Source organism: Balaenoptera borealis, assembly GCF_965194805.1.
Source record: "Balaenoptera borealis genome assembly, chromosome: 7".
NCBI classification, from domain to species: domain Eukaryota; kingdom Metazoa; phylum Chordata; class Mammalia; order Artiodactyla; family Balaenopteridae; genus Balaenoptera; species Balaenoptera borealis.
In genome coordinates, this window is record NC_138864.1 from 67,680,015 (window position 1) to 68,634,398 (window position 954,384).

At 38.3% G+C, this 954,384-nt stretch overlaps 6 protein-coding genes, 4 long non-coding RNA genes and 2 pseudogenes across 46 annotated transcripts; 5 read left to right on the forward strand and 7 right to left on the reverse strand.

Moving 5' to 3' along the window:
• Positions 1-8,914: 8,914 nt before the first annotated feature.
• Positions 8,915-25,812, reverse strand: LOC309631793. The gene is made up of 3 exons (XR_014246546.1): positions 24,481-25,812; positions 23,383-23,627; positions 8,915-18,743 (listed from the first exon to the last, which is right to left on the reverse strand). It is a non-coding gene; the product is annotated as an uncharacterized lncRNA (long non-coding RNA).
• On the forward strand, positions 23,642-167,705 carry ICA1 (islet cell autoantigen 1). Of its 19 annotated transcripts, none has more exons than XM_082398422.1 (16): positions 23,969-24,118; positions 26,027-26,218; positions 40,041-40,080; positions 43,761-43,926; positions 47,235-47,307; positions 52,954-53,077; positions 57,022-57,220; positions 126,741-126,866; positions 128,065-128,163; positions 139,692-139,789; positions 141,856-141,908; positions 144,547-144,609; positions 144,719-144,751; positions 154,819-155,088; positions 165,103-165,192; positions 167,432-167,705. In XM_082398422.1, the coding sequence occupies exons 3-16, from the start codon at positions 40,064-40,066 to the stop codon at positions 167,551-167,553; spliced, it is 1,533 nt and encodes a 510-aa protein (XP_082254548.1). In that variant the 5' UTR covers positions 23,969-24,118; positions 26,027-26,218; positions 40,041-40,063; the 3' UTR covers positions 167,554-167,705. The 19 variants fall into 19 exon arrangements, with proteins under 19 accessions (XP_082254551.1, XP_082254539.1, XP_082254533.1 ...); XM_082398410.1 differs by having other exon boundaries at positions 43,764-43,926; XM_082398424.1 differs by having other exon boundaries at positions 40,044-40,080.
• Positions 167,706-188,262: 20,557 nt separating this feature from the next.
• GLCCI1 (glucocorticoid induced 1) lies at positions 188,263-313,726 on the reverse strand. Of its 7 annotated transcripts, XM_082398386.1 has the most exons (9): positions 312,757-313,380; positions 312,649-312,663; positions 277,214-277,365; positions 252,760-252,846; positions 224,425-224,541; positions 213,862-214,014; positions 205,732-205,942; positions 192,348-192,468; positions 188,263-191,187 (listed from the first exon to the last, which is right to left on the reverse strand). In XM_082398386.1, the coding sequence occupies exons 1-9, from the start codon at positions 313,205-313,207 to the stop codon at positions 190,839-190,841; spliced, it is 1,656 nt and encodes a 551-aa protein (XP_082254512.1). In that variant the 5' UTR covers positions 313,208-313,380; the 3' UTR covers positions 188,263-190,838. The 7 variants fall into 7 exon arrangements, with proteins under 7 accessions (XP_082254512.1, XP_082254514.1, XP_082254513.1 ...); XM_082398388.1 differs by lacking the exon at positions 312,649-312,663 and having other exon boundaries at positions 312,757-313,726; XM_082398387.1 differs by lacking the exon at positions 312,649-312,663 and having other exon boundaries at positions 224,425-224,538.
• LOC309631841 lies at positions 233,653-240,431 on the reverse strand. Its single transcript, XR_014246602.1, has 2 exons — positions 239,914-240,431; positions 233,653-239,602 (listed from the first exon to the last, which is right to left on the reverse strand). It is a non-coding gene; the product is annotated as an uncharacterized lncRNA (long non-coding RNA).
• On the forward strand, positions 312,705-499,376 carry LOC309631791. The gene is made up of 3 exons (XR_014246540.1): positions 312,705-312,792; positions 452,269-452,364; positions 499,171-499,376. It is a non-coding gene; the product is annotated as an uncharacterized lncRNA (long non-coding RNA).
• LOC309631851 lies at positions 314,730-319,375 on the reverse strand. The gene is made up of 2 exons (XR_014246612.1): positions 319,319-319,375; positions 314,730-319,166 (listed from the first exon to the last, which is right to left on the reverse strand). It is a non-coding gene; the product is annotated as an uncharacterized lncRNA (long non-coding RNA).
• On the forward strand, positions 340,614-346,092 carry LOC309631616 (UDP-N-acetylglucosamine--peptide N-acetylglucosaminyltransferase 110 kDa subunit pseudogene; annotated as a pseudogene). The gene has a single exon. The product of its transcript is annotated as a UDP-N-acetylglucosamine--peptide N-acetylglucosaminyltransferase 110 kDa subunit pseudogene (transcript).
• On the reverse strand, positions 421,553-662,312 carry UMAD1 (UBAP1-MVB12-associated (UMA) domain containing 1). Of its 3 annotated transcripts, XM_082398654.1 has the most exons (5): positions 662,080-662,213; positions 658,881-659,048; positions 638,125-638,224; positions 499,384-499,457; positions 421,553-427,203 (listed from the first exon to the last, which is right to left on the reverse strand). In XM_082398654.1, the coding sequence occupies exons 3-5, from the start codon at positions 638,204-638,206 to the stop codon at positions 426,946-426,948; spliced, it is 414 nt and encodes a 137-aa protein (XP_082254780.1). In that variant the 5' UTR covers positions 638,207-638,224; positions 658,881-659,048; positions 662,080-662,213; the 3' UTR covers positions 421,553-426,945. The 3 variants fall into 3 exon arrangements, with proteins under 3 accessions (XP_082254780.1, XP_082254781.1, XP_082254779.1); XM_082398655.1 differs by lacking the exons at positions 658,881-659,048; positions 662,080-662,213 and adding an exon at positions 662,220-662,312; XM_082398653.1 differs by lacking the exon at positions 658,881-659,048.
• LOC309631664 (protein transport protein Sec61 subunit alpha pseudogene) lies at positions 559,513-563,131 on the reverse strand (annotated as a pseudogene). The gene has a single exon. The product of its transcript is annotated as a protein transport protein Sec61 subunit alpha pseudogene (transcript).
• Positions 662,313-662,376: 64 nt separating the features above from the next.
• On the forward strand, positions 662,377-665,663 carry RPA3 (replication protein A3). Of its 2 annotated transcripts, none has more exons than XM_082398668.1 (4): positions 662,377-662,510; positions 663,681-663,755; positions 664,582-664,690; positions 665,260-665,663. In XM_082398668.1, exons 1-4 carry the CDS (start codon positions 662,484-662,486, stop codon positions 665,340-665,342), a joined length of 294 nt encoding a protein of 97 aa, XP_082254794.1. In that variant the 5' UTR covers positions 662,377-662,483; the 3' UTR covers positions 665,343-665,663. The 2 variants fall into 2 exon arrangements, with proteins under 2 accessions (XP_082254794.1, XP_082254793.1); XM_082398667.1 differs by having other exon boundaries at positions 662,452-662,582.
• Positions 665,664-691,106: 25,443 nt separating this feature from the next.
• Positions 691,107-732,065, reverse strand: MIOS (meiosis regulator for oocyte development). Of its 8 annotated transcripts, none has more exons than XM_082398284.1 (12): positions 731,266-732,062; positions 730,156-730,255; positions 724,067-725,408; positions 723,646-723,744; positions 710,865-711,119; positions 708,018-708,187; positions 705,281-705,346; positions 703,766-703,924; positions 699,251-699,403; positions 697,327-697,531; positions 692,501-692,630; positions 691,107-691,337 (listed from the first exon to the last, which is right to left on the reverse strand). In XM_082398284.1, exons 3-12 carry the CDS (start codon positions 725,358-725,360, stop codon positions 691,241-691,243), a joined length of 2,628 nt encoding a protein of 875 aa, XP_082254410.1. In that variant the 5' UTR covers positions 725,361-725,408; positions 730,156-730,255; positions 731,266-732,062; the 3' UTR covers positions 691,107-691,240. The 8 variants fall into 8 exon arrangements, with proteins under 8 accessions (XP_082254410.1, XP_082254412.1, XP_082254411.1 ...); XM_082398286.1 differs by having other exon boundaries at positions 724,067-725,411; XM_082398285.1 differs by having other exon boundaries at positions 731,262-732,062.
• Positions 732,066-737,418: 5,353 nt separating this feature from the next.
• Positions 737,419-905,036, forward strand: COL28A1 (collagen type XXVIII alpha 1 chain). The gene is given in 37 exon segments (XM_082400425.1): positions 737,419-753,610; positions 754,485-754,939; positions 754,941-755,042; positions 761,760-761,780; positions 763,651-763,707; positions 767,286-767,375; positions 768,622-768,694; positions 770,428-770,543; positions 771,095-771,121; positions 771,784-771,970; positions 772,875-773,044; positions 778,340-778,417; positions 779,511-779,564; positions 794,217-794,285; positions 795,402-795,470; positions 802,676-802,744; positions 805,249-805,317; positions 808,647-808,715; positions 812,888-812,956; positions 815,579-815,647; positions 822,759-822,803; positions 822,807-822,830; positions 823,591-823,659; positions 826,141-826,212; positions 828,949-829,017; positions 829,542-829,610; positions 833,072-833,140; positions 833,416-833,484; positions 844,626-844,694; positions 846,649-846,735; positions 878,903-878,971; positions 879,524-879,604; positions 879,694-879,729; positions 885,455-885,491; positions 887,145-887,699; positions 889,220-889,377; positions 901,123-905,036. Coding segments are annotated over 37 exon segments (3,927 nt in total). The 5' UTR covers positions 737,419-753,489; the 3' UTR covers positions 901,438-905,036.
• The last annotated feature ends 49,348 nt before the right edge of the window (positions 905,037-954,384 follow it).

Genomic DNA, 954,384 nt, shown 5'->3' on the forward strand with positions numbered 1-954,384 from the left:
CCTAGATACATTGTTCTGGCTTTGCTTAAGTCTTATCCCTGTCCATACTAGATTCAACCCCTGAGGGTAATTTAAGTTATCTACCTCTGCAAAGTGTTCTTAGAGGCAGAGCATAGAATTTGCTTTATTTTTCTACTTTCGAGTCCATTTGTTCATTCATTCACACATTCTTTCAAATGATCATTTACTGTGTACTTAGCAAGCATCAAATATAATCCCAATATATCCAGCTAGAAATAAGCCTCATTAAGAGAAAATTCTATAATGGGTGCTACAATCAAAATGCTTGTGGCTTGTTCTACTCTGCATCAAGGTCCACATGTATAGAAGTTCATCCACTCATAATGCCAATGGAAATGGATCAATAGCAAATATCTCAAGAGTAGATATCTAAAAATTCTAATAGGTCACTTCATAATAAAACATGTTTGAGTAAAAATGACAAATATATACATCAGGTCATATTTATGTCCAATTTTTTCCAGAAAAAAAGCTCAAAATATTACACTATCTGATTCAGAATGGGACACCTGTCAACATTTTAAAACTCCATTTGGTGAGAAGTGGCCTTTCCTAAATACAGTCTAAATTCTCCAAGATGTTGAGCTATAGATGCCATGATTCTTCCTAAGCAAGACCATTAAGCATCACACTCGGTAAGCACACACAGGACATTTTGTTTAATCCTGCTCGTATTAGGTACTTTTACATTCACAGGCACTTCAAAATCTTCAAAGCCACATGGATCAAACTAAGAAAACTAATACCAACAGTCTGTAGGGAGCTAGAACACTATTTTAGGTGTTGGATTAGAAACAAAAATGATTTAGCCTCAGTTGCAAGTGACTTTATAACTTGTATCTTCTTGGGAGAAAAAAACTAACTCAAAAAAAAAGTCTAACCTATAAATTTTGTAGATGCTTTCAACAATAAAGGCAGGAAATGCAAGTGAAAAATAAATCTCAGAAAGAAGGTATACTTTGAAAGATAAAATATTAAGTCCTGGGAACATCGGTGACTACAAAGATGAATAAACCTAGTTTAGACAGTAGTTGGAGACTTTGAGGAGAAGATGAAACTTCCTAGTAGAAGAAGGGTTGGCAAGAGATCCAACTGAGCAGAAGTTGGGATGCAGGAGCAGAGCCTGGGGCTTCTCTTGGATTGTGCCACATCTCTAGGTTTTAGGAAATGAGCACGCTGAAACACAGACCGTCAAATGTTTAAACACTGTTCAGAATTGTATCTCATCCTATTCAGCTGGCAACAAGATTTCATGTATTTCCAATGAGCTTCACACACTTTAAATCTAGCATGAATAAGGCCTCATCCTCACTCAGGATTCAGGTGAGTCATCTTGATTCCCCAGCATTCTGCCCAGACCAGAGCAGGTATTCTGCAAATATCTGCTCAATGAGGGATGCTGAACTGAACTAGAGTTTTGTTTAGATGTTCCTGTACCCCAAGATTTTGAAATTAATTGTGACCTTTTAGTGTATGTATGTGTGTGTGTGTGTTTTCCCTCTAATAGAAATTAAACTAACAAAATAGACTTTATTAAAAGGGCCCAATAAAAGTCGCTCTATAAAAAAAGTTTAGTTGCTCTATAAGGTACCTTCTGTTCTACCAAGCCTGGCTGGAAAGAGTTGGCTAACAGCAATGGCTTTCAATTAATTAAATCAGCTGAGCAAACTGTCCATTTTAAATTTATTTCCCATTTCTCCTGATTCTTTTCTCATACAGTAACCTGTAAAGATCTAAAAACAGAACTTTATTTGAAAAAGGTTAATTTTTAGTGAATGGAATAATTTCAACATGACTGCCAAGAATTTTTCATCTTTATCTAGCTTTTCTTATGATAGATGAAATTACTGATTTGACCAAGTTGGTGCATAGTAAATGATACTAAGTTACAGCTTTTATTAATTTGTGTTTAATTTGCCATTTTAACTAAAATTATTGTCAGTAAAGGTCATCAAGTTTTCTGTAATTTTTGCAAATCTCAATGAAATTTTATATGTGCAGAAAGACCATCACTATATATCTATATGATTTCACTGGGCAGTTTTAGAATTATCGTAACTACTAGTGTATCTATTTAGTAGTCATGGCTCTTAAATCTATAAACACACTACACTTCAATTAACTATATAAGAGAATAAATCAGAGTAAGAAAGTTTGCTTTAAGCATACTTTTTGTGAGCAGCATTAGAAATATAATCCAAAAAATTGCAATTGGAAAGAAACAATAACAAATAAACATAACCTAACAGTATCTTATTAATATGTGCTCAATGAATGTCTGGCTGAATGAATGGACACAGAGAAGACAAATAACACAACTGTGGAATGTGTAAGTTTACAGATGAAGAACTATAGAAAAACTTCCTGTACATAGAGGAAATAGAAGAATATGTTTTTATATTCAAGGGATCTCAAAGTTGATAAAAAAATGTTCAAGTAGCTGCTAGAAAAATAGGAAAATAGAGAAAAATCATTTAGATCAATGTACGAATGTTTTCATTCTCCACTATTGATCTGAAATAATAGAAAATATAAAAATCCAAGAACAATTACAGGTTTAATGTATTGAGGAAGAAGGAAATTTTAATTAAATTTTGCAAACAGAATAAATCTCATTTAAGTATGAATGCCTCTTCAAAAAGGAATTAATAATAAAAATGCTAATGTAAGTTGAAAAAAATCAAGAGCATTGAAAAAAATTAAGACAAAAAGACAAAATTAATTTATAAAGACAGATAATTCCAACACAATAAACACCAATAATGCAATAGCAGAGAAACATAATAGGAAGTCAGGAAGGAACTAGTTTCACAGTAATAGATTTACAGAAAGAAAAAAATGTCTGAAAGAGCCATTAGGAAATTTCCTGGCATAATGTGGGTTAACAGAAGCTGAACATGACATTTATTTTACAGACAATACACACACCATAGTATGGCCTATGCATTAAAAAGGGGTTATTTAGAGTTGACATTTGCTTCTTGTTGAATTCCTTAACGAAAGCTAAGTCTAAATTAAGAATTTCACCTTGTGATTTTTAAATTGTGTTTCCAGTAATTATATATGAAAAATGAAAGGTCAAAGAAAAAAAAAACTTTTAGAAAAATATGTATCTCTCTATCAAAGTGCTTCATGTTCCAAGTCTTTAAAAACATCTATAAGATGACACAGCATTAACAAAGATCAAATAATGATGATTTTATCTTCCTAAGTAAATCCCTTTACTATTTTGATAAAGGAGAGAAAAAGTAATCATAAAGTTCTTCCAAGCTCACTACAACTCTTAACTTTAAAAATTGGGGAGATGGATCATTTTCTATGGGGCAAATAATTCAAAAGGTCAGGAATTTTTAAAGAAACATTAATTTGTCCTTGTCACCATGAATGTAATTGACTAATTTACTTCTGCATCAAGTACCATTTCTTATTAGTGCCTGAATAGTTAATGCCTTCCTCCTCCCCAGCAGGTGCTTACTTTCTGACACACTTGATCTGTTTTCTACAATGCAAAACCGAAATTAACTGGAAAAGAACAAAGTGAAACCTAATCTTCACCCACAAGAATAACTCTAAACACAATGACCATCATGCCAGACAAAAGAGACAAAATTTCATATTTACAGTCTAACATGGCTTAAAAATACTTTGAGGTAACTCCTCCTTTAAACATTCAAGGTTAAGGTGTTTCTGGTTGAATTGCTAAACTAGCCTTAAAGTAAAATACATGGTTCTGTTGTATTTTTAATTATGCTTGGCTAAACATCTATCCAAAACAGTAGTAAATTGCACCAGTTTCAAGAGCTGGGCTGTCTCTGCATTTTATGAAGAGTAAGAGGAATGAGGGTCCATGGTGCATTCTCCCAGACTCTTTCTCAGTCTTCTGGATTCCTCAATGAATATTTGACTTGAAAAATTTATGAGGGAAGGAAGGCAGGGAGGGAGGAATGAAAGGAGAGAGGAATAAAGGAGTTTTTTGTGTGATTTAAAAGTGCTTGAACTGTCTCAAAAATCACTGGCAAAACAAGCCAATCAAAGGTTATATTAATTTTGGGGTACAGCAGGCAGGCGATCCCCCACCTGAAAAATAAAGGGACTTCCATCTACCTTTCCTTAAGGCCTAAAATTTCTCATATATAACAAGGACTTTTATAACCACAATCAGTTTAAGTCTGAATTGTCTGAGTTGCTATGACTGAAATTTAATTTCACGTAGCAGTGTTTCTCAAATGTGATCAATTACTGGCCATGTCATGGTTTCCATGGGACAGTGCTGGTTTGCACTTGTCCTTCCAGAATAATTATTAGTAGCAACTCACTTCACTCTCAAAAGTGTTCTGGTTTGGAAAATAATTTACACATGGTCACTCAACCAATGACTAATTGCATTTGAAAATCCTGGTTCTTATTAAAAGTAGAGCTTCCTACATCCTACCTTGAACCTAATAAATTAGGACCTCTGAGGGGCAAGCCCATAATATGCATTTTAACAAGCACCTCCTAGGTAATTGTTAGGATTACTAAAGTTTGAGAACTACTTCATTAATATATAATAGAGGATATTAGATTTCAGTGAGGAGAAAGCTGGAAAGACCAGTGAATGAAAATAAACAGGGAGAAGGTGACATTAATGATATATCTGAAGCCACCAATATATAATTCTATTTATTTGGCAAGTTTCTTTATAGCCTGTATCCACTACCACCAGAACATCTACTTGTGTCCCAGTGGCAGTGGGATTAGTAAAATGGTACAGGTATGAGGAAGCTAGCACTGGGGGACTTCATCCAGCTTATGTATTTACACTTGTTTTGATCCTCTGCTTGCCTTTACTCCAAGTTTTTGTATCTTTACTTCTTGTCCATCTGACCCAGTACTCTCACTAAACCAGCTACACTAGATGCTGTTTTTCATTCCTCCCCATGCCATCTCCTCTGTACATCCAAATTTTAACTTTAGAAAAATAAATACAATTATTCCAATAATTAATGCTGAGTTTTTTCCATCGCAGAATTAAGGGAAGAGGGAGGGCAGTGTAACCCCATGAAGAAAGAGATTAGCTTGGAAGTCTTCCTTTCTTCTTATAGTTTTCTTCTTCACAAATAATTGATGGTTTTTTATTAAAATTAAGCAACCACATCTAGGACCACCCCATACATAGGCAGTCTTTAATTTCTGTATTAGCTAACTAATATTCTTTGGTTGTGAAGAACGTAAAACAACGCTGGCTAACTTAGACAACAAAGGAAGATTATGGGAGGGGTTTCAGAGCATTTCATGAAATCCAACGAAGGGGTAAAGGACAAAGGCTTAAAAGGACAGGAATTGGTGAGCTTCCAGGGCATCAATGAGTTTATAGATCTCTCTCTAGAATTTGCCACTAATGTGACTGGGATCAAATGCTTTCCAACTCTCTGTCTCACCATTCCAAATGTTAATCATCGAGATGCCGAACATAATCAAGTGGAAACTCCCAGACAAACATCTATGACTAGGTAGACAGAATCACATAGCACAGATAAAATCTCCTGGGCCTATGTCTATGTGCAAAGAAATAATCTCTCTGAGAAAGGAGAAATCACAGTTGACCATACAGCTACCCCAGAGCCATCTGCTACAATCCACCCTCTGGCTGCCCAGAACACACACACACACACACACACACACACACACACACACACACACACACATTCATTCATTCATTCTCTCTGTCTCTGTCTCTCTCTTTCTCTCTAATACATACCTTTTTTTCCTATATCCAAAAAAAACAAAAAACAAAAAAAAACCCACTCATAACACATGATCCAACCAATTCTCACACAACAGCAATGGGAGACAACCACAGTCATTTCCAGCCACTGCACACAGAGGTGAGATATTGGCTGTGGAGCCCAGGACCTCTGGCTTGTGTCCATTCCTCTTCAGTTCTGTCACAATCCCATCTCAGTATTCTACAGCCTATAGACTACATGATAAATTCAACCACTACTTAGATAACATATACCCCTGGAAGAAAGAGGAAAGAAAAGAAAAAAATAATTATTTTCATTATCATTTTAAAAGGAAACACGAGAATAAATAGCATACTTAGCAAGCAAATACTGGTGCAAGTCCCCCATTCTGTGGGCATGCACAAGAATGCCGCTGACTTATAAGATAGATTTCTTCTCAACTTGTTCCAAGTTCTCCTGGCTTTCAGCCAACACCACAGCTTGCCAAGGATCTTTGCCCTGATAGCACAAAGAATCTAACATATCTAGGTGGCAGTTTCAGCTCCCAATTCAATAAAACCTACACTTTTTTTAACCCTTAGATGAAGCATCCCTTCAATGAATACTGAATTCCTTACACTAAAGAATTAAGGAAATAATTTTAAAGAATTAAAGCCAAAACTCTGGAAGTGAAAGAGTAGCTGTAGTGTAAGAGGTGTCTTCACCCCTAGGTCCTAGGTTGCATTCTGGCTATGAAAACAATATCAAACATATTGGTCACTGGTTCTGCTCATGTTCTGCATCCTACGCCAGAGCACACCAATATCACAAGGGGCTACTTCTTAGATAGTGTTGTGGCTAAGTTTCCAATGAAGTCTAGCTTCATCAGGGTGATTGGATATCTATACAGTAAGGCCAGGCAGTTAGTAGCCTGTTGCCTTGCTTGTTTTGCGATGCAGTGAGTTCATTGGTCAGAAGCCATGTATGGAATCCTGTGATGCTTTAGAGGCATGTAAGCAGGGAAAGAGAATCCAAATCCAGAAAGACTATTCCAGTGATGATAAATGCTGCTCCTCCATGATGAAAGGGCATTTCCAACTCAAAATAATTTATCTGCCACAGGGTAGTAGATCAGGTCCCCTAGAAGCACATTGCTAGTCACTGTTGCTAACAGTATATGAATCAGTTTTGATGAAATTTATGTTGTTGAGTCCAAGCATTACCTCCATGCTGGCCATCATAGCTGTTATATCCATGAACCAATAGGCTAGCTGGAGAAGGAGGATGACTGGCTCCCATAGAAGGAGTCATTTTGTTCTCCTGGTTATTAAGAACCTTTTAATAATGCAGGCCTCTTAGTGAGCATTCACATGGACACAGATATTCTCACACTCTGGGCCCATTCTGAAAGGTCCATCCACCCTCCCCTAAAACCTTCTTGTCATCAATTCTCCAGTCTTGATCCTTCTAAGTCCCTGACCACCTAGTCAGACCAGAACAACAAAATTACCCAGTATGTACTCATTCAACCCTAACCGTTTCTAAAATATTGCCACTGTCCCAAGCCCCCTGCCCCAGTATATCCACCATTGCCCAAGTCAGTCTGGTTCTTTCCTCAGAGACATCTCTGACTCCCTACAATTCAGCAATAAAAGGGTTAACATCTGGCACAACAGGGGGCCTTCAGCTCCAGTTTCAGTGATAGATTCCAATTGCCTTTCTTGTTATAGATTTTGAATATCGCCTCTGTGCTCACCTCTGAGCACCTCTGTGCTTAAGAATCAGCGTAGATCCTGACCTTAGGCAAAGTAGACAATAAAATGTTTCTTTCTAGACAAAGTGAACATAAAATTACTGCTCAAAATTTAACTATTGTAAGCATTTCCCTTCTCAGTTGTAGTTCAGGACCACCCTGAAGAACAGCAGCACTTCCTCTCATCTGTCTGGTGCCAGCGTATCATGCAAAGCCATCTGTACACCAGGTTCAAGTTACTCTGTCCCTGGTCCACTAGTCAGAGGAAACTCCCCAGGAGTCATAAGGAAGAAAGAGTAATGAAGAAGTGCAACTGCCTGCTCATACAATTTACCTGTGTCTTCAGGCTTCTCATAGACTCAGCCTCATAGGTTTCTCTTCCATCTCAACCCACTTGATGTGGATTACTTCTGGGAATGCCTGGCTTTATGCTAAGTGTCTGAGACAACACTATTTCATGTCAGGCATTGAGGTACCATGGCCATCTTATGCCAGATGGTTGAGTGATTCAGTCTCTACATGAACCTAGCAATAAGCCAGGACTCATTTCTCAATGAAGAGTCACTTGATAAAGTAGCTTTTGCATTTTCCCAAACACAAAAGGTCTCCTCTGCGGTGGTCTTGCTGGGGCTTGTCCTGGGCTCCATACAGCTTTTGCATGGGCCACAGACTTCCAGCAGCACTGGATTCACTAGCTCACAAGAGCCAAGACAGAGATGCTTGCCTTGATGCTAGGACCGGCTGGACAGCCCCCTCCCACTTTGGGCCCCACTCCAAATGGACAGCTTTTGGGGTGTCACCCAGAAAAATATCACAGTATGACACCCAAAAGTGGCAATACTATGTTTAAAATCCAAAGAGGCCCCAACTCACTGTGCCTGGTAAATTCTCTTTTAAAAAAAATTGTGAATGAATGTTTCACTACCTCATATAAATTGCAAACTCAATATTTAACTTCAAAGTGCTAGATTTTCAAAGTGCTGCTCTATTATAGTAATCAAACTTGGTCATTATTTTTTCCCACTTTATTTCATTCATTCATTCATTCCTTATTTAAACTTATCTGCTTACAGAAGGAATTGAAAGTGTCTTGTCATGTCACATTATTGCTTTTTCCTAATGGTAGCAAGCAGTTACAGAGTAAGATAGCATCGTATAAAATTCAAGTAAATTCATTTAGCTACATTTAGTTTCTATGTTATGAATGCATATGCAAAAATATGCCCGTTTGGAAAACTATTTAAAAACCATTCAAAAACTCTCAGAATCTTTAGCTTTTGTGCGAGACAAGCAAAATAAATATCACCCTGCCTGAACTAGAAATCATCTTTTGCCATTCTCTTTCTTTGGAAGCCGCCAAAGCTAAGACTTTTACATCTAAATGTCTATAAGGACAGGGAATGGTGCAGAGAGGGCAGAGAACTGTATTGGAGTTTTAAGCAAAGGATTTGGGAAAAGAATAATCAATTTGCCTGCTCTTATCCTAATCTAACTTTTTTTTAAGTCTAGTCTTAAGATTCTACTGGCTTCAAATACTGCTGAGTCTAATGCTTATTCAATACTGATTTAACATAAAAAATGATTAACAATTCACAAGTTTCTTTAAGACATAAAATATAGAATATGAAAATTCAGTGACCCATCCATATCATATGTTCCTACCAATCTAACATATTTTAGTAGAAATCACTTACTGTATGTTTTGCAGAAAGAACACAGTTTATCTGAAATCATAGGCAGATAAAACTTCAGGATGTATTGAAGTGCTGGTAAATGAAAGTAAACAAATAAAAGCATAGTCATGAAATGAAAGATGGGCCAAATACAATTATATATAACAGTAAAAATAATTAACCCAAGTGAATTACCAAATATGCTAATGGTGCAATTTAAAGATGAATTGGGTGATTTAATTGTTATCGATGTGATTTCTGATATAGTTCTTTTTTTTTCTTTTTGTGTCTAGATCTGTTCTAGATGGATGTTTCTTCAAGAATGGACCACAAACCAACAAACCAGGGAGTATTTCCTCATTGTAAACCAGTAAGTATTTACTGCGTCTTCTCTGACCCAGGCTGCATGCTGGGATTGGCAACAAAAGTTAATAGGCCTTACAGCTCCAAGCCTACCAACTGTTGGAAGAGGTCAACCAGAGGATGTGACCACCAGTTAACCAAGAGCTGGACCTGGGCAATTGGAGGCTTCTTACATCCTCCCCTGTCCTTGGAATTTACATTCCGCCCACCATTCTCACAGTGGGAGCCATTTCAAGGACACAGCATTGAGAGAGCTATGTGTTATTGAGACCATCTGGACAGTATATATGACAGAACACCATTATGTACTCTGTATGTACTCCTAAGATTCTAGTGGGCAAATGAGGACATCTGCTCATCTTGCAGCCGCCCAAGACTAGCCTTGTACGTAAGTTCCCTTGCTTATTAACTGCCACCTACCAATATAGAGTCACCTGCCTTTTACTTTGGTCTCTCCTTTCTCTCTGCGTGGGGGTGAGGGTGGGGGCGGGGTGTGGGTCGGTTTCAAATTTCACCCAGGGAGCTCCTGAGGTTGTGAACTAACACCAACCAATTCTTAGTAACTCTTCTCGTGGTCACTGAGTAAAAACATACTTACCACTATTTGCACAGGAGGGAGGAGAGAATGGAACACAGAGTTCCTTACAGAGTTTTGTGTCTGGATACTGTGAGCCCTCCCTTAGTGTCTGTACCTTACCAAAGCTATCCCAGCCTCTTTGTTCCATAGAGCCAATGGTTCTCAAAGTTTAGTGTGCATTGGAATAACCTAGGGAGCTTAGAATCCAAAATCTTGGGCCTCAACCCAAAGGTTAATCCACCAGGTCTGGGATGGAGGGTACATTGTTAATGAGCCTCTCAGGTGCTACTCATGCACAATGAAGTTGAAAAATCACTACCCTAGAGAGACAGATTCCAGGCCAGCAGAGGAAACACACATTCTCATTTGAATTTTTAGAAATGCAGAGAGTGGTCATAGTCATTGGGAAGGTTGAGTATATATCAAGAAGGCCATTTCATATTAGAATAAAAATTGTAAGATTATATTAGAATAAAGATTGAATGGTAGTGGTAATAAGGAATGGTACCCACATGGCTTCAAGCATTTTTTAAACTATTCTAATATTGTTCTCTGCTTTACATAATGAAGAGGTATTTCTGACATGAAAAAAGTAGAACATTTAAGACTAAATCTTGTGGTTAAAGCAGAAGGCTTAAACATAAATAGCAAACTCACCACGGTTAGCAACAGGGCAATAGAATGACATGTTGATCTTTATAAACTTATAGTTGCTGGAGTCCCACTCCAGACCTATTGAGTCAGAATCTTTGGGGATAAACCCCAGCCAAGGAGCACTTTGATACACTGTAAGAGCTGAGAACCACTGCTTTAAACTTGGGCCACAGATAAACTACTACCACCTGAAGGAAATGTACCTAAATTTCTGAATGATGGTTTCCTTTGCAAGCTGAATCTACCACGCTAAACTGTTGAACTGACAATCACAATTATAAGCATTAAAAAAGAAATATATAGAAAATGTTAAAATTATTATCTGCATATTTGTTTCTTTTTATTCAAAATATTTTAAAGCCTAAAATATAATTAGGTTTATATAAAGTTTTATGATTTATAAAGTATATTCACATGCACTAATTAGAGTAACATTTCAGAATGGAAGTTACTGTCCACATTTTACTCATGAAGAAATGGGCTTAAAGAGGGTAAATTTGTCCAGCGATTCCCAAGTTTGTTTGCATGTTGAAATCAGTCACCTGGGGAACATTAAAAAATACTGATGCCTGTGTCACAGCCCTAGAGAATGAGATTTAATTGGTCTTGGCTGTGGCCTGGGTCTTGGAATTTTTTAAAGAGACCCTGTGACTCTAATTTGCAGACAAGTTTCAGAAACACTGGACTAGCCCCGAATCACTCACACAGTAATTAACAAGGTTGGAGTTCAGGCATTCTCACCTCAAGTTAATACTCATGGAATTGTATTTGGCATAAAGATCAAAGATAACCATTAACCTCAACTAATACTTACTAAGTTTCTCAATAGAACAGGATTTCTAAATTTCTCTGGCCATAAGAATCACCTGGGTTGGGTGTTAAAAATAGAGATTCTCAGGACCTTCCACAGAATTTTCTGATTCTGTAGACTGGGAAAGGGCCAAAAGGGCTGGGGAATGCTCATGTTTCACAAGCTGTCTTGGTCTGTTTGGGATGCTATAACAGAATACTGTAGACTGGGTAGCTTGTAAATAACAGAAATTTCTCATAGTTCTGGAGGCTGGGAAGTCCAAGATCAAGATACTGGCACATTCATTGTCTGGTTAGAGCCAACTCTCTGGTTCATTGATGGTCCTCTTCTTGCTGTGTTTTCACAGAGGGAGGGCGCTCTCTGGGATTTCTTTTATGAGGGCACTAATCCTACTCATGAGAGCTCTGCCCTCATGACCTAATCACCTCCCAAAGTCTCTACCTCAAAATACCATCGCATTTGGGGATTAGATTTCAACATATATACAAATTTGGAAGGAAACACACATTTATAGTCTATAGAAAAAGTGCTTACATGATTTTTAGGATAAAATAAGTGTGGAAGAAACTGTAACAAAGAATATCAAGCCATATCAGTATTACATAATAATAGTTATTTTTTTTAAACATCTTTATTGGAGTATAATTGCTTTACAATGGTGTGTTAGTTTCTGCTGTATAACAAAGTGAATCAGCTATACATATACATATATCCCCACATCTCCTCCCTCTTGCGTCTCCCTCCCACCCTCCCTATCCCACCCCTTTAGGTGGTCCCAAAGCACCGAGCTGATCTCCCTGTGCTATGCGGCTGCTTCCCACTAATAATAATAGTTTTTTTTTTTTAAGTATTTGTTTTATTTATTTATTTATTTATGGCTGTGTTGGGTCTTCGTTTCTGTGCGAGGGCTTTCTCTAGTTGTGGCAAGCGGGGGCCACTCTTCATCGCGGTGCGCGGGCCTCTCACTATCGTGGCCTCTCTTGTTGCGGAGCACAGGCTCCAGATGCGCAGGCTCAGTAATTGTGGCTCAGGGGCCCAGCTGCTCCGCGGCACGTGGGATCTTCCCAGACCAGGGCTCGAACCCATGTCCCCTGCATTGGCAGGCAGATTCTCAACCACTGCGCCACCAGGGAAGCCCATAATAATAGTTTTGAATGTCAAATTTAGGTTTAAAAAAATGGCTAAGAATTAATGGAGAGACCTTACCAACACAAAGCCAAGAGAAATAACTGACATCCACCCTCAGAGGGCCTAGTTGTATACAAACTATTCATTCATTAATTCAACAAACTTTCATTAAACATCTAAGATTGTACATCTAAAGCACTCTGGTAGATGTGGAGGGGATACACAAGATGAAGAAGTCAGAGTTCTTGCCTTCAAAGACCTAATTACCTATGTACATCTCTTGTGGGAAAATACAAACTGTTTGAGCTGGGTGTGGATTGTTAAGTCCAGTAGTCCTTATTTTCCTGATTGAGAAAGTTTTCGATTAAGATTGTTTCAGCAAGCCTTTAATGAGAACTCTAACAGGCATTTGGGAGATACAGAAAACGTTGTGGCAGCAGTTGTGGTCATGATAAGAGAAGGGCCAGGAGGTGCTGGGGAACCTTAAACTCGGTGTTGAAGGACACCTTCAGTGAGAGTTTGGTCTTGGCAGTTGCGGATGGTGATCGTTCTTGTGTGAATGAGTCCAGGGGCGGGGAGGGGCGGTGAATGTAGGGGCTGGTGAACAAGAGAGGACAAGCAGAAATCAGTGTCGGAAGGTGAGGAAGGCGAATTAGGACTGATGAAGGTTTTGAATTTCTTGATCAGGCATTTGATTTTGATGTAATCTTTGGAAGATTTTGTAGTTGCGACTGAAGCCAGGGAATCATAATAGAGTTTAATTAACCTCATACTTAAAGAGTAATTCTAAGGCGTCGGTTCTGTCTTCTATTACTTTACCCCTCCCATTCCACCATCACCCACAACACCCACACAATCATATACACCCATACGCAATTCTTAGCATAAAGCAGGTACAAAAATAAGTACTTAAAATACTTATATTGCAGCAATCTAAACTGGCTTAGTATTGATGTAAATACACAATTCTATCTGGAAAGAAGTTTTTAAGTTCCAGGTAAGAAACAGCCAGGGTTGGAAAGACAATGGAAATGGAAATAAGACTGAGAACAAAGGACAGAAAAGCTGAGAGACACTAGAAAAGAAACTGTAGTTTCTTGTAGTGAATCATAAACTTACAGTGAAACAGAATTTAACGGCTAGTTGAGTATATGAAGTAAACTACTAGAGAGGATTTCAAAATAATTTTGAGGCTTTTCAGCTTGCCTGAACACATAAGAGGAAGAGCTCTGAGAAGAAAACATGGTTGAGTCATCAAATTGGGGATAATAAATTCTTCTTAAACAAATAATAAGCCATCCTAGTAGTGATATCCTGAACCTAAGAGTAAAATAGAACATTCTAGATAGATATGAAAAGTAAATTCATGATCCCCTTCCCACTCAAATCTGAACCACCTCTGACCCCCAAAGAAGTGCAGAGTTTCTTAGAACCATATCTAGCTTTTCCAACCCCAAGGCCTTTCTGCACATTCCCATAACCAGCTCAAGATCGTCATCCAGGAATAAAATCACTTGAAATATGAGGAAAACTAAGTAGAACTTGAACCAGTGTAAGGCTTTCACCATCAGGGAGTGCCTCAGCTTTACTTAAGCAATCCACATTTGTCTTGACAGCAGCAGCAAGGGGGAGGAAGCCACAGACTGTTAGCTCTGGGAGGAATCTTAAAAGGTTAGTCTAGAGGTTAGAAGCATACAATATTAAACCAATAAGGAATTTTAGAAATCATATAACCAGTATTTCCAAACATCTTCAAAGGTGAGGATCTCTCCTATTTATTTCTAGTGTTAAAATTTAAATCTTATTTTTGCAAATTATAAAATTCTATATGTACACTGTAAAAAATCCAAGCATTACCACAGAGTATAAGTGAAAATGCAACTTTCCCCCTCCTCCAACATCAGCCAAAAGAGATTACTCCCTAGAGACAGCCTCTGTTAACATTTTAGTGAATATCATTAAAAGCCTATGCTTTTAATGTTATATATAAAATATTTACTAGAATAGAATCATATTTCACATGGTGTTGTGCAAGCTGCTATTTTCACTCAAAAAAAAAAAAGAAACAAAACATCTTGACCTCGTTTTTTTAACAGCTGTCAGTGTTCCAATATGTAAATGTACCATAACTTAGTTAACTAACCCTTCCTTTAGAAGGAAAATTTACTGTTTTCAAAGTTTTAATATTATAAACAGTGTTGTGATGCTCATCTTCAAATGTTCACTTTTGTACACTCACCTAATTATTTCTGTGGGAAAATATCCTAAAAGTGGAATGTGACATCGTAGGCATGTACAATTAACATTTTGCATGCATTGCCAAATTGCCCTCCATAAAGGTGCATAAAATTTTTGTTTCTAACCTAAGTGTCCATCAGTGGATGCATGTATTAAAAAGTTGTGATATATATATATTTAATATATATATAAATATTATTCAGCTATAAAAAAACAAGGAAACCCTATCATTTTCAACAACATGGATGGACCATGACAGCATTATGCTAAGTGAAATAAGTCAGAGAAAGACAAATACTATAAGATCTCACTTACATGTGGAATCTAAAAAAATCAAAAAACCAAAACCACCAAACTCATAGAAAAAGAGATCAGACTTGTGGTTACTGTAGGCAAAGGGTGGGAAGAGGAGAAATTGGAGGAGGGTGATCAAAAGGTACAAACTTTCAGTTATAAGATAGGTAAGTACCAGGGATGTAATATACAACATGATGACTATCGCTAAGATTGCTCTATGATAGATAGGAAAGTTGTTAAGAGAATAGAGTCTAAGAGTTCTCATCACAAAGAGAATTTTTTTAATTTTTATTTTACCTATAGGAGAGGATGGATGTCAACTAAACCTATTGTGGTAATCATTTCACAATATACATAAATCAAACCATCAAGCTGTATACTTTAAATTTATACAGTGATGTATATCAATTATTTCTCAATAATACTGGAAAAAATTTTGTTTTATCCTCAGTTTATGAGTATGGCATTGTCCATATCCCATATCTTCGTCGACACTGAAAATGATATTTTTCATGTTTGCCCGTATGATAAACAAAAATGTTTTAAGTTGAAAGTTTTTTTATTGAAAAATGGCTTTTTAAATTTTTTACTATTATAATTTCTTCTTTTATGAATTGTCTGTTCCTGGCCTTTGCCCACTTTTCAGTTGGAGTGTTCATGAAGACCCTTCTTCAGTATTAAAGAATTCCTAGACTCTCCCCCACAAAATAGTAGTAATATACATAATATTGACCAAGAAAATACATAATACAAAGTTACTGTTAACTCATTAATGGAAGGACTTCTACTTCTGATCAAGACAGAGTAACGGAGACCAGATGTATGCTCCTACCTGAAATAAGTAAAACAGATAATGTCACTCAAATACTGGATATTAGGGAAAAAATATTTATCCTTCTTTCCCTCCACCCAAGCCCCTGGCAACTGATTTTATTTTCTGTCTCCATAGTTTTGCCTTTTCCAGAATGTCATATAATTGGAATCATACAGTATGTGGCCTTTTCAGACTGGCTTCTTTCACTTAGAAGTATGTTTCTAAGGTCCCTCCATGTCTTTTAATAGCAAATTTCTTTTTAACACTGATTAACATTCCACTGTGTGGAGGTACCACAGTTTGTTTATCTACTCACCTATTAAAAGACATCTTGGTTTCTCCCAATTTTGGACAATTGTGAATAAAGCTGCCATAAACGTTCATGTGGAGGTTCATGACATGTTTTCAACCCATTTATATAAATACCAAGAAGTGCAACTGCAGGTTCATATGGTAAGAGCATATTGAGTTTTATAAGAAACTGCCACACTATCTTCCAAAGTGTCTGTATCATTTTCCATTTGCACCAGCAATGAATGAGAGTTCCTTTTGCTCCACATTCTCACCACTGTTTGGTGTTTTTCAGTGTTTTGGTTTCTAGTAGGTGTGCAGTGGTGTCTCGTTTTAATTTGCAATTCCTTAAGGAGGTGTAATGTTGATCATTTTTTTAAAAATATTTTATTTATTTATTTATTTAATTTTTTATTTTTTGGCTGCGTCGGGTCTTAGGTGTGGCATGCAGGATCTTCGCTGAGGCATGTGGGATCTTTCGCTGGGGCCTGCAGGCTTCTCTCTAGTTGTGGTGTGTGTGTTTTCTCTCTCTAGTTGTGGCATGCAGGCTCCAGGGAGTGTGGGCTTTGTAGTTGTGGCACGAGGGCTCCAGAGTGCGTGGGCTCTGTAGTTTGCAACACGTGGACTCTCCAGTTGAGGCAAGCGAGCTCAGTAGTTGTGGTGCGTGGACTTAGTGCACTTAATTTCTCTGTGCAGATATTAAGGGTAATTCAGGTGAAGCATGGGCCAAACGTTTGGTTTAATCATGGAGTAAGGCTGAATTAGGACTATAACCCCTATTTCCTAATTCCCAATCATATGCACTTTTCCCCTTCTACTTTTAATGCCATCACTAACTTGCTTTGGCAGAGACTGTTAATCATTTCTCAAATATTTATTCTTTTTTTCTTGCCCAGCTGAAGACTATATTTTCTAGCTTCCTTTACAGCAAGGCATGGCCATGTGACCAGGTTCTGGCCAATAGGATGGGACTGAAAAACATGCGTGTAACTTGGGTCATGCCCTTGAAGGAAACACACCCTCACCCTTGCCTTCCCCCTTTCCCACAGGTTGGAGCCTCTTTGGCCATGCAGTGAGGGCAATACTTTGAGGATAACAAACAGGCTGAATCCCTGACCACCTGATCTGCTGTACTGACCTGGTCCACCTGAGTGGATTGTTTTATGAGAAGGAAATAAGGTTCAATATTGTTTAAGCCACTATATTCTTTAGATATTATTATAGCCCAGCCTTTATCCTAATTAATCCATCTCCCCTGTGATGTTGGATTATATCTTAATATCTCATGAAGTTTATATTCTAAAACAATGATTCTCAATCTGTGAGTCACAGGACTGTGATAGTCTTTGGTGTTAATACAAAGGATCATGGGATTCGGTTCCCAAACAAGTAGTGTCTGCAGACAAAACACCTGCATGACAAATAAAGACTGCAACTTTGAAATACATATGATGTGATTATATAAAAAAATTTATTCAAAATCATTAATGAATTTCTTGAGATGCAGGTATGTTGGTGATGAAACTTTTAGCTTTGTACATCTGAAAAAGTCGACTTTGCTTTTTAATATTTTTTCACTGGTAACTCTAGGTTGATTTTTTCCAACAATATTGTTGGAGAGGAATGAAGAAGGATAGGAACAAAATTGAAGGACTGACATTACCTGACTTCAAGACTTACTATAAAGCTACAGTGAATAAGACAATGTGGTACTGGCAAAAGAATAGACAGATCAATGGAACAAAGTCCAGAAATAGACACTTGCACTTCTAGTTATCTGATCTTTGACAAATAAATAAAGGCAGTTCAATGGAGAAAGGATAGTCTTTTCAAGAAATGATTGCTGGAACAACTGGACATCCACAGGCCAAAATGTGCATCTAGACACAGACTTTTTACCTTTTGCAAAAATTAACTCAAAATGGATCATAAACCTAAATGTAAAACAGAAAGCTATAAAATTTCTAGAAGATAACATAGGAGAAAGTTTATATAACTTTGAGTTTGGTGATGACTTCTTAGATACAACTACAAAGGCATAATCCATGGGAAAAAAATGGGTAAATTGGATTTCATTAAAATTAAAAACTTCTACTCTGCAAAAGACACTATCAAGAGAATAAGAAGACAAGCCACAAACTGGAAGAAAATATTTTCAAAAATACATCTGATAAACGACTGTTATTTAAATTATATAAAGAAATCTTAAAATTCAACAATAAGAAAATGAACAACCCAGTTAATAAATGGGCAAAAATTCTGAACAGACACCTCACCAAAGATGGTATACAGATAGCAAAAAAAGTATATAAAGAGATGATCAATGGGATTTCCCTGGTGGTCCAATGGTAAAGAATCCGCCTTCCAATGCAGGGGACGCAGGTTTGATCCCTGGTTGGGGAACTAAGTTCCCACCTGTGCACAGAGAAAGAGAGATACCAAAGACTTAGAGAGTTCCATCCTAATCTTTCAGTTAAGTCCTGTTCCTTATTAGACAGTGACCCTTTGAGGGGGTTATTAGCCCTAAATCTGCCAAGACCAAGGCACGGCTATGAACTCTGGGCTAAGGTTTGCCCAAACCCCAGCACAGTTCCTAGTGAGAAGCAGGATTATACTGGATGGCACATGATAAAACGAAAATCTCCACCTGCAGTGAATGAGGTGTCCCTTCTTGATGCTATCACCAGCATTTTTCTTGCAGAAGTTCCAGTGAATGATACTGGGGTGGAGGTGTGGGAAGCTGTATTATTTGTACATAAATCTAAGCTGGTGTGGCAATGAAAAGAATTACCTTTCTCCTCAGTGTAAAATAAGCCTCCTCTCTTCATTTAATTTTGAAGGGAAAGGAAGTTATTAATTAACAAAAGCTAATGCTTTTAATTAAACATTTGTTCTATTTTTACACGCGCACACAAATTTGCTTAAAGATATAACTAAACCTGCTGAGAGTATAATAGAAGCTTTGTTTTGCTATGTAGAGAGCACAACTGATCACAAGAATTAAACCAAAATTGGTCAAGATATTTAGTACATATTCTTGAGTACACCTAATATCTGTATTACCCAATACAGTAAATAACTTTATTTTTGCCAATAAAATTTAGCTTCACCCTTCTTTAAATTTCTATCACCGATAAAAATCAGACAACAAATTTAATAATTTTTAAAATGTCATTTTTTTCCAAAATTTACTTTAAAGATTATCTAATTTTAATCTCCTAGCAACTCTGAAGAAAAATCGTTTTTCTTATTAGTGAACTGAGCTTTTGAGAGATTCGCATGTATAGCTCTTATTAAACACATTGATAATAATAATAGCTTAAGCTCTATCTCAGCAGCTTACTGTTGGACAGGTACCAAGAGTATAGATGATGCTGTCAAAGATGAGTCAGAAAATAAAAGGATTTCAGAGCTGTAGAAAACTGTAAATATCTGCCTGGATGAATGGTAGAGCACATATTAGCATCACGGTGGCCATTCACCAAGAGGCACAAGGGCATTCTGCCTCACTTGCTCTCGTTGGCTGGGAGCCTAAGGAGCATTCAGAACATTAAAAATATAAACAGTGCATTAAAATATATTGTATTATATGTAGATGAATAATTTGTGTCTATATATATCCATATTTACATTTTAATGCATGTATATAAGTTGATATGTATGTTTTCTTTTTCTCTCCAGTCCTCAGCAAACACCAGTCTACTTTCTGTCTCTATAGGTTTCCCTATCCTAGATTTTCATATGAATGGGATCATATAATACATGGACTTCTGTGGCTGACTTCTTTCACTTAGCATGTTTTCAAGGTTCATCCAAGTCACAGCATGTATCAGTATTTCATTCCTTTTCGTGGCCCAATAATATTCCACTGCACTATATTTTGTTTATTCATTCATCCACTGATAGATAGTTGGATTGTTTTCACCTTTTGACTGTTTTGAATAATGTTGCTATATGTGCAAGTTTTTGTGTGGGCATAGGTCATCATTTCTCTTGGATATATATGAAGGGGTGGAACTTCTGGGTCATATGGTAACTCTAGTTAATCATCTGAGGAACTGCTAGACCATTTTTCAAATTGTCTGCATCCTTCTACATTTCCACCAGCAATGTATGAAGTTTCCCATTTCTCCACATCCTAGCTTGGATATACCTTTAAACAATATTGCTTTGCTAAGAATGGTGGGATAGAAGGAGAGGAGGGCAACACCCCGAGGACCTAGTAGAGGCCACACAGCCTTGGACAGCCTACTTTCCAATTCTTTTAAGGTGAGAGAAAATAACCTCTATCTCATTTAATCCACTGTTATTCTGCGTCTCTGTTAATGGCAGCCTAACACAATTCCTAATTCATGTGGTCCTGTTAACACATCTGGAAACTGGAAAGCCCTCAAAAAAATCATTGAATATGTACGGATTTTTTCTGTGGAAAAGTTTCTTTGTGATCCTGTTACACTCGGGAAAATGCACATTATTTCTTTCACAATTTAAGATTCCATCATTCAATAGCCGTTCTCTTCTTAGAAATTGTTTCCGGTTCTCACTAGCACCTTGTGGGTGCTCTGCAAGGTTGAAACAACAACTTGATACCCGGAAACAATGGAAGTGTTACAGATGGAGCAGTTTTTTTTGGTTTTTTTTAAATGCTATTCTTGTCTGCTTACATTCTTTTTATGTATGTATGTATGTATGGCTGTGTTGGGTCTTCATTTCTGTGCGAGGGCTTTCTCTAGTTGTGGCAAGTGGGGGCCACTCTTCAACGCGGTGCGCGGGCCTCTCACTGCTGAGCACAGGCTCCAGACGCGCAGGCTCAGTAATTGTGGCTCACGGGCCGAGTTGCTCCGCGGCATGTGGGATCTTCCCAGACCAGGGCTCGAACCCGTGTCCCCTGCATTGGCAGGCAGATTCTCAACCACTGTGCCACCAGGGAAGCCCTGGAGCAGTTTTTTAAATGGGAAGGAAAAGCACTCACTGTGGCGATGTAGGATGAGCACCAGTTTATTATTTTCTCCCTCAAGTATTATCCCAAATGTTAGGACAACACAAATAATGATGAAAAGTCATTTAAAGCTTTATCTTAAACTCTAGGAGCCCAAGGAATCTCAGTGCCATGTTGACTAGACAGTATCACATGTCTGTTCACTTTTAGACATTGTCTTAGAAACTGCTTTTAGCCTCCATGATAGGTTATTAAACTCATGGCCCAGGTTTCCACCTTGGCCTTTTGTAAGGTAAAAGGAAACCTGAGTAATTAGTTCCATAAATCAGCTTTCTTGCTCACTTCCCCCAGTGCCTGTGTTCTAATTATCTGCATTTTGAGGAGATACTTTGAACACACAAACAACCTGCCATGCTACTGGCTCTAGATATCTAGATTTGGCTCATTAACAAATGTAAGTATCTGCCACAAAGCCAGCCTTTGATAAATAGGGTTTCTAACACGTTTTCATGTAACTAGTAAATCACCATTGGTGGAAAGGAGAACATTAGAATCAGGAAATGTTGTGATTTATTTCTCTCTCAATGCTGTGATTACTGATTGATACATTCAGCCAACATTTATTGAGCACCTACTATGATAGAAATAGCACTTCATTCTGTTAAAAATAATCTGTTTCTTTTAAACTCCCTAAACTAGGTTTTAACACATAAGTTAATGGTACTTGGAATCAAATATTTTAAAACAAAATATCTTAATCATCTCTCTTTTGCAAGGAAGATTTTTTTTCTCATTTTAAAAGGATTTTTTTCCTTTTTTCCTTTTTACAAACAGGATAATCATTTGGCTTGTGTTGTCAACACATTTATTTGAATGCTTCTTGTAAATGCCAAATATATAGGAGCAATGTTTTTCTCTCCCCAAATTTCTCCTGAATCTCAGGTTTTTATCAATTTGCTATTCTGTAGATCCTATTCATCAGTATTTGTTTATTCATAACCATTTCTCAAGGCCTTGATATTTGCTCAGCTCCATATTTTGTGCCCTACTGGGACAGGCTCAAATCCATCTGTGACAAACAGAAGCCTCAAAGAATATATCCAAAGAATAATGTCAACTTTAAAGGTTATATAAATTCCTGGAGCTGTACCATCTTATTACCTTTCTATTTAAAATGTCAACATCTTCTCCTATACCTTTTCTCTTTGCATCTTGGTCAGACACCTTTCTACCTTGAGATTAAACTAAATCTCTTGGTTCAGACAACCCTGGATTCAAACTTCTGCTCAACATCCTATTAGCTGAATGCCTTTATGGTACTCTGGGCAGTGTTTTCATCTGTAAAATAGGGATAATACTCTACCCACAGGACTGGGTTGCTGTAAGGATTAAATGTAAAGTATACAGCATATGCCTGGCACATAACAAGCAGCCCATTCTTGTCACCTGTGAATTTCAGACTTGTTTGTATCATTACTCAATAATCATCTTCCGTTCCACCATGTTAAATTGTTTCAATCACTGACTATTCAATGAACTTTTAAATAAATATATAACATCGGGGTCTTCCCTGGTGGCGCAGTGGTTGAGAATCTGCCTGCCAATGCAGGGGACACGGGTTCGAGCCCTGGTCTGGGACGATCCCACATGCTGCGGAGCAACTAGGCCCGTGAGCCACAACTACTGAGCCTGCGCGTCTGGAGCCCGTGCTCCGCAACAAGAGAGGTTGCGATAGTGAGAGGCCCGCACACCGCGATGAAGAGTGACCCCCGCTTGCCACAACTAGAGAAAGCCCTCGCACAGAAACGAAGACCCAACACAGCCATAAATAAATAAAAAATAAATAAACCCAAAGTTTTAAAAAAATAAATAAATATATAACATAATCAGGGATGAGTCATAGCACATTGGGACTGCTTTTCAGCCTAGATGATTTTAGGAAGCAACTATTCCAACACCTTTTCTTCATGTGATCACTGCAGGGTACTCAAAAAAAGAATGGTTTGGTTCTTTCCCGATAACAAAGAATAAGAGAAGATGAAATTACTATAAGCGTCAGTAACTTAAGTATAAAAGATATATGAATATATGGGAATGAAAAATATATATACATACACAGTTGTTTTTTTTCACAGAGCCTTTTTACTTTAAGCCCAAACTTGATTCCCAGGTACAGGGCTCTGTAACTTTTCTTGGCATTGAAGTCATGAAGTCTCCTGTCCTCTAAAGCCACGGCAATCTACAGTGGAAGCAAGCAGCATGCGCTAAGCACAGCACAGTGGGAACCCTGGGGCATTCGCTGCTGCTCCCACCTGTCGGCCAGGTCATTGTGACGCAAATGCTTTGGACACGTGGAACACCTGCGGGAGAGCAGGGGCGGGGTCACCCTGGGCGGCAGATCCGAGCGGGGTGTACCCCAGGAGATGGGGGTCGAGGAAAGACCCCAGGGAATAGAGAGAGGGAGACTCACTCCCCCCATCCCGGACCCGCCCCAAACAAGGTGAGGCCATCGCCCCCTCCCTCCTCTGGGTCCCTGGGTCTTGCTGGGAGGGGTCGCCCGCCGGGATTCTTCGGAGAGAGAAGCGGGGATGGGACACGACGGCGGGGCCCCGGCCCCGGGCGCTCACGGAGAGGCGAGAGCGCCCGCTCCCCCCGGCCGCTGCGCTGCGCTGCGGCGCTCACGGGTTCCGCCGGCTGCTATTCCGGCTGGCGGCGACCGCCGCAGGAAGGGCCGGTTCCTGCGCTCCCTCCGCCCCCTTCCCTCGCCTTCTGCTGACGCCGACGTCGGATGAGGGAGCTGGAGGGACGCTCGGATCGCTGCCGGGAGGCTCCTAGGGGCCGGGGCTCCGAGGTACCTGCCCTACGGGGCCGTGGCGAGGGCGAGCTGGGCGGGCTGCAGGCTGCATTGGGAGACGCCCGGCAGCCGGGGCGGTCGGGGGCCTGGGGCTGCCAGCCCTCCGCGGGCGCCGGTGACAAGCAGGTCGCCTCCTCCTGCCCCCCTATCCCTGTTCGAGAACCGCCGCAGCCCCTTCCCCTTCCCCGCCTCCGCCCTGGGGCCTGGGAAGGTCTGGAGGATGCGCGCGCGCCTCGAGAGCGCGCGTCAGCCCCGGTGGGGCGCGGAGGGAAACATTCCGCGCTCCAGCCCCATCTGTGGACCCGGCGTGTGCGGCACCCTTTTCCCCGCCCGGCCACCCCACCCACGCCGTGCCTCGCCTTCCCAACGCCTCCGGCCCCAGGACCCCGAGGTCCCTCCTGGGTAGGGACTTGCGTCCGGGGCTGACTTGTTGACGAGTTCACCTGCCGCGGCTCCTGGTGTTTGCTTTTTCTCTTCCTTTTGCCCATCTTTGGCGGAGATGGCAGGGAGCAGATGGGGACTCTCTATAACCACTAGTACCGGGAGGCCTGAGCTTGATCTCCCTCGGGCGAAGTGCTCACCAACCTCGGACCCGACTGGAGCGAGAGTCCTTAAGCAGCCCAGGTCCTTGCAAACCCTGGCGCGCCCGTTTCCTTTGGGTGCTGCTGACACCGCCTTTCCTGCCTCGCGGCTATCGGCAGCTCCTGCTTCCTCTAGAAAGGAACATATCCTGTTACTGCGTCTGCCTTTGCCCGGAACGGCTCCCCATTAACGTTTCCCATTGCCGTTTTACTTGGAGTGCCCCGAAGGCCCCTCAACTTCTCTTTGGGGGTCTTAAAAATAGTGCGTGCGCCCTTTCTCTGGCGAAAGGCATTAACTGGCTGGTTGGGGGAGAGTTATAGTTCAAAAAGGGAATCAGGTTCTCTTCTGTTTAGATAGCTTAAAAAATTATCACGAGAAAGGGTGCTGGGTGGCAGCCTTAGTAACTGAGATCTGGTAACTTTATGAAAATTATCAGGGCCTGGAAAATGTACCACCAGCTGGTTTGAAAATGTTATTGAATGTAGGAAGAAACGCACGTAAGGCATTGGCCATTAAGGTCTTATAAATTATGACTCATTGCAAACATGTTCATGTCTAAACATTTCAGTAAAGCCTCGCCAGAAAAATATCAGGTTGGTTTCTGTGGACCTTTAGTTTAGTTTTTCTGAGATCTGAACTGTTCCTTGGGGTGGGGGAATGAAATAGGAAATGCTTATTAGTTTGAAATCAGTGCTCCAGACTCAATTTCTTACCTTCTGTTTAAAACACACATTTTTTTACTTTTAAGTGAGTTTTCAAACCATTTTTTTTGTTTTTGTTTACTGTTTTAGGTTGCAGTCTTTATTTTTGAAACATCATGTGTAGAGAATACCATAGGGGCAAAATCAGTTTATAATGCTTAATACTTCGATTATCATTGTTTGGTTTCAGACTGCCATGTATATATTTAATTTAAGGAGATGTAGCTTTCTAATTGGATCTTTTTTGCATTACCCAGGTGAAGAGTTGTACTGTTATTAAAGATGAATCTTTAGAAAATGACAGTTAAGCTACTGAGTACTCATTATAATAGCAGAGAGACCCAAGGCTAAAAAAACTGACCTTGGACACTCCATCCATAGGGCATTAAATGCTAAAGACACTGGATGGTAAATGCCTAGCAAGTTTATTTTATAGCTGTCTTTCCTTCATTTGGTCCACCTGAGACTCTATCTGACTGCTTTCTCTGAGCATCTTTATTACCATGCATTTCTCTCCACATCAACCTTATGAAAAATATGGAAAATTTTGTTACTCAAAAGAAAACCTTCAAAACTGCTGCATTTTCAGTGTATTTGACTAAACAGTACATTTTTTTTTCAGGTGCAGGCAGTTTTATCAGAGGAAGAGAAGTGTGGCAACTGTGAAATGACAAGGCAGGGTAAACCTGTATTGGTGTGAACTTTTAAGTTATAGAAACCTCATACAGGAGAAGGCGGTGAAGTTAATAGGCCACAAGGATCAGGAAGAATTTTTCCTCTTTATTGGTTGAGCCCCACATCTAGAAGCCTGAGGGTAGGTGGCAACATTTAGGATCAGTGCACCAGCTACTAATGTCCTTTTTATTCCATCTGCACTATCAGATTTATGGGAACCATGGACAAGGATGCTATCTGTATGTTTTTGTCCATGAGGCAACATAGATCACTAATTAATTAACCTCATTCCCATCGTCACCCCCATCCAGAATCTGCCTCAGCAAAACCTTTAACTCAAATACCGATACATACAGGAGGAACATTTTTTTCCTCAAGCTGTCACGTTTTATACCACTATCATATTTAATGCCGTGGAGGATGGGCAGAGGACAGGTTTTGGATCCCAATAGAGCAGAATTGGAACCCCAGCTGCAACACTTAATTAGCCATGTGACCTTGAGCAAGTTACTTAAGCTTTTTAGGTCATTACTTCCTTATCCATAGACCAAGAAAATCCACCTTGTGGGGTTGTGGTGGGAATTAGACATAATATATATAAAATGCTTTTCACAGTAAATAGGACTCAAGTAGTAGCAGTAAATTATTCTTTCACATGCTAAACATATGTGCTGTCTATATCTGAAAAGAATGCTACTGCCTTTCCTCCATGATAAAGAATCCATCCCAGTTGGTTTTGGGTAGTTCAAGTAATATTGGTACCAATACTGAGAGCTTGGAGAATCCATTCCAGTTGGTTTTGAGTAGTTCAAGTAATACTGGTACCAATACTGAGAGCTTGGGCTTTATGAAATCCTCCCTGAAGTTGGGGAATGCAATCTGTGGTCGAGGAATAAAGCAAAGCTAATTTGTTCCAGTGGCGGTAGATCTTCCAAACCCTTGCCACTCAAATGTGATCCACAGACCAGCAACATTGGCTTCCCTGGGGAGCTTGTAAGACATGCAGAATCTCAGCCCGCCCTCCCCCTACCCATGTCCACTGAATAAGAATCTACATCGTAACAAGATCCCCAAGTGATTCATGTGTACATTAAAGTTTGAGAAGCACTGTCCTAACCTGGTATTTATCAAACTTTTGTGTCTGATAGCATCATTTGAAGGCTTGTTAAATGTGGATTCCCAGCCTGGATTCTTCCATCTGCTGTTAACACCTCAGGTGGCTCTGATGCTCAGGGTTCTCCCACTAATCTTTACGAAACACTGCATCAAGCTCTTTATCCAGCATAGTGCCCTAAGACGGGCCTTTGCCCTCTTCTTTAACAAAGCATTTTGGCAAACATGATCTTTGATATTCAACCCCCTTTGAGGTAAGTAGGTATTATAATCCCCATTTATCTGCTAAGAAAATTAGGACTACAGGCATGATTTGCCCTGGATAATGCATATGGTAGAACTGCCTTGAACGTCTATAAATCCTGGTTGACCATGCTTTCACTACTCTAGCATCCAAATTAATGCACTGTAAGTAATTTCAGATACTAATGAATCTCTCCAGGACAGAGATGACTATAAGGCGTTTTATACATTCTTTTAAAACAAAGCCTCTCTTCTCTGTGACTGTAGGCCAGTTACTTAGGATAAGTAACTGATTTTGAGCTTCATCCATAAAATGAGGATGATGTCCACTGGACAGTGTTGTCAGAATAAGCATACTGTGCACGAAGCATTCATGTCAGTGTCTGAGAAGTGGTAATTCCTCAACTAATGGTAATTGCTTGTCTCAGTGTAAACCTAGGGAGAGAATGAGTTCATGGAAAGCTGAGAAAATGGCATTGCTCATGATAGGAAGTCTCTCCTCCTAAGTCAGATGATGTCATTCATCAGGCCTTTGGCCAAATCAGAGAAGTGGGGTCACTACTCAGTTTTCAGCAAGCATTTGTTATGTGTGTGTTATATGCCATGCATTGTTCCAGAACTGGGAATCCTAAGACAAGACCCAGACTCTACACTGCTCTGGAGGAGCCTGCAGCCTAGTGAGGGAGATCAAGGAGTCAGGTGACAATTACATTTCAGGAAAAGCAGGGAGGGAATGAAGCCCAGGGCAGAGGCACCCAACCCAGACAGGAGAGAGAGCAGAGAAAACCTGAGAAGATTTGTGGAGGAGGTGACCCTTGAGTTAAGCCTTAAAGAGCCAGTAGGAATTTGGCAGGTCAGAAAAGGTTGGGAGTGGAGAGAGAGAGTTCACCACACAGTACCCAGGTATACAAAGGGAAAGAATACTGGCAAATAGTCCTCATGCCTGGAGCCCAGTGTGCATGTGTATCCCTTATTAGCTGAGTGACCTTGGGCAAGTTTGATCACCTGTGAATTGAGAGGCTTAAATGTATTAATCAGGGTAAGCACAGGACTGATTTCAATTATGTGCTGGATAGTCATGGAGAGGCGGTGGAGGTATTAGTAGAAAATAAGGGACTGACATTAAGAAGTCATTAGAATTAGAGGAAATTAAAGAGGTCAATTTTAGAATACATTTAACAGAAAATACATAGAATTAAAAGAGGGTGACTGAAAAAGACAACTGAATGCAATGCATTACTGTGGGTGGGAAACACGAGGTATATGTATTCAGTGATGGACCAATGAATATATAGATAATGGTATATTGCTAGCCCTGAGAGTCTAGACTTGAGAGTGGGAAGTTCCTCTCATTCTGTGGTGTATTTGTACAACGAGTGACTCTAAAGTTTTGCAGCTATTTTCCCAGAGCACACGTTAAAATCCGTCATCGTGATCTCTCACACCCACCCACTTCTCTGTTGCCGGAATAGGGCATGGAAACCTAATGGTACGTGGGGGAAATCCAGCCTTCTCTGCATGTTTCTGGGGTAGCGCATCCTAGGCCAGGGACCAAGGAGCTAATTGTGATAAATGGTGCCCCCCCCTTCTTATGGGTAGGAACCCTGATAGCCGCCAGGAGTCTTCAGCAAGGTTTTGTTGTGCACAAGCACCGTGGTGGTAATGGATTTGGGGCTAACACAGCGCCTGAGCCTGTGATTAGGAGAGATTGTTTTTATAGAAACCAAGCCCATTATCCAATCCCTTTGGTCCAGGAATAGAATGGAGTGCTTAGAAACAGGAGTTCAGAAGTCAAAAGCAGCCTTGAATTTACTAGTTGTTGACTTTGGGCAAATTATTTCACTTTCTAGCTTTTTTTCTCACTTGCAAAATGGGGTTGTATCCCCTTCTGGTGTGGGCATTAACTCTACGTGCTTCACACATGTAAAGTGCCCCGTAAATGGTAGCACAAAATTATTGCCCTTTGTCCAGCACATATTTGCTAAAGGCCTGCTGTGTTTCAGGTTCTGTGCTTGATGTAAGGAGGCAAAGATGAACCAGTTAGGGTCCCTGCCTTCAAGGGACTTCCAGACTAGTGTGGGGCATGCAGATGTAATCAGCTCATCGCAGGAGAATAATGGGAATGCAAGGCACCACTAGCATCAGTGTGGGGCAGTTAATTCTTCGGTGGGGAGGACAGGAGTGGGAGGCCCCTGGGGAGCAGGAGGGCAGGTGTTGGGTTGGGGAAGACTTCATGGAGGAGTTGACACTTGAGAGTCTTGAAATAAGATGTAAGTTTGGCCAGTTGGACAAATGAGGGGAGGTCATTTCAAATGGAGGGAAACTTTGCAAAGCCTTGAAATGAGTGTATTCAGGAAAGTTCTAGCATTCTGAAATGACCAGAAGGAATAGTTCTGTGTGAGGTAGAGTAAACATTTTTGGAAAGGGGCCAGAATGTGAAGGGGCTTGGGTTTTTTTGCTGCAAAGTTTGGACTTTCTCTAGCGACAAGAGAAGGCAATTAAAGCGTTTTGAGTAGGAGGGTGGTATGATTAGATTTGCATATTATAGAAATAGTTCAGACCATGGTATAAAAGATTGGAGTGGGCAGATACAGGGATGGTTTTGCCTCTGAAGGCCTAGACTAAGCCCTGGCTGTGAATCTAGAAAGGAGAAGATGTATTTAGTAGCCTTTTAGGAGGTAGAATGGAGAGAACTTGGAGACCAGCGGCTAAAGATGAGAAAGAAGTCAAGTTTCCAACTTGGGCCACTCAGTAGATTTTGTGCTGGTAATTAACATAGGGACCATAGAAAGAAGAAACATTTGTGGGTGGAGATGGAGAGAGAGAATTTTAGTTTTAGAGGTGCTGAATTTGAAGTGCCTATCGGACATCCAGGTGAAGATGACCATAGGGAAATGGAGATTTAAATACCTCTTCAGAGCACCAAATCCACATTTTGATCCCCCTACTGTAGTCTCTGGAGAGGTGTTTAATTCTGGAAGTCGTTGGCATACAGCTGTTGGTTGAAGCCACAGAAGTGGATTAAATCACCTAGAGAGAGCAAGTAAAGTGTAATAGAAGACGGCCAAGGTTGGAACCTTGTAGAGCAATGATATTCAAGACGTGCACACAGAGGGAAAGGAGCTAACAAAGGAAACTGAAAAGTTACAAAAGTGTAGAGAGTGTTTTCTGAGAAGTCAAGGAGGGGAGCTTAGTCAAAGGTCAAGTGAGAGGAGGACTTGAGTTGGGTTCCTGGTGAAAACCTTTCTCTGGTGTGGTGGAGAAAGGAACCAGACTGTGTGGCCTTAGAACTTTGTGAAGAGAAGGAAGAGGATGGTAACTGGAGGAAGAAACAGGTTGGAGAATATGGGTTGATGGCAGAAAGGGAGGTTGATTAACTTGAAAGAGAAGGGATAATAGATGGACCAAGGTGGGAAGGGGCAAAAGGGTAAGACCTGTCCCTTCTGAAGAGAAAGGAACAGCAGTGGTTATAGTCATGGTGCTGGATGGTTCCAAAGAAGTGAGTAGTGGTGATGAGGAGAGGAAGCCGTGAGAGAAGGGGCCCAGCACTCTCTCTTCTTTGCACTCCTGACCTGAAGCTCTGTGCCTTTGAGCTACTTCCTGGTGGTTCTACCTGGTATTCTACGTGTCTTACCAGGTATATGTCCAACGGACCTGCCTTTCCTGATTCCCACCAAAATAACTGGTCTTGTGCCTTATTTGCTATTAATAATGGCTAATAATTTATTCACCATTAATAATAACAGCGCTATTGCTGCCGTTTATTCCAGTAAACGTCTTCCCTAAGAAAGCAGCAAGGACCTGGAAAAAGGATCTTTTATTAGTTCTCAAATAACACCAAGTAGATGACCCAAGGGTGGCTCTGTTAATTGGGGTACGTGAAAATACAAAGCTCTCTCTTTCTGCCTGCTTCCCTTTGCTGCTGACTTTTATTTAAAGGTCCTCCTCTTGCATCTCCCTCCCCTGCCTGGGCTGCCTTCATCCCTTGCTCTTAAACTAGCCCAAACTCCAACATGATTTAGGGGCCACTACTTTACCAAGGGAAGGCCTTGAATCCATGCCGTTTCCAGAGAAAGGAGCTGTGTTGGTTTGTTTACAGGACCTGTGCACAGCACAGATATTTTATAAACCACGTACTGGTGTATGTGTTTCAGTAATTTAAAACTAATGAAAAAAGCTTACTCTGTGCCTTGGGAGATTTCCTTCAGTCCTGGGCATCAGTTGGCTCATCTATGAAAGGAGAAGATTGGACTGAATGATCTGTAAGTTCTCTCCTATCTCTGAATGATCCTGTGGAGGCCTAAGAAATTACTTGATCATCTCTTTAAGAGGCTTTAAATTATGAATTTAACCTTAAAGAAACAGAACTTTGTAAACAGTAGTATCTCCCAAATTGTTCTGATTGTTGACATTATGCTTATGTGTAATTTCATATAGGTGTCATCACTACATTCACATTCTTTTTCTTCCTTCACACTTGTAATATTATTAACCATTCATATTTATATATGAATTATATATATTTCATTTATAAATATATGTATGCATTTTATATTTGTAGGTATTTATATATGTGCATATGTGTGTGTGTGTGTATATATATATAGAGAGAGAGAGAGAGAGAGATTGATTGTCCTTATATTCTCACTTTTGATGGTCTAAAGGTAGTTCATCCACTTCACATAATCATTCCTGTGAATCTGATTTAAAGAAGTATATTTTGCATATAGAGTTGGACCTTTTTAAGGCAACTTATTATGAAAATGTGGATTATAGCCATTTTGTAGTTCATTTAAAAAGATTATATATACACATATATATACACATATATGGTCTTTTATATATACATATACATGTATATAAATAAGATTTTATTTTTGTAATGACATCTCTGACAGGATAACTGTCAGAGATTCTGGGGAGAAAACTGTTTAAAGGTATTTATATTTGTACAGAATATTGATGACCTGAGTTACGGAATTAATTTTTAGCTGTTTGCTGCTTTGCTTAATGCCTTAGACCAAGGCTGTCCAATAAAAATATAAGGGCAGCCACATGTGTAATTTAAAACATTCTAGGAGGCATATTGAAACAACTGAGAAGAAGCAGGGGGAATTAGATGATATACTTATGTAACCCAATATATCCAAAATATTATTCAACATAAAATATAAAAATACATATATAAAATATAAATAAGTATGAACATAATTAAATATAACATATAATATGTAAATATATATTTATATATAATATAGCAATATAGTTATATAAAATTTAAATATACATATATATCAATATAAAATACATATAATTTTATCAACATAAAATATAAATGAGTATAAAATATAAATTTCTTAATAGACATTTTACTTTTGGTGGGTTACTAAGTCTGCAGATTATAGTGTGTGTTTTACTTGAAAGCATATCTGATTTCAAACTAGCCATATTTCAAGTGGCTGATGTATTGGACACCACAGTCTCGGATGAGAAAGTTAGTTTATCTCAGATTAATCTTTCATAAAAAAACTTTATCCCAATTATAAAATGCAGTTTTAAAATTTAATTTAAGGAAAACATGTATTCCCATCATTTAATAATGTTCTATGCTAGCAGTTGAAGGCTCTAGTATTTGACAGAAGTTGATTGAGACCTCTGTCTGACTAGGGTGTTCCTTCATTCTTCACCTTGTGAGATTAAGCTTTTAGAGAAAAAGCCACTGTAAGTACCAGAGATTAAAATCCATATGTATGCTAAATTTGAATTGACATTTGAAAGTTACATAAACCAACCTAAATAAAATCAAAGGTGAATATAATTTATACAGCAAGGGTTTTTAAAAATCCTTTCTTTAGCAAAGATACCCTATTTGTTCTTTTTCTGTTTCCAGTCTTCTAATCCACTTCGTATTATTTGCTCTTTTAGATTTCCTTGAGGTTTGTTGTGTTCAGTGCCAGCCTCTTCATTACTACCATCGTGATTTTTGTTGTAGTGCAAAATTCACCCTCACTCCTCCTTTGCAAGCAGGGCTGTAAGCAAGAGAAAAAAGAGCAAGACCTAGATTGTGCCCCTTGTGAGCAATTTGAGTTTGCGGTTTATTTTGATTTTAGTTTGTTTCGTGGGGACATAATATTTTTAACTAATGTTAATGTTAAGGAGGAAAACCTTTTAGAGAATACATTGGCTTTTTTTTAAAGTTTCTTCAAATATGGGATGCTATATTTGATATTTTCCTTTGAGAGACATCTCTTGGAAGAGAGGAAGAGACTCAGGAAAGCACCAGGTTGCTAATCGGCTGATGAGTGTTTCAGTCCCAGAATTCCTCCTCGTAAACTTGATCTTTAACCTGATACCCTCCCCACATATCCACACACACTCCTACCCTTCCCCTGACCAGCAACTACTGATTCTTAGAATCCCAGCCCAGAGGCTATGTAGGAAGCCAGCTCGGTGCCCTGACTTCTTTGTTCGTCTAACCCTGGGCACCTTCCTCATCCATGACACTTCTTCCCCATCACAGGCAGCACTTGGCATCCCCTGACTTCAGATTCTCCTGTTCACTTATATACAGATAGCCCCAAAAGTCTATGGCAAATAGTGATGTGTAATTTTATAGAGGTTTAGTTTTAAAGAATTATTCTGTATTTCATCAAATATAAGAAACCATTGCTTATAAGCTCTTTTACCATTTTATGTTCCATGAAGAAAGAAAAATGACTGCCAAACAGTTGACAAGGTATCGATTATACGACACATCCTGGTTTCAGGAAGGTTGGAATGTGAACAGATTTGCACCTTGGATTCAATGACATGTGGTGCCATGAAGCTGGTGTTTGGGAATGAGTGATTTTACTATGGGATGATTCAAACATACCCCCATGCACCCACATCACTGTAAGACTCTGTGCTGTCCTCTTGAAAAGTGTGTTTCTTTTGGGGGGAAAAATGGCCCACTTCCCAAGAAAAGCTAAATGCTGGTGTGCACAACAGAACTGAAGTGCTCTAAGATGGTGACAATTTTTAGTTAGAAAATAGAGATTTTGAATAAATTAGACAAATGACAAATTTGGCTGTGGCTCCGATCTGCAATTCAAGAGAATCCACCATATGCTCAGTACAGATATAGGAAAAAGGGATTCTGGACTCAGTTTCAGCTAGTACTCCAACTAATAGAAAACCTGCTCACTGAGGGAAGAGAAAAACCTACTGCTAAAGTTGGAAAGGTAATTAATTTGAGGCATGAAACTGCATAAGAAACAGGACACACTTAGGAAATGTGAGTGAAGAGGAAGCTTATTGAAGTATTTTTGTGGGTTGAGAGTATTGATATGGTGAAATATAACTACTCATCTTACCTTTACCCTGAGTAAGCGTTGGCTCAAGAATTTTAGACTCTTTGCATAATTCAAATGTAATCAGAGGTGCCATCAGCTAACTCCATAAACTCATAGAGAAGTGTTCTGGGCCAGAACAAATGTTCAGTGCAGCTGAAGGCAGCCTGTATGGAATGAAAATACTTTGCCATGTTACATTTCCAAGGAGGAAAATCAGTATCAGGGTAGGAGGCAGCCATGGACAGACCAACTCCTCTTTGTAGCAATGCATCAAACTTTGTTTGAACCAGGCTTGCTTTAGTGTTCCATGAACCTTGGGTTATTTGGAAAAAACTTTTGCTTATGTATTGGACAACCAGTGTGTTCAAAATGGCTTTTCAATGGCTATTGGAAATAAAAACAAGTGGGACAGTTGTGGTCTGTCCACATGGGTGGATAAAATTGAAGACTCAACATACCAAGCATGAAGAAAAGCATAGAGGAGAATGAGAAGAAAAGCACAGAGGAATCCTCCCACCCTCAGGGTTGCTACATCAAAATTAGGAACTAACTTTTCATTGATCTATTAACTCTTGGGCCCGTACTTCTTTGAGTAGGTCTTAAATATTATTGGCTCATCTGCTTTTTCCCCGCGGAGACAGAATTTAGTGAAACACAAACATTCATGTGGTCAAGTCATGCTGAATTTAACAATATTGGTGCTTTTCTTTTTCTTATCATGGGACTCACGGTCCGTGAGCAACTTGATACTTGCTCTTCCTTGCCTGTCTCCTAAGGTAAGGTGACCACAAGTAGAACTTTAGGAAGTCTTCTCTGTGCTTAACACAACCTTGAGGCCTGATACCATTCATTTTGGGCTTCTTTCATAAGTGCTTTGTGGCAGAAGTGGAGAAATAGCTTCCTCTGCAGAATCGTGAATTGAAGTATTAGCTAATCATAGACTTTATTGTATTTTAAAGGGAAAATGATATTTTTACAGCAGAATTTACAAATTTGGGGATACATGAAGATCTTTTTATATGTCTCTTGCAAATGTCAAGAGTCTCTTGGATCTAGAAATTATGTTTATATACGTCTGTCTTTCCTGCTCAGCCTGCACTGTCCGATATTATAGCCAATAACCACATGTAGCCTTTGAGCATTTAATGTGGCTGGTCTCAATTGAGATGTACTATAAGTGTAAAATACATACCAGATTTCAGACTTGATACAAAATCATGAATGCAAAATATAGTTCGTAATTTTTAATTGATTGCCTGTTGAAATAATATTTTAGATATATTGGGTTAAATAAAATATATTATTTAAATTTTTTTACTTTTTCTTTTTACTTTTCTTTTTTAAATGAATGCGTTTTCCTGTTATTCTGCATTCCTGCTAGGACTGGTATTTTCAGCTTTGTTTGTTTGTTTGGAATGTAACCATTCTAATCAATGTGTAGGATATCTCATATCTGTTATTTTCTTATAATCCCTGTATTATCAGGTCTTTGTATATGATTTTTTTCCCATTTGTATATCTTGTATGGTAAGGTGTCTATTTGTATACTTGCCCCTTTTTTTTAACCTTTTGACTCCTTTCACCCATTTCTCCAGCCACTCACCACCCACCTCTGGTAACCACCAATATGTTCTCTGTATCTATGAGCTTGTTTTTTTGTTTTGTTTCTTTGTTTTTGATTCCACATGTAAGAGAGATCAGCAGATATTTGTCTTTCTCTACCTGACTTATTTCACTTAGCATAATGCCCTCAAAGTACATTTATGTTGTTGCGAATGGCAAGGTTTCCTTCCTTTTTATGGCTGAATAATATTCCATTATAAGTATGTGTGTATGTGTGTGTATACACACACACACACACACACACACACACACACACACAGGCAACAATTTCTGTATCCATTCATCCGTCAGTGGACACTTAAGTTGTTTCCATGTGTTAGCTATTGTAAATAAGATTTCAGTGAACATAGGGGTGTGAATATCTTTTTGAGTTAGCATTTTCATTTTCTTTAGATAAATAACCAGAAGTAGAACTGCTAGATCACATGGTAGTTCTATTTTTAATTTTTTGAGGAACCTCCATACTGTTTTCCATAGTTGCTATGCCAATTTACATTCCCACCAACAGTGCACAAGGGTTCTCTTTTCTCCATGTCCTCGCCAATACTTGTTATTTCTTGTCTTTTTGATAATAGCTGTCTAACAGGTTTGAGGTGATATCTCATTGTGGTTTTGATTTGCATTTCCCTGATGATTAGCAATGTTAAGCATATTTTAATGTACCTGTTGTCCATCTGTATGTCTTCTTGGGAAGAATGTCTATTCAGATCTTCTGCCCATCTTTTAATCAGATTGCTTTTGCTAATTGAGTTGTATGAGTTCTTTATATATTTTGGATATTAACCCCATATCAGATATATGATTTGCAAATATTTTCTCCCATTCAGTAGGTTGCCCTACATTTTGTTGATGGTTTCCTTTGCTAGGCAGAAAGTAGAAGCCTTTTAGTATGGTATGCCACTTATTTATTTTTGCTTTTGTTGCTTTTGCTTTTGTTGTCAGATTCAAAAAGTTATTGCCAAGACTTATGTCAAGGAGATTACTGGCTATGTTTTCTTCTAGGAGTTTTATGGTTTCAAGTCTTACATTTAATTCTTTAATCCATTTTGAATTTCTTTTTGTACATGGTGTGAGGCACTAGTCTAGTTTTGTTCTTTTACATGTAGCTGTCCAGTTTTTCGAACACTATTTATTGAAGAGACTGTCCTTTCCCCATTGTATATTCCTGGCTCCTTTGTCGTGAATTAATTGACCATATATGTGTGGGTTTATTATTTTTTACTTTTTTAATATGGTTATTAGATCATTTAAAATTACTTATGTAGCTCATAGTATATTTCTATTGGACAGAGCTGATCTAGACTATAGGTTCCTTGAGGCCAGGGACAGTGCCTGCCACATGTTAATTAAATGCTCGATGCGTGTTTGATAAATCAAACTGTTGAAATGAATGAACAGATGAGAATTATAACAATTTTTTTAAGTAGTGATTTTGACACTGGATTTAGAAGGTGATAGGCCAGATGAGATGGATTTTGTCAGTAAATCTTAAAATGTTTATTAATTATCCCTGGTGTATGGGACTGAAACATACATTAAAAGAGATGCACATGCTGGCTGCAACTGCCATCTCATGAGACATTCAGATATCCCCTGTAGGCTGACCTGATTTTGCCACCCATGATTCCTTTGTTCAAGTGCCATATATAATCCAGAAGTTTGTTCAAGAATGATCTATTTCTAGAGAGGATTTTTCCTTTGTGCCATTTAGCTGTGGTTCTCAGACTTTAATATGCTTAAGAATCACTTGCAAAACCTGTTACAAATGCAGATTCCCAAACCCATTTCCAGAAATTCTAGTTCAGTAGGTAAGGGATGGGGCCCAGGAATCTGCATGTTAACACCCCAGAAGATTCCTGCATAATTGACCTGTAAGCAATACCGTGAGGAACACTGCTGTATGGCATCATAATCTGGGAGCAGCCTGAAACTTCAGGAAAAGGGCAGTTGGTTTAGCGATTTTTATTATCTATTATACTATAAAGAACTCATTGTTAAATATATTAATAATCAAAAATTAATCAAAAATTGCAGCAAACAGAACAATCAACAGTGAAAAGGCAACCTACCAAATGGGAGAAAATATTTGCAAACCATATATCAGAGAAGGGGTTAATATCCAGAATATATAAAGAACTCCTATAATGCGATAACAAAAAAATTACCCAATTAAAAAAATAGGCAAAGGACTTGAATAGACATTTCTCCAAAGAAGATATGCAAATGGCCAAATAGCACATGGATGCTCTCCAGGAAGAAGAGAGATGCTGGTTACGGGATGCTGTCATTTCAGAGGCATCCGGACACTCTAAGAAAATGTCCTTCCTCTTTCCTGTCCCCATACCTGAAGCCTGGAATATCAACACCTCAATTGCGTTCCCTCAAAACATTTTTTAAAAGCCTTGCAGAGACTTCCCTGGTGGTCCAGTGGCTAAGACTGCACGCTCCCAATGCAGGGGGCCCGGGTTCAATCCCTGGTCAGGGAACTAGATCTACCACATGCTGCGACTAAAGATCCTGCATGACGCGAATGAAGATCCTGCACGCGGCAGCGAAGATCCCATGTGCTGCAACTAAGACCCAGTGCACCCAAATAAATAAATTAAAAAAAAAAAAAGCCTTGGAAACCCTGCTCATTTTAGGGGTCCTGGTTGTTAGGACCCTTTCTGAGGCAGAGGGAGAATGATTGGGTTCATGTTGTTGAAGTAGCCAGAGCATTCACACGCTGAGCATTCACTCCAGCGGCCAGCAGTCTGTGTCTGGTCAGAGGCCATTCCTTTAGGTAGCGAGCTCTCCATTCTTTCCAGTAACTGGTAGGCAAGTGTGGCTGGGTTAGCTGGCTCTACCCCTCCCTGGGGTTGGCTAGCTTCCACGAGTGGGGCAAATGGAGTGAGGGGCAAAGGCATCAAGTGACTCCCATATTTACTAATGAGATGAAAATACAGTACTTGGTTGGTCAAAACTGAAATAATCTCATTTTCCTCCTTTGTACCCTTCTTGGTATCTTGTTCTGGGTTATCAATTCTTTTTGTCTGTTTTTATTTTTGCAATGTGTTGGTTTACCTTCTAGAAATACTGATTATGAAAGATTTAAGATCTGTAAAGAGACAGACAGATGCAGTATACTCACCACCTAGCTTATCAAAGAAAATATTATGGGTACAAAGTCCCTGTATACTCCTTTCAAATAATATTCCCCATCCCCACTGCAGTGGTAACTGCTGTTTGGAATTTAGTGTTCGTCATTCATATGCAATTCTTTATACCTTCACTGTATAATGTTTGTATATTTCAACAATATAGAGTATTGTTTGGAATGTTGCGGTCTCAAATTTTATGTAGTCTTTTGCAACCTGCTTTTTTCATTCAACTTGCCTGTTCACTTCTTAAACTTCATTGAGGATGTTTCTTCCAGTGTTACTTAACTAGACTACTCTAGACATTGGGGTACAGTGATACTGTGTAATAATGTTTGGCCCCCAAGATACAACTAGAAATGGCTTAGACTGAAAAACTTTATATGTGTCAAATGAATGTATAATTGTAATATAGTGTGTAACTGTTAAACGTATTTGTTTTATTTCAGGTTATAATATAACTTATCCTCTCATGCTTTTTCCCTGTCCCTTCTCCCCAAATCATCAACAGTAGAAAAAGAAGAAGAAGGAAACATGTCAGGACACAAATGGTAAGTAATTTGTTGTCTCTTCTGAATTGGGAGAGGCTAATGAAAGAGGATAGCACGTAGTATATGCTCAATAAATGTCTACTGAATGGAAAAATCAAGAGTCACAATAGCAGTAAATAACCTGTTAGCCTACACCCAATGTTGAGTATAGTCAAGTTTTCAGTATCCCTGCTAAATGTAATATGAAAACCAATAACCAAAAATATTCTCTAAGAAATTCATTTATGTGTAACTTTCTGCTGGGCATCTAACAATGGCTTTTCTCACCACCATTTTTTCAGTGTAATGAGTTGATACATTTTTTAATCTGTCTTATTTACAACTTCTAATATTAGGGTTATAAGGGAATTTTATATAGGGCAGCTATAAAATAACAATATAACTAATAACAATAAAAATAACTCAGACTCATTAATATATAGTCATGACTTCAACCTTCATGAACATTCAGGAGCCAGTCATGGTTGGAAGTAGATGATGCTGAATAAAATAGGTGTGGTAATTACATGACAGTGTTATCACTGCCTTTTACATGCCTATAAAGCATCTAACAGCATGTTAAACCACTTATAAATTCCAGTTCTGTTACAAGCAGTGTTTCTGAACCCTTCTGAAACCTTGATCCACTGGGCAAGCAGATCTTTGTTGTTTTCTACCTCCTTTAATTTGTATCATGAAACAGTGCCGTGCATATTTTCATTTTTCAAAGGTACAATTAAAAAAAAAAAAAAGGTACAATTGATTATAATAAGGAATATACTTTTTTTTAATAAATTTATTTATTTACTTATTTATTTTTGGCTTAGTTGGGTCTTTGTTGCTGCGCGCAGGCTTTGTCTAGTTGCAGCGAGTGGGGGCTTCTCTTTGCGGTGCGTGGGCTTCTCATTACAGTGGCTTCTCTTGTTGCGTAGCACAGGCTCTAGGCGCGCGGGCTTCAGTAGTTGCGGCTCACGGGCTGTAGAGCGCAGGCTCAGTAGTTGTGGTGCACGGGCTTAGTTGCTCCGCAACATGTGGGATCTTCCTGGACCAGGGCTCGAACCCGTGCCCCCTGCATTGGCAGGCGGATTCTTAACCGCCGTGCTACCAGGGAAGCCCCAAGGAATATACTTTTTAATCCCTCCTCTCTCAGTAGAGAAGCAATCAGGTCCAAGTCCTCTGTAATATCAAATGTCAAACTTTAAAAGTATTTTGCCTGTCTTAAAATGTAATGAGCTTTAAAAGGTAATTAATAAATAGCTAAGGGATTTAGTTTCCCTGAGTATCCCCATTTGACAGCTCTGTAAGAGTTGTCAGACTATTTTTTTAATTGTTCCATCTTGCCACATTAAGACAAAAGGATGGCTTCATCCTGTGACCCTCGTAATGGCTGTCACATCCTGGCAGCAGGCTCAGGGAAGTAGGTAGTTGTCACCCACCTAGGAGAGATTGGAGAGTCCCAGGAGATGAGCCCTTCCCCATAGTCCTTCTCCCATTACTGTGCCACTTCATTGCTTGCTGCTGAAATACAAGGGCTGCAGGGAACATTGAAATGCACACTACACTGGGATCTAGAGCCTTGGATTTTAATCCTGTGTGATTTTGTGCAAGATTCTTAACGTTTTGAAACCTAAGATTCCTCATTTGTTAAATAACGGGTGAAGCATGTTCACTAAATGACCTCTAAAGTCCTTTTTTTTCCCCTCGAAATAGAATTTTTTTTTTGTTAATCCATGACCTTTGACCAAAAAAACAAAATAAAACACAATAGAAAGGAGTCTATCCTAGTCCCCACTCTTAAAAATTCCTTTCCCCTGAAATAGCCACAGTTTGGGGGAGCATATTCTTACCATCTTTCAATGCACATACTATGTAGTGGGATTATCTTTTACATAAAAGTTATACATATTTTCATCTTATTTTCTGTGATTTAAGCTCATAATAAAATGTTTTTTATTTATGTTTTAAATAAAAATTATATATATTTAAGGTGTGCAATATAATTTGATATGCATAGTGAAATGATTACTACAGTCAAGCTAGTTAACATACCATCTTTTTAAATTTATTTTATTTATTTATTTATTTATTTGGTTGCTTTGGGTCTTTAGTTGCAGCAGGTGGGTAGCACACAGGCTCCTTAGTTGTGGCATGCGAACTCTTAGTTGTGGCATGCATGTAGGATCTAGTTCCCTGACCAGGGATCGAACCCGGGCCCCCTGTATTGGGAGCATGGAGTCTTAACCACTGGACCACCAGGGAAGTCCCAACATATCATCTCCTTTTATAGTTACCACTTTTTGTGTGTGATGAGTGCACATGAAGAGTAATGCTCCTCTCCTAGCCTATTTCCAGTGTTGAATACAATATTATTAAGTACAGTCATCATGCCTATACATGACATATCTGGACTTATTCCAAACTTTGAAATGATGCAGAAAGATACAAAGTAAACCGTAATCCTCCACCTCTTTCCAAAGATAACCATTGCTAAGGATGTCATCTGAAACTCTGATTTTTTAAGAACAAATGTGTGAATTGAAACTTGTAAATGTTATCTGGCAGGAGAATGTAAATCATCGAGTTTTGAGATACATATTTTGGTATAGTAGTATAAAGCAATTTCTGTTTTAGGACACAAGTCTGGCACATTTTGAGTGCTAATGGGATGGGGTGGAAGAAGTTACATGTCTGCAGAGGGAGATGCCTGGGGGTCCTGTGTGAGCTTTTGGACCGGAACCCTAGACAGGAGGGAGGTGTAGACAAAGCAAGGAGGGATGGAACACCAGTGGCAAACTTTCTGTCAATATTTGGGTACCCTGGTCACTTTTACAGAATTCCATTTCATTCTCAATTGAATTTTTTTCCAATTTCTTCTTTACACAATTTTTGATATGATCTTCACTGTGCTGTTCCTGAAGAATGGCTTCCTATCGGTATTTTAAGCATTTATGTTTAAGAATTTAAAGTTTTAGTATGAGAAACCCATCATCAATTTTTTAATACTTTTTTATTTTTCAAAATTTTATTTGACCGTGGTAAGAATACTAAACATGAGATCTACCCTTTTAACAAACTTTTAAGTGTAGAATACAGTGCTGTGAACTCTAGGCACAGTGTTGTACAGCAGATCTCTAGAACTTATTCACCTTGCACCGTTGAAACTGTATGCCCATCGATTAGTAATTTCCCATTTCCTCCTCAGCCTCTGGAAACCACCATTCTATTCTCTGATTCTATGAGTTTGACTGTGTTAGGTACCTCTGTGACAGATTTGAGGTATGCTGTTTTTCAGCCCCTTATCTCTACTTTTCTGCCATCACTTCAGTGTTGGCTGTAATGCTGGGCTGGAGAGAACATTGGTGTTAGGCTTTATCTCTGACTCACTGGGGTGCTTGAGGCAGTCACCTTGCCTGGCTTGGCCTCACTTTGTCTACTTCTGAAAGGAGTGTGTCCAGTCTTTTGATATCTAAACTCCTCAAGGTTTAGTTTCTCAATTTCCTGCAAAAGTTTCTTAATTTCCTCACTAACTTTTAAGGTTTTGGTATAAGTTAGACTTGATTAACCTTTTGCTGTAATAACCGTGTGAGAAAGTACTTATATGTTTATTAATGTTGTAAATGTTTGGATACATTTGTTCACACTATAATATCTTAACCTTTTTTGAAAGTCATGAGTAAAATGGCTCTTCGAATGCCTTTTAGCAGTTATCCCTGGGACTTACACGATCGATATGCTCAAGATAAATCAGTTGTAAATAAGATGCAGCAGAAGTATTGGGAAACGAAGCAGGCCTTTATTAAAGCCACAGGGAAGAAGGAAGACGAACACGTCGTTGCCTCTGACGCAGACCTGGATGCCAAGCTGGAGGTGAGTGCTTCATTGCCCTCAGCCCCAGCACAACCACCTTGCTAGGCTCAGGGTCGGAGAATGTGTTCACGGGGGCAAGCATAGGTGTGCTTTGTATTTGAAAACATACTGCAAACAGCTAGTTCATAAGGAAAATCTAGGATCAGCTTAACTCAATCCCAGCATATTTTTAAAAAACCCACAAATTCTCCTGTAACCCCCAGTATGCCTCAGTTAATTTGTTTTTCAAGCGCTTCGTTGGAATGCATGGAATGTGGTAAATTCTCAATAAATGTTTGTTGAAAAACATTAATGCACTCAAAGAGCCACTGCCAGTGATAGCAACACTACGGTCAGGCGTATGTTTACATTTAGAAAAAAAAAGAAAAAAGGATGACGGCAAAAGATCCTGGAAAGTGAGTCTAATAACCTTGTATTGAATCCTGGAAAATTCTAGAATTGAATTAACCAATATTTAGTTAGACTAGTTAATAATACAGTAAGCTGAATTCATATCTGAATGATCCTTGAATACTAGTACAACTGGTAAAAGGCCCACTAATTCCCTGATTGCTGGACATTCTGCCAGTACTTTAGATCAGAATTTAAAAAGCATTTGCTGTACAGCAGAAACTAATACAACATTGTAAATCAACTATACTCCAAGAAAAATTAATTTTAAAAAAACCAAAATTTAAAAAGCATACTTAACACTTCCGTGAATGACAGGGCACAGAGAGAAATAATATGTCACGTGGTCTGATAAGAATTCAGAATGATGTCTAAATTTAATACATAAGCTAAAGTTAATGAGCTGAACACTTAATGAGACAAAAATCAAAAGCTCAAGATTTCATAAAGCATTCTGAGAAGGGTGGCCAGGGTGGTGCAAGCCATGGTTATTCTGGAACAGAGAGGCTGAGGGGAAATATGTTAGTTGTCAGTTCTCTGGGAAGGCCTGTCACGTGGAAGAGGGATAAGATTCATTCTGTGCATCTGACAGTAGAACCAGACCCAGGGCCACTATTCATAGTACTCATCTCTCATGGAATTATCTCAAGTGTCTGTTTGCCTGCCTTCCCTCCACCAGGGGGTCAGATTCCATGACACACAGTACACATTCAGTAAGTATTAACTGAATAAGTGTACATGTTAATGCAGTTAAGATGAGTTCCCAACCCTTTCTCCTGTCAGTGGAATTGTTCTAACAGAAGCTGGGTTTGACAGAGATGTTCCAGTGGAGATGGCTTCAACGGAGAGAAGTAGAGCCAGGAAGCCTCTATTCTGATTTTAGTATTCTAAATAGAATTGAAATGATTGTAAGTTGCATATGCTTTTCACATCTTATAGATTTATTTTTTTTCCTCTTAACAACCTAATAAATACAAGCATTATTCAAAAAGTAATTTAATATGTTATTTTCTAGTACGTGAAATGCAATACAGTAATTTTATATTTATATTTAGGTTCTTGCAGCAGCATTTTCACTGAACCAACTGTACTTTAATCAAAATACCTGCTGTCCTAGGCACATAAGCATCCAAAGTACTTAACTGTCACTAATAATTTTACACATGATAAAGACTTCTGTTGCAGGAATGTTTTAATACTGATGTTGATGTTTATAGAGAAAGAGAATGGATTCCACCAATAAAGCATATGAAAATGATGTGCAGACCATTTTGATGTGCTTTTCAACTAAGTTATCCATAGAAGACTAGCTTATGAAACAAGAACTTGTATTCTGCTGGCAAAGAAAGCTTGTATGCCAAGCTGTAATGATGGTCAGATTCTATTACAATCTGTTGGGAAGTTCATGTAGAAATGTTCACTAAGTTTAAATATTTGTCAGAATTGCTTGTTAATGAAATCATTTTCTGAAAAACAGCTCTTAAGTACAAGAACCAACAAAACTAACCTGTGGTGACAGAAGTCTTTTAGTGGATGCCACAGCAGAGTAGACTGACTAGAGGGTGGAAATGTTTCTTATCTTACTTTGGGTATGATTACAAGAGTGTATACAATGGTCAAAGTCACAGAACTGAACTCTCCAGAGGTGTGCATTTTATTGCATTTAATTTATACTTCAGTTTTAAAAAAGTGAACAGTAACAGCAGAATAGCTCTTGAACATACTTCTTTTAACATCCTTGCTCCTATGTTCAGGAATTACTATGTGTTGATAGTTTGTGACCCAGAATACTGTATCAAGCATTTGTTAAGGAACATACTCAGACTGCTGATTTTCTGTTTTGTTTTATGGTAAAGGGTTTTTGTTTTTTCCCTAAATAGGTAGAGGATGAAGTGTAATGAAATGAGATTTAGTAAAATTTATACTCTACATGACCAAGATTTATCATATTAAGCATTCATAGGAATGGATTTTAATCTTTTAAGTATATATGCATGCATTCATTTTTATTAGAACATTTGGTCATTTATATTATGAAGCCGATCTTCTGTTTTGACTCAACTGTGAAGTGCTTTGTAATACCAGGGCATAATTGCTACATCACCATGGCCAGTAAGCCAGGGGAGAGAGGAGAATGCCTTGCCCTGCTTCCCTGGATGGCTCCTCAGAGACATAATGTTTGTCTCCATTTCTGAAGCAAAGACCAGAGCCACCATAAGTTAAAATCTAGTTATATTCTTCTCCATACAGCCCACCTGCTTTTCCCTTAATTTTCTCTGTTATGGCCATAGCATGACATTAGGTTTCTTCTCTGTATATTTTACGAAATAATTGGGAAAATGAGGAGTGATAGGAGCTGCTAGCTAAACTCCATTTTACCAGATCTTTTCAAAGCAGACAGAACATTCAGCTGATTGATATTTGTTTGTTTTTATAGAGTTGTTTAAGCATGCTGTAAAATGCATTAGGATCACAAAATAAGCTAATGTTGTGTTTTAAATATGATGCTTAATTGACAGATCTTCCATTTGAAAAAAAAAGACAGTAAGTGGTAAAAGAAATAAATTCAATTATGAAGGAATATTGGGTCTCTGGTTTACCAAGTCCTCTAATTGGGCCCCTCACTTAGGATTTCTGGTTTTCAGCTATTATTTCAATGTCTGGAGGAAATCATCCTTCTGCAGATCTCAATTTAGATCGCAGAGCTGATGAATTCTAATAAATATAGAAAAATAGGAGCATATTTAAAAGCTTTGGTCACATTTTCTTTTCAGTACACCACGTAACACCAAGCTTATTTAGGCATACAATCTTGCTTTTAGTGGGCAAATCAAACGCTATGGTTATATTCAATATAATTATTTTTTATTTCACTGCTGTCTGTTTTGTTTAGCATTTTGTTTGTATTTTTATTATAGCTGTTTCACTCGATTCAGAGAACCTGTCTGGACTTGTCTAAAGCAATTGTACTCTATCAAAAGAGAATCTGTTGTAAGTATGCCATAAGTGTGAATATTGACCAAATAGACAGTAAGAAATTGGATATTTTGCCTTAATATATAATTTTATAAGTTTAGGAAGCAAGACAAGGAAACTACGGTTTAGGAGTGTCTGTCTTTGCTCTTTAATTGGTGGGGTGGGGTCTTTAATCATTTTATTAGAAATTCTTTACATAGGCTGTTTTTCAATGCAAGTACCATAACAGAAGAATTTTACATTGAGTCTACCATGGATAAGTGCGTGCCATTTATTTTCCTAATTATAAAAAAGTTTTCTCAGTTTTATATCTTGGGATTTGGCGTTGTTTTTATTTGATTGCCCAGGCTCTCTTATGTCCAATTTTGTTCCTTTTAAAGTGACCAAATGGAGAGAGAAGGCACTTACAGTTAATTCATTGACTATATTTTGTTGACAGCGCTTCTTCCTGAACATTTTCTATGTCAGATATTGGGTTTTTTAGGGAACAAGATTCTCCTATGGTCATCCCATCTTAAAATCATTACCAACAAAGTTGTCTCTGAAATACCAAATATCAAGTTGGATGTTAGTATGTTTTTAAATTTCCATTTGTAGGTCATTTAAGAGTACAATTTCTGTATTTCTGAGACTAAACTATGAGAAGTTTGTCTGTTTCTGACTACTGCCAAACCCCTTTCCAGTAATCACAAATTAACAGTTGGGCATTTTCCTTCATTAGTAATCTTTTATGAAGACTGTTTTTCGGAAGTACAAAATCCTAGGACTTAGAGGCAGAATTTTGTGAATTATCTGTGTTACTGTTTACTAAGTGTTTGAGCTAAGACTTCTCCAGGGCTAGAGCTCCAGAGTCTTGGGTATGAGGAAATCCAGACACATGACACACTGCCCCCAACATTCCTCTGTCCCACATCCAGTCAGTCACAAATGCTGGTCCATTTTGTCACCTGCTTTGCTTTCAGATTCTCCCTCCTGTACCTCTTCACGGCCACCGCCTTAGTTCAGGCCACCATCATCACCATCATCACCATGATCACCATCATCAGCTTCCTAACTGATCTCCCTGCCTCCCCTTTTTCCTTCTCCAGCCCATCGTCTGCACTACAGTCAGAGAGCAGTCAGCAATCTCCCAGAGCTCCCAGTGGTCAAAGCTGGGACAATTTGAGCAACAAAGTAAATAACTGATTGTATTAGGTTATAACCCATGAAGTAAGATAAATGTCCATTAAGTGTGTATGGAAATAAACAAAAAAACAAACTGACATTTTCATGATATTAAGTCTCCCTATCCAGAAACATAGTTTATATCTTTTTAGTTGGGTACTCTTGAATACTGCTTCACAGAATTTTAGAATTTTCCCTTTACAGGTATTGGGTATCATTTTTTGGATTTATTCTTATGCACGTAATATTTCTTTGATACAGTTCTAAATGGAATCCTCTCTTTAATTATGTTTTCTATATTTTTGCTGCTGGAGAATAAAAATATATCTGACTTTTGGGTTAAGCTTATATCCATTCACATTATTAAATGCTGCTATTATTTCTAAAAAAAAAAAAAAAACAAATGGGGGAGAAGAGACAGTTCTTGCTTATAAAATAATTGCAATTAATAAATCTAGAAAGAATGAGGGAACCACAAAATCACCATTAGGTAAACACCACAGTAAGAACTGTGGCAGGCAAGATTCACTGAAAGATATTGTAATTAGTGAGTGAAAGTTTGAGGAGAAACTGGATCTTTACATAGTCTTCTGTATTTACCCCCCAAATTTTTAATAATTACAAAAGGAAAAAATCATAATTTTACAGTGGGGAAATCCAGTAGACATGACATGAACAAAATAATGGAGGTTAACACCATCAGTAATAACGTGTGTTGATCTCCGGTAGCCCTGCTATGAAACACTAAGAATGGCACTCCACCTCTGTGGTTTCCTTCCCCCAAGTCTGTAACCCCAGTCTAATCATGAGAAAGCAGACAAACCCAAGTTGAGGGACAGTCCACAAAATGCCTGAGCAGTACTCTTAAAGGGCGTCAAGGTCAAAAAAGACAAAAAAAAGCCTGAGGAACTGTCACAGGTTGAAGGAGACTAAAGAGACTTGACAACTCAGTGTGGGATCCTGGGACAGAAAAAGGACATTAATGGGAAAACTAGGAAAATTCAATACGATTGTGGTTTAGGTAGTGGTATTGTACCAATGTTATTTTCCTAATTTTGATCATTCTACCATGGTTATGAAACATTACGGGAAGAAGGGTACACAGAAACTCTGTATCCTATTTACAATTTTTTCTATCAGCCTAAAATTATTTCAAAATAAAGGTTTTTTAAAAATGTACATTGGGGCTTCCCTGGTGGCGCAGTGGTTAAGAATCCACCTGCCAATGCAGGGGACGTGGGTTCGAGCCCTGGTCCAGGAAGATCCCACATGTCGCGGAGCAACTAAGCCCATGTGTCACAGCTACTGAGCCTGTGCTCTAGAGCCCGTGCTCTGCAGCAAGAGAAGTCACCGCAACGAAGAGTAGCCCCCACTCACCGCAGCTAGAGAAAGCCCACGCACAGCAAGGAAGACCCAAAGCAGCCAAAAATAAATAAATAAAATAAATAAATTTATTTTAAAAAATAAATAAATAAATAAAAATGTACATTGGATCATATTGCTTCTCTGCTGAAAAGCCTCCAATAAGCACTTAAAGTAAGATGTATACTTCTACTCCATGGCTTACAAATTCCTACACAATCTGACCCAGTTCACCTCTCCAGCCACTTTTGCTCTTACCCACGATGTGACCTGAGGCCTTTTGCACTCACTGTTTCCTCCATCTGGGATGTCCCTGCTCTCATTGTCTCTAGTGGCCCCTTATCCTTCAGAGCTCAGCTTAATGGTCATCTGCTCAGAGATGCCTTCCCTGACCACCCAGCCCAAAGCAGCTACCAATCACTCTCTCTTACTCGCCAACCCCCCCCGCCCCAATCTGGTATTTTTCTTTTTGTGTTTTGAGTTTGTTTTGAGTTTTGTATTTTTTATTTTCTGTCTGCTGCCACTTGAACATAAACTGCATCAGAGCAGGGTCTTCATGTGTCTTGTCCATCTCTTTATTCCCAGTGACAAGAACAGTGCCTAGTACATATGAGATCATCCATAAATTTGTGCTAAGTGAATTAATGCTGCCAAGCTAATTGGTTTTGTAGTTCTTTGGTTCCCTTTTCAGGGCACATCTGAAAATCTAATTAGGAGTTAAACATGAATAGGTTTTTATTTGTCTCTGAATTAAGTCCCAGTTGAGTGAAACCTTATAAGTGGAAACATTTGAGTTATCTGATATCTGTATTGCACCTGAATTTTAAACTTCTATAAATTTATTTCAGTATTTGAATTTTAAAATTAAAATTAAGGAATGAACATCCCTTCTTGGAAGATGACACAGTCATCACTAAGTCATCCAACCTGGAGCCTGATGCCACTCAGACTTCTTCCACCACCCTCTGAGCAGCACTGCCCATTACCAGATTTCAGCGCTTAAAATGAAGCCTGTCTTCCAGTCCAAGTTTAATCCTCGAGTGTGTAAAATAACCAAAAATGAATTCTCAAGTGCTTCAATCTACTTAGGTTTATTTCGGAAAGAGTACATGTCACCACCCTTGTAGTCATTCAGGTACCATGAATTGGTTTCTTCCTAGCCTTAAGTTCATGTGTTCATTTGTATGTGACTTGAGGTTTCAAGGTAAAAAAGGTGACAGTAGCCTCATACTGTTATAAACAAAAGTGTGAAATTTTTCCTTATTGTGCAATTGAGTGAGTCCCATATTCGTAAGTGGAAAGGAGGAAGAATAGAAGGTATTAAAAAACAACAAAACTTCATATAATTATAGGAATTTTAAAAAATTACCTAGAACCAGGACATAAATATCAGATAAACATTTAAAGTGAAGTAAAGTATACAGCGATAACAAGGCAAAAATTATTGCTAGTTCAATTTCACAAGCATTTTATTAGTGCCCTGAATAAGACTTTATGCTCAGCCTTGGGAATCCATAGTTTGGATGAGGTCCCTGCCCTGAGAAAGCTTAGGTTCTCACGGGAAAGATAGACACGTTGCCCACCCACGGACACCCCAGTACCAGGTGCTGAGAGGGCGCTGCTGTCACAGAGAAAGAGGGATCACCTGCTTCACAGAGGAAGTAGCTTTTGAGCTAGGCTTTAACCAATGAACTTGATTTTGAGAAACAGAAGAGGAAGGAGGGTAGTCACTGACCATCAGGAAGAATGGATTCTAAAGCCTCTTCTCCGTGGAATGTTGAGTGTAAGCTAGTCACAAATTAATAAGGAAGCAGTAGTAGCTTTAACCTTCACTTTTGGATTCCTGGTTCCTGGCTAATGTTATACAGCTGTTGCTGGGGGGATAGTTTCAGGAACAGGATGCATTCTGAAAGAAGTCTGGATTGTTCATGAAAACAGACAAGAATCCTGGTAGCATCTAGGAAGCATTTTTAGAGACAAATGATTGGTAAATGTGTCAATACAGAAATGTGAAATAAGAGTAGTGTTCAAAGTGTGTCCCTAGCAAAGTCTGTGTTCAGAGAAAAAACATTCTAGGAAGCTCAGTGTCACTGCTTGCCCGCGGCTCAGCTGTTGGTGAATGTGTATTTGGACCAGTAGCTGCCTACCAGTCCACGCATCCATTGTGTGGATGCACTACCTTGATTAAATCAGTCCCCAAGGTAGGGAAAGAGAATGTTTTGCTGTTATAAATAACTATGCTATGATTATATCTGTATATACATCTTTGTGCCCATTTTACTACTTCCTCAGGATGTAGTTTACTCCTAACAGAAGTACAACGTCAAAAGATGTATACAATTCTGACTTTTTAATATTTACTGCCAAATCAGTCTGTAGAGAGCTTGTACCAGTCACCTTCTCACCAGTAGCGCCCTCTGAGGTTGTCTTTAAAAAATAAGGCCAAATATATGCAAATATTGAATCATTATGTTGTACGCCTGAAACTAATACAATGTTGTATGTCAGTTATACCTCAATTTTATAAAATAAGAACAAAGAGTAAGGTCAAGATTAGGCATTAGCAATTCAGATTGGGTTCCAGCTCTGCATTTTAAAAATCCACCAAGTCACCAACTTAATTACCTACATACCTTCAACCTCCACCCCCTCCTCCAGCCAAGACCTATGCCATGGGTAAGGTATTTGAATTGCTTTACAATCGAGTGGAATGCAACTCAGAAAGCAGAGATCAAAAAGTCAGGAAGAGGGAATAATAGGGGGAAACTGGCCCTACGTTATAGGCAGCCACAAAAGATTCCCACAGTCATACTTGACAAACCCAACTTTTTTATTTCAGCTCGAAGCAGCACATTATCAGCTCGCTTTTCAGTACAGAGGTCATTTTCTGGTTCTGATTACAGAGCACCAAACGCACTGACAGATGCACTCAAGTGAATTTGATCTCTCGTTTCGTAAATGGAAGAACAGCATGAAAGTTAAATGCGGTGGAGGCTTACCTTGTAGCCTGCCACTTGGATTTAATTTCATCTCGTCTTTGCCTCTAGAAGAGAGAGGACCTTGTGATTTGTCTCTCTCCTCTCTGTGATAAAAATGTTCATTGTTCATGGCTCCTTTTGGTCTTTTCTCCATCAGTCTTGTCTCAAGAAGAAAACGAACTGGGAAAATTTCTCCGATCCCAAGGCTTCCAAGATAAAACCAGAGCAGGAAAAATGATGCAAGCGACAGGAAAGGCCCTCTGCTTTTCTTCCCAGCAAAGGTGTGTGGCCTTCACTGGGGTTCTGTTGTTGGGGGAGGTCTCCTGAGAACCTGGGACCCACTCATTCATGAAGGGAACCTCCTACTGGTCTTTAGAAGGCTCTTGCCTGAGATTGAGGAGCTCCTCTGTGTCAGTTGTTAGTCTGTTCGTACTTAACTCTGATTCAGATAACATGTGTAATCTTTTTCCTTCCCTATTAACTTTTTAAAAATGTTTTCATATTTCTTCTGGTCTGTAGTTATACACCAGTCACCGTGAGTGCTATCCTAGGCTTATATTTGACCTTCAGTGTTGCTCATAGCAATCCATCAAGTCCCCTTCCAGCAGCTGACTAAAGCAGGAGCCTAATGAGACCAGGCAGAAGGGTTCCCTGAGTGCCCTCTGGGGGCAGTTAACTTGAGAGGGGTGCTGTTCAAGATGCCCTCCACGGTTCTGCTCAGACCCTGAATCAGCAGCATCAAAAGCCTCACCTGAGAGTTTGTTAGAAATGCAGAATCCAGGCCCCACCCCAGAATTGCTGAATCCAAACCTGCATTTTAATGGGTCCCCAGTTGTTTTCCATGCACATTCAAGTTTGAGAAGCTCTGGTGCAGAGAAAATGGTAATAGATCAGTGATTTCTTTTTTAACACTACCATAACATAACGTTCAAGGTCCCTGTAGAATAAACAGGAGCCACTGCATAGAGTCACACTTTGAGAAGGTGACATTCCTTCTCTCCTCCTCCTTCCTCAGTAACTAACAAGCCCCCCAAGATGTCACTCACTAATATTAGGCAGACTTTATACCTAAATAAGGCTTGTAGGTAGTCTCCAAAAATATTCGGGCCACAAAAATTTCACTCACCCAGACTGTCCAACATTTTCTTCTGCTGTTAATTTTTCCTTACTGCTTTCTCTCCCAGTGGGCCAAAAGCAGGCCACCACCTGTTAAACAGGTGTTCCTATGAAGATCCAGGAAAGGTGGGGTGGAAAGAAAGAGAACCAACTGTGTTCATTTTTCAGTGGTTCCCCCTCCTGAGCATTTTGGTTCTCTCTAATGACATTTGGACCCCAACTTTCATAGTTGAATGCAACAATTTCCAATAGTTCTCTACCCCAGTTTTCCAAGAGAAGTGTTTGTTTATAATCTTGAATTGCACCTTTTAATCTTATTTATAACTGTTTTCCTTGCAAAAATAATACATATTCATTCTAGAAAAATTTTAGAACAGGAACAAACCAAAAGGAGAAAATTAAAAACAACTCAAATTTTGCTAATAGAGATTGACTTGCTTTTAACCCCTTGATAGATACTTTCAATGCATATACGCTTGCCCCAGTCTTACAAGGATCATTGATTCTTGAAAAATCTTTCATAAATTCTTATATATTTATTTATAAATATATAAGAATTATATATTTCTTAAATTATACATATAATTATCATTAATTTCAGTGGGAAAAATTCTTATACATACCTTCATGCCAAGATTAACATCCTTTTATGGGAAACAAGCCAAATCCTTGGACACAATCACCACAAGTTACTGTTACTGATCATATAATTATTTTATAATGTTGCTATCCAGTTATACACTTTCATAGTTGTGTACAAAGTTATCTCACAAAGCATATGGTACCTTAAGTTTATATAGTCTAACCTTTGGATACAGATAAAAACAGTAAAATAAATCAACCAAAACAATGTAAATGATACTGTAAACCAGCAAACTGCCCTGTATCCGTAAATTAATGTAGCTTGGACAGCTTGTAATTTGGAAGGTGGCCTCCTGCGAGATGACTCTGATTCCATGGTCCTCAACTGCTCACCAGGCACATGAAATCCAAACTAGTCCTCTGCACATGAGGAAAGTAGGAAGATTGTGTAAAACTCCCATAAAGTTGAATTCTCAAACCTCGAATGGACATAATTTGGGATTTGCCAGAATATATTTGTAATATAAACAGCAGCATACCATACAATTTTTGAATAGTATTGCATACTGATTATTTAGCAAATTGATTTTTTGTTCAAATAATCCTAACTTTTTTTATGTCCATATATACCTTTTTAAAAACGTCCATAGCATAGTATTCCATTATCTGGGCATGCCATGATACATTTAACCCAAGCCCTCTGTCCACTAGTGTCCACTTCTTCCTTTTCCTACTAAAGAATAAATGTCTTTGGATTAGACCTTTAGGTGCTTTATTAATTACTCCCATTGGGTAGATTTTAATGAATGGAAACGTGGGCCAGTCTTTCACTGAAGTTTGATGTTTCCAGTTATTGGATTTTTTCTTGGTGTAGACTCAGTCCCTTATACCACAAGTGAATGGGTTTTCACCTTTCTGATTTTATATGAAACAAGTTACAGAAAAAAATGAGGTGACTTTATATTCCTTTTTCTTTTCTTCAAGATTTTAACATCTATCATCATGTCATTATATCTTCAAAGGTTTCTAACTTTATAACAGTCAAAGAAATCAAGAATATTTTATTCACAAGACTCTGTTTCAGCCAGTTTAGGAAAATTGGCAAACTCTAAAGGAAGAGATAAAGGAGACCAGAAATGAACAGGATCCTTAGAGGAACAGCTGAGGACTCTTTCTTTAAATAGAAGTCTCCAATTTTATAAACCTTCATACCACCATTTGTTTTACTGACTTATTTGGTAGTCATTGCTACAACAGCCCATTCAGTTTGATGAAAAGTGAGTATTAAGTTTAGTCCAATGGTGATAAAACACAAGCTTACTTTATGGCACAACAATATGTTTTTGAAAACAGCCTGCAACACCTAGGTAGGATGATGTGAGCAAGCTATTTTTAGAGAAGTGCTGAATATTTAATAACGATGCTTTACAGACAAGAGGAAAACCAGAGAAAATAGTAAAAGGAATTTTTTTCTTTTAAACAGTTTATTGCCCCATCTATAATCTTAGAGTGCTCTACATATGTCTTCAGACATTGATGGAACTGCCAAGGGCTGACTTCAGCTCACTGACACCATTTTTCCCTTCACCATAACAAGTTTGCAGTTAAATTGAGATGTAAATACTAATCTTTTATTTTTTGAACCTATGCCCCACAGCTTCATGGAGACTACAGTATTTTAAGAGTATAATTCATCTGACATTACTCATTTGGGGGAGGAAGATGAAAGAAGCAGTATCCTCCTTCCCCTCCCAAATAAATATTTTATCCAAAGTTTGATATGCATCAAACAATTTTTGCTAAATAAATAACGGTATGTTATGGCCAATATTATAATTATTTTATACCCACTTCGTTGTATAATATACATTAATTTCTGGTATAGTATCCTTAAGTTTTTTTTGTTTTTTTTTTAATAAGAATCAAATCACATAACCTATCTGAAAGTGCCTAACACAGTAGACCCTCAGTAAATGTACTTCTCCCGCTTCCTAGACCATTTAAGACGCTTCTGTTCGTACTTCATTCTCTGTGACTATTGAAGCAAGCAGCAGATGCCCTGGCCTTTGGAGAGGAATCCAGAATGGCCTAGACAGGGAGACCTCATCCTGCACACATCCATGCCTTCCCAAAGAGCCAGGCTTCAGGGAGGCAGAAGGCAGGGAGTGGCCAAGAGCAGAAATGGGAAATAGTCATGCTTTGACCTTCCTCCGTTAACACAAGATTGGTTCCAGCTTTAAACAAGTACTCTGCCCAGGCATGAGGCCACCCCCAACAATACTGATGGAGAGACTCCCCAGTGATACAGTTAAATAACAGTAATCTAAGGGATCAGCACATGGATAATCATCTCTGGTTGACTCATCAGTTCACATATATTTCAGTTATAATTCAGCAAGTATTTCTGCAGCCTCGACTATGTTTCAGGCCCTATTCTAGGCTCATGAGTTTAAGACTGGTAAGCTATCAAAGATTCAAATTGCTGGCCCTCTTAGTTTCAAGATTGTGGCTTTACCCTCTTGTCTAGGTTGGCCTTGCGAAATCCTTTGTGTCGCTTTCACCAAGAAGTGGAGACTTTCCGGCATCGGGCCATCTCGGACACTTGGCTGACTGTGAACCGCATGGAGCAGTGCCGTACTGAATACAGAGGGGCATTATTATGGATGAAGGACGTGTCCCAGGAGCTTGATCCAGACCTCTACAAGCAAATGGAGAAGTTCAGGAAGGTAGGAGATTTCATGAGGGTTACCAAAAGGGGTACCTGCTGGAAGGTAATGAGATGTGATTTGAATCCCTCTAGTAAAGAAGATGTAAATCAAAAGCACCAAGGATGCAATTAATCATTGCTGGTGTCTCTTTACGTGACAGAATACCAATTAATGTGATCTATAATTCTCTAAGGATAGGATAGAAGAGACAGCTGGAAATTGCTGGGATTTAGTAACTGGTTTTAATTAAAGTCAGATTTTCATATAATGTGCACTTTTTGTAAGGCTGTCACTTGTAGATGCTTTTTCATGCATAACTAAAAATCAAGATTAGACCAAATGAAACTGGAAGGTAAGAACAGACTATTGGGGAAATCCTTTTTAATTGCTAATGAATATTAAAATTAATAGAGTAATAATGCTCCTTTGTTGCGTTTAGTTGTAGGATTAAATAATGTGGCATTGACTCCATCTGCAGTAGACCCTTCAGCTATTTGTTTGGGCAAAATAGATAGCTGAGGAGATGGATATGCTCTTAAATTTCCCTGAAATGACTGGTGAGCAGCAGAGGAACAATGTTTCATTGTTTGTTTAAGTGTTCGTGGCCCTTTAGCTGTTTGGAGATTTGGTCCTGCTAGGATACATGACACCACTAGGTGGCAGTCATACACTGAATATTTATGAAAATGCAGCGAGATTTTGTGTGTGTGTGTGTGTGTGTGTGTGTGTATAACCTTGGGAGGTCTTTGTTTGGTCGACTTGGATATATTTCAGGGTATGAAAGACCAAAAAATCAAGCAAATGTTAGGTTTGACATAATATTGTGTCAATTGTCTAACTCATTTCAAATGATCCATTTGTAATTGTGGTATTGCTTAAAATACCTAGATTTCTAAGTACATCATTGCAGAGCTGTGAGTGGGAAACCCTGCTGGTGTGCAGGAGGTTAGATGTGTGGGATGTGGGAGGATGGAGGGGAATGTGTGGAGTAGGGGAAAAGAGGGACCTTCTGTTGCTTAATAATAGGGTCACCAATTGTTGACCCAGGTATTAGATTGACACAAATTCTTTTAAAAGGCAAGTTTTACTTTGGTTTGTAATTTAGAATCCATCTCTAGGAAGGGACTCAGAGTCCGTTTTCTTTGTGATCGTAGATGGCATTAGTGTGTTAGCAATATCCAATGCCTTAGTAAGGCAGGTTTCAGAGCTCATGGAAAATCGGAATTTAAAAGAGCTAGTGAAACTCACTCATTCTATAAAAGAGAAAACCTAGGCCCCAAAATAGTAAATAAAACTTTTCAAAGGTTGATAGCTAGACGTTCGCAAGCCCAGGCTACATTTGAAATTTCCTGACTTTTTAATCATGCCGGTAATTTGGTTTGTCTTTGACACTTTATTTGGGGATTGGAGGAGGATGGAGTGGAAAGGTTAAAAAAGGAAAAAGGAAACAAAAAACCCAACATTATCTGCAGGGTGTAATGCCAGTCACTCTATCTGTTACCTCCTTTAAGCCTCACAATAACCAAGACACAGATTTTATTTTACAGAGGAGGAAAATGATACCTGAGTAACTAGCACAAGATCAGACAGGGAAATGAAAGTCAGAATCCTAGAAAATATGCATAATTTTTTCTTTAAGAGAGGAAAGGAAGGGAATTAAAGAACATACCTAAAATTGACAAAGGCATTTTCATATTCATTCAACAAACATTTATTGTGCACTTTCTATGTGCTAGGTAATAAAGTAAACATAAAATTATTCTGGAAGGCAGGAGAATTTCACGTGAAATTGTGTTTATTTGGTTTTGTTTTGAAAGGTGGTTACTAGCTGTGTAAGGATGAAATAAACCAAGCCCTTTGTCATTTGGTTTGAATGTTGAAACATTACCCACTCTGTAGTGTCATCAATCTGTCGATTTTGGAAAATATGGGTTTTTAAAAAAAAAAAAATCCTTTGCCATGCAGAAGTAGCCGAGGCAATGCCTTACTCCACAATCCCATGTGTGCTGGATTTAATTTAATAGCTGAACATGGTGTACTTAGAATTTAGGGAAATAATTTTTTTAAAAGAAGTCTGTATTCAAGTGTATATTTGATTAGACTAGACTCTCCACAAGGACAGGGACCCGGTTAGTTCTCTTTACTGCCACAATCCCAGGGCCAGCCCAGCACCTGGTCCAAGTTAGCACCCATATCAGATGGCCAGAGGCCAGCCATGGCATTTGAGTGCCAGATTAATGCCTTCTCACGCCTGTAGAGCGTTCCCACCACATGCAACTGACCTTATAATGTTTTGGAAATTGATATATACGGTTTTGCAGGTAAGAAGTAGCATTATTAGTTTGTGGCTTGCTGCCCTCTTTGGAATGAATTTAAATTGTGGAGGTTGCTGTTTGCATGGAGTTCATAACATGAATCTTAACTTTGAGGCAGCTTTAGTGTTTTGTCCCAGTGGGATTCCATTTTAAACAGAGTCTCCATTTATCTCTCAGGAAAGTGTTACTGAAATGTGTTTTCTGAGTCCTCTGAGAGAGTGGTCCAGCTCCTTTGGAGTCACCGTGGGAGGGGGAATTTAGTCTCCTCAGAGCCAGCCGCCTCCCTCACATTCTAACTGATGAATCCTGAACTAAATGCTCTTCTTTGGGTTCATACTTTCTGAGGAAACAACATTCTAATTCATACTTCACAAGTGTGACCCTCCCCCCCCGGCTGGTTGCAATCTTTAGTGTGTACTTATTCATTGATTCATTCATCCAGCAAATGATATTGAAGCCCACCTTGTGCCAGGCCACCTGCAGCGGGATACAGTAGTGAGTCAGCAGACACAGAGGCTGCCCTGCTGTCCCGGGCAGTCACTTGGAGACAGAGCAAGTAAACACGGTGTGGTAAGGTGAACTGTTGTCTCAGGTAGCACATGGTGCCACAGGAACACCCAGGACGGGCTTCCTGGAGGAGGTGGCATCTAAACTAGCCCTGAAGGATGAGAGGGAAGGAGCAGGGTGGAGGGACTAGGGACAGCAGAGCAGAGTGCCAGTCTGAGGAAGCAACGTGGACAAAGGCCTTTAGGTGAAGGCAAACAGGACGAGATTAGCTCCTTTTAGGTCCCTGCAACCGGAGTGTGAAAAGCAAAGGGGGTGGGGGGCAGATAAGCAGACCACAGCTGAAGGGACATCTCCCTGTGGGCCAAGGGGAATGAAGGGTATTGAGAAGGGGAGGGGAATGATCCAATCTGTGTTCTCACAAGCTCTCTCAGATTTCAGTGGGGAGAAGGGATTGGAAGGGCCCAAGCCTTGAGGCTGGGCGAGCCGCAGACGAGACAGGGGTACCCAGGGAATGAAGAGGGAAGTGGACCAGAGAGAAATAAATGTCCTGTTCTGACCTCCGTGAGACTGAGTAACAGCACCACGTTGATTACAGAGCTCTTCATTCGTTTTTAGAAATGAGCAGAATATGTATAAATAAATGAAGAGCAAGATCAAATGTACTTTCACTTCCAACCAAGGCTTTTTTCCTAGTGTTTTCAAGATGCTAAGCAACTTTTTAAATAACACGCAGTGAGCATGACTGAAATGATGAATGAAAAACTTAAAATTAAACAAAACAAAGGATCTGTTTTCATTCTGGCACCCTTTGAGCACACGGGCCGATGACAGAGCTCTCGGTGGCAACGTTAATAAGCATTTATTAAGTGCCTATCTTTGGGGATGGAAATACAAAGAGGTGGGAAAGCTTGATCTCAGCCCTCAAGAAGAACCCTGCTAGTCATCTGTTCCTTGTCAAAATTACCATGGTAAACAAGACACCTGGAGAGTGGGGCCGTGTGTAGCTCTTCTCCTAAAGACCAAATAATGGGAAATGGTGGATGAATTTAAATGGGCAGGGCTGGGGTGCTGTTGCCATTGGAAACCGCTCCTGATGGTGTGATTCACCCCAGGAGGGAAATGGATGGGAGAGGAGGCCACAAAGTATTTTATGAGCAGTTACAACGTGTGATATATGTGCCCTTTGAAGGCAGAGTAAAAGGGTATAACTTAAAAATAGAAGTCAGCTTCTTGTAGCAGATTACATCAGCTTAAGTTGTGAGCTCACAGAAGAGCTTTTGCAGCCTGATGCCCTTGAGAGAGTCCTCCTGGGGTCAGTTAAGTGTCTTGTTTTTCTTGAAAGTCAGAAATGGGATAGAGGGTAATTATTCTAAATGGAATAAAAGCTGTGCTAGGTGTAAGAAAATAGTTCTGAGTCCTCTAAAGAGATAATATGGGAATGTATATGTGGGCATTTGGATTAGTTGGAGTCCTTATAGACAAGGACAAGGGAACTGGCGTTTTAATGAGGGCCATTTATTAAGTGGCTTAATGAAATCCTATAGCATTTGTCTTGTGTTTCATCACCATAATTCAAAAGGGTATCAAAAAGGTATTGTAGGGAATGTGAAAGATACACTGGTGTTCTCAAGCTTGTATCTATTTAAAAGAATGCTACATTTTGGAGAGCTGTGAATTCACTAGACATATTATCGAAGGGTATGTTACGGTGAGAAGGTTTGTTAACAAATGGTGGTGGCTTAATAGGTCCGGACATATTAGAGTCATCTGTCAGTGGTGTCCCTGTGTCCCCACTGAAGGTTTGGGTCTGTAGAGCTTGATCAAGGACTAGTAAACAGCAGTATTGACATCAGAGGGTTTTCTTTTCTGTGGACAAAGACATGGGTTAATTAATTTGACAGTATCATTAATTACTGCTGAAATCATTGGTCTTTGTCAGAGGTCGGGCTCTTTTAGCAATTGAGGGCAGGTCCCATGGGATCTGGAGATGCCAAGTAACGCAGGCGTGTCACTGCTCAGCCATCTCCCTGTTCTGCAATAAAGGCCTTTCCTTTTTGCCTGAGCCATCCAGCTTTCAGGCTTAACCCAGTGTTCTGCCTCTGTTCAGGGCCAAGGGCGGGGCTCCACCCAGCAAGTTGTGTTGAGTGAGTGTGGAAAATGTCAGGATTTGGTCCATACAGTAGACCAGCAGTAAGTATCTGTGAAGGCAGTACCTTGACTCCCAGGGCTTTGCCCAGTTCATACATAAAAGCGGAGGGAGGATTTGACCCCTTATCTCTCTGTCTTTTCTGGTTCTAAAATTCTCTGCACTGGCTTGAGTCCTTTGATGAGGTGAAAGTTCCTTTTGTAAAACTAACACACACTATCGTATCTGTTTCACAACCCTACATTTTCATTTGTTGGTATTTGATGTATGCTTCTTATTTGTTTTGGTTGTTTAACTAGGGTGCCTGTTTTTTGCGGTCCCTAAGAAGATTGAATCTAGCTGCTAACCTCCACCCTTGAGTTGCTGTTTCTTTATACTACCTAAACGCCAAAAGAAAAACATGCTATTTTCACATGGCACGACGGGGAAGGGAACAGATCATTATGCCCTCGCTTTCATTTCTGAATTTCATGAGATGAGGCCTTTGCGGCCTTGTATGTCTTTATTGATTTTCTCCACTGAACTTGGTGAAGAGCAAAAATTGGTTTCAGGGTTAAGCCAGGACCATTTGGAAAAGCATGCATGAAACAGCTAATTCTTGCAGAGCCGGTGGCTGGCTGGCTTCTGCTAGTGACTGGAAATAGAGAGGAGGAAGGAGCATGACCTCAGAGTGGGGTGGCTCTACGCTCTGTCCCCGGCCCTGCCTACACCAGCCGTGACAGCTCCGATTGGGGTAATAAGCCGGTTGCAATTTCTCATCCACTAAAGGAGAGGATAGGTACTAGATGATCACCAAGCCCTCTTCCAGCTGTAATATTTGTACTTTTCCTCTAAATCGTTAAGCTCTAAAATCATTAAGCTCATCAGTAAAGAAGTATATACACTTGAGCAGGGCTAACACGTCCTTTTGTGTAGTGTTTTCCTACTACAAGCAAGTTATGGTCTTGTTGCGTTTGCTTGGTCCTATTGCTGTTGCTCTAATCTTGGACTCTGGAAAACAAGAATGTTTCACTCCTAATTCTTGGGTAGAGGAGCCCTTGGTGTTTACAAAGTGTGAATATTTGTCTCTTACTTAGATATTAATACTTTCGTGCAGGTCAGAAACCTGTGGCCCACAGGCCAGCTGCCTAATTTTGTAAGGTTTTTATCGTTAACACAACCATGCCCATTCATTTACTTATTGTCTGTGGCTTTCACAATTCCACGGCAGAGTCAAGTAGTTAAGGACAGAGACTGTGGTCTGCAAAGCTAAAATATTTATGTTCTGCCCCTTTACAGAAAAATGTTTGCTGTCCTCTAATTTATAAGCACCTCCAGTACATGTTGAAGATGGTTTTTGATCATAAAATGTACCATCTTAACCATTTTTAAGTGTCCAGTTCAGTAGTGTTAAGTATATTCATATCGTTGTACACAGATCTCCAGAACTTTTTCATCTTGAAAACCTGAAACTCTATACCAATTAAACAACCACCCTCCATTTTCCCCTCCCCCAGCCACTGGTAACTGTCATTCTACTTTCTGTTTTTAGGAATTTGACTACTTTAGATTACCTCATATAAGTGGAATCATGCAGTATTTCTCTTTTTGTGACTGGCTTATTTCACTTAGCATAATGTCCTCAAGGTCCATCCATGTCATAGCATGTGGCAGGGTTTCCTTCCTTTTTAAGGTTGAATAAACTATTGTATGTATACACCACATTTTATTTATCTGTTTATTTATCACTGGACACATTTGGGTTGCTTCCATCCCTTGGCTATTGTAAATAAGGCTGCTATGAACATTGGTGTGCAAATAACTCTTCAAGACCCTGCTTTTAATTCCAAATACGTAACAAACAAATATAATTTATTTTTAGTGTTATAATTTCTCTTTAGTGTTTTATTTAATCCTGCCATTGAATAAAATTGAGACTCAGGCTATGCAAGCAAGGAGTCATTTGATTTTGATGTTATCATCTTGGAAGATACTATCTACACATACTAATTCATAATTCAGGGACTTCCTTGGTGGCACAGTGGTTAAGAATCCTCCTGCCAATGCAGGGGACACGGGTTCGATCCCTGGTCTGGGAAGATCCAATATGCCGCGGAGCAACTAAGCCCGTGAGCCACAACTACTGAGCCCCCATGCCACAACTACTGAAACCTGTGCACCTAGAGCCTGTTCTCTGCAACAAGAGAAGCCACCGCAATGAGAAGCCCACGCACCACAACAAAGAGTAACCCCCATTTGCCGCAACTAGAGAAAGCCCTCGTGCAGCAATGAAGACCCAGTGCAGCCAAAAAAATAATAATACACTTATTTAAAAAAATAATTCATAATTCATATTGTCTAATTTCTATAAGAATGATAAATATTTGGACTTTTAAAAAAATAAATGTATGTAATACCGTAAAAGCTAACGTGTCAGCTTAAAGTAGATTTCTTTCCTCTGTCTTGAGAGAGGTATAAAATCTTTGCGTACGGCATTTCTCTAACTGTTTGAAGGAAAAGATTGCTTAACTCTCAAGTTTCAGAATGGACTCTGGGCAAAAGTTCATTATCAAAGTGTGAACTGATCCAGTCCAAAGATAGTTTTCCTTTTGCCAGATTGTCTGGCTTTTCTTCCTAAGACTTACATGTCTTGGATGGCATATGCAAGCCTGGTCTGTAGAATTTCATGGATGATAATATACAAAACATACAGGTTTTACTGAGTAGAACCATCAGGTTCCAGATCGAAATCTTATAACCATGGCTTTCTCAGTGCCTCAGCAGCTAGAATCTCTCGGATGAATTCATTATTTCCATGTTTCATCACATTGTGTTTTTGGCTGCAGGTTCGGGGGGTGGCTGGTGCCCATGACACCCTCCCCCCTTCTTGAAACCACAGACTATTCCATCTGCCTCTGTCTCCTTTTGGTAGCTCCTGGAGAAGATGTCATTTTAGATTATGGTTTAATGGAAAATTACTGTATTCAAGTAGGATGATATACTACTTACTGTCTCTATAGTTTGTCTCCAAGTCTGTCATGTCAGTATATCCCTCTAGATTACCCCATTCCTTTTGGTTAACAGCTCAAATATCATCTTTCCCAGCTAGTCCTCTTATTCCCTCATGGTAACTTGGTTGCAATTTTTACCACCTTCAAGAATTTAGTATAAAAGAAGACAGTTGCACCCTGGTGGGTTAACTTAACACTCTCTTTTTAAATGTTTATGCTTTAGGGATATATTTCACTATGCTATTATTCTTATTTTACAAAATGGTGGTTTACTTAGACACACAAAATAGAATGTGGATTTTATTTAATTTCAAACAGGAACAATGTATCTACTATTTCCTGAATGCCAATAGCTTTATAGCACTGTAAGTTACTTTTATTAGAGTTAAGAGGAATTTTCTTCAAATACATTCTTCTTTCCAACCAGACTTTTCAGTGACAGAAAAAAATAATGATTTGATGGTTGTCTAAACTGCCACTTTTACATCTAACTGAATTTATAAATTGGCTATGGAGAGTTCATATTTCAGAAAGAAAGCTCTGAATCACAATCGCTTTAGGAAAACACCTGGGTTCTGTGTTAGTTTGTCATCAAGGTATATTGAAAGAATTTGAATACCACTTTTTAAATGATTGAATTATTTTTGTGAACCCCTAATAAAGCATTCCTGACAAGATTTATCCGAACAGTATTGGCCTCATAATGGACTGTCAGTGGTTTCACAGGTTTTCCTGTCTGTCAGTAAAACTCAGAATCTCCTTCATCTCAAGTCGAAGTCCATCCACACCTCAGTGTTTGAACAATCAAAAGAATGAGTCAATAGAAAACTGGTATTTTCCATTCACAGTTCTGAGATTTAAAAAAAAAAAAAAAAGGTATTTGATGATTCCTTGATTTCTAGGGAACAGATGTAATTTTAATCTCAGAGGGAAATTAGCCAGGGAGGCCCTCATTTGACCCAGTATATGACCTGGGCATAGAGCTCTGCTCACTAAAGCGTGCATGATTCAGCTCACTCCTCTCAGAAGGCTTCCCTTTGCCTCCTTTAATGAGTTTTTAGTAAAAGTAAAACCTTAAACAGAAAGCATCAAAGTGTATGTGCTTACCCTTCTAGCATAAACTTTTCAGGACAATTCTGGGTATAAGAATATTATCCCAAGTGAAAAAATTCTGTTTCATATTCAACAATTATCTCACACTTAATCATTACACAAGATAAATGAAACTCATATTTAGGAGCCCTAAAATCTTACACTGGCCAATTTTACATGGACTCAGGGAGCCCTAAGAAGAAGCGGGCCCTTGAAAGGCCATTGGTATAACTTTGAAATGAAATTCCCACATGCATTAATCAGGCTTCTGTTGTTCTCATCAAATGAAATATGATTTTAGGGCTTGGTAACACTTCACAGTTGATTGGCTCTTTCTATCCAACTACCCATCTATCTGTCCATCCATCTATTTAAATTCACTCCCCAGCTGTGATTCTGAGACAACCATTGTCATTTAGATGCTGATTCCTTACTGTGGTTCTTCTGGTGACTGCTGACATTGGAATAAGGGATACTACTGAAGATAGATTAATTATATAAACAAATTGAGGGATGGGTTGTTTTTTTTTTGTTTTCTGCTTTGTTCTTTTAAATCTTTTTTTTTTTTTTCCTCCTGGGCCTTTAGAGATGGGACTCTGCATTCTTATGAGCAAAAATAGTTCATGGGTATTAGTTCTTGTTCTGAGAGGTCCAGGCAGAGACTTGAAAAATACGCACATCTAGGGAGGAAGAACCAAATGGAAAGCCCATAGATGAATGCATGGGAAATAAATGAAGAAATTTCTCAAATAGACAGAAAGCTGAAAAGAAGTTAGTGGAGTAAAATATATTACATTTAGGATCTTGTTCCCTTTCAGTTTTTTTTTTATCTTAAATTAGGGAAAGAAAGATACGGGAGAACCTGGCAATAGTAATTGTTTCTGGGGCAGGGGACTAGATTAGAGAGGAGATGAGAGGAGTTAAGCAGAAATGAGAATGAGGTTGGAGTTTTACTATATTCCTTTTTGTGCCTTTTAAATTTTGTGCCATGTGCATGTGTTATCCTTAAAAGAATATGTATAAAAAATAATGAGAATAAATGAGATTAGAGTGGGAACAGATAAGATTTGGTAGAAGGAAAGGGATAATGACAGAAAAGTCTCCTAATTTGATAAAAATGAGGATGGTTTTTTGGTTTGTTTTTAATAATAATAAAGGGAAGAGAGAAGACAGGCATTAGAGGCAAAGATGGGAAGCTGAGTTCCAAAGGTGATATCATACAGGCAGCCAGATGGAGGAGGTTGGAGGATGAAGTCATTTTCGAAAGCCGTCAGCAGGGAGAGTCATGTGAGGTGGCCAAGTCACCAAGGAATAAAAGGATCAAAAACAACGCCTGAGGGAAAACCACCAAAATCAAGAAAGATGAGAAAGTTTCCTTTAAAAGCCTTCACTGTTCTAAGAGAACTGGAATACGCAGTTATGCTTCTCCTCAAGGGACTGGGAAAAGGTGAAGAAGTAGAAAAATAACTTTTTCCATCCCCCCTCAATTGCGTCCTAGAAGGAATGAATTCTGTGTTTTGCACCAAGTGAGAATTTAGAGAAAATCCTTTCCCAAAGAAGAATCAAAGGGGGAGAGGACTGCTATTTCAGAGGGGATTGTCTTCACATTTTCCACCCATGCTGGGGCCTTTGAGTTGGGTTGCAGCATCTATAGGTTGATATTTGATCTCTTACCTTGGGGGTTTTCTGCTGCCTTCAATGACTTGTTCTGTGTTCATCATCCACTTCTAATTCTCATTCATGCTACTTAACAGGCTCAGAGAAAATTTTTCCCTATAGCATCTCTCAACTCTCTTCTCTAAATCTAGCAATTTTATCAGTTCCTTTTTACTGGTAGTCTTCCAGGTTTTAGAAACTAAACCAAGAGTATTTATGTTTGTCATTAAAATTTCTTAAGAAGTGATATCAATTGCCATAAATCAATCTACATCCCTTTGGCTTCCTAGTATTTATTTATTACTAGTTTATTTTTCATATTCTCACAAGGGCCTTCGACTGCTCAAGTGTAGAAAAAGAAATGGAAATACATACAGATTCTAAACCACACATATTTTTGTGCACACATTATGGACTGGGCCCCCACTCACAAAGTATACAGGTCAAAATCAGATACAACAGGGAAGGCGTAAGGACATAGTCACTCCCAGGGTTTCCAGAGGCTGCATAGCATACTCAGGTTTCACTGGAATTTTATCATGGTCACCATAAATCAAGTGTTTTAGAATAAGAAGTTGAAACACATCTTTAATTTTAAAGCTTTCCATATCTTCCTCATCCAGGCTGTGTAGGCGATACTTCCTCACCCTCCTTCCCCAAGCGCTGCCAGGAAAAGCCAGTGATTTGTAAATTGAAGCTATGTCAGCAAAACATTTATTGCTACTTATTATCCGGGCCTCCGTCTGCTTTTAATTTTAATTCTCTGCTGAAAGAACTAGCTTTGCCTTAAAAAAATGTTTGCATGTCTTCCACTTTATAATGAAAAGATAACAACTAAAAGTAGTGATGTGAAGCCAGACAATGGTTAGGTTTCCTAAGTTAGCCTCCCTCTTTCCCATCCGTAGTGTATTTTAGGTTTGGGCAAACCTCTTGTATACTGTATCGACTTACTTGTCCCTCTTCTCTCCCTGGCATGTTCCCATTTCCCCCACCATTTTTGCAATTTCAGCTAATAAATCATGTAAGTAAAGTAGACATTAAGAAATTGATGTTAGGAAAGAGGGTTTTGAAAATGAAATGAAGACTTGATTGACTTTTTCACTTATTCTTCAATCAAGAAAATGAGAGCAACCAATTTCAAGAGAATGTTAAATATGAGTTGTGCAAAAGTCGAAGTACTGTTCATTTTTTGTTTAAAGCTATCTTTTTCATGATACAAAAGCACAGCAGATATTTAAGCTCCATATTGAACAATATGATAGGTTTATTTATGTTAAGATAATTAACATATTTGAATTTTTTCCCAGCCTAGGGTTTTTCTTAGCATTCTGTCTTACAGATAAGATGTAGCAGCAACTTAAATATGTATACAGTGCAGGATATTTCTGATTAAATATTTGTAAGGTGTCTTCAGTTTACAAAGCTGTTTCATATTCATTACTTCATTGGAGCTACACAACTCTTCAGTGAGGGCATGAATTCTTTGTCCTGTTTCACAGCTAAGACCACTGAGGTGCCATGGGTCTGACTGACTTGCCCATAGCCACATATGTAAGTCAGTACTCGACCCAAGTCCTTTGACTCCACAGTCAATGATCTTCCCACCACCTCTGCCTTGAGTTCCTCCAAATCCGATAAATGGATCCCTATGTAGTGCTTAGTCGCTGTGGGAGAAAATGTTTCTGTGGTGGAAGAGACCCAGCCTCACATTAAAGTAGCAGCTACCTCTTCCAGCACGTTCCACATCTTCTGTTCTCATTTTCTCTGATCCTAAGGGCTCATTTTTACCAGTACCCTTAAGGAGTTGTTCAGATTTTTTTTATTTCGCACCAAGCCAGCCCATCAATCTGTCTGCCTTCTGAACATCTAGTCATGTTCTGTGTTTGGCTTTTAGCATTTCTCCCGTTCCGTCTTATCCTCTGAGTGCAATTTTTTTTTTAAATTTTTATTTATTTATGGCTGTGTTGGGTCTTCGTTTCTGTGTGAGGGCTTTCTCCAGTTGTGGCAAGCGGGGGCCACTCTTCATCGCGGTGCGCGGGCCTCTCACTATCGCGGCCTCTCTTCTTGCGGAGCACAGGCTCCAGATGCGCAGGCTCAGTAATTGTGGCTCACGGGCCCAGTTGCTCCGCGGCATGTGGGATCTTCCCAGACCAGGGCTCGAACCCGTGTCCCCTGCATTGGCAGGCAGATTCTCAACCACTGCGCCACCAGGGAAGCCCCTTTGAGTGCAATTTTCAGTAAAATGGCTGGTGTCTCCACATGGGTTCCTTGGGGCCAGGCACCTGAATCCCACAGCAGTATACCTTCTAGAGCCCCCAAGCCTGAACAGATGGTATAAGGCTCAAGGATGGAAAGCTGACATCACAAAGGCCAGCACCCAGCCAAGGATCCTGTGTATCAGCTTGTAGGTTTAAAGCCAGTACACTGCGGAAAGATTAGTACTCATAAGAGAAGAGTAACAGAGACCCTACAACAAATAGGCACAGAAAGATAGGTGGCCTCCTGCCACATTTTCAGTAAAGGACATTTTCCTATATACCCAACTAACCCTGAGTTAGGGCCTCTCTGGCCTGTGTTGTGTATAAGAATCCTCTGAGAAGTGAATTGGACATGGAGAATCCTGGGTCCCACCTAAGGATTCTGATTCAGGAAGCCGGAGGTGGGACCCAAGAGTCTGATTTTTTTTTTTTTTTTTTTTTTTGGCTGCGTTGGGTCTTCGTTGCTGCACGCGGGCTTTCTCTAGTTGCAGTGAGCTGGGGCTAATCTTCCTTGCGGTGCGCGGGCTTCTCATTGCGGTGGCTTCTCTTGTTGCGGAGCACAGGCTCTAGGCGCACAGGCTTCAGTAGTTGTGGAGCACGGGCTCAGTAGTTGTGGCTTGCGGGCTCTAGAGCTCAGGCTCAGTAGTTGTGGCACACAGGCTTAGTTGCTCCGCAGCATGTGGGACCTTCCCGGACCAGGGATCGAACCCATGTCCTCTGCATTGTCAGGCAGACTCTTAACCACTGAGCCACCAGGAAAGTCCTGAGTCTGATTTTTAATGAGTTTCCAAGGTGATTTCCTTGCCTGGGGTCCATGGATCACACCTTGAGACATATTTTCCCAGCACACCACTGTGGAATAACTGATGCGCCAATGATGAGTGACCCATCAAAAAAGGTGATTTTGCTCTGTTTAACAAGACAAGATATCCCTGAAGACAGGTGTCAAATGTATGAAGATTTCTTATTTTTAAAGTTGTTTTAAAAAATAAAGTTGAGTTATATGGAAAAGTCACTTAAATGAAACCCGCCAAATTCTACTATACTAAGCATTATGGTGCTTTTTGGTACTCATCATAAATGTTTGCTTAAACCCTAGAGCCTAGAGATTTTGTATATCACAGACACTCAAATACACTTACTTTGCTCATCTACAATCAATATTAACCTTGCTAATTAAATCTCTTCTCCCGTTTCAACTAAACTTTCCTTAATGCTCTTCTGGTTGACTCAGAAAACTGAAAGAGCTGGGATGGAGCCTCAGGTTAGTTAATATCTAGAGTTGATTACTCAGGATCATGCTGCTTTGTGAGCATGTAGCAAACAGTTCCGAGAATTAATTTTCACACGTTAAATACAGGGAATTTTCCAGGAGCAATCTGGCACTGTTAGTGTCCCGATATGCATGTTAAAAAAAAAAAAAAAGCCTGCAGCATCACAAATAAATCCTCCCCTTCTGCATCCTTCCTCGCTCATGTGGCTTGACTATTGCCTGTAGCTGGCCTGTCCTCTTAGGACTAGATCAGCCTGAGACAGAGAAGTCTCCAGCACCAGGTCCTGCAACACTGCTGTCGTTTTACTCTGTGGTTTGTTACAGCTAACATTGTTCATGAGCAATGACGTCCTGGCTTTGAGTTACTTCCTGCAGTGAGTACCAAGATGTTGAGAAAGAGTCACGGATGGTGTGAAAACAAAATTTCTCATTTGTCCCAGAATGACATCCTGTGCTTGTGGGGATGCGTTAGAGGCTGTGAAATCAAAAATGAAGAATTTCAGGAACAGAGTGCTTTGACATTTCTTGACAGATGTGCAGACACTCTTGAATAGGACAACAGAAACTTTGAAGTTGAATGTATCAGTAGAAATGATGACAAAATTAGCAAGTATATTATTAAAAGTTTATCTTGTCCAGCTACTATTCTAAGTATTTTATATGAATAGGCTCATCAAAATTCTCTAGGGGGTAGATACTATGATCCCCTCTTCATGGATGAGGATTTTGAAGTTTAAGGAGGTTAAGTAACTTTCTCATTGTCACACAGAATGTGGCAGGGCCAGGTGGGAAGGGGTTGTCACATGTATGCATACATCTTATTTTCTAGACCCAAAGCAGCTTCTTTCTGAGCATGTGTGGTGGGGACTTCTGGACTTGTCAGTTAAGTGAGGTTAAATAGCCTCTCTTGCTTCAGTTTAAATGTTGACTCTGTTCAAAATTCTGCTTCCTGTTAGCACTGGTTGAAACAGTCCCTTTTGGGATGCTCTTTTAGAAGTTCACTCCCCCCCCTTATCCTGCCCTGGAGGGCATTGGCTTACTGTGTCCTGGAGGGGCCAAGGGAGATGGTGTCCTGGAAGCCCGTGGCTGGGTTAACGCCTGGTCTCTTTCCTCTGCTCTGGCAACGTTCTAGAAGCCTTAGCCACCTTCCCCTGATGAATCACCCTAATGGCAACTCAGACTACGTTAGGCTCCAGTTTGGCCCCACTTGGAGCCAAGAACACTCCCCGGCAAGGACACTAACCAGCTCCCTTAGCCACCTTCCTTTTCCTTCCACAGGGCATGTGAGATCCTCTGGATTTCTTCCTTTCCACACCCTGAGAGCCCAGGGAGATATTAGGGAGCTGAATTCAGCCCTCCATTGTCAGCTGCATTCATTGCTTTACTTGGATGCAGCTGACCTTATTTAGATTACAGACAGGCTTGAGAGGCAACCCTCTTGCGAATTCCCAAGCAGGTAGTGGGGCAGACCACATTCTACCTTTAGTTTTTCCCTCAGTGCTTTCCCTCCCTGGAACAAAGTTGGGCCCCCTGTGTCACTGCACACTTCCCTGATAGACTGCCCAGCCAGAGAGGATGGGCAGGCTTTCTCCCTTCCAACCACAAGAAAAGTAAGATCAAGTCCACCTACTAAAGTGGGAGAGAAAAACTGTGTAGTGCTTTATTGCCTAGCAAAGTGAATTTCAAGCTTATTATCTTGCTGCAGACTTGAAAACCTCATTTGGTCTGTCAGGAGCTGGAAAGTACCACTTTCTCTCTGTATTTCTCTGGTAACAGTCCAAATGAACAGCCTCCCACAGATCCCAGGCAGATCTGTGCCCCAGGCTGACAATGGAGAAGGTCAGGTACATGGACAGGCAAACAGAAAAGCACACTGACTATTTCCAAAAAAGATTAATTTCCCACAACTGGAACATATGCTATGTAGGCTTTCATCCGCTATACTCACTGACCATGAAAGTGAATGAAATTTGTGATTTTTTGCACTGATAGAAAGGAACAGTGATAAAAATAAATCAGACATGAAACACTGCACTTTAGTCCAGAAGAAATCTGCAGTTACAAAAGTAGAAGCCAATGCTATCAGCGGATTTCCTGAAAAATAACAATTAACAGTGAGAAAGTAGAAAAGCATGACAAACCATGAAGGTATACTGGTTAACTGGACACATAGCAGAGGGGCCCAGCATCTCCAGCTGAAACTCAACCAGTATTCCCAACTGTGGCTTAAATCTTCGTGAAACTCTTGCATTACGTCCAAGAATCTAAAATGGCCTTAGGTAGACAACTGTATTAAATCCAGTTTCCTGTATCCATGTGTTCTTTCAGATCCTTTTACATTCTACCTCATCAGTTTCATCTGATTCTCCTCAAAACCCCTTTTGTATTTATCAACCTTCACATGGCAAGTGCAGTATCCTACTTCCCTGCCCTTCCTGGTTGTATCATCCAAACAGGAAGTCTCTTCCTTGACTTCCTCCCTGTCAGTTTATGGCCACTACCTTCTCTAAGCCTGGCTTAAAACCCAGAACTTCCAGGAATTCACTTTTAGGTTAATATGCTCCTTTGTAATGGTTCTAATGTAGTATTTTGTACTTGTTCTAATGTATTTTTCTTTCCTTCGGATATGCTAAAGGCTCTCAAAGACGTTAAAGAGCCTTACCTCCATGTCACCCTCCAAACACAACACTGTGCTTTATCTCAAATATTTAACAAATCCTTTTCATTTGCCCTGCTTTCTTAATTTATTTTTATCTACAATGTATGGTGGGAGGGTCAGATTGGATTAAAATATTTCTAACCTTATTTCTGCTTCATTCCAGTTTTCTAACATTTTTGTCAAAACACTGAATATTTGTTTCAGACTGCAAATAAAAGCATGTATCTTCTTTATAAAAGAGAAATCTGTAGTTACGAGGAGTTTGGTTTTGAATGTGTATAGGTGGTTTACAGTCACCCAAACATGAGGCCTTTGTGATGAGTGATGAAGGCTTTACATAACTGAGCTTAAACTATTCGTTTGCTTTTTGAGCCATGACTGTGTGCTTGGTGCTAGATATGCAAGATGAGCTCTGAGGGGAGTGATGGTTAACACATCCTGGGCCAGGCACTGGGCCAAGAAATTTTGCATGCATTACTTTACTAGGCTTCTCAACAATTCTGTGAAACAGCCAGTATTAAAAACCCCACTTTACCTTTTTGGGTAGGATACAGCCTAAATCTGTAATGAGTTGTTTTTGTGTGCCTCCCCTTAAAACATTAAGAGGTAAGGAGATGGGGAGGAGTTCTTTCTCCCTTGACTAGAATAGCAGAGGACAGGGTAGAAGGGTTTGTAAAGGAGGGAGGATCGGGGAGACTGGGTCAGGGGAGAGGAAGTCCAGAGCAGGACTTGTAGAGTTGAAGCGATAGCTCATTGCTGTTTGCTTTCTTGTTGCCAGGGAACCAAGCACACACAAAATAAGCAGTGTTACTACCTTTCCACCTGTGCCCCTGACACTTGCCTTTCTCCGTAGCTACTTCTCTATCGAGGAGGTGTATCAGATAGACACTGTAGGGACAGAGTAGGGTTGCAGGGTCCCTACCCTGAAGAGGTTTCCAGACAGTCGGGAAGAAAAGTGGACACCCACATGATTAACACCAGTGCAGGGAACTACACCCAAAGTCTCGGAAAAAGAGAAGAAATGATTAATTTCTCAGCTATTCACTCTTCTGCTTCTTCTGGTAAATTTCCTTTCTCCTTCCCTCATCCCACGGACTGGTGCCTTTTCTTTCTCGAGCTGACTAGCAGGGCATTCCTCAAAATCTTCATCAGCTGCTCTGTTCATCATGCTCACGTTCTTTAAGCAACCTAATCAGCTCTCATGACTTCACTTCCACAATCTCCGTGTGGACTGCAAGATCTCTCTCTGTTTAAGCCTGATTTCTCACTTAAGATATATGAGAACTTCTGGGCTTCCCTGGTGGCGCAGTGGTTGAGAATCTGCCTGCTAATGCAGGGGACACGGGTTCGAGCCCTGGTGTGGGAAGATCCCACATGCCGCGGAGCAACTAGGCCCGTGAGCCACAGCTACTGAGCCTGCGCGTCCGGAGCCTGTGCTCCGCAACAAGAGAGGCCGCGATAGTGAGAGGCCCGCGCACTGCGATGAAGAGTGGCCCCCGCTTGACACAACTAGAGAAAGCCCTCGCACAGAAACGAAGACCCAACACAGCCAAAAATAAATAAATAAATAAAAAATAAAAAATAAATAAAAGATATATGAGAACTTCTGGGAAACACTAATGTCTCCTTACAGGCCACACTACAGTGTACCAACAACTCAACGTGACATTGCCGGCTCTCGATTTCCAGCCTCCTCCCCAGACAGGCCTTTTTTTTTTTTTTTTTAACAACTTACCACATTTGTTGATTGGCCCTACCAGTCTTCTAGGCCCCAAACTCAAAACCTGACTCATTCCTTAGCGTCATCCCCTTTGTCCTGTCAGCCACCGTATCCTGCTTAGAATCCCTTCAAAAGTCTCCTTGCATTGGTCCCTTCCTCTTGCTTCTCATTGTGGGCACCCAATCTTGGATTTTCATCACGTGGGGCTTTAATGAAAGATCTCCTAACAGATGTGTTTGTCTGTCTCTCTCTCACACACACACACACACACACACACACACACACACACACACACTCACACACACACACTTGACCGAAATTATAGCTTCTCTGAACAGCGGACTTGTCATGCTGCATCTGTGCTTAAGGATCTACTGTGCTTATCTATTAGCCTCCCAACCCTCTGTGTTCTCCATGACCATGCCCACTTTGTCTAGCCAGTGCTGGCCCACACTCCCTCAGAGTAAAACTGAAGGTCTTCAGGCTGTATTATCAGACCAAGTTGCAGCACTACTTGGTGATAAAGATCCTGAAGAAATTATTCATGTGGGAAGAGTCCTAAGGGAGCTGAGAAACATCCCCCCTTTCTGTAGATTTTAAAGCAGTAAGAGGTAGACATGGTTGGATGTTTTAGATGTGGGAGCCAATGGATGATCTTGCTGTGTCCCCTTTGGATCTAAGTGTGTATCTGTCCACATGAGAGCTGCAGTTTTTCTAGTGAAGAGATCTGGAAAGCCTTTAACATTTAAGCCAAAGAGGTTAGTACTCCGTTAACCTTATCTGGTTGCATTGTTTCCCCTTAATAATGAGATGTGCATGATTCCTCTAGATCGGGCCCAGTACACCCTATGAGGAACCTGAGTTAGATTTGTGACTCCAGTTGGTACCCTTTATTGTTTTTTTCCAACCTCTGCTTCAATCAGAAATCATGTTCCTTCTTCATGTATTCTGTCAAGCATTTTTATATACCTGTTTGTGCATTAGTAGAGAATCCCTTGTCATTTAGAGAATAATTCTTTATCTCAAAAGCACTTGACAACATTGCTGTTACTCATCGTCTTCCTGTGAATCAGACCAGCAAGCCCTACGCTGTCCTTTTCACATCATATGGCCTTCCCTCTCTAAAGGCAGAGTTTTTACTTGAAACACTGGTCAGAATTCTGGTACCCTTCCTGCCAATCTCCTAGAAAAAGTCTCCCAGAGGGACAGACTGACCATTCTATGAGGAACAGGAGCTACAAAATTAATGGGAATGTTGATTCAAGGAAGGAATCAGGTTTTTAAAAGGAGATGTTTTAAGATTCAGTTCAGCATGGGTGCCTAGATGTTTCCCTTCTCTGTGGCAATATTTGTGTTTTTTTTAACCATTTTGCTTTGATTCTGGAGCAAAAAGTTACACTTACAAAGAAAGCACTCACTTCAAAGATAAATCAACTGACTATATGTCAGCAGAAACTCGAGGCTTACTTTTCATTCTTTGATCTTCCTTCAGTGATTTCACTGACCAATTATTGAGTGACCCTGTTGGAACAGTTATACAGTTTAGTCGGGGAGATAAGACATACACTCATCAGCGAGAAAGAATATGTGTGATGGCTTAGTGTTCAGATGAGTAGTAGAGTCTATTTACGGCATTTCCCTAGATTCCTATCGTCCCAGAACTTCGTGGGGACATGAAGTTCCATCTAATTTGGAAGAACTTGCCACTTTATTCTAAACTAAATGTATTTTTATCACAGTTAAAATTCATAAGCCAGATGCAGGAAGGATCTCTAATAATAACTACTCACACTCTGAGCATTCCATTTTCTTCATCTTCCACTTTTTAAGTCACAGCCTCTGTGCTGTGAGAGAGGCATTGTAAGGAGGGAAGCAGAGACTCCCAGAGTTTGGTTCACACGTGGTCACATCGGAGAGTCTGACACAACTGGGCACAGACCTACCTTCCTGCTGACTCCAAATCTAGTGTCCCTTTCAGTCCGAGCTTGACTTAGTAGAGAGCTGGTTTCGAGACCAGTCATACCAGCCAAGCTTTCTGGACGGAAGACAGCAGGAAATAAGCTTGAAGTTACTGCTGGATACTAAGGCTCTGCTTATTTTTAGGGAAGATAACAAGAAAAAACAAGCATTATAATGACTACCCTCATACAGGAAAGCTAGAGATACTGCCAGGTTTTGGAGAGATGGTGTGTGTGTTTGTGTGTGTCTCTGTGTGTCTGTGTGTGTTGTGTGTCTGTGTGTAAGAGCACACACGCAACACATACATGCTCAAAACCAGCAGTGTGTCTGCTTCTAAGATTTTTCCTGCCTTTCCACAACTAGACCTCAGTTGGAAGCAATGGGCTAGGTTTGCGCTGTACTTCTGCAGGATACTTTAATCCAGCAGCTCTCCTCCAAGTCAGCACCTTACAGCAGCTTCTTCATCGTTGCAAAATAATCCCGGGGTTTCTTTGTGCTCTGCTTTAGAAGTTTTCATCCTCCACTTGGTGTAACTCATTCTCCAAACATGTGTCAGTTTCCTCCCATTTGAACACACTGGTGTTAGGCAACCTTGAGGGCACACAGCTTAATAAGAGACAGCAATTTCAAGAAAAACAAATCATAGATTTATGTAAGTAATAGGTATAAACGTGTAGATATCAACATGTAACATTCCCCCAAGGCATTTCCTGGCTATCTGGCCATCTCATGACATGGTACTATTTTACATAAATTGGACAAGCTGGCTTGCCTTACTCTTCACAAGCTTACATTAATACTGTCATTCAATCCATTGTAATGAAAGAGGAAGAGCAGTACTTCAATTAGCAGGTGCCTTTAGGTGTTAGCATTCGCCCATTCGACAAATCTTTTGAGCCCCTACTCTGTACACAGCACTAGGGATCCAGTGCTGAGCCACACAGGCATGATTCCTGCCCTGGGAGTGGATCTAATTGGGAGATAGGCATGCAGTAACTATTTCATATAGAGGAATACAGAATTTAAAATCGTGACATATTCCATGAAAGAATCGACAGGATTGGAATACAGAGCCCACACAAAGGGACTGGTCTTGGTAGGAAGATGAAAGACAGAAAGGATGGGTGTAAATGATGGAAAGATTGTGGATATGATAATAGGAAAATTAGGGAGTTCCCATATGGTGGCTCCAGTTTTCTTGAAGTATCAGGAATAGATATCCCCTGAGAATAAAGGGAAAAAAGAAGAGTTGGGTTTAAGAAGACAGGCAAAGGCATGATATATTTGACTAAAGAAACATTTAGTGGCATGAGTGCCTGAATGAGGGTAATCATCAGGGCCACTGTGTACAGCTGTGCAGGCATTGCACAAGGTTGCCATACCTCAGAGGGGAACTGTTCACATCATAAACATCATAGATTTATATATTTGTTATGACAAGTTTCTGGCAGATGGCAGTAAAGTACCTTGTTCTTGCAAAATCAAGATACCACCACAGCTTTCTGACAGAGAAGCAAAGTGTCTTGAGGAAGGGATGTCTTGTTCTAATTCATACACAGGTACCACTTGAGATACTTGTATTGTTACTCATGCAGTTACAAGATAATACCTCTCTGCCCCAGTGGTTGATTTTTCTTCAGCAGCACACATGTTGCTGCAGGCACAGACATGGAGAAGATAGGAGATTGGTTCCACCCATAGTTGGTTCCTCCCATGGTTGGAGTTTTCTAGAAAGTTATGACATGAGTAGAAACAAGAAGTGCCAAAGTAGCCAAAGAGTGTTTGAGATGACGCCGATACAATCCAAGCTAGACAAAGAGGAAAGTGAGGACAGAGGTCAGTGGATCTGAAGCATCAATGAGAATGAAGCCCTGGCTATTAGCTCTTATACTGGGGGGTTCCTGAGAAAGTGAGTCTTGAAGATGGGAAGCTGTGATCAAAGAGGATAGTATTTGATTGGTGATTTTGGAGGTAGGAAGTTTCTGGTGATGTTAAGGTCGGCGTGGGGCAGAGAAGAGTGCACTGTTGATATACTTAGTATTTACTCATTGGGATAATAAGGAAACCTTGTACTTTTCCCCCTTTAATTGTCAATGTGCTCAAAATCTAAAACAGAAAAGAAATAATATCCCAAGAACTAAAGAGTGTTATCTCCATTTTCTGCATTTGAGCTCTAAAATATGGAAAATAGAAATTAAACAGAAACCATGATTAGTGTTTTAAAATACAGTTTTATGTATACGTGCTTTCTTAGATGTTGCTTAACTATTTCTTAGAAATTACTAAGAGGATTTTAATTATTTTACTCTTTAATGATCTGAAAAATATTTTAGCTCTGTTATTTAGGCAAAACAATTTCAACATCTATTTTTTTAAGATTCTGTGGATTAGAGACATTGAAGAAAACTTATGATTTATCATTCTGGAAATTTTACAGGTAATTCCTCATAGTTCGACCTGTATTATTTCAGATTTGTGCTTCTGGGAATAAGCACAGTATTTTTTATGGTTTCCTCTATGGCAGAGGTAGAGATATTGTACCTTTCTTGATGCCTGGTGATATATTGGAAAGGCTTGTTTTAAAAATAAGTGGGGTGTGCAAAACCAGACAAAGATGTCACAAAGAAAGAAAACTACAGGCCAATATCACTGATGAACATAGATGCAAAAATCCTCAACAAAATACTCGCAAACAGAATCCAACAGCACATTAAAAGGATCATACACCATGATCAAGTGGGGTTTATCCCAGGAATGCAAGGATTCTTCAATATACGCAAATCAATCAATGTGATACACCATATTAACAAATTGAAGGAGAAAAACCATATGATCATCTCAATAGATGCAGAGAAAGCTTTCGACAAAATTCAACACCCATTTATGATAAAAGCCCTGCAGAAAGTAGGCATAGAGGGAACTTTCCTCAACATAATAAAGGCCATATATGACAAACCCACAGCCAACATTGTCCTCAATGGTGAAACACTGAAACCATTTCCACTAAGATCAGGAACAAGACAAGGTTGCCCACTCTCACCACTATTATTCAACATAGTTTTGGAAGTGTTAGCCACAGCAATCAGAGAAGACAAAGAAATAAAAGGAATCCAAATCGGAAAAGAAGAAGTAAAGCTGTCACTGTTTGCAGATGACATGATACTATACATAGAGAATCCTAAAGATGCTACCAGAAAACTCCTAGAGCTAATCAATGAATTTGGTAAAGTAGCAGGATACAAAATTAATGCACAGAAATCTCTTGCATTTCTATACACTAATGATGAAAAATCTGAAAGTGAAATTAAGAAAACACTCCCGTTTACCATTGCAACAAAAAGAATAAAATATCTAGGAATAAACCTACCTAAGGAGACAAAAGACCTGTATGCAGAAAATTATAAGACACTGATGAAAGAAATTAAAGATGATACAAATAGATGGAAAGATATACCATGTTCCTGGATTGGAAGAATCAACATTGTGAAAATGACTCTACTACCCAAAGCAATCTACAGATTCAATGCAATCCCTATCAAACTACCACTGGCATTTTTCACAGAACTAGAACAAAAAATTTCACAATTTGTATGGAAACACAAAAGACCCCGAATAGCCAAAGCAATCTTGAGAACGAAAAATGGAGCTGGGGGAATCAGGCTCCCTGACTTCAGACTATATTACAAAGCTACAGTAATCAAGACAGTTTGGTACTGGCACAAAAACAGAAATATAGATCAATGGAACAGGATAGAAAGCCCAGAGATAAACCCACGCACATATGGTCACCTTATCTTTGATAAAGGAGGCAAGCATATACAGTGGAGAAAAGACAGCCTCTTCAATAAGTGGTGCTGGGAAAATTGGACAGATACATGTAAAAGTATGAAATTAGAACACTCCCTGACACCATGCACAAAAATAAACTCAAAATGGATTAAAGACCTAAGTGTAAGACCGGACACTATCAAACTCTTAGAGGAAAACATAGGCAAAACATTCTATGACATAAATCACAGCAAGATTCTTTTTGACCCAGCTCCCAGAGAAATGGAAATAAGAACACAAATAAACAAATGGGACCTAATGAAACTTAAAAGCTTTTGCACAGCAAAGGAAACCATAAACAAGCCCAAAAGACAACCATCAGAATGGGAGAAAATATTTGCAAATGAAGCAACTGACAAAGGATTAATCTCCAAGATTTACAAGCAGCTCATGCAGCTCAATAACAAAAAAACGAACAACCCAATCCAAAAATGGGCAGAAGACCTAAATAGACATTTCTCCAAAGAAGATATACAGATGGCCAACAGACACATGAAAGAATGCTCAACATCATTAATCATTAGAGAAATGCAAATCAAAACTACAATGAGATATCATCTCACACCGGTCAGAATGGCCATCATCAAAAAATCTAGAAACAATAAATGCTGGAGAGGGTGTGGAGGAAAGGGAACTCTCTTGCACTGTTGGTGGGAATGTAAATTGATACAGCCACTATGGAGAACAGTATGGAGGTTCCTTAAAAAACTACAAATAGAACTACCATACGATCCAGCAATCCCACTACTGGGCATATACCCTGAGAAAACCATAGGTCAAAAAGAGTCATGTACCAAAATGTTCATTGCAGCTCTATTTACAATAGCCAGGACATGGAAGCAACCTAAATGTCCATCGACAGATGAATGGATAAAGAAGATGTGGCACATATATACAATGGAATATTACTCAGCCATAAAAAGAAATGAAATGGAGGTATTTGTAATGAGGTGGATGGAGTTAGAGTCTGTCATACAGAGTGAAGTAAGTCAGAAAGAGAAAAACAAATACAGTATGCTAACACATATATACGGAATCTAAGGAAAAAAAAAGCCATGAAGAACCTAGTGGCAAGACGGGAATAAAGACACAGACCTACTAGAGAATGGACTTGAGGATATGGGGAGGGGGTGGGGTGAGATGTGACAGGGTGAGAGAGTGTCATGGACATATATACACTACCAAATGTAAAATAGATAGCTAGTGGGAAGCAGCCGCATAGCACAGGGAGATCAGCTCGGTGCTTTGTGACCACCTAGAGGGGTGGGATGGGGAGGGTGGGAGGGAGGGAGATGCAAGAGGGAAGAGATATGGGAACATATTGTATATGTATAACTGATTAACTTTGTTATAAAGCAGAAGCTAACACACCATTGTAAGGCAATTATACTTCAATAAAGATGTTTAAAAAAAAAAAAAAAAAGGAAAACCATGTACCAATCTCAATAAAAGGAAAAAAACACTGAAAAAAAAAAAAAATAAGTGGGGTGTGTATGTGTGTGTGTGTATGTCTACATTATTGCTCAAGAGTAGAAAAGGGTAGTATCGAGACTCAAAAAATTACTTTTGAAAATAGGCTAGCACACTGGGAAGCTATTTAGGTGTGATAAAATATTAATTATCATAAATACAGAAATAGTTAAAAAAAATTAGAGTTAGGAAAGTATTTGAATAAAGGCCACTTTAGGGATAAAGTTGTGGCTTGGACATAGACATTTAGGGTACATTTAAGCTGAAGTCTGGGAAGTGAATAAAAATATCTTGTATTCAAGAGAGATCTGAACAATAACTTTCAATATGTCTTATGACTGTGTCTGGGATACAAGGATATCTTGTTTCTCCCTAATAGTCATGTTTACTTGATTGGATATTTGGATGCTGTTCCAGTTACTATGGCTGAGTAAATTACTCCAAAACTTAGTAGAATAAAACATCCATTTATCATGCTCACAGATTATGTGGGTCAGGAATTCAGACGGGGGACAGAAATGACCCTTGTGACTTCCAAGGCAAAGGACAATGCAGCTTTGGGCTGGCTCTTTTTCTCAGGATGCTTGCCCTTAGAACCCAGCCAGCAACCAGCATCAAGCATCAGACAAGTGGGCGGTTTGGGCTTCCTCACAGCATGGTAGCATCCCCAGATAAAGAGCCAGCTGGAAGCTGCATTGCCTTTTGCCTTAGAAGTCATACAGCGTCATTTCTGCCTTCTATTCATTAAGGCAGTTAGTTACAAAGCCTCTTCCATGTGTGACTGGAAATAGTACTGTGGCCATTTTTGCAAAATGCACTCTGCCACATGCACCTATATCTATTCCTTTAAGCATTATACAAATCCTGAGACCCAGTGGCACACTCATTTAAAATATATATTATTTCCTGGATTTGTGGTTACCAAAATGCTCTGAAAGATGAAAGAGCCCCAAGTACAGACAGTGCCAACCCTCCCAGAACACCTAGAGAACAGTTTCCTCTCCTGACTATCCCAAACCTTCATAACCCTCCTCAATTTATGACCATGCCCCCTACTTCAGTGAGTACTATCTGCTTTCTTACCATGCCCTTCCCATCAAAACTCTCAACAACGAGAACAAAAGTCTCCACTTTTTCACTGCCTTGTAATTCAGCCCAGCTACTCTCCTGAAATCTCTCATGACTTCCCCATTCCAAATCCTATCAACAGTTTTCAGGCCTTATCTTAAGGAACCTCTTCTCTACAGTATTTTGCAATGTTGACTACTCCTTCCTGCCTCAAACGCTATGACCTTGACTCTCTGAAATTCTATACCCTAGTCTTCCTCCTTCCTTTGCTCTCTTTCATTGCTCTCTGCTCCTTTGCCTACCATGTTAATGTTGGCCTTTCCCAGGGTCCTATTTTTGGCTAAATATTCTTTTTAACCTTCATGAATTTCCTGGGTGATCTATTTGTGCTCCTGATTCAACTACAGGTGACTCTGATATCTTTCTTTCTCATCTAGTCCTGTCTCTCAAACCCATCCTAACGTGCCTAACTACCAATTGAGCATCTATACTTTCATGAGGAGATGGGCCAGAACATAAATACAGGGCATCTAAAACTGATTTCATCTCCTTGTTCCCCTGTATCACTACCCCATCACCTTACCCATAACAGCTCACTTCTTTATTCTCACTGAGGTTAAAAACCTAAGGAATATCTGCATGCCTTATTTTCTTGTACTTTCTATGGCTAACAGATCACAGATTTGTGGATTTTGACCTTCTAAATATTTCCCAGATCCGTGTTTTCTGTAAGCCTACCATTTTGGCTCTCCTTCAAGCTCTCCTGGACTACTAGTTTCTACCATGCCTCCCTGCTTCACGTCTGCCTTCCACACTACCCAGTGTGATGTAAACAAAACCAAAATCCAACCACATCACGTCTTTGCTCAGTGGCTGCTGAGGCCATAAGATCGAGTTCAAGCTCCTCAACATCCCACAAAGCCCACTGTGGTTTTGCTCTTGTCCAAATCTAGGGCCTTACCTCACACCAATTCCAGCCTCATATTTTATGCTGCAAAAACATCAAGGTGCTTAGTTTCCTCCAAACAATGAGCTGTTCCTTATACTCATTCCTTTGCTCGTATTGTCTCCTCTGCCAAGAGAAAAACTGAGGTCAGTGTCAATTCAGCAAGTAGGCGGTTGATACTGCTACAGCCTCAGCCTTGGAAAAGAGAATAGAAGTATGCAAGGGAAGGGGTGTGGGGTAGCACAGTGTGCAGGGCAGGATGGGTGGATGTTTGTGGCAATGGGTGACATTTGCTCAAACCACATTTTCTGCCATAGGCCATTAGCTTGTGTTCTACTTCCATATTTTGGCTTGTGGTAGACCACAATCGGTATTGTTTGTCACATACATAACTTACGGAAACTTTAGTTTTCAAAAGAAAATTCTTAGAAATATTTCATTCCAGAATATAAAAAATATTCTTCTGACAAAGTTATATCTTTTGGCAGACATTTTTGGTTGATGCCCCAACATCCATTTTACTCCAAATGGTCGGTCTTAAGACAGTAGTTCTCAAAGTGTGGTCCCCAACCAGCTGTATCAGCGTCACCTAGGAACTTGTTAGAAATGCAAATTCTTGAGCCCTACCTCTGACCTGTTGAATCAGAAATTCTGGGGGTGGGGCCCAGCAACCTGTGTTTTAATAAGCTCCTCCAGGTGATTCTGATGTATGCACAAGCTTGGGAACCACTGGTCGAAGACAGTCTTGATAATTTCACTCTCTTTGACACTAAATGGTTTTTAAGAATTTGTAGCTTACCCAATTCTGGCTAGTGAGAGGAAGTTGATCAGGTTGGTAAGAAGCCTTCTGTGAAAAATGTCCTTGCTCCTAAGAAGGATACTCAGAAAAAGATCACTCCTGGGAATTCCCTGGCAGTCCAGTGGTTAGGACTCTGTGCTTTCATTGTCGAAGGCCAAGGTTCAATCCCTGGCTGGGGAACTAAAATCCCTCAAGCTGCATGGTGCGGCCAGAAAATAAAAGACTATACTCCTTGTGCTTACCTGGATATTATCATGTCTGGATGTGACCCCTGGAACTGCCTCAGCCTTCTTGGGACCATGAAGGGTGCCAGCTAATGGCAAAGGCAATAAGCTGAGAATGGTAACACAGGAAATTGGAAAGAATTTCAGTCCTTTAGGACTTCCGGAGCCAATTTTGGAGGCTATCCTACCTCTAGGGTGTGAATTAATGTTTCCTAATTGTTTAGTTCTGTTTGAATCAATTCTCTGATGCTTGTTAAAAAAAAAAAAAAAGGATGCATATACTTATTCTTTATATATACATGCATTTATTCATACCTAAAAACTCTTCCTTCGTTTTTATAGGTGACACTAAATGGTGATTTTAATTACTTACCATGTTCATGAGGTTCTTTGAAACCATGTGAAACCCAGATGTCTCATTCACTTCCCAAATATAGTGGTCACGCTTCACTTTAACAGTCCAATAATGGTGCTCCAAACCCTTTTCCCGTTTTTCCTGGACGTACAGGACTTTCCCAGGAGTCCCAGCCCAAGCATCCTCGGGAATTCCATAGGAATGCTGTGATCCTCCAGTCTGCTGTGTCTGACACTTGTGTCCTCGGTCAGCTGTCAGCCTCTAGTCTGCCAGGCCACTTTCTGCAGGTCATCCCTTGTCATCCTGTAACAGAAGAGAATTATAATGCAGATGTGTGACTCCTGATGGAATTCACCCGCCAGGTACCTTCAGAGTCCACTTCAGGAGGATGCCTGTCCTCCAGACCCAGCGGGACCCCATGTCACAGAGACAGCTTCACTCTCCCACTTGGGAGCACCAGGGCCCCATCCTGCCTCCCGCTGAGGTTCTCAGAGAAGAGTAAAGTCTTACTTGCCTAAGGGGAAGCTATGTTAGAGACACAATCCACCCACCAGGAAGATTAGCACTTACTTTATAATGCAGAGCACTTTAGCTCCTTCTCTCTGCCTTCTGCCTCCTTTCCAGAATATGTTCTTGCTTCTGAATAATCAAAGACCTACTAAAGTGCTTTCCTCAAGGACAAAGGAGCAACTTCTCCTCAAAGATGAATTCAGACCTCACTTTGAATGTCATTTCCCACTTTTTGCTATCAAGGTGTTCGGAAACATGGGAGTTGAGTTTTTGCTGAACCAGCACTTTGCTCAAGGATCTGGTGCTCTCTCAGGGGTGGTGGTCAGCATGGGGTTAGGGGTTATGGGGACCAAGTTGGAAAGAAAGCAGCCACCGGAGCCACCATGCCAGGGCTTTCAGGAAGAGCAATGCAACTACACCTCAAAGACTCTAGAACCAGAGGGTCCCTCGGGGTTTGAAAACTGGCTTATCTCATCTCTCTCTCAGCAAACAGAACTCACAGCTTCCTAGCTGACTGCACAGCCACTCTCTGGGTCTACTGCTAATTGTCTGTCTCTTTCCATATTCCCCAGTTAAGATTTCCAGGAGAGAGAATTTGACTGGGCTAGTTCATCAAAGTCTTTTGTGTTTGAGCAGAGCTTTTTATACCAGATGACCTCCCAGGTTATTGACCCAGATGGAATGACTCCCTCGGGTCAGGTGTCAATCCCAGGGCCAATCACCTGTGTTGATGGCATGGAGGTGGGGGTGAGGGGCAGGGTCACAGGGTAAACCACAAAGCTACTCCTCCTCAGGAAACAGGCTGGGGTTGGTCCTTCAGCAGAGGCTGTGAGTGGGGCAGTTTCCCTGGGAAGGAATCTATGGGCCTGGCCGGGGTAGTTATTGCAGTGTAAGTAGTACAATGCAGTCCTTTCTACAGGGAACACAGGAATGCTGACTTTTTTTTTTTAATTTTTATTGGAGTATGGTTGCTTTACAATGTTGTGTTAGCCTCCACTGCACAACAAATGAATCAGCCTTACACTTACAGATATACCCTCCCTTCTGGACTTCCCTCCCATTTAGGTTATGACAGTGCATTAGGTAGAGTTCCCTGTGCAAAGAAGGCTGACTTTTAATTAATGATTGACATCCACTTTTTGACCTCATCAAGTTGTCCTTTCTGACCCTCAGTTTCTTCATCTGCAAAATCAGACAGTCCATCTTAGTGATTTCTAAGGACCTTCCACTCAGGGCAGGTCCAGGTTTTACAAGCCCAGGCTTATATACTATTTGGAATTCTCTTTAGTAAAAACCCCCCACAAAATTAGGTGTAAGGTCTTCAAAGGGACCCTCACTCAAGCTTGCTTAGTTTCATATAAATCCATCTCTGCTTCTATCCTTAAATTCTGTGGTTTCTTTTTGGTCATTTTTCTGAATCCTGTTCTGAATCCTGCCTACCTCTTGTGCTCGCTGCCAGAGGCCTTTCTGAGGAACCACACACAGGCTGGTCTTCTGCTTCGTTCCCAAAGAACAGTGTGTTCCCCCTAACAGTCCCTTAAATTGACTATAGGCAATTTAGTCATTTGAGAGGGTAAAAGATTTGGTCCACTAACATTTCACGAATTTGAAATGTAGTATTATTATGACATTGAAACTAATTAACATGGTTATTTACAGAAATCCCTTTACTTTCTCACTACTGTCTCCAGCTTACAATAGTTCAACTTAGGATTTTTCAGCTTTACAATGCTGCGAAAGCAATAGGGATTCAGTAGAAACCATATTCAGGTTTTGAATTTTGCTATTTCCTGGGCTAGCGATAGGCAGTACGATCCTCCCTCATGATGCTGGGCAAGGCAGCGGCCACAGCTCCCAGGCAGCCACAGGATCACGAGGGTAAACAACCGAGACGCTTACAACCCTTCTGGACCCACATAACCATTCTGTTTTTCACTTGCAGTACAGTATTCAGTAAATGACATGAGATATTTTACACTTTATTATAAAATAGGCTTAGTGTTAGATGAGTTTGCCCAATGGTAGCCTAATGTACGTGTTCTGAGCATGTTTAAGGTAGACTAGGCTAAGCTGTTAAGGTAGGCTAGGTTAAGTGTATCGAATGCATTGTCGATTTAGGATATTTTCAATTTACATTGAGTTTATCAGGACATAATCACATTGTACATCAAGGAAAAGATGGTAGCAATTTATCTCAACTAAACTGTATCTTCAGGGTCTTTATACGTTGCAGTTTGTATTTATTGAATTTGCATTCGTTGTTACCATTGTATTGCACTATATCTGCCTCTTCACACACATGGATCAATAGCTCCAAAAAAATTCCTGGTAAAGTAAAATCTGAGACAAAAATATTGATGTATTAACTCAGAACAACTAACTTTATAAATAATAGTGAATAGTGCTCAGGGCACTACCCACCCACGCCGGGTGGGTAGAAGGAGATTGTGATGTGTATTTGCTGGGCCTGGGTTTCACACAAGCAACCAAAAAGGAAAAGTTCTGAAAGGAAGTATGGCACTATTGAAAAGCTGGATTTAACTGACTCATTAGTAAATCATCTGAGATGAAGCTTTGTCAAATGGGGGCAAGAACAGTTGTGGTTTTTTCCTGACATTTTCTCTGTAATGTTCAATGGCATATCTATTAAACTAACTCGGTGGGGGGGATTCCCCCAGAATAAGACAAAATGATGTTTTCTTTCTAGTATAAAGTTAATTGATTTTAGTAGCAAAAAGCCAAGAGGAGGAAAAAATGAGAGAGGTGGCATTGCGGGTTGCACTCCTCACATTGATTCCTTAAAGAACACAGCTTCTCAGTTCTGAGCTGATAAAGTGGGGACTGGGTTTACTCAAGAAGCATGAGCAATGGTTCAAATGCCTTTATTATCATGACTTTACTCTTTCCCAGCACCTAATGGAGAACACAGTTGATGATACATAGTTTGACACAACTTAAAACCATATTTAAATACTGCAATAGACTGTAAAGTAATGTTTTTTAGAGCCCAATGTAGAGAAAGACTGGATTGGAATATACCTGCCACCATGTGCCAAGTGGACACAGCTCTCCAGCTTTTCAGTGTGAAATGCCACTCAGTTGGCTGGTGAACTGACAGTGGTCTTCAGTTATAAATCTCTCTACAGTGTTGGTTCATGCTCAATTCGAATAGGAAGACTTTGTTTTTGCTCTTCTTCTTTTCTTTTAACGTGGTTGGCAAATGGTAGACATAATTTTTTAAGGAATCTGAAACATAGTTTTTATCATTTTTTCATCTTTACCATCTTTGTTGTTTTCACCCTTCCCACAGGTACATACTTTTTAGTTGATTAATTAATTAATTAATTAATTAACTTATTTTTGGCTGCATTGGGTCTTTGTTGATGCACACGGGCTTTCTCTAGTTGCGGCGAGCGGGGGCTACTCTTTGTTGCGGTGTGCAGGCTTCTCATTGTGATGGCTTCTCTTGTTGTGGAGCATCAGCTCTAGGCGTGTGGGCTCAGTAGTTGTGGCACTCAGGCTCAGTAGTTGTGGCTTGCAGGCTCTAGAGCACAGGCTCAGTAGTTGTGGCCCACGGGCTTAGTTGCTCTGCGGCATGTGGGATCTTCCCGGACCAGGGCTCGAACCCGCGTCCCCTGCATTGGCAGGCAGATTCTTAACCATTGCGCCACCAGGGAAGTCCCAGGTACATACTTTTTTAAATGCCCATATGTACGTTCACAGCAAAATTGAACCAAAAATACATAGTTTTCACATACCACTCCCTCACCATCAATATCCCATATCAGTGTGATATAGTTGTTATAATCAATGAACCAACACTGACACATTATCAACCAAAGTCTATAGTTTACATTAGAGTTAACCCTTTGTGTTACAGATTATATGGGCTTTAACAAATGTTTAATGTCTTGTATTCACCATTACAGAAGCATACAGAATAGTGCCACTAAACTAAAAAAAAACAATCAAATTAAAGAACTAATAAAACAATAGAGAAATAAAACATAGAATGTAATTCCCATACTAATCATGAACCAAAATATGACAGAGTTGAGACCAAACATATCAGCCTTATCAATAAATGTAAATGGGCTTAACTCACCTAATAAAAGAAAAGATTTTCCATGGGACACTCCAAGAAAGACTCGACTATATGCTGCATCCAAAATAAAATTATTAAGAAAGGCTAAAAATAAAGGGATAAGCAAAGATACACCAAGCAAGTGGAAAAAATAAGAAAGCAGGTATAGCAATATTGATATAAGTATAATTTTTAAAAGCCTTTTATGTGTAAAAAACTCCCACTTTTTAATGCTAAAAGCCACAATTCACAATGGAGATAAAACATTTATGTCATTTAGATTATGTACTAAATTATTCAGCAGCCACTTTTATAAAGTGAAATTTACAAGAGATGAAAGGGATACACAGAATAAAAAACACCTACTAATAAAAAAATTTAACATAGTACTCTCAGCGTAAGACCAATCAAGTAAAAAAAAAGTAAAGATATTGAAGATTTAAACAGCATAATCAATAAGGATATATATTACACTTTATACTCAGACAATAGAAAATACACCTTCTTCTTAAGTGCACATGAAACATTCACCAAAAAAAGATCCTATGTAAATTGAATTTCTGGAAAATAATAATGAAAAATACCACATACCAGAATCTGTGGGATACATATAAAGCAATGATCAAAGGAATATTCAGAGCCTTAAACACTTAATAAAAGTTAAAGATGGCAATAAATTCTCAATTTAAAAAGCTAGAAAAGGAATAAGAAGTAAACTAGAATAAAGCAAAAGGAAGGAAATCATAAATATAACATAGAAATTGAGGTAGAGAACAGACAAACAGTAAATCTAATGAATAAATTAATTAGATAAGCCACTAGCTAACTCAAGAAAAAAGGGAGAATGCACACATACACAAAGGGAGATAATTACTGGAATAAGAAGAATTTAGAAATATAAGAACTGAATTTCAGACCTTTCTGCAAAGTTGAAAACCTAAGTGAAATGGATAATTTCCTAGGAAATTAGTTTACCAAACTTGATCTCATTTGATATAGCTTATACAGAAAAATTCCTTAGAAGAAATAGAAAAAGTTATCAAGGAACTACCCCACAAGAAAAGCACCAGGACCAGAAGATTTTACAGGGAAATTATGCCAAACCTTCAAAGACCAAATAGTCCCACAAGTGCTCCATAAATTGTTCAAGAATATTGTAAATAAAGGAAATTTTCTGAATTGTTTTTACTATGCAAGTATAATTTCAATAACTAAACCTGATAGAAACAGTACAAAAAATTATAGATCAGTATCACTTACGAATATTAATGTAAAATTTCTAAATAAAATATTAGGGAATAGAATCTGATACTACGTGAATTAAATAATACACCATGACCAGGTGGGATTTATCCCAGGAATACAAGGATGGCTCAATATGAGGAAATCAATTAATTTAATAGCCCTGTTAATAGATCTAAAGAAGAAAATCATATAATTATAGATTCTGAAAATCTTTTACAATATTCAACACTCATTCCTGATAAAGTCACTCAAGGAAAAGGAATTGATGGATATTTTCTGAAAACATACAGTTTTTTTTTTGTTTTTTTTTAAACATATATATTGGAGTATAATTGCTTTACAATGGTGTGTTAGTTTCTGCTTTATAACAAAGTGAATCAGTTATACATATACATATGTTCCCATATCTCTTCCCTCTTGCATCTCCCTCCCTCCTGCCCTCCCTATCCCACACCTCTAGGTGGTCACAAAGCACAGAGCTGATCTCCCTGTGCTATGCGGTTGCTTCCCACTAGCTAGCTATTTTACGTTTGGTAATGTATATATGTCCATGCCACTCTCTCTCTTTGTCACATCTTACCCTTCCCCCTCCCCATATCCTCAAGTCCATTCTCTAGTAGGTCTGTGTCTTTATTCCCGTCTTGCCACTAGGTTCTTCATGACCTTTTTTTTTTTTTTTTCCTTAGATTCCATATATATGTGTTAGCATACTGTATTTGTTTTTCTCTTTCTGACTTACTTCGCTCTGTATGACAGACTCTAACTCCATCCACCTCACTACAAATAACTCCATTTCGTTTCTTTTTATGGCTGAGTAAACATATAGTTTTATGATCAAGTACAAACACGCATTAGTCTTAAAGCCAGCTTAATGCAGAAACACTAGCACTATTTCCACTAAGATTGGACGCAAAGCAAGGTTGCCAATTGTCTCACTACCATTCAACAATGTACTAGAAATATTAGCCGGTACAAGTAGGCACGAGAAACCAATTAGCGACATAAGAATTGGAAAAGTGAAACTATCTCTATTTGCAGATGATAAAATTATGGACCTAGGAAGCCCTAAAAAATCAATGGTAAAACCAAACAAAATAATAAGAGATTCCATGGGCTTCCCTGGTGGCACAGTGGTTAAGAATCCGCCTGCTAATGCAGGGGACACGGGTTCAAGCCCTGGTCTGGGAAGATCCCACATGCCGTGGAGTAACTAAACCCATGCGCCACAACTACTGAGCCTGCGCTCTAGAGCCCACGAGCCACACTACTGAAGCCTGCGTGCCACAACTCCTCAAGCCTGCACGCCTAGAGCCTGTGCTCTGCAACAAGAGAAGCCACCGCAATAAGAAGCCTACGCACCGCAACGAAGAGTAGCCCCGGCTTGCGGCAACTAGAGAAAGCCCGCAGCAACAAAGACCCAACGCAGCCAAAAATAAATAAATAAATTTATATTTTAAAATAAATAAGTAAATAAGAGATTTCAGAAATCAGCAAGCTATAAAAGAATATACAAAGGTAGAGAAAGCTGTATTTACAATAGCAATAAAAAAGATAAAATATTTAAGAATAAATTTAACATGAAATATGTAACGTCTTTATAAGGAGAACTGTAAAACATCTCTGAAAGATAAAAATAGATTTGATCAAACAGAGGATAAGAAAAAAATTATATTTCAAGTAAATAATATAATCACACTGAAGAGGGGTGGGGGGAAGCAAACCCAAGTAGCTTTGAATGCAGTATTATGACAACATGCTCTCAGGCTAAAAACATAATAACTCTAAGTAAATATTGAACTCTGGTAAGCAGACCTCTCTTTCTGCAGAAGCGTAGGTTAGCAATTCTGAAGTCATTTTTTGTATGTTCTAGGATTGAGCAGTCAGGTTTTGTACTTCGAGAGAAGGAAGCTACAATCAGGGTAAAAGAAAAAAATAGAATGAACTCTGCAGTATTGGATTGAAATTGGAGATATAGGTGTGAACTCATGGGTTCTAACACATACACGAACATACATATACACATACATATGTATGTAACTGGATATAAGTCTGCATGGATTATAATATGTGTATTGTACACATGAGTGCATGTGTATATGCACATATTTGTTTATATGTATGTATAAACATTCCCCAGCTCTGTCCTCTGAGAAGGCCTTGAAGCAATTTCACCCCAGTAGCAGTGAGCATACCTAGAGCCAAGATCTAGGTTTCTATATACCCAAATTCTCCACTAAAAGAAAGTAGGGAATGAGGTATATAGAGCTCCGTGGAGAAATGGCTGAATTCAGGATTGGGGCAGGTAAAGAATTAGAACACCTTGTTATGCCCCAAAGTAAGAATGTGTTTAAAGAATGATAGGGACATGTCAGAATGACAGAGGAACCAGCTTTAAGGGACTCCCATTGGCCAAATCTGGGATGATGTAATCATTAAACTAATTTAAATAAGTAATAATAGTAAATTTAATACTACTGAATAAAGTAAGGATCCATAAGCTACACTGATATAAACAAACAAGTAAGCAAATAAATAAGAAGGGAAAACTTTAGTAGAAAATGCACTAGTAAATTTAGAAGGAATGATGGAATTAGAAAATCACCGTTTGCCAAGCCATCATAAATATAATTGATACAGGAGAGAATCATCCATGAATGCTAAAACTAATAGATGAAAGTTTGAGAATAGAATATTTACATATTTACATTGTCTCCAAGTGTACCCCTGCAAGCTGCTTTTTATTTACAAAGGGTAAAACGGTAACTCTAAGTGGAGAAACCTGACAACAGCACCTTAACCAAAAGATTAAAGTTAACACTACTATTAATGGGACCGATCAATAGTATGTGTTTCCAAGTATGTTTTGTAGAGAAAAAGCCAGAATCACATTTATATTATGCTGCCAGAAGCATATAACGTTAATTTAACCATGAGGACACAAAGGACAATCCAAAATGTGGGACATTCTGTAAAATACCTGGCCTGTACAAGAACAAACTCAGGAACCGTCAGATTAAAGGAGACTGAAAAATCATGACAACTGAATGCAGTGTATAATTTTAGATTTTCTTTTGCTATAAGAAATATTATTGGGACAATTGATAAAATCTCAGTGAGGTTTTGTAGATTAGATAACATTATTTCAATGTTAATTTCCTGATTTTGATAATTATACTGTTTACATAAGAGGATTCCTTATTTTTAGGACATACACATTGAAATATTTAGGAATAAAAGAACATTATATTCACAACTTAAACAGTTTGGAAAAAAATATGTGTGTTTACATGCATTTAGGAAAAGAAAAGACAGTGTAGTAAATGTTGGCATTATGAGAATCTAGATGAAGTGTATCTAGGAATACAAAGAATTCTTGCAGCTTTTCTGAAAGTCTGAAACTACATTTGATGACTTCATGGTTTGAACTTTGGTACACTCCTTTATAATATTCAAATTAAGAAATTAAGCATTCAGTATAGTATGATGGAATGGTACTGAAAAAAGTGACAGCAGAAGTTTATATTAATTCTACATATAATATTGTATTTTTATTGTAACCATTATTGCAGTAGTCACAATAAAGTGCCAGCATGAGTCTTTGCAAATTTACTGAAACCTGGTCTGTGTCTTTCAGATGTAATGATCTAAGGCTGGCGGGTATCAGTCACATTATGCACCAAGATAGTAACTTCAGTCACTCTCATATAAGTTGGATGTGGGGAGGGCAGATGGGCAGCTATAATCCTGTTAGATTATTGGAGCTTATTATTATTGGAGCTTACTGAAGTCAGACAATGGTTCCTCACATCTGCTGACTGCTCTGTGGCTATGGAATAAACAACTCTGATGGCCATTTAGTCATCATCATACTGGAGTCATGTCCTTGAGGAACGCCAGTGCAGTAAAATTTTAGAAGCTAAATGTTTAACTTTCCAGAATGCCTGTGCAAAACAAAGCAGGGTTCACAGAAGCAAACTTCCTTGTTCACTAAACACTCAGCCCAGAAGAATTGAGAGAGTGCACGTGTAGCTGTGAGCTTTGCATTGTCAGATTTATAAACTTTACAAACCAAAAATAGATTCTGTCGTTGATCCAAAAACCTGCAGTCTAATGATAAACTTACGATGGGTAAAACCTTTTAAATGTTAGGTTTAGTTCCTGCTCTGTCCCCTGGTGTGTGATTGAGTCAGGTTAAGTTGATCTGAGCCTGGGAGAAGAAACACATTGCCTCTGTAGGATTTTCTAAGGCATCTGAAGAAAGGTACTGAATAACCGGTTTTGGTAGGTTTTAGGATCCTCCAGGGGGCACCAGAACATTCCAATGTAGTTGATCACATTTCATTAAGTCCAGAAAGGCTAACACTATTACCTTGTTATAATTGATTCACCTACTGTAACTTTTTCAGTTCCACTGACACTATTTTTTTTTTTGTACATTTGCTTTTTTTTGTACATTTGCTTTTACAACATTCATGAGTTTATGGAAGGTTTCTGCCTCTGAGGAGGCGAAGGAAGGAAAGAGATCATCTCTTGGACGAGCCCTTAGAAACTGGAGCCATGTCTCCTCAGGGTAACTATGAAAGTTTTCAGCCCACTCTGAGTGTAAGGATTTTCCAAATGTTCCTAATCTGGCCGGAGGGGGAAAACTTGAGGAAAGTGAGAATTCATTCACTTTCTCAGCTTAATGCTGTATATAAGCCACCCTGTTATTATCATTATTAATAATAAACACAGTGAATGTCAAATAGGCACTTCATGGTAGATTTTTATATGAATTTTATGCAGAAGTGAGGGGTTGCCAGGCTACTGCATAATATTACTCAGTTCTGGTCCAGGAGTACAAAATTCCGGCAGGCCTCCTGAGCCTGTCCCTCCAATTAGTGGCTACTTCATTACGAATAAAGAACCCTCATTACTGTGGGCCTTCAAGTGAAATAGGATCCCCTACCTCTTGAAATCCGCCTTTCTAAGTACAGACAGTTCCCAACTTACAAACAATCCACTTAAGAACCACCAAGGCATTCAGAGGCTGCCTAGCCTAATGCAGCTGCTGCCCGGGCCCCCTGCCCAGCCCCCCTGCCTAGCCCCCGCCCCAGACTCCTGGTCTGCTCAAGGGAGCTCTGCCTTCCCCCCTACAGAGCCAGCTGCCCACCTGCCCCCCAGACTGTGGGCTTGGAGCTGGGGGTTCAGTGAGGCCTCAGAGCTACTGCTGGTTTTATAGTTGAGCTCAGCTATAGGGTAAATAGGCTTTTGTGGCCTGTCCTGGGAACCGAACCACCATTAAAAAAAAAAAAAAAGAAAAAGAAAAAACCTGTCTCCATGGGAAAATGTATTGTGCATTCCCAACAAGGAGCCAACAAACATTAGAACGTCTATGGGAGCTGTCTCCATGATCCCAGCAGGGCAAGGAGGAGGAAGGGTGGCCGCATGTTCTGGGTTCCGGGAACAACTCTAGCACTAAACCCCGCACCTCTAGCACTAAAGGGCCTTGCAAGCCCTTTAACCTCTCTGCCAAACAATAGGATTGGACTAAATGAGTTACAAGCGTCCTTTCAGAGCTCTACCCTCGTTTCATTCATTCATTCATTCATGCACTCACTGGCGTTTTACTCAGGGCACCTGCTTTGTGCCAGGCTCTGGGCTTAGTGTTAGGAATACAGTCAAATAATACAGTTCCTGGCTCTCGAGGAGTTTAGTGTTTAGTGGGGGAGACAAATGTCTAAGCAAATGCTTGCAACATAAGTGCTATATGAGATGATCACTGGATATGATGAAAGCTCAGGAGGATCCTGTTTCACTTGAAGGCCCACAGGAGGGTGGCATCTGAATCGATGAAGACTTCCTCAAAGAGGGGTGCCTCCCTGGTTTGTTCCTACCTTGGTTTCTGCTCTAACTCTCTCCTCTCCCCGGTTATCAAGGCTGGTTCACTGGGAAGCATGGCTTCTGCATCCGCTGTTCTAAAAGTTCGGCTTGGTCCCTTGGCCTCTCCGGGAGGGTCTTTCCCTCCTCCTTGTACAACTGAGAGATGGAACGCAGGTGATGCTCCTGTCAAAACCATAGACTTGCGTCCCATGAGTGCTGCCCTGGATGCTGCCTTCTTCCCGGCCCTGGTGAGCCACAGCCTAAAAGGTTCTCTCTTCCTCTCCCCGGAGCCTTCCCTGCCCTGACCCCTTGGGTGGCCAGTAACTGTGGTATTTCCACATTTAAAAAAACTTCTTCACCCCCAAAATGGTTCTTAAGGCCCAGCCACCTCCTGCCCTCCTATATTTATAATCCCTGAGCTACTTCTACCAAAAATCGCTGCCAGTCTCCCACCCTTACGCCACACTCACTATTAAAAATAGTATCAGTGATGGTGATTCCAAAAGGTGATAGGATATAGTTGTTCAGGTTTGAATCTTGACTCTGTAACTTTGTATCTGACGTCATGAAAATTATGTCATTATGAAGGTTCCTAAGCAAGGAGGTGATTGTGGTAAAGTAGTTTTGGGGGAAGATTATTTTGGTAGCTCTGTGTGGGTTGCTACGAGAGTGGAAAGGAGGAAATAGATGAGAGTGTTCCAGGGTAGAAATGATGAGACTTAGAAACCAAATAAACATGTCATTATGTGTTATGAAATTGTCACAGTCTTTTTTATACTCTCTTATATATGAATACTGTTCCTCAACAGTATTATAGGAATTAGGTATTCTATTTATTTTGTACTTATGAAAGCAGTTTGATAATTATAAGAGGAAATGATGCCTCAAAAACTTTTCTTTTCATATAAATAACAAAACATCCCAGGAACGTTTTAGATATTAGTTTTTGAATCCCAATTCCATCAAGTTCCATTAGGGTGCCTTTTTTTTTTTTTTAATTAATTAATTTATTTATGGCTGTGTTGGGTCATCGTTTCTGTGCGAGGGCTTTCTCTAGTTGTGGCAAGCGGAGGCCACTCTTCATCGCGGTGCGCGGGCCTCTCACTATCGCGGCCTCTCTTGTTGCGGAGCACAGGCTCCAGAGGCGCAGGCTCAGTAATTGTGGCTCACGGGCCCAGCTGCTCTGCGGCATGTGGGATCTTCCCAGACCAGGGCTCGAACCCGTGTCCCCTGCATTAGCAGGCAGACTCTCAACCACTGCGCCACCAGGGAAGCCCTTAAGGTGTCTTTAATATAAGAAACTGCGTGGCACCATGGTGAGGGACCCATTCAATTGCCACCTAACACTTTCTACTTTGCATCATGATTATTTGTAAGCCAGTGTAGCTCCTTTTCCAGACTGAAGCAAGAAGCCGTGTCTGATTAGCACAGTGTTTCCTGCAGTATTGAACACAAGGTCTTCCATGCCTGGAAAAATAACAGACATCAGTTACTGAGTGCTTACTCTGCATCAAGCACTGTGTGTTTGATGTACATACACTATAGATCTCATCTGTATATATTTCCTCATTTAATCCTAACAATAGCCCTGAAAGGTACCATGTCTCTACTTTGCTGCCGTGTTTACTAATTCGGAAATTGATGCTTGGGTTAAATGACTTGTTCCAAGTCACAGAGACAGTAAGTCTAAGTGCAATATTTGAACCCAAATTTCTCTGACTTCAAAGAGCATGCTGTTAACCTTTTCACTCCAGGAGGCTGGTTCTCAAACATTAACATGCAGCACAATCAATCACCTGGAAGACTTGTTAAAACATATAGCCAAACCCCATCGTGTTTTCTGATTCAGTAGGTCTGGGTGGGACCGGAGCCTTGCAGGACATTTGGTCCCATCCAAAACGTCCATTGAGACATTTGGTCCATGCCAAAATGTCCTTGGTATTTGTTCCTGTCCAAAACATCCAGTGAGACATTTGGGCCATGATTCATTAAATAATACAAATATTCAACTTTGTTAAAATTGTATTTACATTATTTTTATTGTAATTCATGATGAAATGTGTAATAAATTCACATTTATTCTTACTCTTCCTCGTCGTGATGTTCGGCAGGGTTACTCTTAAGTTGACAAGCAATTGCTCTCAAGTATATGTGAACCTGATTATTGACCTTATCTGTTAACAATTTCAGTTATATGCATTTGGTTTTATTGGTATCATGGTGAAGTTGGTGGCCATATTTGAGTGTGATCACCAAAAACCTGGGTGATAGCTTGTTCATTGCTTTCCTGTCTTTTAACACTTCAATGAGGCTCCAAATTGAAGGACAATATACTACTGTCAGCTTTTGAAATTTACAGTGCTAGCCTTCCACTGCATTGTTTGTCCTGTGATCACTGTTCAATACTGATGTGTAAACATTCCAAGTTTCTGGTGGAAATCTTGGAGCGTCTGGTCTTACTCTGCCTCTGCCAAGCCTTCCACAGACGTACACTCTCTCAGCCTAATCCATTACGTCATCTAAATTTTCTTTGCCTTCTCCACAATGTACTCATAAGTTTCATTTAAGTTTTTCAAAGGCCCAAATGGTGCACACTTAGACAGGAGTTACTTTTCATTGTTGCATATCGCACGTTAGACGCAGAGAAGGTATTTTTCAAGATTGTGAAAAGTGAAATAAGCATCCTCTTATTCGTGCATTTGATAGTAGTAGTCAAATTGCATTCATATTTGCAAACTCGAAATCTATCAGGCACAATGAAGGGTTAATGTCAGGATTTCTTTTTCGTGCAAATGCAAGTACTTTCTCATGTATATCTGTATGTGTCTCTTGCCTTTTCATTGTTAGTACATAAATCAACAGCATAATATAACCCAGTACTACACTGTGCACAGTAGACAATTGAACAATGTTGGTGCCATCTTGAAGGTGCTATCACTGAATATTGTGGTACTGGCACTTAAATATCAAATATTATCATGAGTTGTGTAAATAGGATTCTATCATCATCTCAAGCAATGGAATTGTGCATAAGAACTGATTATCCACATCTGATCACTTTATACTCCTCTGGAATTTCATTTACATGCAGTGAAGTTGGGTTTGGAGGCCGATGTCTGTTTTGAGTTGTTTATTTACTTGCCTCGTTAATGAGTTTCTTACTGGTAGCATTAACAAGATTTCTTTATCATGAATATCATAGAGAATTCTTCAAAGTAGCTGTGATGGTGTTGCATTTGGTTCTTCTCTGTGTGTCATTTTAACCTATTCAGGGTTTCCTTACTTCCCCTTCAACATCACCAAAGTGGTGTTGATGTTTTCCTGTCCCATCTTGAATGATTATATTATCCAAATCCTGACCACTTGTCCATGCAGATTCTCCTCTCTTCACAGCACCAGTACCTTTTACTCCTATCTCTGTTAAAGGAATGGAAATGGTAACAAAAGCCATTATTATGTAGCATTGGCTTTTCTTTTTGTGAGTATAATATTCTGCTGAGAATTTTCAAATAAAGATGTCACATTGCCAAGCAACAGAAGAAGTTTTTTTTTTTTTTTTCTTTTGTAGACTTCTGAGCAGTTGTCACTGGTTTAATGATAGGGGAAGCCTTACTAATGTCTTATGGATTCAACACCCAGTTCAGCCTGGCTGGGTTAGCCAGTAGACAGGCATCAGCCCAGGGTGTGGTGCTCCATGCTGATTGGCAGGTAAGTGTGAGAGTCACACCCACTAAAATCTCTCCAAATAGTGGCAGATGCTTCTTGCTGTCTGCCAAGATTGTACCTCTGTATGACCTTGATTCAAGGGAAACATTGCCCATTAATCCTGGGCAATGGGATAGTTGTAGGGGGGTTAATTAAATGCCTGGTATCCCCCTCATGGTGGCTTTTACACCTGACCACTATGTGGTAGGAGAGCCACATCTATTCTCATTGCTTCCAAACAAGCAAGACACTCTGTAAAGTGTTTACATCACCACATTTGATCCCCATTTTACATAGTGGCTTAACCAAGCTCCTCCTTTCAAACTTCACACTTATAGAACGACCCAGCCACATTCAGCCAAATGCCCAGTGACATATTAATGCACCATGCATCATGAGATCTCACCCTCCACTTGTCCTCTGTGTTTCTCTAACTGTAGGACTCTTCCTCAGTAGGTATAGTTAATATAAACCCCACTCTTCTGCAAAATTTGAACCTTGACCCGTCTATCTAATTCCATGTTCTATTACCAGCTAGGCTACTGAGGCAAGAAGCGTTATTACTGTTAATACAGCCACAGCACAATTATTGGACCAATAAAATATGCGATAGTATTTTTTATGTATTAATCCTATAAACCAAAAGTATAAACAAACATTATGGGCTATTTGAACCCCAGGATATTTTCTAAGCATGAACAATTTTGAAAGGAACAAATATCAAGGACCATTTGGCATGGACCAAATAAGCTCATGGATTTTGGGGAGGACCAAGTGTCAAGGACCTTTTGGTGTTGACCAAATGTCTCAATGCACATTTTGGACAGGACCAAATGTCCACTAATCGAGCCCAAGAATTACATTTCTAATAAGCTCCCAGGTGGTCCTGATGTTGCTGCTGCAGAAAGTACATTTTGAGAACCATTACATAAGCATAATCATTCATCAATGAATAGATAGATGCATGATAGATCATTTGATTCAAAGTTTCATAAGTCTGCTCTGTATTTTTGACATTAGGTACATGCATATATTCAGTTATAATTCTTAAAAGATTAGGGTTAAAATTGAGTTTTATTTAAAATACCAGTTTTAACTGTCTCATAGTATTGTTTGAATTTGAGCTTTTTCTATTTTTTTAACCGAAGAAGGATAGAACTATTTTCATTTATCTCTTTTTCTTTTCATTTTCTTCCAAATGTTAAACATATTTAGTTTAAAATAATGTTACAGATGGTTTGTAGGTCTCTCTCCTCTGCCTCCGAGGTAACTTTATCTTCTTTGTACTCCTGGGTGTATGTTTAACACACAATAGGTATTTAATCCACAGTAGGTCATTAGGTTTTAAATATATTCAAGTATGATTTATTTCTCCAAACCTAAATGTATTCTAAAGGCATTGTTTATCAGTAGCCTGGGAAGAGAGAAACCTATCGTGTGAGTTTTATATTGTGATACATTCCCCAAGGAGCATGATTAAAGCAAATTTCCTTTTTTCTGCTCTATTTCACCTCTTAACCAAACAAACCATGATATAAATTCAGCTATTGTTTCAAAGTAGACTGGAGCCCTTTCACCATTGAGCACGTTGCATCTTACCGATAAAAGGTACAGCTGGAGCTCAAGGCAGCGTGCGTGCCCTTTCTCTAGTCCTCTTGGAGCCTAGAAATGGCACCAGGCCTTAATGTACAGGCAGACCTCAGAGATATTGCGAGTTCAGTTCCAGACCACAGCAATAAAGCGAATATTGCAGTAGAGTGAGTTGCACGCATTTTTTTGGTTTCCCAGTGCATGTGTCTGTTAAGTGTGCAATAGCATGATGTCTAAATCAACAATGTGCATATCTTAACTGAAAAATACTTTAGTGTTAAAAAATGCTTACTATCATCTGAGCTTTCAGCAGATCGTAGTAGTAACATCAAAGATCACTAATCACAGATCACCATAACAAATACAATAACAATGAAAAAGTTTGAAATATTGTGAGAATTACCAAAATGTGACACAGAGACACAAAGTGAGCAGATACATAGTGGACCTGCATTGTGCTAATAAACACAGGACCTTACACGTAACTCCTAATAACAGCATTATGTGTCACAGTTTTAAAGAAAGATCTGATATCCATTCTCTCTGTTATTTATCTCATTATTCTTTACCTCTAATAGCAGGATCTCAGAAATGTTAAATAACTTGCCCAGTGTTATAAAGCTAGGAAGTTTCTGATCCATGCATAGAATTCAGGCCTATCAGATGCCCTTTCCACTTCACCACACTGCCAGGAGTTTTAATAACTATTTGTTAACTGAATACATAGAATTGTACCAAAACTACCCCCCTCTACAAACTCCACCCCCCAACACACACATCAGTATGTGTGTATCTTTCATTGGGCTGTATTCTGATACGGCTATGCTGTTCAAGCTGCAGGGTAGAACCACAGCTGTAGATGCTATAAATGAGGGGGAAGGGAGGGAAGAGGAGGGTAGAGTAGCCTTTAAGGGAACAAATATACAGGGAGGAGGGTTTTCAGAATGATGCTAAACAGTCAAGATATAATCTTCACTTTCTTGGGTAAGGACTTTTAGGAGCACAGGGAAATTTAGATTCAGTCTCTGTTGTTTTTGGTTTATCTTAACATCTTCATTGGAGTATAATTGCTTTACAATGGTGTGTTAGTTTCTGCTTTATAACAAAGTGAATTAGCCATACATATACATACATCCCTGTATCTCCTCCCTCTTATGTTTCCTTCCTACCCTCCTTATCCCAGCCCTCTAGATGGACACAAAGTACTTAGCTGATCTCCCCGTGCTATGCGGCTGCTTCCCACTAGCTATCTATTTTACGTTTGGTAGTGTATATATGTCCATGCCACTCTCTCGCTTTGTCACAGCTTACCCGTCCCCCTCCCCGTATCCTCAAGTCCATTCTCTAGTAGGTCTGTGTCTTTATTCCCGTCTTGCCCCTAGGTTCTTCATGACCATTTTTTTTTTTTTTTAGATTCCATATATATGTGTTAGCATACGGTATTTGTTTTTCTCTTTCTGACTTACTCTGTATGACAGACTCTAGGTCCATCCACCTCACTACAAATAACTCAATTTCGTTTCTTTTTACGGCTGAGTAATATTCCATTGCATATATGTGCCACATCTTCTTTATCCATTCATCTGTCGATGGACACTTAGGTTGCTTCCATGTCCTGGCTATTGTAAATAGAGCTGCAATGAACATTTTGGTACATGACTCTTTTTGAATTATGGTTTTCTCAGGGTATATGCCCAGTAGTGGGATTGCTGAATCATATGGTAGTTCTATTTTCAGTTTTTTAAGGAACCTCCATACTGTTCTCCATAGTGGCTGTATCAATTTACATTCCCACCAACAGTGCAAGAGGGTTCCCTTTTCTCCACACCCTCTCCAGCATTTATTGTTTATAGATTTTTTGATGATGGCCGTTCTGACTGGTGTGAGATGATATCTCATTGTAGTTTTGATTTGCATTTCTCTAATGATTAATGATGTTGAGCATTCTTTCATGTGTTTGTTGGCAATCTATATATCTTCTTTGGCAAAATGTCTGTTTAGGTCTTCTGCCCATTTTTGGATTGGGTTGTTTGTTTTTTTGATATTGAGCTGCATGAGCTGCTTGTAAATTTTGGAGATTAATCCTTTGTCAGTTGCTTCATTTGCAAATATTTTCTCCCATTCTGAAGGTTGTCTTTTCGTCTTGTTTATGGTTTCCTTTGCTGTGCAAGAGCTTTGAAGTTTCATTAGGTCCCATTTGTTTATTTTTGTTTTTATTTCCATTTCTCTGGGAGCTGGGTCAAAAAGGATCTTGCTGTGATGTATGTCATAGAGTGTTCTGCCTATGTTTTCCTCTAAGAGTTTGATAGTGTCTGGCCTTACATTTAGGTCTTTAATCCATTTTGAGTTTATTTTTGTGTATGGTGTCAGGGAGTGTTCTAATTTCATTCTTTTACATGTAGCTGTCCAGTTTTCCCAGCACCACTTATTAAAGAGGCTGTTTTTTCTCTACTGTATATTCTTGCTGCCTTTATTCAGTCTCTGTTTGATGGCTGCTAAACTGATCTTCCTTAATTCCCCATAGGAGACCAAGAGCTGAAAAAAACCAAACTCAATCTTGTAAATCAGTCTGTTCAGTTGTAGCTTCCTTCTCTTTTCTCTGTTTCCCCTTTCAAGGTTTTAGGAAAGCTATGGTTAGAGGGTCTAGTCTATCTTCATTGAGCATTGGAAAATTAGGGAAATGTCACTGCAAGTCCCTGTACATGCCACTGTTGTTATTTGGGGGGCTATTTCTTGGAAGACATGAGTGGTGATACAGGCAGGGATAAACCATCCAGGGATATGATCTTCCTTGTAGGGATTCTCATTTACACTGCCAACCTTGTAGTGACAGTGGGTTTCTTTCAAAAGGAGCTATGTAACACAAAGTAAAAAAATTGAGTCATAACACACCAAACAAAAATAATATTTTTAAAGACAAAACATTTCTAAAAATAGGATAAATCCTGAATACTAGATCTGCTGGTTATTCTGGAAGAATGGTCTTCTTTCAAGGTAATTCTTTAATTCATTTTTTCATTACTTTATGTTTTACCAACAATAAAAATTAGGAAGAAGTATAATACCCATACCAAAATTTCAGGGACAATGAGAATTTTGTTAATGATTTCACTTTGGGACAGCCTAGTGGTTGGTCTCTATTTACTCCAGTTTTCAAGGAGGAAAAGAGTCCATTCTTCTGCTCTGCCCAGATTTCATGGTAATTCCTTCAAGTATTTATCAAGCAATTAATATATGCCAGGTACTTTTATCTTCAAGGCTCTGAAGATAAAATGTGAATAAGGCTGTTGCTACCCTTGTCTTCATAGAATTCATAGTATAGTATGGGAGACAGACAATAATCAAACAGTCAAAATGCAGAGGGGCTTCCCTGGTGGCGCAGTGGTTGAGAGTCTGCCTGCCGATGCAGGGGACACGGGTTCGAGCCCTGGTCTGGGAGGATCCCACATGCCGCGGAGCAGCTGGGCCCGTGAGCCACAATTGCTGAGCCCGCGCGTCTGGAGCCTGTGCTCCGCAACGGGAGAGGCCGCGATAGTGAGAGGCCCGCGCACCGCGATGAGGAGTGGCCCCCGCTTGCCACAACTGGAGAGAGCCCTCGCACAGAAACGAAGACCCAACACAGCCATAAATAAATAAATAAAAATTAAAAAAAAAATGCAGAGTCTAGTGCTAGGATAGAGGATCTGAAGGATTTTGTTGAGGCACATAGCAGGGATGCCTAATTCTGTCTGGTGGATCAGGATAGGCTTCTTAGAGATATTATGATTTAAGCTGAAGACTGTTAGTATAGTTAGTAGCCAGGTGAAAAGGGGAAGGAGAGAGCAAGGATTTTCCTGGCAGAGTTGTAAGATGTGTGAAAGCCCAAGAAGGGGGTGAAGAAGGGAATAGCACAGCAAAACAAATGAAAGAAATTTGACTGGAGCATTAAATTTTTCTAACATAAGCTATGCAAGTAGCTAGTGGTAACTTTAATTAGATAATAGAGAAGTAGGTTCAAAGAACATTGCTTCAGTAATAGCTATGCTCAGATATGTTCAACTTTTAGAAAATGAGACTTTAACATTTAATCTTCTAGGTAGTTTTCACTATACTTATATTATATATTCATTTTGCCTTTGAGTTGTGCTCTTTTTACCTCTTAAGCAAGGTGATATGAATACTAGTAATGCCTCACATTTCTTGATTAAGCACTGTCTTATTGTCTTAGCCACATTTAAAAACTGAAAATGACAAATTCCTAAGAATACATCTAACCAAAGATATTCAAGACTACCTTACTAAAACTATAAAACATTGCTTAGAAAAGTTAAAGCAGACTTAAATTAAGGGAGGGATATGCCATGTTTATGGAGCAGAAGACTCTACATTGTTAAGCTGTCATTAACTCTCCAAATTGATCTTAATTGCAACACCAATCCCAATCCCAATAGGAAATTCACAGAATGATTATAAACTTATATAGAAATACAAAAGACATAGAATAGCCAAGGTGATCTTAAAAGACAAGAACAAAGCTGGAAGACTTACGTTTCTAGATATTAAGACTTATTATAAAGCTAAAGTAATTAGACAGTATGGTTTTGACTAAAGAATAATTCAGTAGACCAATGGAACAGACTAAATAGGCCATAAAAAATGCACACATATATGGTCACCTGATTTATGTCAAAAGCATTACTGCAATTAATTAGAGGAAATAATGGGCTTTTTAATAAATGGTGCTGAGACAGTTAGCTATCCATATAGAAAACAATAAACCTGACCCCTACTTCATATCATATCACAAAAATTAATGAGAGATAGATCATAGACTTAAAGTCCAAAAATAAAACAAATATTTTAGAACAAAACCTAGGTAAATATCTGAATGACCTTGGGGCAGGCAAAGAGTTTTGAAACAGGGTGCAGAAAGCACTTAACCACAAAAGAAAATAATAAATTGCACCTCATCAAAATTTTAAAAGTCTATGCATTAAAAGATACCATTGAGAAAAAATAAAGACTGAAGAAGATACTTGCAATACATATATCCAAAAAGGGACTTAAAGAAGTTATATAAAGAAGTTATACAAGTCAAAAAGAAAAATATTAACTACCTAGTTGAAAATGGGCAAAAAATCTGAAAAGGCACTTGAAGTTATCAAAATTGCCAATACAAATATGCAAAGGTACTTACCTTATTAACCATCAGGGAAGTGAAAATGAAAACCCACCAAATGGGGCTTCCCTGGTGGCACAGTGGTTAAGAATCCCCCTGCCAATGCAGGGGACATGGGTTCGAGCCCTGGTCTTGGGAAGATCCCACATGCCACGGAGCAACTAAGCCCGTGCGCCACAACTACTGAGCCTGCGCTCTAGAGCCCGTGAGCCACAACTACTGAAGCTCGCGTGCCTGGAGCCCGTGCTCTGCAACAAGAGAAGCCACCCAATGAGAAGCCCACGCACCACAAGGAAGAGAAGCCCCTGCTCACCACAACTAGAGAAAGCCCCGCGTGCAGCAACGAAGACCCAACGCAGCCAGAAACAAATAAATTAAATAAATAAATTTAAAAAAATAACCCACCAAGTGACTAAAATTAGAAGGACTGACAGTCACAAATATTAATGAGGATAGGGAGCAACTGGAACTATTATACATGGTGGTGGAAGTGTTAACTGATAGAAGCACTTTGGAAAACTGTTTGGCGTTATCTACTAAATATAGTATACTTCTGGGCAAACACCCAAGGAAAATGAGTGTTCATGTAGAATGCATATACAAGAATGTTCATAGCAGTGTTATTCATAATAGTCCCAAAGTGAAAACAAACCAAATGTCCATCAACAGTAAGATGGATAAATTGTGGTGTTATTCATTCACTAGTATACTACAGAGCAATGAAAAAGAATTAACTATTACTAGATTGCAATATATGGATGTATCTCCTGAGCATGATGTTGAGTGAAATAAACTAGACATCACAGAATATGTAGTATATGTTTTCCTTTATGTGAAGTTCAAAATCAGGCAAAACTAATCCATGATGATAGAGGTCAAAATATTCTATTTTTGAGGAGGTATTGCCCAAAGTGGAACACAAAGGAGCCTATTGGAGCACTGAAAATGTTCTATATATTGTTCTGGGTGGTACTCATGTGGGTATATACATAGTTAAAAGTATATGGAGCTATTAGCTTCATATTTTGCACTCTCAGCTGTACCTCAATAAAATAGTAAAAAAAAAAAAGCTGAAATTAAGGAGTTGGTGGAGAGGAAGGGAAGAATAGAAGCACAGAGCATACCTGAAAGAAAGCACAGACTGAAATGAATTTTAGTGACAATTATTTATAGGCACTTTAAAAAGAAAAGGACCATTTTAATGAGGGATGTCTTTTTTGTTTACATATCCTACTTTCTAATTTCCTCACCATTTCAAGCAAATATCTTCCAGCCCTAAATATCAAGAGGCCTCTTTTATATAAAAATATGAAAAATGACTTTCTCCCATTCCAAGGAACATATATTAAGCATTTGGGAGCTAGTTTGGGTAACTTGGGCTAAGAGCATCAGAAGTTCACCAGAGCATCATCTAAGGCTTCTCAGTTCTAATGGTAAAAAAGCACTGAAGAATTTTCCAGCAATTTCAGTGTTTTCAAATTCACCCCCCGCAACACTTAGCACACTCCCCCCAGCCCCACCATGGTTGCTTTAAAACATTTCTTTAAAAATTCAGTGGCACGAAAATGAATTTTTGAACACTTTAGTAATTACCTGATATTACTGATGACATTCTTGTTGATGATCAAAATAGTAATGAAAATAACATATCTTTGGATAGCTGACAGTTGTCTGTGGGACTAATAGACTTTAACCTGCTTCCAACATTGTTTCTAGCATCTTGGCATTTAACTAACCTTTTCTTAAAGCCGTGCCTATATTAGGTAGAATAGCCTAGGCTAGGCTGTGGTACAAAGAAACACCCCAAATTCCATAATTCCATGGCTTAAGCCAATAGGAGCGTTTTTTGGTTTTGTTTTTGCTCACCAAATAGTACTGGGCAGGTGTCCAGGTTTTTGGAATGGCTCTTTCTCCAAGTCGTTTAGGGACCAGGCTGACAGCAGCTTTGCAGTCCTTAGGTATGTCTCCAGTGTCCCCTAGGTGTGGACATCCCAGTCATCCCAAAGGAGACAGAGCCTGCAGGAGCACATGTAGAAAGGCTTTAGGCCAAGCCTGGAGATGGTGTGTGTTACCTGTGCTCACATGCTGCTGGAGAGAACTTTGTCCCATGGCCACACCTATTTTCAGGGGAGACTGGAAACTGTAGAAGGGCACATGCATACTGATGGCAGCCTCAGCCACAAGAGCACTTGCCCATCAACTGAAAATCTGAGATGTTCTCAGGCCTATAACAAAAGGAATCACCATTGACCACTGACACAAAATGCTAATGAATTAGGTGTGTACAAAGAACACAAAACCCAAGTTTTCCAGAAGAGCTGACCTAGAACAAATTGGAATGAGGTGATTTCCAGCAGGAAGGAGCAAAGAAATGCTACAGAAATATGTTGAATCTCAACACAGAAAATGTTTTAAAGATTTAGACTGATGGGAAATTGAAGGAGCTGGACCAGCTCCCTTCTTGGCATACAATTACTGTGACAATGTCTTCTTAAATTCACACACACACACACACACACACATATACACAACCCCAAAGTGAGAGAATGTCAGTTATCAGACTATAAAAGTAGAAGCTACAGACCCAAAGCGTGTGATGGTATATATTACTATGAACCAGGTTAAAAACAATTTATTTGACTAGCATTTTTAGCTCCTACAATCAGTACCAGGGTAACATAATCAAGATATGGTCCCTGCCACAAGCTCCCTGCAGAATATAGAAGAATATAGTCAATTAAAATGACAATGACCATGCAATGTGATGTGTCCTGTGAGATAGTAGAGGTGTATAATAAGGTGCCATCGGGGCCCAAAAAGAGGAGCATCTGCAGTCAGACTTGGGGATTCAACTGTGCTTTCTAGAAGAGGTGGCACAAGCTGGATTGTGAAGGGCCAAGAAAGGAGAAGAAATATGACATCAGTGGGAACAACATGTGAAGAGGAAGAGGATGAAACCACTTTATGAGTTGAGAGATCACACTGGGAGAAAAGAACAAGTTGGAAGATTTGCTGGAGAAAAGAATGAGAAAGAGAGAGAGAGGCAAGGATCTGAGGCAGATCACAAAGGATATGTATGCTGGTTACAGAGCCTGGGTTCACCCTCGATGTTCTGGGGAACCAGTGACAGTATTGTTCATGAGATGGTCTTTCCAGGTTGCCCTGAACTCCCAGGTCCACCACACTTTGGAACTCAAGGGCAGCAAAATGTCTACAAAGGAAGAGGATTGATCTTTTTCCCTTTTCACTTTATCCAGGACCTACAACACAGTGAATTAACACAACCCCTCAAGCAAGGTAGTTTTTAGCACGTCAGTTCACCTATTGATTTAGGAGTTGATTTGTGTTTGTGAGTTATGATTACTTACAGAATCATCAATAAGTATAATAAAAATATACTGTAATATGAAGTACAAGCAGGTTTTAGCTTAGGCAGACAAGAGACACAGGCAAACTTGCCAGCCTTCACGTGGCACATAGACATGAATAAATGATCCATAAAACAGTAGTGAAAAGAAAAGGAATAATGACATATGTTTAAAACCTCAATAAAATACAAAAATATCAGTGGGATAAAGAGACAGTAATATAGCCTTTTACTGTCTCCTGAAGTGTGTGCTTCTCAGATTAGAGAGAAATTGATAAGGTGGGTGTCCTGGGTTCTGTCTTGTGACCTGAGTTAATACTTCCACTAATGACCTGAAAGAGGAAGTGAAGCCAGTCGGTTAAATTTTCTGATGACAGAATTGCTTTCTTAAGTTAAAAACAGAAAACAGAAAAAAAAAAAATCACCAGCTGAGCAAACATTAAGACACTTGGGATTATACAGCAGAAACTACACACCATTATAAAGCAGTCATACTCCAATAAAGATGTTAAAAACAAACAAACAAAAAAGACACTTGGGGCAGTGTGATAGCTAACTAATCTGAACTATATCTGCATATCGCAAATAACATAATTGTGAATCATTTTAAACATATTTATTTCAACTTGCCAAGGGCTTGAGAATAGAAAACCTTTTACTCTTTGATTCCTATGTGAATGAATGTATTGCATAGTGAGTCATGGTTTGTATTTTAAAACAAGAAGCCAGAATCACAAACTTTTAACATGTTAGATTATTTTGATGTAATGAGTTGACAAGCTAACAAGGAAAAAAAGAGTAGTAGGTGAAGTGCTGATATCGCATTTTGGGTAATATACAGTTAACCTCACTGGTTTGAGATTTGCTACAATTAGGAAAGCAAAGTGATTTGGTGAAATGAGCATGGACTTTCACATCCTGCCCCTCCCCTGCTCATCAAGTAAGCTTGGGTGAGTTACTTAATGGTTCTGAAAACCAGCTTCCTTCTCTGTGAAACAGAAACAAAATTATGGTGTAGGAGTGTTGTGAGAATCAAATGAGAATATGTGCATGTGTATTATACTTAATCAGTGAGTGGTGGTGATAGTGGTGGAGGAAGAGGGATGGTGTCTGGGAAAGTCTAACAGTAATTGAGCAAACAGAACATGTTATACATATTACATAGTGGGAGGACAAGGCCTGATGGTTCACTCCTTCTGGTGTCCTCTGTTTATTCATTCGGTGTTTTGTTTACCTGCTACCTGGAGGCATGTAGACTTAGCCTTATAAAATTGAATAGTGTAATTCCACCCTCATGCAGCTCACAGTCCAGAGGGTAGCTGGGCCTACATGGGAGCAGGTAGCACATACCATAGTTTTAGGTCCCAAGCCAGTTTGCAAAGTGCCTTGATTATAGACAGGAAGAAGCTGTTAACTCAGCTGAGGAGCATTACAGGAAAAGGTTCTCAAAGGAGAAAACCTTTGAGTGGAAACCATAAATGTGAGCACGAGTTGCCATGTGCACAACAAGGGGAAGAGGGCTTTCCAGGCAGAGGAATCTTGCACAAGGTGGGGGTGGCTTTGGTGTAGCTGGAGAATGGCAGCTCCGTATGCCCAGACCACATGGTGCCTGGGAGGTGATGTGAGAGAGGAGGCAGATGGGCTGCAGGCTGGCAGGCAGGGTATGGGTGTGGAGTCTGTATTTTATACAAGACGAGACAGCATCCAACCGAGGCCACGTCCTTGCCTTTCTACTTACTGGCTGCTTGGTTTTAGGCAAATTACTTTAGACCTCAGTTTTTTCTTCTATGCAAATGAGGATAATTTTGCCTACTTTGAAGAACTGCAGTATGAAGCATTTGTAAAACACTGCCCTCCGGAAGTGTTCACTCCTTTTTCTTCTCCTCACCCAACTTGGAACACATGATGAGGTGAAATAAAAAAAAGGAGAGTTAAAACTCTCTTCCCTGGAAATTCGAAAGAGTGTAGACTGTGGTATGTGTCTCTACTTCTCCTGAATCTTCATTGAGATAACTACTTGATGAAAGCATTCATCCAGTACTTTATACATTCCTAGTACAATATTTTATACATTTGTATATAAAATATACAATATTTTATACATTCCTAGTACAATGTTTTATACATTCCTAGTTCAATATTTTATACAATATTTTATACATCACCCTGAGGCATTGGTGTGCTCCACTCTCCTAGGTAACTTTTATGCTCATGATCAGAACATGTTATAAACTTGAACTTGTGAAGAGCAGAGTAGGGAAGAAATTGGCTTTTTTTTTCCTATTAGTATCTGAAAATGAGTATCTGAATGAAAGTGTTCGTATAAATGAGTTGAGATTATGTCAGCCACATGTGTGCCTGTCCTAATTACACAGGTGGATCCAAAATTGTTGTCTTGAATTAAGTTTTATTAATTCATGTAAAGGGAATGCTAGCTGAAAGATTCAATTTTATCTGTAATTTCAGCAGTAATGAAAAACCTTAAAATTATCACTGCTTATTTACTATCTTGAATTGTTAAAGTGCAAACTGCATGCTTAAGAGGAAATGAAGTAAGATGACAACCACATCTTCCTTGTTTTTGACAAAATACTGCTTATTAACCATCACAGCTGCAGCATTAAGCATGTACAGATCTTCCTCAACTTACATGGGTATTATGTCCAAATAAAATCATCATAAGTCGAAAATATCATAAGTTGAAAATGCATTTGATCCACCTAACCTACCAAACATCATAGCTTAGCCTAGCCTACCTTAAACGTAACTAAAGCATATAACTTACGACCACAGTTCCTTGAACAAGCCAAGCACACAGCAGCCTTGGTGCCTCTGCATTCACCATTCTTTCTGCTCAGGGTGCTCCACTCCCGCCCCACCCCCGCCCCCATATCAGCATGGTTTGCTTCCTCACTTCCTCCAAATCTCTAGTCCAAAATCACCTCTCAGGAAGCTTTTCCCAGATTATTCCATTTAAAACAGACTCGTCTACCACCCCTCCCAAACCCTGCAAATACATCTTTCCTTTGCTGCTTCATTTTCACCATCTAACAAACAATAGATTTACTTTTGTTGTTTATTGTCCAGTTTTACCCAGTAGAATGTAACCATCATGAAAGCAGAGACTTTATTTCCTGCTTACACTCAGCACCTAGAACCGTAGGTGCTCAGTAATATTTCTTGGGAGGAAAGAAGGGACTTAGAAGTAAGAGTGGTATCAGGAAGGCTAAAACTTGGAATGATTGAGGCTTATGAAACATCCTAATAACAACAAAACTGTTGTGAGTGTGAAGACAGGCCCACTATTAGGAACAGATGGTTTAATATATTATGTATTTCTTCTTCATTAATAAATTTGAATGGTTCAGTAATGAGTAACTTTCCCTCATCGACTACCAGGTCAGTACAGTTTGATAGGAAAGTCAGGATAAATGTTTGGTTCTTTTCCAAAATAATTGAGTTGGTTCACTGGCATTCTCTACAAGTGCCCAGTGAGGTTTTTTGGTTTTCAGTTAATTTGTTCATTTCTTTATTTTTAAGTATCATTATGAACTCAGAGATTTGAATATATTGGGTGTGTTTTAATTGTTGCTGAATACTTTATTGATGTTCAAATTGTCTCATCTTCAGCTAGTGAGAGCCTCTTCAGGTTGACTCCTGAATCCTTTTGACATGACCCTGATAGTGGTCTTCTTTGCTTTCTTATACAACATAATATTTCAGGGTTATCTTATATGTTTCCTGCCCCAACCCTGGAATCAGCCATTTCAACAAGGAACCCTGATTCCTTTAAGAGAGATATGATAGTTAGAGACCATGATCTGGGGGCTAGGGGTGCTCATTGCTTCTGAGTTAGCCATTATATTTAGACCTTTACTGTGGACAGAGCTAGAAAATAATTTTGGATGATTTAATTTTAATGGCAAAAGCAAAGAAAGCAGAACTATTAAACTCCTATCATACTTTCTTCTCCATTAAGGGAGGTGGTATTAAAACTGGAAAGGATAGAAAGGACATCTTGAGGAAAACTTGAGGCTCAGTCCATGAAAGGGGCTAATGTGTATTAGTTGTTTTTAAATAACTTAGTCACCAGACTTAGATAAATTATGTCCCAGAAAGAACTCATGTATCCAAGCACAGAAATACTGCCAGTAAGGTTTGAGAAATCAGAGATGCCAGAAATAATATAACAAGCAAATATTGTCCTATTTTAAAAGAGAATTTTTAAAACTCAAAAATTTAATATACTTTGATTCTTAATCAAATCCAGAACTGATTACTATACAGGTGGTTTTTAAGGAACTTGGGGGAAAAAATGGGATTATCCTGAAGCAGAGTGGATTCACTTTAATGCCAGACTAACTCGAATTCCTCTTACTGGTAATATTTTTTAAGTCTCATATAGTTCTCTATAGATAAAATGGAGAAAAGTGAGTTAGAGATTGGATTTTTACAAAAGCAAGACAGAGCTGAGAATAGTCTCAGTACTCACTTTATTTATTTTTTTCTTTTTTTAACATCTTTATTGGAGTATAGTTGCTTTACAATGGTGTGTTAGTTTCTGCTTTATAACAAAGTGAATCAGCTATACATGTACATATGTTCCCATACCTCTTCCCTCTTGCGTCTCCCTCCCTCCCACCCTCCCTATCCCACCCCTCTAGGTGGTCACAAAGCACCGAGCTGATCTCCCTGTGCTATGCGGCTGCTTCCCACTAGCTATCTATTTTACGTTTAGTAGTGTATATATGTCCATGCCACTCTCTCGCTTTGTCATAGCTTACCCTTCCCCTTCCCCATATCCTCAAGTCCATTCTCTAGTAGGTCTGTGTCTTTATTCCCATCTTGCCCCTAGGTTCTTCATGACCTTTTTTTTTTTTTTTCTTAGATTCCATATATATGTGTTAGCATACGGTATTTGTTTTTCTCTTTCTGACTTAGTTCATTCTGTATGACAGACTCTAGGTCCATCCATCTCACTACAGATAACTCAATTTCATTTCTTTTTATGGCTGAGTACTATTCCATTGTATATATGTGCCACATCTTCTTTATCCATTCATCTGTCGATGGACACTTAGGTTGCTTCCATGTCCTGGCTATTGTAAATAGAGCTGCAATGAACATTTTGGTACATGACTCTTTTTGAATTATGGTTTTCTCAGGGTATATGCCCAGTAGTGGGATTGCTGGGTCGTATGGTAGTTCTATTTTTAGTTTTTTAAGGAACCTCCATACTGTTCTCCATAGTGGCTGTATCAATTTACATTCCCACCAACAGTGCAACAGTTTAAATATAAAGATATAGCTAGATTAAAAGTAAACAGATACATTAATATATGGCCTATAAATCCTAATCAAAAGAAATCTGAAGTGGCCACATTAATATCAGACAAAATAGACTTCAGAACAAGGACTATTAACAGAAATAAATATAATCTTGACTAAATGTGGTTACCCGAGGAATGGAGGTCAATTTAAAATCAGTCGATGTAATTTACTAGGTGAATAGACCAAAAACAAACCATATGATCATCTCAATGGATCCCGAAAGAGCATTTGATAAAATTCAATATCCATTTCTGATAAAAATTCTCAGCAAAATAGGAGTAGAAGAGAATATCTTCAACTGATAATGGGCATATATGAAAAACATACAGCTAACATCATACTTAATTGTGAAAGACTAAACACTTCTCCCCTGAGATAAGGAATAAGGCAAGTATGTTTGCTCACATCAACTTCTAGTCAACATTATCCTGTCCAGTTCAATAAGGCAAGAAAAGTAAATAAAGACATACAAACGGAAAGGAAGAAGTTAAACTGTCTATATTCTCAGACAACATGATATATGTACGTAGATCTGTCAACATAGATATATTATAGAGAGGGAAAATCCTGAAAAATCTTTCAGAAAAAGCTTTTAAAACTAATCATTGAATTTAAGAAGGTCACAGGATATCAGATCAAATTACAAAAATTAATCCATATTTCTAGAAATGAACAATTAGAACTTGAAATTTATAAAAATTAGAATAGCATCAAAAATATGAAATACTTTGCAATAAATTTAACAAAACATGTGCAAAATCTGTGCACTAACGTCTGAAAAACAAAATGTTAAAAGAATGTTAAAGATCCAATAAATGAAAAGATATACTATGTTCATTGGTCTGAAGATATTGTTAAGATGTCAATTCCCAGTAAATCTGTAGCTTCAGTGCAGTGCTAATCAACATCCTGAAGGCTTTTTTGAAGAAATTGTCAAGCTAGCCCTAAGATATGTGTAGGAATATGAAGAACCTAGAATAACTAAAACAGTTCTGAAAAAAATTGTAGGACTTATACTACCTGACTTAAAGACTCATTATAATGCTACAGTAATCAAGACAGCATGGTATTAGTATAAGGATAAACATATACATCAAAATTATAGAATAGGGAGTCCAGAAAGAGACCCACACATATAATGGCTTGTTGATTTTTGCCAAAAGTGCCAACCAAGGCAATACAATGGGCAGTTGGACAGTTTTTCAACACATGGAACAGTTGGATATCCATATGTGGGGAAAACAAAATCAACCTATACCCATACCTCATACCATACAAAAATTAACTTGAAATGGATTATAGATCTAAATGTAATAGCTGAAAATACAAAATTTCTGGAAGAAAAAGCACAGGAAAAATTCTTTGTGACCTTGAGTTAGGGAATGTTTTGGTAAAAAAGGCACAAAAAGAGAAACTAGATAAAAGAAAAATTTGGTAAATTAGATGTCATCAAAATTTTAAATGTTTTATCTTCAAAAGGCACTTTTAAGAAAATTAAAGACAAGTTTCAGGCTTAAAGGAAATGTTTTCAAACTTATGTCTGATAATGGATTTATATTATCCATATAGAGAACTCATAACTCAGTAATAAAAAGACAAACCTAATTTTTAAAAATAGGCAAAAGATTTGAATAAGCACATTACTAAAGATATATAAGTGGCAAATAAGACATAAAAAGAATTTCAACATCTTTAGTCATTAGAGAAATGCAAATTAAAATTATAATAACTATGACTACACATCCACTAGAATGGATAGAACTTAAAAGACTGAAAATACCAAGTGTTAAAGAGGATATGGAGCAAATGGAATTTGGATTCATTGTTGGTAGGAATGCAAAATGATATAGTTACTTTGGAAAACAGTTTGGCAGTTTCTTATAAAAGTAAATTTACAGTTACTGTATGATCTAGGAATCCTATTCCTAGATATTTGCCCAAGAGGAATTAAAAGCATGTCTACACAAAAACTTATGCTCAGATGTTTTATTCAAAATAGCCTAAAGTTGGAAACAACCCAAATGAGTATACAAATTGCACTGTATCCATACAATTAAATACTACTCAGAAATAAGAAAGCACACACTGTAAATACACGTAACAACATTGATCCCCAAGGGGTTATGCTGAGTGAAAGAATCCAGACATAAAAAAAAAAAAAAACTAGACTACATTGATATGAAACTCTAGAAGAAACTAATCTGTAGTGACAGAAAGCAGATTCGTAGTTGGCAGGGGTTGGGACTTGAGGGAAGGAATTGACTGCAGTGGGAACTTTAAGGAGTGATAGAAATGTTCCATATCATGGTTCTGATGGTAGTTGCATGATTGTATACATTTGTCCAAGAACTCATCGAGTTGTACACCTAAAATTAAATCTTACCTCATAAATAAAGCTGATTAAAAGTAATGAAGCGTTAAGCTGGGGCAAAGTGAGAGAATGGCATGGACTAATGTATACTACCAAATGTAAGATAGATAGCTAGTGGAAAGCAACCGCATAGCACAGGGAGATCAGCTTGGTGCTTTGTGACCACCTAGAGGGGTGGGATGGGGAGGGTGGGAGGGAGGGAGACGCAAGAGGGAGGGGATATGGGGATATATGTATATGTATAGCTGATTCACTTTGTTATAAAGCAGAAACTAACACACCATTGTAAAGCAATTATACTCCAATAAAAATGTTTTTAAAAAGATTAATGTTTACCCTATTAAAAACTTAATTAAACCTTAAAAAAGAAATAATGATGATGATGGTGGTGGTGGTGATGCTAGTGGTGGTAACAGTGCTGGCATCAGCTTCTAGGCACAGAATGAAACAGATACCCTCTTTGCATATTTTTCCTCTAGAAATCAGGGAATCCACTGACAACCGTGCACCTAAGGGAATTTGATGCACTGGTTTCTTTCCACTTTGTTGAGGAGTCTGAGCTAAAGAGCCTTAGATTTCTGATAGAAGTACTATTCAGGCTATGTGGCTTGGGAGTCTCCCTATGCCTACATCTAAATTGATAAGTCCAGCATAGTCGATTCCTGAAATGGTACCTGCACCTATTGTGCATGTCATAGACTTGGAACACTGTGAGTTACATGGTCAATGGTAGATCAGTTACCCTGTGTCCCATGGATTAATGTAAAGAGCATCAATTAGAGAACCAAACACACCTGAGTTTGATTCTAATTTTTATATATCAGTTAAGTATCTAAGTCGTGATTTCTTCTTCTGTAAAACAGGGATTTCCCCCCTAAAAAATGTATTGCATGTAATAGGTGGTATATGAAATATGGGAAGGGTTCTCTGTTTAAATAAATTTTAGAAACCCTGGAATAATCAAAGTTAAAAAAGGATCCTTATCATAGAACCTTTCATATGAATTTCCAAGAAGGCAAAAGTGAACAGCCTGTATTAGTGCTTGGTTCCGTGTAGCAGAAACTTGAATTAATTGAGGCAAAGGGAGAAATCTCATGTGACCATAGGAAGGGCAGCGGGATCCAGGAATTTGAATGCCACTAGGACTCTGTCTCTTCTATGCTTTTCTCTATATATCACCTTTATTCTCTCAGACCAATTTTATTCATACCACAGGAAATTCAAATGCCACGACTTCCTGCCCTTAGTGCAGGAAGTCCCTAGAAAAGGATTGAGACTTATTTTCTCTAGTTCCAAGTTAAAAAATCCTGAGGAAGGGCTCTGATTCGTCCAGCTTGAACCAAGTGCCTTTCCCTGAATCACGCATCCATGGTGCCTTGTGACTGACTCAGCTTGGGTTAAGGTCCTCATCCCTGGGCCAGTCAGTAGGAGTGGAGGGGTGGTCTATAAAAGAGCATACCAACAACCCCCATTTAAGCCACATTATTAGAATAAAGAAAAGGAACATTTTTGAAAGCAGGGTGAGGGTTTTGTTAAGGGAAGACCAAAAATAGCTCCTAAAGTCTACACATGGCTGCCCACACACATGCATGTTGCACACCCAGTCACTTATACACACTTCTGTGCGTAACACAATGTCACAATTGCTCCTGCCATCAGTGGATAAGTATAGGATAAATCAGGTCCAGTAAAATGACTCAGCAAGATGTTTGATCATCTGACCCTCTAGAGGTCTTAGTATGTTGGCCTCAGAAAAACAGTCTTCTTTTAATGAAGCCAAATATCTGACCTTCTGTTTTTCAAGTGACTTCAGATAGGCTAGACTTTGTCTTGTGGCACCTTCCTAAAAGTCAAAAGAATTCGTATATTCTCTGATCTTAAAATTTTTCTCCGAATGCAGGATGCATAGATAGGGGTGAATAGATCAAGTTAATGAGGGAGGAGTATTGAGAACTGGTTGAGAAAGCAAGCCAAGAATCCTGATGTGGTCTGAGGTGTCTACAAGAACTGACATGAGTAGAATCACCTGGTGGAAAAGGAAAATTAGACAGTGATACTGGGCTTGGGGTGGTCAGATACATAGGAGTCATCCTCTATACCCCCAACATCTAACCCCTCACCAGGTCCAGTCTGTTTTACCTCCTAAATATCTCTCCAATCAGAGCATTCTTTTCCATATCTAGCATCACTACCCAAGTTTAAAGCTACCATCATCTCTCCCCTTGACTCTAGATCTATCCTCATCTATTCTCATCTCCCTCCAATCCATCCACACACTGCAATGAGTGATCTTTTCAAACTGAAAATAGGGTTCTATCTCTTCCTTGCTTCAAAGACTCCAATGTTTTTCCACTGCTTCTAGGATAAAAACTAAAATCCTGAGCACACCTCCAAGGCCCTGAGATATGCCCCAGCCCACCTCTCTTGCCTCATCTCATACCACCTTTCTGTTTGCTCTCAGCAATCCAGCTGCACTAGTTTTCTGGGCCCCTCTACCCCAGGGCCTTTGCACATCCCCCTCCCCCTGCTGGAGCTCTCTCTCCTTGCACAATTAACCATGCTCAGTCCTTCAGAAGAGAGCTTGAGCACCACTTCCCAGAACATCCTCTTGTTCAGATTTCTTGGTAAATCATTCTTATGGAACTGTGTGGCTTTCCTTCTGATCACCTCACTCAGTTTGTAGTTATTTCCTCACTGCTATGAAAATGCCCACTGGACTGTCATCATGAGGCCTCCATTTTGCTCACTGTTATCAGCACGTGGAAGATACTCAGTATATATTTACTAAGTGAATGGATAGAGGGAGAGAGGCAAATCCATCTTCTAGAAGACAGTGTAAAAGTAAGAGTAAGATGGGCGGTGTGGCTTTATTTTACTTTTAAAGGAAAGAAAACACTAGGAAAAAAATGCAAAGCTACTCTCAAATTATTTGGTTTTGTAGTAATATGAAGACTTTTCCCACTGAATAGAGAAGCCAGATTGTACTGAGTACGAATAGCTTTGGCTTCATCATATGTAGTTCAAGTTGGGGCTAAGAGGTAGAATTTCAGGTTAGGACGAGTAAGTACAGAGAAGTGCCCTGTAGTTTTGGCACACAAGACATTAGTCCTTTCTCTGGTGAATTGAATTTCTGCAGCCTTGGGAAGGCAGGACCCATGCTAAAGAGGGTCAAATATAAGTGATCATTTCCTAGAGCTTGGAGAATAAGAGAACAAAGCTGGGGCAACAGGAGTAAAATTAAGAAATAAAAAAAGATACATTTATTTGAAGATTTTTTTAAAGAACCTTGAAAACTACAGGAGCTCCTCAAGATGTTTCTGTAATTGAATATAATTTATTTGGGATTGAAAGGAATAATAATCAAAACATTTTTTACTTAAGTGCATCTGGAAGCATATGGAATTGGACTCTTGATGGTGGCCTGTGCTCGCCTGTGTCCTTGGTGTTTTGTCCTCGGGCTGCAGACTGGAAATGTGTTTTAGAGAACAGACATGGAGCACAAAATATTAAATGAACTTTGCCGTATTCAAAGTGCCCAACAGTGTAACATCCTCCTTGTTTGGCAGGGAAAGGGCTCAACATTTGGCAACTCAGCAGTGCATTAAGTATTTTAATAATCATTGTTGACACACAAAGCATATGGCCTTTCAGAACTCACTGGGTCAAGTGCTGAAGTCGTCTTCTAGGTTTCTAAAATTACGTTACAAAATTCAAACAAAATTAAATTAAGGCACATTTCAATGTATGTTAATTCATGAGCTTTGTGTTATAAGCAAGGGAATTAAGTTTTCTTCTAGGATAAAAGAATATCTATAAAAGAATTAAGTTTTCTTCTAGGATAAAAGAATATCTGTGTGTAACTGATTATGTTAATGTAAAGGAAAAAGCAAAATTCACATCCCCACAGAAAAGTAATTTGTATTTAATTAGAAAAATCTAGAACCTCCGCATAAGCAGGCCAGCTTCATGGCTACCTTGTATTTACTATGTACTCCTATTCATGCCTTAAGACTCACCTCAGATATCCCGCCATCTCAGAAGCCTTCATTGCCCCCTACTTACCGTTTATATCAGTTATGTATATGGCCCCAATCATGCTATGAAATAAGCAACTGTAACACTCAATGGCTTAAAACAATAAGCATTTCTTATTGCTCACAGGTCTGTGGGTTCGCACAGCAATTCTGGTCTCTGCTGGGCTCACCTGTGAGCTGTGGGGAGGGGAGAGGCTCTGCTGACCATGGCTGGCCTCCTTCACATGTCTGGGCATCAGCTTGCCAAAGGCTGATCTGCTGGGACCACTGGGCTCTCCTCCTCGTGTCTCTTGCATGCACAAGCCTCAGCACCTCTCCAACTGGCCAGCCCAGGCACATTCTCAGGTTGACCTGGGCATGTTCTCACGGCAGTCTCAGAGATGGGAGGGAGAAAGTGTAAGCATGCTAGCATTTTTTTCCCCAAGCTTCCAGTTTCATCACATTTGGCTCATTGACCAAAGCAAGTCACATACCAAGCCCAGTGTCAGAGTGGGAGGAGACTACAAAGTTACAGGGCTAAGGGTGTGGATACTAGAAAGCCTGTAGTTGGGGTTTTAATGCCATTGATCAACACCCCTGCCCATGCCACCCCCAGCATTAATCATTCCCTTGTCTGTGCTACCTCTGTCTTCACTCTTAGTTCTGTTGTTTTACTTTTCCCATTGTATTATAATATAGTTGCTAACTTATCTGTCTTCTCTAAAAGACTAGGGAGTCCTTGTGCCTCTGTGCATTCATTCTTAAGTATTTATTGACTGCCTGCTATGTGTCTCATTCCTTTACAGACCTCCCAGTGCCGAGCACTGGTCCTGACACATAATAGGCACTCACGCTCACTAAGCATGTGTTGAATGAATGCATACATGAAAGCTCACACGTGTATTTATCTCCTTCCCCTTCAGGAGGAAAGGGTAAAGACAGAGGCCTCTCAGGATCCCAGTTGAGGAGTTCTTCCTGGCTCGAGCAACTGGTGAACCAGTGGGAACCTGCAGTGAAACTCTCAGCTGCTTAAACTTCTTACCCTCCACACTCTTCCACTTCTCCCTTCAGGAACTTGGGTTTTCTCTTTTGTATCATGCCTATTCCTCTCAAAGGCAGGCAGAAAATCACTGATACTCAACACATCCTAACTCTTTTTATAGTCCTTACGCCCCAGTAGCTTTCCCTAGAGTCTCTCCACTCCACAGTGAGGAATGATCGAGTTCTGGGATTTATTTAAGCTCATGGTGTGCTTTGAGAGGAGCTGGATGGCTTCATTTGCTGGTTTTCCAAGCTCTGTAAGCTTAGGAATACAGAGGAATTCTTAGGAAATGCTTTACACAGCTACAGAAACAAGACCCTATGCATATAGGGTATTAATTCTGTCAATATGGTATTAAATGTACTGCCTGATTATTTTCCAATTCCACAGAAGCCTACAGGAAAACTTGTGCTTCTGGGTAGAATCATAGTTGTGAGCTTCTTGATTTTGCAATGGTTAGTGGAAGTCGTTTGGGGCAGCAGAAGAGCATGGCTTTGGAGTCAGGCAGGCTAATCTAGAATGCCAGCCCTGCCTGTCAGTTACTTCCCCTGCTGAAGCCTCTGACCCTCAGCCATCAGAGGGCAATAACAGAGGCTAACAGAGAATACAGCTGGCGTGTGATGAGTGAATTGTATTAATTGTTCACTTGTGTCGATTGTATAATATTAATTTTGAATTATATCTATTGCTGAATTGTTTTGATTGTTAAATTGTTACAAATGATAACAATTGTGTCAATTGCTACTATTACTGTATAATACCCTATAATTTTAAAAGCTGTGAATATAAATTATTAGTGGTAAAATTAATATATTTTAAATCAAATAATCTTCATGTTTATTTTTATTAAACAATAAAACTATCACTTTTAAGACTACTTTAAAGGTTCTACTTTAAAATGGTACTCAGGTACTTTACCTTTAGAAATGGTCTGGAAATTTTCTTGATTCAGTCACCAAATATATATTCAGCACCTGCTTTGTACCAGGTCGCCAGGTGCCTATCATATAATGGTGATCAAGGTAGACATTGTCCTCGAGTCCCCGGAGATACCCACCGGAGGTATCCTGTGATGAAAGAGCTACCATTAATGAGTCAGCATTATTCCCAACTCCCAGTTACCTACCTGGTAACTACAACTGCATGAATTATCTGAGATAAATTAGTATGTGACTACCTTTTCCTGGTTAAAATAGGATATAGTGATGCTTTAGGTTAGAGGAAGGGGAAATTTTGATTCCACTATTTTTAATGTAGCTGTATTAAACTTTAAAACTTTCTGTATTATTATCAAATAATATGTAGAATAACATTTCTGAATCTTCCTGACCTTCCCTCAAACCCTGAATTACTGCACGGCTTAGGGATAGATGGAGGATTGCTGGTGTACATATGCAATAATAAAAAGTTGAAAGTTTGTCAATGGGGATAGTTTTTTAGGCTGTGTCACAATTTCCTAGATTGGATCTCGGAACAGAAAAAAAGGACATTAGTAGAAAAGCTGGTGAAATCTGAATAACATCTGTTGTTTAGTTAATAGGATTGTATCAGTGTTAATTTCATGTTTTTAACAGATGTACCATGTTATGTAAGATGTTAACATTAGGGGAAGGAGAGTGAAGAGTATATGGGGAAGTCAGCTTAAAAGAACCGTAGGAAAACAGTAAGGCAAATATTATCCCCTTACCACCCTGCGTGTTTCCAGACTTCTCCCCACTATGGTCAGTTTGTGAATGCCTTGGGAGGAGAGGAGTTCTACCACTCGACTGAGAAAAATACTAGGATGGTAAGTCTGCTGTAAAATCATGATATACAGTACTGTCATTTAGGTCCTTTGGAAGTAAAGAATGGATATTGTGGCATCTTCTCACTTGCCTGGAATTTTCAGAGGTGTTTTCTTACATGAAAGAGTTAATCCCGCTATTGGTGTTTTCTTACTGACAAATTTTAACCAAATAGTTTGAGTGGTTCAGAGATTCTCTTTTACTTTCATAGGTGCAAACACAAGTTCGCCTTGCCAAAAAAAGCTTTGACAAATTGAAGATGGATGTGTGTCAAAAAGTGGATCTTCTGGGAGCGAGCAGATGCAATCTCTTGTCTCATATGCTAGCAACATACCAGGTAACAAAGTGATGTTTGTTGCAGCGGACCAAGAATTTTGCAAGGTTTAGATAACAGAAAAATGGTATTTGAGCCCAAAGTATGGTTTGGGCATAATGAAGTTCAGATTGCCTTTCTCATAATTTACTTCCCACATCTCTCTTTTTTAGCATCCTACAGTTAATCAAACCGAATGTCAGCTATTCCCTGTATATACACTGTAGTTCCCCACTTCCCTGCATCTATTTAGGTGGTTCCCCCTGCCTGCGTGCTCTCCCTCTCCACTTGTGCCTTTCCAAATTCCACTCTGAGGTACCAGACAGAGTGTCCCCTCCTTCAGTAAGCCTCCTCTGAACTCCCTTAGCATTGTTGCTGTGATTCTCACGGCATGGTCACTTCCTCATCAGGTTGCCATAATTTAATGAACTTGCTTTTGTCTCCTCGTTGCCTCTCAGTTCCTTCAGAATGGCACTCGCATCCATCAACAGTACTATTGAGCACCAACTGAGGGTGGGAGGCAAACTCTGGATGTTGTAAAGAATATACAGTGGATAAAACCAGATTTCCTGTCCTCAAGGAACTTAAAATTTAGAAAGGAAGTCAGAGACAGTAACGTCTGACTGTATTTTCTCTACCTCAAGGGCAGAACAGGGTATGCTAAGTGAAATGAGATCTACAAAATCCAATGGAGGCTTGAAGAGGGTGAAATGGAATCAGCTGAGGGAATCACAAAAGTCCATTGTTAATGACTAGCCCTGGGTTTTGGAGGATGGATCAGATGGGACAAGTACAAAGAGAATGGAGAGGAGAATGTCCCAGGTGGCACAGCAGCATGAACTGTAGGGGGACAGGGAGCCTTTAAGTTTGGCAGAAATACAGGGTGTAAGTAGGGGCACAGTAGGAAACAAGGCTGCAGACATAAGTCAAAATCGTGTTTTAGAAAACCTTGAGGGAGACTTCCCTGGTGGTCCAGTGGTTAAGGCTCTGCGCTCCCAATGCAGGGGGCCCAGGTTCGATCCCTGGTCAGGGAACTAGATCCCACATGCCGCAACTAAGAGTTCACATGCCGCAACTAAGACCCAGCGCAACCAAATAAATAAATAAATATTTTTAAAAAACCAAACAAACCTTGAAAGGCACAGATGGGCACACTTCTCTAGGACCCCTGATTAGATCTGGGCATTTAAAATGCTAATAGCTTTACTGTCTTTCTTTACAGACCACTCTGCTCCATTTTTGGGAGAAAACTTCTCACACTATGGCAGCCATCCATGAGAGCTTCAAAGGTTATCAGCCATACGAATTCACTACGTTAAAGGTATGAAAGCTAGAGAGGCCATTAGAAAATCTTATAAAAAGTAAAGATTTGTTTCTATCACCAGCAATGTCTGTTGAAGCAAGCATCAGTATTATAACAGACTCTAAATGTCAAAGAGAGAATTATGCCCCCTAGTAGAGTCTTTTTTACCACATCAGTATTCAATACAACAATAAGCCACAGCCATCCAAAAACACAGGTTGAACCTTGGTACTTGTTACTGGGAGATGAATTGTGGTGAACTTGAGCCTAATGATTGGCCCTGCTCCTTTAAAATACTTGTTTGACGTTGCTAAAGAGAAAGTTGTGCAAGTCTAGTATACTTTATTACTTTTTACTTATTAAATTAAAATATACTCACTTAAGAAGGCATTTTCCTTTCTTCCCTTACTTTTAACAAATATCATTTTATTCTGTGAGTACCATCCAATATAGAATATGATTTTTTCCTCACACTACAGTCATATTTTCTAATTGAAGAAGCAACATTAAACTCAATGATTTCTCAACCCAAAAGGAATACATGCAAAATGTCAGGTTCTCAGTATTACAGCTGAAGGTGGAATCATTTTGCTCTGTAATGGTTGCTGAGGGTGAATACATATCGAGATACGGAAGTGATTTGGGTTCTAAAAGGATTTTCAGAATGGTGACAGAACACTGGGTGCTTTGTTGCCAGGTCGTATCTTTGAAAGGAAAAGACCAGGAAAGAACTAGTTAAACTTCACCTTGAAATTACCTTCCTTGTAATTTTTCAGGCAGTTTGTAAGTAGGTCTCATCACTTTGCTTGACAAAACATTAAGAAGATTTTTCTTTTTTCTTTTGCCTTAAAACAACTCTTTGATTTTGAGATGTTTATAATGTCACTGCATCTACAAAAGTACTAAGACAGAAACACTTTAAGACCATGGCCCTTTAATTGGAGGTCCCAAGAGGAACGCAAGACAGTCCACTCACCTTGTGATGTACCTCACCTGACCCCAGACAGATCCCCTGGCCATCGAGTTTGTTTTTCCTCATCCCCTTGTCAGCTGGTCACTTACTCTTTCATTGGTGCTTGCTGACATGCCGCATAGTAAACACAGTTGAACTATAGGCACTTGAGGGGACAGACCTTTTATTTTTTGTGCATCATCCTTGGTCCAGCCAGATGTTCTGCACACAGCAAACCCGCAGCCTTCCTTATCACACTGGCTATGTTACAGCTGTTGGTAAGGACTGCGAGCCTTCTCTGTGATTTACTGCTGCTTTCGGCGCCTTAGGAAGCAGCTATCCCGACCAAGGCAGATTGATTAAAATTATTATAACTCACACTACTCACATTTCTTACACAGGCCTGAGCAGAATCCCATGGATTAATCTTTGGTAAGGCAGCAAGTTTTAGGTTTTAGGGCATAAATGTGTGTCAGAGTTTATATTATAATAAATACAAAGGTTATCAGTCATTTGAAAGACAACTGTACATAACACAAGTTGGCCAGATGGAAGATGAGATAATGCCTATCCCAGATACAGTTTTAAAGAGGTTCAGATTTGAGTTAATTGCATATAAAGTACAATATAAAATCATGAAATTGAAGTTGTGCCACAAGCATAGAAGAATCCTATGTGTATCCCTGGCCTTCTGTGCTGAGGAAAATATGACTCCTTAAATTTTGCTGTGATATTTTTCCTGCAGAGAGGACCAAGCTGATTATGCTAGAGGATTTCTGGGCAGAGAATTTAGTGAAAGTTTGATGGCAGTGCTTCAGATATAATTCCAAATATTTGGGGCAGATGATTACCCATTGCCTTTTACATCCCCCAAGCCTTCCTTAAATTATGGTTTAACTAACAGTTTATAGTTCAATTGTAAGATAAATTCGGTAGGAGTCATACATCTGTTAAGGTGTAATAAGATTATAATAATGTTAAGAATATTAAGTGTCCAAAAGTCAACCAAATAAACTATGCTTTTATTATCTCTTTAGAATGCTATTCATCTAGGCTTTCAATGATGACATGTTATATTAGAATCTGAAGCTAGTAGCTAATTACTTTCTTTATATGGACTCAAACCCGTGTCATAGAACAGTTATTACCCGGCCCATTACTGCACAGATGGAGGCACGTTGCATATCATATTGTATGCCACAAACTATGAGAATGAAAACCATGAATACCTTATGTATCACAGTCAAGCATGGACTATAAACTTACTTACCAACCCTCTTGCACTAATAATGTTTTAAAAATACAAGTCTTTTATATAAAAGATTTTGGCTTGATCAAATCATCTTTCAATACATGTAGGTATACATATGTGTACACACATATGTATGTATATGAATGGCCCTGTATATCAATAATGAATATTTTGAAATTTAATTAAATATTTTCATGATTTACTTGTTCTTTGGATCTACCTAAGCAAATAGCCCCTTAAATGCCTTTTGGGATGCCGGCTGGAAAGAAAACATTGTCTTTGGGGAGGTGTGCCAAGCTCTGTTAATGAAAAGCAACCCATTTGCTTTCTTTGCTGCGGGGCGTAGTCTGAGTGTGTTGATAATTGTGCTATTGCAGCTGTATTTCCTGACTGTTAGTTTTATGCTTGATGAAGGATGATAATTAATGTGTTAAACACTCAGTGCATCCTGTTTGGAGGGAAGAGTCTTTTGCTGCAGAATTACAGAGGTGTAACTCGTGTCCCAGAAGTTCGTTTTATTTCTAATGAGACTTTCTCTAGAAAATATGTGTAATTCTTTCTTGTATAATATTTTTATTATAAAAGTGAATTGAGTCTTCACCTCACACAACTTGAAATTTTTCCAAGTGACTATTTTGACATTTTAGGAATATTTTGTGGTACTATTTTATGTGACAACAGCTATTACATTTTTACTCAGGCCTGATTATATTGATTCTACGTTTATTGACATATTCCTTCATCATTCTGATTTCATGATAAATACATTTTTGTAGCATTTTAACTTTATGGAAAATTTAGCCTTGAAATTTAAAGTTAACAAAAAAATTGTTAATCTAATAATTGTAACAGCTCAAGTTGAAAGGTGAAAGACTACCTTTTGACTGGTTTCCCATAAAAGAAGCAATTCCCTAATCTCATATTTTCAAGCAATAAATATTTATTGGTTCATTACAATGCTACTAAACATATATATTTTGCATGAATTATCATTAGTGTGTTAATTTTATACTGATTCCACATCCTCCGGGAATGTCTTTTACATGGTAGAAATGATCAAGTCATGGGGATGGGACTGGAATGTGACTAGCCCTATCTTGAAAGCTTTTTTAGAGAAAGTAATTTAGACTAAGAGTTTAAAACATTTTTTTTTTTTTGGAAAAAAACTAAAAGAAATGCTGTCTATAGGAAAGCAGTACCTGTCTTAAATTACCAGCCTTCAGGTGTGGTCATGTTTGCTTCATCCTTTCAGGATGTCACTTACTTACACATTTCCCCACATATCCAGAACAGGCATCAGGAAAAAAAAATTTTTTTAAGGAAAAAAAAAAAAAAATAGCCCTCAGGAGTCAAGTGGCTTTTCATTGGAAAAATCTAAACTTCTGTTTGTATCAGTGGCCTTTTCTCCCCTATCTGGCGTGCTGGCACATGCGCTGAGTTGGATGTCTTTATAGAGGAGTGAGCATTGGGCCCTTTGAAGACGTGGACACACTCCCTGGGGGCTGGTTGACGGGAAGGCATGTCCTTCTGCACTGGTATTTGTGAAGAGATGAGGACCTATATTGAATGGCAATGGTCAGTAGCAGAGTGTAGTCCTGTGATGTGCCCCACTGCAGTGTTTTGGGGAGGAAAGCTGGTTTTTGACTCTGGTTATGGGATAAAGCAAAGCATGTGGGAGCACAAGCCCTGGAGCCAGCCAGATCTGGCTCTAAGTCTAGCTCTGTCACTGCCCAGCCGTGTGGTGGTGGTGGTTGTGAGGGTGGCAGCCTTGGTGGTGGCACCAGGAGCTCCATGGGGGGGTGGTAGGGATGGACTTATTAAACATTCCGTAGTGGGTCCAGAAGACAGCCATTGGCAGTATCGATACAGAAGGGTTTGTTGCGGTTGTCAGGTTCCGGAGCCCAGCTTCAGTTACTTTCTTATGCACCATTTTCACCCTAGGTTATTAGTTTTGCACAGGCAAAGCTGTATGGCAGTGGAATAGGAGGTCTCACTAACCTTGCCCTGGGAAACCCAACCTCCTCCCTCCCTACTTCCCCAGATGCTCTGGCAGCCCTTCTGCCCTGCAGACCCTGGTCTGGGCTCAGGTCATTCCCACCAGGGATAGGAGAGGGCAGGGCCGGCCTGCACCCCAGAAAAGCAGGAGGGTGTCCCACCCCTGTATCAGGGCTAATTCTAAAAAATGCACTTTGGCTTTGCAACTGGCTCTTGGTCTGTGCCAAGATTTTAACTCTAAGGAAACCTGAATTTGAAAACCTAACTGGGCATGTTCAAAAATAACCATTGAAATGGATATGCCAATGTTCCCTCCTCTCTCTCCTGGGGTCTAGGACTTAGCACTGTTATATGCAACATCATTCTACAGACTCAAATGCTTTTAGCTCTCACAGTTCAAAAAACATCTTTTTCTAAATTTTGTTTTTCTCAAATTCGTATGCCTCACAGCCTTCTTCCACCCACCCCATTTCTCAGTTAATCACTTGAACATTTACCGACAAGCCACATGGCTCTGTAGTTACTTGCTTTGAAAATAAAGCCATAATAGTTTTTATGAAAATTGGGTAAATATCCCTGCAATGCAGTTTTAGTTGCCAGTCCCAACATGGCAATTACTCATGGTGAACATCCAGAATATCCTTTTAGACTTTCAAGTTTTTTTCTCAGTGTCTTTACTTTACACAGCATTTAGCAGAATGATGTTTTTCCCCAAGCTGCTCCAGGCCAGATCATTGCCAACAGCAAATTGGGATGCATGCAGGTCACTGGGAGAGGAGGGGTAGAGAGACTGACCATGGCTACCACTGAAATCTGAGGTATTTCAGGTTGGATGGGGACAAACCCAAGCATGGCTGGTCATCCATTCATCCTTGATGACTGACATTGGTTCTTCAGGGCAGCTGGTAGCCCAGGCCCTGTTCACAACAGTTAAGATGCTTCTCCCCTCACCACCTCTTCTTATTTTCTACCTCTTCCTTGAGGGAAAAGGAAAAAAATATTATCATTGTATGTGTAGTTACTTTATGCCAGGCGCTCTGCTAAGGGTGAAGTGCAATAATGTCTAAAAGAATTTGTCATGGTACATGTAACTCTAATGTACCAAGGTTGGGTCTTATAATGAATAATACGTCAGGTTCAGCATTGACGTATAGAAAGTGCATATATTTTAGTTAATCCTCAAAATAGCCTTGGGGAAGTGGGCATACTTGTTCTTGTTTCCATGTTTCAAATGAGGAAACTGAAGCTCAGAAAGGTCTAGTAATTTGCCCAAGGCCACATGCCCAGTACATGGTAGATCTGGAAATAGGGATGCTTATGCTTCTTTCACTCTGCCTTGTGGCACTTCTTTCAGGTGGCGGTCTGGCCGTGAGGCAGGAGGGTAGAGAAAGCAGAATAGCCACCTTTAAAAAGTAAAGCTATAAATTTTCGATTAAAAATAGCACTTTAAAGTATTTGCTTGAAGGCGAAAAGCATCTTTTATATGTCAGTCCTCGGATACCATGACCCTTCCTTTAGAATTTGAAATGAAGTCCTCTCCATCTCCTTGGCACTTCATATGAAAGGGGAATTCAGTAAATATTCTTGGCCTGGCTATTCAATACAGTTTGTTAACTAGTTGTAGAATTGTAAAGGCCTGGATTTAAATATTGCTTCTACTTGTTAATGGTTGAATGGCCTTAAGCAAATTACTTCACCTCCCCTGATCTCCATGTCCATGTCAGGAAATCAGAAAGACAGCGTTTATCTGGGTTTTGAGAGATGTATGAAACATGGAATGCGGTACCTAACACAAAATGAGCCTTTAAGACATCTAATTCCTTTTAGATCTTTAAAAGTAGTTGATAAGAAAGCACGTTTTGAGTGCTTACTATGAGCTTGGTACTCTGCAAAGGCATTATCTCAGTTAATCCTCACAATGTCCCAAGAATGGTTTACTTGTCTCCTTTGTTCTGATGGGTAAACAGAGGCTCCCCAGGGGTGAAGACCCTTTTCCATGGTACAACACTACGTGAACTATTTCCAAAGTCCATCTCTTTCTAGTACACTATGATGCCTTCCCAGTACTAATTTTCCATCTTTTTTTTTTTTTTTTTTTTTGGTTGTGCCGGGTCTTAGTTGTGGCATGCGAATTCTTCGTTGCGGCATGCATGTAGGATCTAGTTCCCTGACCAGGGATCGAAGCCGCATCCCCTGCATTGGGAGTCGAATTCTTAACCACTGTGCCACCAGGGAAGTCCCCATCTTATTTTAAAGAATAGATTGTGTTTATTTTTCTCTAGTTTTACTGTTTAACTTTTTTGTTCTACAGTAGAATTCAAGAGTACCTTCTGGTCCTAGATTAATTTGTGTTCCTTGTACAGTGCCTTTATAAATTTATAGCTGCATGGGTGGGGAGGACATGTGAGCTAAATGTCCATAAATTATGTGGCTCATACACATCATCATGGCCTCTGCTTTTTATTCCTCACGTGCTACTAATTATACAATCACAAATGTACACAAACCCAACTGAGTTCAGCATCTTTTAACCATGCCGTGCTATTTTGAGCACTTTTATTTCCTTTTATAAACAATTATTTGGCACCTTTATATACATATCGTGTAATTAATGGGAAGTAGCCTAAGAAAATTAAAAGTAATAAAGATTAGAGGAAATGTTACCCAGTTGTCAAAGTTAAACATTAAATTTAGGTCGTTAGATGAGGGCTGATTGCTGTCCTTTTGCCTGTGAAATTTGTTTTGCTGAGTAGTTTTGCTTTCATTCAGATGAATGTTGCTGTTGCTTTTATTTTCCTAATACAGGAAGTAGTAACTCCCTTTATTATATTAAGCTGTTTCCTTTCTAAGACACTTTTGCAAGCTCGGTCTGTAAGTTTCCTCTGCCACGCTAATCTTACATATTGTGTGTGTGCTTCCTGAAACCATTTAAGCATTGATGGAAACTATTAGCATGTCAGTGCAGCCTTAACAGAGAAAGGTTACTTGGTCTAAAAACATTCCCTCCTTCACAGAGAACCTTTCAGTCTTATATGATGTTGTATTGCTTCTAATTCATAGTGATTTTCACAAGCAATTTTAACGAAGGACCTAGAGGGTTTGGGGTTTAGAAACAGAATGCTTTGACGTTTTATTTCTGGACATGGATTTGAACATGGCTTCCATCAGCCAGTGATTCAAACTACTTCCATCTGACGGCTGCCTTGTCTGCACAGTCAGCCAGGCCTCTTAGATTCATTTTGCCTGAGCAGATGTTCACGTCACACAGAAGATGCTGTCACCTCTGACTTTTAAGGATGCTACAGGGTTAAGCGTTTTCAGCTGAGTTTTGGACTTTAATCTGAAGAATTCACCTCCGCCCCCCTGCCCCCAGTTGGGCCTTTATAATCAAACCTTGGAAAACATCGTGATTCACCATGTAGAATATCCTGTATCTGACAGTCACACCCAGGAACTAATTTTGAAGGAGGAAAGCAGACATGATTTGTCCTCCATAATGTTTCAGAGTTCCTCTAAGCCTCTTTATATCTTCAATGTGTACCATCTTTTGTAAGAAACAAGTTCCATATGTGGTGTTGCAGGTTTTTTTCCCTTGCTCTGTAGAGGAACATATAGCTTAGTTTGATCTAAAACTCTCTCTTGCTTCAACAGACGCCTTCTGAAAATGTTCTAAAATTGATTGTGGTAATGATCACACAACTATGACTATATTGAAAACCATTGAATTGTACACTTTAAATGAGTGAATTCTGTGGTATATGAATTATATCTCAGTAAAGATACACACACACCCACACACACACACACACACGAGTCCCCTTAGTTCAAAATTCTAATATTTAATAAATAAGCCCATACTGTGCTCAGTATTAATTTTGCTTATGATTTTATAAGCCTTTTCATATTATTCCCCTAGCCTTTGAATTTCCTAGCTAAAGAGCTCTAATTTTTGCAGTTTAACCTTATGTACACTAATTTATCAACCAACAGGTGCATACACAGCACCTCTCTTGAGTGGCAACAACAACATTGTTTTAAGGACAATGGTAATAGTAGGAAGGAAGGAGTGATTGTCACAGGAATTATTAATAATAAAGTAGCAATTGGAACTGCAGCCATTCTGTTGGTGAAGCACAATAGTGACTTAACTGTGATGGTGGTGACAGGGGGCCAACAATTGAGTGCCTGCTAATGGCCCAACAGGGGCAGGGGTTGAAAAGAAGGAATGAGTGGTTTACATTACAAAGGGGTTGTCTGAGAGCTGCTGGAGTGTGGTTCTGAGGGGAGGTCAGGCTAGAGACAGAAGGGATGAGAACCATGGAGCTGTCAAGGGCATCTCAGGGGCTTAGGCGAGTGCTGTGGCAGCTAGACATGGCCGGCTGAGAGCAGCTGTCCTGGCCCTGCCAGTGCTGATTGATACAAAGGAAAAGCAGAGAGAAGATAACTGAGCAAACCAGGAGGCCTGAGCAAAGCGTCACAGAATCTAAAAGCAAGACTTGAAGCCATCGGAGCCTTTTCTGGCAGTTCTCCTGGCTTCACTTTGACCAGGGTTGGACCACTCTTTAGAGAATAAAACTGCTGGAAGTGGGGTGTGTGTGTGTGTGCGCGCGTGTGTGTATGAGTGTGTGGGTGAATACAGTGCCGTGATTGGCAGCTCAATTGAAAAGAGTAAGTCCTTGACATCTGTTGAACTCCTCCTTGTGGTTGCACGTTTCCAAAATGCGCGCGCACACACACACACACACACACACACACACACACATATATATAAAGAACACCAAGACTATGGTCCATATTCCAATTGCTTCATTTGTTCCAATGCTGTCCTTCATAGCATTTCCCCCTCCAGCCAAGGATCATAGAGTCTGTTTAGTTGTCATGCAGTAGAGAGACAGAAAGAGCAAAAGAGTATAAGGAAACTAATGGGGGCAAAATGTGAAGTATTGAGGAATGTGGGTAAAGGAACATTCTCCCTGTGTGACCCCTGTTGACCTCTTTATCCCAGTCTCATGAGACTTGTCCTGTTACCCACTACTCTACAGCCGAAACAAGCCAAGCTGTTCCCACTGCTAGGCCTTTGCACCTGGGGCCCGTGTTTCTCCTGAGCTGCATGTGGATGGCTCCTTCCTGCCATTTAGCTCTTAGTTGAAATATCACCTCTAAGAGAGGACATTCCTGCTACCTGCTACCTATGACCCAGTCACTTTCTATCCCCCTATATCAGTTCTCTGCCTGGATCCATCACTAGCTGATAATTTTGTCTGTCTTGTGCACCATGTATCCCCAGCACCCAAAACAGCCCCTGGCCTTGGTATGTGCTCAAACACTATTCGCTGACTGAGTGTACTAATCTAAATGTCCAGAAATAAGGAATCATTAAAAACGATGGCAATACCTTATGGATGTGGTTTAAGCAAGAAAATGCTTCAGAATCCTAATCAGAGGACATATATTCAAAGAGAACATTTAGCCCTACCTTAGAATATTGGCAAATGAGTACACATTTATATTTTTTAATTCAATATTAAATGTTTAAGATATATCAAATCTTTTTTAAATTCTGCACTCAAATTGTTTTGATTATGAAATATCTACATAAATTAAATTGGTTAAGAGGGCATCTATGCTCTATAAAAATATCTACTATACAAACAAGGATTCCAATTGTATAAGTCGTATGAGTATGAAGAAAAACAGAAAGGAAATATTATAAAAATAATAACTATAGAAATGGAATTATGAGTAATTTTTCCTTTTTTACTTCCCAAACATTCTACATGTGGTTTTATTACTTTTCTAATTTAAAAAATATTTTTAAGAGGCAAAACATAATACAAGATATGTATAATGAAATACTAATAAAACTGTAAGTGCAGTTTGGAGATGGAAGGACGTTCTTGAATTTGGCATGCTCAGTGAATGACGCTTTATGGAAAATGGTAGTAACTGGTCTGGACTTTGCAGAGACTGATAGGACTTTGAGGCTAGACAGATAAGTAGAGAGAGCTTTTTAGGTTAAAGCAGCAGAATGAGCAAAGATAGGAAGCGAGCAACTAGCACACAGGAGACCATGAGGAGAGAAGCCTAATTGAACGGAAGGACATGTGAGGTTAGTGGGAAAGCACCTGGAAGAGTAGGATAGGGTCACATTTTAGAAGATCTTTTAAATTGGTCAGAGAAGTTTAGACTAGAAATGGAAGGAAATAGGAAACTACAGTGGGTTCTTGAGAAAAAGGGTAACGTGATGTCCTGGGTGTTATAGGAAAATTATTCTAGCAGGAGGAGTGACACCAGTGTCCATCTGGTGTCCATGGCAGACACCAAAACCAATCACAGCTCCACTCCGCCAAGACTCAGCCTTCAGACCATCTTCACCCAGCCCTCCGGTCAGCCATCAATAATCAGTCCGAGCTGGCATATGAAACGTTATTGCCTCCTCTGTGTGTGTGTCATACTAGAAAAGTGAAGGATGGGAAGGAGGGAGACGGGAACAGAGAGGTGAAGACCCAAAGGATGAGGACTTGGATTTTAATAGTTCTGAGAATATAAGCAGGATAAATATCTTGAGATATTTCTTTTTTGTTTGTATTATAATTAGGCCAGAAATAGAGATCTTTTTGTATAACTCATTATTCAGTTGTTACAGGAATGTTTTGCTTTTTCAGGCTTTGTCACTGGTGTACAGTCCCTTGGCACTTGCTTTTTAAAAAACAAAAACAAAGACAAAAACCTTTCCTTAAATATTTAATAAACTTTAAGAACAGTCACTCAAAGAAATTATGTGCCAAAAAAAGACTCTCATCCGTTTTTAACCTACAAAGATTTGGATGCACCTGCTCTGTCCACTCGTGGGAGTTAACTTGTCAGAATATGTTAAGCCACTATTTTGGGTTTGAAAAAAAAAAGGGTTTGTTTCCTCTTGTTTTTAAAAAATAAGCTGTTTTAGATTGCAAAATAGCAAACAAAATTAAAAATAAAATTGTCTCATCTTTGGGGGAGAGAAAGCTTCTCTCTGTCAGTGTGTGGGCTGCAAGCAGAACAGAATGTTTATCTTAGCTGCATGTTAAAGATGGAACATAAAGTTAGCAATAGCCAAAAGGCCTTCTTTTGAATAACTTATCATAAAAGGGAAAACATAAATCTAGTGGCAAAACAAGTCTCCTTTATAAGCTAGTATTTCTTGGATAGGTCTGAGAACATCCATAATTTCATTTCTGTCAACTTGTTTGGTTCAAGGTTACCTCCCCAAACCTCTAATTCAGGGTTTGATTACTGGGACCAGTGGCAGTTGAGTTTTTAATTGATCTTTCATTTTCTTTTGTTTTCTTTCCTATTATCCTGATCAAGAGCTTACAAGACCCTATGAAAAAGCTGGTTGAGAAAGAAGAAAGGAAGAGGATCGCCCAGCAGGAAAGTGCAGAGGCCTCAGTGGAGGAGCCAAGTCAGTAAGTCACGGCTCCTTCTCTTGGCAAACCTTTCCTCCCACAGGTAAGGCCACCGCCATCCTCGCTGACCGAGTCTGCTGGGGTTTCTGACACAGGGTGATTGCTTTACGTCCTCACTTCTCTGAGTAGATGTACTAAAATTGAGGCCAAACTCCTCCCCTCACATATTCCTGCTAGGCCGGGACTCACTTATCCCAAGAAGAGACCCCTTTCTGGGGTCTTAGGAAGGGCAACTTGCGAGGAGTTGACTGGGGCAAGAGAGGGCAAAGGTCCCCAGTGCTCCCTGGCCTCAGCCCCAGCTTCCTGCTCTCTGGGATTTCTGCACCCCATCTATTCCTTTTGTCACCATCAGTTACAAGATCCTGTCCTAGATAGGAAATCCCTGGCTTTTCTCTCATAGAAGGAAATAACTTATTAGCTTACCTCACAACACATGTAGTACTCAGGTGTTATGATACACAACTGTTGGGTCTTGACATTTTGTTTCTACATGCAGACTTTCTGTTTTCTCCTCTGTGAAGCGGAGAGCAGCTTTGAGCGCAGGAAGTGACTCTCCATCGTCATTTCTTGCCTCTTTGCAGAGAAGGCTCCTCCAGTCATTTTTAAACACTGAGATGAACTTTTCAACGTATATGCTGCATGATTCCTCATCTCATACAGCAAGGAGGAGGTTTACATGTGAACCTATGTCTTTTTCTGTTGAGATGTCATAGCCCGTGGGAATGGGGTTAATCTTGAGCTGGCTAACCTAGGAAAGCAAAGTAGATTACCTTACCTCCATTTGCTCTTCCTTTTCCACACAAAAACGTTTAGATGACAATCTTGTGCTAAAACAGGTTTACATTTTTACTGTGTTTCTAAATCAGGTTTTAAATATATCTTTTTTGTCTGACGGAAGTATTTACCACCAAGAGTAGCCTTCTTTAATTTTAAAGCAAATACTAGAAAATTTCTTTAGTGCAGAACAAAGACAGTTTTTCACTGTAGGAACAGCTATAGAATGTGCTCTGAATCTAGTACAATTGACTATTTTAGGGAGAAGCAATTTAACCTATTCCTGGTAGTAATGGTGATGCTAGCTACCATTTAATGAGCACCTACTGTGTATGAAACACAATGCCGGGTGCTTTATTCATGTTATCTCAACTCATTCTCATGATGACCCTCCATGTAATTAATGTAGGCATTTCCCTGTTGTGTTAATGATAGAAGTGGGGCTCAGAGAGGTTAAGGGACTGCCTGTGGCCCCTTGTATAGTAAGAGGCAGAGCCTGGAGTGAGTTCTGGTGCCTTCTTTTCGCCGTATATGTTACTGCAATCAAAATAAAGCATTAACTTTTACTTAGAGAGGAACCACCGAAGATTAGTTTTGGGTGGTTAGTTTTAATTAATTTCATACTTCTTCATTATTTTTAGTACTTCCTTTTTTAAAGCTCAAAAAGTATAACCTAGTAACTAGTCTAAATGACAATGAAATTTAATAAGAATTTTGTTCAGAAATGGCAGGTAAGGTGAACCACTTTGCTAGGAGGGGGATTCAGAGGCACCAGCTGAATCTCAGGGTGGTGATGTATCTGCGCCATGATCTTACCCATGAATAATGAGAGTTCAGTAGGCGACAGTCTTGTGGATTTGAGAATGATCCTGCTTTCCGCCTTATGTAATTTAGCTACCCTCCTGAGGTATCCTCTCCTGTAACACCAGGAATCAGAATAAACACCTGCTTGTCCATCAGTTTGTTAACTATGTTTTTAAAGTGATAACTGTAAGTATCTATCTTTGTTATACATAACTGCCCACCTAGATATTTACAGAATATGTGCCTTGGCATGAAACTAAATTCAGATGTTAAGATACTACTAACCAGTTTTAGTACAGGGACAGAAGAAAGCCAGCACATTTATTTCTTCTTCCAAAAATGTATAGCATGTAAATGACTGTATGTTCATATTGTGTGTGTGTGTGTGTGTGTATGTACAGTAATAGATATTGTACAGAAAATCTGGCTCTATCGTAAGTATAACATTTTCAGAACAACATTACTAAACTTTGTTTTTTAATTTTAAGGTTAATTTCATTAGAGGATGAAAACCAGCACAAGGAATCCTCTAGTTTTAAGAGTAAGTTTCGATTTTTATTGAGAACTGCTTCTGAAATACTGCTGCACAACAGCCAGCTCGTTTTCTTTTTTGGTAAACTTCTTCTAGACCTTTTTTTCCAATTGAGAAAATTCTATATTAATTTGCTTCCTATCATTTAAGTTTTAAATTTTCAAGTATCAGTGCTGTTGACCCTATAGCATTATTGAGAGAGGTTGTATATTTTGAACTAGAAAACAGCATCATTAGTCATTTCAGCAGCAGCCTGTCAGGGCAGCATCACAATTGAGACTATTTCTTTTACAACAGGTGATAACATTTCTGCTGTTACCATTACGAGTTGTAACTGCCATCTGGGCTGTAGAGATGGTTGTAAAGAGATTACATGATGACATCAGGGGAGTTCGATTTTGGCTGTGTCATGGGGTGTGTATTGGTCATGGTTGGGAACAGATGGGAGAGCTCAGACACTGCTCTTCCAGGTGGTTCCTGGGCCTGCTCAGTACTGAGTGACACCAGATCCCTCTGGCGTACTGACCCTCGTGTGGTCGGAAGAGGGATCAGAGCACTGGGGGACCAGACAGTGTGCTGTGAAGGGCTTGTCAGCTACTCCTGCCTTCTGCTATTACAGCCCATTCGTTCACTGGTGGTTCTCGCATGAGGAGCACGGGGTAGGGTAAAGTGTGACAGAACTGAGGGTGGAAAGCTGAGCCTTTCATTGGGACTCAAATTCTTGGAGACGCAGGGGAAAGTTTTATAGGTGATAGGAAGAGAACTAAAATTACCCCAACCGCCTGTTCAGCCTGGCCCTCTTGGAACATATCTGCCTCTGCCCTTTGCTGGGGCAGCCTTTCCAGGAGACAGGAGGTGGCAGATTACACCCTGGAACTCCCCCTCTCTTCCATCTTTTCCCTTCACACTCTGTCTTCCTTCCATCTTCCTTCCTACTTTTCCAACCACATCACCTACTTTATTCTTCTCCCATTTACTGCTTCCTTTGCTTTTCCCCCATCTGTCTTTCAACAGGGAAAAAGAAAAAAACTGTCACCTTTTTGCCTCTACAGCTTGGCTTCCTGTCATCCCTTCATGCTTGTATGCCTTCACTTACTCATGTACTTGTTCATTTGTTCAGCGGATGTTAATTGAGAGCCACCTCTGTGGCGGGCACAGCACAGGGCTCTGGGCCCATGGTGGTAGACCCTTCCAGAATGGGGCTTACAGTCAAAAGGGGAAGCAGGTGGTAACCTGACAATTACACAAGTAACTGGGCAACTCCACCTTGGGTGAGGGCTGCAAGGGCGATGGGCCTGTGTGTTAGGGTGACTTCACCTGTCTGAGGGCATCGGGGAACTGGCTAAGTCAAGGCTACTGCAAGACCTGTCAAAGCAAAAGAAACAGCCTGGGCAAAGACCATGAGCCAGGGAGGACCAGGAGAAGGTCAGAGGAACAATGTCCTAGAGGTTGACGGAGGGAGTAAGTGGTAGAAGAAGCCAGAGAGGCAGGCTGGCCATGTAAGAGTCTCTGACTGTATTGATCCACACCCTCCAGCCTCAGGATCATGCAGGGCCGACAGCACGAATCCTGTGGGAATCTAAGTAATTGAATAGAAAAATTTTAGTTTTGTGGGAAAAATGTAAACTCCAGTTGATTCTATTGAAATTATCAATATAAATCATATATTTATACAACATGCGACAATACAGGGGGATCAAATTTTCTCTTTGTGCCATATGTTCACTTGCTTGTGGTAGCTGCATAATATTTTGAGATCATAAATGTTGATTTCCTTATTTTATATATACACAGAATGGAATCCATTATAATGAAGTGCCATCTGTCTTTTATTCTGGGACCTGTAGAAAGTCTAATGTACATATGAGCAAACCAAGTTTTAAGGCTGTTATATTGTGCGTACACACACACGCACACTTTATCAGGTAGAAGGTACAAAGAGTCCCCATATATGCCCTGCCCCCACACATGCATAGCCACCCCCACTAGCAACATCCCCCACCAGGGTAAACAATCAATGAACCAACACTGACATATCATTATCACTCAAATTCCATAGTTTCCATTAGATGTTGTACAGTCTGTAGGTTTTCACAAATGTTTAACGCCATGTATCTACCACATGCAGAGTAGTTTCACTGTCCTAAAAATCCCCCGTTGCTTCACCTATTCACCTTTCCCTCCCACAAACTCCTAGCAACCACTGATCTTCTTATTGTCTCCATAGTTTTGCTTTTTCCAGAATGTCATATAGTTGGAATCACGCTGAATTTAGCCTTTACAGGTTGGCTTCTTTCACCCGTAATCTGCCCTTTTATTTTAGCCAGGCCCACGTGGCTGAGGTTCCTTAGCGCACCGTCAGTCGATCTTCCAGTACATAAGTCACACATTTGTCTGTAGAAGGAGAATTGTTGATCAGTGTCATATAGTTTTCTACCAAACAAAATAAGGATTCAGGGCTGTTAACTCAGCATTCATTGAGAGCCAGCAGCTTGAGTAAAATATCATCTGAGGACCCCTGCTTCTGCATGAGTGAGTTTGTGGATACCATTTCTTCCTGAAGCCATGTATTTACCTTAGCGTTAGTATATGAACACACACACCTTTCTGAATTGGTGATAACCAAATGCATGTGTTATATTTACAGCTGAAGATGGAAAAAGTGTTTTATCTGCCTTAGACAAAAGCTCTATACATAATGCATGCTCAGGTAATCTAGATTAAGAAAAACAACTCAATTTTAGTAATTTGACCAAACTCCTTACAAAATGAAAATGACTCAATTTTCTTTTCTTTCTTCTCCTCTAATGAACCTATAGATGAACTATTAGACATGAAACTCGAGGAAGGTGGTAAGATTTATGCATTTCTTTGGGGTTATAATTTGTTTAATATTTTAAATACTGTTGTTACATGCAGGAAAATGTAATTTTTATGTTTTGAATAGCTTTGCATTCCCAAGCAATTGTTTTTAGGTGACTGTCATTTGTCTTTATAAGTGACTTCAAATATGCTCAAGCACAAATAGTATGTGTAGATCTGTCATCTTTAGTGTAATTACATAATGTTCAAACTAAGCTTTTATGTCAGAGGTTGAATGCTGGAGGAGAAAAAAACCATGGCTTTCAGAATCAGACAGACCTGAATTTAAATATGGTTCTCCTATAAATGATCTCTGTGGCCTTAAGTAACTTGCTTCATACTTAAACTCTTTTAGCCTCAGTTGTTCTCATTTGTAAATTGGAGCCAGTAGCAACAGTCTTGCTGGGTTATTGCCAGGATTGGAGATCAAGTATGCAAAGGGTCTTTCATCGTCTCTGACACAGGGACACTCTCCAAACGGTAAGCAGAGATGGTAGGACTAGAAATGTTGCCTTGCTGGGACTTCCCTGGCAGTCCAGTGGTTAAGACTCTGCGCTTCCACTACAGGGGTCGCGGGTTTGATCCCTGGTTGGGGAACTAAGATCCCACGTGCTGTGCATAGTGTGGCCAAAAATAGATAAATTTTTTAAAATAAATAAATAGATTATAAATTATGAATTTAGGCAATTTTCAGAAAAAGAAAAATCTAATTAAAAAAAAAAAGAAAGAAAGAAATGTTGCCCTGCTGATGTACTGTGCTTATCTTCATTGAACCTTAGTTAAATGCACAGGGAAAGCTTGCCTGGCCAGGTCCCACACCCAAGTTCACCAGACCTAAAATCATTTACTAAATAGCCCCCAACAAGAGATTCCAGAACTATGGATTTGGATGAGACATGCCTAGTCTTAAGCGATCCCAAGAAATTGAGTGTGTTCAGCTTGGTCATAGCCTTTGCTTTCCATCCTACCCCTGAGATTCTCAGCCAAATTCTAGAGCATCCCTTGCCCTGGGCGGCTGGCATACCGTCTGCCCTGGTCTTACAGGTTTCTTACAGGACTAGAAGTGGGCCAAGATCATCCTGCCGGCCCCAGTTACCTAGGGCTGATGATTTTCTCTACTCAGTCTTTGCTTGATTTGGATTTAATTCCCAGAGTGTGAGAGGAGAAAGTCTGGAAAACAGAGGACATTGGTTAAAGTTTTTTCAAAATTGGAAAGGCATCACAACTCTAGCACTAAGTTTCCAAGGCTTTAAAAAAGTTTCCAAGGCTAAGGCATATAAACTTGAGGGCAGAAACCCACTTTCCTTATTAATTTTTCATTCCAGGCAACACACTGTGCAGTATTTCATGAATGTCCATGCGTATTTATCAGAATGTCTACGTATTTGTAAATACTGAAATCACACCAGGTTATGAAAGTAAAAAAGCAAATAATTAATGCAGATTGCCATTACATGGCCTATATATTCATAAAAATGTTTCTCCCTTGGCTTAAGGATAGAATATTTTGATGAAATAATAGTGCTTTTAAACAAATTATTTTTTGGAGGGGAAAATATTTCAGTCTTACAAAGGTGAGATAAGGATAATAATATAACAAGTAATAGGTACCCACCACCTAGTTTTAGCAAGTCTTAACATTTAACAAATTATTTATAATTATACATAAGCTTCAATTTATTTTGATAGGAATATGATTTATCCTATTCCCAACCTCTTGTTTATATAGTTTGCTCTTTGCTTTTATTATCTCCTATTTAATTTCATTATTTTAATAAACATAATTTTTGAGTAGGTGGTATATTCACATTGGTGCAAAAATCAAAATGATAAAAATGTATACAGTAAAAAAAACAAAAGCAAACCTCTCACTCCCATTGCTGCTGCCCACTCTCCTCTCTATTCCAACACTCCCATCCCCTAGTGCATCCTCCAGTGTTTCTTTACACAGACACAAGCACATTTGAGTCTATAGTCTCGTGTTTCCCTGCTTCTTCCAAAAAAAGTTTCTTGGTTTTGGATTTTGACTTTTTAAACTTGGTCATAGTGGTACAACACTAGCCCAGTAGCCACGCCTTTCTTCACAGAATTAAGTCAGAAATGCTAACTGCCCAAGATACAGGCTTACTTTCATGAGCTTCTTCTAACGCATATGCCAAGATATGTTGGAATAAGATTGATATCTTTCTACTTATTTAAAACAACTTCCACACCTCATTGGTTTATAGTTACAATCTTTGTTTCGTAGAATTGCGGCTCATATACCTTTTTTTTTTTTTTTTTGAGCACTCAATTTAATTCTGAAGATAAAGAGATGAATGTGCTCTTCCTCAAAATGTGTACTCGTTCTCAGGCAGAAAAATTCATTTACAAATTTGCTTGGTTAAATGCAGTGTCACATAATTTCTCCTTTCCCTTTTTCTCTGCCAACCCACAAAGTCCCCCTTGAGTCACCAGGCGTGCTTTCCCTCTATCTGCCTCTTCTGCGTCCGCAGCCCCAGGCGTAGCATCAGCTTAAAAATTAACATGGCCACGAGTATGAAAATATTCTCTCAGTGTACAGAGAACTCGCGGTGATGGAAGAAAAGAATACTCTTAATTAGTTGACTTCCAAATGTGTGCCCTTCGGAAAACTGCCAGAAGGCCCAACTCCTGAATTAAAATACTGATTATAATATGTAAGACATTAAACAATCAAGAAATAAAAGGAGCTTAATCCAGGGATGGCTGACTTTATAGGACTCGGGGAGCTGTAAGCTCTAGCACCCTGCTGCTTGGAGGCTGGCTCACTCCCAGCGGTGATTCTGTTGGACAAGTCATGGCTAAGCCCTGATACAGTGTTATCAGAGAGCAGGCCGCTTCTGTCTACAGCAAAGACACAATTCTCCAGGAGCCGTGGCCCAGAAAATCACTCCGACTCAGTGTCATAATGAAATGTGTTTTCTCCTACTAAATAGATAATGTAATGGAAAACCAATATTTAGCCAGTTTATACAAACATTTTAAATGAAAAAGAAACTGAGTGACATTTTGAGATACTTGAAAGTGGCTCTGAAATCACCTTGTGACCACGTGTGACAGCCCTTAGTCTCAGTTCACGAATTATAACATGTAAAGTCTTGTGTTCCTCAAAGTTGGGCCAAGAGAAATAACTCTCAGATAACTGAACAGAAAGTGGTGGGATAAAGCAGAAGAGAGTTCCATGAATTCAGCTCACCTAAATCTCCTAACTCGGCCTTATCCAAAATATCCCTCTCTAGGACAGGACTAACTGGACCAATTTAAAAATGGTTTAATTGTTCTTATTACAATGAAAATGTTTGTCTTTGGCTGCTTCCTTGGTTTCTATCTCCAGACTTGCAATTCTAAATTCTGGCCAATTAGCAAATGGCTGAGACACTCACTCACTAGCTCCCATATGTCTGGGTGAGAAACTTTAGCCTGTAGCAGTAATATGCATTTCTGTCCCTGCACCCAGGTCCTGCCCAGTCATTCAGAACTGTCTCCTGTACTTAACTATATATATATATATATATATATATATATATATATCTAACTAGGGATCCCACTGCTTCCTCACAGCCATGTGTCAAACACTAAGCTCATTATCTTTTCTCATAAACTTTCCCTTATCCCTGTCTCCCTCAGTCTCCTAGGGAGAAAACTGCTGGCTTGTTTCCTTTCATGAGATAATGGTGTACTTTAAAACCAAATACTGTTCTTATTTGATCACCTTATCGTCTGTAGTGTTCTATGTAGCTTTACCCCTGCTCCAGGTATCAAGTTTTCCAGTAACATTGCTTGCGTGTTAAGCTCTAATGCTACAATGGAGGTGCGGGCTCATCAAAAAGTATTTTTTGAGTGCCTACTCAGGGTCTAGCATTGTTGGGGTTTTTTTCTCTGATGGGGGAGGGGTTTTTTGTTTTGTTTTTTGTTTGGGGTGTGTGTGTGTGTGTGTGTGTGCGTGTCCCAGAGAGTGGGCGGGGTGGGTTTTCCTCCATCTGCTATTACTATGTCTTTTTTCACCAGAAGGGAGTTTTTAGAAGCAGTATTCTTGAATTCCAAACAAGTACAATTTGTTACCAGAGCCTTTTATAATGAAGACTATTTTTTTTGTTAGACAGCTTCGTAGGGTGGTTTCCTACCCAAGTGTGAGGATAGTGTTGGTGTTTGGGGTTTTTCATGTGTGTTTCAAGCGTGTGGCCTTTACAATTAGTCATAATGTTGAGAGTGGGGACCAGGGAGCAAACCAGAGTGTCTTCCTGTTTCACACACAGATGAAGGGAACTTCTGTGACATTTATCTACTTGTTTTCCTGTGCTCTCATTTTGGGTCTGTGTAGTTATGTTTCCATCTTCTGTGTTCCTAATTTCTGCTGAGGTCATGAAACTCTGTATGATTTCAAAAATATCACCCGAGTGGGCTGTCACCTGGTCCCTACCTTAGCTTTCTGTCACCCACACTCAGTCTGAACTTGAGAGCTTCCTCTGAAGGTCAGTTTTCACTCATTGAAAACTCACTGGGTCAGAATCACTGTTCCTAGGGAATGTTTTCCCAGAGGCATAGGGTTTTTATTTTTGAATCCTTGGGCAGGGCAGGGCAGGGCAGGGCAGGGTAAACGTGCTGAGTGGGGCTCTCATCTCGACCATTCTGCCATGGTGCCTGCAGCTGTGAGCTTTGCCTAGCTACCAGTGGAGCCATATGACCTTAGAAACCCTACAAACTTTACAAAACTTAAATATTTGTTTATATATGAGACCCTTAATAGGCTCTGAAGCGAAAGCAGTGTGGTGCACTGAAAAAACAACTTGACCAGTGAGCCAGGGGTCTCTAGCCAGATAATTTATAACTAATAAATTATATGACCTTGAGGTCATCTAGCCTGGGTGTATTTTTCCTCATCTGTAAAATGAGTTAGAGGAGATGATTTATACGATCCCTTTCAGTTGAGTATGACTCTTCTCTTTGGGCATCTCATTGGTAGAAAACAGCAGGTTGCCAGACAGGAAGGCAGGAAAGCATGTTTGAGGAATGGCAGGCAGAGGAGTTTTGCTGAATCGTAGGCTTCCCTGAAGGCAGTGTTGGCGAGCTGCTGAAAGGGCTGCCTTAAAGCTTGACTGTAGTGATCCTGAACCCACCATAAGGAGTGTTACTTCACTCAGGAGTCAGAGGGGGCCACTGAAGGTTTTTGAGGAAGGGAGTAATAACCTCACAGCTGAATTAAGCAAAGGTATACAGCAGGAGGGTGCCTTTTATGGAGCTCCAGCAGGCTCGCCAATGGACAAACCCCTAAGGGCCCCCAGGTAGGAATTTGTCATCCAAGTTCAAGAAAGAAGTTGGAGTTGGAGATGGAGATTTGAGGATGTTCCCAAGCAACACTGGAACCATGAGAACAAATGAGATCTTCTATGTAGAGAATGTAGGGAAGAGAGAGATGATGGCTTAGGAGGAAATCTTAAGGGCAACCAGAATAGGAACAGGCAGCAGGGAAAGTATTGTCAAGGAGATAGGAGGACATCCAAGAGAGCCACTTGATGGGGACTCACAGGAGATGACAGCGTTTCCAGAGTGGGCATTAGTGCAAAGTGCTACAGAGGTCAAAACCTGAGCAAAGGGGCTTGGAATCTGCCATGAGGATCTCTCTGTTAACCTTCAAGAGGGCCACTTCAGTGTAGGTGGGGGCAGGAACTTGATTACAGACAGCCCCAAAAAGAGTGGTGACAAAGTAGAGTGTGTGGCTGTAGAAGAAAGAAGAAACTAGGACAGTAAGTTGACAGGGGGTGTGTGGGGAGAGACAGCAATATCAAGTGAAGATTGACATTGTTGGCTGTGCACACACCTGAGGTCAGAGAGAGGAAGCCTTGGAGAATGAACGATTACAGATGCTGATGTTGGAATAATACTGGGAGCAGAGCAGGCTCCCACAAGCATGGGGAGAGCATAGGGAGGGCTAATCTTGCAAAGGATGAGGGAGTGCATGAAGGGTCGTAGAGCTGGAGGCCCAAGCAGTGAGAATTTGAGTATGTCACGTGTGTTGCTTTTTTTTTTTTTGTAGTAATATCTGCGGTTGGGTTACTGATAGGAAAGTAAACATGGAGACTTGAGAGCCAGCAAGGGCATGAAGGGGGCTGGGAGGAGTATCTGTGGATTTGGCCCCTGCGATCTCTTTGTTCATTCTTTAAGACAAAGGCAGGGTGGGGCTCCGTAACCCAGGAGCAACGCTTGCTCATCTACACGGTGGAGGCTGTGACTCCAGTTGTAACTCTCACCAGGCTTCTCTCAAAGAGCTTATCGTATCTCTGTGTGTCCTCATTTTCTCACAGTTGAGTTGAATTATTTCCAAAGAAAATGATAGCATGATTCTTAAGAGCCAACTGACTAGTGTTATTTTTCAAGTCTTGACTTGTCTGGTTATAGACCTAAACCTGTCCTTTTCTACTTGTAATTTTCTTACAAGTTATGTACAGTAATTTCAAGCATCTTAATTATCCGGGCAATAATTAGGAGGTTTCCCTGTTTTCAGGTTCAAGTCATTGTCAGTTTCATTGCTTTCAGCTAACACGTTTTCTTAAAAGAGAAAATATCCACAGTGCAGCCTGCTTTAACTGTTAAATAACCAGGACACTAAGTAATAGGCCACATTCAATGGTAGACCTTAGACTAAATCTCAATTCAGAACTAGCTCTGGACAGTATCATCCTCCCCGTGGGTCCTTTTCTTATTTCAGTCACTAAATTTGAGTTGGATAGGATAGATTATTAGTTGGGAATCGTTCGGTTGGAAGTAATAGAAATCCTTCTCTAAATAGTTTAGCTTTAAAATTAAAAGAAAATAAAAGAATGTATGGCTATTGGTCCATGTAACTTAGGTGGATTGACTTTAAGCAAGGCTGTATCCAGGGGCTTAAACAGGGTTGTCAGGATTCTGTTTCTAACTCTTCCCTCCCTGGTTGGCTCTGTCATCACTGGGAGCCTCTACTCTGCATCTTTAGAACTTAGAATCCGAAAGAAGAGAGCCCTTCTTCCTTCCAGCTTCCATATTCCAAACTCAGGGAAGCCTCTGGCATATGCCCATCCCTGAGCCAGTCACCATGCCCTGAGAAATGAAAGACTCTGGCCAGCCTAGGTCACACATCCACCTGGGATGAGGTGGTGAGGCATCTTAAGTGGTATCTCACCAGGATCAGAGGAGAAGGTGTCTCCCCGAAGGGAAACTAAAGAGGAGGAGGAAAGGGATGCTAAGTTAACAAAACCCAAAGAGGTCTACTCTAAATGCCATTGCACAAAACCGAAAGAGTAAACACAAAGAGCTCTTCCAGTCTGTGGTTATTTCTGAAAGGCTCTCAAGGTTTATTATTTGTAGTTGCTAATGTTGGTTGTGATTTTCCCTGTACTGACATCTAGATGAAAGCAACGAAGGCTCCCCCAGGGTTTGACTCAGTGGAGAGCTGTAAAGTGACTTTGGGAGGAATGCACATAATTTTCAATGTTCGTTTAAAGTCATCTGTTTCTCTAGGGTCTGTACATCGACTTGAATTGGTTCCAATAAAAGGAGTTTGGTTCAGCAATCCTCTGGTTTCAGTCAGGCTAGAAAGTAAACCATGAGAAAAGATTTGGGCACTCAGATCCCAACTGAAAGTAGGAAGTACAGAGATTTGTGAAGTTAATAGATGTAAATAGATGTAAAAAGGGTGATGCTGAGAGAAACTGAGGGAGAGGGAGGAAGGACACCCAAATGCATGTTGATGGACACACCCTGTCACAGCCGAGGTTCCTTCCTTTGTTCACAGCGGTGAGCTGCGTCACCTCTCCTGCCCTGCCTTCCCTACCACGCACAGGCCTAAGTGGTTCCTGCACTACTGTGTCACTACAGAACTGTCTCGGAAGCCTGTTTAGTAAAATGCCATTTTCCCAATCTTCTCACCACCACACCTACAGGCTATATCTTAGTGCAAACCTCTGTGATAACACAAACAAGAAGAATGCTTAACTTAGACAGCTGTCCAATTAAGGTGGTATTTCGCCACTATTTTTAAACCACAGTGATATGAGCATGCCTGGACCCCTCCCCTCCCTGATGGATAGCCAGTCTGAACAGCACATCCAAAATCCTCTCTATCATAGATCTTTCTATAAAGTGTTGTTGAAAATAGATCCAGTAAAGCTGACAGAGATATAAGAGCTTTATCTAATTCATGTGAAGGCTTTTTAAAAATTATCTCATATATTTGAGGGAAACCTGTTCATCTCACTTAATATGACAGTGTTAGCATTACCATCTAGCTCAGAGAAAATATAAATCATGATTGTTCCCTCTCTTCATGACTTAACAACAAAAATGTTTGTAGTTTCCAAGTGGCAATTAGACACCATAACAAAGCCAGAGTTAAAAAAAATCATCAATTCTTGGTTTTCAAAATATGTGGAAAACGCAATGAAAGGTTATAGGATTTGTGATAGTAATGCCCCCATTCTACTTGTACTCACTATTTAGTAGTTTGTCAGTGTTCATATTGTAAGAATGAATCTCTAAAGTCTTTCTTCTGGACCGGCAATGAGGTTTCAGTTGTATTTCTTTTGATCTTCCTGATGATATTCAAGTGGGCATTATTAATAAAATTTTATAGATGAAAAAACAGAAGCCCAGAGGGGTTAAGGGTCTTACCAAAGTCACACAGCAAGTAAAGGATGACCCAGGGGCTCCTCCTTTGGTCCAGTGCTCACTCCAACCCTCCAGGGCTGTGTCTTTAGTCTGTGAAGCTCATCCTCTAGTGGTTCCGTGTGTGATTTGCCCTGTTTTCCTGTCATTCTTTCACCACTGCCCTCAGGCAAACCAGACCCACTTTTCCTTTGCTTTATGCAGTTGGGGTGCTGCAAATGAGACAGGAACAAGGATGTCTTTCTTGGTCATTGTTAGACTTCCTGATACCTCTGCTCCCATCTCCCTGAGTCAGTCTGGGCATGGTGAGGCTCCCCTTCTCATCCTGGATGGCAGGGCAGGCTGCCACATTGTGCGTTGGTTGTGAATTTAGGGCTTGTTTGGGAAGGTTTGGGAAGCTATACAGACAAGGAACTAAGATCTCCAACATGCCTTCAATCCTGGCTTTGTTTCATGTCTGAGAAATGTATTGGTGGTAAATGTGCTTTTATATTAAGGAGAAACCAACACTCTAGAATTTTGTGGAAACTATTTCAATGCAATTCTAATGATGCTCAGAAACTGGACTTGCTTTGAAGGAAAGAGAATGAGTGAGAACTAAACAAGGGTCCACTTGCCCAACTAGCAGCAAAGCCAATTTATTGACACCAGGTTGCAGTGAAGGAGAGTACAGCATTTATTGTAGAGCCAAGCAAGGAGGACGGGCAGCTCATGCTCAAAAGACCAGAACTCCACGATGGCTTTTAGTGAAAGGGTTTTAAAGGCAAGCTTAGGGGTGTGGCTTGCAGGGTGTCTGATCAACTCATATACAGTTCTCTGATTGGTTGATGGTAACAAGGTGATGTTACAGGAATCTCAGTCATCAACCTTCTGGTTCCAACCCGTCTACATGCTGGTGGTCAGCATGTAGTTAACTTCCTCCACTGGGTGGGGGTTTTAGTATCTGTAAAACAACTCAAGGATATGGCTCAGGATATTATCTATAACCCTTGAGGAGAAACTAAAGGTCTTTGACTTTGTTTTATGGCTCAGCTATTATTATTTTGTCTTGTTTGACTGTGTTCCTTTGTTTTTGTTTTACTTCTCTGATTAAATTTGCTCTTTCGAACTCTCGGAAGGCCTAGGAGACTAAAGCTTTTATACGAGCAAGAGGCAGGGGACATGGGGGGTGGGGCTGTCCCCAGGAAGTCCTCACAGGGTATTGCTTGGTTTCAATGGCACTAGAAATTTAATTCCAAAATTTCTTGAGAGGCTATAAGGGGATTAATTTATATTTTGATGAACTTTTTAAAAAATCTAGCCATCACCTGGTCTGTCCCATCCCAGCCCCCACTACATGTATTCCCTAGGGCCTGGGCCCTTGGTGGTGATATGTTTCGTGTTCTGTTGCTTTGATCAGCTTGCCTGGGCCCAATGGCAGGGACCCCGGAACCTGAAGGTGCTGACAAAGATGACCTGCTGCTGTTGAGTGAAATCTTCAATGCTTCCTCCCTGGAAGAGGGCGAGTTCAGCAAAGAGTGGGCTGCTGTGTTTGGAGACGGTCAGCTGAAGGAGCCAGCACCCACTGCGGCCCCAGGAGAGCCAGACCCCAAGCCCCAGACAGGCTCAGGATTCCTTCCTTCACAGCTTCTAGATCAAAATATGAAAGACTTACAGGCCTCACTGGAAGGTATGTACCACAGGGATTGAAATGGGGTTTTTTGTTGGTTCATTTTTTGTTTTTTGTTTTTTGAAACCCAATGGCCGATTTTTCCTTATCTTTTTTAAATGTTTTCTGGGTTTTATCTTATAGCCGGTGTCTTTTTTTTTTTTTTTTGGTTTTTAAATTTTCCTTTTACAGTCAGTGACTCTTTAGCTCAAATTTCAGAATCACGTTCCAGCTTTAAGATATGTATTAGGGTTTAAAATCTATTTCTTCTCATAATTTTCTCCTCCTGTTCACATTTCCTGTTAATCAAAGGCTAGAGGGGTGGTTCTCAGTCTTACTGTCTTACTTTGATTTTAGACTTTTTCATGGCACACTTGAGGGATCAGATTGCCTTCATGGTTGTGGCTTGTTGACTTCGCCATCTCTTCCTGGCCATCACCCTAGCTAAGTTCTCCCACATACTCATGAGGCAACATTCTCCACGTTCCCATAGACATGGAGCTTTCTGGGTGCTTTTTACCTCTCCATCCGGCCTCACCAGTACCCTGAGTATGCCCTCAGCTCAGCTGTTCCTGTTCTGCCTGAAACACATGGCCCAACAGTCCCCGAAGCCCGACCGCAGCAGAAGTAGAGTTTTCACACTGATCAAAAGTGGTCGGCAGCATTGGTAAGGGTTTAAGGTACTCCGAGGCTCACCAGCAGCCCACGTGCTGGTTAAGAATTGCTGATGTGGAGAGCACATTGATTTTGAGTGCAAAAACTAACACTCAGGTTGAAATTTAAATTTTTAAGTTTGAGTTTCTAAGCACACAAACCTTGAGAAGGAAACCATTTTAGTATTTCAACACTGTTTTTCCTCCTTTCATGCTTTAATTGTAAGACAGGAATCACTGTTAAGAGATTCTCAAATTGTTTTGGTTTTTCCATGAATTCAGGCTATCTCCTTAATAAACAGCGTGTTTATCTGGCACTTAAAGCTGAGAACAAGTGGCAGAGCTGGAATGATTAAGTAATTATGGGCTATTAAATTAAAAAAAAAAACACCTCAGGTCTTTGGAGATGAGATCATGGACATGGCAAGAGTTGGTAGGCAAGACCAAAAGAAAAGTCTTCGCTCTTTTTTTATGAAATACATGATTCCTTTCACCTTCCTTTTTGAGTCCTATTTTGTAGTCATCTCATTTATTCTCAGTAATGGAGTTAGAGATAGGAGGGATAACTGCAATCCAAAACTACGTCTCTGCCCCGAGTTTCACCCCTGGGTTTCACCACCTCGTTTGCTGGGACCTCAGACGAGCAAGGCTGACAAAGACTGGCTTTCACCACCACCCACCTGTGGCAGAGGCACTAACAAGGCGTGGGAGAGTCGGGAGAGGCAGGGGCCGGAGCGGGATCCACAGCTCAGATCTGGGGGCTGCTGGAGACTCTCCAGCTGTGCTGGAGGATGAATCCCCCTGGGGCCCCCGGCTTTGGAGACACCAGGGCCCCTGCTGCTGCCCAGGAGCAGTGGTGGCAGTGCTCCTCCCTCGCTGGTGTGGCCAAGTGTCACTCTATTGTGAGCGGCCCAGGCTGACACTGAGAAGTCAGAGCCACACGCCCTCTTCCTGAGCAGGTGGAGCAAGAATATCTCAGCTCAGGCCCAGGGCGCTGTCCCCAGAACTCCGCCTGAGAGCTAGGACAAGTGTGGTGGCTGTGGGCTTTGCACTTCAGCCTTGCCCCATGTCCAGGAGAAATGCACACGACCACACTTGGGTCTAAGGAGGGAGGTGATCTGACGGCAAGAGAGATGCAAGCTCACACTATGGAAAGAGAAAGAGGTACTTCAAAGGGAGGCCATTTATTTCTCAGGCACACAGAGTCTCAGTGGAGGTTACCGCCCCAGTAGCACTTTAGCAAGTTTCTCATTTGTCCAACAAATATTTATCGAGTCCTCTGGGTGCCAGGCCCTGGTGATTCACCTGAGAACAAAACAGACAAGGCTTCTGCCTTCCTGGAACTCACATTCTAATGGAGAGGAGATAATGAACAGTAAACATAATAAAATTACATTGTAGCTTAGAAAGTGACCAACGATATGGAGAAAAGGAAAAAGTAGAGCCAGAGGTAGTGTTGGGGGAATGACGGGGTAGATCAGGTATGGTCGAGGGTCTGCAGGAGGAGCACTGGGGTTGGAGTGAGAGAGAGAGGCACTTGGAGAGGAGACAGGTAGGGCCACATAGGGCCTCATAGCCTTTGGAAGAACTCGGAACCATCACAGCATCTTGGACCAAGGATGGACATGATCTGATTTACCATAAAGGGACCATTCTGGCTGCTAAAAGTTTCCTTTCCTCTGCTGAGGTTCTATCAAGATCAATGTTGAGTTATTTTGTAACCTCTGAGTTATCCTGTTTCCTTTGCATGCCAACAGCCATAAATTGAATGTCTATGGAACTCAAAATGACAGAAAAAAAAGTGAACTTCAGTGTTTTAAAGAGGAAGCCCATTCAGCTTCTATACACCTACAGGTTCCCAGCAGGCACCCCCAACAATTCTGCCCCAGTGCTGCCCTCTGATTCAGGAAACCTTCAAAACACATGTACAGATAAAGAGTGGGCTCCCTGCTTTGATGATTGATCATGTAATCCAGTTCTAAACATATTCTGTGCTTTTGTCAGGACTCCCTCCAACCTCCTAAGAAAAGAGCAAAAGGTGGATGTTGGCTCTAGATTTTTTCCCATTGCATCCATGGTCTAGAAAATCCATCTATACACATGAATTGCAAAAGAATCTAAATAATCATTAAACTTTTGACGCCTCATATTGAAACTACTTCCCCTGATTATTCAGATCATCTCAAAAACTAAATCAAATAAACCACTGAAATAAGTAAGTAGTCAAACTAAACGTGGAGTAGAAAGGCTCATTGGCATATTGGCTCAGCGAGGCAAACAGTGGTAGGGAGTTCAGAGCCTGGGTTTTATTCTGTAAACTCCCTTCCCTGCACTCACTTTGCAGCAATTGGTCAGGCTACTCATTCCCTGGGCCTTTGCCTTCTCATCTGTAATACGAGGTATTAGACTCACTAAATAATCTATCAGGAGAGACCCAAGTCATCTGAAGGAGCTTTCTACTTTTCCACAAATGTCATCTTCTTATCCCCGGATTAACCCCTACTTCAGAGATGCTGAAGTCTAAAACTGTTTGCTTCTGTGACTTTGCCCTTTATCGTGGTAAAATAATAAGAACCAGCAGTCCCTATGGCATGCGCTGTGGGCCAAGCACTCCCATGTGCTTTACGTGTGTTAACTTACTTCATCCTCACCACACCCTTCCCAGGCAGGTACTGGCATCATCTCCAACTTACAGCCTGGGAAACCGAGGAACAGGGCAGTAAGTAATTTGCCCGAGATCATACCTCTGGTAGGAGGCAGGCCGGATTGTGGGCCTGAGTCACTGGACTCCGGAATCCATGCCTTTCCCCATTCTGTTCTGTTGCCTCCAAGTACCGTGTCTCTGACGGCAAACGCGATTCCTGGACGGGCTCCCTCAGGCCTTGCCTTGGGTGCTTCTGGAGGAGCAGGACTCGTAAAGACTGTTATCCTGGCTCTGGGCTTCCTGGGTGTGCACAGGGATGGGGGAAACCACGCAGTCGTGGAGGAGGCATGTGGGTGTGGGAAGGCAGGGTTGTGACAACCACAAAAGTTGGGTGACGTTCCAGAATAGAATATATGAAATCGAGATTGTCTGCAAAATCTTCGCCTGTGCTAGCCATCGCCCCCTCATTCACTGTACTGCTGTCTAGCTCAGTCTCCCCACCGCCTTTGTAGCTCTTTGTAAGGTCCAGGCAGAGCTGTAGCCTCAGGGGCAGTGTTCACAGGACAGAGGTGGGTGGCTCCAGGCCACAGCCGCAGATACCTCAGTGCCTTTCCACACTCCAAACCCTCCCCCTCCCTCCCCCTCTCTCCTCCACCTCTTCAGTCTTCTCGCCTCCTTATCTCTCTGTTCTCCTCTGCCTTCCTCTCTTTTTTGGCCTTTGTCCTCACTCTTCTCCTTTGCTCTGGGGAAGTAGAAAGGAAGGGGGATTTAGTAAGAGAACAATTGTATCTTCCTTCCCCCACCTACTTCAACCTCTAGGAGAGCAAAACAAAGGAACTTACATTTAGGATCAAGTTGTGCTAAAAAATTTGAAGGAGTTAATTTTAGCTAGACTTTCTAAGGGTTTCTGAAGTTGCCAGCATGATAGGGCCTGGGGTTTTCTGTGTCATACAGTGATGAGAAAATTGTACCTTCCTGAGGCCTCTTAAAGTGAGTAGGAAGAGGGCCAGCCAGAGGGGCTGCCTGAGGTAGAGACCCGGCAAGGCTGATGGGCCTCATTAAACATTCTTCTTAATTCCCCACCAACATCCAAAATTTAATTTAGAAACAGACGCTGATACTGAAAAGATAACCATCTCCTCAAAATAAGTGCACCAGGACATCTTTTAATTTAGGATTCTGGAAACCAAAGTGAGGAGTCTTGTTCCAGATTCTCACAAACATACAGCCCTTTGTTCCTTCTGGATATTCTTTTGTTTTACCTAATTCCGAGGTGCTCTTGCCATCTGGGTGGGTTTCCATTTAAAGCTAATGTAATGGAAAGCTTAGCGTGATCATTCTCTTAGATTTACCTTTCCTCAACCAGAGCTCTCCTCTTGCTGTTTCTGGCTTAGCCTTGCTCCAGGCTAACATATTTCCAGGACTCAAATGGAATAATGTGAAAGAAAAGGCTGCGGGCCCGCATTTAAAGATAACCTGAACACAGAGCGTGAGCCATTGGCGTTGTTTGTTCCATCAAAGAAGCACTTTCTAAGCCTGCTGGGCACGCCCCCAGCTCTTGGGTATCTGCAGAATTTAAGTGCCTCCGTTAGTCCATCAAAGGAACCTTGGTGACCATCTACTCTACCTTCACTTTATAGATGAGGAAATCAAGGGACCCCAGAAAGGTCTCATGACTTGCCAAGCTGTTGTGGTTTTATCCACCATTCACATAAGGTCTAAACTCCTCAGCTTGGCTTACAGAGTCCTTTAAGGCCTGACCCGGTCTCATCACTGCCCATACCCCCCACGCCTTTACTTAGCATGACTCAATGACCTTGTTCAGCTGGAGAACCATGTATTTATTACGTCTGTAAGCTGGACTCCAGGGAGTCTGACCCTCCCCTCCTCTCGGAGCACTCCACCCACCTGCATGGTCATGATGATTGTTCTGCTTGGCTAACTTCTCATCCTGCAGGTTCTCCTGTCCAGTGTCATTTCATCCAGGGACTCCCCCAGCAGTCAGTGTTAGGTGTTTCTGCTCTCCATTCCCTTTACACCCAGTACTTAATCATTCCTCTTATTTCACCTCATTGTAAAATTGATTTAATTTTTTGTCTGCTTTAAGGTTGTCATGGGCAGGGCCCATGTTTGTGTTGCTTACCATCATATTTCCCCGATCATAGCTCAGTGCCTAGAAAAGATGTTCGACAGAGACATCTGGATGGATGGGTAGATGGATGGATGGATGGATGTCAGGCAAGAAGGAAGGGAGAGATCAACTGACACTGAATCACTAATTAGAAAGAAAACAGTCCTAAGACAATCTCAGGGGTTGGTTCTCATGTCTGCTAACTTATACAGAAATCCAGATTCAGCTTAGATTTATTAAGGGCCTGTTCTTTACAGCCTCTGTATTCCCTCGTTTCACCACCAAGATCCCATTTCATCCATACAACAACCTAATGAGGCAGGAATTTTTATCCACCCTTTGCAGGTATGGAAAGTGGGGCTCAGAGAAGGTGTGGACAGCAGGCTGGTGCTTGGCCACCAAGACCATGGTCTTCCCACTTTCCCCTTCATGGCCAACCCCACCCCAGAGCGCCCTGGGCTGTGCTCATCAACCCAGCCTGGGCTTTTGCTTTCCCAGTTAGTGAAATATTGCATTCATGGTGAAGTGCTACTCTGGGTGGTATTATTTTGGCTTTACTTGCTGCTCTAGCTGGCCGGTGTTATTTCTGGCTGATTTATATTTTCCCTTATGTAAGTAAAGGGGGGCAGGATTGCTCCAATAAAATTTTATATGTGTTTCCTGCAAACGGGTAGCACGGTTGACATATCACAGGAACCGACAGCTAGGCTCGTCATCTTGCTCACAGAGCTCTCAGCTTCTCCTGCCTCCACTCTTCACCACCCATCTCCTGAAACAATTTCTCTGAGATGGGGAGACATCTTTCCAGCCACACCTTCCTGTTAAAAATGCCTCAGCCAACTAATTAATACCAACTTGAGAACAGTTGATGGCAATTACAGGAATATTAGCGACAGTAAGTTCTCGTTAAATAGCATTTTTTTCCTGATAGAAGCCAAGACATTTGAAGTCTGGCTTGGCCTTCCATCCATAATTACCCTAGTTGCACCCCTCCCCTAAATAATTCCCGAAGTGATATGAGTGGGGGTGAAACTGCAGCTCAGCTTAGTATTTGCTTAAAATGTATGTATATAGCTGGTGTCACAACTGTACCATTTTCTCCCCTCATGTGCATATAGTTGGATTGTTAGACTTATGCTTAATAGCTGTTCTGAGGAGAGATTGTGATTTGGCAAACTGGCTGCTGTTTCTGCTTCACGTTATGGGACAAGGGAACAGTGATGGGAAACTTGGAGGTATACTTTCCCCATCATCTTAGTCCCCGAAGGGGGATGTCTTTACGCTTATCCTTCTCCATGTCCTCTGCTGCAGAGAAGCCCCTAAACCCATAGATTCCACATGTCACACTCCAGATATCACTTCCACATGTTCATGAGCGTTTAGATGAGCAATATTCAAAAATCCATAGTTACAAAGGAATCCAATTAGAAGACACTGTCTTTTTAAAGGAGTCTGCCATTATAATCCTTTAAATTATAGGCTTAAAAATACGCCTTGTATTTCTGGTACTTTAAAAATATGACTTGATATACAGTCATTTTATTTGTTTATAGCCATTTGGGAACATGTCCATCACATAAAGTGAGGGGATCTCCGTTTTGGTATGTGGCTTTATTTCTGCCTCCTGTAGGAAAGTGTTCCACTTTATACTCTGAAAAAGACAATGGTTGAACCACCTCTTTTCCAGCATTCTCTGCCACCATTTTAAAGAACAAATGTTGTACATACTTTTGAAATGGGAAGAATTTTCTCGTGTTCCCACTGTATCCAATAGCATTCAGAGATCCTGGAGCAGTGGACTTCCATACCCCTCACCTGCCTTTTCTCTGCATCTGTTCAGGATCTTTCTGGAAGTGTGGGCCTCCCTGAACTCAGAGAGCTTGACAAGGTCAAGGAGCTTAAAGCTCCAGGACCTGGGAGGTGGGGTCCTGAAAGCAGACCTCTCTGTTTCTGAGGAGGGCCTCTCTCCTTGTCCCGGCTCTGGCTTCAACCAAGATGACCCTGATCCTAACAGAGATGGTGACCGTGGCAGTTCCTTGGGGACCATCTGTGGCAGGCCCTCTCACACTACACTGCATGACAGCTGCCAAGGGTTTGTGCTTCCCCGGGCTCCACCCCCAGCAATTCTGATTCAGCGGGTGATGCCCCTGCCAGTGGCACGGGCACCATACTCTGAGAACCACTGCCCTAAGAGATGGAGGCCAGGCTTCAGGCATTGACGAAAAGTTACACAGGCTCTGCAGAGCACAGGTGGGTCTTGACATTTGATGTCCAGAAGAGGATTGTAGGGAAAAAGGTAAAATTGACCCAGTTAGATGCTACCTCTTTGAGCTTTATTTGGCACCCGACAAAACTGCAATTTTAACTTTCTACATTTACCACTATTTATGTGATTTGGGTTTAGAAGGAAAATGCCCATGGGCCAATTTTCTAGGAAACAGGGAGGTTATGTTACTCCTGGATTACACCAAATACTGGTCATTTTTAAAAAATGCTTTATTGAACTATAATTTACATACCGTGAAATTCACCCATTGTAAGAGAACAGTTCAAGGATTTCTGGTAAATTTATATTGTGCAGCCATCACCACTGTCTAGTGTTAGAACATTTCCATCTTCCCAAAAAGTTCCTTTAAAATCTGGTGCTTTTTGTTGTTTGTGAATTATGTTAACAACATGTTCAAGTACCTTTCCAATGGATAACAATACTTTTTAAACCCTCTCTATGTTTTCATTATTTTAGACCCAATAAATAGGTCACAGGCCACCTGTTTCATTTGTCATTGGTTAGTCTTCATAGAGACGTTTGTGTTTACTTGCCTAAAATGAAATAATCAACCAGTGAGTATTATAGCATCTACTGCGCCAAGCACTGCTTTGCCATCTCTTAAAACAGAGCTTCATAAGTGTACTTCTCATGATTTAAAAGAGTTCTTCAGGGGCTTCCCTGGTGGCACAGTGGTTGGGAGTCTGCCTGCCAATGCAGGGGACACGGGTTCGAGCCCTGGTCTGGGAGGATCCCACATGCCGCGGAGCAGCTGGGCCCGTGAGCCACAATTACTGAGCCTGCGCGTCTGGAGCCTGTGCTCCGCAACAAGAGAGGCCGCGATAATGAGAGGCCCGCGCACCGCGATGAAGAGTGGCCCCCCGCCACTTGCCGCAACTAGAGAAAGCCCTCGCACAGAAACGAAGACCCAACACAGCCATAAATAAATAAATTAATTAATTTTAAAAAAAAGTTAAAAAAAAAAAAAAAGAGTTCTTCAATAGTTTATCTTAATTTCAACACCCATCGTGTGCCAGGTAGTGCACTAAAGGATGTAAAGATGAATAATACATGGTCCCTGCCTTCAAGGGGCTCAGAACTCTAGGAGATGAGACAAAAGTACAAGCTAATCAATGTAGTATGATTCTATAATTAGGTCCCTTATCACAAATCTTAGAATGGCAGGGTAAACAAACAGCATTACATCTTATCATTTTTGTGGCTTGCTTGCTCCAGAAATTGGTTTCACTGCCCCAGCTGAACTCTGCCATCTCAACGTGATGTCTCATGGGGGCCTTATCAGAGACAAAACCTTTTCTGTAGAAAACACTGCGACCAGAGCATCCCAGTGAAAGGATACAGTTTTAACCATTTGGACCCAACAGTGGTGCCTCATCTGATGGTCTACATTTCACAGTGAGAATCAACAATGGCCTTAACCCACACACACCTACCTGTACCACATTAGGTGTTATGGAGCACATTGAAGAAACAGTTCCCTGTCTCACTGAGAAGACAGGACTTACACATGAAGAATTAAAGCAGATGTGCAAAGAAGTATATGGTAAAGTTCTAAATTAAATGAGTCATGCTGAAACATCCAGCACAGACAGTAAATACTGGGGGGAAACTAGGCTTGCTTCCCCCAGAGCAGGACTGCTGAATGCCTCTTAATCATTAGGGGCAGGCAGAGCACAGGGGGCCTTTCAGAACAGTGGGTTAGACAAGATCAATGTCATTTGTAAGGGTACGACATCAAGTTAAGGGGATGTTCTTTCCCCTCATATATTTGGACTGGACTACCATTTACTTCTCTGTATTAACTAAACTTCCCAATTTAAATTAGCTCTATGGAAAATAAATGAACTGGATCATATTGGAAGTAGAGAAGACCAGCCATTCCCTAGTTCTGTTGCTACATTTAATGGTGTTCAATTTTTTAAGCTTTCCCCATTTGTGACAGGAAAACAAGGCACTTGATTTCTTTGCAACACTATTGATAATCTTTGGGGTGACCATGAAATGATGTCACTTGGTAAGAAAAATGGGTATAAAAGTGAAAGCAAAAATGCTTTAACCTTAGCAATTTCTCATTTGCTTTTCAAAATGCAATCTTTTCCCTAGTTTCCCATACTTTTAAGGTGGGCATGATTATACATATCCACTCTCCCCTAAAACATATTCCGGGTATGAGGAACATGGGAGAAGGGTCTTTGCACACCACCCTCCTCTTTCTCTTTGAAGGCCATCAGAGTTGAGAGCCATGTGTGTGCCCCAGGAGCTGATGGGGCAGTGTAACTGCCCTTCCCTAGATCTAACAACCTCTGGTTTTGAACATTAGGCTTGTCAGAGAGCAATGTCAATCCTACTTCTCCTCCATGGCCAGCACCAAAGGCAAGCAGTCCAAATGGCAGTAGCCCTGCAGTGAAAGGTAATACAGTGTTCTATCCCCCTTAAATGACAGTTGCCTTCATTTTCACTGGCCTAACACCCTTTTCTTTATTTCTTTACTAATTTCCATGTGAGCACCTTGGGTTCAAAGGAGGGGTTGCATGGGTGGAGAGTTTGGCATGATCCTAGGAACTAACATTCTAACTTTTTTCCTGGCTTAATGTCCTAATTCATAACTCCCTCTATCAAATCTAATGAGGAAGACTCAAACATCTATCTCCATGTGACCGGGTGCTTCCCAAGATTGGGTGACAACAGTAAGGGAGAAAAGGCCACTGAGGTTGGTGATCCTTAGCTGAAAATACCATTGCTTCCACCAGACAAGGCATTTGGTTAGTGCTTTTCAGGAAGAGCCAGGTGTCTTAGTTGTCAAAAGAGGGCCTTTGAAGCTTGTGAAATCTGTTCTTTTGAGACAAAACATCTGCCTGAGGAAGATCTCATCTGTATTTGCAGCTCTCTCTCTTTCTTTGGTCATCACCCACTTTCCCTGTGTTGACCACAGGAAGTTAAAGGAAGTGCCAATTTTATTATCATCAGAAAGCATTCCCTTGATGTTTTTTGGGTGTCGTGCAAATAGTTGCACCTGGTTTTCCCTCCGGCAGTGGAGGTCTGGGGAATGTGAGGACCCCCAAGCCCCTGAGGTATAGTTACCTGACTCCTCACAGCAGGGCCACACCCACCATCGGAAGGTGCTGGGAAGGGGAGGGGAGCTGTGGAGAGTGTTTTCGCTGGTGCTGTCTCTAAGATATCTTGATATTCTCTATCAAGAACACACTAATCCTCCTAAGTCAATCTTGCCCCATACAGTTTCCTTGTGTGACCTCCTACATGACTAAAGAAAGAGAAATTACTCCCTTTTTTTTAAAAAAAATGATATCTCCCCCGCTCCCATCAAGCTGTATTGAGATCTCTGAAGTCTCAGTTTATCATATCAAAATAAACCAAGTGTTTTGGGGGCTAACTGCACACAATGTGAAATTAATGTTACATAGTAATAACTTGCACAGTTATAACTAGTCTTGCTTGCAATAGCTTATCTCCATAATAGATGCATTGTTATCTCATTATAAAATAATATATCCACAGGAGACTTTGAACAACAAAGGGAGGAGAATCAGAAGTATAAAGTGATCAGTACACTGTCTTAATGTTTAAGTGCTTTTTAGCGAAAAGATTAAAAGCCCTGTGTATGTTGGTATAATCCCATCAATATTCTCTATCACTCTCATATAACCACTTTTAGCAACTTGTGCTACCAATATTTTTTTGAGACTCTTTTCAACCAGATGGCAAGCACATTCCTAGCTGCTCTCAGCTAGAAGGATAACCTGTCAGAGAGACATTTACTTCATGCTTTTGATACTCCCACCCGTTGGAGAAAGAAAAAAAGCATGGGTCATCCAAGCCAATGAACTTAGATTCTCATGTGGAATGATTTATATAGAGAAGAGCCCCCAACTTATTTGTAAATCACTTGCATCAGGTGCTCTTTTGAAAATGTTCTCCTCATCTGGAAAATAATTTGGCTCTGTAATTGTGGCACTCAAGAAGTTAGGGCAGGTGGTTTGGTGAAAGGACAGCTGAAGGCTGTTCCACTGAGGCTGGAGTGCAAGGGGTATCGGGGCAATTTAGAGCCCAGTGGGGAAGGGGAGGCCTGTCACAGGCCCCCTTCCTCTGATGGGAGAGGGTTAAAGAAGGCAGTGACCTTGAGAGAAGAGGGGCAGTCAGGCCTAGGTGCCATTCCCCCCCCTCCCCCCTTCTGGACCTGTTGCTTTGAAGGCTGAAAAGAGTAACCACGGTGTTTCTCTTAACCCAGCAGATTTGAAAAGATTCCTCCAGGAAGCACCTTGCTTCTTGAGACATTCAGTGTGATTTCTGAAATGACTGATATTTCCTGGTGGCGGTGAAGCATGGGGCCTGGGGTTTCAGGCAGCTCTGCGGGCTGTGGCCATCGCTGGGTGGAGGTGCAGGTGTGGGTTAACACAAAGGATCACTGTGCACTGAACTGTATAAAGACCATGGTTTAAAAATGTTACTCAGCCAGCCGGCCAACAGGGGGGCATGGAATACCCTAACAAGGCTTAGAGACAAAGAGCAATGGGGTTTGTCAGATTGAGCGTCCTGCCAATTCAAGATGCACCTGGACCCACCTGCCTGCAGCCTGGCAGAGGTGGGAGTTAGCAAGGTAGGTGTGCTCATGTTTGCTCTTTTCTCCCCAGAGCCTGCCAAGCCCTCCTCGGACCTGACCGCCTGGTTCAGCCTTTTCGCCGATCTCGACCCATTATCAAATCCTGATGCTGTTGGGAAAACCGACAAAGAACATGAATTGCTGAATGCATGAGTCTGCAGCCTCCAGGAAGGAGCCCACAGGCGGCTCCAAATCAGCACACCTGGGGGCTTGCAGATGTAGGAAGTGATCAGTACGCTGTTTTAATATGTACGTGCCATTTTAATAAAATGAAAGGGTCAAAGGCCCTGTTTATATTGGTATAATTATTTACTTTTATTTGGTATAAAGGGTTCCCGTGTGTTCTCTATGTGGACCTGACGATACAGGGTGGTCTGGGAGCGGTTTCCAGGCCCACCGTTTTCCTGCCCACAACTGCATCGTGCCGACGTGTCCCTGGGCTGCTACGAGGTCCAAGTTCAAATCATGAACCTACTTTTTGTTAGGTTTAAATAAGGTGTCCTACAGCCTCAGAGGCGGCGGGAGGCTAGGGAGGCTTAAATGCCTCCTCTCGTACCCCCTTGCCCGTGTCCCCCCTTAGAGGGGGGCTGTAGGGAGACTCCCTCTTCCTGCCGAGCCACCTTCGGAGAGCTCTGGGTGAAGCTCCCGCCAACCAAAGGCTCTGTCCCACAGCCCCTGCCTGCTGTGCGGTGGGTTCTCTCAAGGGCAGTGAGCTTGTCGGGGCTGCACAAATCCCTCCCCCTGCGGAAAACAGCCATATCTGCAGATCCCAGCTCTCCTTTAGTCCTCTCCATGGCTGGAATTCAAAAGCATGTATTTCTGGAGCCCCTTGTGACATTAACTGTTTTGTTTTTTTAATTAAACGGAACAGATATTTGACACGCAAAGTCAAGTTAATAAACGAGTCTGTCGTGTGGACTCAGTGGGGAGGTGCTGTGGGAGTAGAGGCTGGAGAGGGACGGGGGAGACGGACGGGTCCCACCTGCATGACGCTGCTGATGTGACCCAAGCATCCCCCAGGTACGGCAGTGGGGGAGGGGCGGGGACTCTTGCCAGCGCGGGCAGGGGTGAGGGCGGCAGTTCTGCGTGTGGGCACATAAGCGACTCAGATAATCCACCTTTGTCAGAGACCCCAGGGCTGGTGCCTCTCCTTCCCGCCCGTGTCACCGGTGAGGGCCTGAGAGGCCACACACGTCCGCAGAAGCCCGTGTTCCACGCCTTTCACTGAGTGGGGGCGGAGTCTACGACGGACTAGCCAGGCCTTGGTTCTACGAGCTCGGCTGGGCCGGGAGGTGTTAGGAGCGCAGCTGCGCTCCTGCAGCCTCAGTCCCCAGCCCCTAAAGGGTCTCCTGGGGCCACTTCTCCACGTGCACAGAGACGCTGGGCCTGCCCAGCCCAGGGGAGGCCCAGCCTGGCGCCCGGCCTGCGGAAGGCGCTCCTCCCTCTGCGCGGGAGGAGACGCAGGTAAGATGGCGCCGGGCCCCCGGCGGTGCGGATGTGGCTTGTTCAGCTCAGCTCACTTCCGGGCCGGAGCAGCGCGGCTCTCCACAGGGGTCTCTCTCGTTAGAATCTCATTTAGCAGATTCCTCAGCCCGGCATTCGTGGTCTTTGAGGAGATGGGTGTGCAGCCCCGGGGCCCCAGCTCACTACCCTGCCCCCACCCCTCAGGAGCCTCCTCAGACCCCCTCCCCCACAGGGACCTCTCAAAGTGTAGCCCGCAGTTTTCCGTCGGAGAAATGCTCCTCATCTCCCTCCCTCGTCCTCCCATCTCCTCAGAAGGCCTGTGCTGTGTGCATCTGCCTCTACCGCCGGGTGTTGCGATCCCAGAAAACAAGGCCTCTATTTCCCCAAATCTTCTCTGTCTCCCCAGTAATGAGCACCCTGGAGTCACCTTGTAAGCACTGGATTACTGATTGCTGAATGGAGCTGCCCTGTGTGGAATGTTGATTAAGGCCTCATAGTTTCATCCTGGGTCCCATTTGTTTGCAGCTGTAAAAACCCACAGCAGCCCCTGTAAGGAGGTGAAGCAGGAGGGCCTGACACTCTCTGTCCAGGCTGGAGGCCCAGGGAGCTTGGCTGGCGGAGGGCAAGGGGTGCGGGGTTCTTTTCTGTTGAATGGATCACTTTAAATACTAACAGGTTGCATTTTACAGTTGATCTGTGCGTGAAGGGGAGAAGAGGACTGTGGTCATTGGACAGCCTTTGCTACAATTAAAAAAAAAAAAAAAAAAAGAGGCATTTTTCTCCCTGGATTTTTACATTTTTGTTAAAAAAAAAAAAAAAAGATTCAATTCCCTGTCCCATCTGCAGTCCTCTCGGCCAGGCTCTTGATCCCTCTTGATAGGTGTTTCGATCGTGGCTCACACAAAGCCCCTTCGACCACCTCTCCAGTTTAAGGAGAAGCAGCTGCTGCCTGATTCTCTTTTAAGCGTCCTGTGTGCCGGCCCAGCCAGGGGGCTTCCTCTGGGACCCACCTCGGGGCCGGGCTGTCTTCGTCTAGAAATCGAAGGTGCCTCACCTCTTCGTGCCCTGTCTTGCTTCTGCTTAATTTTCATCCCATGTCGTGAGGCTGCTCTGAACTCTCAGGGACATTCAGAGAGCACCTGCTCCTTGAACACTTCCATCCCTTGGAGGTGCAAGTCTCCCTTCCCCACTCCCCCTGTCTCAGCTAATATAGAAAGAATATTCACATTTACGGGAGGGAGCCAGAATGTTTCTATTTGCACTTTATAGATTCATTGCCTTCAAAATGTAATTTTAGAAATGTCAAGTTGATTTTGAGTTCTGGGAGAGTGGGAAAAGCATCCGTCAGCTTCAGAATTAGAAATGTGCCAACTTAGAAAGAACCAGCACTTGTTGTTATCAGAGGTTTATGCCCAAGAAAATGTTACCTGCTCAGAACTGGCAGCCTTGGGAGCCCTGAGTTGCCAGTTGGCGTGTAGGTGGGGCTCACCATCATGTTGTGGCCAGTGTTGACATTGGGTGTGGGCCAAGGCTGAGGCCCCCCCCAAGGCTGCCATGTGAGGCTGCCTAGCCCTCTGGGTTAAGATGGCACCCACCAGACCTCTCCTGCCCAGGCTTCAGCTCCAGGGGCCAATTAACCAAACTCTATGCTTTTCTCTCTGAGACCCCTCCCCAAGGGCTGACCCTGGCAGTGGCTCAGGGCTAACTATTAGCACTGTTTGATTTTGCCAGTATATCATAGTTGCTTCTGTCTTTGTGATCAACTAGTGTCCTCCAGACAGGCCATGGTAGTTAATCCTCTGCTTTGCTTTAAACCATCTCCCAGTCCCAGTCCCAGTGTAATGATGTAGGTCTCTTTAGCTTTGTTGGAAAATAGATTTCAGGTTGGAGGCAACTCCAAATGATTGGCAATGGCTGCCAAGAATTCTGCATTGAGAAGAATTCTTATAAATGAGTGATATTTGTGATGGGTACAGGGCAGGGAGTGGTGGCAACAGTGCTATATAATTACCAGCACTACATTAGACCTTGCCTTTCATGCAGCTTTTAGATTTAACAACTTCTTCTTATCCTTCTCTTTCTTTCTCCTTTTCTTCTTCTTCTTTCTCCTCTTCCTCCCCTTCCTCTTCTTTTAATCAAAAATGGCTAGGATTTGGCAACATTGACAGAGGGGCATGCATGAATGAGAAAAGCAGAAAGTTCAAAGAACACATTACTGACACCTAATTCAACTCAAACTCACTTAAACAACAACAACAAAAAGTGGGGGTGGATTTATTTGCGCAGGTAACTAAAAAGTCCAGGTGTAGGCTTTCATGCATGGCTGGATCTAGGGGCTCAAATGATGTTCTCAACAATTATCCCCTCTTCAGCTCCCAGCTCTGATTCCCTCTGTGTTGCTTCATTCCAACAGACTCTTCTCATAAGGAGGCCAAAAGGCCACCAGCATCTCCAGCCAAAGTCTTGATTTGAGTCTGCCTTTTGTCCTTGGTCCAATCATCAGTCAACCACTGGGGTGAAAAATAGGCTATTTGCCCAGCTTTTCATGAGCCTATCCCTGGAGCTCAACCCTCAAGGACTGGCAGTAAAGAAAAGATAGTTCCTTAAGGGAAAACTAGGGTGCCATTACTAGAGGAAGAGGGAATGGACCTTGGGAAGGAGAACGCAATAGCGATCCACTCTAGTTTCCACTGGAAGGACTTTGAGGAGACACTGTGTAGTCTTTCCAGAGGGATATGGAGTGAGCTGTGTTAAAGAACTGGAATGTTTTCCAGGAACCCCACTGGGGTCCCTTTTGAGGTCACCCCCAGCACTGGGGCTGGAAGGCTTGGTGCTCTCAGTGGCCCAGGGAGGATCCCTACCTTGCAGCTGACCTATAGCTAACTTCAGGAAAGTCAGAAGGGATCACAGAACTCTTTGTATCCAATCTGCTCATATCCAGGTGATGAGACTGAGGGACCCAAGGGACATAAAAGACATATAAGTTAGTGGAAAACCAAGACTAGAGCCCGCATTGCCTGACTCCTGGGCCAAGGCTTCTTTTACTTCAAGGTGTTTGCTAGAAACTGAGAGCTGAGGTTTTAGACCAGTCATTAAATTACACCCTTTGGAATAGAATCTAGCACAGTAATATAGGGCAGTCATTAGAGTTTGGGTTCTGAAGCTGGACAAATCTGTAAATACCAAAATTAACAGAAGCAATGCACAGTTACTCTAAAGCAATGGGAGGCTTGTAATCAGAAACACCAAGCCAGCAGAAGCAGAGAGGTATAGACCAGACAGGGGGTGGAGCAGGGGAGAGGGCAGGTGGTGGCCAGACCTTAGAGACAGCCCGGGCTGCTCCAGTGCTCTCAGTTAGACTTCTTTGATCAACTGACGAACCTCTTTGAAAATAGGATCTTTGGCCTTAATACAAAATATACACCTATGTCCTGCCTTCTGATGATTAATCGGTAAGAGACTGACCTGAGGACTCTATTGCTCTCAACAGGCCCAAATGCTGGCTCTAGAGTTCTCAAGAGGAGCCACAGTCATTGTGTCCTCCTGGAGAAGACCATGATTATTCTCAATGGAATTCTGGGGCCCCTGAGGCTCTCTATCAAATCTCTTCCTTTCCCCGCTGGTCCAATGGCCTGACACTCTGGTGGCACTTCCAGTATGTTCAAGGGCACTGAGATGCTCCTCCTTCCACTGCTAGGAACCCTGCCCCACCCACCTCCCCCCCCCCCCAACTGGTGGGAACAGCAATCTCAGCGTTGGATAACTGCTGGCTCTGGCATTAGGGTGGTGATTTCATGACGTGGCCCAGCAGAGAGCTGATTGGAAGTGCCCAGGAAACCTCTAAAACCCGACAGAGGCCGCCTCTGCCAGTGAGGGAGGAGGCAATTGATTTTAGAAATGCCTCATCAGTAGAGGCTGGATTATATATCAGCTCTCTGGGGCTTCCTTCTCCAGCTACTACCCAGGGAGCTCTTTTATTGATTTTGATCCGAGGTGTCTCCTTGCTGTTTCTGGCCCTGAACTGTGGGCGCCCAAGGGTCTGTCTCACATTTAGAGTATCCCCCACTGTGCCCCTGTCCCCAGCACAGACAGAAGGCATTCTTAGGACGCAGCGCTGGACAGATCAACATCCTTGCTTCCATCCTTTTCCAGCACCTCATTGCTATTTCTGATGGCTGGGTTCTAAATTCTTTCTGCCTTACTGTAGAGTCTATTCTGGCCCAGGGATTTATGGACCTCTTAGCATCAAGAGTTCTGTACATCCTCTGAGATCATATGTAATTTTTTGTGAAGATGCACCTCTGTGGATTTTTTTTCCTGAGGAAATGGTCTAGAGCTCCCATAAATCCTCAAAGGGGTCGATGAACAATAAAAGTCAGAAACATTCACACTAATCATCAGCGGTTTCATGCTGATGCTGAGGGCACCGATGTGATTGGAACTTCCTATGAGCCCTGAAATCCCGCATCGTCCGTGTGTCAGCAAGCCGGAGGCTCCCTGGACTGCCTTTCCCTGCAGGGAAGTCACAGCCATTCTGTCCTGTTTCCTCTCTCCTTGCCCTTAATGGCTGAATTGGCCACACGTGGGGTGGGCTCAGTAGTCAAACTGAGGGGTATTTTTATCCTGCCAGTAGGAGCTGCCATCCTGGGTGAGCTGTGACTTTGGCTCCAGCTTGAAGGAAGAAGCTGGCAGGAGAGAACAAATCCTGACGACATACTAGCCTGAGCTCTTGCTACCTGCGGTCTGCCACCCATCTGTTAGCTGCCCTCAGAACCAGCCCTGGGGGAGCCCTTGCCTCTTTATCTTGGGCTTCAATGGGGAGTCTGTGGTGAGAGCAGCCCAGGGCCAAGCAGGTTTTTCTGCCCTAGAAACCAGGCCTATGGTTAAAGATGGAGCACCTGGAGAGGAGAGAGGGGTGGGTCCAGGGTGAAGCCGGAAGTGTCCTGGTCTCCTGGCCTGGTTTCCGGGGGTGGGCGGGGTGAGCAGAGCCGGGCTGCTTGTAGAGGCCTGAGCAGGGAGGACTAGGGGGTCTGCGGGAGGACAGGGTCGGAGGCGCACCCCTGGGCCTCTCGCCTGAGTAGCCTGGGTGGTGGGAGCCGGACAGACCGCCCAGCGGAGAGCGAGGAACGGTGCAAACGCCAGGCAGTGGACGGCAGAGAAGGAGGTAGGGCCCTGCAGTGAATGTCCCTGAGGACATCAGAGGCAGAGATGTTAGGCTAATGTGACCATGTTTATGGCTGTACTACCTTCACTCTTTCTGACCCTACATAGATTGTGGAAAATAAAAACAGCTGTTATCCATGAGGAACTCTGCTGGGCACTGTGCCACGTGCACGTAAGCCCACTCATCGTCTTAACTATCCTATGTGGTAGGATTTTATTTTTTGGTGTGTGTGTGTGTGCATTTAAAAAAAATTTTTTTAATTGAGTTACAATTCACATACCATAGAATTCACCCTTTTAAAGTGTATGATTCAGTGCTTTTTAGTGTACTCACAAGGTTATGCAACCATCACCATTATCTAATTCCAGAGCATGTTTTATTACCCCCAAAGGAAACTCTGTAACCTGTTATCAGTGACTCCCTATTCCACCCTACCCCAGACCCTGGCAACCACTAATCTGCTTTCTATCTCTATGAATTTACCTATAATGGACAGAATGGGATAATGTAGTCTTTTGTAACTGGCTTCTTTTGTTACTCAGCCCAACTTGGGTTGACTCGCCCGTGTGCAGCAAAGCCAATCTGTTGACACTGGGTTGCGGTGAAAGAAAGTGCAGCGTTTATTGCAGGGCATCAAGCAAGTAGTACCAGAAGCTAACTTCCAAAGGAAAAGGCCCAAACTCCCTGATGGCTTTCAGGGAACGGTTTTTAAAGCAGGGTGAGGGAGAAGGTTGTGGGATACGTGATCAGCTCGTGGACATTCTTCTGACTGGTTGGTGGTGAGGTAATCAGGAGTCAACATCATCAACCTTCTGGTTCTAATCAGTCTGGGGTCTACGTGCTTGTGGTCAGCATTCAATTAACTTCTTCCACCTGGTGGGGGTTTCAGTAGCTGCAAAACAGCTCAAGGATATGGCTCAGAATATTATCTATAGCCCTTGAGGAGGAGCTAAAGGTCCTTGACTTTGGCTAAACTACTATTATTTTGTCTTGCTTGACTGTTTTCCTTTGTTTCTGCATTTCCTTGCGTCTCTAATTAAATTGTTCTTTGGAACTCGGGGAAAGCCTAGGAGGCTAAAGTTTTTCTATAAACAAGAGGTAGATGGAGGATATGGAGGGGTCTGTCCAGGGAAGACCCCATAGCGTTCTACTTGATTACAATCCCTTCTTTTCTTTCATATTCCTCAAACTTGACGGGGAACCAGTGCAGGACAAGAAAGGGAATAAAGTTTTGGTTAGAGAAGTTAATCATTAACTCGGCAGAGGAACTCACTTTTCGGAGGACTTGGTTTTAGCCCCTACTCTGTTTCAACTTTCCCCAAATCTTTGAGGGAATGGGGCTCTGGATACTTCCTGCTGAAATGGGGTGTAGTCCTGCCTCAGTCTGGGGAATGGACACAGAGTTGGATATACTCCCCAGTTCCAAGCTTAGCATCAGCATTTCGTATTATGAAAACATTACCTCTCTCTTTGATTGCTTTGTCATAATACCTGTACAAAGGATGGAAAATTAGTAGACATATTACAATAAGGATAATGATTAAAATGCACCTTGTAGTATTCCCCAAAATGGTCCTCCTATTTTAGATGGCAACCAGGAAAATAAGTTTTGGAGTGGGTCCTCTTTACATACATCCAGTAAACAAGTAGCCTTTTGAATTATTCCATATTTGCGTTTCAGCTTTTCCAGGTTTTCTTTTTAATTGAAGTATAGTCAATTTACAGTTGTGTTAAGTTATAGTAATTTATAGTTATGTTAGTTTCTGGTATGTAGCAAAGTGATTCAGTTATACATATATAATATATATACATAAACATATATATGTATATATGTATGTAGGTATACACACATATATATTCTTTTTCATATTCTTTTCCATTATAGTTTATTATAAGATATTGAATATAGTTCCATGTACTATACAGTAGGAACTTGTGGTTTATCTATTTTATATATAGCAGTTTGTATCTGCTAATCCCAAACTCCTAATTTATCTCTTCTCTCCCTCTTTCCCCTTTGGTAACCATAGTTTGTTTTCTATGCCTTTGAGTCTGTTTCTGTTTTGTAAGCTCACTTGTATCATATTTTAGATTCCACATATAAGTGATATCATGATATTTGTCTTTCTCTGTCTGACTTACTTCACTTAGTATGATAATTTCTAGGTCCATCCATGTTGCTTCACATAGCATTATTTCATTCTTTTTTATGGCTGAGTAGTATTACATTGTACATATATACCACATCTTCTTCATCCATTTGTCTGTTGATGGACACTTAGGTTGCTTCCATGTCTTGACTATTGTAAATAGTGCTGCTATGAACATTGGGGTGCATGTATCTTTTCGAATTAGAGTTTTTGTCTTTTCTGGATATATACCCAGGAGTGGGATTGCTGGATCATATGGTAGCTCTATTTTTAGTTTTTTAAGGAACCTCCATACTATTCTCCATAGTGGCTGCACTAATTTACATTCCCACCAACAGTGTAGGAGGATTCCCTTTTCTCCATGCCCTCTCCAGCATTTATTATTTGTAGACTTTTTGATGACAGCCATACTGACTGGTGTGAGGTGATACCTCATTGTAGTTTTGATTTATTTGATTTGATTTATTTATTTGATTTATCCAATAATTAGTGATGTTGAGCATCTTTTGATGTGCCTCTTGGCCATCTGTTTGTCTTCTTTAGAGAAATATCTAACTCTTCTGCCCATTTTTTGATTGGGTTGTTTTTTGTTATTGAGTTGTATGAGTGTATATTTTGGAAATTAAGCCCTCGGTCGCATCATTTGCAAATATTTTCTCCCATTCCCTAGGTTGTCTTTTTATTTTGTTTATGGTTTCCTTTGCTGTGCAAAAGCTTAAAGTTTGATTAAGTCCCATTTGTTTATTTTTGCCTTTATTTCTATTGCCTTGGGAGACCTAAGAAAATATTGCTATGATTTATGTCAGAGAATGTTTTGCCTGTGTTCTCTTCTAGGAGTTTTATGGTGTCACATCTTATATTTAAGTCTTTAAGCCATTTTGAGTTTATTTTTGTGTATGGTATGAGGGAGTGTTCTAACTTCATTGATTTACATGTAGCTGTCCAGTCCAGAGATACAAATTATACATAACAGGAGCTATTGGTCAATACACATATGTTTCCTTTTTTGCCAAAATATAATATAAAGCAATTTTATTATCTAATACTATTCTGGCTAAAGAATCTAGGGCCTAGCTGGGAGGCTATAACTTGAGCTGCCTTGTTTGCCACTACTATTCCTGAAGTAAGAGAAAGGTTTCACAGTTACGAGAGGAGACCTTGAGACTGTAAGGTTGCGGTTGGCAGCTGCTAGCAGATATTGTTTTGAGAACATCTGGTGGTGTCCTTGAGTCTGATACTGTTTAGAAAACTCAAGTTCTCAGTAATATAGTAAAATAGTCTGAAACCACGTCCATAATGGCCATCCAGCTCTGTTTTGGATGCCTGAACCACAGTTATTCCATTTTTTAAAAAAGTAATTTTTTCTTCAGTGGTTAAAGCAGATGTACAATGTATGTTTAGTAGGCCACAAATGGGCTGTTTTGGTTAGCCTAAAGTTCAATTTAAGTCATGTATAAGCCAGAATTACTTTCCCAGACCTCAATATGTGAAAATTTCTTCCACATTTCCCACTTTTGATAGAAAGCATTAATAATCAAAATAATTGTCCCTTGTTGCCAGGATGGTTGCTGCCTGCCCTGGGTCCATGATGTCCCTCGGTGCTAGGCCTACTTTGTGTCTGTGTGTGTGTGTGTGTGTGTGTGTGTGTGTGTGTGTGTATATAATTTGCCTACTTATCCACATTAGGAGAAAATAATCAGACAAAATAAATAAGCACAGAAGTATGCTGATGGGGAAACACTTTGTAGGCTATACATTTTTATCAATTACACTGAATTGTCATGCAAAACATTGTACGTGTGCTTCAAGCAGTAGACCTAAAGCAAGGAGTGATATGTGTCATGAGTAGTTATACTCTGTGACAACTTCATTAGAGAATTTTCTTTCCATCTTAAACACTGGGGGCAAAATATGGTTAGAAGTAAAACAATAACTTTCAGTGTTGATAGGGAGACAAAGTTTTGGTAAAGAGTTCAATAAATTAGTATGATAGGGCTTATAAACCTGGTCTGGATTCTTGGGTTAGCTGCCTACCATTGCTGTCATCCTCTTTTTTTCCTGGTGTGGATATTATTTGGGATCAATAGACCTTTCTATAGACCAGTCCAATGCAGAGGTCTTTCCTAAGTGGGAAATATGAATTAAAGAGTTAACTCCCTTCAGTTTCATTGTGCATGAGGTATTTAAGAATACTTGATAAGGGTTCTTTAAATGATGCCTTTTCCAGTGTGCATAATCTCCTGGTTGCTGGTCATGGGGTATCTGATCTTCATCCAAAGATACAGTACTGTGATTGACTTCAGAAACAAGCTTAGAATATCCTCCTAATAACTCAGACTTTATAATAATGTAACATAGCAACAAGGAGCTACTTGGGAAGTGAGTCTTAAGCAGTAAATATTGACCTCAATTAACAAAACTAGAATTTAATATCCATTGAAACATAATCTTTTTCTTTCTAAAATTGCCCTCATTTTTACCAAATATAGCCAAATTAAAACTAATTTGTTTGCAAAGTAAGTCTGGTTAATTGATCACATAGGCTCTTTTAAATTGGTTTTGCTGGAACTTTTCATAAGGAACCTCAGATTGAACTTTTAAAAGGCCTCTGAGGACCAGGAAAGCCATACCATGGGCTTGTCGTCAGATTGTGCCTGCAATATCTATAGATTTGGGTGAATTTCTCTCTTCTTGAAGTCCCCCAAATATCTTGAGATTCCTGCACCTGTCAGGAGGTGACCTCTCTTATTCACCTGATAAGGCTGCTGGAAACCCAAGAATTTCCAATTTCTGGAAGGATCAGGTAGAGGGAAAAGATAAGTGTTTCAATTTTACATACAAAAGTGTAATTTACCAAGTTGTTATAAATTATAATTAGCTTAAGGGGAAAGGTTTCCTTATATCTGGAAAACAGATTAAAAGCCAATAATATTTTGGACAAAAACCATAAAATTATAACCATATTTATCAGTTCATTCAGTCCTATGTAACTAATCCTTATTGTTAACAGTTTTATGAAACCATCAGGGTTTCCATTACAATTCTTTAATTTTTTACTCAGTTCAGCAGTATTATCTGAAAGTTATCAGAAACCTGTACTTGTCAAAAAGTCCTTTCTTTGAATCTTCATGATGACGAAGCATTTTTGCAAAAGCATCAGAGTGAAACAATAACTGTTTATGAATGACAAAAGACATAAGAAGGCATGGTTAAAGATCTGATTGCAATGCAGTTGACAAACGGACTTAGCCAAGTTGCTGTGACATACATTTTAAGGTAATAACTAGAATTATGACTGATAACATTCTATCAAGGTATATTTAAATTTTAGGAACTTCCTATAATTTCTAGAACATTTATATTAATGACATCCATATAGTATAACTTAAGAAGGTTTATCCCTCGTGTGATAATGCTTCCCATGTAAGTTAACATACCAAATAATCCTAGTTGGTTTAATATTTCTCTCTCAGGTGCCTTAGGGGCCCTCTGAAGTATCCCAAAGTTAGCTGGAGGTCAAAAGAACTTTAATTAGAATTTGATATTGGGGAAGTTTGTCAAAAATATCAAAAAGTTTTCAAAACACTTGGTCAAGTAAGATCATAGGTCACTGTGAAACAATAGTTTTCACTTAACCAAAGTGACAAAATATTTTAAGAGCAAATACAGGTCATTTAAAGTCTGTCCCAGGAAGGTCCCATAGGCTTCTGCTTGGTTACACTTTCACTTTGCATAATATTTTAAAAGTTCATCCATGTTGTATCATATACCAGTACTTCATTCCTTTTTATTGCTGAATTAGTAGTTGTATGGATATGACACAATTTATTTTTCCAGTCAGCAATTGATGGGTATTTGAATGGTTTCTACTTTTTGGCTATTATGAATAATGCCACTGTGAACATTTGTGTGCAAGTTTTTGTGTAGACATATTTTTATTGTCTTGGGTATATACCTAGCAGTGGAATTTCTGGGTCATACGGCAACTCTATGCTTAATCTTTTGAGGAACTGTTAGGCTGTTTTCCAAAGTGGCTACATTATTTTACATTCCCACCAGTAGTGTATCAGAGTTCCAGTTTCTCTACATCCTCACCAAGACTTGTAATTATTTGTCTTTGTGGTTATGGCCATCCTAGCAGGTATAAAGTGGTATCTCATGGTTCTAATTTGCATTTTCCTAATGGAAGTAGGTATTTGCTTGCCCTGAATTGTGTCTCCCCAAAGATTCATATTTTGAAGGCCTGAACCCCCCAATGTGACTATATTGGAAATGCAGCCTTGGGAGGTAATTAAGGTAAATGAGATCATAAGGAAGGGCAGGGCCCTGACCTGATAGGATTAGCACCCTAGGAAGAGACACTGGTGCAGAGCAAAGGCCATGTGAGGGCAAACTAGCCATCTGCAAGCCAGAAAGAGTCTTTACTAGAAACTGAACCCTGCTGGACCTTGATCCAGGACTTCCAGTCTCCACAACTGTGAGAAGTAAGTTTCTGTTGTTTAATCCACCTATTCTGTGGTCTTTTGTTATGGCAGCCCAAGCAGATTAAGAATTATTATCTCTATTTTACAAACCAAGACACTTAGGGTCACAGGGTCATCACTCACTCTTGTGTGATGCCAAACCTGGACCATATGCCCCTATGCCACACTTCCTCTGGGTCCCAGGATGTGGGAGAGACATGGTTTTCTACCAGGCGTGGCCTGCCAGCTGACCAAAATCACAGATGGCAAAGTTCAGAGACTCAGTTTGGTGAATAAGGGGCAGAAACTTGCCAAAAAGGAGAAATAAGGAAATGTCCCAAGTTGCTTTCCACCCAGTTGGCTTATGCCAGCTACAGATTCAAAGACAAATAGGAGGGGCCTAGTCCTCCTACAGTGGTGATTCTCAAGCCAAGGACTTCACTGCAGCTTGTCTCGTGCTTTGATTCCCAATCGCCTCTAATCCAAATCCTGGTCGGAGTCCATCCCACATGTATCCACTTTAGGCAATCTGTAAAACTAGACTAAACAACCCTCAATAAAGAGTGTACTAAGAAACAGGAATCACACTGAAGAACAATCCCTTGGCCATTTTCAGGTTTCTATAGTTTGTTTGGGGCAGGACGTCCTTTTCAGTTTTCTAGATGAGGCAGTTCAAGAAATGTAAACAACAGGACAGACTGCTGGGCCCCTGGGTGCCCGCTTCACAAATCCGTCTCAGCTGAGTGGAGGGCTCTTAGTGTGCTCCACACTCCAGGGAATGCTCTGTCCTCAGAACTAAAGCTGCAGCCTTTCCCAGATGCACCTCCAACTCCAAGCCAGGCTTAAATCATTAAAAAAATTTTATTTTATATTGGAGTATAGTTGATTTACAATGTTGTGTTAGTTTCAGGTGTACAGCAAAGTGATTCAGTTTTTTTTTTAATTTTTTTTATTTTTTATTTTTTAAATTTATTTTATTTATTTTATTTTTGGCTGTGTTGGGTCTTCGTTTCTGTGCGAGGGCTTTCTCTAGTTGTGGCAAGCGGGGGCCACTCTTCATCACGGTGCGCGGGCCTCTCACTGTCGTGGCCTCTCTTGTTGCAGAGCACAGGCTCCAGACGCGCAGGCTCAGTAATTGTGGCTCACGGTCCCAGCTGCTCCGCGGCATGTGGGATCTTCCCAGATCAGGGCTCGAACCCGTGTCCCCTGCATTGGCAGGCAGATTCTCAACCACTGCACCACCAGGGAAGCTCGTGATTCAGTTTTATATATATATATATATATATATATATATATATATAATCTTTTTCAGTTTCTTTTCCCATTTAGGTTATTACAGTATATTGAGTGTAGTTCCCTGTGCTATACAGTAGGTCCTTGTTGATTATCTATTTTGTATACAATAGTGTGTATATGTCAATCCCAAACTCCCAATGTATACCCAGGCTTAAATCATTTAATCTTCTTTACCTGAGTATGAGTCTGTTGGGGCCATTTTTTTCTAAGAGGAAAACATCTGAAACTCTATGTCATTTTCGGATTCTCCTGCTGGACCAAAATTCGCTGTACCAAACCTTCTCTCAATCCACCTTGATTTTAAGAGATCTGCGGCTCATTTTCATTAAAACTAAATCTTTTGCTAGCATTTCCTTCCTTTCCTCCATACTTTTTTCCCTCCCTTAATATTTAGAAATTAACATGTATTTTCTCTCAAGTCATAAGGCTAATAGTTGCTACTAAAGAAAACATAGAAAAACAGAAATGCAAATGTTAAATACAAATTATCCGCAACCTAGATATAACCACTATTAATTTTTGTACCTTCTTCATGTCTTTTTTAAACTCACACATATATGTGTTTTTACAAAACTACGGGGTCACACTGGTTTATGTAAGTGCTGCCATGTTCTTATTCAGAAAGCTGTACCAATTTATTCTTCTAATGGCATATATGAGGGTGACCATATCCCCGCCACCCCCTTAAGCACTGAATATTATCCTTCTTATTAATCTTTGCTAGTTTAAAGGAAACAAGTTGTTTCAATCTGCATTGCTTTGATCATTAGTGAGGCTAAACATTTATTTTCATGTTGATCACTCCCCTTGAATTTCACCTTGTCTTTATATCAGGAGTATGTGAAGCAGTCCAGTCATATGCACCTGCTGCTGCAGGAATGATGAATGGATAGTAAGAAGGTGGTTGCAGGCAGAAGGAAGAGGACTGCCAACAGTTCTGCAAAAATGAAGGTCATGCTGCGTCCTTGTCTTCTTTTAGAAAACACTACTAAAGGAATACATGCTCATTGTAAGAAAAGAATCAAATATTTCCAAAGGACATATGAATATTGTGAAAGCTCACCTCAGCCCTCTCCTTGCCCCACCCACAGATGCTGTTCCCCGGGTGTAACCATCTTTGGCCTCCTCTTCCTACCTCTTTATTGTCTTCCTGCAGGACCTGAATTTAGCAGAGTGATCAGGAGAAAGGGGCAGGGGTTCAAAACGAAATAGGTTCTTCATACAAAGCTCCGTGGGGGGTCAACTGGGAAGGGAAGCAAGGGAGACCACACCAGGTGTTTGTCTGTAATCAAACGGGCAGATGAATGGAGAGTGAGTTAAGATTACCCTGTTTGCCTGGATTTCAGTCCATATGAAAAATGGCAGGCTGTTGATTGCAACACATGAGCAGTGGCCTTTGTTAACTTCTATCCCTTGAGTATAACCCTTTTCCTTTACAAAGTGGAATCGAAAACCTGAGAAATGGTTTGCCTTTCCCACATGAACCCTTCTCTCCGTCTGGCAGGTCCTTGTGGAGCCCTCCAACCACCTTTTATCCAGTCTGCTTCCCGACAGTGGTTTGAAATAACATCCATTGCCTGCAGGCCCACACCCAGATCTGGCTCAAGGGATGTCATCAAAGTCCTGCTTAAAACTGATGCCAAAACTTGAGTAGAATCTGTAGTGTGAAAGGCGACCCATTTCTTATTATCAGAAAATCTTTTGGAGGGAAAATGACCTAATTATTCAAATTCTTAGTCATTTTTAAGAAAATGGCTTTTTTGAATGAGAGGGGTCATCACCCAACTGATCTGGAACCTTTGAAAAAATTTTCCTCTCCTGAGAGATGCAAGTGCCTCTGGAATGGAATAGGCCATTAGAATCAATGGGTCACCAGCCTCCTGTTCACTAAAGGAAAAAAAAGATACTTGAGATGGAAATATTTCTCATTTTCTTTAGAGATTCTGCTTTTTCTTCTTTTCCAGCTTTTAAAACTGATCACCTGTCCTCCCTCTTTTTGCATTGTTTCCCACGGGGAATCCTTTCCTGTAAGGGTTTAATTTTTCCCTCCATTGGATTGTCTTAGGTAAGATGGTATAGTGTTAGACAACTTTTACGCACATCTAGTAGACTTACTATCATGTGAGTTGTTCAAATAACAAAATTTTATATGAGAAAGCTTTGTCTTGGACCTAGTCCAAATGGGCTTCATTCAAGAAGTGTCCATTCCAAAAAGGCAAGCCTCCTTTTCTGGACCCAGAGGACAGAATGATACAGTAAGACTCTAGGTCAGCGGTCCCCAACCTTTTTGGCACCAGGGACCAGTTTCATGGAAGACAATTTTTCCACAGAAGCTGGGGCGGGGGGTGGGGGGGTGGGGGGATGGTCCAGGCAGTAATTCGAGCGATGGGGGGGATGGTCCAGGCGATAATGTGAGTGATGGGGAGTAGCAGATGAAGCTCCGCTCACTCACCCACCACTCATCTCCTGCTGTGCTCCTAACAGGCCGCAGACTGGTACCGGTCCATGGCCTGGGGGTTGGGGACCCCTGCTCTAGGTGATATTGGTGGCAGTAATGCGTATTTGTGTTTGGGGGCAGGCACGGAGGGCAGCTGCTGTATTGTATCAGTTCTCTAACCCTATGTGACAAATTATCCCAAAACTTAGCACCTTAAAGCAGCAAACATTCTCTCACAGTTTCTGAGGGTCAGGAACCCAGGAGTGATTTAGTTAGTCTGGCTTGAGGCCTCTCATGAGATTCAGCAGTCAAGCTGTGGGCTGGGGCTGCAGGCATCTCAGGGCTTGACGGGCTGGAGGAGCTGCTTCCAAGCTCACTCACATGGTTGCTGGCAGGAGGCCTCAGTTCCCTGCTAGCTGGCGGCCAGAGGACTCTGCGGCTTGCCATGTGGGTCTCTCCATAGACTTCCTGAGTATCCTCTCAAATAGCTTCCCCATAGCAAGTGATCCAGGAGAGTGCACATGCAAGACAGCAGCCTGGCTTTCTATAACCTAAGCTCAAAAGTGACTTCTGCTGTATTCTATTCTAAAGCAAGTCCAGCCCACACTTAAGGGGAGGAAAATAAAGCTCTACCTCTGGAAGGGAGGAATATAAAAAAAGTTTGTGAAGATAGATATATATATATATATATAGTTGATTTACAATCTGTAAATTTCTGGTGTACAGCAAAGTGATATGTATATGTATATGTATATCAGATTCTTTTCCATTATAGTTTATTACAAGATATTGAATATAGTTCCCTGTGCTATACAGTAAGACCTTGTTGTTTATCTATTTTCTATATGTGTGTATCTATTAATCTCAAACTCCCAATTTATCCCTCCTTCCTCTTTCCCCATTGGTAACCATAAGTTTGTTTTCTATGTCTGTAAGTCTGTTTCTGTTTTGTAAATAAGTTCATTTGTATCATTTTTTTAGATTCCACATATAATATGAAATCCTATGATATTTGTCTTTCTCTGACTGACCTCATTTAGTATGATAATCTCTAGGTCCATCCATGTTGCTGCAAATGGCATTATTTCATTCTTTTTAATGGCTAATACATATACATACAATGGATATATACATACACACGCCACATCTTTATCCATTCATCTGCTGATGGACACTTAGGTTGCTTCCATGTCTTGGCTATTGTAAATAGTGCTGCTATGAACACTGGGATGCATATATCTTTTCAAATTAGAGTTTTTGTCCTTTCTGGATATATACCCAGGAGTGGGATTGCTGGATCATATGGTAGCTCTATTTTTAGTTTTTTAAGGAACCTCCATACTACTCTCCATAGTGGCTGCACCAATTTACATTCCCACCAACAGTGCAAGAGGGTTCCCTTTTCTCCACACCCTCTCCAGCATTTATTGTTTGTAGACTTTTTGATGATGGCCATTCTGACTGGTGTGAGGTGATACCTCATTGTAGTTTTGATTTGCATTTCTCTAATAATTAGCGATGTCGAGTATCTTTTCATATGCCCGTTTGCCATCTGTTTGTCTTCTTTGGAGAAATGTCTAGGTCTTCTGCCCATTTTTTGATTGGGTTGTTTGTTTTTCTGTTATTGAGTTGTATGAGCATTTGTATATTTTGGAAATTAAGCCCTTGTTGGTCTCATCGTTTGCAAATGTTTTCTCCCATTCCGTAGGCTGTCTTTTCATTTTGTTTTGTTTATTCTGTGCAAAAGCTTATAAGTTTTAAGTCCCATTTGTTTATTTTTGCTTTTATTTCTATTTCCTTGGGAGACTGACCTAAGAAAACATTGCTATGACTTATGTCAGAGAATGTTTTGCTTACCTTCTCTTCTAGGAGTTTATGATGTCATGTCTTATATTTTAAGTTTTTAAGCCAGTTTGAGTTTATTTTTGTATATGGTATGAGGGAATATTCTAACTTCATTGATTTACATGTGGCTGTCCGGCTTTACCAACACCACTTGCTGAAGAGACTGTGGCCATATTTTTAAAACCACCACATTTATGACACAAGTTACCTAATCCAGTTTACTCTTTAGTCTATGTCAGAGGTCAGTAAATGTTTTCTGTAAAGGACCAGATGGTAAATATTTTAGGCATTGTGGGCCAGACTGTCTCTGTGGTAACTACTTAATTCTGCCATTGTACAGCAAAATAGCCATAGGCAGTACATAAGCAAATGAGCATGGCTTTGTTCCAGTAACATTTATAAAAATAGGCATTGGGGTGGATTTGGCCCATGGGCTGTAGTTGGTTGATCCCTGGTCTACAGCTATAGAGGTTATTGGAAGTCCAGCAAACTTACTTTGTTTCCTTGCCATTAGAATCCTATTTCAAAAGAAATTTCATCCACATGGCATGGCTGTCTAATCTGCCACCATCATGTCTCTACAGCTTGATATTTAGTGGTGAGATAATAGGAAGACAGAAAGGCAACTCTGATTTAGGTGGAGAAAACTTCAGGACATAGAATTCCAGTCCTTGTCTTTTGGGAAATAGGAGGAATAGGAGAGTAAAGGAGAAGAGCTGATTTGGTGTGACAGGGACAAGAGAGTGTCTTCATTGCATTTAATCACTGCAGTTGAAATGAGGCAAGAAGTCTGAGAGAAGATGCTTTTCAGACAACTGGAACCGTGGGGCTAGACTATGGCATTTAGCTTTTGACTCAAGGTGTGAATTACAGGATCTATCTTCACAAAGCTCCTGCAGCTCTAAGGAGCCCTGAGGTCCCCAAAGGAGTGATTTTACAGGGAAGAAAGACTTGCGAGTACCAAAGATGGGGTAGAAGATGGAAGCTGCTCGTAGAGAGCAGGAGGGAATATGTTGGGGATAAATGAACTTGAAAGCTAGAAGGGACCTCATCTCACACTGTGGGGTGGGGGTGAATATTTATTTTGCGATATTCGTAAATAAACTCTAAGTGATTATTTCTAGCTAACATAGGGTTAAACATGTAAATTCTTATAACTGATTTCCCCTTCCTTGTTCCTTAGGTTTGATTTTGCAAATACTGACTTGTTTCTCAGGGCCATTTAATATTAAGCTTATTATCTGATCAAGTCAAGCAGAGATGGGGCTGAGAATTCCAGTTTTCCTTCATGTTCATTTGCAATGGAGTTTTTAACTTGTATAAGGTAGATAATTTCCTGCCTAAATCATATATTGTCCTGAAGAAGATCAAACTCCCTATTAAAAAGTTATATTTATTTTTTTAAGGCCCGGAACACAGCTACTAAGTCGTTATTTTTAAGTTCAATTTAAAAGTCAAATCTTATCAATCTCTTTAGTGAGATGTGCTTCAGAAATGAAGAATACTCTGCTGGTAAATTATTTCTCAAAGTGGTTTGTTTTTGCTTTCAAGCCACCACGTGGCCTATGATGACCCTATTTGGGTAACTGGGAAGAACATCAACACTCCTTTGTTCCGTAAAGCTTTTCTCCCTATTATCCTGAAAACATATATAAAAAGAGTGAAAAATTTGTTAATTTTGCTGCAACTTCCTTTGTTGCGATTTCACTGAACTTAAAAAACTTATTTTCATAAATAATTCTTAGGCATAAAATAATAACATGGGGACAATGTTTTCTCTTTTTAAGGTGCTCATAGCTGGGAGCAGTACAAAGACTTGGAACTTCAGACATCTGGCTTCTTACCTTGTGATGGAAAGTGTGTAAATTAAATGTCAAGAGGAAACCAGGCTGTGGAAATCTGATCCAGTCAGACTACCTACAACCCAGAGATGCAGGTCAGGAACTGAGTGAGTACTGAATACTGCCATTTCCCTGAGCTGAATTCATCCCTGTCAGGTAAGATGCTGAAAAGCTCGGTCTTTCCAAAAACATATGTGAACTATTCCAGTTTTACTAATAACTTTATTTAAATAAGAAGACACAGGAACTTCTATACTGAAAAAATACAAAACAAAAGCCACACATTTCCTTGTGTAAAGCCATATTGTATGGTAACTCGAATACTGTGTTCAGCGCAGTGGCTAGAATTAAACAGTACAACTATATACAAAATTTAAACAATTTCTGACAATTTTCTACAGCTGATGTAGGATACATTTGAGCTCAACAACTTCTGGGAAATTTACATGGCAAAGCATAAGCTTTAACACATTTGGTTCAAAACTTTAATATATGCTAAGAACAAATGTACAACACAATTAATATTTAGTTTTCTCATGAGAAAATAAAAGCACATGTCACTATAAGTATCGTACATCAGATTTCATTACCAAAAAAAGCATATTCAGTCCATCGTTCAGAAACTGATATTGATACTATTGCATCTTATTTGGACAAAAGCAGAGCATAAGATCAACACATTATGTAATGCTAAACCAGATATCAGAAGTTAATGGAGCTCATATTTATCTTACAGAACTAATATTTTCTCCCTTTAACCATAATCTACAAAATATAGTATTTTCATCAAGGCCTGAGATTATTAGGGTTAAAGGTGTCTTCTGCTGAATAGATTGTTTTAAAAGGTTCCCCTGTGAAAATGGCGAAAGTAAACTGAGTCCTTTCCCATGACAGTCTCCTACAATATAACACTGACTAATTTAAAGGAGCCAGAATGCACCTTCAGGAGAGAATATTACTGCAAACTTTGGTGGAAAGAAGATAATTGGGATCATGACAAAATAATACACAGAACACATACACACACAAACATATACACATATATATATATCATTTCTTTAAAAAAAAAAAAATCAATGGTGTTGCTTTCTTCTTTATCAACTCTTCCTTCCTCAACCTCCTTAGAAAATAAAACAAAGAAAAACCCAGGAATGACTGAAAGGAACTGAAACGTTCCTGTAACTGTAAGCACCTTGTTCCCCTAATTCTTAAGAAAACTGTGCCATACACTTCAGGTGCAGATGAAACAACTGTTTTATTGAACTGAAAGCAATGGAATAAAAATACAGAAACTTCCCTTTGCTTTTGAATACTCTCTTTGTGCTGCAGAAAACAATGTCTGAAGTTGGGCTCTTCCACTGACCAATCAGGAATATCTAGGGCTCTCTTCACACTTAGAGAAGTTAGGTTGAGTCTGCAAGTTCAGGGCTCTTTACTTGGGTTTATGCTCTACTTAGTGCATCCAAAATGTGAGCAGAACTGTTCATGGTATTATTATGAGAGGCTTGAATGAGACAGCTTCAAACTACTGCATTTGTAAGTCACCACATAACCTGCTTACTTATGTTGAATTCTGAGACTCACATATGCTCTCTCTGTGTGAATGCAACTCATGCACCTGAACTGCTTGAGGAAAACAATAACCAAAAGTGTGTCATTTCTTAACATGCAAATTAAAGAATTTCCAAAAGAGAAACCAAACATTAACATGCCTTTTGATAGAACAGTAGCATTTCATGACCCTGATGGCCAATATAAACAAAATAACCTCAGCCATCCCCCTGTGAAACTGCACTGGTCCTGAAATTAGACCTAGACATTCTTGTCTTTAAATTCCACACACACAAGGTGGAATGTTTTTGTACAGCCTAGTACTGGACATTTTATTTGCAACATTGTATCAGTCATTAACTGAGCAACACCTGAACTTGTTAAAAAAAAACAAAATAAAGCCACATTTACACATGTTGAAACAGTGAATGCAATAGTTGTTTTACGTGTAACCACATGACAAAAGTGATGTCAGACACCACAGATTTGCTGGTTCTCCTCATGTTCACCCATGTCCAGGATTTCTGTTCTCCTAGGGTTGAATGCACTTCTTATTCTAAGAATGTGGAATGTAATGAGGAAAAGGAAATGCATAAAATAAGAAAAGGCAAAAGAGTGATGTTCCCTCTTTAGCTTTTTAGCTGTGAAATAGTTAATATCCCAATATGATATACATTCCAAGTTACCTGAGTTTAGACTTCAACTGAAGTACCTGAAGCTAGGCCATAGGGTGGGCACTGTGCAACTGTTGTGGCCATTTATTTATTTATTTTTTTTGCATTGTATGTATTACAGAAGTTAGAAACAAACACCTGGATCAATTGTAAACATAATTCTGAAGTACAGTATTTTTCCATAGGACAAAACACAGCAAGACATTTTCTATTTAGACAGGCAACTTTCTGATATAGAGCTTATTTATACTGAAGAGTTTGGAACAAGACACAGGACACAGTACTAATCTGTCAAACATACTATGAAATGCATAGTCTCCACTTAAAATGCTGAATGATACACACATTTTTTGCAAGCATTCCTGCTTTCCACAAAAACTGCTGAATAGGAGTTCCGTCCCTGCCAAGATCAGTGTTAAGAGATACTTTGTGATGCTGATAAGTGTTCTGGTGGTGGTGGTGGTGTCAGGAAGTTTGTCACTCCATGCAGACAGATGTCTGAGATCTAGTTGCTAATCCAGGGAACACAGGGTAGAGGCCAGCTCCCCCTGCTTTAGATGATCACGTAGTTCTGAGCGGAGATGTGCTCCTCACCCTGCAGTTCCTGCAGGAGCTGCTGTGGCTGCGGGGATGGCTGTTGGACTGAGGTCTCTGTGGAGCTCGTCACGCTGGTGCCATCAGAAAGAGACGCAAAGGAAACCCGGGAGGAGAGCTGCTCGACGGTCAGGGTGGCCAGAGCTGAGCTCTGGCCAGAGTTAGGAGAGTTCTTGAGCATCAGGTCAGAGGCAGGTAGGAGAGGGCCTAGAAGTTTTACAGGACAGAAAGCTGATCCGGTTGGGATGAAATTAACCTTGTTTTTGTCAGGACATGAAAAGAGAGGGGCTGCGATAGGCTGGCGAGACCTAAAACCATAAAACAAAATTAGGTTTACAATCACTAAAACGTTAAGCACTTTTCTGAATTAATTGGAGTTCTCTAAAACAGCTAAAATGTGGATGGCAGGGAATGAATCAAGTGTACACAGAGGGGTAAACATCTTCCATAGCACAAGTCAGCTGGCATACTACTGATGTACACAGCACTGAGGTGACATTTAAAACAAAAGGATTTTCAAAAGGACTGGGCAGACAGAATTTTTCAGAGATTAGTTTGCTTTCATTCATTTAGAAACATGGATTATGCGGTGTTAAAATGACCTTTTCTGTTAAGTATATTGGGAGAGGGATTACCCAATCATATATTTGGCTTTAAGCATTTCCTCCTTTTTCTGTATCTCTAGACATACTTCTACTAACACAGATCAGGAAAAAAAGTTTCAGTAGTTTCTTGATGAGTCAGCCCAACAGAACAGCGTCCACAAGCCCTTCCTCTCCTCCCCTGCCCGGAAACTAAGCCATCAACTCCTGCAGGACCCGTCTCTGTCCCCTTCTAGGTTACAAGAGTCCAGCAGCCTCCACTAGGGCACCTGCACTGGGACAAAGGGATGAGTGAGTCCAAGAGCCACACACTCTTTTTTTGAGTTATTCTGCCGAGTATTTACAGCATGAACCTCTTTTCCCTTTAATTTCTATTTCATACATACCGAACTTTCAAAAAGAAAAAAAAAAATCTGTGAACAGAAAGTCTAATTTCAATGAATACACATGCTAGATGTGTCTACAGGGAAGGAGATGAGTTAGTGAGTTCCCTCTGGCTTGTGGTATCACTATCGTTAAGGCTAGCCACACATGGATATTCACTTTGCCGCTAAATGTCTTTATTTTTTTTTTTAGCCATCTAAATTAATAGAACTTTTGAAAGGAAAATTCTTAATGATTAAAAATAAATCTTTTAGGTAGTAAGGATGAATTTCCAAGCTTCTTTGTATTAGCATATTTCCAGCACACAAACTCTAATTCTCCTTCAATAAGATCTCTTTTGCCTATTCAACTCTCTTTTCATAATTTGCTTTTGAAACACATTATCAGCTGGATGGAGTAGTTGATTCATCTGTAATCAACTGGTCTCAGTAAAAAGCTTTACAGCTTTGCAGATCCCAGCTGACAGAAAAGACATTACTTACGCCATTTCCTCAAAGACCTTCACTCGCTCACATCCCTCTGGGGGCTCCCGTTTGAACATGTAGCTGTTGTTTGGTTTGGGAGATGAAGCATACTTGGGTAACGGTGAGCTACTCCCACTGTCTGTAAATTTAAAGCAGTTATATTAACTAGTGATTGAAAGCTCTTTTAAATTAAATTTGATTTCCAAACAAGCAGCCTCTTTTGCACAGTTTATCCACTATTGCCCCTTTGCTTCCACCACAGAGCTTCCTTTATTGCAAAGCTGTTTCTAACATCCTTGTGTAGTACATATCTTATGAATAAAAGCTTCAATGCAACAGTAATCTGCCATACCACAGAACATAAAAAGCAGGTATTTTGGTCCAGACAACTGCATTTGGAGTAAAGTAGAGCTGTAATCCTGAAAATAAATACATCATTATGTATATCAAAAAGGTAAATAAATGGGGTAATATGTATAGCCATGCAGAATTTTAAGAGATTAAATACAGCATTCTCTATATTTTCTCACTGTTCAACCAATTTAATTGAAAATTTTAACATGTGGAATAATCTTCATTATAAAAGTTCTTAGCAGAAACGTTAGTTTTACTAAACACTGTGAATAACATATATGCAGGGAAAAATAGGCTTATAACACAATATACTTTCCCTTGGCCCACAATGAAAAAGGTTAATGTTCAGAATTTTGCCTTTAAAATGTCTACATAAAAGAACTTTTTGAGCACTATTTGTATTTTCGCTGCTGGAAGCACGAGGAATCTAAAAGCATCTCTATCTAACATGTTTTCTTTGTATTTTTGACCAAAAAGAAATGGTCTATTCATGAAAAGCCATAAAACCTATATGCAGTTTCTCCCTTTCCTACCTGGCAAAGGATTTTGGAAATTCATATCCACCAAAATGTGTCATTATCTTTTTAAGATGCCAAGTTGTAAAGTCAGTAACATACCTTTATAAATACAATAGTCCTATTTAAACAAATTCTGACTTAATGCAAACCAATCCCCCATGCTAAAATACTAAGCACATGACCTATTGAGATGTAGTATTTTCGTATGTATTTTGAAAGATGGCATTAGTACCATAAATTTCACGTGTCACAATTTTGATAAGTTGCTTCAGTTAGGATACAGTACATGGCCCAACATTCAGAATCTGAGTAACAGGGAGGGTTTTTTTAATCATCATTAATGAAGTATAATACATGCTTAGAAAGTAGACCCTTGAGGCACACTTAGAGTGTATTTGGTGAATGATTCAAAGAGCATCTATGTAAGTCTTGGGCATGAAGATGTGTGCTTATATTTGAATATGGCTATATCTCTGGCTGGGAAATCATTGCCTGCAAAATAACAAGGCCACATTATTGGGAAACCTAGAAAACCACATAGTTTCTCCATCACTACTGTTACACATGTCCATACAGATTATGCATAGTCTCTTGGAAGGAATTAAGTCTTGGAGTTACGTTGGGTTTCTTCAGACTTGAGGATTTTCTTAGACTCAACATTTATCCTATATAGCTTAAACAGATGGGAGGGAGGAGAGGGAATATTATTTTTTCTCTTAGGTAGATGCAAAACATCATTAACCTGACTATAGAGTCCGAGTTTGCTGCTATTTGTGCTAGGCTAAACCAAAACGACTGGTCTACAATCAAAAACTGGTGGGAATGAGGCCTTGAACTCAGTATAATACCAAAAATACAGGTTGACCTTGCTTTATTATCCAAGCAACGACCAGCCATAAGGACATACATGAAAAAGTAGCTATGGCGTGTAGTGCCTCCATGGAGAGGACTGGTGGTAACAACACAGGCCTACTGAACGCAGGATCCGCCTAAAACCATGGGCTCGATGCCTTTAACAAGCCTTTTCTGCCATCAGCAGGGGTGTGACCATGTCAGTAGTTAAGAATCCACCCTATTATCATGTAAGAAAAGTCATCTTGGCCACTGTTACAGTCTCCTGTGTTCTATTTCTTGTTACATCATCAGACCTACCACATGATTTCTCTCATAACATTACTGATGGTTTCAAGGGAGCTTCCCAGAATTGAAAGCTAGATGTGAGTTGGATAATCTGCAAAACTAACTGTCTTCCTATAAACCATCTACAATGAATTACATATTAAATGGTTTTTCTCCTTGAAATTTTTCTAATTTCCGAGGCTTATATCTTTACAGAGTTTTACCCACTTAAACATTCTTTTATTGGGGGCGGGGAGGAGGGTGATAAATGTTTAAACAAACAAACACAATATATTGCTATCCCAGAAAGATAGTATTCAGTGCTATTATACTGCCTTGACTTTTCAATAAAAACTGTTTGTTGAGAATATATATATACATATATTTATATATATATGTGTGTGTGTGTGTGTATATATATATTACATTTAATGTTTGGTGGTCTGGAAAGACAAAGCTTGAAAGAAAAAAATTTGGAGCTGTAAACAGATTTCTTAAATCTGGGGTTTTTTCCCTCAGGTAAATATGCAATCTGATAGAGTGCAAAGAGGAACAGGGAATGGAGACAACTTTCTGGGGTTTTAGCTGTCATTAGCTGTATAGTTGTATAACCTTCAACACAGCTGCCTCTCTAAGTTTCTATATAACTAAAGGAACTGCCATTCCTAACTCTGAAATTCTGTGATTTTTAAAAAAGGTTCTAACATACAAAAAAGGAACAGTGTACCAAAATATTTTTTTTTGCTTTACAAATGGCATGCTTTAAAAACAACTCCCATGAACAAACTATTCTACCCATTCCAAGCTTGGCTGTCTAACTCCTGCATTTAGAACTCTGTGCTGAGTTTAATAACCACATTTCATTAACAGAACATTATAAGTGTGAGGTAAGCATGCTTGCTCAGGAGATTCAGGATGAAGTCTCATGGTAATCTTAATTTAATCCCTTCTGTTCACAAGCATGATACATTTTCTCATTATGTTATCCCACAACAGGATAATAACTAGACATGTAATTGAGATTAAGTTAAATGTTACTTTATGTTCTTATAACCTCATAACGAATGAAGTTAAATGTGATGAATATAATTATTTACACATCTGTCTGCATTCATAATAGTTTAATCTATATTTATAACAGAATCACCCAGATCTCAAAATTAAGAGTATGGAAACATTTTATTGACTATTTTATTATAAAAGATTATACTTATGCATGTGTACCGTATTTACAATTAAAATATAAGTAGTTTGACAAACATTTTAAAACACATCATAATGAACTAAAGCTTGGAAAAGTTAGAGATATTACTGAAGTCTGAAATTCCATATAGAAACAAGATTCATTGAACTATGTGTACATTTATAGTTTTAGAGTTTTCTGAATTTCTCCATATAAACGGCCTCCATTACTTCTGGTATGTTAAGTTGTATGGCCCATAATTCTAGTATAAAAAAAATCATATATATTAAGTTGCTTCATTTATGTAGGAAGGTATGTAAAATCTCTGCCATGGTTCTTTTCTAGCCCTAAGTCTTTATACGTGCTTTATCTCCTACTATCAGATTACTTTATCAAATTAAGTAAAATTAATTCTAAAGTAAGCAATATAATTACAGGGTGGTGGTTCTTAACCCTGGTTTCACATTAGACTCATCAAAGATGTTTTAACAATACTATTAAATGCCAATGTCGAAACCTCACCCCTCAAGAGGTTCTGATTTAATTAGTCTGGAGCCTATTCCCAGGCATGTGCTGGCTGTTGTTTTTTGGTAAAGCTCCCAAATGCTTTTGAAGTACAGCCAAATTTGAGAACCAATCATGAAAACGTTGAAACACTGGTATGGAGTCAAGCCACCTGGCTCCTATCTAGGCCTAATTGCATGGCCTAGGAAAAGTGTGATCCCCTTGTGTTTTGATCTATAAAATGGGAATAACTACTGATACGATGGCTGTGAAAAATGTGTACCTGAAACAGAATAAGCCCTCAATAAATACTGCTACAATAGTAGAAAGAACACATCATTCCTAATTCACAAATTAACAAAGGTGAACCATTCGGAAATTAAGTGCCTATTCCACTTTCTTGGTACAAGAGAGTAACAGAAATGTCATTTTTAATAGGTCTGCACACTAACTTTATTAAGGTATATAAAGGTAAGATTTTGTGTCTGGTGGGGAAGCCGAGTAACATTTGGAGTACCAGATTCTCCAGTTTATGACTGCCTAGTAGGAACTCTGCCAGTTCATGATGGCATCCTTTAGCATATGGAGATCTATCATTCTGAAATTTTAAAAGTAATGCCTAAAGTATACAGATTCTATAGATTCCTCTACATAGAAAATATTTTTATTACATGTGTAGCAAAAGCCAGTAGAATGTAATTATTATTCTATCTTTCAAAGCTAGAATAACAGGCTGAGAAAACGAGCATAGAGTTCAACCAACATTAAACTTAGTGACAAAGTTAGCCAATTTAGAATAAGATTATAAATATGATGAATAGGATCTAAACAGAATTGCTATTCTAGTATTAAAATTACTTCTTTTCCAGAAAATGCGGTATGTATACACAATGGAATACTACTCAGCCATAAAAAAGAACGAAATTTTGCTATTTGCAGCAACATGGATGGACTAGGAGGGCATTATGCTAAGTGAAATAAGTCAGACAGAGAAAGACAAATACTGTAGGATATCACTTACATGTGGAATTTAAAAAATACAACAAACTACTGAATGTAACAAAAAAGCAGATTCACAGATATAGAGAACAAACTAGTGGTTACCAGTGGAGAGGGAAGTGGGTAGGGGCAATACAGAGGTAGGGAAATAAGAGGTACAAACTATTAGATATAAAATAAGCTACAAGGATATACTGTACAACAGGGGGAATATAGTCAATATTTTATAATAACTATAAATGGAGTATAACCTTTAATAATTGTGAATCACTGTATTGTACTCCTGTAACTTATATAATAGTGTACAGCAACTATGCTTCAATTTAAAAAATACTTTTTTTGCATCAGGAAATGAAATTATCAGCTATAGTGTAATTTGATGGTCTAATGAAATCAGGAGAAACAACTGTATAGCGAGCGTTTCTTGACAACAAACTTTTGGAACCAGTTGGCATTACTGATTGTATTGAAAACCTGCATTTTCAGTGAAAAAAAAAAAAAAAACTGTGGAAGAGTAAGGAGAACATTTGACTTTTACAAATAGTCTCTAACGTTTCTCTACAATTTCAAAGTCAACCTTTTATGAGAAGGTTACAAAATTTTAATAAAACAATACATCAGCTATAGCTAAGATCTCCCTTACATCAGCATTCAGCAAAGGGTAAGGAGAGAAAATGTAACATAATCCTTAATCTCAAATAAGACTGTGTTTTGAATTAATGGGACTTAACTTACATTCCAAATGTTAGGCCCATTAATTAAATATTTGTCATATGTGGAAGGTGTTTTATATTTTAATCATTTATTCCATATTCACTGAATTGATATTAATTTACAAATTAAGCAAACAAATCATAGTTGCGCCTTTGTTTTTGTGTACTCACAATAAGTACAATGCTTCTTCTGCAAACATAATCCTGATATGCAGAACAACATTGCTTATTATTGTCTCCAAATCTGACTTGGCATCCTTGATATGCTAACTACTCACTCAGAATCTTACATGAATGCGAACAAATCACTCTGAATCTGACTATCCGACGTGGCAGTTAAAAAATGAAAGCAAATCACTCTGTTGAAGACAGTCTGCAAACCAATTTACAGACTAAAATCTTGTCTCTTATAAATCATAATGGTAAAACTAAACTGAAAATAAATTTCAGATTACCCAGAATATTTTATATCTTGAAAAGTAATGTAATTAAGTTTCTCAGCAAAATCAAAATCAGTCTGATGCAATCTTAGTTTTTTCATATTCTGGAGGTTTTTAAATGAAAAAATTTCTAGGGACATCAGTTTTCAAAACACTGAAACACACTGTTCATATTAAAGTGCTCCTAAAGTATCCTACAGGGGGATAAAATGAAAACTTCTAATAAAAGTTTCAATATAATTTTAAATGTACACTTATATATATTTACTGAGCACTTAATTATGTACAAAACAGAAGACAAAACAAAATGCTAGGTATCAGGTAAAACTTAGTATTTCTCTCTTTTTTTTTTTTCCCCCAATTCTTGCTAAAGGGAAATGGTATTATAACATCTTTTCGGCAGATAACCAAATGGAATCTTAAACTTATATAATAGTCATCTTAAAGCCTGTTCCTTCTCTGACAGTCACTGCCTTATTAATAGTGGTAATCGTTTTCTTATGTCCCAAGCCAGAATTTTGCCTTTATCCTCATTTTTCTAATCCCTCACCTTGTACATCTAATCAACCACCAAACGCTGCTGATTCTTCTTCAGTCTATTTCCTCCAATTCCTTTGCCCTACACCTGTGGTCTCCCAATTAAGGTGCACTAAACAATCTGCTGATATGCAGGAAGAAAACAACATTTATATGTATTTACTTTTTATCTCTAAAAATAAGAAACTAAGCTTTACCAGCAAATATTTCGTATATGGATTGAATTATGTACTTACATAACTTAGAAATATATAAATTTTATATTACGGGTACAAATTAAAAATTGCTGAAAAAAGTATATAATAAATCAAGTTTGGAGAGATGGGACTAGGCTATTAAAATAGCATCTTATCTTCCCCTCTGGCTGTCTCTCTCCACTTCTGTAGCTTTATCCTTAAAGCTGGTCACGTCCTTTAGCTCAGCGGTCCCCAACCTTTTTGGCACCAGGGGCCGGTTTCGTGGAAGACAATTTTTCCACAGACGGGGGGTGGGGTGGGGTGGGGTGAGGGGTGTGATGGTTCAGGTGGCAATGCGAGTGACGGGGAGCAGCAGATGAAGCTCTGTTTGCTCGCCCACCACTCACTGCCGGCTGTGCCGCCGGGTTCCTAACAGGCTGCGGACCCCTACGGGTCCACAGCCCGGGGGTTGGGGACCCCTGCTTTAGCTGACAAAAGATCTTTGCTTGGGTCTTCATTTCTTTCAGCAAGGCTACAAGGCCCTTATGAAACAGTGGCCTTTCTACCTACCTCTCCACTCTCACTGCTTTCTACTCCCTACCATTTACCCTTATGCTCCAGCCACACAATTTTTTTTTTTTTAACTGTTGTCCACACACCAGGCTCTTTCATAGCTGAATGACTGTGTAATGGCTATTCCTCCTGCAAAGGCAGCAAGCAGTAGTATGAAGTTCCTACAGAAGATCTTTGTTGGCATCTGGACTTCACAAAATTTAGGAAAGTTAACTTCATTTCTCTAAGCCTTAGGCTCCCCATTCTTAAAATAATGACAATGTCCCTACTCATAGGATTGTGATAATATTACAGGGGATAACAAAGGTAAAGTCACCTGGGCAAATTTAATCATCATAACAATCCTATGAGGCAGGTGCCATCATTTCCCTTAATTTACAGGTGAGAAAACAGATACAGAGAGGTTGACTAACTTGCCCAAGGACACATAATTAGTAAGTGGCAGAGCAGAGATTCAACCTGGCTGCACCAAAGTCAGAGTTCGTTACCATCATGCTATCTGCCTCACTGTTTTGATCTATCTCAACTCTAGTGTCCTCATTAGACTAGACGATCAAGTTCCAATCTAACATTCCATGCTTCTCCTCAGTAGAATCTTAGAGTTTAGGCAACAGCTTCACTGGGTCTGCCTTCTGTTAGTCTCACAAGGAGACACAGTGCAAGAAGTGGCTTCAGTGTGTCCATATTTCTTCTCAGAGGAACATAAAAGATAACAGGGAGAAAAAAATTCAACAGATCCCCTTTTCCTCTAGCCCATACCCTATTTTTCCCCCAGTCGTGATCAGAGTAGAAGACGAGATGGATTTTAGCAAAGTTACTTCCCTTCCCCTAATTTCAACAGGAAATTTGAACTTTATGGATTCTTTCTCACCAAAGGCCTATCATCACTAAGTCAGCATAATCTTAGAGTGGTGACTGTTTATTATCTTTTTTTGGTTGGTGGTAGCGGGGAGGATTATCATACTCTTCCTGAACATTCAAAAGCCTAACATATATAAGTTAACCACTTAAGGAAAAAGACACTAATGTTTTCAACAAAGCTATAAAAATATATTCTTAAAAAAATGGACATACCATGAAGAAGGAATACTCAAAAAATCTCGACTAAGCACTACTCCATGCTAATGCTAGGCACCACTCTAGTTGCTGAGGATAAAGTAATGAGCAAAATAAAGTTACCTGCTCTTGATGGAGCTTATAGTCTAGTAAATAGATAATAGAAGATTAAGTGAAATTATATATGCGGACATATTAATAAATTTTGGTTTGCTTTTGTTTTAGACTCTGAGTTGTAACTGCTAGAACTGAGTTGTATACTTACTACTAATTTTGAATTAAGAATAGTAACTCATCCATAGAAAGCCAGCACAGCAACTGTCATTAGTAAAATTGTAGACATTTTCCAAAAGAGGGGGAAAAGGCATTTATTGGATGCTTCTTATATGCATCAGATAATGGGAGTATATGTAATTTTAGATGTACTCTTGAAAAAGCAAAACAGGGAAGATGACCTTAGGGATGTAATTCTAGAAAAGTTCACTTTTTAACCTATGGAATAACTCCTTTGTTGGAATAATATTTCTACACTCTTTGTAATTTTACCAGCAAGAGGTTCTTCTAGGATAATAAGCATCCTAGAATTATGTGGGGAGAATCTTTTGATCGAGAAACAGATTCAGGCTCAAAAGCAGCAATTTGCAAGGTGTGGTAGCTAAAAGAAGTATATCCAACATATCTATTTTCACAATATAAACCACAAAAAGAAAAGTGCCACAAAATCTTGGCAGATTAGGATATCTAGAAGGTGGAGAGTTAAAGTATGGTAAGGGCAAAGGTCAAAGAATGTTAAGAAATAGAGCCCTAAAGATGAATGTAAATAGAGTTTAAAATGTATACAGAAAGGAATAAGATATCAAAAAGAGTCTGCCTGGGGTCAGCCCTAGATCCTGAAAAGATAATACTTTTTTTCTTTCCTGCAACTATGGGCTGCTCAGTCCTAATACCCAAAGTTGAGAAATATTAATATTTATGAGTTACATCATAGTATGAGTTAAATAGGCTTATATGCATTTTGCCCTGGAAACTCCATCTACATGATATACATTGTTCCTGTGGGAAAACATAGTTTAAGTTCCAAGTAATCAATTTATGGACTCTTGGAATACAACTCTTGGTAGTTGACCTGCGTAGAATGGTTCAGTTGACATCATGATTAGAATAATCAGTGTTTCCACAATATCTTGCAAAACTGCAGAATTTTATAACAACCTGCCTAAGTGAATTGTGCCAAAGATCAACTATAAGTGGCAGACTGAAGTCTAGATTTTGTGGCTTGCTACCTTATTAAGGAAAGCTGGCAGAGCTGCTAAAAGAACTAATATTTGACACTGCCATTTACATTATATAAATGACTGTTTTTCTCCCTTGCATTTTGGGCATGATAATGTAGAATAATTTAGGCTAACTCTTAGGATATATTCTGAAGATGTCAAGATAATAAGAGCTCTTATTCTCGATCCCTGAATTCTCCACACAGATCATAATGTAGGAACTGTGGCTGTTATTAGGTTAGTAAGCCTAGCAACTTTACACATGTTACCAGGCTGCCTTCAGTCTTTAGGTCACTGGAAAAATCTGTCAAAAAACCACCAAACCCAAAAAACTAACACCTGAAAATAGTCTCTTAAAGGCTGGACTTTTCTCAATAATGAGAGTGTTTTTGTCCTGGCATTGCAATTGAAACAGCCAAAGAACAACCACTATGCTAATCAACTAAAATTATTTTACAGGTCTCAAATTATATATGTGTCATGGAGAAAAACAGATGTTAGGAATAAGCAGAAATAATAAAGTCAGGAAAAGGATAAGGATATAACAGATGAGTACTAGAAAAATAATCAGCTAACTAGCACATCTCTCATTAGAGCTATATACTCACAATGCCTATCCCTCTCCCCACCTGTGCATGCCAATCCAGGCACCTAAGGATGTCTAAACTAGCTAGTCTACAACAGCAACTACAGAATAGGTAGGTACTCCAAATCAATTCTAGTTGACTACAAAATTACAGTATCAATTCTGTTTTCAGAGTTAATGATGCCCACCTATTAGAAATCTATAGCTTCCTTTTTTTTCCTCTTTACTGGAAATAAATGTAAAGAAACAAAAGACCAATTTAAGCTTCACTGTGGAAAAATGCAAATTGTAAGCTAGAATTAGTATCTTAAAAGAATTTGGACTGTCCATTCTGAAGTAGTGAGTCAGAGATTATTCTATAGTTTGAATGATTTAAATATGTAAGTTTCAGAAATTGCAAAACTGACAACTCCCTCTCCTTTGTACCTTTAGTTTTCTGAACATACTTGTATAATAGTGTATTACTTGCTAACATTACTATTACTCCCTATTAGACTACAGATTCCCTAAAAACAGATACCACATCTTACTCTTCTGTATTTCTCCACTCTCCAGTAGAGTGCCTGACATACAGCAGATGTTCAACAAATGTGTCTTGAATAAACCAGCAGCATAAACTCCGTTGAAATACATAAATCTCCACTCCCAATCCTAAAATACATGTATGTGTATGTATACATACACATATACATACATATATAAAAGAGATAGATACTATTTTAATTTTCTCTTCACAAAGAAAGTAGCTGATTTGAGAACTAGAAACTGCACATTGTAATAGGTCACACATTTTTTCCAGAGAACAGTAACATAAACTTGATCTTAATCACAAAGTAATGCCTCAAAGCTAAATATGGCAGATATATTAAGAAACTTATGTCATGAGGTCTTAATTCCCAAACTGAGGTAGTTTTGTAGAAAACAGAAAAGTGTCTTAAATGATTCTGTAGTCTTCTTAGTTTCTAAAGAAATTTTTTTAAAAATCACTCTTAGTCACACCCAGCACCATTTATTGAGTGTTTACTACATACCAAGAGTTGTGCTAAGCACTTTGTTCCAATATCTCATTTAACCCCAATAATGGTATGAGGTATGAAAACAAGTATTATCACCTTGTTTTACTAAGAAAAAAATTTGTTTTAACTATTAGGGGAAAAACTGTTGGCCTTAGAGATGATGTGGACCGACGTTCTCATTTTACATTAAACAAACAAGAGGAACAGAAGAAAGATAAGACACTTGTGTCATGCAGGCAGATATCTGGTATAAAAGAATAAAAGGGAATAGAGAAAAATATACAACCAAAAGCAAAGTCTTAGGAAAAAGTCTAACTTCTCTAAGAAACAGCCAGAATTCCGAATATTGTACTATCTAGAAGAGATACCTGCACTCCCATGTTCACTGCAGTATTATTCACAATAGCCAAAACTTGGGAACAACCTAAGTGTCCATGGACAGATGAATAGATAAAGAGAATGTGGTTCTAACTGGCTGTGAGATTGCCTCATAGAATATAGTCCCATAGAGGCCAAGAAGACAATCTCACAACCAGCTAACCAAAATGGAATTCATCTATCAACTTCCTAATACATCTCCCTTTGGGTTCAGCATCTCTCAACTATCCACAGTATTAAACTCAGAAGAAAACAAAACTTCTGAATTAACTGCCTAGCCTTATTATCACTGTTATTTTTACTTTTCATCTTAATCCAACTGTAAGTGCTAATAAGTAGCAAAAGTGGTCTGCACTTATCTTTTCTAGTGGTATAATAAAAAAATACGGGTTTTACAAGATCTGTTTCACCATATACCACCTCTGCAGCCTACAATAAATTAAGATTATTTAACATTTCCATTTACCTTCAAAACAAATACTCCTACTAGAAGCAAGGTGTTTTCTTGTTTGTTTTACTATGGAAACATCCATACTAAAAATGTGAGGAAGTGACTGAAGTGTTTGCTGTCGTAGGATGCCTCAGTGAAATGAAAGTTTCCTAGTCTGCATTCTACAAAATCGACATTCCACTTGAAGCAGAGAGATGCCTAACTAAGGTACTGCTTTCAGTACATCCTTAATGGAGGAAGAGAGTTCACAAGGCTTCCAATAAGGAAAAGGTGAAAAGGGGAGAACTGTTGAGATCCACCCACAGAAATAAAAGCAGAGGGCGAAGTCCAAAGTAGCTTCCATCTAACATCTCAGCAGAGAGTTAGGCGTAATGATGACTGAAAGAAGCCAGACCAAAAGAATACACACTGCATCCATCCATTTCTATGAAATCCAGTAACAGGGAAAAATTAGACTATGATGATGGAAGTCAACAGTGGTAACTTCTAGGTGGAGAGGAGAAGGATACTGTCTGTGAAGGGGGCTAGAGATCCTTCTGGGATGCGAAAAATGTTCTGTATCTTGATCCAGGTAGTGGTTTCATGAGTGCATACGTGTGTAAAAATTCAGGGGGCTTAGCACTTAATATTTGGGCACTTTAAATGTATTAATACCTCAAAATAAAACAAATTGAGGGGGTTGGGGGTCAAGTCAGGACAAGGCCCATAAAATCCTGTAAGATTCTATAAACTTTTAATTTTTTCATGTTTTAAAATTTGTGTTGCCTATGATCTTCTTCTCTGTGGTGAAAAGCAATAAATGTGTTACAAAGGAAGTTCAGTGTTTCTTTGTAAGTAGCTAGGAAGGTGGAAGCTGGGCAGTCTTCGGTACCTTCGGTGTCTTGAGTCTGAGAGGGCTAGAAACTGAAAGAAGAGAGTGAACAGTGGTAGCCAAGTGCCTGACACGAGGACAGGAGGACATGGACAGACAGGGCTTGACAGGCAATTAGAAACCCCACGGGTTCTGCACGCTTATTGGTGTTCGTTAATAACTCACCTACATACTATAATATATTCCCTGATGTGCTGCAGGTACTTTTTAAACTTTATCCCACTTGGTTAAAAATATACTCATTCTTCCAACAGATTTTTTTAGAAATTATTTCCTCCCAAATTAATCTGAATACGAAATCTAACCTCAGGCACGAGGAACATAAACTCTACCAATAACCATCCTTAACTCTGGACAATACCAAGGAAAAAACTGTGTGTTATATGATGTGAAGCTGTACACACTCATTTTATAGCTTTCATTAGCTGGTATAACCATGCGCTGTGCTCCTCTGACACATTTATGGAAGATGTTTGCGAAAGTCACAAAGAAGGGGGTACATGAAACCAATGAACAAACCAACCTAGATCAACCAATCCTTTACAATCCCACCATTCAATGAAAGAAAAAAGGTGATGTAATGGTCTAAGACAAAGAAAGTAGAATGACCAAGGCCTTATAACAAACCCTCTAAATGGATGATTTCATTCTCACCTTTATCACGATCATAGAGTAAATCCTCTGTTGAGCAAGGGCTACCATCCTGGGATTCCGGGGGGCAGAAGGGGGAGACACAGGGTGAGTGACTGCTGCAACTGCTGCTGCGCTCCTGCACAGAGGGGGTCTGCGTGTCGATGCTGCGCGTGCTGCTGCTCCGGTAGTGAGCAGGGAGCGGGGCTCTCCGACCATCCGGGATATCCACAGGCTGGAAGAGCAACAACCATCACACCGTCAGTGACAGTTCATATACTCCATCCATATAGAAAGCTCTGGTGTTTCTTTTGATTTCATTTTGCAGTATTATCGCCACCACAGTTGATTCTTCAGAGAATAAAGATACCAATCTTGTGTCTTAATTTCTGCCAGTCACTTTTAGGTCAGCACTCCCAGTAATACTCTTCAAGGACAGGGGCTTCTTTTAATACTGTATCCCTAGCACTGTGCCTGGCACACAGCAGACATTCAATAAACATTTGCTTTAAGAATTAGTCAAACCGCTCAAGAAGTCACTTTGACTTGATAATAAAAAAAGAGAAATCTCATATTCACAGGTATGGATTTCCGTTTGTTCATTCTTTATTATTATTTTTTTTACAAGCCAGGAACAGATTTTGCAGTTTACCCAAAATTTATAATAAAAGGTTTATGCTATTAGTACTCAAGGGAGGATATTAAGATAACTCAGAACATTTCTTCTAATTTGGTATCCAACCGAGTAGGACTACTAATGAATTTTGCTTAGTTCTAATGCATTGTTCTGAGTGGCAAAAATAAACAATAGAAATTAAGTTATAATCATAGAATCATATATGAATCATATATTTTTGACCCGAGAAGACCCTAGACCTCATAAGTACAATGTTTTTACCAATAAAGAACCTATAGTTTATTTTATTTTATTTTTTAAATAAATGTATTTATTTTATTTATTTTTGGCAGCATTGGGTCGTCTTTGCTGAGCGCGGGCTTTCTCTAGTTGCGGCGAGCGAGGGCTACTCTTCGTTGCAGTGGCTTCTCTTGTTGCGGAGCACAGGCTCTAGAGCACAGACTCAGTAGTTGTGGCGCACGGGCTTAGTTGATCCGCAGCATGTGGGATCTTCCCAGACCAGGGCTCGAACCCGTGTCCCCTGCATTGGCAGGCGGATTCTTAACCACTGCACCACCAGGGAAACCCCAAGAACTTAAAGTTTAGAGCTCCTGGTGACATGGTCAATTAAATGGCATCAGAGCTTCAGCTGCAGTGGACTCTTTCTAACTCTGCTTCTGCTGTAAAGATATATCTTGCTCATCAGCATGCTAACAAAGTGAGGTCAACAAATACAATTGTATATATTTACAGTATTTTTGTCATTACATAGACAAGATTGAAATGCTAGGAAAAAAGAACCAATATATTCTTAGTTTATTTACAACTTATTTTCACTGTTTACTGCTATTACTCTGAGCTTTGTCATTTCAGAGATTTTAGAAACACTGTCAGAGGGAAAATGAAGTAAGATAAAATTAGGCAAGACTCAAAATATATCAATGTTTTTCTACAACAAATTAAGTGAAGGTCAAAACCTAAAATAAAAACTTCATCTATCTATGCAGAGTTGCTAAACCAAAGCTATACCATTTTCACAACCTGACGATGACCAAGCTACTGTAAAGAGAATATTCAATTATGGAATATTAGTTAATTTTGTCAACAAACAAAAAAAGTAAAATTTTCCAATTTAGTAAAGAAATATTCCCAAAGGAATATTAAGTTACTTGGTCAAACGCTAAGAAAATTATTTATTATTTAAAATTTTTCTTTTACTTAACTAAATTTAGATTTTAATTACAACACTGCACTAAATTTTAGAATGAACAATTCTAAGAATAAATCATTGGTGCAGGTTTTTGGGGTTTTTTTTGGACAAAATTATGTGATAGGTGTGTGAGATTTTCAGAACAACCCATAAAGAAAGTTCATTTTGGAAAATATATGAGGGTTTCATGACAGAGGTCTTTCTTAAAACTTAGATATTTAAGTCAAGGAAAATGCTGCTTTAATAAAATGTCAATATTGGTAATTAGTAAAAGAATAATGTATCAATTTGTAACTAAAAAAAGTTTAAGAATTTGAGTTATCTTTTATTCATGTCCTATTTGATACAATCATTTTGTATTCCCATTTCTGAATCTTTAACTGGATAATATATATCAATTTCCTTAACCAACTTCTGTTTTGTTGAAGAGGGGGTTCAGAAGAATTAGAATAACAAAACAGATTTTAGAAGTTTACACATTTACACAAAATAATGATGGGAAATATAAAGGCTTAGGAAGCTACTGACAGGTTCACTGATGGTGACATTTTGATTTATTAAAACTTTGAGGCACACTTAATCATAAATCTAAAAATTCTTAAAATTAATATTTTAGCTATAACTGTGTAGGTTACCCCAGAGTAATTCTGAAGTGGCTACTGTGAAATTAGAATATGACTTACTTAAAAGCAGAACTATGTTATTTTTTTTTTAATTGGAGTAAAATTGCTTTACAATGTTGTGTTAGTTTCTGCTGTACAATGAAGTGAATCAGCTATATGTATACCTATATCTCCTCCCTCTTGGACCTCCCTCCCGCCCCCCTGCCCCATCCCATCCGTCTAGGTCGTCACAGAGCACCAAGCTGAGCTCCCTGTGCTATACAGCAGGTTCCCACTAGCTATCTATTTTACACATGGTAGTGTATTTATGTCAAACCTAATCTCCCAATTTGTCCCACCTTCCCCTTCCCCCCGTGTTCACATGTCCATTCTCTACATCTGCGTCTCTATTCCTACCCTACAAATAGGTTCATCTGTAACATTTTTCTAGATTGCACAGATATGTCTTAATATACTATATTTGTTTTTCTCTTTCTGGCTTACTTCACTCTGTATGACAGACTCTAGGCCCATCCACATCTCTAGGTCCATCCACATCCCAATTTCGTTCCTTTTTATGGCTGAGTGATATTCCATTGTATATATGTACCACATCTTTATCCATTCATCTATCATTGGACATTTAGGTTGTTTCCATGTCCTGGCTATTGTAAATAGTGCTGCAATGAACATTGGGGTACATGTGTCCTTTTGAATTATGGTTTTCTCAGGGTATATTCCCAGTAGTGGGATTGCTGGGTCATATGGTAGTTCTATTTTTAGTTTTTTAAGGAACCTCCATACTGTTCTCCCTAGTGGCTGTATCAATATACATTCCCACCAACAGTGTAGGAGGGTTCCCTTTTCTCCACACCCTCTCCAGCATTTACTGTTCATAGATTTTTTGATGGCCGTTCTGACCGGTGTGAGATGATACCTCACTGTAGTTTTGATTTGCATTTCTCTAATAATTAGTGATGTTGAGCATCTTTTCACGTGCTTCTTAGCCATCTGTATGTCTTCTTTGGTGAAATGACTATTTAGGTCTTCTGCCCATTTTTTAATTGGGTTGTTTGTTTTTTTGATATTGAGCTCCATGAGCTGTTTGTATATTTTAGAGATTAATTCTTTGACCGTTGCTTTATTTGCAAATATTTTCTCCCATTCTGAGAGCTGTTTCTTTGTCTTGTGTATGGTTTCCTTTGCTGTGCAAAAGCTTTTAAGTTTCATTAGATCCCATTTGTTAATTTTTGGTTTCATTTTCATTACTCTAGGAGGTGGGTCAAAAAGATGTGTTTTTCCTATGTTTTCCTCTAAGAGTTTTATAGTGTCTGGTCCTACATTTAGGTCTTTAATCCTTTTGGAGTTTATTTTTGTGTATGGTGTTAGGGAGTGTTCTAATTTCATTCTTTTACATGTAGCTGTCCAGTTTTCTCATCACCACTTACTGAAGAGGCTGTCTTTTCTCCATTGTATGTTCTTGCCTCCTTTGTCATAAATTAGGTGACCATATGTGTGTGGGTTTATCTCTGGGCTTTCTATCCTGTTCCATTGATCTACATTTCTGTTTTTGTGCCAGTACCATACTGTCTTGATTACTGTAGCTTTGTAGTAGAGTTTGAAGTCAGGGATTCCTCCAGCTCCGTTTTTGTTTCTCAAGATTGCTTTGGCTATTCGGGGTCTTTTGCATTTCCACACAAATTGTAAAATTTTTTGTTCTAATTCTGTGAAGAATGCCATTGGTAGTTTGATAGGGATTGCACTGAATCTGTAGATTGCTTTGGGTAGTATAGTCATTTCACAATATTGATTCTTCCAATCCAAGAACATGGTACATTTCTCCATCTGTTTATGTCATTTTTCATTTCTTTCATCAGTGTTTTATAGTTTTCTGAGTACAGGTTTTCTGCCTCCTTAGGTAGGTTTATTCCTAGGTATTTTGTTCTTTTTGTTGCGATAGTAAATGGGATTGTTTCCTTAATTTCTCTTTCTGATTTTTCATTGTTAGTGTATAGGAATGCAAGAGATTTCTGTGCATTAATTTTGTATCCTGCAACTTTACTAAATTCAGTGATTAGTTCTGGTAGTTTTCTGGTGGCATCTTTAGGATTTTCTATGTATAGTATCATATCATCTGCAAACAGTGACAGTTTTACTTCGTCTTTTCCAATTTGTATTCCTTTTATTTTTCTTCTCTGATTGCCATGGCTAGGACTTCCAAAACCATATTGAATAAGAGTGGCAAGAGTGGACATCCTTGTCTTGTTCCTGATCTTAGTGGAAATGCTTTCAATTTTTTACCATTGAGTATGATGTTTGCTGTGGGTTTATCATATATGGCCTTTATTATGTTGAGGTAAGTTCCCTCTACGCCCATTTTCTGGAGAGTTTTTATCATAAATGGTGTTGAATTTTGTCAAAAGTTTTTTCTGAGTCTATTGAGATGATCATATGGTTTTTATTCCTTAATTTGTTAATATGGTGTATCACATTGATTGATTTGCATATACTGAAGAATCCTTGCATTCCTGGGATAAATCCCACTTGATCATGGTGTATGATCCTTTTAATGTGATGTTGGATTCTGTTTGCTAGTATTTTTTTGAGGATTTTTGCATCTATGTTCATCAGTGATATTGGCCTGTAGTTTTCTTTCTTTGTGACATCTTTGTCTGGTTTTGGTATCAGGGTGATGGTGGCTTTGTAGAATGAATTTGGGAGTGTTCCTCCCTCTGCAATTTTTTGGAAGAGTTTGAGAAGGATCAGCGTTAGCTCTTCTCTAAATGTTTCATAGAATTTGCCTAAGAAGCCATCCGGTCCTGTACTTTTGTTTGTTGGAAGATTTTTAATTACAGTTTCAATTTCATTACTTGTTTATATTTTCTAATTCTTCCTGGTTCAGTCTTGGAAAATTGTACCTTTCCAAGAATTTGTCCATTTCTTCCAGGTTGTCCATTTTATTGGCATATAATTGTTTGTAGTATTGTTTGTAGTAGTCTCTTATAATCCTTTGTATTTCTGCAGTGTCAGTTGAGATTTCTCCTTTTTCATTTCTAATTTTATTGATCTGTGTCCTTTCCCTTTTTTTCTTGATGAGTCTTGGCTAAAGGTTTATCAATTTTGGTTATCTTTTCAAAGAACCAACTTTTAGTTTCATTGATCTTTGCTATTGTTTTCATCATTTCTATTTCATTTATTTCTTCTCTGATCTTTATGATTTCTTTCCTTCTACTGACTCTGGGTTTTCTTTGTTCTTGTTTCTCTAGTTGCTTTAGGTGTAAGGTTAGATTGTTTATTTGAGATTTTTCTTGGTTCTTGAGGTGAGATTGAATTGCTATAAACTTGCCTCTTAGAAGTGCTTTTGTTGCATCCCACAGATTTTGGATCACAGATTTTGTGTTTTCGTTGTCATTTGTTTCTATGTATTTTTTAATTTTATATTTTAATAAATTTTTTATTTTTAATGTATTTTTAAATTTAATTTAATTTTTAATTTAATTTAATTTTTTAAATTTCTTCTTTGATTTCTTCAGTGATCTCTTGGTTATTTAGTAGCGTACTGTTTAGCCTCCATGTATTTGTGTTTTTTACAGTTTTTTTCCTGGAACTGATTTTCAGTCTCATAGTGTTGTAGTCAGAAAAGATGCTTGATATGATTTCAATTTTCTTAAATTTTCTGAGGCTTGTGACCCAAGACATGATCTATCCTGGAGAATGTTCTGTGTGCATGTGAGAAGAAAGTGTATTCAAGCAGAACTATGTTACTAAGTTTCATCTTCTAGTATAGTTTTGCTTAGCAGTTCTTAAAGAATTAGCAAATATGTGTCTGATTATCTCATCCTCAAAAAATTAGACCAATTCTACTTCCTTACATTACTGTTCTTAAATGTTAACTTAATGTATAAAGGAAACATTTTAATGGTATACACAGCTAAGCTAAGAGCACAATTTCCAAAGGGTTCCTTTTTGGCCTAATGAATATAACATAAAAATTTAACTCTAGGGAGAGTAAACTGGCACAACCTTTTGGGATGGTAATTTTAGCAATATTCATCAAAATTTAAAACGTGCAAATGCTTTGACCCAGCAGTTTCACAGCCAGGGAATTGTCTGCCAAGAGTACACTATGTTTTCTAAAGCACTGCTTATGATGACAAAAACTGAAAACAATCTAAATGCCCATCAGTAGGGGACTTTTAAATTATGGTACATTCATACAGTGATTCAATATATATTAGCATACATACACATATTTGGAAGCATATACAATAAACTGTGATTAATGCTTATATCTGCTAAGCAATATTCAGAGTTGGAAAAAGTTTCTTTTTCAGTTTTATAAATATAATATTGAACTGTGTGAATTTTGAGATGAACTCTAAATCAGTTTTAAAACCTACACATTATTTGAAGGAATTAGATACACATTTGACATAAATTAAATCATATTTTAGTTCTAAAAAACCATCAGATAGATAATTAAGCCAAATGCTACTTGATGTTTTCTTTTGTTGAGTATATCTTTAAAATGTGGTCAAATATAGGTTCATATGCAGGAGTGTCCAGATTTCCTTTCTGGGACAGAGGTAATTTATAAAGTATTTTTGATTAATTCAAATAGATCAGAGACCTAAATATAAGAGAAAGCTAAAACCATAAAACTCTTAGAAGAAAACACAAGAATAAATCATTGTGACCTTAGATTAGGCAATCTTTTAGATATGACCCAAAAGAAAATGAAAAGTGAAAAGACAACCCACAGAATAGGAGATATTTTCAAACCATATATCTAATAAGGGATTTTTATCTAGAAGGTAAGAACTTTATAAAGACCTTTTACCAAGCAATAGTAAAAAGACAACCTAATTTTGAAATGGGAAAAGGATCTAAATAGACAGTTTTCCAGATAAGATATACAAATGGTCAACACCATGATGAGATACCACTTCACATCCACTAGAATGGCTACAATAAAAAAGACACATAATTACAAGTGTTGCTGAAGATGGAGAAATTGGAACCTTCAGACACAGCTGGTGGGGATGTAAAATGGTGCAGTGCAGCCACTTTGGAAAGTAGTCTGGCAGCTTCTCAAAAGGTTAAACAAAGAGTTACCATACAAGCAATTCCACTCATGGGTATATACTCAACAGAAATGAAAACATCATGTTCACACAAAAACTTGTATATAAACTTCATAGCAGCATTACTCATAATAGCCAAAAAGTAGAAACAATGGAAATGTTTATCAATTAATGACTGGATAATAAAATCTGTATGATTGAATATTATTTGGCAATAAAAAGGAATGAAGTACTGATACATATTACACTATAGGTGAACCTTAAAAACATTATGCTCAGTGAAAAACATCTGTTACAAAGGCCATATATTGCATGACTGCATTTATATGAAATATCTAGAACAGGCCAATTCATAGACATAGACAGTAGATTAGTTGTTGCCTCACTGGAGGAAAATAAGAGATGACTGCTAAAGGGTATGGAGTTTCTTTTTGGGGTGATGAAAAAGCTGTAAAGTTGACTGCGGTATTGGTTGCACAACTCTGTGAATATGCTAAAAACCACTGACTTGTACACTTTAATTGGGTAAACTGTATGGTATGTGAATTATATCTAATAAAGCTGTAACCCCCCAAAAAAAACTTTTGAGACAGTCCACAATATTAAAGAAAGAAGTGATTCAAACATTCCATGTAACCTTACCTTGGACACTTCCTCTTTCCCGTTATTTTCTTTAATGAATACCTTTTCTAATTCAGGACTTATTCCTTCTACATTGCAGGGCACACGTGAAACAGATGATTTTGGCACTGATACATTTGACAGTGGCATAGGGACTGATCTTGATCCAGTAGCCTACAAAACAGAAGATAAGGTGTTACCAAATTATTTGTGGCCAAAGAAATCAAGAACTAAAGAGCATGGTAAATCTTAAAAGAGAAACTCAATGAGCAGAGTTATTTTGAAATTTCAAATACAATATAAATACAGATACACATACAGCAGTTTAGGTTCCAAAGTAAGGAAGTAAGGTAAAAATTACAGAGTCAAAATAATCCTTTATGTAAGTATAATAATCCTTTATAAATCCTTTATGTAACTAAGTAGGATTGTAAACTGTATACACTTTTCCAGTAGAATGGCAGAAATCGAGTGTCCTCTGTGCTGTTTAATTTTTTTTCTTTTTTTTTACTGGAAAAGCATAGTTGAAATCATGTAAGTTGAGTGTATCATGTGAAACTTCAGCTGTGCTCTTTGCTTGTGTATGTGTTTAAAAGATTTGTTCCCTGCCCTGTGACAATTACCTTCTAATATTTTTCATTTCCATTTTATCAACCATTTAAGAAAGCCTTTTGGATTACTAAGTAGTGTGGCAACAACATCATGTTAAGTTCAGTAACACTCACTTAACTATAAGGTTGCTTTCAAAAGTCCTTTGGAGGAGAGGAACCAAGATGGCGGAGTAGAAGGACGTGCTCTCACTCCCTCTTACGAGAACACCAGAATCACAACTAGCTGCTGGACAATCATCGACAGGAAGACACTGGAACTCACCAAAAAAGATACCCCACATCCAAAGACAAAGGAGAAGCCACAATGAGACGGTAGGAGGGGCACAGTCACAGTAAAATCATATCCCATAACTGGTGCGTGGGTGACTCACAGACTGGAGAACACTTATACCACAGAAGTCCACCCACTGGAGTGAAGGTTCTGAGCCCCACGTCAGGCTTCCCAACCTGGGGGTCCGGCAACGGGAGGAGGAATTCATAGAGAATCAGACTTTGAAGCCTAGTGGGAATTGATTGCAGGACTTCAACAGGACTGGGGGCAACAGAGACCCCACTCTTGGAGGATGCACATAGAACAGTGTGCGCATCGGGACCCAGGGGAAGGAGCAGTGACCCCGGGAGAGACTGAACCAGACCTACCTGCTAGTATTGGAAGGTCTCCTGCAGAGGCGGGGGGTGGCTCTGTTTCACCGTGGGGACAAGGACACTGGCAGCAGAAGTTCTGGGAAGTACTCCTTGGCGTGAGCCCTCCCAGAGTCTGCCATTAAGCCCACCAAAGAGCCCAGGTAGGCTCCAGTGTTGGGTTGCCTCAGGCCAAACAACCAACAGGGAGGGAACCCAGCCCCACCCATCAACAGTCAAGTGGATTAAAGTTTTACTGAGCTCTGACCACCACAGCAACAGTCAGATCTACCCACCACCAGAGCCTCCCATCAAGCCTCTTAGATAGCCTCAACCACCAGAGGGCAGGCAGCAGAATCAAGAAAAACTACAGTCCTGCAGCCTGTGGAACAAAAACCACATTCACAGAAAGATAGACAAGATGAAAAGGCAGAAAGCTATGTACTAGATAAAGGAACAAGATAAAACCCCAGAAAAGCAACTAAATGAAGTGGAGATAGGCAACCTTCCAGAAAAAGAATTCAGAATAATGATAGTGAAGGTGATCCAGGACCTCGGAAAAAGAATGGAGGCAAAGATCAAGACGATGCAAGAAGTGTTTAACAAAGACCTAGAAGAATTAAAGAACAAACAAACAGAGATGAACAATACAATAACTGAAATGAAAACTACACTAAAAGGAATCAATAGCAGAATAACTGAGGCAGAAGAACGGATAAGTGACCTGGAAGACAGAATGGTGGAATTCACTGCTGCAGAACAGACTAAAGAAAAAAGAATGAAAAGAAATGAAGACAGCCTAAGAGACCTCTGGGACAACGTTAAACGCAACAACATTCGCATTATAGGGGTCCCAGAAGGAGAAGAGAGAGAGAAAGGACCAGAGAAAATATTTGAAGAGATTATAGTCGAAAACTTCCCTAACATGGGAAAGGAAATAGCCACCCAAGTCCAGGAAGCGCAGCAAGTCCCATACAGGATAAACCCAAGGAGAAACACGCCGAGACATACAGTAATCAAAACTGGCAAAAATTAAAGACATAGAAAAATTATTGAAAGCAGCAAGGGAAAAAAGACAAATAACATAAAAGGGAACCCCCATAAGGTTAACAGCTGATTTCTCAGCAGAAACTCTACAAGACAGAAGGGAGTGGCATGATATACTTAAAGTGATGAAAGGGAAGAACCTACAACCAAGATTACTCTACCCGCAAGGACCTCATTTAGATTTGATGGAGAAATCAAAAGCTTTACAGACAAGCAAAAGCTAAGAGAATTCAGCACCACCAAACCTGCTCTACAACAAAGGCTAAAGGAACTTCTCTAAGTGGGAAACACAAGAGAAGAAAAGGACCTACAAAAACAAACCCAAAACAATTAAGAAAATGGTCATAGGAACATACATATCAGTAATTACCTTAAACGTGAATGGATTAAATGCTCCAACCAAAAGACACAGGCTTGCTGAATGGATACAAATACAAGACCCATATATATGCTTCTACAAGAGACCCACTTCAGACCTAGGGACACATCCAGATTGAAAGTGAGGGGATGGAAAAAGATATTCCATGCAAATGGAAATCAAAAGAAAGGTGGAGTAGCTATACTCATATCAGATAAAATAGACATTAAAATAAAGAATGTTACAAGAGACAAGGAAGGACACTACGTAATGATCAAGGGATCAATCCAAGAAGAAGATATAACAATTATAAATATATATGCACCCAACATAGGAGCACCTCAATACATAAGGCAACTGCTAACAGCTATAAAAGAGGAAATCGACAGTAACACACTAATAGTGGGGGAATTTAACACCTCACTTACACCAAAGGACAGATCATCCAAAATGAAAATAAATAAGAAAACAGAAGCTTTAAATGACACAATAGACCAGATTTAATTGATATTTACAGGACATTCCATCCAAAAACAGCAGATTACACTTTCTTCTCAAGTGCGCACGGAACATTCTCCAGGATAGATCACATCTTGGGTCACAAATCAAGCCACAGTAAATTTAAGACAACTGAAATCATATGCAGCCTCTTTTCTAACCACAATGCTATGAGATTAGAAATGAATTACAGGGAAAAAACCGTAAAAAACATAAACACATGGAGGCTAAACAATACGTTACTAAATAACCAAGACATCACTGAAGAAATCAAAGAGAAAATCAAAAAATACCTAGAGACAAATGACAATGAAAACACGACGATCCAAAACCTGTGGGATGCAGCAAAACCAGTTCTAAGACGGAAGTTTATAGGTATACAAGCCTACCTAAAGAAACAATAAAAATCTCAAGTAAACAATCTAACCTTACACCTAAAGGAACTAGAGAAAGAAGAACAAACAAAACCCAAAGTTAGCAGAAGGAAAGAAATCATAAAGATCAGAGCAGAAATAAATGAAATAGAAACAAAGAAAACAATAGCAAAGATCAATAAAACTAAAAGCTGGTTCTTTGAGAAGATAAACAAAATTGATAAACCATTAGCCAGACTCATCAAGAAAAAGAGGGAGAGGACTCAAATCAATAAAATTAGAAATGAAAAAGGAGAAGTTACAACAGACACTGCAGAAATACAAAGCATCCTAAGAGACTACTACAAGCAACTCTATGCCAATAAAATGGACAACCTGGAAGAAATGGACAAATTCTTAGAAAGGTATAATCTTCCAAGACTGAACCAGGAAGAAACAGAAAATATGAACAGACCAATCACAAGTAATGAAATTGAAACTGTGATTAAAAATCTTCCAACAAACAAAAGTCCAGGACCAGATGGCTTCACAGGTGAATTCTATCAAACATTTAGAGAAGAGCTAACACCCATCCTTCTCAAACTCTTCCAAAAAATTACAGAGGAAGTAACACTCCCAAACTCATTCTATGAGGCCACCATCACCTTGATACCAGAACCAGACAAAGATAGTACAAAAAAAGAAAATTACAGACCAATATCACTGATGAATATAGATGCAAAAATCCTCAACAAAATACTAGCAAACAGAATCCAACAACACATTAAAAGGATCATACACCACAATCAAGTGGGATTTATCCCAGGGATGCAAGGATTCTTCAATATATGCAAATCAATCAATGTGATACACCATATTAACAAATTGAAGAATAAAAACCATATGATCATCTAATAGATGCAGAAAAAGCTTTTGACAAAATTCAACACCCATTTATGACAAAAACTCTCCAGAAAGTGGGCATAGAGGGAACCTACCTCAACATAATAAAGGCCATATACGACAAACCCACAGCAAACATCATTCTCAATGGTGAAAAACTGAAAGCATTTCCTCTAAGATCAGGAACGAGATAAGGATGTCCACTCTCACCACTATTATTCAACATAGTTTTGGAAGTCCTAGCCACGGCAATCAGAGAAGAAAAAGAAATAAAAGGAATCCAAATAGGAAAAGAAGTAAAACTGTCACTGTTTGCAGATGACATGATACTGTACAGAGAGAATCCTAAAGATGCTACCAGAAAACTACTGGAGCTAATCAATGAATTTTGTAAAGTAGCAGGATACAAAGTTAATGCACAGAAATCTCTTGCATTCCTATACACTAATGATGAAAAATCTGAAAGAGAAATTAAGGAACCACTCCCATTTACCATTGCAACAAAAAGAATAAAATTCCTAGGAATAAACCTACCTAAGGAGACAAAAGACCTGTATGCAGAAAACTATAAGACACTGATGAAAGAAATTAAAGATGATACCAACAGATGGAGAGATATACCATGTTCTTGGACTGGAAGAATCAATATTGTGAAAATGACTATACTACCCAAAGCAATCTACAGATTCAATGCAATCCCTATCAAATTACTAATGACATTTTTTACAGAACTAGAACAAATCATCTTATAATTTGTATGGAGACACAAAAGACCCCGAATAGCCAAAGCAGTCTTAAGGGAAAAAAACGAAGCTGGAGGAATCAGACTCCCTGACTTCAGACTATACTACAAAGCTACAGTAATCAAGACAGTATGGTACTGGCATAAAAACAGAAACATAGATCAATGGAACAAGATAGAAAGCCCAGAGATAAACCCACGCACCTATGGTCAATTAATCTATGACAAAGGAGGCAAAGATATACAATGGAGAAAAGACAGTCTCTTCAATAAGTGGTGCTGGGAAAAATGGACAGCTACATGTAAAAGAATGAAATTAAAATACTTCCTACACCATACACAAAAATAAACTCAAAATGGATTCAAGACCTAAATGTAAGACCGGACACTATAAAACTCTTAGAGGAAAACATAGGAAGAACACTCTTTGACATAAATCACAGCAAGATCTTTTTTGATCCACCTCCTAGAGTAATGGAAATAAAAACAAAAATAAACAAATGGGACCTAATGAAACTTCAAAGCTTTTGCACGCAAAGGAAACCATGAACAAGACGAAAAGACAACCCTCAGAATGGGAGAAAATATTTGCAAACGAATCAACGGACAAAGGATTAATCTCCAAAATATATAAACAGCTCATTCCGCTCACTAGTAAAGAAACAAACAACCCAATCCAAAAATGGGCAGAAGACCTAAATAGACATTTCTCCAAAGAAGACATACAGATGGCCAAGAAGCACATGAAAAGATGCTCAACATCACTAATTATTAGAGAAATGCAAATCAAAAGTACAATGAGGTATCACTTCACACCAGTTAGAATGGGCATCATCAGAAAATCTACAAACAACAAATGCTGGAGAGGGTGTGGAGAAAAGGGAACCCTCTTGCAATGTTGGTGGGAATGTAAATTGATACAGCCACTATGGAAAACAATATGGAGGTTCCTTAAAAACTAAAAATAGAATTACCATATGATCCAGCAATCCCACTACTGGGCATATACCCAGAGAAAACCATAATTCAAAAAGACACATGCACTGCAATGTTCACTGCAGCACTATTTACAATAGCCAGGTCATGGAAACAACCTAAGTGCCCATCGACAGACGAATGGATAAAGAAGATGTGGTACATATATACAATGGAATATTACTCAGCCATAAAAAGGAACGAAATTGGGTCATTTGTAGAGATGTGGATGGACCTAGAGACTGTCATACAGAGTGAAGTAAGTCAGAAAGAGAAAAACAAATATCGTATATTAACGCATGTATGTGGAACGTAGAAAAATGGTACAGATGAACTGGTTTGCAGGGCAGAAGTTGAGACACAGATGTAGACAACAAATGTATGGACACCAAGGGGGGAAAACCGCGGTGGGGTGGGCATGGTGGTGTGCTGAATTGGGCGATTGGGATTGACATGTATACACTGATGTGTACAAAGTTGATGACTGATTAAAAAAAAAAAGAAAATGGGAAAAAAAAAAAAGTCCTTTGGAGGAGTTGTCAAAAATTAACGACCTCTCATAGCTGTCCTGCAGGAGGTACGACAAAGTGTTAAGACAAGCCTTTTGATGCTCAAGGAACTTAAAGAACAGAAAGGAAATAAGAAAATTAAAGATGATCAAGGTAAAAAAGAAGAACAGTATATGATCTCTACCTTATTCTGAATGATTAACGTTGATATATATGATTCATAATGAGGTAGACAGCTAGTCATTGATTAAATGAATAATATATTTCCCACACTCAGTGCTGTGCTCCTGCCATCTGTAAACTGGTGCCCACGAATGTCCTTTGTCTCATTATTAATGCATGAGCTTTTTTCATATTAAAGTTGTAACTCTTTGTCATACATTTACTGTTTACTTTAGTATGAAGTATCTTTCAGTACTTTTACGGTTTTTCATATTTAAATATTTAACCTACCATGATTTATTTTTTTGTATGTTATGAAGTAGTATTTTTTTCCCACATAGTAATCAAACTGCCCCAACATTTCTTTATGGATTCTGTATTTGATTTCCTTGAGTTGTTACTTGATAATCCCTATACAGAGCTCCACTTTAACTGCTATAACTTTATAGCAGTTACATTTTGCATTTTGGTATCCTATAGGGAAAGCCTTTTCAAATTTTCTTTTTAACTGGCATTACTTTTCCATATTACCTTTGAAAATAACTTTTAAAGTAATAAAACAATTCCTTTTACATTTCCATTGGCACTCAATTTGTACGTTAATTTTGGGCAAATTACTATTTGAAAAATATTGTCTTCCCATGCATGAATGACTTCCCATTTGTCTCTATTTTATATTTCATATCCTCAATAAAGTCTTATAGTTTGCATATTGCTTTTAAGCCTAGGCATTTTATATTTTTCATTATATATATACTAACATGTTATTGCTAGTTGTAACATAATAAGAAATATGTACTTGGTTTCTACCCCTGGTTCGTGACACAGAGTTCCTAAAATCTTGTAATTTCCTGAGGGACAGGGGCACTAGGAGCATCTTTTGTTCCAATATTTGGTTTTTGACACCAGTCCTGACACATAGCTCCTAAATCCCTTGGAATTTCCTGGGAGATAGGACCAAGAGTTTTTTGTTCTAATGAGGTGACTCTTGGTGGGTTCCTGAATAGGTTCTGAATGGGGGGGCTGGTCACTAGAAAGAAGCCATGATTAGAAGCCTGGAACTTCCAGTCCAGCCCCCATCCCCCTCATCCTCTGGTGAGGAGAGGGGCTGGAGACTGAGTTAATAATTAATCATGCCTATGTGATGAAGCCTCCAAAAACATCCCTACACTACGGGTTCAGAGAGCTTCCAGGTTGGTGAACACACATCCATGTACCAGAAGGGTGGCACACCCCAACTCCATGCGAGCAGAAGCTCTTGCACGTGAGTTACTTACAGACCTTGCCCTGTGCACCTCTTCATCCTGCTGTTCCTCTGTATATATCCTTTACTATATCCTTTGTAATAAACAAGGAAATGTGTTTCCCTGAGTTCTTTCAGCCGTTACAGCAAGTTACTGAACCTGAAGAAGGGGCTGTGGGAATCCCTTCTTTATAGCCAGTAGGTCAAAAGTACAGTGACAATCTGGACCTTTCAACTGGCATCTGAAGAGGGGCAGTTTTGTGGGGCGGAGTCCTTCATCTGTGAGGTCTGTGCTAACTCCACGTAGTTAGTGTTATAACTGAATTGTAGGACACTTGGTTGGTGTCTGGCGAGTCGGAGAACTGGTTGGTGTGGGAGAAAAATCTCACGCATTTGGTGTCAGGAATGTTATAAGCAGAGGGAAACAGTAGTTTACCTTTACTAGTATAGGAGAAAACAACTGATTTTTATATGTTTACATTTTATCTGATCATTAAGTTCTCAGTTTTTCTCCTTTTTATTGTGAAAATTATAATCATAAACATAATTAAACAGAATAGTATAATGAACACTCAGGTGCACGTCATCCAGTTCCAAAACTTATCAACATTTCTAACTTTATTTCACCTAAACATCCACTTGTTTTTGTTCTTTGAGTATATTAAAGCACATTCTAGACTTCATATTTCATCTACAACTATTTCAGTATGTATAGCAAAAGATAATTATTTTTAAACATAACTACAATGCCAAAAAATTCAATGTAAATTGGGAACAAGTGTATAAATTTTTTCTGTTAAATCAATATGTCAATAGATATACTATAAATGCATTGGGCTCTTACAGAAAAGGTGCTTGAAATAAACAGAATTAATTCTACCAGATTAAGAAGAAAAAGTAAGGCATATGTGAATTTTCTCTTGAAATGTCTGAGGCTTGCTTGCCAACTACATGTTTGTTTTACAGCTTTGATGAGGTATAACTGACATACAATAAAATCCTCCCATTTTAAGTATGTAGCTCATTGAGCTTTGTAAATATATAGTCATCCAATTATCAGTATAATCACATTTTAGAAACTTCTATCATCCAAAAAATTTCTCTAAGGCTTTTCTACAGTCAATTCCCACCCCTAATACTTTGCATCATTTTGCTCTTTTGAGGATTTAATGTAATGAATCATATAGTATGTAGCCTTTTGCTTCTGACTTCTTTCACTTGGCATGATGTTTCTGAGATTCAACCATGTTGTTGTAAGTACCAGTAGTTCCTTCCTTTTTACTGCCGAATAGTATTACACTATATGGATGTATGAAGTGTTGTTTATCCATTTACCAGTTCATGGATATTTGTTGGGTTCCATTTTTTGACTCTTATAGATACTGCTGCCATGAACAATGATATAGAAGTCACTGTGTAGACATATGTTTTTATTTCTTGTGGACAGATACCAAAGAGTGGAATTCCTGGGCTATATGGTCAGTGTATGTTTAACTTCTTAAGAAAATGCCAAACTTCTTTCCAAAGTAGCTGTACCATTTTGTGTTGCCACCAGCAATGTGTGGCTGTTCTGGTTGCTTCACATCCTTATCAATACTTGGTATTGTCAATATCTTCCATTTTAGCCATCCTATCATTAGTTTTAATAGTTTAGTAAATTCACTTTGATTTTCTAAATATACAACAATATCGTATGCACATAGTGATAACATTTCTTACTGCTCTGTCTAGAACCTCTAAACTACTAGCAAATAACATCAATAATAACAGACATCTATGACTTCATTTTTATTTTAACAGAAATACTTCCAGTATTTTATTGTTAGGATCTAACTACATTTGCAGTTAGTCCCATTAGGAAGTGTCCTATTTTAGGATAAGTTTTTATCACATATGGATACTGAATTTTTATCAAGTGTTATTATGTTTTTCAGCATCTACTTTGACTTTCTGATGCAATGAACTAACCTAATACATTTCCTAATGTTGAATTATCCTTACATTTGTGAAACAACCCCTAATTAGATTTTTTTGATACACTACTTGGGTTTCTCCTGCTATACGACTATATTTGATTTACTAAAATTTACGTTAACATTTGTAAGTAAATTTGGTCTAGAATAGCATTTCCCGAAGTTTGTTCCATGGGGTATGTGAGTACATGTTTGGGGTAGGGTCGGGAGGACAAAAAAATGAATTCGCCATTTCTTCCTAAGTCAGATAGGGGTAAAATACATCAAGAGACACAGAGAGAGATGGGTTAAGGTACTATTAGGAAGATTAAATAAGATTATGCCCAGAGTTGCTTAGTAAGTGAATGAGCTAGGATTTCAGCCCAGGCCAGTAACAGTCATCCTTGTGACCACTACACTCTGTTATGTCTGTTATTAAAAGATTACACATAGGGCTAAAACAAAAACAAAAACTTCTTAAAACAAACATTGTAATGTAACAGAGCTAGAGATTTACATTAATTTTTTTTTAATCCTAAAATGATGGGTTCTCCTTTATAATGAACCCTTTAAAAGGAATTATTCCAATCTGGACAAGAAGTTAGCCTACCTGAGTATGATTGATTGCTATGTGGTTGCCATGGAGAGGTGACTGACGATCCTTCTCCTTACTGTGCCGACTGCTCTGCTTACTACGTTGTAGTTGCTGCCTCAGTTTGGCAATCTGCTTTGGGGAGAAGGGAGGAGAAGCAAGGAGAGAACAGAAGTGAATACCAAGCTTTAAGTATTTATTTCTTTAATTTTAGATGTTAAAAAATAAAATTTTTATCAAAGATTTCAAGAAGAGGCAATATTTCACTACAATGATTTATTCTCCAAGTTTTAATAATTAAAACTATTGAAAATAAGAAATAAATATATGCTACAAATGCTTCACTTACACGATTCAAATATTGTTGGTAAATACATAGACTAAATTTCCACAGATTATTTCATATTTTACCTTTGTAACACCAGCAACATCTTCCCCTTTAAACACTTTTTCTAAGGTGAAAAACTAGTATTTCACATGCCTATTGATTCAAGTCAAACCCAATCTCTTAATGTAGGGACCTCATTAAGTTTTTAAGTTCCCATCTTATATAAACAAAAATGGATCTGGTAGACCAATTACTAAACACTTTAAAATTGTAAATCCCATGGTGTAAATCGTATGGCATTTAGCATTAGTTACTTGTTAGTATTTAATATCTTACTATTATATTACTCTTAGTCACAAAATCTTTATTTTCCAGCTTTATTGAAACATAAATGACATATAACATTGTGTAAGTTTAAGGTGTACAACTTTTTTTTTTTAAATAAATTTATTTATTTATTTTTGGCTTCATTGGGTCTTCATTGCTGCAGGCGGGCTTTCTCTAGTTGCAGCGAGCAGGGGCTACTCTTCATTGCAGTGCGCGCAGGCTGTCATTGCAGTGGCTTCCCCTGTTGCCGCGCATGGGCTCTAGGGTGCACAGGCTTCAGTAGTTGTGGCATGTGGGCTCAGTAGTTGTGGCTCACGGGCTCTGGCAGGCTCAGTAGTTGTGGCGCACGGGCTTAGTTGCTCTACTGCATGTGGGATCTTCCCAGACCAGGGACTGAACCTGTGTCCCCTGCACTGGCAGGCGGATTCTTAACCACTGCACCACCGGGTAAGTCCCTGTACAACATGTTGATTTGATGCTATTATAAATTGCAAAATGACACCACTGTAGCATAAGTTAATACCTCCATCCCAGTACATAATTATCATTTCTTTTTGGGGGTGAGAACATTTGAGATTTACTCTTTTAGCAACTTCCAAGTATATATAATACAGTATTATTAACTATAATCAAAATTCTGTACATTAGATCCCCAGAACTTACTCGTCTTATAATTGGAAGTATGTACCCTTTGGCCACTCCCCTTTTCCTCTACCCTCCAGTCTAGCAACCACCACTCTACTCTCAGTTTCTATGAGTTTAGCTTTTCTTAGATCCCACAAACAAGTGATACCATACAGTATTTGTCTTTCTTTGTCTGACTTATTTCACTTAGCATAATGCCCTCAAGGTTCATCAATGTTGTTTACAAATGGCAGGATTTCCTTCTTCCTCATTGCTGAATATATGTACCACATCTTCTTTATCCACTTCTCCATTGACAGATACTTGGCAACAGTGACACAACTTTTCAAAACAAATATAACTCAGGAGTGTATTCTCCTAAATGGAACAGTAAAACTCCCAGACTTAAGGCTTAAGAGAAAAGTCATTTCTACAATATGGCTTGGAATTCATTAAACTATTAACATATTTTAGGTGCTGTATAATCTTCTTAAACTGTGCTAGACTGAAGTAAAATATACCTGAGCATTTTCAAAGGGAATCATTAGCAATTTGGGGGACGTTACTTAATATTGGTATTACTTTCCTTGTAGAAAAGATGACATTAATCAATAGGTACTCCTTGAACACATACAGTGAGCTCAGTTTTATGTTACCTACTAGGCAAAGTGCAAATACAAAGTAAAGTGTGTAAAATATATTGATTTCCTCAAAGAGATGTTAGCAAAATGCTTACTTGGAATAACCATGGCAATAAAAACCAAAATAGTTGCTATTAAAGCCTGTTAATGGTCAAGGGGAAATGTATATAGGTTGCTGGGAAAACTTACAAACAGAAGAGAAGCAGCATGGAAGAAAATAAAGCACCTAAAAGAATAATCTATATCCTTTCTTTTAAGTAAGATCCTCTAGTTTTTTGAAACTCTTTGTAGCTTATGGACATCCCATACAATTTCCTTGCAAAGATATATAAATAAGATTATCTATGTTAATATTTGTGTTCCTTGCTCTCTGTTGAAATGACATCGTTTTCTTCTAGAGAACATTAATTTTCATGAGAAAAGGAATCAAAATTAGTAGGTAATCATTATAAATCAAGAGAGATTATACTCTATGATAAAAATAAATAGAATTTCAAATTGTACAAGTTATTTAATTAGGATGGGGTATAAAATTAAGTGTTTTCTGAATATTAATGATGTTTCAGTGGTTTTTCAAAACTGGCAAGAGCTTGTAGAGAAGAGCCCATAATGCTTACAGATTAATCAAAGCAATTTGTACTTTTTCATTTTTAAAAATAATCTTTAAAAATAAACAAACAAAAATAATCTGAAAATTGATCAATCCTAATCACTCTCTTTTTAAAGGCCTTTGAGATATCATATTAAGCCAGAAAAGTTTTTGTTCTAAATAACTTTACCAAACCCCTGAAAACAAAAAGTATACATAATGGTACACACCTTACTTTGCTTGGAATATCAACTTAAACTATGCAACCTTATAGTTTCCACACAATACTGTTTATCTTTGGATTATAACATAGTTCTGCTTTTGTTTACAACTTAGAAGAGATCAGAGTAAAAAGGAAGCCCATCTTACTAAATATATATACTCAAAAACATTACAACTCTTACTCAAGAACCACGTAAAATGAAAACAAGATACAATAAATCCTCCTTTGCTTCAGAATATAGGAGGTTCCTGTGTTATTTATACCACATTCAGAAGAGGGGCTGACCTATATAACAACTGCAAATATTCTCACCTCCCACAGCTTTTACTTAGAATTTCCCTTCTCTTTTCCCTTTGATGCTCAAGAGCCCATGGTCATCCGAAGCCGTCTCTTCTCCCTAAGTTCAGTACCAGTAGACAGTAGACACAAAGGTATCTCTGGGAGGAAGGGGCATAGGGAGTTGTAATTTCCACCCTACACTCACACACCCCTCCCATCTCATCCGTAGTTCCAAACCTCTGCCTAAGACAACCTCTCTAATCAGTCCCATGTTCCAATGCATCACACAAAGCTCTTGGTCCTCACTTTGGTGGGCCTACCCACCCTAGTTACTACAATGAAATGCCCATACAACCTTCCTTTACAAAGGGAACCCTAAGTAATACTGACTGGATTTCTTAAACTATAGATGAATCTTACTTGTGTTTCTAAATATTCATTAGCAATGCTGTGGCCTTAAGGAAAAAATTAAGAATGGACCTTGAGGGTATTATACTAAGTGAAATAAGTCAGACAAAGAAAGCCAAATACTGTATGATCTCACTCATATATGGAATCTGAAAAAACAAAAACAAAAACAAAACAACTCACAGAACCAGAGAACAGGGTCTGGTGGGGGGCAGAAAATGGGTGAGGGTGGTTAAAAGGGAACAAGCATCTGGTTATAAGATGAGTAAGTTCTGGGGATGTAATGTAAAGCATAGTGACTCTAGATAATAATACTCTATAGTATATTTGACAGTTGCTATGAGAATAGATCTTAAAAGTTCTCACTCCACATACACAAAAATTATAAAAATGTGGAGGTGATGGATGTGTTAACCTTCTCGTGGTAATAACTTTACAATATATACATATATCAAATCATTACGTTGTATATACCTTAAACTTATATAATGTTATATGTCAATTATATCTCAATGAAGCTTAAAGAAAAAAAATTAAGAGGGAAGTAGATAGGAGCATTCTTTAAACATGAAAGGGGTCCTAGGCACGTGAGCTCCAAAGTTTAAAAAAGTTAGGGACTAAGTAAGCCTGGGTCACAAAGAAGAAATAATATTGTAGAGAGAAGAATTAACATAAATACAAAGAAATGACTAAAATGTCTGTGAGATTAGATGAGGAAAAATTAGAGACTGGCCCCACTTAAAATCTAAGAACTAGGAACACATTTCACTGTAAATTTTTGGAAACCTGATAACATCACCCTTGTTTATTTGCTATATTTGTCCTGTTAGTTTCCCCCACTATTGTTAACATTTAAAAACAGGAAAAAAGGGCTTCCCTGGTAGGGCAGTGGTTAAGAATCTGCCTGCCAATGCAGGAGACACGGGTTCAAGCCCTGGTCCGGGAAGATCTCACATGCCGTGGAGCAACTAAGCCCGTGCACCACGAGTACTGAGCCTGTGCTCTAGAGCCCCCGAGCCACAACTACTGAAGCCCGTGTGCCGCAACTACTGAAGCCCGCGCGCCTAGAGCCTGTGCTCCGCAACAAGAGAAGCCACCGTAATGAGAAGCCTGCACACTGCAACGAAGAGTAGCCGCTGCTCGTCGCAACCAGAGAAAGCCTGCGTGCAGCAACAAAGACCCAATGCAGCCAAAAATAAGTAAATAAATAAATTTTTAAAAATAATGATAATAAAAATAAAAACAGAAAAAAACTAAACTCTGAGCCTCAAAAGACTGGTTGAGTACTTTTGCCTCAGGTAGTGAAAGGGAGGGAGGGTAATATTTCTCAGAATGGATTCTATAGTAGGCCAAGGAACTGAGACATCTTAAACAGACTAAGTGGCTGCAGTAGGAAGGGAAGCAAGATCCTGGGGCTTTTGAAAGAGGAAAAAAAAAGTGAGAAGAGAGCTAGACTAACGCCAGGAATGGCACTTTGTCACTTGCATTTATATGAATTCTCTCATTCATTTCTCAATAAAAACATATGTACTATTATTATCCCCACTTTATAGGTGAGGAAACTGAGAGGTAGGAAGGTTAGCTTGTTGAAAGCCACAAAGTGGTGAAACAAGTATATGAACTTAGGAAGTGGAATTCCAGAGTCTGCTCTCTTAATCACTATTCTGTATTGCCTAAAGGATCAAGTTAATAACTCATAAGGAGATAAAGAAATCTTATAAAAAGTGAGGACAGACATACAAATGGGAACAACATACAAATGACAATAGTTGAACTGTTAAGAAAAAAAGGCCCCCCAAAAATTACTAAAGATATTAACCCAACAAATTTTTCTGAAAATATAGTTTCAGAAGTTATGAATCTCAAGCTGTTATTCTCTTTTATATGAAAAAAAGAGAATATGTGACAAACTTTAGTGCTTGTAAAGATCAGTGTCTCAAAAGAAAGGTTCTGCAGTCTAAAAACAAATTTTACACATTATATCCTTTGACAGTGTTCAAAGGAATTTAAAATGCAACACTACCTATTCTAATACTAAAAATAAAAATTTAAAACTTCTTTTTGTTTAAATATGAATAATTCATGCTGTTTTCCTGTTTTTCTAATGAAACCCTAATGAAATAAATGCTGTTCATTCAGCCCTCTGATATCCAAATGCACAAACATAGGCATACGTATGCACAAACGTGCATATATAAAGAACACATATATGTAAGCACATACACATGCACAGGGAGTTGTCACCTGCATGCACATCACCTTTACACATGCCCACGGACAGACATGCTTGCCCACATGCAGACTCACACAAACCCCCACCCCAGTAACAAAGAGAGATTTACAGAGATCCATCCCCACAAATATAGCTAGCTTTGGGACAATTGTTATACACATAAAATAGTTTTTAATATAGACATGTATCTACCAATGAGGCATACTTGTCAACAGAGGAATGTTGACAACAAAATCAGACTAACATTTAAAGAACACTTGGTTCATAAACCCACTAGATTCCACAGATACATTGTAACTGTTTTACAGATGAGGAAACACTTTGAAAAATGAAGTACCTTTCCCAAGGTAACACAGCTAATAAATGGCAGACCCAGTCCTTTAGCCTTTAGTTTGTAACCCCTTTCTATTACCTATCAGTGCTGCTGAAAGTAATACTGTGTTAACGTTCGCAAATAACTACCAGTCACTATGTATTGGCTCATAATCTCAACCACTTCGCAAAGTAACTTCCTTTCTTAATGCTGGAGATATTGCAAGATGTGAAACTGCAATAAAGGTGAAAAAAATTTGATGAAGCAATTAACTGACTACATACTAACTTACTGATATATTTCTTTTTCGATAAGCAGTTTCATAACCTTAAATATTGTTCATGTTGGATCCAGTTTTAAACAATGAAAATATTATAAAACATCTTTACAATTCAATTTAATATGGACTCAGAATTTATTGGATAAATATTTGTATTTTTAAAAGACTTTACCACATAACTAAATAAGAATTCTTCAGACTGTTGTTTTTTAGGTCCAGAGAAAATATTACTGCAATTTTCCCCTAGTATAGTATGATAAAACAATTTTTTTTCATTAGGGAAGAATGTATACTCTTACTAAAACTATAAGGAAACTTTTATTTTTCTTACTTAAAAACGAAAGACCACAACAATATTTATTAATCACTATTTGATCAGAAGCAAGAAACTTCCCTAATCATTTTACTTAGAGAAAAACTATCCCAGTAATGAGAAGAGGGCTTATTGGTGAGATAAAGAAGCAATCCATGATTCTTCCTTTTATCCACTGAAGGACTTAAGAATAGTAAACTCACCTTTTGCAACTTATCTTTATCAAAATCAGAAATAGTATAAAGTCAAAACAACAATACAGTCATATTTATATTCTCTCTGGGAAGGTCACCCTCTGGGATAAAGAGTAGGTTTACTTACTGCTTACTATAAAAACAGTGGATTCTCCAAGTTCTGTTTCTCTTCTACAACGTGATCTACTATATGTGTAGGCATCCATTTAGGCCCTCCCCATCACCCCCACTGGACTTGGGGTTCAGGGGAACTAATGCAAACTCGATAGTCTTGATACCTGCTGTGCGGTGAATAATAAAGTCCATTGTCTCTAAACCACGACCCTCATGACTTCTGCCAGCATCCATGAAATAGTAAAAAGCTAACTTATTAGGTTATAAGTAGGAAAAAATCAAATCCGAGACGTGGAGGGTATACTTCCTCTTTCGCCTCAAATGAAGAGAAAGGAGTTTTAATGGAACAACTTGAAAGGACTGATTGTTCCTCACAGATAAGAAGACCGGATGGACTGGAACATGACTCCACCCCAGATACTGAAAATGTTGAGCTAGGATGATGGAGATTTACTCTTGCTTTAGAATCAGCCTAAACTCCCAGATATTAACCAGATTTTTTTTAATGTGCAAGCTTCCCAGTAACCATTTGGGCAATTTGAAAGTGAGAGTCGTAGTGGAGGGTTGTCTTAGGTCCTACTTAAGAGGACCACCTAAAAGGGTAAACAGAGCTCAGCAGCTGAGAAACTGAATGTTATTTCTAGAATTCTAGAGGCTAAGGAGAGAGTAAGATAGAAGTGTAGGTAAGAGATGTGCAGCAACAAGTAAACAGAGCTCAGCAGCTGAGAAACTGAATGTTATTTCTAGAATTCTAGAGGCTAAGGAGAGAGTAAGATAGAAGTGTAGGTAAGAGATGTGCAGCAACAAGGGATGTCCAAAGAACCCAAGAAATTACTCTACAAAAGAAGGTCAGTTTTAAAAATCTGTCAAGCCCAGCTAATTGACAGCCATCTGATAACAGTACCAGTCAAGTAGGAACATTTCTATTCCCCTTACCTCTCCCTCTCTCCCCCAAGCTCCAACTTCAGAGGGGTCAGAAATCGTAGCTATGGAGTTAGGAAAGAGGTAAGCAAGAAAGACAAAAGGAGCCTCTGGGATCCCTTCACCCATGAAGTCATTCACCTGCAGTAGGCCCTAGCTAGAAGAGGAGTAGCTGCAACCATGAAATAAGTAGGAAGCTTTAACTATTACGAGAGATTGGAAAGCATGTTCACTTGAAGGAATCATAGGTGTGTAAGAGCTTCTAGTTTTGCACCATACACAAGAGATGAACTTCTCTCACTGAATAAGGATAGTGGGAGTTAATATAAAGTCCTTTTGTGATTATCTCTTAGTTGATTTTGCTAATATGTAATTAAGCTCTTTAAAAAGTAGATTGTATCTACTCTTTCTTTTGAAATTCTAGATGCTTTTACACAATATTGAGCATACAGTCTTATTCATTTGATGCTATTCCATGAACAAATGCAGTGCCACTACAGGCTGATGATGTATGCTAAAAAATATATTTAAAATTTACCTTTCTTCTCTTTTACCTCTATTAAATGTATACAAATCAAGTACCATAAAAACAGAAATAGAGTCAGATGTAGAAAACAAACTTATGGTTACCAGGGGAGAAAGCAGTGGCAGGGGGGAAGCGTGGAGGGAGAGATAAATTGGGAGACTGGCATTGACATATACACTCTACTATATGAAATAGATAAATACTCTGTAATGACTTATGGGAAAAGAATCTGAAAAAGAGTGAATATATGCATATGTATAACTAATTCACTTTGCTGTACAGCAGAAACTAACACAACATTGTAAAATCAAGTATCCTCCAATAAAAATTAAAAATAAAAATAAAAGCACCATCAACAATAAAAAAGTGATAAGTACTAATTAAATCCTTATAATTTGCTTAGCAGACTTCTTAAACTGTAGTTATGCTTTATAAATTAATTTTAAATTGTGTTATGTAAACAGGGAACCACATATCTAACCAATGGAAAAGCACACTTAAACATTTGTTTGGTTTGTAAAATATAAATAAAGGTTGGGTTAACGTCCCTACAGTAAACATAATTCAAAGGAGGAAAAGTAATCTTTTCATAAAAGAAAATGACGTCTCACTTGGATTCATTTCCTTAACATGGACACAACCCATAACTTCACTGTATACTGGTATCAATTAGTTTCTGACAAATGTGTTGACAATCTGTTTCCCATTTTTTTGTAGGTAATCTTTTTTCTAATTGCAAGAATGAGTGAGTAAGTGTGTGTGTGTGTGTGTGTGTCCTTGATCTACAACTCAGTTTACCTAGGGTGGAAATTTTTTCTTTGTCCTGTTTATCCTTCGTGGAATTGATGGGCTTTTTCAATATGAAGACACATCACTCTCCAAATCTAGCATATTTTCAACCTTTAAGAAATATCTCTTCCCTGATGCCTACTATTCTTACCTTCTGGAACTCCTTAGTCTATTTTCCTGTTTCTTAACTCCTCTTTCATATTTTCAACCTCTATCTTTTTAAAAATTATTTTTAATTTTTTAAATTGAAGTACAGTTGATTTACAATGTTGTGTTAGTTTCTGGTGTACAGCAAAGTGATTCAGTTATATATCTATATATTCTTTTTCATATTCTTTTCCATTATGGTTTATTACAGGATATCGAATATAGTTCCCTGTGCTATACAGTAGGCCTTTGTTGCTTATCTACTTTATATATTAATAGTTTGTATCTGCTAAACCCAAACTCCTAGTTTATCTTCCCCTGCTCTCTTTCCCCTTTGGTAACCATAAGTTTGTTTTCTATGTCTGTGAGTCTGTTTCTGTTTTGTAAATAAGTTCATTTGTATCATATTTTAGATGCCACATATAAGTGATAGCATATGATATCTGTCTTTGACTTACTTCACTTAGTATGATATCCCTAGGTCCATCCATGTTGCTGTAAATGGCATTATTTCATTCTTTTTATGATTGAATAGTATTCCATTGTATATATGTATACAACATCTTCTTTATCCACTCACCTGTCGATGGACATTTAGGTTGCTTCCATGTTTTGGCTATCGTAAATAGTGCTGCTATGAACACTAGGGTGCATGTATCTTTTCGCATTAGAGTTTTCTCTGGATATATGCCCAGGAGTGGGATTGCTGGATCATATGGTAGTTCTATTTTTAGTTTTTTAAGGAACCTCCATACTGTTTTCCATAGTGGCTGCACCAATTTACAATCCCACCAACAGTGCAGGAGGGTTCCCTTTTCTCCACACCCTCGCCAGCATTTATTGTTTGTAGACTTTTTAATGCTGGCCATTCTGTCAACCTCTATCTTTTTATTCTGTATTCTAGATGATTTGCTCATCCAGACTTTCTCAGTTGAGACTTTTGATTCACTAATTCTCTCTTCTGCTGTGTCAATTTAAGCCATCAAAGAGTTTATTTTTAATTTCCCCAACTTTTATTATATATAAGACTTAGAAAGGATCCTTTCTCATTCTGCCTGTTCTTATTTACTTCTGTTCTCATTGTGAGCTACTGTTTCATTTGAAATTCTTAAACATTCTTATTTCTGAATTCTTTTTTGGGATTGTGTTCTTATTCTTAGTTACTCAGATATGACTCTGTTTAATGTATCTGCTGTCTCTTATGGCAATAGATTTCCTTACATACCCTAAAATACTTACTTGCAAGTTCTCTGTATGTGGGAGTTTTATACTTAGTGAACTCTTTACTGCCATTTTGTTTCATGGTTGCTCAGACTAGTGCTTCAGAGTTGCATAGCTTCAGAGCAAAAGTCTTAAATCAGGAAGATTGGGGCTTTGCTCCCGCATGGGTAGAGCTCTATTCCAGACGCCATATCCACACACAACATATTTTGGTTACTATTTCCATTTTTGTATAGAGGCTTGTCTGGCCCACAGGAACACCAACAGTGTCAGGTGGAGTTTTTTCAGGTCTAGTTTTACTACCTGGAAACATGGTCCCAGTTCCCTGCTTTATGCAGACAGCCCGGTTCCAATCTCCCATTTGCAAGATATATTTGACTCTCTTAAAATGTGTAGTCTCTTAAATTTGGCTTAACTCACAGAAACCTGGCCAACACGATCCAGATTTCTGTGAGTCAGATAACATCAACATCCACTCATCACTAAGGATTTCCCTTCTATTCATGGTCTGCAGGGGTTTTCCTTGTCTTAAATGTACCTAAAATATATTTACTTATGTATTTCTTTGAAAAATTTTCACATTGTAGTTTAAAAGCTTGGAGCAAAGTGGAAGCAGACTATTCAGGTGCTTTCACTGACACTTAAATCAGAAATCCAGATGCAAACTATCTGAGGGGGAGAGCATGTATGTGACTCAGGAAGAATGGATGTGATACAGCTGAATTTGGTGCCGAGACAAGGAAGCAGGTCAAAAGTTGTTTGTTAAAAAAAAAACACTGAACTTTAGTAGCATATAACTGAAAACAAATATTACTATTTCAATAATAGTTTTGGCTTTCATAATTTCCTCAGATTCCAATTCTGTCATATTTTATAACTATTCTTATTTTTACTTTTAGTCTTTACCCATGTACTCATTTTTCCAGCCTCAGTTATATATCATTTAAAATTTAATATCTACCATGGACATAACATGGAAAACCTACTAGTCTTTTATGTTTATTCCTTTTTTTTCATCTTTATTGAAATATAATTTACATTCCCTTAACTTCATCCATTGTAAGGGTAAAATTCAATAAGTTGTAATCACTTTGTAGTGTTGTACAAAATAATCACAATTCAGTTTTAGGACTTTTTCATCACCCCCAAAATTTGCTTTGAGTCTATTTGTAGCCAATCACCCCTACCCCCACCCCGTTCCAACCACATGCAACCACTAATGGGCTTTTTTTCCCTCTATAGATTTGCCTTTTCTGGCATTTCAATATAAATGAAACCATACAATATGTAATCTTATTCATCTGGCTTCTTTCACTTAGCAGGGATTGGCAAGCTACAGTCTGAAAGCCAAATCTAGCAGGCCACATGTTTTTGTAAATAAAATTTATTGGAACATAACCATGTCCACTCCATATTGTCTATGGTCGCTTTCACACTACAATAGTGGAGTTGAGTAGTTGCAACACAGGCTCTGTGGCCCACAAACCATAAAATATTTACTATCTGGCTTTTTACAGAAAAAAATTTGCTGACCCTTGACTTAGTAAAATGTTTTTGAAGTTCATTCCCATTGTAGCATGTATCAGTATTCAGTATAGTGTTCCTTTTCATTGCTGGACAGTATGCTATTGCATGAACACATGACATTTTGTTTATCCATTTACCAAACAGTGGATATTTCAATATTTTTTAGTTTTTAGCTATTATGAATAATTCTGCTATAAATGTTTGTGTAAATGTTTCAGTGTAAACATGTGTTTTCATTTTTCTTATACAGACTCCTAGGAATAGAATTGCTAGGTTATATGCAAAGTTTCTGATTAACTTTTAAAGAAACTGTCAAACTGTTTTCCAAAGTTGGCTGTATCATTTTATATTCCCAACAATGTCTGAGGGTTCCAGATGCTCTTCATTCTTGCTAACACTCGGCATTTTCTGTCATTTAAATTACAGTCATTGTAGTAGGTGTGTAGTTGTATCTCATGGTTTAAATCTGCATTTGCCTAATGTCTAATGAGGTTGAACACCTTTTCATGTGGTCATTTTCCATCCATACAACTTTGATGAAATACTTCTATCAAAGTGTCTTCCCCTTTTAAGTGCATTGTCTTCTTATTGATTTTTAAGAGTTCTTTATATATTCCAGATATAAGTCCTATATCAGATATGATTTGCTAATATTTCTGTCTGGGGCTTGTCTTATCATTCCTTTAGTCATGTAGTGTAAATGTTCATTTAAATGAAGTTCAGCTTTTTTTCTTTTATGGCCTTACTCCTGGTGTTGTATCTAAAAATGCCTTGCCTAATCCAAGGTCTTCTAGAAGATCTAAAATTTTAGAGCTTATATTTAGGACTATGATCCATTTTGAGTTCATTTATCTCTACAGTGAGCGTCAAGGACCTAACTATTTTTCCTATATATGAATATGTAATTATTCCAGTATCAGTTATCAGAAACACTGTCCTTTTCAACTGAATTGCGTTGGCAGCTTTGTCAAACATTAACTGACCATAAAATATAAGGGTTTATTCACTGATTCACAATTTTGAATCATTTATCTATATTTCTTTCTTCTTTATGCTAATATTTTGCCAAATTTATTAATATAGATCTATATGAAAGTATTGTAATTGTACCACGCAAGTCCTCCAAATTTTTCCTCTTTTCAAAATTACTTTTGCCCAATCTAGGCCCTTCACATTTCCACGAATATTTTAGTATTAGCTTGTCAATTTTTACCAAAAACAAAAACCCTGGGAAGAAAACAGGGATTATACTGAATCAATTTGGGGAGAATTACCATTTTAATAATAATACTGAGTCTTCCAATCCATGAACAAACTGTCTATCCATTTATTTAAATCTTTTAAAATTTTGTCCAGCAGTGTTTTGTTTTCAGTGTATAAATCTTGAACTGCTGTTGTTTAATTTATTCCTAAATATTATAATATTTTTGATGCAACTGTAGTTGTTTTCTGCTTTAGGGGATTGTTCATATCTAATATCTAGACAAATACTTCATTTCTTTCTTTTTTTTATTATCTATTTTACACATATTAGTGTATATATATCAATCCCAATCTTCCAATTCATCCCACCACCAGGCCTTCCCGCGCTTACCCCCCTTTGTGTCCATATGTTTGTTCTCTACATCTGTGTCTCTATTTGGGCCTTGCACACCAGTTCATCTGTACCATTTTTCTACATTCCACATATATGTATTAATATACAATATTTGTTTTTCTGACTTACTTCACTCTGTATGACAGTCTCTCGGTCCATCCCCATCTCTACAAATGACCCAATTTCGTTCCTTTTTATGGCAGAGTAATATTCCACTGTATATATGAACCACATCTGCTTTATCCATTCATCTGTTGATGGGCATTTAGGTTGCTTCCATGACCTAGCTATTGTAAACAGTGCTGCAATGAACATTGGCGTGCATGTGTCTTTTTGAATTATGGTTTTCTCTGGGTATATGCCCAGGAGTGGGATTGCTGGGTCATATGGTAATTCTATTTTTAGTTTTTTAAGGAACCTCCATACTGTTCTGCATAGTGGCTGTATCAATTTACATTCCCACCAACAGTGCAAGAGGAGAAGATAGCGCAGTAGAAGGACGTGCGCTCACTCCCTCTTGCGAGAGCACGGGAATCACAAGTAACTGCTGAACAATCATCGACAGGAAGACACTGGAACTCAGCAAAAAAGATACCCCACATCCAAAGACAAACAAGAAACCACAATGAGACGGTAGGAGGGGTGCAATCACAATAAAATCAATTCCCATAACTGCTGGGTGGCTGACTCACAAACTGGAGAACACTTATACCATAGAAGTCCACCCACTGGAGTGAAGGCTCTGAGCCTCATGTCAGGCTTCCCAACCTGGGGGTCTGGCAAAGGAGGAGGAATTCCTAGAGAATCACACTTTGAAGGCTAGCGGGATTTGACTGCAGGACTTCAACAGGACTGGGGGAAACAGAGACTCCACTCTTGGAGGGCACACACAAAGTAGTGTGCACATTGGGACCCAGGGGAAGGAGCACTGACGCCACAGGAGACTGAACCAGACCTACCTGCTAGTGTTGGAGGGTCTCCTGCAGAGGTGGGGGGTGGCTGTAGCTCACCGTGGGGACATGGACACTGGCAGCAGAAGTTCTGGGAAGTATTCCTTGGCGTGAGCCCTCCCAGAGTCCGCCATTAGCCCCACCAAAGAGCCAGGTAGGCTCCAGTGTTGGGTCGCCTCAGGCAAAACAACCAACAGGTAAGGAACCCAGCCCCACCAATCATCAGACAAGCGGATTAAAGTTTTACTGAGCTCTGCCCACCAGAGCAACACCCAGCTGTATCCACCGCTCCCATCAGGAAACTTGCACAAGCCTCTTAGATAGCCTCATCCCCCAGAGGGCAGACAGCAGAAGCAAGAAGAACTACAATCCTGCAGCCTGTGGAACAAAAACCACATTCACAGAAAGATAGACAAGATGAAAAGGCAGAAAGCTATGTACTAGATAAAGGAACAAGATAAAACCCCAGAAAAACAACTAAATAAAGTGGAGATAGGCAACCTTCCAGAAAAAGAATTCAGAATAATGATAGTGAAGGTGATCCAGGACCTCAGAAAAAGAATGGAGGCAAAGATCAAGATGATGCAAGACATGTTTAACACAGACCTAGAAGAACTAAACAACAAACACCTACAAGAATTAAAAAACAGGGCTTCCCTGGTGGCGCAATGGTTGAGAATCTGCCTGCCAATGCAGGGGACACAGGTTCGAGCCCTGGTCTGGGAGGATCCCACGTGCCGCGGAGCGGCTGGGCCCGTGAGCCACAATTACTGAGCCTGCGCGTCTGGAGCCTGTGCTCCGCAACGGGAGAGGCGGCGATAGTGAGAGGCCCGCGCACCGCGATGAAGAGTGGCCCCCACTTGCCGCAGCTGGAGAGAGCCCTCGCACAGAAACGGAGACCCAACACAGCCATAAATAAATAAATAAATAAATTAAAAAAAAAAAAAGAATTAAAAAACAAACAAACAGAGATGAACAATATCACAACTGAAATGAAAGTACACTAGAAGGAATCAAGAGCAGAATAACTGAGGCAGCAGAACGGATAAGTGACCTGAAAGACAGAATGGTGGAATTCACTGCTGCGGAACAGGATAAAGAAAAAAGAATGAAAAGAAATGAAGACAGCCTAAGAGACCTCTGGGACAACATTAAACGCAACAGCATTCGCATTATAGGGGTCCCAGAAGGCGAAGAGAGAGAGGAAGGACCAGAGAAAATATTTGAAGAGATTATAGTCGAAAACTTTCCTAATATGGGAAAGGAAATAGCCACCCAAGTACAGAAAGCGCAGAGAGTCCCAGGCAGGATAAACCCAAGGAGAAACACACTGAGACACATAGTAATCAAATTGACAACAATTATAGACAAAGAAAAATTACTGAAAGCAACAAGGGAAAAATGAGAAATAACATACGAGGGAACTCCCATAACGTTAACCGCTGATTTCTCAGCAGAAACTCTACAAACCAGAAGAGACTGGCATGATATATTTAAAGTGATGAAAGGAAAAAACCTACAACCAAGATTATTCTACCCAGCAAGGATCTCATTCAGATTCGATGGAGAAATCAAAAGCTTCACAGACAAGCAAAAGCTAAGAGAATTCAGCACCACCAAACCAGCTCTACAACAAAGGCTATAGGAACTTCTCTAAGTGGAAAACACAACAGAAGAAAAGGACCTACAAAAACAAACCCATAACAACTAAGAAAATGGTAATAGGAATATACATATTGATAATTACCTTAAACGTAATTTATGGATTAAATGCTCCAACCAAAAGACACGGGCTTGCTGAATGGATACAAAAACAAGACCCATATATATGCCATCTACAAGGGACCCACTTCAGACCTAGGGACACATACAGACTGAAAGTGAGGGGATGGAAAAAGATATTCCATGCAAATGGAAATCACAAGAAAGCTGGAGTAGCAATACTCATATCAAATAAAATAGACTTTAAAAGAAAGAATGTAACAAGAGACAAGGAAGGACACTACATAATGATCAAGGGATCAATCCAAGAAGATGATATAACAATTATAAATATATATGCACCCAACATAGGAGCACCTCAACACATAAGGCAAATGCTAACAGCTATAAAAGAGGAAATTGACAGTAACACAATAATAGTGGGGGACTTTGACACCTCACTTACACCAATGGACTGATCATCCAGACAGAAAATTAACAAGGAAGCACAAGCTTTAAATGACACAACAGACCAGATACATGTAATTGATATTTATAGGACATTCCATCGAAAAACAGCAGATTACACTTTCTTCTCAAGTGCACATGGAAAATTCTCCAGCATAGATCACATCTTGGGTCACAAAGCAAGCCACAGTAAATTTAAGAAAATTGAAATCATATCAAGCATCTTATCTGACCACAACGCTATGAGATTAGAAATGAATTACAGGGAAAAAGCATAAAAAACACAAACAAATGGAGGCTAAACAATACGTTACTAAATAACCAAGAGATCACTGAAGAAATCAAAGAGGAAATCAAAACTACAATCCTACCTCAAGAATCAAGAAAAATCTCAAATAAACAACCTAACCTTACACCTAAAGCAATTAGAGAAAGAACAAAAAAAATATGGACACCAAGGGGGGAAAGTGGCGGGGGGCAGTGGTGGTGGTGGTGTGATGAATTGGGCAATTGGGATTGACATATATACACTAATATGTATAAAATGGATAACTAATAAGAACCTGCTGTATAAAAATATAAATTTTAAAAAGTCTATGTGTTTCAAAAAAAAAACAAAACAAAACAGTTCAAGAGGGTTCCCTTTCTCCACACCCTCTCCAGCACTTATTGTTTGTAGATTTTCTGATGATGCCCATTCTAAACAGTGTGAGGTGATACCTTCATTGTAGTTTTGATTTGCATTTCTCTAATAATTAGTGATGTTGACCATCTTTTCATGTGCTTCTTGGCCATCTGTATGTCTTCTTTGGAGAAATGTCTATTTAGGTCTCTGCCCATTTTTTAACTGGGTTGTTTATTAATATTGAGCTGCACGAGCTATTTATATATTGTGAAGATTAATCCTTTGTCCGCTGATTCCTTTGCAAATGTTTTCTCCCATTGTGAGGGTTGTCTTTTCGTCTTGTTTATAGTTTCCTTTGCTGTGCAAAAGTTTTTAAGTTTCATTAGGTCCCATTTGTTTATTTCTCTTTTTATTTCCATTACTCTATGAGGTGGGTCAAAAAAGATCCTGCTGTGATTTATGTCAAAGAGTGTTCTTCCTATGTTTTCCTCCAAGAGTTTTATAGTGTCTGGTCTTACATTTAGGTCTTTAATCCATTTTGAGTTTTGGGTTTTTTTTAATTTATTAATTTATTTTGTTTATTTATTTTTGGCTACATTGGGCCTTCGTTGCTGCGTGTGGGCTTTCTCTAGTTGCGGGGAGCGGGGCTACTCTTCATTGTGGTGCACATGCTTCTCACTGCGGTGGCTTCTCTTGTTGCAGAGCACGGGCTCTAGGCACGCGGCCTTCAGTAGTTGTGGCTCGCGGGCTCTAAAGTGCAGGCTCAGTAGTTGTGGCACACCGGCTTAGCTGTTCCACAGCATGTGGGATCTTCCCGGACCAGGGCTTGAACCCGTGTCCCCTGTATTGGCAGGCAGATGTTTAACCGCTGCACCACCAGGGAAGCCCTTGAGTTTATTTTTGTGTATGGTGTTAGGGAGTGTTCTAATTTCATTCTTTTACACATAGCTGCCCAGTTTTCCTAGCACCACTTATTGAAGAGTCTGTCTTTTCTCCATTGTATATTCTTGCCTCCTTTGTCAAAGATAAGGTAACCATATGTGCATGGGTTTATCTCTGGGCTTTTAATCTTATTCCATTGATCTATATTTCTGTTTTTGTGCCAGTACCATAGTATCTTGATTACTGTAGCATTGTAGTATAGTTTAAAGTCAGGGAGTGTGATTCCTCCAGTTCCGTTTTTTCCCCTCAAGATTGCTTTGGCTACTCGGGGTCTTTTGTGTCTCCATACAGATTTGAAGATTTTTTGTTCTAGTTCTGTAAAAAATGCCATTGGCAATTTGATAGGGATTGCACTGAATCTGTAGATTGCTTTGTGTAGTATAGTCATTTTCACAATATTGATTCTTCCAATCCAAGAACATGGTATATCTCTCCATTTGTGTCACCTTTGATTTCTTTTACCAGTGTCTTATAGTTTTCTGAGTACAGGTCTTTTACCTCCTTAGGCAGGTTTATTCCTAGGTATTTTATTCTTTTTGCTGCAATGGTGTATGGGATTGTTTCCCTAATTTCTCTTTCTGATCTTTCATTGTTAGTGTATAGGAATGCAAGAGATTTCTGTGCATTAATTTTGTATCCTGCAACTTTACCAAATTCATTGAATAGCTCTAGTAGTTTTCTGGTGGCATCTTTAGGATTCTCTATGTATAGTGTCATGTCATCTGCAAACAGTGACAGTTTAACTTCTTCTTTTCCAATTTGTATTCCTTTTATTTCTTTTTCTTCCCTGATTGCTGTAGATAGGACTTCCAAAACTATGTTGAATAACAGTGGTGAGAGTGAACATCCTTGTTTTGTTCCTGATCTTAGAGGAAATGCTTTCAGTTTTTCATCATTGAGAATGATGTTTGCTGTGGGTTTGTCGTATATGGCCTTTATTATGTTGAGGTAGGTTCCCTCTATGCCCACTTTCTGGAGAGTTTTTGTCATAAATGGGTGTTGAATTTTGTCAAAAGCTTTTTCTGCGTCTATTGAGATGATCATATGGTTTTTATTCTTCAGTTTGTTAATGTGGTGTATCACATTGATTGATTTGTGTATATTGAAGAATCCTTGGATCCCTGGGATAACTCCCACTTGATCATGGTGTATGATCCTTTTAATGTGTTGTTGGATTCTGTTTGCTAGTATTTTGTTGAGGATTTTTCCATCTATATTCATCAGTGATATTGGTAATTTTCTTTTTCTGTAGTATTTTTATCTGGTTTTGGTATCAGGGTGATGGTGGCCTCATAGAATGAATTTGAGTGTTCCTTCCTCTGCAATTTTGGAAGAGTTTGAGAAGGACGGATGTTAGCTCTTCTCTAAATGTTTGATACAATTCACCTGTGAAGCCATCTGGTCCTGGACTTTTGTTTGTTGGAAGATTTTTTATCACAGTTTCAATTTCATTACTTGTGATTGGTCTGTTCATATTTTCTGTTTCTTCCTGGTTCAGTCTTGGAAGGTTATACCTTTCCAAGAATTTGTCCATTTCTTTCAGGTTGTCCATTTTATTGGCATACAGTTGCTTGTAGTAGTCTCTTAGGATGCTCTGCATTTCTGCGGTGTCTGTTGTAATTTCTCCTTTTTCATTTCTCAGTTTATTGATTTGAGTCCTCTCCCTGTTTTTCTTGATGAGTCTGGCTAAAGTTTTATCACTTTTGTTTATCTTCTCAAAGAATCAGCTTTTTTAAAAACATTTTTATTGGAGTATAATTGCTTTACAATGGTGTGTTAGTTTCTGCTGTATAACATAGTGAATTAGCCATACATATACATACATCCCTGCTTCTCCTCCCTCTTGCATCTCCTTCCTACCCTCCCTATCCCACCCCTCTAGGTGGACACAAAGCACTTAGCTGATCTCCCTGTGCTATGTGGCTGCTTTCCACTAGCTCTCTGTTTTACATTTGGTAGTGTATATATGTCCATGTCACTCTCTCACTTCGTCCCAGCTTACCCTTCCCCCTCCCTGTATCCTCAAGTCCATTCTGTATATCTGAGTCTTTATTCCTGTCCTACCCCTTGGTTCTTCAGAATCAATCTTTAATTTTTTTTGTTAGATTCCATTTATATGTTCAAAGAACTAGCTTTTAGTTTTCCTGATCTTTGCTATTGTTTTGTTTCTATTTCATTTATTTCTGCTCTGATATTTATGATTTCTTTCCTTCTACTAACTTTGGGTTTTGTTCATTCTTCTTTCTCTAGTTTCTTTAGGTGTAAGTTTAGATTGAGATTTATCTTTTTTCTTTAGGTAGGATTGTATTGCTATAAACTTCCCTCTTAGAACTGCTTTTGCTGCATCCATAGGTTTTGGATCATCGTGTTTTCATTGTAATTTGTCTAGGTATTTTTTGATTTCCTCTTTGATTTCTTCAGTGATCTCTTGGTTAATTAGTAACGTATTGTTTATCCTCCATGTGTTTGTGTTTTTTACCTTTTTTTCCTGTAATTTATTTCTAATCTCATAGCATTGTGGTCAGAAAAGATGCTTGATATGATTTCAGTTTTCTTAAATTTACCAAGGCTCGATTTGTGACCCAAGATGTGATCTATCCTGGAGATTGTTCCATGTGCACTTGAGAAGAAAGTGTAATCTGCTGTTTTTCGATGGAATGTCCTATAAATATCAACTAAATCTATCTGGTCTATTGTGTCATTTAAAGCTTGTGTTTTCTTATTAATTTTCTGTCTGGATGATCTGTCCATTGGTGTAAGTGAGGTGTCAAAGTCCCGCACTATTATTGTGGTACTGTCGATTTCCTCTTTTATAGCTGTTAGCATTTGCCTTATGTATTGAGATGTTCCTATGTTGGGTGCATATATATTTATAATTGTTATATCGTCTTCTTGGATTGATCCCTTGATCATTATGTAGTGTCCTTCCTTGTCTCTTGTTACATTCTTTCTTTTAAAGTCTATTTTATTTGATATGAGTATTGCTGCTCCAGCTTTCTTGTGATTTCCATTTGCATGGAATATCTTTTTCCATCCCCTCACTTTCAGTCTGTATGTGTCCCTAGGTCTGAAGTGGGTCCCTTGTAGATGGCATATATATGGGTATTGTTTTTGTATCCATTCAGCGAGCCTGTGTCTTTTGGTTGGAGCATTTAATCCATACACATTTAAGGTGATTATCGATATGTATGTTCCTGTTACTATTTTCTTAATTGTTTTGGGTTTGTTTTTGTAGGTCCTTTTCTTCTCTTGTGTTTCCCACTAAGAGAAGTTCCTTTAGCATTTGTTGTAGAGCTGGTTTGGTGGTGCTGAATTCTCTTTCCTTTTGCTTATGTGTAAAGTTTTTGGTTTTTCCGTCGAATCTGAATGAGATCATTGCTGGGTAGAGTAATCTTGGTTGTAGATTCTTCCCTTTCACCACTTTAAATATATCATGCCAGTCTCTTCTGGTTTGTAGAGTTTCTGCTGAGAAATCAGCTGTTAACCTTATGGGAGTTCCCTTGTATGTTATTTGTTGTTTTTCCCTTGTTGCTTTTAATAATTTTTGTTTGTCTTTAATTTTTGTCAGTTTGATTACTATGTGTGTCAGCGTGTTTCTCCTTGGGTTTATCTTGCCTGGGAGTCTCTGTGCTTCCTGAACTTGGGTGGCTATTTCCTTTCCCCTGTTAGGGACGTTTTTGACTATAATCTCTTCAAATATTTTCTCAGGTCCTTTCTCTCTCTCTTCTCCTTCTGGGGCCCCTATAATGTGAATGTTGTTGCATTTAATGTTGTCCCAGAGGTCTCTTAGGCTGTCTTCATTTCTTTTCATTCTTTTTTCTTTATTCTGTTCTACGGCAGTGATTTTCACCATTCTGTCTTCCAGGTCAGTTATCTGTTCTTCTGCCTGAGTTATTCTGCTATTGATTCCTTCTAGTGTATTTTTCATTTCAGTTATTGTATTGTTCATCTCTGTTTGTTTGTTCTTTAATTTTTCTAGGTCTTTGTTAAACATTTCTTGCATCTTCTCGATCTTTGCCTTCAATCTTTTTCCAAGGTCCTGTATCATCTTCACTATCATCATTCTGAGTTATTTTTCTGGAATGTTGCCTATCTCCACTGCATTTAGTTGGTTTTCTAGTGTTTTATCTTGTTCCTTCATCTGGTACATAGTACTCCGCCTTTTCCTTTTGTCGATCTTTCTGTGAATGTGGTTTTCATTCCACAGGCTGCAGAATTGTAGTTCTTTTTGCTTCTGCTGTCTGCCCTCTGGTCGCATAGACTCTACCTTTAATCAGTTTTCACAACTGTGACAGCACATTAGATTCTCCTGCTAGCATTGGAAGTTCGGCTGCAGAGGCAGGGGGCAGCTATGGCTCACCGCGAGGACAAGGACACTGGCAGCAGAAGTTCTGGGGAGTACTCCTTGGCGTGAACCCCCCCAGAGTCCGCCATTCACCCCACGAAAGTGCCTGTAAGCTCCAGTGGTGGGTCGCCTCAGACCAAACAACCAAACACTTGATTTCTGTAGGTTGATATTTTTTTCTGCAACCTTGCTGAACTTGTATTAGTTCTAGTAATATATTTGTATGTTCCCTATAATTTCTACATATAGGATCATGTATCTGTGAATGAAGGCAGTTTTACCACTTCCTTAACAATCTGGATTTCTTTTATTCATTTTTCTTGCCTGACTAGAACCTCCTGTGCAAGTGAATAGAAGTGGTGACAAGGTGACAGTGGACATCACTACCTTATTTTCTTATCTTAGGAGGAAAGCATTCTGGCTTTCACCGTTGAATATGATATTCGCTGTATGTTTTTCATAAATGCTCTTTAACAGGCAGAGAAAATTCTTTTTTATTCCTGGTTTGTTTAGAGATTTTTATCATGAATGGAGGCTGCACTTTGGCAAATGCTTTCTGTGACTCTACTGAGATAATTATGCAGTTTTGTTCTTTATTTTATTAATATAGTGTTTATTACATTAATTGAATTTTGGATCTTAAAAGAACTTTGCATTTCTGGACCAAGTCGCACTTGCTTTTGGTGTATAATCCTTTATATAAGTTACTGGATTTGGTTTGCTAATATTTTGTTAAGGATTTTTGCATCTACGTTCAAGAGAGATATTGATCTGAAATGTTAATGTCTTTGCCTGCCTTTGAAATCAGATAACTCTGGACTTATAAAATGAATTGGTAAGTGCTCCCTTCTCTTTTATTTTCTGAAAGAGTTTGTGAACGATTAACATTGTTTCTTCTTTGAATATTTGATAGAATTCACCAAATCCAATCCTGGGATTTTCTTTGTGGGAAGATTTTAAATTCCTCATTCAATTTAGTTACTTGTTACAAGTCTACTCATATTTTCTATTTGTTCTTAAATCAGTCTTGGTAATTTGTTTCTTTCTAGTAATTTGTGTCTTGCTAGAATTTTATCCATTTCATCTTATTTTCTAAATTGATGACATAAATTTGATTATAATATTCCATTATAATACTTTTAAGTTATGTAAGGTTGGTAGTAATGTCACCCCTTTCACTGCTGATTTTAGTAATTTGTGTCTTTTTTTTTTCTTGGTCAGTCTAGCTAAAGGTTTGTACACCTTGTTGATCTTTTCAAAGAACCAACGTTTAGTTTCATTGGCTTTTTTCCAGTATTTTTCTGTTTCATTGCTTTTTGCTATATTCTTTATCATTTCCTTCCTCTGCTTGCTTTTGCTCTGCTTTGCTCTTCTTTGTCTGGTTTCTTAAGATGGAAGCTTAAAGTACTGATTTGAGAATTTTCTCTTTTTCTTATATACACACTTAAGGTATAAGTTTTCCTTGAAGCAGTGCTTTACCTGTACACACAAATTCTAAGTTGTCTTTTTGCTTTAATTTATTTAAGTATTTAAAATTTCCCTTGTATTAGGTAAGTGTTCTTTAATTCACAAATATTTGGGTTTGTTAAAGATTTCTTTCTGTTATATGACTTCGATCCTTTGTAACCTACTGAGAGTTGTTTTATGGCCCAGTATATAGTCTCACCCAGAAAATGTTTCACACATGTTTGAAAAGAATGTGTATTCTGCAGTCAATGGGTAGAGTTTTCTATGTATGTCAGTTAGGTCAAACGGACTGATGATATTGTTGAACTCCTCTATCTCCTTGCTGATTTCTACCTACTTAGTAGTTCTTTCAAGTATTGAGAGTGGGGTATTGAAATCCCCAATTAGGGAAACTGAATTTCTCCTTCCACAGTTTTGCTTCATGCATTTTGAGACTGTTGTTAGATGTACATACAATTTTTGACTGCTATATCTTCCTGAATGTATTGACCTTTTAATCATTATGAAATGTCTCTATTTGTCTTCAGTAATACTTCTTGTCTTAAAGTCTATTTTGTCTTGATGTTTCCTTATCACTACTGTTTTCATCCCCATCTTTTTACTTTCAACCTACTTGTGTCTTTGAATCTAACATGTGTTTCTTATAGACAACATATAGCTGAGTGTTGCTTTTTTATTGTTTGACAATCTCTGCCTTTTGAATAGAATGTTCACTCCATTCACATTTAATGTAATTATTTAAATAGTTGGATTTATTCTGCCATTTTGCTATTTTTCTATTTGTCACATCTTTTTTATTTCTCTCTTCCTCCTATACTGCATTCTTTTGTGATAAATATTTTTTATTGTATCTTTTTAATCCATTTCTGATACTTTTTATTTTCTATTCTTATAGAGTTATTTTGTTAGCAACTGCTGTAGGGATTATAACGTGAATTCTTTATAAATTCTTTATGAATTTATTATAATCTACTTCAAAATAATATTTAATTCCAGTAAAAGAGAAACTATATTCCAAAATATGTCTTTTCCCTTGTTCTCTTTTGTGTTACTATTGTCATATATATTAAATGTATATGTTATAAACCCAACACAACAGTGTTAGAATTATTGTTTTATATATATAATCTTAGAAAAATGAGAAAAATCTATCTATAGACTGTTTTATATTTACCCACATATTTGCCAACACTCTTCAATTCTTCCTATTGATTTGAATTAAACTGGAGTCAATACCTTCAGTATTTCTTGTAAGACAGTCTAGTAGCAGGAAAGTCTCTCAATCTTTGTTTATCTAGGAATACTTTATTTCACCTTTATTTTAAAAGACTGGGTTTTCTGAATATAGAATCCTTGGTTGATATTTTTCTTTTAGCACTTTGAATATGTCATGCTTTATGGTTTCCACTGTTTCTGACGAAAAATACCAGTTGTTAAAGGTATTATTGGTCCCCTATGTGTAATGAGTCATTTTCTTCTTCCAGCTTCAAGATTTTCTCTTTTCCTTTAGCTTTCAACAGTTTAACTATGATGTGTCTATGTGCAGCTCTGTGTGTTTTCCTACTTGGGGTTTGTTGAGCTTCTTGAATCTATATAGATTGTGTTTCATCAGATCTGGAAAGTTTTCTGCCATTATCTCTTCAAATATTTTTTAACTCCCCTCTCCTCCCCTCAGTCTCCCATTATGTGTATATGTATGAACTTAATGTTTCCCCACAGGCCTCTGAGGCTTGACTTTTCTTCAATCTTTTTCCCTCTGCTCTTTCAGAGTATATAAATTCTCTTGACCTATATTCAAATTCACTGATTCTTCTGCCATCTTAAATCTTCTATCAAGCTCATCTAGTGACTTTTTTTTAATTACTATACTTTTTAATGCTACAGATTCTGTTTGTATATTTTTTATAATAATTACATCTATGTGGAAATTCTTTATTCATTGCGTCACTGTGGTCCTACTTCCCTTTGATGCTTTAAACATGGTTTTCTTTAGTTCTTTGAACATACTTATAATAGCTGCTTTGATGTTTTAGTCTGCTAAATCCAACATATGGAGACACTTAGATACAGTTTCTATTGACTTTTTTTTTCTTAACTATGGGTCATCCTTTCTTGTTTCTTTGCATATCTCTAAATTTTTTGTTGAATGTTGGACATTTTAGATAATATATTGGAGCAACTCTAGATTCTGATTTTCTCTGAGGGTGGCTGATGGACTGAAAGTCTGTTTTCCCCACAAGGTGTGGTTGCTGATATCTCTACTCCATTTTCCCTCCCTCATTTTTCCTTCTACGACTGGCTTTTTAAGACCTTTTTAAGCTGGTCTCCAGTGTCACCTTAGTGTTTAGCCAAAAACTATTCAGAGATTTTACTCAAACATCTCAATCCAGTAAAGCTTCCACTCTCAGGATGTGTGTGTATTTGAATGAGGATTTGTGTGTGAAATGAGGAGTGCATTCAGAGTTTGGGCCTTTTAAAAGTTGGCCTCAGATTTTATTACCACTAGGCCTGTTTGATCTCCTTTCCAGATATTCTTAGGCTCCACTAACCAGTGATACGTGGGTGACTGGGCCCACTTGATATTCTGCTGTGCCTGTCTACAGCCTCCAATCAACCTGTGATATGTGGTGAACTTATCAAGCCCCCAAGATTGTCTTACCTCCTAGAACTCTCTATAAAATCCTGCTACTCCATGAGTCTGTTGCTTGTCACAAATGAGACCACAATCTCAGACTAGCAGAGCCATTGGTCCTCCCTATTCGTTTGCAGCTAAGATTCTTACCCTGAGTTCAGTACTTTTCATGAATAAAGTTTCTCAATTTATTTGGTTGATTTCCAGAGTGCTGAATTTGTTTTGACAGTTTTGTCCAGCTTTAGGATTGCTTTGTGAGGGAAGTAATTAAATCTCTCACTCAGTCATGTCAGCCATTCCTTTTTTAATAGTGTATATCATGTATTGCTGTAGTCCAAAGTTCAACTATACCTAATCTTGGCTATAACTTTGAGATTGTATTTACCTCTAAGATAAAAGAGCAAATTTACTTTTTATTCAATATTACTCAATATTCTATGCATAGATATGTACCTATTTTAGACTAGATATATTAGACTCAGCTTCCTTTGTTTTTTGTTGCTGTTGGGAAAAACTGATTTTGCGCATATGTGTTTGTGTGCGTAGATAGGAGCTGAGGATTTCTGTACATCAGTAATATAAAGAAGTTCCTAAAAATGTAATACAATCACAGGCAAAATCATGCTAATAGACTACTATATCTATTCAGTCCAGACACCACAGTATATGAGAAATACTGATAACCTATAGTATATGAAAATGATACTAAGAGGTATGGAAACTATGGCATATGAAATATATTTGAGAGAAATGTCAGTGTTTACCCTGGAGGAAAATGACATATTGCAAGCCTTTCAAATATTTAAATTAGACTTATTCAATATTGATACAGAGGGCAGAATCAAAACTTAGGGGTATAATTTTGAGTTCAATATAGTACAAAATAAACTAACAACTTAAGCGGCAACAAACAGAACTGGTTTGGTTTTCTTGCAAAGTGATAAGCTTTTCTCACTGAGAATGACTCTAATAGACTAGATGAACGTTTTCTAAGGAGTGTTTATATAGGAGATGGACTAGATGACCTTCCAACTCTAAGTTTCTGTAATTTTATAAAAGCAAATAAATAAGAATTTAGATGGATAAAAGATAACACTACAGGAAAATAATCAAAAAATATATTAATACATAAAATTATCATAATTTGGGTTATTCATAATAAGGGAATGGGTTATAATAACTGTTTCACAAAGACATGGATTCCACTGTACTATCAGGTCTCAAAGGGTGACAATATGCTGGATATCATTAAAAAATTATAAGAAGCAGAAAACACTATCCTACCTTTGTAAAAATTGTAATTTATAGCTCTAGTTGCGGTAACTCGAATAAGAAAGCTGAAGTGGAAACAAAATATAACTAAAATGAATAAGACAAAATTACATAAAATCAGACTTCATTCTGGAAAGGCAAAAGCTGAGTGGGTACATAAGAAATATATATAAAGAATATGAAGGGCACAAATAATGTAAACTCAGAATTGTTCACCAAAATGTGGAAGGCAACCCTTAAAACTCTGAGAGAGGTAAGTTTGTCACAAATATAGGAAGTATCATTATATTCAGGAAATAGTTAAGATAATTTGCTAGGACCAAAGCAGAACATACACTGAAAACAGAAGTGACTTACCTCTTTTAGTTGATCAGCACTCCCCCATGATGCAGAACGCTGATGTGATCTCTTTTCTGTGCCTTCTTCTACCCAACAGCTAGGTGTCTTTAAAAAAATAAGTAAGTAAAATAAAAAATAAAGAATTTTGCCTCTATCCTTAATCTCACAGCAAATCAAACATATTTCAAAATCTTAGCACATACCAATTAAAGGGTTATACTGAATACTAGAATCCCTTAAAAGCTAGGACTTTCATGACCCTGTGAAATGTTTATTATTCTGAATTAGATATGATCAATCTAAGATGTCTCTGAGTAATGTTACTCAAAACATTTGGTGTTTTACATCAACATTAAATTTATCAAATTCAAAGAGAACTGTGAAATATGCATATTGGTGTTTTTAAAGAGAATAGGCAAACTAATTATGAAATGTTATGTTTACTAAAGAGAAGTAAGATTAACAGAACGTGCTTAGAAGCAGTGGGGTTACAGATGACCTACATGCCAAATATTTAGTTAGGTAAAGGGTTGAATGTACTACTCTTTCTATACTCAGGAAAGAGTGTGTTAATAATAGTATCCTTTTTTGAAAAACATCAAGCATCTTTATAGAAAAATATAAAGTTACTATAAAAATAGAAAAAGTTATTATAAAAATAAACAAGATTAAGCTAAACTGACTATAATTTAAAACAATGCATCTTAAAGAAAACCTGAGCTACATGGCAGAAAACAGAATTGCTTTAACCTAAAACTTCATTTTCAGTGATTTAACCCATAACAGACACTACATCCAAACATAACACAAATCACTAAATGCCAAATAGTAAGATCATTTAGTAGTTGTATTAAAAATTCAAAAATATTGAACTACCATCCTTAATATATGAGAAGACTCTTAGTGTAATGCAACTTAGGGAAAGTTAAAACCACTATTTTAAGACAGATATAGGGTAATGATTATCATATATAAATATTGGGTTGGCCAAAAAGTTCATTGGGGATTTTCTGTAACATCTTAGGGAAAAAACCCGAACAAACTTTTTGGCCAACCCAATATAAATATATATTGCTTCAAAAATTATTTTTTATTACATACAGAAAAGTTCATCATTCATATTGAGGCTGCACCTGTGACTTTACATAATACACAACTTATGAAGAAGCCATCAGTTCTATACAATTCAAAATGCTTGTGGACAAAGTTTTAAATAATTACCACCTCTTTAAAGTAATGATGCTGCAAAATAAAACCAATAACAATTGAATGCTAGTTGAATGAAAATACACATAAACTGCTTAAACAGTTCAAATACTAAAGTGAAACTATTTAGTCATAATACTGAGTAAAATATTTTATTCAGTTGGTAATTGCAAAGATAAGAGGTACTAATATATTAAATAAACTGCTTGCAAATAATTATTTAGTTATTAAATTTTCCTAATCTCAGTCCTAGACAAGAAAAACTACTCTGAAAATAATCCCCCCAAGTAGTCATATCTTTAATAATTTATGCTAAAATTATTAAATTATGACTTTGTTTTAGTCAAACTTTTATTTCGAGAATTTATATCCCTTAATACTTTTACCTTTCTACCAAGCAGAGGCATTGCTCTCATCAAAAATCAAATGATTAAGGATCACAATGTTTAAAACTCAAAAGCATATTCACAGAAAATGAGTAAAATTTCTGGCATGTTCCATAACTAACGAAAACATTTATAACACTATTTTCATTTTGTATGGCTCTAACTTTTTCAAAGGAAATTTACATAAACTGTATCTCCAACTTAGAGTTAAATCAGTAGCCACAAAAATTCTGCAAATGCCTTAATACTGCCAAGCACACCAATGGCAAATGAAACTAAATCTGAGGTCTCTCATCTCAGAGTATCTTCTTTCTTCCTATTGTCATTCTTTTCTTAAAATTGAATGTGAAAACCTATTTATTTCAGAATGTAGTATTGGTTATATAAAAGAAATACATAAAAACTAACTACAAAAGAATATTTATGTTCCTGAAATCTATCTAGTAAAATATATAGTTTTTTAAAAAGTACAAAACCACTGGAAGAATCCTTTCAGTCATGTGGCTATAAAATTACATGCATATAAATTGTTGAAGTATATTCATCATAGTTTCAACTTTTCCAAAAAATACTCCCCAAAGAAAATTTTCATTTTAATTGCACATATATACAATTATATTCTAAAGACTGCATTGTCCAAAACAAAAGCTACTAGCCACATGTAATAATTTAAATTTAAATTAATGAAAATAAAATAACACAAAAAATTCGGTTCTTTAATCTCACTAGCACGTTTCAAATACTCAATAACCACATGTGGCTAGAGGCTACGGGCTGCCATATAGAACAGCACAGCTGGTTTGATGGTGCTGAATTCTCTTAGCTTTTGCTTGTCTGTAAAGCTTTTGATTTCTCCATCAAATCTAAATGAGATCCTTGCTGGGTAGAGTAATCTTGGTTGTATGTTCTTCCCTTTAAGTATATCTTGCCACTCCCTTCTGGCTTGTAGAGTTTCTGCTGAGAAATCAGCTGTTAACCTTATGGGAGTTCCCTTGTATGTTATTTGTCATTTTTCCCTTGCTGCTTTCAATAATTTTTCTTTGTCTTTAATTTTTGCCAATTTGATTACTATGTGTCTCGGCGTGTTTCTCCTTGGGTTTATCCTGTATGGGACTCTCTGCGCTTCCTGGACTTGGGTGGCTATTTCCTTCCCCATGTTAGGGAAATTTTTTACTATAATCTCTTCAAATATTTTCTCTGGTCCTTTCTCTCTCTCTTCTCCTTCTGGGACCCCTATAATGAGAATGTTGTTGCAGTTAATGTTGTCCCAGAGGTCTCTTAGGCTGTCTTCATTTCTTTTCATTCTTTTTTCTTTATTCTGTTCCGCAGGAGTGAATTCCACCATTCTGTCTTCCAGGTCACTTATCCGTTCTTCTGCCTCAGTTATTCTGCTATTGATTCCTTCTAGTGTAGTTTTCATTTCAGTTAATGTATTGTTCATCTCTGTTTGTTTGTTCTTTAATTCTTCTAGGTCTTTGTTAAACAGTTCTTGCACCTTCTCGATCTTGCCTCGATTCTTTTTCTGAGGTCCTGAATCATCTCCACTATCATTATTCTGAATTCTTTTTCTGGAAGGTTGCTTATGTCCACTTCATTTAGTTGTTTTTCTGGGGTTTTATCTTGTTCCCTCATCTGGTACATAGCGCTCTACCTTTTCATCTTGTCTGTCTTTCTGTGAATGTGGTTTTTGTTCCACAGGCTGCAGGATTGTAGTTCTTCTTGCTTCTGCTCTCTGCCCTCTGGTGGATGAGGCTAAGAGGCTTGATCTAATCATTGATTTTAAACAAATTATTTTAGTCAAAGGAAAACCAAAGATGGCTACTTGGTCTTCAAATCTATTTAAAGCTCATGCTTGTGAAGTTACAGAGGATGAATTAATTTGTATCCAATTTGTTAAATCTGAGTATTTGAGAAATGCTTTACCATTTAAATTAGGAAAACACCACCACAAAGTAGCAAAAGTTCTATGCTTTCATATCAGCAAGTGATTCCTTCCAACTGGCCTGTTATTCCGTCCATTAATCTAGAGTAGAATTTTATGAATGGTGCTACTTATAACACTGTTCCTGGGTGTTAGTAAAAAATATATGAAAAAGAATTCCATGGTCAAATAAATTTGGAAAATATTACATACTACTTTACTCAATGTACAATGCAATTAGCATTTCAAAACTCAAATATACAAATACACACACAAATACTTTTTTAAAAACCTGCTTTACTTTTTCTTACTGATATGACCCCAGAACACTCATTTTATGCATATTAACATCCTCCACAGACAGCATGGAAAGAAGTATATAATCTTCAGTAATTGGTATTACATAAAATAGCTTGCTCTTCAGCCACCATACTTAATGGGATTCTTCCTTTCTAGCTGCCTGAACCTCTCATACACTTGAGTAATGCAGAACCAAAGTCTATCTCTAAGACTGCTGACAAAAAGGTGTTTGAGTAAAAAAAGTCCCCTCTATACGAAAAGCATACCTACAGGTGGAAGAAGCCATTTTTTAATTTTCACCTCTCAGAATCATCCAAAGTCCAGCCCATGAAGCTTCTTCTCCAACCCCCAGGCCCATCCTCCTAGCTCTGGTTTCCTGTGTGACGAATGCTTCTTCTCTGAGTGAAATAAACAGAAAACAGTCCTACTGCACAGGACTACACACTTGTTTTTACGACTCTTTTTAAATAGAGCAGTTTTAGGTTCATAGCCAAACTGAGAGGACATTACAGAGATTTCCCATATACCCCTCACCCTGACACATGCACAGCCATCCCCCACCACAGTGGTACGTTTGTTACAACTGATGAACCTACACTGACACATCATTATCACCAGAGTCCATAGTTTACATTAGGGTTCACTCTTGGTGTTGTGCATTCTATGGGTTTGGACAAATGTATAATGACATATATCCATCACTATAGTACCATACATAGTATTTTCACTGACCTAAAAATCCTCTGTGCTCTGCCTATTCATTCCTCACCATCTCCAAACCCCTGACAAGCACTGATCTTTTTACTCTTTCCATAGTTTTGCCTTTTCCAGAATGTCAGGTAGTTGGAACCATCCAGTAGGTTGCCTTTTCAGAGTCACTTCTTTCACTTAGTAATATACATTTAAGGTTCCTCCATGTCTTCTTAGTGCTGAATAATATACTGCTGTCTGGAGGTACCACACTTTATTCATCCATTCACCTACTGAAGGACACCTTGGTTGCTTGCAAGTTTGTCAATTATGAATAAAGCTGCTATAAATATCTGTATGCAGGTTTCTGTGTGAACATAATTTTCAACTCCTTTGGGTAACCAAGGAACATGAATGCTGGACTGTAAGGTAAGAGTATGTTTAGTTTTATAAGAAACTGCCAAACCGTCTTCCAAAGTGGCAGTACCACTTCCTGTTCCCACTAGCAACACACAGCAGTTCCTGTTGCTCTGCATTCTGGTCAGCATCTGGCATTGCCAGTGTACTGGATTTTGGCCATTCTAACAGATGTATAGAGGTATCTCGTTGTTTTAACTGGCATTTCCCTGATGACATATAACGTGGAACATCTTTTCATATGCTTGTTTGCAATGTGTATATCGTCTTTAGTGATGTGCCTGTTAGGAGGTCTTTGGCCCATTTTTTAATCAGGTTGTTTGTTTTCTTATTGTTGAGTTTTAAGAGTTGTTTACATATTTTGGATAAGAGTCCTTTATCAGATGTGAACAATGGGTGCTTTTGTTGTTTATATCTTTATTCACAGACTAGCAAGGGCAAATATGCTTTCCTGCTTTATCAATTTTAGAACAGGTCAAACTAACCCCTACCAAGAAAATATTCTTTTTCTACATGCAAGAGCCTAGACTCAGTTCCAAAAAACCCCACAAAACAAAAAAAACTAATCACGTCACAAAATTCTCTTAATCTTATTTAAAACTTACTTAAATCCTATGTAAAACTTTAAAATCTATTTTTTGTATGGTTCACCCTTTGCCTTGAAACTTATTATAGTTTATAATCTATTATGGAAATATGATTACTGACTGTGAATTATTTTACTGTACTTACATAGATGATCCTTAATATTAAGGTACTCATAAAGCTGGCAAGAAATGAAACAGAATTACTTGAAAAATCAATGATAATTAAATTAATAATTAAGATTAGAGTCTGATTTTAAGTTACAGAAAAGTTTTAAAAATAGATAATGACAAACCCTTCATTGTTTACAACTATGTCTTTTAGAGTTTACAACTATGTCTTTTAGAGATTTGATTTTCTTTTGACTAATAAAATTTTTTTTAACTTTTTAAAAACTTTTAACTTAAAAGATAGTCTTGAAAAGACTATCCTGATTAAAAAAGAGTACAGAAAACTGGGATTCTTTTTTTTTTTTTTAAAGACTTTGATGTGGACCATTTTTTTTTTTTAAAGTCTTTATTGAATTTGTTACAGTATTGCTCCTGTTTTATGTTTTGGTTTTTTGGCCCTGAGGCATGTGGGATCTTACCTCCCCGACCAGGGATCAAACTGACACCCCCTGCATTGGAAGGCAAAGTCTTAACCACTGGACTGCCAGGGAACTCCCTGTGATTCTAATATTATGCTTTGCTTTTCTGGTAACAGTATATAAGTATATATAGTTTTATAACCAGATATAAACATAAATAGCCTCTTCACTAGTTGACAAGGAGTAAAGAAAAGGAAGAGTTCAGCTGAAAAAAGCTTTAGGAATGCAGTGATAGCAGTTACACACTCAAATTTTTCCATCATGCTTCAGCTATCTACTAACTTATGTGCTCATTTTGTTAGATCGCTTTCAGAGTGCAGCCCCTGGATGAGCAGCATCAGCACCATCTGAGAACATGTTAGAAATGCAAATTCTCAGGCTCAATAGCAGAATTACCAAATCTGGAATTCTTAGATAAGCCCAGCACAATCTGTGTTCTAAGAAGCTGACCATATACTCACTCATTTTTCTTATAGGCTAATAACCATTTACAAGTATAATATCAATTTGCATATAATTACATCTTTGGAAATTAACATAAACTAATGTAAATATTGTTTGGAGCCATGTAGAAAGTTATATTGCTAGAGAGAAATTTCTCTTTACCAAGGAACATTAAACAGTAGTCTCCAGCAAGGACTAAGGTAGGCCTGAATATTTAAGTAAAATTTATAAAATCCATGTCTGTTTAGGCCTCAAAAGTGTTCAACACACAACTGAATGGAAGTCTATGAAGTAATGGTTTGTGAATTTCTAGATTATTAATGAGGGAGCTTATTCAGAAGAGTTAAGAAGCTATATTTCTGTTTCCAGATCTCAAGGTGAGGGGAAGGGAGGGTGTTGGTGATAAATCTCTGGATTGCAATTTTTAAAAATAAGAAATACCACAGAAATCAACTATTGCATCTGTGCTAGACATGATAAAAGTATTTGCCTTACTCTATAAGAAATGTTAATTTGAGAAAAAGCAATCATAAACGTGCCCCAAATCTTAAGAATATTCATAGTAAATCTATTTCTAAGAATTAACCTAAGATGTACACCAAGAGAAGCACTGGAAATAAATGTCTATCAATAGAGAAAAGAAAAATTGTGGCACATTCTTATAATACAAAAAACCACACTACATGGACTGTAATCCCACTTTAGTAAGCAAGTACACACAAACAGAAAAAGACTTTAAAGAGATATTTCAAAACATAAATGGTGGTAAGAATTCTAGATAATTCTACAGTAAATCCTTTTTTTTTTTCCAGCTGAGAAAAATCAAGATTAATAAAAAGACTTAAAGTCATGTTTAGGACTACTTAATGGCATGAGTAAATGTTATAATTTATTAAAATCATAAAAAATAAATTATAAAATCATATTTACTACCTGCAGTATCATCTGAACTCTATTTTTAAAATAGTCTGTAATTTTAAAATTTTTATTTTTTAAATGCAAATAATCAAAATATAAGAGGATATGCATCAAAATGTTAAAAATGGCTGTCTGGATATTAGAATTAAATGCAACTTATTTTGAGATTTTTGGTATTTTCCAAATCTTCTGCAGTGACTCCTGTTTCAAATTTAGAAGCAGGATTTTAAAAAAATGAGAAAGATAGCTATGTAACAGAATCAGTAAGTGGGGATGTATATCTACTCTGAGAAAGCCCAACACAGAATTACAAAAATTCTAACTTTAGATGCAAACTTCAAATCTATCTTGGAAGACAGGTTACACGTAAGCCAAGATGTTAGTATACATCACATAAAATATTTTTCCCTAGTCAGCGTTTCCTTTGACTAGGGGTTGGGGTTCTCTCACAACTGCAAATGCCTGTATGTAGTTTATCACTGGCTATGGGAATGGAATTGGAGACTTTAGAAAAGCTGAAATATTTAAGTGTTTAGAGTAACTGAAAACTGAAGGTAACTGAAATATCCAACACCTAGAAATATTAGTGGAAAGATATTGATGAGAATATTGACAGGAAATTATAATTCAGTTTGGATATGTCTTTCATGTTGTACTTTAATTCTATGGAGGAAAAAATATCTATAAAAATGTTTTCCTGAAAAAGTTAAACATAGAGCTACCATATGATCCAGCAATTCCTAGAGAAATGAAAACATACGTAAACACAAAAACTTGTGTGCAAAGGTTCATAGCAGTTCACCAACTCATGAATGTACAAATAAACTGTAGTATGTCCATACCATGAAATATTACTTGGCATTACAAAGGAATGAAGTACTGATACCATGCTACCACATGGATGAAACTTAAGAATACTATACTAAATGAAAAAAGGCAGAAACGAAAGGCTACAAATTGTATGAGTCCATTGATATGAAATGTTCAGAAAATGCAAATGTAGAGCGGCAGAAAGTAGACTACTGGGTGCCTATGGCTGAGGAAAAGAAGACTGGGGGGAAGTAGTGAGTGACTGCTAATGGTTTCTTTTCGTAGAAACAGAAATATTCTAAAATTGATTATGGCAATGGTTGCACAATTATGAACATATTAAGAACCATGAATTGTACACTCTAAATAGATGAACTGTATGCTATATAAATTATATCTCAATAAAACTGTTATTAAAAATATTTATGTCAAAGAGGAAATTACAAATCAATCTTATTTTTCAATTAAAAAAAGCCACATATTGCTGAGCCTGAAAATCCCAAGCATTGTTTGTATTTTCTCAAAAATAATTGATATTTTCTGTCATGCTTTTCTTGCCAAGTTTCAAATCACACAGCAGCACTAGTTGAGTAGTTGAGTAATATAACAGAAAAGAGTAGGAGGCACTGTACATTAATAATCTACCCAGTCAGGTTTCTCAAGTCATTGTGAGAACATTTAACAAAGGAACTAATGTAACATAAAATAAACTGTATATCAGAAATACTATTCTCTGGCTTCTTACAGAAACAGTTATTAAATTGACTCTTGACAGTTTCTGCTTTAACCAAAAGGAGATGGTACTATGAGGAATTAAAAGTATAAACAATATTTAAATTTATTATTCAGTATTTACACTTAATAATACCCAGTCTGACAAGTTCTCTCACTATTGTTGTGGATAAATTTAAAACCAAATGATGAGATCCAATTTTCAGTTTTTAGAGAGCATTAAAACATATTGATTCTTTTGTGCTATAATTTTTAAAATTACAATTTGCTTTGGTGGCTGTGTTTCAGAAAACTGATTCCACTTGTAAAAAAAATGAGAGCAATTTTACTTTTTCAAAAGTGATATTTCCAAACACTTTAAAAAAATACATTTAACAATTGCACTGGATTATAGCTGCCTCAGTATTATCCAATAAATTACTTTTTATTGTTTCTTAATAGCTTTTAATGTTTCTTTAATCTCTCACACCTGACAGAAAATCAGCAACATAGGTGACTACTAGATATCTACCAAAAATGTTTCCATACCATTCTGAAGTCATAACAACCAGTAGTGTTCAACTGATGATAGCATGAATGTCATCAATGGGATACCTAAGTAATGAGAAAGGGAGTAGGAGTTTCTGTAGCAATGTAAGTCCACTGTCCCATACTTGGACCTATAAATCTAAGGTACCATTTCTTACTTGTAAGAATGTACAGTGGAAAACAATAGCTACTTCTGACTGAATGAACCCTGACCCACCAGAAATTGTTTAACCGTGTTTCAGAGCCCTATCATGCCCTGGAGTTAGTTGCATCATTTCTATGCCATTTCTTACCAATCCAGATTTAATGTTCATAATTGCATAATCAATTACTGATAACAGTAATACTGTCCACTCAATTCAGTATTATTATATTTAAACCTGCTGACAGTAAAATACTATAGACTCCAATACAAAGCAGGTAACATTTTTCAACATCTACTATGTCCTATTTACTGTGCTAGAAGCTTAACAGGGATTATTTTATGTGATCCTCATTTTAATAGGTACTAGTGTTATCTCCCAGAAGCTTTAAGAATTTCAACAGCACAAAAAAGCTGTTTTCACTTGGTTTGTACTAATGTTTCCTACCAATATGATGTATTCTATGCCAATCATTTATTAAAAAATCTATACCAAGTTACTGACAACTTGAAAGGCATACTGCTTTCTCATACTGCACCCACCCTTAACTATGATATGATTCTATCTGACTCTTAAATTCTTAAAGCTTAATGTCTCTAATAAATGTCTTTCTAAGTAAATGCTGTTTATTATTATCACAGGATTTTTGATAGAAAATGGATGGATTTTAAGATATAAAAGGTTGAGAACCAATGTACCAAACAACAAAGGTCAAGAAGATAGAGTGAGAGGGTTGTTCCAAATAAATACAACGTATTTCACAACTTTACCTAGAGCTAGTTTAGGGGTAAAGGTGAGGGAGGAGATAAAGGAAAACAGGCTGTTTTTGTTACCTGTAAAATATTTCTGGTAATGGGAAGAAAACTGGGGGTATGGGCAACAGGAGTATGGGGAAGGCTCTTTGCTATTTACCTTCTACTTTTGATTTAAATCAATACATTAACTATTAAAAATTAATATGTAGAATTTTGAGTTTCTGCTAGTTTTAAAGACACTATTTGAAACTGATGAGTAAAACAGTAAATATTTTAGCCATGGATTTAAATTTTTCATCAGTACAGCTGAGTATATTCCTTTGGCAACCAAAAATATTACTCCCTAAACTAGGAACATGACTACTATCATGTGGATTGTTCAACTCTAGAATTATACAATCCTGTCTTTTAATTAGCTAATGGCTGAAAAAAAAAGAAAGGAGATCCTGTACAAGATAGAATCTTTATAAACTTACTCAAGAGCCAGTTGGAGACCAGCTCCATAAAAATAACAATTTAGGTCCCTGGAATGCAATCTAGGAGGCCAAGATGACCAAATCTTTAGACTTGCTTTCATTTCAAGAAAAGCTTCCCACCACCGTCCAAAATTGTTCCAGCAACTACCAGTTCTTAAGCAAACTTTAACAGCAAGCTCTTCAACAAGGGCACAGGAAACCCAAACAGCTGTATCAAGAATGACTTTTGATCAGGAAATGAGTTTCTGATCAGAGTGGTAAAACTGAAAGTTCTCTCTCTCTTTTTTTTTTTTTTTTAATTTTATTTATTTATTTATTTATTTATTTATTTTTGGCTGTGTTGGGTCTTCGTTTCTGTGCGAGGGCTTTCTCTAGTTGTGGCAAGTGGGGCCACTCTTCATCGCGGTGCACGGGCCTCTCACTATCGCGGCCTCTCTTGTTGCGGAGCACAAGCTCCAGACGCGCAGGCTCAGTAGTTGTGGCTCACGGGCCTAGTTGCTCCGCGGCATGTGGGATCTTCCCAGACCAGGGCTCGAACCCGTGTCCCCTGCATTGGCAGGCAGATTCTCAACCACTGCGCCACCAGGGAAGCCCTGAAAGTTCTCTTTTATACCTATTACTAATTTGAGATATACCATTTACTCCTTTGATGAAAGTCCTCCCCAACCAAGCTCCTTTCATGAAGGCAAGAAAAGAATAGAGTATTTAAATGTGTAATTTCAATAGCAAAGAATTTATATATTTTAGTTTGGAGTTGTTAATTTTATCGAATGTTGGCTAAAGTCAAACGCTAAGTACTTATTCCAGATCTGTTTCTTAAATATAAAAAAGATTTCTAGGGAAAAATGCTGGCATAGAGATAGGATCACAAAACTCCATACACTCAAACTTAATGAAATGAAGAAAAATAAAAGGTTACTTTATGTACTTTCTGGCATGTTTAAATGTTTCATACTGTAAAATTTGAAAATTAATTAAAAACAATAAAATATCAAAGAAAAATATCATCTGGAGAAAAGAAAGCAGAAGTATACAGAATTTCATTTAAAAATCTAACCATTCCATTTCTTACCCTTCAAAAAATACAGGAGGTAAATGAAAAGTTCTGAAATCTTTCTCTGATACCAACTTTTCAGAGAAGGTGAATGAGGGGGATAGACAAGCAGTCAAAGTGGAAGGACTCATATAGAGTAGTAATAGCTATTCTCACCTCAACTGGCCATCAGACATTTTTAAAAAACTGTCAGGTTTACCATGTCTTTTTTCCCTAACAAGGAGAAGTATGGCAGATGACTCAAAAATACATATAAATGGCTCAAAGCTAATTATTTCCAGCAATAAGCAAGATTTATCAGAACAGAAAGACAAAAGACAAAAACACTAAGAAGTAAAAACCATGGGAAACAGGTGGGAAGAAAGAAGGAAGAAATTTCTATTTGAAGTTCCCCTTCTCAGCTGTGAATTAAGAGTGCCATGGCCAATACCCAGATGTCCACCTATCTTTAACCCTCTGCTAGTAAATGTAAATAATTAATAGTAATTACTTATTGACAATGTTTCAGTCATTATTCTTAGCATTTCAAATGCATTACCCCAATTTAACCCTTACAACAATCCTATGAGGTATAATATCCCATTAACAAATGAGGAAACTGAGGCAAAGAGGTAACTTGCCCAAAATTACAAAGCTAAAAAATTCTGGAGATTCAAAACCAAGCCATCTGATTCAAAACCAGAGCTCTTGGCCAGTGAAAAGAAAAGAGAGTTTACAATATTAATTTATATCATGAAAAGGTTCAGTTCAGGGAAAAAAATATTAAGACATTGAGAATTCTGTAACAATAAACAGTGTCAACCATAAGAAAGACATAATGAACATACATCTTTAAAACATCTGTATTATCGTCAAAATATAAGGCAAACGACTACTGGAAACAAAAATCAACAGAAATTTTAACTCAAGAACATCCAGCTCATGACAGAACAGACAAACATAAATAAAGGGGTCTATATGGAAACTGAATAATATAATTAATAAGGCAGAATTAATACGTAATGAATTCTTTATTTAAAGTAAAGACTGTACCTCATTTTCAAATACAGAGAATTAAGAAAAAAACAAATCAAAGGCTACAACGAAAATTTCAATGAAGTTTCCAAAAACCTATTCGTCTATACTATAATGCAATAAAACTAGAAATTAAAGTTTTACTAGGAAAAGAAATTTTAACCATTTAGAAGTTAAAAACAAAACAAAATACTCTCATATGCTAAACAGGATATCAAAACTGAAATTGAATATCTTGAAAATACAAATAATGGAAACATATACTAGCCAAAGCTGAGCTCAGAAGATAAATCTTGGCATAAAACACTTACTAAACAGTAAATATCACAAATACAAAATTAAGCATTCATCTTCAGAATCCAGAAAAAGAACAATACACATGCCAGGAAGGCAGAAGAAAGGCAAAGAGAGAGCAAAGTCAGAGAGCAATGAACTAGAAAAAAAAAACCCACAGTAAAATTAATTCAACACCATAAAAATTTTAATATACTATATAACCTAATAAATTTAATCACTCAAACACAAATATACAATATTAAAAATAAGAATAGAGGGCTTCCCTGGTGGCACAGTGGTTAAGAATCCTCCTGCCAATGCAGGGGACATAGGTTCAAGCACTGGTCCGGGAAAATCCCACATGCCACAGAACAACTAAGCCCGTGTACCACAACTACTGAGCCTGTGCTCTAGAGCCCGTGAGCCACAACTACTAAGTCCGTGTGCCACAACTAATGAAGCTCGTGTGCCTAGAGCCCGTGCTCCGCAACAAGAGAAGCCACCACAATGAGAAGCCCGTGCACCGCAACGAAGAGTAGCCCCTGCTCACCACAACTAGAGAAAGCCTGCACACAGCAACGAAGACCCAACACAGCCAAAAATAAATAAATTAAATTAAATAAATAAAAACGAGAATAGAAAAACAACTGCAGATATACAGAAAATTAAAAGAATTATAGAAGAGTACTTTGTGAAACTACGAAAATACACTTGAAAATTTGGATGAAGTGGATTATATTCTAGAAAACAAAAAACTGAACAAAAGAAACAAATTGGGGCTTCCCTGGTGGCGCAGTGGTTGAGAATCTGCCTGCTAATGCAGGAGACACGGGTTCGAGCCCTGGTCTGGGAAGATCCCACATGCCGCAGAGCAACTAGGCCCGTGAGCCACAACTACTGAGCCTGCGCGTCTGGAGCCTGTGCTCCGCAACAAGAGAGGCCGCGATAGTGAGAGCCCCGTGCACCGCGATGAAGAGTGGCCCCCGCTTGCCACAACTAGAGAAAGCCCTCGCACAGAAACGAAGACCCAACACAGCCAAAAATAAATAAATTAATTAATTAATTAAAGAAATAAAAATCAAAAAAGACCAAGAACCATGGAATAAACTGAGATTTACTAAAAAGCTATAATCCAAAATCATACTAGTCAGCTTCACAGGGAAAATTCTTTCAGACTGAAGTAACAGATAATAGAGATGATATTTATACCATGCCAGAGCAGAGGAAGGAAATCTTGCAAAATCTTTTTATGAAGCAAATATAACACAGAAATCTAAGGATTACCTTATGAGAAAGAAAAAATTTCAGACCTCATTTCTGAATATTGAAACAAATATAATAAATTTTAAACACTTCAACTGCCACTGTATGTTTTAAAAAAGAACTCCATAAATGAATAGTGTTCATTCCAGAAATGTAATTATGACCAATTATTAAGTAATCTACTAAAAAATTCACCAAATTATAGGTTATGAGTCAAAACAACCTTCATTTCAAAGATGAAATGGCATTTCAAACAATGAATCACTCTTCATTTTAAAAAAAAAGAAAAACAATTGATAAAATATGCACGTATGCTTGATGCTACCCTTCTCAGAGTGAACGCAGTACCTTTTTTTAAAATGAGGTATAACTGACATACAATATTATATTAGTTTTGGGTGTACAACATAATTCAATATTTGTGTATACTGCCAAATGATCACCACAGTAAGTCTAGTGAACATCTGTCACCGTACATACTTACAGAAAGTTTTTTCCTTGTGATGAGAACTTTTAAGATTTTCTTTCTTAGCAACTTTCGAATATGCAATACAATATTATCAAGTATAGGTGCCATGCTGTACATTACATCCCCATGACTTTAGTACTGGAAGTTTGTACTTTTTGACTGCCTTCACCCATTTCAACTACTCTCAACCCCCCTCCATCCCTGGAAACCACCAATCTGTTCTCTGCATCTATGAGAGTGGGTTTTTTGTTTTGTTTTATATTCCACATGTAAGTGATATAATACCGATTTTTTATCTGACTTATTTCACTTAGCATAATACCTTCAAGATCCATCCATGTTGTCACAGATGGCAAGATTTCCTCCTTTTTTATGGTTGAATAATATTTTTTATCTATCCATTTTTTTGATCCATTCATGCATCAGTGGACACTTAGGTTGTACCCCTATCTTGGTTATTTTAAATTCCACAGTGAACATGAGGGTATATATATCTTTTTGAGCTACTGTTTTCATTTCTTTTGGATAGATGCTCAGAAGTGCAACTGCTAAATCATATGGTAGTTCTATTTTTAACTTTTTGAGGAACCGCCATACTGTTTTCTGTAGTAGCTGCACCAATTTACATTCCCACAAACAGTGCACATCCTCATCAATACTTGTTACCTCTTGTGCTTTTTATAACAGCCTTTCTACAGGTATGAGGTGATAGCTCATTGTGGTTTTGATTTGCATTTCCCTGATGATTGGTGATGTTGAACACATTTTCATGCGTCTGCTAGCCATCTGTACATCTTTGGAAGAATGTCTATTGAGATCCTCTGCCTGTTTTTTAATTAGATTGTTTGTTTTTTTTGCTGTTGAGTTCTGTGAGTTCTTTATGTATCTTGTATATAAACCCCTTAAAGGATATATAATCTGCAAGTATTTTTTTCACATTTAGTAGGTTGCCTTACATTTTGTCAATGGTTTCCTTTCATGTGCAGAAGCTTTTTAGTTTGATGTAGTCCCACCTGTTTATTTTTTCTCTTGTTGTCTTTGCTTTAAGGTTCAAATCAAAAAATCATCACCCAGACTCATGTCAAGGAGTCTTACCGCCTATGTTTTCTTTTAGGATTTCAATGGCTTCAGATCTTACATTCAAGTCCTTTTTTTTTTTTTTTTTTTTTTTGCCTTTTTGGAATATCACCAATTATTGGTTCTTTTATTTTCTTGAATTAGTTGGTTGATGTTGAATCTAATACATAGAGGAAAAAAACGCCAAGCCATGCTTTTGAAAAATGGGTCTTACATTGTTTTTTTTTAAACTGAAGTATAGTTGATTTATAATATTGCATTATTTTCAGGTGTACAGCAAAGTGATTCATAAACACGTATATATATATATATTCTTTTTCAGATACTTTTCCATTATAAGTTATTACAAGATATTGAATATAGTTCCCTGTGCTATACAGTAAGACTTTGTTGTTTATCTATTTTATATATATATATATATATATATATATATATATATATATATATAGTAGTTTGTATCTGCTAATCCCAAACTCCTAATCTATTCCTTCATCTATCCCTTCCCCCTTTCCTCTTTTGTAATCCTAAGTTTGCTTTCAGTGTCTTTGAGTCACTTTCTGTTTTGTAAATAAGTTCATTTGTATCATTTTTTAGATTCCACATAAGTGATATCATAATATTTGTCTTTCACTGTCAGGCTTACTTTACTTAGTATGATAATTTCTACGTATATCCATGTTGCTGCAAATGGCAATATTTCATTCTTCCTTATGGCTAAGTAATATTCCATTATATAATATATACCACATCTTCTTTATCCATTCATCTGTTGATGTACACTTAGGTTGCTTCCATGTCTTGACTATTGTAAATAGTGCTGCTATGAACATTGGGGTACATGTATCTTTTCGAATTAGAGTTTCTGTCTTTTCTGGATATATACCCAGGAGTGGGATTGCTGGATCATATGGTAGCTCTATTTTTAGTTTTTTAAGGAACCTCCATACTGTTCTCCATAATGGCTGTACCAATTTACATTCCCACCAACAGTGTAGGAGGGTTCCCTTTTCTCCACACCCTCTCCTGCATTTATTATTTGTAGACTTTTTGATGATGGCCATTCTGACTGGTGTGAGGTGATACCTCATCGTAATTTTGATTTGCATTTCTCTAATAATTAGGCATGTTGAGCATCTTTTCATGTGCCTCTTGGCCATCTGTATGTCTTCTTCGGAGAAATGTCTATTTAGGTCTTCTGCCCATTTTTTGATTGGCTTGTTTGTTTTTTTGTTATTGAGTTGTATGAGTGCCTGTATATTTTGGAAATTAAGCCTCTGTTGGTCATATCATTTGCAAATATTTTCTCCCATTCCATAGGTTGTCTTTTCATTTTCCTTATTGTTTCTTTTGCTGTGCAAAGCTTTTAAGTTTCATTAGGTCCCATTTGTTTATTTTTGCTTTTATTTCTTTTGCCTTGAGAGAGACTGACCTAAGAAAACATTGGTATGATTTATGTCAGAGAATGTTTTGCCTATATTCTCTTCTAGGAGTTTTATGGCGTCACATCTTATATTTAAGTCTTTAAGCCATTTCAAATTTATTTTTGTGTATGGTGTGAGGGAGTGTTCTAACTTCATTGATTTACATGTGGCTCTCCAAGTTTCCCAACACCACTTGCGGAAGAGAACTGTCTTTTCTCCATTGTATATTCTTGCCTCCTTTGTCAAAGATATAATTGACCGTAGGTGTGTGGGTTTATTTCTGGGCTCTCTATTCTGCTCTCTATTGATTCATATGCCTGTTTGTGTGCCAGTACCAAACTTTTTTGATTACTGTAGCACTGCAGTATTGTGTGAAGTCTGGGAGGGTTACGCCTACACCTTTGTTCTTTTTCCTCAGGATTGCTTTGGCAATTCTGGGTCCTTTGTGGTTCCATATAAATTTTAGTATTATTTGTTATAATTCTGTGAAAAATGTCATGGGTAATATGACAGGGATCACATTAAATCTGTAGATTGCTCTGGGTAGTATGGACATTTTAATGATATTAATTCTTCCAATACAAGAGCCTGGGACACCTTTCCATTTCTTTGAATCACCTTCAGTTTCCTTAATCAATGTTTTATTGTTCTCAGCACATAAGTCTTTCACCTCCTTGGTCAGGTTTATTCCTAGGTATTTTTTTTTCTTTTTTGGATGCGATCTTAAATGGAATTTTTCTTTTACTTTCCCTTTCTGATATTTCACTGTTAATGTAAAGAAATGCAATGGATTTCTGTATGTTAATCTTGTACCCTGCTACCCTGCTTATTTGGTTTATCAGTTCTAATAGTTTTTGTGTGGAATCTTTAGGGTTTTCTACATAAAGTATCATGTCATTTGCACATAATGACAATTTTACCTCTTCCCTTCCAATTTGGATACCTTTTATTTCTTTTTCTTGTCTGAATGGTGTGGCCAGGACTTCCGATATTGCATTGACTAGAAGTGGTGGCAGTGGGCATCCTTGTGCCAGATTTTACAGGGAAGGCTTTCAGCTTTTCACTGTTGAGTATTATATTGGCTGTGGGTTTGTCATAAATAGCTTTTATTATGTTGAGATATATTCCCCCTATACCCTCTTTGGTGAGTTGGTTTTTTTTTTTACCATGAACGAATGTTGAATTTTATCAAATGCTTTTTCGGCATCCATTGAGATGAACATGTGATTTCTGTCTTCTCTTTTGTTGCTGTGATGTTATCACAATGATTTGCGTATGTTGAACATCCTGAATCCGTTTTGAGTTAATTTTTGTGTATGGTGTAAGACAGTGGCTCAGTTTCATTCTTTTGCATGTGGTTGTCCAGTTTTCCCAACACCATTTACTGAAGAGACTATCCTTTTCCCATTGTATATTCTTGGCTCCTTTGTCATAAATTAATTGACCATATATACGTGGGTTTATTTCTGGGCTCTCTATTCTGTTCCATTGATCTATGTGTCTGTTTTTATGCCTATACGGTTTTGATTACTACAGCTTTGTAACATAATTTCAGATCAGGGAGTACGATGCCTCCAGCTTTGTTCTTTCTCAAGATTGCTTTGGCTATGGATCTTCTGTGGTTCCATACAAATTTCAGAATTGTGTGAGTTCTGTGAAAATGCCATTGGAATTTTGATAGGGATTGCACTGAATCTGTAGATTGCTTTGAATAGTATGGACATTTTAACAATATTAATACTTCCAATCCATGAGCATGAAATATCTTTCCACTTATTTGTTTCTTTAATTTATTTCATCAATGTCTTATAGTTTTCAGCATACAGGTCTTTCACCTTCTTGGTTAAATTTATTCCTAGATATTTTATTATTTTTGATGCAACTGTAAATGAATTGTTTTCTTAATTTCTCTGATAGTTTGATATTAGTGTATAGAAATGCAACAGATTTCTGTATCTTGATTTTGTATCCTGCAACTTTACCAAATTCATTTATTAATTCTAACAGTTTTCTGGTGGAGTCTTTAGGGTTTTCTATATATAGTAAATTATCATTTGCAAATAGTGACAGTTTTAATTCTTCCTTTCCAATTTGGATGCCTTTTATTTATTTTTCTTCCCTAATTGCTCTGGGTGAGACTTCCAATACTATGTCAAATAAAAGTGGCAAGATTCGGCATCCCTGTCTTGTTCCTGATCTTAGAGGAAATGCTTTCAATTCTTCATCATTGAGTATGATGTTAGCTGTGGTCTTATCATATACGGCCTATATTCTGTTGAGGTATGTTCTCTTTATACACATTTTATTGAGAGATGTTGAATTTTGTCAAATGCTTTTTCTGCATCTATTGAGATGATTGTATAATTTTTATCCTTCATTTTGTTAATGTAGTGTACCATAATGACTGATTTGCAGATGTTGGACCATCCTTGCATCCCTGGAATAAATCCCACTTGATCATGGTGTATGATCCTTTTACTGTATTGTTGAACTTGATTTGCTAATATTACACTGAGGATTTTTACATTGATGTTCATCAGGGATACTGGCCTGTAATTTTCTTTCTTGTGGTGTTGCTTGTCTAGTTTTGCTGCACCAGCTCTTTAAAGCTTCTTCCCAAAGCAAGTCTCATGGCCACACTTAACTTCAAGTGGGCAGAGAAGTATAATCTTATCATATGCCAAGGAGAGAGGATGAGAATATTTGTTAACAGCTCTAATCATTACTATACCTGGGAAGTCAGAGGAAACACCTCTGATTATTACTCTATATTACTTTTATTGTTTGACCACTTTACAAAGAGCATATGTTACCTCATCATTTAAAAACACATTCACATGTAGATTTCATATCTGTCCATAGATGAAGATTTATACTTTGGACTGTGGGGTGAAAACTGAGGAAATGCTACTGTCTGATTATAGTAACCTTAACTACAAGTTCAATTTTAAGTGTCGGTAATAAACTTGTTTAAAAAAGGTTGTATCAGCAGGGTTAATGTAATAAAGTAACATCAAATTCTACAAATGGTTTTTAGTTTTTCTATTAAGCTACACAGATTAGTCTAATAAACTGGCAATTATCCATCTCCCCACTGGCCTCAAAAATGTGAAGCTGTCTCTTTTAGTCCTCAGAATAAATATGTGTATGTGCAACCTGGGTATTATTAACTGCAATTTGTAAAAAAGGAAACTGAAGTGTGAGACACATAGCAGTTAATTCAATGGGCCATGATTCTCCCCCAACACTTTATTTTAAAAATTCAAACAAATAGAATAGTTGAAAAAACTTCTCAGGGCATACTCAGAAAGCCAACACTTAGAATCTATATTTAACATTTTGCTACGTTTGCTTCATCACATATATATTCATCTATCATCTATTGATCTTATTTTTTATTCATTTCAAAGTAAGTTGCAGACAGCAGTATCCTTCACCTCTAAACATCTTAATTAGATTTCAGTATTTATATTCTATATTTTAAAAGTTAAGTTATATATTAGAATGCACAAGTGTATACTTGCGTAAGTTCTAATAAATAATCCACCCATGTGACCAAAATCTCTATCAAGATATACAACAATTCCATTATCCCAGAAAGTTCCCTCACATTGGGCCTTGATTTGAACACAAGATCTGTCTCTAAAGTCCACAGTCTTTCCCACAACACTATGCTACTTCTTTTAAAAAGGCCCAATGTATAAATACATTAAGCAATAAGAATTCTATTTCTAACCCTCAATAATTAAGGTAGCTGAAGTATGGAAATATGAAAGGTAGAAAATACTAGAGATTCCCTCCACTAAAGCCAGACAGCCTAGGTATTTAATATCTGTAGCACAATGACTGTACCACTTTCTGTTTACTGATTTCCACTGAATAAATAAAAAAAAAAAATCTACTTCCTTCCCCAAGAGTTAAAGAATTAATCAAGGAGGTATGGACATGACAATAACAACCATCTCATATGTTCATCTCTTATACCTTCAATTAAACTAATAATGCTTCGGGGCAAGACCATTTCTTAGGCTTGTAAGGCAAGCACTAGGTCAAGTGCTATACACTTTAGTGATTACTATGAGAGGCAGTGAGGAACTGGAGAAAACACAAAACCTTTGGAATCAGCCAAATCTGGATTCAGATCTCTTCATATTTATTTAGCTATATAACCATGTACAGGTTAAACTTCTCTAAGCCTCAGTATATCATATGTAAAATGAGGCCTATATTTGGCCTTCCTATCAATGTCAGGTTTCTCAAATAGACGATCTACATGCAGACCCAGGCAAGAGAAGCCCCTACCCTGGACCTCAGGCTTTTGGGGGAATTTTATGTAACAGTTTGTTAATTTAACTTAGTATGTATATGGTATGTAGGTCTACATTTATATTTGCTCCAGATCCTGCAGATGTTACAAATGGGCCTGTCTGTATCTACTACTAATAACCTAACATGGGTATTGCCATATTCACTTTCAAATATTACCCTATTTAGTCATACAACATTACCATGAGTTAGGTTTCATTAATCCCATTGTGCAGATGAAGAAACAGATGTGGTTAAGAAACCTACCCAGCGCCCTTATCTTCTATCCCCATATCACTCTCTTCTTAACTCCCAAATATCTGAGCTTCCTTCTCTAACATATTATCAATATTTCACTCTCCAAGACAATATGCCCCTAATCCCTAAATCTAGTCCCTATTTTCCATGACCTGTCGGTAGCACCTGATACTGTTAATAATTTTTCCTTTCTTAAAACAACTTTCCCTTTGGTTTCTAAGGCTAGACTATTTCATTTCTTCTCTTAGCTTTTGCTCTTTTTCTGTCTCCTCTTGTTAGAGTTTTGGTGAAGAATGAATAAGATAATGTTTTTGGAGAGTGTCAGCATAAAGCATATATTCAATAAGAGGTAGGGTTTCTTCTTAACCTAAAAAGAATAGCTACCATTTTTAAGAATGGTGTCAATTACTCTACTAGGTGATACACACACATGCACACACACTATTCCATTTATCCTAAAAGCACCATAAAATTGAAGTTCAGATTGGCTGACAAATTAACCTGTATTAGAAACCTGGCTCCAACAATTCCTAGGTTTATGATACTAAGTCACTTAACTTCCCTGAGCTTCTGCTTCCCCATCGTGTAATTTTATAATGTTCTTGTGAGAATTAAATGAAACACAGGATATAAAAACACAAAGTACATGGTACACAGTCAGTAAATGTTAAACTCCTTTCTCTTCTTGTTGCTACCAGGTGAATACATTAATTTTTTATCCTTCCCTTGTGTGCATTTCTAAAAACTAAGTTCTTGATCTCTTGACCTTCTTTCTTTACTCTATACCTACACTCTGTCACACTTGGGAGTCCAACTCCTCCAGAAAGATAGTTTTGAATTATCTGTGACCATTTCTAAGTGTGCAGGCCCACATCTCTAAGTTTTGCTAGTACTTCCTACTTGAGAATCCCACTGCATACCATCTCAAAGTCCTCCTTTCCCTCACAAAGAATGGAAAGCAAAAGACTGGGAGTGGGTTACATAAAATGTTACTCGGACAAAATTGATAGGATGCATGATAAAGAAGCTAATTTTATGGTTTCAAGCTTGCCTGAGAAAATTACAAAACTGGAGAAGATTCTCATAGATCATGTCCAAAATTTTCTCCCCTTTTCCTCATTCTTCAGACATGAAACTCTAATCCTTCTATTGCTCTAACCCACAAAGCCAAAAATGTTCCCATTCCATTGAATTCCCTTACATTTAAATGCTCCATTCATCTAACACCTAATAATACTCTATCTTCTATTACCAATTTTCTTACATTTACATCTTATCTTCCTAACTATGCTGTAAGTTCTTTAAGGCCAATAACCATCTCTTATACTTTTAGTATTCTTCATAATGCTAATAGACTACTGCTATAAAGATATGGTCAAGAATTCAGAAATTATAAATTAAGATGTTCTCAGATCTTTTTCTGACATGGAGGGAAAACTTTTCAAGTCAAAAGCTGTGATCCACAAATAGAGAAGGTGTGACAAAGAGGAAATTTTCTATTTCTCTCTCAAGGATTTTAGTTTTGGCTTTAAACAGAAAAAAATTCCTTTAACATATATTTCCTTAGCCATGTGTTAATACTTTATAAATTATTTCCAGGAACTGTACAAGCTTTTCTTCAAAAATTACTTATACCAGCATACCTTGGCGATACTGCAGGTTCAGTTCCAGACCACCACAATAAAGCAAATATCGCAATAAAGAGAGTCACACAAATTTTTGGTTTCCCAGTGCATATAAAATTTATGTTTATACTATTACTGTAGTCTATTAAAGTGTTCAAAGGCATTACATCCTAAAAAAACAATATACATACCTTAATTAAAAATACTTTATTGCTAAAAAATGCTAACCATCATCTGAGCCTTCAGGAAGTCATAATCTTTTTACAATAGTAACAACAAAGATCACTGATGACGGATCACCATAACAAATATAATAATAATGAAAAAGTTTGAAATATTTAAAGAATTGCCAGAATGTGACAGAGAGACATAAATTGAGCAAATGCTGTTGGAAAAAAGACGCCGATAGACTTGCTCCACGCAAGATTGCCAAAAACCTTCAATTTGTAAAAAAAACACAATATCTGAGAAGCATAGTAAAGCAAAGCACAGTAAAACGATATATGCCTGTATTTTCTAATACAGTTACTAGTCATTAATTTCTGTAGGAAAATAATTCCTAAAACTATAAGTCTCAAAAACCACATAATGTAGACTGATGTGCTATTTATTAAATATTAAATAATTTTAAAACTTTCAAAACTGAGATGATAAAAATACTTAGTCTAAAGTTTATTAAAAGAAATGGCTTTCTTCTTTGGTTGAATACATTTAATAACTGGGAAAATCTGATTAAATTAATTTTCTTTACTGTGATCAAAACAGAAGAACTGCAGGATAATAAAACTGATTTTGATTTGCTTATTTTACCTGAGTAGCTTTATCTTTCATGCATGAAGGGTAATGAACATGAGGATCTCGTGGCCACTGTCCTGTGAGATAAGGTCCTGTTATCGTATCCAAAGAAGAGGTTCGCCGTATTGTACCAGAGGTTCGAACTTGATGAGATTTTGGCCTGTCCACTATAAAAAAGTGAAAAGAGATTAGATTAGTCACTAATGAATAAAGTAAAACTTAAAATTATTTAACCTTCATAGTTTGTAAAATATCACTCTGTCAATTTTCCCTGCAATATATATTTACCCTAATAGCCCTCCTGCATGATGTGATGAAATTTATAGACCCTCTCCCAGAGGAAAATACATTCACATATTAAATTTTGCACACACTTCCAGGGCTGTCACACCCTACAAAGCCCATCCATTTTAGAGACCTATTCTAAAACCTGTATATCATCTCCACTGCCATTACTTTAATTAAGACTTCATCATGTCTCAACTGCCAGTTTCCTAAATGCTATCTCTGCATCCACCCTAACTAAATCTTACAGTGCCACCTCCCTCCACTGCTTAAAAAAATTTCCATGGTTATTCACTGTCTTTAACTTAAAGCCCATTATTTTTCACAATTCAGCTCCCATATACATCAATACTTGATGTCTTGCTACTCCTCCATAAACCCATGTTAACTACTAAATGCCACACAAACTAACTGCAATTTCCCAAATGTAAAACACTCACTTCTCTGCCTCTATACCTTCTATTATCTCTTGCACCTAAAATGTTCTCCTTCCCTGTTCACTTGACAAAAACTTATCTTCAAGATCAGCTCAGGTGTCACACTGCCTCTGTGAAGCCTTTCCCAATGCTCTTCTTTTCTCCATCTCTGTCCTTTTAAAAGATATATGCACTCTCCTCTGCTTGCGTGGAGCCCTAAATTTGTCTTTCTTCCCCAACTAGAGCATCAGTTTGGTCCCTACAGATTGAAAAGAAGTTGATGCTCAATACTTATGAATTTATTCACAGCTACACAAAAATAACATGTATAAAGAATCTTATATTTTAATTCAGCTTCCTCATTTATGGATGAAGAATTTGAAGCCCAGAGGGATAAAATTAAATTGTCCAGTGAAACAGAACTGCTAACAGGTGATAGAGGTGAAAAGGAACCAAGATCTCCAGACATTCTACACAGTTCAATCAATCTACTATAATAATCTACTTCTCCTCTCCATATAGGTACCATAGGTACCTCTGCTGAAAATTAAAATGATCATACTGAACTCTATAGTTTCTTTACAAAGAAATATAAAGGATTTTTCATATATGCATCTCAAATAAGTTACTACTAATGTACATTGAATAATAAAATCCAGTGGATTACAAGCACCAAGGCTCAGTCTTACTCAGAGTTATATCTCACATCAAACAAAATGTCTTGCACATTACAGAGGGCCAAGAAACATTTGTTATTGAATACTGTCCTTTAACTACCCTTCTGAAACCAAAATACAAAATTGGGTTTTTTTAATCGGAAAACAAAAGAAAATGCAGCATACTCTGAACTATCATATTATTTACATACAGTCGTCCTCAGTTCTGTGGGGGACTGGTTCTAGGACCCTCACGGATATCAGAATCTAAGGAAGCTCAAGTCCCTTACATTTGGCCATCCACCTCTCCAGGTTCCACATCCTTGGACACAGAGGGCTGGAGGGCCAATTTTATCTGACAACTGCAGTTCTGATTTCTTCTTTGACCCAAGAGTGTTAGAGAAGATCTGAAAATTACAAAATTTCCTTCCTATCTTTATTACTTAGCTCTAATTTTATTTTGCCATAGGCAGAGAGTCTAGGACAATGTATTTCTACTCTTTGGAATCACGTGAAATTTTATTTGTGACCAAAAATCATGGTCAATTTTTATAAATATTTCATGAGTCATGGAGAACATCTATTTTCTGTTTTCAGAATAGTTATTTTTCTTGTATATCAGCTGAAATAAAAATATAGAATATAGTAATAATAAAATTATTAGCTTTATCTGTCACAGACTTAGAGAACTACTCAAGTTTCTAAACTACTCTTGAAATGTAACAATTCTCTTTATCTCTTGCAATTTTTATCATTTAAATTTAGTTCTGGGGAATTCCCTGGCAGTCCAGTGGTTAGGACTCTGCACTTCCACTACAGGGGGCATGGGTTCAATCCCTGGTCATTGGGGAACTAAGATCCCTCAAGCTGCGCCGTGTGGCCAAAAACAAGAAACAAACAAAAAAAAAGTTTATAGAAATTTAGTTCTGTATAATTTGGTTACATATTGATTCATGACATCATCATTATGGCTTACATGCTTCACCATTGTAGTCTGTTCCATTTATTACTTTTAAGCTCTGTCAAATTGAACATTATCACCCCTTTATGCTTTCCTTCTATTATAATGTATCTTGTTTGCCTATTCTTTTATTTTCAATTTCTTTCAATCATGTTGTTTAGGTGCGACTCTTGTATACTGTATGTGATTAGGCTTTTTGAAAAAACTTTAGAGTATGTCTTCTCCTTACAAAAGGTATGTTCATCCCACTTATATTTATTGTTATAACAAACTTGATTAAACCTGTCATAACTTTTTTCTTCCTCTTATAAATGCTTCCTTGCTACTTGTTTTCTATGTTTTACTGTTTACTTCTTTTTCTCCTTCTTACCTTTTCCCCTACCATAGGTAATTTAGAAGATATGCAGATTGTTTTTAGTTCTATTACTAGGAGTTATTTCTATTAATTCTTTTAAATATTTTTTCTGGCTATAAAAGCAATATGCACAAATTTTAGCAACTTTAGGAAACACAGAAAATTAACATGTCTCTCATAATCTGATTTATAATAATTTGTTTAAAACTTTTTAAAGTTACTTTACATTCCCTCCACCAAGAAAAAAAAGACAAAAACAGTTTATCCCTTGAAAAAGAACATTTATAGCAATAAAAAAGGCCTACATAAAGGTCAGCCACAACCAGAAAATGAAAAGCCACTATATGCAAAAAACCTGTGCCTGAACTTTAAACTGCTCCAAACTATTATGAAAGTTGTATGTAGTCTACTTATAGTTATTAAAACTCCTGTTAACTTGGTGAACAATAGGGATCATTTTTATGTTTTATAATAAGTATATAAAGAATCTATAAACAAATCCCTTGATACACATAATATTCTAATCTATACTTTTTTATTATATTGTTAATCACTGGACCTTTGTCTATCCCTTTCAAAGGATCCCATTTCTCCCCTTAGTGTCCATTCTCTCTGATTAGCTACTGTCAGAACTGTGGTCTTCAAGTTATTTTGACTGAGTACTCCTAATAGTAAATATCTAAGTATGCAGCAATATGTGCAGTTATTTATTTATAAATGAGGTATATATTATATGACTAATATGTTATATATAGTGTAAACCTAAGTAGAAATTTACACATGATATAAAAAATAAAAATATGTGTGAAAAAAATGGAAGTTACATTTTCTTCCTGTATCTCATAAGTGGGTGGCCTTACTTCAGTGTGAAGACCACTGGGATAAGGGACTTTAAATTGGGTGCTCCCAAGTCCCAAGGACTAGTGGTGGCCATCAGCTTGGACTCTGAAAACCTAGGCTCCAACATTTGGTGTAGAAACACTCACCTTGTGCTGAGTATCAGAGGGGGACATTCTTACCAACGAGAGAGCCAAGAAACAGATTTGGCAACCTTTTTCTGGGACAGCGCGGACCGGCACTTCTGGTGTCATTAAATTCATGAGTTTTCTTGTATTGTCCCTTAACCAAAAGGAGCTTTTGTACTTTTAAATGTTGTATAAATGTGTTATATTGGGTGAGAGCCTAAGGTTTTTGAACTGGAAACTTCCTGAAATTTATATCTCCATGTGGTTACCATAAACATAATGTAATAAAAGGGAAACATATGAATTGGGTGCTAAATTCAATCTACAGATTGGCCAGTTAGCTCTAATTCTGTGATATAACGCTATTGCTTAATTGTGTTAAGAATGTGTAAACAAGCATCACACATTACCAATACCAAAAAAACAAAAACGGTCTGCCTTAAATATAAGGAATAAGGTAGGACAACATGGTATCGATATCCTGTTATAAAATTCGCTCTACCAGGGACTTCCCTGGTGGCCTAGTGGGGGGGGGACTCTGCGCTCCCAATGTGGGGGGCCTGGGTTCGATCCCTGGTCGGGGAACTAGATCCCACATGCATGCCGCAACTAAGAGTCCGCATGCCACAAATGGGAGCCCACATACCGCAATGAGGATCCCGTGTGCCGCAACTAAGACCCAGCACAGCCAAGATAAATAATAAATAAATAAATAAATATTAAAAAAAAATTCGCTCTACCGTCATGATTTTTTAAAAAATTATAGTATATGAAGTAAATATACTTGAAAGGTTATATTTCAAACATGTGCTTTAAAAGATTCTCACCATTGCTCACACAAGGAAAATTTCAAAGATATGTAGTTGTTAGTAATTTCCATGTAAATTATTTGAAGGGTAAAAATTCAAAATAAGTTTAAAAATTGGCAGGGATAGTACTCTTCCAAGATATGATTAGCCATAATAACCCCACTTAACCAAATATCAGTAGGGCCTTATTTACCAACAGATTCATCATAAGCAGTGCGATTCTACTTTAACTTATTAAGTAAGTTATTAAATAAGATGACTTATTCCTATTATCCAAACTATCATGGCAATGAGTTAGATTTTAACTGCCGCAACATCTAAGCCTTGATTCTCCCAAATTTTTATTTATTTAATTTGCGGTATTATTGCCTACCAGTTCAGGTCTTACAATTTAGTGCAACAATAAAAATCAACACTGGTTTTGCATCATAGTAGTCCCCTCTTATCCTCAGTTTCACTTTCCACAGTCAACCATGGTCTGAAAATATTAAATGGAAAATTCCAGAAATAATTCATAAGTTTAAGATTGGGGGGCAGAGTCAAGATGGCAGACTAGGAGGACATAGAATTCACGTCTCCACACAACTAGGGCACCTACCAGGCACCGGTGAGGGACCACAGACACCTAAGGGGATGGGAGAAACCCCCAGCGACCAGGTAGGACGTGGGGCATGGGGGGAGTGAGAGGGGGAGAAGTGGAGGTGGGATGGGACTGGCGCCCCTGAGGGGTGGCTGGGGGAGGGGAAGGGATCCCACCCCCAAAGGGGGAAATTGGGGGACCACTGGGAGGGCAGAGGATCAAAAGGGAGCATGGCCAGGTCTCCCCTGCCCACTTGGGCCCCCGGGAGCCTGCTGAGATCCCGGTCCTGATCCTCTGCCCACGAAGGTCCCCTCCAGCTGCATGGGTCCTGAGGGAGTGGGAGGGAGGGAAGGGAAAGCAAAAGTAAAGGCTGGACCTACTGGACTGGAAACCCTGAGGGGTGGCTGGGGGAGGGGAGGAGTTCCTACACCCAGCAGGACACACCCATGGTTAGGGGTCCAGCGGGACAGGGGAGACCCCGGGGGAGATGGGGAGTGGGGGCGTGGAGGAATGGAAGGGAACGCGGCCAGTGCTTTCCCTGTCCACTTAGGCAACAGAGAGCCTGTTGGGCTCCTGGGCCTAATTCTCTGCCCTCAGAGCCTCCCTCCTGCTGTGCAGAGACCAAGCCCCACCCCTACACCCCCACCCAGGGTCCTACCTCTACACTCAGAGAACCCCTCCAATGAGCTGGGCCTAAACTGCACCCACACACCCTCACCCACGGCCTTGCCTCCAAACCCCAGAACTCCACACTCTGAAGGCCCTCCTTTGGACGTGCTGCCTCTCCCCTTCTGTAGGTCCTAAGTAGAGGCCCTGCCCGACACTTGAACATCACCCGCCCAGGCCCTGCCCCCAAGACCTTTTCTGGCTGCATGGGTCCTAAGCCTAGGCCCTGCCCCACCGTAACCCCCACCCCTGCCTAAGTTCCAACCCTGCCTAAACTCCGCCCCCCATAGCCAAGGCTTTTTTTTTTCCTTTTTTCCTCTTTTAGATTGGGGTTCTGTTTTACCTTGTTGATTAATTGTTCTTCATTCACTTATATGTTTATTTTTTCTAATAAATCTTCTATTTTTCTAATTTTATTTTATTCTTTATACTTTGTTATTGTTCTGCTCCTTTTGGCTTGTTCCCCCATCCCACTTTTTTCTTTTTCTTTTTTCTGTTACAGTTTTATTTTACCTTGTTGCAGTTGCTTCAATTATATTATTAATTTTCCTAATATATTTTTTATCTTTCTAATTTTATTTTGTTTTTTATTCTTTGTTATTGTATTGCTCCTTTTCTTCTTTTTTTTTTTTTTTTGCTGCGCCACATACCTTACGGGATCTGGTTCTCAGGCCACAGGTTGAGCCCAAGCTCCTGTGGTGGCAGCTCTGAGTCCAAACCGCTGGACTAACAGAGAACCTCAGATCCCAGGGAATATAAACTGGAGTGAGGCCTCCCAGAGGTCCTCATCTCAGCACCAAGACCCGGCTTTATCCAACTGCCTGCAAACTCCAGTGCTGGATGCCTCAGGCCAAATAATCAGTAAGACAGGAATACAGCCCCACCCATCAAAAAAAAAAAAATGAAATGACAAAAAATGTTACAAATGAAGCAGCAAGGTAAAAACCTACAAGACCAAATAAATGAAGGTGAAATAGGCAACCTACCTGAAAAAGAATTCAGAGTAATGATAGTAAAGACGACCCAAAATCTCGGAAACAATGGAGAAAATAAAAGAAACATTTAACAAGGATCTAGAAGAACTAAAGAGCAAACAAACAGTGATGAATAATACAATAACTGAAATTAAAAATACTCTAGAAGAAATCAATATCAGAATAACTAAGGCAGAAGAACGGATAAGTGAGCTGGAAGATAAAATGGTGGAAATAACTGCCAGGGAGCAGAATAAAGAAAAAAGAATGAAAGAATTGAGGACAGTCTCAGAGACCCCTGGGACAATATTAAACGTACCAATATTCGAATTATAGGGGTCCCAGGAGAAGAAGAGAAAAAGAAAGGGTTTGAGAAAATATTTGAAGAGATTATAGTTGAAAACTTCCCTAACATGGGAAAGGAAATAATCAAGTCCAGGAAGCGCAGAGAGTCCCATACAGGATAAACCCAAAGAGAAACATGCTGAGACACATATTAATCAAACTATCAAAAATTACATACAAAGAAAAAATATTAAAAGCAGCAAGGGAAAGGCAACAAATAACATAAAAGGGAATCCCCATAAGGTTAACAGCTGATCTTTCAGCAGAAACTCTGCAAGCCAGAAGGGAGTGGCAGGACATATTTAAAGTGATGAAGGGGAAAAAACCTACAACCAAGATTACTCTACCCAGCAAGGATCTCATATTCAATGGAGAAATCAAAAGCTTTACAGACAAGCAAAAGCTAAGAGAATTCAGCACCACCAAACTAGCTTTACAACAAATGCTAAAGGAACTTTCTCTAGGATGGAAACACAAGAGAATAAAAAGACCCACAAAAACAAACCCAAATCAATTAAGAAAATGGTAATAGGAACATACATATCAATAATCACCTTGAATGTAAATGGATTAAATGCTCCAACCAAAAGACACAGACTGGCTGAATGGATACAAAAACAAGACTGTCTATATGCTGTCTACAAGAAACCCACTTCAGACCTAGGGACACATACAGACTGAAAGTGAGGGGATGGAAAAAGATATTCCATGCAAATGGAAATCACAAGAAAGCTGGAGCAGCAATACTCATATCAGATAAAATAGACTTTAAAATAAAGACTGTTGCAAGAGACAAGAAAGGACACTACATAATGATCAATGGATCAATCCAAGAAGCAAACAAAACAATTATAAATATTTATGCACCCAACATAGGAGCACCTCAATACATAAGGTAAATGCAAACGGCTTTAAAAGGAGAAATCGACAGTAACACAATAATAGGGGACTTTAACACCCCACTTACAACAATAGATCATCCAGACGGAAAATAAATAAGGAAACAGAAGCTTTAAATGACACAGGAGACCAGACAGACTTAATTAATATTGTTGGGACATTCCATGCCAAAGCAGAAGAATACACTTTCTTCTCAAATGCACACGGAACGGTCTCCAGAATAGATCACATTTGGGGTCACAAATCAAACCTTGGAAAATTTAAGAAAACTGAAATTGTATCAAGCATCTTTTCTGACCACAACTAAGAATAGAGATCTATTACAGGAAAAAAACAGTAAAAAAAAACACAAATACATGGAGGCTAAACAGTGCGCTGCTAAATAACCAAGAAATCACTGAAGAAATCAAAGAGGGAATCAAAAAATATCTAGAAACAAATGACAACAAAAACATGACGATCCAAAACCTATGGGATGCAGCAAAAGCAGTTCTAAGAGGGAAGTTCATAGCAATTCAAGCTCACCTCCAGAAACAAGAAAAATCTCAAATAAACATTCTAACCTTACACCTAAAGCAACTAGAAAAAGAAGAACAAAGAAAACCCAAAATTAGTAGAAGGAAAGAAATCATAAAGATCCGAGCAGAAATAAGTGAAATTGAAACAAACCAAACAATAGCAAAGATCAATAAAACTAAAAGCTGTTGCTTTGAGAAGATAAACAAAATTGGTAAACCTTTAGCCAGACTCATCAAGAAAAAGAGGGAGAGTACTCAAATCAATAAAATTAGAATTGAAAAAGGAGAGATTACAACTGACACTGCAGAAATACAAAAGATCATAAGAGACTACTACAAGCAACTATATGCCAATAAAATGGACAACCTGAAAGAAATGGACAAATTCTTGGAAAAGTACAACCTTCCAAGATTGAACCAGGAAGAATTAGAAAATATAAACAGACCAATCACAGGTAATGAAATTGAAACTGTAATTAAAACTCTTCCAACAAACAAAAATCCAGGACCAGATGGCTTCACAGGTGAATTCTATCAAACATTTAGAGAAGAGTTAACACCTCTCCTCCTCAAACTCTTCCAAAAAACGGTGGAGGGAGGAACACTCCCAAACTCATTCTACGAGGCCACCATCACCCTGATACCAAAACCAGAAAAAGATATCACAAAAAAAGAAAATTATAGACCAATACCACTGATGAACATAGATGCAAAAATCCTCAACAAAATACTAGCAAACATAACCCAACAACACATTAAAAGGATCATACACTATGATAAAGTGGGATTTATCCCAGGGATGCAAGGATTCGTCAATAAACGCAAATCAATGTGATACACCATATTAACAAATTGAAGAATAAAAACCATATGATCATCTCAATAGATGCAGAAGAATCTTTTGACAAAATCCAACACCCATTTATGATAAAAACTCTCCAGAAGGTGGGCATAAAGGGAACCTACCTCAACATAATAAAGGCCATATATGACAAACCCACAGCAAACATCATTCTCAGTGGTGATAAACTGAAAGCATTTCCTCTAAGATCAGGAACAAGACAAGGATGTCCACTCTCGCCACTCTTACTCAACATAATTTTGGAAGTCCTAGCCACGGCAATCAGAGAAGAAAAAGAAATAAAAGGAATACAAATTGGAAAAGAAGAAGTAAAACTGTCACTGTTTGCAGATGACATGATACTATACATAGAAAACCCTAAAGGTGCCACCAGGAAACTATTAGAACTAATCAATGAATCTGGTAAGGCTGCAGGATACAAAATCAATGCACAGAAATCTCTTGCATTCCTATACACTAACAACGAAAAATCAGAAAGAGAAATTAAGGAAACAGTCCCACTGACCAGTGCAACAAAAAGAATAAAATACCTAGGAATAAACCTACCTAAGGAGGCAAAAGACCTATACTCAGAAAACTATAAAACATTGATGAAAGAAATCAAAGATAACATAAACAGATGGAGAGATATACCATTCTACTGAATTGGAAGAATCAATATTGTGAAAATGACTATACTACCCAAAGCAATCTACAGGTTCAGTGCAATCCCTATCAAATTACCACTGGCATTTTTCACAGAACTAGATCAAGAAATTTTACAATTTGTATGGAAATGCAAAAGACCCCGAATAGCCAAAGCAATCTTGAGAAAGAAAAATGAAGCTGGAGCAATCAGGCTTCCTGACTTCAGACTATACTACAAAGCTACAGTAATCAAGACAGTATGGTACTGGCACAAAAACAGAAATATAGATCAGTGGAACAAGATAAAAAGCCCAGAGATAAACCCACGCACATATGGTCACCTTATCTTTGACAAAGGAGGCAAGAATATAAAATGGAGAAAAGACAGCCTCTTCAATAAGTGGTGCTGGGAAAAATGGACAGCTACACGTAGAAGAATGAAATTAGAACACACCCTAACACCATACACAAAAGTAAACTCAAAATGGATTAAAGACCTAAATGTAAAGCCAGACAGTATAAAACTCTTAGAGAAAAACATAGGCAGAACACTCTGTGATATAAATCATAGGAGGATCCTTTTTGACCCACCTCCTAGAGTAAGGGAAACAAAAACAAAAATAAACAAATGGGATCTAATGAAACTTAAAAGCTTTTGCACAGCAAAGGAAACCATAAACAAGACCAAAAGACAACCCTCAGAATGGGAGAAAATATTTGCAAATGAAGCAACTGACAAAGAATTAATCTCCAAAGCATACAAGCAGCTCATGCAGCTCGGTATCATAAAAACAAACAAGCCAGTCCAAAAATGGGCAGAAGACCTAAACAGACATTTCTCCGAAGAAGGCATACAGATGGCCAACAAATGCATGAAAAGATGCTCAACATCACTAATCATTAGAGAAATGCAAATCAAAACCACAGTGAGGTATCACCTCACACCTGTCAGAATGGCCATCAAAAAATCTACAAACAATAAATGCTGGAGAGGGTGTGGAGAAAAGGGAACCCTCCTGCACTGTTGGTGGGAATGTAAATTGATACAGCCACTATGGAGAGCAGTATGGAGGTTCCTTAAAAAACTAAAAATAGAACTACCATATGACCCAGCAATCCCACTACTGGGCATATGCCCTGAGAAAACCATAATTCAAAAAGATACACGTACCACAATGTTCACTGCAGCACTATTTACAATAGCCAAGACATGGAAGCAACCTAAATGTCCATCAACAGATGACTGGATAAAGAAGATATGGCACATATATACAACGGAATATTAGCCATAAAAAGGAACGAAACTGAGTTATTTGTAGTGAGGTGGATGGACCTAGAATCTGTCATACAGAGTGAAGTAAGTCAGAAAGAGAAAAACAAATACCGCATGCTAACGTGTATGTATGGAATTTATAAAAGCAGTACTGATGAACCTAGTGGCAGGGCAGGAATAAAGACGCAGATGTAGAGAATGGACTTGAGGACACAGGGAGGAGGAAGGGTAAGCTGGGATGAAGTGAGAGAGTAGCATTGACGAATATACACTACCAAATGTAAAATAGATAGCTAGTGGGAAGCTGCTACATAGCACAGGGAGATCAGCTCAGTGCTTTGTGATCACCTAGAGGGATGGGATAGGGAGGGTGGCTCAAGAGGGAGGGGATATGGGGATATATGTATACATATAGCTGATTCAGTTTGTGGTACAGCATAAACTAACACAACATTGTAAAGCATTTATACTCCAATAAAGATGTTAAAAAATAATAAGTTTAAAATTGTGCACCATTCTGAGTAGTGTGATGAGAACCATCCTGCTCCATCCAGCCCGGGACGTGAATCATCCCTTTCTCCAGCATATCCCACCTGTTAAGTCACTTAACTAGCTGTCTGTTATTAAATTGACTGTCTTCGTATCATAGTGTTTGTGTGTAAATAACAACTATTTTACTTAATAATGGCCCAAAGCACCAGACTAATGATGCTGGCAATCTGGATATGCCAAAGCGAAGCTGTAAAGCGTTCCCTTGAAGAGAAAATGTCAAAGTTCTCAACTTAATAAAGGAAGAGAAAAAATTAAATGCTCTGGTTGCTAAGATCTATGGTAAGAACAAATCTTTTATCTGTGAAATTGTGAAGAAGGAAAAAGAAATTTGGCTTGCTTTGCTGTTGCACCTCAAACTGCAAAAGTTAGGGCCACAGTGTGTGATAAGTACTAAGTTAAAATGGAAAAGGCATTATATTTGTATAAGATATTTTGAAAGAGACCATGTTCACATAACTTATAACTTTTATTTTGTTATTAATCTCTTAATGTGCCTAATTTACAAAATAAACTTCATTGTAAGTATGTATGTGTAAGAAAAACATAGGATACACAGGGTATAATACTATCTGCAGGTTTAGGCATTCAACTGGAGGTCTTGAAACATATCCCTGTGGATAAGGGAGGTCTATACTATTTATATATTCAACACAATAAATTGTTTCTTATTTCATGATTACAGTTGTGATTAGAATATGTATTTAGTTTTTAACTGATCACAGTATTTCTCTACTAATTATTACAAAATTACCTCAATTCAAGTAGATCAAACAAGTGGATACCTTATTAATTAGAAACATACATTAGTATACTCAAACAATCTTTGAATTTACAAGAGCTTAAATAATAAAATTTAATAAAAAATTAATAGTAGCAATAAAATTGCTAAAATAAATATTCTAAAGTATGAAAGAAAATCAAATAAATACTTATCATCATTACTTAAGCTAAACAGGCATCAGGAAAATAGTAATTTCATATGTAGTGAAACCAGGTAACCACTACCACTAAATAGAACTTGCTGAATGTCTACTACTATATATGAAAAGCACTGTTCCGTGTACCAAGAGGAATTACAAAATAAGTTTCAGACTCTCCTCAAGGAATTTACATTCTGGTTGAGGGAGATACAATATGTATAATTAAACTATAATATAAAGTGGTATATTATGGCACATGCACACCAATGAAGGACAGGAAGCAAACAATGCAAAAAATAAATTAGGCAGCAGATAGCTAGAGTCATGTACTCTAACTGCATCAAGGGAAACTTTCAAGTAGTAAGACTCTTACCATGCCACTTATAATCCTGTTGCTAACATTGCCTACTTAAATATTTGAGGATAAAATAGAGAATAACTAAATTCAGCAATAAAATATGATGGTTAGAAAAAAATCACATCTATTTCCAGTACTATCATCATTGTTAGGACCAGAAAATGACTCCTCATGTAGCATTCTGTAAAAAGACTTGCTCATTATATCCATCTACAGGTTGTACTTTCCCCCTCCAATTCCCCTCCCTGATGTGGTAGGCCTGGGGTTCCTCTGGGGTTCCTACTGAGGACTATACAAAATAATTATTGCTTTCTAACAGCCAATTGGAAATTTAACTTTAAAGTGATAATAGTATAATAGGTTTAAAAACAAGGAGCTGTATTAGATAACTCTGCATCTGAATAGCATACAAGGCATTATTCTAAATAGGCAAAACTGCTTAATATCTAACTGCCAGAGCACTGTAATAAGATGTTAAACTAATTGTTCCCAACAATTTTTACTTTAGTAGCAGTGACTGAAGATTGACTGGTTAGTGAGTTTGGAAATCTGATGTATTAAGAAGCTAACCTGAAGGAGAAAATTAACAAAGTTAAGTGGAAGTTCTGCAAATTAAAAAAAAGTTATTATTAGAAACTTTAAGAACTTTAGCTACAGAGAAATATGAAACAAGCCACTACACCTTCTAAACCAACCTTACCAGGTGGTAAAGAGGATGCAATATTTTTGAGTGACATAATGTAGCCATACAGAATGTAAACTAACACACATAATAAAAAGTGCTCACATTCTTTTCTTGGACTTTAACACACTCCAACCTTTTTCATAGGTTCAGTGTGCATAAGTAACCAAAAAATAAAAATTGTTGATTCTCTGTGTTTAGCTCTCAAGAAAGATTATTCACCAAAGCTTTCCATTAAACACTGATTATACAAGCAAAGCACATCTAAACTTAAGAAAGCATTTAAACCTTTTGAAAAAGAGCTATTATTCCTTCAACTACTGTGTAAAGACTATAACTGCATGAAACTTAGCCATTGTAACACCACCACCAAGAATAAACTGCTTCTTACTTTATTCAAAGTTTACTACCACTCTGAAGAATCCTCAAGCCATACATTTATTACAACTCTAAAGAATCCTCAAGCCATACAATTCAGCAAAATGCTTAAGATAACTAAGTAACAAATACCAATTTTTCCAGACCTTTCTACATAGAACTCACATTAAATAACTAGTTTTACATAAAAATATCACATTAACAATGTTAGTCAGTAGTATCAAAACACACATATATAATAATATTTTGTCTTGAATTTAAGTTCCTAAAGTGTGTAAAATCTTTTTATGTTTTAACAATTATGTTCAAAAAGAAGCAGCCATTAAATCCCATAATGTGTACGTGTGTGTGTATGCCTTAAATCACCTAGTATTGATTAGAAAAATGTTAAAGAATGGTTAAAAAAAAAAAAAAAAGGCAATACGTTTTAGTCAGTACAGTGTCAACATCTGGGCATGTCTGAGAAGTAATAGCAAAAGCTTTCTAATACAGTGTATCACCCAGAAATTAGATCTTGGGAGATCCTAGAACAAAAAGGCTCAAGGCCCTCAGGCATAGGTAGAACTAAAAGCAATGGATCTCAAAGATGGGATCCTGAGATGTGGCTCTCTGTATAAGCATCACCAGGCAACTTGTTAAAAATGCACGTTACTGGGCCACACTCCCAGAGATTCTAATTTAGTAGCTATAGGGTGGAACCAGGTATCAACATATTTTTTTTTAATTTTTCTTTTCTCTTTTTTTAAAATATTTATTTATTTATTTTTGGCTGCGTTGGGTCTTCGTTGTTGCACGCGGGCTTTCTCTAGCTGCAGAGAGCGGGGGATACTCTTTGTTGCAGTGCGCGGGCTTCTCATTGCGGTAGCTTCTCTTGTTCGGGAGCACGGGGCTCTAGGCGCACGGGCTTCACAAGTTGTGGCTCGCGGGCTCTAGAGCACAGGCTCAGCAGTTGTGGCGTGCGGGCTTTGTTGCTCCACGTCATGTGGGATCCTCCTGGATCAGGGCTCGAACCCATGCCCCCTGCACTGGCAGGCGGATTCCCAACCACTGCGCCACCAGGGAAGCCCTCAACATATTTTTTAAACCAGACCAAATTGATTCAGATGCATCATCAGCCTTGGGAACCACTGAGGTCCTAAAGAAATGTTTCTCAAAGTGTTAGACATTTGTTAAATATGCTCAATACTGGGCCCAATTTCTCATCAACAATGTGAGACTCTCTGCTAGTGGAACCAAACAATGTGAATTTTAAATACGTATCTCAAGTGAATCTACTGGTACTAAAAGCTTAAGAACCTGTGTCTAAAGGATTGGGACTAGATCCTTTAGAGCTGCAGATGCTCAAAAATAAAATCATTTTGTTGATTATAATCTACTCCATTTAGAGGCACTGAAAGTTTGAATATAAATCCAAGAAAATATCCTGCTGCAAAAAAGTCAAACAATTCTTCGAAATCTGCACTTAGCAGCTAACCTTCTAGAATCTAGTAAATTTAAACTTCTAGTCATCTCCTTCAAAAGGTCACTTTCTAAACTGAGTGCCAGCCATGACAATAAGAACCTTCAAACCTAAATACGAAGCACTCTAGACAGAATGCTTAGGAATGCTTTCTTAGAAAGATGAGATAACAGACAAAAAGTTCAATACAGCTTCTTTGGAAAGATTCCCTCCCACCCAAACAGGGCATTTTGCACACAAAAGTTAACTACAATAAAATTTGCTTCCTAAAAAAATACAAGAAATTCTGAAAAAATACATTAAGTAGGTTCCTTTTTATAAAATCAAAGTGTCAAAGAAAAATTAAATAAAATATATAAGCAAAGTAAAATCTAGATTTTAATAATTAATTTGGTTAAAGAATTTAAGCCTGAGTCTCCAAATATTACAGTATTTTATAGCCTGTTTATTTAAAACCTTTATCTTTTAAGAGAAAATAAGTGTTTCATGATGTCTGAATTTGCTCCTTCATATTATAATTTCAATCCTTATCACTGAAATCAAAATAACAAATTCATGGAGCAGAGACGGAATATAAGACATTAAGTTGCTTTTCTTCAACTTCAAAAAAACCTGAAATGATATAGTTCCTAATTTAGTGATCAAAAATAACGAAAAGTAAATACGGGTAGAGAATATCTTGCTGTTGGTTCACTGAGGTTAAGCATGAACTTAACTAAAGTTCTGTTTTGTTTTGTATTTTTATAAATCTATTTATTTTTTATTTTTATTTTGGCTGCGTTGGGTCTTTGTTGCTGTGTGCAGGCTTTCTCTGGTTGCGGTGAGCGGGGGCTACTCTTCATTGCAGTGCATGGGCTTCTCACTGCATTCTCTTCTCTTGTTGAAGAGCGCGGGCTTCAGTAGTTGTGGCACGTGGGATCAGTAGTTGTGGCTCGCGGGCTCTAGAGCGCAGGCTCAGTAGTTGGCAGCGCACGGGCTTAGTTGCTCCGCAGCACGTGGGATCTTCCCGTGCCAGGGCTCGAACCCGTGTCCCCTGCATTGGCAGGTGGATTCTTAACCACTATGCCACCAGGGAAGCTCCTAAAGGTCTGTTTTGTTAATAGAGATTTGCTTCAGTATTTCTGTATTGAGAATTACTTCCTTGAAAGTTATAGTTTTAAATTTATTATCACTGTTGAAGAGTCTCTCCTTGACCAAACTTTAGTCAGGCTCCTCTGAACTCTTTCCAATTAGACCCTAACTTTTGGGCTTCTGTGTTCATCTCTGCATTGTCCAATTTTAGCAAGAATCCTACTATGTGAGTTTAACCAGAATCCCCCACCCTCAGTATTGATCATGCTGGATATCTGATTAGGTTCCTCATCTCTACCATCCCCCATGTAATATCTGACCACCTGGCCTGCCTTCATCAACAATCCTGTTTAGGTCTGTTTAGCCAGAATCCCCCTTATTTTGATGTTTCTTTCCTCTTAGTAATTTTTACCCCGCCCTTCTACTTGGCTATACATCCCCAGTTCTCCTAGTTGTATTCCAAGTTTGAGCCCAATCTCTCTCCCCCACTGCAAAACCACATTGCAGTGGTCCCTACAACTATCGTGATAGTCTCCCTGAATAAAGTCTGCTTTACTAATCTTTATAAGTGTCATGAACAATTTTTTCTTAAACATCACTACCAACATTATGAGTAATTTTCTCCTTGCCTCACGGTTACAGAGAGAAATTTTCAAAATAAATCCCTCCCCCCCCAACCAGGAAAAAAAAACAAATTTAAAGAACTATGTAACTAAGAATAAAAAAAGTAGAAAGGAGGAGACTGGTATTCCTCTCTAGCCAATCTAATGCACATTAATACTGATCATCTAATAGAATTATTGTTACATTCAGTTTTCCAAAATCAGCACAGTCTAGGCACCTCACCAACGGCCTTTATGGGCCTTTCTTGCTTAAAATATAAGAAGATAAAAAGTTAGCCAAATACATGGGCCACGTAAAATAAAATCATCAAAATCAAATGAACTTCAGATGAGACAGGAAGGACACCAGATCTGAATATGCTATCTGAAATAAAACTAAAGGGCAAAAACTAAAGCCCTCTCAGTGTGAGCAGATTCTGAAGCACTAATCAAGACCTGGAATCCTGCCACAGAAGCAATCTAGAAAACATGCCGAAATGACCATATGGCTGCCCTGCAGAAATCTGGAAAGGAACCAGTCAAGAAGCTGACAAGAGAAACAAACATGCTTCTCACCAAATGAGGCCTGACACAGCCTGGAACCTGAGGTCTGTCAAGAAAAACAAACAGAAAAATGTAGTCAAGCAGCCATTTAGGAATGATTCTTCTCTAGGTTATAGCTCACTCAAATTTGTGTCAAATGATACATAAATTGAGATACGACATTTGGAGGAAGGCCTTCAGCCTGTTTTCAAAGAAAACCCAAGAGAGTATCTTCTTGTATCAAGGTTGTAAAAGAAAACTTCACCAAGATGGCCATGAAGGCTGGTGACAAGCACTGGAGGAATACACAACAAATTAAGATGGAGTTCTGACATCTGGAATATATCTATAAAGAAATTACATATATGGCAGCTGAGATGCTAAAGATTTTTAAGTTCATTTTTTTTCTGGTGGAAAATGGTATTTAAGGAACCCTGGCAAAGTCATAATTAGTAGAAGAACATTCTATAAACTTTATGAACTTCCAATGAATTTGATTAATAGAGCTTCCAAACATCTAAAATCTTACCTAACTAATGGTCTCAAATGTTAAAGAAATAATCACAAAGTATTAGCAACTATAAAACAACCAAAATAAGATGACCAAAAATGGATATTAATACAGTAAGTGAAAGGAAAGCAAATATTCCTTAACCAGAAGACAAAATGTTTAACAAAATTTTGTTTCAAAGCACTTAACTTCCAGTTAAAGCAGTGGTAGAGCTTAGAAAATTTTTAACCAAATGAGACAGATCCACTATTATAAAGAATAAAGAATAAAGAATAATGACTTAATATGGCAGAGAAAGCACAACAGTCTCCTAGACAAGTAAATATCTCTTCTTAAATCTATACTGAAAATTTGTAGAATTCTAAATCCAAATACATTTTAACAACATACAATTTATAATGAAAATAAGATTCAAGCATTTAAGTCTAAGTTATAAACATTTTGTTTAGGTAATAAAACCTACAGATTAGCTCATAATAGCATAATAATAGGGTAAAGAGTTAACTCCATGGTTAAGTAGAAAAGATTAAGGAGAAAGGCTTAGGAAAAGAGTAACTGCTTAACCTCAATAAGATATGACTGCTAGTCAGGCTTATTTACTGATGGTAGGCAAAAGATAAACAGAACTCTGAACTGAAAATACATCTGGATACCACGGATTTGCTTCATGCAAAAGAAGCTAGTTAATTAAATCTAGCCAGCTAGCTGTATTTTCCCCCACATTGTGTCCCCAAATCCAGCAATGGTGAATATGTTGTTGACTGGGAAATATATAACTACGCTTCTGTAGAATAAACCCAAAATCAATAGGCTCAACAGAATGAAGGCTTCAGAAATAAGGAAACACAGATGTTTATTCTAGCATTTACTTTCATAAATATTGACATCAAAGAATCAAATATGTAGCTGTGAAGCAGTAATTTATCCAAAATTGGATGCTTCATTAAAGCTGGATATGGCCCAAAGCGGCAGGAAACATCCTGAAGGAAAAGGTCTTATACAAATGATACCTTTGTAGAGGCCATGGAGTAAAACAGAACATGGTAAAAACCAGTTCCGTGTTAGCATACACAGGACACCTTCCACCTCAACAATTCTACAAATATTGTGCATAAAAGGTTGCCAGGAAACACTGCCAAGGACTGGGATCAACTTCAGAAAAAATAAAATAAAACTACTAGTGGCATGACTAAGTGTAGGGGAAAAGTGTCATAAAATATTTTAGAAGAGCATCGTATTTTATTCCTCCAGAACAGGCATAGAACTGGCCATTATAATCTTAGCCAAAAATAGTCTATTGATATTACTGATTGAACTGTACTTCAATCAAAATGGCACTGCCCAGGAGCTACAAACGGACTGAAGCCACAAAGTTCCAGAGTTTGTTATTAGCATCTAAGTTAATTTTTTCCCTTAAATGATGAAAGAACATTGTTCAATCCAAGAGCCCAAGAAATGAGTGAACAAATATCAGACTACGCTTTTGGATATAGCTTGAATCATTAACAATACCTACAATAGCTAGGGCATTTGTAATAAAAACCTGAACAACACTTCCAGATGTACTAAAAAGACTCATCTCAACATGGGAAGAAAACAAAACCACACTATAGAAAAGAGATGGGTCAACTAGATTTTTGTCTGCCTTTTTTCTCCATTCTTTCCTTCTTCACCTCTGACCAGAATTTTTTAAATCCTTTCTATGTAGTGTTTGAGACAGGACAAGTACGAACAGTATATATTCAAACATTATGAATAATACAGTTAACTTCTTTTTCATGGATATGTCAAATCACTCATGTATCTGTCTCTTCCCCCGCCCCATATTTTAGCTATTTTACTTTCATTTACGAATGAAATAAGAAAGTGAAACCTAATATGATTCACTATTTTGTTTATACTTAAATGATAAATGTAAAACTTATCTACCAGAGGGTAGGCTCCTTCCTAAAAGTAAAGCTCTTGTCTTTTTCTGTTTGTTTCTCTAACACCTAGCACAACTACTCAAGTTTTGTTGAACCTGTGGATATCAGTTATCCATCCTTTCCTTACTTTTAAATAAATTAATACTCAAAAACTAGAAATCACCTGGCATATATTATGGAACTCATTAGCAAAGGAGGCTTTCTGGAAGAGCCTCAAATACAATGGCTCCACGTTTCTTTTTAATATTCTGTATGTGAGGCTCATCTAAAATCATTGTGAACAAAGTGCAAGACAGTGACAAAAATAACTTGAATTCAGATCTCTATCATCCCATTTTCCACATTTACATAAAAGACTATGATTTCCATGCTTAGGTATTTCACAAACAGCTCATTAAGATAGGTTCATATAATAAATAACTCTTCATATAGTGCATATCCAAGAAAAATAACATATTTATATAAAATAACAAGACCACTTAATAAGACCACTAAACTTCGTGTCCTGCCAGGCACTCTGGGAGACAATGGATTTATTTCCACATGGCTATCAATTCATATAACGTCTCCAAATTTTTTTGAAAATAGTCTCTTAAATTATTAATCAAAGAGTAGTTATAGCATCTTCAGTTAATGAAATAGCAAATTATATAAAACTAAGTACATTCCACCAAGATCACACAATCGAACTTGATGAAGCATCTCTTGCATACTGACAGAAGCACGGATAACAATGAACCACACTTGCCTATGTGATGGATCACACGAGGTAAGAGTGAGACTCCCAAGGTGAATTTTCAAACTGGCTCCAGTAGTAGCAGCTGGTAGACCACCTTTCTTTAAACTGTGAGGTGCAGTAAAGTTGCTAATGCTAACAGCTACAATTTTTTAAAATTCGTGGCTTATCACAATAAAAACACAAGGTGTATCTTCCTGGCTGACAGATGGCCTTCTATATGATCATTCAGGGATTCAGACTTCCTTCATCTTATGGCTCCACCATTCCCCCAGGGCCTTGGTTGGAGTCCTCTGCTAGATTCTCTGCTTCCAGCTGGCAGATGAGGGAAGAGAATGAATGACGAGGATCAAACTAGTGCTTTTTTATTGAACACAGATGAAAATGTTGTATATCACAAAGCCTTATGTAATTGTAAGGAGGGGTAGGAAAAAGAGTCTTGATGTGGGCCAAGAGGGAGACAAAACAGGGTTTGGTGAATACTTAGAAGTCTCTACTATAGAAGGGCTTAACTCCCTTTGTCTGAATTACCTTGGAGATGGTTTGAGCCAAATTTTAGAGTAAGTCTTGCTAAATTATTACAATTGTCACCATAAATAGAATGATCTAACTTAATCTAATTTACAGTAATCAGTAGATTACCTTACACTGACATGGAGTCCTTGCCTGACAAGGAACAAGTATGGAGCTATTGAAAGATAATAGCATTTTCAATACAAAGTGAGTTCAGTTTACAAAGAACTTGAGGTACACAATCGAGGATGCTGAGATGAGTCTTTTATGTCAAGCAAAGGATTGTGAACTTCAGAATTTTTTATTTTTTTTAAAGAAAGACTATGTTTATAAAGAAAGACTGTGCAATGGGTAAATTAGAGAGGGGAGACTAATGGTGGGGGAACCACTTAAGAGGCAGCAGTTCTAACAAATCAAGCAATAAGTAATAACGGAGCCGTGAGGGGATGGAAAGAAGCTACCAGATTCAGGACATAATTCTAAGGAGATGGGATAAGATACAGTGATCAGTAGGATGAGAGAAATGAGGGAGGAGGAAAAGTTAATAATTATGCTGCAAGGAAGTTAAGAACCCAACCCAATGATGCTCTGGGTCTGAAAGTCTTATTAATAAATTATTGATTTTCTGTTAGTAGCATAGAAAAATACACTAGGCCACTTTTTCAAAGCATGTTACCTAAGGGAGTATGATATATTCTCGTGAAACATCGGTGGAATATACTTTAAATTAAAACTTTTTATACAGATGGTAACAAGATCAGCAAGAAGGTAAAAAGCATGAGCAAAACATCCAAAGACAATTATAATGATATTTTAAAATATTTGGATATGTAGACTTGCAGGATGTAAGCATGATGTCTGTTTTAATTTGCTATATACAGTTACCACCTATAAGAATACCCACTCCAGTCAGTAGAAATGCAGTAATGACAGCTTTCAACACTTCTTTCAACTTTGAATTTAAATACCAACATAATATTCTGCGCAAAAATCACAAAGCCAACTCCAGCAGAGAAAATGATCATACACTTACTAAGAAAATTAAACTGTAGATAACTGGATTGTCATTCTAAATTATGTTAGATGATTCAGAAAAGGGAATTTATATGTAAACTGATTAATTTGTTTCTCCAAACCCATCCAACAACTTTTTACCAAATAATCCTTAAGTAAATACTTCAAAGAGTTCAGCATTGAAGACATGCCTCCCGAAGGAAATATAATTGTATTATAAATAGCAAATTTCCCCATAACCACAAGGAAGATGTTCAGAATTCTCATCTAGTTAGTTGTCCATTGGTTTTATCTTACATGAGATAAGTAAAGTCCCTAAGTCACTACCACTTAGTATATTAAAATTACTTATAGCATTATGAAAAGATGACCATGAATTTCTACTCTATATGGAGAAAGTATCAGGAGCCAGTGATTATCCAGTGATTGCTGAGAAAGGAATGCAAACCTTACAGCATTCTCTCTTTTATACACATACATACACACCACACACACACACACACACACACATTGTGTAGCCCTTAGGTATAATCAAATTAGGTGACCAATTAATTTTTTTTTAATCTGTACACAAATTTTTTTAACATTTTTATTTGTAACAGACCCAACCTTAACCAAAATGTCCTCCAATAAGTGATGGGTAAGGAAACTGTGGTACATCCATACTGTGCAATATTGCTCAGCAATAAAGGGTAACAGACTATTGATACTCTGAACAACTGTGATAGATCTCAAGGGCATTATGTTGAGTGAAAAAGAGCCAAGCTCAAAAGGTCACCTAGTGTATGATTCCTTTTATTGAACATTCTCAACAAAATTATAGAGATGGCGAACAGATCAGTGATTGCCAGGGGTCAGGGTGGTAGGGGGAGGGAGTGGTGTGACTACAACGGGCAGCACGAGGGAGATCTGAGTGGCATCTGACATCTGTGATAGAACAGGTCTGTATCTTGATTATACTGGTGGTTACACAGATCTACACGTGATAAAATGACACACACACACACACACACACACAGTCACACACACCAATATAAAAATCCTGGTTTGATGTCATACTATAATTTTGTAAAATATAACCGTTTAAAGGAAAAGTGGGTGAAGGATACGTGGGAGCTCTCTGTATTGTCTTTGCAATTTCCTGTGAATGTATACTTATTTACTTTTAAATTTTTATTGGGGTAGAGTTTATTTACAATGTTGTGTTAGTTTCAGATGTACAGCAAAGTGAATCTGTTATACATATACATATATCTACTCTTTTTTAGATTCTTTTCCCATATAGGCCATTACAGAGTACTGAGTAGAGTTCCCTGTGCTATACAGTAGGTCTTTATTAGTCATCTATTTTATATACAGTAGTGTGTATATGGGTGACCAATTAATTTCTTTGTCCTTAAGTATATACAGAAACTTTAAGTTAAAATCAGACTGTAGGATTATACAATTATAAATAAAATCATAATCCACAGTACTAATCATATTTCTAGTCTAATTATGCTTACTTATTGCCTTGTCCTCCTGACACTGATAACAGTAGAAGGTTTGGTGAAAGTTTTTCATGAAGGAAGAAATATTTCCTCCATTAAGCTGGTTAGGAACAGTTTGGTAGGAAATTATAATTCAAGTAATAACTTTTTTTTTATAAGGACAAAATAATCCAGAAAAAAACTTGGAATATTTATCTAATTTAAAAGCATACCTTTCCACAGAGAAATGTGAGAAATAAAATCATTAGTACATATGAATTCTTTCCCTTTTAGGGGTTAACTGAATACAAAATTTCTTAGAATTTTAAAACTCAGACTAGTAAAGGAAATGGAAAAGATCTATTCATGTTCATTTATAACAACTTCTTAGGATATTAGTTAATCCTGCTAAATGTCAGTAGAACATTTTATGTAGCAATGAGAAATTACACTATTCTGTAATATATTTTTACAACCTCAGATGAACCTCAATCTTGTGTAACTGACTTCCTAAAAAGTGTGTGTAAATAACACTTTGCTAAATTGAATAATTTTACTTGCACGTAAATTAGATATTCTCTAAAGCAAACAACGACCCCAAAATCTGCTCTATACTTTAAAATTTTTACATTGCAATAAAGAACAAATTAATATGTAATTTATATTCTCATTGTTTGCTTAGTATAATCATGATCTTTATGACAGATCTAAAAACATTTAGATTTTTAATTGAAAATGCCCAACAAATTTTTGGCATGATGGTTTTTTGAATTTCTCCAAATATAACAGCTTCAGAAGCTGATTCCATGTTAATCCCACCATGCTAGGCCAAACTTTAGCAGAATATTATAATATGTCCAGGCAGCAATATAGCTTAGACCTAGATATAATATAGAAGCCACAAGATAATGCTCTCCTAAGCTTCATCTAATAAGGGAAAAACACATATAAACAAGTATTTGGTATTCAAAAAAGAATACCAAGAAGTGCAACCTAATCTTGAAAGATAAGCATAGAACATAATAATTACCATATGAAGTCCAAACCTCAGAGAATATAGTGGGTCAAATTCTTGGCAGATTATAAATGACTTGACCTTGTTGAGAAAAATGAATGTGAGCACCCCAGTTGCACCTAGAATACGTATTCTGTGAGGGTTAAACAGAACTCCTCAGACATAGCGGGGACTCAATAAATATTTATTGTGTAAAACAGGGAGAAAATGCATTAGTTTTACTCATCAACATACTGCCAACAACTACAATACCTGAAAACAAAAATTTCTTGAATGAACAGTTATCACTGAAATTACATTAAAGCTACACTCATCTTTGGCCATGTGTTAACCAAAAAGACAAAGAGTGGGCAAATGCAATCAACTGACCAGGTATTTTTCAATAACAGGTCACTTAAATATGCAAAGAAAGAACAGAATTTTAAAGTAAGTTTTTTAAAGCTATCTGATCAAAATATTGCAGAATACTGTAGCTTTTTTCCAAAACCTGATTTCTGAGCACAGTCTAACTCCCTAATTTACAATGCTAATGAAACTGCATTTAGCAATGTTTGCTAATCCCTGTTTAGTAAGTATTAGACACTTAAATGCAATAACCTGACTTTAAGCAGGAAAAGGACAGTTGATTCTTTTCAGGGAGATGCACCAGAGTACCTCCAAAACACTTTGGAAGAAAGAAAATGACACTGTCACAGAACACTCAAAACTATCATAATTTGTTTATAGACTACCAGCTAATATATAAACAAGTCTGTATTTTACTATGATCCCTTTTACACATTCGTGGGAAGATCATTTCACAGGTTTACATAAGTATAGCAAAGTTCTTTAAGGTAACTGAGCAACTGAGCTCTACTAGTTTTTGTTATCTTCTAAGATACAAATATTACTTCATTAATCCAACTTATAAACTGATGTATTTAACTAGTAAAGTAATTACACAAGAAAAGTCATGAGAAACTTCATCACATAGACTCTATATAACACTTTCAGTATCATAACAATAACAATAAAAATACCATTTCTAATGTTACTTATGAAAGGATTCATGTTCCACACTGACTATCAAAGAGGGCTTAGAGTAAGCACAAGTGACACTGAAAAACGCCACAACATCCCGCAAGAAATTGTTAAAATGGAGACTGAAATATCTTTTCTATTATACATCACATCAGCAAACCTAGAAAATGGAAAAGAGCCCAAGGAGGCATAAATTGAGAAGATAATGCACCTTGCTGCTTTGCCATGAGAGTGAAATATAAAAAGATACTATTTTGAATGCTGCTAAATTATCAAAGAATGGTAAAAGTTATGAATCACAATATTATGGCTGAATGGAGCCTTATGATGCTTTATTATAAATGTAAAGCTTACGTTATCAAATAGGAAAATGCAAAAGACTCATTCTACCCAGATTTTAAGATTTCATGTGAAAGGCAATTTTAAAAATTAAATCTAAACTCTGTCTTAACAAAGTGGTAAGTACTTTCAGGACCAAGGGGAAGGCTTACTAATGACATAATAAGGTTTTGAAGTGCTATGACATATTTATATACATATCTGAGGCCTGAATCACTGGGAATACTTGCAGCTATTTTAAGTTCTATGGACCCTAGAGTTTAGTTCCATTTAGCTTTCTCTTCACAGCCCACCAAAGCTATTTTTGGCCTTTCTGTGACTTAACTGTATAAGCAATGGGATAACCCATTGTGCATGCTTTCCTGCCCCATAATTAACTGGGTTCCAAAAGCAACTTTCACCTGACCTGAAGTCGGGACTTAGAGAGTTACACGGCCCTTTGGGCCTTCTGTGCATGCCACCTGATCTTGGGCAGATTACTTAACTTCTCAAGAGAGAAAGAGAAATTATAAAAGGGTTCTATATTGAGTTCCGGTGAAGACTAGTTGCTGACATAAAAGCTCAGTAAATAACTAATTTTACTAAGAATCATCTAGTCTACACAATGCTATAGAAACAATATGGTACTGGCAATAGAAACAGACACACAGACCAATGGAACAAAGGACCCAGAAATAAATCCACGCATATATGGTCAACTAATCTTTGACAAGGGTGCCAAGAATATACAATGGGAAAAGGACAGTCTCTTCTATACATGGTGCTGGGAAAACTGGATATCCACATGCAAAAGAATGAAACTGGACCCTTATCTTACATCATGCACAAAGTTAACTTGAAATGGATTAAAGACTTAAATTTAAGACCTGGAAATATAAAACTCCTAGAAGAAAACATAGGGAAAAAGCTCCTTGACATCAGTCTTGGCAATGATATTTTGGATATGACACCAAAAGCACAAGCAACAAAAGCAAAAATAAACAAGCAACTAAAAAGCATCTGCACAGTAAAGGAAACAATCAACAAAATAAAAAGGCAAGTTATGGAGTGGGAGAAAATATCTGCAAACCATACATCTGATAAGCGTATGGTGTTTTGGATATACACATTTGCTATGTCCAAAATATATATGGAATTCATATAACTCAATAGCAAAAAACACAAATAACCTTATTAAGAAATAGGCAAAGGATCTGAATAGACACTTTCCAAAGATGACATATAAATGGCTAATAAGGGTACACGAAAAAGTGCTCAACATCACTAATCACCAGTGAAATGCAAATTAAAACCACAATGAGATACCACCTCACACTTGTTAGAATGGCTATTGTCAAAAAGACAAGAAAATAAGAAGTGTTGGTGAGGATGTGGAGAAAAGAGAACCCTTGTATAACACTGGTGGGAATATAATTGGTGGGAATGGAAAACAGTATGGAGGTTCCTCAAAAACTTAAAAATAGACCTATCATATGATCCAGCAATCTCACTTCTGAGTATATACCCACAGGAAGTAAAATCAGTATCTTGAAAAGATATCTGCCCTCCCATGTTCTTTGCAGCATTATCCACGATAGCTAAGATGTGGAGAACCTATGTGTCCACTCACGGAGGAATGGATAAAGAAAATGTGGTATATATATAAAATGGAATATTATACAGTCTTTTAAAGAAGGAAATCCTGCCATCCACAACAACATAGATGAACCTGGAGAACATTTTGCTGAGTGAAATAAGCCAGACAGAAAAACAAATACACAGGGAAAAACAAAAACAAATATGATCTCACTTATGTGCATAATCTAAAAAAGTCTAATTCATAGAAGCAGAGAGTAGAATGATGGTTGCCAGGGACTGGCAAGTGGGAAAAGTGGGGAGGTCAAAGGGTACAAACTTTCAGTTATGAGTAAGTTCTGGGAATCTAATGTACAGATGGTGACTACAGTCGATAATACTGTACTGTATACTTGGAATTTGCTAAGAATAGATCTTAAGTGTTCTCGTCACACATCAAAAAAAAAAGGCATCTATGTGAGGTGATGGATATGTTAATTATCTTGATTGTGGTAATCATCTCACATTGTAAATGTGTACCAAATCATCACACTGTATACCTTAAAATATATAGAACTTTTATTTGTCAGTTATACCTCAGTAAATAATAAACTTACTTTTCCTTTAATAAACTTACTTTTCCTTTCCATAGCGGAATCTTTTCCCTACCCAACCAAACTCTTAAAAAGCCCACCTATATCATTTTAAAGATAGAGAAAATAAGATGCAAAGAGTTAAGAACTTACTATAAGTCAAATGTTAGAAGTGGAAATATAACCCAAGTCTCTTGACTCCAAATCTAATATTTTTCAGTATACCTTTCTGTTTCTAAGTCTCTTTTATGGAACCATTTGGAAAATCATTTCTTTGGTCTTTAACTTGATAATTAATTCTAGAGAAAAAAGCCAGGTTATTCCATTAAGGAATAAATGTAGCCACACACTGCTTCATTCCACCTTTACCAGAAATAAGACAATCCCCAAAGCAAATTTATAGAATCAGTTATAGGGCAACTCTAGTTGTCAGTCAGTGCTCATTCAATCCTATATTCAATAGTATCAACAGCAATCATTTTATTAGGTATATCATAGGTATTAACAAAGCTAATTAAGCCACAAAGAGTTCATTCATGTCTTGTTTGTTCTGCTCAAGAAAACAACTGTATAATAATTTTAGAAAATGTTTCACTAAATAATTGATATTTTAGTAATATAAAAGTTAGAATTAGCTATAGGGACTACTAACAGAAGTTCACCCTGTGGCCATACTGGCTAAATAAGGGGATATTACTGTCAGTAGTGGATAGGTATTTTATCTTTAGACACTAGGCAGCAAGTTTTAGCAGTTTTTGCCTCCTTGTTATGAAACATCCAAAAGTTTAATGGATTTCTGAATTCTAATAACTTGGAAGACGATTTTGGACATCAACCTTCCCACACAATAATGGATCTCACTAGTTTCTTTAACTCATCCTTATTTTTGGTGAGCCATTATTAAGGTGCACCATAGTTGCATTTCATTAAGTTATAAATATACAGAGTTCAAACCCACAAACTGCAGTGATAACTATTAGCTCTTGGTGGGGCTAAATTAACCTAGTACCAGTTGCCAGGACAATCACTTGAGACCAGAATCTCTGCTTAGTAATTCCTGAAGCATTTACCAGTTTACCACCATGTATAACTAACTTTTAATAATCATGGAGAAACATACTTCTCACTATAATACGATTCAAGAACAGCACAGATTCTAGAAGTACACAGGGCCAGGTACAACCAAGTCCGTATCCTTGACCCCTCAGGAACCAGGATTTCTCTCTCACACACTGTTGCTCATACCCCCCTCTCCGTCTCTCTCCCTCTCTCTCTCTGACACAGTTTTAGACATTCTGAAAATGTCAAAGCATACCCCAGCACAGTGTAATAGTGCTGTGGAACCAATAGAAAACCTATTCTTCAGTAATTCTTAGAGCTCAGAAATCACAGCTGATGACCAATATCAGTCTCTTTTTAATTAGGAGAAATAGGATAATCCTGTGGAATGAACGCGGTATCTGGAATCGGAAGATATGATTTGAAATCCACTTTCTTGATGAATGAAAGTATATATTGCCTTATATAGAGTAAAGCACTCAGATGTTTTCTTCCTTTGTACCTACAACAATTAGAGATACAACATAATATTGGGGAGGTTATTCAGGTATTCATGAACTTGCCTCGTCCTGCAAGCTGCCACAATAACATTCACCTGAGGTAAACAACACTGCTTAAAGGTATCTGCCATGTTTGTTCCTACAAAAATGAAATACTAGGAAAGTATTTTTCCACAATTTGTTCATAATTAAGTATAATCCTGTTTTCTTTAGAATTACTATAAATCCATTATAATTTGTTTTGCAGAATAAGCACAAGTATTATCTTTCTAGAATCAACTGGATGATCCATGGAGTCATGGTCAGTTCTAGGGGTTCAGATGAGAGGTAGAAAGGGAAAGAGATTGGCTTCTGGCTCTTCCATCAGCTTCTCACTCAGGTTTTTCACATCAATAGGTGAGTAGTGTTCTCTCTTTCCTCCACTGACTTTTGGCAAACCCAGTTAGAGACCATCATCAGATAAGCTCAACCTCTTGTTAAAATAAATAGAATATAGGACAGAAACAGCATCAGTGATTTGGTTTCTTTGACATTTAATGAGAGAACAAAATTATATATTGAAGACAAAAGACAACAGTGCCAGGCACAGACCCAGGACAGGTGCTGTGAAAAAGCCTATCGTGGTGGTGTCTGGGGATTTAAACTCTGGAGAAAAGACTAAACTAAAATTAAGAATAACAAAGTCATTAGTATATACTTCTTGGCAGATTATTAGCTGTATGTGGAAGCTTTGATAAAACAGGCTTTTAGCAATGTTTTAAATTTCAGATTTAAGAAAAATCCTCCCCTACTCGCCATTTGTTGAACACTGCCGTTTATTTCCATTGTTATTCATTGCCATGGAGCCCAATTACTCCTTTGTTTTCTTATTCACATTTAGTCCACATTATCACAAATAAAAATCACAAGGATACCATTACCCTTCAACACTTCCCCAATGTATAAATCCTAATTTGCATTAAATCCTTGAAGCAACATACATTGCAGTGAATGAAATGTCCTTCTGTAAAAAGTACTGTAAATCATGAAAGAATTTTTAGCTCAATATATATACACGACTTTACATACAGTTAAACTGACCAAGGTGCTTTTATACACCCTAGGTATACAATATTCAATATGCTTAGAATAATAGTTATTTGAAAGGAATATAATCTTTGAACATAAAACAGTTTAAGAATAAAAAAACTTCTATAAATTCACTTATCTATTTTGCTATTGACCCACTGATGTAGAAATTTTACGTACCATAATTAATGGGAAAATTTAGTTAATGAACGCTGCTGATACTCAGTGTAGTTCTCAAAGGCTGAAAACCTTTCCCAAAAATCAGTATCTGAAACCTGTCTCTTTAGGAAAAACAGTCAAAGCTTTAACTGTTTTCAGTCTAGTATAAGAAAGCTTTGAAACAAGTTAACTCTAAGCACTCAAGGAAAACTATTTTTAAAAGTGGGGGGACAAGAGGAGGACCTTAATTTTCAACAATATCGGCCTGAGAAGTAACTTTATAAGAGAATGTCTGAGTATCTTTAAAAAGAGAGAGAAAAAAAGTAATTTAAAATGTTGGAAGTCCACAAACTGAGCATAGCAGTAAAAAGGACTCGAGGGAAAATTTAATGAAAAATAAAAAACTGAAAGCAAATTAATTGATCAAAACACAGACACACACACACACACACACATACATGCACACACACTGCAGGCAGTCATTCAGCATTATATGCTAGCTGGCTTTGTATTTTCTTTTAAAATATAATCATAACATCTTAATGTATAAAACAATAAGGCTCTCAAGGTACTCATGAAAAATTCTTATCAAATTTCACTCTAGAGTTAATGATATTAGGCATGTTAAATCAGGAATCAACACATGCTATTCTCCATAGCAGGAACTATATAAATTACAAGCTCTTCCATGTTTTTGTTATTAGGTTTGATACACTTAAAAATAAGCGGTATTCTACATCGAGTGCTCTAACGCAACTGTTTTTATATCTTTTAGAATTTATAATTCATCTCAGTGCTCAATCCTTACAAAAAAACCACAAAAGGACCTGCAATTGCTATTTACTGTCTTGCACAATAAAATTGTATTTGTTCTGTTTTTGAATTCATAGGTTTTGCTTTATGAAGTTTTCAGACAGAAGCAACTTTATATTTTCATTGTTACTCATGATTTTAGCTTAAAGATCATTAATTTTAACACAGCATCCTGCTATATTCTCATTTGGGTTGTTCCATTTATCTCAAAGGTAGACTTATGTATTACCATTACAAAAAAATAACTATTTGCATAATACTTTATGATTTTACATCTATTAAAAACACATCACAGGGAGCCTGAGGATGCATTCAGTAGCTTGTCATTCACCACTTCAAGACCCTTCAGAACTAAACAAGGGGGAGGGTGACATTTTGCTAAAGGCAGAAGAAATGAATATAAATAACAAACTTTGAAGTTTTAAAAATACAAAAGAAAATTTAAAAAATGCAAACAAAAATATGATCATATGCATAAACAAGATAATTTCAATTTTTAAAACTCCATGTTCTCTATACAGAGCAAGGTGTTTGGAGATTTATGTATCTTCTATTATGATACCCATTGAAATTATCTAAAACTGTGCCACAAAAATAAAGAAAATTACCATCTTCTTGCTAGATTTTATAAATATCATATTAAAATTGTGCCTATTTACATAATTCAGCTTTTCCTCAGCCTTGTGAAATAATCTGAGTATCATTTCTTTATTATTCTAGACTTAACCCTATAAATGTGCATATTAAGAATGTTTCAGAGGGAGACAATAATGATCTAACATGTTAAGAAATTACACTGTCTCCTAACTTCTTCTTGGTAAAGCAATTACAAAGAAAATTGTTTACATCTTCTGTATTTTCTTCCATAACCACCAGTCCAGATAAAAAAAAATACTGAATGCTGTTATGTCACCTCTAGTCCAAATGCTCATAGCCCTTGAAGCTTTTTGTAAGCAATATGCTTCTATACTAAACACATATCCCTGAGCCACCACCTACCTAATTTAACAGTTTTAAATGTAGTTTCAAATGCAGCGTAATACCATCTTAAACACACACACACACACAGAGTGTGCAGAAAAGGAAGGAGGTGGAGAGCCAGAAATGGAGCACGTTGTTGTTTTTCATTCATGCAGTATAGTGATGTCAGTGTCTGCAGCAGCAGCGGCGGCAGGAGCCTTGACCTGTGGAGGCTACAATCCACTGAAGTCAGAACCTTGCAGAATTCAAAAGAAACTGAGTAGATAATTGTTTGAAAAATTGTTCAACTGTTCATAGCATGAATTTTAAATAGATGAGTAAAAAGAATAGATTAGTTGTATAGTTTTAACTTGGGTAGAGAGGAGCAAGGTGGGATGTGGAGAAGTAACAGAAAGGTAATATCATCAGGGAACTGGGGGCAGAAGAGCCTACATTCAAAATCATTTCAATGTAAGAAACTGACAAAACCACCTGGTGTTAAAAACAGCAGAAAGGCCTCTTCTATTCCCAATACAAGCTCTCTGATGCAAATCTGTCTCCTGAACAACCAGACTCAGAGAAGCGTTTTCATCATGATTGCGTTAAAATTGCATTAAACTCAGATGTGACATACTACAACAAAGAGGACAGTTTAAGCCTGGTCACAAATTTCATTAAAACTACTTGATGATGGACCTTGTAATTCCTAAGCAATTAAGACTTTTGAAGGATGCAGAAAAACAAGTTGTACTACGATCTGTTGTAAGATGTGTTTATCAACAAAAAGGGAGGAGGTACTAGATGACCAATATATTGTTGCAGCAATTGCTGAAACTACTCACTATGCCCACAAAACCCTCTGAACACAGTCTTTCTGCAGTGCTTATTTTATGGCTCTTAAATTAGTCCCTAAAAGAAAATCCCAAAACTCAATCTATGTACTGTTGAAACTAAATCACTCAAAAATTTATGTAACTGCTGCCTTCTTTTCATTCTGTTACCTCTCATTTCATACAGTTCTAGAAAATGTGCAAAGGAGTTGCATATGGCATTAATCTGTTAGAAAATGGTGGCCTTTTCTATAAAATACAGCCAAAGATGTGTGTTCAGTTGTGGTCATTATTAGGGCGATCACGTTGTTTTCATTCATTCATTCAGGATTTGCTGGAGGATGTCAGTTTCTGCAGCTGGCTTGACCTGGGGGAGGAGTGGGGGAGCAAATTCCTTCTGGTGCATACTGATTACAGGATGCATTTCTCGGTGCTCCTGGACACATACCACTGCACTACATCCTACCCTGCCTCACCATCAAGTGGTCTGAAAACAAGGGCCTTAGCAACATGCTAATTACAGCTCAGAAATATTAAAACAAAACACCAAAACTGCAATCTATCTTAACACAATCACTTTCTCCAAGTCTAAGACCTTCATCAAGAAAACTCCATTAAAAAAATTACACATACCCCATAAACATTGCACAGGCTCCACAGTGATTCCCTTCCAAGCAGAGATTTTCCCCCTCGGTATGATCCGTTCTCTCCACAATGCAGCAGCAGCATCTGTAGCCCTAACGTGGTATCTAATAACATGAGCTACTCCTCCCTCCCTGATGAGCTTTACATCCCTGTTTTGGCTAAACTTCCTTTTCTCCCCCAGGACTAAACTAGATCATTCACCGTGTCCCTAAACATAAACCAAACCACACCAAAACACAAAACATTAAGGGAAGCCGACAGCATCCACCAGCTCACCATTACCTTTGACACCTAAGAAAAACGAAACTTGAGATCCTTTAACAGCTCAACTGAACTGTTAAGTGTACTTAAAAATAGAAGGAAAAAAGTGAGCACACTGCACAAATAGGTCCTTAGAAATTTACCATGAAAGTCTTGAGTTGGGCATAAACTGTTTCCAGTGTAGTACCGCCCTGATGCATATGACTATATAAAGTAGAGAAAAGAGGGAGCCCAAAAAAAAAAAAAAAAAAAAAAAAGCCAAACCAAACACTATACACTTCAATTGCACATCCAAAACTGTCCCCTCTACACACCCAACAGGATATCCTTACATCATAACTGGTGCCTCCACCTCCCCACCCCCAAAAAAGAAAAAAAATTATCCCGGTAGGCACAGACACATTATAGGAACTTTGTAGGAAAGCACAAAGAGGCTGTAGAGATTACAACCACCACCTTATCTACTGCCGGAGAGTTTGTGTGCGTGTTTTTTTAAGTGTTTCGCCCAGCTCCTCCTTCCCCCACTACAAACAGCAAACACATGAGTGAGCTAATCAGCTCTTAAACTGAAAAACCTTTCGATACAGGCGAGTGATGGAAGATAAAAGCTGAGGGGCGGTAGGAGGGTCAAATAAAAGTTGCTCCGCAGTTCGCTCATCCAAGCCCCGCAGCGACCGCAGGGGGGTGAGGTTCCCAAAGCCACTTTCACACCTTCGATAATGCACTAGCAAAGAGAAGCCCGGAGAGGCTGAAGTTTCCACGGAGGGCACCGTCGGGGAGACGCAGCCCGGGAGGACGGAAGGGTTGGGCTCGCTACCTCTGCACACGGGCGAGCCGGGGCTCCGTCGCTCAGGTGAGTTGCTCCTCCGGTGGCTCTCTGGGGACCGTCTCGGGCGGCCCTTGGCCCGCGGCGCCTGCTCGGTCGGGGCCGCGGTCGGCGGCGGCGTCGGGCTGGGCGGGCTGGGGCCGCGGGCCGCGCCGGGCCCCGGGAGGCTGCCCAGCGAGGCGGCGGCGGCGGGCGGGCGCGTGGGACTGTGTTGGCTGCCCCGCAGGAGCTGGTAGGGCACCGTGGCGCGGATGGGCTGCAGCAGCCGGCCGGCTCCCGCAACCGGGGCGCAGCTCACGCCGCCGCCGCCGCCGCCGCCCGCACCGTTCCCGCTCCCGGTGGCGGGGGTGGCGGGCGGGGAACCCGCGGCGCTGCGCCGCATCCTCTGCGGCGGGGGATGAGGAGTCTGAGAGGAACTGGAAGAGGAGGAGGCAGTGGACATGGTGGCTCCGCGGGCCCTGGACGATGCCGGCCAACACCGAGGCGCGGAGCGGGAGGCGCGCGAGCGTGTGGGAGCCAGCGCGATAGTGCGTGCGAGTGTGTAAGGGGGAGGGGCGGGGGTATCGTGGAGGGGGAGGAGTCTCTCGGCTCCCCCTTCGCAACGCGCACCCCCGCCGCCTCAGCGAGGGGGGGAGGGGAAGGCTGCGAAAACAAACGTCCAACGGCCCCAACCGCCCGACCGGGCTCGGTGTGGCGGTTACGGCCGGGGCCGCGAGGAGCCCGGAGCCGCCGCCGCCGCCGCCCCGGGCATCGCGCTGACAGGGGGAAGGGGCAGCCGCCGGGATCACGCAGATTCGCGGGGCTGCACGCGCAGGAGAGCCCGGCAGCTGCAGGGAGGGCCGGGATCCCTGCTTCTGGGGACCTGGTATGGGGAAAGGGCCTCGAGGTGCCTGGCTGAACGCGTAGCCGCGCCACCGCAAACGCCGCCGCCGCCGCCGCCTCTGCCCGCTCTTCACTCCATAAGGCACCTAACCCCCCAACCCGTACCCCGCCCCCTGCACCGCCTCCCGGCGCTCGGGGCCGGCAGCTGCCGCAACGAGAATTCCCATTGTCTCCGTCGTTCTCCACCAGAACGCGAGTGATTGGTTTCAGGGTAGGAGTGAGAGGAGCAACTGCCAATGAAAGTGGGCATCCTACTTTGGAGGCGGGATACGAAGGAGCGAAGAGGGAGAAAGGGGCTGTGCGTTCAAGGAGGGGCGTGAGAGTTGACAGGCTTTGAGGTGAGAGGGGGACCGTGATTGGGCTGCCCTGGGAGAGTGGGTCCGTGTGTGTCCTGCGCGTACCCCGACACCCACAGACGCGCACGCCCAGGGAAGCAGGTTGTGAGGGCTCCACCCTGCAGGGCCGTTTGTACCACTTGAGACAGAGGATACGTCAGGCAAACTTTACTTTGCAAGTACACCTGTTCTGGTGGTGGGATGGTTTAGAAGAATCCATCCCTTCCCCACTAATTTTAGTAATCTGAGTTTTTGTGGTGAGTAGACTAATCAAAAGAATTGAAGGCCATCAGAAGCAATGTCTGGGGGTTGGATTGAACACTGGGTGGATACTTTTACAGTTATCCTATGGAGTGAAAAGAGATCATCAAATCTTATGTTCCAAGACAATAACTCTGAATTGCAGGGGTCAACAAGGAATTGTACATCATTGCACCGTCAGTTAAATGGAGGTGTAATGGAGGGCACACCCTGTTGTCTTTTCCCAGAAGCAGATGGCCTCTTGGGAGAAATAATACCAGACTTGATGTAACAATCCACTGGGGTAAATTTAGTTTTTATTCTGCAGTGGAACTGAAGAGAAACTAAGATTTTGGATGACTGTCAGGAACCGAAGTTACCCCACAGTAAACCAAGGTTTTAAACATTAAGCCGGAACAATTGATTGAAGGGTCCACATCAGATACCCTCCATTCGTTTCCATGAGATAAAAAAGAAGTGGGAGATCAGATTGGTCTACTCTTGGTGTCTGCCCACACTGACAAGCTTCCTCTGATTTCAGGCACTAAATGCAGGGGTCAGTTTCACTTAGAGGAGCCATCCCTCTCAGCTTCATTGTGCCCTCAGCACAGAAAGCATACTAGGTTCTGTAAAAAGTGGATGAAACCACTTTTTCTGTAAAATGCAAGAATTGCACCCATGAATACTAGTGACAGTTCCTCACTTTATCACATAGTAGAATAACAGCTAACATTTACTGAGCATTTCATGTGTCAGCCACTGTTCTAAGACTGTTTTATGTGTTAATTCCTTCAATCCTCCTATAATCCACAAGGTACGATACTACTATTATCCCCATTGTGTTCACATGTATTTGCTTTCCAGAATAACGTATATTAAATATAAATGTAGTAAAAACTTTACTCTTTTAAATTTAGTATAATTGACCTATTGTATTATTTTTTCCATCTAAAATGAAAGATTTCCTCATTCATTAGGAAATTGCCTTCCTTCATGGGTAAAAAGAATGATAAATGGCTTCTTTCTGATGACTTTTTCAGAATATCAAGAACAAAAATTGACGGATTAAAATATGTGAAGTTTTTAAAAATGCTGGAAAATTTCCAAGTTGTCGATTTGATTACAGCATTGTTTCGTAATAGAAATGTTATCTCTGGCCACTCCTAAATATAAGTATGTAATGACCCCAACACTTTAGATTACAGTAATTCTAAATTTATACCAAGCCACAGTCCTAATGATCAATACCTGATTTGGATCTAAAACAACCTACCTAGCCATATGTTAAAGCCTTTCTGTGTTTGTTCAAAACTGCCAATGCCAACTTAAATCAGACAACCAAAACAAATCTAAATGACGCACACAGAGACGCACACCTTCTCTTCACTAAATATATCTTGGTTGCCTCTTAAACCTTTGTTCTCATGAAATAAATACTGATCTTTATGTGTAAGGAATTCAGTCTCCAAACAAATCAAAGGTGGGCTAAAATAAACTAAACCCAGTATTGGCTTTCAAATGTCCATTTGTTGAGTTCTTAACAGTATTTTATTCTTAGTGAGTTTGGGAGTGGGCTCCAAGGGTATGAAAAGAAGCTTTAGGAAAACATACCCCTCAGTAAATTGGGACCCCCCTTAGAAGGAAGTGTGGATCGCTGGGCGAGAAGAGCATTGTTCCCCGACTGTGCTAGCTATGGGATGGTTAGGTCCCTTGCAGATTATCTCTATTTGTTGAATATAAGTGTAACAGTCCCTGGAAATTCTATATATGTTAATGTTGGTGATGACCTCTTTACTATGTTGACCTACCTAGAAGAAGACAACACTGAAAGCGCAATTTGGTGGCATGGGAAATACCTTTGTTCTCAGTAACCCGTGTCTTGGCTGTTCGTGGAACAAGATTCCACCGTTAGCTAATCTGAAGTAGAACTATTACACTTACTTCTTGGTTCATATATGGTAATGGACTATAGGTTACATTAAAACTTGGAATCATTGGCTACATCTGATTAATATTTAGCCCCATGTGAAGAGAGAATGAGATAACTAACGGGCCTACAGAGCTACCAAAACCTCCCTCTTCTAGTTTCATCCAGGTTTGCCAGGGGATGCATCCAAGCCCCAACCAAATCTAAGAGGCAGTCCAGGCTGTCAGTATCAGAAATGAGGTCACGGCTGAGAGAGAACACTAAACAGATCTGCACTGATGTTCATCTTAAGCTGATTAAACTCTCTTGTAGGTGGATTCTTTATAGCAGCAACAAAAAGAGCCTTGCCTGAATTTTTGTCCCTGGCAGATGCTTACAGTAAAACTCCTTACTGCTTGTGACAGGCTACGTGCACCTTTGCACTAGGTGTTCCCTCTGCCTGAGCAGTTCCTACCCCAGTTACCCACATGGCTTGCTCCCTCATTTCCTCCAGGTCTTCACTCAGATGTCATCACCTTCACAATGAAAGCTTTTCTGAAAACTCTTTTTTAAAATGGCAAGCACCCCCTAGATGTTCCCTACTCTCTTACTTTTTTTTTCCCCAGAGCACACACCACCCACCTATTGTATATTTTCATTATTTTTTGTTCTGTCCGTGTAGAATATAAGAGCCATGAAGGCAAGATTTTTATCTGTTTTATTACTGCTGAATCTCCACAATAGTGCTTGGTACCTGGTAGACAATATTTGCTCAATATTGTTGAAAAGAGTAGCAAATTTTAACCAGTGCTTGTCCCATGAACTAAACTGTGCCTTTCATCAGAAAAAAAAAATTGATAATAAGAAGTATATCACTATTGCAAAGACATAGCCACAAAGTAGAAAAATGTTCCATGTGGCTTTTGTAAACTATACAGATATTCGCACTGGGGCCAGCATTCAAAAGGAAAGCATATCTTGTATTATGATCCTTATACAGGCAAAGTGAAAAATACTAGTCCTAAGAGGGGTGGGATAGGGAGGGTGGGAGGGAGGGTGACGCGAGAGGGAAGAGATATGGGAACACATGTATACGTATAACTGATTCACTTTGTTATAAAGCAGAAACTAACACACCATTGTAAAGCAATTATACTCCAATAAAGATGTTTAAAAAAAAAAAAATACTGGTCCTAGTGGCTCTTGGAGGCTCATCAGATGTTGAAAATGGAAACTGAAATTGGTAATGGAGAAAAGGCAGTTGAAATTTGCAGGAAAAAAAAATAACCAACTGAAACTGACAGAGAAGGACAGTTGAGGAGGATCACTTAGAGAGTGACATCTGCTGATATGTAGTTAGTTCTATCTCTCTGTTAGGAGCAATTCTCAAGAGGCCTGTGTAAGGAAACTGAAAAAAATATATATTTAATTCAGTAGAAAGGAACATTTCATGTAAATAATAAATATTTTACCTTGTTTCTTCCCCCCCAGCTTTATTGAGATATAATTGACATAAAAGATTGTGTAAGTTTAATTGTGTAATGTAATGATTTGATATGGGTATTTAGTGCAAAATGATTAACACGATAAGGTTACTTAACACATCCATCACCTCACATAGTTATAAACCTTTTTTATGATGAGAACTTATAAAATCTATTCTCTTAGTAGCTTTTAAATATACAATATAGTATTGTTAACTATAGTCACCATGCTGTACATTACGTCCCCGGAACTTATTCATCTTATAACTTGAAGTTTGTACCATTGACCACCCTCACCCATTTCCCCCACTCCCCAGCCCCTGCCCCTATTCTCTGTTTATATGAGTTTGGATTTTTTTAGATTCCACATGTAAGTGAGATCATATAGTGTTTGTCTTTCTCCATCTGACTTACTTCACGTATCATAATGCCCTCAAGGTTCATCCATGTCATCACAAATGGCAGGATTTCATTCTTTTTATGGCTGAATAATATTCCATTGTGTATATATACCACAATTTTTTTCCATTCATCCATCAGTGGACACTTGGGGTTATTTTCATATCTTGGCTGTTGTGAATAGTGCTGCAATGAACATGGGAATGCACATATCTCTTTGAGATATTGATTTCATTTCCTTCAGATATATACCCAGAAGTGGGATTGCTGGATCATATGGTAGTTCTATTTTTAAGTTTTTGAGGAACCTCCATAATGTTCTACATAGTGGCTGCACCAGTTTACAATCCCATCAACAGTGCACAAGGGTTCCCATGTCTCTATATCCTCACCAGTACTTATTATTGCTTAACTTTTTGATAATAGCCATTCTAACAAGTGTGAGGTGGTATCTCATTTCAGTTTTAATTTGTATTTCTCTGATGATTAGTGCTGTTGAGCACCTTTTCATATACCTGTTGACCGTTTGAATATCTTCTTTGGAAAAAATGTCTATTCAGATCCTTTGCCCATTTTTAATTGGATTGTTTGGGTTTTTTGCTATTGCATGAGTTGCTTATATATTTTGGATATGAACCCCTTATCAAATATGTTGTTTGCAAATATTTCTCCCATTCTGTGTGTTGTCTTTTCGTTTTTGTTGATTGTTTCTTTTGCTGTGCAGAAGGCTTTTTAGTTTGATGTAGTTTCACTTGTTGATTTTTGCTTTTGTTGTGATGCTTTGGGTGTCATAATCATAAAATCCTTGATAAGACTAATGTCAAGGAGCTTTTCCCTATGCTTTTTTTTTTTTTTTTAAAGATTTAACTTTATTTATTTTTGGCTGCGCTGGGTCTTCGTTGCTGTGCACGGGCTTTCTCTAGCTGTGGCGAGCAGGGACTGTTCCTCATTGCGGTGCACGGGCTTCTCCTTGTGGTGGCTTCTCTTGTTGAGGAGCACAGGCTCTAGGCGTGTGGGCTTCAGTAGTTGTGGCGCGTGGGCTCAGTAGTTGTGGCACACAGGCTCTACAGCGCAGGCTCAGTAGTTGTGTTGCACGGGCTTAGTTGCTCCTCAGCACGTGGGATCTTCCCGGACCAGGAATCGAACCCGTGTCCCCTGTATTGACAGGCAGATTCTTATCCACTGCGACACCAGGGAAGTCCCTATGCTTTGTTTTTAAAAGAAGTTCAGAAGAAGCAAGAGAAAGAGGGGGTATCTTGTTTTTTAACTGATAAATATCAAAAGAGTAAGTATGCAATTATTCCTACCTGGATAGAAAATAGTGATGAGGACCACCAATTTTTCAGCTTTCATCTCCACAGCAATTCCTATCGCCAGCTATGATGCCAGGGGCACATCCCCTAAGCTGATACATAAGTAGAGTTTTATCATTTAACTAAAAGACTATATTGTACAAAGCCAACACATTCAGAGGCTAAATAAAGATTTGGGGACCAGAAAACTGCAAATATTCTCTCTTTGCTGTGACATTTCATTTGTTTTAGTTCCAAACATGGTGTCAACAGTACATGAGAGCAGTAGTGGTCCTATGAAGAGACTGTGCTTGATTATCATAATACTATTTTTTTTAAGTGAGAGTTTAGAGTGATTAACATGTGTCGATTAATTTCCTCCTCTGTGACTGAATTTTACTTTTTACTACATAAGTGTGCTGAGTGACTGTTGTTAAGGTGCAATCAACTCATCAGCAGCGCTTGACTAGAGAAGTTATTAAAGTTATTTTAAACTTTTTATAGCACAGTGTCCTACCAAGCATCCTATTGAAAAGGTTTCCAGTGTCCTACCAAGCATCCTATTGAAAAGGTTCATGTTAATATATTTAATAGGCCTACATGAGGATTTAATAGCAATAATACTAGCATCAGGCCTTAGTAACTCCTCATCAAGTCACTTATTAAATGCCTTCAAAGTGCGACGCTCTTGTATACTCTGTAAGGGATCCTTGTTTTCACACTTTGGTAAATTGTAATCTCTCAGAGGTAAAAGGTAATTTCTACAGATAAAGGTAGAAACCATGTCTAAACACAGGTCTTCCATAAGAGAGATGCAAATAAAGCCAATGGAAGCAATGGGAGGGAAAGATCACTTTTGAGGAAAGGCTTCAGGAAAGAAGAGTATGAGGAAATCTTGTCACTAGGGATACACCGGATGTGTTAGGAGACGATCGAGCAGTCTGCCTCGACTGATGGTGAACGGAAGATAAGTCTTGGTCTGTTGATGACATGTCATGGAGGTTGCCAGGCAAGGCTTGCCCTTTATCGAGTCTGCAGGGAGGAGCTGTTGAAGATTCTTGAGCGGGTGGGGAGAACATGAATGGAGCTGGGCTTTTTGAATATTAATGCAAGAATAGTTTACAACCTGGATGGAGACTGTAAACTGGAAGATGATTTAGTAGACTTTGAGAATAGTCCATGGGAGTTTAGGCAATGAGAGTTAGGAGAATGATAGGGGACATGGAGGGGAGGAAAAGATGCAGGTGATATTCCTTCTTAGCTGATGGACCTTGAAAGTAGGACGTCAGACAACTCTGAAGCTTCAGGCTTGGATGCCTAAGAGGATAGTGGTGGCTTTAACAGGAATAGGGAGCCAAGAGAAGGAGTAGGTTTGGGAGAAGATAATGAGCTCATCTATAAATAAGAGAACCAGAGGATACTCAAGTGGAGACAGTTTTTTCCTTTGTTTTATTGAGATATAATTGATATATAGCACTGTATAAGTTTAAGGTTTACAGCGTAAAGACTTGACTTACCTATATTATGAAATGTTTACCGTAACTAGTTAACATTCATCATCTGATTTTGATACAAGGGGAAAAAAGAGAAAAAAAATCGTTTGGAGTTTTTAAGAGCAGTTTTTAAATGATAGTTGAGAAGAGCATAGGTATGGTTTGGGGGGTTATCCATGTACATATGATAGTTGAAGCCATGGGCACAAATGAAGTTGACGACGGAGAAAAATATAGAAATAAAGAAAAACAGGATCAAGGACAAAATTTTGAGAAATTATACATTAGTGGAGGAGGAAAAGTAAGCAAATAAACAAACAATCCAAAGAAAACAAAACTAGGAAAGAAGACAGAAGGGAAGAACTTCTTAATTAAAGAATTTGGTGCCTCAGAGGATGTTTGGCAGATGTCTGTGGGACATCTGGGAGCTCACGTCCCCTTCTCTAAGAACTAATCCTCCGCCAGCACACAGAGGGTTTGGGCCTGACAGCTATGTTTGTACAATTTGACCTTGTTCTTCTGACCATGGTTGGTTTGACCTGAGTTCGATAACTGACCAAAGCTGCACCAGTCAGGTTTTCTCCCTTGGGAATTTGGAATTAAGAAATACAATATTATTCTATTAAGGGCATGAACTGGGTGATCACAGAAACCTGTGCATGGGGTGGCCATCTTCTGTCACAGAAACAGAAAAGTGGAGGAAACCTGCCTTCTGAAAGAAACGAATGAAGTGACTTGCAGAAAATCAAAATGAGAACAGACGACCTGAGAGAGAGAGAGAGAAACTGAGAGTATGTTTATTTTCCCATGACGACTATTTTCTGTCTTATCCCTTTTCTTCAATCTTCTAAAACCATCCCCACACCTGCCTACCCTGATGCGACTCCAGTATATTCCTACCATCAAATCTACAAATCTTTTGGCATTTGGACCCATCTCTCCTTTCTTTCTTCCTCTCCTATCAAAAGCTATTCCTCTACTTATGATTTAAATTCCTTCCCCTCTTCTTAGGGGTTTCATTTCTTCAGTTATTCCCTTCCTCTTGTTCATCATCAAATTCTTGATTATCCCCAATATGTATAAACATGCTCCATCCTAACATTTAGAAAAAAACAAAGATTCTTATGCTATCCCTTTCCATCTGTAATACTAGTTCTCTGATCCATTCACAGCAAACCTTCTTGAGAGAGATGTCTACAGGTTAACTCTGATTTCCTATTCAATCTACTCGAATCTGACTTCCACCCCCACCACGCCAATGAAAACTGCTAATCCATGTTGTCAACAGCCTCCGTATTGCTGAACCCAATGGATGTTCCTTGGACCTCATCCTACTCCAACTTTTCACAGTTTTCAACACAGTTGGTCAGGCTCAACTTCTTGAAAACAAAATCTCTTCTATTGGCTGGTCTGTCTCCTAATTCTCTAACCACTGCTGTTCAGTGACCTTCAGGGGTTTTTCCTCCTCTAATGCCCTCTAAAAACTGGGCTCTATTCTCTGCTTTCTTCTCTGTGAACTCACCTTCTTGGTAATCTCAGTCATTCCCATAGCTTTAAATACTAAAAATGGTAACAGATTCCCAAATTAATCTCTTTAGCCTAGACATATCCTCCAAAATCTGTATTCAGATATTCATTTGTCTGTATGACATGTCAAGTCTCCGTGAATATCTGAAATTAATGTATCTGAAATAGAACTAAACTCTCAATTTCTATAAACCTGCTTTCCTCCCCTCACTATTAAAAAGAAATTCTATCTTTACTTTTTCCCACTTCAGTAAATGTTATCACTATTCACCCAGTTATTGTAAACAAGACAACCCAGGCAATATTCTTGATTTTTCCCTCTCCTTCCCTCCCCAACTCTAACCTATCAGCTGGTCCTCTTATTTGCTCCTCATGAATAGATGTGTAGTCCATCCACTTCTCTCCATCTCCTCTGCTACTACATTAAACCAAACTGCCATCATCTCTTACCTGAGCTATTGCTATAGCTGCCAACTGGTCTTCTACCTTCTACTCTTGCCTCCTTTCATCTATTTTCTGCTCATCAGTCAGGGTAAACCTGGAAATACATTGGACCCTGTTGTTTCCTGCTTAAATCAGTTCAATGTTTTCCAATTAGTTTGCAATGAGATCCAAATTCCTTTAAATACTTAAAAGGCCTGGCCTGCTCTGGCTTCTGCCTCCTCCTCCAACCTTACCTTACCTCCCTCTATTCTCCCCCTCACCCTTTAAGTTCCAGCCACAGTGGCCTCCTTTCACTTCCCCCGAAACACCACTGCAGGGCCTGCACACAGGTGTATCCTCAGCCTAAAACACTCCTTCCACAGCCCCAATCCTCAGTTGCCCTGAGTGGCTCCCTCCCATTCTTCAGATCTCAGTTTAAATGCCTTGTCTTCAGAGTATCCTTTCTGAGTCCTTGCCTATCACTAATAACCTATAACAATGTATCATTAGGTCAGTTTGTTTCATCTGTAGTGCTCATTATACGGTGTAAATACACATTTGTTTACCTGTTTATGTAAGCCTTCCCCACTAGATTATAAAGTCTCTCAAGGCAGGGACCTTGTCTCTTCTGTTTACTACTTGGTCACTGAACACCTAGGAGTGCCTGGAATATAGCAGGTGCCTGAGAATTATTTGTTAAAACTTTATTGGTTACTGATAGCTTCCTAGTTCCTGATGCTAATCCTTGTGCAGCCCTATTATACTTTCTGTGAGAGAGTTTCTTTGGTCTTATATTACCCTCCCCCTTGCTGTTTCAATCATTTGAATAGGTTTCTGTTCTTATAGTTAAATGATCACTAATTGATAAAGTTTTTAAAAGGATGTGGTGATCAGCAATGTCAAAAGCTGTTAGATGGGGAAGAAGGTTAAGGGCTAAGCAAAGTCATTGGATCTCATCACTGGAAATCTTCACACCAATAGTGTCCATAAAACGTGGCTCTGTGGAAGCCAGGGTACAGTTGGGTTGATGAGAAGGGTGAGAAGATGAATGCAAGTAATGTAGAATTCTCTTTTTGAGAAATTTGACAGTAAACATAAGGCATGAAGTAAAATGGGATCTTGGGGTTCATCAGAGTCCAAGAAAGTATATGTTGCTTTAGTTTAAAAAGAATAGGGAAGAAATGTCTACTGATATGCCAATAGAAGCCAAAAGAGAAAAAAATGAAGTTGGAATGAGGAGGATTAATAGATTTAGTTTCCATGAGGCAGTAGAGGATTTGATCAAGAGCACAAGTTTGACAAAACGGGACAATGTTTCCCCCTCCATTTACAGGAGGAAGGGACGTTAAGAGAGTGAAGGTAAAGAAAAAATTTATGTAGAGCAAAGGAAGTTGAGCATGGCCATTTGAGGAGGTAACAATGTCATCTACAACTGGTTGTCAAGGGGAATCTCTGGAAAGACTTTTCCAGACCACACCTCCATCCCTTTACTCCATGACCTCCCTACCCAAGATGGTAGGTGCTCTCCACTGCAACTGCCGCAGATACTCACTGCTGCTGAGGGCCACAGTGGTTGGTGGGAATGTGCCTTATTTCTTAGGTGGGGTGGAACAGAAACAAAGCCTGCAATCACTGAGGAGAGGGGTAGTCAGAAGGGAATATTGGGGTTTGAAGAGCTCTGACATCATGAGGAATACGACAAGGACATAGAATTGTTTTCCAAACATATATCTCATCAGGCATTCCTGGGGCCCTTCTAAAAATACAGATTTCAGCCTCATTCCCTAGAGAGTCTAATTCAGCAGATCTGGGAGCCGGAGGGGTAGGCTTGTATAATTTTTAACAAGTTCCCCAGGTGATGTTTATGATTTGGCAAATTTGGGAAACAGTGGATTAGAAATGAATAAAAGTTCACTAAATTTAATTGCAGGCCCCACATATTTTCTCAGTGTTTAGCCAGGTACAAAGAGATGTTGATAACTGACGTCAATTCGTGGAAACTACCCAAAGAAAACAGTTTTCAGTGGATTGGTATCTAATTCTATGGTTCCAAATAATCTGCAGCGATATTTAAAATGTAAGACTAGTTTATGGATATTTCTTTATAGAGAATTTCATTGAGGAAAAGGTAAATGGAATGGACCAGCTAACAGTTATTATTCATACTATAATAACAAAGTCAGATGTTTTAAAGCCTGTTCTGCTTCTAGTTTGCTTACCTCCCAAATTAATAAGCTAAACATAATAAAAATCTAAGAATGTAACTTGATCTTACCCATTCCTAACATTCTTAAAGGAGATCTTTAGCCCAATAGCACTAGAGCTTCTGAGAGCAGATTCAGATCCATTTAAAATATTTTTTCCATTCCTTCCCAGAAAGAGTTATTTGTATTGATATACAACAGTTGGGCCCCAGACCACTTACTGGGACCACAGGGCCTCACTAATTTGTACCAGTTTTCCTCTATTCTAGTTGGTCCTGACCATCAGGTATAAATTAGTGCTAAATCAATATTAGCTGATACTTCCCCAGGTGTGGGAAGTATGGAAACCCTATCACATGAGCAAACACAGCCCTTCTTGGCTACATTTAAAATAAGGTGGTTATTATTACACTGTATGGGGAAAAGGCTTTTTTTTTTTTTGAAAGAAGTCTCATGCCACCTTAATTTGCATTAACTTGATAGACTGATATCAATAGTCGGAATCAATATTCAATTCTTATAGTTTCCCTACCACCCTTCACACTTCCTTCATTCTTTCAGGGAGGCTTCTTCTGCCTTCCTATTTCTTCCCACCTCCAGCCATGCCATATACCCCTCACCATTTTTCCTTTCTAGTACTACTTACTCATCCGGTTGAGTAGAGAAGCCAAAGGTGACTTAGTTTACATACCTGCTTTAATTGCTCACCTTGGGTGGAGCAGTGTCTTAAATAAACTTCAGTTTTGCCACAGCACCATTACTCAGTAAGGTATTTATACAAGTGTCATTTAATCACATGAAAATAAACAAGGCACTTAAACTTGTTATTGAGAAAGAAGCTTTAGGCTTTAGCTGCCCACTCTCCTTACTCAAGGGCCAATCTCACCTCACTTATTCTTAGAAAACTTTTAAGCAGTTTTCCTTAAAGAAAATCAGGCAGAGCAAAGTACTGTGAGTCAGGTTTAAGCTACCCTTACCTTTGAAAGAAATGGTTCCTTTGTTAATTATCAATAACAAGGAATCTTGTCATTTCTCCCAATATTTCCAAGTCATAGCTACTCATAGCGGAGCTATGCATTTAATGCATTCATAAATATTGAAAGCATATATGTTCAGTATTTAACCGTAGATGAAAACAGAAACAAATATTTAACATTCCAAAGAAATGGTGTAACTCTACATGATTTTTTATTTTCTATATCCTGAATTGTATAGAAATTTCATAGTATTTTTAAAGCACTTTCATAAATATGACCTTTTTGCTTGTAATAATTCTGTGAGGTAGTTATACTATTTCCATTTTACAGATGGGAAAATTGAGGCTTGAAGCTTTGGCCAGGGTCACAGCACATGAGGGATTCAGAGCTGGGAATCAGCTCTCCTGACTCCAGGCCCAGTGTTTTTCCCTCTATAAAAATTGCCTTTATAGCAGGAGAGTGTATGTGAGAGAGGACACTTCCTGCCTGAAAGATCGATTACTTACATTCAGAGCAACCTGATGTCGCACTCCGATAGGAGAAGGACCTGTCTAAAAGGTCCTAATTGCTTAAAACATCCAGAGTTCCCAATAGGAAGACAGGGTGTGGTAATTATATATCTTGCTTTTGGCTTATCTTCTCCATATCCTCACCCTCACAGATGTCTTTCAAACATTGGTAATTACAGCTTTCAGAGCCAAAGCCTACAAACTCATAATCCACACAGATGACATACTAAAATCTACTCAAATATGTAAGGCTGAAGAAAGTTTCAGTGCTACTGGACTCACATTAAAAAAAACTGCTTACAAAAGAGGTAGCCTTTATTTCTCTGTCACTACTGCATAGATGTGTAATGGTTTCTTGTTGATCTGTGAGGGTGCATATTAACTCATTTGCCTCTAAATGTAATCAGTAACTTAAGAATAAAGTACACATGCAGATGACAAGACCATATGATTAAAAGCAAATAGTCTGACATTGGAAAACGGATCCAAATTAATGAAACTAACTTGAAACGATGAAGGAACTGCTTCTAAGCAAGAGGAAGAATCAGTATCAAGAAATAAATGCAACACAGGAAAGCAGTTGTCCTTGTCATGCTGGCCTATAAATGGAACCTGAGTTAATAACATCATAATCTCTAAAGAATTCAGCAAGTTCTTGCTATAGTGGCAGTGAGATAATATATAAAGTATGGTGGAATTTCCCACCATCTGTATCACTGGCGAGACCAATGGTAATATATCCTGTGTAATTTGGTGTCCCACAATTTAGGAGGGTCTGAATGTTTAAAGAATTATGAAAGTAGACTCTAGAAAAAGTCAAACTAGTTCAGAGGACTTAATAGTGATCTTCAGGTTTATTTAGTGCCATAAATATGGTATGTGCATTTTCTTTTTTTAATTGTAGAAAGAATGCAAGGAAATCTTACAGATTTGAGAAAGACAGGGTAAGTAAAAAGAACTAGCATATGTTCAACATCTACACTGTGCAGGGCACTCTATGTACATCATCTCATGGAATCTTCCAGAAACCCTGCAGTGGAATCCTCATAGAAACTGAGAATAAGAGAGAGTAATAAACTCAAAGATCAGAGGCCTTTATCTGGTATTTGGTCCTAGGGTCTATGTACCTTCAAAGCCTGTACTCCTGACACCAAGTCTCTGTAATACTACAGTGGGTAAGGTTATGGATCTTCTTCCCTCATTAAATTCAAGATAGTTTCTAGAAAGATATATCTGGGACAGTGATATATTCCTATCTAGAAATAGGAAAATGGACTAAATTCTTCTGAGGTTGCCTTTAGCCCTGTAATTTTAGATTAAAATTCAGATCAATAGAGATTTAGTCCAAGGCTTTTATTGAGCACATTATTATAATTTTTTAATCATTAAAGATCTAAAACCTATAACATGAGTAAGACTTTAGGAATTTATATTTAAAGTTTTTTCCACCTACTTACATGTCCAACAATAAGGAATTGGTCCAATAATTAAGAGTATAACCATACAATGGAATTCTATGTTAGAATTATGTAGAGGAAATTTTAATGGTTATAAGAAAATGTTTTGATATACGATTATCAAAAGAATTTAAAAAAATCAGAAAAACCAAACCAAGCTATAAAGTATGTTTCCAATTGAATTTAAATATATCTTTACATATGCATGGATAAAAGCAACTGGGAGAATATATACCAAAATATTAACAGTGGTTCCTGTGGGCACTGGCATAACCAATGGCTTTTATTTTCATATCTGGGCTTCTCTACATTTTTCTAAATGTAGAAAAAAATAGGTCTTACACATATTACTAGAAAGAATGCTTTACACACCACACGTGTGCCTGTGCACACACACCCGCAAACACAATTTTCTGCAAACGTTTTAAAACTTAGAAATAAAATAACAATATATTATGAACGCAATTATGTATAGGATAAGGGAAATGTATTAAATAGCATCAAGCCCATTGGTGGCAGCAAACTGTCTGTGTACCCATTACTGAAAATAAAATCGGCCCTTCAAGTAATTTCTTATTATGCTAAAATTATTCTATAGGACTACCAGAGTTTAGTTCCCTGCTTAAAATCCTCTACTCAGAAGGCACACAGAAAACACACAGCTAAGCATATGGTACCGTGTGTGTAAAATGGAGATAATAATCACACCTAGCTCACAGAGTTCTCAAAAGAGTTCAATAAAATAATACTTTTAAAGCTCCTAGCACAGCGCCTGGCACATAGTAAGCACTCAATAAATGCTGGCTATCTTGGTTATTGTGTTCTACTGAGAAGCTGAAGAACAGAAGAATTCTACAGAGGAAGACGGTTGTTGATCTAAGAAGTTCATATCTGTCAGCTGGCACACATACTTCATTTAAAAATAACCTTACAATTAATGTAGGTTGTGTCCAAAGGAACCTCTGGCACATTGTAATTGCGTAGTACATTTCATTCACCACACTTATCAAAGCTTTCATGAGTAATGAAAACAGGAAATGAAGCCATGAGATAATTTCATTTTTCCTTAATCATTCCGCTTATGTTTATATTACCGAAAATGACTGAAATATAAAGAAAATATTAGCACTTTATAACTATACTGTTATTTGAATCTGCATTTACAATTTTTATTTGTCATTAAAAACAGCTTTCAATTTAGATACGTCCTTTATTATATAATACAAACAAAAAGACATCTAAAATTCTTTTTTGAAAATATCATCGTCCATTTGGAAACTATCTTAGTTCAGGCTGCTGTAACAAAAATACCATAGACTGGGTGGCTTAAAAAAACAAACATTTATTTCTCATAGTTCTGGAGGCAGGGAAGTCCAAGATCAAGGTGCCGGCAGATTTGGTGTCTTGGTGAGGCCCTGCTTCCTGGTTTGCAGAGAGCCGTCTTCTCACTGTTTCCTCACAGTGTGAAAGGGCCCAGAAATCTCCCTGGGGTCCCTTTTACAAGGGCACTATGGCCATTCTTGAGAGCTTCACCCTCATGACCTAATCACCTCCCAAAGGTCCTAGCCCCTAATACTAACACATTGGGGGTTAGGATTTCAACATGTGAATTTTGCCAAGACGCAAACATTCAGTCTGTAGCAGACACACACACACTTGCTTAAATGTGTTTTAATCATCTGTGTTAGATAAAATTGGAATGGTTAAATGTCCCACAGTTTTTAAGGGAAATCGTTTTAGGAGGAGTCACATTTCTAGATGAAGACACATGAACCCAATGATTTCAAAGAATATGGCTTGGGTCTGGTATCACGTTTCAAGACCAAGAATTAGAACCTCAGTTACTTACTAAGTGAAAGATACTCCAATGATAATTGATAAGAAAACGGCTCAGAAATATGAGTGGGATTTTAAACAACTAAATTTGTTTGTCTCCCACTCTGATTGAATCCAGAAGTATTTATTTAGGGGAGCAAAAAATCCAGATGACTTGGAGGCAAATGTTTCTGTTCATTGAAGAATAAGGATGTCTTTTGCCAAATGCAGCCATTTCCAAAACGCAATGCAGGACTATGACCCACATATCAATCCTGCCCCTTCCTAGCTTGGCCCTCATTCTCTGACCATCTCCGAACTCCCTTGCAGGATTCCCTTCAGGACCATTGCTAATTCATGCCTTCTGGAATCCACCTTCCTCATAGCTATTGAGGCTTTTCCCACCTTTTCAGAAAAAAGTTTGCCCTGGGTGATATACATAAATCTTTGCTCAGCCTCAAGCAGCTTGTTTTCTAGCTAACAGGTTTATCTGTGGCCCCAGAGGGCAGGGTAGTGTGCGAGAGGGGGCTCAAAAGACCATTACCTTTCAGTACACAGCTAGGTAAACTAATTCCACCAAAGATCACAGGTATCTATATTTCCTGGAATATGCTTTTTTTTAAAACGTCATCAAAATTTCACGTTTTAAATATTTTTATTATTTCTATTTCTCTCGTGCTTGAAAGATAATCATTTTAAAGTAAGAAAAAGAGCAGACAAGGTAAAACTCAAAGAGGAAAGGCTGGGAACTGATACAAAGTTGTAAGACAGTTCCCTCACTGTCTCCCACTCAGCACGAATTCATATTTGGCTGGCTAGTGGCTCTACATTTATATTCCAGGTAGCAAATTACTTTTGTGCATAAATAGGGACTGCTGCTTTCTCTCCCCAAGGGGAAACTACATGGTTCTAGATTTGGATACTGGAAAGCAGCTGCCAATATGGGGCAGAACAATTTAAAAGATGATGGAAATATGGACTTTGATTTTAGAAGGTGTAGAAGAGAATAGATATCTTAGGCAACTGAAAGAACATATTTGGATCTGTAAGATTAAAAGAGCCTTGAACGAGACTGTACTTTGTGTTGGACAGACTTCCTTAGACAAGAAAGAACCCACCTGAATGCTGAGGGGCAAATCGGTTAAGTGGCCTAAGTTTCACTGTCTTTAACTATAAAATCTGGTGATTAAACTGGCCAAGCAGAAGATATGATAAACACAGATGGGAATAAATCTGCATTTTCCAAGCCTGATGAATTTTAAAGAACTAAGTGACTAACTGAAATCTTGAAGATGAAAGAACCCAGACATGCTTCTTGAAGTAAAAAGGGGTCTAACTTAAAATTCTGTTGTCTCTGAGGATACATTACAAAGAGATAAAGAGACTCAAGACCACATGGATGGCCTCTGCTTCCACTCTGAGACCATAAAGTTCGGTCTAGAAAATGAGTATTCTCTATAGAAACATAAACATTAAAATATGAACATTTTGCTTTGATTTCAATCCAAAAAAATAAACAAGTTAAATGTCAAAGATATCTATTCTAATTTTAACTTCTCTGTACATAACCTAATATGTAGTAGGCGCTAAAAATCTGTTCATGGTATGTGACTGAATATTCTTTATGCAATGTGTAGTTTTAAATAAATGCCAAAGTTCATTTGTAAGACACTTTTTCACATTTTAACATCTCTGAAATTGGATCAAATTTGAAATTAATGGTATATGATAGTTTAATTGGCAGCATCTTTTTTCTTAGTATCACTTTAAAATAATGATACAACTTAACGATAGATAGTGTCTTAGATTTGATGAAATACAATATTCAATACAGTTTAAAAATCAAAACTCCCATCTAGGGACTTCATAGATGTTTTAGTATTTGAGAGTTATCTTAAGAGTAAGCTGGAAAATTCCTTAAAAAAAAAAAAAAAAAATGGTCCTGAGAAAATCTGTTCTCGGGAGCAGAGATGACATGCATGGTCAGTGGGAGGTAGTTGGGAAAGAAAATGAGCCTAATGTTGACATCAGTGATTTAGGTCTGGCCTCAAACTCCTGGCCCTTTCCCTAAGCTCCCAAAGCTGGGTCTAGTCAATGTCAGTCCCTTTGCATTGTGTTGTCAATCACTGGTACACTGGAATCCACGGAAAAGGTTCATATAGACTAATAGTGGAATAGTAGGTAGGTTAGGTGTAATGCAGGTAGTAGGTGTAATGTATTTTCTAGGTATTTATCCAAGGTTTGGCTGTAGAAGGTGTCTTTTACTTTTAAGAGATTCATATGTCATGAGAGTCATATAAAGTAAATGTGTTTTTAAAAACTTAATTACAGCATTTTTTCACCCTTTTTAGATCAGCTCAAAACCGCATCAGTTCTTGCACAAGGGCTTCAGAGATCTTAGGTTAAAGGAATAAAGAAGTCAGTATTATTGACTATTAAAACCAACAACTTACTGTTTAAAAAAAAGATGAATATATACATATATATGGCTATGTAGATAAGGCAGTAGGAGGGTGTGTCAAAATTGGTTACTTCTAAATAAAAACTATCAGTTTCTTTTTTCTCATTGTATTTTTAAACTTCACCATAGTAAACATGTGTTTGAATTTGCAGTAATTAAAAATCAGCAATAAGAGCTTTCTTTTTTACAATTAAACCCTGGGTACGATGAAATACAGCTGGAATCTTCAAGGGTGCATCTTCAAGGTTGCGTTTGCTTAATAATTTGTTGCAAGAAAGTTACAGGCACCATCCAGTCCAGCCACTAAGTACAGTTTAAAGTTAGTTACACATGAGACAGTGAGGGCTCACAAGCTGATGCAGAAGGAATAATTCTGCCTTCTGTCTTAATAGAGATGGAGAAAAAAGAATTCTGCCTTCCATCTTGATAGAGACGGAGACTTCTGCGTGTTTCTGTGCGTTGATAGTTTACATGTACACACGCAATTTGCTTTCTCTGGCCAGGACACAGCAAGGAGCAGTTCACTTAACAGCATACATTTCTTGATCTGGATTTTGTTCAAAATGCTGGCTCTGATGAGACTTTTATTTGGATGTTGCCTCAATCCCTTAAAGCATAAAAACCCTTCAGTACAGGTCTTTCTCCTACTGTAATCACATTTGTGCCAAATTAAAAATATTGCTAAGCACTACTTGAAAATAAGTGATGCAATAAACATCATCTTTTGCTTAGCTGTTAGCACAATATTAGGCTGTTGTGCTTCCTTGACCATGTATTTGGTAGAAAATTATATTTCTGCTTTTTAAATTACTCAAAAAAGTCAGTATTATTCAGGTCCTTTGTTTCTTCAAATCATGTTATTAACATGTATTGACATATATAGTTCTTTCTTCTTTTATCTTAGGTGTATATAATTTTATCAGCTTTGCAGGAAAAACAGATACCCTCAGGGTCTGAACTGGTATTGGAGGAGATAAGCTCACTTTTAGCTCATGCCTAATAACATTACATTATTGTTTAGAATGAGATAGCAGGCTATGTCTTATAAATTTTAATATACTCTTTCTGTCATCGCATAACAACTGAGTTATCCTACTGATAAACCATAGGACTCATACTGAACTGTGGATGATGTCTATTCACTCTATTTTTGCCAACTAAGAGTACAGAAAAATATTATGCAATGGCCAGCATCCCAGTGACTTGAGGAACCTGTATACAGTTAGCGCCTCTTCACATATTGTTCATGGAGCATTTTTTCCAGGGATTTCAGAAGGAGAACAAAAAGGGAATGGAAAGGATAATTAACTGAATATTTGTGAAATTGGGCAGTGGAACATCCCTAAGCCTCAGTTTCCTCCCTGGTAAAATAAAGAAGATAGTTCCTTTCTCACAGGATGGCTGTGACTGTTAAGTAGGATGATGTAATTAGATGGAAACAGTTTGTAAAGCACTATGTTGGTTATGATTACTGCATAAATATGAGCATTGAGCACATTAGGAAAGACCTTATGAAATGGGGTGCTTTAGCACTCAGAGGAGCCATTACCTGGGGAGTTAGAGAAGGGACAGGTTGAACACTGTTGATGCTGGCACTGCAAAAGCCACTCCCCAAATTTCCTGGTTTGCGGTGACATTCAGCTCATTCAAGGTAAAGGGGCCATCCTGCCCCTCTCATAGCAACAGAATTCCCCGTTTGGCAAAGATGTCTGATATGGTGACTGATGTCGTCCACTTTAATATCAGGAAACGTGGGAGTATTAATGGAAAGGAGGTTAGCATTCTCTTGAGGGAGTTCAAGGAAGCTTTTCCAACGGGGAATTGAGATGGGCAGCAAACTACGATTTAAACAGCTAATGGGCGTTAACTAAAGATACAACAAGGAAAGCTGGTCAGGTGAAATACAGATCAACTCTTCCTGTCTCTACAAACACACCTAAGTCCTGTTAACACAGTAGCTGCACACTCCAAGTAAGAGAGTTAAAGATAACGGACTAGGTGACGCCAGTGTCCTGGGGGCAGGAGGATTCCTGGTGGCTGAAGAGATGTGCTCTGTTTGCTGTAAGCAGAGATTCTACCACCATCATCTTATTTTGCAACAACGGAGACAAACAAAGGGGATTTTCCTGAGCAGCCTGAGTGACAAAGAAATGAGGCAAATTATTGAGAAACTGATGAGCGTTCATCGAAGAGCAACAAATCTGATTTATCAGCCTGAAGGGACTGCCTTCAGAGGGAAGATGAAAGAGACAGGTCTCCCAGCATGACCACCGGCTCTAACTAGCAGGGACTGGCTCATCAGCCGCAAGGACTTGAAGGGTGTAAATAGCGGGGATGGGGAGAAATTATTTCGTGTGGTCCAAGGGGACGGCAGGAGGAGTGATGGAAATGAAAGTCAAAACAAAGATAATTTAGGCGGCTGAGCAAGTCTCATGCCCTAATGGAGAGATCTATTATAGGCTGTGCTGCCCTGTCCCCCAGGAGGGATGGAGGCCCCGTCACTTGTGCCATTTGCAATTGGAAAAGGCACTAAAATGTAGATCAGCGTATTGGAGAGGGCAAAAACCACCACATGCCCTCAGAGAATCAGTGGGATGACTTAATAGGTCTTTTCCATCTCAAATTACTGCAATGTGGCTTGTGTGCATGGGGACCTGAGTTGCTAGAATAATTTTCCATCATCTGGGCTTCTTTTCTGCTACTACAGGGCCCCAGTGAAGAGATGATAATAGGTCATGGAGAGCAGTTTCTGCATTATAAATAGAAGCCTAAGTGTGCCGATGCTTTAGTGTGACGGCAGAACTGAGTAGGTTAAGTTTCACATTGTGATGTCAGTGTAAATAAATACACATACTGATTGAGACAAAACAACATCCATGTACTGATTGAGACCCACGACAAAGGAAAGGAGCTTTGACACATTTGGATGGTTAGCTGCCTACATGAAAGTTCAAGTAGTTTATTCTCTAATCTAGGAAAATAGACGTCCGAATACTTAAACACTATCTTAAAAAAAAAAAAAAAAGATTATTAGGTCTTCAAAAACTATTAAGAAACAGTTACTGTGTAGGAAGTTTAGAACTCACGTTTTGAACATATTTCTGTCTGTCTACAGCTGCAGTTGTATTAGCAACTGACACATTCTGAAACTCGCGCTGGCCCAGAAGGGCACACGTGGTCATGAGGCAGTGCCAACCTGGGTAACAACTGCAAGTGCAAGGGATGGGCACAACTTGGTCAGATGGAAACTGGGGCAGGCAGAGAAGGGCTGGTGTGACCATGATTGCTAGAAGGAGCACAGCTGTGACCATCACAACCCCTCCCAGCCAGAAGATAACACAGATGCAGGGGGACAAAATTGGTCACAGAGTGACAGGAGGGAGAGGCAGTGAGAAAGAAAGCAAAAAAAATCTAGGAGGGGGGAAACCCACAGATGTAAGTTCCTCGCAGGTGGGGAATATCACGGTTCCTGATAAAAATATCGTATGTGGTTGGGCGTAAGTTAAACTTGGCGTTCTGGAACACTGAAGTTTGCTACAAACAAATTCAGGGTTTGACTTACACCCGACAGATATAGGTCAACCCTCATCCTGCTGCTCTCAGCAGCTGTAGCCAATGGGAGACAGAGCTGCCCAGCATACCAGTTTAAGCTGCTGCTAATAGATGGAAATCAACCTAACCCCATTTCCTGCCTCTCTGCTGTCCTTACTTGTCTATTCATGGCCAATTTAGGCCCAGGCTGAGCTGTTGGCTTGCTGTAACTGCTGGGAGACTGATGGGGTAGAATCTGATGCTGGCATATTCCTTTCTTATCTAGGTGAAAGATCTGTTTTTAAGCCCTTAAAAGGAGGACTGTGTAAAAATGCAGTACTCCCTCATTAGCTTTCTGCTTTTAAGGGCTATCCTAAATTCATAGATTTTCCTGATCTTTCACTCCAAGGAAGCTTTAGAGATGTTTAGACAGAGGGAAATCCACGATGGAAGGCTCTTTCAGAAAGGCTACAGCAGAGGTTAAATGACTTGCCCAAGATTACTCAGAAGGGTGACTATAAAGGCAGAAAGAGAACCAAAAGAGTGGTCTGAGAAGAATGGGGGAAATTATCAAATTAAACCTGGAGAAAGAACAGCGTCACTGATCCTCACGGTTAAAGATCTGTTGGAAATCCCAGTTCGCTAACACACGTTCCTTTATCCCGGACGTTCAGACTCTTAACTTAAAAGTGAGTTCAGATATTTTCCTATGCTCAAGTTTTTAAAACTGTCCAACCTATTCTCCTCAACAAAAGAGACAGTAGATCAAGCTAAGTCTGGTCATGTAGCTTCAACTGTTTACTCACTAAGGCCTATAGCCAAGAGCCTATGGAGTTGAGTTAGAGGTTGAATTTTAGAAGATCAAGCTTTATGCTAAATGTTCTGTTGTAACTACACTCTTTCTGCAGTGTTTTATGCCTTGTTTCTTTTTTTCCCCCGGATTACAGACCAAACGTGGTAATCCAATCTCTCTTGCTAGTGAGTGGTTCAGAATCAGAACATGGCATCCTCTGACAGCAGAATTGATCCAGCTTGGTCCTAAAGTGACTCAGTGAAGCTAAAGAGAAGAACTTGTATTTTTTTTCTTTGATAAATTTATTTATTTTTATTTATTTTATTTTTTGGCTGCGTTGGGTCTTCGTCGCTGCACACGGGCTTTCTCTAGCTGTGGTGAGCGGGAGCTACTCTTCGTTGTGGTGCACGGGCTTCTCATTGGGGTGGCTTCTCTTGTTGCGGAGCACAGGGCTCTAGGCGCATGGGCTTCAGTAGTTGTGGCTCGCGGGCTCTGGAGCACAGGCTCAGTAGTTGTGGTGCACAGGCCTAGTTGCTCTGCGGCATGTGGGATCTTCCCAGACCAGGGCTCGAACCCGTGTCCCCTGCAATGGCGGGCAGATTCTTAACCACTGCACCACTAGGGAAGCCCAGGATTTGTATTGTATTGCTAGCAAAGAGACTGCATTTCTCCTCTGATGAATGTGCACAGGAAAGCATGCTGTCCCCGGTGATCGTTGGGTACCGTCTCATGATCCTGAGGGAAGCCATCCTGTCCTTCTGGTTACGTGATACAGTGGGTTTCCTTATTGTTTAGGCCAGTTTTATTTGGAGTTTCAATTTTTACAGTGAAAAGTTGTCATAACTCTTTCTGTTTTAGGGGGTTTTTTTGTTTGTTTTGTTTTTGTCAATTCCTGTTGGGTATTATTTGTATTGTTGATGTGGCAAGAACTCTACTGAGATATAGTCTTCTTGTCTTTATATTATGAATATATCTCTAAGTTTATCACTTATCATTTACTCCTTACTCTTGTTTAATATAGAGAAGATTATAATTTAAGTCTATTAAATCCATCAGTGTTTTTCTGCATGATATATTCCATTGCTTTTACTTTTATTCATTCATTCATTAAAGAGTGTGTGTGTGTGTGTGTGTGTGTGTGTGTGTGTGTGTGTGTGTGTACTACAAGGTGCCAAGCACTACGAGAGGCAATAAGAATATTGTGAGACAAGAAAGACACAGTCCCTGTCCTCGTGGAGTTCATATCCTGGTGGGGGATTGAGAATATGTTAGGCATTAACTGAAAAGCCACACAAGTGTGTGTAAGCTACTAAAGGATAGAGGCTACAGAGGGAAGAACACAGTATAGGAGCGCTTTCATAGGAGGGTTAGGTCTAGTTAGGGAAGTCAGGGGAAGCTTTCCTGGGGAAGTGGTGACTGAGCTAAGAAGGATAAAGAGGACTTAGGTAGTTGGCTAAGAGCATTACAGGCAGTGGAAATAGCAGGTGCAAAGGTCCTGCTCAGGGGCAAGCATAGGAAACAGGAAGGACTGAAAGAATGTAGAACATGGTCCACATCCTCAGAGGGGCCTGGTACAAGTGAAGGTGGAAGGTTGAAGGGTGGGAAGTGGGGGATGCTGACCACGCAGGGCCAATAAGTCCATGTTAAGGAGTTGTGTCTCCTTCCTAAGATCTATGGGAAATCACTGAAGGTGTCATCTTTGACAACCACATTACTTTTACCTCCAAACATCCAATCTAATAACAAGTCCTAACAATTTTGCTTTCTAAATATCTCTTCAATCTATCCACTTCAATCCATCCACTTCTGTTCGTCATTACCAACACTTCCTCAGCCCATTCTATCATCATTTCTGTCTGCACTAGGGGAATAGTGTCCTCAATGATCTATTTGCACCTACTCTTGCCCCACTCCAGTCCATTCCTGCACAGTTATGGGAAGACAGACCTGACCTTGATACCATTTGATGACACAGAAAACACTGAAAGAGGACCAGTTTGTTTTTCATTAGTTTTGTTCTTGAGAGGTTGTGGAGTGGGCAGTGCATGAGTTTAATCTTGGACCTGCTGAGTTTTAAATATCCCTGGGATGTCCTAGAGAAGAAGCCAAGTAGGAGGTGTCTGTTAGGTAGATATCTTCTGCCTCCCCATCTAGAGCCACTCTCCACCCATCTCTACGCTGATCCCTGTCCGGAGACATTGACGTGTGTGGGATGTCAAGATTCCATGTATCCCCAGCACCTGCTCCCGTGTGCTCTGCCTTCTAGTTGCGTTCAGCCCATAGGAGGTACATGAAGGAAGAAGCGTGAAGGCTGAGTATTTACTCTATACAATATACATCCTGCATCATCGCTTCCTCTTCCCCACCTCCTCCTCTTTCCACCTGCCTCCTTCAAACCCTCCTCCTTGGCCTCCTGCTCCTCCTGCTCTTCTTCCTCCCACCTCTTCCTCTTTTTTTCTCTCTCGAATCCAGTAATCATTTCCACCTCCTCCTTTTTTTAAAAATTAATTAATTAATTTTTGGCTGCGTTGGATCTTTGCTGCGCCCAGGCTTTCTCTAGTCACGGCAAGTGGGGGCTACTCTTCATTGCAGTGAGTGGGCTTCTCATTTCGGTGGCTTCTCTTTTTGCAGAGCACGGGCTCTAGGTGCCCGGTCTTCAGTAGTTGCAGCACATGGGCTTCAGTAGTTGCAGCACGCGGGCTCAGTAGTTGTGGCTCGCGGGCTCTAGAGTGCAGGCTGAGTAGTTGTGGCGCACAGGCTCAGTTGCTCCGTGGCATGTGGGATCTTTCCGGACCAGGGCTTGAACCCCTGCACTGGCAGGTGGATTCTTAACCACTGAGCCACCAGGGAAGTCCCTAACCTCCTCCTTTAAGCCTAGGCAGTAAAAGTTCCCTGAGATGCTGGACTACTGTCCTCTGTTGTTTTCCCCAAACCCTTTGCAAATGATCTCTTGACTACAGTCTCCTTAATTACGGTACATTTGAGTGTGCCACCTGTCTCTTTCAGGGATTCTGACTTATACTGATAGGTAAGAAATGCCTGGGGGAGAGTTAAATTTGAGTCACCTGAGTAGAGGTGGTAATTGGAGCCGTGGGTATAAATGTGAATATCTTGGCAGACAGTGTAGAGAAGGAATGGGCCCTGAGGAACTCAAACATGTAATGGCTTTCAGAGGAGGATAATCTTGCAAAGGAATCGGAGAAGTAGCAACCAAAGTGAGGTGAAAAATCAGGGCAGTGTGTGTCATAGAAGTCAAAGGAAGCAAAGGGAAGAAAAAGAGTGTTGGTAGTCAAGATTATCAGTTGGTCCTGCAAAGTCATTGAATTTAGTGACTTATACCATCGTGAATCTGTTACATATTTTCTGTGCTCCCTCTGAATAATGATTTAAATTTTTTTACATTAACTTATCTATAATTTATTTTAGGTAAATACAGTCAAATTTGTTTTAGAACGTATTTTAAGGTAAAAAATTAACTACCCTTCCTTAACCATTATTCCAACATTATTTATTTTATACTTTCTCTATTACCATTATTTCCTCCAACATTCACTGTTTCTAAAAATATAAAGAGATGTTTGAGCACTTTCTACTAGATGTTTAAGAGCTTTCTATTTGACTATATCATAGTGGTTCAATGGTTGTCGCTTTATCATTCATTTTAAAATTTATCCATTAGAACAAGTCTAACCTCTTAATTTTAATTTTCAGAATTCTATTATCAGTAGCCCCATTTATTCTTCCAGATAAACTTTATATTTTTTTAACATCTTTTTTGGAGTATAATTGCTTTACTATGGTGTGTTAGTTTCTGCTTTATAACAAAGTGAATCAGTTATACATATACATATGTCCCCACATCTCTTCCCTCTTGCATCTCCAGATAAACTTTAGAACCATTTTATCAATTAAAAAAAACCTCATTGTGATTTTTTCAAGACCGTGAGAGATAGATGGCCAACCAGAGTTCCTAAGGTTCAGTGTATGTAACTGTTGCCACCGCTTAAGCCTGCCAAAGCAGTGGTACGGCTGCTGCCCTTGTATTTGCTACCTCTAGAAACATTCTTGCCAGTAGTGGCGGCAGCAGGGCTCAGTTACCCTCTTTTTGCACTCCCTCCAGAAGCTCTAGATGGCGTCTTCCGTGGGCAATGTGGCCGACAGCACAGAACCAACGAAACGTATGCTTTCCTTCCAAGGGTTAGCAGAGTTGACACGTCGAGAATATCAGGCAGGAGATTTTGAGGCAGCTGAGAGACACTGCATGCAGCTCTGGAGACAAGAGCCAGACAATACTGGTGTACTTTTATTACTTCCATCTATACACTTCCAGTGTCGAAGGCTGGATGGATCTGCCCACTTTAGTACTCTGGCAATTAAACAGAACCCTCTTCTGGCAGAAGCCTATTCGAATATGGGGAATGTGTACAAGGAAAGCGGGCAGTTGCAGGAAGCAATTGAGCATTACCGGCATGCATTGCGTCTCAAACCAGATTTCATTGATGGTTATATTAACCTGGCAGCCGCTTTGGTAGCAGCAGGCGACATGGAAGGGGCAGTACAAGCTTATGCCTCTGCTCTTCAGTACAATCCTGATCTGTACTGTGTTTGCAGTGACCTGGGGAACCTGCTCAAAGCCCTGGGTCGCTTGGAAGAAGCCAAGGCATGTTATTTGAAAGCAATTGAGACGCAACCGAACTTTGCAGTAGCTTGGAATAATCTTGGCTGTGTTTTCAATGCACAAGGGGAGATTTGGCTTGCAATTCATCACTTTGAAAAGGCTGTCACCCTTGACCCCAATTTTCTGGATGCTTATATCAATTTAGGAAATGTCTTCAAAGAGGCACGGATTTTTGACCGAGCTGTGGCAGCTTACCTTCCTGCCCTAAGCTTGAGTCCAAATCATGCAGTGGTACATGGCAACCTGGCTTGTGTATACTATGAGCAAGGCCTGATATATCTGGCAATAGACACCTACAGGCGAGCTATTGAATTGCAACCACACTTCCCGGACGCTTACTGCAACCTAGCCAACGCTCTCAAAGAGAAGGGCAGTGTTGCCGAAGCAGAAGATTGTTATAATACAGCTCTCTGGCTGTGTCCCACCCATGCAGACTCTCTGAATAACCTAGCCAATACCAAGCGAGAACAGGGAAACATTGAAGAGGCAGTTCGCTTGTATCGTAAAGCATTAGAAGTCTTCCCAGAGTTCGCTGCTGCCCATTCAAATTTAGCAAGTGTATTGCAGCAGCAGGGAAAACTGCAGGAAGCTCTGATGCATTATAAGGAGGCTATTCGAATCAGTCCTACCTTTGCTGAGGCCTACTGTAATATGGGAAACACTCTAAAGGAGATGCAGGATGTTCAGGGAGCCTTGCAGTGTTATACTCGTGCCATTCAGATTAACCCTGCATTTGTGGATGCCCACAGCAATCTGGCTTCCATTCACAAGGATTCAGGGAATATTCCAGAAGCAATTGCTTCTTCTCGCACTGCTCTGAAGCTTAAACCTGATTTTCCTGACGCTTATTGTAATCTGGCTCATTGCCTGCAGATTGTCTGTGATTGGACAGACTATGATGAGCGCATGAAGAAGTTGGTCAGCGTTGTGGCTGACCAGTTAGAGAAGAATAGGTTGCCTTCTGTGCAACCTCATCACAGCATGTTATATCCTCTTCCTCACGGCTTCAGGAAGGCTATTGCCGAGAGGCATGGGAACCTCTGCCTGGATAACATCAATGTCCTTCATAAACCACCGTATGAACATCCAAAAGACTTGAAGCTCAGTGATGGTCGACTGCATGTAGGATACGTGAGTTCTGACTTTGGGAACCATCCTACTTCTCATCTTATGCAGTCTATTCCAGGCATGCACAATCCTGATAAATTTGAGGTATTCTGTTATGCCCTGAGCCCAGATGATGGCACAAACTTCCGAGTGAAGGTGATGGCAGAAGCCAATCATTTCATTGATCTTTCTCAGATTCCATGCGATGGAAAAGCAGCTGATTGCATCCATCAAGATGGTATACACATCCTTGTAAATATGAATGGTTATACCAGGGGTGCTCGAAATGAACTCTTTGCTTTCAGGCCAGCTCCTATTCAGGCAATGTGGCTGGGGTACCCTGGGACTAGTGGCGCCCTTTTCATGGATTATATCATCACTGATCAGGAAACTTCACCTGCTGAAGTTGCTGAGCAGTATTCTGAGAAACTGGCTTATATGCCCCATACTTTCTTTATTGGTGATCATGCTAATATGTTCCCTCACCTGAAGAAAAAAGCAGTCATCGATTTTAAGTCCAATGGGCACATTTATGACAATCGAATTGTGCTGAATGGCATCGACCTCAAAGCATTTCTTGATAGTCTACCAGATGTGAAAATTGTCAAGATGAAATGTCCTGATGGAGGAGACGACGCAGACAGCAGTAATAAAGCTCTTAATATGCCTGTCATTCCTATGAATACGATTGCAGAAGCAGTTATTGAAATGATTAACAGAGGACAAATTCAGATAACAATTAATGGATTCAGTATTAGCAATGGACTGGCAACTACCCAGATCAACAATAAGGCTGCCACTGGAGAGGAGGTTCCCCGTACCATTATTGTAACCACACGTTCTCAGTACGGGTTACTGGAAGATGCCATTGTGTACTGTAACTTTAATCAGTTATATAAAATTGACCCATCTACTTTGCAGATGTGGGCAAATATTCTGAAGCGTGTTCCCAATAGTGTACTGTGGCTGTTGCGTTTTCCAGCAGTAGGAGAACCTATATTCAACAGTACGCACAAAATATGGGCCTTCCCCAGAACCGTATCATTTTTTCACCTGTTGCTCCTAAAGAGGAACATGTTCGGAGAGGCCAGCTGGCTGATGTCTGCTTGGACACTCCACTCTGTAATGGACACACCACAGGGATGGATGTCCTTTGGTCGGGGACACCCATGGTGACTATGCCAGGAGAGACTCTTGCTTCCCGAGTTGCAGCTTCCCATCTCACTTGTTTAGGCTGTCTTGAGCTTATTGCTAAAAATAGACAAGAATATGAAGACATAGCTGTAAAACTGGGAACTGATCTAGAATACCTGAAGAGAATTCGTGGCAAAGTCTGGAAGCAGAGAATATCTAGCCCTCTGTTCAACACCAAACAATACACAATGGAACTAGAGCGGCTCTATCTACAGATGTGGGAGCATTATGCAGCTGGCAACAAGCCTGATCACATGATTAAGCCTGTTGAAGTCACTGAGTCGGCCTAAATAATGACTGTATGCACAGGAGAATTACCCTGTACCTGAGCCTCAACCTTCTGGGGGAAAGGGAACTAGATACGTTACTTTGTACTTACCTGTGCAATATCAAGTTGCAGATGGGTGACAGACAATGATAACAAATAGCACAGCCAGACTTGCTTCCTGCATGATCAAGACAGGGAGAGACACAAGAGATGGGAAACTGCTGTTCCACAAGGAGTCTCCATAGAATTTTGCAGCGGCCAGGTGTTGCATAAGTCTGGAAGGTCTGATCTCCCTTGGTCTTCCATGGGATGGGTGGTTAGTGTGGAGGGGAGATAGAGATTGCCCAGTCTTCTGAATTAATTTTTTTCTTTATATTTTGGGTATTGGAGCTATTAAAAATGTTTGGTTTCAGGTATTTTTATTCATGTGAAGTGTATATGATTCTCTTGAGATAAGGTTTTAAGCTAAACTATTCCTTGTTTTAGTTTCTGAACTCTACAGATAAATGGGGACTTTGCTGGTGTAGTCTTTTTATAGGTTTTATAAACCACTTGAGCCTATATCAGTCATTTTAGTGTCTGACATGTTTGGAACTATCAGTGCTTTGTTGGTTTATGGCTTAAATTCTTTTTCTGGTCCGTTTCCTTCTTCCCTTCCCCCCACTTTAAAAATTTTCCTGTAACTTGGCTAACAAAAAACCAAGTCTGATTCAAAACCTCCCAGAGTGTTTCTCTTAAACACATCATCTGGTGCCAAATGAAGATTCTTAGGAGTGATTTTTTTTTTTTAAATTTTATTTATTTATTTATTTATGGCTGTGTTGGGTCTTCGTTGCTGTGCGAGGGCTTTCTCTAGTTGCGGCAAGTGGGGGCCACTCTTCATCGCGGTGCGCGGGCCTCTCACTGTCGCGGCCTCTCTTGTTGCGGAGCACAGGCTCCAGACACGCAGGCTCAGTAGTTGTGGCTCACGGGCCTAGTTGCTCCGCGGCATGTGGGATCTTCCCAGACCAGGGCTCGAACCCGTGTCCCCTGCATTGGCAGGCAGATTCTCAAACACTGCGCCACCAGGGAAGCCCAGGAGTGATTATTAATTATGAAGGGCACAGTTGTGGTACTGTCACTGATGATAATAATAATGGATTTTTGGCCTAGAGTTTTGACCTATTTCACCAGTGTTTTACCGTGGACTGCCCCTTTATGCTGCTTCCAAAAGTGATAGTGTGTGATAAGATTTTTACTTTCACTTCTAAAGTTTTTTTTTTTTTTTTTGAGTCCTGTTCTTCCTTTTTCTTTCAGCAGAAATGAAATCCCAGGTAAGTACAAGTATTCAAATATTTGATCACTAAGTCACAGTTATCTCCAGTACATTAAATAACTTTCATCAAAAAACATGTTATAGGTAAAAAGCTCTGGAGGACCAGCTATTGTATATGATTATTATGTTTCAGACCTTCTAGGGTGTTATATATAATAACTTGTCTTCTGGACGTGGTCTTGAAGTCTTTATGGATTCAGCCTCAGTAGTAGCGAACTGCACTGCTACTTGGTTTGGAGTATAAATTAGCCTTTGGCCCTCCTGGAGGTTGAGTTTTTGGTATTGAAAACCATAGGAATGAAATTATTGTTTCAACAAAGGATTGAGGGCTTGAGGCTTAAACAAGCCAACATATGAATATATGTTTTTGTCTTGCTGTACTGCACATATGCTGTCTAGTAACAGATATTTTGTCTGCTAGTAGTGTTCTAGATTCTGTCTTTCCAAAGCGCTGAGGCAGTGCACCTATTCTGTAGTTGCAGCTGATGCCTGAATGTATCCTAGCTGACAAATTATTGATTAATAAGAACTTGAATTTCTGAAAGAGTTGTACTGTTAACCAAAATCTGAGCAAGGAGTCTCAAATGTAATTCTTAGCCAGAATTACATGTTAATGAACGATTTAACAGTGTAAATCAAGGAACATCAGTGTAGGGATTTCTTTTAATTTATTTTTTACCTGCTTGAAATAATCAGTTAAAGGTTGCCAGCTTGGTTGCAGATGAAAGGACGTTTGAAGTTCACCAAACTACTTAATGTGGAATAGGATAATAGACTTCCAACGCCCTCAGGGCTGTGACCTTGCAGCCATTTTACATAGCACATCGTCCTCCTATAGGGATGAACCTTTCCCAGGCCCGAAAAGTAGCCGCTCTGGTTGAAGCTTTGCTTATTGTAACAGGCTTTTGTTTCCAGGTAACATGTCTGTGGAAGACTTAATTCTGAATAGAGATATAGATATTACTGGAAACTAATTGTTTTTTCTATTATACTCTGCTTTATCAAAAAAGTAAAACATTTACATTGTGCTACAGAAATTCAGATGTTGTCTTGCAATCTTTAAACAATACATGAATGATTTGCCCTTAAAAAAAAACACAACAACAAAAAAACTTCATTGTGATTTTGTTTGGGATTATTTTAATCCTGTAAATTAAATTGGGAAGAAGTTAAATCTTTATTATATTGCCTTTTAGCCAGAAACTTGATAGATAGATAGATAAATCCATTTATCTTCAAATCTCATTTTTAACTCTAATAAAAGTGTAGCCATTTTCTTCAAATAATATGTTAATATATTTTGTGAAGGTCGTTTCCAAATATTTTATATTTACATTCTTCTTTCTGATGTTTCTTAGATATTCTTTGCTACTCTTTCTCTGACTTTTTTTGGTATAATAGTAATATATGTTTCTGGTAGAAAAAATGAGAAGAAATCAAGAAAAAAAACCCTAAATATAATTCTAATAGTCAACACCCAGATTACAATACAGTTAACTTTTTGGTGTACTCACTAAACGCTTTTTATATTCTTATGTATGTGTATTTTTATATTTCTTATGTAAATGAGATATCATACTGTTCTGTAACTTCTTTCATCTACTATACAAGGAACATCTCATGTCAGTGTATGCACTTCATTGCTGGATGCTATTCTGTTGTACAGATGTACCTTAATTTATTTAACGAGACCTTTACTGGGGACCTTTGTTGTTGTTTCTAACTTTCCAGCATGAAATCATTCTGTGATAAAGCTCTTTTTACCTCCTCGATTCCAAAGAGCCTTGGCATTTTATTAAGTATCGGATATATACAAAAGAATATTTATAAAATAAATGTTTAAGGATAAAAAAAGTAACAATGACATGATCACTTGTGCATCTACTGTCCCATTTAAGACATAGAACATTTAAGCCCCTATGTGTCCCTCTCCAATCCCATCCTTCCTAATCATTCTATATATATATATATGTGTGTGTGTGTGTGTGTGTGTATGCACATATACGTATATATGTATGTATATATGATTTTTGCATGCTTTTGAACTTCATATAATTGGAATTTACCATATGGGTCTTTCTGGGACATACTTTTTCCACTTAATAACATGTTCCTGAGATGCATCCATGTTGTTGCAAATAACTACAGTTTATTCATGTTTATTTCTGTATAGTATTCAATTATATGAATATGCCAGAATTTTACTCCACTCTACTGTTGGTGAATATCTTGGTTATTTCTAGTTTTTGCTCTTACAAATATGCTACTATGAACATCTTGTACCTATCTCCCACTACATGTGTACAAGAGTTTCTCTAGGCCAAACATCAGAGAGTAGAATTGCTGAGTCAAAAGGCATGCATACCTTCAACCTAATAGATAATGCAAATTATCTTCCAAAATGGTTGAAATAAATTTACTCTCCCATGAACACTGTATAAGAATTCAGTGGTTCCACATCTCTAATTCTTGGTATTCCACATTTAAAAATTTTTGTCAAGCTGATGAGATTGAAATAATATGCCACTGTGGTTTTAATTTGCATTTCCCTGATTACAAATGATGTTGAACATATTTTCATATGTTATTTTACCATTTGTGTTCTCTCTTCAGTGATATGCCCATTCAAATCTTTTTCCCATTTAAAATAAATTAGGTTGTAGTTTTCTGAATGGCTTATAGTTTTTATATGGTCTGGATACTAACCCTTTGTCATATGGGTATAGCAAATACCCTCTCCCAGTGTGTGGCTCATCTTTTCACTTCTGTTATGGTATATCTTGAGGAACAGAAGTTCTTAATTTTAATGTAGTTGACTTTAATTGTAATTTACTTTACTCTCTGTGCTTTTCTGTCTCGCTTCAGAGATTCTTCTCATCCTTTAATTGAAAAGGGCATTTTCTTTTATTACTTTCAAAAAGTTTAAAAACTCTACCTAATTTTGAGTCTTTTAGACACCTAGAATTGATTTTTGGCATGTGGTGTGAGGTAGGGGTTCAGATACATTTTTTTCTATATGAATAACCGGTTGTCTCAGCATCAGTTATTTAAAGCTCATACTTTCTCAACTGATTTTCAGTGTCCGTTCTGATACACTTGAGAATCAACTTGCCAAGTTCCACTATCCATTCCTCAATGCCCACCAGTCAAAATAAATACTTTGTTGGGATTTTAAGTGTAATAAAATAAATCTGTGGATCAATTTGAAAAGCAATGACAACTTTATAATATTGAATCTTCCTACCCATATACATAGTATCTCTTTCCATTTATTTAAATTTCCTTTGATTTCTCTCAGTCATTTTATGATTTTCTGTATACAGGTCTTACTCATATTTTGTTAAATCTCTTCCTAGGTAATTAATATTTTTGATACTACTGTAAATGGCATCTGTCTTTTTATTACACGTTCTAATTTTTTGTTGCTGTTATATAGAAACGCATTTTTAAAATATTGACCTTATAAGTATCAATTTTACTAAAAAAAATCTTAATTCTATTTTTATGTATAGATACTTTTGTATTTTCTATGTAAAAATCTTATCTCCTGCAGATGACTCCCTAGTTTCTGCTCTCTAATCATTATAAATTGTATATAAATTTTATACTATCTGATATTTCCAACACCTGATTGACTTTTTGTGGGTGATGTGAGTTGCTTGTTATTTTGTTGGGTCTCGCTCATGATGCTTTTCTTTTTTAATTGTGAATTCATATTTCTATGGGAATTATTTGAAGCCTAGATAGAAGGGAGTTCATTTAAAAAGGATTTGCATGTGTTTCTGCCAGATGCTCATGGGTACTACTGAAGGAGGGCCACTTTAAACTAAATTCTCAGCTTGAAGGTTTTCCAGACCACCCAGGTAGTGCAACTCTGGCAACAAAACTCACACATGACGGCTAGCTTGTACTTAGAAACTTTCAGCAAAGATTTTTCTTCTCCTTTACCAGAGCCAAATTTTAGCATAAGCAAATGTCCTTGTTGTCTGCAATGGGGGCAATTTTATTTCTAGTATACCCTTTCGAGCTTTATGCAGGATTGTCTTTTATGCTGCCCTCTTTGGGCTGGACCTAGGCTTTGTCAACTATCATCCATATTTCACAAGGCTGTGAACACTGGATCTCAAGATCCCCTGATTTGTCAAAAGTCCTCAGTGCAAAGGCCATTAGCAGTGCCTGGGTCATCTCACTTGGGCCTTGCTTTGAATTCATTTTGGCCTTACTTTATTAGCAGGTCACTGATGCATTCAAAAATATATATATTTCTATATTTTATTCATTGTTTTTAGTTCTTCTCAATGGGAAGTTTGTTAAGGGCATGTAGTTTGCTAAGCACCCCCCACCTCACTTCAGCTACACCTTCTCATATCCTAGATCTTTCATTTCCAATATCTATTTCACCTCCTAAATCTCAATTTCAAATATCTTCTCTATGGCCGTCATCTCCTATCTTTGGGTGCCTCTGATTTACCAGTCCCACCTTAACAATTCTCCAGCCCTATTAGGACTCCCAATTCAATCACCCCCAAATATTCACTGGCCATTTACTCAGGTTCTTCCTCTTCCATATTAGAGTCTATGCTGGGTCTCTGTGTTGCAAAATACAATAAAAATAGTGCCTTCTGTAGTTGTGCCATGCTATGGTACTGACTTTGTGTTTCATCATCATAATCACTCCTTTATACACACCCTCCATGTCTTTTTTTTTTTTTTTTCTGCCTTCTCTCATCTGATCTGGCACAGTTATTGATTAAACCCACATTTATCTGCCTACTCTGTACCTAGTTCTGGAGGAAAACAAGCAACTAGGCTAACTGGTTTCCTTCTAAATTTATGTGGCTTCAGGATGTAGAGAAATCCTTCTGTATTTCTTTAGTCAGTTCTCTCCACCACCTTTCAAAGCAGCTTCTCTCTGCAAATCCCCAGCCTTCCCTGACCCCAGCCCCCTTTCTCAGTTGATGGCTTCCCTTATTCCATTGAGACATCCTCATCCACTCACCACCAAACTCCCTGCATGTTTAATAGATTCTCATCTTTTCCTCCTGTGACTTCAGATGAACTCTCCATGCTCACATCTAGGGCCATCCTGTCCACTTGTGCACAGGATCCCACCCTCTTTCTCTCCCCTCCACCCCTCACTATCAGTGGTTCTCTGTCATTCTGACTCTCCTCCTGCTCTGAGAATGAACACATCCTGTCAGATTTTTTTTTCTTAACATAAGAGACAACTTCTTCTGGGAAGATGAAGTTGATGTACTGTCCCATATTCCTCCAGCTAAGTGAAACTAAAACAGAAGAAGACTGAAAGGTAGAGAGAGGAAGGCAGATCAGCTAGGGACTTTGAGACCTGAGGAGTGACACATGGTTAGTTCCTACCTTGTTTGTTTGTTTACCTCATATATCCCAGACTTGGAGCTGAAGAAGCTAGCAACCTGCAAATGCCAACAGGCACAGACAAAAAAAAACAAAACCTTCAACCAAAGCCTGCTCTGCTGAGCCAGAGAACCAGGAATAGGTCAGCCTAGTGAAATAGAAAACTTTTAGAATTATCTAAGCAGTTCTACTCCAGCCAAAAACCACAGGAAAAAAAAAAAAACAAAACTGTGGCCCCACTCCCACCCATGCCAGCCAAGTCCTAGAGGGGAGACTAGACTTCAGCCTTCCGCTAGGCTGTACCAAGGCACCCCAACACACCTGCCAAGGTGGCGGCAGAGAAGGATACATAGGGAGCTGGGATTTTCATCCCCACCAGGCATGAATGATACACACTCTCCTCCCTCCCCTCTCCACAGTACCAGTGGAGACCACAAGGGGAGCCTGGACTTCCACCCCCACTGGCAGTAACAAGGCCTCTCTCCCCATCCCAGATGGGGTACTGCCAGAGAAGGCCTAGGGGAGCTTCAGGGCTTTTGCCACCACCCGGCAGTAACAAGGCACTTCTGCCCCTCCCATCCAGGAAGGCATCCGTGAAGGCCTCGTGAGAAGCTGGCACTCCCACACCTGCCCAGCAGTAATGAGGAGCTCACAGCTGTAAGAGAGCGTAGACTTTGCCTTCTAGGTCACTGTGTAACCCCAGTGCCTGGAATGACAGGGGCTAGTTGCATGATCTCGCTCAAATCACTCATCCCTTCTGTGTCGCAATTTGTTCCTCTGTAAAATGAGAATGAAAATAATAGCATCTACCTGTAGGTTGCTGTGAGGATTAAATGAGTCGATACATATAAAGCTCCTAGAATAGAAAGTGTTAGCCATTGCTGCTGCTGCTGGCATTGTCATTATTCATTCCTTACTGATTTATGTGCCTCTTAAAATATAGCTTTAGCCGTATCCCATGAGTTTTGATTTGTAGTGTTTTCATTATTTTTATTTTCTAAATATTCTATGATTGCAATCATATTTCCCCTTTTATGCCCAAGAGATATACAGAAGGGTATTTTTGAATTTCCAAGTGGGTGGGAAATTTTTGTTTAAATGTTCCTAATTTATAGTTTTATTGTTCTGTGGTCAGAGAATGTCTGTGCACTTTGTGCTTTAGGAGATTTGTTGATGTTTTCTTTATAGTCTAGTACATGATCTATTTTAAAAAATAAGTTCTTCAATTAAAATAGTTTTTCCCCTTTTCCTCATTGTGAAGGATACATCTTATCCCTAGCATAAAAACTGGAAACATACTTTCCAACACACCAAACTAGACAGTTAAATGAAATAAAAGCTTCAATCATGTTGAGTTAACATGCTTTATTCCCATTCAATTTGCAGTAAGCACAGATTGCAAAGTTCCCCAGAGGGAGAGAAATGGGAGCAGGCATACTCAGACTTCAGGTGTGACTGGTTAGTTGTTCTTCTGCTGCCTCTTTTCTCCCTCTAATTTTTTCTTGTAAAGAAGGCATTTAATTCTAGTTGTAGCAGATTGTAATTTCCATAAGAGGCCACAGCAATATTTCTGACCCCACACGCTGTTCCAGGACCTTGCCACTTCCCGTCAAGAGGTGAAGTCTATTCCCTACCCCTTGAACTGGAGTAGAACTTTATGACTGCCCCAACAAAAAGAGGATGGGGTGGATGTCATGTTGCATGACTTCCCAGCTGGGCCATAAATGGCAATAGAGCCTCTGCCTGACTGTCTTGTGATGCCCACTCTTGGAAGCCAGTCACCATGTTGTGAGGAAGCTCAGGCTACACAGAGAGGCTACTTGTAGGTGTTGAGGTCCCAGCAATAGCCACCATCAGTCAGCAGACGTGTGAGTGAGTGAGTCTTCAGGGGATCTTAGCCCCAAGTCATCTCCACAGCCCCTGTCTGAATTGTGACCCACAGACCCAATAAGCATTATAAACAGTTGTTTTACCTCATTGATTTGTAGGGTAATTTGTTCCTCAGCTATAGTAACCATATCTCTAAGGATACAGTGACCCCAGCTAATCAGAAAATTCCAACTAGGAGGTGGGTGTTACAATGAGAAAAACATTAGACTAGGACCTGGGAGACCTAGGTCATAGGCTGGATTAACTCATAATTGACCTTAGGACCTTGAACATATCATGTAACCTTTCTGAGTCCTAACATTTGAACCTATTAGGCCCCTTCAAGTTCTACCATTACTTAAGACCTTGATATAGAACAATATGAAAAGGTTTCATATTGGAAATACTCGATCTCTTGAGAGACTGCATATCTATATGTAATCAATGACATTCTTGGTTTTACAGTTAACTCTCACAGGGAAATCTTATTTCCCTCATTTCCAAACTATTGGAAAATTTTTCCAAAGTATTGACAGCAGAGACTAGGGTCATTTTTTATCAACCCAATTTTAGCATAAAATAAATTAGAAAGCTGGCTGGGCCTTTGCTGCAAAACGTGGGCTCCCCAGTCTCAGTTCATGGTGATATATTAACCACTGCTTTGATTCTCGACTTTTATATTGTTCAGTCATCTTTGCCTGCTATTTTGGGTGTTCTTTGTTAGTTACCAGGTGACTTGCTGCCAGAATATGCTTACAGAGATTTTACTGTCTCTCTCTAGATTCAGCAGTTTGAGAACGTTAAATGTGCCTTGCAAAGCTAAATCTGCTATAGGATATATAAGGCTGGTCTCTCATCAGTTGTAATTCTCTGGTAGTTGCATTGTTAAGAGGAGTCATCTATTATTCCACATACTACATTCCAGAAGAAGCTAAAGCAAGTGTTTAATGCATGCTTTCCAGGGCACAATACTGCACAGTCCCTAGAGTGTGATGACTTGGGACAGCTGCCCCAAGTCAATATTCAGGGGACCCAGCCATGCTGGCAGCTTGTCAGTGACTCAAGGAGCACCAGCTGGGGCCCTGTAACATGCTTGTACCACACTCACAGAGAAACAGTCTTTTTTTTAAAAAATAAATTTATTTATTTATTATTTATTTTTGGCTGTGTGGGGTCTTCGTTGCTACGCGTGAGCTTTCTCTAGCTGTGGAGAGCGGGGGCTACTCTTCGTTGTGGTGCATGGGCTTCTCATTGTGGTGGCTTCTCTTGTTGTGGAGCCCAGGCTTTAGCCATGCGGGCTTCAGTAGTTGTGGCACGTGGGCTCAGTAGTTGTGGCACATGGTCTTAGTTGCTCTGCGGCATGTGGGATCTTCCCAGACTAGGGCTCAAACCCGTGTCCCCTGCATTGGTAGGTGGATTCTTTTTTTTTTTTTTTTTTAAACATCTTTATTGAAGTATAATTGCTCTACAATAGTGTGTTAGTTTCTGCTTTATAATAAAGTGAATCAGTTATACATATACATATGTTCCCATATCTCTTCCCTCTTGCATCTCCCTCCATCCCACCCTCCCTATCCCACCCCTCTAGGTGATCACAAAGCACCGAGCTGATCTCCCTGTGCTATGCGTGGCTGCTTCCCACTAGCTATCTATTTTACATTTGGTAGTGTATATATGTCCATGACACTCTCTCACTCTGTCACATCTCACCCCTCCCCCTCCCCATATCCTCAAGTCCATTCTCTAGTAGGTCTGTGTCTTTATTCCCGTCTTGGGTAGGCAGATTCTTAACAACTGCGCCACCAGGGAAGTCCTGAGAAACACTCTTAACTTGCCTCCCTTTCCTGGAGTCACCAGAATCACCGCCTATTCCCTTTGTACCCCAGCGTTCCCACCACAGAACAAGGTTAGTAGGTTACCTTCTGATATGAATTGTATCCTCCCTGTGAAGCAGTTGTTTCCTACATCTGTTTATGACACTTGCATTTTGTTATTTTAATGATGTGATATCATTAAATATTACATAAATAGATGAAATATGAAGACAAAGAAAAGAGTTGTTTCTAGTGAACAAGTCAAAAGCTTCATAAAGTGTGAGCGATATAGCTGCGATATAGCTGCAAAAGATTGTGGGAAAAACTCTAGAAGAATTCTGCACTCAGATCGCTTCCCCTTTATCTATAAGTTTTCATTCTCCTTTAAAGACACCCATACTTTAAATCTCAGTTAATGTTATGGATGTTCTTTATTCAAGAGTGATGCCCTGTGCTCAAAAGCCTTGCTCCTATGTCAAAAGATTGGTCAACTTACATATGCTTGTTTTCAGTTAAACAAAATGTTTTTGGAAATTTTCATTTTTTGACTTGTTACTTTAACCTACTTTTTAACAGAGCAACACATGCTCCTGAGGAATAAGTTGGCTTGAACTGTACGTAAATTCAGCTCATCTCTACTTTCTGTTTCATCACAACAAATAAAGAACTGTGCAGACTGCCCTTTCCTGCTGCCAAACTACAAACTGCCACTTTGTGATTTTGTTTTCACATCAAGGATACTCTTCAGCTTTAGCCAGATCCCCCCAAGCCATTTCCCCCTCACTTTCCAGATTAATTCTAGAGGAATGTGATCTATTCCAGCCCCCACAAACCTCACTGGGATGGTTCTAAGTTCATTTACACAGGGAATCCTCTGCTATTTACCCAAATCTAAAAAGCTCCCCTACCCCTTGCCCCAGGCAATTCCCTGGTACAGCACCTGGTTCCTTCTCTTCTTTGCTTCAACCAGTGTTTATTGGGCACCTATCACATGTCAGGCTCAGCGCCAGGTACTAGGTGTGCTGTAGTGAATAAAATGTATTTACTTTATATTGTGAACAACAGATATGTAGTATGCACAGAAGAGCAGTAGCTACGTCTTTTTGTCTTTTTTTTTTAATTGATAAATTGGTAAACTAATGAAGGAGAATTTCCGTAGCACTTTTGACTTGGGAAATTGTTAGTGTATGTCATTATGTATGCATTTATATATGGTATGCATTTATTTGCATTTCTGTGGAAATTAAAAGGGCATGTAATACTTTAGTTTAACCCAGGGGCTAACAAACTTTTTCTGTAAGGGGGTCAGAGAGTAGATATTTTTGGTTTTGTGTCATAGGGTGTCTTTCACAACTACTAAAGTAAGTAAGCTGTTACAGCATAAAAACAGTCATAGATAATACATAAATGAATGGGAGTGGCTGGGTTCCAATACAATTTTATTTATAAAAACAGGCAGTAGCCCTAGTTTGCTGACCCCTGGAATCTATTAAAATACCTTACTGCTTCTCCTACTAGCAATTAAACTTGCTTAAGCCTCTTCCCTTTAAAAAAAAAAAAAAAATCCAAGTCCCACATCACTGCAAGAAGTTGTCTTGTACACACCATCTCTACCTCCTTACCTCTCATTCACCTCCAGTGCTAGACAGTCTGACCTCTGTGCTCACCGCCCACTGAAATTGCTCTTATCAAGGTCACCAACAATCTCTGTGCTGCTAAATCCCTGAGAGTCTCCAGTCCTCTCTTTCTTACTCACTCTCTCCACAGCTTAGAACACAGCCGGCCACTCCCTCCTCCTGGAAACACTCTCCGCTCTTAGCTTCCGAAACCTCACAGGATTCGTTTTCCTTGACAATAGCAGCCACTCTTTCTGCCATCAAAGGCTCCTTTTCCTCTTGACAAACTCTAAATGGCAGAGTTGCTCAGGCCTGCATCCTGGGTTCTATTGTCTCTCCTTTGGGGACCTCATCCACTCTTTAGCTTCAAATGATGTACTGAAAACTCCCACATTTATTTCTGCAGCCCAGACTTTCCCGCGTTCCTGCCTCACATATCCAACGGCCCTCTTGACATTTCAAATCTCTCAGGTGTCTTAAACATAAAGTGCTGAATAAATAAATGAGTTTACCTGGTTGCCCAAGCAGAACCCAGAGGCTAATCACTAACCCCTCCCTTTGGCTCACCTCACACGTTACCCAAATGTAAGCCTTCTCTTTCCTACCCATCTCCTGAATCTTTCCCTGGCTCTCTATACCAAATTCCCAGACTACTACAGTTGTGTCTGTTGCTGAAATATTGAAATACTTCCATACTGGTTGCAAAGAGCTGCTAGTCTAAGCCCCAGTTGTGTTGGCCTCACCTCTGGGTTCCACCTGTCTATCCAGCCTGGCCCAGCAGAGAGACGTCTGCAGACCCTGCTCAGTGCTGAAGCTACCATCCATCCTGATGAGTTAATGCTCATGCCAAACTGATTGTTAAATATTTTAATATTACCTCTACCTAATAGCACTGTTACTAAAATATTCTGGCACTAGGAAATTCTTTCTCACCCGGTTCACTGGAAAAGCCATCCAGCTGATCTCCCTACCTCTTCCTTCTGCCTTGTTCATCTCCAGACTCTGCACAGCAGCCAGAATGATTTGTCTAAAATACAAGGTGATTGCATCTCTCCTCTACTTAAAACCTTTAAACATGGATAACCATCAAGATAAAACCCCAACTCCCAGACCTAAATAGACATCTCTCCAAAGAAGACATGCAGATGGCCAAGAGGCACGTGAAAAGCTGTTCAACATCACTAGTTATTAGAGAAATGCAAATCAAAACTACAATGAGCTATCACTTCATCACACCAGTCAGAAAGGGCATCATCAGAAAATCTACAAACAACAAATGCCGGAGACGGTGTGGAGAAAAAAGAACCCTCCTGCACTGTTGGTGGGAATGTAAATTGGTACAGCCACTATGGAGAACAGTATGGAGGTTCCTTAAAAAATGAAAAATAGAATTACCATATGGCCCAGCAATCCCACTACTGGGCATATACCCAGAGAAAACCATAATTCAAAAAGACACATGCACCCCAATGTTCATTGCAGCACTATTTACAATAGCCAGGTCATGGAAGCAACCTAAATGCCCATCGACAGACTAACAGATAAAGAAGATGTGGTACATATATACAATGGATATTACTCAGCCATAAAAAGGAATGAAACTGGGTCATTTGTAGAGACGTGGATGGACCTAGAGACTGTCATACAGAGTGAGGTATGTCAGAAAGAGAAAAGCAAAGATCGTAAATTAACGCATATATGTGGAACCTAGAAAAATGGTACAGATGAACCAGTTTGCAAGGCAAAAATAGACACAGAGGTAGAGAACAAATGTATGGACACACAGGGGGGAAAGTGGGAGGGGGTGGTCGGATGAATTGGGAGGCTGGGATTGACATATATACACTTAATAGGTATAAAATAGATAACTAATAAGAACCTGCTGTATTAAAAAAAACAAAATTCAAAAAAAACCACAAAACCCACAACTCACTAAAAAGGTTCACCAGGCCCTTCATGATCTGACCCTTTTTCATCCTTCAAATCTCACCTCAGAGATGTCTCCTCTGAGCCCATCTTAAGTAGATTCTTCCTGTTACTCTCTCCTCACACCCATTTGTTTTCTTCATTGTATTGCTCACAATTTGACATTAGTGTTGATTTTTAAAAATCTTTTTCTCCTACTAAACTATTAGCTCCCTGAGGGCAGATACCATGTCTATCTTTTGCACTGATAGGCCCCTGGCCCCTGAATGTTTAAGTTGATAAATCTGGCCCCCTGAATCCCTTTTAGCTTTGTTTTTCACCACTTTCTCCCTTGTAATCTATAGTTTAGCTGTATGCACTCAACAAATATTCAATAATCATTTGATCACAAACTATTCTCAGTTCCTTAAGCATTCCTTGTAATGGAATACTTTGCCTGGAATACTTTGCATCATTATGTCCTTTCCCCTGAACTCCTGCTTACCTTCCAGGTATCAACACTGTCATTACACCCTCCAGGACAGAACTCTTGTTACTATAATTAGTATGTAGTGCTTTCCTCACTAGATGGTAAGCTTGTAGAAGGCAAGAACCGTTTGTCATTTTTCATAGTTGCATCTAAGGCACGTTGCTCAGTACCTAGCTAATATTTAGCAGACCAATTCAGCCCTAAAGCAGACACCCCAAGTCCTGAGAGGGAGTCAGTGAATTTACATCCATTTGGGTGGCAATATACTCTTTGTAAATGGGATATCTTCCCCGAAGGTAAGGGTTTTTGCTTTCATGGGAAACATGGGAATTTTCCCATGAAAATTCATGGGAAGGAATTTTCCCTTAGTGACATGCTTCTGTGATTTGCAGTGACTTCACCTGGAACTCACTGTTTGGCTTTATGGGCAGAAAGTGGTTCTTAGTGGGAAGTACAAAATATAGGTTACTAAAAAGATCTTGAGTGAGACTGGGTTTTGTCATGTCTTAGAGGACATAACAAGATAGCAGTTTCCCTTCTTTGAAATATTTTTTTTTATATGTTCATCCTGAATTCAGTTAAAAAAACAATCTCTTTCCTCTGCTTGTTAATGGTGGTTTTATGGTTTCATTCTTCTGGGCACATAAATATGTTATAATATAAACAAGCCAATGGTGTAATGAATTATTGCAGTCTTATTGTGCGTATGTTTTTACTACAAATCTTGGGGGAAAAAGCTATTCACGCTCTGTATTTTTAAATCATGCTAATGTGATTAGTCATTATGATCCTACTTACTCTTCATGATGGAGGCAAGATGTCTAAGCATCCAGTGTACTTGTGAGGGGCCTAATTAGTGCTTGAGACCCAATCAAGAAGCTGCTGATGAAGTTCACATAACACATTAAAAAGTTACTTAGGACAGAGGAGTTGATCGTTGCTTATATAAGATTGTATAACAAATAAAATAAGTGTAAATTGTCCTAATGTACATTTTTATTCTTCCATGAGAATTTCAACTGCTACCATAACCTCCGAATATATTTTGCCAGGATATGTCCAGACCACTGTTTTTGTAATCAAAGTGTGAAAGTGACAGAGTAAGCTGCTATTATTGTTCAATAGGAAAATTCACACATCCACATCACTAAACAGGTGTTTTCAAATCCCAGACTTCAAAATAGTTCACCCATTCTAGCATTTTGATGTTGTAATCAAGCAAAATGAAAAACAGAAGAGACACATTTTGGTTGATTATTATCCTGCCAAATCAGATTGTTCCTGTTATTGTCTTACACAAACACCAAGCTCAGAGGGAGAAGTGGGGAGCAGGGAGAAAAATACGGATGTGTGTGAGAAGAGAGAAAAGATGGTTTTAGAATCTTAAATGAGTCCAATAAATTGAAGACTTGCTTAACAATCTCAGAAACAAAAGTCAGTAGAAAAAGAAGGAGTATAACACTTTACATTCAGTTTTTTAAGAGACTTTTTTTAGGAGTAGAACCCTCTTTTCAGAAGGAATCTTATGAAGAATCACAAATATATAAAACAGATAGGAAGAATATTTTTAGTAAACATTGTATTAGTTCAGATTTATCATATTTATTCAAATTCAATGAAAAAACAAGCCTGTTTTGATGAATGCCAAAAATTAAAATTAGGGGATTAATGACAGTTATCTTACGTGAGCTTCAGCAACCAATTTATTTCTGTGATTTCTTACTTCTTGCATATTATCAAGATTTTTCTTGATTACAATGATAAACTGTTGGAAATGGTAAAAAATAGAGTTTTTAAACAAGTTGCCTTGTGATCTAAGGATACCATTCCATTGCTAAGTAACAAGGGGGAGCTTCATTTGTTCTGAGGGCTGTACCAAGAGAGTTAACCTGGCGAGGCCAGTAAGCATGTTGTTGGCCTCTACTGTAGTAACATTTTGTATGTGACACCCTTGAATATGCCTTTTTAAAATATATATATATAGTTTTGTAGTAGTTAAAAATTAAGTAAAATTCCAATGAAATGTGTTCTGACCCCTTGAGTCTCCTCAAGGACATAGTCGGGTGAGGCAGAGCGAGGACACTCTTCTGGCTGATCCTTTCGGAGTTGGAGATGCCTAGGCTATATAAGGAGGATTTTAACAAAAGATTTGTTAACCTCCCCTGCCGCCACATGTCGCCCTGCTACAGGCGTAAATGGTGTATTCCTTTTCCAGTATTCTCTATCTCAGTTAATAGCATCACCATTTTAGGAGCTGGGGCGGGGCCCCTTCAACTTTCCATTTTCCTCACCCCTAACATTTAATAGCTCATGGAAGTCTATTCATGTCATCTCCAAAGATTCTATGGAATCCATTCTCTCATCTCCCTGCTCTTCTGTTGCAATGACCACAAGACTTGAGCCTTACCTTACCCCTCACAGCCAGAGCTTCCATTCTGAGACACACATTAGATCTGGTCATTCCCCTGTTTCAAAGCTAGTAATGCTCTCTGTCTCTTACCTGGTTAAGGCCAGACCTCTCAGCATGGTACAGAAGGCCCTTCACAGTCTGACTGCACCATTCTCCAACCTCACACGCCCTGAACTCGTTACACTGTATGCACCTTATTCTTTGCATCTGTTTTCTTTGTGCCTGGAGAACTCTTATTCATCCTTCAAGTTCCAATCCAAACATTATCCCCTTTCCAAAGCATTTCTTGATTTCTCCCCGCCAAGCAAATTGTACCTCTTCAGCTTCCTTTGTACTACATATGCTTGTAGCATTTGCTCCATTTTCTTTTACTGGGATTATCTGTTTATGTGTCTCTCTTTTCTCCAATATACAGTGAACTCTTAATGAGCAGATTGTATCTCACCCACCTTTTTATCCCAAACACCTGCCATCATACTTGATATGTGCCCAAAATATGGGAAACCGTCAGTGCATATTTTTGAACTTTTTTCTTTTCTTTTTTTTTTTTTTTTTTACAGCATTTCATGTGGAGTTTGTTCCTGATTTGTATAGTGATAAACTAGCAGAAACCACAGTGGCATCCTGTAGAGTCCCCATTGTCTAAATTGTCAGTTTCTTTTCTCCTTCAGGGTCTCTATGCCATTGGCCACCCAAATCCTTTATCTCCCTCCAAATCCATTAGCATATTTCGGAATTGAATTTCAAAACATCTTTTCTCTATGGTGTTTGCTTTCCCAAATTTATTTATCCCATTCCCTCCCAGGTTATATGATACTTCCCTAGTGTTTGGAGTCTCAAAAGACAACTGATTTCTCCTCTTGGTTTTAGCAGGTCAGACTTTTGGGGAAGGCTCACTTATCCTGCTCCAAGTAACCTTGGTAGAGACTCGCTTTCATTTTGTTTCCCCACTACATTTTATAATCCTTCCCAAGAGAGCTCATATGCAAGCTATCAGTGATTTGCAAATATTAGGTCCTCTGCCCCCATATTTCTTGAGCTTTGAAGTGAGGTTTGGATCTTAATCGTTTTTGTATATTCATGTGCATATGCTACATCTATTAGATTATTTTCCTTGTCCATCTTTATAATTCAATAAAAATCCATCCCATGATATCATTACTGCTTACAAACTCAGTTATTATTCCTGATCATTTGGATGTTTTACAGATTTTTATCATCTTTTATTTGCTTCATGATTTTACTTGAAGAGAATTTAATAACACTAGGATGGTTATTCTTTCTCAACCACTCAACGGTACCCACCCCTTTTCAAGGCATAACATTTCCTATTTCCAGTCCTCTCTGGGTTTGAAAACATAGCCTGGCAATGGTTCACTAAGAATTGTAATTTAATCCTTTGGAATAACAGGCTTTTCATCTGTGCTCCCTGCAATGATCCGACGGTCTACCACACAATCAGTTCCTTAGAAAAGAACAATGCTACTCAAAAGAAAAAAAGTATGGCAACATGGTAAAAATACATACATACACACACACACACACACACACACACACACAAGGCGTTTTATAAAATTTGTAAATTTAAATTAACCTGCAGAGTGAATGGCATAAAAATACGAATTATCACCACTTTTCAAAAGAAGAATTAGGACATTTTTGACAGCAAGTGCAAATGAACCTGAATCCGGACTGTGTAAACACAGGCTCATAACTAGGTAGTTTTGTGTTTATATTGGTGGAGTCTCTAAAGTTATACTTACAGATCAGGAACAATGCAACATTCAAGAAAGGACAAACACAACCCTAATTCTTACCTCTCATGGCCTTTGACCTTAAGAGTGTCCGCGTTTGGTGTCCCTGTATTTTATGGAGCAGGTTACTGTAAAAATTGTACAGATGCAATCCTATATGTCTACAACACTACACATATATTTGTTTAAATAGGATTGGGCTATTTTAAAATGTCCTCCTTTTGAGACAATTATAGGCCATCAGCAATCTGCATAGTAATTTATCACCTCGTTTTCAGTCATTATCACTGTTAGTCAACCGTGTGTTCTACAGCCTTAACATCACAGAGAGTTCACTGGGATTAGTTAGGTGTTTTAAGATTCATTATCATCACCATTATTACTACAAATGACACCATTTATTTAGCACCAACAATGTGCTGAAGAAAGCAAGTTGGCACAATCTAAAGTGGATAAGAAACAATCCCATAGGTAAAAGGAGCCTGGGACTTGAGCTCCAGGCAAGGATGAGTGAGGGAAGATAAGATGATTGGCAGGCTCTCAGGAAAGGGTATTGGGGCGATACATTTTCATACCCAGAATGCAGTCTCCTGGAAGGACAAATACTTTGCAAAAATCCTTTTATTTCTCCCAATGGCCTGATGATCAATGGAAAGTAAAGATAGCTGACCAGAAAGTATATTTAAGATGAACCAATTTGGACAAACTGCCCATGTTAATGGCACACAATTATTTTTTTCCGCAAAGCCTATTGGACCTAGAACTCTCTCGAATCTTTCTGAGCCTGAAGTTGGTGTCTGAGTTCACCTGTCTCAGGTTCCCCCACTCTACCAGCACAGGCTTCCTATGTGACATCCAGAGAAGGGACCCACTAAGTTAGCTGAGGTGGGGTGGCAAGAGGCTGGCAATCTGAGTTTAGCAAACAGAATACTGTATAATATAAAAGCATGCATTTCCTTCTGATCTGATTATTATTGCAAACAATTTAAGGCTCTACTATGCCTTATTTGGCGTATAAAGGACACCAAGTCTAATACTCTTTTTCCTTTCTATAAAATATAAACAATCAAAGTTCAGTGACCTAAATGTGATTGTAAAATTTGGCTTGGAAACTAAGTTAAAGAAAAAGCAGAGAAGAATTTTTTTTTTTTTTTGTCTTTCATGGTATCAGCCCAAGCTTTGAACAAAGCTTAAGAATGAAAGAAGTCATTTGGAGAAAATGTTTGTGTTCCTTCTTTATGTGTTTGTTTAATGACTTTGCAAATTTAGAGTAAAGCAACAATTCATATCAATAAAAATTCATTTTATATTGACAATCAATACATTCAAAATCATGTTAAAATCTGAATTATTAATGAGTAAAATCTGAATTATTAACGAAATTCTCAGTTTGTATGAAAAATCATACACTTTTCTTTATGTGAGATGTGATATAAGTTTTGACACTTTACAAAGAGTTATAGGATAAACTGTAACTGCTGGGATCTGATTTGCAATAGGATAATTATTTGATCTTTCATATATCCTTTTAACTTCTGGTTATAGAATTAAGGCTAAAGACACTCGATATTTTAAGAAGCCCAGATTTTCCATAATGTCTAAAGGTTCATAATCCCTTTATTATACTCCAGTTAGCATCCGTGCCCATAAATGTAACTGAGAAATGAAAAAAACCTTTTTCCACCTGAGTATTTCAGTTTGGTATTCTTGGTGTGAGGCAAGTACATTTTTATAGAAAATGGCTGCAGAAGAAAAAAGTAATACTTGAGAAGATACAGAGTCCAGGAATTCTTAAGTATCTGGGAAGATTTTAAAAGTAAACATAAAAACAAAAAAATTTGGTGGGCTTTTTCAGAAAGCAAAATGAGCCAATATATTTCATCACTTATTTATGGTTTTGGAAAAAAATTTTTCTACAAACCTACACCAGCTAAAAAACCCTTCCCACAATGACTGGTGCCATTTGTGAGGTTGCTATGGGCAGGAAGACGATTGAAAAAAATATATGAATTACAAATATTGCAGTTTTCATTGTCTTCATGAGAAACTAATTTTTTTTAGACCTTCAACCTGGGGGGGTAATTTACATGCCCAATTATGAGAGATCTCACGGAATGATTGTGCACCTGCATTTGGTGAAACAGAAAGAAAACTCTCTTGTAGAGTAATGTACCATATGCAAATTGAGGGATCAAAGGAGCACAACAGCTGGCATGTAAAGAATATTTTACAGATTTTTAGGGAACACTGGTCTGGAGACATTCAGAACTTCCACCAAGCTTGCAAAAGTGCACTGTGCAACTTAGGTAACCTTAACTGGAGTATGATGAAAATGGCTTTTGGAGAATCAGCTAAATGTTATGGCCAAAGTCCAAACCTCATTGGCACTGATAACCGGGCATCCAGCAAAGTGGGAAGAGCCATCAACAAATTCATTAATTAGGCTCCTCTTTACATTCCTACCATCAACTGAAAACATACGTTTAATTTGCACTCTCCTTAATTTGTTTCAATCTTTTTTTCCATTTTTAAAAAATCTATTTATTCAAGCATAGTTGATTTACAATGTGTTAATTTCTGCTGTACAGCAAAGTGATTCAGTTATACATATATATACATTCTTTTTCGTATTCTTTTCCATCATGTTTTATCACAGGATAACGAATATAGTTCCGTGTGCTATACAGTAGGACCTTGTTGTTTATCCATTCTCTATATAATAGTTTGCATCTGCTAATCCCAGACTCCCAGTCCATCCCTCCTCCATCTCTTCCCCCTTGGCAACCATAAGTCTGTTCTCCATGTCTGTGTGTCTGTTTCATAGATAAGTTCATTTGTGTGATATTTTAGATTCCATATATAAATGATATCACGTGGTATTTGTCTTTCTCTTTCTGACTTACTTCACTTAGTATGATAATCTCTAGATCCATCCATGTTGCGGCACATGGCATTATTTCATTATTTTTTATGGCTGAGTAGTATTCCATTGTATACATACACCACATCTTCTTCATCCATTCATCTGTCGATGGACATTTCGGTTGTTTCCATGTCTTGCTATTGTGTGAATAGTGCTGCTATATTTCAATCTTTATTGCTAGAAAAAGTTAGCCTGCTTGAATTTCATAAAGACATATTGGTGGCACACTACTTACATTTCCAGGGCAGAGTGGACACATCTTTGGTCAACACGTATATTAAATGACAGTCGTGCTCGAAGGCTCAGCCCTTACTTGAGCAAAGAAGTTATTATTCATCGGAAAGGGACTGCTAACAGGACCTTAGAGACAGTGTTTTCTATGGAAAGAGCTCTGGACCATCTTCAGCTTTAACTTGCTCATCTGTTAAATGGGGATAATAACACTTGCCCTGCCCACGTCAGATTAGTTGTGAACATCAAAGTCATAATAGATGAAAGCACTCTGTAATGTGTAACACATGACATACATAGTGCAAGGGATTATTCTTAAATTATGAATTCACTAATAACTATTCTTAATTTATAGATATTAGAGAAGTCCTAAATCCCCAAAGAGATTAATGCAATTGTAATTATTTGACCCTTATATTTATTTTGGTTAATAATCACATGCATCTTTTATTTAGGCAATAAAGCTGAATTTCCTTTTTGAGCCACCGTTCTGCCTATACTCAAGTCTGCTTTTTCTGTGTTCGTACAACTCACTGAACTCAGCCAAGACGTCAACAGGGAAGTCCTCTTGTTGATTAAAATGGGTTATTTTGGCACTTATGTCCTAAATCTAATCACCAAAGACAAGATAAAACAAAACCAATGTCCCATTTCATGCAATCCCAGAACCCTGAGCTGTCCTCATTCTTGGTCCACTGACCAAAAAACTACCATTTTAGGCAAAAATTACACACAGCACTGCTCTTCTATGTAAGCTTTAGAATAACACATTCATAATATTATACTAAGAAGCATCATCAAAAATAATCAAGATTCAGTTGTGCTCACAGAGCACAGTTTATTGTTGCAGCCTTAATTTTTCTCTTTCTAGAAAAGAAAATTCACAACTCGGCATCTGGTCACAAAATTCCATAAGCCCTTGGCTATTCCAGTAAACTTTGAGGTGAAGAGGTGGATAAGCCGTGGGATGGAACATCCTTGACTTAAATTTTACATGCTTATCATTTGGAAACCAACTTTTCTTGCTCTTTTTGTCTACTTACATTGTCATTTCCTTTGAAGGGGGAGAAGGCCTAGTGACCAAATGTATATTTTGCAAAAAATTGGTAGCCTTTTTTTATGATAAACCTGAGTTATAATAGTGACCATGTACAATGCTATCTTTCTCCACCTCTCTGGAAGTGGCCTCTAGACTTGGAGTCCTGGGAAGCCCTTCTTCCTTGTTGCCTTCAGGTAAATGGGCTGTCTCACTTTGTTAGCTTAAGGCTACAGGCCCACTCTGGGGCCAATTTTTCCATTTGTAAAAAAGCACCCTTGAGTCGAGGATCTCAAAGCTCCTTTCAGCTCTGAAACACTCATGGGTCATTGAGTGACACTTTCAAAGATGATCCAATTTAGTCCATGCATAAGCCTGATAAACACACTCTCAAAACCTGGGTCCTACCTCAACTTCTCTTACTTCCTACCTCCTTTATTAACTTGAGCTTTCATTCAAATTTCTACAACTGACAACCATCTAACAAAAACCCACAACTGAAATAAAGTTCTTGCAAAAGACCATTCAATTTCATCTTATTGAAACCATGTGTGTACTCCATGGGGAAAAAATATGGAGTATTTCACTGTGAACAATTACATTTTGAACGACAAACATTTACTAAGATGATCACTGGAAAGCAATGCTAATTATTAGTTAACCACTTTAGCTGGCTAATGTCTTACCTAAGCTCTGTCATAACTGGCCAAGTGGCCTAGAATAAACTTCAGTTTCCTTATCTGTAAAGTGGAGCTGACCCAGCTCTTGAAAAGTACTTGTAATCACTCTGAGTCTCTGAGGGCAAATGACCACCTGGGACCATCTGAGACTCTTTGGGGGTGCATTTACTCTTTGAGGCCATTCGGGGAACCATTTAGTACTGTAGCAATGACTTACTATTGTTGCCCTAGTGGCCCCAAAGAGTTAATGCACTTTCCATATACCTCTTGCTTTCTCTGTGTATATCAACTAATATATCAGATGGTATCTTTGACAAATCAATTTGCTTGACACAAGTGGGTGGGCATTTTACTCCCAGACAGTACTTGCCTCTTCTTGGCTTATAAAAGAACCAGAGCCAAACCCCAACAGGCATCTACACAGCACTCTACACCACAGAGTACTTTGGGATTATTTACGAAACACAGAGTTGCTAACTGCTGTAACCTCCTCAGTGCCACTCTTGTATTCTCTGATCTTAAGAAGAGCAATGCTGACTGGAGGTATTGGAGGTACTTGATAGTCTTGACTTTAACATTATCAATAATAGCTATAGGCTGTGAACATCTATTTACCCACTTGTCCTCCTTTCCTTCCATCTAGACTCAGAGAAAGAGGGACTTTCAAGAAGGTGAATCTACTTATGTTCTGAATCACTTCCTATCTGCTGTCTCCCCAAGTAGCATTTTGATCAAATATTCATAGTCTCTCCTGCACCATCAATCTTTTTTTTTGGCTACTTTTTTCTTTCAAACTCTGTGAAAAGCTCTAATCTTTTTAAAAAAAATTGTATTGGAGTATAGTTGATTTACAGTGTTGTGTTAGTTTCTGGTGTACAGCAAAGTGACTCAGTTATACACATACATATATTCATTCGTTTTCAGATTCTTTACCCATGTAGGTTACTACAGAATATTGAATAGAGTTCCCTGTGCTATACAGTAGGTCCTTGTTGGTCATCCATTTTATATATAGTAGTGTGTGTATGTTAATCCCAAACTCCTAATTTATCCCTCCCCGTCCTGCGTTTCCCCTTTGGTAACCATAAGTTTGTTTTCAAAATCGGTGAGTCTTTTTCTGTTTTGTAAATAACATCATTTGTATCATTTTTAAAAATTAGATCCCACATATGAGTGATACCATATGATATTTGTCTTTCTCTGTCTTTTGCTTCACTTAGTATGATAATCTCTAGGTCCATCTATGTTGCTGCAAATGGCATTATTTTGTTCTTTTTTATGGCTGAGTAACATTGGATTGTGTATATGTACCACATCTTCTTTATCCATTCATCTGTCGATGGACGCTTAGGTTGCTTCCATGTCCTGGCTATTGTAAATAGTGCTGCAGTGAACACTGGGGTGCATACATCTTTTCGAATAATGGTTTTCTCCGGATATATGCCCAGGAGTGGGATTACTGGATCGTACGGTAGTTCTATTTTTAGTTTTTTAAGGAACCTCCATCCTGTTCTCCATAGTGGCTGTACCAATAAACATTCCCACCAACAGTGTAGGAGGGTTCCCTTTTCTCCATGCTCTCTCCAGCATTTATTATTTGTAGACTTTTTGATGATGGCCATTCTGACTGGTGTGAGGTGATACCTCATTGTAGTTTTGATTTGCATTTCTCTGATAATTAGTGATGTTGAGCAGAAAAACTCTAATCTTAAATAAATCATACCCTCCCTGGACTTTATGCCTTTGTTTGCCTCTCGCCCTCTCTTTCCTTTCTTTTCTAGTTATGCTTGTGAAAAAGAAGTCCATTCTTACTGTCCTCACTTCATCACTCACTCACTCACTCACTCCATAACCCAGCGTAGCCTTCTCTGAATGTGGTAGTCATTGATAACGGTCTACCTCCTCTGGGTTTTCAAGAACCTGTAAAATGTTTGTGATCTACAGAAAAATTGATTGGCTTAAATACAAAAAGGAAACTACAAACTTTTAAAAATTAGTACTAATCTCAAAGGGAAAAATTTTAATCTCATGTCTTTTATGAGATAAATTGAATGTGGAGTTTGGCACATTTTAATGTTTGCTATAATATGAGGTGGGATCTCCAGAAATCAGTGTGTCCAGCATCTAGAATTTTAAATGACCCTGTTCAGAAATATCCTAATTGCCAAATCAGGTGGACCATCTTCAGTCCTTATTAAAAAGTGGCACAGTATTTGATCATGTTGACCATATCCTCCTTTCTCTTCCCTTGGTTTCTGTGATACCAAATCTCCTAGTTTTTAACTGATATCTTTGATCACTTCTGCTCAGTCTCCTCCAGATTCCTCTTCTATCCCCAGAGTTCTATCTTGGTTGTTTTCTCACTTAATATACTTTCCTTGGCAATCTCATTTTGCCCAGGTTCCTCTGTTCACTTATATGCCGAACTCCATCACCATCTGTGCTGGCACCTCAACTTCAACTGCTGTCATCTTTGACCTTGAAAATCTGCTCTTCCTTTCATGTTCCTAGCTGAGTAAATGGTACATTGTCCCTTCAACAGCTCAATCCAGAAGTCTGGGAGACGTCTTATACCTTTCTTTCCCTCACATCTTATATCCAGTCAATCACCAATTCATTCAGTTCCTTTATTCTTTTGAATATGCCCACTTCTCTCCATCTTTTAAAAACACAATTCTGGTTTTTCTACTCTCATGCTTAATCGTTTCATTGGTTGCCACTAACTTGGGATGAAGACCAAAATCTTACCATGACTCATAAGACGCTCCATGAGCTGGCCTCTGCCTGCCTCTCCAGCTTCAATTCCAGTCACTCTTCTCTCCCCACTCCTCTCAATACATAAACTGTAGCCAGACTGGTGTTCATCGTAATTCACTCTCACAACAATTCTCCCCTTTTCACAAGGTGTTCCTTATTTTAGAACATCGTTCCACCCACTCTTCCCCTAGACAGGCCTCCCTTGAATCTCCAGATTGTGTCAGCTGATCCTGTGCCTGTCACCATCCACTACAGTCACACTCTCATTACAGTCTGTGCCTCACCTTCTGCAGCTCTCCAACACACTTTATGTATTTACTTATTTAAATTTTACTCTACGCCAAAAATTTTATTTTGGCGTATAGTTGACTTACAATGCTGTGTTAGTTTCAGGTGTACAGCATAGCGACTCAGTTATACATACACATATATTCATTCTTTTTCAGATTCTTTTACAGAGTATTGAGTAGAGTTCCCTGTGCTATACAGTAGGTCCTTGTTGGTTATCTATTTTATATATAGTAGTGTGTGTATATTAATCCCAAGCTCCTAATTTATCCCTCCCCCACCCCACGTTTCCCCTTTGGTAACCATAAGTTTGCTTTCGAAATCTGTGAGTCTGTTTCTGTTTTGTAAATAAGGTCATTTATATAATTTTTTAATTGGGTTGGCCAAAAAGTTCATTTGGGTTTTTCCATAAGATGTTAGATTCTACATATGAATGATATCATACGGTATTTGTCTTTCTCTGTCTGACTTACTTCACTTAGTATGATAATCTCTAGGTCCATCCATGTTGCTGCAAATGGCATTATTTCATTCTTTTTTTATGGCTGAGTAATAGTCCATTGCATATATGTACCACAGCTTCTTTATCCATTCCTCTGTTGATGGACATTTACGTTGCTTTCATGTCTTGGCTATTGTAAATAGTGCTGCAATGAACAACGGGGTACATGTATCTTTTCGAATTATGGTTCCAACACACTTAAAATTCTATGTGCAATGTCTGTTTTCCCAATAAGAGTGCCTAATATTTATTAAGTACTTCCTATGTGTGAGACATTTTTATATACACTATCTCATTTTAATCATTACAACAACTATGAGGTAGGTTCTATTATTACCCTAATTTTATAGATAAAGAAACTGAAGTGCTGAGAAATTGAAGGCCACATAGCTAGTGAAGGGTAAATTAAAACTGGAACCTAGGCAGTCTGTATGCAGAGCCCATGTGGATCCATGGTTAACACACTTCAGTGAAACAATAGGCTCCATAAGGGCAGGGGCCAGATCTTGTACCTCCAGAGTCTAACACAGGATTGGCACATAGTAGGGACCAACAAGGAATTGCTGAAATAATACAGTACAAGTTCCTAGGGTGGTATACAGGTCCACCATATTCTTACCCTCATCTACCTCTCTAGCCTTTTCTCCCAGTGGGCCTGTCCCCTCCTCCCCATGCTCTGTCTTCTAGCCATATAAGCAGTTCCCTGAAAAGGCCATAGTGGTTCACACCTCTGCCTTTTGTATGTTCATTAACTCCCTCACTCACTCATCCATTCATTCACTCACCATGCATTCGTTTAATGAATACCTACTGAAGGCCAGGCAGAGAGAAAAGTCCTATGATAGATGTATGCTATTGGAACACAAAAGAGGGATGTCTAAATAAGACTGAGGAGTCAAGAAAGGCTCCTAAGAGAGGTAACACTAAAATTGTGTTTTCATTTCCCTGGAATGAGCATAGCTGCCTGGCAAGCCCCTATTTACCTTTCAGGGCTCTGCTCAAATGTCTCTTCCAGTGCTCTCTCCACGGCAGAACTTACAGGGATATTGTACTACATGTCTTTAGATGACAGCCTCCCCCAACAGACAGTGAAATCGTCTTACTCTCTTTGTGAATCAGTCTCAGCACAGTGAGTTCCTGGCACAGAGGAGATACCCAATAAGGCACTGATGCATGAACAAATAAAATAATGGTTCTTTTGGTGAAAACACTCCTCTTAAATTCATTGTACAACTCTGTGCATTTGCCTGAAACCATACAATTTGGCTTCATTTACAGAATAGACATATTTCCTTAACATACATATAAGAGAGATCGGGGGACCACTACACCTAGCATCATCGTATCATTTTATTTTAGACACAGATGTATAAACCACATAAAAACACTTCTGTAAACACACACACGCACACACTCACCCATATGGTTTTGTCAATTTGTGAGTCTAATACCTTGAGGAAATAAGAATTCACACCATCAGGCACATTCTCCTGAAAGCTCTGGATACTGTGGAGAATATTACATGACAGAATGTTAGTACATTTTCTGAAAGGCAAGATGATCCTAACAATTCTCTTATCAATGAAAAGGACATTTTAATTATTGAAATGGGCCATAAATGTTAGGCAGTTAATGTGTTTTGTGCACGTGTGAAAAAAAATGATGCCGTTATACATTTTGGACTGATATCAAAGCACACGTCTGTCACACTCTTCTTTTTGGGTTTGTCATATGGAGGGCTCTTTGAAAATTGTAATGAGATGCAAACTTACCCCAATATCCCCTTCTCTACTAATACGTAAATGATGGATGGGACTCTCTGGGGACCGAAGCTCTTATGGGAGCTGCTGAGGACGATGCCTGGCATTCTGCAATCCTGTGTCTGTTTGAATGTATAACCCTGAGCTACCGCTTTCTCTCTCGGGATAAGTTATCTCACCTGCCAAATGAGTAGGTTGGACTAGAGCAGGGGTTAGCCAATCTTTCTGGTCAAGAGTGAAATAGTAAATATTTTTGGCTTTGAATCACATGGTCTGTGTTGCAACTACTTAACTCCATCATTGTAGTGTGGAAGCAGTCATCCAAATGTGTAAACAAACAGGCATGCCTGTTTTCCAATAAAAGTTTATTTACAAAAATGGTGGGCCAGATTTGGCCAGTGAGTCAAGAGTTGCAGATGCCTGGACTAGTTGAATTCTAGCATCCCTTTTAAGCTTTTTTCTGTCATGGTATTTGGTTTCAATCATCCTGTGAGAGATCAGAATTCAGGGATGGCTGGGAGAAAAGAGGAGCACACTTTAAGAATCATTGGCTGGATGAGATGACTATATTTGACTTATCTTTTCACTTGGAATCTTTTAACTTTGTAGCATAATGCCCCTATTATATTTAGCAATTAGAGTGCCATCACAAAGTAAAATGTAAAACCATTATTCCTTGAAAAGAGAAAAGGCTTGCAGTATGAAATGATGCATGCAAGGAGTGTGGGTGATAATTTACTCATATAATCATTTCTATTTCAGTTCTATGGCAAGTATTTCTGGAGATGGCTCACGGCAAGGAGATCTTTAAAGATGTGCACATCATAATTAACCTTTTTATATGCTCTGATAGAAATATCAATAGTCTTTTCTCTGTTAGCAGTTTTAACTTTACTTATGGCCTACGGAACGGTTTGAATTAAAGAATGATGATTATAAGAAAAAAAACCTTTATACTTTGGGTTCAAAACAAAACATGCATATTCTTCCTGTTATTTTTATTTCATGGTTAAGTTCTAGACAATGAAACCTCTATTTCTTTTTTCTCCCTGGCAGAGGAGATTAGACAACTAACTGGCTAGTACTTCTGTAGCACATAGATCAGTGATTCTCTAAGTGCGGTCGCTGGACCAGCAGCAACAGTGTCGGCATCAGCATCACTAGGAACGTGTTAGAAATGCAAATCCTCCAGCCCTACCCCAGACGTGCTGAATGAGAAACTCTGAGGCTGGGACCCAGCAGTCTGTATTTTAACAAGTCCTCCAGGTGATTCTGATGCCCGATCAAGTTTAAGAACCACCAATATAGATGATCACTTTCTAGAAACACAAATTAAAGGGAAGACCTGACCTCATGCAAACAGCAGAATGACCCTAGAGTAGAGGCACATTCAGGAGGTGCAGAATAAAGGCAACAAGGCTCTAGTTATAAATTACAGAAGAAAAGGGGCCGAGAAAGGAAAACAATAGAGAAGAAGAGAGAGAGAGTACTGGGATGAGTGAGAACTAGAAAACCCCAGAGATTCTGTTTGCAGCTGTGACTAAGCTCAGAGATATCACCATCACTTCCAGTCTCAAAGTCACCCATCTAGCAATCCTCACCATGACTGATGGGTGAGGACTATGCTAGGTGATGGGGACATGGGAATGAAGAGGCTACTCTTCCTGTCTGCAAAGGAAGTCTTGGAGGTATTTTTAAAGATCCTAAAGTATCTTTGAAGATCTCCTTGCCATGTGAGCCATATCCAGAAATACTTCCAAGTATTTCACAGTCTTGGAGTGAAAAATGAAAAGAAATGGCTCCCTTGAGAATTTACAAGTAACTAATTATCAAAGTCGAAGGGAGAAACTGGATGGCAGGAGAGAGAGTAGAGACAGGATGAAGAGAACAAAGATAAAAGAGGAGAAATAAGAGGATAAAGAGAGTGAGCATTAAACAATTTTATCTGTATTAGAACATTGAGGAATCTGTCCTTTTAATCCCTCCAATTACTCGATGGCAAGTTCTGTGACTTGGAGATACAGATCCCTAACAGTTCTTTGTCCCCTCACTGTTCCACTGAACAGAACTGCAGAACTGCAACCAAAAGCCTTCCCTTCCCTTCCCTTATGATGCTTACAATTGACAAAAAGCAAAAATAACACAGAGATGTAGACCATTAAGCTGTGTATGTCAGAAACATCATGATCTTATATTAACATTACCTGGTCACTCTTCTAGTTCTGTGGCATAGTATTAATAATCTTAGAGCCTCATCTTAAAGTCACCTTTGGGTCCACAAGGAGAGTGTTACAGATGAAACCATGTTATTAGAAACTAACACCAAATCAAACATCATAGTGCTTTTAGAGTTTGGATGATTTCTAAAAGTCCCCCTGTCAAACAGACTCAAATGTTCTAAAGAATGACCTTACTGTTTTATAGAAATAATATGTATGTCTATTCTTGTTTTAAAAAATTCAAGCAATACAGAAAGGTACAAAGGAAGAGGTAAATAATTTCACAAAGTAAAGATTACTAATGTTTGGTGAACAGAATGCGTAAATACAAAGAGAAGAATAGATAATTAGAGGTGGTTTCAGAAGGAGGGATCATATGGTATGTGCTATTTTTTAAAACAAAGTTTTTATTTTGGTATAATTTTAGATTCACAGAAATGTTGTAAGGATAGTACAGGGTATTACCCAGCTTCCTCTACTATGGACATCTTATATTACCATGGTACATCTAACATATTTAAAACCAACATTGATATATTACTATTATCTAAATTCAAGACTTTGTTTGAATTTTACCAGTTTTTCCACTAATGTCTTCTTCTGTTCCAAGATTCACATTGCATTTACTCGTCAGGTATTGTATTAGTCGGGATTCTCCAGAGAAGCAGAACCAACAGGATGTGTGTGTATATTGTATAATAAATAAATTTATTTATTTATTGTTTATTTATTTATGTATTTACTTATATGCATTGGCTCATGTGATTTTGGAGGCTAAGAAGTCCCAAGATCTGCAGTTAGAAAGCTAGAGACTCAGGGTAACCAGTGTATAGTGTCATTCTGAAAGCCAGTAACCTGGAGCCCCAGGAAGACCTGATGTTTCAGTTCAAGTCCAAAGACTGAAAAAAAACCAATGTCCCAGCTCAAATCAGTCAAGCAAGAGGAATTCTTCTTTACTCAGCCTTTTTGTTCTATTCATGTCTTCAATTGATTGGATGAGGCCTACCCACATTAGGAAGGGCAATCTGCTTTACTCAGTCTACCCATTCAAATGTTAATTTCATGCAGAAACACCTTCACAGACATACCCAGAATAATGTTTGATCAAAAGTCTGGGCACCCTGTGGCCCAGTCAAGTTGACACACAAATTAACCATCACAGATGTACATACTATTTGTAATTTATTAATTTTTATTATAAAAATTATTTAAAATTTATTAACTTTTAATCCAACTTGCTAGGTCATTTCTTAAGTGATACCCTTTACTTAAAATGCTCACAGTAAGCAGACAGCTCTCTAGCTGCCCCTACTCTTCTGTCCCCATCAGTTCAGCTGGATACTTTCTAAGAGTCAACTGTGTTTAAACCCAAACATTTAAAATCATATAACTTAATTAAATCTTATGAAAACTGATAAAATACCAATGCAAAAAGAATAAATCAGTGTTTCCATAAAGAACAGGTTGAGTGTTAGGAAGACTAGATAAATGTAAGGTTATTCAAAATTTGCTTTCAAATTAGGTGTGAGCATGACAATGGTGAAATACTAGGAGGTAGAGGGGGATCTAGGAGGATGCTGCACTCAGATTTTCTCCCAAATGTCTTTCAGTTCTTGTTTCATTTTAAAGAAATCGAAACTGAAAATCCTGGAGAGTGCGTTATTGGCGTAGTTCATGCAAAAAAGATGGCCGGGGGAATTCCAATCAGGGGGCTGCTCTCAAAGGAAAGATCTTGGCCCCAAATCAAAAGATTGGCAAATGACTATATATTTGGATTATGTTAACATAAAATATGCATTTGGGGAAGATGAAAAATTTCCAAAGATGAAAAGTGGTGATAGTTGTACAACTATGTGTGTTCTACAACTAGTGTCATAGAGCTGTACACTTAAAAATGGCTAATATGGTAAATTTTATGTTATCTATATTTTATCACAATAAAAAATTAAATATGCAAAGTAGGTATGTTTATTTTTTCAGATTCCATGTTTCAACAAATATTTTTTTAACTTACAAATGTTTGTATTTGATAAGAGGGCTTATTCTGTGTTAAATTTACTTTTATTTTAATTCAATAGAAGAAAGGGACACCAATATGAAATTGAATGATTTTCAGGTCAATGATCCCTTCTGTGATTTTAAATAAAGAGATTTTAATTCTCTAACATTGCTCTAAATTGAAGAGAAAAAAAAATACTTGAAAAACTTTGAGGTTAGAGCAGTGTTTCTCAATCTAAGGCAGTGCCAAGTCCTTAGGATGTTTTAGAAAAGCGTGGACATGTTTTTGGTGGTCACAATAAATGAAGTGATCCTGGCATTTAGTGCCTGGGCTCTAGAGATGTCAAACATCTTAACAATGCACAGGACCTTCGTAATATCAAGGACATGCCCATCCTCAATCACTAGTTCCCCCAGTGACAAACACTGAGGTAGAGTCAATATATTTTTAAAATTATGCTTCAATTTTGCATAGTCTCTATTGACTTTCTTATGAAATTTGAGGAAACAGACACCAGTTTACCTTCTTTCACCTCTCCCCTTCTAACACCATTTTTGGTTAGTTTTACTATTCTGTACAGTGCTTGGGTTTATAACATTTATATCCTGTTCTGAAACCATCATTCAAACAGTTGTTTACTCTTGATTGTATTGATACTTTAAATGATTTGGTGCTCACCACCAGCCTGTTTCTTGCCTCGGCTTCTCCATTTCTGCACTCTTTACCTTTGACTGATCCACTTGGTTGCCTTGAGTTTGTCATACAGTAGTTTTTCATTAATTTTTATTCCAAGAAAAGCTCATGGATTTTGATTTCTTTGCATTCTTTCATGCTTACTATCTATCTGTTACATTTATCCTAGGAGGTAACTTGACTGGGTTTAAAACTTTCAAGTCATGCATCCTTTTCATCAGAACTTTGTAGACATTGGAGCACTGTCTTTGGTTTTCAGGGTGGGGTGGGGAAGACTGGGGTTAATCTGATTTCCTCCTTTATTCCTGACTTACTTTTTGTTGGTATACCTATATTATTATCATTTTAAATGTTTCAAACATTATATTTTGATATAATATTTGATACATTCAAGAGATTAAATGTAAAATACGTAAATTATAAATAATCAAAATGAAAACTTTTAAATAATCACTCAACTCAAGAACTGAAAGAATCACCAATACCATTCATTGCTTCTGCCTATGGGTTCCTCCTCTGTTCCATTTCCTTCTCTTCTCCCTGAGGGAGCAACTCTCCTGTATGTTTATCCTGCCTTTGCAATATTCCAAATAGTTTTATCATGTATGTGTATATCCATAGATAATATATGATTTCATTTTACCTTTTAAAATTTAACTTAATAGTTCTAAAGATTTATCCCTTTGTGTTACTGTAGAACACTCATTTTTAATAACTTTATTGATACTGAATTTACATACCATAATGTTCACCCATTTAAAGTATATAGTTCGGGAATTCCTGACAGTCCAGTGGTTAGGACTCCACACTTCCACTGCAGGGGGCCCGGGTTCCATCCCTGTTGGGGAACTAAGATTCCTCAAACCACGTGGCATGGCCAAAAAAAGAAAAAAAAATTATATAGTTTGGCAGCTGTCAGTATATTTACATACTTGTATGACCATCACCATCTTCTAATTTTACAGTACTCTAATCACTTCCCCCAGAAACTTTAGACCCTTTAGCAGTCATTCCCAGCCCCTTCTTCCCCTGTTTCTCCATACCCTAATTGTCTCACTACCACTGATCTGTGATATCACCTCTATTATATATAAAGTTTTCATATATGCTTGGGTATATTCTGTTTCATTCTCTCACTCTCCATTTGTCAATTTTTCTAACTCTCTGCCAAAAGCACAGTCTTAATTATTATAGCATTATAGAAGATCTTCAGGATTAGGAACCAAGATGGTGGAGTAGAAGGAGGTGCTCTCACTCCCTCTTGCTAGAACACCAGAATCACAACTAGCTGCTGGACAGTCATGGAGAGGAAGACACTGGAACTCACCAAAAAAGATACCCCATATCCAAAGAAAAAGGAGAAGCCACAATGAGACGGTAGGAGGGTGCAATCACAGTAAAATCAAATCCCATAACTGCTGGGTGGGTGACTCACAAACTAGAGAACACTTATACCACAGAAGTCCACCCACTGGAGTGAAGGTTCTGAGCCCTACGTCAGGCTTCCCAAACTGGGGGTCTGGCAACGGGAGGAGGAATTCCTAGAGAATCAGCCTTTGAAGGTTAGCAGGATTTGATTGCAGGACTTCAACAGGACTGGGGGAAACAGAGACTCCACTCTTGGAGGGCACACACAAAGTAGTGTGCGCATTGGGACCCAGGGGAAGGAGCAGTGACCCCAGGGAAGACTGAACCAGACCTACCTGCCAGTGTTGGAGGGTCTCCTGCAGAGGTGGGCAGTGGCTGCGGCTCACCGTGGGTACAAGGACACTGGCAACAGAAGTTCTGTGAAGTACTCCTTGGCGTGAGCCTTCCTGGAGTCTGCCATTAGCCCCACCAAAGAGCCCAGGTAGGCTCCAGTGTTGGGTTGCCTCAGGCCAAACAACCAACAGGGAGGGAACCCAGCCCCACCCATCAACAGTCAAGCAGACTAAAGTTTTACTGAGCTCGGCCCACCAGAGCAACAGTCACCTCTACCCACCACCAGTCCCTCCCATCAGGGAACTTGCACAAGCCTTTTAGATAGCCTCATCCACCAGAGGGCAGACAGCAGAAGCAAGAGGAACTACAATCCTGCAGCCTGTGGAACAAAAACCACATTCACAGAAAGATAGACAAGATGAAAAGGCAGAGGGCTATGTACCAGATGAAGGGACAAGATAAAACCCCAGAAAAACAACTAAATGAAGTGGAGATAGGCAACCTTCCAGAAAAAGAATTCAGAATAATGATAGTGAAGATGATCCAGGACCTCGGAAAAAGAATGGAGGCAAAGATGGAGAAGATGCAAGAAATGTTTAACAAAGACCTAGAAGAATTAAAGAACAAACAAACAGAGATGAACAATACAATGACTGAAATGAAAACTACACTAGAAGGAATCAGTAGCAGAATAACTGAGGCAGAAGAACAGATAAGTGACCTGGAAGAGAGAATGGTGGAATTCACGGCTGCAGAACAGAATAAAGAAAAAAGAATGAAAAGAAATGAAGACAGCCTAAGAGACCTCTGGGACAACATTAAACGCAACAACATTTGCATTATAGGGGTCCCAGAAGGAGAAGAGAGAGAGAAAGGACCAGAGAAAATATTTGAAGAGATTATAGTCGAAAACTTCCCTTACCTGGGAAAGGAAATAGCCACCCAAGTCCAGGAAGCGCAGCGAGTCCCATACAGTATAAACCCAAGGAGAAAAACACCGAGACACATAGTAATCAAATTGGCAAAATTAAAGACAAAGAAAAATTATTGAAAGCACCAAGGGAAAAATGACAAATAACATACAAGGGAACTCCCATAAGGCTAACAGCTGATTTCTCAGCAGAAACTCTACAAGCCAGAAGGGAGTGGCATGATATACTTAAAGTGATGAAAGGGAACAACCTACAACCAAGATTACTCTACCCAGCAAGGATCTCATTCAGATTCGATGGAGAAATCAAAAGCTTTACAGACAAGCAAAAGCTAAGAGAATTCAGCACCACCAAACCAGCTCTACAACAAATGCGAAAGGAACTTCTCTAAGTGGGAAACAAGAGAAGAAAAGGACCTACAAAAACAAACCCAAAACAATTAAGAAAATGGTCATAGGAACATACATATCAATAATTACCTTAAACGTGAATGGATTAAATGCTCCAACCAAAAGACACAGGCTTGCTGAATGGATACAAAAACAAGACCCATCTATATGCTGTCTACAAGAGACCCACTTCAGACCTAGGGACACATACAGATGGAAAGTGAGGGGATGGGAAAAGATATTCCATGCTAATGGAAATCAAAAGAAGGCTGGAGTAGCTATACTCATATCAGATAAAATAGACTTTAAAATAAAGAATGTTACAAGAGACAAGGAAAGGCACTACATAATGATCAAGGGATCAATCCAAGAAAAAGATATAACAATTATAAATATATATGCACCCAACATAGGAGCACCTCAATACATAAGGCAACTGCTAACAGCTATAAAAGAGATTGACAGTATCCCAATAATAGTGGGGGATTTTAACACCTCACTTACACCAATGGACAGATCATCCAAAATGAAAATAAATAAGGAAACAGAAGCTTTAAATGACACAATGGACCAGATAGATTTAACTGATATTTATAGGACATTCCATCCAGAAACAGCAGATTACACTTTCTTCTCAAGTGCGCACGGAACATTCTCCAGGATAGATCACATCTTGGGTCACAAATCAAGCCACAGTAAATTTAAGAAAATTGAAATCATATTAAGCATCTTTCCTGACCACAATGCTATGAGATTAGAAATGAATTACAGAGATAAAAACGTAAAAAACACAAACACATGGAGGCTAAACAATACGTTACTAAATAACCAAGAGATCACTGAAGAAATCAAAGAGGAAATCAAAAAATACCTAGAGACAAATGGCAATGAAAACACGACAATCCAAAACCTATGGGACGCAGCAAAAGCAGTTCTAAGAGGAAGTTTATAGCTATACAAGCCTACCTCAAGAAACAAGAACAATCTCAGGTAAACAATCTAACCTTACAACTAAAGGGACTAGAGAAAGAAGAACAAACAAAACCCAAAGTTAGCAGAAGGAAAGAAATCGTAAAGATCAGAGCAGAAATAAATGAAGTAGAAACAAAGAAAACAACAGCAAAGATCAATAAAACTAAAAGCTGGTTCTTTGAGAAGATAAACAAAATTGATATACCTTTAGCCAGACTCATCAAGAAAAAGAGGGAGAGGACTCAAATCAATAAAATTAGAAATGAAAAAGGAAAAGTTACAACAGACACTGCAGAAATACAAAGCATCCTAAGAGACTACTACAAGCAACACGATGCCAATAAAATGGACAACCTGGAAGAAATGGACAAATTCTTAGAAAAGTATAACCTTCCAAGACTGAACCAGGAAGAAATAGAAAATATGAACAGACCAATCACAAGTAATGAAATTGAAACTGTGATTAAAACTCTTCCAACAAACAGAAGTCCGGGACCAGATGGCTTCACAGGTGAATTCTATCAAACATTTAGAGAAGAGCTAACACCCATCCTTCTCAAACTCTTCCAAAAAATTGCAGAGGCAGGAACACTCCCAAACTCATTCAATGAGGCCACCATCACCCTTATACCAAAACCAGACAAAGATACTACAAAAAAAGAAAATTACAGACCAAGATCACTGATGAATATAGATGCAAAAATCCTCAACAAAACACTAGCAAACAGAATCCAACAACACATTAAAAGGATCATACACCATGATCAAGTGGGATTTATCCCAGGGATGCAAGGATTCTTCAATATACGCAAATCAATCTATGTGATACACCATGTTAACAAATTGAAGAATAAAAACCATACGATCATCTCAATAGATGCAGAAAAAGCTTTCGACAAAATTCAACACCCATTTATGATAAAAACTCTCCAGGAAGTGGGCATAGAGGGAACCTACCTCAACATAATAAAGGCCATATACAACAAACCCACAGCAAACATCATTCTCAATGGTTAAAAACTGAAAGCATTTCCTCGAAGATCAGGGACGAGACAAGGATGTCCACTCTCGCCACTGTTACTCAGCATAGTTTTGGAAGTCCTAGCCATGGCAATCAGAGAAGAAAAAGAAATGAAGGAATACAAATTGGAAAAGAAGAAGTAAAACTGTCACTGTTTGTAGATGACATGATACTATACACAGAGAATCTTAAAGATGCCACCAGAAAACTACTAGGGCTAATCAATGAATTTGGTAAAGTTGCAGGATACAAAATTAATGCACAGAAATCTCTTGCATTCCTATACACTAATGATAAAAAATATGAAAGAGAGATTAAGGAAACACTCCCATTTACCATTGCAACAAAAAGAATAATATACCTAGGAATAAACCTATCTAGGGAGACAAAAGACCTGTATGCAGAAAACTATAAGACACTGATGAAAGAAATTAAGATGATACAAACAGACGGAGATATATACCATATTCTTGAACTGGAAGAATCAACATTGTGAAAATGACTATACTACCCAAAGTAATCTACAGATTCAATGCAATCCCTATCAAATTACCAATGGCATTTTTTACAGAACCTGAACAAAAAATCTTAAAATTTGTTTGGAGACACAAAAGACCCCGAGTAGCCAAAGCAATCTTGAGGGAAAAAAACGAAGCTGGAGGAATCAGACTTCCTGACTTCAGACTATACTACAAAGCTACAGTAATCAAGACAATATGGTAGTGGCACAAAAACAGAAACATAGATCAATGGAACAAGATAGAAAGCCTGGAGATAAACCCACGCACCTATGGTCAACTAATCTATGACAAAGGAGGCAAGGATATGCAATGGAGAAAAGACAGTCTCCTCAATAAGTGGTGCTGGGAAAACTGGACAGCTACATGTAAAAGAATGAAATTAGAACACTCCCTAACACCATACACAAAAATAAACTCAAAATAGATTGGAGATCTAAGTGGAGGACCGAACACTATAAAACTCTTAGAGGAAAACATAGGCAGAACACTCTTTGACATAAATCACAGCAAGATCTTTTTTGATCCACCTCCTAGCGTAATGGAAATGAAAACAAAAATAAACAATTGGGACCTAATGAAACTTCAAAGCTTTTGCACAGCAAAGGAAACCATAAACAAGACGATAAGACAACCCTCAGAATGGGAAAAAATATTTGCAAACGAATCAATGGACAAAGGATTAATCTCTAAAATATATAAACAGCTCATGCAGCTCAACATTAAAAAACAAACAACCCAATCCAAAAATGGCCAGAAGAGCTAAATAGACATTTTTCCAAAGAAGACATACAGATGGCCAAGAAGCACATGAAAAGCTGTTCAACATCACTAATTATTAGAGAAATGCAAATCAAAACTACAATGAGGTATCACCTCACACCAGTTAGAATGGGCATCATCAGAATATCTACAAACAGCAAATGCTGGAGAGGGTGTGGAGAAAAGGGAACCCTCTTGCACTGTTGGGAATGTAAATTGATACAGCCACTATGGAGAACAGTATGGAAGTTCCTTAGAAAAGTAAAAATTGAATTACCATATGATCCAGCAATCCCACTACTGGGCATATACCCAGAGAAAACCATAATTCAAAAAGACACATGCACCCCAATGTTCATTGCAGCATTATTTACAATAGCCAGGTCATGGAAGCAACCTACATGCCCATTGACAGACGAATGATTAAAGAAGGTGTGGTACATATATACAATGGAATATTACTCAGCCATAAAAAGGAACGAAATTGGGTCATTTGTAGAGACGTGGATGGATCTAGAGACTGTCATACAGAGTGCAGTAAGTCAGAAAGAGAAAAACAAATATCGTATGTTAGCACATATATGTGGAACCTAGAAAAATGGTACAGAGGAACTGGTTTGCAGGGCAGAAATTGAGACACTGATGTAGGGAACAAACGTATGGACACCAATGGGGGAAAGCGGTGGGGAGGTGGGGGTGGTGGTGTGATGAATTGGGCGTTTTGGATTGACATGTATACACTGATGTGACTAATAAGGACCTGCTGTATAAAAAAATAAATTAAATTAAAAAATTAAAAAAAAAATCTTCAAACCTGGTACAAATTGTCACACAATTTTTTAGGAGATTCAGGTTTTTTTAGCTGTTTGCTCTTCCATATACATTTTAGAATTAGCTTGCCCATTCTACGAAAAATCCTGCTGGGATTTTAAATCTATAGACCAATTTGAGAGAATATCCATCTGTAAAATATTAAATATTGCTATCCATAAATATGGCGCATCTTTTCATTTATTTAGGTCTCTAATGACTTTCAATCAAGTTTTATTATTTTCTCTATGCAAATCTTGTATACCTTTTATTAGATTTATTCCCAGATACCTTATGTTTTTGTTGCAATTATAAATTGTACGTTTTAATTATTACATTTAAAAATGTTTATGGCTGTTGTTTGGAAAGGCAGTGAAATTTTGTATATTGGTCTTAGAGCTGTAGACAATAGGAGGGTAAAGCTGCTAAGCTCTCCTGTTGTTACTAATATGTTGTTTTTAGATTGTTTGTGGTTTTCTATATGTATAATCATAGTATCTACAACTAATGTTGGGTTTGTTCCTTTCCAGTCTTTAAGTCTTTATTTTCTTATCTTATTGTCTGGCTACAGCCTCCAGCTTTAGTGATGATCAAAACATGACAGTGGGCAAACGTCCTGTTTCTGATTTCAAATGGGATGCTTCTAACTTTTCATCATTAAGAATGATGTTTACTAAGGCTTTGGTAGATACTTTCATTCATAGAAAGAAAATTCTCCTCCACTGAAAGTTTCCTAAGACTTTTTTTTTTTTTTAATTTCCTAGTGTATGCTCACCTTTTTTTTTTTTTTTAAAGGGAACTCTATTTATTTATTTATTTTTTTAGGCTGTGTTGGATCTTCGTTTCTGTGCGAGGGCTTTCTCTAGTTGCGGCGAGCGGGGGCCACTCTTCATCGTGGTGCGCGGGCCTCTCACTGTTGCGGCCTCTCTTGTTGCGGAGCACAAGCTCCAGACGCGCAGGCTCAGTAGTTGTGGCTCACGGGCCTAGTTGCTCTGCGGCATGTGGGATCTTCCCAGACCAGGGCTCGAACCCGTGTCCCCTGCATTTGCAGGCGGATTCTCAACCACTGTGCCACCAAGGAAGCCCCTAAGACTTTTTATGTTGAATCAAAGCTTAACTTTATCCAATGCTTTTTCTGTTTCTATTGAGATTATATGTGGGGTTTTCCACTTAATGTATTACAGTGTATCATAATTCTAGATTTTCTAATGTTAAACTACACTAGCATTCCTGGGATAAACCCAACTAAGTCATGATAAATAAACCTTTTCTTTTTTATTATTTTTTTTAGCCCTAGTGGATTTGCTAATATTTTGTTTAGCTTCTTGAGTGAGATCTATAATTTCTGTTCTCAAACTGTACTTGTCTATTTTTGGTGCCTGGTTATGCAGAATGATTTATAGAGTAGTTCTTATTTTTCTATTTGCTGCATAAGTCCATAAAAGATATAAATTAGCTGTTGAATGTTTAGTGATCTCACCTGTAAAATTTCATGGGCCTGGTCTTTCCTTGTAAGAATATTTTAAATTATTGATTCAGTTGCTTTAATAGTTTTAGGACTATTCAAGTTTTGTAATTCTTAAGTCAGTCTTGATAAGGTATATTTTTCTAAGAAGTATTTCATTTTTGTCTAAGTATTCAAATTCATTGGCATAAATTTGCTCATGGTATTTGCTTCTTAATCTGTGCTGTATCTGTATTTCCATTCCCTGTTTAGTCCTTATATTATTTGTACTCTCTTTTTTTCAGTGTTTCCAAAGCTTTGTCTATTTCATTAGTGTTCTCAAAAAGCTAACTTTTAACATTATTGATGTTTCTATTGTACTTTTGTTTTCATGGAATCCTACTCTTATTTTCACTGTTTCTTTTCTTTGAGTTTATTCCTTGTTCCTTTCTAAATACTTAAGATGGGTGCTTAGTTCATTTTCAAACTTTTTAATGTAAGCATTATGGATGACAGATATCATTCAAAAATATTAGTATTGACATGCTATATTTTCATTATTATTTAGCTTCAAGTATTTAAAAACTTCATTATGATTTCTTAATTGATAAGTGAATAGCTAGTCTATTTCCAAAGTTGTGAGAACTTTAAAAAAATATCTCTTTGCTATTGACTTCTGTATAAATTGAATTCTTATCAGAGAATATTGTCTTTCTAAGGAATGAACTTTAGATTCAAAGTTGCTTTAGTGTGAGTCTATTGATAAACTCTCAGTTTTAACTATAAATGTCTTTTTAAAATTTTTTTTAATTTTTAAATTTTTATTGGAGTATGGTTGATTTACAGTGTTGTGTTCGTTTCTGCTGTATGGCAAAGTGAATCAGTTATACATATAAATATATCGACTCTTTTTTAGATTCTTTTTCCATATAGGTTATTACGGAGTTTTGAGTAGTTTCCAGTGCTATACAGGGGGTCCTTATTCTTTATCTATTTTATATATAGTAGTATGTATATGTCAATCCCAATCTCCCAATTTATCCCTCCCCCCATTTCCCCCTAGTAACCATAAGATTGTTTTCTACATCTGTGACTCTATTTCTGTTTTGTAAATAAGTTCATTTGTACCATTTTTTTAGATTCCACATGTAAGCAATATCATATAATATTTGTCTTTCTCTTTCTGATTTACCTCACTCAGTATGACAATCTCTAGGTCCGTCCATGTTGCTGCAATTGGCATTATTTCATTCTTTTTATGGCTGACTAATATTCCATTGTATATATGTACAACATCTTCTTTATCCATTCTTCTGTTGATGGATATTTAGGTTGCTTCCATGTCCTGGCTACTGTAAATAGTGCTGCAGTGAACATTTGTGTGCATGTATCTTTTCACATTATGGTTTTCTCCAGGTATATGCCCAGGAGTGGGATTGCTGGATCATACGGTAGCTCTGTTTTTAGTTTTTTTTAAGGAACCTCCATACTGTTCTCCATAGTGGCTGTACCAATTTACATTCCCACCAACAATGTAGAAGGGTTACCTTTTCTCTACATCCTCTCCAGCATTTATTGTTTGTAGATTTATTGATGATGGTCATTCTGACTGGTGTGAGGTGATACCTCATTGTAGTTTTGATTTGCATTTCTCTAATAATTAGTGATGTTGAGCAGCTTTTCATGTGCTTTTTGGCCATCTATAACTGTCTTTATTTCACTCTGAGGTTTGGTAGTTAATAGCTATTTCCTATCAACACTGAATATACTATTCCATTGCCTTCTGTTTTCTGTTATTACAGTGGAGCAGTCTGCTGTGCATGAAATAATCATTTCTCTGGTTGCTTTAAAAAGTTTTGTCTTTGTTGCTCTACAGAGTCACTGTGAGGTAACATCTAGGCATTGATTTTTTTGTCATTTATCTGGCTTGGGAACATTATGCTTTCTGAAATTGTAAATAAATAGCTTTCAGAATTTCTGGAAACTTCTCAGCTATTATCACTCGTTGATTAGCTTTATTCTGTCTTTTTGTGGCTCTGATTTGACATATGTTAGACTTTCTCATTTTATCTTCAGTATTTTAAATTATTCTCATATTTTCCTGTCCTTTTCCTTTTTGAATTATATTTTGGTTAATTATTTATTTCTCTCTTCAAGTTTATATACATATATACATAAATCAATCCAAGTCTATATAGAAACTATTATAAATACAATTTAATATATAGACAGGCATGACTATATGGAAAATACCTTGGGGGCCCAAAAGGGAACTACAGGATCCCAGTCTTGTCTCTCTGTAATAAGCATGGTCTTTTTTTTTTTTTTTAAATAAATTTATTTATTTATTTACTTTTGGCTGCACTGGGTCTTCGTTGCTGCACGCAGGCTTTCTCTAGTTGCAGCGAGCGGGGGCTACTCTTCGTTGCAGTGTGTGGGCTTCTCATTGCGGTGGCTTCTCTTGTTGTGGAGCACAGGCTCTAGGCGCGCGGGCTTCAGTAGTTGTGGCACGTGGGCTCAGTAGTTGTGGCTCACAGGCTCTAGAGCACAGGCTCAGTAGTTGTGGCGCACGGGCTTAGTTGCTCCATGGCATGTGGGATCTTCCCAGACCAGGGCTCGAACCCATGTCCCCTGCATTGGCAGGTGGATTCTTAACCACTGCACCACCAGGGAAGTCCCAGCATGGTCTTTAAGCTCAAAATAATTGTACACTAGAACATTTGTTTTTACTTATACACAAAAGCAAACAATTCCTGATAAAGATGATAATGAACTGGATTAGCTATGTTAATCCATATTTTGCTATGTCTCAAGTAGTGTTTTAAACAGTCTCTCCATTGAGTTAACTCATGAGTTGAAATTATAAATTCCACGAATATACCAATGAAGAAAAAATGTGGGATTCCTTGTGGGCTCATCAACAGTCCTCAGGAAATCTGTCAACATAAACAGTCGCTAGCATAGCACAAAATTAATAATATAGCCCAGGGAGAGCAAGGGGGAAAGCTGGAGGCAATCAGTGAAGGACTCATTTCAATTTAGGGCAGCCTGTATCAGAGAACCTGAGGGGAAAGGATTAGAAATGCACCCTCTGATATACCAGCATTCCAACAAAGTTATGAACAGCTGCTAGGAGTGACCTTGGAATTTCTTAAATTCCATCTGATAGTTTCTATTTTATTAATTTTGTTTAGGAGAAGCATTTTTAAAGTTAAAATAATTGGGTTAATGTCCTAAACTTCATTTTAGATATTTTGAGGATTGGGGGTGGAGAGATATGTTTCTTTAAGTTTTATTTTTAGATGACTTGGCCATATAAATCATTATATATCCCTTTTCAAAAGTTTTCATAGATTTTTTTCCTCCTGGGGCATTTAAGTGTGTTTAAATTTTATTTCCATGTTAACACTGCAAGGGAAGATAATGTACCCACAAGTTTTGTCCTCCTTTGACTTTCCCATTCAGGTTTTAATTCTCTATCCCCCCCACCCCCAAAACCTCTGGCATGTAGCTCTACTTATCAAAAGCAGGTATTGTTTTAGTCAAATGTGACGCTAGTTTGAATATAGTTGGGCTGAGGTATTTTCTTTGGGGGGAACTGTGAACCTTTTAAAGTCAGTATTGCTAAGATTGTTCACAGCATGGTCCACATCTGCTACTACTCTTGAAAAATACTAACAGATGAAGATATTTATGAATTTAATGGATGAGAGTTGAGGTATGGCGCTTGGAGGGGCAGAGCCTGTATCACCCCTTAAATGGTGGGAGATACTAAGATAAGTCGATTTGCAGGGAAGGGGACACAGAAGAAGGTGGTTTCAACAAGCCAAGTCTGTAACTGGCATCCTCAGAGTCAACTTTAATTTTTTTTCTTCCAGTTTTATTGAGATATAATTGACCTACAGCACTGTATAAGGTGTACAACATAATGAATTGACTTACACATACATCATGAAATGATGAACACAATAAGTGTAGTGAGCAACCATCATCCGATATAGAGACAAAATTAAAGAATAGAAAAAAATATTTTTCCTTGTGATGAGAGCTCTTAGGATTTACTCTCTTTACAGCACCACTGCTAATTTTTCCATAAACGATTATTAATTTAGTGGATTTCTCAGGACCTTTATTTCTTCTCTTCAACTTCTACCTTTTATATAAGAGCATGGAACATTATGGAAGATACATTTAAATTATCTACATGTCACACACTTTCAAATCTGCTAGAAAGTTTAAGTGTGAAATTGCTGATTTATTTTTACCTGAAATGTCAACAAAGCCCTACCCCCAGCACCCCAGGGGACTGGTCTCTCTATCTGGGTGTGAATGGGTACTCCATCAGATTCACGGTGCCTGGAGGGCTGTAAAATGAGATACCATCAACTTAGACATCCTTGCCTTCTAAGTTGCCTTGTATTACTATTATTTTTAATAGGAATGATAGTTTCACTTGTTAAGGAAATCAGCGATTCTGACTTAGTGGGAGAAGTTGGTGTCTCATAACACAATAGATTGTTTCTGATTGCCTGAAGAGATGTCCTTGTTAAGTCTCTTGACACAGAGTCAGAAGTTAGGGTAGTGAGAGAGGCTGGTTACCCCTGGAGCCCAGTGGGAAGCAGGCGACAGTTGGCATTTTCTCAGGAGAGCCAGTTTACTCATTATTTCAGTGTTTGTGCGAGTGAACACCTTCAAAGTGAAATTAATTTCCCTTTGGATTACTTAGGATCTTATTTTTAATGCTGAAATTTTCCACATGATCCTTGGCCACCCTTTTTTTCCCCCAGAATGACTGAGTAAAGAAAAAAAAAGTCACATGATTGTTTCTAACAGCACATAAAAATAGATTTTGAGAGATTTTGTTATTTCCTGTGATTCTTTTATAGATATTCTTAGTGATGATCATTCTTCAGAGGGGAAAAATGAAACAGAAACGTTTAGTGTTATGTATTAAAATGAAATTTAAGTGTTTTATTGGGATGAGGGGGTGAAGCTCTCCTCAAAACATCCAAAAATGAAAATCCACCTACTTCCAAACAATTAAAACCTTGCTAATCGAGAATAAGCTTCAGAATATTAAGATCATTCTAGACCTGCCTGAAGTCCTGTGTATTTTACATCTGTCACCCCAAATCTGGTCTGTGAGTGAATGGAGGGACAAAAGGCCTTTCTTAATCTCTCCAGCTGCTCCCACTCCTACCAGAGCATCTCTGGGCTGTGCCTAGAGGACAAGAGGCAAATCAGAGGAGCATGAAATCAACCCCAGCTTCCACTTCCTCTTCTTATCACTCTCCCATCCCATCAAGACCTCCAATTCCGAGTGGCTGAAGGAGCTTCTGATGCCGTCCAGGTCCCCTCTGCCAACTGTGCACATGGGCAGCCTCTCTGGAAGAACACATTCCAAGCTGCCAAACGTTCAGCGTCATTTCCTCAGCACTAAACTTTTAGATGACTTTCCAAGCAGGCAATATTTGGGGGAATTTGGGGGAACCCTTCCTTAGGAAGGGTTTTTAATATCCTTACAAGGAGCTGTGTTTAATAAGTTATTAAGTAATTCTGGTAGATAAAATGCACTATAAGCATGACAGTAAAGGGTGAAAAAATCTAATATTTCAACTTTATTTTTTTGATTTTTATTTTATATTGGAGTATAGTTGATTAACAATGTTGTGTTAGTTTCAGATGCATAGCAAAGTGATTCAGTTATACATATACAGGTATCTATTCTTTTTCAAGTTCTTTTCCCATCCAGGTTATTTAGGTTACAGAGTACTGAGCAGAGTTCCCTGTGCTATACAATAGGTCCTTATTGGTTATCTACTTTAAATATGGCAGTGTGTACATGTCAATCCCAAACTCCCAATCTATCCTCCCCCCTCTACCTTTCCCCCATGGTAACCATAAATTCCATCTCTAAGTCTGTGACTATGTTTCTGGTTTGTAAATAAGTTCATTTGTATCATTTTTTTCAGATTCCGCATATAAGCAATGTCCTGTGAACTTTGTCTTTCTCTGTCTGACTTACTTCACTTAGTGTGATAATCTCCAGGTCCCTCCATGTTGCTACCAATGGCATTACTTCATTCTTCTTTTTTTTTTTTTTTTCTATTTTTAGGGGTTTTATTTTTTTGAATTTTTGAATTTTATTTAATTTATTTTTTTATACAGCAGGTTCTTATTAGTTATCCATTTTATACATGTTAGTGTATACATGTCAATCCCAATCTCCCAATTCATCACACCACCACCAGCACTGCCGCCCACCACTTTCCCCCCTTTGTGTCCATACGTTTGTTCTCTACATCTGTGTTGCTGTTTCTGCCCTGCAAACCGGTTCCTCTGTACCATTTTTCTAGGTTCACATATACGCATTGATATACGATATTTGTTTTTCTCTTTCTGACTTACTTTACTCTGTATGACAGTCTCTAGATCCATCCACAACTCTACAGATGACCCAATTTCGTTCCTTTTTATGGCTGAGTAATATTCCATTGTATATATGTACCGCATCTGCTTTATCCATTCATCTGTCGATGTGCATTTAGGTTTCTTCCATGTCCTGGCTATTGTAAATAGTGCTGCAATGAACATTGGGGTGCATGTGTCTTTTTGAATTATGGTTTTCTCAGGGTATATGCCCAGTAGTGGGATTGCTGGGTCATATGGTAATTCTATTTTTAGTTTTATAAGGAACCTCCATATTGTTCTCCATAGTGGCTGTATCAATTTACATTCCCACAGACAGTGCAAGAGTGTTCCCTTTTCTCCACACCCTCTCCAGCATTTGTTGTTTGTAGATTTACTGATGATGCCCATTCTAACTGGTGTGAGATGATATCTCATTGTAGTTTTGATTTGCATTTCTCTAATGATTAATGATGTTGAGCATTCTTTCATGTGCTTGTTGGCAATCTGTATATCTTCTTTGGAGAAATGTTTATTTAGGTCTCCTGCCCATTTTTGGATTGGGTAGTTTGTATTTTTCATATTGAGCTGCATGAGCTGCTTGTAAATTTTGGAGATTAATCCTTTGTCAGTTGCTTCATTTGCAAATATTTTCTCCCATTCTGAGGGTTGTCTTTTCAACTTGTTTATGGTTTCCTTTGCTGTGCAAAAGCTTTTAAGTTTCATTAGGTCCCATTTGTTTATTTTTGTTTTTAATTCCATTTCTCTTGGAGGTGGGTCAAAAACGATCTTGCTGTGATTTATGTCATAGAGTGTTCTGCCTATGTTTTCCTCTAAGAGTTTGATAGTGTCTGGCCTTACATTTAGGTCTTTAATTCATTTTGAGTTTATTTTTTTTAATTTATTTTTTTTAAAGGTGGAACAACCCAGGTGTCCATCAACAGACAAGTGGATTTTTTTTTTTTTTTTTGGCTGTGTTGGGTCTTCGTTTCTGTGCGAGGGCTTTCTCTAGTTGTGGCAAGCAGGGGCCACTCTTCATTGTGGTGCGCGGGCCTCTCACTGTCGTGGTCTCTCTTGTTGTGGAGCACAGGCTCCAGACGCACAGGCTCAGTAGTTGTGGCTCACGGGCCTAGTTGCTCCGCGGCATGTGGGATCTTCCCAGACCAGGGCTCGAACCCGTGTCCCCTGCATTAGCAGGCAGATTCTCAACCACTGCGCCACCAGGGAAGCCCCTCATTTTGAGTTTATTTTTGTGTATGGTGTTAGGGAGTGTTCTAATTTCATTCTTTTACATGTAGCTGTCCAGTTTTCCCAGCACCACTTATTGAAGAGTCTGTCTTTTCTCCACTGTATATTCTTGCCTCCTTTATCCAAAATAAGGTGACCATATGTGCGTGGGTTTATCTCTGGGCTTTCTATCCTGTTCCATTCATCTATATGTCTGTTTTTGTGCCAGTACCATACTGTCTTGATTACTGTCACTTTGTAGTATAGTCTGAAGTCAGGGAGCCTGATTCCTCCAAATCCGTTTTTCTTTGTCATGATTGCTTTGGCTATTTGGGGTCTTTTATATTTATATACAAATTGTGAAATTTTTTGTTCTAGTTTTGTGAAAAATGCCATTGATAGTTTGATAGGGATTGCATTGAATCTGTAGATTGTTTTGGGTAGTATAGTCATTTTCACAATATTGATTCTTCCAATTCAAGAACATGGTATATCTCTCCATCTGTTTGTGCCATCTTTGATTTCTTTCATCAGTGTCTTATAGCTTTCTGGGTACAGATCTTTTACCTCCTTAGGTAGGCTTATTCCTAGGAATTTTATTCTTTTTGTTGCAATGGTAAATGGGATTGTTTCCTTAATTTCTCTTTCTGGCCTTTCGTTGTTAGTGTATAAGAATGCAAGAGATTTCTGTGCATTAATTTTGTATCCTGCAACTTTACCAAGTTCATTGATTAGCTGTAGTAGTTTTCTGGTGGCATCTTTAGGATTCTTTATGTATAGTATCATGTCATCTGCAAACAGTGACAGCTTTACTTCTTCTTTTCCGATTTGGATTCCTTTTATTTCTTTTTCTTCTCTGATTGCAGTGGCTAAAACTTCCAAAACTATGTTGAATAATAGTGGTGAGAGTGGGCAACCTTGTCTTGTTCCTGATCTTAGTGGAAATGGTTTCAGTTTTTCACCATTGAGGATGATGTTAGCTGTGGGTTTGTCATATATGGCCTTTATTATGTTGAGGAAAGTTCCCTCTATTCCTACTTTCTGGAGGGTTTTTTATCATAAATGAGTGTTGAATTTTGTCAAAAGCTTTCTCTGCATCTATTGAGATGATCATATGGTTTTTCTCCTTCAATTTGTTAATATGGTGTATCACATTGACTTATTTGCGTATACTGAAGAATCCTTGCATTCCTGGGATAAACCCCACTTGATAATGGTGTATGATCCTTTTAATGTGCTGTTGGATTCTGTTTGCTAGTATTTTGTTGAGGATTTTTGCATCTGTGTTCATCAGTGATATTGGCCTGTAGTTTTCTTTGTTTGTGACATCTTTCTCTGGTTTTGGTATCAGGGTGATGGTAGCCTCGTAGAATGAGTTGGGGAGTGTTCCTCCCTCTGCTATATTTTGGAAGACTTTGAGAAGGATAGGTGTTAGCTCTTCTCTAAATGTTTGATAGAATTCACCTGTGAAGCCATCTGGTCCTGGGCTTTTGTTTGTTGGAAGATTTTTAATCACCGTTTCAATTTCAGTGCTTGTGATTGGTCTGTTCATATTTTCTATTTCTTCCTGGTTCAGTCTCAGAAGTTTGTGCATTTCTAAGAATTTGTCCATTTCTTCCAGGTTGTCCATTTTATTGGCATACAGTTGCTTGTAGTAATCTCTCATGATCCTTTGTATTTCTGCAGCATCAATTGTTACTTCTTTTTCATTTCTAATTCTACTGATTTGAGTCTTCTCCCTTTTTTTCTTGATGAGTCTGGCTAATGGTTTATCAATTTTGTTTATCTTCTCAAAGAACCAGCTTTTAGTTTTACTGATCTTTGCTATCATTTCCTTCATTTCTTTTTCATTTATTTCTGATGTGATCCTTATGATTTCTTTCCTTCTGCTAACTTTGGGGTTTTTTTTGTTCTTCTTTCTCTAATTGCTTTAGGTGTAAGGTTAGGTTGTTTATTTGAGATGTTTCTTGTTTCTTGAGGTAGGATTGTATTGCTATACACTTCCCTCTTAGAACTGCTTTTGCTGCATCACATAGGTTTTGGGTCGTCGTGTTTTCATTGTCATTTGTTTCTAGGTATTGTTTGATTTCCTCTTTGATTTCTTCAGTGATCTCTTGGTTATTAAGTAGTGTATTGTTTAGCCTCCATGTGTTTGTATTTTTTACAGATTTTTTTCCTGTACTTGATATCTAGTCTCATAGCGTTGTGGTCAGAGAGATACTTGATATGATTTCAATTTTCTTAAATTTAGCAAGGCTTGATTTGTGACCCAAGATATGATCTATCCTGGAGAATGTTCCATGGGCACTTGAGAAGAAAGTGTATTCTTTTGTTTTTGGATGGAATGTCCTTTAAATATCAATTAAGTCCATCTTGTTTAATGTATCATTTAAAGCTTTTGTTTCCTTATTTATTTTCATTTTGGATGATCTGTCCATTGGTGAAAGTGGGATATTAAAGTCCCCTACTATGATTGTGTTACTGTCGATTTCCCCTTTATGGCTGTAAGTATTTGCCTTATGTATTGAGGTGCTCCTGGGTTGGGTGCCTAAATATTTACTATTGTTATATCTTCTTCGTGGATTGATCCCTTGATCATTATATAGTGTCCTTCTTTCTCTCTTGTAATAGTCTGTTTTAAAGTCTATTTTGTCTGATATGAGAATTGCTACTCCAGCTTTCTTTTGATTTCCATTAGCATGGAGTATCTTTTTCTATCCCCTCACTTTCAGTCTGTATGTGTCCCTAGGTCTGAGTTGAGTCTTTTGTAGACAGCATATATACGGGTCTTGTTTTTGTATCCATTCAGCCAGTCTGTGTCTTTTGTTTGGAGCATTTAATCCATTTGCATTTAATGTAATTATCGATATGTACGTTCCTATTACCATTTTCTTAATTGTTTTGGGTTTGTTATTGTAGGTGTTTTCCTTCTCTTGTGTTTCCTGCCTAGAGAAGTTCCTTTCACATTTGTTGTAAAGCTGGTTTGGTGGTGCTGAATTCTCTTAGCTTTTTCTGGTCTGTAAAGGTTTTAATTTTTCCGTCAAATCTGAATAAGATCCTTGCTGGGTATAGTAATCTTGGTTGTCGGTTTTTCTCCTTCATCACTTTAAATATGTCCTGCCACTCCCTTCTGGCTTGCAGAGCTTCTGCTGAAAGATCAACTATTATCCTTATGGGGATTCCCTTGTGTGTTATTTGTTGTTTTTCCCTTGCTGCTTTTAATATTTTTTCTTTGTATTTAACTTTTGATAGTTTGATTAATATGTGTCTTGGCGTGTTTCTCCTTGGATTTATCCTGTATGGGACTCTCTGTGCTTCCTGGACTCAATTAACTATTTCCTTTCCCATATTAGGGAAGTTTTCAACCGTAATCTCGTCAAATATCTTCTCATTCCGTTTCTTTTTCTCTTCTTCTTCTGGGACCCCTATAATTCGAATGTAGGTGCAGTTAATGTTGTCCCAGAGGTCTCTGAGACTGTCCTCAATTCTTTTCATTCTTTTTTCTTTATTCTGCTCTGCAGTAGTTATTTCCAGTATTTTATCTTCCAGGTCACTTATCTGTTCTTCTGCCTCAGTTATTCTGCTATTGATCCCTTCTAGAGAATTTTTACTTTCATTTATTGGGTTGTTTATCATTGTTTGTTTTCTCTTTAGTTCTTCTAGGTCCTTGTTAAACGTTTCTTGTATTTTCTCCATTCTATTTCCAAGATTTTTGATCATCTTTACTATCATTATTCTGAATTCTTTTTCAGGTAGACTGCCTATTTCCTCTTCATTTGTTAGGTCTGGTGGGTTTTTGCCTTGCTCCTTCATCTGCTATGTGTTTCTCTGTCTTCTCATTTTGCTTAACTTACTGTGTTTGGGGTCTCCTTTTTGCAGGCTGCAGGTTCGTAGTTCCCGTTGTTTTTGCTGTCTGTCCCCAGTGGCTAAGGTTGGTTCAGTGGGTTGTGTAGGCTTCCTGGTGGAGGGGAGTAGTGCTTGTGTTCTGGTGGATGAGGCTGGATCTTGTCTTTTTGGTGGGCAGGTCCACGTCTGGTGGTGTGTTTTGGGGTGTCTGTGGCCTTGTTATGATTTTAGGCAGCCTCTCTGCTAATGGATGGGGTTGTGTCCCTGTCTTGCTAGTTGTTTGGCATAGGGTGTCCAGCACTGTAGCTTGCTGGTCGTTGAGTGGAACTGGGTCTTGGTGTTGAGATGGAGATCTCTGGGAGATTTTCGCCATTTTATTTTACGCTTCTGGATGGAATGTCCTATAAATATCAATTAAATCTATCTGGTCTATTGTGTCACTTAAAGCTTGTGTTTTCTTATTAATTTTCTTTTTGGATGATCTGTCCATTGGTATAAGTGAGGTATTAAAGTCCCCCACTATTATTGTGTTACTGTCAATTTCCTCTTTTATAGCTGTTAGCAGTTGCCTTATGTACTGAGGTGCTCCTATGTTGGGTGCATATATATTTTCAATGGTTATATCTTCTTCTTGGATTGATCCCTTGATCATTATGTAGTGTCCTTCCTTGTCTCTTGTAACATTCTTTATTTTAACGTCTATTTTATCTGATATGAATATTGCTACTCTAGCTTTCTTTTGATTTCCATTTGCATGGAATATCTTTTTCCATCCCCTCACTTTCAGTCTGTATGTCCCTAGGTCTGAAGTGGGTCTCTTGTACATAGCATATATATGGGTCTTGTTTTACTATCCATTCTGCGAGCCTGTGTCTTTTGGTTGGAGCATTTAATCCATTCACATTTAAGGTAATTATCGATATGTATGTTCCTATGACCATTTTCTTAATTGTTTTGGGTTTGTTTTTGTAGGTCCTTTTCTTCTCTTGTGTTTCCCACTTAGAGAAGTTCCTTTAGCCTTTGTTGTAGAGCTGGTTTGGTGGTGCTGAATTCTCTTAGCTTTTGCTTGTCTGTAAAGCTTTTGAATTATCCGTCTAATCTGAATGAAATCCTTGCCGGGTAGAGCAATCTTGTTTGTAGGTTCTTCCCTTTCCTCACTTTAAATGTCTTGCCACTCCCTTCTGGCTTGTGGAGTTTCTGCTGAGAAATCAGCTGTTAAACTTATGGGGGTTCCCTTGTATGTTATTTGTCATTTTTCCCTTGGTGCTTTCAATAATTTTTCATCTTTAATTTTTGCCAATTTGATTACTTTGTGTCTCGGCATGTTTCTCCTTGGGTTTATCCTGTATGGGACTCTCTGTGCTTCCTGGACTTGGGTGGCTATTTCCTTTCCCATGTTAGGGAAGTTTTCGACTATAATCTCTTCAAATATTTTCTTGGGTCCTTTCTCTCTCTTCTCCTTCTGGGACCCCTATAATGCGAATGTTGTTGCGTTTAATGTTGTCCCAGAGGTCTCTTAGGCTGTCTTCATTTCTTTTCATTCTTTTTTCTTTATTCTGTTCTGCAGCCGTGAATTCCACCTTTCTCTCTTCCAGGTCACTTATCTGTTCTTCTGCCTCAGTTATTCTGCTACTGATTCCTTCTAGTGTAGTTTTCATTTCAGTCATTGTATTGTTCATCTCTGTTTGTTTGTTCTTTAATTCTTCTAGGTCTTTGTTAAACATTTCTTGCATCTTCTCCATCTTTGCCTCCATTCTTTTTCCGAGGTCCTGGATCATCTTCACTATTCACTTCATTATTCTGAATTCTTTTTCTGGAAGGTTGCCTATCTCTGTTTCATTTAGTTGTTTTTCTGGGTTTTATCTTGTTCCTTCATCTGGTGCATAGCCCTCTACCTTTTTATCTTGACTATATTTCTGTGAATGTGGTTTTTGTTTCACAGGCTGCATGATTTTTGTTCTTCTTGCTTCCACTGTCTGCCCTCTGGTGGATGAGGCTATCTCTATTTCATTCTTTTTAATGGCTGAGTAATATTCCATTTTATATATGTACCACATCTTCTTTATCCATTGATGTGTTTGTGGACATTTGGGTTGCTTCCATGTCTTGGCTATTGCAGACAGTGCTGCAGTGAACAGTGGGGTCCATGTGTCCTTTCGAATCATGTTTTTCTCTGGATATATGCGTAGGAGTGGGATCGCCAGGTCATATGGTAGCTCTATTTTTAGTTTCTTAAGGAACCTCCATACTAATATTTCAACTTTAATACTATGTAATGTTGTACCTTCGTGAATTTAAGAAAAAGGTTCTGAGGAAAGAGATTTATCTTAAAAATAAGGCAGACTGAGGCCAACGTAGGTACAGGGAAGTTCTGGGGATTTGAGAAGTGGCAGTGAGATTCCTTTTGATTAAGTTTAGTGGTACTAACTGTTTGTGGACTTTCTATATGTTTTAGGTTAGATGAGAAAGTAGCAGCCTAGGAAGGCAAATGGGTCTTTATTCTTGGAATGGCAAATAAGCTTCTCCCCTCTTTTAAACTGAGAACCAGCAGGCAAAGATCATTGTTACTAGAGAGAAATGTAAGGCTTTCTAGAAACTTCCTCAAAGAGGTTCAGATGGAGAAGCCCTGGAAGGCTCTCTATTTAAATTGGGATCTACATAAGCCCAGAGAAACAGTGAGTTTAGATTACAGTGACTGAGAATAGCTAAATGTTAGTGAGGTACTTATTGGTACCTGGGATACATGTATTTCTTTAGTCTTAGCACTATATATGACTTTTATAAAAAGTATGTTTAAAATGTAGAGTGTAGGTTTTATTGTGTGGCTTTTAATTAAGCAGAATGTTCCTTTACATTTGTATTTATGTGATACAATAAAGTTTTATTTTATAGGAGAAAATAATAATTGTTCTTTGGCTAGGTTGATACCGTGCTGTATGTAGGATGTCCTAAGCAGAATGATACCACGCAGCACCAAGGCACAGGCATCCACCAGGCAGAACTCAAACTGCATGGTGTGTCAAATGATATAAGGTATGGGAATAAAGTAAACAGTTAAAGGAGCATTTATTATTATACTAAGAGATATTTCCTGAGCACCTCTATTCATTTTACTCCATCCCAAAGGCCGAGATGTTAGAATTCCTTACCATATCCAAGAAACCAAAAAGGGATGGATAAATCTAGACAAAGAGTTCCATCTGGGTCTAAAGAAACCTACCTCAAATTTTGTGAAATTCCTGTTTGGGGCTGTATATTTTTCTTCTTCAGTATAAATCATCTCCAACCCCACTGCACCTTAGAATAAAGGAGATAAGGCAGAAAGAAAAGAAATGAACCAGAAATTCCAAAGTAAAAGAAATGGTTGAACACAGTTATGCAAAAGCCAGGAAGCCAAAAATTAATGTTTTCCTATAAAGGATGGAGGATGATGAGTTGGATTATTAAATGAGTACTGAAGGATGCTGAAAGGGCCATAAGGAGGATTTACTGTTGTTGGGAGAGCTTTCGCCTAGCATTTCATGACTTTTGTGCTTTCAACTTTATAGTCAGACAATTCCACTCCTGCAGTTAAAAAAAAAAAAAAAAGAAAGCTGGTATGTGATAAAATTAATACTACAAGGAGATGAGAGAAGAGGTGAATTAGGTTGATTTGAAGGAAAATGTTTCAGAAGAGATGAATACACATACTCAGTTATGTTTTTTGAGATGATGGCTAAAAGGCAATAAGATTTCCAAGTCCCAGAGTTGGGACCAGCAACAATTTCAAGTCAAAAGCTGGGAGGATTTGTACCAGCCACCTCTAAGCCAGAAGAAATTCTTTAAGGACTGGTACAGTGTCAAAGAAGATAAATCCAGTGTTTAGGTATGAACATTTTGTAAGATTATCCCGTGACTCTTCATGTGTTGGAATTAATAGCAGTTCCCTAAGCCAAAATTTAGTCTAGAATATGTGCCTTTCTAGCAAATAAAGTGGTTTGTAGTTGTTATAGTGATTTTAAACGAGTATGGTCAGTTTAAAAGTGACTCTAAAGTGATCTGTTATAAAAGGCATCTATTCTCTGAACACTTTATTATACAAAATCAATGGGCAACTGAATTGTGTACCCAGGAGCATAGCTAGTTCTTCATACAAACCACCTACTTCAGGCACCCAGGCAACAATGGGCACCCACTTCCCTCAGGCCATCAGTCAGCATGACATTGCTAAAGTGTATTTTAAATTGATAATGTTTTGGAGAATAACAAAACAACAAATAAACAATTGTCATTTTTTTGGATGGTTTACTATGTGTTAAGCACTAAGCAAAGGGTTTTAAATAAATAAGAAAGATCCTCTGGCCAGTGGATCAAATGTAAACTCTGTGTGAGTAGGGACTGTGCCTTATGCTGCCTTAAACAGAATAGATATACATGAATGAGTTCATTTGCTCTCCACAAACAATCTCATGAGCAGAGAAAGGCAGGTACCATCCTCCTAATTTGTTAAAGGAGGATGCTGATAAACAGATGTTAAGTGACTTGCCGAAAGTGGTGGACAGCATCAGCTCTAGGGAGGAGTACAAGGGAGATAGGGTCCAGTGTTGCCTCTTTTCTATGTGGACATTAGGCATCTTGTCTTTGTGCTTGGCAGGAACCATGGGTAGATTCAGAACAGGTAGAGTCAATCCTGGCGTACAGTCCTGAGGCAACCACTGAGTGAAGAGGAACCTTTTAGATCACTTTGATTTGAGCCAGTCCATTCTCATACTACCATCTATTTTTTTCTGTCAGAAAAAATTGCTTTACTAAATATTATTTACAGACACTATTGCCAGTAGTTGCCACATATTTGCCACTTAACTACTGGCTAGTTTCTCTGCTAAGCAGTTGACATATAATATCTCCTTTAATTCTTACCTCAACACTGTGAAGTAAACACTATGCCCATTTCATAAGAAAATGGTCATATAACTTGTCCAACGTCAAGGAATCAAACTTAGACCTACTGAATTTCATGGCTCATAAACTTGTTTGCCTCACTATCTTTACTTATTATTTTATGATGTGAGTAATCAGCTGCTGATCCAGACACATTTTAATACTGTGGGTGTATTTCTAGACCTTATTTCTTAAAGAAAACATTAGAGAGATGCCTCTTTGAATAAAGCAGACATGAAGAAAAGGGGAGGGGGGAATTTACTTGTTTGAAAGGCATATTCCAGTGAAACTAGTGTGATGAAAAAGAGACAAACATAAAAAGGTATTACATTCATGAATAGAGACACATGAAAGTGAATTAACTGGGATGACTAGTGACTGCAACCATAGTCAAAGGGATGCATCTAATGAAAACACCCAGCAGGATGCCTAAAATTCACTCACCATTCACAAGCTAGAGATCCCACATTATCTTATTTTAGGTAATAGTATTTCTCACCTTTTCTGAAAAATACTCCTTGTTCCACCTAGTTGCTTAGGCTATTACAATATTTCTCAACCTTTTTTTTTTTAAATTTTGCTACCTCAGCGAGAAAAAAAATAATTTAAATGCTCCCTTATACAGAAATGAAATACTGGGATAAGATCTGTTGGGTAAGGAGGGCCACAGACCATTTAATATCTAAGACATATTTGCCTCCCAAGAAACAAGTTGCCCTGTTGAGAATGTTTGGGTTATAAAGCTACTTGATCCCTTCTCCTACATCCTAGATCTGCTATTACTTCTAAACCGTAAGGGGTTATGGCTAAATAACAAGCGCTCAGGAAAAGCATATGGATGGTCAGCATAGCATTTCCTGGGTGTCTCATTAACTCAGTGTATAGCAAGTTAGTCCAGTTGATCCCTAGCTCCTGTTAACTACAAGGCCATTTGTTCAACTGCATAGGCTGCTCAGAAGAAGAAAGGCTGGAAAGTCAGATGTTCGGGTTCAAACCTCAGCTCCACCACTTCTCAGCAATGAGACTTTGGCCCATCATCTAACCTAGTGGTCCTCAACTGGGGGCAACTTTGTGCACCCTCCCCCGAAGACATTTGGCAATGTCTGGAGACAGTTTTGATTATCAAAACTGGGGGGTGGGAGACTACTGTTACCTAATGGGTAGAGGCCAGGGATGCTGCTAAACGTCCCCCAATGCACAGGTCAGCCTCTCACAAAAGGGAATCATCCAGTCCAAAATGTCAACTGCCAGGTTGAGAAACTTTGATTTAACTTCTCTGCTGCTCATTTTTGTCATTGTGCCAGATGGTGTTCATTCCTTAACGGACATTTCCAATCCATCTCCTTGTTGCCTCCACTGAAGAGGTTGGAAACACTAAATACTTATTTTGCCAGCCTCCCTTGCCTTGCAGCTAGGGATAGCCCGGAGGCGCAGTTCTGCCCAGTAAGAGAAGTGGAAATCTATTAGAGGCATAAGGAAAGTTTTGTTTTTTTCCTGAGACAAGAAACAGATCAGACTGGTGTCATCCCATTCTTAGCTGCTTTCTATCTCAAATGTGGAAGTAATATATAGAGTTGCAGCCATCTTCTTACTATCGTTAGGGAAAGGCAAGAGATTCAAAGAGAGGATGACCTAGATATTGTTGAGGCCATGAACCAATGCCATATCACCCTCCTGTACTTCTTGTTATGTTAGAATATATAACTCCTATTTGTTTACACATTCCTGATATACTCAAATTTAAAATTAGGATAATAATAAGGTTTTTTCACTAATTTTTATTGAGCTAAAATACATAATAAAATATGCCATTTTAACCATTTTAAATGTACAATTCAGTGGCATCAATTACAATACATTTGCAATGTTGTGCAACCATCACCTCTATCTATTTACAATTTTTTTCAACACCCCAAACAAAAACTCTGTGCTCATTAAGTAATAACTCTTATCCACCTTCTCCCCAACCTGAAATCCCTGCTAACCTCTAATCCACTTACTGTTTTTATGAATTTGTCTATTCTAGACAGTCCATATAACTGTAATAATACAATATTGATCCACAAGGCTTATTTCACTTAGTATAATGTTTACAAGGTTCACCCATGTTGTAGCACATATCAGAACTTCATTCCTTTTCATGGCTGAATGATATTCCAATGTATTCCTCATTTTGTTTATCCATTCACCTGTTGATGGGAACTTGGGTTGTTTCCACCTTTTGGCAATGACAGGGTTTTAAAAGATTAAATGAAATAATATACCTAAAGCACTTAGAACAGTGCTTGGTACCTAAGAAGAACTTAGCAAATGTAAGCTAAAATTATTACTGCTATCACTAAATACCAACCTGTCACATCCACCCTGTCAACTGTCTTTTGTTCCAAGGGGGAATGTACTAGTATGTATGTGCACTGGCATAGAACTGTGATCAGAACCTACTGTACAATTCAAAGCAAATGATACTCTCATGGATCTGTGACCATGTGCAGATGTGATGGACAGCAACCCACTTTCATTTATCCATTCATCCTTCCATACATCTATCCATTCAGAATTTATTGAGCATCTCCTATGGGAGAAATCCTATGCTTCAAACCTAAGCTGAAGTGACACATAATTGATTTGTTAAAAAAGACAAAGAAGAAAAGGAGGTGCTTAATAAACATTTTTGGTGATTATGGAATAGTTCTAACACTCAGTCATGAGCTTCAAAAATGTCTCTAGGACTGTGTTATTTCTCCAGAGTTATCAATGAACCAGGCACCTGCCTTATGAAGTCCTCATCCTGCTAAGTACTTTTTAAACAGATTCATAAATATTGTTGACTTTCATCCTTTACACCTAATGTCTCAAGGTACAAAACAAAAGCTCGGTATAGTGACTGTCATGACTGGTGCCAGGAAGAATGCCATTGCCTAAGTGAGAAAAACTTCTACCTCCAAGTAACAGGGATAGGCAGAGAGTAGAGATGTGTGCACAGCAGGCCAACTTTTTAGCTGGCGAGAGAGAAATTTTTTGGGAGAGGATCTGGTGTAGGGAGGGGGCTTATACTGACGAGCACATTAAAACAAGGAGTAGGAAAAAAGTGTGGAGGAGGAAATGATAGTAAATCTGATGTCAGTGGTGATAGCAGATCTTACTTTGGCATAGAAGACCTTTTAGATGAGTGTGGATGGTCAACATTTAAGATCAACTACTGGAATGTTTGGAAGTGAGGTATTCAAGGAGCATTTGCTATGTGCAATGTGTTTTATAACATAAGATAATTATCAGCTTGCCCTGGTGTATCTTACAATTTATTTAGTCAAAATCCACCCACACAATATCTTCAGAAAGCAAGTGGAAGAAATAGTGAGGAAGTAAGAATGCCGTGGGGATCTGAGATGGTACGTGAACTCCACGCTTAGAGAACATTCATGAGGGAGCTAGAAACTGAACTGCACTGAGTAGTGGTTGGCATGCAGGAAAGAAAGGAAATACCACCAATAGAGGAATGACAGAGCACTAGAAAGGAGGTGGTGGGCTGACTAGGCAGTAAGAGGTTGGCCTGACTGGACCACCACGAGAAATAAGGCTTAATGGGAGAGTGGTGCCCAGAAAGAGACAGGCACTAAGTAGCTCATTATTTTCAGGTCAGTCACAAGATAATATGGCTTCATTTCTAGGTGCTGGAGATTCTCATTCCGTTTCACTAGTCCCTCCCCTGACCACTTTTTTTCATATCTTGTTGTATTTCATCTCACACACTCTAGGCAAGGGGAAAAATATTAATGTTTCAAAAAAATAAACTAGCTCCCAACAAATTTTCTCGGGCTCCTCTGAATAACTACCACACACCCTCCCAGTCATATCTTTACATGATTTTCATTTAAATTGGCTCACTTACCTGGCATTTCCTGATGATCTAACCTGTCACTGGTGCTCGAGCTGATACTGTGATTGCTACTGGATATTTTATACTCTGGAATGAAAAGTGGTAACAATAGAGCCTCTTGTGTTTTATGTTTTGTCAAATGCTGGGTATATTTCTGGCATTTCGTACGTAACAAGTGTAACAAAGCAGGCCCAGGCCGAAGGATATGGCATCTGCTGGCCTCTGGCACAACAAAGGTGGCAAGCCCAGTGGTCTCTGACCTGTAGGACAGTGATAGACGGCCCTGGGAAATGAGGCTTTTATCACAATCTACATGAAAAAAGAAATAGTGCCTCCAGTGTATCTCCATGAACACTAGAAAAGCCTGAGTGGAAATAACCTACACCCAGGAGACAAGTGCTTTGCTTAATGAGGGTTTTAATCCTACAGTTGCTCTCTGATAGGTGTACATTGCCAAGCATAGAAACTTAGAGTCACTTAAAATTACTAGGGTGTATGGTGTTAGGGAGTGTTCTAATTTCATTCTTTTACACGTAGCTGTCCAGTTTTCCCAGCACCACTTATTGAAGAGGCTGTCTTTTCTCCACTGTATATTCTTGCCTCCCTTATCAAAAATAAGGTGACCATATGTGCGTGGGTTTCTCTCTGGGCTTTCAATCCTGTTCCATTGATCTCTATTTCTGCTTTTGTGCCAGTACCATACTGTCTTGATTACTGTCACTTTGTAGTATAGTCTGAAGTCAGGGAGTCTGATTCCTCAGCTCTGTTTTTTTTTCTTCTCAAGGTTGCTTTGGCTATTCAGGGGTCTTTTGTGTCTCCATACAAATTTTAAGATTTCTTGTTGTAGTTCTGTAAAAAATGCCATTGGTAATTTGATAGGGATTGCATTGAATCTGTAGATTGCTTTGGGTAGTATAGTCATTTTCACAATATTGATTCTTCCAATCCAAGAACATGGTATATCTCTCCATTTGTGTCACCTTTGATTTCTTTTACCAGTGTCTTATAGTTTTCTGAGTACAGATCTTTTACCTCCTTAGGTAGGTTTATTCCTAGGTATTTTATTCTTTTTGTTGCAATGGTAAATGGGATTGTTTCCTTAATTTCTCTTTCTGGTCTTTCGTTGTTAGTGCATAGGAATGCAAGAGACTTCTGTGCATTAATTTTGTATCCTGCAACTTTACCAAATTCATTGATTAGCTGTAGTAGTTTTCTGGTGGCATCTTTAGGATTCTCTATGTATAGTATCATGTCATCTGCAAACAGTGACAGCTTTACTTCTTCTTTTCTGATTTGGATTCCTTTTATTTATTTTTCTTCTCTGATTGCTGTGGCTAAAACTTCCAAAACTATGTTGAATAATAGTGGTGAAAATAAACTCAAAATGAATTAAAGACCTAAATGTAAGGCCACACACTATAAAACTCTTAGAGGAAAACATAGGCAGAACACTCTATGACATAAATCACAGCAAGATCCTTCCTGACCCACCTCCTAGAGAAATGGAAATAAAAACAAAAGTAAACAAATGGGACCTAATGAAACAAAAACTTGCACAGCAAAGGAAACCATAAACAAGACGAAAAGACAACCCTCAGAATGGGAGAAAATATTTGCAAATGAAGCAACTGAGAAAGGATTAATGTCCAAAATTTACAAGCAGCTCATGAAGCTCAATATCAAAAAAACAAACAACCCAATCCAAAAATGGGCAGAAGACCTAAATAGACATTTCTCCAAAGAAGATATACAGATTGCCAACAAACACATGAAAGGGTACTCAACATCACTTATCATTAGAGAAATGCAAATCAAAACTACAGTGAGGTATCACCTCACACCAGTCAGAATGGCCATCAGCAAAAAATCTACAAACAATAAATGCTGGAGAGGGTGTGGAGAAAAGGGAACCCTCTTGCACTGTTGGTGGGAATGTAAATTGATACAGCCACTATGGAGAACAGTATGGAGGTTCCCTACAAAAGTAAAAATAGAACTACCATACGACCCAGCAATCCCACTACTGGGCATATACCCTGAGAAAACCATAATTCAAAAAGAGTCATGTACCACAAAGTTCACTTTTAGCTCTATTTACAATAGCCAGGACATGGAAACAACCTAAGTGTCCATTGACAGATGAATGGATAAAGAAGATGTGGTACATAGATACAATGGAATATTACTCAGCCATAAAAGAAATGAAATTGAGTTATTTGTAGTGAGGTGGATGGACCTAGAGTCTGTCATACCGAGTGAAGTAAGTCAGAAAGAGAAAAACAAATACCGTATGCTAACACATATATATGGAATCTAAAAAGAAAAAAAGGTTTTTAAGAATCTAGGGGCAGGACAGGAATAAAGATGCAGACGTAGAGAATGGACTTGAGGACACTGGGAAGGGGAAGGGTAAGCTGTGACAAAGTGAGAGAGTGGCATGGACATATATACACTACCAAATGTAAAATAGATAGCTAGTGGGGAGCAGCCACATAGCACAGGGAGATCAGCTCGGTGCTTTGTGACCACCTAGAGGGGTGGGATATGGAGGGTGGGAGGGAGACGCAAGAGGGAGGAGACATGGGGATATATGTATATGTATAGCTGATTCACTTTGTTATAAAGCATAAACTAACACACCATTGTAAAGCGATTATACTCCAATAAAGATGTTAAAAAAAAATCAATCATCCTTGGAAGGCATTACTTCGACTGTTTACTAAACAGAGCAAGTAGAGAAAATGGATCCCACAGTGGCTAATGTTAATTTTTTCTTCCTTTTTCTCCCCCTAATCAAATATAGCTTTCTTTTAGAAGTAAAAAAATTATAATAATAAAAAATAAAATAAAGTTTCTAGGGTGGTAAACCTAAGATGAGTAGAGATAGTTTCAGGAGACAGTCTTTCAGTTAGAAAAAGAAAAGAAGCTGTTGACCCTTGATACTCATTTAACACAATGTTTTAATCAAGAATAGGAAGGTAATAAAGATTAAGAACTTCCTTTCAAATTTATTTTGGGAGACTGTTTTTGCTGAAAAGGTGTCTAATGAAAAATTTTATTACTTCTTGATGTTATAAAGTATTTGCAAGCTGTTACTTAGACAACAGAAATGCAGAATTTTGTTAACCAACATAATAGTGGTTTTTTCCTTTTGCTTTTTATAGACTAAATGAAAGCTTTAAGAGATTGGCTACTATTATTTTCTCCATCTGTTGAAAAGGATGTATATCTTCATCTTTACATCTAGGGAGAAGGAAGTATCCATGAAAATGATGAACTTTAGAGGTTGCAGTAATTTATGTGGTGACCACAGTGGTTAGAAATGTGATTGACTAATATTGTACAAAATCATTATAATCCATTACAGAGATTAAAAAGTTGAATTCATGCAGTAAACTGACTACAAAAGAAATGGACCAGTTAAAGAATATTTTAGAATGTTTTGATTGCATGAAAAATCAACATGATGGTTGTCTTAGGTAATTATTTGTTTTTCCTCAAAAGTAAAATAAAAAAAAAAAGTAAAATGAGCTTGTCCTTCATGAATGTGGACTACTACCAAAAGGGTTAATATTTCCAAAACCTTCAGTAAGATTAGGTCACATGAAAACAAATGCCACAGCCCATTAAAAAAGCAGGCATTTAATTTTTATGGTGTATATTTAAATCTACACAAATCTATGGTTTAAAAAGAGCCATGTAATTTAATTAGTATTAATCAGTGTTGATTTAATAGAAGGCAAAAGAAAGTTCCTGCTCTCTGTACATTAAGGAAAACCAAAAAATAAAACCCAAGTTATGATAGATGGATGCACAGTCACTTAAGCCCCCCAGATTTAATCTAAAGACTTAATCAACACTGTCTAAAAGGTTATATTATATTAGTACTAATACAGCTAACCAAACCAAAAGTATATTTCTACTTTCATAAAATTTAAGAGCTTAATTATTTAGGATTCAAGATAAATTTGGCAGCATTAAGGAAATGTAGTATATTCTAGTACAAAACATCTAAAATGTTGCGAAAGGCCTCCGACGGAGACTCAAAGGCAAATATAGATGAATAATAACCTCATACATTTCCTTGAATCAATGGTGATTCTAATATAGATGAATAATAACTTCATACATTTTCCTTGAATCAGTGGTGATTCCATCATGTGCCCATTTGACCAACTTGTACTGAGCACACACTATATGTCAGGCATCATGTTAAGCATGGAAGTACACATATGTTAGGATGCATTCACAGAGCTATGCAGTAGACAAGTGAACAATTACAATACCTGTGGGTCAAGAACCTTGAAAGAAGAGCACACAGGTTAGTACAGGACCATGGAAGGACATCCAGCCCAGCTTAGGAGGAATAAGAAAAGGCTTCCCAGAGGAGGTGCTGCCTGGTTGAAACCTTGTAAAAGAATTTACCACAGGTTGGGTCACTTGAAATCGTTAGAATGAATGCAGTTTCTGTAGGGCGCATAATACTTTTTAAAAATGTCTCGTGGCAGGGAGACGCAAGAGGGAGGGGATATGGGGATATATGTATACATATAGCTGATTCACTTTGTTATACAGCAGCAACTAACACACCATTGTAAAGCAATTATAAAGATGTTTAAAAAAAATGTCTCTTCTTCCGTTACAGTGTGTGTTTTGCAAGGACACATTCATTTTTTTAGCCCATTTTGTGAGCTCTATTGTGCTGGTGTTTTATGCAAGTTGATGATGAGTGACTAATGAAAACAATGTTAGTGCATTGTTGCTGCATAAGTGTAATGTGATGTGGTTTTGCACTTAACAGAAGCTCTAGTTGTGAATGTTCACAAAAAGCCTCTTCTGTGATGAACTGCTTTTAGTGAGTCTCACCAGTGGTTTTACACCTGCAGAGCATTGAGGGCCGGGCTGAATTTTGAGAGGACTGAAATTGCTTCATATTGTGATCCTAAATGTATATTCACTATATTCCATAGAGCATCCCTTAATAAGTATTTTATGACTGGGAAACAAATAAACAACAACAAAACAAACAAACAATAAGAAGAAGGAAGGTCAGGGCAGTACAGGCAAAGAGAAGAGAATGTAAGGATGGTGAGAGAAGGCAGGGCGTGTTCAGGAGTGTAGGGCATTGCTCACTAGGGCAAGAATGCAGAGGACTGGGTAGGAAGCGCACAAGGTGAGGTTAGAGAGCAGGTGGGGGCCCCTATTGACCTTAAGTTGCTTCAATTCTCCAGAAGATACCAGAAAGCTCTTGAGGGATTTAATCTGTTTTTCAATAAGTTCCTTTTGGCTTTAGTGTAGAGGATGAATAGGAGAGTGCTAAACTGGGTACAGGGAGATCAGTTAGGAGAAATGACACCAGCCTGGACCCAAGTAGGGGCAGTAGGTATGGAGAAGAGAGTACCCGTTTGAGAGACAAGTCTTTAAGATATATAATTAACAAAAGTTTATCAGCGATTTAGTTTGGAGGGGTGTAGGAAGGAAGAATGGATAGACTCCTAGATTTCCTGCTTGAGTAATCCAGGGCCTCAAATGATATGGTCAGGACTTTGAAACTTGGAGGGAAGGATGGCTGTCAGCAGTATGCCAGCAAAAGAGGTGCTGCTTTCTCCTTACATCTAGTGTCAGTTGATGGAGGGATGCTGACTGGACCAGGTCAGGCTATGTGTCTGCCTGACACATAGTTACTTCCCATCAGGACCACATGGAGTGAAGAAGGAATTTCCCAAAGAAAAGGGAAGCAGAAGAGGGGGTGGGGTGGGTATGTGAGAAAGAGTGTGGAGCAAACAGAAACAACAGCTACCATGGTCTGCTGTACAAGCTGAGTGTAAGAGTCAAGAGAGATGTCTGATAGAAAATTATGGCTATGGATACGGAAGTTAAGAGAGTTCTGGACTAGAGATCAATTTGGGTGTCAACACTGGCAGATAGGCCTGAATATGATTGTGCAGGGAGAAGTCAGAAAGGGAAGAGAAGAGAGCCAAAGATGGAATGCTGGAGTGAGGAAAAGAAGTCCCCAATGGTCCAAGATGGAATGGTCTCAGAGATGGAAGGAAAACCAGAAAAGCAGTGTCACAGCAATCAAGGGTAAAGACAATTTCAGGAGAGTAGACTTAACAGTGATAACTGCCTCGAAGAAATAGAGATAAAGCATTTGGCAGGTTGGAGGTGACTCTCGTATGAACCAGCTCTGTGGAGGTTCTAAGCAGGTATGGGAAATCAGATTACAGAAAGTTGATGAGTGAATAGAAAGGAAGTGGAGACACAAATACAAACCACTCTCCTGAGAAGCTTGACACTAAAGAGAAGGAAAAAAGAGTTTATAGCTGGAGTTGGGGTAGAAAGAGCTAAACATGTCTCTATAAGGGAAGAGAAGTGGTTGAGTAGGAGATGTGAGACAGGTACAGAAGAGTACTAACAGAAAGGTGCAGTACTGCTCCTAGAAAAACATTTTTTTTTCTAAAGCAAGTTCACTTAAACCCAAATGTGCTCAAAGGAAACCATGTGAAAAAGGAAAACATTTTCAAGAACAGGTCAGATAGGATTAATAAACTCTGGGACAGGAATATACACAAACACAACCAAAAACATACAAGGGAAAGTAGGCTGCTGGATAAAACCTCAAATGAGTTAATCCACAGCACCAAAATACACTGTGTTGTCTAGCATCAGTTCTTACTCATCATGAGGACATACCTAGTCATTATGGGCAGAGGAAAACACAACCTGAAAAACATGGAGAATACCCCAAACAGACAAAAGGCACAATTTGTAGAAGCTTGGGTAAACTAAGCATTATTTTCAGCTGTGGAAACATAGCATGATACCTTGGGGAACTTACTGGGGCCTGAAAAACGACAAAAGTTTTGAAATTCTATTCCTTTGCTTTTGGGAAGTCTCCTGTATAGATAATTTCATGATTTATTTCATTGGTTCACTCAACCATTCAATGAATCCTGATGGAGGATTTATTATGCGCTAAGCATAGTCTGACAGAACATCAACAAGAGAGCACAGGTTCTTAAGGAAAATGGGGCGGTGGCTGTGCTTGGAAAAAGCATATTCAATTCACCTACTGTCTTTGGAATAGAAAATACACAGTAAAACCTGTCACAATTCTTCTTGGCTGTTGGAATATAGAGAGGATACTGTGTAAAAGACATTGTAGGGCACATTGGCTTTAAAAGGTGGAGAACCACTGGCCTAAGGATTCAGGTATTTCTCTTTAGAAAAGATTCAGTAAGATGAAATCTGAAGATTCATTCCTCCTCCATTAAATTCAATTTCTAATTACAGGCTATGAAGCAGGCAAAACAAGGAGAACGTGTATGTTTATGGAAATATAGATATAAATGCGATTGACTATTAGCTCTTCAGTGTTCTTACCAGTTTAGTTCCCTTCTCTTAATCAACCCATTTCTACTACTGCCCATAACTTTAGGGTTAGGAACCTCAAATACCTATCTGAGATAGCAACTTCTAGATTTGCCTCATAAACAGGAGCCAAGTCTCCTGAAAGGGGAAGAGGAGAGCTTAGTGTTACTGCTTTAAGCTGTGTTAAGTGATGGTTATAGCTGGCATAGTGTGAGATAGAAAACGAGATACAGCCTGTTTCAGGCTCAGAAATACACATTGATAAACACATATTCTCATGAAGATCCAAAACAAGGATGGCAGGGGAGACTGTAGGAGGAAAATAAGTATTTAGGCTTTGTCTTAGCCCAACTGCCTGTTTGCTTTTCTGCATCCATTTCTGCCTCTCTGGTCCTGAGAAGGCCTATTCAAATGACTAAGCTAACAGTGCCACACAGCATTTGAGTGTACAGCGTACCCTGTAGGTGTAAGAACTCGGCTTTGTTTTGCCCTCGTTCTTGAACAAAAACTTCTTCTTTGTTAGCCTCCCAAATGTCCCTTGTCGTAATGCAGAAATACATTAATTGTGAAACAAAATAAATTATGTACCTTTTGGGAAACAAAATTAAAAGAAAAAAACCATACACATAAACACACATATGCACGATGAAACTGTTCCTTCTTGCATGTGTCTCAGAGTTATAGCCAACACCTGTGGCCACACAAGGGGCAGACTTGGCAGCTGCAGAACCCAGATGTCAGACACTGGATTGTATGTCCCTGGCAGCACTCCTAAGTGGGAGGCCGTCTCCTTAACTGACCTCTGAAATGGTCTATTGTCTGACTCCCTCTCTGGCCTGGGTAGTCACTAACAAGCTGTCTGTGAGCCTGGCTCAGAGTTAGCATACTGATGGGTTGTTCTGGATGCAGTTATCCTTTGCCTTACCTTTGATTGTAAGGAATTTATTTCCTTTGTAGGGGTGAAAATTGGGACTGGGCAAATTCTTGACAAAGAACTATATTCAGGTTTCTTCCAAGGACAAATAAGATGCTTTTTACTTTGATTGGTATTTTTCGTCACAGAAATTGGATGAGATCAACTTTATGTTTTAGCACATAGTGTTTTGGTTAATCAGAAGTAAAAATAAGAGTTTCTTGGGCACCTCCCCCCTCTGATAAAAGACTGAGTTTCCTTATACTGCTTCTTAAAATTACTTCTCAAAGGTTGAAAATGAACCATTTCTTTCTTTAGAAACTTAAGGAGCTACAACTTTGTCTTTGCTATTACTAAAAAAAAAGTGTACCTACTGTAGAGAAGAGCTCTTTGTATCATGAATTCTCTTGGTTCTTTAAAGAGGAACATGGTTACACTATAACCTTGCCTCCACACCACTTGCTGAAGAATGGCATTATGTGTAAGATGCAATCATCACGGGAATGAGATGGGAAAAGGCCAAGTATCTAAGAGGGCTCCACTCACAATGCAACACTTGTAGCCTTGCAGGGAAGGTCTATTGTGGACACAGTTACAGTCATGGCCAGTTAAGGAAAAACACATCTGATATTTATAGGAAGATGAATTCTGGAGAAACTATAGAATATATTATCATATCCAATGTCAAATAGTATTCATCTGCACCACATAAAATGTTCCAAATTATCTTTATTGACTTTTATAAAAATGTAAATATGTATCTTGGCCACCACTGATTTATATTTGGGGGGGAAAGGGATTGAATATTCATGAGTTCCAATATGAAAAAGTAAGTGATTGAGAAAGAAAGAAATAAATAGATAGATAGGTAGATAGGAGAGAAGAGGCATATCTCTCATAGGGAAGAATTCCAAATAATTTATGTGGCTATTCACCCCTCAAGAAGGTGAAGCTTAATTCCCTATCCCTTGAGTGTTGGCTATGCCTTGCGATTTAATTCCAAAGAGTAGAGTTTGAAAAGGATGGGGAGAGAGGTACTTTACAGTGGAGAAACCTGGCGAACACGACCTTGGCCAGGTGATAATGGTTAACATCAATATGTCATGTTGATAGCATGTATCCTTGATATGATATGATCTTATCGAAGGGCACTTTACCTTTGCAGTCTTCCTCCCAAAACCCATAACTGTAGTCTCATCATTTGAAAATATTAGGTTAAACCCCAGTTGAGGGACATTCTACAAAACACTTGACCGGTACTCCACAAAACTGTCATGGCTGTCGTAAACAAGAAATGTCTGAGAAATTGTCACAGCCAAAAGGAGGCTAAGGAGACATGACTAAATGTAAAGTGTTATGCTGGATGGGATGTTGGAAGGGCAAAAGGACATTAGAAGAAAACAGAAATCTAAATAGAGTGTGGACTTTAGTTAATAGTAATGTCTCAATTACTTAGTTGTAGCAAATGTATCGTAGTAATGTAAGATGTTCAAAATAGTGAAACCTGGGTGAGAGGTATACAGGAACTCTGCACTATTTTTGTAACTTTTTAATAAATCTGTAACTATGTATTCTAAAATAAAACATTTCTTAAATTAAAAAAAAAAAGGTGATCAACGTATTGCTATATTGACTGTAGCAGAGTTCTTATGCATCTTTCTTTTTCTCTTTTTCACCCCAGCTACCCACCAAACTATATGGCATAAAGAGTCTTTTTCCTGACACATAAGAATTCTCTGTCTTTCAGGCCAATGTAGTGTAAATGACGTGAAACTTATTGTGAAAATTTTAGATTTCCCAATAATATTTAGGTCATGCCCTTAGTAATATGACACTAATGCTCAAAAGATAATATCCACAAACCCATATTTCTCAACAGCTTAAAAGGTGTAACATCCTTCAGCCACGTATCCAATATACTTATATTGCATGTGAATATTATTAATGACATTATTAATAAGACAATGTATTAACCTCTGAAGGTAACATACTCTTTGTTAGATTACAGTGTTCATTTATTGATCAGTTGTTATCATGAGAGGTAAGGGGGTAGGGTCCATACACCACTGTTTTAGAACATGGATGAGATTATTCCTTTGCTACTCCATTCTGTCCTTTAGAATGATAATCAGGTCTCTGGGAATTTTAGAAAATATTTCTTTCTACATACTGTTTTCTTTCTTCCTTTTTTTTTTTTTCCTCCTGAGTTTGCAAGACTTAATTGCATCAGCATCAGCCAAATAGTTGTTGTTATAAGATGTTATAAGGGAGTGGTGTTTTGTTTTTTGTTTTGTTTTGTTTTGTTTTGATGGTTAGCATTTTTTAGCAATGTAGTATTCATTAATCATTTAAAAAATTTTTATTTTATATTGGAGTATAGTTGATTAACAGTGTTGTGTGAGTTTCAGGTATACAGCAAAGTGATTCAGTTATACATGTATCTATTCTTTTTCAAATTCTTTTCCCGTTTAGGTAGTTACAGAATATTGAGCATAGTTCCCTGTGCTATACAGCAGGTCTTTGTTGGTTATCTATTTTAAATATAGCAGCGTGTACATGTTAATCCCAAACTCCCAATCTGTTACCCCCCTCAACCTTCCCTGCTGGTAACCATAAATTCAATCTCTAAGTCTGTGAGTCTCTTTCTGTTTTGTAACTAAGTTCATTTGTATCATTTTTGTAGATTCTGCATATAAGCGATATCATATGATATTTGCCTTTATCTGTCTGACTTACTTCACTTAGTATGAGAATCTCTAGGTCCATCCATATTGCTGCAGATGGCATTATTTCATTCTTTTTAATGGCTGAGTAATATTCCATTGTATATATGTGCCACATCTTCTTTATCCATTCATCTGTCAATGGACATTTAGGTTGCTTCCATGTCTTGGCTATTGTAGGCAGCACTGCAGTGAACACTGGGGTGCATGTATCCTTTCAAATCATGTTTTTCTCTGGATACATGCCCAGGAGTGGGATTGCTGGATCGTACGGTAGCTCTATTTTTAGTTTTTTTAAGGAACCTCCATACTGTTCTCCATAGTGGCTGTACCAATTTACATTCCCACCAACAGTGTAGGAAGGTTCCCTATTCTCCACACCCTCACCAGCATTTACTGTTTGTAGGCTTTTTGATGATGGCAATTCTGACTGGTGTGAGGTGATATCTCTTTGTTGTTTTGATTGGCATTTCTCTAATAATTAGTGATGTTGAGCATCTTTTCATGTGCCTCTTGGCCATCTGTATGTCTTCTTTGGAAAAATGTCTATTTAGGTCTTCTGCCCATTTTTGGATTGGGTTGTTTTTTGGATATTGAGCTACGTATCTTTAATCCATTTAGGTCTTTATGTTTGCATATGGTGTTAAAGAATGTTCTAGTTTCATTCTTTTACATGTAGCTGCCCAGTTTCCCCAGCACCATTTATTGAAGAGACTTGTCTTTTCTCCATTGTATAGTCTTGCCTTCTTTGTCGTAGATTAATTGCATGCACCTATGGGTGCATGAGTTTATTTCAGGGCTTCCTATCCTGTTCCATTGATCTATATTTCTGTTTTTGTGCCTTTACTATACTGTTATGATGACTGTAGATTTGTAGTATAGTCTGAAGTCAGGGAGCCTAATTCCTCCAGCTCCGTTTTTCTTTCTCAAGATTGCTTTGGCTATTGGGGGTCTTTTGTGTCTCCATACCAATTTTAAGATTTTTTGTTCTAGTTCTGTGAAAAATGCCATTGGTAATTTGATAGGGATTGCACTGAGTCTGTAGATTGCCTTGGGTAGTATAGTCATTTTGACAGTATTGATTCTTCCAATCCAAGAACATGGTATATCTTTCCATCTTTTTGTGTCATCTTTGATATCTTTCATCAGGGGCTTACAGTTTTTGAAGTATAGGACTTTTGTCTCCTTAGGTAGGTTTATTACTAGGTATTTTATTCTTTTAGATGAGATGGTAAATGGGATTGTTTCTTTAATTTCTCTTTCTGATTTTTCATTGTTAGTGTATAGAAATACAACAGATTTCTGTGTATTAATTTTGTATCCTGCAACTTTACCGAATTCATTGATGAGCTCTAAAAGTTTTCTGGCAGCATCTTTAGGATTCTCTATGTATAGTATCATGTCATCTGCAAACAGTGACAGTTTTACGCCCTTTTCCAATTTGGATTCCTTTTACTTCTTTTTATTCTCTGATTGCCATGGCTAGAATTTCCAAGCTATGTTAAATAAAAGTGTCGAGAGTGGATATCCTTGTCTTGTTCCTGATCTTAGAGGAAATGCTTTCAGCTTTTTACCATTGAGCTGTAGGTTTGTCATATATGGCCTTTATTATGTTGAGGTATGTCCCCTCTATGCCCACTTTCTGGAAAGTTTTTACCATAAATGTGTGTTGAATTTTGTCAAAAGCTTTTTCTGCATCTATTGAGATGATCATATGGTTTTTATTCTTCAATTCGTTGATGGGGTTTATCACACTGCTTGATTTGCGTATGTTGAAAAATCCTTGCATCCCTGGGATAAATCCCACTTGATCATGGTGTATGATCCTTTTAATGTATTGCTGGATTCAGTTTGCTAGTATTTTGTTAAGGATTTTTGTGTCTAATGGCCTGTAATTTTCTTTTTTTGTGATATCTTTGGTTTTGGTATCAGGGTGATGGTGGCCTCATAGAATGAGTTTGGGAGTGTTCCTTCCTCTGCGAGTTTCTGGAATAGTTTCAGAATGATAGGTGTTAACTCTTCTTTAAATGTTTGATAGAATTTGCCTGTGAACCTACCTGGTCCTGGACTTTTGTTTGTTGGGAGTTTTTTTTGGCTACATTGGGTCTTTGTTGCTGCACATGGGCTTTCTCTAGTTGTGGCGAGCGGGAGATACACTTCGTTGCAGTGCACGGGCTTCTCCTTGTGGTGGCTTCTCTTGTTGTGGAGCATGGGCTCTAGGCATGTGGGCTTTAGCTGTAGCACGTGGGCTCAGTAGTTGTGGCTCATGGGCTCTAGAGTGCAGGCTCAGTAGTTATGGCGCACGGGCTTAGCTGTTCCGTGGCATGTGGGATCTTCCCAGACCAGGGATCGAACCCATGTCCTCTGCACTGGCAGGTGGATTCTTAACTACTGCACCACCAGGGAAGTCCTTGTTGGGAGTTTTTTAATCACAGTTTCAAATTCAGTACTTTTGACTGGTCTGTTCATATTTTCTGTTTCTTCCTGGTTCAGTCTTGGGAGATTGTACCTTTCTAAGAATTTGTCCGTTTCTTCTAGGTTTTCCATTTTATTGGCATATAGTTGCTTGTAGTAGTCTCTTATGATCTACTTGTATTTGTATTTCTGTGGTGTCTATTGTAACTTCTCCTTTTTCATTTCTAATTTTATTGATTTGAACCCTCTCCCTCTTGATGAGTCTGGCTAAAGGTTTATCAATTTTGTTTATCTTCTCGAAGAACCAGCTTTTAGTTTGATTGATCTTAGCTATTGTTTTCTTTGTCTCTATTTTACTTATTCCTGCTCTGATCTTTATGATTTCTTTCCTTCTACTAACTTCGGGTTTTGTTTGCTCTTCTTTCTCTAGTTGCTTTAAGTGTAAGGTTAGGTTATTTATTTGTGATTTTTTGTGTTTCCCGAGGTACAATTATATTGCTATAAACTTCTTAGAACTTCTTTTGCTGTGTCTCATAGGTTTTGGATTCATCCTTTCATTTTCATTTGTCTCTAGGTATTTTTTGATTTCCTCTTTGATATCTTCAATAATCCATTGGTGGTTTAGTAGCATATTGTTTAGCCTCCACGTGTTTGTGTTTTTTACAGTCATTTTTTCTTATAGTTTATTTCTAATCTCATAGCATTGTGGTCAGAGAAGATGCTTGATCTGATTTCAGAGTTCTTAAATGTACCAAGGCTCACTTTATGGCTCAGCATGTGATCAGTCCTGGAGAATATTCCATGTGCACTTGAGAAGAATGTGTATTCTGCTGCTTTTGGATGGAATGCTCTATAAATATCAATTAAGTCCATCTGGTTTAATGTGTCATTTAAGGCCTGTGTTTCCTTACTGATTTTCTGTCTGGATGATCTGTCCATTGATGAAAATGGGGTGTTAAAATCCCCCACTGCATATTATTGTGTTACTGTCGATTTCTCCTTTTATGGCTGTTAGTATTTGCCTTATATATTGAGGTGTTCCAATGTTGGGTGCATATATATTAACAATTGTTACGTCTTCTTCTTGGATTGATCCCTCAATCAATATGTAGTGTCCTTCTTTTTCTCTTATATTAGTCTTTATTTTAAAGTCTATTTTGTCTGATATGAGTATTGCTACGCCAGCTTTCTTTTGGTTTCCATTTGCATGGAATACCTTTTTCCATCCCCTCACTTTCAGTATGTATGTGTCCCTAAATCTGAAGTGGGTCTCTTCTAAACAGCATATATACAGGTCTTGTTTTTTTATCCATTCAGCCAGTCTATGTCTTTTGGTTGGAGCATTTATTTTTTAATTTTTTAAAAAGTATTAAAGAAAATAACTTTACTTAAAAAATTTTTTATTGGTGTATAGTTGATTTACAGTGTTGTGTTACTTTTTGCTGTACAGCAAAGTGAGTTAGATATACATATACATATATACATATATCAACTCTTTTCGGATTCTTTCCCATATAGGTCATTACGGAGTAGAGTTCCCTGTGCTATACAGTAGGTCTTTATTAGTTATCTATTTTATATATAATAGTATGTATATGTTGATCCCAATCTCCCATTTATCCCTCCCCCACTTCCCCCCTGGTAACCATAAGATTGTTTTCTACACCTGTAACTCTCTGTTTTGTAAATAAGTTCATTTGCACCATTTTTTTAGATTCCACATATAAGCAATAATATATGATATTTGTCCTTCGCTGACTTACTTCACTCAGTGTGACAATCTCTAGGTCCATCCATGTTGCTGCAAATGGCATTATTTCGTTCTTTTTTATGGCTGAGTAATATTCCATTGTGTATATGTACCACTGGTTGGAGCATTTAATCTGTTTATGTTTAAGGTAATTATCGATATGTATGTTCTTATTGCCATTTGGTTGTTTTGGATTTATTTTTGTAGGTGTTTTCTTCCCTTCCTGTTTTGTTCTCTCCTCTTGTGATTTGATGAGTAACTTCAGTGCTGTGTTTGGATTCCTTTTTTCTTTTTTTGTGTGCGTGTCTATTGCAGATTTTTGGTTTGTGGTTACCATGAGGTTTTGATATAGCAGTCTATATATAGACAAGATTGTTTTAAGTTGCTGGTCTTTTAATTTCAAATGCATTTCCAACATCCTGCATTTGTGCTCTCCTCTTCTCACAATTGCTGGTTTTGATATCATATTTGTGTGTGGATGATTTCCTACCTTTACTTTATGTTTGCCTTTACTGGAGCTTTCCCAGTCGTAATTTTCTTGTTTCTAGTTGTGGCCTTTTCTTTTCCACCTAGAGAAGTTCCTTTAGCTTATGTTGCAAAGCTGGTCTGATGGTGCTGAATTCTCTTAGCTTTTGCTTGTCTGTAAAGCTTTTGATTGCTCCATCAAATCTAAATGAGAGCCTTGCTGGGCAGAGTATTCATGGTTGTAGGTTCTTCCCTTTCATCACTTTAAATATGTCATGCCACTCCCTTCTGGTCTGCAGAGTTTCTGCTGAGAAATCAGCTGATAACCTTATGGGGATTCTCTTGTATGTTATTTGTTGCTTTTTCCTTGCTGCTTTTAAGATTTTTCTCTTTGTCTTTAATTTTTGTCAATTTGATTACTATGTGTCTTGGCATGTTCCTTCTTGGATTTATCCTGCCTGGGACTCTCTGTGCTTCTGGACTTGGGTGACTGTTTCCTTTCCCATGTTAGGGAATTTTTCAGCTATTATCTCTTCAAATATTTTCTCAGGTCCCTTCTCTCTCTCTTCTCCTTCTGGAACCACTATAATGCCAATGTTGGTGCATTTAATGTTGTCCCAGAGGTGTCTTAGACTGTCCTCATTTTCATTCTTTTTTCTTTGTTCTGTTTTGCAACAGTGATTTCCACCATTCTGTCTTCCAGCTCACTTATCCGTTCTTCTGCCTCAGTTATTCTGCTATTGATTCCTTCTAGTGTATTTTTCATTTCAGTTATTGTATTGTTCACCTCTGGTTGTTTGTTCTTTAGTTCTTCTAGGTCCTTGTTAAACATTTCTTTAATCTTCTTGATCCGTGCCTCCATTTTTTTCCCAAGATCTTGGATCATTTTTATTATCATTACTCTGAATTCTTTTCCAGGTAGATTGCCTATCTCCACTTCACTTAGTTGTTCTTCTGGGGTTTTATCTTGTTCCTTCATCTGGGACATAATCCTCTGCCATGTCATTTTGTCTAATTTTCTGTGACTGTGGTTTCCATTCCACAGGCTGCAGAGTTGTAGTTCTTCTTGCTTCTCCTCTCTGCACCCTGGCTGTCTAAGAGGCTTGTGCAGGCTTCCTGGTGAGAGGGACTGGTTCCTGCCCACTGGTGGGTGGAGCTGGGTCTTTTCCCTCTGGTGGGCAGGGCCAAGCTAAGGGGTGTGTTTAGAGGGCTGTGGGCTCAGGAAGACTTTAAGCAGCCTGTCTGCAGATGGGTGGGACAGTGTTCCTGCCCTGTTGGTTTGGCTTGAGGTGTCCCAGCACTGGAGCCTACAGGATGTGGAGTAGGGCCATGTCTTCGTAAGAAAATGGTGGCCTCCAGGAGGGCTCACGCCAATAAAGTGTATTTTAATAGAAGTAATTTACAATGTTTTGTTAATTTTGGGTATATAGCAGTGACTCCATTATACATACACATAAATTTTTTTTCAGATTCTTTTCCATTACAGGTTATTACCAGATATTGAGTATAGTTCCCTGTGCTATACAGTAGGTCCTTGTTGTTTACCTATTTTATATATAGTATGTATTTGTTAATCCCCAAATCCTAATTTATCTCCCCCAACCCCGCTATACCCTTTGGTAAACCCTACGTTTGTTTTCTATGTCTGTGAATCTATTTCTGTTTTGTAAGTCAGTTCATTTGTATCATTTTTTTAGATTCCACATATAAGTGATATCATATGATATTGGCTTTATCATACTAAGTAAAGTAAGATAGAGAATCTCTAGGTCCATCCATATTGCTGCAACTGGCATTATTTCATCTTTATGACTGAGTAATATTCTATTGTGTGTGTGTGTGTGTGTGTGTGTGTATATATATATATATATATATATATATATATATACCACAACTTCCTTATCCATTCATCTGTTGATAGACATTTAGGTTGCTCCCATGTATTGGCTATTGTAAATAGTGCTGCTATGAACAATTGGGGTACAGGTGTCTTTTTGAATTAGAGTTTTCAATTTATACTGTTTTCAATTTATCATTTTACTTTGAGAAAGAGAAAAAAAGTGTTGGTGTCAATGAATGTTTACTTAAAAAAACTATTTGGGTTTCCAGAATTGTTAACAAGAAATGTGCTCTTGTTAATATTTAATGGTATGATTTTAAAAGTTCAGTTAATCAAAGTTTAATTAAACAGATTAACAAATTGGCCAGAATCTCCTCTCTAATTCTGTTTTTAGGAAAGAATGCAAATGTCGTTAAAGAGAGCTGGAAAAAAAAAGAAAAAAATCATGGAACTTCCTGAATGTATTTTAGGGTTAACAATAAGATTCAGTAAAATTGCTTGTATATTCTATACCTACAGTACTTTTACAATGATAACTTGTATTGAGGAAAAGGACCATGATGCTTGATAAGGAGAGGGAAAAAAGTGTTCCCTATGGAATTCTTAACTAAGGAATTGCAGAAGAGTCAACCAACATATTTTAGCAATATTTTTATTAGTGAGGTATTTTGTATAGGAAAAAATAATGGGGCAGGAGGGATCTACAATATAAATGTAGGTAGCTATATATTTTTATATTACTCGTTAAGCAGTTCAGTTAGTATGTATTTTGCATTTCATTAGACTGTTGTATGTGTGGTTAGTAATGAGAATTATAAGAGCTCCCTTTCCCAGAACACCTATGGTGTGTTCGAGATTTATGCTGCCAGGCATTTGACATACACCATCTAAAACCTAACATAACCCTGCAAGATGCATACAATTACTATTTAACTGGAGAAGGAACTAAGGACACAAGAAATCAAGGGACTAACTCCAAATCCCACAGCTTGTAAGTGAGGGAGCCATTACAAACTCTGGTTGCCTCAAATGCACCAGAGCATACAAGCTTTGTTATAATCCATATTATAATTATTAACACTATTAAAGGAAATATTTATCACTAACTAGGTGACTTAAATCATTTAACCGTTCTAGGCTTCAGGTTTCTCTTTGGTAAAATGGAGTTGGCTAGTTGATTTGTAATGTTCTTCCAGTTTTCAAAAAGTAAAACATTGATTTAATATAGAGTAAGAAAATTAAAATGGACATTTTTACAATGTTTTTTGTTAAAAATAGGTCATTAACACTGGCCTTTACTAAATCTTGTGATGATGGGGATCTACCTTAAGATGTTCAGGTGATTTTTCCCAAATCTCTAGTCTTATTAAGCCAGGACTAGTGATCTTACCATTTTCTATGTTATTCCTTAAAACTTACATATAAGAGGAAATTTCGTAATTTTCTCTGGACTACAAAAACTATGTACTTAAATCTTGGCCTTTCAAAGAATCAATAACTTGCACTCAGATATGAATAATGCAAAGAAAATCATTTTTCTGATCTGAAAATAATAAAAATATCAGTTTTTTAAAATTCATGTTTATTTAAATATCTTTTATAGACAAATGAAAATACAAGCATATTTATAACATGGTAGACATACATATAAATGAAATGTATAAGTACTTTAGACAAAATTTAACACATAGACAAATTGATAACATGCTTACACTTGGCTTTAACATTGGCTGTACATTAACACGGATATTAAAAAAAAAGATGTTTTCACAAAAACTGCTATAAAATGGTCACATTTGTCTTAGTAATAAGTTAGATTTCTTAGACTGATGTTTTATGAAAACTATGTGAAGCTCTAATTTAATCATTCACCTCATATGGTAGCATTATTTGTAAGTGAAGCATATTTCCGTCAATGGAAATGTACGTTTAACTTTTAAATAATATAACATTTTATCAAGACCATGCCACATATATTAAACAAACATGCATGACACATTAACACTTGAATAACTCATGTACCTTTATGCACAGTATTTAGTTTTGCTATGGCACTCTACCTTTGTGAAAAATATATTTAAGATTTGGCACAGAATCAATAAATTGTATTGCCACTCATCAGAACAAATGTGATTTAAATTTTCCATGGCATAGAAAATGCTCTGTCACAATTTACCTCTTCCCTTTACAGTTTATGGACCAATGGCAATTTTCTATTTTAGTTGGAATAAATAACAGATATTCACGAACTAAAAGTCCTGTTTAGGTGTTTTGCCTACACTCTAATTGGAAATGAGTCAGTTGCACTTTTTGTAGCAGTAAAACATTTCCATCTGTATTATGGCCAACGAATTTCTAAATAAGGGCTTTATCAGCAATAATACATATCATTATGAGATGCTTTTCTTTGGGAGGCAGAGAGGTTGAAAGGAAATATGGATCTCTTCATAAACCGGGAACATAGGTGGTAAGGAGAACAAATGCCAACTGAGGCAGAAGCAGGGAACGTTCTTTGGAAAGCTGGTGAGAGAGCAAACCGTGAAGTAGCAAAAAACAAAGGCAGGAACTCAGGACTCCATCAAGGTGGAAAAGACTGCCATGGGATTAGGAAACCAAAATCTGTCACTCAAAAGAAACAGTATCCAGAGCATTCTTCTTACGGCATTCTTATATCAGCAAACTACCATTGCTTTCTAGGAAAAGTTGTAAATTTCCACATCAATGTCTAAATCAAGACTGAAGAAATTAAGCTAACTAACTAACTGCCAACTTTTTTCTTTTTTTTTTCTGAATTCATTAATAAACACAGTGGAAGGAGAAAGGGGAAAACATTAAGTAAGTTTCTTCCAAACCAGAGAAGAGAAATCACACTCCCTCTAAGTGGAGACTTCTTCAGTTTCTCGTGGTAACTAAGAAAAATGCCTCAGTTCTTTTTCACAGTTTTTCTAAGATAAATGTGAGGTGTTGTATTTTGAGAGACCGGTTGACGGAATCTACTCCTTCCATAAAACCTTGATAAATTAATATTTGTATTTATTATTAGGGGGAAAAGGAAGTAGTAGATCTTAAGTTTACTTTTTATACAAATATGCTTTATTCTAAAAAAAATAGAGCAATGAATGTAATATTATTTGCTTTATGATCCTTGCTTTTCTGAGGGCCTTTAAGGGCCTTTAAACAGGGAAATGTCAAAAAAACATCACACAGGTTAAATAAAAGAGGCAAACTTTTGCCTTAAAGCTGTTAAGGTGCAAACAGACATAAAGATTACGAACCATAGAGCACTGAGTTTTCAAGAGTGAAATCATACCAAAACCTTGATAAGTTTTCGCTGACATCATAGGAGAGTAAGTGGTCGGGAAGGTCACTGATGGTGCCCTGCACGGCCAGCACATGCGGGGCCAAGGTGAAGGGTACGTCGCTCAGAAGCTCGGCCATTAATGAGCTGTTTTCCAGAGTCTGGCCTGCCTTATTTTCCATCTCGGGGCCTGCTACAGTCACACTGGATGAGTTTTCTTTGCCAATCTAAAAATACATATATACTTAAGTCATTTAGACCTTATGGACTTTGAGGTTATATGGCATTAATATATCAAAATGTGGCATTAATATATCAAAAGTGATTGAGAAATGTGGAATATATAAACATTCCCAGATTAGAACGCAGCTATTTACTTACTTGAGAAATAAATCCATCTATATCTCTACTAGGTTTTATTTTATTTTTTTTTAAATTTATTTATTTTTGGCTGTGTTGGGTCTTTGTTGCTGTCGTGGGCTTTCTCTAGTTGCAGTGAGCAGGGGCTACTCTTCGTTGCGGTGCACGGGCTTCTCACTGCAGTGGCTTCTCTTGTTGTGGCTCACAGGCTCTAGGCACGCGGGCTTCAGTAGTTGTGCATGGGCTTAGTTGCTCCGCGGCATGTGGGATCTTCCTGGACCAGGGCTCGAACCCGTGTCCCCTGCATTGGCAGGTGGATTCTTAACCACTGCGCCACCAGGGAAGTCCTCTACTAGGTTTTAAAATGAATCCTAAGCCCTACTCTTATTCAGATGGACCACCTACGGACCCCTCCAATACAAATGGGCCCTCTTGCTGTTTCGCTAGCCCAGATAATGTCCACAAAGTCTTTCTCTGCTTTTCCAAATCTGATGTCAGCTTTCAGGCTCCACAGAATCCCCAGCTTCCTTCTGAAATCTTATATCAACATAGTTCAAAGTGACCTTGCTCACTTGAGAATGACCATGGGGCAAATTGCCCAGGATATTATTTGGCATTTCCTTTACATGTCCTTGCTAGTTGCTGTTTCACGTGCTTATGTCTTATCCCCAACTAGAATCTCGGGTCCTTGAGGGCAAATAATCTATTTTACCTATCTTTGTGTTCTCTGTCTTGCAAACGTTACTGCTTTACCCTAATACATACTTGGGAATTTACCTCTAATGTGTACCGTACATAGTGGTTGATAACCTGCCTTTTGCTGGAACTAAAATCCTGTTATGTAAGTTATTCAAATAAGAAGAATCGATACATCTTGTTCAATTTCTTTTAAAGTTGGTATGTCTTGCATACAGGAGTTTACCAAAAGACATGCAGCACTAGGGTGTTCATAGTAGCACTCAATGCAAGCCCTGAGCTGGTAGAGTGAGCTGGTATCCATTCATCAATAGTAGAATGGATAATAAACAGAAGTATATTTACAGCAATGAGAACGAACAACCTGCAGCTGAAACCTAACTCAAACCAGGTCAGGCAAAAATTTATTCCCCCCCCCCACCCCCCAGTCTCATGGAGAATCAAACTCCCGAGTCTTTACAAGGCCCATTGTGATCTGGCCTCGGGTACTTCTCTGGCCTTAGCCCGGCTGGTCTGTCCTTGCTCAGGCCCCTCTAGTTCCACTGTCTCCTTGCCGTGGCTCGTGCACAGTCAGCCTGCTTCTGCCTCAGGCCTTTGTTTTTCCAGATCCTCCGCCCAAGAGGTTCTTCTCCCACATAAACACAGGGCTCTTTCCCTCCCCTCCTTCCCAGTGGTGGCCCAAATGTTACCTTCTCAGTGAGGCCTTTCCTGTTTCCTGCCACCTCACCTCGCCCACTCCAGCATTCCCTGCCTGCCTCTCCTCTCCATAGTCCTTGGCACCTGGTTATAATGGTATATAATTTATTCTGATTATCATACCTCAGAAGCTTAAGGAGTTTTTGTCTCTCATGTTCACTGCTGTATCCCAAATGCCAGGATGAGTGTCTAGCGTTCAGTAAATATTTGTTGAATAAATGAAAGCAGACAAGACTTTTGCCTGAATAGGGCTTATATTATAATGGCTATAAATGCTGATAAATTCCTATCTCTAAATCTGGAGGAGAATGATTTTCTGTGTAAGAAATAACAATTTTGTAAAACTTTTTATGGAAGTGCGAAATACAAACAGAAAGGAGGTACATCATAAGTGTATAGCTGGCTAAATTTTAACAGGCGAAACACCTATGAGCAACCGCTACCCAGATCAGGAAATAGAAATGACCCTATTTCTATAGGGTCATAGAAAGAGAGTGGTGCTCTCTTTCAGTCACAGTCAACTCCCTGACCCCTAGATCACCATTCCGACTTCTAACAACATAGACTGAGTCACCTATTTTTATATTTTAAATGAAGGTAATCATACATTTTTGTTTGCAGCTTTTTTCACTCAACAGTATATGTATGAGATTCATCCATGTTGTTGCATGTGGGATTAAAAATTGTTGAAGAACATATTTTTGCAGAGGAGATACATTCTGACTGATGGCTTAAAAGAATTCTTTGGTTGCCATGTTGACAGCAGGCAGTGAGGGGTACAGGGCCAGGGAAGGAAGTAGGAAGACCAGCTGGGAAAGAGAGATGATGGTGATGTGGATTAGGGATGTGATAGTAAAGGTGAGAGAAAGCGGTTGGGTTTTGGATAGACTTAAAGGTTAAAGTCAATAGGATGTGCTGATGGAATAGATGGTGGGGTGTGAGAACAAGAGTGGAGTCAAGTATGAGGCCAAAGTTTTTGGCTTGAGCAATAAGGATGGGTTCTCCATTCACAGGGATGGGGCTTGGACAGGAAGATCACGAGTTCAGTTTTGGATGTTCCCTGTGCCTAGCAGACATCTACGTGGAGCTGTTTGTTAGTGGGCAGAGGGATGTAATTCAAGTCTGGAGCTAGTGCAATCTGGTGGAGAAAGTCGGCTTGGTGTGTGTTTAAAAGAGGATGGGAGGAGAGAAAGTGAAGACAAATACGAGAACAGACTATTTTCCAGACATTATGCTGTAAACGGGAAAAGAGATATGGCCAGTAGCTGGAGAGGGAAGTGGGGTCATGAGGGCTTTCTCTTGATTTTTCTTTTTCTTTTTTAAGTTGGGAGAAACAATGTCTGTTTATATGCTAAAGAGAAGAAGCTCCTAAGAAAGGAAAACTCCACGGAGATTCTGTAGAGAAGGAACTGCTCTCTTCACAGGCATCCCCCAACACCTAGAACAGAGGCTCTCAAGAAATACCTGTGTAGTAAAATGACTCTGGATGAATGAAGTTACCAAACACATCCCTATCAAGAGTTGTTTTACAGCTTCATGTGAAAATAAAATACCAGAATACTTTTTCTTAGGATGGCAACTAGAACAAATGTAACCTCACCCGGTGATGACAAAGCTTTTTAGAAAGGTCCATGTATGCAACGAATGGACAGAATCTGCTTCCTGAAACCTGACTGGGATTTAAATAGTAAGTGTCCCTGGGTCAGCCGAGAGCACAGGTATCAGTGAGTAATGATGCCACAATTCCAGCTTCTTTAAAGGGCATCACTATACACTGGTTTCCTCAAGATTACAGATGCACCAGGGCTTTGGTTACCATGGGCCAGCATGGCAGAGTGTTTAAAAACACAGAGCATAGAGCTAGACTACTTGGGTACAAATCCTGCCTATTAATAAGCAAATGGCCTTGGACAAGTTATTCAACTTCTCTGCGTCTGTTTCCTTAGCTGTATTAGGAAATCAATAGTAGTACCTATTTCATAGAATTGTTATGAGAATTATATGAAGTAATATAAGTAGTAATTTATGAGTAAGCAGAATAATGCTTAGCACATGTTAAAAGTCAGTCATAAATAAAAACTTTAGGAATGTCAGACCCCTCTTGGCTTTAGATAAAGTCTAGGATCCATCCATTTCTTTTGTTTTTTTTGACAGTCACGGATGGTTCAAACAATCTTACCTTCCCCTCTCCTCTTATATCTTGTCTTCTCTCTTAATCTCATGGGCAAATGTTCCCTAGATCTGTTGATTGCATCCCATACTTGAACTTTCTTCTCTCTCTCCCTGAGTACAGAATGTTCTCCAGTTTCATTAGCCAAATCATCTCCTTTCTTAAACAAAAGCGTTCTTAAAATCTCACCTTCTCCACTAAAAAGGAGGTATGTTAACCCGGAGCACTCTGCTTTCTAAACATACAACTTCTAAGGTTTACCTCTCTGGCAGCAATAGTTATTCCTTTGTTCATGCTTTTATTAATGCTCTTCCCTTTCCTTTACAAATCATTCTTGTCTGTCAGAGCATAATTCCTTGAGGACAGACTATATCTAGTATAATAAAGGAATTGAGCCATGTGGTTTCTTGTTCAAGGTCTCCTGATAAAACTGCCATATGCCTTGAAGGGGGCTGCTTCATCCACCTGGGCCTCAGTTCTCTATTCTGTAAAATGAGTGGTGAGGGGCAGAAAATGATGATGAGGGTGGTGATGGTGACAGCAACTAGCATACGTTGAACACTTACTTTGTACCAGGCTCCACCTAAGTGGTCTAAGTATATGAACTCACTTAAGTCTTGCAACAGTAATGTAGGGCGTGTCCTATTACTAGTCTCATGTTAAAAACAAGAGGACACTGAGGCACAGAAAGGTTAAGGAAGTTGTCTCAGGTTACACAGCTAGCTAGTCTGTGGTAAAACTGAGAATCAAACTCAGTGTTCTTGAAACTTCTATATTCTAAGATCCTGTACCTTTCAGCCATGCTTTGGGTAGACTGGCTAACTGGATGAACAAAGCCTCGAAAATTTAGGGGACAGTACTGGAAAATATGACAGTTACTAACATAGCACCTTGGCTTAATTTAGAAGGAAAAAACGACTCTACTAGCTTTTACCTTTAGGAAGAAAGGATTGAGAAAATCATTAAGGTGACAGATCTTAGACTGAGGAAGGATGGAAAAGGAACTATAATTTAAGAGATATTTATCCCTGGAAATGAATCTACCAGTAGCCTGGATAAACCATGGGGGAAACACCATGGACAGTGAAACAAGATTGTCTATGAGTTGATCATGGGTGAAAGGGAGAGACAGGAAGGTACGTGGGCATGTACTACAGTATTCTTTCTACCTGTGTATATGTTTGAAGACTTTCCATAATAGAAAGTTTCCAAAATTTAAATTAAGTTAAAAAATACTGTGGACACAGTGTTCCACTAAATGCCTCCTAGAAGGCTCTGCATATCAGCGGTGCTATATGTCTTACTCCAGTATCTATTTCTTAACCGTTGGCTAGAGTGCCACGTTCCAGTCTCCAAGGAGGCTGCCTGCCCTCTTGGCAGCAAGGGTGAGTGCCATGATGCAGCTGCTGTTGGCATGCTGAGAGTTGGAAGGGGAGAAATTATAAGACAAAATCAGAGTAAGTCACAAAGAAAATGGGAGTCAAAATTCAAGGACCCTACACCCACTAACCCTGATCACTGAGTCCCTAGCTTGGCAGCCAATGGCAGCAGAGGTGGGGGGCTGAAGGCTGAGACAGGTGCATGAGTGCCCCTGCAAAAAGCAGCCTTCTCTCTTAGACACAAAGTCTTTCAATCTCTTTCATTTGCATAATACAATGGGTCTTTAAAGGGAAGAATGAGTATGTTAACCACAATGGAGCAGGAAGAAAAGAATCAATTAACCTTATGGTTAATAGCCAAATTAAACAAAAAAATACTTCAAATATTATGTTCATAAAGCATATTTGTTACTTTTGTGATTAATCCTGTTCACAGAAATGCTGCTATGATAATATTCTTGAATGTAAGTTCCTTCATATAATCTAGCTTTAATACTTCTTTTTCAAATTAATGTTTGCCCTTACACGGGTAAACATGGGTATACCATGTCAGAATCTTTTTTCATCTCAGGGAGAAAATAAATTTCCTTATTTGTATCACGACAACAAACAAAGTTTACAATTAATCAGCTGTTTTCATGTTTGTATAAAAATTATTTCTTGTTCATCAGTTAACCTGTTAAAAATGGGCTGGCCAGGTTTATCTTGGGTTCCTTACATTCTATTATCTTTGTTTCGAATAATTCAAAGTGGTTTATAGGCACTATTCTTCCCTTTCTTGCAGAAGGGCTGTAAAAAATCATGAGGTTCAATCTGTAAGATCTTCTTAGAGCTTAGGAAAAAACACACTCCAAGAGTACAAGGCACATAACACTTTTTAGTAAAGTCTTAGAAAAATGAAGTCACTTTCCCAGAGCAACAGAAGGTTAGTGGCATCCTTGTGAACCTCACTCTTGGGTGTTTGGAAGCAAGGAAATGGAGGTTTAAGAACAGACTACTACATTTTTCCTGGCACAAAGGCTCCACTAACCGCCATGAAATCTATTAAGGGGAGCCAACTTTGCAAACCCGCTAACAATTTGGAGACTTCATCTACTTAGCCATACCAGACTAAAGTATGAATAGTTTATTAATATGAACATCACCTATATTTGGCATCTTTTAAAACCTCCTGCCTTTTTCTGCAACCCGTGTCTCAGATAAGTAGAGATAAAATAGTGTCCTATAAAAGCAAAATACTGAAGCATTAAAATTTAGAAACCAGCCTTAACCCCAACAGTAACAGAACCTATTAAAAGAACATGAAACCAAGTACAAAACACCCATCTATCACATTCAATTTACATGCAAAGAAGGTAGCTATATCAACCATACTTCTAGGAAACGAATTATAGTAAGAAGAGGTAATATCCAGCTCTGACTGTCTATGCCTTTAAATTCTATGTCTATAAATAAAAGACATGTTCCCTTGAACAATAGCCTGAACAGGGAACACCGTCACTTTATCTCCTCAGATAACTATCCATTCTATTTTGGCTTCAGCTGCTATCTATCTGCTTGCGTTACATCAGCGTCTTGATGGGGGTAGGGTAGGGGGCAAATCTGAGTCAGAAGCATCAGGGGACAAGAGGTTAGGAAAAGGTGATACAAGCAATGGCACAGTTAAAGCAGTACTCAAGCTTCTTATTTTTTCTAAGAGGTTACTTGCCAATAAATGTCCGGCTAGCTGATAAAAGCCAGAGGATTGGGCTCTGCCACCTACATAAGTCCTAAGTAATAGTCTCCTTTCAATTGGGAGAAATTATATTGCAAAGGTAGAGACTATTTCCTGTTTTTCTGCAAATCCCCACTACCCAGAACAGTCATACCTGCACATGACAAGCACCCATTAAATATTTTGAATGGTGCTGAATCTGGTCCCTTTGTTCCTCCGATACCCTAGACGTGATTTTTAAATTAAGGGGTTGGTCCAAAGAAGCAAACAAAAGCCCAGAATACTTTGCCACTGATACAGATAAATTAGGCAGAAGAGAGCTGAAATCACTCAAAACTTCTGTGTTCCATGTGACTTGGGCTCCTAGTTCAAGGATACTACATATTTTGGTAGCAAACTAAGAGGCTAGATTAGAAAGCAGGTATTTTCTTTGCTCCCCTTTCTTTCTGATTTATGACATCATTTCAGTTTACATTTTGGTTCATTTCTTTTGTTTCATTATTTATTTGCTCCCCTTTTCTCTTCTTTCTTTTTTCCTCAGTGTTTCCACCTGCTCAAGCTTCCTGATTCTCCCATCTTTCTTTAAAAAAGAAAAAAAGTTCTCCTAACTTCCTCTTTTCAGAACTCCAGCTGACTGTAAGTGAAGAAGGAGAAGCAAGCCGGCTGTCACTTGCTTCTGTAATCTGTTCCATGTATTCTTGGAAAAGTGGCTTCACTAAAGCCAGAAAATCTTCTGTACTAGCCAACTGGAGTGGGGGAGCAGTGGAAAGAGGAAAGAGGAGCATTTTAGGAAATGAACCTGGAAGAAACAATGTGTTCAGTGTGGGATCCTGTTTAATACTGGTTTTGAAAATACAAAGGGCTGTTCCAGTGATTTTTTTGAAAAAATATTTAAGAAGTTTATAAAAATTCGTGATCTTTAACCTTAAGCTGTCCAGACATCTCCTATTTTCCCAGTAAGCCTCCCCCATTCGTTCTTTACGGCACGGATTTCACCGCTTCTCTTCTCTCGCCAACACCATCACCTTCCTCCTTGCTGTCAGCAGGTGGCTAGCCTCCTACTTAATAGAGAAAATAGGAACCATCAGCTAAGGATCTCCTCTACCTGCTGTATCCAAAAGACTTATCTACATTTGAAGCCATCTGTGCTGCCCTCCTCCTGCCCAAAGCGAACCCTTCCCCGGTGCTCCACATTCATCTTGGCCCCACTCTTCGAGGACATGGCTTCATCAGTCAGCAGGTGTCCCCTAATTGCTCATCTTTCATATAATCAGTTCACCATTTACAGAAAATTCTCCTCAGGTCTATATGGCCCATTGACATCTCACCCACTGAACTCCCCTCCCACACTATCTTTCTACTTTGTTTCTCAGACGGGCTGAGACCATTGCTGACACTGGCTATCTGCTTCATTCCTCACCCACTGCCATCTGCCTCTATCTCTGCCCCTCCACCGCCACTGATTTCTCCAAGGTTACTCATAATCACTCTTTTGCTAAACTCAGAAGATGACGTGAAGTGCTAAACTTACAGGACCTCTTCGTTGCACTTAAAACAGGTGACTCTTTGAGTTTTTATTTCTTGGCTTCTGTAACACTTGTTAGTTTTTCCTTCTGTCTGTTTTTTTGCCTATTTCTGAAATGGTATTTTCCAGGGCCTCATTTCTGTCCCTTTATTCTTAGTCTCAACACACTTCCCTGGATGAGCTTATCCATATCCAAGGTGCCTACTGCCCTACTCCTCCACCCAAAGTACATAAGTATGTTGATACATGCGTGTGTACACACACACACACACACACACCCCAATCTCGAACCCAGCTTTCTATCTAGAGCTCCTAACCCATATGTTCAAACCCTATTATACATTTTCTTTCAGATATTCAATAGGGATCTTAACTCAGTGTGTTCTAAACCTTGCTCTCATCTTTTCCCTCAGTCTACCCCAAACCTAATGCTCTCCTAATAAATATTTTCTGTATTGGTGAAGGGTACTAACACAGTTGCCCAACACAGAAACCTGAATTATCTTTGACTTCTCTTTCCCTCTCACTTCCTCTATTCAGTAAATGACAGTCCTACTGACTTTGATGTTTTTAATGTCTCCCCAAGTCCATCCATTTCTCTTTAGGTCCACGGTCACTCTCTTAGTGCAGGCCACCAGGGCCTCCTGCCGTGAATGTTACCAGAGCTGCCCCCTATGCTACATTCTCCCTATCACTGGTGATGTCTAAAACACATGCTCTTCCTTGCTTAAAACTCCTCAGTGCCTTTGGAGAAAAGCACGAACTCCTTATCATAGCACATAAGGTATGATCTGGCCTTGCTCATCCCTCCAGTTTCTTTTATTACCGTTCTCTAAACTCTTTACTCCATTTAAATGATTGCTATTATCCAAACATGCCAGGCTCTCTTTTTAGCTCTGAGCCTTGTCTTATTTTCAATTACTTTTGCCTAAATTAGGACATCTTTCTCTCTTTTACTACTCCCTTCATCTTGCCTATAGGATGCACTTCAGGACTCTTTTAGAAAGATTTCCGCAACTAACTCCTCAAACCTGGGCCATGTCCCTGTCCGTGTGTTCCCTTAACAGTCTGTGCATACCTCTCTCACAGTATATATCATACTGGAATCGAATTCTCTGTCACCCTCATAAAACTATGGGCAGCTCAAAGCCAGGGACAATAGATTTCCTCTCCATTTCCCTAGCAATCAGAGCAATGCCTGGCTCATGATAGGTGATCAATACATGTTTAGCGAATGGCTAAATAATTTAAATTTCTTCATATTATGTTAATCCTGGATTTCTGCATTTGTTTGTTTTTTCCTAATAAGACTTTACCACCTCTTTTCCACAATATCACTGACATGTGATACATGTCAGATAGAACTTAAAACTAGTTTGAGACCCCAGCTACATCTATTTCTTGAAGAAAGAGATGGGTTGTTCTTGACTTGCCAAATGAACCATTTCACAAATAAGTCTCCCAAAGGAAGCTCAATGAGGTCCTGCCACAATAGAGATGAAACTGTTTGGGAAATATTTTTACCAGAGACCTACCTTTCTTTCACTGAGAGAAGGACAGAAGCTAACCTTAGCTACTCCAAATTCCCCTTAATCAACTGTCTTAGTCTGTTCAGGCTGCTTAGACTAGGTAGCTTATAAACAACAGAAGTTTATTTCTCATGGTTCTGGAGGCTGAGAAGTCCAAGATCAAGGTGCTGGCAGATTCAGTGTGTGGTAAGGCCTGCTTTCTGGCTCACAGACTGCCCTCTTTTCGCTGTAACATCAAATGGTAGAAGGGTCCAAGGAGCTCCCTGGGGCCTCTTTTATAAGTGCCCTTATCTCATCCATGAGGTCTTTACCCTTGTGACCTAATCACCTCCCAAAGGTCCAGCCTCCAAATACTCTCACACTGGAGATTAGTTTCAACATGAGAATTTGGGGGGGATGCAATCAGTCTATAGCTTCAACCTGCCTTGCTTAGGAGCCAGTATTTCTCCACAACTATGTGGTACAGTCTGACGGAGCTTCAGGGCAGCCTGTGCTTGGGGGCAGGGGTATGGGGTACAGGGCCAGCAACAGGGCAGCAGGACTAGGTAAGCAGTGTAAGGGGAGGAAAGCCTGAGAGATGACAGCTGAAGAGGTGGGTAGGAGAGGGGATGGGGAGGTAAACACCATTTATTTAGTTTCTGTTCACCTCTGTTAAAGAGAAAAGCCTCTTTCTTCTTTGGTTTCCATAAAGAGGGATTTTTCTTTAAGCACCCTGGCCTTCTGCCCACCCCCTACTCCTCCCCAAGGAGGTAGAATGAGTTACCTGGTTGGTGGAAGACAGCCAAGGATCCATGTTTCTAGATGTGGGAAATTGAACCACCCAAGATCCTGAGGCCTGGGGAAAGTCTCTTTCTCCTTCTCTCTCTACTTGGACGAGGGGAGACAAGTAACCAGGGTAAGAGTGTGCGCTGTGCTGACTTAAACTTTCCCCACAGTCTAGACATGAGTTATTAGGACTGTGGAAGTCCATTTTAGCTGTTACACCAAGCCGCCTCCTCCAACCTAGGCTCTTTCAGTCAAAAGGGGGAGCACCATCTTGTTTCTCTGTTTGCTGGCTCTTTGGTCTTATTTCTCCATTGGCTCAGGATGCAGGTGAGGAAAAGCAGTGCCCTGTATTAGGACGTTAGGACCCCACCAATTTCTACTTCCCAAAGCAACTCTATTTACATTAAAAAAGAGAGGCATCTTAAACACACCAAAAAATAGAAACAAACCAGCAAAACCAAAGTCATGCAGATATGAAATGATCTGGAAATTTAAAATATAACAAAGTAATGGTTTTTAAAACTTATGTGCCCTATAATGCTCTATGAAACAACTTATTGGTATGATTTTATCAGTTTCATAATTCAGTTAAATCTATGAGATCAGAAAAGTTCTAATCAGAATCTTGGAAAAATGGCAATTAATATTTGTTTAGTGCTTTACATGGTTTTTGAAGTTGTCTCACATGTTATTTCATTTGAGCCTCACAAGCCACTAAATCTGATTGGGAAGCTATTGCTTCTATTCTCATCTTCCGAGGCTCAGAGTTTAGTGATTATCTACGGTCACACCACTACGAACTGACAAAGACTTGTACTCAGGGTCTCCTGACTTAGAATCTGATGTTCCCACACCAATACAAAGGTCATCATCAAGAGAAATAATTTTAAAGTTTACCTGTCTGGTTGTTTTATTTTTTAAAGAACTTAAATGTAACAATTTGTCTACGGGCAAGTGTTTTCTGGAGTAGAGGATGAAGTTCCAAAAATACAGACTGTGCCACTCTAGAAACAGCGTTTAAAGTAACGGTTCAGCTGAGCATCTTATTACTAGGTTAAATGTACCAAGCTGGATAAAAACTGTAATAGCTTAGAAAACTGTAGCATCTGATCACCGCCAAGGTTACACAATGGCTTAGGCTTTTGTGCACAAATTCTTCAAGCTTGTTATGCACGCCACAGTCCTGAAGAATTTGATATCGCTTATTAGTCACACTGGAACCTACTTAACTTCCCATTTACATAGTTTTATTTATTTCAAATATCTATTCAACTTCTTCAGAATGCAATGCAACAAGATCATATTTTTTCTAGGTAATTTCAAGGGAAAACGATGAAAAATGATCTTGCACATTTCCTCAGCACACTGACTATTAATTTCATTGTAATGATTTTCACTTTGTAAAACAAAGTACTTCAACTGTCTGCATATATAATCAGAAAGAAAATGGAATACTTTTCTATTTTTAAAGCTGGTAAGAGAATATAAATATATATATTTGTTTTTATATAACTAGATGTTTAAATGTATATAATTAGATGTTTATAATTAGATATAAAACCATGTTTTATACTTATATCATATTGATTGAATGGAAATAATACCATAGGATACTAGGAGGAAATACAAGAAGAAAGTAAATCTAAAAATATTAAGTAATAGCTACATGCTGGCTTTTTTGGCATGTGCTTTGATGAAATGAACATTTAATAAATTCATAACCTAAGTATAATATACATTTTTAAGAACAGACATTTAGATTTTAATCAATTCATGTTAAGGTTGTTGTTTGAAGACAGAAAGCTAATCTATTTTGCTGCTCTTTTAACTGCAAAATTTATATTTTGTCGTTGTTTTATCATTATTGTGTAAAAACATAAATACATAATTTTTAGTACGCACTTCAAATTGTCATGTCCATAGCCAGAATTCAAAGACAATTATCAGTAGGATCTCATGCTCACACTGCATATAAACATCTTTCTAATCTCAGGAAACAAATAATTCTTTACGAAATAGAAAAATACTAGTTAAGAAAAGCCTTAGTTTCTTTGTAAATTGAATTTGATGTGTGGAATGGTCCACACGCTTGAAAATACTATGGCTGGTGAATACACAATTGTACGTTTTCACACACAGATGCAAGTGAAAAAGAAATGCATCATACCAAGTTGAGTACAGAAATTATGAAGGTAGGCTAATTAAATTCCACTCAGAGGGCATTTGAGTGATAGTGTTACCTAGGTGTGCTGTACCTAACCCAGAACTCCACTAGAAAAACAGTGTTTGGAAAACTGAAGAGGTGAGCAGAAAGCTGTGTCACTTGACTTTGGCTCTCATTTGCAAAAAGGTTATATTTCAAAATAGAAGATGGGGCTGGAAAAGTAAACACAGCTGTGTTTTCTCCACCCCAGTGTGAGAATGAAGGGGCTCTTAGGAGTGGCAGGAGGCTAAGTCCCTTCTAGGTGCACACTCAGAGCCCCAAATAGAATGCTATTATTTCATTTTATGGCTAACTCAGGATAATATTTTTTATTGTGGTAAAATATACACAACACAAAATTTATCATCCTAACCATTTTTAAGTGTATAATTCAGTGGCACTAAATACATTCACAACGTTGCACAATTAACACCATTATCCATCTCTAGAACTTTTTTATCATCCCAGACAGAAACTTCATTCTGCTCTTGATAATAAGCAACAAACATTTAGGAGTCGAATACGAAAAATACAGGCAGGTACTAATCTTTTAATAATTCACCATTATATTATTAAGAACTCTGACTATATTTTCTCAGGCCAATGAGTCCACAACAGAGATGAAATCCTATATATCTTCAATAAACAGATGCAGGAAAATTATTATTATAGTATTCCTATTATAATTAGAATAACAATAAATAAGATAAAACATATGAAAATTATCTTGAATGTCAGTACTTGAAAAAAGGCAAATTAAGTTGTATGAGCTGAACTTTCGTAGAGAATCTGAAAGGTACTTCAGAGCACTGTCAAGACTGCTGGCCTAGGTTTGTTGTGGGGTATTTTAATTAGAAGTATCTCTAGGAAATCTGGAGAGCTGTGTTCATTAAGATTTTTTTGTTTTACTCCCATAAATAGTAAGGTGACATGGTAGAATTTTCCTGAAGTTAAGTGGCAAAATCTGATAGAGAGAAGGGGTATAAGAAAGATGTATGTGCATGAAAGAAAGCAATTCATTGGAAGTGAGAATGACTGGTTATCAGCAGTGAAAGTGAGAGTACAGTCCGTCAGCTAAGTGACAGAAATGGAAGATGGGATGTGATAGGAAGAGCGTCACACAGCTCCTTTTTTGGCCACCAGGAGACTTTACCATGGATCAACTTGGTTTTCACGATAGCCAACCCAGGGAGCAGAGAGGCCTCATGGAGGGTGGGAGGAAGAAGTAGCATCATGTAAATCTAGGACCCAGCTATTTGCATGGTGGTTCTTGGTAATCTGAGCACTAGTTTCCAAAGATCTAGTATTTCACCAAAGTTTCTAGGTAGTCAATTTTCAGAACACAGTACAGATTTTCCTTTAGCCTTCTAGAAATCATTGCTATGGCTTCAACTGCCAAAGTGGCCTAAAAATGAACACCTGTAATTTCCAAAAGTGTTCTTAAATGTACAGATTCTACACTCAGAATCCAACAGAGCCTGTTTTCCCCTCCTATGCCTTTTTTGCAGGTGAGTTGATGATGGGAATTCTCTGAAGAAAGTAGATAATTTATGGCTACCCATGAGGATGGAAATAAGGGTTTAGATTATGAACTCTGATATATACTAATAAGTAAATTATATTAGTTACTAGTGACTAATTATATTAACTTCATTTTGGTTCAGTCCTAATGTTCTAATAGTGTACTTATGTCTACTACCACAGATAGTTCACATTTAATGAGCACTTATTTGCCAGTCACTATTCTAAGTTTTTTACCTGTGTTATTTAATTTTTCCATTTAAGAGATGGGAAATACTGAAACGCAGAGAATTTAGTCTAACTCTAGAATTAGACTTTTAGCTGCTATTCTATTCTGCCTCACAAGTACAACACAGTCTAAGGAAACATCACTTCGTGCCTTTTTAAATGTGGCTTCTAAAGACCAAAAAAGTATCTTCTCCTTCAGAAAGGGTTGTAGTATACTTTTCTAATAATCATACTTTCTTTTTCTTTCAAAACAAAAACAAAAGCACATGGGATGGTAAGATACCAATTAAAAAAAAAAAAGGAAAAAACATTGGGTGTTGTATTATGTCTCATTTTTATATCTAGCTGGATACGCTAATTCTATGTGGATCTTAGAAACCCTGAAATTACAGACCGCTCAGACTATTTTAATCCCTAAAAGCACCGTTGTGAAGCCTCAGTAATATATTTTTAAAATAACCTTTTTACCTTAACCAAATATATTCCAGTTAAATTTAAGAACCTAAAGTAACCACATACTGGCCTTTGTTCAATGAAGATGACTCTTCCTGAAAACACACCCTCTGTGGTCAATTTTCCAGTGACAGGGACTGACTGCATTCAGTTGCCCACATTTCCCAGCTCATGGTGCTTGGTGAGCAACGGCAAAAAGGTGCCAGGTGGCTGGAACCTGGGTTGCAATTTGTTCTCAGGAAACAGAGAAGATACGTTGCCTTTAACGGGCCCAAACACATGATCTGGGTCTACTTAACATTATTCTTGAACCAACTATGCAAAGAGATTATATCACAGGCAAGAGAAGAGAATGAGAACATTTCCGGGACTCAATATAGTTGCAGACTTCTGGGTGGACCCTTAAATGTAGAAAAAAAGGGAAGTACATCATCACTATTTATGCCCAAAGTAGCACAAATAAAAGTGGTGCTTTCATGCTCAAAGTGCACAGTTGATTTTAAAAAGGCCCACGAGTGCATTTTTACTTCCTATTTATTCAATTGCTTTGAACTAAAACCCAAACAAAAATTGATTAAAGTGTTGTAGTTCAAAATAGAAATTTCATGGTGATTGCTTGAAAAGACATAAAAAAGATCTGGATCATCAACTAGGAAAAGTAAAGCAAATCACAAGTTTTAAAAACAATTTCAAATTTCTGAGTAGCTAATCACTGAGAAGAAAACAAAGAATATTTTCACTTGCACAAAAATTTACCCAATTTATGCTGCTCCTTCAGTTTTCTTTTCCACAACCCAAAAAAGTTAATTTGTTTTTGAAAAGAGACCGGGACAGACAATATACATAAAGTGTATGCTTTTTGTTGCATGACGTTTGTACTGTCTCCTAGTATGATTTACATGAGCTTAGGGAAAATCAATTAATGTAATATATCACATCAATAAAATAAAAAATAAAAACCAATATCATCTCAATAGGCTCAGGAAAAAAATGTGAAAAAAACCTAATACCCCTTCATGATAAAAACATTCAACAAATTAGGAACTGAAGGGAACTTCCTCAACCTGATAAAGGACATTTACGGAAAAGTCAAGCTGATATCATCTTTATGGTGAAAAACTAGATGCTTTCCCCCTAGGATTCTGAACAAGACAAGGATGTCCACTCTTACCACTTCTATTCAAAATATTACTAAAGGCTCTAGTCGGGGCAGTCAGGCTATCAAGCAACAACAACAACAACAACAAATAATAGATAGATAGCATCCAGATTAGAAAAGAAGTAAAACTATCTCTCTGCACACATAACATGACCTTATTTATAAGAAAATCTAGGAAACCCACCGAAATACTATTACAACTAATAAGTTCAGCAAGGTTGCAAAATACAAGATGAATATGCAAAAATCGGTTGTAGTCATCTGTAGAATCAATGCTGTCCCTATCAGAATCCCAGCTGATTTCTTTGTTGAAGTTGACAAGCTGATCCTAAAATTCATATGGAATTACCAGGTATCCAGAATTGCCAGAACAATCTTGAAAAAGAAGAACAATGTGGGAGGACCCATACTTTCTGATCTCAAAACTCACTACAAAGCAACAGTAATCAAGACAATGTGGGACTTGCATAAGGATACACATATATATTAATGGAATAGAACAAAAAGTCCAGAAGTAAACCGATGTGTCATTGGTCAACTGATTTTTGACAACGGTGCCAACATCATTCAATGAGGAAAGAACAGTCTTTTCAACAAACGATGCTGGGATGCACAGTCACGTACAAAGGGAAATTGGACCCTTATAACACACCACATACAAAAATGAACTCAAAATGAATCAAAGTCCTATAAGAGCTAAACTATAAAACTCTTAGAAGAAAAAGTAGGGGCAAATCTGCATGGCCTCAAATTTGGCAATGGACTTTTAAATATGACACCAAAGCACAAGCAACAAAAGAAAAAATAGATAAATTAGACCTCATCAAAACTGTAAACTTCTATGCTTCAAAGGACACTATCAAGAAAGTGAAAAGGCAACCTGTAGAATGGGAGAAAATATTTGCAAATCATATATCTGATAAGGGATATGCATCTAGAATATATAAAAAACTCTTACAACTCAATAATAAAAAAAGATAACCTATTTGAAGAACAGGAAAAGGATCTGAATAGACATTTCTTCAAAGCAGATAAATGGTCAATACGCACGTGAAAAGATGCTTGACATTATTAGCTGTGAAGGAAATGCCAAAAAAAAAAACCCAAAACCCTCAAGATACCTACAGTGAAACACTTCACACCCATTAGGATGGCTATAATCAAAAAGTCAGTAATAACAACTGCTGGCTAGGATGTGGAGAAACTGGAACTATCACACATGCCGGTTGAAATATAAAATGGTGCAGATACTTTGGAAAACTGCTTGGCAGTTTCTCAAACGTTTAAACAGAGAATTATCATAGTCCCGGCAATTCCACTCCTAGATATACACTCAAAAGAATTATAAACAGGTATTCAAAAAAAAACTTGTATATTTTTATAATAGCATTATTCATAATAGCCAAAAGGTAGAAACAATCCAGCTGATGAATAGATAAACAAAATGTGGTATATCCACATAATGGAATATTATTCAACAATTAAAGGAATAAAGAGAAATGAAACACTGGTACATGTTTCAAATGGATTACCCTTGAAAACACTATGCTAAGTTAAAGAAGTGAGTCACAAAAGACCACATATAATTCTACTTATACGAAATATTCAGAAGAGGCAAATCTATTGAGACAGAAAGTAGATTAATGGTGAAAATTTCACCTTTACTTCCAATAGATCAAAGCTACATCTTCAAGTAAAAGGAATACATATTGGTCATAGTGAGTGTTTTTTATTTTCTTGAACCCTCAATCAGACTCATATAGGAAACATTTTCATTCTTTTGCCAACATATTTTTGAAAATCATAAATCCATATTCATTTTAAAATTTCATCTAAGCAGTGTATAATATTTAGATAAACTTGAAAGGAATATTGTAGGTTCTACTATATCTAATGCACTTAAAAACACTAACATATCTTTATAAGCTCTTCCTCTACACTAATTACCATGGCCCAATTCCTTCTCTTCATTTTACTGTTAGCTTCATTGTAGTAATAATCATCCTTAGATACATGAACTTATTGAACTTATGGAAGGAAAAATTAAGCTCTTCTATTAAGAGATACCCTTCTATAAAAATTTACCTTTCAAGTTTAGTAATTATAAAAATTTGTAATATATTTATATTGTTTTGATTATATATTACCAATAATTAAAATAATAATTCAGAAGAAATTTTCTAACACTTGGCCTATAGTCATAGTAGATATATATATACACACACACATATATACACACATATATATATATAAATTTATACCAATATTTTTTGTTGCTAAGAAATATGGTATAGTGATCAATAAAAGACCTTCAAGACAAAGGATTAAACTCAGTGGATAGAAATCTGAGTTCAAGTAGAAAAAGGAATGATGTAAAATTTCTGATTGTTAAAGAGCTTGTGCATGTATTTTTTAGATGGATGATGTCATGTGTCAAATTGCTATGGGATTTCAATTTCATTGGTTATATATGAAAGAATGATAAAATAGTTTTATGTTTAAATGTCAATATTTACAATATGTGGGAAATCCCATCCTTTGCAACTGTTATGATAGAAAATTTTTATGACATCTTAGTATAAGGAGGTACATTGTTATTAGACTTCTTTTAAGAATAACTGGTCTAGAGTATATATACAAAATTGTCTTCACATTTGAGGGATTTTGCCAAATTGCTCTCTAGACTAGTTGTCTAGACTTATACTGGCTGTGAGCATTTTCTTTTTCCTACAACACCACCAAAACTTGGTGATTTTCAGGTTTTTTAATCTTTCCCAATCTGAATGAGAAAAGGTATCATATTTTAATTTGCCTTTGCTCCCCAGTTCGAACACTCTTTGCTTCAATGTAATGCTTTAAGTCTCATCTTAAATACTATTTCCTCAGAGAGACCTGCTCTGTCCACCTCATCTTAAAGTAGATCCTCCCAAGTACCTCTAGTTGTTCTCTATCTCATTGCATGGGTTATTTCCTTCACTATACTTCCCATGACCTGATGTAATTTTACATATTTGCCTATTTTATTTTAGATTAGTTTTTATCTCCTACTAAAATGCAAACTCTGTGAGTCAGGGCCCCTGTGCAGTCAATTGTATATGTAGTACGTAGCAGAATACCTGGCACACAGTAGACACTCAATAAATACTGCTGAATGAATGAACGTTTCTGGGCTGAGTAACGGACTGGTGTTATCTTCCACCCTTCCTTCAGAAGACCTCCCACAATCCACTGGGACCATAATCCCTGCCTCCTGGTCTTCCCCTTGGCTACACTTCTTAATTTTATTATGGATGAATTTCTATGTGCATACCGCCACAAATGCTTTTGCAGTGAACTGTGTTGAACTGTAGAAAAGACAACATAAACATACTGGTTAAGGGCTCCCCAGCTATGTGATCTTGGAAAAGTTGCTGTATGTTTCTGCACCTTGGTTACTTAATCTTCATATGTCTCAGTTTCCTCATCTGTAAAATGGAAATAAGTGAGCCTACTTAGTGAGATGCTGTGAGAAATGAATAACACCGATAAAGCTCCTTAATATGGTTCCTGGAACACAGTAAGTAAGGACTCAGTAAATGTTAGTTATTATTTCCTTGCCAACTGTAATGAAATTTGAAAATATCAGTTAAGTCTATCTGCCACATTCAGTATTATCCTAAATATCAACATAAGGGAAATACATTAAGAAATCCAAGTAATATAAAATCTACTCATAACTTGAGTAACAGGTAGACTAATATCACTGTAAGAATCTGGCATATGGAGTTTTTCAAAGAACAAGAGAAATTATTTTATTATCCTTGCAAATTGAGAAAGTAGTATAAATAGGGCTGGCAGTAAAATATGACAGACTTGCCAGGGTGCATACAGCTTTTAAAAAACCTTTCCTTCAGAAATACAGAAAATTGACCTAGTAATTCTAAAAGCAGTCTTTACTTTCTAGTTATCTTTTTCATTAAGTTTGATGACTGGATAATAAAAGAGCCAATAACAATTTTTTTTAACATCTTTACTGGAGTATAATTGTTTTACAGTGGTGTGTTAGTTTCTGCTTTATAACAAAGTGAATCAGCTACACATATACATATGTCCCCATATCTCTTCCCTCTTGCATCTCCCTCCCTCCCGCCCTCACTATCCCACCCCTCTCGGTGGTCACAAAGCACGGAGCTGATCTCCCTATGCTATGCGGCTGCTTCCCACTAGCTGTCGATTTTACATTTGGTAGTGTATATAAGTCCATGCCACTCTCTCACTTCGTCCCAGCTTACCCTTCCCCCTCCCCGTGTCCTCAAGTCCATTCTCTACATCTCCATCTTTATTCCTGTCCTGCCCCTAGGTTCTTCAGAACTTTTTTTTTTTTTTTAGATTCCATATATATGTGTTAGCATACGGTATTTGTTTTTCTCTTTCTGACTTACTTCACTCTGTATCACAGACTCTAGGTCCATCCACCTCACTACAAATAACTCAATTTCATTTCTTTTAATGGCTGAGTAATATTCCATTGTATATATGTGCCACATCTTCTTTATCCATTCATCTGTTGATGGACACTTAGGTTGCTTCCATGTCTTGGCTATTGTAAATGGAGCTGCAATGAACATTGCGGTACATGTCTCTTTTTGAATTATGGTTTTCTCAGGGTATATGCCCAGTAGTGGGATTGCTGGGTCGTATGGTAGTTCTATTTTTAGTTTTTTAAGGCCAATAACAATTTTTATAATGATTTCCTGGCTGCCAAACCCAAGTGGTAGGAACAAGACAGCATTCCAGTCAAGATTTCACCAATTTCTCCCTTTCCCTTCCTGTAACAATGCTCAGAGAAATAACTTCTAGCAAGCATTTCAGTAATAGTAACCTTTATTCAGCATATCCTCTATGGTCATTTTTGAGACCATCAGAAATGTCACTTGACTTTGCCTTCCTTGATGGAAGTACTACATTTGGTACTGAGTATAATTTTAACTAAACTGTGAACACTTTAGATACTAGACCAACTGCTGATGTAGGAACTAGAGACTTCCTGGAGTGAAACCACACATTCAACCCAACAACCAAAATCACGGGAATGAATTAAAAATTGCCAAAATGTATTCTCTTTTTGAAAACAGTAATATGTCACTTTATCTTGAGATGGCAAACTGAAAAACAGACTGAGCATAAGGTGTACTTTGATACATTTAGTAGCATAACAGATTCTGTTAAATTCAGTTAAAGTCACTATGGAGGAATAAATGACACAGAGACTTGTCAAGCTGAAAGAGGCATCAATTAATAATAATATTAACAAATGTTAAAAATAGTCATTAAAAATTATATGCCAGATAATATATCATTGGTTCCAAAGAGCTTCCGGTGGTGCCTGAAACTTTCCAGAATTCTTTTCCTCATTTAGTAATAAGTTAAAAAATTCCTCATTGGCTTAATTCATATTGGCTCAAATACATCAAAAGATGATTACCAACTAAAAACATTTTAAGAATTTTGAAACTACATGTAAGAAAACCAAATGCCTTTTTAAAAATTTATTATTTATTTATTTATTTTTTTAAACATGTATATACTGCAATTTTATTTCAATCGCACAAATGAAGTTAGCATGTAGGAAATTTAAATGAAACAGTACTGTAAAAATAGCAGAGAACAAAAAAATCTAAAAAGGAAGTACACCTAAAGCACGAGAATTCAACATTCATTAGTGTCTCATCTTCAGATTTGATTGATGCTTGTGAATTCTGAAACAAACTTTGAGATCATGGTGACTACTGTGAAGAGATTTCAGCAACAGCACTAAGATTTGTACATTCAGCTGGTTTGCAATTGACTTGTTAGCCAGTTACATAGTGTATAGTACAGATTTGTCACAGGTCAGATCACAGCATTGAAGGAAAGAAGCACCTTCCTGTAATTAGAAAGGATCCCCTAAACTGCACTCAGCTTAAGACATCTAATGTAGAAACCAAATGGCTTTAAGAAATTTGGCCACATGGGTATAAATAAGGACCTTTATTTCTGGAGTAAAAAAATGTGCACTCTAATTATAAAAATGACAAAGGCAGTATAATACAGAGGAAAGAAATGATTTAGGAATAAGAAGATCAACTGCATTCATCTATTTAAAAAATATTTGGGTCCCTATAGTGTGTCTGGCACAATGCTGGGCAACAGACAGAGTGGGGAATAAACAGCCACGGTGCTGCTCTGGTGAGGATATTGGGTTGGCCAAAAAGTTCGTTTGGGGTTTTCCGTAACATCTTATGGAAAAACCCAAACGACTTTTTGGCCAACGCAATAGTACGGAGGGGAAATTGGGCAAAAACACAAGAAAACCAACTGTGGGAAGTGTTGGTTGCAAGAATGGAACAGCAGGCAATGAAAAGAAATGGGATGGGTAGTGGGCACGAAGAGGAGTAAGATAATGAATGCTGACTACACGTATGATGAAGTATTTTAAAGTGAAAAACCTTTAAACTTACGTGACTCAATTGCTATTCTTAAATGTTAAAATATTTGAAATTTGGGAACAATTATTATTGAAAATTATTTGTTGCAATATTCTAACTCTCAATACATGTCAAATTTTAAAATCTAATTCAGTGTTATGATGGTATCTGGTATAGTTACCAAAGCATAACCAAAGATTATCAAAATTTTACCATGATTTTGAAAAGCCAATTTAAAAAAACCCTACTCTTTGAATGAGCTTGTTTTTCTTTTTGTTTTCTTTGTTTTTTTTGAGAATAGGCCAGTAGACAAATAAGTAGTGACCAGTAAGATAAGAAGGATATTGGCATGTCTAGTGCCTTTTTAAAAAGTTGAGATATAATGAACATATAATATTATATTAGTTTCAGGTATACAACAAAAGAATTATTTGTATATATTGCAAAAAGATCACCGCAATAAGTCCATTACCATTACCACACAGTTGCAAAAATAATTTTTTTCTTGTGATAAGATCTACTCTCTTGGCAACTTTCAAATATACAATAGAGTATTATTAACTATAGTCACCATGCTGTACATTACATCCCCAGGACTAGGTATCTTTTGATCACCTTCATCCATTTCTCCTGCTCCCAGCAACCTCCACCTCTGGCAACCACCAATATGGTTTTGTTTGTTTGTTTGTTTGTTTAGATTCCACATGTAAGTGAAATCATATGGTATTTGTCTTTCTCTGCCTGACTTATTTCCCTTAGCATAACACCCTCAAGGTCCATCCATGTTGTCGCAAATGGCAAAATTTCCTCCTTTTTTATGACTGAAATATTCATATATATAACATTATATATAATATTTTACATATATATAAATACACACATATATATAAAATACATATATATGTCTCACTTTTTTAAACCATTCATCCATTGATGGATATTTAGGTTGTTGCTTCCATTTCTTGGTGACTATAAATAATCCCACAATAAACATGGGGGTACATATAACTTTTTGACCTAGTGTTTTCATTTCCTTTAGATAAATACCCAGAAGTGGGATTGCTGGATCATAGGGTAGTTCTATTTTTAAGGAACCGCCACACTGTTTTCGGTAGTGGCTGCACCAACTTACATTCCCACCGACAGTGCACATGGGTTTCCTCTTCTCCACATCCTCATCAACACTTGTACTCTCTTGTCTTTTTGATAATAGGCATGCTTCAGGTTTTAGGTGATATCTCATTGTAGTTTTGATTTGCATTTCCCTGATGATTAGTGATGTTAAGCATATTTTCATATAACTGTTGGCCATCTGTATGTCTTCTTTGAAAAAATGTCTATTCTGATTTCTGCCCATTTTTTAATCACATTGTTTTTGTGTTATTGAGTTCTATGAGTTCTTTATATATTTTGGATATTAACCCCTTATCAGATATATAGTTTGCAAATATTTTCTCCCACAGTGTAGGTTACTGTTTAATTTTGTTGATGGTTTCCTTTGCTGTGTAGGAGCATTTTAGTTTGGTCCCACGTGTTTATTTTTGCTTCTGTTGCCTTTGCTTTTGGTGTCAAATCCAAAAAAATCATCACCAAGACCCATGTCCAGGAGCGTACCACCTATGTTTTCTTCTAGGAGTTTTATGGTTTCAGGTCTGAGGTTCAAGTCTTTAATCCATTTTGAGTTAATTTTTATGTATGGTGTAAGATAGTGTTCCAGCTTCATTCTTTTGCATGTGGCTGTCCAGTTTTCCCAACACCATTTCCTGAAAAGACTGTCATCCCATTGTATATTCTTGCCTCCTTTGTCATTAAGTTAACTGACCATGTGGGTTTATTTCCGAGCTCTCTATTCTATTCCTTTGGTCTACATGTCTGTTTTTATGCCAATATCATACTATCTTGATTACTATAGATTTGTAAATTTGGAAATCAGGGAGCGTGATGCCTCCAACTTTATTTTTCTTTCTCAAGAATGCCTTGATTATCCAGGGTCTTTTGTGATTCCATACAGAGTTTAGGATTGTTTTTTTCTATTTCTGTGAAAAATGCCATTGGAATTTTGGACAGGATTGCTGTGAATCCACAGATTGCTTTGGACATTTTAACAAAGTTAATTCTTCCAATCCATGTGCACAGAATATCTTTCCATTCATTTGTGTCTTCTTCAATTTCATTCATCAGTGTCTTACAGTTTTCAGTGTATAGGAGGTCTTTTACCTCCTTTGTTAAATTTATTCCTTGGTATTTTATTATTTTGGTGCAAATGGAAAAACTACTACTATTTAGATGAGCTTTTTAATAAAGTCTCATCTGTTTACATTTTATATTATAAATGTGATATTTTATGCCTATTGTATTTGTAATGAGAGTATCTCTGTCTATAAGTGTTGTAAGGATTGTGATGTCTCTCTGATAACAATTAAAAATTTATATATTTCTATGGAAAAGAATATGTCCTTAATAAGCAGATTTGACCAAGAACTCTTACTTCAATGGTGGAAGATTTCTGGGAAAGAGGAGGAAGAGGCTAAAAATATTTTAAAGGTAAGAACAAACACTTGCTCTTTTATCTTCTCTTTGTACTAAGGTAAAATTGATAATATGAGATATTATGGAATATTATGCCATACATATATATTTTACATATGTGTCATTCAAACCCGCACAACCACCCTATACATGAGTAGTATTATCCCTAATTTAGAGACAAGGAGAGTGAGGCACAGGGACATTAAATAATTGGTCCAAGGTCATAGTTCATACACCACAGAACACCACTCTATACCACTCTTAAAACTGAACTCTGGATGACTTTTCTACACGTGAGCAATCCTTTAGCTCAAATAAAGGCTGTTCCCACAATACTAACATAGAGAGTTCTAAAGCTTAGCAAGAGAAAATAACTAGTTGCCTAGCAATTTACCAAGGAAATATATAGCCTGGAGGCCTCACTTCTTACTAGTACCATTTCCTAGTAATATGCTAACATGATAGTATGACTAGAGCTTACCCAATAAAAAATTGAAATTTATGACATATCTGTATTACAAAAGTACAAATGAGATTGAAAATTCTAGTATGGTATTTACTGGGTCTTTTTAAAAAATATTTCCCACTGCCCTAAGTGTTCTGTTTGCAAGATTTTCATAGGGAAAACTACCTCCATCTTAAGAAAAGCTAATAACTGAAATTTCAAATTCATAAAACAAAAGGATTTTTTACTTGCACTATAGAAAAAAAAATCTTTGCTCTAACTAAAGGGTTCAGTGAAGACTTCTAATGATAGACACTTCCTCCTATAAAAAAGTATAAGAGTCACAAAAAGCTGGTATCACTCACTGAGAAGGGCACTGGTCGCTTTACTACTTACTACTATACTAAGATGCTTTGTGACTTAAAAAAAGCAAGTCACTTAATTTCTATGAATTCTATTTGATTTTCTTATCTCTAAAATGAAGGGGCTGGATTAGAGGATCTTTTTAGATCAGTCCTGTTAAATAGAAATTAATGAGAGCCATACATGTAATTTAAAAATTTCCACTTGCCACGGTAAAAAAGGAAAAGGAAACAGGTACAATTAATTTTTAACAATATATTTTACTTAACCCAATATATCTAAAATGTCAGTTCGAAAAACAATATAAAAAAATTAATGAGAAAATTTAGATTCCTTTTTCCAGACTATGTCTGTGAAATCCAGTATGTATTTTACACTTAACAAGCACACAATTCAGATTCAACACAATCCATATTTCATGTGCCCAACAGCCACGTGTGTAGAGGCAGTTGTAGAAGTCCATTCTCCAATAATTTATGTAAAATGTTTCAGGAGTATTCCACTATTAAAAGTAAGGCACACCAGCAGAAATTAGGCTTAATGAAATTAGCTAGCCACACAGTGTAGTTTAACAGCAGCACTGTAAAGGTCCTCAACTGCAGAAGCCTGAAACTCTACCTATGATGGGCATTCCTTTGTGGTAAACAGAAATTATCTGTGTTTCTCAATGTTTTACAATATAAATCGTAGAAAGATAACAAATTGACAAATTAAGCATTATGTAGTGCCAACTGAAAATCTTTTGAGAAGCATATGGGCTGTAAATAGCAAATTAAAGGGTCCTTAATACTTGATGTGGATGTGAGTTTTGAGTTTTTCATATTAGTTGGATCACTAGCATCTTACATGACTTTGGGGGAGTAGGGATCAGAAACCTGTGGAGGGTAGATGCCTAAGAAAAATTTTACCTACTTATGATTTAGCCTTGCATTCTTATACTCTAACTTTACTGATAACTTACAGCCTGAACTAAAATATAAAAAGAAAAAAAAAATCCAGATAGTCACTTGCTAGGTGGAGTCACACCAAAAGAAAAGCTGTCATTCTGACCTGAACATCAATTAATGACAGCTGTGGCAGAGTGAAGTCCGGGAAGGAATTAACACCAGAAGTCAGTGTTGTAAAATGCCCCTAGGCTCCTCTAGAAGAGGTATTAACAAGACACATTAAAAGTTATTGATAGAACCATAGTTAGGCAAACCACTTTAAAAGAATCAGGTCCTAAATGACGAATGAAATTTAAACCTTGAGCTGCACCTTGACAGGAGAAATGGTAAGACTGTGGCATGGAGCTTACTGCAGGCAAAAATCTGCACTGTGCATAATTTGTGCCCTCTCATCAACCAGTTCCCACACCTTGAGAGTCACATGAAGATTCTGCAGGAATCGTATCTGCAGGTGACCACGTAATGAATGTGTGGGAAGGCTATGCCAACCTCTGGTTAAGAGGAAGGAGGACAAGGAATCAGAGTGGTCACCAAAGCAACTTCAGCCACGTGTTTTTTTTTTAAAGATTTAATTTTTTTTAATTTTTGGCTGCGTTGGGTCTTCATTGCTGTGCGAGGGCTTTTCTCTAGTTGTGGCGAGCGGGGGCTACTCTTCGTTGCGGTGCTCGGGCTTCTCATTGCGGTGGCTTCTCTTGTTGCGGAGCACGGGCTCTAGGCACACGGGCTTTAGTAGTTGTGGCACACGGGCTCAGTAGTTGTGGCTCACAGGCTCTAGAGCACAGGCTCAGTAGTTGTGGCGCACAGGCTTAGTTGCTCCATGGCGATGTGGGATCTTCCCGCACCAGGGTTTGAACCCATGTCCCCTGCATTGGCAGGCGGATTCTTACCCAGTGCGCCTCCAGGGAAGTCCCCAGCCATACATTTTTATTCAGTCAAGTGGATGGAGGCTATGAATTTAGGATAAGGATTCGTGTTGTTACATGAAAGTGTTTACTCCCTCCCACGGGCAAGCAGGAAAGGATGCCTTTGTCATAAACAAAGAATTAGTATCTCAGTTTATTCTTGTTAGCAAAGCTCAATGTTAAACTTATAAAATTTTATGTGTGACGGAGGGAGAGACTCCCTGCTAATTTTTGAGATTGGAGGTAGGAAGGGTTTGGGGGGATTACAGAATTTACATTACTGAGCCTGGAGCATGTTAGCTGTTCAAGTAATATCAATTCAGTAAATTGTGGAAGTGGGATTGTAACCTAGGTCAGTCTGGCCCCAAAGCTGGAACTTTTTTTCCTAGATGGAAAAGATTTTATCTGAGAATCACGAGGTGGTAAGAAATCCCCACTGCAGAAAATACAGCAACCAAGTTGTAATAAATCTTCCTTTCTATACGCTCTTAAGGTTATCTCCAGCCTACTAGTCCCATGTTCGTGAACAGGTTTAAACTCAACTGAAATATATGGCACAATAAAACGTTAGATTATATTAAATATCACAACTATAGGCAGTTTACTTGCTCTCCTTTCATTTATTCTCTAAGTGTAAGAACAAGAATAGGACTCTTAATTGCCAATCCATGCAGAGACTGGTTAAATGAAACAGGGGTGTACAGATGTACATAAAGCTCTAGAAGGAATCAGTAGAAAAGTACTCTAAGTTCTGAGAATCTTTCATTTTAAAATAAGGTTTACCGTTCCTCACAGAAGAATCTGCCAGTTTTTAAGCAATCATTTTAGTTCTAGAAGCACCCAATAAGCAATTGATTGGGCCAAGAATAGACAAGTGTGGGCCCTGACAGGGATACCTACATGCTGAAGCAGCTGACCTTTTACAAATTTTGCAGTCAAGTGCTCAACCTTAAAAGCAGGGGGCTTAATATGGCATCTTGTGTTTTTCTTAAAGTGGCAAGGAGACTTTATTTAGTTTCTGCAAAGTAGGTTCGCTAAACAGATTTTTAAATTTGTGCATCCAGACTGCTGTTTGAAGGGCTGGCAGTATGGGATGGGCCATCTTAAACATAGTCATATGTGAGAAATGGTGAGATTCTCCACTTGGCACAGCTGTGGGTGTCCCCACCTTTCACTGTCACAGAACAGACTGCAATAGGGTTTTGGAACTGCCTTTATACCTCAGAGACTGAGAGCTCTGGGAGGAAATGGACCATGTCTATCTTGTTCATAATTGTATTCTATCTCCAACCCTGAGAACCATGCCTGGCATAGAACAGGTGCTTAGGAAATATTTGCTGAATGGGGAAAAAAAGAATTTCTCAAGGAGGCTAAAAGAAACAACAATGGACCTCCAGTGACCAAGATTTCTGAAGAATATGTATTGAATGAGAGATGTACTCTTTATATTTTTTTCTCTAGGGTAATAATAGCTTTCTTCAGATAGTGAACTTTCTTCTCAATAAAACATTCACATAATAGCAGTCCAAAAAGTCAAAAGGCAACTTGATTTGCTTTGCTATATTTTACTGAGCACCATCAGGAAAATACCCACAGGTTATCAGAAAACAATACTATTTTTCTTTTAGACCTTAATAAAGCATTCTAAATTTTTGATGGCTCACAATAAAAACTTTTAAATGTCCTATTCTTATGCCCATATTGGTAATGCCAAATCATGTTTTAAACCTGTCTAGGTCTTGGTCATGCTTATCAAAATAAATTAAGGTCCATCTTTTAGACTAGAAGTACAGCACTGACAACAGAACCTGAATGATAATGAAGACAACCATTACATGTAGCAATTTCTAATTTATAAAGTATTCCACATCCATAACCTCATTTGCTTTTAATAGCAACCCTGTGAAGAAGCCAGAGAGAGAGAGAGTTACCCTCATTTTACAGAGTGAGAACTGGAGCTCACAGAGCTAGGTCAGTGTCACACAATTAGTAAATGAAAAGTTGGCAATTTCAGGTGTGAAATAAGGACAGAAACACAGCTGAAGTATTTAAAAGATGACTGATTTATAAAACAAACTTTGGTTATTCTACTGTCTTTGCTTACCTAACATACCCAACAGAGACGCTGTACAGGAATGACATTCTTTACTGGAAAGGATCATTATCCAGCCTTGTCATCATTATTTTTGCTTTATATAGGGCCATGGAGAAAAGTGGATGTCTTCCTCTATCAGGTGATTGATAGGTTTTTAAATTAGCTCTTTTATTCATTTATAACACAAGCTGATAAGAACTATCATAGAGGACAGAGAGGATTGGGAATAAAACATAAGAGGTTATGTCTCTTTATAGCAAACTAAAATCTGGTTGGATATAAAGGGACAGATGTATCTTATTCTTCTTCAAACTAGAATAGAACTAACCTGGAATGTTCCAGTTGGGAATATTTCCCAATTCTTTCTTTGACATTATCTTTTCTAAGGTGCTTGCCTGCCAGCTTTCCTGGTGAGCCAGTGAATCTACATGAAAACATGCTTTTGTGTGCAATAACACAAAAATAAGATTATTTATGTTACATTGTTAGTTTGTACCTAGTATTCTTTGCATTCTTTAGTGAGACTACATCTTGAGGAGTCACTAAAGTACCTACAAGTACACATTAGCTTTATTTATTTTTTTTAAAGATTTTTTTGATGTGGACCATTTTTTTTTAAAGTCTTTATTGAATTTGTTACAATACCGCTTCTGTGTTATGTTTTAGTTTTTTGGCTGCGAGGCGTGTGGGATCTTAGCTCCCTGACCAGGGATTGAACCCTCACCACCTGCACTGGAAGGCGAAGTCCTAACCACTGGACCGCCAGGGAAGTCCCTACAGTAGCTTTAAATAGTACTGCTCACCCTGACTGATAACACTCTCCCTTTGTGGAGGAAGGGGCAAGACTGTAAAAGATGCACATAAAGCAATTTGAAAACATAAAATACTAGTGTTGTATGTTTAATGTCTGTCTCCTCTCCCCACTCCCAACTCTGTGACAGGAACGCTGAAACACAACTAAGGCTTTTAGGTTCCTATTAGTGGGGCAACACTCATCAGCTGTCTTAGCCTTTAGGTTTGACAAGAGAAAATAAGGTCTGTTAGGCAATTATTTGGCTCCCAGGGCAGGGAGTTGCATCCAACTCCTGACCAGCTGGCTTCTGATGCCTGCGGACTGCCAAGTCAGGCAATGATGGGATGGAGCTCCTTCTTGCTTTAATATTACTCTGGAAGGTCAATTAAGAATACTGCCAGCTCCTAGGGGTTTTTTCCCAAACTCTATTAGGAACCCTTCTTGATGATCATCTAAAATTAGTGATTTTTAACCTTTTGTAAAGACCCTTTGAGAAGTTAATAAAAGATCTGGACTCTTCTCTCTGGATAATACTACTGCTGTTGCCACTGTCAATAATAATGATGATAATAATAACAACAAAAATAATAGTAGATACCATTTATTGAGTGCACACACTATAAGAAATGACTTGAGCTAAGTGCCTTTCAAGGAGACTGTGATCCTCTGAATCATCCCTCCTTCCTCCTGTACTCCCCCAGCTAACCATACTTTTCTCTACCATTTCTCTTACGATCTTTCTTGGCGATGCCAACATTCATGTAGACTCGTGGTTCTCAACCCTGAATGCACATTATAATCACATGGGGAGCTCTTAAGAAATAGCAGTTCCCCAGAAACTACACATAGAGATCCTGATTTAACTGGTCTGGGCAAGGGCCTGGGCATTGATTGATAGTCTTTGAAAGCTCCTCTGATTACGTGCAGCCAGGATTGAAAACCATGAATACACAACCCATCCAATACTCCATCCTTTCAGTTCCATGACCTCTAAAATCCTTTTTGTTCAACCACAGCAGCCGTGTACTTCCATGGTCATCTTAGACCTTGAGATTAATAATAAAAATTCTAATTCCACAACTCTATTTCATGCATCACACACGTTCACTACCACCTCCTAACAATCTACCTCACACACTCTAGAAGCTGTACTCTGGCAATTCAGTGACCCACAAAGATAGCCAAGCCACTTTTTCATTGTCCATGATATCATTATATCTTTTGCTTCTTTATCCAGCATGGATTCTGTTTCATCACTGTAATTATTTCATTGCACACACCTTCCATTGCCTTGTTTGTTCCTACCTGGTTTTTATCTAGAAAAACCTCAAGCCCAGTTAAACCCAATTTTATGCCAACTGCAAACCTGCATGCACTTGAGTAGCTGGATGTGGGTTGGAGGAAAGCACAGAATCATGCTGACTAGTTTCATTTGAAATTTATGGCCAAAAATCTCTAGAGATCATTGTCCCTTCCCACCAACAAATCTACCAACCTACTTGCAACTGCACCATATAATTTCCCCCACCCCCCATTAAATTGAATGAACTGTCCCTAAGACCAAACCATTCATTTGTACACTGCATCACTCACTTATTAAGAACTTTGTTCTTGAAATTACCCCTTCTTTGTCCTCATTCTGACTTTTACCTCTTTACTAGATCACTCCTATAAGTATCCAACATGGCATAACATCTACTTTTTTTTAAAAAAGTTTTTATTCATATCTCTCTCCTCCTATTGTTCTATTGCTCTGTTCTTCCGTGTGGTAAAATGCCTCGAAAAAGTCTCCATCCTTGTTGTTTCCACACTTCCTTACCCCATCCCTACTGTGTATTTTATTTCATTTCTCAAACAATGAGGAGATAATATATTAAAAATATGTGTAAAGCACAAACGATAAAATACAACAAACACCTGTATTTTACCACTCAGTTTAAGGAATAGAACATTACTAGGAACTCTGCAGTTTATACTGCGTCCCTCTTGCCGCCCCCCTGCCCCAATCCCTTCCTTCCCTCACTAGGAAGTAAATGCTGTTCCTATTTTTCCAGCTATATTGAAATGTAATTGACATAAAACATTATACAAGTTTGAGGTATACAATGTGATGAGTTGGTATAAATATATATTGTGAAATGATTACTAGAATAAGGTCACTTACACCTTAATCACCTCACATTGTTACTGTGTTTGTGTGTGTATGTGTTGAGAATATTTAAGATCTACTCTCTTAGTAACGTTCAAGTATACAATACAATATTGTTAACTTTAGTCACCATACTACAGGTTAGAGCCCCAAAACTTATTCATCTTCTAACTGGAAGTCTGTACCTCTGGCCAACATCTCCCTACTTCTGCCACCCCCCTGGCAACCACCAATCTACTGTTTCAGTTCAGTTTTTTTAGATTCCATATATATGAGAGATCATACAGTATGTTTCTGACTTATTTCACTTACTATAATGTCCTCAAGTTTCAGCCATGTTGTTGCAAATGGCAGGACTGCCTTCTTTTTTATGACTAATATTCCATCATACATACAGTTGACGCTTGAGCAACATGGGTTTGAACTGCATGCGTCCATTAATACACAGATTTTTTTTCAATAGTAAATACTGCAGTACTACAAGATCCAAGGTTGGTTGAATCATGAATACAGAGGACCCACATACACTGAAAGCCAGCTACAGGTTACAGGCAGATTTTTGACTGTGCAGTAGGTCAGCTTCCCTAAACCCCATGTTGTTCAAGAATCAACAGCGTGTGTGTATTTATATTTATAAAAATCATATTTTATCTATTCCTCCGTCAATAGACACTTGGGTTGTTTCCGTATCTTGGCTATTGTAAACAATGCTACAGTGAACATAGGGGTGCAAATATGTCTTCAATAGTGATTTCATTTCCTTCAGGTATATACCTAGAAGTGGGATTGCTGGATCACATGGTAGTTCTAATATATATATATATATATATATATATATATATATATATATATATATATATATATATATATATATGTGTGTGTGTGTGTGTGTGTATGTGTTTGTTTATTTATTTATTTATGGCTGCGTTGGGTCTTCGTTGCTGAGAGTGGGCTTTCTTTTTAGTTGCGGCGAGTCGGGGCTACTCTTCGTTGCGGTGCGCGGGCTTCTCATTGTCGTGGCTCCTCTTGTTGCAGAGCACGGGCTCTAGGTGCACGGGCTTCAGTAGTTGTGGCACATGGGCTCAGTAGTTGTGGTGCACAGGCTTAGTTGCTCCGCGGCATGTGGGATCTTCCCGGACCAGGGATCGAACCCATGTCCCCTGCATTGGCAGGCGGATTCTTAACCACTGTGCCACCAGGGAAGCCCTAGTTCTAATTTTTTAAGAAACCTCCATACTGTTTTCCTTAACAGCTGCACCAATTTACATTCCTACCAACAGTGGGTTCCCTTCTTTCCACATCCTCACCAACACTTGTTATATCTTGTCTTTCTGATAACAGCTATTCTAAAGGTATGAGGTGATATCTCATTGTGGTTTTGATCTGCATTTCCCTGATGATTAGTGATCACCCTTCCACGTGCCTGTTGGCCACTTGTACGCCTTCTTTGACAAAATGTCTATTCAGGTCCTCTGCCCATTTTTTAATCTATTGTTTGATTTTGTGCTATTGAGTTGTATGAGTTCTTTATATATTTTGGATATTAACCACTTATCAGATATATGGTTTGCAAATACTTTCTCCCACTCTGTAGGTTACCTTCTCATTTTGTTGATGGCTTCCTTTGCTGTGCAAAAGCTTTTTAGTCTGGTGTAGTCCCACTTGTTTATTTTTGCTTTTGGCATCATATTCAAAACATAGCCAAGACCAATGTCAAGGAGCTTACTGCTTATGTTTTCCTTTAGGAGTTCTATGGTTTCAGGTTTTACATTTAAGTCTTTAATCTATTTTGACTTAATTTTTGTAAGCAGTGTAAGATAAGGGTCCAATTTCATTCTCTGCATGTGAATATCCAGTTTTCCCAGCACCATTTACTGAAGAGACTATCCTTTCCCTATTGCATCTTCTTGGTTTCCCTGTCGAATACTAGTTGACCATATGTGCCTGGGTTTATTTCTGAGTTCTTGATTCTGTTCCATTGGACTATGTGTCAGTTTTTAATGCCAGCACCACACTTTGATTACCATAGCTTCATAATATAGTTTGAAATCAGGAAGTTTGGTGCTTCCAGCTTTATTCTTCTTTCTCAAGATTGCTTTGGCTATATGAGGTCTTTTGTGGTTCCATATGAATTTTAAGATTGTTTTTTCCATTTCTGTGAAAAATTCCACTGGAATTTTGATAGGGATTGTACTGAACCTATAGATAGCTTTGGGTAGTATGGACAACTTATCAATGTTAAGTCTTCTAATCATGAACAGGGGATATCTTTCCATTAATTTGTGTCTTCTTTCTTTCATCAATGTCCTATAGTTTTCAGTGTACAGATCCTCTACCTCCTTGGTTAAATTTATTCCTAAGTATGTTATTGTTTGATGCTACTGTACATGGGATTTTTAAAATTTCTTTTTTCAGATAGTTCATTGTTGTGTATAGAAGTGCAACTGATTTTTTGTTTTAATTTTATTGAAATATAGTTAATTTACAATGTTGTGTTAGTTTCAGGTGTACAGCAAAGTGATTCAGTTACACATATATATCTATTCTTTTTTAGATTCTTTTCCATTATAGGTTATTACACACATTGAGTATAGTTCCATGTGCTATACAGTAGGTCCTTCTTGGTTATCTATTTTATATATAGTAGTGTGTATATTTTAATCCCAAACTCCTAATTTATCCCTCCCCTCCTTTTCCCTTTGGTAACCATAAGTTTGTTTTCTATGTCTGTGAGTCTATTTCTGTTTTATAAATAAGTTCATTCTTTTTAAAGATTTATTTATTATTTATTTATTTATTTAATTTATTTTTGGCTGCGTCGGGTCTTAGTTGCAGCACACAGGATCTCCATTGAGGCATGCCAGATCTTTCGTTGCGGCATGTAGGCTCTTGGTTACGTTGCGCGGGATTCTCTCTAGCTGTGGCATGTGGTTTTCTCTTCTCTAGTTGTGGTGCACAGGTTCCAGAGCACATGGACTCTGTAGTTGTGGCACGTGGGTTCCAGAGTGTGTGGGCTCTGCAGTTTGTGGCACGCAGGCTCTCTAGTTGAGGTGTGCGAGATCAGTAGTTGTGGTGCGTGGGCTTAATTGCCCCGTGGCATGTGGGATCTTAGTTCCCTGACCAGGGATCGAACCCACGTCCCCTGCATTGTAAGGCAGATTCTTTACCACTGGACCACCAGGGAAGCCCCTAAATAAGTTCATCTGTATCATTTTTTAGATTCCACATATATGCAATATAATATATTTGTCTTTCTTTGTCTTACTTCACTTAGTATGATAATCTCTAGGTCCATCCATGTTGCTACAAATGGCATTGTTTCATTCTTTTTTATGGCTGAGTAATATTCCATTGTCTGGTTGATTTTGTATCCAGCAATTCTACTGAATTCATTTATTAGTTCTAACAGTTTTTGGTAGCATCTTTAGGGTTTTCTATATAATGATATTCTGAATTTTGTGTATAGCCTTGCTTTGCTTTTCTGTATAGTTGTATCACAAATATTTATAGCTCTAAGCAATATACTGTATAGCTTGGCGTGTTTCGAATTTCATATAGTTGTATTTATTCTTCTGTGGCTTGCTTTATACCCTTAATACCATGTTAAGATGCATCCATACTGCCACGTGAAGAAGTTTTAAATCCATTTTCACTTGCTTTGAGTATTCCATTTATGAGTAAGCACTATTTATTTATTCACTCTGTGGATGATGGATATTTGTATTGTTTCCTGTTCCTACTATCATGAATAGTGCTACTGTGATCATTTGTCTAAATGTCCACTAGTGCATTAGGATATATGCCTAGGAGTGGAATTGCTAGGTCATAAAGGAATCACATGGTCAATTTATGAAGAAAGGCCAAATTATTTCTAAAAGTGGTTTTACTAATAATCAATCAATGTTGATTGATTATAACAGTTTAAAATTTTTTATTGATATTTGGTCTATGGTCCATTGTGTGACTTATTTTCATGAATGTCCCATGCATCCTTGAGAAGAATGTCTATTATATAGATCTTTGTGGTCAATATCAACCTTGTTAACTCTGTAGCTCAAATCATTTACCCTCTTCCTGACTGTTACTGTCTATTTCAAGGTCAGCACACTGTAGCCCATCAGCCAAATCTGACCCACAGCCTATTGCTGTACATGCCAGTGAACTAAGAATAACGCAAAGAGAAATATATGACAGAGACAATATGTGCCTTGCAAACCTTAAAATATTTACTATATGGTACTTTTTAAGAAGAAGTTTGCTGATCCCTGGGCTATCTGATAAAACAATTACTAATATTGCAATCTTCAACTCCAATGACAGATTTTTCTTTTTATTCTTGTGCTTGTGTTTCTTTCCATTTTTACTTTACATAATTTTAATCTATGTTGTTAAGGGCATGCAACTTTACAACGGTCATATTTTCCTTGTGAAATGAACCTTTTACCATGACCTAGTGACCCTCTATCTTTGGTAATACCTTTTGCCTTAATGTTTATTCTTACTGTATTTGTAGTTATGTCATCCTTTTTCTTGAAACCTTTCTCTACCCTTAGGATTTACATGGGTTTCATGTAAATCTTTTAAGCTAGTTTATCTTTCCAATCAATCTAATAAACTTTTTAACAGGAGGATTTTGTTAGTTTACACATATTATAGTGACTGATATATCTGCAATTATTCTACCATCTTAAGTGTGTTCTTTGTTTCTCTTTCTTTTTCTATTCTTTTCCTTTCTTTTGGGTTGACTGAATGTCTTTATTCCTTTTAAAATCTCCACTATATTTAGAAGTTATGCTATTTCTTTTTAGTGATTACCCTAGAAATGTTAACATGCACTTAACAGAGAATAAATGTCAGTGATTTTACCATCCTCCTACATAAAACAAGGACCTTAGAATGCTTTAATTTCAGCTACTTCCTTCCTAAGTTATTTGCTATAAGCCATTACTATTTTTGTTTTATAAATCAACTTTAGCTTAGATTTATTCTCATGTGAACCACTTTCTTAGTTCATCATTCCTTTTTGAAGCTCAGGTCTTCCATCTGGGATCATTTTCCTTTTGCCTGAGTATATCATTTAGAATTTCTTTTAGAGAGGGTCTCTTGGTGTATATTCTTCCAGGTTCTGTGTATCTGAAAAGAATTTTATTTACCCTTATTCTTAAAATTTTGCTGAATATGGAATTCTAGGTTGACAATTATATTTTCTCACCACTTTGAGGATATTATTTCACTGCCTTCTGGCTCCACTGTTGTTATTGACAAGTCAGCTTTAAGTCTACTTTCCTTTGAGGCAATCTTTCAAGATATCTTAGTTGTCTTTGGTGTTGTGTACATTCACTATGATATGTCTAATGTGGATTTCTATTCATTCTTTTTGGAATTTTGGGGGGCTTCCTAAATCTGAAGATTGATGTCTTTCACCAGTTTTGGAGAGTTATTAGCTCCTATCTTTTCAAATACTGTCTTTGCCCCATTCTCTGATTTTGACCCCTCTGCTTCTGGAATTCCAGTTAAGATGCATGTTAGACCTCATTTCATTATATTATAATATTAGTTACTATACTAATAGCTATTATTTTATTATAATATATATAATATTAGCATCCTCCATGCTACAATTTGCATTTCTGTATCTCTGTGTTACATTTTGAGTAACTCCTTTAGATCTTTTAACCCATAAAAATCTCCATTTATGTCTAATATGCTAAATGTCAACCTGTGCATTGAATGACTATTTTTAATTCCTAATGTCTCATTGTGTTCTTTTCCAAATATGCTAGATCTTTTAAAAAAGTCTCTTGATTCTTGATTCTTATATTTTCAAGCCTGCTTATTTTTTAAATACAATAAACATAATTATTTTGTATTGTATGAGATATACCAATATCTGAGACCTCTATAGATCTGATTCTTCTATTTTTTGTTAACTCTCACTCATCCAGCCTTGTTTCCTTCTGTATTTTATGATTTCTGACTGAAGAACTAATATTCCTTGGAATTGTATCTATGAGAATCTTTTAGGCTTGATGAAAAGGGAGTCCCCAGAAAGGATTTATGTTTGCTTCTGCCTGAGCCTGAGGACACTACCAACCCAGGAAAATTTAAGCTAAGTTCTTGACTTCAGGTTTCTTTGACCCTTTAAAAGGTATTATCAAGTAACTGAAAAATGTAATGGCAAAATTTTGAAAGAGACCAAATGACAAATAGAGTACAGAGGGAAGAGAACTGAGATCTAAACTATTACTAAAGGTTACTTTGAAAAAGAATGAGTCTTGAGACCCACATACTATGCTATATATGATAAATTTTTAAATTTCAAAGTTAAATAAACTAAAGAATGAAACAGAAAAAACAAGTTACCTACTCACTCAGAAGACAGTGGAGTGATATGTAGTTTTGAGCAAAACAAAGATTGTGACATAAGAATTTTATAGCCAGTAAAATTACTGTTCATATGTAAAAACAACAGAAAACCAGTGTTAAATATGCAAGAGCTTAAACCTATATTCAAGCCATTCTTAAAGTAATCTAGAGATGTTTAACATCGTAATTAAGAAATTCAGGAAGATAAAATTATTGTATAAAGATTGATGGTAAGCATGAAAAGCAGTTAAGTATGGAGATAAATCACTGTAATTGCTGTAGATATAAAACCAGATTAAGAACAGTTATTTAATACAATTAATAAAATCTAACTTTCAAGATTATATTGATAAAGACTATAAGTAAGAAGGAGTGTGGAAGATTACATTTTACATGTTACAAAGGGGGAAAGGATCCAATTCTTGGATTTGACAGGCAAAATTTAGATTAAGAGTGTTTTTAGAGACTATAAAATAACCACTTACATAAAAAAGAACAATAACATCTTCCATATCATTGGAGAAAAAACCAAAAAGATATTATCCATACGAATGAAAAGAACAAAAACTAAAAGGAAGCAAGAGACTCCAGAAAACCTAAAATAAGAAAACTGATGTAAGATCACACATATCAGCTATTTTGATAAATGTGTTTTAAATCCCTTTATTGAAGGACAAAAATATTCCCCTCCATTAACTAAAAGATAAGACTTTTACCTTATCATGCTGCCTGTCATGCTAGCACATAATTCTATTTTATTTTCTTCATAGCACTTACAATACTATTAGAATTATTTTATTTGTTTATTGCCCAATTCTCTGCACTAGAATATAAGCTACATAAGAAAGGACCATGGCTGCCGTGCTCATGCCTGTATTGTCAGGGAGCTCAATAAATATGTGTTGTATCAATCATTAGTGAATGAGTCAATGACTAGAAATCACAAGAAAGATTAAAAATAAAAAGGCAAACAAAAAGAAAATAGAGGTTACAATTAAAATTTCATGTAAAAAGTGAGAGCAAAACACTTTTAAAATATGTAGAAGAAATATAGGGTAGGGGGAAAAGGGTTATTATGGGATTATATGATACCATGTGTGTGAAACTTTTAAAAATTGTAAAACACTATAGAATTTAAAGAATCTTTCATTCAATAATATATAGAGAGAATATATTTTTGTTGTTGATGAAAGACAAAATCCATAATGAACTTTAAAGGTCCCAAATCTTGTTACATCAAATTAGAGGATTAACAGAGACAAAACAAAACAAAACAAAACCATAGAGATACAGACGGAAAATGATAGAATTACAATGATGATGAGTGACTAGTAGTCACTAATATACTTCTAATAGTCTTTGATAGATTAGGTAGATAAAACATAAATAAGAATGTAGCATATAGGAATAATTTACCCCCTTGAATGTATATGTGTGTATTTTATACGCATAGAAATAACTTTGTACCCAAAACAGTATTTTCTAAGTATACATATATTGTTTAAATCAGAAAATAATAATTACTAAAGTACTTGGAGATTCCATCAGAAAAAATGTTTTTGACAAGCTTTTCTTCCCCAAAAGGTGTTAGAAAAATAATTCATGGAATTGAAATAAAAATTTGGAATAGACATTTTCTAGATGGAAAAAAATTTTAAGTCTAAGGGTCTGCAAACTGTTACTACAACTGGTCTAACATTTTTGTAAATGTCGTATTAACTAATACCTTCTAAGTAATACAATCTCAAACAGATAAATACATTGCAGGAAGATCTCATAAGCCTAAAGGAGTGGACAGAAAAATGGAAGAATGCTTTCTAAAGACACTAGTGCAGTACAGTTCTATAGTCACATGTTAAGTAATGATGACTTTTCTGCATAAAAACTATGTTAAACTTGATTTCAGAATGCTGTGTGCAACTCCATATGCTATGCCTTGAAAAATGAAAGGGAAAGAATGAAGGTAACATTTATTGAGCAAATATGTGTTGTTCTGATGTATAACTGCATATAATAATCAGTGCCTAAAAGTATGGCTGTTTTCATTCATTTAGGAAATATTTCCTGAGCACCTCCACTATGCCAGGCATTGATATAAGCACTGGGAGGGACATATAATAAAATCATGTGAAATATATTGTCTAGTAGTAGATGGTGATAGGTAATATGAAGAAAAATAAAGCAGAAAGGAGGGATGGAGAGAACTGGGGAATTATATTTTAAATAAAGTCAGTCAGGAAAGGCTTTCCTGAGAAGATGATAACGGAACAAACACTTATAGGAGATGAGGGAAATGTGTTCAAGGCCAGGACAGCCAATGCAAAGGCACTGAGACAGGGGCAGAACAGCCGGGAGGCAGTGAGGCTGGAGCAGCGTGAACAAGGAAATTGGTAATGCGAGAGGGGCTATTGGGAGACCAGATGGTGTGGGGCCTTGAGGTTATGGTCGAAGACTCTGGCTTGTAATTGAAAGTGATCTGCCTTATGTTTGAAAAGAAATCACTATGTCCTTTGCATAGTTGAGAATAGAGCACCAAGGATGGAAGAGAGAATTAAGAAGCTACTATAGGCCAAAACCACAGGATATGAAGTCATAGCACAGCCTGAATTCACACTCTGTGCTAGAAGTCCAGCTCTGTCATATGCACTGCTAGCATGTTGATGGAAATGATTATATTAATACAATTACCAGTATTATTACGTAAAAACAAAAAACAAACAAAAAAAGAAGCTACTATAGTAATCCAGGTAGGAGATGATGGTTGCTTGGACAGAGGTGGGACTGAAGGGGGCAAGAAGTGATGGATTCTGGATGTAACTGAAGGTAGACTCAACAGAATTTGCTGGTGGATTGGATGTAGGTATGAGAGATAAAAGGAGTCAGCATAACTCCAAAGAGTCAGCCTAAACAACTGGAAGGATGACGTTTCATTATTTGCATTTCACAGAAAAGGTAACTAGATATTATCCCAAAGCTCACAGTCTTTCCACAATGCCTCATTACTAGAGAAAAAAGGCAACCAAAATTATGTGCATAGGGACTTCCCTGGTGGCGCAGTGGTTAAGAATCCGCCTGCCAATGCAGGGGACACGGGTTCGATCCCTGGTCCGGGAAGATCCCACATGCCGCGGAGCAACTAAGCCTGTGCGCCACAACTACTGAGTCTGTACTCTAGAACCTGCGAGCCACAACTACTGAGCCCGTGCGCCACAACTACTGGAGCCCGTGCGCCACAACTAGTGAAGCCCATGCTCTGCAACAAGAGAAGCTACTGCAATGAGGTGCCCGCACACCGCAACGAAGAGTAGCCCCTGCTCGCCGCAACTAGAGAAAGCCCGGGCGCAGCAACAAACACCCAACGTGGCCAAAAATAAATAAATTAAAAAAAAAATTATGTGCATAGAGCATCTACCATATGCATTACAGACTTTTCATTTTACAAATGAAGTTTGAGAAGACTTTTTAAAAAATAGTTGGTAATAGTTTCCTGAATTATGAGATTTATTGTGCAATGACATGGTGAAACCTGAAAATGTTAAAAGGCTGGAAAAAGGATAGGAAATTTATGGATGACAGAATTGTATCAGGTTATCTAGGGATGTTAGGGATACTCGGGTCGATCTCCACATTCTTGAAGCTGATAGCATGATATATTATCCACAGAACCTCCTTGGAAACCAGTGTGGGACAGAATGAGATAGAGAACAGACTCTCCTAAGATTAGATATGAGAATACTATTTTGCTCTGGCTTCTTCATTCCAAGTGTTTCAAATAGAAACTTGAAAAACCAATGTTCTAGCTGCTTTTCAGTGACTAAATATATTCTTTAACCATACACACAGAGCTATATTTTGGACATTTATCATATATGTATAGCTTGCCAATTAGTTTTTCATAGGCTAAAGGTTAATAGGCTCCAAGAAAGGTACTTGTTTAATGTCTTCAAGCTTTCTGTTTATATTCTCTCATTTGCCATGTTAATAGGATGCCTCAGCAATACAAGTTGATTTTGTTGTTGTTGAGATAAAATATAATTCTTTTCCACTAGTCTTACTGGAAACATTACACTGGCTATCTAGAATTAATCTTCTTCTGTCCTGCTATCTTTGTCTATTTGTATAAACATGCCATCATGTGGTAATTCCCAAGAGTGAGTTCTCTTAAATCTGCCCCCGCTCCTGACATCACTATATCAATGAAAGCTACTTCCCTCTTTCTTCCCAGTCATCTTGACCCAGCTCCTTCCTGTGCTTTGACTCTATGTCAGGACAGTTGCGAAGATCAAGAAATACTAACTCATACCTCCTGGAGATAATAACTCTCTTTTTTACTCCCAGTGCCAACCCTCCTGAGATGGCTCTGGTCTTAATTTTGGTGACCTCTCTGAATGCATCTCCTCTTCTCTAGTCTGTCCTGGCTGCACTTCACCTGGCATGCTGGGGCCAGCTTCATTTTAAAGTACGGCTCTGGTTATTTCACTCTATCGAAACCATAGAGTGGCTTCATGTTGACAGCTGAATTAAGTACAAATTTTTCTACCTACCTTTCAGGGCCCTCCACAATGTGACCCCAAGCTGTCTTTCCAGTCTTATCTCCTGCCATTTCCTTTACAAGGTCACTACAGCTCTAGCAGAACCAATCACTATTCCCTGAAACTGCCTCCTTTTTAGCAGCTTGGTAATTCTGCTTACACAAAAACGTTTCCTCTTGTCTATCAAAAGTTGACCTATCCTTCAGGTCCTAGTCCAAATGCAGCTCCTAAGAAGCTTCTGTGGACGCCCCTGGCCTGATCAGTGTGATCACTACCTCCCCGGAGCCCCGTCCCCCCACCCCAGAACTCTGTACAGTGCTGATGGCAGTCTGCAGACCTGAGCACCTTTCTTATCTTGGACACTTTATTCTAAGCTCCTAGAAGGTGACTAGTGTGCTTTGCTCATCTCTGAATCTCCCATGGTGGTAGGATCCTGCCTTACACAAAGTCAGGTTCAAGGATTATCAGTGACAAGAAGTGTTAAAGAGTCGACATCTCAAAAGAGGCTGTTTTTAAATGTATCATTAAAAGCCATGAACAGTCCCCTCTCACTTAATTACAGGATATCAGTGGAGACAAACAGTATCTTCCTGGTCTCTTCAGTAGTCTTTCTACTCTCCCTTATAAATAGAATTTACATTATAGTGATTAAAAGTCCCCTGTAAAATGATGTCACGAGGCCATATCTGGGAAGGGAGGATCAGTGCTAATCTGTTCCTGACTCGCTCTTCGGTGAGTAAGGGGAATATGAGATGATCTGTTTGGATTAAAGACAGAAAGGAAATGGAGTTTTCAAGGGAGAAAAAAAATTACAAAAGAAAAACCTGTTTCACAAAATGCAGTCTGTGGAAAATCTTTTAGCTGAATGTCAAGACTAAGAAAAATCAATAAAACCTTTGAAACCCGAACTATGTGAAAGGCTTTTTAGGCTTGATGGCAAAAGACAAAGCTATGGCTTCAAGAAAGTAAAATCTTTCTCCAGTAACGGCAAAAACAATTCTTCAATATTCAGGAGCCTTCATAGCCCCAAAATATGCTTTGCACAAATTGCTTATTACACAGATAGGGACAGTCAAGATTCAAAGGGCCAGCGTTTCCAAAAGGACTTTTACCAAGGCCGTAATTAGTTCTTCTGGCAAAAACTGCATACACGTCTAATTGCACACACAATTGGCTAATTGTATCTTCAAAATAAAGGGTGAAGGGTTAATTGTATCCACATCTGGCCACAAAGGAAGAGACTGTCCTTTGAAAATATGACACTACACTTAGATGAAAATTTGCATTAAACAGCCATCCCTATTACTACTAATAATTATAGTAATACCACATGCTTACAAATTAATACCTTTCATCTTGATCCTGAAAACACTTTACAAACATTAATTAATCTCACAATACTACTATGAGGTATGAAAGGCAATTATCCCAACGGTGTCAATGAGGAAATACAGGAAAGTTAGGTAATGGTCAAAAAGCCACAAAGGGAATTGGAGTTCCCAGCCCCTGGCTCTGAACACTGGCCCTGGTTACCAGGGAGGGTCGATGGGAGTCTGGTTCCCAAAATCAGCAAAAATGAGCCTGAAACCAATGCAAAACTAAGTAATCACATTTAAGAATAGTGAAAACTGGTCTGTGACTTAGACACTACTTTGACTTCTTTTATTCAAAGGAAAATAGAGAGCATTCAGAATGGAGCCAACAAGTAGAACTTTTTTGTTCCTTTTGGTTTTATGATCAAATATTTCAGATAATGAAAAAAAGTCCAGAAAATCATGTGATGCATCCCTAATAAATGGTACTTTCAAAAATATGTAAGAGGAATAAGTTTCTGCAAGGGATGGGTACTTAGAAAGTTCTGGCTATAGCAGCTGTGAGATGAGGACATGCTGGACATAAAGACATGAGGTAAGGGGCTAAAACCGAGTAAAATTAATGTTACCTTCATTCTAACTGTTGTGAATTTACATCAAATTACTAGTCAGAAGCATCTAATTAACACCAGCCCAGAGTATCTAACTTAGTACAAATAAATTTCCTTATAAATGTATATCATTAGTATTTGGGTCAGCTTAATATCTTCTTTAAGAATGAGTGATATGAGGATTCACGTTTAACAACAAAACATACCTTTGAAGGACTGACATAATTTATAATTATTTTTATAAATAATATGGCAGGGGAGGGGAAGATGGGAATACAAGTTTTTCTTTCTTTCTTTCTTTTTTCTTTTTTTTTTTAAAGTATAAAGCTCTGACACCATGTAAAGAACAGATCAGAAAGGCGAAAATCAGGAGTCAGAAAGATCTGTCAGGAGGCTAATACATCAGCCGAGGGATGATGAGGGTCTGATCTCTGGTCCTGGCAGAGGTAAAGGAGAGGACAACCAAGAGTCTCTGACAGAACCTAGTGAATAATTAAATGTGAGGAAAAGGATGCACTGCATGTGACTCGAACCCCTAAACCCTACCTGACCAAGGACAAGGCTGATACTGCATGTTTGCTCTAATGTCCTATTATGACTAGTGTCAACTGAATTAACATATCATAAATATTTTTCATACATGTCATATTTATCATATTTTTCATCAGTAAATATTTGTATCATATATTTAACCAATGAAAAGTATAAAACATTGTTTTTTAAAGTTAGAACATGAAATGTATCTTTCTTTAAAATAAAAATGCAATGTGCTATTTTTCAGCCAGACTCCAGATATGAGACCTAAAGCACCATGGTTATGTTTCTAGCTCATGTTTCTGCATTTTCCTTTTTCTGCTCATTTACATTTATAAGAAGGAAAATGAGCTTTAATTTTTTTTCCCCAGAGATTCAAAGGATTTGTACCCACTAAGTGTCTTTGTATCTCCCTCCCACATTGCCAGGGATAATGCAAAACTCTGATCAAAGCAGATGCTTAAAACTTACTGGTTAAATGAATAAATTTAAGAATTAAACAAAAATTAAAGTCAAATAGAAATCACCTGTTCCCCGAACATGTAGAGACTTATTGCTGTTAGTATTAGACTGCCTGTTAAATGCAGGTGTGTTAGTGACGGCTGCTGTTCATTAAATGACAATTTAAACATGTCACCAGGAAAAATCCATTTCCTAAATAATTTACCCTTATCGCCACATCTGTTATGAAAAATTGCTAGCTGCTAAATCCAAAAACAAATCCTCAATAGCAATCGAGTGCTAAGAATTGCCATAGATAGAAAAAAACAAGAAAATATTTGAGAGATATTGCAACGCACTTACGTTTCCCTAAGGAAATGACATGACTATATGGTCAATGTTATAGAACTAGAAATTCTACCCCTTATAATTGTGTTCCATCTTTGTGTTTGAAGGAAAACCACTGATTTTTATCTACCCTAACTTAAAGATAACCTTATTGTCAGTGACACCCTAGTCACATACAAAATAGAGGTCAACGTTTCAGATTTGACATTCAAAGGCCTAGATGATCTGGGCTGATGGACTTCTAGTCCTAATTCCCTCTGATCTCCTGGTCAGTGATTCCTGAGGAATGAGGGTTTGTACCACTGGTTGTGCAAGTGCTGAGGAGGAGGGGCCCTGGGAGGCTGGGGTTCAGGAGGGCTTCATGGGCAAGAAGGTAGGCAGAGTGGAGGACAGGGTAGGCCAGGGGCTATCTCCTTTCTTCTCTGGATCAAAGCCTTTAGGGGCAGCCCCTCAGCTCCTACACGTGCGAGCATATATGTGTACACACAGAGGTTGGCAGGGGTAGGGGCCCTGGGGAGTGACCTAGCTGCAGTGAGCTCAGAACAAGGGGCTCTGGAAAGCCTGAGGCAGAGCTGTGGCCCCCGACTATGACTCTGTGACAGTGACTTGGCAGTTAGGTATTTGGATTGAGTCAATCTGAACTCAAGTGTGGGCCACATATTAGCTAAGTGACCCGGGCAAGACATTTCACTTTCCTAAGCGTCAGTTTTCTCAACTGTAAAAATGGGAAGAATTAAATGATATATACATACACTGCAATCAGTACAGTATCTAAGCATAGAAGAAGAGCAATAAATAACAGCTTTTATTATTACTACTAAATGTAAATCCAGAACACCAGAGCTCTGGGAAGCAGTCTTCCAACCTCATTCATCCATTTAACCAGCCAGCAACTATCAAAAACCACTCTGCTTCTTAAAACACTGGGTTGAAAACTCAAATGAAGAAGTCAGTAAAAATATTGTGAACTTGATAAAAGGTTCTCAAAAGTATTTTCCCAGGAAGATGGTAGTGGTGAATGGCAAAGAAACTCTTATTCTACCACTTTCACACTTTCAGAACATTATTCAATAACCTGACACATTCAAAAGAAGAGGACAGCTCTGGAAATGGCCTCACAACTTCCTGAAACAAACGCTTACCACGAAAGTCATCTACATCATTTTGGTTAAAAACTAATTCTACAAACAACCTATGAGACACGGTGTTACATTTATTTATGTATTTCCGACTTTATATACATGTGAATTGAAATTTTTGCTGCTGGTTAACAGTAACACTAAGAACCAGATTTAGCAACTAAGAACTAATTGTCTTATTGGATGCAGAACCTCATCTTTGTCTGAAACACCAAGCCATTGAGCCAAATATCCCTTCACTACTGACTGATCACAGAACATTGCATTTCCCCTCTAAAAAACTCAATCTGATTTGGATTTTACTATTACTTCTACTTCATTATGTATTTAAAAAATTTAATATCACCATTTTCTTAAGTTATATTTTAGCTGGCAAGGAAAGTTGGTTCTACATTTACAGTACTGGTGTGAAATTTTCTCTTTAAATATACGTATCCAGTTAAAACTTGGGTCAAATTTTAAAATATGAATAATATTTTAAAATACTAAAAATATTTAAAGCATATAAGTTAAGTATGTAAAATACATTAATATAAATATCCTAAAAACAACAGGTGGTACAAGTCGAAGGTGGGGGGCTACCTCTGCCATTTTGTTTGCCTGTCCCAATCTATTCGTCTCCCACCTTTTGCAGAAGGTCCTCCTTGGCCACTGCAGCCATGGTGATGACTCTCTGAAATCTGAACTTCTCCTATAGAATTTAGTCTATATTATACGATTGCATTTTTACCATATGATTAACACATAATCATATGCTATAATACACCATAATTTAAATTTTCACGTGTCTGTGTCCTGGACTATTAGACTGATAAAACACTTGAGGGCAAAAAGAATTCATTCATCTCTGTGGCACTGAGCACAGCACTATGCAAACAGTGGGCATGCCAATAAATATTTCCTGAATAGTTTTATAATTCCTTATATTTATATTTCATTTAAATAAGTGCACTTCAAAGGAAATTCTATCATAATTATAATATTAACTAAAATAAACTAACTTTTAGTCCTAAGTATTTATTTGAATGATCCCATAAAGGCAAAAACTAACAGATTATTTTCCCTCATTTGGATTGTTGTAAGATTACTAATTACATACCAGTGGGCTTTTCCCCTTCTTCCTTAGTTATAGATATAAATCATGGCAATGTGCCTAGCTACCAACATTTCCCAGCCATTCCTGCTGGTAGAGGTAGCCAATGAGATGCTGTTGGATGGGGCTTTTGGAAAAGCCATTTAAAGGGGGCTTGCTTTTGCTTCAATCCCCTCTTTCTGTGGTTGGAGATGCAGTGGCCATATTGTAATCAAGAGGCAACCTAGTATATGGAAGCCACATACTAAAAGTGGTGGAGTAGAAAGATAACGAGTCTAGGATATTGATGGTATCATGGAGTCATTATACTGGCTCTCAATTGCCTAACTTAGGACATTTTCAGATGAAGAAAAAAAACCCTGATTTGTTTAAACCACTAGTTTGAGTGTCCATTACTGGCAATCAAATGCAATTCCTGATTCGTCCAGGTGCAGACACATCACAGGCAGCACCTAGGTTATACTATCTGAGGGGTGATTAAAAGTTCTCCTGCTTTCTCAATAACACCTTTTCCTTGGTACTATATAGACTATCAATAAAGTATATCATGCCAGTATTATTCATTCTTTGGAGACAGGAGTTGAAAGCATCTGTTAAAATGCAAATACTGTCTGAGAAGAGTTACACTTTAGGCTATCAATATAATTGAATATCTCATTGTGAATTAATTTATTAACTTCCGTGATTGGGTAGGTCCTGAGGGGATGGAACACAGGACAGGTAAGTTTTCCTAAAGGAAGACTAGTCAAGAAAGGAGCAATGTCAGGCTACTACAGTAAGAATCTCTTCTTCCCTCTCCTGGCCCCTGAAGCCCATCCCCATCCCCTGACTGCATTCCCACCCCAAAGAGACAGATGGGCAGCCTTAGGGGTAGAAGGTACAAAAAAATGAAAGGAGACATACAGAACCTGAAGGAAAAGGGTGCCAAAGGCAAACTTATGTTTATTACATAAGGCTGCCCATAACCTCCCCTCTCTATAGGAGTACTTTATTTACTCTACAAGAGAATTCCATAGTTAGCTAATAAACAGCATTGGTAGATTAGCTATTCATTTGAAAATTAAAAATCACTTTTCTATTCACCAAGTGATGGGAAAGAAAGGACAAAATCGTGGTAGTGAGCAGCTAAAGCACAGGACCAGTTCAACGGGACTGGATTTACCTGAAGTTTTTACCAAGTGGACACTTGATCCATTCAGGCACGCAAACACCTCTTCAGTGCTTGCTATTTTCTAGGCTCTGCGCTAGAAACTAGAGATTTGGAGATGATGATGATGATGATCATCATCATCATGTCTTATCTTCAAAAAACTTGCAAACCTCTACAGGAGACAGACATGTAAATAAACTATTACAACACTCTGGGATGTATGTGACACCACAAGTGCATACAAGAGCTGAAGTAGGAGAACAGAATTCACTTTGAGAATAGTGAAGGGTGGTTAGGGAAAGCCTCACAGAGCAAATGATATCTATGCAGGGCTTTCAAGGATGAATGGGACTTTGCTAGGGAGATAAAAGGGGATATGCATTCTAGTTAGAAGGAAGAGTGCACACAAAGCTGGAGATATGAATTAGCATGGTAAATTCAAGTATTTGTTACTGCTGTAGCATCAAGTGCTGAGGTAGAAGTAAAAGAAGGGGAAGTAAGTAGAGCCCAGGTCAGGAAGGGCATTGAATGCCACACTAATCAGTGTGGACCTTATCTAATGTTAATCACTGGAGCTGAGCCAGCAGTATGGTAAGATTTATATTTTAGAAAAATCACTGCTAGCTGTCGATTTAGAAGAGAGCAAGGCTGGAGGGAAGAATATCACCTAGGAAACCTTTATAATAATGCAGATGACAAGGGACGAGGTCAGGCATGGTGAGGGTTTGTCTCTGGTTCTGCTGCGTGGAGGGTGGGGTGCAGGGAGAAGGAAGGTAACATCTTCCACCTGGACTGCAGTGTTCATTTTGGAAGAGTCGCGTTTCACCCACCTGCCCACCACATTTATAAAGCATACAGGAGATGCATTTTCTCTCTGAATTCACTTTTTTGAAGTTTTTTTCTTTATCTGTAATTATACTGCTAGAGATTTCATACTAACCCAAAATAGAGGCAGCTTAGAAGGAGAATCCAAATTCTGCTGTAGGTGTCCTCTTAGCTTTCAGAATCAGTATTACCACTTTATAAGAGAGTGTTTTCTTCTTTTTTAAAATGAAAAGGAGAAGAGATGAGAATAGACCCCTTCCTGTCTCCCCCAAAATATATGGATAAATGAGAAAACAAACTTGAAGCACTTTGAGTTTCAAAGAACTATAGCTATATTATGATATCTCTAAGGGCTGGGTTAGAATCGGATGACCAGCAAACAGCAAAAGGGCTAAGCATGGAACTTACCCAGCTCAGGAGGTCTCTGAGTTAATAAGAGAGCTGAGTTATGCTTATGGTTGCCAAAGTGAATATGGGTGATTTTTTAAGTCTAAGTATGATGCGAATATTGCATGGGGCAAACTTATACTAAAAATTATCTGTTGTTTATCTGAAATTCAAATTTAACTGGGCATCCAGTATTTTTATTTGCTAAATCTGGCAGTTCTAGTTATGGTAGTATTTTAAGGGGGAAAAGTTGTCTCAATTAATGACCTGTGTATCTTCTTTGTGGCATTCTGGTTTCTTTTATGCAATAAGAAATGTTTTAGCTACATATAAAGGAGCATGGTAGTACTGTAAGGGGGAAAAGTTGGCTCAATTAATGACCTATGTATCTTGTTTGTGGCATTCTGGTTTCTTTTATGCAATAGGAAATGTTTTAGCTACATATAAGGGAATTCTGAAGCACCACAATATAAAAATGTGAGCATAAACAGCCACTAACTTCCAAAAACCTTACCAACAATATTGGAAATCTCACCTTCTAAAAACTGTGCTGTTGAAAACAGCAAAGGCGGAGCACTCCTAACTAATGAAACAGTATGTTACCATTTTTAAAGAGAGAATAAATAATGTTCATTGACATATTATAAGTATTACAACTTCAAAGACAAGTATTTCTAAAAAGCAAACAACCCACAAGAATATAGAGGCATAAAAACTCTTTGAAAGAGATAACATTTAGAAAAAAATTTTTTAACAAAGCATACTTCCATGATAAATGACAGAAAAGAGACCCACCCCCCAAAAAGTTTTTCATGTTCATGGAGGTCTTACTAATATGTCCTCAATTGACTACCAGGAAAAGAGAGTGACAGGGCCATATCTGGAATCCAGGGCAAGGTGGAGAAGCCCAAATGTCCAAACTAGGAATCTTGCAACATTACACTAAAGCATTGTGGCAATTTTTTATGCACTTTAAGCTCACTTTTACTACTTTCAGAACTCTTTCCTCATTAAGGCACAGATATAAAAACTGGGAGCTACTTATAGGGTAGATACCAAATAGTCTGCCTGCTGGTGAGATACAGACCTTCACCTTGCATACATAACAGCTGGAGAAAAAAGAGCCCTTATTCATCAGATTTAAAAAGCGCTCTCTCATTTCATGCTAATTGTATGGCCTTTTGCATGATATACAAAAGATTGCCTAAAATGAAAGGAATTAAAAAGAAAACTACCAGTCTCGGAGGTTTTTTTGGAACAAGATTAACTTATTACTTTTTTAGAGAAAGTAGTTGACAGAGTAATTCAAGTATTACATTTATTTTCACAGAATGACCTTTACAGGTTTTATTATTATCAACGTCTTTCCAACTGCCTCTTGCTGCCTAACATAATGTGGCCTCATTCTACTAATCTCAGTGCTCTAAAACCCTTTAGATTATTATCAAACAGTTCATAAATTATAGAATTTAAAATAAAGTACATAAAGATTTTATATGATTTTTTTTTTCCACAAAGGAAAGGGAGGCTGATTACTCATAAATGTTTGCTTCCCAGCTCCTGCAACATGTAGGTTCTGCTTCAACTGGTTTCTTACAGAAGTGCAATATCAAAAATTCATTTGTAGTGATGGATATTTACTATCAATAATAATATACAATAATATAATAAGTGACAATATTATTCAAGGGTTGTAAATAAGATAAGCTGTGATAATTTATGACATACCATAAATTATGGTATATGGTGATATATGAAGTGGGTCTTTGAAAACCTGCGTGAATTTAGATTAACGTTACTATAAATATAAACCAATTATTAACAACCACGTAAAAGCCGTCAGGGGAAGAGGTGGAAAGCAGAGAAACGGTAGGTGCAGTTCATTCATTTGGGCACAAAGCAGCACTTATTCCTTCCAGAACTATCTACCAATTGCTATCAGCCAACTGAATCAGGGTTGGCAATTGCAAAGAACAGCTGCTTCAACACGCAGCCCTCGAAGAAAGCAAAAGAATGATTGGGCTGCTGAGGCTCCCAAAAGGATTGACCATTCAGGAAATTAAAAGCTGAAGCAAACACGCTAATAACTGATGTTTACTATACATGTTAAGGCTTTTTTAACCTATTAGACTGGCATTGTCCAGTAAAACTATAAGGCAAACCACATTTGTAATTTAAAATTTTCTCATAGCCACAGTCAGTTAAAAGAAACAGGTGAAATTCATTTTAATACTTTTTTTTTTTTTTCCTAACTCAGTATATCCAGAATATTATCGTGGCAACAGGTAATCCACATAAAATATCACTGAAATATTTTATAATCTTTCTTTCATACCAAGTCTTTGAAACCCAGTATGTATTTTACACAAATAGCACATCTGAATTCAGACTTCTGGTCACATTTCAAGTGCTCAACAGCTACATGTGGCAAGTAGGGACCACATTAGGCAGTGCAGTTAAAACTTCACAGCTTGGAGAAAAAAAAAAAAAAGACCTTGCTCTTAATTACTACCTAATGTTTTCCTGTGAGTCAAATCTCAAGCCACCAGTGAGGTTACTTATTCTCTGTGTTAATGAACACAGTAAAAACAAACGAGCTATACCACTAGAAACAGGCTTTGCATTCTAAGAGGTCATGCTTAATTTTCATTAATAACAAGTATTTATCTATTAAACTACTTGCTTTCCCTGGCCACATTTCTGATCCTGCCACAAATTTCAGGAGTCTGCGTTTTTCTCTGAGGATCTAATTATCAGCCATATCACCCAACATTCAGTGAAATTTTCCCATCTTTACTATTTGCCACTTGAATAAAATAGTGTTCCAAAGTAGTAAATTATGTAATTCCTAAATCCAAACTGGTTTATGACTAATTGGTTAAGAATCATGGAGTTTCCTCATGAAAAGAGTTCCAAAAAATCAAGAAAAGAATAACTAAAAACAAATGAGTACTAAAATATACTAAATTCCAGGCTAACAAGCTCTTTGGCCCTTATGAAACTACAAAGGACAGCGTAAGGGCTTGCATGCAAAACCGAAACTCAACAAGCCATTTTCAAGAGCTGAGGCAGGGATGATCGTTAGTAGAAAAATAAGTGACGGACAGGTTGCCAGTATTTAGTCCTCAAATCTGAATATTCAAAATGTAAAATATTTAATATTTCTTTCAAAAATGAATGCCAGTTTATATTTTTCTTCCTTCACATTTATTGTTAGAAAATTTTTATTTCAAGTTTGGGTTTTGACTTGACTGACAATTTCAGGCAATACATTAGAAACCAAAAAGTTAGTGGAATTATACATTTTATAATCAACACCTAAAAAGATCTTGAGATAGAAACAGAATATTCCTCTTAGTCACTTATAATGAGGTGAAGTAATAGGTTTAAATATGTCAGAAAAACTAAGCATTCTCATATTCTGCTTTTATCCATAATTTATCTATAATTTAGCCTATAATTCTCATATCATCTTCAGATCTCACTCTCCTGTAGCTCTACCTTTCTTTATTAGTAAAACTCCTTAACACTTAACTCGACTGAGGAAAGCAGTAGCATGGCGAACTGATTCATTTGGTTAATTGATGGTTAGCTGTGTGATGCCCTGAATTTTGCTTGAGGGACGGACTGCCTCTGAGATATGGTTATAGCCTCCAATCCTGGAGTTCAATTATGGCCAACTGTCTTACATGATCTTGCAATGATGAACTTTTAAATGTATCAATATAACAAAATTTTTTCACCACAAATCTTCCACAGAGCAATAACCCCAACATTCTAGACATGGAGAACAATGTTTAACAGAGCCTTGCCCCAAATAAGTGTTTAAGAAATACTGAAATAAATAAAATGGTCTGATAGTTCAAAATGGACTTGGATAAGGAACTAGGGAATTATCTATTAACGAGGCTAAGCAGGTTTTAGTTAGGCAATGATAAAAATGCAAAGTTACTCATCGGATCTTTTAGTGACTAAAGAATGTTACACCAGAATCTGAATCCATTTTTCTTTCAGAGCAAAATTACAACTATTGAAGTTGAAAGCACAGAATCTGATTTCGGTTCTCAATGTCAATAGGCATGAAGTGGAGGTTTAAAAAAACAAGTAAAACTCATGGAGATTATCCAACTAATAATGGTGCACCTCCTTCTGTTCTGATTCACTGGCCCTTTTTGCACAAGTGTGATTTCTGAGGGTCTCTGTAGGTCTGGTGTACAAGTGCTGAAATTCTCTTTCGCTGACTTTGGACTTGAAAGTTCACCCTGGTGAAGGCTACCCAGGCACTGGTTAACTGAAATGCTACTGCCATTGCTTCCTTCTTTCCTTCCTTCAACAACTATTTATTTGACACTTATCATACGTAAGTACTGTTTTTAGGCATTAGAGTTTCAGCAATAAATGAGACAGAGAAGATCGCAGCTTTCAACAATCTTACATTCTTCCAGTTATTACCTGTAACTTGTCAGATATAGCACACTATAAGCAACTGCTGAATGTAAACAGTATTTGATATACTAAAAATGGGGAATTAAAATTGTAAGGAGGGGCTTCCCTGGTGGCGCAGTGGTTGGGAATCTGCCTGCCAATGCGGGGGACACGGTTTCGAGCCCTGGTCTGGGAAGATCCCACATGCCGCGGAGCAACTGGGCCCGTGAGCCACAATTACTGAGCCTGCGCGTCTGGAGCCTGTGCTCCGCAACAAGAGAGGCCGCGATAATGAGAGGCCCGCGCACCGCGATGAAGAGTGGCCCCCACTTGCCGCAACTAGAGAAAGCCCTCGCACAGAAACGAAGACCCAACACAGCCATAAATAAATAAATAAATAAATAAAAGTCAATTAAAAAAAAAAAAACAAACCAAAAACAAACAAAAAGATTTAAAAAAAAAAAATTGTAAGGAGTAGCATAATACCCATGGTCTAAAGAAAAGTTTCAGATGCTTATCATTTACTTATTTTGCCAACTTCTTAATTCTTGTGCAAGAAAGTCTTGTACTATTTTCAATAGCTAAGGAAGGCAAAACACATACCAAAAACACTTAGGAATCACTACTTAAAAATAAGAGAAAAAACACTTAAAATCACTTTTTAAAATACCATTTAAAATCTGTCTTCAGTCAGGAATGGATGCCAAAACAGTCAATACAAAGGAGAAATGTCCAAAACACAACAGAGTTTTGAGGAAAGGCATAATACATAACAGAACTAAGAGCCTCTTTAGGATTTGGGAATCAGAATCATCACTGAGCCTGCCTAATGGGAATGATTAAAGATAACCTGAAAAACTAACAGAAACTATGGCAGAACCTGATGTAAATAATTCAGTTTGGAAAGATGGAGTAACTTTACAAATATACTCCCATTAATCCAGCATTGAAAAAGTAAGGAATTTGTCCAAAGTTAAGAGTGTTTCAGTACTACAGTAATGAGATGAACAAGTTATTCTGTCTTTGGTCTAATCTAAATGTTCATTCTTGCATGCAACTAATATTAAACATTTACTGAGTGCCTGACGCATGCCATGCATGGTGCTAGGCACAGAGAACACAATGCTGAAGCAGCCAGGATCCCCAGTTCATGATGCTCCTGGTCACCATACAAGGAGCCAGAACACAGGTGTGTAAATGTGCGGAGGGAGCAGAAGAGAGGACTTTATGCCGCCTGAGGGAGACAAAGACGGTGCCTGAGTTGAAAGATATTTGAGCAGGAGTTTGAAGGAGGATCGGAACTACTCAAAGTGTTCATGAGGGGTGAGGCGTAAAGAAGGCACTCCAGGAAAAAAAGAAAATTGCACGCATAAACTCCAGGAGAAAGGAATATGCTCACGGCATGGTAAGAAACCCCGTAAAATGACAGAGGACAGACCTGGATGTTTATACACTGGGCAGGGCCAGATCATGAAGGGACATGCACACCAGACAAAAGTTACTGGATTTTATCCTAGAAGAAGCTAAGAGCCCCCTATGTCATCAAATAAGGCAACTACGTGGTCAGATCTGTGGCGAATGGACTGAATGGAAGTAAGACTAGGGACGAGGAGGCTATTTCAGAAAGTCTTTGCAATAGTCCATGTGAGCGACAGTAAGGCCTGACCCACTGCAGGTGGAGTGGAGAGGGAGAGGACAGGACAGATAAGTGAGCTAGAAACGAAGTGACTTGGTGATCAACTGCGTTAAGCTTGGGGGAGAGGAAGAAGTCAAGAGTAATTCCCTGGCTTCCGACTTGAGAAGATACCTGTCTCCACGCCAAGCATTCTATCAGCTTTCAGTTTTGGATTTTGGCTCCCTGAGGCTGGTCACTGCTGATCTGTCTCATTCTCTCTGTCCTAAAGAATGTCCTTAGGTGCTACAGAAATACAGAGGCGGCCACCACCACCTCTGAGTGACGATGAGAAGGAAGCACCACCGCCTGTGCCTCCCTGCCTGGTCTACACAACCTTCAGCAACCACACCAGCAATCCTTCATATGGCGCCCATTTTAATTCTGTACACAAATAATTAAGTCGAAGTATAGTTATTATGGGCCCCAGGAGCACAAGGCACTATGGAAAATAAAAGCAATGTGCAGGTTTCTGCCGAGTTATGCAGGAAAGCAATACAGCGCAAAGCAGTGGTCAGTCAGGTGCAAGTCCAAATTCCAGCTCCATTACTGTTACTGGTTATATGACCTTGGGAAACTGATGTTCTGGGCCTTGGCTGCCTCTTCTATAAGATATCTGGATAATATAGCCTATCTCATTGGTAAAAATTAATGAGATAATACATGTAAATTTCCTACTAGCACCATGCCTAACTTATCGTAGATTCAAAAAATAGTAAGTAAATATCCTTCTTTATTTCCCGTCCCCTTTTGACTACTCAAAGCCTTTCTGCTTCCAAACAGAATCCAGTTATCACCAATGGGTGTTTCTCTCTACTTCCCCATGTCTACTGTTGGCAAAAATGAAGCTTCTAAAATTAAAACAGGATGGTATCTATATCACAGACTGCTTACAGTCTATCCAATCATCCCTCTCTTCCTTATTACTGGACCCTGATTTTGCTGAAGGTGGTAAAATACTAAGCAAAAAAAACATTTCCTAGGGTCCCTTGCCACTAGGGGTAGCCTAGTGTGTGACACAGTAGAGTCAGTAAAACTCTTGTTAGAGATTATTTGGAAAGTTTCTGGACATAGGTATTTTTATTCTCCCTCAGCTAGCTTCCTTTTTCCAACTTCCTGGAAAGTCGTATGATGGCTGGATTTGCAATAGCTATCCTGCAACTATGAGGAAAAGATCAAGACTCATAAAATATGAGCCTTGACATACTTGAGCTCCTGAAAAATGCTTCCACCACCTTCCACCAGACTTCTTATCACATGGGAAAAATAAAGGCCTAAATTTAAGCCACTGCCTTTCAGGTCTCTGTAACTCTCTTCTGAGCCCAATTCCAAACTGACTGAGGAATTTCCTAAATTTAGGGATTTCCTTCAATCCTATTTTGGCACGAGTATCAAGGCATCAACCATAATTTCCTTCCAATTTAAAAAGAAACTCTTATTGAGTGTCCAGTATGTGAGATACTGTGTATGTAGACATAGAAATAAATACTACCTACTGACTCATTTTTTTAAAAAACATCTTTATTGGAGTATAATTGCTTTACAATGGTATGTTAGTTTCTGCTGTATAACAAAGTGAATCAGCTATACATATACCTACATCCCCATATCTCCTCCCTCTTGCATCTCCCTCCCACCCTCCCTATCCCACCCCTCTAGGTGGTCACAAAGCACCGAGCTGATCTCCCTGTGCTATGCGGCTGCTTCCCACTAGCTAGCTACTTTACATTTGGTAGTGTATATATGTCCATGCCACTCTCTCACTTCGTCCCAGGTTACCTTTCCCCCTCCCCGTGTCCTCAAGTCCATTCTCTATGTTACCTACTGACTCATTTAATTCTTACAGTAACCCTGCAAAGTTAGTAGTGTCATTCTCATTTTACAGCAAAGGGACACGAAGGTCTGAGAGGCTAAGTACTTTATCAAAGGTACCTTAGTGATACAAGGCGAGCCAAGATCGGAGCTCCATGTCTATCTGATGATGAAGTTCACATCCTGGCAGCTATCCATGCTACTACAGGGGTCTGTGAACTCACTACTGTGAGGAACTATGACTCCCAAGACAATGTCTCTCTAAATTAAGTACTCACTTTTTTCCTAGGTCGTCCGTACTGACATCTAAAATTCAACTGGGAAACCATCTTAAAATGTATATCTAGCGCATGAAAAAACAGTGTGTAGCAGGAGACCATGAAGTGGTTGATGTGGCAAGGGTGAGAGCTGCCTATGCCTGAGGTACACTCTGCCTGAAAGCAGCTAGACAGGGCTGACAATCTGGAAAGGAGGCTCCCTTTACCTGGGGCCTCCAGTCAACAAGGACCCTGAAGAAATCATGTTAAACTGGAAATCAGCGTGTGAGCCTGAGGCATCGGAGAGAGAGAGTAAGTAAAGGTGCCCAATGTCATACACATTCTCACAGTAAAAAAAAAAACTCATGATCTTGTCACACGTAATTTTTTAAAAGAGGAGTGAGAGACAAAATTGGGAGTTGTGTACATCTCTTATAACCTATCAAAAAAACACTTTAAATACAGACTTGTTCTATATAAGTATTAGATAAATATACATCTAAATGCATATTTTAACTCTTTCTTCTTCACAATGAATCTGAAGCAGCCAACAAGAAGATTCACAATAAATTTAAAAATCATAACCAGGAAAAATATAAAATAGGAATATGAAATAAGAGGAAAATAAAGTAAGCAGACATATATCCTATAGGGTCCTAAACAGTTACTAAAATTGAGCTGTAAATTTAGGTCTGAGCATCCTCTTGCCAAAGGAAAATGGAAAAAAATGACTAGGTACAAAATTCACAATGGCCATGAGAAAAAGAGAATATTACCACCTCAGGAGAAACAAAATATTTTCTGTTAGCATAAAAGCAATAAGAAATCAGAAGACCTAAGTGGGACTTCTCACCGGGGAAACTATATAACAGAGCAGACAATGTCTCAGCAATTCCTCCATAGTAAATGTCACAGAGTATTCCACACAACAGTTTCTCACAGAGTTATTCAATCAAGCTGAAAAACAGTTCAGGGAAGGCAATCTGTGCAGGACTGAGGCAATGAGATAGGAATATACGGCTCTCCAATGGGCCAGCTTGATCTAGTAATAAATCCCAGAATATCTACATGAACAAAGAGACAGCATTCTCTTTAAATTATTCTCCAACCGAAACCAACTTAAGAAGTAGGATTATGCAACAGTTTCCTGACTCTTTTCAGTTCAGAAGTTCTGAGAAAGTTTTCAGGGGCTTTTTATTATTATGTAAATGGTACTTCAGTCCACTGGCACTGTGCTCTTAGGTGTAGCACTTATGTGCCAATCTTTCGTCCTTCTCCAAGGAGAAATAGGCATTAAAAGGCAGAGAAAAGGTAGGCTGCATTACTTTAAAAAATTATGGCTTTTTGCTTTTACATTAGGAGGTTCTACTACACACACTTTCTATTATATAACTAATGTTAGAGAAAATTTATGAATTCACACCCATAATGATTTCTTAACTAATTTAAAAGGCAATGAGTGAAAGGCATGTACCTAAGAATATGACATTCCAAAAATGGACATTAAACAGTCCTTGAACAGGTAGAAATTAATATCAATTATGAACAGCGTAGGTTGAACACAGGAGTTCACTGAAAAAAAAAAACTGACGTATAGTAAGAAATGGGGCCTGTTAGGTCTGGAAAGAAATGTAAAATCTATGTAAATTTAGCTGAGCTTAACTAAGGTGTAATTTTTTTCTATGTATTCATATTGATGCACTCTCATAAGCATATTCACAGGAATCCTCAGTAAGGTACAAAGTCGAATATTCAGAAAATGCCAATTAGGCCAAGTACATACCTGCATGCCAGTTTTTCCACTGCATAAGGAGTCAGATGAAATTTATCCTTCAAAAAAGAGTCTCTAGTTGTGTGTGAAGACAACATAAATATCGTTGTGCTTTAACTTAAACTCTCTATAGAATCACAAGAAGTTACGACTGTAACATGAACCAAAGGAGGAAAAAATAAGGACCATTTGATACTAATTAAAAAACAGGGGATTAGAAAAAAGATGGCTGTGGGAAATAGGGAACAGTTGTTCTCCCAACATGGACCTCTCACCCTGCTGATTCTGTGGTTTTTAAAACTACAAAAGTGAAAACTGGAAAAATGACAACAAAATTACTACCAACAGATAAACAGAACATTCTCTATGGTTTTTAAAATAATTTCTAAATTGGAGATAGAAAACTAAATTTGCTAAGCAAAAAGCCAGCATTTCCACATTTTAGTTCCTCCTTCTAAACACATACAATAAACACACATATTGGATCTAATGTAGCTCCATCCAATGCAATTACAGGTTCCCATTCTTTGAATCTAATTGCAATCAATTGCAATGAATCAACAGATGAGGCAGGTGATTAAAGTCACATAACTTTAACAAACTAAGATTGCTAAAGTTAAATAAATATCACTGTGGTCACTTTAAGCTACCTAGCTTCATCAAGCAGAGCTACAAAAGCAGCAGGTTAGCAGGTTTCTGGCAAGGAATAATTGGTGCTGAGCAACAGACTGTGTACATGAGCAGAAACATTGCATAAAACTCACATTGCTGGCTTACCCACACCATATGTGCATTTTGGATGGAAACAGGGGCAGCTCTCATACACCTCACATAGTTTGGCCTTTTCTGGCTAGGATGAATAAACACTATGTTTCAGTGTGCTAGTTAACCCCAATGGAAAACAAGAAAATACTAGAATTATGACCTCTCAATTCTAATTTTTTTCCAGCAAAACTGAAACTAGGACAAAGACATAGTGGTAACAAAAACATACAAATTTGAAGTTATGGAAAATATCTTTACAAATACTGATAAGCATGCCTCAAGTTAATTCATCTTGCCAATGTTTTGAGCTATCAACAACCCGCAGTAATCTGACTGTCAAATATAAAAGTAAAAAGTTTATAGATTTAAAGAAATAACAAAGTATTTTAATTGTTCTTTACCAGTGGCCAAATTTATCATTTTCCCAAACAGACTTTGTAAGCAAGAGCAAGGACCGTGAAAGTGGTTTTTGCAGTCTGACAAGTTACCTCCAAGGACTTTTGCACAATTCCTTCCTAACAAGCATGAAAGCCTGATTAATCAATACCTAAAATCTTCATTATGCAGCAGATTCTCCCCCTCCCCCCTCTCTCCATCCCCCAATCAAAGCAGCAGTATAAAGGCTGGCGTTTGGTGGCAAAATTCCAATTCACTTTCCAAAGAGGTAAAGAGCCAGGACTTCTGGGGAGGAAAAGATCTCAGACACTGCATCTAATCCCCCTACTTCACTGACTAAGAATTGAAGTTGAAGAGAAGCTTAGCAACTTGTCCTAGATCAAACACTTGGTGAGCAGAGGAATCCAGCAAAAATGTACTTTCTACTATATTATATGGTCCAGTAATTCAAGTGAAAATAAAGATTGGAGAGATGCACTCTACAAAATCTTTTTCCCAAAAGGTATCTTGCATAGCAGGATAAATACATCAAAGAATTAAATTTACCATTTGAATGATATAAACAGTGCAATAATCCAACTGTGCTTCATTTCCCAGTAAATCACAAATTTGAAATGGTTCTATATTAGGAGAAACAAAAAACAAAAATCCTTGCACTCATCTTGGATAAAATTATATTCTCATAAACTAACTGTTATAAAGGGAGAAATTAATATCTTCAAACTAAGAGTCTCAGAATCATAGATATAGAGGAAAAAGCAAGATTTGTAGACAAATACACGTTCAAACCAGTAATCCACAACCTTTTGGGGGGAGGGGGAATATGACTTTATAACTGATACAGTGACACTGACAGGTAGATCAATGAGAACAGTCTGGGCCACGTGATTTCCAATGATATGTGAAGAATAAACTCCAAGTCACCTCACTCTTCTCCCTGCTGGAAAGTCCCCTAGGTGAGAGGACAGATGTTTTGACAAACCATGATCAGATGTGATGCTCTGTGATCAACTAATTAAGAGGTCTTAAACTTAAATAAACCAAGGCAGGAAAGTACCTAAATATCTCCTAAACATCATCCTCAGTAGACTGTGCCATCATTTTTACTGCCATCCAAAATAGTTCTTCTGTTAATAAGCAATATCCTCACCATCAGACTTACTATCATTTAAAATATAAGATATACTCATTATAGACAAATAGGAAAATCCGAACACTGGACAGTATGATTTAACCTATTTATCTATCATTCCAAAGGCAACTACTGTTAATGTTTTTATGTATTACATCATCTTTTTCTGCACAGTTTTTATATAGCAATAATCATACTGTAAATATAATTTTGTACCTCAAATCTTCTAACTGAAATTATGAAACCAAGAGTCTTCATATTTTATTGAAAACTAATCATAAATTTCACTTATGAAAACTAAAAAATATTCCATTAAGTGGATTGCCATCTTTCTGCACATACAACTTCTTGTGGATTTAAAAGATTATTGTCTCAGAATAGAATCCTAAAAGTGGAATTACTGTCAAAATATATTAACATCTTTATGGCTCTTGATACTTGCCAAAATGCTTACCAAAAATGGTTGTACCAATTTAAACTGCCTTCAATAGCAATTCCCATTATACCTGTATTTGGACTATGAATATCTTGTGAGAATTAACAGTTTCATAATCATCTTTATACCCCCCATGAGGCAGGAGATAGATGGGCCCCAGGCTGAACAGTTTCTCCCCTGTGGAAAGAAACTCCGCAATAGCAGAAACTCCATAAAAGCAGGATGATGGAGGAGGCTGGGCCCTGCCCAGATAAAAGACCAAATATTCCTCATTCTCGAAGTCAAGGAGACCCCCCCCCGACTACACATGCGCAGAAAGGCCCCTTGGAGGTCAAAAAGGGAGGGGGCACCACCCCATAGTAAGTGATGTCAACTACCCATAGGCCTCTTCGCTAGAATCCTTCTTGGCTAAGAGATGCGCATGCACACAGGGAAGGACCCTGAGATATAACAAATACGGACTCAGAACCAGGCAAAGCAAGATGATCGGTCAAAGGAAACCCGGAAGAAATGCCCCATAAATGTGATTCAAACTACCACGAGGGCGCGACTCTCTCTCTGAGCCCGCCCGTGTGTCTATCCACACGTACTGTACTCTTTTTCCTCCTAATAAACACTTTACTTGCTTCACTACTTTCCGTCTCTATGTGGAAAGTCGCTTCTACACAGCTGATGGGCCAGGGCCTTGTCACCGGCCACTAGTCCCTGGTAGTCTGGTGGCTAGGATTCAGCGCTCTCACTGCCGCTGCCCAACCTCAATCTCTGGCTGGAAACTGGAATCCTGCTTCAAGCTGCCATAGGCTGAGGCCACCCGAGATCACCCATACTTTAAATTTATAAACTTATAATACCATAATTATACTAAAAAATTCTTAAAACCGAAATCCTGACACCCAGTGGATGAATGTTTGCTATTCTTGAAACTATTCTTGAGAATCACTTGAGTCTCTTTTTTCCTATACCACCCAACCTCAATTCTTTTCTACACACAAGTAGGTCTTTAATAGGATAATCTTATACCCCCTTTTAAGGAGTGGTAACCAAAGTCTACATCATATGGAATTTACAAAGTTCAAGGATATTCTCATTCATTTTAATGATTATATAAAAGAAAAGAACAAGGAAATTCATCCCTACTGAGTCTGAAGGCTCCTATAGCTTTGTTGAAAGACATAAAGGAAGTACAAAAACACATTAAAAGAAAAGCGAACATTTCATTCATATGTATTCATTCTATATCTTTTACAAAAAATCAATTTTTGTTCCCTAAATTACTCATCTATGAATTTCACATGTAACTCAACAATTTACAAATATGCAAATAAGAAATTACAAATACTGTGTACTAGATTGAGATGTGTGCTTCAAATGACATGAATAAACAAAGTCCCCCATATCTTTACTGTACTTTCCAGGGATTCTAATATTATGCACTTAACAATCTTAGCAAACACTTTGTTGTTGTTGCTACTACCTTACTGTTTTTGCAACTGCTATTAAATTTCCTAGTACAAATTGGCTGTAAGATTATTTTAGATCTTCATTAAAAAATTTATATTAAATACGCAATAAGCTACTGTGGTTAACAGAAGTTGGGAGATTATTAGTGTCACAGTTTATTATAAGTAACTTTTGTGTCTTCTGTCAGTATAACCACAGTATCTCAATACCACCAGCTGATAATAATCTTTATAAATCCTACTTTGCAGCTATACCATCTGTTAGTGATTATTTTATACGTCTCCATATGCATATGTGAATTAGTTGTCACTCAAAACAAATATACAAATGGAATTGTGGTTTTGTCGGGAGTTTTTTATTGGCTTGTTTTTGTATTTTGTTATCTTTAGGCTAGTGAACTAAATAAATAAACATATTCCTCTATCTTTGAGACCAAAAATAAATGCAAATTTCAGTTATACAAATACAAACTTCCAGTTATAAGTCATGAGAATGTAATGTACAGCATGGGGAATACAGTCAATAACACTGTATTAACTTTGTATAGTGACAGATGGTTAACTAGACTTATTGTGGTGATCATTTTGCAATGCATACAAATGTTGAATCACTATGTTGTACACATGAAACTAATATAATATTGTATGTCAAATATATTTCAATAAAATAAAGAGGCTAACAAAAATGCAAATTTAAAAATACTTTTTTAGTACAAATAAAAGAAATTTAAGTTCAACAAACAATCTAAAAGTATCTGCTAAAACTGGTTAAAATTAATAGTCACCAAAATTGGATATAATTATATTAAAAAACTGATATTTCCATATTCATAGCTCTCAAAGTGCACCTACAAACCAAAAAGCAATAGGTCCACTAGTAAATTAGTAGCTAATATGGTTCCAGTTTTCACCATATAAAATTAGACTGAAGATTAGAAAAGAATGACTACTTACTTACTTAACTTGTAATGTTAATTCCCTGAAGAGATGAATCATAATGACAAAAATTCAAAACCAGGCCCCCTATTAATCTGTGGGTTTATCCCCCTGAGCTGTAAATAACCAGGCTCCTACAGTAGCAGAAAGCAATAAGTAGTTGTAATGTCATTACAACTCACTACCAAAATTTACCCAGAAAGGCAACAAGAAAAAAAGAAGGAACAGAAGGAGGAAGATAAACTTCCAATTGGATAATTAGTTCTAAATTATCACTTTTTCCCCAAGTACTAGAGTCTAATGACTTTAATAAGCCCAAACACAGTTTACAGGAGCTTTATACACTACATACCAAAAACATGGTGAATTCTGTTAAGAGTTACCAATGGCAATTAAAACATAAGATGAAAGCACAACCTGGGAGAAACCACATTTGATGACTAAATAGTTCATTGTTTCCTTAAGTTACCCTATTTTAGGTAATGATACTTTAGGATCATATACAGGGAAAGCTAAGGTACAAACAGTAGTACATAATTAAAGTCATCATTAATAGAAACCCTGAAATATTTAGAGAGGGGGATTAAAGAAGAGAAAAACGTACTTGAGAAATTATGATTTCCTGGAATGAATGCTATATTATTTTCAGTTTCTTGAAGTAATAAGTCCCACTAATTACTTACACAAAAAAATATGCTGCTTTTCATAGTCTTTTGTTTATTAAAATAAGTTATACTCCAACTTTGTAAAATTTAACTTATTTGATGCCCAAACCAGATCTCCTTTTTTTCAAATTATATTTCATCTAGATGTTAGAATTTCCTTGATGTCTGTGAGACAGTTGTACTTGGAGAGGCAACACAGTTTTGAGGTATACTTGGGCTATATAAAGTGTAAGGGAAAACATCACAGACTACTTAACAAAATATATATATACATTTTTAACATGTTTATTGGAGTATAACTGCTTTACAATGGTGTGTTAGTTTCTGCTGTATAACAAAGTGAATCAGCTATACGTATACATATATCCCCATATCCCCTCCCTCTTGCATCTCCCTCCCACCCTCCCTATTCCACCCCTCTAGGTGGTCACAAAGCACCGAGCTGATCTCCCTGTGCTATGAGGCTGCTTCCCACTAGCTATCTATAACAAAATATTTTAACTGCCATTAAAACTACAGTATATATGTATAACTGATTCACTTTGTTATAAAGCAGAAACTAACACACCATTGTAAAGCAATTATACTCCAATAAAGATGTTAAAAACAAACAAAAAAATACTACAGTATAGCACAGGCCAGGTTTCATTCATTTTTTAAAATATTTTATTACCTGTCATTGAGATCCATGTGTGGAAAGTAGTTTCATACCATGATTTGCTTCTGTATGTCTAAAATGTTCTTAATGAGGGATTTCATTTCACAGGAATTTATATTAATCATATAAAATTAATTGTATAAATAGTAAAAAAAATTTTTTCATGGTTCAAAGCTCACCTAATACATGAAGCCTTGCTTGATTCTCCCTAATGATATTTCTTCCTCCACTAAAGTCTCAGTTATCTTTGTAGTTATGGAATTTAAGAAACTTATTTATTCCACTTTATATTATAATGACGTGTGGAGTTTTCTAATTTTCATGAATAGATTGAGAATGTCAGCTTCTATAAGTTAGAATCACGGAGTCTTACATATCTTCATATCCTCTCCGCCCCATGTCCATGTCCAACAATTCCTCGAAAATAGTAGGCAATCTACATGTTTATCTGAATTCACCAAAAAAACTTTTTGGGGATACTAAAATCTACCTTCTCCAAAAGGTCTTTAGAAAAACAACTTATGTTTTGGTAATTAAGAGTGTTATTTTGAAGCTCTATGGAACCCACACTAACTGACCAAATATGTTTTCGTTATAAATAATGTTTCAACATTTGTTGTATAGCCATTAAAAATGAAAATAATGAGACTTTCCTATTAGGTACAATAGGTACAACGTTTTAATCAGATGTATGTCTTTCAAAATATCAACTGAAATCATTATACTTTGCCTTGCTAATGTATTGAGTGTCAAAAATAATCTAAATTAACAGATTTTTTTTTTACGGGTAACTCCTAAGAAATAAAAGAAAAACATTTTTTTTACAGTGAGAAAAAAATAACTGTGTGTTGATAATGTAAGATGGAAAACAGAACTAAATGAAGAGATTTACTCATAAGACAGCATTTGCAGAAGACCACTTATTATTCATGTATCCATCTAGAAATCATTGACTGGGCACCTATGTCACACCATGTGTGTCTGTGCGGAGGCCGTAAAGGTAAAGAAGGTGGAGTCTCCACCTTCCAGGAACTCACACTATAGGGAAGTCATAAAAGGCAACACAAGTAGTAAAAGGACGCTGGGGTTATCTCTGGCTGGGACAGCAGGGAAATGAGTTCACAACGAAGGTGACACTTGAACAGGGTTTTGGGTTTAAGCTTTATTCTGTAGATTTCAAGGCATTTGCGGGCCTGAACTAAAAACAAAACAAAACAAAAAACCCCCTGCTGTTCTTTTTCGGAAAGGGATTTGGGAAAGAAGCTGCTTGTCTAATAACAGTCAAGTGGACAGATGAGGATGGAGTATGAGGAACCAGATTTGGAAGATATCTGAATCAAGAAGAACATCAACATCAAGAATCAACAGGACTTGATGATAAATTTGATAAAGGGGGGCGGAGAACAATGAGTCAAATGACATTTTTAGGCCTTTAATTTGCCAAGACACATGATGACATTCAATGAAATCTAGATTATCAGTTAACAGCTGTTTATTGAGCACCTTCTATGTTCCAGACATTATTCTAGACCCACAGTCTATTTTCACTGTAGTCAGGAGAGTCAGTCAGACAGTAAACCAGTGGATAATCTGAAATAGTGATAACCTTGATGGAGAATATAAAACAGGGTTACGTGAGAGTGACTGGGGGAAGAGACACTTCAGCTGAGGTCCTCACGAAGACTGGCACTTGAACTAAGACCTGAATGATAAGGAGGCAGGCAAGTGAGGCTCCAGTAAAGAAGGGGTAGCAAATGAAAAGGCTGAGATAGGAAAGAGCTTAACATCATCAAGGGACAGAAAGGCAGCTGGTGGATGGGGATGGGGTTTGGGGTATGAAGAGAAATGAAGTCTGAGAGCACATGCAGCTCCTTATAGCCCATTGTAAGGAGCTTAGCAGTGATTCCAGTTACAGTGGGCAGCCAGCATGTTTGAAGCCAAGGAGTGATGTGATCTGATTCAATTTCTGTGGGCTGTGAGGAGAACGGACTTAAGGGGGAAGAATGGAGGCAGAGAGTCTGGGCGAAAGTGGTGGCTTAAATTCCTAGCAATGCCCATGTTGAGAAGGGGTCAGAGTCTGGATATAGAGGGAGAGGTGATAGGACTTACGGGTGGAACTGCATGTAGACTGTGAGGGAAAGAAAGGAACCAGGGGTACTTCAAGGTGTGTGATTCTAAACCACTATATAAAGAGTGGTGTTATTAAACAGTGATGGTGAAAACTTGAGCAGAGAGAAGCTTCAGGGTGGTGGGGTCAGAAATCAATAGTTCTTCTTTGCTCAAGTAAAGGCTGAACTGTTTAGAAACTTGTAAGTGAAATGGCAGGTAGACAGCTGGATACAGTCTACAGCTTTGGGGAGAGGTCTATGTGGAGATATACTCTGGGAGTCATCAGACTCTTCAAAGAATTGAAAACCATGAGACTAGATAAGACTCATCTTGACCCATCAAGGTAGATTATGCGGGGGAAGGGGTAGGAAACATGAAGCGATGTTTGTGGTTTTAGATTTTTAAAGCAAGGAATAATAAATTCCATTTTGGACACTTAAGGTGGGGATAAGTGATTAGTTGGCTTTTCTGTGGTGAATCACACTAGCCTCTAAAAGTATTTTAGTATTACCCTCTTGTACTGTGACTTAACCCTGTCATCTCATTTGGAGTCTCCCTATTTCATTTCTGCTACATCAGTAAGCTCTCTGAGAGCAAACGGTGTCTACCCAATCCCCAGCAACTATTCAGAGAGAAGGCACTTTTATCTGTTATACCATGAGTATAAAAATCCAGTCTTAATGGTTAAGAATTGATTGTATAGTGGAGAGACTAGGAAGTAGCACAATAATGAGCTAGTTTCAAATCTCTGAGGATCTATTCTCAAAAGTTTCTTTCCTTCAAAATTAATCTTGGAATTCTTCCTATCAATAAATCGACTTTGAAAAATAATTGAGTTCCGCAGACATTTCCACTGGATCACATACCTAACTAAGCAGTTAAACTCAAGTAATCACGGATGATTTCTAAACCATCTTGGTGGTTCTTTCCTAAAGCTCAAATATATCAACCTTTATTTCCTATCAAAGATGCTACTTATGTTCAGTACACAATAAATATTTGAATAAATAAAAGAGATCAAGATGCTTCAACATATAGACAGGAAATTCTTCTTTGTCCTTGTATCTTTTTTTTCAGTACTATATACTCAGCCCCTTGCACAGTGCATTGAATACAGTCAGTGCTTAATAAATATTTGTTGCATGCATTAATAAAAAAAAACAATGCACAGTTTTATGGGAAAGATGGCTCTTTTCTTCTTCTACATCAATTTAGTTCCCATGTAACTTCTTTAAATGTTTTTCTCTTGATTATAAAATATTTACTCACTGTGGAAAATATAAATACAAAAAAATCTCTCTTAAGATGAACATTACTCTCTATAACTCATGATTGTATTTATTCATTCATTTAACAAATATTTTTGACTTCCTGTTCTGTGCTAGGCTTTGCGGATATGGTGATGAATCAAACAGGCCAGGTTCCGTTATGTCACTCCAGTTGTATGCAATACCCTCACGTTCTACATGTAGAATATACGTAGAGGTGTGTCACCACATAGAAGGTTTCAAAACCCATGGATATCTCTTCCACTCTAATAGTTAGCATTCCCCCAAAGTCTTAAAAATGACTATTTCAGTGATTAAATAAGGTTAGTATGTTTCTACACAGAATATGAAAGTATGTGAACTACACTTTCAAGTACCCACAAAGAGCAAATAATTTTCTCAGGTGGAAAAGAACAAAAGCCTTAGTCTTTTTACCAAACAATGTCAAGGAGTGTACTTTGATGGTGGAAATGCTAATGTAAGACAGTTCTGAATAAGTTATTTTCAAACCTTTCTCTATAGGTTCATATATTACCTATTTATTCAAATGTAATAGAAAACAATCTCTCAAGTAAAAATAATTCACATGTTTTAACTTCAGTGTTCTATTCCTCTATTTCCAACAGAGAGTTTCCATTACCAGCACTGGGAAAAGCTTAGCACTTAGGAAGTCACTCCTGCCTGCCATACCCTGATTTTCAGCAGATCACCTGTTCTCCTGATACCTAGGCACCTATTTGCATAGCAAGAGTGGAAGTTACTATTTATCCTCAGAGGTATACATAATCACATTGACTTATTCGGTTTTACACCAAAAGGACTCATTGAGTTTCACTTACCTCCAAAGTCTCATTGCCTTCTATGCCTGAAGTTTTGCCTCTTGCTGCCACTCCTTGCTCATGAGCTGTATCTCCTATGAAGCAAAAGAAAAAAATAAAACTTTAGCATACCACTGAGGCCAAACTGTCTACTATTTATCTGAAATATCTTTTGTATGTTTTACATTGTGGAAGCAATTACTATTTCCTTTGTTACAAAGTAAATAAGTTAATATTTAAGAACAGTAATTTTATAAAGGTCACAGAAATCATCCGTAAATACACAGATATACAATCTAAACCAGAAATGTATCCTGCTTTATATAGGTTTACTCTGGAAAAATCAAGTGAATTTATATTTTGTAAATCAAGTCATATTTCAAATAAACTAGGAAAACTTATAATTTGAAGATAAAGCAAATTATTTTTAAACATTAAAAGTCTTAAAAAAAATTCTTTATAATATGAATAACTGTCCTTCAAATTTGTTTTCTAATAAGGTTTACTCTTTATAAGTGTTTATTTGGGTCTCTGTGGATTTGCCTCAGAGTAGATATATATGTTTCCATGTAGTAATTAACCATATGTCAAACAATTTTTACAGCAGGAAAGAACAATGAACAAATTCATAAATTAGCATTCAGTTAATAGTTTGATTCCTAAAGGTGGTGCCTGGGAGGGTTATATTATTTAAACAAAGTTGGTGACTAGGCTGCGTCTAAGGACATAGGACAGACAGAAATACAGTTAGGTAAGTACAGGCATAATTTAATGTATTCGTGTCCTATTATAATGTATTAACTAATAATCTGTGATTAACACATGGTAGGTAAAGAAATAATCAGCGTACTTCTTAAAAGCATAATGAGAGGTTAATTTAGTAATTTGTAAACTGCTCTTCCCATAAAATTAAGCCAGCTCAGGAATGTCTACAACAGGGAAGATTACAAAATTCATATATTATGACTTGGCTGACGCTAAAGGTTAGGAATTTGTTAACATAGGGAAGGTCACAGTCTTCACTGGAGGTAACAAAGTATGAAAGTCTGGGCTGGGCTTAACTTTTCCATAGTGAAACATAAAAGTTTAGTTTACCAATGGCTATAGTCAAGAAAGGGCCCTGTGAAAATTTTAAAGAATTAAATAAAATTCTGTTGAATTCTAAAACCATAAAGCAAGAATTAAGTTGGTAGTTTACTTACTTAAAAGATAAAGGAAATCCCCCAAATGTTTAAAATCCAAGCACATCATGCATATTCCAGCCTACAAGTGGTGTTCTCAGCTAAGTACGGCATTATTACTATTGGGCGGAACCCAGCCCATAGTAGGAGGCGTTCCATAAATACTAGCTGAGTAAATTAGTGAACTTCTATTTATAGTTTCTGGTCTATAAAACTGTGATAATACTAAATGGTATGTAATAAAAGCTTTATTTGAGCATACAGTTAGTGTTTTTCCTCTAAAACACATTTGTGAAACTTAAAAGGCAAATTTATTAAATACCATTATGATGTATTGTTATTAGTGATCTGTACTTGGAGCATAACTTGTTAGATTTTAAAAACAGTTAATGATTTTTTAAAAGAATCATATTGAAACAAAAGCATTAGGAACTTTTAAATTACATCTATAGGATAATAGAGTTAATAGTTGTTAAGTGAAAAATTATGTCAACTTACGTTTATGACCCAGGATGTCAAACAACAATTTTGATTGATTTTTTAAAGTTACTGTTTAAACTGACCATTTATTTGCACATCAGGAAGAGTCTTATTTTCAGAAATCCCCCTTGTCTTTAAAGTTAGGGAAAAGCTAGCCAACCCCCAGTTCACAGATGGCAAAACCAATGCACAAGTTGTTTAGTTTCCCTGGGTAAAGGCAATGAGACCACTGAGACCACAACAGCATGAGCAGCCAAGGTAATGCAAGTCTCTGTATATTGAGGTCAGGTGTGTTTAATAACTCACATGCCTGAGGTTTATACGGAAGTATGTGGCTTCCAATATGAAAGGTCATTTACTCAAGAAAGATTTTTTTTCACCTTTTAAAATGATTATTGGGCCATCCCCTAGCCATACAAACACTATTTGGCTGAAATCATTCAGCACAAAGTCTGTGCTTCCTTTGCCAGTTTCTGATTCCAAGGTGTGTATCTGTATCACACTTTCTCCATTTCTCCCTACTGCTTGAATAACCAGAAAGGTTATCAGCCAGTGTTCTTGACATCACACAACACATCTGCCTGGAAGCAACTGTACAATCGCTATTTCCTGGAATGCCATATCTGGCGATGACTCAGGACAATAACTGATTACAAGGAAAAAATGCCATCTGCGAGATGATTCTCTATAAACAAAGGCACAAAATGAAAACTACACAAACAACAAACAGAAAAGAACAGGTCACAGTGAAATATAACTTTTGAAGTTTTCTTCCTCCCACTGAAGAATTATTTGATCATGGTAAAAATTCAGTTATTTTCTCTAACTTGTTATAACCCACATGAAAGTTAGATACTTCAACAATAAATAAAGATGCATGTGATGAACGTGAAATAAGGTACTTTAGTTTTCAGACATCACTTAATTCTAATTTATGTGCTGTATAGATTCAAAAATTTCATTTGCAAGTCAGCTGTTTAAAAGGAAGGACAAAAACAACAAAACAGATGCAAACTATTACATGTAGAATGGATAAACAACAAGATTCTACTGCATAGCATAGGGAACTATATCCAATCTCCTGGGACAAACTATAATGGAAAAGAATACAAAAAAAGAATGTCTATATGTGTATAACTGAGTCACTTTGCTGTACAGCAGAGATTGGCACATTGTAAATCAACTATACTTCGATAAAAAATGAAAAGAAACAATAAAAATGTTCACAGTACTTACATTTCCTAATGTCTTGTTTAAAACACCACAATTGATTCTCACTACGGCGCAGCAAGACATCCTCCCCATTTCCCTCCTCCCCCAGTTTACGGTGAGCCTGACGGCAGAGGTGCCCAGGGACTCGCCTGAAGTCTCCCAGGAAGAAGTCAGCCACAGTGGGAGCAGAGCCGAGTCTCCTGACATATCTGGGGGAGACTGTGTGGCCTGGTGGAAGGTTCCAATGGATGGTGGCTGAGGTGGGGAGAATCAAGCCCCTAAACTGGGGATCAGTGGGAAGAAGAGCCCAGGGCTCCGAAAGCTGGTCCAACCCCACGGGCCCCCCTAACACTTCTCTCTACTCCATTTTTCTTCCATAGGCCCCATGGCTTATCTGGTCTCTTCCCTTTCCACTGATAATGCCAAATACTCCTGATCAGAACAAGCCTCTGTCCTTCCTTCTGGTCCTTCAAGGCACACACACGGTCCCCTTGATACTTTCCCATAAGTTTGAAAGGCTGGAAACAGTTTTATAAGAGGCAAAATCCCTCTTATACTACAGCTATGCAAGTTTCTTGGTTTAAAGTGTAGTTTTTATTTAGAGTGAGTAAACGAGAAAGGCCGTATATGCATACTAATGAAGCTCTTTTAGAATTTAAAGGACTGAAGTGAAATTCACCTGTATTTTAGATTAGTGGGGCTACATAGTAAACATTTTAGGCTTTGTGGGCCATATCATCTCTGTTACAACTTCTCCACTCTATCATTGTAGCCAGGAGCAGCCATAGATAATATACAAACCAATGCATGCGGCTGTGTTCCAATAAAATTTTGTTTACAAAAACAAGTTGAGTCAGGCTGTAGTTTCCAGATCCCTGTTTTAGAGAATATATACACTCCACCTTTTCTAGGATAAAAAGCTGAATTATGGTACATAAGGAAATGAGAAAGGGACATCATTAGCATATGATCATGATCCCATTCTACTGGGTGAATCTGGTCGAGGGAGAGGAGAAAAGTGATGAAGAGTGAGCACCAGGTACAAGGGGAAGTGAAAAGAGCAGAAACCCTCAGTGATGGGAGGGGAACCTGAATGCCTGTTTGGATCACCCGGAGGAGATTTGTTTTGGGGAGGGGTGATGGGTGAGTAAGGGAGCACCTTCACTCCTTAGGCCTCCTTCAATGTGGAGGGAACTCTAGTAACATTCACCCCAGCCTCCGTCCACTCTCCAATCCCTGGGTTGGTGATCTGGAAAGACTCAGCTGCACATGGTTCTCCCCTCCCCCTTCTCGTGGGGAGGACCAGAGGGAACTGGGCTCTGTCTGCTCTGACCCTCCACAGGGGCCTCCTCCCACTTGGGGAAGCCTGCCCCAGCCCAGAAGATCCTGTAACAGGATGGAGTTCAATCTAATTCTGGGGTTCAGATTAGGAAACCCATCTGCTCCTTGATGGAAGCCACATTCTTCAACACTAGCTTTATAGGCAATAAAGATGAGAATTTGGTCTCCATCTGTTTTTTGGGTTTTTTTTTTGTTTTTTTTTTTTTTACTAAATTGGCCAGATCTTATCTGGGTAAGAAGGGTGTTATTATTGGAATGCCCTAGAGTCCAACAAGACTGGGAATGGGCTGGTATGGACAGAATTGGAGCCTGCCTACATATGAAAAGCTGTGAATACAGAAATCTGTTTTCTTTCTTTTATTGGAGAGGAATTATCTAGAACTTCATATCTGAGAATGCAGTCTACAAAACACTAGTTTCAAGGGGTTTGCATGGAAAAAATATTTCTGTGGTCAAAAGTATGAGAAAAAGCTACAGAATGCATTCCCTTCCAACTGATTTCCAATGCACTGTAACATATTAAAGGCTCTGAGAAACTCTACAGTAAAGAAACTAAAAAAATTTTTTCCCAATGTTTTTGACTATAAAGCCACTTTATTCATTGGATACCTATTAAACATCTTGCAGAGTGACACACTATGGGAAATGTTGATAGAACATTTCTGAAGTTAAAACTGAATATGAAATATATTATTTTTACCAGACTTTTAAGAAGACTCTCAACGTTGCCAAATGTGTTATTTAGCTCTTGAACATTCATTTTATACAATGTTAACTCACACTTATTTTCCTTTAGATGATTCTTTTCACAACTCCCTGTTAATTCATTTAATTGCATTTGGGGCAGACTTGCAGAATGGACTGCATTCTACTACATGATTCTGATTCCAGAATAGCTGATAATCTGCAGAGGAGAAAAGGATAGCCAGACACCTTGAAGACACAGGAGAAAGCCCCAGTGCTCAGAAATATCTCCCCCACAAATTCTACCAATTAGAGATTCATTAGGGTTAATGAGCTCCTCTTTTAAAATGCAAATACCCTCTGGGAGTGTTGGCTTGTTAGTCATTCACCAAGTGAAGTAGTGGAAAGAACAGTGGAATGGCCCCTCCATTAACTCCTTTTCATTCTTCAGTCACACACTCATTATCCAAGGCGGCCTGGCACTGTGGCAAGAGAATGGCTTTGGAAACGATAGAACAAAACCCAAATCCTTTACCAAATCCATGACCTTGTGCAAGTTACTTAACTTCTCAGAGCCTCAATTTCCTCATCTGAAAAATGGGAAACATGATACATAATAAAGCTATTATACAGATTAAATGAGAAAACATGTTAAACACTAATTGCAGAGAAGAAGGGAGAGAAGCTGGGGCAAGACAAACATTTGGTCAGGTGTTGGTGTCAATTGCTGCTCTGCTGTTGTGAGTAGCGGTCGCCATGATCTTCAGCATAGCAGAGGTGAAAGAAGACGCCCTCTCCCGCTATCTCATTTAGTGCCCGTGGCAGTGTTGTGAGGTAGGCTTTGTTATATCCTTTTAAGAATGGCAGACCTGGTGTTGGAATCCAAGTCTGCCGACAATGCCAAATCATCACATGCTACCATGCAGCTTCCCATTACTCATCAAAACCTGAGTGAAGTTATCCAACTCAGTTTCACACGCTTTACATTTAAGTCTCCTCCAGTTCAGTTTCATTTTCCCTTCCACTTTTTCTAATACTGTGCACTTGCTTCCAGTTTTCCACTATAATGAAGAAAGGAGGGATAAAGAGAAAGCAAAAGTACTAATTGCTGAAGACATGCCCTGCCCAGGAGCCTGCTGCTGTCAGGCCAGGATTCTGAAGACAACTGTGACCCCACAAGAAAAGAAGCCAAGAATAGGAACACCTAAGCCATAGAGGGAGGAGCGCAGTTAGCAAACAAATGGAGGAAAAGGTTCAAGCTGACTAGGAATGAAAGAAAAACAAATTAAAATGGCACCAAGAACATATTAAATTAGCATACCAAAATGATTATACCCAAATTCGTTAAGGATACTTACAACTAACACACTGGCATCATTCTGATAATGAAGTGAATACTCAGTAAACATCTGTTGATTCAACTGTATGTGGGAGGGGGACAATGAGAAAGATAATTCTACACACACACTCACTAAGGGCTCATAAAAAGTTGTTAAAACATGAAGAAAAATTAAAATTAAGGGTTCAGTAAAACAGGCAATGTATTTTATAAGACATCAGTGTGGATTTTAATTTTAACACGTATTTATATACAACTTTTAGGCATCATGTTAGATTTCAACATTATGACTGCTATTAAAAATCATACAGCTAAAACTTTGCTTACTGCATTGAAAGCTTAGGGTCACACTGGATACTTAAAGGCACTGACTGACTCACAGAAGTAAGAATACCAGCAAATCCAACTGAAGTCAGACTCACTGATCAGTCCTCCTGGCCTGCTCTTAATTAACTTGTCCTAGGATTCCACAGATTTCTTTAGTTCTGAGTCTTGTCACTTTGTAGCTATGAGTAAAAATTTTTCTGGAAGATTTTAAGCAATCTAAAAACATCAATTAAGTATTTAACACTATGTTTAACAGTTAAGCCCAGGCATTCTTTTAGGCTGGAAGACTAGAAACTCAAAAGGCCAAATTAACTTTGTACTTGTACATTTGTACAATATTGTATCACGCTGTACAAATATGCATTCAAAGGTTTTTTTGTTAACAGCTTTCTTAAATCAGAGTAAATTTACATACTGCAAGAGTACGTTGGGCTGATCATTCCTGACCCTGAATCCCAAAATGATGCTGAAAGAAAGCTCTACACAAAGGGCGGCTCTGAGCAGTCCTCGGACAGGTTCTATAGGCCCTACTGCAAACAAACAGGACTGACACGAAAAGGATTTTCAGTGCGTATGGTTTGAAACATAAATCTGTAAATAGAAAAAAAAAAAAAAAAAAGGCTCACTCTACCAGTTTATCTGGTATCCTGAAACAAAGACTCAAATGTTCTGCCTGTTGTAGGTGAAGATGATGGCATTGATCCATCACCAATAATGCAACCTAGGCTGGAGATCACTGGCATCAAGTCACTCACACTCAAGAGTGTCCCGTCTCCTTTGCAACCAACAGAATAAGCCTGTAGAATTACTTGTTGGTGTCAGGAGTTCTGCTCAGTCAGTTTTCCACATAGAAAAATAAGTGACCCCATGAGAGCAAATGTGTGTTTCAACCTATAGCATCAGTTGGTCTAATCAGAGATATTAGGTAGGTAAGCTGTCAATCGCTTGAAACTGAGTTCTTACATTGATCAAAGAGTTGTAGTGTAACAGAAAACTGCAAAGAAAATTTCTAGCAGAAACAATAAAAGCAGTACATGAAACATTACAATCAGCTTCACGTTCTTTCATTCATTCAACAAATATTTGTTAAATACCTATTTATGTGCCACATTATCATGCTGGGCACCATGCGAACTATAGCAATGCCATTCCTGCCCTCACAGCATTTACATTCTAGAGGGGATTTCAGCCAAGAAAATGGAAATCACAAAAACTGGTTGTAAAAATTAGCCAAAAACTGAAAATTATGGGAGTACCAAATCAACTAAGGAATAGAAATCTGAAAGAAGCACACTGTGGAAAAAGTGGCCAGCTGTAACAAAAACAAGCTTCATATTAGGGCTTTTCTTCCCTCCAGGTCCTTTCATTAAAAATAAAGTATGTATCAGTCAGTATCATTACTTTTAATGGAAGTGAAATATATAAACATGCTCTTGTATCACACAAAAGTTTGAAGAGAATATTTCTAAAAATACCAGGATTACTTGAAGAAAAGTTGATATTAAAAAAATGAATCACTTGCAAATCACAACTAGAAGCAAAGCCACACGTGGTGGATGTGATGAGGTGGCATGATGTGATTAATAGATGAAGACAACGAGTTTGCTTTCAAAATGCAAAAGAGGCTGGTTGGCTTTACTGAAGACGTCACACTTCTCATTTAGTTATACAATATAAGTGTGTGACATCACTGTCCTGAGGGTCACAATATGTCATATTTAAAATGCTTATATAAGACAAGAGATTTGGCCCCTTTAAGAACTCAGGTAAAACTAAACACCACAAGGTCTGAGGGAGAAAGTCCTAATCTGTTCGCTGGTCTACTAACTAGAAGCAGGTAAAGAGCAACAGTGAATCAGCAATTAGCCTCCTGAGGAGGAAGGACCCTGACTGGGCCTGGGTCAAAGATGAGGATTGCGAACTCAGGCCTGACCATCCTTTGTTATATTTATGGAACTTTTAGTTGGGCTATAATATACAGACAGAATGGAAAAGAAAGTGGATCATGGGCTAGCCTGGGATGAATGTGCCTTAAGGGAAAGCAGGGGCTGAAAGTAGCAGAGAGCAGGACCTTCATATGCATCAGCAAGTAAATTATGAGACATCTCCTTGCCAGTGGGGCACTGCACCTCACATTTCAGTATGTGTAAAAATCACCTGAGGTGCAAATTCCTGCTTCTCACAGGAGATTCAGACTTGCGAAGTTTAGTGAAGGGCCTAAAAATCTAAATTTTTAGTAAGCATTCCAGGAGATTCTAATGTAGTTGATTCACAAACAATACTTTGAGAAACACTGAGATAAGCTGACTGAGATAAGCTTACATGGCTGACAGATTATCATCTGCCTAATTTTGGGAATGACTGTCCCCTCCCTCCTTTTCTCCTTCCCTCTCACATTGTTTAAATATTTAGAGAGTACATACATATCCCTGTGCTAAAGCTGGGGACCAATAAATTCCCAAAAGAACTGAAAGCAGGGTCTTGAAGAAATATTTGCACACCATGTTCATAGCGGCATCTTTCATAAGAGTCAAAATGCGGAAGCAACCCAAGTGTCCATCAACAGATGAGTGGATAAACAAAATGTGGTACATGAATACATACAATGGAGTATTATTCAGCCTTTCAAGGAAGTAAATTCTGACATAATGCTACAACATGGATAAACCTTGAAGGCACTGTGTCAAGTAAAATGTCAGTCACAAAAAGATACATACTGTATGATTACTTTTACATGAATGCCTAGAATAGTCAAATTCAGAGATAGAAAGTAGAATGGTGGTTGCCAGGGGCTGGAGGGAAGAGGAAGCGGAGAGCTGTTGTTTAATAGGTAGGTAGAGAGTTTGAGTTTTGCAATATCAGAGTTCTAGAGACTGACTTACAACATTGTGAATGTACTTAACAAAACTGAACTGTACATTTAAAAATGGTTAAGATGGTAAAACTTATGTGTATTTTACCATAATTAAATATAAAAATTTAAAAAATAAGATGTGCTATTCTCTATTTAGAGCAATAAAATGGTAGAAGTTAAAGGTAAGTCTACCGCTGGTCAATACTGTATTTTACAATTTATTTTAGTTTTGTTCTAATTAAGTGTTTACATACAGATGTTATAATTAGTATTTATTCCATATTTATGTTGTTATTTAAATACATATATATATTTAAAGAAAAAAAGAAAAACCAAGTGAAGCAAAATGTGTGTTTTCTTTCTTTCTGCTACAGAATTCGTTATGGCCCAATAAAGGGCCTGGCTACAAGAAACAGTTTGAACACACTTTGGCCACTCTGTACTAGTACAATAATGTTGTTTCTGTCCATGTGTATCTGCAAACTTATTTGTATATACATTACCAGGTAACAAGGTAACAACACAGTGGTAACAACACTGAATATCAACATGCTATACTTTTTTAAAAAAAATCTCAACTGCTGGTCATAAAAATTGAAATTTTTGAATAACTTGAATCAAGAAATCTAAAATATAAAGTACTAGATAAACAGGTGAAGCACAATTATAGGTCATGCAAAACTTCAGTGCTAATATGCCTATGTTTTAAACATCTAATGCAAAACACCTAAACTTCCTCTTAGGAAGAGATATTTTTCAAGCCCCCTTAAGTCTTGATGTCACTAGGATGGGGCGGGGAGGTGGCTGACGATGAAATCCAGGCTTTGGGTGGACGAGATCAATATCAACAAATAAATTCTAAGGTCCCCACTGCTGGCTTGAATTTTTTTCCCACAGGAACCCCACGAAACCCGAGAAGTTAAGAGAAGGAAAAGAAGAGAGTAAGAGGGTAGGAGGCGGTGGACAAATCAGACTTGGAGAGCCCAACACTGGTAGATCCTAATCTAACAACGAGGGGACACTGACGTCAGGAGCTCCAAAATAGGTTGACAGCACAAAATCAGAAAGGTATAAGGGCAGAAACCCATTAAGAAGAAAGAAGTGCCCCGGTGAGGATGAGCAGGTGGCATGGCTAAAAAGTATGAGAATTTACTTGATGACAAGGTGAAAAGTGATGATGGCAAGAGCAAGGGTCACTCTTTGCCTGCAACACTCCTCAACCTAGACCTCAACCAGCCGATATGTACTCTATCTTCACATCTCACTACCTCACGACCCAGTAGAACCCATGCCCCCTTCACATGCTCCCATTTATTCTCATTCTCCGAAGCACTCCCCACATTCTCAGTCATTTAATTATTTGCACCTACTTGTTTAACAGTTGTTGTTTCCACTAGACTGTCAGCTCCACCAGGACAATGACGTGTTTATGTGCCACAATATCCCCAGCACCTAGCACAGTAGCTGGCACCCAGTACGTACATGGTAGGCCCTTATGAAATAGCTACTGTTTGACTGACACATTACAGCAAATGTGGCCTTGTCATGAGGAGGGTGGCACACGGTTTCAGAAATACAAGTTTCTGATGAAACTATGGGATAAATAAAGGAAGCTAAAGAGGATGCACTATGATTGGTAAAAGGAAATAAGTTTATTAATAGCACTTAGAAGTGGGTGAAAGGTAGAGGCTGAACAAAAAGGCTTACGGAGACATCAATAATCACAGCTCTATTGTAAAGTTTGGACAGGATTTCTGCAGAGAAGAGATTTTACCAGGTTCTATGTAGCTACAGTGAGTTTGAGAAAATTGCATGAAATATAAGAGGTGGCTAAGCTTCCAAAGGAATTCTGATAAAGTATTTTTATGTATCTTATTGTATTTAATGCTGTATTTTAAAGGTTACTACTGATACGTATTTGGCAAATTTTAAAATGCCTTCTTTGAAAAACATAGTACTGCATTAGAAATATGTACTAACATATTTGTGATATTTTTAAAATCCCTCTAAAAATAGTTTTCATGTTCAAAAAAATCTGCTCTTCTTTCAGTTTGTAAAGAAGAAATCATTAATTTCAAGCCTGGTTAAACAATAAAACCATTTGTCACTTTTAAGTTATGAAAACTGTATTATGTTTATGTACTTAAAAATTAAATTTCTAATTTATTACCACAAAATTCTACAGTATTGCTGAGTTTCATGAATTCGATATTCTTGAAATTAGAATTTGTTTACTAAATCCCTATTATATACTTATATCTTCATGACAGTGATTTCAAATAAATTCAGTAGTCTTCTAGGGGCTGGCTCAGTGAAATTAGAATTCATCCGGACACGTGCCTAATTGCAACATGTAAAACAAATTCCAATCTTCAATAACATTATTTTAAGGCTTAAAGAACTATGATAGAATAGACATGCAATCTATTAAAAGAACTTAATTCGGCTATTATGTCTTGATTTGATTCCAGTTTTTTCCTAATTATAAATTTTTTCCTCATTGATCTGTTTTTATCCTGTACCTAGAAAGAACACAAAATGTACACTTTTAAAATCTGACATTTAACCCCTGCCCACCTCCCTTTTCCCATCTCCTCTCCCCCTCTTGTTGATGGTGGTATCTGGTCTTAGATAGGTTGAAGGCACAGGGTTCCCTCCAAAAACCACTATTGATACCACTGCAAAAACAAGACAGCAACAAGACAATGTAGAGAGGTTGGCTTGCTTCCCTCTCTTCTAACTGCATGTTCAAAAATAAGCTTTTACTGATCTTAAACATCTGTCAGATGACTCATACATTGGTTTATTTTTTATATACATGTATACACACAATATTTCAAATTGAAAGCAACATCTCAATGGATCAAGACTATTAAGTGCTGTTGTCTATAACAGACGAGAAAATCTATAACTGTAAAAACGAAACATGCACACATTATTTAAAATGCACAGTGAAGAAAACCCATTGGTGTTGTGTTTCTCTTGTATGCCAGTAATTAAGCCACTACTGTTGGCACTGTTTGGTTTTCTATTTAAACACTGAAGGAGTGAAAGTATTTCCTATATTTATGAATTTACTATGAAAATCTTGGCAAAAAAAGAAAAAAAATGTCTGTCTAAAATGTGTGGGTGAAAACTGTTAATCAAGTGTGTTTCTACTTTTTTCCCCCCAAGTTGGACACCATCTGTAAACCCTAGCTTGCTTCAGGGGATTTCACTGTTATATAAAATCAGTAAAATTAAAATGGAGTAGTTGTATATATGCAACATTGGGTACAGAGGGGAGATGCGGAATAGTACTAAACATTTTCGTCTTCCTTTACCTTTTATCCCCTACCTAATATCTAGTCTACTTTTTTAAATTTCAAACTTCACTGCTCTCTGAATTGATAATTCCGATTTTCACATTGTTACTGGAAACCATAGCTAATAAAGGTCTTAGTTATTCCCATGCACAGTATGGAGATTCGTTTGCTGAGGTTTTGTTTCAAGAAAACGTATTGGCATGTATTTGAGAACAAGTTTTATTGTCTCCTCTGTCATACAGTCCAAACTAATCTACGTTTATGGATTTTTGACTGAAATGAAAGACCTTAAGATTAAACTATATTTAATATTAAAAAAAAAAAAAGAAAAGACACACTATTAACCAAGCAGCTCTGTTATGTAAAGCTGTCTAAGAGTAGTTGCTTCATTCAAATCAACCTGTCTCAATCAAATTTATCCCCTTTCCCCACTAGCCACTTTGACCACCTCCAGACTTAATGAAGCAAACCTCCCTCCTGTGGCTATCATATTCCCCCTCTTCACCCTATAAAAAAGCACATCAACCCTAGTGAGAGCAAGGCCCCCAAAACCAGAGCATCTCAATCTAAGGAAAAAGCAAAACCTAGCTCTCCCCACCCGGCTTCTTGAGGGGGAAAATACTAAATGCTTACTTCTCTGTATGGTGTCAACTGATCTATAGACCACGCATCTACCTACCCATCTCTTTGCAAAAGAAGTTGCGAAGAAAAGCATAAAAAGAATATAGTTTTTTGTTAAGCCTGATTTTAAGATTACAGCAAAGAGTGTGCTTAAGAAGTTGTTTCTCAGACTGGGAGACAGTATATAATAGTGGGATAAATAGCTGGGGGAACTTAGATTTAGGCCCTGAGTTCTCAAAACCGTAAATGGACCCATCCATATTCAAATATCAGTAGAAGACAAAAACATGATACTGTGGTCTGAATGTTTCCCCTCAAAATTCATATGTTGACATCCAAAGCCCCAAAGATGACGGTATTAGGAGGTGAGGCCTTTGGGAGGTGCTTAAGTCACAAGGGTGGAAACTTCAGGAATGAAAGAGACTCCACAGAGATCCCTAGCTCTTTTCACCATGTGAGGGCATGGCGAAAAGGCCTCGGCTCTGAACCAGGGAGAGGACCCTCACCAGAAAGCAACAATGCTGGTGATGTGATCTTGGACTTCCCAGCCTCCAGAACCGTGAGAAATAAATCTCCGTTGTTTATAAGCTACCTAGTCTCTGATATTTTGTTCCAGTAGCCTAAACAAAGACACGTTTCAAAATCAAAATAAATAAATTATTTGGGGCTTAGCTGTCATTCCTGGTTATCCAAACTGTTTCCCTACAAGATTAAGCTTGTCTTTTTATTTCCCAATTTCTATGGGCAGAACATTTTTTTTTCAGTCAGTCTAGCTAGCTAGCTAGCTCTCTGGGTCTTTCTTCCTTTTCTTTCTCTTCCTAAATAATTGAGTCCCAGCAAGGTAAGACGGGGCAGGAAGATGAAGAACAAGTGAGGAGAGGGGGGAGGCTGAGGCAGCAGTGGCCTGGTGCAGGCTACTGAAGATGGGCCTGGCTCATCTCACTGTGCCGTGAAGCGCTCGAAGAAGGAGGGCGACGATTTGGAGGGCCTTCTGCTGGCCCAGACTGGTCCATTTTAAGCAGCATAACAGATAATGATAATAACAGATTATAATCCATTAAAATATCCATAAATAAATGATAAATGAGCATCTACAGCTTTGATGGTTAATTTCCTGGTGTTGATAACTCACGCAGGAGGTATCCCTGCTTTGGGGAAATACACACTCAAGTATTTGGAAGTAATGACATATATTGTTAATTTACGTTCAAGTGGTAAAACAATAAGCTCTTTGTACCATTTTTTTGCAAATTTTCTACAAGTTTGAAATTATTTCAAAATAAATGGAAAATAAATGAGAGGAATAGTTTGGTAGGTTAGAATACATAGATATGATATAAGGATAAAGACAGAGACAGTGGTAGAGATTTCAATGGCTCCTTTAACCCATCAACCAAAACAGAACTAATCCTTTACCCTTTTCACCTCTTTACCATTTTCACTCATAAGTGAGTGAATGTAGTATGCGTAGTTACCCAGGGATGTTTCACGTGTAACAAAAACTCTAACACAATTCAGATAATTAAGGAATCTTTCTAAGAAGGAGGGGCAGAAACAAATTTAAAAATACCTTCAGATAATACAATAATGTGCAACCAGGCTAGCTGTGTTTATTTTCTTATATAGCACTTTTCCTTAAAAGATTTTAAGCAAATATGATTTTTCTACTCTTCAAGGAAATTGTGACAGCTTGAATGGAGAGACAAAATCTTCGCAACAACTTTATGAAGAAGAAATAATTTTGCTTATTTAACAGGTGAAGAAAATAATGAAAAAGAGATTTTAAAGTTCCTAGCATCATAAAATGCCTAAGTGGTAGAGCCAGTATTCTAACTAAACTCTGTCTGGGTTCAAGACCCACATCCCTTCCCATAGAATTGTAAAAGGAAACAGTTAATTCTGAATTCTCTCCTGGAACAATATCCACCTTCAGAATGGCATACTCTCATAGGCAAACACGATCCATTTTTCATGGATCCATTTTTAAATTTCTTTTTTACTTAGTCTCCTTTTTGTGAATGTACTAAACAAGAGTAGACAGAGTGCAATGTCTATTTCTGGTTTCATTTCGCTTAACCAGAAGTACTGACGGCTTTATAACATTGTGCAAAACAAAGTAAATGCCACACGGTCCCTGTTGAAGCAGTTTTGTTATTGGTTTTTTAAGTAGGCATTTGACGTAATTGTTTCTGGCTCTGATGTTTCATTTCTATTTTCTCTTAAGGACTTAGAACCAGTTTTACATCTCTCTAATGAAAGCATAACACTTCAACAATTTACAAGAGTTCATCTTTCAAACTAAAATTTGGTAGTTAAGACACAGAAGCAACCTTTGAGCTTATCTTGGCTACTATCCTCCATCCCTACTTTCAAACCCATTTTATAAGTGAGACATGGGACATGATGTCTTTACTGTCCACTCTCATGCTCACCTTCCAGCCCCAAAGCTTAACAAACACCCACAGAAACACCCCCTACAGAATCCACCTTTTTAAAAAGATAATTTCTATTCTACAAAAGATAGGGATTCTTACATTCTCATACTCCAATTCTACTGTCATATAGAGAGAGTGAATTCTTTTTATTTTGACAAAGGAAATGTGTATTTTAGTAACAGCAGCCTTAGCTTACAGACCACTTAGAGCAGCTTACAACAATCTATAAGTGACACGACCTAGTTTCATTTTACAAATAAGACAAGATAGTACAACCAGCTTGTCTCTTACAAGGATTAAATGAGACTCTAAGATAGCAAAACTACCATATCAGAAGAGGACAGTTCATTTCTAGATCAGGTTTGGCCACTGAGTGTGTGTCCACGCAAGAGTTTATACACCAGACATTCTGCTATTGTTGCTGATGTAGACACAGAAAGTCAATAATGTGGATTAACTAGGATTAATGTATTATTTTCTGATTACATTTGAGACTCAAGTTTCTAGGTACTTAAAACTATTCTTAAGATTAAACAAAAACCCTACAGTTTAAAACGAATAAAAAAGAAAATAAAATAACTTTAAAAGTTAAAAAAATTAAAACTATTTAACTGAGAAATTTTTATTTTTATTATATGTGCAAGAGCTTGTATATGCATGACCTAGACATACTGTCTTACCTCTGAGAAGGAAGTGATATATATATAAGACAATCTGTGTCACAAACAAGTGTGTCTCACATGTACACACGTGTAAAGGTTTCAGATAGATAAATGGTATATGGAGATAGAGAATCATGAGACTTATCCAGAACAGAAAGGTACATGAGAATACAGTGAGTAAAAAAATCTGAAAAAAACCCCTGAAATTTTTCCTTTTTTCTCATTTACTCTGAAGTTTATTTTCCATTAGCATTAAAAAAATTTCTTCCCAAACTACTGTATTCCTATAAAGAAACAGAAGCAAAACAGAGAACAGATAAGAAAAGGGAAATTCTAAAAATGAGAGAATGGAAATAAATTTAGAGTAACACAAACAGTAAATGATGTGGTTTTCATCATATGAGTAATTTGCCTAATGTAATGAGAGATTATTTTCACATTTAAAATTTTCTCCATTAATTTTATATTTAACTCTGTAATTTGCTTCTTCATTCAAAAATATAAGCTAGAGAAAATGGTTTGAATTTGACAAAGATGCATGAAAAAAATGGAGTTTTGCAAATGATCAGAATTCTACAATTCTATTTTTAAAATAGTTTTCCAGATTACTGTTTTTCTCTTCCTTTATTCCAGGTATCAATTTCTCCCTTTCTGAATTCAGAAATTAAATGGCCCCAATCCCCAAAGCATTTATGGTCCAAAACCCAAACAAAAACTGTTAGCATTAATAACAGCTCAGTAAGGAAGAAGAATACAAAATGAATATATAAACTCAACAGCTTTCAAATAACTAGTTATGAAATATAATGGAAAGAAATTATCCAATTCCAAAAGGTCACAAAATGTAAAATATTTGAAAGTAACTTTTTTTTTTAAAAAAGAGGTCCTGTGTGAATAAACCTATAAACGTTACTGAGTGACATTTAATAAAAATACTTGAATAAATGGAGAATCATGCCTAGGTAGTATTATATACACATAAATGTGTCAATTCTTCCCAGGTAAGTGTATAGAAATATCAGTGAGGTAATTCCAATAAAATCCCTACTGAATTTGGCAATGTATTTTAAAATTTTACTAGTAAAAATTTAAGAAGCAAGAACAATCAAGCAAGATAATTTTTTGAAAAAAAATAAGGATGGGGGGAAATTTGTGCCCTACACACTTAAATTTTTTAAAATCTAAATTAATTAAAACAATAATGAACTGTAAAGAAGATAGATCAATGACAAAAAAACCTCAGAAACAGACCCTAGGATATAAAAGAATTTAGTACATTCAGTTCATGTCGACAAAATTTTATTGAATACCTATGTGTCAAATACTGTGCTAGTAGGAAAGGAAACCAGTAAAACCTTTCTTGAAAGCTATTTGGCAATATGTATCAAGAACTTACACACTATATGATTCATTTACATACATTTCATACACACAAAACAATCTATGTGGTTAGAAGTCAGGATAATTTGGGGAGTTGGGTGGAGTGACTGAAAGGGGTTGGTTGGGGGGAGATTCTAGGATTCTGTCATTTCTATTTCTTGATACGTATGCTAATGACATTTTATGAAAAATCAATGAACTCGTCATTTGTATATGTTTCTGTATGTAAGTTATTCATCAATAAGAAGCTCTTCAAAATTAATGACATGAAAAAAAAGTCCATTAAAGTAGAAAAAAATCAGGCTACAAAACTACATAAAATATAGTCTCAGTTTTGTGAACAAAAGAATAGAAAAGAAAAACTGCTAGAAGGAAAACTGGTAGGTATAAGTTGGGGGGTTGGGGAGGATTAGAGGAGTTAATAAGAGACAGGGAAAGCCCCCTATGGTATCTTATCGAAGAGTCATTTCTTACGAAAGCTTGGTTTGAAGATATGGTGGTGGCTAGAGCGTATGTGGAGTAAAGGGGAACGGTTCTAAGACAGGAAAAGCCTGAACCTGTTTAAGCTCTGATGGAAAGAGTCAATGGAGGGAAAAGCACAGAAAATATATAGAAAAAGGGCAATAATGCCTCTTAGCAGGCTGGTAAGCATATACAAAAGAAGCAAACTCAGAAAAGGAGCAGGAAGGTTCCGACTACTATATATATACAAAGCTATTCTTTTTCATACAGCTTTGCTAATTAATGTGTCAAAAAACTTGTCAATTTCACTCTCCATGTTCATCCATTTGTAGTCTTTCATGAGGCCTTCAGATTATCATATTATCTGGATCAGTCGACTGTTGTAAGAGTTTTAGCCAGAGGATAACCTATCTCTTACTTCAAAATACTTCGGGTCAAAATAAAGACCAGGTCAAGTGAAGTCCAGGTCAAGTATTATGATAGCCAGTCTGGTGGCAAGTGGCATTTCTACATTACACCTGTGTGACTTGAAGCAAGTTATTTAACCTCACTGTGCCTGAGTGGTCTGATATGAAAAACGAAAAAGACAGTAACAGGTTGATAAGAGGCTTAAATGATATCATCCACATAAAATGCTGAGCCCAACATGTGGCACAGAGGAAACCCCCTCAATAACTATAAATTTCTATCATCACTTATTTTTTTTAAGTCTGGGGAGGAGTTTCTAAGATGTCTACAGATCTAGAAATAGCAAAACAATAACAGAACATGATAGGTAATGAAGCAGCAGCTCCTAATTCACAGTAAACAATCTTAGCAAAGAATATGCTTTCTCTCAACTTTTTATTGTGAAAAATATTAAATCTACAGAAAATGTGAAAGAATAGTACAATGAACATCCTTGATTATTCACCTTCACCTATAGTCACCAACTGTTAAATTTACTAACTCCCTCTCATACACAAACACACACAATTGGTGTTAGAGAATCCAAGACTCCAACTGGTTGGCTCACTGTGTAGAAGAACATACTTCATCTACTTGCCATATGTACCAAAAGTCAGCTTTTTTCAGAGAACATGATGTATTACATAAGACCTAATGACTTATGTAATTAAAGCTGCAATAACTGCGAAGACCAACGGAGGATAACACTGAGAGCAGATGAAAAGATATTTTTTTCAAGACCACCTGGAGAAATATAAAGGGTCTCAGAGATCTATTCTTAGGCCTGTTACTAAGGAGAGAGCAAAGGCTTTCATTTAGAGGCGAGAAAGCCTGATAGAGCTGGATCAGGGTTAGAGTTAGACATGTTACTTAATGAAGTTACTGCAAAGGACTTTGAGAAATGTTCCCCTGAGCTATATTGAACAACATTTAAATGAAGGTTCTCCACTCCTTTTTTTAAGCATCCAAATAATCATGTTCTCTGGTAGTGGATCAGAAAATCAAAAAGACACTAAACACGTGGTCTCAAATAATTAACCATCTGAAAATGTATTATGCAGATTTTAGGTTGAACCACATAAAATTTTTTCTAGATTAAGAAGTCAATACTGGGGCCTCCCTGGTGGCGCAGTGGTTGAGAGTCTGCCTGCCAGTGCAGGGGACACGGGTTCGAGTCCTGGTCTGGGAGGATCCCACATGCCGCGGAGCAACTGGGCCTGTGAGCCACAATTACTGAGCCTGCACGTCTGGAGCCTGTACGTCTGGAGCCTGTGCTCCACAACAAGAGAGGCCGCGATAATGGGGGGCCCGCACACCGCGATGAAGAGTGGCCCCCACTTGCCGCAACTAGAGAAAGCCCTCGCACAGAAACTAAGACCCAACACAGCCATAAATAAATAAATAAAAATTAAAAAAAAAAAGAAAAAGAATCCTATTTAAAAAAAAAAAAAGTCAATACTGGCAATTTCATATATTCACATATATTTGTTCAAGAGGAAAATGACACATGTTTAATGATATTAACTGTAGTATTGTTTATGAAAGTAGAAGTCTGGAAATAATCTAAATGCCAACAGGTAGGGGACCAGGACATAAAGTACAGCATGGCCATATAATGGAATATAGTAAAACCATCAAACGAAAAATAATTAAGAAGCTATGAACCAACTGGAAACTCTCCTAAGATACACGGTTAAGCAAAAAATGTATGGTGTGGGGGGAGCTTCAAGATGGTGGAACAGTAAGATGCGGAGATCACCTTCCTCCCCACAAATACATCAGAAATACATCGACATGTGGAACAACTCCTACAGAACACCTACTGAACGCTGGCAGAAGACCTCAGACCTCCCAAAAGGCAAGAAACTCCCCACGTAGCTGGGTAGGGCAAAAGAAAAAAGGAACAACAGAGACAAAAGAATAGGGACAGGACCTGCACCAGTGGGAGGGAGCTGTGAAGGAGGAAAGGTTTCCACACACTATGAAGCCCCTTCGCGGGCAGAGACTGCGGGTGACGGAGGGGGGAAGCTTCGGAGCCACGGAGGAGAGCGCAGCAACAGGGGTGCAGAGGGCAAAGCAGAGAGATTCCCGCACAGAGGATCGGTGCTGAGCAGCACTCACCAGCCCGAGAGGCTTGTCTGCTCACCCACCAGGACGGATGGGGGCTGGGAGCTGAGGCTCAGACTTCAGAGGTCAGATCCCAGGGAGAGGACTGGGGCTGGCTGCGTGAACACAGCCTGAAGGGGGCTAGTGCGCCACAGCTAGCTGGGAGGGAGTCCGGGAAAAAGTCCGGAACTGCCTAAGAGGCAACAGACCATTGTTTCAGGGTGCGTGAGGAGAGGGGATTCAGAGCACCACCTAAACGAGCTCCAGAGACGGGCACGAGCTGTGGCTATCAGCACGGAAACCAGAGATGGGCATGAAATGCTAAGGCTCCTGCTGCAGCCACCAAGAAGCCTGTGTGCAAGCACAGGTCACTATCCATACCTCCCCTCCTGGGAGCCGGTGCAGCCCGCCACTGCCAGGGTCCCGTGATCCAGGGCAACACACAGTGGGCCTCAGGCTGTTGCAACCTCACGCTGGCCTCTGCCCCCGCAGGCTCACCCCGCATTCCGTACCCCTCCCTCTCCCCAGCCTGAGTGAGCCACAGCCCCCTAATGAGCTGCTCCCTTAACCCCATCCTGTCTGGGCGAGGAACAGACAGCCTCAGGCGACCTACACGCAGAGGTGGGTCCAAATCCAAAGCTGAACCCCAGGAACTGTGCGAACAAAGAAGAGAAAGGGAAATTTCTCCCAGAAGCTTCAGGAGCAGTGGATTAAAACCACACAATCAACTTGATGTACCCTGCCTCTGTGGAATACCTGAATAGACAATGAATCATCCCAAAATTGAGGCAGTAGACTTTTGGAGCAACTGTAGACTTGGGGTTTGCCTTCTGCATCTAATTTGTTTCTGGTTTTTTGTTTATCTTTGTTTAGGATTTAGACCTTATTATCATTGGTAGATTTGTTTATTGATTTGGTTGCTCTCTTCCTTTTTTTAAATATATATATATATTTTTTCCTTTTTCTGTTTTTGTGAGTGTGAATGCCTATGCTTCTTTGTGTGATTTTGTCTGTATAGCTTTGTTTTTACCATTTGTCCTACGGTTCTGTCTGTCCGTTTTTTTTTGTTTTTGTTTTTAGTATAGCTTTTAAGCTTATTATCATTGGTGGATTTGTTTTTTGCTTTGGTTGCTCTCTTCTCTCTTTCTTTCCTTTTTATTATTATCTTATTTTTTTACTTTTAATATTTTTTAATTTTTCTTTTAATAACTTTATTTATTTTACTTTATTTAATTTTTTTTTCTTTCTTTCTTTTTTTTTCCTCCCTTTTCTTCTGAGCTGCCTGGCTGCCAGTGTCTTGGTGCTCCAGCTGGGTGTCAGACCTGAGCCTCTGAGGTGGGAGAGCCAAGATCAGGACATTGGTCCACCGAAGACCTTCTGGCCCCATGTAATAACAAATGGTGAAAGCTCTCCCAGAGATCTCCATCTCAACGCTAAGACCCAGCTTCACTCAACGACCAGCAAGCTACAGTGCTGGACACCCTATGAAAAACAACTACCAAGACAGAAACACAACCCCACCCATTAGCAGAGAGACTCCCTAAAATCATAATACTTTCACAGACACCCCAAAACACACCACCAGATGTGGTCCTTCCCACCAGAAAGACAAGATCCAGCCTCATCCACCAGAACACAGGCACCAGTCCCCTCCACCAGGAGGGGAAGCCTACACAACCCACTGAACAAACCTTACCCACTGGGGGCAGACACCAAAAACAATGGAAACGACGATGGAGGCTAAACAATACACTAGTAAATAACCAAGAGATCACTGAGGAAATCAAAAGGAAATCACAAAATACCTAGAAACAAATGACAATGAACACATGACGACCCAAAACCTATGGGATGCAGCAAAAGTAGTTCTAAGAGGGAAGTCTATAGCAATACAATCCTACCTCAAGAAACAAGAAACATCTCAAATAAACAACCTAACCTTACACCTAAAGCAATTAGGGAAAGAAGAACAAAAAAACCCGAAGTTAGCAGAAGAAAAGAAATCATAAAGATCAGGTCAGAAATAAATGAAAAAGAAATGAAAGAAACGATAGCAAAAATCAATAAAACTAAAAGCTGGTTCTTTGAGAAGATAAACAAAATTGATAAACCATTAGCCAGACTCATCAAGGAAAAAAGGGAGAATACTCAAATCAATAGAATTAAAAATGAAAAAGAAGAAGTCACAACTGACCCTGCAGAAATACAAAGGATCATGAGAGATTACTACAAGCCACTATATGCCAATAAAATGGACAACCTGGAAGAAATGGACAAATTCTTAGAAAAGTACAACCTTCTGAGACTGAACCAGGAAGAAATAGAAAATATAAACAGACCAATCACAAGCACTGAAATTGAGACTGTGATTAAAAATCTTCCAACAAGCAAAAGCCCAGGACCAGATGGCTTCACAGGTGAATTCTATCAAACATTTAGAGAAGAGCTAACACCCAAACTTCTCAAACTCTTCCAAAATATAGCAGAGGGAGGAACACTCCCAAACTCATTCTACGAGGCTACCATCACCCTGACACCAAAACCAGAGAAAGATGTCACAAAAAAAGAAAACTAGAGGCCAATATCACTGACGAACATAGGTGCAAAAATTCTCAACAAAGCACTAGCAAACAAATCCAACAGCACATGAAAAGGATCATACACCATGATCTAGTGGGGTTTATCCCAGGAATGCAAGGATTCTTCAATATACCCAAATCAATCAATGTGATACACCATATTAACAAACTGAAGGACAAAAACCATATGATCATCTCAATAGACGCAGAGAAAGCTTTCGACAAAATTCAACACCCATTTATGATAAACACCCTCCAGAAAGTAGGCATAGAGGGAACTTTCCTCAACATAATAAAGGCCATATATGACAAACCCACAGCAAACATCGTTCTCATTGGTGAAAAACTGAAACCATTTCCACTAAGATCAGGAACAAGACAAGGTTGCCCACTCTCACCACTATTATTCAACATAGTTTTGGAAGTTTTAGCCACAGCAATCACAGAAGAAAAAGAAATAAAAGGAATCCAAATCAGAAAAGAAGAAGTAAAACTGTCACTGTTTGCAGATGACATGATACTATATGTAGATAATCCTAAAGATGCTACCAGAAAACTACTAGAGTTAATCAATGAATGTGGTAAAGTAGCAGGGTACAAAATTAATGCACAGAAATCACTTGCATTCCTGTATACTATTGATGAAAAATCTGAAAGAGAATTTAAGGAAACACTCCCGTTTACCATTGCAACAAAAAGAAGAAAATACCTAGGAATAAACCTACAAGGAGACAAAAGACCTGTATGCAGAAAACTATAAGACACTGATGAAAGAAATTAAAGATGATACAAGCAGATGAAGAGATATACCATGTTCTTGGATTGGATGAATCAACATTGTGAAAATGACTATACTATCCAAAGCAATCCACAGATTCATTGCAATCCTTATCAAACTATCAATGGCATTTTTCACAGAACTAGAACAAAAAATTTCACAATTTGTATGGAAACACAAAAGACCCCGAATGGCCAAAGCAATCTTGAGGAAGAAAAATGGAGCTGGAGGAATCAGGCTCCCTGACTTCAGACAATACTACAAAGCTACAATAATCAAGACAGTATGGTACTGGCACAAAAACAGAAATATAGATCAATGGAACAGGATAGAAAGCCCAGAGATAAACCCACGCACATATGGTCACCTTATCTTTGATAAAGTAGGCAAGAATATACAATGGAGAAAAGACAGCCTCTTCAATAAGTGGTGCTGGGAAAACTGGACAGCCACATGGAAAAGAATGAAATTAGAACACTCCCTAACACCACACACAAAAATAAACTCAAAATCGATTAAAGATCTAAATGTAAGGCCAGACACTATCAAACTCTTAGAGGAAAACATAGGCAGAACACTCTATGAATAAATCACAGCAAGATCCTTTTTGACCCATTTCCTAGAGAAATAGAAATAAAAACAAAAATAAACAAATGGGACCTAATGAAACTTAAAAGCTTTTGCCCAGCAAAGGAAACCATAAACAAGACCAAAAGACAACCCTCAGAATGGGAGAAAATATTTGCAAACGAAGCAACTGACAAAGGATTAATCTCCAAAATTTACAAGCAGCTCACGCAGCTCAGTATCCAAAAGACAAACAACCCAATCCAAAAATGGGCAGAAGACCTAAATAGACATTTCTCCAAAGAAGATATACAGATTGCCAACAGACACATGAAAGGATGCTCAACATCACTAATCATTGAAAAATGCAAATCAAAACTTCAATGAGGTATCACCTCACACCAGTCAGAATGGCCATCATGAAAAAATCTACAAACAATAAATTCTGGAGTGGGTGTGGAGAAAACGGAACTCTCTTGCACTGTTGGTGGTAAAGTGATATAGCCACTATGGAGAACAGTATGGAGGTTCCTTAAAAAATAAAAATGGAACTACCATACGACCCAGCAATCCCACTACTGGGCATATACCCTGATATAATTCAAAAAGAGTCATGTACCACAATGTTCATTACAGCTCTATTTACAATAGCCAGGACATGGAAGCAACCTAAGTGTCCATCAACAGATGAATGGATAAAGAAGATGTGGCACATATATACAGGGGAACATTACTCAGCCATAAAAAGAAACGAAATTGAGTTATTTGTAGTCAGGTGGATGGACCAAGAGACTGTCATACAGAGTGAAGTAAGTGAGAAAGAAAAACAAATGCCGTACGCTAACACATATATATGGAATCTAAAAAAAAAAAAAAAAAAAAGGTTCTGAAGAACCTAGGGGCAGGACAGGAATAAAGACACAGATGTAGAGAATGGACTTGAGGACACGGGGAGGGGGAAGGGTAAGCTGGGACGAAGTGAGAGAGTGGCATGGACATATATACACTACCAAATGTAAAATAGATAGCTAGTGGGAAGCAGCTGCATAGCACAGGGAGATCAGCTCGGTGCTTTGTGTCCACTTAGAGGGGTGGGCTAGGGAGGGTGGGAGGGAGGAGCAAGAGGGAGTGGATATGGGGATGTATGTATATGTATAGCTGATTCACTTTGTTACACAGCAGAAACTAACACACCATTGTAAAGCAATTATACTCCAGTAAAGATGTTTAAAAAAATGTATTGTGCAAAATATTCAGTAAACTTCCTTTTGTGTAAAAGCAGGAAGAAAGATTAAAAAACCAGATATTTGCATTTGCTTACACAGACATAAAGAAATTCTGGAAGAATATGCAAGAAATTAATGGTAGTTGTTTAATTTGGGGGGAGCATGAAGTATGTGGATGGAGGACAGATGCTGGAGGAAGACTTTTCAATGTATCCCTTTTTATGTATGTTTTAACCATCTGTATCTATTATCTACTCAGAGAAATATAAGAATCTCTGAGAAAAAAAATTAAGGTACTGAATATTTAGATGGAGAAGCAGAACTTATAAAATGATTCTTGCTATGTCTTCTATCTGCAACAATGCAATGTTAGGTTGCCATCATTTCCATAAAAGCATAATTTCTAGTGTTTACATAGTAACCGTTATTACTGATTTAAGATCTAAAAAACTGATGATTTTTTGACATGCTATTTTTATTTCACATTAGAGAACACAATAATATCCAAAAGGTTGTTTTAATAAAGAAACTTTTAATTTTCAGATAATTATAGATTCATTAGTTACACATTATATAGTTGCAAAAACAGTACTGAAAATTCCTGTGAATCCTTCATCTAGCTTACCCCATGGTTTCCAATCCTAACCCCTGGCAACCATTAATCTATTTTCCATCTCTGTAAGTTTGTCATTTGGGAATATTATATAAATGGAATCATAAAGTATGTAACCTTTCGAGATTTGCTTTTAGTACTATTTTGCAACTTTAATCCCCATATTTCATTTTCCCATATTCTTTTTTGTTAACGTCTGGGATATTGGGGGATAATTTACATCCTGTCATATTCATCCTTTTTAGTATGTGGTTCTATTAAATTTTTCATAGTTTTACTGTGGTATAATTCATGTATTACAAACACATTTTCAAGTGTCAGATTTGATCTTTTCTGACATACGTATATATTTGTGAAAGCATCATCACCATCAACATAATAAACATATACATCACCACAAAAAGTTTCCTCGTGCTCCTTCGTAATCCATTCCTCCTACACCACACTCCCATTCCCAGACAACTACTTTGCTTTCCATCACCATAGGTTTGTAGTTTCTAGATTTTTTAATATAAACAGAAACATACAGCGTGCTCTTTCATTTCTCTTGGGTAAATACCTAGGAGTCGAATGACTGGGTCATATAGTCGGTACATGTTTAACTTTTTAAAAAACTGCCAAAATGGCTGCATCATTTCACATTCTCACCAGCAATATATGCAAGTTCCAATTCTCCCACATCCTTGCCAGCTTTGGTGTTATAATTTTAGGCATTCTAATGGATATAGTAGTAGCTCATTGTGGTTTTAGTCTCCATTTCCCTAATAACTAATGATGTTGAGCATCTTTTCATGTGCTTATTTGTCATCCATATATCCTCTCTGATGAAGTGTCTATTCAAATCTTTTGCCCATTGTTTAAAATGAGGCTGTTTCTTAAATATTATTAAACTTTGAGAGTTCTTTATATTTTAGATACAAGTTCTTTGTCAGATAAGTTTTGTAAATATGTTCTCCTAATCTGAGACTTTTCTAATCTTAACAATACCTTTCTAAAAGCAGAACATATAATTTTGATGAATTATAATTTATCTTTTTCTTTTATGAAGCATGCTTTTTATATCTAAGAATCTTCATACAAGGTCACAAAGATTTTTCCCCTATATTTTCATTTAACAGGTTTATAGATTTGGATTTTATATTTAGGTCTATTACCCAATTTGAATTAATTTTTGTATATTGTGAGGCTTGTACAGAATCCTAGGGAACATCTACTCTTAGGGACTGAAGCGAAAAGAAAAGCAGTCAGTGACAGAGTTGGAAGAGAATAAGCAAGGTACTGATACGCAGGGCCAAAGAGGAAGAGGGTTGCAATTAAAGGAAAGTTAAGGCTGTCAAAATCTGCATGGAACTTTGCACGGAGATCGATAAAAACCAACAGAGTAATGGTCACTGGATTTGACAATGAGATCAGTGGTGGCCTTCGAGACAGGAGTTTCAATACAATGAAACAGACAGAAGCCAGGTTGAAATGGATCAAAAGGAAGCATGAATGGTGAAGAAGGAAAGGGCCCAAATCACTCTTGAATATTTCAGCAATAAAAATGAAAAAAAAAAAAAAACCACACACACACACACACACACACACACACACACAACACTGAACTCAAAGAGTTTCCTGACCATGGAGAAAGACCAGCTGGAAAGAGATGAAAAGAACAAAAGAAAGGTATGAAATAACTGATGAAGCAAGGTTTGAATTGAAGGAGGATGAGAATGTGTCAAGAACACAGTTTACCTGTTGCAAAGAGGAGCTAGAAAGCGAGACGGAAATGGATAAAGACAGAGACATTTTGAGATGGTGGCCAAGGAAGCTCAAGGGCCTTGCTCAACCTTTCTGACAAAGCAGCAGAGGAGTTTCTCTACTGAGACTGAGGGAGGAGGGGCTGGGGCTTGAGAAGGTGAAAGGGTTTGAAACTGGTCTGTGGGGGGACTGGTAGGTTGGGAATCAAGCAGAGAGAAATAACGGGATCATCAAGGAGCTCTGAGAGCACTCACGGAGAAAGAACCAATGTTCGTAAGATTTCATATTTGCTGCATTCCCTTTCCTTGGCTGCCAAGAGTGCCAAAAAAAAAAAAAGACACAAATGGGTTGGGTGGTTCCACAGCTACACACAGGATTCACAACTCTCACGTTCTCTCTCTTTTTTCTAAGACTCACACCCTGTTTGGTACGTAGAACAGGTGTTCCAGTTCCACTTTATACATGAAGAAACAGAAGGTGGGAGAACGACTTTCTCAAAATGTTTGGCTAGCCGGAACTTTAATTCAGATCTTTTTACCTAATTCCAGTAATTAGAATTTCCAGTGATTTCTTCGCTGCGTCAGGCTGCTCTCTTTCTCCAGTGCTCTTCATCACCATTCTTATCTTAAAACCTGGCCTCAGTCAGTCCCTTAAGTGCTGTTCTACCTTTCCACCCCACCCCAGCCCTCCTCCATTCACTTTCCTGAACTCAGCTGTGCTCACAGTCTATAGAGGCAGGAGTCTGGAGAGGAGTTTGGTGCACACGAGGGGTCAGTTTGCAAACAGAAGAACCAACTCACCAGCTGCAGCCAGGCTTTGCCAATATTTAGAAAGAGCTCAGACGTGGTTCTCAGTGCTTTCTTAGGGTCTCTGGTGAGGAAAGACACAAAGAATCGGGAGACAGCAGCCACCAGAGAGTGGGGGCAATGACAGTTGGTTTTCCTCTTGAAAACACCCAGTGTAGAGTCCTCTCCCCAAATTAACTAACTTCCAAGGTGAGGGCTGCAAAAATGGAAACAGCGAGAGCTTTAGGGCTGTAACTCCCTGCCAACCTTCTCCCTTCACCCAGCTTTCAAAAATTCCTCTAAAGGAAATAAAGTCCAAGAGTCTCCACTAGAAAATCATCAATATAGGATAAACACTTAGAGCAAACCTGAACCTGGCACCTTTGTTTGGCCTATGGTGAAAATTTTGTTTTAGTGTGTTGGGCAATCAGTATGAAAACTTACAATGGATGAGTGTCTAGTACAAACCTTGGTTATTTGTGAACACAATCGTTTTTTAAAAAATTCAGCTCCCTCTGACCTTGTAACAGTTATTTTGCTACTGTAGACTGTGATGCAAATTAAGGCATTTCTATTCTTATTTCAAAGTCTGCTGCATAAAATAAGTGTATGCTTTTCAAAGCCAACTGACGCCTAATGTTCCACATTTAACTACAAGTCAACATGTCGTCAGATTATTTCATTATTATAATGACTAATTCATTAAAAAATTGATCAAGAAAAATGTGATTTTCACCTCTCGTAGTTTCTGGTCTTAAAAAACAGATAATTCTCCTAACGTTGCTACTTGTATACAAAATGAGTCTAAAAAGCAGCCTCAAATGTTTTTTTCTACAAAAGTAGGTCACCAGCTTTTTAATGCATTAAAGTTAACATAAATACAACTGTGCAATCTCTTATTAAACATTATTTTGAAAGCAGGTCTTTCATAAGCTAAATGATCTTAAAACCCATACTTTTTAGTTTGCATTTGTTACAAAAACAAACAATTATGCAGAAGTAGAGCATCTTATATTTCCTAGAGCTAAATGATATTGTGAAAAAGCAAAATCTTCTAGAGCAGTATAGGGACATTTCTGCTTTCAAGCATTAAAGAAAAAATGAATAAATGTAAGGTGAAAACCCCCCTTTTTTAAAAAAAAAAAAAGGCTTCTTCTGTTATATTTAATCCACTTTCACACAATTTTTCTTAATTACACTACAGCTGTCTGGTAAGGCACAACTGACCACTTGCATCATGAAAACAAACTGTACCCCACCATCCAAAGTTCTCGATTAAAAAGCAAATGTTTTTGTGAGCCCAGAGAAAACGGGTGCAGCTGCTCCATTTCACGAGGCAGGCACCTCTACTCCATTCAGCTGTGAAGAATGGCAATGACTGTAAATTGTTCTTCCTGATCGGTTCCACAATAAAAACAAACCACACTACTTTCAATTTTTCAAAGCCAATTTTTTTAAGCCTCCACTACACTGGAAACAAGAGTCGTGTTTTTCTGATTCATGGCCTTTGATTTCTACATAAACGTCCCTGTATGCATGTAAAAACAGGTCCCTGCAGGATACTTATGGAGACTGTATAGATTAACTTACCAGATGTACCAGAAGATAGACACGCCATCAGCCTACCTTTTAAAGCAAGATACTATTTAACAGCTTAAACTGCCTGTGACTAAAGGATGACTGTAAAGAACATACCGTATGTGGAGGGGCATCAGGCAACTCCTGAAAAAACGGCAGTGTGTTCACAAAACGTGCAACAAATGTTTTTGAACTTGCGTTTTAATGTGTTCGCTTAAAATCCATACTGCAGAAGGAAGGTCCGGTCACACATCTGCATATGCAGCTCAAACAATGGGAATCTGATAACAACTAAAATCCTTAACAGAATTTTATTAAGAAACCTCTAAATGTTCCCAGTTTACTCACAACGCCCAAACAGTATTTATGATTTAAGCTTGAGGTCTCCAGAGTGTATTCTCAAGCACTTAATCAATTAAAAAATGTTTGTGCATGCCTCTCTGCACTTATATAAAAATATAATTTACTTATTTACAAACACAGAGCACTGTACTGATATCTAATGCACATTCAAAAACATAGACAGTTGTTTAAGGCTGGGATAAACACAATTCATAAGCAGAAATTTTAAAACTGTCTTTGCACACCTCCAGCGGGACGTCTTGCACAGCTCCTGGGGACTGTCCACCTCCTCCCCACCGCCATGGAGACCCTAAGGGGGCCATGGCTAATGTGAGGCCAAGCTAAGTCATTAGTGGCTTTGGACAAATTCTTTGATTGCTGTAAATTTCTACCCCTGCTCCCAACAAGGTTTTCCGTGGAAACCTAAGTGTATAATCTAGTTTAGACAGCTTTTAATTCTGACTCATGACTAGTGTGTTGCAATGGAACTTAAACGCGATCAAACATTATAGAGATAAAACAAGAAAGTGTTCAGATTTGTTATCCTCCACTTTGGTGGCAAAACTGTTTGCATGAAGTTATCAATTATTCCTCTCTAACACAAGACAGCAATCAATATCACTTACACTGACAAACGGCTTCTATTGAAAGTAACACCCTGTGCTGCTGCAATGATTGCGTCCCCTAACACACCAGTCACCCAACCTTTCCACGTGTCTCCTATAGACACTTTGTCTTTCCAAACTATCTGCTTTACAAGTCCATTCCTTCCAAATCCCTAGCAATATGTGATGTCTGGCAAATGAAGTTGCCACCAAGTGATGACGCTTGTTTTCAATGAGCCCTGTCAATAATGGCATATATTGGATGAGACTCAGTAGTCTACACAATTTTGCCAGGTTTTGCTAGAAGCTAGTAATACATTTACCCTTGTCCTCTTGGAGCTTTAAAAACAAAAACAAAACTAACAAGAATTACACACACGCATACACACACACACGCAAACACACCACTTACTTGCCTTCTTTCTTTCTGGCCATTTGTTCTCAGTTTCCTTCACAGGTTCCTCTTATTCTACCTCCTCTGTTATTGGATATTATTCCCGAGGTCCATGTTTCCATAACTCATTGAATTTAAACCTTAAAATACAATACTTAGAGTTCTCTAGGTCTTAAAAAAATAGACAATGGAGGGCACTTGTTTTTTGAGATTTTTGTGGAAGTTAATGTCACTTAAGTCTCCCTCATTGTCAGAAGCAACTTTATGTAGTTTTCACTGAGGTTCCTATATCTAGGACTATTTTCCTTACCATTTTACCCTGAAAGACAAATGAGTATCTGGGACTCATTTTGACTGGTATGCCCAAATGTGCAAATTACAGACACGAAAAAACTAAACTTCTGGACAGATGAATGAAAGGGGACATCTGTTCTTGGTGTTTCTGCTCCTCCTTTCTTGGTTCAGAGTTCAAAAATTCATAATACACTGGTCCTTTCAGCCAGTACCCATTCTTGCCCCCTCCTTTTAATCATCTCCATCCAGTACCACAGAGATGTAAAGGTATTAATTAGTCACTCATTTGTTAATTCGATGAACATTTACTGACTACCTAACACATTATAAACACGGGGGAAAATACAAAGACAAATAAAATGTGAAGCTTACAGTCTGGGGAAGGAGAAAAATGTATAAAACTATTAAATACAAATCAGTGAGTGCTATAATAGAGGTATGCATTCATTCAACGACTACCAAACACCTAATATACACCTGGCACAATGGTGCTGAGGAGTTAGCAGTGAAAGAAACAAGAAAAAACAAACAAAACCCCGTTGTTCTATTTAATAAACAATAAACGCATGAGCTAAGAAAATGAAGGCAACGCTGAAGAAGACAGCTCCTCCAGACCGGGAGGTGAGCACAGCCTTGTCGGAGAAGCTGCCATCAGCGGACCCAGGAGGATGAGCGCAGGAGAGGGCAGTCCAGGAAGCAGGCGGCACAGATGTGGGAGGGAACAGGGTGTGGCGTTAGAATGGCAGAAATACCTGCTCCAGCCAAAACCCAAAGGGGGAAAAGCTACTCGAAATACTGCAGTGAGAAAAGAGGAAATCCCTCTCCAAACCTGTGCTCTTTCTCTCTATGGGAAAATGAAGCCTGCTTTTCTGTTTCCATTGTTTTCCAGAGGCACAGAAAAATATAATTTTGTACACAATGAATTTGACTAAATTTTCATTTTAAATTTGATAAATCTTTCAGGGTACTAGGTATAAGGAAACAAATATATAAATTAATAAACAAATAAATGAGCAAACATAATTAAGAACAAAAACAAATGAACTTCCAGGTCACATTGTTAGTAATACTGGGCTTACAACTAAAAAAACAGCTTTTAAATATAGGATAGTTATGAATCAGGGGAAAAAAAACATAATTAAAAATGTTCACTTTCATATTCAGCATACAACGTATGTACTACCCAAACTAATATTCACATATCTGAGAGAAAGCAAATCACTAGAACACAAAAAAAGCAAGAAGGGTCATACGAAAGCATATCTTAAGTACGAGCAGCAGCAGAACATAGAGTCTGAGAGCCAGACAGCCTGGGATCTCATCTTGGCCTTGCCTCTAGCTAGCTTTGTAACCTTGGGCAAGTTACTTCAGTCTGAGCTTCCGCATCTGTCATACAGAGGTATCATAATAGTATACTGTAGAACTCATATTAGCCTAACACTGACGATCTCCTGGAAAACTGTTTATCCTCTTACTAAACTGTGTGAAAATGCTGCTTTATTAATGAAATAATTCCAGCCACTAACACTCCAGAGTTGAAACCTAAAATAAACGTGCTTAGCAATGCAAACTGTTTAATCTTACTATTGATTGAAAGCTTAACTTCTTGGAATGTTCACTATTCACAATTAATAGCAGCAGCCATTTCTGAAGCAACACATTTATGCCAACTTTTTAAGATGGAAGGATTTTAAAAGACAGAACTTGAAACAGCTGCCTAGATTCCATCACACCAGAGGTTCTGTGAAAGCAGAATAGGCAAGAATCCTTATAGAATCCACCAGAAAATAAATTTCACACTAGACTCTAAGTTTCCATGAGGCTAGGAATTTTTGTTGTATCAATATTCACCAATGTATCACCTGCATCTAGACCTGTGTTGGAACATGACAGGATCATAACATGTTTGAATAAATGAACAATATGGTTAAAAATGAACTATCCAAAAATAGCCATTATTAAAAACTCTACAAATAACAAATGCTGTAGAGGATGTGGAGAAAAGGGAACCCTCCTACACTGTTGGTGAGAATGTATGTAAGTTGTACAGCCACTATGGAAAACTGTATGGAGGTTCCTCAGAAAACTAAAAATAGAATTGCCATATGATCCAGCAATACCACTACTGAGCATATATGCAGACAAAACTCTAATTCAAAAAGATACATGCACCCCTATGTTCATAGCAGCACTATTCACAATGGCCAAGACATGGAAACAACCTAAATGTCCATTGACAGATGAATGGATAAAGAAGATGTGGGACAGATATGCAATGGAATACTACTCAGCCATAAAAAAGAATGAAATAATGCCATTTGCAGTAACATGGATGCAACTAGAGATTATCACTCTAAGTGAAGCCAGAAGGAGAAAGACAAATACCATACGATATCACTTATATATGGAATCCGAAATATGACACAAAAGAACCCATCTACGAAACAGAAACACACTCACAGACATAGAGAACAGACTTGTGGTTGCCAAGGGGGAGGGAGTTGAGGAGGGATGGAGTGGGAAGTTGGGGTTAGCAGATGTAAGCTTTCATATACAGAATGGATAAACAACAAGGTCCTACTGTATAGCACAGGGAACTATATTCAACATCCTATGATAAACCACAATGGAAAAGAATATGAAAGAAGAATGTATATAAATATATGTACAACTGAATCACTTTGCTATGCAGCAGAAATTAACACAACATTGTAAATCAACTATACTTCAATAAAAAATAAATAAAAATGAACTGTCCAAATCTTAAATGATCAATTACACATTTGTAGGAAATTACATCTATATTTAAATGATTAAAAAAAAGGAATATTAGGTAAGTTTTAAAACAATCACACCTTTGAGCTCTAAATGAAGTGCTGAGTTTAACCAGCTCACAATATAAGAAGCGAAAAATTAAGCACCTTGGAGTACTTGCAGATTGCCTAAAAAGGGTTGTATGTTTTAAACCAAAGCAGCACCTGCACCATTTAGAGGAATAAATTCAACAAGAAGTGGTTATGAATCTATAAATTATAAGGCTTTGGGGGTTCTTTTATTATGTGAGCAACAGCAAGTGTTTTCTGGACTTGCAGCTGGTGCACTGTTTTTAAACAGCATGAGGACCTATTTTATTCACGACAAAGTTTGAGACCTGAGGCAATATCAGTTTATTAATCAGATGAACTCTAATGTTAAATAGTAAAAGTTTTACTTCCTAATGTAAATTGTTGTCCTGCAGATATAAGTATGTCATTGGGTTTGCCTGTGATAAGCAATAACTTGTAGTAAAAAAAATATTTTAAAAAATTGATTGAGGGCTTCCCTGGTGGTGCAGTGGTTGAGAGTCTGCCTGCCAATGCAGGGGACACGGGTTCGAGCCCTGGTCTGGGAAGATCCCACATGCCGCGGAGCAACTGGTCCCGTAAGCCACAATTACTGAGCCTGCGCGTCTGGAGCCTGTGCTCCGTAGCAAGAGAGGCCGCGACAGTGAGAGGCCCACGCACCGCGATGAAGAGTGGACCCCGCTTGCCACAACTAGAGAAAGCCCTCGCACGGAAACGAAGACCCAACACAGCCATAAATAAATAAATTAATAATTGAAAAAAAATGTTTATAAAATCAAATTTCTAAAAAAAAATTGATTGAATTTAACTACATAGGTACCCTGGAAGAAGAAACAGACAAGTAAATTTTGCTGCTTACTGGCAAGGTTGCACTATTATAATCTGATGAGCTGTTATCTGTAACCACAATTTTATTAAAATGAGGAAACTGCTACATTTGGGTTCTGGCATATTTGGATTCTTTTTTTTAAAATAAATGTATTTATTTATTACTTAGTTTTGGCTGCATTGGGTGTTTGTTGCTGCGCGCAGGCCTTCCCTAGTTGCGGCGAGCAGGGGCTACTCTTTGCTGCGGTGCGCGGGCTTCTCATTGTGGTGGCTTCTCTTATTGTGGAGCAGGGGCTCTAGGCAAGCAGGCTTCAGTAGTTGCGGCACACAGGCTCAGTAGTTGTGGCTCATGGGCTCTAGAGCGCAGGCTCAGTAGTTGTGGTGCACGGGCTTAGTTGCTCTGCAGCATGTGGGATCTTCCCAGACCAGGGCTCAAACCTGTGTCCCCTGCATTGGCAGGCGGATTCTTAACCACTGCGCCACCAGGGAAGTCCCCCATATTTGGATTCTAACATAAGATTCTACCCCAAACAAATGATCAGAAGGCTAATTCTGATTAAAATTATTATTCCATTATTAAAATCACTTGTAACTGAGGAGAACCGTTCTACCACTTACACACACACACACATGCAACACATACTACTTTCTTGGCTAAGAATTTAATAAATATTCAGAAAAATATCCCAAAGATACTAAATAGGGGGAAGATAATTATTTCTAAAATTTTGGATAGGCCATTTTATTTCTAAAATTACAGATTGTGCTTATTAGATAAGCCTGTAAGAATCTCAGGTGTTCCTCTAGCTACCAGCCCTCTTCTCTTCTCTCTTTAACAGTCAAACTCACCAGTCCCCAACTGAATCTAAACTCACATCAACCCTCTTTCAGTTCTGTAAGCCCCCTGTGCTCTGCAGTATTCTTCCCCATTGTCACCCCTGACTTTTATCCTTCTATAGTTCCTCCACACTCACCTATTAGGTTAAGTGCCCCTACTCACTGAAACCCATGTGGGCAGGGACCTTATGTGTCCTGCTTCCCATACTGTATCCTCAGACCCTAGCATAGTGCCTTGCAGAGGGCCAGAGCTCCATAAATATTTATTAAACATATGAATGGTTTCTCAGTCAACCAACCAAAATTACTGCCCATAACAAGAATGTGAGCCTTTTAAGGCCAAAGACCACATGTCACTTATAATCCTCAGTGCAGGCCTAGCTCAATCCCTGACACAGAGATGGAACTCAAGACATGACTGACAGTTTGATGAAAGTTAACAAATTCAATGACCTAACAATTTTCCATTTTGAAAGGCAACTTTTAGAGCTTTAACGTTAAGCTACAAAATTTTAAAAATTTGCTTAATATGATTAATTTCCTTTTCCTAAGATTTTACATAAGTAGCAAAATATAGAAATTTAATTTAAATTAGAAATTTTTTATAAGTCACCAACAGTTTTGGAGACAATGGTATAATTTTATTAAATATCATTATTATTAAACACTGGAATATTATGCTACAAACAAAAGGAATCTTTTGAGAGAAAGATCTCAAAACCAGAGTAAGAATTTGGTTATTGGAGGAAAAGGAACAGATACATAAAGAGTAAAGTGGTGAGAAGATAGGATATGAGCGAGGGTTAGAAAGAGTTCAGGCTTTTTGATCAGTGAGATGCTGTCCTTACCAGCCTATGTGGAAAGCTGTATATTTGCTGGATTTGGGAAGAGATGACTAGGAACAGGGCTTCAATAATTTGAGTATGAGAAGCCAAGATAACATCTGATTTGATGTGTCCTTATTAATGATAGTATCAGAGCAAAGAGGTGCCATCAGTAGTAGACAGTGGCTGCTGAAATACAAATATGATCAGTGCTAAAACAGGATAGCAGGTACACATAGGGAAGGAAGTGCTTTCAAAAGAAACAGAAGGCCAGTGGCAGACATAAAAGGTACCCAGTCAAAGAAATTCTAAAAGCCAAGATCAAAAAAGGTGCTAAGAGAAGGGAGAGGGTACCCTGGCAAAGACATATGAATGGTCCTAGAGTACAAACACTGAACGACAAACAATGAGGCAGAATAATCTGACCAGTAGAGACAATGGGAGAAATATGACCTCATTGTTAAAACACACTGTTTCCAATCAATTCTGGCACTGTTACTTAGTGGAGTCCTTCATGAACTCCAAACTCACCTCGAGTGATCCAGCTCCCATCATTGTCTTAAGATGCTCTTTTGCAATCTGCACAATTGGCCTAGATGTTGAGAATTGCCTATAAAAGTGTTCACATTATTCCCAGAATCCATGGTCTCAGTCTAATCTAAACAAATCTGTCTTCCAGTAAGTTGCTTATATCCATCATATAACTTCATACTGTTTTATTACTTAACCACAGAGAAGGCATTTTATTTTTAAGATCTTATTTATTAAGCCAATTCTTCCCTATTCTAAGCACTATAATTTCTATTTTCCAAATTATTCAAAATATTGGCAGCTACTGGTTTGGATACTCTTGGCTTGGTATAAGACAAATATGTTCTTTTTTTTTTTTTTTTTGCCATGCCACATGGCATGTGGGATCTTTGTTCCCCGACTAGGGATTGAACCTGCACTCACTGCACTGGAAGTGAGGAATCTTAACCACTGGACCGCCAGGGAAGTCTGACAAATATGTTCTTAATACTGTCAGTTTGTAGGAGCTTTCTGCTTCCTTTCTTCATTGTAATGAGTTTGCAAGATGACTCCAAATGGCAATAGCTCTTTGTACCTGCCACATCCCATTGCAACCTCATACCTACTTTGCTGTCTGATACCACCTCGGCTGCCTTTCAGCATTACTAAGCATTTTCTCCCATTGAATATCTATTTCAGATTATTTGCTCTTACATGCATTAGCTTGCATTTTCTTAGGCTGAATCTCACTTACTATTTCCTGTGATAGTTCTAAACCTTTTTAGGTATCTTTGTGATAGTTCTCTTACTTCACTATTTGAGATGCTTCCCAATTTACTATCATCTGTAAAATTGGTTGACATGCTATTCATTTCTGATTTTATATTTTTAATGAAAATGCAAAGGAAAACTAGGTAATATGCCTCTATGAAGAAGCTGCATTTCATCTTAGTAAGAAGAATGAATTTAAGTAAAAGTTGCAAATCATCATGTTATTAAATCAGTAAACCTGAGTTGTTTACTTACTATACAAATCATATCACTTAATTTTACAACTAGCTTAAAACAAAAGTTAAAATGAGTTTTAGTATCATTTATTTTTGTACATTATGTATATGTGGTTTAATTTCACCCATTCATTTTTTTGAGATTGAGCTAATAGAGAGGCAATGATTATTTAAAAAGAAGCAAAAGTAACATTTTTTGTTTAAATTTCAAATCTTAAATGCATTTAAATTTTAAAAATTCAAATGTCTTTGGTTCTCCAATAACTATAAAAATGTCATTGGTTTTAATTAAATAAAAGGCACCTTAATTAAATAGCAATGATCCATTCAATATTTTAAATACTACCTCATTATATTTATGAGAGTTATATTTATTCTCTCCTACTATGCTGTTTATAACTTTTTTCTCGTGCTCAAAACATATTTTAAAATATAACTTGGCTAGGGAATTTCAGGATATTTATTTCCTAAATACTGGGCTTATGTAAACATAAAACTCCTGTTTTATATCCTTGTTTACTTAGTATCACTCTAGTTTTCTCTAGTTTCTTTTGACAGTGCCGACTTAAACACATTTAAAAAGTCTGGCAAAAATAATGTTACTCAATGCATTTTTAGTTAAATTCTGTTAAATCTTAATTATCATAGTGCATTTTTTTTTTCATAGTGCATTTTTGACTCAAGAATCTTCGAAGAAAACACATTCTAATCCAACCCAGGAAGGTTAAGAGTCAAACGTGCAATTTAGAAAAGAAATATGGCAAGTCCATGTATGTGGCTCAGTCTTAGAGTGATGTTTACACAGGGAATCCTGGCTCTGTCTGCACTATATTATGACCCTTGTCATCACCTGCCCTGGAGCAGTTGCATATGTGTCTACTTCTCCCATTAAGCCAGGCTCTCCTGCAGAGCAGAAGCAATCTGAAACCTCTGTATCTTTCATGAGGTCTCCCATAGCACTTTGCACAAAGCAGCCACACAATAAATGTTTGTGAAGTTGTATCAGAAGAGCAAAGTTCTTGGGTTTGCCTTGATACACAAGCCCCATGAAAAATGAAAGCAAAAGAAACCTAGGTGAATGGGTGGTGGGAGGGGATGGCAGTGGTGGTAAGAACGTTAGCAAGTAATGGCAAACGAAGGTATGTAAATGTCGTCTTATTTAACTCTTACGTACTTTAATATAAGTTGAGATTTTTTTTTTAAAGTAACTTTTCATTCTTCCCAAGCTAAAAGCTGGGGAAGCTTCATTATTTTATTTGAAAGTATTTTCTGAGTTAGACACACCCTTATGACACTGCCAGTGTAAATAATTTGTTCTCCTGGTATGCCACTGCTAAACAATGATGAACAGATCAACAGTACAGGAATTCCCCAATAAAGAGTGACCCATTGTGTAGAAAACAGATCCTAAAACAAGGAACTGTATTTAGGATAGGTTTCTACTTTCTGAATTCCGGCACACCCTTAGTCCCTGGCGCCTATGAGTCAGTCTCCTGGTCAACCTGAATCTGATCTTTCAAAGGCAATGTGAGTCAATTCAGCAAATACTTATTGTGCACCCACTGTATGCAAAGGCACAAGAATGAAAACCTGAGAAAAGGGGGCCTGCAAAGGAGATTGAGAAAAAGCAACGCTCAGGGAAGAAGGAAAAGATATAGGAGAGAGGGGCTTATGGAACCCAAAAGGGAAGAGGGATTGGTCAACATTCTCAGATGTCACAAAGGGTTGGAAAGCTGAAACTCTAGAAGATAACAAAATTCTTATTGAGTAAATGCAAACTACTGGGATCAATGAACAAAATTATTAATGTCTTAAATTATTCATGTTTAGAATAATTCTGTTTTGTGAACATACTTGCTAAGAATAGGTTCCAATTCTATTAATGTTACTACCAACTTCCCTGTCAGCCAGACTTGAAGTTTCTTCCTTTTCCCTCTGAAAAATAATACAATCAGTTACCAAGTCCTATCACTCATACCCACATGATTACGGCCACAGGCATAGTTGTACAAGTTGTGTACTGCACAAAAGTGTCACATCTGGGGGGAGGAGCATTCACATCGTGGATGTGTAGACTTAAAACAAATGCCCAGTAGACGTCAGTCAAGTGTCTTATTCTAACTAAATAAATATATTACAACAATTTTCTAACAGTTGGAAGTAAAAGGTCTTGAAGAAGGGCCACTCTTTTAATTCCCAGAATGCACTGAGTGGGTTAATGGTGGCCCAGCCCAAAATGTTTTCCATCTATTTTCCAGTCTTCACAAATCAGACTCACATAACATCTTGCGATAGCTTCCAAATGGATCCCCTAATTTCTCCACATTTGAGTCCATTACAGAAATATTGGAAAGGATTTCCTAAAGAGTCCCACTAGTACTTCCCTTTCCAAAATGTCTTCAGGGGCTCTATGTCATACAGTCTCTTCAACCTCACATTCAAGGCCCTTGGTAACCATGTCCTAACCTTCCTTTCTAGTCTAGTCTTACCCTACTCCCCAAGAGGTACCCTACTCCCCAAGAGGTACCCTACTCCCGGTCACATCTAATTACTGCCTGCTTTACATATATCCTGTCCTTCCTTGCCTTGCTATCTTTGTTCAGGTCATTTCCTCTGCCTGGAATTCTCTCCAAACTCAGTCTTCCTGCTAGAAGTTCTAAATTACACTAAGTATTGTATTTTGTGGGGAGAGGTTTTGGATGATTAAGTATTGTCTTCAGCAAGCATCAAAAAAAAAAAAAAAATCATTCCCCTCCTTGGCTTTGCTTGCATTTCTGTTATCTCTTGGTGCATAACAAATTACTCCAAACTTACGACTTGAAACAATGACTATTTTTTTTTACACCTCACATATTTGTAGGCCAGAAATTTGGGCAGAGCTAAGTGCTTCTTCTGTTCTGTGTGGTGATATTAGAGGCTGCTCTGGTGTTGGTAATCGGCAAAGAGATGGCCTAGTTCAGAGGCTCCCCATTCCTCCTCCTTGTCACAGACCTTTAAGGTCTTCACCCTTTGAGGCCCAGCTTGAATTCCCCTTCTTCTAAGAATCCTTTCCAGGTCTTTCAGTCAGGTTTAATCTCTCATCGCTTCAGATTCTCTACTACGTTCTTCTTCATTACAGTACTTTTCCTACTCATTCTTACATTAGGTTTTCATTTAGTATGTAAGAAGCAAAAGAGAGAGAAAGGCAAAGGGAGCAACAGAATGCTATGACCCTATAGATTTCAATCAAATTTAAAGAGAACAGACACAAAATGCTCAATGTGACTGGACCTCTTGCAGAATAAAGTAGAGGGACAGAGTTCTGTGTCCAGACTGATGCCAGATGAAGCTGATCCAGCATAAGTAGACAGCCTACTTCACATACGTATCAATATATAATTGTGTTTATTCTAATTAGTAGCACTTGTAGTTACTATAAATTCCAGGAAAGAGAAACAAAATCAAGGGGAAACACATTTAGTGTCTTGTGCCATTATACTTAATGAACATTTCTAATATTGCATATATATATTTTTTAATTTTATTTTATTATTTTTTTATACAGCAGGTTCTTATTAGTCATCCATTTTATACACATCAGTGCATACATGTCAATCCCAATCTCCCAATTCATCATACCCCCCCACCCCACCCCCGCTTTCCCCCCTTGGTGTCCATACGTTTGCTCTCTACACCTGTGTCTCTATTTCTGCCTTGCAAACCGGTTCATCTGTACCATTTTTCTAGATTCCACATATATGCGTTAATATACGATATTTGTTTTTCTCTTTCTGACTTACTTCACTCTGTATGACAGTCTCTAGGTCCATCCATGTCTCTAAAATGTCCCAATTTCATTCCTTTTTATGACTAATATTCCACTGTATATATGTACCACATCTTCTTTATCCATTCGTCTGTCAATGGACATTTAGGTTGCATGCCTGACCTGGCTATTGTAAATAGTGCTGCAATGAACATTGGGGTGCATGTGTCTTTTTGAATTATGGTTTTCTCTGGGTATATGCCCAGTAGCGGGATTGCTGGGTCATATGGTTAGTGCATATATTTTTGTCCTCAAAAATGTTCAAAATGGAACCTTCCCTTGCAAAAGTAAAATCCACATCCTACAGAATGACTTGAAGAGATACACTAACAGGACTGTGAAATTATACTAATAACAAAATCCAGTAATTCACAATACCTAGTTAAATAACCTATATAAAAATGCAATTTTGAACTAGAAAAGATATAAAAGAGAGATAGATCTTCCTCGACTTACAATGGGGTTAAGTAGAAACTATCATAAGTCATAAATGCATTTAATACACCTAACCTACCAAACATCATAGCTTAGCCCAGCCTACCTTAAATGTGCTCAGAACACTTATATTCGCCTACAGTTGGGTAAAATTATTTAACACAAATCCTATTTGATAATAAACTGTGGAATATCTTATGTAATTTATTGAAGACTATACTGAAAGTGAAAAACAGAATGGTTATATGGGTACAGAATGGTTGTCAGTGTATCAGTTGTTTACCCTCATGATTGTGTGATCATACTGCATATTGCTAGACCAGAAAAAGATCAAAATCCAATATTCAAAGTACAGTTTCTACGGAATGCATATTATGCCACTGTAAAGTTGAAATATCGTTAAGTTGAACAATCGTAAGTCAGGGACTGTCTGTAGTTCAATCTTACTACCACTATAATGAAAAAACTGAGGCCCACAAAATGTGACTAGACTAAAAAAAAAAATTCCTCTCCTGTATAAAAACAAACAAAACTAAACTAAAGGTACAAAGTTCTGTGAAGCAAAACATGTACAGAACTGTTGATGGCAGCATTGTCTATGAGAGAGGCTATAAATGCCTGCTACCAGGAGAAGGGGTAAATAACTTATGGTATCTTCATGCAAAGAAATACTATACAGCAGTTAAAATGAATGGGCCAGATAAATACCAACTACAAATATCAACACAGATGAATCTGACAAATGCAGCATTGACTAGAAAAAGCAAATTGCAGCAGAAGACAAAGAAAATAACAGTACTTATATAAACTTTTAAAACAAGCAAAACAATACTATATATAGTTTGGAATTACATACCATATGTGGTAAAAGTACAAGAAAATGACTTGGGAATGAGTGGCTACTTCTATGGGGGCTGAAGGGGTACACAGGCAGCTTCTGCGGTACCCATCTGTAGTGTTTCATTTCTAAAGCTAGTGTTAGACACATGGATGATTATATTATACTTCATAACTTTCATGAAACTTAATTATTATATAATAAAATTTCAAGATAAGAAAAGATGCATTAAAAACATCTCTTACACTTTGTCTTTTGAGATATGCACTATCAAAATTCAGCATAAACAGATACATAAAGACTAGGCAGATGATGAGGGGTTCAAGACCATTGGCATAGGCTATGTGAGAGCAAGGAAGCAAAGAAGTCTTTGGTTCTCAAAATAACATAACAAAAACAAACAAAAAAATCCAACTAAGTAAACACATTTTTAGAAAATTTTAAATAAATCACACTCCAGATCCTTCCCTCAACTTTTGCATGTTGACTTTACAGTGCGCCTCCCCAATCCCCCCACTGTGAGGGACCATGAGGAGATAGGATCAAACACAACACAGATCCTGCTGCAGCCTCTGGAATGGTGATGGAGGCAGAACCAAGGGAATAACCACGATTTAGTGAGCACATACTATGTACCAGGCATTGATAGCTTTGAGCCTTATCTGCATTCTCTATTTAATCCATACAATACCCCTATGAGGTAGGAATGACTATCATGTTCATTTCAGAAAGGTTAAAGGACTTGCCAAGGCCACACAGCTAGCAAGTGGTGGAGGGAGGATTCTAGCCAGAGTCTGACATGTAATCAGTATACTGCTGCCTGTCTATCCAAAATTATAATTACCAAATATCTGTTAACTCATCTTCAAAAAAAAAGTTACCTAACTTACATCTGGCTCCAAAACATGTTCAATTACTTTTAAAGCAGCTTTGCTTTGGTAATTTTTAAGTATTTCCTCTTCTACAGCGGGCACAAAGAACTTTATAGCTCACTCTCTTACAAAACCACCTGTACTATGTCCACATGGTTGTCAAGGTTTAAAAACGAATACCAATAATAACAGAAGCAATTCCAAGGGGAATTTTTCTTTGGGGGAGAGGATTAGATGGAAACATTCTAAAAAAGAAAAAGGTACAACATCTGGAATAATTTTATTTTCTCACATCTTGGATACCTTATATGTGCAACGATGTCAAAAATAAAGGCTCAAGGAGTCCTGAAGCTGAAGTGTCTCAAGATCTCAGAATCCAAGACGACACCCTGAACATATAATTGATTTTTCTCTATTTACTAACCACTAACACATTCACATCACTCACCTCTTAATAGAAATAGTAACTCATCTCTCAAAAAAAGGCAAAATCTTATTCATTTAAAATGAAAAGCTTTTATGCATATTAGTTTGCCACAAAATAGATCAACACAGGTGTTCTACTAAACTGCTCATCTCTTCTGGGGTGAGCAGGCACCCCACGCTGTGGCAACATCCAGGAATCTCGGGAAGACTCTCAGCACCATCTAGGCCAGCGATCCTCAACCCTGGTCACAGAGTAGAATCATTCAGAAACTTTAAAGAAATTCTGAGCAGACTATTACTCTATATATGATTGGTAAAACAGTACTGACTAAAAGATAACATAAGGGAATATTGTCTTGAACTTGAGGTAGGCAAAGATAACCTGTACAGACCCATAAAGTACTAACCGAAAGGGGAAAAGATTGATCAATTCAACATTAAAATTAAAAACTTGTTCATTAAAAGACACCCTGAAGAGTGGGAAAGGCAACCCCCAGGGTGGAGACAATGGTGACCAACACAGACATCAAAGAACAGGCTTGGGGCTGCTGTGGCCATCCTGCCACGAGAGGGGGGCAGCTAGTCTGAAGACCAGGTCTACACACAGGGGGGGTAGTGTAAAGCCAAAGATTCTGGGCCTTCTTTAGAACCTGAATCAGGGCATGGCTAAAGTCAGCCTGACTCATGCACTGTCTGCGTAGAAGAGCCAATTAATGCCCCTTTTATTTATAAGCCAGGAATAGTCCGATTTTCTGTCACTTTCCTCATAAACAGTCTCAAGTGACACTCAATTCAGACACACGTCCACTTCAATTTTCAACTTCTCTGAGAAGGCAATCCACCACCTGTCCTCATTCCTGCTTTCATTCAAGCCTTACTCTAAAAAGTTTTGACAATGCCAAACTGGGGTCATCACTTGCCTAGCCTCAGGCACAAAAGGCTATCTTTTCGTTTCTCAATAATCGTCTTTGCCCTTTAGGGTCCTACTTCAGGGTATCCTCACTTTTAGAGTTTACTGCTTCTCTGCCATCACTTCATATTCCTTTCTTTTTGTTTAATTCACCCCTGATTTCTCTAGCCCCATGCTCCCAGGGCACAATGCTCTAACAAACACTACTTACTGAAAGCAACATGGTAACCTTGTTTATTCATTTTGTCCACATAACACATTTATCAGTGATAAATGTGTGCCAGTCCATGTGTTTACAACTATCACCATACCATGCATTATGATCCCTTTAGCTGTCAATAATCATAAATCCTCCAAAAATGTACATGCTTAAATGTAAAGCTTTAAATAGATCACAGGAGTCTGCCTTACACTAGCAGCACCGGAACACTAACATTATGTACACACTGGGCCAGCAAGTTTTCACATTTCACTGTTTAATTAAATTGTTTTTTTTACTTTGTACCATTCCAGTTTAAAAAAAATTCTTATATTTTTCCGCAAAACTCTTCCTTCACTTTTCATATGCTTGGAAACCACTTTGGAGTTTCCTTGCCAATGCAAAAGGCTTTTCCTTAAGGCTGGCATAGGCTGGACTGTGGTGACAGGCATGAGACGAGGCAGACAGATTTTTCTCCTCTTTGCACACTGATTAAAAAAAAGTGCCACCAGATGTGAAAGGGAAAATTTAGACTCCAAATTCTGAAATTTAATCTAGCAATAAAGAAGCACCAAATTCTGAAGACACAGTGTACGTCAGCTATCTGCCATCCCACCATTTCCTCCTTTAAATGTGCTCTTGATTAGAGGGAGCCTGCAACATTTTTTTACTTTGGTTAACAAGGTTTCTTTTACTTTAGTGAGCACTACTGGTGAAGGAAAACAGGACTTCTTTGCTTTAAAAGGAGCTGGTGGTGGTCAGATAAGTGAGAAACTCAATTTTGTAAGTGGAGAGATTTCACTTTACTAGTGATATTTCTGACAGAGGTTTTTAAAAGAAACAAGTACCTGTGTTTAATCCCCACTTTACAGATGCATAGATGCTTATCCTACCTGGAAGTGAGCAGAAAAGCAGTGAGGGAACAGGTCAAATTAGGCCTTAAGGCACAGACTAAAGACATGGGATTTTATTTTGAGATAGATTTAAAGCCAGTGGAGGGTTTTGAACACAGGAATGACACAATCTCACTTATACTAAAAAAAAAAAAAAAATCACTCCAGCAACTGTGTGAAAAAAGGTTGTACAAATAGAATAGAATATTATGCTGCTAATAAATGAATGAGATAAATCTGTAAGTTGCTAAGGAAAGATGTGCAAAACATATAGTTAAGTCATAAGCTAAGATGCAGAACAGTATACGCAGAGTATGATCCTCTTTGTGGAAACAAGCATACACACGCACCAGATTTCTCAAAATTTAAAGCCAAAGTATTTTCATACCCAAGTTGTTCTAAACATACTTAAAAGTTTTCTAATAAATATTTTGGGTATTCATTTCAAACTTAAGTTCACTGAAATTAAATTTTAATGGAATTAAACAAAATTTAAATGAAGTTAAAAATTCAGTACCTTAGCCACATTTCAAGGGCTCCATAGCCACGTGTGGCTAGAGTCTACGTTACTGGACAAAGCAGATCTAACAACTGTAGAAAACATATAGGAAAGGTTAAACCTGTTTCTGGGGCTTAGACCTGAGGGCAAGGGATGGGCCTTTTACTTCTCAACTTTATGCCTTCTGCCACATAATAAGCATATATTTTTTTTTTCAAATTAAAAAGGCAGGGGCAGATGCAAGTTGTAAGGGATCTGAAGCTTATACAATTTTTAAAGCCCTTCTGAAAAAGAATACAAAATTATGAATACAAAATTATACAAGAAAGTGAAAATGCATTTAGAAGTGACCAAAATTTACAAATTTTAAACACTTGAAAATAGCACAAACATCACAAAACCCAGAAAAATATCATCCTATTTTTATTAATTAATCATCTGGCAAACCTCTATAATACCTTTTTTTCCCTAAAATTTTTGACTATCCACATTTTGACAAATGACAATTTTATAATATACTTTTCCACATATAAAATTAAAGAATAATTTAATGTTTCTTCTAATTGTGGTATAGGAACATAGTTGTTTAGAAATATATATCTAGGAAAGGTTCCTTTAACTTCACAACTCAAGTCAATTTTTAGGATCATTGTCAAATTTGGGAAAACTTCTATAAAGTTACTTTCATATGTGAGCTGCAAAACATCAGGGTGTTTCAGTTTCTTATGTAGCAACTAATCCCAAATATTCTTCAAATTGCAGGCACTCATTAACTATAAAGCTGATTGCAGACACATATTGTGAAGTTTTTTGTTAACTTTCTCCATATCGTGGACAAATCAGCAAGAAACATAACTCTTTTCCCGATATATTCATATCATTCATCCCTCTGTGTTAACTAGATCTTCAAACAATCATCAAGCCTATTTATTCTATTTGAAATTTCTTCTTCTCAAATGAATTACTGCTTTGGGGATAATCTGAATTTTTTTTACAATATACTTTTGGTCATCAGAATAGTTTCTATTTATTTCACCATTTATTTTTATTGCTTTAGTTTTATGTTCCATTATCTGAACTTTCTCAGTTCTTTAATAAATAAAGGTAGTGGTAAAAAAAAAAGAAGTAACCCTTCATATATGTTTAAATTGGGAATCTGTAATTTCTCAGTTGTCTTACTGAAACACTCCTGAAACATCTTTTAAACTGCAGTTAAAGTCGTATATTCCCAGCTCAACTTCCCTTTAAGCCAGATCCAAAAAAAATGCCTGTGATCACTCCAGAGCAATCTAAGATGTGAAGAAATGTGATGGAAGGAGGGTCAGGGCAGAAAAGGGACAGCAGTCTTAACTAATTGTGTTTTAAATATCTTAAAATTCTTCAAATTTTGCAAGACCATATGGCCCTGTGAATACACAGCTAGCGATCTTCCCAGGGCCTTGGAGGGGGGCCTGTGCAAGGAAGGGGCCCTGAAACCTAAATCCCAGTCAATCAGCTTCTGGTAAACTTGCCTCTGATTACAGGTAAACAGAGGAGTCAGAAGACCCAGTTTAAGCCAAAGGTCCTTAGCTTAAGGAGTTCGGCGTTTCTCCCCACCTGTCCCTCCACCTCCACAGTGAATATTCAATTTCAGGCTGAAGTACACTTCCAGGAGGTCTTAGAGCAAACTCTAACCTTCCTTCCTACTTGGCACAGCTAAAATTGCTTCATCTCAGTTTTTGCCAAAGTTGAAGTCCATATAAGTTGAAATCTTAACCAAAAATTTCTGACTGTTTTTCAGAAACTTCTTCAGTTTCAGTTTCAGCAATCCATTGTTTTGATTGATGCATCCAGCCTCTCTCTCTCTAAAGCTCGGGAAACGTTAGCCCTATCTTAATGTAAAAACTCTGAAAGTCTCATTTGCCCCATAGATCCATTAAAAAAAACTCATTTATAAGGGCTAAAGCCACGACACATATAGTTGGGACGGGCAATAGTCATCACAGAGCTCCATACTTCATTAGTGGAAGTAATGTAACTAGTGGTACAACATAGGAAACGGTAATGAGGACATTATAGTCACACTGCTCAGCTGTGTACACAAAAGGAAGCCTGCACAACATTGAACAATCTATAAAGTAGCAGTCAAAACTGGCTTCTTCCACAATTAAAGCTGTTTTCAGTTTCTCTTTACGATTCATCTTTTATTTTTAACATAGAGAATCCCAAGCTCTTACTGGGGGTCACTACTTCTTAAATATTTTATTGACACTATTTATTATCTCCATTTACCCTCTAACTCTTGGAAGTCCAGCAATAGGTTTTAGTTATGGCTTTCACCGAATTCTGTCAAATCTGAAAAATACACATAGTTAAGAACACGAACTCTTAAGAGCCAAACTGACTGGGTTCAAATCCCAGCTCAGCCACTTTCTACCCGTGGTTTTGAGCAAGTCACTTAACTTCTCTGTGCCTCAGTTATCTCATCTGTAAAACAGAGATAAAATAATACCCCATAGAGATGCTGTGAGCAGTAAATGAATTCGTGTTCATAAATACTGAGAGCAGCGCCTGATACACACTCGGGCTGCACACGTTTGTTAAATATAAGAAAAATATGAATCACGTGTAATATGAAATGGGAGTGATCAGAGAAGCTAAAATCAAGATATTCACACTAATTTGAGTGTTTTACTATCTCCCATCATGTTGTAAACTCCAAACTGCCAAAGACAGTTAATTCAAATTTAAAAGCACAAACACAATTCTGAGCCAAATAAACAACCTGTACATTATCAATCCTTTACCTATCTCTGATCACAGGTAATCAAACATTGACAAGCAGCTTGGGCTAGTAGAGTCTGATGTATGTGAAATGGACTCTAGCTGGGAAGCTTTAGGCACATCATTTAATTTCTTGGAACTTCATTTTCCGTATTTGGGCAAATGGGTATAACGCTGTCTGAACTTCTTAAGATATGTGCTAAAATCCCATTATATAAAACACACATAAAGAGCTATTATGTGGCCCAGCATCTAGCAGATGCTCATTAAATAGTAGTTATTATTATTGTTGTAACTGACCATTATTCTACTCCATTAACATTCCTCTTTCTATATTATACTACATATTAAAGATGGTTGCCCCTCACCATTCTAGCAATATAATTAAGAAAATCTATCTTCCCTATTCACTTTTGTTAAAACTGTCAAACATAATCAATGTCTGACCTTGTCCTGGACTAAGATTGAATAACATTGGTGAAAGAGATCCTTCATGGATATTTATGAATGCAAATGTGACACACAAGGTCCTTTCATTAGTACTTAACGTTATTAAAGTTTTTACAGAACTTAGATAAACTATCACAGAAAAGAATAATTACAGCTTAGATTTCTGCATAATAACAGTTTCAGTTTATGCCACCTTTTGTGAGAACTTTCAAAATCTTAACATATACTACTCTGTGAATATTTTCATTACATCTGCATATTAGATCAGAGCAGATATATGCCTGGTTTTATTTTAGAAAAATATGAGGCTAAAGATTTATGACTTGCCCTCCTAAACATACCAAGAAGGGAATTCACATAATTTCTCACTATTTCTGGAGGAAACCTTTGCTGCCAGTACTGAGAATGTTATAAAATTAAATATTAAAGGCTCGAATTGCTAAATATTCTATAAGCTATGAAAAAAATACTTACCGACTCCCATTTCTGGAAAATGCATCAACTAATGTCCCTCAAATATTTTCCCTTGGATTAAATGGAAACAGTTCAAACCCAAAGAAGACACATAGCTTTAACCTGGAATGTTGGCTGTTAGAGTGTGTGTTGCTGGAAAGTAATTAAACCACCTTATATTCTTACTTAAGTGAGATTATAAAAACCCAGAAAAGAGTCCTTCAAGAAAAAAAAATGTCAAAACAATTTAAATTCATTTAACACATTAAATCTCACTGTATTTATTGTGGAATTGTTACAGCATTCATTTTAACTTAAAAAAAAAAGTAACTGATAGATATTTTCCTTGGAATTCCACGCAATTTTTCTTCAAATCCATTATAAAATACCAACACCAAGAATGGAAAGGCTATAGGCTAGAACTTTCAGAAGCGCTAGCAAGGGAAATTTTTGAAAAACAAAACAGAAAAAAGCAAATATAGAAATTAATGTAATCACACTGATTTAAGAGGAGCCAAGGATGGAGGAAAATCTTGTATGATGGGACGTCTCTAGCACAGCGATAAAATGGGATGCAAAGGGGTATTTGGAGTGTAGGAAGTTGGGTGTTAGATTCATTGATGACCATGCCTGGTTCTAGGCTGACAGAGCTAAATCCCAAAGTATTATTGAACTAATAAATATTATAATTCTTCTCCCTAAATTTTTAATTTAAAAAATAATTTTAAAAACTTAAACATATATTAAAATGTACTACTATTTTCAGAAGAGCAACATGATATATAGCATTTGAACAGCTATGAAAAGGTAAAATATATTTCACAAACTTTGGTAAATAGGTGCATCAGCATTATGACTGTATTATTAATATACCGCCACAGCACAATGCTGATTACTTTGCTATAAATATAAATCCAAGGCAAAGATAAGTCCTATCTCACCTGCTCCCTTTAAAAAAATTTATAGCAGCTCTAACGAGATTGAGTGATTAATTCATATTGCAATTCTGGGATTGGTCATCTAGTTCTGTAGCAGCAGCAATATCAAAATGTCATCATTAGTTCCATAATATTTCTATAAATCTGTATTTTATAAATAGGTACTGAATTTATATTATGTTCTAATCCAAGGAACAGAATTTGGTTTCACCTTATGACATAAACAGGTATATAATAAAACATAAATAAAATATTTAATTTTATATATAAAATAAAACATAATGCATACAATAAAACATATAATGCCTTATTAGATGATTATACTTTGTTTTCCTATTTTTGGGCCCAGAAACAGCATATTCTCTAGTAATTTAATGATTCAGATTTAATTTCTGTACTTTCTTCCAAGAGCACAGCAAACTTTCCTTTTCCTTCAAGGAAAATTACCTGTTAAACTGAAAATAATGGCAGCCGAATTTTTAGTTATAGAGAGAAACAGTTTCAGAGAGAAACTCAGGAAGCAACAATGAAGATTTCCCATTTCTCAAAACCTTGACCTAGTGGGCTCAGCGCTTCACATGAAAGGACCAAAACCTTCCGTCTCCACTCTGTTTTGAGTTACTACCCTGGCAGCCTTTCTGGCAGTTTCAATTGGTTAAAAGAATTTTTTTATTTCTGAGCAAAAATATATTTCATAATTGCTAAGTATCACAATAACCCAAGATTTGAAGCTTTCTGAGTAACACTGTAGAGCCGTGGAAGAAAACCCATGATCTACTACCTGGTGACCTTTCCAAGTCACTGTATATTTTTGAGCCTCAGTTTTCCTCATTCATAAACCAGGATAAAAGCATTTGCTCTGCCTTGTTCTAGGGATTTCTGAAAGGATCAAATAAAGAGTTATAAAGGAAAAAGGGTGAGTGACTTTTCTAAATGATAACTTCAAAAAAAATATCAATACTTCTGAGCAAAGCAAGGCTAGAGTTGTCCTCTGCCCTAGAACAGACATCAAAACACCACTACATAATATCCTCCCAAGGCAACTCCAAAACAATAGTAGGATTTATCAACCCCTTGCATCTCTATTATTTAGGAAAAGAGTCCTCATGGCCTACGGGCTAGTGAAGGTATCTCATTACTATTTCTCACCATGCACTTGAAGCCCACTTTGCCTATTGAACAATCAACACCATTTCTAATTAGATATATGAAGTATCAAAAACATGGCAATAACTTTCAGTAACAATTTACACACACACAACACACATATACAAACACTCCATTTTTAAGAAGGGATATAAACATCTTAAAAAAATTCTTTTAAATCTACAGGACCTTAATCCCTGAAGATAGCAATAAAAAAAGGGGACTGTTTGTGTAAATTGTACCAAAATAATGAGACATTTCCAAGTTTGTGTTTGAAGTTCTTTAAACAAGGTGGTCTTTTTAGTGAGCTGAGATAAAAATTTAAAACATTTTAGGGACAGAGCATTTGGTTGGCATTCTGCCACTTTCTACACCAGATAATTTCAGTTGCTGCTATTTGTCTCATATGTTTTTTATTCTCCCTCTAGGGAAGTCAAAGCCTTTTCACTTGCAGGCAAATTTTACTGTAGCTCTGGTAACTACTTTACAAGGTGATAAGCATTCACAAGAGGCTTTTATTAGGCTGGTAGCAAAAGCAAAAACTATGTGCACATATTTAGACAACATGTGTGAAATGGAAAACTTTAAACATATGAGAGCTCCAAGTTAACCTACTAAAACTGCATATCCCATGAAAAATCTGGGGGTAGAAAAAAGAAACATGCTAAATAGCCTCAAATATAACTGACTGTATATTTTCCTTGCCTTCAACTCAACATAACAGCTTGTTTAATTAACTATGTCAACTAATGCATATGCTAACTCATTGCTATCTGATTTTGCCCAGAGAATGTTTCCCTCCATCACTTTTCCAAATGATTTTACCAAGTTAGAACAGAAACTCTTGCTTTTATCATGTTTCTTCCATTCGGTTCCATGAGTAGTGTCCCAAAGAAATAAATGGTCTGAACTCTGTGGTACAATTACGCTATGAGGGCAACCAAGCACTCAAACATGAGACTATTAGTTAAGACACAATTAAAGTTCAAAAGTACTATACTAATCAGAGAAAGAAAAGATGATCAGTTATCATAAACGCACCAGTCATGAGGGGCCTTAAGGTAGGCCTTGGATTCTAGATAAGACTTGAGTAAGAGGAGAGAATAACAGCCTGGGCAATGACAAAAATAATGTGCCAGAATGATCAGCTTCCAGGGCTCAGAGAGACTGAGCAGGAGCTCTGATGAGGGGCAGTGGAAAATGTGGGGAAACAGACCGTTTGTTGGAAATCACTGCACTAGACTAGTTTTACACATCATTAAGTAAAACAGACTCAGTGATGTTCAAGTCTCCTTCCACTACTTGTAAGTTTATATCATAAATCTAATAAAATAAACTCTCCTTGCTTTGTAAAGATACAGCGCTTTTCCTGACAACATAACTTTTTCTGACCTGTCCACTAGACTGTAGGCTTACCAAGAATGAGTTCCACCTTATACCCCCAGAGGTTGGTTCCAGTGTACAGCACATAAGCAGGGACCAAAATAAATGCTTCCTGAATGCTACAGCACAGAGTGCAGGATTAGAAAATGAACTTTCTTGGCACAGAGTAATAAAAGTATAACCTTTCTCAGTTTGTCACTGATATGTACATCCCATAAGGAGAACAGAATTTCTCAAAGTAACGTCACAATGTAATTAGAAATCAGAAAGAAGAAGCAGTAGAATCTCAAAAAGGAAGATTTATGAGACAACCTACAGAATGGGAAAAAATAATTGCAAATCATATATCTGATAGACTTGTATCTAGAATATATAAAGAACTCTCATAACTCAATAATAAAAACATAAATAGCCAAGTTAAAAATAAGGAAAAAATCTGAATAATCATTGGTCCAATGAAAATATACAAATGGCCAAAAAGCACATGAAAAAATGTTCAACGTCATTAGCCATCAGGTAAATGCAAATCAAAGCCATAATAAGATACTACATCATATCCACTAGGATGACTACAAGCAAAAAGACAGACAGGCAAGATCTTTTTTGACCCACCTCCTAGAGTAATGAAAATAAAAACAAAAATAAACAAACGGGATCTAATTAAACTTAAAAGCTTTTACACAGCAAAGGAAACAATAAACAAGATGAAAAGACAACCCTCAGAATGGGAGAAAATATTTGCAAACGAAGCAACTGACAAGGGATTAATCTCCAAAATATACAAGCAGCTCATGCAGCTTAGTATCAAAAAAGAAACAAACAAGCCAATCAAAAAATGGGCAGAAGACCTAAATAAACATTTCTCCAAAGAAGACATACAGAGGGCCAACAAACACATGAAAAGATGCTCAACATCACTAATTATTAGAGAAATGCAAAACAAAACTACAATGAGGTATCACCTCACACCAGTCAGAACGGTCACCATCAGAAAATCTATGAACAATAAATGCTGGAGAGGGTGTGGAGAAAAGGGAACCTTCCTACAACTGTTGGTGGGAATGTAAATTGATACAGCCACTATGGAGAACAGTATGGAGGCTCCTTAAAAAACTAAAAACAAAACTACCATATCATCCAGCAATTCCACTCCTGGGCATATACCTGGAGAATACCATAATTCAAAAAGATACATGCACCCCAATGTTCACTGCAGCACTATTTACAATAGCCAGGGCATGGAAGCAACCTAAATGTCCGTCAACAGAAGAATGCATAAAGAAGATGTGGTACATATATACAATAGAATATTACTCAGCCATAAAAAGGAATGAAATTGGGTCATTTGTAGAGATGCGGATGGACCTAGAGGCTGTCATACAGAGTGAAGTAAGTCAGAAAGAGAAAAACAAATATCGTATAACATTGCTTATATGTGGAATCTAGAAAAATGATACAGATGAACTTATTTGCAAAGCAGAAATAGAGACACAGACATACAGAACGGACGTATGGATAACAGGGGGAGAAGGGGGGACGGGATGAATTGGGAGATTGGGATTGACATATATACTCTATTATGTATAAAATAGATAAGTAATGAGAACCTACTGTATAGCACAGGGAACTCTACTCGATGCTCTGTGGTGACCTAAACGGGAAGGAAATCCAAAAAAGAGGGGATATATGTATATGTATAGCTGATTCACTTTGCTGTACAGCAGAAACTAACACAACACTGTAAAGCAAGTATACTCCAATAAAAATTAATTAAACAAGAAAAAACAGACAGACAGACAGTAACAATTAGTATTGGCCAGGATACTGAGAAATTGGAACTTGCACACACTGCACTTAGGACTGTAAAATGGGCCAGTCCCTTTGCAAAACAGTCTGGAGTTTTTCAAATGATTAAACATAGAGTTACCATAAGACCCAGCAATTGCACTCCTTGGTATATACACAAGAGAAATGAAAACATATATACTCAAAAACCTGTACACAAATATTCACAGCATTATTAATATTAGCCAAAAAGTAGATATAATCTGAATGTCTATTAACTGATGAATGAATAAACAAAATGTAGTATAGCCATACAATGGAATATTATTCGGCAATAAAAAAGAATGGAATAATAATACATGTTCCAACATGGATGAACCTTGAAAAGTAAAAGAAGTAAAGGACCCAGCCACAAAAGAAGTAAAATAAGCCAGTCAGAAAAGATCAAATATACTGTATGATTTCACTAGGTGAAATGTCCAGAAAATGGAAATCTATAGAGGCAGAAAGTTTGGGGAAAATGAAAAGTAACTGCTACTGGGTACAGAGTTTCTTTCTGAAGTGATGAAAAGGTTCTAGAGTTGCCTGTAAAACTAGCACAACGAGTGCTCAACTCTGTGAATATGTTAAAAGCCATTGAATTGTACACTTTAAGTAAGTTAATGTTATAGTATATGAATTATATCTCAATAAAGATTTTATTAAAAAATATAGTTTCTGTTTAGGGTGATGAAAGAGTTTTGGAAATAGACAGTGGTGATGGTTTCATGACATTGTAAATGTAATTAATACCACTAAATTGTACATTTAAAATGGTTAAAATGGAAAATTTTATGTTATATATATTTTACCACAATAATTTTAAGAAAGTGAAGAATGGAAAAAAATAACTTACTTTCCCCAGTTTTAATTATGAGTAGATTCTTCCTTCAGTAGAATCACTTTGTTCAAAGTAGGAAAATCCCACATCTAAAATATTTTATCAGCCCATAGATAAAGGAAGTATTAACATGATTTTGGAAATTTTATTGAAATAAATCAATCGGTATAACATTTAAAAAATTTGTAAAAGATATTAAAATCAAATGCATTCCCTTTTCAGTTTTACAACTTATAAACTTCGTATATTTGTGGTTCTTAACCTGCCTTAACACTGTTTTTGACAGATGATGTTTGTTAACTGCTTTGCTATTTCCTGTTGTGAGGAAACTGACTGTTACACTTCAGGTTTTAACAAATAGCATTTCTACTAACCTTTGCTAATTATGCTGTGCCTGGATTTTGCGTAACATTTCACACTACATTTATTCTCTTACTTTGATTTTAGAGCAACTTATTTGTAAGAAAGTGAATTTATATACATTTCATTTTGACTCACCAGCCAAATCTTATTGTGTTGCGTCTAATCCAATTCTACAGATACTTAAACGGAAATGCACATTGATGTGACTAAACTGAATACTTAAATATACAGCACCTCTTTCAGATTTCAACAGGAATGCAGATACACAGACATACATACAGACCAAGCAAAAACAGCCTAGTGCACGCACTGTAAAAGCCATGTGCTTTACAATAAATATTTCTCTGCAAGTCTTTTCAAATACACTGAGAATTATTACTTTAACATGATTGCATTTGAATGTATAGCACTTTGATGGGTTTAGTTTAAAGCAAGTCTATTACCACAGAAAGAAGAGCAAATGTTCTACCATAGTGCCGTTTTATATGAAATAAAACATCAATATCGGAGATGAAAAAATTAAAGCATCAAACAATAGTAACTCTGTCGTCAATCAAGCTTATTTCAGATAAATGAATACAGAATTTCAAATCTGTGATTACTCATACTTACATTCTTTTCACTTGACAATCCTGAAAATCACTTTACCTAAAAATTTTGGTTCTAAATGTTAGGCTCATTAATTAAAAGAATTAATCCTTCTAAGCAGTTGTCACTTAGAAAAGGCATCCTGAGAAACAGAGTAACAATACTTACATGAATTATGCCTTGATTTTTAAATTTTTTTATATTTATAAACATAAATAATATATATGGTGAAAATCTCATTTTCTATGATGAAAAATAAATGTTAATCTTTTTAGATGAGAAAAATAATGACTGATGCACATTGGATGCAAGGGCCAGGAGACTCCAGAAACTATATTTTTTATAAACATAAAAAAAAAAAAACCCCAATACATTTATTAAGTGCACACTTTGTGAAAGACATTTTCTTAAGCATTTTACATACTTAATTTCATTTAACCCTCACAAAAATTTTGTGCAGTAGGTATTCATTATGTATAGCCACTTCATACATGAGAAAGCTAAGGATGAAGAGATTAAGTAGGCTGTGCAAATGTGCAGGAGTAAGAATTCGAACTAGGATTGAATCCAAGTCCACGCTCTTTCCATTACACCATTCTTTCTTCTACGAGTAAACATTCTATCATTTGCTAAAATAATTCAGTAGCATCAGCTGTTGCAACTGTAAAAAGGCTCGGGGAATCCCAGGCATATTCCTGAAGTCTGACTGGTTAAGCTATATTACCCAGCTAGGAAGGGGAAATCATACTTAGGCAGAGAAATCCCTACTTTTCCAAGTTTGACACATCAGAACAAACAAGAAATCAAAATTAAATTAAACTCAACCTTAACATTTGTATTTCTTAAAGTCCCATTAATCCAACCAGCAGAGGCATGTAATAATACATGGAAAACAGGATGCTAATTTTATAAAAACAATTTCTACTTGGATTCTGCATGTTGTATATTTCCCACTCTGTATCTTGTACATGTACTTGAACATGTCTTTTATAGGTGTACATTTAAAAAAATTACTCCAAAAGAGAGCTCATCCAAGGTCATCTCATTGGTTAATTTACTTTTTAAGTTACAGTGAGGTTTGTTTTTTGGATACCAATACTTTTTTTTTTTGGCAATCTGAATTACATTTATTTTTAAACAAGTGGGGGGAATATTGAGTGTCTTGAATGTTGTGTGCAAAACTGATCCACGTCGCCATCTCACCGTCACAACTGAACATGGCAAGGCGGGTACATTGGTTTCCAGCATCACAGGCAACACTGCATGTAGGGTTTTTAATGAATAATGTAAAGTTCAGTGTTAAGGCAGCTGGTACTAATGCTGCACACAGGCTTAGCTCCGTGCCCATTTCAGGAATGAGACGGTCAGCACTTGAAAACAAACTGTGAGAGAAGAAAAGAGGAGCCAGCATTATCTGACAAAAACAATGTGTCAAAATATTTTCCCTTTCACACACACAAAAAGAAATACTGGAACATTTAGAAAAACAAAGCACCATCCCGCCAACTTCAGCCTGTTCTTTAACAAATATTTCAAAATACTGATAAATAATAATGACTGCAAGCAGAATTCCAGTGCCTGAGCCGATGGCCCCGACGGAAGTCAGCCAACACTGACAGGGTGCCGATGCACAAGCCCCCAAACGCAGCCGCCGTGGGGATGTACCTATTAAGCTCATGAACCACAGAGGTATCCCTGTGGCCCCTCATTACCATTTGCTGTTCTTTAAGCTGTTTAGCTACATCGTTGGCTGAGGAACCAGACACCTCTATCCACATCTTAGAAAAGAATGCACATGATTCCAACATGAAGATGCTATAAACAACCACATGGACAGGATCCTCAAATATGGCGCCCATGGACTCAGAAGGAGAACGGTAGTAACAAAGGCCCCCCACTGGGTAAGAACAAGCAGGTCCTCCCCAACTGACATCAGCCCACTGTCCTGGTAAATTTACTAAAAAGTTGCCTGGTAAATTTACTAAAAATCGAACTGACAGCATCTGGGAAATAACATACAGGTTGGACACCAGGGCCGACTGCAGGATGATGGGGATGTTGGAGGTGTAGAAGAGCTTGGGGTAGCTGCTGTACTGCCCTCGGTACTGGGCCGACTTAATGGGAAGATCCACACGAAATCCCTGAAAATATATAACAGCAAACACAAAAACTGTAGCCACGAGGTTCATGAGATTGGGTAAATTCTGACGATAGAAAGCCTCCCTTAGAGCTCGACCTTTGTCTGTCCTGGTGGCCAGTAAATGAAAGACAGCTATGACTGCACCCTCAAACTCAGTACCTCTGCCACTGTTAATGGTAGTGGGACTAAAGGCCTTCCAGACAATGGTTTCACAGAAGATGGTGGCAATAAAGAGGGAAATCCCAGACCCCAAGCCGTAACCCTTCTGTAGCAGCTCATCTAACAGCAGCACAATCAAACCAGCAACAAACTGAATGATGATAAGGAGACAGATTCCAGCACCCATTTCAGCGAGATCCCCATACACGTCCGTCATGACATACACAATGCCTTGCCCAATGGTAATGATCATACCAGATAGTTTTGGGGCTCCAATGAATAGGGCTCTGTCTTTGGGTATATCTCCAACTTCAATGATTTTGGCTTCAGCTAACAACTGCATAATCAAACCAGATGTTACAATTGGGGATATACCCAATTCCATTAAAGTTCCTCTGTTGAATGCAAGAATAACTCTCATCCAGTAGAAAGGATCTGCAGAATCTGATGACATGATTCCAAATAGTGGTATCTGACAACATACTAAGAAGATGAAGAGTTATAGCAGTCCATAGTACCTTCTCTCTAAACTGGATTTTCCTTTCAGGTTTCTGAATTTCTGGTAGAACTGCACAGAAAGGTTTGATAACTTCTAAAAATCTGATGCCCATGGCGGCAGCTAGGGCTGCCCGGCGGGGCCCAGCGACCTCGGCACGGCCTTCACTAGGGTCCCGCGGCTTGGGCCTCGGCGCCCGCTCCCGACACGCTCTGGCCAGCCCCACCAATACATTAAAAAGGCATTTTTTAGGGAAAAAAATATATATGTACATACATATATAATTATAAAGGTAATATAAGCTTACTCCAACTACACAAGAATGGGTCTAATTCTTACTGAAACACTTTTCTCTTAGCTTTCCCAACACCCATTCTCCTCAGTATTTTCCTCTTGACTCTCTGGCTGTTCTTTCTCAGTCCGTCTATGAACGTCTCCTATTCTACTCAAGTTCTAGGTTTCAGAGCTCCCTAGGGGCAGGTCCTGGGCTCTCTTTCTCAACATTCCCCCCCTAGGTGATCACATTCATTCACAAAGATGTGAATACCATCTGCACCCTGATAATCCCCAGATTTATACTGTAAGCCCAAACCTCTACTGAAAACCTCCATTACTACATAAAAGTTACTTTGTCTAAAAACTGAACTCTTGATGTTCCCCAAAACCTGTTCCTTCTCTAGACTCTTATATCCTCCACCCTATGGCTCATGCCATCGGACACTTACTTAATTCTAGGGAACCTCCTTGTCCCCATATATAATCCATCACCATATCCCCAAATACATTCTAAATGTGCTCACTTCTCTCCATTTCTACTGTCACTACTCTAGTCCAAGTGACCACTACCTCTCACCTGGACTATTTATTATTGCTCTAGGCCATATCCTACAGATTCTCCTCTTTAATTTAAAGACTAGTGAGGTCGTTAAATTAAAACAAACAAACAAAAAACAGATACTATCATTCCTCTATTAAAACTCTTTCAATAAATTCCCCTTGCACTTCAGAACAAAATTCGAACTGCCAAGCCTTGTATATTCTGACCTGCCTGTTCCTATCCAATTTCATCCCAGTTCTTTGCTCCTCTCTGTACTTCAGTGATATTGGTCTTCTTTCAGTTCTTCCAGTAAGCCAAAATCCTTTCTGCCTCAGGGCTTTTGCACATGCTGGTTCCTCTACCTGGAACGCTTTCCTCCACTTCTTGCCCAGCTAACTCTGATTCATCGTTCAAGTTTCAGCACAAATATCACTTCCTGAACCACCCCCTACCCTAAATTAGTTCCCCCTTGTGAATTCTCTCTCATAGCATCCTTTTCTTTCATATCACTCATTACAATTTGTAAGTAAATACATATGTGTGTGTGTGTGTGTATGCATATGTGCATATTAAATGCCTGGCTCTTCCACTAGGTTGTAAAATTCACGAAGACAGGGACCATGTCCATCTTGGTCACCTCTGCATAGCCAACACTTTACATAGTGTCTGCACATAATGGATGCTTTATAAATATCTGCTGAATTAATCAATTAGTAAAAAGTCTCCTTCTCCACCAACATGCCACTCCTGAAAGCAACCATTGTAAGTTGCTTTCCAGACATGAAAACATATGATTAAAGGGTAAAGAGTTCAGGAGACTGGTTCAAGGTGGCAGAGTAGAAGGATGTGCTCTCACTCCCTCTTGCAAGAGCACCGGAATCACAAATAACTGCTGAACAATCATCGACAGGAAGATACTGGAACTCACCAAAAAAGATACCCCACATCCAAAGACAAAGGAGAAGCCACAATGAGACGGTAGGAGAGGTACAATCACAATAAAATCAAATCCCATAACTGCTGGGTGGGTGACTCACAAACTGGAGAGCACTTATACCACAGAAGTCCACCCACTGCAGTGAAGGTTCTGAGCCCCAGGCTTCCCAACCTGGGGGTCCGGCAACGGGAGGAGGAATTCCTACACAATCAGACTTTGAAGGTTAGCGGGATTTGATTGCAGGACTTTGACAGGACTGCGGGAAACAGAGACTCCACTCTTGGAGGGCACACACAAAGTAGTGTGCGCATCAGGACCCAGGGGAAGGAGCAGTGACCCCACAGGAGACTGAACTAGACCTATCTGCTAGTGTTGGAGGGTCTCCTGCAGAGGCAGGGAGTGGCTGTGGCTCACCGTGGGGACAAGGACACTGGCAGCAGAAGTTCTGGAAAGTAGTCCTTGGCGTGGGCCCTCCCAGAGTCAGCCATTAGCCCCACCAAAGAGCCCGGGTAGGCTCCAGTGTTGGGTCACCTCAGGCCAAACAACCACCAGGGAGGGAACCCAGCCCCACCAATCACCAGACAAGTGGATTGAAGTTTTACTCAGCTCTGCCCACCAGAGCAACAGCCAGCTCTACTCACCACCAGTCCCTCCCATCAGGAAACTTGCACAACCCTCTTAGATAGCCTCATCAACCAGAGGGCAGACAGCAGAAGCAAGAAGAACTACAATCCTGCAGCCTGTGGAACAAAAACCCCATTCACAGAAAGACAGACAAGATGAAAAGGCAGAGGGCTATGTACCAGATGAAGGAACAAGATAAATCCCCAGAAGAACAACTAAATGAAGTGGAGATAGGCAACCTTCCAGAAAAACAATTCAGAATAATGTTAGTGAAGAAGATCCAGGACCTCGGAAAAAGAATGGAGGCAAAGAAAGAAATGAAGGAAATGATAGCAAAGATCAATAAAATTAAAAGCTGGTTCTTTGAGAAGATAAACAAAATTGATAAACCATTAGCCAGACTTACCAAGAAAAAAAGGGAGGATACTCAAATCAATAGAATTAGAAGTGAAAAAGGAGAAGTAACAACTGACACTGCAGAAATACAAAGAATCATGAGAGATTACTACAAGCAACTATATGCCAATGAAATGGACAACCTGGAAGAAATGGACAAATTCTTAGAAATGCACAACCTTCTGAGACTGAACCAGGAAGAAATAGGAAATACGAGGACACCAATCACAAGCACTGAAATTGAAGCTGTGATTAAATATCTTCCAACAAACAAAAGCCCAGGACCATTCGCTTCACAGGCGAATTCTATCAACCATTTAGAGAAGAGCTATCACCTATCCTTCTCAAACTCTTCCAAAATATTGCAGAGGGAGGAACACTCCCAAACTCATTCTACGAGGCCACCATCACCCTGATACCAAAACCAGACAAAGATGTCACAAAGAAAGAAAGCTACAGGCCAATATCACTGATGAACATAGATGCAAAAATCCTCAACAAAATAATAGCAAACAGAATACAACAACACATTAAAAGGATCATACACCATTATCAAGTGGGGTTTATCCCAAGAATGCAAGGATTCTTCAATATACGCAAATCAAACAATGTGATACACCATATTAACAAACTGAAGGACAAAAACCATATGATCATCTCAATAGATGCAGAGAAAGCTTTTGACAAAATTCAACACCCATTTATGATAAAAACTCTCCAGAAAGTGGGCATAAAGTGAACTTTCCTCAACATAATAAAGGCCATATATGACAAACCAACAGCCAACATCGTCCTCAATGGTGAAAAATTGAAACCATTTCTGCTAAGATCAGGAACAAGACAAGGTTGCCCACTCTCACCACTATTATTCAACATAGTTTTGGAAGTTTTAGCCACAGCAATCAGAGAAGAAAAAGAAATAAAAGGAATCCAAATCGAAAAAGAAGAAGTAAAGCTGTCACTGTTTGCAGATGACATGATACTATACATAGAGAATCCTAAAGATGCCACCAGAAAACTACTAGAGCTAATCAATGAATTTGGTAAAGTTGCAGGATACAAAATTAATGCACAGAAATCTCTTGCACGCCTATACACTAATGATGAAAAATCTGAAAGGGAAATTAAGGAAACACTCCCATTTACCACTGCAACAAAAAGAATAAAATATCTAGGAATAAACCTACCTAGGGAGAAAAAAGACCTGTATGCAGAAAACTATAAGACACTGATGAAAGAAATTTAAGATGATACAAACAGATGGAGAGATATACCATGTTCTTGGACTGGAAGAATCAATATTGTGAAAATGACTGTACTACCCAAAGCAATCTACAGATTCAATGCAATCCCTATCAATTTACCAATGGCATTTTTTACAGAGCTAGAACAAAAAATCTTAAAATTCGTATGGAGACACAAAAGACCCCGAATAGTCAAAGTGGTCTTGAGCGAAAAAAATGGAGCTGGAGGAATCAGGCTCCCTGACTTCAGACTATACTACAAATCTACAGTAATCAAGACAATATGGTACTGGCACAAAAACAGAAATGTAGATCAATGGAACAGGATAGAAAGCCCAGAGGTAAACCCACGTACTTATGGTCAACTAATCTATGACAAAGGGGGCAAGGATATACAATAGAGAAAAGACAGTCTCTTCAATAAGTGGTGCTGGGAAAACTGGACAGCTACATGTAAAAGAATGAAATTAGAACACTTCCTTACACCATACACAAAGATAAACTCAAAATGGATTAGAGACCTAAATGTAAGGCCGGACGCTATAAAACTCTTAGAGGAAAACATAGGAAGAACACTCTTTGACTTAAATCACAGCAAGATCTTTTTTGATCCACCTCCTAAAGTAATGGAAATAAAACCAAAAACAAACAAATGGGACCTAATGAAACTTAAAAGTTTTTGCACGGCAAAGGAAACTACAAACAAGAAGAAAAGACAACCCTCAGAATGGGAGAAAATATTTGCAAACGAATCAGTGGACAAAGGATTAATGTCCAAAATATATAAACAGCTCATGCAGCTCAATATTAAAGAAACAAACAACCCAATCCAAAAATGGGCAGAAGACCTAAATAGACATTTCTCCAAAGAAGACATACAGATGTCCAAGAAGCACATGAAAAGCTGCTCAACATCACTAATCATTAGAGAAATGCAAATCAAAACTACAATGAGGTATCACCTCACATCAGTTAGAATGGGTATCATCAGAAAATCTACAAACAACAAATGCTGGAGAGGGTATGGAGAAAAGGGAACCCTCTTGCACTGTTGGTGGGAATGAAAATTGATACAGCCACTATGGAGAACAGTAAGGTTCCTTAGAAAACTAAAAATAGAATTACCATATGACCCAGCAATCACACTACTGGGCATATACCCAAAGAAAACCATAATTGAAAAATCCACATGCACCCCAGTATTCACTGCAGCACTATTTACAATAGCCAGATCATGGAAGCAACCTAAATGCTCATTGACTGACAAATGGAAGAAGATGTGATACATATATACAATGGAATATTACTCAGCCATAAAAAGGAACGAAATTGGGTCATTTGTAGAGACGTGGATGGATCTAGAGACTGTCATACAGAGTGAAGTAAGTCATAAAGAGAAAAACAAATATCGTAAATTAATGCATATATGTGGAACCTAGAAAAATGGTACAGATGAACCAGTTTGCAGAGCAGAAATTGAGACAGAGATGTAGAGAACAATCATATGGACACTAATGGGGGGAAGTGGCATGGGGGCGGGGGGGGGGTGGTGGGATGAATTGGGAGAGTGGGATTGACATGTATACACTAATATGTATAAAATGGGTAACTAATAAGAACCTGCTGTATAAAAAAATAAATAAAATAAAATTTAAAAATTAAAAAAAACCATGTAAAGAGTTCAAACATGAACACATTTTAATGTTTTTTTTATTTTAATGTTTTTGTAGTACAAATTTTTACATTTGAATTAAATCTAATAAGAATAGTTTTAGAAAGATAAATATAAATAGGGCCTAGATCATAATTAAAATATAGTAAAAAAATAAAAGTTGAGATTTGACTACAAAAAGTACATGTTACATAGAAAGAGGCCATTACCATGTAGACCTTCAACATACCAATAAAAATTTGCTGAGCATCTATCATGCACCATGTCATGTGGAGCACGTCCATAATGGTTTAACAGCAGCATTTTATCACTATAGTAAGTTTCAAGAGGAAGGTGGTAAGAAGGATTTCTTCAATAAAACTATAATTATAAAGTGATTAATTGTATTACAATAAAAAAGAAAGCATTTTATTTAGGAGTAAAAAATAATTTTGTTACTTTACAAAGGTGTTAAATTTTTAATAAGTTGATTTAATGTCTTATACTTAGTAGTCCCACTTTCAGAAGAAGAGATATGCATGTTTTGCTCAGTCCTTATCACATCAACGGCAGTTAACTGAAAAATCCAAAATTATTTTTTAGCAAGCCAATGGTTTCGTGTTTATTCAAGTTAATGTTGGCTCAATAGGCAGAGAGGACCAGAAATGTCATTCTAATGTGGTTTTTATTTATTTTTAAATTGAAGTATAGTTCTAATTGTTTTAATTCGTTGCATTAAAAATCTGTTAAAAACAAAAACAAAAACAAAGCAAACCCCCTACTTTATTTTTCCTTGCACTTAAAAGAGGAATTCAAAGCTCCTCTAGTAAGTTCAACACCTGGGGGAACTTCATTAAGCGCTATTCCCTGAAATTACCGCTTCACGGTGCAAAATAGGGGCTTCATGATCTGAAGAAGTTAATGTAACGTGCACCGCTGCTCAGGGACTCACAGTGGCACTGGGAAATGCTGCCGTGCTATCACCTTAATTAATGTTTCCATCACATGAATGGAGTGCAAAAAAATAAAAAATAATATCATGCCTAAAAGTCAGGGTTTAAAGGATTTGGAGAAACAATGAATTCCTGATTTCAACATTAGCTGAGGAAGACTTTAATTTCTGCTCCCAAACAGTCTTTAATTCTGGTAGCTACATGTCAAGACATAAATGGATGCTGGATAAAGTTCAAAGATACTAAAATGATTAAGGAATCTGTTGACTGCTACATGCAGTAAACTGTAAAAAGTGTTATGACACTTCAGGATGGAAAAGGCAATGTAAAAGGCAGATTATAAGACTTCATAGTGTTATGAACTGTTATGAAAGGTATATCCTACTCGAACTTGTTCGCCAAATTTCAAAATTCTAGAATTTAAGATTTCTACAACAAAGGCAATACCAACTTAAATTTTGAAATAATTTAAGACAAATAAAATATTATTCTAAGCGGTGGAGAGAAAACATCAATCTTGTAAGAAGCAGTGTAAAACTAAATTTTAATAGTTTGAAGGAGGATTTGGGTGATTTTTATAGATTTTATGGACTTAAAAGTAATCTTGCAAATATATTTGGGTGGGGATAGAGAATAGCTGACTTTTAAAGGTTGTTATTACAAACAATAGTCATAAATTCTCACAAACCTTCCTTTGAGATGAATGCAAAAAATACAGGTCTGGACCAAACACCAGAATTCTTTGCTTCCTGTTAAAAAGTTGCTACTGGCCAGTTCTCGAATGAAAGTGTTAGCAGAATTTCAAATCTGCCTCATGCCTTGAACGCAGGAGCAATTCCAGGGTTTCAAGAATTTTTAACAATCAAGGGAAAGAAGGGGGTTCACTGCATAATAATTAGATGCTAAACAGTCTTGACTTATTTAAGCTGCCTTTCTATTTTCCCCATTGACACAGGAACTATCAAGTTTACTCAGATTTCTCTTTGGGCAAGTCCTGGCTAACCTTCTGTGCTCCCCTGTGTATAGACATATATGTAGAATCTGAACATCTTTATAAGTTTCTCCAACCAACCACTGGCAAGCTGGGTCATTTCTTCTACTCTTCATGAATTCATCATCAATCCAAAGTGGCAATTTTAAAATCCTGTAGTTTCTCTGAAGATCATGAAATATCTTGATTAGTACAGCCTCACAGTTTTTCTTTTTTACATCTAAATTTTAAGAAAAACTAGCTTTTGATCCTGATGTAAATATTCAGATGTTCTAAAGGTACTGCTTGACTTGCTATGTTATTAGGAACACCAGTCAGCTTCCTTGACAAAACTGATCTTGAGGAATCTAAGTTTTGAAAATATTTCTGACTGTTTTTAGACAGCAAAGGTGCCGAGGTCAAACCATATGGCACAAGAGTAAATAATCTGTTGCTTCAAAGAAACACTTGTTGAGCTACTGATGTGTGCTACAAAGAACTATCTCATTTTTTGGAGCACTACATGAAAGGGCAGGTGTTAGGAATGGGGAAAAATGCCAAATCTCACTTGAGGTTACAGCAGCTTACTGACAATATGGTGAATGTCACAGGGACCAGGCAAGGTAAGGACGGTGAGATATAAATTGACTACATGATTAAACCTTAAATGCCTGATGAGACAGCAGTTCATTACTAAGTATTTATAGGGTCTCATCTGTGGTGTGTCAAATTAAAAATCTGATATTGTAACAAACTATGCTAACTTTCTACTTTAAAAATACATTAATCTAAGCTACTTAAGGAATACCTATGTAACAGCTAAGCAATATTTTATTTATTTTAAAAGTTTATAATTTGTTCAGATATTGTGCCTGAATACTGGTGCTGAGAAGTAAAAATAATTTCTTACCCTTTTCCCTAAAATTTCTGCCAGTTCTTTCAGGAATTCAAACAACAAGATTTCATTCCCTATACCCTGTCTCCTTCTTTTTATTTCCTTTCCCTGTTCTCCGTCTCACCTGGGAATGTTGACCGTGAAGCCAATGGCTTGACCTTTGGCAGCTACCATCTAATTCCAAATGGAGTCATGTCAAGGCAACTGCACACAGCAGGTGTACAAGAAATGCTGGCACTTTACCATCAAGGGCAAAGACAGTGCCATTTTTGAGCATTAGCACCACCCCAGAGTGGATGGGGTGGGTTCTGGCCTGCAGAAAATAGGAAAGCAGGAAAAACACATAAAGAAATGCCTGTGTGCTTTGTGGCTAAGGAGCCACAGCCCTAAGAGTAGCTCAGAAAAAGGGCAAATTATTGGTAAAGCTAAAGCAAGGAAATTTTCTTGATGCACAGTATGTGGTTACATAACCGTAAACCATAGCATATTTGGTTACAAGGACAAATAAAGTTCATTTATATTCATTGCTTAATGGAAGTTTTTATACATCCATATTGTTGTGCAATACTTTAATATTGATGCAGCACCTAGTGTCAATTGACCTTGAACAACAGTCCATTAAATATCACCAGGTCCTGGTTGAATCAGTGGTTAGCATCAAATACTACCCTGAGGTGTCCAACTCGGAGACGATTTAAACTTTATGACTTGATGAATGTAGCAATGATTTATTTCTTGGCACTAAGGGCACAGGGAGAACAAGCTTCTGTTTTGTTTGTTTCAAGTCAGTGAGTCAGATCCAATACTGGAAAAATTTCAAAAAGTATACTAAATTCTTCCAATGCCTACACTAGGCTTTGGTCCTATGTTAGCTTTGGTCCTATGTTAAACATCTTTAAGAAACTGGATTAATTATTTCAACAGCTAACTACTATTTAACATTCTATAGACCCTTTTATCAATTCAAATAACTATAAACCTATATGTATCAAAAAGACATTTTTCTATTAGTCTGGCTTTAGAATCTATTATCTCAATTGATAACATGAAAAACTGGGTTTGTTGTTGCTTTGTTTTAAGGTGACAAATAAGATAAAGTTTTATTAACACTGGATTTTCCATCACATAATAATGGCTATGGTTTCTTAAAGACTCAGTATATGTAAGTGTTGGGCTAAGTTGTTGACATGTACTGTCTCATTTAATCCTTACAACAATCTGATAAATTAGGCATTATTATTCCACTTTACAGATAGGAAAACTGAGGCACAAAGATAGTAAGTAAGTGACTTGCCTAGACCAACAACTAATTAATGTCATGTGAACCAGAGCTGGATTCAGGTCTAATAAGCTCTGAGGTCTAGCTCCTGGTCACTAGGGTGGACAGTTTTCACTGGGCTCTCCTACTGTAATTCACCACAGATAACTTGCAGGAAATTATTTGGTCCAATTAGCCAAAAGGATTACTCAGACTAGGCCCCTACCAAGCATGAAACACCATTCAGTAAGGGAAGCCTCGATTAAACCCCAAGATGAGTTCTGTAAGTTAAACCTACAGACGTTTTTTGAGCGCACGCAAAAGAGATGAGAGGCAAAGCCAAAAAAACAGACCTCATTTCAAGAAAAAGAAAATATTCAGGATTAGTTAAAAAGAAGCAAATGTACCAACCTTATTATTAGGGTGTTTCTACATTTTATCTTAAAATGTGGCTACTATAAAATTATGCTACCTGCCCACATTCTGCACTCTTTCTTAAGTTACTATATACAAAGAGACAATATGACAAGCTTTAAAGAGACCAGTTCAGCAAAAACTTATAAGTCAACAAAGCAAAAATAATTACTTTCTGATAGATGAAAATATAAGGGTAATTAAAACTTTACATATCTGAGCGTATACATTAAAATAATAGTATGACCATTGGTGTGTCATCAAAAATAAATAAATAAAACTGTCATAGGTGAAATGAATCAAATAACACTGAGTATTTCTTACTGATTTAGTTTTTCATCTACACTGTGGTAGTAGTTTGTTTGCTCCAGGCTTCTGATCCCACAACATGACTAAACATTATTTGCTCTGGAGATTAAATGACGGACAAAACAAAACAAAGCCCAGATTTAAGAACTTGTGGTGGGCTTGGGCAGAAACCTTGGCATTCTGCTGGAGAGAAGGAGAAACTGCTATTGAGTGAGCACCCATTCTGTGCCTGGTGCTGGGCTGAGTAGTTTACATAAGTTATTGGATCTAAACATTTCAGCAGCCCTACTGAGACCACGTCATCCTCCTCCTTTCACAGCTGAGGTAAATGAAGCCCAGAAAGGTTAATTAACTCACCACAGTTCCAGCGGGCAAGTAGCAGAGCTAAGATTCAACTCTGGATGTCTGACTCACTAGACAATGGGGTTCCCCAAAAATTAACATATAAAAATTATATATACATATAGTAATCTTAACTCCTTTTTCTCCAAAAATGACAGGATTCTCAAAATGTAGCTTTAGAAAAGCTGGGGGGCAGGGGTGCAACCCAATCCAAGGAAAGGAACACCCTCATAGAGTGAGGCAGCTACCGTGGCTGGACAAGCAGTGGGGTCTGTGGGGAAATCAGAGTCCCGATGACCTCCAGCCACCCCAGTTGTTTTCAGTTTGTTTCCTACCACCGGGGAATGGAAAGTGACCGGCCATTGGAAGCCAGGCTCCAACAGTCCTGGACGCGTTGGCAGAGGATGGCATCTGCCTTCTGCATTGTGGAAAAGCTCAGAGACACAGTGGCTCTCACCTTAACACACTGAGGAATGAGTCTGTTGCTTCCTATTTTGCCCTGTCACTCTATACGAAGACATTAAGAAAAGAATTTTTGGATTCAAAGAGAGAACTTTAAAAAAAAAAAAGAATAATTTTTGGAAGAAACATTGATAGGAACCAGATAAGATGAAGAATAACATGTTCTGCGAAGTGAAAACAAGTAAACAAGAGCTATCATACACATCAATAAGATAATTTGAAAAGCACATTGGAATAAAACAAAGACAACTAGATGTTTGAAAGTATTGAGTGAGCAGATGCCATCTAAATAAGCAGAACTCCTCCCTCTAAGGACATCTAGAAACTCAGCAGGTGAAAAAGCATTTAAATCCACCTTCATCAAACTGGCAGGTAGAAAAATGGAGCTATAATCTGAAGATCCATGGTTTCGCACAAGAGCTGGAACTTAGGAGGAAGAAATGTAGCAATCTTAAAACTGAGCTACAAAACATCCAAAGCGATCAGTCTTAGGAAGAGGATCTGATCAGCAGACATCTTCAAAGACCAAATATCTCAGGTCATAGCTAAGTAGCATTCATCTGGGAACTGAGGAGAGAGATGGCTAACTTATATCAGGACTTAAGTGCAGCCTGAGCTACTAAGAACACTGAAAACTCCAACTGCAATCAGGAAAGCCTTCATCCCAAGAGAAGGCATTGAAGTCACTGGGAAGGACAGCACAAAGTCCATTTGACGCAATGCTCAAAAGACAACCCTCTCTCACTAAACGGCAAAGCACTTTGTTATAAGGATCATAGCTGCCCCTTTACCAGGAGATATAAAGATTTTATCAGACAAAGCAATCACAGACAGATAATGAGAGAACCATTCCTAATGACAGCACAAACTTTCAGGAACATGACTCCTATGGCAAAAAAATCTATGGGAGCTAATTCATGGGTGTTCCCAAGAGCTCCTAAATTGAGTCAGGCAGTCTTTGGGGAGATTAGGAATAAGACTTTTGGGTCAACATAACCAAAGCTGCCTTCGTAAGAATTAATTCTGAAGAGATTCATATCTGGAGACGAGGATACGAGACTTTCCCTACTTGTTCTCTAAGAAATGTGTATAACAAACTATAAAAGTGGACTTAGATTAAAAATTTGCTGAAATCTTTAGTCTTTAGTATAGAATATATATTTTTATTATATGTATTAAGGTACAATATGTACCAATATATTGTCCCTTTAAAAATTACCTTTATATTATACTATCTTTCCTTCAAATTTGATCCCTTTACAGGATTTTTCCAGCTATAACATCTGTGCTTTCAAGAGTGGTATGCTACCAATCAACCAATATCAACTTTCCTCTTTGACTGACCTTGCAACAATATTCATTTAGGGTATAATCACTCTTCACGGACAAATCATTGTCTATTAAACAGTAATTTATTTGATGTGTTCCTGGGAATTTTTTTACATCACTGGTTTTATGAAACCCGAGTGTTCCATGAAAGAAACTACAAAAATAACACCACCCTATTCACAACATACTTGTTAAGCATACTTTTATGAATATAAGTAAAATACTTCATAATCTTACATTTACTATATAATACAATTCAAATTGAATTAAAATGCTTTTTGATATCAGAGTCTTAGGTCTTAGCTATTCCCTGAACATTGTGGGAGATTGGAAAGCATTTTTAGTTAATGCATTTGGGATTAAAACCACTGCTTTTTGGATGAAAAAATAAAGTTAACTGGCATATTTTGCTTCAATGACCAAAAGAAACACAAGGTAGCAGTGCAAATTAATGGAGATGACAGGTAACTCTTGCATTTTTAAGGGGGAGAATGGAAGAACAACGAAGATTATACAAGCTTTCTAGGCTAGGCATTTGGTTTCAGCATGGTGTGGTAAAGGGCTTCATTCTAACCATATGCCTCACGCTCTTGAATATCTATGATGAAACTTCAAATGAACAGTAACGTTTATATACTTTTCCACAGAATGAAGAATGACAAATCTTTTGAATTTACTTAGGTGAAAGCCAATTAGGAGAGAGATTTAACTCTGGAAAGTAAAAGCACCAAAATATAGCTTAATTAAATAGGGAAGATAACTTTAAAAGCATAATCTTCCTACATTCATGAACTTCTTAAGGGTTCAAATCTAAAGGCCTTAAGTTAAAATAAAAAATCTTACCAATAACAAAGGCTACAACCCCCAAGATACAGGAACCAGAGAATTTCTGGGAACTGAGAGGAGAGTCACCTCCACACTAGGGGAAATCTAATGGCTTAATTTGACACCGCATTCCCCAAATCCCACTACCATAGACTCAGCTCTGAGACTCCATGAGCTAACGACAGTTTCCCTAGGATTACAGAACCAGGACAGTTATCTCAAAAAGAATGCTCTAAGTTAAGCCTATAGTTCTACAGTAACATTATAATAACTTTGCTAATAATAACGTGGATCAAAAGTTTTTTTAAAAGGTAGGGAAGAATAACCCTATACTTTGGAATTAAAGCATATACTGCTAATTCTTAACTATAACAAAAAAAAAGAAAAGAAAAAGGCAATTACAATCCTTTGAAAATACGAGGAAGTTAAAAGTTCAGAATTATCTAAAAGAACCAGAAATTACACTCATATTTTCTTCTCTAAAGAGAGGTATTCATATTATGTATGACAGACATCTCTAATTTTATCAATAAGTGGGAAGTCTGTCTTGGTCTGCTGTATCTGGATTCAAGACATTTCCAAGCTACTAATACAAATGAAGTATATCAAGCATATAAAATACATAAGTATAAACAATTCACATGTTTTTATAAACATTTAAAGAAAGGTTCAGTGACAGAGCTGAAACTTATTAAGGTACTTGAGCAGAATACCTAACTTCAATTGACATGAATGGCTAGCAGTAAAAACTGCCCTGGGATTAATTGTACACAGTGGCTGGTGGCATACCAGCCTGTGTATGCATAATTACCACATATTGCTATGTTTTCTGTGTAGCATCTATTTCATGTGATCACGTTAATTTCAAAACATGAGCAATGGCTATTACTAACAAGGGGACCACAATTCTAATTTAGGAATATGAAGTTTATATTGGTTTGCTTTGTTTTGCAGAATAACAATTGTCATGGCTGGGTGAAAGATATTCTCACTAAACCAATAAATAAAATCGACAAAGGAAATGCATCAGTGAAGCACTCAAAATGTCAGCCTTCAGGGCATACTTATAGCCTAGTAGTTTCTTCAGAACTATACACCAAGACCACTGATGTCCTTCCGAGGTTTAACTTGGCATTGAGCTGATTACCCGGAGACTCCGGAGTTTCCTGCCAGATAAGGGACAAACATACCAACTGGGTATGGTGTGCTACTTGCTGCTGTTTTAAAAAACAATGCCAGATTGCAACACTCTTTGTGCACAAAAATGCCTGACATTTCTGGCTTAAGACCTTTTGGGTCTAATAAATAACTCCATTTCTAATGACAGAGGTTTCTTTCATTGATGGATTTATTAAATAAATAAGCAGTTCATCAGTTTACAGAATGTGTTATTTCACACAATTTAATATGAAAGAACTAGCAGGTGGTACTATTAAGAACCATCAGTAGTAGGAATTGTTTCATAGGTGACCAACTTAATCTACATTTGGAACACTGCCATCCTTTATAAAGTTTTTCCATATAACACATTCAGAGTTTTAGTGCCCATCTACTCAGGGTGTTTATGAAATCCTTGTGCAACTTTAAACTTGACCTATCCCACTGAACTATATTTTATGGGACTGTGTTAAAACTGCTGTGTATTCATCCAGACCACATTCTTTAAAGGAACTTCAAGCCAGGATCATGAATGCAATTTATGAAATCACTCAGCAGCAGCTGGAGAATGTTTTCTATGAGGTGGAAAATCAGACTGAATGTTGATCACCAAAAAAGGGTGGTTATGTTGAAGTCCATAAATTTAAACTGCAATGTTAAAGTCTTATTCACACTGATTTAAGTCATTTTTATTTTTTTTCTGTCACAAATACAACAAAGATTAAGGTTTAATGTTAACATGGAATTTTAAAAACACCCAAAATGGCTATGATGTTATACATTTCTATTAGAAATTTTTATTATTTTTCCCATGTTAGAAGACTAATAGCAACTCATTAGAAAATGGTTTACAGCATCCTAAAGGGCTAAAATATATTTTAGAGATCACTGATTCTCCAATTGACTTAGGCCATGTTTGTAAAATTGTACTATTTATAAAAATGTATTTTTATAAGCAAACCATTTCCTAATGGGTTGTGAAAGGAGAAAAATCAGTGCAAGAGAGAGATTGGTTAACATGTTAAAACAGAACATGACTAGATGCAATGCAGCAACCTGGATTTGATCCTGGGACAAAAAAAGGACATTAGTAGAAAAGCTGGTAAAATCCAGATAAAAGTCTGTGGTTTAGTTAATAGTATTATACCAATGTTAATTTCACAGTTCTGACAAATCTCCCACGGCTGTGTTAGGTGCAGATGAAGGATATAAAGAAACACTCTGTAGTATTTCTGCAACTTCTCTGTAAGTCTAAAATTATTCCAAAATGAAAGTTTATCAGTTTTCAATGTTATGAGAATATTGGTAGCTTCTGCAATCCCCTTCTTCTCTACCTTTCCTGTACCTACTGCTTGTGACACATTTTATTTTCCAAAGGTGGCCACCAAATCTCCTGTCACATGTTCCTTTTAGCCACATTTCCCCACTAAGAACTAGCATTTACTTAGCTATACTCTTGAATCTGAGATCACCCTGAGTCTGCTTTAACCAACAAAACATGGCGGGAGTGATGCTATACCAGTTCTAAGTGTAGCTCTTAACTGGCCTGGTAGCTTCACCTCCTACCTCTCTGAATGCTGACTCTTAGAATCCAGACACCATTTTATAAGAAACCCAAGCAATGTGGAGACGCTACATATAGGTTCTCCTTTTCACAGCGTTAGCTTGAGCCAGAATCAACCAGCAGCCGTGAGAGTAAGCCACTCTGGACATCAAGCCCAGTCGAGCTTTGTGATGACAGCAACCCCAGCCAACACCTGATTACAACCACATGAAAGAGCTCAACCAAGCACTGCCCAGCTAAGCCCAGACAACCCACAGAACTATGAGAGATAACAAATCGCTGTTTTATGCCACTAAGTTTATGGTAGTTTGTTACACAGCAAAAGATAATTTGGACACGTAATCAACAAAATGGAAACTGCTACCCAGATGAACTCACGGAAGGGTTGAAAATAGAAGGTCTGAAAAACAGAAGAACTGAAAAAATAATAATTGTTTCTATTTTCACTTTACTATTCTGCCTATTTCTTTCTTTTCACAGAATTTATTGATTATAGCAGTTAAGGACAATAAGCGATTTTCAGGAAAAAATACTCAACTAGAACTTCATGGGAGAATCGACTTTTTCACATTTACCAAGAGTCAAACATATCAGTTCACTAAATACTTTCTTAAAAGGGACATGAACTACTCATTGCATTTGCTTACTAAATGACAAGAATATTTTAGTGACCCCCAATGGCTAGAGCAAGTAATCCAAGCAGAAACTATAAAAGTACTTATCTAAAATTGACTATATAATACAAAATAATAACAGCTAATATTTCTCTCAGATATTCCTCACAGTCCTATCAGGTGGCTCTTCTAACTTTCTCTATTTATCAATAAGGAAAATGAAGTTTAGCAATATTAAGCAACTTGCCTAAGGTCACCAGTTCAGTCTGGGTAGGAGCTAAGCTTCAAATCCAGTTTGTATCCACAGTCCAAACCCTTCCACCACACCTCTCCTGATTATGATATTTTTCTACTTAAGGCTTCTTTCATACATTTTAATAGACTATTAAAAATATTCTGAATCACTAATCAAATAGTATATTTTAAACTTGGTCTAACATCCCATTCCATAGAAGAGATATATATTCTTTAAGAAAACTTTGTTCTGTAAAGTCTTTTATTGGGCCAGTTGCTATAAGCCACTCAGGTTATAGTAATTTTGTTGTAGCACTTGAATGAACTAAGATAGGTAGCTTATAAATAATAGGCAATTTAGCAGAATCTTTGGGGTTAATTACTAATCGCGAATTAAATACCTACGAGTCTTGACATAACGCTCTAAAATGTAAAATGACACGATCGTCTTGATTCTACCCCTAAAAATATCTCTAGAAGCAGTTTTTTTTCTCCTTTCATCTTCACTGCTCCTATGCTCGTCCGGGACTTCACCACTTCTTGAGTAGACCATTGCAAATGGCTCCCAAAGGTCCTCTGTGTCTTGAACATATTTCCTCTACAGACCATGTCCCATACTGTGACCATAATTCTGTCCTTAAAGCATATTTTTGATCCTTTTGCTCCTTGCACTCAGACAGAAAATATTTTCAAAGTATTTGAAAATCGAAGTTCAACAATTTTAGTAAAGTATGCAAAGCTCCACCTCCCACTCCCACTGCTGCCCGTCTCTGGTCCCAACCATCTTTCAGGCATCACTTCTCACTATATTTCATCAAATATTATTTGCTGTGAAAATCACCATCTTTCATTTTTCTGCTTAATATTGCTTAAACTCAGGTTTGATTGCTTTTTCCCCAAGTTCTTTTTTTTTTTTTTTTTAACAGAAAATTCATGCTTCATAAGCTGATAGCACATGCTTACTTTTTAAGCTCAGTCATTCATAACAGGTCACTTGGCTCAGATCAGGAAGGGAGGAGGAGGAGGAGAGAGAGACTGACACCCAGTGCGCCTTTGAAGAGGTCAAATATGGGGATGTAGGCAATTTTTTTCTCTAAAACAGGAATGAACTAGGCAAGTATGGATGCCATTAAAAATAAGTAGGTCTAAAGGTAGAGAAAGGAAAAGAAGTTGGACGAGACAAGATCATCTGCTTAGCATGAGGACTAGGAGAAAGCCGAAGAAGATGTGAACAAGTCCGTCAGCCTCTGCAGGTCCAGTAGCACAGTGGTTCTCAGCCTTGGCTGAAAACTGGAATCACCTGGGGAGTGTCTCACCATGCAAAATGTACTCTAGAACAATTACATCAGAATATTTAGTGGTGGAACCAAGGCATTGGTATGCTTAAGAACACCTCCAGGTGATTCCAACGTGCAGTCAAAGACGACATCCACTCTGTTAAGACAACGCTGATGAGAAAGAACCAAAAAAGAGAGTTGACAGCTCAGATAACTAGGAAGCAGCAATGCATTACAGTGCCCATATGCACAGCGATGGTTTTCTTCAGGAATGCTTAGTAGCCTGGGAGCAGGAGCAGATAAAGGGAAAGGTTGGCTTTATCCAGAGTTGAAAACTGGCAGGGATCAAAATAATTGAGAGACCTGATCTTACAACACTGCAGTGAGAGACTGCAGACTTCAGGCTAGACAAGAAGTCAGGAAGTCACTGAAATAAAGCTTTCAATGAGTTAGATGAACAAGCAGGAATAGTGGCATGAAAGAGGGACATGACATCAGAGAATAGGATCCCTGGGTTTAAGACTTAAGACTTCAGAGGAGGCATCATTCTGAGTGAGCATATATTCGAGACCAAGGCCACATCAGAGAACTGCCGGAATAGAGAAGGAAAATGTCAGTGGGATAGGAAGTCTTTGGAGAACAAGGGATTGAGGCAAGGGTGTTAGCTGGGGCATTATCATGAATGTTAGAGATACCCAGGCTGACTATAGGAGCTGGGAAGGGGAAAAAGCCAAGTCCAAGGGCCCTTTCAATCTGGAGCAAGTAGAGGGTGGCAGGTGGTATGGAGCTTAGAGGATGGTGTCCTTATTAATGAAGTAGAAGAAAAATGGACCGAAGTGGCAGCAGCAGAACAACAACCCTGATCACAGACACCAAGTCCTAAACACACACACTTAGAATGAGCAGCATCCATCCGAGAGTGCTGAATCCTTTCAATTAATGGAAGAAAACAGAGGAGCATCTTTTCATACCCGTATTTGTTCACGTCACCCTCACCCACAGCTTAATTTTCATCAGTGGCTTCCACTGCTCTTAAGATAAAGATATTATCAGGGTCCACAAGGTCTAGCACGATCTGGGTCTGCCTAACTCTCCAGCCTCGTCAAGTTCCACACTCCCTCCTGGCTCTCTTCACATCAGCCTAAGGGTCTCTTTCCAATTCACCGAAAGTGCTCTATGTGCCCTCCCACCAAAGGGACATTTTGATTTCCTATTCCTTCTGTCTGGAACCCTCTCCTCTCCCTTCCCTCTCTATTCAGTTAACTCTTACACATGTTTTCACTCTCAAGTGTTACTTACTTAGGGAAGACTTCCTCAAACTTCCTCACTTGGTCATCTGTTCTCATAGCACTTATCAACACTGTAGTTTTACACTTATTCAGGTGATCATATCTTTAATGTTTGTCTCTCCAACTGGACTCTCACTTCCGTGAGGGCACAGACTGTCATCTATCATAATCACCATTTATTCCCAATGCCTAGCAAAGTGACTGGCATATGGCAAGCCCACTATAAACGCTGTTAAATGAATAAATGAATAAGTGAATAAATACATGAATAGATAATATAAGTGAACGTAGCGAAAAGGCTGATGTAATCTTGATACTATTCTTATAGCAGCCAGAGATACTATTTCTCAATGGCTTCATATATGCCAGATATGGCTACTCATTTAATCCATGCATCAACCTCAAAGATAGGTTTTATCACCTTAATTTTATAAATGAGGAGACTGACACTCAAAGAGATTAAATGACTTGCCTACTGTCCCCCACCAGAGAAGTACCAGAGGCAAGATTTTCTTAGGTAGAGGTATTCTATCTCCAGGTAGAGCTGGCCTTAGGATACCTTCAGTTCAGGCCAAATTATTCCTCAAAAAAGCAACTTTAGATGTGCACACATATCTGAACATGTATCAGTTTGACTAGCTTCAGGCTGGTGCTCTTCACCTTGAATTTTACAATAGAATAAAAGGCACCAAGAGAGCTGGAAACTGGATCAACAGAAGAGAACAGATTTGGATGGAAAGCTCCATAAAATCACAGGGAGGATAGTAGCCAAAATCCTTGTAGGCAGTCACAGAGGATCAGAGAGAGGAGGAAGAAGTAGCACAAAAGCTTGATTCACTGACTGCAGAGAGCTTCCCTGAGGTGAAGGGGAATTTTCATTCCAGGGAGACCAGTTCCTGCTAAGAATAAGTCTCTTCCTTATCCGCTGGGATAAGACTCTGACATCACCATTTAGTACTTATATTCAAATACATGAGCATCTTTTTAAGAAAAACTGGGTTCTAATGGCAGGAACCCCTATGGCTCATAATCATGCAGAAGTAGAGTGGTTTTCATTTGGTAACAGTACTAGACTGTCTCCTTGACATTGCAAACAGAATTCCAACTTGCCACAGTGGCAGGTCCAAAGCACATGAACATCTATATACACATAGAATATGTGAGAAAAGAAACTTTCACATTTTCCTTCTATCTAGTTTTGGTGAAAAATCCAAGTAAGAGAAGAGCCATTTCACATGCTATATTAGTTTCCTAGGGCTGCCATAAGAAAGAGTACCACAAACTTAGTGGATTAAAATAACAGAAATTTATTCTCTCACAATTCTGGAGGTTAAAAGCCTGAAATCAAGTGTCAGCAGGGCCGTGCTCTCTCTGAAGTCTCTAGGGAAGGACCCTTCCTCCTCTTCCCAGCTTCTGTTGGTTGCTGGCAATTCCTTAGGGTTCCTGCATCACTCCAATCTCCGCCTTCCTCATCACACGACCCTCGCCTCTCTGTACGTGTCTCTGTGTCCAAATCTCTCTCTTTTTTTAAGGACACCAGTCACTGGAGGAAGGCTCACTATAATGAGTATGAGCTCATCTTAACTTGATTACATCTGCAAAGACTCTATTTCCATAAGGTAACATTCAGAGGTACTGGAGGTTAGGTCTTAAACGTATCTTTTGCGGGGACACAAGTCAACTCGTTCCTCCAGAGAGCTTAAATGCTACTTTTCTATAAATTGAAATTACTAGAAGGCAGCATACCTGCACCCAATCCACTCAATTCACTTCAATGAAGGCGTTTAGTTCTTCAATAAAATGCCCTTTATGTATATTAAAAGTTTAAATAAAAACATGAAAAATATTAGCTTTTTTACAATATCACAATTGAACACAATAATCATTGTTTTTACAAAAAGCCTTTTTAAAATTACCATTAGAAAAATTTGTTTCTCCTGATGTTAATGAAAAGTTTTCTTTTGTTTGCAAATTACTAAGCTTTAGTAGTCTACACTATAGTGGTCTACTTATACTTAGTAGTCTATACTATAACGCTACAGTAGTGTGGGGCAGTGTTTCTCAAATGTTAGTGTGTGTCAAAATCACTGGGTGGGAGTGACACACAAAACACACACACACAAAACAAATCACTGGGTGGGAGGGTTAGGGAGGGAGATGAATAAAATCCCAGGTGTCTAGGACCCACTCCAAACCAACAAAATCAGAATTGATGGGGATGAGGCCCAGACATACACACTTGTGACAAGCATTCAAAGCGAATCTGATGAACACTAAGCTTCAGGACCACCAGGTAGGGTTTTTACACTCCCTTTCCCCCTTTATTCTTAGGGGCGTACAACTTGCAAGTTCTATTTTAATGGTCTTGTGGAGTTCATGTCCTTTATTGCAAACTATATCATATGTTTATATTTAAATTTAAGATTAACAAGCGATTTCTAACCATTCCACTTTTGAATTACTCGTTTAAAATAATACTTGTGACTATTTTTTAGGTCCTGCAGCAATTTTTTCCAAAGATGACATACATTCTTGAACAGATGGCTCTCTATTCATCCTCACCATGTCCCTCTGTGGCACACTGGAGGAAGAAACTATCATTCCCTTCAAAGATGAAAAACAAAGGCTTGAGTCCAAGTCAAACTGAGTATTTATTAAATACCTTTAGTATGTAAGACACTATTAAAAATCACCTCATCGGGGCAGGCTACAGAGCTACGGAGGTGCATCTCTGAATGTGGAAAGGTTAGTGCAGCACTGAAGCACTTCCTAGCTCACCGATTCACCATCTCCTTTTTGCACAGAATTAAGCAGTCTGGACAGCTTAATGATTTTAATTGATCAGTATAAGCCGTCATGAACAATTCTGAATAAGAGCTCCAAGTTCAAGTACCTTCTTCTTTCCACATTATTTTTCTCATCTTTATTTCACATGTAAAAATCAACTAAAACCTCTCAACTTTAAGATTATAAGGTACTATAATGTACTACAGTCACTAAAGTAAATATATATATATATAAGTTCCTATGGCCTTGAAACTATCTGAAAAAAAATCTAGAGTTGGTTTGAAGTCTTTTGTGAAATCCCTTGTGAGACTCAACTGTTGACTGTGGTTAGAATACATTCAAAAGTATAATCAGATTGCATCATCACCATCACCTGCTCAGAGGCGCATTGAAGGCACATGTACTTGTGAGGCTGAAGCTGGCTTATTGTACTACACTCTCATGTGGGCTTGCCAGAGAGATTAGTCACCATTTTGCAGCTGGTTTCAAATTCAGTTGCTGCGATACAAGTGCAGATGCAATGGCTTACCCTAATTATATTGCTCCAGTTTAATCTTTCCATTTGTAGCATACATACTATCTACTGGATCAAGTTCAAGACTCTGAAAATTGGTTTCAAACTGAAGAGACTTCAAAATCACACATTTGTGACCCTCCCCTACAGCTTGCTAATCACATTTCATCACCGTATCTTTTGGATCTTCTGAATCCATCCCAAAGGTGTTTTTAGCTCTCTAAGCCATCACTGAATCTTGTTAACAAAAAGGCAGGGAAAACTGTTCTTAAAAAACATTTGTTTTAGTAAAATAAAAGTTATGTCATCTCCAAAGACACTTTTTGACCTTAATTTTTTTTTTTCCATTTTCTCTCTGCTTGGAATTAAACATACTAGCAAATCCTAGGGAAGTTAATCGTAATCAGTGATTTGTAAACTTGACTGATAATCAAAAGCACCCTATAGGTTTTGGGAAAAACATAGACTTTCCAGCTTCATCAACCTATTGAGTCATAATTTAAAGAGGTTTCTTTTAAAATTAACCTACAAGCTAAATAAAGCTTATGCTGGTACTGCTTCTGAGAGTCGGAATGAAAGAAAGAGAAGAACAGGTTTCTGCCCATTTCGGGCAGGTCTTTTTGCTGCCTGCTACTGTCCATATCTAATAAGTGCCTTATGTCAAGAATAATATCTATACACACAACATAGATAAATTAGAAATTTGGGAGTAACATGTACACACTACTATATATAAAATAGGTAAACAACAAGGACCTACTCTATAGCACTAGGAACTATACTCAGTATTTTGTAATATCCTATGTGGGAAAAGAATCTGAAAAAGTATATATACACACACACATATGTTTGTGTATATATATATACATATATACATATATTAATAAATGTATGTATACCTAAATCACTTTGCTGTACACCTGAAACTAACACAACATTGTAAATCAACTATACTTCAATTTAAAAATTAAAAAATAAAGAATAATATCTATACAAAGAAATGAGGTAAATCGGAACTTTTAAAACAAAAGAAAAGAAAATACTAGAATCATCAGATCCACAGAAGATAATCAGACAAGAGGCTCCAAGAGGATATTTTTGGATGTGAACAATAATGATGAGGAATAAAACACCTATTTCCAAATACTCTTAATTTCTTAGGCATCTGTTTCTATTCGTTGGATGCATATAGTTTTTTATCAAGATAACTTAAAAGTATGATTTTGAAGGTATAAATTTTAAATTTTAGACTATACATTTCTACTCTCTTGTTTCTTAATCATTCATTCATTCCACACTAGTGTTGTGAATAAAGTGGTAAACAAGAATAAACAAACCACGCACACACCATGCGTACCATACCACATATGACATTATAAAAAATTAAAATATTAAAACAGCTTTATGATTAAAATAAAGTGTACTAAAATAAAGTGTAAGAAATTCACATCAATGTATTTCAAAATACCATTAGGGATAAAGATAACACATTCAAGTTACAAGGGACACATTATTTGGAAAAATCACTCAAGTTCTGCCATGTTTCCTCTCCCCAAATGAATCATGCCAGTTTTACTTTATTATTTGATCAAAAAGTTATAACTTTTACAAAAATATGAAGTTATTAATAAATGTTTTGCTACAAAAGGTTAATCTACACACTGTTGACATAATTAATCACTGTGTTAATTCTAAAAACTGGACTTCCCCGAAGTCTAAAAGCTACACAACCATGATAAATAGAATCTACAGTACTTTCAGTTACCCTGCTTAATATTCTAAAATTAAACCATTAAACAAGTTTAATTAATGCATCTTTCCTAAACAGACTTTCACATGAATGACAGAATATGTTAATCTGACAATTATTTATGGCCAGTTATAAACTTAAGCATACACAGAAGTGGTGAAATTTAACCAAACCTTGAGGTCAAAATTTTAAACTCACTATCCCATCCAGACCACAGTTCCCGATCCATACAGTTACAAATTAATTTACAAATATTATTCAACATTTATTTTATTTGTTCAAAATACAAGCTATTTTACAAACACATCACACTGTGTATGGCCTAGAGTGGGAAAAATAGATGAATTAAATACAGTAGAGGTTATCTTATCCAGTGTGATTGGAACCATTTCTTCATTTAATAAAAATCCAGATAAACAGGAAATCATTAAAAAACGCACACTTTAGACATTACATTTTATTTCAAAATAAATAAATTATGTCCATTTATTGATAATAAAGTGAATAATTTGACATTATTTAGAAGAAATACAAATTTTCCTGGCACTGATACTTCCCATATATTAGTATTTCTGAATGGTGATTCAGACTGTTTTTCAATACAACATAGAACTATTTCTAGGGCATTTGTAACTATGACATCAGTAATTTTTGGCTCTGGATTGCTCTTATCTCCTCCTCCTCCTCATGTTGAATCAATCCTTTTCTGTCACAACCTGTAGAGTTTCTGCATCATCCATAATTTTATCTAAAAACAAACCCTGTGACTATTGGTTTACCATACATTAGTGTCTTACCAATTGACAAAAGTCAATTTGAGATAATTAAAAACATATACACAACAACAACAAACCATGTCCTTCAGAATCTCCTTGTAATTCAGGATATTATTAGATTACAGTTTTCACCAAGGTTCTGGAAATGCTTACATGGAAATTTTGCTCTCTACCACTATACTATTTCTAAAATGTTTGATGTCATCTATTTTATATGACTACTAGTCCTGTCTTACACTGTTTTCCCCAAATCCAAACTTAAAACTCTTTTTCCATATCTACTCTTTAAACAATCCAAAATCTGATTCAAAGGTCAGAGCAAGGACATTACATTCAATGGCAAAACTATGGCTTTTAGGTCACTTTCTCTAAGGTCCTCCTCAGGACAGGGATGTGAACAAACAATGTACCGGGAGCACGTTGTTCATTTCAGTAAGTTTATTTACAAGTGTTTCTATGCTGAAGGTACATATTAATGGGGAAAATCCTATAAATAATTTAGAGCCCATCTGGCTGAAAAACTAAAAAAAAAAAATGTATGATGTATATTTTTCTAAAGTTCTAGAATTTGTGAATTTGCCTATAAAAAAGCTTTAGTTTGTTAGTTCTAGTTGTATTACTGCCTAAGGTAACTGTAATTCCCTCTGAATTTTTTTACACTATTGCCACATGCTCTGCTTTTTTATGTCATCATTTTGGAGAACTGTTTCAACTACATGGTATGAAGAACCTGCAATAAAATTGGCATTATCAATAAAAAGGAAAATCATTTGTAAAGTTTTGAACAACAGGTTGATCAGAAGAAAATTTCTCCTTACAAGTGCCCAATACCTCAACATCTGACTTTTCCTCCACTTTCACCCATCTGTTACTTGATGTAACCTTCCCACATGGGGAAGATTTGGGGTCAAGGCCTTTATTTGCACTAGAGCCGCCAGATTAGAGTTCTGAGCCTTCCTTAGAAAGCCCAACATACAATTCATTATACACAATATCCAATTATTTTTAAGCAGATGAGAACTTAGAGACATTTGCATATCAGTCTGATGTAGATTCCTAGATTCTTTAAATTATCTCAGCCACACCTAAGTTGACAGCTCCTTTTTTTTATTTTAGCAATTAAACTATATGGACCCTTTTCAAAACATTTAACTATGTTTTTGTAGAAATACTTACTCCTTTTTTATACTCATATATTTTTAAATTAAATTGTGCAATTACAATAACAAGCACACATGTTGAGGAGCAAAGAGGGTGACAATTGGACGGGACACCACTCTGCCGGAGGAGGAGAAGCATGTCTGCTCACCAGAGAATAGCCTATCGGCTGCCAATATTCAAAGCTTTATAGAAAAGTTGGAGAATATCGGTCAATCTGCCAACTCATTTAAGTGAAGGTCCATTAAGACTTTTGTTATATACTTTTCTTTGAGAAAAAATGGGACCCCTCTTTTCCATAGGAATGGATAAAAGAGGCACTGAAAAGGAAGTAAAGGTATTTGGAGGAAATTAAAGAAAAATAAATTTTGAGTTTACAAATCTTTGTCAAGGTCCAATCCTATATTTCCAATTCTTATTTCAAAGATATACTTGTATCATTATATTTTTAAATAAAGGTTTCCAAAGAAATTTGGTGAATACAGATCTTCTTTGACTTACGACAGGGTTATAGCCCAACAAACTGATTGTAAATTAAGAATATCTTTAAGTCAAAAATGCATTTAATACATCTAACCTACTGAACATCATAGCTTAGCCTGGCCTACCTTAAACGTGCTCAGAATACTTACATTAGCCTACAGTTGGGCAAAATCATCTAACAAAGCTTATTTTATAATAAAGTATTGAATTTCTCATATAATTTATTAAATACTGTACTGAAAGTAGAAAACAGACTGGTTGCATGAGCACAGGATAGTTGTAAGTGGTTGTTTACCCTCATGATCACGGGGCTGACTGGGAGCTGCAGCTCACTGCTGCTACTGCTGCCCAGTACCATGAGAGAGTATCATGTTGCAATTCTTAGCCCAGGAAAAGATCAAAATTCAAAATTCGAAGTACACTGAATGCCTATCGCTCTCATACCATCGTAAAGTCGAAAATCCTAAGTCGGGGACTGTCTTTGTATAATTAAATAATAAAAGTCAATAACAGAATTTTTAAGTATAACTTTTACATAGTGAAACAAAACTCATTTTTCAAATAAGATATGAATGCAATTTCTTCCAACTGGATACAGATACTATTGTATTTTCATTAATAATTAAATCTGACAACCTGAATTCTATCAGTTAAACTAAAATAGCTAATTTTGACCACCCACAAAACTGTAAGCAGCATAGGAGAACCTGGAAATGCTAACATGAACTGGTAAAAAAAATCTCCATTTTAATTGAATTACTATTTTTTCTTTAACAACAACAACAAAAGGTTTTATCTAATTTATTACTTCAATGAATCAACAGTGAAGATGGAAAGAATTTAAACAACAAAGTTAAGAATCTCTGAATGGAATATCTAGCAGCATTTACGGAAGAGACATGCTTAACTTGAGGCTTTAATAATTCCAGAAGGACTCAAGTAGCCAGCCCACAAGAGTACAGGGCTGTTTCAAAGACAGAATGATACCAAATATGCCATTGTGCTCTGAAATCTTTAAAGCACTAGAAAATATTAGACATTCTTACTAACACATATTAATTAATTCTAATGATGTAAACTTTTTCATTAAAGATCTTATAATTTATATTTCCAGGATTTTCTGAAATTTTAAATGATTACTGATAACTTTCAAAAAGTTATTCTAAGTAGTATTTTAATAAATGTAAGTTCAGTAAAATACTCAGTTTTGTAAGATCCTCCATGAAAAAAGGAGTTTTAAGCCAGTCTGGAAAATGCTGAATGAACCGAACTTAGATATTTTCTAGACACAGTAATATATTAAAGACTAAAAGGTTCTTATGAAATGCTTTCAACCATTTTAAGCCAAGCATTTCCCATACTTAATTTAAACATGATTTTCCTTTATTACCAACTATTAACATCTAAGAAAACCAGCAAATGTTAATGTTTCCAATTTAACTCAAATATTACTAAGTCATCTCTTATTCTGTCCTAATATGAAAGATTTTACATCAATTTTACATTTTTTTGACCTACTACCTTTTGTCCTATATGTTATATGCAACATATGTTCACTGCTAATTCTGGGTAAACCTGTTATTTAGCTACATGGTGAACAATCAGCAATGGAGTCACCGAGAAACCAATTAAATAATACAAGAAGGTAATGATCAAGTGCACGAAAGAAATAAAAATCAAAACATCAAAATTAATAGAATTCATAACAATAAAAAAGTTTTCATATAAAAACAAGTATTTGAGATCCATCATATATATATCAACAGAAGACAACAAAAACTGAAACAACACAATACAGAATTACTCTGTCCTTGTTTTAAAAAATAATAATACTGATCTTAAGATGGAAGTATATAAGACAACAAACATGGCCACAGTTTACAAAGTTTGAGATGTTGAAAACATAGCTTTTGTAAGAGCAGATTTTCCTACCAAGCCGTCCATCCTCTAAAGTACTATGAAGGTAAGTGGAATATAGAAATCTACCAAAAGAATTTATCTTCAAAAAACTTAAAAATTATCCCTCAGCCCCAAACATTCTATAAATGTTATGTACTAGGCTACGAATCACATCTCAGCATATATAAAGATTATCATTTGGGCCATATTCTCTGACCACAGTGCATTAAATTAAAAATCGTCACCAAAAAGATAACCAAAACAAAACATCTCGTATACTTGGAAATCTTAAAATATTTTTAAATAACTCAGCAAAGAAGGATTAAAAATTGAAAACTGTAAAACCACAAACTAATGGAAGTAATACAAACTAAAAATTGGAAGCTGTTAATTAGCAGTTAATGGGAAATACAGAGATTTTAATAAGTATATTAGAATATTAAGAAGTTTAAAAATTGATGAGCCAAAAGTAAGCAACCAACCTAAGAATCTAAAGGTGAATTATTAGAAATAAAAACTTTATAAAGATGGTTGCTACAAAAATCAACTACATGTTTTTATACTAGCAACAAAATAGAAAATGCAATCTTTGAAAAGAAAACATTTTCAGGAGGACAAAGTAGTGAACACGCACGTACCCACCACTCAATCTAAGAAATAGAATTTATGTTAACCTTGAAGTCCCCCGATCTCACACTTCCTTACTCCTACCTCAAAGGTATATTCCTCTCTCTAAATTCCATGTTACCCATTCTCTTTTTAAACAGTGTTATCATATTCATTTTAGTTTTACATGTTTTAGAACCATATATAAATGGAATGACAATCACAATGTTTAGACAATATTCTTCAACGATCTGTCTTTCTCATTCAACATATCAATATCTGGGATATTGCTGCATGTACTTTTTAGTTCTTCATTTTTATTTGGCATTCCATTTTATAAATATACCACGGTTTATATATCTGTTCTAATGATGAACATTTGGGGGTGTTTCTTATGTTTTATTTTATCATTAAAAGCAATTTTGTCATTGGAAACTTATAGGCAGAAAAAAGAAAAAAGTAACCTTGACCTAAGTCTAACATTTTGTACAAAAATTACTCAAAAGAGACCATCTAGTTTATGGTATTTTTGTTACAGCAGTCCAAAGGGACTAAGACAGCAGCATAAGCAAGGGCTAAAAACAACATCGGGTAAAATACATGTCATTTTAATGACCTTATCCCCAGCTGGTCACAAAACAACATTACAAAATGTAATAGAAGGGCACATCAAACAGACCCTTGTTTGGAACAGATGATTTCTGAACAAACCCTACTCATCTCACAAGCCTTGCTTGTCCTTGTAGGCTCAGTGCCTGACTTTCAACGCCAAGTTTCCCAGTGAGTGGTTCACCTTCTCTCCAGTTTCTTCTGCTTTGTTTCACAGTATTCTGCCCTCCTGGGCTGCTGCCCCTCAAAAGGAACACCAACATCTGACCTGTCCAGCTTAGCCTCAGGACTCATCTTCACACAAGATGGTGAGCTAACAAAGGCTGAGTCTTCCTGACTCTCACTGGTGAGGACCCACAATTGAACAAGTTTCTAATGTTCACACCTACAAAAATTGATCTAGAATCTCACATCTACATTGGATGTGCATTATATAACTATTCACATGTATATAATTATGATAAGTTTGAGAAGACGGATAGAAAAACAAAGAGATGGAAGTTCATTTTAGACAAAGAGGAAATAAAATTCCATAAGGGTGACAAAAAATTTGAAAATTTGTAAGAAATTATTATGCAAGGCACCAAAAGACTAGGTATTAAATAGCTAATTAGCATTTTTGATGGTTAGGACTCCCTTTATCCTCCTCTCTCTACCCCCTCCTTTCCTCTCTCACTCCTTCGTTCCTACACACACACGCACACACACACACACACACACACACACGGACACTCTTTGTTGGTTAAGAAATTCTTAAAAGAGATCCATACAATATAACTGCCTATATCTGTATATACACAATATAAATACACATGTGTATTTGATACTTTGTACTATCTTTCCCTTAAACCACATATTATTGGCAAAAAAAAGTCCTAATATTTACGCCCACTATATCTGTTGAAACACTTGTCTCTAGTTACTATAGTTGCTCATTTCAGTCAAATCAGCTCAGTATGTACTGATTATAAAATATAATTTTAAGATGGCCAAAACAGAGTAGTTAGAAAAGTACATTATTATTTTATTAGCAGAATTTCCTTCTATTTTTGAATTCTATCCTAACAAAGGACAAATACATTGACTCATTTTAAAAGGTTCCCTTTAAATGTTTCAAGTTATAAAGCACTGCTGCTTTTGTAAAAGATACTATTAATTTCTTAATAAAGTGTTAAACCTGGTCCCATTATATCCAAAATGGTAAATGCTGTCTAACAAATATATGGGTGATTAAATCAGTGTCACTGTCACTTGGGTAACTGTTTAATAGAGAAACAACTCATAATATATATACCTCTACAAAACTAAAGCTGAGCAATCAATAATTTTCTCTTCCTTCGTTTACAGGTAGCTTATTCAACATTAACTAGTAAATCAAGAATGAAAGGGAGGGTTGTAAATCACAAAGAAAAGATTCATTTTATTCTTAATTCCCACTTGAATGTATGTAAAATGTTAAGTTACAGACAGTTAAGGAGAAGCTGTTGTTTTGGAATATGTAATTGCTATTTAGATGATAATGGCATGGATGTCTCAGTAGAACCATGATCCAAATTTGAATAAGGTCTTAATGAAGGAGGCTAAGAGAAGAATGACGAATGAAATACAACAGTGTCAGCAACAGACCTTAATGAAGCAAATTACTTTCAGCACCTTTGTAATTCAGGAGGAGCTGCATAAAAAAAGTGACAACTAAAGGATCAAAAGCAGGACCTTTGCAAACTAAACATGCTTACAACATGACATCACCGTCTGGGCAACAAGGCATTGTGGAAGGCAGCCTCAATGTTTGGGTTTTACAGTTCACATCACAAAATAACTACATTAAAAGATCTGGCTGGGCAAACCAGCTTCCTTAGAAAGCATCTTTACATGTCAAGTTAATGACATTTCTGAACAGAAAAAGAATTTAAATGTCCAAAGATGTCTTGGCTGATTTTTAAAAAGCACTAGATATTAACAGTAAGAATAGTTAGAAGGCAAAATTAAGCTGGATTCTGGATCATACAAAACTAAAGAGGTCTTTTTTTTAAGTTCTAAAATATCTATTTTAAAATTATTTGTTAGATTTATGAAGCATACAATGCACACTGCTTAATAAGTAATGGAATCACTTTACATATTCATATTTTTAAATCAATTTCGCTTTTGCAAAATTGCACTGAGGCAACATGAGAGCATATGGTATTCTCACTGCCAAATGGAACATACGTTTAAACATGTTTAAATGATTTACTGAAGGTAACATTGATGATGGTGCTAGAAATGAAACACAAGGCTTCTAGCTTCCAAGGAAGCCATTCAAGACAAGTAAAAGTGCCATAGCTACAAATTTAATTTGATACCCATAAGAATATTTTCTTAAGACTTCTAAGTTACAATAAAGTGATGATAAAATTCATTCCATAATAATATTGTAGGCAGGTTAACAAGCTTACTACCATAACAGATACAATTTTTGCTGCTGATACCAGTATTCACAACCACAGAAACTGATTCTTGCCTATTTATCCTAACTCCTCAAACATGTACACAAATAGTAATTCTATTATCCAAATAATGCTAGCACAATTATCTGTGTTTATAATGAGAAAACAACTCCTCAACATTAATTAATGAGGGCCCTGACACAGTCACGTTGCTGCTTCTAGGGACTGATTGAAGATGTTATAACTTCAGAAATAAGAAGGGGGGACTTCCTGGTGGTCCGGTGGTAAAGAATCCGCCTTACAATACAGGGGACGCTGGTTTGATTCCTGGTCGGGGAACGAAGATCCCACGTGCCACGGGGCAAGTAAGTTCATGTGCCACAACTACTGAGCTCACGCACCACAATGAGAGAGCCTGCGTGCTGCAAACTACAAGAGCCCACGTGCCCTGGAGCCCGCCTGCTATAACTACAGAGCCCATGTGCCCTGGAGCCTGTGCGCCACAACTAGAGAAGAGAAAACCTGCATGCCACAACTAGAGAAGCCCACGCACCACAACGAAAGATCCTGTGTGCCACAACTAAGACCTGATGCAGCCAAAAATAAATAAATAAATAAATAAATAAATAAAATAAAAAATAAATAAATCTTTAAAAAAAAAAAAGAAAGAAATAAGATGGGGACAAAACATAAACTTGGTGTTAAGAAAGATTCTCCCTCACCTCCCTGGGCCACTGTGAGGAACTTCGGCACCACTGCAAATGTCTGTATTATACTGGATTATTTTTAAAATCTAAGTTAAGTCAAGATGGTCTATCCAAAAATAACAGAAACAACAGATAGAATGTAGAACATACTGGTTAAAAGCACAGACTCGATCTAGTTTAAAATCCCAGCTCTGGCACTTATTAACTGTGCAATCTTGGACAAGTTATTCAGCTTCTCTCACAATTAAGTTTCCCCATCTGTGAGTTGGGGATAACAGTGCTAAGTTCTTGGAGCTGCTACGAGGATTAAATAAGTTAATCTTAGCTATCAACATTGATATTTGGGCTTCCTTGGTGGCGCAGTGGTTAAGACTCCATCTGCCAATGCAGGGGACATGGGTTCAAGCCCTGGTCCGGGAAGATCCCACGTGCCATGGAGCAGCTAAGCCCGTGTACCACAACTACTGAGCCTGCGCTCTAGAGCCGGTGAGTCACAGCTACTGAGCCTGTGTGCCGCAACTACTGAAGCCCACGCGCATAGACCCCGTGCTCCGCAACAAGAGAAGCCACTACAATGAGAAGCCCACACACCGCAACGAAGAGTAGCCCCCGCTCGCCACAACTAGAGAAAGCCCGCATACAGCAACAAAGACCGAACACAGCCAAAAATAAATAAATAAATTTATTTTTTTTTTTTAAATTGATATTTTTATTACTTACCAGTGTGTTTCCTTGAATGGATTACCTAAGTAATACTGTACCTCATTTTCCCCAGTTCTCAAAATTAACAGTACGTAATGTTTTTTTGTTTTTGTTTTTTATAAATTTATTTATTTTTGGCTGTGTTGGGTCTTTGTTTCTGTGCGAGGGCTTTCTCTAGTTGCGGAGAGCGGGCGCCACTCTTCATCGTGGTGCACGGGCCTCTCACTATCGCGGCCTCTCTTGTTGCGGAGCACAGGCTCCAGACGCGCAGGCTCAGTAGTTGTGGCTCACGGGCCCAGTTGCTCCACGGCATGTGGGATCTTCCCAGACCAGGGCTTGAACCCGTGTCCCCTGCATTGACAGGCGGATTCTCAGCCACTGCACCACCAGGGAAGCCCAACAGTACATAATGTTTTAAGGCATAATTTAAATGAAGCTTTGGAAAGAGCTTAAAAAGACCAAAAATATTACATATGTTGCTAGCATCATTATATTAGTTTCAAGTTTTCTTATTAGAATCACTGCTGCTATTTCCTGAACTTGTCCCTCCCTCCTCCAATCATACAGCCTCAGACCAGCAAACCCAGACTCGTGTGGTAACACTCACTGTCTCCACCTCTTCTAGGCTTTTCTCAACCCTACACCAAGTATTAATTTTCTAGACGTTTTTGATTTTTTTCTTCTCAAAAGATGATTACACATTTTGTTCTGATTCAACATAGATTTCACATATTTTCACTAACCTCTACTCTCTCTTCCCCAAATCACCCAACATACACAAATACTACTGAGCATTATCTCATTTCTTCTTAACAACAAGACTGCGAGATAACTTTGAATGGTGACTTTCATAGCTTATTCTAGGGAATAGTGATTTCATCCACATTTTTCTCCATGCAAAAATAGCAACAAAGATTTCTAATAAAGATTTCTAATAAGAGGTTACAGATCATATACACTTTTCTGTTTTTAAATAAGTTCAACAATTTCAGCCTGTATTATAATTCTTTGCCTTATAATAGAAATATTCAATTATCAAAATAATGGATTAGATAAGTATAGTACTTAGAGCCAGATGATTATATAAAATATGTATTAAGCATTTTGTGATAACACTGAATAGGAACACTGGGTTTAGGTTGCACAGTGCATGTGACCCAATTCAATTATATTTACTTAATCCTACCTAGTTATTTTATTATGATTACTCCAAGACTTGAGTGAGTACCTTCTTAGACCATTTAAAATGACTTTTCATTCATTTCATTCATTGCAGTACATGCTTCAAAACACTCTAACAGGAGTCGGGGCAAGATGGCGGAAGAGTAAGACGCAGAGATCACCTTCCTCCCCACAGATACATCTGAAATACATCCACACGTGAAACTGCTCCTATAGAACACCCACTGAATGCTGGCAGAAGACGTCAGACCTCCCAAAAGGCAAGAAACTCCCCACGTACCTGGGTAGGGCAAAAGAAAAAAGAAATAACAGAGACAAAAGAATAGGGACGGAACCTGCACCAGTGGGAGGGAGCCGTGAAGGAGGAAAGGTTTCCACACACTAGGAAGCCCCTTCGCGGGCGGAGACTGCGGGTGGCAGAGGGGGGAAGCTTCGGAGCCACGGAGGAGAGCGCAGCCACAGGGGTGCGGAGGGCAAAGCGGAGAGATTCCCGCACAGAGGATCGGTGCCGAGCAGCACTCACCAGCCCCAGAGGCTTGTCTACTCACCCGCCGGGACAGGCGGGGGCTGGGAGCTGAGGCTTGGGCTTCGGTCGGATCGCAGGGAGAGGACTGGGGTTGGCGGCGTGAACACAGCCTGAAGGGGTTAGTGCACCACAGCTAGCCGGGAGGGAGTCCGGGAAAAGGTCTGGAGCTGCCAAACAGGCAAGAGACTTTTTCTTACCTCTTTGTTTCCTGGTGTGCAAGGAGAGGGGATTAAGAGCGCCCCTTAAAAGAGCTCCAGAGATGGGCGCAAGCCGTGCCTATCAGTGCGGACCCCAGAGACGGGCATGAGACGCTAAGGCTGCTGCTGCAGCCACCAAGAAGCCTGTGTGCGAGCACACACCTCCCCCCTCCCGGGAGCCGGTGCAGCCCGCCACTGCCAGGGTCCCGTGATCCAGGGACAACGTCCCTGGGAAAACGCACGGTGCGCCTCAGGCTGCTGCAACGTCACGCCGGCCTCTGCCGCCACAGGCTCGCCCCACATCCGTACCCTTCCCCGCTTCCACCCCACCCCCCGCCTGAGTGAGCCAGAGCTGCCAAATCAGCTGCTCCTTTAACCCCATCCTCTGTGAGCGAAGAACAGACGCCCTCAGGCGACCTACACGCAGAGGCGGGACCAAACCCGAAGCTGAACCCCAGGAGCTGTACGAACAAAGAAGAGAAAGGGAAATCTCTCCCAGCAGACTCAGAAGCAGTGGATTAAAGCTTCACAAACAACTTGATGTACCTGCATCTGCTGAATACCTGAATAGACAACGAATCATCCCAAATTGAGGAGGTGGACTTTGGGAGCAGGATATATTATTTTTGCCCCTTTTCCTCTTTTTGTGACTGTATATGTGTATGCTTCTGTGTGAGATTTTGTCAGTATAGCTTTGCTTTCACCATTTGTCCTAGGGTTCGGTCCGTCTGTTTTTTTTTACTTAAAATATATTTTTTTCTTAATAATTTTTTCTTATTTTTTATTTTGAAAAAATTTTTAAATTTTTTTCTTAATAATTTTTTTATTTTTTATTTTAAGAAATAAAAAAATTTTTTCTTAATAATTTTTTTCTTATCTTTTATTTTAAAAAATTACAAAAATTTTTTTCTTTATAAATTTTTTCTGAATAATTTTTTCTTCTTTTTTATTTTAAAAAATTAAAAAATTTATTTTAAAAAATTAAAAATTTTTTCTTAATAAACTTTTTCTTAATAATTTTTTTCTTATTTTTTATTATAATAGCTTTATTTTATTTTATCTTACTTTATTTTATTTTATTTTATCCTCCCTCTTTCTTTCTTTCTATTTTTTCTCCCTTTTATTCTGAGCCGTGTGGATGAAAGGCTCTTGGTGCTCCAGCCAGGCATCAGGGCTGTGCCTCTGAGGTGGGAGAGCCAACTTCAGGACTGGTCCACAAGAGACCTCCTAGCTCCACGTAATACCAAACGGCGAAAATCTCTCAGAGATCTCCATCACAACACCAAGACCCAGCTTCACTCAACGACCAGCAAGCTACAGTGCTGAACACCCTATGCCAAGCAACTAGCAAGACAGGAATACAGCCCCATCCATTAGCAGAGAGACTGCCTAAAATCATAATACGGCCACAGACACCCCAAAACACACCACCAGACATGGACCTGCCCACCAGAAAGACAAGATCCAGCCTCACCCACCAGAACTCAGGCACTAGTTCCCTCCACCAGGAAGCCTACACAACCCACTGAACCAACCATACCACTGGGGACAGATACCAAAAACAACGGGAACTACGAACCTGCAGCCTGTGAAAAGGAGACCCCAAACACAGTAAGATAAGCAAAATGAGAAGACGGAAAAACACACAGCAGATGAAGGAGCAAGGTAAAAACACACCAGACCTAACAAATGAAGAGGAAATAGGCAGTCTACCTGAAAAAGAATTCAAAATAATGATAGAAAAGATGATCCAAAATCTTGGAAACAGAATAGACAAAATGCAAGAAACATTTAACAAGGATGTAGAAGAACTAAATAGGAACCTAGCAACGATGAAAAACATAATAAATGAAATTAAAAATACTTTAGAAGGGATCAATAGCAGAATAACTGAGGCAGAAGAACAGATAAGTGACCTGGAAGATAAAACAGTGGAAATAACTATTGCAGAGCACAATAAAGAAAAAAGAATGAAAAGAACTGAAGCCAGTCTCAGAGACCTCTGGGACAACATTAAACGCACCAACATTCGAATAATAGGGGTCCCAGAAGAAGAAGAGAAAAAGAAAGGGACTGAGAAAATATTTGAAGAGATTATAGTTGAAAACTTCCCTAATATGGGAAAGGAAATAGTTAATCAAGTCCTGGAAGCACAGAGAGTCCCATACAGGATAAATCCAAGGAGAAACACGCCAAGACACATATTAATCAAACTATCAAAAATTAAATATAAAGAAAACATATTAAAAGCAGCAAGGGAAAAACAACAAATAACACACAAGGAAAACCCCATAAAGTTAACACCTAATCTTTCAGCAGAAACCCTGGAAGCCAGAAGGGAGTGGCAGAATATACTTAAAGTGATGAAGGAGAAAAACCTACAACCAAGATTACTCTACCCAGCAAGGATCTCATTCAGATGTGATGGAGAAATTCAAACCTTTACAGAGAAGCAAAAGCTGAGAGAGTTCAGCACCACCAAACCAGCTTTACAACAAATGCGAAAGGAACTTCTCTAGGCAAGAAACACAAGAGAAGGAAAACACCTACAATAACAAACCCAAAACATTTAGGAAAAAGGGAATAGGAACATACATATCGATAATTACCTTAAATGTAAATGGATTAAATGCTCCCACCAAAAGACACAGTCTGGCTGAATGGATACAAAAACAAGACCTGTATATATGCTGTGTACAAGAGACCCACTTCAGACCTAGGGACACATACAGACTGAAATTGAGGGGACAGAAAAAGATATTCCATGCAAATGGAAATCAAAAGAAAGCTGGAGTAGCAATTCTCATATCAGACAAAATAGACTTTAAAATAAAGACTATTACAAGAGACAAAGAAGAACACTACATAATGATCAAGGGATCGATCCAAGAGGAAGGTATAACAATTGTAAATATTTATGCACCCAACATAGGAGCACCTCAATACATAAGGCAAATACTAACAGCCATAAAAGGGGAAATCGACAGCAACACAATCATAGTAGGGAACTTTAACACCCCACTTTCACCAATGGACAGATCATCCAAAATGAAAATAAATAAGGAAACACAAGCTTTAAATGATACATTAAACAAGATGGACTTAATTGATATTTATAGGACATTCCACCCAAAAACAACAGAATACACATTTTTCTCAAGTGCTCATGGAACATTCTCCAGGATAGATCATATCTTGGGTCACAAATCAAGCCTTGGTAAATTTAAGAAAATTGAAATCGTATCAAGTATCTTTTCCGACCACAACGCTATGAGACTAGATATCAATTACAGGAAAAGATCTGTAAAAAATACAAACACATGGAGGCTACACAATACACTACTTAATAACGCAGTGATCACTGAAGAAATCAAAGGGGAAATCAGAAAATACCTAGAAACAAATGACAATGGAGAGACGACAACCCAAAAACCTATGGGATGCAGCAAAAGCAGTTCTAAGAGGGAAGTTTATAGCAATACAATCCTACCTTAAGAAACAGGAAACATCTCTAATAAACAACCTAACCTTGCACCTAAAGCAATTAGAGAAAGAAGAACAAAAAAACCCCAAAGCTAGCAGAAGGAAAGAAATCATAAAGATCAGATCAGAAATAAATGAAAAAGAAATGAAGGAAACAATAGCAAAGATCAATAAAACTAAAAGCTGGTTCTTTGAGAAGATAAACAAAATTGATAAACCATTAGCCAGACTCATCAAGAAAAAAACGGAGAAGACTCAAATCAATAGAATTAGAAATGAAAAAGGAGAAGTAACAACTGACACTGCAAAAATACAAACTATTATGAGAGATTACTACAAGCAATTCTATGCCAATAAAATGGACAACCTGGAAGAAATGGACAAATTCCTACAAACTCACAACCTGCCGAGACTGAACCAGGAAGAAATAGAAAATAGGAACAGACCAATCACAAGCACTGAAATTGAAACTGTGATTAAAAATCTTCCAACAAACAAAAGCCCAGGACCAGATGGCTTCACAGGTGAATTCTATCAAACATTTAGAGAAGAGCTAACACCTATCCTTCGCAAAGTCTTCCAAAATATTGCAGAGGGAGGAAAACTCCCCAACTCATTCTACGAGGACACCATCACCCTGATACCAAAACCAGATAAAGATGTCACAAAGAAAGAAAACTACAGGCCAATATCACTGATGAACATAGATGCAAAAATCCTCAACAAAATACTAGCAAACAGAATCCAACAGCACATTAAAAGGATCATACACCATGATCAAGTGGGGTTTATTCCAGGAATGCAAGGATTCTTCAATATACGCAAATCAATCAATGTGATACACCATATTAACAAATTGAAGGAGAAAAACCATATGATCATCTCAATAGATGCAGAGAAAGCTTTTGACAAAATTCAACACCCATTTATGATAAAAACCCTCCAGAAAGTAGGCATAGAGGGAACTTTCCTCAACATAATAAAGGCCATATATGACAAACCCACAGCCAACACTGTCCCCAGTGGTGAAAAACTGAAACCATTTCCACTAAGATCAGGAAAAAGACAAGGTTGCCCACTCTCACCACTATTATTCAACATAGTTTTGGAAGTGTTAGCCACAGCAATCAGAAAAGACAAAGAAATAAAAGGAATCCAAATCGGAAAAGAAGAAGTAAAGCTGTCACTGTTTGCAGATGACATGATACTATACATAAAGAATCCTAAAGATGCTACCAGAAAACTACTAGAGCTAATCAATGAATCTGGTAAAGTAGCAGGATACAAAGTTAATGCACAGAAATCTCTTGCATTCCTATACACTAATAATGAAAAATCTGAAAGTGAAATTAAGAAAACACTCCCGTTTACCAATTCAACAAAAAGAATAAAATATCTAGGAATAAACCTACCTAAGGAGACAAAAGACCTGTATGCAGAAAATTATAAGACACTGATGAAAGAAATTAAAGATGATACAAATAGATGGAGAGATATACCATGTTCTTGGATTGGAAGAATCAACATTGTGAAAATGACTACTACCCAAAGCAATCTACAGATTCAATGCAATCCCTATCAAACCACCACTGGCATTTTTCACAAAACTAGAACAAAAAATTTCACAATTTGTATGGAAACACAAAAGACCCCGAATAGCCAAAGCAATCTTGAGAATGAAAAATGGAGCTGGAGGAATCAGGCTCCCTGACTTCAGACTATACTACAAAGTTACAGTAATCAAGACAGTTTGGTACTGGCACAAAAACAGAAATACAGATCAATGGAACAGGATAGAAAGCCCAGAGATAAACCCACACACATATGGTCACCTTATCTTCGATAAAGGAGGCACGCATATACAGTGGAGAAAAGACAGCCTCTTCAATAAGTGGTGCTGGGAAAACTGGACAGCTACATGTAAAAGAATGAAATTAGAACACTCCCTAACACCATACACAAAAATAACCTCGAAATGGATTAAAGACCTAAATGTAAGGCCAGACACTATCAAACTCTTAGAGGAAAACATAGGCAGAACACTCTATGATATAAATCACAGCAAGATCCTTTTTGACCCACCTCCTAGAGAAATGGAAATAAAAACAAAAATAAACAAATGGGACCTAATGAAACTTAAAAGCTTTTGCACAGCAAAGGAAACCATAAACAAGACCAAAAGACAACCCTCAGAATGGGAGAAAATATTTGCAAATGAAGCAACTGACAAAGGATTAATCTCCAAGATTTATAAGATTTACATGCAGCTCAGTATCAAAAAAACAAACAACGCAATCCAAAAATGGGCAGAAGACCTAAATAGACATTTCTCCAAAGAAGATATACAGATTGCCAACAAACACATGAAAGGATGCTCAACATCATTAATCATTAGAGAAATGCAAATCAAAACTACAATGAGATATCATCTCACACCAGTCAGAATGGCCATCATCAAAAAATCTAGAAACAAGAAATGCTGGAGAGGGTGTGGAGAAAAGGGAACACTCTTGCACTGTTGGTGGGAATGTAAATTGATATAGCCACTATGGAGAACAGTATGAAGGTTCCTTAAAAAACTTAAAATAGAACTACCATATGACCCAGCAATCCCACTACTTGGCATATACCCTGAGAAAACCATAGTTCAAAAAGAGTCATGTACCAAAATGTTCATTGCAGCTCTATTTACAATAGCCAGGACATGGAAGCAACCTAAGTGTCCATCATCGGATGAATGGATAAAGAAGATGTGGCACATATATACAATGGAATATTACTCAGCCATAAAAAGAAACGAAATGGAGTTATTTGTAGTGAGGTGGATGGAGCTAGAGTCTGTCATACAGAGTGAAGTAAGTCAGAAAGAGAAAAACAATTACAGTATGCTAACACATATATATGGAATCTAAGGGAAAAAAAAAAAAAAGGTCATGAAGAACCTAGTGGCAAGATGGGAATAAAGACGCAGACCTACTAGAGAATGGACTTGAGGATATGGGGAGGGGGAAGGGTAAGATGTGACAAAGAGAGAGAGTGGCATGGACATATATACACTACCAAACGTAAAATAGCTAGCTAGTGGGAAGCAACCGCATAGCACAAGGAGATCAGCTCTGTGCTTTGTGACCACCTAGAGGTGTGGGATAGGGAGGGCGGGAGGGAGGGAGATGCAAGAGGGAAGAGATATGGGAACATATGTATATGTATAACTGATTCACTTTGTTATACAGCAGAAACTAACACACCATTGTAAAGCAATTATACTCCAATAAAGATGTTAAAAAAAAAAGACAAATGGAAATGGAAAAAAAAACACTCTAATAATGTAAGTGTTTATTATGATTAAAAACTGAAGACTCTACTTTTTATAAGCCAGTTATTTTTCCAAAACATGATCTTAATAATGACAAAAACTAAACTGTAATGCATCAGTTATGCAAACTTGATTACAATCATCTTAGAAGTTCATATGCTCATTTCCTATTCTATGAAGTTCAGTAAGAGCTGATCTAAGTTGAGATCTCTTCTCACTGTTGCATAAAAAGTTTTAAAAAACAAAAACTGGTTTACAACGTGTGAGAAAAGGAGCTCCCTTCAATTAAGAACAATAAACATGTAAGAAAGAATGTCAGCAGTCTTGTGTTATGGATGTCAAGCAGTATCCTAGTTCCTAGGGTGTCATTCCTCTCCTGTACATGTACCTACATGCTGAGTTAATCCAGAATCTCTTTCCATTCATAAAAGAGTACTGTTTAGGATCTGTCCCATCTTCCCTGCCTTTTTCATGTCTATCCAAATAAAATAAATCATTTTTTTTTTCAATTCATGACTCTTTTGTGATTAAAAACTGTAAGTTAAACATATTTTGGTACAGCAGCAATTCTCTAAGGCAGCAATTCTTAAGCTCTGTGACCCCAAGACCTCTTTATACTCTTAACAATTGAGGACCTCAAAGGGCTTTTATTTATGTCACTTATATCTCTTGAGATTTTATCATATTAGAAATCAAAACTGAGACATTTTTAATTTATTAATTCACTGAAAATTATGTTTTACATGTTAACATAAATAGCATGCTTTAATGAAAAATAGCTATATTAAAAACACAAAAATGGGGGGCTACCCTGGTGGTGCAGTGGTTGAGAATCTGCCTGCTAATGCAGGGGACACGGGTTCGAGCCCTGGTCTGGGAGGATCCCACATGCCTGGAGCAACTGGGCCCGTGAACCACAACTGCTGAGCCTGCGCGTCTGGAGCCTGTGCTCCGCAACACGAGAGGCCGCGATAGTGAGAGGCCCGCGCACCGCGATGAAGAGTGGCCCCCACTTGCCGCAGCTAGAGAAAGCCCTCGCACAGAAACGAAGACCCAACATAGCAATCAATCAATCAATCAATCAATCAATAAATCTTTAAAAAAAAACACACAAAAATGTAGTGAAAAGAGAGGCATTATCTCATATTTTTGCACATATCCTTTAATTTTTGGCTTAAGAGTGGGCAGCTGGGTTCTCCTATCTGCTTCTGCATTCAGGCTGTTATGACATGTTGTTTCAATGAAGTATATTAAAGAAAATGCAAGGCCACACATATATAGTTGGAAAAGGGAACACTTCATGGATCCCATGAAAGTATCTCTTTGAGAACTGCCGCTCTAAGGTATGTCTGTTTCATAATTAAAACACCTTACTGGCCAAAGAAACAACTAGAAGTGAAAAAACTTTTTAGGGCCTCAATCTCAGCCTCTGAACTAATGGACAAATTGTTGGCATCCCTTGGGTTGTAGGTACCTATATCTTGAGGTGGGTTATACCCAAATCAGGACCTCTAGAATTCAATACAGGTAGGAAAAGATGTTTTTTAAATTAATGGGATCTTTCTTGCCAAGTGTGTTGTTACATCCATACAATGGACAAAGGTCATTTTTCTTTTTATTTATTAAATGAAAAATTAGAGTACTAATGGTGCTTCACATTAAAAAGTTAAAAATTCTAAAGGTAAAATAAATTGGAGTGATAACTTATTATTCTAAATTTTGATAAAGGACCACTTAAACAGCAACCTTAAGCAAGAACATACAAGTTCAGTTAATTTGAGGAACTGACATGATTCTCATTGCAGAAGCCTCATTTTAACCACATTTTCAAAATTTCATCGAAAAGGGTTACAAACATGGAGTGGATTTTCATCACCATTTTAGTGGGCAACAGTAATTATTTTTGGCAAATAAACTACAGCTGTACTCAATTATATGAAGAGTCATTCAGTGAAAGTTTGGCAAGCAAGAATTTTAAAAGCAGGCAGTAAATTCAGTATAGTGCTACTAGAAGACTGGCCGATGGCATTCTCCTGAAATTCTGCTGTGGCTGGTCTTATGGCTTCAAAGAACACATAATAAATTTATATTGCAACAGGACTGAAGAATGATGTAAGTAAAAATCAAGTGCTTTTCCCCTGCAGCTAGGACAGTGAAGTTGTACAGGTGGGCATAGCAACTCTTCATCAACACACAAACTAGTTGGCTGTATCTCAGCGTTTTTTACAAGAAAGAAAAAAAGATACTCATAGTCAGATAAGGTGGATAGTCTAGTAGCTTTATTATGAATCAAATTTTATCCACGGGAACGCATTTCAGAGATTACACTAGAGATCGGTGGAAAAATAAGATTCAACTTTTTAAAAATCACTTAAAATTATTTTAAAAAATTTGTTTAATACATTAAGAAACATTTGCCTTTTATTTTCATCCTTGAGGGCTGTTTATGTGGACATGAAAAAAAAATGTTAAAAAGCATCGGGAAAAATACAGGGAATAGGAATTTAAATGAGAATAGCCATTTCAAGTATTAGAGAAAAAGAATACCCGAGTTTTAGATAAAAGCCATTTGAGTGTGGCTGAAACCTGGACCAGAATTCTATCTTACTTCATAAATAAAATATCATTTTTAAAAATAAACTCTATTAAAATATATAACATTAAAACTGTACTGAACTATTTCTATCTTTCTTTGAAAATCAGTTTGGGAAGCATAGGAACGCCAGGCCCTGAAGAAGAATATGAATTATATTACCAACTTGTGAAAGAGCTAGTTAATAGAAATTTAGAGTTTTAAAATGTGAAACAGCCTGCTATTACTATACTGATATTATCAAATGCCATATTTTTAAAGCCAAGCTATGAATAATTTATCCTATAAAATCTAGCTTTCAATCACAAAAATAATGGAAGAAGATGACTAGACATCTCTATATTAATCACGTCTCTACCTTGAGATCCCTTCCATAAAATTCAACTATATATAAATATACTTCTGTATACCTTTTCTGCCTGAATTTCAGTCCTACATTTTACAAATCATGACCTTCTCTTGTTGGAAAAATTCATAAAAGAAAATAAAAGAGGTCAAAAATAGAAAAGGGAAGTACAGCTTATAGCAAAGAAATAGCAGAAATGGTTACAGTGAAATCTGAGAAAAGATAAAGGGAGATGGCAGAAAGGAAGTACACCCAGGTATCCTCAGAGAGCAAGGGATCAGACACGTGGGTAAAAGGGTCTGTGGTGAAATAATCCTGGGAAGACCAACAACTGCAAAATCCCGGATACAATAAATGGGGGCTGATAGGCAGATGGGGAGGTAAGCACAGGTAAACACTGACACGAGTCCCCATTAATCATCCTAATCAGCCTCCTAATCACACTTCTCTAAGACCATGACCAGGCAGGACCTGGAAGGCAGAACACAAAAGTCAACTCTGAATCAGAAAAGCAGAAAGACAAGAGCATTTAAACGGAGCGGAGGCTCGGAAAACTGCTTCTTCTATAAATATTTTTATCTTCAACAAACCAACACAAATGCACAAGGATGGGATAGAGTGAGAGATCTGGGGAAGTCCTCAGCCAACAAGGAGATGGTAAACGAAATCGAGTAGTACAGTTTCCAGCATCCCTAATTTAAAATGCATAAAATGTCATGGAGATTGTAGTTAGCGTGCTTTACTCTTTTCATTTAGCAAATGCAAAAACTGTCACAGATACACCTCCAACTTAAGGCCCCCAACCTTAGTTTCCCCTTAAGGTTTTAAGTTATTGGCCACAGCTTCATCTTTACAAGCTTCAGGGCCCTGAGCCCCATAGTTAGGGAGGAACCTATATGGTTCCTTCCTTTAAAGCTGTATGTATATATTAAAAAGGTAATATAGATTCCATTCTACCTCACACATTTTTCTCTATGAGAATACAGAACATGCTTATTAAATGCCTGATACACAAGTGAAATACTAACCAAATCTCTGCAGAGATCCAAGTGTGAATTACATAATTTTTTTCTTACTATAAATTTTTGGGTTTTTGGGGGTTTGCCCCCCACCAAGGAATGAGTTACTTAATTGAGTGAGCATCTCTAAATATTTAAATGGTTTACAAGGGGGTAAAATACCACTTCATGAGAAGAAAATACTTTACTATTATGTAGAACTTTCCCTATCTTTAAATATAATTTTCTAGATGTAATCTGACTAGAAGTGAACAAAAGACTGATTTCCACTTATGTAAATCATTTTATTGGTAACTCGAAGCTCAGTTTAGAGGTTTTACCATGCAAATTCATCCACTCTCCTTCACTCAACGCAAATATTTACTGAACATCTAATATTTGTAAGGTATTATATGAGCACTAAGGTCATAGAGACTCACAGCTATGGTTCCCCAGCAATGATGGAACTGAAAAATACATCTGCCCTCGGACTCAATATAGCCTTGGGGCTAAATGTGAAAAGCCTGGAGGAAGGAAGTTGTCTTTCTGGTCCTAAACTTAGAGCTGAATCTATTTCCAAGATGACCTTACAGATGGGAACATCACATCCACGGACCACCCTAGGGATTCACAGTTTCTAAAGTGAAACTTTCCAGTGCTCCTGTTTAGTTCAGTCTGGTGCCACTATTTTTAAACAGTTTAATGATTTTCCCCTTTTTATGGAAGCAAAAATAAAACAGATCTGTCCCTCTAATTCATAAATTCTTATAAAATTCTAAGGAACTAAGGAAACTAACATTTTACCTTGAGGCCCAATTTTAAGAATGGTTAAAGCATAAACAGATTAAACTTTTAAATCATCAGCTGGAAAAAGAATCAAAAGAGACCTAAAAACTCATTCTATTACCTTTTAAAAAATCAGTCTGATAAGAAGGAAAAACACAAAACCATTCTAAGAAAAGTCTGATGTTCTCGTAATCAATGGAGTCAGTGCCCTTTAGGGTTGGGGGAACCGATATGCACAGAACTCAGCATTCCTTTGCTGCAGGAAAAATCAAGGTCTACTTTGTGGCTCCAAATCACTTTGAGATGAGTTGATTTTAAGACAAGATTCCCATTCCCCTATCATTAAATATCCAGTAAGGAAGAGGGTAGGTAATAATAGAGGGCTGGAGAAGGAAGGGTGAAAGAGGTCACTGCAAAAAAGAACTTGAGAAGCTAAAGTTGCAGTGATCACCCAGTAAAACTTGGCTACTTGATAGTCAAAAGAGTGGACTGAACTGCCCAAACAGGATCTCCAGTTATATGATACACCACAAAAAAAGAAAAATATTTAGACAGAATAAAGTCTGCAATGATTCAATCTCAAACACTTTTTAAGTCAGGTGGGTCTGGTTCACGAAGTGACTTCAAAGGAAAAGGCTAAGTTCTAAACACATTGAAAGTCGACTTACAGCCATTTCTCACTTAATCAAAACTTCTACGAATTGGGTTGAAATTGATGGCAGAGATGGAGGGGGAAATGCACTCACATAACACTTATAAAAATACACTAAAGAAGTAAGTCTCTGCAGTTACTTAAAAAATGAGAATTGTTGCAACCTTCTCACAGAAATAAATTTGACCTATCTGAATCTTTAAGTCATTAATTTCACCAAAAAAAGACCTGATAAAGCATATGTAACTCATAATAAATAAAATCCCTTCAGAAATAGAGATATCTGTTTAGTCTTCGTGCCTACCAGCATGGTGTCTAGCCCATGGGCATTCAATAAGTATTTGAGTAGGCACTCAGTAAATATTTATTGAATAAATGATTAACTTACTAGAAATCTATGAATGGTTTACAAGGATTCTATGGCTCTCCTGAAACTATACATGAAATACTGGGTCCATGGGTACATGGGCATTTTTCATCAGATTCTCATACAGTTCATATCCAAAAAAGGGTATGACTTATTTTGAGTAATGGAAAAATTATTTATCTTTCAGGCAGTCCACTGTTAATATTGCTTGTTACTGAAATTTGATAAGAACTCGACAACAAAAAGATCCAGATAACACACTTTCTGGCTAGAATCTGTAGTGCAGAAATTCTCTACTTCTAATTAAAAGAAGAATTATATGCTCTGACAGTCAAATGAGCAGAGGGTCAGACTGATAAGGAATCCACTCCAAGCAACTCCCCAAAGAAAAGGCCATTTAACAGCCCCTTATGACATGGCCTGAAGGAATACCAAAATTTTCCTCCAAAACTTCTGGTCTCACTAACTTGAGTCATTCAAGAAACCAAGGAACTCTGATTTATACTTCTCAAACTGGGAGATGAGTGTCCCCAGGAGTATTTGTGGCAAGTGAGAAGATACATGATGACAAAGGAGAAACACAGCAAATCTCCTAGCATCTAATAAACTGTTTAATGCTACACAATTTCAAAGCATTTTGTTAAAATAATTACAGCTATATTATGCACTGAGCGCAAAATTCACATGAGTTTGAGATAACATCAGTTCCGAAGGAGAAAAATTCCTTAAAGCCAAGTGCCCACCCCATAGGCTTTACGGGGGCACATATTCATGCCCCTTCATCATTGGGGTACTTCAGGAAAAAAGTATGAGTAGAACTGCCACAGAGAGAGGTCACAATAGTTTTTCAAATTGGATTCTCCATTAATGTCTAAAAAAAAATTTTTTTTTTAATCTCTAAAAGGTACCCGTAAAATATCTGTTTTAAGCAGATAACTTTAAGGAAACCCCTCAAGATGAAATGGATAAGTTATTTGCTTCATATGTCTTTTAGAGATAAGCAAGTTAAATATTGCAACTTGCCTGGAAAACTTAATGACTCTGATGTTAAAGCAATAAATATTAAGCAGTTCTATTGGACAAAAATTAGAAAGCATAAGTACTATACAGTGAGGGACATGTCCAAAAAAAAAAAAGGGACTTCCCTGGTGGTGCAGTGGTTAAGACTCTGTGCTCCCAACACAGGGGGCCCGGGTTTAATCCCTGGTCAGGGAACTAGATCCCACATGCATGCTGCAACTAAGAGTGCACATGCCACAACTGAGGAGCCTGCCTGCCACAACTAAGGAGCCCATGTGCCACAGCTAAGGAGCCCTTGAGCCGCAACTGAGGAGCCCACCTGCTGCAAATAAGGAGCCCACATGCCGCAACTAAGGAGCCAGTGAGCCGCAGCTAAGGAGCCTGCCCAGCGCAACCAAATAAATAAATAAATATTTTTTTAAAAAACCTACACAATCAGCATTGTTGTAGATGTTAATCTCGCCATAGTCCAACAAAGGGTTAGGTACACAGTTCATTTAGAAAAGGTATGTGCTCATCAGGATTTTAATGGGTGAAAAAAAGAAGAATTTTTAAAAATAAGAAGAAAAGCAAAACAATCTGACTTATCCTTGCTGAAAACTATCTGATCTACCACAGACCATTCCTACCGCCTCTGCTTGGAACACGTAACTAAGACTGAAGTTCTATAGAACTCGGAATAGGGAGAGGGTGTTTACTGAGCTTGCAAAGCTTAGGTCATAGATGGTTCCGCTTCCCATAGTCAAATGTCCAGGAAAAATCAATAAATCTGTGATGAGTCTTACGCTGTTCTTAACAGATTTCAGATGGAATGTCTGAAAAGGGCAGTCTTTAAAAAAGAAAAAAGTGGGAGCGTCTACATCTGAGTCTGGGCTGACAGGGCCCTAGCCATGGAGTTATTAAGGGTAAACCAGCTGGCAAGGATCAGTGCCCACTATTCAAAGACGACTTTGAGCAGATCTAGAGGCAGAAAATCTTTACAGAGTGTTTTATTTAGCTTGAGCTTGTGAGTCACTTGTTCTGTATGAGGCAGAGTTACTGGCAACAAATGAGGAAGAGCCTTGAGATCGATAAATTTCAAGCAGTTGACATTGGTTAATAGCTGGGGAAAAATAACGCTTCCCCATGATCAAATGGGATCTGAATTTCCATAATTTTACTTGCAAATTCATACCACAAGTTATGCTATTCCCAAATCAGGCCTCATGGCCATTTCTAGTAGCTAAACTCAAGTCTTCTAGGAAGTTTTTTCCCCTAGAAAATTAAAATTTTATACTAACACACATCTAAAAAGATTCCATGTTGTTTTTCCAAATTACCTTTATTGTGAAACCTCACAAATCAGACCTCCAAAGGTTTTTTGTTTGTTTTTGCTGTTTTTTAACCTACCTAATTATTCTTATCAATTTTGACTCAAACAGAGTGAATTTCATAAAAGCTTAAGCAGAAAACAAATCATAGTGGTAACAGTTCTATCAGAGGCACATGGAGATACAGTAGGGTTTAAAAGAACCTCATATACCTAAAGGTTGATGACCCATCTCACTCCTTCATACTCTTCCCTTACTAAATCCAACTTTGAGTACATAAAGTGTAAAGTGAATAATGCTGCTTAATTTATAGACAACATTTATGATGTGAGAAGACAGATGTGGAAAAAATAAAGAACCTAAAGGATACTTGACTGATAATTCCAAACATACACAGATATAAAAGATGCTGGGTCTACTTAGAAGGAGAGTGGAAGGTCCTTGCTGAGGGGCACATGCCCAGAAGCAAGGCTTCTTTATTCAGGGCCATGGAGCAAGGGGTCAGATTCTGTCCGTAAAAATTCTACTGCCAGAAATTCAATGGTACAGCCGCTAATGCCAAAGAACATGAAAAGCCTGAGTGTTCTTGCTCTGAGACTAAACATTTAGGAAGTTCTATGCCTAAAAGTAACAAGGAAGGAGCATGCTTGAGAAGCATGTAACCAAGATTAAATGGACAGAATCAGAGTAAAAATCCATTTACTAGGTCTAGAAAAAGATGAAGGGGCAAAAGTGAGCAGATTTTTTTCTCCCTCCACATCCTTTCTTATCTACTAGAACATAACCATTCTTTGTTATAAATCAAATCCTAAAGTTGGTGAGGCTTGAAAATTTTGCCTGAGATAAACTGTGGTGAAGAAAATGCTGAAGGCAAGTAAACAAACTATTGTATGCTTACCAGGTGGGGACCAATGGGGATTTCTCTACTTGGAAAATATGCTTAAATCCTTCTTCAGAATGTTCAACTATGACTCAGAGATAAACTTCCAACTACTTAATAGTGCTCCTCCATAGGTATGGAAAAAAATCAAAAAGATTTTTTTTAAATGAAAGTTTCTTGTACATTTGCTACAACTGCCTAATGACTCAATTGAAATAAAAATCCAGTTGCTTTCAGGCAACAAACCATTAACAGACATTTCAAATTGCCTAACAATAATGCCAATTTAAAAAATGAGACCATATTCCTCAGAGAGAAAGACCTTTTTAACGATGGCCATGTAAAAATAACATGTGATTTTAACTTTATTAACTAAACAATCAATACAACAATCCACTGTAAAGGAAAAATTATTATATATATTCACAGTATGATTAGAGTTTTATTTCAAATTTCAGAGATACATCGGGCAAAATAATTTACGAAGAGGAATATAAAACTTCACATTAATATTATTAAAATTTCCGAGAAGTACAGAAAACTAAAAATGGAATTACCATATGATCCAGCAATCCCACTCCTGGGCATATAATCAGACAAAACTCTAATTCAAAAAGACACAAGCACCCCAATGTTCATAGCAACACTATGTACAACAGCCAAGACATGGAAGCAACCAAAATGTCCATCGACAGATGAATGGATAAAGAACATGTGGAGAGGAGCTTCAAGATGGCGGAAAAGTAAGACGTGGAGATCACCTTCCTCCCCACAAATACATCTACATGTGGAACAACTCCTACAGAACACCTACTGAATGCTGGCAGAAGACCTCAGACCTCCCAAAAGGCAAGAAACTCCCCCACGTACCTGGGTAGGGCAAAAGAAAAAAGAAAATACGGAGACAAAAGAATAGGGACGGGACCTGCACCAGTGGGAGGGAGCTGTGAAGGAGGAAAGGTTTCCACACACTACGAAGCCCCTGCACGGGCGGAGACTGCGAGTGGCTGAGGGGGGAGCTTCGGAGACATGGAGTAGAGCGCAGCAACAGGGGTGCGGAGGGCAAAGTGGAGAGATTCCCGCACAGAGGAACGGTGCTGACCAGCACTCACCAGCCCGAGAGGCTTGTCTGCTCACCCGCCGGGGCGGGCGGGGGCTGGGAGCTGAGGCTCGGGCTTTGGAGGTCAGATCCCAGGGAGAGGACTGGGGTTGGCGGCGTGAACACAGCCTGAATGGGGCGAGTGCACCACAGCTAGCCGGGAGGGAGTCCGGGAAAAGGTCTGGAACTGCCGAAGAGGCAAGAGACTTTTTCTTGCCTCTTTGTTTCCTGGTGCGCAAGGAGAAGGGATTAACAGCGCCCCTTAAAGGAGCTCCAGAGACAGGCGCAAGCCGTGGCTATCAGTGCAGACCCCGGAGACAGGCATGAGACGCTAAGGCTGCTACTGCAGCCACCAAGAAGCCTGTGTGCAAGCACAGGTCACTATCCACACCTCCCCTCCCGGGAGCCTGTGCAGCCCGCCACTGCCAGGCTCCCGTGATCCAGGGACAAATTCCCCGGGAGAGCACACGGCGTGCCTCAGGCAGGTGCAACATCACGCTGGCCTCTGCCGCCACAGGCTCATCCCGCATTCCGTACCCCTCCCACCACCTGGCCTGAGTGAGCCAGAGCCCCCAAAGAACCTGCTCCTTTAACCCCGTCCTGTCTGAGTGGGAACAGACGCCCTCAGGCAACCTACACGCAGAGGCGGGGCCAAATCCAAAGCTGAACCCCAGGAGTTGTGCGAACAAAGAAGAGAAAGGGAAATCTCTCCCAGCAGCCTCAGGAGCAGGGGATTAAATCTCTACAATCAACTTGATGTACCCTGCATCTGTGGAATACCTGAATAGACAACGAATCATCCCAAATTGAAGAGGTGAACTTCGGAAGCAAAGATATATATTTTTTTTCCCCTTTTTCTCTTTTTGTGAGTGTGTATGTGATGCTTCTGTGTGAGATTCTGTCTGTATACCTTTGCTTTTACCATTTGTCCTAGGGTTCTGTCTGTCCATTTTTTTTTGTTTGTTTTTGTTTTTTTTTAGTATAGTTTTTAGCGCTTGTTATCACTGGTGGATTTGATTTTTGGTTTGGTTGCTCTCTTCTTTCTTTCTTTCTTTTTTTTTTTTATTACTTAAAAAAATTTTTTTAATAATTATTTTTTATTTTTTATTTCAATAACTTTATTTTATTTTATCTTCTTCTTTCTTTCTTTTTTTTCTCCCTTTTATTCTGAGCCATGTGGATGACAGGCTCTTGGTGCTCCACCAAGACATCAGGGCTGTGCCTCTGAGGTGGGACGGCCAAGTTCAGGACATTGGTCCGCAAGCGACCTCCCAGCTCCACGTAATATCAACCGGCAAAAATCTCCCAGAGATCTCCATCTCAACACCAAGACCCAGCTCCACTCAACGACCAGCAAGCTACAGTGCTGAACACCCTATGCCAGACAACTAGCAAGACAGGAACACAACCCCACCCACTAGCAGAGAGGCTGCCTAAAATCATAATATGGCCACAGACACCCCAAAACACACCACCAGACGTGGACCTGCCCACCAGAAAGACAAGATCCAGCCTCATCCATCAGAACACAGGCACTAGTCCCCTCCACCAGGAAACCTACACAACCCACTGAAACAACCTTAGCCACTGGGGACAGACACCAAAAACAACGGCAACTACGAACCTGCAGCTTGCGAAAAGGAGACCCGAAACACAGTAAGTTAAGCAAAATGAGAAAACAGAGAAGCAAACAGCAGATGAAGGAGCAAGATACAAACCCACCAGACCTAACAAATGAAGAGGAAATAGGCAGTCTACCTGAAAAAGAATTCACAATAATGAGAGTAAAGATGATCCAAAAACTTGGAAATAGAATGGAGAAAATAAAAGAAACGCTTAACAAGGACCTAGAAGAACTAAATAGCAAACAAACAGTGATGAACAACACAATAAGTGAAATTATAATTCTCTAGAAGGGATCAATAGCAGAATAACTGAGGCAGAAGAATGGATAAGTGACCTGGAAGATAACATAATGGAAATAACTACTGCAGAGCAGAATAAACAAAAAGAATGAAAAGAATTGAGGACAGTCTCAGAGACCTCTGGGACAACATTAGACGCACCAACATTCGAATTATATGGGTCCCAGAAGAAAAAAAGAAAAAGAAAGGGACTGAGAAAATATTTGAAGAGATTATAGTTGAAAACTTCCCTAACATGGGAAAGGAAATAGTTAATGAAGTACAGGAAGCACAGAGAATCCCATACAGGATAAATCCAAGGAGAAACATGCCAAGACACATATTAATCAAACTATCAAAAATTAAATACAAAGAAAAAATATTAAAAGCAGCAAGGGAAAAACAACAAATAACACACAAGGGAATCCCCATAAGGTTAACAGCTGATCTTTCAGCAGAAACTCTGCAAGCCAGAAGGGAGTGGCAGGACATATTTAAAGTGATGAAGGGGAAAAACCTACAACCAAGATTACTCTACCCAGCAAGGATCTCATTCAGATTTCATGGACAAATTAAAACCTTTACAGACAAGCAAAAGCTAACAGAATTCAGCACCACCAAACCAGCTTTACAACAAATGCAAAAGGAACTTCTCTAGGCAGGAAACACAAGAGAAGGAAAAGAGCTACAATAAGAAACCCAAAACAATTAAGAATATGGTAATAGGAACATACATATCGATAATTACCTTAAATGTAAATGGATTAAATGCTCCCACCAAAAGACACAGACTGGCTGAATGGATACAAAAACAAGACCCGTATATATGCTGTCTACATGACATCCACTTCAGACCTAGGGACACACACAGACTGAAAGTGAGGGGATGGAAAAAGATATTCCATGCACATGGAAATCAAAAGAAAGCTGGAGTAACAATTCTCATATCAGACAAAATAGACTTTAAAACAAAGACTATTACAAGAGACAAAGAAGGACACTACATAATGATCAAGGGATCAATCCAAGAAGAAGATATAACGATTATAAATATTTAGGCACCCAACATAGGAGCACCTCAATACATAAGGCAAATAGTAACAGCCATAAAAGGGGAAATCGACAGTAACACAATCATAGTAGGGGACTATAACACCCCACTTTCACCGATGGACAGATCATCCAAAATGAGAGTAAATAAGGAAACACAAGCTTTAAATGATACATTAAACAAGACGGACTTAATTGATGTTTATAGGACATTCCACCCAAAAACAACAGAATACACTGTCTTCTCAAGTGCTCATGGAACATTCTCCAGGATAGATCATATCTTGGGTCACAAATCAAGCCTTGGTAAATTTAAGAAAATTGAAATCGTATCAAGTATCTTTTCCGACCACAACGCTATGAGACTAGATATCAATTACAGGAAAAGATCTGTAAAAATTACAAACACATGGAGGCTAAACAATACACTACTTAAAAACCAAGAGATCACTGAAGAAATCAAAGAGGAAATCAAAAAATACCGAGAAACAAATGACAATGAAAACACGATGACCCAAAACCTATGGGATGCAGCAAAAGCAGTTCTAAGAGCGAAGTTTATAGCAATACAATCCTACCTTAAGAAACAGGAAGCATCTCAAACAACCTAGCCTTACACCTAAAGCAATTAGAGAAAGAAGAACAAAAACACCCCAAAGTTAGCAGAAGGAAAGAAATCATAAAGATCAGATCAGAAATAAATGAAAAAGAAATGAAGGAACGATAGCAAAGATCAATGAAACTAAAAGCTGGTTCTTTGAGAAGATAAACAAAATTGATAAACCATTAGCCAGACTCATCAAGAAAAAAAGGGAAAGGACTCCAATCAATAGAATTAGAAATGAAAAAGAAGTAAAAACTGACACTGCAGAAATACAAAGGATCATGAGAGATTATTACAAGCAACTCTATGCCAATAAAATGGACAACCTGGAAGAAATGGACAAATTCTTAGAAATGCACAACCTTCTGAGACTGAACCAGGAAGAAATAGAAAATATGAACAGACCAATCACAAGCACTGAAATTGAAACTGTGATTAAAAACCTTCCAACAAACAAAAGCCCAGGACCAGATGGCTTCACAGGTGAATTCTATCAAACATTTAGAGAAGAGCTAACACCTATCCTTCTCAAAGTCTTCCAAAATATAGCAGAGGGAGGAACACTCCCCAACTCATTCTACGAGGCCACCATCACCCTGATACCAAAACCAGACAAAGATGTCACAAAGAAAGAAAACTACAGGCCAATATCACTGATGAACATAGATGCAAAAATACTAGCAAACAGAATCCAACAGCTCATGAAGAGGATCATACACCATTATCAAGTGGGGTTTATTCCAGGAATGCAAGGATTCTTCAGTATATGCAAATCAATCAATGTGATACACCATATTAACAAATTGAAGGAGAAAAACCATATGATCATCTCAATCGATGCAGAGAAAGCTTTTGACAAAATTCAACACCCATTTATGATAAAAACTCTCCAGAAAGTAGGCAGAGAGGGAACTTACCTCAACATAATAAAGGCCATATATGACAAACCCACAGCCAACATTGTCCTCAAAGGTGAAAAACTGAAACCATTTCCACTAAGATCAGGAACAAGACAAGGTTGTCCACTCTCACTACTATTATTCAACATAGTTTTGGAAGTTTCAGCCACAGCAATCAGAGAAGAAAAAGAAATAAAAGGAATCCAAATCGGAAAAGAAGAAGTAAAGCTGTCACTGTTTGCAGATGACATGATACTATATATAGAGAATCCTAAAGATGCTACCAGAAAACTACTAGAGCTAATGAATGAATTTGGTAAAGTAGCAGGATACAAAATTAATGTATAGAAATCTCTTGCATTCTTACACACTTATCATGAAAAATCTGAAAGTGAAATTAAGAAAACACTCCCATTTACCATTGCAACAAACAGAATAAAATACCTAGGAATAAACCTACCTAAGGAGACAAAAGACCTGTATGCAGAAAATTATAAGACACTGATGAAAGGAATTAAAGATGATAGAAATAGATGGAGAGATATACCATGTTCTTGGATTGGAAGAATCAACATTGTGAAAATGACTCTACTACCCAAACCAATCTACAGATTCAATGCAATCCCTATCAAACTACCACTGGCATTTTTCACAGAACTAGAACAAAAATTTCACAATTTGTATGGAAACACAAAAGACCCCGAATAGCCAAAGCAATCTTGAGAAAGAAAAATGGAGCTGGAGGAATCAGGCTCCCAGACTTCAGACTATACTACAACGCTACAGTAATCAAGACAGCATGGTACTGGCACAAAAACAGAAATACAGATCAATGGAACAGGATAGAAAGCCCAGAGATAAACCCACGCACATATGGTCACCTTATCTTTTGATAAAGGAGACAAGCATATACAGTGGAGAAAAGACAGCCTCTTCAATAAGTGGCGCTGGGAAAACTGGACAGCTACATGTAAAAGAATGTCATTAGAACCCTCCCTAACACCATACACAAAAATAAACTCAAAATGGATTAAAGACCTAAGTGTAAGGCCAGACACTACCAAACTCTTAGAGGAAAACATAGGCAGAACACTCTATGACATAAATCACAGCAAGCTCCTTTTTGACCCAGCTCCTAGAGAAATGGAAATAAAAACAAAAATAAACAAATGGGACCTAATGAAACTTAAAAGCTTTTGCACAGCAGAGGAAACCATAAATAAGACAAAAAGACAACCCTCAGCATGGGAGAAAATATTTGCAAATGAAGCAACTGACAAAGGATTAATCTCCAAAATTTACAAGCAGCTCATGCAGCTCAATATCAAAAAAACAAACTACCCAATCCAAAAATGGGCAGAAGACCTAAATAGACATTTCTCCAAAGAAGATATACATATTGCCAACAAACACATGAAAGGATGCTCAACCTCATTAATCATTAGAGAAATGCAAATCAAAACTACAATGAGATATCATGTCACACCGGTCAGAATGGCCATCATCAAAAAATCTACAAACAATAAATGCTGGAGAGGGTGTGGAGAAAAGGGAACCCTCTTGCACTGTTGGTGGGAATGTAAATTGATACAGCCACTATGGAGAACAGTATGGAGGTTCCTTATAAAACTAAAAATAGAACTACCATATGACCCAGCAATCCCATTACTGGGCATATTACCTGAGAAAACCATAGTTCAACAACAGTCATGTACCACAATGTTCACTACAGTTCTATTTACAATAGCCAGGACATGGATGCAACCTAACTGTCTGTCAACAGATGAACGGATAAAGAAGATGTGGCACATATATACAATGGAATATTACTCAGCCATGAAAAGAAAGGAAATTGAGTTATTTGTAGTGAGGTGGATGGACCTAGAGTCTGTCATACAGAGTGAAGTAAGTCAGAAAGAGAAAAACAAATACCGTATACTAACACATATATATGGAATCTAAGAAAAAAAGCTCATGAAGAACTTACGGCCAAGGCAAGAATAAAGACACAGACCTACTAGAGAATGGACTTGAGGATACGGGGAGGGGGAAGGGTGAGCTGGGACAAAGTGAGAGAGTGGCATGGACATATATACACTATCAAATGTAAAATAGCTAGCTAGTGGGAAGCAGCCACATAGCACAGGGAGATCAGCTCGGTGCTTTGTGACCACCTAGAGGGGTGGGATAGGGAGGGTGGGAGGAAGGGAGGGAGGGAGACACAAGAGGGAAGCGATATGGGGATATATGTATATGTATCAGTGATTCACTTTGTTATAAAGCAGAAACTAACACACCATTGTAAAGCAATTATAGTCCAATAAAGATGTTAAAAAAAAAAAGCTGTGATACTTATATACAATGGAATATTACTCAGCCATGAAAAGGAATGAAATAATGTCATTTTCAGCAAGATGGATGTAACTAGAGATTATCATAAGTGAAGTAAGCCAGAGAAAGACAAACATCATATGATATCACATTTGTGGAACCTAAAATATGATACAAATGAACCTATCTACGAAATAGAAACAACTCATGGACATAGAGAACAGACCCATGTTGCCAGGGGGAAGGGGGCTGGGGGAGGGATGGAGTAGGAGTTTGGGGTTAGTAGATGCAAAATATTACTTATAGAATGGATAAACAACAAGGTCCTACTGTATAGCACAGGGAACTATATTCAATACCCTGTGATAAACCATAATGGAAAAGAATATTTTAAAAAAGAATGTATATATATGTATAACTGAATCACTTTGTTGTACAGCAGAAATTAACACAGCATTGTAAATCAACTATACCTCAATTTAAAAAAATTTGCCAAGGAGTAGACTATACAAAATTAAACAGGGTACAAGTTTGTGCAATCCACTAAAAATTACATGGTTTCCATAAGTGATTTTTAAAATACAGTGAAATTTCACCTTAAAATTGACCTTAATGTTTAAAGGATGCCTCCTGATACACTGGAAATTCTGGTTTCATAAAGGTATTTAGGGAATAAAAGAATTATCAACATCCAGGAAAACAGGAGAGAGAAACTCAAATAACAAGTTGGTGAATGCCTTTTCCCAATACATTTTTTCCTCTAAGAAATGCTATAAATTATTAAGTTACTGCAAAATGAATGAAAAGTTTAAGATGATACTATACTCTGGCCTTAAATCTACTAAAATAATATTTATAATTATTAATATAAATATTTTAGGAGAAACTAACAGTAATTATATTTACTCGATCAGTGTTTGGTGAATTGGAAACAAGAAGCACAGTGAAATTTCAGTAGTAAGAGTAAAATGCACTTCTGCTTTTCGGAGAACTTCAGTTTTCATGAGAGAATCAAGAATTCAGGGACATACATCTTTGAGGCTCTTTTTGACTTTGGGGTTATACAAGTAATATATATTCATTGCAGTAAATGTAGGTAATCAAATTAGGCAAATATAAGTAGTCAAAATGAAGAAAAAATTAAATCACCTGTAATCATAAGGTCCATAGGTAAATAAATGTTTCTCCTTTCAAAGGTTTTTTAAGCATATAAAATATATATATAACAAAAAGGTTTATGCTAAACATGCCACCTTACAAACTGCATTTGTTTACATTTTGATGATAAATTACGAAAAGTGGAATTTCTAAGGCAAAGGGGCTCTACTTCTTTAAAGCTTCTGACATATATTGCCCATCTGTCTTCCAGAAAAATTGTGCAAATATAAATTCCCACCAGCTGGAGGCAGGCTGGTACACACAGCACTCAATACATTTGCATGTTTTTCCTAGGCTTTCACCCAGTGTAACTCTTCTCAGTTGGAATGTATTTTTCCTCCTATTGCTACCTCTTGGTCCTTAGGAGTACATTATAAAAAATAAGATTTTCAACATCATTTCTACCAGCACCAATTTTATCTCGATTCCTGCCTACATTGTTTTACTGGTGGAAACTATACCTCCCAGTTGCCCTCCATCACCACAGGGCCTCCTCTACTTGCTGACCAGCTGTTTGCCGGAATGAAGAAAGATAGTGATATGTGTGAGGAAGTGCAGAAATAAGGAACAAAGTCCTCGGCTTCCTTCACAGAACAGAATCCTAGGGATAGAGTGGGATAACTGCCAAGTTCTATGTTCTTAAGATGTAGGTCTCAACATACTGTACCATGTGCAGAAGATTAGCTAGTTTTTTCTCAGTCTCACTGCATCCCAGATTCTGGCATTAAGCTGTTTGTCACCCTTACATTTTGGTATGGTTATAAATTTTTCCTTCTGTTTTCAGGACTATTTTAATAAAAGATTACTCAGGGCTAAATTGGGGCTATTAGCCACAAAAAATTTCAACTAAAAAAAATCTTCAGACTGACTTTTGGTTGGCAGCTGGTGGACAGATTTCTTGCCCTCCTGAAAAAGAACTCAATGTATCAGAAAGCACTACAGTACTATCAATTTATTCCAACAGAGATTAGAATAAATTGAGGGATGTGTCAGTCTCCTTAAATACATAGAACCCAAAAGGTATCACTAAAATGTTAAGCTATTAAAAACAAAACAAACCAAAACTTTAGAGATAAAAATCTAATTGACTCTCTCATTCACCACATGTGGAATCTGTGCCCTAGTAAAGCGATTTGAACTGCATAAGCTGAGAAAGAAAATCAGCATCAGAGTTATGTTCTCCTTCAAAATGTAATCTCTTCTCACAGTGAAGGTCATGAAGTGCCTGGTAGTCAAAATGCTGTTTGCAGAACATGATGAAACACTGGTATTTCAAATTCTACCACACAAACTATAATTTTAGACAAAATTTTATTCTTAGTTATTCTAAGTTTAAATTGCCATTAATGTTCAATTTATTTTATTTTAGGCTATAAAAAATAATATAAAACCATGACTATGACTACAAATGTTCAAAGAACAAAACAGCTATAGAAGTAAATATGATTGTCTGTTGGCGAGTTATTCCTTAAATAATCCCTTTGCTCCTTATTCATACAAGTTATCTGCCTAATACCTGCTTTTAAACTTAATATTGGCTCTCTCTCCAATTTAAGAAAAATTTCAGAATGAAAAACCTAAAATTCCATCAGCTTCTTTTTTCCGAATAACTGTGAAAAGACCACCATTATCCAGTTTTGGTGGTGTAACACCTCTGCCCAGTTCCAGGAAGGTTCACGAGGAACACAACTTGAGAAATACAGGTTTGTACCACGCTGAGCTCCCACATGCTTCAAAGGTCCTGTAACCTTGGAGACCTAAAAGGAGCTGCACTCCTTTAGGGAATGAAAAATGTTTAAGTATATCTGAACTGAGAATATTAAAATATATTTGGATACATTAGCATATTTTCATAACAGGTAGAAATCATAATTGAATTTTTGTGGTGGTAAATTTAACCCAACTTTAGTAATAAAAAGATGCCCACAGGCTAGAAAGGCTTTTGTATCTCACTGTGAAGGGAATGCTTTTACTATAATTGGTTCATATCATAATTTGGTATTTTATATAAGGCAGATTCTATACTCTATTTACCTTCCTTTCTTTCCTTAAGCAAAAGAATATACATACTTTAAGGTATTCTGAATATACAACTTCCAATTATAAATATTTACATATGAGGCTATTTAGAATTAACCCTAAGATCTCCTTCCAGCCCTAAAACTTATATGCTGCCTCACTCTCACACTTTAATAGCAGAATGTTATAAATTATAAATCATAGCGCAATTTATAATTTTAAAATGTAAACATTTAAAAAATAAGATTAATGAAATTTTTACCATTGCCTTTAAAAACTCTGGTTTAAAAACTGATGTATTGAGTATAATTAATGTGCAATTCAAGTAAAAATATAATAGGTATTGGTTTTAAACTTTAAAAAATGACTTTAGAACTATTTGGGATGATAAAAGGAAACAGACATTTTAATTTTTCTCCCAATTTTCCATGTTTAAAAAAAGGATTATGATTTCACTTATTGCCTTCAGCATTTTTGAAAATGGTACATTTCTAAATCTGTAACACATAAAGATATATGAGTCATATACGTGAGTTGCTGTAAGTCTGTATTATAATAAGTTTAAGACCATATTCTCATTAGCAGGACTGCTGACAATAAAATACCTGGTTCATATTAGAAAGGAACTGCCTACGTAATGTCAGTAACCCATTCCTGAAAACAGGATATGTAGGAAAATGTACCAGGGAGCCTATTCCTCATTACTTCAGAGAGGACAAATTACAATGTGCGACACATCAATCTAAACCTACCAACCAATTTCTTAAAGTATAACAAAAACACAATAAAATGCCTATGTATTGATATAAGCAGCAAATAAAAGATGTTACTATGTTAAACTCCTTTCCTGATCACCAAACAATTAATACAGTTGTTCACCAGTTGCTTTGTAGCGGAAGCCTGGCCTCCCTTGGCACCAGCAATATCCAAGATGCACATCCTTCTGCTGCCACTAGGCGGGCCTTTCGAAATGTTTACATATGACTCTGGCAATCTAGTCATTTCATTTGAAATGTTGCTCAAGATTATTTTCACACACTGTTTTGTTAAAAACAGTTGAGTTTTGAAAGACATAAATATAAACTTTGCCTATCTATACATCAACTGAAGAACTTGATTGAGATATATATATATATAATGAAGTCTGGACAATACACACTAAGAGGGGCTCTACCAAAACAGATCATCCAGGAGGATGTAGCATTACAAGCACCCTTGTCAAACAGCAGTCCAGACATTTTCAGCTGCAAGTAATAGAAGTCTATCTAAAAGTGGCTTAAACTTTAACCAAGGAACTTATTGTCTCACCTAACGAGACGCCCAGAGGTCAACAGTTCCCAGGTTAGTAAATCTATCAGTTCAGCAGTGTCGTCATGGGCCACGCTGCTTCCTCATTTTATTCTGCCATCTTCAATATGTTCCCTCTGTCTTAGGTTACCTCCCCTCAGCAAAGACAGCAACAATGGATGTAACCTCATCAGGCATTTCATCCAGATAAAATAGCTGCCAGGGAAGGGGTGGCTGTCTCTGCAGTATCTGCCTATGAGCCCTTCATGTCCCATTAGTCAGAACTGTCACAGGTGCCCATTCTGAAACTAACTGCTGGCAAGGTGGACTGGGCCACCCTGACTGGTTGAGACAAATCAGAACTGCCCTCCCACGGCTAGGAGGAAAGCCAGTATCTCTTGAATCATGTGATCATGCAGCAGAAGGTGAATACTTTGAAGTGTGGAAGGAGAGGGAATGGACTTGGGGTAGGCAAATCTGCTCCGAATGCTTAATTCAGTTTGCATTAATATAATAACTAAAATTTGTATAATTTAAGTCCAGGTGATGGGTGACATAAGTTAGACACAGATTTATTTTCACTGGAAAAACACCTTAACAGGAGACATTACCAAGCTTTCTAACCAAATAGTAAATGATTTAGAAGTCATTCCAAAACCTGTTAAAAATCAGTGGATGGAGGATATACTTTATGGAAGTCCTTGTGCTGATTATTATGTAAGATACACAGCAGACGAGCGATACGTTAGGTTACCATCCAAGTGGCAAAACATTTTTAAAAAGTTTAAATAACATTACAAAACAATAATCTAGCAGCTGCTAAAATGTACTATGTGATTAAGAAGCAAATAACTGATAGGAGAAAATGTACACTGTGAGATCAAAGACAGAGCTATCTAGAAACTGTAGAGAGTGAAAGACAAAATTTCATGTGGGATCTGACTGCAAGAGGGTATGGACAAAGTGAAGCAGGCCGGGCGCTCTGCAGACAGGAAACACTGGGCCCTGGGCATGGGAGCAGAAAAATATCCTGGTAGGAACAGTGAGAGGTCCATGCAGAGGCAAACCAAGAGCAAACCATCATTACTAATCACTGATCACATGTTTAATATAACAAGTAAAAAGGTGCCCCAACCACAGTTTGGGATCTATACATATCCATTAGCATCTGCCTATTTTTCAGTTTTTTAAATGAAAAAACGAATTGCAGCACCATGTCCTGAATGCATCACTGGAAAAGTATGCAAGTATACTCACCAGGTTGATACCGTAAGACAGAGAAACAATGTCAAACTAATGAACTGTCTGGGACCATCATGGTACAAGTCATTCTATCAAATATCTTAAGTGTTTGATGTTATTGTTTTGTACTGTTACTTCACTTCTATTTTTGTATCTCTTGTGATGTAGACTGTAACCTCCTTACAGACGTCACTCATCTGCTGTGTATCTTACCTAGTGGTAATTATTCCCTAATTTTTATTTAGCTGCTCAAAAGTCATTCTATTTTCTGAAGCCAAACTAGTAAAAGTGGCCAATGGTGTGTAACCTGCCTCTGACAATGACTATGCTATCTCTGACATTAAAATAAAAATACCCTTCAATACCATAGCCCAAGTGGCTAGTAAACATCAGTATACATAGCAACATCTAGAAAAGTGGTTATTTAACCTTTTTAGGGTCACAGATCTTTGAGAATCTGATGAAATTCAGAGACCCTTCTCACCCAAAAATGCAAATACAATATTTTGCCTATAATTTCGGGAGGCTTATAGATCACTCCACTCAGGCTCTCAAATTCATCATGGCTAAGAACCCCTAACATAGTGATAGCAACTGGGACGATCACTGGTTTTCACAGTTATCAATTCCTTTAAGTAAGCAACCCATCAACAAATTACTTTAAGGGTTACAGTTTTCCTTTGGTGCTGCCAAGCATATTTTCAGCTTGTGCATCAGGAAATAATAGATGCCAGAAATAAAAATAAGTCATTCCCTAAGTTTAGAGCTGAGCTATTTGACTTAGAATACTGAAAAATCTCAGAACAGTGACATCTTTAAGTCATTAATACTATGACATAAGGCTTCAGTACAGTATACTTAATACATTTCATTAAAAATATCACACACACACATACATACACACACATGTATAGCCATAAAAGTATACACCATTTTTGATGGAAATACCAATTGTAGGGAATGAATCAGTTTCTAACTTAACTGATAACTAGAGTGTAGCAGCAATTCTCAATTCTTTAATAACGTTCCACTAGTTAATGCACACTTTAAACATTTCAGCTTTTAGTGGATATGAATGAACTTTCTGGTGCACTCATTGCAGAAGCACTCAGTGGCCTTCCAGTGGGAGTGGAGGAAAGACCTATACTGGGCACTCGTAGGGAACTTACCATTCCCTTGCCTACAACATAAATTAAGGATCACAACATTCTCTCCAGCTAAACCTAGAGGCTGGCTCAGAATCATTTGCCCAAGCATTTCACTGAGCTGATTAGAATTAGCAAGTGAATTAAAACTTCTTAGTACTCACTTCTGTCTATGAAGAAGTCTGTGTAAAGTTCCCTCTCATTCTTCTTCTTTAAAATGTAATGAGGAATCCATAATGCTATTAACTTTCTATATGTAAGGAAAATGAGGCTGAAATGGTAAGTAGCCTGCTTGATCACACAGCAAGAAAATGATGGAACTTAGAATCCAAATATTATGATTTCCAGTTCAGCATGTACATTAGTTAGGGTTTGGTTCATCCGCAAATGACAAAATATCAGTAGAGCAGTGGCTCCCACAGAACAGAAGTTTGCTCCTGTCTCACATAAGGGAGTTCTCACACCACAGGGCTGTTGTGGCAACTCCACAGTCTTTAAGGACCCAGGCTCTTCCCAGCTTATTCTTCAGTTACCCTCACAATGCAGTCTAGGCCTCATGGTCCAAGATGGAGGCTAGTCCGCTACCAAATCATCACATCCACACTCCAGGGTGAGCAAAGTTAGCGGCAGGGGAGAGATGGAAGGTACATACCAGCTGTGTTTTTAAAAGGTTTCCTAAAACCTGCAATACAATGTTTCTTCTTATATCACACTGGCCAGAAACTTCATCAAAATTCCACGTCTAACTGCGAAATGGCCACATGGCAAGATAAAAATGCTATTAACTAAGAAAGAAAGATAAACACATATTGAAGGACAACTAGTAGTTTCTGCCCCTATATCATGTTGAAACTAAAAGGTGGAAAAGGTGAAACTTGAGGTGTCTGACAGAACGACTTGCAGCACGATGGCCCCATACAGTTCAACTGTGTGTTGTTTCTCTGTCATAGGCACACCTTTTCAGTAATACATTCAGGAGATGATCACTGTTTTCATTAACAAATAATTCTCAACTGGATGAAATTGTTAAATTATCTCCATTTTTTTCAATTAATAAATTTCCAATAAAATAAAAACCAAAACACTACTTCACTGTTTTGAAATGGTCAGATATCTGATAGGTCATTACTGCCAATAGGATAAAATTCGAATATCTCGGAATGGCACACAGGCCCACTGAAAATCACCGTTCTACACTCGTTCCTCATCAGTGGCCCTGACATATCCTCTCTCTCCTAAAGAACTGTTTACTGGCCATGAATATGTCCCAGATTCCTCTGAATCTACATACTTTACACAGTCTGTCCCCCACTGCCTGAAAATGTTTTGTTCCCCTACCACACCTTATAAGGGAATTATTCCAACAATTCTCAAATATCAGCATGCATAAAAATCACCTGCATTGCTTTTTAAAAAAATGCTGATTCTTAGGCTATAGTTTCAAAGATTCTGTTTTACTAGGTATGGGTCAGGCCCAGAAATCTGCAGCATTTTTACAAGGAGCAGAGTGCCCGAGACAGAGAAAGTGCTCAAGAATGTTGATGATTACTACAATAAGAAAAGACCACCTTACACTAATTTAAGATGTTTTTCCTCTGGATTAGTTTACTAAAGGATTAGTTTGCTATTTTGAGGTAACACCATAATTCTATCATGATATAATGAAAGAAGAAGACACATTTTCAGAAATCCACATTTGGAAAGATTACTGTGTGACCTCAATAAGAACTCTTCCCTTCATAATATGTTTTGGTTGCATTCAATGGGAAAAAAACAGATACCGAATAAGACAACCACTTAAATATAAAAGAATATTGTAGTATTATTAAGATTACTAGGAAGACAATATTTAGGTCTTCCAATTCTATCTGAAATACTAGTAGAAATTGCAAAGCTCATACTGTACATTCTACTTAGAGTCTCATCGTCATTATTTATTTCCTCAACAGAATGAAATAAGAAGAGACTGTAAGTCAAAATATAAAAGCTATTCATCACAATTTTTCAGTTAAATAGTCTCAGATGTGGACGATGTAACATTACGAAAGCCTCTGAGTAAATACTATAGGAAACCCATTATGGAATATGGTGTGCACACCTAAATTTTTTTTTCCCTACTGATATTGTACTGAAGAAGTGCCTTCTAGGAAACAGTACCACAGTAAACTAGTCAACTACTCCCAAAGAGGTGTACTAAAAATCTGACTGCCTGATGGTTTTAGTTCAAAGAAAACGTACCTCACAATTGCTGTGAAGACTTTACAGGTATTAATCTGTCAAATAATTTTACCTGAAGTCACTCTAGATGCCTTATGGCTAAAGACAAAAAGAGTCATAAGCCACTTGGAATTCATATTTATATAATTAACAAAATGCTTCTCAACTGCTTCACTGATTACAAAAATTTTTTTAAGTTTCCAAATATATTACTTTAAGAAACAAGATTTCACTCCTTAGAATTCTGAAGCTTTCTGCTCTTTATTTAATGTTTGAAAAGAAGTAGGTTCAACCTAGAAATTTTATGGCTTAATTTGCTTTTTTATTTGTTTATGGCTCAACTGCAGTGGAAGAGAAACTGTAACTCTGTATTTTTGTGAAGTCTTTTTCAAAGTGTCTTAACACATTATTTGATGGTATACAATTACCAAATTATAGAGAGTGAACTGCAGTGGTTCTCAGCCCTGCATGCACACAAGAACTATCTGGGGAACTCTGGGAAAAAAATACCAGTGTCTGGGCCAAACCCCAGACCTGTCTAATCAGAATGTAGGGATGAGGCCCCAGCACCAGTATATTTTCAAAGTGCCCCCTAAATCACAAGAAGGTTAGATCCACTGAGTTAAGGAGACAGATCCCTAATTTACATTTGAGTCGGCTGAGTCCACTGAGCCCCAGTAAAGAATAAGTGACTTCCTCACAACTGATTGTGTGCAAAAGAGGGCTCAGTTCTGCTTCTCAGCACAGTGGACACCTCTCCTCTGCCCCATGAAGCTCCCTCTCACCCTGCACCCTTAAGGAGACAACGCAGGGTGGTACACCCCACACAGAACAGCCGGGCCTGAATGGTTTCACCTCTGAATGCTGCTAGATTAACAGGTGAACCAGAATTAGGAATCAATGAATGTGAAAATTCTGTTAATTCTACCCATTAGACACATGACTTCACATTTCTTATTGGGAAAATAAACAGCTGCATGATGAAGTTAGTTGAAAAATCCTGGCACACCTCCTTTAGAACTGAAAGGTCAAGGGTAAAAACACAAAAATTGCCAAGTAAATTCACTGCAATTTGAGTTTTTCTGGATATCACAATACATGGGTAAAGAGTTATTAATAGGGTCAGTTGCTTTTTTAATCCATAAACACCATTTTTTTAAAGATTCATTATACTTCTGTTGTAAGAATGGGGAGTAAAAATAGAAAGCACATGGTGAAAATCTGTTTACTTTTTGTCATTGTTGTTTTAATTAAAACCTTCAGTCCTAGACAGAATCAAAGTGTCTTACTGTCCCTTATGTAAATTTTTATTACACACAGCTAGATTTCCACTTTTAAATAAAGGAAAGAGCACAGAGATGAAGAGATTATCTAAAAAGTTCCATTTTAAAATGTTATAGTTTAACTTTAGTGTGTATACATGGTTTGACTGATACCCACGATGAGGAATTCAGTAGGAGAAAATCTTAAAAATAACCGACTACTTCCTAAAATCTCATTTATCATTTAAACTGGAAAACAGAAGGTGAGACTAAAGTACATATTTCAATATCAATACTTAAAGATGAAATCCAAGCCGCTGTGAATTACTAAATTCTGATTCTAAAGTCAATCAGTTTTACAAAATAATTAGCTTAATGGAAACTAGAAGTTCTTATGCCTTACTTTAAGAAGCACGTGCATATTCCGAAAAACACAATAAACTTCAGCCGTACTATAACCCAATTCCTTTAATCTATATAATAGTGTTTGTCCAATTTCATTCTGCCTGCTCCAGAGTTATATTCAGTATCTGGTCACCAATATTAGTGAACACACAACAGTAATCCAAATTATTCTTTTTCATTTTATTTTCCATGGGTTTTTCCGGTCGCTGTTATTTTTCCTTTTTTTCTTTTTTTTTTTTTTTTTTTTTTGCTATAATATAATAAGCTAATTCATGCCTTTCTTTCTCTTAGTTTTGGAAAGAGTTATATACCAACATTTAGGCAACAGATACCCTTTTTCCTAATTTAAAATAACTAGGAGGTTGCATACTACAGTAGGAAATTTGTAATCAACCTAAAGATAATGTCTTAAAAGCACAATTAAACATGTCATAACAGAAGAAAACCCTGGTAATTACAAATAGTACCAGCCTCGCTGGGGTTTTAAACAGTAGTGTAAGACTAAGAAAAATCGCCACCCAGTGATGCAAATGAAAACTGCAATTTGTTTTTGTGTAAAATGAGTACCCTAGAGGATTACTACAACTTCATTACTGAATGAACGAATAGTACCTTCTTACGAGACTAGAAACTAGTTACGAGGGAAAGGATGTTTTTCTATAAGGCTTTTTTTTCCTTATTATTATTCAGCACGTTCGACATTTTACAAAGGCTAAAAGCTTTGCAAATCTTTACGGGGAAAAAGCTTTCTGTCCATAAGTGAGCTAAATGTGTACAAGCAGTCCAGATATTCTTATTATCAATAAAAGTGTCCAGGCTCTGCCTGGACCCTCAATTTCAAGTCATGGGGTGTTGACTTCAGCAACTCAGCAATGCCATCTAATAACTGTGACCTAAAACCTATTTGTGTTAAGAAGGAAGGCTTGCCTAGGGGAAGAGGTATTCTCAAGGTGGGAAAAATAATTTATACTTTTAACAACATAATTTAACCTTTTTAGAAATACGTTATAAAGGCCAAGTAAGGTGATAATCTAACAAATTCTATAGAATCCATATTGATAAGAAGTTGTTGGTATAAATATAATGTAAGTCTTTACTTAGCTGTATCATTTAGAAGTTAATAAACACACAAAAACACTTATATATACTTATTTTCCTGCAATGTATCTATTGTACATAAGAACAAAGAAAGCTATGTGGATACATGATAACCAAAACACACGTGTCAAAGTATGGGGTCATGTTAATAAAAGTATTTCATATCTACCATTTGACCTACTTGGTACTTTTCAAAATATTTCACACAGTATGCTCTGAGACTAAGCAGATATTATATATGTCAATATAGAACCATATGATAAAAAAAAGCAACTTAGAACAAATCAGTTTCTAAAAACAAGAGGTTACCATCCTGTTTTTGAAGATAATTAACTATATTCCTAATAATTTATCCTGACTCTTATCAGTCAATTCAGTTAAGGCCTTAACTGCTGAAGAATAGTTTACTAATTAAACAATGTATAGTTGTCCTTAGGTTTCTGCAGTACCCCAATACTAAAATCTGCAGCGGCTCAAGTCCCTTATATAAAACGGCATATATGTGCATGTAACCTATGCGTATCCTCCTGTATACTTTAAGTCATCTCTAGATTACTTCTCATACCTAATACAATGTAAATGCTATGTAAATAGTTGCTAGGCATATGGCAAATTCAAGTTTTGCTTTTTGTGGAACATTCTGGTTTTTTTTTTCTTTCAATATTTTCAATCTGCAGTTGGTTGAATCCACAGATGCAGAATCTGTTGATATAGAGGGCTGACTATATACCATCTTCCAACCTCAACTTCATTAAGGAGATTAAAGTTTTACGCAATAGTTTTAAATATTTAAAATATTAAATAGTGAAAAGTTTGGGGTAGCCAAAATTAAAGCCAAACTTTATGAATAATAATACAACCAACCCTCTTTTATTAAAAAAAAATAAACAAAAAAGCACAGCACTCTTTTTAAAAATTAATGAACACAATTTAAATTTTTTTAAAAGAGCTTAAAATGTCACTAACGTCTTAAATTTTAAAATGATAATATGACTTTTTTTTTTAACGTGATGGAGGGCTTCCCTGGTGGCGCAGTGGTTAAGAATCCGCCTGCCAATGCAGGGAACACAGGTTCGAGCCCTGGGCCAGGAAGATTCCACAGGCCGCGGAGCAACTAAGCCTGTGCGCATGACTATTGAGCCTGTGCTCTAGAGCCCGCGAGCCACAACTACTGAAGCCCGTGCACCTAGAGCCCATGCTCTGCAACAAGAGAACCCACCGCAATGAGAAGCCCGCGCACTGCAACGAAGAGTAGCCCACGCTCGCTGCAACTAGAGAAAGTCTGCCCGCAGCAACGAAGACCCAACGCAGACAAAAAATAAATAAATTTATTTTTAAAAAAAGTGATGGATAGCTTAGTGGTTAAGAGAATAGGCTCTGAAGTCAGAATGCCTGGGCTAACTCCAGATCTGCTGGAGTAACTAGCTAGAGTAACTAAGCTAGAGGAACTAGCTCTAGCTTTTTAGTCCTCCCCTGTATGTGGAGATAACACAACCACTTCACTCACACGGTTGTCCTAAGCACATTACACACATTAACTCATTTAATCACCTCAATAACCCTATTGGGTTGGTACTGTTATCATGCTCATTTTCTAGATAAGCTAAATGATACCCAGGAGGTTTCCTAACTTCCCCAAATGGTGAAGGGTAGCAGATATACCAACCCAAAATGCCACTTTGGCATAAGAATTATTTTGAGCCAAAGGCACTTGAAAAATAGCAGGTGCAAGAAGGGCACTCTGACCTCCCCTTTTCTTCCTGAAAGCAGGAGATTAAAAAAAAAAAAAAAAAAAAAGAAACCTATGGAAAATGCCAGGAGGAAAGAAACATTCTTACCACCAGAGATGGAGAGTCAGGGGCAAGAGAACTCCGTACAATCAGAGCCTGTTAAAATAACCCTCATCTTCCTTTAGTATCCCCACATATTTTAGTTACTTTTCCACAACTGCCTCTTTGCTCAACCTGGTATATGAGAACCTAGGTTTGGCCACATCTTTGGGTCTTCATTCTCCTGTGGGGGGCCCCATGTGCACGTAAAAATCCATATGCTTTTCTTCTGTTCATCTGTCCTATGTCTATTTAATTCTCAGGCCCAGCCAGAGACCCTAAGAGGCAAGAGGTAAAGTTTTGCCTCCCCTATAATGGAAACTCCAGTAAATTGTGGAGCCAGGATATAAACCCAAGGGGTCTGGCTCGAGTCAGCATTCTACCTGCACCTCACCGTAGAGTCTCTGCGGTGCTCCTGAGAAAGAAGGGAGATGGTGTTACTGATGAAAAGAGAAGAACAGAGGAAGTGAGAACCCAGACATGATGCTGACTGACAGCATCAAAACTTCAAAAGAGTAACTAAGATCACAGAACAGTGGGTACACAAGGATTTTTCATGGAAAATGGTGGAGGGCAGTGGAGCTTTGCACCTGGTTAAAAATAACGCTAAACAGAGACAAGCATCAGCAGACACGGCAGCTGAAGGACCAGAAGCCTTCAGCCAACATTTGGGAGTCTGCTCTTCCTTGCATCATTTGAATGAGGGTGCACTACCAGCGGCACCTGAAATTAAATCACAATCCTGGGACTGGGAGGTAAGTGATGCCTCACCATGATTTCCCAACCGCAAGACTATGGTACAGGAGTCAACACCATTCCCGCTTAGTCCAAGATGGCCCTAGGAAAACTCCCTCAAAACACAGCATGCCAGCTTTTGGGAAAATGCACCATTATACCTTAGATATATCAGATGGAGCAGCTGGGACATGAAAGCATATGAGAGTAATTAATTGCTAGAAATTCCCTCAAGCATTAGCAAATTTGGACATTTCTGTCTTCTGAGGCTCAGTTAAAGACCACTTCTTAAACTAGTCTTTCCTAGGAAGGAAAGGTCCGTAACAGGAGCTTCACCGGCTAAGGCGGAATACCATGGAAACGGGGCCCCTGTTGGGCTAGTTATGAGACAGGTAGTGAAACATCTTCATGTTACAAGCTACCAGACATTGAAGGAGATTTTAGAGAGAGCAGCACCAGGGGTTTTTTCAGTTGTGGTTAAAAGTTGTCTCTGTAATGCTGCAAAGTGGCAGGCCACAGAGCCAGGTGAAGAAGACGTATTGAGAGTTCACAAAGTCCAGCTGTAGAAGCTGTACGTGCTCTCAGACATGTCAGTGCACTAGACTCACAGCCTTTAAATGCCTATTTGATAACAAAGAGAATAAGGTGGATTTCTAATCATGAAACAACAGAAAAGAGCACAGTTCTCTGCATATGTGTTGAGATTACAGAGGTGTTCTAAAATGAAGAATACAGAACAGAGTTTGGAAAACCAGGCTGTGCTGAAGCAAATTTCTGAGAGAAGAATTTATTGTGAAACTCCTGAAGAGGCAGAAACTATACAGGAGACTAGAGGCATCCCTGAAGTTTTTCTGTTAGTGGGGCTAATTTAGCAGGTAAAAGGGAAGCAACGCTGGCAGCTTTTGAAACAGAAGTTGGGGTTGACAGAGCCAGTTCTGACTTAGAAGGCAAGGCACAACTTCCTGACACTGTAAGAAGGGCCAGAGAAGCAGTTGTGCCCAGGGCACCCCACTTTATCCCAGTCAGGAGGCTCCCCAGAAAAACCACCAACCCTGGTCAGACTACGCCCCACTACTTCACCTCAGACGTAGGGGATCTGGTCAGAGAGAAAATAACTCTGACCACTCTAGCTACTGCCCCTGTCCCAGGCCACAGGAAACAGATACAGAAAAACACACAAGCCTGCCAGAATTTGACTGTGGAAAAGATGGGATATTCTACGGTAACATTCAGCCATGAGAAAAACTCTCTTCCGGTCTCCCAGAGATTAAGGCCAAGAAACAGAAGAGGGCCAGAGGGGTAAAATCCTTGCATCCTTACTATGAGAGACCAGATCCTAAAGAGAAGGGCTGAAGAGGCAGAGACCCACCCACCCACCCTTCTGAATGTGTGGGGTCAGAGGCCAAGAGGGCCTAAGCTGAAGGTTCAGGACTACCCGTAAACCCAAGGAGCCATCTCCTACTCCTCAAGACACGCAGACCATTTGCTAATGCCAAGGGACTCTGGATAACTGGGCCAAGATAAAGACAGAAGAGATAGGAAACCAGAATCTGGAAAGGGAGACACCTGAGAAACATCGCCAGAAGCAAACACTCTATGAGTTCATGCAAATCCTCTCAGAGAAGGAGCTGAATTTGGCAGGAGGAAATCCAGAGTAGGAGAGGATGCGTTTCACAAGGGGACACTGGGTTTTGGTTCCTCCTCACCACCCTGTTGGTAGAGAACTGCTGGGAAGAACTATCTAAAGACTGCAAATCTCTTCCTTGGAGGAAAGACACAATGACATGAAGGAAATGTTATTTTTCAGAATTCCCCTTGGGAAGAGCATAGTATTTGGTTGAAAGAAATATTTTTTAAAGCCACTAAAATCTTAATAACTAGCAGGTATTAATTTTATAATAGAAAATAAACTAGTCTTAACATTCAGGAGACACTATTTAACATATTTAGATTTAAAAGTGTACTTCAACACTGTTGCTGGGAATGTAAATTGGTGTAGCCACTACGGAAAACATTATGGAGGTTCCCCAAAAAACTAAAAATAGAACTATCATATGATCCAGCAATCCCACTACTGGTTATATATACAGAAAAAAATGAAAACACTAATTCAAAAAGATACATGCACCCCAAAGCTCATAGAAGCACTATTTAAATAGCCAAGACACAGAAACAACCCAAGTGCCCATTAACAGATGACTGGACTAAGATGAAGTATATATATACATACATATATATATATACACATATGTATACACACACATACACACATATATATATAGATAGGTATACACACACACACACACACATATATATATATATAGACATACACACACACACACACACACACACACACACACACACAGAGGACTATTACTCAGCCATAAAAAAGAATGAAATTCTGCTATTTGTAACAACATGTATGGACCTGGAGAGTATTATGCTTAGTGAAATAAGGCAGACAGAGAAAAACAAATACTGTATGACATCACTTACATGTGGAATCTAAAAAATAATACAATGAATGTATATGCAAAACAGAAACAGACTCACAGATACAGAAAACAAACTAATGGTTACCAAAAAGGAGAGAGAAGGGAAGAGGCAAATTAGGGGTATGGGATTAAGAGATACAAACTAATATATATAAAAAAGATAAGCAATAAGGACATACTGTACAGCACAGGGAATTATAGCCATTATCTTGTAATAACTTTGAATGGAGTATAGTCTATAAAAATATTGAATCACCATGCTGTACACCTGAAAGTTAATACAATATTGTAAATCAACTATACTTCAATAAAAGAAATAAACGTACCTCATTCAGCAACTATTTATTGGATGCCTGATTTAATTTTTGATGCTAATTTAAGAAGCAAGGCTTGGTGCTATTTATAAAACAGAATTTGAATTTATCAAAGATTCATCAAGACTTCTGCTTTTTCATAATTAAAAAGGTTGACTAGCTTACTGGATAGAAAAAATAGGATGATTTTATAAATTGAATTTGAAGGACACATCCAAACCAATGTACCGTATAAGAAGAGTCTGACTTGATGACAATATTTTAAGTGATTGATGACCTATATTTTTATAGATTTCATATACATAAACTAACTCTGGAATTAATAGGAAAATGTTTAAAAATCAATCATATACTTTTCAAGTATTCTTTTAAAGGAAAAAGAATTCATCTAATTATGATATTGTTTCCTAAAAAGACTCACCTAAAAGGACAAATCCATCTGCTTCTCTCTCTGGTACCAAGGGCTTTTTAGATTCCGGAGGCTTTCTGAAGAAGTGAAACATTGCTGCTTCCTCTGTTACCTGAAATAGAAACATTATATAATATCAAATTCAGATGAAACCGTAAAACTCTTACCCTTCTTAGTAAAAAGCCAAATACAGGGACTTCTCTGGTGGTCCAATGGTTAAGAATCCGCCCTCCAATGCAGGGGACGTGGGTTCGATCCCTAGTCAGGGAACTAAGATCCCACATGCTGCAGGGCAATTAAGCCTGTGCACCGCAACTACTGAGCCCACGTGCTCTGGAGCCTACGCGTCACAACTGGAGAGGACAAAGCGCCCTCTTGCTGCACTGAAAGATCTCACGTGCTGCAACTAAGACTTGACGCAGCCAAATAAATTTTAAAAGCCAAATATAAAGATATCACAATAATTACTTTTAGGAATTCTATTCCCAAACTGAAGAACACAAGCCCTCTCTAGGTGTCAGAAGATAAAACCAGAAATTAAGGAGCATGGACTTCCAGTTTGAAATACTGTGTTCATCCTCTCTCAATTTCTGAACATGCAGGAAATAACCCAAGAAATCACTACAAGTAAAACTAAAGTCAACAGATAACACCAGAATCTGGAAGGATCTCACTAGCCATAAATTGGACACTGGACAGAGGAAAGGGGAAAAAAAAAACAAACCCTGCCCAGGTTTCTTGTCATGCCATAACCACCTTAAGCCTCATGAAACTAAGGCCACCTGAAAAAAGAAAAGAAGGCACTACAAACACCCTCTAGAGTTGGTTATCTTATTCAGACACTCAAGGACTGTATTCATTGTAAAACTGTAGCCAAATGTAAATTCCCATCAGTGCAAATATCTGTGTTGGTGAGATTATTGTGCACTACCCCCAACACACACATACACACACACACACACAAACACACCCTCTCTCCTCTGTGTCCTCCCATCTTTGTACATTAAGCTTTGTACACTCAGGCAGGGCAACAACTCTTAGAAAACAACTGGGAAGGAAGGTGAAGGAAACTTGGGAGGACATGTCACGTTCTGAGTCGCTATAAGCAAAGCAATGTAAGAGACAGCAAAGAAAAGTTCCTAGTGGCAACAAGTGCGCCCCACATTTCAGCTTCATATATTCCACCCACCAGAAAATCAAGCGGGGAGGATAAGTAAAGATTTTATCTGAGCAAGATGCTTCTAGAAACTGAGAATTGCACCAGGATTTGCGTAGGTCAACCTGCCCTGAGTTGTAGATCGGAGTGGATGGTAAAAGAGCCAATTTGTTGACAGAAAACACATCTGGCAGGTTTCACCTTTTAAAAGAATAAAAAATGGAGAAGAAAAACACAAGCCATATGAAAAAGAAAATATTTCAGTAAAGGAAAAGGAATCATCTCTGAAATCCTCAAAGGCTGAGCTTACTGGATATAGTGATGGAGCCAAAAGAAAAGTCTGGAAATAGTTTGGCACCCTCAAGAGAGTACAAGGAGACATGGCCTGTATGAAACTGGTAAAAAAAAAACAAAAACAAAAAAACAAGATTAGATGGAAAAGATGAAAAGACAAGGAATGAGATGAAAAAAATAACTAAGATAAAGAGAAACCCGTGCAAGAAAGAAATGAGATCAGAAAAGAACTGGTTGGTTTACAAGCAGGAATGTAAGACAATAAAGTTCAAACTCAAAGTCTTAAAAGACTGGAAGAAGCAACTAACTTCTCAACCCCAAACAGTTAAAACTAAAACAGAGAAAGCCTTTGAAGGAACAACAGATGATTAAAATTCAATCTGGGTAAGGATCAAATCAAGGATATAGCCATCACACCTGATACTAAAGCCGCAGCCTGGATGAATGTGGCACTCAGTAAATTCTTAGGCTACGATGGGTCAGGAAAAAGAGACGAAGGGGATCGGTGTCCAACTGAAGCCTGGTAGAGAAAAGATACCTTCAAATAAATAAAGGGGGGAGCACATTTAAGGGTGAAAGAGATGAGAAATGTAGCAAATCTAAGAGTTACAGCTAGCAAAAATTGTAGGTCTGGCTACAGATACATGAAGCTGATTATAATCAAATAGATAAGAAGCCAACAAAATTTTTGGAGAGCTGTGCTGCCAAAATGACTACAAGTCTGGATTAAAGGAGCACTATGACTATTGGAAATTTACAACAATGCTGCAGACAGGAAGCTGCCAGAGAAAAGTGCTCAGCCCCCAAGGAGGGTCTATTCTCCAGTGCCTACTTCGGTGGTAGCCAAGGAAGTTACTGGAAAAGGAAGAAACTTTGGGTGGAGTGCTTGGAGAACACGGGACTGGGGGTGGGACTCTCCTGAGAAGCAGAATCTGGGCATAATTAATGAACACGCTCCAATCCAAGGCGGGGATCCCCCAAAATGCCTGCTCAGTGGGATTCCAGAATTGCTACCACTCGGTGACTGCTGTGTATCTCCCATTCCTCCCCTTTCTGGATGACAGTGGTTTGGGCAGTTATTTTTCCCAGTTACCGGAGGGGACAGAATGGACAGACTGCTTAGTTCATGAAGTCTCTACAACAAGAGGTGCCACATCTGGACCTGATGAAGAAATGCTGAACTTAGAGCATGATGCTATGACTGAATGGGGCCATTTGGGTTATTGCCCTTGGGGAGGGGTGAGTCACTCTGTCTACGGTAGGGAGAGAGAACTGAGTATATGGTGACCACGGAATCATTAGGGCCATTCACTGGCTCTCCACCTTATATCAGGAGACATATAAGAACTGCAGTTTTCTACCCTCCTTGGAGGTAGGTGTGGCCATGTTGCATGTTAGTTCACTGTGTCACATGCCATTAGAGTGCTAGAACAAGGAGCTTTGTAGCCACAGAGAGAGGCCCTTTAAAAAGTGGCTCCTTTCTAACATATAAAAGAAAAGCCTTTAATAGAAGGACTCAAATTTCCAATACCTTTTCATGTCTGGCCACAAGACAGAAATGGAACAAACACAGAAATCACAAAAGCAGTTTTGATAAGTCATTCTCAAGCCCCCAACGTTTAGATACATTGTTATAAAAGCCAGACCAAACTCAGCTGTAGCGCCAGAATCCCTTTTGAATGCAAGTATTTTGCAGAGAACTTATGATTCAAATAATTAAGTGAAGCATTTAAGTTTTTCATGACCTAAAAAAAATCAAACTTAAACAATATACAGGCTTAAATAGGCTGCATCAGGTTGCCAACAGTACGACTTATGTGGCAATGCATAATATTACAGTTTGTCACTTTAGAACATCATAAAATTCCAAACATATCCAAGAAGGAGAGAGAACTTAGGTTCCAAGAGTCAAGAAACGTCCAGGCACGGAAGAAACAGGTCAGGAATAGGAAAAAGGTAGTAAAGACAGTATAAAAGAACTCAGAATGGCAGCAAAGACTAGTTTGCTGCAAACATCCATTGGAAACTGCTCTAAACTGGTTACGAAAGTACCAGTCACCCTCGCACCTGTTATTCTGCCAACCTGACCATTGCCTTAACTCCTTCCTCTACAATAGTCACCTCAAGATGTGTTTCCATGGGAACGCTGTGACAATTTTATAATACAAGTCTTGGGATTCCCTTGTACCATGTATACTGCTGCTGACATTCATGATTCATTCCAATAGGTACCTAAGTAAGTCTAACCATACATATAGCTTTACAGTAATCACTCCATGCATGAAAAGACTATGTCCTGAGACACTAAAACCTGTAATCAAATTATCTTTATACCATGATATTTTTTGTACCACTGAAAACAAACACAAGGTGGTATAAAACTTTATCCCAGCGGGACCGGCAATACCATTCTAAGATCTTCCCACAGCAAGAAAGCTGCATGGTTAGGTCACCACTCCAGCAGCCAGATTTCCTTTCCCCACCTAAGACTAGAACTGGGAAAGAGAACGGGGGTAACTAAAACCCCACTAACATTTGCTGAGCTCCTACGATGTGTCAGGCACTGTACCTAAATGCCTTATAGACTCTATCTCCTGTAATCTTACAATCATGCCACCAGGTACACATAACTATTCACAATGTGTAAGTGAAAGAATTGAAGTAAAGTCGGTTAAGTATTGATGCAAATGTATATGGCTAGTAAACAGCAGAGCTAGAATTTTAAACCAAGTCTTTTTGGTACCAAAACTGAATGTTTTTCATCAACAAAGCACCAAAGACAAGGAGCCCTTAACAAGACATTTGTGTTGGACTTTAATATTTCCCAATATTAGTCAAATACATTTGATTAATTCCATTTCTGTCTTTCTAAATCCCTACTTTCCCAAGCCTTGCTCAGCTCTGTGTTCTTAAGATATTTGCTAATTCCACAATATCCACGTTCCAGACTTTCACTTACTTAATATTTATATTTTATGAATATTTATTAAGTGCTTAGGCCAGATACTGACCAGGCACTGCAAATGCAGCACTCAACTTACATTTACGGAAACAAATAGCAACCTGAAACTACCCCATTTTGGAGGCAATCCTGAGCAAAACTAAGAGGAATTTAGGAGCTCCATCCCCAAAGTGGAGGAGGCCTGGAACAGTCCTGCTGCCCCCAGCTGAGTATATGGGAAGACATGAGCACTCATGCTTCTGACTTACGTGGCCTTCTTCTGCCTGGAATTATCAAGCATGTTCCAGCCTCGTTTCCTTAGGTACGATTTCAGCATGTTAAAAACTGTCTACAATAAGCAAATTTTACATTTTATAAGTGGGTGAAATATCAAAATTTATTCTTAAAAATCCATTATCAGCCAGCAACAACACTCTTGCCTGGCTAAGCTGGGACCCAACCCAGAATGCCTCCTAATCCCCAAACATGGGAATCCTGGAACTGCTTCCATATGGATGGGAGATGAAGAGTTCACTGCCCAAGACACAGATTGGGAGAAAATCCTTGCAAATCACAAATCTGATACAGGACGTGTGTCTAGAATATATAAAGAATTCTTAAAATTCAATCATGAGAAAACAAACCAATAAAAACTGGACACAAGCTATTAACAGATATTTTCCTAAAGAAGATATGTGGGTCTTCCCTGGTGATCCAGTGGTTAAGAGTTCACCTGCCAATGCAGGGGACACGGGTTCGATCCCTGGTCCGGGAAAATCCCACATGCTGCGGGGCAACTAAGCCTGTGAGCCACAACTACTGAGCCCACGCTCTAGAGCCCGCGAGCCACAACTACTGAGTCCACACGCCCTAGAGCCCACGTGCTGCAACTACTGAGCCCATGCACCTAGAGCCTGTGTTGCGCAACAAGAGAAGCCACCGCAATGAGAAGCCCGCGCAACGCCAACGAAGAGTAGCCCCCACTTGCCACAACTAGAGAAAGCCCACATGCAGCAACGAAGACCCAGCGCAGCCAAAGCAAAAAAAAAAAGATATGTGGATGGCAAAGAGCCACATGAAAGGATGCTCAACATCATTAGTCAATTGGCAAATGCAAATTAAAATCTCAATGAGATAACACCATATACCTTTTAAAATATTAACAATTTAAAAAGCTTGCCATGCCAACTGTTGACAAAAATGCGGAGCAACTGGAACTTTTATACACTGTGGTAGGTGTAATAATATAGTACTGTGGCAGTTTCTTAAAAACGTAAACATACACCCATCATATGACCCAGACGTTCTCCTTCTAAGTATTTACCTAAGAGAAATGAAAGCATATGTCCACACTTGTACACAAACGTTATACAGCTTCTTTGGTAAGAGCCCCAAACTGGAAAAAATCCAAATGTCCAACAACAGATAAAAAGGATAAACAAACTGTAGCATATCCATAATACTATTCAGCAATAAAAAAGCATGAAGGCCTAAGATATGCTATGACATGCATGAATCTCAAAAAAATCAAGCTGAGTGAAAAAAGCCAAACCACAAAACACTTCTAGGAAATGCAAACTAATGTATAGTGACAGAAAGCAGATCAGTGGTTGCCTGGGGAATGGGAGGTGCAGGGAGGGAGGGTGGGAGGGAGGAATTACCAAGGATCACAAGCAAACTTTTGAGGGTGATAAATATATTCATTATCTTGGTGATAAATATATTCATTATCTTGATTGCAGTGATGGTTTCAGGGTATATAAACATGTCAAAACTCATCAAATTGTACACTTTCAACATGTGCAATTCACCATATGTTGATAATACCCCAATAAAGCTATTTTAAAAATTCATTATTAGCATGATATTCTAGATGTTATATAAATGTTGTAGTTCACAATTATTCGTAAAATTGTCTCAAATCTCTTAAACGACTTTGTGTGTGTTACAAATGCAGTCTTTGTATACAAAGCAAGATACTTCTTTCTCTATGCATTCACACAAAACTCAAAAATAAAAGGACAGTGTCTTCACTTTTAATGGCACACACAGACTGCATATAGAAAGCGACCCTGATCGCTACGCAGCACACATCCTACCGCTCTGAAGGAGGGCAGCACAAGTGATATATTTATTTTTTCCTATTATTCTAAGACTTACCTTTTAAGTGATATTACCCATGACAAAAGGATTAAGGTAACCTGGTTTTCTCAATTTGATCACCTTCTTTCAATTTCAACAGACTATTTGACAATGTAAATATGTCAAATAGACTGAAATGTCTATGTGGGACAGATAAACAGCAGCCACTTAACTATATAAGAAAAAATATATATACACACATTTTTTCTTCACATTGTGTCAAAATCCAATAAATATGTAAATTTCATACTGCTGAAAAAGTAAAATCCTGAACCATGTTTAATCTTCCTCTTCTTCTGTGTGGTGGGTTGTGAATTGCATGGTTAGGCAAAAGGAATACAAATTTAGATAACAAGTTTCCTAATTTCTTCCGACAGATACCAAAAAAGACAATGGTCCCATACTTGTGATAGTTTTAACCTTGAAAGACAAGATTATATTACACAAAACAGCATTAAACAGTATAAAACATTCCAGAAGGCTCAATGAGAATGAGAAGAGCCCTGTTACAATTCACAAACAGGTAACCTTGAGTTTAACTTCATCTGATGGGCACAGATATAAACCAAGAAGAGAAGGAAGGCCTCTCCTGTAAGAAGGATCACCAGGAACAACGAACACAGAGTGTTTAGGAGACAGCAGAGAGACTAACCTCACTAGAAGCATGGAGGTAAGCAACAGAAATGAAGACTACAAAAGAAGAGACAAATTATTAAAAGGGCTACTAAGTCAAGAAAATATTAGAATATCCAGAGTGGCTTACCGGGATTCATTTAATATTTTGTAGTCTAGGATCTTGAGGAAAGTAGTGTTTCAGAAAGATTAAATTTAAAACAATAGGCTAGACAACATGGATGGACCGAGTGATTATCATACTAAGTGAAGTAAGCCAGAGAGAGAAAGACAAATATCATATGATATTGCTTACATGTGGAATCCAGAAAAAAAAATGATAAAAATGAACTTATATACAAAACAGAAATAGACCCACAGACATAGGAAACAAACTTATGGTTACCAAGCGGGAAAGGAGGGAAGGGATAAATTAGGAGTTTGAGATTAACACATATACACTACTGTATATAAAATAGATAACCAACAAGGACCTACTGTATAGCACAGGGAACTATACTCAATATCTTGTAATAACCTATAATAGAAAAAAAATCAAAAAGAAAAAATATATATATTATATATATATGTATATATATGTATAACTGAATCACCATGCTGTATACCTCAAACTAACATGACACTGTAAACCAACTATATTTCGATTAAAATAAAATAAAATAAAATAAAATGCTGGAGAGACTGATTGAGAAAGTGGAGCCATGAAGTTAGAACGCTGTAGCGAAAGGGACTGGACTATGGTGGGAGAAGTTTGAATGAAAAAGAAGGGGTGTACAGAAATATGAAACAGGACCTAGTGACTCTCAACTCTACAAAATACTGATGGAAAGGAATTACTAAAAGACGACTGAAGTTTCAAGCCTGAAGAAGTAAAGAAAGTGAAATGAAGAACAAGAAAAGGAAAGTAGAAAAAGGAAATTTAAGAGAAGAAAAAAATTAACTCCATTTCAGACAAGTTTACATGTAGGGAAACAATGACTGGTCCAAATGGAAATATGTGAAATGCAGTTGGAAAAATAGGACCTAGTGCTCCAATGAAAGGAATAAGTTGGAATTTGGGAGCTGTTAGAATATAAGTGGTAGCTGAAATTACAAACATCAGTGGTATTTCAAACTGAAAATATAAAAGTTCAGGGATTGAGATCCTGATCTCTAACATCTCAAATTATATTATGAAAATACACCCCTTTAATTATCACCAAACGGATGTGTATACCCCCATTTCTTCAAATTTTTCAAAAACATTATACTTGGTTGTCGTACCAGGACTAAAATGTTAACTCGACTATATTGTTTCACATTTCAAAACTGCAGAAACAACTGACCTCTTCAGTATAATCCAGGGGGGTAAATTCAAATGCCAGGCAGATAACTAAGAGTGAAACCAGTCCAGTCTGAGACAGGAGTGAAGGAAAGTGCAGGCTTGGTCTAAAGATGGCACCTCTAGGGAGGGGGGAGATGCCCAGGGAGCCACGAGGAGGAGCCCTTCACCAAAACAAGGCTTGTGAGGAACCAGTGAAAGAGCTTTGAAAGGTTTTGAGCTGGGAAAGCCTGGAATCAGATTTGCATTTGCTGTTATGGCCAAAGTAAAAAAAAAAAAATAACCATCACTAAAAACATTAGGACCAGGCTGAGGCTACGGTTAGGGCATCTTCCCACTGACTCCTGGCCACCACCCAAGATGGTCCCAATGCATCTAGGAACCTCTGAGGAATGTAAATTGAAGGTGTAAGGTGGCCTCTGTCTGAAGGTCCCTCCCTTTGATGCCTGTGTGTGGGACCATGCGCCTTGGACTCAGAACTCCTGCTCTGTCACCCAGGCCTCTTGGAGAGAGCACATTTCAGCTGAAGTATGTGTTTTATACTATTTCATCCTTTCTAGTACTTTTTCTAACTTATTTGCTTTTTCAAAATGAAACTAGCAGGCTTTCTAATTATAAATTTCTATTTTGTATGTGCAGGTAAGATTTGTACATTCTTAGGAAAAAAATATGGAGAAATATACACCAAACCTAATAGTTGTTGTTACCAGGAAGCATGACCAGTTTATATTTAATTTATGGTTCTTTTGTAGTACTTGCTTTTTTCTAAGTCAAATATCATATATTGTTTTACAATAAAAAATAAATATTTTAAAAATTTTTAATTGACGTATACTTGATTTACAATCAAGAAAACTCTGTTATTATGTTACTGTGTGCTGTGTTACTTTCAGGTGTATAGCAAAGTGATTCAGTTTATATATATATTATTTTCAGAATCTTTTCCATTATTGAATATAGTTCCCTGTGCTATACAGTAGGTCCTTATTGCAATCTATTTTACATATAGTAGTGTGTATCTGTTAATCCCGAACTCCTAATTTATCCCTCCCCCACCCCCTTCCCCTTTGGTAACCATGACTGTTTTCTGTGTCTGTGAGTCTGTTTCTGTTTTGTAAATAAGTTCATTTGTATCATTTTTTTAGATTTCACAAATAAGTAATATTATATGATATTTGTCTTTCTCTTTCTGACTTACTTCTTTTAGTATAATAGTCTCCAGGTACATCCATGTTGCTGCAAATGGCATTATTTTATTCTTTTTTATGGCTGAGTAATACTCCATTGTACCACATCTTCTTTATCCATTCACTTAGGTTGCTTCCATGTCTTGGCTATTATAAATTGTGCTGCTATGAACATTGGGGTACATGTATCTTTTGTAATTAGAGTTTTCACCTTTTCTGGATATATGCCCAGGACTGAGATTGCTGGATCAGATGGTAACTCTACAAAAATAAAGATTTAAAAAAAAATTTTTTTAAAGTACCTTTGGCAGCTCCAACCACTGTTCCATGAAGGGATGTGGGCCCAGTGTCACCAAGTCTGATTTTTCAAGACAAACTAGAAATCCAACTATTATGTAAAAACCTAGTTTTTAGATGATAGCAACAAATTCAAAAAATTTTCAAATACTCTGCAGGCTGAATAAATCCTCTTCAATGGATTTGGCCTTTAGGTGTCAAAGTTTTAGACCTAGTTTAATAGCCTAAATCTAATCAGAATAAGGAAAAACTGTAAAAGACTGGAATTTAGTGGCTATTAAGGCTAGCACATCTGTCCTGGTTATCTCCACCTTTGTTTATCTGAGTCGGTTATGTTACAACTCTGTAGAGACAGTTGATAACTTGCAGAAAATTGATAGTCATACAAATAATCCCTACCCACCGGATGCATTAATGCTGCCCTAGGGACAGTGACCAGTTTTGCAATAATTAACAAATTCAACATTCCCTTATTTGACTATATTGTGTGGTGATACTTTGAGTTTTCTTTTGAACCAGTGGTAATATATACTAATTTCTTCCTTAACTGATGAGTTAATAAGTCTCTGACAGATTTTTATTTGTATGAGGGAGATGATTTTGTCCTCTTTTAAAGTGTATCCATTACCTTCAGACTACCAATTAGGATTACCCAAATATTCTCCCCCTGTTTTTCCATTCATCTGGGTTTTTTATCTTTGAAAGTTTGTGATATTGGTGTCATGGGTGAGAGGTACAGGCATCTAAGAGGATAAGCAAGAGGGGAGCCAGGAAAGACATTTCAACTGATGTTGCAGATGAGCTCCCAGAACAGTTTGAAGGCCAATGAATTAAAGCATTAATAGAAATTTTATATCCGTCTCTCTGATTTTTGCTCAGAATCCTACCCCCCGCCAAAAAAAAAAAGAAAACCCACTCAGGAAAGAAAATTAAAATGAACTGAATCTTGGATCTACAGCTGTTTTCCAAACTGTAGGTCTCAACCCTTTACTGGAAATAAACTCAATTTAGTGAATCATGACCAGATCTTTGAATAGAATGAAATAGGGGGGGAAAAAAGAGGAAGAAAAAAAAGAAAAGGAGAAGCAAAAAGTTTATCAGAGAATGTCACATGTGGTAAGTAATGTTTATGAACTTTTGTTTGCGGGTGCATGTACTAGGTCCTGACGTGAAATGTCACATTTCATGTTTAGGTTGGAGACAAAAAAGTTTCAAAGCCACTAATCCTACTTTGGTGCTCACACACTCCCTAAAAGAATTTTGTAAAATCATGCGCTCTCTTGTACATTTTAAGTTGACATCTAAACCTTTACACTGAAAATTATAGAGAATGTAGTTTCTAGCATATTATATTTATATGTTGAAATAAAACAACTGTATCATTCTTTTAAATTTATCTCATGTAATCTAAACACCACAGCATTTTAATATCCACCATCAGCCATTTTAAAGTATATAAGCAAGTTCTTTCTTTTCTAACAGCAGGAAATTTGACATTGTTCTATTTTCTCCTTGAACTCATATTTCCATTTCACTTCCACTGATCTGGAGTAGCTCAGAGATGCCCTCAGAACATTAGTGCAGCTTTTACAAGAAATCCAGATGAATACAAAGCAACGGTGGCAATCTCATTTTTAAGAGAGTCTGTCTTCTAATTTATCACTCCTAACCTTTTCACTTGTCACCTAACTGGAAAGTGGTATCATGAACATATATAACAGGCATTAAAAACTGAAGGTACATGATTTAATAAAACTCACTTCCCTATATGAATATATAGTTGCTTTTAGCAAACTGAGACATTAAACATGTATTATTTTCAGCCAAAACAGAACATCTAAAATACTTAGAAAGTCAGAAGACCTCAAGCTACAAATTGATGATTATAAAGCATAGGCAAGGGAGGGTTCTAGAAGAGTGCAGAGGAGCTCTGAAGAACTTCACAGTATAGATTTCAACAAGGGCAAAGCTGGGATTTTTTTCCTTGACTTTATAGTTCTTTTGCTTTTTTTTTTTTTATTCTTACAGTTTAAATCCTTTTCTTATTTTACTTTATATTAAATTAAAGGCAGGAAAAGCTTTTCAGAAATGGGACACGTAGGATTCAAACATGAAATCCTTAAATATAATACAGGAAATCCTAGGTTAAAAGAGTACTGAGGGCAATGGGGGGAGGGGGTTGTAGTTTATCGCCGCACTTGATGATTTTAACACTTGGCTTTATTCGCCATGGAGAGCAGCACCGGGTTGCATTGGATAATCTCAACAGCCAGCTACTCCTCATTCCCATGCAAGATACCTACCACCAGGAACCGTTTACAGTCTTAGTTGTCACCATAATAATAAAATCCTGCTATCATGGAAGCATTACATGATCTGGAATTACTAATTTTCTCTAGCAGAATTGCTTTTCAAGCACATGATAAAGTTATTTTGAAAAGTCACAACTTGGCCCAAGAAAATTTTAGAACAGAACCTTCTTTCTTCTCAGATCCCTTTTCCATCATTGAAAATTGACAGTCTCACTAAGGTAAAAGAGACCTCAGACTTACTCTCCTCCATTGCTCTGTAAATTATCACCCCCCAAAGTCTCTATCAGAATCATCCGGGAAGTTTTGTGTAGTTTTGCTGCTGTTGTTGGATTTGGGGGTTTTGTTTTCCTTTTAATTAACTACCCTATTATTTTCAGAATCAAGAATGGCAGCCTGGCAATGATAAAGACTGACTGCTTTTTTCCACTACTGTCTCTTACTCATAAAATGAAAAATAGGATAGCATAAAAAAGTCTCCACTGATTCTACTAATTTAGGGGAGAGGAAATCACCTATTACATTAGACCAGAGTTTCTCAACCTCTTCGCTCTTAGCATTTTAGACCAGATAATTCTTTGTTGTAAACTACTCCTCTGTAGATGGGTGCGATCACCTAGTATGTGATGCATTCTAGTCAGAAGCCATCTTAATTTCAAGAGGTTTTATTAAAACAAACAAAAACTTCCCTCTTTTTAATGCAGGACATGCAAAAACCATTCTTTTTTTTTTTCTCAAGAAGGATGTTAAACAGTGTGAAGAGACAGAAGTCTAGAAGATAAAATTGCTGCCTTTGAGAGCTTATAACAAACCGCACTTATAATTTATACCATTTTGGTCTCATTCATTGACAAAGAACGTAACTTAGAGGCTTTAGTGTTATCCCGACTCCTCTAAATTAATGACACAATTATATATTTTTATGTTTCAGAAAAGTTACAAATATAATTCTACGCAACTGTCACACAAAAAAATTTGATTTTGGCTTAAATAACACTGATACCTACCAATAAAATACTAATTTCTAACCACTGTGTTCAATGATGTAAATCTAAAATGAAAACACACCCTGAAAAAGACCCCAGGCAACTCTAACAAAAGCATCTCTTCACATGAAACAAATACCTTAGGTGATTTATTTAAATAGGTGAGTTATTTAATAAAGTCGTAAGGAAGAACAAAGTAGACCAATTGTGAGATCACCCCTCTTTACAACTCTCTATAGCACAGAGAAATGGAGAATGAATTAAAAAAAGTAAAATAAAGCATTATTCAGTGTGGGTCTTTAAATGTCTCTATTTGCTCACTTAAATACATCTAACACACAACAGGAACCATTACATACATCTTCCAAAAAAACTCACTCCTCAATTGCCCATTAAAAATCTACATCATTCGACTTCCAATACAATCTAACTGCATCATCAAAAGTATTTCCTTCCTTAATAAAAACAAACTTCTAAAATTCAGTCGTTTGTTCATTTGCTCATTTTTTAATTCATTCAACCAACATGTTTTGAAGGCCAAATACTGGCCAGGCACAGTTCTAGGCCCTAGAGGACAACACCAAACAAGGCAGTTTCTCCAAATTCAAGGAACTATCTAATCTATTTGCTGCCTCTTGTCCTGCCTCTCTATCACCTCTCACAAGGCCAGTGGGCACAAAGCATGGTGCCGAGTCCTGTGTAAAACCAGCACAGGCCAAGCAAGTGGCTAACAAGTTGCTAACAGTCTAGTCAAATATTGTTACCTGTCTGAAGACTTGCTTCAGACTCCTGAGTACATAAGAAAGCTGTTTCACCTCCTCCCAATTTTTCATCAAAATGCACATAAAGAAACACAAGAAAAAAACTGGCAATAACTATCAACCATATGCCAAAAGTCTGAGTCAAATGTCCATGAACTCCACAATCAGTGGGGATTGACCAAGAAGTACAACTGACCAAGAGTTCATTACTGTGCTCTCTGCCACATGCTACATCTTCTGAAATCCTATCCAAGGATGAATGAATGAATAAGCGAATAGACAAGCAAACTATTACAACAGGAGAGTGAACCACGAAGATGGAGAAAGTATTTCATCCATCCCCATTGCCTAAACTTAATTCTAAAACACAGCTGTACCTACCAGAAAAAAATAGGCTGCCAGACATCCAACTGCATGGGAATTCTTTCCAAAGTCTGGCAAAATTGGATTCCCTCCCTTGACCCTCCCCTTCTCCTGGGAGATCTTCTACCTCCATTCAAAGATGATAGTTTTTGGCCTTGGCAAGCAACAGGGAAAAATAAGGAGGGCAATGGTTTATAACTGCCCAAGGAAGACTTTGTAAAACAGGGTCCCAGACAGAAAAAGCTCCATGAGCAGAACACAGGAAAGAGATCTACTTTCATGTTCGAAGAATTACAAACTGCTCCTAATTCTCTAATTCATTCAGAGACCTCAACGGTCTGAGCCACGGAAGACTCAATCTCGGCCTGGAAGACCCACACATGATGAGTTTCTGTTAGCAACTGAGAACTGAACAAGCCAAGGAACGTGTGCAACCACCTGTCTTCCAGGACTAGACACAGAAACAAGAAGCTGCCTGCAATAGAAAGTTCAGTGAGGAAGACGAAAGTAGCCCACTCACCCAGTCTCTGCTTCAATGAATAAACATAAGGAATGGAAAATATACACCAAAAGATCAAGAGGAAAATTATCTCCCTGACAATAATTTTCCACAAGAAACTGTTGAACAGTATAGACAACATCTTGGTAACACTCAAATGGTTGTAAGAGGACACAGTCTCTTCCATCCAGGCAGCTGAGCAGAGCTGGGCAAAACATACCATCACCCAGATGCTTCAGGATTCTCACTCTCAGACAAGCCCACACACTTCCTTCCTTCTGGGGAAGCACGCTGGGGTTTTCTTCCACCTTTACTAACTTATCGTTCATCATCACTAAGATGTCCAGCAGATACTTTAGGACAATTTCCTCACGCTATTAACAGTTATAAGTTGCAATTTATTATTTAAGTACTTAGTGTAACCAGGCACTGTGCTCAGGGATTTACATATGCAAATCTTATTTAATGCTTAAAATAACCCCATGAAGCTAAGCTTTATTATCTCCCACGTTTATACAGAAATTAAAGCTCTGAAAGGATGAATAATTTTTCCAAAAGTCACCTAAGTATCAAGATTCAATCCAGATTTTATCCTTCACCCTGTGCTGCACTACCTCAGTGTCCAAGGCTGAGTCATCTTCCCAGCACACGTGTCCTACTCTACTCTCTATCTCAGAAAAAAGCATGATGGTCCAAACAGCTGCTAGAGACAGAACCGTAAGTGTTACCTTAATTTCACCCTCTCCCTTTCATCCACTTTCCCCCACCCACTAAGTCCTGCAACCCCATGATATCTCATGAAACTTTTGGTTTCTCTCTATTCCTACTGCCCCTACTTGGGTTCAGCTCACCAACATCTCCAGTTTGATTACTGCAACCCCCTTGGGTGTCTTTTCAACATAGTGGACCCTGCTATGTTCCCAACATGTTTCTACCCAATCCTCCCCAAGTCCCCTTCTACACCATAGTTGTTTGGAAGACGTATGGTCAAGTGACTACAGCTGGCAAGTTAGATTCTCCCAAGAGCCGTTCACAAAGTTTGGGGTAACCATGCAGGTCTATGTAAACAGTGAAGCAACAATTGCTTGGCTGAAGAGAAAGTGGTCTCAAAAGAAGCAGAAGACAGTCTGGATTCTGAAAGCTTTCCTCTTCATGGCTTCAGGTCCTTATAAGGCTAATAAACCTTAGGCGAGTCAAGCTAACCCAAAATAGTTCTAATCAGTTTCCTTTTGACCTAAAAGTAAACTGGCTAGAAGGTGGAGACAACCCAAATGTACCCAAAATAAAGAGTGGATAAACAAAATATGGTATTTACTACATACAATGGACTATTATTCAGCATTAAAAGGAATGAAACTCTGATACATGCTACAACATAGAAGAACCTTGAAGACATTATGATAAGTGAAATAAGCCAGACAGGAAAGGACAAATATTGTATGATTCTACTTATATGAGGTACCTAGAGTAGTCAAATTCATAGACTGTATAATGGGCAGAGAGTTTCAGTACGGGATGATGACAAAGTTTGGGAAATGGATGACAGCAATGGTTGTACAACAATGTGAATGTACCTAATGCCACTGAGCCATCCAATTAAAAATGGTTAAGATGGCAATTTTTATGTACATTTTACCACAATCAATCAATCAAAAAAAAAAAAGTTTAAGCTTGTTTAAAAAGGTCATGTTACTTGTACCAAAAGCACCTTGATTAGGATATTCCAAGACATTCATCATCATGAACCCAGAATACTCAACCTAAAATGTCAAACTGATCACTCCCTTTGCAGTGCTCTCCTCCAGCATCACTATTAAGCTCAACTCCTTGGCATGGCATATAAGGAAGACATTCCAAATTCTGGTCTCTACTTAGTTTCATCCTTAATTCTTGCCACTCCCCAGTGCCCTACTATACCTTCACCAAGACCTTGTTATCCTCAACAACTAACAGAATCCCCACACTGGCTCTCTAAAAGAGTACTTGTGGTGATGTCTTAAATATAAATATGTATTTTTAATGTATAGCTAACCCAATAAAAGAATAAGAAGAAAATCTATAGAAGCCAGAAAAGAATCTATAAATCCACAAGGGTATATGCAAATACTAGAGTTAACATTTTCCCTGTGGCCACTTTTGATTTCTAATGGCTAAAAGCCTGGGTTTTAATTATCCATGTCCCACAGGGAACAAGGACAAAGCCTGTGGCTAAACATCTTCATAAGAAGGAAACAAAGATCTTCTCTGGAGTAAAATACCCTCGAACGAAACCTCAAAAAAATCAACAAAAAAGTTCCAAGAAATATGAATTCATAATCAAAAAATACTGTACAAATAAAGAAATAAGCCACAGTAAGCAAGAGTCAACAGAGTCAAAAAACTCTACAGAATCAGACCCATCAAGACAGTGGGTATCAAAACTAGACCATAAACAGACTTACTTTATATTCTGTAATATATGGAGAAATAAAGGGAGACCTAAAACTATGACAAAAGAGTATAAATAAACACTACTAAGATTTGTAAAAAGAACCAAACAGAACTTCTAGAAACAAATAAAAACTAGTATTGAAATTAAAGCAAATGACTCACAACTGCATAAAGAATTAGTAAACAGGAAAATTAGAAAAAATTATCCAGAATTCAGCACAAAGAATCAAAACCACTGAATTCTAAAACAGAGATCAAGAGCACATGAGGTCCTTCCTACTTCTAATCAGAGTTCCAGAAGGAGTTAGAGAATAGGAGAGAAGCAATATTCAAAGAGATAATGGTTGAAAATGTCCAAGTGCTGATAAAGACAAGATTATAGGATTCACAAAGCACAACATATTCACCAGAAAACTAAATAAAAGAACTCCTCATCAGGATACATTATACAGTAAAACTGCAGAATACCAAAAACAAACTGAAGATCAAGCAGATAGAGACATGAAAGAACAAAGTCACAATTTAAAAGAAAAGCAAATATTATAAGAGTAAAATAATATCAGAGTAGTCTTGAGAGAAATTAATTGTCCATTTAGAATTCTATGTAGATAGATAATAAACCTATCTTTTGAAAACAAGGATAAAATAACCATATTCAGAAAAACACAAAATGATGGAATGTACTGCCAACGATTCTCACTGAAAGAACTTCCGAAGAAGGTACCTCAAAAAAAAAAAAAAAGGGGGGGAGGAAACAACAACAGAAAAAAATTTGAGATGTAAAAATAAATAGTAAGTAAAGAAAATGATACATATATGAATAATTCCAAGCAAATATTAACTGCATAAGATAATAATAATGCCTAATTTGTGGAGTTAAAAGGAATCAAGATAGAACTAAAACTCTAGACAACAGCATACAATTGGAAAAAGGTCAGTGGAGTTGTAGGTTCTTGTCTTGACACAGAGTAAAGTAACTTTAGACTTTAATGTGTTTGTTAAAGCGTGACCACAAAATATTTTATTAAAGAATATGTAACATTCAAACTAATACAGAGGAATAAAGTGGAATTACAGAAAAAAAATAACAAAAAGTCAATTCAAAGGAAGGCAAGAGAGGAGAAAAAAATAAACAACAACAACAACAACAAAGCAGAACACACAGGAAGCACAAAATGACTGTTAAAATGAATCCAAAAATATCAGTAGCCACAATCGATGGAAATGGACAAAAGACAGAAAAACTAAACCTCTAGCTATATGCACCATTTACAAGAGAAACACCTAAAACATAAGGACCCAGAAAAGTTGAAAGTTATCAGGCCAACAGACACAAATACCACAAGGGTCACACAGTATAAATATCAAATAAGGTGTATTGGCAATAACATAACAAGCACAGAAGTGGCAAAGCACTCATGATCCACTAAACACTAGTGTTCCCAGAAAAAAAGAATCCAGCTTCCACATAACCATTCCAGACTTCACATTATACTGCAAAGCTATGGTAATCAAAACGGTGTGGTACTAGCACAAAAACAGACAAACAGATCAATGGAAGAGAATAGAGAGCCCAGAAATAAACCCACACGCCTACAGGCAATTAATCTTCAACAAAGGAGGCAAGAATATACAATGAAGAAAAGAAATTCTCTTCAACAAGTGGTGTTGGGAAAGCTGAACAGCTACAAGTCAGTCAATGAAATCAGAACACTCCCTCACACCATATACAAAAATAAACTCAAAATGGTTTAAAGACCTTAATATAAGACATGGCACCATAAAATTCCTAGAAGAGAACATAGGCAAAACATTCTCTCATATAAAATGTAGCAGTACTTTCGTACATCAGTCTCCCAAGGCAAAAGAAATAAAAGCAAATATAAACAAATGGGACCTAATCAAACTTAAAAGCTTTGGCATAGCAAAGGAAACCATAAACAAAACAAAAACGTAACCTATGGAATGGGAGAAAATATTTGCAAATGATGTGACTGACAAGGGGTTAATATCCAAAATATACAAACAGCTCATATAACTCAACACCGAAAAAACAAACATCCCAATCAATAAATGGGCAGAAGATCTAAATAGACATTTTTCTAAAGAAGACATACAGATGGCAAACAGGCACGTGAAAAGATGCTAAACATAGCTAATTATTAGGGAAATGCAATTCAAAACCACAATGAGGTATCACCTCACACCTGTCAGAATGGCCATCATCAAAAAGTCTACAAATAATAAATGCTGGGGAGGGTGTGGAGAAAAGGGAACCCGCCTACACTGTTGGGGGGAATGTAAATTGGTGCAGCCACTATGAAAAACAGTACAGAGGTTCCTTAAAATACTAAATTAGACTACCATATGATCCAACAATCCCACTCCTGAGCATATATCCAGAAAAGATGAAAACTCTAATTAGAAAAGATACATGCACCCCAATGTTCATAGCAGCACTATTTACAATAGCGAAGACATAGAAACAACCCAAGTGCCCATCAACAGATGACTGGCTTAAAAAGAGGTGGTATGGGGTTTCCCTGGTGGCACAGTGGTTAAGAATCCACCTGCCAATGCAGGGGACAGGGGTTCAAGCCCTGGTCTGGGAAGATCCCACATGCCACGGAGCAACTAAGCCCGTGCTCCACAACTATTGAGCCTGGGCTCTAGAGCCCGCGAGCCACAACTACTGAGCCCACGTGCTACAACTACTGAAACCCACACGCCTCGAGCCCGTGCTCTGCAACAAGAGAAGCCACCGCAATGAGAAGCCGGTGCACTGCAACGAAGAGTAGCCTCTGCTCGCCGCAACTAAGGAGAAGCCCGCGAGCAGCAACGAAGACCCAACACAGCCAAAAAATAAGTAAATTTTTAAAAAAAGAGGTAGTATATGTATACACACACACACACACACACACACACACACACACACACACACACATATACAGAGTGGACGATTACTCAGCCATAAAAAAGAATGAAATACTGCTATTTCCAGCAACATGGATGGACCTAAAGAATATTATACTAAGTCAGACAGAGAGAGACAAATACTATATGACATCACTTATATGTGGAATCTAAAAAATAAAAAAATTAAATCTATATACAAAACAGAAACAGACTCAGACATAGAAAACAAACTTATGGTTACCAAAGGGGAGAGGGAAGCAGGGAGGGATAAATTAGAAGTATGGGATTAACAAATAGAAACTACTACACGTAAAATAGATAAGCCACAAAGATTTACCGTATAGCACAAGGAACGATATTCAATATCTTGTAATAATCTATAATGGAAAAGATTCTGAAAGGAATATAAAACTGAGTCACTTTGTACACCTGTAACTAACACAATATTTCAAATTAATTATACTTCAATTAAAAAAAATAAAAAGAATCCAGCCTCCACACATTTGGGCAATTCTGTCATAATGGAAGCTTACTGCTTAAAGAAGTGCCTTGTTGGGAAGGAGCTGCTGGAGCCCACAGGCTGGTATCAGTCTGATCCTCCTTTGAGCTGAGACCTGCCAGGTCAGCTCTCTGATAAGCCACCAAAGAGATGAGGAAATGAACATCCAAGCTCATGAGTCTTGCCTCCCTTAGGTGAAGTACTGGAAGGAAAAAGAGACAGCAAACAAATTCTAACAAAAAGAAAGCCGATGTGTCTACCGTAGTAGCAACAAAATTAACTTTAAGGCAAAAAGCATGATTTGAGATAGTCACTACTTCATTGCACCATTTTACTTCATAATCTTCATCTTGTATGTAGTGAAAACCAAATCTTCAAAAAAATATTGCACAAGTCATCAGAAGTTCAAGGAGAAACTGCCAATGCTACCATTTGCAATTATCTCTATAATTGAGACATTAATAAGACAAAAGGTAAGAAAATAGAAATAGCTGAATACTGCAATTAACAAGTTTGATCCAATAACTGGAAAACACAATTTTTTTCCGAAAAATACATGAAACATTTGCAAAAACTTGATGTCTTAAAGCATGTCTCATACTTTCACAGAGTTAGTATCAGACAGACCATACCATTTGCTGATAATGTAATTACACTAGAAATTAACAACAAAACAACTTTAATAAATAAAACCTATATATTTGGAAACAAAAACAACCCTTGAATCAAAGAAGAAATATGTTGTAAACTAGAAAATATTTAGAACTTAATGATGATGAACATCTACTTATGAAAAACTTGTGGGATATGCCTAAAGCAGAAAGTACAGGTTACTATACCAAACCCAGAACGTTTTACAGGTGAGTTCTACCTAACAGTCAATGAACAGGTATCTCCAAGTTTACACAAAATCTAGAGAATAGAGAAAACACTCCACAACTGATTTCATGAGACTACTCTAATGCTAATAATACCAAAATCTGACAAAGACTATGTACAAGCAAGAAAAACTACAGGCCAGTCTCACTCACGAACATGAATGCAAAAATCCTAAACAAAACAATAGCAAATCAAATCCAGGAATACGGAATAAAAGATATCATAACCAAGTTGTGTTTCTTCCAGGAATGTGAGTGTTATTCACCACTGAAAAATATATTCATTTCAATCATCTCAAGGCAAAAAAATGCATTTGATCAAACTCCATAACCACTCAGTTAAAACTTTTATCAAACTAGGAATAGAAGGGAAAGTTCTTAACCTAGTAAGTAAAACTCCAAGTTGTGAAGGACTTCCGGGAGGGCTCTTTAAAGGGAGCTGAGTCCCATGAAGGTAGACCCTTTTGTCTGCCCACTTCTTTGCTGCTTGGAATGGGGACTACTTGGCTGATGTTCTACCACCTACCCTGGTCTATGAGGTGATGTGGATCAACTGGAATTCTCCTACACTCCTGACAGGAGGATAAATCGGTACCACGCCATTTACGAACGGCTACACGCGCGATAAAACTATACAGAAAAACTTAGGGTGCTTAACACAAATTTCAAGAGCGTGTTTCTTTCTGGCTGGTAGAGAGGAGGACTTAACTGAGGATGCCCACCCCTAATGGTGAAGTTCCATTTCTTACTCTTAATGAGAGGCCCACATGGGCTCATTTCATTTCTCTGGAAACTATACATATCAGCTACATATACTCTTCTTTGTGCATTAGATATCACGTAATAAATTTCACGTGACTGAAAAAATAGCCAAGAAGCTATTTTAAATTATCTTCTTGCTCATCTCCCTGTTTAGAAAAAAGATGCTCTTGGTAGGCAAAATTGGTTTTTTAACTGTTATAAAACAGTGCTATTAGCATCTGGTGCTTTAAGGGCTGCTCTTTAAAAAACCGTTGCTATTAAAGATATTCATGTGTACTCTACCCAATATAATGCGATCAACTTGGTTTCCAAACCCTGAAGTGCAGAAGATGTTAAGGCTCTGCACGGAATATAAAAGAGGCTCTGCTCACTTGCACCGACAACCACTTTTTTATGCACCAACTGACATGCACCCTGCATCTGCTAACGAAATCCTTCACATCAGTTTCAGTGACAGCAACATTAAAAGGCAAATATATTTACATAGATGCTAAGTGCTAAATAAACACGGAGAGATGCAAACTATCATTTAATTACGGCACATCAGATTTCCATCTTAAATTGCCGCGTGACGTCTCAAACAGGAACTTCTTAGCTTAAGGCAACTGCGAGACTAAACTGGAGACTCTAGATAGGTACCTGAATTGGCTTTAGGCAAATTGATGGACTCGGTTTCCGAAAAATAATAATATACCCCCCACCGATTTTTTTTTCCCCCAATTTCCGGAGCACCGTTGGCAGGTTTTTTTTATGAGCACTCATTCGGGAATATCGCTGGCAAGGCAGGTATCAAATCCCGGAAGATAAAAGCCCCCCAAATCAACAGCCACATGAGCCAGCAACAGATTCAAGAATCCCCCCAAATCTCCTTGAAACGCGTTATCCTCCACACCTCCTCATCTCCCCTCCAGAGTCCTGAGGTGTGGAAAGCAATAGGGAAAAAGATTCCTGGGGAGTTAAGAAGAAAGAGGCCGTAAATCATATGGACAAAACTTAGTCAGCTGGGACCTTGCCATTGAGTTATCTAACCTCCTCATTCTGCGGATAGGGAAATCATGTCTCAGGAAGAAACGCACCTGCTCAGAATCTAACAGCCATTTAAATTCGTCTCCTAGGCCAGTGGTCCTTCCCTCACCCACTCCCAAATGCTTCAATTCGTTGCTAACAGTGAGGTGAGAAAACCCGCACCTCCACAGTGTGGCCAGAATGTCGGGGCTAGAAAGGGTCATAGAGGTAATGGGGTCAGGCCCCTCTTCTCACAGGTGGGGAAACTGACGAAGGAAAGTGACGCAGCTGGGGCGGTAAATCACCGACCCTCTGCCACCGAGCAGCAGGAGCTTCACAAAGGCGATGAAAATCACTGGCGACCCCACTTCTCGTTTCCAGAAGGGCGGGGGTCAAAAAGAGACCCGCTCCCTAGATTTCATTCAGCAAGAACCTCGCGCTTCCCAAGCAGAAGTGGGAAGAGGGGAGGCGGGGAAATGCGAACAGCTGGTGGCGCAGCACCGAGAGTGCCACGGGGGAACAGGTACCGACTCCCGCCTCTCTCTTCCGCAACAGTAAGGCTGCGGCGACTCCCGCGAGAAGAGGTACCTGAGACTCGCGCCGCAGTCCCCCGCCGCAACAGCACAGGAGCCCGCCACCCTGCTTCCGGGGTTAAGTCGCGGCGGGGAGGACCGGGACCTCGGACGGGAGCCTCAGCCCCGCCCCATCCAAGCCCCGCCTCCACGTACGCTTCGCGGAAGACCCAGGTAACTTCCGGGGCGCCGCGCGTCACTAAGCAGCCGATCCCGACTTCCGGACGGGTCCTTGCCTTTTTCTTCGCTTTCGGGGGACTGCGCGATTGCAGTCGAGATTTCCGTGCGTTTGATTGGTGGAGCGAGAGTGCTGGTCTCCGCCGATTGGTTTCGGAGGAATCCGCCCCGTAGACGTCCGTGGGGCGCACAGTCTCAGTTGTCAGCTAGTTTCCTGCCGGCTGGCGGCCTTCCGTTGCAATCATGGTGGACGTGATGGAGTCGCCCAAGGTGCGCATCAACGCCAGCATGCTAGCTCAGTTCATAGACCAGCCCGTTTGCTTCGTAGGGAGGCTGGAGAAGGTGCGCACACTCACCACCCTGGGTTCCTTGGGGGAGGGGCTCTGTGACAGTCAGGGTGGCTGCCTCAGGGTGTGTAACGGAGGGTGAAGGAGGAGGGACAGCCTTATAGCATCACTGCGCTCCCCATTGCTTTATTTCTCACAAGGGAACTTTTTGCACACTTTTTAACCATTGCAGCCCTATTTTGGCCCTTCTTTTAGGACGCGGAATCGCGACGTTTTCGAACGCGCTCCGTTCTAAATTATAGCGTCCCACCCTCGTTTGTGTTTATTTAAGGGAAATTATAGACATAACTCCATCTACTTCCTGATTTTTTAGTTACCCAGATTTGACTAGTCCAGTTTTCTTGTTTCCTTCTTTTATGCAGTTTCCTCTTTTCTCAGACTTCGTTTTCTCGTTGAAGTCGCTTTTCTATAAAACATTCCTTGAGTGTACTTCACTGATCCAATACTAGTCTGTTATTTTACTCCATTATTAGAGTGCAGCCCCTCATCCTGCTGGTGAGAAGCAGGCCCAAAGTGTCGGGATCAGGGAACCGAGAAAGCTCTTGTATAAAGGCTTATTAGTTTATTTCAGTCACATATCTTCTTGAAATAGGTGTATTCGGACTTCACAGATAGGGAAATTGGTTAGGAGTAGTGTATGGTTCAAGGCCGCAGTAAGTAGCAAAGCTGTCATTCAAACCAGATCTGACTGCACTCTGCCGCTGTCTTACAGGACTAGAACCCAGGTTTTCTGACAACCAGTTCTCTTTACTTCCTCAGGCCGAATTTTTAAAAACATATCCTCTGTGGGACACGTACCATTTAAATCATGGGTGGCAGTAGATCTCACTTTTAGATAATATGGACTCTTTAATTGTTCTTAGCATAGGGTTGCCAGATTTAGCAAATAAAAATACAGGACACATTTGTATGGAAAATGTTTATCTGAAATTCAGATTTAACTGGGCATCGTTTGATCAGGTATGTATGGTAACACATGATAACGTTGAACCAGTTAAACTGTTCAAAAACAATTGCTTTGTGTGCGTCGATTAAGTAAGTTTGGGTCAATCTGCTCATCTTTTGTCAAACTTTTAATCTTTTTATTTTTCAGATTCATCCCACTGGGAAAATGTTTATTCTTTCAGATGGAGAAGGAAAAAATGGAACTATTGAGTTGATGGAGCCTGTATGTTTAAGTATTAATTCTATGTATATTATAATTAATTCTTCATCTTGTTTTGGTTTGTTGCTCATGTTTCTGATTCTTGGAGTGGATGTATAAAGGACCAGCTTATCAAACTTCCCACTCTCTAAAATCAAATATTTGTCCTCTTCTTACATTATATTTCCCTTTACATTTCTAACCAATGATTTTTTGGGCTCTGTCATTTTTTTAATACACCCCTTAAATGCTGGGTGACAATTCTCATTCCTTATGAAAATCACATAAGAAACATCTTCTGTTTAAATCACTTTTTCCTTCCTCAAGAGTTTTACGTTTTTAAAATTCGGTTTTCTATTTTCGTTTACATTTATTTTCAGTTGTCACTTATTTGTTTTTACATTTTATGTTTATTGTACTTAAAAATATTTTCTTGGTCTTTTATGAAGACAGATCTGTATGCTGTTTGGTTACTGGATGCAGAACACACTGTACAAATGTAGTTAATAGAAAGTTCCTTTCAATGGGTCCTTTTAAACAAATTACTCCTTGTGGAAATGCTGGACATTCTCAGTATCTTTAAGTGATTTTGTCTTCAACTTAAACATTTAACTGTATCTTTGGACCTGAAGCCACTGCTAAAGGTAACAGGACTAGTGACATGCTAACAGTAATAAGTACTCAAACATTTTTTAACAAGTTACAATTCCATTTTTGCACTGATAAATTTTAAACTTATTTTGTTACATGAAATGAAAGATAAGATTAGTAAACTGTAGAACAATTTTCCAAGTTAATTATCAACTGAAAATGTGATAACACCAAGTTGACATTTTGTTCTTTGTGTTAGCTTGATGAGGAAATCTCTGGAATCGTGGAAGTAGTTGGAAGAGTAACGGCCAAGGCAACCATTATGTGTGCATCTTATGTCCAGTTTAAAGAAGATAACCATCCTTTTGGTAAATAAAACATGCTGTAATTCATGGAATTAGGTGGAAAGCAATTTTATTTTTAACTTGCTATGTCTTGGTCTTGAGTTTCAGTCCTGCTACATTTTCAATTTCTATAGAATGTTCTGATCCCAAAGGAAAATGGGTGGACATTTTGGCCTGCTTCTAAACAGTGCTTGTGTATGTAGGAAACTCAACAAAGATTAATTAATATTTGTGGAAAGAAAAGTTTCTTAAATGGGGTAAACAAAATAATGTTAATAGTTTTGTTTGTTTGATTTTAATATATAGATTAAAGGCATCAAATAATGCACAGCACCTAAAACACAACCAGGCAAGAACTGTGCCTGTACAATGGATGTCAAAATGGGTGGTCTCCTATACTCCATGTCTTTTATTTTTTGGAGCCATAGTTAAATAAATATGATGATCTATATCTCAGTTTTAGGAAATGGATTGTGAAAACAAGTTGACCTCTAAAAGGGAGAGAAAAGAGAAATAGGTATAACTCTTTAGATAGTAATTGATGTTACAGCTTTCCACTGTAGATTAAATGTTTGCTGAACTGTTTCTTTCAGATCTTGGACTTTACAATGAAGCTGTGAAAATTACCCATGAGTTCCCTCAGTTTTTTCCTTTGGGGGTTGTGCAGTATGGTTGAACTTGATGAATTTTTTATGATTGCCAGTGAGCTACATTGAAGATTATTAAAGGAGGCCCTGATATTTAAAGGAGAGATTCCTGTGATTTTTTTTTTTTCCTGTGATTTTTAATACTGTTATTTGTTCTCTTTTTAATTTCATTTACCTAACGTTATTAGATATTCCATTATGCCATTTTCAACAGAACTGGTTTATTGAGAGTTCTCACCTAAGTCCTCATAAAGAATCATTTCTCTGGCATATGGTCAGATTAGATGCAAGAAAAAAGCAGCTGGCTGAGTTTAGTTTTCTGTTTTATTAATAAAAGTTTAAATGATACATATCGTTGGTCATATCATTCTCATTATTTTAGTCATCTATTCAGGCACAAACTTGGAATTTCATAGCTGTAAGGTCAGGACTTAGACTTACCAAATGAAACCCTGGGCCAATTGTGTTAAGAATTTACTTGCTACCTCACGAATTAACCATGTTAATTACTTCCTTGACACGCTGTGAAAAAATGATTTTATTAAAACAGCAAATAGAATCCAACATCTTATGTAATTTGTGAGTACCTACATTAGGGCTCTCTAGAGAATCAGAACCAATAGGATATATATGGATATATATATATATATATATATATATATATAAATAAAATTGTTACGCAGATTGGCTTACATGGTTATAGAGGCTGAGAAGTCCCAGGATCTGCCATCTACAAGCTGGAGAACCATGAAAGCCGGTGGTATAATACAGTGTGAGTCTGAAGGTCTGAGAATAAGGGAAGATGACGGTGTAACTCGCAGTCTGAAGATCTGAGAACTGGGAGGACACTGGTGTAAGTCCCAGAGTCTGAAGGCCTGAGAACCTGGAGCTCCAGTGTCTGTAGGCAGGAAAAGATGGACATTCTAGCTCAAGGAGAGAGAGCAAATTTGCCCTTCCTCTGCCATTTTGTTCTATTTGGACTCTCAACGGATTGAATGATGCCCACCTACTTTGGCAAGGGCCATCTTTACTCAGTCTGCTGATGTAGATGCTAATCTGTTCCAGAAACACGCTCACAGATACACCCAGAAATAATGTTTTACCAGCTATCTGGATATCCCTTAGCCCAGTCATACTGACATAAAAGTAACCATCATAGCATCTCTTTCTCAGGATTTTAAAACTGAGCGTTCACTAGGCCAAAAAAGGGATACCTGATCATTAAAACAGTTGGTGGAATCATTTAATTTTTTTTTTAATTCTTTTCAACTGTCATTATCCTTAATATGAAATTCCTACTGACTTGTACTTCATACCACCAAGTACCATTGGGAGTGGGCAGGCACGGGTGTCGCAAGTGTAGGACAGTAATACAGAGTAACTGGTGACCTATGTGCCCACAAGTTTTATGGCCTGACCCATTTTCTTCAGTGAGGAAATAAACTAATTCTAAATCCATTTATGTTGTAAATTATACCAAAAATATTTATTTTAAATTGGTACCATCTTCAATTTCAACTTTCACCCCAAAATATTCTACAAATTACTTAAGCAACAGAGGTACTCATGGTAAAGCATTTCATTACAGGAAGTAAAGACAATTGTAATTGAAATTTAGGTGTAGGAGGGACATCAGCTAATCTCAATAACACAGTGTTATCTCCAATGCTAGAGAAGGGGTCAGTCCTCAATTGTGTTAACCTCGGAAAACTCAGTGCTATTAAATGTTAAAGGTGTCCTGTTTGAAACCTTCCCTTGAACTACTATGTTCAGTAAACTGGACTAAATGACTAGGGTACCTTGCTTTCTGACAAGTGAATCCTTTACACTAATGATTTATGGTGCCATTGCTCTAGCCCCAGCCTCATCTCTGAGCTGTTCAACATCTGCACTTGCATGTCCCACCAGCGCTTTAGCTTGAATGAGTGTAGTTTGAATAGATGCAGCCCCCCTGCCATGTGTTCCCTGACTTTTTAGTAATAATTTTTTAAAGATAATTCACATATATAATTCACCTATTTCAAGAGTACAATTCGGTGGCTTTTAGTACACAGAGTTGTACACCCATCACCACAATCAATTTTAGAACATTTTCATCACCCCAAAAAGAACCCCTGTACCATTTACCTGTCATGGCCCAGTCCCTACACCACCACTACCCGCTCCCTCGCCATAAGAAGCAACTAATCTACTTTCTGTCTATAGATTTACCTGTTCTGGATATTTCATATAAATGGAATCACACATGGCCTTTTGTGACTGACTTATTTAGCACAGTGTTTCCAAGGTTCATCTGTGTTATAGCATATATCAGTGCTTCATCCCTTTTTATGGCCAAAAATATTCCACTGTACGGATATACCACATTTTGTTTATCCATTCATCAGTTGCTTTACATTTGGGTGGTTTCCACCATTTAGCTATAATGAACTATGAACATTCATGTATAAGTTTTTGTGTGTACAGATTTTTTCTTTCTCTTGGGTATATACCTAGGAGAGGAACTGCTGTATCAAATGGTAAATATGTTTAACTTTTGAGGAACTACCAGACGGTATTCCAGAGTGGCTATACCATTTTACATTCCCAGCAGCAGTGTTTGAGGATTCTCATTTCTCCACATCCTCAACACTTATTATCTGACTTTTTTATTATAGCTATACTAATGGGTGTGAAGTGATTTTGATTTGTCTTGTTCCTTTTAAAGTTACCATAAGCCACTCTGTTGGCCAGAAAAGCTTGAATACTTCTAATCCTTTTCACTCCCACTGCCACTGTAAGTTCAGACAATTGTCATCTCTCACGAGCTATTCCAACAGCCCTAAATATATTACTGGCCTTACTGCTTCCAGCCTCTTCCGATCACCTGGCCAGTAGAGTTGCATTAAACATCGATTGTACTACAATCGATACTACAAAGTTTAAAAACCAGAGAAGTGTGAATAGGGGAAAACTTCCTGGAAAGCTTACAGTGGAGAAACCTGGCCAATATGACCTTAATGAAGTGAACAAGGTTAACATCACCAGTGATGACACGTGGATAAATCGTGTGCCCTCTGATGTAATGGGATAAGAAAGGCACTTCACCTTTGTGCTATTTTTTCATAAATGCATAATGCCAGTCTAATCATGAGAAAATATCAGACATACTCAAATAGAAGGACATTCTACAAACTGATCAGTACCCCTCAAAACTGTCAAGGTAATGAAGAAAGACAGAATCTCACAGAGCACAGAAGACTAAAGAGACATGACAACTAAATGTGATGTGGGATCATGGACTGGCTCCTGGAACACAAAAAGGACATTAATGGAAAACAGGTAAAATCTGAATAAAGTCTGGAGCTAAACTAACGTACCAACGTTGGTTTCTTAGTTTTGACAAATGTACCAGGATAATGTAAGGTAACATAAAAGGAGACAAACTGGGTGAGTGGAGGAACTCTATCTCTGCAAATTTCCTATAAATCTAAAATTACTCCAAAATAAAAAAATGCATTGAAAACAAAATCAACACCTGCCAGAGGCTCCCCAGTGACTAGGTCAAGTCCACATTTCTAATCAGTAGTTCAGACCCTCCACAATCTGACCATGTCTCACCTCAGTCCCAAATCCTACTCTCCCCTGGAAGCAACCCTCCAGCACTGATCTACTGTTGCCAGAACACACTAGACCCTTTAAGATCCAGATGCTGTTGAACTTGCTCTCTGCTCTTATTGGAATGTCTGTCTCTATGCCCAAAGGAAAACATTCTCTAAGCTTTCCCTAACTTGGGCAAGCAGAGTTAGTTGCTTTATGTTATATTCCTCTCATCACACTTAACTTGCTCATAGCATTTTTTTCGGATTAAAAAATATATATAGATTATATATTTTTTTAACACTACAAAAATCAGAAAGTAAATTTCCTACTGTCTCCCCGAAGACACTGCTATGGATTGGTGGACTGCTTTCCAGAACTTTCTCTGCATAAACTGTCTGTAGGACCTCAATATACTGCCCTGCAACATGCATTTTTCGTTTAATAAGTCTTGGCAATTAACATATTGAGCTATCTCATGCTTTTTAATGGTTGAAAAATATCCACTGTGCCAAGTGTTTCCTAATTTATTTAACCAGTCTTCTAATTAGTCTTCCCCACTAAGAAGAGGCCTTTATAGATGAAGAAACTGTAATTTAAAAACCTGTCTTATTTGTATTTCCCAATGCCTAACATAGTATATGAATAAATTAGTTCATCCATCCTGGTTTGAGAAGCCACAAAGCTGAGAGAAGAGGTAATGAAGACCTGAACCATAATTTGGTGAAGCGACAAAGAATAGGAGGCCAGGAGTTGAGAATATATTATAATGGATTCCATAGGACTCAGTGATGATGCTAGGACTTAAACAGGGTAAGAACCAAGGATGAGATCAACAGGTGAGGAAGCAATAATTTCACTTCAATACAAATTTAAGTAGTTAATAGGCCCTTGAGTAAAGATGTCCAGAAGATATTGGAAATGTAGGCCCAGACAGAGATTTGAGAGACAACCTGCCTAATATTTAAAGTAGACTTTAAGAGATCTACCAGTTAGAAATCTCTAATGGTTTGAAACCCATTTTTCCTAAATTTGGGGCAAAATGCATTTGGCAACAAAACCTGATAAGAATTGTAGTGAGGCTACTTATAGTCTTTATTCTACTTCCAGTAAATACTCATATGCTTCACTGAAGAAATATTACCATGTTTGAATAGAGGGTGCAGCCCCTCTGGGAAGGGTGTTTCATAACATATGGTAAATATACCCTCTGACTTTTCTAAAATCAAAAAATTCTGAATTCTGAAGTACATATGGCTCCAAGAGTTTCAAGTTAGGGATTGTGTTCCTAAATCAGGGAACAGCATCCAGAGGAAGAAAACCACAGAACCTGGGGGGAACTGTGCACTTACGGAACAGCAGTGGGAGAGTGACTGAGTCAGAAGAAGGACCCCAGTGGTGCCCAACACCTAGTAAGCACTCAATAAATATTTATTCACTGAAAGAATATCGTGAAAGGCAAGGAAAGAGAGTTTCAAAGACCAGTCAATGATGCTGAAAGCTCAAAGTACTGAAGATGACGACTGAGGATAAAACACTGACATTACTAACTTATATATCACACATTTCTAAAAAGGACTAGCCTACAAAAATAAAAAGGGAAAACATATCAAAAAAGGAGATAACAACTACAAAAACGCTCAAGAGGAAATAAACTTAGGCTTTAAGTTTAACTCCAGGTGTGCCTGGGAAGCTAGGAAAAGGAAGGAATAATAGGCCATAGAATTTTAATAGCCTTAAATTTATCACGACAATCAAACTTTTCCCTAATATTAAATTCTAAAAGGAATATCACACAGAATCTAATGTGAGGGATGAGGAGCTACAAAGTGGTTGACTTCAGTCATAATTTTACAGATGTTTTTCAAATGATTGTTTTTATTTTCATCTGACAAAGACAAAATTAAAACCAACTCTGAAAACATCTCTTCATGGGGTATCACTTTGAGTGATAAACTAGTATTACTAAATTTATAGAATTTTGAGGTTGTCTTTTAAGGTATTAACTTAATATGCATTAAGTCACTCAACAAATATTTTGTGTCAAGTCCTGGGCTAATTGCTAGAAATACATATAACAAAGTCCCTAACCTCTGGCATTTCAATCTATGGCAGTTTAGCATAATTGCCAAAGATGTCTCAACTCAGAACTATTTAATATTTAACCGGTCTAAGGTTTCAAAGAAATCCATCATGATTAAGAACAACCAAATTCTGTAGGTTCTATTTAGTGAAATTCCAATTTGGTTTCCTCCCTTACTTAATTCACATGGAGTTTGATTCTGATCAGTTGCTGAAAGAAAATTAATAATCCTAGTACCACAGGTTACATTCCTAAAAAGATAATGCTAAATCTAGAGTACTAATAAAGCATAGGTTTCGAGTTACTTTCTAATTGTGATATTGGTTTGAGGTAAGCCTCTTATGTTCTTTATGACCTCAGTTGACCTAGAGCATAGGGTTTTGTTTTGTTTTTTAACATCTTTATTGGAGTATAACTGCTTTACATTGCTGTGTTAGTTGCTGCTGTATAACAAAGTGAATCAGCTATACGTATACATATATCCCCATATCCCCTCCCTCTTGCATCTCCCTCCCTCCCTCCCTATCCCACCCCTCTAGGTGGTCACAAAGCACCGAGCTGATCTCCCTGTGCTATGCGGCTGCTTCCCACTAGCTATCTATTTTACATTTGGTACTGTATATATGTAAATGCCACTCTCTCACTTTGTCACAGCTTACCCTTCCCCCTCTCCATATCCTCAAGTCCATTCTCTAGTAGGTCTGTGTCTTTATTCCCGTCTTGCCCCTAGGTACTTCATGACCTTTTTCTTTCTTTCTTTCTTAGATTCCATATATATGTGTTAGCATACGGTATTTGTTTTTCTCTTTCTGACTTACTTCACTCTGTATGACAGACTCTAGGTCCATCCACCTCACTGCAAATAACTCAATTTCCTTTCTTTTTTATGGCTGAGTAATATTCCATTGTATATATGTGCCACATCTTCTTTATCCATTCATCTGTTGATGGACACTTAGGTTGCTTCCATGTCCTGGCTATTGTAAATAGAGCTGCAATGAACATTGTGGTTTTTGAATTACGGTTTTCTCAGGGTATAGGGCATAGGGTTTTAAGATGGCTAATTAAGACGAGAGGTGTAGGCTATGAACAATTTATAGGGTAATACACTCATCTTGGGGGCAAGGATTAAATTTGTCATTAGCATGCCATTGTTTCTTCTTTACATATTACAAAATGTCAGAGGCAGGACACTATGTTCTTTAGAATTTCCTTGTCTTTAAGATTTGGACTGAATTATAGTGCTTTCACGTATGCAAAACATTTTTTTTCAACCTGATTATTTCTGTAGGTGGGGAAGTAAAGAACAACAACCTCTGTGGACTCTACATAATGCAGTATTTAAGATGCAAAATTGAGAAAACTTTGAGCCAGTTCTCAAAAAAACACTGAGCAATGTAAGTTGGAAAAAAGGAAAATATATAAGCAGTGTAACAGTTTTGGGCAATGCCATAGATGACACTGTGACTTAATTAGCCCCCTTTTTAAAAAAAAGACTATTCAGTTTTCACAGAAGTTTGAAATATTACCCAGGAAAATAAGGCAATTATTTTGGCTGGTAAGAAGAATCTCTCACCATAAAATGTTATATTGAAGTAATAAAGTTTATTTAGTAATAATAGGTTTAAAAAATGGTTTCACTGAAAGATCTTGGTATCTTGTCACCCTGAATCTTGAGAGATAATCAGCAAGGAGAAATTCTTTTATTGAATAATTGCTAATTAAAAAGCTAGATAACTTAATATTATTTTTACCTCAGATATTCATTTTCAAAATGAATATTATTTAGGTCTTAACATTTATTTTCATTAATTCAACTTCACTTAATATACAATGATCATTTAAAGCCAAACTGCATAAAATAAATTTAGCATAACTCTATAGAAAATCAGAAACAGTATCACATTTCACTTAAACATTTTAATATTTTTCTTTAGCTTTTGAGGAGCTTCAAGTGTTATGAAAACATTAGACCTGATGAGAAAATACATTTACAGAGATTCATCTTTTCTTTTAAGTAATCAGCGTCCTAGTGAGTCAATTATTTTTTTCATATTGCTCAGAAATGTTATGCCTTAACTGGTCATGTATTTGACCTTTCATGAGACAGTGGACCAAGAGCTGCCTCATTTTGGAATCTCCTCAGAAATGACTAAATGTCTTCCAGATGAACATATTATGGATCAAGGGAGGAGCTAGAAATTAGAATCCACTGCCTCCAAAGCAGGGGAATTTGTAGGCTTCTTTTTCTTTTAGAACTCAGTGACCTAGAGGAATTAACCCACTGGGCAATTTCCTTCACTCTCAGCAGTATGATTAAGTCATGAAAACAACTCAGTATAAGATATGATATGTATATATTTCTACCCCACTTGTTTCCAGAAAAAAAGAATTTAAGACAGCTGCAAAGCCTTCTATCCCTTCCCTGTTTTCTCATCATAAATTCATACAATGTGACTTTCCCAAATGTAAACTTGAGCTACCAGTGGAAGTAGAATGGGACACTCAATTGATTTACTATCATTTGTTACCGGAATATTCATCTGCTAAAACTGGCATTAATATCCTGCTTTATCCCTTCTTAAGGAAAACTTTAAAATGTCATTTCAAGATGAATAAAATATGTTCTATGTTGCTTTTCTTCCTTATTTTATAACCTAAACCTATTTGAGGTACAAAATTAACAACATATTTTAGGCAATTCAGAGAAAATACATTACCAGTACATATGAACTCAAAAACTATACCTAGAGAGACCTTCAAGGTGGCAGAGGAGTAAGACGCGGAGATCACCTTCCTCCCCACAGATACATCAAAAATACATCTACATGTGGAACAATTCCTACAGAACACCTACTAAATGCTAGCAGAAGACCTCAGACTTCCCCAAAGGCAAGAAACTCCCCACGTACCTGGGTAGGGCAAAAGAAAAAAGAAAATACAGAGACAAAAGAATAGGGACGGGACCTGCACCAGTGGGAGGGAGCTGTGAAGGAGGAAAGGTTTCCACACACTAGGAAGCCCCTTCGCAGGCGGAGACTGCGGGTGGCGGAGGGGGGAGCTTCGGAGACACGGAGTAGGGCGCAGCAACAGGGGTGCGGAGGGCAAAGCGGAGAGATTCCCGCACAGAGGATCGGTGCCGACCAGCACTCACCAGCCCGAGAGGCTTGTCTGCTCACCCGCCAGGGCAGGAGGGGGCTGGGAGCTGAGGCTCCTGCTTTGGAGGTCAGATCCCAGGGAGAGGACTGGGGTTGGCGGCGTGAACACAGCCTGAAGGGGCTAGTGCGCCACAGCTAGCCGGGAGGGAGTCCAGGAAAAGGTCTGGAGCTGCCGAAGAGGCAAGAGACCATTGGTTGTGGGTGCGCGAGGAGAGGGGATTAAGAGCACCGCCTAAACGAGCTCCAGAGACGGACGCGAGCCGCGGTTATCAGCGCGGACCCGAGACGGGCATGAAACGCTAAGGCTGCTGCTGCAGCCACCAAGAAGCCTGTGTGCAAGCACAGGTCACTATCCACACTGCCCCTCCCGGGAGCCTGTGCAACCCGCCACTGACAGGGTCCTGCGAACCAGGGACAACTTCCCAGGAGAATGCACCACGCGCCTCAGGCTGGTGCCACTCCTTCCCCCGGCCTGAGCGAGCCAGAGCCCCCGAATCAGCTGCTCCTTTAACCCCCTCCTGTCTGAGGGAAGAACAGACACCCTCAGGCGACCTACATGCAGAAGCTGGTCCAAATCCAAAACTGAACTCCAGGAGCTGTGCAAACAAAGAAGAGAAAGGGAAATCTGTCCTAGCAGCCTCGGGAGCAGCAGATTAAATCTCCACAAATAACTTGATGTACCTGCATCTGTTGAATACCTGAATAGACAACGAATCATCCCAAAGTGAGGAGGTGGACTTTGGGAGCAATGACACATATTTTTTTTTCCTTTTTCTCTTTTTGTGAGTGTGTATGTGTATGCTTCTGTGTGTGATTTTGTCTGTATAGCTTTGCTTTTACCATTTGTCCTAGGGATCTGTCTGTCTGTTTGTTTGTATGTTTGTTTTTTTGCTTTTTTTGTTTTTTTAGTATAGCTTTTAGCGCTTGTTATCATTGGTGGATTTGTTTTTTGGTTTCGTTGCTCTCTTCTTTCTTTTTTATTATTTTTAAATTTTTAATAATTCCTTTTTTTAAAATTTTAATAACTTTATTTTATTTTATTCATTCATTCTTTCTTTCTTTTTTTTCTCCCTTTTATTCTGAGCCGTGTGGCTGTGAGGGTCTTGGTGCTCCAGCCAGGTGTCAGGCCTCTGCCTCTGAGGTGGGAGAGCCAAGTTCAGGACATTGGTCCACCAGAGACCTCTTGGCTCCACGTAATATCAAATGATGAAAGCTCTCCCAGAGATCTCTATCTCAACGCTAAGACCCACTCCACTCAACGACCAGCAAGCGACAGTGCTGGACACCCTATGCCAAATAACTAGCAAGACAGGAACACAACCCCACCCATTAGCAGAGAGGCTGCCTAAAATCATAATAAGGTCACAGACACCCCAAAACAAATCACCGGACACGGTCCTGCCCACCAGAAAGGCAAGATCCAGCCTCATCCACCAGAACACAGGCACCAGTGGCCTCCACCAGGAAACCTACACAACCCACTGAACAAACCTTAGCCACTGGGGGCAGACACCAAAAACAACAGGAACTACGAACCTGCAGCCTGCAAAAAGGAGACCCCAAACACAGTAAGTTAAGCAAAATGAGAAGACAGAGAAACACACAGCAGATGAAGGAGCAAGGTAAAAACCCACCAGACCAAACAAATGAGGAACTAGGCAGTCTACCTGAAAAAGAATTCAGAGTAACGATAGTAAAGATGATCCAAAATCTTGGAAACAGAATGGAGGAAATACAAGAAATGTTTCACAAGGACCTAGAAGAACTAAAGAGCAAAGAAACAATGATGAACTGCACAATAAATGAAATTAAAAATTCTCTAGAAGGAATCAAGAGCAGAATAACTGAGGCAGAAGAAAGGATAAGTGACCTGGAAGATAAAATAGTGGAAATAACTATTGCAGAGCAGAATAAAAAGAATGAAAACAATTGAGGACAGTAGCAGGGACTTCTGGGACAACATTAAACGCACCAACATTCAAATTATAGGGGTCCCAGAAGAAGAAGACAAAAAGAAAGGGACTGAGAAAATATTTGAAGAGATTATAGTTGAAAACTTCCCTAATATGGGAAAGGAAAGAGTTAATCAAGTCCAGGAAGCGCAGAGAGTCCCATACAGGATAAATCCAAGGAGAAGCACGCCAAGACACATATGAATCAAACTATCAAAAATTAAGTACAAAGAAAAAACATTAAAAGCAGCAAGGGAAAAACAACAAATAACATACAAGAGAATCCCATAAGGTTAACAGCTGATCTTTCAGCAGAAACTCTGCAAGCCAGAAGGGAGTGGCAGGACATATTTAAAGTGATGAAAGGGAAAAACCTACAACCAAGATTACTCTACCCAGCAAGGATCTAATTCAGATTCGACAGAGAAATTAAAACCTTTACAGACAAGCAAAAGCTAAGAGAATTCAGCACCACTAAACCAGCTTTACAACAAATGTTAAAGGAACTTCTCTAGGCAGGAAACACAAGAGAAGGAAAAGACCTACAATGACGAATCCAAAACGATTAAGAAAATGGTAATAGGAACATACATATCGATAACAACCTTAAATGTAAATGGATTAAAGGCTCAACCAAAAGACATAGACTAGCTGAATGGATACAAAAACAAGACCTGTATATATGCTGTCTACAGGAGACCCACTTCAGTCCTAGGGACACATACAGACTGAAAGTGAGGGGATGGAAAAAGATAATCCATGCACATGGAAATCAAAAGAAAGCTGGAGTAGCAATTCTCATATCAGACAAAATAGACTTTAAAATAAAGACTGTTACAAGAGACAAAGAAGGACACTACAGAATGATCAAGGGATCAATCCAAGAAGAAGATATAACAATTGTAAATATTTAGGCACCCAACATAGGAGCACCTCAATACATATGGCAAATACTAACAGCCATAGAGGGGAAATTGACAGTAACACAATCATAGTAGGGGACTTTAATACCCCACTTTCACCAATGGACAGATCATCCAAAATGAAAATAAATAAGGAAACATAAGCTTTAAATGATAAATTAAACAAGATGGACTTAATTGATATTTATAGGACATTCCACCCAAAAACAACAGAATACTCTTTCTTCTCATGCTCATGGAACGTTCTCCAGGATAGATCATATTTTGGGTCACAAATCAAGCCTTGGTAAATTTAAGAAAATTGAAATCGTAGCAAGTATCTTTTCTGACCACAACGCTATGAGACTAGGTATCAATTACAGGAAAAAGTCTGTAAAAACTACAAACACATGGAGGCTAAACAATACAGTACTTAATAACCAAGAGATCACTGAAGAAATCAAAGAGGAAATCAAAAAATACCTAGAGACAAATTACAATTAAAACACAATGATTCAAAACCTATGAGATGCAGCAAAAGCAGTTCTAAGAGGGAAGTTTATGGCAATACAATCCTACATCAAGAAATAAGAAACATCTCAAATAAACAACCTAACCTTACACCTAAAACAATTAGAGAAAGAAGAACAAAAAAATCCCAAAATTAGAAGAAAAGAAATCATAAAGATCAGATGAGAAATAAATGAAAAAGAAATGAAGGAAACAATAGCAAAGATCAATACAACTAAAAGCTGGTACTTTTAGTACCAGCTAAATTGATAAACCATTAGCCAGACTCATCAAGAAAAAAAGGCAGAAGATTCAAATCAATAGAACTAGAAATGAAAAAGGAGCAGTAACAACTGACACTGCAGAAATACAAAGGATCATGAGAGATTACTACAAGCAACTATATGCCAATAAACTGGACAACCTGGAAGAAATGGACAAATTCCTACAAATGCACAACCTGCCGAGACTGAACCAGGAAGAAATAGAAAATAGGAACAGAATAGTCACAAGCACTGAAATTGAAACTGTGATTAAAGATCTTCCAAGAAACAAAAGCCCAGGACCAGATGGCTTCACAGGTGAATTCTATCAAACATTTAGAGAAGAGCTAACACCTATCCTTCTCAAACTCTTCCAAAATATTGCAGAGGGAGGAAAACTCCCCAACTCATTCTACGAGGCCACCATCACCCTGATACCAAAACCAGATAAAGATGTCACAAAGAAAGAAAACTACAGGCCAATATCACTGATGAACATAGATGCAAAAATCCTCAACAAAATACTAGCAAACAGAATCCAACAGCACATTAAAAGGATCATACACCATGATCAAGTGGGGTTTATTCCAGGAATGCAAGGATTCTTCAATATACGCAAATCAATCAACGTGATACACCATATTAACAAACTGAAGGAGAAAAACCATATGATCATCTCAATAGATGCAGAGAAAGCTTTCGACAAAATTCAACACCCATTTATGATAAAAGCCCTGCAGAGAGTAGGCATAGAGGGAACTTTCCTCAACATAATAAAGGCCATATATGACAAACCCACAGCCAACATTGTCCTCAATGGTGAAAAACTGAAACCATTTCCACTAAGATCAGGAAAAAGACAAGGTTGCCCACTCTCACCACTATTATTCAACATAGTTTTGGAAGTGTTAGCCACAGCAATCAGAAAAGAAAAAGAAATAAAAGGAATCCAAATCGGAAAAGAAGAAGTAAAGCTGTCACTGTTTGCAGATGACATACTATACATAAAGAATCCTAAAGATGTTACCAGAAAACTACTAGAGCTAATCAATGAATATGGTAAAGTAGCAGGATACAAAATTAATGCACAGAAATCTCTTGCATTCCTATACACTAATAATGAAAAATCTGAAAGTGAAATTAAGAAAACACTCCTGTTTACCAATGCAACAAAAAATATAAAATATCTAGGAATAAACCTACCTAAGGAGACAAAAGACCTGTACGCAGAAAATTATAAGACACTGATGAAAAAAATTAAAGATGATAGAAATAGATGGAGATATATACCATGTTCTTGGATTGGAAGAATCAACATTGTGAAAATGACTCTACTACCCAAAGCAATCTACAGATTCAATGCAATCCCTATCAAACCACCACTGGCATTTTTCACAAAACTAGAACAAAAAATTTCACAGTTTGTATGGAAACACAAAAGACCCCGAATAGCCAAAGCAATCCTGAGAAAGAAAAACAGCCCTGGAGGAATCAGGCTCCCTGACTTCAGACTACACTACAAAGCGACAGTAATCAAGACAGTATGGTACTGGCACAAAAACAGAAATACAGATCAATGGAAAAGCATAGAAAGCCCAAAGATAAACCCACGCACATATGGTCACCTTATCTTTGATAAAGGAGGCAAGAATATACAGTAGAGAAAAGACAGCCTCTTCAATAAGTGGTGCTGGGAAAACTGGACAGCTACGTGTAAAAGAATGAAATTAGAACCCTCCCTAACACCATACACAAAAATAAACTCAAAATGGGTTAAAGACCTAAATGTAAGGCCAGACACTATCAAACTCTTAGAGGAAAACGTAGGCAGAACACTCTATGACATAAATCACAGCAAGATCCTTTTTGACCCACCTCCTAGAGAAATGGAAATAAAAACAAAAATAAACAAATGGGACCTAATGAAACTTAAAAGCTTTTGCACAGCAAAGGACACCATAAATAAGACGAAAAGACAACCCACAGAATGGGAGAAAATATTTGCAAATGAAGCAACTGAGAAAGGATTAATGTCCAAAATTTACAAGCAGCTCATGAAGCTCAATATCAAAAAAACAAACAACCCAATCCAAAAATGGGCAGAAGACCTAAATAGACATTTCTCCAAAGAAGATATACAGATTGCCAACAAACACATGAAAGAATGCTCAGCATCACTTATCATTAGAAAAATGCAAATCAAAACTTCAATGAGGTATCACCTCACACCAGTCAGAATGGCCATCATCAAAAAATCTACAAACATTAAATGCTGGAGAGGGTGTGGAGAAAAGGGAACCCTCTTGCACTGTTGGTGGGAATGTAAATTGATACAGCCACTATGGAGGACAGTATGGAGGTTCCTTAAAAAACTAAAAATAGAACTACCCTATGACTCAGCAATCCCACTACTGGGCATATATCCTGAGAAAACCATAATTCCAAAAGAGACATGTGCCACAATGTTCACTGCAGCTCTATTTACAATAGCCAAGACATGGAAGCAACCTAAGTGTCCATCAACAGATGAATGGATAAAGAAGATGTGGCACATATATACAATGGAATATTACTCAGCCATTAAAAGAAACGAAATTCAGTTATTTGCAGTGAGGTGGATGGACCTAGAGTCTGTCATACAGAGTGAAGTAAGTCAGAAAGAGAAAAACAAATGCCGTATGCTAACACATATATATGGAATCTAAGAAAAAACAAAGGTTCTGAAAAACCTAGGGGCAGGACAGGAATAAAGACACAGACGTAGAGAATGGACTTGAGGACACAGGGAGGGGGAAGGGTAAGCTGGGACGAAGTGAGAGAGTGGCATGGACTTATATATACTACCAAATGTAAAATAGATAGCTAGTGGGAAGTAGCCGCTTAGCACGGGGAGATCAGCTCGGTGCTTTGTGACCACCTAGAGGGGTGAGGTAGGGAGGGTGGGAGGGAGACGCAAGAGGGAGGAGATATGGGAACATATGTATATGTATAGCTGATTCACTTTGTTATAAAGCAGAAACTAACACACCATTGTAAAGCAATTATACTCCAATAAAGATGTTAAAAAAAAAAAACTATACCTAAGGTAGCTTAAACAAAAATAATACTTCCCTGTTTAATCTGTGATTTGAGGTTGATTCTTTCAGTGCTTATTTAAAGAAAAAATAGGCCTAAAAAAAGGGGGGGGGGACAAAGAAACATTTGTAAATTTCATCTACAATAATTGGTAAAAGACACCAGTTACATATACATCTATGATTTCTTAATCAAAGGGCTAGACAGGATTATAAGCACAATATGCTTCTAGGTATGACTCCCTACCTAAATCCATGACATTTGGCTTCTATCATTTTAAAAATAGAATCTAGAGGTAAGTAGTCTGATAAACTGTCTCACTGGAAATGAGGTTAGGAAACTGCAGAGATTTGGGAAAATAAAATAATGCATAAAGATAGCCATTTGCAGCAACAGAACGCTGAGGGATTTATATAAAGAAAATTTCAGAAATGAATTATTTGGATTGATGCATTTGAACTTTAAAATTTTTTATGAGTTAAAATCATTAAATCAATGACATTTAGAAACAGTCATGCTGCCTTCTGTGTTTTCAACAGATTCTAAATTCAGCTACATGTGTATGTCTTGTGATCACAAGATCTGGTTACAAATAGCAATAATTGTTGCAAAGCAAATTACACCGTGGCACAGGAAAACATTCCCCCTTCCAGCAGAGAGGAAAGTGGTTACCTCACTTATATAGCCTGAACGTTTTATAATGAAGATTACAGACTTTAAGATTTCAATAAAGGATGTATGCTAAAACAGAAAAACTATTTGATGAAAATTAAAAAGATTGCTTTATTTCGGAAAGAACTTCTAGAGCACTGATGAGAAATATTTAAGTGTTTATGGGCTATGGAAACTGCTGTTACTAGGAAACAAATTTATTCATTTCCATTCATAAGAATGCAGGCATGCAAATAAGAGTTTTATTCAAATAAGGCTTGAATATATTAAAACATATTACAATATACATCGCAAAATAATATTGTATAACACTGTACATTTATACAGTATTATTTATATACAATGTATTATATTTACGTATTATATATATAATTGTAACAATATACTACAATTATATATACAATATATTACAACCTGGATATAGGTAATTTCTACTTAGATGGACTCAGTATAGAGACAAAAATGACTCATGAAATACTTAAAATCATGAACTGTTAGCGTTTTAACCCCCACACATTTTAGTAAAAAATGGTCAGGGCATACCAAATTTTAGAGCTAAAAATGGCAAACAGGTGAATGCTGACCAGTTGGTAGTTGCTGCCTCCAATACAATGCGGAAAAAGGTTCTGAGAAAAAGAGCGTAATTGATTGGCAACTTGTGTCGAGGGTAAAGAAGGGCATGGTCACTCACTCATCTCCAGATCGAGCACATCTTAGCCTAACCTGTTCATCTCACGGTGACTGAAGAGAGTCATTTGTCACTGGGGAATTTTAACATAGAAAGGAAGTTTGTTATTGGGCCACTTGTAGAATTCATGTTCCCATGTTTTGTTTTGTTTTGTTTTGTTTTTCCCATATCACAACAATGTTCCCTCTTACTGCAATCATATTCTGCCCACTTTCCAAAATACAAGTCTCAGTTATTTATATCACTGTTGGGTAAACATGTCCTCTACTTAGCAGTACTCAAAGCCGCCTCTTCTAGCTTCTTAAAATATACACATACCAGAAAAAAGATGGAAACTAACAATGCCATCACCCCCAGCCTAACTACTAGATTCTGGAAAGAATCTTAATCAATATAGGGCAGAAGCAGCTGGATTGAGAAAAACCTACGATGGCTCCATTTCACTGCACAACCAGTCTCAGCTCTGAAGAAAATGCACATGCACTTTGACCAATATAATTTCAGGTAGTTGTCTTAATTCAGAAGTACATTAAACAGTTGGTCTCATGAAATTCAGAAGAGAGCAGAGACAGGAGACAATAGGAAAATATAAGAGGAATGGACAAAAGAGTCATATGCTGGAAGACAAAAGTAACTGAGGGGAAGTTTAAGTTCAGTAATATTGAGAACTCTCAGGCAGTTATCCCAGGAGCAGAAAGAGATGCTAAAATAGAAGTTCTAAGTTCCAGTTATTTTCCTTGAGTATATCACTTTACCAAAACTACAATCTATCACTTTTTTCTAGGCCTATGCCGACCCTCATTCTCTGCCATCTGTTTTGGAAATGCAGCCCACATCACCAAGACATCTAAATTGTGATGTTCTTATCTCCTCATTCCCACATCTGCTTGCTGAAAAATTAGGAAAGTTTCATTTCACTGTATCTGAGTATCATTTGTCAATTTCAATCCTCCAACTTCTTTCCTTTCTGGACTAATTCTGGCCTTTCAAAAATGTGTTTACCCCTTTACTTTTTCTCTAAAGGCAATGATTTGGCAAGTTTACTGTTCATCGTTGTATGCAAGTTGTGTAATTTCCTAAATGTATTTCATATAACATGACAGTGATTAATAAAGAGAGTGGGAAGTTTGGAAATCTTAGTGGGTTGTACTCAAAACAAGAACTCAGCTTCTATGCCTTCCATCCTTCTTTCCTCAACCTAAGGTTTTATGATGGTAGCTGATGAGCAAAAACAAAACAACCTTACCAGGTGCGACAGAGTGACTCAGAAGGGATTATTTTATGTTATTTTTAATGCCATAAGTTAGTTCGTTTATTTAAATGCTAATCTATTGTCCTAGCATAACCCTCCCATGGCAGAATCAATTTCAGTAATGATGCTGATGGCTGCAATATGATCAACTGAAGCCTCTACCACTCGGTACAAAAGGAGTGGAAGTGATAGACAACTCATTAATCATTTATCCCAGAGAAGAATGTGTTCAGCTGCTGATGGGGTACTGTAGGTGAATGCTGGCAAAATGAGAAAGATCAGTTGTCAGGCCTCGTGCACAATAACAGTAGAGCTATTTTTAAGCTTCTCAGAAAATTACAATTATGCTCTTTTTCCCTACAGTTCCATCACGTATGCTTGGCAGTTTTGTTCTATGAGAATCCGTTCTCATTCCGCTCAGACGTCTCTGCTTGAGAAAATATATACTCCTCAAAACTTAACATAAGATATTTGAAAAGTTATTTAGAAATCAGTAGAATTCCACATATTGGGAGTGAACTCTTAAAGAACTGAGAAGCAAAAGAGGCAAACCAGGAAAGGTACTGAATAACTTTTTGGTTCATTTTCCCCCATAGGATATGTTTTATCAGCAGCGAGGACAATATACATTTTTAATTTCTCAGATCCCTAGAAGTAACAGATATATTCTATAATTCATACATTTTCTGTAGAGATAAAAGAATTCAATGAAATAGACTTAAAAAATTTTTTGTTCACCAAATTAGGTGAACAATGTTACCAAAAGAAATGACCTTGAGAATCTGCCCCAGCTTATCTCCAATTTGTCTAATGCTTCCAGTGGAAAATAATGTTCCTGGCCTGGAGAAGTATTCTCTTCTGGAAACCAGCAGTATCTTACCATTCACTTAAGAGTTATACTCACTTTTCCAGAAAGAATTTAATGTATCTCAGAAATCTATCTATCTTTAAAAACTGGTGCATTCGTCCTAAGAGTCACAACTGATCCTACATTCCATTTTTGAGGAATGGAAGGAGGTCAGATTTAAGATGAGAAAACGTATTAACTTCCCCATATTTATCAAGTTGCTGAGTATTTTGCTCCATAAATTATACATCTTCATCTATTTGGAGAACATTTATGTGCCATAAAGCTACACACACATAGTTGTACAAATATTAAGTATACCTGCTTAATGAATAATACAAATTTCCAAATTAATGGGGAAAGTACTTTTTCTTTGACATAACTGATATATGTAGCACAGGAACTTGTGTCATTCAAATTTTTACTATAATCAGCTATCAGATTACTGGATGCTAAAAGGGATATTTCGTTTTACCTACCACATGTCTGGCAGTGGCAACTTCTTGAACTGTCACCAGCAAAGTATATGGCTGCAATATAATAAAATGTGAACATGAATTTTGACATTTGCCCTTTCAAACTCCAGGCTTTCTTGCATACACGTCCCCCACACCCCGGCTCACCCTCCCTCCCCATGTACATATATATGTATACATATAAATGGAGCTAATATTCTTTAAGTTAAAAGATGTAAAACCAAATCATTTGCATGATTTCTTATGAAAATGCCTGTTTCAAGTTTATGATACATTAATCCCTTCAAATGCTCTTCCAGACTACTCTTGTCTTTATATTTTAAGAGCCCAACTAATTAGATTCCTATATCTTAATTTCCAGTTATGAAATTATGTTAAGGCAACATGCTTTTCATAAACTGAATGGTGAAAGGATTGTATGCACTGAATTACTATTATTGCTGCTATTTCTGACATTACATAAATTATCCTTTAATCCTAAAGTTACCTTCTTAGCAAAGCCTTTCAAAACATTGTACTATTAATAGTAGATCAGTAAGAAAATTACATTTTTTAAATTAATTTTTATTGGAGTACAGTTGCTTTACAATGTTGTTAGAAAATTACACTTCTGAAAAATGTAATGGGCAGCCTCTACTTCCTCAAATTATTTCTAATTAGAAAATAATTTTTGAAAGTCCAAATTTAGAAAATTAAATAAATTGACATTTTTTTTTGGCTGCAGAAAGAGACAAGATGCTATAATGATACTCTTTCCAGCAATTATAAATATTAATCTGAGTGAATTTGAGTCTGCTGAAAACAATGCTCATGTCTACCTCTTCCATTAGATATTACAGCTCCTCCAAGGCAAAGATGGTGCCATCAATCCTTTGAAATCATAACCTTAAATGTCTGGCACATGTAGGCACACTAATGCTTGGTTCTTTGCTGGAAGCATGGACATGCAGGCATGTTCAGAATTCATCACTTAAACATAAGTAGCTTAAATTATTGGAAACGAGTTGAGTAAAATGCACTCTAGACTGGATTGGACAATAATTAACTAAATTCTAAACACAGAGGATAGGTGTCCTGCCACAGGCCCAGAGCCACAACAGAGGAGTCAGGAAATATCCTGAGGAACATCTAGGAGAGAGAAGATTGAAACAAAGTCATTATTATGTAATACTACCTCAGGAAAATCAGAACTATTTTATAGATCCATTTCCCAATGTGTTAAATGGAGAACAAAGTGCACTGTTTCCAAATATGACAAAAGAGACAATTAAGAGAAAGAACCACATCTGTTTATTATTCTTATATATTACTGTAGAACATGAAATCTAGAAAAATGCTTTCCAAACAATTAAATCTCAGTAATCATTTTCATAATACCTTATAGCAAGTTTCTTCACCTCATAATAATTTGATTGTTCATTATGGTAAGAACAAGATAACATGTCATGGGTAACTTTTATAAAAGCCACTAACGTGTGTGTGATATGCATATTCATTTATTTATACATTCATCATTATTGTAGAAAAACTAGAAGATGCAGATAAGAAAAATGCCACTTAAAATTCTACTCTTGAAAGATGACCACTGTTAAAATTTTATAAATATTCTCCAATAGTGTTCCATACAAATACATTCTATATATACTATCCTATAACTTGCCTTTCCCTCCATTTATAAATATATCATGAATCGTCCTTTGTCAATAAAAATACCCATACTATTTGAATAGTTTGTTAGTATTCCATTGTATGTATGTGACAATTTCTTTACTTATTATTGAACATTTAGTTTTCCAAGTTATTATAAACAATACTGTGATAACCATTTCATAGAAACATACACCTTTGTGCACTTATCCAATTAATCCCTCAGAAAATATTTCCAATATACTATGTCAAAGGGTATGAAGCTTTGTAAGGCTTTTGATACATATTACTCACTGTCCTCAGGAACACTTGTACTAATAATATACTCTCACAAGTTGTTATTTGAGAATGTTCCTTTCCCATATCCATGAAAATACATATTATTCCTTTTAATTTACACAGGCAAGTGAACAGTATCCTGCTGTCGTTTTAATCAGCATTACTTTGTTACCAATTTAACATTTATTTATGTTTGTTGGCCATTTTATTTTGGCTGTACAAGTCCTTGATCAATATTATCCATTGGTTGTGTCTTTTCCTTATGGGTTTGAGAACGTTCTTTGTGAATTAAGGGTATTAAATTTGTATGCATGTTGTAGCTTACCAGTTTGCTTGCCTTTCAACTCTTTATGGTATTTTTGCCATACCAAACTTTAAAGACTTGGAAAAGAAGCAAGGGTGTGCCTCCATCCACTTTCCTCTTCTGCACTGCCATGTGCAGAACCAACGGTAACCACATGATCCTTGTTTTATTCCTGTCTATTATTTCCCCACTACGTTGATGCTGGCTGTTTGAGACAGACAGTAAAGTAGAAGGGGAAAAAAAATGGAGGGAAAACATTTCTTTTCATGATAAAAACTAAATCTAAAGAACAAATCAGGAATCAATTTTTTGATTTTATCAACTGCTTTTTACATCCAAAGAGCCACTGACATGTTTTTTCTCTTTTGGCGTATTAATACTAAATATATTAAACCCTCAATTGTCATAGTGGATTATTCTCCTATACACAGCCCATAAAGTAGGACGTATAAAATAGTAATTAAAAGTACAGATTGGGAAGTCAGACTACTGGAGTCTAAGTCTTGGCTCTGCTATTTATTAGCTGTATAACCTAGGACAAGTGACCTAATGTCCCTATGCCTTAATTGCCTCACGTATAGAATGGGAGCAGTAATAGTGTATCTGCCTCACAGGGCTACTGTGAGGATTAAATAGGATAATGTGCATGGTACCTAGAAAATAATAAGCACCAACAGTAACTACTGTTCTCAGTAATATACTGTTGGATTAGATATTGACTTTACTTACGAATTTATCATGAATATTCCTAAATGAAATCAGTTCTTTGTTTTGGCAGTCTATGTCAATCTGATACCTGGATTACACTATCTTTTAAAAACATTTCGGGAACTTTCCTTCTGTCTATATACTCTAGTAAACAATTAATACTTTATAAAGATTAATATTTCATAAAGTGCTTTCTATAATCAGTAAAGAAACCTACAAAATTTTCAGGTAGGAGGGAAAAATAGGCAGATGATATAATGGGAGAGTAGTGGCTAGGAGAGCAGTTGTCCAGCTAGCCCCATCTCTGCCATGGCCATGGGGGTCACAGGCCCTCTATACGAGGATGCTGAACTAACACCTAAAATGCCTCTCCCCTCTCTCTGACGCCTCTATCTGAGCAGATGTTAGACATGTACAACTACTTAGTGCCCACTTGTTTTAACTACAGCCATCCCAAAGGAGAACAAACCTCACAGTGTAGTACTTCCTTTTTTATTATCACCATCCCCCCAACATTTTAACTTAAATGAACATCAAGTGTAATAGAATGGCAGAAAAGGAAGGATTTTACTGGGAAAATACTGGATACTTTCTCCTATGAAGGCCAGGACTTAAGAGTTGAATATAGATATGAAAATCTCAAGTTTTCAATGGTTACTGGTCAACTGTCCAGATTCACCAAAATTTTAATTTTCATCCCTGGGTTCACTCTTATATCACATTAAAATCCTAGGTGGTCGTTCAGAGGACTTCTTCATACAGCAGAAAGTAATATTCTAAATACAGGATAAACAAAAGTAGCTAAGTTCTATCTCAAAAGAAAATGCCATAATTTATCCAGATTTGGAAAAACAAGCTCTTGGGAAATTTTCACTACTGAGACAAATGTAAATGTACATACTTTGTTTAAATTATACCATATTCAATTAAAAAGTACTGACACATGAGTAACCAATAAAGATTAGGTAACAATGACTGTTAAGCACTACCTTTTACAGAGCATTATGTGACAGGGATATAATGCTTCATGTTTATTTCATCACCTAACACGCCCAATCACCCTATGAGGTAGGAATTTCTATACCTTTTAACATATTAGGAAATTGAAGCTCAAAAAGGTCAAGTCACTTGGCCAAGATACTGGGGCTAGGATTATAATTTAAATTTCAAAACCCATACTTTGAATATCTGCACTCAAATGAGTGACTGAAATTACATCCAGCCATGCAATTAAATGCAGGACTATTTGTTTCTCACTCTAATACTTACTGGGTGTAGCACTGACAATGGAAAGATACTTTTTAAATATACCATTTTAATGAATAATAACCATTCTGGAAAGCTGAAAAACAGAGTCTACAAAAAAGTTACTTCTAAGACTAAGAATCAAATTTGCCATCAAAATAACTACTAATACTATTTTATTATTTTATTGGATTATTTGCAGAGTGGTCATAGATAATTTCTAGATTAGACATGTTGACTTCAATCCATTTTTATTCAATTTAAAAAAATAATAAGAACACTTTTATTAAACACTTCTATTGAACATGTTTAGGTAAAATATCTCATTGAGTTTATAAACCCAAATATTAGTAACCGAGTAATAAAAATGAAAAAATTAGTCTATTTTCATGGTCCACATACAATGAAATGCAAAACAAGCATAACAGACATCTTATATGAATATTTGGGTTTCACAGAAAATATTAGAAGGCTGACACAGGCATAAACAATTATTCTTAAAAATGTCATCCTGTGATTACAGATTATATAATAGACTTTATGCTTATGTCTTATATTGTACTTCCAAAAATTACAAATATTTTAGATATAACCCTATTATAAACATCAATTCAAAAATTTACCTTACTTTAGCTAAGGAGAAATGAAAATGTATATAACAGTTTGACACTAAAGCTGACTTTTCATATTTTGGACAGAGTAAATTTGAAAGAAACACTTCAACTGAAGCAACTTTAAAGGTAAAGGTTATGTTTTAGTAAAATGAAATCAGTAAGATTTACTTAGAAGACTGGAAAAAGTCCCCTTAATAACAATCTTTGTTTAAAAATAAAAATAAAAAAGATTGTAACTATTCCCAGTTCTTTCATTTAAACAAAAGATTGTCATCTAGGTGAGATGTTTAGAGTAGATATGCAATGTTTTCCTAGAAAAGAGACTTTTGTAACAGATCTCAAAGTAAAAAATAAATTTAATCCACCTTTGTTCAGGATTTAAGTCATACCTCAAATTTATCTAACAGATCTTAGTTTCACCAGGTAAAATTGCTAACGTGAAAGCTTCTAAAATTCTTGTTTAAGATATTTCTTTCTTCAAAATCTGTAAGATAATGTTTAGGCTTACTTTTTATTTTTCTATAAGTACAACTTCAACTACGAAATTCAGTTCAGTCCTCTGCATATGTCAGATGATGCTACAAATCCTTTGTATTTCTCTTCCAACTATCTAGCTGTGAAAAGGGAAAAAATAAAATTTGAAAATAAAGTCCTTAAATTGGCCCAAATATACTTACTTTAAGAAACTTACATTAAAGGTGAAATTGTCTCCAAAGTGACTCTGGTTTCCCCAACATCTCCCAGTCTACCTTAGAAAAAACAGGATATTCCGCAAGAGGGAATCTGACAGTAGGACATAGTGACACAGATTATGCTGGATGGTTGGTCACATACAGATTTGTATAGACTTTGTATTCAGCCAAATGCTTCCAGATGATGAGCATAAGATGATAAATTAATAGGGACAGAAATCTTTGAAGACAAATAAGGACATTGGAAAGCAAAAGGTTGAAAAGGAAAATTTTATACGTTTCCTTGAAATGGTGCATATTTTTCTCCTCAGAAGAGAAAAAGTTGTAAGATACATTCTTAATTTTGACTTTTCTTTGGAAGACAATAAATGTCTGTGCCAAAAGATTTCTTACCATAAAATCAAAGTGTATGAGAGAAGAGACTCCTTAAAAATATATATATCAATCATACCTTGATAAATAATTCTCCAGTGTAGGGTAGGGGGCTTTCTAATTCTAAAAGTAAAAATCCACAATTTAAATTTAATCTGGAAGGAATCTAAGCATGAGTAAGCTTAAACTACTGTCTGAATCACTGAATTGGTCATATTATTCTATTTTAAAAGTGTACAGATTTTACTGAAAGATAACCAATTGCAACATAAAAAGTATGGTTTCAAGGTCTGTTCTTGGTCACTTCAGAAACTCTGTTTGCACAGTGTTCATAATTTCAACAAAACCCTAAAAAGTTCTTTCCAAAATGAACTTTTCCAACCTACTGAACAGAATTCATGCCCACACTCTGATGTTCATTTCAGCAGCATTTGTCTCTGTGAAGTACATCAAAATCACTCAAACATCAAATTGGTGATTTGATAGAATGATTTATTTTCCCATTACAGGAAAGTCACGAGTGACTTGTTTTGAGGTATGTTTCTGAGCTATGAAGGACCTCTATCAGAAAGCTCCACACTTGAAGGTTCCTCTTTAGGGGATAACATTTTATGGCTGGACGGTCTCTGCAGGTACCAGATTCCCTGTTGTATCCAACTGCATACATTTACACGTGCATGCAGACACGGGACACTCAGCATGATCCCTGAAAAATAGGTCAAGTCACAGTTAAACATCTAAATTACACATACATACACACATTTATCTATATACCTATCGATATCTATAATGCAATTTTTCAAATGGCATTTGAAAAATACAGGAATTAAAACCCAAAGACAAAAAGCATTAAAAGCATTAAACTAGAAATGAGTGCCAAGCTGAACATGGGGAGAAAGTTACTGAAAAATGAACAGCTTTACTTTCTAAATATATAATAAGCTATCTCATTTACAGTTATGAATGTGACAGGGATGTGCTCAGAGTTTAAATTAAAGCCAATGTGACAAACTGGGTGTAAAAGTTACAGCACTGAAGAGTACAGGGCCACTGATACTACTCAAAGTAAAAGTTAAATACGGTCTTGAGTCTCCACTGTATGAAGTGCGTACTTACTACATAACAAACTTATTTACGAGATAACTAATATAGGAGTTTGACATGTATTCTATCATTGAATTCAGTTACATACTATGTATTGTATATGATAGGATATTCGGTCAGTCGTAAAAAACTGTAAATATAACATTTCCCCAAGTAAAGTTAAATAATGCTTTTCAAATATCTAACCCATATATAATATTTAAACAATTTCTTATACAAGTATTAATTTTATAGTTTAAGATTACATAGGCTAGTGATAGAAATGTTCACACCACCTTTGTTAACTTAAGTGACAGTATAAAAGAAATTCATCCTTTGGCTGTATAAACCTGAACTATTTAAAAGGCCATCTGCTTTATCTCCTCTAACTCCAAGCCTATTAAAGAAAGAATGGGGACTTCCCTGGTGGCGCAGTGGTTAAGAATCCGCCTGCCAATGCAGGGGACACAGGTTTGAACCCTGATCCAGGAAGATCCCACATGCCGCGGAGCAACTAAGCCGTGCGCCACAACTACTGAGCCTGCACTCTAGAGCTCGTGAGCCACAACTACTGAGCCCACGTGCCACAACTACTGAAGCCTGCACGCCCTAGAGCCTGCGCGCCGCAACAAGAGAAGCCACTACAATGAGAAGCTCCCGCACTGCAACGAAGAGTACCCCCTGCTCTCTGCAACTAGAGAAAGCCCGCGCACAGCAACGAGACCCAATGCAGCTAAAAAAATTAATTAATTAATTAGTTAAAAGAAGAAGGAATGTGCTGATTACCTGAACCAACTAAGCATGTGTCCAGCATGCCCACCATGTCTGCAATTGTGACACCATGTAAACCAGTTGTTAAACTGAGCTAATTTTTTGTCTTTGCTCAAGTCTACTTTTTCATCTGATTTGGAGCCTCCTATGGGTTAAAGACAGTGATCTTCATTAACTATATCATAATATTTTATTCAAAGTTTCTTAAAAGGTAGTTCTAAAATTATGTCAAAACACAAATCACATATCATATTGAAACAGCAACTTTAATGCTAGAATCTAGTTTAGATTGAAAAAAATACCGAATAACCAGTTTCCTTACATTTTTAATAGTCAATAATAAATGGAAAAATAGAAATTATCAAACCCACTTAGAAGCAATCTGAATTAACAATTTTAGAGAAACAATCAGTAGTTTAATAAACTTCCCATAAAGAAAATACCAAGTCCAGTTTACAGGTGAGTTCTACCAAACACTGAAAGAACAGGTAATTTTCATCTACACAAACTTTTCCAAAGAATAGGAAAAGAGGGGCAATTTCCCAATGCACTTCATGAGGTGGGTATAGCTTTGCTAACAAAATCAGACAAAGCCAATATGAGAGAGAAGATTATAGGCCAATCTTCCTCCTGAACAGACATAAAATCCTAAGTAAGACATTACCAAATAGTATGATTTAGCATTTCTACTTCTAGGAAAATGCACTAGAGAAACTTTTGTGTGTGGTAAAAGGAGACATATGTAGGAATGTTCATAGCAGCATTGTTCATAACAGTAAAAATCTGGAAACCAAGTGTCCATCAATAGTAGAATAGAAAAGTTTGTGTTGTAGTCATAAATGGAATACAAAGCAGTAATTAAAAAAAAGGAATAAATGACCACTACATTAATCAGCATAATTGAAACTAAAAAAAAGAAAGAAAAACCCAACTCCAACGTTGAGCAAAAAAGGCTTGTCAAAGGACATACGTGTATGATTCACTTACATAGAATTTGAAACACAGACGACAGTAAACGTGTAAAAAAACTATACAGACAAGCAAGAGACTAAACTAACACACAATTTAGGACAGTAATGACCTTTGGGAAGAGCCCAAAGAGGTGGTATGAAGTAGGGAGGAACAATCCAAGGCACTAGTATAGACAATGCTATCTTAAAGCAGAGTAAAAGACTCACTGATGATTGATTTATCACAGTACACGATGTATACATTACTATACATTTGTTATTCACAGAAACTTGAAGAAAAATGTATTACACATGCACATTTACACACAAATTTACATAACTTTTAGTGCTTGAAAGATGCTCATTCTATTAATTTTGGCCACCTTAATATGTTTTATTTTGTTCTAAAACAGCAAATCAAATTATTTTAAGATCATATATAATTAGAGACAAGAATAGAAAAATGAGTAAGTAAAAATATTAAGTTTAATTAAGCAATTGTGTACCTATTAAGACATAATGCTGTTCAAAATTTCACCTGGGCCATTGCTGGTCACACTGTAATGACCACAATTGTCTTGTAAACAATTATTTAAAATACCCATATCTTTTTGCTAATGGTATGGAGATGAAAGGATGTGAAGGTGGTTCAAGGATTTAAGATGTACACACACTGAAATTCTTCCTAAAAGCTTCATAAAAACAATTAATAATGAAAGAGAGAAAAAGAGAGAAGAGAAAAAGGAAATACAGACCTTTTAAATATAAGGTATTTTATACCTTTGTGTATAGTTCTCATTAGTGATTTTCACTTTGTTTTTGTAACTTCTAATACAAAGAGAAAACAGACTGAGTCCAGAACAGATTAATCCTCATGTTTCTGATGAAGCTGAAAATAACAGCTCTACCTCACTGCCATGTGAGAAGGCATTTTAAGATCAAATAGCTTTTAAATTTAAAAGATTTATAGTGAATTATGAAAAGTGCTATAGAATAGTTGAGGGTAACTAAAGTTTCACTTAGGCACTAACAACAACAATAATAATAAAAAAAAGAAGAGTAAGAAAGAAAGTAATATATAATCTAACTTTTAAAAATGTATCATACCTAGAAGTTAAGCTCTATAAGGACAGTGATTTTTATCTGTTTTGTTCACTGTAACATTTCTAGCACTTAGAAAAATAGCTACTAAACAAACACTGTTGAATAATGTTTATAATTTTTAATGCTAAATATTACTGTTTATAACTTATAAACATTATAACTAAACATTTATAATTATAAACTCAGTGAGACAGTTTCAATAGAGTTCCAATCTTCAAAGCACAATTGACTGTAAAAATTTGTAACCCTCAGTTAAATAAGCTTATGGAAATTATGGCCATTTGGATCACAAAGCATGATGGATGGATGCCATCTCTAATTGCAGGCAAAGCAACACAGAGGTTTGTATACCTAAACCTTTAAACTGCCATGAGCCAACATTTGATTTCTATCAGGTCCTATTTTATTTTGGAACCCAGATTTTTCTGATTTTACAGAATAAAAAAAGAAAATGCTTATTACTTTGTAATTAACTCAGCTCAGTAATGCCTTTAAAGATCAGATTCAGGCTCCCCTAATTTTCCTACACTGCTTCCTAGGCTCTGTCACACTGATGCACTTGGTAGTTCCCATACACTCTCTGTACTTACCATCTTCACTAATCTCTTTACCTTAGTTCATGCTTTGTATTTGCCTACAACCTGGATAGGCTTCCCTAAAATCTTCACATGTTTAAATCTATCAGAGTTTAGAGGACCAACTTAAATGGCATCTTCTTTTTGAGGTTTTTCAGATATGCTTTAGATAGAAGCAATGTTACCCTCTTTCAAAATTCCTAACATTTTCTTTATATAATATCCCTTATTCACCTCAGAGAGCTAAATGTATTTCAGAATTTGGAATGTTTGGGGATGTTAGGAAAATAATGAGCAAATATTACATAACACCTCCAGGAAAAGTCTGAGGCACCATCCTGTGATTAAACACATTAGCATTTCTGCAGTGAAACATATGAATGTTCACAAATAAACAAGAGAAATAAAAACTTTAATAACCTCACGTCAATTCTGAACAGATTTTTTCTTTTGCCAAATGAGATTATTGTAAATTCATTAAAAAAAAAAAAAACTTTGGCTTTTCAGATCTTTAGAGATTTTGGAATGACAGATAAAAGATTCTGGACTAGTATTTATTTTCTAAAACATATAATTTCTTATTTTACATTAGCTATCCATGCTCATTACATACCATAAGCTCCACGAGGATCTTTGAGTCATCCTAGCACATCAGCCTTAACTTAGTGCATTAAACAAGTACTCAAACCTATATAAAGAAATTATTTCTGAAGCAAATTTAGAAAAAAATTTTTGAAGCAAATATGAGAAAATATTAAGACTTGATAAACCTGGGTGTTGAATATTCGTTAAATTAATAGTCTCTATAACAGAGAACTTAAAATGTTTTATGATTTAATTTTCTTCAAATTCCAGAAAATTGCTTTTATCTTTTCTTACCTATTTCAAAAATAGAAAAAACTGAAAAGCTAGTATCTAGCAAAAAGAAACAGCACTCTAGCCATTACAGTTTCCTGAGGCTTATGGTCCAAAAGACATATTAAGTTGAACTATTTCTATGTATCTCAGTTCACACAGAACTTATTTACATTATATTTTGCCTCCTTGTTCTTTCATTGTAGTAGATTTTTATTCCCAATTGTTATTTTCTATTTATTTGTATCAAGGATGTAAAAAAAGTGATCAACGTGCAATGTTAAAAATGAAAATCCTTGATTAAAGCTTAAGTCAAAACTAACATGTGCATCTGAAAACATCACATATTGCATTTGTTAAAAAAAAAAAGGCACTATATTGAAAGATAACTTAATGACACTAGCAAATCTCTTTCACAGATGTTAATGTAACAATAAAACAGACTATCTACAAGAACCAGCTACAGAACAGAATTCCAGAATTTCACAACAAGAAGGGATCTCCCAGTCCAACACCTCATATGTAAGAGCGTTAAAGCGACTCTCAAGGTCACCGACTAAATGTCACAGAGCCAGAACTACAACAGGCATTCTGATACCATACTCAGTTCTTTATCCCTTATTCATTTACCAGTATGCCAGATATTCAAATGTTTTTCATTGAATTTTTTGCTATAGTATCATTTTCAAGTATATAAATAGCTGAAATATTTCTAGCCACTAGGTGCATTATATTCAATTATCTACTGTTCTCAAAAATTTTCTCTATATGTTTACTTTAAGCAGTAAACAATAATGTTAATATTTCTAAGCATTAAAAAAGTATATATATTTACTAGGTAGCTGACAAATATAGCAGAAGCCAACACCAAAACTTAGAAGTAGAGGGATCTGACTTCTAGGTTAATACATTCTCTACATATTTTCAGAGGTAGATTTTGAACATGAAATAAGAGAAAATGTCAAAGTGCTTTGAGACTATCAAAAATTCTTTATGCACACAAGGTATTTGTTACTAGATGGGGCCACGGTGACTTTTAAACATAAAATTTGAGGGAGCTCCTCTTAGAAAAAGTGGTAAGAAAATGATATAAGATTATTTAATATTTAAGCTCTTCTCACGAATGTTAAATTGGCAAGCATTTGTGAGACTACCTGAGATATCATGGATATAGATTTTACTTTTAATGTACAGATTTCATAAACTATAGAGAACACAAAAACCTTCAAGCCAGCAAAGTGGCTTGCTCTTAGAAATAATATAAACTCAAATGGGTATGTCTTTTATTTACAACATTAAATCAATTATGTAGAAACAATTTCAGCTCCAAAATGTACACTGTAGAATTATATCATACCAGGACAACTAGAAACAGGTGTTCCCATATTGATGAGGCAAAGTGCACATCGAGGAAGGGGTTTTCGACAGCCAGGGCAACTTGTGACTTTAGATTTTGTTGGTGAGCCACTGACACCATACTGACTAAAACCTCTGCCCTGATGGGGCACAGTTGAACAGCTGTAGGAGATAGACTTTCCACAAAAATTGCAACTCACAAACACCTATAAAATAAATGAAAGGAGAAATAAATATAATGTAAACTTCATGAATAAAATAAATTTAAAATAATTAAAGTTTGATCCTAACAAATTACTTTTAAATAATTTTTTAAATTTTATTGCGTATTATAAAATAATTTATCTGCTAAGTTGATGAGCTCTCATTTAAGACTTCCACTTAGCAGTTACATTATTTGAATACTTCTTCTCTGTTACCTTTGTTTAATTATATTCTTCCTAACATCACTGTGATCTACAGAAAAAAATAACCAGGACTTTATTTTTATTATTTATTTATTTATTTATTTATTTTTGGCTGTCTTGGGTCTTCGTTTCTGTGTAAGGGCTTTCTCCAGTTGTGGAGAGCGGGGGCCACTCTTCATCGCGGTGCGCGGGCCTCTCACTATCATGGCCTCTCTCGTTGCGGAGCACAGGCTCCAGACGCGCAGGCTCAGTAGCTGTGGCTCACGGGCTTAGTTGCTCCGCGGCATGTGGGATCTTCCCAGACCAGGGCTCGAACCCGTGTCCCCTGCATTGGCAGGCAGATTCTCAACCACTGCGCCACCAGGGAAGCCCAACAAGGACTTTAGAGTTCACCCTGGGACATTACAAAATATCCCAATATGACTTTTGATACAAAGTTCAATGATATAATCTCCTAAACACAATTTTCTTGTAAAGAAAACACTCATTTCCTAAGATAAAAAGGAGTTAAGGATCCCATAATAGTTAAAACTTTAGAATAATAGCAATATAAACTGTTCATTACGCCTTTAAACTCCTGGACTCTTGAACACTTATGATATAGATTAGTAACAAATATTATCATGTACTGCTATTTGATTAATACTCAGGTTGTTTTATACAAACCGTAATTTCTCAAATTTCTAAAATAAGAAAATAGCACCATCCAGTGCTCACATGGAGCATATACCTGATATTTAACGTCTGAACTCAGACACAGTGATCTCACGTCAAGTGCTTTATGTAATAATTGATCTCATGTTGCTTTTTTTTAATTGAAGTACAGTTGATTTACAATATTGTGTTAGTTTTAGGTATACAGCAAAGTTATTCAGTTATACATATATTCTTTTTCAGATTCTTTTCCATTATAGGTTATAACAAAATAGTGAATATATCCCCTATGCTATACAGTAAATCCTTGTTGTTTATTTTATATACAGTGTTGATCTCATGTTTTTTAAACTACTGCTTAAAGAAAAAAAATTTCTATGTCTAATTAGACATATAGATATATATGTATATAGTGTTAAAGAAACAACTCCTGCCTTATTACATATAACAGTGCAGAAAGTGTCAATATGTAAGTGGAATGTGTAAGAACATACAGTAGTTTAGATTCTGAAAGATCTTGGAATATACTAGAAATCCTTGGACAACTCTAGGACTGATTTAGGTTTGCCTAAGATCCTCTAGACCTGCTGTGGTTTGCTCTGTGTCAGACTAAAGCTCAAGTCACTGAGATGACTGTTAGGAAGTGGCACGATCAAAAAAACAGGAAGATTAAGGACAAAGTGCACTCTGGGATAGATAAAGACATGGGAACTCAACATGAGCAAAAGAATGAGTATATTGATAACAATTTATTAAATTGAACCCTCAATTTACCCTATATAACATGCTGTAAACACTTCTATTTTTTGGCTGGGCTATTAGGTACATGTTACAATTTGATTCTCTCCAAAACAATGTACTTACCTGTGCTAAAGGCTTAGAACTGGGATCCAACTTACTCCTGTGAATATCAAATTCAGCTCGTTTGTGCCAAAACCTCCAGGCATCTAATAAATTTCTATAATTCTCAATCCAGTACTGAACTCTTTCATCTTTAAGAACATCTAAGGGAGAACCCTAAAAAGAAAACATGAATTATTTCAGTTTTTAAAATTTTCTTGGGTAAGCCTGAAGATTCTAGGCAACATGCGAGTATGAGTCACATGGGAAGAAACAGGCCTCTTTCTTGCCAAAAGCTGGCTCCTAATGAGGATCAGATAAAATAACTGATGGAAGCTCCATTAATTTACTTTAAGTTGGCCTCTACCAATGACATAAATATGCACTGTATATACCATTATATCTTGCCAGAGAAGTGTAATTTTCTACCTCTTATTTAAGTTTAAAGACCTAAGAGCAATCAATTCACCTTCTTAGTTGAATGCAGTAAAAAATGAAGCAAATATTTTTTGTCCCAACAATGAAAACCTCTAGGTTCACAAAATATATTTACTATCTCATCTAAATACTCACCAAAATTGCTCAATCACATTTAAAAATAATACTGAGCCGGGTCCTTCATATCTAGCAATGTATTGTGGATTAAGATGCTATTTTTGTATACCTATTTATCTAAAAGTTAAAAATGCCTATTCTCAAAAAAAAAAAAAAAAATGCCTATTCTCGGGGCTTCCCTGGTGGCGCAGTGGTTGAGAGTCTCCCTGCCAATGCAGGGGACACGGGTTCGAGCCCTGGTCTGGGAAGATCCCACATGCCGCGGAGCGGCTGGGCCCGTGAGCCATAATTGCTGAGCCTGCGCATCTGGAGCCTGTGCTCCGCAACAAGAGAGGCCGCGATAGTGAGAGGCCCGCGCACCGCGATGAAGAGTGGCCCCTGCTTGCCACAACTAGAGAAAGCCCTCGCACAGAAACGAAGACCCAACACAGCCATAAATAAATAAATTAATTAAAAAAATAAAAAAGATATCTTATAAAAATGCCTATTCTCTCCCTCGCCTTCAATTAAAACATATATTTATCACCTTCAAATTTAAAAAAAAAAAAAAGAAGAAAGAAAGAAAAAAACCAAAACTGAACCAAAAATGTTTAGTTCTTTTGCACCTAGGCCACAGTGAAAAGGAACATTCCTTTTCCTTAAATTTACTTTAGACTGCTTCTCATTAAGAACTTCAATTTTTTGCCACTAAGACTTTTCCTAAAGCTGTATTTTCCCTGGCAGCTGTGACATTCCACATTTCACCTACGCTTGCTTTGGGTTTTCATAGAATACTTTTAGCTCTGTCGAGGATATCGTCCTTATCTTCACATGATGAAGAAAGTAGAGAAAGCCTCTGCCTCCAGTGATGCTATGGCCATTAAGTTAAAGCCAAGTTTTTCCGGTTCTGTTTGGGGGCCACAGAGAAAGTAAAATGTCAGAGGCAACTTAGCATGCATCTTATGGAAAAATGGAAGAAACCTATAACAGCTAATAAAGACAATCTACCTTTAGACATTCCATCAAAATAGAAGCGTATCTTTCACCTAGTAATTAGGTATTAATTTCAATTACTAGAGTTAAATTTAGCTAAAAGAACATGTGAAAAACTCATAGTTGACAACTTCATTTCTTAAAAAAATAAACAGCTACTACAGTCCTAATTATGACCAACTAGCCAGAACTAAGTACTAAAGTATAATACAATCCCTGATTTAAAAAGAAAATTCACAGAAAAATCAAAAATCTTCATACCCCACTCTTTCCCCTTCCACGGCAGTAAGGATAAACTAAGAAAGAATCTGGTCAATTCATATTTTGTAAGTCTTCTCTAGAACCGCCCAATAAAACTTAAAATCAAGGTCTGAAAAAGTCTGCAGAGAAAACAGTTCAGAGATTAAGTCTGACCAAATTAAAATTAGAAGGGCTTTGAAATGCCATGGGCTTCCTACAGTAACAAAATGTAAGACCTAAGTGATCAGCAAGTAACTGAACTTCCAAAAGCATTAACCAACATTCTTCAGAAAAAAGGAAAAGAACCCAGATGTCTATAATATACTGCAAACAATGGCCAGTATTCAATAAAAAATCACTAGACATATAAAGAAACAGGTAAATGTGTTTCAAAGTAAAGGAAAAAGGCAGTCAATAGAACTAAACCTTAAATAGCCCTTATGTTAGAGTAAGTAAAGATCTAAATGCAGCTATTATTCAGACTTAGGGGAAAATAGTTTTTTAATTAGTAAACAGATAGGGCTCTGAGCTGAAAAATATAAACTATAAAAAAATGGAGACTCTGGAACTAAAAAGTACAATAACTGAAATTAAGAATTCCCTGGAAAACCTAACATCAGATAGAAGGTGACAGAATAGCCAATTAACAAATCAAAAGAATTTATCCAATTTGAAGAACAGAAGAAAAAAGATGAAAGGAAAATAAACAGAGCCTCAGATACCTGTGGGACAATATCAAATGGTTTAATATATGTGCAATAATAGTCCAAGAAGGGGAATGAGATTGAGGCAGAAAAAAATATTTAGAGAAATAATGCTTGAAGACTTCCCAAATTTGATGAAAAACACTGACTTGCAGATCCAAGAACTTCAGTGAATCACAAGCAGGATAAAAAGAACCACAACTAGGCTTCAAGGGTTAAACTGCTAAAAATCAAAAGAAAATCTTGAAAGCAGCCCAAGGAAAAATGAAGCATTACATAGGAAACAAGGATAGTAGTATCTGACTTCTCATCAGAAACAATGGAGGCCAGAACACTGTGAAACCACATCTTTGAAATGCTGAAAGAAAATGAGCAAAATAGACATTTTCAATTAAAATTAAGCTGAGAGAATCTGTCCCCAGTAAATGTAAACTATAAGAAATGCTAAAGAGAAAGACCAAAGGGAAACGATATGAGATGAAATTTGAGTCTCTGGTAAGGAATAAACAGTACCAGGCACGGTAAATAAGTAAATAAATATAAAAGCCCATGTTTTCATTCTTCACATAATTTACATAAAAGACAACTGACTGTTCAAAGCAAAAATAATAACACTAAGTTGGAGTTTATAATGGATGTAGAAGCAGAATACAAGACAATAGGACAAAGGAGGGGGATTTGTAAATGGAATTACACTGTTGTAACATGAAATATGAAGCAAAAAGCGGAAAGTGTCAGGTGTGAGGTAAGAAAGAGAAAAGGTGAAGTAGGAAGCATGATGTATCAGGTGTGAAATGTAAAGTAAGAGGAGGTAAAATGTTGACTGATGAGTTAAGGATGCATATTGTTAGACCTATAGCAACTACTCAAAAGAAGAAGATAATGAAAAGGGGTATAGCTAAAAAACTAATAGATAAAATAAAGTGAAATACTAAAATATTCAATTAGCCCAAAAGAAGGCAGGAAAGGAACAGAAAAACAAAAGGAAGAAGGAAGAAAAAGCAAAAGAGAACACTAATAGCAAGATGATAGACTAAATCTTGACCATATAAATATAAATGGAGGGAACTTCTCAATTAAAAGGCAGCTGATCATCAGACTAGATTTTTTTTTAAAGCAAGATTCAATTACACACTGCATTTTAAATGGATTTTTATAAACCTTGTTAACAGGTTACCAACCATTTGCATTCCATAGCCATATATCTACAGCTTGGTTTAACAAATGTGAACTCATTTCAGTAAGAAAACAATGATACCTTATGCTACAGAAGGACACCTTTTCTTCCATGGGCAGTGGCCTGATACCTTACGGTAAGTTTACATTGTGGTTTGTGGGCCAATCAATATCTACTTCTGTTCATAAGAAGGTAGGGTGGGGGGAGGGGGCATTTTACTTTGCTTAGCCAGTATGCAGCATGCTATCATATTGTATAAAAGGATAAGGACGGGAAAGAGAACACTAAGAAGGATAAGATTAGCTACAGGGCCACAGGAAATCTCAGGAAAAAGCTCTAAAATGTCACCATATTTCCAACAAAAGCAAAGTAGTAGGGAATCTTTGCCAGGAATCCATTTTTAACCACTGGACAGTAAAAGCTGAGAGAAAATAGATGACTGATTATACCAAATCATGCCCATTTAATAAATGAGGAAATGAGATAATAAAAGGGAAGAATGAGAATTAAGACAGCTGTGTGTAACTTGCCTTCTGTATTTCAAGAAAGATGTATAGTAATTCAGATCAGGGAAAGGCAATCTCTTTGTAGAAGGTGTTGTTCTGTCAACAGCTGGAGAAAACGAAGAGAGGTGTCTCTGCTCCATTTGAGCTTTACATAAATTCAAGACTGACACTTCTCAAAGTGAAAGGAAAACCCAGATAACCCAATGCAGGAGGCTTAGCGACGTAAGGTAAGGCAGAAGTCCTGTAGATCAAGTGATTAAAGCTAAATGTCTTCTAAAGATCAGCAGCAAGCAACAAGGCATATCCACTCAGTGAGGGAAGAAAATACAGAAGGCTAAGCATTTTTTTTCTCCTTAAAAAATTGCTGCCACCAGGCTGCGCTAACCTGTAACATGCAGTAACTTGCTGTTTGGACATCTCCAGTTCGGTCGACATAACTCTCCATTAAGTCCACTCCATCTTTAGTAAGGCCTGTAAGCAGTATTCCTTCCAAATTTCCAGCCTCTTTCATTTCATTGGTCAACTTTTCGATGTATCTATTTAACTGGAAAATTCAAAGTGATTTTTCTAAAGCAATCCATTTGACTATTTGTATTTTCTGCTTCATAAATTCTACATTTGAAACAATTTTACCCTTAATGGAAAACAGTTTAAAACAAAAGCCCTTGTAAAAATCTACATATGTGATCTCTAAGAAGTCTGCATCTATTATAAATTACAATACAGCATTCATGATCATTTAAAATATTTTTTTAAAACGGCAAGGTATTTACTATCTTTTGATAATTGTTCTATAAAAGATCCACAGAGGGTTTACTATTTTAAATTTAAAGAGAACTGTCCTTATTATTTTGCAAAGTTCTTGATGTCTAATATACAGTACAAAGTAATAGAGTCACAGAATCTGAGTTGGAAGGGAACTTCAAGATTACCAACAATAACCATTTCTTGTATTATATATAGGATGGATAAACAATAAGATCCTACTGTATAGCACAGGGAACTATATTCAATATCCTCCTGTGATAAACCATAATGGAAAACAATATGAAAAAGAATACATACAGGTATAACTGAGTCACTTTGCTGTATAGCAGAAATTAACGCAACACTGTAAAACAACAATACTTCAATAAAATTTTTAAAAAAAGAACCTGTAAATCTCTTTTGGGATTTTGATCTGTAAAGCTCATGGGTCCTTTACAATCTTATCCTAAACAAACAAACACAAAAACAAACCATTTCTTATAAGGTCTTGCCTGACTTTATCCTACCCCAAACTCTAGCCAAGATGGCTTTATGTTCCCCAGCACTTTCTCATTATTGTAGTACTCAACACAACACATTACTAGTTGTTTATGTGCATTTCTCTCTCACTATCTACATAGCATATTCATGTACTAGCTGTTTATTGTATTAAAAAATGAAGGAATCCTTTGATAGCATCGTTAAGAGGTGAGTTTAACATCTTTATCTACTGATTAATCCACTCACCACAGCAGAAATAAACTAAAATATTAAGTCAGCATTTTTTTTTTTTAATTTAAGTATAGTTGGTTTACAATGTTTTTAGTTTCAGGTGTACAGCAAAGTGATTCAGTTATACACATATATATCTATTCTTTTTCAGATTATTTTCCCTTATAGATTATTACAAGATATTGAGTATAGTTCCCTGTGCTATACAGTAGGTCCTTGTTAAATCAGCATTCTTAAATAAGTAAATTTAGGTATGATACATGTTTATAATATCTCAATCTAATAAGAAATTATTACCTCACTTTTTAGAAGAATTTATATATAAACCTCACAGATACATATTTATACATAAAGATTAGTTTCTTAATCCAGTGACAGTAAATATTAATCACTTGAAATATGGAAATAAATCAGTTCCTACCTGACTATCACTAAGAAATTTACAAGCAAATGCCACTCTGTCACGTACGGCAACTTTGTTTTCATACTGAAAAGAAGAGAAAAAGCAAGGAGTTACTTTCCGGTGCTATGAGTTATAAATTTTTGCAGACTAGGTATTTTATACCTAATACATATTTTGATTTTCAAATGTATTAATAAGCTACTGTGTATATACTAGCAGAGCCATTGATCGCCTAAGATGTTTTTCTTAATGTAACTCTCAGGAAACTCAGTGCTAAGGTTATTGTCTGTAGAAAGTAAAGATTTACCTCTTTAACTGACCAATTTAGTTTAAAAAAATTCCAGTTCTGTCTTATATAACTTTAACATAAAACAGAAGCAATGGTGAACAGTTTATCACATTTAAGATGCCATGTAGTCCTTTCATCACAGAAATTAATTTTAGTGAAACTGAGGAAATCTTTCCTTGGCTTCTAAGTTAATCAACAAGTCTAGGAAATCTGTGAATTACCAGTAAATATACCAGCTCAGGATTTAGAAAGAATATCAATACATGTTTCTAAACACAAAGTTTTAAAACATACCTTACAAGTAAATAGACACACTTTTCTGGCTATTGTAAAATACTCTTACATAGGTGGTTTGTGGCAAAATAAGAGGCATTATGATAAATTCTTAAATTTTTGTATACTTGTCAATAATGTAAAACACTATTTTGAAAAGTGTTTACTATAAATGTAGAAAGATACAATTAATTTTGTGATAAGTAAAAAATAGTTTAAGGGTGGATAAAGGATCCTATTTCCACTGAAGTCTTCCATGAAATATAGTTTTCCTCCTTTAAACGTAAGATCACTTCAGTTGATACCTTACTGTGTTTTCTCAATTATAAATATGGTTCTGCCCTAAAAAGGGGACACATTTGGTAAAAATTAGATTTAACTCTTAGACTATGTTGCATGTGTTACAATTCTCATCTGGAAAGAGTTATAAATATTCTCTGCCCCATTTTACAGCTGAAAAAACTAAAACCCAAAAAAGATAACTGACCAGCTAAGGTAACTGTGGCAGAGCAAGGACTCAGACCTTTACCTTCTGATTTCCCAATTCAAAACTTTTCACTAGATTACTACAACTTAACAATTTTTTAAAAAGAACAATGATAATTATCATTATTTACATATAAAGTATAATCAGGGACACTCCTGAAACAGCTGGGAAATATCAATATAAACTTCCTACTCAAGATATGATATCCCTTAGTTATTTAGGTGTAAGAAGGTATTTTTAATAGGTCACTTAATTGAAAATACAGAAGTTTAACATTTAGACAATATACTTCTCTATCAATTTAAAATCTGAACAATCCATTTCTTTTTCTAGTCTTCATTGTCCTCTACCACTTCCTAAAAGTATCATTTTATTTCTTCAAGATGCAACATTTAAAGTCTTCTGTTTAACAACAAAGAGTAATAATCGTAAAAACAAAACAAAAAAACCCCAACATGCTCTTGGATATTAATTTGAAGTGGTTAGAAAGGTTCAATAGTAATTTGTTAAAAGTAATGAACAAAACACATAACGAATTGCCAAAATGGACACTAACAACATTTATTAACATATTCATTCATTTATCTCAATAAAATACATGTTTTTATAAATTCTTCAGGACTGACATTTAAATCAATTATCAATGTGTATTTTATAATATTGGGTTGGCCAAAAAGTTCCCTCAGTTTTTAAGTAAAAATAAAGGACACATTTTTCATTTTCACCAAGAACTTTATTGAACAATGTATTCACCATTTTGTTCTACTACCTTCTGCCATTTTTCAGGCAACTTCATAATTCCATCTTCCCAAAACTTTTTATCTTTTTGAGCAAAGAACTGTTCCAAGTGCCTTTTACAGTCACAATACAATCTAACAAAATTGTTTTGAATGAAGTTAAAAGCACTACTAGAGCCATCTTACAGAAAAAAATGAATGAACTTTTTAGCCAACCCAATAAATGCTACAATTGCAAAAAAAAAAATAGAAATACATTTTGCCTTGGAAGGTTCTTCTCAGTGCTAGAAAGAAGCCCAACAAATGTCAAGAAAGTTGTGGTACTAAGGTGAAGCTTAAAACCCAATAACTAAAACTGATAAGCAACCCTCACTTCTTTCTGCACTTTGTGACAAAGAACCTATTTGGTGATGTGTTCATAAGTGATTAAAACAGGAGAAAGAAAAAAAAAAACAGCAATGAAAAGACCAAATAGTGAAAAAATAAAATAGTCCACTATAAGTAGTGTGATCATACAATTTATCTTCCAAACTGGTACGTGTCTGTGAATGACAAATACTAACTCAGCCAAGATACATGGTTATCCTGACCATAACTGATCATGTATTGATTTACTTAACTAAGAAAAAAGCCGAAAACAAAAACATCATACACACATTTAAAAGACTATATTTCAGTATAATATGCATGTTTCTATAGCTGTAGAGTTCTAGAGCTCAGTTTCTAAGCTAAAGGATAAAATCTTATTCCTCCAATGTCTGTAAATTATATTATTAAAACCATTAAAAAAAATCAAGTTCAGTTTGCTATTGGCTAACTCCAAATGTTTAAGATACCTGATTTTAAATAATATAAAATGCATCGAAATATGACATTATTTTATGCAACTGACATTTGAAAATTTTAACAAAATTAGATTAAAAACTCCTATCTTAAAAGGAGAGTCTCATGAAACAGAAATGAGCTTACCAATACTCCATCATAAGATCCTGTTTCACTTGTCAGAAATGCAAACATGACACACAGATATGGGTTGTTTAACTGTAATCGTAAAGTGCTGCACATTTCTCTCCAAAGCGAGTTCTTCTCATCCGTATAACCCGATAAAGCCATTGCTACCACATTAAGATTCAGATCACCTGCATATTAAAAAGAGACAGCTAATCAAAGTAATCAAAAGCTTAATGTCTCCTATAATGTCTCCTGTTATATTTGTCAACTATAACAAATAAAGATCAGAGGGTGAATTTACCCCCCAGAAAAATAAGCGCATTAGAATAAGGGTTTTGACACAGACTAGAATATCTGGCAAGAACCACAAGCAAAAATTTCCATTCTTACAAAACTTCTACCCATATTGCAAACCCTGTGCAGGACAAGCACATCTTTTAATTCTCAAGTTTTCATCCCAGGCAGATTCCTACACAGTATGTTAGCTTAGGACCTAAATGAAGAGTAGTGAAGCAATACTATCAGAATCATTGCCAACTTCATCAACAAGTTAATTTATGTGGAGATGTTTCAAAGTGTTGATAGTAAATATTATTGTATCTCAGGACTACAATTTTCAAAATCATTTGTTTTCCTCTTCTTACATATATAATGCTCAAGCTTATGTATATGTTTTATCAGCAAAGTACTGAAAGCCAATATTTCAGCATTCTTATTATAGTATTATACTTTTAATTTTTCTAGGACCAAATTATTATTATAGTATTATACTTTTAATTGTTCTAGGACAAAATTAACGATCAGAATGATCACAGAACTGTATTTAGACATATTTGCAACAAAGCATTTGTTACCAATAGTCTTTTAAACATTTGTTCTTAGCAGTGTATCCGGCTGCTGATGAGCTGCTAGCCTGGCAGTCAGCCCTACGGCTGCCTCGCCGTCTAACAGTAAGTTTCGCTTCAAAAGAGAAAATTAAATTCATCTTTAGCTTTTACTCTTAAGTGTTTTCTACATTTATTATAGCAACTTTATTAGGTTTCTTGATCCTAATCATTTACTCCTTTTTTCCAAATGAAACAGCATTTCCCACTTTATGTTCTTAATAGGCTGTTCCTCATTTCTATAAACATTTTCCCCAAGTTATTTTGTGCCTGCTTCCTGTGCTTACTCTGTTAAAGTCTTTTTTCTTTTTCTTTCTTTCCTTCTGTCTTTCTCTTTCTCTCTCTCTCCCTCCCTCTCTCTTTCTTTCCTTCCTTCCTTCCTTTCATTTTTTAACATTTTTATTGGAGTATAATTGCTTTACAATGGTGTGTTAGTTTCTGCTTTATAACAAAGTGAATCAGCTATACATATACATATATCCCCATTTCTCCTCCCTCTTGCGTCTCCCTCCCACCCGCCCTATCCCACCCCTCTAGGTGGTCACAAAGCACCGAGCTGATCTCCCTGTGCTATGGGGCTGCTTCCTACTAGCTATCTATTTTACATTTGGTAGTATATATATGTCCATGCCACTCTCTCACTTCGTCCCAGCTTACCCTTCCCCCTCCCCATGTCCTTAACTCCATTCTCTATGCCTGTGTCTTTATTCCTGCCCTGCCCCTAGGTTCTTCAGAACCTTTTTTTTTTTTTTAGATTCCAAATATATGCGTTAGCATACGGTATTTGTTTTTCTCTTTCTGACTTTAACATTAAGAAACAACAACAACAAAGGAATATCTTCTTTGAATCCTGCTGAGAACAATTTATCTCCAAATGGAAAGGAATATTTGATTCACAGAAATCTCCAGTCCTCAACCAGGTTATTCAAATCACTGAAAAGATACTTTTCCCCTACTGTTAGTATGGGTGTTTAAATCTAACACCAAATTTTCCAGGTACACAAGACAAGGATTATCATGCTCTCAGGTCATAGTAAAACTAGAATTAGAAATGGCTTTAAATATCAATTCTTTTTTCCATCACCACGTATCTTCTACTGCACTCTCAAAATGGAGAAGACTTATGTTACAGCAAAACTGAAGGAAAAGAGGGCAATCTGGGCAAAACATTAGCTTTTTCAACTTTTAGACTGCAAGTAAATAGATTACAGTTAATTTCAGGTGTTTTTCCTATGGTACCACAGAACTGTAATAGCTTCAAAATGGACCAGCAAATAAAAATTAAGTATTCTGAATACTCATAAATAATTCGGCCAGGTGTATTAAAAACTGCGAGGTATATATACATCTTGAAGTGAAATATTCCCAATAAGAAAAAAACTGAATTCCTGGATTAAGATTTATTTCTCTGAGTTTTCTCTTGCAAAATGTCAGGGTGAAAACTTTATCACATATCTTTGTTTCTTCTTTTTCAAAAAAATATTAAATGGAAACTATGTTCAAATCAGCAGACTCAAGTAGAAACACTTTTGCAGATCGAAGTATGATTTTTATAAGAATCTATGTTAGTCTAATTAAAAGTGTCATTCAGTTTCCTAAAAGTCAACCAAAAACCATACAAAAAATAAAGCATAAACTAAAATGCACTCAAATGTTTGCCATAAAAATGCTTACAAACTAAAGTAGTCCTAATCTCAAAGAAAATACATTTTTTGAATGTATGTGAACTATCTTCAAGGAAAAAACATCGAAATGAACACACTTGAGCATTCCTTATAATATTAAAAAGACAATTAAGACATTTTCTTTTTCAATAAACAAAAGGGATGGACTAAACATTTACTTTAATAGACACAGTTCTGTGCTAATTTCTCTTTCAAAAACATTTACCAAAAATATTGATTAGAGTTTTAACAATTACCAGCATCTTTTCCTTCAAGGATTCTACGAACGGCAACTACCTTATTATATAACCCAATACCTCTTTCTGAAGATGCCCCTTCATTCAGGATCTGGATTGCTCGTCGAATATCCAAGTTGAACAATGCCACAGCGGCAGCTCTCTCCCATTCCCCTTCTTGTACAAGGGAGTTCAAAAATGGCCCCACGTCGACATCCGTTCCTTTCTTTATCCACCCACAAAGCTGTAAAGCTAAGATTCTCTCTTCATTTAAATTCTGAATATCAGTTTGCTTATCCAACCCACTCCAATTATGTCTGCTGCTTTCCACCATTCCTAAAAAGAGAAACACCTTTATATTATTGTTTATTAGTTTTTGAAATGTATTTGGAAAATAAGTCAGTTTTACATAGGACTATTTCAACATTAGATTTTAAATATTCAACTTCTCAGCCACAATTTCATGATAGCATAAGTATAAAGCATGCCACAAACAAAACACATTTTACATGTTGCTAAGTACACATTTCCCCGAGTTACCAGAAGGAGCTGTGGGACTTACAGTCAATGCCCGATGGGCTACGCTGAGTCACTGCTTCAGAGCAGCCTCCCTGACCACCTCATCTAAAACAGGGTGCCACCTGCATTATCTAACTAACCATTGGCTCCTCTATGTCCTTTAGCACGAACATAAGCTCCCATATTTTATTTAATTTATTTTTCAGTCTTATCTCTTCTCCTACTAGAACATAAGCTCCAAAGGGGCTGGCATCTTTTCTTTTTTTATTTGAAAGGTATCCCCAGTGTTTGAGGTCCGATACACTCTCTCCCTCCCCCTTCTGCCACTCTATGTATGAATATATACATCTATATGAAAAAAAATGAGATCAAAAACATCAAAGTACTTTGAAAGGTTAAGTACTAAGGTAAAATACAATAGGAATTATTTGAAGGTTCTCCCCCCTTACTAAACCAGGAGACTTTATGGCCTCATTTTCTTTTCACAAGGAATTTAAATAATTCTTGTAACATTACTTAGATTGCAATCAAGGCAGCTGATCCTAACGGGGGGATAATTTCACGTAAGATGATACTTGGTGCCAAATTAAGGTAAAAGAAAGATGAAACTTAAGGACTCTATTAATTACAACTCAAATTCTTAAAAGTTCTAGAAAGTTTTACCATCAAAATTGTCATTAATTATCTGTTCTTATTTTAACAAAAAGGATTTTCAGAATAAACTGAATTAGGAATTAGGAAGCAAGAATGTCCAACATTACAAATGTCTTTTATTAGTAGTAATTTACACCATCCTACATTTATATAGTTACATATAACACAGTAATTATACATTTGTAGGGACTTCCCTGGTGGCACAGTGGTTTAGAATCCACCTGCCAATGCAGGGGACACAGGTTCACTCCATGGTCCGGAAAGATCCCACATGCCGCAGAGCAACTAAGCCCATGTGCCACAACTACCGAGTCTGCGCTCTAGAGCCCATGAGCCACAGTTACTGAAGCCCGCATACCTAGAGCCCGTGCTCCGCAACAAGAGAAGCCACCACAATGAGAAACCCGAACACTGCAACGAAGAGTAGCCCCCACTCACTGCAACTAGAGAAAGCCCACGCACAGCAACGAAGACCCAAGGCAGCCAAAAAAAAAAGAAAAAAAAGAAAAAAGAAAGAGAATACCTGCACATCAAAAAGAGGAACCGTGCTGCTCTATATGCAACCATGAGGGAAGTCACTGAAGACAAAATCACTTATAGCTTATGAAAGTGAGATTTCAAGAACTCTGAGAAAACTTAGAATTAAATGATAAAGTTAATAAAACACTTATGTTAAAAATTAAAGAAGACTTTTTATTCTGAATAACAAACTTAAACTGTTTAAATAGTATGTAGTCATTAAATTTCATGTAGAACAAGCTGCAGATGTACTATAAGGTATTTACTTTCTTATCTCCCGTATAAATTTTGGATTCAGTGCTGATGATATTATTTAATTAATGGTAAAAATAACAATTTTAAGCAGGTGAACAAAAAGCAATTTATTTGTTAAACGATTCCTCACAGCTTAATAATTTCTAGTTTCTTAGAGTTTTTATTTTCTAGAAATTGTGTCATGGAATAGAGATCAATGTGTATGAATCCAAAGAGTTCACTGCTAGGAGGTGGAAAAGTATCCTGTAAGTGCATGGATATTGTGCCACATTATTTTGGCTGCTCAGAGGCCTTCCCACTGCTTAATAACTATGCTACAGGAAATTCGGGTTATCAAATAAGCGATGTGATATTATTGTAGGTTTTTAAGTACATAGTCATATTATGATTTTTAGTATGCATGAATTTTAAAATATGATTAATTTAAATCTATTTATACACATTATGCAATACTAAAGTGACAAGATTGTATCCCCAAATTTGAGACTACCCTATATATAAATAATAAAATCAATGTTTTATGATGGTTGTGAGGGAAACAAGTGAAACAAGTTCACTTAAACATTAAAAAACACCAAAAATTTTTTTTTATTTCAAATACTACGTCAAGCAAACACTATGCTATTTGTAGATATAAGTTTGTTGCATTTTTACATCTACGTAATAACAAAGCAGTAAGTTTATCCAGTGTTTATAAGAACATTTTTGTTCTTAAAAACCTAAATCCCAGCAATTCTGCCCGTTAAAGTAATTCTTCTTAACAGACATGCTTTCTAGATCAGTTTACCATTTAAGTATGAAAAATATTTTCATCATGTTGGATGGAAAGCTGACCAACATTATATAATTTTCTGCCATCTTAAAAGGAAGGAATTATACCTACTGACAACCCTGTGACCCTGCTCCACAAGACATACAAGGCATTCCCTCAGAGCATGCATTCTCTTCTTCCTGATTGATTTCAACACTTGGCCCTTCCCAAAAACTAGCCTCTCTGTTCCTTTGCTTCCTTATCTCCACTGGCTTACACCTCCAAGATTCTACCCACTCCTATCACGGACACACTCCAAATTATTCCTTCTCCAAAAGAGCCACTTTCTAACCACAACCTCATAGCCTTCCAGCTCACAATCTCAACCTCACAATCTCTTGACCACTCATATCTTTACCTATTAGTCTTCTGTCATTTTCCTCCCTATCCAAGTTAGATCCCAAGGACCAACAAATGAATCATTCTCTTGCCAGTATTCTTAGCTCTCTTGGCCCATTGTCCTTTATTCTTTCTTCTGCTAAAGCAACATTGCCCCACAGTCCTCCCATTTCTCAAGACAACTCTCTCTCCACTTCTCTGTATCGCCTCTCCACAGCCTCCCTGCTCTTCTCAACAAGCAAACCTACTATGTTGAGAAAGTAGGAGCCATCAAGTGGAAAACCTGTCAGCCTCTGATCACTGAACATTAAACAACCTGCATACCTTTCCCCTTTTCCTACTGTGGAGTAGGTGTACATCCTTCTGTGTCTAAAGCCAATCTTTCACCTGTGCTTTGGATCCCATTCCTAGGAATTCTGCTTTTCAGCCTCTTTACTCTGCATCTTCCAACCTCTTTCTAAGGGTTTCCTCTCATCAGCATTTGAACACGCTTTAATCAATTCCATGTTAAAAACAAAAACAACACAAAAGCCCTCCCATGACTCCAGATTCACCTGCTGCTATCACTGTATATCTTTTTATCCTCCTTCATACAGTCACATTTCTTGAAAGAATTAATTAAAATGGACGACCTCTTTCTTCAACCTACATTTCTTGCCCATTGGACAGCTCTATCTAGCTATATCAAATTTATCCCAAAATAAACTCTTTTCTTATTTTCAAATGCATTCTTCCTATGTTATGCCTATCTAATTAACTGCTATTAGTATTATCCCAGTTGTCTTAGCATGCTTTCATTTTTCCTTCCCTTCCATCCCCTGTATCTGATTAATTAAATTCGGTCCCACTCTCTATCCACATTCCTCTAGCTCTTCTGCCACTTACCTCCGTAAGAACACCATCATATCTTGCCTGATAACTGTGGCTTCTGAGGTCTCTGCTATCAATCTTGATCCTCTCCAATCCATTCCATACACAGAATGACAGCTCTAAAACACAAATTTCCCTAAACCCTTACCATGATTTCTAAGTCCTGGTTACCCCACTGCCTCAATTATCTCTTCACGTCCTCTCTCACGCTCTGTTCCTGCAACACTGAATGTGCTATGCTCCCTCTCCTCTGGGATCACTGCATATGCTGCTCCCTGTCTGAACCCTGTCTTTGCCTTTACCTCTCGCAGGAAACCATCACTAATTCCTAAAACCGGATTATGAATTCTTCTATACATAATTGTCTGTTCTTCCTCATATTATAACTATTTACTTGTCCATATTCTGTCCATATACTTGACCCTTGAACAACATGGGTTTGAACTGCATGGGTCCACTTATACACAGTTTTCAATAAAGATAGTACCTGTGATTTCATTTTAGAGATCTCTAAATGTGGGGAAAAGTTAGTGTTCGATTAAAGATCACAATATGTGGAAACAAAAGAACGAGGGTTTGAGTCCTGATTCTACCAAACTGTCTCAGCTTCCTGTCCTTGAATGAGTCATTTATCAATTTCTTTGTTTTTCAGGCAGAAATAGAAGTATGCAGATTTTTGAGTGGCGTAAAAGGGATCAGCAACCCTAACTACCCCCTCTCCTTGTTCAAGGGTCAACTGTAGAATGTAAACTCCCCAAGAGCAGGAATGATATCTATCTTGTATAGTCTCCATGAGTGAAGAGACTGAGCTATCTTGTTTACAGTTATGTCTCCAGTTCCTAGGAGAATTCTTGGCATATAGTGAGCAAGTAATAAATATCTGCCAAATGGATGAATAAATTTACCTCATATTGCAGTTGTAAGAATTAAAGTAACATGGAGAAAGCAACTAGTATGATGTCGAATTCATAGTAAGCACTCACTATATATTATCTGTCACCAAAGTTAAAATTTAGTTCTAGTAAACTCGTGCATTAGGTAATGGTGGGCAAGATGGCTCAATGTGTTGACTTACTATGTGTTGAATTATTAGAGATACAATTAGAAAAGAAGTATGGCCAGAGAAAAGACTGGAACTTAGGACTGCCATCTTTGACAGTCATTTCTCTACTTTTTACTTTTTGGGTTGCAGACACAAAATATCTAAACCAAACCAAACAAAAAGCCAAAAGTCTATCAATGAGATAATGTTTCCAACAGTAGTCTTTTTTAGTTTGGGTAAAGACTACTCTTGACTCAAGGCAGGATACTCAGTTTGTCTCTACTGCACCAGAAACATATAAAGATATTCCATTTTCCCCCCTTGCTTACCCTCAGAGGCAGTGTATTGGCTTTTCCCTGAAATATATCAAAGTACAGCTAGACCAGTCCCTCCCATCAGGAAGCCTGCACAAGCCTCTTAGATAGCCTCATCCACCAGAGGGCAGACAGAAGAAGCAAGAAGAACTACAATCCTTCAGCCTGTGGAATGAAAACCATATTCACAGAAGGACAGACAAAATGAAAAGGCAGAGGACTATGTACCAGGTAAAGGAACAAGACAAAACCCCAGAAAAACAACTAAATGAACTGGAGATAGGCAAGCTTCCAGAAAAAGAATTCAGAATAATGACAGTGAAGATAATCCAGGACCTCGGAAAAAGAATGGAGGCAAACATCGAGAAGATGCAAGAAACGTTTAAAGAACAAACAAAGATGAACAATACAATAAGTGAAATGAAAAATACACTAGAAGGAATCAATAGCAGAATAACTGAAGCAAAAGAACAAACAACTGAACTGGAAGACAGAATGGTGGAAATTACTGCCGTGGAACAGAACAAAGAAAAAAGAAAGAAAACAAACGAAGACAGCCTAAGAGACCTCTGGGACAACATTAAATGCACAAACATTTGCATTATAGGGGTCCCAGAAGGAGACAAGAGAGAGAAAGGACCCAAGAAAATATTTGAAGAGATAGTAGTCGAAAACTTCCCGAACATGGAAAAGGAAATAGGCACCCAAGTCGAGGAAGTGCAGAGAGTCCCAGGCAGGATAAACCCAAGGAGAAACACTCCAAGACACATAGTAATCAAACGACAAAAATTAAAGACAAAGAAAAATTATTAAAAACAACAAGGGAAAACTGACAAATGACATACATGGGAACTCCCATAAAGTTAACAGCTGATTTCTCAGCAGAAACTCTACGAGCCAGAAGGGAGTGGCACAATATATTTAAAGTGATGAAAAAGAAGAACCTACAACCAAGATTACTCTACCCAGCAAGGATCTCATTCAGATTTGATGGAGAAATCAAAGCTTTACAGACAAGCAAAAGCTAAGAGAATTCAGCACCACCAAACCAGCTCTACAGCAGATGCTAAAGGAACTTCTCTAAGTGGGAAACACAAGAGAAGAAAAGGACCTACAAAAACAAACCCAAAACAATTAAGAAAATAGTAACAGGAACATACATATCGATAATCACCTTAAATGTGTATGGATTAAATGCTCCAACCAAAAGACACAGGCTCGCTGAATGGATACAAAAACAATATCCATATATATGCCATCTACAAGGGACCCACTTCAGACCTAGGGACACATACAGACTGAAAGTGAGGGGATGGAAAAAGATATTCCATGCAATTGGAAATCAAAAGAAAGCTGGAGTAGCAATACTCATGTCACATAAAAAGATTTTAAAATACAGAATGTTACAAGAGGCAAGGAGGGACACTACATAATGATCAATGGATCAATCCAAGAAGATATAACAATTATAAATATATATGCACCCAACATAGGAGCACCTCAACACAAAAGGCAATTGTTAACAGCTATAAAAGAGGAAATCGACAGTAACACAATAATAGTGGTGGACTTTAACACCTCACTTACACCAATGGACAGATCAGATCATCCAGACAGAAAATTAATAAGGAAACACAAGCTTCAAATGACACAATAGACCAGATAGATTTAATTGATATTTATAGGACATTCCATCTGAAAACAGCAGATTACACTTTCTTCTCAAGTGCACACGGAACATTCTCCAGGATAGATCACATCTTGGGTAACAAAGCAAGCCTCAGTAAATTTAAGAAAATTAAAATCATATCAAGCATCTTTTCTTACTACAATGCTATGAGATTAGAAATAAATTACAGGGAAAAAAACGTAAAAAACACAAACACACAGAGGCTAAACAATACGTTACTAAATAACCAACAGATCACTGAAGAAACCATAGAGGAAATCAGAAAATACCTAGAGACAAATGACAATGAAAACACGATGAACCAAAACCTATGGGATGCAGCAAAAGCAGTTCTAAGAAGGAAGTTTATAGCAATACAATCCTACCTCAAGAAACAAGAAAAATCTCAAATAAACAATCCAACCTTACACCTAAAGGAACTAGAGAAAGAACAAATAAAACCCAAAGTTAGTAGAAGGAAAAAAATCGTAACGATCAGAGCATAAATAAATGAAACAGAAACAAAGAAAACAATAGCAAAGATCAATAAAACTAAAAGCTGGTTCTTTGAGAAGATAAACAAAATTGATAAACCTTTAGCCAGACTCATCAAGAAAAAGAGGGAGAGGACTCAAATCAATAAAATTAGAAATGAAAAAGGAGAAGTTACAACGGACACCACAGAAATACAAAGCATCCTAAGAGACTACTACAAGCAACTCTATGTCAATAAAATGGACAACATGGAAGAAATGGACAAATTCTTAGAAAGGTATAACCTTCCAAGACTGAACCAGGAAGAAATAGAAAATATGAACAGACCAATCACAAGCACTGAAATTGAAACTGTGATTAAAAATCTTCCAACAGGGCTTCCCTGGTGGCGCAGTGGTTGAGAGTCTGCCTGCCAATGAAGGGGACACTGGTTTGAGCCCTGGTCTGGGAAGATCCCACATGCCGCGGAGCAACTGGGCCCGTGAGCCACAACTACTGAGCCTGCGCGTCTGGAGCCTGTGCTCTGCAACAGGAGAGGGCGCAATAGTGAGAGGCCCGCGCACCGCGATGAAGAGTGGGCCCCGCTTGCCACAACTGGAGAAAGCCCTCGTACAGAAACGAAGGCCCAACACAGCCAAAAATAAAATAAATAAATAAATAATTATAAAAGTATGTGCATTAAAATTAAAAAAAAAAATCTTCCAACAAACAAAAGTCCAGGACCAGATGGCTTCACAGGTGAATTCTATCAAACATTTAAAGAAGAGCTAATACCCATCCTTCTCAAACTCTTCCAAAAAATTGCAGAGGAAGGAACACTCCCAAACTCATTCTACGAGGCCACCATCATCCTGATACCAAAATCAGACAAAGATATTACAAAAAAAGAAAATTACAGACCAATATCACTGACGAATATAGATGCAAAAATCCTCAACAAAATACTAGCAAACAGAATCCAACAACACATTAAAAGGATCATACACCATGATCAAGTGGGATATATCCCAAGGATTCTTCAATATATGCAAATCAATCAGTGTGATACACCATATTAACAAATTGAAGAATAAAAACCATATGATCATCTCAATAGATGCAGAAAAAGCTTTTGACAAAATTCAACACCGATTTATGATAAAAACCCTCCAGAAAGTGGGCATAGAGGGAACTTACCTCAACATAATATAGGCCATATATGACAAACCCACAGCAAACATCATTCTCAAAGGTGAAAAACTGAAAGCATTTCCTCTAAGATCAGGAAGAAGACAACGATGTCCACTCTCGCCACTATTAGTCAACAGTTTTGGAAGTCCTAGCCATGGCAATCAGAGAAGAGAAAGAAATAAAAGAAATACAAATTGGAAAAGAAGTAAAACTGTCACTGTTTCCAGATGACATGATACTATACACAGATAATCCTAAAGATGCTACCAGAAGACTACCAGAGCTAATCAATGAATTTGGTAAAGTTGCAGGATACAAAATTAATGCACAGAAATCACTTGCATTCCTATACACTAACAACAAAAACTCAGAAAGAGAAATTAAGGAAACAAACCCATTCACCACTGCAACAAAAAGAATAAAATACCTAGGAATAAACCTACCTAAGGAGGTAAAAGACCTATACTCAGAAAACTATAAGGCACTGATGAAAGAAATCAAAGATGACACAAACAAATGGAGAGATATACCATGTTCTTGGATGGGAAGAATCAATATTGTGAAAATGACTACACTACCCAAAGCAATCTACAGATTCAATGCAATCCCTATCAAATTACCAATGGCATTTTTTACAGAACTAGAACAAGAAATCTTAAAATTTGTATGGAGACACAAAAGACCCCTGAATAGCCAAAGCAACCTTGAGAAAAAAAAAAACAGAGCTGAGGAATCAGACTCCCTGAGTTCAGACTCTACTACAAAGTTACAGTAATCAAGACAATATGGTACTGGCACAAAAATAGAAATATAGATCCATGGAACAGGATAGAAATTCCAGAGATAAACCCACGCACCTACGGTCAACTAATCTATGACAAAGGAAGCAAGGATATACAATGGAGAAAAGACAGTCTCTTCAATAAGTGGTGCTGGGAAAACTGGACAGCCATATGTAAAAGAATGAAATTAGAACACTCCCTAACACCATATACAAAAATAAACTCAAAATGGATTAAAGACCTAAATGTAAGACCAGACACTATAAAACTCTTAGAGGAAAACATAGGAAGAACACTCTTTGACATAAATCACAGCAAGATTTTTGACCCACCTCCTAGAGTAATGGAAATAAAAACAAAAATAAACAAATGGGACCTAATGAAACTTAAAAGCTTTTGCACAGCAAAGGAAACCATAAACAAGATGAAAAGACAACCCTCAGAATGGGAGAAAATATTTGCAAACAAATCAATGGACAAAGGATTAAACTCCAAAATATATAAACAGCTCATGCAGCTCAATATTAAAAAAACAAACAACCCAATCAAAAGATGGGAAGAAGACCTAAATGGGCAGGAGACATTTCTCCAAAGATGACATACAGATGGCCAAGAGGCACATGAAAAGATGCTCAACATCACTAATTATTAGAGAAATGCAAATCAAAACTACAATGAGGTATCACCTCACACCAGTTAGAATGGGCACCATCAGAAAATCTACAAACAACAAATGCTGGAGAGGATGTGAGGAAAAGGGAACCCTCTTGCACTGTTGGTGGGAATGTAAATTGATATAGCCACTATGGAGAACAGTATGGAGGTTCCTCAAAAAACTAAAAATAGAATTACCATATGACCCAGCAATCCCACTACTGGGCATATACCCAGAGAAAACCATAATTCAAAAAGACACATGCACCCCAGTGTTTACTGCAACACTATTTACAATAGCCAGGTCATGGAAGCAACCTAAATGCCCACTGGCAGATGAATGGATAAAGAAGATGTGGTACATACATACAATGGAATATTACTCAGCCATAAAAAGGAAGGAAATTGGGTCATTTGTAGAGATGTGGATGGACCTAGAGACTGTGATACGAGTGAAGTAAGTCAGAAAGAGAAAAACAAATATCGTATATTAATGCATATATGGGGAATCTAGAAAAATGGTACAGATGAACTGGTTTGCAAGGCAGAAACAGAGACACAGATGTAGAGAAGAAACGTATAGACACCAAGGGGGGAAAGTGGCAGGTGGGGGGGATTAAAAAAAAAAAAAAGTACAGCAGAAACAATAAACCTCAGAATATTGAGAATGCAATGTGGTCTGACCTACTATATAGCTGTAAATACTATTTATGGGGGTAATACATAACTGTCCTTTTACTATTATTAATAAAAATGGAAGTCTCTAATTAAACTCTTTCATTTTATCATTTATAATAAAACTTACTTTTTTGGGTCAAGAGCTAATGAGAGAACACCAAAATGAAATAGATGATATAAGTAGTCTACTGAATCTTCAATGTGAACCAAAGTAATTTAAAAGTCCTTTAAAAATAATATAACCATTTAATTGAAATGTTTAATGTACTCTTATTAAAAAACAGCATTTTATTTTGTATTTTTTTGTAGAGTATTTATGAAAGTCCTATTTAAAAAAAGTTAGATTTACTACTTCTACTGCCACTCTTTGACTAAATAATGTAAACTGCTTTTCTAGCAGCTTGAGTTGGGCCCAAATTTGACTGCTATCAAAAACTAAATGCCAAATCCTAGGTTGGGAAGATAACTATAATATAACCCACAATTCAATTCCAATAAAAACAATAAGAACAACTGTTTAAAGAAGTCAGTGAAAAAACAGTAAGTTTGGCTCTTCTGTCATCTTTATCTTACTCTTAAATAATTTATTAATTTCAATCCTACATTAATTCATGCATCATTCAATCATCAAAGACTACTTCACATACAGATGGCCAAAAAACACATGAAAAGCTGCTCAACATCACTAATTATTAGAGAAATGCAAATCAAAACTACAGTGAGGTATCACCTCACACCAGTCAGAATGACCATCATCAAAAATGTACAAACCATAAATGATGGAGAGGGTGTGGAGAAAAGGGAACCCTTCCACACTGTTGGTGGGAATGTAAATTGATACAGCCACTATGGAGAACAGTATGGATGTTCTTTAAGAAACTAAAAATAGAGCTACCATATGATCCACCAATCCCACTCCTGGCCATATATCCAGAGAAAACCATAATTCAAAAGGATGCATGCACCGCAATGTTCATTGCAGCACTATTTACAATACCCAGGACATGGAAGCAACCTAAATGTCAATCAACAGAGGAATGGATAAAGAAGATGTGGTACATATATATATCAATACAATGGAATATTACTCAGCCATAAAAAGGAACAAAATAATGCCATTTGCAGCGACATGGATGGACCCAGAGATTGTCATACAGAGTGAAGTCAGAAAGAGAAAGACAAATATCATATAATATCGCTTATACATGGAATCTAGAAAAATGAACTTATTTGCAAAGGAGAAACAGTCACAGATGTAGAAAACAAGCTTATAGTTACCAAGGGGGGATACGGGGGGGTGGGTGGGTGGTGGATGAATTGGGAGTTGGGATTGACATATATACACTACTATATATAAAATAGATAACTAATGAGAACCTACTGTAGAGCACAGTGAACTCTAATCAGTGCTCTGTGGTGACCTAAATGGGAAAGAAATCTAAAAAAGAGTGGATATATGTATATGTATAACTGATTCACTTTGCTGTACAGCAGAAAGTAACACAATATTGTAAAGCACCTATATTCCAATAAAAATTAATTTTTAAAAAAAAGAAAGGAAAAATGGAAACTGAATCTACGGCAATTTAAAAAAAAAAGACTATTTCAGGTAAGACACCTCAGTAAGGCCATACCTCATGTCATAGTTATACAGTACTTACCATTGGGTAGCTAAGTGAGAGGGTTTAGGCAGCAAAATAAAAAGGGGTCTCCTTCAGTTGGAAATTTTTTAATTTAGTTTTTATAAAAGCAAATACTGTGATAAAATCTGAACTAACAACCAGGATCCTATAAATCCTCTAATGTAATACCTTTCAAAGTGGGTCTTCAAAACCAATAATAGTGAATAAATTAATGAATAAATTTAGAAAGTCAATTACTTCAAAGAACCAAGATTCCTTCCAAAAAGAATTTTAAATATAAGAACAATTATGCATTTAACGCAACAAATCACTAAAAATATCTAGTCAAAAACAACACAACAAAAAAAGAATATTTATGTACACTGTCCTGAGATAACTAAATTTGTGGGAAAAATAAGAGTACAAAAATTATAAACATATTGCAGAAAATAAAACAGAATTTTCTTACCCAAAGATGATTTTACAATTGATTTAATTCCTGAATAAACCAATGATCCTTTGTTGCCTGGAGATTTCTGATCCATATCTTCTGTATACTGCTTCATAAGTATTTAAATGCATAGGAAATACTAGTAATGATGCATAATAAAACATTTCAAAGCTAAATTTATTTTGATTTGGAGCCAATTCATAATAGGCATCAGTGCAAGAAGGTGGTTGGTTCTACTCTATTGTATTTTCTCCCTCCTACACAATCTGCAAAGCAGTATTTCAACAGTTTTAAACAATTTTACTATGGAATTTTAGTATTAAGAAACTTGCATTTGCACATAAAACATTCAGCACGATATTTACAGACTGACCTTTCGGCAAATTTCAAGAACATTTCTACCAAATTCATCTTACAAAACTCACAATGCAAAGGATATAGTGCAGAGTATACCAGAGTGACTTGAGCTGTGGATCTTCATTTCCTGCTAAAATATGGTTTCTCCACACCTGTTCTGTATCAAGTCCGTACCTCGATAAAGCCCGAAGGCGCATCTTCGTTGCTATATCTTTTTCTAAAGAATTATCATTTTCTTCTTCCGCACATTCATACAAATGACGACCACAAGCCCACATTAAAGATGTAATTGGGCTCCAGGCAAGAGAGATCCTTTCAAAAACAGTGAAGTCAGACATCGTTCGGTTGGGAGTTACAACTATCATTCGATTTTGACTTGTTGGATGCCAAGCAAAGGAGGCAATGTAATTGTCACAGGGTTGCACACTTCTTTCAATTATTGTGGGTTCAGTTTCATCTCCAATGGGAGTGGGTGTGTGCTGCATATCATATAATCTAATAATATTACTATCCCTTGTTAAAGTGGCAAGCAGACCAGTCCTAGTTGGACACCATGCTACTTTTGTTAAGGGCTTTGGTTGCTCAGTCAAAGTCAAAACTGGCTTCTCAAATTTCCTAAGATCCCATATTGCAACCTGACCTTCATAAAAGGAAGCAACACGATCATGGAAGTATGGGTCTACTGTCACGCCCTGAACAGCTTTTGTATTCACAAACATCTTTTGGCTTGTATTCCGAAGATCAAAAATGGCTAGGTTACGATGCATACCAGCAAGGAGAAGTTTCTGGTCTCGTGGAAGCCAACAAAGAGAGAGACAAGCATCATTCTGTCCTAATTCATAAAGTGGTTTTGTTACTAATAATGTTGTTTCAGCTTCACCTACCGAAAGTCTTACTTTCTCCATGGGAACTATATCAGGCGTGTATTTGCTGCAGATGTCCCAAATCAGCACTGAAAAGTCAGCTCTATGTTTATCTAGACCAGCAGCAAGCCAGTTACTATCCAATGGATTCCATGCAAGAGTATTGCATTGTCGTGCATGTTTTGGAACAAACTCTTTTCCTATCAAATCTTTGAACTTTGAGTTATGATCTTGACCAAGACTTGTAAGTACAACTCGACCATTTGCTTGTCCAACTGCTAGGAGACATTCAGGATCATAATTGAGATACCAGGCAACACATTTCATATAGGGTGTTTCTGAATTTATTGAGAGTAATGTAGCTGCAGAGTCTTCAGATAAACGTAGAGATCCAGCTTTGAATTCTGAATTCACAGTAGATTCCACGTGATAAAGGCTAAGTTCTGAGTCACATACAACAAATCTATCAACCTGGTGTGGTGCCCACAATATATCAGGTTTGGTACCACTCATGCTTATTGATGATCTCAAAGAGTGCAGTTAGGTCCATTCACTGAAAATCTGCTTAAAAATAAAAAGTTTTAAAATGTTAACAAAATACAATTCTAAGCTGAATCAACTATTCAGAAAGTCAGGAAATTTTCTACACAGGTACTCTGTTTTTCAATATATTTATATTTCTTCTAACTGCTATGAATTCAAGACAATATTTATTAATAAAAGGGGAAAAGAAGAACTTCCTCCAATAAGATGAGCTGGTAGGAATCTGAGACCTCCATTCTGGTTTTATTTCCCATGATCAATTATCTGAATTGCACTATGACTAGTACCTTCAATTTAACCTCAGGGTTGAAATAACTTCAGTGTGGTGAACAAATTAATACGTATCATCCATTTGAAGGGGATAAAACTTTAAAGGGTTATGAATCACGTACCTAAGCAACAAGTTTAAAGCAGCACTATCCAACAGAACCTTCTGCAATGATAGAAATGTTCTGTATTTGTACTGTCCAATAATGGTAGCTACTAGCCACATGTGGCTACTGAGCACTAGAAATGTGGCAGTGCAAATTTTAAATTTTATTTAATTTTAATTAATTTTAATATAAATAGCCACAAGAGGCCACCATAATGACCAATGCAGATTTAAAGTACAAAGCCACTAGTTTCTTCCTCAAATTTCAACGATAAGAAGCAGGAATGTATTGAGCGGAGTCGAGTTTGAGTCCTAGCTCTGACATATACTAGCTGTATACCTCAAAAAGGCCTTTGTGTTTGGGGGTCCTTATCTGTACAACGTAAGAACTGGTTTAGACTAGTGTTTCCCAAATTTTAGTTATTCATGTACCACCTGTGCCATTATTTAATATTTTTATTTAAACTGACTCATTTTTAAAATCTGAAAATCAATTTTAATTTCATCATAAGGTCCATGAGTCATGGGTACAATATGCTAAATATATTTTTTTCTAACATACTTAAATAAATATATAACTATTAAAAATGCTTGACTGTGTTACCTAAAATCATCCTGTTTATGACCAGTAGGACACACTGCACTTTGGGAAACTGAATTAAGTGAGCATTAGAGGCTCTTTCAGTTTTCAATTCTGTAAACTTCGAATAGGTATTTGAAACAGGAATTTTGAAAAGATAAATATTCTAGTAGTAATTTAAGCACATAAGCACTAAAAATAGTTATGCTAAAAATGATAGTTTAATAATAAAAGCTACTTACAAAAATGTAAATTTCTGTTTTTAAGCAAGTCTGGCTAGAGGTAACAGTCTGGATTAAAAATGAACAAAGATACTCATAATCTTCATGGCAACTGGAATCTATACACCCATGTTGTCAGTTCTTAAAGAGTGAAGTTATGGTTCATTCATCTCTCTATACCCTGTACCAGGTGCAGAGCCTGGCGCAGACTCCTAAGAAAGATATTCTAAATAAATTCAGCTCAAACATATATTTTGATCTTGTAAAAGTTTCAGTCTAGAATTTCAATAGACTCGTAAAATTTAGATGACTGGGAAAAGCCTCTAAGAATTCTCATACTGCCTTATTTCCTTCCTTAATAGTTCTGAAGCCCAAGATCAATCATTTCAATTATATTCTTACTAGCACCCTCAATTTCTTCATTTCCTTGCCACTTTTGCCTTCCCCGACTAGCTCAACTGTCTTCTTTCTTCCACTCAGGCTGCAGAGTCTCACAGCTCTGCAGACTGACTCCATAAAAAATTAAGGTAGACAACATGTCTGGGCTGTGGTGCTGGTTCAGCAGTTCTTATATTCACCTTCCCACTCTGGCCTTTATGAAATCAAAGTGATCTTTTTAAAATACAAGCTTATCCAGGTTATCCAACTCCTGCTTAAAACCCTCTTATGGTTTCCAACTGCTGTTAGCATAGAGTTCTCATTCTTCGACAAAACCTACAAAACCCTAAATTCTTTGGCCTATCTACTGATCCTGCCTCAATGCACCCTGTTCTCCTCCCTGCTAACTGTGTTCTAGCTATACTGGCCTTTTCATTGCCTAGAATGTAATCCTCCACCCCCCATCACCACACCTTTGCAAATGCCATTCCCTCCGGTTGGAGCATTCTTCCCTCCCTTCTTGGCCATGTTAAAACCTGCTCAACCTTGACATCAACCACACTCTATCCCCTCCCCAATCTAAAGCAGGTTACTTAGATATATACTCTCAATGGAAGACATTCCTTCCCTTTAAATCACCCTCTCGGGCTTCCCTGGTGGTGCAGTGGATAAGAATCTGCCTGCCAATGTAGGGGACACGGGTTCGATCCCTGGTCCAGGAAGATCCCACATACTGCGGAGCAACTAAGCCCGTGCACCAGAACTACTGAGCCTATGCTCTAGAGCCCACGAGCCACAACTACTGAAGCCCACGTGCCTAGAGCCCGTGCTCCGCAACAAGAGAAGCCACCACAATGAGAAGCCCACGCACCGCAATGAAGAGTAGCCCCTGCTCACCGCAACTAGAGGAAGCCCGTGTGCGGCAATGAAGACCCAACACAGCCAAAAATAAAATAAATAAAATTTAACAAATAAACAAAAAATAAATAAATCACCCTCTCCATCTCTCCTACTAGATTATAAACTCCCTAAGAGCAGGTAAAGTCTCCTTTTTGCTCTCCATTTGAACCTCTAGTACCCAGCACAGTGCTGGGCACTTAGTAGACACTTAGTAATTACTTGTTAAATGAATGTATTTCTTAAATGCTCCCTCTGACACCTCTCACACTGCTTTCTCCAAATTTCACTAATCTCCCCATGCTTACGCCCATTGCCCTTTCCAGTAGGGGTTGGCTCAAGCCAAGAGCAAAGTGCCCACTGTCATAACGGGTTCCAATAATGGGTAAGGGCCCACAGTGAGCAACCCTGAGAGGATCACTCTAATACACTGACTTTCGTTTATTCTATAAGCATTTTGGGGCATCTTCTATGTTCTAGACACTGTTCTAAATGCTGGGAACACAGTAGTAAACAGGCACAAATAAGGTCCCCGATTGCTATGGAATGAACTGTGACCCCCCAAAATTCGTACGCTGAAGTGTTAATCATGACTCCACGTGACTATCTTGGAGATAGAGTCTATAAGGAGGTAATTAAGGTTAAGGTTAAATGAGGTCATAAGGGTGAAGTCCTGATCTGACAAAACTGGTGCCCTTAAAATACAGAGATACCAAAGCCCTCTCCCCATGTGAGTACACAGTGAGAAGGAGGCTGTCTGCAAGCTAGGAAGAGAGCTCTCACCAGAACCGGACCATACTGGCACCCTGATCTCAGACTTCCAGCCTCCAGAACTGTGAGAAAATAAATTTCTGTCGTTTAAGCCATCCAGTCTATGGTATTTTGTTATGGCAGCCCAAGTGAACTAATACACTAATAAAACCTGCATTCTAGTGCTGAAGTTATGTCCAGTCTTAAAGAGAATTTAAAAATTTAAGAATGAGAAGGAAAAGAAGCACCTTGTGTAACAGGAAGTAGCTAAGACAACAAAAAGAAGGAACAGATACTGCCAAGTAAGGCTTTATTCATACTCATGCCCTTGCAAACAGAGGAAACCTCTTAACTGGAGGTATCCTGAGATCTGGCCCATCTTCCTACCTCACTGAAAGACAAATGCTAAAATAAGCACACTTTTTATATAGGCTTCCTTCCTACAACTGTACTCTTCACACAAATGGTAAAAAAAAAAACCTGGGTGCCACATGGAAAAATCCATCTCAAAAAAAAAAAAGTGTTACTATAATTTTAAAAACTATTTGATTTACATGACTCTCAGTGAAGAATCATCCGTATTTCTTCTGATATTATGCACATATTTATATTACCATCCACAAAATCTGACTACAGTAACTCATACAGAATCACAGAACTTGAGAGTTAGAAAGAGGCTAGCAAACCCTGCATAATTCACATAGGAGTAAAGAGAGGACCAGATGTTTTGATTCTTTTCCAACACCGCCCTACTCCCATCCTAGATTATTGCATAGAGAAAGGATCAGCTATATCATTTGCAGGGCCCCCTTCTTCAAAACTTATTAAGAATTTCAATACTGTGACAGCAGAGCATTAAACCAAGTGCCAGGCCTTCTAAAGATGGGCCTTGTGTGACTGCACAGCTCACACACCATGAAGCTGGCCCTGAATACAGAGGTACATCTATAAGCACCCTCTTAAGAAATGTACAGCTGACCCTTGAACAACTCAGGGGTTAGGCCGCAGACCCTCCAACGCAGTCCACATGTAACTTATAGTTGGCCCTCTGTATAAGTGGTTTCTCCTTATCTGTGGTTCTGCATCCTCAGATTCAACCAACTGTGGATTGTGTAGTACTGTGGTATTTACCATTGAAAAAAATCCACGTATAAGCAGACCCATGCAGTTCAAACCCGTGTTGCTCAAGAGTCAACTGTATTTCTTTACAATCCAACACAATATAGATGGATCCTGGCTCCTGAACAAACACCACTAGGAGTATGGTGGAGAGCAAAGAAAAGTGAGCCTGGAGTCAGAAGACCTCCAGCCACTACTAGCTAGACCCTAACAAGCCCCTTAATACTCCAAGACTATAAAATGGAGATAGAACCCACCCTATCTCCTTTTCACAGAGTTGTGACAATCAAATTAAATGAGTTCTATGCATCAACAAATGCGTCAGTATCACTACGATTCCCTGAAACAGCCCTGGAAATTAATGTTTTCAAATGCTGGAGACATTGAAAAATTGGGGGTAGAAGGGGTAGGATTTGCAATAATTACAGCTTATATTTAGATGCTCACCTTCAAGTATAACAAGCACTCACTTCCCATCAATGGTTTCTGAGCAAAGGAAAGCCATGATGATGATTCTGTGGTCCTCACCAGAACATCTATAACAGCCCTGTCCAACAGAAACATAGTGTAAGCCATATAACTTAAAATTTTCTAATGGCCACATTGAAGAAAAAAAAGAAATAAATCTAATTTAGCAATATATATTATTTAACCTCACATATCAAAAATATTATCCTTTCAACATGTAATCAATGTAAAATTATTAATGAGAAATCTACTTTTTTTCTTTTCTTTTTTTTGTGGTACCAAGTCTTGAAAATCCAATATGTATTTTATACTTTCAGCACATCTCAATCCTGTGTGGCTACTGGACCGTGAAGATCTATATAATACTAAGTGTACAAGGTATCCAATCACCCTTTTATGTTGTTGTCTTTTCTGCTTGTCTTACCATGACAAATAACAACAGTAGCAGTTTCAATAAATTTCTACCATCACCATCTTCAAGGAGATGCTCTATATATATCTCCAAATTTCGCTTAAAATATAGTTAAACAAAAGGCTGCAAAGGCAGTCATTTGCTAAGTAATTTAGGAATGCTCGTGGCTCCTGTGAGAAGCTTTATCCTCTTACGGAATTTTCATTACTCGTATATGCAGAGGACAGAGCTACGCGGGTGACAGGCCCTTTAAGAAGTATTTATTTAGAGTACAACTAGAGCAAGGCTGGCTGCTCTGCCGCGTTATGCAGAAATCTAAGGGCGACTCCCACGCTCCAGACAGCGGGCTCAGCTTCGCGTCCAAGGGGAGGACGCGATTCTACACAATCCGGCCGCGGTGGAGGCTGCAGCGCGGACCCAGCACCCCGAAGGAGGTCCCCGCGCCCGCGGGCCGCTCGCAGCTCTCAGGCCCGGCCTGACGCCCGGCGCGGTTATCCCGCAGCGCTGAACGCGACTCCCCGCGCCTCGGCTCCAAGGAGGACCCTGGGTCCGCACCCGCCCGGGCTTTTCAACTGGGCTTGCCCGGGCGCCTAGCGGCCATCCTGGCGCTCCCGAGCCCTCGACTCGGGCCTCCCGGTCCCGAGAGCGGAGACGCAGCCCGGCCCGCACTCACCGACCTGGGAGGCGGCGCTGCCTTAGTACTGCCGCTTCCGGCCTAGTCGCAGCCCCTCCCGACGGGGGTGGTCCACACGCCGGCAAGATGGCGGCCGCACGACGCGGCCACTAACCAGGGCCACAGGACCAGGGTCCACTACCCGACCACCACGCCTCGAGGACTCCCGGACTTGCCTGGGCCTGGGAAGGGGAGTTCCCCGCTACGAGCCCCGCCCCTCGCTCGCCCGCCGAGTCGCACCGCCCGCGGAGTCGCACCGCCCTGGGGCGGGGCCACGGCCCCAGAGGCCCCGCAGGCCCCGCCTGCTGTCCAAGCGCCCTGGTCCATCTCCTCAGGTCCCGCCCCCTGAGTCCCCAGGCGGGATCCTGGTCACGGGGAGCCGGACTCCTGTCAGAGCTGGGTTATCAATTTTAAGGGATTTGGATGCTTTAGCTCATTTAATTGGTTTAAATTTCCATTACGGTACTTCCCTGGTGGTCCAGTGGTTAAGACTCTGTGCTCCCAACGTAGAGGGCCTGGGTTGAACTCCCGGTCAGGGAACTACATCCTGCGTGTGGCATCTAAGATCCAGCACGCCCCAACGAAGATGCCCTGTGCAGCAACTAAGACCCTCACAGCCAAATAAATAAATAAATATTAAAAAATAAATTTCCATTAAAAATTTATTTGTGGGCCATCTATGTAGTAGAAAGTCCAGGGTATTTGGTTCACGATTTATTCACTCATTTACTCATTCCACAAACACGTCTCGAGTGCCTATTGTGTACTTGCTGTAATGCTGGGGACACTGGAGTGAGCAAAAAAGATATGGTCCTGGGCTTCCGTGGTGGCGCAGTGGTTGAGAGTCTGCCTGCCAATGCAGGGAACACAGGTTCGAGCCCTGGTCTGGGAGGATCCCACATGCCGCGGAGCAGCTGAGCCCGTGAGCCACAATTACTGAGCCTGCGCGTCTGGAGCCTGTGCTCCACAACAAGAGAGGCCACGATAGTAGGAGGCCCGCGCACCGCGATGAGGAGTGGCCCCCGCTTGCTGCAACTGGAGAAAGCCCTCCCACAGAAACGAAGACCCAACACAGCCAAAAATAAATAAATAAATAAAATTAAAAAAAAAAAAAAAGATATGGTCCTGGCAAGAAACAGGCAATTAGAGGGCTGCCTAGTTAGGGCTAAAACAGCGCTTCACAGGAGGGGCGCCCCCTTAGTGTTTGGGGTGTGTGTGTCAGGAACACTTCCTTGACTGCTAGGCTGAGACAAGGATGAAGATGAGATTAGCTGGGAAAGCGAACAGGTCGGAGGGGTTTGGAAGAGAAGAGCCTTCTAGAGCAGAGGAAGAGCATATAGCAGTGCGGAAACAGTGGAGTATGGACGAGTGAACAGAGGAAGTGGGGACAGATTAAGATGATGTATTAGAAAGGCATTTGGAAATCAGGTTAGTGAGTCTGAATGGACTTTTCCTAAAGGCATTGGTGCAGTCATTGAAGGTTTTTAACCAGGAGAATGGTGTAATCAATTTTTATGGGATAAGGTAAGTATCCAAATGAGAGATGATGGTAACCCAGACTACCAGTGGTATGGAGAGTGGGGATGGAGAGAAGTGTGTGGCCTGGGGAATATTTAGAAGTTGGGATGAACAGAGCTTGATGACTGATTGAGTCAGGGAGAAAGAGGATTCTAGGTTTCTGGCTCCTGTAATTGAGTGACTGGGGCTGCCACAGGTGTTACAAATCTTATAGAAACTTTCTTCAGGTGTCCAGCAATCTGTGCTTGTCTGTTCACAGTTAAAGGTGGGTGGTTTGGGGCTTGTGATAGATATAAACAGCATACTGAGCTTAGTCCTGATGATCTTCAAGGCAGATAGTTTGGGTAAGAGGATGAGTTTGGGGAGAGTATTGCCTGTGGAGGTCTAAGGCTCCTTTTCACTCCTGCTGTTGGAGAAGTGGAGGCTTAGGAAGGTGCTGAGTACTGAGGGCAGATACCATAGGATTCATCACTTCAAACACTATCTTGCCAATCTTCTCAATGGTTCTGGCCCTGGCCCCAAATCCCCAACCTCAGATCAATACAAGTCCCTTCCTTATCCACTCCTACCATGCAAAGCTGAGGGAAACATCTCTCCTCACACTCAGGAGGTGACTTTGCTTCCTACTTCAGAAAGGAAATTAAAACTATTAGTTAGGAATTCCCAGTCTCCTACTATTTTCTCTTTCCTTCCCCTCACATCTTCACTCACTCCCATTTTTACCTTCTTATAGCTGACGTAGAGAAAGAGAAGGGGCCTTATATGCTGTTTCTCCTGGGACCTAGCACCATCAATTTTCTCCTCTTCCATGTGTCTTCAACCTCCTCGTTTCTACTGGTTCTTTACCTTCAAAATATATTCAAGTCACTCCCACTTTTCTCCTTGAAGGAGAAAGCCATACTCACTCTCTCTAATCCCACATCCTCCTGTCTTCCCCTGAATTCGGTTGACTGAGATTTTCATGCCCACCATTCCTTTAAAACTGCTATTTACTTGCCTATTGTTGTCATCCCCTTCTGGAATATATGCTCCACATCCTCAGTTTTCATTCTGTTAAACCTCCACCCGCAAGTGTCAGCAAGGCATTTGGTGATGCAGTTAGGAATGACCATTCCTTGGCCTCCCTTTCAGCTAGGCGTGGCTATATCGAAAAAGACTCACAGACTTAGAGAACAAACTTGGGGTTACCAGGGGGAGGGATAGTTAGGGAGGTTGGGATTGACATGAACACACTGCTATATTTAGGACCTACGGTAGAGCATAGAGAACTGTGCTCAATATTATGTAACAAACTAAATGGGAAAAGAATTTGAAAAAGAATAGATACATGTATATGAATAACTGAATCACTGTGCTATATACCTGAAACTAATACAACATTGTTAATCAATTGTACTCCAATATAAAATAGAAAGTTAAAAAAAAAAAACCCAAAAACTGTGACCAGTGAGATGTGAGTAGAACTGGATCATGTCCCTTAAAAGAGAAGCTGCTTGCTGTCTACTACCTCTTCTCCCTTCTTGCTCTCTGGAAAATGGCAAAAAGAAACATGGACTAGAAAGGGAAGCCATGTATCTAGGAAGGTAAAACTGCTCCACTAGTCTAAGCCCCAGCGTAATTTGGAGAGCTGAGGTTCCCTCCTCCCTTGGATCAGCCACAGAGTTTCGACCATTACACAAGAGAAAATAAACTCTCTTCTTTTAAAAATTACTGTTTGCTCAGACCTGTTTGTTATAGTGGCTTAGCCTATTCCCTAACTAATAGACAGGGACTCTGTCTGCTTTATTCTCTGCTTAATCTCCAAGACCTAAAACAGTGCATAGCACAGAGCATATGCTCAAAAATTTGTTGAATAAATCCTAAAGCAATATCTTTCTCTGCTCCACACCCCCCTCTAGCTAATATCTTTTTCTCGCCTTCCTTTTCCATCTAAGCTTTTGTGAAAGTGTACTCTTTTCACATTGCTTTCAGTTTCTTGCTCCCTAAAGTCCCCATAGGAATAAGTGACACTTTTCTCATTCTACTTGGAAACTGATTCTCCTTCACTAAACCGTGTTCCTTGTGAGTAGAACTGGAGAATGTCCCTTAAAAGAGAAGCTACGTGACATCGACTTATTCTTCTCCCTTCCTGCTGTCTGGAAAATGGCAGACAGTATTTTCCTTGTGGATAGTAAACTTTTAGTATAGAACTTTGGATTTCCTGTAGCGCCCGACTACGTAATATGTATTCAAAAATATTTACCAAGTGGGAGAGTACATTGTATTTGTTGGAAGATTAAACCATATCAGGGAATTTAACAGACTGGTCTGAGGTTACACTAGCTGTCTTTATCAAACATTCATTTTTGTAATGGATGCCAGAGTTGCTAGTCTTAATGTTTGTTTTGTTTTTCAAACTTCTGTAACCCTAACAGGATGCTCTTCTTTTTAAGCTCCTTTATTAATGTTGTGGCGATCCAGTATAGGATTTTTTGTTGTGGTTTTAAACCAATAAAGGAGAGCAGTTGAAGATTGCTAATTTCCTTCTTACTTACTGCTGCCCTCGGCAGCAATTCAGCAACTATTGGAATATTCCATGGAGTCTGTGACTGGCTAATCCCAACTCCCTTTATTTTCACATGAACAAAATCAGTCTGTACCTGAGAGCAACTTTTACTCTTTAGGCACCAAGTGGAAATTAAGGCCCTGTGAACATGTGATATGGCTTAGGTAATCTTTTTACAAAGGTTGAGGATGAGAAGATTTGAGATATCTTAAAATAGTGGTCTTTAAAGAGTATTCTAGCACACTCTCAAGTTAATTTTGTAAAACAATGCACTTATTCATACATTTTTGGGGATTATATCTAACACTGTCATAGTAAATTTACAAAGTTGCCAAGGGTATGATTTTTAATACATTTTTAATGTTTATATTGTAAATAAAATGGTTGTATCGAACTTTAAATGTATCCAATGAAATTTAAATACCTTAGTGTAAGTTTCTCACTATCATTCATTTAAAAATTTAGTGAATAAGCTATTCTTTAATTGTAGGAAATTTTATATTATTCTATTTTTTTTTCTCCTTGAACTTGTATGTCCATTCTACTGTCTCCCAGTGGATTATTTATGAGTTTGATAACAAACAATTATATAGCATGTACTATGTGCCAGATACTTTACAATATAGGCTCATTTAACACTCTGTCTCAGATTGGGCACTTTGAGAGCCGTCTTCCAAGATGGAGATTAGGATGTAGGATACTTACTAGAGAGTATTCTTGAGATAAACACTTGTGAAAGAGAGGAAGAAGATGTAGGATTGGGCAGAGGGAGAAGCCGAGCTATGATTCAATACCAATAAAGGACTCAGCCAATCCACGGGAAACTTTGGAATTGAACTGGCCCTTCAGAGTTGTGTTGAGTTGGGACAAGGGACCCAGGCCTTTATTACTACCTCACTGATGTGGATGGGTCATTGATGTGAGCTGTCCCTTGAAAAAGGATGACTTTGAATGAGGCAGTTTTCTTGGCAAGGCAGTCCCCAAAGAAGGCTGACAGCTGTGGGCCAGCTGCTGGTAACACTCCCAGCAGCTGAAGGAATAAGTCACTCATTACTGAAGGGGGACACCTGGGTGGTGCATCACAGAATTCACCACCGTCTTATAAGGATGAGGCTGATAATTTCCCCACTTTACAGATGAGATAACTGAGGCACAGAGAGGTTAAATAAATTGCCTAAGATATCTCTTAAGTGGTGGGGCTAGGATATGAACCCAGACAATCTGGCTCTACCCTTGTGCTTCTAACTACTGGTCCATTCACTACCAAATAAAACAGCCTCTGATCTAATTCTATGTGCCATTAAAATTATCTTTTAAAACATAGGTTGGCAACTTTTTTTTTGTGAAGGACCGGATAGTAAATATGTTCAGCTCTGCAGGCTATACTGCCTCTATCATAACTCCTCAATTCTGTTGTTCTAGTACAAAAGCAGCCATGGACAGTTCATAAACAAAGGGACATGGCTGTGTTCCAGGAAACTTTATTTACAGAAACAGGTGGCAGTTTGGATTAGTTTACTAACCTCTGTTTCAGGGGGGAAAAAATATTTAAAGTTAGAGGAAACACTCACCGTTTATTGTTATAGGAATAAAATAGTACCAGATGGAATAAACATAATGATCCTAACCTTATTTTTTAAAGACTAGAGGGAATTGTGCCAACATTTTAACAGTAGATGTCTCTGTGGGGTAGGCTTAAAGGTGATCAATATTTTCTTTATTATACTTTTCTGTTTTCTGAGATAAAAAATGTAAAACTTTTTTAATAAGAGAAAACCCAGTGAATATTATTTTTTTTAATTTTTATTTACTTATTTATTTATTTATGGCTGTGTTGGGTCTTCGTTTCTGTGCGAGGGCTTTCTCTAGTTGCGGCAAGTGGGGGCCACTCTTCATCGCGGTGCGCGGGCCTCTCATTATCGCGGCCTCTCTTGTTGCGGAGCACAGGCTCCAGACGCGCAGGCTCAGTAATTGTGGCTCACGGGCCTAGTTGCTCCGCGGCACGTGGGATCTTCCCAGACCAGGGCTCGAACCCGTGTCCCCTGCATTGGCAGGCAGATTCTCAACCACTGTGCCACCAGGGAAGCCCCCAGTGAATATTATTTTAAAGAGTATTGTTGGAGGGATTAGGATGCTTAATTCCATAATGATAGACACTTCAACTTCATAATCCTATACCCACAGAGTTAAGTCAGAGATAATAAGGATCAAGCAGCAATGCAAAGTGTCTATCAACTGGGGTAGTTTTAGGATGATAACCGCACCACGGGTGATGCTAACATTTCCTGCTTTGCTCATTGATTGCCTCTTCACAGGGTGTCTGTTTCACTAGTGGGTATCTTGGCATTATGGATTAAATGTTTGTACCCCCCCCCTCAAATTGATATATTGAAATTCTAACCCCCCATGTGATGATTTTAGAAGGTGGGGCCCCTGTGAGGTAATTAGGTCATGAGGGTGAAGCCCTCAAGAGTGGGAGTAGTGCCCTTATAAAAGCGACCCCAGAGGGCCCTCTCAACCCTTTTCTGCCATGTAAGGACACGATGAGAAGTCAGCACTGAAACCCAGAGGAGGGCCCTCACCAGAACCCGACCGTGCTGACACCTCATCTCAGACTTTCAGCATCCGAAACTGTGAGAAATAATTTTCTGTTGTTTATAAGGGACCCAGTCTATGGTAATTTGTTACAACAGCCCGAACTGACTAAGCAACTGGGCTTATCCCTTCCCGATGAGCACTGAAGCACTAAAGTAGCAGCCATCAACATTACAATCAAATCCCAGTGAAACCACAGCCATCTCTCTGCCTGGTCTCTTCCACTCATTGGGTGGGATTTGAGTAAATCACATTTGGGCTTTTGAAACAGGTAAGTGTCTAAATTCTGCTAATTTCTCTGCTCCCACAGCCATTGCCCTAGTTTATTTAGGTCTTAATTACTGCTCACCCAGACAATAGTCTCCAAACTTGTCTCTGGTTCCCCTGTTCCTACCCTTTTACGCTAAACCTTTGATCTTCCTGAAGCACATCTCACTCGACTCTCTTATTTAGAACCCTTCATTGGCTCATGTTTCCTACAGACCAAGATACAAACTCCTCAGCCTGGAGTTAAGATGTCAATATTGTGAATGAAGTCTTTGTGGTTGATGAGAAAGAAAATTTGTATTTTCAATGGATCAAATTAATTTTAGAATTACCTAAACCCAATGAAGCCCAAAGCAGTTGTAAAAGTAGGCTTCTTTTGGTAGTAAAATGAGAAAAAGATTTCCCGAACCAACACTGAAAGTTAGACATATATCTAACTATGAAGATGAGTTCAGAACCAGTGTCATTTTGAGGAAAAGACCAGGTCACCAAAAACTCAAAGCATATCTGATTGGCCTCAGCCAATAATTTGGACTGTTTCTGATGTAATGTGCAATGTGTGACTATAAAATCTTCAAATGGGTAATGGACTTAATTCTCATGTTCAAAATCTTGGACTATCAGCAGCTTATTTGCAAAACTAAGCCTGGCTTTCTCAGCTGAGTATAATTGTAACCCCAGGAAGAAATGGAAGAGGTAAGAAATCAGAAGCATAAAGAGAATCAGAATCAGGATAGAAATGATGAGGAAACAAATTTACTTCCTAAGTTTTAGCCCTTTTGTAAATTTTGTATCAGTCAGTTTTATAGTCATTGCAATGTTGAGTATATTTTGTCTTCTCTTGAAAAACATTTAAAAAGAATCTGCTGCTCTAAACTTGAAAAGGGGGATTCAGTTTGCAACGATGTTTACGAGTTTGGAGAAATGTAATCTATTAAGTTAGTATATTTCATGAATTATCTGTGTGAGGTATATATATTGTTTTAAAATTAATAAGTTAATAAATGGTGAATATTCCTCTCTATGTAACATACACAAAAGCTTCTGGGATATTAAAAGAATTTATAGACATGAGATTGTCCCCATTCTGGCCCAACATATCTTTCCAACTTGATCTTTTAACCTATACTAGCTCCAGCCCTACTGAATTATTCCCAATTACTTTTACAAAGCAACTTCCCTAAACATGCCTTTATTCCATTTTTCCCTGGAATATTCTTTTCCATGGCTTAGAAAAATTAAATTCTATCCGTTTCTCAAGATACGTCCCTCAGTTTCTCAAAGTCTCCCACAACTGGAGGACATGTCTACCTTTCTGAGCTCCTTGGCACTTGTCACTGTGCCTGTCTCACACCCTTAGCCTCTTTACACATACACACACACATAATTATGTATTATATTATAATAATGTTATTGCAGATTATATTACAATATACTCATATGGTTCTACTGTGAATTCCTTGAGAGTGGGATACACATTACAATTATCATTGTTCCCCATATTATTTGTTGAATCAAAACAACGAATGCATGATGAAAAATTAAATAAACACACGAATGCTTTCATTCCAACTCAAAATTTAAAAATATTATTGCAAAAACAATATTGAAGGAAATGTCTTAAAATTCAGATATTTCTACCACGCACAACTGTTTTCATTTCTCTGCTTCACTTTCAGGATTTAGCTATGCTCATACAGCATATTTGTTTATGTAACAGGATGTTAAAAATAGGATTTGTCATCACTAGACTGGAGCAAAATAATAGGTGATGAATATTCTCACATTCCAAAGTGATATCACCTATGCAGTGCTGGAAAAATTTTGTAACCTGAAGACCTAAACACACTGAAGGATATAAAGGGGTTGGAAATGAAGGGTCTGGGAGAGATTTTTTTGGAGAAATTCATTTCCAGGGAGTCTCACTCCTAATCCCCTAGGAGAGGTCTAAAAGTGCTGTTCTCAATGGAGAGCTTGATCTGTGCAACTGGGAACAGGGATGCAGGCAGGAAACGTGGCACACTGCTGTCTGAGCCATGCCTGGAAACTCAGAAGGCCAGCTAGTTGCTCTGAAGGCCGAGAGGTGAGAGGTGCGTCTATGGGAACAACCTTCATTCCTAGTGTTTGTCAGGATAAACGATGCAGCAGCGTGCCCTGCAGACTAGATGTGGGTCACAAGGGGAGAGAGGCAGCCTAGAGCAGTCAGTTAGAGGGCTTTCCGGTGGGAGGGAAGTGACTTCAGCTGATAGACTTTGGAGGCGTTTCATGTGTGGTGTGAAGGACTGTGCTTGACACCTGCCAGAGAGGAGACCTGGCCAGGTTTAAGAGATCTTGACAAGGGATCCTCAGTGAAGCAGAATCCCTGACGAAAGCAGGAGAGCTGGAGAGTGGAGAAAGGGATCACGTGAATATCTTCCAAAACCAAAGCAAAGTAGTAATCAGTTAAGTAGATCTTTCCAGGCTTTCTGCCTGAAGAGTCAGAAACTGCTCTTCATGAGTTTGCGGAAGACAGAGAGGCACAAAGTGGGGAAACGGAAATGACCATGTCCCCTTTCCCACTGCAGGCTTCCAGCCTGAAGCAAGCCCCAGCTGGGGAGAGGAGAAGCTTTAAGCTCAGAGTTTTAGCTGCTACATGGAAATAGACTTTTTAATTATTGAAACATCAGTTTTATGACTCAATGTGAAAGAAGTGATTTTTATATCAAAGACTGACTCAGAGACTCATGACACCTGCCTATAATTTCATGCAAGGGGAAAGGAAAATCCTGCCCTCAAAAATAGGTATGAAAGGACAGTAGGGGGAAAAATAAAGTTGTTTTGTGACGGATCCTATGGAGTCCTGCTCTTTCAATAGATTGGTTACATTCAACTGTAATCAGAATGAGTGAACCATTTCACGCAACTAAAATTTCAAGTCTTTAAGAAATTAGTACAAATTGTAAAATATGATAAATACACAAAAGCTTTTGCAACTGTACACTAAAATATTAATTGCGTAAACACTGTGATCTTACACAGGGCTGAGGCCTATGGTTCTGTAGTTTGTGCATTAAACACCTCCAGGAAGGCCACTTGCATCATGGTTATTCTACAGTTGTCAGGCAGCAAGAGTCTTGAGGAAGGGACACTTTCCTACTATGAGGTATGATGCTATATGTTACATGTATGGTACCTTAAAGGAAATGATACTGTATATCCCAAGAAGTATTCAAGCATGGTGTATTAACTAAGCAAATGCTCAGACTATTAAAACTGTTTTATTGTGATGATGGATGTTTACACATTGAGTTTAAAAATAATCTCTCCAAAAGCAACTTAGTTTTTATTAAGCTGGGGGAAAAAGCATCTGTGTAATTGTTTATTTAATGGTTTAAAAGTTAAAATTCCATATTTTATTTGTTTTTTTAACATGTCAGCCAAGAAAATACATATCTGTCATATTTGCTGTCTCATAAGTATGCCAGAAATAAGTGTATTGGGTGAAACTGAATAGCGCCAAAGACTGAATTTAACTGGAAGAGACTGCTTAAAATGGGAAGGCACTCAATTCTGTGAGAAACTCTAAGCTTTTTTTTCTTATCCTATCCTACTATCTTATTCTATTATCAGGAACTTTGTCTCCCAATACATGTAAATTCTACATCTCTGATTGAAGATCTAAACCATTTTCTGTTTATATAGAAATAATTTCTTATATTAAAGCCTGTAAATTGTTTATTAAATACATGTGTTATTGCCTAACATTTTTTCTTTCTTGTAGTTTTACTATACATGTCTGGGAAGTAAAACTCCCACTTAATAGCCTATAAAGTCTGCTGATGTATCAGCAGTTGCCTTGACATTATTAGATGCAAGTAAGCCCTACCCTGACTATTAAATAGAATTGAATCTAAAAAATATAAGAGGAAGGAACACTTCCAAACTCATTTTATGAGGCCAGCATTACCCAAACCAGACAATGACACCAAAAGAAAAAAAAGTCACAGGCCAATATCCTTTATGAACACAGACGCAAAAATCCTCAACAAAATATTAGCAAACTGGAATTCAACAATACACTAAAAGGATCGCACACCATGAACAAGTAGGATTTATTCCAGGGATGCAAAGATGGTTCAACATCCACAAATCAATCAATGTGATACATCACATTAACAAAATGAAGGACAAAATTCATACCGATCTCAATAGATGCAGAAAAAGCATTTGGCAAAATGCAACAACCATTTATGATAAATAGAATTGGACAAGCTTATTCATTCCAATAAGTGCATTGACTCTATTTATTTTTCTTGTAGTTGAAATTAACATTGGTGTTCCTAGCGTCTCTTTAAAATTTTAGTTTCTAAAATTATTCCTTTTAACCTGAATTTTTTCCTTTGTGTTTATTTTAGAGGTTGGGGAGTGAAGAGTATATAAACAATGAAATAAAATCTACTCCCTTTTAACTATGCCCACATATATACACAGGGGTATGGGAGTTAAGGGTGATAATTACTCACAACATTCTTCCTCTGGACTTGGAGTTATTGATAATTGAGAAATACATACAATAGAGACATGGAGATCCGAACGTCAGCATTACTATTAGTAAAGCTGAATGCAGCTTGGACCTGCAACCCCAACTAAGTTTCCTGGTACTAGCATTCATGTTTAGACTTTGGACTTTCTCACCAAACAGAACCTTCCAGCTGCAAGGGACGTTACTCACTACTTCCCATCCTTGGATCCCTAATAGTAAGTATGTAGAAGATGAGGTCACACATGCATAGGACTTTGAACACATTAATTCTACCCACTCAGGAAACATGGACCAGTGGATGTTAGACTATTAACCCCATCATTTAGGATAAATCTAAATCCTCCTCCTGTGGAGAGGACTGAATAAGGGGAGAAAAGAGATACCAAAGGTTATACACTAGTAGAAGTATCATAGAAATATGAAAGCAGGGGCGTACTTGTTAAAGAAAATGGAAATGTCAATCAACATCCTTGTTGGAACTACAGTCATTGATCAGTTGCAACCGTAAGTTGGCCAAGGATACAAGAATTTGGCAAAAATCAATGGAAGCATCCTACGAGATTCAATTTGCTATACAGAATTTCCAGTAGATAATATTGTGTATTTGGTTATTACAGTATTTGTAAGTACATACCCTTCATATCAGTAATATTTAGAATAAACTTATGTACATATATATATATATATATACACACACACTTTTTTTTTTCAGGGTCGATTGTTAAATACTTTTCAGCAAGCTACTGGGTACTGTCCTTTTCCTTCATTTCCTTCCCTCTGCTGGGTCAGTTGGGTACTAAGCTCTTTGATTCTACTTTCTAAACATTTCTTGGAATTGTTCACTTCTTTCCATTCCCACTGCTGATGCTTAAGAGCCCTGTCTCTTATCTTACTAAGTTTCCTAATAGGTCTCTCAGTCTCCAGGCTTGCTTCCCTGCAAAATTAATTCTTCACACGGTCACCAGAGTGATTTTCCTAAAATGAAAATGTAATCATGTCATTCCTCTGCTTAACATTGTTCACTGGTTCCTCATTGATTTCAAGATGGTCTAAACCCTTTAACACAGCAGAAAAGAAAGTGCCTACTTAACCTCTGCTCGCTGCACTTGCAGCCTCGTGTCACAGTCTGGGCTGGGTGCCCTCTTTGCAGGTCTCTTTTATAGATATTATCATGTTGCATTGCTGTTGCTGTTTTTTGTCTAATATTTTGTTATAAAAATTTTCAAACATACACAAAAGTTGACAGAATTATATAGCAAACCCACTACCCACCATCTAGATTCCACGAGTAACATTTGATCTATAATATTTGACATATTTGCTATATCATAATATTCATCCATCTACCCATCCCTCTATGCATCTTCTGTTTATAAAATGCATTTCAAAGTTGCAGACACCAGTACACTTGCTCCCAAACACTTCAGCATGATCTTATTAGCTAGAGTTGGATATTTGACTACTTAAAAATATTTTTGGTAAAATTTGTCATTGCCTTTTTCTTACCTATCTCTTCCACTAGGCTGAAGTGACTGTGTCATTTGTTTTCTACCCAAAAACAAATAAGACACAGTATGCCTCACACATAGTAGGAACAAGGTTAACGTTTCTTAAATGAATATGTTTCAGATTTCATCAGATGTTAGTTTCTTGATTCATATATCAAAGTAATCTTGTCACCCCTTTGATTCATCTTCTTATTCCCCTACCCAGAAAATTTGTAGACAGCAACTTTCATTCTACCTATTCAGCATTATAGGGAATTAAGAATTTTAATCTGTTAATGATAGTAGACAAACTCTCTCATGGTGTCTTTCTACAAAGCCCCACAAGGTGGTGCCCAAATATCTTTTTTTCAAACAGTAGTCCCTCAAGACCCATGGTCAGTCCTCACTAATTTCTGTTAGTATTTGGCATTTCTGAATTTGGTTAATTAGTATAATGGAATATTATACATATATATATATATAAGAAAAATTACTTACATAAATAAAATTATACATGTGTATTTCCGAATCTATGGTTCTGGATATAAACAATGAATAATGATTATATTAGGTACCTTATATTTGTGTGAGTTGTATATCATTAAAATGTTTTTCACATCCAAAATAGTAAAATATGAATTCATCTCAAGTCCTATTTACTGTAAACTTTGTCCATGAAAAATTTACCCTTAGTACAGAATTTAAAAGGACAGAGGAAGAAACAAACTATTGTATAGGAGGAACTATGTATGTATTTAGATGTAACTCAAAAAATAAACTATGTATTTAGATATAACTCAAAAAATGATGACCTGTTACCTCAACTGGGGACAATGTTATGTGAACCAGAGTTGTAAAGGGTTGACATAATGTGGGATAATAAGATACTTAATGTTCTTAAAACACTTTAGTTCCAGGAATTTGATTGGTTTCTTTAAAAAACTTTCCTTGTTGAATATTCTTATTAAATCCCAAATGGACTGACCAGAAAACTCAAATGGATGTTGAGTTTCTGCAACTTTTTATTCATGCAAATGATGAGATCTAACCATATTACTAGCTGTATTTTGATCAGGTATCAGTAACATGCACAGTAACCACAGTTTACTCGAATCAGTGTAACAACAATCCCAGGCTACTCTGGCAAACCTGCCCAAACCTAGAGGAGAAAGTTCTTCAACTCGGGGCTCTCATAAATGGTGTTCATCGCCTTTGATGGCCCAGGTATTAAGATTTACACAGTGAGAGATGAGACTCATTATGTGCTGGAATTTAGCCCATGATAATTTGTCTTGAGCCATTTGCTACTAAGGGAAAATTCCTATTTTTCAAACATAAATTGTTGGCCATATAACAGGCTCCTTTTTCTCCTGCTCTGGCACAAGCCTGGATGGTGCCAAGGCCTAGAAACCTCCTGGGGTATTTAGGGATAATGAAAGATGACCAGCTGACGTACAAAGATCTAAACTCTGTTCCCTTACTATCTCACAGGATGATCTTTGGGTGGGTCTCAACATCTGCCCTCTATTTTATCACCTGTGAAATGGAAGAATCAAATAAAAGTGGTCTCTAAGTTTCCTTCCAGTTCTGAGATTTGATGCTATTATTTGTCCCCAATGAAAGAAAAGTCTAAATACCATCTAGTGGGGAATGGAAGAATTCACCAACGTACAATACAACACTTTCTAATACCTGAAAATAAAATCAACTAAATGAAAAATAGAAAATATTTTCCCCATTAAAAGCAGAGTTTGGTCAAGGCGTAATAAATAGATCAGGGGTCCCCAACCCCTGGGCCACACAGCAGGAGGTGAGCGGCGGTCAAGCGAGCGAAGCTTCATCTGCCGTTGCCCATCGCTCCCCATCTCTCACATTATAGTCTGAACCATCACCCCCCACCACCACCCCGTGGAAAATTTGTCTTCCACGAAACTGGTCCCTGGTGCCAAAAATGTTGGGGACCGCTGAAATAGATCCTATCGTTTCTTTTTGGGTGGATTCTGCATGAAAATGTTAAGACTTCTTTATTCACTGAAAGGAATAATTTTTGTAAAAATTGGGCAGTCAAACCTATGACAGCGCAAGACCTGTCTACTTTCAGATATTTCTTAGAAAGGAAAATTGTAAAAATTTCCAGATAGCATCCTGATTTTTTGTCATAAAAAATCTGCTCTTAGTAAAGAATAAACAACACAGAAAGAGAAAATATAAATATTGAAGGAAAATTTTAGGGAACGATTTTAATTGTCATAAGATTGGTGCAATTGGGGGGACTTCCCCTGTGGTCCAGTGGTAAAGAATCCCCCTTACAATGCAGGGGATGCGGGTTCAATCCCTGATCAGGGAACTAAGATCCCACACGCCGCAGGGCAACTAAGCCCGTGCGCCACAACTACTGAGCTCGGCGCCTCAATGAGAGCCCGTGTGCCGCAAACTACAGAGCCTGCGTGCCACAACTAGAGAGAGAAAATCCGCACGCCACAACTAGAGAGAAGCCCATGCCGCAACGAAAGATCCCGCATGCCTCAACGAGGCTCCCGCGTGCCGCAACTAAGACCTGATACAGCCAAAAATAAATTAAATAAACAAATAAATCTTAAAAAAAAAAAGATTGGTGCAATGGGAATTTGTGCTGTCACTGGGAATTTATGCTGTCACTGTGGTCTAGGGCACTATGTGTTGCATACGTGACTCAACTATTCAGGCAGGGGACCAAATGATAAATAATAAAGCAACATATATCAGAGAGTAAATAATACAAAAAAATTGTGTAGAGGGAATGTGGAAGAGTCAACTTAATCAGAATTTGGTGAGGGGAGGGGTACTGGAGTCATGCTGCTGCAGACTTAATGGATGCCACATTTCCTACATTTTATTACCAAGGATAATTTTCAGGGAGATCAGCTCGGTGCTTTGTGTCCACCTAGAGGGGTGGGATAGGGAGGGTGGGAGGGAGGCGCAACAGGGAGGGGATATGGGGATATATGTATATGTATAGCTGATTCACTTTGTTATAAAGCAGAAGCTAACACAACAATGTAAAGCAATTATACTCCACTAAAGATGTTAAAAAAAAATGGATAATTTTCATTTCCTTTTTGTTGAATGCTTTTAATCCTTCCCTTAGTTAATAAATAGGACCAATACCATTTTGGTGTGTTTCTAATTTACTGTGAATGACATGAGAGAATGTCTGTCATAATTTTGGAGCCAAGAAGGATAATGGATCACAGAAAGTTCAGAGCTTTGGGGCAAGTGTTAGAAATTCTACTATATCAACATTTTATACTGAAAAAAATAGAGGGGGACCTCTAAGGACAAACTTCTCCAAATTGGGTAAAAAGGACATTGGCTTCTCCCTTCTCAGTTGAAAATGTTCTTTTCTACTCTGAGTGAGCAGTATGGGAGGTAGAAATTGGGAGAAGATTATGAAACATTAAATTATACCCTGGTCTTGGTATAATTAACCAATGTCTCATATGTAACTATGAGACAAGTTTGTGCTGATGCGTTACTAGCCCTTTTTGTGTTTCTATAACCTCAGGCAGAGAACACCTTCCAATATATACAAGTCATTCCAGATTTTAGTTCCTTTTAAATGATCCTAGGACCCCAAAATACCATCACTGTTGAAATGGAGACCTTGGCACTGGTACCAAAACAAATAAAGCCAACATAGATTCTATATGGTTGAGAATTTTTAAAAAGTTGAAAAAAGATTTCCTGTCTAGCAGTGCTTTGAAGGAGAGCAATCTGTTGTATCAGGGGTCTCAGGTGATCGATGAACACTAAAAAAATTACTTCTAATTATCGTTCTACTTACTCTAGGCCACCCACAGCAGGAATAGCAAAAATAGGGTGCTTTTTCTGTAAAGACTTTGCTACAGAACAACTGTCAGAAAAGCATGGACTCCCGGTTGCCTTTTTCCAGTCATCACTGTTATCTATGCTCTTTTATTTGTTCTGTGTGTGTAGCAGTTCAAGACCATCCTTAAAGTTAAGATTGCAGCCTTCAGCCATGGTGCATTGTTTCTCTGGGTGCAAATCTAATTGTTTTATATACACTGACAGAACAGAAGATTTTTCTTTTGAGTCATTTACCCAATCAACTTAGTGCTGATTGCCACACCTCGTGAGAGCTGGCAAATCTTAGGTTTGGGTCACCCTATCTGGCTTTGGGGTACAGAGGGGAATGAATGAGTAGGCAGGATTCTGACCCCTCACCTACTTCAGTCAGAACAGTTCTAAAGCAGGAGGGCTTTAGTCCATTTCTTGCCTCCAGACTCACCTGTTGGCATCTTTGAGGTACTGTTTTTCTGTAATTTGTTAACCTACCCCAGGAAAAAGAGTTGATCTTCTGAAAAATTACCACTTCCTTGTCCCACGATTCTCTCCTCACGAAAGTGAAAGGTGTGGTTAACATCCAGAGGCTATTTAGGATATATACGTGGTTGCTTCCTGAGAAATTACATTGTTGCTTCTGCAATACACACACTATTTCTTTTTTTCTATTACCAAAGCCCCACAAGCCTTCCTTAGTTCCTCAAAACCTGCTGTGTGGTGAGGAGACAATGAAGACATTCACATGGATGCCTAATTGAATGATGCACCTGTCGTTACAAGTGAGCCTCCGTGATCAGATAGACCTGAGTTAAGAGCCCATTCTGGCATTCTCTGGCATTAGTATGACCGTGGGCAAGTTACTGAACTCCTCCCTGCCTCAACGTCCTTATCTGTAAAACACGAATTCTTGCAGCACTTCCTGTAAGCAGATGGTTTGCTTTTGGAGGGTTAAATCCCATAATGTGTGTGAAGCAGTTAGCACAGTGCCTAGCACCTGGTAAAGAGTTCATGAAAGGGAAGCTATTATTGTCACAATAAGCAGAGCCATAAATGTTAAAATGTCTTTCTATGAAAGCTGATTCTAGATAATTATAACATGAACATTTACATTGCTTTCTCTGATCGTCTCGCTATTCTTTATCCTTGAGGCAGTCTGTAGGGAAGCCTGCTGCTAGTTGCGTTAAGTGTTGCACAAACACTGACTTAATATGGGCTGTAACCCCAGGTAGAAAATAGGAAGAAAGAGAATGGAATCACTACAGTGACCACCTTTCCTGGACAGAGACCTCAGAATATTGCGGTCCTCCCTCTCATGTTACAGTTTGACAGGATCTTGATAAATAATTAAATTCACTCCCTCATTTCATAAGTGGGAAACTGAGGTCCCCATGTTAGAGACAGAACCAGGACTAAATTCAGATCACTCTTCCACTATATATTCTATACATTTTATTATGAAAAATTTCAAAAATCACAAATGTAGAAAGACTAGAATCATGAACTTTTATATATTCATTGCTCAGCTTCAATAATTATCAACCCATTAACTCTCTTGAAAAACCAGGTTTGCATCTGAGTCTGGTATGACTTATCCTCTTTCACAGAGCTCTTCAGAAACAGTATCTTACAGAGCAACCCCCAGGCAAAAGAATAGAAAGAGGACATGGCATGAGAAACAAAGGCAGGCTGTAAATAAGTGCCTAAAATGTAGAAAATCTGCCCATTTTGACAGCAGCCCGGAAAACACAGACTTGTTATGAAAGGACACTGTTCCTTTAAATTACTTACTGATCCCACCCAGATCTTGCACCCTGGTCAAATGCCTGACCACTCTTGCTTTAACTTAATCTAAAAAACATGAGTAGAAGATTACAAAAGATCCAAAAGCAAAGACAATTTTTATTTCCCATGGAACAGAACAATATCAAATAGCCAACTCCATCCCCAGCAATGGTCCTTGCTGTCGGCATTTGCTTAACCAGTCTTTAATTCCTGTTTGATAAACTTTATAAGGTAAGACATAACCGTTTTGTTTTAATCACTTGAAATCAGATAGGACATCTAGGAACTGTGGAAGACTAAATGGTTTACATACTTATGATGTGAAGAAAGCTTATCAAATTTTTTTATCCTCTGCTACTACTTTAAGTGCATTATCAGGGAAATATGAATAATTGTTAAAATGTAGAAATTTAAATTTTATTTTAAAGTTGTTTTAAAATTGATTTTTAATTAACAGCTTACTACATAGAATTTCAATTATGTTAATATCTTTTGGGACATCTTTTTCTTAATTTGGAACACGTTTTTATAGTTTAGTATTAACTACAGAATTCTTTATAACATGGTAAGTTTAGCAATTTGAATAGAGTATTCGATCATGTTATTTTCATGGCGAAACAAATGAGATGCAAACGCTGTGAATAAAATTAGTAAACTCTGCTGAAAGATAATTGTACTTTTGAAAAGTCATAAAGTCTCTTGGATTTATTGATCCTGATATTTACCCCAAATAAATTTTAGGCAAAAAAGCCAAAACTATGGCATTTGGTTAAAGATGATCATTGTTTCTACATTTATAAAATGTAACCTATAGTAAGCATAGAAGTTTATATTTCTTTTATTTAACTAATGGCACTTTCCCCCGAAACCTATTTTGCTTGTATGTGACATGTAAATGAGAGAAAGGTGAGAACTATGAAAAACTGAGGTGAAATAAAACATGGCAAAAGTGATCAGAAATGGGTGGGCTCTTTAGATACTAAACTAATAAAGAAGAAAGAGATTTCAGGGAAGTATTAGAACTAAAAAACTGGAGAAAGTTGTAAGGGTGTCCTCTGGCTAATATCAGAAAACAGAAAGAAATAGTATGACTTTGGTTTGGGAGAACTAGATAAAAAATGTCAGAGCAAAGAGTAATAAAATATGAGATACTGTGATTATTGCTAATGAATCAGTTGTATTAGGGAACACTGTATATACAAGGCATCAGGTATGAATTCATAATTATATGCCAACAAACTAAATGAGCAAGTGCTTAGTTCTGGGAAAGATGTGTTTATTTAAAGCCAGCATATCCGAAGCCCAAAATGAGGCCTGCAAAGGAGAAAAATGTGGTTTTCATCTCAGGGTCCTATATGGGAATCCCCTTCCTTATGTTTTTGAAGAGTTGTCTCGCTCTACAAGCTACAAGCTTGTAAAACCTCTCTTGTTCTCAATGAAATTAAATTTTCAGTCTCTTATTTCCAGAACTTCTGAGAACTTCCTTACGTACGGGGTCAAAAAAAGAGAGATGGCATGTGTAATACTACGGACATGATATTACACCTTTTTCCCCTCTGAAAATGCAATAGCAGCTGTGTTTTGCTACATAGCCTTATCCTTATACTAACCTTCAGTGTTAAACTTATACAGCTCTCTGTGTTCTTCTCCTTGGTTAGCAAGGGATTACTTGGAGAGACAGATCCTCGTTGTGTTCTATTTCCTCAGTCCACTTCTCCTCCTCCTCCTCCTCCTCCTTCTTCTTCCTCTTCTTTTTTTTTAATACCCAGCTATCTCCACATCTTAGCATACCTGGTCTGAAGAGCAGTTGACATTTGGTCAATTACACTTGAGGCACTTGCCAAGAGAGATGCTTGGCCATAGTGATACAAAGTCAGCTTAATAAAATTCCTGCTAGTTGATGTTATTCGAGGAGCAGACAATGGCATGGAGCCATCTACTGGTCCATCCCCAACCCAACAGCTTTGCTTCTCATTGGGGCTTCTCCATCTGGCATGTATGAAAGAAGTCAGTCACCCATCTCATTCCTCACTTTGCATATATTTCCACCCCCTATTCAAAGTCTGGAAAAATCATGCTCACAATTTCCCAGTTACCATTCCATGAAGGAAAGGTGCCAAAGAAGGAAACTGTTATTCCTTTTCCAGAACTTCTGAAGTCAATATACTTTAAACAGGCAACCATTTTCAAACCATGCAGAACATTGGTTCAAAATAAGCTTTCTTGTTTCCATTCTAGGGTATACTGAGCTAGCCACACAGGAGTCTTCTCTTGCCAGGGAAGCCTGTGGGTTTAAAAGGCATTTGGTACACAGCTGGGCATACTGAGTGCTAAAGTTTGCTGAAGATTTAAATATAGGATTAGATTTTAAATTGTTAATCTACCCAGAAAAATAGTTTCACAGGGATGTTCAGAGGGGATTGCTTCCTGATTTCAAGTTCTCTTTCTGTGCAGTAGTTCTTCCAGCTAACACTTAGAAAATCTGTTAGTTTTGCTCTCATAATCTTTTTTTTTGGCCTGGTTTTATTTTTAATTTAAAAAAATTTTTTAAACATCTTTATTGGAGTATAATTGCTTTACAATGATGTGTTAGTTTCTGCTTTATAACAAAGTGAATCAGTTATACATATACATATGTCCCCATATCTCTTTCCTCTTGCATCTCCATCCCTCCCACCCTCCCTATCCCACCCCTCTAGATGGTCACAAAGCACCGAGCTGATCTCCCTGTGCTATGTAGCTGCTTCCCACTAGCTATCGGTTTTACATTTGGTAGTGTATATATGTCCATGCCATTCTCTCACTTTGTCCCAGCTTACCCTTCCCCCTCCTCGTGTCCTCAAGTCCATTCTCTAGTAGGTCTGTGTCTTTATTCCCATCTTGCCCCTAGATTCTTCATGACCGTTTTTTGGTTTTTGTTTTTTTTTTTAGATTCCGTATATATGTGTTAGCATACAGTATTTGTTTTTCTCTTTCTGACTTAACTCACTCTGTTCTCATACTCTTTTGATTGACTGGATATGCAGCTGTAGTACAGCTTGGAACTCTGGTGGAGTTGAAGTTAACAAAGTAAACGTAGAAAATGGGGTTCTATGAAACAGAAGGGCAATTCAATTTTTGACTTGACCTCTGAACTCATTGAAATTGTGCATGTAATATTAAGACAGAAATGGTGGTGGTTCTCTACAACCCTGTAAAAATATTGGCATGGTCAGGAATTAGTTACAATGAAAACGAATGAAATAACCTTGCAGCAATCTGATACTACTTTGGAGAAGGTAGAAAAGTCAAACAGACCTTGTGATTGAACCATAGTCATCATATAGAGTGGGACTGAAATGTTTTTAAATGGCTGTGCCCCTCCTGCTCCCCATAATATAATGGGAAATTCAGACTACTTGGTTGTAATTCTTTGAATATACAAAAATACTCATTAATAGATGTTTGGTTGTGTTGCCGTGATCTATTTGGATTAGAAACTTTAAAAATCTCAATGTGGGTAATTTTTTATAAATATGAATGAAAACCCTTTTCTCTTGCCACATACCAGTTTTCAATACTACTGGCTTGAAATTAAAAATGGCAAACTCTATATTTTATTAAAGTGTTTATAACTGATTTTTCTATTAAAGGTGATACACGGCAGATGATTTTTCACCATCTACCATAATGTGGAACAAACATTTTGTCTTGTATCTCCTGCTTTTGCCAGCTTTTATGAGTCAAGCAATATATGGACAAAGAAAGAAAGGATCAAAGTCCAATTTACTTGCAAGGAAAAGTCTCCAGGGTAAAAAAATGTTTTGTTCTGTCTTTATTAGTTTTAGCCTCTTAAAACTCTAACACGAATTTTTCCAAATAGCATTTGATGTAAATAGCAAACCGCATATTTAGGTATATATGTGATATTCTATTTTGATATGATAATAATGCACCTTACAAACTTTTAGAGCATACTTATAAAAACATCAGAGTTTCTAGAGCACTCGTACATTTATTATCTCATTTGAGCTTCACAGTAGCCTTGTTAAAATGGGCATGACAGAGATTGCCACTCTCATAGATAAAGGAACTGAGGCCCAGAGAGGTGAAGTGGCACACTCAAGGCCGTAGGCAAATTAATTAGTAAGTCACAGAGCTAGGATTCAAACTTAAGTTCTCTCTGGTAGGTTTCTTTGTCCCTTACCACTGCTACAATGTGATGTGTAGTCATTTTCTCCCTTGATTTCAAAAGAGTTAAAAAAAAAAAAACTGCACCAAAACAAGATGGGGCCTCACCAATATGAGATACAGTTTGAGAATTAGGCAGAGTATTATTTACTTCTAGACAACTTTGCCTAGTGTTTGTTGAATTTTTAAACTATAATGTACTTTCTTTCCCTCTCACTTTAAGCAAGTTTTACTTTGGGAAGATGCTCGAAATATATGGTATTTTGTTTGCTTCTGATTTGCACAATTTTACAAGAGGAAAAGAATTTGTAGACTTAGAAAGAGATTTAGTTCTTTACAGTGTAAGCCCTATCTCTGTAGTGCCTCTCTTTTTCACTTCCTTCTCCTCTCAGAAGCAAGCAATTCATGACCACACTACCTCAGGCCTTTCCTTTTGCAGAGTTGTTTCATGAGTAAGGGCAAGGATTTTGCCTAACCTGTTCGTCCTATTTCAGACCCCACTTGCTTCACAGATCTTGTCTTCATCGTGGACAGCTCTGAAAGTTCTAAAATTTTTCTCTTTGACAAACAGAAAGATTTTGTAGATAGCTTGAGTGACAAGATTTTTCAATTGACCCCGGTTGGCTCCTTGAAATATGACATCAAACTGGCAGCCCTTCAGTTTAGCAGCTCTGTCCAAATTCATCCACCTTTTTCTTCTTGGAAGGATCTACAAACTTTTAAACAGAGGGTCAAGTCTATGAATTTCATTGGGCAAGGTACTTTCTCTTATTATGCCATCGCCAATGTCACGAGGCTACTTAAGAGAGAAGGGCACAAAGATGGTGTGAAAGTGGCTTTGCTGATGACTAATGGCATCGACCATCCAGAGAATCCAGATGTTCAAAGTATTTCTGAAGATGCCAGAACTTCAGGAATATTATTTATCACCATTGGACTCTCTACTCTAGGTCAATGAAACCAAACTTCGTTTGATATCTGGGGATCCACCCAGTGAACCCATTCTACTGTTGAATGATTCAACCCTTGTACATAAAATTCAGGATCACCTGGTAGGTACCTAATGGGTTGGTTTTGTATATATTTCTCACCATAATATTGATAATTTGTTTACAAATTCTGTATGGATAGATAGTGGGTCAAAAAGATGAAAGAGAAAAAATCCACCTTGGAAATGGAAAAGAAGAATCTCTCCCATGTTCTCTCTACATTCTTGATAGTTTATACATGTAATCTGGGGAAGTCCCAGACTCATTCTCTGGAACTTTATTGTCAGCTACTGCTGAGGATTTTGGAAGGATTAATTTCCATTCATCCACCTCAGACTCCTGTTTGTACATCCTGGGCTCATTGAACACTGCTGACTTATATTTGACTTGTAGTCAACTTGTAGTCTGCTATAATTGTACTAAGTTCTTCTTTTCCCATTACACATGTACAGGAATATTTTTTGACTGTTTGTCTCACCTATTGTCATATTATGCTCAAGTGAAGTTCACAGACTTCCATTAAAAAAAAATCTCCTTGTTTTTTAGGTGTTAACAAGGTCACCCAATTTTAAATCAGCTATAACCTGCCGTCGCCCCACAGTTTCTCCCATCAAATCAATGAGTCCCACTAGATTGATCTGATTAGCTGTGTCACTGCTTTTCTTTATTGGCTGTGAGAGCCTTTCCTTGCTGCTAGGGAAAACACAAGGCAAAGCAATCAAAACAAAATCCCTCTTCACAACATTTCTCAAGGAGGAAACTCCTGGAGATAAGGTGGTTGATTTAAGTGTCAAAATTGATTTTCTTAAGAATATTGATTTTAAAAAATTTCTTGAGAAGAGGGCAAGGACAATGTGTCCTTTAGGTCCTGAGCACCCCATATGGGCTCTTTTCTATCAGTTGAAAAAACCGCAGGCGCCATTTCAGAGTCTGTTTTGCTCCTTTTGTCCCTTCCCTCAATTCTTTTCCCAACATTACTTTGATTTTGTTACTCTCAGTTGTTTTCAGCATGAGATGCTGAGTTTTTCTTACCTAAATAATAGTGACCACGTCTTGAGTGCTCTCTGTGTATTATGCACTGCTCTGAGTACTTAACATATTTTATTTTATTCAATGTTTACAACAATCTTATGATGTAGGTACTATTATTATCTTCATTTTATAGTTGAAAATTTGAGGCCAGCTAAAAACCCTGGAGTCTGCATGCTTAACCCTGTATAGTTATATTGAGAAGAAGAATGGTAACTATTTTTTTATGGTTTTCTCAATTAAAATTGCCTTGAAACAGTCAAGGAACATCCCTTCTCCAAATTTACTATTGTTCCTAGACTTTTTTAACTTGGGCATTAGGGGTAGATGGGGAGAGTTCTGCCTAGACCACAGGTGACAGGCTCAGCTCCCAGGTACTTGGGGTGAATGCTTACGTGAGCATCTCTTCTGCAGGAAAGGGGAATGTGCTGGGGTGCCCGGCTAACTGCCTAGCCCTGCCTGTGCCATAGTTTAAGGAGTCCTCGCCACTGAATAAAAGAGAAGTTTCAAGCATGTTCAGGAGAGGACCCTGGGGTTGTGATGAGTCACCTGTTGCTGCCTGGAGAAGACACAGGACAGGCAGCTCCTTGTTTGGCCAGATATGTCGGTTCAGGAGGTTCATACGCCCTCCAGACACACCCTTGCCAAGAGCTCCTGCCCAACTGAGAACACAGGCTGTTGGCAGTAAACCTGAAGCAAGACTGCTTGTTTCTGGGGAAACCAAAAAATGACTAAGCATCCTAATGACTCTGCTCTCCCATAGCATCCTGTGATTTCAGCTTATTTGTTCAGATGGAAGCTCTGTGAATAAGCCACTTCTTAGAAGGAGGTGCTGCTTTCCAAACAAATTCCAGAATCCAAAGAGCTTATTAGGCTTTTCAAAGAAAGATATACCAAGCTTCAATGTTTCGAATTGCCATGGTCTAGGAAGCAGAACTTGACTTTTGTTTTTGTTTTTTTTTAATGTATTTTATTTATTTATTTTTGGCTGCACTGGGTCTTCGTTGCTGCAGGCGGGCTTTCTCTAGTTGCAGCGAGCGGGAGCTACTCTTCGTTGCAGTGCGTGCAGGCTTTCATTGCAGTGGCTTCCCTTGTTGCCGCGCATGGGCTCTAGGGTGCACAGGCTTCAGTAGTTGTGGCATGTGGGCTCAGTAGTTGTGGCTCACGGGCTCTAGAGCACAGGCTCAGTAGTTGTGGCGCACGGGCTTAGTTGCTCCGCGGTATGTGGGATCTTCCCGGACCAGGGCTTGAACCTGTGTCCCTCCCATTGGTGGGCGGATTCTTAACCACTGCACCACCAGGGAAGCCCCAGAACTTGACTTTTGATCAGACCATTGGAAAAAGTCCTCATCTAATCTGTTTCTATTACATCTGTAGTTCAGTTTTTTAAACTTTTTATTTTGTAATTATTATGCAGTTGATTTTTTAAAATGAGTTAATTCAGTATAATTTAAGTACAGATCTGTGTCTACTTTGAGTGCACAATTCCCTGAGTTTTGATAGATGTATACACCCATGAAACAACCAGCACAAGTAGGATAGAGAACACTTCCATCGTCCCTAAAAGGTTCCTTATGCCTCTTTGCAATATGTGCTTCCCTTGTCCCTTAGATGCTACTGATCTGACTTGTCTTCCTAGATTAGTGTACTTTCTAGATTTTTACATAAACAAGCTCACACCACGTGCACTCTTTTTGTGTCAGGCTTCTTACTGCCAGCATAATGATTTTGAAATGCATCTGGGTTGTTTTCTGTATCAGCAGTTTATTGTTTATTGCAGAGTAGACTTTAGTTGAATTTATGGACAGGAGTGTCCACAGTGAACAGATTTTGCAGGAGCCAAGACAAATCAAGGAACCATCACACATTCCTTGACACCTCGTGCAGGAAGTATCACATAAGAATCCCATGAAAGCATTTTAGTTCTGAATTACTCAAGAGAGACCTGATGATTCCAAGGTGAAGAAAATACTTGTGCTGCTATTTTATTATGATTTACATAACAGTATTGAAACCTAAGAAACAGATTCAAACCAATCTCCTGGATATATTACTCGGTCCTTCAAAAGAGCAAGAGAGAGTACAAAGAGATTTTAAAAATTCTTTATCACCTTTGATATTAAAAATTTTAAAGTCTTTATGGGAATAAAGATTGTGGCAAATTGGTCTCATTCTCTGAAGATAATTAAGCAAAACATCCATTTAGTGTATCCTCTCCTTCACATACAAAGAAGGGATCAACTTGATAATTTCTGTATCATCTTTAGAATCCTAGCCTTCATTAATTTATTAATTGTGGTCCACTTCCCAGTTTTTCAAGGCTTCCTCTGTTTAGAGCCTTACTTCTGTTCTCTAAGATTTTATAATGGCTATTCTGCTACTGTAGTAAGCTGCAAATATTTTTTTTTTTGTCATAGAGTTTGTAATCCTTGCCTACTAAGTTCTTTATTCTCATCCCATTTGCTGTCATGCTAATAACTTTGACACCTTCCTCACATTTTCTCTGTTCCCTTCTCATAGCCTTGACCTCATGGTCACTCGCAAAACTGGCAATTCCATTCTAGCCTTCTTTTTTCACATATATGCCATCATAAAACTCTGACTCCATTAATAAAATGCCCCTTCTTTTGCTCTGGTGAGGTCCTTTCTCTATTTATATTTTTTCATTTAAACCAGTGGTCCACAACCTTTTTGGCACCAGGGACCAGTTTCGTAAAGACAATTTTTCCACGGACAGGGGCAGGGGAAGGTTTCAGGATGATTCAAGCGCATTACATTTATTGTGAACTTTATTTCTATTATTATTACATTGTAATATATAATGAAATAATTATACAACTCACCATAATGCTGACAGGAGGCAGAGCTCAGGTGGTAATGTGAGCGATGGGGAGCGGCTGTAAATAGAGATGAAGCTTTGCTCACTCGCCCGCCCCTTACCACCTGCTGTGTGGTCCAGTTCCTCACAGGCCATGGACCAGTACTGGTCCATGGCCTGGGGGTTGGGGACCCCTGATTTAAACTACAGTATCCACCTAGACCTTAATTGAACATGCCCTTCCCTCTGGCTTTGACCATATTCTCCCAGCTGTCCTCCACACAGCCTGCCTCTCTGCTTAAGTGAAAGGCCTCATTACTTCCCAATTCTCCAGCTCTGTCCACGTGGGCCCTTCTGTCCACTCGTTTTAAATGTCCCTTCTCACTGCTTCCTTTGTCTGATTGCCCACACTAGTCTTTATGCCTTTTTTCCTTATAAACTTTGACATATAGAACAGCATTCCATCAATGAGTTGGACCTTTAAATTCCTTTATTCAAAATTATCCAGAAAGTCCAACTATTCCAAGAAACCATCCTGTTCCTCCTCCTCTGCCCCCCCAAGTCTAGGATCTCCTTCCCAAGCAGCTTGCTTTGCCATGTTTTCTATCACTGGGGCTTATAGGCTGTAAGTGCCCTTAGGGAACGGAGCTTTGTTCTTTGTTTCAAACAGTCTTATCTGTTATGTAGTTTTGAATCCATTTTTGTTTCCACAGAAATATAAATTCCAGCAAACACAGAATCAAATGAGTTCCAAACATAATTAGTAAGTTGTGCTGTTATGGTTTTTAAGCCAGTGGCACATATTTTTAAAGGGTAATATGGCAAAGCAGAAATTGAATTTTCAAATGAAATGCTTAAAAAGTGTAAAATTACACATCAGCCACAGTAGCAGTTAAATTTATCAGTTTAAAATTGATAAGGATATTGCTTATTGTAAAAAGGTGGTAAAGTGACACAACTTTGAATTTTTCCTTATTTTAGTAGTTATTTTCAAATATTACAATTTGACTTGAATTATTAGTTGTTTTATTGTCTCTTCTGAACTCCTTTTAAGTTCCTTTTCTCTCTCCCTCCCAGAGGAAACCAAGTTTCTGACGTATATTTTAAATATTTTCACAATTTGGATCACATTGTATGTATTCCTTTGCAGCTTGCTTTTCCACTCAACTTTTTAGGAAATTTATCTATGTTAAAATACAGAAATTTAACGCATTGACTTTAACTGCTGAGTAGTATTTTGTTTATTGATCCATTACGCTATTGATGGATATTTTATTTCAAATTTTTCGCTATTAAAAACAATGAATGCTGAAATATACAAGCACAAGAATTTCTCTAGGGTATGTCTGGAAGGGATGTCAGGATCACAGGTGGAAGCAAGGACTTGTCCTGGGCAGCCTAGAGATAAAGCATGTACATTTCAACTTTCTAGGCACAGCTGAATGTTCTGGAGAGGGTAAGGCCATTTTACACTAAAATCGTCAGTTTTTCTGAGTTCCCATTCTCCACATGACCTACTAGTTCTTAAAGATACAAGTATCTCATCTGCTTTCAGCCTGGGTTTACACTGGCTAGTAATTTAAAATCACTGGGGCAGGGGATGAGGGAGGGAGAGGGAAAGAAAGCCATAGGTGAGACTCTGAATTTGGTAGACAGGGTCTGTGGCCAGAGTTTTACAGCTCCCAAGACCATGTTGTCAAACCTTCTCATTTTATAGATGTGGAAAATGACCTGGAAGGATATATGACTTGCCTAAGGCCAGGTGGCTAGATAATGGTGGAAACAGGATGAAAACCCTGGATGACGAAATTCCCAGCCTAAATTTTTCTCTGATTAAATCCCTAGAATCACTTAAAGCGTTTTGCTATCTCTTCCCTCTAAATGATTCATTTGATTGGAAATAAAGGTAGAGTAAAAACAAAACTAAAAGGATGCAGAGTCCTCCGTAAAGGTACAACTCTGACTTTTCTTTAGCTTCTTCTTTACATGCTTTATTTTTAACATCTTGCACAAATATTCTAGTGCTTTTTGCTTCTATCTTCTATTTTACCATGTGTAAATTACCCCTCAGTTTCAGTCATAAGGCATTAATTTGACACATAACTTCTACCTTAAGAAAGCAATAATTCTATCTGTAAACGTAAGTTCTGTCCAGTGTTTGACTTCAGACACGACCTTCAGTGCTCTTGTCAGGTAATACCACACTGAGCTCGAGTAGGGTAGTGAGACCTACATATTGGACAAAAACCACATTGTGAATTTCTCTAAAATTATGAATTGAAAGTAGTTTTGAAAAACATTCTGGTTAATTCATTTCTATGTGGTTAAGTAGAAAATAGCACTGAACTTGGTTAGGCAGCTCAGCCCAAGTGTGTGACCTTGGGCAAGTCACAGCACTGCGTCTCACGTTTCCTTACGAGAGAACGAGCTGCTGGACCGCATTGACTTGTAAGGCTCATTAATATTTCATGAAATTATCACCCTAAAATTTATGTTTTAATGCTGAAAAATAAGTGCATATCTGTAAAGGAATAGAAAAATAGAGAAAATACACAATTACATATTCTGCCGAAGTCTGTAAATAAAAGTGAGAAATTTCTTATTATGGCTGATTAAGCTTGTAGCCAAACTATGGAGATTACAGAGCTGATGAAAAAGAAACAAGAGATAAAACATAGGACGCAAAAGGATAAAATTTCTAGAAAAAATTACTTTTAATGAATGCCAGTGCCCTTCATGTCTTCTATTAGTAGACGGGCTCAGAGTGCTCCTTGGGTTGTTGGCTGGGGCTTTATTGATTTTACAAGGTTAAAAAGGTTGAATTGCTATTTTTCTTGGAAATTGCGTATCCCTTAGGGCATAATTAAGGTTAATAAGAAGCTGGAAGCAGAACTGTGAATTGAGTTAATGTTTCATTCTTTTTTCCCTCCTAGGATATCTTATTTGAAAAGAAGGTAAGCACCACATGCTGTGATTACTATGAATTACTCTAAAAGCTCACATAAGAAAAACAGCATTATAATTCACATTAGAAGATAAGGTGTGCCTAAATAAAAATGCTTAATTCTTCTTAAAATGAGCCACTCTATTTTGAGGCAGCCATTTGATTTATTTTATGTCACCATGTCCACTGCAGGTTGGAAAATTTAGAAAAATTAGGAAATATTTAAACGATTTTAGAGAGTGATTTTAGAAATCAACGATAACCAGACAACATAGTTTTTGCTGACTTTGATATGACTTCCTTTTTTCTAATTGTGTCTCAATACCTGCTACTTATGGGGGTTCTCCACTCTAGGAACTGTGCCTTGTGTTGGCCAGGGTTAGGCAGTGTTCCTGGCTAAGGGACAGGGCTTAGAGCTGCCCCCTGCTGCCTGATGGCTGACTAAGCTTATTCTCCTCCCTGTTGGTGGCAACCAGACCAAGTGACAAAGGAAACCGGCCAAGATTGATTGGACAGTACGCAGCACAATAGATGACCATCAGCTTGCTGAGGAATGCTCTACTGGATGTGTGTTTCTGGGCAAAGAGTTTGGAACATCTGAACTTTGTTCGATAAACTGCTTCTTTAACATTAGGAGTATCACATAAAATAATAGGAGCCAACCAAAGCTTGTAGAGCACGACGTTTCATTATTTTATATGCCATTAAGACAGATTAAAAAAAACCCTCTGTCAATTAAATTATGATACAGTACCTTCTTATGAATTACAATTTTTCATTTTATACTATGGCAAGAGTCCTTTTAGCTTTATTTAGATATAGATTTTTAAATCCTGTTATCACTTCTGTGCATACAGATAAGGGAAAATATAAGCAAACTAAATTGGTTATTTCTAAAACTTCTTCACATTCAAAGTTGAAATCCTCTAAATCATTTTTTGTCTCAGTCATTATTGGCTTTTCTACACAATACCAGCCCCTGTGCCACCAAAAGCGTTGGTGATGCAGCATTTCTTCAAGTGTTCTTGTTGTGTCTCTGGAGTTTTTTTTTTTTTTTTTTTTTTTATTTATGGCTGTGTTGGGTCTTCGTTTCTGCGCGAGGGCTTTCTCTAGTTGTGGCAAGCGGGGGCCAATCTTCATCGCGGTGCGCGGGCCTCTCACTATCGTGGCCTCTCTTGTTGCGGAGCACAGGCTCCAGACGCGCAGGCTCAGTAGCTGTGGCTCAAGGGCTTAGTCGCTCCGCGGCATGTGGGATCTTCCCAGACCAGGGCTCGAACCCGTGTCCCCTGCATTGGCAGGCAGACTCTCAACCACTGCGCCACCAGGGAAGCCCTCTCTGGAGTTTTATTCCATCTCATTTTGGAAGCGCTGAAGTTCATGTGCAGAAAATCCCAGCTTCATCTTGGTTGGGCTTGACTCATTTAATATGCATTCTGCTTTCAGAGATGTGACAATAAGGAAAAATATGCATCTTAGAATTGATAAAATATGGTATAAGTCAAATTTTTTCCTTTTTTGAGTAAAGGAGTATTTGGTGTTTGTATATTATTGAGCCTGGATGTGTTGTATAGAAGAGCAACAGCAGAAATTCCAAAAGTCCACTGAAAATGTTTATTTTTCCATTTTAACTGGCAAATGATGTTATACATAAATTTTCAATGGGAGGTCTATTTTATTTAACCATGGCAACATTTAATAATACTTTATTAGCTGGGTCTTCCTAGATCAGAGTTTTCCTGGAAGAGTTTAATAGGGAGAGCAAAAGCTCCATATATTTGCAAGGTAAAGTTTCTTCAAGGAGTGTTCCATTTAGTTGTGTACTGAATGAGATTTAAAATGCTATATTTCACTGAGTGTTAATAGTTTCATTATTGATTTAGTGTGAACGCAAGATTTGTGAATGTGAGAAGGGGGATCCAGGATACCCAGGGCCTCCTGTGAGTATATTTCTGTTTTGAACTTAGGGTCAAGTCAGGAAGTCCTAGCGATGATAGCTCTGCCCTGAAAACACTGGGCTACTTTGTGCTGTTGAAAAGCAGCTGTGTGCAAATAGCAGCAAAAACAGAAACGCTGTTCCTTTCTTTTATTCCTAAAGGGATACATTCTGTCCTTAGAAATAAGCTTGAGATTTTACTGAACTGAATTGAGGGCAGATTTGGTTTAAAGTGCTGACGTTCTTCCCACGAAGGATATTTCAGCATCACTTTTGATGCAACAATTGAAGCCAGAATTTCTCAATACTGAAGTGAAAATTTAGAGAAAGAGCTCATACAAATCCTCAGTGCTCTAGGCAAAGCTTTATCCTACTTCCACCTAGAAACAAGTGACCTCTCCAGAAATTAACTGTGTCTTCACACTTAGCCAAGTGCAACCCCAAAATGCCTCGTGGGGAGGAAGCTTGTCAGGAAGCTCTGGGAATTAGAGTGAATTGTGTGAAATGGAAGACACCACTTGGCAAACAAAGGTAAATGGCAGGATTTACTAAGATGATTCAATACTTGAAAAGATAATCCCCAAAGGAGTGCTTCCTTTATATTCTGCCCTAGTATCTGGTAGGTGCCATGTCTGTACTGGGAAGGCATTGGAAACGACATCACAATGACTGGAGATATGCTGAATGTTTCTCTAACAGACACCTTCAGGTGCCTCCACGCTGCTGCTTCAGTTTTTCATTTATTTCTGTGATTTCAAACCTTAGAGGTCAAAAGCTCTGCGGAGATACTTCACAAAAATTCATCGATAATGTTTTTGAACTGATGCTTGTATTTGGGGGCAGGGAAGGGAATGTGTACAGTGAATTTCTTAGACTATAGCACATTTTCCCTTGAGTCTTGGGTCCAAAGCCTCTACTTTTTCAAATCATTCTACTAATCAAGGCATTAGAAAGAGGGAGTGTTTGTCTTTTTTTTCTTCAAAATACAAGTTAGATACATTACATGATAACGTGGCAGTCAGTAGAAGCTGATTTTGGCCAAAGCAAAGGTTTAACTTTTCCTTCCTATAAAGTCTTAGTTTATACTTATTACACCAAGAGATTGCCAGGGAAGGTTTGCTTGGGATATTCAATTACGTTTTAGAATAAACAGTAAAAAAAAAAACCCTTACAACTGCTGAGCTAATCTGACAATTTCAGTCCCTTAATATTGTTGGAAGAGATTACTGTACCATGTTTTAATAGGGATAGCCATAGAAATATATTATTTAACATTTATTGAGTGTTCCCAAAACCAGTTCACAGAAAAGTGAGATTTTTGGTGGTTTGAGAATAGGAAAATAAAATGCCTTTCTAGAATAGGATTGAAGAACTCTCTTCTTCCATCTTTTGAGATTCTCTCTTGGACATCAGGGATAGAGAGACATTATCTTTTTTGAGCAAATCTAGAGAGTCTGCCATTTCAAGACTGTGCCGTCTTCCTGGTGTGTAGTAAGGGAAAATAGAGTTGCATCTCTGCTTGGTATGTAAAGTGTTTTTTACAATCTTCTCTAATCTTATGGAATGAAGCTGATCAGCAATTAATGTAAGGTGTAGGAAACTAATAGAATGCCTGCTCCATATAATCTTTTTTCCCTTTGCCTTCCGGGTACACATGGAAACCCAGGTATCAAAGGTGAGCGAGGACCTAAAGGAAACCCGGTAAATGAATAAACAGCTTTCGTTTAAACCAGTGTATCACCTTCTAGGTCTACTTAAATAACAAAAATTAAAAAAACAAAGGATTGTAATATATGCCAACGCCAAAAATCTGATGATTCCTTCGAAGAATACAGGCTGTTTACTTCCTACATTATCTGTCTGGTTTGTGTAAGCTTGTATTTACAAATTCTGAGAAACATATGACCATTTTAGTCAATAAGTTCAGGAAACCTAGGGAGCTGAATAAAGAGAAACTTGTTCTTAAATAATGGTGGCCTAAATTAATTACTACAATGTTCCACGAATCACTAATACATATCCCAAAACAGATTGCTATTGACACTTGTGTTTTTTATGGATTCACTTGATGGGTAACTCACCTACAATAACAATAGGAAAAACACCAGATTGTCTCTTACTCCCAGACCAAGTTCAGGCATTTCCCCAATTCTTTTCTTTGTGTATTCATCAAAAAAATCCTAAATTAATTAAAAAAAAAATCATATCATTGTTGGGATGATGGTCTTCCAAGTTCAAGAGCAACAGTAGGAATCAGAGGAGAGAGATTAGCAGATGTAACCATGTGAAAATTTGAGGAAAATTTGTATAAAATGAAAAATAATATTAAAATAAAGAGGAAAACATATAGGGAAATGTTTATGTCAAAATACAATGGACACTGGGTTAATTGCTATAGTACATAAAGACTTTATAAAACAGGTGAGAAACTAATAATTAAATGGTCAAAGGACACAAACAATTTTCAAGAGAGGAAATAAATCCAGTGAAAAAAGAAATAGAAGAATGTTAAATTTCACTGGATAATGAATGAAATTTAAAGACAGACAACGAGGTACCCTTTACTACTAATTATTCACATTTTAGAAACTTTGGACTCCAGGGTGTTGGGTTGTTTTTTTGCGGGGGAGGGGAGTAATTTTCTAGTTCACGGAGTTTGTTCTTTTCTGGATTTTAAATTTTAAAAAACATTTCTTATAGCACTTAACACAGCAATATTAAAACAATAATAACTAGTGATAGCAATGTAGTGGTGAAACTGGTTTCCTCTTCATTGCAAAGGTAACTTGGCACAAACACACAAACATTTTTGGAAGCAATTAGGCACTATAAGAAGCATTCAAGTATTCAAAATTTTAATGCCAGTAACCCCATTTCTGAGAATATGTTTAGGGAGGTAATGAATAATATGATAAGTTAGATGCATGAAAGTATTTTTGCCAGTTGCCTGCTTGTCAAAGAAAGGGAATGTAAAGCATCCTTGGGTGGCTTTACAACACACACATACACACACAACCACACACACACACACACACACACCCCTACACTCACCCACTTTGTATGGGTCTAAATTGATGCCATCATGTCTTCTTTTTGCTTTGTTAAATACCTGTTGTAAGTCTTTGCACACATTTCATTTATTTATTTGGCTTGTAATTTTGTGCCATATAATATATTTTCCTAAGTCTTGCTGAAATCAAGCGATCACTCTTAAGGACATTTTGGAAAACATTCCAAAGCCCCTTGGAGAAAAGCCAGAGTGGCTGGCTCCGAGTGGGCACAATGCTATATTTGAGAACAACGGCTGTGTTGTTAAACTAGGATGCAAGTCTCGGCCTAAGCTGTGAAAATATACCTGGATTCTGCACCCTATACATCTGGCTTCACTCCAAAGGGCAAAGGCTATCTGAGCTGCTATTTTCTTCCCTAGACTGCATGGTGAAAATGTCAATGGTCAAGGTCAAAGATATTTTCCCCATTGGTTTAACATATTAATCTGGGAAATCTGAATAGTGAATTTTATTGAGCAATCACTCATTCTGCAGGGCCATGGAATTTTGACTAAGTTTTTTCTTGACACAGGGTGACGCTCAAAAAGGGGAACCTGGAGAAAGAGGCCCAGGGGTACGTACACAACTGAAATGCCTTCCTAAGAAAGTAATCCCAGGACGCTAAGATTCTGTAACGGATCATTTTGACCCCTGCAATGCAAGTGCAAAAATGATTTATGTCCACGTGTGCTCTTGATGGCTCAGACAGGCAATCAGACAGATTATGATCTTAGAAGTGGAAATGTGAGGAGAAAATACTCTGTCCAAAAGGAGTGGTGATGGGACAGGGCGGTCTGCCACATGACATTCGTTGATACTCAAGTTGAGATTTGTGAAAAGCTCAAATAAGAAAAATATTTTGCTTTGCTTCTTGTGGTTTTTTTTTTTTTTACATAAAGAGTAAATTAAAATTCTGGGAGCAGAAGAATTACATAATCTCAACTATCCTTTTGTAAATCCAATTCTACAGGCAAAAGAAGAGATTGTTCTCGTTGATTTATTATCCCTAAAATTAGAAGATGTCAGAGATTGTGTGAGAAATAATTATAGTACATTTCTTCTTTTGCATTGTCCTGGAGAACTGCAGCAGTGTAGCAAATAGCAGAGAAATGTACAGTGACTTAAAAGGAGGCTGAGTGACATTTCTCCTCCCAGCTTTTCCCCTTGGATGAAAGCCCAGGACTCAGACCCAGAGGTTTTAAAAATGGTTCTCTTGGTGTTTTTAATCAATTTCATGAAAAATTCTGATAGAAAGTTTGATAATTTCAATGGAAATTCCTTCAGAAATTTGTGTTACTCATTCAGGAAAGACTTCTTAGGTATCTTACATATATAAAGCCTACTGTTATGTGAAAATAAAATTAAGACAGAGCACTTATTTTTGTGAAACGTTCATTATCTCAGAGGAGAGGCAAAACAGCTACAATATGAAGTGGAATGTCAAAATATTGTAAAAATTTCACGCATAAAGTATAATGGGCATTCAGAGGAGACCGGAGCTATCAGGGTGGGTTCTACAGGATGACCCCTGAAGGGTGTAGGACTGGAACAGGTAAAGACAGAACAGGAAAGTGGAAGGGGCAGGCAGTCTAGATGGAAAGTGCTGTGAGCAGCAACCAGAGGGAGGGCAAAGTGTGGGGAATGGTGAGATGGGGTGCCTAGGGAGGAGTATTGGCAGAGTGGGTGGTCCATGCCGGCTGGAAGGCTGGGCTTTGCAGGGTGATGGGCACCTCCTGAGATTTTAGATGAGGCGTATGGCCCAAGAGCTGTGGATTTGGAAGATGAATCTGGCCTGGCTCTAAAAGCAAAAAACTGAAGTGGGAACAAGCAGAAGGAAAGAGCATTTTGAAGAAGGTTTGTTGCTATAGGCTGTAGGAGAAGTAACAGGGTCATTAGCTAGAGCTGCTCCAGCCAATGTGAAAGCTGCTTACCGAGCTTTCGGTAAGCTTACCGGCCATGTGTGCTTACCGAGCAGTTGAAACAGGCTAGCCGGAGTGGAGGTGTGCTGGAGGAATAAACTACACACTGAATTTTTATGACTTAGTACCAAAAAAAAAGATGTAAAATATGTCATTAATAATTTTTTAATATTGATCACATGTTAAAATGACAGTTTTTGGACCTATTGTGATAAATACAATATATTATTAAAAATTAATTTCACCTGTTCATTCTTGCAGTTTTTAAGTGGCTGTTAAGGAATTGAAAGTGACATAGGTGGCTCACGTTATACTGGACAGAACCGGGCTACAGTGATGACAAAATAGAGAGGAAGAGAACATTGTGAGAACCAGGAAGGCGTAGCAATGAGGGGATGCAGTGACTAGCTCTACCTCAGATGTTCAGCAAGATTTACTGAGCACTTGCCATGTGCTGGGCCCTCTTTTAGGTGCTGGGGATACAGAGGTGAGCAAGGTGGAGAGACCCTGTTTCATAAAGCGTTCAATCAACAGACGAACAAGTGAGTAAGAACTCCAGTCAGTGAGAGGGTTATGAAAATATAAAACAGGGTCCCTAGGGGGTCCTAGGCAGAAAGAGCAGCAAATACAAAAGCTCTGAGGCGGGAGCAAGCTTGGTGGGCCCAGGAAATGTGAAGAGAGCCAGAGTTTGAGGAAGAGTGGCGGGGGAGATGAGGCTATGAGGTAGGCAGGGTCTAGATCACACAGGGCCTTGTTGGCCAGGGTCAGGAGAGTGGATTTAAAACTAAGTGCCCTGGAAGCTGTTGGAGGATTTTAACTGGTTGGATTAAAAGAATGGAAGGGGCAAGTTGAGAGCAAAGATGATTATAAATTTTGATTCTGTATGATCTGAAATATGATGGTACCCTTCATAGAAATAGGGGAGTCAGAAGCAAATTTTGCAGAGACCGATGAGGGCAGTGCTGAATATCTTAAATTTGAATATTTTAAAACTAGTAAGTAAGGTGCCCTGAAAGGAAGAAAGGTGAGATCAACCAAACAATAAATTGACCAGAGAGTTCGGAAAACAAAAGAAAACAAAACCCAAAAAACAGGAAAAAAAGAGAGTATACTATAAAAAGTAATATTCCTTTATTTTTGTAAACTGTATTGGCCCCTTCCTAAATACAGTCTTAACGCTCTTAACATAAAATAATGACAGAATTTTAAATACGGTGGTATATTATAAGCAGTGGAGGGCACCCCAAAATTCCTGAGATTGAAAGTCCAGCCTTTTTTAGTGCTGCAGACATGAATTGTTTTTATAAAGAACCTCAATTTAACTATCTTAATGTGGCTTTTAATTTCAAGCACAATACTAAACATAAAACCATTTATGTGACTAAGTATTTCTGACACGGATTAAATTGTAGTGTAACAATTTTTTTCACTAGTTTTACTTTTATTTTCAATTTCTCAGTGACTGCACATCTGGGGAGAAGTGCTATTTCCTTCCTAAAGAATTCCTTTTTACCTTTTGTAAAAAAGTCATACACCACAAAATTTTGTACTCTTGACTCACAAGTAACTACAATCACAGCTTGTTTATTTCATTGTTTTCTCCAGCTCACTTAAAATATGTCTTACAATTCTATTTTCATACTTAGAAACTAGTTGTATGACAAAGACATGTGATCATATTAGAAAAAGACTTGCTGTTGTTTAAAGTTGGTAATTTCCCAGTCTGTTTAATATTCAGTATTGTGTTACTTAAAGGGTTTATGGGCAGCAACACAATGGAGGAGGCCGTGCAGATTCCCGAGAGTGACATACAAGAGCAGCAGAAGCGCTGGCCCCGTATTTCGCCTGAGATAAAATATAGTAACTTCAAGGTCACTGTCTCACTAAGGTTGACAGAGGAACCATTCATTTCCTGATGTTCTATATTCTAGACCGAATTTAAAAGGAGGACCATAATGGATAGAAATATTTACGGACATTTTAAAGGCCATTATCTCAGCTCATTTTCAAAGCCAATTTTTCTAACCGTCTCTGTGAAGCATCCTCAGCTGTGATAGTTCATAGTTTAAAAGTCAATATAACAATTTTGAAAGCACTATTATAGGTCGTCACTTCTACAGTGAGATTCACTGTATAGTTTCTCCTTTAGCTTTGGGCCAAAGGGTAAGAAATTGGGTTTGAAAAAATATGTGGAACTGAGAATAGAATGTAAGAAAAGGAAAAAATAGGTTCTTTTCTTCCCCCTACTATATGCACATTCCCTAAGTGCAGAGAGAAGGGAAAGACCTTACCTTTATACGGTCTTATTTTCCAAGACTATACAGATGTGTTTTGTTATACTTTGTAAATGAAAAACATCAACTACTTCCTCCAACTATGCCTTCTAATATCATATTTTACTTTTCTTTTCTTTTTAAATTAGGGAATCCCTGGGTACAAGAGTGAGAAGGTAAGTTGGTAACAACAAATAGATCAGAATTTCATAAAGAAAAACAGCAACATAACTGTATTTATATACTTAATAATAGTTATTTTCCTTAAGTCTGGATTCCCAAATTCCTAAGTATATTCTCAACTCTGTTAACATAAAATAATAATAGAACTCAAGATACAGGTGTATGTTATAAAGGATGGAAGGAAGCCTAAGATTCCTGAGAATCCAGCCTCTCTTAGCCCTGCAAATACGAATTCTTTTAATAGAGAACCCCAGTTTAACGGTCATGCAATACGGGTATCAAGATCAAAAGTTTCTATGTACAGATGGATGCAGCAATACTACAGTTAGGCTGCTGCCTTGGTGCTTAACTTCCTATGAAATGTAGACACAAGACCCTCTCATGGGGGAAAGAGGATCTATCCTGGTTAAGCAGTAAAGAATTACTTAGTTCATTCCGTCAGGCATCTGGGTAGAGCTTGCAGGGGCAATAAATTTGACAAACAAAGGTTATGAGTTGGTAGATTATTTTATTATTCTTTGCAAATTACCAATTAGGAAATCAAACTGCTTCCAAAGAAATGAACACATTAGACTGGGGCTCGGGAATCTTTGAAGGGGTTCAGTGGTTCATTCATAAGTTTAAGCCACTATTATTATATGCTCTCTATTAGCAGATTTTTCTGTCTGAAATCAGAAGATACCCTTCATCATTCATGCTGTCCTACAACCCTCAGACCTGGGCAAGAGGCATGCACTTTACAGGGCCCTGCTCCGGGTCTCCTCCAGCCTCCTCGCTCATGAGGGAGCCAGGTGTCTGCCGAGTGAGAGACCCATGTCCCCTTCTCCTGGATCATGCTTTGGGTAACCAGGCCCCTAGAAGTCCCTGCAAAATGGCCTGAGCCTGCTTCGAAGGCACACACGAACCTCCTTCCCATGTCCATCTTCTTCCTAGGCCTGAGGGAAACCAAATGGAAGCTTTGTTGGGGCAGGAGGGGGCCACGGAGGGGGCTTTGTTGTGCTGTCTGCGGCACCATCACAGACACATACTCGCAGCTCCTTTGGCTGCGGGAGGAGCCGGAGGCAGGAGGTGAACTGACAGCTGGACTGTGGGCTGTGGGCATGGGCCTCCCACACGGACCTCTGAGGAACTCCAAAATCCTCTAACTTTTTACTCCTTTTGGAGATACATTTGTCAAGAAAGGAAGCCAGAACATGACGAGTTTATTAGCTCGATTTGGAACTTTCAGCTACTTAGATATGTGGTATGTCGGCCTCTGCTTATACTCTTGCTCTGGGCCCTGTAAACATTAGGGGTGAACCTACACCCAGGCATATAAATATATCCCTAAACACTGGAAATGTTAGGTCGAAAAGGGGAAGAGTGTAAGAAATGCACTGGAACACGGACAACTCAATATCTTAGAGTGTCTGTTTCTTCATCCATATAGAACTGGATTAATACAAGCCTCCCTAATTTACAGGGTGGTTGGAAAATCAAATAGAATAATGGATGTGACAATGTATTTTAAATTATTTGCTGGTCTGTAAACATAAGGTGCTATTATAAAGAGATAGGGAACAAGTGATAATATGGGAAAGTTAAAAAACTTTCATGATTGTAAAACTGTCCTATATACATAGTTGAAGAAAATTCTCCATGCCACCACCATTTTGATTTATACAGTATGCTAATTATCAACACCAGGAAACTCTCTGTATATTTTTTTTTTTGAAAAGATGCACTTAAACTTCTGGGGAATTATAGATTCACTGGAGGGGCCCTCGTTTGGAAAATACAAGCTGTCGGAGCAAAATGACCCTGAACCGTCGACATTCAAACCAGAATTTCACCAGGATAAGCAGCGTCAGAAATCGAGGCTGGGAACAGAGCTAATCTGTTCAGTTTTTTCTGAAGCACTTGCTCTTGGGAACTTTGTAATTCTGACCATTCCACAGGGATTACTGAGCCCATCAAAAAAGAAAACGCCTTTGCAGAGGCGAATAACATGAGTACAGTATCTTCACTGATGGGAATCTGCCCCCATGCCAATGCTGTTCCTCAGGACCTTATAGCTAACAAATCTGTCTGGACAAATGGAACGCGAATTCTAGCCCAAAGAATTTTGAGCATATTTATGGTACTTTTCTGTTTTATATTTTGGTGGTTGACTCATTTTATTTCCATCTAACATTCTTCAATTAATTGCTTTCTAATTGATTCTTCAAGAGTGATTTTCCATTTGCATTCAGCAATAAATGTTCAATTTGTTTTAAGTGAAAGCTCAGTTTTTCCTGGGTCAGTTTGACTCACAATATGATGTGGAGAGAGAACAGATGGCTTTTGTGTTTTGGGTTTTTTTAACTTTTTATTTTATATTGGAGTATAGCCGATTAACAATGTTGTGATAGTTTCAGGTGCACAGCAAAGGGAGTCAGCCATACATATGCATGTATCCATTCTCCCCCAAACTCCCCTCCCATCCAGGCTGTCACATAACACTGAGCAGAGTTCCCTGTGCTATACAGTAGGTCCTTGTTGGTTATCCATTTTAAATATAGCAGTGTGCACATGTTGATCCCAAACTCCCTGACTATCCCTTCCCCCCATCCTTCCCCCCGGTAACCATAAACAGATTGCTTTTGAATAGAGACATAGCTGGATCTAAAAATTGTACCTCCCTCTTGCCTGCTCCCAATGCCAGCAATACCCCATGCAGGACCCTAGGCAGAAGTGTCAGGTTAATGGAAAGTAAGTTGCAGACCATGGCAGTGTACCCTGTTCAGCTTTGGGTGGCTGAGGGAGAACACGGACTTGGGAGCCTAACAGACTCAAGCTTGTGGTCATGGGCAAGCTACTTAATCTCTCTGAGCCTCACTTGCCTTGTGTATGAATGGAGACACATATACCTTGCAAGGCTGTTGTGGTGATCACCAATAACGTCAAGACTTTGGCACATACTCTGCATCCATAACTGGTGGTCACAATTATGATATTCCTTCTCAGAGCAAAGTGTGGTCTGCAGGTTGGCAGTCAATCTGTGAACTATTTGTTGCTATTTTGTGATGAGATGAAGCTTGCACAAGAATATAAGCCCACTGTATCAGTAAACATACTGCTTAGTTCAGCTGACATTTATTTTTCATAGCAAGACTTCCCTAATGAAGGAAGCAGGGCAGTGATGAACATTCTAGTGCAAGTTCCTTATGTAGTGGCACTTTGAGTAGCATGCTTTAGAGGAGCACAGAGATAATAAAGCAGCAGCAGAAACAGAAACTCGTAGTGAGGGCACCAGACTAGGAGTCATTGGCTGGCATGGACATTTACATAAATCATTTAACCTCCCCAACTGAACTGCCTTATCTTAAAAATATGAATTGCTTCGAGGCTCAGAATAAATATAGATATGTATGAATACACTTTGAAAAGTCTAACTTCAGTTGTTTTTCTAATGGACCTTGTTACTTTTTAGTTCTAATTAGTAGAAGTCTTGAACGTCTGATATAGTGGATTTGTATTTAGAGGCCCCAATTCTCCTTCTATCTGAACAAGTTACTTAACCTTTTTAAATCACAAATTTTCAATCTGTGAAACTGGGCTAATAATATCTACCTGAGACAGTTAATGTCAGATTAACTGACATAATGTCTGTAAAATAACATTAATAATAAACAGGAAGGCATAATTTAAATGTTAATTTGTTTTTCCGTTAGTATTCCAGGAAAGGCAGGACAGCAGTCTGTGGTGATGGAAAATACACAGCGTGCTTGTTGCCATGCCCGACTCTCTCTCTCACCGCAGACCTTGATCATTCATCGTGGCTCCTTTCTCCACCAAGTCTGGACATGCTCTCAGAACCTTTCTCTCACAGTTCTCTAGGCAAACACTACTAATTGATCAAAGTTGGTGCTCAGGCTGGAACATGTGGTGTCGTGGAAAGAATAGGGACTCGGAGTCTGAGTAGAACTGGGTTGAGACCTGATTCTTCTTACTAGCTCTAGGATGGAGCAAAGTTACCTTGTTGAGCTTAAGTTTCCTCATTTATAAAGTAAGATGAAGGTGAAGGGGATTATGAGGTACAAACTGCCAGTTATAAAATAAATAAGTCACAGGGATGTAATGTACAGCACAGGGAATATAGTCAATATTTTGTAGTAACTTTGGATGGTGTGTAATCTATAAAAATATTGAATCACTACGTTGTACACCTGAAACTAATATGATATTGCAAGTCAACTATACGTCAATAAAAAAAGACATCTATGGATCGAATTGAAAAAAAAAAGGAATTGTAAAACTAATCTCATTGGGCTATAATGTGGATTCAATTAAATCACATATGCAAAGGGCAGATAAAATATGGTAGATGCTCATTAAACCTTAGTTTCTTTCCTCTTAATTTGATCCATGTCTCAAAAATGTTAAACCTCATTAGGTGGTATCACTAATTTGATTGTGTTAAGAATGACTCATGGATAAAATTTTTCAGAGTTCAATGCCCAAACAACCCACAGTATTGAGGATAAAATTGTGTATAACTCATCAGACTGCTCATATCATAAGATTCTGCTGGGACTCTTTTAAAAAGAATCTGAACACTGAATGACTGCAAATGTCTTCTTAGTTCATGTATTCATTTTTTAGGGTGAACGTGGAGAATGCGGTAAACCAGGAATAAAAGCTGACAAAGTAAGGAACTTGTTTTTAAAATGCTAACAGCTGTGATCCCTTTGGGACTGAGTTTCCTTAAGAAGAAATTCCTGGATTCATTATGTTGCTCTCACTACTGGAATTAGAGAGTCATCGGCTCAATTTTCATGTCTGTAAAACATGAAGCAAAAAACAAAGCCATCCCTAACTTTATTTAATGGAGCCCCCAAAGGCCTTTCTTACGGACCATTAAGACTTTGCCTTGTGGCACCCTAACCTTTGAGGCCAGGCCCACTAAATGTTATGGTGAAAAGGATAACATAACTAGCAAAGTCAATTCAAGCTCCAGATGGGTCAAAGGAGAATTGTTTTCCAGATGTAAACGCTGAGAACAAGCACCTTCCAGAGTGAAGAACTCTATGAAATAGATTAATGAAATACTTTTCAGTAATGTGGAAGAGCTAGACACAGATAAGGATTTGAAAATGCAGCAAGCCACAGATAATTGGGTAGTTATTTACCTTTCATTAAAAAATAAATATGAATAAAATATGTAAACTGGAGACAATATTAAAATGTTAAGGAGTTCCTTAATGGACCAGAAATACATAGAAAGTATATTTGAAACATGATAAAGCGTCCAAAAAAGTACAGAGTAAAAGTAAATAGTTTTCATTATAGTTAAGAACTGTTACCAGCATGCCACCAAGATACCAAAGTCTTTCAATATCTATTTTTTAATTATGGGAAGAGTCAAGGAGAGAAAACGAGGAGGAAGGTGAAAAGAAAAGGATAAAATAGTGACACTGGCCTATGTAACTAAACACTTTAAATAGGCTGAGACTTTCTGAAAGCTTTTAAACTACTGTAGAGTTAAAGGTCAGGCGAATCTGAAAAAGTGTAGGCTTGGTAATTATCTCTGGACAAAATGAAAGGTGTGATAATGAATGGATTCTTCCTGGAGAATAATTGAAAATGGGAGATGGACATAGACTTGAAAATACAGAAGAATGGACACATAGAATAGAACAAAAATGAGTCAAAAAATAACTGGAAAAACTATTTGAAGTAAAAATGGCTGACAAAGATTTAATACAGTTCATTGACTAAGATGGCAGGGATTGTTAAATGCCCTATTATTTTCTGTGCTAAAAAGAAAGAAAAAATACTGCCCATTATAAATGTAAGGTGCAACTGATTGTACGATGTATCCCAATTTCAGAGATGTAAAAATCTGAAAAAATGCATGTCTAAGGTCAATGAAATATAGTGCCCTTGATGTGAAGAGTTCATGTAAGTTTACACATAAAACGTACAAAGAACACAAAGCAACATAAAAGAGGAAATATAAATGGGTAATAAATGAAAAAATTATCCAAACACATAAGCAATCAGGTAAGTAAAATTAAAACATTAAAATAGTACTTCACCTATCAAATTAGCAAGCACTGAGATAATATATAATACTCAGTATTGATGGAGATATTGTAAGATGAAGATGCACTCTCTATACTCAGGTAGTGAGAATGGAAATCTGAACAAAATTTATGGAGGAAATTTTTACTTTTTCTTTCCATATATGGTGTGAGAGACAAAAGAGGGTGAATGAGAGCCTTAAATGTGCTTACAGTCTCTGTGTCAGTCATCTTCTTCTAGGAAATTATCCTTAGGAATGAATCAGAAGTTGAACAAAGATTTATACACAAAGATATTCACTATACTGTTGTTAACAATAGAAATCATCAGAAACAACTTAAGTGTCAAAACTAGGGAAATGAGTAGCTATGACAGAATCATATTCTTGGATATTATTCAGTTTACTAAGAGTTTTTAATGACATGGAAAAATATTTTTGATAGAATGGAAGACCAGATAAGTAGGACACGAAATTGGATATACACTTTGATCAAATTATTTAAAGAAAGACCTACTGGATGAAATAATAATATTGGATGAAAATATGCCTGAAATGTTAACAGCTGTTGCTGTTAGAAATTTACTTTTTTTCTATAATTGTCAAGGTATGTCTATTATAAACAGGTTACATTTTGGTAATCAGAAAATAAGTGGAAATCTGAGAAAAGAGAGACTAGATTATATTATACCGTCATAAAAACAAACTTTAAAGGGCTTCCTAGTTATGGGACATATTGAAATACTTTCTGTTAGAAGAGTGTTGAGTATAAGTTGTGTTTTGCCAAGTTCTATGTATTGAAGATGGGCAAGAGAGTGATCTAGACATTGTGGAAACTCACTAAATTGTTAATTTAACTGACATTGCCTTGCTGGAAGGAAACAATATTCCACCAAGTTTATTGGTTTCTAAGGATTCTTAAGAAATAAATTTTTAAAATTCTGATCAAAATGTCAAGATACAGGCAAAGGACTTAACCTAAAATCGTGTTCTCATGGAGTTTGTTTACTAGAGAAAAGTTTACTAACAAGTTGGCTTGTTAATTAGGTTCGTTTTGTTAACAGTGAATTTGGTGGCTTTGATGTTTGGATAACCTGGGAAGACTGGCCATTACTGGGAACACAGTTCCTTCTCTTCCACGTAAAATCATTGCAAATTGAATGGATATTTAGAGCAACTTACCGTTAATTTTATTCCACAGGGATCCCCAGCACCAAATGGACGAAAGGGACCCGGAGGACTTCAGGTAAGGAGGCGAAAACCAAATCTAAGTCTGTATTAGAATACCTAGGGAGCTTTTAAAATCTCTGTGCCCACTTGCACCCTCTACCAATTCAGTCAGAATGTCTGGGGATTGGAGTCAGGCATCAGTATTTTTAAAGATTCTCAGGTGATTCCAATGTGAAACAAAGTCTGGAAACTGGTGCTCTAATATTTTGAATAACGAACTCAGGCTCCTTCAAAGATAGGTACCGGCAGGTGAGTCTGCTTAGTGAGTAGCTGAAGCGATAAAAGTTAAAAAACTAGAGCTTAGGAAGATGAATAAAGTCAAAGCAGTTAAAAGCAGGATGTAACAATGTTTGTGTTGCTGTTCTAATGCAGTAGGAAAAGCTATGCATTTTATCTAAATTACAGCATTTGTATTGTTCCATCATGATAAGTAGTAACTGCTCAATAACATGGAATGATTCTTTAAAGCATTTTAAAGCATTACCCTTATCCCAGGGATTTCAGAAAATAATTGGATCAGTTTTTCCAGTCTGGGGACTTGTCTTGTCTAAAGCTGTAATGGGAAGAGGGTGTGTATTTGTGTGAAGAACTAATTTCAGCATTTCAAAAAGTCTACTGAAAATTATACCTTTACCCAAAATTTCCTAGATGGCATCTAGTTGACCATCAACGCCTTTGTCCTGGTCTGAAATTGTGTCAGGACAGGGCAGTAACTCTGATTATCACAGGTCATTGGAAACTCCAACTTACAGTTATATATGCCTTAGATATATATTTTTAAAGTTGTTGTTTATTCTTTCCAAAAAGGGGTCCGAAAAAAAAAAAAAAAAAAGGGGTCCGGCACGGGAATAATGTTGGAAACGCAAGTTTTGAAAACAAACACCTCATTAATAAATGTTTGCTCTCAGTTTAGGTACTATTTTAGAAGCTGTGTGTTTGACACAAGGAATTTTATCTCATTCCATTTCTCAATCGTGTGTAACCCCAACTTAACTCTGAGTTAGATAGTCTGACTTCTAACTCCAGGATCTCTAGGGACCCTAATGAAGATTCATTCCTGATTGGCCTTCTGTACACAGAACTAATTCTCGGTTTTCATCTTGGAGCAGGGCATTACTGGACTTCCAGGGGATCCAGGCCCGAAGGGGTTTCAAGGCAATAAGGTAATCATACCTGTTGATTATAGACAGGCAGAGTGCCTTTCCCCTAGTGAGCTATGGTAATGCACGTTTTTATTAGGCAGAAGTCAATGGATTCTTTGAGGACAAATCTTTGGAAATACATAATAACCTGCAGGTGTTATACACAGAATCATGTTTAAGTACACGCAGGAAGTCAGTGTCATAGTCTTTTCATTTATTATTATTATTTTAGTCAAAGGGGCATTATTAAATATAAGCCATTATTTTTGCAGTGTTTCCATCTTACTCCCGCCCTTTTAGTCATTTTATGACTCACTAGAAACTGAAAAGTAGTAATAAGCAACACAATTCAAATCACTCTATTTCCCACAGGTAATGTCAACTCAATACACAGTTTATAAGAGAAGGGGATTTATAACTGTCATACCAACAAAAATGAAACTTTTTAAAATTGCGAGGGTGTAATCTCTATCAGTACCAGCCTTGTAATGTCATTCCACAGGTAACCAGGCAAGACGTATAGGGAGGGGTTGAAGAAGAGCCAGATGGAACCAAAAGTTGAGATAGAAGGGATCTTTAAAAGACCTGTTTATAAGACTCCATTTTCCAATGAGAGTGGCCATTAATTTGCTGAAAACAAGCGTTTTAGTGCCTTTTTAACACTTCTCAGTGCTTAGTGAATTCCACAGATATAGTAAATATGTAATAAACGGTGTTGAGTTAGTGACTGGAGATCTGTGGAATTTGTGGCAGTGATAACAGCAGACGGTACTGTCCCCAGAGGACCCTAGATAAAGCCAATCTTTTAAGGGTGCTATTAACTTTAAGTTGTGGGGAGCAGTTGGGTTACTTGACTGTTATTTTTTCCAGAGAGAGGTAAGGGAGTGACACGTATACTATTTTTAATGAGATAATGACAATGTGTGATTTCCTGGGGCAGTTTTAATTGGCAAATTAAAATAGAATGAGCTTCTCAGTGGGCGTGTGCTTAAGGTTGTCTGGGGAAACTGTCTTTTCCAGTCCTTGCTTATGATTAATTCTCTCTGGGGGAAAGAACTGGCTCTTCTGAATACTGAGTAGAAGTTTCTACAAAATTGCTTTGGCTGTAGGTAAAATCCTGCAGCAAGGAAAAAAAAAATATTTTGACAGTCCACACTTATTTCTAGGATTCTTTGGTTACCTAAGCTGATAATTTTCACGTTTGTGAAAAAGAGGCTTAAAATCAGGGATCAGGTTTGGAGTTTGCAACAGTGATAGAATTACAGATTGTTTGAGCCACAAGGGATATTAGAAATTATACTGGCCCAAAGTTTTCATTTTGGAAAATGAGAAGTCTGGAAATCAGGGCATCTGTGGAGGTGCTGGGCTGGGAGCAGGGCACGCAGCTTCGGGAGATGGGTGATGGCAGTTCATAAACATGTGCCATCGTTTGATCACTTCTCTTCATGTCTCATACAATTACTACTTAGATTTTTCTTTTGAAGTGAATTTATTTCCACATAATTTAGCTTTTAATTCTAAGAATGCATGAATTCTTAGAATAAATAATGAGTCAGGTTTATTGGGGCAGGCTGTAATTTTCTGATGTAACACTTCACTCTCGACTTTCACATCATCATCATAAAAGGAGTCATTTTTCCAAAAGTATCTGAGGACTTCAACTTTCCAAGGGCCTCTCTTTTAAAAAATTCTTTTTTTCAAAAATTTTGGTGAAGATATTTGATGTAAAATTATCACAGGTTTAAAATCACAAAATTCACTGCCAGGTGAACACAAAAAATTCATTGTCAGTTAAAAAGATGTCAGTATCTAAAGAATATTGGGGGTTCTTGGGAGGGAGTGAGATGGGAGTAAGCTTCTCATTTTTCTCCTAGTTATATTTTTGGCTTAAGGTCACAGATTTAATGGTCTCTTGACTGTTACTTGGAGACTATTACTAATTTCTACCCCTCTTTGGATCTGTCAACCAGAGATGCATGTCACATTCATTAATTGTCTTAGGTTTTCTTGTGTTGTCTTAAAAGTCAGGTTTCAGGGAATGACTTCATCTTGCATCCCAGAATGTACTTCTAAATCTTAAAAACTTAATAAACTATTTTTTTGCTCAATCTGGAAACAATGTTTTATAGTGACATTTCTTTTTATCCATTACCATTTTATTACAAAATGGTTTTACGATATTGCTATTGCAATTTGTGCCCAAAAAAAAACCCTTTAAAATTCAGTAATTCTGTATTTTCCAATGGACACAGGGAGGATTATTATTTTGAAACTTCTAAAATAACAGATAGCACTTATTTAGTGTATATTTACTATGCACAGATATAGTTCTAAATACCCATTTAACATAACACCACCTTCTGAGGCATGATCTATTCTCACTCCCACAGTACAGATTAGGCTACTACGGCACAGAGAGTTTAAGCAATGGATTCAAGTCTACACAGCTAGTAAGGGACAGAGCCAGGACTCAAACCCAGCCAGTCTGCTCTTAACCACCATATTATACCTATCTCCTTAGGAAAACTGCTGAATTTCCTAGACAGTCAACCTGAGATAAATGCCTTTCTTTTAGACAGTATGGAAGTTTCATCTGTCTCCCCCCTCTAGTGTACTCTGGCTGGAAACAAAAGTCTGTTGAGAGTGCACGTCTACTTGGTTATAATGTTCACCTGAAAATGCAGGAAAAGAAGGAAAGGAATCTCATGGGAAAAAGAAACCAGTAAGGTGCATTTTCAAATATTTTGTCTCTTATGAGACCTTAAAATAGAAAATTTGGACTTGTAACATTTGCAAAGATTCCATGGGAGTTTCTAGATAGGGCCTGCCTATTAATTTGAATTTATGAATAGTCTCTCTCATGAGCAACAATCCCATTCTATTGCTCTAGTGGTTGGATTTTCTTCATCAAAGGGTTTGCAGAAAAGGTGGCCAAAGAATAAAAGGAAAAAATAGCATGTGAGAAATTAAGGAAAAATGTGATTCTGGCCCTATTTCACAAATCATTTCTGTCATTAATATTTTCCATATGTAAAGTGGTATTCTGTCCTAAATGACCTTGTTGCCTTAGAAACAAAACATAGATGTTTCTCAGAATGAAGCCTTTGAGAATGAAGCCACCTCAGCCTCTCCCATACATGAGGGTCAAGAGTGGCACTCATAAGAAGAACATCCCATCGGTCTCTAAAATCAGTTAGAACTATCATCACGCAAGTATCTGAGAAGCCATATCCCTAGGACCAAACTGGCAATGTCCCTAATGAGAGAGCACGGCACTCCTTCTCTGTGAGGGCCTAAGAACCCTACGCCACCTTCCAAGGGCTGGTGTGGTGGTTCAGGTGGCAATCCCATCTGGCCATAGAATGAGCCCTCCAATGACGAGAAAGAATGGCTCAAGACTGGCAGGCCTATCAAATCACAGAGAACAAGTAACCAAAATTAGTTTTGAACAAGTAAACACAGTAGAATGCTGGATGTGCCAGGCCCACATTAGGTAATTTTTGCCATTTCTTGATGTCCTTCTGAGGTTATTTCTGAAGGGTGTTTTCTTCTCAAATCTCATCCAAATCTACTCTTTCCCAGGCCCTCTTTGTGCTCTGGGAGGAGGGACTGCTCACCGTGGCCTGAGCAGGAAATAGCTTGTGACATGTTGAAGCATCCTAGCATGAGAGCTTTGGTGCTAGGGCCAAAAGGGCATTAGGAATTATCCCTGACGTATTTCTCCAAGGCAAAGCAGCACATGTTAATCCTCAAACAATTTAAAAATACTGTGATATTTATGTTATATAGTAATTTATCTTAATAGACGTATTGCCTCCCTTCTTCTAACTTCTTCCATTGTTCTATTCTAGGACGTTCATACATTTTCTGCAGGGCTTTTCCCCCTTAAGTGTTTTCTTCTTGTGCTACACTCAAGTATAAGAAACTCAAAGTCCTCTTACTTTTTGTTCAATTTAGCTTCTGAGATGTTAAGAAAACTCATAGAGAAATAGCACCGGTCTGGTCCAGTTTAATAAATGGATATGGTCAGGGTAAATAATCTCCAGTGAATCAAACATCCAGCCCACATCCAAAATAAACAACAGACCTAGTATTAGTGAGTAAGTGAAACTTATGTTTTAAAGGAAGTAAATGAGGGCAAATGAAGCACTTAGCCTACTCCAAAGCTCTGCACTGCACATGATCCTTGGACACCCCACTCCTCCTTACCTAGCTCTGTCACACTTCCATCCCATTTTTTGAGGTTCCCAAGCATGGTAGATAATTTTTTTTAGTAGTTGGTGCTCTTATAAAGAAATTAAGTAAATGAGAGCTAAATGTACAGATCCTGAAATTAAAATTGTAAACCTAGTAAACATCCCTACACATCATCCTGTTTTCTTCAAAATGCTCTATGAAAAGAGGTTAGTTTTTAAAACAGGGATGGCTGTCAACCTTTGACATAGCTATTAGGAATGCGTATGTATTTTGGTAGCTGTAAGAGTACTAATCAAGTTTCCTTTTAGTTTCCGTGCATTATACCTTTAAACATTGCCAGTCTTCTTTCAAATATGAACCACTGGCAGGAGAGTTAGATAGATATGTACACGTCCATCACTGTTTTTGAAAAATCCAAAGCAGAAAATCTAGTGACAATGGGTCAGGAGTAGTGCTATCGTATCTGAGAGAGAGAAAAAAATTATTATATCTACACTCACACATGTTTAAGATAAGCAACAAATAAATATTTGTTGAATGAATGAATGAATGAGGAAATAGACTTAAATGGAGTGAGCTGTCAACAGCATCATACTGCAGACAGGTCAAATAGGCAGGACCTATGCAGTCACTTAGATTGTCAATTTTGCAGGTTTTGGAAACCTTTGAGAGATTGGGGAGGTGACAGTGGATTGTGGAAGGAATTAGAGAGAAGGGTGCGATAGCCAGGAATTTTGACCATTCTTCCAAGATATTTGGATAATAAACAGAAACAGGAGAGTGTAGATGTAATCCATCAGAAGCTTCTTGTGCATTTAATATTGTGCATTTAATAACTTAATGCATTATTTATAATTCCATTTTCTTCTAAGAGAGGCATGGAGGCTTGGAACTTAATTTTTTTTTTTTTTTTTTTTACAGTTTCAGATATACAAGTTAGAGTCTTATGTTTTCTATAATGTCACTATTTTCACTAGAACAGATATATCATTAATGAAGATTTAGTAGTTTTAAAAATTCATTCTTTAGTTTTGCCATTATTTGAATATTGATGCTTGATTTGACTTAAAGTTAGCTTAGCAGCTTTAGTAGGTCAACCTACTGAACATAAATAATATTTCAACTGTGGTTTGGAAAGAGTTCAAATACCACAAATATGAACTACGAAGAAGCTGAAACTTTCTCCTCAAACTAGAACGTTGCGTAGTTTTATTTCAGCTCTCACACAACTCAAAAGCCTAAAAATCCCCTAACATCATGATGTTGCTTTCAACCACTAAAAAAAAATCATGATTTCTAATAGGATATAATTCCTTATAACTTGATGGGAAGGAAATCAGGTGAAACATGTAGACATCAACAATCCCTAGTACAGAATAATGAAACAGAAAACTTTTTTAAGTTCACAGCTCTCAATACAGAATGACTATATTTTTGGCTTCATGAAAAGTATTTTTAAGTCCAGGGTATTCAAGCACGCCAGCTTTTCCAGTTGTCCAAAACCAATAATGGGCCTTCTGGTTCTCCTGGCAGGCTAACACCTTTGAACAAGGTTGCGACTGCTCAGTGTAGAGCAGTGCGAAGAGAAGAATCCCTTTACAATTTTAATTACAAATATCTGTCTAATGCAGAATCAGAGCCAAGCTGCCAAACTATGTGGCTGTTTTTCTTCGGGGATGTCAAATTCTAAATGCTATTTCTGTCCTGGGCCTAATCAAAGGGAAAGAATCATTAGTAATCCAGCGATTCTTGTTGTGGAAAGGGCTTTGACCTACATGCCTATCTGCCCACCAGGATTCTAAATGAGCTTATTAACTCATTTGACGTGAGACAACTAACAGTGACAACTTGAAGTGGCTGCCAGAACATGTGGCGTGTCAGCCATTGGCTTCAAGACAGATGATTTTCCTCCCCAAATCTCTGACACATATGGTCCTCAGCAGATGGGGTACACCCTGCGTGCGCGTGTATGTGCGCATGCGTGTGCAGAGCCTGCCAAGACGAAAACTCCGATGGATCAAGGCACCCAAAATGCTGCCAATATTTCCCACAAAGGTGCTGAGTCTAACCCACAGGCCCGGTCAAGTGGGGCCCTAATGTGGAACACAATGAGTTACTGCAATGTCTTCAGGGCGTTGTCAGAATTTTTTTTTTAATACTTATATCAGTGCTCTTTAATTAATTCAAGTAAGTTGCAGCAGCAACAGTGCAGCAGGGAAAATTAAGTTTATTCCAAGAGGAAGTTTTTTTTTTAAATTGTGGTAAACTATACATAATATTTATCATTTTAAGCATTTGTAAGCATACAATTCAGTGGTATTAAATACACTCACAATATTGTGTATCCGTCATCACTATCTGTGCTCAAAACTTTTCCATCATTCTAACGTAAACTTTGTACTCTTTCAACAATAACTCTCCTCACTTTCCTCTGCCCCCAGGCTCCAAGAGTAGGTTTTTAGGAAACATATCACGCTGTTATGAACCTCTCTTCTCTCGTAAATTGGTGTCCTTCTTCTCGGATTTACGGAGAGGGTTCACCCTGAATAGTTTCCAGCCACTCATTTTGTGCTAGAGGAGTCCTAAGAGTGTCCACCAGAGCCTAGATTCTTAAAAGCTCGCCTGATGGGCTGTGGAACAGTCCTTCCTTTTAGGGAAAATGACACACAATTCCTTAGGTTTTATTATATATAACGAAATATGACTTTCCTATTAGATTGAAACATATGAATCATCCTTTTGTAAGTCAAACCTAGCTGTATATTGTCAATTTCATTTGCTTTAACCTAATAGCAATCAAGAAAAGGAGTTGAGTTACTAAAATCTGGTACAACACTACAATTTTCATCACATTCTCCACAAATTCTTTGTTATTATGGAGTTTTTTCTTCTTTGAAAAGCGTAAGTAGGTAGAGTATGTGAACAGTGATCTTTTCTCTTACCCAAGTAGATGTTATTAAAAGAGACTGCAATTGGAGATTTTAAATAATGATGGTTCCAACAGTGCAGTTGCTTAATAACTGCTTTATATGTAGAGTTACATTGTGTGATTACAGTATTGCCAATTATTATTTATGTTAACTTTACCACTAATTCAGTGACAACATTGATCCAGGTAGACTTTATGTGCCTGAGAGGGCATGTAAGTTGGCTTGTAATAGTATATATTTTCATGTGGCTTATTTTTATTTTAGAGATTCTTTGTCTTCATATGATGATTCTTCAACTACGGGTAGATTGTAACTATCTGATTTTTGTGTTTTTCATCCCGTAACAAAGATACAAATTTAGTCTGCAATCAAATGATTTTTGAAATACTTTAAGAACGGAAAAGTCCCAAGAGGCAGTTTTGCATGGTGGTTAGAGCACTGGCTCTAAAGCCAGACTGCTGGGGTTCAAACCCAGCCCTATACTGTATTAGTTCTGTGATTTGGGAAACTCACTTTTCCTCCCCATACCTCAGTTTTCTCATTAATGTAATGGGTTAAAAACAGAGTTGTTCTGAAGATTACATGAGTTAATACATGAAAAGCACTTAGAATAGCACCTGTTACATAGTAAGTGCCATATGTATTGGCAACAATTAAGCAGTTAAGTATTTTGACAACCCTCTTTTCATTAATGTAGAGCAAAGCTAGCCTGATATGTTTTCTAAAAATATGCCTCTTATTACATAACACTCCTCTGAAATAAGAGAAATTAGGAACTAAAAACAGAGCTTGATTTAACAAGAATTTGATAAATGTTAGTTTCATGCCTCCACCACCCCCCTGCTTTTCCTTCTTTCCAAAAAAAAGGGCTTTTCTTGACTTTTCTCCCAAGCCTTTGTATACAGTAATCACTTCATTGAGTTTCAGCTAAGAATGTATTTTGTCCATACTTGAACCATTTTGCACCTGCAAAATGCTCATTCATCATTTTCTTCCACTGGGAAAGTATGAGAATATTTGTCACAAGACTTAAAGTATTACAGTTGGTGCTATACATATCTGGAAAACGATAAAAAGAAGTTGCTAAAACATCTTTCTAATGTTAAAAGCCCAAGGTATGACTAAATTATTTATAATTGTATTATTCAAGAAAAGGTAAAGTTCTGTCCTCAAAAAATTCAGAGTCTTGGACAACCATTCATTATTTATTATTTTAGGGAAAGGAAAGATGTTGACTTTGGTTAGAGCCAGTGCCAGGAATAAGAAGTGTTGGGTTTCTCTAGCTGAACTTTCCATACAGTGTAACCTTAGGCCATGTATTGGCCTTCAACTGAAAAACAAAAATGATTAATTGTATCTGGGTAAGTCTGTAGCAAAAACTGTGCGATAAGTACTTTATATCACTATGTAATGTATGCACAGTCGCTCTTAGTTAAAAACGTACGTAAACCAGTGGGAATGGGAATGCCAGAGGAGCAATTCCAAACCCCCAGTTCCCCCTGCCTAGACCAGGTTTCCTGTTTTGTTCACCTCTAGCAGCTGGCACAATATCTGCTCCTTAGTCACTGTTCAGTAAATGTTTGAGGCCTGGATGGTTGAGTAGATAATATCAATTAGCTAAACATTGAGAATGGAGAGCTGAGCAAAATCACATGACATCGTCCCACAGTCTATGGGGAGACATATTAACACATGCAGAAATGCAAAGTTGCAACTGTAATGAATGCTCAGAAAAAGAGGAAAATGATGTTATCAGTGCCTCTAGAATAGGGATTTTACCTGACCAGAGAGGCCTTCCCTGAAGCCATGTTGTTTAAAATAAGATCTGAGGGATGAATAAGGATTAACTAGGAAAAGAGAGAGGTAGCCACATCCCAGATAGAGACAACAGCACATGCAAAGACCCTGTGGCAGGAGGGAACATGGCAAGTACAAGGAACTGAACAAAGGCTAATGGTGCTAGGGTGGCTAGAGAAGAGGCAACTAGTAACAAATAGTTTTGAAAAGGCCACAGGACCACACCATGCAGGGGCTCACGAGCCTTGGAAGGAGCTCTGTCTTTACCCTAAGAGCAAAGGGAAAGGACTTGAAGGGTTTTACTCAGATTAAAATGAGAAGATTGCTCTGGCAGCAATGGATGGGTGGGGGAATAAATTAGAATGTGCTAGAATGGATGCATGTAGAGTATTAAGGACTTTGCTGTAGTCTGAGCAAAAGATGATATTGATTTGGGGTAGGCTGTAGAGGCATGGCAGAGGACACAGAGGTGGATGGATTTGAGATTTATGAGCATATTGTTAGGTGTTGGTGATGCATTGCATATGATGGATAAGGGAGTGAGATACGTTAAGAATGACTCTTAAGTTCTGGCTTGACATGTGGAGGGATCTTGATGCCCTTCCCTGAAATAGAGAATGCTGGAAGATGATCAGGTCTGTGAGTGAAAGAATATGACTTTGTCTTTGGAAAGGATGAGTTACTTTTGAAATTCTCTTTTTCCTGACTTCTTTTATACTGCCTTTGTCAGCTCTCCCTGCCCCCTTTTTTTTTCTGGGCCACTGTCTTCCCCAAATCCCCACAAGACATCTCTGTGTTCTTTCACTCCCACCCAACTTAAATGTTGGTACTCTCCATGGTTCTGACCCGAGCCTCCAGCCCCTTTAATCACTCTAAAGCTGCACTGTCCAATAGAGTAGCCACACGTGGCTATTGAGCACTTGAAATGTGGCTAGTTGGAATTGAAATATGCTATAAGTGTTAAATACACGTAGGATTTCAAAGGCATAACATTAAAAATAATGAAAAATAAAATCATTAATAAGAGTTTTATATTGCTTATATGTTGAAATGATAATATTTGGGGTATATTGGGTTAAGTAAAATCTGTTATTACTTCCTTAGTGTGGCTACTAGAAAATCTAAAATGACAAATGTGGCTCACTGTATATTTCCAGTGGACAGTGCAGCCCCAGACACTGATCCTGTTGTCACCTCATTCCTGTCTGCTTGCCCCACAGAGCTGCTTACTGTCCCCAGAACATTTCACATCATTTTATGCCTCATACTCTCTCCTTTTCCAGAACTTTTGTCCCCCTTCTTTCCTACTAGATTAAATATGATTCATACATTGTTGTTCAGAGCAAATATCTCCATTACTATATAAAACTTTCCCAATTCCTTAAGGTAGAATTAAACATTTCTGCCTCAGAGTCTTACATGCTCTGTTAATACCTTTTTTATAGCTAATTCACATGCTTATATTTTGTTTTATATTCGTTTGCCTCTCCAGCCAGATTGTAAGTGTGTGCAAAGTGCAGGTGAAACCTGATTTATGTCTATAATTATGTTAGGGCATACTGGGTACCAGGTTGGTGCTCAATGAAAGTCTGGTGAATAACAATTGCTCTACACATATTATACAGCTACCATGTGACTGGTTATGACTTAGATGTTTTAAGGCAATATTTCAAATCCTCTCAACAATGCTGCAAGGTAGATATAATGATCCTCATTTTGCATATGGGGATCTTGCAAAAGCTCAAACTGTTAGTAAATTATAGAACCAGAATTCAACTACACTGACTGAATCAAAAAGCCATGGTTTTTTTCCCTGTGATACCATGTATACTGAAAAATGAATTTAAAAATGGAGATTATATTCCTACATCATAAAATAGGAAAAAACACCAATTTCCTAAGATTGTTAGAAGATTAAATGCGATAATCTATATGAAGTGTCAGGGCAGTGCTTGAAAACAGTAGGTTTTATTAAACATTGGCTTTCCTCCATCTTGAGGTCCATAGCATAGGCATCTTTAATTTCTGAGAAGGATCAAAGTGGTTTACCTAACCTCCTCGATGCCCCTCAAATGCTTACACTCATGTTCACTTTCATTCACACTCATCCAAAGGTCATGAGACACAGACTTCTCTGGGGCTATCGACTTTAACCCAGTCCTCTTTGTGTACCCCCCTGATGTTTAAAGAAAGTGGAGTAGAGAAATAATAAGTAGTACTGAGGGTATTCAATCTGTGGGTGTGTTTGTTGGTGAGGATTAGGGCAGGAATAATAGCAAAAAAGGAATCAAGCCTGGAGTCTTTCAAGGCTATGTTCCCTTGGTGAATTCCAGAAAAATCATTTGGAGTAGAGTGCTGCCTCTTTTCTTCCCGTTCTGTCTTATCCAGCTATGGTATTTTATAATCAGAACCACTTTCTTTACCATCTCAGGAATCTTTGTAGGAAAGGGAAAGGGGAAGTGTGACAGGGATAGACATTAATTGTGGACCAATACTGTTCTGCAGGTCCTAGGTTGAGATGCAAGCCTCTCGGGAAATAAACTTAAGCAGGTAAAGTGTGAAGATATGTTGCTATGGGGCTGTGTTCAGGTAAGGGAAAGTGGCCCCTCTATAACCTCAGATCCCTGTAATTCCCCTGGAAAAGCAATATTAAGAAGTCTCTCAGTTGCTGTTGGTAGGGGACCAAGGCTAAAGGGAGCTCATGCGCTCAAGGGTAATATAGTTCCTTATCCTCTTGGCTCTCCTGGCTCCCTCATTTCAAGTTAACAGCAGAACCAGTGCCTTGTCCAGAGTTGGGAAACTTTCTCACCAACCTGTGCTCTTGTTTGTTTTAGATCAAACATAGGGACAAGTACACACTAGGGCAGAGCTTCCACTATAAAACACTCAAATTCTCCTCCAAATACATAATATATTGAAAAGCCTTCTGATCCATTACAGAACAAAACTACATACCAAAGGGCAGGGAATGAAGAGAATAGGGAACTTAGAGCCTTATACCATTATTATTATTATTACCATTATCATTATTTTAATGGTGTGTTTTACCTCTCAAACTAGCCCTTTGAGTTTAGGGCCTTTGTTTTAAACTTCTCTGTATTTATTACCATCCACATAGCAAGTACTTGGTGTTCCTTTGCTAAGTGATGGAAACATTCACCCTTATGCCGTGTAATGGACAAGGAGATTCCAGCTTGAATGGAGAGCACAAGAAGTTATAAGGAAAGATTCTTTGAAGTTAAAATTTGGAATCTTTAGGAAACTGAATATTCTCTGGCACTTAAACTTGAGATTAAGAAAACAACTTCAAATTTGGGGAGAAATTTTATATTCTCCCCAAAGAGAGAATATTTGTCTGATATTATACAGAGAGAAATTCCATGGCCAAGAACATGTAAAAGATAAGAATGGCAATTACTTGGCTGCTCCAGAAAATTTAACCTATATTAAAAGAAAACTAGAACCTTGAATTTTAAAGGGAAACATTCAGGTTGATTTATCTGCCAGATTGACTTGTACTCAAAAGGATAAACAGAAGGTACTTTTCAATTCAATCCATTGAAACGCCAAAGCATCATGAACTCTTACAATCAACTGATTTTGAGACAGGTTTTCTTTGTTTGATTCATCTTGAGCCTCGACATATCTTTTGAGGAGCCGATTTAACTATGACCCTTCTCTTTTCTCTTCTGTTCCCCTTTGCATTTGGCTAAAGTCAACAGACTTCTTTCAAGTAATACCTCTACCATATCAATAGAACATTGCTCTAGTTACTAAGAGTCCCCTCCAAAATCACAAGCCTCTGGGGAGAATTGAGGCTTTAGCTTAGTGAAAATTCCTTTGTTCCCCTCAACCTGGGAGAAGGTTTGTCTCCACTTCCTGTCCCATTTTACTGTTGGTTTATAAAAGGATGAAGAGAAGAGAAAAATCTGTAAGTTTAGTGAAATTTTAAATAGCAAGTATTCATTAACTCCAACACAAGCATATTTTGAAATCTTTCTTAACATAAATTAGAGGTACATGCATGTATGTAAAGAGAAAGACAAATACCATATGATACCACTTATATGTGGAATCTAAAACATGACACAAATGAACATATCTATGAAACAGATACAGACTCACAGACATACAGAACAGACCTGTGGTTGCCAAGGGGGAGGAGGGTGGCAGAGGGATGGATTGGGAGTTTGGGATTAGCGGATGCAAACTATTATAAACTATTAAATACAGAATGGATAAACAAGAAAGTCCTACTGTATAGCACATGGAACTATATTCACTATATATTATCCTGTGATAAACCATAATGAAAAAGAATATATATATGTGTAACTGAGTCACTTTGTGGTACAGCAGAAATTAACACAACAATCAACTATACTTCAATAGAATTCTAAAAAAATAACAATAAAAAAAACCGAAGGAAACACACCAAAAATTAATAGTTGTTATAGATAGATAATGTAAAATTTTCTTTGTATGCTTTTCAATATATGGCAAATTTTCTACAGTGAAGATTATTTTGATAAACAGAAAAAATTAGCATTATAAAAAAAGAAATGGTAATCAATAGCCACTCTCCTTTCCTCTATCAACATGCCAAAGGACCAGAAGCTTGAGAGACCTAAAGACCCATATCCCTGTGGGTGATACTGAGGTGTGAGTTTGGGCAGGCCTGGTAACCCCTCTGGGACTCAGGCTCCTCACCTGTGAAATGCAGGAGTTTGAGTGCCATGGTCTCAGTTCTATAATGCCTGAATTCTATGACGGGCCTGCCACATCACACACTATATTAACTGAAAATGCTTCTTGTTTCTAGTAACAAACATCTCAACTAATGGTGGCTTAAATCACAAGAACGCTTTTTGTTGAGTAAACAGAATGTTTGAAGGTAGGTACTCTAGGACTGGATCAGGAGCTCAGTGAGGTTGTCTAGGAGCCAGGCTCTTTTAAATTTTTTCTGCATCATCCTCTTCAGCTGTTGGCATTCATCTGAGAGACTGTTGCCTCATGGTTACAAGATAGCTATCACATCTCCAAGTAGGAACAAAGGAGCAGAGGCAAAAGTTTCTCTTTGCATCCAGTAAGGTCCCCACATCTCATTTATCAGAACTGAGTCAAAGGGTTAACCTAGATTAATCAGTGGCAAAGGGAAAGATTCTACCCTTGTGTTAGACGGATTATCATTCATCCTACACATCTGAGGGGGAAGAATAGCTGCCCACTGACCTGAACAGGTCAGAGTTCTAACAGCAGGGAAGAAAGAAGGAAGAGGATGATCGTTGGGTAGAAAACAAATGTGTCTGCCAGAAGCACTTAATAAAGATGTATTGAACAAATGAGTGAGGGCCACGTTATAACTTTCATGGATCCTAAAAACTTTTGCCTTTCTAGGTACTTTCCTCCATAAAAACGTTTAAAATTATATTTTACAACTGAGTTGGTATAAAGAAAAATGTAGTCCAGGCTGTATTCATTACTATATACACTATTATTATGTTTATTTTTTATTCTGATTTCAAAAATTAAAATGGAGACATTTTCATGAACCTTAGTTACTGGGTCATGGCTAAGTCCATCTTGAGTCTGTGTTGTCTGTCCAACTGGATGGTAAACACTTGAGGGTGGAGACTGTGTGCTAGGTTTTGTTGATGCCCTCAAAGCCCCTATCGCATCACTATACGTCTAAGAGCTGCTCAACAAATACTATGGAGTTGACCTAACACATCACTGTTTCTTCCTCTAGGGTGAACCTGGTCCTCCTGGTCCTTATGGTCTTCCAGGAGCCCCTGGTATTGGACAACAAGGTATTAAGGTAAAGATACTGGTCTCTCAGCCCATTGATGACTACTGAATTTATTGTAGGGCTGGGGGAGCTGTGATTTGAACTCTGCTCAGTGTTACTCTCATGGATACAAGGAGGCTGTCTGTATGAGTTACTTACAGGCTGGATGCTTGGACACTGCAATGCCCTGGTCAGGGGCAGTTACCACAAGAATACTCTATGTATTTTTTGATTTGGTTGGAATGAAAACTTTGCTTGTCTCCAAATACCCACCCTCTTGCCAACATACATCTAGTTCTGTTGAGTTTTCATGGTTTTTAAATGTTGGCATGAAAAAATGTTACTGGGAAGCGAAACACCTTAACATGTCAACTATCACCTGCTCACATCAAATAAGCACAGAGGGGCAGAAACCAGAAGAACCATGACACTGAATAAGTAAATGTTGACGGAGAGGTTTGTAGGGAACTAGAACGGACTAGAACACCCAACAACCTTGGGTGCTCTACATCATGCAGGATGTACTAGAGCAGAAGTGCTTATTTTAAATGGCTTTTCTATGTCATTGGGAAAATAAGACTTCGACGCAGGGCTAAAACAGAGAGCAGTACAAAACAGTGCACTTTGAATGTAATCAGGTGTCACCATGGAATGCATTTAGACAATAAGCACATTGAGATTCCAGGGAAGGTGGAGTTTATACTGGCAGGGTTACTGGAGAAGGGTTCTGAAGGAGAAGAAATGTGAAACAGAACTGAAAGGCGAGGCGAAATGGAACAGGGCAGGGGGGCGGGGGACACATCCCCGGATGGTGGCGAGGGGGCAGAGAACAGCACAGGCATTGTTAACTTGGTCATTTCAATAACCAAAAGGAGTCGTACACAGTCTGACCTGTCAATTGCTACGTAATCGTTTCTGAAAGCTGAAATTGCATTTAGACAAGAAGGAATGAGGAACGTTTGGGAGTAATTTGTTCACTTAAATTCAAGGCATTTTTCCTCCTCTAGATTTTTTTTTAATCTTTAAGACTTTGAAAAGTTTGACAATTTTGCTATTTATCTTTGTTGAAATCTCCAGAGTATTTTGTGCTATGTGTATTCTTCATTTAAAAAATCAAACTTTCATTCAATTATTTCTTCCTCTTAGGAGGAAAGAGGCAAGGAAGGAAGAGCTGGGCCTCCAGGACCGATTGGTGTCGGGGAGCCGGGCCAGACAGTGAGTAGCAAGAAATTCTAGGTGGAATTAAAAGGACAAATATAGTTCTTATGTGCTCTTTTGGGTTAGAATAAATGTTTAAACTAAGCCATCTTTATCTTTTTAAACAGCAAAAGACGATAAATATATAAAGACCAGATCCAAGTGTTATTTTTTTATAACACTTGAAATAGGGATATCTATCTATCTATCTAACACTTGAAATAGGGAAAGCTATCTATCTATCTATCTATCTATCTATCTATCTATCTATCTATCTATCTATTTATATTTATAGGATATGTACAACAGGCTCTCTCTTACTGTAATCTTTTGTGAGATTAATCAGCTTGTCCTAGAAGGAAGGAGTTCTCATCTGTCAAAATTTCCTAGCAGATAGGAGATATAGATTCATACCTAATGTCTCTACTTTGTAACTGACTTTCCTGTAACCATGAGAAAATCACTGAGAATAAGGACCTTGCTCATTACCTAACCCGTGAGTATACTCTAAAGCTAGAATTGATCATGGTAGACAGGTAATACCTGTGTTATTTGCAGCTTCTACCTTATGTAGCTTTGATATTTACTATTGTTGGAAAAGAAAAAAAATTCTGTCAAAAGAGAGCTGGAGAGGAAATGAATAAAACATGACTATTCTGGAATAAGAAGCTTTTTAACTTTTCAAGTAATCATTATTCTCCCAGGAAAGAACAGTAGCTGACTTGCTGGGGTACAAATAAAAACAACTGATTGTGAATAGTTGGTCACCCAATTGGGCTTTGCATTGCATAGTTCCTCACATATAACATTAACAGAAACATGTGCTTCCTTGCTGAACTCTGAGAATGAAATGGTACCATACTATCTGAGGGCCAGTCTTTTCACCAATGTCTCGATACACTAATTCAAAAAAGAGAACATCATATAAAGGAAAAATCACTGGTCTAATTATCTACTATGTTTCCACTAACTAGATAGGTCTCTTAAAACTAAACTACTGAGAAAGAAGAATATGAGCTCCCTGCAGACACTGCTGGTTCTACACTGGAGAGGCTGGAAACCTAGAAAACCGAAACGACATCAGCTAGAAATATACAGGCCCAGATAGGTTGCCATGTATAGAGGGAGTACAGCAGAGAATTTGGGAAGTTTTAGACAGAAATGAAAAAATCTTTTCACAATGTTCTGAATAAGTGGGAATAAAAGTGAGCTTCAAGTTTCACTGTAAAGTCTTTATGAACTGTCCAAAAGAACCTGAGATTTTTGAAGCAAGCATAAGATCTCTTCTTTTTCTTCCACATGCCTACTTTTAACTTAATAAACTTAATAAAGAGCTCTGCCTTGCTGCTGGATCCTAGGAGAGACTGCATGGCTAATCATGGGACAATACATGACCATACATGTTGAATTTTTTCTTTTTTTGGCTACGTTAGGTCTTTGTTGCTGCACGCTGGCTTTCTGTAGTTGTGGCGAGCAGGGGCTACTCTTCGTTGTGGTGCGTGGGCTTCTCATTGCAGTGGCTTCTCTTGTTGCGGAGCATGGGCTCTAGGCACGTGGGCTTCAGTAGTTGCAGCATGCGGGCTCAGTAGTTGTGGCACACGGGCCCTAGAGCTCCCAGGCTTCAGTAGTTGTGGCACACGGGCTTAGTTGCTCCGCGGCATGTGGGATTTTCTGGGACCAAGGATCGAAAACGTTTCCCCTGCATTGACAGGTGGCTTCTTAACCACTGCGCCACCAGGGAAGTCCATGTTGAATTATTCACCATGAACTGGGTGTTATACAAGCCATCTAGGCTATGTGTCGTAGAAGTTCATCATTATTCTTGAAGATACAAATAGTTTCATGAGTAATTGGCTCAGACTCCCATGGCATCTACTCCATTGCTACTTTTCCCACAAGCCACACCTATAGCCCCATATGAAGAGACAAAGGAAGAACAAAACTGAGCATGTTTTGCTGGCCTAGCTGGAAATAGACTCCTGTCCTCTTCATGAACACAGAGTATGAAGATATTTGTGTCCTAGGTGAATGCTCACCAAACCACATCCATTTTAAAGAAGGCTCTAAACAAGTAGACAGGATGTCAATCAATCTATTTGCACAGCTCTACTACCATCCAGTCAGTTTTAATGAGTGGCTGGGATGGAGGTTATACACAGGATCAACATAAACTTCCTTTTAACAAACCTAGTATGGATACTGCCACTGCTGAGTGACCAACCTGCAAAAGGTACATGCAAGCCTGATGTCATCTTTCTCTGGAAAGGGCCAGTCACACTGGTAGTATCAATATGTTGACTAGCTGGAACACTTTCATAATGGAGATGGTCATGATGATGGCCATAATTGGTGGGGAGGGGGGTCAGGCAATTAATCAAGTAAGGATTTGCCATTACTGTCCACCATTGAAGGACTTACTGAATGTCTCCATAGATCTACTATGATGCATATAAATATGGATATATTTGTGTGCTTCAAATTCATGGGTTTCATGAATCCGAGAATTCAACAATTTTGAAAGTTCTTAGTTGTTATCTCTTCAGATATTTTCTTTTTCCATTCTCTATTTATTTAGAAATTCTGTTAGACATTTAGTTGTATTTTAAGGTGATTTCCTCAAATCTGACTCATAATTCACAAATTTATCTTTGTCTGGTTATAAAATGTCCTTAAATCATACCTTGTATTTTTAACTTAATGAGTATTTTTAAAAATTCTTAAAGCTAATTTTAAAAATCTGCTTTTTTTTTTTTTACTAATGTTTTTGCTATACTGTCCTCTTTGCTTCTTATATTTCTATTCTTTTCTTAAGACCATTAAAGTATACTTCCTTTTTTGGTCTCTATTATTTTATCCTATTATTTGGCAACCTTGGGGAAGTTTACATTATATTGGCTCACTTTTACTCACTGAGAATTATTTTCTTGTATGTTTGGTACTCTCGCATCTGAACTCATTGTCAGCCAGGCTTAACTGTGAAATCCCAAGTGTTCTGTGTGGAGCATGTTTGAGAGAAGTGTGCATTTGCATCTCTTATGTACTCCAGGCACATCCTTGATGCTAATGTCTTGATTAAGGTGTCCCCAGACCACCAACATGGTGTCACTTGAAACTACAAACCCATACACAGCACAGGACCAGGTTAGGAGTTTTCGGGCCCATTTAGAGCCCAAGTGAAGGTAGACAAGATTCTTGTCATTCATAACACTGTGTTTATGGGATGGCTTTTTTCTACCCTGCCCTTTCATTGAAGATATATAACTTTGAAGGTCTAGCTTTATGGGGGGGATCTTAGTTCTAATTTTCTCCTTGTTTTCCATCGAGTGAGCCAAAGTCTTTGCTCCTGGTTCTCCCTCTTAGACTACAAGACTTTGTCCTACCATACAACCACACTTTTTACCCAGAACAGTTATAGTGTCAGCTTACATGCTTACCTCTAGCGTTCAGTGCTCTTTTTGTTTTGGAACCCTGTGATTTCCCTTATTTATTGATTTTTGGGGCCTTCATTTTAAAGAAAAATGTATATTACTTGCCTTTCTGTTTGTAGCTAGAGAGTTTTCATGATATTGCCAGAACATGAAATTCTTGTTTGTTTTCTTGCTAACCAATCACAATTACACAAATTAGAGTGACACTGTGAAGTCTCTGATTTAATTGGGAACTAAAATCATAACAAAGATGGGAAGGATCTCAAGTAATACATGAAAATATTCTCCCAAAATGTCATAATAAAAAATCAACAATGAGAGCTTTTTAGTTATTTCAAAGTAACATAAAGACTTACCTTAGGACTGACAAAGGTTCTGCTGAAAGAACCTTTGTTTCTTTGCCTGAATCATTTCAAGTGGTTTCAGGTTTAGTACTAACTACTCTTTTTATATAACAGTGATAAATAAATCTGATCGACTGAATTAATATTCCAGCTCCATGACCTAACTTTGAACTGTCAGCTACCTTCTTTAATTATATGATTACCACTGGTTTTGTGTTGGTCTGACAGATGACTGATTCATGAATAATAAATTGATTCAGACTCTCAGGGTGATCTGTTTGTTTTTTGTGCAAGGATACTCAGAGCACTATCCGTGAAAAATATCCCCTGAAACAAAACTATAATTATTTTGAAGTTAAAAGTAAAGTAGATTTCACTGTTTTAATATTAAGGATAATTTTTATTATTATTGAGCATATTTATATGTAGCATATGCTTGCAACGTATATTGAAACCACTTTTATTGATTACCCACACTATTGAGATTATTAAGGAAGATAATCAGATAATGGACAGTCATATTTTATCTTTTAATGTCTCATATAAAGTATTTCTGATCAGACTCTGTTAGCTGATAATTAGTTCCTTCCACTAGATATTTTTAAATTAGAAGTGTTCATTAGAAGCCAAATAAGAATGTCGTAGCTATAATTAGTTCTCATGGCCTTTGAAAAGGACACTATTTTTTACGAGCATTTTTGTCTTTTAAAAAATAATCTTCAGAACCTAGTGGCAAGACAGGAATAAAGACAGAGACCTACTAGAGAATGGACTTGAGGATATGGGGAGGGGGAGGGGTAAGATGTGACAGGGTGAGAGAGTGGCATGGACATATATACACTACCAAATGTAAAATAGATAGCTAGTGGGAAGCAGCCGCATAGCACAGGGATATCAGCACGGTGCTTTGTGACCACCTAGAGGGGTGGGATAGGGAGGGTGGGAGGGAGACACAAGAGGGAGGAGATATGGGGATATATGTATATGTATGGCTGATTCACTTTGTTATAAAGCAGAAACTAACACATCATCGTAAAGCAATTATACTCCAATAAAGATGTTTAAAAAAAAAATAATCTGTTGGTACCGTCTTAATAAATTAACAGTATAGTTCATCTAACCCAAGTACTTTCTCTTTCTCTTCTCTGGTTGGCAGTCATCTTTCATCTTGACTGTTTAACTGGAAAACTTGAGAATATACTGATGGTGTAGAATATTACTCTTGACAGTTTCCAGTAATTAAACCTTGAATCACTCTTTTTTTTTAATGCTCCTAAGTGACTGTTCACAAGCATTAACGCTGTTCTCAGCAGCTTGGAACACATGACTCCTAAAAACCTTCATTATTTTCATTTTCACCTTGGCTAACGTATTCTAGAAATGCCGAGACGAAGGAAGGGTCTGTGCTTACTCTGTGCAGCGTGCCTCTCTTCATATTGCTTAACATAAAGCCGTTCACTCTGAGACTACCTAGTTTGTAAAAACTTTATAAAAGGACATTCTTAGCAATTGCAGGATTCAAGGGAAATATAATTTTGTTAGTGATAGCAGATATTTATTGAGTGCTTAATATGTAAGAGCTTTAAATCTCTCTGAGCTAATCTTTATATTAATACGTGCGGTTGAGGTAGGTACTATTGTTACCACCATTCCGATGACAATGCGGAACTTTAGAGAGATTGAACTATTTGCTTAAGATCACATTGCTAATATGTAGCAGAGCGGGGGCTTGAACCTCAGTGCAAATGACACCCAAATCTGCTTTTAGTTATCATGCAAGACTGTAAACTTTATGAGACAGGGAGCAGGGCTGCCTACTGTTTTCAGACCCTAGCACAGTGACTCGCACCTACCAGGCTTTTGGTAAACATTTGTTGAACGAATGGGGAAAAAAAAATGGAATGGACTGGAAAAAGATTCCTTTGCATTCAATGTAAATTGAATTAGTTTCATTTGTCATATCGGTGGGGAAGAAGAATAATTTGTTAATATTTTTGGTATCATGTGTGATATTAGCTAGGGCTTGTCTGTTTAGTTTGCAATCTAGTTTTCACACTTATGTTTATTTTCCCCCCTCGTTAATTGCTCTAACATTAGAGTAAGCTGTCATGGATATTAGAGCTTTGATTAAGGTCTTGGATGGTTAAAAGCTAGTTTTCCCACAAGCATAGCAATTTAAATTGAATTAAATGCTAGCTTTTTCCTTCAGTTAAAGTCTTTACTAAATTGGCTATGCACAAATACTAAAGAAGACTCTTTTAAATATACAGTATTAGGGAAAGGCAAAAAAAATTAAATATGGGATACAGTTAGCTTTCTCTCTCACAAATCTGTAGCTGTGATCAGTCACTTATGAGCATAATGCTGTATCCTAGTTCTGCTACCAGGCTTGAGTAGAAAGTATCTCTTAAATTACCCTGGATTACTGTATACTGAGTCCCAGGATCACTCAGAGTGTCTGCAGCGGGCTGGCTTTGGGGCTCTGGGCAACTCAGTAGACCTTGTTCCATCAAAGATTTACTGCCCTGGCAAGAAAGCCCTAATTATCTTTCTAGGTCCATTAGAGGAAAAGCTCCAGTTCATGCTTCTACAATTCTTGTTGTTAGTCCCTTTTCTACTTTTTTTTTTTGCCCTCTGGCCAAGAAGAAAGAGGGGAAAACTTTATAACCTTTTAAAATTCCAGGTTTAAGTGACTATTTTGCTGTTATTTTTCAATGAGTATGTTTCCTGTCAGTCCATTTCAAAGCCTGGGACTGTGTTGTTTTTCTTGCCTTATGTGAGAAGTCCTCACCTATCTGAGTGCCTTTTTAAGGAATAGCCACATGGGCTTCTTACTTTTAAACACCGAGATGGAAAATCCTGTTCCTCCTTAATGATTCTATCACGATTCCTACTTGCACATAAACCTCCAGTGGATTCAACCAGTTCCTGAAAGAATTCAAGTTTGAATCTAAATTTATCAGGATGGAAATTAAAACAATATATGAATAGAATTCAGGGCTTTAAAACAGCTGTGTAGTGATTTCTTCACAGGGCTCCCCTGATACCTAATTAAATTATTAATCACTTCACATCCTTCTCCAGGCCACACAGTCCTAGATTTTTAGCCTTTCCTCATAGGATTGATTTCCTCATCCTTATTCTGAAGCATCACTTAATTTCCATTTTCCTCCCATGTGAGAACACCAGAATAGAACATCTTATGCCAATCAAATGGAACAAGTATTTAATACAATGAGAATATTATTCTTCACAACTCTATGATTCTACTGATCAGTATGGAGTTTACTAGAAGGATTCTCACTAATCCCATGAACAGGACTATGCCCATGTGAACTGAAATATGACCATTTTCTTTCTTGCTGTCTCCTCCCTTCCCTCTCCTCCCATTCTCTCTCTTTCTCTCTCTCTCTCTTTTCTCTTGCTCCTCATCCCCTTGTATCCTAACCAGGGTCCCCGTGGGCCTGAGGGAGCACCAGGAGAGAGGGGCTTACCAGGAGAAGGACCTCCAGGACCAAAGGCAACAACAACACCTTCTACACTGAGGAAAAATGCTTCGTATTGCATGGTCATGAATTACAAATTTAAAAAAATGTGTCCTAGCCAATTATCCCAGGTCAAGTATTCTCCTGACCATCTTCACCCTATTAAACAAAGTAATATGTAAATTTCCCCTTAACATGAAGCTATAGTGACATTTGCAAATATAAATAAGTAACTGAAAGGCTACTTCTTCATATAATTACTGCATATGAAATTAGAGAAATCTCTTAAAGTATTTTGTCGTCATTAAAGTCACAGTGATAAATAGCATCTTTATGCCCAGAAATTAAGTTACTGAACGTGGCTATACCAAGCTTTACCCACAGCTTTGTTTTGTGAAACGTACAGAGGAAACAGTCTAATAAAACAATTTGTCATAGTACTGCCATTAACATAAGAAAGGGAATGTGGGTGGGTGGAGGGAACTGGAGTTACCATATTACCAGAAGGAGCAAAATGTTATGCAAGGCCTACCTTTTACCTGGCAACTGAGAATTTAAATGTTTCCACTGCCTCCCATATGTAATTCTTGGAGCTCAGGTTCCTCTAGACCAGGGCTTGGCAAACTTTTTCTGTAAAGGACCAGACAGTAAATATTTTAGGCTTTGTGAGCCATACGGTATCTGTTGCAACTACTTAACTTCTGCTGCTGCAGCATGAAAGCGGCCCTAAACAATGTATTAATAAATGAACTTGGCTGTGTTCCAATAAAGCTGTATCTACAAAAAACGTGCAGTGGGCTGAATTTGGCCAATGGTCTGTACTTTGCTGATCCCTGCTCTAGACTCTTTACCCATAATATATGGCTCATTTGCCAAAGGCCACCTAGGAAATGATTTTCCAAGACACTTTGGGCAGCATCAACAAAATTTCAGAGTAAGTAAGGATAAACTTTGGGGTCCTTTTTCCTTCTTTTCTAAAATCTTTCCCCCAGAGACACATGTATGCATACACGCTACCCAGAGAAGCATGTGCTGCTTTCTACGTGTCTAAGACCTTCCACTTCAGTCATTCAGTCGAGTCACGGAGATCCAACCTTCTCAGTATGGCCTCACACTCTAAAATTGCTTCTCATTTTCAGCCTCTTCCACCATGATCAATATTCAGTTATCTATGAGAAACCTAAATCTCAACTAAAGGGAAATCAATTAGTTAAAACAAATAATTCACACGAAGTTGTAACTGCTGGATTGAATTTTAAAAGAAGCCCTTGTTAACTAACAAATTTTAATTTGTTATACTAAATGGAAATAATATGTTGGATGAAGGGGACATTACTTATGCTCTTGACTAACCAAAATATCATCATCAGAAGGCAGAGGCCAGCAATTTGGCACTACATTTCAGAAAGTTTTATAATACATAATTTCTTGAATTGTTTTTTGGCACATAGTAAATTTCTATTTATGTGTAGCCCAAACAACCTGAAAATTCAGTAGCCAGAATTATTTCTCCTTATAATCTGTGGGGTTTAAAAAATAAGAAATAAGTGAGAAAGGAATAAATGAAACACTGCAAAGCATATTTCAGGGCATGTCTTAGTGACAGATTCAACTGTATGATATAATGATACACTCCATAATAACCCACTCTGACTCATCAAAGAAAGAACTCATTATATTCAGTGTTGTTTTAGGGTTGACTGGACACAAATATACTCTGTGGTAACAATCAGAAGAACCCATTAGTCAGAATACTTCACTCCCCAACCAGCAAGACCAAATCGGAGTTTTCTGTATGTTCTTCTTGGGGCTACTTTGCAATGACGTGGGGCTACTTTGCAATGACGTAGGGCTTAAGTGAAGAAATTATGAATATAGAAGGACATTAAGGTGTGTTTTCCTGTTTCCTAGGTTTCCTGCAAATGTTCTTTGATTTTGCTCTCGGTTCATGAAATGTGTGCTATTTCTGATTGATTCCATGGTTTGTTTTTCATACAAATGCACAGTGTTATGACTTCATTGATATTACATTACAACCAGAGCTATTCACATAGTTCATGTGACTCTAGAAGCATATTCAAGAGGATTTTCCATGAATTCTTCTAAAACTAAGTTTTCAATAAATGATTATAAATTCTGGTATAAAACATGTAATAAATAATTCAATCTTAGCAAATATTATTTCATACGCTGAGAGACAAATTTTCATTGTGTAATGGATCCAGTTATAGAAATGTTGAGGAAATGGAAGACTGATTCTGTTAGTTATAATATGTGATTGATCAGATCTCCCATTTCCAGATATATCTGATTATATTAGGAATGGAGCGCTTTTCCAACTTTAGTGATGCTGCAGGCGTTCTGCTTGGATAGATTCTATTTATGAATGTTAAGGCTAATTTTCTTTGGCAATTTACAAATCTTGGAGTTAGAATTACCCATTTGTAGTTAGCAGTGAATTTAGATGCTTTGAATGCTTGAACTGTTTTAAAATCCTGAATTTTATTAGTGCGTTGATATCCCTTCCATATACTTTCAGGGTGAAAAAGGTTCTGAAGGACCAGTTGGCCCACAAGGATTAGAAGGCCCATCAATCGAAGGGGACAAGGTACTGCAAAAGGGTGTATAATAGAAAGGATGCCAATACAATTATTTTTTTCATTGTCCTTTATGTATGTACATTTATGAACTATGTACAATCTGATGATCATACACCACAGGTATCCAGTTACTTATAAAGGCCTTAAAGACCAGTGCAAAGGGAAAGCTGCCAGAAGGGGAAGAGATATAAGAAATGTGCAAAAAACAGAGAACTCAAATCAGTTTGGAGTCATTTATATGTCAATATCTAAGCATATCATTATATTATATATTATATTAAAATAATGATTGACATTGATGATTATCTTGGGTGTTGTATTTCTACTTGAATTACTTATTCCTTTTATTTACTATTTACTGGTAGCTGTCTCTTCTGGGCATCTGTATCTAAATAGTAGAGACAGTGGTAAATAGTGAATTATACAAATTTTAGATGTCATACAAGTCTTGGTTCAAATAGCTCAGCACTGGTGGTGTAACTCCACTTCCAAAGTACCTTAAAAATATGTAAGATGCTCTTTCTTCCTTTGGAGTACTGAGTACAAGAGAACTGTTGTGTTATGAGTTTAGTAAATTAACTTATCCAGGTGTTGTTGACATGGCATTCGTGGTTTTACATCTGGAGCTCATGCAAAGAAAACACATTAAATATCTGAACATTATCACATAGTAATTGCAAAACTTTCATCTGCTATTCCCTTACCAAATCAATACTGTCTTCCCTTTCCCTTCCCCTTTCTTCCTTTCCTATTCTTTTATATTCTGTGATTCAAGTGGCTAGATAAACACCTCTATGATAAGGACTCTCAAATATACACAATTGTTGCAGCACAAGGAAGCAGCTTTAATATAGATATTAAATGTAAGTAATAATACCCCAAAGAGGATCTCTCTTATTTTATTGAATATTTGCAGAAGAGTGATATGAGTTGGGTTTGGAGTTAGGGGGAGTGAACTTGAATCTTGCTTCTGCCATCTATCAGATGTGTGACTGGGAGTTACTTAACCTCATCTGGAAAATGGAGATGCTTACTTTCAGAGGGTTGTTGTGAGGATTAAATGAGATAAAGCATGAAAAGCATTTAGTGCACTGGCTGCCACATGATAAGCAATCAAGTTCTAAATCAGAATAGCCCAGCTTTGAAGTAGAACTTGAGTCCTTTACATGTTTCCATCCATGATATTTATTTAGACTAGGGAGTGACACAAAGTGAAACACTGAGACGCATATGCCAGGACATGTATTAATGACAGGTTCAGGTTTTTAATATTATATAAAGTAGGATCTAATGATGTGCTTTTGTTCATAAAAACATATTTATTTTAGCCCAGGCATTGGCAAACTACAGGGCAGGCTGCCTGTTTTTGTAAATAAAGTGTTACTAGAACACAGGCATACCTGTTCATTTGGGTATTGTCTATGGCTGGTTTTGTACTACCAAAACAGCATCATTCGTTATGAAAGAGACCTTATTATGACCCAAAAGCATAAAATATTTACTATCCAACTGTTTAAGAAAAAGTCTGTAAACCCTGATGTAGTCTAAATACAACTGACATTAAAATAAGAGTATTCATTCATGTTGCCTAATCCAGTGGTCAATTCTCAGTTGCCAATTTACTTGACCTATCAGTAGTGTCCTCTGCTAGGATCTTCACCTTCTTGAAACAATCTCTTCACCTGATCTCTCTGGCTGCACCTTATCAGTCTCTACTGCTGGTTGTTCTTCATCTCTCTGACCTCTAATACTTGAAGCCTCCAAAGGGCTCAGTCCTTGAACCTTCTCTCTTCCCTATCTACTAGTAAACTCACCCAGTCATGGCTTTAAATACCATCTATATACTGAGGGATCCCAAATTTATGTCTCCAGCTCAGGCCCCTCCTGCCTACTTGATACCTCCATTTGGATGTCTATTTTAGGCATCTCAGGCTTAACATGTCCAAAACTAAGCTCCTGTTATACCCTCCCCCAACCTTGCTTCATCTCAGTCTTCTCCTTGTCAATAAATGACAAGTCTATTCTTCCACAAACCTCAAAAACATCCTAGGGTACTCTCAATCTGTAACAAATCCTGTTGGCTCCACTTTCAAAATCTATTTAGGATCTGAGCACTCCCCACCACCTTCACTCAACAGCCTGGTCCAGGCCCCCATCACCTCTCACAGGGACATCTCTTCAGTTTGTTCTCAGTACGGCTTCCAGAGTGAGCCTTTCAAGACTAAGTCAGATCTTTCAATCCTCTGCTCAAAACCCTCTAGTGGCTTCTCATCTCCCTCAGAGAAAAGCCAAAATTCTTACTATGGCCTAAAGCACCCTACTGATTGTTCTGCCTGAGCCCACTGCCACACTTCCCTGACTTCATCTTCTACCACTTCCCCTCGTGCTCACTAGCTCCAGCCACATTGCCTCCTTGCTATTTCTGGAATGTGCCAGGCATCACCCTTGCACTGGATGTTTGCTTTGCCAGGAATGCTTTTCCTCCAAGTTTCTACCTGGCTCATTCCCTCTCATCAGTGAGACCACCCCTGGTCACCTTTTCCAAGACTGCAGCTGTCTCCCCTTTCCTCCATTTATTTTTCTCCTTAGCACTTATCATTATTAAACATACTATTTATTTCTTCTATCCATCTTGTTTATTATCTTCTGTTTCCTCTACAAAAATGAAAGCTCTATGAGGAAAGAGAGTTTTGACTGTTTTGGTCACGGCTGTTTCCCTGTGTTTGGAACAGTTCCTGGCACATAATGAGCGCTCAACAAATATTTGTTGAAACACACAGAGGATGGATGAATGATACTGTTCTTCTTACTGATAACTCTCACTTTATTTCCCAAATTTATTCATGGAAAGAGAAGGTGAGGTTCTTTAATTTTGCTGCACTTACCTTAGATAATTTCTTAATTTTAAAAATGCATTTTAGTAAGATTTGGAGGGAAAAGGTATTTAGAAATTTGAAAAATATTTTCCTTTAATTTCTCTCTCAAATATTTATTTTCTTGCACCCTATGAATTTTATACTTCTAAATATTTCTGTTATGATCCTAACAAGAAGTGTTTGTGTCATTATAATAACAATTCAGGAATTCTGGGTTCTTGTGTGAAAAATAAATATAAAGTGGGGCAAAGAGTCACCAGTTTAGACCAAATAGTGAAAACATCATTCACTATTTTGGCAAATTTGAACTACAAACTATTTAAAAGGAATGGTGCTTTCTAACTTTCCATGTGGAGCTTCTTTATGGTTTAAAGATAGACTTTAATCCAGCATAATTCAAGATTAGCATAGTATGAAATAATGAGGTTAGTTGTTATACTTCTGACTTTATTTTCTACACCTGGGATATGGGACCTGTGGGACCCCAAGGACCAATGGGCATCCCCGGAATTGGGAGTCAAGGGGAACAGGTAATCAACGCTTTCTCTCTTTCCCTTTTGTACAGAACATTCTGGCTTAAACCTGGTTTTCACTGAAGGCCAGTACTGCAAACTGCTCTAAGAACATTTGATAGTGAAATTGCAATGGAATATATATCCAAAAGTGCATGTAGGGAAGGATATGATGGTTTCATGAGATTTTCGTTTTTAGAACTTCTAAAGACTTAAAAAATAAATTGTATGTTTCTTGGTGTTGTGACTTTTAACATTAAAGCCTAATTTACAGGACAAGAGTTTTGGAGCACTATCTTATATTTTTAGTTTCCCTTGGGAGAGACAATTTATTTACCTGTCAGTCTGTGTGTGTTTTTCCCCTTGAAGCTTTATGAATGTTGAAATCCCACTCTCTTCTGATGCAAGTAGATTAGTGTTTCCCACCCCCAGCCACGTAGCAATCTAAAAAACTATTAAACTTAAAACAAGGACCAGAATCAGAGGGAACCACTTTACTGAGGGGGCACTGTTCCTGAATAGAAGCAAACCACAGATAGGGTTTACAAATAGCTCTTGGTCCCTCTCGGTCAGAACAAAGGAAAGATCTGTGAGGCTATGTCTAAATTTATGGCTGGAATGACTTCCAAATTCTTCTGATCACAACTTTTGGAAAAGCAAGGCAATTTTGTTAGATTGAAATAATATGAAGAGGGCTTCCCTGGTGGCGCAGTTGTTCAGAATCTGCCTGCCAATGCAGGGGACACGGGTTCGAGTCCTGGCTTGGGAAGATCCCACATGCCGCGGAGCAACTAAGCCCGTGTGCCACCACTACTGAGCCTGAGCTCTAGAGCCCGCGAGCCACAACTACTGAAGCCCGTGTGCCTAGAACCCATGCTCTGCAACAAGAGAAGCCACCGCAATGAGAAGCCCATGCACCGCAACAAAGAGTAGCCCCAGCTCGCCGCAACTAGAGAAAGCCGGCGCGCAGCAACAAAGACCCAACGCAGCCAAGAGTTAATTAATTAATTAATTAATTTTAAAAAAGAAATAATGTGAAGATAATATAACAGTCCTATCTACCTACATAATCTCATTTAATCAAAGTGACCAACAAATGAAAATTTATGCTGAATGTCCTCCTGTGTAGAAAGCGGCAAAACAGTTTGATTAAAATTTATGATTATGGTTTGAATTATTCTCTTGCTTAGCAAACAAATAGTACTTCCTTTATCTAGGGTAGTGAGAGAAGGGAAGGATAAAAAAGGAGATGACTCCAAATCTCACTGTTGACATTAACTCTGAGTTTATTTCTAATCGTATTCTAATTAATCAGTATTTTTACTGTTGTTAATCCAAGCAACAGCCAAGTTGGGGATTACTCCTTTTTCTATTTCCTTCCCCTTGGTAGAGGTGCTAGTATAACACAGTAGGTGGATTAGGGTGCAGAAGAAGCCAGGATAAGTATTTAGATAATAGTTAGATAGTAATTGAGAGCTGGTTTGTTTGGACTCTACACAAGGATCATGGTTGGACTATGCTGCCAGGCATTCTCAGACTTTGTAGTTTTTTTGCTGGTTTCAGCAAAACCGTTTCAGCTAGTTTCTGATCTTGGAAGTGACAGCGCTGTCACATCCTGGGTCTTGTGGTGTTCCTGGTGCTGAGTCACCACTGTGGGGCTGAAAATGAGGTTCAAAGAAAGCCAAGCCTTTCCAGATGGCCTGTGAATCTTGGACCTCCCGCCTGCCACTCCCTGATGCCTTTAATACTGTTTCTTGGTGGAAGCTGTTGTTCTACAGCTTGAAAAGAAAACAAAAGAAAAAGAAAAAAAGACCTCTTTGACTTTTGTTTTCTCACCCCCTTCTCTTTTCTTCCAAGAGAAAAAACCTTTTACGGTATATGTGACCATATGGAGCTGGCCCCTACTGGATAGGAAATTGAATGGAATGCGTCATTTGTAAACTGAACAAGAAAATAATTTGTTTACCTTTTTAAGACAAATGATTTAAATTCTACTTCAATTTAACCTCTATGCAGGCAGTTCCCCATTTTTCTTCTCATCCTTAATTTAACATGTTTACCCATTGAATTACTGTTATAATTAGATCTTCCCATTTCTCTTATAGACATTAATTTTCCCACTCATCTGTTTCTGGGGGAACTTCTGTTTCCAGCAACATGTGTACAGTATTTCTCAAATGGCCTGAAGATTTTCACTAGATATTTGGAGGCCTGACTACTTCAAATCTCTTAAAAATGAATCGAAATATAAATAACCACATATACCTGTGTACACACGTATATGCACACACATCCTTTGAATTTTGGGGGGTCTTGCATGCTACTTGTAGACTTGTAAAAGTCAGGAAGGATTCCTTCTTATAATGGTTCAATATAAATACTGAATCTTAGCTTCCTTAAGTTGTTTAGACTGCTTCATTTTCATCAACAATTTAAAAATGAACAAACAGCTGTATCATCTAGCTGGAGAAAATGGGATAGCATTTGTAATAAAATAATCATGTATCTGTAACCATTATTTGCACAATCATGGCCTGTGGGGTGTAAACAAAACAAAATCTTAGTTTTTTCTCTCATCATCACTTTAAATTTTTTTCAGTGGGTAAAGTTTTTTCTTTTTCTTACCACAGAAAAAAATTACCAGCAGGCTACAGACTTTCCGTATCACTTTTAGGTAGTAATAAGTTATAGGATCACCTCTAAGTTTCAAATCAGTTTTAATTGTCTAATAAAAACTATCTAGTCAATGTATTAATCTTCCTTTTAATCTTCATTTATCTTGTACGAGCTGCAGGGAGAATCTGTTGTCCATGGGATGGAATGTGCTTCTTACCCTCCCAGGCTGAATCAAGGATGGGAGGGTGGGAGAGGCATGGAGGTTCTTTCTTGGCTGGTCTATTGTCAGATGGCTTTGGGTCCTCTGGTCTTGGCAGATGTTTGATGCTGACACTCTTCCTGGTGGGGCTCCTGCACTGCCCCTGCGACTGGCCCTCCTGGGACATGGATGAAGGACTCTTTCCCTCCAGCTGTTTCTCCCCATCAGCCTCTGCTTTTCCGGGGCTTTACTCTATACTGACTCTCTCTGTTGGAGTTCCATTACTCTTCTAGGTCCTCTTGGACAGGATTCAAAGCAGTTCCAGGTCAACTCCAGGCATCTAGAGTACATCTGGGCCACAGAAAAAAAACTCGTGTGTCCTTTGCACTGACAAACTCTGGATGCACAGGCTGATCCCACCCCAGCCCTCTGCTGGCTATCACAGCCCATTTTAACTTTCTCAGGCATGAGTCAGACACTGGTCCACTGTGTTCCAAAAATAAAAATCAAGGTCTCCAAGTCGTTTCATTAATGTTCCCTGTCTAGAATGTGGTGAAGAGAGAAGCAAGCCAAACCCCTTCCATTTTCTCCAAGGAAAACACTTTATGAGACTATTTTCTCCAAAGAAGACCTTATTACATCCTGTCTCTTCTCCCTTTTTATACCCACAATGTGAATGAGAGTCAAGTATTAGACCGTTCTTCAGTTTGGTGTTTGCAGGCTATCGCTTCTTAGAGCCTAGGTCAAATTTTCAATTTCACATCCTGATAGATATTGCTTGGTACAGCTAGGATATAGGTTTGCCTGCATGGGACTGAGGTGAAATAGGTTAATAAGATGGAATTTTTATTTCTCTTATTTAAAACTCCAAGCTGGTGTGTTGGCTCCGTTTGTCAGGGACTTCAGAGTCTCAGGTTTCTTCATTCTTGTTAGTCTGACATTCCAAGGGTGCTTTCCTCATCCACATAATCCAGGATAGCAACTATGTCTTCACTTCAGCAAGGGGGGAGGGGGAACAAGGAAAGAGAAGGCATATCCTTCCTTTAGCATGAACCAGAAATTGCCCAAATCACTTCATTCACATCCCATTGGCCAGCATCCAGTTCACCTGGCTGCAACAGGGGTTAGGAAATATGGTCTTTATTTTAGGCAGCCATGCAGGTCAGTTAAAAATTCTCTTACTATGGAAAAATGGTAGAATGCATATTATGGTTCTACTAGCAGCCTCTGCCACCCATTCAACAAGTATTAATGGAGTATAAGTAATCAATTATGGGATGTGAACTAAACTTTTACTTTAGAGGATTTGAAACTACTCTTATTTAAATTTCTTCTTAATTTCACTAATACTATTTTTAAAATTTTCATTTTAAAGGGAATCCAAGGTCCTATTGGTCCACCTGGTCCACAAGGGCCCCCAGGACAAGGCTCACCTGGTCCCAAGGTAACTTTCTAAATGAGAGAAGAGTTTAATCTATCTATATTCTGATTGTTGTTTTCTGGTCAGTGGCCAGTGCATTTGGAAGGCAGCAGAGGAAATGAACTTAAAAATGAGAGATCTCTATTTAATGCAAAATGTACTAGTATTCCTAATGGTTTAGAAAATGTTATATGTATTCTTTATGCTCTGAGAAGCTTTCACATTCATCCCTCAGTATCTGCTGGAAGGTTGATTCCAGCACTCCCACCCCTTCCCTATACCAAAAGCCGAGGATCCTCAAGTCCTTTATATAAATGGTGTAGGATTTGCATATAACCTACTCACATCCTCCTGTATTTTAAAAATCATCTCTAGATAACTGCTAATACCAAATACAATGTAAATGCTATGTAAATATTTGCCAGCATGCAGCAAATTCAGGTCTTTCTTTTGGATATTTTTGGAATATTTTCCCTTGAATATTTTTCATCCAAGATTGGTTGAATCTGCAGCCGAGTCCAAGCTCATACCACTTGCTGCACTACAGGCCAATAAGTCGAGAGACACAGTGTTGGGGAGAGGAAAAGCAACTTCATTCGGAAAGCCAGCAAACCAAGAAGATGGCATACTAATGTTCTAAAGAACCATCTTAATTTGGGGTGGAAATCAAGTTTCTTTTATGCTAGGGAAGGGGGAAGCAGGAGGGAGTTAAGATCAAGAAGAGAAGGGCGACCACAGATATCTGGGCGCCAGCAAGGGTCCGAGGAGGGTTGTGAAAACATTTTGTTCTTGGTTAGTTGACCTCAGTTGACCTGAGTCTGTCCCTGATGTTCCTATAAATCTTGATAAGACAATCGTTGTTTTTGTTCATACTTCCTTATCTCCTCATGGGAGGTAAGTTTCGAGTAAGGGACTGTTTGCACAAATCTTAACCTGAGTCCCTTTAGTGATTAACATGTCTACATGCAGGGCTGAGCAGAGGCTTATGACTCAGAGGTTAAAGCAGCAGAACAGGTAGGTACAATATGGAGTCAGAGATGCCAAGCTTCTATAAACAAGAGGCAGGCGGTGGAGGGGGATCTTAGTTCCTGAAGAACAACTCAGGGATATTCATCAGATTGTTATGTCTGTCCCTTATGGAGGAACTAGTACTCTGTTTTATCGCTGAACTATTGTCATTACTTTTTTTGTTTAACCCCCCTTCCTTTGTTTTTGCATTCCTTCGTTTCACTAATTAGTAACTGCTTGTGCCTGCTCCTTAGAACTCAGGGAAGGCCCAGGAAATTAAAGCCGTTTTCTACAAACAAGAAATGGGGGAAATGGAGGGGCTTTTGTACCTGGGAGGGCCCCACAGGGTCCTGCTCGATTTCAATCCCCCTTTTGCTTTTATACTATTCAATCCTAAGGGGAACAGGGCAGACAAGAAATGGAATAAAGTTTTGGATAGAGAGGTTAATCACAAACTCAACAGAGGAACTCAATTTTATGGGGACTCAGTTTCAAATCCACAGACACAGACCAGTGGCTACCAAGGTGGTGGACTATATTTACACCGTCTTAGTTTATTGTTTTTATTACTTTTACTTGTGAGATCCTGTTCTAGAAACTCAAGCAGTAATATCAGTAGAGGTTACCTGTGGGCTGGCTAGTTTTCATTCTCACTAACAATCCCACAGTAGGTCCAACAACCAAAACGTTTAGTTAAAGACATGGAGTCAGGGGCTTCCCTGGTGGCGCAGTGGTTGAGAATCCGCCTGCCAATGCAGGGACGCGGGTTCGAGCCCTGGTCCGGGAAGATCCCACATGCCACGGAGCAACTAAGCCTGTGCGCCACAACTACTGAGCCTGTGTGCCACAACTACTGAAGCCCACGCGCCTAGAGCCCATGCTCCACAACAAGAGAAGCCACCTCAATGAGAAGCCCACACACTGCAACGAAGAGTAGCCCCTGCTCGCCGCAACTAGAGAAAGCCTGCGCGCAGCAACAAAGACCCAATGCAGCCAAAAATAAAGAAATAAATAAATTTCTAAAAATAAAAAAAAAAGATACGGAGTCAGAAATAACCTAGCAAATAAAAATTTTTCTATGAACTTGGAAGCAAATTACCTTCTAAATTAGAACTATTATTTATCCCTTGGGGAGAGGCATGACACTTATTATTTAACCAGCTGTCCTTAATGTTGCTTCAAAGAATCACTGATCATTATTAAATAAATACTCCTCTGAAAGTACCTCCCTTTCCATAGATTCCTTCAAGAGTCCCATGTGAGAAGTAGCTCCGTAGAATACAGTTACTGTCCTTGAGATTTCTGATTTGAGCTCAATGGTGAAAGCTCAGGTTGTTCTCTCTGGTTATGATACCGCTTTTGATCAGCAGTAACCTTGGCTTCTCATGTGTCAATTCTAGTTGCTCTGGAATATAACTGCCTATCTTTTCCAAATATATATATATATTTGCCTGAAATATATTTATATTTGAATAGATACATGCACATATACACACACATATGTGAATAGAGCATATGAAACTCAGTTTTATCTTATTTTGCTGATATGTTTTGCTCTTAGGAGATCAAAGGTAGGTATATATTATTTTTATTTTGCTGCTATATTCAAATACTCTTCAAATACTCTTACCTCATTAGGGAGAAGTAGGCCAGATAGGACCTACAGATCCTAGAGGACCATTGGGACTTGGAGTGCAAGGTCCAAAGGTGAGTTGTCTAAGCTGCTTGGAAGCATTTATGTAATATTATGTAAAGTTTCATTTATATCCAAATGTAATACAGATCATGTATGTATCATCTGTTATTTCATCAGAAAAGAGTCTGATGCTTAACTCGTATTGTTTAAGAAAAACCAAAATCTTAGTTTATTTTAGTGATGACTATTTATATTTTTATTTATTAGCATTAGAGGTCCTCTTTCGGCACAGAGTGATTCTTTAAGAACATTATTGCCTGCCATATTATAAAAGCATAGGAGAATTTCAGTAAAGTTTACTTCTCTTCTTTTGTTTCGTGGCTGGCTCCTTCTCATCCTTCAGATCTCAGCTCAAAAGTTACTTCCTCAAAATTCATTTCCTAAATATAAAGTATGTCCACCCCACTACTGTTACCCCAGACTGTTATTTAAAAGCACACTGTTCGTTTCCCTTGCTTTTTACCACTGACCTCAACTTGCATGTTTTTTGAATTACTTTTCATCTTACTACACCCTCTAGAAACGCACTGCCCAGTATTGCAGCCGCTAGCCACAAGTAGTTACTGAATACTTGACATGTGGCTGGTATGAACTGAGGTGTGCTATAAATGTACTATACACTCTGGATTACAAAGCCTGGTACAAAAAAAAAGAATGTAAACTATATGATTAATACATTTGTATATCGATTACATATTGAAATGGCAAAATTTCAGTTGTATTAGAGTAAGTAAAATATATTATTAGAATTGTACTTATCCATTTCTTCTAATGTTGTAAATGTGGCTGTTAATAATATAATTACATATATGGCTTGTTTTATATTCTATTGGACAGTGCTACTCCACTGGGGCAGGGATTTTGTTTCCTTTTTTTCTTCTTTGTTACTGAATCCTCAGTTTGGGGGACAAAATAGGTACTCAATAAGTGCTGTCGAATAAATAAATGAATCCTGTTTTACCCTTCACAATTTCTATAACTCATCCTGAAGGCATATAGAATCTGGCAAGTCATGCTGAGGATTAAAATCCATCATTGTTCTGCTGTCATTGACATGATTCTTATGAGAATGTGGGTATTAGAAGAATATGTAAGACACAGGTCTAAAACAAATATACATTTTACATAGATATAAACATATAATTGCAAGAGACACAAAATGTACTAATACAGTGATCATAGCTGCCACTTATTGAATGATTTTGATGTGTCACACAATGTGCTAAGTACTAAATATGCTAAGTACATATATGTGTGTATATACATATACATACTATATTTATATCTATACATGTCTATAGTATATATATATGTATATATACATATTATGTCATCTAATGCCAATTTCAGAGAGGCCATATAGAGTAACAAGGCTACTAGGCAGTTAGACTACCTAAGTTCAAATCCCAGTCTTGCACTAGATGGATATATAATCTTAAGCTTCTCTCATTTTAAACAATGAAATACTTAAAATATACTCACTACTATAGAGAATAACAAAGAGCACCCATGTATTCCACAACCCAGCTTTATCAAATATCAACATTTTGCAGCATGTATTCTAGAATTTTTTTAAGAAGAAGCATTACAGATATAGCTGAAGGCCTCTGCCTGTGCTCCCCAATCCTATTGCCCTCCCTCCCCTCCCCAGATGTAATCATTATCATGAATTTGGTGTTTATCATTCTTTCAAAGTTTTTATAATTTTCCCATATGTTTTTATGCATAAGCCATATATTGCTTTTTTTGTATTCTTGAACTTTACATAATATATCATTCTGCTATATATTTATACTCAGCCTTAGTTATTTGTATTTTTATATGCCTTTAATTCATTCAGTTTAATTATTTTATGATACTATATTGTATGAGAATACCTCATTTAAAATTTGTGTTTTCCTCTTGATGGACATTTAAATTGCTTTCCATTTTGTGCATTTGCCAACAATGCTGCCATAAACATTCTCTGGGCTTTCTCTTTTGAAAGGATACAAGTTTCTCTCATTAGCAGGACTGGAAGATCACAGAGTACACAACTTTTCAATTTTGATACTGTGAAAATCCTGCCCAAAATAAACAATGGGCAAAATGTTTGGACCAGATTACCCTCCTTCCAGCAACAGGTGAAAATGCTCTTTTCTCTACATTCTTGCCAGTATGAAGTGTGTAAAAATACATCTCATTGGTTCAGTTTTTATTCCTTTATAACTAACTGAACAGTTTTTGTGTGCTTAATGGACCTCGGTTTTTCTCTTTTATAAATTCCTGTAGATACTGATTTTTTTTTTTTTTGATGTTGGGTGTTCCTTTCTTATTCATTAATAGCTCTTTATATATCTGGATAATAGTCCTTTGTTATTTGGGTTGCAGATCTCTTAGGCTATGGCTTGTGTTTTTCACTTAGAGTACTTTTCAGCATATACAATAGAAGTTTTAGATTTTGATGTGTTTTTATCCCTTTATGGTTTGGGCTTTTGGAATATTATTTTAAAACATTTCTTGACTCCAAAGTCATAATATATTCTTATGTATTTTCTTCTGAAAAATTTGGTGTTTTACTTTTTTAAATTTAGGTCTTTAATACACTTGGAATTTATTTTTGTGGATTGGTCAATGTAGGGAGTCTATTTTTTCCCCATATGGATAACCAAATATCCCAGCATCAGTTATTAAATAGCCCATCTTTGCCACACTGATTTGTAATACCTCCTATGTCATATATCAAATTTCTATATTTGTGAGGATCAGTGCCTGAGCTCTCTATTCTGCTCCGTTTGTCTATTTATATCTCTCAGTGCTATTACCTCTCTGTCTTGATTATGATAGATTTATAATGTTTTATCATCCACAGAGAAAATACTCTCATCTTCCCTGGTTATTCTTAATTCTAACATATACATTTTAGAATTGGCTTGTCAAATTTGACAAATATCCTGTTGGAGTTTTTGAAATTGCATTGAATCTTTGGATTAAATATTGAGTCTTTCAAACCACAGAGTAAACCTCTCTTTTTTAGGAAAATATTTGTCATTTTATCCATAAAGATCTTCTACTTTTTTAGTTAAAAAGGTACCTTGGAGAAATTTTTGCAATTGTGAGTTTTTTTTTCTGTACCTTCCAATTAACTATAACGGGTGTATAGGAAAAGTATTGTTTTGTTATTGTTATTGTCTTGTTTTGTTTTGGTATATTGATTTTTGTAGCCAGCCAGCTGATAAAATCTCTTATTTCTAATTGTTTGTAAAGTCTCTTGCTTTTCTACTCCCTGTGTACATAAGCATACTGTCTGAAAATAAAAACAGTTTTGCCTCTTCCTTTTTAGTTCTTTTTCTCATTCACTTTTTATCATTTTACACTGCTAGGGTCTCCAGTGCAATGTTTAAAGGAAGTGACTTCAGAGGAAATGCTCCTAAAATTTCACTTTTAAGTGTGACATTTGCTGTAGGTTTTTTTTTTTTTAAATATAAATTTATTTATTTATTTATTTATGGCCGCACTGGGTCTTCGTTGCTGCGCACAGGCTTTCTCTAGTTGCGGCGAGCGGGGGCTACTCTTCGTTGTAGTGCGCAGGCTGCTCATTGCAGTGGCTTCTCTTGTTGTGGAGCATGGGCTCTAGGTGCGTGGGCTTCAGTAGTTGTGGCACGTGGGCTCAGTAGTTGTGGCTCACGGGCTCTAGAGCACAGGCTCAGTAGTTGTGGCTCACGGGCTTAGTTGCTCCGCGGCATGTAGGATCTTCCCAGACCAGGGCTCGAACCCGTGTCCTTGCATTGGCAGGCGGATTCTTAACCACCAGGGAAGTCCCTGAAATCTATGTTTAACATGTATGAATAGTTTGTTATTATTTATTGCTAAATAGAATTCCATTGTATGGATATACCACTATTTGTTCATCTCTTCATCTGTTAATGGAAATTTTGGTTTTCTCCAGCTTTTGAATATTACAAATAAAGCTCTTATGAACATTTATGTACACGTCTTTGTATAGACATATGTTTTACATTTTTCTTGAGTAAATACCTAGGAGTGAAATGGCTGGGTCATACGATAAGTATTTAGCTTTTCAAGAAACTGCCAAATTGGTGTCCAAAAGAGTCTGCATTCTGTCTACATTTTCACTGAGTATGGAATTCTAGATTAATGGCTCTTCCTTTTTTTTTCCCAGTACTTTCATGATGTTGGTCCACTGTCTTCTCGCACTATTTCTGATGAGAAATCTGTTGTGATCTATACATTTGTTTCACTACATAATGTCTCTTTTCTCTGGCTACTTTTGAGATTTTTCTATCACTGGTTTTGAGCCATGTGATTATAATGTGCCTTAGTTCAGTTTTCTTCATATTTCTTATGTTTGGGTTTCATTGATCTTCTCAGATCTATGAGTTACTGATTTCATCAAATTTTGAAAATATTAGGTTAGCATATCTTGAAATATTTCCCACCCTCAGCCTTCACCCAGTAAATTCCCACTTAAATTTAAATGCTTGGAGTTTTCTCACAGTTCACAGATGCTCTGCTCATTCTTATTGTCTCTTTTCTCTGTGTGTTTCATTTTGAATAGAGTTTATTGCTCTATCTTTCAGATTGTTTATCTTTTCTTCTGTGATGTCTAATCTGCTTTTAATTCTACCCAGTGTATTTTTATCTCATACTTTGCAATTTTCAACTCTAGCAGTTCAATTTATGTCCTTCTATATCTTTCATATCTCTATTTAACAAGTTTTAACTTTCCTTTAGTTTCTTGAATATATGGAATGCAGTATAATAACTGTTTTAATGTTCTTATATACGAATTCTATCACCTGTGTCATTTTCTGTGTCAGGTTTTTGCAGCTTTCTTTAATCCCTGATCATTTTTGATTAGCTGCCAAATATTGTGAATCATACCTTTTTAGGTGTTAGATATTTTTGTATTCCTATAAATATTTTTGAGCTTTGTTCTTAGATGCTTCTATACTACTTGAAAACAGTTTGAGACTTCTGGTCTTGCTTTTAAGCTTTATTAGGTAGGACAAAAGCAGCATTTTAGTCTGGGGTTAATTTTTCCCCACTACTGAGGCATGACCCTTTTTAGAACTCTAATCTATGCCCTCAGCACTGTGAAGTTTTCTTTCTTGCCACTGGGAGCAGGCGCTGTATCTCTCCTGCTGTCAGTTCTCTCTGATCCTTTAAACTGGTTGTTTTCTTGGCCTTGGGTAGTTTCTTCACTCTGTGCTGAACAGTATTCACCTAAATACTCGAGGTGGACGCTCAGCAGATCTTCATAGTTCTCTCCGTGGCACTCCTTCCTCTCTGGTAATCTATTGTGTGAATTTGTGATACCTTGGCTTACCCAGACTCCTACCTTTGTCTCCTTAAATTAGAAAGACTTCTGAACTTTCCCTGGGTTCTCTCTCCCTGCACCATGGCCTGGGAACTTTACCCAAACAGTAAACTTGGGAAATTGTAATTTTCACCTATTTTGTTTCCCCTCAGGAATTATTATCCTTCATTACTTAGTGTCTAATGTCTTGAAAGTCATTGTTTCATACATTTTGTCTGCTTTTTTAGTTGCATCAGGTGGGAAATTAAATCTAGTCCCTACTGCTCCATTTTGACGAGAACCTTAAGTTGCATCCTTTTTCTTAGGTAGACTGGTCTGTGATTTTGTTTTCTTATCTTCTTGTATGACTTTTTAAATCAAAGTTTTATTAGCCTCATAAAGTAAACTGGGTAGACTTCCCTCTTTTTCTATTTTTCAGAACTATTTGTATAAGAGAGGGAATATCTCTTCTTCAGAGGTTTAAAAATTTGGTAAGGTTTGACTGTAAAACCAACTAAGTCTGTGACCTTGGAGGGAGAGGAAGTTCCAGACTTGCAATTACTGATTCAATTTCTTTAATGGCATTGGTTTATTTAGCTTGTTCATTCCTTCTTATGTCATTTATGTAATTTATATTTTTCTTGAAGATTATCCATTTATTAATGTTTCCAATATATTTGAAATTGTCACAGAAATTTTCTATGATCAAAAAAAATGTTACTATGTATATAATTATATTCACCTTTCATTCCTAATACTGTTTTTTATGACTTTTCTTTTTTAATATTAATCATTACTGCTAGAAGTTTATTTTCTTAGTATTTTTAAGTATTACCTTTTAATTTTGTTACTCTTGCTTTTTGCTTGCAAGTTTATTATTTTCTGCTGTCATCTTTATTATATCCTTCTATTTATTTTTAGGTTCACTGTGCTTTTTTTCACTAGTTTTTATAATTTAGCTGAAATGACTTTCAATTATTTTCAATATTTTTTGCTCTTAATAAATGCAGTAAGGACACTTGTATACTGTTTAAAAGTAGCATGTGTTTTCTCTGAACATTTTAAAGGACTTGTTCTTAATCACAAATTAACTGGAAAGTGAGTAGAATGATTCAATATTAGAGTTGGAAGCAATGTTTGGGTCCCAATGTTTTCATTTCATTTTTATATGTTTTTTTTCAGGATTGCTGTCACAAATTACCACAAACTGTGGCTTAACATAATAGAAATTTATTGTCTCACAGTTCTGGAGGCTAGAAGTAAAAAATCAAGGTGTCTGCAGGGCCATACTTCCTCCAAAACCTATAGGGAATCTTTCCTTGCCTCTTGGCCTCTGGTGGCGGCCAATCCTTGGAATTCCTTGGCTTACAGCTACATCACTCTAATCTTGGCTTCTGTTTTCACGTGGGGTTCTCCATATGTGCCTGTCTTCACATTATGTTTTCCTCTTATAAGGACACCACTCACATTGGATTAGGACCCACCCTAGTTACCTCATCTTAACTTGATTACCTCTTAACTTGATTACAAAATAAGGTCCATTCACAGGTGCCAAGGGTTAAGACTTCAACATATCTTTTGGGGGAGGGGGCTGGTCACAATTTAACCCATAACAAACCACAAGACCCAAAACTGAGACCCAGAGAGGTTAAGGAACTTGCCCGAGGCCAAATAGTTTAATGACTATTAATTACTATTCAGATTTCCCTGCTCATAGGCTTTTCTCAGGTATTACAAGATGGAACCAATTTCGAGTACCTCAGAGGGGAGTTCCATGATAAATATGAACTTCTGGGAGATAAAAATCTTTGCTCATCCACCCGGGGGAGCCAGGCTCAACAGGGCTCTCAGGACAGCCAGGAGTACCGTGAGAAGATGGAGCTACAGGGAAGAAGGTAACACTGCTTTTCATATTATTGGTGTAAAACTATTGAACCACACTATATCTTGGTCCTGCAGAAGCTCAAATTAAACCATTCAAGACAAACTTAGTCTTTTCAAGGAAAAAAAAAAATCCCACAACTCTTAATTTCCTTTTTCTCTTAGTTCAGATAAAAGAGCGCCAATTCAAAGCCTGAGTAGTATCTCACACCCTCTGCCTTCTCTCTGGTATTTTGGCCATGGTATCCTCCAGTGACCTAGTCCCTTTGGGATTCCTAGAAAGCACTTTTATTTAAACTTACAGAAAAACACTTTTTTCTTTCCCCTCCAAAAGGAGAGTCTGTAAATGCGTTCAGGAAGTAAGGCGACTCTAAAGATTTCCTGAAGTATTTTGAGTTGACATTTGAAATACTCATTTTTCAATACAAGTAGTGGAAAACAGCAGATGGAAAGGCTGAAGGTCCTTCTTGTTTTTTTAAAAAACAAACCACCAAATCTGAATGAGGAGCCAAAAGAAAGTGAGCTTATTGCTTTGGCAATTGGCTGGGAAACTGGACTTTTTCATGATATTTCAGCTGCTCTGAGCTAAACTGGAGTTTGATATTAATTTATTCAAGTTGGTAAACTTCCAACTTAATTTTGAGACTAGAGTGAAGGTCTGGTCTATATTGGAGGATTGCAGCAGAGACTCTGCGGGCTCTAAGAAGAGACAAGGTGGGTGTGTACATACTGTCTATGGAGGGTCGGCTAAGACATCAGTGCCATTTTCTCTAGGGAGAAGCGGGGCTTCCAGGAGCAAGAGGCCCTGAAGGACAACCTGGAAAAGGACAACCTGGCCTCAAGGTATGGAATTGACAGTGGTAGGGGAAGGGAAGCAGACTGCCTGAGTTCTGGTCCTGATACTAAGGAGCCATCTTAGGAGAAATTTGATGTTATTCTTGCTATGTCAAAGGTGTTTACTTCTGGCTTAAAATTATGGATACCAGCTTTTGAACTTTTATAAGACAGCAAGTATGTTTTATTCATTTTCATTTTCCTAACATCTGTCATTAAGTCCCAGCTTACAGGAAGAGTTCAACACATTTTCTTAATAAACAGCCAGACTGACATTTAAAAAACACATAGTAAGGGAAAAGAAGACTTGAGATACATCAGTGAGATGTCAAAGTCCATAAATTTTTTTTCAAATATTTATACAATCTCACAGAGTAATAAGAAATATAACCTTATTAAGTGGTACTTTCACAACATGGAATACATTTATTTTATACATTGTAGAAATGCTAGTTGAATAACATCTTTATATGTCAAGATGAGAATATCCAAATTCATCAATAAGACCATTAGTGATGACATTATCTATAGCCTCTAAGGTGTCAGATGTTCCTGCATTTCTTATGTGCGGTCATCAATGACCATATAAAGATTCTGAAGAATTATATATGAGTAAAGTAAAAATAAAATCCATATACTTATTAGTGTTCTGTTTATAATTCTATTAAAATAGTAATTGATAGCTTAGATGTCTATGCTTTGTGAAAATATTGGCTAAAACTGAGTTGTTAACCTTAAATGTGAAAAACTGAAATATAAATATATTTGTAGAATTTCAAACATTTTAAATAATTGACTAACCAGACTCTGAGATCTATTTTTGGTGGGGTGAGAAGCAGGGAGTAAAAACATGAACAGAGAATCCCTTTTCAACATGATGCAAAAAATACTTTTAGAAATGATTGCCTATTAACATTCATGAGAACTAACATTTTCTTGAATATACTTTTGGAAAAGAGACCCTTGGAGTTATAACTGAAGCTGTGGGAATGAATGATAGCTCTGAGAAAGAGAGCTGAGGTTTGAATCCCACATTTTATAGTAGCTGGAGAAAGAGCATTCAGAACAGCATGAAGATAGGCAGAATGTGTAGTAGTACCATGTTAGAGAAACCAAGGAGAAAGGGTTTCAAGAGGAAAGCAATGGGTGGTGTCAAATAGACCAGCAGAGCAAGGAGAATATGCATTGACTGGATTTGTGGCTTTCAGGTGATTCGGCGCTTACGGAAGGCTATTGGAGAAGAGTGGTAGGAATATGTTACATATCCAAGGTATGTTATGGTTCAGTGTCGGCACTTTGTAATAATAGTTGGATTCTTACTGTTGCCTCTGGGATGATTTAGGTCAATAAGTTCAATTTGGTAGTTAACGGGAGAAAATAAATAGTTGTGGGTAGATTTCACTTCTGTTGGCATTAATAATGATACAATAAGTTATATTCAATATTTGGACATTCAACAGGTTTTTTTTTAAATTACCTGTGTCACTACTCTCGATTAGTATGCGTATTAGGGAGTTCTTTGCATGTCTGTGGATTCTACAGGTCACCTTTTCTTCTTAGTGAAGTGTCTGCATTGCCGATGACCTTGGTAGAGTCCAGTGGTTCTCAAGGTGCAGTCCCTGAAAGAGCAGCACCTGATGCTGCTGTCAGAAATGGAAATTATTGGACCCCAATCCAGACCTATTAAATCAGAAACTCTGGATGTGGGGCCCAGCAATCTCCAGGTGATTCTGATGCATGCTGAGGTTTGAAAACTGGAAAACTGTGGTATAATCATTTATGTCATATATATTGAATGGCCTCGGCTACAAACCCCGAGGAGTTCTTTTGCTGAGCTAGACACAAACTTAGGTATGGTGCCTTGCAGTTGAACCCTAGTGTAAGGATAGTTCTGGAATTCTCTGAGGCTTCTGGCTGAAGGTAATACAATTCTTTGGGGGTAGCATTGGTGTACACAACCCTGCTGGGGAACACTAGGCAATTTCTAGCTCTGCGCCAGGTTAATGCTCACTCATCTTTCTACCAGCTGAATTATTGGCCTCCTTTGGGAGAAAGAACTAGACTCTCCACTGAGGAAGAAACAAGGCTGGATTTTTAAAATGTCTTATTTTATATTTTAAAACTGATATAGCACAGAAGCTGAAAAACAGCATGACAAATCATAGATGGCTTTCTTTTCTGAAACTGACTGTCTAAAAATCATCTGTTAATAGACCAAGGGGGCAAAAAAACTGTAAAGTCAAATCAAAGGCCCCAAAGGAAGATACTGAACATAGAGTTTAGAAAATACTAAATCATACTGAATAAATGAAGACTGAACAATTCTGAAGTCATCCAATCTGTTCAGGAAGATCGACAAACCCTGTGCAACTGAGCTGGGCTTGGGGAACATCACTTTAAAGTAGGTATTCATTGAGAATCTGGCCATGATATAACATTAAGGAGGGTCTGTTAATAGAACAACTATATTTTTATTATAATTTCTGTCAGGGTGATGAAGGAAAGAAAGGGAGCAAAGGAAATCAAGGACAGAGGGGATTTCCAGGGCCTGAAGGACCAAAGGTATGTTTCTTATATTCTCATTTTTGCTTTGGGGAGATTGTAATTGTGCCTGGTTTTAATGGAATATTAGATTTCCACTGTTTTCCTCTCAACAAATACAAAACAAAAGCCCCCAAATGAAAAAGGCTTTAGAAAACACACTATTTCAGACCATAATAGAATGGAATAAAGAGATTGCATAAAACATGTGATCTTCATTGAAATATTCATTCTGCTAGGAGAGAATCTGTGTGTCAGTCCTCTCTAGTAACAGCAAAATATTCAGTAGTTGGGATAAAGTTAGGACCATAGAAGATATCAATTCTCTATCATCTTGTTTTGCTGAATAAGAACAAAAAAGTCCCAGACTGAGAGGCAATGCAGTGAGGATGAGGAGCAGGGCTTCAGAAGGCAGGAGAGTGGGATTCTCGTCCTCCTCCGCCCCGGAACTTCTGGGGGCCAGTCAACTTCAACCGTACAAAGAAAAGAGTAATAGTATGTATTTCACAGGGTTGTTGCGAAGACTTAAAAGAGTGAATAAAGAACTTAGCATGGTTCCTGGCACATTGTAAGTGTTCAATACATGGAGTTATTCAGAGAGGAAAAAAATCAATATGTGAAATGGATAGTAGGGCATATGTGTCCTGATAAACTGCCCGAGACAGGGTGCTGAGGAATAAGTAAGGAAATTGTGAAGCAAGAAATTAGATATGTGTCCTGACTAAGCAGGAGAGAATATGGAGGTCATCTGGACGTGTCAGGAAACAGAAATTGCACACCTGAGAGAGTTCAGGGCTCTAGGAAGATGCTAATTGTAAGAAAGAAACAGGGAGTTCTGTTCAAGGACCAGACTATTAAAGAACAACTTAAAAAAAGGGTACCGGCAAGATACGAGCAGGTACAAAAAAATAAGGCATCCCCTATAGACAAGTAATTCTTAAACTTCTGAGTCATCAGTATTGCCTGGGAGCTTGTTACAAACCCCTATTTCTTGGTGCCATGCCTAGAGATCTGGATTTAGTATGTGGGTGGGTCCCAAGAATCTGCATTTCCTAAATAAATGTCTTCTGCTGCAAGTAGTTCAAGGAGCACATGATGAGAAAAGCCATTATACAGGAAATGTGTTGGATTAGTATTAACAACAGTGATTACTCTATGTCTTAGTTAAGCTGACTCAACGTGAATATTTTTCTGTATTTTGAAAGAAAGTTTTTTCTGATAAAGAATTGCCATATTTCAAAACATACACCTAAATAAGGGTCTTTAAAAGAATTGTATACTTTCTATGTATACAATTTTGTATTTAAAAGTAATTGGCTTCTCTTTAAAAAAGCAGAATAGATTAAATCTAGAAGCATCATTTTGCTTCACCTGGTGTTAGTGAATATTTTAACAGGTTAATGTTTTATCCCTTTGCCATGGGATTGAATAGGGTGGTTATCTGTTGCCAGAACCCTGGCCGTGTCCTGTGCCATTGCCATACAGGTTTGGAATTAAGGACTGGCACATACAGGCCTCGGCATCACTTGGCCCCAGCGGCCAGTGTGCTCAGCCTGTTGGTTGTATTATGGAATCAGCACAGAGGGAGGCCTCAGCTGTGAAGATGGAGGTGGCTTGGGGCAGGAGTCATCACCAGTGCGTCTGACTGATAGAGTCCCTCCTGGAGGAAGCAGGAGGACCAGACAGTCAATTCTCTAAGGCAGGAGGAGGCCAATTTTTTGGTAAAGGTACAGTGAGCAAATATTTTAGGCTTTTTGGGCCAAGAAGCAAAATTGAGGCTATTACGTGGCCACCTATTTAACAATCATTCAAAAATGTGAAAACCATTTTTAAATGATTGTTATATAGGTGCTGTACAGTAGAAATTAATGCAACATTATAAATCAAACATACTTCAATAAAATAAGTTAAAAAAATAAAGACATTGCTTTGCACAGTGTTTTAAAGTGCAGTAGTGGTACTTCTATCAGAATCACCAGAGGTGCCTCATAAATATTCATATTCCTGGGCCCAGCCCCTAGACCTATTGAAATAAAATCTCCAGGGCTGAAACCCTGGACCCTATATTTTACCAGATTTCTCTAATGATTTCTCTGTTCCCTAAAATTTGAAAATCACTGATCTAGAACCAGGTAGGACAGAGACATTGCTTGTTGTTCCAGACTGAGTCTTTATTGAGACTCACACTGAGACAAAAAAAAAAAAAAAGAGAAATGTTTTAATTTTCCTGTTCAAAATTTCATTTTTTTAAACCATAAACTCTCTACTTTTAATAAGGGACGTGAGATACCATACAATGGAAGACTGATATACTGTGGACCATAAAATAAAATAACAAAGGAAAAAGTTATAAACTAGAAGGAACATTATTTACCTACCAAGTATACTCAAAAACTTACACTAAAGCTATTTGTTATAATGGAACAAATATTTCCCTCTGAGCTTCCTGGCATACAAACACAAAAGTGAATCACCATGAATTGCATGATTTTTATTAGCTAATAAAAGGATGCACAAGAGAGAGAAATTTCCTATTACTCAGGAATTAACTGAATGCATTTATTAAAGGGAGTGAAATTTTAATCATCAACAACTTTAGTAGTGGCTTAACAAAGATGCTCAAATATTTTCACATTGGTCTGTGAAACAGGTCACAATACTTTAAAATGCTGGAAATAAATTTTTATATTTTTTAATATAATTCCTGTATATGGTTTCCTTGTTTGACATGTAATGGGTATTTTGCTCTTTTTTAAGGGTGATCCAGGGATTATGAGCCCTTTTGGGATGCCTGGAACATCAATTCCTGGACCACCTGGGCCAAAGGTATGCATTCTTGGGAATAGTTTTTTTCTTTTACTTGGGTCTTTGGCAGTTGGAGTGGGAAAGGCCAGCAGCAAATTTAAGATTAGAAACCAGATTTCTTGCTCCTAGTCTTGAACTTGTCACTTTACCTTGAACTACCTCCCTTAAATCCTAGACCCTAAAGCATGTAAGAATTTATTGCATTTGTTCAGAATAATCTGCTAATCAGAAATTCTGGCAGAAAAGAAATCCACTCAGATGTAAGAGCATTCCCGGACGTTTTCACAGTCTAAATATTTGAGTCTAGAGAGCCATCTATTATTTCAGTGGCCTTTCTCTGAACAGCTTAGTAGTCTTTACTGACAGTTTTTATTTGCTTACGATTTGAAACTCTCCTCAAATACATTAGAAGATGTACTCTCTCAGGATCTGATTCTAGTAGATTAAGCCCTTTATAATTGGCCAATGGTTTTTTTGCTCTGTGCCATTATGGTTTATCATAAAATCTAAAGCCTGAAACTGTGAACATTATTTGAAATGTACAGGGAGATAGAGGAGGACCTGGGGTTCCTGGATTTAAAGGAGAACCTGGAATTGCTATTCGAGCACCAAACGTATCCTTTATTCATGTTCTTTCGTTTTTTTTTCCTGTATGTGAGAGAAGTGAAAGTAGATTTAATGCATCATAAATTGATGATTGTGATTGTTCTACTTGAAGTCTCTACGTTGATGAACTGAAATGTAAGAATACACTATTCCCTTTTTAAAAAATCAAGCTAGCAGATCATTTATTTTTCATAAATGTGGGGGATGATAGCTCCTCTGGTAAAATGTTTGCTGACTAAACAGTTGACTGAAAATGCTCTTTTTGTAATATCTTTTATATGAGATTATATGGCCTCTAGCCTCCTTCATTTACATATTAATGGCCAATGTATCTCTTCTGTAAAACATTGTCCAAAAAGTTCATGTTTGGAAACTTTACTGAATCAGATTTCCCTGCTTTGTTGTCCATCTTTCAGAGTTATTTCAAATGAAAATGCAAATAATTATAGAAGACAGCTTTAAGTAATCAACACTTTTTTCCCATGGCAACAGAGTACCATTTCCCTCCTCACATAAAACCCAGCATCAAGCAAAATTCTACGTTCCAAATGTCAACAAGCACATCGCTGTTTATGAGAACAGGCTTTAGGGCTCCATAATCAGCACTTATTAAGTTAGTAGCATGTTGTTATGTAGCTTTGAAGCTGGCTTTAGTTTATCAGATTGTCTCTTCTAGATGAAAGGGTTCAAGTACTAACGTCAGTGATTTTCAAACTTCAAAAAAGAAAACTTAGAATCATCTTTGAAATATAATGCAAAACCTATTATATACTGACATAAGTTGGAGTGGTTCTTTTTGAAGAATGAGGTAAGATCCTGACCTCTGCTGTTCTTAATCACTTTAAGGGTCCTCCTTCCTAGAGTGATGATCTTCTGGCTTATTTGAGACAGAAGAGGTTTCCGGGATGTGGCATTTCGAGCTAAAACAGAGAATGTCCTGGGCAAACCAGAACAAGATGGTCATCCTTCTCCCCAGACTCTGAGGCACATAGGAACCCAAGATATGTAAAAATTCTACGGAAAACCAAGTTATGTATGACTCAAGGAAAATATTCCAAATTTCCTAATGCTAAAACTACAGATATAACCTCAATCAAGAACATTTGGGTGACATTTTTCATATTGTTTGATAACTTCCTGAATCTGTGTATTCCTAGGTCTGTGATTTAAAGTTACTTCTCTCTCCTTATACTATTCTTTACAATAGAAATAAACTCTAATTAAATGTGCAGCCGGGGTTTAAAATCTCCACCTGTTTTCTACTGATCATTATTAGGCGTCTTTGGTGATAGTATTTAAAGTTATTTGCCTCTTCAATCAATTTTCTAATCCCTTGGCCTCTAATGATACTCTTTCTGCCATTCTTCCCTAATGCATTGGTTTTTAAGCTCTTGGAGGGTTAAATGTCTGATCAAGGTTTTGGCACGTTAAATTCAGTTTTGTGTATCACTTCAGGGACCTCCCAGATTTTTTTTAAAGCCCATTTCGAAACACCTGATGAAGATTTCTCCCCTAATTTCTGTTGAATGAGAGAGACACTTCCAAGTGAATCACTCTGCAAGACATTTTCTTGAATCCAGTGCAGAAAGACCAAGTGGCAAAATTCCATCCATAGAAATACTGTGAGGCGTCCAAAATAAAAATCTGAGCGAGAACACTGCCCTTTCCCCACCCGCATTAACATTAGAAGTAAGAAGCTAACCGAAATTTTTGTAGGAGAGAGGACAAAAATCCCTAGGAAAAAAAATGTTCAAAAACTATGAATGTTTCAGTGGCTTTCCCCCCACTCTGGGTGCCAGAGGATAAACAATAACAGCTGCTGATAATCTGTTATAGGCTTGGAACTTAGAAATGAAAACTGAAAGTGAATTTTGTTTCCAATTTTTTTCCTTTCAACTTAACCAGGAAGCAGTTACTGCTTCGTTTTGTTGCTGGCCTGCTGCTTGTGTAAGCATGCAGAGAAATGGGCATCTTATTTTAGGACCTGTCCCATAGAAAATGTTTAGCATTTTAACCTTGAACATAATTGGAATAGTATAATAAATTGCTTCTGAGAAGTGACCATTTCCTTAGTGGGGAATACACCAAAATTCACCTCTCCAGAACAATTTGTTTTTTCTCTGTCATACAACTTTAAGAGATCACCTTGGGTTTTTGTTGATGATAAATTGTACCTTAAGTGTTTATAAGTGGCCACATGTTTTCTGAAGATCATTCTTAAGAACGTTAACCACATAAAGCCAGTCTCTTTGTTTTAATAGGAAATAACAGCTATTGCATTCATGATTTTCAAAATCAATTTAACTTTCGTATTGCTTAAATGGCTTGAAGAATTTTTTTTCCCAATCCTTCATTCATAGGAGTAGAATCAGGAGCAGTTTTGGGGAGTTAGATTTTGGGCAACACTTTGGCTTGGAATAATGGCGGTTTGATTTCAGCGTTTGCTTGCACATAATACAAATATTAAGAATCCTGATACTTCTTCCAATCTTGGAAAACAAAGGTCTGTCTGTTAGTAGAGCTTCCTCCTAATGTGGAAAAACATAAATATTTAAAAACGTGAACAGCTCTTTATCAAAATAATTGACGTGTATTGACAAGGGCCATTATAAGAGTTATCACAGCAACAGAACGGAATGTGGTATAAATAGAAATGTTTTAAATTTAAGTGTAGTAGACTTACAATTAATAAATCTTCTCTGGTAAGAGTCTTCCTCTTTTTTTCTTTTTCTCCATTTTAATTTAGCCAGAAATTTCTCCGAGTTCGATTTGTACAGAGAACTCTAATGTTCAAAAGGCAACAATTCTCCTTCCCTGTCCTCTATATAGGAGGTCAGTAGTTGCTACTAAAAGTTTGTGATGCCCAAGGTCATCACGGTAAAGCAGTATTTATAACTTTTTCCTAGGTCTCAGGATATGAACCACAAACTCTTATGTCCTATTCTTTTATAAAGTGTTCTTTGAAGATTAATCTGTTTTTAATTTTTATTTGAGCTTATTTATTCCTCACCTAATTTGGGCCCCATTGAGGAAGATAATAGATGTAATATAATAATAGGTAACCTACAGTATCTTATTTTATACTTAAACTTTTACTACATATTCTTCTCTACTCTTCTCACATGATGCTTACTAAATTTTCTCATTTTATACTTCCTGATTTATGATGCATTAAAAATTGGTAATTTTTAAAATTAAAATATCAGCAACTAGCCCTTTTCTAATGCCCATGAAGTGTGTTTCCTATAGAGGACTTTGTAATGGTTCATATATATTCCCTACACTCATTCCATGGGTAAGACTTATGAGGAGATAAGGAGTTGCCATATTTCCTTCTAAAATTTTTCAAACCATTCCTTTGCACTTATCAAATCCACCTTTGGCATGTTGAGTTGGTTTTGTGCTTAAGTTTTGCCAGGTGTTTCATAGTTTAGTCTTATGATATCTCCTGGTGTTGGAATTTACCCAGGGTGCCCAAGGCCCTCGGGGACCAGTGGGCGCTCCAGGACTCAAAGGTGACAGCTATCCTGGTGTGGCTGTAAGTGTGGACATTGCTTTTATTTCCGTCCTTCCTCCCTCCCTCTTTTCCTCCTTTCCTCCTTCCTCTCTTCCCTTTCCTTCCCTTCCTTTCATCCCTCCCCCTCTCCTTTCCTCCCTCTCTCTCTCCCTTCCTCCCTTCTTTTCTTTTCTTTTCTTTTTTTTCTTTCTCCCTCCTTCCTTTCCTTTCCTTTCCTCTTCCTTCCTTCCTTCCTTCCTTCCTGAACACTGCACACAACAAGGTTGCTTCCTCGCCCCCTTATTATGTCATCTCAGGGCCCTCAAGGATTACCAGGACCCCCTGGACCAAGGGGTTTACGTGGAGTGGGAGACACTGGAGCAAAGGTAAGCCTTTAAAGTAGGTAACAGTAGCTTTTAAAAATGTACCTTTAGTTTGGTAAAGGTGAAAATCTTTATCAGACATGATAGAAGAGGAGAAGCATCTACAGAATTGATCAAGTGATTTTTCCTCATCTATCGACTTCCTGGGCCTTGTACTCACTTGAACATGTAGATTAACTTTATGGTTTTTGGTAGCAACCCTCACATTCCTTTGCTGCCTGGTCTTCCTGTACCAAGAACAGACTTTGGTTCAGATCCCTCCCCTCTCTGGCCACGCCTCTGCCTAAGTGCTCTCATTCGATACCATGGCTTTAATCACTATCTGCACACTGATGGCCTCCAGGTTTCTATCTTCCCTCCTCTAAGCCCTGCTTTCACACGTCTAGTTTCTTACCATACATCTCCTCTGAGATTTCTCACAGACAACTCTAACCTAACATCCAAAATAAAGCCTTGGATTTTCACTCCATAAGCCTGGAAATGGTGCTACCGAGCACCCTTTGCTCCTGCCATGATACCTGAGTCATTCTTGGTCCTTCCTTTCCCTCTCTTCCCTCCCCGTGTAGTCCTATGGTAAATCCCATCAGTTCTACCTTCAAGATATATCTTGCTTCTGGCTGCTTTTCTCCTGCTGCTTCCATCAGGCAGCCCACCATTATCTCTCACCTGGGCTATTCAAACCTCTTCACTGGTCTTCCCTCTTCCACCTCTGCCCTTCTATTACCTAGCAGGCAAATTGATCTTTTAAAACCATAAATCAGATCACATCTCTTTCCTTCTCAAAAAAACTCTCTAATGGCTTCTCTTTGTACAGAGAACAAACTCCAAGCACCTTCCATGGCCTCCGGGGCCCTTCACAACTTGGCTGCCACTCCCGCCCCTTGCTCCCTTGCTGCCCACCTCTAGCCACACTGGCCTGCCCTCCTTCAGCTCATTCCTGCTTCCAGACCTTGGCTTTGTCAGGATAGCTCCTTCTTCAGGTCTCAAATCTTGCCTCCCTGTCCGCCATACAAAAGACAATCCTCTCCCCACCCCCATCGCTGTCACGTCCCCCAGTGTGTTTCCTCCACAGCATGCAGCATTTCTGAAATCATCTTGCTTATTTACTGCTCTGCATACTTCACAAGAGTATCAATTTTCCTGCAGGCCGGCTCTTTGTCATACTAAATTCTTGGTACCAGAACTAGATGTGCTACCCAGTAGGAACTCTATAACATGTTGAATGAATGGAAAATGAATAATCAGTATTACCCTACAGAGTGAAATTCTCCTTAGAAATATACCTACTCACTTAGTTTTTCAAATGCTTCCAGGTCATTAGAGAAAGAGGTTGTAAGGGCCTAATGTCAACTTTTTGTCTTGAGCTTTTGGCCTCTGCCCCAGCATTTGGGAGTGTTGACACCTTGATACTGCTTCTGTACAGTGGGGCAAGTACCCTTTTGGCCTCTCCCAGGTAGAATGAAAGACTGGAGACCCATGGCACTCAATTCATCTCTAAAGGAGATCTTGATTCCTGCCCATCTCTGTGTGTTAGGGTAATCAGGAAAGTCAGGGAGACGTGTCTAAAAGTGCTGAGTAGGCTGTGCTGAGGACAGACACCCTAGGTGCTTTTGTCAAGGTTCTGGCTTGTCTGACTCAGGACTGAATCTGATCCTCATTTGAATTTGCGTATTGAAATATTCTTTATCTATATTTATTCTTTAAGGCAAAGTATCTGTCAAAATGTTAAAATTTAAAAATAGAAAGAGGAACTTCAATATGTAAACCACATTACTTTCTGCTGAGCAAAACATTGGTAAAAACTTTTGTTTTTACACTAAACATTCCTTTAGTTATGGAACTAGAAGCTTATTCCTATTCAAAATAAGGCATGTGTTAAATATACTGGAATGCATTTGTATTCCAATGGAAGCATGTAACCATTTACATTTCCACAGAGTAGATTATTATAAATATTTTATATAAGTATACATTGTATTATATTAAATTATACCATTGCGTTACTGCTTTACATTTAGCAGTAATAATAAAGACGGGCACTTAAGCACAGATAGTGAGCACTTAAAAATTTGACTCTTGTGCATGTTCCACCATGTCAGGTTATTTAACATGCAGACTAAACATTTACTAAATGAGTTCATTTATCATTTCCCTCTAAAAGTCACTTGTATTTTTTTCATACACATTTTAAGGGGAAAAATCACAGGAAAAAAAAAATGTTCTTTCAAAATTTTATCCTGCCTATTTTCTGTTGTTGTTAACAGCATGTTGCCAGAAGATGTCTTAAGCGAAACTCACATTCCCTCTGCTAACTCACACAGGAGGCTGAGTGGAAGCAGTAGCCTCCAGCCCACGTCTACTGAGGGGAGATGGGAACTCAGGCGAGGACCTGCCTCCATCCCGCTGCCTTCTCCTTCTCTCTGTCGCCCCTTCCTGTGGATGCTGGGAAAATGCATTACCCTGGCCCTCTCTAGCCCTGGAAGGAGATGTCAAGAGTGCAAGCTAGTCTTAGAATCAAAGAACCTGTGGATCATGAACTTGAAAATAAAGGAAATTCCAAAAGCAAACACCAGCTTTGAATAACTTTCAGAATCACCTCTCTTCTTTTATAGAAGGCTTAGAGACTTTATGGGCCCTTTTTCATTTTTTTTTCCTGAAGAAAACTTTTGGACACACACACACAAGCACACACAGCCCAACAGAAGCTGGTAAAGAAAGGGAAATATTTGGAAAAGTCTAATTCCACTTAACTTTGTCCTTTTGGTTTGGTAAAGTGGAGGTGAGACTCTCAAAAAACCTAAGGTTGCCAATGGTAGCAAAAGCACAGGACTCAAATGTGTGCAAAATTCCTCTCCTTCCATTTTTCCTTAAAATGGCAGAGAAATTGTAAGTGCATGGAAATGTGTGGGTTTGTGTGCATGCACACGCATGTGTGTGTAATTGTATAGACATATATATCAGACATGTTTCTTATTTAAATTCTGTGTTGTCACCTTAAAATGTTGGCCTTAGGGCATTAACTTACAAAACAAATGTGTTTTGAAATGAGGAAACCGTTAAGGTTGACGATTAATTTATGGTGGGTTTTGCGATATTTAGTTAAGGTCACATGTGTTTAGCATTTGACACAGACATTAGAATCAAAGCTTCTATGTTTCAAAACATATAAAAAGCAGTCCCTGACATCTTGCACCCTTGTGGCACTCCATGGCTTTTTTCCAAGTGGAAGAATTCCATTATGACATCAGTGGTTATAGTACTACTCTATACACTTCCCTTGAATGAATGTAATCCAAATTTTGACAAGGGCTTCTGAGAGATTTCTAAAATTCTTGTAAAAACTACAATTTCCAAGGAGATAGTAGATACAGTTTTAAAATCCACTTTTTTTTTAGTTTTTTGGCCGCACCGCAAGGCATGCGGGATCTTAGTTCCCTGACCAGGGATGGAACCCATGCCCCCTGCAGGGGAAGTGTGGAGTCTTAACCACTGGACCACCAGGGAAGTCCCTAAAATCTACTTTGGAAACATGCCAGAAAGAGGAACTGACAATTCGGGGTCTTTTTGCTAAGTTGGAAGCGCTCATCCAGTTCCCTGAACCCTAGACCCAAATTGTCTGCACGATGGTGGGGAGGGCAAGCTCAAAGATTCTACCTAACACTGCTGCCATTTCTCTACTGGGCCCAGAAAGACTAGAAGGACCCTTTGTGATTTGGGGACCATCATTATATAAATCTTATCTCCCTTTGAGAAGCCCAGATAATTCTTTGCTTCCGTAGTTTCACCCCCATAGGCTAGTGAATCACCCCAGGGCTGATTCACTGACATCTCTGAGGGTGAGAGTTTGTTCTTGGCCTCCTGGACGAGGACCACAAGGAGTGGCTCTCCTGAGCTCCAGAAGGGCAGGAGCATCTTACCAGGCACCTCCCTCAGCTCTTTCAGCCCCCATCAGTGTGCTAGTTCATCACAGAGAAAGCCAAGGCCTTCCCCAAAGCTTTGGGGCAGTTGAGCTTAGGCCAATTCTTGCAAAGAGGAACCTTAACCTGGCTTTGGAGCCCTCAAGGGACCTTTTAACCATAAAGTGGTTGGAATAAAGTCTGGGCAGAAAAGGCTTGTTGGGTTGTTGTTGTTGTTATCATGATTGTATATGACCTAAATATTATATGTTACCTAAATATTTCCAGAAGCTCATGGCATTTTTAACAACTCTCTTATTTTATAGATAAGGAAATCAAGAGCCAGAGAGGTTGAGCAACTTGTCCCTTTACAATATAAACAGTGTTGATACTATATTGTGTTCAGTGTGAGAGGGAGTCTATAAATATGGATGAATGAATGAAAAACTAAGTGCATGAATAAATCAGAGCAGGTAGAATGACTTGTCCTGATCTACAGATGCTCAGTCTTCAATACTGTCCATTTTCCAACTACCTCGGCACTGTTTAGTGTACAGTTAGATTGTTTCTCTTTCCATTCTAGTTTTTCCATTGTCAAAACAAATTATGTAAACATTAAGCAGAAGCATAAACCTAAAACCCAAAGAGTTAAACATTTTCCAAAAGCTTTAAATGTTTGAATATTATAAATACATGCTTTATTTGACAAAGGTGACCCAAATTCATAAATTAAAATGGAAGTCTATGTGAAATTCCACTGAGTATCATTATTCTAAAAATGTTCCCAGCATCTGAATCGCCCCTCTGTTCTCTGCAATGGCTCACATATGTGCACACCACCAAGAGGCAGTGGTGGAACAGAGGAGCGATTCACGCAGAGATGCATTAGGAATTTGTGGATTCCACTGGTGGACATGGACTGGACAAGGAACTCCATTTTGAACTGTGTCTGACAAGGAGGGCTGGCCTAGGATACAGACTTAATGCTAGTAAAGTTGAGGGTCCATGATTCCAAATTGGGGTTGAAGAAACCCACCTTTTATAATATGACTGCAAAATTGCTACAGGAAGGACAATCAGCTTGAAAAGAGGACTAATTAAAGCCAGAGCCATATCAAGTTTAAATACCAGGCAATTGGACCTTCAGATGCCAGAAAAGGTCACTTGACTAGGTGACTTTTCAAGGTTACTCCCCAATACAGTTCCATGCATGATCTCTGAAATCAGAGCTGGAATGTAGTCTACCTTATAATTTTCAGTATTGCTTTCATTTCTCCTTGCTGTTTTCCTAGCTCTGCATTTCTCTTCCCCGGAGTACATACATACCTTCCCTTCAGCCTTAAGAATGCACACTAAATCCTCTTATCATTCAACACCCACGTCACCATCAACACATTTTGATTTTTAATCATGCAGACTGGAGGAACTTTCCCCCAGTGGAAAATTATATTGAATATCCGTACAAGAGAGCCTTCTCTTCTCCCTGACATTAAGGGCGCTGTCAACGTTTCTATTTTTGAGGTTTCTAACTCAACTAAATAAGAAAGTGTCCCTTTCCAGTGAGATTCTTGGTACAGGAGAATCATTTGCTCATCTTTGATGAGTTGATTTTGAGAAAAGGAAGAAGCAATCAACAACAAATCCTCCCAAATCCTAAAGCAAGTTTTTAAGTTATCATTTAAGATACTGTTGCTTTGGGGTAAATATTAAAGTTCTAGGAGAGAAATTGATTTGAAGAATTGAAATTATTTTAAATATTTTGAAATTTAAAGCTGGGAAAATACACTAAAGGAAATGTTATAGTGACTTGAGTTTTGGTTTTCTGGCACCTTCTTGTTTCCCCATCCCCCTGAGAAGTGTGCTGGTAATTGTTACTGTCTCCCTTTTCATCTTAAAGGGTGTCAGTGAAAAGCAACTGAGTTGTATGACAATGGCCAGTCTATAATTAATACACATTATCAATATCTGGGTTGTCTGTCCATAAGCTTAGAAGAAGGCCTCTAAAATTTTCATTGACATCCTGGCAACCACAATTGAGGTATTCAGGAGTCACCAAACCGTTACATATACTCGTTACATAATTCATTCCAGAGTGGTGCTTATATTTGTGGTAGTTGGAGCCTTAGTAGTTATACCTTAATTTTATTTAAAAGCCAGAAAGAAACATTAAGCAACTGCTAATCATCACTTTGACTTCTTCTACCTTATTTTAAAACTCAGTCATTCCTTGGTTTCATCATTTAGTGGACTCTTCAGAGTAACATTTTTTGGGGGAAATCCTTGAGAGGCTAATTCTTTTCACAGTGAATTCAATTTGTTTTTTATTGTCCCAAAGTAGAAAAGCATGAAATCACTTTTAGAACAACTGTAACCTGCTTCCACAGCCCTCTCATAGAGTGACAGAGACTTAACTGGCACAAACAAAGGGAGAAACGGTGATTAAAGCTTTATTAATATATGTAGGGGGAGAAAGTCTAACGGGCTGTCTTGTCTCTAAGAGTACTATCTTCTCAAATATTATATTTAAATCTTATAAAACATAAAAGGGGGTCTTCCCTGGTGGCGCAGTGGTTGAGAATCTGCCTGCCAAGGCAGGGGACACAGGTTTGAGCCCTGGTCTGGGAAGATCCCACATGCCACGGAGCAACTACGCCCGTGAGCCACAGTTGCTGAGCCTGCGCGTCTGGAGCCTGTGCTCCACAACAAGAGAGGCCACGATAGTGAAAGAACTGCGCACCACGATGAAGAGTGGCCCCCACTTGCCGCAACTAGGGAAAGCCCTCGCACAGAAACGAAGACTCAACACAGCCAAAAATAAATAAATAAATAAATTAATTTAAAAAAAAACATAAAATGTATAACAAACTATTTCCTTATCACTGGTCCACTTGAAACCTTTACCACTTATTAGCTCTGTAACCTCAGCAAGTCATTTAATCTCCCTCAGACTTGGCCTCCTCATCTGTGGCTTGGGATAATAAGCCTACATCAAAGGGTTATTCTGCGAAGTGAATGGAATAATGTCTACAGAACATTTTTATGAATTCTGACACACTAAAGTAGTAGTAGTAGTAGTAGTAGTAGTAGTAGTAGTAGTCGGGGTACGCATTACTATGCCAAATGAAGTATATTTGCAGTATGGATAAAAAGAGAGTAAGAATTTGTGTAGCTAGGAGATCTGGAATGAAACCAATTGAAACATCGGGGAAAACCACAAAACTGAGGAATGGCAATAGAGGCAAAGGGAAAGGGAAGCCTTAGACAGCTGGGTACTTGTGTAGGTTGTGTGGGCCTCTTGGGAATCTTACAATCAGGATGTTTTCTTTCTTCTTTTTGAGAGAGTGTGATTGACTCAATGTAGGAAAAGGACTTTCACAGCCACATAGCCATCGTCTTTGCATTAAATGGCAGCTGGAAACAAGTCTGGGGAGAAGTTATCATCTTGCATCTAGCTCCAGCCAACGCCAAGCTGGGAGACGGACTCTGGAGTCAGACCTGGGTTTGAATTGCTTCCAGCTGCATGGTTTTTGGCAAATCATGTATCCTCTTAGGCCTCAGTTTCCTTATGTATAAAATGCAGTAAGTTGATATTAAGAAGTTCAGATAAGATAATGGCTAAAATGTTCCTGCCACATGATAAAAAATAAATGTTAATTATGAGTTCTTTTATTAAAAATTAATTATAATCATTTTCATATTAACCAAAGCAAATATTTGCCAAAGAGAAAATGAATGCATGTGATAGTGCCTTTGCTTTCTTTTTCTTCTTTTCTTTCTTTTAAAATGTAAAATGTTCAATGAATGATTGGGCCATCATAAGATTATGTATGATTTTAATGAGGTTGAAACTAACCACACTGCAGGGTTATGGTCTAGGTAAAACCTTTACTGAATCATTTGCTAATTTCATATATGCAAGCACTGCAGAAAGTCCTAAACTTGGCCATTTTCTATGAAATTGAAAGGAGTATCTCCCATCCAGAATCCCTTTTGTGGGCCAAGAGGAAGCTGTAGGCAATCTAAATAGTAATTCTTTTTTTGAGGGAGTGGAGATGAGAGGGTAGGGGTAGGATTTATAAGACTTCTGGTCTTATGAAATTGATGGACAAAGTTAAAAATGGCAACTCCAGAATTTGCTTTCAGGTCTTTTCATTATCTCCTAATGCAAGGGCTCCCTCTGCAGGCTCCAATAACCTTAGATCCTGCGTGGGAAGCAAAGTCCAGCTATGCAAGTACCTGTTGTAAAATCCTATTTGTGAATGTCACTCTATCCACAGACAATAAAACTACATATCTGAAAATATCATAGTAAATGCACCTCTTAGGTACCATTGGTGCTGCACTGTAGCACAACCAGAGTTATCAAGGGATGAAATGAGTCCTGACCACGGTCCTCTTGTGCTCATTCACCTTGTTGTGGTCTAGCATGGATGCATGGCCCATGGAACAAAAGACACTATACATTTTCAAGAACCCACCATAGTGGAGGGGCACTATCTCTGTGGACTTACACAGCTCATTAAGGGCTTGATATTCCCATCTACTGAAAAGTATGATCCATAAACACCAAGGAACCACCCTAAAACCTGTTACTGACCAACTCTAACACTTGCAGAATGTGTTAAGATAAGTCTTGGTTTAAAGTCTATCAGATTCATAAAAGCATATATCAGGTTATATTTACATAGATCAAGAGATTACAAAAGACAACTGTGATAGGTAAAACATAGTTATATGTCAACAATTACATAGAAAAGGATGGATAGCTTGTTTGAAGTAGACACTGCAGTACCACAGTTGACATGGATCACACCCTTAAAGCTCACTGGCCAAGGTTCAAATATACAGAGGGCAATAAGGTGTCCACAGAGGCAGCTATTCTATTGCATTTAGCCTTTAGACACTCCTGAAGGGTGACGGTTGGGGGAACTGAATAAGAGAGAAAATGGAGCAAGTGTGTGAAACAGTAAGGTATAATTGGAGACCCTCACCTGGTGAATTTATAGATACTCCTTTTAAAGGTACCTCAGAAGTACTCAAGAAAGAAGAGATAACAGAAATGTATATAATATAGGACAAGTTCATGTTCTCTACTTGGAACTCTTGATGATAGGAGTGATCATTTAAGCTGGGAGAAACTTGGGGTCACTAAAATTTGGCAGTCAGAAGGAGAGAGGTGTTAAAGAGATAATTAGCACCTGTGGTCTCAAAAGCAGCTAAGTATTAAGTGGAAGAGATGGATAGAGAAAACCAGAATCATAACAGTGGCCTGCAAGCAAAAGGGAATACATAATTATGAAGTAGAGATTAAAATAATTAACTCAGTAATAAAGTTTAAAGGTTTTCCCCATTTTTAAAGGTCTTGTTTTCTCTAGAAGTATTTTAGGGTTTGGAAGTAGAAAGCAAAGCTAAATAAAAGATGGGATTTTTTCTACGTAAACAATTTAATCATTTCTTATCATTTATGATTTTTGCACTGTTGAAAGCTATTGATATAAGCTACTTAGCTCCTAACAGGACATGGACAAAACAGAACCTAGGCCTAAGAGCTTGGGAGTCTAGGTTCAAAGCTTGGTTCTGGCCTTTTTTTTTCTTTATAACTTTATTGAGGCATATTTTACTTATCATAGAATTCACCTATTTTAAGTGTAGAATTCAATGATTTTTTTTTTTAGTACATTTACCACGTTGTACAGCCATCAACACAAATCAGTTTTAGGACATTTTCATCCCCCCAACAAGGTCCCTCGTGCCCATTTACAGTTAATCCCCCTTCTTAATTCCTATTCCTGGCCCCAGGCAACCAATGACTTACTTTCTGTCTCTATCGATTTGCCTTTTCTGGACATTTCATGTACATGGACTCAAACAATATGTAGTCTCAAATGTTTGATTTCTTTCATTAAGAATAGTTTTTGCGGTTCATCCATGTTGTAGCATGTAGCTATAGTTCATTCCTTTTTATTGCGGAATATACCACATTTTGTCTATCCATTTAGCGGCTGATGGACATTTTGGTTGTTCCCAGGTTTGGGCTATTATGAATAATTCTGCTAAGAGCATTCATATGTAAGTCTCTGTGTAGACATATGTTTTCATTTTCTTTGGGTGTATACCTAGGAGTGAAATTACTTGATCAAATGGTAAAATTATGTTGAACTTTTTAAGAAACTGCCAAACTGTTTTCCAAAGTGGCTGTACCAGCAACACACAAGGGTTCCTATTTCTCCACATCCTCCTAGCCCTGCCTCTCGATAGCTGTGCAGCTTTGGGCAAACTTTAGTCCCCTCTGTAAAAAACCAGGTGGGGTGGGGAGTTGAGATTTACTAAGCACCTGCTCTGTGCTAGACATGGCGGCAGAAGCATGGCATTCTTTGTCTGCCCCCACTGTCATCTCCATGAAAGGTAGATATGATTTTCTATGTATCTGATGAATTTACAGAGGTTCAGAGAAGTTAGGTAAGTTAGTCATTGTCATACAGGATTCTTGTGAATACTAAATTATATCAAGTCTCATATATGAACACGCAGAGCACAGTGTTGGGGACACAGAAGGTGGTTAATAAAGAGATTTTCATTTCTCTGCTTCTTCCCATCATTCCCGTCTCAAATAGGTCTAACCACAGGGCCTGACCCACGCCAATCAGGCCCCACCACCTTTCTGGTGATAGTTGCCTATTATGAAACTGTCATGCATTGGCGAATCTAAAAGCCTTTAGAGAACCCACCCCGCAGTCATAACCACTCTAGGGGCAGGAGTATCCTAAAGCCAATCCCTAACCCAAGTCGCATGAAAACATGAGAGCAACCAGTTCAGGAGAGGGTTATATCTTTTAACGCTTGTTTTTTATTCTTGTCTCTTCTTTCTCCCTCTCTTCACAATGGCAGTAATTACTTTTCCAAATTCCTGAGAAGGGAGTTCCGAAAAGTATATATTAAGGTTGCCAAGAATTTAATGGACTTTATTGCTCTGAAATGAACCCGTATCAGTTGGCTTGATAAATGGCAATAAGAAATGAAAACAAAGAGGGATAACACTCCCTTGACCAAGTACAGAAAAGTGAGATGGAAGAAAAGGGCTCAATTATCATCTTAGTCAAATTCAAGGGTTTGGGATTTTAAAATATATTTCTGAATATGAAAATTCATATGAAATATTTTAATATGAAATATGAAATTTTATATGAAATATTATACAACATAAAGGTTTTTTAAATCAATAACTTGTCATTCATTGTGTGTTTTCAGGGAGAGCCCGGTGTCAGAGGCCCTCCAGGCCTCCCTGGGCCTCGGGGCATAGGAACCCAAGGGCCAAAGGTGAGTCCTCAGGTCTGTGCTCTGGGTGAGGGTCAGGTACCACCCATAACGATGCATAGGAAGTGCTCATTCTGATGCTGACTTAGCTTCTTCTTGATTGTTGATGAAGAGTCTTATTTTCTCATATCACGTGAACTTTCAGTAAAATAGAACATTTAGGTTTATAAAGCCATTCGCTTCCCCCAAAGAAATTAGAAAGTTAATGTCTTTTTAAAAAGTGATTGCAAAGTGCTCAAAATATTCCCAGGTTCCTTAGAGGCTGTGCCATCATTCAGAAGCACGTGTTTACTTTGGCCAGAGGTGCCTCGGGTCGCCTTTTAACAGGACACCAGCTGATGGATCTATTGTGTGTGTGCACGTAGTCCACTGTGTCCCCAGTGCAAGGGCCTAATTTATTGTTCCCGTGGAAGGTGAGAGGAACTTCCTTTGGCTCCCTTTGCTCTCATTTCTATTTCTTTTCCTTTTGTCGCCTCCAATTTGGTGATTATTTATCCTTTTATTCTTTTAATCCAGTGTTTCTCAATGAGGAAGATTTTGTCCTCCCCTTTCCACCCCAGGGGGACATCTGGCAGTGTCTGGAATCATTTTGGGTTGTTATGTCACACTGGGGAAGGAGTGCTACTGGCATCTAGAGGGTAGACGCCAAGGATGCTGCCGAACAACACCCTACAATGCACAGGACAGCCTCCCATAATGAAGAATTATCCAGCTCAGAATGTTAATTATGCTGAGGTTGAGGAGCCCTGTTTCAATTGTTCATTCATTTGCTTAACAAATATTCCTTTGATTTGTTCAAAAAGGAAGGTAAAGAAGTATCAGGCATGTTCATAGGGAAAACAGGTTTCAGCGAGCCACCCATCACAAATTCAAATGTCAAACACGTATATTTACACCCAAAATGCACAGAAGTGAATTAGAATCCTATTATCAGAGAGGAAAGGGAAAGGGCTTTATGAGTCAAAGATTTGACTGAGGATCCTAGAATTACCAAGATTCTTAGTTTATCCATTTTTGTCCATCAACTCCATTTTGACAGTGGACTATTTCTTAACCTTACAGATCCCTTTATATGGAAAAAAGATCCCTCCAAGATGTTAGTAGTTGTTATCACTGGGTGATGCAATGATGGGTCTATTTTTTTTCGTCATTGTCATTTTTATTTCTTTTTCTACTTTTTTTTTCCTATGAGTTTCTCTTACAATCAGAAAAAAATAAAGCTTTTTCCCATATTGGAAAGAAAAAGACTGACTTATACAGTAACTTTTATTAACTCAGGATTTCTCAAAGTTTGTTTCATCAAAATGTTAATTTGGGAACTTCTGGGATAAACAAAGTTAAACTAATCTTTCTATTGTGGGACTTCTTAGAGGCTTTAATATATTCATACCGTGGTGTAGAACATTTTCCAATCTTATTTGACCACAGAAGTCTTTCCTCAAGAAACATGGGGTCAACTTAAGCTGTAAGGAACATATACTGGGAAATGATGCACATTTTGCTTCATTTACATATTTTCTTAAAAATTCAACTCTGATCCACATCAATAGCTGAATCTTTAACTGCAACCCCTGTGAATTAATACGCCATATTGAAATGGAGTAACACAGTAAAGTCTACATAGAATTATGTGTGAGTGGTCTTCGAACCCCTGGTGTTCTAGGGGTTGACGGTAGAGCAGCTTGGAGGAGCCCAAGCAGACGAGGCTACGGGTCCAACGCTTCTGCTTACGCCAAGCAGCTCTGCCTTATCTCTTTACAGCTGGATTACATGTAAAATTTTTGCAAAGGATTCTGTGGCTTAAAATTTTTGTGAAAACACTACTTTATATCAATATGGGCAGCGTGGATGTAGGTCTTCATCAGACTGAAGTGAGAATGTAGCTGAGAGCAGTAGTCTGTGGTTTCTTTCTAAATCTCCTTAACCTTCTCTCCGATTTCTCTCTGTCTTCTAACAGGGTGATACTGGGCAGAAAGGCTTGCCAGGCTTGTCTGGCCCTCCTGGCCCTCCTGGCCCCCCTGGCTATGGATTACAAGGAATCAAAGTAAGTGAACAGGAGTGTGCCAGGGTCGCCTCTCAATTCACTAGGGCTATGGGGAGAAGAGGTTGTGGATAATACAAAATACGACTATTATGAAATAGACTTAATGTAAGCTTAGCAGTTTTCAGAGGCATCATCCAAAAGTGGAAACATGGTGTAAGTCCAATAGCTTCACAAATGCTAAACATTACCTAAGTAGCTTGAAGAAAAACTGAACGGGTACAGTGGTTTACTGTTCCGCCAGTTTCTGAGCTGAACGGAGAGTCTTTGCCCCACCACATGTGCTCTGTCTCCCTTAGCTTCCTCACCTGTAGCCTCCGTTCTTTGCCCAGGGCTTCCCAAGTTCCCAGTTTTAGCTCACAATGGACTCACCCGGGGAGCTTTTGAATAATGCTGCTGCCCTACCCCAGAAGAAGGAAAGCTGAATCTCTGGGGGTAGAGCTTGAGTACCGTGGGTATAAAAGCCCCCCACATGATTCTCCTGAGCATCCAGGTGAGAACCCTGACTCTGTGCTACCTGAGTTCACAACCATCCATTCTGCTTGATTTGTCTCAGCCGCGACAAGCCTATCTATCAAGATGGGACTCCCAGGGTCTCCCCTGTCTCAGTAGACAAAATTTGGCATCTACTGTCTGCTGTGTAACTTCAAACAATTCCCTCTTCTACTTCTAATATGGTTTATTTATTTTTTATTTTGTTACTGGCTCCCTCTCATTCTATTTGTTTCCCCCCAAATAAACTTCTATGGTTAAGCTTCAAAAATAATTCCCTCCTGGCTAATTGGTATTGGCTCTAAAAAAGTGGAAGCATTCAAAATAAACTCTTTTTCAGATAGCAGAATTTCTTAGTAGGCAGGAGACAGTAGGAGCTGAAGATAATAAATGTGAAAATGCTGTGTTGAAATTAAACCACCTACCTGTGTTAAGAGTGAGCTTTGTCAAGAGCAAAACTCATCGAATCTGTGATCAATCTTCCAATCTATCACGCAGAGTCTAGGGCTTCCACTGCAGGTCTTTTACATAACAGTTTTTCATCTTTCAGGCTGAGTATCAAAGAAAAGTCCAGTTAATACTGCTGATAGTGAACAAGCACAGGAAAATACAGCAAAAACCTGCTTCCTTGTAACAGCATCTTTCGTACTTAATCTTTCAATTCTACAGTTAAAAGATAGTTTTGTATTTATAAGTTTGCTTTAGCAATGAACCCATAATTGACCACTGGCTGGTCACCAAGCTCAGTTCACATGTGCTGTGAGTTCATTATCACTACCTAGTTAAATGCTGTGCCAGCTTTCTCCCTTTGTTATCTGGGAACTATTTCCTTATTTACATAGGGGCCTCTTGGGCTGCACTTAATTAATCCTTACCAACTCTGCCCTTCCTTATGCCCTTCAGGTTATGCCATGTTCAAAGCCCCTCCTGAGTGAAACTATGGTGGGAAATCTACCATAATAAGGAAAGAACCAAAATGAAAACTGCCACGTATCCAGTCTTATCAGAAATGAGATAACCTTTCCTCCACGGAGGGTAGTGGCCCGATGTTACTGGGCAGTGAGCCTTGACCATACTGCCTCACAAAACCTCCCCAGACATCCTGGCATCCTGTTGGCAACAGGGCAGAAGTATTTCCCTTAGGATGCCTACCTCGTTGGTCTGACCCTGGCTTATACCATCACTGCAAAAGGGAGGCAACTGAAAAATTGAATTGGTGGTGTTCCTCCGAGTCATTTTAACACTACATATTTAGTGAAATTTCATTTCTTATGTTCATTTGTTGAATTTATTTCACACCCCTTTCTAAAATCCATTTGAATCAGTGAAACTTGCTTTAATTGCTATGTCTGTTGGTGAGACTTTGATGGACGCCCTTGTTGTTAACCTTTAACATCAGGGCCCGACTTGTACCCCGTCTCTCTATGCCATCCCAACCATGGGGAAAATAAGGGCTTGGGCTGCAATCACAGAAGTGATTTGCTCTAGCACTGACCTAACTTCATTGCTAGAATATTGACTTTTCAGTCAGTTACTCATTCAGCCAACCAACCGACCGACCAACCAACAAACCAACCAATACTGACTGAGCACCACCTATGTCAGGGAAATAGGCTAAGTGCATCATAAAACAATGAGTAAAAAGATGTGAATTCTGTCCTCATGGGGTTAGACATAAAATAATCACTTTTTGAGCTTCAGAGCGTATGGAGGGGTGGCACGGGGAAATGAATTGGGTTACAGGGGTAGGCAAGAGCCCTGTAGGGTCCTGTAGGCCACAGTAATGAGTGGTCTTAATCCTAAGGGCAACTGAAAGAGCAGGGTGACATGATCGGGCAGGTATTTAGACAAGACTTGCCATTGCTCTGCGGTCCCCACTGTGGCCCAGCTGCTCCATGCTGCAGAGGAACTCCAGCTCCTCCAGGGGCCTCAGTGCTTCTTCTCAACCAGACATGTCTACTGATTGTATGGATGAATGCAAGACTGTGGCTCTTTTGTCCCAAGGTGGCCTTGGCCTTTCGGGTTCACAGCATAGGTCAGGAGGTTACATGATGCCACCATCTTGTCCCACGTGAGCCTCCAGCACTGACCATTTTCCCTAGATATGCCAGTAATCCTCAGATTAAGTCAGGAGGGAGAAGGGGTGGGGCTTGGTCTTGAGGGATTGCTTGACGTGTCAACTAGCCCTTGAAGGGCCAAGAGAGATGGAAAGAGAGGATGGGTCTTCCAGGTTAAAAAGCCAAGTATGGGGACAGACAGAAATGGCTTCTCCCCCCCCCCCCCCTTCATTTCTACTCAGGAGCCGTGCCTGTTTTCCTCTCTCCATCTTTGTTCAAGTCAGTTCCTGTGGCCTGATCAGCCCTGACATTCTCAGAGGATCAGGTGGTCCTTATAAGAATAGGATTCCTGATGGCCCTCCATTACCTTAGGAGTTTCTGAAGCAGATGTGTGGACTGGACCATGACTCCTGCTACGCAGAAACCCTTCATTCATTACAAAAACGAGCTTCCATGCCACTGGCTTCCATTCTCTGCTTAGGCCTGAACATGACTGATCTCTTACTGGCTGAGGAAACGCTCCCTGTGTTTAGGCTGTGGCAAAGGATGGGTTGACTGATATTTCAGGCCTCGCCAGTTTGTTACCAGTGTGAACAAACAGCCTCAATGACGTGCTGGGGGAATCCAGTGAACGCTACCTGGTAGAACTCCCAGTGTCTCCAAAGCTGACAAAGTGTGATGACTGCAGTGGTTCTGTGGTCACAGAGCTAACGGATCAACTTCCGAGAGTCCTGGGGCCCAGAAACGGAGGGAAACTTAGTCCCGATGACCGCTCCCCTCGATCTAGATTCTGACCTTAATGATCTGATGGAAAGAGAATGAGCTTGAGAGCCACTCGGACCTCGGCCTGAACCTGTCTAGCTGTGTAAGCTTGGACACCTTATTTATCTTTGTCGAACCTTAAAACGTACTCATCTTTAAAATGGGGATAATTAAGCCTATTTTACAAGGTGTTGTAAAGATAAAATTGTACAAAGCGCCTTATACACAGTAGTGGATACTCAACCAGAGCCTGGGCTATGGAGTCAACAGATTTGAATCACGGCTTCCTGAGTACTACACCTCTGCTTCAGTTTCCACATCTGAGGAATAATGATAGCGAGGATAATAATAGTACTATTTTCTGAAGTTGTTATGAGGAATAAATGAAATTAAATGAGACAGTATGTGTGATGTATCTAAAACAAGGTTTGACATATGGTTACATATGCAGTCAATGTTCGTAGTTATTCACATTATAATTTCTTCTTGCTTCCCTTCCCTTTCTACTAGTCCCTCTTACATATTCCAGAATGAAGGCCCAGAATTTTGACAGCCATGTGATGTAATGCTCTAAAACATAAAATATCGGTTGCATTAATTAGTGTAGGCCTGGCACCTGTACCAAAAAGACCACCAAATGTATAATGGGTCAAACACAACAGAGGTTTCTGTTCACATGGCAGGCCAATGGGAGTCTTCCTAATTGGTGGGCAATTTTCTTCCACGTAGAATTTCAGAGAACCTCAACTTCCATTTATGTTTCCTCCATTGGATGGGCCCCTTTACCACTTACACCCAGCAAGCAGAAAGGGGAGAGTGTGGAAGAGGCACACCTGATTCTTAAGGGTCTTGGCCAAGAGGTGACACACATCACCTCTGCCCACGTTTTAGTGGCAAGAACTAGTCTCATGGAAAGGTAGTCTAACTGTGTGACCAGAAAGAAGTGGAACCAGGGGTTTGTTAAAGAGCTGGCAATTGCCATGCAAAATTTAACCTGCCTCCAGGAAAGATGGAAATTTAAAAGCTATATGTTATTCTGAAGTATCTTGGTGCTTCCAGAAGAAAACAGAAAACAAGAGTGGTCTCCATGGCAACTTCCAGAATGCCTGTCACTCTCCTGATACTGTGGGGCACAGTGATCTGGCTTACAAGGACTCGGTTCAGCTTTATCATTCTTTTTATCCTATCTTCAAAAAAAAAAAAAAAACCCTCAGAGTCTTGCTATCTTCTTATTTCAAGCAGCATCAGAAGTACCACTGGATAATTTAGAAATTGCCTTGAGTAGACAGGCTGAGTACCAACCAGCCAAAGAAGTAGAGCAAACTTGGGGTTTAGTGAGACCAGGAAACAAACAAGAAATGCTCATTCTTGTCTTTGACAGAGCCAGGGCCAAAGGATGAAGGACACCTGAAACCTGGCAGGAGAGCTGTGGTCGAAAGGCTGGAGAGAGGCAGGGATGGCATCAGAGGAGGGAAGCAGAGTTGATACAATGAACCTCATATCAGGAGACAGAAAAGCCAGCGATTAGGCTCAGGTGGAGAATAAGGGAAGGGTTGGAGTCCTAGGGGATTACATGGGATGCCAGTATCACTGGAAATCAGCAGGGGTGTGATGATGGGTGAGTCAGCCCAGCTTGCATAGGGACACCCAGAAAGAAAACAGCTTCTCCCACCAAACCTCTCTGATTAGGAATTCAAAGTAGAACCCAGAACTTTGTAAGATTCTTGGCTCAATGTTTAAGGTTAATGTCATTTCTTAGGTAGTTATTTTGTTTGTTTTTTCAACTATATTTAAGTAACTGTGGCTCTGTAAATTCCACGTGCTCTTTTAACTGCATCAGGTATGTGGGCCACCTTCTGGTGTCCCTTTACCAGAAAGGCTGAAGCTTGACAGATGTCAGCATGCTGAGGTGGAAATCTCACAGGGAGCCTGCCAGCTTTCCATTTGGCTCCCACCTGTGACCTGATCGCATTGAAAGTGTTTCCAGAATCCATATGACTAGATTTTTGATTAGAGTGGACCTATTACAGCAGGGGAAATTGCCCTCCCTAAAAGCCAAATAGAAATGATTTATTCATTGAAATAAAGCTGACTTAAGGGGAAAAAAGAGTCTCACTTATAAAAAGTCAGGGGTGGGTTCAATATACTCTAAGTTTCAAATACCTGCAGAAAGGCTAAGATGCATTGACATTGGGAAGTTTTGCTAGTCTTCTCAATTCACAACTATGCAGATGATGGTATTAATATTACTAAGGGAGCAATACACACACACACACACATATTTTAATATGGTGAGTTTCTGGTGTTTCAATTTAAAGTTTTCCTTCCTCCTCCTGACCACGATCTAACAACAGCATCAAAAACAGAAAACAAAACCACCCTTGGTAATAGTATGATCACTGCATTCAACCTGAGCACACCTTAGAAATTAAATTGAAACAATAAGGTATATAGTTGACAGCATAACATAGATTGTGTGTCTTTATGCCAGAAACCATCTTTGAAATAACTTCTAATACTTTCCTGTATTGTAGTTTTCAAATTCCCATAATGATTCCTCTATGTAGAAAGGAGTCATCAGAACCACCTGAGAGTTTAAACCTTAAAATAGTTTGTTGTTTGGGGATTATACCTGCCAAAATGCCTGTGGCAGGGGAGGGCTGTGGCTAAAATTGATTCTGGTCATCAAAGTCCACAAACCTATTTTCAGACATTGAAGTCATCTTCATACCTTTATACCTTTTATTTATTTTTCTTTTTTTTTTTAACATCTTTATTGGAGTATAATTGCTTTACAATGGTGTGTTAGTTTCTGCTGTATAATAAAGTGAATCAGCTATACATATACATACACTTTATACCTTTTATTACTTTTTAAACCAAATTAAAAATAATTACATGGGTTACAAACCAAGCTAAAAGCACTGATCCCATAATATTCTCTATACTATAGGTTGAATAGGTCAGGGAAAGTTTTGCATTTATTAACTGGGGCTGGCTCTCAGCCCATTTGTATATCTCACTTACTGGTTCATGCTTTCATTTTCCTCCTGGGCCAAGGGGCTTTCATTTCTTCAAGCCAATTAGGAAACAGGATGGTATCCTTTTTTTGAATTTCCGAGTCTGAGGATATGGTATGGCATTTTCCTCTGTTAATCTCATTATTAAAATTTGCCTTTTTAATAGCCTATTTCCCCAATCAGAATTGGAATGGAAACATTAGGCTCTTAATTTAGTGGGGCTTGAATCATCATTACCAGCTTATATTTACTGTCTAGTTACCATGAACAAGGACCTTCTCAGTGACTAGTGACCATCACAGAAGTCTGTTTGATATCTACCAGACTCCTTACACTACTATGAACCTAAAAGGAAAAACTAATTTCTAAATCATTTTTTCCAAAGTATGTATTGTATCCTGCCCCAAGGTTTACTATGGTTTCCCCAACTTTGAAAGGAAAGTCAAAAGGACTAAAGACTTGGTAATAAAGATAAGACAGTATCTAATGCCATATGCTGATGCTGAATATTAAAAAAAAATTTTTTTAAGTTAGAAAATTATATGAAAGATTTCATTTGAGCAGTTATATGCTAAAACTAGTCATTTTGCTATAGTACTACATAATTGATAATTATGTGAGCATGCGGCCATTTTAGATTGTTTTTCTCTCCCTTTCCTTCCTCCCTGCCTCCTGCCCACCTGTTCATATCTATCTAATATACAAAGATGTAAATACTATATATGTATTTCTTTTCATCCTTGTAACAGATATTGTCCATATAAAACCAAGTTGAGTAAAGGACATGGATAAATTACCCTTAGTTGCTGCTACCATTTTGATAGCCCATGAATTTCACTGTTGAAAATTTATAAAATGTATTTTATCTTTTGCCCACTTCTCAATGCTTGTTTAGAAATAAGTTACTAGTATATATGTTTTCCCTCCTCTAGTCAGCAAGGTAAGAGACATCTTTACTGCTCAGAGCTTTGAGCCTGGGGAGAGATCTAGGGCCATATTATATTCTCTAAATTCCATGTGTTATCTTATGCAAGCCTCACCAGCCTATGAGGTAGGCTCTAGGAAACTAGGGCACAGAGATGTTAAGTCATGAACCAAGGTAGCTCACAGCTACTCCTCCAGGCAGCCTCCCTGAAATAATCATGTGTTGGGTAGTAATCAAGTCAAGGTAGATGTCAGAGAGAGGAAAAAGATCAGTTTAACACTTTCAAAATTAAATGTCGCTCAAAATTTTTATTTGCACCTTGTGATGTAAAGTTGGCCCCTTGAGAGGTGAGATATGTACTGTGAGGTCTTTTTTCTTGATAATCTAAAATTTTTTAAAAGAAAGAAGCATAAAAGGTACTTCTTTTTGCCTGAGCACAGTTCTGTCCGAAGCCAGGGGTTGGACTTGGTGACCTTTTGAAATCAATCACCAGGCATAAGGCTAGGAATTACAGCAGGATCTGGGCTGGCATGCGTAGCTGCTGTGGGGTGAAGCTGTTATAACCACTATACTAGTCACACATTCAAAGGCTTATCAAGTCCTTTCCGGTTTGGGTGGCTGAACGACATACTCTTTTGTACCGCAAACCTCTGTGACAAGTCAGTGAGTGGCCAACTGGTCTGTAATCTAAACTTTTTATTGCTTTTACAGACATCTTAAGAACTTTATAATTATTGGCTTTTTATTATCAGCGTCTTTGCTTATCTAGTTGCAGATATGACTTCTTATTTTAAATATAACAAGTGAGGAGAAATGAGGTAAGTTACCTGTTCAAGATCACTCACAGAATCCCTAACAAAGCAAAGACTGTGGAGTCTATGGGTGTTGGTGGCTCAAACTGACAGGTGATCAACCTAACCCCAGAATAATCTCTCTTTCATCCTATGAAAAAGTCTTCAAACAATAATTCTTTAGAACTGCTTCTCACGTTATCATAATGGGAATCATGGGTCCAACTGGTGTGCACTCTGCCCTAGGAAACCAAGAGAAGAGCAAAGAGTATTGAAATAGAGAAAAACAGGCAACAAAATTATCTGCCTCTAAGACAGAGAGAGGGAATTAGGAAGAAAAAGGAGAAAGGGAAATAAAAGAAAATTGGTTATGGTGAATTGAAATAAAGAAATTGGTTATGGTGAATTCTTTAGGATGCTATGGTTAATAATGCTTTTGGCCTTAAAGTTTCTACTACCTGAAATTAATGTAGTTACTGTCTTTGGTTAAATTTTCCTGGTATTCTACTTTCATCCTTTTACTTCTGCCTTTTTGTATCCTCTTACTTTACATGTTTCCTTTAGACAACAAGTATTTGGATTTTTAAAACTCCAGTCTGACAATGTTTCTCTGTTGCCAGGAGCATTAATTCCTTTACATTTAATGTAACTAGTGAACTTTTTTTTTTTTTAAGATTTATTTATTATTTATTTATTTATTTTATTTATTTTTGGCTGCGTCAGGTCTTAGCTGCGGCTCGCGGGATCTTCGCTGAGGCATGCGGGAACTTTAGTTGCGGCACGCTGGTTTCTCTAGTTGTGGCATGTAAGCTTCTCTCTGGTTGTGGTGTGCAGGCTCCAGGGAGCATGGGCTCTGTAGTTGTGTCGTGCGGGTTCCAGAGCACATGGGCTCTGTAGTTTGCGGCACGCGGGCTCTGTAGTTTGCGGCACTCAGGCTCTCTAGCTGAGGCAAGCAAGCTCAGTACTTGTGGCGCACAGGCTTAGTTGTCCCGTGGCGTGTGGGATCTTAGTTCCCTGACCTGGGATCAAATCTACGTCCCCTGCATTGTAAGGCGGATTCTTTACCACTGGACCACCAGGGAAGTTCCACTAGTGAACTTTTAAAATTTATTTCTACCCTCAAATTTCGAACTATTTGTCCCACTTATTCTATGTTTCTTTTTTTTAATCTTGTCTTTCTGTTTTAAAGATTTATTAATTTAACTGTTGCATTTTCCCCTTTACTAGTTAGGAATTTACACATTTTCTTCCTCTTTTTTCAATACTTACTCCTAAAAATATTCACATTTGCCTTATGAAATATCCATACCAACTTTCTGGTTACTACAATAACTTAGAACACTTTAATTCCATTTACCCCTACCCTAATATTATTATTGTGGTTTTATATTTTAATTAATTTTAAATCCTTCAAGACATTTTTATATGATTGCTGTTTATTTAGATTTATCCACATATTTTCTAGTCTCTTCCTCTTTAATCCATCTTGCATCTCATCCTGGAACCACTCTCCTTCTGCCTGACTTGGGTTTTTCAGAATTTCTTTTGGTAGGGAAGTTCTACTAGTACAACCTCTCTCCATTTTTGTTTGCCTGAAACTAAATATATTTATTTCTCCTTAATATCTGCTTAAAATATATTTTTCTGAGTATAGAATTCTAGGTACACAGTTTTCCTCTCAGTGCAAAGGAGATTTTCACATCCTTTGGAGTCAATGCTACCTGTTGGTTTAGCTGTTCCCTTGGTGGTAATTTGTCCTTTTCTCTATGGCTTTTAAGGGTTTCTCTTTTTATCTGGTGTTGGGCAGTTTCACTATGATGTATTTAGATGCAGATTTCTTTTTATTTATTTTGCTTAAGAGTTGTTAGAATTCCTGATTTTGTGAACTAGGAGTTTTTAAATTATTTCTGAAATTCTCTGCCTTATCTTTCATTAAGTAATCTGAAGTAATCTGATCCAGTCTTCCCATCCCCTGCTGTTACTGCCTTTCTGGAACTGCAATTAGTTAAACCTTTTGATTCTTGCCTCCTACGTATCAGTCCTTTCATATTTTCAATCTTGTCTTTCTGAGTTACATTATGGCTAATATTTTTCTAGTCTATTTTCCAGTCAATTAAATCTTTCTTCATCTGTGTTGAATTTGTTGTTTACCCAGTTCATTGAATTGTTAGCTTCAATTATATATTTTATTTCTAGACATTCTATTTGAGTTTTTTAAGTCCACATAATCATTCTATATAGATATTCTTTTAGAAAAAAAAATCCAGATTATATCCCCTCCTTGCTTAAAAAGCCTCTAAAATCTTTCTATAATATTTTAAAAATTGAAAGAAAGAAAGCAAAAATGAAAGAAAAAACAGAGAAGGAAAGGAAAGAAAACCTCTAAAAGGTTGAATATGATCTGGATGCTGCTTACCTCTCTGATTTTATCTTGCATCTCCTTTATCTCACTCAATACTATCAAGGCACTCTGGTTTTCTTTCTGTTTTCCAAAAACAAAGTTCATTCCTTCTGCAGGACTTCTGCACTGTTGTTTCTCCTACCTTGGCATTTGACATGGCTGGATTCTTCTCCTCATGTAAATCTTAGCTCAGATGTTATCTCCTTAGTGAGACCATGTCTGACCACACCATCCCATCCCTACCCCATTCTCAATCACTCCATAATATTGTCCCATTTTATTGTTTTCATAGCACTATTACCATCTGAAAATATTTGTTTCTTTGTTTACTTGTTTATTATCTGTCTTCTGGTAAAAGAAGCTCTTTGAGAGCAGGGACTTTGTTTCTTTTTCTTTTTTTTTTTTAATTGGAGTATAATTGCTTTACAATGTTGTGTTAGTTTCTGCTGTACAATGAAGTGAATCAGCTATATGTATACACATATCCCCTCCCTCTTGGACCTCCCTCCCACCCACCACCTCCATTCCACCCATCTAGGTCATCACAGAGCACCAAGCTGAGCTCCCTGTGCTGTATGTACCACAGCTATCTATTTTACACATGGTAGTATATTTACGTCAAACCTAATCTCCCAGTTCATCCCACCCTCCTCTTCCCCCCATGTCTACACATCCATTCTCTACATCTACATCTCTATTCCTGCCCTGGAACTAGGTTCATCTGTACCACTTTTCTAGCTTCCACATACATGCTTTAATGTACGGTATTTGTTCCTCTCTTTCTGACTTACTTCACTCTGTATGACAGACTCTAGGTCCATCCACGTCTCTACAAATGACCCAATTTCATTCCTTTTAATGGCTGAGTAATATTCCATTGTATATATGAACCACATCTTCTTTATCCATTCCTCTGTCAAAGGGCATTTAGGTTGCTTCCATGTCCTGGCTATTGTAAATAGAGCTGAAATGAGCATTGTGGTACATGACTCTTTTTGAATTATGGTTTTCTCAGGGTCTATGCCCAGTAGTGGGATCGCTGGGTCATATGGTAGTTCTATTTTTAGCTTTTTAAGGAACCTCCATACTGTTCTCCATAGTGGCTGTATCAATTTACATTCCCACCAACAGTGCAAGAGGGTTCTCTTTTCTCCACACCCTCTCCAGCATTTATTGTTTGTAGATTTTTTGATGAGGAGCAGGCAAGATTATACAATGGAGAAAAGAGAGCCTCTTCAATAAGTGGTGCTGGGAAAACTGGACAGCCATATTTAAAAGAATGAAGTTAGAACACTACCTAACACCATACACAAAAATAAACTCAAAATGGATTAAAGACCTAAATGTAAGACTGGATACCATAAAACTCTTAGAGGAAAACATAGGAAAAACACTCTTTGACATAAATCACAGCAAGATCTTTTTGACCCACCTCCTAGAGTAATGGAAATAAAAACAAAAATAAACAAGTGGGACCTAATTAAACTTAAAAGCATTTGCACAGCAAACGAGACCATAAACAAGACGAAAAGACAACCCTTAGAATGGAAGAAAATATTTGCAAATGAAGCAACATTCAAAGGATTAATCTCCAGAATATACAAACAGTTCATGGAGTTCAATATCAAAAAAACAACCCAATCAAAAAATGGATGGAGGGAAATTGGAGGGGGGGCTGGGAGGGTGGTGGTGGTGGTGGGATGAATTGGGAGATTGGGATTGACATGTATACACTAATATGTATAAAATAGATAACTAATAAGAACCTGCTGTATAAAAAAATAAATAAAATTAAATTAAAAAAAAATGGGCGGAAGACCTAAATAGACATTTCTCCAAAGAAGACATACAGATGGCCAAGAGGCACATGAAAAGATGCTCAACATCACTAATTATTAGGGAAATGCAAATCAAAACTACAATGAGGTATCACCTCACACTGGTCAGAATGGCCATCATCCAAAAATCTACCGATTGCATTGAATCTGTAGATTGCTTTGGGTAGTATAGCCATTTTCACAATATTGATTCTTCCCATCCACGTTCATGGTATATCTCTCCATCTGTTTGTGTCATCTTTGATTTCTTTCATCAGTGTTTTATAGATTTCTGAGTACAGTTCTTTTGCCTCCTTAGGTAGGTTTATTCCTAGGTGTTTTATTCTTTTTGTTGTGATGGTAAATGGGAGTGTTCCCTTAATTTCTCTTTCTGACCTTTCATTGTTAGTGTATAGGAATGCAAGAGATTTCTGTGCATTTATTTTGTATCCTGCAACTTTACCAAATTCATTGATTAGTTCTAGTAGTTTTCTGGTGGCATTTTCTATGTATAGTATCATGAAAATGGCTATACTACCCAAAACGATCTATAGATTCAATGCAATCCCTATCAAATTACCCATGGCATTTTTCACAGAATTAGAACAAAAAACTTTCCAATTTGTATGGAAACACAAAAGACCCCGAATAGCCAAAGCAATCCTGAGAAAGAAAAATGGAGCTGGAAGAATCAGGGGCTTTGTTTCTTTCATTCATCTCTAATTCCTTAGCATGTAGCACAGTGTGTGGCATATAGTGATCACTTAATAAATATTTGTTTAATTAATGAACAAAGTAATGAATAATTGAATGAATGTATGAAGGTTGTATAGTAGATGATGGTAAAGTTCCACCTGTAACCATATTGTCAACCCACAAGATACTTCATTTGGATATACTTAGTTCAATAAACCATTCTTGAATTCCATCATTAAGAGAACTCTAAAGTTGTGAAATGATAAATTCTTTTCTAAATCCTAGTGCTTAATAGTGGAAGTACCTTACTCTTATAGGTTGTAAGAGTATACTGGTATACTTGGTGTATTTGGTTGGCCAAATAAGTAGAAGTTTACTTGCAAGTGCTGGATTTGGCTTTCTTGAAAGTATATCTTTGTGATCAAATTATCTATTACCACAGTGCAACAGGATCACAATGAATGCTATAAAAGTAAATGTATTTGTTTGATATGAATAAAACTGTGAATATTATATCTGGTAGTTCTTTTGTATTCTCAGTGAGTTCTGCCCACTGATAACCAGAGTGTATTGTCAGTAAGTTCTTGATTGATCTGATCTAGGTCCTACTTTTAAAGACTCATACTAACAGATTAAAGAGCTAAGGGGAAGAAACTTAATCCATCGTTGCCTGTCACCAGACAGTCCAAATATTATGCAATATCATTACACTTTCCGTGGTCCTCTTAAGTTAATAATTAAATTAGAAATAAATGAGAGACCCAGTGCTATTCAGTTGTTAGATTTTGACAACTTTGTAGTTTTTGCCAGGAAGTATAAGCCTTAGAAATGGACAGATTTTCCTGTGAGTTCATAATTGAAGAGATGACATTTAAAGAGTAGTACTAATGCATTCATTATCAATTCCTATTCATTGGTGTAGAGACAGTGAGCTTTTATAAAACTTATTTTTGGCGTATACAATTACGCCTTTAAACAGTGGCTCTTAAATTTCAAAGGAGAAAATAAAATTTTAATCTATCAGAATACTAGTCTTCTGAAAGTTCTCCAACTGCCTCCTGTTGGTTTTAAGTCAATAGTTCCCATTGTTATTATTATGCCAGTTTTAGAAAAACATAAATCTTCCACAGACCTCAATCTGTCCTTCCTTCTTAAGTTACCTTACTGTGGTGATTTTGTAAAGCAAACACATTTGCTGTGTCTTCTTGTTACGTATATACTTAAATAATAGTGCACACACAGTCTGCCAGGATTGTGAAATGAGTAATGCTAATATGCCCTTCAGAATAGAATGTTTTTGTTCTGCAAATAAGGAAAATAAGTTTACATACAAATTTTAAAATGAGATCTTCTTCCTGATCAAAATTAAGGATACTGACTCTAATACTCAGTCTTGGCTAGTTGTACAAAATTTTATTTCAGTAGTTCATTCAGTAATTGAGTACTGAGTATACGTAAATATGCTGGCTCTATTCTAGGTGCTTGGGATGTATTATGAGCAAAAGAGACAAAGATTCCTGCATTTATGGAAACTGCATCCTATTGACAATAAATATAATAAATAAGTATATAGTATGTTTGAAGATGAAAACTATTATGGCAAAAAAGGAGAGCAGGGTAAGGCGGATAGAGGGCTATGATGAAGTTTTAAGTGTATGGCCTCATAAGAAGATAACATCTGAGCAGAGACCTGAAGAAGGTGAGGGAGGGAGCCTTGTGGATTTCTGAGAGAAGCACATCCCAGGCAGAGAGAAGAGCTTGTGCAAAGGCCCTGGGGTAGCAGGAGGGCGCCTGGCATGTTTAAAGAAGAGCAAAGAGACTTGTGTGTCTGGAGATGAGGTCTAAGAGGTAACAGCAATGAAGTTGGAGGAGGGCCTGATCACGTATAGCCACATAGGCCCTTGGAAGGACTTTGGCTTTTACTCAGAATGAAGTGAGGAGCTATTTTCTAGGTTTTGACCAACAGCGTGATATGGTCTGACTGACTTTCAGAAAGAATAATGGTGACTGCTGGGCTGAGAATAGATGTAGTACAACCAGGACCAGGATTGGACTAAGGCGGCTATTTAGGAATCCAGGCAATTATAAATCGTGTTTGAAAATCTAAGTTTTATAATCTAGTTACGTAAATTTAATTCCCTAGGAAAGAATTTATATCTAGTGGCCTGTGTCTGAAAACAGAAACGTGTAATAGGAAACAATCTGACAAAATTGATGCCAGATATGTAAATCTGACTGCAAATCTACCAACTGAATTTTGAGCCATTGAATCATACTGAACTATACTTTATATATCTGGATTGTGGTACAAAAATAAAGCATTCTAACCCTAGATACATGTTTTCATTATGCATTTGGAGAGAACAAAGGTGGAATTTTCCTCTCTGCTTTTGCCTTTATCTCTTTGCTCCCTTTCTCTCTCTCTTCAGTGTATGATAATTACATGCTGAGACATTATAGGTGAAATTGTGAGGTTTATAACATATATGTGACCGAAGTAACACTTGCTGTTACCTGACTTCCCTGCCAAAGTCCAGTAAAAGAGGTATCTGTCTTCTATTGGCCATTAGAAAACATCTGGAATGTACTTTTTAATAAACTAAACCCTCATCCATGGTAAATATGTGGATGTGAATATATTATCCAAAATCTATTGATAGTTTATAATTTTTAAAACCTTTATTTATTTATATAACAGGAAAATAAATCTAAAGTGTTTTTAAACACATACCCAAAGAGATCAGCTTCAGAAATTAGCAAGACTCTGTATGATCCAGGCACCCAATCTTAAGTCTTCTTAACACCTTAGCTCCCAAAGATCTAGTCATACCGAAAGCCTTTCAGTTCTCTGTGAAAGCTGTGTTCCCTGGCCCCAGGTCTTTTGCATGTACTGTTCCCTTTACTTGGGGAGATCCTTTTACCCCCCACTTCAGCAGGCTCACTCTTACTCTTATGTCAGGTACAATTAGGTAGCACTTCCTCCAGAAGTCCTCCCTGTTTTTTTGTTTTGTTTTGTTTTGTTTTTTGTCCACACCACGCAGCTTGTGGGATCTTAGTTCCCTGACCAGGGATTGAACCCTTGCCCCCTACAGTGGAAGCGTGGAGTCCCAGCCACTGGACCATTAGGGAATTCCCCCTCCCTGTCTTCTTAATTCTGTGTTCCCTTTGTGTTTCCACGGTCCACTGGATAACCCCCATGATAGCACTTCTCACATTCTATCATAGGTGCTTGTTTTCTTATCCTACCACAAGACTGTGAACTATGTAAGATGGTGAATGTCTTGTGTCTTTTGTATTTTGGTATCCTGAGCACCCAAAAAATGCCTGGTGCATATTAGGTATCTAATAAAAAATGAGTCCTGTCTATAGCCTTGCTCAATATTTATCATCTTGCCTATTTCCAGAGCATTCACTCAATAAATATTAGTCAGCATCTACCATGTGCTGGGCACTGAGCTAAGTGCAGGGGACAGAAGTGACTGTGAGGCTAAATAAAACACCTATGCATGGTGATCTACCAAAAAGAAACTTTGTGTAATTTTAAAAAAGATCAAAACATGCAGTGGAGAAGAAAATAGGGACCAGTGGATTGGGTCTGTGGGCTTTTTATCTTATAAAGGATAAGATGACTTTCTTTAATATTTTGACTTGATATTTATTTCACCCACAGTGAAAACTACAAGTCTACAGAGTCTTATTCTATAAACCTCTTTATAAAGCACATTTCCTTCAGTCTGAGTCATCTGCTACATACATTCTCTCACATGCTATCTAAGTAGCGAAATGTGTTTGTGTTGAAAGTATTGGGTTAAAGATTTGTATAGGAGATGGATCTGGGAACTAGGGAGACTGAAGCATATTTCACACCTCAAGGAGAGCCCATTTTTCCTGAGCCATAGAATACCTGTACTTATAATTTACCACTTCTCATTGCATAAGATAGTGGCATTGCAAACAGCCTTGACAACAAGAAGCAAAATGTCCTCAAGTTTAACCCTGGTTACTTTGCTGGTGAAATCATGAACTGCAACTCAATCCTAATAACGGCAGCCAATGTGGAAAACAGTTTCCCAGAGTTGTCAGCTGTACTGATAGTAGATTCTAAAGTATGAATTAAAGGGACAAAAGACTCAGGGCAACACTTCTCCGACTGGGAGAATCCCTTTACCGCCTGCTTTTGCTTCTTTTGTCAAAACACTCCCTTCTTGGCTATGCTCTTCGTCCTTCTTCACTCTGCATCCCTAGCCCTTGACATTCCATGCTGCATGTTGAAAAATGGGATAGAAGCTCAGGCAGTGGGTAGAAGGAATTTTAAGCATTCTTACTTAGGGGTTTGGGATAAGAACCTATGCCTGGCATACTCAACGAACATCAGGGGCAGGATGATTGGAACACAGTGAGTCATGAGGTGTGATGAGAAGCCAGTGGAGAGCTCTGCATAGAGGAGAAACCTGATATAAATCATGTTCTGGCAGCATGTGGGAAGTAGACTGTGCGGGTACAAAGACAAATTAAAAGTTGGGATAGGAAGATACTGCCAAAGTGCAGGTAAGAGACGGTGCTGCTTTAGTCCGGGGTGCTAGTGGTGGAAATGGTAAAGGATTGCACCGCTGGAATTGGTAAATTGGATTCTGGATTGGATGTGGGATGTAATTTAAAGGAGTCAAGGATGACTAAGATTTTGGGCCGGAACAACTGAAAGGACGGAGTTGCCACTTTCTGAGATGGGAGAGACTATAGGAGAATGGGGATGGATAGGTATGGAAAAAATAGCTCACATAGTATGAAATTTTGATCTGGACATGAAAAGCTAAACCTCCATCAGAGCTTTTAAGTAGGTATTTGGGGATAGAAATCTAGAGTTTGGAGGAGAGATCATTACAGGAGATATACATTTGATTTAACTGTATATAGATATTATTTAATGTCTTGAGAGTGGATGAGTACATGTGGGGAGTGAATGCACATTGAAAGGAGAAGTGGGCCCTGGGCCCTTCAGCAAAAGGAGGTTTTTATAACGAAAAGGACTCAGCAGGGGAGACTGAGAAGTAGTAGCCAGTAGGTAGAGAACCAAGAGGAGGTGGATCCTGGAAGCCAGGTGAAGTGTTTCAAGAAGGAGAGCATTGTCAACTACTTTTGGTGCTGCTGATTGGATGAGAGCTGAAAAGTGATCATTAGATTTGACAACATGGAAGTCACTGGTGATCTTGACAAGAACTGTGTGTGTAACACATACACACACACACGTATTCATGCATACAGGGAGAGAGGGAGAGAGAGAGAGAGAGAGAGAGAGAGAGAGAGAGAGAGAGAGAGAGAGAGAGAGAGAGAGAGATGAGAGAGAGAGAATAAAATACAGGGGGAAAATCTTAACAATTGACGAATCTGGGCGAAAAAAATATGGGAAATATTTGTATGATTATTGCAATTTTTCTGTAAGTTTGAAATTATTTTAAAATAAAATGTTTTAAAAAGAGATAATGGTGAGAAAGGAAGTGAAGATAGAACATACAGGCAACACCTTTGAAAAGGGAAACATAGAAATAGACTGATAGAGGGAGTGAAGTGTGTGATTAAGGCAGTTTTTTTAAAGGTGGGAGATATTATGGTATGTTGTATGCTGATGGGAAGAACCTAGTGAACAAGGAAATATTCATGATGCCAAAGAGAAAGTAGTTGCTCGAGGCATGCCCTTGATCTTCTGAATTAGAAGGGCTTCTCATCCTCCTCCCATCCATCACAAGAATCTGTTCTACAGCATTCTCAAGGGCATCTGGCCATCCAGACTCTGGACATGCTAGGGAGTAGAAGAAGCATTTTTCCTTTCTTGTATGTTTTCCAATGACCTTGTAACAAATTCAAAAAGCTTTGTTACCTTTTAAAATGAAAACTATGCATCCTTGTATCAAATCCAAAGACCTCATAATCAGTCAAAGTTGTGAAAGTCTCCCTCTTTCCCCTTCAGTCCTACCCTGTAAAGCTTGCCTCTGTTTGCAGTTTGGGGGTGTAGCTTCCACATTTTCAACTAGATTGCAAAAACACACACATATACAGCACAGCAACCTTTAAAAATCATTCTATACATAATTTCCCCAACTCGCTCACCCTACCCGCTCCCGCACCTCACTTACTAGAGCAAGCATGGCCCTTCAAATCAATACATAAAGATTTACTATATTTTTTAACAGCTACATAGTAGTCCAATACGTGGGTGTAACATAATTTATTTATATGTTTCCCTTGAGAACATTCTTTTATTTTCCCATACTTGTACTGGTATTAAATATTTCCATTTCACTATATTTTGAAAGGCTTTTTCTATAGCTATAATTGGTAGACCTTTCTTCTTTATGTTGGACTGAAACCTGCCTACCTGTGAATTTTTCTGCTGCTGCTAATCCCTTGATGTGGTTTTCAACTTCACTGTGAGCATGAGTCTAGGCTTATAAAAATTTGTGAATATAATTTCATTTTACCATATTTGTCTCTTTTACTGTTAAATGTTAACTCAAGTGTTTTCTTGCTTTAGCCTTGAAGCAAGCATGATGCAATTAAAGCCTGGGTTAACTCTGTTAATAACAGAATTTTCTTAAAAGATATGTTTTTATAGGAGACTGGGACTTTGTTTTCACAATATTTCATTTTGTTTCTTGGCCTCAGATATGCCACCCACATCTGTGTGTTCCGTGGTATAGCAAGGACAACTCTTAGGTTGTCATTAAGCAGCTTACGAAGACAGTCTAGAAGAGTTTTACAGGGAAAAATCAAGAGAAAAATTTCCATATATGAGTAGTTCTGCCCCTCTGAAACTTGCATCTGAATTGTCAGGAATAGTTACTACCATGCTAAGTTGAAAGCAATGAGAAAGGAAAACAGGGCATATAAATGAATGGGGTTGAGGACAGCCTATAGGAAGTATTAACCATAAGCCTCCATTGTACTTTTATTTTTTCAACTTTTTAAAATTAACGTAATTTTCTTTATTTTCTTAAAAAACAGACTTGGATATATTTATCATTTCCATTTTTTAAAACAAATCATTATTTTCAGCTATTTCAGTTTTTAATTTTTTTTATTGTGAGTACACTTAACATGAGATCTACTCAAACTTTTAAGTGTATAACACAGTATTGTTAGCTCTAGCCATTATGTTTACGACAGATCTCTAGGACTTATTCATCTTGCATAACTGAGACTTTATACCCGTTGTCTCCTCATTTCCCCTCCCCTGAGCCCCTGGCAACTACCATTCTACTCTGCTTCTGTGAGTTTGACTATTTTAGTTATCTCATATAAGTACAATCACGCAGTATTATTTCTTCTGTGACTGGCTTCTTTCACTTAGCCCTCCTATGTTCACTGCAGCACTACTCACAATAGCCAAGATATGGAAACAACCTAAATACCCATTGAGGGATGAATGAATTAAGAAGATGTGGTATAAACATCTAATAGATTCCTATTCACCGCCCTCACAAAAGAAGGAAATTCTGCCATATGTGACAACGAGGATCAACCTGGAGGACATTATGCTAAGTGAAATAAACCTATAATACTCTTGTTTAAAGAATTCATAGGACTTTATAAATATTACTCCTTTAATCCCCATAGGATATCCAGAAAGAGACACAGAGATGAGCTAGTATTGTGAATCCTCTGGTGAAAGAAATACTCTAAGAGGGCAATTAGCTGTTAGTCCTTTCTGTGCTTTTTATTCCTGGTAAAGAATAACCAGCTTATAGAATGCTACTGTCTTTCAGTAGCTATCATCCTGATAGGCAATAGAACTAGGAAAACAATATAGAGGCATGTGTCCTGTAACACACATCTCAACTACCAGCATTTAAAAGCAATCTATGTCCGTAATGGCTTTTCAGTGCCAGTGTCAACCATACCTCCAGAATTCCTCGGTGGGAGGGGCAGCAATTTAAGTGTCAGGGAGGCCAGGGGCCTGATGTGGAAGGGTACTGGCATAGCAGGCACTCTGCTTTCAGTGGGTTGGAGGTCAGCGGTGTGGCTGGAGATCATGGGATGAAGTGTGGGTGTAATCCACCCCTGAGTCTTTTTTTTGGGTGCACCACACAAGTTAATGGGTCTCACCAAACCTACTGATGGGAAATAACTTAGGCCTAAGGGAAGGCCTGGCTTAATGTCACATTGGTATATTCTTTTCGATATAATTAAACATGTAATGCATAGTCTAAACGCATTTCCCTTTCCCCAGAATCATATGGTAATGATATAAAGATCATTTTTTTTTTTTTTACCAGGCTTCACACCTAAAAGTGTGACAGTTAAGAGACATTCATTGTGACAGCTGGAACTGCTCCCTTCTGCTTATGTATAAAGCTGCCTGCTGTACTCCTCTGTTCACTTAACAGAAAAGACTCTCACCCTACATTTCCTCTTGATGTTTCTGAAGGCTGTGCATAGTGAAGTTAGGTAAATCTAACTAGCATCTTCCCTTTGGCTGTCTGTTCAAGGAAGCATGGCTTATATATTTTGATAAATTTGGAATTTCTAGGTTTATGCCTCATGAAGACTGTTTGGCTTTTCCATTCCTTTTTCTTTATGGTCCCAATCCCAGGGGATTTGGAGAGGCAGTAGCACCAGCTTTTAGGAGGAAGTAGTTACCTGTTTGTGTGAGATGTTAGGGTGCTGGGGTGATCTGGGCCCAATCAATGGTCCAGAAACATTAACTGAATATCTGCTTTGTGCCAGGCACTGGGCTAGACACTAGGGGTAAAATGACACCCAGTATATGGCCAAAAAGTATGGGGGAACCAGAAATAGATCTATATGAGTTAAGGTTAAGATGAGATAAAGCCTGCAGAGAAATAGGCTACAAAACAGGGGAAGCCAGACTGTGAAGAACCTTCACGGCTAAGCCGAAGAACTTCAGTTGGAGTCTATCAATCAGTGATTCTCAAAGCACAGCTGCTAACCACCTCTACCAGCATCAACCAGGAACCTGTTAGACGTGCAAGTTCTTGGGCCCCACCTAGACCTAATGAAGTGGTAACTCTGAGGGTAGATCCCAGTAGTCCTTGTGTTAACCAGCTCCACAGATATTTCTGATGTACACCAAACTTTGAGAACCACTGCTCTGATGATAGAAAGGCCTGGAAGGGTTTGTTTATTTTAAAAGCTCACTTTTATGGTGATATAATTCACATGCCATGCAAGTCACTTGTTTCAAGTATACAATTCAATGATTTTTAGGATTTTCACAGAATTGTGCAACTAGCAATGCAACCTGATTTTAGGACGTTATCACCATCCGCCAAAGAAAGCCCGCACCTCATAGTCGTCACTCTCCATTCCCTTCCCACTAAACCTCTAGTCCCAGGCGACCACTAATCTACTTTCTGTCTCCATGGATTTGCCTATTATAGACATTTCACATAGATGGAATCACATAACATGTGGTCTTTTGTGCCTGGCTTCTTTCATTTAGCATAATGTTTTCAAGGGTCATCCATGTTGTATCAGAACTTCCTTTTTATGGCCAAATAACACTGCATTGTACGGATATACCACATTTTGTTTATCCATTTGTCCTCTGATGAACATTTGTGTTGTTTCCACTTTTTGGCTATCGTAAATAATTCTGTTATGAACATCCGTGGGCACATTTTTATGTTTTCATTTCTCTTGGGTGTATAACCTGGAAGAGTTTTAAGAACAGGTGTGACACAGCCTGTTGAATATTTTAGTATACTTGTTATTTAGTTTGGAACAATGCTTCTCATTCTTTTGCCTCCATACCGTTCACATGTCCAGAACACTCCATCAGCAACTATTCTCACTGTTCCCTTTTTAGGTAGTGGTGTGAGGGTAGGAGGTGGATTGTGTAGTTGGAAATATACTCCTCCCCTTGCATCCTTTGGGTCTCCTGTAGCATCTCCTCCTTCTGCCTCACAGTTGAGAATCTCTGGTATAAAGGCATAGGAGCAGAAGTAAAGACACGGATTAAGAAGCTATTGTAACAGTTTAGTCCACAGGTGATGTGCATCTGAGCCAGGGCAAGTTTAGAAGGGATGGACTTGTTGAATCTGAACCATCATCCTTAGTGACTCGTAGCCTTCTGCCAATTTCCAACTATGCTGCAAAGGCAAAGTCGTACATTGACTTCCTTTTGGTGTGAAATATTTTTCAGCATTGCTTTCTCTCCTGGAGGGAGAAAAGCCCTAGAAGAGCATCACTTCTCAGAGAACTGTCTTTGCCTGCAAAATCCAAAGCCACCCTGGGCACAGCTCACAGCCTCCTCATTTTAATGTTTGAATTTTCACCTTCTGACAACTTGAAATACAAATGATTTCTGAGCCAAATTATTTCTTGGTAATTTAATGCAAAATGCTCTGTGTTGTGATCTGATCTGCTAAAGGTGGGAGGAACCATAACATTCACATCTGTGATAGTTTCCTATGGCTGCTGTAACAAACTACTACAAAATCAGTGATTTAATACAATACCAATTTATTCTTTTTCAGTGCTGGAGCTCAGAAGTCTAAACTAAATCTTATGGGGCTACAGTCAAGGCATTGACAGGGAGTCCAGAAACTGGGGGTGGGGGGTGGATTCTATTTCCTTGGCTTTACCAGAGTCTAGAGCCACATTCTTTGTATTCCTTGGTTTATGGCCCCTTCCTCTATCTTCAAAGCCAGTGGTTTACATCTCTCTCCGCCTCTGTTTTGCTGTTTCAATCACCAGACCTTCTTCTCTTCTGCCAGCTAAGTCTCTCTCTGCCTCTCTTTTGTAAGACTATTTGCGACTGCACTTAGGACCCACCCAGATAGTTCAAGATAATCTCCCCACCCAAGATCCTTAACTTAATCACGTCTGCCAAAACCTTTTCTCCCCTAAGTAAGATAACATTCACAGGTTTCAGGTATTAGGCCCTGCATAGCTTTGGTGGCCATTATTCAGCCTATCTCAGTATTAAATCAGCACACTGCTGCTTCTGGGTCACTTCTTGTGTGTTAATGAAGGGATATATGGAAAAGAGAAGAGTAATTTGAAAGCATATACCATTTCCTGGAATCCTTTCATTCAGCAAACTTGAACACTGGGCCAGGAGGCCGGGAAGCAGGAGGCTCCCTGTCCTGCAGCTGTGGTAGCAGCTGTGGCCGCACAGGCCAGCATTCCCACCGTGCCTGCAGCCTCGCAGCCCGGCTGAAGCGGCCTGTGCAGTCAGCAGAAGCCTTCTTCAATGCGTCACTGTGGTTTTCTGACTCGTGGCCAACTCCTCACCTGCTTTGTTCAACTGTCTCCCGGGCTAGTGCCACAGGAGATACTAATAAAGTCGACCTGCTTATAAATAATGGGTTGGCCCAAAAGTTCGATCGGGTTTTCGGTACCATCTTACAGAAAGCCTGAGTGAACTTTTTGGCCAACCCAGTACCTCCTTTGGTTGACCCACATCAGGAAATCTCCGCTGGCACTTTTCCATGCATCTCTATTTTGTTATCTCTTTTCCACATGGATCCCAAATGCTCATCAGGAAATTTACCGAGGTACCCATGGGGGTTTGTGAGGCTCAACAAGACAGAGATTAGGATGCATGGTCTCTAGGCAACTTCTACCAAAGAGATGGCCCGCCTCCACATCCACTGTCTCTAGCTCAGGGCGATATGCAGGGCCCTGGAATTCGTACCTCAGAGGGTGGGAAGATAAATAAGATGATGTGCTTCAGTTTGGGGAGTTTAAGATAAGCAGGGCAGAAAGGATGCGAGCATCCAAACCTGTTCTGAGACAGGCTACAGGAGAGGAGTGGGTAGATCTGGGGGAATTACTCTTGACTCGGGGGGAGGGCGAGTCAGGGAAGACTCCTCGGATGTGTTTGGTGGGCTGGGACTTGCCCACAGATGGGATGAACGTGTTCCGGGAGCACAGATAAGGTCAGAACACAAAGAGAATCCCAAGCCTGGAAGACTGTGAGGTGAGTGAAAGAGGGAAAGCCAGGAAGAAAGGCAGATGTGGCGAAGGAGAGTTTCTGTATTTGATAGTTTTGGTTCCGAAATGGCCAGAAGGAGGAAAGGTCTAGAGAGCAGATATAATGTTACGCCTGGAGCTTAGAGACCGGGGTAAGACTGGGGATTAGAGAATTGGGGGTTATCCCCAGAGAGTCACCATGGATGTGGACAGGAATAAGGGTCAAAGGCAAACATCTACCTTGAGGGCACAGAGAGCACCATGAGAGACACTGGAGTTCTAAAACACAAACCGACAATGACACAAACAAACCACGAGAAACTCAGGCGGGAAACTAGAAGGTTGCACCATGCAGATGGCCAGCAAAGGGAGCACCCGGAGTCCCCTCTCTCTAGCCGAGGAACTGCCATAAAGCCGACCTTGTCATTTTGTATTTATCATTTGTGGTCAAGTGTATTCAAATGCCATGCAAGATATGCATGAAGTTTGGCAGGTTTTACAGAAGGCTATTTAGGCAGGAGGGCAGGATAAGTCAATTTATGCAACTGAATCCAGCTGATAAAACCCCTCGAAGCTATGATGCTCTTTGCACTGTGACCTATCAATGTATTTAATCCTAGATTTTATGCTAAGAACCATTTTATTACTGGAAAACGGGACTAGATTCTGTGAGTGGGATAGAAAATCCGAACAGCGAGCACACGTGTCCATGAAACAAAGAGTCCCGTGAAGTGGCTTGGCTTTTGCTGAAATTATTTGCAAATATTCATGTTGCTACTTGTTCAATTACTTTATCATCTGCTGGTAGTTATAAACAGAAAAATGGAAATAGGGACTAAAAGTTTAAGAAAAATGACTAGGGGAAAATACGGCCCAATTGAGCACATTTGGCTATGACTGTTGTGAGCTGAACTAGGCCAGTATGGACATTCACAATTTGTCAGATTCTTCTCAGTGACTTTCGGTAGTCTCTGAAGATTAGAAGTCAGCAGGAGTGACCTGTCTTCTACTAGACAAACTTCCTGTTAGTTGCCATGCTTCAATTAAAGCAAGTTTCAGACAGAATTCTACCCTATGTTCAGCTACTTATTAACAAGTAGGCACAAAAACATGTACTGAAAACTGGGTCCAAATTCCATTCTGTCTCTTTAAGTACTTTAACAAGTACTTTGCCTAAAATGGTCACTCTGAGGCAACGACAACAATGTTCTTATGATGGGACCGACTAACCTCTTAATCAGATCAGGTGACAGGATTCTTCATTATGGGATGTGGGTAAGAGACACCTGTTCTGAACAAGTTCTAGAATTTAGGGTACTCTACCAGAAGCATTCATGGGGGTGTGGGCCCACCTGGCTATTATACCCAATTTACGAAAGAGGAAAGGGCCTGTACAACACTTCCAGCTACCACACGTCTTGATCACCCCTTTTTTTCCCCCAGGGATAAACTGTTTCTATCATCCTTGTGGAGCAAATTCAGATAGCAAGAGTCGAGTCACCTGTCTTTGAAGTGTAGACTACTGATTACAGTATTTCAAGTGTTAACTCAGCACCCCTAGAGTGTAAATTAACTTGCACATACACACATTCATGGTACTGTTTAAACTGAAGTACATTAAGGTAAATTACAAAAAAAAATTATAATAATTAACTTTCTTTTTGCACGAATATGGAAAAAGTCACTGTGGTAAGCTGAATAATGGCCCCTAAAAATGTTCACGCCCTAATCCTTAGAATTTGTGAATATTACCTTACATGGCAGAAGGAAGGTTGCAGATGTGATTAAGTTAGGTATTTTGAGATGGGAAGATTATCCTGGATTATTTGTAGGCCCTACATTTAATCATGCGTGTCCTTATAAGGGGGAGACAGAGGGAGAAGAGACTGTGGAAGAGGCGATGTGATGATGGAATCAGAGGTGATGAAGGGAAGGAAGATGGAGGAAGAGACCACCAGCTAAAGAACACAGGTGACCCCTGGAAGCTGAGGAAATCAGGGGAAACAGCTGCTCCCCTCACAGTGTCCAGGGGAAACCAGCCTTACCAACACCTTGACTTTAGCCTAGTGAAACTGATCTGGACTTCTAACTTCCAGAACTGTCTGAGAACAAATTTATGTTGTTTTAAGCCACTCAATTTGTGGTCATTCATTATAGGGGCAATAGGAAATGAATGTAGTCATCAATATTAATGTTAGTAGCATCTTGGTCCAGCTCATGGAAATTTCCATGGGAGCTGTTTTGAAAACCCTTGCCATACATGGCTGACAGTTCTTGGGTTATTAAAAAAGACTCTGGGCTTCCCTGGTGGCGCAGTGGTTGAGAATCTGCCTGCCAATGCAGGGGACACGGCTTCGAGCCCTGGTCTGGGAAGATCCCACATGCCGCGGAGCAACTAGGCCCGTGAGCCACAATTACTGAGCCTGCGCGTCTGGAGCCTGTGCTCCGCAACAAGAGAGGCCGCGATAATGAGAGGCCCGCGCACCGCGATGAAGAGTGGCCCCACTTGCCGCAACAGAAACGAAGACCCAACGCAGCCATAAATTAATTAATTAATTAATTTAAAAAAAATTAAAATTAAAAAAAAAAAGACTCTGCTCTGAGGGCCATAGAGAGAGGACCTTTAGTGTCCAAAGGTCCGGGCCCCAGGATTCATTCCTGCAGGCTTTAGTCTGTTTCCTTCCCTCAGCTGCCATGGGTCATCATCTGTGCCCTAAAGGCTTGCTTCACTTCCCCTAGCTGTTTTGATTTTTGTCCCATGGGGGCTTCGGGCCTTCCCCTGGGGGGCTGCTTCCTCCCTCCCCTAGGTCTGCCCCACTAGGGAAACTCTGGGACTTGCCCTGTCCCCAGTCTCTCTCTTGAGCACTGGTGAGGTCCCAGAAGAGACTGGGTGGGTGGGTATGAATTTGCCTTGTGCCTGGAGCTCCCAGGAGTTTTGTCTTCTCCAACTAGCCCACACTCAGCAATTTGTTAAGAATTTTAGCTGAATTCTTCTTATTAGCTTCATCTGTCATCTCCAGCAGGTAAGCGCCCACGTCCCGTCTCTCCTTGGAGGAGCCTGTGTTTCCTTAGATTTTGTGTAAGCTGGTGGCGCTGCAACCACAGCTCTATGGTAGATTCAAGGAAAGTTGCGGTTTCATAGATGAGTCAGCAACTTTGGTGAGGTTTTAAGAATAAAAGCAGCCTAGTTTTCTACATCCTAAGAAGAAGCCAGACATCCATTTTATATTTTTTGGCTCATCTATGAATTGGATTTTTTTCCTTATAGCACCTTACTCAGAAAACATTTGGAAAGAAACACTGTTGTTTCCTGACATACCGGTAATATGCACGCCACACACATCTATTAAAATATTCAGGTAGTTGTGCATTATCCTTAGAACTCTCTCTCCCAGAGAATAAGTAATCATCTGCAAAATTAAAATGATCACAACTTTAGCAGAAAAGATCTAAGACTGAGATATAGTGGTTAAGAAGCTGGGTTTGAAATGTGGACTTAATTATATATCTTCAGATAGACAGGTTCTTTTGTGCAGTGGCTTCTGACCCATCCTGAAATCACTGCCTATCATTTTCCTGAGACTTGTAAGGAAAAAAAATCTGATTGGATAGTATTCACCTCTGCCAAGCCAAGGCATGGACTTACTTGCTAAAGGCTTTCAGCCAGATAGGCGACTCTGAACGTTTAAGAAGCCTTCAAGTATTTTGAAGGGAAACTGGTGATTAAAAAGAAAAAAAAAAGCCTTTATTATAGGGAAACCCAGCTGCCTGGAATAAGTACAATGTTAACAATTATATATAAAAGTCTATATTATGAAGTAATGCAGAATAAATTCCTGAACATGGAGCTGATTCTAACATGATAATTGGCTATTCTGAGGCTTTCCCCCCGCAGGGCATGGCAATGAAGCCACAGTAGCTTTTAACTTCGCAAGAAAATTGCGTCATTTCTCAAAAGCAGCTAGTCAGTCATAAACATTTATTGAACATGCTCTAGATTAGCTGCTGTGGGAATCTAAAAGGTTGTAAAATAAATAATTATTCTGAATAATTGTCAGAAAGGTATCAAGTTCTTTCTGAACCCACTTTTTCTAAATATATAATCCCCAGTGATAATTCACCATCACGCCATAGTCCCAGCCCCTTTGTTTTCCACACTATTCTGTCCTTTGGGGTTGGAACAAAGCCAGCTACAGATTTCTCCCAAGAACCTTTAATCTCCCCTACACCTGGCTAGGAACCCTCCTGACCCCGCAACTCAGGTACCCGTGCTCTCAAGCATAGCCTTGACAACCCAAAACCACCTTTCAACCAGGGACCTGGTTGAATGAAGATGTCCTTATTCCCCTCCACAAAAAATCTGAGATAGCTAATTTATGCCGAAGTGTCATTTACTGATACATCTTTCTTCAGAGGATATCTTCCTTGTAATTTTTGTTTTTAATTTTCTTTTTAATGAGAACAGAGAATGGCAGCATCTCAGGCAGGAATCTTCCCAATGTCCTTCATCTCACTCTGTGGGCTGGCCACCTAATCTGTATGACAGGCTAGTCTGTATGTAGACAGACCCTTCTATCTTTCATATTCAAGATGAGGCTGCAGATCACTCTTGGTAGAGCATGTTTTCCAGTAAGTGTAATGAGGTTGGGCTGTGTTATCCATATATTCCCACCTATTCCTCTTCATTACGCCTGTGTTGGCAGTGTAATCTTTAGAAACAGATTTTTCTCCTCTACTTTGTCCTGCTTGAATCTCCAGCTTGGAATCAGAGTGTTGCTTTACTGTTTGGGGCTTACTTAACTGGCGCTAATCCCTATCCAAGTTTCTGGGGCTCCAGGTTTCCTGGGGACTATTCTATAAAGTGAATAAAGCAGACCAATGATCCCGGCCTGTCTCCTCTAACCAACTAAGCACCTAAGGGGCACTCCTTCTTCAGGGGAGAGTCTCCTTGGATAGACCTGAGACATCTGTGCACATCACTGCATAAATACTCACTACGAGCCCTCTATGCTAGACCGTTGTGTTTGGCTCAAGTGTTAACAGGGTGAAAAAGACATTCAGTAAATGAGTTCTCTGCAATCTGACCACAGTAAAGAACTTGCTATGAGACCTCTAGAGTTGAAATGAGGAGGCAAAACTATACCCCCCTACCTGCTGTCCATTTAGAAATACTACATGACAGAGATGAAAAGGGCTTCTGAGTTTAGCCAAGCCAGCTCGGCTAGGGGATAGGGATGGACGCAGGAAGAACTGAGCACTTCATTTACCAACAAGAGAATCTCCACTTACATTCATTTTATTTGGTACTCTACTGTATAAGATTTGTTTCAATGAAAGAGTTCTCTCCTAGGGATGTGTGCAAAGATATATGCAAGACTATTTGCTGAAGCATTATTTGTAATAGGGAAACACTGGAAACAATCTAAATGCCCATCACTAGGATAATGTAGTCTAGTTATTTAATGGAATGCTGTAGAGCAGAGAACATTAACAAACTAGAACTACATATATGTACACAGATAAATTTCAAATAGATAGTGTTGAGATTTAAAATACAAATTAGATGCATAAATGTATCATTTGAAGTTTAAATATAAAAAAAATATTGTGCATTGTTTTAGAATATACACATGTGTAGTTAAAGCATAAAAACGTAGATAAGAGTGTTGCATATCAGTTTCAGAGAGAGGTTTCCTCTCTCCTTCAGGGAAGGGGATTAGGTACATTGGGGATTTCAATGGTATCTGTACTATTTAATTTTTTAATATGGTGTTATATCAGTGTTTGTCTTTTTCCATATAAAATTTTGTGCCTGAAATATTTCACTATAACACTTTTAAAAAGAAAGGGTTCTGTTTTTAAAAAGCTTGAAAGCCAATGAGCTACGACAAGGGGCTCAGGAATGCTGATATTTGAAGTTACAATGGTCTCCAAGCAACCCTCTGTGGCCCCTTTCAGGAGCGACCTTCTAAAGCCCATCCTGCCTTCTGGAGCCTTGGCTCTCGAGCCTTCGCAAGCCTATGGCAAAATGCATATTATACCCTTACCTCCATCTTTGATTCTCATTAAGTTGGTCTGAGGTTTTTATTGAGCATACCAGTGATTCTAGTGGGCACGGTCAGGATACCTTTGAGAAAGATGCTAAAGGTAAGCAAATCAAATCCCGGGAGCCCATGGTCCTTCAAACCTTCGCCACAGACTCATTGCTAATAATGATCTAAAGTAGGGGTTGAGGGCTTCCCTGGTGGCGCAGTGGTTGAGAGTCTGCCTGCCAATGCAGGGGACATGGGTTCGAGCCCTGGTCTGGGAAGATCCCACATGCCGCGGAGCGGCTGGGCCCGTGAGCCACAGTCACTGAGCCTGCGCATCTGTAGCCTGTGCTCCGCAACAGGAGAGGCCGCGATGGTGAGGGGCCCGCGCACGGCGATGAAGAGTGGCCCCCACTTGCCACAACTAGAGAGAGCCCTCGCACAGAAACGAAGACCCAACACAGCCAAAATAAATAAATAAATAAATTTATATTTAAAGTAGGGGTTGCTGATCTAAGCATCATCAGTGCTATGACTTTTGTATACTTGTTAGTGATTATTCCTGTTTCATGTTCGACATCATGAAAACCTTTTAAACCTGTGTGGTTTTGAAGATGGGGGTACAGGAACAGCAGATAATGTTAAGATATGATGGGGAAAGTTAAAAACAAGTACTGAAAGGAAAAGATTTTTATTTTCCAAATTTAGGAGGTATTGAATTTAGATAAATGGATTTACGTTGCTACAAATGATCAGGTATGGAGCAAACAGTGTACGGTGAATTATATAAACACTCCTTGGCATTAACTGGGGAGAGATGCTGTTAAATCCCCTTGTACTCCATTATTAAGATAATACATGCTTTCAACATATCAAAAATATAGAAAATGTAAAGATTATAAAAATTACCAGTAATATCACGACTGAAATATCAGTAACAGCTGCTTGTTACTTGTGAACCAGTTGATGTCAAGTTCACAGTTTGAAATTGGCAAAGGCAGAAGTATTTACACTACAGAAACAGACAAATGCTATAAACCAACTCCCTCACTTCTACCCCAGATAAGTAGTTAAATTTTTACTAGCAAAGTATTGAGCCCATCTGACGTATATGTGTATTTCCCCCCAAATTTAGATAATGCTATAACGCAGTTTTGAAAGTGCAAATGTATATCAGACCGAAAGTATATTCTGAGAAATACCTTGGGAAATTAACAGAAGCATCCCTTCCACATATTGAGTGGAGGGGGAGCAAGGACCTCAAGGCTTCCCAGGGCCAAAGGGCATGACAGGCCATGGCCTCCCTGGCAGGAAGGTAAGTATTTCAGGACCTAAGAGAAATGCTTAGGTTTAGGATCTCAATAGTTTAACTTGAACCCTGGAAGAGCTCTCATGCACTTGACACTCTTCTCCTTACAAAGCTCAGAGGAAAAACTCCATTTCAGAGTGAATCCTTATGCATTTCTTTTCCTAACTACAAACATGTTCACTTTATGAAATCTCATTTTCTTCAAACTCAAAAGCCAGCTGATAAGGAATAAATCCTTACAACGTACCATGAAGAAGACACCAGATAACTCAGGTGTTAACCTGTATAACAGTTGAAGTTCCTAAAGACAGTGAGCTAATCGGATGGCATCTCATGGTCTCCTCACCTTGAGGTCCCGAGTTGATCATGAATTAGATTATGGTTCCTGGGGGAATGTAAATAAAATGCCCCCCATTTTTTTCATATAGTATATTCATATCAACAAGAACCACAGGTCTTCAAGAGGTACCACAGTTGCAAAGAAATAAAACTTTAGGGTTCTTCTTATTTGGCATTAATATTCACATTCTAAGCTTATCTTTTCATTGTATTATAAAGGGAGACCATGGAGAACGGGGCAATGTGGGAAAGAAAGGGGATAAAGGGGAAATTGGAGATCCCGGACCCCAAGGAAAACAGGCAGGAAGTGATTTTTAACATCTTATGGTAATTGTACACAGTAACTGCTTCCAACCTACATTGACTCTTACTCTTCTTCCACTAAGTAGGGGTTACAAGGACCAAGAGGAGACGGAGGACTGACAGTGAGTATCAATCCTGGAAGGTAATTGAGGGGTTTGTGCTCACAAAATGATTGCATTTGTGTTTTAGCTTTAGAAGTGACTTCTTTTGACACAGAATTAGTGCTGACATAGATGCAGGAGGTAATTGAACCCGAATGTGAGGGAGACATCACACCCAGCGCCCTTATCCAGCCTTGTGGTAGAGATATAATTGCCCACCCCCTGGTAGAAAGGTTAACAAGGAGGTGAACTGTTTAAAAGAAGCCAAATGAGCAAGGGACTTTTTATTGTACATGAGCCTTCACATGTCAGCACAGGGGCTCTTTTTTTCCTGAACTAGTTCCTTTAAGAAGTGCTCTGAGGAGAACAGCAATCACAAAATCGGGATTACTTTTATGTACTGATTCACTTATTCAACAAATATTTGTGATGATGTACAAACTTTCCCTGTTCTTCTCTCTTTTGTTCTCTTTTGTTTGCACCACTACAAACAAAAAGCTGACACCTGAAAGTCCCACAGGATGGGAAAGTTCTAGAATTTCTATAGCAAAATCTACTTCTTTCTTTCTAACTTTGAGACACTACATCTCCTGGAGTTGAGGAGAAATAGGGACCGTCTCTTCCCCCCCCTCCTTTTTTTTAAATTGGGGTATAGTTGTCTTACAATGTTGTGTTAGTTTCTACTGTACAGCGAAGTGAATCAGCCATATGTATACATATATCCCCTCTTTTTTGGATTTTCTTCCCATTTAGGTCACCACAGAGCACTAAGTAGGCTTTTTCCCTTTTTGATTCTTTGGTGGGTCATGGTCTGGGGATGTTGACCTTATGTATAGTACCAGGAAAACCCAGGGGTGGGAGTTCAGGTGATGAAGGCGAGAGCTGGACATGTGACAAACAGAACTGTGCATGGTTTTAGGGCCCATCTGCCTTTTTCTCTTTGTTGTTCCCCACCAGAAGTCAGACCCTCCCCAGATGCCTACGGAAGATGAAGTAGCTATATATGCAGCAATTTCTCCCTAAAAGTAGCAGAGGAGGGTGTATGTAAAATGCCCAGAGGAATGTTTCCCATAGGTTTATACCCTCCCTCCTGTCCCAACATGGAGAGGGCAACTGGTTTCCTTCATCCATGCAGTTGTTCATTCACTTCACCAACGTTTATTGGGCACCTACCCTGGGTCAGGGTCTGAGACAGGCACTGGGGGAATAGTTGAGAGTAAGAGACTATGTCTCTGGACTCAAGGAGCTCACAGCCTAACGGGAGAGAAAGACAAGCAAAGGATGTTCACCTATGGTTTGATAAATGCTGTGATAGAAGTGATATGTGGGTCCAGAGCAGACAAAATCAGGTATGGTTTGATGCAAATTCTCTTTTCCTTCACTCTTCCCTTTTTGTAGCATTTAGAAAGCCAAGGTCAGCATTAAATGAGATTCTAATATGCGACAGGCTCCTTCATATCAATACCGCCCTGACCCAGTACTGCAGGGTGCCTGGGGGGCCCATGTAAAGCACGGCCCCCACTCTGGACCCCTGGACTTCTAGTCCTTCTCCAGTTACACCCCTTCCCCCAGGTGAGGAGCGACCACCCTGAGCGCACGCCCCCCTCTGTACTGCGCTCTGGATACACAGGATCTCAGAATTGCCCCAAATGGCCCCAAGTTTGGAAGCTGACAGCACTGGCCTGTATGCGCGAGGTGGCCAAGGGGCAGGCATCTGGGGGGATTTGACAGAGTTTGCATTCACCTCATAAGTGCTGGCTAAGGCCCGGTACAGCACAGGGCCGGTGGGGAGAGGGTGCAGGGAGAAGGGGACGGGCTATAAGCCGCAGCACCCTCTTGCCCAGAACCCACATGAATCTGCATGACAGCCCATGAGGTAGGTAGTAGTGTCTTCCCTCCAGATGAAGGCACGCCAAGTCACGCAGAAAGCTTGAACGATACGCCCCAAGACACCTCAATAACAAGTAACAGAGCCCTTAGAGCCAAAGTTGGCTTGTCTGATGCCAAATCCCGGCTGCTCCCCCATGAAGGCTGTTCTTGGAAGGCATCTTTCCTCTCCCCACCCCCATTCTCTCCCTGATCAAATATATTCCCAAACGCTCTCAGTGGCAGATTCAGTCCAGAATAACAAAGTCCTCTTTTAAGAGGCAAATACCATTGATGGAGTTCAAGTTTTTAATCATTCACACCAAATTGCTTCAAACAGACTGTTTCTCCGTGTATCCCTTAAATGTCAGTGTTTCCCAGTGTCTGCCCTCAGTCTTTTCTTCCCAGTCTTCAAACCCTCAGGGAGGGACAGCTATCAAAGTCAGGGGGATGTACAGTTCAAAAAGGCTAATTTAATATTAAAGTTGTATGGAGAATGAAAAAATATTTTTATATTATAAATATAGAAAAGGATATGTTTGACAAAAGGGGGTAGGGAGGGGTTAAAAAAGGCAGAGAAGCTCTGCTCCACGCAATCTCGTCTGCCATCCCTGTTTCAACAGCCAACTGTACACTGGCATTTCTTAAATCTGCCTCCAGCTTGAACCCCTCTCCTGAGCGCCAGACCTCACATCCTACTGCCTACTGGACATCACCAGCTGGGTGTCCCACAGGTGCCTCAAACCCAGCCAGAATCAAGCTGAACCAGTGATCTTCATTAGCTTCAACCTGCCCCTGTTCCCTCCCTCTCTATCTCAAAGAGCGGCACCGTTATCATTTGCCTCCTAGATTCCTTTCCCTCATCCTTCCTTCCAATTACTCACCAACCCCCTTCATCTCCTTTTGAAATGTCCCTCCAGGTCATTCCTTCCCATCCATCAATACCACCACGGCTTTCTAGTGTTATCTTCTTTGCCTGAACTATATAGGAACCTCAGACCCCTCCACTGGCTGCCACAATCACCTTTCTTCTCTGCTACGGACCATGTCTCTTCTCAGTGCTCAGGATACGTCCACACTCCTTAGCATGACACAAAGGCTTTCTAAAGTCCATCTGTCTTTCACATTTCCTGTCATTCTTTCAGTCACATTCCCTGAGTCACAAGTTTAATCAAGTACTCCAGTGCACTGAACTTTGTGTGTTCCATCCCCTGCCTGGAAAGCTCTTCCTCCTCCTCTCCCCACCCCACCCTGGTCAGAGTCTGCCTAACCTCCCTGGACCACGGGCCCACAACCACTCTCCCACCCCTGGTATTCCCGGCAGACCAGCGTGGTTCTTTAGCTCCAAGTCAATAGAATAGTACTTATAAAAGTATTTATTTATTTGCCTACTTCTTACTAGACTCATGTAAACATGAGTCCTTTGAGGGGTATAAACTTGATGCCTTCATCATTGGCACTGAGTAGCCAATGTGGTCATTCAGCAATTTTAATGGAAAGGGTGAAACTATTCCAGTGACTTAAAAGCAAAGAATACAAGGAAAAGATATATATATATATATATATATATATATATATACACACACACACACACACACACACACACATATATATATATGACTACTTAAAGCATATTAGACCTGGTTATGCCATAAAAGCACAGTGAAAAGAATTAAAATGCAACCTTGATATATAAATTGCTCTTACAAGTCAAGAAAAGACAAACATTCTAATAGAAAAAAACGGACAAAGGACAAAGGCTGTGCATAAGAGAATACAACTTGGAAACATACATATAAAATTCAGCCTCACAAATAGTAAGTGTAATTTAAAACAATGAGATATTTTGCTCTATCAAGTGGCAAAGATTATATAATAATAATAATAACCAGTGTTGTGTCTCTAAAACAAAACGGGTTTTCTTATATACTGCTGTTACAGGCATCAGTTACTACAACTTTTCTGGAGGATTGTAAGGCAGTCTGCATCAAGAACCTTAAAATGGCCATGCATCTGACTTCAGTAATCAAGTTTTTCAGAATACTTAATAATATGGGAAATTAATTACTACATAATGTTAAGTGAAAAACTATAATCATAAAACTTAGTGTAAAGTATTTTCTCCACTTGTAAAAAATTAAACACAAGTATATTAAATACATAACATTTCCCCTTCCTAGATAACAAGATAAATATATTAATAGACATTTCCCCTTTCCAGACATACTCTAGTTTCAGATTTATTAAATGTCTCTCTAAATGTGGAAAAGCATGACAAAGCCTAAAAAAAAAAAAAGATAACTGTTGACTCCTTCATTTCCTATAATTTTTAAAATCTCACATTGGGAATTCCTTTTGTATAGCCACTTGTAATCATTGGCTTTTACTCAATTTACAGAAAAAAAAATTAAATTAAAATGCCCTGAATATTCTCTGTACATGCTTCTGTTAAGCCATGTTACCGTCTATGTCACCTTCACCTCACTTCTGTCATTATAGGTTTTCTCCTTTAAAACTTTACTTTTGCAGCTGTTACATTGTATCTTCTTAGAACAGGTCCACTGCTCTTTCCAGTTGAGATTTTCTGGGCTTCTGCTTCTCTCATCTGTTAAGTTAATCATCCCTGTCAGCTTCATGTCTTTGGCAGATGTAGAATCCTGACTTCTCCAGTCTCATCCCATGGCATTTGTAAACATGCCATGCAGGGCAGGATGTTGGCAGATTGATTCCTAGTACCCAGCTCATCTCAGGCCCTTCTGATGGAGCTGGTGAGCAGCGGGGCCTGGAAGGAGCATCCAGGAACCCAGGGAGGTTTCATGGAAGAGCCCAAGTGAGAGTATTAGGAAACTGGAGAGAAGACTTGCAAATTTGGGGATTGGTACAGAAAAAAAGGAGGAAATACAGCATTGGATGAGATCTCTTTTGGCCCTGGTGCTCGTCCTGGTTTGTCAGCACATGTGGGTTAAACCATGTAACTGAAAGCATGCATTGCCCACACCATTATTGTCCTCAGAATCTGCAGGGGATTGGTTCCCAGACACGCCCACCACGCCCAACCCAGTAGGTACCAAAATCCGTGGATGCTCAAGTCCCGCATATAAAATGGCACAGTACAGTCAGCCGTCCGTATCACGGATGCAGAACCCATGGCTATGGGGGGCCGACTGTAGGTAGTACATCTTTTGTGGCGCCAGACCCTGTGTGTGAGTTACCTCATTTAATCCCACCACACCCCTGAGACACAGACACTGTTAGGTCACTTCATGCCCAAGGTCACATAGCTGATAAATACTGGAGCTGCAATTTGAACTCCAAGTCTGAGTTATTACATTTCACAGCTCAAACACATTTCAATTCTGATATATTATAGCCAACTTTTAACCTCTGTGCTATGTATTTTTTATTTATTTAATTCATTTATTTTTGGCTGTGCTGGGTCTTCGTTGCTGCGCACGGGCTTTCTCTAGTTGTGGCAAGCGGGGGCTACTCTTCATTGTGGTGCGTGGGCTTCTCATTGCAGTGGCTTCTCTTGTTGCAGAGCATGAGCTCTAGGCATGCGGGCTTCAGTAGTTGTGGCTCACGGGCTCAGTAGTTGTGGCTCGTGGGCTCTAGAGCACAGGCTTAGTAGTTGCGGAGCACGGGCTTAGCTGCTCCACAGCATGTGGGATCTTCCCGGACCAGGGCTTGAACCCGTGTCCCCTGCATTGGCAGGCGGATTCTTAACAACTGTGCCACCAGGGAAGCCCCTGTGCTATGTATTTTATTTGCAGTGGAAGGATTAAGTCAAATAGCCCAATGCTGATTATAATAAGACATACCTTTCATGACTATAGGAAAAAATATGGTCACACAATTAATACATTTTCCTCTTTTCCTCCAGAAAGAAGAAATCATTAAGCTTATTTTTGAAACATGTGGTAAGATTTGACGACCAAGAAAAAACCCATCACTTTAAAGTACCAACCCCACTATGTTCTGTGTTGTCAAGATAATGTGCTCACCCAGAATATGTATACTGTAGAGCTCGTGGGAAAGTTTCAAGCTCATTTTCAGTTTCAGTGGGAAACTGAAAGGAAGCAGTGTGAGGGGATGTGGGAATCCTGATTTAAGAAAAGAAAGTCACTTTCGCAGGGTAGTTAAGAAGCGTGAAGATACAGGCACCGGGTCTGTGGGCAGCCAGGCCTTTTGTTAGCACAGAGCTCATTTGTATTCAGTGACATTTACCTGAGCCTGAGAAGGAAAGAACAACAAAGGAAGCAGGACTACAGGGCCCTAAGTGGTGTTTGAATCCAGCCTAGCTGGTGACAATAATGTCTGTGTTTTTCCTGAAGCAAAAAGTCTTTCTAAATTGAGTTTTGAGCCCTACGTCTAGAGTGCCTACCACTTCAGAGGCAAAAGGACAGGGTCCAGAGGTCATCTTGTGTCACAACTCTATCTAAATGCTTCTATGGCGAAATAGACTTAAAACAGAGTTACCAGAACAAGGAAGTCAAGCAAAAAGACTAGCCAAGAGGCAAGCAATTAATGGATAATGAAGGTAACTTCTGTGTTCAAATCAGACAGAGGCAGGAATATCATTATCTTTCCATACAGAGAACCCCAGAACTGACTTGTCCCCCAAAAGACTTCCGGACCTTAAGAAGCAGCCTGGGACTCTCTATGGTGACAGGCCGATTTAGACATTGCTTCTGAGTTCTAGAAGCACTGTAAAATAGCAGTCAGTTTCCTGATGATTTATCGTGGCAGGGCTGTTGGCCAACATGAGGATATGAATACACCAGTGGAACCCTGATAATTTTTATTGCCAAGGAACTCTGGCAACTGCTTTGAATGATAAACCCTAAATAGAAGTTGTTTACTGACCAGTGTTCTGAGATCATTTCCCTGAAACAGTTTCACAGTATGGATGGACTGCTGGCCTCCTTGATAAGATGGGAGCCACCTTAGTGGTCACTAAGGGCGTGACTGGGGACATAAACCAGAGTAGCTAGGGGCCGCTACTCTTGAGTCCAGTTAAAGACCTGAATCTTTCCCCCACGATTAAAAAGTTTCATCCCATTACTTTACCCATTGGCCACGCCAATGAGCAAGTATTCATTTTCACATAAGGATATGGTTGAAGACTGAAATATTAGCATTCAGATTCCGATTAAATACAAATGGTCGGATGATAAAGGGCAAATTTAGGATGGTGGTTATCTCTTATGGAGGAGGGAAATGGAATCAGGAAGGCATACGCAGGGATGCCGAATCTTTTAAAAATACTATTTTATTTTTTAATCTTAGAAATTGGCTAGCTGTTTATTATTTTATCCTCTACAGCGTTTTGGTTTTTTGTGGGGGAGGTTTTTTTTTTTTTTTGCAATATATCATTTTTTTAAAAAGTCAGGTATAGAAACCAGAAGGGAGACAATCGTCAGCTGTGTTCACGGTCACAGAAAAGGAAGGTTACAATCCAGTCTTGGGTTCATCCTTGCCCCTCTCCCCCCTCCCCCCACCCATCTGATATCAATCAGTGATGTTTTAATTTTCATCCCCGCTGTGTTTCTATGTCAACATTCGTGTTTCAGGTTGTGGGCGTAAATGCAGAGAGGCACCGCTAGAGCTGCTGTTTGTGATTGACAGCTCAGAAAGTGTGGGACTGGAGAACTTCCCGATTATCAAAGACTTTGTGAAGACTCTGACCGACAGAGTTGCGCTGGACCTTGCCATGGCCCGCGTAGGCATAATCAACTATAGCCATAAGGTGGAGGAGGTGGCTCATTTGACACAGTTCTCCAGCAAGGACGACCTCAAGCGGGCCGTGGACAGCATGAAGTATCTGGGAGAAGGCACCTACACAACCATAGCTCTCCATGCCGCCAACCGCGTGTTCGAAGCCGCAAGGCTAGGTGTGAAGAAGGTGGCCTTGGTCATCACTGATGAGCAGACAGACACCCGAGATGAAAAGGATCTGACAGAGGTGGTGAAGGATGTCAGTGACATCGATGTGGAAATATTTGTGATTGAGGTGGTGAAGAGAAATGACCCCAACTTCGAGATGTTCCACAGAGAAATGAATCTAATTGCTACCGACCCAGACAGTGAGCACGTTTATCTATTTGATGACTTTGTTACCCTTCAAGGTAAGACTCAGCTCCAGGGGAAAGGAATTCACACTGTCCTTCCAAGTACCACATCACTGGATTATCCTGACCAAAAATGAAAATCAGGAGGCTAATGAGGCGTATACTGGCATTAAACTGTAACACAGAAACTCTGGAAGACAAAGACGTTTAATATTTCATTCAGGGAGTACAATCTCTTGTCTTGACTCATTTGTAATAAGTGCTGAGTTGGCCTTGGAGTTGCTTAACTCGGGTATGTGCAATCAAAGGACTAAAAAGAAAGGACAGGATTTGGGGGCATTGCTAAGATTAGTTCATGTTCTAAAAGTTACCTAACTTGGATAAGAGATGGAGCAAGCCAGCAGCAAGACAGAAAATAACCACAGAATCAAAATGAATTAAGAAGTGCAGAATGAGTGGAAAACAGGGATGGTAATCTAAAGAGATGAGAGACACGGTAACTGGGATTATTCTCTTCTATTCTCTATTCTCTGTTCCTATGAAAACAGATAATGAAGAGTAAACAAGTTGACGTCAGGAGTTTATCTTAAAGAACAACATGTTGAATATTCCTCATACACTCAGTGCTGCTCTGATGGCTTTCCCTATGCTGCTTTACCCTTCACGTGAACTGACATTTCCTGACGAGCCATGCTAAGACACTGACTCACCGTGATTCAGGTGTGACCAGCATCACTTTACAATGAAACATTCCAGTTCTTTGGAAACTGATAACACATTCTGGCAGGGCCCACACCCAGAAAGCTTGTGAAATAAGTAAAACTTATACTTAATGTGTTTGCAGGCCTCAGTTTGACCCCATCTTTCCTTCTCCACTCATCCAGGAGCAGGGCCTGACAAGGCCTCATGCTGTTCCCAGCCTACTCCAAGTACCAGCACGTCTGGCCCTAAGGAGAGCGGACCACGCTCAGAACCTTCCCACTTTCCCTCTTTCTCCAGACCTTTCTAACCCGGGGTCCCATTTCCTTAACACCCTATCGGGTGACTGGTCTATTCAATCTCACTGGGCTGTTAATGTGTTAGAACGGCCAGAAATATTACACATTTCAGAGACACGTTATATTTTAATAATTGAAGAGCTTTATCATCTTAATCAAAGGAGTTATTAATTTGTTCTCGGCAATGAGGGATATATTTTTGGACTGGCTGGCTTTTTGCAATTCCCAAAACCAGAGGTAATTGCCTGTTAAACTTATTATGCATTAGACTTGCCCCTTCCACAGAGTAGTTCACAGATAACAGACAGACACTTTGGATAACAAGCATTTAAGTCATTCTTTTGCCTGTTTGGGCCATCGACTATTATTAAATTAAATTAAATAATTAAATTATTTTAGATGGCCTCTTACAGATGAGGTAAAAATGCGGTAAAACTTCATTCCCCTAGTGGTTGACTTCAGGTGATGGGGAAGTGTCTGTTTACTTTAAGGAGAGTGCAAATGGTCTCTTTAAACAGATTTTGAGTAATGTTTCATTGCTCCTCCTGTTCCCTTTTCTACTTCTCTTTTAAAAGATAGATACCCTGAAGCAAAAATTGTTTAAAAAAAGTTGTGAGGATTTTGAATCCTACCTCTTTCATATTTTGGGTTCACCACTGCTTCAACCTGGATTTGGGATATTGGGGGAAGAACTCACTGAATCTGCTCCAGAACCCCAGAAAGAAATTTCTGAGTCCGTAAGTAACTGTCTTGCTTAATTTGTGAGCCTAAAATCGTGTATTCAGTCTGTTTTACATCAAAGACAGTCTTGCCCCACACTGTCAAGAATCAACTGAGGTATGGATATTTTCAGGTCCTTGGCTCTAAATAGTAGGCTTTTGTCTCCAGATTTCTAGTTCTGAAATAGCTCTGGGGCTTATGAGCTTGAATATGAGATTTTTTAATATTTGCATATTTTATAATTATTTATTAAATGTTACAAATAATATTTTCATATTATATCCCTGCCACCACCAAAAGTAATCATGTACATTAGAACAGATTAATACTATACTATTTGCATCACCCCCTTGCCACATTTGCAGATCTTTCTGTATGGGGTCACAATTCTCCTTCATCCGTCTGTGTATCCCCTCCCCACTTTGCACCCTCTCAAGTTTCTTCCAAGTGCACACATGCTCAGCCTGCACTCTCCCACCTTCCAATCCACGCTCTTGTTCATTTAGCTTCCCCCGCCTGTGCCCAGAGGGGGGACAGGGAGGGAAACTATGCATGCATATCGCACAAGGTGGGTGCTTCGTTTCAAAGCCCCCCAATCACCTGTGCATGAGAGAACTACCTCCTGAATGTATTGAGACAAATGTGATCGTCCTTAGAGCAAGCTTCTGGGAACTGACTTCAGCCCATCAGGTCACAAGCAACTGTTAGTTTCTTTTAGGTGAAAACTGGAGAACCTCTCTTAGTTACTCGTAAGTGAGTGTTGTAGTCTCTTCCCCACCAAGTTATAACTAAAGCAGCTGTGGACTGATGTTCACTACATGTATGGACATCGTCTAGCAAGCAGGCACACAGCAGTGTCCCTATTTTGTAAGCTCAGTGAAGCCCCTGTGCTGTCCTTTTATGAAGTCTTCATAGACATGAAAGAGTCATTTTGAGCCAGTGCAACAATACTCAAGCATCAGGATTCAGCTAACTGTATAGTTGGACTAAGGCCCTGAGAAACCTCCAGATCAGTAGGTGGATGCAGAACCATTCAGGAGTCAGGCCTAGGATGCCATTCCTATGGGGACAGATTACAGGACTCACAAGATTTTTATATTATGTTCAAAAAAGGACAGAAAGGCCTCTAATATATTTCTATTTGATTAAATACGAGCCGACTTCGAGATGGGACATTCCAGTTAGGGCAACAGACTGCCCCTGGATTGTAGATTGAAATTAACACACGCATTTATATCACATGGTCTATATCAGGGGGTCAACAAACCCTTTCTGTAAAGGGCCACAGAGTAAAGATTTTGGGTTTTGCAGGCCATTTGATCTCTGTTGCCATGACTCAACTCTGCCTTTGAAATGCAAAAGCAGCCATAGCCAGTACTTCAATGAATAAACATGGCTGTGTTCAGATAAAACTTATTTCCCAAAACAGGTGAAGACTCAGATTTGGCCCGTGGGGATTTGCCAACTCTGGTTTTTACTGAGCATTTTAAAGTAAATTACAGACAGTAATGTACACAGCCCATCTCCTCCTGCTTGTGTGAGTTATCCCTTTGTTCTTCCCTTAGTCAACCCATGTCCCTTTCTAAAAGCTTCCTACACAAGAGCAAACTCAGGTTTCATCTGGCAAGTGGTGCCTAAACGGAGCTCTCCTCATAATCAATGAATTCCCGCGGCATGTATTGATCATTTACTGCAGTGCTCAGGGGTGGCTCTTGGGACACAGTTCCTGCCCAGGAGAAGTCCACGGTCTCTCAGTGAACAGATAGGTACAAGAGGTATTAAGAACTTCAGCAGAGCTATGGACAAAGCTCAAGAGACGGTGCAGTTAAGTTCAGGGCAGAGTAATGGAAGCCTTTACAGAGGACGTGGTGTTGAGCTGAGTTTTAAGACTAAGTAAGTGTTTTTCAAGGCAAGAGTAGGGGGAAGCGTATTTCCAAGAAAGGGGAACATGTGGGGGCAAAGGGGAAATCCAAAGGGAATGGCATTTTAAGAAATGAGGACAAGCTCAGTCTAACTGGAGCCGAAGGTGTATCTGGCAGAAGGGCGAGAGTTAAAACTGGACAAATAATTTGAGGACTAATTATAAATGGCTTCATGTGTCAAGCTAAGGAGCTTGAACTTCATCCATAGGCCAGGCAACCAGGAGAAAGCAGGAGAGTCTTAAAAGCAAGGGTCGTATGGTCACATTTGGTTGCACTATGAAAGATAAATAGAAGGAGGAGGGGGAGAGGAGACTGGAGGTGGGATAAGAGGAGTAATGGTCCAGGTGAGAGATGATGAGGCCTTAAACTAAGGCAGGGGTCATTGGAATAAAGGGACATATGGATTGGAAAGCCATTTCTGGGGTAGAATGAACAGGATTTAGTGACTGAATGGATTGGAGGTTAGGGAGAGGGTTTGGGGAGGACGGTTGTATTTCTAGCTTGGAGATGGGGTGAACTGAAACACCATCCACTGAGATGGAGAATATAGGAGGCAGGGTAGGGTTCTTTGAAGGAAAATAATGGGCTTATTTTGTACGGAGGTGGCTGAGGGACATCCAAGGCAACGGCACAGAATGAGACAAGAGCCTGTGTCTCTGGTGTCATGACGCAGGAAGTTAGATGCCCTGAGAGAAAAGTGATGTTAACAGGTTATGACAGAGGAATCATTCTAGTAGCTGGGGAGGGGGGAGGGCATAAGAAGAGGACATCCAAAATAGTTTAGATTTGTAACACCAAGAGTCACAGGGTGGGTATCGGTTGGCTCTCCCTAGGGGCCCTCTGACTGAGATAGTGGGAGCTTGTAATGAACTTGAACTTGGATAGTCCCTCTTGTCTCTACACCTTCTCACCCTGTCTCTCTTTGCACAAGCACCGAAGAGTGAATTTTTAAAAATGAATGATCCTAATAGATATTTAGTCTGAACAAACATATATGCATTTATATTCACATTTTAGATCGGTCGTATGTATATATAATGTATACACACACATAAATACAAAAACATATGTATCTGTCCATGCACACCCACCTTTATCTAAAAGTGTAATTATAGTATCAAAATACCTAACGTAACATGAATCTGTCAAAACCTTTCAATCCTCAGATTGTTCCCAAGCCTACCCTAGGCAATACTGCAAAATAAATAAACAATCTCAGAAGCCCTGTTTCCCTTTTTGCGTCTCTATTTCCTCTCTGTTGTCTCTTCTATCACTCCTTAAGACACCTAGCTCTGTATTCCTTCTCCCTCTCCTTTCTATCAAAATCTGTTTTTAGGGGAAAATCTGATATCAGTTATTACACTTTTGTGAGAAATCTAAGCCAATGGGTTGATTTAAGTCAAGAAGGACGTGCATTTGAACTATTTTATCTAGTTGTGGAATGAACATGATGTACACTGTACATCTACAAACAGATGTATTGGGAAATATGGAAAGCAGAAGGATTTCCCAGTTCCACTAAATTCATAACGCTTTGGCAATCCCAGCTCTGTTGCCTTTTCAGGCCAGTCTTGAGAAGCTAAACGTGTACATCCATTCTATTCTGCCTCTTTCCTGAAATCTCAGGATAGTTTATACTTTCTTCTGGAATTTATCACATTTTAACATTGTTAATACTTATTTTTGTATGTACCTTAACTTTCCTAATGGATTTAAATTCCTTGAGGACATCTGTGTCTAATTAAACTTTGTGTCTCTCAGGACCTAAAACTGTGCTTCATCTTGCACACAGTAGATGCTCAATAAATACTTATGGACCAAACCAAGGCTATACCAACTGTTAGAAAAAGAAATCTGAAGATTTCCTTCCAAGAAAGGCATCAGCTATACTATCATTAACAAGATTGTATACATAAAAAAATCCTTATCTTTTATGGGACTAACAATGTTGGTACTTGATGTTCCTTTATTCATTCTGGGTGTGGCCAGTTGGGGAAAGATTTCTCAGATATAAATGGGAAGAGGGCAATTAAATCAAGTAAACATTTAATCAGACCAAGTGGCTATATCCAGTAACAGCCCATTAGGCAAATAAGTATATGGATTTCATGTATGAAGTCACTTTTTGTCATTCTAAATGTATTCATAATTAACGTCAATGCAAAGAGTGTTTATTCACTGAAGCCAGTTTCTTGTAACAGTATTGCAGATTTCTCTCCCCCTTGAAAGAGCAGAAAGGAAAGAAGCCCTGTCTACCCTTTCCATAAAGGTCCTTTTTTGTATTTTGAAAAATTGTCCCCAGATTGCAAATAACTTAGATAACTGGCAGCAAAGATTTTTTTCTCTCTGTAGAAAGGAGGCTGTGGGATTCCTATGAGGAGTGATTCCACAGCAACACAGTGAAGGTGACAGCCAAGCTGGTGTGGGAAGAGTCCCTCTGAGTAGCTCCTGCATGAGGTGGAGAGGCGTGGTGGAGGCCAAGGGGGAGCTCAGAGTCCCCTCCTTCTATTTAATATGGTCCTGATGTACAGTCCAATGCCAGCCTTAAGCCGAGCATGCAGGTTCCTCATTTCTATGGAAGAAATGGATGTTCTGTATAGATGTAAATTACAGAAAACTAACACAGCAGGCGGACTTTGCTGGCTGTCCTGCCCTCTCTTTGTCCATCCTCTCTTTTAGTGAGACCCTATCCCTGGTCCCCATTCCACTGGCCGCATTTCTCCCCTCCTTGCATTATCACACAAGCTGCTCAAAGATCTCCATCTCCATTTTCAGTTTTTCCATCTCTTCCATCTCTTACTCTCAATGCCCCACAACGCTTATGTGTTCTTACTCCATCTCAAGATCCATCTAAAGAGGGCCACTTCTGAAACCAGGGTTCCACTGGCAATTTCTTCGAGAACCGGAGCCCTAGGCAGGTTCTGCCTTGATAATGGAATTGGATGTGTCCCTTCATCCTCAGACCTGACCATGGGCTCTGTCCTCAACTCTGATGTGACACCTGCTTGTCCCCTACTGTGCTCTGAGGCCATTCCCTTCTGCCTCTTCCAAGACCAGGATCTTCCTTCCCTGTGGTACCCTTTCCTGACGACACTTCTGACTCTTTCCATAGAGTCAGGAAATAGGCTTCAGGCTCTCCCATCTCAAAAATTCCCAAACCCTCTCTTAGTTCACATGTCCCTTTTGCTACTGTCCTATCTCTATGTTTATATAATAAAGTTATTCCACAGGCCAGTCTCTGCTGTCTCTGCCGCTCACAACCACACATGCACCCTCACTCTCCTTCTCTCCATCTCCCTCTGGCTCTCACTGTTTCCTCACTTCTGTTCCCCTGGAAAACCCTCTGAAGTCAGGCTGCTGCCTCCAATATGCCCCTGAAGCTCAGCTGGAACCAACAACCCTTTGATTGCCAAATCCTTACTGCCATATTCTTACCTAATCTCTCTTTTGCATATATCACCGTGCCGCCGCTTATTTCTGATTTTGCAAGTCGTCTCTCTCCTTGTCCTTCTTCTGAGCATTCTTTCTCAATTGCTTTTGGGTGTTTTCTTTCTCTGTTTACCCCTTAACATTAAACTCAATTTTTCTGAGATTTGTCCTTAGCCTGCTTCTCTTCTTGTTCCATATTCTCTTTCTGAGTTCCAAAGCCACGTGTGCTAACTCTCAAATCTGCCCCCCCCAATCCAGACCTTTCTCCTGGGTCCCAGATTCACATTTTGATTGTCTGTGCACATCTTTTTCTGGGCGCCCCGCAGGCATTCAACATGGAATACGTTCACCGTGCTGATCCTCCAGATTTCCTTCCTAGGGGTGTGGTCCCTCCAACCAGCCGGGTACCTGGCGAGAAATCTAGGATACACCTGTAGCTCTGTTCTCACTGTATCGTCCCCACTTGTTGGTACTGTGGTCTTTGGTCTGTTCCTATCATCCCTCGATCTATGCTCTCAATTCCTTTCTCCTCCTCAATACCTCTACTGCTTTAGATCAGGGCCTCATCATTTCTTATCAGTATTTAATAATATGGTCTCAAAACTCTTATCCCGTCTCTCTTTTCTATATCCTCTTCAGCTTATCCATTACTGGCTGATAGTGTCATTTTATTTTTTTGCTCTTTTAAAAATAACATCATTGAATTATTTATCATATATATGATTCCATTTTGGCTGAATTTTCTTAAAAACCTGTCTTCAGTACCATGGCCTATGTTTTAACTTGGTACTGAGTATCCATGACAGATTAGGAAAGAGACACAAATATTTGAGTACATCTATATTCTCTCCTTATGTCATATTCAAGTAAAATTTTATAGGTTGCTCCATCATATTATACTCACTATTGAATGAAGTAGCCTATTCGAAGTCCATAATCAATACTTTCAAAATACATGGACTTTTTAAACTTTCAAAAGACTTGGGACTAAGCCTAATACTAGTTTATTTTCTCCACTGACACGAAAATTAAGTTGATTTCCTGAAATCAGACCTAATTATTTGTAAGTGGCCTTGACTAAGCCACATACACAGATATAGTTATATTGGTCAATACAATAATTTAATTGTTTATAAAGTAGAATTAATGCTTTCTCATTGTGGTAGTCAAAAAAACCTCAAATTCTTCTTGATAAACTGCATAACAATGAATTATTAGTATTGCCAGGTGATGTGTCTGTGGAAGTCTCATATATTGCTAATCATAGACTTATTAGCCTTAGAATGTAAGATGTTCCTCTCTTAGGGAGAAGAAAAAAATAACATATTGCAAAGTGATCGAGAAAAAATATCCCAGATCTGGAAGTCAGGAAACTTGGCTTGTAGTCTCAATGCTGAAGCTAAATCTTTTATTTCCTTGTCTCCAGAATTTATACTTTTCCTACTTTATTATTTCAGAGATTGGTATGCATCTGCTTAGTATGCTGTGATCTTTTTTTAGACTTAAAATTTATAGTGTATTTCACAGTGAATGACATCTTAGAAATGAGATCTGACAGCTGCCTGGCATTGGGTGAATCACCTGTTTCTTAAGGTTTCCATGTCCTCATTTGTAAAATAAGGGATTATTATCAGAAGATTCTTCCTTTTGTAAAAGTATGTGATTAGAACAGTCAAAAATCTTTACTGAGCAATGCCAGAATGGAGGACATTATACTAATGTACGAGAGGGTTTAAACGGAATAAAATCTTGCAGTTTCTCTCTAGGAAAGCTGCGGGCGATCAGGGGAGGTGCAGCCCAAACTCAAGGTGTTCCTGACAGTCCTCAGCAACCTTAAATGCAAATGGAGAGCATTCAGCTTAAGTGCTTGAGCACTGAGAGACCTGGCAAAGAAGTGTTATCATCTGGGAAGCGGCAATCAAGGTCAGAACCTGCGAAGCCAGGCACCTTGAAGGCCCTGGCAGTGCCCCAGCTGGCAGGAGAAGAATCCCCACAGCTGACTGGGAGAAACGTAGCCCTGCAGTGCTGGGAAAAGCTAAGTCTGAGCACATGGGCTAATACTCATGATCATCAGCACTCATCCAGGGAAGACGGGAGCTCAAGTTTAAAGAGCTTGTCTGCAATATATGCAAGGTTCTGGGTAATGAGTTATGAGGAAAATGTTCGGAAATCAGAAACCAAAGGACCTTCTAGAACTGTGTGGCACCTATTTAGTTATCCTCCTTTAAGTCATACACTCACGTTCTTGGATGCTGCTTGAAATCTGTTTTCTCCCCTTAAAGATCTGCTCTAAGGCTAGAAGGGACTGAGCATAACACATCTGCCTGTCCAGCTGCACAGAACAGCCCGGCCTCCAAGTGTCAGCCCCTCACGGCCCGGCTCCTCTGCTGTGTTTTACTGTGTGAGCCCTGCTCGGAGCTGGGGCCATTCGTCTCCTCCAAGGCAGGCCAGTGTGGGGGGAGCAGAAGTGTGCAGAGCTGATAGGCAGCCTGTTGTGTTTAGGTTTAAGATTTATTAAAAAAAAAAAACAAAAAAAAAAAACCAGAGAACGCATATAGCAAACACTGGAGTGCCCACCACCGAGACATAACTGGTGTTTCCCTCTGTTCATCACTGGTTGCTTCAGATAAACTTAGAGTCCTTGCTATTCTCCTTCAGAGTCTCTTCCTCCTCCTCCTCCTCCTCCTCTCTCCAGAAGCAGCCACTATCATGAATTCGGTGTGTATTCTGCCAGTAAAGTTTGGGGCGGCTTATATCCCACTTTCAGAGTTGGAAGGTAGGTTAGGGGCTAATCCTTTCCTATTTTAAAATGATGACATTAAAGCCTAGAGGAGAGAATTCTCTGGGAGTCCAGTGGTTAGGACTGCTCGCTGCTTCCACTTCAGGGGGCGCGGGTTCGATCGCTGGTCCGGGAACTAAGATTCCGCATGCCGTGTGGCATGGCCAGTAAAATAATAAAGCCTAGAGGAATTGAATAATGAATCCAAAGTGTCCCCCTATCCCCCTCTCTCTCCCTCTTTCTGTCTTTCTCTCTGACCCATTCTGAATTTACCCAGTGGCAAATATTTCCTCCTCCACGCTATAAAGATTTTAAATAAAGAAGAAAAGGCAGGAAGGAAGAAGAAAAAGCGAGAGAGAGAAATGTGGCATGGCTTAATTTGTCTTATCAGGAAAGTGATATTTACACATGTGAAACCAGAAATGATCGAGAGGATAGGCTTACAGGTTAACTTCTGCATGGTCAGGGCCAAGTACGGAGCAGCAGAGGTACCATGCCCCTTCTGGAAGGGGGGCCTTAGTACTGACTCGGTCCCTGGGGAAGGTTCTGCTGCTGGGGACGAACTTTTCCTGGGCGGTGGTGGGAGGACTGACTTTGAGAGCCAGAGGCAGCGTGAGGAAGAGGAAGGAATGAAAGCGTAGCAGGGTGTTCTGGGAGGAGTGGGATGCGGGGTTACAAACGTGGGGAGGAAGCAGACTGGTGGGGCTATAGGTAGATCAGTTGGAGGACTTTTGACCCATCAAACTTGATCTCTTTTTCCAATCATAATGTCTCATAAATGGTGATAGCTTAAGGGAAGACACTTACTGGTGAAAGTACACATTGGTAAAACTTTGTCTCACAAGGCTCAAATATGTGTGTTCTTTGACCAGAATGAGCAATGTGGTTTCTACAGAAAAAAAAAAAAGCAAGTAAATTAAATGTTAAAAAACGCTATTGTAGTTATGTATATTCTGTATTCAAAATGGTGTTATAGAGTCACAGTAAAATATATGGAAACGTATTAAATTAAAAAAACCCAGAAAACCAAACATACAGTATATATTTTGTTAAAAAATATATATGCATATAGAGAAAAGACTGGGGAAAAAACCACCTGAGTATCAACAACAATTATTTCTGGGAGGTGGAATCACTTGTGATTTCTAGTTTCTTCCTGTTGCTTGTTCAGATTTTGTAAATTCCCTTCAATGAACATGTTTGCTTTTGTAATAAGAAAATTATAAAAATGGCAAACTATAATATATAATTATGTATTATGTAAACTATACATAATATAATTATATATTTGCTTAAATAAACTGAAATCTCATGGAGCCAAAAGATAAAATTATTCTCATTTATGAAAAAAAAATATTTCACTTGTTCTAGAACCTGAGGTATAATGTTCTAGTAGTCAAAATTCCCAAATAGGGCTTCCCTGGTGGCGCAGTAGTTAAGAATCCGCCTGCCAATGCAGGGGACACGGGTTCGAGCCCTGGTCCGGGAAGATCCTACATGCCACGGAGCAATTAAGCCCGTGCACCACAACTACTGAGCCCATGTGCCATAACTACTGAAGCCCACGTGCCTAGAGCCTGCACTCCACAACAAGAGAAGCCACCGCAATGAGAAGCCCGCGCACCGCAGTGAAGAGCAGCCCCCGCTTGCCACAACTAGAGAAAGCCTGAGCACGGCAACAAACACCAAACAGAGCCATAAATAAATAAATAAATAAATAAATAAATAAATAAATAAATAAATAAATAAATTTATTTTTTAAAAAATTCCCAAATAATGACGTGATTGAGAAAGAAAACATACACTCCTAAACTTACAAGAGGTAAAGAATGACTTATGAGACCTTAAGACTTGAACAAGATGGTTATTTAGAGGCTGAGTTAATTCCTTTAAGAGAACCATGCTGCCCAGTGACCTTCTGCAAAGGAACATTCTCACCTGACAGTATATCTCAAGTGTAGCCATAATGCCTGTTGTCTTTTTTATGTTTGATAAGCTACTCCTCAGTCAAGCTTTTCTTTTAACTTATTTTTTGCTTAAAATGAAATATGAGCAAGCAAAAAAACAAAACAAAACAGTATTTCTTTCCTGAAAAGGACATTTCTAATTTTGCCACTAACTTACCAATAATTTGGGGGAAGCTTTAGATTATTAATTATTAATTATTTGGAGCTTCAGATTCCTCCATAGAAAATGAAGTACTGATAAATGTTTCCTCTAAACTTAAAATTCTGTAGTTCTATGAATATAACAAAATTCATATTCAAATCATCATCTGTATATACAGGATCATTCTGAAAGAAAGAGGAATGCCAACTGACCCACAGGTCTACCTCCATTTGTACCAAAAGATGTGTTTGGCATTAATAAAACATCACTACTGTATTTGAATTGAGTGCCCTTTGTATAGGCTGATAACCAGACCAGTCCCAATGGAAATATTTGCTCTGATAATCATTTAATTATTGTAAAGATATACATAGATGAGTAATAGAGTTAGCTAGCTCTTCCACATTGTGTGTGTGTGTGTGTGTGTGTGTCTGTGTGTGTCTGTGTGTGTGTGTGTACAGAATCAAAAGCAGTGGAACAGTTTAGATGGCAGAGAGCAGCTAATGATGACAGCTGGCTTTGGTCATAAGATGACAGGAACCACAGGTGAGGAAGCATCAAAAATGACTTTACCTAGTTCACAGATTTGCCTATTTAAATAAACAAAAGCAAACAAATAAGAGAGGGCCTTGCGAGGATAAATGACCACACTGTGCTAGGACTGAAATGAATTATTGATTCAACCTCATGTAGCTGGGGTCCAAGGAAAAAGAAAAAGAACTTAATTGGACCCATAAAAGATTGTCCTAGCTCCTGGCAACTGTAGTCAAGAATAACTGATGTGACTTTTTTTTAAGTTTTTAAGCAAAACACATTTTCTTCCTTGTTTCATTACATATCATAAATTTAGATGAAACTTGGAAATCTTAGTTCAGAAAACTTGCTTTTGATATTATAATCCTTTATCCCTTAGCTAGCATACATTTCTCAGAACTTCTTAGAAGCTAAGCATCCTGCAGCATTTGACATTTGCTGGGGTCCAGATAATAGGATGAGATGAGAAGTGACTGCTATTGTTTTTATTTTAACAGTATTATTGTCCTCTGTCACTTCAATTCCCAATCTCAACATTGGTGGAGTTCATGGTAGATATTTTGGAATATATTGTTAAGTTCTCTAGTTTTAGAAAACAGAGAGGAAAAGGCCATTAAAAAAAAAAAAGGTCAAAGAAATTATTGGTTATTTTCCCTCCTCATACAACTGACTAAGAAAAGGATGAAGATGAACTCCTCCCAAACTCACATCTTTTGTACCCTGCAGGTAGATCTCTCTGAAAGGCCCAGCACAACAGCATTTGTGCCTGGCAGTGGGAAAAATGTGTGTGACCACGAGGTGGTCAGAAAATCCATAACTTAGGTATTCAGGAACGTCTGACATAGGGGAGAGGCATCGTTTCGTGAGCTTTTATTGAAATAATTAATATTGAAGAATTGGGGAGAAACTTTTCTTTAAGTGTTCCCCAAAGCAAAGTAGCTTTTTTGACTTGATATCACCAGATTCAAAACTGTGAATTTTTTGTATAGGTCAGTGTCTCTGGAGCCCAGGACAAAGAGAATGAGCCTTCAGAGCCCACCTGGGCTGCCAGCCTTGCTGCCACTCCATCATCTGAGGCTGCCACCACCCAGGGGCCATTGCTCAGGTCCCCTGAGGATCAGGCAGAGGGTCTGGAAACCAGAGCTCAAAGTCCCATTTTGAACTCAGAGCAAGAAAAGTTTGTGCACAAAGGTAAGAGATTTCTGCCCATCAGCTGTTGTATCTATAATATCAAGAAGGCACAGAAAGGATGGTCTCTAAAATCTCATCCAGAGAGAACATGTTTTGACTCTAAACAGGGATGACAAAAGACACTTTTCATTTTATTATATATAGAATTAGAAAACTGGCTGGTTGTTGGAACAAATTTGGTCAATCAAAAAATTTAAAGCTCTTATAGTGTTTATTGTTATTTTAAAATTTGAAAGCCTTTAGAGAGGATATTGCTCTCATGTTTGCAGTAGCTCTTACCACTCCCTATTGTCTTACATGAAGCCTTCACACATGTAGACATTTGAATTTTTGACCCCTGGTTGGAAGAAAGAAAAAGAAGCTAGAATCTAGATTCCAATTCATCAGCATATTTTCTATGGAGTTAATGTCTATAGAAATTAATCATTACATACACATTTGTGAAGAACATGCAAGAGAGACAACATCCTTGCCCAAAGTAGCTTAGATTGGCTTGATAACAATATACATTATTCAGTTATTGTTTTTAAAGAGTGGAGGTAGCGAGAATCCACTTGCTCCCTTCCATTTGGCCGAAAAGGTAAATTTAGAGGTCAGTTTTAGCAAATAAGTGAATTGAGACATAATCCAAATCTGGGGAAATGATTATGGCAGATGGAGAAAGGGCTTATTTTGCTATTGAGAAATGAAGCTTATGGCATGTAAACTGTCACACAGAACACAAGTGTCAGGCAGCAAGTATCTATTTGGTCTTTTTTGGGAATTTTCTCACCTTGGTATAAGTTCCTCAGTAAGAAATAATAATCAAGGCACTAAGGACAAACATGAAATAAAAAGGGATTTAACAAATAGCTTTATTGTTGAAACTCTAATTAGCTTTATTTTTTATTTTTTTGGATAGTGGAAGTGTTTCTGAAACATATTCGTAAACTGACATTAGAAGGTCATGTTTTTATTGTCCTGTAAAAGCTGATCTTTTGGGCTTCCCTGGTGGTGCAGTGGTTAAGAATCCGCCTGCCAATGCAGGGGACACAGGTTCGAGCCCTGGTCCGCGAAGATCCCACATGCTGTGGAGCAACTAAGACCGGACGCCACAACTACTGAGCCTGTGCTCTAGAGCCCTGAGCCACAACTACTGAGCCTGCTTGCCACAACTACTGAAGCCCATGCACCTAGAGCACATGCTCTGCAACAAGAGAAGCCACCGCAATGAGAAGCCCAGGCACTGCAACGAAGAGTAGCCCCCACTCGCCGCAACTAGAGAAAGCCGCACACAGCAACAAAGAACCAAAGCAGCCAAAAGTAAATAAATAAAATAAATGAATTTATTTTTAAAAAAGCTGATCTTCTTAAAAGAAAATTGTGATATAAAGAGAGCCCTTCATGGAGGCAGCCACTGTTGGCGTGTATTCAAGTGGCAGCCCACGACCACCTTGCTGCATGACCCAGCCCAAGCTGAAGGAACATTCTGGCCCCACTCATTCCATGCTACAGCCTAGCACTAGATCTGGGGTGGCCACAACTGAAACAAGTGAAAAGACAGGATCATGGGGTGCATCTGAGCCGAACTCTGTAAGCCCATGAGCCCTACTTGCTTCAGCACTCCCCTCCTTTGGGGGCAAAGATCCCAGAGTGAGGAGAAAGAAAAACACACACTTTAAGGGAGAAGAGTCAGCTCAAGCCTGACCCTCGGGGCTTCCACTCCAGCAACTTGGGAGCAGACCCAAGGGTGGTGACAACCACTGAGCAGAGAGGACGTCCTGCCTCACACACAGCTCCAGCTCTAGCTCCTCCACCTCCAGCCCCATCCCGTACCAAGGTGACAGCTGCCAGCACACCCTGAGGAAAGACATGGCTGGCATCCACATCAAATCCAGCTCTCCCACCAAAGGCAGTGGGCACATGCACACAGCATAGGGACACTCCCACATAAGAACACCCCTTCCAAACCAAAATAGCTAACTGTTTCATCTAGGTTCATAGACACAGAGAAACTTAAGTGAAATGAAAAGGCAGAGGAACTACTCTCAACTGAAAGAGCAAAAGAGAAAACCCATGAAAAAACAATGAAACAGAAATAAGCAACTTACCAGATAAAGAATTCAAATCATTGGTAATAAAAATGCTAATTGAATTGGGAAGAGAAATGATCTAAACACAGATCATTTTAATAAGGAACTAGAAAATAGAAAGACCCAATCAAACATAGATAATTCAGTATCTGAGATAAAGAATACTCCAGAAGCAATGAATAGCAGAATAAATGACACAGACAGCCACATAAGTGATCTGGAAGATAGAAGAATGGAAATCACTCAATCAGAACAATAGAATGACAAGAAAAAAACAAAACAAACAAAAACAAGTGCAACATGCAAGATCTCTGGGATAACATCAAACGTGCCTACATTTGTATCAAAAGGAGAAGACAGAGAGAAGGGAATCAAAAATGCATTTGATGAGATTATTGCTGAAAAATTCCCAAATCTGAAGACGGAAACAGATATCCAGGTACAGGAAGCATAGAGGATCCCAAACGAGATGAACCCCAACAGACCCACACCAAGACGTATAATTAAAATAGCAAAAGTTAAAGAGAGAATTCTAAAGGCAGAAAGAAAAAACAGAGAGTCATGTACAAGGGAATCCCCATAAGGCTATCAGCTGATTTCTCTGCAGAAAGTTAGCAGGCCAGAAGGGAGTGACATGATGTATTCAGACTGCTGAAAGGGAAAACCCACAACCTAGGATACTCTACCCAGCAAGATTATCATTTAGAATAGAAGGAGAGATAAAGAATTTCTCAGACAAGCAAAAACTAAAAGATTAAGCAATACTAAACCTACCTTAAAAGAAATGTTGAGATAAAGGAACCCAAGCATACTACAAAAGAAAATCATCAAACCACAATGGGAGAAACACAAATAAGAATAAATGATCAGAGAAGAACTATAAACACAACTGGAAAACAAAGAATAAAATGGCCATTTATGACAAACCCACATACTCAGTGGTGAAAATCTGGAAGCCTTTCCACTAAATTCAGGAACAAACAAGGATGCCCACTCTCACTGCTTCTATTTAACATAGTATTGGAAGTCCTAGCCACAGCAATCAGGCAAGAAAAAGAAATAAGGGTATCCAGTTGGAAGGGAAGAAGTAAAACTGTCAGTATTTGCAGATGACACAATACTCTATATAGAGAACCCTAAAGTCTCCACACAAAAACTATTAGAACTAATAAATACTTCCAGCAAGGTTACAGGATACAAGATTAATATATGGAAATCTGTTGTGAGTCTATATACTAATAATGAAATATCAGAATTTAAAGTATAAAAAAAATCTTGTTTAAAATCGCATCAAAAATATTACAGTACCTAAGAATAAACTTAACCAAGGATGTGAAAGTCCTGTACTCTGAAAACTATAAAACATGGATGAAGGAAATTGAAGATGATACAAAGAAATGGAAAGATATCTTTTGTTCTTGTATTGGAAGAATTAATATTGTTAAAATGGCCATGGTACCCAAAGCAATCTACAGATTTAATTCAATCCCTATCAAAATACTCATGATATTTTTCACAGAACTAAAACAAATAATCCTAAAATTCATATGTAACCACAAAAACCCCAAATTGCCAAAGCAATCTTGAGAAAAAAGAACAAAGCTGGAGGTACAACCCTCTCAGACTTCAGACTATACTACAAAGCTACAGTAATCATAACAGTGTGGTGCTGGCACAAAAATAGACACATAGATCAATGGAAGAGAATAGAGCACCCAGAAATAAACCCACACACATACAATCAATTAATCTATGACAAAGAAGACAAGAAACACAATGGAGAAAAGACAGTCTCTTCAACAAGTGGTACTGAGAAAAATGGACAGCCACATGTAAAACAATGAGATTAGAACATTTCCTCACACCATGTAAAAAAATAAACTAAAAAAAGTTAAATAACTAAATGTAAGACCTGAAACCATAAAACTCCTAGAATAGAACACAGGCAGAACATTCTTTGACATAAATAGTAGCAATGTTTTCTTGGATCAGTCTCCTAAGGAAAAAGAAATAAGAGCAAAAATAAACACATGGGACCTAATTAAACTTAAAAGCTTTTGCACTGCAAAGAAAACCTGAGACAAAATGAAAAGACAACCTACAGAATGGGAGAAAATATTTGCAAATGATACCACTGACAACAGATTAATATTCCAAAATATAAAACAGCTCATACAACTCAGTATCAAAAAAAAAGGAATTCAATCAAAAAATGGGCAGAAGACCTGAATAGACATTTCTCCAAGGAAGACATACAGAGGGCACATGAAAAGATGCTTAAAATTACTAATTATTAGAGAAATGTAAATCAAAAGCACAATGAGATATACCTCACACCTGTCAGAATGGCTATCATTAAAAAGTCTACAAATAACAAATGTTAGAGAGAATGTGGAGAAAAGGGAACTCTTGTACACTGTTGGTGGGAATGTAAGTTGATGCAGCCACTATGGAAAACAGTAGAGAGGTTCCTGAAAAAACTAAAAATAGAACTACCATATGACCCAGCAATTCCACTCCTGGGTATATGTCTGGAAAAAACAGAAACATTAATTAGAAAAGATACATGCACCTCAATGTTCATAGCAGTACTGTTTACAATAGCCAAGACATAGAAGCAACCCATCAACAGATGATTGGATCAAGAAGACGTGGTCTATATATACAGTTGATACTACTCAGCCATAAAAAAGAACAAAATTCTGCCATTTGCAGCAACATGGATGGACCTAGAGAATACTATGCTTAGTGAAGTAACTCAAAGAAAGACAAATACTGTATGATATCACTTATATGTGGACTCTACAAAATAATACAAATGTATGTATTGATATATGCAAAACAGAAACAGAGTCACAGATATAGAAAACAAACTTGCAGTTACCAAAGGGGAGAAGGAAGGGAGGAGGGACAAATTAGGAGCGTGGGATTAACAGATACAAAATACTATGTATAAAATTGATAAGCAACAAGAGTATACTGTATAGCACAGGGAATTACAGCCATTATCTTGTAATAACCTATAATGGAGTATAATCGGCAAAAATACTGAATCAGTATGCTGTACACCTGAAACTAATGTTGTAAATCAACTATACTTCAATTAAAAAAAAAAGAGAGTCCTTTATTTGACATTTTTTTGTAACTTAAAAGGATTTTCCTCCTTTAGTAAGCACAATCACATGTGATCATAGTGGTGCTTTCTATGAACAAACTTGGAGGGAATGTGTATGGAAGGCCAAAGTCATCTTCATTCCAAGTGCTAATTTGATTTCAAATCAAGTCCATTGTAAATGAAGAAGTCCTATCTTTCTCCTGTCAACTAATCCTCACAAGAGTATTAGCCAATCAAGGCTCACAGCGTTGTCAGGAAAATATGCATTTTAATGGGGTTTCATGAAGATCAAAAACTTTTATGTTTTCAAAGGAATGACATCTAATGTTGGAGTTTCAGGCGGTAGAGGAAATATGTCAGGTATTCAGGAACCCGTCCTTAACCTAGAACCATACTTTTTTAGTTGGTGTGTTAGTGTGCATGGAGAATAAGCTTCCTAAGCTTTTACTTTTCAGTGAAAGAAAAACTTATAATAACATGCTATCCTTTTCTCACTCTAGATCCTAGATGTTTGGAACCCCTACAGCCAGGAAACTGTAGAGAATATGTGGTTCGATGGTATTATGACAAACAGGTCAACTCCTGTGCTCGCTTTTGGTTCAGTGGCTGTAAAGGCTCAGGAAATAGATTCAACAGTGAAAAGAAACGTGAAGAAATCTGCATTCAAGGATGAGCAAGTAAATCACCCTGTACTGAGTCAAATCTATGCCTCTATCTACAAGCCTAGAAAGAATCTCTATAATTTCAATATTCACCCAATACAAATAAAACACCATATATGAGTGTATACTGAACATTGACAACTTATAAACATAGTCAAATCCTTACAACCACCCTAGGATGTAAGTATTATTAACTATTTTTACAGATGAAGACACTGAGGCTCTGAGAAATTTAGGAACTTCTCAAACGTCACCCAACTAAAAAGTGGCAAAGATGGAGGGTCTGACCCAGGGCTGTGTAACTTCAACACACATGTTCTATCTATTTCACAACCTGCAATGTTGTTCTGATTGCCATTAATTCCTTTGTATGTATTATGTCGGATGAAACCTCTGCCCCAGACCACTCCCACTCCCCCCTGGCTCCCCCAGTCCCTCACACCTGCCTCAGTCCCCCAAACCCCTAAAAGCCCTGCCTGTAGCAAAAGGTAGCTGGTGGGGAAGGAACTGGGTATGGACATTAGAAGTGATGGGAGTACGTTTGTGCAGAGATGGTGGTGAGGTAAGAAAGATATCCCACCTGAGGGAAACCCAGCAAGATGGAGTGGTTCTGAGAGATGAGCGGCCGTGGGTTAGGAGTGGGGTTGGTGAGGGTAGTTGGATTTTTGCCTCATTTGCCCTGAAAATGATTAAGAAACCAATCTGAATTAAAATTACAACTCAGATTTATTAACAATTGTCATTCCCCACTCTTTCAACATATTTGGAAGAAAAGTCTTTATTGTATGTTTAAGCTATATATTTAAAACAAAAATTGTAATTTAGACAAAGGAACATTTTCTACCCTTCCTTTAAAATGTGTAAAAGCAACTTTGAATTTTAGTGGGGTGGGATGGGAAGGCACTTGACGGTCAAGGACCACTTGAAGCCCACATGAACTCCTGAGCAGAGCATTTTAAACATACAGCTTACACTAAAAAAAAAAATGATCCACCAAATTGAAATATAACCCAAAAGAGTAGTAGAGAACTGGCTCTGTCATTTTATGACATCCAGTTTGGGAAGATCACTAGTTCTGAGCTGAACTCAGACAGCATTGGTATATATCATCTCACAACACACTTTCCTCTTCTTTCAGGTCTGTGACCCTCATTTGAGTTTGGGGGTACACAAAAGTGCACCCAAGGAAGGAGGAGCTGGAATAACAGCCATCTTAGCAAAAACAATTTTGTATAGTTTAAATTTTTATTATGTACTATTTGATACTACAAAATAATATATGCAACATACTTGTAAATTAAAAAAACATGATACCAAGATGGACACCGGTGAACACATCACACGGAGAATGTACCAAACATAAGCAATTCTGTTGAAACGTCCTGTGAGCCCCTCCATCATCCCAACCCCCTGCTTTCTGCTAGAGTAACCCATCTTGAATTTTGGTCTTACCGTTTCAATTTGTTATTGGTTTTTATATGTAATTTTACATGTGAAACCACATAAATCTCTATGTATCTCTAAATAATACATAGTCTCACTTATTTTAGAACTTTATAAAAATGGTGTCATACCCTGGTCTTCTGCAACTTGCTACTTTCATTCAATATTATAATTAATCCCTGTTTTACCATATCTAAATGTATTCCTAAATAATTTATTATTTAGGTTTTTTTGAGCTTTAAAAAATTGGTTTCATGATGTGTAATTCTTTTTCACTTGATATGTTATTACATTATAATTCATACTTGTTCACTTTCACAGCTGTATAATACTGGTATGAATATATCACAACATATTCAACCATTACCTTGTCTATGTTAAATTGTTTCTAATTAATGTTTTTCATCAGCTTTGTTATGAATGCTCTTACGTGTGGCTTTGGGTGCTCATGTACCAGTGGTTTTCTAGGATATATACCCAAAAGTGGAATTGGCGGGTTGCAGGATATGTAAACATTCGAAAGTAGTACATCATACCAAATTTCTTCCCAAAGTGTTTGAACCAGTTCATTATAAATTCGCACCAGTTGTTGTATAAGCGTTCCCATTGCTTGATATTCTTTTTAACACAAAATTGTCAGACTTCTTCATTTTGTTAATCATGGATGTGAAATGGTATCTTGTTTCAATCTGCTTTTCTCTGGTAGCATCTTACCATATTTATTTACCATCTGTGCTGTTGCTTCTGTGAAATGTCTGTTTATAATTGGGGGAGATTTTCCTATTGGATTGTTTGCCTTTGCTTATTGAATTTCTGGAGTTCCTTATATATCCTGAATTTGAATTCTTTGCTCATTATTTGTGTTGCTAATATCTTTGTGGCTTGCCTTTTTACTTTACTCTTTTCTTTTTTTAGTGAACAGAAGTTCTCAATTTTAATGCAAATTTACCCATCTTTTTTTTTGTGGCTAGCACCTTTTTTCCTTGTTTATGCTGCTCAGCCTTTCAGCCACCTTTCTTGGGCAGGAAACTCACCCAGGACAAAACCTGCTCTGGGTGCTGGGTGTACCTCTCTAGCTTCCCATCTTCATGCCTGGTAATTCCTATGAGCCTATTAGCACGTTGGTGATTTCCAGGTGACTCTTTTTTCTTCATCTTTTTTAGTTGTCTCAGCATGAAAGTGGGTCTGATGGCCACTAGATAGATGGCCACTACCCCATTTTTTGTTGTTGTGGGATGGAGGGCTTTGGGTATTTTCTTATTTCCTGGAAGCCCAGCAATGCATTGAAAAGCCTGTATTGTCATCGTATGGTTGTTGGAAAGCAGAAAGACCCTTCAGAGTATCTAGCCTGCCATTTTGCAAAGAGCAGAAGTACTTATGTTTGTTTTTCAAGCTTTTCACAATTTTTCCCATATAGAAAATTGCTATGCAAACATATTGTAATGTTGACTTGGGTGTTCATCTCTGTGTCTGAAATGTTCTCCTCTTGCTTCGTGTGACTGACCAAATCCTAATATTCCAAGGACAACTTGCAGGTCTCCTCCTTTGTGGTACTTCCTCATCTCTCTCAGTTGGGCCATGCTCAACTCTGAGGACACAAAGCACTTGCCCTAATGCCTCCATTCTACCCTGATCACAGTCTGAGCTGCCTTGCACTTAGTGGAGAGCACCTGTGTTAGTTTTGTTTTGCTGCTTTAACAAATTGCCACAGGTTCAGCAGCTTAAAAAACACAAATGTATTATCAGTTCTGGAGGTCAAAAGTCTGATGCAGGTCTTGAGAACTGGGCTAAAATCAAGGTGTCAGTGGGGCTGTGTTTCTTCTGGAGGATCTAGGGAAGAATCCGTTTCCTTACCTTTCCCAACTTCTAGAGGCTACCCACATTCATTCTTTGGCTCATGGTCCCTTCCTCTACCTTCAAAACCAGCAACAGCTGGTTGGATTCTTCTCATGCTACCATCTCTCTGGTGCTCTGATTATAGCTGGGAAGGGTTCTCTGCTTTTAAGGACTAGTGTGATTTGATAAGGCCCACCTGGACAATCCAGACTAACCTCCCCATCTCAAGGTCCTTAACCTTAATCACATCTACAAAGCCCTTTTCCTATGTAAGGTTCTGGGGGTTAGGGAATGGACACTGTTGCATGCATTATTCTGTTGATCACAGCATCTGTACCGTCTGCCTGTTCTCTGAACTTAGGAGCAAAGACATGCCTTGTTTATCTCTGTGTCCCTAGTTCCTGGCACACAGGAAAAACTCAATACTTTAAAAAATATTAGAACTCACTTTATAAAATTCATTAGAGAAGTAATTAACTCCTTGAAAGAGAGGAATAGAAAACGTTAAGAAAAAATCACACCAGTTTAAAAGAATAAGAGAGAAGTGATATGTCAATGAGTGAAAAACTATTACTCTCATCCACTTTGAGATTCAGGACACTCCTCCCCTCTTTTCCCACCATAATTAGCAAAACAAAGGGAAAAGTCAGATGGAGTGTTGTCTGGCTAGATAAAGAATCAAAGAGGCTGAACTGAACAACCCGAGATTTTGGAAAAGAGAATGATGATTTATGTTTTCATTTTAATCTAGTTAAAAAGCTAATACAGAAATAACCCAAGTGCCCATCAACAGTTGAATGGATAAAGAAGATGTGATACACACACACACACACACACACACACACAAACACACAGGAATATTACTCAGCCATAGAAAAAAAGGACGAAATATTGCCATTTGCAGCAACATGGATGGACCTAGAGAATATTATGCTTAGTAAAATAAGTCAAACAGAGAAAGACAAATACTGTATGATGTCATTTATATGTAGAATCTAAAAAAATAATACAAATGAATCTATATATACAGACTCAAGTAAAAAACAAACTTACGGTTACCAAAGGGGAGAGGGAAGGGGGAGGGACAAATTAGGAGTCTGGGAGCAACAGATACAAATTACTATACATAAAATAGATAAGCAATAAGGATTTAATGTTTAGCACAGGGAATTATACCCAATATCTTGTAATAACATATACTGGAATATAATCTGAAAAAAAAATCCAAAACTGAATCACTGCACTATACACCTGAAACTAACACAATATTGTAAATCATTTATACTCTATTTTTAAAAAAACAATAGAGATGGGAGAGATACATGACATTTTGTTTCTCCATTTTCAAATAAAAAAGGACAGACTATGTACACAATGTGCTAAAACCAAGAATGTGTATCGAGAGAAGTCTCCATTTTAAATTAAGACATTGAGAAATTTTTAGTATTTTATTAAGTACTAATGTACAATGACAAACTTCCATTGAAATGTTAAAATATCTTAGATGATCATTTCTATCGTTTTCATTTAGTTGAAACCTCAGCTGTGCTGACTGCAAGAATTGCTCTCATGGGAGGTCTGAAGAGCATGCTAAATTTATAAAATGCCAAGTAGGTTCGGTATTTTAGTCTTAATGTTTTTCCTACACACAACAAGAAGTAAACGAAAGAATGAGAGAAAGCCATTTGCATGTTACATGTAACAGAATCGTTGCACATCACTAATAAACCAAGAGATCCTATAAGTAAAAAAGAATAAAAAGGAAAAAACAGGAAAATGATAGGGACTGGCAATTCAAAGGAGATGGCCAATACACCTCTGAAGGGATGCTTAGCTTCATTAACTGTCAGAGAAATGCATGCTAAGCAGGTCTGGGGTGAGGCTGGGCACCCATGGGTGATTCTAATGAGCTACCCTGGCTGAGAACCAGCAAGGGGACATCTGAATTATGCCAATCTCAGGAGAGAGTCTGCTATTTGACTTGGAATTTTAGATGTTCAATGATTTATGCCCTTTTTCTCTACTAAACTATAACTCAGTATCTTTCGTGAACAGCCGTGCAAAGATGGATTAATGCTGTTGAAGTGTCCAAGAGCTTTCCCCCTCACTAAAATAAGACATGTTTTAGAATATGTGTGTGTGTCTGATTGTTAAAACAAGAATAGCTCCAAATCATATTTCACACATATTAACGGCATTTCAGATTTAAATATATACATCTGACTTGATTTCTAAAAGCATTCATTATTTCTTACCATTTTCATAAATTAGTATCTTTGAAAAATCATTCATTTAAGCCAGTTCATTAAAAGTCACATCAAACTCTGAAAGTTAGGAAATTTTAAGCCCTGCCGTAATCAGGTTGAGAAAATATGGGCTCTTCGACTTGCCAAGGATCCTTAGAGTCTTCTAGTACTATGTCTCCTCTATTCCTTATATCCTTTAGACAAATACTCTGACTGGGCATTCTTGGGGTGAGCATTTCTGACAAGACAATTTTCTCCTCCAGAGGCAGCCCATTGTTTAGGTGAACACCAACTCCCACTGCTATAGTTGAGCTGCATGTCCCCTGTGGCTTCCATCCTAATAAACTCCTACCCTGACCTTGTGGAACCTTTCAGAATGGTTGTGTTATTTTAAGACAGCCAATATGTCCTCATTCATTTGGGCTGCTTCAGCAGCTTCTCCTATTTCCATGGCTTTTTTTTACCACCCTACCCTCTAATTCTGAGCATGCCCTCCAGCTTGTGATGGGTGTTCTTGGTGCCTAGAGTAGGGGAGAGGAGCAAACCTTGTTAACACATCCCTGATTCTAAACAGTATTATATTCCTGTGGAATAGAAAAAAACCTAAGGTAACTGCCACGTCAGTAGAAGACATGGGAAAATTTCCCTCTATCTTGGAAGCAAAGAAAAATAAGAATTACATAGTAAGAATTCTAAATAGTAAATCAGGACTTGTGGATTGCAAAGACAGCAAAATAAAGACTTCTTTCCCTATTTCTCTCTGAAATTGACTGAAGCTTCAATTTTATTTTTACTATCCTTCAAATTTGCCTTTAAAGTCTGCACTCACGGTTTCTTGACATTAAGTACTACTGGAATTCTCCAATTATTTTCTCCTTAGTATATTAGTTGGTGTTACCTTAAATTTATCATTTGGCTGTTTTCCATCTCTTGCATCTTAATGAAGAGTGCTATGGTTTTGCTAGTTTCAGCAATTTGGGATTTTTCTCAAATTGATTCTGTTATGAATACATCACTGCTCAGATTTGTTTTTGACCTTTTAAAACAAAACAGAACATGTCCCTGATAGGAAAAAAATCAAAAACAAAACCCCAACAGACCTTGTTTTTATGTAATCATCTCATCTCTAGTCTTCCAAGAAATAAATATTGGAATTTGTGTAGACTTTCTTTGTGGTATATTACATACTTTGCTATTAAATAATATGGACAAATACAGTAAAATTGACTAAAATTGTGCCTATTCAAATTTTAGAGTGTTACTTGAGCTTTTCCCATACTGAAAGTTGAAGGCCAAGCCTATTAAATTTGCTTCGTACCACCCTCTGCCTTCACCACAAACCAGCAGTCCCTCTGTACTCTATTTCTCTGAATGGCGCAATCACTCAGCCGCTGACCTCATCTGGCCTCTGAGGAACACCCCAGACTCTTTCCTCTCCCTTACTCCCAATATCCAATTGCTCAGTGCATCTGGTCCATCTTAATTCTCCCTGATCTTCTCCACCCTGAGGCTGTCATTGCTTCCAAACCAGCCTCCTCACCTCCATCTTATCCCTCACCTCTGATCTTTATCCCCCCAGTGTTGCTGAGTTACAGTAAATGTGACCCAATCATTCTCCTCCTTAAAATGCTTTAGAGGCTCTCTGTCTTCTCCAAGGTACAGAGCAAACCTTTTAGCGCAGTGTTCGAGGTCCTCACCCCTGCTTACATTTCTCATTTATCTCCCTCCAGGTTCTTATACATATTCTTCAGTTCAGCTATACTCAACCATTTGCTACTTTCTGAGAGCACCATTCCTTTCCCTTTGAAATATTCCCTCTTTGTGCCCTCCTTTCCTTTTTTTCCTTCCTCCCTCCTTCTCTCTTTTCCTTTCTTCTTCACTTAGTATTATGGAACTCATTCTGTGTCAGTAGATGAAGAGCTAGCTACCTTAGTCTTACAATGCTTCACAGCAGTTCATTTTATTTAATCAACCCATCTTTCCTTGGCCTTTCAATGTTTCCAATCTTTTGCTATTATGACCAAAGAAAAACTTCACTGAATAGCCTTGTACACATTAGTCTTTTTTTTTGTACATATTAGTCTTTGTGTAAGTATATCTATACAATATATTCATGAAGCAAAACTGTAAGAACGAAGAGAATGTACTTTTGATAGGTATGTCAAAGGACTTACTTTAAAGATTGTGCCAATTTACATTCCCCCAACTTATGAGTGTACCTGCTTTTTCTCTTTCTCGCCATTACTGAGTCTTACCAGTTGTTTGATCTTTGTGATCCTCTGATGGTTGAAAATGGAATCTCACTTTAGTTTTAATGTGTATTTTTCTCTTATTTTTTCATTTCTTTATATTGCAAAATATTTGATATATTCAAAGGAATATATATTACATATAAGTAGGTTTTAAAGTAAAATAATTACAAAAAAAACCTGTGTATCTACCACCCAGCTGAAGAAATAGATCATTCCCAATATCATTAAAGCCACCTCTAAGTTTGTCCCCAGTTGGACAAAGTCAACTTGAAAATAAGTGGTCATGGTGACTTGAGGTGCCCAAGAATATGCTATATGAGTCTCCAGAGATTACCATGGCCAACAATGTGCTATACAGATCCTGAGATTATTATGCCCGATGATACCCTATGTGGATCCCAGAGGTTACTATGTCCAAGGATATATCATGAATCTTCAGAGGTCACCCTTGAAAGCAGCTCAAAACAGGATAATCTGGGGGAGCCAATCCAGTCCTAACCCCAAATACCTGGTACAAATAATCCAAAGGTCTGTGCTAGAGCTCTGTGGGAGGCTAACCCAGTCCCTGTGGCTCACAGAGATGCCATGTCAAGTTCTAAATGCCACCAGAAACCTTGCTCAGCTTTGATCTTCTCACCTGGTATTCTGCTTCCCTGCTGCCTGCCACTCAGTATGCCAAGTATTAAAACTGGGTGTAGTTACGGAGGTTATTCATTTAGGATTATGCCAAGAACCCAGGAATGCCTGAGAGTTACTCCAAACCCCAGCTCCCTACATCCACAAGAATACGTACAGAGAACAACAGCAAAGGACAGCAAATCTCCACGTCATTTTCTATACTTGAGTCAAGTGCCAGGGCTGAGCTCTCTGGAAAGTATGACTGAACCTCATAGCATCTTTTGGTCCTAGGCTAGTTCATCCTAAATAGTTTCTAACCAAATGCCATCTAGCACATTCCTTAGTGCCTTGGGAAAGTAAGCAGAGAAAGACATTCTTTTATTCATTTACTCACTCACTGATTCGCTCATTCATTCATACAATTACTGTCTACTGCGTGCCAGGCACTGTCTCTGCATTTATGAAGCTTATTTTCTAGTGGAGGACAGATTTAAGAGTCACGTAAATGTCAAATTGAAATTAATCTGTGAAATATATGATGTGCTCAGGACTATGAAAAAGGTCCATTGTGCCGGTAGAGCATGTAGTAGAGAAAACACAGCAAGAGAGTGCAAGTCGTCAATGCTATGGAAGATCGTGATTGTTTGTTTACAATTATCCTTTCTTTCTCTATCTTTGCCATGCTTGCTGTAGGTAGGGTGTACTTTCCTGCACATTTGACTCTGGGCTTGGTTATTGATTTGCTTTGGCCAATGGAATGTGCACAGATGTCAGGTATGCCATGACTGAGCAGAAGCTTTAAATGTGGTTGCATGCTTTGGCCCTGTGCCTCTTCCTCTGGACCTTCACCAAGAAACTAGCATGTCTTCACCTTTGGTCCCAGAATAAGAAGATGCATAGAGCTGAACTGAGGCCAGGCAAGCCCACTTGAACCAAACTAAGCTTGCTGAGCCCAGCAGAGCTGGAGTCATCAATAGCCCTCAAGTCATGTGGGCAAGAAATCAATGTTTGTTGCCACCAGCCACTTAGATTTGGGATTGTGTGTTACCACTATAAAAGTTGACAGATACAAATCCCTACTCTCAGGCTTGCCTTGGCTGTCTATGGCAGGCTGTAGACCCTGGCCTGGCTGACATGTGAGAGAAGAGAGAGGCTGTAGGAGATGGCTGGGTCTTTTCCCATGTAGGAAAAGGCTCTGACATGTCTACTGTTGCAGCTTCTTAGAAGAGGAAAGAAAGAGATGGACAGTTTTGCTTCCAACTAAGATGGAGTAATACGGACCAGATTTATCCTCATTCTTGAAACAACTAAAAACAGACAACATTTAGGAAATGACACTTTGTAAAACGTGTAAACCAGTCAAGGACAGTGAGCCCTGATAGGCAGGAAAGAAAATGAAGTGAGTCCTGCAATTGCCCCAGCTTACTGCTTTGGCAGCGTTTCCAGGCCACAGTGCAGAGAGAGGGAACAAGGCAGGACCTGGCAAATACCCTGGGATGAGGCCTAAGAGCTCAGAAAGACCAAGGCGGCTAGAATTCTGAGGATGAGGACAGAGATCTGGACAGGAGAGAAGTTCACAGGGTGCGAACTTGGGAGGTCTGTGGAGGGTTCCGCCTGAGTATTCAGCTAGGTACTGGTGAGTGAATGCACATGCGGAAACTACCCAAACCTAGGAACTGAGCCAACTGAAAAGATTAAAGGTAATAGTGTCAGGTGCTAACTTTGGGCCGGGAGCAATCAATGCCCATCACAGCAGCAAGACTGGAAAACCTCAAGATTCACTCAGTGTTTGGTAAAGTACATTCTGGACCATAAAATAAGTGCCAATAAATTTAAAAGAATTCAATTCATATAAAATATGTTCTTATCACAATGAAATTAAGTTATAAACCAATAGCAAAAATATATTTGGAAAAACCTCAAATAGTTCCAAACTCTATAAACTACTTCTAGATCCATAGGTCAGTAAAGAAATCAAAGAGGAAAATTAGAAAGTATTTTGACCTGAATGAAAATAAATACAGGATGTATCAAAATATGTGGCAGGGCTTCCCTGGTGGCGCAGTGGTTGAGAGTCTGCCTGCCAATGCAGGGGACACGGGTTCGAGCCCTGGTCTGGGAAGATCCCACATGCCGCGGAGCAACTGGGCCCGTGAGCCACAATTACTGAGCCTGCGCGTCTGGAGCCTGTGCTCCGCAACAAGAGAGGCCGCGATGGTGAGAGGCCTGCGCACTGCGATGAAGAGTGGCCCCCGCTTGCCGCAACTACAGAAAGCCCTCGCACAGAAACGAAGACTCAACACAGTCATAAAAATAAATAAATAAATTAATTAAAAAAAATATGTGGCATGCTGGGGCTTCCCTGGTGGTGCAGTGGTTAAGAATCCGCTTGCCAATGCAGGGGACATGGGTTTGAGCCCTGGTCCGGGAAGATCCCACATGCCGCGGAGCAACTAAGCCTGTGCACCACAACTACTGAGCCTGTGCTCTAGAGCCCATGAACCACAACTACTGAAGCCCGTGTGCCACAACTACTGAAGCCTGCGTGCCTAGAGCCTGTGCTCCATAACAAGAGAAGCCACTGCAATGAGAAGCCCTCACACCACAACGAAGAGTAGCCCCTGCTCGCTGCAACTAGAGAAAGCCCGCGCACAGCAACGAAGACCCAACGTAGCCAAAAAATAAGTAAATAAATAAATCAATCTATTAAAAAAAAAAAGAAAAACATTTTTTAAAAATAAATAAAAACAAATAAATAAATTGTTCTAAAAAAATTTTTTTTGTGGCATGCTACTAAAGCAGTATGTAGGGGAAAATTTGTAACACTAAATGTCTATTAGAATAGAAGAAAAGTCCCAAATCAATGACTTAAGCATCCAACTTAAGAAACTAGAAAGGAAGAGCAAATTAAACCTAAAATAAGTCGAAGAAATAATCATTACCAGAGTAGAAACTAATGAAATAGAAAGCAGAAAATAAATGGGTATATACTTATTTCAAAACTTAACAAACTGTATACTTTTAATAGTTTCAGTTTATTGTATGTCAATTATACCTCGATGAAGCTATTTAATATTTTTAAAAGTATCTTGGAGTGGGGGAGGAAGGAAGGGAGAATGAATGAATGAGCTGACCCTTCCACAGCCTCTCCAGAACCTCTCCAGAGACTAGAAATCACTTATGTGCTTGGCATTTTAATAGTTTAATACAAATTTCCCCTGTCTAGAGGTAAATGTAGGCACTTTGGTGACCTGAGCGCGATTAATCAAATTAGCATCCCTTATTATTAAGGGGAGGAGCTGGGGTTTAAGATGTAGATCTTAACCTCCCCTTACATTACTGAACCCATAAATGAGTTGGCATAGTTTCAGTTGTAATTTCAAGTCCTCTGAACCCCAGCCTTACTCCTGTTGTTCCTGTCTCTGTTTACGGCATCACCACATATCTTCACCTTCAGATCTTACCTTCCTTTCACATTCCATAAGTCACTGAGTTCTACCAGTTAAACCTCAAAAATCCTGTTTCATCATTCTCTCCCCACCTTATGCTCCACCCATTCTGCTTAATAAATCCCAAATGTACTAGGTTGGGCTTGGTTTTGGTATTTTGCCTTTTTGTCCTCACACCTGCTGCTTCTTCTGTCGCTTTTCTGCATGGCAGACTCCTACATATTCTATAAGACTTAGTTTAAATATTGTATCTTTGATGAAGTCTTCCCCAACTTCCAAGAAAAATGGCCCCCTTTTGTTTGACCCCCAAATAATACTGCCCTAATGGCATCTACTAATGGCACAAAAAACACGATAACTGTAACCTGGGCAGTGAACTTGGACTCCTACAGCGGTTTGGGCTTGAAGAAGTCACAGAAATGCTAGTGTAAAGAGGAAGAAGCAGGAAGAGAGAGGGACTGCTTACATCAGAGGCTGCAGTACCATCTTTCTTGGGGACACCTAGACACTAAGAGCATTTTCAGAAATACAGCAATAAAACATGAAAAACAACCATTTTTCTTAGACTAGACATTAGTAGAAGAAAGAACTGTGTTCTGAGGATTTAGAAGCCTGACGTTATCAACCTTACCCATGTAGGAAAGAAATAATTAGCTTACTGGGGAATTTCCTGGCAGTCCGCTGGTTAGGACTCTGCGCTTCCACTGCAGGGGGCATGGGTTCGATCCCTGGTCAGGGAACTAAGATCCTGCATGCCATGCCACACTGCCAAAAAAAAAGAAAAGAAAGAAAAAGAAATAATTAGCTTACTTACAGAGGGACTTGTGTCATTGCAATGCGGACTAAAAACCAGGCGTTTTAAATGGGGGCTCATGAAGCAGGGACAAGGAGGAGACTGGTCATTTACTTCCACTGGCCAGTGTGGCCAAAAGCTAACTGAAAGCCCATGTACATTCTTTTTTGTTACTCTGGACATTACAATTCATTGAAATAAATATCTATCACTGTGGGAGAAACAACCTAGTGTAAGAAATGGAAGCCAGGAGACAAGTTTCCTAATTCAGCTGTACTAAAAATATTTGCAACTGATTTATCTGGTTTGTTTGATAAAGAAAAACAATTTTAAATATCTTAAGATAATAATGCTTTTAAACTTAACTCTATAGATAATATTTATATTTCCACTATCAAAAGACTCTGGCAAGTAATTTTTAAAAGTGGCATTTAATCAGAGGAGCATGTCCAAACAAGAAGCAATGTCCCTTTTTTCCCCAGCAGCCTTGATTCAGTTAATAATTAAAATTTTATTGAATGCTGACTATATTTAGAGTACTGAATTAGGTGTTGTTTGGACTGAAAAAGAAGTTAAAAAAAAAATTGTACCCACATTGAGCCTACATACTAAAGGAGCACATTTAAGTCCACATGTTGACAGCAAATCAATTACAGTAACATTTCAGAAAACCCATCATTGTTAGGGAATGTTGGGCGCTACCCAAATGAACTTTTCTTCTAAGGTAAACTTTTTTCACTCAATACAAAAAATTTATTCTAACTTAAAGAGAAAAACAATACTGGAGGTTTTTATGAAGTGTATATATTACCCATTAGTAAGGAAATCCAAAAAGGTTGCTATACTAGTTAAGAATCTTTATTTATAACTCCAAGGTTGACTTAACTGAATCATTTGAGAAATACCTTAGGGAGTTCTGGATGAACCAGACCTAGACTTTTCTTCTTAAGACTTACCATCCTAACTGACATAAAGTTCATGTTTCTCATCCTAAATCTTAGCAGAAGTTTATTCTTTACTAGTCATTACCAAGTCTAATGACTTCATTTTACAAATGCCAGACTCAGTTCCTGGAGGTGGAATGATCTGCTCACTTAGCTAGTTACTTTAGCTAGTTAATCTGGTTAGTCCTACAGCTAGTTATATAGCAATGTTACTACTCAAAACCAGTTCTTCTAACTCCAAGGAATGTGTTGCTCTTGCTTTACCTGCCCCCGGCTGTTGCTCAGGGTGTCTAGAAACGGGGTAACTGGCCTGTCAGGAGCCCTTCACACACAGCCCACGCCCAAATGCTGGTCCAGTTCCAGACCACTCTCAGGCTGCTGTCCATCCTGTGGTTGGTTAAGGCCTCAGAGTCGGATAGTGAAGAAACAGTCATTTCCAGCCTTCCTGGCTCTGAGTAATTCCTGGGCTACATGTATCCAGGAGGGTGGATGAGTTATGAGTTAGACATGTGGGTTTGGTCAAAACTGGGCAGTCCAGTTACCATAACAGAAACTCAGCTTTTATTCTTTTCTGCACAGGGCATATAGGAATGCATTAGAAATAGGAGTCAGACAGCAGTAGCGACTTGAGAAACTGCTGTGGACTATTCACAGAGTGGCTCTTAGGGTTGAGTTGAAACTGAAGTGCTGTTCAAAGGTGTCTTTAAATTTTAAATCTACACTTAATCAAAGTCCTACCTCCCTTTTTCACAGTATCAGGTCCAAATAGGCCCTTTTTAGTCCTCTGGGAACAGACTATATATCATTTAAGAGGGGTCCAGTTTCATTGGGCTTCATACCTATTTTCATACATGATGCTGTACGTATTGTTTTACCATTACCACTGACTCTTATTTGTAAAACACTGATTCCTCTTCACACTGATACCAAATCTCATCTGTAATTTTCACAACGCAATTTCTTCTATTCGGCAGTAACTCCAGACCCCTTAAGAATTTGCCTAGAGGTCCTCACTCCAACATTAGGGAAGAAAACTGATACATCTTAGATGGGAGCCCAAAGGTCTCAGTAGTTATTAATATAGTTGGTGAGGGCGGGCAAGCGTGGTCCACCAAGTATTTCATATCTTCCACCAGGCTACAGAATGAGGGACCAAGAGCTCGCTTTGTTTGGGGGTAGGGTGGATTCTCCCTGAGAAGACATGTCCCGTAAGAGACAAAGGGTGACCATACAGCAGACCAGGTTTAGCCTCCTGTGTGTCAAACTCATAACCAGTGTTCATCTCTGTTGGGAGTGCGGCTGGTCTTCAAGGGAGTCCAGAACTAATTGCACTGCTCAACTCACTGCTCAGGGCGCTGCCCAGCTCCTGGGTCTTTGTCACATAGAGGACAGTGCTGGCCTTCTGTCCTCACATGACACAGAATCCAGGTCTCCTTACTCTCAACCCAGTGCCCTGTCCACACTGCCTCTGTGCACTGTTCTGCCATGCGTGGTTACTTCAGTGAGCCCGACGAGAAGAGAATAAAATGACTCCTAACATATTAGAATGTCTGTTCAACATCATACATAGGCAATACACTGAAACACTTATTACACCCACCTTCTCATGGCAAAAGGACATTTATGTTTCTATGATGCATTTGGATTAAAAAAAATTTTATCCGCATGCCTTTCAATTGATTCCCTCACATCCCCTGCAATTACATATGAGCATTCCCCTGCAATTACATATGAGCATAAACTTAAGTCTTCTTTAACCCTTTTCAGAAAACAAAAACCAAAACCAAAACACCACCAGCTTGGAATCCCTGCTTCCTCTTGTATCCTTTAGGAAAGAACTAACCTCTCTGCGTCATAATTTCCTTCCTCTCTCCATATACATGGAAATGATCTACCAACCATTTGGTGGCTTGTTTCCTAGCCTCATAAAGAGCAAGAGAGTCATGGTTACTTCTGCCAAATCTGTTTCTTTGTAATCATATTACTAGTTAGACTCTTTCAGATAGCAAGGAAGAAGCTCATCAGTGTCATTTACAGGATGGTATCCACAGGGAGGGCATATGCTGAGGAAGCCATCTCTCAGCCCAGAGTCTGTACCCATCTCAGCACTTCTGAGACTAGGTTGTCCAGAGAGCCAGGGGGAGAACAGAAATCTTGTCAGTCAAGATACAGAAGCAGTGCTGGTGATTCAGACGTGTGGCACTATCTACTCATCTATTTCAGTGGCTGTTTGAGCAATGCTTTTTGTTCAAGTTCGAGAAAGCATGAAGCAATTAATGGTGTTTGGAAAATGATTATGAACAAATGGGGCTGCTTTCACAAGCCACGGGTCCTCACACATTCTTTTTATGTGTGACATGAAGGTCACAACTTAGATCTAATTTTCATGACTGCCTTGGAAATTCTGGAATATCGGGGCCAACTGTGAGTCCAATTTGCAGGAGGACATACTCGTACTCCTGGGAGAAAAGCAAAAGCAACCTCAGAGGTGATGGTCAGATTCCTGGGGGTGGGGTGACTCGACTGAGCAGAGGATGCATTCAAGGCAGTGCCTAAGTCTTCCTCAAAGAGAATCATGGGGCAGTTAAGCAACTTGGGCTACCTGTAGGTTCTGTAGTGGCGGAGATGGGGAAGGACAAACCTGGTCAGAGGTCATTAGGAAAAGCTGAGGGTCAAAGGCTGGTAACACTATCCACAATGGTCATTATCAAGGATGACAGGTCCACAGAGTCTAGGGTTAGGATCACACTAGATCAGATTGAGAGCAGGACGGGAATAAGTGAGGGGAACGTGATAGTTGCTGAGTCCAGGGAGTTGGCTGTTAGCAGGAAAGCACCAGGTGGCTTGGTTAGAGCCACTCGAAGAACCAGAGGACAGGTTCTGGTTGTTCACTGTTAGAGGACAGCACTAAAAGTGAAAGGTCTGCTCTATGTGACACTGGTAATAACCTTCAAATGCCCTCTGGCCTGGTTTCTAGGACATTCTGGCTAAGTGAAATGTCTCTAATCATGAGGCAAAATCCCCAGCACTCCCAATCCCCGGACAGTCTTTGTAGCAACTGGACAGCAAGTGGCAGTCACAAGAGGAGGGGAAATATGAATGTACAGGTGGTAGCAGGTGTTGCTAGGTGGTCAATAAACAATGACAGGAATGTGGTTACATGCCGCCAGTACAAAAAAAAACAACAGCCACTAAAATTGTAAGCAGCTCTTTGCAGGAAACTGCTCTCAGCAGGAAACCCCTTTCTTCATCACTTTAGCAAAGCTATATTGTAACTAACTTCTAACCAGGCACCCCCAGAAACCCCCATGTTCTACTCATCTCTGGCCCAAGCATACCTTTCAAATCTCTTGATCACACAATACCTTGCCTAACTTGTCGGTTCTTTCGTAGATCAAAGAAGTAGAAATGAAGAATAGGTAATTAACAGATGGATAGATCTCTTCCCTAGCTTCCCCTTCAGTAATCTCCCGAACAAATTGTGTGACCAAACGGTGTGAAGAAGATAGCATCTATTCTTTTTAATGACTGAGTAATATTCCATTGTATATATGTACTATACCTTCTTTGTCCATTCATCTGTCGATGGACATTTAGGTTGCTTCCATGTCTTGGCTATTGTAAACAGTGCTGCAGTGAACACTGGGGTGCATGTACCCTTTTGGACCATGTTTTTCTCAGCCATTAAAAAGAACGAAACAGGGACTTCCCTGGTGGTCCAGTGGTTAAGACTTCGCCTTCCAATGCAGGGGGTGAGGGTTCGATCCCTGGTTGGGGAGCTAAGATCCCACATGCCTCGTGGCCAAAAAACCAAACCATAAAACCAGAAGCAATACTGTAACAAATTCAATGAAGACTTTAAAAATGGTCCACATCGAAAAAAATCTTTAAAAAAAGAATGAAATAGTGCCACTTGCAGCAACATGGATGGACCTAGAGATTGTCATACTGAGTGAAGTAGGTCAGACAGAGAAAGACCAATATCATATGGTATCGCTTATATGAGGAATCTTTAAAAAAATGATACAAATGAACTTATTTACAAAACAAAAACAGACTCACAGACCTAGAGAAAGAATTTATGGTTACAGGAGGAAGGGTGGTGGGAAGGGATAGTTAGGGAGTTTGGGATTGACATGTACACACTGCTATATTTAAAATGGATAACCAGGGACTTCCCTGGTGGCACAGTGGTTAAGAATCCCCCTGCCAATGCAGGGACATGGGTTTGAGCCCTGGTCCAGGAAGATCCCACATGCCCCAGAGCAACAAAGCCCGTGCACCACAACTACTGAGCCCGTGCTCTATAGACCGTGACCCACAACTACTGAGCCCACGTGCCATAACTACTGAAGCCTGCAGGCCTAGAGCCTGCGCTCCACAAGAGTAGCCCCCGCTCACCGCAACTAGAGAAAGCCCGTGCGCAGCAACGAAGACCCAATGCAGCCAAAAATAAATATAAATAAATAAATTAAAAAAAAATAATATTAAAAGGCATATTTGGAGCTTACTATATAATAAATAAATAAATAAATAAAATGGATAACCCACAAGGACCTACTGTATAGCACAGGGAACTCTGCTCAATATTATGTAACAGCCTAAATGGGAAAAGAATTTGAAAAAGATACAGGTACATGTATAACTGAATCACTTTGCTGTACACCTGAAACTAACTTAACATTGTTAATCAACTGCACTCCAATATAAGGTAAAATGTTACAAAAAAAAGAAAAGAAGAGGAAGAAGAGAGCACCTGGAGGAAGATCACGAGGAGTCGACGCGCCTGCACGCAGTGGGGGATGGCGACAATTCTGATGCCCACCTCTCAGGGATTAATTGAGATGCCTCCCCTCCTTCCCTTCACAACTTTCATGGCCGAGCAGAACCTTTGGAGGTGGTTTCTGAGGGACACCGAGTCCACCATCTCCCCAGATTGCCAGCATCCTGATTAAAGGCAACTTTCCTTTGTACCAACATTCACTAGTTTGATTTTGTAAGCAGCGATTTTGATTTTGTTACCGACTCGGTAACAAAATGACACTTTGGGGAACTGGGTGGGATGAAGGCGGTGCCTGCATCCCCAAGCGCGGAATTCCTCCCCTCCAGCTCCAGCACACAATGTCTTCTCCCACCGCTGGCACTGTGGTCTTTGTTCATATAAATCCTACCCAGCCGCTCTCCTGCAAGGAATCACTCAGCGACTTCTCACAACCCACACACCAGGGCCCGGCCGGCACCGACTCCTGCCTGCCTAGTGGAGACGTTCAAGTTTCTTCCTGGTCACATCCCATGCCCTCCAGCCCACTGGCAGCCTTTCTGTCCCTCCACAGACAAGAGTTCTTTCCCATCTCAGAGGATCTTTTCTGGCTGTTCCGCAACCGCGAAGGTTCTTCCTCCAGCCATTGGCAAGGCTGGTCCCGGCTTCATCTCCCAGGGCTCAGCTCACGTGACCTTCCCTGACCTCCCTGTGTAGTCGCCCTCCCCCCCCCCCACTGCCTTTGTATTACCTTCGCCAACCTCCTCACAAGGTTTGTTTACTTCGTATTATCTCTTCTAGGGGCACGGGCCTTGCCTGCCTTGCTCACTGTATCGCAGTGTCCTGTGCATAACAGGTGCTCCAATAACTGTGTCTAAGCTGAATGGATGGATGAAAGAATTCTCAGTTAGAGGGTGGGGAAAGGATGCGAGGAGAGGGACCAGCAGGACTATGCTTTGTTGAAGGTGTTCTGAACCATTACCACCTCACTCTTCATCCCTGGGCTGGGGCCCATCCCTCTGTCTCTCTGGTTGGCTCTAGGCCCTTTTCTTATTATCTTATCCAACTGAGGGACCAGAAGAGGCAGCAACAGCTGGTGCAGGCTTAGAGCACAGAGGGAGCAGGTTTCAAGGTGCCATGATGTGAAGGGACTGGCAAGAGCTCTCTGACCCTAAAATATCCATTCCATCTCCTTGCCAGGGCCATCTTTTTTGTTTTTTTAATTTAGTTGTAATTGACGTTCTGTGTGAAATTCTTCTATTAGCATTACGACAAGCTTGCCTGTCAGCTAAGACATTGCCTCCTGGGTCCTCCTTTTTTCAAATGTAAACAGTAAGGGTAAGGGTAACACAAAAAGTTGTCCCAGCTCCCTGCCATTAAACACACAGAGCAGGATCCTGCCTGGGACTGAAGCAGAACCAGCTGGCTCCCCTTTGCCAGATATAGAAAGTCCCAAGGGGCCGCCACTCCTACCCTAACAACGTGAACAAGCCTGATGAGGTACAAAATCATCTTTAAAAACAAAACGCTTGAAGCAAGTGGTGAACAGAATCCAAGTGAAGCCCAAGGAAGCCCAGGGCTGCCAGTGAGACCGACGGAGGCCCCGCAGTATTCCCCTCCCACACAAGCTGGCGGCCGGCTTTAAGGGCTTAGCCTCGTCTGACTTCTCTGGGAGGCCTCCTCCTCCACAAGCGTTAAGAGTAACAAGGTTGGATCAGATAATAGCCCCGAACCTGCCCAGCCTGCCTCACAGGGTAATTATGAAGATGGAGTGGGACAGAGGCTGTAATCTGTCCTGAGCTATGTAAACATAAGCATCCAGACGGACTTTAGCAGTTCAGCCCGGGGCCGTTCCTTCCTCTGCCTCTCAAATTACATTCAAGAGTTTCCAACAAGAGAAAAACTCGACCCCAGTGGACACCACTCAGAACCAGCACAATGTCAGCTGACATTTTAGGTCTAACTACCAGTGTTTGTAGATGACATTTTGAAAATCATTCTCTTCGAGAGGGGACACGATTCCCCCTTCTGCTCTTGGGTTTCTCAGGTCTCCTTTGCCCCACCCGCAATCCTACACACGTACACACAACACACACACAATCTTCCTCCGCTTGGGCTCTAAAGTCAGCCCCACTGACCTGAACAAGCGTCAGTCTCGAGCAGGAAGCCAGTTCGAATCGAGGTCGACCTATGAACCTGGCCACTCCCTGGCCGACTGGGGGGTTTGGCCAGCATCTCTAGCAGTTATTATGAAAGTCTTCTGTAAACCGGTGCTGGCGCTTGCGCAAATCCCCCAGCTCTTTGACACAGGTGTTTTGACTTGGTAATGCAAATCTAGACCTTTAAATGAATCAGGTGTTTTCACTTATACCTGAAATTTTTGCTATTGATTTTCTTGCTTTCCTGGGCTTGGTTTTCGAGCCCCTAAAAGACATGATGCTTTCTATTTAGTAGCTAAAGCTCTGTAAGAGTTGATTTTTATTGGGGCCCGTGAATTCTTTCCCACAGCCTTGATCTAATCCCGGTCCCAGAGATATACTTCATTCACATTTACTACGAGCGGCATAACCAAAGCAGCTCACTGATAACTGAAGAAAAAATATCAGGTCATAAAGGAAGGACAGGAGTAGGCACATTTTACAGATGAAGAAAGCAAAGTTTGAAGATAGCTCCAGTCATTTGGCCAAAGGCATACCATTATATAGGACTAGCAGAGATGGTCCTAGAACCTGTCTCCAGCCCCACATTATTTCCACCGTGTGCGGTGATAAGGGCTGCTCTGGAAGGAAGAGCCAAGGTGAAGACTGCACAACTAGTGTATCACTTAGGATTAGGTTTAGTTGTCAAGTAACAGAAAACAATTAATTAATTAATTAATTAATTAATTAAAAATATATCGATTTTATATATATTTCCACAAAAAAAGAAATAAAGAGGTAAATAGTCCAAGCCTGGTGTGGAGGCCCCATAATGTCACTGGGCCATCCGGGCTCCTTCCGGCTTCTCTATCCACCTTCCTTAGGGGGTGTCCGCTGTCCTTTTGTCGTCAGGATGACTCCCAGATTTCCAGCCATTATATCCGTGTGTCAGGCAGGAAGGGATGAACTAAGGGAAACAGGCACTCAAGCCAGCTAAGTTAGTCCACTCTAAAGAACTTTCTAAAAATCACCATTCCATGCCTTCCGTTTGCCCTTAATTGGCTAGAACTGTGCCATAATTACTTCTAGCTTCAGAGGAGGTTGACACATCACCACCCTGGATAAAACTGGGGTTCTGTCAGTAAGGAAGGAGAAAACCTCTTCCACAGGAAACTAGCAGTCTCCCTCACAGGGAGGGTGGGCTCTCGGTGCCACCAGGGATCGATCCTATTCTATCACATGGGAAGAAACACGGAGGAAGAAGCCAAATCCTGTGGAAAACCCTCAGGCCTCATTTTACTTAATCACTTTCAGCCTTTCCAACACTTGATCACTCCCTCCTTACTAAGCACCTATTTTTCCTTTGGCTTCCAGGAAACCATATCCTGGTTTCTTCTTAGTGTCCTTGGCTAGGTCCTCTTTCCCTTCCTGACCTCTGACACTGGGTGGACCCAGGGCTCAGGCCTCGGATGGCTTCTCAATCTAGCCTTCTCCCTGGAGGTCTCATCCAGCCCCTGACTTTATATACTCTTTATATGCTAAAGACTCCCCAATTTTTATCTCTAGCCCTGTCCTTTATCTTCTGGTCTCTTCTATCTGTGCCTGAAATCTCCCCTTAGATGTTTCACAGGTCTCTCAATACTAACAGGTCCAAAGCCACATTTTGTATTCAGGCACCCAAACCGATTTCTCCCCAGTGTTCTCCACCTGCGGAATCACACCGCTGTTCACAGGCTCATGCCCAAAGCCTCAGGGTCATCCTCAACTCCTCCCACCCCAATGCCAGACCTTCCAACTGCATCTGGAATCTGACCACCTCTCACCAAGTTCAGTGCCACACTCCTGGTCCAAGCCACTCTCATACCATCTCTCAGCAGGTATATGCAACCTTCTCTTAACCGGTCTCCTTGTGTGATGATTAATTCTATGTGTCCACTTGACTAGGTCATGGGGTACCCAGATATTTGGTTAAACATGTTCTGGATGAGATTAACGTTTGAGTTGGTAGACTGAACACAGCAGATTTCCCTCCCCATTGCGAGTGGGCCTCACGCAATCCATTGGAGGCCTGAAGAGAACAAAAACGCCTGAGCAAGAGAGAATCTGCTGTCTCAGCCTGTCTTCAGGCTGGGACTTTGGTCTTCTCCTGACTTCGGACTTGGACTTGGGATCTTCAGCTTGTTAATGCAAATCATGGGACTTCTCAGCTTCCATATCTATGTGAGCCAATTCCAAACAAATGAACAAATAAATAAATTCACTCATTCATTCACTCCTCCTATTAGTTGTTTCTCTGAAGAACCCAGACTCCTACACTTTGCTTCATTCCTTCTTTTCTATAGTCGATTTTTCACACTGCAGCCAGAGTGACAGTTCTGAAATGTAAATCAGATTATGCCCTTTTGCTCAAAGCTAGCCAATGGCTTATTGGATATACATTATCTTCTCTAACTGCATCTCTATTCTTTCCCTCACTCATGCTTCTCCAGCTATACTGAGCTGCTGGCTGTTTCTTACACACACCAAGCATATTCCTACCACAAAGCCTTTGCCCCTGTGGTTCCCTATTCCTGGAGCGCTTTGCCCTCAGATTTCCACATTGCTCGTCTCCCCAGGTGATTCAGGTTTCTGCTCCAATGCTGTCTCTTCCAAGTGATCGTTCCTGCTGGTTGATCTTATCATTCTTCATTCTGTTAATCTGCCTTATTTTATTTTCATAGCACTTATCACTACCTAATATTATGGTATATATTGATTTACTTATTTTTTTTATTTACCTGTCTTCTCCATGATAATGTTTACTCCCTGAAAGCAGGGATTTTGTTTTGTTCAGCACTACTTTATCCCCAGTGCCTGGTTATATAGTAAGTTGCAATGAACTGAATATTAGTGTCTCCCTACCAAATTCATATGGCAAAGCCCTAATGCCCAGTGTAATGTTATTAGGAAGTGAGGCCTTTCAGAGGTAGAGGGGAACAAAATTTGCCACCCTAAAATATCTCTTTGGCATGTGGATTATTTCAAGCTGAAAATAATCAAAGCCCAAAAGTCTCAGGAAGAAACTTTGACTTTCCCCCTAACTGCTATCACCTGTAGATCGAGGACTTGTTCCAGGAAGGGAGCTATCACCATAGATAACTATAGTATGAACTAGGGGTGTGAACAGGGAGGAACCTAGCAAAGTCTGTTTATTAAAATTCCTCTCTGTGTCCCATTGTCTCTGCAGGGCCCAGCAAACACCTGTTTACCAAACACTTGCTTTTCCCTCTCCATGTGAATTGCCTTCCTCCCCTTTGAAGCCCCAAACCACTACTCCCAACACCCTCTTTGTCTTTAGCTGAAGATGGTACTTAAGGTGAGGGCTTCAACCATATTGGCAAATTCCTTAGTTTTCCTGGGTCTCTCCCATGTATATATGTTATTAAACTTTGTTGATTTTTTTCCTGTTAATCTGCCTCATGTCATTTAATTCTTAGACCAGCCAGAAGAACCTAGAAGGGTAGAAGAAAATTTCTTCCTCTCCAACAGAGGGAATTAGGTCATGAGGGAGAGGCTCTCGTGAATGGCATTGGTGCCCTTATAAAAGGGACCCCAGAGAGCTCTCTCACCCTCTTTCTGCCAGGCGAGGATATAACAAGAAGACAGCAGTCTGCAAACCAGAAGCAGTCTGTCACTAGAACCCCACCACACTGGCACCCTGATCTCAGACTACTAGCCTCCAGAGCTGTGAAAAATAAATGTTTGTTGTTTCAACACCCAGTCGATGGTAATTTGCTATAGAATCCCGAACTAAGTCATAGATACTCAATGAAGATTGGTTGATTGAAAGAGTGAATTCATACTAGAAAAAAAACCCCTTTAGTAGACACTAACCATAATATAGCTATACGTTTTTCTTAGGGAGGCTTATACAGGGCTTTAGAACGTTATCCTTTAGCCTACGCAGAAATCCTAAGAGACAGGTGGATCAAGTTGCCAAAAACCTAAAAAGAATCCTCTGATGAAAGACATAACACGCCCTGTTTATGTTAATATGAATTCCTTCCATAAACACTGCTGACTCTCAACAATATAATCCCTATCTAGCAAGTGATAGAAATTCTAGAAAGTGAGATGTAAAGGTTATCTTCCAAATAGCATTGAAAATATAACTCAAGTATAAGCCCAAGAAACATGAGAAAGGGTTATATTCTAATCCACATAGGCTGTTGCTGACCTTGAATTTTAGTAACTGACTGAATTCCTAACATCAAACCCTCTGTAGCAGGAGGGATAAGGATGCCATGGGCTTTCTGACCAAGCTGCTTCTTGAACAGAGATTCAGGGTATTTGTAAGAAGGGTACATATGTAGCGTAGGAATCAGTATGCATGTGGCAAAGAGAGAAATGAGTGATTAGCCTCTTGGTCATAGTTCCAGATAGGTACCATAAGTACTTGCTACCATAGCAAGTCAGGACCTCAATGACGGTGAATAAAACGCTCCAGCAGGAGTGGAAAAGTGCTGGAAGAGAAAGTTACAAAAGATTCATTGTTGTTAAAGCAACAGTAGATACTCTTTCTTAAAGGCTAGTTCACATTTCTCAAGATGGCATGTATAAACATGAAAAGAAAGCACTAGAAAAAAAGTGAACAATTTTTTTTTACTATTTTTTACGGTGAGGAATGTATCTTAGCAAGACACCAACGTCAGAATCAACAGAGGAAAATAATGTCAAATTAATTATGTAAAAAATACTACAGAAAAAATTCATTAAAAATTATATTGGGGCTTCCCCGGTGGCGCAGTGGTTGAGAGTCTGCCTGCCAATGCAGGGGACACGGGTTCGAGCCCTGGTCTGGGAGCATCCCACGTGCTGCGGAGCAACTGGGCCCGTGAGCCACAATTACTGAGCCTGCGCGTCTGGAGCCTGTGCTCCGCAACAAGAGAGGCCGCGATGGTGAGAGGCCCGCGCACCGCGATGAAGAGTGGCCCCCGCTTGCCGCAGCTAGAGAAGGCCCTCGCACAGAAACGAAGACCCAACACAGCCATAAATAAATAAATTAAATAAATAAATAAACCCAAAAAAAGTTAAAAAAAAAAAAAAAAAGATCCCGCGTGCTGCAACTAAGACCCAGCGCAGCCAAATAAATAGATAAATAAATATTAAAAAAAAAATTATAACACAAGTAACATACTGGAAAAAAACATTTGTCTCATGTATGACCAAGCATGAATTTCCTTGGTATATAAAACCCTTAATTAATCGATAGTTAAAGAGAACAACCCACTGGAAAAACAGCCCAAAGACAAAAAAGTAATTAAACATAATCATTTTGAATAAGCAAGCACAATTCACTGGTGTATAAACAAAATATAATTTTTTTCCAAAAGCTGTTGTGAACTGTACTGTCTTTTTTTAATTGAAGTATAGTTGATTTACAATATTGTGTTAGTTTCAGGTATACAGCAAAGTGATTCAGTTCTCTCTCTATATATATATATATATTTTTTTTTTTTCAGATTATTTTCCTGAACTGTATGGTCTTGGGTCACCTCCTCTTTCCCTTGTCCCCCACCCATACTTGTTAATAGTCAGGATAACTTAGCAACATCTCAACCTAACTCCACAAGTTTTCAGTCATTCAAACAATCTCATTCCAGTTCTTTTATTTTAGTCATGTTCATTTATAAAATTTCAGTCTCCTATGCAATGGAAATCTTAATTTGCAAAACTTCAATACCATATTCAAACCACCTCTCCCCGTCCAGCACAGGCTGAGTGCTGGCTGGGAATGGAGAATGGTGAGCTGCCCTCTCACACACCCCCGCTCCATGGCTTCTGCTTGGCCCAAGGCTGCCCCTCTCTCTTGGTTGTTGCCACCTCCTTCTCTAACACTGATTGGCCTTGGTTTTCACAGATGGCGAAGATGGCCAGAGCCAGCTCTCCAGGGGACGGACCATTTGATTTTCCTATGGTGACCCCTGTCCGGGGCTCCGGCCACAGAGCCACTGCTCTGGGAGGCCTAGGTAAGGCCTGACCCCTTCCTCACGCCCTACACCCTCACATCAGCCTCAGGGATAGGAGGTCCACCTCTGCACCCTTCCTCAGGAGGCTTCCTACCTCTGTACCCTGATCCAAGGGAACTATCAGTGAAATGGGAAGTTGGGAGAATCCTACCCACTATGGCGAAGATCTTTTAAATGATTTCTATTTTATTTTTATTGAAACTTAGGTCTTAAAAGCTTAAAATTAAGAACAGAATGCATAACCTACTCATTAGCAGTCAGGAGGTGGTGGAGATATGTTCCCACGCTCGCAGGGAAGGCTCCCCCTGTGCGTCCTTCCTGTCGCGGCAGCAGGGCTACTACCTATCCCAAAGGTAGAAAAACCTTACAGTGAAACTGCTCTTCTAATCGACTGGTCAGTAGCCTTAAAAGTAATTTTCTGATTGTAACCTTCTTCCTTTCCTTGCCTCAATTAAAAATATTTTCTATAAGAAACTCACTACACTCTCAAAGCCTCAAGCTTTCAGTTTGCATTTAAAGAAGAATATACCTGTACATTGGCATCAACCTCAGTTCCCAAAGGCACGTGTGTGACAAATCTCATCTCTGTTTTTAAAATATATTAACTTAGTTTTTATTCTGTGTCCCCATGAAGCTAACCTGGCAGTAAATTCAGGCCTGGACCTTCTCTTTACTTCCGTTCTGCTTTTAGGTCACAGGAATCTTTTTGGTGCTGTGGCTTGAATCACAGGGACTACGACTTCTTCCATCAAGACCTGGCAACAGCTACGTCCCTGCGCCCTTAACACCTGCTCAGTCCATGGCCCTGCTCCTCCAAGACCACAGCTCTCTCATCTCCTCAAGCCAAGGGGAAGAGTCTCAGTCTCTCTTTCACCCTGGCCTTACCCCTTTCCCTCAAGCCCTAATTTCCTCAGTTGATAAAAGTGTCTAGGAAAACAAATCCAAGAAGTCTCCAAGCTTCCACAGAGCTCTACTGTCCACCCTTCTCCATTCCCCTTTGGACACAGTGGAGCACAGATCCTGTTATGAACAGGGTTGGGGGTGGAGAAGATAAGAAAAGGGTAAGTATGCAGGGAATAAGAATTATACAATTAATTCACCAAAGTATTTCCAACCACGTCCTGTTCTTGTGCTCTGTTTTCTCAGTGCTCAAATCACCCTGACCTGTAAGGTGCCCTCTCACAATGAGACATCAGGGCACATTTCCTAGGAAGTAAGTTACCTTGGCATGTGATTTCACATAAGGTGGCCTTAGATGTCAATCTCTATGAATTAGGCGCCAAGCAGGGTGGTAAAAAGTAAGGAAACCCCATTTTAAATAACCTGTCTTTACTCCTGAGGTCTGTGAATTAATCTACTAATCTAATTTCTTTGAAGCTTTCATTTTGGTTGGATGCACAGGCATTTAAGAGTAAAATAATTGGACAAGAGTAGATGGTTTAAGTGCACAGCTAATGGGGTTTAAACACTTCTTCTACCTCCTTGGCTTGCCTGACTAGCTGCCATTCCTGGTTTAGGATAGGACTTATTGATGAATAGGCAATTTATAGCATCATCTGTTTGTGCGATCTAAGGGATTCAAAAGTCTCAGCCCAAAGAACAAAGATTTGTCTCTATCAATCTGCATTGCTGTCTGAAATTCTACTCATTAAACATTTATTTCCTTGCAATAACCAATGTCTCTTGGATAGCTCAGGTGTCCTCTTAAAGATGCAATTATTAACCTTGGGAAAGAGAATACTGTTATGGGATATGATTTTATCTGATTGCTTTTAATTTGAAAGGAGCAGCTAATACCCTGACTCCACTGACGCCTTGGGGAATATAGACAATGATTACTGGGAAAATGAGGTATAACTAATATGTCCCCAGTCTTGACGTGCCTGAGGCAATCAAATAAGGCCACCTTTTAAAAAGTATCTGTAATTCAAAGGCACAGAATCTTCATCCCTTAGATTCCAGGAATTCCTTTTTTTTTTCTTTCAGCCTTAATCCCACAGGGAGGGTGACTTGAGTTAGAGCCCTCCTGCTGACTCACAGTGAAAATGTAGTGAGTCAATAAGGACCTTTGTGGCCTTAAGCCACAGAAAGTTTTGGATTTATTTGTTGCTGAGACATACTCTAACCTATTCCTTTTTTTTTTTTTTTCTGAGTTTACCTCCCCATAGTAATCCCTGGACATCATTGAGGAATGTTTACATGGTCCCCAGATTCTCTCTGGCTGTTGCTTGTCCCCTCTGCTGTACTCTGAGCTGCTGCTGCACTGGGACTCAGAAGTTACCTCTTGACTTCTTGTAGGTTATGATGTTCTGCTTCTTTGGGTTGCTCTCCTCCTCTTCTTCCTCTTCTTTCTCCTTCTTTTTATTCTTCTTCACCACTTTCCTCCTTGCCCCTTTGCCAACTCTCCAAAGTACAGCTAAAAATAAGCTGAAGGTTTAAAAATATTTATTGACGACTGAGGACAACAGTAAGGAATTACTGTCCAAAAGAGAACACTTAAAGCTGTATGTGGGTTATTGCTTCTACACACACCCCTCCACAACGAGTGACCCCCTAATGACTGTCTCTCTCCTTAGCTCCTCACAACGTTGAAGTAGCAGTTCAAATTCCACCAAGATAGGGGCCATTCACCATGTTCCACCATTGCTAGATCCCACCATCAACACAAAATCATCTCCAGATGTCTGACTCTGCTCTTCTTTAAGAGACTCTGCCAAATTATTAGGTATAACTGCTCAGCATCTCATCTCTTGGATGAAATGGACAAATTCATAGAAAGATAAAAATGACCCAGTCTGACCCAAGGAGAAACAGAAAATCTTAATAGAACTATAATGAGCAAAAATAAATAAATAAACTAAATGAGCAATGGGAAAATTTTCAACAAAGAAAAACCTAGGCCCAAATGGCTATCCTGGTGATTTCTCTCAAATATTTAAAGAAGAAATAATGCCAATATTAAACAAACTCTTTTAGGAAATAGAAGAGGCTGGACTACTTCCCAATTCATTTTACTAGGTCAGTATTAGCCTGATACTAAAGCCAGATAAAGGCACTACAAGAAAAGAAAACTAGGCTCATGAACACAGATACAAAAATCTTTAATAAAATGCTAACAAAATAAACCCAGGAAAATATAAAAAGAATTATACACCATAAACAAGTGAGGTGTATCTGAGAATACAAGGTTGGTTTAACATTCAAAATCAGTTAATGTAACACTATATTAACAGAAGAAATGAGAAAAAATATGATCATCCCAATGAAGCAGAAGTAGCATTTGACAAATTCCAATACTTATTTATGATTAAAAACTTTTAACACACTAGGAATAGAAGGAAACCTCCTCAATTTGATAAAGGGCTTCTATGAAAACCCTACAGCTAACATCATACTTAATGTTAAAGACTGAATTCCTTTCCTGTAAGATCAGGAATGAGACAAAGATATCTACTTCAACCACTTGTGATAGTTAATTGTATATGTCAACATAGGTACATACACACACACACACACACACACACACACACACACATTCTGTTTCCCTGGAGAACCTTGGCTAATACATCACTTCTATTAAACATTGTACTAGAGGTTCTAGCCAGTGCAACAAGGCAAGAAAAATAATGTAAGAGCATATATATTGGAATGTAAAAGTATACAGATTGGAAAAAAAAAGTACAATTGTATGTATTTACAGATGACACAATGTTATGCATAGAAAATCCCAATGAACCTATAAAATCTATCAGAACTAATAAGTGAGTTTAGCAGTGCCATAGGATAAAAAAATCAGCATACAAAAATCAATTGTGTGTTATACTCCAATAAAGATGTTAAAAAAACAAACAAACACAATTGTGTTTCTACGTACGAGCAACCAACAACCTGAAAATGCAATTAAGAAAACAAATATAGTCATAATAGCATCAAAAAGAATAAAACACTTAGGAATAAATTTAACAAAAGAAATGCAATATCTATACAATGAAAACAACATAACATTGCTGAAAAAATGTAAAAGATCTAAAATTTAAAAGATCAATATAAATGAAGATACAGCATGTTCATGGAATATAAGACTTCATATCACTAAAATTGCAATTCTCCCCAAACTGATCTATAAATTCAACACAACCCCAATCAAAATCCCAGTTGTTGTTGTTTTTTTTTCTGAGAAATTGGCAAGCTTATCTTAAAATGTATATAGAAATGCAAAGGACCTAGACTAATCAAAATATTAAAAAAAAAACAAATTTCAAACTTACTGTAAAGCTACAGTAATCAAAACATCATGGCAGGGCTTCCTTGGTGGCACAGTGATTAAGAGTGCCTGCCAATGCAGGGGACATGGGTTCAAGCCCTGGTCTGGGAAGATCCCACATGCCACGGAGCAACTAAGCCTGTGAGCCACAACTACTGAGCCTGCGCTCCAGAGCCCATGAGCCACAACTACTGAAGCCCACACACCTAGACCCCATGCTCTGCAATAAGAGAAGCCACCACAATGAGAAGCCCATGCACCGCAACAAAGAGTAGCCCGCACTTGCTGAAACTAGAGAAATCCCGTGTGCAGCAACAAAGACCCAACTCAGCCAAAAATAAATAAATAAATAAATTTATTAAAAGAAAAATTCCTTAAAAAAACAGCATGGCATAGGCATAAGGATAGACATATAGATTAAAGACACAAAACAGAGAGTTCAGAAATAATCCCACGCACCAACCTTCAAGATGGTGGAGGAGTAAGATGTGGAGATCACCTTCCTCCCCACAAATACATCAAAAATACATCTACATGTGGAACAACTCCTACAGAACACCTACTGAACTCTGGCAGAAGACCTCAGACTTCCCAAAAGGCAGGAAACTCCCCACGTACCCACGTAGGGCAAAAGAAAAAAGACAAAACAGAGACAAAAGAATCATTCAGCTTTTTCTTTTCCTCTACAGCTGACCATAATAATAAACAAGTAAGTTCCCTGTTAAAAAAAAGAAGAATAGGGACGGGACCTGCACCTTGGGGAGCAGAGGGTAAGCGGAGAGATTCCTGCACAGAGGATCAGTGCCGACCAGCACTCACCAGCCTGAGAGGCTTGTCTGCTCACGTGCTGGGACGGGTGGGGGCTGGGAGCTGAGGCTCCGGCTTCGGAGGTCAGACCCCAGGGAGGGGACTGGGGTTGGCTGCGTGAACACAGCCTGAAAGGGGCTAGTGTACCACAGCTAGCTGGGAGGGAGTCCGGGAAAAGGTCTGGAACTGCCTAAGAGGCAAGACACCAAGGGTTGTGGGCGCGAGGAGAGGGGATTCCGAGCACCGCCTAAACGAGCTCCAGAGACGGGCGCGAGCCGCGGCTATCAGCGTGGACCCCAGAGACAGGCATGAAATGCTAAGGCTGCTGCTGAAGGCACCAAGAAGCCTGTGTGCAAGCACAGGTCACTAACCACACCTCCCCTCCAGGGAGCCTGTGCAGCCCGCCACTGCCAGGGTCCCGTGATCCAGGGACAACTACCCCAGGAGAATACACAGCGTGCCTCAGGCTGTTGCAACCTCATGCTGGCCTCTGCCACCGCAGGCTTTCTCTGCATTCCGTACCTCTCCCTCCCCCCCATCCCACCCCGGCCTGAGTGAGCCAGAGGCCCTAATAAGCTGCTACTTAACCCAGTCCTGTCTGGGCGAAGAACAGATGCCCTCAGGCGACCTACACGCAGAGGCAGGGCCAAATCCAAAGCTGAACCCCGGGAGCTGTGCGAACAAAGAAGAGAAAGGGAAATAAAAACAAAAATAAACAAATCAGACCTAAAGAAACTTAAAAGCTTTTGCACAGCAAAGGAAACCATAAACAAGACGAAAAGACAACCCTCAGAATGGAAGAAAATATTTGCAAACGAAGCAACTAACAAAGGATTAATCTCCAATATGTACAAGCAGTTCATGCAGCTCAATATCAAAAAACAAACAACCCAATCTAAAAATGGTCAGAAGACCTAAATAGACATTTCTCCAAAGAAGATATACAGATTGCCAACAAACACATGAAAGGATGCTCAACATCACTAATCATTAGAGAAATGCAAATCAAAACTACAATGAGGTATCACTTCACACCGGTCAGAATGACCATCATCAAAAAATCTACAAACAATAAATGCTGGAGAGGGTGTGGAGAAAAGGAAACCCTCTTGTACTGTTGGTGGGAAAGTAAATTGATGCAGCCACTATGGAGAACAGTATGGAGGTTCCTTAGAAAACTAAAAATAGAACTACCATATGACCCAGTAATCCCACTACTGGGCAAATACCCTGAGAAAACCATAATTCAAAGAGTCGTGTACCACAGTGTTCACTGCAGCACTATTTACAATAGCCAGGACATGGAAACAACCTAAGTGTCCATTGACAGATGAATGGATAAAGAAGACGTGGCACATATATACAGGGGAACGTTACTCAGCCATAAAAAGAAACGAAATTGAGTTATTTGTAGTGAGGTGAATGGACCTAGAGACTGTCATACAGAGTGAAGTTAAGTCAGAAAGAGAAAAACAAATACTGTATGGTAACACATATATATGGAATCTAAAAAAAAAAAACAAAAAAACAGTGGTTCTGAATAACCTAGGGGCAGGACAGGAATAAAGATGCAGGCATAGAGAATGGAGTTAAGGACACGGGGAGGGAGAAGGGTAAGCTGGGACGAAGTGAGAGAGTGGCATGGACATATATACACTACCAAATATAAAATAGATAGCTAGTGGGAAGCAGCCACAGAGCACAGGGAGATCAGCTCGGTGCTTTGTGACCACCTAGAGGGGTGGGAGAGGGAGGGTGGGAGGGAGATGCAAGAGGGAGGAGATATGGGGATATATGTATACGTTTAGCTGATTCACTTTGTTATAAAGCAGAAACTAACACACCATTGTAAAGCAATTATACTCCAAAAAAGATGTTAAAAAAAAAAGTTATTATAAGGAAAAATTTCCAATGACCCCAGATTCTTGCATCTTCCCAAACATAGAAAAGCAGAAATATCATAACTTGAGATGCCTGTTCTCTGTGATTAGCAATAATCTTTTGATGCTTGACTATGTGATTTTCCCAGCAAAAACTTCATATATATCCTGGCTCCTCCCTTATCTCTTTAGAGCAGTTCCTCAGAGTTCTCTGAGAGGCTGTCTCCCAGACTATAGTCCTCAGTAAGGCCCCTGAATAAAACTTAACTCACAACTTTTACATTGTGTGTTTTTCTTTCAGTTGACATAATATAAAAATATTAATGAGATGTTTTAAAAAATTAAGTTTTCAAAATCTGTGTACATTTTACATTTACAGCAAATTTCTGTTTGGTCTAGCCACATTTTAAAAAATTTATTTTTTTATTTAGGCTGCGCCAGGTCTTAGTTGTGGCATGCATGCAGGATCTAGTTCCCCAACCAGGGATCAAACCCAGGCCCCCTGCATTGGGAGCATGGAGTCTTATCCACTGGACCACCAGGGAAGTCTCTGGACTAGCCACATTTTAAGAGCTCAGTAGCCACCTGTGGCTAATGGCTACTGTATTGGAGAGACCAGCCCTACCAGACCCTGATCCCTTAAATTTCTGTCAACCGTACTCATTCTTCCCTGAAACACTCCAAGATTATTTGCTTTGTACCTTGATAGGCACTGTTCCCTTTTCTTGGAAATTCCTTCCCCTGTCTAAGTCTTTTGAATCTTGCCTACCTTCTGGTGTCATCTCAAATGTAAGACAAAGCTTTTCCACCTGGGCCAGAGGTGTTCGCTCACTTATCTTTTCTACCATAGATTATCTTAATCTACGCACATATATCATTTCTCTTTATTGTCTTGTTGAAAGTATTGAGACATTTTTGTTTCTCTTCTCAGGCCTAACAGATTGCCTTGCACATAGTAGGTACTCAATAATCATTCATTGTTTTAAAGTGGATTGCACTGAATTCACTGCAAAGGAAAGGAACTAGTCTAGTCTAGTCTAGTCTAGTGATACTGCAAAGTAAAGGAACTAGTCTAGTCTAGGAACTAGTGGTTTGAGAATCAAACCACTGACAGCTAGTGAAACATCTGTCTGGCAATATGTTTTCTACCTACCGGGAAACCAGAGGCCTGCTGACTTGTCACTCTATATCCAAAGTAACCATTAATTATATGGAAAATGTTCACATAATGTTATGTGGTAATTCAAGAGAGTCCTCATCATTAAGTTGATGATTATATTTTATTTAGCTATTATCACTTTAAGGCTGTGCAGGGCTCCCTTTTGGTAGACTGTCTGTTAACTTAGCTAGAATACTCTCTGTCATTTTGTGAAGAACTGCCAGTTAGTCTGTTTTTCAGGCACTGAGGATTGTTGAAAGGGATGGAAAGAAATGGTAACTTCTTTGACTAAATATTTATAAAGTGTTCACATCTCCCTGGTCCCATTCTATTTAAAAAGCGAATTCTGGCTGCTAGGAAAAAGAGTAAAGGAGCACTAGAGCGCCAGACTTCCTCTCTCCAAGTTCTATCTTTCCACTTATGCTTGTTTCTGTCTGCTGTGAGGTTGCAAAAAGCACTAGCTTGCTTTCCTTACAGAGGTCCCAGAGCCGAGGTTACTTAAGTTTCTTCCCCAAAGAATATGAAAAATGACCTCATACAAAAACTAGTTACTAATACTGAAGTGTTACTTCACATAGGTGTTTGCACTGTATTTATTTGACAATACAAATGAAACCCTTGTGGGTCTCTCTGACTTAGCCGGTGTCACACCATTTAGACTCTCCTGTACTAAGTACCAAGACCAGCTTTTCACTCACCAGAGTCCTAGACTTTGCAGAATGTGGAGGTTCTCGAGCAAGATGAGATTACTCCATGTTAGGAACTTGTGCTCTGACAAGAAAACCCCTGGGTTAATAACCATTCACTGACTGTGAGATATTGAGCAAGTTCACAAACTGAGCTTTGTTTCTTTCCGTATAATGCTATTTAGCTCATAAAACTGTGGACAAAAAAAAGTTGCCTGATATTTCAGTAAACAACAAATGTTGCCCGCTATCCAGCGATCAGCCACTGCAGGCACCCCCAGTGGTGTGCCTTGAGGGGAATTCACAATGGAGAAAAACAGGATACTGGCCCTAGATAGATAAGATGCCTATCAAAGGAATAAGTTCAATGAGCCCAGACTCTTGTATCTTCCCACACTTAGAAAAGCACTAAAATCATTAACTTGAGAGGTCTGTTTTTTTGTGATTAGTAGTAATCTCTTGATGTTCGACTGTACTTTTTTTTTCCAGCAAAAATTCCTAGAAATCTTGGCTCCCACCTTACCTCTTTGAAACAGTTCCTTAGTGTCAACTTAAAAAAAGGCACAACATGAGAGTTGTGAGTTAAGTTTTATTGGGGGCAAAACGAGGACTATAGCCCGGGAGACAGCATTTCAGATAGCTCTGAGAAACTGCTCCAAAGAGGTAGGGGGGAAGGTCAGAATATATGTGCTTTTGGTGAAGGAGGAGTACACGCAATCAAGCACATATTTTTTGCAGAAGGTTGCTGCTAGTCATGAGGAGCAGTCATCACCATGAAGAATTTTAGTGCTTTTCTAGATATGAGGAGATACAAGAATTGGGCTCATAAAATCGGCTCCTGAAAATAACTATCTGAAGACCTGTTCTGCCAGTTTTTCCCAGAGCACAGAGTGCCTCACTTCTGTTCTCCACCCTGAACTCCTTTCAGGGGGTGTTGAAAGTCAGCAGCTGCAACAGCACATGATTTAATCCTTGTAGAGGTAGATGGCAAGTGCCAATGGCAAGTGCCAATTTATAGTTGACAAGAGCTATCTGAGAGGCTGTATCCAGGATATAATCCTCAGTAAGGCCACCAAATAGAGCATCATTCTCAACTTTAGGTTGTGCCTTTTTCTTTTTTGTGACAAAATCATTGTGAGGTTTAGATGAGATAAGGTGCCATAGTACATAAAGTGCCTGATGCATGGTAAAGGCCCAATAAATATAAGATATTATTATCTTCCTCTGAGAAAGACATCCATTTACAAAATAGTAGGTAACATACTTTTTAATTCTCCTGTGAATTAAATGGTAATCGTCACAGTCCTCAGGGGTTAACAGGTGAGGCTGCCCAAAGTCAAAGGAGAGCAACCCAGAGGTTACAGCCAAGATCTTGGCATCCTTGTCATACGTTTGTGATGAGGGCAGAATGTGCCACCCAAAACATGCCTCCTTGGCATAAGGATTATTTTGAGCTGATTTTTTTGAGAAACTGCACACAAGGGAGCTCTGAAGATAGAGTAGAAGTTTTGTAAGGGAAATTTACATTAGAAAGGGAGCCTGTACCAGGAAGAGAGTTATTACCAGAAATAACTTTTTCACCTAAGAGACTTACCTGCATAGCAGGGCTACCTTTGTTTTTTTTTGTTGTTTTTTTAAAATTTTTATTTATTTATTTATTTATGGCTACATTGGGTCTTGTGCACATGGGCTCTCTCTAGTTGTGGTGAGCAGGGGCTACTCTTTGTTGCGGTGTGTGGGCTTCTCCTTGCGGTGGCTTTTCTTTGTTGCGGAGCACAGCTCTAGGTGTGTGGGCTTCAGCAGTTGTGGCTCAGGGGCTCTAGAGTGCAGGCTCAGTAGTTGTGGCACACGGGCTTAGTTGTTCCGTAGCATGTGGGATCTTCCCGGACCAGGGCTCGAACCCGTGTCCCCTGCACTGGCAGGTGGATTCTTAACCACTGCACCACCAGGGAAGTCCCAGGGCTACCTTTGTTTACCTAACATTTTATCTTCTCACCTTCCTGTGAATTGCCTCCCTGCCACTGAAGCCCCAGAACCCTCTCCCTTTCTTTATTTAGCTCAGGATGTATAAGCCTCAATGTCTGGCTGCCTTTTGAGTCTCGTATCTTTGTGGGGCCCCCATGACCAATTAATTAAATACATTAATTAATTTCCAATTTAATTTTGAAATTAAAAGTTAAATTAATTTAATTAACTTAAGTGCCTAATTAATTTACACACTTAATTAAAAATTTATTTCTTCTGTTAATGTCTTTCATTAAGGGGGTGGGGGGTCAGCCAAGAACCTAGAAGAATAAAAAGAAAATTATTTTTCCTCCCCTGCATTTGGGATACCAGGGTGCCTCAGAACATCAAAACTTGGAAGTTTTGCTATAAAATATTATTGTCCCCCACTACACATGGGAGAAAAATTGAGGCTTGAGAAAGTTAAGGCTACATAGCTCATCAGTACCTAATAAATAGTGGTGCGGTTGCTAATAAACAGTGGTGCTGAGATTTGGTCTTCAGTAATCTTCGAACTATTTAGTTAAGTCAACATGTTTATTTTAATATTTATGGCAGTTATTTTTTCGTTAAACTTTTTATTTTGAGACAATTGTAGGTTCATGTGCAGTTGTAAGAAATAATACAGAGAGAGCAAGAGAGATCCCATTAACCCTGTACCCAGTTTCCCCCAATGATAACATCTTGCAAAATTATATTATCACAACCAGTACATCTAATAGGGATAGCATAGGATAGTTACACAGGTAGTCGTAGAAGTCCCAGTAGGGGACTATAGTTAGAGAGGGAAACCTAGGAAACTTTGGGAGACCACTGTAAGTTAATGATCACTCAAGAAAGCTATTGGAATATCATGGAACGAAGCAGGCTTGCTTAACTATAAAGCCATAAATAAAAGCACAAGATATGCCCTAGGCCATTAGGTGGAAGAAAAATGTCACCATCCTTCTACTGATTTGAATAAGCACTATGATAATCCTAGTTTGACCTCAGAGGGTCAGACACTCTCCTGCCTGATATGAAGGAGGAACTAGTGATATAAGCCTCATGTCTACTTGAAGAAGGCGGTCTTTTCCCCTCCCCCTTTCCTTTGACTATAAAATTGTAGCCCACTTAATCCTCAGGACAGAGCTCTCTCGCCTGCCTGCTTGCATCTCTTACAGCGTCCTATATTAATAGATCAATAGATCTACTTCTTTCCTATCACTTTTCCTCTCACTGAATTCCTTCTGCACTGAGACACAAAGAACCTGAGTCTCAGTAAGTCCAAACACCAGGTGAGTGATTCTAATTAAAAGACCATGGGTTCAAGTCCCAATCTGAGGTGCACAGTTTCACACCCACCTTGACGCCGTCAAGTTACAAAATATTTGCATTGCGAGAAGAATCCTTCATTTGCCATTTTATAGGCACCTCCACTTCCCTCCTGCCCCTTCCCTCTCCTTAACCCTGGCAAGCACTAACCCTATTCTCCATTTCTATAATTTTGTCATTTCAAGAATGTTATATAAATGGAATAGTAAGGGTTTCTTGTCGCTTCAGACTATATTAGATGTGAGTCAAAGCATATATGCTCTTTCAGTGAACAATAAATACGAATTTAGGGTGGATGAAGAGGCTTGAAGTTTATAAAGCTGGAGAGATAGGCAAGGGCCAGATCATATGTGCCACATGAAATAATTTGAATGTTATTCCATAGCCCATGGAAAGCTGTTTAAGGATTTTAGTTAGGAGAGCAACAACTTCAGATGTGTGATTTAAAGAGCTCACTCTGGGGCTTCCCTGGTGGTGCAGTGGTTAAGAATCCACCTGCCAGTGCAGTGGACACGGGTTCGATCGCTGGTCCGGGAAGATCCCACGTGCCGCGGAGCAACTAAGCCCGTGCGCCACAGCTACTGAGCCCACGTGCCACAACTTATGAAGCCCCCGTGCCTAGAGCCCGTGCTCTGCAACAGAAGAAGCCACCAGGATGAGAAGCCCACACACCGCACGAAGAGCAGACCCCGCTCACTGCAACTAGAGAAAGCCTGCGCACAGCAACCGAAGACCCAATGCAGCCAAGAATAAATAAATAAAATAAATAAATTTTAAAAATAAATAAATAAATAAAGAGCTCACTCTGGCAGCCATGTACTGGATTGGTCTAGGCTGGAAGCAGGAAGAGAAATCAGAATCTAATATCAGTAGTCTATGGAAGGTATTCCAAAGAGCTGAACTAAGCAATGGCAGGAAGAGGAGGAGGAAACACATAACGAAGATGTTGAAGAGAAATCACGGAGGCGGAGGGTGAAGTCCAGGACTCTGGCTTGGCTGACTGGCTGGGTAGCTAGGTCATTTACCAGACAAATGAAGGTCAAGATCGGAGTGCAGAGGGTGAGCTCAGATTTCAAATACTCATTTCAAGACACTTGTGAGACATCTGTGGACAACGTCCAGGAGGATACATGGGGCGTGAGCTCTAAAGAGAGTTCTGGGCTGATGATAATGATTTGCAGTCTTCCACCCACATGTAAGAGGCAATGGAATCCACGGTGATGAAGAGTTCCCGCAGAGATGGTGGACACAGGGAGAAAACAGAGAGCAAGACAAATCACTTCCCTTCTATTTTCTTATCTGCAAATGGGCTATAATGATAACCATCGAGCCTACATCGTATCTCTAGGGGTGAGGGGCGGGGGAAAAATATGTATGACAAGGGTTAAAACACTACAGAATTTGATAAATTCAAGGTATTACTACTGCAATAAAGATAATCTTAAAACATAGACCTATAATAAAATACTGGCAAGTTTTCAGTCCTTTTTATTTTTTCCTTTTAGCAGTTAGCACTTTTTTAAACCTTTTCCAAACATCTAAGTCATGCTCCTATTTTTGAAGAAGTCAGAAAGGCAGACATTCAATTACAGTGGTATTCTGAGCAGTTGTTCAGGCTTAAACAGCAGCTTCAACAGACAAAATCTTATAGTTAGGCTCAAGTCTTCAACCACAGCTCCAGAAAAAGTGGGATGGGAGCAAGCGAAGCACCAAAGGACTTTATCTTCAATCGAAAAAGTGAAAAAGCAACATCAAATGTATCTTTTCTTCCTGTGGTACATTCATTTCTGATTTTTCCATTTGCATATTGCTCTCAATACCTTCTGCCAACAGAAAGTCGGCACAAGTGGAGGAGAGATACTCATGTGTGAGAGAGCCCTCTTGCAAATCAAAACATGTGTAGTCGTATCTAGTAATCCCTCCTCCCCTCCATTTGCACCACATTCCCCAGCCTCACCACGGGGGTGCCTTATTTCCTTCACTTTCTTTAAATCTTTTTTTTTTATTAATAGGATTCATGGATACTACAGTGAAAGCACAGAGAGGACACCAAACTGATTACTAAGGAAAATGCACAGAAGTACCTACCTGTGCAAAAGTTTCATGCTAAACCATAATATACTCTAAGTATCTGGAAAGTGAAATCACAGATTGCCAAATACTCAACAGACTTCACAAATTCTATCAAACTTACACATATATTTACTAGGCTACTTCCCTCTTATTAGACTGAGGGAAATAGGAACCATTTATTCAAATTCTTTCCGTCACATTGATTGATGAACACTCTCATTCATCGGGCCACTATCTATCTGGTGAAGACTGGGAACATGTCAATATGTTAGGGTCTGGGTGGGGCCTGGGGCTTGGGGAGAGCAGAACAGCTTGAAAAATTTAGTCTGGTGGATACTAGTGATTTAATAGAATCTTTTCTTTTTTTTTTGATTTAATAGAATCTTGATTGTGATGTTACCAAAAATCTCTTCACATTTTTAAAGAATTCCATATTACCTAAGGGACCTTGGGAAGCCAAAGGCATATATATACTGTGGATTCTCCATATTTGCTAATTCTTTTTTTTTTTTTGGATAAAGCAATCTATAGTGAGTTATCTTATTTATCACTGCTTAATTTGGAAAAGGTCGTGAGCCAGGAGCTAAGGGTCCCAGTCATGAGTTGAATAAAGGAGGCCTGCACAAGTACAATAAAGAATCCTACATAACCACATGACCTGCCAAGGCTACATCTGCCCAGGGGAGCAAACTGAGTATTGCCACAGGAAGTCACTCTGTGCTGTTCTGAAGCTTTGCTGAATCGAGTTGTGTACCAAGCCAAGGCATTAAAATCAGTAGGGCTGGTTCATGGTTTAATAATGGATGAAATTCATGAAGATAGAAAGCTTCCTCCAGGAAAGCCCCATCCATCTCTGGCCCATGTCTCTGCTTTTTACCTAGGTTTCATATGTATGGAGAAGAATCACTCCCAGTTACCAATAATCTTAGTGGTGCTGAGAAAATCTCCCTGTATGGAGGAGCCGATGATGGCCCACCATATGGTACAACAGAGTTAGTTGCAGGGGAGAAGGGGTAGAGAGTCATGTTGAGGGCTGGTGTTGGGACTCACCATGACCAGAACAGATCTTTTGCAGGTCGGGGGTTGGGGAAGGGGAGTAGTGTTGGGGACAGGGAAAAATAGAGAAGGGAAGAAACACAAGAGAGTTTCTCTGCTTTTACCGGGATGCGTGGCTTCCTAGTGCTTCTAAATCCAGAATGGGTTTTGTGGGCTGGCTGACTCTTCCTCTCTCCAATAATGAGAGTGAGAAGGAATACCAGCTAGTTTAACTAATCATGCATTCAACAAATATTTAGTGCATACCTGTTATGTACCAGCTGTTCCAGGAGCTGCAGTGAACACGTCAAGGAGCTCATCTTCTGGGTTGGAATAGGGGTTGGGGATAAACATTCTAAAGCCAGCATCCTGGTAGCACTGACCATCCCAGTGCCCTTGACTCAAGTCTTCAACATTTTACTTGTTTGCACGTCCTTGGCCTCTCAACCACATGCTCTACCTACAGGGGACCATTGACATAACAACAAGCCCTGCATTCTTGACTCCCCATTTACACAGGCTCAGTCACACTGTTTTCACTCTTTTTATTCATCCTCGTGGTCTCACTTTCTGCCCTGTTCACTCCTATGCATTGTCTGCAACAGGAATACCATGAGCAGTTTTCAGGATTTAGCCAAGCCCTGAGGCCTGAGCCCACTCCCCCCTTTCCATTTTGATGGACTTCCGGGCACAACATAACACCAGCTTTGCCCTTGTTTTGCTACAAGCCCTCGGCTCTTGAATGCGCCCCTCCCAGTGCTGCCTTGTGTAGACACTCTCCTCTGCTGGCTGTCACAGCCAACCAAGAGATGACTGCCAGCACATTCTCCACTCTGGTGCCCACCACATGTGCCTTGCTGAGAAACAATGGTACCTATCCTCCTTCCCATGTACAGCAGGCTGTGCCATGCCTGCAGGCCTCAGTGGGGGTGATGCCCACCCCCGTACCCCAAGACATCAGTCGGCACGATTGGAACTATTCTTCCGGGCCCCTGCTTTTTTGAAAAAATCAGAATAACCAGGTCTCTGAGACTTGGGCCTGGACACTCCAAGGAGGGTGGGGGAGTGGAAGCGAAACCCCCAGCCCCTGTACTTGGGCATGGACTGACTGGACAGACTCAGGATTGCACCCTGAGCTGGAACATTACCAGGTTATTACCATCTGAGGATATTGTATAGGCACCATATATCATTATAAGAATTATTACTATTTGCATACAAGATATGCAAGATAATTTTACCCCAAGGTAAGAGTAAGTGGTTGATGTTGGTTGACGACCAGCTCCCTGTAATGCTCTCTAAGAGATGGTGACAACTGAAAGGCAAAGTGTTCCTGTCTAGCACCATCCCCTTCTTTGGGAACAGGCATTGTGACTTGTCATGGTTCTCACTTCTTCCCATTCAATAGTGTAAGTCACTTACTAGTCTGTAGGAAAGTCTTGAGGGGGAAACACTGTCCTAGAGGACTGTAAACTAAATCAAAGGCATGGCCTTTGGGGAGCTTTTTTGTGTCAAAGAGAATTAGATCCTCCAGGTACTTTGATGCTCTGGGGAGATCAAACATAGATTCATGAAGTAGAAAAAGGAGCCATGTAAAGCAATATAGCAAACAAATGCAAATTAAAATCAAATAGCTATAAATTCTAGAGGGACCTGGAATAGAGATGCAGTATAGAGATGACAGTGAAGGAAGGCTTACTGGAAACAGGATCCTCCCAAGATAGTGGGCATGGTACCTGCTGCCAGTCTGTACCACACCAGCCACCAGATAGAAGGAAAACCTGCCAGGGATGCTAGAGGGAAAATCTAATGTCTGTGATTAGCTGTCAGACAGTCATTAGCATTCCCCTGACCACAGAGGAGCTCAGATTTGAAGGTCTCACCTGATCAAACACACTTTCTGTGTAATGAAGTATCGAGCCAATTCTTGGAATAAAAAACCTGAAGGTCTCCTTGGAACTACACTGCGATTTGGAGTGCGTTCATCTCCTGCTTGTGGGATCAAATCCCCATCGGGTCCAGTTTCTTTCTTAAATCTCAACTATTAAAATAGAAGGAAACGACCCACTTTATTTATGGTGGAATTGACACCTGATCCATGTTCTTTCTTCCAATCTGGGTAACAAAGGTGTTGGCAGTTCTGATGTACTTATGTTGACCTAATACATTTCTGAATGAGAAACTAGTATAACTCTAAAACAGGTAGTTTAAATAGAACTGATCATTTTTTCCTTCTGATAAATTTCTTTTCCCCACTTAACACTATGTATATACTTTAAATGCATTTGCTTTTTATTCAAAGGACAGAAATGTCACTTTTTCAACTTGTCTAAATTTTAGAAGGCAGATTCTTTTCACTACATACTAGTGTAACAAATATATACTCAAATTTCCTAAAGAAATCACTTAGAAATGTGTTCATATTAGTTGCATTATCAAAAAAAAAATACTAAATTTATCTAAGGTGCATTGAATCTATGAAACAGCATGATTCAGGGATCAGAACAACTGGGCTGTCATCCCAGGAGTTTACTTAGTTTCTGAAAGGTTACACCCAAACTCCAAAGCTTCAAGAAGAATAGAACCTGTGCCTATAAGACTATGATTGTTGCGATGAGTATAGCCTTGGGCTCCAAGTCCTAGAGGATTATCATACAGTAGTTCTTCCTCATTCAGACTTAGGTTCCTTAAAAACACCAAAGGAAGTGCTATTTGAAGTGGAAGAACTTAAACCCTTATACAGAAAAAATAAGAAACCGTGGCAGAATCAGCTGTATTATCAACTTAGGAAAACCCCTATATTTTTAGGTTTACTAAAATACAACAACAAAGAGAATTTGAAATAGAAAGATATTCGTATTATTCTATTCATTTTACATGAATAATATGAGTAATGTACAGTTAATTTCCTTTTATCATTCCTTGCTCACTGGAAATTTAACTGGCTGTCCCTCCCTCTTACACTATTTCAGGAAGAGGTGTCTAATCTAGTTTTATTTTGTTACAGATAATATATTCAAGATAATATAAAGGAGTGCTCATCTTGGTGGGTCCCTTCCCAAAGGTACCTTCCTCTGTCTGTTAGAAGTACGCTCTGCTTCAAATAACCAAAAATGCAGCGGCTCCAGGTTTTCATCAGGAATCATGGTCTTTCCACCTTCCAGCTCCTTCTATCCTCAGTCATGTGATTTTCTTCCTCGTGGTTGCAGGATGACTGCTGCATCTGCAGCGTCAGGACCACTCACAAGGCAGGAACGAGGAAGAGCAAAGGAGAATAGCAGTACCCTTTCCTTCTGGAGGCTTTGACATTTATTGGAGAATGAAAGTCTGTAGGGATATTCGCCTACGTCTCGTTGGTGTCACATTACTCCCATGGTTGAAAGAGAATCTGGGAAGACTAGAGTTTTTAACTGATGATATTTCTGCCCTAAACAAATGAGTATTTTGTTAATTTGGAAGAAGGCGGAAATCCCATAGGTAACCAGCTATACTTGCTGCAACTCTCCTTCTGAATGTGTAACTCTGGGGCTATTGACTTCTACCTCCTGCTTCCCATTTCCTCAACTCTTCAGTACTTCTCTGTACTCATACACTCCCACAGACTTTGGCTCATAGTCCCTAGGTTACTTTTTTTTTTTTTTAAGTATTTGTTTATTTATTTATTTATGACTGTGTTGGGTCTTCGTTTCCGTGTGAGGGCTTTCTCTAGTTGTGGCAAGCGGGGGCCATTTTTTTTTTTTTTTTAATTAATTAATTAATTTATTTATTTTTGGCTGTGTTGGGTCTTCCTTTCTGTGCGAGGGCTTTCCCCAGTTGAGGCAAGTGGGGGCCACTCTTCATCGCGGTGCGCGGGCCTCTCACTGTCGCGGCCTCTCCCGTTGCAGAACACAGGCTCCAGACGCGCAGGCTCAGTAGTTGTGGCTCACGGGCTTAGTTGCTCCGTGGCATGTGGGAATCTTCCCAGACCAGGGCTCGAACCCGTGTCCCCTGCATTGGCAGGCAGATTCTTAACCACTGCGCCACCAGGGAAGCCCCGGGGGCCACTCTTAATCGAGGTGCGCGGGACTCTCACTATCGCGGCCTCTCTTGTTGCGGAGCACAGGCTCCAGACGCGCAGGCTCAGTAGTTGTGGCTCACGGGCCCAGCTGCTCCGCGGCACGTGGGATCTTCCCAGACCAGGGCTCGAACCCGTGTCCCCTGCATTGGCAGGCAGATTCTCAACCACTGCGCCACCAGGGAAGCCCCCTAGGTTACTTTTAATTATCTTCTTTTATCTTTCCAGTATTTCACTGCAAAAATCTCTATTCATTTCCTGCCAACTCTCTCTGCCTCCTTCTGTCCATGCCTATTGCTTTGCTCTTTTCTCTCCTTTTTTCTAAATACCTCTAACAGGACCTGCTCCTGATCCAAAATTCTTCTGTTAGTCAAAACACACCCAGAAATAATTTCATGTATATCCTCTTCTAAGTCTGTCATTAAACATCAGACATTAATCAGATATTTTTATATTTGTAAAATTTTGCATCTGTAAAATTTGTGTGAGCTTGCTGACAAGCAGGGTGGCACTCAAGTAAGTCTTTGGTTACTGATTGGGGGGCATGAGCTCAGGTTGCTCAAGGATATATCCCTGGGCCAGAAAGGCAGAGTCTTAGTCACAACCAGAAAGGTCTGAGTGTAGAGTCTCAGACCGGCAGGAGCACGGCAGGGTTGAGATGGCAAAATGTCTGCCTTTGCAGCATTTGTAGACATGCTGCAATACCTTGCTGATTTATTGATGACATTGTGAAAAGAAAGTATACATATTCAATACTGAATCTACTTTGAGCACTTGCTGGGGGTAGAAAGGGGTGGTTGGCTGAGATGCTGAAGTGGGCAGCTGGACTCACATACAGAAAGGAAAACGTAAAGTCGGAAGGTAAGAACCTCACAGCCGCCGACAGCAGGTGGGGCGGTCTGGGAGAATTCCAAGCAACTTTCCTCCCAAGAAGCAAGTTCACACATCCCAACTGGACAGCTTGGGACCTGAGGATGTGACTGAGACAGACTTCTTTTTTGGGAGCAGCAGGCTGTTTTTTGGCACCAAAACTGAAATCCAGTTTGAATCCAGATAATCTTTCTAATTGCAAAACTCTAACCAATGTACACTTTTATAAAATGCTGCATAAGGATTTTCCACACTACCTATATCTGCTCATGGTAAAGACTTTGACAATGGATCTGCTGCCCCTTTGGAAAGTGAGAAGATGTAATAACTGGACAAAAAGGAGGATAGGAAAGAGGGAGAGAGGCTGAGAGAGCAGGCTACATCATTTTCAAATAAGACCAGTTGCCACGGAAGTAAAGGAGTTGTCTTTGGCAAATGGATGGATGGGGAGTGCCAACTGGAAAAACACTGGAGGGAAGGTGACATGACGCTGAGCTAAGACACTGGACACAGACACGCTGAGCCTTCAAGATCCAATAGCTCATGATAAGAATGCCTACTTGGGGCTTCCCTGGTGGC

Bases quoted from the DNA above. Each gene is read 5' to 3' on its own strand.
- GLCCI1 (XM_082398384.1), bottom strand. From the start codon at position 313,207: ATGTCCACTGCCTCCTCCTCTTCCAGTTCCTCTCAGACTCCTCATCCC. The intron at 252,847-277,213 runs GTAAAATAAGCA...ATTTTTTTAAAG, and splicing joins TGAAAGATAAAGCTACTCAG to ACACCTAGCTGTTGGGTAGA. The intron at 205,943-213,861 runs GTAAGGTTACAT...TTGCTCTTCCAG, and splicing joins GGAAAGAGGAAGTGTCCAAG to CCTGTGGATATCCCGGATGG.
- ICA1 (XM_082398407.1), top strand. From the start codon at position 24,056: ATGAGGGAGCTGGAGGGACGCTCGGATCGCTGCCGGGAGGCTCCTAGG. The intron at 57,221-126,740 runs GTAGGAGATTTC...TTACTTTCATAG, and splicing joins AAATGGAGAAGTTCAGGAAG to GTGCAAACACAAGTTCGCCT. The intron at 155,089-165,102 runs GTATGTACCACA...TTTGAACATTAG, and splicing joins CTTACAGGCCTCACTGGAAG to GCTTGTCAGAGAGCAATGTC.
- UMAD1 (XM_082398655.1), bottom strand. From the start codon at position 638,206: ATGTTTCACTTCTTCAGAAAGCCTCCGGAATCTAAAAAGCCCTTGGTA. The intron at 499,458-638,124 runs GTGAGTCTTTTT...TTTGCTTCATAG, and splicing joins AGATGGATTTGTCCTTTTAG to GAGATACAGCTCATGAGCAA. The intron at 427,204-499,383 runs GTAAGTGAAACT...ATGTATTTTTAG, and splicing joins AAGGCAATGAGACTTTGGAG to ATTGGCAAAGAAAACTCATC.
- MIOS (XM_082398284.1), bottom strand. From the start codon at position 725,360: ATGAGTGGTACCAAACCTGATATATTGTGGGCACCACACCAGGTTGAT. The intron at 723,745-724,066 runs ATATCCTTTGCA...GCATTTAAATAC, and splicing joins ACTCTGGTATACTCTGCACT to TTATGAAGCAGTATACAGAA. The intron at 691,338-692,500 runs GTAATCAGCACA...CCTATTTTTCAG, and splicing joins CACATGCTTAGTTGGTTCAG to GGATCATGCTGAGTGTCCCG.
- RPA3 (XM_082398667.1), top strand. From the start codon at position 662,484: ATGGTGGACGTGATGGAGTCGCCCAAGGTGCGCATCAACGCCAGCATG. The intron at 662,583-663,680 runs GTGCGCACACTC...TTTATTTTTCAG, and splicing joins TCGTAGGGAGGCTGGAGAAG to ATTCATCCCACTGGGAAAAT. The intron at 664,691-665,259 runs GTAAATAAAACA...TGTTTCTTTCAG, and splicing joins AGAAGATAACCATCCTTTTG to ATCTTGGACTTTACAATGAA.